This window comes from Lycorma delicatula, chromosome 10 (assembly GCF_047948215.1).
Source record: "Lycorma delicatula isolate Av1 chromosome 10, ASM4794821v1, whole genome shotgun sequence".
In the NCBI taxonomy this organism is placed as follows: Eukaryota; Metazoa; Arthropoda; class Insecta; order Hemiptera; family Fulgoridae; genus Lycorma; species Lycorma delicatula.
Genome location: NC_134464.1, coordinates 72,067,129 through 73,220,561, shown reverse-complemented (window position 1 = coordinate 73,220,561; position 1,153,433 = coordinate 72,067,129). Strand labels below are relative to the sequence as shown.

Below are 1,153,433 nucleotides of genomic sequence, written 5' to 3'. Positions count from 1 at the left end.
CATATCCCACGCACAAATTTCAAGCTTCTGAGGCGATGTCAAGCAAAAAACAAAAAAAAATTCTTGAATTATGAGAAGGGAAATAAAAAAATTTGTAGAAATTTAGAATTTTGTTAATTCTAAACAAAATTGTGTAAAATAGTATGGAAAAAAAGAGAAGAGTAGAAGAATTATAATTTTTTTTAGAAACAGTACTAGATTACTATATTTGTCAGAAAAGTACTTATTTAATGTTAACAAAAACCAAATTATTTTTTGGTGATGTGAGAAATTTGTAAAAATAAAATTTACTGTTAAAAAATTAAAAAAAAAAGTGGAAAATACACAACAATTGTAAAATAAAAATTACTAAATATTTTTTTTTTTATAAATGACAGAAATACAATAAATTATTTGAAAGATTATTATTTCCAAGTTGGCCATAAAAGTTAGCCGGCCTCCGTGGTGCGAGGGGTAGCATCTCGGCCTTTCACCCGGAGGTCCCAGGTTCGAATCCCGTTCAGGCATGGCATTTTCACACGCTACGAATCATTCATCTCATCCTCTGAAGCAATGTCTAACAGCTGTCCCGGAGGTTAAACAAAAATTTGGCCATAAAATAACAACACCTGATCAGCAATGATTAATACTTTATTAGTATTTAAATACATACCTGCCGACCTCCGTGACACGAGTGGTAGCGTCTCGGCCTTTCATCTGGAGGTCCCGGGTTCGAATCCCCGTAAGGCATGGCATTTTCACATATGCTACAAATCATTCATCTCTTCCTATGAAGAATGTCTAACGGTGGATCCGGAGGTTAAAAAAATATACATACCTGAAGACCACTTGATTATTTATTTGATGAAAAATACTGTTTACAAAACAGTATACATTCTAGTGAGGAATTAATTGCTCGCATTTTGGATGCAGCTTAGCAAATCGTCAGACAACCCTAACGAACTAAAAACAGCTACAAAAACAGTAAAGAAGCGTGCCAAAAAATGTGTTGAGAATGGTAGGCTCATTTCTGAAAATTTGTTATAAACTTGTACGTACTTGTACTTATATACACTTGTACTTTTACTTGTAGTGTATAACACTAGACACGTTTATCTAGTGTCCTGCTTCCAAATAAAATTAGAATTTTTCTAACTTTTCTTTGTTTAATTCAACTTATCTTTCATAATTTTGTTCAGAATAAAATTCTCTACAAGTTTTGTTTAAAAATGTCATGTGTATATTGCCCATTTAACAATGTTATTGTACGTCAAACATACAAAAAAATGTTTTTACCTCAACTTATTGGTTTTGACCTCCACATTTCTGAAAAACTGCTGCAGATACGATTCTGAGACCTATTTTACTCAATTTCTCATGTCAAAAGCTATAAGGACTTATTACTTTTTTCCTTAATTAACGTCCTAAAAATGTCAGTAATGACCTCGTTTCACCGGAATAGCTGAAATTCGAGCGAAATTTTTCAATAGCCGTAAACGAAGCATTTTAGACCATAAGATTTTTATGTACTTTTCCATTATTTTCACAAGTAGAATTGCTTATGAAAATCCCGGGAGAACTTCGTGATATACTTTGTGTGTATATATATATTTAAAATGTCAAATATTTTATAAAATTCACTAAAAGTATATTTTATTGAAGATAAAGTAATATGAAACAACTGGTGTTACTTTACTTTTCTTTTATTAAAACTTCCTTCACAAGCAAACAAACTCAGTGCTGCATAGAAGCAAATCCCCGCACATTAATAAATTCGCTTTTGTGCATGCTGATTGATAAATACGACAGCACTCCATTTCATTGAAATTGTATTTTCACTGTTTATTTATTACAATCGATGAAATCCAAGTTTTATTTATTTATTTTTTGTAATGTTTTCTTTAATATATTTTAATGAATTTTTGTTTAATAATTTGTTTAAATTTAAAATTCCATTTACTTTTTAAAACTAATGTAAGTAAAATATTTGTACATTTTTTTTTTTTTTTTTTTGTTTATTCTTATTCACCTGTAGTATTAACAGAGCTTTGGTTTTAGGAAAACTTTCTTACCATCAATATTTTCGTTATGCTCAGTAAGGCATTCATCATCTTATCGAATGACATACTGAAAGGAATTTTTGTAAGTTGAATATGCTATTTATTATTAGTCGCTTACAAGTACGTAGACGCAAATTATTATTACATTTTTTAATACAACCGACATTTACATTAACGTATTTATTTACCGTCAGAGCCACTGTGGCAACTAGAAAAAGGGTTATAATAATAAAAAAAATAATTTTTGCCAATTCTGTTTTTTATAATAAATAAAAAAATTAATAATTAATCTATTATTATTTAATTTTTACATACTTATTGATTACTGTTTGAATAAATTTATATCAATTATTATTTTTCAAAAAAATTAAACTAATTTTGAAATTTGCCATGAAAAAGTGTTTAACGCTGGCTATATTTTTATTTATTTTTTTTAGAAATATTACAGCCTGAAGATTTTTACGCAATTTTTTATTATTTCCTTTTAAAATTATGTGTCACAGTCCTACCCTTTTATTTAAAAATGTTTGAGTTATTCACCCTTGGAGCTCCTCTGACTATTTCGGTTGAGGTAACCTCTTACCACAAAAAATAAATAGATTGGTGGTAAGAGCATTTCATATTTAAACTTTCTTATATTTAAAAGTTTTTTTCTGGTAAATGGTTACTACGTTATTTAAGGGTTTCTATTATTTTTTTGTTCAAAAAGACCAACTTTGGATTACGGAGTATCACATCTTTTTGGCTTCTTTTCTCGGTTCTTTCTATTTTTTACCACAATGGTTTGCTTTATGTTACGTTATTTGCTACGTTGTTACGTATAATTGTTCATGTTATAATTACAATTTTTATAATTATTAATATAATCTAACCAAACTTAACCTTCGCTCGCTAACCTTGACTAGCAAGCGAAGCGAGCGTTAAGTTTGGTTAGATTTTATATGTAATTTCTTTGAAAATACCTCCAAATACTATATAATTATAATTATAACATGAGCAATTACTAATACGTATGTAAAAAATCGTTGTGGGAGAAAACAGAAAATACCCCTTCCATACCTTTCTTCTTCGTGTCTCTTTTTGCTGCCACAAAAACTTTTTATACTGTAAATTATTCTATAGAAGTTATTTCTATTGTAACAGTCCTCTTCTTTCATGCCTCTCCTTTGGAGGTCTTCTTCCATATGTTTCAGGTAAGTTGATTTGCCTTTAATGTTGCACAGCTTGTCAAAAATTTGATAACTTAATCTATTTGGATCATATGCCCAAAGAAATTTAACCTACCTTTCCTTATCGCTGTTTCTATTTCTTCTTGATTTTAGTAGATCTCCTTATTAAATATCAATCTGCATTCTTCCTTATTGTTACCTTTAGATCATAGGTTTTTCTTAATAAGCTACTTTCGAACTTGAGAAATTTTTCGAGGTTGGTTAAGTGTAATATATCAGTGTCGTTTAAGATTAATTAGTGGTCTTTATACAGTTAACCAACCGGGTTGGTCAAGTGGTAAAAGCGTCTTTCCAAATCAGCTGATTTGGAAGCCGAGAGTTCCAGCGTTCAAGTCCTAGTAAAGTCAGTTATTTTTACCCGGATTTGAATACTAGATCGTGGATACCGGTGTTCTTTGTTGGTTGGGTTTTAATTAACCACACATCTGAGGAATGGTCAAACTGAGACTGTACAAGATTACACTTCATTTAAACTCATACATATCATCCTCTGAAGTTTTATCTGAAAGGTAACTACCGGAGGCTAAACAGGAAAAAGATAGGTATTTATACAATAGTATAATGTACATGTAATAAATATATAATTTGTATTTATAAAACAAATTATATTTGTTCACGTATAATTCCTGATCGGCATGTTAATTTTTAACTAAACTAATTAATTATAACTAAGCTAACAAATAATCTTGCCTTCGTATAATTTAAGGTTAAAATGTATACATATTTTTTCTAAAATATTTAGAAAATTACTATCCTCTAATACAAAAATCATTATTTGGCATTTTGACTTCCTTTTCTTCTTGTGCCTTATCCGGTCATTCCAACCCCGTAGAAAAAGATACCCACGTGTGACGATTCTGGTCGCCACACGAACCCCCCCCCCCGTTTCCAGCCCTGACGGGCTTTAACGGAGATCTTATCCGGTCAGCGAACATTGGCGTTCATAATTTTATTCACCGCTGTTCTGAAAAGAGATATACTTAACATTCCAAACCATTATCTCAAATTTTTAGCTTAGATCCGCTTGCCTGGATCTGGATATTTTTTCTTGGATTAACATTTTTCTTTTTTTCTTACTGATGAGGGGAAATACCAGTTACGTACGCCCCAGAAGGGGCAATGTCGAACTCGCGGCAGGTTCCGCTAGATGTTATTAAGAGCGTATGTGTTCCTGTGCCCTACCGACTAAACCTAACCACCTCACCAACTCCCCCACTCCAGGGCCTGACCCGCAATAAAGCATGATTCAGCCCCGGGGGGTACCTTTGAAATCGGGGGGTCAGGAATCACCGTCCTTCATCGCCATCATCCATCTACGCAAGTGTGGACAAAGGACGGCTCCGCAGGAGGCTGTTCATCACCCCTCACTCACCGATCTCAGTCTTCACCTCTTTCGTGTCTAGAGGTTTTTACAAAGGCTGTTCCTGGAAATCCAATCCTGATCCTACTCGCCGAAAATCGCCATCAGTTATCTTTGGCCTAAACCACAAATCCTACTCTCTTCCTCCTTGATTTTGAGCATTTCCGTCACCATCCTCACCACTGTTGACCATTCACGCTGTCCCCGCAACATAAATTATGTAATGTTTGTATGGGGTCACCTCTTCAAGATTGGCTCCTCTCCTTGCTCCGTTCCACCTAGGAGAATCAAACACAGTGTGCTTCGGGGTGTATTCAGAGGCGCAATATATACATCCCGGTCACTCTTTCCAACGAAATCAATGTAAGTAACTGACAAATTCGCTTCTGCCCGAAAGGTACTGGGCGAAGTAGTAATCCACCTCGCCATGATTTCTCGTGATTCCACGGCCGCACATACTGTATCAATTTTCTCGTCCAAGGAGATAAATGTGGGAGAGAAACTTCCCACTCCATCTGCTATTCATCCATAGCAAGAATAAAAGCTTCTTTTTTCGGCATAGGATTTTTCAACCTGAGCCACTTTCAATCTTATCGTCATGAGCCAGCAATAACTTCAATGGCCCTAGCCGAGGCAGTGCGATATGCCGATACTTCACGTATAGCAGCCCGCTGCTGAAGAGAGGTCAATTTTTTTACGTTTCTCTTTATTTTTAGGACGTCCGCCCCAGCATGCGCCGCATATAATATAATGCCTGGATTTAATTGTGAGTATTTATCTGGATTTCTCATAATATGATCAAAATAAGATAATGTCCAAATTTTGATTGTTTGCACAATCTCTGGTTCTTTTTTCATCCAACTTAGAAACGTTTAATTTATTATCCTGTCCTCCAATGCATTTTAGAAGACCGCATCTTAAAAACTTCAAACTTTTTAATAAATTCCTCAGTGAGTGTCCGGAATTCCAACTCATACAATGGGCAGAGAACACGTACTATCTGAGCATTCTTGTACGAAGACTCAGTGAAAGAACTTTTATATTTTAAAATAAAATAGAAAAGTCTACTGACATGAGAATGTTCTTAAGTTGGAGGAAGGCTGGCCTTCTCAATTCTGCATTTTATTTTTAGACTTCATCGTTCATCAATAACACTCCCTAAGTAGACACATGTACACCTTTCTAGCATCATTATCGTTGCTTATAAAATAATTCCACTCACCCGAGCCTTACTGACAACTATGTAATTAATCTTTTTGGTGTTCAGACTTAGATCATACTTCTCACATGTCATAAAAACTCGATCTAAGAGGATTTTAATATTCTTTTTAGTCTTCGCGAATAATACTGTATTATCAGCATATCAAAAGTTGTTGCCTATAATCTGTCAGTCTTCTTTGAATATATTTTCAGAATAGATATTAAAATTTAACCGGGACAGAATACATACCTGCCTTATCCCTTTTCTTAAATTTATTTTGTCTTATGAATATAATTTTACTGCTAAATTAGAATAATAGTTAATCGCCAGAATTAGATTATTCATTGTTATGTTAAACTTTTTACTGGTAATAATTGTCCTACTTATGTAAGTAAGTACTCTAGTTGACATACAACATGGTGTGTCAATCTTTAAAAATACTTAAGAAAATATTCTTATAAACAAAGGATAAAAACATATGATATCTAATGGCGGGATTTTCTTGATCTGTAATTATTATACGACCATCTAAAATACTAAATAATATTTTTTTCTTTTTTTAATTATATTTTTCCAATCGGCAGTTTTCTCTCAGAATAAAAAAAAATTAATTCGTTTTAAACATTTTATCTTATAAAAATAATTTTTTTCTTCTTTATTAAATTTATTAACCGAAATTTATTTATTCTTTTCATATGTTACTTATATATACAGTATAGTTTGTTACTTACCGTTCTATATTAACAATCGCGGGTTTTATTAATAATTTTAATTTTGTGATACATTTACATTGTTTATTTTTAATCAAGTATTAAGTGAATTTTATTTACTAAGCGTTAATTGAAAGTTTTATTTTTCAATATTATCCTAGTGAAATAAATAATTAATATACTTGTGTATATTATTTTACTGTAAAAAATGTCTATCGATCCTTTACATATGAAATACCCAAAGGGCAGAGCTCATGTTGGAAAAACATATCGTCTCATTTCATCAGGTATTTAGTTATCAGATGTTTTCAACCCTGTTTTTTCCTTACTGAAAAATCATTTTATTGTTCTTTTCATTAAATAGAAAGCCATTAGGTTGCTTTCTGTTTGTTAATATAATGAACATCTAAGAAAATAGGAACAGCATTTTGAGAGTAAATGAGGTCTCTAAAACACTGAATTTTTTTGTATTTTACTGAAAAAGTCTGTCTAAATAAGTCTAAATATCAAGTACATTTTGAAATTTTCTTTTAGGTTTCTAATTTTTGAGTGATTTTTTTTTCATGTCCTATTGACCTGACTCTCAAATAAAAAATTGTATAAAAATATATATACGGGTAAAAGGTAAGCGAGAAACCAATTTGGCACTTTTTTTCTTCCTTTTAACGGTAGTGATATGTTATTTTTTGAAAGGCTACATCATTTTTTAAATTTATATTATAAGCCAATGGAATCTGACATGCTATAAGAATTTCCAAGCTATATTCATAGAGAATAAAAATATAACACAAAATGTGGTGTTTCAGTGGTAATAATGATGACTGAAATAATGGTTCTTTTTTGGAATCCGACAGCCCATTTTTCAATTTTTTTTAAGTACGGTTACGTAATTTTCATTTTTTTAGATTAATAAAAATTTTACAATTTACAGAGAAATTATAAATATAATCTCACCAAACTGAACGTATACTCCCTAGTCAAGTTTAACGAGACAAATCGTTGTTCAAAGACTGAAAAAAAAGTTGTATTTTGTATTGCCTAAATGAAAGTTTTATTTTTTCAATAAAAATATTTTCTGTGAATGTATAATTTTACCTCTATTTTACCATCATATTTTTAATTAAGTATTTTAAAAAAAGCTATTTTACAGTATTAAGTTAATTTTTTTTTTGTAATTATTTAGTTGAGGTGCCTCACCCCGAATCACAAAAAAAAAACATATCAGATTCATTCAAAATTAATATTTATTCATTAATGATATATTTTGGTTGTCGGAAAATAGAAAATTAGTAAAAATTTACATAGTGATACAAATAACAATGAAAATAAATATATATATCGTAGTGAAACATTATATTTAAAGATATAAACATGAAAATAAATTAGAAATTGTTAATATGAATCAGATTGCGATGATACTTTTGCAGAATCATCACACACGCGACTTGCCGAATCAATGTGTATCTCACTTATAATTCGCCATAAATGCTGAAATCGTCTTTTATAACCACAATGCTACCTTTTAAATAAAAATTCGGCCATGGTCCGTGGAAATTGTGTTTGGAATTTCCATAACGCGGCACATTGCTTCCTACTTCCTTCCATTGACGTTCGATTGTCTGCGTCTGTGCCCCAGTGTCCGGATCTATAAAATTGTATGTATGATTCATAGTTAAGTGTTTGAAGCCTCCTGTTTGTATACAATCATAAGATTTCCAACAGTCACTAATAATTGTAGTACCTGGGTGCACACAGTCCTTTATATACGGAGCAAAATTTCCTTATCACGTGATGGTATTGGAACCGTGAAAACTTCTTTAGTGTCTCGTTGTATTCCACCAAATATCCAATTTCCATTTATAATTCTGCCGCGTTTATATTTTCATTTACCGATTTTGGCTTCATCGATTTCTACAACTTTGCCTACTCCTACAACTTTTTTCGAATTAGTATACAAATATTTAAAACAAATTTCCTGAAAATAATTGCTCCAATCTACCACAATAATAGACGATAAATTTAGCTCACTACATAACATATATTGCCGAAGTGGCTTTATTACACACCATATTATGGAGAAACGTTAAATTAACAGGTGATTCTAACCTAGCTGTGGCTAACCATGTATCGGCGTATTGCGAAATGGCTACGTTACTCTGTTTACTTTTAAAATTTCATTGTTTGTTAAGTACAAGAAGGCGTTTTCTACAACGGAAAATGTGTCGTTCTTCATTCAGCTTAATTTCGTTATTACACGATGGACATCGCCTTTGTCCATCCATCCATTGCATTTGTAAAATGCCATGATTATAAAAAAATTCTCACTTTATCAACCGACTGAGAGAATTCAATAAGTGTAAATTCAAATTTTTACTTTCTTTTCATTCATTGTAGTTCACTGTATTTACTTACTGAACACTGTAAATTCTATAAAGAAAACTCAAAAAATTCTATAAAGAATCTGCATTATAGAGTGTATCAATATTCAAATATCTACTTTTACGACACTCATTTCCATCAAAAAATACATTTCAAAAGATTTTACAACGATTTGATGTCTTTTTTGTGATTTCGTGGTGAGGCACCTCAAATAAATAATTACCTTTTTTTTTAAAAAAATTGGCTCTGTGATTTCGAAAAAGTGGCAAAATTATGACGTAAATGTTCCCAGAAATTTGAAATTTATTATCACATTTATTCATGAAATTTCAAAATGAAGCTATAAATAACTAAGCATGATTAACGATAACAGAATAAATAAGTTTTTATGCTACTTTTAATTTATTATTTTTTTTAGCTGGAATCATATTGCATATGGATCCAGACACATTACAATCTTTAAAAAATGTGGATTCCGTAGAAGCGGAGATACCGAAACAAGAGGAACAAACACAAACAGCTATTGCAGCAGATATGTTATCAGAGGATAACAGTAAAGAAGTGCTTGAGAAATCATCTTCAGAAATTCAAAAGGCATCTGATATAACACGTACTGTTTATGTTGAAGTTGTTGAAGCCAATTTTTGTCAAGAATGTGATTCGGATGAAGACGATATTGTTAAATTACAACCTAGTGATCCGAATGAAGATATTCCGTCTGAATATTGGCAAGTACAAAAATTTGTTAAATTTATTAAAACTGCTGATCAAATGGCCACTGCTCTTTGTCTAGCGTACGTAGATGATTACAACATGAATGATGTATGGGTACAAATGGGGATTCGTGATATCGGTAAGTAAAATATATATTCATTAATAATACATACACTATCGTATGGTAGTATATGGAATAGGATTTTTAATGTATTCGTTATGCTTAGAAAAACCTTTAATACATCTCCTGGATGAATACATCCATTGAAAGAAACTTTATATTCGAATTTGTTGGGGATAAAATTTTTAAAAAAGATACGCTAAAAGTTTTTTATACTCACAGCTTCAACTTAAAAGGCCAATCACTTAGTTTAGTCCACAAATAATAATTTATTGGCAGAAACTTATACGATTATTTACAGAAGATGCTGAAAATGATTTCCATTCACTTCTATGCACGTTTGAACATTTTGAATATGACCCCGGGTACTCATGTTAGCTGTACGCTGTTCATTTCCTGAATTGCTTCGATAATTTTTGACCTCAATTCCTGCAGTCTGTGCGGAATGCTCCTATAAACAATTCATTTTAAGTAAACCCACAGAAAGAAGTCTGGCTGGATTAGTCAGATTAGGGGATCTTGGAGGGGGGCACAATCCTTCACAAATGATTCTTCTACCGAAAAAAATCCTGTAGCATCTCCACAGTAGAGCGAGCTGAATGGTAAATGGCGCTATCCTCTGTTGCAACTAGCAGTCGCGCTCATTTCTTGCAGTAAGGCTATGAACTGTTGGATAATTTCTTGGTAGGCACCCAAAGTTTTTTATAAAACGAGGGTCCTATTATTCGTCGTCTTGAAATTGCAAACTACGCCAATTTTTTGTGGGTTAGGGAAGATTCGAAGAAAATGTGCGGGTTTTCAGTACCCAATTACGGCAACTGAAGAAGTGGAAGATGGGTGAGTGGTGTTAGCGTTAGGGCAGGGAGGACAGCCCCGTTCAGGAGGGGTGGAATGCTCCAGCGTCCCACCTTCAATGATTGAACGGGGACTCCTGGGGTCCTTAGGTGGGGAAAAGAAAGACAGAGACCCGGTCTGGGGCCCTGGTAGGGGACCACGGATTAGAGGCAGGCGCTTACTAAAAGACCGAGACCCAGCCACTAGGAGGTGCTGTCAGGAACGGCATAGCCGGGTCTGGCATAGCCTACCAGGGGAGTAGAGGCAACTGGCACCCTCAAGGCCGTGTTATACGGGATCGTGGATTGGGCCTTGAGAGGAAAGGAAAAAACGTCCGGCAACTGTTGACCACCACCATGGTGTAACTACGCTTCATCTGTAAAAAAACATTTGATCTAAAATTCCAGTATTGCCTCTAATGAAGTTCTTGAACCATTGACAGTAGTGAACACTTTTAGCATAATCAGTATTAGTAGCCCATGGAAAATCTTCGTTCAATACATGTAACATTTCAGCTTCTCTTCACTGTATAGAGGACTGAACCTAGTGAATTTTTTCTTTTCCCGGCTTAATCTCCGCAAAAATCTAAAGAGATCTTTGCCCTTTAATGCTGTGTACGTCCTGCGACGTTAAAAATGTCCTGTGTCAGGCACGTTTCTACTGTAGCAACAAACCTGTTTCACGAAATTTTTTAACTAACTTATGAATAATTTTTTATTGGTGCATCGTTTTCAAATTTCTTAACTTTCGCCTACACACAAGTGAGATTTTGTCTCTAAATAAGCTTCCGGCATGGTTACACTTTCTTTAACAATTAACCGCATTTTAATAAACAACACACAATTACGCAACCCTGACAGAGACTGAAATGTGCAGGCAATAAACAGCTTTCCCCATTCCACCACTATTCTTACCGTGATCTTCCATATCATTGTACCTATCCCGCACAAATAGGATGCATTTTAACAAAAATATGTATTTAATATAAAGTACCGAGTGATTGGACCTCTTTTTTGGTTGAAGACTGTAATTTTTTTTTTTTTTTTGTCTTCAGTCATTTGACTGGTTTGATGCAGCTCTCCAAGATTCCCTATCTAGTGCTAGTCGTTTCATTTCAGTATACCCTCTACATCCTACATCCCTAACAATTTGTTTTACATATTCCAAACGTGACCTGCCTACACAATTTTTTCCTTCCGATATTAAAGCGACTATTCCAGGATGCCTTAGTATGTGGCCTATAAGTCTGTCTCTTTTTTAACTATATTTTTCCAAATGCTTCTTTCTTCATCTATTTGCCGCAATACCTCTTCATTTGTCACTTTATCCACCCATCTTGATTTTTAACATACTCCTATAGCACCACATTTCAAAAGCTTCTAAACTTTTCTTCTCAGATACTCCGATTGTCCAAGTTCACTTCCATATAAAGCGACACTTCAAACATACACTTTCAAAAATGACATTTAAATTAATTTTTGATGTAAACAAATTATATTTCTTACTGAAGGCTCGTTTAGCTTGTGCTATTCGGCATTTTATATCGCTCCTGCTTCGTCCATCTTTAGTAATTCTACTTCCCAAATAACAAAATTCTTCTACCTCCATAATTTTTTCTCCTCCTATTTTCACATTCAGTGGTCCATCTTTGTTATTTTTACTACATTTCATTACTTTTGTTTTGTTCTTGTTTATTTTCATGCGATAGTTCTTGCGTAGGACTTCATCTATGCCGTTCATTGTTTCTTCTAAATCCTTTTTACTCTCGGCTAGAATTACTATATCAGCAAATCGTAGCATCTTTATCTTTTCACCTTGTACTGTTACTCCGAATCTAAATTGTTCTTTAACATCATTAACTGCTAGTTCCATGTAAAGATTAAAAAGTAGCAGAGATAGGGAACATCCATGTCAGACTCCCTTTCTTATTACGGCTTCTTTCTTATGTTCTTCAATTGTTACTGTTGCTGTTTGGTTCCTGTACATGTTAGCAATTGTTCTTCTATCTCTGTATTTGAACCCTAATTTTTTTGAAATGCTGAACATTTTATTCCAGTCTATGTTGTCGAATGCCTTTTCTATGTCTATAAACGCCAAGTATGTTGGTTTGTTTTTCTTTAATCTTCCTTCTACTATTAATCTGAGGCCTAAAATTGCTTCCCTTGTCCCTATACTTTTCCTGAAACCAAATTGGTCTTCTCCTAACACTTCTTCCACTCTCCTCTCAATTCTTCTGTATAAAATTCTAGTTAAGATTTTTGATGCATGACTAGTTAAACTAATTGTTCTGTATTCTTCACATTTATCTGCCCCTGCTTTCTTTGGTATCATGACTATAACACTTTTTTTGAAGTCTGACGGAAATTCCCCATTTTCATAAATATTACACACCAGTTTGTATAATCTATCAATCGCTTCCTCACCTGCACTGCGCAGTAATTCTACAGGTATTCCGTCTATTCCAGGAGCCTTTCTGCCATTTAAATCTTTTAATGCTCTCTTAAATTCAGATCTCAGTATTGTTTCTCCCATTTCATCCTCCTCAACTTCCTCTTCTTCATCTATAACACCATTTTTAGATTGTATTATAAAAAAAATAAAAATAAAAATAAAAAATAAAAAGAATTGTTCGAATATAACCCATTATGACAGATAATAGCGGACTATAAAAAATACAAAGGCAAAAATTTTTGTATTTTAAAATATAGTATTATTTAAATTATGAAGAATGTTTAATAATATATTTTTCATTTAATAGGTTTTAAAGCGGTTCAAAAATTTTTAAAGTATCTTTATTAATTTTAGAAACTTTTCCATTAATTGGAGTTAGGTTGGTACACAATCCCATTATTTGGAAGTCATTAATAATCATTGTTGTGAAAAAAAAACGTCATAAATGACAAAAATTGCCCAAAATTACGAAATTATTTTATCATTTTGCTAATTATTTAACAAATTTATTTAGTTTGGATTACTAAACTAATTAATAATATAAAAGAATATCAAAGTTTTTAATAATTAGTTTTTAATAATTAATTAACAGTTATAACGTACCGTTAATGAGAGATACCGTTAATAACATATCCGTTATATTTTGTATAAAATATTCCTTCGAGAGACTTATTTCGTTCTTCAGTAAATAAGTCGTACCGAAAATATTACAATATAATTATTGGAATGAAAATGTAAACTCCAATCAATTGGAAATTTCCTTATGGTTTTCAAATTGTTTTGCATATCAAAGTATTTGCTTTCTTATTTTTTTTTATTGTAAATATTTTTTTCGCTTTTTAAATTATACATATTTTTGTGACTAAGTGACTTCATTCCTATCAACTAAACTATTAATTCTTAGCTTTGTGATTGCAATCAATTTCATTAAAATTAAACAAATACTTATCACAAAGACGTTATTGACTTGAATTTTTAATCTGTTTTCTTAATTTATAAGTACATCAAGAGTGCTAAGTAAATTGAATTGTAGGATAAAGTTGTTGCGTTCAAAACTTGTTTTTTTTTTTTTTGTATAAGGATAGTAAATTTTAGGTTTTTCTGAATGCACAGTATAATTGAAGTTACATATAGGAAGAGTTTTTGTGTGAAATATTTGGGGTTAGAGAAAGGCGCGGAGATCGCGGTTCCGCGAATCGTTAATTTGATAGTTGATGGTTGTACGTTATGGTAGGTGGTTGTGGATGGAAGAAGTCATACGAAGGCAATACTAGGTCGTATAAAATACACTGTTGAAAATGTCTGCCAAAGCAATTTGCATCGGTGGCATCCTGACATAGGCCAAACCGATGACTTTGTTGTGTAATCAAGTTTAGAGGGTCTAAAAGTCGACCTAAGATAGTACAGCCTATCACTTTTAGGAACGAAGGCGGTGGTACGGTGACCGGGATCGTCACAAGGTGGGGTTCTTCCAGTAGGGGGGTTAGGATGGATGTATGACGTTAAAGGCCGAACTCCCAAGTTAATCACGATGAAGTTATATTTTCATGACGGTATCAAATGAAAATAATCTTATCCATAGATGTAAGAAAAGTTCCGTTTACTAGTGAACAAATTGTTTTTTTTTTTCTTTTGGCGGAAAAAATTTTCTTGCGTCAATTCAGCATGAACAAGAATACGTTTGTTGATTATAGTTGTACACGCGCGAAGTGTTGAGTTAACAACACCCCAAAAGAGGGAGAATACAATAAGCTACATAATGTAATATTTAAAGTTAACGAAAGTATTTACCAAAATGATGAACAATACTACAAAGGTCAAGCCACAACAATGAATTTTTGGACATTTAGGAAAGAAAATATCTCACATTCACCTTGGTTCAAGTTCCCGGTCATTCAGGAGTACTTTTGAAAATCGTTAAAGTTGTTCCGGGTTCTGCGATTGTGTCGGATTGCTGGAAAGCTTATCCTATTTAAGAGCTTGAAACGGTGTTGGATACTCGTATGTTACTATCAATTATACTTTCCATCAATCTCAAATTCCATGAAATTTGAGATTGGTACGAACATCCAAAGAATCGAACGAGTAATGGGGGTTTCCTTCAGAAGCATAATAAGAAAAACCGGGATTAGACACAATATTGAGTTATAGTTCAACAAATTCATGTAATATCAACGTCAACTCAAGGGTAAGCTTTCTCATGTAATCCTGCGTTAAATTTCGGAGTCCAAGTCAGGGGCATTAAATAAAGTAAAACGTTTCTCTTAACAATTTATCTTAATTCACTTTCAGTTTTTCCGTGTTTCGCCATTTTGTTTCTTCAATAAGAATCTGTCTTTTAGGAACGAATTGAGATATAGATGAATTTCAGTATATATTTACACACCACCGGGTTGGTCTAGTGGTGAACGCGTCTTCTAAAATCAGTTGATTTGGAAGTCGAAAGTTCCAGCGTTCAAGTCCTAGTAAAGTCAGTTATTTTTACCCGGATTTGAAAACTAGATCGTGAATACCGGTGTTCTTTTAGTGGCTGGGTTTCAATTAACCACACATCTCAGGAATGGTCGACTGTACAAGACTACACTTCATTTACATATCATCCTCTCTGAGGTATTATCTGAACGGTAATTACCGGAGGCCAAACAGGACAAAAAAGAAAACTGTATACTTACACAACACCATCTTCTGCAGAATTGTTGATTTGAAAATTTTATTTCCATATATTTTAATGACGTATTTTAACGTTTTTTCTAATTACGAATTTATTGATTTTTTTCGAATTAACGTTTAACGAATTTTTCTTACGTTTCTTTGTTTTATTCAACTTATCTTACAGAACTTTGTTCATAAATAAATTTTTTACATGTTTATTTTTAAATTTTTATGTGTTTATTAACTATTTAATAGCTATTGTGCGGCAAACAGACAACCAGGTTTTTTACCCAAATTTATGGGTTTTCAACCCAGATTTCTCAAAAACTACTGCGATACGGTACTAGGATCTATTTTATTCAATTTTCAGGTGAAAACCCATCCAATTCTGTCTCTAAATTACGTCCTAATAATTTCATTACGACTTTATTTTACTGGGATAGCTGTAATCCGAGTGAAATTTTACACTAACCGTAACTTACAGACGAAGTATTTTACATATAAAATGCTACAAGAAGTTTTATATTGTAGATTATTCTTCACAGCTAGTCAAAGACTTATTTATTTAGTTTGTTTGGGACCATCCTGATCACAATTCCCAAAGAATTTAACTTTTTTTCCTTATCGTTGTTTCTTGGTTCTCTTAATTTTGGTAGATCTTATTATATTTCAATCTGCATCCTACTTCTGTTACCATTGGACCATGGATTTTCCTTCGTAAGCTTCTTTCGTTCATGAGTAATTTTTCCTAGGATCGATTGTATTATAATAATGTTTCAGTACCATATAACATTGCTACAGTTATATAATGTCTTAATTTCGCGATCTTTGGTGGATTTTTTTCTATAATGATGGACATGGTTTTGGTAATAAATCTAAGCTTCTCATATTTTAATGTTTTATTTTCAACTGACGATTTATCTATTCCTGTTCTGCTTACAATAACTATTTAAAGTAGTTAGTGACATTTATCTTTCAGTGTTTAGTACCTATTGTCTTTTATATGAATGATTTGATATTCGTCGTGATTTTCGTCTTTGTAAAGGATACCCGCAGTTCTGTTTTTGGGCTATTCCTGTTAATTCTTCTATATGTGCTGCTGGGTCTTCCTTCTAATCAGATAAGACCCCGGATGTCATCAAAGGGCTACGCATTTTATTTTGACGTTTCGATTTCTGGATCCAGTTTTCACATCCGTATCTTTCATCTGCTGCAAAGTTTTCATTATTTTGACCAAAACTATTTTTTCTTTTACTTATTAGTTAAATATATAAAATTTATTTCTTAAATATCAAGTGACTATTATTTAACAAAAAAAAGTCAATGTCTAGTTGTAGATGTTATGTAATGTTTTTTAAACAATTTGAGCGTTATTATTTTTTTAAATATAATTTTAATTTTATATCTTTTCATTCTTTTAATCCTTTATTATATTATTATAATATGTACATATATCGTATTCTAGGTACGATATATATATATATATATATATATATATATATATATATATATATATACTACAAATTAGTTAACTGTATTCTACTCTTCAAATTAAATTGTTTTCAAATTCAGAAAAAAGTATATGAATAACTAAAGTAAAAGTGAGAAATTCATTCAGTTTTTTAAGATATAAGAAAAATAATATTTTTTATACTTTACTTTTATTATACTCTTGTGATTTATTCTACTTTTTCAAACATGTAGATTTAAAAAATAAATACGATGAAGAATTGCTTTAAGAGAACTTTTATAAAATTGACTTTTTCAAAATACACCTACGGTAACTTTTTTCATTTTATTGTTAGAGGTGGTAGAACCTTACTTTCTATAAGTAGTAAGCAAAATGTATTAGAAATAAGCTGGAAAAGATTTCAGACCTCACAAGATAATACTGACATCATTATACTTAATATATAACGGAAAAAATTTATTCATATAACCTAGAACAATTTTTTTTCAAAAAAATATGAGATAAGAGTAATACCTCAAAAACTGTCATTTCATATCTAAATGAAGAAAATTCTCAAGGATTAAAATTAACAACAAATCCCGTTGTGAACATGGGTAGTATTATAATTAGTAATAATTCTCGATCAGTTCTTCCGTGATTCTGCAGGATTCAAGTGCGATTTAAAATGCATACTTAAATTTACTTTACGATATTATCTTATTTCCTTTAATTGAAAATAATAAGTTCCGTTGAAACTAATCTTTCTTGTATTTGCAGTGTAACAATTAGTTTAATATTAACTGAACATTTATGAAGTCTGATTAAGATATGGTATTATGAAACCAGACATTCAGTGACATATGGAATAAGGTAGTAAAACGCAACCAAAATAATGACTTAACATAAGATTATACCATAATAATAGTAACAAATATTTACCCAGATTACTAAAATGTTTTCATTCATTTAGATTACTAATAGCTACAGAGGCGTGCCGTAGGCTCGCCCTCCGCAGCTAGGCTCTCCGATCGGGTTGCCTGGTGGGCGGCGTCTCTGAATGGGAATATTAGGTATCCAAAATTGATTACCGATTGTGTAAATATATATTTTTTTGAATGATGAAAATTGATATAACGAAAGTTTAATTAGAAATTTAACTCTAGAAATTGGTACTAACGAATCGAGATTTTACGCTAGTGATTGGTACACTCCGGTGCCTATTTTTTGGTTACAGTTCATTATTTTATGAAGAAAATAATCGCATAAATAAATAAAAATATTAATCTATATATATATATATATATATATATATATGTATGTATGTATGCGATATATCGATATAAAATAATGAAAAAGTATACATCTGATCACAACGAGACATGTATTAACGAATCGGGTATTTCCGCTTGTGACCGGTATATATCGGTGCTGCGTTAAGGGGGACCGACACACACACAGATCTTCGTACAAATGACCTTTAGTTGGACTGGATTAGAATACATATATAATACTGCAGTGAAATAGGTACACACAAGTTGATAGGATAAAGTATGTTACAGTTTCAATAATTTTAGATATACCTTTTGATAGCCGTCTTACGTGGGTCAAAAACATCAAATAATTAAAAACAAAATGATCCAATCTTCTATATAAGCTGCCAGTCCTTAGAAACACTAATTATGGTAGAACAGCTCCCCAATTAGTGTGTGAAGTAATAAAAACGCAACACACATGTATTGCGTATTTATTACTTCTTAGTTTGTTCCCGTTTTAATTACGGTTGTATCGTCTACTTTTCAGCGCGCCATACCCCGCTTAAGATGCTGGATGCTGTACATCATATTTTCCTTGTCTTGCTACAGGTGTCTTCAGATCAAGTCGTTTTTGAAGCATACTTTTTGACTGCGATGAGCCATTCATTACTTTGGATTATACCAGTTTTTAGCATCTTACTCTACCAGGCTTAAAGGACAACCGAAGCTCCCGGTTTTTAACGCAGTCCTTGCGATCCTAACGTGCTGTATGACGAGGAATATCCACGTTATAGAGCACCTGTTGGAGTTTGCACCCAGCGTTTACTGCATCTTTTAAATTTAGACACACCTTCTAATTTTCTGTCTTATCCCTGTTCGTATTCTCCAAGAACTAACCCCAGAAATGTTAATACTGATCTTAGAATATATAATAAAAAATCAACTACTTTTGTCTTTCAGCAATTGTTTTACAAATTTCTCTTCAAAACAAACCCAGGAGCAGTAGTGTACAAAAATAGATCAAAATGGAATTATACCATAGGTTGCGTATTTATTGTTAATGGAAGAACTTATATGTTTTGTCTACCTAATATTATACAAGTGTCTTTACCGCTGAACTGCCAGCTATCAATAAGGCTTTGAATATCATTAACACTAAATACCGCGATAACCTTATTTGTAGCGACTTGTGTTGTAGATTTCAAGCTTTAGAAGATTTTTATTCTAGATATCCTATCATCACCGAAATCTACAATGCAATCGCCGCGTTGAAACATTACAGCACACAAGTTAGTTTTTACTGTATCCCTAACCACGTGGGAATTACAGGTAATGAACGTGCAAATTCTGCTGCTAAAGACGCTTGTAGCCTTCCGCCTTTTTTTCTGACCACTACCACGTTTACAAAGTTTTGACTTTTTTCTTTTCCTAGAAGGTTTTAATTCTTTTAATCTGTTGTTTTCTTCTTCTTCCGTCCAGCTTGGATTTTTTACGGATTAAAATCCATACCGATTTTAATAAACATTAATTTTTAGGGTAAAACACCATCTTCGAGCAAAGTGACAAGATACTGTGTTGCCATGGGACTCATCATGCAAAACATTTGCCGAGAAGTGGTGCTCTGCCGATTGTGATTAGGATATATCAGAGCTGCTCACGGGCATCTTAAGTAGAAAACGCGCCACTATGCGTATGATACTACTGCCGCTTGACTGGGCCACATTTTTGTGAATTTTATATGTTATGCGGTTTTACGCCTAAAATTTAAATGCCTAGAAACATTCACCGAATCCTGGGCAATGATTAGAAAGTTTTAGTTGGGTTGTTGTTATTTTTACAACGAATTAATATTATACATAGAATTTCATATTGTTTTTGTTATGTGAAACAATCATTTTTGATTCTATTTTTGTTTTACTCGTGGATATATTTTGAACTAGTATTGAACAGTTTTTAATGTAGTTATAATTATGATTTTTATTTTAGTTCTTTAATAACTCTTTTTTCCGAGAAGGGGCCTTTACATTCATCTCGGATCTCGTTATATTTTATTGTTATTAGTTAAATTTTAAAATTGTTATGTTTGCGTTGCATAGTTTAAGTTTTTTATTTTTTTTTTATGTGTTAAGTCCGGGCAATGTTAAGCGAAACCATTTTTTACCCAAAATAAAAAAATTTCAATAATTTTTAATTTGTGGTTGTGATAGATGAAAAGCAACTGTTTATAAATTTTTAATTACAAAAATAATCAATTCAAAAACCGATTGCAAATATAGAATCGCTGTAATCTTACGAAGACTGAATTCTTGTCAAACAGGTTAAGTGCTAAAAATATTGGTTGGTTGTTAAAACGTTTTGATAATTTGAACGTAAATTCGCATATTCAATAATACTTTATTTTATGAACTTGTTGTTAAATATTTTCCGGACAGTTTGACAGGAAGAGGTATTTTAGAGTTGATGATTAGAGTTAGCAAATGAATTCTTTATTTGAATGCCATATACTACAGCTTATTGTAGCTTATATTCTTTATCCATGATAAGTAATGGTCAAGATGCAATCCTAGATACAGAAGATTATCTATCTGGTGAAAATCAATGTAATAAATTTTTACTGGAGACAGAATTAGAAATAAAGATATCATATTTCAATTTGAATAAAGAATTCGTAAAGAAATTTAAGAGAATTTAACAAAAAAAGTGAAAGAATAGGAAAATATATGACAAATACAAATTTAATAAATATAATTATTAATATATTTTATGATAAAATTAAAATAATTAATTTATATTAATTGTTACAGATTAATTTCCATTTAATTTTATTTATTCTTTATATTAATAGGTGGTTTTGAAGTTTTAATAAATTTACTGGAAACTAACCATTATCTGTCCATAAAAGGTTCATTGAAGTTGCTATGCAGATTAGCCAGACAAAGTGAAATACAAAAAACCCTTACTGAACTTGGTAATGTATACATTTAATATACCATATTTTCAAATTTATTGTAACTTGATATGTTATCGTGAAAAACTGAAATTAGAGAACATCAATATTCTCCGGTGAATGTCGACAGACACCAAATACGTCGGTGAAAGAACGAAATATTTGCTTATTCTGACTTTCGCCGGTATATTTTGACAAGAATAGATAAGCTCTGGTGGTGTCGAAACAAGAAATAAAAGTAAAAAATCTTCCAATACGGAACTATAAAGTAAATAAATTACGAGAAACCCTAGTAAAAAAGGAAGTTTAAATTTAAGCCAAACTTAAGCTACGGTCACTTATAAAAGTTATGTTATTCTTTAACATTGGAGACGATTAATCCATCTGACCACTTATTTGTATCGTTGTCGTTCAATCATGCAGTTAACATATTCTGTATATCCTGATTAGGTTTTTGACTTAATAGAATGTTGTAAATTAAAATCTAATAATGTGTTAAACAAAGATGGTATACCAATATATAATACGAAAGGTAAAGTCGATAGATGGGTGGAATATATTGAAGAGTTATACGGAGGAAATGAATTAGAAAATGGTGTTATAGAGGAAGAAGAGGAAGTTGAGGAGGATGAAATGGGAGAAACAATACTGAGATCTGAATTTAAGAAAGCATTAAAAGATTTAAATGGCAGAAAGGCTCCAGTAATAGACGGAAAACCTGTAGAATTACTGCGCAGTGCAGGTGAGGAAGCGATTGATAGATTATACAAACTGGTGTGTAATATTTATGAAAAAGGGGAATTTCCGTCAGACTTCAAAAAAAGTGTTATAGTCATGATACCAAAGAAAGCACGGGCAGATAAATGTGAAGAATACAGAACAATTAGTTTAACTAGTCATGCATCAAAAATCTTAATTAGAATTCTATACAGAAGAATTGAGAGGAGAGTGGAGGAAGTGTTAGGAGAAGACCAATTTGGTTTCAGGAAAAGTATAGGGACAAGGGAAGCAATTTTAGGCCTCAGATTAATAGTAGAAGGAAGATTAAAGAAAAACAAACCAACATACTTGGCATTTATAGACCTAGAAAAGGCATTCGATAACTTAGACTGGAATAAAATGTTCAGCATTTTAAAAAAATTAGGGTTCAAATACAGAGATAGAAGAACAATTGCTAATATGTACAGGAACCAAACAGCAACAGTAACAATTGAAGAACATAAGAAAGAAGCCGTAATAAGAAAGGGAGTCCGACAAGGATGTTCCCTATCTCCGTTACCTTTTAATCTTTACATGGAACTAGCAGTTAATGATGTTAAAGAACAATTTAGATTTGGAGTAACAGTACAAGGTGAAAAGATAAAGATGCTACGATTTGCTGATGATATAGTAATTCTAGCCGAGAATAAAAAGGTTGTAGAAGAAACAATGAACGGCATAGATGAAGTCCTACGCAAGAACTATCGCATGAAAATAAACAAGAACAAAACAAAAGTAATGAAATGTAGTAGAAATAACAAAGATGGACCACTGAATGTGAAAATAGGAGGAGAAAAGATTATGGAGGTAGAAGAATTTTGTTATTTGGGAAGTAGAATTACTAAAGATGGACGAAGCAGGAGCGATATAAAATGCAGAATAGCACAAGCTAAACGAGCCTTCAGTAAGAAATATAATTTGTTTACATCAAAAATTAATTTAAATGTTTAAAAGTGTATGTTTGGAGTGTCGCTCTATATGGAAGTGAAACTTGGACAATCTGAGTATCTGAGAAGAAAAGATTAGAAGCTTTTTAAATGTGGTGCTATAGGAGAATGTTAAAAATCAGATGGGTGGATAAAGTGACAAATGAAGAGGTATTGCGGCAAATAGATGAAGAAAGAAGCATTTGGAAAAATATAGTTAAAAGAAGAGACAGACTTATAGGCCACATACTAAGGCATCCTGGAATAGTAGCTTTAATATTGGAAGGACAGGTAGAAGGGAAAAATTGTGTAGGCAGGCCACGTTTGGAATATGTAAAACAAATTGTTAGGGATGTAGGATGTAGAAGGTATACTGAAATTAAACGACTAGCACTAGATAGGGAATCCTTGGAGAGCTGCATCAAACCAGTCAAATGACTGAAGACAAAAAAAAAAAAGAATGTTGAAAATGTAATTAAATCTTTTTATAAATGCGGTGAACTTGATTAATCGCCTTCAGTTTTGGAGAATAACATATATAATTTGTTTATTTATCGTTACTTAGACGAGATTAGCGAGTGAAGCGAGCGTAGGTTATGTTTGGCTTAAACTTCCTTTTTTTACCTCTATTTTTCCTTAGATATTTGGTTTTGGGTGATTTTTTTTCTTTATTTCTAGTTATTGTTTCGACCCCCCATATAGCTTATCTATGATTTTCAAATATACCGGCGAAGTTCCGAATGGATAATAATAATAATATAGCAAATATTTCGGTCTTTCACCGACGTATTTGGTAAGGTTGACATTCACCGGAGAATATTGGTTGGAATTCTCTTAATTTCGGTCTTTCAAGGTAACATATATACATAAACTACACAAGTAGTATTTTTTTTTTTTTTAATTCACCCTAGAAACTAAGGTGTGTTTATCAATTTTTATGAAATGTTTTCTATGTAAAAATATTTTACTGGTATTTATTTGCATATAATGCATTTTTTTTTTTAATAACTTAATTGTAGAACAGAAATCAAAACATAAACAAATCCCTGATGGTGGTTAACAAAAAATAATGGATGTATAATTAGCTTTCAAATGGGTATTAATATAATTCTTTCCTTTAAGACCATGTGAAAGTAGCTTTAAGATAATTTATACATGCATTGAGCATTCAATTAAATATTTCTAGGTTCTTAACAATTCTACGTAAAAATGCATCAAATTTTAATTATCTTCATAGAAATTTCATATTATTACAAGAAGAGATCATCGGTCTGTACAATAGAAATACTAATAAAGAAGGGAATCAATACAAATTTTCAAAAAAAAATTTGCCTGGTCATTCAATAAATAGTGAACTAAAAGAGACAATAAGCGTCCAAGGAAAACAAAATAAAAACAAAGGTTTCTTGTATGGAAGAGATTTTTAGATTATTTTTCTCATAGCCAATCTTCATGGCTAGAATGGGTAGCGTCCTTCCCTTTCATCTGATGGTTCGGCGTTTTTAGACACACGTTATTTTTTTAGACATTTTTTTAGACACACGTCGTTTTTAGACACTGCGTTTTTATTTATTCACACGCCACAAAACATTCATTCATTATCATCTATCGTAGCTGTTACAGGTTGATAGAATAAAATGGAACATAAATGAATTAATTGCTTTGGGTTTTTCTCCTTTAAGTCAGTTGTAGATATTCAATATAACTATTGATTATTCCGAAAGAACAGATTTAGGTTTCTATAAGCGTCAAAAAGAATTTATTTTATACAAGAGATAATGTAAACAGTTAAATTACTTTTATTTGTTAAAATATTATAATTATAACTTAAAAATATTCGGTTATTTGTTTAATTCTGTGAAAAATATCCAATATTTTTTTTTATATTTACAGGTATTATCCCGACAATAGTTAGATTTTTAGAAAGAGGCACCCGAAATATTCAAGCAATGAGTGCTTACATGACTTCAAAATTAACTAGACTGAAAAAAGCTCGACATGCATTTTTCGCTGCTGGAGGTTTGCCACTATTAATATCATTATTAGAAGTTCCAGATAGCATTCTTCAGGTAAAAATTATTAATTTAATTGTATAAATCTTTTTAGCTATGAAATATTTCTATTTAACAATATAAAAAATTTTCTATCATGAAATTTTTTTTCTACTTAAATAACTTTTACATTCGAGATGCTACAGGAACTTCAATCTAAAAATTACCAAAACATTATTATGCATACAAGTTGTTTTTATTATTTACATTAAATTATAAAATATGTATGGAGTTTATAAAAACAATATCGGTGTTGGAAAGTTATCTAATATCTCTTAACGTTGAGTATAAAATGGAGTAACTTTTACATCTTTTCCACAAAAGTGTTCAATGTGAGCACTTTAGTCACGCGGTACACATTCTGTTAAGACGGAAAGTTATTTAGATGAGGTTATTTGAATTATTCCCTGCCAAATTCTCTTTTTTTTTCTTACTCTTAAGCTCAGGTTGGAATTTTCTTTTTTTGTTGTTTTTTATTAAATGAGTAACTTTAAATTTTATTTAAAGGACTTTTAATTTTTAAAAGTCCTTCGGACAGCTGCACTCGGCTCCGTACGGCTCGCACAGCTCATGGCAGCTCTTTCGGCTCTATTCATACTATAAAAGCCGGCTCCGTACTAAAATAGTGCAAATTCCTGTTAACGCCGAAAGGCGCTAGCACCGAAAGGACTTCAGAGGACGGACTGAAAGGGAATCATGCCGGTTAGTACGAAGCTCACACACACGTAGTCTTCCACGATCAGTCCCAGGAATATTTATTATTGGTATAAAGGACCGGAACGGAAATACCAAATCTGTCCATAAATAAAACACACAAAATCTATAACCGCCACTAAATAAATAATGACCCGCCACATAAAAAGGAAAATACAGCAGCAAGGAACATTTTTCCAGGTTCTGACATTAGTAGGGAAATAATAAACTCCCGCTACTCTTGCTTTCCGTGCGGTTCCGAATAGTCAGTCTCTCTCACTCTCTCTCTCTCTCTCTCTGTTTTTCTGTTTATCCTCCGCTAACTACCGTTTAGATAATTCTTCAGAGGATGAATGAGGATGATATGTATGAGTGTAAATGAAGTGTAGTCTTGTACATTCTCAGTTCGACCATTCCTGAGATGTGTGGTTAATTGAAACCCATCCACCAAAGAACACCGGTATCCAAGATCTAGTATTCAAATCCGTGTAAAAATAACTAGCTTTACTAGGACTTGAACGCTATAACTCTCGACTTTCCAAATCAGCTGATTTGGACGCGTTAACCACTAGACCAACCCGATGGGTTCGAATAGTCAGTCTAATTCCATCCTTCTTTGGTGGTTGGGTTTCCATTAACCGCACATCTCAGGAACGGTCGACCTGAGACTGTACAAGAAGACTTCACGTCATTTACATTCATACGTATCATCCTCATTCATTCTTTGAAGTAATACCTTCCGGTGGTTCCGAAGGCTAAACAGAAAAAGAAAGTTCCATCCTTCAAAGACTCAACATGTGTTTGTTACCAATGTATGATTAATTAACATAAAGTTTTATATATATGAATTAAAAGTTCAAGGATTACAAAGAAAATAATTTGGGATATAACCAAAACAAAGACTTTTATTTATTTCAATGAACTACGGAATAAAAATAATACATAGAATAATTTAAACACAACCGAGGTATTAAACCAAGGCGGTAAATTATTCGACACTCGACACTTTCAGCCGATAGGCGAGTTCATTCCATACTTTAATCAATAAGACTGGAGTAATGGAAGTAATCCTTCAACCTTGTGCCTCAAATTGGGTAGATAAGTAGTGGAGTGTAAAAGCAGAAAATCCTTTATAAAACCCCAAAAGAAAAAATCACACGGAGTCAGATCGGATCATTAGAGGCAATTACAAACTAGTTAGTCATCGGATTCATTCCAACCAACCCAGCGGGCGACAGAAACGTCATTCAATCAATCTCATACACAGTTATGCCAGTGAGGAAGTGCCCCACCATATTGGAACATAACATTTTCTTATCCATTTTTCAATTGAATAAGGCAATTACATAGTATATCCGAATTTTTTTTTTTTTTGTCTTCAGTCATTTGACTGGTTTGATGCAGCTCTCCAAGATTCCCTATCTAGTGCTAGTCGTTTCATTTCAGTATACCCTCTACATCCTACATCCCCAACAATTTGTTTTACATACTCCAAACGTGGCCTGCCTACACAATTTTTCCCTTCTACCTGTCCTTCCAATATTAAAGCGACTATTCCAGGATGCCTTAGTATGTGGCCTATAAGTCTGTCTCTTCTTTTAACTATATTTTTCCAAATGCTTCTTTCTTCATCTATTTGCCGCAATACCTCTTCATTTGTCACTTTATCCACCCATCTGATTTTTAACATTCTCCTGTAGCACCACATTTCAAAAGCTTCTAATCTTTTCTTCTCAGATACTCCGATTGTCCAAGTTTCACTTCCATATAAAGCGACACTCCAAACATACACTTTCAAAAATCTTTTCCTGATATTTAAATTAATTTTTGATCTAAACAAATTATATTTCTTACTGAAGGCTCGTTTAGCTTGTGCTATTCGGCATTTTATATCGCTCCTGCGGTAAAGATTAAAAAGTAGCAGAGATAGGGAACATCCATGTCGGACTCCCTTTCTTATTACGGCTTCTTTCTTATGTTCTTCAATTGTTACTGTTGCTGTTTGGTTCCTGTACATGTTAGCAATTGTTCTTCTATGTCTGTATTTGAACCCTAATTTTTTTAAAATGCTGAACATTTTATTCCAATCTACGTTATCGAAAGCCTTTTCTAGGTCTATAAACGCCAAGTATGTTGGTTTGTTTTTCTTTAATATCCGAATAAGCAAATCCTTTTACTCTTATCTAAAAAAACGACTAGTAAACTTATTTTCGGGTTATTGAAGAGAAAACATTTAATTTTGGGGAGTCCCTATCTGATTGTAAATTTCATGCTGATTTTCTAACCCCCAGATATGGATTTTATATGTGTTAATTTTCCACTAAGATGAAATGGTGACTCGTCGTTAAATACAATCCGATCAAAAAAATCGTCATGCTGTAATATTTCGAATGCGAAGTTGGCACACACAACATAAGGTGAATAGGCTTTAAGCCTGAAATACTGTGGGTATGTGGACACATAAAGAGCTTGTTGCAAACCACAATAAGTTTGAAGGGTAAGAGATTGACGTAGAAGAAAGAAGAAAGAACATTAGTGGTGGTGCGGAAAGTACTATACTAAGTACGAACATTGATCTGACCTACTACTTACGAAATCAAATCGCAATGTTTCCTTCCTGAATAATTCATCATCGCTTTTATCATTACCGCCAATCTTTAAATCACAATAACCTAAATAATTATCATCGCTATTGCTATTTACGTTAATAACGATATTTTCAATGGCATTATTAATTAAAGATTCCAGAGAAATTGGTTTTATTTGCATTCATTATTGGTTTTATTGGTTTGCTTGGCATTTCTTCCGCCACCACCCCACTCGGTCGCCCTAATGTATAAGACCGAATATCTGTGCCACAAACTGCTACTGAGCCACGAAACAGTGATTAGCTCCTAGAGCTAACCTAAAAAAGTGAGCGGAATAAACGTGGTACCATACACCATTCGCTTTTTTAATAGTTTTAGTTTTTTTAATATTACGGATATTTTAGAATGGTAATAGCTTTTATTAGGATTTGTTTTTTCTTCGTTTAAAATTTTTTGAACACTACTAAGTGAAATTTCCGTAGCTTGGACGACTCGTTTTTGAACTTGTTTAAGAAGGATCGGTCCACCTTGTGCTGCTTCCTTCGTCATAAAGTCAAAAACATTAAACTGTACTTTTCTCGTCTCTCTCTTTATCTGTTTAGCCTCCAGAACCACCGAAGATGTTACTTAAGAGGATGAATCTGGATGATGTGAATGAATGTAAATTAAGTGTTGTAATCTTGTACACTTTCAGGTCGACCGTTTCTAAGATGAGATGTGTGGTTAATTGATACCCAATCATCAAAGAACACCTGTATCCACGATCTAGTATTCAAATCCGTATAAAAGTAACTGTCTTTACTAGGACTTGAACGCTTGAACTCTCGACTACCAAATCAGCTGATTCGGGAAGATTATTCTAGGAAGTTATTATTCGGGAAGTTCACCACTAGACCAAACCAGCGGGTAACTTCTCTCGTCTGGCTATGAGTAGGTTTTCTCAGTGCAATTTTTTTCTTGTACATCCTACCTTCCATGATAAGAAAGTGAAATTATAATACTATTCTACGTTAAACTTATTGTAATAAACAAAATAAACAGATTCCGTTAACAACAGAAAATCAAAAAATTAAAATATCGTGCGAAATTTTTGTATACAAAACCCAGCATTTTATTACGATGTTTTTACAAAAGTAATAGAATACACGCATCACAGACACGCACTCGTATAGACTCAGTACCATACACACTACGACACCTAAGACGCAACTGAATTAATTCATATCTCCCCACCGCCGAAAATATGTTGTCTCTATGGAAACGCTTCAAGGACAAACTTATTGTGGTTCACAACTTGCTCTAAGCGTTTTAATACATTTCACACTGTCATTATCATAATCGCAGTTTCCAGCTGGCCTTTCTAACAGTTTTTTAGAACAACGCAGGTAAAACTGCTGACCGTGTCAGCCGTTTTACCTGCTTTGTCCTAACATTTTCTTCAGACACTCTTGGTCGTCCCATATTCTCCCCTTTACACAGATATCCATTTGTTTAAAACCAAATATCTCATCGATGAATGTTATTTTTCACTTCGGAGATCGCTTTCTACGGAACAAACGTTGAACCGCAACTACAGAATTACATTTAGTAAATTACAAAGCACAAAAAGTTTTATTTCTAGGAGTTGTCAGGAGTTTCCATTTTTGTTAATGGTGGTTGATGACTTATAGCATTTAATAAACGATAAATTGTTAAGGATATACGAGTATATATTATATTTTGCAAGTTGAACTGTTGAGTTCATGAAAGCTGACGATGGAAGAAGCCTGAAAGAAAAACTGTAGTGCGGAGCCGGCTTATATTGTGTGTACAGAGCCGCTGAATCGTGAGGAGCCGAGTGTATCTGAAAGGAGCTGTGTGAAATGTACGGAGCCGAATGCACCCAACAGGAGCCGAGTGCATCCGAAAGGAGCTGTGTAAACTGTATGCTGCTGCGAATCGTCAGGAGCTGAGTGTGAACTGAAAGAAAGACCTTAAAATTTTGAAGTCCTTAAATAAATTTTTAATAACATGCACTGAGTCCGAACATAAGTCTGAACAATACTGTCAAGGGGAAAAATAGGAAATTAATCTACGGCTGTGCGCGACTAAAATTTTCCTTTTTCTTCCTTGTAATTCGTACATGTAATCGCGAAAATTTTCGGTTTCCAGATTTCAACTGAAATATCCATTTTGACCATCCCTGAATCCATTTTCACTAGTTTCGGCGTGACGTCTGTACGTAAGTATGTATCTCGCATACCTCAAAAACGATTAGCCGTAGGAGTTGAAATTTTAGATTTAGGACTGTTGTAACTTATTTGTTCACCTTCCCTTTTGATTGCATTTGGCTGAACCAAAAGTGTTCAAAAAAGCTCAAAATCCAAATTTGTTTGGATTTTGGACTTTTTCTTAACTGCAGTAATAAACCCTCATTGAGAGATTCTCAACGATATATCAACGTAAGTGGTACTTTTTTTCATTGGTTACAGAGTTATACCCAAATAAAATTTTAATTAATGAAATATTTGGATCTTAAAAATGGGAAGTCACATCGATCCGAATCGGACTTCATCTTCCTTTTTTAATTTTATTCTTTTTAAATATATTGATTTTATTAATAATTATTAATCTCCGATTGTAAAAAGGTTTTACGATGAATTATAAAAAAAAAAATGAAAAAAATATCAGAAGTTGCAATGAAATAAAATATAATGTACTTTTCATTTTAAAAAATTTGTATATAACTTAATAGGCGTACAAGGAAGTTACGTGGTTACCACGTCAGGTTTTTGATATTTGGTTCAGGTCTTAAACCAACGCTTTTACATCTCATCCAAGAGATATTATAACTAATTAAATCACTAATACTATTATTGTTCACCCGATGTGTTAAATTATATTTACTGTTTCTACAATAGCTTTAATTTTTGTTATAATCAAGAACTTGAATAAATCAAGAATAAACAGAGATTCTGATCTATTTTCCATTTCATTATTACGACGACATGGTTCATTGAATCATTTATTTAATATATGAATTAAACCCACATAAGCAATAATAGAATCTATAATTTTGTAAAAAAAATAAATAAATAAAAAATTTTATCTTATAATAAGTTAAAAATTTATATTATTTTTCATATTTTTAAAAGAAATAACCCAAAAGAATTTTTCGTTTTCTTAAAATAGACGAAGGAAGAACTTCCAAAAGACGATCGCGATATCATGTGGGCAGCGACATGTAGTGCAAAAGCCTTATTTGAGTTAACTTATTGTAATAAAGTTAAAAAAGAATTATATGTGCTTGGAATTATAAAAATAATATCAAAATTGTTAAAGTAAGTAACATTTTCTCTAAATTTTATGTTTAAAATGCAATTTAGTAAGTAATATTTATTATTTAACGCTAGCACGCGCACGCGAGCGCACACATACACAAAAATTTCATATACTCAAAACATTTGCAACCTTTTTTAGGTATTACGCAAGAGATATCCATAAAGAAGAGCTTCATACAAAAAATAAGTCGGCTAGTATTAAAACAGATTTAGAATTAAAAAGATATTTTTTAAAATAGCTGTTTTTGTAGGGTTTTGTGTCAGCAAATCGTGGACAATAGAAAAAAGAAAGGAAAGGTATATAGACCAATGAAATTTTGTGTGATGGGATGTTTAAAATGAGGTGATCTGATTAAATATGAATAAGTTTTATATGAATAAATTAAATAAGTTTTTAAGGTGACAGGCCCGTTAAATATGCTAAATTCCGTTTTAAAATATAAAGTTTTAATTAATTTTGTAATAAAAGGATATGTGGAATATAAGATAATATGTGGTAGAGAAAAAACAAAATTATAATGGTTAAAAGAGATAACTTAAGACATAGAATGTAGCGTTTCTACATGGGACAACTATGCGGTTTTCTCCATGTATGATATGCAAAAGAAAGAAATAAAAAATTAACGAACTATCTTGAAAACGAAAATGTTTGTTTTTAAATCAACAAAAACGCTAATCTACTAAATCTAACTCGAAACTTGGACAGACTTTTAGTTTTGAAATCTTAACAAAAAAGTTGAAACTTTCAAAACAAAAAGTCTGCCCATACTTATGGTTAGGATAGTATATGGATAGCTATATATTATAGGAATAAATTATAATCTTAATTTTTGACTTTTCGGTAAAGCTGGTTTTTAAATCAACAAAACCTGAATTTAATCTAGTAAATGTAACTCAAAACCAAACTTATTTTTAGCTAGACACCCAACCTGGACAGACTTTTAGTTTTGAAATCTTAACAAAAAAGTTGAAACTTTCAAAACAAAAAATCTGCCCATACTTATGGGTAGGATAGTATATGGATAGCTATATATTACAGGAATAAATTATAATCTTAATTTTTGACTTGTCGGTAAAGCTGGTTTTGAAATTTCAAATTAAAATTAAAATTTTTTTCAGAAACGAGAATCTGCCAATTCTAAATCAAAATTACTCATATTTCAGCTAATATTGACAGACTTTTAGTTTTGAAATCTTAACAGAAAAGTTAAAACTTTCAAAACAAAAAATCTGCCAATGTAAAATTACACCTATATATATTGGAGTAAAAGATCGTAGTGATGGTTTTTGTATCAAATATGAAAATAATAAACATTCAATTGTTTAAAAAAATTAATAATCAAAATTTTTGCTAAAACCATAGTAACACAAAAAGATCTATTGTTATGATATTATATATTCTTATAACTGTGATAAAACTATTTTTTGAACTTATTACATTTCTTAAGACTTTTTGTAATAAGAAAATAATGGAAAAAAAGAATTGTAATAAATTTAATTCTGTAATTTTATTTTCTACTTTCCAAATACCGTAATTTTTTTACCTGTAAATGGGATGATATTTTTACTAACATAATATTACCAAGCCCTACAGAGAATCGAACCCAATACCTGTTAAATTAATAATCAGTAATAAACTATTACAATCTATTTTACTTATTTTTGTAATAATGGCAATTGAATAAGGAATAAATATATTATCAGTATATTATATATTATATACGCATAGATCACGTCAAGATTGGGTAGCTGTGTTACTCGGAGAAAACCTTGATCACAACATTGTACGAAAATACACGATTAATCGTAAAGTAAAAAATAAAATTCTTTTAAATTTAGACTAGTAAATTAGCAGATTAAATATGTGATTGATTGTAGATAAAAAATTATAATTAATAATACATTAAACAAAATTATACGAGCTTACATACGATTAATGCAGTACAAAACAATTCAGTTTCTTTTTATTTTAATTAATATTATTTAAAAGCTCACTGATAGCGTGAAATTATTTCTGAAAAAAAATTTACTCAAATTTTATTTTAAATTCGTTGGAAAAAGTTTAAATCTGTTGGAATTTATTAAAAATGACAATAGAAACATCATAATGATCATTTCATGTAAACTGAGGTTTGTTTTGTTAATAACAACTTTTTTTTTTGTTTCTAGTTTGAGAGAGATAAATATTGTAATTTTTTTTAGAAATAAGTGACCACTCTTTTTCATATTAGTATAAATATATGGCTAAGTTAACATTTTTTAATTGCTACATATCAGTCCGTATGATTTACATTTATGAATGTTAAATAAATGATCAGATTGCCCGTTTTTTTATTTATCACTTTTATCTGACTTTTTGTTAATGCCCTAAAATATAATACATTTTACACGGGAATATACTTAAGTTATCCTGAACCCCAGACAAAAATATCAGTGTATTTACAAAATCTAATATCGTCTTCGTATGGCCTCTTCCAACCACGACAGCTTACCTAACTTAACAACCTAATTTATCAAATTAACTGATTCGCGGTAGCACGATCCTCACGCCTTCCTCTAACACCGAAGGTTTCACGCAGAAACTCTTCCTATATATAACTTAAGTTAAACTATCCACTAATATATTTACTTGATAATATATGTTAACTTGATTGAGTCTTTAAACCCCAAAAACACTATCCTCATACCAACAAAACAAGTGTTGATCGCAACATCCCAACCCCGTAGGGGAAGACACCCGCCTAGTGAAGTTCCGGTCGCCACACCAACCCCCCCCCCCCGTACCTTGTCTTGTTGGGCTTTAACGGGAGTCGTCTATTGCCCTCTAACTTTTTACATCTCATAGTAACAAGCCTGGCCCCGTTGGGATGCCATCGATGCAAATGCCTCGGTAGACATTTGCATCGATGATTTAATAACTCAGCTTATTGCCTTCGCTGTAGACCTCATCCGGACATCTTGAACCTCCTACATCATCACCCTCTGAACTAGCTAACCGAGCTCGTGGAAGCGCGAACCCCGCGCCTAGTGCTGCTACTTATTATGAGCCAGTTCGTTAATGTCTCGTAATTCGAGGCAAAACAATACAACATACCACCAAAAATGTTAATCGCAACAACGAAAATTTTGTCCTACATTACAGTTTGCTCAAAATCAACTTGGTTTACTTAATAATCAAGAAACAGATTCACAATTTTATAAGCCTTTAAAACATACCCTATCGCTCTCTGCTCTATTCCGCTTTCGTGAACGACGTCAATGGCTATACCTTCTCGCAGAGCACAGCTTCATCACAGAGTTCTCCACATAACCATTCTCATCCTAACAGCAAATATCTAAGATAACTAAGGCTCGATGCCTATCTTGTCGAAGTACTAGTTAGATATTACAAAATTCCTTCCAATAAAAGCAGAATTATTTGAGTTTGTTGCTGCAAAGGAAATAATTTGATCCTCTTTTACCGAAATATTCCGAAATTTTATACTTTAAGCAAGAGTAGTGAATAAATTAACGTTTAGTGAATAAATTTTTAAAACGCCGAACGTAGAATTTTCCAATTGTTTTAAATAATTATCTTCAAAAAAAGTATTTTATTTTCCTTTAACAGATCAACTGATGATAAGTTGGTTCAATGTACTATGGGTATATTACAAAATTGTGCTTCAGAAATAATATATCAAAAGGCAATTGAAACTGAAGATATGATTGAAAGTATATTAAATAATTTAAACAGTGAAAACATTAAATTAAAAGAGCTGTGCCTTAGAGCTATATTTAGGTAAGTGATAAAATTTAATAATGAACTTAATTTATAAGTTATCATGAAAAATACTGTTCTGTAAAAAAGTAATTCCAGGGTTTTAATCTGTTTTTTCGTACATCTCATTTGGATGAGATGTACGATGTAGATTTAAGGCTAGAATCAAAAAGCAAAAGGGGGACAGTTTTAGTTGTGCACATGGCTGCAGATTGATTCCTTATGTTCGTTAATAGAGCGACTAGCAAAGATAATGGTGACTACTGAACAGAAAGCCTTCTGTATTTTACAGTTTGCTAAATGGGAATCTGTAGTTACAGTTCAAAGTGCTTCCATAGAAAGTTTATCGGTAATCCTCCAAGTAACCATATGGTCGTCGATATAATCACTTAGTTTGGAATGACCAGGTGTCTGTGTAGAGAGAATAATGTGGAACAAGCAAGGGTATCTGAAGAAAATGTTGAGTGGATCCTGATCCACTCAACACTTTCTTGCGTTTTCAGTTTCTTTTTCAGTTTTACTGAAAAATTAAAAGTAAATTTAACCAATTACCTCTTTATTAGTTAACATTGAATTTCAGTTGAGTGCAAAGTTTTACCTTATAAGGACACCAATCATCACTTAATACATTAAACAAACTATTGGTCATTGAAAAACTATTGAACATCTTGATTGAATTTTTAACTAAAGTTAAAAATTTTAAGATAAAGTTAACTTAATTAAATTAACTTAATTAACTTAAAATATAAAGTTAATTATCTTAAAATGATTGTTGTTTTGAAAATAAAATTGTTGAATTAAAAGGTTTACATGGCCACCACTTTGTAATGGATTGAGAGAGAAGGTTCATTATTTTTATGCATGTAAACGTTTAGGTATCCTAGTAGTACACAGAATTTCAGCTCAATGTGATTAACCAACCATTCCTTAGAAATAAATTTGTATGTTTCCTGACATATGTTAATATAAATTTTTTTTCTTTATTTTAATGTGGGGACCATGCTCTGAATTCTTGAGTCTTTATAAACATTCTATATAAAGGGAAAATCAATCAATTTTTGAATTTAATGAGAAAATGACTCAATAGAATTAATAAATTAAATTTAAACTGTATCAATATTTCATAATAAATTTGTAAATTTTATCCTGTTTTACATTTTTTTTTTGGTAAGAAGATGCAACTTCTTATCTACTACTGGTCATGAAAACAGCTCACTATTGGTTTTTAACTTTATTCATTATTTCAATTCAATTTTCTAATAAAAGACAAAGGAATATAAAAAATTTTTTATATTTATATATATTTTTTATATTTCAATTCATGTTCTTGTTATAAATTATATATATTTATATATACAATTTATATATTATAATTTTTATACTTGATTAAAGCATAAATATTTCATTGTTAACAGGAGCTGTGAAGGTCCTACACCACGAAAATTAGTTCACACTCATCGTGGTACACACAAATTAGTTGATTTATTACAAAATAAACCTGATAAAACCTTTCTTGTATCATTAACTGGTTCTATTTGGAAATGTTCAATATTAGATGATAATGTTCTTGATTTTAATCAAAGAAATGTAATAACTCTTATCGTTCCCTTATTTTCACAAGAAGATCAAGAAGAAGAGGTAAATCACTTAAATCTATTACACCATTTTTTATTCAAAGGTAAATTTCTATGTTTTTATTACAGAATTTACCAACCAAATCTATCTAAGTAAAGAATTTTCCTTAACAATATTCTATCACTTTATACCTAGTATTTCTTGTAAACCAACTGCAATATCTCCTATTAATGTAATGATGTTTTATCTATTTTATGATCAGCAATTCATGAAATTTACAATACAAATTATAAAATAAACTGAAAAGTGAATTTTACTGAAAGAGTAACACCGCACATATATTATCAAGAATGCATGATATGTAATAGTATCAGACAGAGCTACATTTTTAAAATGGATAAAGCTGATTAGCTAATGCCTAAAACATAGTGACTATTAGCAGCTAAAGACTTATATTGCACAATTTTTCATAGAAGATGAACATTATCTATTTTTTTTTCATCTTTAAGTAAATAGTTTCCTTTAGAATTGGTTTTAACTGATATCGATTGTTAAATACCACCACCAAATAGTTCTAAGTAACCTATATTGAATTGGTGTACTTCTAAAAATCACCTATCCATTCTCACATGCCTCTTTTACAATGGAATTTGGGAAGTGATGTAAATAAAAAAACAATTTTCTTCTTCAGTTAGCTGATTATCAGAATTATAAACCCAACAAATGACAACCTCACTTCATTAACAGCAGAAAAATTGACTTTATTCCATACCTCAGATACTATGTATACATCATCACAACCTCAACATAGATTGTATAATACCAAAATGTTCTCTTTTTTTTCAATTTATCCAAGTAACACATTCTTATTATTATTATGCTTTTACGGCCAACATGGGACCACATAAGTCAATTTTAGTTGGATCTTTTCTGAGAAAAGCGTGTTATTTTACTCTTTCGAGCTGCCCAGTATTTCTTCATCCGTTCAGATCTTGCTTTCTTTTCTTCATCCGTAAACACCCTCTTCGTTGTATTTTGTCGTTTGTCTGTCTTTTGTTTAAATCTAATGCTTTTATCTTTTAGCTTTGTAATTTTTCCAGTTTTATTCTGTAGGTCGGTCAGAGAAATTCCCAATTCTTTCATATCTTCTCTAATTTCTTTGATCCATCCTACTTCTAGCTTTTGGAACCAGAGCTTTTCAATGATATTTCTTGACAGTCTTGTTTGCGGTGTCCTTATGAGATGACCGAAGAAAGAGATTCTTTTTTTCCGCATAGTATCAGTAACAGGCTCTATTTCTCGATACACCACCTCATTTGGCACAATCCACCATTGGCCTTCTTTTTGGTGTTTTTTATTGATACACGTTCTCACAATTCTCCTCTCTATTTTCAGAATTTTTTCAATTCGGTTTTTCTGAGTGATTTTGAAAAGGGTCTCGCTTCCGTAGGTGACTTCTGGCTGTACTACAGTTTTATAATGTTTAAGTTTTGTTTTAGCAGAAAGGCATTTTTTGTTATATGTTGACCAAGTAAATTTTTGGGATTTAATCATTTTATTTGTCCTGTTTTGCCATGTCACTTTTTCATTTAAATTATAAGTTATTATTTCCCCTAGATATTTAAATTGTTTTACTATTTTAATTTTCTGATTGTTTACCGTAATGTGCTCTATTACCAGAGGATCTATGGCTATTAGTTCAGTTTTTTCAAAAGAGATATGAAGCCCTATCTTTTGTGCTAGGTTTTGAAGGCTCATGATTTGTGTTTTGGCTTCTTGAATATTATTTGCTAAAAGAGCGAGGTCGTCTGCAAATCCTAGGCAATTTAGTGTGATGGAGTTTTTCTTAGTACCCATTTTTATATTTTTGGGATTTATTTCATACCATTTTCTCATGACAAATTCAAGGGCGCAGTTAAAAAGGAGTGGTGAGAGGCCGTCTCCTTGCCTCAATCCAGTTTTTATGTAGAAGGGTTGAGAGAGTTCACCTCTGAATTTCACTCTGGACTGGGTATTGGTTAAGTTAATTTTATCATGTTTACGAGTTTAGGGTGAAGGCCCAGGTTTCTCAGAATATTCAGCATGGATGGTCGGTGTATACAATCATAGGCCCTTTTAAAGTCGACGAAGGTGATTATTAGTTGTTTTTTCCGTCTTTTATATAAGTCCATCATAAGTTTTAAGGATATTATTTGCTCCGGGCAACCTCTCCATGGCCTAAATCCCCCTTGGTATTCCCCAAGTTCCAGTTCAAGTTGGTCTTTGCATCGGTTGTATATGATTCTCGACAGGATTTTGTATGTGCAATCCAGGAGAGATATGCCTCTGTAGTTTTCAGGATTAGTTTTATCCCCTTTTTTATGTAATGGATGGATGAGGGCTGTGGTCCAGTGTTCTGGAAGTTTTTCTTCGTTCCGTAACACATTCTATAATATATTTCAAGTGATCATTCTTTATCTTCACCTACAAGTGTATGTCAATCTAAATTTTTCATGATGTTTACATCAGTTCTTTGATGAATTAGCCAGTGTTTCCTCTGTGTAGTTTTGTAAGAGTGACCTATGGACTGACCCAAGTAGTTGTTTCCTGTCACAAAAGATCTACACATTATCAGTAAGTTTAATGGCTAAACTGCCTATTAAGAAAAGGTTGCCTAATCTCTCCTTAATCAAAAGAAAAAATTAATGAATACTGTGGAGATAGTTAACCATTAATTATTTATAATCATAACAATAATAATAATAATAATTATTCTTAAGATAAAGTAATGCATACAACAAAATGAAAATAACTCAAAATAGTACCAAAAAATTAATAACTAGTAATACCGTGAACTATTTTTGTAATGAATTTTTAAAATTTAGCTCTATATCTACATTTAATAGATAAAGGGAACATTAGAATAAATTACCAAATTTAATTATAAATTGCAATCGATTGTGGAATGTTCAGCCATTGCCAAAAAGTAATCATAGTCTAATATATCTTAAATACTGTTTATAATTATACCAAACATCACTCTGATTAGTACATTTCAATATTTTTCTCTTTTTTTTTGTAATAAAAATATATAAGAAGAAAATTAAAAAATAAAAAGAAACCCAATAAAGTATTAGTCTATTGAGAAAGGTGTGATTCTGTGTAAAAGTATTTCTCATACAACAGGCACACAAATATAAGTGTTAATAACTTAATTTTTCACATTTTATTAAATCTTTAAACTTAAATTTTGTTTCTGAAACCATTTAAAAAAATAATATTGAGATAATTTTCCACTTCAGAAACATTGGTTACCATCTTTTTTAAACAGATTGTTTGTAAACTAGAAGTTACCACTGCTACGCAAACACTACCTCAGGTTGAAGACATGGTTTATCTTCCATCTTGACATAATGTATACCTAATAGTGTATAATTTTCAGTCCATCTCTTCAAACTATAAAATTGAACACTTACTTTTTCACATTTTACTTAAATTATAAAAGTTACTGATGAAAATAATCCTTTCACTATCTGTGATAGTGAAAGTTTACAAATGGAACTTTCTCACCACCAGATCCTATATAAGAAAGATAGTAGACGCCATATTTAAATAGAAATTTTTTATACAAGTTATTACACATCAGTAGTTTTCCTAATAGCGAGTAAACTTATTTACAAAAATTTATGAAAATTAGAAAAGATTGCCAAATTTGAAAGAAAAGAGATTTGACTGCAGACTATGTTAATTATGTAAAACAAATGAACAATTTTGTTAATATTTTACCTAGAATTATACACCATTTTATTTATGTTAAATTTTTCTTCAGAATTCAAATTATTAAGTTTACATTTTTATCTAAACTTTTGAATATTGTTGTTTTTTAACTTGAATAAGAATCCTTATAAATTCCTATCTGATTACATTTGTTTTACATACATATGTATTACTAATTGTTTTAAAAGTATCGCTTAATTTATGCTTTTACAACTTAATTCAACTTTTCCATTGATGAAATTTACATTTATTTTGTTTTCATTTAATTGAACTCCCCACATCAGCAATTATTTATTACTTCTACTTTCCCATGTAGTGTTATAGCAGAGCTATGGCTTTAGAAGGGAAATTATTGTAATTTGTCCATTTTGGGTATATGGGCATTTAGATGTCAAAACATCACAATTTGTGACACCTAAGAAACCCAAAAAACCGGATTGAAATTTTCCAGATGTACTTATATATATGTGTGTGTTTGGTCTTCCACTCCTTGTATCACCAGAACTACTGGAAAATGTTGACCAAACTTGACCACATTACTTCCATATATGGGACATTGGAGCAATTAAGTTTTTAACTTAAAAGGTCAAGGGGGTGAGGCTGTAAAACAAGGTATCCTTCATTATCTCAAGATTTCACCTAATCAAGGTCTTATTTTTCCTAGGCACATTTTTTTTAAATTAAAAAATGTTAAATATTTGCAAAATTGCACCCACCCCAAAAAATTATCTATATAAACTAGCTGCTAAGTAAGGATTCTGCGTCAATAGTACCCCATCTTACTACAAAGAGCGCTAGTGTAGCACTGATGTACAGCTGCTGTAGTCATCTGCTATGTTGTGACATCACAGGTGAGCGGTAGAATTAAATAAATGAATAATATTTAAAAGGTAAAAACATATTTAAAGTGGCCACTAGTACTGCAATACCTGTGCAAATGAAATATGTTACACGCACTTTAATTAGAATCATTAAATAAAATAAATAAAATATATTATATTTAAATAAAATGATAATCAGGAAAAATCTGCGTACCGGTAAAAGTGATACAACTGTGTTGTGTCTTATGTTGCTACTCCATATTTTTATTGTAATTTTATTCTCACTTTTTTCAATGTTCCTTCAAAATTAAATATCTGTTTTATTAATTTAACTTAGTTAAGTGCAGAATTATGTTATTTTTGTCTTCAGATTACCCACTCAGTTTTCACCTGTGCAGAATAAAATTAAAGACTTTCTGATTCATTCACTAATTAAAAAAAAAAAGAGAAAAGAAATAAAAAAATAAAAACTGCAATACAGATAAAATAAAATTACATCTTCAATAAAATCAGTCTCTACCCAACAATAAGTGGATTGATTTACTCTTCTTTTATTGTACTCTTTTTTTTTTTTTTTTTTATAATGTTACAGGTACTAGTAAATACAGCAGGTGCATTAGCTCAAATGGCACGTATGCCAGAAAATAGGTTAAAAATTCAAAAAACTGGAGCTTTGAAACCAGCTGTTAATTATTTATTCAGAACTAATCCAGAATTATTAGAAAATGTTTTAAATTTATTAGAACAATGTGGTCATGAAAAAGTTTGCATGGATGAAATGGAATCATATGATGCGGTTAGATTTATTTGGTCGATGATGAAAAATCCAAGTAATGTTGTTAAAGGTAGCGCTTGTTGGGCATTAGTTCCGTGTATTCGTAACTCAACTGATTCAGGAGAACTCGTGAGATCATTAGTTGGTGCCCTTGAATTGATTATAAAGTTGTTACGATCAAATGATGATATTTTATTAGGTCAAGTATGTGCAGCAATTGCTGAGGTAAGTATTAGTTTTCCCCTTTCTTTTTATTACTTTATTTATTTCTTTATTCGATCAATATTTTATTGTGTTTATTAATGATAATAATAATATAATAATAAATTATTGAAATATTTAAGTTTACTTATTATTTTTAAGTTAACAATCATTATTAAAATACTCTTCTTTTCTTGAACTAAAATGCAAAAAAATGTAACTTTTTCCAAAAAGTTTTTTTATTTTACATAATAATAGTAATCATTTTTTAAAGAACTTACATCTTTTAAATGTTATGTAGTCTTGAAACTGGTGTTACTTTAGTGGTGAAAAGATTTATTTTTTTAATTTACTTGATTATGTCTCATTGAATATCAAAGATAATCTGTGTATTTTTTTAGAAAATATATAGACAAGAATGTAAACAATTGAGGAAGAGAAATATTTTGGAATGAGAGACAGTTATATGATAGTCATACTCTATTATATACGGTTGATGTTCAGTAATGAACAGAAATGAAGTAAACGTTGACTCCCTCCTACTACTTTTAATCATACCACGCATCCTTTCTTCGATTTCTTGTAAACATTTTGCATTAATTGAAATAAAACTGTTCATGTTCTTTATAATAGCATTTATTTGCAGAGCTATAGGCAGATAGCAGCAGCAGATGTATTAGAGTAGCAAAATTTTTGCGATAATTCAGTTAATAATTTAACTTATCTGTTTGTATTTTTTATTTTTCCCCTTCAATAAAATGTTTAAAATTTTAAACAGTATATTTATTTCCATTCAATTCCAGTAGACTATTTTATATATAATTACATATATAAATTATTAATACATTATTGGGGTTCTTTTGAATAAATGTTTAAATATTTCATTGTATGTACACAAGAAGGGTAAGCAGAAATTTTTCGCAATACAAAATTATTATTAATTTCAAATTGTATGATTAATTTCATATTCTATTAACAATATTTTATTAGCTTTTGCATCTTTCAAATGCATATTCCATTCAGATTTTGTTACTTAACGAAAAATTTCCTGTGATAAATGATAAAAAATTTTAATTCAAAATATTAGATTTCTCAATATCTTTTCTTGCATGAAAAGTTAATACCAGTCAATAGTAATGGTCTTTTCTTTTAATGTAATCTGTACATTTGTGATTTTACTTCAAAAAGAATTTTGCAATAGCTTATGCTTGTGCATAATGTTATCTACACATACATATATATATAACTTGCAGTTTACTTGTCATATCTTATTCACTAATTGAATTTCTAACTGAGGAGTTATTCATATTATTATTCATTTCTTCAACATTTTTGTTTCAAAAATGTTGTTTCAAACAAAAATTTTTGTTTCTTTTTTTTCTTTCAAATATATTTCCATTATTTTTTTTAATAAAAAGATTGCCATATTTTAACAGCAGCACAATTTAGTTTAAAAGTAAATTAAATTTAAAAAGGGTATGTTGGTATTATTGAAAATATAATCATTGTTCATATGTCAGAAAAAAATTACATGTTCTTAGCAAGACCGTAAAGTACCACAATTTTCTAAGAGCATCTTTATGGGTTAACACTCTCATCCTCTCCATACATTTGTGTCTGTCTTCACACTGACTTATTTTATGATAATAAACTGGCATTAAATTTTCTTAGTAAATAATGACTGTTTGTTAATAAATGAAAAGTATTTGTCTGGGTCAAAAGATGATTCCCCTCACTGGTCTTTTATACACCTTAGTTCCCAAGAAAATTTTAACACAATACATATCTTGCAGTTTATAAAAAAGTAATAATTTCAAAACTAGCATTTGAGGTAATTCATTTGAAATATTTCGTAAGAATTATTTTAACTACAAAAATAAAACTTTTATAAAATTTCTTGACCATTTAAACTTGAGAATGTTTATTTTCAAAATAAGCGGCATTAATCTGTACCATTTTTCATCTTTATTATAAGATAACACGCTGTAATCAAATAATAAAAATTCTATTATTACTTTATCTAAATGAGCTAATGCCATTGAGAACATTGATCATACTCGTATAAAACCTCTAACAATAATTTTAAGGAAGCGATAACAAATGCAAAAATGACTTGTTTTGTGAGTGCAATACAACCAGTATAATTTTTATTAATTTCCAATGTTTTGGCAAAATGTAATATTGTTAATAGTCTGGAAAATACATTTTCTAATAGTGGCTCATTTACATTACAGTCAATAACATTTCACTACTGTACATAGGTCAGAATCTACAAAAAATAAACTACTTAATCTTTATTTAGCTTTTAAAAGGTCAGAAGTTTGAATAGTAGAAAAGGTAATTGAAAACTTGGCCATTCATATTACTGTCTATTTAAAAAATCAAACATTCCTGACCAGACTAAATTCAGTCCTCTCAGTTCTCAGTTATTAGGTTTTTTTTGTTTGTAGTTTAAGAACCTCTTTTCAGTAGTAAAGGATGTAAATTAATATATTTTTTAAATAATAAAATCATTGCAATTTGAGAAGTTCTTTTTTCTTATATTTTAGAATACTAAATTATTACAAGATTGAATTTAACCAAATTTTATTATATTATTTTCACTGTACATATCATCATCAATATTGTTATCTGATATTAAAAAGAAACAAACGTATTTTTTTTCATATTTATACAGGTGGCAACAGATAAAGAAAACTTAGCAATTATTACTGAACTTGGTGTCGTACCACTGATAGCAGATCTTTGTAAAAAAGAAAATGAATTTCTTACAACTCAATTAGCTTTAGCAGTAGCTGGTTGTTGTTTGTGGAAAAATAACTGTCATCAATTTGGACAACTGGGAGTTGTCCCACCTCTGGTACAAAATCTTAGAAATGCTACATCTGTAACTGCTACTACAGCTGGTGTTAAAGCTCTTTGTGCTCTATCAAGCGATCCATTTAATTGTATTGTAATGCATAGGTATGTAGACAATAATAATATATCGACAAGCTAATTAAATGTTACTTAAACTTAAATTTATTGTTGAACTTTACCCAAAATTTATGTCTCCACACTTTGTCAGACAATTCTGTAGAAGCACTTAAAACAAAAGTCTTTAGCATTCTTTTTATAATTTTACCTAGTTCTTGTAAACCATAATTCAAGTGTCCGTCTATGCTGAATTCCTAATCACAAGAAAATTTTAGGGATACTTGACCCCAAAGATTATGTGGTCTGTTTAAAATATACACTTTTTTAAATTTTGCATAAGACAATATACTGAAATTATTGTTGAATGTTAACAATCTTTAATTTAATAACTACAGCATTGTGTTGCTAAGAAAATAACCGGCAAGGAATAGTCATTAAGATGGAGTGAACTCTTTATTGTTGGAGTTTGGGAAAAACTAACTTGACACATGGAGCTTTCTTTAATGGAACTATAATTACGTAGTAATTATAGTTTTTCTTATACATTATAGAATTGTCATGTTTTTTCATAGTTTAATTAATTGTGTATATTATGTGACATTGCAGAATTAATTGAAACTCCATTGCTCAGAATTGACAGAATTTAATTATAAAACTTTTGTTATTATTTTCTATTTATTTTTCATTAGTATTTTTGCAATAATTTCATCGTTCCTCTTTAAGAGAATGAGAATTTTCTCACTCTTCACATATGAAGTTTGTTTTAATTTCATTAATTGTATAAGATTAATGATGAAACATTAACATTTCATCAACTGCACTAACTACCTTATCCTGTCATTTGTCACCTAAGAAGGCATTTTTAGACAGCTTTATCAGTAAACACATTTGCTTTTACACTTACTAATAACATCATTCTCAAATTTATTTCTATTCTAAATCATATTTAAAAGGTCTTCAACCATTTACTATTTTTTTTTTAATGAAAATCATTGTATTTAGCCCTTAAAAATTTGATTGGAATTTCCTAAAAAATAGGTTGCTTAAGCAGTTACAATCAGTGTTGGTCAACTATTATATTAACAGTTGTTCCCAAATACTGTAGAATAGTTTATCAAGCACAGTTTTAGGAACTATTACTTTTATTTGAAGTTTCTATTTTATAAATGAGTTAAAAAATACTTACTGATGAAGCATTTTTTCTATTTTTTTAAACTGTATGGTAAAATGATAGATAAATTGTTCTAAATGAAATATTCATTGTATAGTAACAATAAAAATATAATACTCCAATCGTTTTTTAAATTTTACAATAACTGAAAAAGATTTTATCTTAGATCAAAATTTACACTTTGAAAGAATTAGTTCAGTCACTATCATCGAAGTATCTTTCTGTTTATACAAACAAGGAGTTTCGCCTTAAGTTAAGAATACAATAATGGTTTTTAACATTTTACCAATTTGAAAATTAAATTAACAGATTTATTGAAAAAACAAAGTTGCTTATTAAAATTAATTTATCTTCGACTAATTTGTTTATTTATGATTGAATATAATTGTTTCATTAGAATGTGATGGAACTTTTAAGTGTAGATCCAGATTTACATATAGCTTATAATAATTTAATATTATTAAGAATATTTTTTCCCTGAAGTCATAAGGCAGAAAACAGAATTGTCAGTGATAGACCTTTCTAAATTTTTAACCTAAATGATTATGGTTTGAGATCAGATGAAACTATAACAAAGTTGAAGAGTTTTTAATAATGTTATGTTTGTTATAATAGATTCATAAAATTGATAAATAGTAAATTTAAATTCCTGTTACAATGTGTTTAACTTGTTTCCTTGTGTTTAACAACTTGTTTAAGAACAATAAATATTAATAAGTAAGTGTTTAAACATATAACAACCAAATAGTACATGCCATAATAACCCTTAATGTTATTGTGGCAATTGTCTGTTTTATATAACAATTATTTATTTTTATTTTTATTTATTAGAGATGTAATATTTATTAGAGCTTAGAGATAAAACCCACTAAGTCTTATTTTTGTCAGTGAATTTTAATATATTAGATTAGATTCAATATGAAATTTATTAGTTAAATTTATTTTAAGCTAAAGGATAAAGTTGTAAGAAAAATCTTTAAACTGTTGTTCGTATAGATTTCATAAGCCCAGTGATAAAATCTCCGGAATCCCCATGATGTTAGCAGCATCTTATTACTGCTGGAATATTATGAAATGGTTTGGCATGCTGGTTATAAGAGTGTTTGTGCATTTTCAGCTGTAAAATTCTAACCGCACTGTTAGAGGATTAATGAAATATATATAGCATGCCAAAATTGTTCCTAATGGGTGTATATACCATAGTCCTGTATCTCTGTATGAATTTAAGCCTTATGTACAGAAATTAAATTAGAAATTATATAGAAATTAAATACAGAAATTAGAAATTTACGAGGATTATTTTTTTTCAAGGTCCGTTCGGTCACGAAATTAAAACCACAGGGAAAATAAAAAATTTTCTATTTGTAACTAGTACTTACATAGTTACGGTATTTCTCATAGTCGCCACTCCAATTTAGACATTTGTCGTAGCATGGTACCAACTTCTCAATACTCTCGTCATAGAACGGAGCCGCCAGTGTTTTCAGGCATGTTTCTATGCCGGTCTGCAACTCGATGTCTGTGCCAAAATGTTGTCCTCCTAGCCAGCGTTTCATGTGATCAAAGAGGTGAAAATCGGATGGAGGCAATTCCAGGCTGTATGGTGGGTGAATAAGAATAAGCGGAGAGGGCCGTTGTCATCAGGCATTGTCTTCTCCATGTCAATCCTCGTCCGCACACTGCAGCTGTAACAAAGAAGCTCCTGCAGCGTTTTCGTTGGGAAGTGTTTGAACACCCACCATATAGCACAGACTACGATTGGTTGGAAACGCTGAAGATGAAACGCTGAATATGAGCTGAAGTTTTTCTGTGGAAAATATTGGGCTGATGTTTCTTTGCTTGGATACTGGAATCCATATCCCAAACTTTTGGTCATGTAGAGAAATTTCATGTACTGCATGTGGGTGTTGGCAGACCATAAATATAAATTGTGAGTTCTGTATGTACACATATACTGATAAATGGGCCCATGGCTCATTTATATAGAAAACATTCCAAAACATAATATCAGATTTATAAACATGATTGTCTGATGAAGGGTTGTATTCCATGCCCTGTGACTAATGTTTTCTGCTATGGTTGGAAATCGTGCGTTGTATGCAGTTTGTTTTTGATAGCTACTGAGGCTGGTGACCTTGAGATGAAAGGATGTGTCTGTTTTTTGTTTTTTATTGTGTGTTTATCGCCTTTGGACAAATGAGATCACCTTTCCATGTGATGGAAAGGTGGTCTTTACTAAAAAAAATGCAATTGCTACTGAAATAAGCATATTGTAAGAAGCTCAGTTTCATCTCATATAAAGTGAAAGTGGTTCAAAAGTTATTGGCTAAAGACTATGGAATAAGAATTCAATACTGTGATTGGCTTCAATAGTATCTAGCGGATAATTCTGATATTATGTATTGGAATGTTTTAGTGTTCTAATGGTCTACCACTTGGCTCATAATCCTTTACTGATCCTGTCTTTCTAAATTTCTCTATTACTGTTCTTACACATATGATTTAAGAACCAGTGTGTTAGAAAATTTAGTGGAAAACTGATCTTTCATATAGTGTGTGTGTGTGTGGTGGGGGGAGGGTTTGGATGTGAGTGTGCGTGTACTCACCGTGAACATGGAAAACACATTCAAGTAGAAATATTCACCGTTCTAAAGTTACAACCATCCTGAGGTCACATGGAAAGGTGATCTCATTTGTCCAAAGGCGATAAACACACAATAAAAAACAAAAAACAGACACATCCTTTCATCTCAAGGTCACCAGCCTCAGTAGCTGTCGAAAACAAACTGCATACAACGCACGATTTCCAACCATAGCAGAAAACATTATTCACAGGGCATGGAATACAACCCTTCATCAGACAATCATGTTTATATGTGTGTTCTCAAGATTAATTATTTAGATTCTCTTAACGTTCGACGGAAAATTACTTTTGCATTAAGGTAATATTTTGTCATATTAAATTGATATTCAGATGATAGTCTACACTTGCAGTGTTGTAGAGCCTCACAAGAGTATTTTCTTGTGACCATCATTCCACTAAGGAATAGAAGTACGTTTAAGTTTTTCAGATGACTTTGGGGTAAATTTCTGCAGCCTCCAGCAATTGTTCAGTAAAATATATTTGAGAATGCCTGAATCATCACCATTCTCAAAACTATTCCAAGTTTTGTAATATTCATAATAATCTCAATACTTCTGTATCAACTTCATAGTTTCACTGTTAGGGTACCAATAATATATCTTAAATACAGACAACTGATAATTGATGACGCACACTAATAACTAAAGACGTGGAATAGAAAGCTGCATAATGGATTGTTAATTTATACCAGCTGTCATTGGACGATGGGACGTATTCGCCAAACTTTAGTAACTGATTTAGGGCAACAAATGAACAAAAAAGTTCATATCGACATAAGTCCTATTTTGCTTTGTTTTCCTCCTGGATGCTATTTTGTGATTTTGAACAAAAAAAATGATTTCTCAAGAACGAGTAAATCTACTTCAATTAAATTTGGCAAATCTAAGACTAGTGTCTTGTACTAAATCTTGAAAACGTCACCTTCAAAAATTTCAAAATAGCGGCCATCTTAATGTTTTAATCTCCGATATCGTTGTAATTATTTGTTATATCTTTGTAAGAAAATCCTCATCTGTAAAAATCCGTTGACAACAACTAATTGCAGACATGTAACTCGGCAGTACGCTTGCACACCGTAATGCAAACTGAAAATTTTTTTTGCCTGTTTTTATTTCCTCCATTAAATATAATAAAAATTATTAGTAAAAAAAACAGTAGTAGTAAAAATGATCACCTTTCATTATGGTGTGCAAGCGTACTGCCGGGTTAATTGGGTGCAATAATTCGCTTGCTTGAACGAATATTTACAATGAGGTTCAGAATAAAATGCTTATTAAATTTTGTAATAAGTAAAAATTTTATCAGTCAAATAATTGCAAAGATATTATACATTAAAAAATTAATGGCCGCCATTTTGAAATTTTTGAAGGTGACATTTTCCAAATTTTTTAGAACAGGACACTACTAGTAGATTAACTAAATGTAATTAAAGTAGGTTTACCCGTTCCTGAGAAATCATTTTTTTTGTTGAAAATAACAAAATCACCTCCAAAAGGTAAACAAAGCAAAATAGGACTTATGTCAATATGAACTTTTTGTTCTTTTTAGTGTCCTGAATCAGTTTCCGATTCAGGACACCGAATCGTATTCGCCGAATCAAGTTCGGCGAATACGACCCGGAACATTCTGTATTAGTTTTAAATAGCATATCCAATTTGCAGTATTTTAGGTGATGTGGTCAAAAAAAAAAACGTAAGTTATAAAATTTAAATTATCAGAATATTTTAATTCATTATTATGTCAAGGTTTTTTTTATAGATTGAACTTACATAAATTTCAATTTTTTTGAAAATTGCCAATAAAATTGCGTTTTTTGGCATATTTTTTTTAGTACTGTTTTTCGAAGAATAATGATCCAATCGATTTTTTGCTTCTGTTAAAAATTAAATTTATACATATTTTATGAAAGAGTAATACAAAAATTTTATACATTACTCTCTTTCTCTTCTGTCTCTCTTTCTCTCTCTCTCTCTCTCTCTCTCTCTCTCTCTCTCTCTCACTCTCTCTCTCTCTCTCTCTCTCTCTCTCTCTCACTCTCTCTCTCTCTCTCTCTCTCTCTCTCTCTCTCTCTCTCTCTCTCTCTCTCTCTCTCTCTCTCTCTCTCTCTCTCTCTCTCTCTCTCACTCTCTCTCTCTCTCTCTCTCTCTCACTCTCTCTCTCTCTCTCTCTATATATATATATATATATATTACACATACTGGAAATATTTGTTCAATTTATATATACTAGCTGACCCGGCAATGCTTCGCAATTGCTAGATATGAGTATGTAGATTAAATGAATACAAATAAAAGTTTGATAATAAAACATTAAAAAACTGAACATTACGGAATTTAAACTTTCACATTAATTTCCCCTTTTCCCCTTCCACTTTATCCCTTTCCCCTACCCCTCCGCGTCCCATTAACATCCACTTTCCCTTTATCTCTTCCCTTCCCGTACACCTTTACCTTTGTACATTTCCTTTCCCTTTATCCATTTCCTTTCCTTTTCTCATTTTCTCCATTCCCCTTTATATGCATTTTCCCGATTCCCCTTTCCCTGTTCTCCCCAGTCTTATTCACATTCTTCCCCCCTTTCCCAATTCCTATTTTCCCTTTTCTCCCTTTCCTTTTCCACCCTTTCCCTTTCCCATTCCCTTTCCCTTTCCCATTCCCTTTCCCATTCCCTTTCCCTTTTCTCCCTTTCCGTTTCCCGTTTCCCTTTCCTCCTTTTTGCTATTCCCTTCCTCCCTTTTTTCTCGCACGTAAATCGGTTCAGTAGTTTTTTAGTATAAAGCGGATACACATACGAAAATTGCCATATATATATGTCTGTATATTTTTTTTGTGCAATTTGTAAATATCTCGACACCTAGCGGGTTCATTTTTTGGAAAAATATTTCTTTACACGCAACTGATATTCTGTAAATTAGCCAAATCAGACTATAATTAACAATTTTCCGAAATATCTCGTCGACCCCCAGCGCCTCTTAGTGGGTCCAAACTAATTCAGAAACCTTCGCGGACGTGCGGAAAACTCACCAAAGTTTCATCGCAATCGGTTGAATGATATAGGAAAACATTCGGGACAAACAAATATTCATTTATATATATATGTAAGATAATATAGAATAAATTTTCATAATAGATAAATACCATGTTATTAATAAAACAATCCTTATTTGATATTTTAAATTAAATTAACAACAAGAATGATAAGTGAACGAATTAGTACTATTTATCCCCACCCACTTCAGTATAAGAATATTATTTTCAAGTATTTAATTTTTTATTTCCGTAAAATTTCAAATATAACAATTTTTTATATTTCTCCTTTTTAAGAAATGGTGCCGTACCATTACTTTTTGATGCAGTGGAATCAGACAGCAGAGAATTACAACAAGCGGCGGCTGGTTGTTTATATAATTTGCGTATATTGGCTTTAAGTGCTGATGAAGCGAAACACCATATAACAATATAATCATTTTAACAGATTCACATTTATTTTTTATTATTTAAAAAAAAATTAAATACAATTTTTTTATAACAGATTTGTATATATTATTATTCTTACTATTTTACAATGGATTTTTAATTTTTATGTAATAATAATAATAAAAATAATAAATAAAATGGAAATATCTAATTTTACAAGCAAAAAAACAATTTTCATTTATTTTAAGTTAATTTTAATATATATTAATTCAGTTATTATTTTCATAATTAAAAAAAAAAGTAAACTTAAAAATATATTTTCTCGATATAATATACTTGTGTATATATAGAACATATTTTATTACTTTTAAAAATATTTTTCAGATATCATTTAAAGTAATAAAATATGTTCTATATATATAAAACATGTTCTATAACGAACGAACATAGTTATTGAACGAACGAACAGTTCGTTATTGAATTCAGTATGTATTTGTATGTGTTCGAAGACTTTTTCTTTCTGATTTTGATTTCGGATTGGGATTCGGTTAAGTACCATTAGAGGATTAAAAAAAAATACACTAAAATGGTGGAAAAACTTCAATTTGTAATAATAAAAAAAAGTATAAACCCTGAAAACCACGAAATAAATAAATTATGTATTAATTAGCGTATATACGAACTGCAGATTTTTAAAAAATCTTTTTAAATTTTACATTTTTTATTTTAACAGATACTGAAAAGGAATGAAAGTCTTAAAAATTATGATTTATAAGACTTTAAATTGTGATTTAACTATGAGTACTGATTTGAATGAACGGCCAGCAAATAATGGTATCCTGACCCAAGGGAACATTAAAACGTAATAAATCTCTTAAAGACATAGTAACCTTACTATTCAAATAATTACAGCATATTATAATGATATATTAAATATTATAATTGTATATATACTCACATATATTAAACGTATAGATATACAATCTATAAATAGTAATTGGATTAAGGTAAGGTGGTCCTCATATCTCTGCAATGTACTTTTTGCAATATTAAGATATATTTTTCTCAACAACGCGACAAGTCACATAAACAAAATAAATATGTCTTTTAAATATCATAGTACTACTATCGATGGGGTAGTTTATCATTTAAATTTACAGAAAATAAAATTACATTTTTTTTAAGTTTGTAGGAATCTACGATGTTTTAACTATAAAAATTAAAAAAAAATTTATTTTTAAACTACGACTAACATCATAGCATATACAATTAATGATATTAAACTTATCTGCGGCTAATAGTTTTTTAAAAATGTAACTTTTTAATTAAAGAATGAATTTTTGGATAAATAAGAAAAAAGAAATACCTTATTAGTACATCTCAGTATGTAGGATCATCTTAAATCTCTTTTTAATTTTCTCTCTTTTTTTCTTACACTTAAGATTTATTTTTAAGTTCTTTTTATAAATTTATAATTTTATAAATTTTTTAAATATAAATTAAGATGTCCTATAGTGAAATATTTTTTTGATCTGTACCTTTTTTTTTTCTTGGTTTTATTTTTATCTGTACCTTTAAATCAGACTTAAATGGGGAAAAGATTCTTAAACTTTGCATAAATAAAGTTTGTAAAAAAATTTCCAAAAACAAACAAGTTTTATTCTACGGAAATTTATGGCAATAAAACTTTTAAAAAAATTGTTATTAATTAAAATAGAATTTCTGAAATTTTAATTTCTTTTAGGAATTTACATTCTTTTTAGTACAATAAAAGATAAGTAACATTTATTTTTTCAGTGTAACAAGGTAGAATGAGGCCCTAATTTAATGTATTTTTATGAAATGTTTAAATACATACAGATAATTCACAGATATACAGATAGAAACAGATAATTCGCAACTCTACTCATCTTCCTACGAAAGGAGCCTTGGCTACTGCATCAGAAAGTGTTTTTTTCCTAAAAATATTAGTGTTATAAAACAATTTGTGACCTTTTTACACCTTTAAGAAATTACCTTAATTTTGCTTATTTGATATCTGTACATAAAATTTCACTCTTAATTTTTTGGTTTCATATTGGTTTTCGTTTTTTTAAAGCGTTTCACTTTGACGTATGTTATAAAACGATATGTATACATAAAAATGATGTCATAATCATTAATGTCAATATTTTTATCTCTTTTGATTTTAGAAACTCTGTAGGTTTTTTGAGTTATGCATCATAACTTGGGATGATTGCGAGTCTTGGAACTAAATTTTCTGAAAATTGAAATTTTATATATAATGTATCTTTTTGAACCGATTAGGTACACTGAATTGAATATTATAAATTTGGATGAATGAACAAAAAGTAAACATCAATATCTAAATATTTATGTTTATTTTTGCAAAACAAACATATAAATATCTCAAAAATAGATTTTTAATTTTGTTCAAATGAAAAAACATAAATATTAACCGTAATTATACAACCAACAAAAACTTTATCCAGAAACGCTTTGTTCGCAAATTATGATCAGTGAAATATTTCGACCTGGTTTCTAGTCCAGGAGTACAAAGAAGCCCTACTGAAATTTTTGGGACCCAGATTAAGGGGAAAAATTTGTGGTTTTTTATGTTACAGAGCAACAGGTTTCAAATTTGTATCATATCTAGGTCAGAAATAAATCGGGAATAAAAGGTTTTTTTTAAACTTTGTTTAAAAAAACTTTGTTAAAACAAAGTTTATATTTTATTTATGTCGCAATATTTTTTAAAAAATTTAATAACAAAAAATATTAAATTTCTTTTGAAGCAACCAACGGTTCTGATAAGACACAGTTTTTTATATAAAACTAGTGGCCTCTTGCTGCTCCACAGCGTTAATGTTGCAAGTAATGGCGGAGTGGTATCGTTTCGGCTTTTCATCCGGAGGTGCCGGTTTCGAATCCCCGTCAGGCATGGCATTTTTAATACGCAAAAACATTTCCGTATTCCCATACACAAGCTTTTCTGTAAACTTTTGTAATGTATTAATTCATTAACAAAAAAAAATGCTAATGAACTATGCTAGTGAACCATCAGAGTTCAAGTAGTTCAATAAAGGTGAAAATAAAAGAATCACTTCCATTCTACTCATGTCACTTTTCAAATTCACTAATTATTTACTCAATCTAATCGCATAAAAATGTAACGCTATTAATTCCAACTCTATAATTTTGATAATCAATGTGAATTTAAAGAGTCTGAGGATTCTACTTCTTACATTTTTTACTTAATTCCGTGATTATCGGTGTAACTTTTAAAATCACTTAAATATTTATTTCATAAACGCACAAGTCACTTTCTGGAAGTATTATATTACTTTTACTGTTTAGAATAGAATTACCCTAAACTTTATGAATGAATTGAACAACTTCTTGTATTCAACTACTGTCCATAATGGAACGCTCATGACGTACTGTTTACTCGTTTACTGTTATCGATATCACCGCAACCGTTTTAAATTAGGACTTGTGAAACTACTGACTGTTTGCTGGTCCCTGGCAGTTTTTATACCTGCTGGCTTGCAGAGCCAATTCCCGACTCGTCTCTTTAATTGTTGAATCGTAATAATTTTCATTATCCGTGCCCTTAATTTTTTTCTACAAGTTCTTATTCCGGTCCGGTAATCCTTCTGGTCGAACAGATGCTTTTGGAGTTGCCATAGTCTGTATTAAAAATAAATTGTTAAACGGAACTGTTGTTCGAAGAAAACAATCCCTTTTAGTTTCTTCTAAATTCTTCTTTCTTTTATTTCTTCTTCTTTTTTCTTGTTAATTGGAAGAGACCTGTTCCTTACGTCTGTTATAATGACTGATTGGTCCTGTTACAATATATTTATAATTGCCTTATTTATTCTAAATTTAATTTCTTATTTGTATTTAAAAATATAATTATTACTTTTAGTATGTACGTAATTTTAATTATTCTTTTCAGATAAATGTATTAATATTTTAACCGATGCAATTAAAATAATTCCACCTCAAATAATATTATCTTTATAGTAATTCCTTAATTGCCTAAAAATACTGAAAAAAATTTCTAAGACGCTGGCACCTTTCCCTTCAAGGACGGGAAATGTCCATACTACATCTATGTCCATAATACATACTTATTTTTCAAATTTTAAAAAAGGTTTCTTGATTATTTTGTTAATAACAAATGCTTACATTAGCATCGAATTGCTTTTACTTTTCAAAAATATAAACATTGTCGACCTTACTTTTCTTCAATGTGTAAATATTTAACAATACAGTTCGTAAAAACCATTCCGTAATTATTTGTTCCAATATTATATCTGTTGATAATGTATTATCAAGGAGATAACCAATCAGAATGAATAACATGAATAGATCACGCTCAACCGGTAAAATCACGTGTTTCTTAACTCTAATTCTACCTCATATAAAAATAACATTAAACAAAGATATTATTATATTCTTATTAATTACAATTTTTCATCGCCGAGTAATGTATTAACAAATACATTACTGAAATGTGTATTTCATTAATAAATTATTCTACTTAGATACAAATCGATTTATTTTTTATTAATCTCATATATAAGCCTTCTAATAATCCAATTTATATGTTATATATTAAAAAAAAATGGGTTGAAAACCTATTCCAGTCTGTTTGGGCATCCTACTGGACGGATCGTGTTTTTTTTATTCTGTTCGGAATGACCCACAGATAGGCCATAAAGCATCACTGGACCCCAAACATAAGCCTCCCCAAAAACAAATCCTCACTGATTCCTTAATTGAGGAAACTTTCGAGGTTACTACTCATAAAAAAATCACTTTGAAGGTTCGTTAATGCTTGATGATATATTTGCGAGCCATTCCAAAAACATAAATCCGATCTATCTAGTAGAACATCAGGACGGACAGGAAGTAGGCTTTGCGCACGAAGTTTGCTTGTCGTAGGGAATGAAAAGGAAAACCAAGGGGCTTGGGGGTGAAACGTGTTGTAAATGAAATTGGTTTTTGCCGATTTAAAAAAATATATATATAAAATTACTTTGTAATAATAACGCTACGGAGCAGTAAGGAACCACTAGTTTTATATAGATAATGTATCCGATCAGTACCGTTAGACGTTTTTAATCTTTAAAAGCAAATTTAATATTTTTTTGTAATTAAAATTTCTTTAACAATATTGTGACATGAATAAAATTAAAATAAATAATATTAATTGAAGAAAATGTATAATGGCAGTAATATATATATATATGTTTTTTTAATAATAAAAATATGAGATAAAAATTTTTAATAAAAAAAAAAAAAGTAAAATAATAACTTTGATAGATAAGTCAATCATTAAGAGAAGTGTTTCGTTTAATAAAAATGTGTCAGAAACACTTTTATGATTAATAGATGATACATTACACTAAACAAGAACAAAAGATGGTGTGCCTGGTTGGTGAAGAAGGATTTAGTACTACCCTGGAGAAGACGAAGGGAAAACTTAATGACGAAATTAAGGTGGACGATAAATGACTCGTGGGATAGACATAGCGAAATAGTAGTAGCGTTGATAAAGAAGAGGATGAAAAGAAAGAAAGAGATAAAGATGGATCGACAGAGAGAGAGAGAGAGAGAGAGTGATCAAAGACGTAGACTGATTAGGGAAGAGTGAGATAGAGGGATGGCTAAAAGAAGAGTACATATAAATGATTAAGAGTATAATGGGGGGGATGGTAGAAGGGTTGATTTAGATGGAGGAAATACTAAAAGGATTTAATCTCACACAACTCTTACATTAAAAGTAGGCTGTCTTTCTTTATAAGATATAACGGAAGATAAAGAGCTTCTGACTATAGTGATTATGTGTTTGTGTATGTGTGTGTGGGGGGGGTATATGTGTGTGTGCGCGTATGGGCCTCTTCCTCCTCCATCCCCTCTCTCGGTGTGTCTACGTTCGCGCGCGCGCGTGTACTTAAAATAAATTTTAGGTAATGTTTTTATTCTTACACTCGCATAGATTTTATATCTACATTCCCGAAGAGGAAGACTACAGTGTTGGAGACGACTTCGCCAAACTATCCCTCCTGTATAAATCCACAGTATCCCTCTTTCTTCTTGGTACATCTTTTTTTGTTGCAATTTTAAGCCATATACGAGGCTAGTAGCTCGTAGGTTAGTTATAGATAGCTCCTTCGACCGGTAACTAAGGAAGAGCAGGAATAGAACCAATCTATAACGGTAAAAACAAAACAATTTTTTTATTATTTCCTGATAATTATATTAGGTCAGCGAGTTATTGATGACTAATAATATCAGTATATCTGAAGAAATAAAAAATAAAAAGTTTAATGTTAAATTGTACTCTATTAGAAGATTTTTCATCAAAATTTCAGTGTAGAATTCATATCAAATGTTGAATGTTTCCCTATTATTGAACATTATCTCTTATTGGTGCTAGTTCACATCTGTACATATTCAAAAGCATTTACATAAATATGTATGAGTATATATGTAGGTCTACCAGTATGCATTTAAGATTATGTTTGTGTGTGCGCGTATCTGTGTGTTTATGCAAATATGTATACACTATAAATTTGTGTATATATATATATATATATATACATACATATTTATGGGTGTGTTCGCGCGTGCGTGCATGTATTATTAATTTAAATTTCTTTTCATATTTTTAATTTTATACTTGTTTTCACATAGTTTTATATAAATATTTTTTTTTTTTATTGAACTCTTTATTACTCCAAATTAATACCCATCTGATGTCGGTATTATTATTTTTCATTATGTTTATTCCATTAATCGTTTATTGACGTTTAGCTGTGTCGTAGTTAATCGTTTGTACAACAGTATCCCAATTGTAACTTTTTGGGGATATGAACCGTCTGGTTGTTCTCTGCTTCCTATTAAAAAAAAAAAAAACAAATGCAATCTTTTCCGCAATTCTTCATATGTGTGCTAATCAAAATAACATATCGAGTTCAACCCCCCACGTAATCCCCACATTATATTCATATACATATAAAATCTAGTCTATGATTCTCTTACTCTTCCACGCAAAAACTATTCAATCGATTGAGCTGAAATTCTCTATGAACATAGTTTTTCATACCTGGAAAGTACATGTGGTTATTAGGAAATAATTCCCGTTTAAAAATGGTAGTTATTTTATTGGCCTATGGTAACAAATCGGGTTATGTTCCTGGCCGATATTCAAATCTGCTATAGCCAAACTATTGATCAAATCGAATATGGAAACCACTTGCAGTATTTGAAATTAAATTTTACATAAAAAGTTCTCTTTTTAGATGTATATCTCTTTCGGTTTTCAAGAAATGTAGTTTTAAAGATGCGACGGTGTACGGAGCAGCGGCTCAAACAAGCCTGCCACTGTTCCTGTGTGTGCGACGCAACTGGCTTTACCTGCTTCCGGTTAATCGACCATAAAATATGCAATAGAAAAAAAATAAAAAATGAAAAATAAGGTACGGCTTACCCATAGTATTTGTCGGGTAACAACTGTGCAAAATAATAAGGTGCAACTGTGAAATGTTTTACTCATAAGGACGGGTACCAATTATAACTACTATTTTTAAGATGAGGACCGACTATTTGAAACCGGCATACTTCAATTCACTCAGTTTCGAGTCCTGTGCTGACAAAACTGTTGTTCTGAAAAAATTACAATATACAGTGATCGCTTTTATAAACTGGAAGGCTTTAATTGTTATTAATCAAAATTATTTTCACAAGCATGAGAATAATGAAAACACTGGAGGGCCCAGACAGGGACAGGACTAAGTAAATAAGATGGATACATCTAGCCAGTAGTTGACCGGTTAGTGTGTGTAGAATATATATAATTATTATTTATGATTATGCCCCTTCAGAATTGCGCGTGAACTTGAGTCAACCATGGCTTTACCTCCTTCCTCTTCTTTTTTTCCTTCCAAAACCTCTTTATCCGTTTACTGTGTTTCATCTTCCTCTCCACGTCCATCTTCTTCTTATCGTTTCTCTTTTTCGCTTTAGTTCAATTTTCTTATTTGTAATTTCATTCCTAAACTTCTTTCTGTCATGATTCCTTCGTTATCTTGTGTTTCTTTCATCCAAATGGACTTCAACTTACTTGCCTTGAAGATGTTGAAAATTCTCTTAGTGAATCTATCTTAATCCATCCTGCATAAGTATCCGTAGAATTGTGGACGTCTTTTCCTAAACTTGTCGGTGGGAGGCTGCGTTTTCATATAATTCTTTGGTGGGTCACTTGATCCAGGTTTTTGTCTCTGTGGACTGCACTGGAGATTTTTCATACTTGCTTCTCGATTTCTTTCTTTTCTGTTTTCCAATTCGGATGCCTTTAACTTGCTTCTCCCATTTTCTGACTACCTTCTCCAAGACGATACTGAAAAGAAATTGTGATAAGCCGTCTCCTTGCCGGAATCTTGAATGAACTTCGAATGGGTTTAGATTTCTTCCATGAATTTGACCTTTGAGGTGGTTCCTGTTAATGTTTCCTGGATGATGGCCCTGGTCTTTATATCCACTTCAAATTCTTGTAGGGTATTATACAAGGTTTGTCTGTCGGCAGAGTGGTAGACTTTTTAAAAGTAGACAAATGTGTTTGTGGTGTTCCGAGATCTATTGACGTGTAGTATGGTCTTGAGGTTCCAGATTTTTTTCGATATAGGAGCTTCTTTTTCTGAATCGTGCCTGATACTCACCAACCTAAAGGTCCGATTGGGGTTCGAGTCGGTTCAGCAGGGCTCTACAGAGGATCTTATAGGTAACTGGGAGAAGTGTAATTGTTCGGATCTGTCCTCTCTCCTTTCTTAAGGAGTGGGTGTATCAAGGCACATATATATATTTTTTTTACGTATATATGAAGTCTTTAGATAATTTCATTTAACTTAAACGATGAATGAACTTTTCGTGGCCTGAATTTTTTGACCTATGTTAATAAATCATTAATGGCCACGTACATAGTTAATGTAGTTGGATTTTTTCCAAATAAAAAAAGTTTTCCAAACTGATATTTTTATGACTACTGTCAATATCAAAGATCTTATATAAATTTAACATATAGAATTTCTGTCATTGTAAGAAATAAAATGATATTTTATTTGAAAACTGATATTAAGGATACTTTTTAATTGATTTAAGTTTACTTGTATTTTTTTCAATTAATCCTTTACTGTTTTAACGTCCTTGTACGAAGTAAAAGGAAGTATTGTAATCGCGAAAAATTTCGGTTTTTAAGTTTTCAACGGAAATGTTCATTTTGACCATCTCTGAATCCATTTTGACTAGTTTCGGTGTGACGTCTGTACGTACGTATGTATAACTCAAAAACGATTAGCCGTAGAATTTTGAATATAGAACTGTTGTAACATTTAGTTGTGCACCTTCCCTTTTGATTGCAATCGACTTAACCAAAAATGTCGAAAAGCCTAAAATCCCAAAAAGTTTGATTTAGGACTTTTTTTTAATTGAAGTGATAAGCCCTTATTGAGAGATTTCCAACGATATATCATAAGTGGTACTTATTTTCATTTGTTTCAGAGTTATAGCCAAATAAAGTTTTATCTAATGAAATATTTGGATCTTACAAGGAGAAGGCACATTGGTTGGAATCCGACTTCATTTCCTTTTTTTCTTAACTTTTTTTTAATTTAAATGTATTTATTTATTAATAATTATTAACCTCTGATTGTCGAAAAACTTTTACAATAAATGTCGTGTGCCCACATCAGACCTTTTTTTTGCATAAGAATAGTTAATTTTTCTTAACAATACAAAAGAAATACAAACAAACTGAAACCAATTAATCATTTAGTAGAGGTAATTTACCAGAGAACTTTGTAAAAATTAAATTTTTGGCAATTTTTACACTTAAAATAAAATACGTAAGGTGTAATTTTCATAAGATTTACTTTTTCGGCACAAAAATTAAAAAAAAAAAAAATATATATATATATATAGTAAATCTCCATTTTTCTTATTTACTCAAGATGTCGAAGTATATCGTGTACTGTTGATAGACCAAATTAAAAAGCTTTTTGTGGCATAGAATTCAATCAGATGTAATCACAAAATTATCACATCCAACCACCATCACATATATTAAATTATAATGGAAGATTGTCGTTGCAGCAATTCAATTTAGGTGTATCAAAATTAATGGTTCATATCACAAGTAATATTTTATGAGTGATATGTTAATGTCAAAGGAATTGAATTAGCACTTCAGAAACACGTTTTACTCTTAATATTAATGTATAGTTGACAGTTTTAGTATTTTTATAATAACTGAACTCATGTAGGTAGTTATTTTTATGATAAGCCGTACTATATACTTAATCTAATATTGTTACAAAATATAATATGATAAATTTTGATGATGAAACAAAGGAGATTTGAAATAATAATTAGAAGATATTGGCTTATATAAAGAGCTATTTTTACTACAACAAAATTGAGATTAGTCTCTGAGGAAGTATGGTGATATATAGGCGAATGCAAGTTCAACTGTCTGTTTGATCACTCAAATAAAACAGGAAAAATAAAAAGCAAAAGGTATATTGTTAAATATTCAATACGTCTAGTATTTATATGAATGTATATATATATATATATATATATATATATATATACAGAGGAATAAATTAAACTGAAATGAAATGTATGGTGTATACAAAAAAAAATCATTTTAAAATTGCTAGTATAGGATTTATTAATAACTTATTGTAATAAAGGTCAGGAGCGTGGAAATTTACTGGAATTTCTAGCAGTTTGCATGTTAATAAAAGAATCGCAGAAATTTTTAAAAGGAACGTATTACTTTAATACAAAAATAGAGAGAAAAATAAAGGTACGCTTTCTTTTAACTGGGTTAAAAAATAAGTTAATAAAAATTATTTTATGAATTTGATTTGTTAATAAGAGAAAATTTTGATTAAAAATTTAAGAAATTTAATAAAAAGGAAGATAAATATTAATAGAAGAATGTAATACACAATAAACTGTATCTTAAGGAATCAATACAGGAATGGAAAGAAATGAAATGATAAAAAAATTCGGTGGCGAACTCTTACGATATAAAGAAGAAAGTTGATTAATTACAATTCACTTATGATTGTCTAATTTCTGGTTAATTAAAGTGTGTGAAAAGTAAAATTTTATAGTATGGCAATTTGTAAACCTTATTGAGTCATTGTAAACTATAACTAAAATATTACCAAAGGTAAATGATGTTGCGTCTCGATTACAAAGTAGAGAACCTTAATATACTATGCAGGTTGAACAAATACAGTTGCAACTAGAGAACGATTTCAAAATATAAGCTAAAAATGTTTTAACGTTATAATTTTTTTTTAATTTTGTGAAGAGTTTTATATTGCTAATGATTTTGTATTAACCAAACGGATATGTGTAAATAAAATGTCTGGCGATATAAAACTGTTAATTATAATTATGACGATATAGTAGTTATAGAGTTAAATTATTCAAACTGTATAAATTATGTGTAGATTCATTATTACATAATTTTTAAACATTAATTTGTTGAATACGTTACCATCACTAAATAATTTTTATGGCTTTTATTTTATATTATTACTAGATTGAACAAACAGCGTTGGTCGGGAGTCATAAGCCCATCCATTGCCCATTGGGAGTCATAAGCCCATCCTTCACAGGCCCATACATTTTTTTTTTACAAAACTTTTTACTAACTTTCCACAAAAAACATAAATCTTCTATGCATTCTTCTTGTTGAACTTAACCTTTCAAATCAGCGTGTTATTATCCTACAGTAACATGGTTGCAACTAAATCGCGAGGACTTTAAAGAAAGAACATATATTTTAAACATTCAACTACACAGATATGTTATATATACATAATTTATGCAATTAGGTACAGTTTAATTTAATTTTATTTTATTTACACGTCTGTCCAAATAGGAGTATAAGATATTTAGGGTGTATGTATGTATGTATGTACGAATACGTTTTTCCATTGTGGCAGGTCAACGGCAGAACGGATTTAGATGTATGACGGCGCGTTGGAATCCTTACATTACCGGGAGTTTGTAGGGTGTATATATATATAAATATATGTTTAAATAAATTTAAAGAATTTGAAAAATCTAACAGATCAATGACTCGTTTTTTATTAACTCGCATCTCACTTATGAGATACGAGGTTTATGAATCGTTTAAGATGAAGCGTTGAGAAGCGAGTTATTTAGAAACAAGTCATTCATCTGATAGAATTTTTCATATCTATAATTTTATAGATTAAATAATCAATTATATTCATGTAACTAGTGTTTTTACACGGCTGCTGAAAAATAATTGTAATGTATTTAGGGTGTGTGTATGTATGTACGTTCCACCGTAGTAGCACAACGGCTGAACCCCGCGTTGGAATTCTTACGTTAGCGGGTGTATCATATAGGCTTTATAAACATTATATATATATGTTTAAATAAATTTAAAAGATTATAAAAAATTATACTACATTAAGAATCTTCTGAAATACTTCTTTTATAAAATAATAATTTACAATAACATGTTTTTGAATTGTTAAAAAATGCCTAGTGAAATTTAGAATAAAATAAAAATAAAAAACAATTCATAAAATTTATATTGTTAATGTAGTACCTTAGTAACGTATATTATGTTTAAAAATTCAGTCTGTGATGGAGCGGGTTTGTGTGAGGTAGGGATGGCGGGAGGGCCCTACCTCAAATATGTATATATATATACATAGTAGAGAGTTTTTAAGTTTTATTGAATCTAAATATTATTAATACACAAAAAAAAGATACTTTTAGAAGACAGTTATGATCAATTCCGAAAATTATTTGTATTAATTTATTAAACATGAATTTCTACCATTTCTTTACAGTAACATAGATTTCAGCTCTACAAAAACAGATAAGAATACATCGATTATAATATAAGTTCTATGTAGTTTTTAAAATTAATAATAAACTTAAGTATTTGTATATCTGTAAGCATCATCTTTTAAATCATCGTAAATATATTTTTTTTTTCTATGCTTCTAAAGAAGAAAGTAACTGGTCAATTATCCACACCTCTTGCCCGCAGGCAATATTTATATAACGTTGTTTATTGTTTATATATAACAAGCATTAACAATAGGTCCAAGTGGAGGAATTTATATCATTTGGAACAGTATTTATAGACAATTTAAACAAAAAAGTGAAAAAAATTAAGCGTAACTGAATTAATTTCAGTTATTCTTCTTTGAATTAAACTGAATTCTATTCAGTTCTGCCTTATTCTAACTCTGAATTAAAATTGAATTAATTTCAGTTTTTCCAAAATGATAGAAGCCTAGTACATGACAAGAAAGGACTAGCAAAGCACAAAGAAGGTCTTTTAATACTTATTTGGATTTGTATAAAAATAATATATGGAATTTTTTTCAAGGATATTCTGTTGCATTTTTTCATGTTGCATTGTAGAAATTAACAATGAAGACTTGCTGCATTATTGCTGCCGTCAAAGCGCATTTATTTGACACCGATACAATATTAACTGTATCTAATTGTTAGCCAATATAAGTAGTCCGTAGCAAGTTTTAATTAATTTTCTTACTGTCCATAGAATATCTTTATTCCTTTTTTTCTTTTTCCTGTTTAGCCTCCGGTTACTACCGTTTAGATAATACTTCAGGGGATGATATGTATGAGTGTAAATGAAGTGTGTAGTCTTGTACATTCTCAGTTCGACCAATCCTGAGATGTGTGGTTAATTGAAACCCAACCACCAAAGAACACCGGTATCCACGATCTAGCATTCAAATCCATGTAAAAATAACTGGTTTTACTAGGACTTGAACTCTGGAACTCTCGGCTTCCAAATCAGCTGATTTGGGAAGACGCGCTCCCCACTAGACCAACCCGGTGGGTTAGAATATCTTTATTGCCATGAACATTTATTACGGTATTATCAATTAAACTGTCTTCACTACTTACTTCTATTAGCAGAAAATATTTTCCAATCATTTTCTATTTCACATATTAATTTCCAATTTGAAAGGATTCATACATTTAAACTTTTCTCACAGAAGTTGTACTCCATCATAACATTTCATTAGGGACCAGATCCTCAGTCAGATTCAATTCAGGATCTTAGAACTGAATGGCTCTTAAGGTTCATTAAATTATGTGCGACAGTCGTTCAAAAATTAGAGGCAAGTGACTGTAGAAAAAGTATTATTTATTTAATGACAATGTAACTGTTTAATACTGTTTAATACCCTACTGTTTAATATAAACAACATAATCTACTGTTCAACATAATTGGCTTCATTTAGGTACTTGTCCAGTCTTTCTGTAAGCGATCTTATTCCAGTAATAAAGAATTGTTCACCATGTTGTTTGAGTTACCCTTGACTCGCTCACTGATGTCACACAAAAAAAAAAAATATTGCTAGATCGGACTGTAAAGCGTATAGAGCAACACCTTCCTACCAGACTTTTGAATTGTTTCTTTTGAATGGAAGCTTTTATCAGGGTGGCCGTTATCATACGGAAGAATTACCTTTTGAAAGAGAATCAGAATATTTCCATTTCCTCCTTACTTCAGGTTTCAAATTTATTTTCTAGCATTATTAACAGTAGTACTTACTGTTGATCGTATCTTCCAAATAGCAATAAATTGGGCCTTTATAGTGGCAAAACACTTAGCATCGCTTTACCGGTTGACGCGTAGATTTTGAATTTTTTCTAGCGAGCAAACCGAATGTTTCCATTCCATACTCTGACATTTGGATTCCAACTCAAAATGATTAATAGTTACCCAAAAGATATTATCCGCTACATACCGTTGTTTAAGTTCCGTACAAATGTTAATTCGGATTTGTGATTTGAGTCCACTATCTCGGAACCCCTCTTGAACATGATTTGTGGTAATTCAGATTATCATGGATAATTAAATGGTCAGTTCCGATACTCGCAGTACAAATTTCAGTAATTTGCAGAGCGCCAGTCGAAATTTCCTATTTTTGTGGTACATTTTTTTACGGTAATACACTTTTTACCATATTTTAACATTGGCAAGTGAATTTTGGCCGGTGTTTACCTTCATAAAATAGAAATCTTATCATAGCATGCTGTCCTCCCGCGATAGATTTAAAAATCTACCGCGGAGCCGACATTTAAAAAAGAAAACAGGTTATAACAATGACAATTGTTTTAAAATAGCTGATACTTTCAGGGAGGAGAGCCAGTTTGAATATCAGTCAGTACAATTTATTGTAATAAATTGATCTTCCACTGTTATCATTTGTCTCTTTAATTATAGAACGACCTTCGTAGCGTAATATGTTACTAAGTATTATGCTACGATTAACAGTGCATGCTATAATAACTAAAATCAACTCATGCTAGTACAAATTGTTAGCAAAAATCTGATTATCCACTAGCTGTCAGTAAAGATCGGATGTTGCAAAATTTGCAAATAGCAATGTAAGAAGTTCTCAAAACATTTTTATTAACATTACCATCGGTCGTCACATTCATTCATCTTCTAGTTGTCATTAAATTTTGGTTGTTTTCGTGAAAAATATTTACCCGTATTGTTTATACAGATACATTTTTCAGTTAAATTGTGATGAATCTGTGAATGTTAAAAATATTGAATCTAGTGAAACGAAATGGAATGAAGGTGGCAACGGTAAAATTAATAGAATTGTTTAGAGAAAACCTGTGTGTGTTCGGAACAAAACTCAGGAATAAAAAACAAAACGCATGGAGTGAAATCAGTCGAGAAATGGGAACACGTAACGCTAAAGTTAAAAAAAAGAAGATGCAATTTCTGAAAAACAAAGATATAACCTTCTTTAAGAAGGAAAGCTTTAATTTATTTTATTTTTTTAAATTTAATTAATTAATCCTCTGGTGAGCATTGAGTAAGATGATATAGACAATCATAAGTTGTATACGAAGACACATGCATTATCGCGTATACATACAAATGTATAATACACAAATAACTGATGCAACTATACAAATATGTACAAATTTACAATATGCGTACAAATAAACATAGCTATACAACGACAACGCAGCAGATTCAAGGTTGCAACGACTTGATTAATTCAATCCTTGCCAGTAAACAATATTTTTTTATTTTTCCTTGTTCCAAAATTCATTAATGTTCAAAAATGTTTGAGAATGATCTAAAATGCTCCACAATTTTATAGCAACGTTTAGGAAGTTTACAAATTTCCAAAATATAATAGCGTTCAGAAGTACTCTGAATTATTCCCAAATCTTCCAGAATTATTAATTTATTATAATATTTTAAGGTTCTCACCGGTCACCCCTTCCGCAGCGGTTGTAGTAGGATGTCTTAACAACGACAGTATTTTTTCTGTTAGTAAATAATAATTTCCCCAAGTTTGTTTGACATCAGTCCTGTGGTTTAGGAGGAAATGTGGAACAAACTTACATATAAACCATACACATATATAGAATGATTTTTATTTATACTAAAATGGAATGGACTGCATAATAAAAAACAGTGGTTTGGATATAAATATATCATGAAAATTAGTAATCATCGAACTCCCCTTATAATACACAGTTATATTATTTAACCTTAAAATTCATAAAAGCCAATACATTGTTTATTTTTAATGGCTATACAATAAAAGTATATCAAATTTTATATTGTATTTCATTTTTGCTGGTACTGTATATGTATCTGAATGTACTTACGTAATAAAACTCCGGAGTAGTGTGTGGACATCTGTGCACATGCTCAGACCAGAGCTCTTAATAATTCAGCCGATCTATAATACAATTTTAATCCAGTATCCAGTACTGGATTTTAAATCCAGTATTTACAATTTTAAATGCAGTACTGATTTTAATGCAGTATTTAATTTTAATCCAGTGTTCTATCAACTAATTATAAGTGTGCACGACTCATTTTTTCCCCGATCAAAGGATGTTAAAAGTTTAATGTAGGTAATTTAACTATTGATAAAAAAATATTGATTAAAGAATTATTTTAGTTTCAGGCGAAAAAGGAAATTAGGATTTAACCAATGAATTTGAACAATTTGATTTTGGTTTTTCAAGACAATGGATTAGGTGTACGTTTTTATTGTTACTGTACGTATTGAAAAGAAATGGGTATAACAAGAAAATCAAGTACAAAGTGAAGTTGAATTTTAGCTATTGGATTCTGAGGGACTTTAGATTCAAGTTGAAACACGCTACTTTGAGCTATCAAGATAGTTAAGATATGTGCTTTCCAGGATTATTTATTTTGGTTTAAATCAATATGACGTATTGTTTGTATATTTCAATTTATGTTAATAAAATTCAGTTGTCTCTCAGTACGGTGAAATTTATGTTAATTTTTCTTTATAATGTTTTCGTTATGCTTACAGTAAAGTTTCTTTAAGAAGTAATTTTTACAACTTTAAAAATGTTTTTCTATTCTTTAATTGTTTTTACATTAATTAATAATAAGAAAATAATCATTTCTTCATTATGAATATAAATTAGCTGATTAAACGTAATGCTAATTATTAGAAGGAATGTGATGCTACAAATCAGAGGCGCCCTCTATGGTTGAAAACAATTTCTTTCTGGTTTTGCTTATTTTACTTTTATTTTATTGATAATTTGTAAAGAAATTATTTAATTATTTTTCGTTTTTTACTAAACATTGCAGTAATAGAAGGAATTTGTGAAAAAAATACAAGAAACAGTGAAGTAAAATAAAACCCATCTGTTTTTTTTTCAACGGTAATGAAGCATTTTATTAACTTCAAACTCATCGACAATGAGATTACATGGTTTATGCTTCATTACACATAATTTTGTTAAATGTTTTTTTTGCCAATTATAACTAAATAACGTTCAAGAATTTAGTGTACTATCAGCAACAAAAACTTTTACGATGAAAAGCTACGAAATCCTGGACATTTTTAGCTGTTTCTTCAGTTGCGATTTTTTAACACAGCTTTTACCTCCAGTGTTTCCTTTTTTATCCCCAAAACCAAAATATAATTTTAGATAAATCGTTCATATCAAGAAGTATAAATCGTTTGAAAGAATGTGTGTTGTGCGCAGGTGCCCGGAGCACCACGTGGCCCACTCTGCACCAATAGCAGCTAAAATAAAAATGTGAGCACATACATCAACGAAACAAACCCACGCACCATCCTTTTTTATGGGAAAGATGATGATGAACAGGTGTAGCTAAGACGTAAATTTTAATTATTAGGTTCGTAAATATTAAAAAAAAAAAATCATTTACTCAGTAAATTTTGATTATAGGAGTTCTTTTAGGGAGGGATTTAATTTTTAACATATATATGACATATCTTACATATTTTATTCTTATTATTATATTACTTTCTGATTAATGCGTCGTTATAATATTTTGAAATTATAATTATCAAATTATAATCTCTTTAAATAGCTTTTCTAATAACCAAATCTAAATTTTTATTTTTTTTTTAGAGTAGTTTGTATATGTCACAAAGCTTGCAAATGTCCTTTGATTATATAGTGAGAACACGTTTTATTACATGTCTGATTCACTAGGCTAGATAGTATTTTTTAATTAGAAACTGTTCAGGTTAAAGTACAGTTTGATATCAAAATTACTTATTTTAAGAAAAACACTAATTCTCTGCGCCATTACAACATTTAGAGTATATATGTCGTGAAAGAACGAAAAATATGCTTTTATTATTCATTTGGACCTTCGCGGGTATATGTCGATAAACGCAGATAAACTTTGGTAGGGGTCAAAACGATTACTGGAAATTTAGAATAAAAATTACCCAATATCAATTTCTAAGGTAAATAGAGAATCTTTCTTTTTGCGAGTGAAAGTTTAAATTTAAGTCAAACATAAACTACGCTCGCTTCGCTTACTAACTTCGTCTAATTAACACTTAAATATACAAATTTTAAATGTTATTCTTCAAAATTGGAAGCATTTAATAAAATTAACGCATTCACCATGTACTGATGGTGAATGATGAATAAAAATATTTAAAAATTGAACAAGGAGCTAAAAGACCATTTATTGATATCGTTATCGTTCATCCCTGCAGTTAACATATCCGATTGGACGTTTTGAAAATTTAAAATTTTTTATAAATGCGGTGAATTTGATTAATCTTCTGCAGTGTTGAAGAATAATATATATTTGTATATTTAACGTTAATTAGATGAGGTTAGCGAGCGAAGCGAGCGTAGATTATATTTGGCTTAAATTTAACTTCCTATTTTTTTTCATAGGTTTTTCGTAATCTTGAAGATTGGTTCTGGGTGATTTTTTTTTTAATTTGTAGTTATCGTTTCGATCCGTATCAGAGCTTATCTGTGTTTGTGAAATATACAGCCGAAGGTCTGAATAAGCAAATATTTCGGTCTTTTATTAACGTATTTGGCACATTCACAGAATATCGACATTTTCCAGATATAGGTCTTTCACGGTAACATATATTTTCAATTATGATCGTTTATTGTTTCATTGTCTATTTTTACATTATTACTAATTTTAATCTTTTTTTTTTTTTCTTTCTAAGCGGTTAGAGAAAAAAACTAGTAACTGTAAAAATGTAGAGATAATTAATACAGTTAACGTAGGTATATGTTTATAAAACCTTTAAAAATTATAATATTAGGATTTTATTAAAAAGAAAATTATTATATAAAAGTTGCAATGTAAAAAACTTTTTTAATGCCATTTCTTTATAATTTTTAATTTCCTTGTAATAATTAAATTACCTTAAATTTGTTACTTTCAGACTACTTTATTACTACTCCCTCAGGTGCAGTGAATTTCCTTTTTCTTTCCCTTCTATTCCTTTTCTATTATTTTTATTTTTTACCTCTCTTTCTTTTTATACATATCCCTGTCTACTCTTTTAACACATCACTTTACTAAACTTCATAAATTTCAGTGCGCTAATAAAATTTTTTTTTCTCTTTGCATTTTATTAATCCCATGAGATGCGCTTTCTTATCAAAGTGGTTTCTTTGGTTATAACGGAAAGCATTATAACTGAATGAAAAAAATGAAAAAAAATTATTTTTCCTATAAGTTCTACCTATTATTAATCTGCTCAATATAAAATTCAGGAAATTAGAATGACTAAGAAGTTTTTACTTACCAATATTTTACAACCAAGCTTATTAATATTAAAAAAAGTTTGTTGTTGGTTGTATGTCAAATTAATTAACCAAATTGACAACTTGTTATTATAAAATTTTAGAAATTCAAGGAAATTGAATTACAAGGAAATTCTGGAAAAATGTTCTGGAAATATCATGTCTGGAAATGCTATAATTATTTAGTAAAATTTTGATTTTGTTGGCCGTTATATTTATTGGTCACTTATTGATTATATCTGTTACTTACTGCATTTTTAGATTCTATGTTACTGATACTTCTTGGGACTAATTGCTTACCTTCACTGTAAAACAATAACTGTAACTGTATGAAACAATATAAATTTATGTGCTGACTTACCTGCTTGTCAAAAGAATCATTCAGTACCAAAACCACTAATTTAAGGATAAAAGAAAATACGAGATAATGATAAAAATCAGAGGAGTAATACGAATAAATGAAGTTAATTTTCATGATTTCATCCGTAATGAAATTATCATACGCAAAATGGATAATAAAAGACATTAAAAAGAAGTAAATGATGAAGATGAAGACGTAGTATGAAAAAAAATTCAGTAAGCAATGAAGGAGGTGGTCTTTCTAGCGTTTTTATATGGAAATAAGTTATTTCGCTGACTTAATTACCATTTGCAGAAGTGGCATTTTCATACTTCATTTAATATTTATTCAAAATTATGAAAAGAATAAACATTTTTTACTTACAAATCAAAGAAAACGTTGTAATAAGAAAAATATTTATAAAATATTCACAAAAATTACAAAAAATATAGTTTAGATTTAATATAATTTATATTTAATTTATTTATATTTTATATCAAGAAAATATATGTATAAAATGAATTCTTGATTATATTGTAGTGGTAGAACACATTTTTTATTAAATTTAGTTATTTATTTATTTTTATTTTTTAAAGAAGTAACCCAATGTAGGTTGCTCTTAAATTACATGTAGTAACTGTCTTTTTTTATTTTATATGAGTTTATCAAGATAACAATTTATATTATCCAAGAATTCTGATATCGGACCCCCATTGCCATCTTTAATTAGGTCGATTAAGAGAGTTTTTATTAAACTTTCGCTACTAAATATAAAACTTTTTAAAACTCTCTGAATAAATATAATGACTATATTTATTATAGTGGCCATGATTTATTATTAAAAATATTAGAGGTTACTTTTCATAATTTATTGTCTAATTAAAAGATCTATACACTAATAATCATAGTTGAATATTAAATCGTTATAACATTTTTATATTAAATTTTTCTCCCCAATTAATTTTTTTAATTGAATTTATTTATTTTTTAAAAGTATTTAAAGTAAATTCTGTGTTAATTTGCAAATATTTGTTATATCAGTTTGTAATACATGAACGTTAACCGTTACATCTGATTTAATTTATTAAATTATTCTACAGTGGTACACAAACCATTTTTAAAATAATGTCAAAAAAGTTCAATTTTTAATAAATCAAGCCGTCATGAAAACGTTTTAATTTATCACGTTTTTTTGTTACAATAACTTGTAACATATGCATAATGTTTGAGAACAATATGATGCTCTACATACATTTCTAATTTCTTTCATTGAGAATTCAGAGGTTAATCTACTAAGAAATTCTCATTAATGAAATATTTTATAGTTTTAATTTCACTGCCTTATTCGAGTATTTTTGTAAGAAAAATGAGTTGAATTAATAAGGTAACTTATAAAAAATGGTTAGAATAAGTGAAATATTTAAACCTCAAAATTTTTATTTTAAGTTCCAATTTTAATTTGAAATTATGTTTTAAATTATTTCAAATTTCAATAATTAAATGTTGCTGTTTGATAATAAAATGACAGTACTAAGAAAATGGAAAATTAATCAGTTTAAGGAGGTTGACATGAAATGTTTGAAGTCGATTTAATTACTTAGGGTAGAATTACTAATGAAGTAATCAGAGAGGTTTAGCCATCTGTTTGCTTAACATGAAAATCAAGTAGAAGATTAGACGAAGAATAATTTATTACTTGAAATACAATATTGAAAATCTATGAAAAAACTAAACATTGTAATATAGCATAGACAATTTTGTGATGCCTTATAAATTTTGAACAGGTGCAAGTATTATTTCGTATCCTTAAGGAGATATTAATAAAATGTTTAATACTTAAAAAAAAAATATTTAAATCCCTTACAGCACTTCGGAAGGCGGAGATAGATTTCACCGATGGGGTAGGGGATAAAAAAGGTAAAGTTAAAAAACACTTCAAATTTACTCAATACGACAATGGATGCATGTGGAAAAAGGTTTCACATGTTTATAACATACGACAAGCCCCATCTTTTTACAATTCCAGCAACATTTCGGTCATAACAAAAATTGTTCTTACAAATATTTCAGGTAATGTTTAGAGGACTAACAACTACTTTAAACCGATTCATACTGTGCCTATTAAAAGAGATATGATTATTTTTTTTCTTCAAAACTCAATTCTTTCCATCCCCTGGGCCAATGGTTGGTGATATCAAAAAACTATACTTACAAATGTTTTAGGCCCTTATCCAAAGAATAGTAAGAACTTTAAACCAATTCGATATTTTACTAAATAACAAAGTTATAGCGATGTTTTGTTTTTTCGAAAAACCTCCCCTATTTCCACCCCCATGGTCCGATTTTGGCCGTTAACAAACTCAACCGAGATTTTGGGACGAGTAATTTTCATGGAATAATTTGGAAGTGACTGGGGCAAAATTACGGCATTTATAGTATCCACAAGGAAGTGAAATACATATATATATAAACTTTTGAGCTGACGGTGGTTTTGATGTCTGGGGGATGTGAAGCGCAAAGATATGACGAAATTTTCCCGAAGTTGAATCATGGTACCCATTATAGTAGGTAGCTTTCTTATGGAATCTACCTAATAGTATTGAAAATTAAAATTTTTTCTTTGCACATAGGTATCGTGGACGGTGTATTTATAGATAACAATGTTAAGCACAAATAGGTCAACACAATTGATTGCTAAAATTAGAGGGTCATCCAGTAATTGAACAAATTGTTCTGAAGTTAAAACGATTTATTTAATCATTGTGTGTTTTTTTGTCAGCAACATTAATACACTTGTGTCATCTTTGAATCAACTTATTCATGCGTGCAGCAAAGAAATCTTCCCAATGGTATTGGAGCAAAGAGATTGTGCTAAATACAATGGTATTATTGTATTTAGCACAATTTCTTTGATGACTTTATTGCCATTAAACTTCTTATCACGTAGCACCTTCGTAAGTGGACCAAATATGTGGAAATCCGATGAGGCCAAATAAGGACAGTACGGGAGATGTGGTAGTACTTTCCAATGCAATTTGTCGAAGGTTTCTAGAGTTACCTGAGCTGTGTGAAGCCGGGCGTTATCGTAAGCAGAATGGTCTCTTTGCACTGAGACCCTGGGCGTTGTATCAATAGTGCTTCACTTTGTTGATGGGCATATCACAGTAGTACGCACTGTTTATTGTTTGCCGATCTTCTAGAAAATTCTCAAAAAATTGTCAAAAAACGGGTCTTTTGTATCCCTAAAAAAATCATGATTTTTCCTGATGATGGTGGATTCGGAATTTTATCTAGACAGGTGAACTCGTGCGCTCCCACTTCTGCTCTGTTTTTTGATTCCGGTTTATAATGATGAATCTAAGTCTCATGCTAGATTATCATCATCACAAACAGCTGTTTCAATCTTTTACAAGATGTAGCCTCTTTAGGTCTAGTTCGAAAGGTAAGCCTTCAACAGTTCTCACCATACTTGTCTGTCCTGCGCCGTCCTCTTCCAGTTGGTTACAGCCACTTTTCTAATGCCTCTCCCATCGGTCTGGTGTCCTTCCTCTTGGCCTTTGTCGCTCTCATGGACTCCACTCAAGGACCGCCTTTGTCCACCTTCCATCACATCTTCTCGCGATGTGCCCTGCCCATTGCCATTTCATAGCTTTCACTGTTTCCATTATGTCATGCACTCTCGTTATGGCTCTTATGTCTTCCGCTCATTTCCGGTCCCTCCTTGTATAGCCTAGCATTGACCTAGATTAGAATATTATTTAAAATACGAATCACTAACCTGTTGATATCGTTGTCTAATCTCATGTGCTCATTAAAATTATTTTCTCCTTTTGGTGATCTGACAGTTTAATTAGAACCCTTGCGTTTTGTTTTGTAATATATGAGCTTGTTGATGATAATGTTTTGAATTGTACTGACAGGTAGTTTTTTAGCTGTAATCTCAATTGAAATCACTTTTTTTTTTAATGAGAAAGTTTATGCGATTTTCAAAGGCTGAAGGTGAAAAGTTGAAACTTCAATTAGATGGCAATAACTGTGCTTGATACTCACTGAAGTTCAACCATCTTTAAATTTTTCTAACCGCTTTTAAATATTTCTGCAGTTCATAAAAATTTGTCCGTGTTATTTTGTTATACGAGAGTAAATTTTAACCAGTTTTCCTCTTCCGAAAACAAAAAACGGATCACTGCACGCTTTTTAACTAATACGCAAACTTCAGGAGGACTCGTCATCGTAAAATGAAATTTTGAGGTTATAAAAAAAAACAATTTTTATTAAACAGCTGATCAAAAGTCTTCCCAAGGTTATCGAATTACAGTTTTAAAAGTATCATAACCGTACTACTAACTGTTTTGCCTCCACAGCTATTTGTGTCTTTATTTATTATTTAATGACTTTATAAAATGTAAACAGGATTTAACTAGTAAAAATATTATTTTAAATGTTAATATACTAAAAATAAAATGGTAAATATACTAATTTCTTTTAAATATTACTGAATGTCGACAAGTATAGAATTTTCCTACCCTGATATATTCCATACGAATCACATATGTAGCTGTATAAAAGCAACCAGTAGTAGAGAATAATTTTAATTATCAAGTGATGAATTGTTATGAAAAAAGTTTTTGATCTCTATTTTAGTTCTGTTGTATATAAACTGAAAATGAACAATATTGAACCTAATAACAACTATAAAATCACGTGAAGAGCTAATGCCGTATTAATGGAAGTGTAATTGATTAATTTGTCTGAATATAATATCTCTGCTCCAGTATAATATTTAATAGGCTTATGTATAAGAGAGAAATTATAAGTAAATTATTATTTCAAGGGACTGCTTAATAATGATGGATATTTAATTTACTTCATTAGAATTATAAAATCATAGAGATTCAAATTCCTATCGATTTATATCGAAAGATAAAATCAATTAAACCATAATTCCAGCAATAACTAAATCAAGCAAATGTAAATATAAAAAAAGAATCAATAATATCAATCGTAATAAACCTAATAGTAATACTTAAATTAAACTAATCCTGAAAGGATTTAAGTTAAGAAAAAAAATTTTTGTTAAATTAAAAACAAAAAAAATATTTTTAATTTTATTTGACTTTTAAGTCTTTTTAGAGAGATAAAGAGCTAAAAAAGAAAAAAAAACTGTGATTCAAATGAGGTATTATTAAATAATAACTCTAAAATTATTATTAAATAATCTTATTTCACTAACAAACTTATTTACAAACAAATCAAATATTCTCACATCAAATAAACTTCTGGCTATCTAATAGAAAAAATTCAGCAGCAACTGACTATAAAAAACTGTAGGAGACTCTATAAAACTGTAGGAGGATAAGTCTTCCTTCTCTGTTCCATTTAATTAGCGAACCTAAAGAAGAAAACAATTGTATCATAGACATAAAGCTGCAAAAAATGAAAAAATTATACAATTTGAAAATTTTATTTTAAAAAATGATATTTTTCCTTATATCGAAAACCTGTCAAGAATTTTTTATTCACTATCAGCCTTGCTGTTGTTATTGAAATTATAATAGTTCCTATTAATCTTAAAAAGTTTTGTTATTAAATATAAACTGTGTTCATAATTTATAAGTGTTCTATTGGCTGATCAGTTTTTTGTTGTAAATACATGGTCCCAATCATGCCATTATTTATACATTTCTTTCTTTTTATTTTTCTATTGTTTCTTTCCAACTTTAGGGAGGGATTGAATTATCCTTGTAGTTTAATGAAAAGTGGATATTATGGCACGAATTAAATCAAAAAAGTATGTAGTTCTTCGATGAGGGTGCATTTTTTTGACTTTGTGGTAAATTATTAATGAATTATTTTGTCTTTACTGGAGAAGTGAATAAAATCATGATCTAGATTTGCATCTTTGACGTAGAAGAATTAATAGTATTTGTATAAATATTGATGTAGCAAACAAGTTAAGCGCCAATAAATTCAAATACATGAAGAATTCATATCAGAGAGAAAAGGTAGTAGCTTAATATTAAGTTCAGGGAAATGTACTTGCTGCAAGGCAAGGGGGTTGCAAATATCATTACCTAAGAAGCAGTTGCTGTATTGTTGTCTAACAAGTTAATTATTTCAGCGGTCCTGAAACCTTTAGGACCTACAGAATCCAATAGTTTGATTCCGTATATTTTAACATCGACATTCAGTAAGTTCTAACATTTCAGCAAGTAACACCGAAGTCGTACAGCGATTCCAGAACTTGTTATATTTTTTACAAGAAATATAACAAATGCGCCTTGGTTTCCGAAAAACACTGAAATATGCGATTATTTGGGATTGCTAATCATTCGAGAGGAGATTCGATACGAGATAAAAAAATGAGACTGAACAAATATGTGAACTGGCTTTTAGTTAACCAATTTGATAACATCGAGGACGTTAGACTCTTAAAGCGACTGTATATATTATTGCATCTGTTCTCCCAGCTTTGAGGTGAATCAGCGACCCAAGAGTGTTAGGTATCGAAAAAATTTTCATTTCGTTTCGCCACTTACTTTTGTTGGTTCTTTGGTTTGTGTGATTGTTAAGAGAATTTTTTTATGTTTTCTTTGTTTTAATGTTCAGAACGTTATCAATATTCCTCGCACTCATCTATGTATGTACTTATGTTTATTACATATTTATGTGTACTGATTATGATATGTATGCATATACAGTTCTTTGAGGGATTTCAATGGAAAACCCTCTCTGCATGTCACTTTTTTGAATTCAAGTTTACTTACGGTTGCGATAAATTGGAACTGTAAGGGAAATTCCGATAAATTAAACACTGCGGTAAAATAACAATTAATTTTGCTCAACACAGCTGATCTAATGAATTTTTATGAAATCTTGACCTCTTTTTACTATTAGGCAGAAAAATTTATCCTATAATAAAATGATTAGTATGCTCAATAATTAATCAGAACAATTAGGCTTATTCCTTTTTGTATTATAATTTAAATGTAATTTATTTGTATTAATACTACTGTAATAAGTTTATTAACGAATAAAATTCTACCGGGAAACCCCTGTAGATGCCGTTAGACAACAAAGAAGGAAATAAGTGGGAGAATTGTTTTCCTTGTAAACCAATCACAAATATAGTTATTTTTTACTTTCCAGACAAAATATCTTCATAGCTTTGCTCCAAGAACGAAAGCACGGTCAAAAAATGGACTTTTTTACATTTCTCGACATTACTCATGTACCTCAAAAACCAAAAAACCAAATTGTGGGTAGTGTCGTATATATGTACGTGTGTTGGCGTGTTTGAAGCTTCTAACTGGATAAACCGGTTTTGATGAAGTTTGGTATAAAGAGCCTTGTATATGAGGCATTTTGTTGGTAAAAGATTTCGATCAATATTTTCAAGGGATGGGGTAGATATTTTCTTTTGGGACAATTTTCTCAATATTATGCAAACGTAACCCCGCTTTATATAATCTCAGTACATGCGTGTGTGAATGTATTTTACCATTTTTAAAAAAGGTTTTTGAGCAAAAATTCTCTCCCTTTTGCAAAATAAAAAAAAAACCTATCTTTTTATTTATTTTCATATTTTTTAATCAAATTTTTTTAATGTTTTCCTGTGCATAATTATAGTACAAACAAAAAAGGGCAACGTTTGGGGTATGGGAACTGATCAAAGTTTATAAATATCAATTTTTTGAATTTCATCTCCACACCCCCTCAATAAAACCTTTTTGATTTTTTTTAGGTTTTTTCATGTATCATTATTTTTTCACTATATTATAAGAATCAGATTTCTTTTTATACTTCTAATATACAAATCGTTTTATTAGATCCTTTTGCTTTAAATGATTAATATTTTTGTTTCTTACGTACAGCAAAATTTGTTTTTATTGTTGTTTTATAATTTTTTTCTATGAGGTGATTTTTTCCCCTCTCCCCAGAATCGGATTCCACAGTGAGACACAACACAGTCCGGGGAAGTGTCCTTTTATAAGCCAGCCAGAACTTAACTATTAATGCCTGCTTCTAACACCCAGAGTAGGGTTACCAGGCCCGACTATGTCGTTCCTGTTCCCCCACCCTAGGATCCGGGACTCGGTCTTTGAAGTGATTTGTTAAAGTCAACATAACATTATTGAGGATTCACTTATCTTTTTTTAAGCTTCATCCTGTTTGTCCTTTACAGAAATCTACACTGTCGAAATAGTTTGATGTATAAATTGCTGGGCTGTATGAGGTATTTTTTTTTTTTTTGTCTTCAGTCATTTGACTGGTTTGATGCGGCTCTCCAAGATTCCCTATCTAGTGCTAGTCGTTTCATTTCAGTATACCCTCTACATCCTACATTCCCAACAATTTGTTTTACATACTCCAAACGTGGCCTGCCTACACAATTTTTCCCTCCTACCTGTCCTTCCAATATTAAAGCGACTATTCCAGGATGCCTTAGTATGTGGCCTATAAGTCTGCCTCTTCTTTTAACTATATTTTTCCAAATGCTTCTTTCTTCATCTAGTTCTAGTTCTTGCGTAGGACTTCATCTATGCCGTTCATTGTTTCTTCTAAATCCTTTTTACTCTCGGCTAGAATTACTATATCATCAGCAAATCGTAGCATCTTTATCTTTTCACCTTGTACTGTTACTCCGAATCTAAATTGTTCTTTAACATCATTAACTGCTAGTTCCATGTAAAGATTAAAAAGTAACGGAGTTAGGGAACATCCTTGTCGGACTCCCTTTCTTATTAGGGCTTCTTTCTTATGTTCTTCAATTGTTATTGTTGCTGTTTGGTTCCTGTACATGTTAGCAATTGTTCTTCTATCTCTGTATTTGAACCCTAATTTTTTTAAAATGCTGAACATTTTATTCCAGTCTACGTTATCGAAAGCCTTTTCTAGGTCTATAAACGCCAAGTATGTTGGTTTGTTTTTCTTTAATCTTCCTTCTACTATTAATCTGAGGCCTAAAATTGCTTCCCTTGTCCCTATATTTTTCCTGAAACCAAATTGGTCTTCTACTAACACTTCTTCCACTCTCCTCTCAATTCTTCTGTATAAAATTCTAGTTAAGATTTTTGATGCATGACTAGTTAAACTAATTGTTCTGTATTCTTCACATTTATCTGCCCCTGCTTTCTTTGGTATCATAACTATAACACTTTTTTTGAAGTCTGATGGAAATTCCCCATTTTCATAAATATTACACACCAGTTTGTATAATCTATCAATCGCTTCCTCACCTGCACTGCGCAGTAATTCTACAGGTATTCCGTCTATTCCAGGAGCCTTTCTGCCATTTAAATCTTTTAATGCTCTCTTAAATTCAGATCTCAGTATTGTTTCTCCCATTTCATCCTCCTCAACTTCCTCTTCTTCCTCTATAACACCATTTTCTAATTCATTTCCTCCGTGTAACTCGTCAATATATTCCACCCATCTATCGACTTTACCTTTCGTATTATATAATGGTGTACCATCTTTGTTTAACACATTATTACATTTTAATTTATGTACCCCAAAATTTTCCTTAACTTTCCTGTATGCTCAGTCTATTTTACCAATGTTCATTTCTCTTTCCACTTCTGAACACTTTTCTTTAATCCACTCTTCTTTCACCAGTTTGCACTTCCTGTTTATAGCATTTCTTAATTTCCGATAGTTCCTTTTACTTTCTTCATCACTAGCATTCTTATATTTGCTACGTTCATCCATCAGCTGCAATATATCGTCTGAAACCCAAGGTTTTCTACCGGTTCTCTTTATTCCGCCTAAGTTTGCTTCTGCTGATTTAAGAATTTCCTTTTTAACATTCTCCCATTCTTCTTCTACATTTTCTACCTTATCTTTTTTACTCAGACCTCTTGCGATGTCCTCCTCAAAAATCTTCTTTACCTCCTCTTCCTCAAGCTTCTCTAAATTCCACCGATTCATCTGACACCTTTTCTTCAGGTTTTTAAACCCCAATCTACATTTCATTATCACCAAATTATGGTCGCTATCAATGTCTGCTCCAGGGTAAGTTTTGCAGTCCACGAGTTGATTTCTAAATCTTTGCTTAACCATGATATAATCTATCTGATACCTTCCAGTATCGCCTGGCTTTTTCCAAGTGTATATTCTTGTATTATGATTTTTAAATTGGGTGTTGGCAATTACTAAATTATACTTCGTGCAAAATTCTATAAGTCGGTCCCCTCTTTCATTCCTTTTGCCCAGCCCGTATTCACCCACTATATTTCCTTCCTTGCCTTTTCCAATGCTTGCATTCCAATCTCCAACTATTATTAAATTTTCATCTCCTTTTACGTGTCTAATTGCTTCATCAATCTCTTCGTATACACACTCTACCTCATCATCATCATGGGCGCTTGTAGGCATATAGACGTTAACAATCGTTGTCGGTTTAGGTTTTGATTTTATCCTTATTACAATGATTCTATCGCTATGCGTTTTGAAATACTCCACTCTCCTCCCTATCTTCTTGTTCATCACGAAACCTACTCCTGCCTGCCCATTATTTGACGCTGAGTTAATTACTTTAAAATCACCTGACCAAAAGTCGCCTTCCTCTTCCCACCGAACCTCACTAATTCCTACTATATCCACATTTGTCCTACCCATTTCCCTTTTTAAATTTTCTAGCCTACCAACCTTTTTCAAGCTTCTAACATTCCACGCTCCGACTCGTAGAATGTTATTTTTTAATTTTCTGGTGACCCCTTCCTTAGTAGTCCCCACCCGGAGATCCGAACGGGGGACTATTTTACCTCCGGAATATTTTACCAAGGAAGGCGCCTCCATTATTACTATGTGAAAATGCAGAGAGCCACATTTTCTTGGAAAAAAAGCAGCTGTAGTTTTCCATTGCTTTCAGCTGCGCAGTACTCAGAGGACTGAGTGATGTTGATACGGCCGTTTAAGTCGTCCTGACTCACGCCCCTAACAACTACTGAAAGAGCTGCTGCCCTCTTTCAGGAATCATTCCTTAGTCTGGCTCTCAACAGATACCTCTCCGATATGGTTGCACCTTCGGTCCAGCTACTCTGTATCCCTGAGCACTCAAGCCCCCTCACCAACGGCAAGGTCTCATGATTCATAGTGGAGGGTATGAGGTATATTATATCTATATTATATTCTTATTGTGATATGTATTTTAAAGATTTTCTCAGATTACACTAAATTTAATTCTAAATTCGTGAGCTTTATATTTATTTATTTATATTTATAAAATAAAATTCTGATATCTGCCGTATATAATTTGGATTTGAATTATTATAATTTAACAACAGCAATAGACTAGCATAATCAGAGAAAATCGTTAGAACATTTAAAATAACATATAAATTTTGATAATGTTGAACAATTTCGATAAAATTAATCTTTTGTACGTGATAATTTTATCGTTGAACTTCATTCACATATAAATCATCGTAATATATTTGCTTTCTTTGTTTCTTCCATTTCATTTTTTTTTTTAAATTCTCAGTTGTATTTTGTAAAATGCTTAGTTTTTATATAATGTCATGTCTGTTTTATCTCAGAAAAAAATGGGTAATATAAATTATGAACGGTTGTTAAGATTTTATGATAAAAAAACTATTCATTTAGTATTTTCATATGTTGTATAAATTTATTATTATTACTGCGATAAAATATAAATACAACTTCTAAAATCGTTTCATATACAAGTTATCAGTGATAAAAGTCATAAATTATTTAATAGAATATAAAATATGATGAATTTAGGGGTTGTTATGTTGTTAACGGACGTTGTTATAATTCCCTAGTGTATAAAATTATTTTACTGTAACCCTCATGAGGGTAATTTCAAATGGACACTACTGGGCATTTATAAAATAATTTTGTATGTATATTTATACAACATTATTGCGTGTTTGTGTATGTGTGTATATATATGTGTGTGAGGTACTTGCTTTGTAACATTCCTCTATTTTAATTCCGATTTTTCACCCTAAGAGAGAACAACCGACAGTTCCGTTCATAATGTAATGCTGCTTACTGGAGTTAAGTTATCTAATGTATATTTTATAAAAACCCTGTAATATATCCAAATACAGTAAAATATGATAAGCGAATGATTTAATTATTATTACGCCAATGAAATTTATTTTTATTTTAAAAAGAAATGTTTCCATGATTGGAGAGAAAAATTTAAGTTATACAAGAGTATTTACAAATTTACAAGAGGATATGCCAAAATTTGGGAAATGATAAATATGTAAATCTAGCACACACACACACACACCAAACAAATATCTTCCATTGTTTCATTGCTTTTCATTTACATGTAGAAGAAAATAGGTATTTCATAAGTAAACAATTAATATCAGTCAATTAATATGTATGTTCTTGTTATATATATTACAAAAAACGCGGTAAGATTTTTAAAAAAATTAAATTTCTTTCCTTTTTTTTATAAATAGCTTACTTTAAGAAATTTGATATAAAATATTCTAAATAGCTATGATTTTTTCAAATCTGAAAAGTTTTTTTTTTTTTTTTTAGTTAAAACTTAAGTTTACGTAAAAAATGAAACCATAAAATTTGGGATTTTATATTTATCTTAAATGAAATAGAAATTTTTTAATAAAAAATCACTTATATCTTAAAATAATAAATTAGATAATTTTTCATTTCTTTTTAAATTCCAAAAAATCTAAAGTTAATTAGCCGACTTTAAAAAAAAGAGGTTATATATTCGACCCGTATATTTTTGATATGTTTGTTCACGCATAACATTTCTCGTATTAATTCAATTGAAAATAAATCTTATTGAAAAAAAGGCATTTTCGCCGTCCGGTGAGTAGGTATGGATAGTGAAAATCCTGATATTCTCTATGTATGCTTCACGGTAGATGACGTTATATACTTCTGTAAGGCAGGTAATGTGAGTTTCCGCACAAGATAAGTAGTACTGTTAATAAAATCATCAATAATCGTGATATCTCGTCTTAAACCTTTCAGATCCAATGTACATTATATATAATATACACATTATACAGCATCGGTATGGACAATGGGAATCTTATAATTTTATCTACGTACATTACATTACGTGGTCTTGATATCTGTCCCATCTTTTTTTTTTTGTTACTTTATGGACAATTGTTTTTGAGATTGTGTAGTTCGTTTCCTGAATTTCCTCATGACGTTTTTATTAAAAAATATTACTACACATAAACATAGTTATAAGATAAGCACAATGCCTCTGGAATATATACAATAAGCTGTTTCCACTAAATATTTTTACATTGGTCAAACGGGACTTAACTTCAAACAAAAACACAATGAACACTTTAACCCCCCCCCCCCGCCACAATAATAGTAATATAGAGCAAACATTTTTTAACTCGCTTATAAGTACAAATTATTAATCCACTAACAACACATTCACAATTTTCACAAACTTATAAAAGACCCACTTCTTAACATATTTTAACATAATGAAATATGTTAAGAAGATATATTACGCAATGTATTACTCAAGAAATAAAAAAAATGAGACAATAAATGAACAGATCCAATTCAAATCCACCATACTGTTTGAAAATATTTAAATACGTACTTGTCTAAATTAAATAATCGCCAGCATAAAATCAGTTAACGCTAAAGTTAGAATAACATCACCGGTCACTTAAACTGGTCCCAAAAAGATTGAAAAAGTTTTATTTGAAAATTCGGTTTGGTTTATCCTTACAAAAATTTATATTTTTTTAATAATACTGTTCACTGACCATCATGAACAAAAACATAAGAAATTATGTTTAGATTTTTTTGTTCGTAAAAATCAAAATAATATATATAATTCACAAATATTTATGAACTAGGAACAACCTTCTTTTTTTGAAATTACTTTATTTATGTATCCCGGTAATTACTAGATTCGATTACTACAAAAGAAAAATCATATTTGTAGGTGAATAAATTCTCTACAGGTATATCTGTAATTCACGTCCTTTGAGTCAAAAAAAAGATTCATAAAAAAGTACTAAATTTTTCATGTATCCATGTTTGTAAGTGCGTTTAATGTATATCTGTACTTATAAAGCAACTTGTCCTGACTGATTCATCAACGCCCAGTGAAAACAACTGAAGATAAATTGATGAAAATGTGTGTACATGTTGTTCTTATGATATAAGTGTACACAAAAAAGGATTATTTGAAATTCTGAGTTTAAAAGGTTAATATGGAACTTCTGAATTTTTTTTTGAAACCGGCTATTTTTTATTATTATTATTTTTTATTTTTTTATTTTTTCGATAACAAAAAAGATATCAACTTGATTTTTGGTGTGTAAAATTTTCACGTAAATATCTAAAAACCAATTTCTAAAATGTTCGAAATTCGACTTTGAAAGGTGGTGAAGAAAGGTAAAAAACTTTTGGAAAATGATTGCAATAGAAAACAAGATATTCCCCAAATTAGAGCTTGCAAATACTCTTCAGATAAATATTTTTTTTAAATTTTCGATTTTTTTAAGGGGTACGATGGTGTACGGCGCGGAGGCTCAGTCAACGTCGGTGCGACGCAATTGGCTGCACCTGCCTCCGGTTGCTTGACTACAAAATAGTTTTTTGAGAATACAGACAACCATTTTTTATTTTGTTCGAAAAATTTTCATAAATAAACTGAAAATAAAATGCAAACGATAAAACTTTTTTCTTCTTTAAATGCTGATATTTTTTTTGTAAAAAATTGTCTGTTTTTAATTTGGCGGGGACAACAAAAAGTTGAAATGAAGAACTGAAAAGTTCTTTAAAACGTTATTAATTTCACAGGTTTTTAAAGTCAATTTTGCATTTTTTATTCTTAAATTTTAAAATTTAAAAAATTGCTAAATACCTTATGTATTTAGCAAATTTTTACATCTTAACATTTTTAAAAAATCAATTTTTATTGTACTCTGTTTTTTCACAGTATATCCTAGGCATCTTACATAAAAGGAATGGAAATACATAAAATTAAACTTAGTCGGATGATTATTACATCTTTTTTTAATTGATTTCGGAATGAATTTCAGAGGATTGAAAGTAAAAATTATTTCTTTCATTTTCTTTTACATTTTCATTTTTATATATATATTTTTAAATTACTTTATTCTGAATGTTTTTAGGTAAATTTACCTTCATTGGTAATGGGTTCTTTTGAAGCAATTTTAGATTACCTCTTACATTGTTCGATATATATTATTACTCTTATTTGTTGAATTATAATTATGGGTATGTTATATTAAGTTGAGATATTTTGCATATATAACGGTTTTATATGCAAACCACTATATACTTTACGTATTTTGCATAGAAGTAATACCACTTACAGTTGATGAATTTTAAAACTCCTTTATAATTATTGAACATGATGAGATATCTCACAAAGTAAATAGATATACGATATTAGATACCTGAAAAAAATTAGAATATTTTTGATAAAAAATGACTGTTATGTTTAATATTATCTCATTTAAGTTAGCAATTTTTTTAAAGCTTATAAAACCAAAAACTCATTGAAATATTTATCTTAACTCCACCAAATTTCAACAACACTGAATTAAACGTTAATGTATCGTTAATGATTTCTATCTTAACTCGAGAATTAAAAACACATATTTACATATGTTAAATTTTTATTTCGCTATTGTTATTTTTTTTTTTTATTATTATTTTTTTTTTTTAACTGAATTTTTACGGGCATCGACTGCTAAGGTCATTAGCCCTCGTCACATTCTTTAAAAGAAATTATTATCTCCATCAGGATTGTCATATGTAAGGGTGTAAAGGGCCCTTACATTTTATTTAAAAACACAAACTTCACAATAAACATTAAAACATGAAAGACAAGGACAATCACAAACACTTACGGGGTGTAAAGGGCCCCAATATTAAAATTTGAGATAGGTTCTCAAAAGACCATGAAATTAAAATTTAAATTAATCTTATCAATACCATATCTTTCTTTCTTTCTTTCTTCTACGTAGTCTCATTTATAGTTTGTTTAAGCACCCTCGGGGCGACCAGAACCGCCGTTGAGCAGTATATCAGTCGTCCCAGGGTGCCGTGGCAGTTGAATCCTTCTTATATCAGGCCATAGGCATGCACGGCGTACACCCATAGCCTCGCGCCCTCAATCCACCCTTGAGGGTCCCCCATGCCATCATCGGACATGACATGGGGGACTCCCACTCACTGCTCTCGACTCACTGCTCTTGAATGCAGGTGAGCCAAAATGGCCTAGGCATTGTTATTGTTATTTTAATTGCATTGCTATTGTTATTTTATAATATCAAGTTTCTCAGAATTTAAATTATGTATTTATTATTTATATAAACTAGTTTACATTTCCTGCGGGATTCGTCAGGAAAAAAGGTATTATTCTCAAAGCTATATCTACGAATTGAAAAAATTCTTTTATAACCATGTTTTTTTTTCATTTTCATTAAAGGTTTCATTTTATTTTAAGAAAATCTATACAAGTTATAGAAAAGTAGGTAAAATCAATGCTCTTTCCTCTTATTTTTACAATAAACAATTTCAACTTTCCTTAACTTTATTAAAATATTAAAAAAATTATTTTTTAAATATATTCAGAAGCAAAATTTTATGATTAGTAACGTAAAACAATTGTATTTTGGTTGTCTAATTAAATAAAATGATTAATACATAATTATGTAACTAATGATATGGATTGATAAACCTTTTTACATATTGTATATTTAAGTTAGTTTCATAATTTCAGTTATCGGTGAGATGTGAAAAAATGTTCTTTCCATTAAAATTTCAGATAGTTTCATCTGTTTAGTGGAAAATACAGCCTCTTTACAGCGTTCTATAGCAAAACAGCTATACAGACATCCGTGAACCAACTGTAGTGTTTTATAAAATTAAATCTAAATATAATAATAGTTTACTTCAGTTATAGAGTTTTTCTGCAGCAGTAATAAGCGTGTCTGAATGGTGTATGTTTGATAGTTCGAGGTTCGGTCAAACCAGTTATATTTTTATAAAATTTTTTTCTTCGCCTTCTCCCTTGGGCCGGATCCTGCAGTTAAGTAAAACACAGCCCAGGGGAGTGTCCTATACTCTAACGGGCCTCCCCAACTCGGCCCGCCGGTCAGATCTTATTTTACGCCCGCCTCAAACCCCCAGAGTAGGATCCACCAGGCCCGACTATGCCGAACCGTCTCTGGGTCCCCACTCCGGGAACCGGGACTCGGTCTTTTTCGCTCGGGGGTTAGAGAGTCCCCGTACCTCATCGCTACCGCCTACTCGTGCAAGCACGAGCAAACGGCAGCTCCGCAGTAGGCTGTCCCTCATTCCCGTGGCCTCCGATCCTTTTCCTGAAGAACCCTCGTCACGAATCCTGCAATGGTATCAAAACTCTTGGGGCTCCGCAACATAGTGGCGATGATGGTCTCCACGCTGAGCGGTCCGCCGAGCAAGCTAGACGTTATTCATCCTACTATGGGCACCAGAACACCACGCGTTCTGGGATATCCGGATCGTATTTTCAGAAAACATTTAAAAAATACTTAAACCGAAGATAGATACTTCAAAAAAAAAAAAAAAAACTTTCAGTTTTACAAGATGGGAGTTGATTTTTGAAAAGAGTTATTTATGGATTACTTATATGCATTGTAGGTAACATATTTATTTGCTTTAATGTTTTCATTAAATGACTCTAAAGAAAATAGAAATTGTTTTTTTCGTGTTTTTATCTCCTACCCCTTAACGAAATTTGAAAAAAAATTAGTATGATCAATATTCCATATATAGAAATATTTGAGACAAATTTGAAGAAAAACGGTTCGGTAAATCCTGTGATATAATGCCAAAAGCAATACGACACATATACTAAAAAACATGGTCTAGATGAACTAATTGGACTCTAAATTGTAAAGAGTTGTATAAAAACCTGGTATCGTAATTTTTACGGGACTACATTTATTCTACATTTTCCAGGATAGTAAAAATTAACTTATGACAATACGGAAACAAATTATATTTAATATATTATCAATAAAATTTACATATATTTATTTAAGTGACCAATGAAATTATTTAATATTTACTTACTTATATTTATTGCAATTATACCATCTTTTTTTTTTTTGTTTAACCTCCCGGACCACCGATAGGTATTGCTTCAGAGGATGAGATGAATGATATGTAACGTGTATGAAAATGCCATGCCTGACCGGGATTCGAACCCTTGACCTCCGGATGATTATACTATCTTGTTATTATATAAGATAATTACTATTTAATTCGATACTATCTTGATTTTCTGTTGATAAACTTACCTTACGGTACTGTTTAATATGTTTACTTCGTAACTATTACATTTAAAGTTATTACACGTTAAATTTGTTAAATCCTTTTCAAACGGGTTTCAACTTACCACTAATAATATTATAATTACAGTATTGATTAAATTATTGTCTGCATCTTGTACTCTACATCGACATGTTATTCTTTTATCTGTTTGCCTCCATCATGATCAAAAATTGCATAATTTAAAAGAAAATCCTTTTCAGCTAGTCCGGTACACACGCTAGCACTCATACTAGGAAACACGATGATTAAACTACAGGATAATATTAATATCTAAAGTCATATATTTAAGAAAGTAATTATTTTATGATAATTAAAAAAAGCATTTTATTTTATTATAAGTGAATACTATGGTCAGTTATACTTAATATACTCAAGAGATATGATTAGAACAGATTGTATTTTGTTTTGTTTTTTTTTTTTTTAATTTTTATTTTACAAAGACAAAGAATTTATTCGTTACAATAACTAAAGCTGGAAATAATTTTTTTACCGAATTTCGAAGAAAAATTAAGTATTACTTTCGCTCGCTCGGAGGGATTGGAAGTAAAGTTGGATATTCTTTATGTTTTGAGGTATGAGGAGTACGAAAATACCATTCACGTATCAAATTTTGTAGCTCGAACATCTCAAAAACTACTAGATCAATTTCAATGAAATTTAGCTATGTTGTAGTAGTGCACCTAAAGGAGCGTATGTGAAACTTTTATGAAGATTGGTTGAGCCGTTCTTCAGTTATGCTAAATTTAATGTCGACAACAGATAACATAATCGCAATTTGAGGTATTTTTTCGGTCGTATGGTTAGATTGGGTGGTGAAAATGAATCTTATTTAAGTTCCAAAGTATGAGGATTATGAAAATACCATTCATGTAAAAAAATTTGTGGCTCGAAAATCTCAAAAATAACATTAATATATAAAATCATGTAGCTCAAAATTTTTCAAAAGAATTAATTGTATTAAAATTTAGATATGCGTAGTAGTGTATCTGAGGTTGTGCGTATAAGAATTTGATGAAGATTGGTTGGGTCGTTCTTGAGTTACATTAAAATGTTCAAAAAAATTAAAAAGGTTTGTGGCTCAAAAATTTCCAAAACTGCTAAATCAATTTCATTAAAATTTATATATCCTGTAGTAGTGTATTTGAAGTTGTGCATGTGTAAATTATACGAAGATTGGTTGAACCTTTCTTCAGTTATGGTCAATTTAAGGTCGACGTAGAGACTTTGTATTGGTTTATTTTTCATATGCGCTTATGCAATAAGTCAGTGTTGAGTGAGTTTTAACTTGATGCTTATCTGAAGGATCTAATAATAATTTTTAATTATTTCATCAAATTACGATTATAATAATTTATTTTCTTTTACACAGAAAAAATATATTTTAATATTAAATAAATAAAAAATTACACCACTTTTATTTCTCTCATTTAACTTGTTTTGCATATTTCTTGCCCAAAAAAATTTTATAAAATAATAATTAAAAAAAAATAAATAAAATAAAATAACGAAAATTCGGCCTTCTTGCACAGAACTGCGCAAGAAATTTTTTTCCTTTCAACGTCACTATCATTAAAATAATTAACGAAAAGAACTGAAATTTGGTGGGGTAAAAATAAAAGACCATATCTGTACCCACTTTTTTACAGAAATTTTTTTTTCAACATTGTAAAGCATGGAAACTTTATGCGTAAAAAAGCCCAATTTTCTGCAACCAAAATGACACTTTTTGCTATTTGAATGAGTTTTTTTTTTAAATAATGCATAGCAGAAAAACATTAATTTATTATATATTATGAGTTATTTTTATGTTTTTTCGTTAGTTAAAAAAGTAAAAAAAAAAAATGGTTTATTCTGAGGAGGTGCCTTTATTACATTTAATTTTCTATGGTTAGTTATTGAAAATTTATTTAAGAGTTTCTACACTTTATTAACACCCTACATACAGTAATATATCATAAATCACATCTTTTTATACCATTAAAGATGATTGTATTTTGTTTAATTTAAGTTTACTACTTTATAGTTTTAAGTTAAGATGGCCTCATCAACTTTCCACTTCATAGAACTCCATTTCAAACAACTAAAAGGGAGCACAAGTTCATAAGAAAGCTTAAAATCATTCATTCGTTGAAAATTGTTGCAGAAAAGTAATTTCATTAATACAAAAACATTCAACTTTAAAATAAAGATTTTTCTAATTATTGTCATTTTATTTAATATAATTTTTAGAATTAAATTCAAATTACGGGAAACATTTTATTAATATTATTCAGTTAAAATTCTCTTTCATTAGTTTTGTAGTTTTTACCTATATTATTATTATTATTTTTTTTTTTACTTAAATATTTTTATGTAGATTTTTATCCAAATAAATATCTTGCTTGATGGTGTGATACAACACTATTAAAAATAAAGGTTGTTTTCATTAATACATTATTTTGCATGTTACATAATGTATATTTAGCATGTTTATATCCTATATTACCTGATATTTATTAATTGTATTTATGATAAAAAAAGCTATATGATTTACATAAAAGTTGTATTAATTTATTATAGAAACGATATTTTCATATTTACCATTGATAGGAAAACCCATTAATCTATTTCTACACAATATTTTTTTAAGGGCATAGAGCGTAGTTTAAAAAATTGTAAAGTAAATATGTTTATTTCATGATAATAAACGTAGCAAGAATCTAATTCAAATGATTCTGTACAGAAGTTACCATCGATTATTAAAGGAGACGAGAAGCTCACGAAATATACGTACTTCAGGGAACTGTCCTGCTGCTCTTTCTTCAAGCAAGTATACTTCACTCAGAACAAACGTCTACAAGATAACATCAATCAGAAGCTACTCCACTAAAGCGAAATTGACTTCTTTGGATGTACTGAATAAGTAGGACGTTTTTCCAACTTAAATTTAACTAACTGATTATTGGTTTGCTTGTCATTTCTCCCACCACCACCACCCCAATTCGGTCGCCCTAAAGCATACGACTAAATGTCTGTGCCACAAACGACTACTGAGCCTCGAAACAGATTAGCGACCAGTGTCCTAAATAGCTCCTAGAGCTTACCTAACAGCGTGAGCGGAATAAGCGCGGTGCCATACACCACCGGCTTACGTGTCCCAACCGCTCACTTGTCACATATTTGCTAAAATGAGTAGGCGCACCCAGTCAACTACTAAAAATATATATGACATCCATAAATTAAAATTTATTTCGTCGAGACAGAAATTCGCTGCCATGTCTAAATCGCTGAATTCCAGCAAGTACCTACCTGTCCACCATAGTAAATCGCTTGGAGCCTTAATTGGCTGGTGGTCAGCCATATATGTCTCTAGGTTAGCCTTCCATAGCAGTGCGATTGGAGTCCCTATCTAACCTATGAAAGAGGAAGGGGTTTGATGAAGCCAAGGGATTTCATCTACAGATTTTTCCATGAATTCCAGAAAACCTAACATTGTTTATCCCGCCCCGTATCTCTGACGACTGTTTAAACATTTTTAATTTTAATCTAAGGTCAGAAACATCTAACCTTCCTCAAAACCGGACCCAAACATTTGATAACCTTTTCTGTAAACTGACTTTTTAACCTCCTGGATCACCGTAAGGTATTGCTTCAGTGGATGAGATGAAATAGTGATTTTGTTATGCCTGATCGGGAGTCAAACCCGGGACCACCGGGACACGCTACCAGTCGTGCCACTGAGGCTGACCCTATTAATAGTCTTTGATTTACGATAATATGTTGAACAATTTTCAGCAGGCTGATGATAAATCCACACAGGATTACGAAATAAACTCACTGTAGGCAGATGCCACCTAAATATTCCGTGTCCAAAAATAAAACCTAGGCGTATTCTCAATACTCCTCTACAGCCGGATGAAGAAAGTCAAGAGAGGCCTTAGTTCTATAGATCTTTACCAGACTTTATCCGGGATATTTGAGGAAATAATTACCCCATACTCTTTATAAGTGAATTTTTAAGTTGCAATTCGTTCCTTAAATGAGCGTTTTTTTTACATCTGTCTCACTACTTTCTATGGCTTGGTATTCTGTCTGATAAGTGGAAGATATAATTCTAAATTATATTCTACAAAGAAAGTAAGAAAAAATTATTGCATACCATAAATTACTGAACGCAGTCTGAGTTCAATGTAAGTAAATATTTTCTTGTGTCTTACGTTTATTTCATTACAAGTTTGCATATTATAAAATAGCTTAAATTTTGGCTTTGTGTTATTATTGAGGCTTAACGATTTGAAAGCCCTGATTGAAGCTGTTTCTTGTTCATTTACTCTGAAACTATCTGTTTTGCAACAGTTGAAGTCCCGTTTATTCCAAGGTAAAATTTCTCCTACAATATACTCCTGTTTACAATATGAACAGTGAATGGGTAAAACTATAACGCTTCTAATTTTTTATTAGACCCCCCTATCATGTATATTGTTTCTCAACACAAAGTTGACAATGGCAGAATTTCCAGTTTTCTTACTTCTTTTCCTCCAATATCCAACGCTGATGACTGTAACGATATTAATCTAGTTTAGTCTTATTCATAGGTCTTTTGGAATTTTAATTCTGTGCAAGTACTCTTGAAAGCTTAAAAAATAAAAATATATGTTCTCTGGAGAATCCAAACGTTTATCCTTCACAGCCAATTGCTCGGTTTTCTTTCATTTTCTCTTTAGTATTTTTTTCAGTAGCTATTTTTCCAAAAATATATCGACCAACCACGATATGCTAATTGCAGGGTTTTTGGAAATTTTTATTGAAGGTTTCACACTTGGAGATATTTATTTTTTCTTCTACGTTACTGAGTTAGTGTTTTCACCTTTTATTCCAGAACGTTCTTATAATATTTAAAAATTGATAAAAGAATATATTAAAATCGATTTTGGTTTGGGTAAAAAACAAAAAACAAGATGACTTAATTCTACTTTTATTTTTAACTCAGCAATACATACTTGAACAACTCTGGGAACTTGAGTTAATGTTACATACAAAAATGTAAATGAGATGCTATTAAACCATTCCATTTAAATTTATTTCGACTATGCTAACTGAATCCATTGTATGAACCCCACTCACTAATCATTCTTGATATATTATTTTTCCATCAATAATGTCACATTTTTACATATCAAAACATCATGGGACAGCCTGAACCGTTTTATACTTTACATTTCCTAACATTTTTTTTTTTTTTTTAATTTCCTAACATTAATCATAAACTAACTAACTCATAAGTGATAGATAAATTAAAAGGAATATTTCTTTTAATGCAGAATCATTTATTCTATCTCTTAATATGGAAATTTATTAAATTATGCAACATTTTCCTGAAAGACATGTAGAAAAGTTACAGTGATCTATGGTGGGCGAAATTTCCGTAAAAAAAATGTTTTGAGGAGTAGCACTATAAACGATACGATATCCTGTTATAAATTGCTACTTCCACCGTCCTGTCTATGTATACAGCTCCTCTTAAAAATCATAAACTGATTTACAGATTTTCTTTAATTCTATTAACGGCACACAACACTGAAAATGTATCTTTATGGCTAATAGTAGAATGGTAAAGGTCAAGTGTTACCAAAATTAAAAATCGGTCAAATGTTGCTGATTTTTATGTTAATGGATCAATTTTGTTTATAAAATTAATTTTACTGCTTTACGATAAATATATACTGTGTATAAAACAAAGAATAAAGTAAAAATCCTTGAAAACTCAAAAAAATTATGTTAAATTCAAAAAAAAGTTTACTGGTTTTAATGTAGACAAGTTCTATTTTATAATTACACGTTTTTCTATACTATCAGAAAACGATGTAATACCAAAAAAAAGCATTTCTGGAAATTATATGAGCTTGAGATTTCGTAAATAACGTCTAACTCAAAAAAATAAAATACCAAAGGAGTTAAAAAAATTATATTTTTTTTATGTTTTTTAAATCGAGAAGATTTGTATCTTAATAGTATAAAGGAATTTAGTTTTAAATCGTATAATCTAACATGTAATTGTACCTGAAAAATGAAAAACTGACAAAAATAATGCTAAAGTTTAAAGAAAGTTACATTAAAAAATGTTAGTTATAAAAACCTAAAACTTTTCAATTGTTACGTTACCTCTTTTTTAAACTCACACAGGGCGGCCGGCATTCGCATCACCGGAACGCTTCCGCTTCTGGAGAGCCCGAAAATACTTCCGCAAAAGTACTACCCTTCTCGTCCTACTTCTACACAAGGTCCGGGTATGCTCCCCACGCATACCCCCCCCCCCCCCGCAAGCGCACCCTTCTCGCATACCTTGAGGTCTCTAATGCTTCATCAAACACCCCGACTTTATCCACTCTTGCGTATGTTAAAGCCAAGACGCCCTCAGTGATAGGGCTGCCCCCTGGCCCTAAACGGTCCCACGTTTCGTTGTCCAAAAACCAGGGCAACCAGCCCAAGGTTTCCTTTCACACACACACGCGAGCGCGCGCGCAATAAAATACATTAACCATATAAAAACATCTAATCCCATACTGTAGGCCATTCGTCAAAAAACGAACCTTGTGAGTAACGTTGCCAATGTTAGCTTACCTAAATACGGTGAATGATGGTACGGGCACAGAATCCTTTATATGCCTTAGAAGAAGAAGCCATATGGCATAATATCCGATGAAATAAAAGGTAAAATGGAAACCATTTATGACTTCTACTGCCCTCAATCCAACGACATGGACAAAAATCTTTGAGGTAACAATAACATCACTTACCAATGAAGTAATTCCTCATTTTAATAGCGGAAATAACCAGTTATTTGTTATTCCCAGGTAACAGTAATCGTTAATGTATTTTGCATGAATAGAAAGAGGATTATAAGAATACTTCCTAGAAATAACACAGATAATCTTAAGTGTACAAGTCGCATCAATGTTGAGTTGAACAATGCCCTTTAAATGTTAGTTTTTCAATAAGAATATTCTGACGGTTTACCTTGTGTCATAAATGAAGTAATTTTTCGTTAACTGAACACCAAATGCAAAGCAAAATTATCACCCATTTTAGCCTCTTGTATAGGTCAAAGAATTTTATCACCTTTAAGTTGTGTTCTTGTCTTATAACAGCCAAATATTGCAGTCTATTGTTTTATAAACAAGCGTTGCGTCAAAATATGCTTAGCAGTAGAATCGTAGTTATCGACCGACAAAATATGCTGACTTAACTGGGTCAATGTTGGAACTTTCCCAAAATTCTTCGTTATTATTAGTTACGCATTACGTATATTCTATGTTCTCAAACTGTTTATACTAAAGATTGATGGTTGCTTTGAATACCCTAACTGAGTACAAAGAGAGAATCAGAGCCAATTTAGGGATCTAACAATTAATTTTAAAACTTGCAAAAGCCTATTATAACTCCTAAAAATTTGTGTATACTAAAAAAAATATTTGGTTGATAATTATCGAAAGAACTTTTGTAATATTGGTAAAAATTTCGTTTTTTTATTTTTTTATTGGATAGAAAAGGTTAACGATATCAAACAATAATTTTTTCTTCTTCTTTTGTTCCTTTGGTATATTTATTCCCATCTATTTTCCATAGTGGGAAATTATTTTTAATTTATTTTTCTCTTGAAAAGAGAATCGATATGTGGTCAATTATTTTTTCAAAGAATAAAATGTTAACTTGTTTCCATTCATTATTAAACACAAAAATATTAACCATAGATAGATATTTAAAGTATAACTTACGGTAAAAACAAAATGTTTTTAATTTACTTTTATTTATGCTGATTAAGCTGGTTAAAAAAAGGAAAATCAAGAAAGGAAATATTTATTTTCATATTTATAAAGACTCTTTAAATATTTATAATCAACAAAAAATGTCAATTTAGAATTAAAAATAAGATTAAAAATTTTAAAAAGATTATTTTTAATGACTTTTGAATTAAAGTAGTTTTAGTAATACCGTTCTGTTTTTAATTGAGATTATTTTCATTATCTTTTAATTAAAAGATCTTTTCATAGGTGGATCAAGTAAAAGTACGATGCCGTTTAATTCTTTATATTATGTTACAGCATTAACCTGAAATAAATTGCTATAATATTTCTTCTGTACTTTCCTTTAAGAATTGCTATCACTATTACTTTTGTGTTATATGTTTGCTACTTGTTTAATATCTATCTGTTTGATATAATAGGCTAATACTTTTCTGGATTCTCGTATCTGATAAACGTATTTATTATTATATTTTATATTTTTTAACATAGTAATTCCTTGACTTTATATCATGTAAACACATGATATAAAGTCAAGGATAACTTTGTTCTTATTTAATTAAAATATGATACTTTTACCAAATGTATACTCGACTTATATTTTATTTTTATTTTGCTTCATTATATTTTATTCCACAATTTCTTTAAATGAATAGTTTCCCAGGAGAAAAAGAAATAAAATGATACGTCATTAGTGTTTTATGACCAAAGACGACCCCACGTTAAATATATTGTAACAAGACCGGTTTAAAGGGTTTCTTTCAATTAGAAGAAAGGGAGAGAAAATAAAGAAAGAAGAATCTAGAAAGAACCAAAAAGGGGCTCGTTATTTAGAATAACGGGTCCCTTTAACAATTTGTTCTTTTAATGTAGACAATGGCACCTCCAAAATCTCCTGTTCGACCACAAGGATTACCAGACCGGAGAAAGAACTTATAGAAAAACGTAAGGGCGCAGAAAAATAAATTATTATGCTTCAATAATAAAAAGGACGGTCGAGTATTGGTTCTTCAGGCCAGGAGGTGGAGGCCAAGGTGGTATACTACCGGGTACCACCGGACAGAGTCAGTGATTTTACAAGGCAGAGTTCAGCGAAGCGCGTGCGTAGAGCGATAACAGTAAGTATTATCAACATAAAGGATGCGTCACAAGTATTCCATTTTGGACAGTGGTTGAAAAGAAGAAGTTGTTCGGTATATTCTGTTTCTGGACAAGGTGCTTTTCGTGATAGATTAGTCAGATTTGGTTTGATTAATTCAGGCTTGTGTCCGGAATGTAGGGCCATTCATGATGTGTTCTATGTCTTATATATCTACCTCAGGTACAAAACTGAACGTACCAAAGTAGCTAGAAAACTTGCGAGAATCAATTAATTATGGTTTTGATAAAAAGATTAATTGGAAAACCGAAAGGGAATATAGAATATTGTTGCTGGTTTCCTTAGATTCTTCACCCTGCAGAGGAGTCTGAGGGAGCCTGATGCTGTTATAGATAGGATAGCAACTGGGTGACTATGGACCCGCCTGGGTGCTTACTTGGCCAAGGTAGGTATTTTGGCATCGAGTCCCGGTTAACTTAGATATTCGCTTTTAGGATGAGATGGATTTGTGGAGAACTCTGTGATGGAGCTGTGTTTATAAATAGGACGTTATAGGTATAACGAACTATACCTAGGAGGTTATAGGTATTGACCTCGCTTCCGATACCGGGCCAGAGCAAAGAGAGTGGTAGGATATGTTTTCATTAGAGGCTTACTAAATTTTTGAATCAGTTTCTTGATTTTTAGGTAAACCAATAGTTTAAGAAAATTAATTCTAGGAAAAAAATTGTCGTTATAGCGATTACCACTTGTTTTGTTGGTGTAAGGATAGTATTTTTGTTGTTTAAAAACTCAGTCAAGTAATGATCTGAGTGAATAGTCTAATTGAAGTTATATATAGGAAGAATTTTTGTGTGAAACCTTCAGTGTTAGAGGAAGGCGCGGGGATCGTGCTTCTGTGAACCGGTTAATTTGATAGTTGAGGTGTAAGTTATGGTAGGTGTTCGCTGTTGGCCATACGAAGGCGTTGGTTGTGTAAATACACTGATGAAAACGTCTGCCGACGCATTTGCATCGGTTGCATCGTGACAGAGACTAAACTGATGATTGTGTTGTGTTATCAAGTTTAAAGATTATAAAAGACGACCTCCGGTAGTGCCCATCAGAACTAAGATCGGTGGCGATCGAAATTGTCACAAAGCGAGTGTCTTCCCCTAAGTAAGGCATCCGTGAACAGGAGTGTAGGGGACAGTTCTATTTATTCATAAAGTGTAGGGTATGTCTTTTTTAAATAGTAAAAGTAAATAATAGTGCAGAAATTGAATTGTATCAATTTTAGATTTTTATATTGTTATTATCTTACTGCTAATGCAATATTAGTTTCTGTTCATTATGAAATTTTCAGAAAATTAGACTAGATTTTTGTATTTATTATTTGTCATTAAATCAACGTTGTCTTTATTTGAATTAATGTTTTATATATAATTATTACTATTATCATTATTTTTCTTATTTTATATTATTTTTGGATTAAAAAATCGTATTTATAAGAAATATTTACGTTTCTTTGTCTCTCAATATCCTTGTCGAACAGCGAACAATCGACAATATATATAAATATATATTGTATTAACAAAGTTCGTTAGAAATTTAAAAAAAATTAATTAAAACTCATACTCATTCCTACGTACCTAGATTTTATTTTTTTTAGTTCTATATATTTTAAATTTACTAATTAACGTTCACCGTTATTTGCAGATGAAAAGAGGATTTTCCCTTTTACTTTTAATCCACAATTGTTAAAGCCTAACACGTTTGTATGCGTCGAACAAAAATTAATTATAATTGATTTTGTAGATCAGTGAAGTTACTCTTAATTAATTAGTGAATCAGTTTATAAATTATATCGTCATTAATAAACGATGAATAACTGGAAATAAAGCAAAGATTTAAAAAATATATAATAAAAAGAACTATATTGAAGAAAAATACCTATATTTCAAAAATATAAATATAAAAATCTGAATTTTCACGAGGTTATTTAAATTTTTCTTCTTTTTTTTACTCCATTTACATTATCTTTTCTTTTTCCTGTTTAGCCTCCGGTTACTACCGTTTAGATAATTCTTCAGAGGATGAATGAGGATGATATGTATGAGTGTAAATGAAGTGTAGTCTTGTACATTCTCAGTTCGACCAATCCTGAGATGTGTGGTTAATTGAAACCCAACCACCAAAGAACACCGGTATCCACGATTTAGTATTCAAATCCGTGTAAAAATAACTGACTTTACTAGGACTTGAACGCTGGAATTATCGACTTCTAAATCAGCTGATTTCGCGTTCACCACTAAACTAACCCGTTGGGTTCCACTTACATTATCATTTTTTTTTTTGTTAACCTCCGGATTCGCAGTTAAGCAATTTTTTCTGCAGAGAATGAGATGTATGTTTCGTAGCGTGTGTGAAAAATACCATACCTGACCGGGATTCGAACCTAGGACCTCCGGGTGAAAGGCCGAGATGCCACGGAGGTTGGCCCACTTACATTATCTAGATGTAGATAACCTGTCTTATTGATGAGTTATTTTTGAAGCCAAGTGAACATTTAAACCATTGGAAATTACAAATAAATATATAAACAATTGATTATAATTACATAGTTTACGTAACGCACATTGTTCAAGACAAATTAGAAATGTGGGGACTCAATTGTAGCAGTTTTGACTGAAATTGTTCATTATAATCTGATCTTCATGACTTATCAGAAAAACAGATCGGTCTACTTTAAAAAAACGTGAGTAGAACAGAATTTTGCACTCCAATAATCTAGAATATATAGACGATCATTTTTGATCATTTGAATAATTGATGATTAAATTATTTCTCTAACGTTTGTAAGGACAAATGTTAGGATGAGCGTAAGTTTTGTTTTAATTCAGATTTTAATTAAATAACACCATTGAAAACAAAGAAAATAAAACAGAAATTTTACCTGTTTAATTTGAGATAGAAAAACATCAAGCATAACAAACATGGGTAGGTTATCTAACTAGTAAATAATTGAACGTTACGTTATGAAAATATTAATATTTTTGTAGACTTCTTTAAATCAGTTCTTCAAAATTTTAATATGTTGCTGAATATTTATGGGAAATATATTGAAAATTGTTTGAAGATATGAGAGTTTATAAATAATCTACAAAAGAAGGAAAATCTTTGAGGAAGATAAAGAAATCGTTTCATAATTATGTATATTCTAAAATTTAAATTTTTGCTTTTTGATGAAATGTTTAATTTCAGATAATTTCGTTCTTGAATAAGAGAGATTCCATATCTAAGTAACGTATTAAGATGCTACTAGTCCAGAAATTCATTTATAACAATTTTGGTAATTATTTCTTCTTCAATGCGTTTTTGCATTTAAAACATCTATCAATAGGAAGTTCTTCAAATAAACACTGTTTCCAAAACAATATTCATTGATATGTACAATTAAAGTTGCTTTATATATAAAGCTGTTTTTAATATACAATATTATACATTAATAAACGTATAAATATCGTATTAAAAAAAAATATTGATGGAAAGATTTAAGAAATTTTATTACGAATTTAGCACCTGAAGGATACGATATTTTGCAATTATTTTTTTAAACAAAAAATTTCTTGTAAAGTCTAGAGATTTTAATTTTCTATAATTTCTTAATTTTTGGTAAAATCGTATCGGCTAATAAGTTGCAATAAGTACAACCTTTTAAATTTCCACTTAAAATAAAAGGCTGTAAAATACAATTACCAACGAATCCTGCCCAAAAGTTTACTTCCTCAAGGTATTATTTGTGGCTCTCTAACATCCATCTGGGATTATCATTGACAATGATGTTTCAGACATGTTACAATGATGTTAGCTTAAGGCACAATAAGGACTCCTGCGAACTGACTAATACTTTTACGAAAATCACAGTAAAGATTCTCTGATCCACTTAGCCGTTAAAGTACTCAGATTTCTGCCTAAATTAAGATGCACTAAAGCTTAAAAAAAGAATCAAAGTTGTTTTAAAGCGTGATGTTATAAGCGAACATTTTAAGATGATAATGTTGTTCACCAACGAAAACGTCAGGGAGTGAGGTGTAGGATTCCGGACTGGAGAGCGAAGGTAGAACAAACAGTCCTCTCCAGAGCTGGCGTTCGTTCGTGCTTGCATGAATGGGCGACAGTGATGATGCACGGCTACTCTGAACACACTGAGCTCAAAAGCACTTCCTGGTACTGACTAATGCTTAAATACGGTTTCCGGCCTCGGTAGGGGGGCTGTTGAGGTGGAGGTTTAGTCGGTAGGGTGCAGGCTACATATGCCGTAACATCTGCGGAACCTGTTAGCGAGCTCAACACTTTGTCCATAAATGGAATTTTTCCTTAACCAGAGGAAAAAAAAATCTCGTTAATATAAACGATATAAGTGAATTTTGTTAAATATTTACTTTATTTAAATTGGTCTACTTGGTTTGATATATTTTCTGTTAAATAGAGTGATTTTATGCACTTTTTCTTCGGTAGGCAATTGAAGAATCTGTTTTAGCAATTAATATAAAAGCCTTGTAAATGAGGTTACATCAGTAAGTGATTAAGATTAGTTTTATGTGAATGTTGTTTGCTGTTAGTAGACCTAAAGTATTTTAAAAGGCTTTTTGAATCGAAGGTTGCATTGTATCAATCATCTAGATGTTTCTCAAATGAACTAAAAAGCATTTTACACGGTTACAAAGTTAGCAAGAGATGACATTTCTAACAATAGATATTGAAGAGTATTCTGCCTCCTTTTTAAAACGATATCACTGCCAATTATTTTCGCTCACAGCGGATTTATAAAAAAAAGAGTATTATATTCGTTGGCTTATAAAATACGCCCTTCATTATTTGTACTTATTTATTTTTTTGTAGCCAAGTTTTAAAAGCAATATAAATCACAAATCGGGTAAATATCTCGTTTAATAGGAAAAATTTGCAATCATTGGTTGGCATTTTTTTATGTTTCTTTACGCCTTTCATGATCGAATTTAAAAAAAATAGAAACTGGTTTTTTATATTCATTTGAAGATTACACACACCAAACATCAAGTTCATATAATTGTGAAATTCTGTATGACGTGTGTATGAATGTGTATTGTCACCTGAGGAAGCTTAGAGAATTCTAAATGAAACGTAGTGATTTAATTTATAAGTTTGCACAGTTGGTTGGTTAACCCAAGAGATAATAAAGATAATATTCTTAATATTATCTTTATTATCTAATATTATCATACATAATAAAATATGTATTATTATATATTTATTTATATATATATATATATATATATATATATATATTGAATGTACTGTATGGAGCTCTCGGTAACAAATGAAGATATCAACTTGATGTTTGGTTTCAAATGAATTTTTATCGTCAAATGAATATATAAAAACCAGCTTCTATTAATATTTTTTTTTTAATTTGACCTTGTAAGAGGTGAAGAAACATAAAAAAATGTCGAACAATGATTGCAAATTTTCCCTATTTCCTATTAAATATATATATATAAAGTGAGTAGTATATAAAGCAATTAAAGCAAGTAGACGACATTTTACTTCAAAATTGGAGCATGGTAGGAAAAAAAACAAGTGCCGACCTACATAGGTACAAAGTTATTATTTTGAGGTATGTTTTAAAATTTTATCTGTCATCTTGTAACTGGCATCTAGCACCCCCGTCGTGGCTTCGCCCGCGCAATATGGTTACTTGCATCTCCTATCGTATTCAGAGGATGTTTACCAGTTACAGGTCGTATCACTCTCACATCCTGTCTAGCCTGAACCTACCTGTGTTCATTAAATTCATGCTGATGAGAATAATAATAAATAAAAATTAAAGCCTTTTCAATTTATAAAAGCTATCAGTGTATCGTAATTTCTTCAGAGCAAGAATTTGGTCAGTATAAGACCTACAAATTGGTTTTTAGATTTCCCATTGGGGCTTCGTTTGCGAAATACATAACCAGAATTATAAACATCCCAGTATTAGACAATCTTGTAACCGCCAAATTGAATCAATCATTTTTTTAAAATGAAAATTAGACATGTAATACATAATTTTTAATACAAAAACGATGTAATAAGAAGTTTCTCGATACATGTTTTTGTGTTTTAGTTATAAGCATTCAAACTGTAAAAAAGAAAAATTGCGATAATAATAAAACGAGGTAAAACACGCTTTAATAAATTTTGTATTTCGTGAAGTAAATTCTATGAAAGTAAATCTATGAAGTAAATTTTTTATCATTACAAAGATGTCTAGGTAAGTTAATTATTAAAACAATAGTATTCGTCTGCATTAATAAATAAAAACCAACCCGGAGTGTGTACTTGTGTATGTTTGTTAATAAAGTATTGTTATCACATATATGCCTAATTTAATATCGGCGGGCGAACACGGTAGAAACGATGAGATCTGGCGCACAGTATACGGACTCACTGATACAAGCGTCATTCCCACCGCGCAGTTCTCCCACCATAGCGGCGCTGCAGCCCCACCACTCTCAGGCTCCAATAAAAGAGCTTGCACGAGAGTGAATTTTCAATTCATCGTCGACCACCACCTGGAAAAATCAAGAAGAAGAAGAAGAAGATGGAAAGAAGTTCCCTAGCCGCCGCAACGAGGAACCTCCCGGCGGATGCCAACATCCCCGCAGGAGCAGCTGGCCTGGCCGACCCACCGAAGGAGCCGCTGGACGCGGATGCTACCTTTCCGCTCCAGCTCGCCGGGCTTCAACCGCATGGCCAGCGGACTCAGCAGCAGTAGCTGGCCCAGCCTGGGATCGCTCGATCTAACTTCTATAGACGAGCCGCAACTCCCCGACATCGCCGGAGACCAGCTTCCGGACCCAATAACTCTTCTCAGAGCAAAAAACGGCCATTTTCAGGGCCACCACAAGGTTATGAATTACGAGCTGTCAAAGTTATTCGATGACAACAGCCCTTCTCAGGGCTACTATAAGGTCAGTAAGTGTCACTTGCCGTCGAAGCCAATCGGGGACAGTATATAATAATTGTAAGTGTTTAACGATGTCGGCTTAAGAATGAGTGTCATGATTTCGTCTAAATTTACCAAAAAATCTCTTTTTTAAGTTATTTTTCGGAAATTAAACTGATTAAGGTGTTTTCACCACTAATACTTTATTAAAACATATTAACACAGGATTAGTGACGATAATTTTAATTTTTTTTTGGGGATAAAAAATACTTTTATCAGAAGACAGAAGACTTGTATGACGATACTATGACCTATATTAGGTGTTATATTTCGAATCTTCTTGGACGAAATGAAGATTTATTTTAATTTATCAAAATCAAAAACTATCGAAAATATCTTTAAAAATAATATAACTAAAAAATATTTCAAAAATTATTTTCACAAAACCATCTCCTATTCTAAAATGTTTAGTTTTATAAATTTGTCGAAGTTTTAACCATTTTACTGATCTATACGATCAGTAAAATGGTTAAAACGTTTCTATACTTTTAGAGGGGACACTTTAACCCCTTATTATTGGTGTAGGAGTGATAAAATACAATAAAATCATTTAAAATAAAACTTCTGTAAATTATTTTAATAGATTTCTGACCGTTTCTTCTTGCTTGTTCCAACCTAACAAGTTGAATATTTTTCTTAATTCGTCATTACCTAGATAGGAAAACCTTTCCATGTTTATCACAGTAAAACGGATTTTAACAAAAATAATAGAAAGTTCTTGCAGTTAAAGTTATTATACAATTTTTTTTAAATACATTTTTTAATAACGTGAGATGATGTCATCATCATTCAACTTTATTACAAATGGAAGGATTAAATTTTAATCTCTGTACAAATACAGGGAAACTTAAGGCACATCGTTACCAGTTTTCTCATATTTTAATTATTTTTATTTAACAACTTTTGATAATAACCTTGTTCTATATCGGATAAAATTATCTTATTGCAATTTTGTGACAGAATAAAAATTAATGCATATATATATATATATATGTAGTACATTTTTTTTAAATATTTTATTATGGATACATGATTTATTTTTTAATAATAATCAAATGCATTGAAGCTATAAACTACAAGTAAAATAATATTACTTCGTTTATTCTTTATTTTTTTATTTTATAATAATTTTGATTGCAAAACAAAATATAGTAACGAATTCGAAAGGAATTGAATATTTATTTACATCCTAGTTATAGAAATGCAGTTAATCAATCAAAACAACAAGTAGTATATAGGAATCAATAAATAACAACATTACTGTACAATAAAGATCCACACCACCCGTACTCACAAAAAGCAAGAACAATATAATTCATAAAGAAAATAATCATCTCCAATGAAAATAATTTTATATTGAAATAAAATACACAAAAAAATTGCAAAAAAAGAATGTATAGAAAATATATTTAAAATTTAACTAACATCACGATGTTAGTTAAATTTTTATTTATAGTATTGTTACTATATTTTTATTTATAGTATTGTCCCATGGGACAATACTATAAATAAAGAAAATAATGAAAATTATAATTACAAAATAACAGGTTACAAAAAACATAATCTCTGCGGAAAATTATTGCACATCGTTTCTTATATTTTAATTATTTTTATTCAACATATTTTAATATTCTTCTTGTTGTAAATCGGACAAAATTATTGCAATTTTCATCAACTGTCTCACTTCTGCAGACGACATCGTTCTATTGTCTAAAAACATAAAAAACGCAAACGGAAAACTTGAAATCTTTCAAAGAATCGCAGCTAAATCTGGCTTCCAAATTTCCTTTGAAAAAACACAATTCATTACAAACATTAAAGACTCTCCCACGAGAATTCGAATCAAAAACGATCAAACTTTTAAAGTCCAAATTTTTAAATCCACTTACCTCGGGGAGACTATCACGCCGAAGATCTCTAAAAAAGAATAAATAAACGAATGAACATGCAAACACAAACTCGCTTCCTACTCAACCGAAACATCTGCAATAAATATTCCCATCAACGCCAAGATTCGCTATTTCAGGAACGTCTTCCAACCCGAATACTTGTTTGGAGTAGATCGCCTAAGACCACTTACAAAAAGCGACACCTATGTATTTGAACTTAAAGAAAGATCCTTAGGAAAGCCGATGATAACTACAAACTCCAAACCAACAAGGAACTCTGCACGCACACGCGCGCACACACACAGAGTGAAAGATCACTGATATAATCTGAAGAGCCAATTCTACGGCTACATTTCTCGCTTAAGTGACATAAGACAAAACGTATTCTTACGATTATCAAAACTCAAAAAAAAAAAAAAAATGATGAATGAACGATATCTGTGAAGATATTCAAGAAATAATCACCAATGAAAAAACAAAAGATAGGAACGATTTTCGAAACAAAATCATGAATTTCAGTGGATTACAAGAACGAATAAAACAAGTCAACAATTGGTTAATCTGAAGAGAGAAAACAGCTCAATTTACAAAAAAAAAAAACTCATAATTACTAGATAAGAAAGATCAACAACCATCCTTAAAATTGGTCATACTGTTCATTGATGGCGTAAATCAAGAAAAAAATGTAACAGAAAACAATGACTATTAATTGAAAATGTTTAAAAAGAAAAATTATGAATAAAATAATTTTTTTTTTGTTTTTTATTTTTTTTAATATAAAAAAAAAAGAAGTTAAATAATATAAGAAACTGCTTCCAACGTAAATATATTTACGTAGAAAAAACCAATATATAATTGTTTAAAACAAGATTTTTAAATCATATGAAGGTAAAAAATTATAACATAAAAACTTCTAACGTGTAGTTTAGTACACAGTAAAAAATAAACACAGTTATTTGGAAAGCTGGAAATTCTAGTAGTTAGAATTTAAACAAAGCAAGTAAAACAAGTTGATGAAATTACAGGAACTACAAAGGGAATATTTTATTTAAATTAGCTGAGAAGAGTTAGTAAAGCTTATTTTACTGCCTGTATTTTAAATATTACATTAAATACTAATTATTATATTTTGGTCTCATATCTCAGGATTACCGAACCTAATATCTTCAAATTTGGCTCAAATATTTCTATAAATGTGGCATTGATCATATTAATTTTTTTTCAAAATTCTCTTAAGGTGGTGGTGGGATATCTTAAAAAAATCAATTTAGATTTACTTCATGGGCACTTTAGAAAAAAATTTCCTTTGTTTGGGTAAATTGTTACCTACATCATTGTATGTATAAATATGCAAACATTTTTTTAAAAATCAACCCCCACCTCTTAAAATTGAAATTGTTTTTTTCTGTTTTTTTTTTTGCTCTATCTCATTTAAATATTTTTAAACTTTGTTGATATTTACCCATTACATATATAGCTGTCAAAAAAAGTCTACAATTTTCTAAAATTATGAACCCAGAATTTAAAACATAGAAAAGTTTATTAAAAATTGTTACGTTCTTGTTTTAGCGTTTATTGAATATGCTAGATTTAGAGAAAACATTACTTAAACAAATTTATTATGCTTAACCTAGTTATGAATATTTTTATAAAATATTTTTTTTTAAATGTATTCCACACTTCTAAAAAAATATTTTATTCTGTTTTGTTTTTTTGTGTTCAATCTTTATCATATTTATTACTAAAATATTCTATTTTCTTTATCACTTTAAGGGAAATTAAAGTCTAAGTAGTTTTGGCTGCAGTATAACCCTGACGCAATATAAGAAGAAATTTTTTTCATTACTATATTAAGAGTTATCTTTATTTTTTTCATTATTTTTAAACATTTCTTTTTTTAAATTTAATTTTTTTATGAATCACTTTTTTGTAATTTAATAAAAATTTGTATTAAATTGTCCCACACAATAAAGGAGCCCCCAAAATAAACTTTTTTTTTATTTGAAATTTGGAAATTTTAATTTTTAAATCTTATTTTATTAATTATTATATTCAATAAAAATTAATATGTGGTGTACCAAAATATTTAAAAAAATTATATGTGGACACCACATGAATTCCTGGTACGCCTATTGAATTACATATAAACATTTTTTCCTGCACTTCATTTAAACGTATTTCATTTGAAAGTTCAAATCCTTTAAAAGTGGATAGTTACACAATTGCCGAAACTAGAGAACGTGTATACAAATTAAGATCAGAAGAATTATATCAAATCAAAGATCAATTAAATGATTGGAAAAAAATAAATAAACCAAACGATGATAAACTCCGACTTAGAAAGAATATTGTCCGACAGTAACAGAGAAGTAATGAACTAAAAAATAAGAATTTATTAAAGACTGGACATGTATGCCTCAGTGTATATGTTGTACTTGTAAGAGTATAATTTTCAGTCACTCGGTAGTTAACTTTTATGTACATAAAATTTAACAGAAATTCCAGAATAATTAAATAAAATCAAACAGATATTAAACTAGAAAATCCAAATATAATACGATTCTAAATTATAATTTTCAATTAATATTAAGTAATCAGATGTTTCACCAAATCTATTACATATACGCATATGTAATAATGCCTACTAAATTACATATACAGATTTTTTAAAAAGGACAAATTGATTTTTAAAAGGACAAAGGTCTGCGATGATTTGGATGCATTTCCTGTAAGAGTGGCAGATGTTAAAAACCCTCTAACAAATATAGTAAGAAACAAGTGGAACGCTGAATGGAGGAGTTTAAATACAAAATTAAACTCAGTTAAAACTTCTCCATATAAATGGAAAAGCGACGTGAAGTTGACTCGTCGAGAACAAGTAGCTGTGACCAGACTTAGAATCGGAACACACGCAATTAACAAATTCATATTTGTTAACCGGCGAAGAGAAACCAATGTACGGTGTTTGTAATAAAACACTGACAGTCAAGCATCTAATAGAAGAGTGTACCATATATGAGGACATCAGAAAGAGGTTCCGTCTTAGAAATGATATTACTGCTGATCTGGATAATGGAAATGAAGAAAAGATAGTTGCATTTTTACACGCCAGTGGACTTCTTAGAAGTCTATAAAAGTGAAACATTTTAAAGCTGTGTTAAAGAATCTCTAAGAGGTAGTTTCATTTAAATGTGGAAATCTCGAAGCGTGGCACGTGTAGTGACGGGAGGTAGCCCTCTTGCCTAGGCCACCCTGGCTCGTCTGCATTCAAGAGCAGTGAGTCGGGGTCTTCCGATGATGGCATGGGGGATCCTCAAGGGTGGATTGAGGGCGCGAGGCTATGAGTGTGCGTGGTGCATGCCTGTAGCCTATTTATTTATAAGGAGGAGTCAACTGCCACGGCGTCCTGGCGCGACTGATATACTGCTCAACGGCGGTTCTGGTCGCCCCGAGGGTGCTTAAACAAACTATAAACGAGTCACATAGAAGAAGGAAATGGTATTGATATCTTATATTTTTAATTTCATGGTCTTTTGAGAACCTTATCTCAAATTTTAATAACGGGGCCCTTTACACCCCATAAGTGTTGTTTGTCTTGTTGTTGTGATGAATATTTCTGTGTAGATTGTACTTTTAAATAAAATGTAAGGGCCCTTTACACCCTTACATATGACGATCCTGATGGTGATACTAATTTCTTTTTAAGAACGTGACGAGGGCTAATGACCTTAGTAGTCGATGCCCGTAAAAATTAAAAAAAAAACAAATTTTATTTTTGACTAATATTTCATATATTTCACTATTTTTTCATGTTCTATTTTTTATTACTATTGAATTATTATTTATTGTATTTTCTTTTACAATCACGCGTTAATAATTATTAAATCAATATATTTAAATTTAAAAAAAAAATTTAAAAAAAAAAATTTAATAAAAATTTAAAAAAGTAGATGAAATCTGACTCGAACCAATGTAACTTCTCTTGTAAAATCCAAATATTTCAATTTCATTAATTAAAATTTTATTTGGCTATAACCTGGAACCAATGAAAATAAGTACCACTTATGATATATAGTTGAAAAGCTCTCAATGAGGGGATATTACTGTAAGAAAAGGTCCACAACCAATTTCTTTTGGATTCTGGGGTTTTTTGGACAGTTTTGGTGATTGCAATCAAAAGGGAAGATGCACATTTAGATGTTCCAACAATCCTAAATCCAAAATTTCAACATCCTACGGCTAATCGTTTTTGAGTTATGTAAGATATGTACATATGTATGTACGTACAGACGTCACGCCGAAACTAGTTAAAATTGATTTCGGGATGGTCAAAATGGATATTTCCGTTGAAATCTGAAAACCGAAATTTTTCGCGATCACAATACTTCCTTTACTTCGTACAAGGAAGTAAAAATCGGGCGTTTTTCTTTTCTTTTGTTATATTTAAAAGCTTAGTATGAAAATAATACATTTAATGATTGAATTGAAGATTTCCCATCTTCTCCGGTAAGGTTTTGCAATGGAAAAGCTATGCAACGTATTGTGTGACTTGATTGGCGTAACCGGAAAGTAAATTTTCCTATCCTTTTAGATTTTGGAAGTAGACCATAGTGGACTTTAAATTTGTATCCACTTGCCTGACAATGGATGTTGGTGTGAATGATGTGCACGTGAACTGGACGAGTAATTTAAAAAATTAAAATAAAATTTTATCCGTTTTTTTAATATACGGATACAAAATCCTCAATATCGTCTAACTCTAAATTGAATATATTCTGCGTTCCAGAATTAACATCTCTAAACGACATCTGTTTTCGATGAATTGAAACTAATGGTGTTATCAAGCGAGGTTATGTGGCAGTCTGTAGCTTTTTTTGCCTATTTTTTTTTTTTATTACACAATTTTTTTTATAAAAATTAACTCGGGGAAGTTTATAGCTTTAATCAGCTATCCCTATCTATTCACCCCTATCTGTTCACAGACAGGGGTTGTTTAATCCAATATTTAACAGAATGTATTTTTTATTAATTTATTAAATATTAATTATTTAAATCGCCAATTTAGAAAATTGTTAGAAATGTGCATCAAATTATCAAAAAAAAAAAAAACAATTACTCTGGGAGTATAAAAAGTAATACGTAATAAAAATCAGAATGACTGTTAAATTAATTCACTTGACAATTATTAAATAAATTTAAATATAAAATAATAAACTACCAAACAGAATTCAAGTATAATGATGACCTCTTTGCTAGATCGCTATATAAGAAAATTTTATTGAAAACATCAATTCGCTCTACCTCTTGCCATGATTAGATACATTATTGTTTTTCATTTGATTTTCATCGGAATATTCTAAAATACTTATTTTCAACAAAAAAAACTGATTATGTAAAAAAGGGAACTTTATCTACTGAATGTCATCACTCAGTTTTGTCTGGTTGGCTTAAATAATTAATATTAAAAATAAATCATATTAAAATAGTCTGGAGATCTTGGGTTTAATAAATAAATTGCATGTACGCATGCGTGTATATATTCGCGTATGTATATAAAATTTGTTAACAGTAGAGTAATCCAATAACTTTTCCACATCCTGATCCAGCAGAAAAAGACACCCGCCTTTCGACGATCCCGGTCCCCACACCACCCCCTCCTTCCTAAGCCCTGATGGGCTTTTAGAGTTTAAAAGACGACGGAGTTTTAGACTCTCTAAACTTGATAACACAACTCAATTATCAGTTTTGCCTCTGTCAGGATACCACCGATGTAAATGCTTCGGCAGACATTTCCATAAGTGTATTTACACAACTTACTATCGCCTTTGTGTGGCCTCTTCCAACTACGACCACCTACCATAGCTTAAAACTTTCAAGTAACAGATTAACCGATTTGCGGAAGCGCGATCCCGATCCTGCTCTAACACAGAATGTTTCTTACAAAACTTCTTCCTATATTTAACTTAAATTAGACTACGCACTCAGATGATTACTTAATAGTCTTTAAACACTAAAAATACTGTCCTAGTATTGAAGTAATTTTGTTATTGTGATTATAACAGTTCAATTTACTCAAACTCCTCTTGATTTATTTAAAAATCAAGAAACAGATTCACAAATTTAATAAACCTCTAATGAAAACATATCCTATCTCTCTGTTCTGGTCCACCTTCGGGAATGAGGTAATTGCCTACTTTCTCCCATACTGCAACTCCATCACAGATCACATCCACCTCATCCTAACAGCGAATATATAAGCTAATCAGAACTCTATGCCAATTCGGCTGCCTATCTTGACGAAGTATTTACCAAGAGGGCTCCTACCCACCCGTTTTGCTATTCTAACTATATTCTATGACAGCATCAACTTCTCAACCATCTAAGGCAAATGATTTAAGGAAGTCAGCAACTACATTCTATTCCCTTTTGGTCTTCCAATTAAATTACAGATTAAAACCACAATTGATCATCGAAAGCTCTGTGGTTACTTTGGTACGTTCAGTTTCGTACCTGAGGCAGACATATAAAAAATTGTACACATCATCAATGCCTCAAAACTCTGGACACAAGCCTGAATTAATCAAATCAAATCTAGCCAACTTATATCGAAAAGAACAATATCCAGAAAGAAACTGTGTAATATGCCGATTAGGGGAAATCTACATAAAGGTAAATCCACGTAAAAGTGTGGATGAGGTATGCACCTGCATACCTCTCACATCAGGAAAAATACCATGCGTGTTATGGCCATCGGTTGATTCAGTCCACATGACCTGCTATAAATGGAATTCCTGGTCGTTTATTTCTTTTATACGTCCAGAGATAAGTTGATCTACCTTCTCAGCATCATAACGTAATTGCCACTCAGTAGTGAAGATATGACTGGAATTTTCCACACTTAAACATAGAAAAATTAAATTTAACAAATGCTTCTCCTATCTTGAAACGAACTATTTTTCAATATAAGAGCATCATATTCTAAGCCGTCATAGGAGCAAGCAAAACATTTTAAATGTAAAACGTAGAGTTCTAGTGCTTAACTTTAAAGAGTATTAAAAATAAAACACAATTTTTACTTAAAAGCTTTCAGCTAAAACGCCAAAAAATTAACGGCCATTTAATATATTTCAATATAATATAATATACAACAACTTCACCCTTCTTGAGTGTGAAGACTTAGTGAATATTTTAACCTTCAATGGAGCAGGGCCTCGGGTCTATGACTTAAAATCTTTCTTAGTATAATACGAATGTATCTTAAAATTTGAAACCAATCGGTCGATTGGTTCTTCGAAATTTTTCTAGATGACATATATCTAAAAATCTTCTCAGTTATGCCAAGAAATATGTATAAAGATTTGATTGCTATTAATCAAGTAGTTGTTTTGTTTATTCCGAACAAACAAAAACCTCTTCGTCTTTATGTAGTAGTATATATATATATAAATATGTATATGTGTGCGTGCGTGTGTGCATGTGTACGTGTGTGGGAGCGCGCCGATATATATTTATTGCGAAGTGGAAGTATTTTATTTGATAAGTTTTGGCTTCAAATCTATGTCAATATTTTCATAAGCAACCAATAACCATATTATATTCGTACTGATACTATTTCTTCCGATTAATTTAAAAAAAGACAACTATTAAACAAAAAAAATGTTGAAATTTTTCTGTATAAATCGGAATTCATAACAATATATATAATCTAATTATTCATTTTCTTTCTTTATTATATTAAATAAATAAATTTTTAAGATTTTTTTTCTATAAACGAATACATAATTAAATAATATATCCCTTAAAATTTTTCATAAAGTTAAATTTATTTAACTTAATAAACTTGTTGAATTTTTAATGAATTGAGATTTTCTTTATGCAGGAATGAAATATAGGGAGTCGGTAAAGATGTAAATTACATTTTGTACGAATGCATGTAAATTCAATCTTGAATTCTGAAATACTTAACGTATATTCGTGTACCTTTGCGTTTATCTTACATTTATCTTTCAACTTTTCTACTTTCCTACAATCTGTTAACTACTGCTTTATAAAATCTTATATAATTTTAATACCAAAAAATGGAATATATATTATGTTAATATTTAACTTTATACAGAGTGTATCGCGAAGTTCTTTGCTAACGGTAGCACAGTTCACAGTATTCGATATGCTTAATGTACCTTATAGAATCAGTTAAACACTAATACAATATTACTTGATGATCAGCTGTTTTTATGTTATTGTTAACTTCAAAATAATAATTTTTCAAATAATTTATTGTATTTCTGTCATTAATTAAAAAAGATTTATCAAAGTAATTATTATGTATTTTTTTATTTTACAATTGTTGTACAATATTATATTACAATAAAATTTCATCATAAATCATCCCCAAACCCTTAAAAGAAATCTTAGGTAATTTTTTATTGGTTGTATTTTTTTTAATGAAATTTCGTTTAGATACGTCCATTTAACAAAGTAAACGTGAAAAATCAAAATAATATTTATTGGAAGGTGATTTTTTGTAGAGGGAAGCAGAAAAAATTTAAAAAAAATCAATGATTTTTAAAATGTTTTTGGGATTATTAAACATACAATAATAATTTTACAATAAAATTTGATAATACATTATCCTTACCGCAAAAAAATAAACCTTAGGTAACTTGTTTCATATACTATTATCTTTCCACTATATAAGAATAAATAACCAAGCCAGAAAAGTATTACAACTTTCTTGTGATTTTTTTTTTTTTTGTAGATCTTCGGATAATAATTTTACCGATGAATTATTTTACCACAGAAGATTATAACGTAGCTTTTACGTAGGAATATGAAAATAAAGACATGTAGCCTATGAATAATGCCTAGCCTGTGACCAGGATTTGAACCCGGGACTTCCGGATGAAAGCACGAGACGCTTCCCCTTCGAAAAAGAGAGAATAATTTAAATAAAAATATAATATCTAAAATAAAATAAACTTTAAAGATTGAAACAGATTAAATAAAATATTTTTTTGTCAATTTTTACCTTTGAATCTGAAACCAAATTAAGGTTGAGTAAACTGTAGATAAAGCTTATTAATTTAGAACGTGTTTCAGTAAGTCGAAATAACAAAATTAAAAGAAAAATAGTTTGCTTTATTTATTTTTTTATATTAGTTTTTTATTAGGTATAATTATTTACTTGATTATGAAATATAAAAATGTATATTTAAGTAAAACTGAATCTTTTTGAACACAAAATAAACTCGATTAATTTTGAAAACCCTTATTTTTGGGTTTTTGAAATTGAAAAATAAAAGTTTTTTTTTGTTCAGATAGTACTTGGATCAGGAACAATATGTTTACCGAACAATAATGTCTATCGAACTTAAATTGGGGCTCAGACAAAGAGACATTATTGAGATTGTATAAAGCATTGGTTCAGTCTAAACTAAACTACGGATGTATTGTATATTCATCCGCTAGAAAGTCGCATTTAAAAAAGTTAGACGTAGTTCATAATAGCGGAATAAGATATGCAACAGGCGCTTTCCGCACAAGTCCGGCGGCTAGTCTGATGTCTGAAGCCGGAATAATGCCACTACATTATAGAAGAGAGATCCTCTTGTTAAGATATGCAGCAAATGTATGGGCTTTCCCTGCTCATATAAATAATAAATTGTTTACGAATCATCCCATGGCTGCATTATACGAACGTCGTGCTACCTATTCCAGACCAGCCGGAATTAGGTACCACGAATTAAGAAATAAATATGAAATTGCCATTCCAGATACATTGGCAATTTCTACTAGAGAAATGCCGCCATGGCTCTTGCCAGCGGTAAATACAAGTTTGGATCTCTCTGAAGGAGAAATAAAAAAGAAACCAGCAGTGATCATCCAGCAGGAATTTTTGGCAACCGTCAGTAGCTACGAAGAACATATTAGAATTTATACTGACGGTTCTAAAACCGAACATGGTGTTGGATGCTCAATATATGTAAATGAAGAAGCCCACTTTTGGAAACTGCCAGATGTGGCCAGTGTCTACACGGCAGAACTCACTGCAATTCAGCAGGCTCTTCGCTACACTGAACACTATTGCGAAGAGAGAGTGCTAATATGTTCCGATTCATTATGTGCACTTATCGCAATTCGGAACAAGAACATTAAGGATGTCCTAATCGCTAACATCCTGCCCATTTTATACGTACTAAAACAACGAGGACAGCGATGCGTATTTGTCTGGACTCCGGGGCATGCTGGTATTACAGGTAATGAAATCGCAGACGAAGCTGCCAGAAAGGCAACAGTCTGCAATGATTTGGATGCATTTCCTGTAAGAGTGGCAGATTTTAAAAACCGTCTAACAAACATAGTAAGAAACAAGTGGAACGCTGAATGGAGGAGCTTAAATACAAAATTAAACTCAGTAAAAACTTCTCCTTATAAATGGAAAAGCGACTTTATATATATATATATATATATATATATATATATATATATATATATGTATAAAGAAAGAAAGAAATGGTATTGATAGGTTTAATTTTTAATTTTAATTTCATGGTTTTTTGAGAACCTTATCTCAAATTTTAATATCGGGGCCCTTTACACCCCGTAAGTGTTTGTGATTGTCCTTGTCCTTTTATGTCTTAAATGTTTTGTGTAGTTTGTGCTTTTAAATAAAATGTAAGGGCCTTTTACACCCTTACATATGACGATCCAGATGGTGATAGTAGTTTCTTTTAAAGATTGTGACGAGGGCTAATGACCTTAGCAGTCGTTACCCATAAAAATTCAGAAAAAAAAATAAAAATAAAATATGTTTACCAAATTAAAATTTGATACGAAATCATGTAGTGTCTTTTTAAAAATAAAACTACCCGCAGGGTAGTTTCAATTTAGCCAGTGGGCTCCGCCAACGTGAACCCGTGAGACTAATTCTGATATATAACAATTAAATTATTCAGATTTTACAAATCTTGAAAAAGAAACTAGATACTAAAGACAGAATAATGGTGGTTAATCGTGTGTTTTACCACAGAAAACTGTGGTAAAACACACGATTAACTTTATAACTATGGTAAGTACACAGATTTTTGACGAGAAATGCTTCAAAACTTCATCCCCAAAGGGGCTACGGCCCAGCTCTATGATTTAAACCCTTCTCTGGAAAAACATATATGTATCCTGAAAATTTAATAGAAATTGTTCGATTGGTTCTCGGGTGATGCTGTTGTAAAGGGACAGACAGACAAAACCCGCCACAAAGTTTTGCATTTATATATCAGATTGTAAGTATTCGAAATCGATTTACCAGAAATCGATTATTATTAATTATTGAAGATCATATATATAGTAAAACAATTTAATCTACTGAATTTAATTATTTCATATGAAACTTATCGGTTAACGTGGTTTGTAACATGGAATATTAAATTTGAACACACACACACTAACACAGATATGCAGACATAGTTAGTACTACTGGAAAAGGTTGATAAAACTACTACTTTATTTCAGCATGAATATTTTATTTATTTATTTAATCTCAAAAGTACTACAATAAAATTATAATTTATATATCAAACTACCAGGTGGAATAATCTATTTGATCACATTTTTTATCTATATATATGATCATAGAATCCTCTATTCGATCAGCAAATAAAACAAAAACTGAATAAAATAAACATACATATTATTCTTTTAATAAATATTCTCACAAATTTAAATTGAGAAAAGAAATAATATTAGGTGAAAAAGATAAGAACGAGTAAGGGGTGGACTAAATAAGATCAGCTCAAAACATTATACGGAAATAAGAATAAATAAACGAAACGAAAATATAAGAAAAATGAAAATATTTTCATTCGTTTAAAAAGAAGTCAAGATGGAATACGATCATAAATCAAACTTGTGAAATTGTTGTAATCCGTAAATTGAATATTGATTTTGCCTTTTTTTCTTTTTTATTTATTTTTTTTTATTATTCTCCTTCAAATGAATATAATTTAATGAAAAATAGACAAATGATTTTATTTCAACTATGGCAGTTGTATATTTTAACTAAAGTATTTCTTTCTTATTTTTTTAATTATTTTTTTTTCTGTAAATATCTTAATAAAAGTTTGTATTTGTAATTTTAATATTTTTAATAATCCATTAGCGTTATTATTACAATGTAATATTAAATCTTTTTTTTAAAAATCGGTTAAAATCCTAGTGGCCTCGTGCTGCTCCACAAGGTTATTATTACAAAGTAATGTTTTAAACAGTGAATACAAAGTCGCTGTGCAGTATGCTTTAGAATTATGTGGTGCATTCTGTTCTTTGGCCTTTGGTTGGATGCCCTGTGTGTTCGTAGGGCTTTGCTCAGTAATAAACCAAGAGGTTAGTTGTTTCGTTTGTGATTGAACGTGCTTCGTTTCGTGTTGTTTCTTTTATCGAAATCAATAGTTGCAAAAAACTTAATGGTTAATGGTTCTTTCGGTAGAGGAATTTTTCTCGTTAAACATGTTATTCGTGAAGGTGAAAAGTATACTGATTTAGTGAAGAAATTTTTTTTTTTAATAGTTTCCAAATACTTCTGTTCCTCACCGCAATGAAGTTCGAATTCTTATCGAAAAATTTCGGGGAATAGGTTCTGTTGAAGATGCTGATCGAAGTAGAAGGTCAATTAAACTAAACGTACAGAAAGCTTCCTGATATTTCGGATGCTATGGCCGAAAATCCATCAAAGTTATGCAGCAAGATATCGGACTTGTCACCGTTCATAAAGCTGTAAGAAAAGAACTGAAACTTTTTCCCTACAAAGTAGTGCGTGTTCAAAAATTGAAACCTACAGATCATGCTAAAAGACTAAATGATTGTCAGTGGTTTAAACGTTTTATTCACCAAAATTCTGTAGGTAAGTTTTTTACGGTTTTTTACAATTGAATTGTGGTTTAATCTGGAAAGGTAATTAATTCCCAAAATACATAAATGTGGTCGACTACTAACCTCCAAGAATGATACGAACAATCTTTACACGAAGCGAAAATTGGAGTCTGAGCCGACGGGAGTAGAACGCACGTTGTGGGTTTAACCTCTTTATATATATATATATATATATATATATATATATATATATATCTGGAAACCTTTCGGATACATTCGAATTTTTCATTCAACTTAAAATTTTACGTTATTATGAGAACATAAAATCTGAATCAACCGGATAGCCTTAAATTCACACCTGTAATTTTCTCTATCTCCTGGAAGAAACTTTTCTACCTTTTCTAAATGGAGTTTAACTTTTCAAAGTATTCTCCTTATTTTGCGTTATACCAATACGATAAGAAATTCTTCTGATACTAAATCCTGCCACATTTTGTTTTTTTTTTGTTTTTATTAGACTTCAAAATTCTTACATTTGTATTCAGTTTCTGAACTTTATCACAACCACTGACTTAAAATCAAATTCTGTACAAATTTTCTTAGTTTAAAACGTTTATGTATACCCATTTAACAGTTATTTTATGCCAAATATAAAATATTGTATTTTTCTACCGCAAAATTTTGTCTTTTACTTAAAGGTTTTACACAAAATAAAAATACACAGCTCTGGGATAAATTTTTTTCAATTTTGCAGCTTAAATTTCATATAAAACCATTAAATTTACGCCTTAATTTGGGTATCAAGAAATACAATCTGGTTTCATTTTAACCAAGACGTAGAAATCAAGGTGAAATCTTTCGCTCTAGCCGACACTCGCTAATTAGGCGTTCCCGAATCTGTGTTTTATGAACATTATTCTTTATTTACACCAATAAAACTTGGCCTGAAAATTTGTTACATTAATCACAAATCACGCTGTATATAAGAATAACTGTACTTTAATTTTTTTTTGTACACATGAAAATTTTTAAAACAAAAAGGAAAATTATTTGAAGTAATTTTATTATTCATTTCGCATAAGTTTATACCATTTAAAATAAAATAGAGCTGTTCATGAATTTTAATAATCTATTATTATTATAATTTGCGAAAATAATAAATAAGAAAAATATAATATTACTGTATATTAAAAGTAATGAAGTCATAAAATGCGCTGCATCACTAACAAAAGTAATATAATTGTACCTAAAATTAAAAGGAAGTTTTTTTTAAACGAAAGTATAATTTAATTGTTCTTTGTAATTTAAAAAAAAAACTTTATTATATTTCAAGAACTTCAGTTTTATGTTTTTATTTATTTTTCGATTCACTTGTAACAGCAGATTTCTTTATCTAATTAGAAAAAATGAAAATGTTGTGTATTACACGAAGTTACATGATACGATATTGAACAAATACAATGTAGTGTAGCGGGATATTTAAGATACGCCAAATAGTTGTTACTAAGAAATCTACTGAAAACAATTGATTAAATTTTTCAGTTAATGGTAATCAATTCAAGAAGTTAAATTATAGATATAAATTTTCGTTTTAATTCATTCAACGCTAAGCATTCAACTGGCAGTTTTTTTTCTTCTCCAGCTCTTACGTGAAGGAGATATTAGTGATAGATTATTATTATTATTATTATTATTATTATATTTAATCACATAGGATGAATGAATGTATGTTGTTAATTGATTAAAAATCTTAGGAATTATTATTCTCATAAGTAAAAGGAATACGGAGGGTCTTTAGACTTTGAAAATGAATTTTTTCCTTAGAGCGTGCTGAGTTTCAAAACTAGACCGAATAGGGAATGAGGTAATTAGAAACTAAGAAAAAGGGACAACTTTCATAATTGAAATCAGTGAAAGAAAAACAATTATTTTGGTATGGATATGTTCAGTGTATGAGTGAGGAGAGATGGCCAAAAAGGGCGCTGGAAGGAAGAAGGGCTCCTGTCGCAAGAAGGAAGAGAGGTAGACCCAAAAAGACGTGCTGGTATGGCTGCAGATTGGAAGAGAGAGTGAGAAATGGTGAAAGGTGGCTAGGAAGTATGGAAATCGGGATGCCGGATGCGGGGCAATCTATAGGAATCCCGCTTAAAATAAATAAATAAAATAAAATAATAATTCTTATATATTTGACATATTTTATCTTGTAGATATAGATTATGAACATAGTAAAATTGACATTAAAATTATGTATATATGCTTTCCCACCGATAATTTGCCTAGACTAAGTGGTTTTCATGCTTCTAAATCCATTTTTTTCTTCTGCTTTTCAGTTATTTAATATTACTATTTTTTTAATAATATCGTATAAACAGTGCAGAAAGAACAAAGTGAAAAAATGGCTCATTGATACTGAAATAAATTAATGTAGCAACTACGATTCAATAATGTTTATCTTTTTTAATAAAACTGTACAAAATATCGCAAAATTCATCGCTTCTCTTTAAAATTATACATATCACAATATCCAGTTCCTTGTTATACAGTATTGCAAATATAAAATCTTTAACCTAAGTTAATTAATCATATAATTAATAAAACTTTACATAAAAGATGTAAAACGTGTAATAAAATAAACTTAAATAAATGTTTTTGCAAAATAAAAAAGCTGGAAAAATATTGAGTGTATGCCAATCAAATCATACAAGTTGCACAGATTTTACATTGCAAAATCTTTCCGACGAAGCCAAAAAATATACTTGGTTCAATAATTAAATGTCTTATTTTTATTTTCATTATAAACACTTAAATAAGTAACAAAAAAAATTTTCAGATGATTTTTAAATTTTGGGGCCCCATGTTTCAATGGGATATTTTAATGATTATAATTATTACCAGGATTAAGATTAAGCATTAAAATTTCCAAATTTCAAATAAAATATTTTTAATTTTTGGTAGCTTTCTCACCCTAAGGGACAATTTAGTAAAAATTAGTTTATAAAAAATTACCCTTAACAAAAAAAATAATAAATAAATTTAAAATAGTTGTTTAAAAACATTGAAAAAAAAATACATTTTTTATGGTAATGAAAAAATGCTTATTTTTGGTCAAGCGGTATATTATAGGAGTGAAAATTTCCTAAATTTTAATTGTCCTTAAAGTGACAAAGAAAAATTTTTTTTTTGTTAATAATAAAGATTAAAAGTGAACCAAAAAACAACAAAAAAAACGATTTTTTTTTTTTCAATGAGGAAAATAAATTTTAAGTAAAATCGCTCTAAATATGTTTATTAGTTAAGTTAATAAATTTGTTTGAGTAAAGTTTTCTTTAAAACCTCCTCCAAAAAAGGGTAAAACAAGAACGTACAAATTTTCAAAAAATACTTTTCTACGTTAAGGTTCCCGGTTTAAAATTTTGGAAAATTATATTTTCTTGATAGCCCTATATATAATGTATAAAATACGAAAAATATTGTATGTGAAAACTTCTTTAGGCACGCCGCGCGCTTTTGGATGGGATCTAAGTGAAACGCTCATTCGTATGAACTCGGGCGAGCCGACATTTGCCGAACGCAGTAGACAGTCTGTTGGGTAGGAATGGTCGATCTTGTTGCCTGGTTCCACGTGAAACGAACCTTCGGGTAAGGTCGGGGAAGCCATGTTTAGCCGAACGAGGAAGAGCAGACAGTTGTGTGTAGGCTTCTGTGCTTGGTTATGTTAAACGTTAGATCAGTTTGTTATTAATTGTTGTTCGGTGTGCGTGTAACTACTAATGATTCTTTCAGTGCATACGTTTAGCGAGTATATTTTTATGTTCAGTATATCGTTCTAATACTGAAAAATACTACTGATGAGTAATTCAGTCATTGTGGATGTAAGTAAATTTATTAAATTTATGTATTTCTCATATAATTATTGAACACGATTGTTTAATATTTCAAAGCATACTTTTCCATTGCATACGTGTATAGTTAGTTTAGTGCACTCCTTACTATTTATATATATATATATATATATTATTTGTGTAACTGCTATACCAAATCTTTCAGAGTATACGTTTAATGGATCATAGTTCTAAGACCGAAGAATATTATTGTTAAATATAATTCAGCCATTGCTTGCGTTCAGCAAAACATTTTAATGTACAGGATACAATCAGAAACTATAGCAAAAATGCTCTAAACTGTAGCATATTTGCAATAATTCCGGCGATTGTATTTTACCATAAAATTTTTATGCTGAAAGCATGATTGTATATTGAGTCAAATTATATATTTTTCATACATATCGAGTACGAAAAAATAATATTTCAAGCCATACTTTTCAATATGCATATAGCTAATTTCATGCACTCCGTAGATAACATAAATACGAGTACATAACATTTTTAATATTAATCAAATTATTTATTTATTTATTATTGATTAATAATTAATAAGAAGTTTTCACGTCTGCCGCGCGGTCTTAAGCACGCAAAATGTTTATTTTAAAGAATAAAATTCGAAGGAAGATAGAACAAAAAAAAATTGTACATTTCATTTTTAAAAGAGGGGTTAATTTTTTGAAAAATATACTTTTGAATTATTTATATTTGCAATGTAGGTATAAAATCTGGCAAAGTAAAGTGCTTCTGAAGAAAATTAGGATTGTTTTTTTCATATCATGATTCACCTGAATGAATTGGGTACCTATATGTAGAAATTTTTGAGCCAAATTTGAAAAAATATGTTTAGTGAAGTCTATATATAAAACAATAAGACGCATATACATAAATATGTTTTTTTTTTGTCTAGATGAACTAGTTGACCCTAAAAATAAAAAGATTTTTAATTAATCTGATACTCCATTTTAGATACGATCGCCATATTTTTATTTTAACATAGCTATTCTAACTATATTCAACGGGAAGTAAAAGACATAAATTAAACGAAAGTAAATAAGTGAAAAAATTATTAACTTGAGCTGCTGATTGCATAGTTAAACTTAAAACAATACTTCTTTAAGTTTTACATAAATGGTACACACTTATAAAATTCACATATAGAAATTGCTGCCTGTTAAAGGAAAATATTCATATTGATATCAAATTTGTGAATAAACAGCCAATTAATAAAATCAATGTAACTTGTCTTTAAATGAAGAAATATTTTAGTGCTATCATCCAATAATGTATTAGTTTTACATTCAACACTTTTTCATAAAGGTAATTTTAATGATTGTTATTTGTAATAAACCCAAATATTCAGTTATCGAACTGTAAATAATCTTCTCAAGAAATTATACGCCATTACAAGTTAGATAGCAGATGTACTATGCAGCTAACTGCTTCTATCCGTTAAGAAATCAAGAAAAATGGAGTATAATTTCATAGAAAAGTTTTCAATTTTTTACCTTATCTTTAATTTGAGTTAATTATTTTATTCAGCTATCAAACAAGGTAGCTGAAAATAGTGTTAAAGGAATTTTGAACTCGCCTAAAAGGACAGTTCATATCGAGACAAAATAATTGTTTAAATCTTTAAGACAATATTTATGCAAGCAGATCGTTTCTTTAAGAGAAATTGAGAAAATGTTTTTGACGAGATGATGTACGTAATCACAATGAATTAGTTAAATTAAATTAGCTATCTTGTCTTATTAAATTAATTGTTAATTAACTAACCGAAAACCTAAATTTACCTATATAGTTTATGTTCAGTAAACTTGTGAATTATATCCTCTCCAATGTAATACTTTGAAGATAAACAGGTTATCAATTTTTTTTTTGTCTTCAGTCATTTGACTGGTTTGATGCAGCTCTCCAAGATTCCCTATCTAGTGCTAGTCGTTTCATTTCAGTATACCCTCTACATCCTACATCCCTAACAATTTGTTTTACATATTCCAAACATGGCCTGGCTACACAATTTTTCCCTTCTACCTGTCCTTCCAATATTAAAGCGACTATTCCAGGATGCCTTAGTATGTGGCCTATAAGTCTGTCTCTTCTTTTAACTATATTTTTCCAAATGCTTTTTTCTTCATCTATTTGCCGCAATACCTCTTCATTTGTCACTTTATCCACCCGTCTGATTTTTAACATTCTCCTATAGCACCGCATTTCAAAAGCTTCTAACCTTTTCTTCTCAGATACTCCGATTGTCCAAGTTTCACTTCCATATAAAGCGACACTCCAAACATACACTTTCAAAAATCTTTTCCTGACATTTAAATTAATTTTTGATGTAAACAAATTATATTTCTTACTGAAGGCTCGTTTAGCTTGTGCTATTCGGCATTTTATATCGCTCCTGCTTCGTCCATCTTTAGTAATTCTACTTCCCAAATAACAAAATTCTTCTACCTCCATCATATTTTCTCTTCTTATTTTCACATTCAGTGGTCCATCTCTGTTATTTCTACTACATTTCATTACTTTTGTTTTGTTCTTGTTTATTTTCATGCGATAGTTCTTGTTAGGACTTCATCTATGCCGTTCATTGTTTCTTCTAAATCCTTTTTACTCTCGGCTAGAATTACTATATCATCAGCAAATCGTAGCATCTTTATCTTTTCACATTGAACTGTTACTCCGAATCTAAATTGTTCTTTAACATCATTAACTGCTAGTTCCATGTAAAGATTAAAAAGTAACGGAGATAGGGAACATCCTTGTCGGACTCCCTTAAAATATATAAAAATACTTTTATTTATTTCTTGTTATGTTTTATCCATTTAAATTATTTTCTTAATCATGAAATTTCATTTTTTCGAAATTTCATTTATCGAATGCCTTTTCTAGGTCTATAAACGCCAAGTATGTTGGTTTGTTTTTCTTTAATCTCCCTTCTACTATTAATCTGAGGCCTAAAATTGCTTCCCTTGTTCCTATACTTTTCCTGAAACCAATTGGTCTTCTCCTAACACTTCCTCTACTCTCCTCTCAATTCTTCTGTATAGAATTCTAGTTAAAATTTTTGATGCATGACTAGGTAAACTAACTGTATTCTTCACATTTATCTGCCCCTGCTTTCTTTGGTATCATTACTATAACACTTTTTTTGATGTCTGACGGAAATTCCCCTTTTTCATAAATATTACACACAGTTTGTATAATCTATCAATCGCTTCCTCACCTGCACTGCGCAGTAATTCAACAGGTATTCCGTCTATTCCAGGAGCCTTTCTGCCATTTAAATCTTTTAATGCTCTCTTAACCTCAGATCTCAGTATTGTTTCTCCCATTTCATCCTCCTCAACTTCCTCTTCTTCCTCTATAACACCATTTTCTAATTCATTTCCTCCGTATAACTCTTCAATATATTCCACCCATCTATCGACTTTACCTTTCGTATTATATATTGGTGTACCATCTTTGTTTAACACATTATTAGATTTTAATTTATGTACCCCAACATTTTCCTTAACTTTCCTGTTTGCTCCGTCTATTTTACCAATGTTCATTTCTCTTTCCACTTCTGAACACTTTTCTTTAATCCACTCTTCTTTCGCCAGTTTGCACTTCCTGTTTATAGCATTTCTTAATTGCCGATAGTTCCTTTTACTTTCTTCATCACTAGCATTCTTATATTTTCTACGTTCATCCATCAGCTGCAATATATCGTCTGAAACCCAAGGTTTTCTACCAGTTCTCTTTATTCCGCCTAAGTTTGCTTCTGCTGATTTAAGAATTTCCTTTTTATCATTCTCCCATTCTTCTTCTACATTTTCTACCTTATCTTTTTTACTCAGACCTCTTGCGATGTCCCCATCAAAAATCTTCTTTACCTCCTCTTCCTCAAGCTTCTCTAAATTCCACCGATTCATCTGACACCTTTTCTTCAGGTTTTAAACCCCAATCTACATTTCATTATCACCAAATTATGGTCGCTATCAATGTCTGCTCCAGGGTAAGTTTTGCAGTCAACGAGTTGATTTCTAAATCTTTGCTTAACCATGATATAATCTATCTGATACCTTGCAGTATCGCCTGGCTTTTTCCAAGTGTATATTCTTCTATTATGATTTTTTAAATTGGGTGTTGGCAATTACTAAATTATACTTCGTGCAAAACTCTATAAGTCGGTCCCCTCATTCATTCCTTTTGCCCAGCCCGTATTCACCCACTATATTTCCTTCCTTGCCTTTTCCAATGCTTGCATTCCAATCTCCAACTATTATTAAATTTTCATCTCCTTTTACCTGTTTAATTGCTTCATCAATTTTTCACACCCTAAAAATTAATTTCTTATAAAAACATTTAGCAACATATTGCATAACTCTCCCGGTTATTAGTAACAGCCATAAAACAAAAACCTTTTATTTTTTTAAAGGTGGGAAATAATAAATTTTACGAAAAACAAGTTTTTAAAAATTTTCTGAATTGAAAATTCCCTTCAATAAAGACTAAAAAAAATTTCAAAATCCTTTATATACCCACAACGCTTAAATATTTTTTTATAGACTAGATACTATGTTAAAACCCAACGTGTTGTCTAGTGGTGAACGCGTCTTCCCAAATCAGCTAATTTGGAAGTCGAGAGTTCCAGCGTTCAAGTCCTAGTAAAGTCAGTTATTTTTACACGGATTTGAAACTAGATCGTGAATACCGGTGTTTTTTGGTGGTTGGGTTTCAATTAACCACACGCCTCAGGAATGGTCGAACTAAGACTATACAAGACTACACTTCATTTGCCTCATACATATCATCCTCTGAAGTATTATCTGAAAGGTAATTACCGGAGGCTAAACAGGAAAAAGAAAAATACTTTGTTAAACAATGGTTTTTAGTTATTGTTCTAATAATAGACTTTAGATAACCGATAAGTACCCCGTAGGTACTTATGGCCAATCACGTTCAATCGTTGTTTAAATCAATGTCTTAACCAACACGTTAGTTTTTACATGGCTCCACTGAAACGCTATATTGAAAAAAGAGAATAAATAAATAAAATTGTAAATATAATAAATCAAACTTAACCTACGCTCGCTGACCTTGACAAGGGAACGAAGATTAGCGAGCGTAGGTTAATTTTGGTTAAATCTTATTTATTTTCTTATTTCAATATAGCGTTTTGAGGTCAAATAACGGATTTTGATCATAAAATACATAAAATCTTTGAAACATTTTCTGCACTTCAAATCCGAGGTCTAAAATTTAAAAAAATTGCAGACATTTCTTTATAACTCTATATATCAAGTGTAACTGTCGAAAAATTTTTGAAAATATTTTAACCAAAGGAAGATAAAATTAAAAAAACAAAAAAATCTATTTCAATTTTAAGAGGTGGGGGTTGATTTTTTTTTTTGGAAATCAATTTTCGGATTCTTTATTTATTCATTGTTTGTGACAAATTTGCTTTAATAAATTTTTCTCTAAGTGCCTCAGCAGAAAACCTAAATTTTTGCGATATTACCCCAGACCCATAAAAAATTTTGAAAAGAAATATAATATGATCAATGCCCTAAGTATAAAAATATTTGAGCCAAATTCAAAATTTTTTTTTTGGGTCAAGCCTCAGATAAAAGACCAAAACCTTTGCAACACACATACGTACGCACATTCATACATGTGTTTTTTTTGACTAGATGAATCCTAAAACATAAAGATTTGAAAAAATTCGATATCCCATTTTGAAATAATTACCATATTTTCCCCTTTTATGTAGCTATAATCCCCTAATAAGTAAATGGGGAAGAATCAATAAGTAACTTAAACTGGGCGTAGGTCTGAAGTTAACGGGGAGGGGGCTTGGAAGGGGTGCATACTCGGACCCCGACTAGGATTGATGACGGGAAGGGTAGCCCCTTTGGAGAGAGGCACCACGGCATCCAGAAGCGGAGGTCGTGTTGCTTCCGTGAACCAGGAGTGACCCCGCTGGGAAATCCAAAGTGTAGACAAGATACAGAGTGGGTAATTGTCGCCACCGCGTCACTTGGAATCAGTTGAGGCAATGTCTTAGGCGGTTACCGACTGACCCCATAATGATTAAAAAAGGTTACTAAAAAAAAAAAAGAACTGAAGTTAGCGGGAAGGAAAATAAACAAATTATTTGTGATTTACTTATTCCAGACGTAATTTCTTTTAAATAAACAAAAATGTAAAAGCCCGTTCATACAGTTAATAATTAAGTATTCCTTTTTTAAGGAAACATTAATTAAAGTTTTGTACATGTATGGGACTCTTCCAGTGGAAATTATTTTGTAACTTACTCCATAGATGCGTTATTTTTTCAAATATTAAATGGGAAAAATATTAACGTAAGGAAAATAAAATTTTAAGGTAAACCTTTTACGAACATTTTCAATTTTTTGTAATGAAAAATCGGAAAATTTAGCTGACAGAATAAAAGTATTTGAATATTACCCAGTAAGAATAGGTTTTTATTAATTTGTATAAAACACCCTCTCAGCTCTCAACAAATAAAGTATAGAAGGATAATGACCTCAGGCAGAATTGATCCTTGTACCAGACGGAAAAAAACGAAATGGAATCAAGAAGCTTAAGAAATAAAACGGGTAGCAGAAGTATTTATGTAATTGTATTACGATATACAGTAAATGTAGAATACAATATACTTTCAGTCTCTCAATATACATGAACTGAAACACAATTTTAATATGCATGACGTATACCTTATTACAGTTTTGATAACTAATTGATTTTAGCATTAACGTCATTAACGTCATTAATTTTATTAATATTAATATATTAATTCATTATTCAGTTATAAGACGGTTGCATGTTCATGGGCATTATTTTTAAATTATCTTAAAAGAATAAAATGAAGAGAATTTCATACGTATAAAAACTCTCACGTACTTGTTTTGAAAATTTACATAATTTAAAAAAATTAATATTTACTTAAAATAATGTAGATAAATTATTATGTGTTAACATTATTTTAATAAATGCACAACTATATTAGTCGCTTACATCTTTGTTGATGAATTTTAATCTAAATTATATAAAAAATTACTGTTTAAAACGCTGGCAATAAAGCTCTAATACTTTCCTGGTATTGATACATGAACAAATTTTAAAAATTCAAAAAAAATCAATATTTTTTTTTTCTGCACCTCCAATATCAAAATCACCTTCCAAGAAAGTTTTTGTATTTGTCTACGTTTACTAATATTAAATGGATGTGAAAAGAAATTCCTCTGAGAAAAATATAACCAATAAAATAACTACAGCTTTAAGACTATTGACTAAAACAATCATAGGTCTTGTTGATTTTCTCTCACACCTATCTGTCATTTTTCTGTTTCGTAAATGGCTCTGATCCTGCTATTTTTTCTTTACGTAAAGACTAGACGGAAGACCTTGATGATGTAAACCATTTACTTGGTAACAAGCGTATGTTGTGGAACTCCTAATTCCAGACGATTTTTAAGTGGCATCTGAATCATTCCACTGAGCTCTATCTCTGGCTAATATCTTTACTGCTGAGAAAATTGAGATATTTGAGAAAAATTAGAAATTAAATTTTTTTTCAAATGACAAATAACTCTAACTTGTCGCCGGCAAAAAAACAATCATTATATGAATCGGATACATCATCTATACTTTCCTGGGATCATAGCTCTAGAGCTATGCTAAACGAAGGAAAGTATGGTAATCAGTCAAAAAATAGGGTACGGGTTATTTTTGTATTTCTTCACGTTTCATGACACAGGGATTCCAAAGAACAAAAAAGGGGGTAATGTTCGTTCGTATGTATGTGTGTTGGTGTGTTTAAGCTTAATAACTTTTGACTGAATAAATCGATTTTGATGAAATTTTGTACAGATACTCGTGTATATGGGGCAATTTGTTGGTAAACGTTTGGGGTCAATATTTCAAACGGGTGGTATAGGTAGATTTATTGAGGTAAATTTTTTCAAAATTTTGCAAACCTATCCTCAGTATATATTAAGCGCAATACTTGCGTACATGCTTATCTTACGATTTTTTTTTTAATTTCCCCTAAATTCTCCCCCTTCCGCAAAAATCAAAAAATCTATCTTTTTATTTATTGGATAATTTTTACCTGAATTTTTTTGTGTCTTCCTTGGCGTAACAGTAGTGCTAGTCACCCAAAAAAAAAATAATACTTTGGAGCAATATTCTGGGTGGGGGAGCCGAACAAAATTTAAAAATATCGGTTTTCTGAATTTTAAAAAAATTTGTTGGTTTATTTTCATGCATCAATAATTTTCCATTATATAAGAATAAATAATTCTTATTTATACACTTCTTATACAATTTATACAATTCTTATTTATATAATTCTTATTTATATTGTACGCGCTCACGCACGCACGCGCACAACCGAGTATGTATTATAAAATTAAAAGTGATCTAATAGAATCTCTTAAGATATAACTTACAAAATTCAGATTTTATTTTGTTAACTACATATAATTATTTCTTGTTTTTATTTATATATTGTAAACTAAACATAATTTAAATTTAAGAACTCACCTGGTTGGCAAAGGGGTAAACTCATCATCGTAAATCAACTGATTTCGAAGTAGAAGTTCTCAGACTAAAATTCTAATAAATTTAATTACTTTTATTCGGATTTGTATACTAGTTCGTAGATACCGCTGTTCTTTGGTGGTTGGGTTTCTATTAACCACACGCCTCGGGAATGGTCGGCCTGAGACTCACATATATCCTGTATATTAACTGATAAACCGCTAATTGATGTGACTATAAATAATAAAAAAACTTTTTAAAAATAAAAAAATGTTGAACATAATTAAAAAATACAAAACAATATTTTAAATAAAATTTTTTAAAAAATTGCGTATATTTTACTTAAATTACACAAATTTAAAGATGTAGTATTATTAACACAAATTTTTTTTTTTTTTTAATAAAAAAGTTATGTCTAGATTTCATACCAAACTCTTACCAAATTTTTGTCATGTCGAGAGTGATCAGACCTAAAGAAACTTTAAAACCATATATGTTGTATATTGTGAAAACAATTATTTTGTGTATATATAATACAAATGTCTGTATAATTAACGGTTAATATGTATAATCGCGTCCAATGTTCGAGAATCTATTAAATATATAGCAATCAAAATATATAATTTGATATACGTACGATTCGTTAGCACACGGAATCAATATAATCTAACCAAACATAATCTACGTTCGCTTCGCTCGCTTACTTCGATTAATTAACAGGAATGTTTTGATTGTTAAAATAATAAATTCAGTAATTACTGCTTATAGTTGAGCTGTTATTTTAATATGTGAAATATGTTAATACAGAGAATATGTAAAACAACCGATGTATTTAATAAATTACTATACATTTATTTAATTCTCTAATATTGAAGGCGATTAATCAAATTCACGTAATTATGCATTATTACCGGATAAGTTAAATTTACCTTAACATACTCATATATACTTTCAAAGTTCACCAAACTATTTTAAACTGTTTTTATTAATTGTTTCCACACTTTTTAATTAATATTGAAAATTTTGTTTATAACAATAAAAATTATACGTTATCTTATAGGACATATTTTAAAATATTTTAATATTTTGAATGTTCTAGAGAATTAGCAAATTTCATGCACAAAGATAGATCTACATCACAATCTATTTTGGGAATTTTTAATTTAAATAACATCAAAACTTACTGTTAAAAAAGCTGACAATAAACTTCTAATAATTTCCTGGTATTAGTTATTTTTTCTTATATAATGGAAAAAAAATGATACATGAAAAAGGTTTAAAAATTCAAAAAATCGATTTTTTTTTTTTTTGGACACTCCCACCCGCAAAATCACCTCCCAAGAAAGTTTTTGATTTGTCTACGTTTACTAAAACGTGTATTAATTAAACATCCAAAATGTTAATTTAAAAACTATTTATTAAATGGTTGTTAAAAAAAAATCCGTTGAGTTTTCAGTGGAACACAATGGATTTTGTTTTTCTTTGCATCGCAAAGATAGATGGATACAATCTATTTCTTTATTATTATTTTTTTAATTAAGTCGTTTAATATCAGGTAGCACCTTCTTAAAACAGTTTATTTTTCTATTTTCAAATTTATAGGTGTTTTTCTATTTTATAGGCGTCATGAAAATTAAAACAGTCGCACCAAAAATTACAGTCATGTTTAATAATAAAAAATATATATCAATTCTGTAATAGCCAACATAAAAAAAGTAAGGAATGAAGTGGTGTTATCAAATATTCTTCTGTGTTTAAGAATTCTTAGCTCACTAGAATTTTGAGAATTCCGCACTTTACCACTGGGATTAGATTATACCAAAATTAAAAATATTTTTTTCAGGGATAATTGTGATCGGTACTTATTGATATCTATATGCTTCATCTTTATAAAATACTATAAAAAGTTTACTTATAAGTTTTTTTCTAATACGTAACTTATTATTTTATTGACAGCAGAATAATAAAAAAACGAATTGTTGCACTTCTACGTAAGTATGATACTGAATGTTTGATAATAAATATAAATCAATCACAGAATCGAGAACCAAGTCTGAAACCTTCCGGTATTCAGTATAAAACCGATAATACAGTGCTACAGTATATTTCGTACTTTTAAACTTAAATACTTCTAAAGGTCTCGTAAAGTTTATGACATTTGAATAGAACTACGCCGGTGTGTGCTGCATAAATGTGTTTATTTAGCGTTTTCATATATCTGACTGAAACTGATTAAACTTATATTTCAGCCGTCTTGTCATATAGAAAACATAACTGACATACGAGATAAATAGTTATGCAGACGGCAGACAAGACACTGAGACAAGCAGCCAGGTTATAAAGGTAGATATATACAAAAAGTATTAACAGAGATGTGTTTACTGTAGTTGACATGTAAAATTATTTTTCCCATTTTAAATTATAAATTCCCTATTTACCTTCCATTTTTTTAATCTTAAAAGATTTTTTTGTTTTGTTTTTAGCTTTATTTTTTTTATCTATTTATACTTTTTTAGCTACATTGATATACAGTTAGAATTAGTTTAATATTATATGTTCGTGTAAGGAATATTTGACAATAATAAAAAAACACCATCCTCTTCATAACTTAGGAAAAGAAGAAATACATATATTTTTTGTCTATAGTGTGTTGCGGTTTTAAATCGTAATTTTTAAAAATCTTTATGTACGTGAAGGAAAATAATAATAATCCTTGCCCCAGATAAATCCAACCCCATGTCCGTGCAATAACATCTACGCACACGTCCGGGGCGGGCAACGACATGGTAATTCGGTACTTTCACTTATGTCGGCCAACGGGGAAATGGTCTTGCTCAGGAGCTCCCTGTGGATTACGGGATTGGCGATCCCGAGCTATCCAAGCTGTTGCGGTTGTGCTTCTCTATTTCGCTGTTAAAGGTAAGAACGATGACGGGGGGCATGACCGTGATCTGTTTTGTAGACGCTGGACTGTGTGGGACGGGGAGTTCTCATCCCTCTTCTCGGTTGAGAACGGGTTGAGGGTTGTTGCTGTGAACATGTTCTGCCGCCTAAATCTTCCGCCGTCCAGTGTGAGTCAGCTCTTGGCAAGGATTGTCCCATGCGTAAGAGTATCTGAGACCTTACTGCTACGTGTTAGTCCTGGGATGTCGGTATCGTAAGTCAGGCTGTACCTGACTCCTCGGCCCGGTTAAATTTATGGGAGGCGGCTGACTGGGGAAGCCCAGGCTGGATCAATGATCCGGGGCATGCCCAACCTTCTCTCCACCCGTACCTTGTGATATCATGACTGGCGTAAATATAGGTTTATAGACATCTTAACTTGCATCGCAGAGGGTCCATGTAAAAACCCTCGTAGTGGAGAGACTTTGTCTTCGCAGGCAAAGAGAAGAAAGAGTAGAATTTAGTGATAAAGAAGAGGTTATAGATCTGGAAAGGAAGAAGATAACTTCTAAGTTTAGATCGAAGAAAAGTGATTCAGTACCAAAATATTTAGTTATAAAGAAGAAATAGGGCGATTTTTAGAAAACTAGGCCTTTTGTAATAGATCGTGGAATCACGGAAAGGACTGGAGGACCTGTTAAAGAAACAAGGAAAACTACAGTGGAAATTTTTGTGGAAACTGTCAAAGACGTTCATCGTTGCGATTATTAAAAGTCGAGAAGATCGGAGTCATAGACAGTCATGAAGCTCTCCATAGTACTTTGAACACCTCAAAGAGCGTTATCGTGTGCAGGAATTTGTTAAACTGCACAGAAGAGGTGAGTTTAGATGGATTTCAGGAACAAGGTGTTGTTGCGTGCCTTTGCTTGAACATGCGACTCAGCGAAGAAGTTCTCCCCTCTGTGTCACACGTGTTAACTTTCAGTAAGTCGAACTGTCCGGAGAAGATAAAAGCTGGGTTTCACAGGTTGGATGTGCGTCCGTTTATCCCAACACTTTTGCGTTGCTTTGGGTGTCAGAGATTCGGACACACAGCAGTTCGTTGCACAAGAAAGCAGATATGTGTATGTGCTGAACCATTACATCCCGTGCCATCCTATTGTCTATGCCAGCTGTCATGGAAACCATTCAGCAACGTCTAGGAATTGTCCTATTTATAAACAGGAAGTAGCTGTCCAAGAGATCAAGACAATACAGAAAGTCAGCCACTTTGACGAAAGGAAAATTGTGCTTGATAGAACGCCAAAGACAGGTTTATACTCACAAATTGCGGCTGCTCCTGCAGCTTCTTTAAAATCACAACATGTGCTCTTAGTATTGGCACCAGCTTTGGCTAAGATAGTCGAACGTTTCATCGAGGATAAAATGAAGAGTCGACCATCGGCAGGAAATAGTCCAAAGCCGTCGCAGAAAAAAGCAGAAGTTTCCGTGGAAAAAGCTCCCTAAAGCCTAAAGTTGAGCCTACAATTAGTACATATGTTAAGCCAAAAGAAGCAGTAACTGAGAGAAAGACTGAGCCAACTACATGTAAAGTAAAAGTGCAGGAATAAAAAAATATTCATCGAGGGATCCGCAAAACCAGAGATGAAAATATTAGAAAGGAAGATTTTAAACAACCAACAATGGAACCTCCGAAAGCAGGAATGAATTTTTCCATTTCTTGAAATTATAGCGTTGCCAACCCATTGGCGTACAGTAGTCCTCGAAATTCGTGCTGCACGTGAAAATGATCTTATCGAAATTAAGCGTTGTCAATAATTTGTGGAAATGTCCAAAGTCGTTGCGCAACTAAGTTTTTCAGTATGACAACATAGCGATCTAATCTGACTATAATCGTGAGACCATCGTTTTTTTTTTCAAAAAAATCTGGCTTATTATGCCATACGACGACACAAAACACCACACGGTAACCTCGTTGATGAACAGCGAGCGCTGGTGGCTGGTGTAGTTGTGTAGGATTCTGTTGTGGCCAAAAACGAAAATTCTGTTTCTTAAGTAATCCCTTAAGGTGGCAATAGGCTTCGTCCGATATCCACAGTTTGTTAACAAAGTCATTCTCTTCGTTTATCTTTACAGCCATTCGTTCACGGATAGATGGCACATTATGTGAATGTTTTCAGTTCTGGACGGTCTGTAACTTGTACGGACATTAAAGTAAGTCCTGTAATAATATTCTTCAAACACTTGAAGTATGCGGCTGTAAAGTCGTTGGATGACGATGAATTGAAAGGTGTGGGCTTCTTATGACAGGAGCTCAAATATTCTCAATATTATCTGGCGTACGAACGGTATATACGCCACCCGGAGGATTCTTTGTCATTACTGATTCTGTCTACTGAAAATTATGTAATCACGTGTTAATTGCATGTGCTAATAGTACACGATCGTGACTTCCTAAATTAAACTGGCAGTGAAATTCTGTTCGCGCAACTTCTATTCTGCCCTTAATATATAAAAAACTTTGATAGCGAAAGCACGTTGCACATCACTCCAAGTATCCATGATAACTAAATTGGCATGAGCTGGATTCTATAAGTTATTCAGCGCTGAACACATAGGGTTAACATCACAAATTTTTAAATTTCATTTTTTCTTGAATCACTCTAAGAAAGATTTTTACAGAGTACAAAATGGCAATCCTGAAAGGGATTTACACCAGATACTTTAGTCGTATGATTTGAGTGAGTGGTTAATAATATTGCCATTCAAAATTATCTTTATTTTTATCTTAATATCAGTTAAATGTCCACTCGATTTCTATCATTACAAATGAAACTAAAACGAAATTGTTATAATTATATTTTGTATTATATGTTGTATCCTGTAAGATTTTAAAATAAAAATGAGGGATTAAAGAAATTAAAATTAAGAAAGTTTTATAAAGTCGAAATAATTTTCTTTCAGTTTGAAGATAAGGCATTTTGATAAATTAAAACAAAATTTTAATTATTTTTGTTTTTTTTGTTTTTTGATAAGATATCGTTCATCTGGTTTTGATAATTTAATAAATGATGTCTTTTCTCTTTTTTACTTAGTATAGCGTCATAAACAAAGTTTTAACAAGAAATAACAATGTTCTTTCCCTGGTGAAACCTCATTTGTTTCCTTATAAGTTATTATGATGTCTAACTCGTGGCTATTAAACCGCTATTGTTTAACATATATTTTGTGTTGAAAGCAATATATTGTTATGCTACCTCATTATATTTTACAATACTTACAAAGGATAATATTTTATAACAAACCCTCTTTTTATCTATTTAAATATAAGTGCCATGCACAGTAAATTGTTAGTTTAAATAGCAAAAGCGTAATATATTTATTAAACCACATAAATTTTCTTTTATTCATTACTCTATGTAGAGAAGAGTTATCTACATCCACTTAAAGTTTTTGTATGAAATGAACCCATTATCAAGCGTATAATTATTGTTATAATGTTTACTTACCCTAACATCATTTTCAAAAGAAAGGTTTAATTTAATTCTTGTGTAAATATATATATATATATATATATATAAACCAGAAGAGAGGTAACTACTATAGGTTATATCACTAACCTCCCCTATTATATCTACCGTTCTTTCTCTTCCTGTTTATCCTTTGGAACCACCGTAAGGTATTACTTCAGAGGATGAATGAAGATAAAATGTATGAATGTAAATGAAGTACAGTCTTGTACAGTTTCAGTTCGACCGTTCCTAGAGAAGTGTAATTAATTGTAACCCTACCATATCTAGTCCGAACAAAACATAGTCAGGTTTTTTCTTTCATAAAACAAAACTCCTTCGCTAATTATAACAAAAACATATCTGTCAAGTCACTAATCAGATATCATGATAGAAACAAATAATTAATGCCCCTTAACCAACATTAGAAAATTCATAACAAGGCGGGTAAGCTATCCCCGCCTTATATCTATTTTTTATTAAAAAGATATACAATTTTTTTTTTTTTTGAAACGTTGAATAGTATTTAAAAAATTCATCTATGTGTTATTGTCACCTCTGTAATGATAAGAAGAACGCACCTTCTAAATCAGCTTGTTTATGCATAATTCCTAGAAAAGAGATTTTATTTTTACTTTTCATTACATAAACCTCCCCCTCGTTTAAATACATATATGTAACCATATATATATATGTATGTATATATGTATATATTTATACTAGCTGCATAGGCGGGCGGGCTGGCGGGCGGCGTCTGGGACTGGGATTATTAGGTGTCCAAAATTTATTACCTGTTGTGTAAAAATATTTTTTTTTAATGATGAAATTTGATATAATGAAAGTTAAATTAGAAATTTAAGTTCTTTATAAATTTATACTAATGAGTGTGGATTTTCCGCTAGTGATCGGTATATTCCAGTGCCTACGTTTGCTTATAATTCATTATTTTATGAAAAAAAAACAATCACATAAATAAATAAAAAATATATTATTAATATGTATTTCGTACACATATTCGATATATCGATATATAATAATGTAACAAGTATACACTTTTTTTTTAACCTCCTGATCCACCGTTAGGTATTTCTTCAGAGGATGAGATGAATGATATGTAGCGTGTGTGAAAATGCCATGCCTGATCGAGATTCGAACCCGGGACCTCGGCATGATAAGTATATATCTGCTACTACGAGGCGTGTACTAACGAATCGGTATTTTCCGCTAGTGTATATTCCGGTTCCGGTGCTAAACTATGGGAGGGACACACACACACACACATACAGACAGATACACACATACTGTATATAAATATATGTATATATATATATATATATATATATATATATATATATATATATATATATATATTTAAAACCATCACGTTAAAATAATAAGCTATTTATTTATTTATACAGTAACAACAGGCTGATGGCCACTTACAGTTACCGATGGATGATAATTAATCTTTGTAGGGTGTGAAAAATACCGTACCTGACTGGTATTCGAACCCGAGACCTTCGGATGAAAGTCTGAGACGCTACTACTCCGCCACGGAGAGCGGCATAATCAAAAAATAATTAAAAAAATAAATATTATATTTCTATTGTTATTGTTAATATTTATCCAAATATGTTTGGTCAGTGAATTCATTTTCATGTAGCATGTAAACAAAAACGTTTCCTAAAAATTGACTGGATAACTTTTATTTTATTAAGTATTGATAATATTTGTAGGTCTATTTGAAAAGTGAATCAGTTAATAAGATAATAATGTAAAATTCTTCAGAATATCTGGAACAGTATTAGTCGAAATTCGTAAATTGCTGTCTACCTTTTTACTTTTCTGGGATCATAGCTCTAGAGCTACATTGCAAAAAGAAACGTATGGTCAGCTAAAAAATGAGGTACGTTTTTCTATACATTTCTCAACTTTTCATGGCTCTGGAACCCAGAAAAACAAAAAAAAATGAGCTCTAATATTTGTACAAACTTATTTTCGTATGTTGGCGTGTTTGAAGTTTAATAATTTTTGATTGGATAAATTGATTTTGATGAAATTTTGTACAGAGACTCGTGTATATTGGGCCATTTGTTGAGAAAACTTTAGGGACAATATCTCCAACAGCTGGGGTAGGTAGTTTTTTGGGGTAAATTTTCTCAAAAGCTTCTTAACATAACCTCATTTTATATTAACCTCACTACATGCGTGCAAGCTTATCTCACAAATTTTAAAAAAACCTTTGCCCCGAAATTCTCACCACCTCAAAAATCTAAAAATTTTGTTTATTGCACATTTTTTAACCGATTATTTTATACCCCCCCAAAAAAAAATACTTTGGGGACAATATTGGGGATGGGAGAAGCGATCAAAGTTTAAAAATATTGATTTTTTTAGTTTATTTTTCATGTCATTATTTTTTTACTATATAAGAATAAATAAATAAATAATAATATCCTAATAAATAAATAAATAAGTAATAATATCCTTCACTGGCATCCTTACGGATGCCAGTGAAGGATATTATTACAGTTTTGTTGTCAGTTATTTTGTATGAATTATAAATATACATTAAACAGTAGTTTAACCCTGGCATGCCAAGCCAGGAAATGTTGTTAAGAGTTAAAAGATAAGAATAAATAGTAATCAAGAACATAACCACGTAACTAATTTTATTAAAAGATCTTTCGTTTAACCATGAAGGATTTATAATCTCTTATGATGTGTACCATAGTTGTTAAATATAGGCTGCAGTCATATATTTAAGAACTGGAACATCCCTTTCTACAAAAGATGGATATGTATCTTAATTTTGATCATTTATCAATTTATTCAGCTGAATCGATGATCTTCATGGTTATTGGGAAAAAGATCGTCTCACTGTAAGATAACTGGGTATGATCTTATGCAAATGATGAAGCTACTTCCCTTTTTTTCAATTTTTGCACGTAAAATTTTAGACTGATGAAAAAAATAAGTTTTTCTATTACGTGCCCCGCACCCAGCTCTTTTGTTATTTCTGGCTGATTTATATAAAATTATGATGTAATATCGTTTACATCATTATATTAGATGTTTGAATAATGTCTTAGATAAATGATTTTGTAAAACTATTAGCCTGTGTTGGCTTGTACGGCTTACAAATAAAATAGCAAACTGATATCATCTATTTGTACGCAAATCTTATTGTTCTGTTCACAAAAATTAATGTGCCTGCATAATAATGATCCGTTATTCGAAGTATTGACTAGGTTCTCTTTAGTTAGTTAAGTATGTTGAAATGTTAAATGTCCATCAGAAGTTTTAAAAGTACTTTATAGGTTACTTTTCTATATACAGCAAGTTTGCTTTTGGATAACCTAATTATAAAATTTTAAGTGTAAATCTGTATTTTGTTAATATTCTATTATTGTATGTTTCTTTGAAAAGTTAAGGTATGTTTCGTTAGTTACCGTGTAACAGTATACAATAAAACCATTTTTGAATAACTTTGTTATAGGTAACACTACAATACGAGTTAAAAATTGTCCTTCTCTACTGGAATGTTGTATTTTTCTCGTAGAAAAATGTAAATGTGTTCTGTTTTTTTTCCATTTACGCTGTACAAAATTCATATTTAAAAGTCTGTAATAAAGTAGTCGTACTTTTAGTATTTTTTTTTTTTTTTTTTGAGATGATGAGCATCGATTCGTTTGGTCATTTTACCTTTTAAGAATGGAAATTTTTAGCTTATGAAAATGCCATACCTTACCGTGATTAAAACCCAGGACCTCCAGATGAATGGCTGAGGCACTGCTACCACTCCGCCAGGGAAATTGCACCTAAACCATATTCTTTTATTGGAAATTATTTACATAACAATAATAATAAAGAAATGATTTGTGTAATTTAGTTATAACTTTTTCAAAAGCTAAAAAGAGACAGTTAGAGAAAGAGGAGGGAATGAGAGAATGTGATAGTAAAACCTTGTAGAATGAAAATGTGGGTTTGTTTCAAACAAAATGCTCTGCTTTAGAATTAAATGAATTATTTCCATATATATTATGGTTAAATGTACATTTAACACAGATTAGAATACATGTTACCCTGATTCTAGTACCACAACCACTAATATTATCCGTTACTATTATCAGAGTTGTGCCTACGAAATACCATCTGTTAAACTAGAAGTTGTTCAATATAAAATGAAGCTTGGGTTGAGAGATAAATCGTAATAAGAAGACTAAGAAGAATTTGATGATTTCGTAAGAAAAATTTATTAACAATAATTTTTTTTTCTTCTACAAAGAAAACAAAGTAAATACCTATAATATTAAATTATCAAGGTCAAGTTTATTGTAACAACAAACAACTTATACACTTCTATCTTCATTTTCAACCTTAGTAACACGGACTATGTTGTATAACTTTTGTCGTTATCCCAAACTCATTAATGCCAAATGTGTCAGGTGTACCCTCCATTAGAGTAGGCTTATTACTCTTAATTCATAACTCACCGCTAAATATGTCTCTTTCACACACACACACACACACACTCTCTCTCCCTCTCTCTCTCTCTCACACTCTCTATCCCTCTCTTTACATACTCTGTGCATTAACATGTAAATAAACATTTAGTTTACTAAACCGCAAACTTGTACAAACTAAATGTAGTTATGTAGTATTATTATAACTATTGTTATTATAATTTTAACCAAATAGAGAATTAGTAACTCTATTATTAGTGTTAATACAGTAAATAAGTTTAATAATAATATTTACATGTTCGTATTTTGTTACTTTAATAACATTAGATACCCTAAAATTCGGTTTGGTTGCCCCAATACTTTTATCAATTCCTTCATTGGTTACTTAGCCAGTATTAAGATGTTTTTAGGAATTATCATCATTTGTAATTCGGTATTATAATTTATAAAATTATTACACAAATAAATATTCATTAAAGGTAAAGTAATTATTTGTAAAATGATTCTATATATATATATATAAACAATTCAATAAAAAATCTGCTATATTTAATTTTTACGGTATAAATTTATGATTAATATTTAAATATTGCGTAAAGAATTTCTACATTGTAAAAATTTTTACATTGTTAAGTATGAAAAATTCATTTATTATTATTTTTTTAAAAATTAAATAGACGTAATATAAATTATAATGAAAACAAATTAAAATTTTAGAAAAATTGATCGAAAGTGATGTATATAATATTAGGAGAGCTGTTAAACGTTTTAGGGTATTTTTTTGAGGTACCGCCGTGAAAATTTGTGTAACACTTTTTATATAATGTCTGAATACAGAATCGAAGACCTGTCTGAAGAAGGGTAGTGGGGCCTATCCTACCCTTAAATTTTTAACTTTGCGAAATTTTATTTGGAAAAAAAATCCTTGAGCATTTTGAAATTTTAATACCTTCAAATTTAGTATTTAATGAAATAAAAACCAAAATCCCTTTTGGTACGATGGAAGGCGGAGGTAGATTTCACCGGTGCAAAGTAGGAGATAAAAGAGATTTTCACCTTAAAGTTAAGAAAAATTTAACTTTATGAAAGTTTAACATCTTAGCGTACGACAAGCCCATCTTCTTACAATTACAGCAAAATTTTGGTTATTACTTGCCGTAAGGGTTGGTCATATCAAAAATTGTTTCAAAGATTTTAGGTAGTGTTTCTAACAACCACTTTAAACAAATTCGATACTGAGCCTACTAAGGGAGGTATGATGTTTTTTGTCTAAGAAACCTCATTTTTTCCACCCCCTGGACCAAGTGTTGGTGATGTCAAAAAACTATACTTAGGTATGTTTTAGGCCCCTATTCAACGAATAGTAGGAACTTAATAAATTCTATATTTTACTTATAATATATAAGAAATTTATAGCGATATTTTGTTTTTTTCGAATAAGCCCCCTCCCCATTTCCATTCCCATGGTCCGAATTTGTTCGTCAACGAAATCGACCGAGATTTTGTGACGAGTTATTTTTCAGGAACAATTTAAAAGTGATTGGCGCAAAATTACGGAAGTTATTGTATCCAAAAGTGACATATATATATATATATATATATATATATATATGTCACAATATATGTCATATATATATATATATCCAAAGTTTATATATATATAAACTTTTGAGCTGACGGTGGTTTTGGGATCTGGGGATGTGAAACGCGAAGATGTGTCGAAATTTTCCGGTAGTCGAATCATGGTACCCATTATAATAGGTAGCTTTCTTATGAAATCTGCCTAAAACATTAGATTGTCCAAAAATATGAAATGAACTATTTTGTAATTTGGGGGGTTTACCCATTTACAACCCCTTAAAATTGGATAATTCATTCCGTTTGAAAAATAGATATTTTCTATAAAAATAAAAATAATTATTCATTTTTAATGATCGATTATTTACTGATTTTGAATAATGATAAGATCATTGATAATGATTAAGATCTTTTACTGATTTTGAATAAAAGTCCATTTAAAACCATGACCTCGTTTATATTAGAGTAAACATCGGACGTTTAAATATTAAATATCATGTCATTTTTTTTCAGGTTATTTAAATATAAAATTATGCGTTGATATTTCCCTATACTATTCGTATTGTATTATAATATAATATAATATTAAATTTAAACTTGTTTTCATATTATAATTTATTATAAGCGTGTCCATTACACATGTATTATTAGTATTTTTATTTATAAATTTTGTTTTTATAAGATAGTCATTTTTAATATTATTACGTTCCAGTAAATGAAATGTTTTATCTCTTTAATTTTTAAATAGATAATTTAATTTTTAAATAGCAAATGTAATAATATGTTTTATTACTTTAGACCGGAACACTCGATTATCCATTTTGTAATATGTCGGCATTAGAATATAAACAACATATATATATATATATACATATATGTAACCATTTACTTCCGGGTTATTAGTTTTTTTCCTGTTTAGCCTCCGGAACTACCCTAAGCTATTGCTTCAGAAGATGATTGAAGATGATGTGTATGAATGTAAATGAAGTGTAGTCTTGTATAGTCTCAGATCGACCATTCCTGAGATGTGTAGTTCATTGAATCCCAACCACCAAAGAACACTGGCACCTACTATCTAGTAAAAGATGATCGGTTGGTTGGTTCCAATCCGTAAAAGCTATTGTGTTTTTGCTAGGATTTGAACCTTAGAACTCGACTTCGAAATCAGCTGATTCGCGATGACGAGTTAACCATTAGACCAACCCGGTGGGTTTACCTATTAAGCCTGCTGCTATTCAAGATCTGCGAAATCGAATTGTTACAGCAGTGAATTCAATAACCACAGACCAGTTACCAATAAAAATAATTTGGGAATAATCAAAATAAACAACATAACAGATTTATTTATCTGTTATGTTCATACAACATAACAACATAACGGATTTATAAATAACAGTTTATTTTAAAAGTACTTTGATCGCGAAAAATTTCGGTGTTCAGATTTCAACGGAAATTTCCATTTGACCATCCCTGAATCCATTTTGACTATTTTCGGCGTGACGTCTGTACGTATGTATCTTGCATAACTCAAAAACGATTAGGCGTAGAATTTTAGCTTTAGGACTGTTATAACATCTAATTGTTCACCTCCCCTTTTGATTGCAATCGACTTGACCAAAAATGTCGAAAATCCGAAACATTTGGATTTTTGAGTTTTTTTTAACTGCAGTAATAAGTCCTCATTGAGAACTTTGAAACGATATATCATAGTGGTACTTGTTTTCACTTGTTCCAGAGTTATAGCCAAATGAAATTTTAATTAATGTAATATTTGGTTCTTGCAATGGCACTTCGGTTCAAATTAGACTTCACCTCCTTCTTTTTTTTAATTTAAATATATTGATTTATTAATAATCAATTATTGAACTCCGATTGTAATAAATTTTTACGGTAGATAAATAATAATTCAATAATAACTATAAAAAAGAAAATGTAAAAAAAATATCAGAAGTTATTAATTAAATAAAATTTGATATACTTTTTATTTTAAAAAAATGTGTATATTTAATTTAATAGGCGTACAAGGAAGTCAGGTGGTGTCCATATCAGATTTTTTTTTTTAAATATATTTGCGTTTTTTCAATGAACTGATAAAACAACATCAAAAGAATAAAAGGTAATTATTTCCACTGCATTTATGTTTTAAATTGAAAATTGCAAAATTTATTAATCATATTAAAATTTGTTGATGATTTAATTATTTGAAACAGATCTTTCGTTAATATATTCGTTATGGTGCTTATTAAAAAAGTGTATAAATGTAATTTAATTGACCTAAAGAGTATTATTTTTTTTTTAATTTTCATTTATGTAGTATTTTTCTTTGTAAAGAAAAAATGAGAAGTGGTTCCTGATTAACCTCCTTGATAAAGCAAGGACGTTTAGCACCTAAAGCGATTTCTTTTATTAGACATGAATGTTCTCCAAGATTTGAGATGAATCAGCTACTTTAGGGTGTTAGTGTGATCGTCAAAATTCTTCAGTTCGTTTCTCCACTTACTTTTGTTGGTTTTTTGATTTGTTTTACTGTGTTTTTTATTTGATTAGTTATTTTCTGTGTGATTAATAAGATTATTTTTTGGTGTTTTCCTTGTTTTTATGTTCTGAATTTTATCAGTGTTCCTTGTACTCTTCTTTGTATGTAGTTATTTATCCTTTTTATATACTTGTGTTTTACTCTATAAGATATGTACATATTCATACATACACAGTTCTTTGAGGGATTTCAATAGAAATCCCTCAAAGAAGGGATCCATGTCATTTGTTTTTGTATTCAAATTTGTTTATGATTCCGGAAAATTGTAACCGATTGTGTATTAAACACTGCGGCAAAGAAAAACTTAAATGAGAATTTCCAGTCATTTAGAAAACGGTTTATGTTTATTAACAATAATAATAAAATTTTGTTTCAAAAATAGAATTCACTGAGTAAAAGTAAACAGCATTTTGAACATGGCCTGTCGGCCGTCTATGCAGAGTTGGTAGGGTATCTACTTAGTTCTATAATATAATTTTTAAAAAACAAATAATAATTTAGAAAACGTAAACAACAATATTAATAAATAATAATTTAACAAAACATTTATTTTTAGCATTAGGAATCGACTACAAATACAAATAAAAAATCAATTAGGTAAAGAAAATTAGATAACAAGAAAAATCGGACAATCACTGTGTAGCAGGCATCAATTCTACGCTGTTGCAAAACTCAATCAATGCGATGATTCCCTAAAATTACACAAAGACAATAACAGCTGTTGTTCCTCTCTATCCACCATAGTATTCAAATACCAAAAAAACACTCCTCTACTTTAAACTAACTTCATATTTTTAAAATTGCCTTAAAAGTAATCTCTATCCTCTAAATTTAATCTTAGACAAAGATTTTGCGATAAGACTCTCGTCTCATCGTATTAATTCCTAACAATTTTTTTTCCTAAAATTTTTATCCATTATAATAAGAGGTCCAGTTGCGCTCTCCATTGCAAAATACCATTCACCCAATCACTTAACAAATCTGAATTTATCAGCTGACATCAACTACTCCTCATACCAACACAGTTTCTACCGTTAATGAAACCAAGACATCCTCAATCGAAATTCAAGCAGATTTAATTCTTTTATAACATAGTTATAAGAGTATTTTAATTTTAAAATGTAAAGAAAATCCCACACTTGTTTTCAAAGACAGGATGAAATTTAAAGGATTTCTCGGCAATTAGAATATATTTATAATAAAAATTTCCCAAATATTCGAATGCCCTACAACTCTACATCTGTTCCATAACTTAAAATGCTGCATGGTCCTAGAAACTGGTTCTTGATCACTTACATGATTGGTGGTATTCTGATAACGAAGTTTTTTAAATAACTACAATACGAGGAAGATGGTGGATGAAAAAAGTCTGGAGGAGAAGAAGAGTAATATGCCAAGGCAGGGGATTGCAAAAGACCATAGACCCGGTGGGAGTACTCCTTCGATGAGCCCCCCATTAGTGGCGAGGCAAGGAGAAGACCTAGTCCCAGCCATCCGCCGGGTGGTGCTGCTAGGAACGGTGTTGCCGGGCCCAGTATGGCCACTCGGGTGGTTTGAGGCAATGGCAGCCTCCCTCACGGCCGAGCTGTACTGGAAAAGCGGGTCCAGCCTTGGGAAGACGGGTTGAGTAGAGGGAAAAAATATTTTTACTTATTTACTACCTCAAGTTTTTCATTTATCAAAATCACTCTTCATGCCCCTCTTTTTTATCCCATTTCTAAACACTATAATTTGTTATTTATGTGCATTTATACTATAGTTATTACCAGCTAGTGTTTTATTCTTATCAAAGTTAACAACTATTTATTTGGGAAAATCATTTGTTGGAATCATGACTTGATTTTTCTATATACTAAATATATTGCGTATTTTAAAATACAATTTAATATATTTATAAAATTACGGATCTTAAAAATCACAATATGAGTAAATGTGAAGTAAGAAACACAACAATAATCTGGTAATAAACTTTATAGTATAATAGAACTTAGTCTAGCCGAACAGGGAATCAGTATTGCTTACATAAAAATCCCGATTGCAAGGTTGATGCATCCACCTTTATTAAATGTACACTCAGATGTAGTTTAGTTTTCCTTCCACAGCGTATAAAAAGGTAGATATATCTTTTGGCTCGTCTACCAGGCATAACGCAAATATCAGACAATGACAATGAACTGGGCTTTTCGAGTATCTACAGCAGTTCTTTATCTTTAACCCTGGGCCAAGTTACTTCGATGGTTTTTGATCGGGATGATTGTGACTGGTTGCATCGTAAAAAATTTCATACCTAACTTTCAGTTTACTTGCCAATGTTTCACTTATCCAAATATTCGATGATATTTATCAGTTTACATTTGGTTAATTTGATTTTCACTGTTGTATATTTATTATTAACAGACGTTATATATACATAATTTAGTAATTTAGTGATGTTTATTTATTTTGTGCTTGATGATATCGCCACATAAGCTTAAAGCTTGTGCATGGGATATGGGAATGGAATTTTTGAGCGTACGAAAAAGCCAAACGTAACCGGGATTCGAACACGGGACCTCTGGTTGAAACGTTGGAACGCTACCACTCCGCCACGGAGTTCGATATAGGGATATTAGTTTTCCATCTTAAATCACAGAGCAGAATGCTAAAAATTAGGTTTTAATCGTGAGAAGTTTACAGTAACAGTGGGTCGCTGAGATTTACTGTAGCAATGATACATTAAAGTGATTGCGTGTAGATGAATGTCATCGATAGGTGCTGTGTTACTAATATACGGCGCTATTTTTCTCACATTATCATCTGTATTAGCAATTCTTATGCATATATATTTAGTTTCTGAAAATATGTGTCACTAAAACTCTAAAAATATCACATCTTTCGTAAATGAGAGATTTAAATTTAAAAAGAAAGAATTTAAAAAAATTATAACCTTAGCTCCTGCAAGAAAATGTATAATGATATATTTTTAATCGTCCTTAGGTTAGAACATTATTAATCTAATTAGATCAAAACTAATTTTTTTTTCTCTGATTTAAACTCGGCAATCACACATAACTCGGTCACCTCAGGGTGTCGTGGCAGCAGCATAACACCCTGTCTAGTCACCTGTAGAGGCATCCCACTGGGGTCCCTTTAGCGTCATCAGGACATACCGATTTCCTCTTCTGGACAGCCAGCCCATCCCTCTGCTGGAGAGCTGCCCTTCCCGTCCCTAATCTTTCTTTCTTTTTCCTGTTTAGCATCCGGTAACTACCGTTTAGATAACACTTCAGAGGATGAATGAGGATGATATGTATGAGTGTGAATGAAGTGTAGTCTTGTACATTCTCAGTTCGACCATACCTGAGATGTGTGGTTAATTGAAACCCAACCACCAAAGAACACCGGTATCCACGATCTAGTATTCAAGTCCGTGTAAAAATAGCTGGCTTTACTAGGACTTGGACGTTGGAACTCTCGACTTCCAAATCAGCTGATTTGGGAAGACGCGTTCAGCACTAGATCAACCCGGTGGGTTCCCGTCCCTAACCTGCGAAGCACCAGTGTGCGTTTCACACACCTTTAAAGGTTTAAAGTTAAAGTTTAGCCACCTACTTCATCATCCTCAAAAAAGGTAGAATAATCATTTATAGATCAAAGTCTTTACACAGCTTTTTCTAACTTCATCATATTATAACCATTATATCTACGGTTTATTAAATTATAACCTAATAAACATTATATTTATACTATGTTATTAAAGTAAGAAAAATTTTCTTAAATATTTCTTTCTTAAAACATATTTTTATTCTTAATAATTTATTAAGTATAATAAATTATACTTAATATTTTTGATAAATACATTTAAACAAAAATAAATTGTTTATAGAGGGTTTGTTTAAAAACACGCAACCCAATTTAAAGAAAAATAATGTGGTTTGTTTAAAGCGATTAGTTATAAATATTTCAATAATTTGTGCAAAACAATTTGAGGTCAATTTTTTTTTATAAAAAATGTTAAAAGTGTCCACTATTTTCATCAATAGTGAAAAACCTTTAACCTCTTTTTCATATTCCGTGCAACCTTTTGAAGAGAACCCCTTCCAATATTTTGCTTTTTAAAACAAACACCCAGTAGTTTTAAATTAAAGAAACGTTAGAAAAAACCATTTAAAAAAATTATCTAAAATAAATTCGTTAAAACGTTCGTGGATTAACCCCAAGCGGTAGCGAAATTTTATATATGTATATACAGCTAAAAAAATTCATTTTTCAGTTATTCAATTAAAATCATATAGAAATCACTTGCTGAAATTATTATGAGGCTCGGCTCGTAATATAAATTTTATTTACATAGATATTGGAATTAAATAAAAAATGAATAAAAGTACAATATCTCAGCTACAAGATGCAGTATTTATTTTTCAATATAATCTCCGTTTAAACTAATACACTTTTCTAAACCTGTGACAAGTTTTTACATTCCGTCATTAAAAGATTCTGGCGGTCTTTCTCGGATCCAAGTGGCCACAGCTTCCTTCACCTTATTGGCGGTGGTGTAATGATTATCTTTGAGATCCCTATTGAGATGCGAGAAGAAGTGGAAGTTTCATAGAGCCATATCCGGCGCATACGGTATAGGCTCAAACTTCAGCTTGCGGAGAGCCATCAGAGAGTTTGCGTGGTACCCATCGTGCACAGATCTTACGGTAACCCAGTTGCTCGATATTATTCAGAAAACCACTAAATTTGGGTCCTAACTTAATTTTATGACTTGATTTTACTGAAGGAGCAGAAATCAGGGTGAAATCTTTCGCCAGCCAACACTTACTAACGAAGCGTTTCTGAATTTAGGTTTTTATGAACTTCTTCTTTATTTTCAGCAGTAAAACGTGTCCTGAAAGTTCTTTAAATCTTTCGTGATTGATTCTGTATTTATAAAATTATGAATAGGGGGAAAAGTAGTAGACGTATTTCAGTTAACTGAAAAGAAATTGTCAATGGATGCAATCCGAGAATATGTTAAGGAAATAAAGTTTTAAATTTTGTAAGTTTTTTTATTTCAGCTGGTTAAGTGTTACATTATTTGATACAATATAATTTTAAAAACCTTTAAATAACTCAAATCTTAGTTTATGTATTATTAATACATATTAATATTAATTAATTAATATATTTCTAATTATAAATATTAAATTATTAATTTTAAAATCGTATATACTCATATAAAAAAAATATGTCGTGAGCAATTCATCATCAACGCCAATAAAATCTATTGAAGATAAATTAATGAAAATTTGTATAACGTTCTTCTTATGGTTTAAGTGCATTCTAAGAAAGATTTTTTTGAAATTCCGAGTTTAAAGGATTAAAATGGAATAAAAATGAAATATACTAATTTTTTTTTTTAAATTTCTTATTAAAAAATAAACATATCATCATGATTATTGGCGTGTGTAATTTTTATGTAAATATAGAAAACCAGTTTTCTAGATTTTTTAAAATTCCAAATTCAAGGGTTAAAATGGATTTTTGAATTTTTTGTTTGATAATTAGATTTTTTTTAATTTCTCATTAACTAGTGAAAATAACAACATTATTTTTTGTGTGTGTAATCTTCATGTTAATATCTAAAAGCCAATTTTAAGGTTTATTAAAATTTGATCTTGAAAGGAGTAAAGAAAAGTAAAAATATTTTTAACAATGATTGTAAATATTCCCCACTATACAAAACGAGATATTCTGTAGATTAGATTTGGGCTTCAAAATACTCTTCACAATACTATTTGAAAACAATTTTCGGTTTTTTTTTTAATTTCGATTTTTTTAAGGGGTGCGACAGTGTAGGGAGCGGCGGCTCATCCAAAACAGCCACTGCTACTGTCACTGTATATATAAAGTGACTTACTGTACCTGCCTCCAGTTATTTGATTAAAAAGCATAAAATAAAAAAAAATTGACGGCGATGGGAATCGCAAATAACCATGTAGCGCGGGTGAAGCCGCGACGGGGATGCTAGTTAAAAATAAAATATGATTTCTTCATGCAAAAATGTTTAAATCAAACCTTACGCCAATTTTTTATTGATAATAACATTAATTTTTTGGTTAAAATTTGTTTTCTGTCAGTTATTACATAATTTACTATTAAAATTTGTAATAAACCCAAATATCTTAACAACCACACAATTCATCAGTTTTATGTTTAATAAAGTGGTGGTTAGAGAATGGTAGAAGAGAAACGGATGTAATATTGTTCTAACTTTTCTCAACACAGTTGACAAATACGTGGGAACATCTGTGTGGTAGTGTTTGTGGGTGTGGGTATATGTATGCGCACAAACGTATGTATATATATATATATATATATATATATATATATATATATATATATACACACTATATACAAACACACACAAATGCACATATACTTGCTTTGTATATTCGTATTTAAGGGATAGGATGCTTAGTTGTGGTTTTACCTACCCTTATACGTTAGTATAACTGCGGTCTGAGGTGTTGGTTTACTACATTTGGTAGGTGGGGGAATAACACTATGGATGCAGTTTCAGAGAATGTATTTCAGAGTATATGGGTAGATGACTAGTGAGATTGTATAATACGGATGTATTTATGTATCTGTGTATGGGTGGGTGTGTGTGTGTGTGTGTAAAGGAGTAAAGAGGGTGTGTTTCAAAACATTAATCAGTAAGACAGGAGCTCAAAGTCATCTGTCTACGTCACACTAGAGGCAACGAGGATTGAGGCTTAGGGCTTGAGGGTAAATACCTTATTGGTTAACATGGACCAGGTCATATCTATTTCACCCTTTGCTAAACTACCCTCCTCCTTCCAATCTTCAATGTTTCGTATAACGAAATATCTCTTGTTTTCTACTCGCTTAGAAATTATAATATCGCCAATATTCTCATATATTTCTAGGTGTCGTAAGTTATAGTATGTAATAATTAATTATTTAACCACCTAATGTATCTGACGTAAATAAGAGAATGTTTCAGAATAATTTGGTAATTTTAAATATTTTTAAAATCTATAACGATTTTTTTTTTTTGTGTTTTTGTTATTAGTAATTATAAATATTTAGTCAGAATTAAAAAAAAAAAAAAAAAAAAAAAAAAAAAAAAATAGGTGCTTTCATATGACAAATAAATCAGTCTTGCAAGATTTTTTTCATATTCAGTAAAAATAAAAAATTAAAATTCTAGTAAAAAAAAATAACAAAGTTAATAAAATGTTTTACCAAGTATGTCTTAAAGTGTATTTGGTGGATCCTCCATCAAAAAAGCATAATTTCAAATTAAATATAAAAAAATTAAAATGTAAAAGAAATTAATATTTAATTCGAAACTGTTTTGAATTACGGTTTTAACATCTAAAACACATTACAGTACAATTGTTAGTTAAATACAACAACATTACAAATGCAATTAATGTTTTACACAACTGCCGGAAAAAGAGTGTAATGTATTTAGGGTGGATGTACGTTTGTTCCACCGTAGCAGCTCAACGACTAAACCGATTTAGGTGTCTGACCCCGCGTTGGAATCCTTACGTTTTCTGGAGTGTCATAGCTATATAAATATAGATATATATATTTAAATATATTTACAAAATTAAAAAAAAAATATTATACTACATACAAATAACGCAGTAAAATAAATACTTTGAACGAAATGAACAGTTTCATTTCCAAGATACATGTAACGGAGAGTTTATAGTAGGTAGGCATTTTAACAAAGTTAAATATTTTAACTAAGTCATATTAGCGCCTTCGCGGATTTAATAGCAACGGTCCGAAATTTAGGGGTTCCACACTTCTACAGTACACTGTCGTGTAATGATGTGCACTGGCCGGACACCCTTTAATTTTTAATTTTTTTTTTTTGGCAGTTGTGTTTTTTAATTTTGAACAGATTTAAGACTTTTCAAAAAATCAACCCCTACCTCTTAAAATTGAAATATGTGTTTTTTTGTTCTTTTGCTCTATCTCCCTTCGGTTTAAGTATTTTTCAAATTCTTTTTGGAAAGTTTATACTTTACATATAGAGCTATCAAGAAATGTCTACAAATTTTTTTTTTAATTAGAGCTCACGGACCTAAAATGTAGAAAAATCTATAATTTTATTTTTCTTATTTTAACCTTTATTAAAGGGAATTTTAGATTTAGAAATAAACTTGTTGATTTTTTAATTTTAATTTTATTATGATTTTATTTCCTTAATCAGAAAGATAACTTATCTTAAAATAAGTGGAATATTTTACTGCGAAATAGACTTTTCAAGTTACGGTTGTCTACACATTGGAATATTACATTCCTTATTCTATTTAAAAATTAGAATGATATTTTTTAATCAGTAATAATTCACACGACGTCCATTGCTGAAAGCCAGTTAGACTTTAACTTTATAAATATCATCCGTAATAATACGTTTGTTGTTGCTAATATAATTATTTTTTTACAAAAAGGTAAGTTGTGGAAAGTGTCGTTATAAATCTTTTTGATAAATGTAATTAACTGCTTAATATTTTAGTTAATTCATATCTGCTAAGTTTATTTAGATTATTTATCAGGTTGCCCCCAATCTGGACGTACGGTGTAGAATTGTGGGGAACGGCTAGTACTAGTAATGTGGAAATTATACAACGATTTCAGAACAAAGTAGCGAGGGCAATTGCCGAAGCTCCGTGGTTCACGCGGAATGATGAGATTCAGGATTATCTGGAGCTCCCATCGGTTCGTGAGATTGCAGAACAGGGCAATGTCAAATACCTGCAGAGACTTGAGAATCATGTAAACCTCTTTGCAATTAATCTACTCGATAACAGCAGAGATTTCCGACGGTTGAAACGAACCCATGTACTCGACTTAGGGTCTGCGTAATAGTTTGGGATCTAACACCATCAAGTTTAGTGGTGTCGTATCTAATTTCTTGTTACTTCCCTTTCTTTTTCTTTTTATTTGTTATTAATGTTTGTTTTGTGGACTGTATGGTGCTGAAATTAATGGTTCGTGATTTATGACTGAGCTTGACATTTCATATTTGACTTTAAGTTTGCTTGCAACTGTTTATTGAGTATTATTTATTTTGGGGGTTCCTTAAAGAACTTCTTATCACGTGCTTTTGTCAAGAAACTTACTTATAGCTCCGCAGGAGAGCCAATTGTAATTATAATTGTTATTCAGCAAAAAAAAAAAAAAAAATTATCAGGTTTTAAGATTAAAATTTTGAAATGTATTTTAAAATACTGAAAGTATTAAATATAAACTTTCCTGCGTTGCTATGGTATCTGAACAGTAATAAAAGTGTCAATATCATTAACTATGCGTACACATAAAGACTTTCAAACCGATTCTCTACGTATTTTCCCTCGGATATTCGCATGGAAAACGTTTAATTTTCCATGTCAAAATGTTTTCTTCTAATTTTCATGCCGTATTTAAATTGTTAGTTTTATTGGACATATTTTACAGATTTATGAAAACAATTACATGACCTATGACTTGATGAAGATTTCACACTATGAAGTTGCATAATGTAACTTCATAACGCAGAGAGGTGAAACGATTAATTTTAAATAAAAATTATAATAAAGTGTGCTGCTGCCACATTACTACAATTTGCGTTGTAAAAAGAAAAAATAAGTGGTCAGTGTGGCAAAAAAATGAACGTATGAAATGTATAAATGAAGTCATTTCAATTTTAAAGTATAGGCTGAAAGTATACAAAAAAAAGGAAATAACACCATTTTTTCTTGTTTTATTTTCATTAACAAAACTTAACAATATTATATTATTTACTATAATGATTGGGATGTTCTCTTTATTTTATTAGCTAATTTATTCAACAATTACATAAAATGAGATTAATTGCAGAAATTATTTATTCTTTTTTAAATGAAATTACGGAATCAACTGCTATGTTCATTAGCCCAAACGGAAATTTGTAGCGTATAAAAAATGTCATGCATAACTAATTATTATTCATTTTAAAACAATTAGTAATAAGCTAAATAATTAAATATTAGTTGTACTGCTATGCACTTGTCCATTATAAGTAAATGTGCAAGTGTATTGTTGAATAAAACCAATACCCATACCATTAAACGTTCATGAAATTTCCGCCCCGTGATTTGATTACTAACCAGACAATAATATGCACAATTGCTCGAACAAGTTCAATGAATATATCCACGTGAAGATTTTTATACAATTACTAGAAATTTTAATATCTATATAAATAAAAATGTAAATGTTCGTTCGTTCAAAATCTTAAATCTCCAAAGGTTCTTCACCGATTGCTATGAAATTTTGACTTTCTATGAAAGGGACATCGACTTTCACAAAGTACTTAGTATCTAAATGCTTTCGCATATTCATAAAGATTAGCTTTTTCTTCACGAGCAGACTGTCTACATTAATATATATACACTTACCTGTTCATATACATATATATGTAAGTTACATTACCGAGAATAGCCTGAAAATAGATGATGCATTACATTCCATAAGCCATGTGTGTTGCCTATCCCTAGTTTCCAGGAAAACCCACCGAGTGGAAGTATGTAATGCAGCTGCGACCTTTGTTTTTTTTATTTTTACTGTAATAAAAATTAGTTAATTCTAAAATGACTTTCATACAGTAAAGTCCTATAGCAGCTTTCATTGGGTAAAGTCTTGCATCAGTAGACTCGTTCGATATAATTACATCGACCTATTTTATAACTCATTAGCATGTACGCATAATGATGTTAACAATTAATTCTTAACAATTACATGTATACTAATTGTAATGATTTTAATTGTAAAATAAAGTTCATGTTTTTAAATATGCCTATGTCTATAGTTGTGTATATATATACACACACACATACATACATTGTGTGTGTGTATATATACAAGAATTTTATATACAAGGGTATAAAAGAAAATTTCTTTTCGTTTTCCTTCTGTCCGCCATTTTATTAATGAAAAGTTTATATTTCAGAATCGGATTAAGGAATCAAAATAATATTTGATACACACATTAATACCAACGTTGTTTAAAAAATAAAAAATTACAGTGTTAACTTGTTGACAAATTTCAAAATGGTAGCGATGTCAATTTTTCAATCCTTTATATCTCGGTAAAGAACCACAAAGAGTTATTGATGGTCTCTATCCTCGTTTCCTCCTTTGAAGGCTCGAATGGGTTGTGGGCTCGGAGAGACGGAGAAAAGACTGAAGTATTTGCTACTTATTACTTGAGAGGGGTCTTTCAACTTGAGAGTTGAAAGACCTCCAACTTTATAAGTGGGGTTGTTGTGAAACATAACTCTTAAAATTCTCGAGCAACCAGTGAATCTTCTAATTAAGCTGTTTTCATCAGCAGAGTTTCTACAAGTGATTAGGAAGGAAAAAAATCACAAAAGGCCCGTGGCTTTGACTTAATCACTAATAGGATGCTATTTATGCTTCCTACCAAAGCATCTAGTACAAAATCCACCTCCTGATTGCTGTCCTCCGGACAACGTACTTCCCTACCGAATGGAAAACGTCACAAATGGTTATTGTTCCAACACCGAATAAACCAATTGTTGATGCATCCTCGTACAAGCCAATAAGCCTGTTGCCTACTTTGGTATGTGAGAGATTATTTCTTCAGAAGATTGGCCTTTTCTGAAGCAGAGTCACTTGATTCCAGATCTCCAGTTCGTTTTCCGTAGTGGTCACTCCAATTTTAAGCAAACGCAAAGACTTGTTAACGTCATCAGCAGTTATAAGTTGTGAGATACTGTTTGACAGCCTTCTTAGATGTCCAGCAGGCCTTTGACAAAGTCTGGCTCCCTGAAATTTTATACAAGTTGGAAAAAACCTTCCTCAAATTTATTACGTTGTTATTTGTAGCTATTTAGATGGGCGTTTCTTCCAGGTAAAATATAATCACGCATTATCTGCATTCTGCGATCCTAATTCGAGAGTATTCCAAGGTTCAGTTTTGCTACGTATCTTATACTGTATCTTCACCGCATATCTTTCGGTTGAGAATGGAGTCACTGTCACTTCTTTTATTGATGACACGGCTATTCTGGCTGTTGATGGCAATCTAACTGTGGTCTCAATTAATCTACAATCAGAATTAAATCTAATCAGTAGGTGGCTGGATATGTGGAAGATAAGGGTTAAACAAGCTAAGTCGAGCCATGTGACATTTTCAATGAGGAGAGGAGAATGCACACGGGTCCACCTTGATGGCATTTTAATACCACATACTGAAAGTGTAGGGTTACTGCATTGTCTTCACTTGGATCATCATTTGACGTGGAAGGTTAATGTGAGGAAAAATAGAAAGCAACTTAATATGAAGTTCTACAAAATATACTTGACAGAAGGTCTGAGTTATCTTTTCTAATGAGCTACTTTAATACTCATCCCAATCCCGTAGGGGAAGACACCCGCCTTGTGACGCTTCCGGTTGCCATCCCCCCTCATTCTTAGCCTTGATTCTTTTATACTCAGCTATTTTGAAACCAATATGGACGGACATATGGCATCCAACTATAAGGCACGGCAAGCCCCATAGTCAAATATTGAAATAATGCAGCGATTTCAAAACAAACTAGCGAGGTGTATAGTTGAAGAGCCGTGATTTGCTTAAAACAGTGAATTCCACGAATGTTTGGGTCTACGGTACGTCAAGGAAGAAATACAATGTTTCAGTTTGAAATATGAACTTTGGCTAAATGACCACGTTAACCACCAGTTGGTGGTAAACCTCATATACAACGTGAGGGTGTTAGAAAACTTAAGTGGCTACACGTCGTGGACCTTAGTAACTCCATAATGTAGTTACACCCGCCGAGTGATGCGCATTAATCAATCCTTCATTCCCTTCCTCTCTGATTCTGTTTACACTTTGATTTTGATTTTTTTTCCAAGTATGATTCTTGTTAATTATTCTTTTCTACTATACTACTCGTAGAACAGTTCTTCAGAACTAGGATTACATTATGTACTTCTACCCTAACATTTTCTACAATTAACTTTTTTGAAGAAATTTTTGAAGAATTTTAATAGGAATTCCTTTTAAACAGTGTATATGCGACATAATTTACATATTTCTCCTATAAAATGTAATCGATTGTAAATAAAAATTTGAAATTTAAATCACTGATCTGATTATTAAATAAATATAATATTTTTATTTTAGTTTTATCATTTATAATTATTTTTTACTAACTGGACATTAAATGGCTATAAATTGGGTTGTTTAACATGTATCATTACTGTTGTATCATTATAGGCTGATGATAAATTTAGAGGTGAAAATTATTTATTTTGTTAAGTCAGTAAGCCAGTTATTGTTTATAATTAATTAGATTCATACACTGTTTAGTAATTTCCCAAATAACAGTGTATTATAATATAATATTATATTATAATTAAAATATTAGGTACTGCGTATATTGCTTGTATATTATGAAATAGTTGTCAACTTCTTCATTACATGATCTTGTATCTTAATGAACAAATAATTAGTATATGTTTTATATATATATATATATATATATATATATATATATATATGTGTGTGTGTGTGTGTGTGTGTGTGTGTGTGTGTACGTGTATGTTTGGGGGGAAAGGTAGATAAAAAATATATTTTAATTAAAAAACTGGAATTTTCTTTTTGATTAGATGTGTAAGAAAAATATGTATGTTAATAAAAGGTGATAAAACGAGTTTCAAATGATATTTGTAAAGCATTCTTTTAAAATTACTTCTATATTAAATATTTCAAACTAGACCTGGCTATACAGCTGAACTTTCGCAAAAAATTAATTAGACGGTGTTTTATTTTACTTGCATCACCGCACAACAGTAGTTATAAAAAATCCATATTATAATGTTTTTAACAATATTTTCCTTTCAGCAGCAATTAACAAATTTTTATCTACAAATATCACTACATCCAGATGGTAATGTTTGTTCATTACTAAGAAAATTAGATTTTCTTAGTTCAAAATCTTAATTCAGCCAAATCTTTCTCGAGAATAACACGAAATTTTCTTTCTAATTTAAATTTTAACATCCATAAAAGAGTGATTTGAAATTCGTTCGATTGTCTTTTCCGATAAGCTAAAAGCTTAGCAAGTTTCTACGAAATAACGATACAAATTACAAGCCGTATTTTATATCTCAATCACATTTCCGTTAATTCCCACAAATTACTTAATTACTGAAATTAATTGACAGAAGAAATAAAGAAAAAAACACAGAAAAGCTTTCTTGTCTACTTTAATCGAACTCAGAATTAAGCCCATGTGAAACGTGCAAAAAATTCTAAAAGATATACTCTTCTAACTGCCATAATATTCTTTTTAAAAATTAATTTTGTTTTATTATTGTTCTCGCTGAACTTATGAACCGATAAATGGGCGATTATTAACTAAAATATTTCAGTTTTTAAGTGATACATATCTCAGACATATTACAATTAGAATGAAGATAACTTCATTCTTGCAGCATGATTGTAATGCTTTTTTCCTTTTATTTTATTCTGAATTCCTCTTATTTGTTTTTTCATTCTTTAATGTAATTTTATCGTGGTTTATATTTATCATATGTAAAATTTTTAAATACATCCTATTCTATATGGTTAGTATAACTGGGTAGTTTTGTATTACTAAAAATTATGTTACTAATAATTAAACTTGAATAGAAATACTAATTATAATACTATTTTTAATTTATATCTTATAAATACTGCTATTAAAGTAATAAATACTAATATATAATTATAAGTTATAATAAAAATAGTAATTACTATTTTATTGCAAATAGTAATTAATAATTTAATTTTAATTTTAATGAACGGAATTTACTTTTTTGATTTCGTTTCTGTAAATGTGTTTCATTCGTATGAGTTTGTACGTTTAAGTTGCGCAAGCGAAACCATGTACCTAATTGGATTACTGTTTGTACGCGCGCACTTGAGAGATTTCCCTTCCTTAATAGTATCCACTTCTAAAAAGATTCAAAAACTCGCCTTTTTATACATAAACCAAAAGAAGGAATTTCTATTAAGGTCAAAGTAAAATCAGTTAGGAAGTGTTACCTAAAACATATTCAAGATTTGAAATTGTATCTAAAAGAGACCTATTACACTAGTAAAGAAAACACCTACAAACAACTTTTTTTATTTTTATAAATTAATTAATTTTACTGAGATCTTAATTTAAGAGAGTATTAAAAGATTTAAATGGCAGAAAGGCTCCTGGAATAGACGGAATACCTGTAGAATTACTCCGCAGTGCAGGTGAGGAAGCGATTGATAGATTATACAAACTGGTGTGTAATATTTATGAAAAAGGGGAATTTCCGTCAGACTTCAAAAAAAGTGTTATAGTCATGATACCAAAGAAAGCAGGGGCAGATAAATGTGAAGATTACAGAACAATTAGTTTAACTAGTCGTGCATCAAAAATCTTAACTAGAATTCTATACAGTAGAATTGAGAGGAGAGTGGAGGAAGTGTTAGGAGAAGACCAATTTGGTTTCAGGAAATGTGTAGGGACAAGGGAAGCAATTTTAGGCCTCAGATTAATAGTAGAAGGAAGATTAAAGAAAAACAAACCAACATACTTGGCGTTTATAGACCTAGAAATGGCATTCGATAACGTAGACTGGAATAAAATGTTCAGCATTTTAAAAAAATAAGGGTTCAAATACAGAGATAGAAGAACAATTGCTAACATTTACAGGAACCAAACAGCAACAGTAATAATTGAAGAACATAAGAAAGAAGCCGTAATAAGAAAGGGAGTCCGACAATGATGTTTCCTATCTCCGTTACTTTTTAATCTTTACATGGAACTAGCAGTTAATGATGTTAAAGAACAATTTAGATTCGGAGTAACAGTACAAGGTGAAAAGATAAAGATGCTACGATTTGCTGATGATATAGTAATTCTAGCCGAGAGTAAAAAGGATTTAGAAGAAACAATGAACGGCATAGATGAAGTCCTACGCATGAACTATCGCATGAAAATAAACAAGAACAAAACAAAAGTAATGAAATGTAGTAGAAATTACAAAGATGGACCACTGAATGTGAAAATAAGAGGAGAAAATATTACGGAGGTAGAAGAATTTTGTTATTTGGGAAGTAGAATTACTAAAGATGGACGAAGCAGGAGCGATATAAAATGCTGAACAGCACAATCGAAACGAGCCTTCAGTAAGAAATATAATTTGTTTACATCAAAAATTAATTTAAATGTCAGGAAAAAATTTTTGAAAGTGTATGTTTGGAGTGTCGCTTTATATGGAAGTGAAACTTGGACAATCGGAGTATCTGAGAAGAAAAGGTTAGAAGCTTTTGAAATGCGGTGCTATAGGAGAATGTTAAAAATCAGACGGGTGGATAAAGTGACAAATGAAGAGGTATTGCGGCAAATAGATGAAGAAAGAAGCATTTGGAAAAATATAATTAAAATAAGAGACAGACGTATAGGCCACATAGTAAGGCATCCTGGAATAGTCGCTTTAATATTGGAAGGACAGGTAGAAGGAAAAAATTGTGTAGGCAGGCCACGTTTGAAATATGTAAAACAAATTGTTAGGGATGTAGGATGTAGAGGGTATACTGAAATGAAACGACTAGCACTAGATAGGGAATCTTGGAGAGCTGCATCAAACCAGTCAAATGACTGAAGACAAAAAAAAGCAAAATTAATTTTAAAATATTTACCTAATTCATGAAATGTCCCAAACAAACAGTTGAAATGTACAAATCGATGTAATGGATACAAATTCATTTATGAAAAAATGTTGAAGGGTTTTTATTTTATATAAGGTATTAGGGTGTTAATTTTTTTTTTTTCAGAAATGATTACCTGAAATCAATTGCCTAGAACCCATCCTTCTGAAATTTCCTTAAGTTCTGTTTTATATCTATTACTATTCGGGTGAATATATATTTTCACCGGAAACGTAAATTTTCCAAAAATCAGAAGTGTGTGTTTGTTTATTAATTAGTAATTCTACTGTTATTATCAATTGTTTTTTTGTTTTTTTTTGTTTAGTTTGATAATACATTGAAGTACACTTTTTTTTTCTTGTAAATAATAATACATTATTTTGATTTTGACGTTTATGACACAACTAAAAATTAAAATGTCACAAAAAAATTAATAACATTTTTCTGTTCCAATATATTACAGATAAACTTCACAAACTAAAAAATATTCAGGGTAATTAATCAGGATAATCTAATTTTTTTTATATTTTTAATTTTGGCTTCTTTAGGACCATGTTCCAACTTCTCAAGTTTTTTCTTCTTTGTCGTTATTTCACTTCGCAGTATATCTTCAATCTTTCGTCATGTTGTACTTTGCGTTATTTCGAGCATTTAATTTTTTTATTTTGTTCTATCTTTTTTTCTTTTTGGAAACGCTCTAAATAATTTTTTTCTGTGTATGAACTAATTAATTAATTCATCACAGGCCTTCGAAGGTTGGTTTTATTTTTATTTTTTAAAATATATTTTTCTTACGTTTATAAATATTAAGTCATTTTTAACGTCTTTTATCAAGTTTATTTCTGTTTTCTTATACAGAAGAAATCAAAGAGTTGATTAGTTAATCTGGTTTTACTCATTCTGACAAAAGTGACTAAAGAGCATCAAGCTTCCCTGTTTCATTGTGTCCGCTAATTTCTATATATTTTGATATGTTTCATTGTTGCTTCTAAATTTAATTGTGTTTCTATCCTTTTAGGACCAATATTTTTCTAATTATTCTTCTTTCATTTTTCTGGTGTTAATATTACTACTCACACCATATAAACTGTTTGGTTTTATTATTTTACTAACCAGGGACTCCCCCACCACTGTGAAACGGTGAAATATTTCACCGTTCAAGTTGTTAGCCATTTTATGTGCTTCGGTAAAAACTGGACTATATGTTTGCTGATATCCAATTTTACTTTGGTCAAATCGAATTTGAAGTATTAGAAATTAAATCTTGTACAAAAAAGGTTTTGATCTTCTTCAATATATTTTTCAGGTCATCGAAATTAGTAGCTTTAAAGATAAGACGGTGTACGGCGCGGCGGCTCAACCAACCAGCCGAAACTGTATGTCTGACGCGACTAGCTACACCTCCTTTGCATGCTTGACTCAAAAACAAAGAATAAAATTTCAAAAATAAAGAAACGAACTCGATCACCTCATGGTTTTTGAAATAAAACTAAAGACTTGGAAAATACCAGTACGAATCAGCTGAGTAACCAGCTATAACTACTATTTTTAAGATTATTTTTAAGACCAACTATTCTGACTCGTACACTTAAGAGCACTCATAGTTTCGAGTCCTGTATGGCAATACGGAGGGTCCAGGGCTGGATGCAAGGGGAAGGTTTGCGCTTATCTCATGAAAAGACGAAGTTCATCACCATGGCCGGTAGAAGGTCGCTGGCCGTCATTTCAATCAGACTTGACGGCAGACTCGTTGTGTCTGGACAAACGAAGAACATTCTCAGACCACGCCAAGGAAACCGCAGCAAAAGCCGAACAATTGGTAAAAGCATTACACAGGCTGCTCAGTAACTTGACTGGTCCAAGGTCATCTTGCAGGAGGATATACGCTCATGTTATAAATTCAGTACTCCTCTTAGAATTACAGTCTGGGATACTGCGCTAGAGAAGGACTCGAACAGGCGCATCCTGGAAGGGGTCCAAAGGAGAATAGCCGTCAGGATAGCGTCTGCCAACTCCTCAGTCTCAACAGAGGATATCCTAGTAATCCCTGGTGTTCCCCCTCTCCACCAGTTGGCAGTGATGCGGTATGAGGTCATTAGGAAAGGAAACAAAGTAACTGCTCGGGCGGACATGATACGAGAGTGGCAGAGAAGGTGGGATCTCTCATCAACGGGGCGTTGGACCCACCGCTTAATCAAACAGGTTGCACCATGCATTGACCGCAAATTTGGCCAACTCAATTTCTGGCTAACCCAGTTCTTAACGGGAAACGTAGTCTTCAGGTTATATCTTTTCGGGAGGAGGAGGGCTATCACTTCTGAGCGCCTATATTACAGAGACTATGACTCTCCTAAACACGTTGTGTTCAGGTGTCGACGGTGGATGGTCAAAAGAGGCATCTGCGAACAAATAACTGGACACTTTGATGTAAACACGACTGTGCCGAACACGCTACACAAATTCAGGGCTATTTTAGGATATATAACAACGATACTACAACACAAAGGCAGGGACGACACGCGAGGGTTGATGGACAGCTTCATGTGGAGTCATCGTTCGTCCAGGCTTGCCAGGACTCCAACGCCCTAGAGCTGTTCAGACCGAGACCCGGGTGCGGCCCCCTCGGGGGACCCGGTTAGAGATAGGCAGCTGTTAAACGAGCGAGACCCGGTTTGGGCTCCCTTTATGGGATCACATTGGAGGCATTGTTGTCAAGACCTAATCCCGGCCCCTAGGGTGGGGTTTAGGAACGACATAGTTGGGCCTGGATACCTTGCCTTAGCAGTTAGAGGCAGGCACTAAAACGATCCGTAAGAGTGGACAAATCCCTGGGCTGTGCAATGCTTCACGGTGAATCCAGCCAAGGAGGGTAGGAAATAAGCTACAAAAAAAAAATTTAGAGTCCTGTCTAATCAAACTGTTGCTCTGAAGAAATTACAATAAACTGATAGGTTTTATAAATTCAACAGAATTTAATTGTTATTTATCACTATTATTCTCACTAGCGTGAAGATAATGAACACAGAGGGTTCCAGACCAACTAGTTATATATAAAAATACAGATGAAATAGCAATATTTTATCTTCAATTGTAGAGTAATTAGGTCAGTTGTTTGTATTATATCGAAAATTACTCCCTTACCATCCTGTTACAGATTTTCCAGTTGACAGAAAGTCGTAGACAGATGATATAATTCTCCTGTTTCCTTTATTAGATAAACAATTTTTATTGGATGTAAAAAATTAAAACTTAATCATATTAAACTTTTTTTTTTGTTTTCGTACATTAAAAAAATAAACGCAGAATGATGATCAAACTTTATTTGATTATAACACAGTTGATTTAAATTAAAAAATTTCTAATAAATAAGAAAAGAAGTATATTCAAAACATGAAACAAAATTAAATTACTTTCTATATTCGATTCTATAAATGTAAAACGGTTTGAAATAAAGAACGAAATCAATTTAAGTCAGGGTTCTATGTGTATGTCCTTGGAATGTCATATGCAGCAGACGATGACATCTTTGTATCCGTTTATTTTTTTCTATTTTTACATATTTATTGTTATGTAAAGCACTTTTTTTTAATCTTGACAGAATACAAGAATATACAGAGAGAAAGAAAGGATTTCTGGAGGTCATTAAACGGCTGTAGATGGATGGATGGAGTCTGTACATTTGCCCTGTATTTATATTTCACTAACTGCTTTTGTAACTGAATGTCCTTGCTCTTTTAGTTCAATCCTTTTTTTCATTTTTTTTTTTCATTATTAACGTACTTTTAATTTTGCTTATTTATTCAATATTATTTTTGTTAATATTAATTTTTCTGTTTATAAAATAAAAAATATACTCCTTCATTTATTCTAATGTTAAAAATTATACTCCGTTCAGCGTTAGAATTATCCATGAAGTTTGCTTTTGGTTAATGTAAAAGGACTGCATGGTAAGTCATTTTGGAAGAGTATAAATATACAAGATCTCACCTTTTTTGTTAACCTATTTGTAGAAGCAAATTATTTACTATAATGACGCATGTAATTAAATACTTACATGCAACAAAACGATCTTTTTAATTCCCTAATTATCATCTTATAACAACGCATATTTTTGAGGTAGCCTTTACAACAATTTGTTTGCTACAGGATAACATTTACATTAAGCACAGAATACTTTCTTGTTTCTGTTTTCTTGAGCATGTGTTCGGTACGCTTCTAAATATACATGAGTCTGTCCATCAGTGGATCGTTTTAAATAATAATTCCTTAAGGATTCACCGATTGTAAATAAATTTTCTTTGAAGAGTTGTGTCATCAATTTCTCTCTATCTAAGGAACAGTTCAAAAAGGAATTACCGAATCATTCATTCGGCCGTTTCAAGTTTAACATAAAATAAATTAACATGTATATATTTGTTCTATCTCCTTACCCACACTCTCTCACTCAATCTCGCTCTTTCTCTCTCTCTTGCTCTTTCTCTCTCTCTCTGTCTCTCCTCTTTCATTTCGAAGTTTTACCTAAAGATATTTATCATTATGCTAAATAATCGATACTAAGTAATAATTTCTTAAAAATAATTAAAAAATATCTTTAAATCGTTTATTTAATATTTCAATTTTTTACTTAAAAAGAAATTACACTACTACTTGGTGGCTGAATGTTAAAGTGATTGAACAAAACACCTAACAATCATGATTCCACACTTCTTTTAATTGTAAAAATAAAACTAACAGAACTTCTTTCAAAAAGAAACAGTAATATGTAGAAAATTAATATCTTTTTAAAATTATTTTACATATCTTGAAGTTTTTAAGTTGATGCCAATTTCATCCGAAATATTAGTATGTAATTTTTGAGAAACTTCGATGGAAGCCTTTCCAAATGTGATCATATTTATTTTCGTTTTCTGTAACAGTTGAAGGATTGTAAATTTTATTTTAAGACAAAAAACATTCACCCGTGATTTTAAACCGATTTAAAAATTAAAACTAGTCGAAGCCGGTTTTTTCGATTTATTTTTAAGTTTATTTAAATTCTGAATAAATCTAAAAAAAAAAATCAACGCTCCCGCTTTAAGATAACCGTCTGTAAGAAATTAATGACGAAAATAAGAAATATAAATTATTTTTCTATCGTAATAAAAATATAAATGTTATTTAAATAAATAATATTTCCATCTCTCGGGCACAAGTTTTAAGCTTATTTGACAAAATCAAGCAAAACAAAAATGGCGGTATGGTCGCATGTTGGTCGTTCACCCGAAGGTCCCTGGTTCGAATCTCGTTCAGGCATAGCATTCTTCATACACTATAAAACTTCACTTTTCATATTCACACGGAACAGCCTGACAATCAGTAATCTCAGCATCGGTTTCGCTTTCAGATATGTTACCCATATCGAAAGTTAAACTATTCTTGATTAGTTTTCGACGAGAAAGCTGCCTGGGTCCCTGACCTAAGACACAAATAGTCCATACTTTTTGTTAGATAATAAAATAGCACCGCTGTAAGTCTCATTTCCATCGCCTTGAACAGCTGAAAGTTGATTCATGATTGTACCCGCCAACGCAGGCTAGAGGTTAACCGCACAATCGTTTAAAAGGCTGACTAAAAAAAGCTTTATTAAAAGTCAAACAATTAAGTCTATAATACAATAACTTTCTAAATTCGCAAGATACCAGTCCACATAAACGATACACTGTTTACCTTCTGATAAAAACACAAAAATCACGGAACATTATATAAAGCGCAATTTCTAAAAAAAAAAAAAAAAAAAAAACGCTGTTTGTATGAATATTAAATTGTATTTATATAAAAAATAATAAAATTACATATTAAACCCACTTCTTAAAATCTAAATATATATTTCTTTGTTCTTTTGCTCCATCGCCATTCGGTTTAAATATTTTTCAACACTTCATATATATACTTTATATACTTAGATATTATTACTTTACTTACATATTATATACTTTTTCAATACTTCATATATAGAAGATAGTGACATCAAGAAATGTGTACATTTTTTTAAAAATCATAAATACCGTACCTATAATGCAGAACATTTTTCTTTAAATTTTGTTTAGCCTCAATTTTTTTTTATAATAGTTTTCAAAAATTTAGAATTTTGTTTTAGTAATAGTTTTAAACATAATGATTTAATCAATTTATAATTTTACTATTAAACTCTTTCTTTTCTAGAGTTGTAATTCTTCTTTTTTACTGTTTTTTTTACAAGCAATTTGTTTCAAGAAGATTGTACCAGATGTACAGCCTTACGTGAAATGAGGAAACTTTTGCCATCTTTTGTTCTATGCGAGTGCGTAATGTTTCTCCTATTTTATTTTGTTTTTTCCTTGCCGATTCTTTAGAGTGATTTCCTTTCAGTGTATCTTGTATAAAAAGACATACGTTATTGCGCTTATTTACTTGTATAATGAATGAAATGATTTCAATATTATATTATTGTTCAAAATAGAAAAAAAGATTTAAAAGATAAATAAAAAATTGTATTTTTTTTATTTTGATTAATAAACTGACCGATTATTCTCTCAGATTAGCTCATAGAGTTAGCACTTGTTAAGAAGACAATTATATTGTTCTATTTGAGTGGAGCAGTTATTTATATTTTAACCCCAACGGTTCCTTTCCACTCTGTTTTAGCACCATTCTGAAGTTAGGTATTAAATAACAAAATACCCTTGTGTGATGATTCAGAGATATCATACAGTTTGGACTAATTCACTGTATGAAAACGATATCAAAATCAGAAAACTTTCTGAATATCGTACGAATTAGGCAAAGTAAAATTTCGAAAATTACAACTAGAATAATAAATCACAGGTATATTTTATAGTAATAATTAACATGCAAAATCAGTTTCAGAAATTTATTGCTATTTTACAACGATGTATTTCTTTTTAATATTTGTAATAAATTGCCACTGTACACTTTGGACATGGATACTTACTGATACGTATGTAAATTTTCATTTAGCCCAATAGTTTTCTATAGGTTTTAATATCTCAGTTGTTATATGTCAAAAAATAAAAGTATGTCAAAAAATGATTCCTTAACTTTATGTGTTTTCATATCTCTCAAAATGTTCAGTTTCTTGAATTCAAAAATTTATAGATCTCGGTATCAAAATTTCGTAGGCATATTATATATTGAAAATTGGAATTTCTAAAATCTTTTCAAAGTTAAAACTATAATTTAAAATAAAAACATTTGATCTGGACACCACATAATTTCGTTGTACGTCTATTAAATTACATATTCATATTTTATTTGAATAAATATTTTATTTCGTTAATAACTTCTGACAGTTTTCAATTTTTTTTTTTAATTGTTATTGTTGAATTGTTATTTAACGAATTTTTTTTTCAATCAGATGTTAATAATTATTAAGAAATCAATATATATTTAAAAAAAAGAAGACGTTAAAAAAAGAAGCTAAAGTCTGATTCGAACCGATGTGCCTCCCCATTGTAATATCCAAATATTATGTTAATTAAAATTTTATTTGGCTATAACTCTGTAACCAGACGATGATATACCACTTGTGGTATATCGTTAAAAATCTCTCAGTGATTACTGAATCTCTCAGTATTACTGGAGTTAAGAAAAATTCCAAAATCAATTTTTTTTTGGATTCTGGGCTTGTTTGGATACCTTTGGTTCAGTTGATTGCAATCAAAATGGAAGGTGCGCAACTAAATGTTGCAACAGTCCAATATTTCAACATCCTACGACAAATCGTTTTTAAGTTATATGCAAACGTAGTTATGTACATACATACATACATACGTACAGACGTTACGCCGAAACTAGTCAAAATGGATTCACGGATGATCAAAATGGATATCTCCGCTGAAATCTGCAAACCGAAATGTTTCGCGATCACAATACTTTCTTTACTTCGTACAAGGAAGTAAAAAATGTATTTCATACATACTTTATGACGTTTCCATCCAACATAGCTCATAACCATGTTCATGTAATTTATTTACTTTCAATCTCTCCGAATTTCATTACTAAGTAAAATACTTAAAATCTTACTAATCATTTAATGATTAAATATTTAACATTAAAACTTATTTCCCAAATAATCGTAAAGTTAACTTTATTCATAAAAGATTAAAGTGTATTGATATCATTTACGATTTCCAAACTATATTTTACAACTTACTATTAAATGAAAATTTATACTTATTTCATAGCCTGGCTTATCTGTTTCGGATTATATATCATTGTTATTATTTTTTATAGATATATAAATCTATATTCCCATCTACCTGAGTAAATGTTTTTACATCGTTTTATTTAAAATTTCTGTTTTTTTTTTAATAAATATTTATTTGTTATTTGTAAATAAATGTAGTTGGGTTTAGATATGTATTTATAGATTTTTTTGCATTTTCAGCAGATATGTTTGTACGTGAAAAGCAAATACTCCATTTTTGTAAATACTTCCTTTATGATTCCTATTGTTGTCATTTTGATAAATTTTTTAAAGGTACAATGTTTGTTTTCATAAATATTTTTTTATAATTTCATTAAGGCTAAATTTATTTTTATAAAATAATATCACCAATTTATATAAATTATTCTTTTGTATATTTATAATTTCGTTTCGATTGATTTTATAAGTTTGTTTTTTTCCATTCCATCCAGTTTATATTATTGATTTGTGTTATTGTGTTTAGTTATTCTATATATTTTCACTTAACCGTTTACTGTTTAGTATTAATAATTTTTTAACTGATGTACGTTACGTGAATTACAGTAACTCAAAACAAATTACAGCAATTGATTTATTATTTTTTATCGTAAATATCAGTACCTATATTGTTTTTTTTTTTTAATTAATTTATATTACAAAAAACAAAATAATTGATTTGTTTAACACATGTAACCTACATCAGTACTTAACACTCTCTGTATGTGTGTGTGTTGTTTGTATTGGGAATTATTATCGCGTGATATTTAAAATAAAAAAAATTCATTTATAGATTTAGAATCTTTACAATTATATATTTGACATCTTACTTGATATGAATCCTCCATTCTCGTGTAGTGGTGGCCAATTTGAGAAATAAGCTATAAATGCGGTAGTTAAACTGTCTTCCTTTCATTGTGATTATTTTAAATGTAATGAAATTAAAGATGTTCAAATAATGAAAACGGAAATTTCATCTAAGCAATTTGTATTTTTTACTTATTTATTTATTTATTTTATTTATATAAGGGTAATATGATTTTAGACCGGTGAGATATAATTATTTTTTTTATCCTCAGTCATTTGACTGGTTTGATGCAGCTGTCCAAGATTCCTTATCTAGTGCCAGTCGTTTCATTTCGGTATACCCCTGCACCCTAACAATTTGTTTTACATATTCCAAACGTTGCCTGCCTGCACAATTTTTCCCTTCTATCTGTCCCTCCAATATCAAAACGACTATTCCAGGATGCCTTAATATGTGACCTATAAGTTTGTCTCGTCTTTTAACTATACTTTTTTTCAAATGCTTCATTCTTCATCAATTTGTCACAACACCTCTTCATTTGTCACTTTATCCACCAATCTGATTTTTAACATTTTCCTATAGCACCGCATTTCAAAAGCTTCTAATCTTTTCTTCTCAAGTACTCCGATCGTCCAAGTTTCATTTCCGTATAAAGATACACTCCATCATTATACTTTCAAAAATGTTTTGTTGACGTTTAAATTAATTTTTGATGTAAACAATATATATTTCTGATTGAAGGCTCGTTTCGCCTATTATATTCGGCATATTATATCGCTTCTGCTTCGTCCATCTTTAGTAATTCTACTTCCTAAATAACAAAATTCTTCTACCTCCATAATCTTTTCTCTTCTTATTTTTACAGTGTTCCATCTTCATTATTTCTACTACATTTCATTACTTTCGTTTTGTTCTTGTTTATTTTCATGCGGTAGTTCTTGCGTAGAACTTATCCATTCCGTTCGTTGTTTCTTCTAAATCTTTTTCACTCTCATATAATTTTAATGTATTCCTTTTATTTACTTTATTTTAATTTATTCTTTTAAAAAAATAAATAAAAGAGTATAATATAATCTGAAAGTTTTATTTATGTTTCTGGAAGTGCTATTTTTGATAACATAAAACATAATACTAAGTAATGAAAAATGAATTTATTGCTCTAACCTATTATTATTATTATTATTATTGTGTATGATAAATCATTGATGCAAATAGAATTGAATAATTTTTTCGTCTACATGAAATCTACCGTATAATGTCCTACACTATTATTAATAACCTTGTAAACTTGTAGAAAGCTAATAAAAGAGAGATTTGGAGGAATGGACTTTAATAAACTAACGAAGAACTTCAGTTATATTTTGCTTTTAACGTGATCTCCAACAAAAAAAAAAAAAAAATGTTTTTTGTTTGTATGTATGCTACGTACTAGTTGAAAAATTGACAGGTGACATGACATGAGAAACAAATCTTTTTCAAAGTCGGCTTATCCATTCTCAAGATAACAAGAAACAATTTAATCCTTTTTAAGGAAAATGAGAAGTGATGTGGTTTCTACCTTCTTCAATGAGCCAAATAGAATGTTGTACATTAGCACACCAAGCTCGCTGAAACTCAAGATAAGTTTAAATCTAAAAATAATACCATTATTCAGTTCACCATTTGCGTACATTACTGTTTTCACAGAAAGAAGCTCTAACTACAGTCTCTTATACATTATGTTTCACATTCTAGGATAAATAGCAAGTAAAAAATGAATATACCTCTTCAGTCTGAAAGAAAATTTTCTAAATATGCTTAAAAAACCGGAGAATATGACAAGTAATGATTAATGTCTGTATGTATCTATGTAAAGGGATGAAATAAAGCGAGAAAATATTATTTTTAGGTAGATTAGAAAATCTAAATTTTATATGCTGTTATGTAATACTATCAAAAACAAGTATACATTCTATTGTTGTAATGTAAGGTACAATTATAACTTGTCAGTCGTATCTAGATCCAATATTAATAAATTAATAGACTAGAATACTGATTACAAATAGTTAATCGTGCTCGATGTTCTACGTAACTTAAATAGAAAAAAAAACAAAGAAACGATATAATTAAAAGGTATTGATAAAAAGTAAAATGATCTGGTATTCGAGAAATGAACATAAAATATAGCGGCGGTGATGTCCTCGTGACGTAAACTTAGGTCGAGCGGTTAGGTACAAGGGGGTTAGTCCGACTTCTACTTGGTTCAAGACAAAGGATATCTACCTACCTAGCTAGTTCGCTAGCTACTCTACTGTGTTACTTGAAGCCATTTAAATTGCACCGCATAGTAGTCCCTGGAGGCTTAAACTGGCTCAGTTCACCAGCTTACCTCCTCTACCCTGCTCTGTCTACCATTGATTTATAGATATCCGCCTATTCTATACCTCCGACCTCCGACGAATAAAACAGTATAATTCTAAGAACTGAGTCAGCTTCCCAGGTACCATGGAAACCTCTAAACAATGTATATGTATCTAATAATATAAGCCTTTATAATTGTAATAATAATAATCTAATCAATGGAAATTTGAATTGACTGATAAAACGATCCACGTTAATTCTTTATCAATAGTTCCTCGTACAGTACTTCATTGCGTTATTTCTGAATTGCACTTGATATATGGAAGTAGTTAAATATGTTTGCGATGAAAAATAAAATATTGTGTAATAAAAATGCAAAGCTATAATTTAAGAGTCTGGACCAATTAAATGGTTGATAATAAACTCTCTAATTTGATAATATTTAATTTGTATCTTAAAACATAATCTCTTTTTATATTTGGCTCTCTTGTACATTTCAAAAATTTGAAGAAACAGATATTTTTTTTAAATAATTTATTCCCTTTCACAAAATAATTCTAAAAATAAGGAAATCCTCAATTTCACCCGTAAGTTTTTATTTATTTCACGTATTATATTTTTGTCAAACTAACGATTTATATTATTATTTTGATGATATATTTAAATTTTTAATCTAATAGCAATAGTAGATTTCTTCCAGGTAACACCAGTTGGCCGACCTCCGTGGCGCGAGTGGTAGCGTCTCGGCTTTTCATTCGAAGGTCTTTTCATTCGAATCTCGGTCAGTCATGACATTTTCACACACGCTGCAGATCTTTCATCTCATTCTCTAAAGCAATACCTAGCGGTGGTCCCAGAGGTTAAAAAAAAGAAAAAAGGTAACACTAGTAGAATCTAAAAAAAATATTAACCAAACATTTCATGGTTTACACAATTGTTTTTGACCGGTATCGTCATATAAAGCTTGTAGTAAGATATTGAAGCAATATGTAGCTGATAAAAGTATTATTCCTTATACAATAGTATAATGTACAGTACTTTAGGAAATTCACTGTGCTTTAGTATGCTTTAGAATTACGTGGTGCATTTTGTACTTTTGGCGTTAGGTTGGTTGCCTTGAAGGTTCGTTGGGCGTAAACCCACCGGGTTGGTCTAGTGATGAACGCGTCTTCCCAAATCAGCTGATTTAGAAGTCTTTAGAAGTTTAGAAGAGTTCCAGCGTTCAAGTCCTAGTAAAGTCACTTATTTTTATACGGATTTGAATACTAGATCGTGGATATGATGTTCTTTGGTGGTTGAGTTTCAATTAACCACACACCTCAGGAATGGTCGAACTGAGACTGTACAAGACTACACTTCATTTACACTCATACATATCATCCTCATTCATCCTCTGAAGTATTATCTGAACGGTAATTACCGGAGGCTAAACAGGAAAAAGAAAAGTTCGTTGGTCGTTGCTCAGTAAGAAATCAAGACGTCAGTTTTTGAGTTGTGATTGAGCGTACATCGTTTCATTTCGTATTGTTTCGTTTATCGAAATCAATAGTTCTGAGAAACGTAATAATTCTTTGGTAGCAGAACGAATATTTCTCGTCGAACACTTCTGTCGTGAAGGTGAAATGTATACTAATTTAGTGAACCACAAGTTTTTTGAAGAGTTTCCAAATAATCCTGTTCTTCACCGCAATGCAGTTCGAACAATTATCGAAAAATTTCGGTCAACAGGTACTGCTGAAGACGCTGATCGAAGTGGAAGACCACCTAAACTATACGAACAGAAACTACTTGATATTTCAGGTCAAGTGAAACTTGTGCAATGTTGTATTGATGTTGGAAGAGGTCAGTTTCAACACTTTTTATAAACTATTCCAGTTATTTTAATATCCGTTTCTATAAAATAATGAAATAAAAATACAAAGTAATAATTAAGACAGTTTTCGTTATTACACTTTCTTAATTCTAGGGTACAGAAACTTTCCGAACGCACCGTATAATACAAACATATACGAACGTCTTCATTTCTATTATAAAAGAAATAGAACCATTTGAACTATAGTATACAGGTGAATATTTATTTAATCAGCTGTTTTTTTCATCCCCGGAAATTATAATTCCTGGCAGTGATTAATCAGCACTAAGATGTCCTTTTTTTGGAGTCATGAATTTTTTAACTGGTTTTATGCTGTTCTCCATTTCTTTCTGTTCTACGCTAATCTTTTAACCTCAACAAATTTACTGAAACCTATATTCTCAACTAACTTTTCATTTATTTCATCTTTTTTTCTTTATATTTTTACATTTTATATATTCTTCTTCCATAAATCTAGATGATTAAATGACCGCCAACATAGTTTATCTTATCACAAACAACAAATTTCTCCTATCTTCATAAATTTCAATTCAAATTTCATCAGTTTACATAATTTTTAATATACTTCTGTAACACTAAAATTAAAAATTCCCTATTTTTTTCGTTTGTTTTTCCTATTGCCCACCTTTCACCATCTTAAAATCCTTTCATTCCATACAGATATTTTCAAGAATTGCTTTCTAATTCTTAAATCTATATTTGATAATAGCAAATTTATTTCCTGCAAGAAAGCTCCCATTGCTTAAGCCAATTTATTTTATATCGTCCATCCTTTATAATTTTATTACTTACAGAACAAAAGTTTCCTATTTCAAGCATACTGTATTGTACTATATTACTATTCATTTTCCCATTATCCTTCTTTTTTCATATTTCCTTTTACTTTGTTTTATTATTTTTTATTTTTAAACTGAAATTTTCCCTTGCAAAAAAATCCATGCTGTTCAGTATTTCTGAACAGTTCAGTATTATTTGATTTCTAAATCATCTTTGGTTGCACGAAAAGAACAATGTCATCAACGAATTTGTATTCTTTCTTTTGCCTAAAAGTTTTCCTTCAATTCCTGTTTAACTTCTTCCATATACAACTTACACGATGTTCATTCCTTTCAATTAAAGAAAGGTGATTCAAGGACATAGTCAGTCACTCATCATCTACAACTGATTAATGTGCAAAAAAGAAATAACTATTTTTTTCGTTATAATTAAGTCCGAATTTTCTTAAGATTTTAAATAAAACTTTGTTCTTTTGAATGTTAAAAGAGCCTCTGTCGTTCGTATAATCGCTGGATAATCTCTTGCTTATTAAACTGGGACCGTATAGTTCCTGAGAGTTTCTCAGTTTACCTACCATCTAGATATTCCCGCATTCCAAACTTAAGCTCGGTAGTAATCTCTACATGATTTCATTAATATTTTTTTTTTATCAGGACATAGGCTTTAATTTATCTTGTTTGTTTACGAACTTTTGTGTTTTTTTATTTTAATTTAGCAGCGTTCTTTGACGGTCGATGGTTCTCATTTTAGTATCTAATGTCACATTGATTTCAATAAGTCGTCGATAAAGGAACTTTTTCCCATTTTTTAAAGTCCGTTTTATTATAACTTTTTTTTTATTCTAAGTTTTTCATTTTAGTAAAATTAAGCAAAAATAAAATACTTTTTTACTAAAACTTTGTTTGGAACATTTATAAAAGATCTTTGTTCATGACCCCATTATGTTACTTCCTTGTACAACGAAAAGGAAGTATTGTGATCGCAAAAAATTTCGGTTTTCGGATTTCAATGGAAATATCCATTTTGACCATCCCTGAATCCATTGTAACTAGTTTCGGCATGACGTCTGTTCGTACGTACGTATGTATCTTGCATAACTCAAAAACGATTAGCCGTAGAATGTTGAAATTTTGGATTTAAGAGTGTTGTAACATCTAGTTGTGCACCTCTCTTTTGGTTCCAAACGACTGAACCAAAACTGTCCAAAAAAGCCCAAAATCCAAAAATATTTGTATTTTGAACTTTTCCTTAACTGCAGTTATAAGACTGAAAGCTTTTGAGCGATATATCATAAGTTGTACTTATTTTCATTGGTTTATTTGGTATAACTCCATTTTCACTGGAGTTTTAGCCAAATAAAATTTTAATTAATTAAATATTTGTATCTTAGATTGCACATCGGTTCGAACCATATTTCTTCTCCTTTTTTTTTAATTCTAATATATTTATTTATTAATAAATTATTAACCTCTGATTGTAAAAAAAATTTACGAAAATAATAATCCAAAAATAAAAATAAAAAAATTGAATGAATATCAGATGTTATTAATGAAAAAAAACTTTTATGTAATTTTCATTTTAAAAAATCCCTTTCGGCACACCGGAAGAAGGAGGTAGTTTTAACCGGTGCTAAGTAGGGGATAAAAAAAAAGTTCCATCTTAAAGTTAAGAAAAACTTCAAAATTTACTCAATATGACAATGGTTAATTGCATGTGAAAAAAAGTTTCACGTGTTATACAAGCCCCATCTTACAATTCCAGCAATATTTCGTTCATCCCTTGCCGTAAGGGTTGGTCATATCAAAAATTGTTGCAGACAAATGTTTAGGTAATGTTTAAAGAACTAAAGACCACCTTAACCCGATTCGATACTGTGCCTATTAAGGTAGGTATGGTTTTTTTGTCGGCCCACCCCGTGGGCCAATGGTTGGTGATATAAAAAATTTACTTAGATAAGTTTTAGGCCCTTGTCAAAAGAATAGTAGAAACATTAAACGAATTCGATATTTTACGTAATAAAAAGTTATAGCGATATTTTGTTTTTTTCGAAAAAGCCACCCCATTTCCACCCTCATGGTCCGATTTTGGCCGTTAACAAACTCGACAGAGATTTTGGGTCAAGTTTTTTTTGGGAAGCAATTGGAAAGTGACGCGCAAAATTACGGCAGTTATCGTATCTACAAGAAAGTGATATATATATATATATATATATATATATATAACTTTTGAGCTGACGGCAGTTTTGGGGTCTAGGGGATGTGAAACGCGACGATAGGTCGAAATTTTCCGGAAGTCGAATCATAGTACCCATTATAATAGCTAGCTTTCTTATGAAATCTACCTAAAAATATGTATGTGTAATTTAATTTAATAGACGTGCAAGGAAGTCATATAGTGACCACATCAGATTTATTACTTTTGTGTTTTACTTAATAAAAATAAATTTTATCAAGATATTTCAGAGGATTGTAATAACAGTAAAAGGGAGCAAATTTTAAAACAGATTTTTTCGGAAATATTCTTAAAAACTCTGCATAATGAGTTTCCTTTTTAATGATTGTTAAAAATGGATTACCCGAAAAACAATGAATAATTCATCTAGTTCAGCAAGTAAAAACACTTTTTCTGTTCATTTCTCATTGTTATATTACTTTTTTATACCTTGAAATTGTATTTTTTATGTTTATTTTAGTAAATAAAAATATATTATTACTTTAACACATACTGATTAAATTTAATAATAAATATGTTACAGACTTTAAAAAAAGATTATATATTTTTATTGATAATTATTTTATAAAATAGACATAACTGATAATATTTCATTGAGTTATTTTGTATTATTACTTGAAGTCAAACTTTTAGAGCCTACAAATCCAAACTTTTACATTTTGTATCTTCATTTCTTGACGGCGTCTCACTTGTTTATTACGCTTCATACTGTAATAAAATGAAGCCGTTTTAGTTGCCTCACACCAATCCTACTTCACTCAATCTTTCTTGCTCTTTCTCTCTAAAAACACAAACATAAGTCTCTCTTACTTTCCATCAATCTTCCTCACATTCTGTTCCTGTCTTCTTTTTCGCACGTTTACTTCTTCACTATTTCTGCCTCGGCTGCTAATTCAACCAAGTGTTGTTTGTAGGTTATGTTAGTCGTAGTCATAAAGTTTTTTTATAACAAATTACAATTTTTATGATGAGTAATTATTCAGATATAAAGTTTTATAAAAGAAAGGGTTATAAAATTTTTTACTAGAAAGATAGTACTGCTATGTAGTTCTAATAAGTAGCAAAAAAATAAAAAATTGATCCATTAAATTGTATATCATAAATTCTTCTTGTGTGGGTTATACTTAACTTCATTTAAACACATTTGAGTGTCACAAAATTTCACACCTTTACACTACACAATATTATTACTTTTTTCTTTTTTTAAAAATAATAATTGAAATATGTCTGTGGTTTAAACATACTGGCTTTCTTCTATGAGAAAATAGTCTGTTTTTAGTGTCTGCTTAGTTTTTTAGTGGTTATAATATTTTATAAACGGAAAAATTGTTTTAAAAAAAGAAATATCCTTCAATGTATATATTTTTCAGAAATGTTAAACAACTACGTAATCTTAGTTCAAAAATTAAATGAAAGAAAAAAATAATTATTAAAGAAAGTCGCCCTAAAGATAAAAATAAACATAGAAAATATAATAACATTTTATGATTTATAATTCAGTTGTGATATCTTAAATGTGAACCTTATCTTCCTTAATAAATATTGAAATATTATCGTGGAATGTTTGAAGTTCTTTGACACTACTTTAATAATGATTAGCAGACGTTAAGAATCTTAATTTAATAGACATTGAAACTATTTTCATTTATGTTTGTTATATCTCAAGTAGAGAAGAATTTTAACAAAAATTCCTATATTTGAATAAAACATTTTAATCAGCAGAAGCTAAAATCTATTGAATAAATTAATAGAGCCGATTATATGGGGATAAATTAATTGAAACATTTAAATTTCAGGAAATTTAAATGTCTTTGTAAAATGTTTTACGATAACGGTTGAATAAAAATACATAGTATTGAAATATTAATAAAACATGAAACCTGTAACTGTAGAAAGAAATCAATATGATGAAATCTCTATTAAATGAACAATTTTTAAAAACAGTTCCTATAGGAATTTAAAATGCTTTTATCTCGAATGAATTCAACTTTTTTCTTCTGAGTTGTATTGCCTAAACAGATTTTTTTCTTATAAATATTCATACAAATAATAATAAAACTTACTTAATTAGAAAAAAAAATACTTTTTTAAAACCGTACAGTTTTGGTTTAAAAATACTATTAATTTTTTTTTTTTTTTTAAATTTGTGTATATATTTTATTTATTTTTAACCAACTTCAAAAAAGGAGATTATATTCGACCCGTATATTTTGTTTTATGTTTATTCGCGCATAAATTTCTACCTATTAATCCGATTGAAAAAAAAAACTTTACAATCGACGCAGCTGCTTTTACCATAATTTTGAAAATATTTTTTAGATGGAAAAAATCGGTCTGAAAATTGACATATATCAGAAATCGATATACTATACCTTAACATAACTCTTGAACTCTTGATTATGCAACGGGTCACCACAGTTATTGACGTACACCGGAATAACACTTCTGGATGGAGTTTTCCCATATGTTGCAGCTTTTCGTGATTCATCAATAGCTCCAATAATATAAATCTTATTTATTTCTGATATCGTCATACTACGATTACATTCGTCACCTAATTCTTACAGCATTTCCATTTTTTTACAAATTCGTCTGTTAAAGGTACTCTCGTTCTTTCGTAAAGCATTTCCAATTGTCCAATAGTGATTTCGCCAAAAAACAAGTTATTTAACAAATCAGTGAACTCCATGTCATTTCTTTGTCACATGTTTATTGTTATCTCATAAAATGATACTAAATATTTATTTTTGCTTCACAGCAATCAAATTGAACAAAACACTAATGGCCTTTGACTGGAGCCAGCTGCAATATATCATCAAAAGAGAAGCAGATTAACTTCGCCGTATAACTTATCGTTATTAATCAAAAACAGAAAAGTATCCAATAATTATTGAAAAAAAAAAAAAATGGAATCGAAAACAAAGTGCACTAAAAAGTAAGAAATAATTTTGTCCAAATACTTAATTAATTCTTTTTTTTTTGAATCGGCGCAAAAATACGTGATCACTTATGTGGTACTTGAATGGACCTATAATGGCGTATAAAAATACGTAATAATCGCAAACGGAAAACAAAGCACATTCTTGTAATATCGGTATTGGTTTTTATGAGGTATAGGTATTTAATATCATAGAACCAACCTATATTACATATAGAAATTAATTTTTTAGAAGCAGGTACCAATTTAAAAAAATGTCTAAGGAATTGTTTAAGTATTTGGACGAAATTATTATTTTTTTTTTAGCACATTTTGTTCCATTTTTTTGTTTTTTTTTTTTTTTTGTTAAAATAATTACTTATTATATTTCTGCTACTGTACTTAATGACGATGATCATTAAGAGTAGAAATCCTCATTTTGTTTTAGATTTATATTTAATATTTGTTTTAGATCTACATTTTCTTAAAATCAATCTTGACATTTCCTCTCATAGTATTAAAAAAATTTTATCAATTATACGAATAACATAAAGTTGAAAAATGTACTCAGAATCAAGAATAGAATTATAAATAAATCTAAAAGATAACCGAAAGTCTTTTAATTTTTTATAATAAATAATTTTATCATTATGAGCCTAATATTTATAAAATACTACATTTACTTTCTCTGAGAGTAATGATATTCATTAAATGATAAATATCTTTGATGACAGAGTAAATTAAAAATATCAGTTTTACTGTTATCTCCTGCACTCCATCCAGTCTTGGAATGACGATCAGCAGCACTTGTTTATTCACCTCAGTAATAAAGTCAGTAGGAAAATAATTAATTTCTCACTATACTTAATCAGACTTGTATTGCTTGTTATTTCTGATAACAACCTTTCAATTTTCGGTAGTAATTTGTGTGTTACGTAAAACCATCTATACCCTTTGTGGTTGGGTTCTTTTCAGAATAAATAAAAATTCCAATTTAAGAGACATTATTTACAACAAAAATATCTCGTTTTTTTTATCTAATAACTGCAAACTTTAATAAATAAAGTTCAGGTTCAGTAGAAGAAATATTTTTTGAATTGGTCGAGAAAAATATTTTAATTTTGTTAGCTTTACTTTAATATTTGCAATCGTTTTACTTTTGTTTTATTATTAAAATATTAATTAATAGAAAAGGAAAATCGCATATTTAAATGAAGTTTTATAACTGTTTTAAGTACATTTTATAATTGACTATGCTTTTTTTATGATTTGCTAACATCCCCGTCGCATTTTCCTCCGTGCTATATGCTTATACAACTTTAAAAATTGGAAATCTTTTTTAGTAATTATGTTTGGGTTATTTCTCTCAAATATTGAGCTACTCATGATCTAAGGGATGAACTAAAATGTTTAGATAAAGAATGTGTTTCAGAAATCAAATTTTTAACGAACCAGGAAAATACTGTAATTATTCAAGAACTACTTGGGCCCCAGTACAACAAACTCAATAGTTCATTATTCCATTTTTGGCACTGCAATGATTATGAATTTGAATCGTGTTACGTATTTGGATATATTCCAAATTTATTATTCAATTTCAGGCTGATAATCAAAATCTGATTTGAGACCCAACACATTTCTCGAAGGTTGAACTCAATTTTCAGCCTAGCATATTAGCGTATACGTTGTGCCTCAAAGCTTTTAGAACTTTCTGAAGTACATGTACGTTCTCTACAATCATAAATTTTTGTAGCCCTAGAAATTCTTCTTCCTATCTGTGACCACGCCCACCTAGACATTGTGAAAATATTAATACCAAATTGAAAGTCGAATCTATCCCAATTATATATATGGAAAACTCTGACGGAATTTCTTAGTTTGGGATATAAAAAACTAGAGACTGCTACTTTACTTGCACGAGAATGAATTCTTGCTGATCGCCACTAGATTGGACAATGACATCGAATTTAGTAAAACACTTAATAATTTTCTGAAGAAGTCTATATTGATATCGAAATTCGTTATTCATCAAACCATCAAAACTTTTACAAATATATAGTCGTCATTCTCTACAATTTTATTATCAAACTAAATTATTTTTACGTATATTACGATAATAATATAAATTAGTGTTTTACAGAAAATTACATTAAATTTAGTAAATCACATTAGCTGCGGAGGGCGTGCCCACGGCATGCCTCTGCAGCTAGGCCCTCCAGGCGGGCGGCGTCCGGCGTCTCGGAGTGGGGTTATTAGGTGTCCAAAATTGATTACTTGTTGTATAAAAATATATTTTTTTTTTGAATGATGAAAATTGATATAAGGAAAGTTAAAGGTTTTTCCGTTAGTGATCGCTAAATTCCGTACCTACTTTTTGCTTATAGTTCATTATTTTATAAAGAAAAATAATCACATAAATAAAAAGTTATATTATTAATATATATCGATATATAATAATGTAACAAGTATACACCTGACCACCACGAGACATGTACTAATGAAACAAGGTTTTCCGCTGGTGATCGGTACATTCCGGTGCTAACCTACGGAGGACCCACACACAGACACACACGCATACAATTGTCCTTTAGTAGGGTAGAATAACTACCTGAAGAAGTCGATATTGATATAGACAATGATCGATATAGATAATGACAATCGATATAGACAACAATATTAAATTTAATGAAAATAGTTTCAGATTATTTATTTACACGTTTTTTTTTGGTTTTTTTTAATGATTTAAATAAGGATGAGATCTTGAAGTCTGACTATAATAAATATTCCTGTGGTCATAAAAAGACTACAGTCAATTGTAATGATTGGTTCAGTAGTTTTCGCGGTTTTCGGGAACTAGCGAAAAAAGACATTGTCTTTTTATAAAGTAGTGAGATGTTAATTGATAATTTATAATCACCCGGGTCCCAGGAATTACGACATAGCTTGTTTTAATTAATAATAACTGACTGGCTGCATAAAATCAGCGACAATTTTATTTAAAAATATTTTTATACTAGCAGTTTAAAAAAACCTTTATCATGTAACACAAAGAATTAATTATCTAATTACCTTGTTCTATTATTAATTTGTATCTGAAATGAACTTTTTTCACCTTCCACCAACCTCCCACACATATCAGTGTTATCTCGGCTAAATTGTAATGTTAATTTAATTTAATTTTTAATTCATTACCCTTGATCATGGGGTATTCTTTACCCCACGATCTATTTTATTTTACAAATTTACGTTATTTTCTATTTTTCAGTATATCATTTGTTAATAATATGCTATAAATAGATCGATAAATATAAATAGATAAAAGAAGCGTCTTGTAAATTATTTCGTGGAAAAAAATGTTGAAAGTATTTGAAATATAGATACGAAGATGGTCAGGGAAGATTAAATGTGCAGATAAAATATAAAATGAGGAAATATATAATGAGGAAAATTAACGATAATAGAAACTTATTTAGAACAATTCAGAAGAGGAGAGTAAACTGTGTAGGATAAATCATGAAAGGAGACGACAGATCGATTAAAAATGTAGAAGGTGCACAAAGATCCCGATAAATAATAAAGATTATAGACGATTAAAAAGGAAATGAAAACTGTCAGAATTTAAAAAAATACATTAGCCTATAGTAAAAATAAATGACATGTGACAGTCACTTTCAACGGGCCTGCCTCAGGTTTGTCTACGTCTCAGTTCTACTAAATATAAATAAATTTATTAAAAAATGAATATCTATTTCCATTTTTTAAGTATTGTACAGACAACATTTTTGTGTAAGTCTTACGTTTCCATACTTAAAAATAAAATATAATAAAATAAAATTCCACTGTAATTTTAATTTATTTTATAGTCTACTCTAAAGCAATACGGTTTTTTAATTATTTATTTAAGATTATACGTCAGTAAAACATACTTTAACGTCAGTTCTCCAATTGAACGTTTTGCCATGCTAGGATATTCATTTCTAAGTCATTGCTGTTAATTAAATTCCAGCTGTTAATTAATATCCATATGAAAGGTTTTCACAGATTTGTATCATAGTTTTGCAATATAATGAACTGCCAATCGGTGATAAAATTATTAACAAATTAGAAAATATAGCTAAAATAGCTACATTAAAGGGAAAAGTATGCTGATCATGTCAAAAATAGTGCATCGGGTTTTTTTAGGCTAAATCTTTTATCTAGATTAACTAGTTAATCTAAAAAATAAGATAAAAAAAGGATGTATGTAAGTGCGTACGTTTGTATATCGCACTGCTTTTGATCTTATATCTCAGGATTGACCAAATTGATTTTCTTCAAATTTAGCTAAACTATTTCTATATATGGGGCATTGACCATATTATTTTTTTTTTATCAAAATTCCTTAAGAAGGTGAGGGATATCGCAAAAATTCAATTTCAGCTTTCTTAATTTCAGGCATTTTTGATAAAATTTTATTAAAGGAATTTATTTATTTATAATTTTTTTTTTTAGGTTTTTAGGGGCATCGACTACTTTGGTCATTAGCCCCATCCCACTTCAAAAAAAAAATAAAAAAAGGTTCAATGATTCACAATCTCATGAATCAAAAATGTTCAAAATTTTACATTTTCCATAACTTCTAATCCAACAAATTACTTCCTAGGCTTTCCTTTCGGCCATCCTTTCTTGCACCGTTTTTTCTATCCTGCGAACGGCCTCAACTTCTGACGAAAGAGTGTCTGAGGCCTCAGACATGGCATCGTCTTCTCTTTCTGATGCCAATGACGTTCGCCGGCTTACATCAGGTGATGAAAGCTTCATTGGTGCTGTTAACATCGTTGCAATTGAATCTAAACTAGCAAGCGATGCACTTTCCGCGGCTGATGAGCTGGATTCTATCTCTACTGCAGTGCTGGGTCCAGCTGATGCTCTCACTGAAGCTGTTCTTTGACCTTTTGGAGGCTCCATTGTTGCAGTTTTTATATCATCTTTATCTGGTGATTTAACTTGCACCTTCATTTCGGTAGACTCGAATTTTCTTGTCACAATTTCTTTAGGCTTGTGACTAGTAGACGAAGTGATATGTTTCTCTTTGTCAGATAAGTCAAGATTTTTTATTTTTACGCTAGTTGGTGGCTTTACGATCGCAGATTTGGCTGGTTTTTAAACGGCGCTGGTGCGTCTCTCATGTCAACGGCGTCAGTCCGGGGATGAGCCGTCTCATCTTGACTTTCTTTTCTCTGATGAGTCGACTCAATCGTTGAATCAATGATTCTTTCAATCATTGTCGCAAGACTTGGTGCTATCGTGCTAAGCAACTGCTCCACATTAATTTTAGATGTGGAAGGGGCAGCCGCTGCTTCTGCATAAGAAGTGGATGGTCGTGGTGTACGCTGATTAACAAGCTTCTTCGCTTCAGAATAACTTACCTTCTGAAGCGTTTTAACTTCCTGAATGGCTGTTTCTAATTTATATGTAGGGCAGTTCCTTGAACGACAGTTGTGATGCCCTTTACAATTAATGCAAATTGGAGGGTCTTTACATGGGTCATCCTCGTGTGTTTTCTCTCCACGTATACATATTTCCTGCGCTTCACATCTAGCTGCTGTGTGTCCGAATCGTTGACACTTAAAACATCTCATCGGCTGCGGAATGAATGCCTGTACATCTAGTCGATGGATGCCAGCTCGTACTTTTTCAGGCAGGTTCGGCCTATTAAATGTTAAAACATGCGAGGCCGAAGGAACAACTTCACCATTTCTTCGTATGGTTAGTCTGCGACACTGAGTCACTCCCTGACTCGACATTTCTTGTACAATTTCTTCTTCTGTACAATTAAAAAGATCGCGATAAACAACAACTCCTCTGGATGAGTTAAATGTGCTATGCGGTTGAACATAAACCGCAAATTCACCGATCTTCTTCAACGCCTGAACTTTCTGGCTTTGCATGTCGTTGATGGTTTCGACATGTAATCCATTAAAAGTTTTACGAATTTCCTTAACAGGACCATTTGTTATTTCTCTTGCGATTAAAAATGGGCTAACTTTTTGAAAGTTTCCATTCTCCTTTGTAATAATTAAAAATATTGGTTTGGGAGCAATGTTTCCAAACAACGACTTAAGAAATTTATTATTACATCATACAGTGTTGTATACATATATAATTGAATTTTTTTTAATTAACCTTCCTAAAATTGAAAAATGTTTTTTGTTTTATTGCTTTATCTTCCTTCAATTGAAACAATTTTCACAAATTTTTGGAAAATTAAAAATTCATACATAGAACTACAAAGAAATGTCTACAATTTTTGTCGATTTTTTTGTTTTTCTTTCATCCCTTAAAGGGATATTAAAATTAAAGTACCTTTGGCAGCTGTATTATATTGCAGACCCAAAATGAGAAGCAATTTTTTCACTACTATCATAAAAGTTGTACTTGATTTTTTCAATATTTTTCAACAATTCTGTTTTTTTTTTCTTTTTTTTGCTTTTTATAGGGATTACATCTTTATAAATAAACTTTCCCCACAGAAAAAAAATTTGGTTTCTTTATAAACTAAATTTTCCCCACAGAGTAACGAAGCTCTTAAATCAAAAAGATTTTTATTCAAACTTTGGGAATTTTGATGCTTAAATCTTATTTTGGTAACCATGACTTCATCGGCGTAGTCAGGAAAGTCAAGGAATACTTTTCCAGTTTTTTTTTTTTTTTTATGAACATTAAATTACCTCCGATATGTATTTTAACGAAGAAGATGAAATGCAGGTAAAGATTTATAGACACTCGCCGGGAATCGAACATGTGGCCAAACGAATTAGAAGCCAGCATGCTAACAATTTGGTCGGCCCAAATATAATTAGTTTGCTAAATCTATCGCATAGATTTATACATAGAAATTATAATTTTTCTTTATAAAACATATTTTTACTAGCTTATGGGTGTTTGGAGAAATCTGTGATGGAACTGGGGTGTGGGGATCGTGTAAGCAGTAAACTCGGTCCGAAAGCGGACCAGGGCAAAGAGAGATAGGGTACGTTTTCATTAGAGGCTTATTAAATCTGTAAATTTGTTTACTGATTTTTATGTAAATCAAGAGAACTGAGTAAATTGGATTTTAGGACAAAATTGTCGTTGTTGCGATCAGCACTTTTGTTGGTATGAAAATAGTATTTTTGGTGTTTAAAGACTTAATCAAGTAATGATCTAAGTGCATAGTATAATTGAAGTTAGATATAGGATGAGTGTATGCATGATAGAAGAAGGCGTAGGGATCGTGCTTCCGCAAATCATTTAATTTGATAGTTGAGAGTTGTAAGTTATGGTAGGAAGTCGTGGTTGGAAGAATCCAAAGGAAAGCGGTAATAAGTTGTGTAAATACACTGATGGAAACGTTTGCCGAGGCATTTGCATCGGTGGCATCCTGACGGAGGCCATACTGAAGACTGTGTTATGTTAACAGGTTTAGAGAGTCTAAAAGGCTGCTTCTGGAAAAGCCCGCCATGTTTAGGAATTGTGAGGGAGATGTGGCGACCGGGATCGTCACAAGCTGGATATCTTCCCCTACGGGGATCAGGATGGAAAGCTTATAGCCAACGCAATATGTATATTTCATTCTTTTCTGCATAATATTTTTTTTTTAATAAAGTAGCATAAATTTTTAGAAACTTTCAGCTCTATGTTTTCTAAAGAACTGTGTGACTTTTATAAGTTTTTTATTCTGTGTAAAAGTTTAGTTAATAAACTTTACCAGCGATAGTGTATCAATCATCACTTTCAAACGATTTATTAAAATATATAATTGATAATAAATAAAAAATGTATGATAAAATGTTTTTTTATAAAATATATATATTATCCCTATTAGTAATTCAGTGATCGTATCTGTGAAAATTATCAACACTGTCGATGAATTTGTTGTATAGAATGGGGATTGGTAGATAGAAAGTAGATACTGTGTCGAACGGGTGGGGAATAGTGGTTTGAGTAGAACGTGTTTACCGCCTTCGGTGGTATGAGAGGTTATTCTGCCTTGCCGGTGTACAATGGTGTGTACATGTCGGTGCGGCTGAATATACAAGTGCTTGGGTGTGTGTTTGATATTCGAGACACGGCGCTTCAAAGTTTCTCTTCTCAGACTTACAAGATACGACGGGAGCTGTACAACGAGATGATTTCGTGTTGGTGGGAGAAGGTAAAGGGAGAGAAAAAGAGAGAGAGAGGGAGGGAAATGTTTTTGTAGTTGTAGTAGCAGTTATATTAGGCCAAGTTGTTTTCAAAATCTGGGTTTTCAGGAAGTGGATAACGTCGACGTAGATATTGGAAGGAAATGTTTCTTCAAGAAATGGAAATATACGAAGGTTTTACTTATATGATAGGATATAAATATGATATTTATCACCTAATATCGTGCATTTTATGAATTATGTGAACTTCATTCTTCATACGGTCTAGTTACTTGCTCTCTGAGTTTTTTATTTTTTTTTTTAGTGTATAGCCATGTCTACTACTACTAACATAGATTCTATTTTGGAGATATTCTTTTCCTTTAATTCATCACATAAAAAATGTCAACAGTTAATAATGAGTAGATATTACCTATAAGGCGATCAGCTATCTATTTCAGTCAGTCCAAAATTAACGACAATAAACTAGTTAGATAGCTTCTATTATCTTTTTCTTTATTAGTTTTCTTTATACCCAATCATTGATTTTTACAGAAAATTAATTTTTTTGAAAAATGAGAGATCATCAAGTAGAAAAATGTAAGGGGATAATCAAATAACCTTAATCTACTACGATCCCGTTGTAACGCGCGTCTTCATCCGGAGACGTTATACTAGTTACTTCCTCGTAATTTCAATGGAAATATCCATTTTGACCATCCCTGAATCAATTTTGACTAGGTTCGCCGTGACGTCTGTACGTACGTATGTATCTCGCATAACTCAAAAACGATTAGTTGTAGGATGTTGAAATTTGTGATTTAGGACTTTTATAAGATCTAGTTGTGCAACTTCCCTTTTGCAATTGGCTGGACTAAAAGCGTCCAAAAAAGCCCAAAATCCAAAAAGGTTGGATTTTGAACTTTTTCTTAAGTGCAGTAATAAGCGTTCATTGAGAGCTTTTCAACGATATATCATAAGTGGTAATTATTTTCATTGGTTCCAGAGTTATAGCCAAATAAAAAAACTTTAATTAATGAACTATTAAGATCTTACAAGCGGAAGACACATCTATTCAAATTCGACTTCATATTTTTTTTCTTAACTTTTTTTAAATTTTTAACCTTGATTGTAAAAAATATTATAATAAGTAATAATTCAATAATAACAATAAAAAACAAAAAAAAAAAATTAAAAATACCAGAAGTTACGAAATAAAAGTTTATGTACTTTTCATTTAAAAAAATGTATATATGTAATTTAATAGGGCTACAAGGAAGTAATGTGCTGTCCACATCAGATTTTGTTATTATAGGGTAACCGTGTTTTTTCAGAAAAAAAGTCAATTGGGTTAATTTTGTATCACAATTAATTAAAATTTTAATGAAAATAACAGTTAATTACGGGAATATTATGAGATAAAATAAAATGTAGAAAAATAAAAATGCAGTGCGAATATAAATTGCACAGTAGTTCAATTTTTGTAGCTGGATTTCATTTTCACATTTATGGAATAGTAAACTATGGTAACTGTACAGTATTTTATGAATTTTTACTTAGAGCATTATTCTAAATACAATACTGTGGTAAGTGATTTGAATTCAAAATTCTGAAAAAAATAATATACAATATTATTTTAGCATATTATTACCTAATACAATATATCTAATGTATATAATTTAAAACTTAAATTTCAGACAGTTATTTGAAAAAAATACTAAGTTATTTTTCTTCGGTTGGAGTTCATTTATTTTACAGATACGTGTAATTTCTAAGAAGTAATACATCAAATGCAGTAAATTAAAAAAACAATATATTAAATACATTACAACTAAATTCATTAAATGCAATAATTTACAGTAAATACGGTAATACATTTGTAGTAGTGTATTTATATATTTATTCTGTTCACTTTATTACTAAATACGTAGTTAAAATGCGTTTCTAGTTATCTACTAAAAAGTAGAAGTATTATAAATTTGTTAAAACTGTACCCGAGTAATTTTGAGTCGCAATTTAGCAGAATCGTACTGTAAATTACGCATTATCTCATCATATAATTATCCACATAATGATCCAGGTGGATCATTAATATTATTATCGTAAATTTTTCTAGCTTCACGAATTCTCCTCTTGTGACAAAATTCAAACCATATCATCTCTATAGATATTTCTGCTCCAAAGGAAAATACCAGTAAAACACGGGGAACAATATTTTCATAATATTCTGAGCTGTTTATGAGAAATTCATTTTTAGAACATAATATATATATATATTTAATATATATATATATATATATATATATATATATTTAATATATATATATATATATATATATATATATATTTAATATATATATATATATATATATATATATATATATATATATTAAATATAAAGAAATCATGGATTGATTCATTACATCAACTATTAAGAGCTCTTAGACAATTAGATAGTTCCTATTTTAGTTTTAGACAATTATTATTATTATTTTGTTAACTTTTTCTTTTGGGTTACAATGCTACGTTTAATTTAACTTGTATTTAGTTCTTTGCCAGATAAAAGTTAACATTCAGAATTAAATTCTATAATAGCAACTTGTAGGTAATAGATTATTTATATGTTTCCTTGAATCCATTTTGCATGATTTTTATTTTCCTAGCAATTAAAAAAATAAAGTATTTTAATAAATTTGGTAAAAATAATTTTGCATATGCTAACAAAATGTATAAATAAGTCAGGTTGTTTAATTTAATAGACATATTAAAACTTTATGATTCTTTTTTCCAAAGAAGTAATTATCACAGAAAATTATTGATTCGGCTTAAACTGGTATTATTTAGTATTTTTTGAAATACTAAAAAATACTAAAATTAAAAAATATGTTTTTTTAAGTTTTCAATAAAAATTTTTATTCCCACTGATATTTAAGCTCATGAATTTTTTAGAGAGATTTAGAAGTAAATTCATATAAGTTAAAACAAAAAAGATTTAATTTTTTAAGATCTATTAAAATTTAGAAACATATCTTTTCCGAATTATCTAATTTTTCAAACAAAAAAAAGTACGCTGCTTAGGTGTAAAAGGGTTTTTAGAACGTAAGAAAAGGAAAGTTTCAAATTCACTTGAAAATATGTATTACATAAATTTAAATATTAGCTTTGTTTTGATTGTTTATAAATTAAGATTTATTATAATTTCTGATTATAATATTAAAATTCAGGATTCGCTTAAATAAAAGTTAAAAAAATAGATTTTAACTAAAAAGATTCTTCCACTAGTTACATTAGTTTTTACGTAGCAAACACATTGTTCGATGTTATTGACCTTAGACTATCACACTTAACATATACTGTACGTACAGCTAACTTAACTACCCATGGGACACAGCTGCCTATATCTCCCGAGTGAATTAAGCTACACTAGATATATCCTGGAGACTTCTGGAATATCATACAAATCAGGTACTCATACCAAAGCCCGTGGGAACTTTGGAATTTACCAGTGTGCTGTCTGTGGTTACTTGATTTGGATTTCTCCATTCGTAGTTATCCATCACACAAACGGATATTCCCTTATCTATAACGATCTAACACTCCCAATTTCCCACACATGGACTTTCATTCTCAGAGGTAAACCTGTACTCCTGATACAAAAAAAATTAATTCATAGCAAAAAAAATAATACTTTTTTTTAGAAATTTTCTTTAGCTTCAAGTCAATATAAATTCCATTTAATTTTTGTATTCTACAGATTCAGTAGTTGGATTTGGTAACTGATATATTAAATAAAGATAATTCATTCCATTCCCATTGGTATCAATTTGATTTTTTTTTTTTTACATTACATGATTTATTTTTCTTTTCTAATATTTATTTTAAAAATAACTTTCTTTTAAATACATTTTTTTATTTAATTTTTTTAATCAGTATTTGACTGCCTCTTAGGGTTAATAATCCACCAACAGCTTTCATCGTCATGTATTTGTTAAGTATATTGTTAAGTATATGTATTTGTTAAGTGAGATTTTTTAACAAAAGATTTCTCATAAATACAGCTTAACGTAAAATCTTTTCATTTAGTAATTTATAAGCATTTTCTTGTGATACCAGATTTCAAAAGTAAATCTTTATTGTTCTTGATTTTTTTTATTATTCTTTTCTTTTAGTCATTGATGTGACGCTAATGCAAAGTGGAAAATTTTCTAAAAATATATATTTTTTTAAATCCTTCTTAACCCCTAATTCCATTTATATACCAGCAAATTTTTCCTGCATTATTTTTTTTTTCAAGTATTACTCAGTCCACGGGAGTATCCTTGCGACTCTAATGAGCCTCCCCCACCAACCGGCAGTACGTCCGGCACGGCAGGTCGGCTCGCCGGTTCCGGATCTTTACCTTAATCTTTGCCTCTGCCTCAAAAAACTACGGTCAGGGACACAGGGCCCTGCCCAGCAGCCGGGCCTCGGTTTTTTTTTTTTTTTAAAGTAACTTCTCCCACTTCTTGTAACCCACTTATTTTGCTCGTATAACCTCAGCCTTTAATTTATCTATTGTCAGCCATTCCTTATATCTCTCAACATATACTTTGTTGTAGTTTCCGGGGTAATCTTCTTGTATATTATATCTGGCTTTTAGATCCTCCCAACATGGACATTAAAATTTTTCTTAGCTTCTGCCATTCTGTTGTCAAAGTTTATTTCTTTTAAGAAAAAATTCTTTCTATTTTACTACCCAAACAATATTTTATTTCTTAAGTACTATTTTATTATTTAAATCCTTAATTTTTAAATTTTAACTATATTTCATTTTATTGTTTTTCATTAAATTTTATTTGTTTTTCAGCAATTAATTTTTATCTATTCATTATCTCTTCGAACAAATTCATAGTAAAATTTAAAAATAAACTTTTCAAATAAATATGTGTTGTTTTATACACTTTTTTAGGAAAGTAATTTTTATTATATAAGTAGATACCAAAGTTATAGGTACTTAAATGTGAAGTAATACACAACTCACATCATAGTACGTAATGTATAATAATATAAAGTATTAAAAATAAAAGTAAACTGATTTACTTACTAATCTACTGATATTGAAAAAAGCAAACAAAAATTTGAAAAAAGAAAAATTCTCTTAGTGTAAAGAGATTACGACATTTTTATACAAATGTAAATAGATATAATTAATTGTAAATTTTAATGTAAATAAATTATTACGAACAGAAATCATACTCGTTATTTTTGTCATAAATATACAAAAAGGGGAAAAAGTTTTGTTGCAATATTATGGTACAGGTGAATCTTAGAATGTTTATTACAGTTTTTGCTTTGGAAAGAAAATGATGAACATTCTTACACTGTAGTTATATTTTATGCAAGTCATGTCATACCTTTGTATGTACTAAACAAAACATTATTTATACACACACAGTTTACTCAGGAAGATTAAAAGAATTGTTTTCTTTTATTAAAAATAAAAATGTTTTAAAAATAAAAAAAGATATCTTCTTTGTATGCACAACACAAAAAATATTTATCATGTACCCTACTTTATCGTATGATTTAATAAGATATTTCTTTCATGTTATATCTTAATAAAGAATTCAAATAAAATGAGTAATGACTTTTTTATTTGTTGGTATTGTCGCTATTTTTGTAAAATTCTACGTCGTTTTCTATAAAACTAATCTTGACCTTGATAGCAAGATGTGTTCATCGTGCTAAAATGTGCTATATACGTTAGTATTAGTGAAAGTGTTGTAACCAATAATAATTACTATTCTTATTCCGTCAAGTTGACATAACAGCTTTTAATATCGGATTAGTATATTGATTCTCTAATTAAAGTTCGCAAACCATCTAGATCATTTAATATCCAGAAATTCCTATTTTTGGTTATTTTTTTAGGTGAGGTAGAGGAATACCATTTACGTACGTCTCATACCAGGGGGCAATTTCAGACTCGCAACAGGTTCCGCTAGATGTTATTAAAGTGCGTATGTATACCTGCGCCCTACCGACTAAACCTAACCACCTCACAAACTCCCCTCCCAGGGCCGGACCGTAATTAAGCATTTACACAGCCGCACAAGGTGCCTTTGATCTCGGGCGATCCAGAGTTCCCGTGCATCTTCACCGTCGCCCATCCTCGCAACCAAAGACGAACGACGGCTCCGCAGGGGCCTGTCCATCACCCCATCGTTCACCGATCCTGTTCTTCTGCCTCAACTTCAAGGACTTCGCTACGATCTTTCTAGTCGTCCTGCATGTTCCTAGCTTCCTTGTGTTTTTTCTGAAGTACAAAAAAAAATTGAAAAAATATCAGAAGTTTTGAAATAAAATTTTATGTACTTTAAAAAATGTGTATATGTAATTTAATAGGCGTACAAGGAAGTCATGTGTTGTTCACATCAGATTTTTTGAGTTAGCCCAAAGAGATAAACTTATACTTTAGACGGGTATGTACGTAAGCATGATGTATTTAATATGGTTTCAGGTTTATCTTGTCTCTTAAGGATAAAAGTTGATAAACTATAAATAATAATAATTTAATACCTTACATTTCTATACTTCTCGAATTTTTGTTATATCCTGTAACCATAACTAGAAAAATCTATTTTATAAAATTATGTAACGAGATGTATGTGAGTATATGTTTCGGCATTTCTATTTATTGAGTAATATATTTTAAATGGGGTTCAAAACAGGGTTATTTCAAATGGGGTAATAAAAATATTATGCACGCAGCTTTCTTAGTTTATAAAACTAAAATATTATTAGAAATATAGTTAAAACAATTAAAAAGGTTTTCTAAAACAGACTATTTTCACTATTAAAAATACCAGTTTTATTGAAAGTTCTTTCTGCATCTTCAATATGTCGATTTAAAATATTTTAAATTCTTCTATCTAAATCAGGATGGAAATAGTTTTCAACTTTTATCTCCAAAGTAATACACTCTACTCGTAAGAGTAAGAGCTGTACAAATTTTTCTTATTTCTTACTTTGGTGGGGAAAGCTGATTCAGTTTATCGATTAGAAACTTTACATTTTAAATCGGCATCATGATGGTGAAATAGTTTTCAACCTTTATCGCAGAGTTGGCGGATGCTCAACATTTGCGTTTTTTAATAAAATGCTTTTATCAAATAGCTTAAGATAAACAAGACTAAATTTAGCCTAATTATTGATTTTCCGCGCGGAAATTTATAATTTTTTAGTGTTAAAAACTTAATTTAGAACTTCCATGTTATAAGTTCAATAACATTTTTTCTATCTATTTCTTTGTTTTTTCAACGTAACTGCTTAACTGATATTTTGATACATCGTAAAATTATTTGTAAACAAAAACTGTATATATATTTTTTTTCTTGTGTGTACGTTGCAATCCGTTCAACCAGTAAATAATAATCAACCTCTCCACGGCACAATGAGATGAGGTTGAAATATGTATGACATGTAAATGAGGTGTAGTCTAGTACTCAGGTCAACCATTCCTGAGACGTATGGTTAATTGAGCCCCAAACACCAAAGTACACCGGTATTCACTGTTTAGTTATCAAACTTATATAAAAGCAACTAACTTTTACTAGGATTTAAACCTCGAAACCTTCGACTTAGAAAATCACCAGTTAAACAATTGATTTACGACGACGAGTTAACCAGTAGACCAGAGACCGGTGGGCGAACAAAAAACTTTACTATAAATCTATTATTTTTTCTTATTTCAGTCTATATCGATACAAGGAAAGCAATAACACTAACAATAATTCGGATGTATTCAGCCTAAGGCTTATCATTCTTGAAACACTCCAGTACTTAAATCAAAACTACCCAAATAAATTCGTATCACAGAAGTTAAAATCCATTTAAATGTAACAATTTATTATCTGTTTACATACATAGGGATATTTATAAGGAAAGATTATATTATGTGATTTCTATTTCAATTTTTATTTCTGTTTGGTGTACAAATAAATTTATGATAACTTCCAGATCATTGCAAAACTGGCTTTTTAAATGAACAAAAAGGATAAAGTAATTTACAGGTGTTTCTATCCTTAGCATCGATTTCAGTGAGCGTATATTCAAAAGTACTGAACTTCCCGGAGAAAAATTGTTTGAATATAAGGAAAACGGATAATTAATAAAGAAACGAGTTTTGTATCTACAGTGAGAATGCAAAACGAAGTGAACAAAACAATTTAAAGCAGTGCTGTTCCATGTAAAAGATCTCTTCCGTGTAGCAGATGCTTACCGCCACTTCCACAGTTTTTTAAGAGATATATGTTTTTATCCAAAAACAAGGAACATTAATATTAATTAACGAATTTTCGTTAAGCAGTTTAAATATGTGCTAAAGTATATTATATTTTGCAACAAATACTGTAAACCATCCAAGAAGGATCAACCAAAAAAAGAAGAAGGATCATTCAAGAAGGGTTGGAGGGACTTTAAGGAAAACAGTCATTACTGACACAACTTTTTGTTAAAGATTTAATTTTTGTATAGGTTTTTTTTTTAATAAAACAGAAATTTTTTTAAAAGTTATGAATTTCATTAAATTTTTTTGTAATGTATGACATTAACCGTTCCGCAACGTATAGAAGTGAGTATTGCGAACGCTTTATAATGACATGAAATTTAACGTAAACAGATTAATCCTTGAAAAATACAGGATAATTTAGTTTGGAGAAAAACATTTTTTGTGGGATATGTTAATGTGAGATTACTCATATAATATAATCTAGAAACTCATTAAACCTTACTTTGTAGTATATACTACACTACTATTGCGTATCCACAATTCAAATAAAACTTCATTTTTGTCGGATTATATTTTTGTAAAGTTAATAAAGCATAGAAAAAATGAATAGGATTAGTTAGATTTCCGCTTCAAGAGCTAATATGAAGAAAAAAAAATTGCACAACCGTAAATTAGTACCGACAAAAAAATATATATACATGTATTAAAAAGATGATATATTCTTTTTTGTTATATGTGTCTTTCTCTCTCATCAATCTCTCTCTCTCGCTCTCTCTACATATATACAAATTTGGAGCAAAAATGTAAACCATTTATCAGTACATAATATTTTCCGTAGTATGAATATTATTGTAATAACGCCAGGAATATACTGATACACCTGTTTCCTATTCCAATAAGGGTTTAGTTAGAAACACTCATTATCAGTATTAATTAATAGCGTTCTGAGTCTGACCAGAGAATCCCAAAACTGTATGACCCTGTTTCATAAAATAGAATAGTGTATACTTCTAAGCTAACCTCTTTGTTCTATATAACGAACAGAATTGCTTATCTTGTTTTATTACACCTTTTTTCATGATAACATCTTAATATTATTTTTAATTTACAATTTAAATAAAATTTAAAAATTACATTAAGAATAAATGTTTTTTTTCTGTTATATTCTGCCATTTGATTGGTTTGATCCAGCTCTCCAAGATTCCCTATCTACTGCCAGTCATTTCATTTCGGTATACCCCCTACATCCTACATCCCTAACAATTTGTTTTACATATTCCAAACGTTGTTTGCCTGCGATATTTTTACCATCTACATGTCCATCCAAAATTAATGCGACTATTCCAGATGCCTTAATAAGTGGCCTATAAATAAGTCTGTCTCTTCTTTTAACTATATTTTTTCAAATTCTTCTTTCTTCATCAATTTGCCGCAACACCTCTTTATTTGTCACTTTATCCACCCATCTGATTTTTAACATTCTCCTATAGCATCACATTTTAAAAGCTTCTAATCTTTTCTTCTCAGGTACTCCAAGTTTCACTTCCATATAAGCTAAGCTACAAATATATACTTTCAAAAATGTTTTCCTGATGTTTAAATTAATTTTTATGTAAGCAAATTATATTTTTGACTCAAAGCTCGTTTCGCCTGTGCTATTCAGAATTTTATATCGCTCCTGCTTCGTCCATCTTTAGTAATGCTACTTCCCAAACAACACAACTTTTCTACCTCTGTAATCATTTCTCTTTTTTATATTCAGTGGTCCATCTACATTATTTCTATTACATTTCATTTCTTTCGTTTTGTTCATGTTTCTTTTCATGCGGTAGTTCTTGCGTAGGACTTCATCCATTCCATTCACTGTTTCTTCAAAATCTTTTTTCCTCTTGACAAAATTACTATATCATCAGAAAATCGTAACATCTTTATCTTTCCATCTTCCAGTTACTTCACATCTAAATTGTTCTTTAACATCACTAACTGCTAGTTCTATGTATATATTAAAAAGTAACGTTAATAAGGAACATTCTTGTCGGACCCGCTTTTGTATTATGACTTCTTTCTTATGTTCTTCGATTACACTGGGAAACAAAAAAGAATTCTTTTTTGTGTCGCAGGAAGAAAAATAGGTGATTCTGATAGCATTTTTCTCCTGAATTCAAATATATGATACCGGTTTTTCATCATCACGCAAAATTTCCGAGAGACAGGAATTTATTATTTCAAACATTTTAATACTTATTGCATTCTTAACTACAAAATATTCAAACATTTGACTCGCCTAGAAAGGAAGGAATTATGATTTTCTGCTACATTTCACCTGTGGAGCATCCCTCTTGATGGTCCAACAATAAACGGCCAGGATATTAGGATTCCATTTACCTTAACACATCTTTTGTATAGCTGAAATCTCCTGATGAAAGTGTTCCCCGTGCTCATCGCTCGTTGCACCAAGATTTTCCGGGAAGAAATCTAGGTGCGAGTGCAGAAAGTGTACTTCTAGGGACCTATTACAAGCCAAATTTTTATAAGATGTTATAAGATCGTCGACAATAATCACATTAATTTTCCGTTTTTCGATTTCCCAAAAAACTCTGTTTTTGCTTTATGGAATGCTTGTAAGCTGCTCTCTCCAGTAGATTTAATAGTTCCTCAAGGTTTTCATCATGCATTAACGATCATATTTCCTGACCCTACATCCCAACCCCGTACGAGAAAACACCCGCCTTGTGATGGTTCCGGTCACCACACCCCCCCGTTCATACCCTGATGGGCTTTAACAGGAATATTTCCTAACCCACAAATATCTCTTCTTTAATCTTTAATTTATAATTTCAAACATTTTAATACATCCTTCATTCTTAACACAATATTCAAATAGTTGACTCACCTGGAAAGTAAGAAATGACGATTTTTTGCTATATTTCGCTTGTGGATCATCCCTCTTGATGGTCCAACAATAATCGGCCAGGATATTTGGATCCTCTTTTCTATACTAAAACCTCTTTACCATACCTCTTTTACTTCCTCTCTTTTTATTTACCTCTTTTCCATAGTTCAAATCTCCTGATGAAAGTACTCTGAGTATCACTGTTGAATGTTTGCCAAGCTGCTTTCTAAAATGGATTCAGAAGTTACTCAAATCTTTCATCATGCATTAGCGATCGTATTTCCTAACCCACAAATATCTCTTCTTTAATCTTTGCATCACTAATTTTAGGAAACTTCTCTATTAACTCCCTGAAACCAGGATTATTGCCCATGGCCTTTTTCTACATTAATCCGAGTTTGACATGTAACGGAGGTAGATATACATTTTTAGGATTAATCAGTGGGTCATGTTGCACATTTTTCTGTTGAGAAATGAGTGATTCGCGTTCAGGCCATTCTTTTGTGTATTGAAACAATTTTTTCTGTCCCTACTATCCCATTCACAGAAAAAAGCAACAGTACTTTGTGCAAACAAGCTGCAGACCAAAAATAAGTACAATTACCTTCAAATCACCACAAATATTCCATTCATACACTGCATATTCAAGCTTATCCAATACAAATCATATGTTTCTTTCATATGAGTGCAGAGTGAGCCATAGGTACTGTTGAGAATTTATTGCCATTATGCAGAAACACAGCTTTTAAACTAACTTTAGAATAATAAATGAAAAAGCGCCATTCTGTTGGGTTATGTTCATTACAAAGTGTCTCCATAAAACAAGAAATGTCATTACAAAACACTAAGCCATTTTCTTCAGAATAATAGTCTTTAAATTCAGAACGACGATTGCAATAAGTAATATATCTTAGTATACTGCGCTAGAAGATTCCATAGTTTTAGCCGGAAAGCAAGCATTTCAGACTGTTTTTTGTATATTTTTAAATGTCGTATGAGATCGTTAAGATTTTCTTGAGTAAGTAAGTGAAGCTCAGATGAACTGCTTTGTTCAAAAGATGTAACATCAGAATCTGTTTCTTTATCTTCTTTACTTCCATCCGACTCCTAGCTCTCTTCTACTAATATTACATTTCTGGTGGCTTTGGTATGGGCAATTCTTTGCAGTATGAAACTAGTCTCATTGCAGATTACAAGTTAGGGTACACAACTGTATATTTTGACTATGACGTAATTCGTTAAATGTTTGTCAAGCAGAAATAACAGTCAGAAGAGTGATTTTTGGGTTCTCTCCAAATCATAGGAATAACAAATGTCATGATGTCATGTGGCAAATGCCATTTTTCCACGCAGTGAAGCCTAGATCACGATAAACAATATGTAGAACCCAGGCCCTTGTTTGGTCCCCAACTTTACACGCAAAATAAAGGTCATAACACTTTGAGCGTCACTTAACCTCATGCATAACGAAAATTGTTAGGATGATTTAAACAAACTCTAGGCATTTTGTAACTAACGAGTAAAGAAATAAAGTTGTAGATATGTTATACACTTGAATGCTAGATCGTGGATACTGGTGTTCTTTGGTGGTTGGGTTTCAATTAACCACACATCTCAGGATTGGTCGAACTGAGAATGTACAAGACTACACTTCATTTACACTCATACATATCATCCTCATTCATCCTCTGAAGTATTATCTAAACGGTAGTTACCGGAGGCTAAACAGGAAAAAGAAAGATATGTTATACACAATAATTCAGACACACAAAGCACTCACAACTAGATGTTTACTAGTTCATTACTATCTCACAACTGCCATCGTTCTGATGAATGTGTGCTATACTATATCACTTTAGTTCACATCTGTACACGTCTAAACCTGCACAACAGTAGCAGTGGTATTCATTGAGTTAGATCATTTAGTACCATCACATTTAGAATTGCTCTAGGAGTTTATACTTGACAACGGAATATAAACGAAAAAACGTATTAAACCATTTTTTTAAAATAACATAAAAAACTGTGGCTGATGGAGAAATTCTGAATACATATTTGAAAACAGGATAAAAAGCTGCATAAGTACACACCTACTGGTACCCGTGACACAAAATTCATCTTGACCAGTAATAACAGACAATATAGTAAATAAATGTTTAATGGTTATAACGTTTTTTTTTTGTTTTTTTTTAACTAGTTTTTTAACTAGTTTACTTGATTTTTTTTTGTTTTTGAGTTTTACTAGTTGTAGTCACGTTGAAGAAGAATTAAGGTAAGATTTCTGCAAGTACTTAAGGAAAAAATATATGTATTAACACTATAATCATATATGTCTACGTCAAAACGATATTTTAATCAAATGTTAAGGTTTTATATTCAAAACAAATGACGCAACGAATTGGGCGATATGTTCAAAAAGTACTAATCTAAAATATATTTTATAAAAGTTTACAAATTTATGAAATCCCACAGTAAAAATTTAACCTTTTAAAATTAAAAAAATAGTTTAAGTTCGCAATACGTTATATCAATTTATCTTTTAAATACATGTATCTTTTAACGGGCAATCGTAAAAATATATGGATAAAATCAGTATATATTTTCAATAAGTTTTAATAGCAGAGGCTTATATAAAAATTGATAAACGAAAAAGATATCGGTATTCATTGGTTTTAAATATAAATAAAAATCTGTGAAATTTATTCATCATTGACTTCTAAAAAAGTCACTTAATGTACATAGAATGCAATGTTATCTGAAACAAACCTCATTCTAGTCCTCCCAAAACAATGCTGATAAAATTCAACCAATGACAACGGATATTCTTCCTATCGTGTCGCAGATATTATACTAAGTTTCACCTCTTCTATAGGTTACTTCAGTAACTAACAAATCAGAATACCGTATTTTCCTAACCAATCAGTATTAGGATAACGATTGACCAATCAAAAGTCTTAATTCCCACCAATCAGACCTATAAAAGATAGGGAAAATGATAAGCCAATAAATTCCAACCAATCATAATCCTTCTTCTTTAACCAATCATAAGGTAAGAATAAAATTTACCAATTGGAACACAACAATTTTTGAACGATAATATGGATATCGTCCCTGAACGTTGATAACTCTATAACAAATACCATTATAAACTTTTAATTTTATCACATACAAAGACTGACAACCATCCAGACAAAAATCCATTTTGTAGAAACAAACGAGAGCCGGTTATCAATGCTATTTCATCCGAAAATCCTAAACACAATATTTATTACCCAGTACAATTTCATATATTATTTATTATTTAAACAACCAACTGTATACAATAGCAAGGATTTAATTTAATACGTAAAAATTAATTTTACAGAGTTTTGCAATCAAAAAAATCCAAAAAAGAATCTTTTGTGCGCACATTTTTTTTCATGTATTGTTCGAAGTAACATCGATATCTCTGAACTCGCGAGAATACGATATGGATTTTCTCGGAATTGAGATTGCATTTATATATTTATATTTCATTTCCCTTTTTTTTTTAGGAGTATCGAAAAAGTAAAGGCCATAGCGGGTTTTAATTTGAAGTCTTCACCGGAAAGAAAAATTGGTCGATACACGATAAGATGTTAAAAAAAAGAAAATGTTGATGTTTTTATACAAATATACAACGGAGTATTTAGTTTTTACTAAAGAATCGCGAGAGAAAAGACAAAGGAACTTGGAATTTAGCATTAAGTTTCCTAAGAGTGCCCTATTTAGTGATCACTAGCCTCCGTAAATATGTAGAACAGGAACAAAGCAATGGAGATATATAAAATTCCTTTGTTATTGATCGATAACAATTCTAACATATTAAACAAAATAATTTTCTTAGTAAGTAACGTGCTTTACATTTTGAAAATAGTTTCGGGATTTCGTTTTCCTAGAATATGTTATTTTAATGTATGAAATTGTATAAAAATCTAATTTTTACGATCCGTATTAAAATAATAATTTCCTTTTAACCAGTTGGTAACAGGAAAACATAACTTATCTTTGGTAGATTCCACTGGTAATCTACCAATGTAATCTACTGGTTATCTATGGGGAACAAGAAAGAATCCTTTTTTGTATCTCACGAAGAAAAATGATAGTGATTTTGATAGTATTTTTTCTCCTGAATTCAAATATCATATCGGTTTCTCCCCTACACGAATGGTTTTTGAGAGGCAGTAATTTATAATTTCAAACATTTTAATACATCCTTCATTCTTAACACAATATTCAAATAGTTGACTCACCTGGAAAGTAAGAAATGACGATTTTTTGCTATATTTCGCTTGTGGATCATCCCTCTTGATGGTCCAACAATAATCGGCCAGGATATTTGGATCCTCTTTTCTATACTAAAACCTCTTTACCATACCTCTTTTACTTCCTCTCTTTTTATTTACCTCTTTTCCATAGTTCAAATCTCCTGATGAAAGTACTCTGAGTATCACTGTTGAATGTTTGCCAAGCTGCTTTCTCAAATGGATTCAGAAGTTACTCAAATCTTTCATCATGCATTAGCGATCGTATTTCTGGATCCACAAATATCCCTTCTTTAATTTTTTGCATCTCTAATTTTAGGAAACATCTGCTTTAAGTACATGAAACCAAAATTATTATCCATGGCCTTGACGAAATTCTGCATTACTTCGAGTTTGACATGTAAAGGAGGTAGATACACATTTTTAAGATTACACAATGGGTTTCATGGTTTCTGTACAGGAATGAGTTATTCGCGTTTAGGCTATTCTTTTCAAACGAAATGTTTTTTTTCTGTCCTTACCACCTCATTCATACAAAAAGCAACAGTACTATGTGTAATCAAGCTGCAGACCAAGAATTAGTGCAGTTACCTTCAAATCAACATAAATATTTCATTCATACACTGCATTACAAGCTTTTCAAATGTAAATCTAAAGTTTTCATATGTTTCTTTCATTCTAGCAGAGTGAGCCACAGAAACTTATGAGAATTTATTTCCATTATGCAGAAGCACAACTTTTAAACTAACTTGAAAAAAAAATAAAAAGCGCCATTCTGTTAGGTTATGATCATTACAAAGAGTCTCCATAAGACAACAGGGCACGGGTTCTTTAAAGATTACCTGTACCGTATGAGTAGGAGTACCACGAGATGCTGCTATAATTGTGGGGAGTAGGATACGGCAGAACACGTAGAATTTTCGTGTACGAGGTGGAGAGACTTGAGGACCGCCATGATGAGCCACGGCGCAGTAAACGTAGATAATATAATAACCGGGCGCTTATAAGACCGGACGCCTATGGGCGGCCAGTCTTAGAAAGTGAGCGGCGGGGGCTCTTCGGAGTCGTCGTTCGCCGATGATCCCCTGGGGACGTCGCTCTCTTGCTATTCTAATTCGGTGACAAAAGCGCCCGGGTGATTGCGCAGGGGCTGTGTACATATCATCTGGATTACCTCTGTCCGCTGCGTTACTAGAGGGGGAGGTTTTTTAGCGGATGAGAGCCTCGCACTCGCCGTCAGAGCGGGCCTGGCTGAGCTTTTTCTTCCTCCTACGGAAAACAAAAAAATAAAAGACATTTGCATCAGTGGTATCCTTACGCGGCCAAATTAATAACTGTGTTGTGTTTTCAAGATTAAAATATCTAATAGACGACCTCCGGTAAAACCCATCTAGGAAGGGTAGGAGTGGTGAGACGACTGGGATTGTCACCAAGCAGATGTCTTCCCCTCCGGGATCAGGATTACCAGTTACATAAGTACAGAAACTGTTCTTTCAACTTATATTTTAAAATATGAGAAATGGGTATATCTATTACAGAAAACCCCCATTTTAATTATGCGTTTAGAACATGGATAAAGGGGCAAATAGATCAAGAGCGCAGTGTTATGGCATCAGAAAAATATACTTAATTTTATTATTAGTATAATAAAATATAGAATCTCATTGGTTGTCTAGAGAAACAACTAAATTTTCATGGATATTCAGAGTTTTTTTTCATAAATTGCCATTTTTGATAGGTCATAAATTGCTTCCACAATTACAGCTAATAAATCACTATCATGGTAACCAATTCGACAGTATAATATTACCATCGTCCCATAACTCCCTATTCAGTTTTTTTTTTTTTTTTTTTTGTAAATCTATATAAATATTTTTTACTAATTGAATATAAATGTAATTACGATTTTAAAAACATTCAAAAACAAATAACTGAATATTATAACATAATAAAATGTTAATTGCTTTTTTTCCCTTTGATGCGTATTGGCTGAGACGCAAATTTATACAGAATACTTGACGGTGCACGTTGGCCTATCTTAAATTTCATAATTAGTTCCCAAGAATTCCGCATAAAATTGATTCGAATTATTCGTTTAATTAATCATTTTTTTATGGGCCAAAAGTCCCGAAGTAAAGTTGAAATTTAAATACAATAAAATCAGTTTGAAAGAGTGAACGTTTACTTTTGAACGATCGTTATCGGATAAAATAAAAAAGAAAGAGATCCGTTAAAATAGACAAATAAAATTAAATTTATTGCTTATTTACAAGAAACAATGAAAATGGAAAATATTGCTCATTCATAGAAATTAAATATAAAATAATACAAAATAAGAGTAAACATACAATACAAAAAAATTAATAAAATTAAAATACAGGTATTAGTATCTTAAATGGCATTGCGAGTAATTAGAAAAGAATTCAAACGAGGTACATTTAATGATAAAATTTTTTAAACTAATAAAATATTAAAAAGCGTGAAGATGAAAATATGTAATCAAAAAATAAAGTAAATACAAATAATAATAACTCATAAATGTGTATGCAACATACAAATAAAATAATAAATTATAAACTGTAATAAAATTTTATGTTAATATATTCAATTAAAATAATAAATTAAATCCTGGAATTATAAAAAAAGTCCTTTTTAATCAAATTGGGTTGCTCAATGATCACTATATGAAGCATAAAAAAAATCCGATATACTTATAAATATATCAGATAACTGTATACTTTACTATTGTCAACGCTGTTTTATTCAGAACTTAACAATTATTCGCTTTATCATGCAAATAATATCCCGTAATTCCCAATATTTGTGTAATATTCGTATTCCCAATAAATAATATTCAAATCCCCCTATGTATCCAGAGGTTCAATGTATTTAAATACATAAATGATTCAGAAGCTTATTTTATTGAGTATTTATCCGAATAGACAAATGTTCTTCCTGTTATCAATCCTCATCTGTTTCTCAGAAATGAATCGCTCAAAAGGGACGTTGATTTAATGGTTAGCTTCTACATCAGCTGAGCCCTTGTGGATTTCCGGCTAAGTTCTTGTATATTATCATGCATCACCTAATTCCTTGTTAAGATAAGTGTGTATTTCTATGTATATATATGTCTAGGATATGCTGGAGGTGTAGCAATAAATTTTAATGACGTGGCTATACTTCTGAAAAATGATTACATTGAAACCTGATTTAAATTTGAAATAACTCGAAATATTTTTCTAATTTTTCTTGCATATCTTTATATTTTTCATGAAGGTTGTTTTTTTTTGGAAAGAATTAAATTTCAAGAGAGGATTTGTTTGGAAAAAATAAACTCCTTATTAAAATGTATTTTAAGGAAAAAAACTGACAAAGTATTGCATGACTTGACCGGTGTAACCGGGAATACACACACACACACACACACAAACACACACACACACACACACACACACACACACACACACACACACACAACAACTTTTTCACTGTACCCACAGGACAGCTTTCTCATTGCAAACTCTTTCGGCTTCGCCGGAAAGTTTTCCCAATTGAAACATTAATGGCTTGACTTTTATTTTTATAATAAAATAATATCATTTTTTATCAAATAAAACAAATAATACTAACACAATTACAAAATCGTTTTTAATAACCAAATGTTTTATATTAAAAAATTTATAAAATTATAAATAATAATTAAAAAATACAAAATTATGAGGAGAAAATATTTTTTTTAAATTATGATAAAAATTAAAAGACAGAGATAAAAAAGGAAAAACGAGAATATACATTTATTAGAGGTGGAGAATAAATTTTAAGAGAAATTTTTTTTTAATATAATATTTATATACAAATTAAGCTTAACAAATCTGTTTAAGTAATATTTTCTCTAAATTTAACACCCATTCAATAAAAGCTAAAATAAGAAAAGGAAAATCCCCAAAAAAATTTGCATTTTAGGTCCAGGGTCTATAATTTAAAAAAAAACAATTTACACCTTTTGGAAATTCTATATTTGAAGTATAAATTTAAAAAATATTTTTTTAATTCAAACGAAGGAAGATAGAGCCAAAGACAATAAACATATATTTCACTATTAATCTTTTAAAAAATTAATTATTTGTTTAATTATTTATAAATGCATTGTAGATAAAAAATCTGCTTTAATTTAATTTTCTCTGAAAATCGTTAGAAGAAAATCGAAATTAATTTTCTCGCGATACACCCCATAACTAATTTTGAAGAAAATAAAAATTAAAACATATTTTTTGAAAAAAATTAAACCCATATATATTTGAAAATAATAGAAATATTTGAGCCAAATTTGAAAAAAATTAGTTCGGTCGGTTCTGAGATATAAGGCTAGATATAAAGTAGTGTAACACATATTTACGTACTTATGCATATACTTACATCCCTTATATGTTTTTTTTTTTTTTTCCTAGATGTAGTCTTATTAGTTGGATCCTTAAACAAATAGACGTGCAAAAAAACTGGTGTGTACTTATGTACGCACGTAAGAAGTTATACTTTTTGGCTTGAATAAAAAAATAATTTTTTTTAAGCATTCAACCAAATTTGAACCGAGTTAAACGATCGGTAGAAGACATTAAATACCATGAAAAAAAGTTTGAATAAGTAACACTTAAATTAAAATAAATAATATTTATTTTATGCAGTATAAGAATTATTGAAGTATTCGTTGTAATATAAAACAAAGTTCATCGAATATATCTTGATTAGTTTAGTTCTATTAATTCTTCAGATAACGATTGAATAGGCACAATGGTTATCAGCGGCTTATGATGTGAAAAATATGATACAAATAGTTTAATTTTATAAAATAGTGTATTTTATTATTTTTTTATTTTTTTGTAAATTTTAAATTATTTATGCAAAGTCAAGAATTTTTGTGATGTGTGCTATTTTCTATCATTAAAAAGTATAATTTTACTCATAAAAAATAATACTTACATTAATATTATCTCAATTGTTGATACACAATTTTCACAAAAAAAAAAATATATATATAGTGCTGCAAATATAACATTTTTATGAATATGAATTATATTCACAGTTTAAAATATCTATCTTCAGAAATCCGTGTATATAAATGTATATTTATTACAACTCAATATCTATTAACAACACATGCTAATCAATTAATTGCATTGAACGACTGACTGAATAAGACACTACACGCATGTGCGTGCAAACTGATCCACTTGGGCCTGCGCAAATCTTCATGGTGTGTTACATCGGCGCGCGCAACTTCCGTAACTTGCTGAAAATACACTTTGATCAGTTTCTCCTAACGCGCCAAAAAAGTATAACTTCAAAAACCCGACCCCCAATCTTTGACGTGATCACCATACTTACCCCTTTAATATACCCTACCTAAGTAAAATATTTTATAATGAAAACGAAAACATCTTTAATTATATTTATTTTGATTATATTTATATTATATATATGTATGTGTGTGTTTTTTTTTTTAATTAGTACTAGTTATTTTTTATAATGTTTTTCAAATCTTTCCCACAAAGCAATCTCAATAAAATAGCATAAAACTCTATGAAAAATTTAGTAAATATTGTTTAGTTACGTATTTTAAAATTTTTTAGGTGTTATCTTTTTTTTTTCAAATTAATCCCCCCTCATAAAAAAATCAACATTTTTAAAATGGGATTACTCTTTTATTATTAAAAAGTTGCTTGATATAATTTTTCATATTAAAATGATTTTAAAAAATTTTTAAAGATGAAAATTTTCTTGTAATTAAATTTATAGACCATTGGTCTAATTTTTTTTTTAACATTAAAAAATATTATAAGTTTTACCGGAGGTATTTGAGTGTTTTGAAGGCTGCATAGCCAAACAAAGCCGCATGAAACTTAGTAAAACGGCTAGTTTTATAAATAAGATTTTACGACTAATAACATAAAATGTTACGATATGTTACAGTTATTTTTATGAATTTCTTTGTTATAATTATTACACATGTATGTGGTGATCTCATGTCAAGTCTGTTGCGTGTTTAAAATAAAACAAAATTTAATATGCATAAAACTTATTTTATCAGAACATAAATCGCTGTCACAACTGACATGAAAAAGAAATCATAATAATGCACATGCTTTATCCCTGTAATGTTCAACTGATTTTACGATAACGAAACAATATAAATGTTGCCCATTACGCCGATGTTATGTTGCGTTTATTATTAGGTATATTTTGTATGTTATCTTGTCTGATTAAATTACTCCCTCTTTACGTAAGTTATAATTATAGAAAATTTATTAAATTATGGAAAATAAAGACAGTATTTAGTATTTTATTAAAACAATGGAATTGTAATAATATATTACATAATTATATCGTCAGAAAAATTATTTATTACCTTTTTTGTTAAATACATTACGTGTAAATCAAGCAAAAATTATATATCAGAAAACACGCACAATCTGAAAAACCTATGTGATCAAAATAATAATTTTAATGAAATATTGTTTTAATTTAATTAATTAAAATAATTACCCTCGTTATTCATCTCCAAAATATTTAATTTTACAACCGAAATTATTAATTGTACTGCAGATTATTATTGTAAGAAATTAAACGCCGGTTAGCCTAGCGGTTAAATTCGTCAAAATTAGTTGATTTTGGAAGTCAAGAGTTGTAAGGTTATGGATTTAATGAGTTATATAGATTTAAATGCTATACTGCAAACTGGCGAAAGAAGAGTGGATTAAAGAAAAGTGTTCAGAAGTGGAAAGAGAAATGAATATTGGTAAAATAGACGGAGCATACAGGAAAGTTAAGGAAAATTTTGGGGTACATAAATTAAAATCTAATAATGTGTTAAACAAAGATGGTACACCAATATATAATACGAAAGGTAAAGTCGATAGATGGGTGGAATATATTGAAGAGTTATACGGAGGAAATGAATTAGAAAATGGTGTTATAGAGGAAGAAGAGGAAGTTGAGGAGGATGAAATGGGAGAAACAATACTGAGATCTAAATTTAAGAGAGCATTAAAAGATCTAAATGGCAGAAAGGCTCTGGAATAGACGGAATACCTGTAGAATTACTGCGCAGTGCAGGTGAGGAAGCGATTGATAGATTATACAAACTGGTGTGTAATATTTATGAAAAAGGGGAATTTCCGTCAGACTTCAAAAAAAGTGTTATAGTTATGATACCAAAGAAAGCAGGGGCAGATAAATGTGAAGAATATAGAACAATTAGTTTAACTAGTCATGCATCAAAAATCTTAACTAGAATTTTATACAGAAGAATTGAGAGGGGAGTGGAAGAAGTGTTAGGAGAAGACCAATTTGGTTTCAGGAAAAGTATAGGGACAAGGGAAGCAGTTTTAGGCCTCAGATTAATAGTAGAAGGAAGATTAAAGAAAAGCAAACCAACATACTTGGCTTTTATAGACCTAGAAAAGGCTTTCGATAACGTAGATTGGAATAAAATGTTCAGCATTTTAAAGAAATTAGGGTTCAAATACAGAGATAGAAGAACAATTGCTAACATGTACAGGAACCAAACAGCAACAATAACAATTGAAGAACATAAGAAAGAAGCCCTAATAAGAAAGGGAGTCCGACAAGGATGTTCCCTATCTCCGTTACTTTTTAATCTTTACATGGAACTAGCAGTTAATGATGTTAAAGAACAATTTAGATTCGGAGTAACAGTACAAGGTGAAAAGATAAAGATGCTACGATTTGCTGATGATATAGTAATTCTAGCCGAGAGTAAAAAGGATTTAGAAGAAACAATGAACGGCATAGATGAAGTCCTATCGCATGAAAATAAACAAGAACAAAACAAAGGTAATGAAATGTAGTAGAAATAACAAAGATGGACCACTGAATGTGAAAATAGGAGGAGAAAAGATTATGGAGGTAGAAGAATTTTGTTATTTGGGAAGTAAAATTACTAAAGATGGACGAAGCAGGAGCGATATAAAATGCCGAATAGCACAAGCTAAACGAGCCTTCAGTAAGAAATATAATTTGTTTACATCAAAAATTAATTTAAATGTCAGGAAAAGATTTTTGAAAGTGTATGTTTGGAGTGTCGCTTTATATGGAAGTGAAACTTGGACAATCGGAGTATCTGAGAAGAAAAGATTAGAAGCTTTTGAAATGTGGTGCTATAGGAGAATGTTAAAAATCAGATGGGTGGATAAAGTGACAAATGAAGAGGTGTTGCGGCAAATTGATGAAGAAAGAATTTGAAAAAATATAGTTAAAAGAAGAGGAAGACTTATAGGCCAATTATTAAGGCATCTGGAATAGTCGCATTAATTTTGGAAGGACAGGTAGAAGGGAAAAATTGTGTAGGCAGGCCACGTTTGGAGTATGTAAAAAAAATTGTTGGGGATGTAGGATGTAGAGGGTATACTGAAATGAAACGACTAGCACTAGATAGGGAATCTTGGAGAGCTGCATCAAACCAGTCAAATGACTGAAACAAAAAAAAACAAAAAAAAAAACAAGGAAGTCATGTAGTGTCCACACCACATCTTTTTTTTTAATATAGTTTTAATACAAAACCAGCCAACGCATAATTATATTTTTTTGTAAAATTAAACAAAAATTTAAGTATCAAAAATACTTATGAATGTCGTCCTAAGGGTTATCTTTATTTTTTTAATGATTTATTTTAAATAAATTGATGAAGTTGCGTAAAATATGTTTCGTTAAATGTATTTTTAGTTACTTTATCATGTGATACTTAAATTCAGAAAAACCTTTTTTCTTACAACAAAGGCTCATTTTCTACGTTTTGAATAATAAAAAGAAAGATCCACGGCGATGATAATCGATTTTAAAGGAAAATTAAAGATAGACCAAGATGAAAGATATATATACATATATAGTATATAGTATACTCTATATCATATAGTATATACATAGTCATATTAAAGCATATAATCCTAGATAACTGTAATTTATAACTATGAAAATAAACCACATTATACAAGAAAAAAATTGATGCATTTCGTTTGTAGATTGGTTGGTAAATAAAATCCCGAAGAAACGATGACCGTGGAAAAGATGCTAAATAAACAATCCATTTAATAATATTATAAGAGCTATATACAGAATGGCACAGGGAAACGGGAAATTTTGAAAGTAGTAATGTCAGCTCTGAGGAACTGATAGAAAGGTGGGAGTGGCATTTTTCTGTGCACACCAACCAGCCATTTTAGTAATCATGGACCAGTGGGTCGGTACGTAACGTACAATTGCCGTGAAAGTATCTTACAAGAATGGTGGGAGTGTGATTTTTGCTCAACGGGAATTCCGATGTCATTACAATTTAGGACTCATGTTCGCGTCCCATTTTGCCACGCGCCATCAAGACATGGGTTGAGAATTCGTCAAGACGGGTTCGTTCAAAAAAAAAAAACCACCAGGAGGTCAACGAACCCCAGAAAACATTGAAGTAATTCGGGCCTCAATAGAAAGGAACCCATCATGATCGACAAGGAAAAACACAGCAACGTTGAGCTTAAACCAAACAACCGTCTGCCGAATACTCCACAGTGATTTGAAATTTCACCCTTACAAAATTCTAGATGTACTGGAACTGAAAATCATCAGACGTACGTGGTTCCATGAATTTCCATGGAAGGGTTTCTAAGTGAAATGCAAAATCTCAGCATTCACTTCCAGGAATGCATACGTTCGAGTGACCATCATCTTATGAATGAATATTGCTTTTAAAAATTGAATTTTTTTGCGTTTAGTGCTTAGGACTCTTAATTGCATGTAATTTACTTTTTCTTTCCAACTACAAAACTTGTAAATTCATTTTTTTTATTTTTGTGAAAGTTACTTCAAAATTTCCAGTTCCTTGTGCCACTCTATACAAAGCGATTCCCGAAAATGTAAAAAACTCTCAAGACATATTTTACTGGTTAAAATAAATAACATATAAACAAAGATTCAGAAACGCTTCGTAAGCGAGTATGAATTAAAAATATCTATTTAATTCATTATTACACGTATTTCTGTCACCACGGCATTTGAAATAGGTTGTGAAGTTTCCTTGAAAAAGGTCTGTCGTACTTTAATTACTTAGTTACAACTACTACAATTATATATTTTGTAATTTAGTTCCTTTTTCAGATTGCTATTAAGACTGAACACCTTAATTGTTATTATTATTCTCACAACCATGAGAATAATGCGGGGATCCAGGGGACGGAACCCTCTAGCTAGACGGGAATTGCGAGCGAAGCGAGCTCTGCGGCCCTGGGTTCGGCCCCGGGACTCGCCTAGGTTGACCTGGACTCCGGGGGCTGGGGAGGAGCCCCCTGGTTAGACGGTCTGGTGAGCGAAGCGAGCCCAAACCGACTAATTTATATATATATGCTCGTGTTTATATATTGTTCGGCAATAGATTGACTGTTGCCGAATTTTAAATACGTATACATCCTGCAAAACGTTAGTATAAAAGTACAGCTTACAGTCTACCCATTCCGTCGGTCAGGAGTAATTAGGAAATAAAACAGATTGTGAATCGCTTTAATAGCTGACTTGCTTTGGTAACAAAAGAGAAATAATTACTCTCTGGAACATAAAAAACCCTAGTAACATTATTTTTCGCGTGACAGTTAATTTTACGATGTTGTGTGTGTGTGTGTGTGTGTGTGTGTGTATGTGTATGTGTTTGCATGTGCATGATTTTTTTTTCTTTTAAACCTATTTTTGGTGAAATTAAAAGCCGACGATCATAAATTTTAAATTTAGGATATTGTGCAAAGATTTATTATTGAAAGTTCACTGAACCTACCCCGGTTAGTTATGGTCAATAAAATATCGTTAAATCTAGGATAAAGATTCTTTCTTTTTTTTTTAAATATTTTTTTTTAAAAACAAATAAAATTTCAAATTACAAATAGGAATCTACGTATTTTAAATAATGATTCCATTTATCTACGACTGAATGATTGTTAAAAGACAAAATCACATCACGAATGTTAAAAAATAAAACCAGCCAGGAATACATTTGCAATAAATTACCGTCTACAGATTTAGTAAGAAAATATATAGGATCGTTGAACATATGTGAACTGAAAGACTAATTTTTTAACTTCCTTTTTTTATATGTAATTAATTACTAGTGAAGTATATTTAAATCAGCTTTAGATAAATGTAACAAGTTATTGTTAAAATTTAAATAGTACTCTATTTACTATATTAATTTCATTTAATATATTACAGTATACTATACTGTTTAGACTATATTAAGGAATGAATTATTTTCACACTCCCCTTCTTAAAAAATTAAATCTTGATCTAAAATTTTGATTGAGATCGTCTTAAAAACTCACGTATTCTTTGTTACTCGGAAAGTCCTGGGTTCAGTTCTCAGCTGGGTTATGAAAAATTAAAAAGAATGGACCTTAATGTACAGACTAATCGTTTGATGAAACTGAAAGATAACAAAAAAAACGTGGGTGACCAATAGGAAAAATATTACTTTTCATATACATTTTTATTATTCCTCTGGTTATAGAGTAGTTTAGCTTAGCAAAGCGTATGACTAGTAAATTATTTAAGTTAACCACGTAAAATTATTTCAAAATATTCCTACTTTTTTCTTTTCGATTTTGACAAGCTTCCTTCATTTTTTTTCTTTTCATACCTCTTCAATCTCTTCACATATTCTTCTTTGCGTTCTTTCGACCATTTCATTTTCGAATTTTTTCTCCTGGTCTTTTATTCTTGAAACCCCTTTAAAAAATATTTACTTTTTAAATATTTTTAATTCTTTTTAAACAAATAATTTTTTTTAAATATATTTTTCTTTTTAAATATTCTGCTTTCTTTTTAAATATTATTTCTCTTTTTAATATCTTTTTCTCTCATATTTTACATTTTAAATCTAGAATATTAATGTTTATTTTTTCATCATATCGTATTTTTTTCTATATTTTGATATATTTCATTGTTACTTCTCAGATTAAAATTCTGTTACTATCTTTACGGGGCGTAATATTCTTCTAAAAATGGTTTTTTCCTTGTTTTCTATATCTTCAATATTTGTATTCATATTTAAGTATAAAAAAGTATAAAATCTCTCTGGTTTTATCACTGTATTATATTGTCTGATTTTAAGGTTTTTTGATAGGATTTTTGTTGTTCGTATTTTTTATTACTTCGTAAACTTTTCTATTTTTAAATCTCTATTTTGTATGATTGATTTTTTATCCATTCTTTTTTATGAAGGTTCACCTAGATATCCGTATTTTTTTTATTATTTCTACTTTGCCTTTGTCTGATTGTATGGTATTTTTTGTACAGTTTTCATTATTTTTCTTCTCTATTGATTATTTTCAGTCTTGTTTTAAAGCGTAGGAAATATTTTTTTGATGAAATAGGTAAATATGATTTCTAATTATTTTTTTTAAATGCATTTTTCTAATTTTTTTCAAACAGTACAGTCGTTTTGATTTTATATTGATAAAAAGTAAATATAGGACAAGGGTTTAGAAATATTATATTTCTTTTACAACCGGTTAAAACATTAAATGCTGAGCACTTGCAGGTGCATGTTCTAGAAGGGGTATTTAATATAAACCCTTGAAAAGATATGATAATAATTTATTTTATAATCGGTTAATTAAAAATTCCTAATATTTTGAATAATTGAAGTTTTATTCCAAAGTTAAAATTGTTTTTTGTCACAGATGGTTTTGCATACGTTCACAAATTTTGTTTTGTTTTTACCCAGTTTTTATGATTAAATTTTTAAGAAAAATAGTTTGATTTCAGTGTTTAAATTATTTTAATTTATTATTGTTATTTTTTTGTTGTTGACAGAATACCTGATGAATTTTACTTTTAAATGGTAGACTGAAGGAAACAATAGGAAAAAGCGGCAAGGATTTGTTTGTTAATAAAGAATAGTCCGACTGTCACTTCGCTAAATTTACTTGTCACAAGATTTACATTCTGTTCGTAGCTTACCTTTACAGTATTTTTAACTAGAGTTTATTCAGTATGAACGGTAAGTAAACTCTTCAAAAAATTTTATAGTAACTATTAATTTCATGGAATTCCATTATTGTATTGGATAAATATGTACTAAATTAAACTTTTGTATTTAACTGTGCTAAAAAGTTAATGTTTTATAGGTAAGTTAATTTTATAGCTGAGTGAACTTTTATAGCTTAGGTTCGAGTTAATTACAAATGGTGAGCGACGTAGTAAATTTTATTTAAATATAATCACTAACAGCAACGCTCTGAAACCGGTCTTAAAAAAAAATTAAATAAATGAATATTTGTAAGTTAAATATCATCATAGAATAAAGGGAGAAGGGTATTATAAAAAAGAAAATATATTTACAAAAATTAAAAATCAATATACGAGTTTAAAAGAAATATTTACAATACAAAATAAGCTTCTTTTATCGAATACCTTTGTCAGTGGTTATTTGTTTAAATACCCAATTTATATTATATTATAAAAATTTAATTTATATTATAAAAATGCTATTTGATTAAATGCCTGGAACGGAAAGGATAATATAAAGATTAAGTTTACTTATCAGAACAACGTAATTCAACTAGGTATCTTCTGATACCTAATCTATCGCAGCCGATTCACCTAGAAATGGTTGTGGCATTTATCGTGAAGTAGTTTAATTTCGCTGTCGACATTTAACGTGAATTTTTGGAATTTGCGACTAACGAACACGATGCCATTGAGTTGCTGTAACTCCGTTGAATTCTATCGGGAACCATAACATACCCCAACGGAAAAGCTATGCGTTCTTACGAAACTGCCAGTGTTGTGTGGCGTTGCAATATAAGAAGTTGCCGGTCAAAAGTCAATATGAGTCGGTACATGGCTGAAAAATTGGAATCTCAGTTTCGTGACCGTTATAATTTTCTATATAGTTGGGCGTTTGAACTGTCAAGTGTTGTTCGGTGTCAGCATGAATTGGGTACGGGTCCGAATTCAGCGGTCGATTAGAATATTTTAATTAGAGAAGTGTGCGTCGCTATATTAAACAGCGCAGGCAAGGGGAAATCGAGGAAAATAGTATGGTTTGCAAAATAGATGAAATACTGTTCTCGAGGCGCAAAAATCATGTTTGTCGAGTCTATTTAACGATCGGTTTTCGGCGGCATTTGTCGTGAAATGATGAGTGGTTCGTTACGAAAGTTTTGACAAATTGATTCAAATTCTGCTGAATGCTATCAAAGTCAACGTTAAAGACGGGAGTATATAGCACTTGTAATTCCAGTAGGGGTCGATGAAATCGTAGAATAAAAAGAAAAGGGGAACTGCCAGGCACCACGTAAAATCATAATTCCCCGAATTCATGTGGCGTCGCGGATGATAGCAGACGAGAACTCGTTCCAGAAAATATTCGATGCATTACAGTTGGTCGCCGAAAGCCCCATATAGCAGTCAACAAATTTTCCGTGATTTTTAAGTTTAAATAATCCAGTATCATGAAAATTAATAATGAATAAAAGAAATTTGTTCGAAAAAGCCATCGATTTGAAGAAAACAAGTCGTAGCACCCCAGTATTCGATAAAAGTACCAAAAATAATCATTAAAAAAAAAAACAAGGGACTGTTTAAAAAAAGGTGTACAGTATTACTTTAAACAGTTTTCGTCGAAAGTGAAAGATTAAATTTCCCAAACTTCCCATCTAAACTGGTAACCACGCCCTTTTCCACCCCCCTCCTAGTTCAGAACAAGATATGATAAAAATTTATCTTAAGAAAGCGTATGATTCGAAATTTCAGATTTTATAGAAATACGTTCTACATTAAACAAAGTTTGATAAGATGTAAAATATTTATTGAATGTTTTTGTGCTTTTTGAAACTTTCGCATAAAGAATTTGAATTAATTTATAATACTAAAATTCTATTAGAAATTGTTACTTCAACACCAAGTTTATTCTATAATTCCTAATAAGGTATATTTTTCTGTCGAATTCCTGTCTATTACATATTTTTAATTTAGCTTCTAATTTTATTACTGTTTCATTTCTGGTTATAATTTTTTCATTTCAACTATAACTTAAAAACAATTATTATAACTTTTTTCGTTTTACTTAATATGTTGCATTATTATTTAACTTCTTTTTTATACTTTTTTTGTGTGTTTTAATCTATACTAATATCAACATATCAACTATATAACCAACTGTTATTAATAGTACGATAATTTATGTAATTCTTAACAAATATCCTTCCTAAAAGTACGAGAGAATCTGAGAAATCGCTTTAAGATCTGAGATTCGGAGGAGAGAAACTCCTAATATTCACCTCCCAATAGTAATGAGTGGGCAACGATTATATATATTAACAACTGCTAGTAAATACAAGCGGCTAACGAATGATGGGACCGAGATATTACTGGTATAAAGAGTTTCCTTCCATTACGGTGTCAAAGACCTCCTCAGAGGGCGAATGAGCAGTGTTGCGTATATTAGGTACAGGGCACTCTATTGTTCTGTGGGTGGGAAAACTGCTTCCAAAAGCGAAGGAACTTCAGAAAGTTAATATTAATACAGAATATAGAAGGCGATGGAAAACCACTTTTATGAAAGAGATCCTAGTGGTAATTTCTTGCATTACACTATGATGCTGGTTTCTTCTGTTAAAAGTTCCGGAATTAAAATAGCTTCTCATTCGGATCTCCGATAGAACTAACAAAAAAAGTTAAAAACTGAATATGTGTAGGAACTTGGAATAAGAAGTGGAATCATGAAAACTGCATTGGAAGGATCGTAGAAGTGGACAGGAAGCGTGGAAGAAATAATATGAAGGTAACAGATGAAATGATGAACGAAAATTAAAAGTGGATTAAGAATAAGGATTGGAACGGAATTGGATGTAGACAGCGGTGGCGTAAGGGACCTATCGCCAGGCAGAACACCAGATGATGGTGATGATGCTCATTCCAGACTCGTCTCCTTTCTCTTGTAATCCGTTCATTGTTTTTAATTCTTTTCATTTTGCTGTTCCTGCACGATTATCAGCAAAATTAATCGGCTTTAAATTTTCTTCCCAATTAGTTATAATTGGAAATTGGGTTATAATTGGAAAAATTGCCGTAATTAACATTACGGCAATTTTCAGCATTTAGCTTTGATGTCTGCCTCAAAAATAAATATAATAAAGTTATGTTACTTCACTGTTCTTGTCATACGCCCCTTCAGATTCTTTTATAGTTTCTTCTTCTTCCTCATTAGTGCTAGTTTTTTCAAACTTAGCAAAGTAATTACTTTACTACTAATAATACATCAGAACTGTTGTTTGATGTATTAACTTCTTTACATTTATATATTTTATATTTTTTCTACGTATAATTTTATTTAAATTTTAATATTTTTTCATATACGTAAAAGGGTTTTTTATTATTTCTATTTTTCGTTTTTCTTTGTTTTTTTTATGCTAGGCCTAAGATTGATTCAATTTAAAACATATTGAAAGGTGGAAAATTGAAATATGGGAAAAAAATACGATTCACAGTTTTTTGTTTTTATTTATACGTTTTTTTCTGATTTTTTTTATTTTATTTGACAGGTACTGTTTGTTCAAACGTAAATTTTGATGGCTGGAGGGGTTGGTCACTCGGTGAAGGTTGTTGTTGCTATGCTATCCGAGTGTCTGTGAAATTGTAATGCTTGGAAGAGTTGCGGAGAAGGGAGTTCAAAGAGCGTGAGGTGGTCCTCTCTCACGTATTATTTCTCTCTCGCGCTCTCTCTCTTTCTCTTATTTGAAGGGATAGGTAGTTTAAAGAGGAAAGAGTGTTATGAAGGTGATGGTTAAAGTAGAAAGAGAAAGAATTTTGTTATATTTTACACAGGAAGCTTTTCCCCCGATTCCCTACACATCCAATTCATGGGTATAAGCCGCTTTTACTTCTCTTTTCCTATTGCCCGTTACTTCGCCTGAAGCAACCCATACGAAAGGTAACAAGAAATGGATCATTCTCCGGTTGGATTTCACGTCACTTGTTAAGTCCATTTTTCCATTCTCTGTCTGTAACCGGGCTCTTTTTATATCATCGCACAAAACTCTTATCTGTTGTTATGATTTGTTGTGTAGCTTGACCAGAAATAAAAAAAGTAATTTTCTCTGGCTTAAATATTGTTACTTTTTTCTTTTTCGATGATACGTACAGCTAAATGTGTTAAAAATGGGATGTATTTATTTTAATATGGTTTCATGTAGTTTATAATATAATTGCATAAAGTGCAATTTGATAGTAAAAATTAAAATTTTATACAATTTCTAACAATAAAGCAGGAGTACACTATATTATTGTGAAACTCCGTTTCGGTATTGCTTTTTTGTATAAATAAAAAATCGTCTTCCACATAAAATTTGTTTTAATTTAAAGTCCGGTCTACGTTTTATTTTGAATAAAAAACACACAAAAAAAACATAAGTTATAAAAATCAGACTGCATAAAAAGTTTCTTCTTTCTCGATAACCATAGGCGAAATATATCAGAATATATACAACTGATTGGAAACAGACGACAAAATAAGTCGCTAAAAATCTAATTCATACAAAAAATTAAACATTTGATATGGAAAAGATAAGTTTTGCTTCTTATCAACGAAATCATCTAAATGAGGTGCATTTTTAACCGACTTCAAAAAAAGGAGGCTATGTAATCTACCCGTATATTTTTTTTTATGTTTGTTCGGGCACAACTTTTTTCCTATTTATACGATTGAAATAGATCTTGGTGCAATCGACGCAACTGTTTTTTTCTCGATGTTACCATGATGTTGAAAAATTTTTAGTCGTAAAAATCGGTCTGAAAATTCGCAAAAAAACCTTTTCGCTACCCGGTGGGTAGGTATGGAAAGTGGGAATTGTAATATTCTATACATATGCGTCACGTTAGATGATGTTATATGGTCTTCTGTAGGGCAAGTATTATGAATTTCGGCAGAAAATACGTACCACCATTAAAATAATCATAAAAAAAATCGAGATATCTCGTCTTAGACCTTTCAGACCAAATGAACATTATATACTCGTATAATATACAGCATCGGTAGGTATAGTGGGAATCTTATAATTCTGTTTATGTGCATCACATTACGTGGTCTTGATGTTGGTTACTTTTTTTTTTAATTTTAGATATCATTTTACGTAGCCAGCCGCCTGTGGTTATGGACCATATTTTTGCGATCTACTATAATTTAAAATCATTTACTGTACTGGAAAATTTACGAGTGCACCCTTTTTTATGAGAAAGCGTTTTGGAAAAACACTAGACCTTTTTCCCCTCTTTCTCCTCCAGTAATTATCAGTTTTTTTTACTCGCTGGGTGTGAAATTTAGTAAGAAATTTCAACAGAAAATTAATAAACAATAAATTTTAAGTGAGGAATCACTTCCGTGCATTAGAAGAACAGATTTCGCAAGTAATTTTACTGTTTTGGATACTTTTAATCACATTTTAACCATTGATAATTTATCAGTATTATATATATATATATATATATATATATATAAATAACCAGAACGTAAGCCTAAGAAATTTAAATCCCTATGAATCTCCTTGAGAACGGTTTTAATAATGTAGGCCCTAATGTTCTTTCAAAATTAATGTGAGAATAGTCCTCTAATAGAAATTAAAATAAGTAATAACGATTCATTTTTATTACGTAACTCGATAAAGAAAGATCGATTGTACAGAGTTTGGAAAATGTCCTGCATAAGTAATTTTCTAAATAAATAAATTATTTCATGTAAGAGTTTTTTTAAAGAAGATTAAAATGATAGAGTTTAGAAAAAAAACATTATTTTCTTTTTTATTCTGTCAGTTGAAGTATTGTTTTTGGGAAATATGATAGAGCAAATTTCTTATTTTAATGGTATTAAATAGGGCAATATGTGGAGCCGATGTCTTATTCTGATCATCGATTTTATAGTTAGAACACAATCTATAAGCTTTTTTAATTAAAAGTGCAATGTCTTTCATTCGTAATTTTATAGTTTTCACACGTAACAAAAACTGTCCGAATCATTTACACACTTACAAAGCATTATGAGACTTCATTCTTCACTCTCTTAACACAGTTATCACACTGAGTGTGGTAATATTAAAAGCAAAAAGCTAACAAAGCAAACAAGGTTTGTGTTGTTTAGGATTGTACAAGCATGATGAATCTTGTTCATGTACGCTTCAGTAAAGTGGCGTGATATCATGATCTGGGTGTAGTGTTTGCGTTATGATAATATTTCATGTCAGCAAAAGTCTATTAATTAATTGACTTTTCTAAAAATACAATTATTTGAATTTAGACAATTTTAATCAGATTTTCATGTAAAATATATTAATTCAATATTATACTACCATTTAATATTTAAATGAAAAAGAAATGTATACTTTAAGTCAGTAGTTCCCAAACTGTGCACCGCGGCGCCCCAGGGGCAGTGCACCGCGGCGCAGCCTCTTCACAGGGGCGCCGCGAAGTATTGTAAATGCTTCATAATTAATTATACTAAGACATTTATAATTATTAATTTAATGATAATAAAGTAAAAAAAAAATGAAGATACACGATTTTTATCTCTAACTTACGAGTAGTCATACGCTTACTTAGGGTAGGGCGCCATAACCCACCGGGTTGGTCTAGTGGTGAACGCGTCTTCCCAAATCAGCTGATTTGGAAGTCGAGAGTTCCAGCGTTCAAGTCCTAGTAAAGCCAGTTATTTTTACATGGATTTGAATGCTAGATCGTGGATACCGGTGTTCTTTGGTGGTTGGGTTTCAATTAACCACACATCTAGGAATGGTCAATCTGAGACCGTACAAGACTACACTTCTTTTACACTCATACATAGTATCTTCATTCATCCTCTGAAGTATTATCTGAACGGTAATTACCGGAGGCTAAACAAGAAAAATAGAGAGAGAGCTACAAAAAGGTGTACACATTGAACTTGACTAAAGTACATTAAAACTTGATGAGTTGCTGTTATAAAAAAAAAAAATGTTATATTATATAACTGGTTCTGTTAATAGAAGCTATTTTTGGATATCTTTAGCTCGGACAGGTAATTTAACAACTTTTTTTTTGAATAACCGAAAATAAATTCTTTAATTCAGCAGTAAATTCTCACTCCAAAATAACCTTTATATTTACCAACAATGAATAAAAACTGCTATTGATGTTATATATATATATATATAATTTTGATATACAAAATGATTGTAAGGATAAATCTACTTAAGAAGTAGGCCGTACAAGCAAAAAATATTAAGTTGTATAAAACCCTTCTTCTTTCTTTTTGTATGTATATTTTAAGTTCTCTTATATCTAATCCTAATTCTGTTCAGTAAATATCCAAATAATACGTTGATAAAAATATATGTAAATATATCATTAAGCTGATTAAAAAAAGGTATGTAAATCTTTATAAGGCATAAAAACATAATGTACCCATTCGTATCTCGTCCTCAAGTGTAAAGAACTGGTGTACCAGTTATTAAAATACTCGTAAAATAGTTCAGAAAAAAATAAAAATATACGGTTAATACTTTGGTGTACTTCTACGAATATAAGGAAAAAATAAAGAGCCATGATTTTTTTTTACTTTAATATGTAAAGTGAAATACTTTAAATTCATTTTTATATTGTAAATACTTTTCATTGTTAGTTTGCGATAATTCTTTTATGTTAAGTCAAGATACTCGTACAAACAAACGTGTCTAAAAAAATTAGTTCGTGTTGGGATACCAAATATGAGTGATGTTAAATGATAACCACCTGTAGCACTATACAGTTCCACTGATGTCTTTCCATTGATATATTCTATTGCTCCAAATTTAATATTATACGACTACTCTCCTTGCACTCCGTATGAAGTCAGCCTAAAGATAGCATTCAGTAAAAGGAATAATGTGATTGCCATAGAATCTCAATTTCGTTCACGGAAAAATCAAAATATTAGGGAATTTAATGATAAAAACTATATTTACAACTTTTTATTCACGAATTTGATATAGAATAGATTTATTGATACAGAATAAAAGAATAAATTATTTTTCAACAGAAAATATTATAACTTATGATAATGATGATCGTGGAAATGAATCTACTACAATTTCTGTTAAAGAAAATATAATATTGGAAAGTAGTGAAAAAAAATTAACACTGCTACAAACCGTTCCACACAACATAGAAAATGACAGATCTGTGATTACTATAATTCCACAATGGACTTTAATACAGAGATAATCACATTTGATTTGATTCATGAAATGTATTTATGCTCAACTGGTAATTCTTGTAGCAAGTGTTGGAAATGTCCACTATTTTCCTGAAGGCAGAAACGAACCCTTCGTAGGACATCAGGGTTAATGGAATTCGTGTCTGCATTAATGGCTCGCTCCAGGTCTTGTAGAGCAGTGAGTTTTCTCGATATTCACGTTCTTTCAAAAAGGCAAGAGAAAGAAGTCTGGTGACGATGAGTCAGGGAACGAGGGGGCCACAGACCTTTTGAGATCATGCGATTACCAACATTTGTTCCTAAAATTCCATAGTGTTTCTGGATATATGGCACGTTGCCCCGTCTTATTTCAGGTAACAGTAGCGTTCATCCGGCTGGAGAAAAGGTAAAAATTGCATAATTATATCCTGGTATGCCGGACTGTCAAGGGTTTCGTAAAAAAATCGGGCTCACTGTTCGTGGGCCCGAATTTTTTAATGATAATCATCTTTGATTTCAGAGCAAATTCATGTAAGATGTGTGGATTTTGTGTTGACCAGAATCTGTTGTCCTGACTATTGATATAACCGCTAAGGTAAAATATGTTTCATCACTAAAAAAAATCATATGCAGTTTGCCCATCCCATTACTTTCCGCCTGATTGATAAACTACTGGCAGTACCTTACTCTTTTAACTATGTCTGGGGGTTTCAGTGCTTGTACGAAATGTATTCTGTATGCATGTAAACCTAATTTCTTTGTAGCCTTTTGTATACTTCCGTACGATATTCCTGTCTGCGATGATAACTTGCACAAATGTTTCCTTGGAAACTGATCAAGTAATGCACGTTGTGTGCGATAAATGATTGCACTGTATATATTATTCAAAAACACATTTAAAAATATATATAATTGTTTATAATATTCTAAAGAAAATCTTTTTTCAGTAGAAATAAAAAATGAATCAGACGAAATAATAATGTCATTAATTAATTTATCAAATATTAATTCTATTTGAAAATGAATAAAACTAAAAAAAAAAAATGCATACTGTTTAATAGTGTTATTACTCTTGTTTTATAACACGTGAACCGAAAGTTTGCCCCTCGCTAACTGCTGTGTTAGTGTACTAGTCAATCTATTTTGCTAGTTTGTAGTGTTAGCATTTTATATATAACAGTGCCATGCTATTAGTAATAGGATGATGTCATCTGGTTGGCTAGTACAACAAACCCCGCTTGCCAATCCTATCATATTCAGCCGAGAGCTCGGTTGACAAAGACAAGAGCAAACCTTCAGTTGACACAATCATAGACTGTACGTTATCAGGTTTTGTGCGATAACTGACTTTGTGATACGGATACTCCAGCAGAAAGCCAGGGATGATTGGAGGTAAGATTGAAGGACAGCCCTATGGGGAACTGCCGTTCGTCTGTACTTGCACGGATGGGCGGCAGGGATGAGGCAGTCTCTCATCTTTTCGCAAAAAAGACCGAGACCCGGTGTGAGTGCCCTGCACAGGGTGCTCTCACTAGAAGCATTGGCGTCAAGACCGAGTCCCGACTTCTGGGGTGGAGTCCAAGAACGACATATTCGGGCTTGGACCCGCCCTAGGGGTCAGAGGCAGGCAATGAAAAGATTTAACCGGCGTACTGACCTGTTGAACTAGACGTATGACCTGCGGACAAGGAAACCGTCTGAGTAGACAATCTACTGGGCTGTACTTTCCTTTGTTGTTGGTCCGGCTCGGTGGGTAGGTTGAAAAAAAAACCTTCAGTTCACTTAGTGTACCCAATTTCTCAACCGAATGTTTTATCTTATCTATAAATACATTGTTTATTCCTTTGTATGTACAAACGCATATAATATATATTTTTTGTAATATTATATTCATAAGATATATATATAATTTAATCCATAAATTAAAGAAAACTTTATGACATGCACTCGTAAATTTTCTTTATGAAAATAAAATGAACCATACAGTTAATTCTGTAACTTATAAAACTGATAAATAATTCAAATTGAAATAACCGCAGACTAAAAATAAAATGTTTATTAACGCGATTTTTATTCAAAATAGTAAATCAAAGCACCGTCTTATATTCCGTAATGTTGCTATTCATTAAAATAAAATAACAATTTTTTATAAACTGTCCGAACTTTTAGCCCATCTTAGTAAAAAAGTTATGTGAAAGAATAAGAGAAAACTTAAAGCTCTTATGCTTTAATGCTTTACTCTTCTTCTGTGTTGTTACGATGGAAATGGAGCGGAAATCATTTCCCTATAATGTATTATAAACTTTTAAATGGCCATACCTACGTCTAACATAAGTTAAAAATTATTATGTTTGTATCCTACTATTAATCCGTGTACTTTTGATTTTCTTCCATCACATGCGGAAAAAAATTAAATCAATATACAATTAAAACAGATAAAATAAATCAATGTAACAAAATTATTTAAAAATAATCCTTGTTTAATTTGATTTTTGAATTAAATCACGTTATTTTATGATGATAATTAGTAAAATTTATTTCAATAAAAAATGGTAATTTTCCATATATAAAAAACAAGGATTTTTAAGATTCCTTAGTGATTTTTTTTTTAAAGAAAAAAATTTGCTTCAAAGATGTAATTAATACGGCAAAAAAGAGAATAATTATAAATTATTAAAGTAGGAAAACACAATATACTAAAGGTTGTACAATTTTATCAATTAATTAGTAAAATTACAATGGATTGACGAAGTCAGTAGATTTCTGAAGCAGAGATCATTCATGTAGAAAGAAATTCTATTATCATATAAATATCAATGAATTAGAAAGAAATGTTTTTAAATATTTCTGTTAAACTTAACCCTTTATCATTGTGAAATATAACAAAAAAAATAATAAAATAGCGGGAAAAAAATATAGTCGTTGAAAAATTTGTTGAAAATTAGATAAGGTTAATGAAAGTTTGAAATAAAGAAAATAAGAGATTTATTGAAAATTATATAAAATAGATAACGGATGTCAGATGTTATAAACATGTTGATGTTAAAAAATTAATATAGAATTGAGAACAATGAAAATAACGTTAAACCAGTCAAATGACTGCCCGAATATCTAATTGATAGTCAGATCAACTGATAATTCCTGTCACTTGTAATAATTTATTATAATGTAGATTTATTATTAAACAAAACTTATTCCTTTCTTATTATCATAGCTCTAGCGCTGTGCTGGAAGAAGGAAAGTATGATAATCAGTCAAAAAATGGGATATGAGTTTTTTCATTTCTCGAGGTTTCATGATCCACTTGCCCCAAAAAACAAAGGTCTGATGTGGACACCGCATGATTTCCTTGTACGCCTATTAACTTACATATTTTTTTTTTTAAATGAAAAGTATATAAAGTTTTATTTCATTAATAACTTCTGATATTTTTTAATTTTTTTTTTTTTTTAATTTTAATTATTGGGTTATTATTTATTATATTTTGTTTTTACAATCGCAGGTTAATAATTATGAATAAATCAAATTTAAATTATTAAAAAAATGTTAAAAAGAAAAGGAGATGAAGTCAAGAGTTGAACCCTTCCCCTTGTAAAATCCAAATATTTCATTAATTAAAATTTTATTTGGCTATAACTCTAGAACCAATGAAAATAAATACTACTTATGATATATCGTTGATAAGTTCTCGATTAGGACTTATTACTGCAGTTAAGAAAAATCAAAAATCCAATTTTGTATGGATTTTGGGCTTTTTTTGATACTTTTGGTTCAGTCGATTGCACTCAAAAGGGGAGGTGGACAACTAGATGTTACAACAGTTCTAAATCAAAAATTTCAACATCCTACGGCAAATCGTTTTCCGAGTTATACGAGGTATTTTACGTACAGACGTCACGCCGGTCAAAATGGATTCAGGAATGGTCAGAATGGATATTTCCGTTGAAATTTGAATTTTTAGCATTAATTTCCTCGTACGATATCAAGATTTTCCTCGTACAAGGAAGTAAAAATGGAATAGTTTTACTGTTTTGGTTGTAAAATTATCTTCAGTAATATCTTTTCAGTTATATATTTCAAAATTATGGTTCAAAATTAAATGAAAAGTTTTTGTCTTAATTTATAATAATTTATAAAAAAAGGAAAATAAATTAAAAACAAAAAATCAGATGTAAAAATGAACGAATTTTCGAATCTCACTTCATCTCTTTATTTTACCTCTTTTTTTTAATTTAAATATATTGATTAAATAATAATAAAGATGTAAAAAAACATTACAATAAATAATAATTCAGTAATAACAATAAAAAAAATTTAAAAAATATGAAAAAAAAGAAGTAATTAATGAAATAAAATTTCATGTGTTTTATTTTCTTTTTTTTAAATGTGTATAATTTAATAGGCGTACAAGGAAGATCTGATGTGGTGTTCACATTAAATTTAAGTTCTCCAGGAAAATTCGTCAGATCATGGGCAATGAGAAGGTGGTTTTAAACCGGCTGTTTTTTTTTCTGCGACCGATCAGTTTAGCGCATAGAATTTAGTATAGTTTTTTAACTTTGTTTTCTTAGTGTTGTGTTATCCAAGAATGAACACACTCCTCTCGGACTTTATTGAATTTTATTTGTTTTATTTAAATTATATATTTATTTGTTTTTTATTTCTTTGTTTCGTTTTACTGTTATTTCTTTTGTTATTATTTAAACTGTGATTTTGGTTGTAAGTATTTTGTGGTATTTTGTTTTTGTTGTTAGTTGTAAGATTTTGTTTTTGTTTTTTTAGTTTTGTAGTATTTTAATATATTTCAGTTTTTTAATGTGTATTGTTTTTTTTTTTGTTGTTGTTTTAATGTTATTTTAGCCGTTTGTTAATTTTTTTAGTTTTTTTATCATGTGGTTTTTTTTTCTTTTTTTCCTCTCTTTTATTTATTTGACTTTGGGCGCTGATAAGGCGCAAGCTGGTTTTTAACACAAAAAAAAAATTATTACTTATATTTTAAAATTAATTTTATTAACTAAAAACAGATATTTGATAAAAAAATTTTTTTATCAAATTCTGTTGAACATCTAAATAAAATTGGACATTTAATTACATTACAACTAATTAATTAATTAACGTAATAATAAAAACTCATAATAGATTCAAAATTAAATGAAAAGTTTTTGTCTTAATTTATAGTAAATTAATATAAAAAAAGGAAAATAAATTCAAAAACAAAAAAACAGATGTAAAAATGAATGTTTTGAAAAAACATTTTAAATACTAAAGATTTTGTTTTTTTAATGAAACAAAGGAAATGAGAAAAATATACAAGCAGGTTATATATTTTTAATTTTCGTGTAGTCTGATTTTACAACATTGTTGTTAGCTTACTGTTTAATTTTTAACTTCAACATTTTTTTTCGTTTTTCTTTCATTTATTTATTTATTTTTCTTTCTCTGTTAATTTGTTGGATTTTTTTTTGTACAAGTTTTACAATTCCCGTTTTATGTTTATTGTTTTTTGTATTAATTTTTAAAGCCAATATTTTTTTTAACCGTAAGTAAATGCAGAAAATTTGAGTTATTTTTTAAAAATAATTTTGTAATAACTGGATTTCTACGGTAACTTTATTAATTAATTAATTTAACAATCAGTATTTGAAGTAAAAACAACAGTACTCATTTATTTTCTTTACGTAAATTTTTTTTTTACGTTTCTGTTCACATTGAATTAACTTTACTTTAAAATATATCCAGTGAAACAGAAAGCTTTTATACTTTAAAATCACTACATCAAGAGTGCAAATTAAGAATAGTTCATTTTGAAATTCTATTGAAATTGTTTTTTTAAAAGTAATTTGTATCTATACCTTTTTTTAAAATTATTTACACGAAATTTTTATTCAATTTTATACAGCTTATTTTACTTTCCCGTCTAGATGGAGCTATAACTCTACACGGGAAAGTATTGTAATCGGTCCAATTTGGACATACACGGTTCTCACTGGACCTTGACATTTTCACACCTTTTTTTTTTATACCGTTTTCCCTGACCGGTACCCACAGTTAAGTGTAACGCAGTCCAAGGGAGTGACCTTTAACTCTAACGGACCTTCCCGCCTACCAGCTGAACATCCGGCAAGGCAGGCTGGCCCGCCGGTTGGATCTTTTACTTTGTGCTTGCCTCTAACCCCCAACGAGGAGACTCCAGATCTAGCAATGCCGTAACCTTCATCCCCACACCAGGGGCCGACATTTTGACACCTAAGGTACCCATAAGCCAATGGTAATGTTCATATGTACATGTGTGTGTGTGTGCGGGCGCGCGCGCGGAGATTGCCTCTAAATCACCTTACCTCTACAAAACTACTCGACCGATTTTGACTAAACGTGGTTAGGTTACTTCTATATATGGGCCATTGATACTATTAAACTTTGGGGATGAGGCTATAGAGAAAGGTCATCCACACTCAGTATCTCGAGATTTCGCCTAATTAAGGTCATAGATTTCTTAGGCACATTTGTTAACAATTAAAAAATAATAATTCCAAAAAAAAGATTTCGTAAATCGCATCCCCCCCAAAAAATGTTTCTTCTTATTCTTTTCTTTTCTTTTTTTCCTGTTTAGCCTCCGGTAACTACCGTTCAGATAATACTTCAGGGGATGAATGAGGATGATATGTATGAATGTAAATGAAGTGTAGTCTTCTACATTCTCAGTTCGACCATTCCTGAGATGTGTGGTTAATTGAAAACCCAACCACCAAAGAACACCGGTATTATAATACACGATCTAGTATTCAAATCCGTGTAAAAATAACTGGCTTTACTAGGACTTGAACGCTGGAACTCTCGACTTCCAAATCAGCTGATTTGGGAAGACGCGTTCACCACTAGACCAACCCGGTGGGTTGTTAAATCGTCTGGTATGTTGTAACGTCACAGTTGAACGGTAGAATTAATTAAATTAATAATATTTAAAGTGTGAAAAAAGCAACTCGGTCTGGATGGGTCTCGTACTTGATCGCCCGGTTGACTCGGTACCTGGTGCGTTAACCTCACGATTACACCAGTCTGCCGTACAAGCAAAATTTAGTGTATTTATGTTGTGAAATTAGTTTAGTTAGTGCTGACCGTGGACGCTATATCACCGCACCCGCACCCATTAAATACGGTATGCGCGCGCGCTTTAGTTAGAATCATTGAATTAAATATACTAGAAAACATTATATTTTAATAAAATGAAAAAATATTTTAAATTATGTTGTGTGTGTATGTAAGCGGTGAATCAGAAACAACCCAGAGTTGTAGGACTTTACCGGAACGCGGCTTTAGCCGCGTGACGGAAAGTCCTATAATTGTGTTGTCAGCTTTTTGAAACTGCATTTCACACATCCAAATTCTAATAGTAATAAAGCTCTACAAGAGAATTATGTTATATATTTATCAGATATATTCTTTATTCGAATATAATATCAATTCATCTTCATGAATTGCTACATAAAGGTTGAGAAATATAGTTGACTTATTAATTTAAAAAAAAAGAAATAATTTTCTAAATTTCACGAAAAAAGCTTTTTTAAGAGGAGAAATGAAGGTATTACACAACTTTATATGTAAATTAAAACAGGTCTTTCATCTAGTATAGTTTTTTCTAGAATACTAGCTAGTCGGGGCTCCGCCTCCTGGACCCCCGTGGCCTAGGTTGGCGCAGGTGAGCCTCGAAGCCGACCTGAGGATTCCCCAGAGAGGCAGTTTCCCATCACTTACCATTTCCGTTTAGCCAGGACCACCGTGGTGTTCGTTACCCTCGTGATTATGAGAATAATACGATAAATAACAATTAAGGCATTCAGGCTACACAGAAACCTGAAAGAAACTAAATTTCTAAAGACGGAATTATAGTAACTACGGTAATTAATTATTAATTAAAATTAAATAAATTATTAATTTAATTTATAACTTTTTTCTTCTTTAATGAATATTTTTAATTGACAACTTCATCCCTAAACGAACTAGCGACTCAGTCTTTGGGTTAAAATCTTACCCTGGATAAAACGAATGTATCTTCAAATTTGAAAATAATCGGTCGGTTGGTTCTCGCGTGATGCAAGAACAAACACATAAACGAAGAGACAAAAAAATTATCGGCTTTATATATAACAAAAATTATAAAATTTATTATCATTATTATTGTAATTAGCGAATAATTAGTGCATTTAGCAAATTTTTATAGAGTTTGATTGTTTTTTTTTTTTTTTGCTGATGATATTGAATTGTCAAAAGTTAAAAAAATATGCCTTCAAAAAAAGAGAAGTAAGTAACCTTTCTTATTATTCAAAGCCTGCTAAAAGAATGAGCGTATCTCGATCCTCTGAAACAGATGAAGTACGTGATTATATGAGTTGCTGACCAAGAGCGCTACACCCAGACTAGAGCTGCAATAAATCTTCAACGCAAATTGCAGATATATATATATATATAAATTTTCCCCTATAAGAGAGGATTAAAGAAACACTAATAATTTTTATAAATTTTAGTCGTATAGAAAATGGACATCCTCTGAAAATTTGCGAATAACTTGTAACAAAGAAATGGAAGGCTATTAATCAAAACTGTAAAATGAATTAATTAGTAAAATTTGAATAAAAATTATTGTAAAATGACAGAATTTTTTTTAAAAATTTTGTTGGCACTATTAGTTTAGCTTAGAAAAAAAAAATGTTTAAAAAAAAGTTTAATGTATAATTTAATATTTGATAAATCCCTTAAAAAAATGATTAGGTTGTAAACTCTGTTCCAGTACTCATTTTCTTAAGGTTTTTCTACATTTCTTTTCCCATTTCATATTTACATAAATAATAATCCATCCTCGTCAATATCCTGACCTAACATAAAATGATTCCTTTTTTTTGTTGACCAAACCTTAATTTTTTTCATTATAATATTATTATTAATATTTCAGTACCAATCAGTTAATATACACACCAGGATACTACACAAAACTTCTTTTACGAGGGCTATTCAGAAAGTAATGAACGTTTCTACCTGACGCCGCCAGGCGCACGCCAATCGCGTATATATTGGTGTGCTCGTGCTCGGCACCTCAGTCAGCGTCCAGCCGTGACAACGGGAACATCTCCGCACTGCCCGTTTTTTTTTTATATACAAATTTGAAATGTGTGCTGCAATCGAAAATCCCGCCAGTTGTGAGGTGCGGTTTGTGATTCGTTTTTTTGTCGGCAAAAAACTTAAAACCAATAGAAATTCATCGGGAACTGTGTGAAGCGTACGGGAACAACGTAATGAGTGAAATTTCTGTCAGGAAGTGGTCCATTCAGTTTAAAAATGGCCGAACAAACGTTCACGATAAAGAGAAGAGTGGACGTCCGAGCATTGTGACTGACGATCTGGTCTCCAAAGTTGACGAAAAGATTCGTAAAAACCGCCGTTTCACAATAACTGAGCTTTCTCTATTTTCCCACAAGTTTCACGGACTTTGTTGTTTGAAATTGTTTCACAGAAGCTAGGCTACCACAAATTTTGTGCAAGATGAGTGCGTCACTGAGTGGTTGACATCACAGGCGGCAGAATTCTATGACACAGGAATTTCAAAGCTTGTCCAACGCTATGATAAGTGCCTGAATTTGTATGGTGATTATGTTGAAAAGTAGTATTTTAGTCCCTCTTTCACATGTATATAATAAAAAGTTTTTCTTGTACTTGGTTTTTTTAAAATTCCAAAACTTTACTTACTTTCTGAATAGCCCTTGTATAAAGATTGAAGTAGCTCCTACCCGCGGCTTCGCACGTACGTATAGCAATGTTGGCTACACAAATAGAAATTTTTTCTATAAAATAAAAAAAGATTCGTCAAAGTTAGTACAGTAGTTTTTGCGTGATGGATTAATGAACAATATTAGCTTTATATATTAGGTTTTAGGTTTATATATTAGGATGATAAGATATTTAAACTTAATTATTACCGTAATATTACTTTTTTCTACTTTTCTAATTTTCCTAGTAATTGAAAATCTTTTTTTCAATAATCATCGATTTCTATTGTAACGACTTCATTTTCTTGGTAGATTTTTGTAAAATTATCGCAACATTTTAGATTGGTTAGAGACTACATTGAGCGAGTGGAAAGGGGATAGTTTTTTCAAAATGAAATGTAGATAACAATTCTTCTTTTATTTGGAACTGTTATTGTACAAAATTTCATCACGATTGTAATAAAACTGTACATCTGTTTTTTAAACACTGACATTCTGGCACACAAACATTCTTCTTTATATACAGAATTTTCATCTTAAAAAAGACCCCCTCACTTAGTTTAGTCTATAAATAATAGTTTCTTAGCAAACACTGCAAAGATTTATAAGGAGATCTTATAACTACCGCTTTAATGTCCTGTACGATCAGGCCGGTTTTAACGAAGCAGGTTCGTTAAAACCTGCCTATGTCGCGCACGTTTCTGGTCTAACGCCAAACCTATTTCACAAAATATTTAATCTCTGAATAACACTTTTCACTGGTACTTCTTTTTCAAATTTCTCCCAGAATTTTTACCCACATACAACATGAGATTTCATCTCTAAATAAGTTTCCATCTCGATTACACGTTCTTCACCAGGTAATCGCATTTTAACAAAGAGCACACGATTACGCGACCTTTTTCAAAAGCCAATGTTCGTCACAAATCGATAATACTTTCCCTATGTTATATAGATCAGACTATATTGACAATACTCTTGACTGTTTATGTGCAGGCAATAAACAGTCCTCCCACTCCAGCTCCAGTCGTACCAACATCTTCCACATTATTTTACCCGTCCCACACCAATGTATGACTTTTAATAAAATATTTGCATTTAAAGTAAGCAACTGAATGATGGGGCTTCTTTTAAGTTGAACATTGTATATGGAATAGCCCATCGGGCTGGTGTAGGGTTAACTGGTCGCAAATGAATAGTTTAATATCAAATTTGTGAATGGGGTTCAAACCTAGTAAAAGTTAGTTGCTTTTATACGAATTTGAATACTTGACAGTGGATACCGTTGTATATTGGTGATTAGGATTCAATTAACCACACGTCTCTGGAATGTTCAGCCATCTCACTGGATCGTAGAGGCCCAATGGAGTTGCTTATTGTTCACTAGTTCAACAGATTACAAGGTACATATTAGGGAAATAATATATGTGTAAAAGACTATGTTATCGTCTTATTTTTAGTTTATCAAGTTTCTTAAAGGTGATAGGTTTTTTCAGTTTGCTTTGGATTTTATTTACAGTTAATTTATTTTTTCACAGATGCTCTGGATCTTGACAAGTTTCTTCTTAATATTTTTATCTTTAATATTTTACCTTCCTAGATATTTCTAATTTCTATATTTTTACTATTATTCACATTTTTTATTTCGTTGTTTATTTACTGATGCGAGAAAATGCATCAGGTTTTGTAATTTTCGCAGATAATATTAAACCGTATTAATTTAATGCAAATATGTATATCACAAGTTGTTTTTTATTATTATTTTTTCTGTACTATCTTATCACCTGGATTTATAGCAACTCCGTAAATTCATAAAAAACCGTAGGAATTACATAAAATAAAATTTTTAATTCACGATACGTTCTCAACAAATTAATACTAGTTGTAAAACGGCCAAGATCTGGACCAAATTTCTTTATTCCTCAAAATAATATCTGCTTTATTATCACATTACAGAATTATTTAGTATTGCTCGTTAATGTCAAGTATTATTTTTAACAGCAGTAATTAAATGTTTTAGATATCCCCTATCTTTCAAAATTTCCCGTTATCGAAGATTTTGTTCCTTAAAATGAACACACACTACGTTACACACATTAAATTAACATATTTTTTATAATTTTTTTTTTTTAATGAAAATAATATCTATCTTCCTTTTATAATACATATCTGATCTTCTGATAACAATTTTTCCTTTTAAAAAGAAAAAAAATACCGTTTTCAGATATTAAATTTTAATTTTGATTATAATAAAATTTGTAATTTTAATCTTTTACATAATAAATATTGAGATACAATGTTTTAAGTTAGATTCTAATTTTTCACACTTAGGAATTAGATTTTATTGAAATTTTATGAAAATTCATTTAATATAAATTAATCTTCATTACTTTTTTCTTTTCTATTTGTTTTTGGTTTTTTTTTTTTTAAATGAATGGCTATCAGTTTAATAAATTACCGCTATCTCGGCAGTCGACGATGACCCAATGCTAGCCTAAATTGTAATCTGTGTCGGATCTAATCAGCGGATGGCTAACTAAACGGAAGATAAAAGTTAATCGGTGAAATCAAGCCATGTGACATTTCTCATGACTCAACCTGGATGATTTTTACATCCCACATGCTGACCATGATACGGTACGTAGATCTACATCTGTACCTTTGTTTGACACGGAAAAATCATGTGAGAGGAAAAAGAAAGCAACTGAACAATACGTTTAAATGAATGAACTGGTTGCTAGGGATGACGCTAAGTTATAATTTCGTAACAAACTGTTGTATAAAGTACTTTTGAAGTATTCTAAAAGTATATTTGGATGTACCGTATAAGGCTTTGGGGCCCAACATGCAGCGGCAAAATTGAAGTTATACAGTTCCAGAACAAATTACTCAGTAGCATAACGAGGCGCTGCGGTTTGTGAAGAACAATGAAATTCATAGGTATCTGGGGATGCCATTCGTTCGCAAGGAAATTCAACTAAGTTCGAAATATGTATTGAAAATAAATGTCCATATGAATCATCTGGCAGTGAACTTGCTAGGTAATGGCGAGGATATTAATACAGCTAAAATGGCTCCATGTGTTGGATTTGGGAAATACTGCGTATGGACAAAGGTTGGATTTCTCCCCTCATATGTTATTGTAACGGGTATCCGAAAATTAACTAACAGCTTTCATGTCTTAATAGAAAAAAAGTAATAATCCTATTAATGAATATTTGGGCTCTCTTTAACAGGTAACTCATAAAATTTCCCTCGGCAAAAACTAGATAGATCTGTGATTGTACACGTAACCGCATTCAAAATCAAAGTTGGACGCAATTTTAGATCTCAGAGCCACCCTCTAGAACAAGTATTCGTCCATGGTGGGATAACTTTAAAGAAACTGACAGTGTTGAATTTAAGTAGGGTGCAGGTAGGCCAAGAACATTAGCCCACCGGGTTGGTCTAATGATGAACGCGTCGTCGCAAATCAGCTGATTTCGAAGTCGAGATTTCCAACGTTCAAATCCTAGTAAAGGTAAGTTACTTTTATTCGGATTTGAATACTAGATTGTGAATACCGGTATTCTTTGGTGGTTGGGTTTCAATTAACCACACATATCAGAAATGGTCAACCTGAGAGACTGTATAAGACTGCATACACTTCACTTACACTCATACATATATTCATTCATCCTCTGAAGTAATACCTGACTGTGATTCACAGAGGCTAAACAGGAAAAAAAACGCCTAGAACAACGGATGAAAAATGGAAATCATTCGTCAGTCTTTTGTCCGGAGCCCTGGGAAGTCAACTCGGTGTGCAGTGTGCAAGTTAAATCTACCGTTCACGATGTTTTGAAGAAATGATTAAAATTGTGTTCTTATAAATGACACATATTGCAGCACATTACACCAAAAGATCGCACTACTTAAAATGAATTTGCTGTTTTAATGATTGAAAGAACTGAAAATGATGATTGTTAACTTAAAAAAGTTATGTTCTTACATGAGGATGCATTTCACGTGTCTGGAAAAGTGAACGCTCGAAGGTGGAGGTCAGAGAACCGACATGTTACGCTAGAACGTATAGAGAGAGCCCAAAAATTAATGTTTGTTACTGTTTCTTATATTGTTATCTTTACTTACTCTTATGTTTTTTTATCCTTTTTAAACGTAACAAGGGGCGACTGGTAACCGCCTGGAAGACGTAACTCCGGTTGCACCCGTGGGTCGTGGCGTAGAAACGCCTCCCTGTCTTCTGACTCTGCCTTATGTCCGCCCACCGGGGTCTCCCTGGATAATTGAGCCAAACCAAACCGACAGTCCCTTCTGGAATGCTCCTCACCAAGGAGGCTACCAACTCGAATTCCTATCCTACTCAGGGTCCGAGTATGCACCCCATGCATCCCCCCCCCCCGCAAATACTATTATGTTGCTTTTCATGCATATAACGCATACTATTACTTGTTTGTATTTTTTTTTTAATTTGGAGGGGTTTCAATGAATATGTCTCTTTCATTTTATTGTTTTATGATTCAATTTACTTATGATTCCATGTATATAGAAACTTATCGTAAAATAAAGCCTAGCAGTAAAAAAAAAAAAAAAGGTTAACAGATAAATTTCTCAATAATTGTTATAAATTTTAGTTTAACAAAAACAAAAATAATATAAATGTATTTCGCAGATAATGGATAGCTTTTAATAACAGCATAATGATCACGCAAACTTCACAACGCCGGCTATTCATTCTTTAAATATATTGTTATAAGTTTGAAAAAAAAATCTCATTCATATTTTAGTATTTTATATATGTTTCTACTGGATTGATAATCTGTAGTGTTTTTAGTGACAAATCATCTATCTATAAAGTTATAATTTTTCGTACTACGTACGTATATGCGCGCAGGCCCACACATGTGTATTTCACTCGTGGTGTTGTTTGACGGGAAGGGTTTATAACATGATTCTCCTTTTTGTGTTCTAAAAATCGATATTTCTAAATTTCTTGGTTTTATATTTTCCCTGAAGGAAAATAATAATGGAGTAAGAGTCCACTGAAATTTCTTAGTAGATTTTTATTTATTTAGTACGAGATTATATATATACAGTTCACCACAACTATTTATCGGTATTAAAATGTAACTGGTATGGACTTAAAAGTTACAAATTGTTAGAGATTATTTAAAATTTCTATTGTGCTGAGAATGGTGAAATTTTGTATTATTACAACTCCTAGCTGTTGAGTCCAGATGTAATGTTAACTTGGTAAACCAATAATGGAAACGAAACAACAATTTGCGTTGTAGTAACCCTGTTCATTTTTATTTTGTGGGTATCAATAGCATTCTAATTTTAATAAAAATAATATTTTAATTTAAATAAGCACTACGTGTTTTCTCCAACCAGTTTTCCAGCTGTTGCCGGGTCTCGGTGTGCGTGTATAAGCAAATGAAATTACTGCTACCGGGATTGGTTGACCTGAGTCTGTTCCAGACTCAAGTCAACCAACCCTGAGATGTTAATAAAGTCTAAAGTGTTAATAAATATTTATTTAAAAAAATAATAATTATATAATTATTAATAAATACTATAACTGAGTGTAATTTTGAGTGATTTTTTATGTACATTTCATTCATCTAACAGGGGTGTACTGCTGCCAAAAACCGTTCCGGTACTGCTTTTTGGGAAAAATAAATAATTGTCCTTTTACATAAAATTTATTTTAATAAAAAAACCTTGCCTACAATTTACTTTAACATTAAGTATTTATTGGTATTACATTCATTAATGAAAGACAATATCACTTCCTTAAATAATGCGTGATGGACACTGCTGTAATTTTTTTAACCTCCGGGACCACCGTTAGGGACTATTATTACTTCCTGCTTAGCCTCCGGGAATCACCGTTCAGGTGTTACTTCAGAGGATGATATGTATGAGTGTAAATGAAGTGTAGTCTTGTACTGTCTCAGTTCGACCACTCCTGAGATGTGTGGTTAATTGAAACCCCACCGTTAGGGACTACTTCAGAGGATGAAATTAATGACAAGTAGCGTGTGAAAATGCCATGGCTGACCGGGATTCGAACTCGGGACCTCCGGATAAAAGGCCGAGACGCTACCACTCGCGCCACGGAGGCCGGCACGAAAATAATCCTTGGTTATACGTAGGCAAACTGCGACAAAATAACTCGATCAAAATTTAATCCAAGGAAAAAAGTAAAATATTTGATATGAAAAAGTTAAGTTTTGCTTCTTATTTATATAAATATCGAAATGAATGATCATTTTTCATAAGATTGTCATGCAGCCAGCTGCTTGTAGATATGGACCATATTCTTGCGGTCTTGCAGTATAACACAAAATTCAAACGTTCGGTAGTGGAAAATTTACGAGTGGATCTCTGGTATCTGTATTGCAAAACGGAAATGTTCATTGTTATTGAAAAATTTTTATATAATGAATCTTTTTGCGTCATTCTATCATAGTATATCTGTCACAAATTGGACTCCAGGAACATATATCTGAGCTGCAATAAAGCAACAATTCTTTTAAACATAGTAGCAAAACTGAATCGGAACAACTCTGAAATATTGCACTGTAATAACTTATATTGTGGTTTATACTAATAAATTGTTCAGTGCAAATTCTGAAACCGTTAAAAAACAATCATAAGATATCATATTATTCTTCGTTTTATAGAGCTGTATATCATCTGACCGTACATTCTCTCCTAGAGTTTACCTACTACAAATAATATCTACTTGTGCTGAATATAAAAGAATATGTATGTAATAAAACCATATAAATATGTACAAAGTATATAAATTTATTTAAATTATATCGTTACCTTTAATTTAAATTTTAAAATGAAAATTGTAACATATAATAAGTGACAAAATTAAAGACAATTATTAATTTTACATTCTTATCACAGTATACTACAATTTTAATTAAATATATTAAACAAACTTACATACTATCAAGTCATAACATTAGAACATTTAACATATATATATATAATTAATTATAATTTATATCCAATTAAAATTACAGGAATAACATTAAAATAAAATACTACGTATATTTATTAATTAACACACATTTTATTAATTGTTACATAGAAAGAATGGATTTATCTTTTTAACAGTAGCTTGTTCAGAATGTTTTAACCATATACTATGAATATGCTTATTATATTATGAAAAAGTAAAAGTATTCCCTGGCCCTTAACTTCATTATTATCCAACCTATATCATTATTATCTCTACAAAGCTGGAGAGTTGACGAATTTGTGCCCTGGCGGGGAACAAAGTGGCCTCTTTCCCACCACAAGTAGAAAATAGACAATGCAGTTATACACATTGCAACGTTATTCAAGCGGAAATTAACTATATACTTTACCTTGATTAATTCTTCACCTAAGATCACATTGGATTATTCTCATATGACCAATGATAAACTAGATACTCTCCCACATTCTTAACAGGTTCAAGAAGTTGAGTTTGAAACAGTATGAACATGACAATGTAATGCTAAATGATTGGAGTATAGTGGTGGGTGACGTTTGTACCAACCAATCAATGTCGCCACATTTATAACTTAAAATATTACATTAATGACACTCATACATTATTATTGAGTATAAAACTATATAAATCTAACTTCTGCAATGGACGTAAATTTTTACAGTAAAAATAATGTCTGTTAATCATGTACATAAATTAACTTCGGTTAAGGTTTGGATTGTGGATTTTCTGGAAGTTTATTTTGTTTTTTTTTTTTTAAGTATTAGGATGTTTTTGTTTTATTACTATCTATATTTTCAAACTATTCCTGCTAAAAATTTTGGAATTATTTATAACTTCGTAATATAATTTCTATATGATGTGCTTACAAAATTAAAAAAAAAATTAATCAATAACAAACTCGAAAAAAAATTAGATTACAGCTTGGATATCATACTTGTTTTTATTCTTTAATACATCCAATAAATCTCGGTTGATTTTTTCCTCTAGCCGGATACCGAAATAGCAAAAATCTATTTTAACGTTAATATTTAATTGAAGATATGTTTTTATTTTTCGGCTAGGTTATAAAAATTGATTGATCTAGTGTTTGAATTTATTAATAAAGAATTTAAGTCAATAAAATAATCTGTAAACTTCTTTCTGTTTTTCTAAAGAAATGTAATATTTTAGTCTTATTAGACGTTTCAACCATTAGGCTTACTGTACAGGTATCGGAGAATGAAAACACTCCCCGAATGTAGACTAGCTAATCCCATTAGATCATATCAAAAAATCAATGGCTTAACAGGACCCAACGAGATTCCTCAATAAAAATCTAACGGAATCTTGATCTAAACTCACTGAAACCAGTAATATAGGAAATGAGATGAATGCTAAAGAACAACTATCTACGCCCGGAGAAAGTAAGGGTTAGATAAATAAGCTCCTCCAAAGGTAGCTGAAAGGTTTTCTCCAAAACCAAGATCGAAAGTCTCATGACCGATATCTTCAACTTACGGACCTTCAGAATGAAGGTAACATCGTGTGCCCATCTCCTTCATAATCAATCCTCTGATGGAATAGTTTTCCCCTAAACATACCAATTAAGTAATGATTTAGAAATAACTGATTAAAATAATTGTAAAAATATTTTTCCTATAATCTAAATTAAATTACGCGATATCAGGCTCAAAAAAGAACACGTTCATCTTTTTAGTGAAATGTATGATGAATGAAAGTAAGAAAGTAATCTATAAATTTCTCAGACAGATTCCTACTAGAGTAAGAATCGGATATTTACTTGTAATCAATAGTTTTGGAACCGTATTTGCTCTGTATTTCTAATTATATCTATATTCAAACATATTTCTCCTTTCGTGTATTCTATAACGGTCTGTCACGTTTTATATGCTAATTAACATTTAAATAATCTATGGATTAGTCATTTATTGACAATTACTCAAAAAATTACATTTTATAATACATTAAAAAAAAATTTAATAATAAATATAAGTACGAAATCAGAATTCGGTACATATTCATTAAAAGAGAACATATCTCCTACTTGATACGTACAAGACGGAAATTAATTTGAAAATTCATCTGTTTGATTTCTAAAGGCAATTTTATTTACGGCTAGAACAAAGAGATAATATACCGAGTCTATTCTTTCAGTACACATGAAATAATTTAAAAACAATAAAACATGTTCTATATATACTTAAAAAGCGACGCACACACGCGTAAAACGAAAATATTGTGGGGAAAGCGTAAAATACCAGAACAAACAGCAACGAAGTAAAGCGAGCGAGATATCATTTGGATTCAAAATTGACCGGTGCTGCAATATTGACAATATGTCATGGACGACCGTTTCATCACGGTAATCCGTGCTTTAAAGATATCTCAATGCTGTTCACTAACCAATAACTTAATTAAATATATGAAAACAATTCAACACATACAGAAGCGATATACAATATACTACAAGAAACAAATGAATGAAACAACCACTATAATGCATAAGAATCCAAATTTCATTAAAATATAACAATATTAATATAATTTTATACATTAATACAATTAATTTATCATTATTCTTAATTTATGGCTGTTATAAAAGTGTTTTAAGTAATAAACGCTGTGATAAGATAATGATATTAAAATTAATGGAATTCTTTAAATATAAATTATTCTATATACAATATTATTTATTAATACTTAAAGTAACAGTAATTATTTATAGCTGATAAAAAATAGATTTACATCAACAAAAAAGGTCATGTTAAGTCCAAGAAGAGTAAATGGTTTTTTTTTTATTTTAACTTAAATTTTTACAAATTATTCAGTCTTTACGTTATAATACTTTATTTTTAGTTTTAGGTTTTTTGTCTATAAATAAAGCTGTACGTTGTAGAAACAAAAACAGAAGAAAATAATATGATATTTTCGTATGTTAATTTTTCAGATTTCGATATATTATTATAGATTTGTTCATTTAAAACCGATTCATTTTCTACATAATCATTATTATTTATGTTATTAATATTATTATTATTGTTATTATTATTATTATTATCAGATGTCGGTGATAAATCATCATCTAATGTTTGTTTCACTTTTTCTGGACATGGTAATGATTCTGGTGGTATATCCATAAATGTTTTATATTCTTCATCATCTTCATCTTCATCATGTAAAGAATCGTCTTCATAATTATCTACCGGTTCATCTTTTGCATAATTATTATGATTTTCAACACCAGAATTTGAATGACCAGAATGAGTTAACGGTGCTACACCATTTTCTATATTACCTCCGTCACCATTATGATTATTTTTCGTAATTTTACTATTATCATCATTTTCTTCTAAAATACATGTTAAATCTTCTAATACTTTTTTTACTTGTACATTAGGAGTGTCATTTAATAATGATCTCATCCATGATAAACGACAATCACAGTGGAATTGATTACCTGTAATAAAAAAAGAAAATATAAATGAATAATTTTACCAACAATATAAATATTTTTAACAAAATATAACTTTTAATATTAAATCATGTAAAATCTTTTATTTAAATCAATATGAACAAATTACTAAAACCTTCAATATTTCGTATCAAAGGTTATTTCATAGAAAAAATGTTGAAATTTCGTTGTAGTTTTCTTAAATAATTGTAGCAGGAGTGTACTGGTACCAGAATGCACCAGAAACCTTTCCGGTACTGATTTTGGAAAAGCAGGAAAACTTAGATATCAGACTTCATTGAAGTTTTATCAAAGTTCATTAAATATAAATTAATCATTCGTATAAAGATAAATTCAATTAATTTTTTTTAAATTATTGTATATATATGAAATCTAATCTATAATTTTCTCCCCAATAAAGCACATAGTGCGTTGGTTTGTTTGTTGTATATGCTCACATTTTTATTTTAGCTGCTATTGACACAGAACGGACTACGTTGTAAGGACTACCTGGCACAACCATCTAGCGGAAAAAAGTTGAACTAACAACTATACAATAAATACTTATAATTTATTTTTAAATTTAAATCAAATATTAACAATTCTTATTAATATTTATATAATTATTATTCAAACTTATTAATAAAAGAAAGGGATTATTAGTGAATATTTAGCAGTAAAAGAAGGATTTTTTATTTAACAAATTATTTAAAAGAACGTTACAACGGACTATGGGAAAGGAAGACTAAGAGAGCACAGGGAGAGGGCTCTCCCTGTCGGCTCCGCGCAGCCGCTCGGCGCACTATGTGGTCCAATAGTAACACCCCAATAGCAGCAGAGTGAGGAGCAGCAGCTGGCCCGGCAACTGAACAACCTCACACGAACACACTCAAAACTAAACGAAGAAGACAGCGTCGCCTAGCCAACTCCATATCAATATGATTAGTATTAAATATTATATCATCACTCTTCATAAAAAAATATTGGTGCGTGGGTTTGTTTTTTTTTTTTTTATGTGCTCATACTTCTATTTAGCTGCTATTGGAGCAGAGCAGACCAATGCTGGTGCGCCGAACAGCTGCGCGCAGCGCACAACAATTCATTCGTTTGAACGATAAATAAATAATCCTTTTATTGCGTAAAAAACAATACAAAATTGCATCACAATCGTCAACAATCAATAACTAGAAAAATGTGGTTAAAAGTCTACAGAAATGATTAATTTTTTTTAAATTTTAAAGACCTTTCTATGCATTCAGTTGTCCCATTCAAACATACAAAACTTATCATTCATGCACAATTCACAGCTTTATGACATCAGGCTCTGTCCTTATAAAATTTTGATTAATTATCCATTTATTTTTAGTACACGATTTATACTTCTTGATATGAATGATTTATCTAAAATTATATTTCAGTTTTGGGGATAAAAAAGGAAAACATTGGGGTTAGAGCAGTGTTAAAAATTTACAAGAAACAGATAAAAATGTTCAAGATTTTGAAGATATTCGTTGTAAAAGTATTTGTTGTTGTTAGTATGCTAAATGCATGAACTTCATTTAGTTACAATTGGCAAAAACATTTAAACCAACCGTGTATAATGAAATATAAACCATGTAGAATTTTCGCGGTTTTTTTCCGTGTTTCTATTAATTAAAAACTATTAAATTCTATCTACTCATTTCTTAAGCCTATTTTAAATATAAAAACACCAAAATGTTAGAAAAATATTCTCAATATTTCTTTTCTTTAATGAATATCTGTAAATACTTAATATTCTCACAAACATAAAGATATGAACGCGTCGAGCGTTCAAGGGACGGAGCCCCTTGGCTAGACGATCGGGCGAGCGAAGCGAACCCTGATCGGCTAGTAATAGATTAATTTCTCAATAATTACCGTAAGGTTTAATTTAAATCGATTTGAACCGGTCTTTATTTACAATAATTTGTAAAAAAATTATTTAAATACATTTGGCAGGTTATGTATACCTGAATAATTTTTAATAACAGTATATTGATCACACAGACTTACAGCATCGGCTAGTAATTCATTCAAATTATGGTAATTAGGTTTACAGAAACTCTCATTCATATTTATATTTATAAATATTACTATGGGATTGATAATCCATCATGTTCTAATATCAAATCATCTATCTGTAAAGTTATAATTTTTCCTGCTGTGTATATACGAGCTTTTGGAAACAAAGTAATGAGACTGGTTGGGAAAAACTTTTTATTTACAATCCAATCATACATGGATTCTATTACCTTCGAAATAGTTCCCTTGGGAAGCCACGAACACTTCAAACGGTTTTCTCACTCTTCTTGAGTGCTGAAAATCAGAAACCGGAATATCCTTCAGATGGTCGGTTAAATTTTATTTTTACGTGTTTTACTGTTCCAAAATAGTGTCCCCCTTTAAGGTGTTTTTAAAGTCGGGAACATGAAAAAGTTGCAGGGACTCAAGTCAGGTGAATAAGGTGGTTGAGGAACTACAGGAATGTTTTTCTTTGCCAAAAACTCATTAATAGAGAGTGCAGGGTGACAAGGTGCATTGCTATGATGCAGCATCCAGTTGTCTCTGATGGGTGGTCTCACAAGGGCAACTCTTTACAGCAGTCTTTCAAGAATTTATCGGTAAACATATTGGTTTACAGTCTGTCTTGTTGACAAAAACTCCTTATGGACAATACTATTACTATCTAAGAAACAAATTAGCATTGTTTTGATTTTTGTTTTCTTGGGACGTGGTGAGTTTGAAATGTGCCACTCCTTGTCCTATCGTTTTGTTTCTGGGTAGTACTCAAATAGCCAAGATTCATCACCTGTAATAAATTTTTTTTAGAAAATCAGGATCAGTTTCAATTTACCCTAGAATCGCGGCACATTTCCACCCTGTTGTTTTTCTGTTCAACAATGCGGTTTTTGGGACGAATTTGGCATAACATTTTTTCATGTCCAATTCGTTTGTCAAAATTTGATGGACTGTAGTACGGTTCAAATTCGATTGTTCTGCAATCATTCTAACAGTTAATCGCCGGTTATACCGTATCATGTCTCTGATTTTCTCAATATTATTGCCACGTTTTGACATTAACGACATTCCAGAGCGAGGATCAGCCGCAACTGATTCCCGGTCATCTGAAAAACTTGGGCTTGTGATAGAGCGTCACCTCCATACTCTTTTCAATCTTGAAAAAGTTTCAGTTTCATTCTCACCGAGTTTAACACAAAACTTAATACCACAATGTTGCTCATAATGAGCATCACTCTTTTTTTTTATAACGCACAGTTTGTTTATGTCACGTGGCAACAATAGACTAAAAATATTAATACCTAATATAAATCAGCTGTTCATATAACCATATATTTACTAGTAACAGTGTTGCCACTTAGGCTGCCAAAAAAACTAATCGCATTACTTTATTTACAGGCCTCGTATGTGCGGGTGTGTGTACGTGCGCGTCGATGCGTGTATATTTTAGTCGTAGTGTTGTTTGAGGGAAGCGTTTGAGACATGTTTCTCCTTTTCATGTTGCCAAAATCGATAATTCTGAATTTCTTAGTAGATTTTTATTTATTTAGTAATAAATTAATAGTTCACTGCAAATATTCATCGGTAATGAAATAAAATTGGTTAAAAATAAATAGTTGTTACATAAAATATCTGTTGTACTGAGAATGGGGTACTTTGTTGTCAATTACAATACCGAGCTGCTTAGTCCAGATGTAATGTTATCTTAGTAAACCACTAGTTAGAACGAAACAATATTTTGCGTTGTAGTAACTCTGTTCATATTTATTTTATGGGTATCAGTAGAATTCATATTTTAATAAACATAAAAACTTTATATTTCATTTTTAATAAATACCATTACTGAGCTTAATTTTATCTATGTACATTTCATGTGTCTATCAGGAGTGTACTGGTATCGGAACGCCGTTTGATATTCTTTTGGGAGAAATAAAAAAAATTTTCCTTTTACATAAAAATTATTTTCACTTAAAGCCTGGTCTACGTTTTATTTTAACATTAAATATTATTTACTGGCATCATATTTCTTCATGAAAGATATTATCACTTCCTTAAATTGTGTGTGACAAAGGAACGAAGGATCCTGCTAATGCCTAAACGTATTTAGTCAAACAGCGACAAAAAAAGTTGTTGAAAATCTAATTCACAAAAATACTTTTGGTATTTGACATGAAAAGTATAAGTTTTGCTTCTTACCAATGTAAAAATCGAAATGAATGCGCCTTTTTTATAACATTGTAATCAGCTGCCTTTAGGTGTGAATTGTATTTGTGCGGTAAAAAAAACAAACATTCCCCTGAATTGAAGGATTATTACTATTATTATTAAAAGACATATATTTTTGTTTTTGAATATAAGGTGGATTGTTACTGAATAAAGAATGAAAAGCCTTCCAAATATTTTTTGAGAATTTATCAATAGATTAGAGTTTTTCATTAATCATATGGAACTTAATAGTGGTCAGAAAAAATATATCATCAGTCAAATCGGTTAGCTGCGAATTTACCAATATTAATTACGTATTACTTGTTACATACAATTCGTTCAAAATGAATTCATCTAAATAAGTTTCTTTAATGTAAATAAAATTAAGTTGTTAGTATTTAAAATGATACGAGTTCAGTAAAAGATTTTCACTTAAAAAAGTTGGCAAAGTACTGCCAGCTTTTCCCGGCTCTTAATAAAAAAATTAAAAGAATTAAAAGCCAAAAAAGAAAACAAAAAAAATAATTTTTGAAATGCGGAATAGAATTTTTAAATATTCATATATAGGTGGTTAAACTTAACAAATATGCTTAATTAAAGTTTTCTCTAAGTTTAACACCCCCTTCAATAAAGGCTAAAAGTAGATATAATATACCACTTGTGGGGCGAGTTCAAGGTCATCGGACGTCGCTGGGTGAGATCCGTTCACGTTCGTTTACTGAGCGTTTACGTTGTATATGTACGTTTATGTTCATTTCATAAAATTTTTATGTTCGTTTCACGATCGTTTATGTTCTTTTCACGTTCATGTTCGTTTCGCACACGGTGTTCACACATGCCTCACCTCATCCACGGCGCCAGATGAGCTTGAACTCGTCCCATAAGTGGTATATTATACCTACTGCTAAATTAAAAAAAACGAAAATTTTCAAAAAGACATTTCTGAATTTTAGGTCTGTGGTCTATAATGTAAAAAAGCTATGTAATTTTCTTTATACCTCTTTATGTGAAATTAAATTATGAAAAATATTTAAATCGAAGGAAGGTAAAAGTTTAAAAGAACATAAAAAGATATATTTCAATTTGAGGTGGGGGTTAATTTTTAGGGAAAAATTAGGATTATTTATATAAGCTTTATAGGTAACAAATTTGCTTTAATAATGTTTTTTTTCTAGAATGTCTCTGTAGATAATCGAAACTCTATTTTTTCGGAATATTCCCCCCAAACCCTAACGTATTTCGAAAAAAAAAATATGATCAATAGCCACATACAGAAATATTTGAGACAAATTTTAAGAATCAATTTGTTGTATCGTGAGATACAAATCTAAAAGGAGTGCGACACACATACGTACATTCATACCTATAAACTGTGTTTTTTTGTCTAGATGAACGTTTTAAATAAATTTGTAAGAGAATTTTTCAAATTGTACAGTAATTTATTAAACATTGCAATAGAAGTATAAGAAGACACTTTATCGTAAATCGAAAATTGTGTTAAATTATATGAAAATAGTTCCGTTGTTTGATTTGACAGAGGTGGATATCGTCATATTTTAAGGATAAATGACTATTTATTTTACCAAAGATTGTACATTCATAAATATAAACATAGGTTAACATACTAAATTTTCTAAATATCTGTTTATACGATTAATAGCAATGGGTGACATAATACAACAATCCCAATTTTTACTTTCTTATACGAAGTAAAGGAATATTTGTGATCGCAAAGAATTTCGGTTTTCAGATTTCAACGGAAATATCCATTTTTATCATCCCTGAATCCATTTTGACTAGTTTCGGCGTGACTTCTGTACGTACATATGTATCAATTGTACGTACGTTCTGTACGTGAAATTTTTGACAGGATGTTGAAATTTTTGACTTAGGACTTTGTAACATCTAGTTGTGTACCTCCCGTTTTTTGTTACAATTGACTGAACCAAACGTATCCAAGAAAACCCAAAATTCAAAAATATTTGGATTTTGGACGTTTTCTTAATTGGAGTGATAAGCCCTCATTGAGAGCTTTTCAACGATATATCATATGTAGTACTTATTTACATTGGTTCCAGAGTTATAGCCAAATAAATTTGTATTTAATAAAATATTTGGATCTTACACGGGGAAGGCACATCGGTTCTAATCAAACTTCATGTCCTTTTTTTTAATTTTAAATATATTAATTTATTAATCAATATAACCTCTGATTATAAAAAAAATTACGATAAATAATAATTCAATAATAAAAAAAAATATGAAAAAATATCAGAAGTTATTACTGAAATAATATTTTATATACTTTTCATTTTAAAAAACGTGTATAGTAATTAAATAGGCGTACAAAGAAAATCATATCGTGTCATCAGATTTTTTTAACCTTAAAAACTCATTCTGAAATTTTTAGCGAGCCGCAAAGAGATGACGTTATACTTTAGATAGGAATAAAAGTAAACATAATAAATATTTAATAATGATCAAGCTTAGCGTTTTATGAAGTCACTTCAAAGTAAAACAGTATAATTTGATTTTGTTACAAAGGAAATTAATTTGATTATCCCACGAAAAACTAGCCAATAAAAACCAAGGTATTTCGCTATGGGCAGCGGAAATACAAATGTTGTCATTAATGGGAATTCTATCCACGCGATCAATAATGAAACTTCTATTTGAAAAGCAAATAAGGTATAAAACAACTATAAATATTTACTCTCTGTAGTAAAACAACGATTTTTATTTTGTTAAAACATGAACACTTTTTTATAAAATACAAATATTTATATTTAAGATTACGAAATATTAAACGAATGACTTTCAATATAATTATTAACGTTTTCTTTTATTGGGCTTTTCCCAGCTATTTAGAAGTGTCTTTAGTATTGGTACCGATAGCGCTGTTGCTAAGGAGTGTCATTAACAGCAGTGTTGATTCCACACAAGAAGATGCAGCTAATTAGCTACGAAAGGTTCTGTAAGAAAAAAGTTACTAGATTTTTAATCTCTTTAATTTTTTTATATTTTTACAATTTTATAACTTTTCGTTTCTATTCAAAAATTTATGAATATTTTATGACTTTTTAAATAATTAATATTAAAATGTTATTTTTTTCTGTAATTTACAATGAAAAACATCCATAAAGATAAAATATAAACCCAAAGAAAAATAGAATTTAAGACATAAATTCTCAATCAAATTATAGAACAATTCCTTTCTAATAAAAATGAGACTACAAACTCGTTACATTACTCCCCATTATGTGTTCAGAGGGAACACATAATCGATTGATTTACTAACTTATTTCAGAAGAAATAGTTGGAGGCAGTCTGATTTATTTATATTTTTCCTTTTAATAAATATTTGTTTGTAATTTAAAAAACTAAACATTATTTTTAAAAAACATTTTTACTTAATAATATGCTTTTTTAAATTGATATTCTATCATTTTTGCCTACTTATTTGTTATAGAAAACCAAGTGTTGTCAGGAAAGCTCAGTAAGTTCAAATTTTCTAATCCAACGGATGCTGGTACGAAACCGGATCAAACAAATTTAATTACCTAAACCAGTGAGTAAATCTTCACTCAATCCAGTTATTTGTTTACTTCACTTCACTAATGAGTAAGATGGTTAAATACGTTACTAATTATATTAACTCCTTCCCTACAATTAACAGCAAAATAATGAGATTACTCTAACTGTCCTATCTCTTCATCTCCATAGAATCTCTGGTTGATGTTATCTACTTATAATGCGAGAGAATCTATCGTATTTATGATTTAATTAAAATAATTCTGTAACAAAATATTAGTAAATAACAAAAAAATTATATTTAATACATTTCACAAAGTATAAAGTCTAGAACGTTACTGGAGTTTTATAAACTTTTTATAATTTTTTTTTTTAATCATTTTAATATAGTCTTACTAGGAATATTTTAAATCATATAAATATTTTCCAATAAATGTAAAACAAATATCTCTAAGGAAAAGGTTTTTTACTTTCTTGGAATCATAGCTCTAGAACTATGCTGCAAAGAGGAAAATCAGCCAAAAACGTGGGGTATGGGTTTTTTCATTTCTCTACATTTCATGACCCAAGGACCCTAAAAACAAAAAAAGTGGAGAAAATCTTCGTAAGTTCGTAAGAACGTATGTATATATGATGGTGTGTTTGAAGTTTAATAATTTTTGACTGGATAGGCCAATGTTAATGAAACTTTTTTGAGACTCGTGTAAATGGGGCAATTTTTTGGTAAAATCTTTGGATCAATATCTCCAAGGTGGTGTACATTTTTTTTTGGGGTCAATCTTTTCAAAATTTTGCAAACATAACCTCATTTTATATTAAGCTCAGTACATATGTACATGCTTCTTATCATTTAAAAAAAAAAAAAAAATTTGCCCCAAAATTCTTCCTTCCTTAAATATCAAAAAAAGCTTTCTTTTTTTTATTGCATATTTTTTAACCGATTTTTTTGTGTGTTCCTATGCATAGTAGTAATGTAAGTGATCCCAAGAAATACTTTGGGAACAATACTGCGAGTGGGAAAGCCGATTAAACTTAAGAAATATCGGTTTTATTCAATTTTTTCAAACTCTTTATTTTCATTTATCACTGTTTTTCCACTATGTAACAATAAATAACAAATGACAGGAAAATTTTACAACTTTATTGTCAGCTTTTTTATTTTAATTTTAATTACATTTTCAGAAACAGTAGAGCATACCAAGAAATCAACTGAAATTATGAATTTTGCAAAATGTTTCTTCTATATTATAAAACACAAAATATTTTACGCATCTCCCCAAATTGAATATTAAGTGTTTTATATAACAAAATCCAACTAGTCAAACGTTTAATCAAGATTACAATTTATTATACCGATTTTTAGAAAGAATATAAGTTACACAAAATAAATAAATCAAGATAAAACTTGAAAAAGTTTTTATTCAACAAATTTTGTTGCTAAAAAAAAACTAAATATTGAGTTTTTTATCTAAAAAGCGTCTATTTGCGTTTCGCACGCGGAGTTTAGGTGTAGCTTGAGCTCTTCGACGCTCGTTTGATCTTCAGTTTCGGCTGCTCTGGATGCTGCTCAGCGTTCAGTCTTTTCTGTAGCCTAACACTGAGCGAGCAAGATCGACAATGAGGTGGAAATCGAGTGAGAAGGAGATAGCAGATGAAATGTGACTTATACTCTCAACGGAGTAAATAACATCTTCACCAATTTTCAAGTTCGGAACTATAAAAGCTATCACAGTCTGGAAAATTGCATTTTATAATGGCCTTTTAAGAAAATCACTTCACCATTGGTCGATTTCTTCCCGTTTTCGAGATATTTGCGATAAAGAGCAAAGCTGTGTGTTAAAATTTTACTTATAGGGTTGAAGAGGAGGTGGGGTAGATTTTTAAAAAAGTAATATAAGTAACAATTTTCCTCTTGTTTCTTAGTGTGCAATTTTCATGACCAACGGAATAAAACTGTAGTTCTGTATAAAAAATCTGACGTGGACACCGCATGACATTCCTCGTACGCCGATTAAATTACATATACACATTTTTTTTAAAATGAAAAGTTCATAAAATTTTATTTCAGTAATAACTTCTGATATTTTTTCAAATATATGTTTTTATTGTTATTATTGAATTATTATTTATTGTATAAGTTATTTTTAATATAAGGTGTTAATAATTATTAACAGTTCAATATACTTAAATTAAAAAAAAAAATTAAAAAAAGAGATGAAGTCGGATTTGAACCGATGGGCCTTCCCCATGTAAGATCCAATTATTGCATTAATTAAAGTTTTATTTGGCTATAACTCTAGAACCAATGAAAATAAGTACCACTTATGATAATCGTAGAAAAACTCTCAATGAGGGCTTATTACTTTATTACACTTACGAAAAAGTCCATAATCTAAATTTTTTTGAATTTTGGGCTTTTTTGGATGCTTTTGGTTCAGTCGATTGCATTCAAAAGGGGAAGTGCATAACTAGATGTTACAACAGTTCTAAATTCAAAATTTCAACATCTTACGTCTAATGGTTTTTCATTTATGCGAAATACATACGTACGTACAAACGTCACGCCGAAACTCGTCAAAGTGGATTCAGGGATGGTCAGAATGGATATTTCCGTTGAAATCTGAAAACCGAAATTTTTTGCGATCATAATACTTCCTTTACTTCGTAAAAGGAAGTAAAAACAAACGGGACACACAAACTTTCTTCTTTTTATATAGCATGTATCACGAAATTCTCCCGGGACTTTCATAACTTATTATCATGAAAATAACGGAAAAAGTTCATAAAAACGTATGTCCTAAAACTGCGAGTTTGCGAGTAACGGCTAGTGAAATATTTCGCTCGAATTTCAGCAAGCCCGGTGAAATAAGGGCGTATTGGAATTTTTAAGACTTTAAAGGGCGGAATTAGTAACTTCTTATGATTATTGATCACAAAAATCTAATAAAATATGTCTCAGAACCGTATATGCAGTAGATGTTAAGAAATATGGGGTGAAAACCAATAAATTGGGAAACCCAGTTTTTTTATGTTTGATGTACAATAACTTTGTTAAATGCGTAACAAACAAATAAAACTTGTAGGGAATTTTGAAGAAAAAGCGTGTTTATTTCTCATTTAACAATGTTATTGTACGCCAAGCGTAAAACAGGTTATTTTATCCCAGTTTATTGGTTTCAACCCAAGATATCTCAAGAACTCCTGCAGCTACGGGTCCGGGACATATTCTATTTCATTCTTCAGGTCATGAATCGTAAGATATCACTAATTTTTCGTCTTAGTTAATGATAAAAGTTTCAGTACTACCTCATTTCATCGAGGTAGCTGAAATCCGGGTGAAATATTTCATTAGCTAAGGAAGCATTTCATCACTTATGTTTATATGAACTTTTTCCATTACTTTCACTAGTAGAAATCGACGGGAGAACTTTGTGATACACTCTTTATACAGATGACGTTTAATTTTAAAAATAAATAATTGATAGGTATAATAATTTTCGTATTAAATTATCAGCTAAACGTCAGAGTTTTTATCAAGAGTAAAAAGTTACTGATATGTTAGAACAATTGTAATTCAATAATGTAAACAATATTACAGAAAAATAACGATGAAATGGTATCCAGTTGTTTTAATCAAAGATAAATTTTTTTTTCATTTTTATATTTTAACGATAATACTGATCTATATGGTTTATTTATGCGGTGAAAAATATTTGAACCAATAATTTAAAAAATTAAAAATAGCTTTTTTAATAAAATTAACTGGTAGAATACATGAAAGGTATTTATAAAATAATATTTAAACTGGAACTGAAAACTTCATTAACTTTATTTTATTATTAAAATAGGAATGAATTTATTAAAGTAATGAAATATTCCACAAAATAAATGAAGAAAAAAGTAAAAAAATAAATGCAATAAATACATTAGGAATGATAAATTATTCTACGGTAATTTATTATCATTTATTAATACTATTATAAATATAATAAATCGTAAATAAATTATAAAATGTATTTTCAACGAATATTTTTTTGTGCCTGTTGATTCATTAAAATAATATTAGTTTAGAGAGAGCATAGACTTTTTTCACACCAGTATAATTATCCAATCAGGTGTTTTTGAAACATCATTTTTTATTTCTTTCTTTTTAAGTAAAAATAATAACTTTATTAAAAAAAAATATATATATATATATATAAAATTGTCTTGTTATAATAAAAAAAGTATTGATATTTATATATTAAGAGATATTTTGTGGTGTACATTTTACTCAATTTAAAATTACAAAAATTTCTTCAAAATTTTTTTTTTCATATTTCTGTACTAGAATTGTTTATACGTTTCCCAATTTTTTTTTTTTTTTACTTTCCCGGAGAATATAGCAAAAATAATTATATTAAAGGGGAAATTACAGTGATCATGTCAAAAATGAAGTATCTAAATTTTTTAGTTATCTTTACGTTTTAGGATGCAGCTAAATCATCTAGAACAAAAATTATATTTATGTATGTTCGTACGAATTTGTGTTGCAAGGCTTTAGCCTTATATCTCAGGATTGACCAAACCAATTTAATTCGAATTTGGTTCATATATTTCAATATGGGGGGAATTGATTACATTATATTTTTTTCAAAGTTCCTTTTATCGTGATTTTCTTCAGAGGTATTTTAGAGAAAATTTTGTTACCTACAATGCGTCCATACGTAATCCAAAAAAAAAAATATTTAAAAAAAAACAGCCCACCTCTTAAAATTGAAATATATGTTTTTTGTTCTATTTTACTAAGAATAAATTTATTTTCAAGATTTTTTTGGAAGTTTATACTTCCAAAAAAAATTTTTATTCAAAAAGGTTTATGATCCCATCATAAAAAATGAAGAAAGGTGAAGATTTTCATTTCCTTATTTTAGCCTTTATTGAAGTGGATGTTAGATTTAGAGAAAACGTTCTTTACTTATTCAAATTTGTTTAGCTTAACCTGTATATGAATATTTTTAGAAAAATATTGCTTAAAATTTATTCGCCAAAAAACTAATATATATATATATATATATATATATATATATATATTAGTTTTTTGGCGCTATCCCTTTTAATTTTTATTATTAATAGCCGAGAAAGTGATGAAATACTTGGCCAGTTTTTTTCGATTTTCTTCATACTCATGAAATTTTATTCAATTTAAAAATTTTTTTTTTTTTTAAATACAACAAAAATTTCAATTTGAAAGTGATTGGCGCAAAATTACGACAGTTATCGTGTCGACAAGAAAGTGAAATATATATATATATATATATATATATATATATATATATATGTTAACCTTTGAACTGACGGTGGTTTTTGGGTCTAGCGAATATGAAACGCGAAGATATGTCGAAATTTTCCGGATGTTCAATCATGGTACCCATTACAATAGGTAGCTTTCTTATGAAATCTACATAAAAACTTGTATCTTCATATAAAAGGTGTTCGAAAAAGAACTCCGTGATTTTAAATTAAATTTAGTTTATTATATTTAGAGTCATAAATGTATGTGTTTTATTATACAAAAGTTTTTTTTTTTTACTTTTAAATGTAATTCAATATTAGCAGGTCTACAGGAATCACTTCCACGGCTGCTGTTATTCTTTGACGCAGTTGTCAAGTGACTGGATTTTTCTTGATATATTGCTTTTTACGTAGCTCCAAAAAAAGAAATCGTTTTTTCGAAGATATTTTTCGAAGAAATCAAAGATATGTTGAAAATTTCGACATAACTTTGCGTTTCATATTCCTTAGATCCCAAAACCACCGTCAGTTCAAAGGTTGATATATATATATATATATATATATATATTTGAATTTCTTGTCGACACGATAACTGCCGTAATTTTGCACCATTCACTTTCAAATTGATACAAAAAATATAACGATCCAAAATCTCGGTCGAGTTCGTTAGTGGTCAAAATTGGACCATGGGAATCTAAATGGGGGGGAGGGGGCTTTTTCGAAAAAACAAAATAACACTTTATTTTGTTTTTTAACAAAATAAAGTGATATTTTGTTTTATAACTATAACTTTCTTATTAAATAAAATACTGAATTCGTTTAAAGCTTCTATTCTTTGGACGAGGGTCTAAAACTTATTTAGTAAAATTTTTTAATTCACCAACCATTGGTCCAGGGGTGGATAAAATGGGGTTTCGAAGACAATAAAAATCATTCCTCCCTCAATAGGCACAGTATTGAATTAATTTAAAGTGGTCATTATTCCTCTAAACATTACCTAAAACGTTTGTCTGAAACAATTTTTTATATGACCGACCCTTACGGCAAGGAATGACCAAAATGTTGCTGGAATTGTAAGCAAATGGGGCTTGTCATATGCTAAACATGATAAACGTTTTTTCAGATGCTACCTTTGTTAAATTGAATAAATTTGAAGAAGAAATGTGGAAAATTTTTTTATCCCCCACTTAGCACCGGTGAAATCTAAAAATCCGTCTTTCAGCGTGCCGAAAGGGATTTTTTATTACGTGGTTGTTATTATTTCATTTTCTCAACAGCTAAAGAAGATTTTTTAAATAATTTTTTTTTCAAATGTCACTTCGTCCTCTTCTGAAAAATGGCGATATCTGAGAAACCATTAATCTAAAAATGATCTGAGTGTGCTTGACATTGATAAAAAATTAATTGATGAAATTGCTTTTTTGTTAGTTTTCATCTAATCCGTATAATTTCATTTATTCATTAAAAAGAAAACCTGAAGAAAAATAAATATGTGCACTGTTTTGATTACAAATTTACTAATTTGATTACAAATTTTATAACTTTGTTTGCCATCAACTTTTTATGAAGTTGGAAAGTAATGGGTAGGTTAGAGATACTAATAAAGAGGATTTTTGTTTGATTTTTTTTTAATATTCTGATTAAAAAAAATATTAATGAAATAAAATTTGTTAATAATGTGTTGCATTATAACCATAATTTATAAAAAAATTAACTAATTTAAAAAAATGTATTTATTTTACAAGGATATAATGCGAGTAGCTTAATCGTTAGAAAAAACTCATAAATGAGTTTTGTATATGTGCACGCTCGTGCGTAGATGAGTAGTGCTGGGTGTTTTTTTTTTTAAATAATATATTTTAGTATGAGCAGAATTGAGAAACACATTAAATTTATTAGGAATGTCGTAGAATAAAAGTTTTTTACTTAAAAGAAAAGTTTAAAAACCTTTCATTACATGCATAACTTTTTTTCATATAACTCAGAACTTTTAGTTCATATGTAGCCAAAAACTGTTTTTTTACATTTCTGTAAAATTTTTAATGTGTTACTAGAAATTTCGATAAAATATATAAAACTTGTCTGAATTTTCTTTTAAGTGTAATGTTCTTTTCTTACTTTTCCTGTTTAGCCTTCGGTAACTACCATTCAGATAATACTTCAGAGGATGAATGAGGATGATATGTATGAGTGTAAATGAAGTGTAGTCTTGTACGTTCTCAGTTCGACCATTCTGGAGATGTGTGGTTAATTGAAACCCAACCACCAAAGAACACCGGTATTCACGATCTAGTATTCAAATCCGAGTAAAAATAACTGACTTTACTAGGACTTGAACGCTGGAACTCTCGACTTCCAAATCAGCTGATTTGGGAAGACGCGTTCACCACTAGACCAACCCGGTGGACAAGTATAATGTTCTATATTAAAGGAGCCCAACGGGGAAATTCATACTTAAAAAAAAATTTCTATTTTAGAGATTTTTAGTCCGAGATAAATAATACTACCAATACTAGGAAAAAGGTTTTAGCAAATCTTATATCCCTAAAAAAAAAATGTATTTTACTCCTAAAAAATGCATTTATATTCTGAAATAAATAAACAAATGGATCAGTAATTTAATTGTTTTTTCGTATTACTTATTATGAGAGAGAGAGAGAGAGAGAGAGATATTGAGAGAGAGAGTTTATTGGCACTCATTAGTTCTTTTTTTAAAGAGAAAATAACAATTGTTGTTGTCACCCGTTCAGTCGTATCCAACCCTTAGCGACAAGTTTATAGTTCTATGGACAAGATTCCTCCATTCGTTTTTATCACTGACTGCTTCTTTCAAGCTCTCTCATGGCCATGTCTGTGTCAGCATTGTTGATATCAAGCCACCAGGTCGTTCGGCGGCCAGGACTCCTTCTTCCGTTGACCGTACCAATCATCACTGATTCTTCTAATAAATTTGACCGCACTCCATGCCCAAAGTACGAGAGCTTGAGCCGAAGTATTTTGCCTTCAAGGGATAGGCTGGCAAACCAACCATATCCCTTGCTTTTAGAGCGAGTCAAAACTCGCTCTAAAACTGCTTTGTTGGCAATTTTGGCTGTCCGTGGTATTCATGAAGAATGCTACGATTCTTCACCGCAGCATTTCGAAAGCATCAATTCTTCTTTTATCTTCCCTCTTCAGGGACCCTGTTGGACCCTTTCATATCATAGATATGAAAGTTGGACCCTAAGTCCAACAATTCATAACAATTCCATAACAATCTAAGTTTAGATTGTTATGGAAAAGATGATGGCATGGACTAGCCGGCGTTTAGTTCCAAAACTAGTATCTTTATTTTTCCAGATTCGGTTCATGCTCAACATTGCCTTCCGGCTCAATGTTATTCGCCGCCCACCCACGTCGTAAATGCCCAAATGGGTATTAGTGGAAAACTGACACCCACTTGCTTGTTTGGTACTTCGTGGCCTAGGGATCCTACTACTTTATATCATATTTGAAATCGTTGAAGTATCTTCTATTGAATTATCTTGCAAAAAAATAAGGGGATGGATTGTCAGGTCCTTCCCCGTTCCACAGTAATTGGCCTGTGGGCTGTGACCTCCACAGTTCACACCCTCACCATGTTGAGGAAAACAGTAGGACTTTTAGGAGGAAAATAACATTAGTTTACCACAAAAAAATTTCAAGGTTTGTCAAATTACAACTTATGATAAGTATCTAGTTGATCGGTAAACGCACAAGGAATGTAGACGTATCAACGTCTAAAAGGAATCTTCATTCCTTTTAGACGTTGAAACGTCTATCGGAAGCGGTAGACGTATCAACACAGAAGTAAATATTCATTAAAGACATTTTTTTTTAATGAAAAAAAAAAATTAGTTCAAAAGAATAAATGTATACCTTACAAAATAATCATATATTTTTAATTTAAATACTTTTAAGTGTTTCTTGTTCCACATATTTGGCCATAGCACATTTTTTCGATTCTTTCCTTACGAGTAATCATATCGTCCATAAGTAAAGACAGGTAATGGTCTATTGGGTAATAGATTAAAGAAAAGGATACCAGTAGTTCTACGTGACTGCGTTTGTAAAGAGTCTTTTGTTGACAAAAGAAATCGATTTTTTTATATTAAGTTGTTCTGCTGGTGGAAATTATAAAATAATTTTTTATTTAATTTTATGAAATTCGAATTTATTATAAAATATAAAACAGAGAATATTAATATTTTTAATTCTTAAAAGAGTTTCCGGAACCTTTTTCTGCTTTGTATTTTCTTAATCACACTTCTTGTCTATTGTTAAATATTACATATTTCTTTATTATCAGAAGAAAGTTTCTAGAAAATTAAGTCACGTTGAAATTAATTGTAAAATATAGCATTTATTTATAGAATATGCATAGTTAGTATTTTTTTTTTTTTTTTTTTTTTTTTTTATAAAAATGTAAGGTAAGTTTTACATTTAACTACAATTGCATTTATGAAGTCAAATAATACATTTCCGTAAAATATATTTTTGTGTAAAATAATGTCGAGATCAAGTCGAGATACATTTTTAACTTGCAATTCAATTTTTTTTTTTTTAATCATCTAAGAAATTAATACTATTGTGAAATGTAAAGAATATTAGTTAAAGGAGAAAATTGAGGTGTACCGATGAAGGTCACTTAGAAATGAAGAACAGTAAGCTTTGAATAGTCAGTGCAATCCAGTTTAATAGACTATATTAGGAAAACATCATCTACTGTATGCATTGCTATTAAATACAGTATGAATATCAATTAATTGTTTAATAATAGGTAGATTGATTTATTTTCTACGTGTTCAGTCGACATTTTTTTTTTATAAAGACTTCACCAATCAATTTCTAATTATTCTATTCATATTGAAAGTCACAATGGAAATTCTCTTGAATCGTTTACGCTACTATAAATGTTAAAGTAATTTCGATGTGAGAAAGGCTTTCAAGGACAGTTGAAGAGGTCGTCATATTATTGCATTCCTACAACACAACTTTTAGAGGCAGTTGTCATAGTACAGGGTGAGCAACGTAAAACCGAAGGTAGAATCGAAGCGATACAATCTGATAGTATATCAGGTTGTAATGTTGCTATTACTAGTACCACTATTGGTTATAAATGTAACTATTCTTATTTATAATTATCAGTTTGTGCTCAAGTGCTCATGCTGCGCATTATACTTTTTTTGTTTCAGTTGATTTTTCTAAAATGTTTTAATTTTTAGTGACTAGTTTCTCAAAAAAAAAAATAAAAATAAAAAACATAAAAACAGTCTGTGGGCAGACACACCCGATGTAGATGAGGCATTTCAATTACATGGCATATTAATTTGCATAAAAACAAATTCGGAAAACTGAAAATCCTCATTAAATGTTTAAGCGTCCAATTTATGACGAGAAAATTGGTGTACGATGTTTTCCTGTTAATCGTGTAGCGGGACCAACATTTTTTGACCGGAAAATATAGAATGGTCCCGTAGAATTTTCTACGAATTCTACGTTCAATTAACACGTCGTAAAAAAGAATGTCTGATTTTTTTCACAATCCGTTTTTTCGGAAGGAGTCTTCATCCAAAAAAAAAACTGGGCAAACTTGTCATACATCAATGATTCACTAGCACGTATTCGTGCAACTTTAACAACAGAACGAACTGTCAACAGAGGACGTTGACCTCCGAGTTCCCCAGACTTCTGTAATAGCAATTTTTTCCATTGGAACTATTTGTAGAATATAGTATATGAATCAAATTCCCAAACTATTGATGAGGTTAAGGCAAAACTTCAAGAAGAAATCGATGGCATTGACAACTTTTTGCGTCAGGTGACTGAATATACCCAAGAACTAAAGTTCATCGCCGCACAGAGCGTTCACTTCGAATGTGTTATGTAAAAATGAAAATTTTTTCTAATGTAAATACAAAATTAGATTTCATTTTAATTTCTTTTTCATTTCATTCATAAAATATTATAAGTCTCACAATATTTAGTCTGTAGCGGTTCGGTTTTAAATTGCTCACCGATATTAGTAACTATGTGTTAGTGTTACCAAAGATTATTCTACTAAAACTACTAAACAGCTGATTACCTGCAGTGCTCTGTCACTATAATAGTTTCTGTTGTAGTTGTAGGTAGGAATACAATGTCCAATATCATTTTTCTATCAGTTGTCATCAATAGAAAAAATGTATAAAATTAGTATTATTAAAAAAGAAAAAATATGGTATGAAGTGAGTAATATGACTATCAACAAAAAAAATTGCCTTGAAATTGAATTAGTTTGTTCTAGGAAAACAAATTTTAATAACAAATCCATAAGATAACAATATGTAATTGCATATTATGAATTCATAAAAAAAATTATTATTTTTATGAATTCATAAAAAAAAAAGAAGAAGAATAATCTAGCAGAACGGAGTAATATCAACAAAAAAATACAATGATATTGTAAACCGTATGGTAGGAGTCTCGAAAATATTATTTCTTCCGCTCAAAAAAACAAAAATTTCTGTAATATAAATAAAACGATACTGTTATCAAAAAAAGGTAAGACACTACATTTTTATTACCAAAATCTCTTATTAATTTAGAATTATTTTTTTTATATGCATAAATAATATATAACAATAGATACATGACAATAGATATACAATAATAAGATAATAAACAATGTTTGAGTGCCATATAATAAGAAAAAAAAAAGAAAAATTTGTTACAAAACTCTTACCGGCCAGATTTCATTTATTAAACGAATAATACATACCACATTTACAGAAATAATAATACAATTCTTATGATTATTCGTTGTTTAATAAATGAAATCTGGCCGGTAAGAGTTTTGTAACAAATTTTTCTTTTTTTTTTCTTATTATATGGAACTCTTGGAGATGGACGAAGCAGGAGCGATATAAAATGCCGAATGGCACAAGCTAAACCAGCCTTCAGTAAGAAATATAATTTTTTACATCAAAAATTAATTTAAATGTCAGGAAAAGATTTTTGAAAGTATATGTTTGGAGTGTCGCTTTATATGGAAGTGAAACTTGGACGATCGGAGTATCTGAGAAGAAAAGATTAGAAGCTTTTGAAATGTGGTGCTATAGGAGAATGTTAAAAATCAGATGGGTGGATAAAGTGACAAATGAAGAGGTATTGCGGCAAATAGATGAAGAAAGAAGCATTTGGAAAATTATAGTTAAAAGAAGAGACAGACTTATAGGCCACATACTAAGGCATCCTGGAATAGTCGCTTTAATATTGGAAGGACAGGTAGAAGGGAAAAATTGTGTAGGCAGGCCACGTTTGGAATATGTAAAACAAATTGTTAGGGATGTAGGACGTAGAGGGTATACTGAAATGAAACGACTAGCACTAGATAGGGAATCTTGGAGAGCTGCATCAAACCAGTCAAATGACTGAAGACAAAAAAAAAATGGAACTCTTAAACATTGTTTATTATCTATTATTATTGTATATGTATTGTCTATTATATATATTTATCATGTATTTAAAAAAAAATTCTAAATTAATAACAGATTTTGGTAATAAAAATGTAGTGTCTTACCCTTTTTTTCATATCAGTAACGTTTTATTAAAAACAGGTTTATTTATATTACAGAATTTTTTTTTTTTGAGCGGAAGAAATGATATCTGCGAGACTCTTACAGTACGGTTTACAATTTCATTGTAACTTTTTTGGATTTAGATTACTAAATATATTTCCATTTTAAAATAAATTATTGAATGTAGAATAAATTAAAGAATTAAACACTCCATCCAAGACCAGTTGAAAGTTTTGGAAACTAGAAATTTTTTCTTTACATTACTTTATTTCACTGACTACATTACTTAGATTGATGTAATTTTGTTTTTTTTTCTTTCTTTTAATTTGTTGCAAAACGTTACGATCTTTCTGAATTTAATTACGTTAATTGTTAATTATTAAATGAATCTAATAATATTTTAGTAAAACTATGTTGCGATTTCCATCTTATATAAACAACACATTCATGATTGTATAAACTTAGAATATTGACTTTACAGTTACATATAACTTTTGAAATAATAAAATGGCATCTGGTAGTTGTTCGGGTGGGGATAGGAGAGGGAATAATATAAAGTACAAGTAGATTGAAATGAATGGATAGAGTGTGAAGATAGAATGGATGGTGGTTGTAGTAGTAGTAGTAGTAGTAGTAATAGTAGCACTTGTTAAGTTAACACTGAGAATCATGAAAAGATATTTTTGGAAGGGGGTTGTTTGAGAGACAGAATTACGGTATGAGAAGATTTGAAATAAGAGGAATACAGTTATGGAGTACGGCACATACGAAGATAGTTTCCAGTTTGTCAGTAGATCCTCCGTTAAGAGAATAGAACTTAAGTCTCACTGATTCTACGCTTTCTCTTCTATTCTCCCTCACCGACCGGCTCCATCCAAATTTTCTAACAATCTCTTTCTCTTTCTCACCTCCCTTTCACAGTCTACTTTATTCGCCCTCTCTCTCAGAGCTTCCTTTCCGTGCTTGTCATCTATAACTTTACACTACAACTTTATCCAATGTTGGGAATTGTTTTATCTCTTTAAAATTCCTAATATTCTCTCTTCCTTCATACTACTTCTCCTCTCTCACTCTCTATCTCTCTTCTTATAATAGTATAATTCACCTCCACTTCACCCTATATAAGCCCGTTAAGTCAGTTGTCTAGTAATTCACAAATATCCTTTATCTATTTAGTCAATGTGTCTCACCCTCTCTTCATTGATATTCACCATACATAAAGATAAGCTCAGTCTTTGTTTTATGATATGAAAATCAAATTATCACATCTAACAATTGTATTGTGACTTCAAATGTAATAACGATACTGAATTTTAATATTATTATTGTTTTTTTTTTTTTTTACTCTTTGTTTACCCCGCCACCCGGAGCCGAACCTGCAATTAAGAATAAATATAGCTCCAGGGGGATGCCATCGCCTCAAACTACCTCGTTAGAATTCAAGGTCTCACCCAGGTAGCCGGGACCCGGTCTTTCGATTAGCCGCCGTGCCTCAAATGAGGGAACCCCGAAGAGATCTTTCCATCGGGACATCGGTCTTTATACTCGCCTTTAGTAAGCAACCCCCAGAGGCATCCCCACCAGGACTACGATCTTATTTACCCCCCATGACTCCGCCAGGAGTCCCCGTCTACTCATCCGTGATGATAGGCCAGAGCCTCTCACTCTTCTGGACGTGGCCCCGTAGGAAGGTCTCATCGAAAGCATATCACCGGTAACACGACGAAGATCTCTCATGAACTCTTCTTCTGTGGTTAAGGCATCCTTAATAAGGACATAGACCGGCTTACCTCCACTGTCCACCAATACCCTCGTAACACCATCTACTTTCTCCGCAATCTCCCTACGGAGCCGCTCAGCGTCGTCCACCTCGGCCATCACTCGAAGGAGAAGGTCTTTCCTCTGACCCTGACTGGCCGAGACGACACCAGACTCACCCGGCGATACGTTGTCCTTTGCTGTACGCAGGACGTCCGCATAGGACCTCCCCACCGCATTCACGACTAAGTTCACTGTAGGCGACCCTACCGTCCCCTTTTGTTGAAGACTACTCTTCAGCAACTGCTGACCCGATGCCCTGTCGTCAAGGAACATCTGGAATTTACAACCACTCCTGCCAAAATATTCCACCAACCATCGGAATTAGCTACCGACCCGTCCAGCAGGCCCGTAAAAACACACCCACTATCCGCCATCATTACATCAGGGATGGCCTTCATAAGGCAGTGAACCATCCTGTCTTCCCCCTTGGCAGAGTCAAAGACTACCAACCCCTTGCCAGAGTTAAGTGATCTGCCCAACCTCAACCGCATTATCAGATTAAACAGTGGTGCTCGACTTATCGACAAGCACTTTTCCTGCCTGTAGATCACCTTCACCAACCAGTTTCCCAACCCAAAATGCCTCAAGAAGGGCTGGAGAATGTTGTGAGTGGGAACAACAAAAACAACAACCCCTTGTTGTTGTTGTTGTTGTTGTTATATTACAACACTCTCATAGGATTTTAATAGTGAATATTTTTTCACCTATTATGATGTAAATTCTTATGTACAGACGTTAATGGGATAAGAAAAACTAATTAGAAATTGTGAGGAAGACTTTTAGCGTAATAATATAGTTTTTATCATTGAAAACTATCAAAAAATATAAAAATATTATATAAATAATTGATTTTGCTGTTAAATTTTGGATATTATGGTTCAATTTTTAGAATTTGTTTCATTTTGTTTGTTAATTGATACACAACTAGGATATCTAAGTTATAGTATTAAAAAAATGTAATTTATTGCATACACATTATATTACTGAGATTAGTCGTTTTTTTTTTTTTTTTTGGCCAAATAAGAAAACTTTTTACCAGACAGGTTCAACAAAACCTGCCCATATAAGCCAAAATAAATACGGCAAAAATTCCATTACTCTGTATGTTATCATATCCATGATATATATCTATTGCAAATTCTAACAAACCCTATATGAAATATCTGTCAGGAAGGAATAAAGACAAATAAAACCCGTAAATACTGGCATACAAACGATCTAATCACAGAGAATTACGAAATTAAATGAACAACTCTAAAGCCTCTTCGGGTACAGATGCCATACCGCTAAAACGTTTTTAGCATATTAGAGTATATTAACATATATCGGGGCAACATGTTCTTAAAAATTATTTTTTATTATCCAATTTTATGCTTGAAGAAACGATTTTTTTCCAGATAATATAGAACCCCTCCGAGAATGTTATTAAATACGGTAAAATTATATGGCATTAGGGTCCATATCAAACTGTACAGTTTGATATAAACTATAACTGTGTGTTATATTTTGATAACTGTTTACAGTTATCAAACTGTAAAACACTGAGCCAGATAGCCAATGATATAAAATGCGTTATTAGGTAAGGATGCAAATCACAATATTTTTAAAAATATATTTAGATCGAAATATTTATAAATATCTACGTAGTAAACTGTTTGGTCATATTAAAAAAAATAAATCGAGTTTATTTTTCAAATTAAGCTTTACTAGTCAAGTTACAAAATTATTAATATACATGTCCATATCTGTTTCTTTCATTTAGTACGAAAATAAATAGCTTTTCCATAAATTTATTACTGAATTAAATCTTATGAAGCCTAAAAAAATAATAAATAATAGTTAAAAAAAAAGAATAATGATGACATTTTTCTCATATATTTTTTCTTCTTTTGACAAGAAAGAAGATTAAAGTCATTGAAATGCATCTGTTTTATCTTAACTGTAGAACTAAATTTGCACAATTTTTTTCTTCTTTTCTTGATATTTTTCATAGTTCTTTCCCTTGTAGATTCTAATGAATTATGTAACATTTATATAGTTGTTTTCTATAGGAAATTTAATTTATTACAAGGCCACGGCTTTCATCTGTATTTTAAACATTAATTTTTTTTATCTTTCAAATTGCATTACTACTTTCACTTTGCATTTTGCTCTATCTGTTTTTATAATTCAATACAGAGATCTTAAATAAAATTGAGTGTGAAAAAATTTAAATCTCTTACTACTAAAATTTATTTTGTAATGAAAACCATGATTCTACACATGCAGAAATTTATTAACTATAATGTATATCAATTACACAAAATTAACGAGTAAAACAATTCTATAAATATACAGAGTAATTGACGAAGAATGTAACATCATTTTACATGTTCTACTGGTGAAAATAAAGAAGAAACTTCATATAAACAAAGGTTCAAAAACGCTTCATTAGCCAGTGTTTGCTGGCGAAATATTTCGTCTTGATTTCCGCGTCTTCGGTAAAATTAAATCAGATTGTAATTTTTGGGACCCTTCCAAAATAAGGGATACATTTATTTCGTTTTATATAAAATCTGATCAGAAAAAGTGAAAAAAAAAATACGTTCCTGAAATTTATTTTTAGTAGTTTTAGAGAAATCTGGGGTAAATTCCAAAAAATTGGAGTCAAAAAGCACAGTATTTATATGTTTTGGGTAAAATGGTTTAACTTTGTTAAAGTTTATTAAAAAAATATATATATCAAAATATGACAGTTTTCAACTAAGTATTAAACGAAACAAAATTTTCAATATTAGAATAAAAAAATTAAATGTTTAAAAAAAATAATAACAGTTAAAAGTAAAATCAATAAAAGAATTTATTAAAAATCTTTTAAGCTAAGTAACTACTAAAAATACATTTCCGAAACCTATTTTATCAATTTTTCAAGTCAGAGTTTTCAAATCAAGGCTATAATACGTACTCAGATAATAAGAGAAAGAATAAGTTGGGCATTATCATGCAATACGTACTACAGCGTATTAATTACGCGTAATTAAGGAATTCCAAACAAGAAACAAGAGTACTTGAAGAACACAACCTGGAATACTCCGGCTGTATTTTCCAAGGTAAGACGGATTGATTATGGATAATAAGAAGATCCTGTCAATTAGTAAAGGGATTGAAATATAAAGATGCACAACGTTAAAATTCGTTGAACAGAATACTTGATTCAATCGTATTAATAAAGAATTGAAACCATTATTCTAGAATCAAAAGAAAATAATATGAGCATTTTCTTAATAATCATATCAAAAAGAATATATACCAGTTTTTTTTTAAGTTTTTAAACAACCTTTCTTGATTGATTATTGAATAATTATAAATAATAACAATAAAAAAAAAGAAAAATCAGAAGTTATCATTTTTTTAAATAAAATTTTATATTCTTTTAAAAATGTGTATATGTAATTAAATATGCGTAGAGGAAGTCATAAAAATAACAGAAACGATCAAGCTTTATTATTCAACGATTTTATACGATTTAATAATTTTTCAAACGATTTATATTACAAAATAATTAGCATTTTAAAAGTAGGATTTTTTTTTACGTTACCTCAAATTTTAGTAAACTATTCTTTTACAAAAATTAATTTTTATACCCAGGATTTTGAAGAAAAAACAATTTTATTAATGAATTAAAATCCCGTAGGCCAACAGAATGACAAAATATAGACTCAGAAATAAAACATTACGACTTGCAGTGTTTCGTAAAATGATTACAAAACGAGCAAGATACGAAAAATGCCGAATTTGACAGGAATGCATAACTTTTCGAATAAAAAATGTAGACTTTAAAAAAATTACTGTAGACTTTTCGGATAAAAATGTAGACATTGCTTTATGTTTGCAGTGTATAAGATACAACGAATAGATTAAAAAAATATATTTTTATTTTTAATATGGGAGCTGCAATAGATTCTCTCAAGAAAATTTGTTAATATTAAATTGAATGCAAGTTTAATGTACTATAAAAAAATTTCTGGCTTCAGCAATTTTGTCTTGGATTTTTTTTTTGAAACTTTTACATAGAAAAATTGATTATTATGAAAAAAATTCGAAACAGAAATAATTCCCAATATTTCCTGCCTAAATCTAATTTTTTAAAGTACTTTAAAATTCGAACTTATTTAATTTATTTGAGATGTTTGTATACGAATAATTTTTAATATTCATAAAATAATACATTAACTACGAACTCCAGTATAAAACTATGGCATAAATCGAAAAAAAATAATATATTGAAGTAAAATCAAGAAAAGAATCATCTGTATTAAATAAAATATTAATTGGTGAGGGTATAAAACCAACGTCTACGGTTTTTTAATTAAAAATCAACAAACAAGCAGTTAAATAACTTACAAGTTAAATCAGTAATCTTTAAATTATACCGTTGTTTTACTAAAGTGATGATGACTTCATTAATCTGGAAAAGTTCCAAACTACATTCCGAGTAAAAGTAAATTCAAAAGATTTTCGAATAATAATTTAGTAAAAATAGTCTATTACGTATAAGCCTAAAACTGTGTTTTTTAACTCACCGAATAATTTATAAAAAAATAAAATAAAAGATCCTAAGATAACGTTTTTATTAATGATCACATTTTTCTTCGGTCTACAGAATATTTGAAATTTAAATTATATAGCCTATAAAAACAATTTAACGTACTTAGTAAAATTATACTTTCAGAATTATAAGATAAAAATAAATAAGATATAACTGTCTCAATAAATTTTGGATTTAAATATAATTCTTATTTAAAAGTTTGGTTAATTGCTTTTTAATTGAAATATACATTTGTTTTTATAAAATGAAACAAATAATAATTTACAAATTTGCATTATGATTATAATACATATATAAATATACATTCAAATTCTTATCATCATTTAATATATATATATATATATATATATATATATATATATATATATATATATATATATATTTATATTGATCACTGTTTCGCTTAAAGCTGATTTAAAAAGCTCCTTTTACTCGATTTCTAATCGCTTGAGAACCAGTAATCAATTTTCCTAATAGCATACATGAAATAAACTTATTGTAGGAAAGTTTGGTTTTTATTTAAAACATTTATAGACTGGAAACCTTACTCAACCACGGTCCCAAAAAACTTTTATGTCATTCTAATTCCACAGGATTTACTAAACGAAAAAATTACATAAAGATAAAAATTATAAAACTTCCAAATAAGTTTTATAGGTAAAATTTATTTTAATCTAAATTACATGATTATATTCACTGAAAATTTATTTCTTAATAATTTTTTTTTAAATTTAAGATAAAATTTGTAAGATTTGTAAATGATTATCTCATCTCATTCTATTGTATAAAAAAAACAACGTATTTTTCGATTGTTGCCGATAACCACGAAAGCTACTGAACAATCATTACGAAATTTTAACTGTAGCTTTCTTATGACTCCAGGACCATAGTTCAAACTTCACCAATCTCATTACTACGTAAATAGTAAATAAAAAAGATATATAAATAAATAACCTTGAACTTCTTTTACTAAATTAAACGTCGTCTGTACCGATTGTTATTATCTTCATCGATCGTTGTTTATTTGACAATATCAACTTCTTTAGACATTTATTACGCTATTTACTAAATTTAATGTTATTGTCTATAAAAAACCAATTTGTAAAACGAAACTTTTTTAATAATGAAATTACAGTGAGGAAAAATATTTGTAAACATTTTTTATAATATTATTTATAAATTTAACAAAGTTTTGATAGTTTGAAGGATACAAAATTTCGCTATCAATATTGAAAGTTAGTTATGTGTTTTACTACATTTAATGTCATTGTGTAATCAGGCGGTGAACCACACGAACTCATCCTCACGCGAGCAATGTAGCACTATGTAGAATTTTACATCCTGAACTTTGAAGTTCCAACAGGTTAAGACATACACAGAATCGGACTAGATTAGATTTTAAAATTAATATTAATATTTTCATAATGCTTACGTCGGTGAAATACGCAGATAGGAAAAAATCCATTTCGGCAAGTCGGAAGGCGGAGGTAGATTTCACCGGTACTAAGTAGGGGATAAAAAAGATTTCCACCTTAAAGAAAATGTTCAAATTTACTCAATACGACAATGGCTGCTTGTGAAAAAAAGTTTCACGTGTTTAGTACACGACAAGCCCTGTCTTATAATTCTAGAAATATTTTTGGTCATCTCTTGCCGTAAGGGCTGATCATATAAAACGTTGTTTCAGAAAAAACGTTTTAGGTAATTTTTAGAGGACTAACGACCAGTTTAAACCGATTCGATACTGTGCCTATTAAGGGAGGTATGTTTTTTTTTTGTCATCAAAACCCTTTTTTCCATCTCCTGGTCCGTGGTTGGTAATATCAAAAACTCTACTTACATAAGTTTTAGGTCCTTATCCAAAGAATAGTAGGAACTTCAAACGAATTCGATATTTACTTAGTAAGAAAGTTATAGCAATATTTTGTTTTTTGATAAAGTCCCAACATTTCCACCCCCCATTTTCCGATTTTGACTGTTAACGAACTCGACCAAGATTTTGGGTCGTTATATTTCATGTATCAATTTGAAAGAGATTGGTCCAAAATTACAGCGGTTATCGTCTCCACAAGTAAGTCACATATATTTATTATATATATATATATATATATATATATATATATATATATATATAAACATTTGTGCTGACGGTGGTTTTGGGGTCTGGTGGATGTGAAACACCAAGATATGTCGAAATTTTCCGGAAGTCGAATCATGGTTCCCATTACAATAGGTTGCTTTCTTATCAGGTCTACCTAAAACTTGTAGGATTACTAGAATTAATGATCATAGATAACGTAAATCTAAGCCAAAACGTTCTCAAAGACTTAAAGGACAGCGTATACCATAGTTTAAAATCGAGTTTGACCTTTTAGAAGTCCGAATCGGGTTTTGATTATGACTATGAAATTTACTAATGAATTTGAAAGATATTCAAATAGTTGAATAGTAACACGATTAAAATATGTAACCACTGGAATACTAAAAAATGTAATGAAATTCTTGGACTTTATTGTGCCGGTGGCATAGTTCTTAATCAAGTTCCTTATACCATTAAATCATTTTATTTTGGAAATACATGTTTTACTTTAACATTTTATTTTATCTGGTAAGTTGTGAATAGCAGTAACTTTGAGAACAACAATCCATATATTATTACTAAAAAACTACTTCCAATTTATGAATTTTTATACGCATATAGCGCGGGCGTAGCGGGCTAGGGATGCTAGGATTTATACACTTTTTTTTATTTCTGATGGTATCATTTCCTTCCTCCTGTTTGTATAATTAATTAGCATTGTAAATTAAACATTCGTTATAAAAAAAATTTAATAACTAAAAATGTTAAATACATTTCTTTTAAATGTTAATTTTTTTCTACTAATTTATTTTTATTGTAGACAAACGGTTTTTTACAATTTATTTACTTAAGAGTATGCATTTAAGTAAAACTCCATGAATATTCGTTTATATACATTTTTTAAAGAAAAAAAAATAAATTATAAAAATTTCATAAAAGTTAAAAATATGCATAAAAATGAAGATAACAAATGAATAAGAATTTCAGAAATTAAAAAGTTGGAAAAATGTGAACGAAAAGGAGGACTTGTTTTTCGTTCTTGAAGTCAGGATTAACTGTTTTAATTGTATTAGTTACTTCGGTTCAAGTTCTCAATCACTATTTGTTGTTGGTTCCTTACTAACAATAAAAGCTAGAAACTAGATAGTTTATTCTTGAAGTGTATCCAGATGAATACATACAAAAACCTTTTCGAACAAAGAATATAGTTTATTACGAAATTATATATTTCAGTTATTTCCAACTTATCATATGTAATGTATTCGATATTTGGGATGCAGCTAAAATAAAAAGGACTTTAATAAACAGGAAAATACTAAATACTACCCTAAAGTTTTCTTATAATACAGACTTAAAATTAAGATCTGATTGTTGAGTCTAGGGTTCGACTCTAGGCTTAGATTTGGAGAGTTTTTTATTTCCGTGTACAAAGTAAAGGAAGTATAATGATCGCAAAAAATTTCGGTTTTCAGATTTCAACGGAAATATCCATTTTGAACATCCCTGAATCCATTTTGACAAGGGGTTACATCTGTATGTACGTATGTAACTCGCATAATTCAAAAACGATTAGCGGTAGGATGTTGAAATTTTGGATTTAGGACTGTTGTAACATCTAGTTGTGCACATCCCATTTTGATTGCAGACAAATGGATCAAAAGTATCCACAAAAGTTTTCAACTTTTGTAAAAAAACACTTTTTGTAAACTGTAATAATAAGGACTTATTGAGAGCTTTTCAACGATATATCATAAGTGATACCTATTTTCGTTGGTTCCAGAGTTACAGCCAAACAGAATTTTAATTAATGACAAATTTGGATCTTACAAGGGAAAGGCACATGGGCTGGAATTTTAATTTTAATTTAAACATATTGATTTATTAATAATTATTAACTTCTAATTATAACAAAGTTTTACAATAAATAATAATTAAATAATAACAATAAAAATAAACAAAAATATCAAGAAGTTATTGAGAAATAAAATTTTATGTACTTTTCATTTTAAAAAATATGTGTATGTAATTTAATAGACGTAAAGGAAGTTATTAAACGTAAACCTGATCTGGTGTCCACATCAGGTTTTTATTATCCTATAACATACACTTCAGTTAATTTTTGTATTGTATAGGCGACAATCATTGAGAAAAGAATTAGTTACTGTTACCGACAAGTGTAATAGTTTCGTTTTTTAAACTTTTTTTTTATTAAAAATATATAGACTAAGAAAGACTCATATCTGCGTCTTATATGTTTTCTTGGAATATTTTATTTAATATATAAATTTTATGACGCATTTAAAAATATATCTAACAGAAATTTTCCGGAATATACCGCAGATAGATATATGGGAATCCTTCAAGCACTACAAATACAATAAAAGTAGATAGGTTGTACAGTAGAAATTGTAAAACCATTCTCAAAACTAAAAAAAAATTGTATTAGTTATACTAGAGGAATCTAACACTAGGATAAAGTTGTTAAAATTTTCATTAACTCGAAATATTATCGTACACAACTAGAGTTCTTCCAGTAGAGGGAACTGGATCAGGGAAACATGGGTGGATAGTTCACACGGTTGTTGATTAGTGTGCAAAATGTTAACCAGAATTTCTGAAACCATAGACAGTTTTGCCTTTCAGTAACATTAAAATACGTAAAATTACGTTTTGTTTTAGCCGTTAGATACGTTAGATCTATCTGTCAGCCGATTGAGGTTTGATTTATTCGGATTAATGGTGGCCCTTATTAATCTGGGCGGGAAGAACGAATAACTTTAATTTCAAACTAAAGACGAGATTTTTTCTATTTAATTCGTATATTATCTTAATCTTACTTCCCTGATGGCAGTTTTACTATTGAAGCATCAAATAAATCAATTCTAATTGTGAATTTACCTTAAAAGTAATTTTCTAGATAACACCAGAAAAGTGAGAAAGTTTTAAATAGGCGTTATCAGTCAACTTTATACACACACACACACACACATATATATATATATATATATATATCATATCTTTTTTTAATTTATTATTTCATATTATTTCAATTCAAACTAAACTTTATGGTTTACGTTTAATAATAAAAAAGAAAGTAACATTTTAATTCTGTAACTTCCAGCTCAAGAAAAAGCACAATTATATCCACCATTTATTTATTATTAAGCAACTGTTATCAGTAGTTATTTTTTAATTAAATCATGTTTTAAATATTTAGTTATAATAGTATATTGCAATAATGTAATAATAGTAAAAATTACAACAATTAGCAATAAAATGATACAGCTGATTACAATTTAAAGATAAGTAAGATAAAAAATTATGTAAAGCTGACTCGTATAATATTAATAATAAATCTTTTTAAAAGCAAACAATAAGACTTAAAAAATCACCACATAATAGTATTGAATATCAACAACCTCATTGCCTAACTCGTTAATGGATTTTGCCGCCAAGCATAATGTTGTAAATTAATACTGAAGATAAATGTTTAAAAATAAATATACGTATCTGGTCTTAAAGGTATTTTTTTTATTTTATATATATATATATGTATGTATATATATATGTATATATATATATATATATATATATATATATATAGTACGTGAACGCTAGGATAGTAAATTCTTTTTTTTTTTTAAATACTATGAAACAGAGTTACATAACTCCGTTCAGTATACGTAATAGTTTGAAAAAAAGCATAAATATATATTTCTCTCTCACTCTATCTCTTGTCTGTTTCTGTGTGTGTATGGGGAGGGGTGTGTTTTTAAACAGTTTAGAAGCGTCTGCCTCTTAGTAATATATTGGCACAAAAATGTGCAGCTGTGAGTGAGACTGACGTAACACGTGTCCGTTTAAAGTAGAAAACATTTCAAATGACTAAAGTAATAGAGGCCTATTTTTTTTTTATTTTTTTTTTTTTGTTACAACAAATCACTTTTCTTTTATATATATATATATATATATATATATATATATACTTATATATATATATATGTATATATTTTTTTTAAATAAAATAAGTTTCTTAAATTAAACTGAATTATTATTTTTTTAAATATATATATATATAAACGAGGAAATCTAATAATAATTAGATTTCTGTCAATTTTCTTTTACTTATAGAAAATAATATTTATTATACAATTATAAATCATTCAAAAGATTTCTAATCTATATCTATATATCTGTAACAAATTGTTTCTCAATTACCTAAACAAAAGATTTCAAAAATTAGTAATTTTTAAAAATTAAATTTATTCAGAATACTCACACGTTGTAAATATTGATACAGTCAGGAAGCGGTAAAAGTTAAGTCGATTTGCTTTACAAAAGTTGAACATTATGAATCTTAAGCAGAGAATTAGTTTGTCTTCACTTTAAGATTTATTAAAGTAATAAATTTTGAATTATCATATATATTATGCTGCAGTTTCTTTACAAAATCAATGAGGTAAGCAGACTTGATTCAATTTTATTTGATTACGTAATCAATAAGGAAATATTAAAAATGTTTTTAATAGGTCAAACTATATTCTAAATCCTCAACTCATTAAAATTTGATTTTCTTCTTTAGACTGATGAAAATCCTCTGGTATTGAATTATTTTTCTTTGTGTTTTTTATTTTTATTTTTTTTTTTTAGCTGAATTACTCTTTTTTAATAAAATCTTCCTTGAAATCTTTTGTGTTAGATTGTAATAATAATAAAACTCTGTCGCAGTCGCAGTAAGTGCGTAAGAAGTACGGATTTCCTGTTTTAGTTAAGTAAGGAAGGATGTTACACTGCTGTACTGATTTTTGATAAAAATGAATTTTCTTTACGCTTTGAGGTATGAGGAGTACGAAAATATCAATCACTAAAATTTGGGTATTCTTCTATTCTTATATATAGGCCTATGTATAAAAGTTTGTGGCTCGTAGATCTCCAAAACTATAAAATAAATTTCATGGAAATTTAGATATTTTGTAGTAGTCTCCATGAAGTTGTGCATGCAAAAATTTTATGAAGATTAATTGAGTTGTTCATGAGTTACGCTCTATTTAACGTCAAGAAAGGATCTTCGCCGTTATTTAGCACACTGAATTAATTTATGCGCATAAACAAATGCTTTCGTAAAAAATGTAGCTCAGTTTAAAAACAAATTCACTAGATCGCAGCACATAAAATTATATATTGAAAATTACCAATAGTTTTTTCTAATATATTTTTAATTAATTTTTTTTAATTTTAAATATTAAACTAAATTTACGTTTTTATTTGTATTATTTATTATAATTTTATAAATAACATTTATTATACAATAATTTAAAAATAATTAGCTTAACACTTGATGAATACTTAAATGTAGCTGTAGTTTTTATGAAACCAGTAGAATTATTAAATATGCTATTTAATAGTACATAACAGTACAACGAAAAAAAGCTGAAAACCCCCGTATTTGGCTCTAATTCCGGTTCTTATGAATCAATTCCCTTGAAAATCAATTGCGCCTATTCCCAATAGGTTTAACATTACCCCACCAAGTTTCTTCAAAAATCGGTTAAGATTTACGTCTGGTAGAGCGGGCAAAAAAATGTTATACATGTGAATATAAAATGACCGGGCGCAGTAGCAATTTTCAATTTTTTTGGAAATCTGCTAAGAATTAAAACAAAAACGTTTCCCACTTGAATTTGCAGTAGAATTAAATTATAGACAAAATTCAACTGTAGAATTTTTAAAAAAATTTTATTAACGTCTTACAGATATTTATTCCTTAAAATTTAATTTTGTTTTAATGGGAACATTAAAATACTAAATAAAAAGAAAATTATAGTGTTTGTATACTATTTGATTTAGGTTAAGATGAGTACACTAGATTCTCCACTGAACTTAGTAAATTCTGAGAATGTTAAATTGAAGACAAAAACTTGAATGTTGAATTGAAGACAAAAATATAATACTAAATAATTAGTATTATATTTTAGTTATTTACAGCGCCAAGAAATGAATTATTTTTTTAAAATTTATATTTACCTAATTTTACTAAGAAATCGACTCATTATTTATAAACAATTAACAATAAAAATTAAAAATATGACGAAAAAAATTTAACGATTTGCTATTCTGATAATAAAAAGACGAGTGAAGTTTTACAGTAATAAATCTAAGGGTTTCATTAAAAAATGATAAAAACACAATAAAGAAACTGAAAAACTGAACAAAAATTTTCCATATCGAGGAATAAACGGAAAATATATGACAAAAAAGTGAGCTTTTCTAATGTTCGATAAGTATTTACTTCAGGATTTTCTTTTAATGAAAAATTTTGATAATAAAAATAAATTCTTTGCTTTTGTGAAAAAAAGGAGGAAAAAATTTCAATGAATAATAACAGTACTAAATTAAAAAAAAAAAAAAAAAAAAAGATTAAGGCGTAAAAGAAGAATTGTAATAAAAAACCAAATGTTATTACGCGATACTGTAATTATTTTGTCCAGGTTAATAATTATTATAAATGAGGAAGTTTGACTGTTTAGACAGATATCAATATAAAACTACGAAAATTATTTTAAATAACATAATTTAAAAACATAGGTTCGAAAAATCTTAGTGAGTATCGACTGGCAAAATATTTCGCCCTGATTTCTAAGCCTTCAAAAAAATTAAGCTAGACCGTAATGCTTAAAAAAAAGAAACAATTATCTGGTAAATTTAGATATTGTCATTGAAATCAGACCTGAAAAACTGAAGAAAAATGGTAGGTTCCAAAACTACATTTTTAGTAGTTTTGGAAAAACACACTATTTTAGGTTTGTCGTAAAATAACTTTGTTAAATAGGTAATAAACGTATAAAAGTTTTATACAAAACGTGTAAAGAATTTGATTCCGAGTAAAACTGTATGAATATAGTCCACAGAAACTAAATAAAACGTAAGATTTTCGAATTTTATAAACAAAACATAAACATTTGGCAAATATTAATTAAATATTAAACGAAACAAAATTTTCAAAATTTTATAATTACATAAACTGCGGAAAATGTCCTCCGCCACATTGGATACAGCGGTCTGCCCGACGAACAATGTTTCTGGTGGCTTTTCGTGTCTCTACAGGGTTGAATATATAATAACAATTTTTTTAAAGACACGAATCATATTGATTGTTCATTTTTTTCAAATATTTAATTCTTTTGTTTTGTAATATCTAAGATAATCTGGGACCTAATTTTTTTTCAATTTTTCAGGACAGATTTCATATAAAACTAATAAATTTATTCCTTAATTTAGGGATACCCAAAAATTAAAATTTGGTTTAATTTTACCGACGGCGTAGAAATTAGGGCAAACTCTTACGCCTGCCGACACTAGCGAACAAAGCGTTTTTGACCTTTGTTTATATAAACTTTATTCTTTATTTTTATCAGTAAAACATGTCCTGAAAGTGTGTTACATTGTTCGTAATTTACAGCGAATTTTCTTAAATATTCATCTTTCAGGGTGGCTTCTATTTCTGGATACAGAAAGAAGGGCGCAAGTGGTGGAATCAGGCAAATTAAGGGTTGAACTAAAACAGTTGAGTTATTCTTTGGCAAAAACTTTCGAATTAAATACACTGAATGAGCGCGACAACATTATGTAGGTTCAATATCCTTTTTTAGGTTTAATTCGCTTCAAACTTTTTCTTTCTTTGCTATTCTCAAAACAACTCAATTATTTTCAAAAATACAACAATTTTTGAATGTATGATCTCAAATGAATAACTTATATATAATTAACACCATTCCAATTAAAAATTCTTCCGCGTAAGCTTCTCGTTATAATTTTTTTTAGATTTTCTGAAAACGTCTTATACAATTTGAAATAAAATTTCACAAAAACAGATCGCTTTTCAAGAAAATTTATTCTGTTTATATGAGAATATTATCGCAAGCATGAAACACAACTTTACCTAAAATGCTTGGACACAAAACACACAAAGTGACACGTCAAACGGAATATTATTTTTAAAGAATCCTTCTACTCAACGCAACGAAATAACATGAATTGATAACTTGCCGCGCTACGTCAGAAGTTTTGTTTCTATCTAGACAATACTAGTACATACCACTTTCCTATAAACCAACAAGTGCTCAATGTAATGCATTCCCATTTTTTGTTTTATAAATTGATCATTCTAGGTTTCTCTAAAGGGAATATTTATTTCATTTTATATATTATTTATGTATACATAAAACTCATATTTCTTTAGCATTATATTTCTTTAATATTTTAAGTACAAGAAGATAAGTCCGATTGACTAAATACCGGTAAATCCATCTTCTATGTTGTACTTCGAACTTTGTAAGTTAATTTACTACAAGCAAGGTTATTTAAAGGTTTTTTAAATTTTATTTGTGTAATAACACCTGTTATTTATATAACAAATAAAACAAAAATTAAATATATTTTCTACAGGAAAATTTAAAAACAGAATTAAATATTTACCAATATAAAAAGATATTAATTATCGAAATTTCGTTATGCGCGCGCGCGCGCGCACACACACACACACACACAGAGAGAGAAAGAGAGAGATGCATGAAAATTAATATATCATTTCGCCAGGGAATTACGTAATTTACAAAAAATAAACCACGGTATGTAAATATATTCAGCACAACTTTACAGAAAATTAAAAATACCATTATTATGAAACCCACAAATAATTAAGCTGCTGATTTGATAGTGGTTTTCATAAACCGATATAATGACATTTATGGGCTGACGTAATGGAATGTATAGCATGCAAATATAATCAAACCCTAAGGTGTTACAAAATTTAACCATCTCTTTTGAAAGATTTTAACAATATTATTAATTAACATTAGGTTATCGTGTGACTGGATAGGCCTTTAGGGATTTTATTGGACAGATATTTCACAGGTAATCATAATATCATATTAATAACGTTAAAAGTGTATACATATTAATTTATGCAGGAACCGGTCAATTATTATTATTAATAATATTTATTTTATTACAACAATTACTAATAAAAGGTTAAAGTAAATTTAATTTTACTGATATATTATTCGTGGAGATACAATTATAATCAGTCTAAATTGAACAAAGCAACTTCTTGTTAAATACACGGAAGGCAAGAAAACTACTAAATTATTAAAATTTCAAATTAATTCCTCAAAGACAGTTAGTATGATAAAAAATAAATAAATTTTATAAGAAATATAATTTCTTATAAGTATAAGAAATAAATTTATTGTTATGTAAAATAACAATAATAATATATCCATATTATTTTAACAGTTGAAAGTAATTTTCATAAAGTTGTAAATTAATAATTGTACTTTATTTAAACCTCTATCGATCAGTAACACTAAATTTTAAAAATTAATTTTTCAGAAACAGTTACATATGATTATCACAAAAATTAACCCATACACAGAATCGGACTAGATTAGATTTTCAAATTAATATTAATATCTTCATAACGTCTGTGAAGTACGCAGATAGGAAAAAATCCATTTCGGCACGTCGGAAGGCGGAGGTAGATTTCACCGGTGCTAAGTAGGGGATAAAAAAGATTTCCACCTTAAAGTTAAGAAAAACTTCAAATTTACTCAATACGACAATGATTGTATGTGAAAAAATGTCACATGTTTAGCATACGATAAGCCCCATCTTCTTACAATTCCAGCAACATTTTGGTCATCCCTTGCTGTAAAGGTTGGACATATTAAACACTATTTTAGGTAATTTTTAAACGGCTACCGACCACTTTAAACCGATTCGATATTGTACCTATTAAGGAAGATATGATTCTTTTTGTCTTCGAAACCCCATTTTTTCAATCCTCTGGATCAATGGTTGGTGAGATAAAAAAAGTTTACGTAGATACCTTTTAGGCCCTTATCCAAAGAATAGTAGGAACTTTAAACTAATTCGATATTTTACTTAATAAGAAAATTATAGCAATATTTTTTTTTTCGAAAAAGCCCTCCCACTTTCACTCTCATGGTCCGATTTTGGCCGTTAACTGGACCAAGTTTTTGTGCCGAGTTATTTTTAAGGAACAATTTGATAGTTGTTGGCGCAAAATTACGGCAGTTATCGTGTCCACAATAAAGTGAAATATAGATATAATTGTATATATAAACTTTTGAGCTGACACTGGTTTTGGGGTCTGAAGGATGTGAAACGCGAAGATATGTCGACATTTTTCGGAAGTCAAATCATGGTATCCATTATAATAGGTAGCTTTCTTATGAAATCTACCTAAAACAGGATTTTTAGTCAAATTTACTGGTTTTCACCCCAGGTTTCTCAAAAAATACTGCCGAAACGGTTGTGAAATCTATTTTATTCGATTTTTCAGGTTAAATACTATAAGAAATCACTAATTTTGGCCCTTAATTAACGTCCTAAAACTTTCAGTACGGCCTAATATTACCGGGGTAGTTAAAAGCCGAGAGAAATCTTCCACTAGCCGTAACTCACAAACGAACCATTTTAGAACATATTTTTATATAATTTTTTTACATTACTTTCACGAATAGGCAAGGTTATGAAAGGGGTTTTTTTTAATTTAAAAAAATACATTTTCGCATCACTTGCCATTTTAGGAATATTATGTGCGTGAATTCATATCTTTGCATTATTGAACTGATATCTTACCATAGTTTAATAAAAAAAAAACAGTTTAATAACATAAATTATTAGAATTGATACTTAATTAAAATGAGTTTATTAAATTCGTACAATCCCACGTGCAACTGTTCAGTAGCCACCAAAAATATGTATGTAATGGATATCCCAGAATACTAATCGTACTTGTTTTTTCCATTTTTAGTGATCATAAATGTACATTATATGTTTTCCTTCTTGCTTAGAAGCCGTTTATAAATTTTAACTGCTTCATGATAAAAAGGTGTAAATTAATTTTTTACAATACATAACTTGTTCCACTGTTTACTTTGGTTGAGATGCGTAAAATTTACCTAATGTAGAAAAGGCACCAGAGTTTATTTTTAAGTAATGATGTTTATTCTACCTTAAGTTTCAAAACGAAAATATCACCTTCAGGATTGAATATCTCAGGTAATTTGGTTAGCTAAGCTTACTGAATAATACGTTTCAGTTTTGAATAATGGGAAGGAAATCAGTTCACATTTACTTGTAAGTCATGTACATCCACCAGTTTGAACTAGTGGTTAGATTCGTCATCGCAAATGAACTGATTTCGAGGCCAACAGCTCTAAGATTCAAGTCCTAATAAAGTCAATTATTTTTACATGGATCTGAATATTAGATCGTGAATACCAGTGTTCTTTGGTGGTTGGGTTTCACTTAACCACACATCTCAGGAATGGTTGACCTGAGACTGTACAAGATTAATATATTTGTTCTTTCGTTTGCATTCATACTTATCATCCTCATTCATCTTCTGAAGTAATATTTCGGTGGTTCCAAATGCTAAACAAAATAAAAAAGTAAGTCAAGCGTAGGATATTTTCCTTTAGGAAGTTTTTCCTTCAAAAATGGCTCTTACTTTTGTGGTAAAGGAGTTAATTTTGTAACCATGTCAGGTTGCTTACAAACAACTAGATATTGTGATAGGTATTAATATATATTTTCCAGATCTACGAAAGAATGATTTGTGAATCGAATTAGTCCAAAAAATAGAAAGTTTCCATAAGAATGCACATAATATATTGCTGGAAGTGAGTTTTATCATATTACATCTATTGTGAAGAAGGGATTTGAATTTTTCTCAAATTTTCAAGACATTTCTAAGATAAAACACTGGCTAACGTTTGTCGTTTTCTTTTCATAATATAGTGAATTCATACGTGCCCCTTCTGTACAATTCCTCTTCTACACCGTATAAATAAGTGGAGAACTTCTCTTTAAAATCGCTCGCTAGAGTCGAAGCAAATTTTCTGAATTATTATGAAAACGTTCATTAGAAAACCTCTAATAATCTAATTTTCTTCATTTTTCAATAAAACTGTTAACCACAATAAATATATGATGAATTCTGAGCATTTTTTCACATAAAATTTGAATCTTACTTATTACATTTTGAACATCATTGTTAATTAACATTATATATTCTAAATAAGTGACTAATACCATTCCTTTAAATCATATCCTGTTAGCATCCTGTCATCAGAAATGATATTTGTAGTTTCTAAAAACCATTATTTTTATGAAAATAGCAGGAAATATTTTCTATTTTACTCGGCTAAAATTGATTTGATTTTCTAATGTTCCATTACTTGTTATATAAATTCATGGGATAAGTAATTAAAGAAGTATTTTTTATTACGAATTGCTCGGTAAGTGTATTGTTCCTTTCCGTATTCAAAAATAGAAATCTTAATTTTTAATGACTGCTAAAATAACCTGGTAAAAATTGATACTACAGAATTATACATATAATATATTATAATTCTTTAATATGTTAAGTTCACAACTAATTAGGGGTTTCTTAAATTTATTAATTCCTATGACGATGGTTTAATTTTTTTTAGAACATTTAATTATAAAAGATAAATCAAATACTTCGCAAAAATAAATATAATGTGATGGGAGAGAAAATATAACTCAAAAAAGTTTATACAAAATATATACAAACAGAATGATAAATGATATTATAATTAAAGAAGAAAAGATAGAATGTTTTAAAGATAAAATAAGTATTGCGTATTCCTTCTAGAAAAAAAAACCTAAATAAACCTATTTGGTTGATGCTGAAATTTTGATTGCAGTATTATAAAAGTTTGTTTCCGGAGTCAGCCCCTGAATTTTAACGTAATAGTGGTAATAAAAACTGACCTGAGGCGTTATTTGTCTCTCTTTGATCAAGCAGAGATGTACTGTGTTCTATTCCCTTCTTAAAATATGTAACATCTTACACTATCTTTTCACCCTACCCGTACCATTTCCTACACGTTATATTACAATTTCACAACCCTCAAAGTAGCTAACATAAATACTCTTATAGATAACATCAAGTACGTTCAAGATAGGTTCTTTTATCTTGAAAATGAATGAGGTATCATTATAACACATAACATGCTTCATTCCAGCGGGCTACGTTTTTTTCAGAATATATTACTACGCCTTCCAATACAAATTCTAACCTTTTTTTTATACCATACATTACGGGTGATAAAATAATTTTACGTTCGTTCTCTTTAAAGGATGTAAGAAATGTTTAACTGTAAGTTTTATATAAATTTAAAAACAAATATTATATTTTAAATAAACTGTAGTATCTATTTAAATGAGCGAGATATATATTTATAGATGTCGGTTTTTTTAATCCAACAAACTGATCTTTATACGTGCATTTAATAATCAGAAGTAATAAAAATAAAGTACAAAATTAAATTACAAATATTAAAACATGCCTGTATAAGTTTTGATTAATTCCAAAATTAATTTATTTTATTGCAATAACTTAAGCACTGTGAGATCCATATCACAGACTGATGACTAATAAAGAAGTTCCTGTCTATATTGTATTATTTATATTTATTATTATTATTATTATTACTTTTTAAATTAGTTACCCAAAGAGAAATTAAGGTTTATTCATAATCAACTTATTAGTGTAATGAAAATGGATCGATGATGTACAGTAGAAAAATAATGGTCAGGTAATAAAAGTTGGTTTGAAAAATGGAATATCTAAGCGTATTTGATAGGCAGGCTGAAATGCTGATTGACGTCAGAAGTACATACATAGAAGAGTGAATGAGAGAGATCATGCGTGTATATGTCAAGAGAGGTAACTGGGTGACGAAAACTTTCCCTCTTTCATAGCAATTTATATCATCCCACTGAAGAAAGATATCAGTCGTCATTTTGAATGAAAATTTTTATAAAAATTATTACACATTTTTTTCCGTTTTAGTCTGATACGGCTAGAAAACTTCACACAAAATGTCAGTCGCAGGTCCCGGGTTCGAATCCCGGGAAAGTATGGAATTTTTCATAAACTACAAAATTCCTACATTTCCATATTCTACGCACGAGCAAAACAATATTTTTATTAAATGGGTAATAAAACATAAAATTTTTAAACTATTGCAGAAAATTAGATTTTAAGTAAAATGGTTTTAATTTTGGTGTATTTTATTTATAACATTTACTCAGAATCAAATTTTCCACAAGTTTTTTAAAAAATATTTGTGAGTTTAAAATGCATTTAACAAAGTTATTTTACGCCGAACATGAAATAATGTGTTTGTAATCCCAATACCTTTTTTGTCTTTTACCCTAAATTTCTCCAGTACTGTTAAAAATACAGTTCCGGAATTTATTTTTTTAAATTTTCCAGATCAGATTTCTTATGAAACCACTAAATGTTTCTCATAATTTGGATCCCAACAATTACAGTTTGACTTAATTTATGAAAGACGCAGAAATCAGGATGAAATCCTCACTTGCAAGTAAAGCTTTTACAAATTTAGGTTTATATGAACTTTCTTCTTTATTTTCAACAGTACAACATATCCAGAAAGTTTATAAATTTTCGTGAATTTATTCACATAGATAATATGTATATTTTGTTTTAAGAAGACACAAGTTTATTTTTGCTACTCTCATTAGGACTCATCAGGGTGTATTGACTTTTGTTTATCTTCTCATTCTTGAGACATAAAATAAACATTTGTTTCAGGGAAGATTAGACTATTTTAAAATCAGCTATAGTCAACTTATGAAAGAATAATTAAGATAAAGAAATTGTTTGTTAAAATTATAGCTTTGATTCCACGGCTTTTTATACTTGCAGTTGGAAGACTACAAAGGACTAAAAACACCGACAAGTAAACATTATTATCTTTTGTTTATTATGTTTCTATACTTCTGTATTAGATATGTTGTAATAATGTAATTTTATTTTATTTATTTTTTAATAAACATATACATGTATGTGTGTATATATATATATATATATACATGTATGTGTGTATATATATATATATGTGTATATATATATATATATATATATATATATATATATATACATACATTTTTTTTTTGTAAATATAATCTATGTTGGTGCAACTTTTTCTACAGTACGAAGATAAAAATTACACCAGAGAATTAGTTCAGTACATTACTGATCTACCTGCACTTTTAACCATCTCTCTTTCTCTAACAAACGTTTACTCATCATCTCTTTATACTACCAGTTTTGCCTCTCTTGAATCGCAAATTTCATTTACGGTGAATGATTTATACATGACATTTTTTTATTAAACTATCTCAACTTCATACTTTAATTAACTCAACAATGATTTATATAAATTAATACTAGAAAAATACGCTAAATATTTATATTTCAGTATAGTCATGAATACAGATGATGTAAAAAAAACATCTAATAAAAATCAATAGCTAAATTCTGATTATAGCACCTAGAAGAAATCGGTTACAATAGCCTAAACATAAAAAGAAATATGATTAAATAATAAAATGAATTTTAAACTCAGAGTAGAAAAAGATCAACAAAACTTTTAATAATATGGACCGTTCTATTACAAGACTTTAAAGTTTAGAGATTATTTAATAGCTTCGTAAGGAAGATAGAAACATTGTAATTATGGACGTGAAGGAGTTTTATAAAGATTACGTAATCCGAAAAAGTAAGGAACTCAGCGTTTCTGAGAAGGATAGGTTAGAAAAGAAGTTTAATTAACATCATACCTAAAATAATAGTTTTTCGATGTTCTCAGAAAGGAAAAAGAAATGTTTGTAGATATTTAATGGATGAGAGATTCCTTTTTATAAAATGTATGTAAAAGAAAAAAGGACTAGAAGAGAAAGAAGAAGAATTAAGTTTGTAAATGATTTTAAAAAAATATAGTATTGAGAAAATGACGAGAACGGAGTAACATTAAGGAAAAGCAAGAACTAGTGAACCAAAATACAGGTGTTAAAAATTACAGTATCATAATTTAATTTGTACTTTGCATAACCTTAAAATTGCTAAGCGAAAATACATACATCTGGTTGGAAATTAGAAACCTGAATTTACCATATAAATGAGTTAGTCCTAGATGTACATTTTTGCAGCTGTGAAATAGGAAGGAAAAATTCCACTGATAGGTAAATAGACAGAACCAACCCAACAACCAGAAACGCTACTCGATCTCACACACGTACCATTGATCCAATGGAAATCTAGACAAAATCCGTAAAACATCCTTTTACATAAAGAATCAAGGACAAGGAAAAATATTCCATTAAAAGTTTGTGGTGATAAAAGAACTCTCTAAGCAGTTATACTTTACGAAGTGAAACTAACAAACCCATGCAAATAGATATTTTACAACCGCTCAACATTACGGAACCCTATATCTCCCAATCTCATAAATGAATGGTTTGCCTTTATCCAGGATGAAACAACACAACATTATCCTTTTAAAGCTGTGTCGTTCCACAGAAAAAACTATTGTTGTAAATCTGTAAAAGAAAAAGCTAACAATAGCTTTCCTTTCCCAAGTTTGACCACTAACAAACCAGCTTAGATTTCTAGAAGAAAACCTTTTCAATCCTGTGAACTGTATGCCATGTAGAAATTGTAACTTAAATAAGTTATAACTTGTTAAAACTTAATCTTAAGTATAATAATAAAAGAAAAAGAAAAAATCGGACTTACCGTCAAGGTAAATATAAGATGATGTATTCTTCAGATTTGGTATCATCGGTTCGACAATTTCTTGTGATAAAGTTTCCAAAGAGTTATCCCTTAAATCCAAAAAACGAAGTGAATTTAAAGGTTGTAATAACCCAGAATGTAGCGTTTGAAGACGATTTTCACTAAGAACCAAACGATATAAATTACCAAGCCCAGTAAAAGCTTTATCACCAACATATTGTATTTTATTTCCATCTAATATTAATTCTTCTAATCTTGGCATTTCAGAGAATGTATTATCTCCAATAAAAGTCAATCGATTTTGATGTAAATCTAATCTTTTCAATCTACCGAGACCAAAAAATGTTTGTGTTGTAATTACTGATAATAAATTACCGTGTAGTTCTAATTCTTCTAATTTAACCAGTTGTGCGAATGATCTTTCTTGTATCGTGGTTAAATTATTACGATCTATATAAAGCTTTCTTAAACTTGGTAGATCTATAAAATTATCACGTTTTAATTCAGTTATATGATTTTCACCCAACGTTATAACTTTTAATTCGGGCAAGTGTGAAAAAGCATACGGTTTTAAAGTTGTTATCTGATTTCTTGTCAATGCTAAATCTTGTAATAATGTTAAATTAGCAAAAGCATACGATTCAATGCAATCAATACTTCCATAAACTACTTCCAACGTTTTCAGCTGTTTTAAACGACTTAATGCTGTCGTTGGTATAAAATGTTGTGATGTAACAGATCGGTAATGGAAATCTAATTTTGTTATTTTAGGTTGTAATTCAAATTTATCCCATATCATTGAGTCTTCTTGTTCACCGTCCTGAAATATCCAACATGTCGCTTGTGATGCGTTTTGGTTATCATCACATATACAGTATATATTTAAATGTCTATGTGCTTGTAAATCACATATATTTATATTATCATCTGTCTCTTCTTGTGATTCATCTTGTTTCTTTTTATCAAATTTTGATCGACTTTTTGCTCCGATAACTGTTATTATCAGTGTAAATAGCAGAATGATGGATATTATTCTCTTTATTGATGCCATGTTTTATTATTTTAATGTTTATTTATCGACCTGAAACAAAACAAAAAATAATCGTACATTAGAATACAAATAATATGTCTGTTTACTTAGTTATTATTAACAACATTATTCGTTTATATATATATATATATATATATATATATATATATATATATATATATTTGTGTGTGTGTGTGTGTGTGTGTGTGTGTGTGTGTGTGTTATTTACATTATACTGTACGTAGATTCCTTACATCCTTCATATTATTGATCTTTAAAGCTTAACAAAGAAAGGAAATACTCGACACGTATAAAATAAACATTACCTTTCCTAACAGCATTTCAGAATATTCTAAGAGATAATCTCTTATGAAAACAAATTAAACATCTTATATATTATTTATAAAAATTATACATAAATTACAGAACATTTTTTATCTTTATATAGCACATAAATTAAAATGTCCACGTATACAAAGATTGATTCGCGAAGAATATAATAAATTTTCAGGACATGATCTACTGGTGCAAATACAGAAGAAAATTCATATAAACGTAGGTTCGGAAACACTTCGTAGAATATGTCAGCTGGCGAAATATTTCGCTCTGACTTTTTCGCCTTCGGTAAAATTAAGTCAAACTAATTCTTGGGACCCAAAATAAGGAATAATTTAATGCTCTTATATGAAAGCTGACCTGAAAAATGTTTTTAATAGATTAGGGCGGTAAGTCCCGTTACACTGTAATAAATCCAGCTTAATCGCACTCTACTGCTGCCGATTGTCACTGCTGGTATCGCTCACTTGGAGATGGTGGGGATGATAAGTCGAGGTGGGGATCGTCCGGTGTGTTGATTCGTGGATGGGATGACCTTAGTCAACCCACCGAGTTGATCTAGTGGTGCTCGCGTCTTCCCAAATTAGCTGATTTGGAAGTCGAGAGTTCCAGCGTTCAAGTTCTAGTAAAGACAGTTACTTTTATACGAATACTGGATCGTGGATATCGGTGTTCTTTTGTGGTTGGGTTTCAATTAACCACGCATCTCAGGAATTGTCAAACTGAGACTGCACAAGACTACTCTTCATTTACACTCATACACTTCATCCTTTGAAGTAATACCTAACGATAATTCCCGAAGGCTAAACAAGAAACAGAAAGGAACTACCTTAGACGTAGAGTGTGGAGCAATGGTGTGTGCGAGTGAGTTTACTGTCGAAGAGCGTTTGTTAGCTTATGTGTAGATCCACGAACGTCCACACAGAGGAAAAACATTGGAGAACATTATAAATGATTTTGTACGTTTTTGGAAATCGTCACCATCACGGTAAACGTTACTGACATGGGTGAAGAAAGCTTTTGTAACGGGAAGTGTTCCAGATGCGCCACGCAGTTGGAGATCGATACTCGAGCTGAGATGCGTGCCGCTGTGGAGGCATCGATTGAACGATCACCTATGAAATCAACGTTCTGCAGATGTAGGCATTTCAAGATCGACAATGCGAGAAGGACTTGAAAGTTATATACGGAAGGACTTGAAAGTTAAATTTTTTCGTCCTGCCACAGTTAATGAGTACTCAACTCGGTAACTATGGCAGTCATTAATAGTTACTCAGACCTTGATCGACGTGTTTATTTATATCAGTTATTGTTTGAACGCTTTCCGAGAGCAAACGATAAAAATGTTCTTGGATAACTGCGATTTATCGAAGCTCATGTAACTGGAATTTTTTTTTGTGAGGAAATCGAACGCTATCCGCTTTATGTTATGTTTTGGATTGGGATGACAGCTGAACATCAGTTGGTCCTTATTTTTTCGATGGCGTTAATCCATATTTAATAATTCAGTCTGAAGTTTTGTAAAAGAAGAGATCCGAAAACGCAGATTGCAACAACGAGCAACTCCAATAATCTGTTCGGTTTCGATTTGTAATCATCACCCCTTATATGTTATTGCAGATGAACAAACCGAACATAGAGGCGCATGTAGCTGTGCTTTGTACTTGATGGAATCCACCCAGAGGTTTTAAATCCATAGAAGGAAAGCTGAACCTATTCTAATAATTTCAAAATTAGCGTAAAGGGACTTCCTTTCCGAGGATTTTCGAGGTTTTCGGGGTTCAAAAAACACACTACTTTACATCTGGCACAAAATAACGAGGTTAAATGAGTAAAAAATCACTTATAAAAGTCTTAAATAAAATTTGCAGAAAATTTGATTCTGAGTAAAAAGGTATAAAACTGAATAAAACGTAAGGATTTTAAAGCTTATTAAAAACGAAACATATCAAATTTTGGCAGATTTTAACTAGATATTAGACGAAAAACATATTTCAATATTTCAAAATAAACGATGAAATGATTGTTTTACCATTATTTTTTTTTTGTAAAAGTTTTAGAATAGTTTTAAGAATAAATTGATCTACATAATTCCATTATCAAATGAACACTAAGGTTCTAAAGAGTTCGTATTGTATTTATAATGTAATTTTTTTTAAGTAGATCGTTAATTAAATCATACTTTTAACAGTTATTGATTTTAGAAAAGAGACTGAAATTTATTTTAATATTTTACTTAAAAAATTTGTTCGCACTGTTCTTGAGACATCAGTGATTAAAGTGAAAATTTTATAGAACCACAATCTCTGTGAGTGAATTGAAACTGGTGAATTTTTCGTTGCGAAACATATCTGTGAACTTCATATGTAATTTAAGTATATTTTAAACTAATAAAAAAAATTATATTTTCACATTAACTTTGCTTAGCTTTATACAAAATTGAGGGAAAATTACTTTTACTTCAATTCATACTTATTTTACCGGTATTAACCAGTTTTTATGTTTGCACGGTTATGCATGAACCGTTTTAAACTAATTTTCAGGAAGAAATTAAGCCGACAGCTATTTATTCGACTGAAATTTTAACAACTTTTGTGATATTTTCAGCAAACCCGCTTTATTTTTATTAAAAATAATAATTATTATAATCTGCATTTCAGGTTATTAAATTTATTAAAAAAATTAAAAATAATAATCATAGAGTTTTCTTTTTACGCCCTTGTACGTAGTAAAGGAAGTATTATGACCGCGAAAAATTTCGGTTTACAGATTTCAGCGGAAATATCCACTTTGACCATTCCTGAATCCATTTTGAATAGTTTCAGCGTGACGTCTGTACGTATATACGTATGTATGTATCTTGCATAATTCAAAAACGATTAGCCGTACGTAGGATGTTGAAATTTTGGATTTAGGACTGCTGTAACATTTAGTTGTGCACTTCTCCTTTTCAATGCAATCGACTGAACCAAAAGTGTCCAACTAATCCTAAAATCAAAAACAAAATTTGGATTTTGGACTTTTTTTTTATTTCAGTAATAAGCCCTCATTGAGAGCTATTGAACGATAAGTGGTACTTAATTTCATTTATTCCAGAATTATAGCTAAATTAAAGTATAATTAATGAGATATTTTGATCCTATAAAAGGAAGGCACATCGATTAAAATTGGACTTAATTTCCTTTTTTTTACCTTTTTTTTAATTTAAATATTTTAATTTATTAATAATAATTAACCTCTGATTCTAAAAAAAAATTACGATAAATAATAACAATAAAATTTTTAAAAAAACATGATAAAAAATCAGAAATAATTATTGAAATAAGATTTTATATAATTTAAAAAATGTGTAAATGCAATTTAATAGGCGTACAAGGAAGTCATGTGGTGTCCACATCAGATTTTTTCATTTCAGTCTAGAAATCTAGAATCAGGGGATTTCATCTTCCTGTTGATATAACTTATTTTATGGTTTTCATAAATAGATGGTTTTTTTCAAGAAAAATTAAAATTGGTGAAAAGTGTAGAAAATCAATAAATTTGACACAACGAATCTGATACGAACATCAAAGTTTTATAATGTCGGACATTATTAACAATAAATGAACTGGTGTTTGTAAATATCATGATCAGCTGCTAATTTACGTTATCTGGAGTAAAAATATTGACGTGTCCTATTTAACTATTAAAACGATTGAGAAAATGTGCATAAAATGTGAGAAAAATCCAAAATTATATTAAAAAATATAATAAAAGAAATTATTGAACTTTATAGTCATTTGTATATACTGTATATAATATATATATATATAAAAACCCTGCGGTAAAACGAAATGGATTTCTTTCATAAGATGAAAAAAAAAACCTGAAATCGTAAATTGCTGTTAACGAATACCCTGAAGGTCCTTGAACAATTTACGGTTACTTAACTCTAACAAAATAAGTACGTAAGTTTGTAGCACAGAATTTCACAATACTTTTACATTACGCTTTGGTTCTCCAAAGTGACCAAATCTTTGAAAGTAAAAGAAATTGAGGTTGAAAAGTATTTGAAATTGAAAATTGCTTTTATACTCTCTTTTCTGATGATAGATACATTTTCTCTCGCTTATTTTACAATACAACTTGATTCATTCATATATTTTGAAGTTTTCTTTAGACTTTTCTAATTTTATTATAACGATTTCCTGTATGTATTTTTTCTTCTTTCGTTTTTATTGGAATGTTTTTTTATAAGAAATAATATTAAAAAAAAATTATGTGCAAAAAATAATTACCAATAAAACCAAAATGTAAACTAAAATACTTTTACGGTAACTTCATTCATTTTACTACAATCTACTTGTTACTCTAACACTCGTTTTAATGATTTACGTAACTTATTCAAAGTGTTTTCTATGTCATAAGCAAATAAAATCTACTTATAAAACAGTATCAAAAGATTATTAAAAAAATAAAAAATAGATAAATAAAAATAAAAGTGTATGTATATTTTTTCTATATTTTAAATGAAGACGTTTAGAAGTCAGCGGTAAATAAAAAATGTACAATTTACTACTCTTAATTTTGTGCTGACCTCCAGTTTAAATACATTTTATTTATTTATAGTCGCATCAACAATTAAAGTCATCAGTGTAATGTAACTATACCGGTAAACGTGTAGTCTTTAACAGAATCAGACCGACCATTCCTGAGATGTGTAGTTAATTAAAACCCAACCACCAAAGAACACCGGTAACTATTATCTAGTATTCAAATCTTAATAAAATCTACTACCTTTATTAGGATTTGAACCTGAGAACTCTCGACTTTGAAATCAGATGATTTACAACGACGAGTTTACCACTAGACTAACCCAGTAGGTTAGTTTAAATCTTTATTTAAATAAAAAATTTAATTTACGTTTTTTTTTATTTATAGTATATTTTTTAAGTAAAATTAATTTTATTATTTGGTTTCTTTATAAAATAAGAAAAATGGAAAGATCTAGATTTTTTTGGTTTCTTCTGTTATGATCCCAACCTTTTATTTTTATTTATTCCTTGCAGATTTAAATATCGTTTAAATCAGTATATTAAATTATGAAATAATATTGTAAAATTGTTACCTTTATTGGCCTGTATGACTTCAATATAAGATAATGACCTGGTATTGTCTGTTTGTACGCGATGCTAATATTCTTTATTCTGTTCACAAAAATTAATGAGTCTGCTTAATAATGTTCGATTATTCGAAGCACGGTTTAGGTTTGTCGATGTTTAGGTTTATTATAAGGTATGTATAATGCATGTATGTATAATGTTGAGGTTAGATAACGTTTTATAATGTTGAGGTTAGATAAGTAGAATATATTAAGTGTGTGAGTTAAGTGTGTGTATGAGTATAGCATATTTTTCAAAAGTACTCTTGGATTATTTTTTTCGCACAGCAAGTCTACGATATTTTTTTGGAATTTCACAACCAAAATTACTCAGCAATTTTTTTTTTCCACGAATCATTATTACTTTAACATAATATTACTTTACCAAAAGAAGGCATAATTTGTATATCTAATTAGTCGAGGTTAGCGAGCGAAGCGAGTGCAGGTTATGTTTGGTTAAGTTATGCTGATATACGTACGATTCGTCGGTACACGGAATCGCACACGAATCGTACATCAGCATAATCTAACCACAGTAAACCTACGCTTGATTCGCTCGCTAACTTCCTCTAATTAACTTTAAATAAATAAATTGTATATAACCAAATAATATACTAAAGTACATATAATAAATCGTGAAAAAGGTGAAAAATTTTGGCTGTGAAATTACGAAAAATTACCAAGTCTACTTTTGGATGATCTAATTATAAAATTATTTTGTTAATATTCTACATTTTATGTTTCTTTGTGAAATTAAGGTGATATTTCGTTAGTTGCCATGTAATAGAACGCTGTAAAACCGTTATAGAAAAACGGGTACTTACGTATTAGCTCGTCGACCAATTATTGCAAAATTTTGGGTTATTGTTAATATCCCCCGATATAACCATTTTTTATAATCATTTATATTTATTACTTTTACAAATACAATTTAACTTAACCTACGCTCACTTCGTTCGCTAACCTTGACTAATTAACACAGTAATGTTTAGAATATATATAAATAATAAATTCAGTATTTATTGCAATTCAGTTAATTTTTTTTTTTAACCTCCGAGACCACCATTAGGTATTGTTTCAGAGGATGAGATGAATGATTTGAAGCGTGAGTAAAACATGCCATGCCTGACCTGGATTCGAACCCGGGACTTCCAGATGAAAGGCCGAGACGCTACCACTCGCGCTACGGAGGCCGACAATTATTTATTATTTAAATAATCAAATAATTGCTGTTAATTAGTCAAGGTTAGCGAGCGTAGGTTAAGTTTGGTTAATTTATATCTATAATTATAAGCAATAATGCTTATATTTTAATATTTAAAATATGTTTATGACCCCGTAACTTTGAAGTATTTTCAAAGTTACGGGATCATCATTATAGTTATGGTCGACGGGCTAATATGTATGTCCCGAAAAACGTTGCTACGGGTGCACTATTATATCAACTAAAAATTGCCTTGTTTTATTGTAAATTCCCAGTGTCAAAGTAGAAAAATGCTTTTCTCATGGTCGGATAGTCGTAGGTTCCAAACTAAGAGAATACGTGGGAAAAAACAATTCATGAATGCATTAAAAAGTATAGGGGGCATAACGGAAAGACCCATTTTTACTTCCTTGTACGAAATAAAGTAAGTATTGTGATCACAAAAAATTTCGGTTTTCAGATTTCAACGTAAATACCCATTTTGACCATCGCTGAATATATTTTGACTAGTTTCGGTATGACGTCTGTACGTACATATTTGCGTATGTATGTTGCATAACCCATAAACGATTAGCCACAAAAGCCCAAACTCTAAAAAATTTGGATTTTGGACATTTTGATAAGTGCAGTAATAAACCCTCATTGAGAGGTTTTCAACGATATATCATAAGTGGTACTTATTTTCATTGGTTCCAGAGTTATAGCCAAACAGAATTTTAATTAATGAAATATTTGGATCTTACAAAGGGAAGGCACATCGGTTCGATTCAGACTTGATATCCTTGTTTTAATTTAAATATATTGATTTATTAATAATTATTAACCTCTGATTGTAAATAAATGTTATGATAAATAATAATTCAATAATAACAACAACAGAAAACACAAATGAAAAAATTTTAGAAGTTATTAATGAAATATAATTTTTATAATTAAATTTTATTTTAATGAAATAAAACTTCGTTAAAAAAAATATGTGTATATGTAATTTAATAGGCATATAAGGAAGTCATGTAGTTAAATAAAAATAAATAACTAATATTCGTAATTACTAATATACTAATATTAGTAATATTTTTTTAAAAATAATAATACACGAGAAAATTCGAAATTTTAAAATTGTAAGGGTAGAATCTCGCTTCTGATGATGGAACATCCTTTTGAAATGTGTTGTGTAAATAATAAGACAGAAGCATTTATTTACGAAAATAAAATGATTTCAAATAGTAAAACTTTTCTTAGAAACACGGAATAAAATATAAAATAAATATACTATAAAAAATGTGTTACATTTTATAACAACGATATTTTTAAAACTATGTTTTGACAAACTGACAAATACGAAGCGAAAATTATATACATATAAAAACAAAAATAACTTGTTGATTTGTTAGTATATGGAAGAAGACAGTTGTATGATGACAAACATCGTACATGATTAGACAGGTGTAGACGATTTGTAGAGAGAGAGGGCGCTGTAGCGGAGAAGTGAATACACTTGACCTTCAGTTACTAACAGTTGTCGAATGATTCAGTTTCGTAGTATATTAGTACTAATAACGGTTGCATCGCCTCGTCCTTTGTTTCTTTATTTTGTTTTTTTTTTTAGCAATACTATAAAAACGGCTTTTGTTTTTATTCGTGTCGTAAATTCATTTTACTTAGTTTATATTTAATAATCACTTTCATGTAATTCGGTCTTCAGTAAGTGTACAGTATAGATTTTTATGAATTATTTGTTAAACTAATATGCCATATTTTTCCGTTTATTTTTGTTTGCCTTTAAAATATTTAATGTTATATTTCTTTTGTACAAAACAAATAACTGTATATTAATTTCAAAAATAAATAGTGCAGTGTATCATAACGTGTATTTGGATATAAATAATATAATTGGATTAATCATGAAATGGATGCAACTCTTTTGTATTCAACGGATTAATAGAAGGTAAACTTAAAATAAATTTGATATCTAAATTATTTATTTAATTACATTTTAACTAGTAATTGAACATAACTTACGTTATATATTATTAAAACCAACAATTATATTCTAAAACTACTTTATAAATAAACTACTTTACATTAGAAAACATTGTTCTTGCTTGTTATAATCTTTTGATATTTCTTTCTTTACCAATTCATTATTTAGATGGGAAAATCTACAACGTGACGTATCTATCTTGATATTTAATTCATCATTTTCTTCCTTTTTACCACATTTCATTATTTCTTATGTTTTATTTATACCTACTACTTTTAAACTGAATATCTTACCTAGTTGTGAGGTGATTTTTTTCTAATTTATATTTTAGTTTTAAGACAAAATCATTAGTGAATTTTAACATATTTTTTTATCTTTCGATTTGTTCGACGTTATGAAATTTTTTGTCTTTTAATTCTTCATTATAAATACATTTTAACAGCAAAGAGACTTTATCCTTTTGCTTTAACCTTCTTTATTGCTTTGCTTTTGTTATCTGAGCTATGTGATTATTTATTTTTCTCTGTTTACCCTATTTCTTTTTAACATTTTTATAGAATTTATTTTATTTTACATTATTAAATATATATATTTAGATCAAGTAAATGTTATATACTTTTCGTTTTTTGAAAATATATATATATATTTTTTTTTGTACTAGCATCCCAGTCGCGGCTTCGCCCGCGCTATATGGTTACCTGCATTTCTCATCGCTTGTCAGGGGATGGTTAGTTTTCCAACTCAGGGGCCTTGCCTCCCTGAAGTAAAATACCTCCCTGAGGTATTTGTCTCGGTTTTTAGCTGTACCGGAAAAACACCACTAAAGGTGACAGCACTTTACTTTTTTTTACATTTTTTTTTTATTTTATGTTTTTTAGCCAAATAACTGGAGGCAGATGCAGCCAGTCGCGTCGCACATGGACTAACAGTGGCAATGGTTATGTTGGTTGAGCCGCCGGGCTGCATAATTTTTAAAAAATACTCACAATTTTTTAAAAATTGAATTTTATAACACCCGAAAAACTTTTTTACATATTTATCTGAAGAGTATTTGCAAGCCTAAATCTAGTGAATGTCTCGTTTAATATAGCCGAAAATGGGGAAAAAATTGCAATCCTTGTTTAAAATTCTTTTAAATTTCTTCATTCCTTTCAAACTAGAGCCGGGTTACAAACAAAAATTTTATAACCCGTTTTAACTCTTTAAAAACAGAATTTAGAAAAATCTATAAATTGGTTTTTAAATATTCTCTTGAAGATTACACACACCAAAAATCAAGGTAATTTTTTTCTTTTATCATGGAGAAATTTTAAAAAACAGTAAGTTTCATTTTTACTTCATTTTAACAGTTTAAACTCGGAATTTCAAAAAATCCATTCGTGTAATGCACTTAAATGTAAAAATACATCAAATTTTCATCAATTTATCTTCACTAGTGTTTGCCTGGGCTGACTGTTTGATTTGAATCGCTCACATGTTCTTTTATTTATATATATATATATACATACATACAGTTGAATCGCTATATATCAAACTTTAAGATCCAGGGAAAAGATTCGATACATAGAAATGTCGATATACAAAAATACATATTGAAAATTTTTACATTCTCATAGTAATTATATTAGAATAACTCTTTAAATAACCGTTAGAATTAGATTGTAAAAATTTACTTTATTAAAATAATCGCCAGCATTAGAATAGTTAGTCAAATTGTATTAATTAATTTAAATTAGTTTAATCAAGTAACGATTATTTTCAGTTATTGATGTATTTTTTACAAGATTACGGGCTTCGACTGTGATTATTTAGCCCTAATTGAAATTTGTCGCGTATAAAAATGTCATGCCTGACCGGGATTCGAATCCGGAACCTTCGGATGAGAGTTCGATACGCTACCACACCGCCGCGCAGATCCGCTTTTGATATTTTGAAGCGTACCATTTCGCTATTTTATTAAGGTTGAAATTATTATTTTGTTGTTTTTCCTCACCTGTTACATAGTGTTGCCAACATAAATAAGTACAAATTTATTATAAATTACATATAACTGATTAATTTTTTATACATTAAACAAAAAAATAATATTTATTGTTAATTTTTTTAGAGTTAAATAAGACAAAAAAATAAATACATACTATCAAACAAATTTATTTTTAAAAATGTACAGTTATATAAGTAATTTGATTTCACGCCCTTGAAACAACACGGTTTAATTTTTCCTGTCGTAAATAATTTTTTTTTTTTTAACCTCCGGGAACACCGTTAGGTATTGCTTTAGATGATGAGATGAATGATTTGTAGCGTGTGTAAATATGACATGACTGACAGGGATTCGAACCCGGCATCTCCGGATTAAAGCCGAGACGCTACCACTCGCGCCATTCTCGTAAGTAGTTTACATCTCTTCTGTTCTTTGTTCAAACAAATAACAACCATGATTCGGTCCTTACCATTCTTTCCACCAAAAATATTTATCGTTTTTGAAGGTAAGAGATTTATTGGGCAAACTCTTAAAAAACCCCAGTTTCATCCATGTTAAACAAACAGTCGGACTCATATTCTTTTAAAATGATTTTCAGTAAATGTTTTTCACCCGATATTATTTTTTCTGAAGGCCATGTTGCTTTTTGAATATATGAAGACATCCAGAGGCTTGGAAATCGGAAATTTGCATCCTATTCAGTCGCTTTGTACTTAATAAGTGGTCCAGTCACGGGTATTTCTTGCCTAGTATCGTTTTTATCCATTTAATACAGCTTCATAAATCTTGTCAAATTTTAAGGATTTAAATAGTTTCCAACATTTTCAAAGGTTTTAATAACCGAATCATGATTTATCAAAATTATTGATACCGTACTTGTAGAAATTTTGGCCACGACTTTATTTTTCATCCCGGAAAAAACGTCTTTTATTAACCTGAACTTCCTTTTCACACTTAAAGATTTCCTTTTCCAGGCCATCATCACTACACAAAATATAAAACACATCTAAATTAAACGTAAAAATCTTGCTTCAGTTTAGGAAAGGGATTCCTACAACAGAAGCTAAGAAGAATAACATAATGACCTCATCGGCAAGTGTTTATTACTTTTTCGTAAAAAACATTCTGGTCTTCCTGAATATCTACTGCAGTAAAAATTAGTGAAAAAGATTTTTTTTTCATATTTAATTTATATTCTTTCTTATGAACGGAATCCATGGGCGCTTTTTGATTGCAATAGATGTACATAATTGTTTTTATACGAAAATTTCTTTCGATATATAAAAAGTTTATTCGATATACAGAAACTGTTTTTCTAACGAGAATTCAAGATTCCTGAATAAAGATTGATAGATGACATTTTTGATATACGGAAAGTCCGATGTATGAGTGTCGACCGTATGCAGCATCATTTTCACCTTTCTCTATTTCTAATAATATAATTATATAATAAAGAACAGATTATTATATTTAAAAATAAATGATTATAATATGATTATATGGTACTTTTATCAACTACCGGCGCAATTAATTGTTCGCTTCAAATCCGTAACTTTTTCGAAGGAATTTCTTTATTCAAAGTTAATTTACATGTTACTGCTTTATTTCAACTTAAAAATAATGGAAACTTTACTTACTAACTTCTACATGGCGATCGACTTCCGACGGCTAGGTATCCCTTATTCCAGCGAGTATTTTCAGGAATGGGTTCTCGTCTCTTATTATACGACCCACATGAATTCAGAGAAGTAGAATTCTTCGTGGTGCCTTGCAGTTCCTACTGCTTTTTATTCACTTCAATTACCCCTACAAGCGTTCAATGCCATACAACATCTGTATGGCAATATTTGTTACAATGCCATATAACACTGTTAGTTGTATAGCGTATCCTTTGTAATATGTTCTAGTTCCCTGTAGAATGCCATGCAGTTCCAGGAACTCAATGGGTAAACGTGTTCGTGAGACGGCAAATTCCAAACATTAAAGTTAAACGCCGTTCGAGAAATAAAACTGCTTTCACGATAAACACGAAGAACCAACGTTAGGTAACCGAATGCAATACATGAGATGCAGATACTGAGATGAATTAAATTACTGTGCTAAGGAAACTTACTGTTTGATTTGAGTTACTTTCTGCCATTCCTACGTGCTATTCACTTTTAACATTTACATTTTAGAGTACCTCCATTCTCAAAAGTAACTTTAGTTAGTACTCAAAGAGAGCTAAAAGTAGTTCTGAGGATGGAGGTACTCCAAAACGTGTTAACTACGAATGTTAAGAATGACAATGCTATGAATGGTAGAAAATAAAGTACTTATGCAGTTTGTTCCATCCTAAACAAAACTTGTTTGCACATTCAAAAATGTGCAAACAATGAAAAATTCTTAATGCGCATTAAATTGAAACATAAAGACCTGATTAACCAAATTTTATTTGAAAAATACAAACATCAAACAAAGCTTTAATTGCAAGGATATTCCTCAAAACATGTTTTAAAAAATTAAAAGCGTTGTCAGGATACTTTTTACGCCACATATATTCGCTCAAATTTGATATAAACGTTCTCTGTGGGTATCAGAACGTTGCTTCTGCTTTTATTTTGCCTTTTGCCATGTTGATTCGATGTGACTGGTACATGTACCAGTTTGAGATTCAATGAAATTTTTAAAATGATTGACTGTAAAATGGATGTATCCAAAATCCTTAACATTACTGTAACCCTAACCTTAAGTTTACTGTAAGCTTACCTAACCTAACGATAAAAAACGTTGGGGTGGAACAAACTGCGTAAGCGCCGAAAATAACTTTCAAATTACCCATGATAATCCTAGCGGAAATATAAAATATTGTGAAAAAACTTACTGTTGACTTATCCTTTCTGTTCGAGGCATTTAATCAAATAGCAATCCTATATTGTTAAAAAGAAGTAAATTGGATATTTAAACAAATATTCAGGGGCGCCGGTTTTCGATAAAAGTACCCATTTTGCTAATCATGTAGAAATAATGAGTTTGCTACTTCACTCAACATAAGGAAATAATAAATAAATACATATATAATCGTGCAGTATTACAATAATTTTTTTTCAATTTTTATATTGTTATAACAAAATAACTTAAACTATAAATTATTTAACATCAACGTATGGATTCCATACACTTCAGGTAAAAACATTTTAGGAATTGCTCCAAAATTTACATATTTTAGAAAATTTGTATAAAAATAATTAAAAAATATTCATTTCATAATAAAAAATCTGATGTGGACACCACATGACTTCCTTGTAAGCCTATTAAATTACGTATACACATTTTTAAAAGTACATAAGATTTTATTTCATTAATAACTTCTGATTTTTTTCATATTTTTTTTATTGTTATTATTATTATTTATTGTAATTGTTTTTTTCAATCACAGCTTAATAAATTAATGTATTTAAATTAACAAAAAATTTAAAAATGAAATGAAGTCGAATTCGAACCGATGTGCCTTCCCCCTGTAAGATCAAAATATTTCATTAATTAAAATTTTATTTGGCTACAACTCTGAAACCAATGAAAATAAGTATCACTTATGATATATCGTTGAAAAGCTCGGAAAGAGGGCTTATTATTCATGTTAATAAAAAGTCCAAAATCCTGTTTTTTGGGAATTTTGTGCTTTTTTGGACATTTTTAGACAAGTCGATTGCAATAAAAAGGGTAGGTGCACAACTAGATGTTACAAAAATCCTATATCCAAAATTTTAACATCCTACGGCTAAACGTTTTTGAGTTATGTACGTACGTACGTACAGATGTCACGCGGAAATTAGTCAAAATGGATTCAGGGATGGTCAAAATGGATATTTCCGTTGAAATCTGAAAACCGAAATTTTTCGTGATCACAATACTTCCTTTAGTTCGTTCAGCAAAATAAATATCAATTAATAGAAACAAAAATGTTTGTATTTTATATTGTCTAAAACAGATACCTAATGAATACATGTAATAATAGTGAGTAATTAAATCGAGAGGTAGAATAACAATTCTAAAAGTTATAATTAAAAATATTAGAGCATTAAAGCGTTTAACGAGAATACAGTGAAATTTACTTTTATTTAATAATTGCCTATTAAAATAAGAACTCTTCAACAAAGTAAATGAATAATTTACATCTATTTACATTTAATTTTACATAAATTTTTAGGAAAATATTTCTTACGGTCAGGTAATTAATTATATCAGCAAAAGAACCAAATTAAAACGTTTTTGTCATACACCAAACTGTTTATAATGTTACACGATAACAATTCTATTGTTTGTTTTAACTGGAGTGTATATATATATATATATATATATATATATATATATATATATATATAAATAACATTAATGAATGAATTTTTTTTTTGGGGGGGGGGGGACATTTGTAAATGGTGTTTTTTTTCTAGTTTTTTTTTTTAGTTAACAAGATCAACTGCGATGTATATTTACGTGATTGATGTTATGATTCTGTAAAGAACAGGAAAATATTTATCAGCATAAGAATTAAAATGAATATTAATAAAAATTTAATTTGTTGGCGTCTAAAATACTTCCATTTTGTAAATTTCTCATTGATTCATTTTAGCTCTTTACTAAAAATTTTTAAGTATCCAGAAAAAACAGCCCATCATTTACCGATATCAAATAAAGACCACCAATCAATACATACTAAGAATATTTTAATTCTTTTAATTTATCAAAAATTTATTTATTCTAAGAATCAGGGAAAACAAAAAGATCTGAATGTTGGAAAGCAGATTTCAACGGCGAGTGCCCTTAAAAGTTCAAACCCCATGCTGTGTTATCAGTACTGTAGTCAATTAGAAATGAGTTTTGTAACTTATGGCGACTGGTTCAGTTGCTAATCCATTCTGTAGAGAGAGTTTAGGGTTAATGTTAGACTTTTGTGGAAAGAGTTTAGGGATAAATTACCGAAGTATGGCAATACTTAACACTATATCGTAGGACACTTGGTAAAATTTACATCTAAAAGGATAAATAGTCACTATAAAGAGAAACTATACCACATCCCGTGCTATTAATCATATGTACGACGGAGAATCACCTTATGAAGACCGCCGTTAGTCACCTTCAACGGCTAAATCAACGGCTGACTCAACTTTTTGTGAAAGGTTAGTTTATGGTTTAAACTAAAGTAATTCCTCTCTTCACGAACCTAATCTTAACTCTAAACTTAACATTAACCCCAAACTCTCTCTTTAGCACCTAAACTGGTCGTCATAACTCAATAAACTGATTCCTAACTGACTAGAGTACTGATAGCGCGGCGCAGACTTTGACCTTAGTCATTTAATAATTACGTAAATAAAGTAGGAAGGAGAACAGAGGCAATCTGCATGTATTGCGAGGAGATCGACGATGCAGAACATAATTTCTTCATATGTGAAAGATGGGCCGCCCTCAGATTTGACATGGCGATCGACTGATGACTCCCGAAGCTGTAGTACCTTTTATGACTAGTCGGGAATCCAACTGGAAGAAAATAGCGTGTTACACCGGACAGATTTTATCGCAGAAAAACATCGACGAAAGGAGACAGGGTTTTTGATTTAGGTTAGGGAAGGGAGGACAGCCTCAGCGGTGAGGGGCGGCATGCCGAGGTGTGTCGGTTCCAATGAGCCGCTGGGGATATAGTTTAGGGAATAATAAAACACAAGATATAGAGAAAAGACCTCGACACCACGACACTCCAGGTATGCTGTAGTGTCTGAAAGGGGCATATAAAATAAAAGATTACTCTCAAAAAGAGCTACCGGTAGGCCGACCTGCCATGCCAGTATATAGCTGGTAGGCGAGAAGGCCTATTTGAGTATAAAGACACCCCCTTGGGTGGCGTAATACCAACAAGTCAGTCCGGCCCAGGGGAGCTGAGAAAAAAAAAACTTTGACCTTGAAACCCATCGGGTTGGTGTACTGGTGAACGCGTCTTCGCAAATCAGCTGATTTGGAAGTCGATAGTTCCAGCGTTCAAGTCCTAGTAACGCAGTTACTATACGGATTTGAATACTACATCGCGGATACCGGTGTTCTTTGGTGGTTGGGTTTCAATGAACCACACACCTCAGAAATGGTCGACCTGAAACTGTATAAGACTACACTTCATTTATACTCTACATATCATTCTCTGAAGTAATACCTGACGGTAATTCCTGGGGGCTTAACAGGAAAAAAGGAAGACTGGCCTTGCAAGGGTCACCCGCTGTCCAAACCTGCTTTCCGATATTTAGATCTTGTGTTTCCTGGTTCTAAGCATATCTACTATGGTATATTAAAGTATGAACAAAACTGATCAAGAAATTGTTCAGAATTACCCATTAAATATTTTGTAATTTTAAACCTTCCAAATATGAAGGTTTCAATAAAATCAAGTCAGTGGTTCTTAAGTTATGGACCAACAATCAGTTTGAGGGATATATATATATATATATATATATATAATTAAAAAATCTGGTATCTGTATGTCATAATTTTTGTCAGAATTTTCAACGTAAAGATATTTCATTAATAATTATAGATATGATTACTCACCACGGTTTGATTTTGCTACAAACGAATCAATTAAAGGTTTTTGTTTTTTTTTATATGGCGCACATCTTTCATTAACGGAACTTTTAATATCCTCTACTGCCTGTCATTCGGTATTTATTCAATAGTGAAATGCATCAAAGCTAATGAACGTTTCACATGTTTTAGACAATAAATAAACAAAATATTATTAGCATAATATTTTTACCAAAATATATTCCATCACCTAATTTAATTGGTTGTCTACTGTTTATATTTAGTTAAGATAAAATATGTAAATATTTAATAAAATTATATTTTAACTTTGCTTAATGAATCAATTTTGGTTTATATTGTGAAAATATCACGGAATATGATAATGACAATGATAATGCGTAATGATTTGTTATTCAATATTTGTTTATTTTAACAGATTTGTTGAATATATTATTTATTCAAATCTGTTTTGGTTTTCTGTTTTATTATTGTTATTTTAAACCGGAAGGGAACTGTTGATTGGTTTTATTCATTATTTATTAGGCTGTACAATTGATCAAATATTCAATAATTATTTGTTTCTCTTTTTATAAGTTTATTTGCATTATTTTTACTATTTTTTTTATTTTGTTTAACTAAGTATTAATTATTATTGTAATTGTTTTAATATAAAATTTAATTAAATACTTAATATGCAAAACGAATAAATACTGTTTAATTAGTTCAAGCTTAGATAACAACCGAATAAAACTGTTCAAGTGACGACGTTATATCTTGTCGATTAGTTTGAAGTTTATTAAATTGCTTCAAAATAAATTAAACAATAATTATGGTCTTATTTTCTTACTCGACCATGTTTTAATTAACTTTTATTACTAAAATCTTTCATTTAAATCGTAATATCTTTTTAAAATTTTATGTCAAAATTAAAAAAAAAAATTGAGTATACGAAATGGAATTAAAAACTCAACTGAGATAAAATTGAGCTCCAGGACGTATGCCCCGAACTTTTACCGTTATGATTCATTACATCAAAATGAGCAAAAATGTTTGTAACGACAAAAGTCCTATTTAAGTTTGTTTTCTTCTGGACGCCATTTTGTGATTTTCAACAAAAACGTTATTTCTCAGGAACGGGTAAATCTGCTTTAATTAAATTTGGCAAATCTAAGACTAGTGTCTTATTCTATAAAATAAAAAATGTTGAAAACCGTCACCTTCAAAAATATCAAAATGGCGACCATCTTAATTTTTAACCTTCAATAATTTTGTAATTATTAGTTTGACCAAATTTTTACGTACTACAAAACGTATTAAGGATTTTATTTTGAACAAAATGACATCTCATTTGTAAAAATGACAAACAATCGAGTTATTGCAGTAATTAAACCGGCAGTACGCTTTCGCACCGTAGTGCAAGCTGATAATATTTTGCCTGTTTTTATTTCCTCCATTAAATATAATAAAAAATGATTAATAATAATAAAAAATATCATCTTGCATTACGGTGCGCAAACGTACTGCCGGGTTAATTGTCTGAAATAATCGATTGTTTGTCAACGGATTTTTACAAAGAGGTACCATTTTGTTAAAAATAAAATTCAAAGCTATTAAAAAATACAAAGCTATTAAAAAAAAATTACAAAGCTATTAAAGATTAAAGATGGCGACCATTTTAAAATTTTTGAATATGACTTTCTCATTTTGTATAATAATGTCTTAGATTTGCCAAATTTAATTATAACAGGTTTACCCGTTTCTGAGAAATAATTTTTTTGTTGAAAATTACAAAATGGCGTCCAGAAGGAAATCGAAGCAAAATAGGATTTATCTCGATATGAACTTGTTTGCTAATTGATTTTCTGAATCAGTACCTGAGTTCGGGGAATACATCCCGTAATACTCTGTATACTACTATGCTTATTAAACAATTATTTCTATTTTCCTTCACCTGGTTTAGGCGTTTATGGATCAATGTTTTTTTTCCGGTAATCACAGTTAACTGTGTTAGTTGGTTTAAAAAATCTGAAAGAGAAAATATGTTACAATAAGCATACAAGGACGATATGTTATCGAAAAATAAATAAATAAATAATTGCTAAATTAATTAAGAAATAAAGATAATGTAATTATCACATAATATAGAGTATATTACTACTATACTGGACTGCTGCGTAGAGGCCAGCAAATTTTTCTTTTTCTTTTTGAAAATTATTGCACTCCGGGCATAGTAAGGTATAATAACATTTTAAAATATATTTTTTATTTAAAAATATCAGTTTATCTATGCGTAATAATCGTTATTTTTCATTACTAAACGCATTTTCTTATTTAGCTTATATATGTACGAATATTTTACTACGCATTTTTTTTTTAATTTCGCACCGAATTTAATGTACTAGAATAGCTGTATTAAAAGAGAAGTTATTAATGATCAAGTCAAAAATGGGTATCGGTTTTTTATTTTTATTTTTACGTTTTTGGATCCAACTAGCTAAGCTATTCGTTCTCAAAGTGAGCGATAATGCCAACTTTTGGGCGTTGAAGTCCTTTTGGAGGGGCGGTAGCAGGCCCACAGAAAATTAGGGGTGTTCTGGCGGTCTAGTCCCCCCAAGGCGATGACTGATTAAAAAAAAGGCAAAAATTATGTTTTCTTGATATTTCAAACTAAAATTAAACACATAATACAATAGTACAAAACATTAAAGGGACACCTATATTTTATAATAAAAAATTATTGTATTCAAAGTATCTTAACTTTGCAATCAAGAGGCTTAGAAAGACGAATAAAGTAAAATTTAAAGCTTGAATATTCTACTTTATGACAGTATACTTCAGATTTCAAAATTCATCAAATTAAAAAAGAAATCGCTGAGAAGTTTAAAAAATTAGAAGGTTTTTCTTTGTGTTTGATCGAGCGCATGGGGGAAACAAGATTTTTTTCAGTAAACTACATTAAAATCGTTTACAAGAATAAGATTTTTGTTTTAACAAACTCGTTAAAACACATCAGATTCATCCTTCACATTAATGTAACTATAATTTTTCAATTGAAAGTTTTGTTTTAATTATTGTATTATACTGAATATGCTATCACTATTGTTGTTATATAACTATATAGATACAATTGTAATTTTTTTGAAATCAATTTTAATAACAATACTTCCAAATATGATTAATATGCGTTTTAATTACTCTCATTTGAATAATAAGTTTCAACTTCTTCTTTCTTTCCTGTTTAGCCTCCGGTAACTACCGTTTAGATAATTCTTCAGAGGATGAATGAGGATGATATGTATGAGTGTAAATAAAGTGTAGTCTTGTACATTCTCAGTTCGACCATTCCTGAGATGTGTGATTAATTGAAACCCAACCACCAAAGAACACCGGTATCCACGACCTAGTATTCAAATCCATGTAAAAGTAACTGGCTTTACTAGGACTTGAACGCTGAAATAGGATATGCCACGTTTAAAAACAGTAATTGCAATTATTGTTTTTAATAGATGATAAGTTTAAAATTTTTGGGAAGTGCTAGAAAATTTTTGATTTTCAATATGGGCGGTGGGCGGAAATGTTTGAGAACCAATGACCTGGACAAAAAAAAAATTTAATGTACATACTGTGTATATGTGAGCTCCGGTTTAAACCTTATATCTCAGGATTAACCGAACCGATTTTCTTTAAATTTTCCTTAAATATCTCTATACATATGGCATTGATTAAATTCATTTTTTTCAAAATTCATTAAAGCGGTGGGGGGAAATTGAGATAAGATTAATTTCGATTTTTCTTAAGAGGTATTTTACAAAAAAATTTATTAAAGCAAATTTGTTATCTTGAATGCATATATAGATAATAAAAAAAAATGTATAAAATCAATCTTTAACCTCTTAAAATTTAAATGTATGATTTTTATTATTTTGCTCTATCTCCCTTGGTTTTAAATATTTTTTCAATTTTTTTTTCACATCCTATCTAAAAATGTCTACAACTTTTTTGAATTATATATCTCCTACCGAAAATGCAGAAAAGTTTTCTGAAAATTTATTTTTTCTCATTTTAGTGTTTATTGAAAGGGCTGTTGGATTTAGAGAAAACTATACTCATGCAAATTTATTAAGCGTAACCTATATATATGAATAATTTAGGAAAACTTTTTCTTAAAATTTATTCCCCACCTCTAAAACAAATATATTTTATTTTTTTCTCTCTTTTAATTTGTATTATTATATCCGGGAAAATCGTAATATTTTGCCATTTTTATTTTTATGTTAACAATCATTTCTGATTTGATTAACTGTTACTTGAAAATATGGCAGGTAACGGGCGATTGAGAAATGGGCAATGAGAAAATATTAGTTAACAAGATATAGATATTTGGATTTCGTTTTAACTTGTTCTTTTTTTTATAAACCAGTGTTGCTTCAAGTTGTATTAAAAAGAGAACAAAACGTTTAAAATTTTATTTAAATAATTTTTTTTCTTTAATGTTTATGATAGTAAACGGAAACTCTTGATCCTTTCCAGTAAAATTAAATTATATATCGCTTAACGTTTTAAAATTATTTAAGTTACAAAAACTTTTAATTTCAATAAAGTTTACTTAAAAGGTGTGTATGTGTGTGTTTGGGCGCAAAAATTTAATTAAACGAGTAAATAAATTTATTTTTTATTTAAATGTGTTTGTGACAGACGGTGTAGAGTAATCCACAGCAATAGAAAAAGAAATTTTTTGTCGCTTGACTTTTCTTTATGCGCTTACATATAAGAGGATCATACACCAGTTTTTTGCATCGCTCCAGGCAACTAGAAATAAAGTATTCATACGTTGTGCTTCTGATATTACTATGTAGTGAGAAATAGCACTATTTAAGTGAAGAAATAAATAGCTTTAATTTTTTTTTTGTCGTTTCATGTGACAGAAAAGGTTTTTTTTTGTTTTAGTATGCGAGAGTTGTAGAATAACAAAATTTCGTCTTATTCTTAGCAAGCTGACAAAATTGTAATAATATAATTAGAAAAATTGTGTGGTTAAGAACAAATAAGATATGCAAGTAATAAAGAATGTATAATACATACAGAAATATTACAATATACTACTCTCATGATATATAAAATTGTTTTTGTTTTAAAATTAAAATCACTTGTAACAAAAAATAATAAAAAATTAGGATAACTTTTACTTTTTAGTAGAACCGCATCGTAGATTACATGGTCTGTTTTTTCTTCCAGCAGCTTGATCACTAGACTGTTATGTAATAAAATGTCTGATTGAATTTGTTAAAAATAGAATCCTTTGCAATATTTCACATTTTTATGAGATCTTGAATACAACAAACAATTTGATGAATGTGTGATATGTTTCACGTCATACATTTCCAATAGAATTATTTGTTATTTCTAAATGGTTAGCTTTATCATTTTACTTCCCAGGCCAGGTTGTTGAACTGTATCAAAAAGGAAAATGTTGCTAGTAGTCAAATAAAAGAGAAATTGTTTGGATTCTGATATTTCTTGAAGTTTGACGAATCTGATCCCAAAAGTATTAAAATCGGTGTTATTGAATTAATTGTATAACGTATATTTAATTATTAAATAAATTAATAAGTTGTTATTAATGTGTGTGTGTATGTATGCGCGCGCGCGCGCGCGCGTGTGTGTATGTGTAGTTTTTTGTCTTTATATCTAAAAAAAAAAATTTTAAACTTAGTTCATGAAATCGGTATAATAATAAAATTTGTGTTCGGAGTTTGTTTTATACTCTGTTAAAATTAAAAAACGCGCAATTCAAATGGATTAAACAGATATTGATAAAAAATACAACATGGGTATTATAGTTACATAATACAATCTAGGTTATAAAAAACCACCGGGTTGGTGTAGTGGTGAACGCGTCTTCCCAAATCAGCTGATTTGGAAGTCGAGAGTTCCAGCGTTCAAGTAAAGGCAGTTGCCTTTACTAGGACTTGAATGCTTTTATATGGATTTGAATACTAGATCGTGGATACCGGTGTTCTTTGGTGGTTGGGTTTCAATTAACCACACATCTCAGGAATGATCGAACTGAGACTGTACAGGACTACACTTCATTTACACTCATATATACCATCCTCATTCATCCTTTGAAGTAATACCTGAACGGTAATTCCCGGAGGCTGGACAGCAAAAAGAAAAAAAGATTATAAAAAAATAACGCGCCCGCGCACATACACACACACAGTTTATTTATATAGGTGATTCTTGAAGAATGTAACAAACTTTCAGGACATAATTTTTAGTGAAAATAAAGAAGAAATTTCAAATAAAATTAGATTGTGAAAATTAGATTTCGTATCGAGTTTCAGCTACGAAAGATTTTGTTCTAAATCTGCGCCTCCAGTAAAATTAAGCCCGACTGTAATTCTTGGGACCCAAATTAAACCCTTAATTTGTAAGTTTTATAGAAATCTCACCTGATAAATTGAAAAAAAGATCCAGAACTGTATTTTCAGTAGTTTTCGAGAAATCTAGTTATAACACAAAAGACTGAAATTAAAAAACACACTATTTCGTGTTTAGCGAAAAATAAATTTGGTAATAAACAGGTAAAACTTTTAAACAAATCTTGTAGAAAATTTCATTCTTAGTAAAACGGTATGAATAAAGTCTACAGAACACAGAAACTAATTACGAAGTCTATTAAAAACAAAACTTATCAAAATGTGGTAGATTTTAACTAGGTATTGTAAACGAAACAAAATGTTCAATTTTCCAAAGCAGAAGAATTACCTATTTTAGAAAAAACTATAAAAATTTTATCTAAACTTGTTTAAAATAATTTATTTCTTAAGTTGGGCGTACTAATAACTTATTCCAACAATTAAGTTTTTTGTGGTGGATTTGAACAAAATTTAAATAAGTGAATGGATAGTGCGTGTATAAGATTATTTAATAAATTTTCTAATGAAGAATACGCAGAATCATTTTTGTTTATAGGTTCTGCAAACGGAAACGCATAAGCTACACATTACCTCATGCGTTAAATCATCCTAGTTAAAAATTTGCTCCCACATTTTTATTTTGTTTTGTTTTTAATAAACTTCGATATTTTGTATTTAGTTTCTGTGTTCTATAGACTTCATTCATACGAAAATCAAATTTTCTAAATGTTTTTTCTAAAACCTTTATATATGTTTATTAATCATTTTAACAAGGTCAAACATACGCATGCACAAACATACGCCAAACATAAATTGCAAGTTTTTTGATCCCATTTTTTGCATTTTACCACAAATTTCTTGATGACTACTAAAAAAACAATCCTGGGACCTATTTTAATTTTTCAGGTCAGATATCATATAAAACATCAAAATCTATCCCTTAATTTGGGTCCCGAGAATTATTTCTAACTTAATTTTTACCGAAGGCACAGAATCAGAGCGATATCTTTACATTACCCGATATTCGTTAACGTGGCGTTTGCAAACCTAAATTTATGTGAACTTTTCCTTTATTTTCACCAGTAAAATATGTCCTGAAAATTTGTTACATTCTTCTTGAATCATTCTGTATATACTTTAAGAATTTATATCATTTAAAGTTTTTGAAAAAAAAATTTTAAAGTTTTCTCACTTTAGCAGAAAAATAAATACTAAATATTTCGTTAAAAATACTTCAAAATATTATCTATCACTTTTTGCGAAGTTTCATTTTTTGAAATAATGAAACAGAGTACTTTAACATACGTCTGAATATTTCTTAATTTCTATAACTCGTCAATGGTTTAATTAATCAGTATAGATTTATTATTCAATTTTTTCTTTTTTTTAGACAATATTATGCCCTCAGGAACATTCCACCTTTTCAGTAATTACAGGAAAATAGATTTTTACTGAAAGTTTTTTTTTCTGACACCGGTCCCATAGTATAGTTAACTTCTAGCTAGTTTTTTTAGCTCTCTAATTCTCCTGCATTCTTTCACTGAGCTGGTTTCTCCTTTCTTCCAACCATTTTAGGTTTTTTATTTTTATTTATTTTTTTTTAACCCTGGCGGAACTAGACCCCCCCAAATTAAGCATGATCACGGTTCCGGGAGGTGCCTTCACTTCTAGCCGCCAGATGAGGAAAACGCCAGGCCCGGCTATACCGTTCTTGGCCACCATCACCCAGCAACCGGGACTCGGTCCTTTGTGCTTCGCCTCTAACGGGGACACTCCGAAGGGACGGCCCCGCTGGGAGTCAGTATTTTAGCTCAGGGTATGGAGAGTCCCCGCACTTCATCATCAACGCCCACCCGTGCAAGCATGGGCGAACGGTAGCTCCGTATGGAGCTGTCCTTCACCCAACGCTTTCTAATATTTAATTTGCTAACTACTTTAGGTTAGGGTATTCTTTCTTCTCCTTTAGGATCCGTTTGAATTCTAAGATATTTTTTCCTAAGCACCCTTCTGTCTATTTAAATCTGTCACGTTTATGTTTGCTTGAACCATTTAACATTCGTATTGTCAAAAATTTTCATCATAATCCTGCTAGAATCTATTTACATCGAATATCCATAGAATGCCACTTATTGCTTACATATTACTTCCGTGATTTATCTAACTTGCAGTAAAGTTCCTCATTCTTCCTTAATTTCCAGTCATCGTTAGTTTTTCTGGGCCCTAGGATTTTCCTTATTATCCGTCTTTCAACAGGTTCCAATTTATCTATTTCCCCTTGGTTCAGAGCACGCATTCTGCCGCGTATAAAACTCTTGGTGGAATTACCGTTGTATAATACCAGATCTTGCAAATCCATGAGATCAGATTCTTATTGCAGACAACCTTTGTCAAATTATAGCATTTTTAAATCTTATCAATACTGACAATGTTTGTTTCCTTGTCATTCTATTTGGTTGGATAACTTCACTCAGTACTTAAATTAGCTCATATTCTAATTTTACTGAGCTCTATCTGTAAAAGAACTGAAAATGCTATGTTTATACTTTTTTTAAAAATAACTGTTGATTAGATATTTGCTGTTCCTATGTAGGTAAAAATTATTTTCGTGAGAGTTTGAGCGGTATTGAGGACGAACTATCTGAGGGAACTATTTATCACATAACTTGATTTCAACGACGGTAATTGATTTTTCTTACTATCCATTCTTTTTTGTCTCTTTGCCCTTTTGTTGATTTTATAGGTTTATTTGTCTAATATCCTTAGATCCATCATAAGGACTTGCACAACAATTCTCATCGTAAAATATTTCCTGACGTAGCTTTGAAAATTTCATTTGCTTTAATAATTATTCCTTAAAATATATTTCTTGCAGGAATCATTAATTAGTATATCATTTAAAAAAGTCGTTTTATAAAGTGGTATGTTGGGTAAAAGATATAATTGCATCAAAGTAATGTGAAATTACAAAATAATAAATAAATATTGGAAAATTACACTGAAATAATAAAACAATTAAAATAAACACTTAAGGAAATAAATTTTATTTATTAAAACGATAAGACTGAAAATTTATTTGTGTAAAATTTCAATTTTCGAATCGTACAATACATCTGTGCAAGGTTGTTACATTATTAACTTGTATTTTTTTTTTCACCACAGTTACATTACAGCAGTAGAATTTAATTCCATCGTAGCTGGGGGTCTATATTAAACTTTATTATTATATTTTATTTCATCAGATAAAATAAAAATGTTATAAATTGTTTTGGGCTTGAAATAGTATTTTGTAGGTTAGGAAAGAGAGTGACATTAATGGTAAAAGTGGTTTGGGAACGGTAAGAGGGTAGTTGTATTAGTACAGATTCAATTTGGCTCTATTTCAAACCTGTTTTCTGGGAACAAAACGAAAGAAAAGACAATTTTCATGTAGTCGTTATTTAGAAAGTGATAAAAATAGATTGGTCTTAATACAAGAAATTGTAGACTAGATCTCCAGTTTTAAGAAATTAAATCAGTGCTTTTCTTTCATTTTTATCTATACTTTTCATTTTTTTCCCGCTGTATATATATATATTTAATAAAATTAAATACTATACACGTAATCGCGAAATGCCGCCAACAATATGACTGAATTCCTTGAACTCGTGAAAATTCATTATGAAACCTATTAAAAAAACTAAAAATAATAACAAAATGAATAGAGAAAGAAGGAGGTTGAATTGCTTAATGCGCGCGATATTAAAGAACTAACGCCGAACCCATTGGACTGCTGTTTATCCCCACCAACTGGGCATCTCAAAGGCGATTATGACGTCATAAACTAGCCCCACACATCCAATCAGTCTGTAGCTATATGTTTCTTCCTAGTTCATAAGTAACTTACTCTTTTCTATATAAGTAAGAGTTTGATGAATTCGCAGGTTACAATACACGAATGACAAAACTTGATAATGAGGAATAGGTAATATGACGGCGCAGATGACTACATATGCGTGAATTAACATTCAAGCAGAGCTCTGTAGGAATATTAAAGACGAAATATATACAATACCCCTTTGTTCATTAATACAATGTGTTGATTCTTTGATCTGTTTTTTTTTTTTAATTTATTCATAAAAAATTAAACACTTTCAAAAAAAAATCAATAAGCAAGAAGTTACCTATTTTTATTTATTTTATATAAATTATTGTTCACCTGTAATTATTTTGAATTATTATTCTAAATCAGAATATGTTAAGAACTTTGACCGTGCATGCTCTGTACAGTGGTACTTGCATTAATAATTAAGAATATAATATTTGAGGAGGATAAAAAATAATTCTTTGCCGTATTAATATCTGATATTTTTGTGTTATTGTTAGAAATTTTAATTTATTTACCATTAACAAAATGAAAAGATAACGTGATATTGATACATTTCTGCAGCTAATATTTTGCTAACAAGTTCTAATTAATAACTAAGGTTTTTATGATGGGATTTTTTTTATACTTTTACACTTATTCAGATCACTATTTTTTTCATAAACGTGATTAAATTTTTTTTTGAAATTAAAAATATAGAATAAAGATCCAATTATCCTCCAGAATTAAATATTCTTACTAAACCTTCCACATTTATTAGTCATTTAACAAGGCTATTGTACTGCAAACCTAAAAAAAAATTGTTTGTCGATACCGAATTTTGTGTTTTATATCGAATATCTTTAAAAAAATACTGAAATTACAGTTCTGGAACCTGTTTCCCAGTTTAAATAACATAAGAAACTACCAACTTTACTTCTTAATTAATTTGTGTCCCAAAAATTACAATAGGGCTTCTTTTTATTTTAATAGGTGGAATCCGGGCGAAATCTTTAGCTAGCTATAGCTCGATAACAAAGCGTTTCCAGACCTATGTTTAATAAAACTTTTTTCATTATTATCATTAGCAGAACATGTCCTGAAAGTAATTCCGTTTCTTCGAGGACTTTCTGTATTTGAAACTATACTTAATCAAAAACGCAGAAAATACGTCTAATAGCTATCGTAGAAAACAATATATATAAATAGTAATATCGTAGGAACAATATATTTTTACTTGTAACTGAAAATATTTAGTTTGAATTAATATTAATATTTTTGCAGCCTAATATCGAAGGCGCTTTCAAAGCATTCTTTATTGATTGTCGTTATTTATTTATCGTATAGTACATAAAATCCAAAAATATTAAAATCCAAAATATTAAAAATAAACATTCAAACAATTATAATAGCGAAGTACATGTATAATATTTAAGGGTATATCATCAAGTTTGTGAATATAATATTTATGCAGATATAATTAAAAATTTCAGTATAGCTACAAATTGACATCGAGAATTTACAGCCATTCAACTCCAGGTAGGGAAGCACGATATACATCTTGTTGGTCTTCCTTGTATGCTTGCTGAGAAACAGAATTTAATTAGATCTTCAACAGTTTGGATTTGCTCACCATACTCACAAGCAGCTATAGGTGGATACTCCATTTGATCATGAAGTATTTTATCTACCATGTCCAGTTCTTACACGATTAAGTCTGCACCATGATTCTCTGGTGGGCTAAAGCCCGGCACTTGCGCATGAACCGCCTCTATCCATTGGCACCCGCAGTCTGATTCTACAAGATCTGCTATTTTTGTTTAATATTAAAACCCTCCTTTATAAGCTTTCGGGCCAGTTACCGTGCAGGTTCTTAAGATTTCGAATGCCGATTAGTTAATCCACTGACGTCCATGTTGACTGTATCACTGCATTGGTAATCTTTTTCCAGAATAGTACCAGACATTCTAGTGCCTGAGAAGAGTATATTATTTTATTAGTTCTTTTTTATTATTAATTACTCCTATATAATAAAAAAAAGGGCATTTAAATTTTTTAAACTTCGTTGTTTGAAAACATCTTTTATTTATGTAATTTAACAATCGAAACGAAAACCGACCTCTTACGAATTATTACTGCTTGAGTAATTTATAATGTTATTTTACTTGTGAGGAGGGTACAACGTTTTATTTCTGTAAATTATCACAGAATAATTTTTTTTTACTTAAACGAAAAGGTTTTATATAAACGAAATTAAAAAATATTTTAAGCATAATATCTCCTTTATGGTTTAATCAAATTTTAACTCGTAATATTTTAATTATCATGAAAGCAAATTTTTATCTTTATTTTTATCATAACATTACACATTATAAACCTTATTTGTTCAACTTTTTGAATTAGTTTAAGAAGTACTGAGGGTTGGCATATCTTTTATTTTAATTTTCATAATTAAACATATATGTACGTAAATATACAAATAGATAGGATGGAGATTAATTTACATTAAGAGAAGTTGGAATGAGTTATCAAAGTTAAACGTAAAAAAAGAAGGAAAAACGAGATTAAGAGAAGTTAGAAAAAAAAAGAAATAATCTTTTTTGATATTTTAGCCTTAAAATGTGGACATAAACATAGTAAACAGTGACAAGGGTTTGATATCTTTGCGAGGAGAGTGTTAAAGATGGAATATTTTTCGTAAAGTGACAGTAATCTTATTTTACAAGACCTCAGGGTAGTTTGTCTATATATGTTTTCTATTTTCCGCCTGGGTCAGTCGGTCTTTAATCTTCTTTTTTTTCATACAAGTCGAGTTGAAAAAAGTATAAATTGTATAAACATTATTTGTATACCACATGAAAGGATATTTAATTTTAAATATAGAATCACTCCTTAGTTTTTTTTTTTTTTATCTTTTATTGATTAATTCTATAATTTTATTTCATAACGAAACTTGGCCGTTTAATTAGTAAACAGATTATTCTGATTAAAACATCCCAGATAAAAAAAATCTGATGTGGACATCACATACCTATTAAATTACATGTACACTTTTTTTTTTTTTTTTTTAATGAAAAGTACATTAAATTTTATTTTATTATAAAATTTTTTATAAAAAAAGATATTTTTTCATACTTTTATTTTATTGTTTTATTGAATTATTTTTTATCGTAATTTTTTTTTATAATCAGACGTTAATAATTATTAATAAATCAATATATTTAAATTTAAAAAAAAAGTTAAAAAAGAAAAGGATATTAAGGTGCATTCGAGCCGATGTACCTTCCCCTTGTATTATAAAATTATTATTATATAAATATTCAAATATTTCATTAATTAAAGTTTTATTTTGCTATAACTCTGAAACCAATGAAAATAAGTACCATTATGATATATCGTTGAAAAGATCTCAATGAGAGCTGATTGATTACTGCAGTAAAGAAAAAGTCCATAATCTAATTTTTTTTTTATTTGATTTTTGGACACTTTTGGTCCAGTCGATTGAAAGTAATAGGAGATGTGCACAACTAGATGTTACAACAGTCCTAAAGCCGAAATTTCAACATTCTACGGCTAATCGTTTTTCAGTTATGCGAGATAGATACATACGTACGTACAGACGTGACGGCGAAATAAGTCAAAATGGATATTTCTGTTGAAATCTGAAAACCTAAATTTTTCACGACAATACTTCTTTTACTTTGTACAAGGAAGTAAAAATATGACAAGAACATAAAATATCATCAATTTAATATTTTTAACACTTGTCATCTTTTTTTATAATTGTATTTTTTTTAATAAACTAGTAGTACTCACTCATAAATAATTTATCCAGTCAAACGTTGCGTTATATCTAGTTGCTCATACAGTTTTACCCCCTTATTAGTTTAACAAAGAAGATATAAAAAATACACTAAACTACTTTGACATAATAGTACTCACAATTATTTTTAATTCAACACGTCTTGAATGTCGTCTGATCGTTGTATGACTGATATCGCTTCAACTGTAATAGATATAAGAATTATGTAAAATTTGTTTGATCTGTAAATATCTAATTATATACTTCTAATTTTAACATTTTTTTTTATGTTGAGTTTAACAAATAAATAGTTAAACCACTAAACTTTTCTGTAATTATGGGAAGTGAATATTGATCCTTATGTTATCAACGAGATAACGTTATTGGAATTTTTTATATCTACTCGTACTTCCTGTTGCCAATTACTCTCTCTCACTCTTTCTCTCTCTCTGTCTTACTTCTTTCCCCCCCATCTGATACCGATATACTAGTTAAAATAGTTGGTAATTAATATTAGTTAAATTATACCTTATCTCTTGCATAAGGGCTGGTTGAACAGAAAATACTATCTAATATATAGCAAGTTTTCAGAAGTAATTCATTCATTAAATAAAGGTGAACTTATCGACTAAACACATGATTTTCCTAATGTTTTTACTTATTTAAAAAAATATATATTACATATAAAAGAAACGTAAAAAATTATTGAACTTAATAGCTCATTTTTTTTTAATAGACAATTAATAGCTCAAACAAATTTTGGAATGAATATGTATTGCTTTAATAAACCTTCTATTTACCGTATAATGTAATTATTTATCTTTATTTATTTATATATTTTAACTTTATTGTAGAATTATGAATAAAAAACTAAAATTCTGATAATATTGTTTATTGGATATTTTTATTCGGCTAATAAATCTTAAAGCTGCAATATAAAATGCAAGAAGTATAACGATAAAAAATTGTTGCAACTTCGATCGGAAAAATATTGTACACTTAATTTCATCGTATCGCCATCTGCGATACCATGATAATACATATCGTGGATATTTATTTAATTATATACGAAAATATACACATATATATATATATTTGATTAATATTCATTTTATAAAAATTTTATGCGTTTATTACCGATTGTTAAATGGGTTTGTCAAACATAAAAAAATAGGTTTATTACCTGAATTTAATGGTTTTCACCCCAGATTTCTTAAAAAAAATATCCAGATACGGTTCTGGGACCCATTTTAAACGATTTTCCAGTTCAAAAACCATAATAAATCATTAATTTTTCACCATAGTTAACGTCCTAAAAATTTCAGCACGATCTGTAAATTTCACGGGGGTACCTGAAATCCGAGCGAAATATTTCACTAGCTGCAATTTGCAAACGAAGCATTTTAGGTCTATGTTTATATGAATTTTTCTCATTATTTTCTTGGGTAGAATAGATCATGAAAGTCCCAGGAGAACTTCGTGACACTTTCTGTATATATGCTTTTCCGTATTTTTCAAGACCTATAAAATTAACCGTTTTTTAACGGTTGTGTGATATGATACAAATTCCCGCAACGTTTATTTCAGTAAAAATTCATATGGCATTCAGGATTTTTATTTGTACGTTTCATTTTATTATCTAATCTACCGAAAGCTACTTACAAAATTACACACAGACAACGGAAAACGTTCTTTTTTCCTCGATTCAGAAAAAAGAAAAAGTAAATGATATTTAATTATTAATTTATTGTGCATATGTAGAAAATAAAATTGTAAATTATAAAATGTTACTGTTAAGTCTTTGCACAGTTATGACAACGTTCCCACTTCTGTAATTAATTTGCTGATGAATCGTTAATTGTTTGTATTTTGCTAAATAAACTGCTTCGGAAAAACTTATAGCCATCTATGTAAAATTATATATTTATAGAACATAGAACATTATAGAATGGTAAAACAATATTAATTGTAAAAGGGATCATATAATAGTAAAACGTTGATTTAAACTTCATTCATATTCAATATTTTGACTACAGATGATGCATTCATGATATTCAGACAATACCGTATTATAGACATAAGTATGTTCTTTAACCTGGTGGTAGTAAGTAATCGACAATAATATGCAAATAACAAGTATTCTATATCAAGTTTATTATGGAAATGAAGATTGAAATTGTATAACGTCGATTTCTTCACTGAACCAAAAATACTGGTAAGCCAAAATAAACGTGATATTAAATCCTACGAGTCTTAAGACATAATTCTCTGTAGGGATCGCTGCATAATAAACGTTATTTCTTACTCTCTCCTTTATTATACGGATTCTTTAACATTTAAAGACCTTTTAATAAAAAGATACACTTTTGTATAAATACAGTGAAATTACCAATTACCATACATAATAATTCTTTTACAATGTTTTGTAGTTCTTATAAGAAGCCTTTGTATTTTACAAATGTTACCCGATCCCGTAGCGTCTCAACCTTTCGCTTGGTAAAGTTCTGGATTCGAATTCCAATCAAATATAAAATCTTTTTCATTCGCTACAATTTCCCTACAATCCTTATTCCAGCTTATGTAGTGAATTAATAATTATTAAAGAATTTTAATTATTCTACAAAATTCATAATAATAATTTTATTATTTTAAATAATAAATATTGTATAAGCCCACCGGGCTGGTCTAGAGGTTAAATTGCCACCGCAAGTCACTTAACTGCTGTTTTTTGAAGTCGAAAGTTCTGAGGTTCAAATCCTAGTAAATGTTAGTAGCGTTTATACGAATTTGAGTTGTGGATACCGATGTACTTTGGTAGTTGGGGTTAAATTAACCACACATCGTAGGAACAGTCGGCCTGAGTCTGTACAAGAATATACCTCATTTACATATTATACATATCATTCTCATCTCATTGGACTTAAGGAGGGATTGATTATTGTTCCATTAATTGAACAGATTGCAACGTACACATTAGGAAAATGAAAGTGGATAATACATATGAACGACAAATTAAAAAAATTAAGATAGTTTTACCCCTTTCCCTCACACACACACACACACACACACACACACACACACACACACACACACACACACACACACACACACACACACACACACACACACACACACACACACACACACACACACACACACACACACACACACACACACACACACACACACACACTATATATATATATATATATATATATATATATATATATATATATATATATATATATATATGCGTATATCCTACTCTACAAAAGGGCATTTGTCTGAGTGTGTCGTCGATTAACGAAGTGAGTTACTTGGTCAATTCCTTTTTTTCTATAGCGATCCCATTTTAATACGATATATATTGTTATGTTATTATCCTACAACGAATTCTACAGAATGTATTGTTGAGATATGAAACACTATTAAGAATACTGTATAAAAATAAATTGTGATACATTTTGTTTCACATCTCTTTTCAAACACATCTCTTTCGTTGATATGTAATATAAAATGGGTTGCAAAAAAATGTTGCAAAAAAATATGTTTAAGCATAGAGTTGTATGTAGAAAATAATATATTATATTGAATACAAAAGAAAGTTCATGTAGTAGGAAATTGATCAATGAAAATTAAGACTTGACAGAATGTGTTTTGACTTTTTTTTTTCATAGAATTGAAGATAGAATTTGTCCATAGAGTTTCAGATAAGTCATACTTGCTTCAGAATAATCTTTTTTTGTAAAAAAAGATGTTTTCTAATCTATGTATGTAAAAAAAGAGTGGATTTCTTTGAAATGCAAGATTAAGAACTCCATAGGTACACAAAAACATCTAATTCGGCAAAAGGTTTCTATTTATTGCAAGGGTACATTTTATGTTTTTATTTTATACTCTCGATTATCCGGTTATTCGGTTATTCGTACATTATCTGATTCCGAAATTCAATTATATCTACGAGATGGTATGACCAATTTTAAAAATTCATATCAAACACATACACACATGTACATACATGTTTTTATTATCTAGATGATCTATAAGTATCCTAAATGTTAAAGATTTGAATTTTTACTTAAAATTGAATTTCTACTTTAACCTTTTTTTTTTTTTGCTTGATGATATCGCCACTTAAGCTTGACGCTTATGCAGGGGATATGGAAATGGAATTTTGAAGCGTATGAAAACTGCGTGACCATACCAGACCGGGATTCAAACCCCGTACTCCGGATGAAAGGCCGAGACGTTACAATACACTCAATTATAGCTATACTCTCCGAGAAACTAAATACATATTACTAATTTGGTACAAACATTATTAAGCTTTAATAATACTACATCTAATATTAATAATATAATTTACATAAAATTTATATTCGTAATCTAGGTGCAATAGAGTTTTGGCAGAAATCATCCATCCTTAAGTTATGAAATATCATTCCGGTTTCCTAATATTACCGATATTTTTACCATTTTTATTAAATTTTACGGAAGTTTCGTAAGAAAACTTTCCCGAAAACGTATTCTCTCTTTAGGAGGGAAGAAGTATGACCCAGGTGAAGCTGGGTATACAATTAGTTTTATATAATTACCAATAATCCGTGTTTGATGATTGATTGTATTAATTTTGAACGATATATAAATTGGAAGTTAGGATGCGATAGTAATGAAGACAGAAATTTTCAAGATGTTAGGTGAAATATTGTACCGCGATGTTGCGACGTGATGAGAATAAATAGTTTAGTTGATGAGATATAAGCTTTATAACAACCCTTACAAAGGTTTTTGATTGGACTACTAATATATATATATATATATATATGGTTATATATATATATATATATATATATATATATATATATATATATATAACCATACCATACTACATTATATCAGTATAAACTTGATGAAAACTGGACGGTAAGACTAGAATATAACTTTTAGCATGTTCGTAATTATTGATTTTACCCTGCGGTTTTATGCAAGATTAAATTATCGTATAATTAATGAGCAATTGTGTTTCCCGCACAAGACTTTATTAAATTTTTTTTTTAATTTGGATAGTGTTTCTTGTTAGTTAATCTCAGCTATTTAATTAATCTATGTAAATTTATTTTTATTTTTACCTTCCGACATTTTTCTTAATAACAAGATGATGATACTTAATTTCTTTAAATGAACTGTTTATTAAAGTATATACTCAAAATTAAGAGAAACAATTTCAAGTATTTACCCATTTGTATCTTCCAGTAATATTTGAGCTAATTTCCTTTTATTTTCTAAAAATAATACAAAAACATGTATTTGCATGAGTAAAATATATATACGAATAAATGTTATCTTTTTTTAAATCAGAAAAACATTTTTAAGCTGATGTCTACCGAATAAAAAAAATATACTTTTTTAACGCTGAATGTTAGAAAAAGAAAAATTATTATAAAATGAAGTTCTATAAATCAGCTGATAACAATTATTTATTTGAAGGAGCATAAGAAAATGGTTAATTAAAATACGATATCAATATTTTCATCTTTAGATTATGTAAGAAGGAGCGTAGAGGACAGAAATAAAATTCTCGTTAAAAAAAAACCTTGTTCCATAAGTTAATAGACCCACTTATAGGGGTTCTTTTTTCTTTTTCCTGTTTAGCCTCCGGGAATTACCGTTCAGGTATTACTTCAGAGGATGAAATGTATGACTGAAAATGAAGTGTAGTCTTGAACAGTCTCAGGTCGACCATTTCTGAGATTTCTGGTTAATTGAAACCCAACCACCAAAGAATACCGATATCCAAGATCTAGTATTCAAATCCGTATAAAAGTAACTGCCTTTACTAGGACTTGAACGCTGGAACTCTCGACTTCCAAATCAACTGATTTGGGAAGACGCGTTCACCACTTATAGGGTTCCTGCCTGGAATTACAGGTAACAATCGGTCAATGGTCTCTTCGGCGGGTAAGAAAAATTTCCAAGAACGAAGAGTCTGAGAAGTACGTTTCCGAATGAAATCCAGATGCTCATAGATCGTAACCTCACCATTGTGAAGTAGCTCATAACACAGCCCAGGAACTTCTTCATTACTGGCAGGCAACACCTAAAATTACCATGATATCTGAATGGGAATCTGGATGAAAATATTAGAATTACTTTGAAAATCTGTAATAGATTGATTGGTATGTGTTATTTACACGTAATAATTTTCAAGGAAGGGAAAATATCAAAGATATTGGATAAAGCTAAAATTGATACTGAAGCGATCATGGAAAACCAAAAAGAAGCTTGAAGTTTCTAAAGACGTTGATAATTATTTAATGATACAAATTTGCTTCAGCAATAAAGAACAGGTATAGAATAAATAAAGAATTTCATATATCTATGATATATGAAATTCTTTATTTATGTCAAACTCTTTATCAAATCCCGAATATCTATGATATTCGGGATTTTCAGAAAGATGCTCAGCTGTAACTGTGTACATGATGGAGGGAACTGACGCTGCTGGCATGCATTTTTAATTTCTAGAATAAATTCAGATCTACATCTCCTGCACTTCTTCACCATAATACGTACTTCAATTTCATTTTGGTACAGTCGAACCAGTGTTGCACTGATGATTTCAGAGATTCTAAATTTATCGCAAAACGCCCTATAGATTCACGATTACACGTATTTTCTAAAAACTGACTTGCAAAATTTTTAATCAACGAGTGCTAGTTCAGCTGATACTAGTCAGAATGATAAACAAGGCTTAGGTAAACACGATATAGAATATCAAATTTTTATAGATGTTATTTTTATGTAGTTAATTTTCTTTTTATAACTGTTTAAATTTTGTTTTCCCGAAAAAATTCCTGAGAAACCGTGTTTTCTTATTATTAAACGAAACATGGAAAAGATTCGTAGTGTTGCTGTTTTATACATTTTATGCAGAAGACTGACGATTCTAATAGTGAAATTAAATTTTTTTAAGAGTTTTTTTTGACGTGTTACACGGACATATCCTATACCTATTACTTCCTCCAGGCAGACATGTTTTCTTTAGAACTGTAAACGTCTTCAGGTTTTCAATAAAAAAGTGGTTTTTCAACCGACATATACTGAATTTTATCACGAAGTTAAAATGTCTTTTTTTGCCTCGTTAAATTAATTCCACATGTAAGCTGGAAACTTGCCCGAGGAAATGGAATTTTGTAGAGAATGAAAAATGCCATACCTGACCGGGATTCGAACCCAGGACTTCCGGATGAAGTTCAGTTTAACTTAAGAGAGGTTATAGTGGTTTGAAAATTTTTTTTTAACTTTTTTTACTCTTGAGGTGAAAGTTCTTAATCGCTGTCATTTCATTTTCTCAATTCCCCACCGCTTTTTAATAATTTAACTCGTTTCTAGTTGTAAAGCAGAATATTTTTTTTTCTTTTACTTTTGCTGAGACTCTCTTATGAAATAAAGATGTTGAATTTTAAAATTATTCAGGAAATGAGTAATTAGTAAGTTGCAATCCGACGGATAAATAGATTCCTTATTGAAATAAACTCCTTTGAGAAAAAAAGAAAACAAAAAAACGAAGCCATTGTTTGTGTATATGACAATTTGTATAAGTTTTCATATTTCTTTTAAAAATTTTACGTAAAGGTTATATAGAAAAATAGACTGAAATTGTAAGGGAAAAAGAAACCAAAAATAATCTGCGATAAAAGTAGGGCATGTTATTTATATATTTTTGGTTCAAATTACTTGTTTTTGTTTCAGTTATAATCGGTTCATCATAGACGATAAAGAAGTGAATTGCATACGCGCGCGCACACTCCTTATTCTTTGAAATAAATTCTGTTCAGTACCGTACAGTATTTCTCTCTCCATCACTGTCTCCCGCTATCTTTTCCTTTCGCATTAAATTCTTCCTGCTGTTAGTCTTCCTTTTTCAATAGCCTTTTACATTTGATCTTATTCAACTCAACGGACTGTAACTTCAAAGGCTTTTCAAATAAACCCTTTATGTTCTGTACGTACGTTGATTATTTTTAACGCCAGAATACATACTTTTATAGCTAGGCATAATGTGATATTGAACGTAATAAAATGGTAATAAATTTTTTCCTATGAAAAATAATATAAAAGAAAATTCAACACGTATAAACGAATAAATTACTTTTTTAATATTTAATTTAAAAAATAAGTTTTTAGAATTTTTTATTTAATATTTAAATGTTAGATATCATTTTATTAAATCATAAGTTCTTCAATTATACTTTTTTCTTCTTTGTCATTTTGAAATACCTTTAAATTTTTTTTTTTTAGCTTGTTTCTCTAATCCCGCAGGGCTGGATTCACCGTGAAGCTTGGCTATTCCTTTATCTTTCAATTTACTGATGAGGAAAATAGAATTTAAATCTTTTTAGTACAAAAAGTATAATTAGCCTGCAACTAATAGATTAAATAAATTAAAAAGATAATGAAAATTACATTAATAATAATAATAATAATTACAATGGCAATTTAAAATAAAAAATAAAATAAGACGAGATAAAAAATAACCCCTAGGGCAAGGTACCAGGCCCGACTATGTCGTTCCTGAACTCCACCCTAGTGGCCGGGACTCGGTCTGTGAGTATCCCAGTATCCCGGTCTGTGAGTGTGGAGGCCCACACCAGTTCTCGGGGTTTTAACAGCTACCTGCCTCTAAATGGGTCCTCAGAGGAGGCCCCAACCGGGTCTCGGTCTTGACAGCTCGAGAGCGACGGGTCCTCGAGCCCATCGAGTCATCGTGACGGGTCCATCGTCCCCGCCCATCCCGGCAAGCCCGGACGAACGACGACTCCACAGGAAGCTGTCCAACCCCTCGCTACCTCGTCATCCCTGCCTTTGTGTTGTAGTATCGTTGTTATATATTCTGAGACAGCCCTAAATTTGTCGACTCCAGGTAGCATTGTCGGTACAATCATGTCTACATGGAGGGGACCAGTTAGTTGTTCGCCTCTTTCCACCATCCATCGTCGACACCTGAACGTTCAGGGGAGTCATAGTCTCCACAATATAGACACTCGGAAGTGATAGCCTCCTCTTCCCGAAAAGATATGACCTGAAGACCTCGTGCCCCGTTAAGAACTGGGTTGGCCAGAAATTGAGTTGGCCAAATTTGCGGTCAATCCATGGTGCAACCTGTTTGATTAAGCGGTGAGTCCAACGCTCCGTTGATGAGAGATCCACACAGTCTATAAAAAGCTAACATAATCTGTACTTAGCTAACATTACAGCGTAACCTTTTTACTTATTAATTACTAAAAATTTCACTGTTGATTTCAATTGTTGCAAAATCCACCTAATGCGCCCTTCAGCAACAAATAATAATCAAACAAATGATTATCGCAAGGATGAAATCTGGCCTGTATGCCGGATGTTAGAGTATATTCCAGCCGAGTTCGACGAGTGTCTAGCAAGATACCGCCCGTATTGGAATATCGTAATGTTTCGATCTGTAGGCTGCTTCTCTTGATCTCATAAGAGGTCGCTGTAGTAGGCAGCTTTCACGGTTTTCTGTTCTTTCATTTGACGCAAAAAAATTAGCATATACTATCCTCTCATGACCTAGAACACAGTATACAAAATCTTACTAGTTGATGGTGTACCTCTTAATCATGCTACGGACCGATCCAACAATGCAAACAGCACTGGATAGATGAAACGGGACGAAACATTGATAGCTGGAGATTTATTTATTTTCCTACTAATCGCAGAGCCTGGAAAAAATCCCTTGCTGCTGTATCTTTCTTTTATCGGGCGGGTAATTATTTATTTTTTGTTTATGGACGGAGTTATTTGCTGCGTTCCGGTCCTTTAGACCGGGAAGAAACTTTTTGACCGGGGCTAACCTTGGAAAACTAGCCGCATATGAATTTCGTCGTCCCGGCGTGATTCCTCTTCAGTCTGTCCCCTGAAGTCCTTTCGGTAGTAGAGTCTTCTGGCCCAGCAAGAATGCGCCTTTCGGAGGCCCTAGTGTTTGGAGGATGCAATGCGCTTTCCATTCCGGAGGTAGTCGCATGTGCTGGTGGTGACGTAATTGTAAGATTTAGGAGGAGTATGGTTGGTTGGTGAGATAAACTTGGGAACTTTCCTTACCTGGGCTGCCTTCGTTACTGCATTTCGGTTGGATTCGGTCGGGTAGGATCTCGGTCCGTGGTAGCAAGCCGATCTTTTTTCCTTTCTTCTTTACGATAGGCTAGCTTGGGTGGTGCTAATACAATCTCTCACTCAGTACAGCCACATCACGCGTTAATTTCTCTTTTTGTAGAAAAAATTCTCGTTTATATTTTTTGAACCACCTTAATAACTTTTTTCTTTTTTTTATAATACTGTTTAATAATACCTCTCAGAAGTACCATTTAAAACAAACATAACATTTTTTTAACTTTTTAGAAGCGAGGAAAAATTATCTTTTTGAAGGAATTTCTAAATTCGGCGAATATGATATAAACAGAGAATCAGAAAGATTTACTGGTCGTTTAAATTTATGTATTTATGAAATACAAATTTTATTTAATTCTTTGTTAATATTTTTAATATTTCTGAATATTTTTACAACGAAGTATCACCACTAAAATGTATTCTACAACACCCGCTTCAACTAACTTCGATTTACGCTCTATATAACTTTTCCTTTACTATTATTTTTTACGACCTACGTAACCCGATTCTCTCTCTTGCACCCTGGAGATTCCACTCTAAAGTCGTCTTCTCTGTAGCTTTTGATTCTTTTATTGAGTGACACTAATTATTCTCCACTCTCGATGCGTAATATATAACCCAATCCTTTTCTATTTTGTTATTACCTACAGCTTTGACATTTCAAGAATCTCCACATTTTCTTTCCCTTATCTCTATTTATATGTTTTCCTTTAAACTTTTATTTATAAATACTTTAATTTCGCTTGTATCTGTTTTGGTGTTCCTTTCTATTCCTTACAATCACTCAGTACATTGGAACAAAAATTCTTCATATATTATACCTCTTTCTTCAATTTTTTTCTTCATATATTAAGATACTGTATACATATTTTATAAAAATTAGTCAATTTTTTGCTAGCCTTTTTGGATCTTTTTCGAAATTTTTCCCCCACAAAAAAAAACGCTTAATTTTTTAACCAATCGATCAAAAATCGATGTATTTTTAATATCCAATAAGAATTAGGTGGGAATATGCATGGTTAAAAATAGGAGGAAATATTGATATTAACAATAACCAGGTTTGGAGAAATAACCGGACTCACAAACATGCTCTTTTATACCGGTCATTTTAAACATTCTCCATGTTAACATATTTTGCAAATTAAAAATTAAGCATTATTGCTTATATAGTAATTATAAATTATAAATACTCGTATAATCAACCAAACTTAATCTACGCTTGCTTCCATCGCTAACCTCGACTAATTAACAGTAATGTTTTGATTATTTAAATAATAAATAATTGCAATAATTACTGTTTGTTATTTAAATATTCAAAATATACTGTTAATTAGTAAGGTTAGCGAGCGTAGGTTAAGTTTATATTATTAAATTATATTTATAAAATAAATATAAATGTTTATAAAAAGGGTAATATAAATTGTTATATCTGATTATTGGGTTTTCCCATATAACAAATTTTTCTTTCAATATATTCTGTTTGCATTGAATTTTTTTTTTTTAATTTTAAAACATGCATATCCCCACCTAATTCTCATTGAATATCAAAAATACATCAATTTTTGGCCGATTGGTTAAAAATTAAGTGTTGTTTTTATTGGGGAGGGGGGAATTCCGAAAAAGATCCCCTTCTTTTATTTTTACTATATATCTTAATCTGCTCCAAAATTCCCCATCACAGTATTTAACCAAATAAGGAACCATTCGACATATCATCCACGGTTTGTTCAATTAAAAAAAATATATTTATTTATTTATTTTTTATCAGTCACATCAATTTCTTGTGATGAAATCGTTGGAATTGAACAATAATTTATTGCTAAAATATAATGGGAAATTGTTGATCTAGATGTTTACCACCACATAAATTTTGTACAAATTAATTTTCTCGTCATCTTTCATCAAAATATTCAATAAATTTTTACTTGAAGACATGTGATTAATGTAACGAGACATTAAAAAAAATCAGTAAAACTAAACTTATTTATAAATTAGGATTATTCTGAATTATTGATATGTTTTATACTTTTCTTAATTAATATTATTACATTGATATTTATTTTATTTTTAAATTATTGAAATTTCAATTGTTAATTGAATAAACTAACTGTGTAAAAATAAGCAGTTTAAATGAAATTTTGATTTTAGAATTATTTTATATTAAAAAATAAAACTATTTGCCCTTAAAATTTATGTTTTAAAAATTAAATTTTTACTATTAATTATAATGGAGTTTGTTTAAACTTCAATTAGTTTATCCTGGAGACGTTTCCATAGACAATATATTTTCGTCGGTGGAGGTATGCGCTCGTTCAGTTGCTTCTTTGTTCTTTGTTACTGAGTCTGTGTGAGTGTATTATATTACTGTTGTGAAAACACCGTTTTATTTTTTGTTTACGAAAATTATAAGGGTCGTTACAATTTTTTAATTTTTACATTTACTGTTTTTAACGGCTTCTATCTCTTTAGATTACACTAAGTCATAGCCAGACGAGATAAGTCGTGTTTAATGTTTATAACTTTATGATAAAGGAGGCACAAGACGGACCGATCCTTCATAAACAAGTTCAGAAACTAATGCCCAAGCAACGGAAATTTCACACAGAAGTGTTCAAAAAAGTTTAAATGAAACAAAGCTAATCCCGATAAAGGCATTATAACATTATAAGAAAAATCGTACCACTAAAAACACTAAAACATCCTTAATAACATTGATAAAAGTGTCATTCCTGAAACGATTTATAATTTTACATTGATAAAGGTAAACCCTTTACCTTTATCAACGGTAAAAATCGTATAAAGGACAGATTTGGCAATCAAAGAGCCTTTGCTTTCCGCCATCTTCTGATCACTATTGAAAAAACAACTAAACCACTTTTATATTCCTTCCACTGATTAAACTAGAAAAGGAAACGAACAAGGAATTGGCACTGCAGGAGCACAGTGCTCTCTCTCCCACGCAGCCTCTCTGTAGCTTCCTATGTGCGCATGCGCACAATTGGTAAATATCACGCCGCTGGAACTCTGAAGCCTACAGTTCCATACAAAGATTTTTGTATCTTTTTCATAAATTGGGAAGTGGCTACTGACATTAAGCTTAAGGATTATATATTGTACAATTATAAAGAAAGAATTAAAGAAAAAAGGACTTGTTATATTAAATGCTATCGATAATATCAACTGGAAATAGGGGATGCTGCAGTTCCAGAGCCGCCACTGACAAGTATGTTCCGAAAAAAATGTTAATTTTAAATTAGATAATACTATTTCATCAATTGAAAAACAAGCAAATTTAATTATGAATATTTAATGGAAATCAAGGTGCGATAACTTCAAAAAATCTTACTTTGTCTCGGGAACCTTTATTGATATTGACCTTATTTGATTTATTGGCCTTTATTGAGTCATTAAATTGTCGTTATTAACGTAAATGGCGAGAGCGATGTTTGTGATATAAATATTAGCAGTGACGATATAAGCGATGATGAGTTACCAGGAACTGATACATTCAAATTTGAGTTAGTAAGTAGCAGTTTAGATCCATGTTGGTATGCAGTATAAGTTCTTTCCGCACCACTTCTCCTCCTTTGTACTTTCTTCCTCTCCTTTGTAAATCATTCCATTGAAACTTATTGCGATTTGAAACAAGCCCTAAAAACATATTACTCACGTTTAGTTAAGTGTATCATGAGTGTTTTTCATTTTATGGGCAATCAACACTATTAAGTAACAATTTTTTTTTTAAGTGATATTTCCGAAAATATATGACTATTTTATATTTCCTTACAAAGATAAACATTTCTTGATTGCTTAAGAACATGATTGTGTTTCTTTTACATCATTGAATTTTTCTTCATTTTACAGTCTTAATTTATTCGCGCTTCAAATTCGGTATTGGCTAAAAACTGATTTATCCAAACATTTCATTTATCGGTTTATCTGTGATGTAAATATAGCAAATTTAATTTTAAAGCTGTTCATATTGCAGTCGACTACAGTCAATTTAGCGTTAACTGATTCTATTTAATCAAGAAAAATAAGAGGACTTTCTCTCAACATTATTTAACGTTAATAATATTGATTAATTTTCAACAAATAACTGTGTAGTTTTGTTAAGAAAGAATAATATAAAAGTGTGTTGTTATATATTTTGATCAAGAACTTCCTTACTACGATTGCTTTCAGCGTTTTTAAATATCGATGGATGATTTGAATCGTCATGAATATTTCAAACAGTTTTTAAATTTTATTAAATTTTCTATAGGTATTAATAAAGATAAAAACTTGTTTTAAATGCAAGATGATTTGTAAAAAAACAAGAGAGATAATGTACTGTAAGGTGAATCGAAGTAACTAATCATACTGCTGATTAGTTACTTTCAATTTTATCCATAGTTATCATCCAGTCCATTTTGAAAAAGTAAATTAAAACCTAGACAATGAAAGAAAGGTGTTATGTACTCGAAGGAGATAATAGCGTGAAAGGAGATGTTGTAATATACTCTTTCTCCAAACACTTTTCTCGGTAAATAGTAATGAACCAAAAGCCTGGGAAGAGAATCAGCCGTCGAGCTAAATTCGTTAAACACTGTAACCTTGTACGAACCCTGTCTTTTCATCAGTAGTGTCTGAATACAGTAATTTCAACTACGATTACGTTAATGCAGGCGTGTTTAGAATAGGAGGAGCTATTTCGTATCTATCTTAAGCTGCACTATAAATTCACTTATAAATATTTAATTTATGACCTAATTTAACATATATCTTTTTGAATGATTTTTACAACAGATCGCTCTCTTTCTAGTGATGGCTAGATGAATTAAAAAATAATAATTAATCTTTTCTCTGCTTATATTTTCAAAGTATTTCGTGGAACTACAAGGTTCAGAGTATTTTGTTCATTTGCTATTACCTTGTAAAATGTGGACTAATCAGTAGGGCAAGATAAAATCAATTGTATTTCGGTTAATCAAATATTGAAGTTTTAATTTATCATAAGATAGAGAAGTAAGTATTTATCATAAGACAGAGAACTTTATAATAAGTTCTCTGTATTACTAAGACTTCAATACAGTCAACGTTAAAAGTTTTCTCTATATTAATCCTTCATAAAATCTTGAAATTTGTAACTCTATCCGTCCACGATATTCTACGTAACCTACTATACAACTTCAAATTGCTTTTGATTTCTTTAGGATTACCTCAGTTAGATTAAGGATTGGAAAAAATAAAAATCAACACACAAATCTCGCTTGTATCATATGAATTTTTAATCATCTTTTGTACATTAAAGTCTCGTAACTAATATCATCCTCGCTTTATTTCTTCTATGACCGAGTCATTAATTCATATTGATGTATTATTACCTAGTACTTGTACTCAAGATCACAAAAATTATTTTATGAAATGTACATATATATATTTATTTATGTATAATGCAATTTTCAAACACGATTTATTTCCAGTTATATTTTCGCGTTATAGCAACTTGTTTTGTTAATAAATTCAAAATTACAGGTAAAATTATATATATAAACATAGTACCCCGCGGTGGAAATAATCTAGGTTGATGAAAACTGTTTCACACGTACGCTTTTCATGGAAACATTGGTCTTTTTCTATATCGTTTCAATATTGTTACTGAAACGCCCTTTGGCGAAACAGAATAATTATTTATATGTAAACGCTTTCATGGTTTTACTTAACTAAATTTAAAAAATATTCGTTAGAAATTTAATTAAAAAATAGATAAAATTCATTTCTTATAAAAATTTATTTTTTGTAAGCATATTTTTTTTATGTTCTACTACAATGTCTTCTCTATTGCAGTAGTTGGATAAATTACATTTTAATTTTAAAATCATTTTTAAAACGACATTTTCTAAAAAGAACCATCGAGATAGGTGAAAAAAAATAAATAATTTTAATTTTTACAACAGTTTCCTGCGTTAGAAGCTAGTTTCATTCATTATAAAGTAAAATTGGTACCACTATAAGTTTAAAAAAAAAAAACAAAATCAATTTGATAGAAAAGGATCGGATTCTAATGTAAATGAAGAAATGTAAAACAAAAACAGAGGAATGTCCTTAATAATTCGATAGAAAAACAGAACAACGATTATACATGTTAATTTCTCATTCGTATCTCGTCAGTTCGAGGAATGCCAATATCACATCTAATATGCTTAACAACTCATTCTATTCATTAAACAAATTTGATTTTTTTAATTAATTGATTTGGTAACTTTGAAACAACATCTCATCTAATATATGGATATATTTATAATCCGTGATAACAAACATCTCTATAATATTTTCAAGAAAACAATTTCATTGAATCCTATAAGTTTTTTGAGATTTCCCATCCATAGTTCCATCTTCAACTTACACTTATAAAATAGGGTACATGATGTCTCCTTCAATTTTTTACTTCCTTAAAGGAAGTAAAGGAAGGATTGTTATCGCGAAAAATTTCGGTTTTCAGATTTTAACGGAAATAACCATTTTGACCATCCCTAAATCCATTTTAACTAGTTTTGGTGTGACGTCTGTACGTGCGTACGTACGTATCTCGCATAACTCAAAAACTTTGGATTAGGACTGTTATAACATCTAGTTGTGCACCTACCCTTTTGATTGCAATGGACTTGACCAAAAATGTTCAAAAAAGCCTAAAATCCAAAACATTTGAATTTTGTATCTTTTCTTAACTGCAGTAATAAGCCCTCATTGTGAACTTTTCAACGATATATCATCAGTGCTACTTGATTTCATTGTTTCCAGAGTTATAGCCAAATTTTAATTAATGAAATATTTGGATCTTACAAGGGGAAGGCTTATAATTTTTTTAACTTTTTTTTTTAATTTAAATTTTTTGATTTATTAATAATTATAAACCTGTGATTATAAAAATACTTTTATAATAAATAATGAATTAATAATAACAATAAAAATAAATATGAAGAAATCAAAATTTTATATACGAAATATGAGATAAAATTTTATATACTTTTAAAAATGTGTATATGTAATATAATAGGCGTACAAGGAAGTCATCTGGTGTTCACATCAGATTTTTCTGTTTTAACTTTAATAATAGACGATCATCGAAACTTTTTCAGCCAGTTTCATAAATATAGATGTCATTTATACATAACACTAGAAGGCCATAAAAGCAACCCTGCAACTGTTCTGCGAATTAGGTCTTCCTAGGGATCAAGCGCAACCCAACTTGTTGAATCCTAAAATATCAAATGAAAATTCGAGAAACGAAGTCTCTTGCAATTTTTTGCTCTGAGTTCTCAATCTTCTCAAAAAATTTTTTTAATTTTTTTAGAAAAAAATTCGGGATTTATTCACCCGACTGTTGAAACCGAACTAGTGAATTTTCCCGTAACTTTCAAGTGACGGAGAACAAAAAATCCTAATTTTTTTGTTATAGGGTGTCCCTGTGCGTCACCTAGTCATTCAGGGAATCAACTCTATCTTTTATACAATATATTTATACACGGACTTGTCAACTAAAAGTGTGAAGGAAAAATGGAACACCGTTCCCAACATTAATTTTTTTTTTCATTAACATTTATGCAGAGATATTAATATTTCCACAATATTTTAAAATTTTAACTAATGTGATGGAAAAGCTTTTATAATTAATCCAAGTTACAATTATTATTACAAAAGCCCTTTTCTAGTAAATAATTTTGAAACTAGATAGACCTTAAATCGTATTTGTTTTTTTATTTATGTAAGTTCAAGGCATACTCATGACCAAATTGGTCAAATTTTTGGTTAGCTATTTTATTAAGAAGGCTTCTTCCATAGTTTTAAGAAAACTTTCAAGATCACGTCACGTGTATTACCTGAAGATGTTTTTTGTCTCAAAATTACGTTGTACTGGTTAATTGCATTTTCGTGATATATTGCTTGATGCAATTCTAATATCTAAATTATTTTTACAAATTCAAGATATTCAAGAAAATTAGTTTTTCAATAGTTGACGCAGAAAAATAAATAAATAAATTTCTCACAGTTCAAGGATTATAACACATGTTTGGTTTTGATTATAGTCCGGAAAGGAACTCAAGGATAGCGGGACATTTATGTTTCCTCCCGGTCAACAGTCCCTTGGTGCTGGGTCTTTCACATACATTATCGCGTGGGTATTTGTTTGCTTTTGTCAGTTACATCATAATTTTTTTTTTTATGGACGGAATTGTATATTTCGTTCCGATCCTTTCAGACCTTCTTGCGAAAATTCATCTTGGACTGACCTTAAGAGACAACAACGTATGTGCGATTCTCCCGTCACGATTTCCCTTCAGTCCGTCCGCTGAACTGTTGTCGATGCTAGCGCTTTTCGGCCTAGCAGGAATGCAACTAATGTGGACCCTATTTGTTGGAAGATGCAATGTACCCCCCTCATCGAAGGGAGTTATATGTGATGACATCCAGTTGTTTGAATTATTAATTAAATTGAATTGATCAGCATTTGCTCCTGAACGCCCGTATATACCTCTAGGCAAAAAAAACAGCTTCAGTTCATCTTCTGTATTATTAGAAAAAAAAATCATAAAAACATTCGATAATAATCAAAACTGTTAAAGCACGTTAGTAACACGTATGATAAAAAAATAATATATTTTAACTGTCAGGTTTTTATATTATAATAACATAGTGTTTATTCGAGTGAATTCGTAAGCAGAATTAATAAAAATATGATCTAATAGAGAACTATTTAATTTGAAAATGATGTATTTAATTATTCTACATTTTTTTTCTTTTTCCTTGTTAGCCTCCGGGAATTACCGTTCAGGTATTACTTCAGAGGATGATTGAGGATGATATGCATGAGTAGAAATGAAGTGTAGTCTTGTACAATCTCAGTTCGACCATCCCTGAGGTGTGTGGTTAATTGAAACCCGAACACCAAAGAACACCGGTATCCTCAATCTAGTATTCAAATCCATATAAAAGTAATTGCCTTTACTAGGACTTGAAAGCTGGAAATCTCGACTTCCAAATCAGCTGATTTGGGAAGATGCGTTCACCACTAGACCAACCCGGTGGGGTAATTATTCTATATTTAGCAACACTGAGTTTTACCATACAGTATATTATAACAACAATACAAATAGTAAATGTTATATAAATTATGTACAAACAGTATGTCATTCAGTGATTGATAATATTAAAAAATGTTTACTACAACTTAGTGTTTACAAATAATGTAATTTTTGTTTTGTTTTAATAATGTAATATTGAATTATTTGAATTGCACACTAAATAATAATAGTAGTGTGTAGATAATAAATTCAAAAATGTTTGCTACAAATTAGGATTTACAAATAATGTATTATTGAATTATATTAATTGCTCACTAAATAATAATATTAATAATACCCGTAATAATGTATTTATACATTTTACATATAGTAGTTCTAAAACGTTATGAAAAATAATTTTATACGATCGCAATTATATTAGCTTAGGTTAACTCAATAGATATTCGTTATGTTTGTATACGTTCGTTAATTAATACAATAACCTTTGGTAAAATCCCGAAAAAAAAATTAATTAAACGTGATGCTCTACTTGGGTCATAAAAGACTGTATCTGTGTTGTAGACCAGTGTTCCCAATCATTCAGTAACCGAGATATATTTATCACCGGTACTCTGGGTCCTTTTTTTTATCCACAAAATTTTTTTTTTTTTGATTGCATTAAATTGTGAAAATAGCTTTTATCTCACAGTTAGAAGTGCTTTTGTTTAAAGATTACCCTAGTTTTAAAAAAAATTAAGTTAAACTTTAAAAGTTTTAAATGCATGTATTTATTTACTTTCTGGCACTACACCAATGTAGACTATAAACCTCCAATAAAGTTTTGTTTCGCTCTCTACTTTATCAGTCTCACCTTTCTTGTAAAGGTTTATTGCTCCTTTCTCTTTATCGTTGATTTATTCCCCCTCAAGCCATACCATCAGCCCTTTTCTTCTTGGTTTTTCTCTATGAACTTTCTTCACACTTTTCTTGTCTGTCATCCACTTCATATATTCCGACTACTTATTCGTCATTATTTAATGCAGCACCCGGAATTCCAAATTCGAATGTATCTTTCCATCCTTCACCGCTAAAAGTTTAAAAAAACATTCTCCTCAAAAAAAAAATCTCCATTACTGTATGAAAATTTGAAATAAAATTAGTTTTGACAGGAAAAGCTCACCAAAATATTACAAATAATATAATTCAGTAGTTTATTAATTTTCGAACTTTTTGAAATTAGTGTCAAAAAATAAGAGTGAAATTTGATAGCACACAATTTTTAAGAAATAATTCATCCTATTTGCTTTACTAGAAGATAAGTGAAACCTACTATAAAGAACACATATAAAAAAAACGTACAGTATTTGTAGAAAAATATACCCTTATCATCTTATATGGACGCAAAAAAAATTACAGTGACCATAAATTCTGCGCATTTTACGTGTTAATAAAAAAATAACAAAGTAATTTTTTGTTATTAAACCAAGTATTTCAAACATTTTTGTTTACAACACTTACAAACTTCCACACTTGAGCACCTTCTGTAGTGCATAAAATGTTCGACGATATTCAGTTTCACACAACACAATATGAAGAATATCTAGAGTTATTCCCTTAATCACACTTTCCATTCTTCTTTTTAGTTCACTGATGTTGAAAAACTTCGTTGCATACGCCTGTCTTTGACAAATCCAAAAAGTAATGGAGTGCGGGGAAATGGTCAACGTTGAGGAAATGTTTCATGTAGGTAGTCCCTAACAACCCACCGGGTTGGTCTAGTGGTGAACGCGTCTTCCCAAATCAGCTGATTTGGAAGCCGAGAGTTCCAGCGTTTTAGTCCTAGTAAAGCCAGTTATTTTTACACGGATTTGAATACTAGATCATGGATACCGGTGTTCTTTGGTGGTTGGGTTTCAATTAACCACACATCTCAGGAATAGTCGAACTGAGAATGTACAAGACTACACTTCATTTACACTCATACATATCATCCTCTGAAGTATTATCTAAACGGTAGTTACCGGAGGCTAAACAGGAAAAAGAGAAAGAGAGGTAGTCCCTAACACAGTGGTTTCCAAACTTTTCCGAGTCGAGGCGACCTTTCCAATTCGCGGCTCTCTTTTTGAATTAAAATTTTTCCATGGCGACCTACCCTAAGTAAAATTATGACTACTCGTAAGTAAGAGATAAAAATAAGTAAAACTCGTGTATCTTCTTTTTTTTTTTTTTACTTCATTAACATTAAATTAATAATTATAAATGTCTTGGTTCATTTAACATGAAGCTTTTACAATATTTCACGGTGTCCCGGTATAGAAGCCGCAGCTCCCCGGGGCGCCGCGGCGCACAGTTTGGGAATCACTGCCTTAACATGTAAACTCCAGCGTGATGGTGCGCCATCTTGTTGGAAGTAAACGTTGCCGATGTTCAATCTCCATAATGCTGTAACATGTCAAGATAATTAGCGCTAGTAACCGTTTCGGCGAATAAAAATGGTCTGATCACTTCTTAAGCAGTCAACGCTTACGAAAGCTAATTTTCCGTCTATACCGTTGTTTCTCGAACGGCATAAGAGTTTTCGCTGCCCCAGATCCCGACAATTATGACCGTTAAAGTGATCAGAAAAATGGAAGATTGCTTACTCCGAAAAGATTACTTTTTCTAAAAACGCATTTTCTTAGTTCACTTTATGAAGTGAATGTCCACAGCAGAAATGAAACGGCTTGGTTTATTGTCCTGCACCTACTGAATTTTGTAAAAGTTTTTTACAAAAAAAAGAAGTTTTTTCTATAACATCTCTCTTACTAGATCCACAACTTTTTTGGAGACGGGAGGTCTGCCAGTAATTTTTTTTTGTACTATATTTCCTGTATTCTTAAACTGCTGATACCAGCATTTAATAGTCTTTATTAAGGATCATCATTTCTAAACGAAAACGACTACGAATAGTAATAACAGATCCGCTTTCAGGAAATCATAATACCTACATTGCTTTCTCCTGCATGATTGTCGTTCCTCAACTGATGATCCCCTTTGTCTTACATTACGCGCTGGCGTGTTCATTTAAAGTCATCAGTAACTCTAGTAGCTACACTAACGTTTGTAAAAAATCAACGCGCTATATTGCTTTCTTTTTTACTTTCCTGTATAGATAGCGCTACAGCTCTAGAACGGAAAGTATTGTAATCGGTCCAGTCTGAGCACAAGCGGCTTTCACCGGATCTTGACCTTTTGATACCTAAGGATCCAAAAAACCGGATGGGAATTTTCCGGATGTTAATTTTTGTATGTACGTGTGTGTGTTCGGTGTTGGCCCCTGATTTTGACAAAATTGGTCAGATTAGTTCTATACATGGAGCATTGATCAATTAAATTTTCAAGGTTAGGGAGATGATGCTGTGTAGAGCAAAATCACCCTCAGTGTCTAAAGATTTCGCCAAATTAAGGTCATATTTTTCTTAGCCGTATTTATTAATAATTAAAAAATAACAATATTTTCAAAAAAAGAAACGTTTTTACAAAATCGCACCCTCACCCCAAAAATGCTGTTGTAGTCGTCTGCTATGTTGTGACGTAACAGCTGAACGTTAGAATCAAATATTATTTAAAGTGTAAAAAAGCAACTCGGTCCGGGTCTCCAACTCGATCGCCCGGTTGACTCGGTACTTAATGCGTTAAGCCTCGCGGCTACATCAGTCTGCTAACCGTACATGCAAAATCTGTTCTATGTAAGTTGTAAAATTACGTTAGTTTAGTAAGTGCCGATCGTTGCCGCTAGTACCGTCACACCCGTAAAGTCAGTTATTTTTTCACGGATTTTAGTACTATATCGTGGATACCGGTGTTCTTTTGTGGTTAGGTTTCAATTAACCACACATCTCAGGAATGGTCGAACTGAGACTGTACAAGACTACACTTCATTTACACTCATACATTTCATCCTCATTCATCCTCTGAAATATTATCTGAAAGGTAATTACCGGACGCTAAACAGGAAAAAGAAAAAAGTAAAGTACCGCCACACCCGTGCAAATTAAATACTGTATGCGCGCGCTATAGTTAGAATCATTGATTTAAATAAACGAAAATTAAGCTGTGTGTGTACTTCGTGCATCAGAAATAACCCATAATTGTAGGATTATTCCGGAACGTGCCTTTAGCCGCGTGACGGGATAGGCTGTGTTGTCAGCTGTTTTTTATTAACCCCTAAAATGCCCTAAATAATTTTGTTCACCTTGAATTTTTTTTGTAAAATATTTAATAAATATAGTCCAGAAACTGAAACCAGTGAAGCAATAAATGTATGATGGAATTCATTTAACACCAGAATTTTAATATGAAATTTTATTCGTGGCATTTGTAAAAAATATTTATAATAGATATTTTAAGGCTGTTATTATTAAATAAGCTGTTTCTAGATATTAAAATTTTAACAGTACAATAATTTTCAATTAAATTTCATCAGGTATTCGCCAACCGTTGATATTAAAAATATTAAAATATGAAGAAATAATTATTGATCTCCTTAGTATAAATATTTTATTTATGAATTAATTTATAAAGTATTCAGTACGATAATACAATCGTATCATTCTACAAAAACTTCACTGGACTGAAAGATGAGATTAATATCTCTTATTATAGAACTACTGCTTTTTCTTTTAGTGTACATTCCTTCTTTATTTTATTCTGTGCCATGATTTTCTTTTAAATAAACTGATAAATCTATGATAATGATTTATTCATTTCATTTAATTTCTAAAAATAATTCAACAACACTGTCGGAATGAAAACATATTTCTACGACTTTAAAATTAAAACACATAACTTTCTCTAAACCTATTTATAACGTTCACTAATTTTGAGTTCAAACTAAACTTAGACGTAAAAGTTCAGATACTTTATTAATAAATTCATATTTGACATCTCTGAAAACGTTTTTGACATATTTTTACTATGGTCGAATAGGAATGGGTAATAATTCGGGAAATTTTATCAATTTCAGAACGATCGAATAATTTTCGTTTGACTACGAAAACAAAACAAAACTATATAAATTAACACTTTTCTTTGTTAAATAATACAGTCATGATCAGTTTGAAACAGAGATATTGAAAACTGCTCAATAATTACATAAACACAATGTTAGTTTATCAAATCAAAAGTGTTGAGAACAATAACATATTACATTTATGCATATTTTTAAAATTACCTTAATTACATTGATAAATAATAATAATAAAATGCAGAAACATTTTTTTTAAAAATACGTGAGAAATAAATTAACAGATATTTAAGTGTTAAATCTAATACAATTTTTTACGTTTTCATAAATAATTTTTATAGACATCATAAATTACGTTTTATTTTTATATAATTTTTTACGTCTTTTTTTTATTCATATCAATTCGAAAAAATTTGCTTGCAGGAAAGTCTGCTGAAATCACACATCTATAAAAAATGATGCCAATTTTTTTTATAAGAACTCCGTTTGCAAGTTTGTTGTAAATAAAAAAAATTAGATGTGAATAACTTAATTCCATTTTTACAATTAATAATATATTTACAGACAGAAAAATCGCTTAAATATTTAAGAATAATACCCTCCAGTTCTCGCTTATTTAATTAGTCTGCCAAGGATGTGACTCGTAAAATATCAACCGCTTCCGCATCTCTTTGAAAATTGCTGATTAGTAGATGATCTATTGCGTAGAATGACAAAGCTATTCGACAGTACGATTAATTTTATTTTATGGTTGCAAAATAAATTATAATTAGATATTGAGTTCACAATTTATTAATCTTTAAGAATTCCAAGCTACGTTGTTCGATGAGGCAGCTCGTATCCACTTGAAATTTAATATATTCAGGCTAATTAACTGATTGATTTAAATTTTAAACAAGTATGATAACAGTATTCTAAAATTATATTTTAGAAGGTTATTAGCATTTGTTAACGCAGCCAATAAGAATATAATTGGGATTCACAGATGAAAAAGTGATGAATGACTTAGGCCGCGGTTATTTACGGATGGAATAAGATGTCAGTTCTTTCAAGCAACGTAAAATTGAAATTCTTGAAAGTTTTAAGAGGCAGTTGATTTAGTTAGAGTAGGTATTTTATTTAATTCTCTTTGCATTAATGTGTACGGGCGTGTTTACGCATGAGTTGGCATCACATTTAATGTTAAGAAGGATTTTGTAAAATCAAAGTTGTCAGTTGGTTATGGATATCTCATGTAAAAACTTTTTTCTATTTTAATAATGATAAATATAAAATTAAACATAAGTATAAATCAATTTTAAATAACAAAAAAAAAAAACAATATAGAGTAAATATATATTTTTTTAATAGAAACTATAACATAGTTTTAGATGGAAGTATTTCCATAAATACGCTTATTAAATTTTAGAAAACGTATGAAATTTAAGAAGAAAAAAACAACTGCTCTTATTTTATGCTTTATCTTAAACAATTTAAAATTAACATCATTTGAAATATTTGAATAGATAAATTGTTTATATTTATATATAAATAAATTAAGTACAGCCTTATCAATAATTCGTCCGCAGTCTCTTATCTAGTACTTTTTGTCATTCGAACAGCTTCAAGAAAAGTAATTCTTCAATTTATATGATTAAAATGAAATTATGTAAAAAGTGAATTCATGAAATTTTAAAATCATAACTGGTCGTCATAGTATAAAGTTATTCATGTCTGTTATGTAAGAAGGTCGCAGTTGTGATTTTAACATTTTATAAATTTAATTTTTACATAATTCTAATTTCAATGATATAAATTGAAGAATAACTTTTCCTGAGGAATGACCAAAAGTACTAGAAAAGAGACTGTAGACGAGTTTTTGGTTAGGTTATATTTCATTTATTTATATATAAATAATATTATATACAAACTGTGCCATATTTAAAAAACTTAAATTGGTTATAATTAAAAGAAAAAGGTTCTGTTGACTGCAACCCTGTCAAACCATATTAACGTAGATACAGTTTGAATAATTGCCGAAATAAAATGTTAAAAAAAAAACGAAATCGGATGATCAGATATACTCTTTCTTTCTTTTCCTGTTTAGCCTCCGGTAACTACCGTTTAGATAATTCTTCAGAGGATGAATGAGGATGATATATGAGTGTAAATGAAGTGTAATCTTGTACATTCTCAGTTCGACCATTCCTGAGATGTGTGGTTAATTGAAACCCAACCACCAAGAACACCGGTATCCACGATCTAGCATTCAAATCCGTTTAAAATCAGATATACTCAGCCAAATTTAAATGTCCCTACAATATCATGTGTAATACTAACGACAAATTATTCCTATTCAAAAAACCCTATCCACTAGTATCCAGATAAAACTGCCTCTTTGTAATACAGAAATAAAATCAAGATTGATTCTACTCAAGTTTATTATAATTACAAACTTCTACTCAATAATTATAATGTTAATTATAACATACTTAAAAATTAAACAAAGTTGTAGCTGTTATATTAAATTTCTTTTCACATAAAAAGTTTAAATATTTAATTACATTATTTATGGGGCTACACCCATAGATTTCCCAAGACACATAAACTTATATAGAAGCTTGTACATAGGAATATGGAAATTGAATTGTGTTGTGTATGAAAAATGATATTCCTGATTGGGATTTGATCCCGGGACCCCCAAATGAAAGACCGAGACGCTATCACTACGACACGTGATCGGCACTTTTCTAAATTTGTATTTCCTACGAAATATAATTTCAAATTTGAAAAAAAATACAATCATTCAATCTTATTTACCTATAAATTTGAATTAACTACATATTTTTTACGACCTCAGCAATTACCTATTGTTAAATCACGGCTATTCTTTCTTTCTTTTTTTGTTTAGCCTCCAGAACCATCGTAACATATTACTTCTGAGAATGACATGTATGAATGTAAATTAAATGTAGTCTTATATAGTTCCTGAGGTGTGTGGTTAATTGAAACTCAAACACCAAACAACTCCGGTATCCACGATCTAGTATTTAAATCCGTATAAAAGTAACTACCTTTACTAGTATTTGAACCTTAGAGCTGTTTACTTCGAAATCAGCTGATTTGCGATGACGAATTAACCACTAGAGCAACCCGTGAGATAATCACGGTTATTCTGGACGAAGAAGTAAGATTAGTTTTTAATTTGTGATTTAGAAAATTCATTTTTAAATAACGATAGGGTATATCGGTCCCCTATCATTGTCGTTATCGTACTATTATTATCATTTTATTACCTTTTGATTATAATTTTGTTTTGAAGTTTTTCTGCCTAATTTTGTTGCCAAATTTTGTGTAACTTTGTATTTAACTGTAATATTTCTACCCCATGAAAATTCATACAGCTTTTTTGAAGTAATTTCTTATCTAACATAATTTTAAATGTTTGTTCACTAGTTTTATTAAGAAATTAAATAGTTTAATCCGTTTTAGTACATACGTTAGTCTTTCAAATTGAATCATCTAAAACGCGACTATACAATTTTACCTAATATTTTTTTATATTTCTACTAGCACCCCCCGTTGCGGTTTGTGCCCGCGCTATGCGAGTATAAAACTTAAAAATTGGAAAACATTTTTTAGTAATTATGTGTAGACTGTTCTTCTTTTCTCAGAGTCATAACTTACCGAATAGAATATAATATTTCGATAAAGGATGTGTTCCCAAAATCAAATTTTTCATGAAAGACACCTAAATTCCTCAAGAACTACTTTGTCCTCAACACAGAAAAATCAAGGAGTTTCACTATTCATTTTTATTTTTTTTTATTTTAGATTACAGTGGGTATTTTAATCATGTTACCTATTTGAATATATTAGAGTGATAATAAAATGTTAATTTCAAAAATAGCTTATTTCTGATTGAATTCGATTTTGAGCAGAGCGTATACATTATTGCTCTATGAGAACTAAATAAGACTCGTCACAACGTAACTTCTGTCCGCAACAAAGAGCCAGAGGTATGAGAAAGCTACAGTTAAAATTTCGTTATGATTTGTTCAGTAGTTTTCGCGGTTATCGGAAACTAGATAAAACCGCGACCGGGTTAGTCTAGAGGTTAAACTCGTCATCGCAAAATCAGCTGATTTTTGAAGTCGAGAGTTTTAAGGTTCCAGTCCTTATAAAGGCAATTGCTTTTATATGGATTTGAATACTAAACTGTGTTGGTGGTTGGGTTTCAATTAACCACATGGGAATGGTAATGGAAGCACCAGTAAAATCTGCCAAGAAAATTCCAAGAAATTGGAATCGCCAAAGGTTAAATACGACTGATTGGCTAAATTTATTATTATTTTTTTATTAACCTATAATGTGATAAATTTTTATGTTATAAAAGGAAATGTAAATACTTTTTTTCATTTTGTCTTGTAACTAAACGACTGAGGATTTATTCATTTGAAATTTTTCTTTATTATTTAAATTTTTGCTTTTTTGTACTAATTCCTCCGTAACTACTGATTGTAATTATTTCGCTATCTAAACGGGTTTATATTTATTTGAACGTTTTATTCAATTTATAACTACGAGATTTAAAGAAACAATTATTCATTTACAAACATTTTAACAAATTCGTATAGCTAACATCTGTTTAAGCAACAATAATCATCAATCCAGTTCTCTGTTGAAAATACGAAATCCGTCATTTTTTCCTCGCATCCAAGAGTGAAAACAAGTTATGAAAACCAGGCTTCGTAAATATCATTCCTTCATTGTCATTTTTTTTTTTTCACGAAAATATCCTAATGTATCATTCTATAATACTGGGAGAAAAATATTCAATCATGAAAATGCAAATGCGGGAAAAATTAAATTAGCAGAATTAAAAGAATGAACTAAATATATAATATAATACGATAAAATTTCAATTAAATTCAGAACTGTAACCTATCTGTCATTTTGATTATATAGGCTTTTGTATGTATGTACTATGTGTGTGCGTATCCCTGTGTGTGTACGCGCGCGCGCCTGTGTGTGAAAGCGTTTCTTGTACATAAATATATTTTAGTATGAACCAGCTGAAATTTACGATAAATTTACCCATTCAGTGAGACATGAAAAACATATGAGGCACCCCAATATGAATGGTGACAGTATTGCACAACCTTTTTCGTTCCCTCTCTCAAACCAACTGCAACAGTTACTCTACCCATCACCAGAATTCCCCTTCATCTCTCTTTCAGTACCACTCACATCGAGGGGAGGTAAAAAAAGCTAAATCTGCTCGACAACATTGTAGTGCCCTTCTTGCTATTGCGGTTACTATAAAACGTAAAAAAAGCCCGGTTGGTTTTTTATGGAAAAAATAAATCGACGTCAAACGTGTTACACGCATTAAATACTTTTAGGTTTTAACTTGAAAATAACTCATTAATGTGAAACTTATTATATGATAAATCAGTAAACTTTAAAATTGTAGTAATTCTTTGCATATCCGCCCGCATGTGTATGTTTGTGAACAAATTATTCGATAAAAAAATTAGTATGATACGTAACTAAAATTAGTTTTACAATTTGTTTAAATAAATTAACTTAGTTAACATTATTCTAATCTACTTTTAATTTTTCAAAATACAAAATAAGTGGGTCATGAATGTTCGATGGATATCTATTAAAATTATTTTTAGAACTAACGTTTTTCATAAATCATAAAAAAGCGTCGTTTATTTTTATTAAATTACTGCCGTATTGAAATTGATTATCCAAAGTTTATTTTTTTTAAATGAATAGAACTCTGTTCTAAGTCTATACTATTTCTTTTTAATGTAGTAACATTTAGTAGTTATGAAAAACTAAAATTGAAGTATTAGTAAATGTGACTGGAAAAACAAATGCATACTTTTTTTTTATTAATCCATAAATTTTATTAAAATAGCGTAGAAAAGAATAAGTATTATTACTGTATAATTTTTTTTTATCAGATTAAAAGCTAGTCAGAGCTCGCTTAGCTCGCCCTTCTCGTCTAGCCAGTGAGAATAATACTATAAATAACAATTAAAGCCTGTTCAATTTGTAAAACCTATCAGTTTATAATAACTTCTTCATAGCAACAGTTTGATCAGCACAAGACACGAAACTTTGAATGATCTGAAGTATGCGGGTTTCAAAATAGTCAGTCCCCATCTTAAAAAAAGTAGTTTTAACCTGTTACCTGTCCTTCATAACGTAAAATGGAATTTTCTTAGCGTTATCCGACAAACAGACAATGAGGTGATCGTACCACGTTTCCTTTTTTTATTATTTGTTTTTAGTCAAGTAACCGGAGGCAGATGTAACCAGTCGCGGCGCGTTGCGACGTACACACAGTAACAATGGCAGGGAATGTGTTAGTTGAACCCCTGCGCTGTATATCATCGCAACTTTAAAGGTACTTTTATCGATAACTGAATAACTGAAGAGTATTATCGAAAAAGATAAGCAGAAGAAAATTTAATTTCAAATACTACAAGCGGTTTCCGAATTTGATTTAACCAACGGGTTTGGCCTTAGTAAAATTGAATATCGGCAAGAAATATAATCCGGTTGTTATAGCAAGCCATTAAAATGTCACCATCTTGAAGCAGTGAAACATTTCGTAACGTCCATAGTTGTATGTTATTTCCAAGTATAAAAATACAATTCATAAAAATTTCAGCTCAATCGGTTGAATAGTTTTTGTGTAAAAGAGTAACAAACTCACACAAACCGCTATCTATCTATATACATAATAAATTACCGCCAACGCAAATGTAGAAATTCACCATAATCTCCATCTTTTGTATTGTATTAATTTTTTTTAATAACTAAATTTTCCACGGAGCTGGTGTAGTGGTTAACTCGTGGTCGCAAGATTAGTTGTTTAAAAAATTATTTTCGTAGTCGAAGATTCTGAGGTTCAATTCCTAGTAAACGTTAGTTGCTTTTATGCGAATTTTAATACTAGATACTGGGTATCGGTGGACTTTGGTGGTTGGGGTTCAATTAACCACCAAGACTCGGTGATGGTGGGCTTGAGCCTGTACCAAACTACACTTCATTTTGTCATATATATCATCCTCATATTATTGTGTCGTAGGGTTGCTTATTGTCCATTAGTTGAATAGATTGCAACGTACCCCATTTGGAAAATAAATGAACTATTAAAACCTATAATTAATTTCATAAAATAAAATTAAAAAAAATATGTTTTGACTTATTCAATAACCTCGGATTTCCAATTATACATATAATATGAACAACGGTGAGTTTTAAATAAATAAAAATTAACGTTTAATTGAACGAACAAATTATTGACTTTGCTTTTTGTAAAAGAGTCGGTAACTTAACTCTGCCAATTCTAGAATTAATACATGTATGTTGAAATATTAGAAAAAATGATACAGAAGGCATATAGTCTAAAGGAGGTTAGGCTATTGATTAAGACAAGCTAAAATTAAAAAAAAAAAAAAACAAACAAAAACGAGATGTAATAATAAAAGGCCGTCCGAACTGAGGTCATGCCGGCTTCTTTATAAGTTTATTATTTTTAGTTTATCGTCATTTTAATTTCATATGAACCTTTGAAATTCTGAATTAAATAACAAGGATTTTTTTTGTAGTTAGCATGAGCGACAATTCACTCATTTCAATTTGTGTTTTGCAATCTATACATACTATTAATTTGTTTTTTCATCCAACCACTAAAATAACGTCCTGTTTTGATTAAACAAAAAAAAAAACAAAAACAAAAAATGAAACAACATAAAGATAATTGCTAGCGATATCGGTTATATAAAACAATGATAAAAGTCGGATTTTGTGTCATTTAAATAAAAAATATAATTTTTTTCCCGCGTATTAAACAGAAATATAAATTATCTTGGTCAAAAAACAGTTGAAAAGATAAATATAGAATCATCATTCACATATATGATTAACCAAATAATTGTATTGCTCATTTGGTAGCTTACATAGTAGAAAAACCGTTAGCTTAGAGTTTTCCTTGTTTTTGACATATTCCCCATACACGATAAAAATTTATGTATGCGTATATAAAATGGAAAACTTTGAATCGTATGAAAAAAAATTATTTCTGATCGGGATTCGAGCTTAGGACCGTCCGCATGAAAGTTTGAGTCACTCCCAATCTGTCATGAAGGATGGCAATTAATTGATCAACTTTCAATAGAATATAAATTATTTTTCCAGACGTCATCCGTTTTCCAGTTTTAAAGATATTACAATATGTTCTCATGTTGATGTATGTAAAGATATTATACAAAATATTTTCTGGAATATTTTGTTCCATATCTTATCTCTTTTACTCACTTCAAAAAAATATTTAAATCTTATATATAAAGTCAAAATTTTGTTTTTTTATTTGTTCTTGCATCACGCGAGAACAACCCACCAATTGATTTCGAATATTCAGGATACATTTGCGTTAGGTGTTAAGTCTAGGAAAGTTTGTCAAGTCTGAAAATGTTTTTAAGTCGTAGATCGAGGCTCTGGCCCCCTAGGAGTGAAGTTAAGGATTAGATATTTATTAAAAAAAAAGAAGATTAATCCTTTTACTGCTTCCTTGTTATACCGTATTTCTGGGACCATGGCAACAGAAATAAGTTGTGAATTTTCCATCGTCAAAGGTATTTCAACTTCTACCATAGTTACTACTATTCTGTCTTCTGTAATTTCCTTTCTTTTCTGTTTTGCCTCGTAACTGCCGTAAGGTATTACTTCAGAGGATGAATGAGGATGATATGTAAATGAAGTGTAGTCTTGTACAATTTATGAGATGTGCGGTTAATTGAAACCCAAACACCAGAGAACACCGTTATCCACGATTTAGTATAAAAATCCATATAAAGTAGTTACTTTTTTCCTAGTAAACATACGAGTAAAACTAATCAAGAAAGATACTTATAAAAATATTTTATTTTATTAATTGAAATTAGTGGATATCTTTTTTTTTAAAAAGAACTAATTTCTCAGTGACAGAAAACAAAATAAATAAAAACATTCAACATTGAGGGTTGCTAATCTTTTCCTGTGAATGATCCAAAGTAATATGACTCTATCTATCTTAATCTCTCTATCTCAAGTGGTGAGAACCAGATTAAAATTTTTAATAGCGTTAGAAGTTCACACACAGAAATCGTCAGGGAAGTTTGAAGATTTTTGATGAAGCCAATCCCGGAGTTAACCCAAAAATTCTAATCGATTTGAACAAGTTCCTATTTTATCTACAACACGTGTCCGTGTCATTTTGTTGTTTCATTACTTTAAATTATATTATTTTACATTATCCTATTCTTGATAAATCTCGCGAATTCATGACCTGTGACAAAAAAAACCTGCTCCACCTGTCCCTATCCTTTTACCATCACCATCCAGTAGTCCCCGATACCATCCACCATCTTTATCTAGATCTACCTATTCTGTGTCCACCTCTTCTTTAGGCCTCATCAATTCAGAAATTATCCTGTACTTCTCTGCTCTTACCACATGATCCGCCCATTTTTCTTTATTTTCACTACCTTCACAATTCCATCATAATTGTACATCTCATCCGAGTCCATGTTCCAACTTACCTTCTATTCCCCTGTTGTTCGATTCTTTACAAATCCAAAAATTCTTCTTAACTTTCTATTCTCAAATATTTCTAGCTTATTTCTCTGTCTTTTAGGAAGTACCTACATTTCACATCCGTAACTCACGATCGGACGTAACACTGCCTTGTATATTCTCGATTTAGAGGCTCTAGAAACTATCTTTGATCTCAACATCATCTTCAATGCACATAATACATGGTATTATTTTTGCGTTACTATTAATAATACGGATCACTATTAGGTTCAGTAACATTATGGTGAGCGTGTGTTCCCAAATCAGCTGACTTGGAAGTTGAGAGTTTCAGCGTTCAAGTCCCAGTAAAGTCAATTATTTTATACAGATTTGAACACTAGATTGTGGATACCGGTGTTCTTTGTGGTTTGGTTTCAATTAACCACACATTTCAGGAACGGTCTAACTGAGAGTGTAGAAGACTACACTTCATTTACACTCATACATATCATCCTCTGAAGTAATACCTGAACGGTAATTCCCGGAGACTAAACTGAAAAAAATAAGTAAATAAATAAGCCGGCCTCCGTGGCGGGAGTGGTAGCGTCTCGGCCTTTCATCTGGAGGTCCCGGGTTCGAATCTTGGTCAGGCATGGCATTTTTACACGTTACAATTCAATCGTCTCATCCTCTGAAGCAATACCGAACGGTGGTCCCGGGGGCTAAAAAAGAATACCCAACACCAACAAAATTTACAACACTTTTTTAACTTTTTTAACGTTTCATAATCAAAAATCCATAAAATGTGAGTTTTGGCATGATTATCGTATTTTTATAATGTAATTATATATTATATGGCATTATATATAATGTTATTCAAGAAGAATGTAATAAACTTTCAGGACATGTTCTCTAGTGAAAATAAAGAAAAAATGTCATATAAACATAGGTTTGTAAACACCTTAGTTAGCGAATGTCAGCTAGCAAATTATTTCGCCCTGATTTCTGCGTCAGTTTGTATTTCTTGGGATCAAATGAGGGATAAATTTAGTAATTTTATATGAAATTTGACCAGAAATGTTGAAAAAAATATATATAGGATCGAGAACTGTATTTTTGAAAAAGTAATTTTCAAAAAAATTTGAGTAAAAGATTAGGGTCAAAAGACACACCATTTTATGTTTGGTATAATATAACTTAGTTAAATGGGTGATAAACTCAAAAAAGTTTTTAATTTAACCTTATAGAAAATTCGGTTACGAGTAAAATGGTATGAATAAATTCCAAAGAAACTAAACGGAAATGTAAGAATTTCTAAGTTTATTAAAATAAAACATATCAGAATTTTGCATATTTTAATTATGTATTAAACCTAACAAAATCTTCAGTATTACAGTTAAATATTATAACTATAATTTAATAATATAATAACTACTGGAAAGTAATAGATATTAAAAATTAAATTTAAATTAATAAATATAATACAACTAAGAATTTTTCAAAGAAAAGTGATCAATAACATATGAAATGCTTTGTAATTTCCTATGAGTGATATAATTACATTATTAAAAAAAAATCATAATTCGATCGGACTCTTCTTTCGTAACAAAAATAAACATTATCTTTCTACTTTATTATAATTTAATTAATGATTTTGGATTTTACCCACAATTGCGCAATCTGGTTGATTTTAATTAAATAACGATGTAGTAATTTATTTCAGTTTTTTTTTTTTTTTTTTAATTATTTTTGAGCCTTATTTAGAAAGCGGATATTCCTTAATTTTCACTTTCTGAATTACTAATGTCGTTTTGTAAGTTATTAGTGGATTTAATAATAATATATAATAATAAATTGATAATGTTTATATAATCTGCCGTTGTAGTAATTATATCTCAAACTAACTTATAATAGTTAATATCGTTGAATCTTTACTAGTCGATGCAGTGAATTATTTCAATCGTGTACTGTCTGTGCTTGCTGTTCTTGTCACTAATCGATATTTTCATCCAACTCTAGTTTGATTGACTTAATCCGTAAGATACCAGATAAATAACATGGTGTTTGTTTTTTACAACCCAAAGGGATTTTAGGTAATCTTAGGTTTTGCATACGTCATGAAATATTTCTTTCGTTAAGCTACAGGAAAGATAAATGGCGCTGTGCAAAGGCGAATTGTCTCAATTCTGCTCGTTTAAGTAGCGGTATGTGGCTGCAATCAGCAAATTAAATTGGAAGTTGTTTAATTTCTGTAAGCAAGGTAAATAGAATATATAGCAACCTGTTAATTACTAGGTTAACTTTCGAGATCCAATTATCGGGGCGCATACAACACAGTAGAGAGTTTAAGGGCAGCAGAGGGAACGCGTTCGATCAGATTTTGCAAGATATCGCCTTGTTTTGGCCTCCATAATACTGAATATAAGTAAAAATTATTTTTTACTATTATAATATCAATGTAGTAAACGTGTACGCTTTTGAAATAAGACCCTTATTTTTAAATAAATTTAAAAAGTAAATTTATGTTTACGATGAAATTTTCATCCAAATCGATTGAGCAAGTTCAATATTTATATTTTTATCACGTACCCATAACATTTTCATGTTAGAATTAAAAATAAGGTTTGATGGGTTTAAAAAGGGGTTAAAGGGAGTTAAGATGGGGTTAAAACCGTAAGGTTTGATTATTAGGTACAATAATATTAAGGTTAAATGAATATAAAATATAGATTATTGAAAAAAAAAGAAATTTCACTGCTACCTTACAGAAGAACGCCAACCGACCGACAATGACTCGTCAGTAAATTCGTGTTTCCTAGAAAAATTATACGAAATAAAACAACTGACGACCACTGGATAATCAAATGTAACTTTAACTTAAAATCATTATATTGAAGAGCGAAACCAAATTTTTTTCGATCAATAATTGTTTCAATTTTAATAAAAATTGTATTTTTATCTTTTACTAAAAAAAAATTTAAATAACCTAAACTGCAAGTTACGAAGAAATATAGGAAAGGGGAATTTTTTTCATCTACTTTTTCATTGAAAAACCGAGACTATTATGATGCTGGTTGATACATAAACATGTATCAGGTATTACACTTACCTGTGTTACATATATAAATGTGAACAGAACGTTACAGGCGATAATCACGTTAATGACATTATGTATCATTAGAGGTGAAATAAGTAAATGTGATATGGGTTGATTTGTACAGTCCAGTGATTCCCAAACTGTAAGCCGCGGCGCCCTGGGGAGCCGCGGCCTCTTCACAGGGCGCAGGGAAATATTGTAAAAGCTTCATAATTAATTGAACCAAGAAATTTATAATTATATACTAAATTAATATTAATAAAGTAAAAAAATAATGGAGAAATACGAGTTTTATTTATTTTTATTTCTTACTTACGAGTAGTCATATTTTTACTTAGGGTAGGGTCCCATGGAAAAATTTTAATTGAAAAAAGTCTCCAAGACTCGGAAAAGTTTGAATACCACTGGACTATAGTCCATTACTGTATTATATAAACAGTATGGCAACGGAAAGTAGATACAGACACAAGTTAGAGCAAAATTTTTATTATTCATGATATATGTAAAGATTGATTAAAATATGTTTCTTTTGTTCCAATATATTCGTTTGTACATAATGCAATGTAATGTTTTATTTAAGAATATCTTTTTACTTCCTTGTACAAAGAAAAGGAAGTATTGTGATCGCGAAAAATTTCGGTTTTCAAATTTCAACGGAAGTATCCATTTTGACTATCCTTGAATCCATTTTGACTGGTTTCGAAGTGACGTCTGTATGTACGTACACACGTATAACTCAAAAAACTATTAGTTGTAGGATGTTGAAATGTTGGATTTAGTGCTGTTGTAGCATCTAGTTGTGCACCTGTCCTTTTGATTGCAATCGACTGAATCAAAAGTTTCCAAAAAAGCCAAAATCCAAAAAAATTGGATTTTGGACTTTTTCTAAACTGCAGTAATAAGCCCTGATTGGGAGCTTTTCAACGATATATCATAAGTACTACTTATTTTCATTGGTTCCATAGCCAAATAAAATTTTAAGTAACGAAATATTTTGATCTTACAAAGGGAAGACACATTGGTTCGAATCCAACTTCATTTCCGTTTCTTTAACTTTTGTTTAAATTTACATATATTGATTTATTAATAATTTATTAACCTGTGATTGTATAATATTTTTACAATAAATAATAGTTCAATAACAAAAAGAAGAAGAAAAATTTATTTATTAAAGAATTGGAGGATTCTGGTATCTCACTTTCAAATGAAAAAAATTTAAATGAAGAGCAGCCAAAAATGTGTATATGTAATTTAATAGGCGTACAAGGAAGTCATGTGATGTCCACATCAGCTTTTGTTATGTAAATTAAATTTTGTTTTGTTATTTCTTCAATTACAATTATTAATGGAATTCTATAATCTTTCCACATTTTTGTAATAATTTTAAGTGTAATATAATTACACACCATATGATCTCGTGATAACGAACATATTTTTTTTTTAACCTCCGGAACCACCGTTAGGTATTGCTTCAGAGAATGAGATGAATGATTTATTGCATGTATGATAATGCCTTGCCTTACCGCGATTTCGAACCCGGGACCTCCGGATGAAAGATCGAGACGCTATCATTCGCGTCACGGAGGCCGGCGAAAATACATATTTACATGATTCAAGCAACTTTGCTCACTTACAATAATGGTAAATTTGAATATCGTATGTATATAATTATTTGCCTTTTTATGTTCTTTGGAAGCGTTCCCAAGCGAGTTAAATGCTTTAATTTTAATGTTATATCTTTATACTTAAAGAACTAATTTTATTTTAAAAGTATGACTGGATAACATACTTTTAATTTAATAACACTACTCTTTCATTTATTTACAATGTTTTTTTTTTTTGGATTTTGAATAGTCTATTTATATAAGTAAAACTTTGCACAGTAGAATGATTCACTTGAAACGATGCTGCAGATGACTTTATAAATTATATCTGTACCTAGCAATAAAGTATGAAAGACGACAAGGTAAAAGCGAATGCAAACATATATATACAAAAAACACACACAAATATTTTAAAGTGAAGGAAGAAGCGATGTTGGGTAAAGAAGACAAAGTCAAGTATATTGAAGGTAGGATTCTAGGAATATACACGAACATTTCTCATAAAAGAAAAATCGTAAAAAAAGGGAAAAGCTAACAAATTTACCCCGTTCACGACATTTATACTTCTGTTTTATATATTTTTGTACTTTTCCCCCACACTATTATGTGCGTTACGCTTTTTAAACAAAATTTTTAAGTAAACAATCATTAAATTTAATGCAATCCATATTCCTCTTCTATTTATTTATTTTTTAATTTGTTATTATTTCTATTTGATATTTTAATTTATATTTTTATTATGTGTACACATATTCAGAGATAGGCATTTTATATTAACAAAAGTTAAATCTGTTTGTATTTAATTTAAATAATTAAATTATGGTCTTCTAAGGTATTTATTCAGTAGATGGGAAGTTTGTTTATTTTTTTTCGTTTAAATTAGAGATTTTAATAAACAGAACAGCATATTACTGATTTTAACTAATCTAAAAATGTTAACAATGTTTTATATAAAGTTAGTATTCTACTAAATTTCCATTGAAGCTAGACCTACGTCTAATACGACTGGACCTACTATTATAGACATGGTTCCATTGAAGCTAGACGTAAGTCTACGTTCAATGTATGTCTACGATAAATTAGACTAGACGTTGTTAATGATGATTCCATTTGCGTTAAAAATAAATCAATTTGAAATTTAAAAAAGATTTGGTTAATATTTATTAGATAATCGTATAAGATGTTTCTAAAATTAAAACTGTAATGTAAAAACCAATTTTTGTCTTTTCGAAGAAAGGTACGGTAAAAATGATGCTTACGAAAAATTCACTTCAATTGTTTTTTTTTTTTTCACCCTACCCCCCGGGTCGGATCCATAACAAAGGAAAGCATAGCCTAAGGGATTATCTACTCAAACGGGCCTTCCCGTCCGCTGGTCATAAGTCTAGTCCGACAGGTCAGCCCGCCGGTTAGATCTTTTCATTGCCTACCTCTAATCCCTAGGGCGGGATATCCAATCCTGACTATTACGTTCCTGGACCCCACCGCAGAAGCCGGGACTCGGTCTTGATACCAATGCCTCTAGTGAGAGCACCCTATGCAGGGCGTTGACACCGGGTCTCGATCTTTCTCGCGAAGGGATGAGAGAGTCCCAGTACCCCACTTAAATTGGGATTTACGTGTGTATATATATATATACACACACGCGGGCCATCTTTTAAGTTTTTACAAAAACAATAAAAGAAACATATTCGCATTTTAAGATATATACTTTTACATGCGTTCGAACCAGTTCTCAAAACATTTTTTCCACTCTGAAATTGGTATGTCAAAAACATGAAGGATTCAACAGTTTCTTGAGGCGATGAAAATCGCTGTCCATGTATTTTTTGTTTGACATTAGGGAACAAAAAGAACTCGACAGACTATAAATCAGATGAATACGGGAAATGAAACATTAATTCAATGTTTTTCTCCGTCAAATTATCAATTGTTTGACATTCTGCGTGAGTTTGTGTGAGAGCTGGCACGTCATGATCAAGAATGATGATTTTCGGTTGTCTTTCCTGATTTCAATGATGACTTCTAGCAAACAGTTTGTTGTATACAAATCAGCATTAACTTATTTCATACTCTAAACAACGGTTACTACATGTTTATTATAACCGAAGCAATAAGCGATCATTTTTTTTGAAGTGCTTCGCGAACGAACAATTGTTGGATTGGGTTCAATTTTTTTTTCCTGTTTAGCCTCTAGGAATCACCGTCAGGTATTACTTCAGTGGATGATATATGTAAATGTAAATGAAGGGTAGTCTTGTATAGTCTCAGGTCGACCATTTCTGAGATGTGTGGTTAATTGAAATCCAACCACAAAAATAACACCGGTATCCACCATATATTATTAAAATCCGTATAAAATTAACTCCCTTTATTTTGAACCTTAGAACATTCGACTTCGAAAACAACTGCGAAGACGTGTTCATCACTAGACCAACCTGGTGAGTTAACCGGTTCATCTTGGAACACCCAAACGGTTGAATGTTGCTTATCCGGCTCGTACGAATACAAGTATATCCAAGTTTCATCTCCTGTTGAGATATTGTTTTCATTACGTAAAGAGAGGCTTTTCACAATTTAAAAGTTATTTATATATTATAATAATTACGTAACTTTTAGTTAAGAATTTGTTACAAATCAGTCAGACCCAAAACGGCTACAAGATTAATGAGGGAAAGGCTATCTTTAGGAAATATTTAATGGTTATCAGGTTTTCTCTTTATTACTTCCTTGTATGAAATAAAGAAACTATTGTGATCGCGAAAAATTTCGGTTTTCAGATTTCAACAGAAATATCCATTTTGACCATCCCTGAATCCATTTTGTACGTACGTATTTATGTACGCATCTCGCATAACTAAAAAACGATTAGCCGTAGGATGTTGAAATCTTGGATTTAGGACTGTTGTAACATCTAGTTTCCCTTTTGATTGCATTCGACTGAACCAAAAGTGACCAACTAAGACCAAAATCCAAAAAAAATTTGGATTTTGGACTTATTCCTAACTTCAGTAATAAGCCCTTATTTACAGATTTTCAACGATGTATCATAAGTGGTACTTATATTCATTGGTTCCATTGTTATAGTTAAATGTAATTTTAATTAATGAAATATTTGGATCGATAAGGGGAAGGCACATGGGTTTAAATCAGTCTTCATATCCTTTTTTTTAACTGTTTTTTATTTATTTCTTGCATTTTTTGTTTTTTTAATTAAATATATTGATCTATAAATAATGATTAACCCGTGCTTGTAGAAAAACGTTTATGTAATTTAATAGACATTATTACATTTGTGTATGTGTAATAGAATTGGTGAAATATCTGATTATTTAATATTAATTGAAAATTATATTTTGGGATTGTAATATTTTTGGATTTTCGAAGTAAATTCTTATAAAAATTGTATATTTATTTTTATAAAAATCATTTTATTTAAATATTTGATAGAAAGATAAAATTCGTTTTTGAATTGTAATCAGTTTAAAGTGATTGTTGAAATTTTTTTTCACTTGTGCGTAATATGCACACGATTTTTAATGTGTATTTCAGATTTCTGGTGTGTCGTATAAATAGAAGTTAAGAATAATTAAACTATTCCATTTTGTGAACTCCTACATAGTGGTTACAAATATTAATTTTGACATTACGGTGTTGAATAATCACTTTTGATTTTGATGGTAATAAAAACTAATATTTTAGTAATTTTGTAACTGTCCACTTTTCTTAAAGAATTGAAGGATCGTATCTCATTTTTAAATGAAATAAGTTTAAATGAAGTGCAGCAAAAATGTGTATAGGTAATTTAATAGATATACATACAATGAAGTCATGTGGTGTCCACATCAGGTTTTTTTATCTATAGGAAAATATAATCATTTCAGCATTTTGTTTTAGCTGGTCAACGGAATCGTTGATCCACTAATATCCTGCTTTTATTCTGGAGTAGCCATCAACAATTATTTTGCCTTGTGAAGAAAATGTTAAGCACTCCTTTAGGGTAGATTATTTCGTTTTACAGTTCCCTTTTAGATTGATTGTCTCTTGTTTATTTTATTCACAACCTCCTGTAGTAATTAAATTTGGATTTTCATTTTATAAAAGCTTCAAGAAGTGTATAAATTTTAGTTAATTATTTATTTCAAAATTTTCATCTGATTCATTTGACTTAATAAAACTTTATATATATATTTAATTTATTAATTTTAAAAAAAGGCAAAATCTTTTTAAACATTTTATTTAAGATTAAGTAATCATTTTTCTCTGTTAATTCTTTTTAGCTTTTGATGCCCTCTCTTTAGAAAGAGAGGGCTCAACAGCTATGGTCTTAGCCCAATGGAAATTGGTAGCGTATGATATTATACTATGTCTGACCGAGATTCGAACCCGGGATCTCCGCAAGAAATACCACGATGCTACCTGCTCAGCCATGGAGGTCACTTATCGGTTACTTAAATTCCGATTTATCTAAATAATTAAAAGAAGCAGTTTCATTATACTTTGATATATTTGAAAAAAAAATTTTTTTTTGTATTTCTGGGTTAGCAGAACTGTATAATAAAAAAAAACATCAACATTTTTGGGAAAACATTTTTCCCGATTTAGAAGAAAAGCTTTTTTCCATACATAATGGAAAATTTAATTAAACTGTTGATGCAGCTTTAAGTACAGCGAATTTTTTTTAAGCGAAATCTCGTACACATATTAATGATTGTAATAAAGAAAATAAAATATTGGAATTTTTTTTGCAAACCGAACCAAAAAGGTAAATAAACAATTTTATTTTTTTGAAGAAATAAATATAAAAATTTCATTATTCCATTAAAAAATCTGTGGCTTAAGGTCGAAGAGCCAATGTTTACTTTGCTTCAGTTCAACTTTTATTTTCTTTGGGTCAGTACGATGGCAGTTTAGAAAGTAACGTACTTTTGTGTCCAGCGTGGAGATGGATGAGGATATACCTGCCATCTTGGCGTTCAAAACGTTTTTACACTCAGTACCCATCAAGCTGTCGTAGCGTGTGGACTGTGATTTTTCTACTTTGTTCGTTGTGAATTATTTGAAATATATGCTTCAATAGAAAATCCCGCGAGTTATCAGGTGTGTTCAGTGATTAGATTTTTACTGGAAAAAAACCTCAAACCAATTGAAATTCATCGGAAACTTTGTGAGGTTTATGGAGATGAAATAATGAGTGATGGTGGAGAGAGGCAGTGGTGTATTAAATTTAAAATTGGCCGCAGTAATGTTCATGATAAGGACCGCAGTAGTCAGCTTAGCCTTATGACTGATGAACTGACGATGAAAATCAACGATAAAATTGGTGAAAATCGCCGCATTACAATTACGGAACTCTTTCTTATTTCCCCCAAATTTCACGAAGTTTACTGCATGAAATTTTATCGGGGAAAATCACAAGTTTTGTGCAAGATGGGTGTCAAAAATCTATGGCGGCAGATTTCTGCAGAGAAGGAATTGGAAAGTGCCTCAATTTAAATATAGATAGAAATATAGTTTAAGATTGTCCCTTTTCAAACGTATAGAATAAAATTTATTTTTTTTATTTGGTTGGTTTTTTATTTCAAAATGTAAGTTACTTTCTAGGCAGCCCTCGTATTATAAAATGGCAAAATACATTAAATGCATTGGTCTTTTAACTTCGACTTTCTAGCACTAGAAGAATAGGCCAGTACTCAAAAAAACTTAAGTACACTTTTTAATAAATTTTTGAGTTTGGTCCTTTTAGCACCAATCCACAGAAATATTACGAATAGATTCGAGGTTCATATCTTTTCATATGGGAAGTTGACGATAGAAGCTGTATTATAGTACGGCGTCCAATAAAATTTATACTCCTAACGTTTATCACTTCTTTCAACTAACTGATAATCATTTAAAGTTAAAGTTAAAAAAACATCATATTCTGATAAGTCACTCTGTATAACAAAAAACATTAAAATTTACGAACAAGGAACGTAACTAAGGAACTCGATTAAACTCCGCCGATCTCCGTGGGGGAAAAGTAGCATTTCGGCTTGTCATCTGAGAGTCCCGGGTTCGAATCCCGGTGAGGCATGGCATTTTCGTACGCTTAAAAATTCCATTTCTATTTTCCACGACAATGCTTCTCTCTGTAAAGTTCTATGGTGAATTAATTAATTCATCAAGGTGGAAAATATATATATATATTGCATCACGTATATAGATGAGGGTAATCAAACTAGTTTTTCACTTACATTGAAACTATTTTGGTTCAGATAAAGGCGGGGAATATAATGTGTACAAGTTTGAGTTATAGTCTCGAGCAGTGAAAAACCTATCTGCTAAACTCCCATTAACAGTGGCAGAGTAAAAGTTCAGAAAAAATAAAATCTTGTTTAGTTATAATAAATTATCTAAAATTTTCTAGTTTAATGCCATATTGTGTTTAAGAAGAAAAAAAGAAACACATTCAAGGAGAAAATAAACAGAAAAATGGCAAAAAACTTGTTTACAAATCGATATTATATATTTACACTTTTTTTATCTCGATACACCTGAGACCTCTTAGCTCATCCTATTCCTCTCAGTTCTAGTAAATCCCGAACCAACCCTCATGGAGGGCCAGAAATTTTCCCATCAGGTCTTTCTCCTATTACTTTCTCTTCAGCCATAAAATGTCAGACCCCTTCAGCTATCTCATAAAATCATTCTTATCATTTTCCCAGGATCAAACTATGTTTCCTTTTTTCCTTTATTTTTTATTTGTCTAATACATTCTCTTACTTCACAATCTTTAACTTTTTCAACTCCTCTCCATCTGAAGAACGGATGTACATTCTTAACAAGGATATTTCCATTATTTATCTAATCTTCTAATAGTAATTCATCCGGAATTACTATCACATCGCCGTAAAGTCCTTTTTTTTATACACTTGCTAAGACTTCCATTTGCTTCAGTTCCTTTCTAATTGGATTTTTTGTAACTTAATCTTCACTAATCATTTTTCTTAAGAAACGCATTTCCTTTGTTTTCTCTTTTGTTTTAGTTTTGTATTTTTCGTTTCTGACATCCTGTTCATAGTATATTTTGAAAAAAGATCATCTCCTGTTTTATTTCTTATAAAATAAAGAAAATCTAATTTCTTTTAAAGGTGGAAATTTTATGTTACGTAGTAGTAAATGTTCAAATAGATTTAAAATTAATACCTTTAAATTTTTTTTTTTTAATTTTTACATCATGATGATTAAATATTTTTATATAAAATGTTTAATCAAATTTTTATCTGTAAGCAATACTTTTAAACTAATTTAAGTATCTTAACCAATATTTCATTAATAATTATTAACACACACATACACAATTAACACACATACACAAAACTGTCTTTAAAAAATTTCTATGCATTTGTGTTTAGAATACAATGAGTATTACCTTACTTCAATTAACTATGAATTATTCATGTAAGCAGACATCTAAAAAAAACTACTTTAATCTACTACTACTACTTAATAAAATAATGATAAGGTTGTTAAATTTTATTCACAGGCTCGCTGGAAGAAGTAAAACCAGTATCTCCTTCCTATGTTACTGTCTATCTCCATATGTACTGTACCAGTAAAATTTAATGAAAGATTGACTGATAATGATTGAGTTTAAATAAACCATTATTTGAACAATAATGGATATTTAATAATTGTTCTTCTTTATGAAAAATTCAAATAATATAAATAAAACCAACTAAGTACGGAAACATAAATATCAATCATGTTAAGTACCTTTTTTTTCTGTTTAGCCTCCAGAACCATTGTAAGGTATTACTTCAGAAGATGATACGTATGAATGTAAATGAAGTGTATTCTTGTACAGTCTCAGGTCGAACATTCCTGAAATGTGTGGTTAATTAAAACCTAACCACCAAATAACACCGGTATTCACGATCTAATATTTAAATCTATATAAAAGTAACTGCCTTTACTAGGATTTGAACTTTTGTACTCTCGACTTCCAAATCACCTGATGACGAGTATACCACTAGACCAACCCGGTGGATTAAATAATTTGACCCTAAAACGTAAAGATTTACAAATTAACTTGATACCCCATTTTATGACATGATCACCATACTTATCCGTTAATATAACTATTATTCGCTGGGAAATTAATATATATTTATACACATAAAAATACATTTAACATACATAATTATATTACAACACAACAAGGATTAAACATATTACATACAACATTTATAATTATATTTATATCACATATATGTTGTGTAAAGTGACATTTAAATTTAATTGTTTTGTTTCTTATACTTAATAATCTAATTTTACAATTACTAATACTTTAAGTTATATTATTTTATGTAAGATTTAATAAGTTCAATTACGTCGTTATTTTATAGTATATCCAATCAAATCAGAAATATATTTCACTAATTTACATGATTTTTATATAAAATTAAATTTATTACGGAAAATAGATTCTTATATCAGTATACAAATTAAATATCAGTTTGTCTCTCCTCGTAAATAAGTTAAGTTGGTGATAAAATTGTTAAATGAACTATGTATTTAGTTTATAGTTAGTAAAAGATATAGTATAATTTAACTTATTTCTGGTACTTTAGAAAGAAAATAAATTCTTAAAAATATAAATAACCATTTTATTGCAAGTTGAATATTAAGGACTGAATACGAAATGAATAGTTTTGTTTTAGTATAAATAGAACTAAACAAATTACTTCTCCAATTTTCACTTAGAATACTTCTCTTTTTTTTGATTTCAGTGTAGTTAACTCTGAATGGATTTAATATTGTCTCTATTCAAGTAAATTATATTTCACGTTACGTTTAAGTTTAGCATAACATTACATCTAACTTAATATGGCACTTGAATTGCTGAGAATGAATACTTAGTTAAATGTAGTTTTAGATGTTGTAATATTAAAGATATATCTTACATGGGAATAGAGTTTTAGGTTAGAAAACTGGTTTAGGGAACTATTTACATAACTAAACGTCATTCTTCGCCGTATATAAATCCAATCTTACCTTTTATATTTTATTATATTACATTATACCATATGATATAATATTAAAGCACAGTATGGAACAGTAGATTATAGCGAAATTTCATATTCATCGTATATAAACATACATAATATAAGTCTAAACATGTTATAAGTAAGATTCAGGCCTGTATAAATATGTAAATTACTGTTTACCGTATTAAAACCTATGATTTTACGGTTTAAATTTTTATAAACTTTCATAAATCATACGTTTATTTTTATGTTGAATATACAATTTTCAAATTTATTCTTTAATACTTATTGTGATATTAACGAAATTGTGCCGTGTTATTCGAGCGGAATAATAAAAAACAAATACCATTCATCCTTTTATGTTATCTACTACAAATTGCAGTCCTTTAATCTGTATTTCACCTCTAAAAAAGTCGCATATTAACTGTTGCTACAATGTTTTAAACTGATTTACTCTATGGGGTTTTTTCAAAGAAGATGGTTTTCAAATAGTGAAAAAACTGTAACAAGTTTCTTCAAGAAAGAAGAGAGAAAAAAAGACGTAAGAATCTAGAAGGAACCAAAAGGGATTATTCTTTCTAAAAAAATATTTATTGAAAAACGTAGAAGAGAGCAACAATAAATAATATTATACTTCAAAAATTAAAAGGACGGTTGTGTACTGGTTTTGCAGGCCAGAGATATCATCCTCATTCATCCTCTGAAGAATTATCTAAACGGTAGTTACCAAAGGCTAAACAGGAAAAAGAAAAGGCCAGAGATATAAATAATGCATGGTACTAGTGGATAGAGTAATTAAGTAGTTTCACAAGTCCGAGTTCGGTGAATCTTGCGATTAATCGATCACAGTAAGTGTTTGGTAACTACTGAAGAGTGCGTCACTAGTATTCCATTTTGGACAATGGTTGAAAAACAATAAGCTTTTCGGTGCGTTATTTGTAAATAGGTGTGAACGTGACAGTTTTCTATTCATTCATAAAGTTTAGGGCAGTTCTTTTATAAACAGTAAAAGTAAATAATATTTACAGGACGTGAATTTTACATTTTTCTATTGTTAATGTAACAATAATTTCTATTTGTCATTATAACGTTTTTAGTAAATCGGACTACATTTTGGTATTTATAATTTATTAAATCAATTTTGTTTTTTTTTTTTTAATTTGAATTACTATTTTGAAAGTTATATGTATATATATAATTATTTATTATTATTATTATTATTTATTTATTTTATACATTTTTAGCGTAATAAAGTGTATTTATAAATAATGTTACGTTTGTTAGTGTCTCAGAATTCTTGTCGAACGGCGAACACGAAATAATACGTACTTAATTTGAAAAAATTCTGATGTGGACACCACATTTATTTCTTGAAACTCTTAAATTACATATACACTTGATTTAAACCCACTTCATTTGAAAGTGAGATCAAATTCTTTAATAAAGTGGACAGTTACACAATTGCATTCTGAAATGGAATGCAAAGTTGGCAGGAGTTTATTACTCCCTACTTTATCGCAGAACCTGGACAGAGTCCCTTGCTGCTGGATCATTCTAATCGGGCTTGTTTTTTTTTTAAAAGGGTTAATTTTAAATAGCGGGTCTAATTTTTTTCAAGTTTTGTGTAGTTTTAGTGAATTTAAGACGGATTTATTTGCATTCCAATCCGTTGTTCAACCAGCGTTATCGAACCCATTTCATGGGCCGACCGCGGAAGGCTAGGCTTATAAAGCCTGTCCTCCCGACGTAATTCCCCTTCAGACCGTCCACTGAAGTCCTTTCGGTGCTAACTCTTAATAAGCTAGCAGGAATACGCCACAACGGGGCACTACCTATAAGGAGGGAGCAATGCGTCCCCTTTTCCGGAGGAGTCGCAATTGCTGGGTTATTTTGTCTTACTGTAAGTTTTTAAAGGAGAGGTTGTGTAGAAGCTCTTCATCCGCTTCTGGTATGGCTGCCCTTCAGGACGCATCTCTGCTGGGCTCTGTTCCGGACTCCAGTCCGTGATGTTCAGACGAGTGGTTGGTCTTCCTTCTTCTTCATCTTCATCTTCTCCCTCTTCTTCTTCCGAAGACCTCTTCGTTCTTCTTTGGCCTGCACTTTCCAAGAATTGGTAGTAACCCAAGTTACATACCATTAACCTTGAAATTCCCGAAGCCCCGAAGGGCTGAACGGGGGAAAGTGCAGGTTTCTTCGTTCTTCTGTGCTGTCAGTGGCTGCTGGGCAGGTGGCTGCTGAGCTCGTGACTGCTGGGCTGATGCTGCTGGGCTCGTTCCCTCTTTCTTCTTTCTTGAAAGGAAAGGAAGGTAATAGGGTACTTACAATGGTGATACCTATTCGCGATCGCGATTTTGGGGCGGCGATTTTCTTAAAGGAAGTAAACAGAAATTATTCACTCCACGTAATTATTAACCTTCAGACACACGTGTGTCTGTGAAGGGGTTGGGGGGACCGCGTGGCCGCAGTGAAGAAACCATTTGTTTTTGTGGTGGCTGTTGGTATCTGCAACAAGAGAAACAGAACAAAACACACGCGGAAAAAAAAAAAAAAAAAAAAAAAAAAACTTTGACCGCGTTTTTGTTTTATGCGCGACTTACCGTATTTGACGTCTTCAAACTATATAACTCGCGAAAACTATTCACTCGCGACCCCGGAAACGCGTCTGACGCACTATTCCGTTTATGGCTCATGCGATATGGAGGCCCCTAAGCCTGGTTTGTCAATTGCATTCTAGTGGACACCCCATTAAATCAATTTTTTTTGTGGTGACCGTATCAGCATTTTATAATAGTTTATATATTAATTTTGTTATGTGGTGTAAGTGAGAACGTGTCCGATCCGTAACTATGAACACATCTGTTCGAATCCGACTTTTCATACATATATAATTTTTTTTTTAAACGTTTTTTGTAATTTAAATATATTGATTTATTAATAATTATTAACCTTTGTAACAATTTTCGAATTAAAATGAAAAGTAAATAAAATCATATTTCACTAATAACTTCCATTTTTTTTTTTTTATTGAATTATTTATTGTAATTTTTTTTTACATTCAGAGGTTAATAATTATTAATAAATCAATATATTTAAATTTTAAAAAAACAAAAAAGTTAAAAAAAAAGTATATGTATATGAAGTCTGATTCGAACTGATGTGTCTTCCCCTTGTAAGATCCAAATATTTCATTATTTAAAATTTTATTTGGCTATAACTATGGAACCAAAAAAAAATAAATACCACCTATGATAAATTATTGAAAAGCTCTCAATGAGGGCTTATTACTGCAGTTAAGGAAAAGTCCAAAATCCAATTTTTTTTTTTATTTTGGGCTTTTCTGGACACTTTTGGTCCAGTTGATTGCAATCAATTAGGCACAACTAGATGTTACAACAGTCCTAAATCCAAAATTTAAACATTCTACGGCTAGTCGTTTTTGAGTTATGCGAGATACATACGTACGTACGTATAGATATCTCGCCGAAACTAGATTCAGAATGGATTCATGGATGGTCAGAATAGATATTTCCCTTGAAATCTGAAAACCGAAATTATTCGCGATCACAATATTTCCTTTACTTGGTACTTCATTAATAAAACATGTCTATCATAATTCGAGTGTATAAAATATAAAAAATCGAAAAATTTATTGTTTGAAAATATCAAAATGAAAACGTTTTTGCGATTATTTTATTTATTTGTTTTTTACATTTCTGGTGAATATTGCTGTATTAAAGGGGAGATTATGGTGATCATAAAAACACTATATTGAGTTTTTGTAAATCTTTACGTTTCTGCTTCCAACAAAGTTAATCTAGACGAGTTTACGTATGTCGCACTGCTTTTTTTGCTTTATATCCCTGGATTAATTAAATAGAGTTTCTTCAAATTTACCACAAATATTTCTATACATGGAATGTTGTTCATATTACTTTTTTTAAAATTCGTTAAGTGATGGGAGATATCGCAAAAAATCATTTTTTTTTTTTTTGTTTAAATAATTTTCAAAAAATTTTTGAAAGCTTTTCCCCCAAATGTAGAGCTATTCAAGAAATTTCTGTATATAATTCAGAACTAAAATGTATAAAAAGTTTTTTTTTCTTATTTTAGCGTCTACTGATTAGTTAGATTTAAAGAAGACGCAAATTTGTTACGTTTAACCTATATATGTATATTTTTAGAAAGTTTTCTTAAAATTTATTCCCCACACTAAAAAATATAAATATTTTCTGGTTTATTTTTTGGCTCTAAATTCTTTTAAATTTTATTACTAACATCTTTTTCATTTTATTTTTCTTCTTCACGTAAAGGGCTATTAAAATTAAAGTAACTTTGGTCCCTTTACTCTACTCCGGATCAAAATGAGAATTAATTTTTTTCATTACTTTCATAAAAATTATGCTTTAATTTTTCAATCGTTATAAACACTTCTTTTTTTAAATTCATGTTTTTTAGAGTTCACTTCTTTATAAAAAAATTTTTCCTCACAAGAGTAAGAAAGCTCACAAAATCAAAATTATTTTTTAATCGAAATTTGGGAAACTAGATGATTAAGTCATATTTTGGTAATCATTATTTGATCGGCGTAGCAAGGGAAATTCATGCAATACTTTCCTTTTTTTTATTATTTACTTTTGTAGTTGTATACAAAATAAAAAAGAGAAAACGGTTTTAGATTCAAACTAGATCATAATAAAACTAGAAGATCTGATAAAAAAACAATATAAAACACTTAATGAAAATAGCAAATCCAGTTCTAAATATAACAGCATATCCTAACAGGTATTTTTTTTTATAAAATTGAGGAGTGAATTGGTTTCACATTATCATTTCTAGGCATAATATACTGTTAAATAGCAGCGCATATAATACCTTCGTAAGAACTGGTAATAATTAGTTCTAAAAAAGACAGTTCTAGTTTAGTCATTACATCGATTGACTTTACAAAGAACATCATTAATGTAAAAGAATATGTCATTTGTACCTTAAATGCTTTAAATTTTTTAAACTCATAACAAAGAATGCAATAGATAATATAAACGAAAAATAATGTACTTATTTTTTAGGAAACTTCGCATACTACCTCTATTGTGAATTAAAAATAGGTATCTTTATTAGACTTTCGGGTTTTTTAAGTTCACGTACATAGTTAAATTTTTCTATGGTTTTATATCAGTGTGATAATAGCTTCATATATAATTTGTAATGCAAGAAAATGTGTGAAAATAAAATAGGAGTTCACTCCTTTTTCTTTCATGAAAAAGGTAGTAAAGTTCCGAGGCCCGGTTAGACCAGTTATAGTTTAATGTTAACGGCTGCTCCATATTGTCCCGACCACCATTGTGTTGTTAGATTTTAATGTACAGCATATTCTGACCTAACGATCTTAAGATTTAACTAGCTACAACAACATTTATGAAAGGAACGTAACTGCCTGCGGAAACAAAGTCAAGAATGCTACTCTACATCAACAGTCTACCTATAACAAAGTTATATAGCTTAACAATACAAGAAAAAAATGTTCTCAGCAGGATTCCTCCTCGTATCTGTAGATATTTGAAAACTTTTAAAATATACTGTGAATTAATAAATAAATTTAAAAAAATCTGATGTGGAGACTACATGATTTCCTTGTTCGCCTATTAAATTATATATACACATTTCTCTTAAATGAAAAGTACATAAAATTTTATTTCTTTAATAACTTCTGATATTTTTCCATATTTTTTTTTATTGTTACTATTGAATTATTATTTATTGTAATTTTTTTCTTACAATGGGAGGTTAATATTAGTAAATCAATACATTTAAATTAAAAAAAAAAGTTAAAAAAAAGGAGAAGATGCAGTGAGATTCGAACCGATCAACCTTCCCCTAAGATCTAAATATTTCATTAATTAAAATTTTGTTTGGCTATAACTCTGGAACCAATGAAAATAAGTACCACTTATGATAGTTGAAAAGCTCTCGACGAGGGCTTATTACTGCAGTTAAGAAAAAGTCTAAAATCCAGTTTGTTTTTGGATTTTTAGCTTTTTTGGACTTAAAAGCTTGGGAGGTGTTCAACCAGATGATACAACAGTCCTAAATCCAAAATTTTAGCAACCTAATCGTATTTTGAGTTAAGCGAAATACGTACAGCGTCACGCGGAAACTAGTCAAAATAGATTCATGGATGGTCAAAATGGATATTTCCGTTGAAATCTGAAAACCAAAATTTTTCGCGATCACAATACTTCCTTTACTTCCTACAAGGAAGTAAAAATAAAAAAATTATTTTTTGAATTATCCATCTTATTTCATTTTACATCTTACGAGGATTTTTCTAAGGCTTGGAAGACTTTCTCAGTTTTCCTGAAATCCGTTAAAAGGCTTTCAGTCTGTAACTGAAATCAACCTAATTAGTATCATTAACTTGAAACAATTAATTAATCTTTTTAACATAGAGCTATTCAATTTACGGTAAGGAAATTATAATATTCTGTCTGTTTACATTTAATTAGAAATAAATTCTAAACGTATAAAATACATTTGTAGCTTGCTTAGAATAATAAATTAATTTTAGTTTTGTTAGTGTGTATTTTACATCACTATGTATAGTTACGTTGTTTTTATACTTGTAGTTAATATAAATTGTACATAATACCAATAGTATTATAAAACTATTTATCCGCAACGTTGTAGGATACCAATTAAAATTTTTATTTAAAAAAAGTTCTAGAAGAATATTAAAAAAAAAAAAATGTTTTAAATAATAAAAAACTGTAATATAAAAAAAAACAAAAAAAAAAAAAACAAAAAAAAACGAATAGCTTACTAATTGGAAGATATTATAGAGCTTTAATAATTATTATTATAAAAGAACTTTCTTTTTTGTTTTTTTAACTTAAGCCGGGATGAGAATTTATTCTTTCAAACGAAGTCCAATTAGGGAAAATTAAAAAAAGAAGTTATTAAAAATCAATCAATTACAAACAAAACTTTTTTTAAGTCTCCTTTTATAATAGTAATAATACTTTTAGGACAAAGTATCTAAAAATAATGAATAAGCTTAACAATTTTTTTTTATTAATTTATTATTAAAAAAAATTCCTTTTCGGCACAATGGAAGGTGGAGGTTGATTCCCCCTTAAAGGTAAAAAAAACTTCAAATTTACTCAGTACGACAATGGTTGCATGTGAAAAAAAGTTTCATATGTTTAGCATACGACAAGCCCCATCTTACAATTCCAGCAATATTTTGGTCATCCCTTACCGTAAGGGCTGGTTACATCAAAAATTGTTACAGACAAAAGTTTTCGGTAATGTTTAGATGATTAACGACCACTTTAAACCGATTCGATTCTGTGCCTATTAAGGGAGATTGATATTTTTTGTCTTCAAAACCCTATTTTTTCCACCCTCTGTGCCCATGGTTGGTAATAACAAAAAAATCTACTTAGATCAATTTTAGCCCTTATCCAAAAAATAGTAGAAATGTTTAACAAATTTGGTATTTTACTTAATAAGAAAGTTATAGCAATATTTTGTTTTTTTTTTCGAAAAACCTCCCCCATTTTAACCCACGTGGTCCGATTTTATCCGTTAACGAACTCGACTGAGATTTTGGGTTGTTATGTATCAATTTGAAAGAGATAGGCACAAAATTACGTCAGTTAACGTGTCCACAACAAAATGAAATATATATAAACTTTTGAACTGAGGTGGTTTTGGGGTCTGGGGGATGTGAAATGCGAAGATATGTCGAAATTTTCCGGATGTCGAATCATGGTACCCATTACAATAGATAGCTTCCTTATGAAATCTACCTAATAAATGAATTTATTCTAAAATCTGATATTTACCTGTATGATTTTGTAGCAACCTACAAAATATACGTTTTAAATAAATACATATGTTTAAAAGAATTCTTTTTTCTTTAGCTCATCCTTAATTTTCAAACTTCATCCATCCACCTAATTAACGAAAATAAGGTGCATGCGCATAAGTTAACACTTTGAAATCAAAAATATATTTAAGAAATTTCAGGGATCCACTTAATCACCTGGGTTTTTTTTAACCTCCAGAGCCACCGTTAGGTATTTGCTTCAAAATAATGATTTGTAGCACGTGTGAGAATGCCATGCCTGCCCGGGATTCGAACCCGGAACCCACAAATGAAAGGCCGAGACGCTACCACTTGCGCCATGGAGGCCGGCAAATGCTGTCCTTTTAGAATATTTATTTTTCTTCTTTATTTACTTTCGACCATACGTTCTCAAAGCGGGCGATAACACCCGCTTGTGAGCGGTGGAGGCCTTTTTTTGTGGGGGGGGGGGGTAGAATGCTCACAGAAAATTGGGGGATGAAAGGCCGAGACGCTAATCACTCGTGCCACAGAAGCCGGTCAAATCACCTGGGCTTAAGTCAAAATATTATAAGTTTTTCTATATTAGAGTAATAAAATAATAATTTAAATACTTCAATTTTTTTTTTTATGAAATAGAAGTGTTTTAGTTTTATATAATTGTTATTAGTATTATAATTATTTACAATTAAAAATAATTTTTCATTATCTTTATTGTGAGTTATTAAGTATTAAAAGATTCACTCTAGTCCATTGAAATAGGTAAAATTTATTTAAAGATAATGTTTATAGATGGATTAATCGTTAATGGATTGGCAGAATTGAGAAACTACGTAAGATTTCTATGTGCTCTCTCAATAGTAAGAAAAGAACACTTCTTTCTACTTAATTCTATCCTTATCCCTACATAAATAAACTCAACTCAACTCATGAGGATACAACCTAGCCATGTTGAAAATGACCAATTCTGCTACATGTATTTCTAAGAACCTCAACATTAGGCGACTAAAAGCACGTTGTGTACGCTGCAGTCACATTTGTTGTACATTATATATAATCTTTATTATATTATTTTAATCTGTATAAACAGCTACATTTATTTAATTAACTTCTTTTATTTTTAGTTAATTATTTTTATTTGCATTGTTACCTGACTGACTATATTGAATCATTAATATATAGCTGCTATTTTCTTTAAATTTACCATGTTTTTATTTTTAGTGATTACTTTGTTTTTATTTATTTATCTTTATTACGTTTATTTATTTTCCAAATTACTTTATTTCGCCTTTTTTATTAAATACGGGAGGTTATCTCTAAAGTAAAAACTATTTCATTGTAAAAAAATTTATTCTAAAAACTTTATAAATATTTTCTATTTCTCTTAAACTACATACCTTATACTACTTCCCTATATAATCGCCACATGAATTTATTGTAGACATTTATCGTAGTGATACACCATCGCTTACCACTCAAAACTTCTTTCAATTTCCCAAACAAATTTTAATCAGAAGGAGCTAAATCCGGACTATTTGGTGAGTGATCGTAAATTTCCCATCCAAATGTTCTCAGTAAATCACGTGTCGGACCCGCAAGATGTGGACCTGCATTATCGTGCAGCAGGACGACGCCTTCGGTCAGCCGCCCACGTCGCCGATTTTGAAAGGCGCGCCGTAATTTTTGTAGAGTTTCGCAGTAGGCTTCTGCATTTATAGTCGTTTCACGTAGTAGAATCAATCAGAAGCATGCCAAACCGATCCCAAAAGACTGTGGCTATCAGTTTGCGTCGAATTGGCTGTTGCTTGACCTTTGTCGGTCTGGTTGGTAATTGAGGATGACACCACTCACTTGACTGCCGTTTTCTCTCTGGCGTGTAATACGAAATCAATGTTTCATCCCCAGTAACAATCGAATTAAGGAACTCATCTCCTTTTTCTGTGTAGCGCATCAAAGATTCAAAAACAGATCCCATTCGGATTTTTTTGTGACGTTCCGTTAAGACATACTGCACCCAACGTGCTCAAACCTTTCTTAGGCCTAAACGGTCATGAAAAATGCGACCGATAACAGCTCTTGAAACATCAGGAAAAATAAAGGCAAGGTTGGAAATCTTTGAGCGACGATCTTTTCTGATTTTATCAGCGATGCGTTTCAACAAGTCCTCGTTTCTTTCATTCATTACATTATCACCGTACATAGCAACCAACTGCCTATGAATTTCAGCCGGATTAACGTTTTTATGGTGTAATAAACGTATGAATTCTCGTATTTCACAGTCGGCGGTAACATCGATTTTTCTATTCATTTTATAACGTCATAACTCACATGTAATCATCAAACATATTACAACGCGACAACTTACAGACAACAATGCGATGTGTACATTACTAGCGTGGTCATCAACGACACAGGTTCGCCACTTTGAGGAGATAAATTCCCCAGCGTTCTTTACTTTAGGATATCCCTCGTGTATTATAATCGAATAATTTTTAAAAAAGTTGTATTTATATTATTATTTTACACCAATATTAATTTTTTTTTATATGGTAACTAAATACACTTATTAACAAAATAAATGTATATTTTATTATTGAATTTTTTTGTTTAAAATTGAATTAATTTCTTCTAACTATCGAATTCCATGCAATACATTCGTGAAATCATTAAAAGTTTTTGTAATCGAAGTATTTAAAAGAATTCTGTTTACCAAATGCTGTTATTTTTTTCGTTTAACCTCCAGGACTGCCGTTAAGTAATATTGCATCGGAGGATGAGATGAAATGATCTGTAGCGAATGAAAATGGCCTGACCGGGATACGAACCCGGGACCTCAGAATGAAAGGCCGGGACGCCTCCACTCGCGCCACGGAGGCCGACAATGAAGATTGGTTGAGTCGTTCTTGAGTTACGCTCAATTTAAAGACTTCCTTTTAGAATATTTATTTTCCTTCTTTATTTACTTAAAACCATTCGTTCTCAAAGTGGGAGATAACGCCCCTTGTGGTCTTCCAGGGGGGAGGTAAAAAGCCCACAGAAAATTGGATGATTAAAAAAAAAGGCAAAAATTATGTTAAAGACATTAAAAAAAAAAAACAATTAAAGCTTGAATACTCTACTTTTTGACAGTTTACTTCAGATTTCAAAAATTATCAAATTAAAAATAATTTAGAGAAGTAAGGTTTTAAATGTTTGAATGTTTTTTTCTTCGTGTTTGATCGAGCGCTTGGGAGAAACGAATTTTTTTCAGTAAATTGCATTCAAATCTAAAGACTTCAGCTTTAATATCTTTTTTTTGTATGTCTCTACGATTTTTCTGAACCGTTATATTCTACTTTAAAGAGAAAAGGCCACTTTTGTCTTTAATGCTGCACATGTCCTGATCTAAGCAACGTATTAATACAAATAAATATGGAAAATAAAGGTATTTATATAGCTTTAATGACAAATTGTGAGGTCTTTAATGTAGCATTGCACTTTCTGGTTTTCGTTCACTTTGTACCGAGGTATTGAAATCTTTAAAGGTGAGACTGCAACATATATCACCCGCTCTCAGCTTTATCCACGATTTTGTTACAGTCTCAATCATTAAAATTTTCAATGTCTCAGTACAAAACGAATAAAATTTAAAAACTTCAAAGCTACATTAAATACCTCACAAATTGTTATTAAAGCTATATTAAAACCCTTTAATTGCTGTTTTTAAGAGCGCATCTTAAAAACAGCAACTGCAATTATTATTTTAAACAGTGGTAAGTTTAAAAATTTTGGAAAGCGATAGAAAAATGTTGATTCTCAATGTTAGCTTTAGGCGAAAAAATTTGAGAATCAATGCTTTAGACGCTTTACTTTAGTTCATTTTAAAGCTTTTATTTGTTCGTGACTATGTATCCTTTGACCAGGATATGTAAATAAATATCCTACTCCGATGGCCAGATTTCAAATAACCAGTAGTAAAAAAAACAAATATTCTTATTGCGCAAATTATTCGTGTTAAGTATATTTTCTTGCTATTTCTACACTAGTTAAGATAATTTTTTTACGGTTAGTAGATATTTGTGTTAGGCTGAGCTTTTCTTCATGTGTGTTTAGTTAAAAAATTTAATTTAAAAATAACTGCTGAGTTTTTTCCGAAAGAATAATTTTTGTAATTATATACATATTTTAATGAAATTATTGTCTTCAGAAAAATAACTGCGGAATAATATTAAATCAGATGAAAAGGAACCAAATGAACAAAACGATGAGCTCAACCTCAACCAGCACTCCCCAGCAGCCCTAAAAATTAATATAAATGCGTACACACTTATATATCAATAAATTTATTTATTTCAAAAAAGTCTCTCTCTCTCTCTCTCACACTCTCTCTCTTCTTTTATTTTGCCTCCGGAACCTCTTACTTCAGAGAATGAATGAGGATGATATGTATGAATGGAGTATAGTCTTGTACAGTCTCTGGTCGAGCATTCCTGAGATCTGTGGTTAATTGAAACCCAACCACCTAAGAACACCGGTATCCACGATCTAGTAGTCAAATTCGTGGATCAGCTGATTCGACTTCAAAATCAGCTGATTTCCGACGAAGAGTTTACCACTAGACCAACTCAGTGGGTCAAAAAATTCTGTTTTTACTTGGACAACCTTTTTTTACAGCGTTTTCGATATTTGTTTGAAAATTCTTGATTTGATCAAAAAACTTATGGTAATCCTAATACTGGGATGAAAAGTAGTTTTTACTTTCCTGGCGAATATAGCTAGAATAGCTGTAGTAAAGATGATTTCCATGGTGATTATGTCAACAAAAAAAGGATGGAATTTTTTATAAATCTTTATACGTTAGGGTCCAATAGTTCATCTAGACTATTGATTCTCAAACTTTTCCTCGCACCGCCTACATTAAGAATCAAAGATATTCTAGCGCCCCCAACATTTTTAAACTTACCATCTGTTAAAAATAATAATTGCAATTACTGTTTTTAAACTTGGCATATTCTATTTCTGAGTTGAAATTTACATTTTAGTTTGTAATATCAGAAGAAACATAAACATTTTGCCTTTTTTTTAATCAGCTATCACCTTCCGACGCCCCCAGTTCGCTGAGGTCCTTCTACCGCTCCTCCTGAAGGCCTCCAGCGCCTACAAAAGGACATTATCGTCCACTTTGAGATCGAATGATCTAGACCATAATACATAAGTCTGTATGTATATGTGTCGCACTGTTTTTGTCCTTATGTCTCAGAATTAACCAGTTTTCTTCAAATTTGGCTCAAATATTTCTATATATGAGACATTGATCATATTATTATTTTTTAATTCGTTAAGGGGTTGGGAAATATCGGCGACAAAAAACAATTTCGATTTTCTTCACGGGTATTTTAGAGAAAAATTTAATAAGGAAACTTTATTACCGACAATGCATACATAAATATTTTTAAAAAATAATTTCAAAAAATCTTCCCAATCTTTTAAGACTGAAATATATATTTTTTGTTCTTTTTTATCATTTCCTTTTAACACCACTTTCACAAAACGTATATTATCTAATTTTGTGGCGTTTTATTTTATAGAAATCGTATTTATCTTTAGAAATAAAAATTGTTTAAATTATATGGCAACTAAAAAATTTTCTTGCATATTATACGCCTTCATCAGATTATTTTTCTATATAAATGAATCTATGGATTGGGCATATAAACTTTATATATCATGCTTAGTTTGTCCAGTCTTCTTTATTATATGAAAATAAATTTCTAATGCGTTTTTTGTTGGTTGCTTTATACGTTATGTTCTCCCACCGTAATATTTATTTGACGGAATCCTGAATTTGGATTATCCTGCAGGAGTCGAGGTCATTGCCTATGCAGATGACCTGGTGATCCTTGCGAGTGATAGACATGCACTGGAAGTACAAAATAAGGCCAATTTGGCATTACAGATGATAGAAAACTGGCTATGTAATAAAAATTTAGTGCTAAACATTGATAAATGCAAATTTATCACTTTCACTGGAAGAAGGATCATTGATCGGCGGGATATCAGGATCAATGGTGAACCAATAGCAGAAACTGATAAGCTGAAGTACCTAGGCGTTACCTTTCAGAGGAATGGTTCCTTCACCGAACATATAAACGAAGTTTGTAACAGGGCTGACAGAATGATAAAATCTTTAAATATCATTATGACCAACCAAAGAGCGCCTAAGGCGTCAAAGAGAAGGGTCTTGAAGGACCAGTCTGATTGGCCCAGGGGAGGAGTAAAAAAAAAAAAAAAAATATTTATTTACTTTCTTATTGTATGTAATTTATTGTAATTTTTATTTTCCTCTTAATTATTTGTTGGTACTCTTCCGTAATATTTCATGAAAAATTATTAATTTTTCTTTTTATTTATTATTGTATTTATTCGGGCTGTTCCGGGACGTATTCGCCAAACTTCAAGAACTGATTCAGAACAATAAATTGAGCAAAAAAGTTCATATAGACATAAGTCCTGTTTTGCTTTGTTTTTCTTCTGGACGCCATTTTGTGATTTTCAACAAAAATAATATTTCTCAGGAACGGGTAAATCTACATTAATTAAATTTGGGAAATCTAGTGTGTTATACTTTAAACAAAATAAAAAAAAATGAGGAAAAACCAGAAATCGCGATTTATTTCAGAAAATCTTCACTGACTTTGTCGCTTACTTACCTCCTGAGTAAAAGACAAGTGATTATTTAAAGTAATATTCTAACTAAAAAAAGGATCAGTCAAAAACCATAATTTCAAATACCTTTCTTTAGACACAACGGTTATTTATATATAATAACAAAAGCAATTTTTTTTTTCATTTAATTAAAAGAAAGAGCAATTTAATTCAAAACAATTTAAATTACTTGTAGAATTAGTTTATGGGCCATGACCAGTTGAAAACTAACATTATTATTTCTTAAAACTAAACGGAAGAGTACCTTACTTTTCAATAAAACGTATCTCCTATATAAAATTAATAAAATATTTATAATAGGAATAAATAATATAAGCATTTTTTTTTTTTCAATAGATGATTGACAAAATTTGCTATATGTTTAATGTGCTATATTACTAAATACAGCACTGAAAGACAGTATCATTCCGTCACAGAGATCAGCAATTCAAAGTAAATCGCAGGTTTCTACTAATTATAATAGTAGTAAAATTGTTTTAATATGTGTATTATATAACCATAAAGTAAAATAAAATTTAAAAATTCTTCAACACACACACACACACACACACACACACACACACACACACACACACACACACACACACACACACACACACACACACACACACACACACACACAAGTTTGTGTATGTCTTGTATAAGGTGCGAGACCGCGACCAGTATTTTACTTTGTTATAGTCAGTACAATACATTATAAAAAGACATTTATTACAGTTTCCAATTCATTGACAGTGGTAAAAATAAAAAGCAATAAAATTTTACAATCTCAGCCTTTAAAAAGAACAAAAGTCAATTTGAAAATAAAATACAACTATAGTAGTACAAAAATAAAAAGTATACCCATAAAATGTATACTACATAGTCCTATTTGTATTTCATTTATAGTAAAGTAATTACAGCTATAAATTACATACACTCTAGTGGACAGAAAACAAATATAAAAGGAAAATTAATGATGCAATCTTACTTATTGTTTTACATAAAAATATTTATGTTAAAAATATAAAACTAAAAGTAATGTACGTTAAGAAACATTAGTATGCAATTATAGTTTGAAAAATTAATATATCCTTGGGTTTAAATAGACATTGTTGATGTAATAACAAAAATAAAAAAATTAAAATTAAGGTCAAATTAATATAGTTTAGGATTTTGTTAAGCTATACTGTATATATATCTTAAGAATTTTCTATCTTTAAACTCATAAAAAAATTATATGGATATTTTAAAGAAAACGCCTTAGAATTTAACATTATTTTAAAATGGTGTATGTAAGAAAATAAAATTAACTATGGAAATAATGCATCGTTCGTTATATCCCTATCCTTATAAAATCTATTGTTTAATTTTTTTTTATTTCGATTATAAAATATATATATATATATAAACAAAATGGTTCTATGACAAAATATTTAAGCTTATAAAAATTCAACCGTTTTGATTATATAATGCAAATCCAAAAGAAAAGTAGGGTATTATTTCGAAATTGCCAAACAATTTTTACAATAAATAGTAATTCAATAATAAGAATAAAACAAAAAATAAAAAATCACGAGTTAGTGAAATAAATTTCATATAATTCTCATTTTAATTCAAAAAATGTTACGTAGGTTAATAATTATTAATAAAACAATGTATTTAAATTCAAAAAAAAAAACAAAAAACAAACAAAATAATAGTTAAAACTAATATATACATGAAATCGGATTCGAACCGATCTGTTTCTGGTTACGGTTCCGACACGTTCTCACTTACGCCACATAACTATTTGACCCATGTGATACGAAATTAACATATACACTAATATATAATGATGATACAGAGACCATAAAAAATGTGATGCAATGTGTGGTGTCCACCAAAATGCAATTGTGTAACTGTCCACTTTATTAAAGAATTTGAGGATCGGATCTCACTTTCAAATGAAATAAGTTTAATTGAAATGCAGAAAAAATGGGTATATGTAATTTAATAGGCGTATAAGGAATTCATGTGGTGTCCACATCAGATTTTCTGAATTAGTAATATTACTATGTGCCCCCTCCGTGGCGCGAGTAGTAGCGTCTGCGCCTTTTATACGGAAGTCGTGAGTTCAATCTCGGTCAGGCATGGCATTTTCACACGCTAAAAAGTTTTCGGTTAATCTGATTCTATGAAAAAGCTAACGGTGGTCCTGGAGAGTTAGAAAAAAAAGTAATTTATTTTTGAATTTTGTTATGCAGTATTAAATTGCTTTATCGTATCTGTTTTAATATTAATAATATTTCAATCTGTCTTATCATAGTTATGTCGCTGGCTGTATACTAGTCACTTATTTCAAGCGTGTACTGCGTGTGTTCGCAATTTATTTTTGAATTTTGTTATGCAGTATTAAATTGCTTTATCGTATCTGTTTTAATATTAATAATATTTCAATCTGTCTTATTATAGTTATGTCGCTGGCTGTATACTAGTCACTTATTTCAAGCGTGTACTGCGTGTGTTCGCTGTTTCACTGTTGGTTATTTTCATCCGATATTGTTTTGATTGAAGTAATCCGTAAGTTACAAGATAAATAACATGTTATTAGTTTTTTTACAACGCAAACGTATTTTTCATAATTCTAGATTTTCCGTATAGTCAAGAAAAGTCTCTTTCGTTAAGACGTTCTGTAAAGGTGAGGTTAGACGTTGTCTAATTGAATTTAGATATAGGAAGCGTTTTTGTGTAAAAAATTCGGTGTCGTTGAAAGGCGCGGGGGTCGTGCTTCCGCGTGTCGGTTGTAAGTTATGGTAGGTCGTCGTGGTTGGAAGAGGCATACGAAGGCGATAGCAGGTTGTGTATGTATACTAATGGATATGTCTGTCTTGGGACATTTCCATCGGGATATCCTGACAGAGACCAAACTGATGGTTATATTGTATTATGAAGTTAGACAGTCTAAAAGACGACGTCCGGCAAAGCTCATCAGGACTAGGAACGAAGGGTGTAACCCACCGTATTGGTCTAGTGGCAAACGCGTCTTCACAAATCAGCTGATTTCGAAGTTGAGATTTCTAATGTTCAAATCCTAGTAAAGGCAGTTACTTTTATACGGATTTGAATACTATATCGTGGATACCGTTGTTCTTTGGTGCTTGGGTTTCAATTAACCACACACCTCAGAAATGGTCGACCCGAGACTGTACAAGACTACATTTCATTTACACTCATACATCCTCTTAAGTAATACCTGAACGGTAATTCCGGAGACTAAACAGGAAACAAAAGGAACAAAGGGTGTGGTGTGGCGACCGATGTGTGTCTTCCCTTACGGGGATCAGTATGTGTAAAGGTGGATTGCTATAGTTCTGTTCATTTAAGGTGCGGTACGTGGCTGCAATCCAAGAAACTGAAAAAGGAAATTGTTGTATATTTCCTGTTTGCATGGAGTAGAGAACATACCAGTTATACATTTTACAACGAAAATTTGCTATGGTTAATGCCTTTGAAAGTGATTGGAAAGCTTTTTTAGGGGAAGTGTGGAAACATCTTTTTACTAAACCCAGTAATAATAGGCGGCAATGATCAGAACGTGGAAATAGACGAATCTCTTTTTTCAAGGTGAAGATACAATGTCGTGACGGTTTACCCTCCCCAGTATTTGTTTGGGGGAATTCGGAGAGAATAAAAGAATGTTTCGTTTATACGGTCCCCAATCGAACCGAAAGACACGTTATTAAGTGTTATAAAGAGTGTAATAGACCTGGGACGAAATATTATTTCTGATTGTTGGCGGAGTTACGATAATATATCTAATCTACAGCCTTTCAGTTTTACACGTCTACCTGTTCGTATCTAATTTCATTAACTTTCGAGATCTTATTACCAGGCATGCTAACACTATGGAGAGTTTATTGGCAGCAGAGAAAAAACGGAATCGCTAGGAATGTGGTATATCAAGATCTACGCTAGACTCCTGTTTATCTGAATTCAAGAGTTCCTAACATAACAACAAAGGAACGCAAATCACCAAATCCGTCCATAAAACTTAAAACTTATAACCGCCACTAATAACATCCAATAACCCGCCCGATAATAGAAAGATACAGCAGCAAGTGACATTGTCCAGGCTCTGCGATCTGTAGGGAGAAATATTGAAACTCCCACCATTCTTGCGTTCCGTTCCGTTCCAACATAATATCGACAAGGACCCTGCAGGACGTTTTCCTTTTAGCCTCCACAACAATGAATATAAATAAGACTAATTTTTTTACTATTACAATAGCAATTTAGGAAATGTGTTCGCTTCCGAAATAAGATCCGAAAAATAGTATTACTAAGATTGTGTCAGATATCAGAGAGCTTTCTGCGGTGTACAGTTAATTTTTATTAAAATGTCTGCTAGTTCACAAAAAAAGTTTGGTACATTTTTTTTTTTTTATTTGAATTGACAAATACAATATTATAATGTGATAAATAGACCGCAATAAAATATTTTTTACGGTGATGACTTTTAACTTACTACTCTTGCTACTTAATAATTAATTAACTCATACAATATTAATTGTTATTTTAAGAAACACTATATATTAATGTAATTATATTTATTCTCTTCTTTATTCAAAATAGTCAACTTACTTAATTATAGTGTATTATTTTAAATATCCACTAATCTATAATACTACTGTTATGATTACTACTTATTATCAAATCAACAAAATTAAAAATTAGTCGTTTTGTAATTCCTATAAATTCAATAAGAAGTGACCATATATGATTCTTTACATTAGATTCTTCTCAGATTGAATAACGTTAACAAAACTATTGCTGCACCCATGCTAGATAAACACTTCGCTTTGTTTTGTTATACTGAACTGATGTTCCAACTGGCATTCGTCACGGTTATTTCAGTTCTTCATATATTCTTCAGTGATAAAATTATTGTTTGGATAATTATAGGTTGTAGTAATAATTCACATTTATCAAACTGATTTTATATATCAACAGAATATAAATTTTAAATTTTGCATTGAATCTATTTTTTATTACTATTATTGTTTTTTTTTTTTAGATATTATGCAATTACGATAATTAATGTGAAAAATTAGTCATTGAGTAGTTGGTTTTGTTTCTTTTTTTAAATAATGTTTCATAAAAAATGATTACGAAATAATGTAAACCACATCTATTGTTTCATTCAGTCGATTTGATTAACAAATTACTTATTTTAAATTTATTGATATTTTAGTCATTCATAAAAATACTCTTGAAAAAAACATTGGATAGTTTTATTAATATTTTTCATAATAAAAAACACATTCAACTTCCACTCCGAATAATGAGCTTGTATTAATAACCTATAATGTAATAGCTATAATTATACTTATCATTACTATAATTATAGTAATGAGTTGCAGAATAACAGCGTAGGATGCAAATTTATATACATTGCTTACAGCTATATAAAAAAATTACATTGTTATAGTTGAGCAAACTGGTACATCCAGTTCATTTCATTTTACTGAGTAGATTTAGTTTATTCGTCACATTAAATATCATCTCATAACACCTAAAATGCGAACTTAGAAAGTTAGCTGCAAATTATTTCAAAAAAAAAAAAATGATATGCACTTATGAAAAAACCATACAAATACTTTATCCCGTAAAAGTTTTTTTGAATAAATTATTATTTAAAATATAATGATTCCGACATACTTCTTATGTGTATTAGCATCAAAGTATGATGGGTTTTAAAATGTAAAATCTTACTTAAAACCAATTGTTTATGTTTAAAGTTGAAAGATTTTATATAAAAAAAAAAATATTGACCGAAAATTTAATCGCAAAAAATTAAAATGTTTTGCCATTAATTTTTTCAAAAATTTAGAATCTTGTTTTTTAATTTGTAGTAAAACAAATACAAATTACTTTTGTTGTTTCTTTTTCTTGCTAAAATAAATAAATGGTATTAATAATTTTTTTTTTCTTTTCGTTCCAACCTCTACGGATTACGTTTGCATAATTTTTATGTCTTTTTCTTACCCCAAAAGTGTTTCATTCTTTTGTTCTATTATTGTTGCCTTTCTTCCGTCCATCTATTTAGGTTTATATCCTTCTTTTTTTTTCTCCGGAAACTTAGATTCTGGAATCAGTTTTCTAATTTTATCCCTGTCTTTACACAGATGCTTAGAAATGTTTAATATTTTTAGATCTCTTTCTATTTCTTTAAACCGGTTGGTCTTTGTGGCTCTGTTTAAGTGGAAATTAAATATTTCTTTTGTCAATCTTTGGTCATTCGTTCTGCATAAAAGTCCCTAAAACCGTAATCTTCTTTTCCGGATTAAGTCCCCTATTTTTTCTATATATTTGTAAATTTCATTTTCACTTTTCGGTTTGTAAATTCCATCTTTATATTTTGGTCCATAAATTTTTCTTACAATTTTTTTTTTTACTTTGGCTATTTCTTGTTCAGAAAAAAAACTGCAGATATTCTGGCCCATACAGTAACTCAGGTAGTACTACAGTTTTGCAGTGACTCAATTTGGAGTAATATTACAGGGATTTTTTTTTTATTGTAAATGATCGGGAGAGTATAGAAGTTTCCATTTTTTGTACCCTATTCTTCATCCTACTTTTTTGAATTATATTCAGTGTCATAATTTTTCCAAATATTACAATTTTTGAACTCTACTTATTTTTTGTTGTCCGAAATTTTAAGGGTTTGAATTCTGTTTTCTTTGTCATGGAAAACCAGTTAGTTTTTCCATATGAAACTTGAAGACCAATTTTGCTTGTAAATTCGCTTAGTTTTTGAATTTTTATTTTAGGTTTTCCTATATCTCTTGCAAAAATTGTAATATCGTCTGCAAATCCAGAATTTTTGTGTTTATGAATTTAGTTTTTAGTCCCCGTTTTTATCTTTTCGTGTACGTTTAATTTTTTAAGTTCTTTCTCCCATTCTCTTATAAAGTTTTCAAGAGCACAGTTAAAGAAAAGTGGAGGCAGTTCACCTCTTTGTCTTATTCCAGTTTTAATTTCGAGTGGGGAAATGAAAGTTCCCTTAAAAATTTCACTTTTGATTTTGTGTTTGTTTCTTTTATAATATATTGTTTTGGGATCTATTCTAAATTCCTCAAGGATTTTAAATTTCCTAAGGATGGAGTCGTAGCTTTCTTAAAATCTACAAAAATTATAACTAACTTTGTGTTTTTAATTCTTTGATAAGGTAAAATTTGTTTCAAATTAAAAATATAATCTATACAAGTTCTTCCAGGTATAAATCCACTTTGATATTTTCCGACTTCTTTTTCTATTGTAGGTTGTATTTTACTTAACAATATTTTGGACAAAACTATGTATGGGACTGACAAAATTGAAATCGTTTGTAGTTGTTGTGTCTGTTTTATTTCCTTTTTTGTGGAGATGATGTATTAAAACATTTTTTCCTATCTCCCAATTTTAATAATTATTATTAATAAAAAATCCATTTTTACACTTACTACTTTTTTTCGCATTTAGTACTTTCGTAAAGATCTGAGCTTCATCAGAGCGTTTTATCTAATTAGATTAAAAATGTCATTTAAAATGTTAAAATATATAAATAGGTATACTGCATCTGAGTCACTGATGTTGAAGAAACTAATCTATACAAACTTTTTTGCACCAATGACCTGTATTGAATATAATTTCATTTAAAATGTTCTGATGAAAGAGAGATACATGCGAAATTACTCAATGTAAAATAATTAATTTTTATAAATAACTACATTCTGCTGCAAGAATTCAATTTACAGAACTACTTATTAGCATAATGTTAATATTTACTAACAAATTAAAATTCGTAAATTAAATTAAATTATCATCATGAATGTTTCTGTTTTCATATTGTATAAACTTAAATAGCAGTCAGTATTCTTCCTCTGATGAAAGATCCAATTAAAATGACTCCCCCTCCCGAAAACAAAATCTTTTCATCCAGAGGCATTTTATTTAATTTTAACCATTACAATATTTTATTAAATCCATAATTTAATAATTAAAAATAGATATTTTTTTTTACCGGAGAAAATAATATTTTTCTTTTTCTCGGGAAATAATATCATTATTATAAAAATTATAATTATTTCTTATTAATAAAGCAGTTATACAGAATTCTAGAATTATATTTTAGAAAGGAGCCATCGGAAACAACCGGACAGGAAATGGAATCCCCGGTTGTTCCACAGGAAACCGCACCCCAACTGACCAAACCATGGACCGCACCATCTACTTGAATCCCCCACATTCACAGCATTAAATTAACGGAAGGGTTGTATTGTGAGAAAGGATAATCTAACCTCGTAGGAACCGCAGCAAGAATCAAACAACCATGCCCGTAAGATAAGTACAACTCATTATCTATATAGCGGACGTACATTCCGGTTACTTCTTAGCAACTTAGGTAATTTTTATCCAGTCGTGGAGTAGCACGTTTAATATTAATAAATTTTTCGTTGATCAGCTTGATATACGTTCTATAAAAACAAAAAAATTCTAAAGGTACCGCACAAAAACACGAAAGAAAATCCTTTAATTTCGGTATTCGTATGAAGTGTAGAAATATTGGAATGAAAAATAAAACTGGTTCAACCAGATCTCCAAGTAAAGCTGTTATCTTTTTGTACCCTATATTATATTTCCCTATGCGATTAAGTTTGATTGATTACGCAGAAAATCTTGACAATGTATGTAAATTGTTAATTATTTAAACGTATCATCAAATTATTATAATACGACTTCAATAACAAGGATTTGGTGCCATAAAAATGCACAGAGACACATTCTAAACTATTAATATACATTCATATAGAGTAAAATTAAACTAAAAAAAAAAAATAACTTGAAGTTTTAATCAAAAGACAACTGAAATGTTTTTTATCTCACCCTCTATTATAATAAGTTAACTACCACTGTACTTGGCGTATGGTCTACGGAAAAGATAAAAGAGAATTATCCCTCCATAAAAAATGCTATATCTATTGGAATTTTAACTGTTTCCTATCGATGAAATGGCAAAAGGCAAGCTTAGACTTCAGATTCTCCAGGAACGGAGTCTTATTAAATAATAATTCAAAAATCTGTGTATAATTAAAATATTCTATTATTTACATTAAAATATAATAAACATAGGTAATTACGTATTAACGCCACCGCAGCTACAGCTTTATTTAAAAACAAAGTAGACAATCAGATTTCGGTGGAAAATGGGCCGATATAAGTTTAACATAGATTCAAAACAGTCTCTTTATTAATTTTAATAAATTGTTATTTATATTTATTTATTCTATAATTATAATTTAACCAAACTTAAATTATATTTATAAAATAAATAAATAAATATAAATAACCATTTATTAAAATTAATAAAGAGACTGTTCATTTTTCACCGAAATCCGATTGACTACTTTGTTTCTAAATAAAGCTGTAGCTGCGGTGGCGTTAATACGTAAGTACCTAAACATACAATTAATCTATACAAACTGACATTAAGAAATACTAAAAATATCCGTTTTATTAAATTCTAAAGGTTACAGAGCGTTTGCTACACTTTCTCATTTTACACAACTCATTTTACATGTAGTAAAAGAAATGATATTTATCTATCCATAGACTACCGAAAAGCATCCTGTAAATACGATCTATCAAACTACATATTTTTGTGTAACCTTATAGGGTATCTAAAAAATTAAAAAATACTAAAAATGAATATATCTAAATACAGAGTAACCCCGATATAACGCGGTTATCGGGGAACTTACCTGACACCCGCGTTATAGGCTAGCCGCGTTATTTCGAGAAGTAAACTTTAAATCATAGTAGAGATCAGTTAAGAAAATAGGTAAAAAAAGTCAACCAATAATGGTTTAATAGAAAAAGCCAATACAGTATAATGTATACTTACATCTAAACAAGTTAAGTGCGGAAGATACGATATTTTTTCTTTGAATGTAAATTATTTTTTTAAATAAGAAGTTATTGTTTTTTTGTTTCGCGGTTTTATGTTTCTTCTTTATAACATATGACTTTACACTTTGTAAATGCAATAAATGATTATCACTCTCACTTTGTTGCTCCATCCATATTATTAGATTTTTTTTTCTTTACACTCCCCTGGGCCGGACCGACTTGATGGTATTACGCCAACCAGGGGAGTGTCCATTACTCTAATAGGCCCTCCCCGCCTACCGGCTAAATACCGGCATGGCAGGTCAGACCTACCGGTGGCTCTTTTGAGATTTTTTATTCTCTATTATGTCCTCTATGGAACCACATCATACCTACAAGTCGTGATGTGATCCCCGGAACTTTAATAATACTCTCTTTTCCCTACACCACACCCCAAGGAGTCCTCAGCGGATCATTGAAACCAGCACACCTAAGCATGCTGGCTCTCACCGCTGAGGCTGTCCACCCAACCTAACATACTAGAAACCCATACTTCTTTCATCTTCATTCTTCTGTTTTAGTACTGTCTTTATATAATCAGCGACCTTCCTCCAGTTCTCCTTACTGCTGAGCATGAAATCCATGGTTTCCTTCGGCGTTTTTTCATGAATACCCGCGTCATGTCTTAGTCTTATCCATTTATTACATACTAAAAACGTATGCTCAGAATCATCGTCCTGTTCGCAGTACATGCACGTGGGTTCATTCCTTCTTCCCACCTTATGGAGATAACCATTGAAACACCCATGTACCGTCAGGAACTGGGTGATCCAATAGTCAGTTTCTCCATGCCGCCTGTTTATCCATCCTGTTAATTCTGGAATTAAAGTTCTTGTCCATCCAGCCACTCCAGCCTCCGCCCATCTCTCCTGCCAGATTCTATGTGTGTTTTCCCTGACTTCATTATTAGATTACATATTATTAGATTACTTATATTAGATTACTAATTATTAGATTACTTATATTTTCCAGAACGTCTTTTATTGAGGGTGTAGATCTCTCCGTAAAGGCGACCTCTTGAACACCTTCCCCTTCTTCCTCAGACAAATTATCGTTAGGTTGTAAAACGGGGTTTGCAATTTCTTCATCGATCATGTAATGGGCAACGGGGGTTTGATTGTCTTCTTGAACCCATTCATTGAGATCACTTACAGACAATTCTTCCCCGTTAAATTTGACAATCCCAGTGCGTGTTTCTCAGCAAAAATATAAAAATTTCCTGTTTCAATATCTTCTGTATTACTCTGTGACAATACGACCAACAGTTTTTAATTGTAGTAGAATTTACGTTACTCCATGCTGTTCCAGGGCTGTATAAACACTTTTTAATGACACAGTTTTAAAAAATTTCTTACTTGTAATTCTAAGTTAACGATAGCGGTTAGTAGCTCTCGTCGGTATAAGCTTTAAATGCCCGAATAACTCCTCGATCTAATAGTTGGATTAAAGATGTGATCTTGGGTAAAAACATTAAGATTATTTTCCTACCTTTATATTTCAGCAAGTCAGTAGGTGGATGAGCAGGGTGATTGTCAAGAAGTAATAAAGCTTTTTCTTCCAATTTTCGAACTCGTAAATAATTTTTAACACAAGGCACAAACTCGTCGGTAAACCGTGTTAAAAAAATATTCGATATCATCCAAGCATTTTTACTATTTTTAAAAATAACCGGTAATGAATTCATATAACGTGTTTGAAGCAACGTGGGCTGGCATACTTGTCGATGAGCAACGGCTTCAATCTATGCTTTCCTGACTTATTGGCATACAAAAGAAAAGTTACCTTTTCTTTGTTCATTTTCATACCAGACGTATTTGGTTCCCGCTTTGCATCTAATTATTTGGTTGGCAGTAGTTTATAATACAAAGCAGTTTCATAACAATTATACTACTGTTCATCAATGAAGTTATTCTCTTCTATAACTGATTGTAATATAATTTGTGAAAAATGTTCGGATGCCGTCGCATTTGCTGAACGAGATTCTACTTCGATAATTACTTGATTTATGCCATGACGGATTTTCCATCGCTATAACCAGTCGCTAGAAGCACTGAATTCTTCTCCATTGTTAATTTGTTCATGAAACTTTAGTGCCTTGACATATTGGCCCTGATAGAGGCACTCCTTCATTCAGTTTTTGCAAAAACCAAAGGTACAACACTCATCTACAACATTAACATCACCGAGTTGTAACTTTTTGCGATCAAATCCGACTGTTTCATCTACCGAATCAACAAATAACGCAATTTATTTTCTTCTTTCACCCAACCACGTATAGAACCTTTAGGCACACTGGATTCCCGGATAAACTGGCTTTCCAACGACCGCCTTATACTTTGCAATAATTTCTCATTTTTCCTTTACAAATAACTTTTTCGTTTAGACGACATGTTAGGCAAATACGAATGAAAACAAAAACTACAAAATCTAATGAGTTAACCATTATAATAAAACTTAACTATACTGAACACAGTAAAAGCAGCTCGAAATAAATCACAATACGTAATAACATTCAGATACCGTATGCTGTGCACTGTACAGGTAGCACATTGATGTTTTTATCGCTGTTACAGGATGTGCACAGTCATGTGGAGTATATCATAAGGATTTCTCCTATTATTGTATTAGAATCATAGTTTAGTTTTATTGAATCGTGTTTTTGGGAATTCCAGGGCGTTAAAACTGGTCGTGACTAATTGACAGATGTTATGTTAGAAGCGTATCGTTGACAATTTTAAAGGATTTATGGTGGGTTTTACCCCGATATCGAATACAGTGGTAGGTGACTAGCACTTCATCCTACTACATTTTTTCAGATATTCAGATATTTTTTGGGGGCAGATTATAATCCGCGTTATAATCACGATATAATCCACGATATATCGAGCCGCGTAATAGCGAGGCGAAATGTAGTATGATTACGTCCCACTAAATTTACTAAACACCTAGAAGACTAGAAAAAAATAGACGATTTTAAAATCATTTTTGCCACAGTATGGTTTTAAATTTTTTTTAAATGAATAATTAATCACATAAGTCTCGGGAATATGGAACGGATACTTTGTAACGTGTGAAGAATGCATGTTGACCGGGATACGAACCCTGAACCTCCGAATGAAAAGCAGAGAAACTACTCATCCTGTTACGGAGATCAGCAAAGTTATTATCCCGCTAATATATCATTATTATTTTTGTATACATAAAAAAATAATTTGATTTTACCTTACCTTTATAAAGAATAATAAATCAAACAGGAATGTTTAATACGATAATCCCGTTTCGATGCTGATTCTTTACACCTGAAAACAAATAATAATAAATTTACTAACTTCAATGAAATATCTTATCACTTGACGATTATAATATATATATATATATATATATATATATATATATATTAAATTAACATGATCAATGTTTATTTGCATAGTTCATTTATTAAATCAAACATTAATTACAATCACAAGATTTTCTAGCAGTTTTTCATTAATCTATTTTCAAATAAGCAGCTTTTCAATTAATTTCTCTTTTGTGAAAAAGTAGAGACCAGGTCTGTGCTTTTGTCAGAGAAGGTTTATATTTGTCCAATTTTCCTAATGAGAATCAGCTTAAATTTATTTAAATCTCTTTAAAGATTAGATATGCTAGTCATACGTAGAATGAATACGATGAGGGAAACGAGAGACAAAGAAACAGATCACTGGCCAGGAGGTGAATTTCAGTTAAGATTATGAATAATTAATTGGGAGCTGGCTCAGTAATCTCCCATATCCGAATCCCGATTGCTTTCTGAGGAAACATTTTCGTATTATAATCGTTTGAGAATATTATATGTAGGATTTTAACAATTAATTCTCTTACATTTGCTTCAATTTTCATAAAATAGATATCAAACCACTCATCTCCATTACCTGAATAATTCTGGTTACTTAATATTAATATTATTAATTTCTTAATTCAAATATATACGAGGGCTATTCAGAAAGTAAGGAACGTTTTAGAATTTTAAAAAACCAAGTAAAGAAAAACTTTTTATTATATACATGTGAAAGAGGGACTAAAATGTTGAAAAGTAGTAACTTTTCAACATAATCACCATACAAATTCAGGCACTTATCATAGCGGTGGACAAGCTTTGAAATTCCTGTCATAGAATTTGCCGTCTGTGATCTCAACCATCAGTGACGCGTTTAGCCATCTTGCACAAAATTTGTGATAGCCTAGCTTCTGTGAAATATTCTCAAACAATAAAGTCCGTGAAACTTGTGTGAAACATAGAGAAAGCTCGGTTATTGCGAAACAGCGGTTTTCACGAATCTTTTCGTCAACTTTGGAGACCAGATCGTCAGTCACAATGCTCGGATGTCCACTCTTCTCTTTATCGTGAACGTTTGTTCGGCCATTTTTAAACTGAATGCACCACTTTCTGACAGAACTTTCACTCATTACGTTGTTCTCTAACACTTCACACAGTTCCCGATGAATTTCTATTGGTTTTAAGTTTTGTTGCCAACAAAAAACAAATCACAGACCGCACCTCACAACTGGCGGGATTTTCGATTACAGCACACATTTCAAATTTGTATATAAAAAAAAAAACGGGCAGCGCGGAAATATTCCCGTTGTCACGGCTGGACGCTGACTGAGGTGTCGAGCACAATCACACCAATATATACGCGATTGGCGTGCGCCTGGCGGCGTCAGGTGGAAACAATCCTTAATTTCTGAATAGCCCTCGTACTAGGGCACCCGCTGCTCTCCAGCATCAATAAATAAATAAAGTTATTGGTTAATTTAATTTAATCAACGTTTCCTTAAAATTTTTTTTAGGAATTGAGTGATCGAAATCGGTGTGGGCGCATTTGATGGGGCTTGATTTAGCAGGTGTTTTAAGACCCATAGGAACTTTGTATGTTAATTAATTACTGAGATATTTCTATTCGAATGCCGTTAAGATGAGGCATTTAGTATGGGAAAAGCTTTTATTTTTTTCTGTTTAGCCTCCGGGAATTACCGTTCAGGTATTACTTCAGAGGATGATATGTAAGAGTTTAAATGAAGTGTATTCTAGTACAGTCTCAGTTCGACCATTCCTGAGATGTGTGGTTAATTGAAACCAACAACCAAAGAACAGCCGACCTCCGTGGCGCGAGTGGTAGCGTCTCTGTCTTTCATCCGGAGGTTCCGGGTTCGAATCCCAGTCAGGCATGGTATTTTCACACACGCTAAAAATCATTCATCTCATCCTCTGAAGAATGCCTAACGGTGGATCCGGAGGTAAAAAAAAACCATCAAAGAACACCGATATCCACGATCTAGTATTCAAATCCGTATAAAAGTAGCCTTTACTAGGACTTGAACTGATTTGGGAAAAAACGTTCAGCACTAGACCAACTCAGTGGATTGTGTATGGGAAAAGCTGTGTTCCCTTGAAACTCCTCACATAATTGGATGAGCATACTCGGTGCGTGCCGGTTATGTTTCGCCTGACGTAATAAGTGTTTTAAGACTCCAAAAAAATCTGTAACTAAATTATTTACTGAGTAATTGAAGTAAAACTAATTTTGTTAAGTTTTTTTGCCAGTTTTTTAATAGAATGATTATTTAACGTGTTTATATTGACTTTATTTGTCAGTTAGTAATATTATATTCCTACAAGCTACTTTTCATTAATAGAAATCGTTGTCTTTCTAGTTCACGTTTCATAATGAACATTTTATTTTATTTTTTTAAGAGACATTATTAGCTAATTTTAAATCGTTGCTTGATGTGTATCGAACTGCCGTGAATTTAAAAAACAAAAAAAAAATAAAATAGAAATATACAAAATGTGCAAAAATATACAAAAATTATTCATTATTTTTTTAATGAGAAAATGATAGTCAAGCAAATATCGTACCAGTAAAAAATTTGACTATATAAAAGTTTTAGTATAAAAAAAAAAAAAAAAATTTAGTTTCATATGTAGCATACTTTACGTAATCGCCGTTGACCTTGTCAATTGTAATGATCCACGAGATTAAAAAATTCTCGTGCTCCTTTGACGCTAGTTTGTTTAACTTTTTCTTTTTCTGTTTAGTCTCCGCAGCCACCGTAAGGTATTTCTTACAAGGATGAATGAGGGTGATATATATTAATGTAAATGAAATGTATTCTTGTACAGTGTCAGGTCCACCATTCCTGAGATGTTTGGTTATTGAAACCCAACCACCAAAGAAAACCGGTATCGACGATCTAGTATTCAAATCCGTATAAATGTAACTGCCTTTACTACGAGTTGAACCTTACTTAGATCTTTCAACTTTGAAATCAGCTGATTTGCGACGATAAGTTCAACACTAGACCAACCCGGTGGGTTTAGTCTTATTTAACTACTGGTTCACAGGTAAAACTTTTCTCTCCACCATGAATATGCTCTACTTCAATGCGAACGGGAGTGGGTTGGCTCACTCCCGTTCGCTTACTGAACGACCGTTACTTTCATAAAAGATTTTGTAAAAGAAAAGTAAAACCTTATCTGATCAAGTTGATTATTTTTAATATTTTACATAGCCTAGATCAGAATAATCATATCAAACCTACACTAGTTTTATTTTTTTTTAAATCGGTAAAAATGATTTTGAAGAGTGGCAATTGTTTTTTATGCTCTACGTAAATGATAATCTTATAGTATTTTGTTATAATAATAAGATTCACTTAATAGATTTTGGAAAATGACGCCTAGTTGATTTGATTTGTCTAATTGTTGCTATCTCCATTACATTTATTCTCTGTTAAGTTAAACACATTTATTACCTATATTTTACAGCCCGAATTAAATATTTCTTTCAATTGCCTATTAAAAAAAAAAAACTATGTATACAGCCCAATACTTATTATGGCCTAATAATATAGGTTGGCCAAAAATATTCCAAATACTAAATGTTGATTTGACAAATGCAAAGAAAAACATGGTTAAAAAAGCATATATCATTTGTTAAGTGACCTTTTTAATATGACATTTACACTGTTTTGCATAAAAATGTTTTCCAAAACAACCGTGTTTAATTTTTGAGGTGTTACGTCATCCACCGTCCAACTTATGTTGTTCTGTTGTTGCTTATTTTTTCACACCTTTATACTTTATCCACACCACTTTGCATTTCGTGTTATTTTTTTCTCATTAAGATTCTATGTATTGTTGCCAATAACGATACCAATAAGATAATGATAATCTTATTGATGCCAATAATGGCAAATGATCGGAATATATACTCATATGATATAGATACATAATTGTGAAGGATATGATTTTTATTTGAAAAGGAATATCATTAAACACATATAATAAATTACTCTTTATGAACATATGAAGGATATTTAAAGATTTCTTTAATACAACAGATTTTTAATTCATGATTTAATGGTTTGTTTGTGATATTATAATCAAATGTATACGTTCACATTCTTTTAGATTATGCACACCATATGTTATTGTAATAGTTATTTTTAAAAATCTTACTTCCTCTCTCTTGCCTTCTCTCTCTCTCTGTATATATATATATATATGTATGTGTGTGGGGTTACTTTTTTAAAATGAATTTTTTCAATCAGATTAAGTATTCCGTTTGTTATTTCTTTTAACTAATCCTTTTTTTTATTGCTAAATGAGCCCGCACGCGTGTATGTGAAAAAAATAAAGATATATCATATCCTTATTCCTATCCTTAATGTGTTTAGAACGGATTTTTTTCTTTATTTTATTAGTGATATTAATACGAGTATACTATATATGTATTAGCCGTATTCAATTATCATACTCTTCTTCTTTTTACGTTTAACCTCCGGGACCACCGATGGGTATTGCTTCAGAGGATGAGATGAATGATTTGTAACGTGTATGAAAATATCATGTCTGACCGGGACCTCCGGATGATAGGCCGAGACGATACCACTCGCGCCACGGAGATCGAAAATTATCATACTCTGGTATACAACACTGTTTTACCAAGAATACGCTTCCAAAATTTATAAATATTTAAATATATAAAAGTCATTGTTTTCAATAGTTTTTTTTTTCGTTTTTAGACATTAGTTTATATTCTCTGCGAAGAGGAAAGACAAAAGAAATTTATTAATGAATCTCTTCTCTAATTTGATCAGTTGTATCTAGAATTTTAATTAAAGAAAGGATAGATTTATTACAATTAATATTCATATATATATATATATATATTATATAGTCTTCTATTAAACTAGCTTGATTTATAGGGAAACTAATACTATTTATAGATCTACCTCTCTGTCACTCACTGTGTGTGTGTGTGTGTGTGTGTGAGAGAGAGAGAGAGAGAGAGAGTGAGCGCGCAAGATATTTCAACCCGCACGCACACACACACACACAGAGAGAGAGAGAGAGCGAGAGAGATTTTGATTCATAATTTAAAAAAAAAAAACAATTTATCACCTCTTTATTAAAATTTTGAATGCTTTATAAGAAATAATAATTTCATAATAACTGCTGAGAAGCAATTAGTTCAGTCACGTATTTTATATATTTTCTTTCTTTTAATATAAAGCAGAGGTTAAGTAATGGGGAAGCTCAGTAATCAAGTAAATTGAATTTTCGTTTTGAAAGCCATATCATCAGAGTGTCATCGAGGCGTTAAAAACCAGAGATATTTGTAAGCCGTAGTACCTCGATAATTTTTCTTACCTAATGTTTCAGTTTGAGACTTCTGTTAATCAGACATTTTAGTTTGGTAACTCCAGTATCTAATGAAGGTGTTACTGCATAAAAATAATTTTATTAGTTATATACTCATATATATTAAATTTCGGTTTGATTATAAAAGTTACTGCTTAATTTCTATAATCAGTAATATTTAGAAATATGCACATATGTCATGGCTTCCGTTCTCAGAATTAAGACGAATTTTTCTTTTTTTCGGACATAGTACATGTAAAAAATAATTTTTAAATATTGAAGGGAAATTCAAACATTTTTAAATAAATTAATTCCTTCATTTTTAAGCTAATTAAAACGTATGATTTCTGAATCGATTTTATGATGCAAAATTTACCGATTTTCTTTTTTATACAGGACTTTTGGTAAAAAGATAGCTTGATTATGTCACTTGGGATTTCTCCTAACTATTAAGAAATATTGTTTTTAAATTTTCAATTAAATATTTAATTTTGAAAGTTATAAATTTGTTTTCCATAATGGAAATTAGAAATATATATATATATATAGACGAATTTCTGTTCAATAACATTATAGCATTTGTAGGAACACAGGTAGGCATCAATAAATAAATTTATACTTTCTACATGCATGTAAAAATACACTGGATCTAATCGCTGGGGTAGTATCGTTTCTGCCTATCATTGGGAAGTTGCGAAATGGAGTCCCGGTCTTGTATGCCGCTTTTCACAGGTCACAAATTTCATTATCATTCATCATAAAGAGTTGTTTGATACCAGCATGTTTTTACTAATTATTGAGTAAATACATAATAAAAGTTACAAAACAATAGTTTAGAATCAATTTTGTGATTATTTTCCTTGGATATTAACCAAAATATTAATAGCATTATCTATGTAAAGTCGATTAGATCAGACACAATTGTCATTTTTACTTTTAAATTTATTTAATTTTTATATTGGTAAAAAAATATATTTTCAATAATTGAAGCCCAATAAAGAAAAGAGATAACTAAAATTTTAATCAACTACGACATGTTTATCAGTAGACAGTTTAATAACATTTATATGTATAGACTTTAATAAATAAATATATATATATATATTACATATATTGGAATTATCGGTAATGTATATCTGTAGTAGGGGTGAGTAGTGACTTTTCTCATTTTCCGTATGCTTGTATCATGACAGAAGGGTAAATATTTCACCCTTTTCTATATATCGATAATTGGATTTACGTTTATCGAAGAATGTATTTATTTAGGGCGAACTGTTTTCCCAGACATTTTTTAAGGTTACTGAATAGAGATTCGTTATTTTATAAATGTATATTCACTCTATATATGTATCAATCTAAGATCATATCGTTATAAATATACCGTTTATATATAAATCGATTTGAAAGACCGGCTTCTATGTTTACAGCTTTATAAAAATGTAGTATGCTGGATAACGGAACTAGTTCTCTTATCCTGCTTAATCTTTGATCTTTCTAAACGGATTTTGCAACCTTTCAAGTAAAGTAGATTATTTGAAATAAAGTATACTTTACTAAAAAAAAAAATTGAAATCTTTAATCATAATAACTTAAGGACTGTCTTTTAGCGGTATATCAAGTGATTTCCTATTTTTAAATTTCCATTAGTTTATTAAATTTGTCTTTTTTTTTGGGTGGGGGTTCTTCAGTTTTCCAAATTTTTACTTATATATTTAATACAACAGTTTGTTTTATATATATATATATATATATATATATATATATATATATATATATATAAGGGAGCTCTATCTTCATTGCGGACAATCTAGTTACGTAGATCCCACTGTTGCTTCGTTTCCTGATGACACAGCGATCCTAGCTGTCAATGATGATTCGACTCAAAACTCGGCTAACTTGCAATCAGATGGACCTAGTAACCGCTTGGTTGACCAAAGGGGAAATGAAAGTAAATCCACTTTAATATTGTTCTGTGACTTTATTATAATTATCATCTCCTTATTTTGACTTTATTATTCGTAATCTGTTACCTTTATTTTTTGATGTCTTTGTTTTTATTAACTAATTTTCTTCGTTTGTATGATGAATGATTAGCATGTTATTAATATTGTATTTGAGGTGGGCTATCGTTGGATAGTCTCCTTTCACGTTACTCTAAATCATAAAAATTTACTTATGATCGCAATCCTTTTAGCGACCGGTATAAATTATAAATTACTAAAAAAAAGGAGAAATTTATTTTTCTGTAATATGTATTATTTATTATTTTATGGTAATTTAAAAATTACAATGTCTGTTTTTTATTATTAACCTCATTCTTAAGTTTATCACACATTTATTTTACCACAGTTGTTTCCCTTACACAGTAGGCAACTGTTAATGAATACACACGCTAAAAGATAATTCTGCTAGTCAAAATAAACATGAAGCGAACTGTTCTACATTTTGTTCTGTATAGTATATACCTACACTGAAGAATAATGTGTGTCTGTGTACAAGTTGATTTGTGTACGTGTGTCGTGGTGTGCGCGCGTTCGCGTGCAAGCGTATTTTAACGGGTTACAATAGAAGGTGAGTAAGAATAGATATTCATAGTGTGTGTAGTTGTTTAAAACAAAAGTCGTTCTTGTTGTGAATTCTTCCACTCCTCACTCCGTTCTTCAATTACCTTCTCCTTTTATTCTCGCTTAATTCCCTCGCTTACGCACTCACAAAGAACTTAAAGCTTTGTTAATTAATGACCACATAGAAACTGAGGACCAAAACTTAACTACTCTCGCGCCCATCCCTCCTGCAGCTAATGTGTCGGTATCATACCTTCCGGCTAATAAAGGTAGAACGTAGATGGTGTTTTATGTGTTTTGTTTATTAATTATTTTGTTACTTCTTGCGTAAATATTCATGGTAAAAATAAATTATGAAGAATTATTTAATTCGGTTGTGTATTTTTCAATTTCTCTTATTAATTAAAATAAAAAACCTAATTATTTTAACTAAAATGTTCCATATATATATATATATATACATATATAGATCAAAGTTTTGCTGTATGTTTTCGACTTCACTTCTCAACGATTTATCCACTTATGTTTTTACTTTTTTGAAATTCGTAGGTTAATTTTACTTTAGGCTCTAATTCAAACTTAAATAATAAAGCAATATAAAAATTTCAAACAAAAACTTACGGTTAAAATAGATTTTTTTTTCATTTTTCTCGTTGGAATGATTTTTTTTATAAAAAAAATTTAAAGAAAAAAAAAAACTAAAATTTTTCCATTACAGAACTTAAATATTTACTGTTGTCTATGCTGGTATACATACGATTCGTCAGTACACAGAAATCAGCATAATCTAACCAAACATAAATTAGGCTTCGCTGGCTAACTTCATCTAATTAACGTTAAATATATAAATTACAAACAACTTATAACTACATAACAAAAGTAAACTGAATAAAATATTTTTTAACAGGATTTAAAAAACAGCTCAATAAATTCAGTAATTACTGCTTATAGTCGAGTTATTTTAGTACCTGACTTCTATAGAAAAAATTTTAAGCCGTGTAGTCCTATAGTAAGAAAGAACCAAAAAACTAATATTGACAAGTCACGTACGAAAATTTAATAGGTTATTCAAAAACTAACAAGAATCCCATGCTAGTCTCTGTGCAAATTGAGGAATGCAGCGGATTATCATGGCTTTCTTTACTAAACGGTTTATGTAGTTGCATATCGGCACGTCAAGCCTTCCAATGTAAAGATGATATTCAGTTAAAAAGATATTTGTAACATTATTTTTAGAATAAAGTATATGGCAATTATTTTTCTTTTTTTTTGTTGAAAATACTGTTTTGATATTAAATAAAGTATTATTAACATGTTAGTCATAACACACGTTTTATATATATATATATTTATATATATATATATATGTGTGTGTGTGTGTGTGTGTATGCGCGCGCGCGATTATTGGTTAAGTACTATAACCAAAGATTTTTAGACAGTTACTCTCGAAGTTGACGTAGCAATTTTCAAGATGACTAGTATCCCATCCTAGGATTACGAAGGAAAATGATCGAGTTAATTGGTTTACCATTGCTTTCTTCAATGAATCAAACATAATTTTACTCATAGATAAGCAGTGGCGACTCGTAGCTAAAATTAGTACGGGTGCTACTCCAGATAATGTTTAGCTTTTGTTTTAAAATTGTGTAAAAGGAAACAAACATGTATAGGTTAAGTTTTCTGTAAAATAAAAGAACCGAACGAAATGAATTAAATAGAATAGCTTAAGCAGGATAATAATGTGATTGTATACTTTATCACAACCAAGAATATGGTACACGGTTTTTAAGCGCAACACACGCGGAGTAAAAAAAAACCTTCCACCACCACGGCAGGGTCGGCACTGCAGGAGCGACAGTGCTCTTTCTCTCTCCCTTGCAGCCTCACGTGCAGATAGCAATCTGCACGTGAGGCTAACATAGGAATGTGAGCATGCGCACATCATCCAAACACCACGCCTCTGTAATTGTGAAACACACAGTTCCATACAAAGACTTTTCTATCTTTTTCATAAACTGGTGGATGGCTACTGACATTAATCTTAAGGACTGTATATTGTTCAAGTATAAAGAAAGAATTAAAGAAAAAATGGCTTATTATATTAAAGTTTATCGATAACATCAAGTGGAAATAAAGGTTGCTGCAGTTCCACAGTGCCTATACGCGAGACGCCACTGTAGATAAGTCAAGACCATTGAAATCCAGGGAGGTGTTCAGTTCTATAAGTGACACCTTCATTATGCTCATCATTACAGGAACTCGCTCTACAGTGAATATAATGATATTCTCAGAGTAATAACGTTCAGAGAAATAAATTCTGGCTGGTACCTTCTCGTTTTCATAGAGAAAATCTGGCAGGTGAGCTTTAGTGACATGGAAAAAAACCACAGGTGACATGGAAAGACCACAGGTGGAACGACAACTGCACTGCCAGGGATATGGTTATCCATGCAGCCGTGAGGTGTAGCGTCGTTCTGACGAGAGCCGTTAATGAATGAACAAGCATCGCTGTCGGCGGAATGGTGGCTGCACTGCTGAGGGCATGTATTCCCAAGCAGCCGTGAAGTATAACGCCATCTCGACGACGGTAGTTTATGTGATAAAGTAAATGTTACGCGGGACTCTGCGATGGAGCTGAGTGGGAGTAGGAGATCTATCCTCCTCTGCCTGATAGACCAGACCGGAGTCCGTAGTTGTAATCAAATCAGGAGTTCGGACTATAAAGATGAGTTCACTAAGGGAACTAGGAATAAATTTCGTTGTTGCGAACAACATTTTTTGTGGTATGTATATATTGAATTTGCCTGGAATTTATGAGACACTTAATCATAATAGCTCAGTTTAAATGTAGAATTAGGCGCGGGGTTCGTGCTTCCGCAAACTCGGTTAGCTAGTTCAGAGGGTAACGAAGTAGGACAGTCAAGATGTCCGAAAGAAGCCTACAGCGAAGGCGAAGGCTGTGTCAAAATTCACAGATGTAAATGTCTACCGAGGCATTTACATCGGTGGCATCCCGATGAGGCCTGGCTTATTACTGTGAGATGTAAAAGGTTAGACGGTTAAAAGACGAACTCCGTTAAAGCACATCAGGGCTAGGAACGGAGGAAAGGGATGGCGACCGGAATCGTCACAAAGCGGGTGCCGTCCCCTACGGGGATTAGGATGGTGACCTCAGGTGGTTTACATGTCCCAGAGTCACAAGCAAGATAATGTAAATCATGAAAATAAGTAACCTGTTTCTGTTGTGAAACGGTACATCCCGTCCTCAGCAACGAAATCGTCGTAATTTTAAAAAAAAATCTTGTCTAAACATCTCTTCAACCCATTTAACAATCCTCATATTACTCTTATTGTGCTTAAGGCAAGTGATACATATATATATTTATATATAGGCCTGCCTGCAACATTGAGTGCCAATGTAATTATATCAGTACAGCCAATCAAAAGAGAGAATAAATTGTATTAACTATTTCCGTAAATAGAAAAGATATTTATAACGTAAGCTGTCTTTCTTTTAACTGATGACTAAATCATTTGTAAGAAATTTTCCGTTTTATGAATAGCTATAACCTTAAATTAGGCGTAATTGACTTAACTAAGTTTCATAGAAAGTTATGCGTAAATAAAACAAAAAGAAATACAAATATGCTTTCAGAAGTGTTATAGAGACTGGAAGAGCTAGAAACTTGAAACCTGGTATGTCAAAGGTAGTAAGATACCACGTAAGAGATTTTTATTTCTTTCATCCTTAATGGGGATTAAATGTGGTGCAAATATCGATATATTTAAATTGTAATATCCTTTCGGTTCACTTTTTATTAATTTTTCTATTCTTTAGGTGCAAAAGCTGAAATTATGTGCTTGTTTTAACGGAAGGTTGCTACAGGAAAAATAAGCTAAATTTATTTTGAATTATAATACCTAATAGGAGAAAGGAAACCTTAAGCATTATAATGCAGCTTTGACCATTTACTGACAAATACATCACTTATTTTTCATGTAGGATAAAGGATTTTCTAGATCTCTAAGGAATTATATAGTTAATGTAGGGGGATTACGAAGACTTAATTAACTTTTGATATTCTACTTTTATGAAAGAGTCTGATAAAGTTTTCCTCTTATTTTTAAATCATTAACCCTCCTTTGTACTACGAGCTACAAATTTCTGTTCCATTAGTTATCATCTGCTATTGAACCACCTTAACACTCGTCTAACTTCTGGGTAGCCTAACCTCTTTTCTTCCTTGTGTACCGAGTTCATTCCCACATTTTACTACGTCACATGATGATTTAGAATACATATTCTTATCTATTCTATGCATATATCAAACCACACAAACTCTTTGCTTCAATGTAATATAATATTTGAGAAAGTCAAAAAAATTATAATTTATTTTAGTTTTCTTTAATTTACAAAGTATCTATTACGTTTTATATCAAAGACAAAAAAAAATGATTTCAATCTTTCAGAATATGAAATAAATTGAATTTTAGAAAATTAATGTTTTTTAAATTATTTCGTCTCCCATCAAAAATCAAAAACAATTTTTTGTTGATTGTACAAAAATTGACAACCAAATTCCAGCTATCTATGTAATTTAAAATCTTACATTTTGACATGAATAAGGGAAAGACGCGATTATCTATATAAATGCAGCTGAAGCACACGATTTCATCCGGATGATCATCATGAACTACTATTACTCATAGAATCGATAAATATTGTTCCAAACATTCTTTACATCAGTATGATTTTTTTTTAAAGGAAACTGATGAAAAATGTGCATTAAACTAATATTTTCTTTTTGATGTAGATTTCAATAATTTTTTTTTCAGATATTAATTTGTGAGGCTTATCAGATTTTTATAATTTAGGGTCACTGTGCGAGAAGGTTCAAAAGATTAAGTTTTTAAGATCAAAAGATTAAGTTTTTGCGCACTTAAAAAATAAAAATTTCGAAAAGAATGGTTAATATTAAAATATTTTGATTTTCATAATTTAAGGCGAGAAATAATTAGTTTACATTCATATATTATTTATATTCTCCTGATGAGGAATTACAATTACAGAAAATTAGGAATTAATTTCGTAACTTGGAATAAAAAAAAATTCAAATCTGATCGGGATTCGAATTTAGAACCTTCTGGATAAAAAACAAAAAAAAAATGCTAACATTCAGCTATACAGATCGGCACTAAATTGATTAGTATATATATATATATATATATATATATATATATATATACTAATCAATAAACCGGTATAATTCGTTTTACGATTAAATATTATTTATATAATACGTATATTACAAAAAGTTTTATTTAATGAAAAAATTATAAAATTAAAAATACAAAAATATGTTACATAACGTATAAAATATGCAATTGGGTATATATTATACCTTTAAAGAAAAATCTTACTATTTCCATAACAGTAAACATGTTTATTTTTAAAAATAGACATGCGCACGCACACACTAAACATTTTCAGTGCGATTTTGTAACAGTAGGGATTATACAGCTTTTTCTCATACGAGACTGTGGTGACTTCAGACCTCATTCTTGTAAGAAAATATATAAAGTTACATTTTTTTTTTCTTTTTATATCTTCTACATTCTGTATTTCTAGTAATATTGAGATTTACACCAGTGATATGCTTCACTGAATGCAAACATAAATAACTTTTCATATAATTTAACACAAAAATCCCATTGGCTGATTTAAAAAAAAATAATAATATTTTATTTTACCGTTAAATACAACTCTGTTTTATAACATTTTCATTTTTATTTTAACAAAAAGTTGAATTTTTTCTAAAAATCTTTTTTGTGAATTTTTTCATCTTGTTCAGTAAACTTACTTTCCATTCGTTTTTCTTTATTAAATTACGTTTATTATTATTATTTTTATATTAATTGGTATATAGTTTTATAATTTATAAAAAGAAATAATAAGTAGTAAACAAAATTATATTAAATGTTAACCAAAATGTATATTCTGTTCTACAATAACTGTGAATTTTTGGTAAAAGTTTATTAAAAACAAAAAACAGTTTTGTAGTCTAAGTTGTACTAATTTTTTTAAGAATTAATTAAAAGTATTGTACTACAATCTTTTACTAAAGTATTAATAATAGTTATACAAGGAAATTCACAAAGAATGTGACAACTCTCAGGATATGTTGTACTAGTAAAAATATAAAACGCTATTATAAAATTAACTTTTAACTTTAACATATCTAATAAATTGTTTTATTGATTTATTTGATTTTTAATTTTTATTTTTTTGTTTATTTTTCTAAAATATTTAATTCTTTTGTTTTTTAATATTGAAAAATTTTATTTACCCTTTTAAAATATGCTACATTTTGATGTGTTTGTTTTTTAATAAACTTCGAAATTCTGTGTACGTATTTAGGTTCTTTGGACTTTATACTATTTTACTCAGAATCAAATTCTCTACAGATTTTATTTAAAAATTTATAGATATAAAATAGTGTTTACCGTCTCTAATACTTTTCGTCTTTTATCCCAGATTTCATGAAAACTACTATAATTACAGTTTAGGCACTTATATATATTTTTTTTTAATTTTTCGGGTTAGATTTCTTAAAAAAGAAACCTAAAATTATCTCTTAATTTGGTTCCAAAAAAAATTACAGTCTGGCTTTATTTTACCGAAGGCGCAGAAATCAGGGGAAAATCTTTCAGCAGCCGAAGCTGGTGAAAGATTTTCCCCTGAAATCAACTCGCTAATGAAGCGTTTTCGATCTTCAGTTTATATGAACTTTTTTCTTCATTTTTACAGATCCTGAAAGTTTGTTACATTCTTTTGTGTATCATTTGTTATAAATAAAGAAATAATACAATTACATAAATCAATATAGACTTGATATTCAGATCAAAATAAAAATTTTATTCTCAGTCGTAAAATTAATATTTATATCAATTACTGAAATCGATTAGTTAATAAAGAAATACAATAAACAGTTTCAAATATATAAATATATATGGTTTGAAATGTTGGTATACAAACTTCTTCTATTTCTAGTGTAAAAAAAAAAAACAAAGAAGGAAAAGCTAGCCAAAGGGTTAAAACACATAAGAATTTAATTTAAGTGTTTCTTTACGTTAATTTAAGTCTCTCAGAAAGATAATCATGAGACACATGATAATTAAAGTGTCTCTTTCGAATTGATTTAGCTATTTCGCATTAGTTGCGTTTACAGTTGTTGGAGTTTGGCGCCAAAAGTCACGTTTAAACTATAATACATGTTAAGTTAAACCAAATTAAAATAAAATAAAATTGAAACTTTCATTAAAATCAATTATGCTATTACCCGGTTACATACAAACAAAAATATACAAATTCAAGTATGATTTGTATAAAAATTTAATATAAATAGATGTTTAATTTATTTATACAGAATTAAAGATTGTATATACATTGCTTAGTACCCATTTTTATGCTTTATAAAAAGTGGAGAAATAAACATTGCTGTGATTTCTGTCTGTTTTTTCCGGGAGTTTCTCAAGAATAGAGTTCAGAAAAGCCCTTAATATAAAATCTGTCACAACCACAACAGAGAAATATTAGAGAATTTATATTTTACTACAAAGAGGAACGTTTTCCATTTGACAGAAAAGTTTGTCAACAGCCAAACATTCATCTTTGTTCAAAAAAAAACTTGCGATCTAATTACTGCTGAATTTAAAATGAAGTACTAAAAACGATATTTTCTTTCTCAGTTACCTATTTATACAAATTAAAAAAAAATCCAGTCGATATTTTCGTTTGCCTTAATGATTCAAACCCGATAAACCTCTTTAAAAATCAGTTTCATACCGAAGTGTTAGATTTTTCTCTAATTATTCCTAATTTTATGAAAAACTTTTTTATTAATTCCTGTTCTAATGATCCATTATCAATTTGCTTTCAGGCCAAAATTCTAATAATCATCAATTATACCGTGTTACAGATTATCTTGCAATGTCTGTTGAAACCAAAAGAAAACGTCACTGGTGTCTCTTCTATGTTGGTAAAACATTTGACAGGATATTTCTTGATAATTTCTTTTATAAAGTCTCTTAACTGATTCAGTTTTGTTCCTTAACTGTTCATAAAGTTTTTAAAAGTTTTAGTTGAGTACCCCAAAGTACCAGATATGTTAAATAAGGTACACTAACATTATTTTTACAGCATATTCAGTTCCCATATACCTCTTTCGTCAGGCACGCTTTTTACTTCATACTCTAACGATACTAATATTCTTTCAAATTCTAAAAACACAATTTTAGTCTAACACTTTTCAACAGTACATCTTGTTACAAAAATTAATCTAAAATTCGAGTATAAAGGTCAATCCATCTATAACACAGTACATTGGAAGTTAAAATTTATATTCGAAAAAAAGATTTACCCGACCGTTTACCTGCCGTAATTGATTCTGTGCATTACTTAGATTTGGACTTCGATAAATGCACGCCGAAGAGTCTACGGCGAAGAATAAACATATTGCTATTAAAAACACACAGTTTATATTCAAACAATAATAACAATTTTAATCTCGATTGTCTAACAAACTCAATATTAATAATATATTTACTTCTTGTGACGTATCTGGACTTACACGGTTCAAATATATTGCCAACCAAACTTTCAGTTATTCCATATGTTCAAAGATTTCGGTAAAAACAATACTATTATACATAAACGCAATAAACTACATCTGAAATAAAACTAATCAGAACATACTACTCATTTCCTACAGCAAGACGTTAATAAAACACCTCAATCCAATAGAAGGTCATTTTTCATATTTCACAGTCCACAATAATCCTGTAAATGGCTAATCTGATTATAAGGCAAAGGTTTTTTCTTAGATGAAATAATAATAATACACATTCAAATCTTTCAGCTAATTTAATTAAATATATATATATATATATATATATATTTATTTATTTATTATTATTTATTTTGTACATTTTTACCGTAATAAATTGTATTTATAAAAAAATGTTATGTTTGTTAGTATCTCAGAATTCTTGTCGAACAGCGAACACGAAATAATACGTACTTAATTTGAAAAAAAAATCTGACGTGGACACCACATGAATTTCTTGTATCTCTTAAATTACATGTACACATTTTTTGTTGCACTTCATTTAACCCACTTCATTTGAAAGTGAGATCAAATTCTTTAATAAAGTGGACAGTTACACAATTGCATTCTATGGACATCCCAGTACATCAAATTTTTTTGTGCTGTCCGTATCAGCATATTTATAATAGTTTATATATTAATTTTGTTATATGGTGTAAGTGATAACGTGTCGTCAGATCCGTAACTATGGACACATCGGTTTGAATCCGACTTTTCATACATATATGTTTTTTCTTAAACTTTTTTTGTAATTTAAATATATTGATTTATTAATAATTATTAACCTCTGTAACAATTTTCGAATTAAAATGAAAAGTACATAAAATCTTATTTCACGAATAACTTCGATTTTTTTTATTGAATTATTTATTGTAATTTTTTTACATTCAGTAGTTAATAATTATTAATAAATCAATATATTTAAATTCAAAAAAAAAAAATTAAAAAAGTTATATGTATATGAAATCGGATTCGAACCGACGTGTCTTCCCCTTGTAAGATCCAAATATTTCATTATTTAAAATGTTATTTGGCTATAACTCTGGTACCAATGAAAATAAGTACCACTTATGATATATCGTTAAAAAGCTCTCAATGAGGGATTATTACTGTATTAAGAAAAAAGTCCAAAATCCAATTTGTTTTGGATTTTGGGCTTTTTTGGACACTTTTGGTCCAGTTGATTGCAATCAATTGGGCACAAGTAGATGTTACAACAGTCCTAAATCCAAAATTTCAACATTCTACGGCTAATCGTTTTTGAGTTATGTGAGATACATACGTACAGACGTCTCGCCGAAACTAGATTCAGAATGGATTCATGGATGGTCAAAATAGATATTTCCCTTGAAATCTGAAAACCGCAAGTTTTCGCGATCACAATATTTCCTTTACTTCGTACTTCATTAATAAAATTTGTCTACCATAATTCTAGTGAATAAAATATAAAAAATCGAAAAATTCTACTGTTTGAAAATATCAAAATGAAAACTTATAATTTTTCTAAAAAAAAAAAAAATTAATTAGATTTTGCAATTATTTTATTTATTTATTTTTTTTATTTTTCTGGTGAATATTGCTGTATTCAAGGGGAGATTATGGTGATCATAAAAAATGTATTGAGTTTTTTGTAAATCTTTACATTTTTGCGTCCAACTAAGTTAATCTAGACGAGTGTACAAATATGTCGCACTGCTTTTGGTTTTATATTTCTGCATTAATTCATTCATTTTTGCCCTTAAGGACAAAATTTGAACTTGAATGTTTCATGATTATGCGATCCTAACTTGTTTTCTCCTTCTTTTTCTGTTCCCAAAATTTCTTCATTCTTGGACTGTGTTCCGGTTTTCTTTGTTCTGTCCACTTTGTTCCTGTATTCTTCTTTTCTTTCACTTCAAATTTCGTGTTCATAATTTTGTTTCTAATTTTTCTTCTTTCTCTCACCATTTCCCTGTTTATCCCTGCTTGTCTTAGGTCTTCTTTCCTTAGTGATACCAATTGGGTTTCCTTAGTGAGCTGGTCAATATATCAAAGATCCTCTTCATGAGTCTGTTGTTGTTCATTCGCAGTATGTGCCCGTATAATGTAAGTCTGCGTTTTCTGATTATGTTTGTGATCGAGTCCGTTCGTTCATATAATTCTCTAGATGGTCGTTTATCTATATGCCATACTGCTCCAAATATTTTCCGAATATATTCGTATATATATATAAAAGCAGGAACGTACAGGAAGCATCACGGTATTCGTATTTTATTTTAATAAACTGTAATTTTTTGTAGCCATTTTGAATAATAATTGGGCCAAATTATTGAAGTAAATAATCATTTAAATAAATAAACTTTTAAGTTTCGAATAACGAGGGGCTAAGTAGGACCCATTATTAAAATATTATTTTTTTTTTAACTTTAATTTTTAAGGTTGAAGATCCAGTTGTATCCAGTAATACAGATGAAATGGGAACTTTTTTTTTTTTAAAAAAAAGGGGTTCTCATGGACCAGACATAAGAATTTTTTTTTAAATTTGAATTTTTTAAATTTATTTTTCTTTATCTGTTTTTAAAATTGTGACTGTTTTTATAATGTTAACATTAGATAGTTGTCGAGCAAGGGACCCAAATAAATATTTATATATATATTTCTTATTTTTAGTAACACATTTGTTTCTGAAATAACTCCGTAAAATATTGCAGTTTATTTTATAGAATTTAGAAATTGGAAAGAGTTAGTATATTTATTCACATGTATACAATATACGTATGTGCATTAAGATGTAGGAAGTAAGAGAATAAATGGGTTAAAACATTAATAACTTATTCTCTTATAATGTAAATGTAATCTACAAGACTAAATATTTCAGGGAAATGAAATGTTCAACAGATGCTACTATATATACTATAACAATTTTAAACTCAATAATAGCTAGCCTATATTTATTTATAATAGTTTTTCACACTTTTAAGATATCGCATAATAGAAAGAACGCTAATGTTACAGTATAACTGTTATAAGATGTAGTAAACATTATATCACGTGTTAATTTTATTCTCTAGTTTACAATTGTATCTATTATATCTATCTGTTTAACATTTCTGAATGGTACGATTGAATTTAACTGCAAAACTCACATTAACGCAAATGTACATACAAACATACATAAATAAATATATACATATACAGTGTTCGCAATATAAACTGGAGTACGTACTACAGTTTTAGTACGCTATTATTTAGTACAGCTGTTGCTTTTGTTATTGTTTATACATAAAATCTGTGTAGTCTATTCGATACTAATAAACTGACTGACTTCCTTTTTACTGCAGGCAACTTGTTTATTTCTATGTCAATAGCGTGTAGTGTAGCGTACTGCATTGTAGACTTACACATATAACATTCCATCTACTTAATACAGATGCCAGATCGAACGATATCATGTTTCATGTTGACATTGTATCTTCTTTCTAGTAATACTAAAATTCATAATGTCTTATAAACATTTTAATCCGATAATATTCTTTATACACTGTTAATGTCGTTTATCGATTTATTAAATGTTTATTTACTTTTTTTTTTTTAATTAAATTGCTTGCTCTTTATTTTCCTTTACTGCTTTTAATGACTATATCTGTTTATATTATAGTCATAGTAGGATGTGTTACACGTAATGTTTGTACCGTAGTAATAACGCTGTAGTATTACCGGAGGCTAAACAGGAAAAAGAAAGAAAGAATAACGCTGTAGTTCTCTGTTAATATAAACGTATTCTAATCGTGTTAAACATTCTACTACATTAAGTTTTTCAAATCTTTAATAAGAATTCGGCCGTAAATTTCATAAATTATTTTGCTACAGTACAGTGACTAGTACTCTACAGAATTTACACATAAAAATATCACTACTATTGTATAAGAAACATGTAAATACACTTAAGATTTATTTAATCAAACCATATATTGCGTGTATTAGTAGTAGGAATCTATGCGCACAGTTGGCACAAATTTATATGTGCCAGCACATAAATTTGTGCTGTTTATGTTATAATTGTTCTTTAAATCACTGTTACTTTATAAGGAATATTAATTTACATAAAAGTAATTTACTGATTACATTTTCTTTCCGCTGATATTATACTAAACAAACAAAGGAGGAGATATGAATTTATTTATAAACTAAATCATTCACGTATTCTACATCGCATTTTATAATCTTTATTACGATAATGCATTTGAAAGCTGAGAATCCAGTATAGTATAAAAATGAATATTATTTGGTAATAGCATCATTTTTCTTTTTTACTGTTTAGCCTCCGGAATCACTGTAAGATATTACTTCAGGTATGAATGTGAATGAAGAGCAGTCTTGTACAGTCTCAGGTCGACCATTCCTGAGCTGTGTGGTTAATTGAAACCCAACCACTACAGAACACCGGTATCCACGAACTGGTCTTCAAATCCGTACAGCAGCTGATAAGAGCTTAGAAATCAGCTGATTTGCGATGACAAGTTTAACCACTAGACTAACCCAGTGGGTTAATACGTACATATATTTTAATACCGATGTTTGAAACCTAATCTTTATCCGTTTAATCAGATTTAAAAAGTATTTTCATAATTTTACTACAGTTTATTCAAATTATTAGTATAAATTAATAACATCCGAACAGAAGTCCACTCGTAAATTTTCTAGTACTAGAAGGTTTGTTTTTGTACTACAATTGACCGTATTAATATGGTATATAGGTTACATGGCAATGTTATAAAAAATGCACATTCATTTCGATGTTTACATTTATATAGCAAAACTTAACATTTTCATGTAAAATGTTTATCCATTTCAATCATTTCATTTAAATTATAATATTCTTCAAATGCAATTCAATTTCAATATCAGATGTTATAAATATTTCATCTAATAAAAAATAATTTATAGTACTATATTAAAGGATTCACAAATTTCTGTAAAGTTTATGTAGAAATGTTTTGATATCTCAAAATTTCAGATAGTTTCTTCAACAGAAAATTCTTAACAATATTTGCAGGCTTGAAAATTATTCAATTTTTAGTTTAAATTTATTTTTTTCCCAGTTCCGTTAAAAATTAATTTCAGCTGTTTACTTATGAAACTTTAACAATATCAAATCTTTGAGGAAAGAGATTTGTAAAACGGAATGATATGATGATAAAAACACATTATAAGCATTATTAAAACAACATTTAAATTTTATATATATATATATATATATATAAAAAATTAAAGAAAATAATTTTATTTTTATTATAATTTTAAATTAAATAAAATCATAATTTTAAAGTAGAAATAGATAATAAAAAATTCAAGCGTAAAAAGAACATCTGTTTAATATAAATAAAAATAATTTCTTTTTTTAAAAGTAAACGTCTTTTTAAATCTTAATATTTCTATTATTTTTTTTTTGTTTAATTAACAGTAGATTTTTTTCATTTCGAGACTCACAAGCGGAAATATAATAGTTTGTTTATAAAGAATGAACTTTTACATTTTTAAAAAATTCAAAATTCTGTTATTTATTAAATAGGTAAAATTTAGTAGTAACAAAAATAATGAATGAAGTTTAATTTTTTGTTAAGTTGAAAAAAAAAATACTACATTATTATTATTATTTGAGAAGAGTTATCAGACCTAATTACAAAGTTTAGAATGTAAAAAAATGTATGTTACTTTAATTGCAATATTATTATTATTATTTTTAATAAAAGGTTAACGCCCGACAGACAGATAGATGGAAAGATATAACTAAACTAATGCACGACTTTGTAGTGAATTCCCCATGTATTAAGGTCTAACAGTCAATTAAAAGTCGTTCTATTTAGCATTAACCCCGATCTTCACAATCATACAATATAATTTAGGATGTTTAAGGAAACATCTTGAAAATTATTTTATAACTGCCTGAAATCTCTATTAATAACTCCATTTTTTTAATACTTATTCTTTCTCCATTGTATTTATTCTATTTCTTTACGGTCTTTCATGTTAACTTATAAAAAAAACAAGCGTCTTGCAGCATCAAATGACCTTTATTAAATTAGAAAACTGAATGAATTGATAATACTCTTCTTTTCTAAGAATATAACACAAAAATAATGACATCATTTCTTAGGATTTCATTGTAACATAGAATTAATTGTAGTAAATAATCATTTGTATAGTAAATACCATTCTCTATACCATGTAATTTTAACAACTGTGTTCTACATATTCATACATTGAACATATATTTATATTAGTTAAATTTTAATCATGAAAAAATATCTATTTACACTAACTGGAATTTAATTAGATAATTTTTTTTTACAGCTGTTAACAGAATGTTATTCAAGAATTGCTTTCTTTGATAATGATAATCCTGTTCTCAATTTCTACAATTGATTAAAAGGTCAGTAATGAGTAACTGTTGCATCAGTCATTATTCAAAATTGTAAACTTTATCTAATAAAAAAAAAGAATAGTTTAAAATAACCGAGGAAGAGCGTACGGGGTAAATTTTAATACATTATATTGAAATATATAATGTACAGATCGTACGGGTAATGTACGGAGGAACATAGATTTCTTTTCTTAATAAAGGAAACTTGGCTTCAAAATATTCCCGCTGTTATAGGATATCAGTAACAGGTGTGTACATCAATGTCTTAAACAGATTTTAGAAATGAAGTGCCGTATATTAATGGGACGTTCCATTTACTCAATACATTACGCCCGCCGGCCTCCGTGGCGCGAGTAGTAGTGTGTCTCGGCATTTCATCCGGAGTTCCCGGGTACGAATCCCGCTTAGGCGTGACTTTCTTCACACGCTCCCGGAGGTTAAAAAAAAAATACATTATGTCCATAAAAACTATTATAAATATTTAAATTTTTTTTTGAGCATCATTCAGATTTTAGGATCTAGTTAAACAAATCGTATTTATAATTTAAGATATAATGATATTTTTCAATCATTAAAGTATAAATAAAGATAAGAAGGAAATTGGATAACCGATTCACTCTAATTCAAAATTTTTCAAGCCGTCAACCGCATAGTCGCGCAATCTCCAAGTAGGGCCTACGGAGGAAACTTCGATAACAACTGACGCTGCAGTTTAATATGTTTTAAAACTTAATGTGTGTTTGTAATTCTAGTACGAGTGTTTATCATTTGTCTAACCTGTACGGATTTCTGTATGAGGTATATTTAGAACTATGAATCATTTTCTATGACACTTTTAATATTTTGTTTAGCCGTTAAGACATAATATTGATAAAGAGTTATATTGCTCGAAAAACTTCTAATATATTTATATATTTTGTTTCTTACTCTTCAGAGTGTTTACTGCTTCAAAGTGATTCCAATATTAAACTAGAAAAGGGACGTCATAAATTTTTAAGATATTAACATCTCAAGAGCCCAGAAATAAATTTTGAGAGTTCCTGAGTTAAATCTCCATCTAATAATATACAAATATTAAAATTATATTGCTTGGGTTTTACTTTCTTGGGATCATAGCTCTAGAGCTAAGCTGCACGAAGAAAAATATGGTAATCGGTTAAAAAATGGGAATTGCTTTTTTACATTTCTCAACGTTGACTGATCCAAGGACCCAAAAAAATGTGGGGTGTAATCTTCTTACTTAGTTGTACACTTGTGTTGGCGTGTTTGAAGTTTTAATAAGTTTTGACAAGATAAACTGATTTTGATGAAATTTTATACAGACTAGTGTATATAGGGCAATTTGTTGTTAAATTTTTGAAGTTAATATCTCTAAGAGGTGGGATACATAGTTTTTTTAGGATTAATTTTCTTAAAATTTTGCCATCATTACACTAAGTAAGCTGAAGGTTTGCCCCTATCTTTGATAATCAAAATGTTGGTTGGCTTGAGCGGGATAGGCGAGCGAAGTTTATTGTACTATCAAACCAAATGACATCATCCGATTAGTAATAGCATGACAAATTTATATATAAAATGCAAAAAAAAACAGACTAGTACAATACAATGACTAATACACTAGACATGCAGTTGGCGAGGGTCAAACTTTCTGCTCACGTATTGTTCCCCACTTATATTTAGCTCAGTACATGCATGGATGCTTATCTTACCATTTTTATAAAAATTTTTCTACATAATTCCCATTTCCAAAAAACTCGAAAAAGCTACATTTTTATTTACTGCATATTTTATTATTTTAACCGGATTTTCAATCTCTTCCTAGGCATAGTAGTATTGTAAGTAATCCAGAAAATATAATTTTGAGGAAATATTCGTGGTAGGGTAACCGAACAAATTTTAAAAATATCGATTTTTAAATTTGTAAAACTTTTTTTTTTGTTTATTTAAACTTTTAATAATAATATTTTATTATTTAAACTTTTTTTAAATATTTCAAAAAAGTTTCACCATAATTTACCCCCATGTACCCATAAAAAAGATATCTTAGGTAATATTTTATTGGTTGTACATTTTACAGTGAAAATTATTTTAGTTTCTTCCATTTAACATAGTAAACTTAAAATAAAAAAGAATCTTAGAAAGTGAGATCTTACTGGTGAGGGAGCAGAAAGAGATTTAAAAAATACCGTTATTTTTTTAAGTTTTTTACATTTATTTTTGTTTAAACATTAAACATGTAATGATTACTTTCCAATAAAACTTTATCATAAATTACCCCCCCCCCCTCTCCAAAAGAAAAGAAATGTTAAGTAACTTTATTTCTATACTATTATTTTTCCACTATATAAAAAATAAATAACCAACGTCAGGAAAAAATAATAACTTTGTAGACAGATTTTTTTTATAACATATATTAGGCAGTAATATTATGTTAAACGTTAGGTTTTAAAATTTTTCTCTTTTACATTTTTCTCATACATGGAAAGTTTGGGTTATTTTACAATAACCCAAACTTTCCATTTAATTTCTGAACAGTTTTCTTTCACGTTCTTAGTACTATTGATTATTTCCAGTAAATTTTATATTTTAGGAAGTATTTCAGTAAACAATTTTCAGAGATAGTATTTCTAAAATATAAAATTCGTATAGATTTCCTTTGGAATTACTTTTTAAAATTTTTATCCTTTTCTGATAATAGACAACTAATAACTAGCACAGCAATAGTAACTTAATATCTAGTACGCTGGTTTCTAGATTAGCAGGTTTTCCGGTAAAAAAAAAACGTAGATTACATCTACTCCTGGTAAAAATCTTAAATCTTTTATTTCCATTTTATTCCATCTAATCTCACTTTTCAGATAATTATTTAAAATGAAATGATAGGATGAATGAATAAATATCTGAGAATTAAATAATTAAAATAATATTATCCAGAATAATTAAAAAAATGAAAAACATGCATAAACGAACCAGAAATTCGTTAAGTATGCTCGCCCATTGAAGCATTAAAGAGAAGCTCTTATGCCACAGCTTGTACGACCACGTGTCTCATTTATTATCACGAGGGGATGGTGAAGGAGTAATAACCAAAAGTTTATGGGGGATGAAATATTATTATTTCATCTGCAGATGAAATATTTAGTATCTACTCTCCGACCAACCGACCACTTTGGTAACAAGAAAATAACGGATAGTGAAGCGACATCGTGTGACTTCTTTCCAGACTTGTTTTGTGACAACTCGTTACTCCAATACGTTGTTTTCCCATTCGATTAAATTAAACTTTCCCTGGCGAAATAAATTTCTTTCTTTCATGTCTCAATGGAGTAGAACATAATATTGTGATCTTATAATGATGATTAGTTGAAATCCATTTGATGATATAACGTGGTTACTTTGTGTATTATCAAAGTAATTGGAGTTCAGTTGATTATAATGTCTCCAAAATATTTGCTCTTAGACTTGCCGATTCCATCAACTAAGCTGAAATAATCTTGCAGTCTATTTTGAGATGGTATCTTCATGAATACAGTAGTACGTATAAATAATACATTTTACACTATCCATTTTTTAATTGTGCATAACTTATCATACTCGAAGTTTTATGTTAAAAATAAATAATTGAAATAAAGCTTATTATGCTTTAGTAAAAGCACTGTTAACCTTTTCATAGGGAGGGGTGGGATAAAAATCTTGAGGTCTTCTTCCAGCATCACTTATAGGCTGGAACGAATACATTTCATTGGTGGGGAGATAGACAGTGTTATGCGTTGACGCTTCTCTTTACCACGCCCATGTTTGAAGGAAAAACGAACTTTTGGAAAGTTGTGATTACAGATAAAATATTTTTGAAATAATTGCTTTGATTTCCGTTGAGTAGGACGCGGCATTAAACCATAGTATACTAAGATAAAGAAGATATAATCCATAATAGTGAGGTTATTGTACATTCTGTTACAATAGTAGGAGTAAATCTACAAGACAGATATCTCTATTAGAGATATTTTAGTTAAACTGTAAGAATATTGCATTCATTGTCCGTGCTATCATGTATGTTATATAATGTCATTAAATAATTTTGTAATAAAGTAGCACGATTTATCTATAAAAAACCTAAGTTAATGTACGGAAGTTCAATTTTTTATTATTAACGTTTCATAATTTTTTTTTATTGTTAATTACAATTTTTAATTTACTTAAATTTACGAAAATTACGTATTTACTAATGAATCATTAGTACCATAGCATACTTAGAAAACTGGTGAAGTTTTAAACTGAGAAATGGTACTACATCCCATTCAATTTAAGTTATCTGCATTATAGTATTATCTAATTCATTTTAAACTGTAATGTTTTTAATTTTAAATCCTATTTATACTTTAACTTAATAACTTTAAACTAATTTACATTAATAGACAAGTTAATAAATCATTTAATAAAATAATACAATTTTTTTTAAAATACTGATGTTGACACCACATGACTTCTTGTACGGCTTTTAAATTACTGATACCATTTTTTTTTTTAATCAGTGGTTAAGAATTATTAATAAATCAATAAATTTAAATTTAAAAAAAAAAGTTACAAAAAAAGGAATTGAAGTCGGATTCGAAACGATGTGCCTCCCCTTGTACGATCCATATATTTCATTAATTAAAATTTTTTTTGGCTATAACTCTTGGCTAATGAAAATAAGTATGATATATCATTGAAAATCTCTCAATGAAGGCTGATTACTGCAGTTAAAAAAACGTCCAGAATCCAAATTTTTTTGGATTTTAAGCTTTTTTGGACACTTTTGGTCTAATCGATTGCAATCAAAAGGGAAGGTGCACAATTACATGTTACAACAGTCCGAAATCCAAAGTTTCAACATTCTATGGTTAATCGTTTTTTAGTTATTTGCGAGATACGTACGTACAGACATCAAGCCGAAACTAGTCAAAATGGATTGAGGGATGGTCAAAATGGATATTTCTATTGAAAAATGAAAACCGAAATTTTTCACGATCACAATATTTCCTTTACTTCGTACAAGGAAGTAAAATGTCTTAATACAATTTAGTTTTGTAAAGTAACAGAGCGTAATGTATTATTATATATTCTTGAAGCGACCAAATTTTTTTTTAAAATCTTAACAAAATTAATTAATTTTTTCTATGTATCGTTTGCATAATTAATTTGCTTGACACCATGCACACATATATGGAGAAACAATTCCATATTCAAGGATATAATTGTTATTATTTTATATACTTGAAATATATGTATACACTATGTACAGTAGACCCTTGGATTCCGGTATTTTTTATTGGTTGGGCTTCAATTAACCACATTGGGAAGACAATGCGGCAAAACACCCGCAAAACGTGCCAGGAAAATTGCAGGGAATTGGAATCGCCAAGGTTCAAATACGACTGGCCAAAATTTATTATTTTATATATATATATATGTATGTATATGTGTATATATATCAACTCAAGATGGCTTCCATTGAAATCTCAGAAACTATAAGTTTTATGAAAACTTTAATTTTTTTTAACTTTTAATCGAGAAAACTTCTCTAGATTTTTCCTTACATTAAACATATAATATACTATTTACAAATCTTCTCTTTTTTCCAGTATAGCGGTTTGATTATTTCAAATTATTTAAGTAATTTATTTATTAATTAATTATTCAATTATTATTTTTTAATTATTTTAACTTCATTATTTCCAATGTAAACATCATATTTTTATTGCATTTTTGGATAGAAATATTATTTTAAGACGTTTTTATTCTAGGATATTTTTCTCTAAAAGCAGATGTTACGGAGCTACATAGTATATTTAATTTATATATAAATTAAATAGCACTTGTACACTTTAAAAGTTGTTTCACGTTCAGGTTTAATCAGCACCTTTGTTCTAAAGTCAAAGTCAAATATTACCTGCAGGGAATATTTTTTAATATTTTTTTTATTTCTAATTTAAATATAATTAGAACTAATACTAAATAATTTGAACGAGATATGAAAATTTTAACTGTATAAATATATATTAAATTTTTTTCACTACAAAATTATTAAAATATATACCTGGAATTTGTTATTACTTTTCCGTTATATTAATTTTCAGTTGTATTGTTATCTATCTCCATACTGTTCCGACACAAATTAAAATTTTATATCTTATTTTTTAATGTTCTGTACTTAATATTACATCGTATACTAAAATTAATATATATTGAACAAGTGGTTACAAGGAAATTTAATTTTACGAATTCCTACTACCAATATCCGGAGTAATTTTGAACCGGTGATCTAGTAAACAACCTCTATTAAACTATTTACATAAGCTTTGTGATCCAAATAGAATTAATTATATTCATGCTGTTTAGAAGCACTACTGTTGGTAAAACCTTCCTCTAAATCCGATTCGTACAAATACAATGAAAACGTGTAAATTTATAAATTATCAGTTTATTTTAAGAAATGTTTAATTAATTTTAAAGAATTATCTTAATTATAATTTTTTTAACATTTTTTTCAAGTCCAGAAAAGGAGATGATATATATATTCCCTCGAAAAGAAATTGCATTGAACCAGAAAGGCGGCCACATTGAGCAACTGCTTTGAAAAAATGTTTGTAGTTTTATCAGGTTGCCAGTTTGGTATTTAATAATTTCTAGAAAAAAAATACCAAAAAGGATGTGATTTTATTTTTTTTTTATATCTATTTTTTATTAATTTTTTCTGTTATTGATAATTTTTCTATTTGTTTTCATTTACATTATGTTGTTCAAACATTGATGAAAATTGGTTTATTTAAAATCGTATCGCTTTTCTGATCCCGTTTGTGTGTTTGTTTCTAATTAAAATTTAATTTCTCAAATTTGTATTTAATTTTAATCAAATTTATTTACATTAATTTCCTCTGAATTATTTATCTACAAAATTACCTAGAAATTTCTGTTTATTGGTAAATTAACGAAGTTACTTTATTCCAAATCTAAAAAAAGTGTATTTTCCGACAAAACGTTTTCTTGTTTTACCCCTTTTTTCTAAAAAAAAACCTAAGTGAGATATCAGTTTATTGATTACTTTTAATCAATTTCTTAAGCCAAAAACCATAAGGAAGTATAAATTTACATCTCAATTTGTACCCCTATGAATTTTAGAACGGTTTAACTTCACAGCGAGAGCACAAAGCAGAGGGATAAATATTTTGCAATCCGAACTCACTAACGAACCGTTTTCTGACCTATGAACTTTTATGAATGAACTTTTTTGAACTTTTTTCTTATTTTTAGTTATAGATTCATATCCCGAGCGTATGCCATGCAATCTGGAATCATTCTACATACACACCTTCATGAAACATTGACTGGAAGATGTATTGTAAATTGAATGATTAGCTGTTGTTGAAAGTAAGTACTATACTCCCAAGCAAGTCGTCAGTGCTGGATAATAGTCCTACATCGGTTACGTTTGAAGCATATCAGTTTAAAACAGATTTCTCATGAATTGTTATCTGGCATAAAGCGAAATTTCAAACCTGAACGATCCATTGAAGGTTTTCTTGATGTATTTTGTCTTTTTGATATATCTCCTCTTTTGCTTGGGGTTGCTGTACAACTCCTAGTATGTTTTTTTTTCTCCACTGATGATGTTTCAATCTTGATGCTCTTAAAATATTATCATTTTTTTAATTTTTTTTACATTAATGTTCGCTGAGTTTGCGTTATTTTGGGGAACCCACCCTCTTGGTAGTTTGAGCAGAAAACATTTATTTAAAAAAAATGTAAACATATCATTTAATTTCTCTGAGGGAGATGTGAAATTATGCTTAAATGTAATAACAGTTTAAAATGATTATGTTGCTGATTATGGTTTATGTTTGTAGGCAAAATGGGACATTTTTATGGCAGAATCAATTATCTGTATATTTTTACTTCAGCTTGTTCTTTCATGCATTAAAATAAAAGGAATGAAATAACGTGAGGGTGTATTTTTATGCTACGTGAAATGTAATACAGTAAATTATACATGAAAATTTTCTCTATGTTTACAACCTTTGGAAAATTTTCAAATGGTTTTACCATTCATGATCTTTGCTTTTTTTTTAATAAAAATAATGATAGCCCATTTCTTTTGATTTGTTTCTATGTAGTTTTCCTAGGCAACAATGGTGTGAATTACGATTATTGGCGGAAATAGTCAAGTTTTTCTAACTTATACGGTTGTACGTATTACATAAGTTGTATAGATAGTACTTAAAAGAAGCATGTTGTGACTTGAAATGGGATTTCGAAAGAAAGAATGAAAAAAAAACGAAGAAAAGCCATTTTCTTTTTTACTTTGTAAAATATTGTTAGGTTCGAAGGAAAACGGCTCAGCTGTTCAGATGCTCTCTTTTGTATAACGGTAGTGAGAAATAACTGGTAAAGCTGTATTTCACTTTCTATTTGATGTTTATTACAGCAAGATACATTCGAATTGCACGTTCCGTTACCGTTTATAAGCGAATTTTCTTTTATTCACTTACATGTTCATATAATAAAAATAAATTTTTTAGTTATTATTAACTTTTTCAATTAAAACAAATTACTAAAATCTATTTTAACTGTCCAAAAAATAAAATTTAATCTACCTAATTGAATAATATAAACTTTTAGGGTAAATATTAAATATAAAGTTAAACAATTAAATATTGTCCTTAGAACTAAAACTTTCCATAAACCAAGTAACTTATTAGATTTTATTTAATAATTACAGACCTAGATTTTCAAGTGTTAACTCTGTAGCAATTTATCAATATATGAAGATAAACATTTTACAAAACAGCCTACTTACAGTGTAAGTCACTTGTTTTCTTTAATAACCGTGAAAAACCTGGTAACAACTTCTAAAATATGTAAAAGAAATTCGTAAAAACTTGCTTTTTTTTTAAACTGCATCGAATTTCTACGTTATTATCTTTCTGGAGCTAATTGTAGACTCCTTCACCGGAGTTATTTTAAACAGAGTCGGTAAAAACAGTTTTACGCATTCCCAAATATTCCCTTTTCTCAAACGTTCACTTGCTTCCTCATGTTACTGATGGCAGAAATACAAAGCATATACTGTAGTATGGTGTATAAGTGGAAAAATCAGGAAAGGAACGTATCTACACATATTGCATAATTTTTGAATTCAGCAAGCCTTTCATGGCTTCATAACTCTTCCTTACTTTAATGAAAATACTATATCTGAACTAATTAATATGATAAAAATTATTCCTAAAATAAACAGCCTAAGTTGATTGTAAAAAAATATTTAATAAATATGTATGGAAGACAAACATAATTACTTCCTTGTACGAAGTAAAGGAAGTATTGTGCTAGCGAAAAATTTCGGTTTTCAGAATTCAACAGAAATATCCATTTTGACCATCTCTGAATCCATTTTGACTAGTTTCGGGGTGACGTCTGTACGTGAGTATGTTTGTATCTCGCATAACTCAAAAACAATTAGCTGTAGAATGTTGAAATTCTGCAATTATGACTATTGTAACATCTAGTTTTGCACCTTCCTCTTTTGATTCCAATTGACTTGACCAAAAAATATCCAAAAATGACCAAAATCCAAAACATTTGGATTCTGGACTATTTTTAACTACAGTAATAAGCCCTCATTGAGAGATTTTCAACGATATATCATAAGCGATACTTATTTTCACTGGTTGCAGAGTTATAGCCAAATAAAATTTTAATTAATGAGATATTTGGATCTTAAAAGGGGAAGGCACATCGGTTCGAATCAGACACTTAATCTCCTTTATTTTTCTTTTAGCCTTTTTTAAATTTAAATATATTGATTTATTAATAATTATTAAACTCTGATTGTAAAAAAAAAATTACGATAAATAGTAATTCAATAATAACAATAAAAAAAAAATATGAAAAAATATCAGAAGTTATTAATGAAATAAAATTTTATGTACTTTTCATTTAAAAAAAAAAGTGTATATGTAATTTAATAGGCGTACAAAGAAGTCATGTTATGTCTACATCAGATATTTTTTTTTTATAAAATAAATTTTTATTACGATGAAAAATGAAACAATTTTTTTTCTTATATAAATTGTAGTCAATCGAAATAACAATTTTCATTAACATTATGAAATTTAAAAAAAGAATGTAATTTCATCCAAAAGATTTAAAAATATGTAAGTCTATCTACTAGAATAGATCAGTTTCTATCAAATACTACACTCAGTTTTATATATTAAATACAAAAATTATAATTATCAATTATTAAATTATTTAAAATTTCAAAGCTGAAATTTAAAGCTCAATAGTTGTTCCAAACATTAAAATATTTATAAAACAATTTCTGTAATTTTTCAGATTGTAATATTTTTATTTTTTTTTACAAAATAAACTTTTACATATATTTTTAGCCGCTAAAAGATATCTCGTTTTTAAATTATTTCCTTCACCTAAAACAGAATCAGCAGTCGAGAAAATTTTCGTAAATATTTTTCGGAATTGTTCGTGTTTATGTAATTCAGTTTATCGATAATCAAGGGAAAAAGTTTAATAACATCTGGAACCTACAGTTTTTGGGAAAACTGGAAAGAAATTTCCAGGTTATTTTCCTAATACACATACAAATTCTTCCTTGCGTGTTCTGCATTTCTTGGCACAATGTTATCAATATTGATAAGGAGTGTTATTGTAAATTTATTAAAGAATCGTATTTATCTCACCAATGAACATTCGGGTAATTCCTACACACACACACACACACACACACACACACACACACACACACACACACACACACACACACACACACACACACACACACACACGCACACGCACACGCACACGCACACACACACACACACACACACACACACACACACACACACACACACAAGTTGCTTCTTGTGCGTGGGTCTGTATCTTATCTTTCCCATAAGAAAAGGATGGTGCGTGGGTTTGTTTGTTCCTTTCTTTCTTATATATGCTCACATTTTTATTTTAGGTACTATTGGCACAGTGCGTACCAATGGTGGGAGCGCGCGAACGATTCATTCGTTGGAACCATTTATATTTCTCAAACGATTCATTTGTTCAATTTATTTATACTTCTTGATACCAACGAATGTAAAGTTTTATTTGTGTTTTTGGGATAAAAAGGAAAACATTGGGGTTAGAGCAATGTTAAAAAATCACAACTTCAGAAATAGCTAAAAATGTTTACGGTTTTGAAGCTTTTCGTTGTAAAAATCTTTGTTACTGTTAGTACGCTAAATTCATGAACGTTATTTAATTACAATTGGAAAAAACATTTAAAAAAATCATGTGTAATGAAACATAAACTGTATAACATTTTCGCGGTGGGCCATAGGCCTATCTTTTCCTAGTAAATATTGATAAGTTCTCTTAGTGTAAATTTATTGAAAAATCACATTAGATATCCCCAACTGGCCATACAGATAGTCTTTCTTTTTCCTGTTTAGCCTCCGGTAACTACCGTTTAGATAATTCTTCAGAGGATGAATGAGCATGATATGTATGAGTGTAAATGAAGTGTAAGTCTTGTACATTCTCAGTTCCACCGTTCCTGAGATGTGTGGTTAATTGATACCCAACCACCAAAGAACATCGGTATCCACGATCTAGTATTCAAATGCGTGTAAAAATAACTGGCTTTACTAGGACTTGAACGCTGTAACTCTCAACTTCCAAATCAGCTGATTTGGGAAGACGCGTTAACCACTAGACTAACCCGGTGGGTCATACAGATAGTCGGGTGGTAGTTATATAAACGGTATATTTGGATATCTCAACATATCGCACAATTTTGGATTGGATAATGGTTTCCTTAGAAAAATCGAATCATGTTTTTGAATGAAATTTAATTTCTGGAATAATACAATTTGTTTCAACATATATTTATTCTTGCCAATAAAAAATTGTCGATCAGTAAGCTGATATAATCCTACGTAAATAATTACCATCAGAAGAGTCTAGAAAGGATGCTTATCTCTTCTGAATCCCTTCTAATTATTTATTCATTTCCGTTATCCCTGACCACTTTTTCTTCAGGATAAAGTATTGGTTTTGTCTTGACTTCACATGATGATCCATGTAAGATGTAAGGATCCATATTTTTTGTAAGGTTTAATAGTAAGATCTACCTGTAGAGCTCTCTGAACATTCTTTCTATTCTGTAACTGTAAATCCATGGAGGTTGAAATAGTTATAGAGTACGTCGGCCGTATAATTCCTCCTCATACATCATATAAAATGTTCGTATTTATTTAATAAAATACAGATAAAATTATCTTGAATAAGTAAAAGGGTAATATCTCAAGCAAAGAGTATTATTTACAAGCAACATGAGTAAAGGTCTGTAAGACATTATTGATTATTCTCATATTTTCCATTTGTTATTAATTGAAGTTCAATCGCCTTTATTGTCAAACAAAAGAGCCTAAGATTTGCTCAGTAGTAAAGCACTGGCTTGATCACTTGGTAGCAAGCACAATCACTTGGCTTGATTCATGCTGTAAGTGGTAAAAAAATATTACTCCAGAAGTAGTCCTTCCTTGGCTACTCTTCACCGATAGATAGATGTTAATGAAAAATGGATATTTTATAAACCTGATCGTATTTTTAATGGTCCCCTTCGTGACAATGAATAAAATTTTAATTATCTACAAAATATTTCTTATTTTCTTTGTTTTAACTGGTTATGGTCCTCTCATTCGTAATTTTCTTTTTATACTGCAGTCAATCAAATCAACCTCTAAATTATAAGTCTTAGATCTAACTAGTTTTTTTTTTTCTATTAATATCGCTGTTATCTAAGATCGTAAAAGGATATATATTGTAGAATAATAAACCAGATAAGAAATAATGATGTATTTAAATATCATCTCTTTCCTGAATTAAATAACATAAAATAAATAAAAATTAAGTGAAAAATCGTACCAGAATCCCAAGAGATCATTTATTGGAATAAATCTAATACTTTATAAACTACAAAGAAAAAGAGAATAGGAAATTCGAAGAAAATGTCAAACGAAAACATCAAAAGATGTTTTAAAACCTTAATGTTTGTAAAAAAAAAGAATAAGATTTATTCTCCTTTATTTTAAATTGAAACCAAAGGTTAGATTTCTTCTGTTTCTTAAAAATTTACGATATTTTGGTAAAAATATAGAAGACTAATATATTTTACCAATTATATTTTAATATTATAACGGGTTTCTTCCAGAAAGAACAACGGAGAGAAAATAATGAAAGAAGAATCTAGAAGGAAACCAAAGGTATTCTTTATTTACAATTACGGGTCCCTTTAACAATTTGTTCTTTATAACACCTCTAACAGCTTCTGTTCGACCAGAAAGAATTACCATACCGGAAAAAAGACTTGTAGAAAAGTGTAGGAGGCGCGACAGTAAAAATTATTACGCTTGAACAACCAAAAGTACGGATCGGATCTGGTTATGCAGGCCAGGAGGTATAAATACTGCCGGGGACCAGTAGACGGAATTAATATTTTGCAAGTCTGAGTTTGGTGCAGCGTGTGATAAAAGCAACGAATGAAGGATGTCTCACGAGTATTTCATTTCGGATAGCGGTTTAAACAAGAATATTAGTTTCCATTTGTCATTTTAAAGCTTTTAGGAATTCGGTCATTTATAAATTAACTGCCATATTTTGATATTTTATAAATACCACTTTATAAAATAAATTGGTATTTATAAATTAAATTATTATTAAATAAAATTATAATTAAATTAAAAATTAAATCATTAAATAAATTTAATTATTTTAATTATTAAATTAATTATTTTGGTATTTACAAATTAATTGCCATTAAATCAATTTTGTTTTTTATTTTTTTAATTACTATTTCGTACGTTATTAATATTTATTGTAATTATTTATTTTATTTTATATATTTTTAGAATAATTAATTGCATTTATAGTGACTCAATATGAAATGGCGAACAAGCGACAATATGTTTGTTTTTATTTTAGGTGAATCCTTTAGGTTACTTTTACTGAAAAGAATCAACATCGAAAATGTATGTTTTATTAGATAGTATTAGTTAAGCAATAGCAACATAAAATAATACAACAATAAATTCTGATAAAATTTATAGGTTAATTTTAGTTGGTTCACTATGTTATAGTAAAATAAATTTATAAACTACAAAAATGGATAAATGTCTATCTGTTTTTTTGTAATTTGTCCGTTTTGGAACGAATATCTTTTAGATATATCAGCAACAGTAAATTAAGATTCGATATACATTAAAAGTAAAATAAAAAATTTTAAGTTGGTCATTGACTAAATCTTGAGAAATAATAAAAATTAAAATATTTCTTAAATTTTTAATTATATTAAATAAAAATAAAATTAGATTTCTTTTTGAAAGTTGTTTAATTACTAGTTAGAGATACATTTTATCTGTTGTGTAAAACACATTACTTTACATAATAACGGAAATTGCTCCTTTAGGTACTGTTTTAATTTATTTAAACGTTAAACTACAATAACAGTTTCAGTTCTACCAATTTGCATAATATGTGTTCGTACGTTTGTTTGTTTGTTTGTATATCTACATAATGTTTCAACTTGAGTAAAACAGAATCGATTTAATGAAACTCTGTTTACTGTATTATAAATTTTCAAAAACTTCATTACCTAAAAAAAAGAGAAATTTGTTTAAAATTTAAATACGTTAATAAAATAAAACGTGATTTTTTAAAATTGATCTTAACATTTTATTTATAAAGCAGTCATCCACTTCAAAGTCAATAAATTAAGAATTTTTTTTAAATTCAGTTTTTTAAAAGATGCTGAAGATACATTTTACCTTCTATAAATAAGGGAGGTAATTCAATAACCCTGCTTTAAATTATGTCAGAAAAAAGATCATTCATAAAGTTTCCTTCCTACCCCAAAATATTATGCAATCCTTCAGCAAAATTTTTACATAATTTACAAAAATTATTTTTATACTAACACTTTTCTCAGTAACCTCTCAAAGCTTAAAGTAAGTCTTAATAAAGCTTGAAATCGATTCATCAACAAAAATCGCATTTTCCTTCCAACTTCTCTACATGGTTTTTTGTTCTAATTTTTAAACCGAGACTAAAGTTTTTTTTTATTTAAAAAATATTTTATTGAAATATAGGTAATGTCAAAAGATTTATTGTGGCATTTATTAACCTTAAAAATGGACTATTTCAGAAAATAATTTGAAGTGATCCAAACACAATATATGTAAAATTAACAAACCTAAGAGAAAAGAATATTGAAGCATTTCATTTATGATCATAAAAATGCCAACCTCCGTGGCGCAGTGGTAGCGCTCCACCTTTCATCTGGAGGTCCATGGTTCGAATCACGGTTAGGAACGTCATTTTTCATACGTTACGAAATCCATTTTCAAATTTCACACATAAGTTTCATACTTATGTGGTGATAAAAGGAAAACAAAGCGACGACATGAGCAGTTGAGGTTACCAAAACGGGAATGCAGATAAAACGGGTTACTAAAACGGGAATGCCAGTCGGTAGAAGACGTAGAAAAGAAGGTACCTTAAATTTTGAAATGAGAACTAACATAACAATTATGAACAATTAAATATAAAATGACCCCGCTATAACGCGGTTCAAAGTAACGCGGCTACGATTATAACGCGAATTAAAGGATTCCTCACAAAACAATTACTCATAAAAAAATGTTTTTCTACTTATAAAGGTGTCCCATGAAAAAATTTTCAGGACGAGCTACTAGTGAAAATAATGAAAAATGTTCATACGTATAAACATACATCTGGTAATTCTTTGTTCTCGAGTTACGCTTAGCGAAAATTAAAACCTGGATTTCAGCTCTTCTAATAAAAAAAGCCCTACTGTAAATTTGGGACCCAAATTAAGTTTATTTCTTAATTTGGGTCCCAAATTTACAGTAGGGTTTCTTTTATTAGATAAGCTGAAATCCGGGCGAAATCTTTCGCTAGCCGTAACTCGAAAAGAAAGCGTTTCTAGATCTGTGTTTATATGAACTTTTTTTCATTGTTTTCACTAGTGGAACATGTATTGAAAGTTTTTCCATTTCTTTGTGGGACAGCTTGCACAGAAATGCATTTTAACTACGTATAATTAATAATACATTAAATAGAATAAATAAATATGCTAATATAATTAGCTTCGTGAAATTACAATAGCTGTAAAAAAAATATATGAATTCAACTCTATGTTTACCTATTCACATTTTTTTTTTTTTTTTAGTTAAAAATAACTTTCTACTTTTAGGTAGATTTCATAAGAAAGCTACTTATTTTAATTGGTACCATGACTCAACTTCCGGAAAATTTCGACTTATCTTCCCGTTTCACACCCCAAAACCAGCATCAGCTCAAAAGTTTATATATATATATATATATTTATATAAGTTTTCTTTCTTGTGGACACGATAACTGCCGCAATTTTGCGCGAATCACTTTCAAATATTTCCTTAAAAATAACTGGTCGCAAAATCTCGGACGAGTTCGTTAACGGCCAAAATCGGATCATGGGGGAAATGGGTGAGCTTTTTTTGAAAAAAATAAAATATCAGTATAATTTTCTTTTAAAGTTAAACATTGAATTCCTTTAAAGCTCTTATAAGGGCCTAAAACTTATGTAAATAAAGTTTTTTGATATCACCAATCATTGGCCTAGGGGATGGAAAAAATGGGGTTTTGAAAACAGAAAAAATCATACTTCCCTTACTAGGCACAGTATCAAATCGGTTTAAAGTGGTCGTTAGTCCTCTAAAGATTACCTAAAACATTTGCTCTGAAACAATTTTTTATACGACCAAACCTTACGGCAAGGGGTAACCAAAACAAAAAAAAATCTCTATAACTTTTTTATTAAGTAAAATATCGAATTTGTTTAGAGTTCCTACTATTCTTAAGATAAGTACCTAAACCCATCTAAGTAAATTTTTGTTATACCACCAACCATTCCCTCAGGGGGTCGAAAAAATGGGGTTTCGAGGACAAAAAGAATCACACAATACCTCCCTTAATAGGCACAGTATTGAATCGGTTTAAAGTGGGCGTTAGTCCTCTAAACATCACCTAAAACGTGTGTCTGAAACATTTTTTTATGTGACCAACCCTTACGGCAAGAGATGTCCAAAATATTGCTGGAATTGTAAGGTGGAGCTCTTCGTATGCTAAACGTACGAAAATTTTTTCACATCCAAACGTTGTTGTATTGAGTATAAACTTATATATATATGTGTTAATGTAGAAAAATTTACAAGTAATATTGTATATTATTTTAGGTATTTTGAATTCAAATCGATTACTACAGTTCTGTATTTTCATTTAGGGAATAAAGGAAAATGCTTTTAAAAAAATGGACCATTACCTTACTGCACAGTACAAACTCAATACTACTATATTTCTATTTTTTTTACATTTTATTTTATCCCATAATAATCTAATTTTTAATTGTAACATTCGGTAATATTTTAGATGTATCTTGATATTAACTCATTGACATTCGTTTATCACTTTATCTTCGAAATAACGCGGGTGTAACAATTGTCTCCGGATGGTCACGTTATATTGGGATCGTATTATACAGCGTGTTTCATAATGTTCTTCGGAGTTTCGAAAATTCATTAACAAAAAACTATTTCACTGATAAGAATAAAACAAGTACTCTACGAAAGAGTACTTCAAATAGTTTTTCCACATATACTACCCAGTTAGTAAACCATTTGCTCGCTAGGTGCCGACAGTAGAGAAAATGGCTGCCACGGGAAGCGAGAAGTCGTTTTGTGTGTTAAAATTTCATTTGTCAAAGTCAGTAATTTCTGTGCAACATGCGTTTCGGTTGAAATTTCATAAGGGGCCACCAAATAACAATTCAATTCGTGCATGGTATAAACAATTCAGTGAAACCGGTTTCTTGTACAAGCGAAAATCAACTGGTCGTCCATCAACCTCAGAAGTCAATGTCAAACGAGTGCGTGCAAGTTTCATTCGCAGCCCGTCAAAATCGACTGCGGCTGCAGGCAGAGAATTAGGAATTCCGAAAACAACAGTGTGGAGAGTTCTCCGTAAACGTTTATTATGCAAGCCGTACCATCTTCAATTAATCCAGCGTCTTTCTGATGGAGATGAAACACGTAGGGTCGACTTTTGTTTACAGTTAAAGGAAAAGATGTTGTTAGATGAAGGTTTTCTAAAAAGATAATTTTTTTTCGATGAAGCTACTTTCCATATTAGCCACAAAGTAAACGGTCGTAACGTACGAGTTTGGGGAACTGAAAACCCACACGCTTATGTGAAACACATTCGGGATTCTCCGAAAGCAAAGTTTTTTGTGCGATCTCTCGTGAGGCAGTGTATGGGCCGTTCTTTTTTATGGAAACGACATTAACCGGCATGATATACAATTATCAAATATCATATACATGATATGTTACAATTATGGCTTATGCCTCAGCTACTCAACGACTTCATTTTCCAGCAAGGTGGTTGTCCTGCCCATTTTCATAACGAGGTTCGACAGTACCTTAACACAACATTACCTAAGCGCTGGATAGGACGTGCGTTTGAAGAAGACCAACATATGCTGTGGCCACCAAGATCACCAGACCTCACGCCACGTGATTTCTTTATATGGGGTTACGTGAAAGATAAGGTGTTCATCCCACCAATGCGGCACGATATCGCTGAGCTAAAGGATCGCATAATTAATGCAATCAACTCTATTGAAAATTAAATGTTAGAACAAGTTTGGCAAGAGCTATACTTCCGTGATTTGTGCCGTCACCAGAGGAGCACACATTGAACATTTATAGATTTTAACAAAAACTGTTTGAGTCCCTGCATCACCATTTAGGTAAGAAAATACTTTTTTTGTACTGAATTTTTGAAACTTATAAGAACATTATGAAACGCCCTGTATAATTAGTTTATTATAGTTTTTATCTATTTTTACTTGATTCATTCGCTTTTAAGATTTAAAATGCACATTTTTTTATTTTAATTTTGATTTTTAGATATTAGTTTTAAATTACTGAAATAAAATAAGTTATTACATGAAATAATATATTTATTTACGAAATAAAGGAATTATCCACTTTAACGATATAAAATGTATAGATATATCAAAATTTCGTTACTTTTGGTTGAAAACAAAATTTAATATGTTATGCAATAAAATAAACTTTTGTAAATAATAAATTATTTTACTCCTCTTATAAAGTGATTTTGTGCCATTTCTAAACTTCTATAATTAGCCACTCAATCATAATTCTACAATTTATTTCTTTACCTAACCAAATACTCATTTATAGTTTTTATCCCGTATTTAATCCTTTATTATTATATATAAATAATATCCTTTTGAGGAAACGTGAATGTACAAAACATGTTAAAGTTTAATAAGGATTGTTATAAATGAAATATTGCATATAATTTGTGAAACTTCTAATTACAAAGAGACCGGGAAATGACTGAGATTTGAGTTATAAAGGTAAAGAGGTATTAAAAAGGGATTAAATAATTGTGTATACATAGCCTGTTATTGTCATTGAAAAATACAAATATCAACCGCGTCATATATATATATATATATATATATTGAACAATGAATATTCTCTTATTACAGCTTACGTTGTATAAATCTCATTGCCCTTCAAGCTACCTTTGTATCCTTAGTAACATTTTGTTGTTCAATACTACAACACTCTATGAAGCACTTCATCCATTTTAGGTCTGGTCAAACGAAATTTACTAATACATTACGTTAAGGCTTTACTTCCTCCTTCCATACTAACCTTCCATCCGTTATAGTTCCCACAATGATATTAATTTCGTTCACTTTATTTCTCTCTTCATTTAACGACCCTTATCTATCTAAAGGACTGTTGATTTAACAGTTATGTTTAATAAATTACTTCAAGTTATAACTATATATATATTGTGCTGTTTCTTACCACTAGTGAAGAAATTACAGGAGTCGCTTATCTACTTGTGTGTTGTCTTTAATGGGTGTATAGGGACTTATCAGTAAGGAATGGAACTTAATCTGTTCTGCAATTTTGTTGCCGTAACTTATGCATTGAGAATTAATTGAGTATAGTTTTTTTAATGGTATTAAATACAATTTGCTATTATTGTTTTTTGTTATTACATTTATTAAAATAATTTTAGAATCAATGTTGTAAATTTTTGAACTTATTTAGATAAATATAAAGCGGCTGTGAAAAAATTTAATTTTAATTAGGCTTTCCTAGACCTAAGTTTTCTAAATCAAAAAATATTTTTTTCAAAGTTCTTTATTATTGATTGTCACAATCTTTCCTTTTTCATTTGAAATTTCTAAGTTGCCTTACAGTTGCTTGGGATATGCTGTTTCATACCAAAAAATAGAACTTTTCAAGGTAGGAACATTTGCTAAATTTCATTTTTACTTTCCTGTCTAGATAGCGCTATAGCTATAGAAGGAAGAGTATTGTAATCGCCCCGATTTGAGCATATGCAGTTTTCATCGGATCTTAACGTTTTGACACCAAAAATCCAAAAAATCGAATGGAAATTTTCCGGGTGTTAATACTCGTATTTACGTGTGTTCAGTGTTGGCATCTTATGAACTTATATCTCCAGAAATACTGGACCGATTTTGACCAAAATTGGTCAGATTACTTCTATAAACGAAGCATTGATACCAATAAGTTTTCAACTTAAAAGGTGAAGGGAGAGAGGCTGTAGATCAAGTTCACCCTCAGAATCTCGAGATTTCGCCTAATTAAGGTCATATTTTTCTTAGGCACATTTGTTAATAATTAAAAATATTTTCAAAAAAAAAGATTTTGCAAAATCGCATTCCCGCTCTAAGAAATACTGTTGTAGTCATATGCTATGTTTTGACGTCACAGTTGAGCGGTAGATTTAAATAAATGAATAATATTTAAAGTTAAAAAAGCAACAATTGGGTCTCGAACTTGATCGACTGGTTGACTTGGTACCTGGTGCGTTAAGCTACGCGGCTACACCAGTCTGCCGATCGTACAAGCGAAATTTGTTCTATGTAAGTTGTGAAATTACATTAGTTTAGTTAGTGCCGACCGTCGCCACTAGTACTGCCATAAAGGCGCAAATTAAATACGGTATGAGCGCGCGCTTAATTAAAATCATTGAATTAAATAAACAAAAAAGTATTATATTTAAATAAAATGATAAATATTTTAAATTAACTTGTGCGCGTTTGTAAACCGTGCATCAGAGATGACCTACAGCTGTAGGACTTTCTGGGAACGCGTCTTTAGCCCCGAGACGGGAAAGTCCTGCAACTCTGTTGTCATCTTTTTCTAGGTTGAATAATAGTGTAAAAATTATTTAGGAATGTCTTATTTCGTTTACACTCTCTCTCTCTGTCTTGCTTTTCTTTTAAGAGAGAGAAAGAGAGTATATATATATTTATGTGTTTTTTTGTTTTTTTTAATAGTATTTGTAACCTTTAACGAAAAATGAGAAAAGATTTCCAATTTAATCCATACGAATTTCTTTCTATGTTCAAATCTTACATAAAATAAGGTTTTAATTGCATCGAATTCGATTTTAATGATTTTGTTTTTATATGATAGAGAAACTTCTTCCAACATTTGTCCACAACCTTAAAAATTTCTAGTAAAAATATATTTTTGTACAACAAAAGCCCTTCAAAAAAATTTTCAGAACACAAGAAATTTATTTATTAATACATTAATTAATTTATTTAGTATTTTTTATTGTAACATGGTATGATTAATTAAGTTATTTTTGTGATTTAGTTTAAGAATAAGGATAAATTAGGGAACATATTTTTAATGAATTTTATATATTAGGCATCTAAGCTATTAATTAATATTTGAAGTTTTCTGAATTTTTACTTTTTAAATACTTTAAAGTTATTCAATTCAGAATCTTATGGCTATAATTTCAACCTTTAAATACGACTAATAAAAAATATAAAAAACTAGGAATGTTTAGCAACATAACAAAAATATATTCATTTATTAAAACAAACACAACTTCTATACGGGTTAATAATCTACCATGTGTAAAAATATTAAAATGTTACCGTATGGGATCCATTTATGACGTAACTCATTCTTCTGTGACAAAACTCCAGTTCTAGGGACTATTACTATTATTATTTTATGTTTGAACTGTTTGTTATTATTTTTTACTGTTGTTTTTATTGCTGCTTTTAAAATATACGTCTTTTTTATTTAAAATTTGAAGTCAACTAAGTAATAAAAATAACATTCACCATTGGTGATATTTTGCTTTTATTTTTTTTATTGAAATATATTAAATTTAACAAATATTTTTATTACGACTGTCTTTTTTTAAACACACCACATTTTGTTTTAATATATGTAAAAAAAAATAATGTAAACTAAACAAAAAATTTCCATTGAACGTGAGTTTCTTATATAAACTAAAAATAAAATTTTTAAATATTAATAAAAAACAAGTTTTTTGCTTGACCTAAACAAGTGAATACAGAAGGAAAGTTCTGCGTTTTTTCGAAAGGAATCTAAAATATTGAGGTTTCCTTTTTGCTTGTCTTATCTTATTTTTCCGTTACGGTGTTGGGGTTATTTCGTAGTTGAATCATTTAGTATCCTTTGTAGGGATCAGCTGAACAACAGGGGTGTTATTAGATGGAGGAAAAGGCAAACTCCCTTAAGATTTACGTTAACATAAAGTGAATTTTTGTGTTGTTAAATGTAACTGAATGTTGTTGCTGAGAAGTGTTGAAATTTTTCTCTATTTAATGTATTATATTCTATGGGAGTAACCTTTTTATAGTATCTAATAATAGAAGCAGTAATGTGAAAAATGTTTTATAGAAGTGTAAGAAATGTTACAATTCGCTTACTTTTCAATTTTTCAGTCTTTTACTCTGAAAAAAACTACTTTAAATTATTTTTAAATTATCATATTATAAGTAAACTTTTGTCTTTGTGATTCAATTGACTGTTTTTTTTTAAAGGTTTGTCAAACATTTGAATGGATAATTTTGAGCCAAAGTAGTCCAAAATTCAGTGTTCATTAAAACTATTGTTATTGATTGCTATTGTTATTATTAGTTTATTATTGTCGTTTATTATTCTTATTATCATTGATTTGTCTTATTTTATTTGTGTTTGAAACTAATAAATTGTAATTATATAAACATTTTCTACGGTCAATCTCTCGATATCCTGATCGAGTCGAGAACACGGGACACTGTTTAATATATGTAAACATTTAATATACGAATATATATATATATATATATATATATATATATATATATATACAATAAAAAACTGATCGCAGACTTTCTTACGACTGTAATCCTTGTAAATCATCAGATATAAGAGGGACTAGATGGAATTGCTTTCTCTGAGAGTATGATGTTCAGTATATATACAACTTAGTGAATAGATTGGAGGTGAAACTTGTAAAACTGAACATCTCCCTGCATTTTGGTGGGCTTGGCATTCCGATTTGAGAGTAACTTTGGTTCTCGGTGAAGAAGGCAATGGGAAATCACTTCATTCATGATTTTCCTTCGTAAACCTAGGGTGAGATACTTGTTTTCTTGTGGATGGTCTATGCTAGTTTTGTAAGTGGCTAATATCTCATTTAAGGTCGCCTACACGTTTTTTGTTTTAGTTTTATCTCTTAAAAAAACATGCGCGGACATTCATGCAAGCAAAAGGTGAACATCTTAAATAAAATAATTTATTTACATCCTAAGTGGAAAAAATATTCCGTATATTTAAGTGATTAATTCAAAATAAAAAGATCTTTTTACACACTCACATTTTACTCAGTTCTATTCATTTATTATTTTTCCATACATACAAATAACATTGTTACGTCTGCAGCTTTAGGTTCGTACATTAAGTCCTGTTTTTTATTACGCAGCTGTACTTTTACATTTATATGCTAAGCTTTCTCTCACTTTATTATATAACACATTTAAAAAAAAGAACACATTAAATAAACATAAAAGTAAAGGTGAAGACCTGACCACCCGTTTAGCTTTGTGTTGTTTTGCTTTTTTTTATATTATTACTATTGTACGGCTTGTTTTGTTTTCAGCTACATTTTATATATAATTGTCACACTGCGTTGCGTTGTGATAATCAATAGTAAAGAAAGGAATCCTTCGTAATAAACTTTGTTTAAAATATTTATTTATTTATTATAATAAAAATATTATTATTTATTTTTAACATTTAAATATTAGCACTTTATTAATTTGTAATGTTTTTATAATGCAGTCAACACGTAATTAAAAAGGTATTCCTATCTTAAATCCCACGTTTTTAATGGCGTGAAAAACGTGAATTATCTGCACCTGTTAAAAATTCACCATTTATTTGGTTGGTTTAACTCACATAACTTTACAGTCGTTAAATATACATAACATTAATCCACAAAACTTTATTTCTAAATATCATTCAAAATAAAAGTAAATCTATTGATTTATAAACACGTTTTTTTTATAAACTTTTATCATAAGACTTTTTACTATATTAATGTTTATCTTTATTAAATATTGAAATACTTTATCCCAATTAAAAAAAAAGAGTTGTATTCATTAATTCTGAAAACGTGATATTTACGAGTATATACTATTTTTGAACTATCTAACAATAATATTAAAAGAAAACTTACTTAAAAGTTACTTACTTAAAAGTTATTATTGAGAAATTAATTGCTTTTAAAACTCAAATAAAAATAAATAATGTTGGGAATTTAACATTGTAACAAAAACCGCGTTTTTCCTAAAAACAATGAACACCTTCTTTATTCATCGTACGCTGCAAGAAGTAAGATTATATTTGTTTATTTACATAAGATTACAAATAATTAAACATTTTCTAAGAAAATAATTTTTTTTATTTAATAAAAATGATATTCGAAAGAAATATCAAAAACCTAGAAAATTAAAGGAGAATTTTTTAATTAAAAATTGTATTTTTTGCTGAAGGTAATATTGTTTAATTATTTCCATGTTTCTTAAACAGAAAACTAAACTGCAGGCATTGTATATTGGACAATGTAGTTAAAATAATTAACAAATCGCTTTGTTATGACAGTAAAGATATCGTCAGCAACTTTATTTAATTCCTGTTATTTTTGGGCCGATCTCAGTGGCAGGGTGGTAGCGTCTTGACCTTACATCCGGAGGTCCCGGGTTCGAATCTTGGTTAGGCATGGTATCTTTCATTCGCTACAAATTTCCATCTGGGCTAGTGATCATAGCAGTTAAGTCCGTAATCTCAAAAAATAAATAAATAAATAGTTACTTTTCTATTAAACTTTAGGCATTTTATTTTATTTACAATAAATAATATTTCAATAATAATAATAAAAATAAAAAATATGAAAAAATATCAGAAGTTACAAATGAAATAAAATTTTATGTACTTTTCATTTTAAATGAAAACTTTTCATTTTAAATGAAAACTTTTCATTTTAGCATATGTCATTTAATAGGGGACAAGAAAATCATATTACATGTCCACATCAGATTTTTTAAAAATATTTTTGTTAGGAATCAGTTCTTTATAAATAAATCTCTCGTAAATTTTCCTCACAGAATAAGAAAGTACTTATAATCAAAAGTTTTATATTTCAAATTTGGAACTTTGACGCATAAATCTTATTTTGGTAATCATAACGTGACCCGTTTAGCCGGAAAATTCATGCAACACTTTTCCAGATTTTTTTTTAATGTCTATATAAATAAAAATGTAAATGTAAGTTCGTATGTTTAAAATCTTAAATCTCCGAACGTTCTTCACCGATTGCATTGAAATATTGACACAACATTGCATTCGAATACACACGTTTTTATATACTTGCTATTATATATAAATGTCACACGTGTGACAGATAAAAACATGCTTTTTTTGAAAAACAGCGCTATCTGTTGGACGTAAAAACACACGCTATATTAAATATTTTACGATTCCATTTAAATGTATTCTATATGTGTATCTGCTATAGACTAAAAAACTACTGGTCCGATTTTCGCGCGGGTAAAAAGGAAAACGGGAAAAATCGGAAAAAGAAAAGAAAGATGAAAGGAGATAAAAGAAAACGGGTAAGGGGTGAAGAGGAGGGGTGAAAGGTAAATAAGGGGAAACTAAATGGAGGATGGAAATGGAAATGGGGAAAATAATAAAATGTAAAACAGAAGAAGGAGACAATGAAAAAAGGGGAAAACAGGGAAAAGTAAAAACGAGAAATGGAAATGTAAAAAGAAAGGGGGAAAAAGAAATGGAAAGGTAAATAAGTCAAAGAGAAATTGTGGAAGGGAAGGAAAGGGGAAAACGATGGAAATTTTAAGGGGAAATGTGGGAAAGGAATATGTTAAAAAGGAAATTGGGGAAGGGGAAAAGTGAAAAAGGAAAGGGGGAAAGGGAAAAGGAGAAAGTATAAATGGGAAAGGTTAAATTTCTGAAGTTCCGTAATGTTTAGTTTGTTAAGGTTTCATCAAACTTTCAGTTGTGTTCATTTAATCTAGATATACACTCAAATCTAAAAACAGCGAAGCATTTCCGGGTCTGCTATTTTAAAAATATTTACTTATAATTTTTAAAATTACAATTACAGTTTTAAAACCTTTAAGTAGATTTATGAAGCGTTTTTTAAAGGATTTTTTTTATTTCTAATTTATCTCAATAAGAATTTATTTATAGCTCACTTTTTATAACGTACAAACAGATTACATAATTTTTATAAATATTATTATCACGCATATTTAAAAATAGCTATTATGTTATTTACATTGTATTCATATGTCTCATAATTCTTTTTTAACAATTTAATTAATTTTTTTTTTTTTTTTTTAATTATAATTACAGCACAGTTAATAGCTCTAAATTTATTGTTAGTATTTTGGTTTGTTTATGTTGTGTTGGATTGTTGAAATGTGATTGAATGACATAATTTTACTGAATGCGGTCTGTATGTTAATTGAGAGTTATTTACATTTTAATCTATATGATATGTTAATAAGTCATAACATCATCCAACTAAGATATAGTCTATTACAGTTTGTTTTTTGTGCATATATATTCCTTTTTTTACCAGACTACGTCTATAGGAAGAGTAGTATTTTATTTACTGTAGTGTTTGTTTGCTTCTGTAGCTTTACAGATTCAACCAATTACAACCAAGATTTAGATAGTTTTCGTTCTGGAAATGACATACGCTTTCTTAAATAATTTTCTTATTTAGAAGAAAGGGTGGCGCTACACTAAGGGACAAAATTTAAAAATTACCCTATTTTCAAATTTTAATGATAGTATTCCATAAAATGATAAAAAACAAACACTTTTTGATTCTAGTAATTTTTTCGAAAAATTCATCGTTCTCGAGATGAAAGTGAAAAATGTGCTCAGTAAAAGGAAGTGTGCTCATCAATCTAAACTGCGAGACAATTTATGTAACTTTTATGTTAACGATGTAACCTACAAGATCATTGATGTAAGTTATAATGTTATCTGTAATGTTACTAATGTAAAATTAAATATCAGTAATGTTAATTGTAAAATTACTGATCTAAATTGTAACACTATTGTTGTAAATTGTAAAATTATATGATGTAAACTGTAGTGTAAGTGACGCACAATATGTAATTTGGCTGACATAATCAACCTCATCCCTCCCCATCAACCTTGCTCATTCCCTTGATAAATTACTGTACCGGAATGAATGAAACAATAATGTAATGCTAAAAAAGTATTAGTAGATGAATAATAATAATAATTTTAATGAACCTACACCATAAACGTTACATGCAGATACATTATCATTAATTAACATTCAAATTTCTTCTATTCACATAGAAAAACGTTTCTAAAATTTATACCAGTATGGTAATTAGATGAGTAGTATATTGAATGGTAAAGTTATGGAAACAACAAAAACGCGCTAAATAAAATAATTATTAAAAACCACAAAAAAAACTCGACTGCGAATTATATGCATCTACCTAGAATAAGTATGAAAAACAAATTTTTTCTTCCTTTCTTACAGTCATTTTTTCAGGATGTAATAAACTACTCTTCAATGTGAAATTTAATATTACTTCTACATTTTATGTTGTAGTTGGGTTTCTATATAGGCTAAATGAGAGGCGACTTGAATGGCCTCCATTTTGTTAAGACTAACAGGCATCCGAATAAAACATAAAATGTAAAAGTAATATTAAATTTCAAAGTAATATTCGCTGTTAAAATTAGAATGGATATGTGGAGAACTACGCGATGGAGCTGAGGTGTGGGAGGGTGTAGACATTGACCTTTCTTCCGAAAGCGGATTAGAGCAAAGATACGTAGGGTATGTTTTCATTAAAGGTTGTTAAATTTGAGAAACTTCTAAAATCAGTTTTTTGATTTTTAAGTAAATCAAGAGGACTTTGAGTGAACTGAATTATTAGGAGAAAATTGCGATCAATACTTGTTTTATTGGTATGAGATAGTATTTTTGGTGTTTAAAGACGCAATCAAGTAGTGATATGAGTGCATAGTTAGATGCAGTAAGAAGAGTTTTTGTGTGAAACCTTCGGCGTTACAAGAAGACGCAGGGATCGCACTTTCGCGAATCGGTTATTTGATAGTTGAGGGTTATAAGTTATGATAGGTGGTCGTGGTTGGAAGAGGCGATACAAAAGCCCTAGTAATTTGTGTAAATACACTTATGGAAATGTCTGCCGAAGCATTTGCATCGATGGCATCCTGACAGAGGCCATACTGATCACTGTGTGTTGTGTTATCAAGTTTAGAGGGTCTAAAAAACGACCTCCGGTAAAGTCACTGATCTCTATATAACTGGATAGGGGATCCAATGTATTGGAACTGGTAATATTTGAAGCATAAACTAGCGCCACTAAATGAATGGTAGAACTAAAAAAAATGAAACGACGCATGTGCATGCGCACAGGTAAGTGTAAGAGTAGGGATGAAACCACGTTTTAAACGGATGTAGTAGAAGTGTTCTGATTTTGTATTTTGAACACTGATCTCTATAAATTTTCTAAACTGTCCGTAAATCTCTGCTTGTGTTGCGAAAATGACAGTTCTTTGGTTATTGTTCCTTTTTTTCCTGTTTAGCCTCCGGGAATCACGTCAGGTATTACTTCAGAGAATGAATGAGGATGATATGAGTGATTGTGAAGTGTAGTCTTGTACATTCTCATGTCTACTATTTCTGAAATATCTGGTTAATTGAAACCCAACCACCTAAGAACACCGGTATCCATGATTTAGTATTCAAATTCGTATAAAGTAACTACCTTTACTAGGATTTGAACCTTAGAACTCTCGACTTCAAAATCAGCTGATTTGCAACGACGAGTTCACCACTAGACCAACCCGGTGGGTGTTCTTTGGTTATCTGACTTGAGTAAAATAATAAACATCACGATTGTAGTCGCGCAAGTGTACAGTGGTTTTATTTAGTTCCCAGCCGCTCATTCTGCGGCGCTGGAGTATGCTTCAATATTGAACATTTAATTGTATTTTGTGCCATACGGATTCCTTAAACAGTTATACAGAGATCATTGTGTGAAGCCCATCAGGGCTACGAATGGAAGGAGTGGGTTTTGGAGAATGGGATCATTACAAAATCTTCTCTTACGGGAGTCAGGATGTATCCTGAAAAAAGCCTGTAAGAAAAAAAGAAAAAACTTTAACAATTCCTTTGTTCGTTTTTCATAATTATTCTAGATAGATTTGTTTAATTAGTAGTCGGGTTTTCTTTATATAATTATTTTAATTTCTAAATTTATGATTTATGAATAGTAATGATCGACTTAATTACTAAAAACGGTGATAATAAAAGCATGCGCACTTCGTATTCAACGTCTGCATGTTCTTCCGTATTCAGTACATTCCATGTAATAATAAAAATACATTGTAGAAATAAGGTAATACATTATTACGTGTTGTTATGTGTACATATGAAACAATATAATTTTTTTTGTTGTAATTAATGTTTAATATTTAATATAATAAGACATTCATTTAAGTTAATTTTTAAGCAGAAATAATTACAGATGTTTTTACGTATAAAACTTTAATTTTAAATTTGAAGATTGCTTCTTGATGATATTTTATTTATTCTACATTTAACAATTCCAGTTTTTATTACATATTACATTATTTAAATTGTAATACGTAAAAAAAGATATAAAAGTTATTCTCAATGAATGACACGTTCAAAAATATTTACACTAAACTACATAATCATTTATGTATAAGTTAAATGTAATATTGTAGTACTTTCAGAATTTACGCATTCTGAACAAACGAAGTTTGAAAATATATAAACAATCCATTTTCTTAACTATCACATTAAATGTAGCTAAAGCTCAATAGAGATTCGATGGTTTTGATAGTCAGTAAAAGTATCTTAACATATGTAAAGGAAAACAATGTTACATAATTTTTTTTTAAGAATTTTGTTTACAATCAGTTTCATTCATGCAGAAACAAAAGCAAATCTCATATTAATAATTACGTAAAAAGGAGCTTCATTTAAACTCCTTAATGGAATACAGTTACATTAATTAGGTCCAGTGAATAACATTACGAGTAACAGAGTAAAAGTAAAAAGAAAAACAATACCGAAGAATAAATAACACAATAAAAGGTAGAAATGAAACAAAGAAACATTTAAAGCATAAACAACTACTCTCCTAATAAACAGTTACATGAAGCGCAACAGTCAAGCGATACAGTTCCACCTCGAGTGTCACCAAGGGTCTCCCAGGACCAACAACGAATTCAGCCCCCTAATGTCTTCACTATTGTCTAGAAGCTTCACAGCCAGATAGTTCACATGGTCGTTAAGTCTTTGTTTTGTTCTTTGATACGAATCGTTGGATTCTTATCCCAAACTTTCCGTAAAATATAAAAAGAAATTATCTTCCATATGAAGTGATAACTAGTATCACAAAAAAAAAAACAAACTGTATTTCTTTAGTTTGTCAAACTAGTTACGTAACTCTATAATTTAGGCGGTATAATTGAAATAAAAAACCTGTTTAACTGTCAAGAAAATTCTGGATAGAAAAAAAAATAATTAGTTTGATATAAATGTCAAATCTAAATAGTGATTCTATTACATTTTGAAAAAATATTAGATAAAGTTCTGAAAAGATATTTTGTTATTCATTATAATTCGAAGGGATTTTATTTAACGAAAACTATTATTTTTTTCTCTTGGAAAATTTTTGATTTAAAAAATAATTACTTAAGAAATACGGTTTGAATGTATACCATTGATCAACATTAAAAATCAGAAATAATAAGACCACAAATCCATAAAGATAATTCATAAATTTAACGATCATTATAATTTTTCTGTCTAATGATATTAAATTTATAATTTTGTAATAAATCATAATAGAGTAAGAATAATTTTCAATATTTTTTTCAGCAAAAGACAATTTTTTAAAATAATCAAAATTTGTCTAATATTACATTTGATTTTAACATACTATAATGATTTTAATATACTATAGCTATGTAGTTTTCAGCATAAAATTGAAATTTATGAAAATTTTTTAATGGTTAAACCTATCAATTTCAATAAAAATAAAAAATTAAACCAACCAGTCTCGTTGGAAGAGTGGTAGTATCATCTCGATCTTTCGTCTGAGGGTCCTGGCTCGGATCCCAGTCAGCCATGGCATTTTTTCATACGCTACAAAATCCTATTTCCATATTTCCACGTACAATCTTCTCTGTAAGCTTCTGTGGTGAATTAATTAATCAAGAAAAAAAAATTGTTCTACTAACGTAGAAAAACTTTCGGTGGCATAGCGCGGCAAGGCTTAACTCATCAGTACTGAGTCAACTGAACGATGGAATTCGAGACCCAGTCAGACCGAGTTACATTTTTATACTTTAGGTATTATTCATTTACCCACCGGGTTGGTCTAGTGGTTAACGCGTCTTCCCAAATCAGCTGATTTGGAATTCGAGAGTTACAGCGTTCAAGTCTTAGTAAAGCCAGTTTTACACGGATTTGAATACTAGATCGGGGATACCGGTGTTCTTTGGTGGTTGGGTTTCAATTAACCACACATCTCAGGATTGGTCGAACGGAGAATGTACAAGACTACACTTCATTTACACTCATACATATCATCCTCTGAAAAATTATCTAAACGGTAGTTACCGGAGGCTAAACAGGAAAAAGAAAAGGTATTATTCATTTATTTAAATCTGCCATTCACCTGTGACGTCACAACATAGCAAACGATTACAACGGCATGTTTTGGAGTGGGGGTGTGATTTTGCAAAATGTTTTTTGGAACTATTGTTATTTGTTAACAAATGTGCCTATGAAAAATCTGATCTTAATTAGGCGAAATCTTGAGATACTGAGGGTAACCTTGCTCTACAACATCATCCCCTTGACCTTTTAACTTGAAAATTTAATGGTATCAATACTCTATATATAGAAGTATTCTGACCAAGTTTGATCAAAATCGGTCAATTAGTTCTGGAAATATAAAGTGATTTAGAGACCAGCATCGAAAATACATACGAACATTAACACCTGGAAATTTTCCATCAGATTGGGTTTTTTGGGTTACTTAAATGTCAATACATTAAGATCCGGTGGAAACCGCCTGTGCCCAAATTGGATCGATTTTAATACTTTCTCTTCTAGAGCTATAGCGCTATCTAGACGGGAAAGTAAAACGGAATACGTTCCAGTTGTTTAAATTCGGTTTACAGAAATCGGTGCGAAACCCTTTACTTGGTACCGATATCATAATTTCAAATTTTAACAGGAATTAAACCGTGATAACGGTTGTTACTTTTCTTTAAATTTATTTTCACATAAAAAACGTGGATGTAATTACATAAAGCTCAATTTTATAAATTATGTAAAAAGGAAAAAAAAATTATGTTAGAAAGAATGATGATGATAACAAAAAATGAAAAACGACTTAATCGTGGATGTAAACAATGTAATTTTCTTTTAAAAAAATCTTCCCCTTTGTCTAACAAAATCTTAACAGTGGGAGACCACCAGATATATTAATTCAGAAAATACAACAGTTTTTGAACAGTTTTGAAAAGGACCAATTGGAGTAGAATATGGTCAGAAAATTTGTAAAAAAATGTATGGGTCGAAATAACAATTCCCGCCTTCTTTTGTAGTAAATAAAAAAGTATATTTAAAATATAAATAATGAAATTTCAGCTTACTAACAATGATAAAATGTTAAATCTATTCTAGCGCTTTCGGAACTTCATCCATCCTCAGGGATATCCATATAAGTATAAAAATTGTTTAATATTTTTTACAACTATTTATTTAATATCAAACGACATAAAGTAAAATAAACCGAAATTTTATATCCATTAAATTTGATTGTCAATGTATTCAAAGTGTAGTAAGTTATGAGTTAAAATAAAAACAGTTCCTGTCAGTAAAAGAATCTCAATTGTTACCTGTTATAAAAATATATTAACTTTTCTCCACCCTCTAACTTCCTCCGATGGGCCGGACCCACAATTAAGTATTACTCAGCCCATGGGAGTGTCCAATAATCTAACGGCCTCCCCGCCTACCGGATTTACATCCGGCATGACAAGTTAGCCCGCCGGTCGGATCTTCTCTTTATACCTGTCTCAACCCGCTGGTGTAAGGCGCCAGTTCCAGCTGTACCAAAACCTAGTCCTCATCGTAGAAGCCGGGTCTCGGTCTTAATTCTGCCTTGTCTCTAGTGGGAAGACAAGTCATCGGGACTGTGTTCTCTTAAAATGCCTTCGCCTCAAATGAGGAACACCCCCCCTCCGCAGAAGAGGATCCCTCACCGGGACTATGGTCTTAAGTCTCCCCAATACTTGTTGGGTTCTGATGTTCGTCATTATAGCATCGAGCTTCCTACTTAGAGTCCCAGCTCTACTTCGGAATCGGCACACCAAGGCATGTCGGCCCTCCCAGCTGCGGCTGTCCAATACTCCAGCTAGAAACTTTTCCTCGACTTTTTTTGCCCGTAGAATAGACTCTGATTAACTACTAAACGCATTAAAACGGGCTGTCGTAGTTGATATTTACGAAAGGAGAGTAGTTGGTGTCAAATTAGCGATCCCGGCGTAATCCCTCTGTTCCTACCATTCTGGGCAGAATGGCAGAAGGGACTCGCGCCTTCCGATACGGTGGAGATAACCACCAAATTTACCATGCCCCGTGAACATCTGTAAGTTATAGTAACTGAGGTCACCACATTTTCTCGAGCACCATAATCGAAGGTTCGGTATCAATCCCCGCGTCCAGACACCATTTTTATTAGCCTGCCACCGTTCTTGCTAGATGTTACAAATCATTTCAAGAGTCAAAGCCGCAGTTACTCCGGCATATCTTTCAATCTTCTGTTTGACCATAAGATCGATAGGGGGAACACCTGCTAGTACGCAGGCAGCATCGTAGGAGTTCGATAAGCCGAGATTATCTCCAGCAACGATCGACGATGTAGACTCTGTAACCTATTCAGGTTTCTGTTAATTTGCAGGGTGGCATCCCAGATCGGGGCAGCATATAGAATGATAGACGTTATGGTAGACATAATGACCCTTATTTTCGATGCGCGTGGCGCCACTTGAGACAAGAGGATGTGCTTCAAGGCCGCAAGTGTTCTCTCCGCCCGCTCACAGACAGCAACTTTGTAATAACTGAATTTACATGATCGGTCAATTGTTATGCTTAAGTATCGAACTGTGCCCTTAGTTGGAATTCGATGTTCTCCAACACGTAAGTCGATTGGTCCCACCACCCCCTGCCAGCTAATACGATTCATTCACTTAAATACAAAAATATATTACCTGGTTAACTTTTAACCAGTTTTTGATGAAAAAGCTATCTTGACAATATTTAAAAAAATATTACACCTATTTTAAAAAAAGAAAACATTTCTTTCTTTAATTTAAACAATATTAATATTCCGCTAACATTACTACGATACTTAATTGTAATTCTTACCTAAATATTATACATAAATAAATATAAAAAAAGAAAACACATGTTAAGTTGTTTTACATATAAAAATAAACAGTATTGGTTCGGAGTGTACAGTGACTTGAATGACTGACAAACCACTGTCACCACGTTAGGCTATAGAAAGCAGTAGTGGGGTTTCGTACAGCGGGCGGTATACGTCTGCGGTTTATCACCCGCTATGCAAAGCGTTTGTGGTTACATTGTAGTCACTCATCACCTGCTGAGTGCTGTCACACTGTGAACCTCTAGTAACCGTACAAGTGTAGTCTAGTGCTGTTCCTATACTAAACACAAGCGCGAGCGCGAACGCACACACACTTTTTTGTATATGTAGTTTGTATACATAATAGACATATGTTGTTTCATTATTTACATAACAGTTACAGATGAAAAAGGGTTGTGTTATGCCTTCTCTGGTTATAAATGAACCTTACCATTTTTAACCACATATTATAAATGAACCACTTTTAAGAAATATTATGTTCAACCCTTAATTACCACGTTATTTTCTATGTCATTCAACTTTTAATTTCAACCTCTACATCAGAAACTAAACAACATTTAAAGTGATTGTTTTCTTAACGTTTATTAAATCTAAAATCTAAATTAGTAACATCAAAACTTTTATCAACGGTTGTATGTGAAAAAAGTTTCACATGTTTAGCATACAAGCCCCATCTTCTTACAATTTCAGCAATGTTTTGGTCATCCCTTGCCATAGAGTTGGTCATACCAAAAATTGTTTCAGAAAAACGTTTTAGGTAATATTTAGAGGATTAACAACCACTTTAAACCGATTCGACACTGTGCCGATTAAGGGAGGTATGATTTTTTTGTCTTCAAAACACCATTTTTTCCATCCTCTGAACCAGTGGTTGGTGATAACAAATAACTTTGTTTTCATAAGTTTTAGGCCCTTATTCAAAGAATTGTAGGAACTTTAAACGAGATCGATATTTTACTTAATAAGAAAGTTAGAACGATATATTGTTTTTCCGAAAAAGCCCTTCCCCCCACCACCAAATACACCACCGTGCTCCGTTTTTAGCTTTTAAAGAACGTGACCGAGATTTTGGGACGAGTTATTTTTAAGGAACAATTTGTAAGGGATTGGCGCAAAATTACGGCGAAGATCGTGTGTCCACAAAAATTTGAAATATATGTATATATATAAACTTTTGATATGACTGTGGTTTTGGGGTCTAGGGAATGTGAAACGTGAAGATATGTCGTAATTTTCCGGAAGGCGAATCATGGTACCCATTACAATAGGTAGCTTTCTTATGAAATCTACCTAATATGTCAAATTTTTTTTCGTTAAAAAAAAAATATTTTTTACAGTATTATATACCGGTACTTATAATTTAATTATAAATAATATTGGTTTATAAGGATCGAGCATTATGAATGACAAAATATGGAACGATTTAAAATGTTATCATTTTGTTTCTATAAAAAAATATATATGACTGTAAAAACTTTTTGCGAAACAGAGCTAATGGTTTTCTCCGGAAAAATTTTAAGATTTTATTACATAATTACATTTACTCTTTAACCCATTCCCCTTTTATGATAAGTTTTCATTTTTCCTCTTTTTATTTGATCTTATTTGCTTTCATTTTCTTACTATTGAAAGTTTTCTTTTTGCTTTATTAAACTTTTATTCAGATAGAATAAAAATAAACAAAATTAAGTTTCATTTAAAAAAAAGTTACTTTTATTTATTTTTTATATAATAAATTTATATAATTATTTATTATTATATTGTTAACAATTCTTACGTAAGTTTACTAAATTATTGGCGTGCGTAATCATGCTTCTGAGATATAATAAAATTTAAAAACTTTCCTTTAGAATTATCCAACTACATAAAATAATAATCTATCATTCACTAAGTGAAACTAAAGGCATTTCTGATTATTATTTATATAACTTTTTCATTCTATATATATATATTTATACAAAAGAGATATTAAAGTATGAAAATAGCTTCATATTTCAAAACTGAAGGATATTAAGAGGTAGAAACAAGTGCCGATTTACATAGTTACAAATTAATCCTTTACTGTGCGTTTGAAAATTTTGTCCGCCACCTTGGATCCACCACACTGAATCAAACATTTTTTTTTATTAAAATGGCTGCTTGATTTGTTAAAATTTACAAGAAAAACGATAAATTCCTTCGTTTTTGAGTTATAAGCAATTAAAGTTGCAAAATATAGATTTTCCGTGGTAGAGTAAAACGTGGTAAATCATTTATTTATAGCATTTTTATTGAATTACATCTATTAACAATCTTTAAACAATTAATGTTGGAATTAACGGCCCAAACACTCTTAATAACAGCTTTCAAAGTAATAAATAACAATAATAATATTAATAATATACAATAATAATTTGCAACACTAATAAAAATTAAATGGCTAGGTCAGCTGATAATATTTACTTTATCACAATATTTAATTTTAAATTTTGTTTATATGTTTTCGGTCTCAAATTACTTAATAAAACTTTTACCTGAAATATACACAATGGTTCTAAAATGGTGGGCTGGCTTTACTTTTTCGGATTCTTTATTTTTCCTGTTTAGCCTCCGGTAACTACCGTTTAGATAATTCTTCAGAGGATGATATGTATGAGTGTGAATGAAGTGTAGTCTTGTACATTCTCAGTTTGACCATACCTGAGATGTGTGGTTAATTGAAACCCAACCACCAAAGAACACCGGTATCCACGATCTAGTATTCAAGTCCGTGTAAAAATAGCTGGCTTTACTAGGACTTGAACGCTGGAACTCTCGACTTCCAAATCAGCTGATTTGGGAAGACGCGTTCACCACTAGACCAACCCGGTGGGTAACTTTTTTCGGTAGGTACTAACTTTACCCGGTAGGTACTTTTTCGGATTGTACTTGTAAAACTAAACAAAAAATATCCTTAGGAAAAATGGCAATTTCTCCTTCGCTCTCCCCCTCCACCATTTTGTTCGGATAGAGGATATTCGGATTAATATTTGATAAGCGTCTTGGTAATAAAGTTTTAAAATTAGCAAAATATCAGAACTTAAATATCTTCGCAAATTCAAAATGGCGACCGTTTATTTTTCAATCCGTTATATCTCCATAAATATTAGTTTTATCAAAATTTGTGTTATTTTGTAAAACATTAAGCCTTTTATTTTAAACTAAATGTTATTTCTTTTTTTAAATCGGTTAGCAAATAGTCGAGTTATAGCAGAAAATTGATGTCTGTTTTCATATCCTCCACTTTACGTTCAATTCGATTAAATATTAATTGTTTTTATTTGTTATTAATTCTAGTATTGCAAATTACTATTAAATTAAGTAATAATATTCTCAAAATAATAGACCTAATTATGACAGAAAATTTCAACATCAATTTTCTCGCACAACTCGACTATTTGTAAACCGATTTTAAAAAAAAATAAAAAATCATTTTGTTCAAAATAAAAAGATTAATATTTTAGAAAATAACATAAATTTTGATAAAACTAATATTTATAGAGATATAACGGATTTAAAAATGAATATGGTCGCCATTTTATAATTTGTGAAGGTATACAAAAGGTAGTTGTGAAGTCCTGATTTTTTGATAATTTAAAAATTTTATTTCAAAGACGCTTATCAAATATTAATGTGATGCGTCTATCCGAACCTGAAATATAAATTTTTATATAAAAATAACAAAATAGTGGACAGGAGGAGAACGAAGGAGAAGTTCCTATATTTCCTAAGGAAATTTTTTGTTTAGTTTTACATTAGAATCCGAAAAAGAATAGTTAGCCTACCATTTTAGAAGCAGTCTGTATATATGTGCACGCACAAAATGTTCGCTGCATTTATCTATTTTTTTTCCTGTTTAGCCTCCGGGAATCACCGTCAGGTATTACTTCAGAGGATGAATGAGGATGGTATGTAAGAGTGTAAGTGAAGTGTAGTCTTGTACAGTCTCAGATCTACCATTTCTGAGATGTGTGTTTAATTGAAACCCAACCACCAAAGAACACCGGTACCCGCGATCTAGTATTCAAATTTGTATAAAAGTAACTACTCCCTTTACTAGGATTTGAACTTTGGAACTCTCGACTTCCAAATAAGCTGTTTTGAGAAAACGCGTTCATCACTAGACCAAGCCGGGTTGGTTCCGCTGCATTTATTTGTGACTTAGTAATACTACGCTAAAATATATTCGTTGTGTTCGACAGATAATGAGAAATTATTTAACTTTACGTTTTCTAATAAGCGTAGAATTTATACAACATTTTCAGGAATAAAATTTTATAAATTTAGGAATGTTGGGTAATATTACACATTTTTAGGAATAAAATGTGTCTAAGATTGCCCCTCAAAACACTTAGATTATGGTATCCGACAGATATAATTAACAAAAAAAAAAAAAAAAACATTTATCGTAACATTAAAAAAAATTTCTTTTGAACTCTTTTTAAATTTAAAGATTTAGGCAATATATTTTACCTCTAAAACTGAAAGATTAATATTGTCAAATTAATTAAAGACAATATAACATTTTTAAAACGGAGTTAAATAAGAAGAAATTTAATTTTATAGGGTTTATAAATAAACAATTCAAGAAATGAATTACTTGAATATCACAATAGATTATCTGCTACTTTACCATAATTTCCGTTGATGCTAATTTATTTCAACTCCACTCACAATTGTTTTAACTCTCTAATATATTTTCGGCCCGTTACATGTCAGTTCATAATATAAGCCTTTAATTTATAACATCCTTTACAGTGATTTAATACGAACATTTAATTATTAAACAGTTGTTATTATTACCATTATTAATAATAATTTAAATTACCTGTGTTAGTAGAAGTTTTTCCGGTAATTTCTTCTTTTTTTGGAAAATAAAACTAATATAAAACCGTGATAAAACCACTAAATAAATGCAGAAGCAGGTATAAAAAAAAACTTAAGTAATTAAAAGCGAAAGTATATTATTAAAATAAATAAAAAATAAGAGTAAATTAAACGAAGAAACTTCTACAGGAAGGAAAAAATGAGACAGGATTAAGTGAGAGTAGAATAAAATGGGGGCGGGAGGAACCAACCACTTAAAATGTCACATACTCTGCAGATAGAATAGGATAGGATGCTTCCACTTTTACTACAACACCAGCCGCAAGTTTTATTTCGTTTACCAGTAGATGTTTTAAAAGAAACTTTTTTTTGTATTAAGTAGAAACAGATAAAATAAAAAAAGAAAATTAATTTACAGTTTATACATTATCTTCTCTTCACCTCTGACCTTCGTAGTAAAATATTTAAGATATCGCTTATTTTATACGTATATATAATTTAAAGTTTGGTTTCTCGTTTCATATTTAAGTATTAATACTATTTTAATGCACAAGTTATACCAGTGTAGATTTTTTTAAATTAGCTTTTTTTTTGTATTAAGGAAAAGTAAATTTCTATTTAAAAAATTATAGCTTTTCTATTATACTGATAAAAAACAGTATTTTTTGTAAATGATAATAGGGTTATAAAAACTAGATTTTGACTTAATATTTCATATTATAATAAAGAAAACAAAAATTTGATCTGGACACCACATGACTTTCTTGTATGCCTGTTAAATTACATATACACTTTTTTTTTTTTTTAAATGAAAAGTATATAACTTTATTTCATTAATAACTCCTGATATTTTTTTCATTTTTTTTTTTTTTGTTATTGAATTATTATTTATTGTAAAAACCTTTTTGCAATCAGAGGTTAATAATTATTTATAAATCAATATATTTAAACAAAAAAAAGTTAAAAAAGGAGATGAAGTCGGATTTGATTCGATGTGCCTTCCCTTGTAAGATCCAAATATTTCATTAATAAAAATTTTATTTCGCTATAACTCTGGAACCAATGAAAATAAGTCCACTTATGATATATCGCTGAAAAGCTCTCAATAAGGGCTTATTACTGCAGTTAAGAAATTTACAGTTGCTTTTTGGACACTTTTGGTCCAATCGATTGCAATCAAAAGAGGAGGTGCACAACTAGATGTTGCAACAGTCTTAAATCCAAAATTTCAACATCCTACAGCTAATCGTTTTCGAGTTATGCGAGATGCATATGTACGCATAGACGCCACGCCGAAACTAGTCAAAATGGATTCTGGGATGGTAAAAATGTATATTTCCGTTGAAATATGAAAACCGAATTTTTTCGCGATCAGATACTTTTTTTACTTCGTACAAGGAAATACCAGGTGATATTTAAGTATTGAAACAGTTTTATACTGCATATCTGAGATGTATTTGGATGCAGAAAGAAATGGGATTCTACATACTTAAAAAAAAAAACTGCATTATAATGGGTTTATAATTTTTTTTCACCATTTTGGATCTACCATATTGAATCAAACTTAATTTTTTTAAATAGAAAGATGGACATATGCCACAGGATTTCGATTTAAAATTTTACTAGAAAAACAACGGTGAAACCCGTTTTTCTGTTAATACCATCGTTATCGTATTATAAGCATTCAAATTTGCAATGACGGAAAAATCGTGTTAACAATAAAACGAGATAAAACGCGTTACTTGAACAAGTTTAAAAAAAAACTTTATAAAAAGTTTAATAAAAATTAATTTCCAGTGTTAATATCAGCTGATATTTCTTAATTATCGTTAACGAAACAAATCGGTTGAAAATACTTACTTATAAAATATAATACAAATTTAGTCGAGTAAATCAGCTGCTAATTTATAATGCAGTTTGTATTACGTTGAAACAACGCGACTTTTTAACTCTATTCGCCTTTTTACTTCAAGATACTTGTAATGGTAAAATGTTAGAGTGCTAGTAAAAATTAAGTTGTAGGCCTAATGGTACACATTTTTTTTTGGTGAAAGTTTTATTATTAGTTTTCTCGTTCGTTTATTTAGTTTTATTAACTATGAAATCTTCAAATAACAATGTCTTCTTAAATGAAACGAAAAGATTAACTTTGTTGATGATGTACAGGTATGGCGAGAGTTCGGGCTTTACAAGAGGTATGTGATTTATTTCATAATAGAATTCCAAACAGAGTACCAACAAGCAAATCGACTGTGATTAAGATAGTACAGAGGTTTGAAGAAACGGGAGCTGTAAAGACTCGTCTTCGCTCCGGTAATCCAAGAACTATCACAACTGTTGGAGAGTCATTAGACATATTGCAGACCTTTTTGAAGACCGCCATTCATCGGTTCGGAAAGCTATTGGTCCAATATGCCATCAATTATTTTTCAGTTCAAAAAATTCTTAAAACAAGTAAATTTTAACCTTAAAAGCTATACCTGGTGCAAAAAATTACGGAAGATGATTTTGCCCACCAAATTTAGTATTGTGATATTACAATGCAAATGTGTCAGTCATAGAAGCAATCTTTTCTAATTCAATAATATTTTCTGATGAATCTACTTTCATGTATGGCCATGTGAATAAGCAAAACTGTCGATATTGGAGCGATAATAATTCCAGATGGATGTTGGATGCTCATAACCAACATCCTAAGAGAGTGAACGTTTGTACGGGAATCATTGCTTATTTATTTTACATGACAATCTTACAGGAGATGCTTACTGAATCTTGTTAGCCGATAGGATTTTACTAAATATCCGGGAAAATATTGGACTAGAATTAAATAATAACGTGTGGTTTTAACAAGATGGGATACCGACTGATTATTGCCTACGGACAGTGCACGTTTTAAATGAACAATTTCCAAATTGCTGGATTGGTCTTAAAGGAGCCATAGAATAGTCTGCTAGGTCCTCAGATCTCTCTCCTCTGGGTTACCTTTTTTGGAGGTACTTAAAATTTAATGTTTACAAAACAAAACCTGCAGACACTGACGAATTGAAAATAATAATAACTGGTCAAAATCTGCTCGTGTACCACAAGACATTATACAACAAATTATAAACGGATATTACTTGAGGTTAGCACACTGCCAAAAACTATTAAGAGGAAGCATTTTAATCATTTATTTCAGAATAGTGTGCTTTCAGAATTTACTTCATTAGTAATTTACGATCATAAACTTAAAATATATATTTTACAATTTAAAGCAAATAATATCAGTTGATACAGCCGTTTAATTTGTTGTTGTGTTAATTATTATTGTTTATTATTACAGCACTGTTTAAAGTTCATTATTGTAAGCATTATTAATGGTAAAATGTAATAAATTTGTTCATTCAGCGCGTTTTACCTCGTTTTATTGTTAACACGATTTTTCTGTCATTGCAAATTTGAATTCTTATAATTCGATAACGAAGTCATTAAAAGAAAAACGGGTTTCACCGTTGTTTTTATAATAAAATTTTAAATCGAAATCATGTGTCCTATATCTTCCTATTTAATGATTCAAAATGGCGGATCCAAGATGGTGTACAAAAATTGTAAACCCACCGTAATGCAGATTTTTTTTCACTATGCAGAACCCTTTTGTGCTTCTAAACACCACTCAGGTGTATGTATTATTTTCTTTCCCGCGTATATATTTAATGTATAAGTTACACCCGTGTATATATATTTTTAAATGTGCTTTTTTGGTATTAAGGAAAAGTAGATTTTTATTTTTTTTTTAAATAACCACTTTTCTACTATACTGATTAAAAAAATGATAAGAGAAAAAATTATAAATTAAATGATAAGAGAATTATAAGAACTAGATTTTTTTTGGGCTTGATGATGTCACTAAAACGCTTGATGCTTGTGCGTGGATATCGAAATGGAATTAAATATGACTTAGTATTATTAAAAGAAAATAATATAGTATTAGTATTATATAACGTTAAATAAAAAAAATCATATAGATGAAGTTAGGTTTTAATTTAAATTGTAAAGTGGTGGTATTAGAATAGAGTTATAAAATGTAGCTTGTAAAAAATTCGCCGTTATTTAACTGAAAATTAACCATTTAATTTGATTTATCAATTAATTTTTTTGTAAACAAATCTATGGTACATCATTTTCCTAGCAAAGAAGCGGCACCACCTAAAAAATTTAAGAATTACAAGTTTTCTTATTATTACTACTATTATTCCCTAGGAAAAAATAAAATAAAATAGTCCTGATAAAAATAATAACCCGTTTAACCTATTTACATTTAAAAACAGCTAATTTGCATTAGATGTATTACAAATTAAATTATGAAGTATATAGAAGTAATCTTGAAGTAACTATATTAGAAGTAATCTTGAATTAAACTTCGATGTTTTGTAAGCGATACTGTTATTTTAACACAATTTCGATGGATCACAAATTTATTTAGCCGTCCCTTAATTATTTCATTAAAAAATAGACACATAAAAAATGTTGAAATTAATTTATGGATATAGTGGAAAAAAATCCACATTTATGCAACTGAAAATGATATGGGAATTAATTATACCCAAGATTTTACTTGATATAAGATAGAAAACATACAACAAAAAACGTGTTTTAGATAAGAGGTAGGATAAAGTACTCGCATAAAATTATAAAAGATATATGGTTGACAAAGTTGTTGAAAATAAACATAAATATATCTTTTGATGAATGAAGATTTTGCCTATAGACAGATGTAGGTGACTAGAGTGGAAAGTTTAGTAAGAGGAGTTAACGAAAAGAGGTTGTACGTCACCCATACTATTTAATATCTATTTGGAAGAAAAATCACAAACTTTTTGTGAAAGCTGAGGAGCGGGTTTTGGTGGTAGGTGAATGGAGTTTATAAATATAAAATTCGATGTTGAACGGAGTAATTGGAGGTGATTAAAGGAGAAAGAAAAATACATTTTTTTGTAGGCTACTGAATGTATTAAAGAAATTGGTTAAGTCCTAGATTTTTATTTTAGCTTCAATAAGCATTACATCACTTGGAAACTGACGAAACGGGAATCGATGTACTGGAATCTAAAGGAAAATAGAAGACTCCAGTGGTTAAAAAAAAATTTTTTTTAAAAATCAGGAATGAGAAAGGATAAGGATTAGTGGAAAAAAAGAATGAGGGAAAAATATTAAAAGCTGGAATATAAATAGATTACACAGGATGGAGAAGAAAGAATCTCTAATTAGGACTATCGAATAAGGAATGAAAAGAAAAGAGAGAAAAAAGGAAATACCAAATGCTATATTCTATCCAGGTTGATAGAAAACATCAGATAGGAAAACCTCAAGCGGTTCCGCTAGTTAGAAGACGTTCCCAGAGGCAGATTAATGGAATACTAATTACAAGTAAAATGGAAAAACTTGCAATTTTACACAATAAAATCAGTGAAGCCGTGGATCAATATGTTAGAAAAATGTAATTTAAATTGTGTAAGCTTAAATTTTTGTCTCTAGGTAGTTTTGGATAAATACATAATTATAATAAAAACAATCTGCCACTAAAAGAGGAGTGGAGCTCCTGCACAGGATTTCAAAAATATTTAAAGCTAATTTTGAAGAAAATTATATGCTATTTAAAGTTTTTACAATTTAAATATTGATTGATAGAAAACGTGATAAAAACCTCAAAATTTGACATTGAAGTAGCCTTTAGTAATATTTTTAAAACTAAGCATTCATTCTAGTAATCATCATTTCAACTGTAAAAAGTCCATATACTGTATTCATCAACAGTAGTTGTTTTTTTTTTCATTCCGACCAGTACGGATCACGTTTGCATAGTTTGACTTCTTTTTCTTTTCCCAAAAGGTTTTCATTCTTTTGCTCTATTGTTATCGCCTTTCTTCCGTCCATTTATTCAGATTTTTCTTTCTCCCTGGAAACATAAATTCTCGAATCAATCACTTTTCGAAGTTTATCTCTGTCTTTAGACAGATCCTTAGAAAAGTTTAATGTTTTTAGATCTGTTTCTGTTTTTTTAAACCAGTTTTTTTTTCTTTCTCTCCAAATAGTTCACCTTGGAACACGTTGGATAATTTATTTATTTGAGGTTGTTTCTTTTTTTTTCTATCTGCCCAGAACCTTTTCTCTTTCTGATATCTCTTTCCTTCGTTCTTCAATACGTTCAGCTCTGTTGTACTTCCGTTTTGTTTCTTCTTTCAAACTTTTATTTTCATCTTTTAATATTCTCTTTCTCTTATAATTTCTTCACTTATATTCAGTTCTTTTAGGTCTTCTTGGACTTCTGTGAACCATTTGCCATTTTTTTTACTTTGGAAGAAATCAAAAATTTGTTTAGTCGATCTACTGTTATTCATTCTATATAAATGGGAGTAAAATGCAATTCGTTTTTTATTGTGTCTTATCGTTTCGTGTTTTTTATCGTGTCTGACAGTTTTTCAATCTTAGTATAAAGTTTGTTATTTGGAATTAATTTTACTTGACTATTTTGAAATGTAGGACCTAAAATGTTTCTTATAATTTTCCAACCTTTTTTTCTAGTAGACCTTTGTTGCAGTCTTAGGGTTTCTGCCGTAAGAGTGCTTCGGGCTTTATCACAGTTTTATACTGTCGAGATTTTGAGTTCTGTGGTAAAGAACGTTTGTTGTATGGGTTTTTCATTAATTAAAAGCTAAATCCGTTTTATTACCTCTATCCTGTATCAATTTTTTATCTAAATAATTTCAACTGATCCATACTCAGAGATATTTGATCATTCACTTTTCTGTTTCTTTATTATACTAAGAAAATTCGAGCAGTATTTCATTTTATTAAAACAAATAAAATTATTTTTTATTATTTAATTTTTTCTTTAATTTGAGCTAATTTTTTTTAGTCCTACAGATTTCCTTTTTTGTAGGATTCTCTAATAATTGCTTAAGAATGCATAAACCATCTAGTTTTAGGCGTTTATTAAAAGTTATTTTAAAAGGTTTTAAATACTTTCTATGTTTTTAATAGTACTTTCATAACCATTAAATGGCTACATATGGTCCGTGGCGCGAGTGATAGCGTCTCGGCCTTTCGTCCGGAGGTTCCGGACAAGCATCCTTTCATCCTTACAAGCAATACCTAAAACTGGTTCCGGAGGTGATTATATGTTAATATATATATTTTTTTCTTTTAACCTCCGGAACCATACCGTTAGGTATTATTGATGAGATGAATGATTTGTAGCATGTGTGAAAATGTCATGCCTGACCGGGATTTGAACCCGGGATCTTCGGATGAAAGGCCGAGACGCTACCACTCGCGCCACGGAGACCGGCATATATATTAATATTATAAAATAATAAAATAAATGACATACATTTACAAATAACATCAATTACGATTATCATCAGTCGCGGAAATAAATCCTTTGTTCTACAACTAGTAAATGATTATTTTTTTTAATTTCCAAGTCTGGTTAGGTAAATTTAGAATTATATAATTTTTTTGAAAATCATAGGTATTTATTTGTCTTTTCTTTATTGTAAAACTAATACAAAACAATAGTAAAAAATAAAACAAATTGTTGAATTGTATTATATTTAAAATTTAATATTGAATAAAATAATTGTTATACAGAGAAAATTTTTACTTAATTTAACATATAAATGGCTTTTTTCTGTTGTTTAATGTTGCAAAACAACGTAAAAACTGTGAAGAAATTAAATCAAAAGAAAAAAAAATAGTGCGTTCTGATTGCTCAATTTCTTACTTGGCTGTAATTGGTTACTAAATAAGAAACTGTGATTGGTTGAAATTTAGTGCGTTCCGATGAATCAGTTTCCAACCATACTGTGATTGGATAATAAATGACAAACTGTGGTTTAGTGCGTTCCCATTGGTCAGGCTCTTTTCGTATGAAATTTTTCAGTCCAGCAAAACTAAACTTTTCCCTTTTTAAATATTCTTAGGATTAATAATTGTAAACCAACCAAGTTGAAAAGAGAATGGTAGCTTAAAAACACATTTTACTTAACTATTTTAAGGTATAATTTTCATCATAACAAGTTTTTTAAAAGGATTATCTTAAAAAGTGGTACGTAGATTATTTCAACAATATTTAAATTATGTTTGAGGAAAATTATAGGAAATAAAAATAAAACACCTGAATCTCATATTAATCATATCTTATACGTTTAATTAACCATTTCAAAAATCGTTGAATTAAAATAAGACTTCATTATGATTATTTGTGTTTTAACATCATTATTTTTAAATAGGTCTGATTAATAAAATTAAAAAAGGTTTCGTGTATATATATATATATATATGTGTGTGTGTACATATGTTTGTATTTATTTTTTATACTGTGAATGAAATCATGTAAAGAAGCTGTGAGCAAATTTTTTAATCGGTTAATTAATATTAATTATTACTGTTATAATAATAAGATTATCTCATATTGGTTTCGTAAATAACTAACTAGGTCATTTTAATTTTGTGAGTGTCAAAGCTATTAAGCGCTTGTCTAATTATGTGTAAGGTTAGCATATGACGTTAAGCTATATTGGAGTTAGATTTAACGCTATCGGTTGCTCAGTTTTATCTCTCAGTTACCGTTTATTTTTGGTTAATATATTAAAAACAAATTCTGGATTTGACAGTCATATACCTGGAATATAATATATGTATTTGTACACAACATGTCACAAATGATTTAACCTAATCAACCGCGATTGTGGAATAAATTAAATTACAACAGATATCTCTCTTACAACACTGCAAAATCGTTTGTGTTATATTATTCTCTTTTTCCTTTTCCGGGGAATGTAACTAGAATATCTACATTAAAGGGGAAGAAAGTCTGGTGATTATCAGAAATGGAGAATCGGTGTGTGTGTGTTTGTGTGTGGAACCGCTTTTTGCTTAATACCTCAGGATTGACCAGACTGATTTTTTCAAACTTGGCTCAAATGTTTCTATATATGGAGCATTTGTTATGTTATTTTTTCTTCAAAATTCGTTAACAGGACTAGAGAGACGCGAAAAAACCGATTTCGATTTTCTTTTGAGGCATTTTAGAAACAGCTGTATTAAAGCGCATCTTTTGCCTACAATGCATATCTAAGTAACCGAAAAGAATTTCTTTCAAAAGACGAACTCCCAGGTCTTAAAAATTGAAATATATATTTTTTTTGTTCTTTTGCTCTATCTCCCTTTGGTTTAAATATTTTTCAAAATTTTATGAAAGTTAATACGTACTTCATGTATAGAAGTATTAAAAGTATTTCCAACTTTTTAATTTTTAAATTATTGATCCCAACCTGAAACGCCTTGGGGGTGTTTAAACCAGAAAAACTAAAACCCTAAAAAGCTGAAATTTTTTTTGAAAATTTTCTTTTTCTTATTTGGGCTTTATTAAACGGGTGTTAGAGTTAGAGAAAAATTTCGTTAAGCAAATTTGTGAAAACATTTATGAAAAAATAACCTTATATATGAATACATTAAGAAAGATTTTTCTTAAAATCTATTCCCCACCACTAAAAAAATACATAATATTTTTATTTATTTATTGGCTTTAATCCTTAATTTTTATTATTAAAAATCTTCTTTTTTTGTAATTTTTCTCATGATCTAAAGGGTTATTAAAATTAAAGTATATATGGCACTTTTATTCCGGATCGAAAACGAGTAGCAATTTTTTTCATTATTCTCATAAAAATTAACTTTATCTTTTTCAAAATTTTTAAACAGTTCTCTTTTAAATAAAAATATTTTATTACTTTAATTATTAATTTATTACAAAAATAAAAGTTAGACCTTATCATATGAATTGCAAAAACTTGTGCATGGTATTCTTCTGTAACTCGACCAGCATACTCGGGAAATTCAAACGCATACAATACTTTGCCAGCTTTTTTTTCACGAAGTAATATCTTCGGGAAAATTTTAAGTAGGAACAGTTGTTAACACTAAATAATTTTGTTATTTAAATTAAAATAAATCTATCTACATACTTTCGGTTTATTCATTAATAAGTAATTTAATATAACAAAATATGGGAGGAAAAACTTTAAAATTGATTTTATTGTTATTATAAGATTGCAATATTATTTTTAAAGTGTGATTTACCGAAGGTGAATTAATGTATGAATAATGCACTCAAAAATAAAAAAAAAGAAATTAAAAGTTAAATTTTTTTAATAAATGATAGTATTATTTTTAAATTAATTTTATAATTCTAAATTACTAGCTGTTGTAGATAAAAAGTGGTCCCACGGATTCGGAAAATTGGCAAACTTCTCAGGGGCTCCCTAAACCCTAAAATATTAAAATGTAGTATACGAGTAAGTAGATTTGGTTTTTTTTTTTTGTCTTCAGTCATTTGACTGGTTTGATGCAGCTCTCCAAGATTCCCTATCTAGTGCTAGTCGTTTCATTTCAGTATACCCTCTACATCCTACATCCCTAACAATTTGTTTTACATACTCCAAGCGTGGCCTGCCTACACAATTTTTCCCTTCTACCTGTCCTTCCAATATTAAAGCGACTATTCCAGGATGCCTTAGTATGTGGCCTATAAGTCTGTCTCTTCTTTTAACTATATTTTTCCAAATGCTTCTTTCTTCATCTATTTGCCGCAATACCTCTTCATTTGTCACTTTATCCACCCATCTGATTTTTAACATTCTCCTATAGCACCACATTTCAAAAGCTTCTAATCTTTTCTTCTCAGATACTCCGATTGTCCAAGTTTCACTTCCATATAAAGCGACACTCCAAACATACACTTTCAAAAATCTTTTCCTGAGATTTAAATTAATTTTTGATGTAAACAAATTATATTTCTTACTGAAGGCTCGTTTAGCTTGTGCTATTCGGCATTTTATATCGCTCCTGCTTCGTCCATCTTTAGTAATTTTACTTCCCAAATAACAAAATTCTTCTACCTCCATAATCTTTTCTCCTCCTATTTTCACATTCAGTGGTCCATCTTTGTTATTTCTACTACATTTCATTACTTTTGTTTTGTTCTTGTTTATTTTCATGCAATAGTTCTTGCGTAGGACTTCATCTATGCCGTTCATTGTTTCTTCTAAATCCTTTTTACTCTCGGCTAGAATTACTATATCATCAGCAAATCGTAGCATCTTTATCTTTTCACCTTGTACTGTTACTCCGAATCTAAATTGTTCTTTAACATCATTAACTGCTAGTTCCATGTAAAGATTAAAAAGTAACGGAGATAGGGAACATCCTTGTCGGACTCCCTTTCTTATTAGGGCTTCTTTCTTATGTTCTTCAATTGTTATTGTTGCTGTTTGGTTCCTGTACATGTTAGCAATTGTTCTTCTATCTCTGTATTTGAACCCTAATTTTTTTTAAATGCTGAACATTTTATTCCAATCTATGTTATCGAAAGCCTTTTCTAGGTCTATAAACGCCAAGTATGTTGGTTTGTTTTTCTTTAATCTTTCTTCTACTATTAATCTGAGGCCTAAAATTGCTTCCCTTGTCCCTATACTTTTCCTGAAACCAAATTGGTCTTCTCCTAACACTTCTTCCACTCTCCTCTCAATTCTTCTGTATAAAATTCTAGTTAAGATTTTTGATGCATGACTAGTTAAACTAATTGTTCTATATTCTTCACATTTTTTCTGCCCCTGCTTTCTTTGGTATCATAACTATAACACTTTTTTTGAAGTCTGACGGAAATTCCCCTTTTTCATAAATATTACACACCAGTTTAGATTTGGTTAGCGAAATATTTTGGAGTTTATAACTAAGAATACATTATAGAAATTAATGCAATTTCATTTAAATCTCATATATAATGTAAATATAAGGTGGGTATATACTCACGTGATTCTGAACCTTGAAAAGGGTTTTAAAAACTTAGAACATGTTATTCGTACGAGATTTTAGCTCATAGAATTCCACTAGAAATAAAGTTAGAATAAATACTATTTTAAATTTGTTTAAATTCTTTTGAAAAATATTATTTTCCGCCCGTAAAAATAATCTTAGTAAATTTGACATTTTTTAATTCGTTCAATAATTGCGGTTAGGACACACCAGTCGCACACTAATACCTCATGTCAGCAGGACACGCACCACTATGCATAAGATGCGACTGACGTTTAACTGTGCTCCACATCCTGTTAGACTGCGTATGTTATGCGGCCTTACGTGGCAAATTTAAATTATCCCGAAATATTCGTCGTATTTTAGGCAATGACAGGTAAATGGTAGATCAGGTACTTTTATTCCTACGTAGAATAAATATGCTTAATAAAATGTAATATTTACCTATATTTAATGTTTGTAGATTAGTTGTAATTTTTAAGAACGTTAATATTTGTTATCCGTAAACGGATCCTTTACACCCCTTTCGGATTTTGTTAATTTTTTATGTTTTAGTTTTTCGTTTTAAATAAATTTATTTTATGTTAGTTTCTGACTATTATGATATTAGTTGTAAGATTTACGTGATATTCGTTTTAAGTTTCTTTTTTTTAGCTTATATGTGATATTAGTTGTTTTTATTATTATTTTTTTTATCTTTAATTTTAATCTAATTTTATTATATGGTCTTGTTTTATTTTTCAATTTTTTATTAATTAAATTATGTTTGAGCCGGGCAATGATAACGTGAAAGTGTTTTTCACCCCCTCCCCCAAAAAAAACAAAAAAAAATTTGTTCAATAATGGATTTTTGTTATTAAACAACTACCAAAAAATAAATAAAATTCTTAATTCAGCGCAACGAATTTTTACTTACGAAAGTTTTATTTATTTATTTTTTTCACATTTTATTAAAGATACAGATTTCAATATTGTTATTTTTTTGAGGAAAAATTCCACTGGTAGTCAACTGAAAGTTTTTTCTACGTAAATTAAATGGAAGGTGTTTGAAACCAAAAATTACACACTGAATGTGATGAATTTGAAGATTTTTTTTTACTTTTCTGGGTCATTATTGATTAGTAATATTTAAAAATCTAATGATATTCTGATTTTGTAAATATTTTAACTTCAAAAAATTGATTTAAAAATTTATATTAACGTACTAAATAAAAAAAATTATTTAAAAATGAATTATTAAAAATACTTTTTATTTATTTTATTTTCCGAATATGAATGATGCAATATGTTCAACTAGTAGACCATAAGCAACCCCCCCCCCCCCGGGCAAAATGAGATGAGGATGATATGTGACGATGGCCGACCGTTCCTGCCAGTGACGTATGGTTAATTGAACCTCAACCAGCAAAGTACACCGGTATCCACTGTCTAGTATTCAAATCCATATAAAAGCGATTAGATTGTACTAGGATTTTAACCTTCGACTTCGAAAATCAAAAATACTTTTACAATGCATTTTGTATGAATGTTCATGTACAAAAATAATTTGTATATGATAAAAATAATAATTTTATACATTTTTGTATTACAAAGACTTATTTCACACTCATTAGTAATCTGCATACATCTTTTCACAGCAATTATTAGCTTATAAAACCTAACTTTCTTAATTTTTACATTTCTTAGGAATGTTCATTTTTTATGAGCAGTATTACTGTAGGCCAATCAGATTTTTAATAAAACTAGAAAAATTAAAAAGGTTAATAATTAACAGACTTCAAAAGAACGCATTAGAGAATAACAAGTTAAAAAACAATACCTTTAAAATTCTTTACATTTTTGCTTTCTTAAGTCGCTGCCAAATTAACAATTTGTAATTTATCGGTATTTTTTTCTGAATTCAAGAAAAAAATTAAATAAGAATTACTTTATAATTAGTTTCCTTTTAAAATATGTTTTTTTCTTCCTTGTACGAAGTAAAGGACGTATTAAAATTACGATATACGTATGTATCTCGCGTAACTAAAAAAGGTCAGCCGTAGGATGTTGAAATTTTGGATTTACTGTTACTGTTGTAACATCTAGTTGTGCACCTCCCCTTTTGATTACAATCGACTGAAACAAAAGCGTCCAAAAAAGCTCAAAATCCAAAAAACATTTGGATTTTAAACATTTTGTTAACTGCAGTAATTAGCCCTCATTGAGAGCTTTTCAACTATATATCGTAGGTGGTACTTATTTTCATTGGTTCCAAAGTTATAGCCAAATAAAACGTTAATTAATCAAATATTTGGATCTTACGGGAAGGTACATCGGTTCGAATCAGATTTCATCTCCTTTTTTTTTTAACTGTTTTTTAATTTAAATATATAATTTATTAATAATTATAAACCTTTCATTGTAAAAAAAAAATTGCGATTAATAATAATTCAATAACAAAAAAAAAGAAAAAAATAGAAGTTATTAATGAAATAAAATTTTATGTATTTTTCATTAAAAAAATAAAAAAAAATAAAAAAAATAAATGTGAATATGTAATTTAATAGGCGTATAAGGAAGTCATGTGTTGTCCACATCAGGGTTTTAAATACTTAATTTTGTAAATTTTATTTTTGACCATCTAGCTGGGCTAATCGTATCAAATCATTTGTTTAACAGCTGATTTTTGAAGTCGAAAGTTCTGAGGTTCATATCCTCCTAGTAAAAGTTAGATAGCCGGCCTCCGTGGCAGCGTCTCGGCCTTTCATCCGGAGGTCCCGGGTTCTAATCCCAGTCAGACATGGCATTTTCACGCACGCTACAAATCATTCATCTTCATCCTCTGAAGAATGCCTAACGGTGGATCCGAAGGTTAAATAAAAAAATAAAAATAGTAAAAGTTAGTTACATTTTTACGGATGGGTGAATATTAAAGAGGGGAATACATATCGGTATATTTTGGTGGTTGGGATTCAATTAACCACACATCTCTGGAGTAGTCGGCTGAATCTGTACAAGAGTACACCTCATTTGCATATCATCCTCATCCCATTGGGCTAAGGGGTTGTTGAGGCTTTCCGGTTTGAGGCGAAGGCACCCTCCGGAGCTGAGTTTATGCTTAATTAAGGGTCCGGTTCCTGGTGGTGGAGGGGGGGAAACTACAGATGTTTATATAAAAAAAAAGTTACTTTACAGTACTAGGCAATATTTTCATAAGCAGCAGTCAATTATTACATTTTTATGAGATTATTAATTATAAACAAATTTCTTACTCCAACATGACTGTCCAAAAAGTAGCGTAATGTATTTAGCTGAATGTATGAATGTTTGTTCCACCTTTGCAGCTCAACGGATTTATTTATATGACCCCGCGTTGGAATCGTTACGTTACCGAGATAGTCATATGCTATATATATGTGTCTGTGCGCGCGCGCGCTGATATGTAGCAGTGGAGATTTGACGATTGAAGTAAAAACTTCTAATGAACTGAATTAACGAACAAATGGAATTAATTTTTTATAACTGTTTTAAATGAAAATAAATAAATTTGATTTTGGTTGAATGATTGAATATTTACCATTAATCGTAGTTATTTTGAAAGTTAAATAATTTTTTATTAATATTTTAAAAAAGTCCTATAGTGACCACTAAAAATTATTTTAAAAAAAAATTAAAAAATAATCGTATTATAACATATCAAATTCAAAATTGTTTACAGTAATTTATAATGGTTCATTAGACAATTATTTGATCTACGTAATGCAAGTACCAGTTGTTATAGGCCTAATGAGATTAGTTTTCTTGGAGAAATATTATTATAACCAGTTCCTTTTTTAGCAAAGATTTCATTAAAACCCTGTTTGTTGTATTAATTGGATTAAAAATATACGCCCTATTATTTTGAATAAATTTATTAATTAGATCTATTACCTCATTCCCCGGTCGGAGAGGTAAGATTTCTTTAATTTAATTTACTTAATTATATATATGTTTTAAACAATTTAACATTTAAAAAAAAAATTAATTAATAGAAAAAATGTATAAATACTGATTTATTCAACATTAAATATTATAATCCCAAGAATAATTATATACAATTATATTAAATTTTGTTTCTTTTTAGATTGTCTGCGTAATTAATTAGAGATTAATTTATTAATAATAATAGAATAGAAACTATTACTTTATAATTTAATTTATTTAATAGTATATAAATTTAATTTAGTTTTCATTTCAGTTAACTTAAGTATTGAGCTTATAATAAAATAAGATCAGAAGAGAAATGTAATAAAAGGGAATTCAATCAGAATGATATTTTATTCATTTAGTCTATCGCTTTGCAATTCATTCATTGAGTGTTGCCAACTTAATAAGGATTAAAGAATAAACAAATTAAGTTTTTGAAAAGGGGTTTGGTTTGAATACTAAAGAAAACTTATATTCTAAATTGGTTTAAGTTACTTAAATACGTAAACATTTTTAATCACCGCTGGCGGTTTTTACTAATTAAATTTTAGCAGGATTAAATTATTATTGCTATTATTATTATTTTTTTTTTAAGTTTGTGGCTAATTTACATTTTTATAAAAATATTAATTAAACTGAAACCTTTAAGATTTTAATCTTTTTATTACTGAGCACATCAGGTCTCTTCCACAAACAAACTGTTTCAACCAAAGATAATGAAAATTTCAATATATAATTATTCTTGTATGATTGCCTCTGGAAGGTTAATGATGATGAAATAATATAAACGTAAGCATTCCAGAAATAATAATAGTAAATAGGTAAGATCTCGTTTGAATGATTTTTCAGTTAACCTACACTGTAACAGTTGGTTTCTTTAATGGTTGAACTTATCAATGACGGGTATAGTGAGTGAAAGACGCATCATCCTTAAGTGTACCGTTGGCTTCATAAAATAAGGTGTTTCTTACTGTTTCGTAATAATTCTTAATGATGAAGAATCTACAGTAATCATAATTTAATAATAAATTTTATAGTGTTACGACAAGTTTTTAAAAAATTTGAGTAACTTATTATGAAAAAATGAGTCTTCTGTAAATGGTTATTAATTAACAACAAAATTACACAAGCAGATATTTCCATTGTTTATTTGTAGTAGCATCAACGATAGTAGTCATTAGTAACTTAAGTATAACTACATTATAAATAATTAAACAATAAACACAAACTAGAAAAATAAAAATGAAAGTGTAATAAATATTGGAACACCACCACTAGTCTATTTTCACTGCGCACACAGTAATTCGTAAGGGATCTCACGTAAACAAAACCCCTAAATTAAGTTCATCCCACTACCAGAAAGAAACCGCTTTGATATATTTCTTCTGGTTCAGTAAACACTTCACATATGAACCTACATTTAATTGTTGTCGAACAGACCCGAACATTGGATTTCGAAGTCGACAGTTCGAACGTTCTAATTTTTATACGTATTTGAATACTAGATCGTGAATACCGGTGTTCTTTGGTGGTTGGGTTTCAATTAACCACACATCTCAGGAATGAGACTGTACAATACTACCCACTCTTACACTCATACATATCCTCCTCACTTATCCTCTGAAGTAATATATGACGGTGATTCCCGGAGGCGAAGCAGGAAAAAAACGCGAAAATTGGGCGATTTATGAGTAAGTGATTTACGGACCATTTTACATTGCACGCCTCACAGTTCTTCTGAGGAGAGCCAAATAGATGGGCGTGGGTTTGCTTTATGTGTCCAATCTTCAGCCGAGTTAGGTTGACTTGTTCTCTTCCGTTTGGGATAAAAGGTTTCTCGAATACGTTTCCCCGGATACTATGTAAGGTGGTGGGAGGACTTATCAGTAAATTTATTTTGTACAAGTAGTTTATATTATATAAATACTCAATATTTGTGTTTATTTTAAAAGCTATTGAATTTTATTTTTATTGATATAAAAATAGCATATAAATCAACTGGTTTGAAGTGTTAAATAATTTTAAATCCTTTAAGTGCGGAATGAATTATATCGTTAGTAATGCTTTTTTATAGCTGTTACACTGACCCATCATTAGTTATTTTTGTAAACATTCTTTAAATCGATCATCAGTTTATTACAATTCCGAAGTAATAATTAAATTTTATTAAAATTCATCAGTATTAACATATCTTGAATCTTTTAAAAATAAAAATTAATTAAAAATGTTTAGAAATTTATACTTTAAGAACGGGTTGAAATATATTTTATTATACAGTTTATTAATCGGTATTTTTTAATAAAAAAAAAATAAAAATAATAATATGAAAATATTGATTTCAAAATAGCTTTGAAAGTTAATCATATTTAAATCATTAATATCGTTGTCACAGTTTACTTACTACAATTTAAATACTTACTTAATTGCTTACTACAGTTTATTACAATTTTAAATAATTAAACTGTGATAGAAATTTTAATAATAAATAATCAAAAAAATTTCTAAACGGAAAAAATCAATTGAAATAAAAAAATTACTGGTGCTAAATACGAGATATCCCGGGACCGCGGAGGTCCTGGGTTCTAATCCCGGCCAGGTATTGCATTTTCACACACGCTACAAATCATTCATTTCATCCTTTAAAGCAATACCTAACGGTGGTCCCGGAGGTTAAAAAAATTGTAGGGGATAAAAACACCTCCACCTTCTTTTTTTTTTTTTTAGTCTTCAGTCATTTGACTGGTTTGATGCAGCTCTCCAAGATTCCCTATCTAGTGCTAGTCGTTTCATTTCAGTATACCCTCTACATCCTACATCCCTAACAATTTGTTTTACATATTCCAAATGTGGCCTGCCTACACAATTTTTTCCTTCTACCTGTCCTTCCAATATTAAACCGACTATTCCAGGATGCCTTAGTATGTGGCCTATAAGTCTGTCTCTTCTTTTATTTATATTTTTCCAAATGCTTCTTTCTTCATCTATTTGTCCACCTTCAAGTTAAGAAAAACTTCAAATTTACTCAATACGACAATGGTTGCATGTGAAAAAAGTTTCACATGTTTAGCATACGACAAACCCCATCTTCTTATAATTACAGAAATACTTTGGTTATTTCTTGCCGTAACAGTTGATCATATAAAAAATTGTTACAGATAAAAGTTTTAGGTAATGTTTAGAGGACTAACGTCCACTGTAAATCGATTCGATGCTGTGCTTATTAAGGGAGGTATGATTTTTTGTCTTCGAAACCCCATTTTTTTCCACCCCCTGGGCCAATGGTTGGTGATATCAAAAGACTTTACTTAGATAAGTTTTAGGCCCTTATCCAAAGAATAGTAGGAACATTAAACGAGTTCGATATCTTATTCAATAGAAAGTTATAACGATTTTTTTGTTGTTGAAAAATCCCCTTATTTCCCCTCCTATGGTTCGATTTTGCCCATTAACGAACTCGACCGAGATTTTGGGTCGTTATATTTTACGTATCAATTTGAAAGTTATTGGCGCAATTACGTTAGTTATCGTGTCCACAAGAAAGTGAAATATATGTATAAACTTTTGAACTGACGGTGTTTTTGTGGTCTAGGGGATGTGAAACCCGAAGATATGTTGAAATTTTCCGGAAGTCGAATCGTGGTACCCATTGCAATAGTTAACTTTCTCATGAAATCTACCTAAAAGAATACTTTGTCAGTTTTTGTTTCCTATTATTATGTTAATAAATATCCCCGACTTAATATGTATACATTTGGCCTCCATGGCTCGAGTGGTTGCTTCTCTGACTTTCATTTGAAGGTCCAGGGTTTGAACCCCGGTCAAGCATGACATTTTTACACGCTTCAAAGTTGTCATTTCATCTCTTCCTCTGTAGCAATACCTAACAGTGGTCCCGGAGATTAAAAAAAAGGTCAAATAATATTTATAAAGGATTATTTTTAATCTTAAATATTTACTGTCGATTGGTTTCACATGTTGTTAAGTGATATTCTACATAATTATATAGAAAATATTTCGATTATATATGGTGAATGAAGAAAAAACAATGGAATTACATTGTTAGTCCCATAGTTTAGTATTAGATTTTTTCCCAAAAAATATAAGCTATTGAAAAAAAGTTACACACTAGAAAAAATTTATTTCCTACGAGAGATAGCATGATGGTAAGTAATTTCTTTTTTTCTGTAATAAACTATAACTTACGTATTTTAAAAATATTAAATCATGGTAATATGTTATGTGCACCAAAAGATAATTCTTTTGCTTAAAACTTTTACGCTAATTTCGTTAAGAGGATTAGTAAAATGTTAAATAACGCATGAGGATTACACAGTACATACTAGCTTTCCCGAACCCTTTACATCAATTTAAAAGTTTGCATAAATTTCCTGCTGCAATTAGAGTAATACACAATTTCGAAAAAGAAAACCGTAAAAATATATATATATATTGAAATGATTATATTTTACAAATAATGAACTTACAAGTAACGAAGTTTCCAAAATTAAAATTTGTCAAATACAATATTTTTGTAATGCAGAATTATATTTCTTTAAGGTAGAAAATAGTTTTTTAAGTAACAAATAGCTTATTCATTATTCAGAGTTTGTAAAAATGTAAAGAACAATACGAAATAAATTACTACAACACAATATTACATAATCTCTCGGAATTCAAACATATCTTTCGTTTCAAATTTTATAAATATTGATAATTTCAATTTTAAGGATTTACAGGCATCATATACACTAAGATTACACAATATATATATATATATATATATATATATATATATATATATATATATATATATATATATATATATATATATGTAATGTAATCTTAGTTAAAAAATACAGCAAATATATTTTAAATATTAATCTAAATTGTTAACATCTATTTCATTAACACAGACAGATGTATAGTTACAAAATATTCTCTTTTGACCCCGTTAATTGTTAATTTTCCGCAATTATTTAATGTACTGTACAAAAATAAAAAATAAAAATAAACATTGAAACATATCACTCTACGGCGCCACTCTATGACAACAAATTGAGAGATGCGTGACATGAACAATTAAATTTGTTTAATGTCTCTGAACATTAAACCATTAACGAGTTAAGTTGTTTGAGTATATATTTATTTGTAGCATATACGCGTGCGAATATATGAGCAAGTGGTAAATTGATACGACCTCAGTAATTCTAAAAAGTTGTTTTCTACGCGTAATAAAAAATTATAGTTCTATTTTATACAGTAACAGATGTATTCACACCATTTTTAGTACCCATTACGAAAAACTGAAATTCATTGGTGTACTTATTTGATTACATTATTTCAATTTCACTACCTTAAACTGTAACTGTGTAGATTTTTTGTTTTATTTTATAGACTATAAAAATAGTATTTTATATTTATATGTGCATACTGAAATAAAAGGTTTATAGTTTTTTTCTGGATGATATCACCACATAAGCTTGGGCGTGGGATATGGAAATGGAATTTTGTAGCGTATAAAAAAATGCCCGACCGGGATTCAAATCCGGGACCTCCGGATGAAAGGCCGAGACGCTACCACTCCGCCACGTAGATTTTATTAATTTTATATTTGCTCACTAAATTTAAGTGTTACCGTGAAAAACCTTTATATGGCAAATATCGATATTCTCCCGTGAACGTCGATACATACTAAATACGTCTGTGAAAGACCGAAATATTTGCTTAATTCGGACCTTCGTCGGGAATAGGTTGACAGAAACACGTAAGTTGTAGGTGTGGGGGGGGGGGGATCGAAACGATAACAAAATTAAAAAATCTGATGTCGACACCACATGACTTCCTTACACGCATATTAAACGGCATATACACTTTTTATTAAAATGAAAAGTATATAAAATTTAATTTCATTAATAACTTCTTATATATTTTTTTTTATTATTAAATTATTATTTATAGTACATTTTTTTTACAGTCGGAGGTTAATAATTATTAATAAATAAATATATTTAAATGAAAAAAGAAAACAGTTAAAAAAAGGAGATGAAATCTGGTTTGAATATGTGAAAATACATGGCTTGTTTATGATCTTAATGAAAAAATACGTTGTCTCAGTAACATTGCTCAAATATTTTTATTTGTTGTAACCTATTTATTTTAATAAATGTAAGGAAACTTATGTTTTAATATTATTTTTGGTACTTTTATCGAATGCCACCACATTTCCGCTTCAAGTCGATGACCTTTTCGAAGGGATTTATTTATTTATTCATTGTTAATTTACGTATTGTTGCAATATTTCAATTGAAATATCATGGAAAATTTACTTACCGATTGTTACTGAAGGTCTTCCGGCGGCCAGAAATCCCTTATTTCATCAAGTATTTTCTGGAATAGATTCTCGTTTCATTCTCATGCGATGCCACATGAATTAAACGAAATAGCACTCCACGTGTTACCTGACAGTTCTTCTCTACTTTTTATTCTGCTATTTTTAGCAACACCCCACAAGCGTTCAATGGTTTAAGTACGAATTTTCCTGTGAGAATACTGATGATTCACAGTATAATGGCGGAACCATTTCATTTTTCAGTGCATCGATTCGGTACATACGCCAGGAATCAAATTACATCTTGACCCCGAGGGGAAGACACCTACCATTTGACGGGTCTGACCGTCACGCCACTCCCTCCGTATCTAGCCCTTAGGGTCTTTATCGGAGGTCATCTTCAATAGCCTCTAGACGTATTTCAGTGTAGCCGCTGTCAAGATGCCACCGATGCAATGCCACAAGCGACATTCACATCGGTGTACCGCGCCTAGCTCGGAACTCACAATCTATAAATAATTGTAATAACAGATCCCAAACGGGATATAATTGTAATAATTATAACAGATCCCAAACGGGACCACGCGACTGAGCTGATGTAACCACAATCCTACCCGGTGTTAGAGACGTGTTCAGCATATAACTCAGACATCCAACTTACCCAAAAAATAATACGCAACAAACAAACTAAATAAACAGAACATATAAACAAAAACTAAACTATCCTTAATACAAAACACTAACTTAATAAACAACAATAATAATCAAACCATATGCTCCCCTTATTAATGTTGTCTTTGATAGCATTCAACAGAGTTTGAATCGATCTGACAGCAAGTTTAACAACAAAATACTCGCTGTTTTCACGACCAATTTCGCGGAAAAGCAATGACAGACGGTATCAGTTTTGTAAAAACACAGCGTGTTCATTTTGACATGTCTTGATTCCTGGTAGAATACCATATAGTTAATAGACCTCAACGGCATCTTGTTCGTTAGTCGGCAAATTCCAAACATTCATGTTAAACATCGATAGCGAAATTAAACTTCTTTCTTTTTTCTGTTTAGCCTCCGGTAACTACCGTTTAGATTATACTTCAGAGGATGAATGAGGATGATATGTATGAGTGTAAATGAAGTGTAGTCTTGTACAGTCTCAGTTCGACCATTCCTGAGATGTGTGGTTAATTGAAACCCAACCACCAAAGAACACCGGTATCCACGATCTAGTATTCAAATCGGTGTAAAAATAACTGGCTTTACTAGGACTTGAACGCTGGAACTCTCGACTTCCAAATCAGCTGATTTGGGAAGACGCATTCACCACTAGACCAACCCGGTGGGTTATCGAAATTAAACTTCCAGGCTCCAGGAAGGGTGGTAGCCAGGGGTGGCTGTTTAGTCGGTATTGCGCAGGTTTACATACACATATTAATAACATCTTGCGGCACCTGTTAGCGAGCCCGACACTGCTTAAGCGTCCGTAAATGGGATTCCCCACCTCTTTAACAAAAAAAAAGGTAACCGGCTGCAATACCATACAGGTACAGACTTGAATTTACGTCAGTGTGATAAGACATTTTTTCTTATCTTATCCTTTCCGTTCGAGGCATTTAACCTTTAAATAGCTTTCGTATATTGTTAAAATGAAACAAATTTGGAATTAAAACAAATAATCACTGGTGCCAGTATTCGATAAAATTCCCCTATATTTTATTTATTGTTTATCAATGTCAGGTAAATGACACAGTTTTTAAAACAGCCTATATACTGTAAAACAGTAATAACTTAATATACGATAACAGTCTATTGCTTTTAACTTTTTCTGATTTTATTTAATACCTATATATGCTGGATTGATGATCAAAACAAAAATAGGTCAGACTCTATTTCACAACTTTTAATGATGATAGCGACTGCTATAAATGTACTACCCCCTTCCACAAAAAAGCAGAAAGATAAGCGAACAAAAAATACTAAAACATTTAAAGGTTTTTTTTTAGCAAAGAAATGTTTAACAAGTATTTTCTTATTAATATGTTAATAAAATGTTATTTAAGCGAGAAAGAAGGGACAGTGCTATTAAACATGGTATCTAAATATTTCAAATATTATATATATATTTAGTATAGTTTGAATCGGAACAAAATTTAATGAAGCTGTACGTTTATTCTAAAAAATATAATATATATTAAGCTTACAGGAAAATTTGTTTTACTATAGAAATTTGTTTTTATAATGCAAATTATTTATCCTACAATATTCTAAATATAAATTTCTGAGATATTTATTTAACTGATCAATATTATAAAACCATTTGCAATGTAAATTTTGTTGAATAATATATTTTACACAAATTAAACGTACTTTTTATTATTATTATTATTATTATTATTATTATTATTACTATTATAATTATTATTACTATTATATCATTAGGGAAAATGTGAGTGGAAATAAAACCTTAGTATTATAATTTTTAAAAATAAATAAATATATTTTTCTTATTTTATATGTACTGGAATTTTTTGTAACGGCACCGTAATCGCGAAGGAACAAGGAAGAAGGAACAATGAACGACACGGATGAAGTCCTACGCAAGAACTACCGCATGAAAATAAAACAAGAACAAAACAAAAGTAATGAAATGTAGTAGAAATAACAAAGATGGGGACCACTGAATGTGAAAATAGGAGGGCAAAAGATTATGGAGGTAGAAGAATTTTGTTATTTGGAAAGTAGAATTACTAAAGATGGACGAAGCAGGAGCGATATAAAATGCCGAATAGCACAGGCGAAACGAGCCTTCATTCAGAAATATAATTTGTTTACATCAAAAATTAATTTAAACATCAGGAAAAGATTTGGAAAGTATATGTTTGAAGCGTTTTTACTTTTAAGACCATAATGGATCGTCTTGCCCTTTCTTGTTCAGAGTACACCCGGCTTATTGTTTTCTTGGGTTTTGATAGGAATCTTGTTTCTTTATTTTTTAATTTCTCATAGTTTCCGGTTTTCGTTTTTAGGTTTTCATGGGTTATGTCTAATTCCTCCATGTCTTTCTGTACTTCGTGTAACCAGTTCGGTCTGCTTTTCTTGTTCCAGAAAAGTTCGATTATCCGTCTGATAAGTCTGGTCTCTTCTATTCTGAAAATATGTCCTAGAAAGGAAATTCTCTTCTTTCTAAATTTATTAGTTATCGGGATGATCGTTTTGTAAATCTCTTCGTTTGGAATAATTCTCCAAATCCCGTCTTTTTTAATATTTTTCCCGATGCATCGTCGTAGAATCTGTCTTTCAATCTTTTCCAGTTTGTCGGTAAACCTTGTCTGATACGGTCCAAATATGGTTTCGCATCTGTAAAGTATTTCTTGTTGGATAACTGAGTTATAATGTCCTATTTTTGTGTTTATGGACATGCATTTTTTGTTATAGATGTGTTGTGGTTTTATTGTGGCTTTGATGAGTTTATTTATTCTTTTATTCCAGTTTGGATTTTCTTGGAGGTTGTGTGTGATGTTTTCCCCCAAATATTTAAAGTTTTCTACTTGTTCTATGTCATTATTGTTTATTGAAGTGAAACTTGGACGATCGGAGTACCTGAGAAGAAAAGATTAGAAGTTTTTAGAATGTGGTGCTACAGGAGAATGTTAAAAATCAGATGGGTGGATAAAGTGACAAATGAAGGGGTGTTACGGAAAATTGATGAAGAAAGAAGCATTTGGAAAAATATATTTAAAAGAAGAGACAGACTTATAGGCCACATATTGAGGCATCCTGGAATAGTTTCTTTAATATTGGAGGGATAGGTAGAACGAAAAAATTGTGCAGACAGGCAACGTTTGGAATATGTAAAACAAATTGTTAGGGATGTAGGATGTAGGGGCTATAGCGAAATGAAACGACTAGCACTAGATAGGGAAACTTGGAGAGCTGCATCAAACCAGTCAAATGACTAAAGACAAACAAAAATTATGGTTTCCTTGATCTTTCCACGCAAATACTATGACACTTCCTTTTGCAAACCCTAGAACAGCCTAATTATAGATTCATCTGAAGTAAAAAAAAATATAAATTTAATTAAGATGACCTGACGGAATCTACACAGTTTATTATTATTATTTCTCCAACAAAATAAAATATTTATTTATGTTATTTAAAATAACAGGATATAATGAAATGATAATTTAATAAAATATTTATATTTCGGTAGTGCCCAAATTAAAATCTTTCAATATTTAAGTTCAATCTTTTTTCAACTATAACCCAATACCATTTACTTATCATATAAAAATATTTTTAAAACATTAAATATAATAATAAAAAAATGTAAAAAAAGTCTTTTAAGGTATAATAATAAAAAAAGTAAATAATAGTTATAAATTGCTTTAGTTATAAAAGGAAAATTCAAACTTTATTATTTACTAAAGTGAGTTTTAAAATTTAAATCGACGAGAGAATTAACACCCGTCTTCAACCATAATGAATAAGAGTAAAACGATAGCTCGGTAAACGGTAAAATAGTACGAGGTGGAGAAAGGGGAATGAATGACATAGTGTTAAGGAGAAAAGTAGATAACACGTTTTAAAATAGATAGAGCAAGAGTTGATGTGGTTGCAGTTTTGGAAAGATATTAATTATTCCAAGGTTTTGAACTTTTAGGCGTCATAAACTGTTAATGAAGAGTTACGGAGATCTTTATGCGATAGGAAAGGGTGATGGGTAGATTAGAGGGAGGTATGATGGTTTAACTAAATAGGAACAGCGGGTGGGTTCTTAGTTGTGACAACGAGAATAAGGGAACTAAAAGGATATTGGTTAGTATGAGATGAGGAAGACATCATCGTCATTGTAGAAGAGAGGTGTTACTGAAATTAATGGACTTATAACAAGTTACAACTCTTCTTCTACGTCTTCTTGAAACTCTTACGTGTTAGTTAGTGTCCCTAAAGGCAATTCTAACTAACAAAGTGAACATAACTTCTATTACAATAAACTATGTGCTATATGTATACTTAACAGCCTATGTCTTGCAACTCATTAACATAAACTAACATCATGTTGTTAATCATTAGAATTAATTTTAGTAAAGACACATGTCCGATTATCCTTTACATAAATTATATAATTTCTTTCTCTTTATATTTTCTGTATGGAGCTTTCTTTCTCCATTTCGCTCTAAATTTATAAATATAATTTGGTAATTTGTTTAATTTATCTTAAGATTAACTTATGCTTTATTTTAAAATATTAAAACTTCTTATAAATAATTTTCATACACTTATTAAGTAATTATTAAAACAAGGAAAATTTTATTATATGATATGAGTTATACATTTTTGCGAAAGATCAAAATTAGAGAAGGTCAATCAATATTCTCCGGTGAATTTCGATACATACAAAATACGTCGGTGGAAGACCGAAATATTTGCTTTTATTATTATACATTTGGACCTTCCCGGAATATGTTGACAAACACAGATAAGCTCTGATAGGGGTGGAAACGATAACTACAATCTCTAAGGTAAATAGATTACAAGAAACCCTTGAAAAAAAAAGGAAAATTAAATTTAAACGAAACATAACCTATACTTATTCTTTCGCTAACCTCGTCTAATTACCGTTAAATATATAAATTATATGTTACCTCCAATATTGGAGTTGATTATTCAAATTCACAGCATTCAGCATGCACTGAAGGTGAAAGTTGAATAAAAATATTTTTATAAAAAAATTGAACAAAGAGTAAATCATCGTACCATTTATTTGTATCGTTATTGTTGATCCATGCAATTAACATATACTGTATATCCTGACTGGCCCTTTAAATTTATAAAATTCTAAAAATTTGATTAGATATTGTATAAATGCAGTGAATTTGATTAATCGTCACCAAAGTTGGGGAATAAGATATATAATTTGTATATTTATAGTTACGAGGTTGGCGAGCGAAGGTAATGTAGTTTATGCTTGGCTTAAATTTAAACTTCCTTTCTTTTACGAGGGTTTCTCGTAATGTATTTACCTTAGAGATTAGTATTGGATGAACCTTTTAAATTTCTAATTACCAGAGCTTATCTGTATTTGTCGAAATATATCGGCGAAGGTCCGAATAAGCAAATATTTCGGTGTTTTACCGACGTATTTGGTAGGTATCGACATTACCGGAAAATATCGAAATTTACCACATATCGGTCTTTCGCGGTAACATATACACTGAATTAAGGACTACAAGAAATCAAGAAAAATACAAAGAGTGAAGTTTTTGAAATGATTTGTAAACAAATGAATATTCCAAATGTAAAAAAAAAAGGTTAAGAACAAAGTAGGAAAAAAATAAGGAAAAATTTATCAAAAGAAAAGTTATATTAATGAGTAATATAACTTTTCTTTAAGGTAAGATCTAAGATGAACGATCGTTTGATCATGCACACTGAGTCGTGGGCCGAGAAGTTTGGCGAATTGGAATTCTGGATGACACAATTCCTGACCGGCCATGGGGTCTTTCCCTGTGTAGACGAAGGAGAGCAGAAGACCCCTTCTGCTCCTACTGTCGGGACTTAGACACGCCGGAGCACGTGACATTCCAGTGCCCGCGGTGGGCCGAGGAATACCTCGACTGTGCTGTCGTAACTGGACGTTTCGAGGTAGGGACCATCGTTGGAACGATGTTATGCAGTCCGGTGGACTTCGACACTGTGACGGGTTTTGTGTCGGAAATACTTCAATGAAATATCGGGAAGCGAGGGGGTGAAGGACAGCTCCGTACGGAGCTGCTGTTCACCTGTACTTGCACGGGTGGGCGGTGGTGATGAAATGCGGGGACCCCCAAAGCTAAAAGACTTTGTCCCGGCGGAGCCGTTCCTTTGGGGATGTCCCCGTTAGATGCGAAACACAAAGGACCGAGTCCCAGTTGCTGGGTAATGAGGGCCGGGAACGGCATAGCTCAGCGTGGCGTTTACCTCATCTGACATCTCCCAGAACCGTATTCATGCTTAATTGGGGTTCTGGTTCCAGGAGGCAGGGTTAAAAAAAGAATGGACAGTTTGCATATATTAAGAAAGTTAAGGTAATCTCCAGAGCTTCCAGTACCCCACTTGATTAGCAATGAACACCGAAAAAAAAACGATAAAAATATACAGTATTGATACAAATAACGTTATTAAGTCATTACCAAGGAATTAGTGGAAGACTAACTAAAAGGGACGAATTTTCAAGAGATATCAATTAAGGTTTAGAAAAAGGGAATTTGGAGTACTTCAATGCACCTTTTGGGAATTAGATAACCATTTATCCCGCAATTTGTCGAGAGATCTAGGTTTATTTATCATGGATTACAGAAATATGTTACTGATGAACGATTTTGCGTCGACGAGCTCAAATATATACTGCAGGAAATTTGATTTTCATTTTAATAATTAAACATCAGAAAACAGGCATAGGTTTCTTCGAGGAAAATCCTTATATATCCCAACAATTATGTGACTTGGATCTTTCAAATTTAATATAAAATGTCATGTATAATGTAATATATAAAATGTTCAACCACGTCTTCATCAGAGTTTTCTAATTTAGTTTTAAAAGGAAAAATAGCGGGTAAGGTATATTAAGGATTCTGGATGAAAACAATGCCTCGTGAAGTCGCCTCGCTCGTCCTTAGTATTCTCATAATGTTGTAAGTAACACTGGTTCAAAGGTAGTTGATTATCAAACGAACAAGTTATATTGGAATATTCGATGTCCTATCCCGTGGTGATGCTTCCGTATCATCTGGATTATTCAGACTGGATTATGCGTCGACAGGATTATGCAGATGTAATTCGGTGGGCAACGTCGGATTATCGCTGCTGTATACTTGTAAATAGGTTATATTTTATTCTTTAATTTAAATAGTAAGTCTAACTTTGCTGAAACCTCAAATTGTAACACCGGAAATAAGATTTATAAAAGCATGTATGATTTTTAACTATTAGTTAAAAGTCAGTAAAAAAAAAGTTAGAAAAAGAGCGGGCATTTGTAAATTGATTTGAAAAGATAATTACATTTTTGCATATATTGAGCAAACGAAAAGATAAATTGAAATCATAATAACAAGCTTTGGCTCATAACTATGCCGGCCTTCGTGGCGCGAGTGGTAGCGTCTCAGTCTTTCATCCGGAGGTCCCGGGTTCGAATCCCGGTAAGGAACGGCAATTTCACACGCTAAAAATCACCTATGTTATCCTCTGCAACAATACCTAACTGTGGTCCCGGAGGTCAAAAAAAACAAAATCTACTTAAACCCAGCATTGCATAGAAACTGATAAAAAGAGAGGATGTTTTTAAAAAATGAACGTAATAAATAGGAACAGAAGTAAAACATATTTTATAAATACAATATGAAGCACAGATTTCATTGATGAACAACGATAAGACATCGACATCTAATACCTCTTTTGAAATTTATATTTGTAAGAAATCCTTTAATCAAAATTTACAATCATTTCAGGATTAAACTGTTATCTTCTCTCTTAAATTTTTATTGAGCCGGACAAATTTTCAATCGATCTAAGTCTCATGAAATCTTCATCCTTCTTGAGATAAGAAATCCAACCCAACTAAAAGAGGCGTGCCTTAGTCATGGTGAATTATCTGAATTTAAAGTTTAGATATTTGTTAGCTAACCTAACGCTTTATTTTGATATTGTCGAAAACAAAAACCGTTATTTGTATTTTATTTTTGTACTGTTGTTTTGTCAATTAATACTTCGAGATGGGAAACTATTGCATACTTCTGCCGGCTATTAATAATAAAAATTAAGAGTTAGAATCAAGATCGAAAAAAATATTTTTTTAAGAGTGGAGAATTAATTTAAGAAAGGTTTTTCACATAGGTTAAGCTTAACAAATTTTCTTAAGTAAATTTTTTTATAAATCTAATACCCTCTTGAATAAAGGCTAAAATAAAAAAAATTTCAAAAATCTTTACTGCATTTCAGTCGGGGGTCTATAATTTAAAAAAAAGATTGTAAACATTTCTTGATAGCTCTCTCTCACTCTCTCTCTCTGTATACATATATATATATATATATATATATATATATATATATATATATATATATATATATATATATAAACTGAAGTATAAACTGTCAAGAAATTGTTGAAAAATATTTAAACCAAAGAGATTTTTAGAGGTAGGGTTTGATTATTTGACTTTTTTTTATGGACTAGTTATTTATGCAATCTAAGTAACAAATTTGCTTTAATAAATTTTCTCTAAAATGCCCCTAAAGAAAATCGAAATCGGGTTTTCCGTAATATTCCTCAACCTATTAACGAATTTTGAAAAAAAAATAATATGATCAGTGCCCTACATAAAGAAATATTTGAATCAAATTTGAAGGAAATCGTTTAAGTCAATCCTAATATATAAGGTCAAAAGCAGCGCGACACACATACGTACGCACATTCATACATGGTCTAGATGTATGAATCACTTTAGACCAGAGGTCGGCAACCTTTTCGTCAGTAAGGGCGCAAAATGAATTCAAAAGTTATTGGGGGCACCACACCTACCCAATAAGCAGATACATTTGCTTTTAAAGTCAATGAAACAAAGTTGTTCTTCCCAGTCAAGATTAAAACAATAAATTATTTTTCTTTTACAATTATTCATGATGGGTTATTTATAAAATCCGTTTAACCAGTACGATAAGTATTTGATAGTGAAAAGCGCGTCGATCTTGCGTGATATGATTACTAATAATACATAAATAATAAAATATATTCAGTAATAATAATACTCAAAATACGTAGCACTCAGAATACGGTAAAATATTACCAAATTTATCAGAAACGAGAATATTCCTACGTGCTAAGTAGGAAGTGTGACAGTGTAAGATCTTGATTGCTATTTGCTGACACTGCGCTTGCGCAATTTTATTGTCTTATATACGCGCGACGTCGATACGGTTATTGGGCTTAGTAAGTTTGCAATATAGTGAGGGCGTATAAAATTCCATCGAGGGCGCCGCGTTGTCGACTTCTAGTCTAGACCATTCATAGATGGTCTAGATGTACTATCTGGACCTTAAAACGTAAACATTTGGAAAAAACCCGATACCCCATTATTGAGATGATCGCCGTAATTTTCCCTTTAATATTCTAGCTATATTCGCCGGCAAAATAATATACAGAGTGATTCCGAATTGCACGGCAATCTCTCGGGAGATGATTGATTCTGTAGCCCAAAATAAGAACAAAAAAGTCAAAAGTAAAAGGTTTCATAAAAAGGTTCGTTAGCGAGTTTACGGCTGGTGAAACATTTAGCCCTGCTTTCTGCTCCTTATGTGAAATTAAACCGTACTAAAATTCTTGGGTTACAAATCAAGGTATAAGTTTGATGCTACCTTACGGTTTTTGATCTAAGAAATTGAATAAAAGTGGTCCTAGACCATAATATCATTTAGGTTTTAAGAAAAACGGGTAGAAACACTATAAAGTTTTGTCGGAAAATACTCTTTTTTTTTTAGGTTTATAATAAAATAACTTTGTTAATTTACCAATAAATAAATAATAATTTCTAATTAACATTGTAGAAAATTTAATTCTAAAAAAGGTTATCTAAATAAGGTCTACTAAAATTAAACATAAATCTGAGAAATTTCAATTTTAATTAGAAACAAAACGCACAAACTAGATCGGAAAAGTGGTACGTTTTTATACAGAATAATTTTCATCAATGTTTGAACAACACAATGTGTAAGTGAAAACAAATAGAAAACTTATCAGTCACAGAAAAAATGGATAAAATGTATATTTAAAAAAAAAAATAAATGAATGAAATAACCCTCTAAATTTGAATATCTAATTTTTTTTCCAGTCACCTAAACAATCATCGTCATTATTATACATGATGACCTTGCATATTTATTTGATGATGTAATCATGAATGAATAAAAGTGAAATACAAAGGAAGAAATGGAAGTAATTTATCGGTAAAACATGTAACAGTTAACAATATTAATGCTATGGGTCAGTGATTAGTTTGATTTCATTGTTTGCTATAGGCTTACTATGTATGATTCACCTAAATTGAAAAAAAAATGTAGTAATAGAAAATAGGGTGGAGTAATGCTTTTTTTTTAATAAATAATACATATATGATATCGTAGTAGCATTTGCATAATTTTTGTATTACAACACGGTACTTGTCATCCATTAAGGAGTGGCCAGGTTTATGTAGTTTTCTTGATTATAATGATTATTAAAAATAAGAAGAAACCAAACAAATTTTGGCACATTCAGCGCAAGGAATAATATGTTTTCTTTATATCACCAATAGTTTGGAACTGTTATATAAATTGTTTTTTTTGGAGGCTATACATTAATTTGTTAAAGTATTATAATATCTTAACTAGACTTGATGCTGTGCCGTTAAAGAAATATTTTTTTAAATATCACGTCTGTACTTCCTCAATAGCTTACATTACCGTCATATTCTGTTCTCTTGCTCACATAGCACGGAATCTAATTTTGTCATTAATGCACAATTCAGAGAAAAGTTATTACAGCTAATATTTTTCTGTCAATGTGGCTTTTCTATTCCTGTATAATTATTTTACTGAACAAATTTTAAAAAGTAATTACGAATACATATTTCTAATAGACTTAAAAAACGTTGTGTGTGTGTGCGCGCGCAAACACACACGCACGCGCTTGTATTCAAGCGTTATTTTTCACTATATGAAGTTATTTAGATTTGCCGTATAACATAAGTGAAGGATTTTTTCAATGAAAAATCAAATTATCAACATAGATGTAATACTTTTTTTTGTCATAATTTTGTAATTATTAATTAATTTAGCATAATTATACTAACCCGCCGGATTAGTCTAGTGGTTCAACTCGTCATCGCAAAATCAGTTGACCGTCGAAGCCGAGATTCCTATGATTCGAGTCCTTGTAAAGGCGGTTGCTGTTATATGGATTTGATTGCTAGACTGTGAATACCGGAGATCTTTGGTGGTTGGATTTCAATTAACCACACTTTTCAGAAGTGGTCGACCTGAGTCTGTTCCAGATTACACATTTACCTTTATATTTACACTTACATTGCACTACGTAAGACCTGGCAAGCAGGTAGTATTAATTGCATTTGCCTTACACACACTCACCCAGACCCGGTATTAACTGGAAAAGTGGTTGGAGAAACAAACAAATTATACATCATCTGATACATTTTTAAACAATCCGATACTAAAAGTCTTTTCACGTAAAAATACAAGAAGATTAAATATTTAAAATTCTTAAACTTCTTGAGTTTAATTTGCCAAATATTACAACAAATAAATATGCTTATTTAAATTTCCAAAACTGGCACTTAGTTTTATATAAAAACACAATATAGCTATTTCGATTCCAATGAAATCATCTTCAGTAGAATAATATTAAAAAAACAATAAAAAGTTTTAAAATTATTAAAATGTCATTATTTTTGAAACATAGGAAAGCTTCTGCGAAGTTGTACATGTTACTCATTCTTATGATTTTGTAATGGTATATTACTGAAGAAGATTCCATTAGAACCGAAATAGATATGTAATGTTTTTTTTATATAAGTAAAATAAATTGTCAATTTTAGAAATTTATACTATTGTTTTTACATGAAAATTAGTTAGAAAATTAAAACAGTTAAAAACACACGTATTTTATATTTCCAGAATATTTTTACTCACGCTCGGTAGCAGTCTCTTTATGTTCTTCCCTGTAATCCTTACTTTTTGTTGTTGTAGGTGTTTATGTATAAAGACGCAGTAAAGAAATATACTATACTCTCTCTCTCTCTCACACACTCTCTCTCTCTCTCTCTCTGTCTCTGTCTCTCTCTCTCTCTCTCTCTCTCTCTCTCTCTCTCTCTCTGTGTGTGTGTGTGTGTGTGTGTGTACATTCCATTTCGAACACTACTTTACGGTCGTTAGCTATCTCCTAACGTCATTTCTGTGTATTTATTAAATTATATAAAACAAATCCAAATCTTTAAGTTATCTAAACAAACTTTTATGCGCTTTTAAAGTTGTGATGTCCTTTTTTGAATCACTCGGTTTGAGTAAATCCTATGGATTTAATTATTAAGACGTCACATCTTAATGGTTCATCTATTTTTTAATGTTAGTGGCAACTTATATCTCCTAAAATATTCCCAGTTTGGTCCCCAATTTTAAAAAATCAAATTTTTTAATTAATAAAACATTAATTAAAAAAAACTATATATATAAAAAAACTTTGAACAGCATTAATATTTTTTTTTCGATATTTAAACGTATTAATCTATATAATTGTATTTTTATTTGGATAAGTCACATCTATCCACAAACAAATATTTTAGCCGTTCTTAAATTCAGCTGAATTAGAAATATCATTTCAACATGATTTTATTGGTACATTTTAACGTTAAATAATTTAGAAAAAATAAGTGCATTTATTTTTTCTCCAACTTTTATTCTATCTTGTGAATTCAATATGTTATGTATTCATTTAATACTTTCTGTTAGTTTTTCTTTAGTATTATACGGATGAGCAACGTAAAACCAAACCCATAATGAAACCGCTACCCGACACTATTTATGAAAGACTCTCGTACAGCTAGCGCGACTAATGGATGTATGTGTTACTACTGATTATTGCTGCCGTTTGCCAGGTGGTTACGTGTGAGTGGAGTATACGTTTTGTTGCAGTGCACAATTGTGAGTGCAGTTGTGTTTGTTTAAAATGCCTTATTTAATTCACGAGAGGTTAGCTATAGTCGAGGCATACATTCGTTCAGGATCGTTTGAAGAATCGCATTCAGTATTCGTAGAAAAAAATCCGAATGCCTGTATCCCTGCGAATAGTAACACACACGATTTAATTAAAAATTGCGTACAGCTGGTTCGGTTTCAAATGCAAAACGAAATAGCTAACCTTCCGTTAGGAATCCACAGGCCATTGCGGATATTGAAAGGAGAATTACTGCTAGTTCAAAAAATCACTACGGAAATTATCCCAACATCTGGTATTAAATACACATCTTGTCTTAAAATCCTTCATGAATTAAAATTGAAACCGTACCGCGTTAAACTGTGCAACAACTGAAGGAGACAAATCGAAACGACTTGTTTATTGCAACTGGCTCCTCGAAAACATTGTTGGTGGACAGATAGACCCGATCTCGTATTTCATGTCAGACAAATCGTGGTTTCATTTATCTGGCCATGTTATTCAAAGGACATCACGTATTTTTCGATGGCGAGGAATCCTCATGAGATATTCGAGCGTCCATTTCACGATGAGAAAATTTGTGTTTGTGTGCCGTTTCCGGTAAACGTATAGTGGGACCAATATTTTTTGACCGGACTGTCAATACACAAGTTTAGCTCACAATTTTCGATCAATCCTAGCGGAATTAACTTATAATGAAAAAGAATACAGCTTCAAGCTTACAAGACGGAAGAACTTGACACACATCAAACGTTTCACTGAATCGCGTTCATGCGGCTTTCACAAATGAACGAGCTGTCAGCAGGAAACGGTGGCCTCCACGTTCCCCATAGTTGTCTACTTGCGATTTTTTTCTTTGGCGCTACTTAAAGGAGTGAGTTTATGCATAAATCCCCACAATATTTATGAACTGAAGGTGTACATTCAACAAGAAATCAACGTAATTGACTACAATGTTTTGCGACAGACTATTATCAATATGATCAGTCGAGCACAAAAGTGCATCGATTCCCAGGGTGGTCATTACGAACATCTTTTGTAACAGTAAGGTAAAATGCTACATTTAAAGTACGTTTTTTGTTTTTCTTATGTAATTTATCTGTATCATTCATAAAATTTCATTCCAAATAACCTAATGATTCTGCAGCGGTTAGGTTATGGATTCGGTTTTATGTTGTTCATCCTGTATTAGGCAATTCACTAAAGGACAGCATAAAGCCATTTTCTCTTTAAAAGATCGTTCTGTGTTTCTCAACAAATTTTTTTCCTTTGTTTATGAATTTTCTTGCAGTTCAAATACTGTAGACATTACGTCTATTTAAAAGTATAACATTACTTAACAATTATGACTTCTTTTTTTGTTTATTTTCATACTCGTTGCTAAACGTTCACATCATTATTCGGTAACTTACAAGTTTCTGCACGATTTTCCTAATCAAAAATATACTCCACTTTTTGTTTTAATCTTATAACTTATATTTTATTTCGTTGTAATCTTTTATCAATCCATAACCTTCAGCTATGGTACATAAATGCGTAGGTAATATATTTTCCTTTCAAACTTTCTTACCCTATCTCTTCTCTTAATTGTTTTCATCTGGATTGAGTTTTACGTGGAAACATTTAAATTTATGCTTCCCCTTAACTAAAAAGCTTCCCCTTATCCAACTGTAACGGTTTAAGTTGTTTATCTCCCTTCTCATATCAGCACCATATGCATTTGGTCCCTTGTTCATCTTACCAACCCTTAAAATTACACCCTCTGTTGTATTATTTATACTGTACTCATATAATCTAAGTTGCAAACACATGTGCATTACTATTTATGTTAAATTGTTTGTATTAGGATGTATGTATTTTTTATTGTAGTATTTAATTTAATAGTAGGCTTTTAAATTTTAAATTATAAGGTAATATTTATTTTTTATTGTTACATTTCATTTTAAAAAATGTTTTAAAATTTTTAAACATATATATTTGGATTTAACTCAATATACAATGTTTTTCGTTACCATGAGAATATGTTTAAAAATTTTTTTTTTAACTTTTAGAGAATTTAATATTGCTTAAATATTTCTTTAATTTTAATAATACTTTTACTTTTTTTATTTTTAAGAAAGAAATAGAATAATTACTCTGATTTTAAAAAAAACTTTTTAATTTATTTGAATTTCAGTTTTTTGAAATGGATACTAAATTGCAGACAAATAATAACAATTTTTTGATTTTTAATTTGACACCTGTTACCAAAAAATCAAAATTTAAATAAGTGCAATATAATAATATGTGCATATACGTATATTTTTACTTTCTTGGCGTCATAGTTGTTGATCTATGCCGATAGAAGGAATTTATGGTAATTAGTAAAAAAATGGGGTATTTTTTTAATTTCTCGACGTTTAATGACTCAAGAACCCCCCCAAAAAAATTTCTTATGTACGCGATCGCTTTGTTTGAGGATTTTGTTTGAATATATATATATTTTTTTTTTTTTGCTTGTTTTATATATATATTTGATGAAATTTGGCAAAGAGACTTGTGTACAAGAAGCAATTTGTTGATAAAAGTCAATATATCTAAAGGATGGTGGTAGGTAATTTTGTTTTGGGTCTATTTTCTCAAATTTTTGCCAAAACAACCACACTTTATGTTAAACTAAGTATATCCATACATGTTTGTCTTACCGTTTAAAAAAAAAATCCCACAAATTCTTCTCCTTTCCAAAAGATCTAAGCTATCTTTTTATTTATTGAATATTTCTTAACCGAATATTTTGAATTATCGATTAAAATATCGATTTTTTAATTTTTAAAACTTTATTCAACTATCATTATTTTTCCACTATATGAGAATAAATGAGCAATGTCAGGAAAGTATAACAATTTTGTTACCAGCTTTTTTTGTTTTTATTTTACTTTCCCGGCGAATATAATTAGAATAGCTATATTAAAGTGGAAAGTATGATGATCATATCAATAATGGGGTATCGGGGTTTTTCCAAATCTTAACGTTTTAGGGTCCAACTAGTACATCTAAACCATGTATGAATGTGCGTAAGTATATGTGTCGCACTGCTTCTGACCTTATATCTCAGGATTGACTCAACCGATTTCTTTCAAATTTGACTCAAATATTTCTTTATATAGGGCACTGATCATATTCATTTTTTTTTCAAAATTTTTTAAGTGGTTGGGTGATTTTCTTCAGGGGCATTTTTGAGAAAACTTATTAAAGAAAATTTGTTACTTACATTGCTTATATAAATAATCCAACAAAAAAATTTCAAATAATCAACCTCTACCTTTGAAAATCTCTTTGGTTTAAATAGTTTTCAACAATTGTTTGAAAGTTTATACTTTATATTTATACAGCTAACAAGAAATGTCTACAACATTTTTTTAAAAATTACAGACCCTCCGACCAAAACTGCAGTGAAGATTTTTGAAAATTTTCTTATTTTAACATTTACTGAAAAGGGTATTAGATTTAGAAAAAAATTAACTCAGAAAATTTGTTAAGTTTATCCTGTATATGAAAAATTTTTCTTAAAATTTATTCTCCACTTTTAAAAAATATATTTTTTGATTTTAACTCGTTTAATTTTTGTAATTAATAGCCGGGAGAGATTCCTTGCCATCTCGAAGTATTAATTGACAAAAGCAGTACTTACAAAACTAAGTCAAATATAAGGTATCGATATTTTTTTTTATTTATTCTATATTTTACAGAGCTTTTCTAAAATTATTGAAGGCCTGCATATTTATTTTTTATTAGAAAAGATCGCTCTCAAGAAATAAAAAAAAAAAAATCCTGACGGTAGTTAGAAAAATCTAGAAAAATAAGGTGAACTGATCGCTAACAAGAATGAGCTAAGGTTACCTAGAATTCTGAAATATACTTGTTTTTTGTTATTTAATAGTTAATTACAGTTTTCATTCTAATTTTTTTGTGAAATATATATTATATTAGAATAAACATTAGGCTTCAGTATATTTAGGATACAAAAATCTATTAAAAAGAAATGATAAGATAAAAAAGATAGTGACAAATAAATTATAAGATTCTTGTCATCTCCGAGACGTCTCCGTCTCGGAGTTCTCGGAATTCTCCGTCTCGGCCTTTCTTCCGAGATACCCTCACATCCCTTTGTCTGTTTAGTCTCCGAAACCAACGTAAGGTATTATTTCAGAGGATGAAAGAAGATGATATGTATGAATGTATAAGAAATGTAGTCTTGTACATTCTCAGATCGACCATTCTTCAGCTATGTGGTTAATTGAAACCCAACCATTAAAGAACACCGGTTTCGCGATATATTATTCAAATCCGTATAAAAGTAACTTACCCGTATAAAAGTAATTTATCAGAATTTGGACCTTAGAACGCTGGATTTCAACCCACCAAGTTGGTCTAGTGGTGAACCCTTCTTCCCAAATCAGCTGATTTGGAAGTCAAGAGTTCCAGCGTTCAAGTCCTAGTAAAGGTAGTTACTTTTGATGGATTTGAATATTATATCGTGGATACCGATGTTCTTTGGTGGTTGGGTTTCAATTAACCACACATCTCAGGAATGGTCGAACTGAGACTGTACAAGACTACACTTCATTTACACTCATACATATCATCTTCATTCATCCTCTGAAGTATTATCTGAACGGTAATTACCGGAGGCTAAACAGGAAAAAGAGAGAAAGAACGCTGGATTTCGAAATCAGCTGATTTGCGAAGACAAGTTCACCACTAGTCCAATCCGGTAGGTATTCCGGGTGATACCAGGATTCGAATTACCTGTCATGTATTTTTCATACGCTATAAAATTCTATTTCCATATTCCCCCGTATAAGTTTTTCTTTGTAACCTTCTGCGGTGAATTAATTCATCAGGCAAAAAATAAATTGTGTTATTGAATTTTTAAATTAGAAAATTAAAAAACGGTAAAAAGCTGTTATCCAAAAAATTTTACTGAAAATTTAAGACTAGATGACCGTATCTACTCATATTATTGATCCAGCAATCATCTGTAAAAGTTCGTGTAAAACGACAACAGTTTTTTGTTCAATTTTTAAGCTTATAAAAAGCTTTTTTATAAGTATTTATTTTATAATGTTTCCAAAGTATTGTTTATTTGTCTATTTTTTATTGTATTTTTTTTTCATTTATTTAATAAAATCTGGTAATACGCATTCTTACCTAAAAAACTACGAATGATTCTTTGTAAATCGAAATGCCCATCTATTTTAAAGTTTTAAGTATAATTTTTGTGAACAGTTTTTTAATCGTTTTCTTATTTTCTAATTTATTTGGTGACTACTTAGCATTGATCTTTATTTGTATTTATTGTTTAAATATAAAATCATTTACAAAAAATTACAACTGTAACGCACGAGAAATTTCCTATATAAAAAAAGAAACATATTTTGGTGAAAAAGTAAGGTCGGATAATGAACGGTGAACAGATACGACTTGAATCTTAATTTTTGATCTTTTTGAAGCCTGTTAAAAAATATTTAATGTTTACACTTTTACAAATTAAAACATTTGCATCTACCTTATAATCATTATGGAAAATTAAAAGCAATAAAAAAAGAAGAAAAAGTAAAGAGATTTGAAATTAAAAAATTTAAAGAGATCAAAAATTTGTTACTTTCTTGTTAAGGATACCATTCGTTATTTAACTGGACAGGTAAATGTTCTGTATTTTATAACCAAGGAAGGAGTTTCCATTTATCAAACTAAATTTCCTCAATTTCCTTCTCAAGTTGCCACCTTCCTAAAGTTCATCTCCCTATCAAGTTCCTCAATTTTGTCTCCCTCTCATAACTGTTTTTTTGTTCTTATTCATTTGACTGGTTTGAAGCAGTTTTTCATTCGTTTCAGTTCACTGAAAATATTTTAATGTCAAAATATTACATCATAATTATTGGCTTATTATAATATAATGATTTTCGTTTTTCGTTGTTATAATAACTTTAGTAATTTCCTTTTAGTTTTAATTTATTCAGAGATGCATGGATATATATATATATATATATATATATATATATATATATATATGTCGTATATGAATTTAGAAGTTTCTGTCAAAAAAATTCGTCTACTCGAATATTATTTTGAAACCTTTTCTGGTCGTTGCAATGTGTTAAAATATACAATATAAACGTTTATGTTCTACCGTTTATAATTAAACATTTCTGCTTTATTGTTACCGGTCGTAGTGATAGGAAGCAAAAAAGCTGATAATGTACGAACCATAAAGGGGAAAACAATTTAACTTTCTTTTGTCTCATGCTACCTGAAAATTAAACGGTATAACTAGTTAATAAATAATACTAAGTTAATAGTTAATAAATACTAAGCTTATTTTGACAGCGCGCTCAAATTAAATAAGCTTAATTAAAAAGTAACTATTAAAACTTTACAAATCTTTCATTTTAAACCGACTTCATAAAATCCAAATCTAAAGGAAATTGAATTTATTTTACTCTTTGAGTGGTGTTTTTAAAATCAGTTATATCTTCTTTTTTTTAACTATAATATTTTAACTGTTTTAATATTTATTTAAGATATGACCAGAGCTTCAAAAAACGTTACTCGTATAAAAAAAAACTCATTTTTAAATGCAAAGCCAAAAAAGTTTTAATCTTTGTATAAATAAGAAAAAAGTCGGAGAAACGATTTAATTTTTAGCTAATAAACAAGAAATAAGGCTCTGAAATTCACAATAAGTATTATTATTTTTCTTAATAATAAAAAAAATGTTTATAAGTTGTAACGAACTTTCATATGTAAATGTAAAAACACTAAAATGCTTTGAAAATCTGAGTCATATAAGGCTGTTTATCATTACGTTATAATTCCAATACTAAAGTAAAAATGGTATCTCCAGACATCTTAAAATCAATATCATTTTTAATTAAATAAACATCTTCCATAAAAAAAAAAAATACAAAGAAATTACCTCAAATGAATTTTCTCTACAAAATAAAAAATAATCACAAAATTGGTTTTGTTTGATTAACAGTAAAACGTAAATGCAGGTAATAAAGAATACACACGAGTCGAACGTAGAATTTCCTTTTACTACTAAGTTTGAAAAAAGTAATTTTTTTTTATTTATTAAAGTTAGTTTATACAAAATAGTTTTTATATTGCAATATTTTTTTACATTTGTTAATGAAATAGTTAATTATATATTAATATACAAGAATTTTGCGTTTCTATATTTAGAGATTCGGCTAAATGTTTATTAACTAACACGTGAATAAACTGTTAAATACACAAATGTAGCCATCTAATAAACTAAGGATCAATTTATCTGCTGTCACTCTACCCACTATATATAATTATTGTTAGCATCCTTCCGTCGCGGCTTCTCCCTCTGTTATATGCATATAGTAAAAATCTTGAAAATAGATTCCGGTTTTTTTCAAATCTTAATGCTTGGGCCTACACTTCTGCCGCATGTAACAAGACGAATGTACCGTGGACATCAGCAGTCGTTTGCTGGCCTTCGGTCCGTCGACATTCGCCATCAGCCGGCTTACAGCGCTTGTGACTCTTCCGGCTTAGTCGGCGGTTGTGCATAGCTGTTCAGCAAAGCTGAGTTTTCGATCAATCATCATATCTAGATACTTCGCGGCCGGTTTGGTCTCTACAACTTCTTCTCTGATCCGCAAGAGGAGGAGACTGAATAATAACAATAATGTTTTTATTTTTTATAAATTATAGCAAATATGTTTTATACATCATATTTTCCATACATTGGCTTAACCGTAAGTCGTCTACCAGGTTGACAAACATAAAAAGAAAAATAAAACATATTATTTCAATAACAATTATAAAAATAAAACTTATGGAATATGTAAAAAAAAAAAAAAAAAAAAAAAATAGCATACATAAATTCTACAAGCAAATTATTAATATAATTAATTAATTTTAGATAAATCCCCGATAATTGAATTAATTATAATCTCAAAAAAATTGCTATTCATCATTAGTACTAAATAGATGAGTTAAAATTGAAACTCAAATTGAAACTTTAGCTCTCCATAAGATAATGATACTAACCCGTTTTAAATTGAAGTAATTACATGAAGCTAACATAAAGATTAAAATAAACTTCATTCTAAACTTATCTAATTACTTAGGACAGTATTATATGTTGAATTCTGTAATTAATCACTCAGGAACATAATAACAAAATGGAACAGAGAATTATAAGACATTTTATTGAATTTTGTTATACTGTCAGTAAAGATTGATAGTTTTATTTGAAAAAGACATTAGGGTTTTTTAAATTTAAATTGATATTAATTTTAATGATTTAAAAACAATTTATCGACTATTCTAGCTATCTGTAGTAACCGTCAGTCCTCAATGCGTATATTGTACAATTCTTCAATATAACATTCATAAGATTACATACATTGGATTTTAAATTACGTGAAATATTTACATTTAGTTTGTTTCTATTTTAGTTGCCGTAGGCCAGTTCTTTACCCTGATCTTATAATAATAAAACAGTTATTTACTGCACTGCATTATTTCCGAAAGAGGTAACAAGATATTTTATCTTGTAATTTGTACAAATTTATAAGTAATCATGGAGTTTCGTAAAATTATTAAATACACAGAATCATTAATATATATATATATAAAATTACCGGAAATGTTTATGAAAATTTTCTATTTTTTACTGTCACTAGTATAATATATTTTTATGTTATTTCATATCATAAATTTGAAAATAAATATGGAAGACGTAATTTGAAAGTTTTTTCTTTTATGAAATTAATTATATAAACGTAAAATTTATTATGTACGGCAGCCCACTGTACAGTATAGTAAATTAGTTAATTCTTTTATTTATTGGTATTTTTGTTCAACATTGCTTTTTTTAGCATCAATAATGATTTTAGTACAAAATTTGTCTCAAGGTGAGGGGGGAATCTTGATATAAGAATATAAATATTTTTCGATAATAAAATATTATTATCAATAAATATCACTGATAATATTTGATATTAAATTTATACTTGAAATTTAATAATAAAAAATATGACATTTAAAATTTGCATACATTTATTTCTTAAAAGAAAATATCTTACAGCTGATTACTATTTTTACGTAGATGTTCTAATAATCTCTTAGTGATATTCTGCTCGCTTTGATCTAACATTTCAACAGAAATTTTGGTAATCTTCTCTCAAATCTTGGTTTTCAGTACGTCTGTTGTAGTTGGTCGATTACAGTATACTTTATTTTAAATTGACACGTGCCCGAAAGAATCGTACACTGATGTGAGGAGAATCTTGGAGCACAAGAAATGTTCTTTTGCTAGCAGGTCAAACGGTCTCGTTATTGTATGACGCACGAACGGCTACTCCACCGCCTACAAGTTTCTTTTTCAAGGCAAAATTTGTGTTTTCAAAATTCAGTGATAGTCTGTAAATCGTATATGCAGAAGGAACAAGATCGTATTGTTATAAAGTGACGGCAAAAATCCCTATAACGTCGTTGTTCTATAAAATACTTTGACGACAAACGCATAACTAGTATATGTATGAAAAATTTCTAAATAATAGATTCGAAGTTTTCTGATGTTGAATAAATATAACCACTTCTTCATCATAATATTATATTATGTTTTACATTATATTATAAACTAGCAGATGAAGGATCGCTTAGCTCGTCCGGCCGTCTAGCTAAGTAACTGTGTTTCCTGGACCTCCGGGGTCTCGTTCGGCCCAGGCGTACCCCGGGGTCTACCCCTGGGCCGCGGAGCTCACTCACCAGTCCTGGAGTGCTCGCTTCGATTGCAATTACCGTCTAGCCGTAGGGCTCCGCCTCCTGGACCCCGTAATGTTCGCTACCCTCATGGTTGTGTTAGAATTATATTGATAAATAACAATTAAAGTATTCAGACTTTGTAGACACTTGAAAAAAAAGCTAAATTACAAAAGACAGATTAGTAGTAACTATGGTAACTAAAGTAGATAGACCATTGACGAAAAAAATTTCAGAATTTATCTATGTTGGCCTTGGTGACAGAAATATAGGAATGAAGTAGTAAAAGGATTAATTTTTTTTTCTTTTAACGAATATCTTTAATCCACAACTTCACCCCCAAGGAAGCTAGGGCCTCGGTCTATGGCTTAAAGCTTTCCCTGGGATATCATGAATATGATTGAAAGCAATCGGTCGGTTGGTTCTCGTGTGATATTACAAACAAACAAATCCTCAGACAGACAAACGTTTGGTTTTATATATAAATTTTTTTTTGTTTATAATAATTTATAATTATGAAATTACAGTTTATGTATGCTGTATGACTGCATCATACCCACTTGTGACCATATTACATGCACATAAAACTGTTGTGGTAGAAGAACCCTAAAATGATTTTTAGGTGATGTAAAAAATTGAAAATTGGCAAGATTAACATGAGACACTTAAAAAATATACGGTTAGTGGACTTAGTAAAAATAAATTAAAAACTAAATTAAGAAAAAACCGAATCGGGTGTTTTCATAGTTTTTGGTTAACAAACTACATGTTTTTTTTTTTTAAATAAATTTAATTTGTTTATATTTTTAAACTTTCTAGAATTACATTCCGATCTTTTATTATCAAAAAATGCATACAAATAATTTTACCACAAAGATAAAATTTAAAATTAAATTATTTTAAACAATAATTAGAATTGTAAGTTATAACTATTTTGATAATCCATACAAAAAAATTAAAATTAAAAAAAATTCCGCAGCACTAGCTATGTAATATTCTATTTTAAATTTAAATATAAACAGTAAACTTTAATAACATCGGACGTAATAATAATAATAATAATATGAAGTGCAGGTGATACTTAATTTGCATCATGCTATGCTGGTGTTCTTTTGTAAGTCTCTCTGTAAAAATTACATAGTCTAAACTTAGAAATACTCTAAATAAAATGAAGAAGTACATTTTTCATACTTAATGGACCTTAGTTCATAAGAAAGAATGAAAAACAACGTAAACAAATGTAAAAAAAAAACTATTTTTAAACATTTTAAAATAAATTTAACCATAAATATTAAAGAAATATAGCGATGCGACATTTTGTGAACTTCAGATAATAAAACTGCTTACTCGACAGTGAAAAGCAGACATAAAACGTATTTTTTATTTTTTACAGGTTTATTAATAAAATGAATTCTTTAATTCTAAATTACACCCAGGTGATGTAGAAAAATATAAGAAAAAATGAAGTTTGAAAATCCTCGTTTTTCCTCGTGTTTTTTTAAAAATATTTCATTAATTTTATTTCTCTCATTAATTATGATATACAAAAAAAACTCTTACATTCAGAGTTAAAACTTTTTTAACTCTTTTTTTCAGAACTTATTGGAATACTACTTCCTGAGTATATCATATAAGTTATTCATATACAATGTAAAATTAATTCTGTATGTACCATGTAAACAGCTGAAACCTTAATTAAAATTATTTTGAAATATTATTTATTAATTTTTTTTGACTTAATTTTCATTTAAGCTTAAAAATTATGCGTAAGAAAATACAGTGGCACCTGAAAAGTAAAAAGCCTGACCAGGATTCGATTCCGAAATTTTCTAGATGAAAGGTTGATCCATAGAATAAGCATTACAATTAGTATATATTCTAGAAATAAATACTATAAAAACATTAATAAACAGTGACTGTTCATACAGTTTTACAAGACTATTTATAAAATTTTCTCTAAAATGCATGTGAAGAAGATCGAAATTGATTATTTCGAGATATCCCCCACCACTTAAAAATATCAGTAAGAAATTATTACGAGATTTGTTTTTCAATTATTATTAGGCAATATTTTAAACATATTATGCACGTTTCACGATAACATAAATTTGTGTGAAAAAAGCTGGAACAGTATTGCATACCTTTCCCAGCTATTAATGATAAGAATTATAGGATTCAGAGTTAAAAAACAAACAAAAAAAAATAGAATATATATTTTTTAAAAGTGGCAAATAAATATTTAGAAAGATTTTTCTAAAACTCACATGTATTGTTTTAGCTTAACAAAATATCTTAAGTAAAGTTTTCTCTAAATCTAACATCCTCTTCAATTTCGGTAAAATAAGCGAAAAGAAAAATTTCCAAAAAACCTTTTTTTGGATTTTAGGTCCGTGGTTTTTAATTTAAAAACACTGTAAAGTCGGGTCAACAATTAAAGTCATTAGCGACTTATCATTGTAATGTAGCTGTACCGGTAAAAGTAAAATCTTGACAAACACAGGCTGACCATTTCTGAGACGTGTGGTTAATTGAAACCCAACCACCAAAGAACAATGGTGTCCATGAAATAGTATTTAAATCCTGGTATTTTATCGAAATCCAATAGTCAAATTTTTAAATTAATACTTGTTAAATTGCTTATAATTATAAATATAATCTATCCAAACTTAACCTTTCTTTTTTTTTTCTGTTTAGCCTCCGGGAATTACCGTTCAGGTATTACTTCAGAGGATGATGTGTATGAGTGTAATCTTGTACAATCTCAGTTCGACACTGAGATGAGTGGTTAATTAAAATTCAACCACCAAAGAATACCGGTATCCACGATGTAGATTTCAAATCCGTATAAATACTAGATCGTGAATACCGGTGTTCTTTGGTGGTTGGGTTTCAATTAACTACACATCTCAGGAATGATTGACTACGCTTGCTAACCTTGACTAGGTTAAGTTCGGTTAGATTATATTTATAATTTCTCTGCAAATACCTCCAAAAACCCACTGATTCGGAAGAAATAAAATGGTAAAATCTTAAAAAATGGAAATTACGTAAGCGTACATTAAAAATATTGAAAAAAGTGGCTGTTGGATTCCGAAAACAACCCAAATCCGAATAAAATACAACTACCTTTATTAGGATTTATACCTGAGAATTTAGACTTCGAAATCAGCTGATTTACAACGACGAGTTGACCACTAGACCAATCCTAGATAATGCGAGCCGCTCTTGCGAGGCTAGGCCAATAATCACCATCAACTGGTAACAAACGGGGTGCCCCTGGGGTGCAGTTTTGGGAGGTTCAATAGGGTGTTCTTATAATATCTCTTCAAACAATCGTCCGATTTTCAAAATTCAAAGGGGTTAGTAGGTTGAAGACTAATTTTTTCACTCATCAGGTTCACTCTCGATCTAACAGATGACGGTTATTCGAAAATGTTGTTATATCTTTTCAACAAATCTTCCAATTTTCAAAATTCAAACGGGGTATTTGCTAGTATAATAAAAAAAATCACTATGGAACCAAAGCGGAACAAAAAGAACAATGTTTTATTTCGACAGTCGTGTTTTTTACTTTTCAATATTTACTTCTTTTTGAGTCTAGATGTACTAGTTGGACCCAAAATGTAATGATTTGCAGAAAATCCGATACCCAATTTTTTACATGATCATCACACTTTCTCGCTTTAATATATTCTAGCTGTATTGGCTGGAAAGTAAAATATTCAAAATAAGGATAACTTAGTATCCTCATTAGTATTTTTTTTTTAGTTTTCTTAAATTTTTTTGTTTCATTTCTGTAATGAAGTTGCGTAAGTTAACAAAAAGAAAAATAGTTAATTGGCGCTGCCTATACGTGCTACCTTCTTGCACATTGGAGAACTGAATATATAAAATTTATACATTTTTATTCCTTTTTTTATAACACAAATATTTATGTTAATGTATTAAAAAATTTCATTAGTAAGAATCGTATTGCAACTACTACGTTAATAAATTGTAGTCTAGCCCGTGTATATTGACCCACCGGGTTGGTCTAGTGGTGAACGCGTCTTCCCAAATCAGCTGATTTGGAAGCCGAGAGTTCCAGCGTTCAAGTCCTAGTAAAGCCAAGTTATTTTTACACGGATTTGAATACTAGATCATGGATACCGGTTCTTTGGTGGTTGGGTTTCAATTAACCACACATCTCAGGAATAGTCGAACTGAGAATGTACAAGACTACACACACTCATACATATCATCCTCTGAAGTATTTAATAAACGGTAGTTACCAGAGGCTAAGCAGGGGAAAAGAGAGAGAGCCCGTGTATATTACACTGTGGAAATACCAATTGAATGGATTTCATTTACTTTCTTTTAATTTAAAGATTTAATAAATATTGGGGTTTTCTTTGTTTACTAACGTAAATTTCATAGAAATTTTGTTAATGGTTTTCTTTGTCTAGAATAGTTTGGTATTCTATTATTATTGTTGCTCAGGTGTTAATAATTTGTCTGATGGTTCACCTTAAACTAAAAAAAATATAAGTGATTGTTGCGGAGGAGGAAAGTAAAACCATTTTCAATTTTTATTGCTATTTTAAAGCGAGTTTTAAAGTTAATAGGCAAAGAAATAGTACGCCATGTTTAGGAGAGTTCAGCAACATCGTTGCCAGATTTAATTTTATTTCGTTGTTTTACATTTTATCTAACGGTTTTTAAATAATTAACTCCTCGTAATGAAAAAAAAGATTAAAAACAATCATCAAGATTTTTATTTTTTTTTAATTGTTCAACTGTATTTTTAATTGATACATCATTTTTTATCAGACATGTTTCATATATGTATATCTCATTAATTACCAAGTAATTATATGATTTTAATTATTGTTTTACCTAAACTATTGATAATATTTTGTTATTGATATTTAAATTAACATTTAGGCATGGCTACTTATCTCCTTTTTTTATAACTTATAAGATATCATGTTATAAGGTCACTTATGTTAAAGAACTGTTTATAAAATATACTAATTTAATTTCTTACTATCTTTTACTATTTTAAAATATTAATTTATGACATAGTCTATTTTCAATTCTTTGTTTTTTTTCTTTCATTAATAAATTATGTTTAGTAATTTTGGAGTTTTATCTACATTTTACTCTCCTTCCATCATAGCTCTAGAGTTCTGCTGCAGGATGAAAAGTATGGAAATAAGTCAACAAATAGGATATGGGATTTTTTTTGCATATTTCGACCCAGGGATCCCTAAAAACAAAAAAAGTGAAGGTAATATTCGTGTGTACGTTTTGGCGTATATAAAGCCTTCATATTTTTTGACTGGATAAATAAGTTTTGATGAAATTTTGTATAAATACTCGTGTATATGAGGCAATTTGTTGGTAGAATTTTGTTATCCATATCTTCGAGGGTGGGATAGATAGTTTCATTGGGTCAACCTTCTCAAATTTTTGCAAATATAACTCCACTTTATGTTAAGCTCAGTACTTTTATGCATGCTTATCATTAATTTTTTTTTAAAAATTGCCCTTCTCTAAAAATCTAAAAAAGCTATCTGTTTATTTGTGGCCTATTTTTTAACCGAATATTATTATGTCTTCCTAGGCATAGGTTTTTTCTGTTTAGTTTTTTCTGGTAAGATATTTTCAGAGTATGAAGTGTAGTCTTGTTCAGTTTCATGTTGACCATTCCTGAAATGTGTGGTTAATTGAAAACTAACCATCAAAGAACACCAGTATCCACGTTCTAGTATTCAAATAAAAGTAACTGCTTTTCTAGGACTTGAACTTTAGAATTGCCAACTTTGAAATCAGGTGATCTGTGATGACGAGTTCACTACTGGACCTTGGAAGAACCTTGGACCTGGTTCTTCCAAGGTATAGTAGTAGTTCATGTAACTCAAAAAAATACTTTGAGGACAATATTGTGAGTGAGGAAATCAATCAAAGTCTATACATATCAATGTTTTGAATTTCTTAATATTTTTTTTTTGTTTTGTTTATTTAAACTCTTAATATTATTAACACTAATATTATATTAAAATTTCATCATAACTGACACCCACCATAAAAAAAAAAATCATCAATAACTTGCACATTTTTCAGTGGAATTTTACAAATTGTAAACATAGAAAAATCAAATAATTTTGTTGGAAAGCAACTTTAGAAGTGAGGGAGCAGAAAAAATTAAAATATCAATTTTTTGGAATTTTTAAAACTTTTTTGTTTATTTAAACATATAATTATAATTTTACATTAACTCCAACCCAAAATAACAATTTTTGGTAAATGTTTTCATGTAAAATAAGTTTTCCAATATATATAATAATAAATACCAACACCAGGAAAGTATTACAACTTTGTTTATTAGCTTTTCTGTTATCAGATTGATTTAGTATTAAATAGTATTTATAAATTTTGATGGTATTTTATTTTAACCATAAAAATTAAATCGTGATCAGACTGTAGTATTATTACCTTAAGAACAGGTTTAGATTTACGAAACCTTGCAATTTTATCTTTATCCAATATGTTTTTTTATTAATAATTTGACCAACCACTTTGTGTAACGGTCAGACAGCTGTATACTAATTCTGCTGGTCTCGTTTTCAATTCTTGTTTACTTTCTAATATTATTTTCAACTAATATTATTTGAAATTAATTTTTTTTTAAATAGAGATATAATTTTTGAATTTTAATCCCGATCGGGCTTGATATTTTCTTCATGCTACAGAGTTCACATCTCTTATAATTAGTATAAAGTTAATAATAAAAAAGAAAAACTAAATAAATAAGCAAATTAAAAACTCAACTACGGTAATCGTTTTCTTTATATCGTAATTTATGTTTAGGATACTAAATTAATATATCTATGTATAAATAATTAACAAATTATTTTTATTATAAAGCAAAAGGAGATTTGGTATGATCATCGAAATCTCATGATCAGAAGTTATCAAGATTACCAAGGAATTCATGAATATTAAATAGCATTTGTGAAGTTATTGAAAAGTCATTCTTATGACCATGGCACATGTGAATCATCTGATGTATATGTAGAACTAATGAGAAATAATTTCACTGAGAGTAATGATATTCAATATACAATCAGTCCATAGTGAAGGAGGGAAATATTTATTTGTAGTGTTGAATATCACCAATATTTAAATGAGCATGTTGCAAGAATCTTCAATGAGAATTATACTCGTATATTTGGCTCAATGAAGAGTGCAGCGGGAAACCATTTGATTCGTAAGTTTCCTTGGCAAACGCAGCAAGCAATGTCAGTTATTATTTTTTATTTCTATAGCATTTGTTATACTGATTTCTCGTGTCAGATCAGCTTCAACTATTATCATTATGAAACATATGTATTTACAAACAATCAAACAGGTTTTTGAATTTATCTTATAGAAACAAAGCACGTACAATGATATTACTCAAAAATTTTTCATATTTAATTTAAGAATAAAAAAAAACAAGATTTCATTACCTTGAGAAATATTAAATACACATCTGCAAACAACTGCAATAAATTTGAATAAAAATAATTATATGAGAGGCTGTTAATGTATGTTATTCCACTTCATAATAAAGAAGTTTCATAATCAACTTAAGAAGTTAGTTATTAATATAAGAGCTACCGGTTACATTATTAAAGAAGGAGTTACGTATTTACTCGAAAAAGATCTAGAAAAATAATTTCTTTGTATTTTTAAAATAAATTGTATAATATTTTTATTTTTTTACGTTTCGTCATTCAAATCAACGAATATAATTTTAATATATACGTACAATAGTATTACTAATAATAAGAATATATTTTATCAACAAAGTACAATAAAAATAAAAAAACTGTGAAATTTACTGATACGATCCACATATTATCGATTTCAAAAAAATAATTAAATATTATTATTTTCTTGCTTTAGACCAGTAATAAGATAGACAATAAAAATAAACTGAATATTACATTTTGTAAAAAAAAAAAAATATTAAAAGTTTACATATTAAAAAAAAAACGTATAGTATTTGAAACATCGATGTCTCAAAGCATTTACACAGCGCACTAAAGAGATCATGGAATTTAAATTAAAAATTATTCACTTCAATTTAAATACAAACAGGAGTTGTAAAACATTCTTTTGATATCAATAATATAAAAACATCATCAAACGGACAAAAAGAAATAAAAAAAGAATACATTTTATACAAAAAATAAAATATTCCAATAAACTTAAAGAATTTTTAAACTCAAACGAAATGTGTCATTCTAACAGTAATATTTTCATATATTTTCTGTATTAGAAATTAGTTATTTATATAAAATATAGTGCTTTTTGGATAATCTGACCACGTTGGGATTGTGAGCATATATGGTCACAGTCCCGGGGTATGACCCTAATAAATGGCTAGCTCTATTTAGCGATATTAAAGAAAAATGAGGAGATACAAATACAGTAATACTAATTATTAAATACAATTTAACATCTTATAATTCAGAATTTTATTTCTAATGCAGTATTAAATTTATAAAAACAACGTATTTAAATTGCTTTTACAACATTAACAAAAAACAAAGCCTGATAAACAAAATAATGGTACAATACAAAGTAATGAGTGTCCTTTAAGAATCAGTAATATGCAAAAAAATATATATATTTCATTGTTTCTTGGTTAAATTTCTTGAAAAAAATTCTTCTACTTTACTCTGTAGTAGTCTCCTGTTCATTACCTGGCGTTCTCAAAATTTGGCATATACTCGCAGTTCTACGACCAAACAAATATGTGACGCGATTTCTTTCGGGGCTTGGCGCCTTAAGGGGCAGATTGGCTCGATTCGGCCTGGTTGATTAAGGGTTATGTTCGCAATGTGGACGATGCCTTTCATGTCTTCTATGAATTTTTGTGATATGATACGGAGATGATTTGCGATTTCCCGGCTTAATGTTATCGGGTCGACGTTTGAACTCCGTGAAAATTGGAAAAACCAGCCCGAATAGACTATCATTAAAGAATATATGGGATTACTTATAAAAGAAAGGATTGTTGAAAGTGTGTAGGGTAAGGTCATGCTTGGGTTTTCCATTTGTTGGTTTTTTATGTACTTGTTATGGTATAAATGTTTTTGTTGTTGTTATTTATTTATGTGTTGCTATGTTTCTGTCTTATATTATTCGTGCTGATGTTATGTGTTGAACACAACCTTTCCCTTTTGGGTGTACTTCGTTTTATTATCCAATCGGTCCAGTCTTGTTTAAGACATATTGATAAGTTTATTTTTGTACGGATAACATCGAATGATTAGTTGTATACTCACAGAATGTTAACATGTGACATTTGCATCGGTGACATCCTGACTGAGGCAAAAACAAGGCTGAGAGATGTCTTTTGCCTGAGGATTTAAAGATGACCTCCGGTAAAGTCCATCAGGACTAGGTATGGAGTGAGTAACTCACCGTGTTGGTCTAGTGGTGAACGCGTGTTCCTAAATCAGCTGATTTGGAAGTCAAGAGTTCCAGCGTTCAAGTTTTAGTAAAGACAGTTACTTTTATACGGTTTTGAATACTAGATCGTGAACACCAGTGTTCTTTGGTGGTTGGTTTTCAATTAACCACACATCTCAGGAATTATCGAACTGAGACTGTACAAGGCTACACTTCATTTACTCATACATATCATCCTCATTCATTCTCTGATGTAATATCTGAACGATAATTCTCGGAGGCTAAACAGAAAAATGAAAAAAAAAATATGGAGGGTGAGATGTGGCAACCGGAATCTTCACATGATGGATGTCTTTCATTATGAGGTTAGATCCTTCTAGTGGGCTTCTTCACTGCCTTTCGCATCTTGTGTAGATACGCGTTTAGCTTCGGGTTCGTCTTAATTATCTTCCATTTCTTCCAGTTTATGAGTAATATTTTTTATCATTTCGTCATCGCCGATCTCATTTTCATCTCAGCATTCAGTGTTTTCGTTGATTTTCGAGAACTCTTCAAAATGTTGAACCTTCTGCTGTAAAACCTATAGTATCATCATTTTTGGTATTGATTATTTATTTTAGCATCATCGTTGGCAACTACTTTTAAACTATATTTTTTAAAGGAATCTTTGATTGCTACTTTTTAATTTTTACCAATTCTAGGTTATGAACTGAATTGTCTACAAAAATTGACACATTTAGCGATATCTTTAGCCGTAGCGGAAAAAGCAAACATATTTCCTTAAATTTTTTATTGGTTATGGAGAAATTGCATAGCGTTTAAACAACGCTTAAACGAATATACAATTGTTACTTTACGAGTAAAATAAGGAAACATACAGATTAGTGGGTCTTAATAAGGAGACATTTTGGGCCGTTATATCGGCGTAATAATATATGAATTACGTACACCAATATGTTTCTGTTTTTACAAAACACCCCTAATTAAACGGCTCCCCGAATAACAGTTGATTCTAGTTTAAACGGAATCAAACTGTATTGTGTTGTAATAGACATGAACTGTACATAATTAGTAACAATTTAGCATGAGAAAAGGTTTTGCTGTCGGGAATATAGTTTTCATATTTTTAATTTCTTAATAAAAAAAACAAATTCGGAGTTATTATTAGGAACAAAAAATTATTTTACATAATTAACAAATTTTACATAAACAATATTTTACATAACTTTAACACTTTACAGCATAGTTAACATTCTGTTGAAGTTATATTAACTAATGATTTAAATTATCCCGTCCATATCTTCCACGTTCCAATGCAAACCCGCAGATCACACTTATATATTTACTAACAAATATATATATATATATTTCCATGAATAAATATTATCGAATTATTCTCCTTCCTGATTTAATACGCAAAAAACTTCTGTTAATATTTTATCAAAATTTTGAAATATATATTTTTTTTAATCTCTAATAAATCATATTTCATTTCTTGTTAATTTCAATATTTGGTATTAACAGACAAAAAAGAACGTGTACGTCCGTTCGTTCGTTCGTTCGAAAGAGTGTTTAGGGAAGCAAAAAGGGGAAGTGGATGTTGTCAACGGAAATGAATGTAAACTGGCAGAGCCAACTGCGCGCCTAGAAGGAGATTGGAAACAGGAACGTCAGCCAATCACAAACAGCCAATTTTGGGGATCAAAAAATTGAAATAAACTAATAAAGGAGACGGGCAAAATGCCTACACTTCTATAACTCTCTTACATTTTATCTCTTTTTACAATTCAATAGTATTATATCGAATGTGTGTGTGTGTGTGTGTGTGTATGCGCGCGTGTGTATATATGTATATATAAATAAATAAATAAAAATATAAATGAATGTTTGTTTGTCTGTTCAAGCATCAATCCTCTATTGCTTATCCGTTTTTAATGAAACTCGCAGTTTGATTTAATATAAGCTATGATTCAATATTACGCTAAATTGCATTTCAAAAATAAATCGGGCAATATATAACTTCGCACTTGGTCAGAAATAATTTTTTTGTTATTAGTTCACTTCAATGCCATTTTATTAATAAAAATACGAGTAATATGATTAATCAATTCTAAACAACTTTGTCTAAAACTTTTTTCAATAAATTTGGAACTTTTCAGGTAATAATATTCTGTTTACGGTTGAGATTTGGTTAACACAATTGTAAAAAACAAGTAAATAAAATATTTATTATGAACTACGAAAAAGTAGAATACCAGGCGTGGACAAAATAATTAAAGAACTTTTGTCATAGTTTACTTTCGAGTTGAAAAAAAGGAAGTGGTTCTCATTTCGTCCTGTCAACATCATCATAATTAATCATCATTTTCATAACACGGTATAGATCATAGACTTGTTCCGATATTTCAGCACTTTCTCGGTCGTCCTATTTCCTTCCTTCCTAAATGAGTACAGTTAATAGTGTGTTTGGGAATACTTGAATCGTTCATTCTTCCTACATGTTCCTTCCATCGCTTTCTACAATTTGTTGTCAATTATGGTAGTATTTGAAGTTTTTTCTAACATCCTCAGTGGGATATTCTGTCCGTCCTTATTACACCTTTAAGACCCATTAAGAAATTCAGTTCGGTAATCTGTACACAGCTTAATTAATTTTTCCTTAAAACCCAAGCGTCGTAGTCTTGAAACAAGCGTCAATGAAACAGAGTAGGTACAGTGACGGTCTCGTATTACTTTAACATAGTTTCTTTCGTAACATTTTCCTTAAATGTTTATTTCTAATCTCACAAACACTTCTAAACCTATTACTTTATTGCGAATTTCTTCAATCATAAGAAAGGAGAGAATACGCTGTAAATAATTAAAAGAGTTTTGGATATTTACAAATTTATTCTATATATATTTTAAGAATTTTGGATTAATGTATTTTAAATTAAGTTTTTCAAACATGGCACCGTTGGTACAATGTAATTATTATAAATATAACATTATAAACAGTTTACCAATGTATTATTTTATTTCCTCAAACGTTTTCGGCTAATCTGCCGTCTTCAGGAGGAATTCATAATAATTTAGAATTAAAATATGTACAAAATATCAAATTCGCAAGATAAAATTAGATACATAAAATTGTTTGTCATAAGATAAATTTTGTAATTCTTAAGTCGTAGACAACAATTGTGATACTCTTACAAAACGGACGTAATTACTTTTAACTTTAAAATTTTCTAAATTTATCTTATGACGATCAGTCTTTATGTCTCTAATTTTATCTTGTGAATTTTATATATTTTAATATTAAATTATTATAAATTCCTCTTGAAGAAGGCAGAATACCAAAAACGTTTGAGGATATTAAATAATATATTGGTAAGGTGTTTTAATATTATATTTGTAATAAATATTACAAATATAATATTCCCAGAATATTATACTGGGAGAAAGAAAAACAAACTGAAATGTATAAAGGAAGTCCGAAAATATATCGACGAGTTGAGAATCTCCATAGAAGATCTAATCACAAAATCTGAAAAATACGACAAACTAATTAAAACTAATATGATAACATTTGAACCTAAAATAAAAAAAAATCCAACAGGATGTATTCAGACTAGGACAGGCGCCAAAGATCAGAACGCCTCAAAAAGATGTGGGCAAAAAGGAAAAAAGCGAGAATAAAACAACTCACAAGATTCGGAAATAAGAACCGATTACAATATGGACTGGCCCAGAAATTGAACTAAAATATCCTATGAGGTCGTAAAAGCAACAAAAAAAAAAATATATATATATATTGCAGCCGTATGTATCATCACAATGAAAAAGAAATTGTGATTTTTTCTTCTAACTCTTTTTAGTAATTACAAGAAATCCATTAATTAGCAACGAAGTTGACAAATACTGTATAACATCCATTTTAACATCATCAACCGGTTTAGAAAGTTCGTAAAGATATGTAGATAAATGATATAACATGATCAAATATTAGAAAATATATAATGAAAATACAATTACAGAGATAAATACTGATAAAAAAGAAAATTAATTTAGGTTATTAAGATTTACGGACGATTTGTCATTACGTTGAAAGTTCTTATGCAGTTGATATTTGTAATCAGTTGAAAGGAACATGCAGAATCATTAATCGGTGCAATACAGAAAATACTACTCGATTTGGCGAAAGAAATAATAGAATTATTGTACAGAAAGATTTGATTGATGTATGATTGATGTAAAATTTATATTTGTATGTTTAATTTTGTGTCATGTCAAATTTAAATGATTTCAAAATTTATCTCTTATATACAATGATATTAAATTTAGTAAATCACAGTCATAATAACTGCTCGAAGAAGTTAAGGTTGACATAGACCATTGATTCTCAAACTTTTTCGTCCATCGCCCACAATAAGAATCAAAACTTTTCTAGCGCCCCCAAAATTTTTAAACTTACCATCTGTTAAAAATAATAATTGATAAAAAATAACTAACTGTTCACAAAAAAATAAATAGAAAATTATATCAGCTGATTATAAAACAACAAAATTAGGTAGTGCTGCCAACCTTTTCATCCGACATTATTGTATCAACTCTCTAAAAAAGTATTTTGCTTGGGTTTCGAACACCCAGTAAAAGGTATTTATAAAACCAATATGGAACTAGCATTCAACAATTGGGAATATCGTGTAAAAGCAACGTAGAGGTCATCCAGTTGTTCCAAAAGAGAGTGCTTAGGGTTTTAACAGAAGCGCCGTGGTTTGTAAGAATCGATGAGGTCAACGAATATCGTACAATCAAGAGGAAACCCGACGTTTAAGTGCGAAATACATATCTAAACTAAATGACTTCGTGAACCATTTAGCGCTGAATTTGTTGGATAACAGTAGGAATATTAGACGTCTAAATAGACGAAACGTGTTGGACCTGGGTTATGCTGTGTAAAGATAGAATTTTATCTTTCAGGACTAAAATATCAATTATTATTGACAATCTTGTTTGTTATATTAGATTTATATTCTCATGTTTTTTTTTTATTCCTTTTATGTATATGCTACAAGAGAGAATTCAGCCGCCGATTGGAATTATTTGAGGATTATTGGTATACTATTGTAGTGTATTCAACCGTGCTCTCGTTTGATTTTATTAAATTATGAATCGTTCTGCTGTCTGTTGTTTGTGTTGTATTTACTTCTTTACATTAATTTTTTGTTGTAGTCATTAATAATTTTTTTCTTATTGTAATCTGTTATTTGTTTTTTTTTCATTGTGATTATTTTTATTTATTTTGTTATTACTCTTTTGCTGGTAAATACTCGTTATGAAGAGAAATAAGTATTGGTGTCGGTATTTCAAGAGGAGTATCTCTGGTACTCTTCTTTTGTATCATTATGCGTCAATCCATTTACTTATGGCTTCGAACGTAAATATGAAACAGACTGTAAAGCAGAAAAATATATATATAAGTATTTGGACAGGTAGTTAAAAAGAAAGAGAGCAGTAATTACAAAAATAAAATAAATTCATCTGAAAATGTTCAATTAACAAGGAACGGTGCCGTAACAACATAATGTACTGCCGTGCTAGGTAATAATGACTGCCCAATGACAAAATTAAAAGGGATTGCTCATAAACACGCACTAGTTGCTTATTTTAAGGGGATTTTTAATAGTAGCACGGTGTTTACACGGTCACGTTATTATTTTATTTTATTTTTATCTGCACATAAACCTAAAAATCTACACAAAAACTTTATTTATTTATAGTTTTTTCCCTTTTAAATATATATAGTGTTTTTTTTTCATTTTAATTTTTGTTTGACAAAATGATGTGAAATTCGATGATAATAATAAAGATAAAAGCTTACATTATACAGGGTCCGGCATATAAACCTGACGATGTTTGAGGGATAATAATTAAACTGTGTTTTGTACTATTAAAACATTTAATATATCCAATTAAAGATCAATTTTTGCAATTTATAATGAATTACTTACATAGATTTTTTTATTTGAATATTATGTCGTCCAAATGTTTTCCATTACTTCTCACACACTCACTTAACCTCATTCTAAAATTTGACATTGCTCGCTCAATCATCACTTGTGGAACCGCTTCAATTTCTCGTTGAATGGCCTCCTTGAGTTCTGCAATTGACTGTGGTCGACTACTGAAGACTTTATGTTTGAGATACCCCCACAGAAAAAAAATCACAAACAGCCAGATCAAGTGAACGCGCTGACCAAGGAATGTCACCAAATCGGGAAATCAAACGTCCAGGAAAGGTTTCTCGCAGAACATCCATTGCGATTCTCGCCGAATGGGCCGTGGCACCATCCCTTTGAAACCAAATTTCATGTCCTTGAAAGTCATTCAGTTTCGGTCGCAGAAATTCATTCAACATGTTTACATATCGATGAGGTGTTACTGTTACTCTGCGATTTAACTCCTCAAAAAAATATGGACCAATTATGCCGAACTTTGAAACCCCACACCACACTGTAACATATAGACTGTGAAGTGTTTTTTCGAGAATTTGCCGTGTATTATGCGGATCCCAATAATGGTAATTTTGTTTATTCACAAATCCTGACAGATGAAAATGCGCCTCGTCACTTAAAAGAATAATGGCATCCTGGTGGACACGTTCGAGGATGACCTCCCAAGTTGCTTTGCGAGACGCCCAATCATTTGCATTAAGTTGCTGCACTAACATCATCTTATACGGATGGAATTTCAGGTCGGCATGAAGAATTCGTCGTACACTTCGATCAGAAATGGCTAGCGCAGCAGCATGTCATGGAGATCGCGTAACAGCTAACCTTACAGCGTTAATGTTTTCAGGCGTTCTTACAGTCCGTTTTCGTCCTGTCGGTTTGTTTTTTAAGCGGACGATGTGTTCCTAAAATTCCTCACCCACAACAATATCGTATTCCTACTAGGAACAGACGCGTGTCGATTTAAATTGAAATGTCTGCGAAATAAACGCTGTGTTACAATAACCGAGTCATTATTTTTAAAATAGGCTTCAATCACAAAAGCTCGTTGTTCAGACCTGTCGATGTACAACACTCCCGCTTTCTCATTGACAGTGGTGCCAACATAACAATTACTACAAAATCGTCAGATTTATATGCCGGACCCTTTATTTTTAAGATATATATATATATATATATATCACACTTGTAATATTTTACTGACATTATCAGATATGAAAAGCGCGCGCGGAGAAGTTTTTCACTATGTACGGTGAAACTTATGGTTTTTCTGCTCTTTACAAGAAGCAAAAATGATCGGTATGTTATAATTTGAATGAATTTTCAGTTAAATAATATTACAAAAAAAATTTATCCGCCTCCGTGGAGGAGTAGTAGTAGTAGGGGTTTTAATCCAAAAGGTTTTTTAATTCCGTTTCCCATCAGTGTTGACATTTTTATGAATAAATACTATAATTTTAAAGTTAGGTTAGGTTAGGATATATATGATACTTTTTACAATAAAAAACAAACTTATAAATAATCATTTTTACAATACTGCATTTTTTTTATAATAAATACTTTTTACTAATAAATATTACACACTACAAAAAATATACAGTTATTTCATGATTTAATCACCTAACGGTAAAAGAAAAATAGGAAAAAAAAGAATTATATTTTTTTAAATTAAAATACCTCAAATGCATTCTTGTTAGTAAAATTTAAGGTTTAATCCTTATTAAAAAAAAAAAACGAAAAAAATATTGATTTATTGAGATCTTCTATATTATCCTCTTTTGAATATGTAGCATCAGCAATGCGTGATGTGACGGTATGTCATTTTCGGTTGTCCATTCTATAGACGTGCTTAAAGCTGAAATTGCATCTCATGTCGTCTCATACAAGTCTTTTTCTTCATCAAGATCCCCAATTTTAAGTTCATCTTTTTTATCACAGATGTTAATTATTTAAAATATAATATTATTTTCAGCTTTCCACTAATACACTTAAAATCGTGCGCGTGTGCGTGTATGCATATATATATATAAATAAAGAAATATATATATTTGTATGCACAGAATTTAATTATCTATTTTGACTGATTTTATTAGCAAACTTATGCTATTATTAATTAATTAATAAACGTATATTCCCCTTTTATTAGTATTTATACATTCTATAATTTTCATTAAATGTGAAATCAATTTTTGAAAATATATTTTAATTATATTGTATAATTCTAACTAAATTCATAGAATTCGGATGACTGTAGATAAACAATGAAAGTATTTATTTCACTATAATTTAATTCGCAGTATCTGTAACTATCAATCTACAATCTAATAAATCAATAACAATACAATTTATTAGAGAATTTATGTACTTTATTTTAAAATATTCATTCTAACCATTTATATATGAACATAAAATTAATAAATTGGGCAATACCTTATAGTTAAATTAAATTCGGTTTTGCTTCTTTTTTTAAAATTACTATTCTCGTAATTTTGTTAATAGATTTGTAAAGATAATTTTACATTCTATTTTATTCAATAAGCTGAAAACAAAACGTATAGTTATGTATATAAAACAATATTCTAACTCTACATGCAGTTCTCGGATAGCTTTGTCTGGATTTTATCTCGGTAAAATACTACTTTTATATCATACAGACTTTATTTTATAAGAATTTTATAAATAAATTAAAATTCAAATATATTCTGTTGAAGTATTTTATAAATTCAATTAAATTATTTTACTATTTTGTATAATATTTTATAACAAATATCGTTTATTAATACATAATTTTAACTACAACTTCACATATATATATTTATCCATAATTAATAAATTGTCAAAAAAATTGCATTCTAACGGGAGAATTATTATTTATACAAATAAAATTCTCAGTATGCTTAATGTTTAAAATTATTTTATTTTTTTATTTTCTTTATGAAGCACTTTCGCAGAGATCTCTACTTCGTCAGAACATATGTTTGTACCAATGACTGCGATGATAAACATAATTCTTTATATTTTACCTTTTTAACTATTTATTTATTGTATACCGGGTTACATAGTAACAGCACAGTGATATGATGTCAACAGTACTCTGCAGAGATGCCAAGGCATGTGTGTGCAGTCTGGAATGTAAATTTACCGGTAAATGCGTAGTCTTAAACAGACTCAGTCCGTCTACTCTTGAGACGTGTGGTTAATTGAAACCCAACCGCTAAAGAACACCGGTATCAAATATATGCCAGCATTCAAATAACTATAAAAGCTGAGCCTTTACAGGGACTCACACCTTAGAAGTCTCGACTTCGAAAATTAGCTGATTTTGCGATGATGAGTTTAACCGCTAAACTAACCCGGCGGGTTATGTTTTTAATCATTTATTTCTAGTTTTATATCTTCTGATCTATATAAAAAAATGTATTTATATTTTTATATTTCTTTTAATACAATAATTATATATTCAAAAATAAAATTAAAAATAAACTGTTCAATTTTTTTTTGTTTTTAAAAAGAATATAATATTTAAAATCTAAAACTAAAATAAAAAAATAAGTACAGGCAAATATTTCACATTTCTGTCGGTGTAGCAACAAACTAAAAAAAAAAGTTTTTTTAATCATAACTTTTTTATACCATAGCTACCTGTTGTTGGAGTTGGCTTTTGTTTCCAGGAAACGCTAAATATAAAAAACTAAACTAGCATAAAATAATTTAAGACGTGATCTTTTTTATTTTTTCAGCAGCGGTATAACCTCTTTCTCTGTATTGCGTAGACAACAGTGATTCAAAGTAAAAAGTTATCTAATCATATAATGATCATTGATTTATTACATGAACCTCAAAATTATTTAAATTATTACTATTACTATTACTATTTCTATGTATATATATATATATATATATATGACTATTTCTAATGAATAATATTTAGATATACATTTTTTATTTTAATTTTGTTGCTGTATTTCAAGCATAATTACAAAACCCTAAATTAAATATATACTGCATGATGAATATATATGAATACAAATAGTAAACGTGTAATTTAGATGTACTAACTCAACAAAACTAATATAGATCTGCTCACTTAACTTAATGCATACTCGTACTTCGGTTTGCCAGAGTTTGGTCCTTTTTATTAGTTTACTGAACTATTTAACAGATCTTCCTATCAGTTTATCTAGTGTTTAATTTATAATCGGTTAAAACTTACCAGAACCATAAGTAAATTTGAATATCAAAAACAAAATGACAAGCAGAGGGGGAATTTCTGTTAAAATCCCTCAAAGGTCGGTATACACATACATATACGTATATCTTATACAATATACATAAATTTATATTAAACATAAATAAGTACATAGAAAGATGAATCCAAAAACAATGATCAAATTCCAAAATTCAGAATATAAAAAGCAAACACAAAAAAAACCAGTTGTATTAATCACACTAAGAATAACTAATCAAATAAACAGAAAGTGAAACAAATCAAAGAACCAATAAAAATAAGTGGCGAAATGAACTGAAGAATTTTGACGATACATTACACTCTAAGATAGCTGATTCATCTCAAATCTCAGAGAACTTACAAAGCTAATAAATGGAATCGCTTTAGACGCCTAACGTCCTCGCTGTTATCCAGGACGTAACGGTTTGGTTTATCTGCCATTTCTCCCACCACCACCACCCCATTCGGTCGCCCTAAAGCATAAGACCAAATATCCGTACCACAAACGGCTACTGTGCCTCAAAATGGTTTAACGACCAATATCCTAATTAGCTCCTAGAACTTACCTAACTGCGTGAACGGAATAAGCGTGGTGCCCTACACCGCTCGCTTGCGTGTCCCACTGATCACTTGTCATATGTTACTAAAATGGGTAGGCGCACCCCGTCTACATACTAAAATATATGACTTGTTAATAAATTAAAATTTATTCCGTCAAGGACAGCAATTTGCTGTCACGCCTAGGTCGCTGAATGCCAGCAAATACCTTTTTTTTTCTTTTTTTCTTTTTTTTTTTTTCTCTCAGCTCCCCTGGACCGACTTGTTGGTATTACGCCGCCCAGGGGAGTGTCTTTAAACTCAAATAGGCCTCCCCACCTACCGGCTATATACCGGTATATACCGGCAAGGCAGGTCGGCCTACCGGTTAGCTCTTTTTGAGAGTTCTTTATCAATATTGCCCCCTTGGGGACCCAAAAGGGCAATACTAATACACCACGCCAGACCCAGTTCGCCGCGACGCGGTACCGGGTCCCTTCAGTATTCAGTGTGCTGTTGCCTGACTGTTACCCGTGGAGTCCTTGGTGGCTCATCAGTAAATACCTGTCCACATGTTATAGTGTTTGGAGCTATATTTGACCGATGGCCAGCCATTTCTCGAGGGAAACTTCCTACAGCAAGCGGTAGGAGTCTTATATCCCTTAAACTACTGATGCCGGTTGAACAAAGTAGCAGCAACAAGGAACTACTACACGTTCCGACAATGCGGCTCACCCACATTGACTCGTCCCTTATGAGTGGCTAATTTTCCTTGACCTCTAACTTCCAGGGTGGCCCGAGTTCTGGCCTTCCCAAGAGCTGGAAGAACATCATGTGTTCGTTCGATTGGACCTCCCCGCAGACGTACAGGTCATCAGCTGCCAGGCAGAACCGAAACAAATATTGGTTCAAATTCGTGTGGTTGGAGAGCACTTGGCTCCCGTTACCCGTAAAAACGAACTAGAGGCGTACCATCCCCTCAGATCCTGTATAAATCTATACAAGGACCTACCCTTAATTGTGGCGTGCCATTCTTGCTTCAATGTTTCCATCCCCAGGCGATCCAAAACGTAAACCGCGAGCCAGTTCACATGTTTGTTCAGTCTCATTTTGTATCTTGTACTGAATCGCCTTATCAAGGAACAAAAAAAACCTAATGGAAATTTTCCATATGCTAATGTTCGTGTGTGTGTTCGGTGTTGGCCTCTAAATCACATTATATCTCCAGAACTACTGGACCGATTTTTATAAAACTTGTTCAGATAACTTCTATGTATGGGGCATTGATGCCATTAAATTTTCAATTTAAAAGGTCGAGGAGGTGAGACAGTAAAGCAAGGTCACCCTCATTATACCGAAATTTCGCCTAATTAAGGTCATATTTTTCTTAAACACATTTGTTAACAATTAAAAATAACAATATTTGCAGAAAAACTTTTTTCAAAATCGCATCTCCATTCCAAAAAATGCAGTCGTAGTTGTGACGTCACAAGTGAGCGGTAGAATTAAATAAATGAATAATATTTACAGTGTAAAATAGTAACTTAGTCTGGCTGGGTCTGGAACTGGATGGCCCGGTTGATACGGTATTTGCTGCGTTAAATCTCGCGGCTATACCAGCTGCCGACTGTACAAGCGAAATTTGTTCTATATATGTAATAAAATTATATTAGTTCAGTTAGCTCCGATCGTCGCCGCTTGTACCACCCGCGCGAATTAAATACGGTATGCGCGCGCACATTAGTTATCATTGAATTAAATAAACGAAAAAAATATTATATTTAAATAAAACGATAAATATTTTTAATTAAGTTGTGTTTGTATGCATGTGTAAGCCGTGTATCAGAAGCAACACAGTTGTTGGTCTCTTCGCGGCTTTAGCCGCGTGAGGGCAAGTCCTTTAGTTGTTCTGTCAGCTTTTATAACAGTTCAACTGAAATGAAGGTTTTATCACAGTATTCCTTCATCTATCAAATGATGGGGTGGTTCGTTTGTTTATTCATGGTGTAACATAAACCTTACGTTTTTTATATAATGTATTATTATGTATCGATTTGAACTAAAGATTTATTATTTTTATTAGATGCATTTCAATGTGATATTTATATTTCAAACAATTTTTGTTTTCTAAGATGAAGAAAATTCTTCTACTACTCGCCATTTTCTTCTTTTTTTTTTTTGTCAAGTCGTCATACATTCAACATTATTTATCAAATGAGTTTAATCAATTTAGATGTCATTCTAAAGTTAATGGAGAAAAAATGCAGAAAAGAATGAACACAATTATCTCACACAAAACCTTGGTATAACCGGGTAAAATGTGAAAATACGTAGCATTAATAATTTCAACCAACTTTTTATTTCAGTATGAAAATATAAGAACAAATGTTGTCGTAACTTTTCAAAAATATTTATAATAATTATAAACTTATTACAGCTTTGTTTAAATAAAATTAAGGAAAAGGATGATAAAGCCCTTAGGAAACTTTTAATTGAAATTTTAATTCCCACAATATGCATGGTATATTCTGTACTACTATAAAAATGAAAAATAAAATTTAACTGCGCTGTTCACGAGTATTTTTTATTTTAGTCCAAAAATAACAAAACAAAATACTTTGTTTATTAAAGTTTCAATTAAATTGCTGAATAATTTGATTCATGAAATACGCTGATTTAAAAGTTAGCTTCCAGTGTTTTAAGACATTTTCTTTGTTTAATAATGAACATTGTTTACCAGATTCTTCTATAATATAAACTGATCTACGTAACAAAATGTTTTTGTACTTTTTTTTCTTTAGAGAGGAAACGATCTTTAGTCGTTTGATTGTTTTGGTGCTTATCCTATTTTGTACCAACCTCTTATCCTCAAAATTTCTTCTACATCCTAAAATATATATTTTATACAGTATTATTTTACCACTCTTGTCCATTTGAAAAAAAAAATCCTGCAACAAACTTCCCCTTTTTAAATTAGACGTAAAACTTCATTATCTTTTTCTTTTTTTCTTTCAGTTTATATTTTTCTTTCAGTTCTTTTATTGATTCTTCCAAATAAAGATTAAAAAAAGAGATATCAGATTACATTATTGTCTTACTCTTTCATTAATATAGTTTATTTTTCTTTATTTTATTATCTTATTAAAAGAACTTGATTCTTTTACGAAATATAAGTAATCAAATTTCGTAAAGGGGAATTTTACATCATAGCAGAGGATTTCTAATTTCTTCAACCGTATCCAACTATCGCCACCGTGTCTATCCGACCACCATTATGTTAATCACAATTTCTTCCTGGAAAAATATATATGTATATTTATTTAGTATATTAATACATTCAGTGCTGAGCATTTGCATGTATACGGTCTATGCATACATGTACTCAATCAGCTGATCAGACATATACGTATGGTAGTAGAGCGGTTTTTATATTTTTACTGGTGTCGGTCAGCATGTTACTTTTGAATCTATCGTATGTTAGCGCATCAGAAAGGTTTATATTTGTACTGTGCAGTGTGTAATGCGTTTGTAGTTACATTGAACCTGCTATTTTTGGCGGAATTCAACATTTGCGTGAACTTTCATCACTTTTGAAAGAGAATATAAATTTATGATAGATTTATTTTATAAATTATTTGTATTTCAGTTAGTAATGATTAAACAATTAAATTTTACTTTTATAATTATATATTGATACAATTATTTTTATTTTAAATTACTACTTTTTTGCGATTATTTATATCCTTTATAATAAAAAGTTACTAAATATTTTTAATTTTATGTTTTTATAAATAAAAACTTTAAAATATACTATTTATTATTTAATTATGTATTTAAAACATAAACAGTATAATTACTTTACATTTTTGTCAGATTTATTCTAAAACATATGGAGGAATTTACGTAAAAACTAATTTTCAGGCCGTAAACAAGTCAGATTATAAATGAAATCAGATGAAAGTAAAATATAAAATAATCTAATTGATGCAAAAGTAAAATAAAAAACTATAAATCAGTTATTGATAAATAGAATAAACTTTTTATAATAAAAATTCACAAACGCAGATCTTTCTTTTTTCATAAAATGAAATAATTATTTTTATATAATTAAAGACTAGAAAATTAGTTACTAGCATAAACAAGAAAGAAATTTACGAATACGCTTAAATACGCACGCTTGAGTGTTGAGCACGGAAAATGTAAATCCAGTGATTTTTCGTCTCCCGTGCGTCCCACGCGCTAGTGCGTGGTAGCATTTTCCGGGTTTTTCAAACGTTTTATATTCCAAGACATATGTAAATGTTGATAATCAGTATACTTAAATCAGTTAAAAATAAAAAATAATTCAGCACAAGGGGTTAATACACAGATGAAAAACTATCAGAGAATGTGTTAAGCATCCTGACTCGCGTAGAGGAAGACACCCGACTTGTGACGATCCCGGTTGCCACCTCCCTCGGTTGGAGGACATGGGCTTTACTGGAGATCGTCTTTTAAACTCTCCAAATTTAATAACACTACACAGTCTATCAGTTTGGCCTCTGTCAAAACGCCACCAATGCAAATGTCTCGCAGATATTTCCATCAGTATATACATAACTTACTCGCCTTCGTATGGTCTCTTCCAACCATGACAGCCTTTTCTTTTTCCTGTTTAGCCTCCGGGAATTACCGTTCAGGTATTACTTTAGAGGATAAATGAGGATGATAAGTATGAGTGTAAATGAAGTGTAATCTTGAACATTTTCAATTCGACCATTCCTGAGATGTGTAGTTAATTGAAACCCAACCATCAAAGAACACCGGTATCCACGATCTAGTATTCAAATCCGTATAAAAGTAACTGCCTTTACTAGGACTTGAATACTGGAACTCTCGATTTCCAAATCAGTCGATTTGGGAAGACGCGTTCACTACTAGACCAACCGGGTGGGTTCCATCCACGACAACCTACCATAACTTACAACCTTTCACAATCAATTAACTGATTGCCAGAAGCGCGATTTCCATGCCTTCCTCTAACACCGAAGGTTTCACATAGAAAATCTTCCTATATCTAACTTCAGTTAGACTGTGTACTCAGATTATTACTTGAGTGATACTTTAAACACCAAAAATACCAACCTCATTCAAACAAAACAAGTGTTAATCGCAAAAACGACAATTTCGTACTACAATTCAATTTACTCAAAATCCTCTTGATTTACTTAAAAATCAAGAAATGTGTTAAGCAACGAAAACTATTTTTACGTAGACATTCACCTATAATTCATGGCTGTTTGGTAAAAAGAAAAGTAAAGGATTCAGTAAAAACGTAAAAAATGTTTCCAAAATGTACCTGCAGTAATGGAAACAAAACAGCAAAACCGCGTTATCAAAGATCTGAAGAACTACAACAAAAATTAACTAAACTATAAAGGCATACATTACAGATTGATCTATTAAAATCGCGTCAAATTGCTTTATTATTAATGAATATTGTTTAGGATCGCTCATGGACATATTCAGATGTTTAAATCCTAATTCACTAAAAACTAGAATTATTTTTCATGTTCCTATTCTTTTTCCCCAAAAATGTTAATTTTCATCGAATTCTCCATTTTATTCAGTCTGTTTTTCTATAAATTATTCTAGACAGAATTATAGAATCATAAGTTCTTAGAACCGTAGTTAATCGCAGCTGACTGCTTTAATATGATTAAAACAACGATTTTATTGAAATTTTAATTATCCATGAATATCTCTATTTTTGAAATATACTGGAAATTTATCATTTATTATACAATTTAGTCAATAATTTAAATAGTACACAAACAAAATATCTAAATAGATACTCACGTCTGTAGTAGTTTTATATAAAAGGCTAATCTGAAACATGCCAGACATGATTTAAATTAATAAAATATATATTGCAATATTGAGAATGAATCTGCATTGTGTTTCCTCCATTTCGAACGTTCAGATTATGTATCTGTCATCTACACACTGATTAAATACGAACATATTAATTCAACTGCGAGTGATAATAACATTATTCTATTACGTCAGGATATATATAGTGAATCTAAATATTTCAAGATATAAATACATATTTAGATTAATAACTAAATTTTAACAAATTTCTATTAAAACAAGATTTAAAAGAAGGTTTTTAATTGTATTATTCATAATTTGATTAAATATTTGGTAAAATGAAATGATTAGAGGACAAATCCATGTCATACGTCGATCAGTTTGTAAATTAAATTAACTAATGCAGATCATTTCTGCAACAGAATATAATATATAACATATTAGTAAAATTATTTGATATTTTAATAAAAATTTTAACAAGTTTTAAAAAAAATATATAAAACTTTTTTTATTTTTTTAATTATACGACTATTTTATAATTATCAGAAGAGACATATGACTGTCTTCATGATTTATAGAAACGGGATAAAGTTTTTTTTTAAAAAACAAGGAACTGTGAAGAATAGGAAGGAATGTAGTTAAATTTTATCAGGCTGTTTTCATGACTAATGGAATTACCTGTTAAATGTGCAGCAGTAATCAGGCAAAAGTAGTTCATTGTTTTTAGAGAAAGAAAAACAATTTTGATTGAGAAATTTGCATAATAGATCAATTGGAAATTATGACGATCTTGTCTTAACCTTTTCAAATCATTTAGTCTTGGAACTGGTTATGTACGGCGTCAGTTTTAAAACGCTGTTACAAAATCATTTTATATGGCGTCTAAGTCAATTATTATGTTTTATATTCACAAAGGAATCAGTTTTATTACACAATTTGAACGACGTTTATACGATGTAAAATGTTTTATTTAGACTAGAAAGAATATGACCATTTTTTCTCAGAAATGTGCTTGTGTGTGTGTGTGTGTGTGTGTGTGTGTGTGTGTGTGTGTGTGTGTGTGTGTGTGTGTGTGTGTGTGCGCGTGTGCGTGTGCGTGCGTGCGTGTGTGTGTGTGTGTGTGTGTGTGTGTGTGTGTGTGTGTGTGTGTGTGTGTGTGTGTGTGTGTGACTTGAGTATGTGACGATTATGGATTTATTTATTATAACAAAAATAGTTTATATTAGTAGCAACATATCTATGTATTGAAATACATAATAAATCATGATATACGGCACACACAAAAAAAGGAATTTGTGGTCATAAATACGTCACTTTTACTTGAGGTCTAAATATATTTTCTGACAAATGATATCGTTAAACATGTAACACATAACGATTCGTAATGAATAACATGACAAGTATCCCCTTTACTTTTTAATCTTTACATGGAACTAACAGTTAAAGAACAATTTAGATTCGGAGTAACACTACAAGGTGAAAAGATAAAGATGCTACGATTTGCTGATGATATAGTAATTCTAGCCGAGAATAAAAAGGATTTAGAAGAAACAATGAATGGCATAGATGAAGTCCTACGCAAGAACTATCGCATAAAAATAAACAAGAACAAAACAAAAGTAATGAAATGTAGTAGAAATAACAAAGATGGATCACTGAATGTGAAAATAGGAGGAGAAAAGATTATGGAGGTAGAAGAATTTTGTTATTTGGGAAGTAGAATTACTAAAGATGGACGAAGCAGGAGCGATATAAAATACCGAATAGCACAAGCGAAACGAGCCTTCAGTCAGAAATATAATTTGTTTACATCAAAAATTAATTTAAATGCCAAGAAAAAATTTTTGAAAGTATATGTTTGGAGTGTCGCTTTATATGGAAGTGAAACTTGGACAATCGGAGTATCTGAGAAGAAAAGATTAAAAGCTTTTGAAATGTGGTGCTATAGGAGAATGTTAAAAATCAGATGGGTGGATAAAGTGACAAATGAGGCAAGTAGATGAAGAAAGAAGCATTTAGAAAAATGTTAAAAGAAGAGACAGACTTATAGGCCACATATTAAGGCATCCTGGAATAGTCGCTTTAATATTGGAAGGACAGGTAGAAGGAAAAAATTGTGTAGGGAGGCCACGTTTGGAATATGTAAAACAAATTGTTAGGGATGTAGGATGTAAAGGGGTATACTAAAATGAAACGACTAGCACTAGATAGGAAATCTTGGAGAGCTGCATCAAACCAGTCAAATGACTGAAGACAAAAAAAAAATTAATAACAGTATACAGTAAAAATTGGTTTTTGTCAATCTGAATAGCCTTTTGAGTGGTGAGGATTTTTATAAAATGTAGTTTCTGAATCTACTTTCACTTATACTAACATATGTTACTAATCTGTAATTTATGACACGCGTTTTTCATCATATTTTGCCCAATTTTCAACAGATTTGCTTGAAAGTATTATTTTTAAAATCAGCAAACTATGTTTCATAAACACAAAGCAAACGCGGTAGAAATGCGCAAAAAAATTCTGCAATATATTATCGTAATTTTTGTACAGTTTCAATTTTTTTGTTGTTACAGGCATAAAAAATATCCAATCGTAACGTTTTTTTTTGTCAGAATCTGTTAAATCTCTTTAATATACTGTATTTTTTTGAAATTTTTTCACAGGAGGTTAGCATAAGACTATGAAGGGAGGCAATTAAATACAAACATATTTTCGGGGAGCGCTAATCAAGCGCGGATCATTGTGATGGGAGAAGGCTTTAAATACTTAAAAATTTATTAAAATAGTGTTTTATAGGGAATTCATATTTATTAATCACATACAAATTACAATACGACCCTGTTATAATGCGGATAGAAAGACATCCTCCAAAAAAATAATTATCAGAGATTAAAAAAAATTTTCGATTTGTTAGTAAGTATATAAAACTGCATTTTAACTACATATACTTATTTATTAATAAATTGACCAGAATAAATAAATATACTACTATATTTATCTCTATAAAATTGCACATAGTTGTATAAACAGGAAGAGAAAGACATAAAATAACGTTATCGAAAATTTATGTTGGCGTAATCTTTTCCCTTATCTGAAGATAAGGGAATTTTAATTTAATCCCATAATATTTTCTTTTTAACTGTAAAACTAAGCAATATTTTAATTGTGTTATAGTATTAACCAAACCTAATTGGCATTGTTTTTTTTTCGTTTATCACTTTTATCGTTAAAATAACGCAGTTAGCTTATAACATGGGTATAACAGTTGTTTTCGGATGGCAGTGTTATAGTGCAGCCATACTGTATTTATGTCCATAAACATTATGTAATATACTTACTTACCAGCCAACGCCCACGCTTGGCTGTTGAGCCATTCTGTGACGCGCTGACCAGTATAGACGGGTTGCTGTGTAAACGGGGGCTTCATCATCCCTCTGCGAGTGGTCCGAAGATCTGCAGGTCCGCAGATGGTCTGCATCCATAGTTTCGTGGTCGCAGAATTGGCATGCTGGAAAGGTCAGAACCCGTATCCGATGCAGGTGCGAGGCCAGATAATCATGTCCGGTTTTTAATTTAAATGCAGCAAGGTTAACTGCTCGAGGGAGGCTAATGCTTATAGGGGTATGTGTGATAAGGCTCTCCCACTTCTTGCTGGCCGCTGATTCTTTGCGGTTTTCGCCTGTCCATTTGTTGACTGCAGAGTTTATGTGCGCTTTGGGTGAGTCAAGAGAAGGAGTGCCGGATTTCTGAGGCAGAGATTTTCCCAGCTTTGCCAGTTGGTCAACCATTTCATTACTATATATGTTAACATAGCTGGGAATACAATGGAATTTCAACTGCTAGCCTTGACATCCCAGTTCGTTTAATGTCTTCTTGCACTCCAAAGTTCTTGTGCAGTCAATTACAATGTTACACGGTATTATGTATTATTATAAGTTGAACATAATTATGTGTACGTTACACATTGAAATCATCTCTGATTGAATTGAAAAAAAACCCACAAAATAATGTGTTCCGAAAAAAAAAGTGTAGATGAAAGCTATTTGAAACGTAAATTCAGCTAAAAAAAATGTAAGAACTACACAATACATACTCAGTACTTTTTTATTTTTCTTCATTTTATTTTATTCAATAATATTCTGATTTTTATGAGAAATATTATTTTTTTAATATTACTATTTTTATGAGATTCTTTATTTCGAGTAAAAAATGATGGTGCGTGGGTTTGTATGTTACTTCCTTGTACAAAGTAAAGGAAATATTGTGATCGTGAAAAAATTCAGTTTCCATATTTCAACGGAAATATCAATTATGACAATCCCTGAATCCATTTTGATTAGTTTCGGCAGAACGTTATGTATCTCGCGTAACTCTTAAACGATTAGCCGTAGGATGTTGAAATTTTGGATTTAGGACTGTTGTAACATCTAATTGTTCTCCTTCCCTTTTGATTTTAATCGACAACCAAAAAAGTCCGAAAAAGCCCATAATCCCCAAAAAATTGGATTTTGGACTTTTCCAACTGCAGTAATAAGCCCTCATTGAGAGCTTTTCAACGATATATCATAAGTGGTACTTATTTTCATTGGTTCCAGAGTTATAGCCAAATAAAATTTTAAATAATGAAATATTTGGATCTTACAAGGGGAAGACGCGTCAGTTCGAATTCGACTTCATCTCCTTTTTTTTTAATTTACGTATATGATTTATTAATAATTATTAACCTGTGAGTGTAAAATACAATTATAATAAATAATAATTCAGTAATAACAATAAAAAAAGTATTTGAAAATAAATCAGAACTTATTAATGAAATAAAATTTTATGTACTTTTCATTTAAAAAATAAAAATTGTATATATAATTTAATAGGCGTACAAGGAAATCATGTGGTGTCCACATCAGATTGTAATTGTTCACATTTTTATTTTAGCTGCTATTGGCGCAGAGCGGACCAGTGGTGGTGCGCCGGGCGGCTGTGCGCAACGCACGAACGATTTATTAATTTGAACGATTTATACTTCTTGATACCAACGATTTATCTAAAATATATTTGTGTTTTAGGGATAAAAAAGAAAAGAATTGGGGTGAGATCCGTGTTAAAAAATGACAACTCAAGAAACAGCAAAAAATGTTCAGGATTTTGAAGCTTTACGTTGTAAAAGTTTTTGTTATTTTGTTGTCAGTACGCTATATTCACGAACGTTGTTTAATTAAAATTGGCAAAAACATTTAACAAAATCATGTGTAATGAAACATAAACCAAGTAACATTTTCGCGACGGGCCGTAGTAGTAGGCCCGCCTTTTCTCTAGTTGTTATTAAAATAACATTCGGTAACTTTGTTTTGGTACATTATTAACTCAACTGTTGTTTTTTTTCCGTTGATCACTTTATCTTCCAAATAACGAGATTACCTTATAACGCGGATATAACAGTTCTTTCTTAATGAACTTATTATAGCTGGTTTGTACTACATACTTTCAAAATAATTTAATATTTCTTTAATGAAGGTAATAAACTAGATATATACTTTTTTTTACACATTATCGTGTGCAAAAATATGGCTGAATAAGACATAATATAAATCTAAGCTTAAAAAGATTTCTAAACTAATTAAAAATGTTTAGTTTTGTATTTATATTCATATTATGTTGAATATCATTTACTTTGACGTTTACATTAATAATTTGTTAAAATTCAAAAACGTAATGACGTCTTGCAATTCATTTTTCAGGTTCTTATCGTATATTTATAACAAAGGAGAAAACATCTTTATCTGTCTTCTTCTTAGTCTTCTTTAGTTCACAGTGTAGGCTAACGGTATTTTACGCTTCACAAAAAAATTTGTGTGCATCAACCCATCTTCTCAAAGGCTAGCTCACATCGTATATTTTACGTGGATTATATGAAAACAGCTGGATAAAATATTATTTGTATAAAATAAAGTTCCACTTACCAAAAATTTTAAAAGTATGTATCCGAATACTTTCGGAGACCTTACTCTATCATCAGAGATTTCCCAAAAGATGTTATTTCAAATTCAAATGTATAATTGTATTTAAATTAAAATTATTACGTTCATAATAATCGGTCGTCAAGAAATAAAATTAAATTGGACGTAAATAAGACGGTAACGTCATGTTCGTAAGATGTGTGCGACTATTATCTATAAATAATAGTCTATCTATCTATCTATCTATAGATAAAAGTCGCAAACAAATCTACTGATAATAATCGTAAACATCTTACGAGTATGATGTTACGGTCTTATTGACGTATAATTTAATTTTGTTTCTAATTTTAATTTAAAATACAATTATACATTTGAATTTTAATTAATATCTTTTGGGAAATCCCTGATGATGGAGTAACTGCTCCGAAAGTACTCGGATATATACTTTTAAAATTATTTATTTTATAAAATTGTATTAATACCAACGGCGCCGAATGATTAATAAATTGAAGGTATTATTTGTTTATTTTTTCTTTATTCTTTTAACATGTTATCTTCAGCTCTATAAATATTGAAATGATTTACCAATTTATAATTCTTCTCAAATTTATGATGTAGCCCTTAAATGATGCTACTTTAAAAAAAAAATAAATTAAATCGATCATGAACTGAAATCCCAAATTGTTTTTTCATATATCTAACTTTTGTGGTCACCTAAGATTAAAAGTACAACAAACTTGATTATAAAATCCTTTGGGTAAAACAAAGGATTTACAATACATATATTTATTTTTCCAATACATGTATGTATACCAATACACGATTTGAGTTTATAAATTTCACAGATTTTAGAATTTCTTTAGTAGCTACGATGATTGGTTAAAAATTGAAGAGGCATCTAGTTTCAAATTTTTATTTATTTGTTTTTTTAATATTTCTAATACGGCTTTTTCACTGTTTTCAATCCCAGAAGTAAAACCTTTTTTTAAGTAGCCTAAAATATTGTCATTTAAGCTGTTTTTTAAATATTTTTATAATAGTACAGAATATTTTAGAATAGGATTAAATTTGAATAATTTTTTATAAAGTTTTATGCTTTATCAATCTAAATTATTTCTTTTTATTATTATGTTTTTTTTTAATTAACCATTTAACTAAACAACTCTTTTTCTTAATAAAGCTAGTTCTCAAGTTTATTACTAAATGTCTGGTTATTAATAAAAGCTATATATAAAATTTTGTAACATCGTTGCCAGTTATTTATTTTTTTTGTTGAGGTTTCACGATGAAATCAAACAAATATTAACTAAATTCAATCAATGACTGATTCACTTTCCCGCTCACTCACCCGTGCGAGCGCTTTCTATTTCTCTCTCTCTTTGTATATATATATGAGGATCATTCAATAGTTTAAAGACATAAATAGCTGTGGTGGCAAAGCAGTTGGTAAGAAAGGAACAGTAGAAGTTGGTAACCCTGTGATAACTTTTGATCAGCTGTTCGAGTAAAATTGTTTTGTTCATAACCCCAAAATTTAATTTAAGATAGCGAGTATTTCTGAAATTTGTGAATTAGTGGAACAGCGTGCAGTGATCAGCTTTTTGCTTTCCGAAGCGAAAAAATCTTTCCTTATCAGTTAATATTTATTCTCGTTTGACCAAACAATACGGAAAAAGTTGTATGAACCGCAGATAGTTTTATTACTATCGAGGAAAAAATTAAAGACGGTTGAACTTCAGTGAGTGACGAGGACCGTTCTGGACGTCCAGTTGAAGTTTCGCCTTCAGAGCTTGAAACTCGAACAGAGTCTCTTATCCAAGAAGATTACAGTTAAGATTATAGCTGAAAATTACACGGAAGTATCATTACAGTTCATAACACATTATCACCAAAAATCTCTCCTCACCAGAAGGAGACAAGACTTCGCATGTCCACACAGTTGAATCAACGGTATCAGTCTTAATTGAACAGTATTCTAACCTGCATTGAGATATGGATTCACCATTTTGAACCGAAATCAAAAGAAAAAGCATCGAGTGGAAGCACTTGAGTTTACCTGTCAAAAAACACTCCGAACCCTACTATCCGCTGGAAAACTCATGATGACAATCTTTTGGGATGCAAAAAGCCCGTTTTATATTTTAGAACAGCGAACAATAATCAGCGCATTCTATTGTGTCATGTTTATCGTTAAAGTGAAGGAAGCATGTTAAAAAAACGATCTCAGCGTAAACCATCATTTTGCTACAGAATAACGCTTGGCCTCACATGGCTCAGATAACTCGAAAAATTATCGACAAATTGCACGGAGACGTACTAACTCACCAACAATATAATCCTGACTCGGTCCCTAACGGATTTGGACTTGTTGGGTCCACTTAAGAATACGCTGCATGGTAAGAAGTTTAATGAACATGATTACGTTAAAGAAAATGTGCTAAATTTTCTCCTACATCAAGACAAAGATTTCTTTGTAGTAGGCATAAATAAACTGATTCATAGATCGGACAAGTGTATAAATATTTTTACGAGATTATATTGAAAAGTGGAAAAAAAGTAAGTTACATCGATTAAATAAAGCATTTTAATTCCACAGGAGTTAGTAGAAATATATATTGTATATATATTCGTGTGTGTATATATATATATATCAAAAAATTTAAATCGTAAATATCTCTTATTTCTGCAAGACCTATTTTGTTAAATGAATTAACAACAGTGTGTATGCAGAATACCAATATATATAGTTTTTTTGTTTTATAAAAACCTGTATTTTTTTTCAGAAATGTTTCTATAATATTTCATTATTTATTATGTTCAAAGATTATATTTTTATCTGTTTTTTACGTTTATATTTTAGATTTATCGTATTTATATATGTATATTCTAACTAAATTATTATCACAATAAATTTTATCAGCTTTAGGAAAATAATATAAAAAAATATATATATATCTTAATAAAATAAATTTACCTTTTAACATAATCACAATTGTTAAAATCCAATTAAACGAGATTAAAAAAAACTTATACACACACATACACACACACACACACACACACACGTGTGTGTGTGTGTGTGTGTGTGTGTGTGTGTGTGTGTGTGTAACACTTTATATATATATATATATATATATAAAGTGTTACAGACACAGATAAAACTGAATATGTTTATTAAATAAATAATAATCAAAATAGAAAATTAATAAATCGGCATGCCATTTACTCAACAACAACAAACGTAATATTTATATACAGTTTTATACTTTATATTTACTACCTTTACATTTAATTACAGATAAAATGAAATAAAATATATATATATATATATATATATATATATATATATTTATTTATAAATGCAAATCTTTCGAAATATTTCTTCATATGTTTATTTTATTTTTTTTAATTATAATTATACAATTTAGAATTTTAATGTAAAATCTAAAACGTTCGAAATATTTTTAATTACAATAATAAATTATTTTATAGAAAGGGAAAAATGTAAAATTAATAAGGCATGGTTGTTATGTGATAAAGATTCTTGAATTAAAAAACAAAAAAAAAGAGTTCAATGAAATACAACCCTTTCGTAAAACCATCAAAACGTTGCTAATATTTTACATAATTCCAATAAATATAGCATTTAATATTCAAATTATTACAGGACGGGATACTAGTGGGGGGAGGGGGTAAAAGACGAAAATACTATAAAACCAGGAATTCTTATCAGTAAAATGATTAATGTATTAACTTGTTATATTTTTTCATACTACGATACCACCAATATGAAACACGTTATAGTGTAGAATTCTTTATAAAAATAATTTAAAACCACTTTACAATCTACCGCCGACCTTTCTTTATATAGATGTATTCTTTACAAACCCCTACATATTCAATTATATTAAATTCAACCCCATTTATAATCCACCCCTTAACTTATCGTAACCATAACTACGTTATTAAGTTCTTTTACTTGAACTTACACTTCATATTTACGTGTTTAAAATAATTTATTCACGATTTTATTTCCATCCAACCAACCCCAAACTACGTACCAATGATTTTTTTTTTACCAGACACTTTAATTTATTATCCAAATCTTTACCCTACACTACTTATTTATTTTTATTAATAAAACTGTACAAAAGAAACTTAATTAATAATCATAAAATTCGTGCAGGAATTTAGTAATGACCAACAATATTCAAATACCTTTTATGTTCCTATTAGACTGTATTTTATTTCTTAAGTTTAATTTGAATTAATTAAAAATAAGCATGATATTATTTTCGGAAGGAAGAAAGGCCTATATATATAAAATAATGTAAAACGTTTAAAAATTATTAATGTATTTATTCATATCAAACAAACAAACGCATACATAAATAAATAAATAAACGTAGTTGAAATAAATAATAATCTCTTTTTACTATGTCATACTTACTATAAATAACTTGGTGAATTTTTAATTTGGTATTTAAATCATTAACATATAAAATATTCTATTTATCAGTTATCTTATCCTTAATAATTAATGATGATCTTCTTCTGAATAAAAATATATTACAAATATTTGTTGTGTTTTACGGTCTATCCCATTTTTTACTATAATTTAAAATAGATTAATTATAAAGAAGAATCAATCAAAGAGTAATTTATAGAGTAATGATATTCTTTTCAAATAGATTCTGTTATGAAAAGAGATGTGTTATTTGTAGAAATGAGAATATCCCTTATTTCGGTATGTAAATGAGAAATTTTTAGCTCAAAAAAATACGAAAGAAATGAAAATTACTCGTAAATGTTAGGATTTTTAGTTGTTATTTAAGCAGTTAAATTTAGTAGTCAGATATTTTAGTAATAATCATTTCGAAAAAAAATGATTGATTTAGAGATAGGAACCCATTCTTAATCCATAAAATAATTTATGGTTCCTCGAAGCGTTAAAATAAGAAAAAAAAGTTAAATGAAGGCTATTTATTACTGGAATCATACTTTTGGGAGTTAAAAAAAGTATTATAAACTAGTGGCCCATCTAGCAAAGAACTTGGAGCTCACGTCAGCCCAGGCAAATAAATCCCAGAGCCAACTAGGGACTCCTCGGGGCCTTCCGGGGTCTAAGGGCTTATCCCATAGCCAGCTCCGCTTGCAATTCCCAGTTTGCCAGGAATACCAGCACTCTGGATACCCGGAGAATTTTTTTCGTTCGCCATTTCCATTTACCCAGAGGGCTCCACCCCTGGAACCCTGCACTGTACGTTATCCTCATGCTTGTAAAAATAATACTGAAAAATAATAGTTATAGTTTTCAGGCTTCATATAAACCTGAAAAAGAAACTAAATTACAATAGATAGAATAATAGTAACTGTGGTTGCTAAACTGCATACACCTTAATGACGAAAAATCTTATTTCTTTGCCATGATGGCAGAAATATAATAATGAAGTAAAAGAAGTAATCTATTTTTTCCTTAATGAATATATTTAATTCATAACTTCACCTCCTTGGGGGGGGGGGGGCAAGAAATAATGAATATTTTTAATATCTTAACCTTCAAGGGAAATATGGCTTCAGTCGATGGCTTAAACCCTTCCCTGGGATAACAGGAATGTTATCCTGTAAATGTGAAAGTAATCAGTTGGTTCTCGCTTGATGCAATAAAAAACAAACAAACTTTATATATATATATATATATATATTTCTGAATAACCGTGATCTGTTAGACCGGAAGTCTAACTGATGCGTGCAAACGTTAGCCTTCAACCTACTAACAGATACCCCGTTTGAATTTTGAAAATCGGCCAATTGTTTGCAGAGATATTATAAGAGCATCCCATTGCATCTCTCAAAACAGAGCTCCAGAGGCAATCGTTTGTAACCAGGTGACGGTGATGATTGTTCTAGCCTCCCACGAGGTGCCCGCATACCTCACTATTCCAGCCTCACGCGTAGTCCCCACGGGAAGCCCATTATTGTCGAACAGACATTTTTTTAATTTATTTAATTTTATTTTATTTAACATAAATTTAATTATATTATTCATTCGATTTATTAGAATCTTTCAGTTCAAATCCAGTTTACAGTGATAGAGACACACTTCGCAGTTCATTAATTCAATCCATTAAAGTTTGTGCTTCAACCGGCTAATTTTCGTGATTTTTCGATATGAAATACATCAAACAACCTTGTCAGTTATGCCAAGAAACATGGATAAAGTTTGGTTTCGATTGATGAGTAGTTTTTTGTTTATCCCGAACAAACACCCTTTTCCTGTTTATATATTAGTATAGATATAGAATCAAGGTATGTCTTAATAAATAACAGTTAATATAAACCCCTAAATAATCCGTTGATCGTCTCAATCAGAAAATTTAATTATATGTTTAGGAAATTACAATAAGGAATCTTAAAAGTTCATACATGAAATTTCAATGTGGCTAATTATATAAATGCACGTAGATAATCAGTAAGAAAGAATTTAAAAATAAAATTTCAGATTAAATTAGTTCTTTTGTATATTTATAATTCTGAACGTTTTGCAACAGTTTATTTAACCCAAATAACCATATTAAGTAAAAATATTCATTAAAGTCCCTTTAAAAGATTTCTTCATTTATGGTATTAATGTTACGCAAAAAAGAAGTAAACTTGATATTAAACATTATGTTTTTAAAAACCTGTTAGGTCATTTCATAAAGTAACTCATCTACTTGACTGCTTTTTAACAGTACAATAACAGCGTAGTTGATGAAATTCAAATAGAAGTCATGCAACAAGTGAATCATTTTATACCTGGATTATAAGTTGTAAACTTGTTTGCAAAAATTGTTTAACCCATATGAAAAGATCCAACAACATTTACGCTATTGAATAACCTTTTATTTCTATTGCATATCAATGTGTAATTGCAAAATAAATACATTCCGGGAAGCTAGAAAGGTTATTTTCATAATTTTGGAATTGTAAAACATATTTTGCATAGAATGCATTTATCTTTCGGTCATATAACCGAAATAAAGAAAAAAACAAGCGTACACAAAAGGAGATTCTAAAAAAGAAAACACAAGAATTTACAAAATTGATGGCTTTATTCAGAAACTTTATAAATCAATCAAAAAAGAATTGATGTGGTTTTGAAGAAAAGATTTAATAAAAATTTTTTAAATTTACGAGGTTCAAAAGTAGAAAGTCATAATAAACTGGATGAAGAAACTTTTATAACTTTAAAAAAATGTAGTTCCGTTTTCCCTGTAAATCTCATTATTATCATAACGTAACAAACTATTCTTTTCCTATTTACAGAATTAAATTTAAGTAAAATGTTTGCGTGTTGTATACAAAAGAAATAAAAGAAAAAGTAAAACAGTATGAAATAGAAGTCTAGCAGCTAAAGAAAAAAAAAACGAATTCGAGAAACATAAGAAGGATAAAGTTTGCTTCTCTTACTAAAGAAAAATTTTTTTATAATAACTTTTTAAAGTTTAAGCGGCCATAAATATGGCATGTATGCTACTCGGCAGTGTGGTTGAGATGGGAAAAATTGTGAAATTATGAATTGATCTTAGCATGAAGACAGATCTGCTTGAATCTGTTCAAGTCTGAAAAAAATGTTCAAGTTGAGGTACTTACTTATGGCATGCAATAAACACATTATTTAACTAATCTTATTTTTCGTCGGGGAAGGGAAAGCTCTACCAGTTTTCCTCTCGCACAGCCAGACAGAATTTGTCGGACTCTCACTGACTAAAACCACCTGCCCCTTTATCGTGTAGGAACTGAACCTAACCGTAATACATGAACACACACGGTTAACTCCGAAATACCGGATTCTTGTGTTCCCCGAAAATAATTGGCAAACGACAATCTTGTTAATCCCCGTCGACAATCCTCGAGGACTAACCCTTTCCCACAACTCATCAGCTACATTTCCCTTGATTATCTGCATGATCATGCCTTATATCAGAGCCCAGTGCGTGACCATGCCCTCTATCAAGAGTCCAATTACTCCTTTTCTTTCTTTCTTTTTCTGCTTAGCTTTCGGAACCATCGTTAGGTTATACTTCAGAGAATGAATGAGGATGGTATGTATGAATGTAAATGAAGTGGTCTTATACAGTCTCAGGTCGACCGTTCCTGAGACGTATGGTTAATTGAAACCCAACCACCAAAGAACAACGGTATCCACGATCTAGTATTCAGATTCATGTAAAAGCCTTTACTAGGATTTGAACCTTAGGAACCAATTCCTCCTGGACTCAAATATTCGATTTATGATGCCAGCCTTTAGGGCTCCTAACTGCTGATAATATTCTCTCCTAATGTAACTAATTACTCTTAAACATTTTAACTAATCTACCGTCTAACATAATTTACTGACAATGTCAATTATGTTAGGGGTATTCATGTTGGAAGTACAAACATAGGAATATTTGATATCTCGTGTGAAAATTTAGCTGGATTTAGAACTCAAGTTGGGTAATGTTTACTTAAATATATTTAAAAAAAATATATTAAGGCCTCCAGTTAATGAACTGCGCCTGTTGTCTATCTGATTCTTGCGGGTGGGCAGAATCGCGAAATATTAAATCTGATCCCCTGTTAAAACACATTGTGTTAAATCATTAGTCGCTACAAAAATATCGTTATTATTTTTAATAATATTAGGGCATCCATATTTACCAAAGGATTTGGAATTTGAAGATGTTGCATGCGCATTAAAAAACTAAGCAAAGATTTGATACTGACTTTCACTATGTGATGGAAACAAAAATTTATCGTTAATAGAATGAATAGATCAGAATTTGTATTATTTCCGATGGTCCAAAATATAATATTTTATCATTTATCTAATTCAGTTATTCTAACTAAAGTGCGCGCACATATCGTATTTAAATCATGCGGATGTGGCGACACTAGCAGCGAAGGTCAGAACTAACTAAATTAATGTAATTTCACAACCTAACTAGAACAAATTTCGTTTGTACGGTCGGCAGACTGGTGTAGCCGCGAGGCGTAACACACCAGTACCAAGTCAACAGGGCGATCTAGTTGGAGACTCAGCCAGACCGAATTACTTTTTTACACTTTAGATATTATTTATTTAATTCAACCGCTCACCTTTGATGTCACAACATAGAAGACGACCGCAACAAAATTTTTTGGGGTGGGGGTGCGATTTTGCAAAATATTTTTTGTAGACATTGTTATTTTTTAATTGTTAACGAATATACCTAAGAAAAATATGACCTTGTTTGGGTGAAACCTTAAGATACTAAAGGTGACCTTGCTGTATAGCCTTACTTCCGTGACCTTTTAAGTTGATAATTTAATGGAATCAATGCCTCATATATAGAAGTAATCGGTCCACGTTTGATCAAAATCGGTTCAGTAGTTCTGGAGATATAAGGTGATCTAGGGGCCAACGCCAAACACAGATGTACATATTAACATTAAAATCGGGAAAATTTCCTTCGGTTTTTTTCCTTCCCAAATTGAAATGATTACAATTTTTTCCTCCTTCTAGAGATAAAACACTGGTACAACGCTATCTAGACGGGAAAGTAAAAAGGAAAAAAAAAATTAAATTAGGGCGAAATTTTTATAGATGATTTTAAGGTTTTGGTAAAAATATTGATTTCTATGGTAAATTGTAAATATTCTAAATTTATTATTGAAGATTACAATTTTTTTTGAATAAAAATATTTTTCTCAAATAAGGAAATTATTTCCATACAATATTAACAAATTAAAATTATTTTCTTCAGAATGTTTTATAAAATTATTTTTTATAAATTTGTTTATATTTTCTTTACAAAAAAAAATCATGATACTTTTTTAATTACATTATTTTATTCAATTATTTTACAATCATAGTGTTTCTTATAAGAAATATTTATTACTGTTTAGTTTCAATATTTAGAAAAAATATTCTGTTTTTAACAGAAACATAATAATTAACTTGTATTATTTAATTTGAGAATTATTTCTTGGCATTTAATATTCGAAGATTTGGGTAAAATATTTTGATTTTTTTTTTTTAATAAATATATATATATATATATTTATATGTCTTGGGGGTATTCATTTTATTATAACAGTTATGTAATAAAATAAAAATATGGTATCATAAAATGTTTCAGTTAAGCAAATTATGGTTTTACTAGTTTTATTAAACTATACCTCAGTGTTACTACAGTTGTAATGTTTTTTTAAAAGCAAAAACAACATATTTTAAAAGATATTTTAATTTTTTATGATAATATTGATAAAAGACAAACTAAATTTATTTAAATTTTTAACTTTTGATTTACTGTTAATTCTCACTAACATACGAATATGAGAAGTAATCCATAAACTAAGACTGTTTTCTTGAAAAGTATAAAATGATGATTCATTCCTTGTAGCATATCTAGATCGGTATGTATATGTATGTGTGTATGTATATTAGAAATGAAATCTTTTACTTAAAGCGGACTGCTACAAAGATTATTATTGTTACCCGTTACCCAAACACAAGGCTGTGTTTCGGTAGTTACTGCCGCTGCGAAATAAAGAAACAGATATTTATTTTAGAAATAACTATACACGTATATAAAATAATAGTTTAAAAGCAGCTGCATACAAAAAAGAAAAAAAAAACAGTAAAGAGTTTTAAAGGACTCCCCATGTAAAACTAAACGTAAACCAAATCAAGAAGGATGTAAATAACCCCTCACTCAAACCGTAAAGCCTTTTCGTACTGCCAAAAAGCTGTCGTTGATTTATATTCATCTAACAACGATCATTTCGTTAGTTTTTCCTTTCTTTAAATGAAAGATTTTTACAGTGTGAAAAATCCAAAACCTAACCGGGATTCAAACACAGAAGATCCTAAATAAAAGATTAAGATGGTTCACCACTCCGTCACGAACTTCCTTACTTATACTTTGTTTATAATTGTAAAAAAAAACCATGTGTTTATCTCAGATATCAAGAGAATTAAAGAAAAAAGATATCTAAATTTAATGGAAAATGGTATATTTACTGAAACAAAGAAAAAACTTTTTACTTTCTCTATTAAAAAAAAAGAAGTGATTTTGTTTTTTTTTTAGGTAAATACTTTAAAGTTATACACGTGGCTTTGTCCCTGTTTTTGAATCGATATGTTGTTTTGCTTAAAAACATTTATTTAAGTCAAATGTAGTTTTGACCTAAAGCAAATTAAAGTTTAAATATGTTTCGTAATTTTTATCAGCATATACATTTCCAGTGTTATAGTAATAACAGAAATAACTTCAGCAGGATTAATAACGGGGGTACTTCGGCTTCTAAAACTTGAATATAAAAATAAAACAGTTTAATCATTAAAAACATGTAAGAAAATAACATGGTTTGAATATGTTATCAATGTTAATGGCCTATATAGACTTGACTTGTTTTTATCAATGTAAAAAAAAAATACTATTCACAAGATATTAGATATACACATTCTTAATAAGTACACTTCGTCACCAATATTATGTATTACAAGTTGGCTACCGGCACAAATACTAACCTTAATGCCTTATATCTATAGATCTATTGAAAAGTATAAATAATTTTGGTTAGCTACACTAAAAAGAACAGGTTATTTTCTGTTCATGTAATTTTTTTTTCATTTATCTTAGTTAAAATAAAGACTGTATAATAAAAATAGATAATTAATAATGTTAAGCAAAGTTGTTTTTAAACAAACCGGTTCATAACCGATTTATATTAAATTAGCTGATGTTAGTCCTGTACGTTGATTCGCAATTTAAAATAGCTAAAAAACATAGAGTAATAATACAAGAAGGAAAACAGTATATTATTAAGAACCGTTAAAAATAATTTGTTTATTAAGGTGTATAATATCCTGTCCTGTTGTAATATTACTTATAGTAAATTGCTATATTCTAAGTTCATTCATCTTTTAGGTGACTAAAGATTTATCACTCAATTATTAGAATTAGTTTTCACGTTAAATTGGTTGCCTATTTGTATTATAAATATAATTAAAAACTCATTTAGAACAGTCGTGTATGTGTGTGTGTCAGTTGTGATGGGTAGGATGGTACATTTAATTTATTTTTATCTTTATTTATTCGTTTTGCGGTCAAGTATAAAACAATAGATGTACTGCTGAAGGCTATAATTAAAGAGACAAAAGAATCGAATGGTAACATTTGTTCCGGGTTTTTTTCATTTTAAGGAACCTGTTTTTTTCTTCGTATTTATATATTTACAAATTAAACACTATAATTATCACAAAAATATTTCAGTGATATTTAAAATTAGTAAAAATAATAAACAATTTATGTTTTTTTAAATTTATTTTTAAAAAAGAGAAATAAAATCCACCAGGATTTTTTTTTGTACTTTATAATAGACCTACCACATCGATAAAAAAGCTGAAAAAAAAAGTAATAATCCATAATTTTTCCACTATTTATTTTTATGTATGGGAAAAATAATGGTACATGAAAATACACCAAAAAAGTTTAAAAAAAATTGATATTTTTTAACTTTGATCGGCTCCCCACTTCCAATATTTTCCCCAAAATATTTTTTTTTTGGGGTGGATAGTTTGCACTAAAAAATTCGGTTAAAATTATGCAATAAATAAAAATATAGCTTTTTTTTATTTTTCGTAAAGATGGAAAATTTGGGGCAAACCTTTTTTAAATGTTAAAACAAGCATTTTTTGCATGTATTAAGTGTATTAAAAAATGGGGTTATGATGACCACAAAAAAACTATTATTTTGGAGATATTAACCCAAAATTTTACCAACAAATTGCCCCATATACATACAAGTTTCTATCAAAAATTTCATCAAAATTGGTTTATCCAGTCAAAATTATTACCCACCGGCTTGGTCTAAGTGGTGAACGCGTCTTCCTAAATCAGCTGATTTGGTAGTCGACAGTTCCAACGATCAAATCCTAGTAAAGTCAGTAATTTTTACACGGATTTGAATACTAGATCGTGGTGGATACACCGATTAAATCTCAAAAGTGGTCGAACTGAGACTGTACCATACTACACTTCATTTACATTCATACATATCAACCTCATTCATCCTCTGAAGTAAAGGAGGCTAAAACAAGAAAAAGAAGAAGTCAAAATTTATTTAATTTCAAACACAACACACGTAAATGTACGTACGAAAATTTCCCGCCACTTTTTTTGTTTTTTTTTGGGATCCCTGGATCGTAAAACATTAAGAAATGAAAAAAAACCCATACCCAATTTTTTGATTGATTACTATACTTTCTTTCTAGCTCATTTTGACCTATACGATGCCAGATTAATATTGGTATATTTGAATCATTTTTATAAATAATTGCATAATAAACCAACTTCAGTTGAATATTAACAATTTCTGATTTTTCATGATAAGACATGATCGCAGTTTTACTAAACTGTAATCATATCGTATCAGGAAAAATCAACTCCAAATTTCTCAAAATTACTTGTTATAATTTTAATAAAAAATAATAAATACATATGTATAAAAATGAAACTTGATAGTAATTTAAAATTATTAAAAAAATATAAACAAATCGTTTTCAAATTAACGAAAACTTGTTTTTCTAGAATACCATTTGGAATTACATGTAGTGCTTTCTTAAACAGAAGAATTTCCGTAGCACTAATTTAATTGAACTCATCTTAAAAAGGTTAGTTTTAAATTAAACCTTTATTATGAAATATTTTCGCTCCATTTTGTAATTCTTCGTTTAACTTTTTTTTATATACCGATATATAAACAAAGGTCTGATGTATATTCTTTTTCCTAATGTATTGAGCTCTTAATTGTTTAAAATTTACATATTTTGGTTAATGCAAGTGTGGGTTTCTATGATTTTTTATGTATAACTTGTTGCTGTTATGTGTAATGTATGTAAATGGTGAATGTTCGTTCAGTCTGTCCGATGTAGTATTTAATGCAATTTATTGTATGTATTACTTAATTACTTGGATTTATAATTGTATTTCCTGAAAGTGATGGGAGGTTAAAAAGAATTAAAATCTCTTTTAATCATCATGGGAAAAGTAAAATATATACAGAGTGTTTATAAAATGGTGGGCTGTTTATACTTTTTCGTATTCTACTTTTAAAACTAAACAGTAAATATCCTTAGGAGAAATGGCAATCTCTCCTTCGTTCTCCCCCGGTCAGCCATTTTATTATTTTTATATAAAAATTTTTATCTCAAGTTCGGATAGACGAATCGTATTAATATTTTATAAGCGTGTTGGTAATAAAGTTTTAAAATTAGCTAAATATCAGAACTTAAATACCTTCGCAAATTAAAAAATAGCGGCCATTTTTATTTTTCAATCCGTTATATCTCCATAAATATAATTTTTATGAAAACTTATGTTATTGCTAAAATATTAAACCTTTCATTTTGAAAAAAAATGATATTTTATTTTTGAAAATGTTGTAATTATGTCTGTTTTCATGTCCTCCACTTAACGTTCAATTAGATGAAATATTAATTGTTTTAATTTATTGATAATTCTAGTATTGTAAATTAGTATCAAATTGAGTAATAATTTTCTCACAATAATAAACCTAATAATTATGACACAAGATTACAACATCAATTTTCTCCCATAATTCGACTATTTGTTGACCGATTTTATAAAATAAAATGTCCTTTGTTCAAAATATAAGGCTTACTTAATATTTTAGCAAATAACATAAATTTTCATAAAACTGATATTACTGGAGATATAACCGATTGAAGAATAAACATGGCAGCCATTTTATAATTTGTGAAGGTATTTAAGTCCTGATTTTTTGCTAATTTTAAAACTTTATTACCTAGACGCTTACCAAATATTAATGTGATTCGTCTATCTGAACTTGAAATATACATTATTATATAAAAATAACAAAATGGTTGATAGGGGGAGAACGAAGGAGAAAGTACCATTTTTCCTACGGATATTTTTTGTTTATTTTTGCAAATAGAATCCGAAAAAGTACAGCCAGTTTACCACTTTAGAAACACTGTGTATAATCATGGATTTTCTCATTCCTACGAATGTTTCTTGTATATAAAGTATAAATTTCAATACAGAAATTAATTATCAAAATCTGTAAAACGTAATTACGAATTTTTCTTTCAACTATCTTTAAGTGACGGAAACTGGTTAATAGGAGTTTTTTTATAGGTATAATTCGAATATTTTGTAAACATGTAAATGATAGATTTTATAATAAACATTACTCTAGTTTAAATTCATATGACGTACGAATTGTATATTGATTTGCAGGAATAGAAAGAATATTTCCTTGAAGTTCTTTATATAAATGTGGGAAGTTTAAAATCTAGAGTTTCTTCCTACAAAGACCGATTATTTCGGTTAGTAACATGTCTAAAGCAAATAAACGAATATAAATAGAAATTTACAAAACGATAAAACTTGGAATAAATAAATTATAGCATTTCAAAATACGTCTAAAAAAGTTATTTTACTAGATATACAGATTTTGTTTAATTGCCCAAATATTTGGTAAAATAATGAATATATATCTATATATTTGATTTTCAATTTCATTGATCTGAAAATAAGCATTTTTTGTACCAAGTTTTATATAGGTTTTATATATAGAACAGTGTCACGATATTTTCAAAGTGTTGTGGCATTACCAATTTTGTGAGTCTTGTTTGTAAAGTACAGTTTCAGAGAAACTTTCTTTAAGTTTAAAGAAAAGTTAGATTATAACAGTTGGGTCGTATATTTCCCAATATTTATAACCGGGCCAACGTTGCTTAAAAAATGTTCGCTAAGTTTATCGCTAAACAAATAAAGTTTAATTAATTATTATTATTATTATATTCGTAGATTTTTTTTTAATGTCTTTTAATTCGTGTGACTATTAAAAAAATGTTCTAAAATTATAATAAAAAATTTAAAATTATAATCCTAAATAAAATTAAATTACATTAAAAATAAATGAACAGTTTTATTATTTTATAACTTCAGGGTAAATATGGTAATTTATAAAATAAGTGATTCATTTGAAAAATAAATTAAATGAGAAAAAAATTATAAAGGAAGATTTAATTACCTTAAGTAGTTTATGACTATCTCAAAATTTCATCAGCTTTCCTGAAAAAAATTAAAATAAATGAATGTACTATTAGAAAACGATAGAAAAAATAATAATTTGCTTACAGAAATAATTTTAAATACGATTTTTAGACTTATACATTAAATCAATCAGATTGATTTAATGTAAATCATTTAGAAAGTAAATAAATTTTTAAAATTTGAGCTCTTAATTTCTTTGGTTTTAATCGTATCAGATTTCCATTTAAAAACAAAAACAATTTTAAAAAGTATTGTTTGGAATTTCCATATTAACTGAATTTCTTTTCTCCATAATGCTGCTCATAGGGTAATATGTGAACAATTATAAGCTGTTTGTTTCTTTATTTATGTTCTTATAATTACAAACAGCTGAACCGAATTTTTAAAAGAAAATTTGAACTTGAAATAAATTTCCCCTGTTACGTTTGTTCCGGGGTTATATTATATTACAGAAAAAAAATACATAAAAAATAGACTCTTGGATCCTATTCTTCATTTCCTAACCGAAAAATCAAAATATTTCGAAACTCATCAATTGAATTATGAAATAAAAACGGTTGAAAAGAGTAATTAAATCTGTTACAGATTTCTAATAACATTATTAATCAACACATTTCAGTTACAATTCTACAACAATGAATAAAATTTATTTAGTCGAATAATTATCTAAGTATATTAACAACAGTAATAATTGAAACTTAATGAATAATATTAATTTCAGTCTGTATCTATACTATTATATAAGGAGAAAGAGGGTTTTCGTTTGTTCAGGATAAACAAAATACTACTCGATTAATCGCAACCGAATTTTTACCTATGTTTCGTGGCATAACTGAAGTTTAAAATATATTTCATCTCGGAAAAAAAAAATATATATATATGAAGTTGTGGAGATTTGCCGGTTCAAATACAAACTTTAATGGATTGAATTAACTGTGAACTGTGAATCTCTATCACTGCGGACCTGGGTTTGTACTGAATGATTCGAATCAATCGAATGAATAACACAAAAATAAAATAATTGAATTTACTTTTAATAAAATAATATTAAATAAATTAAAAAAAATTACTATTTCAAATTAATGAGCTTCGTGTGGGGACTGCAAGTGAGGCTAGAATTGTGAGGTACGCGATCACCTCGTGGGAGGGTAGACCAATCATCACCATTAACTGGTAACAATAGGGATGCCCCTGGGGCGCTTTTTTTGAAGGTGTAATGGGGTGCTCTTATAATAAATATCTCTGCAAATAATCGTCCGATTTTCAAAATTTAAACGTTTATTAATAGGTTGAAGGTTAACTATTTAATGCAGTAGGTACACTGCTGATCTAACAGAACACGGTCATTCAAAAATGTATACACATTTAAAGTTTTTCTGTTTGTTTGTTATCGCATCACGCGAGAACCAAGCGACCGATTACTTTCGTGTTATCATAGGGGAAATTTTAAGCCATCGACCGAAGCCCTAGCTTCTTTGAAGGTGAAGATATTACAAATATTCATTATTTCTTCGCCTCCAAGGATGGTGAAGTAATGAATTAATGATATTCATAAGAAAAATTTTTCGATGTAAAGTGTGTGTACTTTAGTTACCATAGTTACTAAAATTTTGTCTTTTGTAATTTAGTTTCTTTTTCAGATTTCTATAAAGCCTGAATACTATAATTATAATTTATCAGTATTATTCTCACAACTGTGAGGATAACGTACAGTGCGGGTGTCTAGGGTGTGCAGCCTTCTGGCAGATGCGAATGGCGACTGAAGCATGCTCTACGGGTGTCCAGGGCGCCGGTCCCTCTGGCAAATTGGGAATAGCGAGCGAAGCGAGTTCTGCGCCCAAGAGGTAGGTTCCTTGGTCCAGGGTAGCCCCGACGAGCTTCTGAGTTGGCTCCGGGATTCACCTGGCTGACCTGAGCTCCGAGTGTAAGATTCTGGCTAGACGGGCCGGCTGACTAGTATTATTATAAATCTATGCGACCAATTTTAAATAGATTTCATTAAAGTATTTGAAATTCATTCTAAAATAAACAATAAATAAAAATGGCGTAATTAAAACCCATTCTAAAAAGTTAAAAAAGAAGTTATATCAAAAATTCAAAATATATAGAATATTGAATAATTTTCTCTTGAATGGTATCTATTTTTAAATTCACTTTGTTTTACAAATTTAATTTTTTAATGTAAAATATGTATATGCAATAATAGAAATCCTGTCCATACAAAAAATAAGCTATTCAAAAAAACGCCAAGATGAGGAAAATGCGTCCTTGTGTTTAAAAAAAAATAATATTTTGTTATCTTTCTTTTTTCATTACTTCCTTGTACGAAGTAAAGGAAGTATTGAAAAATTTCGGTTTTCGGATTTTAACGGAAATATCCAATTTGACTATCCCTGAATCCATCTTGACTAGTTTCAGCGTGACGTCTAAACGTACGTATTCTCATAATTCAAAAACGATTAACCGGAGAATGTTGAAATTTTGGATTTAGGACTGTTGTAACATCTAGTTGTGCACTTCTCTTTTTGATTGCAATCGACTAAACCAAAAGTGTCCAAAAAGCCCTAAATCCAAAAACAAATTGGGTCGAACTTTTTCTTAACTGCAGTAATCAGCCCTAATTGACAGCTTTTAAACGATATATTTCGGTTCGAATGAGACTTCATTTCCATATTTTTTTTTAATTTAAATATATTGATTTATTAATAATTATTAACCTCTGATGTTAATAGATAATAATTCAATAATAATAATAATAAAAATATGAAAAAATATCAGAAGTTATTGGAAAAAAAAATTATGTACTTTTAAAAATGTGTATATGTAATTTAACAGGCATACAAGGAAGTCATATGGTGTCCACATCAGATTTGGCGAAACATCAGATTATTTAATATTAATTGAAAATTATAATTCAGAATAGTATTAAAATTCTATGGGCTTTTCATTTAAAAAAAAAAAATGTGGATATGTAATTTAATAGGCGTACAAGGAAGTAATGTGGTGTACATCAATTTTTTTTTTACCGACTTTGCGAAGAAAACTACGGTAATTCTTTCGGTCACACAAAGGAAATGGGAGGTAAAATTTAATTTTCTTTACGTTTTCAAGTATGAAGAGTACAAAAAAATCAATCACTTAACATGTAATTTTCGTTTTATATATAGACCAATGTATAAATTTGTGGTTCGAAAATCATCAGAAATACTAGATCAATTTTAATTGAAATTTAGATATGTTGAAGCGGTATGTCTGTAAATATGTGAACATTTGTTGAAGATTGATGAAGTCGTTCTTCAGTTATGCTCAATTTAAGGTAGAAAACAGAAAAATAATCTTAATTTGAAACTTTTAACTTTGATTTTAATTCAATTTGATTTTAACTTTGTATTGGTATTTTTCATACGCGTTTATGCAGTTAGTCAAACTGATGAGCGAGTTTAAAATTAATGCTTGTATTTAGGGTCTACTTGTTTTTTAAAATTATTTCATAAAATTACGCTTATATTAATTTTTAATCTTCTTATAAACAAAAAATTATTTTAATTTAAATTTAAAAATAATTGTTCCTTTTTTTAATTTTTCTAATTTAAATTTATATTTTGTATATTTCATGTGCAAAAACGTATTCTCTCCTTATTTAATATAGTTAATTGAAGTACATAAATACACAAAATATATTTTTTACGTATTTAATCAAATCTATGTAGTGTGTTGAACTCTGAACATCAGTGCGTTTCTGACTGCGAAATAATGAGGGCGTCTGAAACGATAAGTCGATCTTCTTGCAAGGATTTATTTTTTATAAAACTAAGAACCTGCAGGCGAACGTGAGCTTAGACTCTGTAGAAAGCAAGAAGTATATGTATTATTCATTTACACTTACTATTCCACCTAATAATCTTGAATTTACTAAAATTCAACGTTTTAAATTCACACGAAAATACTTTCAAAGTCATCAAGCTACATATTATGCAAAAGAAGTTTGTAGTCCTTATAACTGTGACGAATGCAAATCATCTAGGATACAAGAAACATTAATGAGAATTATTTTTCATATCTCCCCGTAGGTAAATGAGGATGAGCCGTTGTTAATTGAGTATTTTAACAACACTTGTACGATTATTACAGTAGACCCATTAGCAATAATATGCTCAGCTAAAAACAACAACGGATGAAACTTCACTTCAATATATTTACCAAAAAAATATGACGGATTTATTTTTTAGAATTGTTGTAGAATTTTCAAAATTAATTAAAAAAATTAACAAAGCATTTAATAAAAAATAAGATTAATCACAGTATAAGTAAACCCAACAATGAGAAGGTAATAATAAAATCAGTTTTTATATCAAATTATTTAAAAAACGTTTTCTGAGTGGATTTATATCAGTGTTTTATAACATAAGAAAACAGTTAAAGATTTACAGGATATTTTCCTCTAGTGTTTTTATTAACATTACAGTTCATTTTTACTTTAAATTAAATTTTTAAATTTCCTTAATAATAGTGAATTTTACTTTAATTTTATAATTAAATTAAAATTGTTAAAAAAAAATAATAATATAATGAAATAAAACAAATGTTTTTTAAAAAAAATATATATAGCCTTTGTATATAAAAAAAAGGATCAGTGGAAGGGATGAAAGTATTTTAAAAGAAAGGAATGAAAATTTTGATTAGATTGCAAAACCAGTTTTATTGGACTTGTATGGTATTTAATTAAAATTTATATATCAAATTAAGGATTAGATTAACTTTTTGACGCTATTCTTAATCTATTTTAAAAACTAATAATAATACTATTATAATTTTTAAATATTTAATTAATATACTTTGGTTTAGTTGGTCCAATTATTACGCGCATTAAAATCAATATTAAAAAATATGTAATAAATTGATTTTAAAATTGTTACTTGTAAAATTGATTTTCAGAAGAAAACAGTGTAGAATGTATTATGTTACATCATAACCGGCTCTGGCTTATATATATATATATATATATATATATCCAATTTTATATACATGTACGGCCTACAGATTAATGTGAAAATCGTGTTATACCTTATCAATTTATTGGTTACAAATTTCGCTTAATAGTTAATGATAAGTGAAAGGAAACATATTAAAAGAATTTAATCCGGTTTTAATCTACAAAGAGAATACAACGTTATTCATTATTTGTTAAATTATGTATGTATATATATATATTTTTATTTTTTTTATTTTTTTTTTTAACTTTTTTATTTGTTGTGAGATATAAAAAAATATCTCAGATTATAAATTGTTAATGTTTTTGTATCAAAATGTTTATTTAATACTTAAATAAATTATTATGTATATTATTTAAATATTATAACTTAGTAGAAGTAGACATTTCAGTAACTTATGATTAAAAGTCATGCGTACTGGAATAGGTAGCATGATCTCATACTTTTAATTACTCCTTAACCAATCGGTCCAGTGCTATAAAGTTCATTTGTTGATTACTGGTTTTATTATACTGAACTTCTTGTTTAACTATATATGCCTTTGCACATCACCTAAATTTACAATGTTAAAACTTACAAAGTGTTTGTTAGAAAATCAAGATTAGAAAAATAATTTATAAGTGCACTCGAATCGTTGATTTTCCAGTAACGGAACGTTTACTGGATTTGTATTATAGCAAACCGCAAGAATATGGTCCGCATCTAAAAGCTGCTAAATAAGTTACAATTTTATAAAAAATGCACATTCACTTCGATGTTTCTATTAATAAGAAGGGAAGCATATTTTTTTCATGTCAAATAATGTAACTTTTTTTGTGAGACAAATTTTTACCGACTTATTTTTTTCGTCGTTACGGATATCCAAAAGTAAAAAACATTTTCGTGCAGTCTGATTTTTATAATTTAGGTTATATCTTTTATGTTAAAACCAACTTAGGCCAGACTTTAAGTTAACATGAATTTTATGTGAAATAGAAATTTTTATTTCTCCCAAAAACTAGTAGTAGAACAGCATTCCGGTGAACCCGTGATAATTTACCTAATCCTAACCTCTAGAAGTTCAATTTTCGACAAAAATGAAATATTAACATCAATTAAATTATATTTAAATAGACATTTTATGTGCATTTTATAGAAATATATTTATATTATATGTTTGTCGAAAAAACTGGTTTAATTTTAAACAGTTATTTTAGATTTAACATTTATACAACTGCTTTAACATTTTTTAACCTTGACACCAGCGTCAAAAAACATGTACTTTAAAATTTTTAATAGACGGTTTAATTTCTAAATATTATACAAAGAGTATAAAATAATATCAATCAATCATTTTTCTACAATATTTTTTTTATCAGTTTCACTTTGCTACATATTCTAATCTTGCCTAACTAATCGAAAAAGCTGATATAATATAGTTCTATTATGAATACCTTCATTGAAGTTCACCAAACGCTGAATAGTGAACATCATTATTTTCAGATAACGTAATGCCTGATGGCTCTTGTTTTTTCTTACATTATAGAATATAAGCCATAAAACAAAAAATCTCTTACACACTCACACGCGCGCGCACGGAAGTATTTTAATTTTAGAAATTTGCTGATAATAAATTTTCTTTCTTTTTTAGAATTAATTTGGAATGTAATTATCATTTATAATATTATATATATATATATATATATATATATATATATATTTATTCTAATTAACCATTTTTTTTTTTTTTTGAGGATTTTGAGGTCACAGTGGACAACTTTAGTCAACTCTGGTTCGTCTTGCCTTTTGAGTTCTTCTAAACAAACCTTCGTTGTTTACTTTTCTTTAATTTTAAATCTGGAATTTCTTCTTTTAATATTTTTATATTGTCAGTTTTGTTTCGTAAATCTTCTATTGTGATTTCTAGATCTTGATTAATCTCGGTTATCCAAGTCGGCGTTTTGGACATTTTCCAGTATTTCTCGACCAGTTTCCTGACGAGCCTATTCGGTTTTGTTCTTATTGTGTGTCCAAAGAAGGAGATTCTTTTCTTTCTAAAGTATTCTAGAGCTGGTTTTACGTCTTTATATACCTCTTGGTTCGTTATGAGTATCCATTCCCCACCATCAGTAAGTCGTCTTTTATTTTTGCGTATTCCTAGAATTCTTATTTCTTTTCTTTGCATCTCTGTTGAGTAGGAAATGTTGGATCTTAGTTTGAAGAATGTTTCGCTTCCATATGATATTATATGTCTGATTACAATTTTGTAATGGTTGAGTTTGGTATTTATTGAGATGCATCTTTGTTATATGTTTTTTTGGTGGTGTGTTATGCATAAGTGAGCTTTTATGTTCTTTTTTCCAGTTTAGTTTTTCTTTAGGTCTTGTATGAGTGATATTTTCTCCTTAATATTTAAACCGTTCAACTATAATAAAATAAACCATATTTTATTATAGTTCAAAGATAAATAAAAATAGATTTATCATTACTATCAAAAACAATAATAATTATTATTTTTTATAGTAAACTTATGTGTTTATACATTTCTAGACGAAGTTATAACAAAATCTTAAGCAATTTACAACTTCCTCTGTTTCACTTTTTTTTTCTTTCTCTATATTTTGTGTTCGTAAAGAGTGAAGAAACTTTTATAACTAACTTAAGGTGATAATTCACTTTAAAAACGAAGTTAAGTTAGAGAAGAATCGAATGATAGTATGCTCTAAGTAAGGAACTAACAAATTTAAAAAAAACAAAAAACAAAAGAAACTTTATATACGTATATATACAAGGATATATATATATTTTATTAATAAAATGATTTTTTATTAAATAATATGTAAAGTAAATAGGCAAAAAACTATGTAATTTTACACAGGAGCAAAAAATGTTCCTACTAAAAAATTCACTACAATTTTATTGTTTTAAAAGAAGATATAATCTTGACATTTAACAAAATATCAATATAAAATTTATTAACTAATAAATGATAACAGATCTTGAAAGAGAAAAAATAAGAAGAAAATATATATATATAAAAAGAGAATCAGTATTACGAGATGGATATACATTTTCTAAGTTCATTAGCCTGTAACCTTTGCAAGAGAAAAAAAAGTTAGTTAAAATAAATGGATGATTAGACCTTAATGCTTGTTATATTTTAGCTATAACTGGTTTCTTTCTGTATTACAAGATCCAGTATATTAAAACTCCTATTAATTCCATTCGTGATATCAAAAATTATTAAACTAAAAATAGCTTATGCATGACTTTAAGTAGTGGAGTATTTTAAATCCATTTAGATTATTGTTTTTTTTATTTATATATAACAATAATATTATACTACTCAGTAAAAACAAATAAATCAAAAATAATAAAAACATTTTTATTGTAACAGATTTTCAAGGAATATATTTAGCGATATGTTAAAGGTTAAAGAGAAACAATAAATGGTAAATGATAAACAATACATAACTTTTCTTTTCTTTATTATCGTTACTATTATTATTATTATTATTATTATTATTATTATTATTATTATTTTGTCGTTCTAGTAGCCAAAATAGGTCTACTATAAAAAATAATAATAAAATTTAACAGCCAATAAAAAAAACCTTAATATTATTATTTTTTTATTTGTATATGTAATATAAGTATGTAGACCACATATGTAACCTATAAGAAACACAAATTTCGTTTAATTACCTAATCTATTTATTTTTTCCCTTTACAATATCAAGGAACCTGGAAAAAACATTCAATTTTTTTGCTTTGATTCAAGAGAATTTAAATATTTTCTAATTTCCTTATATTATTGTTCCCGATTTCATTTATTATCTTATACGTTTATAAGAAAAGTAATTATTACTTTACACCATACATTAAGTTTTAAAAATCATCCCCTGAATATCGATTTGGATCTCTTGTATAATCATCGTGAAATATTATCAGTAACATGTTATATAGACCACTTGAATTTTTTGGCTTGTTTCATTACAAACAAGGATTAATTTGAAGCTGTACATTTTCATTTATTATAATTAGATACACTCAATCTTTGTTAAATTCTGTTAGTATGCTTTAGTATTTCAATATCTGAACAATTAATTGTTTTTAAGAATGAAACAGTTTGCTCTTAAATCTTTTTGATTTATCTTAATTCTAAAAGAGATAATAATTTGATAATTGCATTCAGTATTAGAAATATTTCATACGCAAAATATGGATATACCAAAATAAATTTAAGTACGATAATTAACATTATATTAACATTTTTCGAACATGGCACCGTTTGGTATAATGACTATTATATATAATTTAAAAAAAATCATCTTACCAAATTCCATTTTAATTTCCTCAAGCGCTTTCTACTATTCTGCCATCTTCAAGAGGAATATAATTAAAATTATAAAATTACCATAATTGAATTAAATATATAAAACAATTGATTGACATTTTATTATTCGTTAAAAGTTAAAGTTTAAGTCTAAGGGGCTACGTCTATATTGTAATAGTTTCTCAGTTGTTATGACTAACATAATTTCCTTATCAAAAACTGCTGAACTCTAGGTAAAAACGTCCTGATCTCTGAGCGTGTATTCCCTTGGTTTTACTTCCTACATCGTTAAAGGCATCACAGCTTTAGAAAATATAGTCATAACAATTGAGAAACTATTACAATACGGACATAGTCACTTAGACTTAAACTTTAACTTTTGACAAATAATAAAATGATGATCAGTTGTTTTATATATATATATATATATATATATATAATTCAATTATGGTAATTTTATCATTTTAATCATAATTATATTCCATTTTTGAAGATGGCAGAATAGCCGAAAGCGCTCCAGAAAATTAAACTGCAATTTGGTAAGCTGTTTTTTAAAATTATATTAACGCTTCGAGGTTTATTTAATTTATAAGTATAATTTCACCAAACCCTTTACTTTTCATTAGCGAACACTATGGAGAAGTTTTACTAAAAGGAAGTAATATATTTTTTTACAAAATTTATATATTATGTATGTAAACGTAATCGTAGAAACATTTTCTTCTTTAGGAAGCCTAGAATGAGAAAGGAGCGAATATAAATATAAAGTAAATGGATGGATGATAAGAAAGAACGATCTTGACATGAATGAACCACAGTACAAACCAAATAATTCCACTAAAAGCTGTAACGCCTTTATCGATAGAGGAAGTAAAACCAAGGGAATATCTCCTCAGAGATCAGGATGTTTTTACATAGTTCATCAGGTTATTATTAATAAGGAAATTACGTTGATTGATACACCCTAAAATAAGATTACTTTTCCTCCTCAAATCAATGAGCCATTTTAAAAAAACCTAGGACTATTTTAATTCAAAAATTTAAGTAAGAAACAAATTGTAGTTAAGATTTCACTCCAAAGGCAACCTCGATTCTCTGGTAGTCATTTATATCATTATTATAGATATCTAAACGAAAATGTTTTTTAGAAAATTGTATTAGTTAATACATAATAATAAGATTAGTAAGCGAGAAAAAATATGTATATTTAAAAGAACATGTCGGTGAGTGATTCATAATCCACACCCAGCAAAAACTACTGAAGGTAAATTGATGAAAATTTCTATACACATTCATCTTACGGTGTAAGAGCAAACTAAGAAAGGATTTTTTGAAATTTTGAGTTTAAAGGGTTATAATATTAAAAAACACGACTGTCAAAAAAAAAAAAAACGTTGCTGACAAACATTGATATTTAATGTAGGATTAAAATTTTTTTAAATTTATTTAAACATATACATACAGGTTATATATGACATGGCTATGACATATATGGTTATATATGACATGGTTATACATTTTTATATGGCTATGGTACTCCCGATAACGTAAGGATTCAAACGTGGGGTCATAATCTAAATCGGTCCAGCCGTTTAGCTGTTGCTGTAGAAAAAACATATACATACAAATGTACACCCTAAATACACTCCTTTTCGGGCAGTCGTGTAAAATAAGTAAGAAGCAACACTAATAAATAAGAGCAAGAAGAAAGAACATGCTTACATGATCGAACATACTGCCCGTCAAAAAAACATATATATAGCTTATGATACTTCCGGTAACGTAAGGAATCTAACGCGGGGTCATAATCTTAATCGGTTCAACGGTCAAACGCAGATTTATGACCGCATCTGCCATTTATATATAAAATCGATTTACTAAATATATTAAAAATAAAAAATTCAACTTCCTTATTTAGGAAATATGTTTAAAATATTTATTTTTGAATAATTTGATTGAAATTTGAATGTCAGCGTAGACAATCGATCACTGGTAACTTCGTGTCTGTTGCAGTTATTTATTTAAAATTAGATATACATGAAAGAACAAATGTAATTTTCATTTTTATATGGTACGTATTCAATTTTTACAAGTAATATTGGTTTCATTTAATTTATTATCCCGTTTTAATTGATCTATCTCTTTTATTTTATGTACCCAAATTTATAATTGAGTGACAAAAACTAACGATTTGATAGAATCAATTACTTCAAATCAAAATAAATTGACTTAAATATTCTGTTTTTTCTACCTTGTTTCATGGATTACGTATAAGCCCTATATTGTTTTAAATAATGTTTGTGTCATTAAAAAAAAAAAAAAAACGATTATCACTCAATAGCAACATCATATTCTTTTTCTGTTTAGCCTTCGGAACCATCGTAAGGTATTACTTCAGAGAATGAAGTAATACCTTATATCATCCTCTGAAGTATATTTACATCATACTTGAAATAAATGAAGTGTAGTATTGTACTATCTCAGGTCAACCAATCCTGAGATGTGTAGTTAATGAAATTCAACCACCAAAAAACACCGGTTTCCACGATTTAGCCTTCAAATCTGTATAAAGGTGCCTTTACTAGGATATGAACCTTAGAACTCTCGACTTCGAAATCTGTTGATTTGCGATGACGAGTTCACCATTAGACCAACCCTGTGGGTTAACATCGCATCTCTAACAATTTATATCAAAATTAAATGAAGAAAATCGCTACTTTTAACAAATCATAACTTTCCATAAAAAAAGTCTCATTTGATTGAATTATCGGATAAAAATTAAAAACATACCAGGCTGAAAAAAGTATTCTACAGTCGATTGGTTAACCTAAGCTATTATTGGTTGTGTGTACTTTTTATATTTCTCTTTATTTATAAAGAAATTGTTAAAATTATTTCGACAATTTTTTTAACGAAATTAATTAAATGCAAAGTTCAATTAAAACAATGACTACAGTAAATTTGTTTCTCATGCATTCGTTTGTTTCATAACAACTATTAAAAAAAGGAGAAATAAAAATTGTTAAGCATTACATCAGTTTCTATATAAAAATTTTGGTTTTATTTATTTTTCGTTTTCAGTGAAACTAAAGGGTAAAATACAAACCTAAGGTTGATCTCGATTATCGATTTGTTAAATTCAATTATCTTGTGCTACATAAAAAGTATGGTTAGAATTCCAATATTTGATGTTGGTTGTATACATTTTGTCACTTCTTTGTCTATCTTTTTATTTTTTGTAAATTTTATTACATTCTTAAAGTAAATTGATTCCGAATGGAAAAAACAAACAAAAAATAAATTAGACAATCGTTCAACAGTAATATATTTTTTTTAGAGTTTTATTCAAATTATATTGATTTAAAAGAGGAAAAATAAATAAAAATGAAATACTTTAATAAAGTATAATAACATTTTATAAGGAAATTGTATTTTTGTTTTACTTTGATAGCGTTTGACTAAATTAGTATGGGAAATACAAAACGGGAGTCAGGAATTTGATCCCGAATGCTGCTTGGTTAGAATCGAGTATTTTATGTTGATGTAATGTGGTAGAGAATACATTACCAACATACTATTGACGGAGTAGATTTTTACCCCATCTTTTATTTATTTACAAATTAAATTGAATACTTATAGTAATTTTACAACACAAAAAGAATAAAATAACAGTACTTTTGGAGAACACCACATAACTTGTGTTTCTTTTAGAAATTAATCCAAATAAAAAGATAATTAAAGTAAAATAAATGAAAATTCTGCTCTATAGAAAATTTTGAATTGGTTTAACAATATTGTTTTGTAAATGAAAAAAGGAGAACAATTTTTAATAAATAAGAGCAGATATGAATATTCTTCAACTAAACTTTGAAGATATAGTAATCATATTTTTACCAGTTATTAAATGGAATTTTATTTTCCTAGTTTTTCTTTTAACTTTTACTTTCCCGTCTAGATAGCGTTATAGGTCTGGAAAGGAAAGTACATAAATCGGTCTAATTTGAGCATATGTGGTTTTCACCGGATCTAGATGTTTTGACACCTAAGGAACCCAAAAAACCGAGTGGAAATTTTCCCGATGTTAAGTCTTAAGTATGTTCAGTGTTGGTTTCTAAATCATATTATAATTACAGAACTACGGGACCGATTTTGACCAAACTTGGTCAGATTACCTATACATATGGGGCTTTAATGCCATTAAAATTTCAATTTAAAAAGGTCAAGCCTATAGAGCAAGGTTACCCTCAGTATCTCGAGATTTCGCCTAATTAAGGTCATATTTTTCTTAGGCACATTTGTTAATAATTAAAAAATAACAATAATTGCAAAAAAACAATTTTTACAAAATCGCGCCCTCACACCAAAAAAATGATGTTGAAGTCGTCTGCTATGTTGTAACATTACAGTGGAGGGAAGGAATTAAATAAACGAATAATAGTTAAACTGGAAAAAAGTAATTCGGTCTGGCTGGGTCTCAAAAACGATCGCACGGTTGACTCGGTAACTGGTGCGTTAAGCCTCGTGGCTACACCAGTCTACCGATCGTACAAACGAAATTTGTTCCGTGAAAGTTGTGAAATTACATTAGTTTAGTGCCGACCGTCGCTGCTATACCGCCACACCCGCGCGAATTAAATACGGTATGCGCGCGGGCTTTATTTAGAATCATTGAATTGAATAAACGAGAAAAATATTATGTTTAAATAAAATTATAAATATTTTAAATTAAGTTGTTTGTGTGAGCCGTGCTTCAGAAATAACCCACAGTTGTAGGACTTTTCCGGAAAGCGGTTTTAACCGCTTGACAAGAAAATCCTACAACAGTATTGTCAGATTTTTTTAATTGTAACTAATTTTATAGAATTTTATGCATAACTACTTAAATAAAATAATTTCCAGGCTTGATAATCATCGTTAAATTTTCAATGAAATTGTTATTTATCAACAATTACGAAAGTTTATAAGTGCCTTAGGATTTTTAAATTATTTATTAAGAAATATAAAAGAATATAATAATTTAAATTGAAAATAATTTAAAAAAAGAATAAATAAATTGCCTGATTAAAAAAAAGAAGAAGATGGCTCTAGCAGTGTATGGAGGCGATAAACGATAATATTATTGTTATTATACTAAAAGTTGTATTTCGATATTTTTTGAGTAGTTAAGAAATGTTACTACCATTTAAAATTATAACTTGTCTTTGTTAAACAACAAATGACCCTTTATATTGTTAAATAACGTTAAATTTATCTCACGTATCAAAAGCATGATAAATAGGGGTGAATCAGATACAGTTAACTGATTTTACAGCCAGCGATACAAAAGGAAATGAATTCTCTAGCATCACCTCTGTAATCACATTTAACTAACTTGATAAGAAAAAATGAGATAGAGGTCGATCAAACTGTTTCTTGCCCGACTGGTTAGCCGCTGCGGAAAGATCGTGCAATATCAGATCCTGTCGGATATTACTAAAACTAGGAGGGGATAGTAATAGCCTACGCTATACAAACTACGTGGACCGACTTATCAACAGGACAACGGCTACAGCTGCACTGATCTCCTCTACATAAGTAGCCACACCCACTCCAAATTACGTTTCTGCGGATATTATTAATCGGGCTAAAACGTTTTTGTTTCATTTCTAACATGTACAGCCGGGTTGGCTTGTTAGTTTTTCTGTTAGATTAAATATTTTTTACCGTTCTTTAGCCGGACTCAAATCAGAATTTTTTAAATTAGAAAAATATTTGTCGTCAACAAAGATATATTTACTCGCAGCATATGTTGTAATTCTGTAATACTTATGTACGTAATAGTAGTACATAAGTATTACAGAAGAAATCCGGATTTTGATTTTGAATTTGAAATGATATATAACAGGCCATAAATGTAAAAATATATTCCGTGTTTAATATATTCCAGCCTAGGGCATCGAAATGCAATAACTACGGTTGACGTAATCCCAACGACTTTTTTTACAGCAGTAAAATTGTCATTCAACTTCCATCATAGATTATATTATGTAAAATACACTTGTATTTGATACAATTTTAACGTAGCACTTTCAGGATTATAAAACAATAACTTTTATTACGTAACAATTGATATATAAATGGAAGATACTTTACGTTAAATTACGCAGTTTCAAATAAATGGGAATTACTGTGATAAGAAATATACGTTCGACTTCATATAAATTCTACTTTTAGTAAACTACTAGCCGTGGTCGTAGTTCCGCTTCGCTATACCCCTCATTCTGTTTATTATTCTCATACTTGTGAGAATAATATAAATAACAAATAAAGCCTGTTCAATTTATAAAAACTATCAGTGTACTATAATTTCTTCAGAACAACAGTTTAATCAGCACCAGGACTTGAAACTTTTTGAAGTAAGCCGGTTTCAGAATAGTCGGCCCCCATCATAAAAATATTAGTTATAACTGGTTACCCGTCCTTTGTACGGATAAAAAAGTATGTTGGACGGTTCATAGAGTTACCCGACAAACACCATGAGGAGGTGACTGTACTTCGTTGCTCTTATTTTTTGGTATTACTTATGGAACAATTTGTGAACAACATTCTCTATAGAATGGACTTGTACATAGTATTTATAGCTTTCTTCTCTGGAATGTATATGTATAGATTGTTCCCACAGGAGACTTTGGAGCTAGTTTCTAGACTAGTTACAGTTTCCCATGTGAGAAACATTGATTCTCCAAGCGAAGACCAGCTACTTGAAACATCTACCTTTGAGACTTTATTATCATCGAGAAAGTAACTTTAATTGGAAACTGGAGGCGCTTGAAAGTAAAGGAATGTATGTCGTATTTCGTCACACCTTTAAAAATACTTTTATGGGTAACCAGAAGAGATATCAAAAAAGACAAGAAGATTTTTTTTGTAGAAAAGTGGAAACTGGAGGTGCATGAAAGTGAAGGACAAGTCCAAAGGAATATACGTTGTACTTCGTCGCACCTGTAAAGATACTTTTATCGATAACCAGAAGTTGTATAAAAAAAGACAAAGAGAAAATTTAATTTCAAATTAAAGTGAATTTCGAGTTTATCATTGGCCATAGTAAACTTAAATCTCGGCATACAACATTATGCTGTTGTTTCCATAAGCCATTAAAATGACCACCATCTTGAAACTGTAAAATACATCGTAACGGCAATAATAATAATAATAATAATAATAATAATAATAATAATAATAATAATAATAATGATAATGATAATGATAATGATAATGATAATGATAATGATAATGATAATGATAATGATAATGATAATGATAATGATAATGATAATGATAATGATAATGATAATGATAATGATAATGATAATAATAATAATAATAATAATAATAATAATAATAATAATGATGATGATGATAAAATGTGTTCTTACCATTATAAAAATAATGTTCATACAAAATTTCAGCTCAGTTGGTTGACTAGTTTTTGCGTAAAAAAATAACAGATTCGTAGAAACCACTAAATTTTTATATATTTAATAGGCACACATTTTTTCATAAAAAATACCACTTGCTTAAAATTAAACATCTTGTTCATGATATTTATACATTCAAAGTAGAGAGAAAATTATATTTTTTTATCATTGATCTGTGAATTATTAGAGATCTAACTAAATTGTGAGTGCTTAAACGTGTCTGAAGTATAAACCGGAGTCCATATTAGATACCACTAAACATCTTTGACTGTTATTGTGCGTTCGCGTGCGGGTACGTTAGACTTTAATATAAGATTAGAATGAAATCATTACCCTCGTTAAAGCGTCGTGACTTGTTACATTAAATTTATTACGACAGCTTAGTTGTAATAGAGAACACAGTTGTCTTATGTACAAGTAGAGATTGTCTTGTGTGTATGTTATTATAGTGCTTTAATACTTGCAAAATACCCTTCCTTGCAATGTTAACCACACAGTTTCTCATTCATATGTTTTAGTCATCAGACAAAATTCATAATTTGCAGTTTAAAAAAAAAAAAAAAATACTGTAATACCTAATGGTGGTCCCGGAAGTTTAAACATGTGTCGTACAATCAGATATATTTATCATATAGATGTTAGAAAACTATATGGGTAGAATATAACAACCGTAGCCATGTTATTTCATCAACGTAAGTAGGAAAAAATTTAGTAAATATTATTGGTGATAAAAGCAAATACTCATAATATTCTCTAATTATCTGATGTCAGAAATAAAAAAGTATACAAACCCTTCCAAATTCTTTCTCTGTATTAGGTAGAATAAAAAAGAAAAGAATTGATTGATAAAAGATGTATAAAAAAGGGAAAAAAAAAGTAAAAATATTTCTGCACGGTTACCGAATGAAGAATCCTTGTCAATATGACAGATCAAAGAGGAGTAATATTATGGCAATGCAGCTATAAACTATTTTTTTCATATTTCATCAAAGTTAACAACTTTCATACATCGGGATTGACTAAGTGTGAAGTATATTGATAACCAGTTTCAACATATTAAATAAAAAAGTAAAGTGATAAAAAAGGACGTTATTTAAACAAATTTTAAAGTGTAATAAGAAAATATAATGGTACGAACTAAAAATAAAATTCCAATGAATAAAATTATTTCACAATAAAATCGATACAAAATAATATCTCGCACTAAAAATATTTAGTTATAAATTCCCACGAAAGAAAGAAAACTGACAACAAAGCTGTACTACTTTCCTAGATTGGTTGTTTATTCTTATATAACTTATAAATATATGTTTATATCGCATTTATAGACTTAGAAAAAGTATTTCATATCGTAGACTGGATAAAATGTTCAGCATTTTAAATATAGAGATAGAAAAACAATTGCTAACATTCAAATGAACCAAACTGCAAGAGTAATAATCGAAAAGCATAAGAAAGAAGCCGTAATAAAAAAGGGAATCCGACTAGGATGTTCCCTATCCGCATTACTTTTTAATCTTTACATAGAACTAGCAGTAAATGATGTTAAAGAACAATTTATAACCGGAGTAACAATGCAAGGTGAAAATATAAAGATGTTACGATTTTCTGACAATATAGTAATTCTAGCTGAAAGTAAAAAGGATTTAGAAGAAACAATGAATGGCATGGATGAAGTCTTTGCAAGAACTACCACATGAAAATAAACAAGAACAAATCGAAAGTAGAAATAATGTAAATGGACCACTGAATATAAAAATAGGAAAAGAAAAAATTATGGAGCTAGAAGTATTTTGTTACTCTTCTACCTCCAAATGTAGAATTACTAAAGATGGACAAAGCAGGAGTGATATAAAATGCCGAATAATACAGGTGAAACGAGGTTTCAGTAAGAAATATAATTTGCTTACATCAAAATTAATTTAAACATCAGGAAAACATATTTGAAAGTATATGTTTGGAATGTAGCTTTATATAGAAGTGAAACTTGGATGATCGCAGTACCCGAGAAGAAAAGATTAGAAGTTTTTGAAATGTGATGCTTAGACATGTGAAATGTAATGTGATTGAAATGTGATGTGAGACTTACAGGCCTCATCTTATGACACACTGGAATAGTCCCTTTGATATTGGAGGGACAGGTAGAAGGAAAAAATTGTGCACGCAGGGAATTTTTAGAATAAGTAAAACAAATTGTTAGGGATGCAGGATGTAGGGGGTATACCGACATGAAACAATTATTGGCACTAGATAGGGAATCTTGGACAGCTGCATCAAACCAGTCAAATGACCAAAGACAAAATAAATTCTTATATAGTGGAAACATTAGTTATAAAAAAAAGTTTTTTTTTTTGTTTTTTTTGTCTTCAGTCATTTGACTGGTTTGATGCAGCTCTCCAAGATTCCCTATCTAGTGCTAGTCGTTTCATTTCAGTATACCCTCTACATCCTACATCCCCAACAATTTGTTTTACATACTCCAAACGTGGCCTGCCTACACAATTTTTCCCTTCTACCTGTCCTTCCAATATTAAAGCGACTATTCCAGGATGCCTTAATATGTGGCCTATAAGTCTGTCTCTTCTTTTAACTATATTTTTCCAAACGCTTCTTTCTTCATCTATTTGCCGCAATACCTCTTCATTTGTCACTTTATCCGCCCATCTGATTTTTAACATTCTCCTATAGCACCACATTTCAAAAGCTTCTAATCTTTTCTTCTCAGATACTCCGATCGTCCAAGTTTCACTTCCATATAAAGCGACACTCCAAACATACACTTTCAAAAATCTTTTCCTGACATTTAAATTCATTTTTGATGTAAACAAATTATATTTCTTACTGAAGGCTCGTTTAGCTTGTGCTATTCGGCATTTTATATCGCTCCTGCTTCGTCCATCTTTAGTAATTTTACTTCCCAAATAACAAAAAGTTACAAAAAAAGTTACCTAAGATTTTTTTTTCTGGATGGGGGTAATTTACAATGAATTTTTATTGTAAAATTGTAAAAAAAATCGTTATTTTTAAACATTGATGGGCTCCTCTACCACCAATATTGCCCCCCAAAGTATTATTATTATTATTTTTTTGATTGTTTGTATTAATACTATGTTTACGAAAATATTTTTAAAAAGTCGGTTAAAAATACGCAATATATAAAAATTTAGCTTTTTTCTATTTTTTGGAGAAGGGGGAATTTTGGGGCAACCTTTTTTTTTTAAATGTAAGATAAGCAGGCACACGTGTACTGAACTTGGGGGTTATGTTTACAAAATGTAGAGAAAAATGACCCCTCAAACTTCCCATGGAGATATTGTCCTCAACAAAATTTTACCAACAAAATACTCCATATCCACTAGTCTTTGTACAAATTTTTATCAAAATCGGTCAGTCAAAATTTATTAAACTTCAAACCCGCCAACACACAAATATTACCCATCGTTTTTTGTTTTTTTGGGGTGGGTTCTTGGGTCATGAAACAAGGAGAAATGCAAAAAAACCTACACCTAATTTTTTGACTGATACCACACCGAATATTTTTCAGCGATCTATCATCATATATACATCCTCAACTTATCATTCTCATCATTTATATTCATTTAAATCACAACCACAACAAAAAATTAATTGTAAAATGTTAGTAAATCTCCTTATGATAAAAATATTAAGAAATCAAAAAAATGGTAAATAATACAAACCCCGAAAGAAATTTAGAGAGTGGAGGTATTCCTCATAAAACAATTGTTTGTCCCGAATCTGGGAAAAAATATTTTTTGAATTACAAAGGTTCATTCACCACGGGGTTTTTTCAATTATAAAATAATAAAAGAACAAGATATGTTACTCTGAATAGATACTCTTAACGATTGCGTAGCATGCTTGTTCTTTCGTGTTTTTTCTAAACCAGTTGTTTTTTATACTTTGAAACAGCCCCGTGGTAACACTTTTACAATGAAATTGTTTTTTTTTTTTTGGTAGTTATGATAACAATTATCCTGGTTATAATATTTGTCATCACTTTTATTATTTAATATGATGACATAAAATAAATGAACCATTTTACCTTTAGATTCTAGTTATAAATTTTACCGGCAAAACATTTATTTCATATATACGTTACACTTATTAATTTTTATTATTAATATATATCGATAAATAAATTGCATTTATGTATTATTTCCATTTAACTGGTATTTCCATTTAACCTATCATACATTAGCCGATCGTAATTCAGCTGCATTTATTCACTGTTTTTAGTCGTCATCATAAAAATACACATAAAATATAATCACCTTTATTATTTATTATGGAAGTAATAATTATTCATTAATTAAATTTAATTATATTTAATAAATTTTAATTTTTTTAAAAATAAGTTTTTAATTTAGATTTTGTTATATTTAGATGTGTAATCTATCAAAACTATTTTTTATAACCTTTTGATAGTCCTAATTTTTACTGTATCGTGGTAGCTTGCACCATCTTCCGGAATATGCACGGAAAACGGAAGTTTCAATAATTTTTCTTCATGGGAAAAGAATAAAACAACGCGATTACAATCTGCTCTTTCTGACTAAATGTACACGAAACATGGTTTATCACTCTCCATAAAAAATCTTATGTGGAACCACATGACTTCTTTGTACGCCTATAAAATTATATATACACATTTTTTTTTTTAATATGAATAGAACATAAAATTTTATTTCATTAATAACTTCTGATATTTTTTCATATTTTTTTTTTATTGTTATTATTGAATTATTATTTATTGTAATTTTTTTTACAATCAGAGGTTAATAATTATGAATAAACCAATATATTTAAATTTAAAAAAAATAAGGAGATGATGTCTGATTCGAGCCGATGTGCCCTCCACTTTTAAGATCCAAACATTTCATTAATTAAAATTTCATTTGTCTATAACTCTGGAACCAATGAAAATAAGTACCACTTATGATATATCGTTGAAAAACTCTCAATAAGGGCTTATTGCCCTTCACTTAACACACACTTAAGTTTAGGGCTTATTACTGCAGTTACGTTTTTGGACACGTTTGGTTCAGTAGATTGCAAATAAAAAGGGGAGGTGCACAACTAGATGTTACAACAGTCCTAAATCCAAAATTTCGACATTTTACAGTTAATCGTTTTGAGTTATGCTAAATACATACGTACGTACAGACGTAACGCTGAAACTAGTCAAAATCGATTCAGGAATGCTCAAAATGGATACGTTGAAATCTGAAAACCGAAATTTTTCGCGATCACAATATCTTTCCTTCACTTCCTTTGTTGAATGTGCTCAGATTTTTATTTAAGCTGCTACTGGCGCAGAGCGAACCAAAATGGTGGTGCGTCGGGCGGCTGCACTCAGCTCACGAACGATTAATTCTTTTGAACAATTTATACTAGTCAAAAGATTCATTCGTTCGAAATATTTTTACTTCATGATACGAAAGATTTTTCTAAAATTATATTTTGTGCTTTGGGGATGAAAAAGGAAAACAATAGGATTAGAGCTGTGTTAAAAATCACAACTAAAGCAACAGCTAAAAAATTTTAGGATTTTGAAGCTTTTCGTTGTAAAAGTTTTTGTTAAAAAACGAAATTCAAGAACGTTATTTAGTTACAACTGACATAAACATTTAACAAAATCATGAATAATAAAATATAAGTCATGTAACATTTTCACGGCGGACCGTAGGCCCGCCTTTTTCTGTTTGTTTTTTAAGCCAACGCTCAATTTAAGATTGACAACAGACAACATAATCTCAGTTTTAGGTATTTTTTTAGATCGCATGGTTCGATTGGGGGGGGGGGGTAAGATTTTCTTTACGTTTTGAGATATGAGAATTACAAAAATACCATTCTTTTATAAATTGTTGAGGCTAGAAAAACTCAAAAACTACATTATGAATTTTATTGAAATTTAGGCATGCTGTGTTAGTGTGTCTGAAGTTGTGCATGTGAAAATTTTATGAAGACTGGTGAAGTCGTTCTTCAGTTACGCTCAATTTAATAACAGACTTTGTATTGGTGTGTTTTTCATACGCGCTTTTATCATAGTGATGAGAGAGTTTAAATTTGATTCTTGAGTGTAAGATCTACTGTATTTAATTATTATTTCATTTAATTAATTATTATTTTAATTACATATTTTGTTATTAATTATTATATTAATTATTTCATAAAATTACGGTTATAATGATTTAATTTTATTATGCAGAATATATATTTTAATATTAAATTAAAATAAAATTATACCTTTTTTTTTAGTTTTCTCGTTTGATTTATGTTTTGTAAATTTCTTTTCCCAAAATAAATATCAAAATTATACAAAAAATTCTAGTGCAGTTCTGCGCAAGAATGCTTTTGATTATCTTTTTTTTAATGCAAACTATTAATTTTAAAACTTACAAATCTCTTTAAATTTTTTTATTTTTTAAATTAGTAAAGTTTTACTAAACAATTTTAATTTTTTTTTTTTTGAGAAATAAATTTTTGATTTGATCACTTTATTGATTAAAACTATCATGATAAAGAGGATTTGTAAAAGTATAGAGGTAGAAAATCACGTACTTATAGAAGGTTTGTTTTTTAAATTATCATTTACCTTAATAATAAGAAAAATTATTTAAAAAAAATTAGTTTCTGTCAAAAACTATTCTAAAGGAAAACGAAATGACGTTAAATTTTTCCTGGTACATGTTTTAAAGAATATATTTAAAGATGTAATATGTTTTGTTTTACAGTAAATAGTAATTTTTTTTCATATATTCTTATTTTATGAAAATAATCAAAAAATGTTGGCGAATTATTGCATGACTTTCCCGGCTACGCCGGCTAAATTATGATTACCAAAATAAGATTCCCAAATTCCGAATGTAAAAATGATTAATTTTAGGGACTTCCTTAATGTGTGAGGAAAATATAGGAAAAACCTTTGTATAAAGAAGTCATAGCTAAAAAAAATTAAAATAAATTGTTTAAAAATAAAATGTAACTTTTATGAAAGCAATGAAAAAATAGCTTCTTATTTTGGACAAGAATCCCATGTTGCCAACTCCGTGATCGTTTACGCGGTATCGGTAAAGTCACGATGGTTGGACGTGCAACGTGCGAGAGCGAGATTGTACAAAGAAGACTGGTAGGGGCGGATCTGTTGTGGTTACAAAACCATTTCCACAGACGCAGTGTTGGTAGTGGCTAGAACTTCTCCCATTGATCTGTTGGCTCAGTAGAGATAATGAATGGGAAGGGGAGAAATTAGACAGAGGACATTTTGATCATTGGGTGACTTCAGGAGACTGCTACCCGAAATAAGAGGGTGGGACCGGAGAAAACCATAGCTTTATTCACTTTCCTTTATGGGGAAGTTAATAATGAACTGACCTAATTCTTGACGGGGATGGGTGTTTCAAGGTCTACCTGAAAGTCAAATGAAGAACCGAGTCTGAATATTTACTGTAGCGTCGTTGTTAATGCGGAACATGCGGTTTTCGAGTGCGCAGGTTGGGCTCACGTAAAGAGAGAACGTTAACAGCAGTTGGGGACCCTAAATGCTGAAAACATTATAAATCGAATGCTTGAGTCCCGGAGGAGCTGGGCTTTGATAGAAGGCATGATCACGGAGGGGAAGCTAGCTGGAATGATGTCAGTCCTTGAGAATGGACAGTGGGGCCTGATAGGGTCGTCATATACCAGTGATCTTCGGGGAACACAAGAACCTGCTATTTAGGAGGTTATTTACTGCTAACAGATGTATCTGTAAAACATCATAGGAACTGTGTTCATGCCTTACGGTTAGATTCCTAACCGTAGACCCACCGGCTTGGTCTAGTGGTGAACGCGTCTTCCCAAATCAGCTGATTTGGCAGTTCCAACGATCAAGTCCTAATAAAGTCAGTTATTTTTACGCGGATTTGAATACTAGGTCGTGTATACCGGTGTTCTTTAGTGGTTGGGTTTCAATTAACCACACATCTCAGGAATAGTAGAACTGAGACTGTACAAGAGTGCACTTCATTTACAATCATACATATCATCCTCATTCAACCTCTGAAGTATTTTCTGAAAGGTAATTACCGGAGGCTAAACAGGAAAAAGAAAGGTTCCAAACCGTGAGGCACGTGATGAAGGTGGGTGGGTTTTAGTCGGTGACAGCCGACACTGCCGTCTGTGCGGGCGGACGACGGCTGGTATATCTTTCTCCTCCGACGAAAGAAAAGTGATGAAGGAAAATATAAAAATAATTTCTTTCAATAATAAAAATTAAAAGAGCAAGAAAAATAATTTTTTTTACAAAAGTGGGGGTATAGATTTTAAGAAAGTTTTCTAAAAATATTTATTAATAAATTAAACTTAACAAATTTTCTTAAGTAAAGTTTTCTGTAAAGCTAATACCCCCTTCAATATGCATAAATATATATATTTTTATTCCAGATGAACTAATTTGACCCGAAAACGTAAAGATTTGAAAAAAAAAACCGATACCTCATTTTTGGAGTGATCACCAATACCTTCTCCTTTTTTTATTTTTAGCTGATCTAGCTAAATTCTCCGCGTAAGTAGAATGTTTAAATTATTATAGTGCACCCTATAATTTTAAAAATAATGAAAGAAGTTCAATAGATAGTTCAATAGAAGTTTTTTCTTTCTTTAAATTACACAGTAATAACGTGAGTTAAATGATATGGATACAAGTAATAATAATAATCATTCCAACTTTATCTTTACGTTAATGCCATTTTATAGCCACATATTTAATCGAAAATCATAATTTAGTGGTTTTTTTATTATACCAGAACCAAACGTAAAATAACTTTTAACTTTTATATTTTACGAAAGAAGATGAGTAAAGCAACTTAAAAATTATTACCTTATAATAACATTATGAATTTTTTTCAGTACCTTTAAAATTATAAACTTATGAAAAAAACTTTAGGTTAAAAGCTTTTTTAATTTTTACATAGAATATAATGTAGGTTTATTAAAATATATATATAAAATTAGAAAAAATTTATAAACTTTAAACGACAATGAATAATTTTAATATTAATAATACCCATCTTGGAAAAAAAAAATGTAAATTTTATACACGTGTAAGATCAACAAACTGAAAAAGACATTTAAAATTTATGTTTTAAAGTTTTCATTTATAACAGAGTTCACAAATAAATTCAATAATTTCTTTTGGCATGAATCTCCTTGAAATAAATAGTTCATTCTTGACGGATATTATATGATGAAGGTTTAAAAGCGTGGGTATTCATTAATCAATATCACGCCCGGTTTTAAAATCTTAGATTAATTTACATAATAATATAGTCATTCAAATCAATATTTTTTCTGATTACTATAATTTAATATCATTAAAAACACATATTATTCAGTTTTATTATAATACATAGTGTTTATTTTAATTTTGAAATGTTTTAATAATATAATATTATCTATAAATGGTAACTTGATATTAATTGCATATTCTTTTAAATAATATTCATTTAAATTTATATTCTCGCAACAAAAAGAAAGCTGTGCAAAAATTCCTAAAATATTTAATTTTTTAAAATTTAAATGAATATAAAATTACTTTTTAGCAGGTTTCTTTGTTTTATTTCAATATAATTATAAATTTGAAATTCTAAATAGAGATTTAATTTATCTACATATCTCTGTCAACTCACGGGTTATTAATAATGATAATATTTACTGTCATTAATATTAAATAATATTATTGAATAACATTATAATTTAATATATCACTCCTAAAATTTTGTTGTATATTAATCTACTCTCTATTACTATTAAAATATTAGTTATAGATAGTAGCTTTTATGATGGAAAAATCAAATAGAATTATTTTTTTCCTAGTTTTTTTAACTATTTTCTAGGATACTTCGGTAAATTCTATAAATGAATTCCCTAGGTTTATGAAAATTACACATTTTCACATTTTATTTATACCCTAGACCAGTGATTCCCAAACTGTGCGCCACAGCGCTCCGGAGAGCCGCGAAATATTGTAAAATCTTCATAATTAATTTAACCAAGACATTTGTAATTATTAATTTAATGTTAATAAAGTAAAAAAAATAATAAAGATACACGAATTTTATTTATTTTTATCTCTTATTTTCAGTCATACTTTTACTTAGGATAAGGTGCTATGGAAATATTTTAATTGAAAAAGGGCGCCGCAACTCGGAAAAGTTTGGGAACCACTGCTCTAGATAATACTCTTCAAATAATTTTGGCTTTACAATCACTGTTTCCTTGATTTAATCAAGAAAACAAAAAGAGGAACTGTTAAAATCTGATGTGTGCACTTCTCCCTTTCGAAGAATCCGGATAAAGCTTGGTATAATCTACGACAAATTTTATTGTCTATCTACTAGCATTTACAATCGGTACCTCATAAGGGACCATAAGTAAATTTGATTCATGATAATCACATGGAGAAGTCCCCGTCGAAATCCTTCATTAAAGCATACAAAAATTCAACACTTAATATACAGGAAAAGCACTTGTACAAGTGGTCCAAGGAAAGTTCAATACTTAACTTAGCGCTAGAAATAAATCAAAGGAGGAAAAATATAAAATTAAAATGAAAACAATGTCACGTAAAAACAAATCGTAGACTATGAAAGTGACGTTCACTACACAGTGATAAAGATTCATTTTGTGTTCCCACTCATAGGTTCCTTGCTCCAGGTCACTCGTCTGGTTACATCTCCCAGGTCCAGCTCATAGAAACGTTTTAGTCGCCTGTTATCACTGCTGTCCAATTGATTTACTGCCAGATATCTCTTCGAAAACAGAGGGTAATCCCAGAGAGTAATCCTAGATAGTCATGAATTTCTGTACCCCTAACCAACCACGGTGCCTCTGTTAAAGTACTCATCAATCCATTTTGCAATCTTTGAATTATCTCAAATTTTCTGTTACTCGTCATACCCGTATAGCTGAATCGTCTATCTGGTTAAGTCCAGCTAGATTTAAGGATAGATCTGTAGATCAAAATGTAATAGATAACGACAACTGTGATTTTCTACCCAGCAACCAATTTAGTTCCATACACATGATTTTAAGCTGTTTCCTCTATTCTTACACGTATTCCTTCCAAGTCAGGCGTCGATCCAAGTGTAGCCAAGGTACCGTATCCGATCCGTGTGAGGAATGTAGACGCCATTCAGGTGCACCCGTGGACAGTCACCACGTCTCATCATAAATGTCACATGGCTCGATTTGTTCTGATTCACTCTTATTTTCCATGTCGTCAGCCACGCGCCGATCTCGTCTAATTCTGATTACAGTTTAGTAGAGGCTTGATTCGGATCTTCATCATCAGCTAGGATTGCCGTGTCGTCTGCAAAAGATGTGACAGTGACGTAATCCGGAGCAAGATCTGATGTGAAAATCAAATACAGAACAGGTCCCAAAACAGAGCCTTATGGAACTCCCAACTTCGCATCGAAAAATCTAAATAATTCCTGATTGAACTTAACTTGGGAATAGCACCTATCCGGAGAACTGCGCAGGATTAAATAAAATGGCTGCAGGAAGCTCTATTTTAGCTTATTCAGCTGACCAGGCAGCCAGACCTTCTCAAAGGCAAGCTGAACATCCAAAAATGCTATTGAGCAGTACTTTTTCTCCAAGCATTTGATTATATTGATATTTTGCAATATTTTTATTCGGTAATTTTTATAATGATAATTTTTTATTAATCATAACCTGTAAGTTACTAACATTTACATTATTATTCAATATTAGTGGGGCTGTTGTTGAGGCATCAAAAGTAGATCGGTGCTTTGTAAGAGTTTATGCAAAAGAAAGTCGACCTATATTCGAAACCCAATTAATATTTGTTTTTGGGGTTTTAAATCATATTTAATATAATTTACATTTATTTTTTTAATTCTACTTTTTACGTTTATTTAAATGTAGGTAACGTTCAATGAATTTTTTGAAACATTAGATTAAAACTACACCCTACCTGGTTTCTTGTGTTTTCATTAATTAACTTTAAATTCAGTTATATTAAAATTGGACCTTAAGTATTTCTGTAGAGTAAGGATATAATTAGAAAATGTTCGTAAAAAAATAATATGGGTTTTTTTTTTTAATTGAATAAATGAATATAATTCTTCCACATTCTATCGCCCATATCATTCTTATCTTTCTTTTTTGGAACACCAAAATATTTATTCTTCCTCCTTAATTGATTTATTTGTCTTGATTATTTTCGTACGTTTAAATTTAGCGCACTATCCTAAGAATGTTTTTTTTTTTTTAATTGTCATGTGCATTAAGTTAATTAAAGTCTTAGTTGACAAAGATTGATCTTCCCGGATCTAACAGAAAAATATAATTAGCCAAATCAATCTTTCTCTCTCTTTTTGAAATAAATATAAATACTTGTACCAATACATTTTGTATCTCATTGTAAAAGCGAAATATATATTTTAAGATTAAAAATGTATCTTGATTTCTTAAAACTTGACAAAAAATAGTTTTAACATTTTCTATTTTAGTAATTATTATACAGGTTATGTGAAAACTATACATGCTAATTAATTAATTAATTGGATCTAACTATATTTCTCGGAGTGTTTGTACTCAATTAATAGTTTTTAGATTATTATTGTGAGCTATAAACTGATTCACCTGAAGTTAAGGCTCCCAAATAATTTAATTATTTTAAAAAAATATTATGAAAAAAATTTACTTATTAGATCCAAGATCTGATTAGCAACATGTAGCCGAAATCATAAATAAAATTTATCTTTTTATACAAGACTATCATTAGATAACAATCATTATCACACTTGAACATTAGGAAATGTATAAACATATCTGTACCTATAAAGCAATTTATGCTGGCTGGCTGACTGACTGATTCATCAACTTCCAGCAAAAAATTATTGAAGATAAATTGATGGGCATGTTTTTCTTACGGTGTAAGTACACACTAAGAAAAGATTTCTTGAAAAAAATTGAACAATGATTGCAAATTTTCTCGATTTCAGGTTATACTAAACGAGATATTCACCATATTGGGGCTTGAAAATACTCTTTTTTTAACCCTGCCTTCCGGAACCAGACCCCCAATTAAGCATGAACACGGTTCGGGAAGGTGCCTTTGCCTCTAGCCGCCAGATGAGAAAAACGTCAGGCCCGGCTGTTTCGTTCCTGCCCTTCATCACCCTGCAACCGGGACTCAGTCCTTTGTGCTTCGCCTCTAACGGGAACACCCTCGGAGGGACGGCCGCACTGGAACTCAGTCTTTTAGCTCAGGGGCTCGAAAGTCCCCGCACTTCATCACCACCGCCCTTCATTGCAAGCACGGGCAAATGGCAGTTCCGTACGGAGCTGTCCCTCACCTCCTCGCTTCTCGATATTTCATTTGCAGTATTCCCACACAAAACCTGTCGAAGTCCACCGAACTGCGTAGCATCGTTCCAGCGATGGTTCCCACCTCGAGGTGTCCAGTTACGGCAATACAGTAGCGGCATTCCTCGTCTCATCGTGGGCACTGGAACATCACGTGTTCTGGCTATCTAACTCTCGACAATAGGGGTCTTCAGCTCTTTGTCCACACAAGTATGAACGAAAGACCCATGGCCGATCATGAATTGTGTCAACCAGAATTCCAGTTCGCCAAACTTCCTTAAACAACACACCCCCAATATATTACTGTATGTGCGACAAGGCTAGCTGCACCAGCTTTCGGTTAATTGACTAAATATAAACATAAAATAAAATTAATCAAATTATTTAAAAAGAAAAAGAAGAGAAATGAAACATGGTCATTTCCTAATGGTGTTTGTCGGGTAACGCTAAGAACCGAACAAAATACAATTTTAACCTTAGCAAGTACGGGTAAGCTAAATTATAACTAATACTTTTAAGATGGAGGCTGACTGTTTTGAAACATTTTTAGATCACTCAAAGTTTCGGGTCTTGTTCTGACCAAACCTTTGCTTTGAAGAAATTACAGTACACTGATGTTTAAAAAAAATTGATTAGTCTGTGAAGAAATTACAATACACTGATATTTTTTAAAAATTGATCATTATTTAATTTTTATTTATCACTATTACTCTGACAAGCATGAGTTTAATGAACACAACGGGGTCGAAGGGGCAGAACACTCTGCCTAGCCTGTCTTGGCTCACTTTCATCGCCATTCCCGGCTAAATATCCCCTGACCGTGATAGGAAACACAAGAAACCATATAGTGCGGGCGAAGCCGCGACGGAGATGGTAGTAAAAATTTATAACAACGGTATAGTAAATGAACATCTTGGACCTAGATAAAAATTTTATAACATGTTCGTTTATATTCTGTATAAATGTGTATCCAGTTAAAAAAAAAGCTCGTGTGTACTTATGTACGCACGTAAGAAGTCATACTTCTTTGGAGTGAATAAAAAAAAAGTTTTGTACAGTCAAACAAATTTGAACTGAGTCAAACAATCGATAGACGACATTAAATGACATGAATAAAAGTTTGAATAAATAACACTTAAATTAAGTAATATTTATTTTATACAGTTTAAAAAGTAATGAAGTATTCGTTGTCATATAAAACAAAGTTCATCAAATATATTTCGATTAACTCTTCGGATGACGATTGAATAGGCAAGAGGGTTATCAGAGGTTTATGATATGAAAAACATTATACAAATAATTTTATTTTATAATAGTGTATTTCATTAAAAATTTTTCTTTTGTTAAATTTAAAATTATTAATGCAAAATCAAGAATGCGTGCTATTTTCTGTGTTATTAAAAAATATAATTTTACTCTAAAAAATAATACTTACCTAAATATAACCTCATATCTTGATTCACCATTTAAAAAATAAATATACGCTGCAATATAAATCAAATTTTATGAATATGAACAACAATATTCACAGTTAAAAATATCCGTCACAAAAATCCGTGTATATAAATATATATTTATTACAACTCAATATCTGTTATGTTTACAACACGTGATAATCACTTAATCGTATTGAACGACTGACTGAATTAGACACTACACGCATGTGCGTGCAAACTGATCCACTTGGCCAGCGCAAATCTTTATGGTGTGTTACATCGGCGCGCGCAACTTCCGTAACTTGCTGAAGTTACACTCAGATCAGTTTCTCCTAACGCGCCAAAAGAAGAAGAACTTCAACAACTACCAAAAATAATATCAGGCAAATTATGATAACTACAGGACAGATTTACAGAAGATGGTTATAAAGATGAATGAAAATAATTTGAAGTAATTCTAATTGTTTTATATTTTTTACAAAATTTTATTTTTTTAAACCGTTTCTAAAAAAAATAATTCCCCTACGTAAGATCAATATGTATTCACTATATGAAATTTAATTAACTTTAAACGGAGTAGGATGTTTTCTACTACTTTCTTAACTAAGATGATAATTAATACAGCTATATTAGCATGAGAAGTTAGCCAAAATACAGATGAAACTGAATCCTGCAAGTAATTCCTTTTCATGGCAAAACTAGCTGCATAATGATCAGCAATGGAAAATACCTCTGATTACTGTTTTATTTACATCAATTCCTCTATATGCATCACAGCAGTAAGATAGACCGGAAAAGCTTATTTAAAACATTAATTAATTTACCTTTTGTATTTAATGCCTGTACTGTCTATACGCAGTAAGAGAAAATTCATCGGTATATAATAGCAATACAGTTAATATAATTATTAACTAGAATATACAGAGTAATAAATTATTTTCTCGCGGTACTTAAAAAAAATATTTTTTTTTTTAAATAATAAAATTTTGCTAAGAGGTAATTTATTTTATATTCGCATTATCAAATGACATTTGTTCTAAATAAATAAATTGTTTGTAAAATGCTGCGAAGTTATATCTGTTCGAATGACTTGAGTATTTAAAATTCTTAACATTTAGTTTTTCACAACTGTATATTTTATTATGATTAAATACTATTACAATAAATTATGCTGTTTCTAAAAATATTTATCTATTAAATTAACTTCTGGTACAAAATATTATAAATTATAACTTTATGTGTTAAACACGCACATTGTATAAAATATCAAACAACATATCATGAAACACACATGAAAAACGTGCTCTAAAGTCGTCTTTTTTTTCTTTCTTTCCTTACATTTGCTGATTTAAATATTATCGTACATATAATTCATTGCTTTTCTTAAAGAAAACTTAGCACATTTGAATTTTAACATCGTGTTTATTCGAAGATTATTACTGCTTTAAAAGACTCTAATCTGAACAATAATTAGATAATTTTGAACTATAACATTGCAATTTGCTTTCTCTAGTGTTAATTTCATTTTAATGTTATAATTACGTACATATATTCAACTTAAATTCGGTTACAAGATATCGTAGTATAACTAACGCTTAATAGACCTGTTAAGAGAATCAGATTTAAATAAGCACTCATTGTGTTGGGTAATGATATGGCCGAAATTTAAAAAAAAGAAAAGAAAATTGTCGCGTTCTTTGCCTCCTCTTCTGGTAACTATCCTGTATTTAATTGTTTTTATCATTAACTCTACTGTTTATTATCTTCAACAAAAAAATCAACCGTAAGTTATTTCCTGTTTAACTAGAATAACTTTTAATTTTTACTTCCTTGTATGAAGTAAAGGAAGTATTGTAATCGCGAAAAATCTTGGTTTTCAGATTTCAACGGAAATATCCATTTTGACCATCGCTGAATCCATTTCTACTAGTTTCGGCATGGTGTCTGTACGTAGGTATGTATGTACGTACGTAAGTGCGTATTTATCTCGCATAACTCAAAAACGATTAGCTGAAATAGGATGTTGAAATTTTGGATTTAGGACTGTTGTAACATCTAGTTGTGCACCTCCCCTTTTGATTGTAATCGACTGAACCAAATGTGTCCAAAAACGCCCAAAATCCAAAAAAAAAAAAAAATGGATTTTGGTATTTTTCTTAACTCGGTAATAAGTGATCATTGAGAACTTTTCAGCGACATACCATAAGTAGTACTTATTTTCATTGACTTCAGAGTTGTGATCAAATAAAATTTTAATTAATGAAATATTTGGATCGTACAAGGGAAAGACATAGGTTCGAATCCGACTTGCCGATGACTTGCAGGATAAGCACCTAGGGTCCTGCTGGCAGTACTTGTGTAAATTACCAGCCTTACCACATATAAAACAGCGACCGCTTCTGTCTGCACCTAAACAGAACTAGGCCTATGGTCTGGATTCCAACATATGAAGCAAAGGTCATCGGATGTTCGCCGCACCACTCGACAGGCCACCCACCCAATCCGTACTCGCCCATCAGACAGTACTTTGTTCACCAATATAATATAATTAATAATTGTATTATTAATTAGACGAACTCAATTTAACGTAAATTTGAATAGTCTATATATATAACTTAAATCGGTAAATAATCATGTCAGATTAATATTAATGTCACAAAATGAGGTATGTAATTTCATGGATAAAAAAGAAACTATATTTGCCTGGAAGGATCCAGGATTACGGTAGGAAAACATGGAATTGTTACGTTTCCTCCGGGGTTTAACTAGATTTATAATAACGGTATCAAATTATCTGAAATCATCGAATGACGTAATCCATACATACAGATAATTGATGATGAATCATTAAGATACGTCATTATATTCAATATACTTGATTTCTAGAACATCAAATGTTTTATTACTATTATTTGTTTTGTTAATTTTATAATATGGTCGATTATTTCCTATTTAATAATTTAAATTTGCTGCTATCAAATTATTTAAGTTTTATATATAATGGTACTACGCCCTGTTTCAAATTACAATAAATTATTTGTATATATTTTACATTTAATTGTTTAAAATATGCTTAATGAACCTACAATAAAATTTAAATTCATTTTTAAAAAATAAATTTAAACCTACACGTATATTTTAACTTAATTGACCCACGTTTTTCTTAATTGTGTTTAAAATTCTCTACAAATCATAGGCGTTGGTTGGATATAATACTACTCCTTTCTTTCTTTTAATTTATTTGAATATTAATTTCTGTTTAAAACTTTTTAAAGTGTGTTTAATTACGTAAGGAGGAATAAAAAAAAAGTGTTACTTACTTTTAAAGAAAGGTGATCGTAATACTTCGTACAATGTAGCTTTTAGCCCTGAAATAAAAAGAAAGTTCAATTTATTAGAATTGAGTTAGTGAAAACTATCTTAATTAAAATTTACATATTAAAAATATTCAAAGGAAAACCAATTTTACATTCATTATGGCTAAGAGAATAAACAAGAAAAAAAAATTGTTCTGATATTTATCGAGATACACTATTCCAACCTATTTACTTTCTCATTCTCTTGGCGGCCTTTTAAAAAAATTTAAGAGCATCATTTTCCTATATACAAAAGCCATCTTAAAAAATTTCACATATATACCACGTATACATTAGTACAAATGTAACTGAATTTTGTTACTTTCCGCGATCCTTTTAAATTTTTTTCAAAATGAGATTTATCACTGTAATTTGTTAACATAGATATTTAACTATTAAATCACAATAGAATCAGTAAAATCAGTACTGACTGTATTTGAAATGTTTTAGAAGAGAGTGGCTTTTTGAAGAAAAAAAAAAAAGATTAGAATGTTATAAACAAATTTTGATAAAAAAACCATAAGGATTAATCAGATATAAAAAGATTAATAAAAAATTGATGTGACCCATATTTTGAAATATGTAAATGTGTTTACACAGTAATTTTCTGTTTACAAGAATTGACGTACCAGTTATAATAATTCCACAATTCGATCTTAATTTTTTCTTAAAAAACATAAATTGGAGGATAAAAAGAGTGTAAAGGAAACATCGACTACTTTTTATAGAATATTTTTGTACATATTGATCCGTTATATCCGTAAATAAATAGCCAGGTATACTTTTTTATTACACTCTCTGTATATTTTTGTGAGTGGTGGTTTTTTTGTCGGATCTCGATGTTTCATGGTCCTCTACATCAGAAAATATATAGTTCTCGATGCGTCATTTTTGTTACGATAGCAATATTTTCGTTCTGCTGCATTCTACAATATTGGAAGAAGTTTAATAGAAAAAAAAAAAAAAACAACAAGGCGTATTTTTGTATAAAAAGTAATCTTGCTCTTAATATATTTTAATTTAAAAAAAAAAGTGTTGCTAAATACTAAATAATGTCATGAATAATAAATTATGTATTTCAGAAACAAAGAAATGTTTGTTGCATATTTAATCTAAGATGATAATATATCTATATATTTAATCAATACTTCAATTACGTCATAATAATAGATTTTAAAAATCTATTAAATCTATTTTTAAAATTTTTTATGATATTAGTGCGCTTTAGTTGCGGAGAATACACGTAAAAATGTTGTTAATATTTTTAGTACAGATTTTTGTTGCAATTACCTCAGTTAAAAAACCACTGAATTTTATTCCTTTGTTACTTTTCCCTAACACTAAGCTTTGTGAGTTAATGATGTTAACTCTGGCTACGCTGTATCAAATATAGTTGAAAACTTCTTTCATAATTTAAAAAAAAAATTACTAGATAAGTTTTGCGATACATAAACAAAAATAAATTACTACACAAACAGATAGATAGATATTAACCAATCCGCCTTAATTAAGTGTGACAAGGCGAAAAAACTTTCCTGCAAATTTCCCAATATGTGACATAACTGAATATCTCGTTAACTGATGCTATTATGCTATTAGATATATATACATCAATATTGTGTCCTATGTTTCATCTAAATTATTTCTTTATTTTTTAATCAAATAAGGCACATAAAAGGTAGATGGTTAAAAAAGAAACAAATATGAATGTATTTTTTAAAATTAAAAAGATTTTAATGAATATCTGAAATTTTTCTTTTGCTGTTGCAAAAAAATTCTAACAAAAACAGAAAGGAATAATTCCATTTTAATGATAAATTGCCTAGGAATGTTTGCCATATTAAATGTGACATTCTCAGATTGGCCAAAGCATGTTACATAGTATTGTGACTGTTAATGTCGAGCCATAATTTTTTTAAATGTTTGTCGTGACAAAACGATATGTAAATTTTTATTAAAAAAAAAAATTGTTCATTTTAAATGAAACAATATTTGTTTATATTCAAGTAGTAAATTCTTAACTGATTATCCTATCACCTTATAAAAAAAAAACTGGCAAAGTATTTCATGACTTACACGGCTAATAGTAATAAAAATTAAAAGTTTTAGAAAAAAATAAAATACATATTTTTTAGAAATGTGAAAAAAATTTTAAGAGAATTTTTTTTTTATATATTCATATATATAAATAAGAAAAAAATTCTCAAAACCCTTTCTCCATTTTAGGTACGAAGACTGTCATTTTAAGAAAAGCTGTCAACATTTCTTGATAGCTTATATATAAAGTATAAACTACCAACAAAAAATTTTGAAAAATATTTAAGCCGAACGTAGATAGAGCAAAATAACAAAAAAATATATATTTCCATTTTAAGATATGGAGTCTCTTTTTAAAGTCTTTTTTTCATTATTTATAAACAGATTGATTTCAAATTGCACGGCAATCTCTGCGGAGATGAATCTATGGCCAAATATAAGAAAACATTTTTATATTAACATAGGTCAGACAACGGTTCGTTAACGAATTTCGCCTCGCGGGGTTATACAGAAAAAGGTTTTTGTATTTTCCGACGAAACCTTTTCGTGTTTTACCCCGTTTTTTCTTAAAAGCCTAACTGAGATAAATGTCACGGATCACTTTTATTCAACTTTTTAGATCAAAAACCATAAGGAAGCACCAAACTTACGGCTCGATTTGAATGCCAAAAATTTTAGTACATTTTAATTTCACAGCGGGAGCAGAAATAAGTAAATATTTTGCGAGCGGAAACTCGCTAACGAGTTTCCGTTTTCTGACATGTGTTTATATGAAAATCTTTTCTTATTTTTGGCTACACAATCATCTGCGGAGAGATTGCCGTGCAATTTGGAATCACTCTGTATTCATTGCAGTAACAAGTTTTAAATCTGTTAAAAATCTGCCAAAAAAAAAAAATAGAGTTCACCAAATAGCGGTCGAAATTGGAAACTTTTGGGTATGGTTTTTGAAATTCGCGTTTGATTTTTAAATAAACGCATTCTGAGCGTGTTAGGCGTGTGAGTAACAAACATTACTCTTTTTTTTTACACTTAGTTTCCCCGCACCCCGGAGCTGGACACACAATTAACCATAAACTCAGCCCCGGGAGGTGCCTTCGTCTCATACTATCTCGGAAGGACGCAAGGCCCCGCCCAGGCAGCCGGGACTCGTCCTTTTTGTATGACACGCCTCAAATGTGGACTTCCCAAAAAGGAACTCCCCACCGGGACTCCGGTCGTGACGCCTCGCCTCTAGTGAGGAACCCCCATAGGGATCCCCGCCGGGACTACGTTCTTACATCCCCCAATGGCATTCAGTGTTCGGGTGGGGACTCCTTTGGAATGCCATTGGGGTACTGTAAGACCGTAGAACCGGAGGGGATCCCTTTGGGGGTTCCTCACTAAAGGCGAGGGGTCAAGATCGTTGTCCCGGTGGGGAGTTCCCAAAAGGGAACTCCTTATGTGAGGCGTGACATTCAAAAAGACTGAATCCCGGTTGCCTGGCGGGGCCTTGCGTCCTTCCGAGGTAGTTTGAGGCGAAGGCAACCTCTGGACTCAGTTTATGCTTAATTGTGTGTCCAGCTCCGGGGGGGCGCAAAAACTACAGATGCATAAAAAAAAACCATTGCTCTTTAATGTAGGATAATTAAAGAGCGTGCAGGTAACAATTTTGTATACAGTACGTCTTTTGTATGTATGTATATATATATATATATATATATATTTTTTTTTATATAGCCTACGACACTCCCGCTAACGTAAGGATACCAACGCGGGGTTGTATTTCTAAATCGGTTCAGACGTTGAACTGGTATGGTAGAACAAAAATACATAATACACACATCCTCAATACATTACACTCCTTTTTGGGCAGTCGTGTAACAATTTCGCTTTAATAAAGTTTCCTCAAAAATGCCTCAGAAAAAAATCAGAATTGGTCTTTTCCGCCACTCCCTAAAAAAATTTTGAAAAAAATTATTACGATGAATGTCTCATATAGAAATATTTGAGCCAAATTTGAAGAAAAACGGTTCTGTCAATCTTGAAACATTAGCTAAAAAGCAGTGGAAATACATGTACATACCTTTTTTTGGTCTAGATGAACTAGTTGTACCCTAAAACGTAAGTGTGTACAAAAAACCCGATATCCCATTTTTCACTTGATCACCTCACTTTATCTTTTAATATGGACAGTTATTCTCGCTATATTCGCCGGGAAAATACAAATCTTCCTTTTCAGTTTTTATTTACTTTTTCTGTGAAAAAAATAGAACTGTTATTAACAAAATTGTTGTTTTGTAACAATAAAAAAAAAAAAAACCAAAATCTCTATTTTATGTCTCGTGAATGGAAAATTATATTCTAATTCAATAAAAAAAAAAATATAAATTTAATTTTTTTTTTTTTTATTTTTTTTTTTTTTTACTAAATTATATTTGAGAAGATTGAATGAACTACATTTTTTAATATTTATTTTTATTTGGGAATGTTTAGTTTAAATCTTTAATTAACTAAAAAAGTTGATTAATAAATGTTTAATATGTCGATATCAAATATTTTAAGAACAGACTTTGAAATGAAAATACAAAGATTCTTAGTTCAAATGTTTCCTAACGAATGGTTAAGCCTTACTGTTTACAAAGTGTACCAATTCTATTCATGGTTTTTTTTTATGGAATTTCTTGTAATTTTTCTCTAGTAAGATTCTTTCAGTTAAATAAAACTAAAGCTATATCTTTAAAATAACATAAATGAAAAGAAAAGAACGTGTACTCTTTGACAACAAGCAACAGGGCATGACTTAGAATTCTGCTATTATAGAGAAAATGAGATTCAACATTACGTCTTTTAAAATTCAGAGTATTTTTATGTGAAAATACAAGAAAATTGGTTGGAAAATTTGTGCTTATTTATTCAAAAAAAAGAAGAAACAGATTGATTTATAACTCACTTGACATAATCTTTTCAATAATGAATGAGGGAATATACATATATAAACATATATACCCGTAGAGTAAAAGTACATTATTCAAAGGATATCCATTCTTTACATATGAAATAACGTTATCTCGTATAACACTTTATCAAGTAACGAGTATCTCAAATTCGATGCAATCTCTTTACGTAGTTTTTGCATTCCTATTCAACAGTAAGTTTTTTACCTTTTCAATTACTTAAGAAAGGCTATTTTCCTTATAAATGCAACGCTTATTGGGTTCTCAACTCAATTTTTAAAAAAAGCCGACAACAAAGTTATAATAGTTTACTGGCATTAGTTATTTATTCTTATATAGTGAAAAAATAATTATATATCATAAAATGTACCTAAGATTTCTTTTTGAGTAATCTATGATGAATTTTTATAGTAAAATTATCATTATATGTTTAAATAAACCAAAAAAAAGCTCTAAAAATTAAAAAAAATCGTAATTTTTAAATTTTTTTCTGTTTTCCCACCTCCAAAATCACCTTCAAAATAAAGGTTTTGATTTTTCTACGTTTACTATGATAAATGGAAGAAACTATAAAAAAATTTCATTATAAGATATACAACTTATAAAATGTTCCCTAAAATTTCTTTTTTTGAGGTGGGGGTGAATTATAACGAAATTCTCTTGTAAAATTATTACTAAAAGTTTATTATTTGAACTGTTAAATAAGGTGTATAAATAGACAAAAAAAAAAAGTGATGAAAATTTCCGAAAATTAATATTTTTAATCTTCGATCGGGTCTCCCACCCGTAACATTGCCCTCAAAGTATTTTTTTATTGCATACACTACTATACATAGAAAGACATACTCGGTTAAAAAATATAGTTTTTCAATTTTTGGGGAAAGGAAATCTCTTGGGACAAATTTTTTTAAAAATAGTAAGTTAAGTATGTATACATGTATTGAGGTTAATATAAACTGGAATTATATTTGCAAAATTCTGAGAAAATTAATCCTCAAAAAACACCCCAATTTCTGCAGATATTGAGCCGAAAATTTTGCCAAAAACATTGCCCTGTATGTATATATAAAAAATCTCAAAAAAATCGATTTATCAAGTCAAAATTATTATACTTCAAACAAGCAACACGTCAATACATAAATACACGTACAAACGCGTACATACATAAATACGAACATATCCTCCTTGTAGGTAGATTTCAAAAGAAAGCTACCTATTGTAATGGGTACCATGATTCCACTTCCGGAAAATTTCGACATATCTTTGCGTTTCACATCCCCAGACCCAAAAACCACCGTCAGCTTAAAGGTTTACACACACACACACACACACACACACACACACACACACACACACACACACACACACACACACACACACACACACACACACACACACACACACACACACACACACACACACATATTTCACTTTCTTGTGGACACGTAATGCCGTAATTTTGCGCCAATCACCTTCAAATTGTTTCTTAAAATAACTCGACCCAAATTCTCGGTTGAGTTCGGTAACAGCCAAAATCGGAAATTCGGGGTGGAAATGGGGTAGCTTTTTCGAAAAAAACATAATATCGCTACAACTTCTTTATTAAGTAAAATATCGAATTCGTTTAATGTTCCTACGATTCATTGGGTAACGGCCTAAAACTTAGGTAAGTAAAGTGTTTTTATATAACCAACCATTGGTCCAGGATTTTTGAAGAAAAAAAAACACCAACCTTAATAGGCACAGTATCAAATCGGTTTAAAGGGGTCCTTAGTTCGCTAGATATTGCCTAAAACATTTGTCTGAAACAATTTTGTTATGACCAACCTTTACGGCATGAGATGACCAAAATGTTGCAGGAATTGTAAGATGGGGCTTGTCGTATGCTAAACATGTGATACTTTTTTCACATGCAACCATTCTCGTATTGAGTAAATTTGAAGTTTTTCTTAACTCTAAGGTGGAGATTTTTTTATCCCCTCCTTAGAACCGGTGAAATATTTTTTGAACTTTTTTTTAATTTAATTATATTGATTTATTAATAATTATTAACCTCTGACGGTAAAAAAAGTTTTACAATAAATAAGAATTCAATAACAACAAAATAAAATAAAAATATGAAAAAATCAGAAGTTAATAATGTAATTAAATTTTATCTACTTTTCATTTAAAAAAAAAAAAGAAATGAAGTCGGATTCGAACCGATGTACCTTCCCCTTGTAAGAGCAAAATATTTCATTAATTAAAATTTTATTTGGCTGTAACTCTGAAACCAATGAAAATAATTACCACTTACGATATATCGTTGAAAAGTTCTCAATGAGGGCTTATTACTGCAATTAAAAAAATGTAAAAAAATCATTTTGATTTTGGGCTTTTTTGAAAACTTTTGGTACTGTTGATTGCAATCAAAAAGGGAGGTGCAGAATTAGATGTTACAACAGTCCTAAATCTAAAATTTCAACATTCTACTCCTAATCGTCTTTCAGCTATGCGAGATACACACGCACATACGTGCATACAGACGTCATGCCGAAAATAATCAAAATGGATGCAGGGATGGTCAAATGGAAATTTTTGTTGAAATCTGAAAACCAAAATTTTTCGCAATCGCAATACTTCTTACAAGGATATAAAAATCGAGATTTATAAATAAGAATTAATTATTTTAATTGATTCCAAATTATTTTTATTGGTAACTGCTCCTTAGTTATTGAATTCACTGCTGTAACAATTCGACAACGCAGATGTTGAAGAGCAGCAATCTTAATTGACCGGGTTACCCAGTGGTTACTCGACATCGCAAACCAGCAAATTTCGAAGTCATGAGTTCTAAGGTTCAAATCCTAGCTAAGGCAAGAATAACTTTTTATGGATTTGAATACTAGATAGTGGATATTAGTGTTCTGGTGGTTGGGATTCAATTAACCACACATCTCAAGAATGGTCGACCTGAGACTGTACAAGACTATACATCATTTACATTCATACATATCATCCCCATTCATCCTCTGAAGTACCTTACGGTAGTTTCGTAGGCTAAACAGAAAAAAAATAAAACCTTGAAGTAAAGATTTTATATATATATATATATATATATATTTGTTGTTTATATTCTAATGTCGACATTTGACAAAAAAAGAATTATAATCCAGTGTTCTGTCTAAAGTAATAAAAAATATTATTATATTTTTTATTTAAAAATTAAAGAGATAAAACATTTCACTTAATAGAACGTAATAATATTAAAAATGCCTATCTTATAAAAACAAGATTTATAAAATAAAATACGAATATTACACGTGTAGTCAGTTCCTTATAATAAATTATAATATGAAAACAAGTTTAAATTTAATATTTTATTATAATAGAATACGAATAACATAGGGCAGCTTACACTTCAATCTCAACGCATCACTATACATTTAAATAACTTGTAAATAATGACGTGGTATTTAATAATTAAAGGTCCGATGTTTAATACAAACAAGTGGTTTTAAATGGACTATTATTTAAAATCAGTAAAAGATCTTTAATAATTAAAAATAAATTATTTTATTTTATTATTTTTTTTTTTTTACGTAAAATATCTATTTTTCAAACCGAATGAATTGTTTAATTTTAAGGGGTTGTAAATGGGTAACCCCCCCCCCCCCCAAATTACAAAATAGTTTATTTCGTTATATTTTTGGACAGTCCTAATGTTTTAGGTAGATTTCATAAGTAAGCTACCTATTGTATGGGTACCATGATTCAACTTCCGGAATGACATATCTTCGCGTTTCATATCCCCCAGACCCCAAAACCACCATCAGCTCAAAAGTTTATAAATATATATATATTTATACATATTTACACTTTCTTGTGAACACGACAATTGCCGTAATTTTGCGCCAATCACTTTCAAATTGATCATTAAAAATAATGTGTCCAAAATTCTCGGTCGAGTTTGTTAACGGCCAAAATCGGATCATGGGATTGGAAATGGGTGGGGGGAGCTTTTTCGAAAAAAACAAAATATCGCTATAACTTTCTTATTATGTAAACTATCAAATTCGTTTAAAGTTTCTACTATTTTTTGGACTAGGGCCTAAAACTTATCTAAGCAAGGTTTTTTGATATCTTGTAAGGTATTTTGAACCACTGGCCCAGGGGGTGGAAAAAATGGGGTTTCAAAGATAAAAAAATCATACCTCTTTTAATAGACACAGTATTGAATCGGTTTAAAGTGGTTGTTACTCCTCTAGATATTACCTAAAATTTTGTCTGAAACGATTTTTGATATGACCAACTCGTACGGCAAGGGATGACCAAAATTTTACTGGAATTATAAGTTGGGGCTTGTCGTATGCTGAACATGTGAAATTTTTTTCACATGTAACTATTGCCGTATTAAGTAAATGTCACTTTAACTTTAAGGTGGAAATCTTTTTTTATACCCTACTTAACACCGGTGAAATCTACCTGGGCCTTCCGGTGCCAAAAGGGATTTTTTTTTGGGGGGGGGGTTTCCTGAGTCATGAAACATTGAGAAGTGCAATATAACCTGTACACCATATATTTTTATTGATTATCATTCTCCCTTTTTGTAGCGTAGCTGTAAAGCTATGACACCAAGAAAGTAAAAATTAATTTCAGTTAGTTACAAATCGATATAAAACGAACTAAAAGTAAAAGAATAATTTTTTTAGTTTCTTTAATCCCGAAGTTTTGAAGTCAACACTATGTAATCAGTGTTAGAAAGTTATTTTTTATGCTTGGAAATATTATTAAAATTCAATTGCGTTTACTGATGAATACATATAAAAACTCGTATCATTTCACCGGTACGTAAACACAAAACTTGTCTTCAAATTCATTCAAGTCTTGCAATTATAATTTAAATATTAAAATCCTATAATAATAATAATTTATAAAGGAATACGGACAAAAAAAATAAAATAATAATAGTCTAATGTTTGGAAGAGAACTCGTTTAAGTTCGTAATCAAAATGAATCGTAATCAAAATGTAATTAAAAAGATCCTGCATGGTGCCAGTATTTGCGTCGACAAAAAAAAAATTAATGTTTATTTGCTTTACTTTTATTTCGTATTTTTTTATTACATATATTTAGTTCTAAAAACATTATTTTCCGGTAAATCTTTCTCTTTTTTTATAATTTATTTGTATTATTCGAGAAAATACACGCAAGTAATACAATGGTTTTTTTTTATAGTATAATGAAAGTAAATGATTAAATTTTTTTTAAAAAGGAAAAAATCAAAACTGTTTTAATTAATTTTCATATTTATTCTTTCCCTTTAATTAGTTATTAAATTAGATCTTACGTAGTAGAGAAAGAAGCTCCTAATAATGGCTAATGGATCCTCACGTATACATTGCTGGTGATCTAAAAGTTATAATTTTATGGTGACGTAATTATTGGATAGCTCGTAATCCGTATTTTATTTTGTTTTAAAAAAATAATAAATAAATAAAATAATAATAATAATTTGACAACTAAACGATGTGAGTGATTTTAATTATACTTTTCAAAATTATATCATTCGATAACCGTAAAATGTTTAAAAATTACAGAAATGTGTTATATAGGTTGTTTTTTTTTTGGATTCTAGATAACTTGTTTCGTTCATTTGAACGAGCAGAATAATTCATGATGAAACTCAAAAATTACTCTTATTATTTTTATTTTTTAATTTCACTTAAGTTTTTCAAATAAACCATAAAAGAAGCATTAATATTTTTTCCTTAAAACCTCTTATTTAGTTACATTTTTATTGAGTTCTTTACACACAGTCCCTCTCTCTCGCTCCCTCTCTCTCACTCTATATATATATATATATATATATATATATATATATATATATATATATATATATATATATATAAATGTAAATGTTCGTTTGTTCAAAATCTTAAATCACCGAAAGTTTTTCACCAATTCTTTCGAAATTTTGACACAATGTTGCATTTGAATACCCGCGTGTTTTTATGTACCTACTATTTATATACCTAATTGTCACACGTGTGACAGGTAAAAACATGATTTTTTTAAAAACAACGCAATCTGTTGGACGTAAAAGCAACACACAAAATATTTTATTCCGTTTCAGTGTTTCCGATATGTTTATCCGCTATAAAACTAAAAAAAAACTACTGGACCGATTTATGCGTTGAGAAAGGGAAAAATCGGAAAAGGAAAAAATTGAAAAGGTTAAAGGGAAGGAGAAAATGGGGTAAAGGAAAAACGGGAAAAGGAAATGGAAAGGGGAAAGGTGAAAAAAGGAAAGTAGAAAGAGGGAAAGAGTAATGGGAAAGGTAAATAAGGGAAAGAGAAATAGGGAAAAAAGGAAAAAGGGAAAGGGAGAAATGTGGAAAAGGGGATACGTTAAAATGAAAATGTGAAAAGGGAAAATGAGGAAATGGAAGAAATAAAACAGGAAAAAGAAAAAGGGGGAAGGAAAGGAAACGGGGGAAAAGAGAAAGGTAAAATTTTGTGAAGTTCCGTAATGTTCATTTTGTTATTGTTTTATCAAACTTTCAATTGTGTTCATTTAATCTATCTATATACTCAAATCTAGCAATAGTGAAGCATTGTCGGGTCTGCTAGTATTTCGTATGTATTTTATGAAAAGAAAGAAAGATATTTCAAATAATTTTTTGTAACGATATAATTTTTCCAACATTGTACTTGTGACATAGTTAATATTACTTCAAAAAAAAATCTATGTAACATAATGGAAAGATTAATTTTTAATCTAAAAGCTATCCATGTATTTATTGTGCTGATAACATAAATACTGTGTTTAATAAATATAAAATTTAACGATATTTCTGATCGTAAAGAATGGACAATTCCGTTGTTTGAAACAATTTTTTTTCAATAAAATACAGTTAAAATTATAATTAAAAATTGAGCATTTCATAGGAAATCATTTTTCTGAAGAACAAAGGATTTTTTTAGTAAGACAAGAAACGTAATAGAAAAAGAAAGAAACATGAAACAAATCATTACTATTATTATTTGTTTATTTTTTGTAAGATGGCGGGAATCGACTGCTTCAGTCATTTTCCCTATGATAATGGAAATTTGTAGCGTTGAAAAACGCTACGTCTGACCGGGATTCCAACCCAGGACCCTTATTATTATTATTACATTATTTTAAAAAAAATCGAACTCCGCTAAAACATGTTTCATAATTATTATTACAGACTAAATGGAAAAATGAAAATATTTAAGTTGGAAATATGAATTAAAACTTCTTTCATTTTTTCTTTTATGGAATACATATTACAAGAAAATTAAAAAAAAATTATTTATTCAAGATAACAATTAGCTAAGTCTTATATTTTATTATCTGTTCAAAAATTAATAAAATTATTTCCTTCCTTTATCACAGACAGCCTAAAACATTATATTTTTCAGTCATGTTAAATTTTCCTGGAGGGTAAACCAATGTAAAACATGGAAAAGAGTAGAGGAAAAAACAAAATTCATTATCATTCTAAAATAAAAACTGATTTTGTTACAAAAGTTACTGTTAATATTGCTGTAATTAATAATCGTTGTATTATCTGATAAACAGAGAAGTAAGCTCATTTTGTTTCAGAGAATCAGAAACAAAATTACAAAATACCTGTGGTATATACCTTTATTTAGTTACTGCATGTATTTTATTTAGAATTAGAAAAAAATTTCTCGGGAGAAAATTTTTGTTAATACTGCTCTTTATGAAGAAAAGTGGCAAAGTAGAATATGTAGTCTATTTTGAAAAAAGGTATCCTAAAGCAGACCCGCTAGTATCTAACCAAATTAACGCTAATTTAAAGAGAAAAAACGAAATTAAAATACAGAAAACATTTTACATTTGTAAATTACACTATATATTAAAACTTATAATAATAGGAACTAATATATTAAGTTACATGGATAACTTAATGAGTTTTCTTCGATTCTTAGACTAGAAATTGAAAAAATCGTGTGAAAATCCCAGTAAAACTAAAGGAGAGGTCTACTTGAATTCAGAAAAAAAAATTATTAATTTTTTTAGTCTATTAGTTGGCAAAAATCATTGAAAATATTGAAAATATGCTCACTGATAAACATAGCGTAGATCACCCAACATTCGCCTGTTAGGGTGTCATTTGAAAATTTAATATTCCAAGACATACATCCAGCATCACATTATGTTGGAGTATCTCCAGGAGGCATATTAAGTTCGGACGAACCGGAGGATACTACAACATCTGATTCTTCACTAGTGGTCTCTTCTTGTTTTATTTTAATTTTAAGACCTTTCGAAAACTTTTCGTTGTTTTACTGGGAGTCGGAAGCAACTGTTTTCTTGTTAGATTTAGATAATTTTTAACCTATATCAACTCAGTTTTATACGGTAGCAATGTAATATCGTAGAACTGAAGGCCTTTCGTCATCTAAAGGAGGGTTTTCTCTTAATTTGTGGAGTGGATGATTTCGGAGGGGCTGATTTAAGAAGACTGCTTTATTAAATTCTTTTGATGTAGACAAGCCAGAACTTGAGGACTTATTTTTCAAAGGATTCTAACTGCAAAATTCTGGCGGTGTTCAGCTACGAATGAGTGAAATACTAGCAGGCTGACCCAATTTAGACATAGATATTTTGTGTAGTTCAGCTTCTAGGTTATTTATTTGATCAGTCAACCAGTTCCTTCATTGTTATCTTCATTTCCCGATACGTTATTTTAAATATATATACATATACATAGGTGTCCCAGAAATACCCGAAGAAATTATTGTAATTTGTCATTAATTTAGCATCAAAATAAGAAGAAAAAGGTTTATAACTATTTCCCTGGAAGGACCAAGAAAAACAGATGACGGCACCTAGAAAATACGGACGAACGAGAGCCGCTACAATCATGCAGGATCTTGACCATGCGGAAGAGACGCGCAAAATTCTACGGACATCTCAAAAGAATGAATGTCGACAAGGTGATCAAAAGAATCTTCAAACACCTTACACAGGAAGCAACGACCAACAGGATTAAAAAAAAAAAAAACGCAAAAGGAACTAGAGGAAATGTAAATTACAGAAGACATCATACAAGATAGAGATGAATTCAAGAAAATAATCGACAGATATAAGAACTTGAAAGACAAAGATAACAAACCGAGGACACCCAAGAAGTGGACTGACCAACAGAAGAGAAATCATAGTAAAAAGATGAAAAAGGTCTGAGAAGAACAAGCTGAACATCAAGCAACCGGTTCCCCGTAGTTCAAAGAAGACCAAAACGAATATGAATTAATGAATATCCCCGGAAACGCTTAGGTTTTCCATCTATCAACCGGTTTTTTATTTTTTCTGTAATATAAATTCTTATATATCAAACAAGTTTTGACATTTTTAATAAAATTCTATGTACATTTATAAAATTAATATTTTTAATAAAAAAAAAAAAATAAATAAATTTTTCGATAGCTGATTTCAAAATGACAGCCACATTGATTTTTAAATCATTAATATCGTTATACTTATATTGTTTTGTGAAAAAAAAAATAATGAATTTATTTTATATTATAATATTTTATTACGAATAAAACGACATCTCAACCAAACTTGTAGAGAATTTTAATTTTGATATTGAAAATTTTGTTTCTTTAAAACATAATTAAAATCTGCTAAATTTTGATATGTTTTGGTTTTTTAACTTTTAAATTCTTACGTTTGTATTTAGTATCTGAGGACTTTATTGCATCATTCTACTCAGAATCGAATTGTGTACCAAGGTTTTCTTTAAAATCTTTGATTATTTATTACCCATATAACAAATGTATTTTACGGCAGACATAAAAAATGGGTATTTGAAGCACGTTCTATAGGCTTTTATCTAAAATTTCTCGAAAATTACTAAAAATATGATCTCGGGGCCTTTTTATTCAATTTTTCAAGTCAAATTTAATATAAGATCACTAAATTTACCCCCTTAATATAGGTCCCAAGAATTTTACTTCGGTACGGAAATTAGGGTGAAGTCTTTCACTAGCCGAAATTCGTTACGTATATATGAATTTTCTTTTTAATTTTCACTAGTAGAACATGTCGTGAAAATCTGTTACATTTTTTTGTGAATCATTCTCTTTTTGTATAATAAAAATAAGAATATTAAATGTAATAAAAGAAATATCGAATGTTACAGAAAAAAATATTAATTTATTATTTAAAAATAATCCAAATAAATACTACTTCTTTTAACTGTTTAGCCTCTTGGAATTACCATGAGGTATTCCTTCAGAAGATGAATGAGGATTATATGTATGAGTGTAACTGACGTGAAGTCTTTTACAGACTCATGTCGATAATTTCTGGGATGTGTGGTTATTGAAAACTAACCACCAAAGAACATCGGTATCCAAGATCTACTATTCAAATCCGTATAAAAGTAAATTAACTGCCTTTACTAGGACTTGAACGCCGGAACTCTCGATTTCCAAATAAACTGATTTGTAAAGACGCGTTCACCGTAGACCATCCTGGTAGATCCAAATAAATACTACTAAAGATTTATAAAAATTTGTAAAACTAATTTATTAGTGTAATAAAAATTGTATGATTTTAATTTAATTTTTTAACAAATAATATTACAAAAAATATAAAAACTCGAATTGAAAAATGTATAAATAAAGATGGGAGCCACCTTTAAATCAATTTTTAGTAAAAGTTTTTTTTTAGACTTACATAATCATTTTTTTTTTAATTTGCTGTTTTATTGAATATTTATAAAAATATATTCATTAGAATAACTTATACCAACTTAATCTTGTAAATTAGAAAAAAAAGTGTTAGCACAGTATCGGAGAAATTTTAAACCTTTACCAATTATTTATAAATACATAAAAACGATATGTATATATAAAAATAAGAAATAAGTAAGAAAAAGTGAGTGATAATAAAATATGATAAAAATGTTCTTTATGAAAGTAACAATACTTTACTTGTCCAATTTACTACAATTAAGATTGATTGCGTAGTTCTTATAAATACACGTGATTATATAAAGATTACAGATTTTAAATTGAGTAAGCGACGAGTGTAATTAATTTAGATTGACTGGTTACAGGTGGGTGGTCGACCTATCCAGACCAGGTAGGTTATTTAACTTAACTTCGGTTGGCCTAATGCTTAAAGTAAAGGAACATTTTAAGCAACTAACTTTTGTTAAAACTCTTATTTATTTTTTTTAATTTTTTACTTTTACATCTTATTCTAATTTTAAAATTTTATAGTAATCTAACATTAAGACGGTGTGGTCTTAAGTTATGCTAAGTGGAATAATTAATTTTTATCACACTATTGTGTCATTCAAAATCTTTTCTTTTAATCTATATCTTTTTAAAGCTAAATATTTTAATATAATTAAGCTTTAAAGGTAAATTTTTGAGTTTTTTGAATACTTTAGTAAATTAGAAAACGATGAAGCAACTCATATAACATGTTTGTCCAGTTAAAAATAATTAAAACATGATTAATGTGAGGTTATAACTCGTGAAATTTACAGTTTCATTTCATTTTGTTGATATTTAAGAAATAGGTTTTTAAAATTTATACTATTTTAAATTCTATATATCATTATTTTGTTTATTTTTTAAGCGACGATAAATCAATTTAAATGCAAATTTATATTAAACTATCCAATTTAAATAATAAAAGATAAAAATTTATCTTTTTATAAAACAAACTTATAATATTTAAAAATAACTTCCACTATATAATCATTTAATTTATTCGATAAATTTTTTTAGTATCTTTTAAAGTTATATATTATTTCATTTTTATATTTCTAAAATATGATTTTTTTAACGTAATGTAACATACTTTTTTTTACAAAAAAATTCACTAAAATATATATATATATATATATATTTCAATTAAATTTTATGAAATCAACTCCAAATTGAAAATAAACAATTGCCACCTACTTACTAACCAGTTAATTTTGCATTAAACTTTGAAATTTGAGTGATTTATTTTCTTAAAGAGAATCTTATTAAAAAAAAAAAAAGTTAATTTTTTTTAATATTGAGATTTTAAACAAACATATCTGTGAGTTAGACAAAAACAAAAACCATACGATCCATCTATATATATATATATATATATATATTTATATATATATATATTTTTTTTTTTTTTTTTGTTAAAATTTATATAATTCTGAAGTCAGGATGGGATATGATTGATTAGAAAAAGTAGTACTGAAATGATGTACATTTATTCAGTATTATCCACAGAAATACAGGCAAAAAATTATATATATGTGTGTGTGTGTGTGTGTGTACAAAATCGGCATTACAACACGGTCATCAAATCGTAACAACACGGTCATCAATGTCGTGTCGAACACACACAGTAACAGTAACAGTAGCTGTGTTAGCTGAGCTGCTACGCTACACACAGTTGCCCCTTTAAAGTTATTTTTAACGATAACCAAAAGAAATATCGAATAAGAGACTTTTTTAAATTTAATTTATAATAATACTACTCTAATTTCAAATACTGCAAATGGTCTCCGAATTTGATTTGATTTACTGTTTGACCATAGTAAAGTTAATTATCGACAAAGAACGTATAGTTATAACCGTGAGCCATTAAAATTGTCACCATCTTGAAATGGTGAAACATTTCGTAACGATAGTAGTCTTATGCTCTTTCTAGGTATAAAAACTGCCGGCCAACGTGGTGCAAGTGGTAACGTCTCGGCCTTTCATCCGGAGGTCCCGGGTTCGAATCCCGATCAGGCGTGGCATTTTCACACGCTACAAAACAGTCACCTCATCCTCTGAAGCAATACCTAAAGTGGTCCCAGAACTTAATAAAAAAACCTTTAGCTCTAACAATTGAGTAATTATGAAAACGCAGACTCACAAATAACACTAGATTTATATATATATATATATATATATATAGATTATGTGGGTTTTAATGAGCAAGTTTTATAATTTTATCAATATCAGCCATGATAGACCCCTTCCAATTATAATAACCTGCTAAGGTGAATTTTTTTGTAAAGTTCTTTGAAGGATTTAAACATTTTTAAAACTTTTTTTACTAGGGTATTACAGTAATATACAGAATTTTGTGCAGATAAATTAAAAATAAAAAACCGCGAAATAAAGAAGGAAGATAACTTAGAAAAGCATAAAATGTGAATGGTTATAGAATTAAACTTAAAGAATGATTTCCTATCAATAAAGTGTGTATGTAAAAGGGAAGCTATAGAAAGCAAGATAGATATAATTAGTAAGAATGCTTAGGGTAGAGAATAAAGGACCTACTGATAACGTAAAAGATATGGGAAACGGTAGCAGAGAAATGATGATGCATTTTTAAATGAATAGAAATATATGGTAAAGACAACTAACAAAAGATTATCTGTAACTCTGAAATGATAAATGAAGTCTGATGATGACAACGATATATTTTGATATATTACATAAATATGTCCTGGTGTTTTATCTGCGTTACATGATATCGATGTCATGAAATTACTGGTTTATAATGAAATCATCAAGGGGAGATTTTTTACTATAATAGTTTCATTTTAATCTCCCTTATTCCTTAGTTACTGAAAAAAATATTTACAAGAACTTGTAACCTGTTAGAATAAGTTTAGAACGCAATCTTCGTAAGAGAATGCAAAAGAAATACACTTTCCTCCAAGAAATGTTTTCTTCATATTCGCAAAATAAAATTTAAAAAAAAAGGAATTGTTTTAAATTTCGTAATTTTTTATTCCCTTCCCCCCAAAAAAGAAATATTATAATAAGAGGAAACTATAAGATAATATCAAAAAACAAACCTTAGAAGAACTGATCTAACCAAATGTCCAAAAAAAGAGTCAAACAACGAAGTAAGATAATATAAAATAAAACTGTTAATTTTTATATTTCACCTTCAAAGCGGACATTACGACACCAGATTATCTCACTGTTGCTTCATTTGTCGATAACACGGCTATCTTAGCTGTCGATGTTGACCCAAATCTAGCTTTAAATAAACTCCAATCTGAACTGGACTACGGATGGCTAACTTCATGGAATATTTAAGGTTAATCAAGCGAAGTCGAGTCATGTGACATTTCGCAATAAGAAAAGGAGATTGCCTACGGATCCACCTCGATGTTGTTTTCATTCAGCATGCTCAAAGTGTGCGGTACTATGGTCTTCATCTTGATCATCCTCTGAAATGGAAGGTCTATGTAAAGACAAAGAGAAAACAACAAAATATAAAGTTTAAGGAAATATACTGGTTGCTGAGTAAGAGGTCACAACTTTCATTATCTAACAAGCGACCGTAGTGAAACAATATGAAACGACTATTCTGAAACCGATTTGGACCTATGGGATACAGCTCTTGGGTACTGCAAACAGCAGTAACTCGATATAATACAGCGATCTAAAACTTTTTACTGAGGAGCAAAACAGAGACGCCTTGGTTTGTAAAAAAACAGGGAGATCGTTCAAGAAGAAACACAGAATTCGGTACAAAATACAAGCTGCGACTAAACAAGCACGTGAATTATTTAGCTATTAATTGTAGATAACAGAGAAGACATTAGAAGGTTAAAACGACTCCACATGTTGGAACTTGGTGACTATATGATTTGAGTTTGAGCAACATCAAGGATGATTTTTACCTTTCTCTCACTCTCTTTTTTCTGTTTAGCCTCCGGAACCACTGTAAGGTATTAACTTCAGAGGATCAATGAGGATTATATGTACGAATGTAAATGAAATGTAGTCTTTGGTCACCATTCCTGAGGTGTGGTTAATTGAAACGCAACCACCAAAGAACACCGATATCCACGATCTAGTATTCAAATTCGTTTAAAAGTAATTGGCATTATTAAGATTTGAAGATTAGAACTCCCGATTTCGAAATCAGCTGATTTGCAATGACGAGTTTTATCTCTGGGTCAACCCGTGGGCTAACTACCGTTAGTAGACTACTAGACCTATCTGATAGTTAAAACTATCACTTTATTATTTCTCTTTGTTAAATTTTAGATAGGATTCTTTCGTAATTAATTTTAGTTTCATGTTCATTTTTTTCTCTTGGTGTTTAATCGTTTCTCTTGTTCATTAATTCTTCGATTTGTTTATTTGATAGTTTCAGAACTAGCAATGTTATTGTTCTCTGACTTATCATTACTCTCTGACTTTACATTACTTTGTGTATTACATTAAATTTTCTGTGTAGGAATATTTTAATATGCAACTTTTGCGGAGCTTCGATGGTAGCCTCTCTACATGTGATTGTTTGTGATCATATTTACTTTACTAGTTTTTTTTTTTTTAAATATTTTAACCGATTTTAAATTTTATTTTACTTTCAATTTTCAATTTATTTATTTTTATTTTTTTAACGTCAAAGCAACTTTACAATCTGTTCAATAAGAGAATTGAACAATAAGTAAATAAGATCTATTTGAACCAACATTAAGCAGCCATCCAGGGGTTTTTGACTTAATAATAATAATAACGAAGAAAAAAGAAATTAAATAAAAAAGCACTCCGTTAGGCCGGACTATAAAGTTACCTAATTGAAACGATAAATCAAATCAAGATTTCTCAGCAATCTTAAAAAATGATCGCCTTATCCAATAATTTGATTGCCACAAAATTTGGATGCCGATCCAAACGATTTTGATATGATAGGCTGGCAAGAGAGATTTCCTGTCGAACGGTTTGCAATTTAAAATCATTATATTTGAGGTTATTCCTTATGTACCAGGGTATGTGTAGCATTTATCGCAGTGCTTTTGTGTGGTAGCGTTCAATGATGTCAATATTTAATTTGTTTGCTGGACCCCACTATTGAAGCCCGTAAATCCAAATAGACTTAAAAATGGATTTATAAATCAATAATTTATTTTCTACTGAAATACGAGATATATGTCCTATTAGCCAGTACATGTTTTTAAACTTGGAGTGAGTCAACTGTATCCGCTTAGATTTAATATGTTTTGTCAAGTTGTCGGTCAAAATGGAAACCTAAATATTTCCAGTCTTGAGAACTTGGAATTGGAATATTAAAGTTAGAAACATTTGAACAGTGTTCCTTTCGAAGAGTGAACGTGACGTGCTTCGACTTTATTTCATTTATTTTTATTTTCCAACTTGTAACCCAGGATTCGAGGAAAGTAATATAATCTTGATATATGAGATGCAGTAGTTAGATTTTCGTGGACAGCAAGAATTACTGTATCAAAATTTTATTTTGAGATTAAAAAAAAATTAATACAATTGAATTATTATTATTATTTATAATATAACTGCAAAATTATATCAAAACCTCAAGAGATTCTTCATCATATAGACATCATGAAAGAAGTCATTTTACTATAAAGAAAAGAAAATGTGGTGAAATTTTTTTCCGATTAAGTCCAGGAAAATTTGGAAGGAAATATTTATTAAAATATAAAGGAATAAGGAAAAAAAGGTTACAAACTTTTATATAAAAAAAAAAAGATTTATTCTATTTAATATACCAGAATTAAAAGATAGGATCATTAGTTGGTTGTGTTAAAACTGACTTATCGATGGGAAAGCATAGGAGAAAAAAAGAAGGCAGACTTCAACTACTTTAGCTTAGGTAAAGATTTCATGAGATCTGAATTATTTCACAGTTCTGTAAGGTAAGAGATAAAGACAGAAGGATTCTGTGTACACTGGAAACGTCTTATTGCAATTCTTTGTTGAGATTCTAAAAATGTAGAGAAGATACGGCTGAGATGTACGTTGGGAGGGTATTACGATTCACTTAGCAATCTAAAACCAAGCGTTGTTACAAAAAAAATGGAACCAATTTAAAGTTGGGCCACGTTAATGAACGGAATGTACAATTTTACTTAAAACCTTAAAACATCAAAGCGGTTCTTTTTGTCTTTTTAAAAAAGTAAAAAAACATTACTGTTTTATGATTAGGTATTTACTGTTCTTGTTACGGAACTTTAAAGCCAGAACTTCCTTAATAAAAATAAGAAAAGTATTAACCGTAATTTTTGTTTCCATCAGTTGTTCTCTTATAGCCTTACTTTCTCTTCTCGTTTATTCAGTTTTCACTCTCTACTTTACTTCTCTCTCTCTCTCTCTCTCTCTAATTGAATCCTTCTTTTCCACCGATATAGCCTACAACAGTTAAGTATACCGTCATAAGATAATTAATAAATCTTACTTTACTAGCAGACTTTTCTTCAGAAAGTTAATTAAGTTGACAAAGTCAGCTATAACTTTTCCATGAAACAAGTTGAAGTTAAGTAGAAGAAAAGATTGTATTTTATGAATCAATATTACTTAACGTAACCGTGACGATGTGTATGTATGTACGGTTGATTTTTCGTTTTATAGTAACTTCTTCTTCCTTTTTTCCCCTCTTCTTATTCATCATCATCTTCTCTACAATGTCATACATTTATCAATCCCTCTATCATTTTGTTAACTTCACCTTATTTATTCATTTATTTCATCTTTATTTTTTTTTAATGAACCCTTATCATGGATATAATTTTACTAAAGTTTATATGTTTCCATTAAATTAATTTTATTACAATAATAATATTAACAACAGTTTCAAAAAGAGTACTTTGAAATTATGATAAGGAGACTGTATTAAAACCAAAACTTCTTTATACTTCTTTTTTCTTACTTTTACTTAACAAAACTTTCTTTAATACCTGACGCATATTCAGTTCATTTTCACTGATTATACTACTATTACTATTATTATACATTAACGTAAATCGGCTTTTCAAAATACTTATGCATTTATTAGCTGTTACCGTAAATTTCTTAAAGTTTTATTACCAAAATTAATTACAAACTTAATAAATATTATATATTAATTAATATAAGCCCATTAGAAGAAGGTTCTTGTAGAGTTGCAAAAGAAACTTATTCAACTTTATCAATAGCTGTTCTTTACGATTATTTAAATTTATAACAGGATATTATTAACATTAAGATAATATTTTCATAGACATCTTTATAAGTATCAAAAGATTTGAATGTAGAATATAAAAAGAATGCAGAATGTGAAATGTATTTATTTTTTCTCTATAAATATTTAAAACTATTTAGAAGTAAAAAGTTATCAGAAGATGACTGAGAGACTAAGGGAAAGTGGACAAGGGAAATTTTTTTTTAGTAATTTCGAAAGGGTTCAATGAGATTAGTCTATGTATGAAATAAACCCCGGTTTTCGAGCTTTAAACAATTAAGGAAAGAAAATTACTCGGATAGGCAAACCAGATAAATGCATAGTACGTTTAACCCAGGATACAAAACCCCTTTAAATGTCTCATGATCTTTTAGCACTCTAATACTACCTGGAAAATTAGGACGGTTGGATTTGGTTAACAAAGCTATTCCTTAATTTTTTAAGGAATCATTATCAATGCCAAACAAAAACTGATGAAGATGAAAATTTGTATACAAGTTCTTGTTACGGTGTAAGGATTTTTTGAAATTCCCAGTTTAAAGGGTTAAAATGGGATAATATAAAATTTTACATTTCAAATTTTTCGGTAAAAAATTAAGAATTAGCTTGATTTTCGTTCGACCATGAAAGAGATGAAAGATATAACATTTTTGAACAATGATTGCAAATTTTCAACATTTCCGATTATACTAAAAGAAATATTAACGCAATTTGGGTTTGCAAATTCTCTTCAAATAATTTTTTTAAAACCGTTTTCGGGTTTTTAAAAATTTTTTAATTGGTGCGACGGTGATTCAAGCAGCACAGCTATGCCAATGTTACTGTATATGTGACGCGATATGGTTGCACATATCTTCAGTTATTAGACTAAAACACATAAACGAAAAAATATTTTTTTAAATGAGAAACTAAGTACGGTCACCCCGTAGTGGTAATGGTCGGATAACGTAAAGAACCGAGAAAAATAAACTTTTATCCGTACCAAGGACGACTATAACTACTATTTTTAAAATGGGGGCCGATTATTTTGAAACCTGCAATCTTCAGATCACTGAAAGTTTCGGGTCCTGTATTTACAAGACTATTGCTCTTAAGAAATTATAATATTACACTGATATTTTTTATAAATTGAAAAGGCATTAATTTTTATTTATCATTATTATTCTCATTAGCATGAGTTTAATGGCCGCAGGAAGGGGGGGCTCTAGGGGCCGAGCTTTCTGGCTAGACGGGAAGGGTGAGAGAAGCGAGCACTGACTTAGTTTGTGGTCTCCTATGTTTAGAGTATTATGACTCATTAAAGTAATTTATTGTCTTTTTCTTTTAATTTTTTAGACGGTATTAATGAACTACACCAGATCTCCTGTAATCTACAAATGTTTTATATAATAAACTATTTCGTGTAGTTTTTTAAAGATGTGTTTAAAATTTTATTTTTTTAATAAAGTAGTGTTTTGTGATATATAGCTTGTTTGATTATCTGGAATTAAAAATAGAACAATTTTTTTTGTGGTTAATTCTTGATAGTCCTAATAACCCACACACGATTAGTCCGTATTTGAATTACGAGTAATTGATAATTAAAAAAAAAAAATCTTTGTGGACAACACATGACTTCCTTGTACCCCTGTTAAATTACATTTACAATTTTTTTTTTTAAATGAAAAGTACATAAAACTTTATCTCATTAAAAACTTCTGATATTTTTTATTATTATTCATCGTAATATTTTTCTTTACAATAACAGGTTAATAATTATTAATTAATCAATATATTTAAATTTAAAAAAAAAAAGTTATAAAAAGGAGATGAAATCTGATTTGAACCGATGTGCCTTCCTCTAAAATCCAAATATTTCATTAATTAAAATTTTATTTAGCTTTAACTCTAGAAGCAATGAAAATAAGTACCACTTACGATATACTGTTGAAAAGCTCTCATGAGGGCTTATTATTTCAATTGAGAAAACGTCCACAATTCAATTTTATTGATTTTGTTTTTTTTTTTGGGCACTTTTGGTTCAGTCGATTGCAACCAAAAAGGAAGGTGAACAACTAGATGTTACAATAGTCTTAGATCCAAAATTTCAACATCCTACGGCTAATCGTTCTTGAGTTATGCGATATACATACATACATACTCGTACAGACGTCACGCCGAAACAAGTCAAAATGGATATTTCCATTGAAATCTGGAAACTGAAATTTTTCGTAATCACAATACTTCCTTTACTTCGTACAAGGGAGTAAAAACAATTATTTTTTCAGAAAGTTCTTTACAATAACTTTTAATCTAGCAAAAGAAAGATTTGTTTTAAATGTAACAAATATTGTTTTTTTCTTTTTTGTTCACTTAATAGGAATAAAAATCTCAACTTAGTTTTCTGGTGTATTTTTATTGTTATTTAGTTTTTTAAGTTTATCGTAAAACAAAAGAGAATAATGTAATGCGTAACACGTCTTTACTGTTCGAACTTTACTAACTTCTGTTAAGTTATGAACGTTTAAAATTGAACTGAAAGATTGTGATAGAAAATTAACCACTTTAAGTAGTTGTAAACTTATAACTTCACTTTTTTTGTTTATTTTCTTTCCTTGAACATAATTTATTTTTTTATTTTTATTATTGTGTTTTAATTTATTGTTTAAAAATATATTTTTTTTTTAATATTTAAGAATTATTAACTTAACTTTCTTATTTAAGATTATTTTTTTAAGCGTTAAAAATTATATAACTTACATGTTTTTTTTTTCTTTTGCATGAGCGTGTGCATGTATATTTGTTCACACTGAAATTTTGATCAATAAAAAAAACAGGTTTATGATGCTGTGTAATATATTAACATCTTTGGTACTTTTTTACGATCAATTCTCATGACATTGGGAGATCTATTATTTTGGTCTTTCTTTTTCAAAATTCTTGCTTAACTTATAATTCTTGTCGCACTTTTTTACCCATCTATATTAGTTTTATATATATATATATATATATATATATATATATATATATATTATGAATTTAAAGTAATAAATTTCTTTACGGTAAAAATTCGAATATAATAATATTTTTTAATTAATCTATTTATTTTGAAAACATACTCAATTTCAATTCATCACCAAAATTTGCTTGTAAATCATGATAATAAAAACAAACCGATAACAAAGTTGTAATACTTATTCTTCTATAACGGAAAAATATTTTTTCATGAAAATAAATAAAAAAAAGTTTTAAAAAATTCGAAAAATCTATATTTTTAAACTTTCATCGGCTCACCCACCCCCAATATTGCCTCCAAAGTATTTCTTTGATGTCTTGCACTATTACAATGCCTAGTAAGACATTAAAAATAAATTCTGTTAAAAAATATGTATTAAAAAGATAGTTTCTTCATATTTGTGGAAGCGAGGGAAATTTTCATTGAAATTATTTTAAATGTTAAGATAAGCATGCGGGCATATCAGTATATGCCCGCATATACTAATTAATCTCAGTAGATTAATATAAAATGGGGTTATATTTCTAAAATTTTGAGAAAATTGTCCGCCAAAAAAAATTTATCCAGAGATACTGACAGCAAAGTTTATCTACAAATTTTCCCATATACACGAGTGTCTCTACAAAGTTTCATCAAAATCGGTTTTTCCAATTATATGTTATTTTTGAAAGTATATGTTTGGAGTGTCGCTTTATATGGAAGTGAAACTTGGACAATCGGAGTATCTGAGAAGAAAAGATTAGAAGCTTTTGAAATGCGGTGCTATAGGAGAATGTTAAAAATCAGATGGGTGGATAAAGTCACAAATGAAGAGGTATTGCGGCAAATAGATGAAGAAAGTAGCATTTGGAAAAATATAGTTAAAAGAAGAGACAGACTTATAGGCCACATACTAAGGCATCCTGGAATAGTCGCTTTAATATTGGAAGGACAGGTAGAAGGGAAAAATTGTGTAGGCAGGCCACGTTTGGAATATGTAAAACAAATTGTTGGGGATGTAGGATGTAGAGGGTATACTGAAATGAAACGACTAGCACTAGATAGGGAATCTTGGAGAGCTGCATCAAACCAGTCAAATGACTGAAGACAAAAGAAAAAAAAAATGTTATTACGATTTAAAAAAAAAAAACTTAAAACAAAGCACACTTATGGACTGACTACATTTACACCTAATTTAAACTTACACACTTGATAAATGAATATATAAAGAGTTTTCTAAAGTAATATCTTATTAATTGCCTAAATTAAAAAAAAAAAAAATATTTAAGTTTTTAAAACTGCCCAATTTTGAGATTCTTGGACTAACTATTTGCCAGTTAATGACCATGTTTTTTTTTAATTTACCTGCCAGTTTCAATCATAAATTTTTGATTTTTTTAAATGATATTAAAGATCGTGGATACCGGTGTTCTTTGGTGGTTGGGTTTCAATTAACCACACACCTCAGGAATAGTCGAACTGAGAATGTACAAGACTACATTTCATTTACACTCATACATATCATCCTCATTCATCCTCTGAAGTATTATCTAAACGGTAGTTACCGGAGGCTAAACAGGAAAAGAAAAAAATTATATTAACAGGAAATGCTTTTCTTTTTAATTAACATAGTGAATGTATACTGTAATGAAAAAATACATACATTACGTCGCGGATGACGTTATATTTGTAAATAAAAATATGATTAAAATTTCGCATTGGTAAGGTAAAAAATAATTAGCAGGCGCCTTAAAGAGTATCATTCTGTAATAACAGCTGTGTAATTCATGATATTATATAACTGGTTACAGTATTTTTCTCTCTTCAGCCAGAAGTTATTTAAATATATATATATATATATATATATATATATATATATATGATAGATTAAATCAACACAATTGAAAATTTAATAAAACATTAACAAAATGAACACTACGGAACTCCACAAAATTTAACCTTTCTCCCTTTTCCCTTCCCCTTTCTTTTTCCTCATTTTTCTTTACCTATTTTAATTTTCCCCATTTTCCTTCTCCCTTCCCCCAATTTCCCCGTTTCCTCACCTTTTCACTTTCCTTTCCCCATTTATTTTTCTCCTTTTCCCGTTTACCCCTTTTCCCCCTTCTTCCCTTTTACCTTTTTCGATTTTTCCTTTTCTCCCTTTTTCCCCCGCGCGTAAATCGATTCCATAGTTTTATTAGTCTATAGCGGACACACAAATGGGAAATATTGGAATGGAATCGTAAGATATTTTGTATAGCGTGTGTTGTTGCTTTTACGTCCAACAGATAGCCCTATTTTTTTAAAAAAGCATGTTTTTACCTATCACAGGTGAGACATCTTAGGTATATAAATAGTGCGTATATAAAAATACGCGGTATTTTATACGCAGTATTCGAATGCAACGTTGTGTCAAAATTTCAAAGCAATCGGTGAAGAACTTACGGAGATTTAAGATTTTGAACAAACGAACATTTACTTTTTCATTTATATAGATATATAAATACAAATTTCATCCTTGTCACTCCGCGCGCGCGCGTTGTGAGTATATAATATTAATTTCTTGGAATGAATGCAAGTAGTATCGCATTAAATTATCTTTATGTGTATATTTAAAAGATTAAAAATGTAACGTTTATCAAAAATATAAAGTTTACATTAATTATTTTTTATTTTATCAATTAAAATAGTACTTGCAACAAATAAAATTACTACAATTGTTATTTTAGAAGGCTAATCAGAAATTCTTTATCCAATTATTGCATTTTTATTTAACTCAAATACTTCTTTGTAATTTCTATAAAAATAGTGAAAATAATTTTGATAGAAATTCCTTATTAAACATAGAACAAAGTGAATGCACAACAAACAGGGTTATTTTAAACTCAACTTAATTTAAGTAACGTACGCAAAATCACAGCAGTACCAATTGGTTCAACCAGATTCTGAATTATATGAAACTCTCTGCCTACATGAGAAGTTTTAGTATGGTGTGATGGCCATACTAATGTGATGTAACTTTTTTTTTTTTTTTTTTTTTTTTTGTCTTCAGTCATTTGACTGTTTTGATGCAGCTCTCCAAGATTCCCTATCTAGTGCTAGTCGTTTCATTTCATTATACCCTCTACATCCTACATCCCCAACAATTTGTTTTACATACTCCAAACGTGGCCTGCCTAGACAATTTTTCCCTTCTACCTGTCCTTCCAATATTAAAGCGACTATTCCAGGATGCCTTAGTATGTGGCCTATAAGTCTGTCTCTTCTTTTAACTATATTTTTCCAAATGCTTCTTTCTTCATCTATTTGCCGCAATACCTCTTCATTTGTCACTTTATCCACCCATCTGATTTTTAACATTCTCCTATAGCACCACATTTCAAAAGCTTCTAATCTTTTCTTCTCAGATACTCCGATCGTCCAAGTTTCACTTCCATATAAAGCGACACTCCAAACATATACTTTCAAAAATCTTTTCCTGACATTTAAATTAATTTTTGATGTAAACAAATTATATTTCTTACTGAAGGCTCGTTTAGCTTGTGCTATTCGGCATTTTATATCGCTCCTGTGATGTCGTCCTGTGATATCGTCCATGTGATGTAACATTCATAAAATTTTTAGTAATTATGATTTTTTTTTTTTAACCTCAGGGACCAGCGTTAGGTATTGCTTCAGGGGATGAGATGAATGATTTGTAGCGTGTGTGAAAATGCTATCTCATAGTAATTATTGTTAAGTTTCATTCGCATAACATATTTAAAAAGCAATAATAAGTAAAACAAAAGTAGCACGGGAACAAGCCTGGTCTTGTTGGTTAATGATTCTTTAGTCGATATAATTTTTTGTTGTTACTAACAGATAAGTGTCTGTGTTTCTGTAACACAGAAACACAGTTGTTCAATTCTTATATGTTGAATATTTAATAAATAAGTTATTTATATTCAGTACTACATTTAAATATACTAAATTATTATTATAAATTATATATTAAACTGTATTTAAGTAAAATTTATTTAATTATTTTTTCATTTCATCAATTAAAATAATACTTTAATTGTAACTAACGATTTTAGATTATATTTCCCTTTACACGTATATGGGTTGATATATAATTAATTAATTAAATTCTAATGTTTTATTTTTAGGCCTTTTTATAAGCAGTTCTAGCAAACATACTTTCCTCTCTTTTTAATATTATAAGAATTAGACGGTCGGGCTGTGATTAGTAAGAATTAATCTAGCCAACGGGTTCCGCCCCCTGGTGTTCCACAGTGTTTTTTACACCTAATTGATATGAGAATAATATTCATAAATAACTTTTAAAAAATTCAGGCTTTAGAGAAACCTGAATAAGAGACTAAATTATAAAAGACTGAATAATAATAACTTTAGTAATAAATATACAAACCTTTGACGATGAAAAACTCATAACTTATTTCTGTTGCCATTGTGATAGAAATATAATAATGAAGTGAAAGAATTAATCGTTTTTTTTCTTAATGAATATCTTTAACTTAGAAATTCACCCCCAAGGGGGCTAGGACCTCGGTCTATGGCTTAAAACATTCAATGGGATAACACGACTGTATCCTGCAAATTTGAAAGCAATCGGTCGGTTGGTTCTTGCGTGATGACAGAACAAATAAACAGACATACAATCGGCTTTATATATAAGATGTATTATTTATATAAAGTGGTACCGCCTTTTTCTTAATAAAAAAAACTTCTTCTCGCTTGAGTATATTAAGAAAAAAAAAATACTGTACGTAAAAGGTTTTTCTAAAACTTTCACGTTTTCAGATTTTTTCCTGGTTTTTATAATAATGCTTATGATAGATGATTAACTAAAATATTTATTGTAACAATGAAAATGTTAAAATAGAATTTGTATTATTGTTTATTTTGATTAATTCAATCGCTAATAGATAGCAGGATAAAAGGTAAGCAATACACACTATATATCTAATAAACTGCTTGTTGATTCTAACAAAAATTTAATATATAAATCATAGAATAAAAATAGTTGTAATATTCTTAATATTGTAACTGAATGAGCTATTTTTATTCAGTTACAATCTACTACTGTATGGGCTTCATTAAGCTGTTTTTCTATGTAATTCTACTTTTAAATTTACAAATTGCGTATTTCATTTTAGTATGATTATTTTATCTCATTTATTAAATCTCCATCTCGCTTAATAAGAATAAACTTATAAAGACACGACCCCTCTTTCGGAAGTCTAATTTCTGGTACGGCGAATATGAATATACGGCTAGTAAATTATGTAATAGAAATAATACGTTCTTAATTTTCCTTTTCTTTGTCTGTTTCTCATTATTGTTAATAAAACCAAGAACATACAACTCTGTTTTTTTTCTGTTTAATTATATTTTTTCGTTGAATTTTCAACGAGAAATTTGGAAGATAAAAAGAGAAAATTTTATAATTAATCCTCTCAAGATAATCGTAAAGAATTACTAATTCTACCAAAAGCTTAGATTTATCACTAAAGACATTTATAATAAGGAGAATTTCTCCAAGATGGCGAATTAAAACATTATACAAATGTAAAATCAATAATCTTATATGGAATTGAAATATTATACCTGATCAACCTTTAAAAATTTCTCAAAATCGAAAGAAGCGTACTTAAAAAGATTTACAGTCCAGAGAAGAGGAAGAATACTAAGTTAAGTGTAACAATAAGTCTACCAAAATCAAGACCACCTAGAAACAGCAATAAGGTAAAGGAAGTTAAATTTCTTGAAGAATATGATCAGGATCCGAACAGTTTAAAATAAACTAATTTTTGACAAGCTGTGGAACATGAAAAGTAATCAAATTACCTGAAACAGTTGGAAGAAGATCTCCAAAGTATAGGATTGAAAGAAGGAGACTATTGAGATAAAGATAATTTCCGAAGAATAGTTTACAGTATAAAAGTTCTTGTGGAAGAAAAAATATGGACGGGAAAAAATGGACGGATGAACAAAAACGAAACCATCCTGAAAATATGAGAAACGCATTGAATAAGAAAAAAGAAACTTGAAAGTGATATTTGTGTGGTCTTAAGTTAGTCTTTCCACGTTAAAAAATCCTCTTAGGATATCAATCATTTTGTTGATAAGTAATAGAAAGTAATAATTATTAACTAACGTTACGAATAGTACAATTATCAGTTCCTTTTGTCATTGTCCATATTTACTATGATTCCGATCAAACAAAATGTTAAAAAGAATTTTAATTCTACAAGACAGATTTCTCTTAACAAAATTATGAGAGGTTATCTCTAAAGTAAATACCATTTCATTGTAAAAGAAAGTTTTTTCTGAAAACTTTATATATATTTCTTATTTCTCTTAAACTACATACCTAATACTACTTCTGTATATAATCGCCATGTAAATTAAGACATTTATCGTAGCGATACACCAGCTTCAATATACCCTCGTCGTATTTTTCTACCGCCAGTCCATTTAGCCACTGATTAACAGCGTTTTTAAGTTCATCGTCACTCGCAAATCGCTTACCACTCAAAACTTCTTTCAATTTCCCAAACAAATGGTAATCAGAAGGAGCTAAGTCCGGACTACATGGTGGGTGATCGTAAATTTCCCATCCAAATATTCTCAGTAAATCACGTGTCGGACCCGCAACATGTGGATGTGCATTATCATGCAGCAGGACAACACAGTCGGTCAACCGCCCACGTCGTAGATTTTGAATGGCGCGCCTTAACTTACGTAGTTTCCTACCTATCTAAACCTACCTAAACCTGTGAAATCTAATTTAATAGTTTTACTGAGACACATAGTTAATGTAAAAGACACATAGTTAATGTAAGAGACACATAGTTAATGTAAAAAATTATTTTTCAAGAGCAAAAATAGTAAATATTTTTAAATGGCCATTATATAATAATAACCATCAGACTTTTTAAAAAAAATACTACAAATGTATATATAATATAATAGTTTTAAATATATATATATTTAAAACTATTATATTAGTATATATATATATATATATATATATATATATATATATATATATATATATTTATATTTAAAACTACTTATATAAGTATGAACTAAAAAAAACCTTAAAAATAATTGTTTTTAAAAAATATATAAACCTTTAATCAAGTTACGGAATTTTGAATTATAATACCGGAAACAGAAAACTTTTATAAAATAATTTTTCATAATTCGTATAAATTTTGCTACAAATAAGTTTTAATATTGTACAATACCTTATTATTATTATTTTTTTAATCAGTTAGTTATGATTTATTTACAAGCTTATTTATTATTTTCATGTTAAAATCATGTAAAATGTTTATAAATACAATAATTCAATTTTATATATATAATCCGACTTCATCTCTTTTTTAATTTCTTTTTTTATTTAACTATATTGATTTATTAATAATTATTAACCTCCGATTGTAAAAAAAAAAATTACAATAAATAATAATTCAATAATAACAATAAAATATGAAAAAATAGAAGTTATTAATGAAATTAAATTGTATGTACTTTTCATTAAAAAAAAAAAAAAAAAATATGTGTATGTAATTTAATATGCGTACCAAAAAGTCATGTGGTGTCCATATCAGATTGTTTTTTTGTAAAATATATATATTTTTTATAAGGATTCATAGAAATTTATTAGTAATATAGTCATTTGTAATCATATTTAACAAAAGTACGAGTATCAGATAATCGGATTTCAGTGTAACTTGATATTTAATTTTACATTATTGTTTTCATGAAAGGTATTTTGATTTTTGTAGTAAACTCACATTTTTAATTGTTTTATGGGGGACTTTTAATTTTAATCAACGTGTGTATTAATTACAATTTTTAATCCAATTACAATAAATTTATCTGATTTATATATTTAAATAATAGGCTTACTCAGTTACAGGAGGTAAAATTATATTTTACAAAATTGAGTTTGAACTCTTAAAATACAACATAAGAGATTTTAAAAGTTCGATTGTTTTATAATTGTAAAAATTTTCATTTTTTCCATCGCTTAAAAACACGGTATTAATCGTATTTAACATACTTCAATATAAAGAGAAGATTTCAATTTAATCTGTGGGATTGATTTTTTAAAGAAAAATTAAATTGTCACCACAGATCTTTTTCTTTATTTTAGTATCATCTTTGCTTACGATCGGATTATTATAATGATATTTGATTTACATCAGTCTCGTAGTCAAAGAATCTTTTTACGTAAAAATTTGTGTAAAATACCTGAAAACGAGTGTTAAAGATTATATATATTATATAAGTATATATTATATTTTATAAGAATGTACCACGAACTTCTCCCAGGACTATCATAACCTATTCTACTCGTGAAAATAATGGAAAAATTTCATATAAACTTGTGACCTAAAATGCTTCCATTGCGAGCTACGGCTAGTGAAAGATTTCTCTCGGATTTCACTACCCCGGTGAAATGAGGTCGTACTGAAATTTTTAGGACGTTAATTAAGGGGCAGAATTAGTTTTTATGGTTTTTGTCTTGAAAACTCGAATAAAATAGTTCGTAAAATTGTATCTGCAATAGTTATTAAGAAAACCAAGATGAAAACCAATAAATTAGGGTAAACCCCCCATTTTTTATGTTTGATGTAAGTAACTTTGTTAAATTAGTAATAAATACAGAAAACTTTTAAACAAAATTTGTAGAGAATTTAATTTTGAACGAAACGGTGTAAGATACTCTCCTCCTTAATTAACATCCTAAAAATTTCAGTACGACCTCATTTTACCAAGCTAGCTGAAATCCGAGCAAAATATTTCACTAGCCGTAACTCGCAAACTAAGCATTTTAGAAATATATTTATATGTAATTTTTCAATTGTTTTCACAATTAGAATAGGTTATGAAAGTCCCGGGAGAACTTTGATACATTTTGTATAACTACATTCCAAACAGTTATAGCTAACGTTCAATAAGTCTCTTTACCTCATTTTTCTATATTCCTGTCGTACTTGCATCAAAATTCAATAAAACGTAACAATATCACTTTTCAGACCATTAATTAAGTTTGCGGTCAATTTCAATCTTTCCATATTGTTTCTCTGAATTTTGTTTTTAAATTTATGAATACGCGTATTATTCTCCTACGAGCTTTTCGTTTTCACCTGAGAAACGGTTTTTATAAACTTACCCACATCATGAATACTAATAAAATTATAAACTTAAAAAGTTAATACGTCCAATTTCAAAATTAAAAATAATATTCAATTCAAAGTTTTAACAAAAAAAAAAAAAAAAAAAAAAACATCAGAAAGTTAACTCTAGGTAGGTATTAACCAAAATAAATTTCAATATTTTAAAACAGTAAATAATAAAACATAACAAAAGTGAAAAATCAAATAAAATCACATCATATCATTTGACTCAGAATCAAATTTTCTACAAGTTTGATTTAAAACTTTTATATATTTGTTAATCAGTAAACAAATTTTATTTCGATGTTTTTTTTAGCCAAACATAAAATAATGCTTTTCGGCCCCAATCTTTTGTCTTTTACCCCATATTTCTCGAATAATACATGAAATAGAGTTCTACGATATTTTTTTCAATTTTATTTGGTCAAATTTCATATCAGTCTACTAAATTTACCCCTTGAATTTGGTTCCCAAGAATTACAATCTAGCTTAATTTTACCGAAGGCGCAGAAATCAGAGCGAAGCGTTTCCGAACGTATGTTTATGCTTTTTTCTTTATTTTCACCAGTAGAACATCTCTTGAAAGTTTGTTACATTCTTTGTGAATCATCCTGAATTTTACCTAAAATGTATTATGTAAAAAATTACTGTTTGGTCAGAAATTAGAAAGAATAAATATATAAGGTTCCTAAATAAACGTAATGTGAATTTCAAAGAGTTATGTAATATCACATTTGTGATGTAATTAAAATTAATTATTTAGAACGAAAAAATAGTCATAAAAATGAACGAAAAAAATAGTTTATATAAAATGTTTTTCGAAATTTTACCGAAAAATTTTGAAAACCTTTTTTGGAAGGAGGAGCCTATGTTCTCCCATAAAATAGAAATTGTTATTTCAATGAAAATATGCAATCAGTTTCTTTAGGATAAAGTAATAACCAAAAATAAAAGAAAGAATTCATCCAATATTTTTTACGTAATGACATATTTTAACCGGATTAGTAACAAAATATTGGGCGATGCGACAGGCGGAATAATACGTTGCGTCCCGGCGAAGCTTTTTAAATAGTCTATATAAGACATAATATGAAAACACAGAATTGAAATAAAACGAATGAATAAATGAAAAGTTGGAATTCAGTGAAGGAAAGGTCAGACTATGAAATACGTATCCTATACAATATTTTAGTACTTTTTTTTATTCCGTTATAAAATGTTATCCTCGCAAACCTTTTGTCCAGCATTTGCGTGCTTGGCGAGATACGTTTCATAAAAATTCTCTTTTCACCATCTCAATTGTAAATTATCATTCATTCACGGATTACAGGAAATAATGATATACACACTTGTTATAGAAATTATTTTATAAATATTTCATAAAGTATGGTAGTAGAAGATAAAATTAAGTGCAAAAAGTTTCCTTTTATACGTATTTGTATATTACAGGTACTTCAGATATAAAATTTTTCATAATTCTAAATATATTATTTCTTTTAAATATTGAATAATGTATACCAACTACAATAAATTAATTATTAAAGGTGACGACATAATAAAAAATAAAACTAAAAAGACGAAAAAGTTACAAACTGGTTTAAACGTAAACTTTTTATATACACTTGTACTACAAAGAGAATGCAATTACAACTAGTTTACAATCGTGGTATATCTTTGCCAATTAGTTTGAAATGACGAAAGTTGTTAATAATAAATGTTAAAAATCAAGGATCTTATTTTGTATCCCATTTATTTTTCTTTTAACATGTTATTTTATTTTAAAAATTTGGAAGAATAAATATATATAAGTACACCCTATTTAACTATATTAATTCTAATACTTTATTAATTTTTTTGTTAACTGATTTTGGTGAATTAATTCACCTCAGATGCTTACAAAGAAGCTTATGCGTGGAAATATGAAAATTAAGAGTTTTAGCGTATGAAATATGTAATAATTGACCGGGATTCGAATCCTGGACCTCTGGATGAAAGGCCAAGGGAGACGTTACTGCTCCGCCACGGAAATCGCCAATTTATATTTTTCACAAAACATTAAATGAAATTCTAAAAGAATTTAAAATTGGTGGGAAAACTGAAGCATTAATATACTCTATCCGAAAAATTCTAAATTTTGTTGAGTCTAAATAGAAAGACTGACAAACAAACATCGGAAGCGACAGCAATTAAGAAAGGTGTTTCGTCAAGGTTGTGTATCATCACTTCTTTTGTTCAAAATTTATTCTGAAGCGATTTTTAGGGAAAAGCTGACGGAGGAAATCAGTGGGATCATGATAAATGGATAGGTTATCAACAGCATCAGGTATGCGGATGACACTGTCGTCATAGCAGCTGGATTACCTGTGCTTCAACGCATTATAAACTAATTAGCTCAGCGCGGTGAGGAGTTTGGCCTGTTTTTCAATGCTTCTAAGACTAAGGTGTTCTCTAGGAGCAAAATCCAGGCAATCCTATCAATAAAGGGCAATAATATCGAGCGGGTATCCTCCTTAAAATACTGGGGTACTGTACTGGATAAATAGTGTGATTGCAAGAGAGAGATAAAATTTAGAATGGAACAGATTAGGAGGCAATCTATTGGCTTGAAGTAATTCTTTTCAGGGTCAGATCTTGAGAATTCCTGATTAAGATCAGATCTGTAGCTGAGAATTCGAATAATTCGTTGTTTCGTGGTCTCTATTTTTCTCTATGTTTGCGAAAGCTGCAACCTTGTTCTAAGTGTGGAAGAGAATTGATGCTTTTGAACTGATCTGTATCGCCGGCTCTTGCGCAAACCTTTGGTACTGAATATTTCTAATGACGAAATTATTCATTGGATGAGAAAGTAAAAAGAAGTAGTGGTCACTACCACTACAAAGGAAAGAAAGACTCAATATTTAGGGCACATATTATGAATATGTGCCCTAAATAACAATTGGTGGTAACAACTGGTTACCTCTCAATATTGAAGGGTGAGAGGTACCAGTTATTACCACTCGTAATTGAAGGGAAGTTAAAAGGAAAAAGATCTGTTCGGAGACGGAAGAATTCGTGACTGAAGGATATTCGAAGATGGTACAACTGCACATCGGAGGAAGCTTTTCATGCTGCATCACGTTCGGAGCTGGTTAACTTTTGCTACGAAGAAGGGTCTTAAAAAAAAAAGAGGACGATGACGGAATTTGAACGATTCATTCAAAATTATTTTAGAACAATTTATTAAATAATTCTTGAAAGAAAACTGTAAAATAATTTCAAATAAAAATTGTTCTAAACCATTTTTTTTTTTTTAACTTTCGCGGATGATAACATACTTTTGAAAACATGAAAGAAAAACTAAAACAAAAGCATGAAAAATCTTGCTGGATAAGCAAATTAAAATCGGTTTAAAATAATCCTAGAATTAAACCTAAATATTTCAGCTGAAACTTGCAAATAGAAATGATAGAAATAGTTGTAATATGTAAAGAATTATAAAAGACCATTTTTTAATTTATATAAATTCTAAGTTTTAATCATAAACAATGTCGAAAATTTTCATGATGAAATAAAAAAAAATATTCTTGAAAAACAAGTCAAAAACAACCATACACTGCATTCCGAGCTACAAATTTTTATCTCATTGCAGAATTATAAATATTATATCGTAAATCAATTTTTCTAGTAATATTACTTTGCGGAAGGAAAATTCGGGTTATGGGAAAGAAAGAAAATAAGATTATATTGCGAACAACAAAAAGAATAATTTTATGGTATGTATATATATATATATATATATATATATATATATATATATATATATATATATATATATATATATATATACCTTCTTTACGAATATATATATATTCGTAAATTTATTAATTTATGAATATTTTACTACACCAATAAAAACAAGTGACTTAAAGTCTGTGGTGGTTTTATTTTTTGAAAATATTATATAATATTTATTTTTTTACAGATCGCTCTTCAGTGAAAAAAGGCTGTATACCATTTATAATTCGGCTTTTTTTAAGTCTACCAGTTATGGAATTTTTTCAGCCGTAAAAAATAATTTATATTTAAAAAAAAAAGGTATTTACAAACTTTTTTATTTTATTTTTATTTATTTATAATAAGTAAATAATGGTAATTCAGTTTTTACGATTTATAAAAAGTTCGATATACACGCGAATACTCAGTACGAAATCTAAGATTTTCCTTTTATTTAAGTGTATTAATACAGAATTTTTTAACATTGTGAAATGTATTTATTACTTTTAGAACATAGAAAGTATAGTGGAATTTTTATAAAGAATTATTTGAATAACTTTTTAGAATGAATGTGTATATATGTGTGTGTTGCGATAAATTTTTTTTTCAACCCATATGATAAGGGTACGCAAAGTGGTAGGTAAGGTAATCCTGCTTAGATTTTCTTTCTTTTTTATTTTCAGTATTCAATCCTCATTCATATCATATTCTAAAAATCGGCTTCCTCTTCATATTTGAAGATTTCTTTTCTTTTTTTTCCTTGAAAGTTTTTCTCCCTCGTTCCTTTTCAAAATTATTTTTCGATGTACCAGAAGAACCTTATTCCTTTTTTCTATTCTTTTTTTTCTTTTTCTTACCTTTTATTTATACCTTCTTTTGCATAATAGAAGTGGCCTTCAGATTTCTCATTCCCCATCTCTCCTGACTATTTTAGAAACGTGTTATATTGCCTATTCTCCCTGACCGGACAGCGATTGAAATTGGATCTCATTCTCCCCAATGTAGTCTGCCTATTCTCAACCGTTTGAATATGTGTGTCTTGTGTTTTTTTATTATATATATATATATATATATACATATCCATTTTGAATCTGAAACCCTCCCTGATCATTGTCTACAAATATATATAGTATCAAGTTTAGGCTACCCGTAAATCTCTAAAAAAAGACAAATTAATTAAATATAAAACAATTAACTATTAAAATCTTTAATTATGATAAATATTTGGTAATTATAATAAAGGATTATATATAATTTTTATACCGAATTTTTTTTCAGTATTTATGAAATTATTTTGAAAAATATTATCCACGTTCCCATTATTATTATCATTAATTTTTTTCTATTAAGAATAATTAATTGAGTGGAATTAAATAAACTCCCAAAATTTGAAAATATTACAATTAGGTTCACTAATTCGAATATGATTGGTTCAATTCAGTTCCGCCCGTTTGTATATACAAGAATTGGTTAGTTTGTACTTTCTCATTCTTCCAATCCGTTAACCGCCAATTAGCTAATCATTAACATATAATCTAAATTTCGTCAATCATTATCAACTAATCTGACATTAGTTATTTTAATATCGTGCTTTTATTCTATAAAATTAGTTTTTTAGAAAATTTTAGATTTTTCATGTGTATTTATCAGTAATGTAGGTAGTTTATATTTGTCCCACATAAAAAATTTAAATAAAATAAATAAATGTTGTATCAAAAACAAGGAAAGAAGGTGATAAAAACTTTAAAAAATATTAATATCTTTTAAGATAATTGTAAATATTTTGATTTTATCATAATAGTAATAGTAATTACAAATACATTTTTAACTCATATACGTTTACCTTATTTTGCAGATAGAAATAATAAAATTTTAATTTATTATTATTAAGATTTTTAGGACAGTTTTAATTTTTATTTTAGTTATTGTACATTTTGGCTATATTTTATAAAAAGATATTACTTACAGGATAAGCTGGTAATAACAAATTGGTATTAGATACAATTATTAACTGCAATATAAGAGTAAATATCATTTTCCAATACATTTTAGAATTGTTAATTTTCCAAAATCGTTACTTTTGATAGCGTGAAAACTTTGGAAATCTGATAATATAATTTTCAAACTTCTTTCTTAGATTTAACAGGAAGAAGAATTTTCAACAATTTTAAAACTTTTGCGTTATTCTTTACAGCAAATTAAAGGGGTGGGATATGCTTACTGAAGTGGTAAGATAAAAATTACCCCGTATTCTTTTTCTGCTTCAAAGGCTTAAAAATGTGTTCTTAGTAACGTCATAAAAATCGTGATAATGTTAATACGTGAGCTTTTTCTGAGTAAAAAATGTAAGCCTACATTTTATTAAACTTAAACTTATAGACTCAGTACCGTTTATGTATGTATATATATATTGTACAAATTGGCGAAGCCGCAACGTGGATGCTAGTACATAATATTAAAAGAAATATTAATATTATAGCTATTTTAAAATTTTTATGTTATATCTCCGGAAGTGGGAATCTCCGCCAATCCGTCGAATTACAAGGCTACTTATTAGCTCCTTTAACTTACATTTGGAGATTCCGGATTTGAGCTTTGATCATCTTTTACATGCTATAACATTAATTATCATCCTATGATATAGCCATTGTATTATATATATATATTTAAGAGATAGTAAAGGCAGTTCAAAATTTCATGATTATAATATGATTAATAAATAAGATTGGTTAATGTAAAATTGACGACTTGACAGAGATAAAAAAATTTCGTGTTATGGAAGTTTTCAAAAATCCCTACTCCTCCAATAAAAACGTTCGTAACCTGCGAAACTTAATTAAAAAATATAAATAAATAATGCTGGCTTTTGATTTATTCATCTGTATTAGTCGCCGAATATTTAAAAATAAATATTTAATTTTTAATCTAATACTTTGTAGTTTCATATCTATTTGTATTTATTTATTCATGTAGAATCAACAAGCTGATGCCCAATAATAGTTTCTGTAATAAATCACAGGATGATAATAAATCTTCTAGCATGTAAAAGATGTTACATCTGACCGGGGCTAGAACCCGGAACCTCCTGATATATGTTAAAGAAGCTAATACTCAGCCTCGTAGATCGACGGATTGGCGGGGATCCCCATTACAGGAGTTATGTATATACAAACTATAAAATAACTACATTATTAATATTTCTTTTAATGTATATATATATTTGTAAGTGCGCGCGGTGTATTTATATAATTATTTACGTTGCCGTTTCGCCAGCTTTATATGGTTACTTGGGTTTCTATCGTGGTCAATTTTTTTTATTTTATGTTTTTTTTTAGTTAACTAACCGGAGCCAGGTGGAGTCACACGTACATTAACTGTAGTAGTGACTGTGTTGGTTGAGCCGCTGCTTTACACACCATCTAACCCTTTTACAAAGTCGAAAATCAAAAAACTACGAAAATAGTTTTTAGATATTTACCTGAAGAGTATTAATTACAAGCCCAAATTTACTGAATATCTCGTTTAGTATAACTGGAAATTGGGAAAATTTGTAGTCATTGTTCAAAGTTTTTAACTTTCTTCACCATTCTCAAGGTCGAATTTCAGAAAAACTAGAAATTGATATTTACATATTTTCACATGAAGATTACACACACCAAAAATCAAGGTGGTGTCTTCTTTCTTACCGAGAAATTAAAAAAAAAGCCGGGTTTCAATAATCTATTTTACCCTTTAAATGCGGAATTTCAAACAATCTAAAAGTTGGTTTTTAGATATTCACATAATGATTACTTACACCAAAAATCAAGTTGATATCTGCATTTTTTACCGAGAAATAAAAAAAAATAACTCGGTTTCAAAAAAAAATTCAACTATCCAATTTAAATCAAAATTATAAACGTACATTTAAACTGGGACTTTCAAAAAAAAACTTTCTTAATGTGCAGTTCCACCGTAAGAAGAACGTTTTTACAAACTTTCTTCAATCTATCTTCAGCAGTTTTTGCTGGACGTTGATTGTGAATCGCTCACGACATGTTCTTTTATATATACACCAGCGTTCCCCCGTTGCGGCTTCAATACAGCTGTTGAATAATGCGACTTCATCCGCAATAATTTTTTAATGTTAGTGTTAGTGTTAGCATCCCCCGTCACGAAATTGTATTGGAATTTTTTTTTTTTTCATTTTAATAGAAAACAACTCGATATTTATTATAGCATCCAATTGAATAAAAAAATTGTTTGACAAAAGGTTTTGAAAATAGCTTCTATATGTAAACTTTAGGTTTGTTTATAAAAGGTTTAAACAAAATATAAAATGACCGAAAAAGATTTTTTATCATGATTAAGTTTGGCTGTATAAAAATTGTTGAAAATTAATTATATTATAAGTTTGTGACTACAATAAATTAAAAATAATTGAAAATATATTTTTCTGGAATAAGTCATAAAACATTATTGAAAATTGTATGGAATGAAATCATTTTATATTATAAGAGGGGAAAATCTAGGACTCGAGATTTCAGACAAAACTTTTTCAACAAAAAAAAACAGTACTTTTTAAATTTTTGTAATGACAAATTTTTTGTTAAAAGATATATTTTAATATTTTTTTCGCATAGTTTTCATTTTTTCATTTCAAAATTATTCATTGTAAAAATCAAACTCATTTGGTTATTCTTAATCTTAATTAGAAATATCCAACTTACTCCTATGATTACTTACTTAAGAGTAAGGTGCTGATCTAAGGAATAAAAGTTTTTACATTTTTTATAACATTACATTTACATTTCCCATCGGTTCGTGAGATTACACAACAGCCCAATGTCAAATACCTATAGAGGCTTGAGAATCATGTAAACCACTTTGCAATTAATCTACTCGATAACAGCGGAGACGTCCGACGGTTGAAACGAGCCCATGTACTCGACTTAGGGTCTGCGTAACAGTTTGGAATCTAACACCGTCAAGTTTAGTGGTGTCGTATCTGATTTCTTGTTACTCCTCTTTCTTTTTCATTCTATTTGTTATTAATGTTTGTTTTGTGGACTATATGGTGCTGAAATTAATGGTTTGTGATTTATGACTGAGCTTGATATTTCATATTTGACTTTAAGTTTGCTTGCAACTGTTTATTGTGTATTATTTATTTTGGGGGATCCTTAAGGACGTTCTTATCAGGTGCTTTTGTCAGGAAACTTACTTATGGCTCCGCAGGAGAGCCGATTGTAATTATAAATGTTATTGAGCAAAAAAATTTCTTATAACCATTTCTACTTCCTTATACGAAGTAAAGGAAGTATTGTGATCGCGAAAAATTTCGGTTTTATGATTTCAACGGAAATATCCATTTTGACCGTCTCTGAATCCATTTTGGCTAGTTTCGTCGTGACGTCTGTACGTACGTATGTATCTCGCATAACTAAAAACGGTTAGTCGTAGGATGATGAAATTTTGGATCTAAGATTGTTGTAACATTTAATTATGCACCTCCCCTTTTGATTGCAATCAACTGAACCAAAAGTGTCCAAAAAAAAGCAATATCCGAATTTTGGACTATTTCTTAACTGCAGTAATAAGCCCTCATAGGGAGCTTTTCAACGATATATCATAAGTGGTACTTATTTCAATTAGTTCCAGAGTTATAATCAAATAAAATTTTAATTAATGAAATTTTTGAATCTTACAAAAGGAAGGCACATCGGTTCGAATCAGACTTCATCTCCTTTTTTTTCCATTTTTTTTTCTGTTATAATTTATATATATATATATATATATATATATATATATATATATATATATATATATATTGATTTATTAATAATTAACAAACTCTGATTGAAAAAAAATTAAAATAAATAAAATTCAGTAATAACAATAAAAAATAATATTAATGAAAAAAAAGTTATTAATGAAATAAAATGTTACGTACGTTTAATTTAAAAAAAATGTAAGTATTAATTTAATAGGCATAAAAGGAAGTCATGTGGTGTCCGCAACAGATGTTTACCCCTTTAATTCACAATAATGACGCTATCCAACGGTACGAAGTTCATTGAAATTAGATCAGTGGTTCTCAAAATGCAGTTTAATAAATGAATATTCTAATTATAATAGAAACTATTCAATAACAATGTAAGAGAAACATTTTAGACACATGAAAATTTAAATATGGTACTTATACAAAAGAATGATAGCTTCAATCTGATTAAAGTTGATTTATAATATAAGTTAAAAAGATAAATAACGCTAATCTCTTTAATAAATAAAACAAAAAGTTGGAGTTAAGTTTACGTATAACGATTAATTTTATACGTCTAACTTTCTGACTTAACAAGAATTTAAACTATCGAAGTTACAAATTGGATTATAACTTATGATACTGTGCAAACAACTAATTAGGCATATGTATTTGGAACATGAAAAAAAAATATTGTAAAACTAAGAAATTTTCACTTTAATTACGGAGATGTTAACATTTTTTTTACGTGACTTTTTTCATATAAATAATTTGATTTATTCTACAACCACTTCGATTATTTGTTCTTATCCCCATTTTTTTTTTAACTTCAGTCATTTGTATCTTAACCGAATTATTCATTCCTTTATGATATACTCGAAATTATATTCAAACATTTCTTACTTCGTCATCTTCAAATATATATTACATATTACTCAAATTTTTATCCTTCATTTTTAATCTCCAAATTTAAAAAAAAAAAAAATAAATGACCTCTAATTTTTACGATATCGTTATAATAATTCATTTTTTATTAAACCATTTTAAAATAATCATCTTAATTTATTATAAACTTTCATCTAATTTTTAGCATTTCCTTTCACCAAATCTCAATATGCTTTTCTGTTTTCCATTTTTAAAGTATCGTAAAAAAACTACAGTTCAATCACAAATAATACATTCACAGCAAATTTATCTAGAATAGCTATATTAAAGGGAAAAGCATGGTGATCATGTCAAAAATGGGGAATCGGATTTTTTACATGTTTCACGTTTTAGGGTCCAACCAGGACAATTCGTTCTTAAAGTGGGCGATAACGCCCTCTTGTGAGCGCTGGAAGCCTTCAGGGGGAGCGGTAGAAGACCCACAGAAAATTTGAGGCGTTCAGGCGGTCCAGGAAGGTGATGTCTGAATAAAAAAAAAAGAAGATAAAAATGATGTTTTCCTAATATTACACACTAAAATTAAATACCTACTTCGCTAGTACAAAAAATTAAATGAACACCTATATTTTATGATAAAAAGTATGACAAACTACTTTAACTTTGCAACCAAGCAGCTTAGAGAGACGAATAAAAAAAAAATTAAAGCTTGAATACTCTACTTTTTGAAAGTATACATCAGATTTAAAAAAAATCATCAAATTAAAAAAAAATCAGAAGTGTTTTAAAATTTCTTCGTGCTTGATCGAGCGCATTGAGGAAACGAAATTTTTGCAGTAAATTGCATTAAAATCAATTAAAAGTTTCAGACTTTAGCTTTAATTTCTTTTTTATTTTTTGTATGTCTACGATTTTTCTGAACCGAAATATTCCCTTTAAAGAGAAAAGGCCACTTTTGTATTTAATGCTGCATATCTCCCGATCTAAGCAACGTATTGATACAAATAAATATGGAAATTAAAGGGTTTTGATCTAGCTTTAATGACAAATGTAAGCAATTAATATTCATTATATTAATTTTATTTCAAAATTTGTTAAGGGGAATATCACGAAAAAATTCGATTTCTTCAGAGACATTTAAAGAAAATTTTATTAAAGCAAATTTGTTTCTATACATATATATAAGTAATAAAAAAATACAATAAATATAAAAATTAATACAATTACATATAAATAATCAAAATCTCTTTTTTCAAAAATCAACCCTCACCTCTTAAACTTAAAGGAATATTCTTATTCTTTTGCTCTATCTTCCTCAGATTTAATTTTTTTTTTATGTTCTTTGAAAGTTTATACTTCGTATATAGAGGTATCAACAAATGTCTACAATTTTTTTAAATTACAGACCCCGGATCTAAAATGCAGATTTTTTTATTTTCTTATTTTAGTCTTTATTTAAGGATGTTAGATTAAAAAAAACTTTATTTAAACAAATTAGTCAACCTTAACCTAATTATGAATATTTTTAGAAATATTTTTCTTAAAATTTATTCCGCACGTGTAAAAAAATATATATTGTTTTTTTTGTTCTAACTCTTTTAATGTTTATTATTAATATACCAGGAAAGTCATTCAGCTTTTTTTCAGGAATTTCCTAAATTTATATTCTGTTGTCGTGACTTTTCTTTTCTTCCTTGAAAAAAACTTTTCTGTTGGCTCTCTTCTTTGTTAGTTTTCCTTATTTCACCCGTCTTTTAAATTTTATTCATAATGAATAATAAAATCCCTCTAATTTAAATATACTATACTCACGTTTCTTAGTATCAATTTATTAATATTGTTATGTTACCATTCATTCATCTATTAAAATGTTTTTATTTTGATTTAGGTTAAAATCTAACCTTTTTTTTAAAAAAAAATGTAGTTCAATAAAGCAAAAACTCGTTTGTTATTTCTACTAAAAGAACAACAATATAAATGAATCTTATTATTGATTTCTCATTTTAGATTGTTACTCAACTCTGATTTTTCCTTCAGTTTCTATATTGCTTTGAACTATATACAAGTTATGAAAAACAATACTTCGTCTTTAACTTATTTATGTTTTAATTGGGAATTTTCCTTCCCCAAAATTTTTTTTTTATTATAGCTTTTTAATATTTAAAAAGTTTATAAGACCTTCTTTCATTACGTCTTTAAGCAATTTTATTTTTGTTAAATGATTTTTTTTTTTTTTATAACACTAATGCCTTCTTAATAACTACAAATTTTATGTAGATAATTTTATTTATATTGAAACTTGCTTTTTTGTCTGTTCTCTTTCTGAAATCAACGGTTTATTCAGCTGGTAAAGTTTTTACAGTTTAATCAACTCTTATACATTTCCATATGATCTACAGTTCTATTCTTTTTGTTTTAACAATTTAAGATACATATTTCCAACTAATTGCCTATTTACAACTATTTCATTTTAAATATTTTTCAACATTCTTCTAAAATACCGCAATTCAAAAGCTACTATTCCTTACCTTCCTAGTTTTTGTTATTCTCATTGTTTCCCTACTACAAAGTTTTACACTTAATTAAATGTTTAATTATTATTTCTTTTGCACTTCTTTGTACGAAGTAAAGGAAGTATTGTGATCGCGAAAAATTTCGGTTTTTAGATTTCAACGGAAATATCTTGACCATCCCTTGAATATCTTGACCAATATTTTGACCATCCCTGAATCCATTTTGACTAGTTTCGGCGTGACATCTGTACGTATGTATCTCGCATAACTCAAAAACGGTTAGCCATACAATGTTGAAATTTTGGATTTAGGACTGTTGCAACATCAAATTGTGCACCTATCCTTTTGATTGCAATCGATAACCAAAAGTGTCAAAAAAGCCCAAAATCCAAAAAAAAAATTGGATTTTGGACGTAACTGCAGTAATAAGCTCTCAATGAGAGCTTTTTCAATGATATGTCATAATTGGTACTTATCTTAATTGGTTCCAGAATTATAGCTAAATAAAATTTTAGTTAATGAAATATTTAGATCTTTCAAGGGGAAGGCATATCGGTCAAATCTGACCATCTCCTTTTTTTTTAATTTAATAAATTTATTTAATAATAATTATTAACCTCTGATTGTAAAAAGGTTTTAACAATAAATAATAATTTAGTAACAATAAAATTAAAAAAAAAAAAAATGAAAAAAACATCAGAAGTTATTAATGAAATAAAATTTTATGTACTTTTCATTTAAAATAATGTGTATATGTAATTGAATAGGCGTACAAAGAAGTCATGTAGTGTCAAAATCAGGTTTTTTTAATATAAAGAATTTCTTTCCTATTACTATCCTTGTTTTTTTCATGTTTTTCTTTATGGTACATCCTTTGTAATTTTTTCTCCTAAATACTAAAATTTATTGGCTTTGGTATATTAATTATCTTGTCAATACATCCTTCACTTTATTCCTCCTATTCATATACTTCCCTGTTATTTTCTAATCGTTTTTTTCTTTTCTACTTATTATATTACAGAAAATATTGACTTATCCGTTTTGTTTTACACATCTAAATACTAAATCTCAATATATCACGAATAAATGGTAACAACACTGCAATACTACGTAAATATGATACCAAAACATCACTGGTTTAGTATTGCTAACCAAAACCCAAATTTACAAAAGGGTGTGTAAAATCTCTAAACAAACCCTGTGGCATTCGTTCACACGGTTATTACATTTCGCTTAGCGTAAACCAATAACATAATCATCTGTGCGTGAGATCCCTACAGATGTACATTCGTACACGAAGAATCAATTCTGTTTACACCCTCATACGAATCTATCTCTCTTTTTGGCGTGGATGAATATGTTTGGATTGTTGTATAAGCATTTTTAAGAACGTATGAGCGTATTTTGAGTGTAGAGTTGTCGAACTTACCACAAAACATTTGATATATTTTTTTCACATTTTATGGAGCATTTTGCTGTTATTTGATCAAATAATTATTCTGTAGTAATACAATGTTACTTTTTTTTTTACTGTAGAATTAATTTTATTATCACTTTGAGTTCTAATGTTTTGAATACTACATAACAGATTTTTTTTATATTCGATGAAATCAATGAATTAAGCAACAACTTATAGGAAATGGTTGAAAAATTAATAAATTTAATGATGATTAGATAGAACACAATGCGAAAATTTCGTTTAACGGATAAAAAAAACCATTATTAAATAAAATAGCTAACTTTAGTTTTTAACGGTTCAAGTCCGTTTATTATACTCTACTTTATTATACTATATTTTCCCTTGCTCCGTGTTACATATAATAGAATACAATATTTCGAATATTATTCAATGTTTATTTATTGATCCGTATTTAATAAGAATGACTTTAAGGCCAGTTTTACTCGAAAAGCATCTCAGCCTTAAATTCAAGTTTATTTTTATACCCATCTTTTAGGAAATAAACTATCCAGTAAGGTCCCTGAACAGAACCCTAATCAAACGTACACTAAGAAGGCAGTAATTCAATCAAGTGGGCACAGACCTATTAAATATCTAGCCAAGCTCATTAAACAATATCGACGAAGAAGGGATTAAGAATAAGGAATAGGATTTGTATAGAAAACAAAAAATCTACTCATCAAAGGATAGTGAAATGAAAAAAAAAACAGCTCAAAAAATATGTGTTTTACATTTTCCAAAACGCCTTAAGCTTCTACAGGGCATTTATCAAACTTTAAGCAACTTTAATTAGAAACCTAAAGGTGGAGATGCCTTCAGATTTTAAGTTACTTTTAGAATTTTACCTGACCAAAAACGTTGAAAATTCGTTGATCCCATACAATCAACATTTTTTTCATGATAATCTAATTACATTCGATACAAGCAAAAAGATAGAAGGAAATTTTTTTATGTATGTTATTTTAATAAACGGGTGCAGAATAGTTCAAAGAAACAGTTATTTTTTAATTCAATATAGTTCATCAAAACTATCCTAGTCCATCTGTTGCGTGTGTACGGAAGGAATCTGGGAAATAAGAAGCGGTGGTATCTTGATGGAATAAGGTATGATACGCTTAGAGTTGAAAGTGAGGGAATTATTTCAACGTTATGCAGCCTCCACACCTTCGATTTCCGCCTTTCTCAAATTACAGTACAGTGTCATCACTCTTTCTACTGCGTACTTCTATCTGCGAGGTACCAATATAGACAAAAGAATTGGAATCCGCATTCCTTAAAAACGCAGTGAACAGTAGAAAAACTTTGGCAGCTGCATAACTTGAGTTACTGTTATGTGCACGAGGGTGCAATTGTAATAGAAAATTTGAGAAATATTTTTACTATAAATGCATTTTAACAGGCAAAACGGTACAAATATGCAAAAATTAGAAAGTAGATAAATAATTTATGCAGTAATCGAAAGAATTTATTATTTATTTAAATTAAGTAACCCCAAACATAAAACTCCTATTTTAAAAATATTATTAGTTACATTAATTGTGATTTATCTCATTTTCAAGGTTGCTGAAAGCACGCTGTACTTAATAAATGAAGCAAAGCCATTTTATATATATATATATATATATATATATATATATATATATATATATATATATACCTATAACATCAATGTTATATATAATAACATTTTTGTGCATACGCACAAAAAAAATCTCTAACAAGTTGGTTGTTTTTAATAGTGTCACATCCGAGCGCCTCGAAAATTCACGATCCTCAATAACGAACTGTCCATTTACATTCTAATTTTAATTTCTGGCTAGAATGTGGCATAATCGGGTTAAATTTGAAACCGAATTCATAATTTCTCTGCAAAAATCTTACATTGTCTCGCATCAGTTCTTTATTTACAGCAACTTGTTAGAAGATGTAATATTTATTTTCTCTTCCGCGAAATTCTAATTTAATCTGCGTTATCATTTTATCTTTTCTATAATAACTGTTCACTTTATAACAAAATTAAAAGTTATAAAAACAGAATTTCCTCTAATTTCTTGGATATTTAATCTATCGCTACAGCCTTTTTAATACTGAATCTTAAGTCGAAAACCATTGGCCTATTTGGCATTACAGTGGAAAATTATTTTACGTAGCAGATAATGTCAAGAATTAATCTTACAGTGTGTTTTTTTTTTTACCGATTAGAGTACTCAAAGATAGATCGGCATGAAATAATGAGATGATCTCCTTGGCGGAGTGGTAGGGTATCGGCTTTTCATTCGGAGGTCCCGGGTTCGAATCCCAGTCAGATATAGCACGTTTCGTACGATACAAAATTTCCATTACATATTCCCGTGCACAAGCTTCAAAAAAAATTGTTAGCTGTATCAACCGCTTAATTTTTTTTTTCACTTTCTCCCCTGGGCCGGATCCTACAGTTAACACAGCGCAGGGGAGTATTCTGTACTCTAATGGACCTCCCCTTCTCGGCCCGCCGGTCGGATTTAACTTTGCGTCCGCCTCAAATCCCTACAGTAGGATCCAACAGGTCCGGCTATGCCATCCGTGGGTTCCCACTACGGGAGCCGGGACTCGGTCTTTATGCCAATGCCTCTAACGTAACATCCCGAGTGAGACATCCTCGCCGGGACTCGGTCTTCTTCTCACGGGGGTTCGAGAGTTCACGTGGCTCATCGCTACCGCCCATTGTGCAAGCATGAGCGAACGCCAGCTTCGCAGAAGGCTGTCCCTCATCTCCGAGCCCCGCGATCCTTCTCCTGAAGAACTCTTGTCACGAATCCTGCAATGGTATCAAAATTCTTCGAGCTCTGCAACATGGTGGCGATGATGTTCTCCACGCTGAGCGGTGCGGTAATCGCCGAGCAACCTAGGCGGTATTCATCCCACAGCGGGCATCAGAACACCGGCGGGGTATCCGGGTCTTCACAGTAAGGGCAATAGAGGTTATTCGCCCTTGTCCTACCACACAGGTAGCACGAAAAGCCCCAAAGCCGGTCAGAAATTGTGTAAGCCAATAGTTCAGCTCACCAATCATCCAACCGGCTCACGGATCTATACCCGCGACAAGCCGGTGCGTCCACCTGCCTTTAGTAGACGCATCCCACGTAGCTTGCCAATTTCGGAACAGGGCCGCATGTATGTTCCCCGTGGGCACTCTCCGGTGGCCCAACATTCGAGCCTCTACCAGCTGCTGAAGAGGTGGCTTCCCCGTGATCACCAGCACAGCCTCTGTCGACACTGAGGCATACCAACCCTTTAATTAAATTAAATACATTCACCTTAAATGCGTTGGTTCTGGCGTCTGATATCTATATTAAGCCCGATTTGTTGAAAATTTATTAAAGGTTAATAAATTATTTCCGATCTAGGCTATTTTAAGTGAATCCGTTTCTTTTTCATAGAAGATTTCTAATTTAAAATTACTGTATTTGAAATTGTACTTAATTGATTTACGATTTTCTTCCCATTTATTATTGTATTTCTTAAATTTTGAATTAAAAAGAATAGAAAAAATAAATAAATTTTAAAACGAGAATTAAATTAAATGTTCTGCTTTTATATAAAAAAATGAATGATTTTTTCTAAATAAATAGAAATTTAAATTCCTTGAAGATTTTTATGATACTATTATGAAATCTCTTCGCCAGTAGCGTGTTTGTAACGGTACTAATTTTTGGAAAACTATTTTGTAAACCTATTTCAATCTACGTAATGGGGTTTTATTTAAAACAAACAGTAAGTAAATTTTATACTATTTGAATATTTCAAACAACTAAATAAAGTATTTTTTTTAATATTTTATTTAAGTATACATCTGTAAAGGAGTTTTCAAATTGTATCTAGACTGGCTTCATTAAAAATACTTACACATTCTTGTAATTCCAATAATGAAGAAGCTACATATCAATCCAGAAAGGATATGGAAGTACATTTTCATTTATTTATAAAGCGAGTTAATTCTCTTTTTTCTTTTCTTTTAACACCATTTAACCGCAGTTCAGCATACTGATAAACTAAATAAAATTATTATCGCTTCTTTATACGTGAACTTCTAGGAATAATAATGGAAAAGATAAGATAAATGCTCTCAATAAAAGATATTAATGTAATACCCGCTATTACAGTTTATTACAGATTCTAAATAATCGTACTAAAGAAAATAATGTTATGCGTAATGTTCTGTTAAAAATCCTTTTTAAAAACAAGATATCCCTTATATCTGTAATACTGCAGAAATACGTAAAAGAGTACAACGAGAAGTGTAATTACAGTAGGATTCGGGATTAATTTAAGTACTAAATTTACATTTAATTGACTCTCAAATTTTATGTCTTTTTTTACTAAAGTACTTATTGCTTATGTTAGATGTAACCTAATATTTAAAGAAATAATATTATCAGCTCAGAATTTTTAATATGTATTAGCAAGATTTAAAAAAATATATATATAAAATTTTATTTAATTTAAAAAATAACGAGTGAATTTATAACTGCTATTTTAAAATGAGGTAATAATTGTTCATAAAATATAATACTTTAAAAATTAATCAACTTAAAAAATTAAGTTAATTTTTAGTATCTATATTTTCATTTTTACATCCTTGTACAACGTAAAGGAAGTATTGTGATCGCGGAAAATTTCGGTTTTCCGATTTCAACGGAAATATCCATTTTGACCATTCCTGAATCCATTTTGACTAATTTCGGCGTGACGTCTGAACGTACGTATGTATCTCATATAACTCAAAAAACGATTAGCCGTAGAATGTTGAAATTTTGTATTTAGGATTGTTATAACATCTAATTGTGCACCTCCACTTTTGATTGCAATCGACTGGACCAAAAGTGTCCAAAAAAACCCAAAATCAAAAAAAAATAAGGATTTTGGACTTTTTCTTAACTGTAGTAATTTCTGTTTAATTTTATTTACATTAAAGTTAGCTACAGAGTGACTTGAAAAATAGACCCTCATAAGAACAACATATACACTGAGGCTTAATTGCTTGATCTTAAATAAATTGTAACAAATTCTTATATTTTAGTTCATTACTCCTCTGATATTGTCAGACAATATTCTCAGTCAGTAGGAGTCGATCATCGTTTCGTTTATTTATTTATTTTTTTGTTGCCAATCATTTAATCGTTCTTTGGTTTGATATAATTCTTCTGATCGTAATTTGTGTAAACGTTCTCTAGTTTTCAAATTTTCTGTATCTTTATATTCATCATATTCTCTTAATCTTTTTATTCTTTTCTTGATCTTGGTCTTACCATTTTCTTCTTCTTTATATTTACCATCTACTCTTAATCTTTTTGTTCTTTCTTTGGTTTAGCATTTTCTTCATCTTTATATTCATTATCTTCTCTTAATGTTTTTATTCTTTCTTTGTTTGCAACATTTTTTCTTGTTTATATATTTTTTTTTTGTTTGCAATATTTTCTTCCTTTTTATTCTTTCTTTGGTTTTAACATTTCTTCTTCTTTATATTTATCACCACCTTCTCTTAATTTTTTTATTCTTCTCTTGTTCTTAACATTTTCTTCCTCTTCATATTAATCTTCTTGACTTTTTGAGATATATTTCTTCATGTTATCCTTTTTTCCTGTATGATTGTTTCTTTATAATTTTTGATTATTCACCAAATAATTCAATAATAAAAACCAAATATTTTACACTGTAAGATCGAAATTAACATTTGTAACCAGTATACAGGAGTTCATTAAACAAAATAGTATAATTATTATTAACTTTTATTTATACGACACACCACAAATCTAAATTTTTTGTTAATTAGCAACTCACGAAGATATGAATAATACTGAACTAGTAATACGAGTAATAGAGGGACTTTTACTCTTACCTAATATTTCATGTAAGATTTTTGAATTAATAATTGTATAAATATTTGATGTAAATAAAAACTAATATTTCAGCAATTGTGTAATTGTCCAGTTTATTAGAGAATTGGAAGATCGTATCTCATTTTCAAATGAAATAAGTTAAAATGAAGTACAGAAAAAATGTGTATTTATAATTTAATAGCCGTAAAAGGACGTTTGTGGGTCACATCAGCTTTTTAAAATCAAAATTAAACAAGCGTTACTAAATTTAATCTAACCAAAAAATAAAAGTGGTCAGTAGTATTTACGATCAGTAAAAATAATTTTTTGCTGTCTTTTTACTTAGATAATCATATACTTCAAACATTCCGTAGAAATTTAACGATAAAAATACCCAACATTTCATTTTATAAATAGTTACGTTTTCATTTCGAAATTTACGGAATAATAAGCGAACTGATAGATAGATGTCCTTTTTATTTTCGATTAATAAACAAGATTTTAATTTTGATTAAAATTTTTCTTTGACCTGTTTACCTAACGATTCGTAAATGGAAAAAGACACCCACACACGTACACCGGCGTATAAGAGAATTCGGCGTTTCGAATTATAAGGTACCCGTTTGCATTTTCCTGAATTAACATGCAGTTAGTCTTTCATTATGAAGGTTCGAATCCCGGTTAGGTATGGTATTTTTCAAACGTTAAAAATATTCCTACGCATAAGCTATGCTCAAAAGAAAGAAAGCTTCGCTATAAATTTATAATTTGCAAACATAACTGAGAAATTTAAAAATTATATTTTACTCGTAAGTTTTTAACTTAGACAAATAAAAATTTCTATCTACAGTGATACATGTCCTTCGTTGTAAAATTTTTTTTATAATACTAATTAAGAAAAATTTACCAAATATAGCAGCATAAAATAAAAATAATTTTCTTCATTTAAATTTGGGCAGGCAAAAAATAATTACGTCGATACGTAATTTTAAGTATTACTGAGAAAAAAAAATTTAAATCTGTTAAACTTGTATTAGTCTAGGGTATAGGTTGATGTAATAAAAAATAATGTAATAGTCAATCTCCGGGCGAAGTGATAGCGTTTCACTCTTTCATCCGGGGGTCCCAGGTTCGAATCCCAGTCAGGTATGACCATTTTTCTTACGCTAAAAAATTCCATTTCTATATCCCCAAATACAAGTTTCTGTCGTAAATTTGGATCAACAAAAAGAAAACAAAAATGATAACACAGTTGTCAATTTTTTTTTCTTTTTCTATGAGTGTGTAAGCCGTGCATCAGAAACATCTGTGAGTTGTTACTGATGCACGGCTTAGACACGCATGCACACACAACTTAATTTAAAATATTTATAATTTTATTTAAATATAATTTTTTTCGTTTACTTAATTCAATGATTCTAACAAAACCGTGCGCGCTTACCGTATGTAATTCGCATGGAGGTGGCGGGTCTAGCAGCGACGGTCGACTGTAACTAAACTTATGTAATTTCACAACATACGCAGAATAAATTTTGCTTGTACGGTCGACAGACAAGGGTAGCCGCAAGGCTTAATGCACCAGGTACCGAATAACCGGGCGATCGAGTTCTAGACCAAGTCAGACCGAGTTACTTTTTTTACTTTTTTACACTTTAAATATTATTCATGTATTTAATTCTAACCGCTCACCTGTGACGTCACAACATAGGTCATGACAACAACAGCATTTTCTGGAGTAGAGTTACGATTTTGCAAAACTTTTTTTGCAAATAATGTTATTTTTTTATTGTTAATATATGTGCTTAAGAAAAGTATGATCTTAATTAAATCTCGTAATACTGACGGTGATCTTCCTCTATAGCCTCACCCCCTTGACCTTTTAAATTGAAAATTTAATAGCATCAGTAACCCATACACAGTAGTAATCTGACCAAGTTTGGTCAAAATCGGTCCTGTAGTTCTGGAGATATAAAGTGATTTAGAGGTTAACACGAAACACACGTTTATACGAAAATTAAAATCCCGGAAAATTCCCATCCGGTGTTTGTGGTTCCTTAGGTGTCAAAACTTAAACCCACCGGGCTGGTCTAGTGGTGAACGCGTCTTCCCAAGTCAGATTTGGAAATCGAAGAGTTCTAAGGTTCAAGTCCTATTAAAGGCTCCTTTTATACGAATTTGAATATTAGATCGTGCCGGTGTACTTTATTGGTTGGGTTGCAATAAACCACACATCTCAGGAATGGTCGAACTGAGGTTGTACAAGACTACACTTCATTTTTCATCTTCTGAAGTAATACCTTAACTGTAATTCCCGGTGGCTAAACAGGAAAAAGAAAGAAGTTGTAAAATGTAAAGATCCGTACAAATCGAATATGCCCAAACTCGACCGATTACAATACTTTCCCTTCTAGAGCTATAGCTCTGCAATAGCGCTATCTAGACGAGAAAGCAAAAAAGTAAAAAGTCCATACAATTGAAATAAATTTTTATTATAAAATTTTGTAAGTTTTGTGAGTGCGGCATATAAAACGTGTGAAATACTTAGAAGAAGAATACAGAAATAGATTAATTAATTCTATCAAACACAGAATGTTAAAATAGTAAAACAACATAATTAAAAACAGCAGTGGAAATCTATTTCTGTAATGTATCTTACAGCTTAAAGCAGTTGAAAGAAAATGTATTGGTATGAACAAAGTGTCTCGATTGAAAAATCGTAGAATATTGTGTTTCTTCACTTATATAGAACTCTTCTGTAGAGCAGTACATTAAAGTAAATTTTACAACGATAAAATTTATAACACAGGTAATTCAATTCAATAAATGTATAGATGTATTTACAAAAGTTACCATGAAGTATTTTGTTAAATGATTTTAAATAAGTTTTAACTATTTAAGTAAAAATTCAGATACATGCATTACAAAATGGGGGGAAAAATACATCTGGGTGAATAAGGTTTGACAGTAAGCTGCATCTTTACAAACCAATAATTTCACAATACCTGGAGTATCTCACGGTGTAATACTCTGTAAATTGAAATGTGAGAAGAATAATATCAGTTATCTGCAAGGATAGGGAGTCTTGAAACGTGGCACGTATAGTGACAGGAGGTAGCCCTCTTGCCTAGGCCATTTTGGCTCACCTGCATTCAAGAGCAGTGAGTCGGGGTGTGTCCGATGATGGCATGGGGGACCCTCAAGGGTGGATTGAGGGCGCGAGGCTGTGGGTGTACGCTGTGCATGCCTATAGCCTGTCTATAAGAAGGATTCAACTGCCACGGCACCCTGGCGCGACTGATATACTGCTCAACGGCGGTTCTGATCGCCCCGAGGGTGCTTAAACAAACTATAAATGAGACTCGTAGAAGAAAGAAAGAAAGTTATGGTAGGATAAGTTTTAATTTAAATTTAATTTAATGGTCTTTTGGGAACCTATCTCAAATTTTAATATTGGGGCCCTTTACACCCCATAAGTGTTTGTGATTGTCCTTGTCTTTATGTCTTAAATGTTTTGTGTAGTTTGTGCTTTTAAATAAAATGTAAGGGCCCTTTACACCCTTACATACGACGATCCAGATGGTGATAGTAGTTTCTTTTAAAGATTGTGACGATGGCTAATGACCTTAGCAGTCGATGCCCATAAAAATTAGAAAAAAAAAAAAGAAAAAATATCAGTTATCAAGGTCACGTAATAAGTACTATTTGTTTCGAACGGAATTGTTTCTCGTTTTTGACTGGTTGAATTCGATTAACCTATCATGAGTAAGTATTGTAATGATTAAACATGTTAAGTTAGAATAATAAATACTGATTATGTATTAACAAACAGGAAAGAGAGGCCTAACCAATCAAAATGTATTTAACTTGAAATTGTTAACAGGTTTAGAATAGAAAAAGTAATTTTTTGAGTAGCTGAACCAAATAATACATTTTTTCTCTGAAAAAATTAGGATAAACAACTCTTTCTCTTTCTTTTTCTGTTTAGCCTCCGGAACCACCGTAACGTATTATTTCAGAGGACGATATGTATGAATGTAAATGAAGTGTAGTCTGGTACAATCTCAGGTTGACCATTCCTGAGATGGTCCAATCCAACCACCAAAGAACAACCACGTACTAGTATTCAAATCCGCACTACCTTTACTAGCATTTGAACCTTAGAACTATCGTCTTCGAAATCAGCTGATTTGCGATGACGATTTAACCATTAGACCAATCCGGTGGACTAGGAAAAACAACTAAAAATATTTTACATACAGTAGAAAATATGTAAATATATGCACTAAGTTCTGACGACAAAATGTTGTAATATTTTTCATATCGTTAGAAAATCAGGATATTATTATTATCTACGACAAACAATGTTTTGTGTCCAAAAAAAAAAAATGATAGCTGTACAAGTTATGACAAGTTATGAGGTTTGCCAATGTATATGTCGATAAAAATTTGATGATTTTTTTTAAAACATATTTTATCATAAGTACAAAAAAACACACCCTAAGCTGTTACTGAAGTAAATTTGAAAAAAATACCCTTAAAATAGTTTTAAAATATTTTACCTAAATTTTTAAACTACGAAAATGGCCAACTTTGTATGTTAAACAATCATCATCTAGTGCGATAAATTCATCTAATCTACTATCAAGAAATAATATTTACATATATAGAACAATACTTTTTAAGAAATAAATCTTTTCTGTCTACAGTCATTTGACTGGTTTGATGCAGCTCTGCAAGATTCCCTACCTTGTGCCAGTATAAAAAGTAACGGGGATAGGAAACATCCTTGGACTCCCTTTATTATTACGGCTCTTTCTTATGGTCTTATAATCTTCGATTATTACTGTTGCAGTTTGGTTCCGTAGATGTTACCAATTGTTCTTCTATCTCTATACTTGAACCCTAATTTTTTTAAAATGCTGAACATTTTGTTCCGGTCTGTGTTAAAAAATGCCTTTTATAATTCTAGAAATGCCATATATGTTGGTTTGCTTTTCTTTAATCTTCCGTCTACTATTAATCTGAGCACTAAAAAATTGCTTCCCTTGTCCCTATACTTTTCCTGAAATCAAATTGGTCTTCTCCTAACACTTCTTTCACTCTCCTCTCAATTCTTCAATACAGAATTCTAGTTAAGATTTCTGACGCGTGAGTAATTAAGCTAATTGTTTTATATTCTTCACATTTATCTGCTCTTGCTTTCTTTGGTATCATGACTATAACACTCTTTTTGAAGTTTGACGGAACTTAGCCTTTTTCGTAAATATTACGTACCAGTATGTATAATTAATCTATCTATCACTTCCTCTCCTGTACTGCGCAGTAATTCTGCATGTATTCCGTCTATCCCAGGAGACTATCTGCCATTCAAATCTTTTAATTCTCTATTAAATTCAGACCTCAGTATTGAATCTCCTTTTTCATCCTCTTCGACTTCCTCTTCTTCAGCTATAACACCAGTTTCTAATGCATTTCCTCCGAATAACTCTTCAATCCACCCACTTGTCGACCTTTTCTTTCGTATTATAAATCGGTGTACCATTTTTTTATTTAAAAAATTATTAAATTTTAACTTATGTACCACAAGATTCTCTTTAACTTGCCTGTATGCCCCGTCTATTTTACCAATGATCATTTCTCTTTTGAACACTTTTCTTTAATCCACTCTTCTTTCGCTAATTTGCACTTCTCTTTTTAGTATTTCTTAATTTCCGATTGTTCCTTTTACCTTATTCATCACTAGCATTCTTATATTTTCTACGTTCATCCATCATTTGCAATATATCCTCTGATATGCAAGGTTTTCTACCAGATTTCTTTGTTCCGCCTAAGTTCGCTTCTGCTGATTTAAGAATTTTCTTTTCAACATTCTCTTGTTCTTCTTCTATATTATCTACCTTTACGTTTTCTTTATTACTCAGACCTCTTACGATAGCCTCCTCAAAAATCTTCTTTACCTCCTCTTTCTCAAGCTTCTCTAAATTCCATTGATTCATCTGAATGACACCTTTTCTACATGTTTTAAAACCCCAATCTACATTTCATTATCACTAAATTATGATCGATATCAATGTTTGCTTCTAATAAGAAAAATCAGTACTACGAAATACTGAAAAACAAATATTTTTAACAGTAAATGAGAAAAAAAACATTTTCTTTTACTTTTTCGTCTGTAGCGATATATGCTGCCGTAATAATGACGAGAAAGAAAAAAAAAATCTAAAACATTGATCTTTTTATATTTTGTGCCCTAAGGAGACATTTTAAAAAAATTAACAAAACAAAAAAAGATTTAAATAAATTGTAAATAGTCGGCAAAAAAAAATCTTTTATTCCAAAATCCAAAAATATTTTTTTGTCAGACCGACATTTGTGCGTATGTACATATGTATGTTCGCCCGTATTTGGATTTTAGTAAATTGATAATGAAAGTACAGAAGCAAAAAAAAAATAAACAGTCAGTAACTTTTGCGTTAATCTTTTTTTTTGTATTAAGCAAGAGTTAAACCCCTGTAGGCCAGTTATTTCCCGCCTACAGCGATATATGTTGCCACAGCAATAAAGGGAAAATATACAGATCGGTCAAACAAAACAAAAAAAATATATATATATAAAAATTTTCTTTTTTTAAACCATGTGCCTTAAGGAGACATTTAAAAAAAATAATTTTAAATAAAAACCTATTATTCAAATGTTCCCAAGTCCAAAGAAATTATTTTTATTAGACGGACATTTCTGCGCATGCATTACGTATGTAGTAGGCCTTATAATTCTGGAATCCGTTGGCCGATTTTCTTCAAAGTTGATATTTGGGGAGAAAGAATGTATCAAATTTTTGCAAAGAAGAGGCGAGAGTATATTGGCCGAAAAAAAATTCCAAATCTTTATTTTAGCACTTCAGCAAAAAACTTTTCTTACAAAAGTTGAAGATTTTTTTATCAAGATCACAAATTAACAAAAAAATTTGTTTAATATACACCTCTCTCCCCAAAAAAAATTACTTAAAATACTGTGTATTTTTTTAGCCGTATCTTACTTCAGAAAAGGAGTTAATGGGAGTTTTTTGCATCTATGTTTTGTACATCAATTAGTCTTCAAACCACTATAAAAATGTTTTGCCCATCCCATTTCAATAGTCTATGGTAACAAAATATATTATTTTAATTTTTTAAAAATATTATTTTGAAAAAAAAAGGTTTTTCAAAAACTAATTCCATAACTTGACCGTCATAGCCAGTTTTTGAGTGTTTTATCATTTTAAAATTTACGTCTTATTTTAATTCTACATAAAAAATAGTTTATATATATATATATATATCGGAGAGGCGAGGAGATTTGTCAGGGATTCAACGTTTTGTGCTTCACTCATTCCCACCATTACAAGTGGAGAATATATAAGATTACAATAAAGTTCAATTAATAAAAATGAGTAGATAACTCGTACAATGAAATAATTACAAATGATAATTATCACTTATCAATAACTCAGTAGCACACGAATTACAATATAAGATTAATTCAATTTAGAATTCAAATAATATTAAAACAACTTGCGATAGACCAAGGCTCAGGGAAATAACGAATTCGCGACCACCAAGACGTCTGTTCGATCTGGGTTCCAAAGCAAGACTACCCTTTCTCCATATTCTCAAATAATATACCTACTGCATATTTCCTTTTCCTTATTAATTTTATGATACCCCTATCGTCCTGGGATCCCGACTACGTTGACAACCATGTGCCTACCTAGCCTAAGCCTACCGCAATAAAACAATTTAAACCTTATTTTACAAAATATTACTAGTAATAATACATTTCTTAAAACTACTAAAAATACAGACATTCTAAAGAATATTCTCATCGTTTTGTCGGAAGATACTCCACTGTACTTTATTCTCCGACACGGCCATTCTGACAATCACACGCCCTCGGGTGTATCTAAAACATTGAGTTACAGTGGTATTTTAATTTTTGTTTTCAACTGACCTCGGTCATTATAAAGCGTTTTACAATAGTTAAAGTACAAAAGATAGATTCAGAAGTCCTCTCGAGTAACAGAAATCCATTAATTATTCATTATCCTAAATAGTCATCGTACAGTACTCAAGAGATCGAAAAGCCATCAATCATTATTCCTTATCAGTTAACTGTCAAATAAGATTTTATTTCCTCCACCAATAGACCTCTGCACTATCTCTAGGCTACCCTGTATGCCACATACAGTATCATACATATTCTGTAGTTGCCACAACTACCTGCCCGACACATCATCAGGTGCCCATCGCGCCCTGATCAAACTAACATTAGCCACTAATTTAGTTTGCAGTTACGACTACACACTGATGCATGTGCGAAAAATAAAAATTCCAGGTCCACGACCTGCTGCCAGCCATTAGTGCATTGCGTCATTGGTGGTCTCTTTTTAAACCATAGTCCCTGTTTCAGGACCAACATCAACAGTCTCCTCGGCACAACTTTCATTGTCCGAGGAAACATCCAACTCATTAGGAATATAATTCTCAGGCATTTCTCTCAACTTATCATGACTATACTTATAACTTCTACTACTACTTAAAGATTTTAGTGTGTACCTGTCGGTACCAAGTAATTCTGTTACTACGAATGGACCTCTAAATTTCCTATCGAGTTTCGTTTGATTACGTTCTTCGTTCTTAATCAAAACGTGATCTCCTATTTTAAACTTATTAACCTGTTTTGGTAAATCGGACAAAGGGTTTTGAGAGAAGAAATCCGCGTGCGACATACGTTTGCCTTCTCTATAAACTATATCGAACTGAAAAGCCTGTAAATAAGCCCACCACCTATGGACTCTATCATTAAGATCAATCTTATTTTGAGAAGATTTCAATGAATTACAATCAGTTACAACAGTAAATTGTCGTCCATGCAAGTAATGCCGAAAAGGTTTAATAGATTTAACAACGGCCATAGTTTCGAGTTCGTAAGAATGATACCTGGACTCGGCTGGGCTTGTCCTTTTACTAAAGTATTCAATAACTTTATTTTTACCGTCTACTTTATGCATGAGTATTGCTCCGTACCCATCGGTATGCAGTTCTATAGGGTAATCCGGGTCAAAGATAATTAAGACGGGTTCGTTGGTCAAAGTATGAATTACTTTTTGTCGGGCGTTTTCATGTGTCTCAGTCCACTCAATATATTTTTTACCTGAGGTAAGAGCATATAATGGTTTCATGATTTGTGAAAACTTAGGGACAAACCGTCGGAAATAAAATGCAAGGCCAATAAACTGTCTAAGCTGAGTAACGGTCCTTGGAGCGGGTAACATTGTTAAAGAGTTTATTTTACGAGGGTTTGGACGAACTTGTCCTTCTTGAATCTCATACCCAAGGTATGAAACAGATGTTTTGAGAAAAGAACATTTTGAAAAATTAAATGAGAATCCCGCATCTATAAAAATTTTAAATACCACTCGAAGTCTTTCAAACGCTTCTTCTATCGTATCTGCAATTATAAAAATTTATAATTTCGAATTTACTACATTCATTTACTACTTTAGATTTACAGATTTTAAAATTATTTTGAGAAATATTTACTTCAAAACCCAAGCTCAAAATTTCTCGACCAATTAAAATATTATAACTCAAATATTCATCTGGGACAACGTGAAAAAGAATCTCTAATGTAAACAAATCCATAATCACAATAGATAAAATTTGCATGCTACAATTTACTACAACATTTCCGATGCCTTTCAAATTTATTAATTCATTAATTCTACGTCCAGAAAACTTAATCGCTATCGATTCCTTTATTAATGAGCATTCCGCTCCTGAATCAAAACAATATGGAAGCGACTCACCAAGATGGTTTAGAATACCAGTAGGGGCTGCAACTGTGCAAAGATTCACACGGCGTTCGACGCTACCATTCTCCTTGTTGTTCCCTGGACCGCTACGGCTGCTGAACCTTCCAAAGCTTTGCTAAGCGCAGATATCAATTCACTGCCTTGAAGAGGATTTTCTAATAGACACAATTCTGCTGCAGAGCACCAAGCAACAGAATCCGATCCCGCACTCTCTGGATTAAATCGTGGTAACGCAACACTTTTCTTTGTCGATAATGGCTTTTGCATACAACACTTCATAAACTCAAACAATGTATTCCACTGATCAGGTGATGGACCAGATGGAGACGATCCCACTTCTGATGTCGGAGAGGCGAGGAGATTTGTCAGGGATTCAACGTTTTGTGCTTCACTCATTCCCACCATTACAAGTGGAGAATATATAAGATTACAATAAAGTTCAATTAATAAAAATGAGTAGATAACTCGTACAATGAAATAATTACAAATGATAATTATCACTTATCAATAACTCAGTAGCACACGAATTACAATATAAGATTAATTCAATTTAGAATTCAAATAATATTAAAACAACTTGCGATAGACCAAGGCTCAGGGAAATAACGAATTCGCGACCACCAGGACGTCTGTTCGATCTGGGTTCCAAAGCAAGACTACCCTTTCTCCATATTCTCAAATAATATACCTACTGCATATTTCCTTTTCCTTATTAATTTTATGATACCCCTATCGTCCTGGGATCCCGACTACGTTGACAACCATGTGCCTACCTAGCCTAAGCCTACCGCAATAAAACAATTTAAACCTTATTTTACAAAATATTACTAGTAATAATACATTTCTTAAAACTACTAAAAATACAGACATTCTAAAGAATATTCTCATCGTTTTGTCGGAAGATACTCCACTGTACTTTATTCTCCGACATATATATATATATAATGTTTTTCTATTTATTCTTAATGTAAAATCTTAAATGTAGATTTAAACCTATAAACCTTATTGCAGTATTTAATTAGAGACATTCAGCATTAAACCCATACGAAGACGGACAGAGAATCCGAACTTTGACAAAAATGTGTTATTACTTATGCCGATTTCACAAAATTTTTATATTTCAGAAGTTCGTGAATTGTTATTTTAGTTAATATTTATATATAATCTTGTTTAGTTTACAATATATGGAATTGAAATAGGATACTATAATAAATCATGAAAGATAAGCTAATCACATTATAATCGTAATTAATCAATAAAAAATATAAAAATTGATAAATTTTTAACCTTCTAAAAAGGTTTCAAGAGGTGCATTTATTAACAAGATTATTTTTTATAAGTATTTTAGACACGCTTTGTATAGAATTAAATAATGATAATAAAATACAAGCCTATTTTTGAGGTACTGATTTTAAAGCTTAAGGATTATGCTATAATATAATATTTTTACCTGTATTAATGTTCTAAATATATTTCTTTGAAGCAAACAAATTTTTTTTTATAAAGTATTGTACTGCAGGTACAGATGTGGTAGAATAAACCTTTTTTCTTTTACACCCTATAAGATCTAAGGGTTCCGATCGCCTAAAAAAAAAAACCGAAAGACATATGGTGTCTTTATTTCATTATTATTTTTATTATTAGATTGTTATAAAGAAAACAACATGTGGTTGATTCCATTTTTAGTTTTTAGGTTTAGAGCTTACCACTGCTAGTATTTAGCTTATATAATATGTACTACTACGGAAGTATGTGCTTTTTTTTAAGTACCAACCTGGTTCCGACCCATCCTTTGTATATTTTTATTTAATTTATCTATTTATGACCTCACACGTGTATTTTAATAACAAAGAGATGAATGAAATTGTACATAAAATAAGTTAAAACTCTTTCCAGAACAGAATTCGAGAGTAGGTGATACAGAGCCTCGTTTACTTCTTAATCACTTGACTAATTAGCCAAGCATTTTTTTTTTAAGTTATAAAAAAAGTTTATTTATTTATTCAGTATCTTTTTTATTAATTACAAGCTACTCTAATTATTTTTTAATGATAAAGTAATTTTTTAACGAGTAAAAATTATTTAAGCCCACAGGGATTCTAAGTTAAAATCTTCCCAAACGAAAGGCAAATACATTACCGTTCTACGAAAGAGATTAGAAATTTATAAATATGGATATTTTTTACGTATTTGATAAAAATTATTTAAAACGTTTTCCCGTTTTTAAGCCAAGAAAACGTTTTTAACGGTACACTGATTATAGTGTAATGTATTAGTGTATTAGTATAATGTGTTATAGTTATCTACATTACTAAACCTAACCACAACCATTTTGTGTAGTACCTCTTGATAGAATTGGATTGATTACTACGGTTTTTTTTTCCGTATATCTTGTATTAGCAAGGGAAGTTTTTCAAAAAAATCAATAATCCATATTAAAGGATTAATTTGAAAAGATTAAATGACATTCAAGGAACAAATTTATGATAAGATTATCAAAGTATCGATATGTCTACATTGTTTTATCTTACGAAATATCCATTAATCGATATACGCAGAATTATTTTTATAAAAAAAAGAAAGATTTTAATTTCTGTATAACAATTTTTTTAAATTTTGAAACATTTTTTTTTTTTTATTTGTTTTAAATACGTTAAAATAAGTTTTGTTTTTTAAAAAAAAAAAGGAAAAACTTTTTTACTGTTAAAGTCATTTAGAAATAAAACATTTTTTTGACATTTCTTTATGGTTAACATATATGTTGATAATTTGATGGAACTACACGAGTTTAATCCTGAATTTTATGATAAAAAATCGTTTACTTTCTGTAATTTTTTAATTTCAAATTTTTTGTTAAATGTATCTTCAGTGAGTGAATCATAAAAAATTGTTTTTACTCGGAGGCGAATGCGAGGTAGAGATCCAGTTAGAAATATAAAAATTATTTTTATTTTGAACATTTGTTTCAAATCACCATATTATATATGTTACTGTTTTTTTTAATCCTTTAAATAAAAACAGTTTCCCTACAATTGGGATTTTGTTTAAAAATATTTCTTTGGTCATATTTTCACATGCATATTCCTACTGGCATATTCAAATTTTTACCTGAGCACAACCAAAATTGGAAATAAGTGTGAAAGAAATAAACTATATAATGAATCTCTTTCAAATACGATTTCTTTCAAAAGAAATAAATATGTTATACAGTGTATTCCTTGCCTTTGCACATTAATACTAATGTGTCTTTGCACATTAAGCCCCATAATCAGCGTAATGCTGATTAAGCCTCATATAATCTATATGAATATCATAAACAATTCTCATATTTCTCTGCCAATTATTGAATCACACATTTTCTATTAACATCTTTCAATGAATAGTCCATGACCAGGTACCTTTTAAATAATCTCGAAGAAATAGATAGAATGAGGCGTTGGTAAACCAACCAAGAGCAGCATTTCACATTTTTTGTTATATATATCCGTGATTCCCGGTACTACCTTTAGCTCTAACTACTAAACAATCTTACATGATAGAGTCTTCAAATCTACTGGGAGCACATCTTGACCAAACATACAACGCATTAATAGGAACTGTTTGATAGTACAAAAAGATATAACTGTTTTATATGACGCAAAATCTTGGTATATCTAGTCAAATTTAGTCTATCCTCCCATATTAATGTATCATATACCAAAACCGATTTGACAGAAACCTTTTTCAGTTTCTTATAAGGTTAAGAAATTCAGCCCTCTATCCTTAGCTATACGTATATCTATCTAACAATATTTCTTAAATGAATTCAGCGGAAAATGGAAACTACCACTAAATGAGTTTAATTTCAGTTTTTAATCCAGAATTATATCCAAATATAGCTGTTGATAAATGTAGATGTTATCTTTATATTTTAATCTTTTACTAAACAACATTAGGAAACTAATTACCAATTAAGTTTCCGCTAATACCCCTAATGAAAATGTAAAAAAAATATAGAATATTTATTAAATTTTATGGATTTAAACTGTTTTTCATGTAATGGGATTTCAAAACGAATAAGTATCAAGATACCATTCATCATCAAGAGGATACAAATTGAATTTGTATTATTTAAAATTAAGAAATGACCAATTATAGCCATTTTCATAGTTAATATTTTAATCGTCTCATAAATTTTATTAACATTTATCCAAGTATCAGGTAAATCGTGGATAAATAAACGAACAGTAATGAATAATATAAAAGTTATCGATTATCGAGTGGGGTGCTCATGTTTGCACCCCACTCTTTAGGGCATTCATCACGCATATGAAAAAAAATTGGCAAAAACGTCAAATTTTTTATTTGAAGCTATGGCTTTCATATAATCTTACATATCACCATCAAAACTTGTCAAATGCAATCTGAGATACAGTCCTAAAATTATTTTTTACCTTTTATTGCGTTTAATTTAAGAGTTGTGTTTTTACATATTTTTTATTTTCAACTTTTTAGTTATCATATGTTTATATTTTATAGCTGCGCTAGCGCACAGGTCTGAGCGTATTTAGCGAAAGATCGGATCTGTACGTTTTAGGGTAGGCGAGTGAAATCAAAACATAAGGCTGAAAGATTTAATTTCCGGATAACCAAGATCCGATAGATCAAGAGTGTAACCAATGCATTAAACAATTAGTCCTTGACCTCCTGATACATACGCCGTTTGAATCGGGAAAGTCGGACTAACAGTTGCCGAGATAATACTGAGACACCCCATCGCACCCCTTCACAATTTCCGAACGACGTCCCGGAGGCACTTGAAAGTATTATCATCCGACAGGTACCACTGGGAGAGGAGAAAATATCGTCGAGGAGGTCGAAATAATTTTTCAAAGCGCTAGGACCAACAGTTTTCAAGATATTTGCGATTTTCGTCCGAAAACTAGGATCCGGTTAAAAAGTACTAAGTTTTCCCAAAAGTTCGGTCGCTATTGTACAGAATTTCTAGTAGGAACTGTATAGCCTAATATATATCTCACTTTTTTATAAAACTATTAGGGTGTTATAATTTAGCTCCAGTCCTTATAGTAGGTAAAGCCGTACATTTTGATAAAATTATGTATTTCAAACGTGTGCGAATTTTAGTTTCAAACTTACCGAAACAGGCTAAGTTACCTTTCACTAAGAAAATATGCATGTAAACGAGATTGCATAAGTTAGTCATTTTTTTCACTTAGCAAATTAGGGGAATCTTAGCTACTTTTTTGAAAATGTTGCTAAAATGTGTTGTGATCAGGAGCAAACCTGTATGCAAAATTTCAGAGCGAATGGATTAGCGGAAGTGGTTCAAAATTCGACTGAAAGGTTCTGTACAATGAATGTCACATATATAGTCCAAACTCACATACATAGTCCAAGAGCGAGTTAATATGAGTGGTAAAAATATTACTTATGTAGATAGCTGATTTTTGAAGTCGCATGTACTAAGGTTCAAATCCTAGTAAAGGTTAATTACTCGTACTTTTATAAGGATTTGAATACTAGATAGTGGATACCAGTGTACTTTGGTGGTTGGATTTCAGTTAATTACACATCTCAGGAATGGTCGGCTTGAGTCTGTTCAGCTACCTCATTTACATGACATATTGACATATATATCATTCTAATCTCATTGGATCATGAGTTGGTACACTAGTTGAACAAATTTCAACGCAAATATTAGGAATAATAATTTAGGTAAATAGATTAGGGAAAAATTGTTTGTAATAAAACAACAAAAAAAAAAACTATCAAGAATGGGTATTGTAACAAGTAAAACAGATCTGAATAACAGATTCCTGTCAATTAAGAAGAAAATAGAAAATATAATAATGGGAGGAATCCAGAAAGGGACTAAAAGAAACCCATTTAGTAAATGTAACAGGTCCATTTAACATTGGTCCTTTGTAATAATGGCTGCTGACACACAATAAACAAATGTTTGTACCGTTAGAAGAGTTCCGGACCAAGATTTTCAAGGAATGCATAGGAACGAAAGGGATCGGTCGATCGTTCTCACGCTTGGACTTGGATCCGGTCCGGCCGGTAAAGAGAATAGATTCCCACCGGGTTGATCTAGTGGAAAACGCGTCTTCCCAAATCAGTTGATTTGAAAGTCGAGAGTTCCAGAGTTCAAGTCCTAGTAAAGGTAGTTACTTTTATACGAATTTGAATACTAGATCCTGGATACCGGTGTTCTTTGATGGTTGGATTTCAACTAACCAGACATCTCAGGAATGATTGAACTGAGACCGTACAAGACTACACTTCATTTACACTCATAGATATCATCCTCTGAAGTAATACCTGAACGGTAATTCCCGGAGGCTAAACAGAAAAAACAAAGAGAGGTAAAGATGATAGGAGTATAAATACTCCTGGGAAGACCAGTTAAAAATCAGTTCTGTGAACCAGTCTAGCGAGACGTTACGACGTTAGTTGAGCGAGGAGAGTCAGCGAGAGCATTCTGCGAGGAAGACAGAGAAGGAGCGAATTTCGAGTGTGAATTAAGTTCGATACGATTAAGGTGACTCCACTGGTAATTCAAAGTAATGGTCGGTGAGTTACTACGACTATAAATGAAAGAGCTAATGCATGAAATCTCATTCATAAACTTTTGGGGATAGTTTTATTTGTGAATAGCAAAGATATTTGCAGTAAAGAATTACTTTATACTGTCTTATCTATTGTACTATTGTTATAAAAACAAGACTAGCAGTTAAAAGTGTAACCAGCGGTCATGATTTGTTTTGCAATAGAACTGAATTCTGGTTTTCATTATTTATTTATCTATCTGTAAATAAATCCTGAAGATTACTTTAAATTTTGTAGTGTAATCTTTATTTACTATTTACATTTATGATTATTTGTTTGTTATTGACTTTTTTATTGTGGTTGTGATTACTATAATTAATATTTGTTTATTGATTATTTTTCATTGATTGTTTTATTATTGTCGCTTTTATACTATTACTATTGTCATCATTAGCGATTTGTCTTGTTTTACTTATGTTTTTAAACCAATAAAATGTAATTATATAAACATTTTCAACTGTCAATTTCTCAATATCCTGATAGAGCCGTGAGCACGTGATAGTAATAGTAAATAAAATATTCCTCTAAGAGATAACGAAATAAGTTGAAAATTCAATTTAATCCTAATTCGGTCAAAACGTGAAGAATTTTCGAATATTAAGAGGTACAGTAATTTATAAAATCAGATATTTACGTAACAGAAGCTTTCATACACTTATAAACACAAAATAAAAAGGTACTGGTTGACATAATAGGTAAACAGAACAAAATAATAGGAGGCTTGAAGCAATTTAGTAACGTACCGATCCTTTGCGTTTCTTTTATGGGAACATTTCCCAACGTTAATAAAGCCGTTATTTTGGCCACCTGTCCTTTTTATATCCTTTCCAACCCCCTATTAAAAATATCGTCTTCCACATCTAACCACCTTGTCTTTTACATTTTTTTTTATCTTCGTTTATCATTCTTTATTATTTTTTTTAAAACTCTTTAAATGTTTTCAAATTATCTTTAAAAATACATAAAGGAGAAAACTGAACTATAAATCATTATATTCCTCACTAAAAATCATAATTTGTAAAATGATATTTTTTAATACAAATAAATTAGAAAAAAAAGAAAGAAAAATGCTGATATCTTAATTTTAATGAAAGCCAGTCTGTACTCACTATTTTTTATTGATCATTATCTAAGATAATTATTATTATATAATACAGCCTACCACAAAATTTAAAAGCTGAAATAAAAAACCTTCATATTATGTTCATAAAATTTTAAATTATTACATTTATATAAAAATATCTGCAGGTGATTTTCACAAAATTATTAAGAAAAAGCCTCATTCAGTCAAAACTGTTTTGTTACAGACTACAGATTTAAAAATATTTGTCTGAGAATTTTTCAATTAATTACAGTTGAATTTATATTTAAGTAATTCATTCAAACAAAACAAAATCCGTAAATAAGCTATTTACGACAAGCAAAAGTGGTACATAAAATCGACCGTTAATGAAACACCATAAGAAAAAATCTAGCGAGCTCAAATCTGGGGAGCAAACTGTCCCTGCAATTGGGCCTTTACGACCAATTCACCGATCTGGAAATCGATTATCAAGAAAATAGCGGATTTCTAGGCGGTAGTGAAGTGGTGCCCATCTTGCTGATAGTAATGACATCCATCTTGGTCATCATTGTCTAATTGAAGAATTAGATAATTTTGAAGCATGTCCAGATAAACGATACTATTTGCGATTGCCTCCTGAAAGAAGAACGCGCTGTTCTGTCTGGAAGAAAAACAACCTGTCTCAACGAAGATTTGGTGCCAAGAGTAAATTGTACGCCTACTAGGAGGCTTCCTGCTGTACTGTCTACGAAAATTTCCTTAAACTGCAGTTGTTAATTGCAAGTGATGAAACAAAAGCCCACAGTGCGCACGTTCCGCACCAGTAAATTTATCCATTTTTAAAAACACTTAACAGTCCTTGTGACCGAATTTGATAATAATGAATTAGATAGGTCGAAACTTGATGTCTTTTGCTATGAAATGAGATCTCAACCGAATCTGCAATTTACCTCAATAAATTTTTGTATGGATTTAAAGTTGTGAAGTCGTTTTTGAATCACGCGATATATGTTTTATAAGTTATTAATATTATAATTTTCATTAATCCCTAATGGATATATATATATATATATATATATATATATATTAGAATGATTTGTTAAACCATTTATTTATTTATATAAAATAACTCTTTCAATATTGAAAGAGTTGATTGAGTGGAAGCAAGTTCTACAAATGGATTGATCGCTTTTAAAATGATAGGATTTCTCTCTGTGAACAGCGGCAAGGCTTTCCACTTGAAAGACTAACGACAATATTAAAGCGGTTAAACAAATGATTTTCGGTAATCGCCATTTGATGACGTTGCAAACCGATGTAAGTGTCTACCGAGGCATTTACATCGGTGGCATCCCAACGAAGCCTGGAAAGACGATTCCCGTTAAAGCCCAACAGGGGTATGAGTGAAGGGGGGGGGCAACCGGAAGCGTCACAAGGCGGGTGTCTTTTCCCATCGGAGTTGGGATGATGACATTGCAAGTGAGTTGAATATAAGCAATGGCTCAGCATTTTCAAAGTTTCTAAACGTCTGTGGTCACTGGATTCCACGTCAATTGACAGCATCCACAATGAGAATCGTTTGAAAATTTCCCAGAAGCATTTGAAACGTTACGAAGATGAAGGAGACTCATTTCTTAACCGAATAATAACCGTTGATGAAATTTGGGTCTATCACTTTGAACCCGAGAGTAAGCGACAAAAATTAGTGTGGAAACTTCTTTCTTCTCCCGCTGCAAAAAAGTTCAAAACTCAGATGTCTGCAGAAAAGGTTATGATGACGGTATTCTAGTATATGAAAGGTTCAATTTTGGTTTACGTCACACCTAAAGGTCAATCAGTAAACAGTGACAACTACTGTGAGTTATTGCGTTTACTGAAAAAAAAAGAAATACAAAAGACTTGGTAAACTTTCTAAAGGCGTGATTTTGCTTCAGGATAACGCTCGACCTCATACGGCCAAAAACACAGTTCTTTTCCTTCAAGATCTCGGTTTTAAGCTGCTGGACCACCCTTTATGCAGTCCGAACCGTAGGCCCATATTAGCTTTAAAAACGCCTTATACAACAGTAATTTGTTAACGAAAACACGGACCTCCTTCCTAGTAACCAGTTCAAACGCCTAAGCTCGATATTTAATTTCTTTTCTCTCACGTGACTTTTCCACGTTAGACGGCGGCCCAAATGAAGTCCTAGGTATCTTACGTTGTCCGAATGAGCGATGTGAAACCTATCTATGCAGATTCCTCTCCTCGTCTCAAACGTCACATGATTCGAATTTACAGTATTAACATGCACCTTCCATTTATCTAGCCATTTACTGAGAAGGTTTAACTTTTATTGTAGTTTCTCCGATGCTACTGTTGGGTCTTTATTTATTTTTAGCAATAAATATTTAGTTGTTAACAAACGAGTATATTTTTGGTTATTTTTCAAAAACATCGGTTTAAAAAAATAGTAATTTACTTCCTATAAATTTTTATGAAAAAGGATATAAAATATTTCAAGTCCAATAAACCGCATTTAAAAAAAAAAAAAGTAAAGCGTTATCATCGGACAGGTTACATAAATATGTAAAAATTTAAGCTCTACTTCCTTTATAAAAATTAAAAACCATTATATATACCTGATTAATCTCATTTAAAAAATAAAATTATTTAAACGGCTGAGCAGCAAAATGTTTGATAAATTTATATAAATTTTAGTAATCGAAGGTTATTAACCTAAGAGATTGAAAACTTTTCCGACTATGATTATGCTTATTCTAAAGGAAAATAATTAAAAAAATTTTCAGTGAGTAAGTTTTAACAGAAAAAAGTTTATAGAATCCCTATTTTTCTTGGAGTAAATTGTTGAAAACTGTTCCATTTCCGGGAAAGTTTCGCCTACGTCAGAGAACAAAATAGTAAAAATTTATTCAAATAAAATTTGTGAGTATCGATTAAATAGAAAAGTTACAGAGTAGTAGTTACTTCTATAAAGATAAACCTCCTTAGTGATATAACACACGCTACAATATCACCTTCTCCTTTTTTAAAAATCTAATTCATTAATCTCCATTGTAGGAGGAAAAAAATTGTTTAAAATTTCGTAATTTTAAATTAAAGTGTTTACAATAAAAAAACAAAAAGAGATATCAAGAAGCACACATCTTAAATGCAGAATCCTGTACTAAAGAGTGTTTTTGAATTTAAAGGAACTCAAACCTGAGAAGTACAAAAACCCAACAGAGTATTTTTCATGTCTGCTAAATATTTTACACCTCGAAAATAAATTTTACATTTACATATGTCTTCTGTACCTATAAAGTAACTTGTCCTGACTGACTGATTCATCAACGCGCAGCAAAAACTACTGAAGATAAATTAATGAAAATTTGTATATATGTTCTACTTATTTTTTTTTGAAATTCCAAGTTTGAAGGGTTAAAATGCAAATAATTTTTTTCAAACCCGGCTATCTTCTTTTAATTTCTCCGTAACAAATGAAGATATCTACTACTTAATTTTGATTTGCGTAATTTTCATGTAAATATCTGAAATCCAATTACTAGATTTTCGAAATTTGACCTTGAAAAAGATGAAAGGTAAAAAAAGTTATAACAAACATGCAAATTTTCCCTATTCCGATTACATTTAAACGAGATAGTCACATGATTGGGGCTTGCCAATACTCTTCAGATAAATATCTAAAAACCATTTTCGGGTTTTTTTTTAAATTTCGATTTTTGAAGATGCGTCGATATACGGCACAGAGACCAACCTACACAGCCACTACCACTGATGCTGTGTGTACGACGCGACTGGCTACATCTGCCTCCGGTTACTTGACTAAATAAACAAAAAAATAATAAAAAAATTGACTGCAAAGGGAAATGCAAGTAACTATATAGTGCCGGCGAAGCCAAGTCGGGGATGCTAGTATGTATGTGAGCGTATACATATATATTACTAAAAAAAAAAAAAAACAATTCTTTTGTTATTGTATTTGTCCATATTCCCCTCTGTAATAATATCTCAAAGACAAAAATATAAAAACCGTTTACAACCAAGAGCACAGAATTCTATAATGCTTCTTACCTTATGCTTATTATTTTTTTTTTTAATAGCGCTTTCGAGGTTTTCCCTCATCATCAGTTAAACTTTCAGAAAAAAAATAATAAGCATAAGGTAAGAAGCATTATCGAAGTCTGTATTCTTGGTGGTAAACGGTTTTTATACTTGTGTCTTTGATATACGTATATATATATTTATTTAGTAAAAGTAATAGTATAAATATACAGTATGCAAAATACTATTTGGAATTTGATAACATTTTAAATAACGTATTATAATCTAAGACAATACAATAAAATTATTGAAACTGTTATATATTTTACAATTATAAAATTACATATTTCGTGAAAATGGATAATAATATTAATTATAATTTTGCTTTCATCGCTGGAAGGTTACTAAGTTAAGCGAACTCTTAATTATTTTAAACAAGCTAAATAGAATATACAGTTCGCTATGACCTACAAAGAAGCAATATTCATTAATTTCGTTGTTCTGTGTTTCGACATATAACGACTATAAAGAGAATAAATGGTTTAATGAAATAAAATCGGGATTTCTTTGATAGTGTTATACGTTTTTATATCCCTAACACTGTTTAATCTTATTACAACTAAAAGAAAAAAAAGACGTACTAAATTTTGGGCCTCTCATAAAATAAACCTTCAAAGTTTATATATGTCATCTATACTAGGGGATATAAATTAAATATTTTGAAATCATAATTTAACTACTTTATGTTATCGGGCATTACATTTGACGCTTACTGTAAAAAAACTGAAATTTATTTATTAAGTTTTATCCTAAATGTTTTGAAGGCAAAGGTTAGGTAATGCTTCAGAGGATGAGATGAAATACAATTTTGTAGTGCGTGAAATGTCGTACCTGACCGGGATTCGAACCCGGGATCACTGGATGAAAGACCGTGACGCTACCACTCGCAACACGTAAGCCGGATATATTTCATATTTAGTTCTGTTTAACATATCTTTTTGTATTAGGAACGCAGTCTTTTCACTATCACAGTCTTCAAGAATTTGTTTTTGTTTTTTTTATACTATTCTGACGTAATGTTTTATATTTCACTGGAGTTAACGTTTAATTGTTAGTATTAAATTGAGTATTATCTTGAAAGCGAACACCTTTCCTAAATTGCTATTACAGTGGTAAAAATATTCACTGTTGTGGAGGCTAACACAGGGCGGTATTCAACAAAAAATGATCGAACAGGTTCCTGTCGATGTTGGCGCCACATAAATTTGCATAAATAAGAGTTTAACGTAGATGTTAATGCACAACACTCCTTGCAATCCCATCTTTTCGCTGCTGCCCGTAAACTCTCCACAACGTTTGCATGCGGCCCGATAACTGGTTCTCAATAATTAACAGAATGATTAAACAGGTTGATGTGTAAAATTGTAACCTAGTAAATTAGGTATTTCATCGTAAACTAACGACAATCTGAAACTACGTTCCTTCCAGGTCTAATACATTTCTTTATAACACTTAGGAACGTGTATTTCGTTCGATCGAGGACCGTATATACGAAAAATTCTTTTGTTTATCTGCAAATGCCCGCAAACATCTATTGCTTAGTGTAACCGTCGTTACATTGTATTTTTGTCTTGAAAAAAGAGATTCGCTTTCTTCATGTTCAGACCATTCCCAGCTATTATTACTTGTCACGAAGTAACATATCTGTACACAGTTTGAAAAGATTTCCAATCAGTTACAGCGGCATACCCATAAAACTTTTATATTCCATTATTTTTGCTAAAAAAAAAATATAAAAAAAATAGCATTTTTTAAAGTTATACTTCTTTTGGCGCGTTAGGAGAAACTGATCAGAGTGTATTTTCAGCTAGTTACGGAAGTTGCGCGCGATAATGTAACACACCATGAAGATTTGCGCAGGTAAAAGTGGATCAGTTTGCACTCACATGCGTGTACTGTCTAATTCAGTCTGTCGTTCAATGCAATTAAGTGATTATCACGTGTTGTAAACATAACAGATATTGAGTCGTAATAAATATATATTTATATACATGGATTTCTGAAGAAGGATATTTTAAACTGTGAATATTTTTGTTCATATTCATAAAACTTTATCTATATTGCAGCATATATTTATTTATATTTATATAAATATATATTTATATTTAGTGTAAAAATTGTGTATTAAGATTTGAGGTTATATTTATGTAATTATTTTTCATGAGTAAAATTATATTTTTAATGACAAAAAAAAGATTCTTGATTTTACATAAATAATTTTAAATTTACCAAAAAAAATTTTTGATACAATACACTATTATAAAATAAAATAATTTCTATCATGTTTTTCATATCAAAAGCCGCTGATAACCCTCGTGCATATTCAATCGTCTTCCGAAGAATTAATGGAAATAAACTAATCGAAATATATTTGATGAACTTTATTTTATATGACAACGAATACTTCAATACTTCCTGTATAAAATAAATATTATTTAATTGAATTTAAATATTATTTATTCAAACGGTTATTCATGATATTTAATATCGTCTATCGATCGTTTTACTCCGTTCAAATTTGTTTGAACGCGTAAAAAATTCTTTTTTTTATTCACGCCAATGAAGTATAACTTCTTATATGCGTACATACGTACACACGAGCTTTTTTTATCTGGCACCTCACGGATTATGCTAATCAAATCCATGTCGGATGAAAATAATGAATACTGCTAGCACAGCAAATATACGTAGTGCACGACTGAAATAATTGACTGCACCCGACTAGTATATAGCCAGCGGTATAACTATGGTAAGATAAGAACAGATTTAAATATAATTACTACGACAGATAAGAAAAACATTAGCAATTTAATGTTTTGCATTATTACTTAATCCATAACTAATTTACATAATGATATTGGTAATTAAGAAAATGATAATAAGAAATGTGTCCACTTTTAATTATAGATCTTATTATTTATTGTTTTAAATTAATTAAATTTTTAATATTAACAATTTATTTAATAATTATTTTGTATTATTTGTTATTATATATATATATATATATATATATATATATATATATATATATATATATATATATATTAATGCTTTAATTTTAATAATCATGGCCCGTTGGTATTTATATATAATTTATTTATATAATAATTTCCACTTTCCAACAATTTTTAATAGTATGTTCGAGCGCTTTCGGATTAGTAATCCATCCTCAGGAACATTGATGTGTTATAATTATTTACTTCACACATCATTAATAATACTAACTTTAATTTTAAAAACAAAAATTATAAATATAACAATTGATCGTCCAAAGGTAAAATAATGTCAACCTTATCCGTCATGTCAATATTAAGGTCTCACCAGATAACAATTGAAACCTTCATTCTGACATGACGGAAAACTTTGAAATTATTTTATCTTTTGACGATCAATTGTTATATTTATAATTTTTATTTTTAAATTTCAAGTTAGTATAATTAATTATATGTGAAGTAAATAATTATAATTATAACACATTTATGTTCCTGAGGATGGATTACTAATCCGAAAGCGCTCGAACATACTACTGAAAATTGTTGGTAAATGGGAACTATTATATAAATAAATTTAATGATTTATCTGGTAATCGGTATTATAAAGGCAGAATAAAAGTTTTTACGTTGTCTATTAATTATCATCACTATAATTTTGTAAATTGGTGACGTGTGCTTAACATTTAGTTTGTATGTCTACTTTTAGGAGTGTCTAATATGTTTTACTGAGATATTCACGAAAATCACAAATTGTATTCGGAAATCTCCGATTGAAAAAAATCAGCTTTAGCAACGGTCAGGTATGTACGCATTGGATTTCTTATAATTTTTAACGGGAGTCGCTAGCGCTCCCTCTGGCAAGTATGACAATTTGACAGAAAGATGGCGACGCTACCTCTACAACCTTTAAATTATTTAAAATGTTTTTTAACTTTTGTGGATGTCATGTTTCGTAATTTTTATAACTGTTTTTATTAACTTCAAGAAAATTGAGAATATATTAGAAAAGTGCTCACGGAAAAAATGCTTTTTACTCAGGTAATTTAGATTGATCGACATCCTGAGCATTTTAAATGGAGGTGGAACGACCTATAGTTAAAGAAAGGACAAATATGAGTCCAAGTGAGTATACACGAACTTTCATGCAAATTGAAGTTAGCAGAGGTGACAAATTCGGCATCAGCTGGGAGTATAATTTAATCTAATTTTTTTGGTAGATTTCATAAGAAAGCTATTAATAATATTACATATTAATACAATATTATATTATAATATTCTAAAACTATTGTAATGCGTACCATGATTCGACTTCCGAAAAATTTCGACATATCTTTGCGTTTCACATTCCTCAGACCCCAAAACCACCGTCAGCTCAAAATTTTATATATACGTTTATGTATATCTATATATTTCACTTTCTTGTGGACACAATAACTATCGTAATTTTGCGCAAATCATTATCAAATTGTTTATTAAAAATAACTCGTCCCAACAAACTGGTCGAGTTCACTAACTGCCAAAATCGGACCAAGTGGGTAGAAATGAGGGGTTTTTTCAACAAAAAAATATATCACTATAATTTTCTTATTAAGTAAAATATCGAATTGGTTTAAAATTCCTACTATTGTTTGGATAAAGGCCTAAAACTTATGTAAGTAAAGGTTTTTGATATCATCAACCACTGGCCCAGGGGATGGAAAAAAAGGGGTTTGAAGCCAAAAATATCATATCTCCCTTAATAGGCACAGTATCCAATCGGTTTAAAGTGGTCGTTAGTCCTCTAAACATTACCTAAAACTTTTGTCTTAAACAGTTTTAGATATGACTAACCTTTACGCCAAGGGATGATCAAATTTTGCTGGAATAGTAAGAAGATGGGGCTTGTCATACGCTAAACATGTAAAATTTATTTTCAATTGTAACCATTGTCGTATTGAGTAAATTTGAAGTTTTTTTTAACTTTAGGGTGGAAATCTTTATATCTCCTACTTAGGACCGGTGAAATCTACCTCCGTCTTCCGGCGCGCCGAAAGGGATTTTTTCGTTTATAAGGTACATTACTAAATGAAAATATGAAGTATATACAAGAATTCTAAAAACATACTTTTTTTTTTTTGGTCTTCAGTCATTTGACTGGTTTGATGCAGCTCTCCAAGATTCCCTATCTAGTGCTAGTCGTTTCATTTCAGTATACCCTCTACATCCTACATCCCCAACAATTTGTTTTACATACTCCAAACGTGGCCTGCCTACACAATTTTTCCCTTCTACCTGTCCTTCCACTATTAAAGCGACTATTCCAGGATGCCTTAGTATGTGGCCTATAAGTCTGTCTCTTCTTTTAACTATATTTTTCCAAATGCTTCTTTCTTCATCTATTTGCCGCAATACCTCTTCATTTGTCACTTTATCCACCCATCTGATTTTTAACATTCTCCTATAGCACCACATTTCAAAAGCTTCTAATCTTTTCTTCTCAGATACTCCGATTGTCCAAGTTTCACTTCCATATAAAGCGACACTCCAAACATACACTTTCAAAAATCTTTTCCTGACATTTAAATTAATTTTTGATGTAAACAAATTATATTTCTTACTGAAGGCTTGTTTAGCTTGTGCTATTCGGCATTTTATATCGCTCCTGCTTCGTCCATCTTTAGTAATTTTACTTCCCAAATAACAAAATTCTTCTACCTCCATAATCTTTTCTCCTCCTATTTTCACATTCAGCGGTCCATCTTTGTTATTTCTACTACATTTCATTACTTTTGTTTTGTTCTTGTTTATTTTCATGCGATAGTTCTTGCGTAGGACTTCATCTATGCCGTTCATTGTTTCTTCTAAATCCTTTTTACTCTCGGCTAGAATTACTATATCATCAGCAAATCGTAGCATCTTTATCTTTTCACCTTGTACTGTTACTCCGAATCTAAATTGTTCTTTAACATCATTAACTGCTAGTTCCATGTAAAGATTAAAAAGTAACGGAGATAGGGAACATCCTTGTCGGACTCCCTTTCTTATTAGGGCTTCTTTCTTATGTTCTTCAATTGTTATTGTTGCTGTTTGGTTGCTGTACATATTAGCAATTGTTCTTCTATCTCTGTATTTGAACCCTAATTTTTTAAAATGCTGAACATTTTATTCTAGTCTACGTTATCGAAAGCCTTTTCTAGGTCTATAAACGCCAAGTATGTTGGTTTGTTTTTCTTTAATCTTCCTTCTACTATTAATCTGAGGCCTAAAATTGCTTCCCTTGTCCCTATACTTTTCCTGAAACCAAATTGGTCTTCTCCTAACACTTCTTCCACTCTCCTCTCAATTCTTCTGTATAAAATTCTAGTTAAGATTTTTGATGCATGACTAGTTAAACTAATTGTTCTGTATTCTTCACATTTTTCTGCCCCTGCTTTCTTTGGTATCATAACTATAACACTTTTTTTGAAGTCTGATGGAAATTCCCCATTTTCATAAATATTACACACCAGTTTGTATAATCTATCAATCGCTTCCTCACCTGCACTGCGCAGTAATTCTACAGGTATTCCGTCTATTCCAGGAGCCTTTCTGCCATTTAAATCTTTTAATGCTCTCTTAAATTCAGATCTCAGTATTGTTTCTCCCATTTCATCCTCCTCAACATCCTCTTCTTCCTCTATAACACCATTTTCTAATTCATTTCCTCCGTATAACTCTTCAATATATTCCACCCATCTATCGACTTTACTTTTCGTATTATATATTGGTGTACCATCTTTGTTTAACACATTATTAGATTTTAATTTATGTACCCCAAAATTTTCCTTAACTTTCCTGTATGCTCCGTCTATTTTACAAATGTTCATTTCTCTTTCCACTTCTGAACACTTTTCTTTAATCCACTCTTCTTTCACCAGTTTGCACTTCCTGTTTATAGCATTTCTTAATTTCCGATAGTTCCTTTTACTTTCTTCATCACTAGCATTCTTATATTTTCTACGTTCATCCATCAGCTGCAATATATCGTCTGAAACCCAAGGTTTTCTACCGGTTCTCTTTATTCCACCTAAGTTTGCTTCTGCTGATTTAAGAATTTCCTTTTTAACATTCTCCCATTCTTCTTCTACATTTTCTACCTTATCTTTTTTACTCAGACCTCTTGCGATGTCCTCCTCAAAAATCTTCTTTACCTCCTCTTCCTCAAGCTTCTCTAAATTCCACCGATTCATCTGACACCTTTTCTTCAGGTTTTTAAACCCCAATCTACATTTCATTATCACCAAATTATGGTCGCTATCAATGTCTGCTCCAGGGTAAGTTTTGCAGTCAACGAGTTGATTTCTAAATCTTTGCTTAACCATGATATAATCTATCTGATACCTTCCAGTATCGCCTGGCTTTTTCCAAGTGTATATTCTTGTATTATGATTTTTAAATTGGGTGTTGGCAATTACTAAATTATACTTCGTGCAAAATTCTATAAGTCGGTCCCCTCTTTCATTCCTTTTGCCCAGCCCGTATTCAGTCACTATATTTCCTTCCTTGCCTTTTCCAATGCTTGCATTCCAATCTCCAACTATTATTAAATTTTCATCTCCTTTTACGTGTTTAATTGCTTCATCAATCTCTTCGTATACACACTCTACCTCATCATCATCATGGGCGCTTGTAGGCATATAGACGTTAACAATCGTTGTCGGTTTAGGTTTTGATTTTATCCTTATTACAATGATTCTATCGCTATGCGTTTTGAAATACTCCACTCTCCTCCCTATCTTCTTGTTCATCACGAAACCTACTCCTGCCTGCCCATTATTTGACGCTGAGTTAATTACTCTAAAATCACCTGACCAAAAGTCGCCTTCCTCTTCCCACCGAACCTCACTAATTCCTACTATATCCACATTTGTCCTACCCATTTCCCTTTTTAAATTTTCTAGCCTACCAGCCTTTTTCAAGCTTCTAACATTCCACGCTCCGACTCGTAGAATGTTATCTTTTAATTTTCTGGTGACCCCTTCCTTAGTAGTCCCCACCCGGAGATCCGAAAGGGGGACCATTTTACCTCCGGAATATTTTACCAAGGAAGGCGCCTCCATTATTGCGATGTGAAAATGCAGAGAGCCACATTTTCTTGGAAAAAAAGCAGCTGTAGTTTTCCATTGCTTTCAGCTGCGCAGTACTCAGAGGACTGAGTGATGTTGATACGGCGTTTAAGTCGTCTTGACTCACGCCCCTAACAACTACTGAAAGAGCTGCTGCCCTCTTTCAGGAATCATTCCTTAGTCTGGCTCTCAACAGATACCTCTCCGATATGGTTGCACCTTCGGTCCAGCTACTCTGTATCTCTGAGCACTCAAGCCCCCTCACCAACGGCAAGGTCTCATGATTCATAGAGGAGGAAAAACATACTATAATACAAAAACTTTAAATGTTCAAGCAACTCAATTATTTCTAAATAAGAGTATAACTTACTTCTGAAATCTCTTTCAGCAGACCGGTCAAGTATGGCCAAAGTCTTGTGTGTTTTCAATTGAAAATAAATCGAGTTAGAATGTTGGTTATTTGGTTGATTCTGTTTTTTCTAGAGAGATCCCATTCTAATACAAGCCACATTGTATTTATCCTACAACGAATTCAGGAAGATATGATATACTTATTAAGAATACTATTTTAAAATAAGTTGTGGTACATTTTGTTCACCTTTCGTTGAGATATAGTATATAAATAAATGGTTTGCAAAAAAACATTAGCTCAACAATTTTATGTTTAGGCACAGAGTTGTTTGCAGAAAAAAATATCTTATATTGAAATATAAAAGAAACTTCACTTGGTAGGAAAATGATCGAATGTAAGTTTAAGCTTGACAGAATGTGTTCTGATTTCATTTTCTGCATAGAGTTGAAGATGGAATTCCATGTATATAAATTCATACGTAGTACAGTCAATTTGTATTTTTATTTGAAAATCCTTACCTACTGATTGATGTTTTTTCCATATGTTAGGGGTGATGAGAGAAGCTTAACTCCAGATTTTTTAACATCTGGAGTTAAAAATTATCTTCCCATAGATTTTTGAAAAACTCAAAAAGTTTTTGAAATGTATTTTTCTCTGAATCTATGCATTTTAGAGAAATGTTTTCCAAACAAAAAATGTAGAGGACATTTTCCTCTACAATTAATGACTTTGAAGTTATGCCGTATAATTTGAAGTTGAAATACTAGGTGGCGCTGAAGTTGTAAAAAACTTATTTTTTCGGTTTTTTCACCGGAAAAAAATTGTTTTTCGTCTGTATTACATTTGGAAAAGTTGTTAATCTCAAAAAAACAGACAACTTTTATTTAAATAATTTTCTTGTACGACTTACCGTTTTGGAGCTGTAACTTGTGAAAGTGTGAAAATGTTGTAAATTGGGCACGTGTTCGAAACCGATCTAGTCGCTGAACAATGCCGATCTCCCCGGCTACAGTAACAATAGGACCGCTGCGTTGCCATTGTACCGCTATAACTCTGGAATGATAAGTCGTACAAGAACATTTTTTCAATAAAAGTTGTCTGTTTTTTTGAGATTAACAACTTTTCCAAATGCATTACAAAAAAAAAATACTAAACTCCATGGGAGGGAGGATGTTAAAAATCTGGAGTTAAGCTTCCCTCATCACCCCTAACGCATGGACAAAACATCAATCGGTAGTTAAGGATTTTCAAATACAGCCTATTTTGATCAACCCACCGGGTTGGTCTAGTGGTTAACGCGTCTTCCCAAATCAGCTGATTTGGAAGTCAAAAGTTACAGCGTTCAAGTCCTAGTAAAGCCAGATATTTTTACATGGATTTGAATACTAGATCGTGGATACCGGTGTTCTTTGGTGGTTGGGTTTCAATTAACCACACATCTCAGGAATGGTCGAACTGAGAATGTACAAGACTAACACTTCATTTACACTCATACATATCATCCTCATTCATCCTCTGAAGAATTATCTAAACGGTAGTTACCGGAGGCTAAACAGGAAAAAGAAGAAGAAGAAGCCTATTTTGATGACAAATTGGCTGTACTAACGCTCCTAAATAATTTTTTTCTGTTTGATTTAACGATAGATTTTGTGATATTTGATAATCAGTAATCATTCTATATTATAGATAATTTATTTACTAATTAATATGTTTTTTATTTGTTTTATAACTATAATAATAATAATATTATTATTATAGCAAAACCAATCTAAAAAAAAAAAACAAAAAAAACTGTTATTAATCAATTATACCACACATTCTTTACAGTTCTTTCTTTTACATTCTTTTCAGTGATGTTTTTGATAAAATTTTATTATCTTTTAACCCTAACAAATGTAATCCGATTAATTTGAGAATTGAGGCTAAAGTAGGATCTAAATACCGATTTGTAGGAAAGGTTATGATAAAACCGTTTTTGCTTTTTATACCACAAAAGTTAAAAACAAAAAATAAATAAATAAAGATTTATAGTTGTTTAAACTGTTCCTTCATTATGTCTTTATTTGTTTAGATTTTAATTAATTCGTTTCACAAACAAAATTTATTTTTATTCAGTTTAGGAAACAATTGTTTTAAATTTTTTAATTGTTCAAAGGCTTTTATCAAAATTACAATTTTTACAGCTGTTCTCCGTTTAAATAATAACAATTAATTTAATGTCTAAATAAGTTTAATTTTTATTTCATTTGATAATACTTAATATTAATAGAATTCTTATGTTTTATCTGTCTTTTATTTATTTTATTTAGTATATTTTATTTACATTGTTTTATTACTTATTTTAGTATCCTTTATTTCAGTCATTATAGTTATATTTAAATTAAATTTTCTAATTGTGTCTTTAAACATGAATCATTACTTTAATGTAATATCATGTTTTTACTTTCCTGCCATCATAGCAGAAAGAAGGAAATTATGGTAATCAATCAAAAAATGGGGTATGGGTTTTTGGAATTTGTCAAAATTTCATTATCAGGAATCCCAAAAAACAAAAAAAAGGGGGTAGTAATGTTCCCTACGTGTGTTGGCATGTTTGAAGCTTAATAACTTTTAATTGGATAAAACGATTTTGATGAAATTTTGTACAATCACGTGTATATGGGATAATTTGTGGATAAAATTTTGGAGTCAATATCTCTCCATGGGGTGGGTTTTTTAGGAGTCAATTTTATAAAAATTTTGCAAAGGTAATCCTACTTTATATTAAGCTCAGTGCATATTTTATGTTAATAATTTTTATAAAAAAATTTGCCCCAAAATTTCTCCTTCCTCAAAAATCGATAGAACTACCTTTTTTATTTATTGCATGTCTTTTAACCAAATTTTGTTTAATGTCTTCCTAGGCATAATAGTAATGCAAGTGACCCCAAAATTAATAATTTTGGGCCAATATTGGTGGTGGGGTAGCCGATCAAATTAAATTTTTTTGAATTTTTCCAACATTTTTTTTTTTGGTTTATTTATGTTTAATATTATTAAATTAAATAATTCAATTATTAAAATAAAATTTCCCCATAATTAACCTTCACTCACAAAAAATAAATCTTAATTAACCTTTTACTGATTGTACATTTTTAGTAGAATTCTTTTTTCTATTTAACACACTAAACGTAGAAAAATCAAAAATAGATTTTTGGAAAGCGATTTTGAAAGTGGGGAAGCAGAAAAATACAAATATACTGATATTTTGAATTTTTAAAACGTTTTTTCGTTTATCAAAACATGTAATGATAATTTTACAATAAAACTTTGTCATAAAGTACATTATTGTCATAAAGTACTCCCCAAAAAATCTATTAATATAACTATTTTTTCACTGTATAAGTATTAATGCCAGGAAGATATTACAACTTTGTTGTCAATTCAAACATTTTTAGTAATCTATTTGTAACATTAAGAATTTCATTTACAGTTTATTTGTGTTGTATGCCTCTTATGTGACTTGTTGACTAACATACACTTCATGTCGTGTGGTTGTAATAGCAGGTTATAGAAGCTAATGCTGACTTCTTATGTCTATCGTTGCTAGATTGTCAATAAATACTATTTTATCCCATACACGTGCACTGAATCTGTTAATACGTACTTCATTTTCTAAAGTATATCCTTTCATTTTTTTTTTTTTTGTCTTCAGTCATTTGACTGGTTTGATGCAGCTCTCCAAGATTCCCTATCTAGTGCTAGTCGTTTCATTTCAGTATACCCTCTACATCCTACATCCCCAACAATTTGTTTTACATACTCCAAACGTGGCCTGCCTACACAATTTTTCCCTTCTACCTGTCCTTCCAATATTAAAGCGACTATTCCAGGATGCCTTAGTATGTGGCCTATAAGTCTGTCTCTTCTTTTAACTATATTCTTCCAAATGCTTCTTTCTTCATCTATTTGGCGCAATACCTCTTCATTTGTCACCTTTCATTTCTTGGATTAATATTGGTAATTTGTTTTTATTTTCTCTATCATTCCGTTTTGTATATATTTATAAAATTATGATAATTAAAAATATAATATTTTATTTTAATAATTATTATTTAATCCGATTACTTTTACGAAACGATTACATACTCACTTATTGAGTCCCGCTAAACATTTGTTTTATTTAAAACGTGTCATCATCTAAAATGGAATCAGTTTTGTTGAGTTTTCTTTTATTTCGGTTATATTACACAATTAGTTTAACGCATTTTACTTTCCCGCCTTGATAGTGCTACATCATTGTAGTTCTAGAAGGAAAAGTATTATAACTGGTCCAGTTTGAGCATATGCGGTTTAACCGGATCTTGACGTTTTGACACCTAAGGAACCCAAAAAACTGGATGGAAATTTTCTGGATATTAATGTTCGTATATATATATATATATATTTTTTTTTTTAGAAAATGAATTTAATTCATGTAATTGTACAAATGTTGCCATTTTGGGATACATACATTTTAGTTTATTTTTTAAAGATGACAACTTGCAGGTGACCTCTTCTTCTACGTAAACACTCACGAAGTCTCTTCGTTAAATTGTTCATGGTTTGACGTAACATCTCAACTGGAATTTCCGCAATTGCTTCTCGGATCTTTGCCTTCAGTTCTTCCGTTATAGCAGGTCTACTGTGGAACACTTTACTTTTAAGGTGACCCCCACAAAAAGTAATCGCAAGCTGAGAGATCAGGCGATCTGGGAGGCCATCTAATGTCACCATTTCGTGAAATGACACGTTATCCAAACAATCGGCGTACATCTGCCATCGATATTCGTGCAGTATGTGACGTTGCTCCGTCTTGTTGAAACCAGGCTGTGTTAAGAATCGGTGGAAATCTTTTTTGTTGTTCCACAACAAAGGTTTCAAGCACGACTACGTAACGAGCCGACGTCACTGTAATCGCAAGACCGTTGTCATCCTCAAAAAAATAAGTGCCTATAACACCGTAAGATGACATAGCATACCACACAGTCACTTTCTGGCTGTGCAACGGACGCTGGTGTAGCTGCGTAGGATTTTCTTGTGCCCAGTATCTGAAATTTTGCTTGTTAACAAATCCACTGAGGTGGAAATGCGCTTCGTCTGACATCCACAGTTCGTGAACAAACTCTTCGTTATTATTTATCTTCTGAAGCATTACATTACAGAATTGTGCTCGCACAACTGCATCGTTCGGTTTCAGTTCCTGAACGATTTGCAACTTGTATGGATGGTATTGCAAGTCCTTCACTAACATTCTTCGAACACTTGAACTATGCGATTATAAAGATGCTGAGAGACGACGGATCGACCGATGTGGACTTCGTGTGACAGCATCTTGTAAAGATTGAACATTCTGTGGTGTAAGGACGGTTCGCTCACGGCCTGGAGGTTTCTTTTTCATTGCCGAACCAGTTTCCTCAAAATTAGGTATCCATGCTTTAATTGCATGTGCTGATGGAACACGGTCGTGCCGTCCCAGATTAAAATGACGGCGAAATTCTCTACGCGCTCCATCCACACTGTCATTGTTTTTATAAAACGCTTTGATAGCAAATGCACGTTGCGCACCACTCCAAGGATCCATGACAACTAAATGGCAGATTAGGTTAGAGAGGCTGGCGCCACTTATCAAGTGGTACAAATCGCCCACGGCTACCAACACAACTTTCAAAATTTCCCGTTTCTTTGAATCATTCTGTATGTGTGTTCGGTGTTGGCCTCTAAATAACCTTACTTCTCTAGAACTACTGGACCGATTTTGACCAAACTTGGTCAGATTACTTCTAAATACGGAGAATAGATGCTACTAAATTTTCAACTTAAAAGGTAAGGAGGTGAGGCTGTAGAGCAAGATCACCCTCAAAATTGAGATTTCGCCTAATTATGGTCATATTTTTCTTCAAGCACATTTGTTAATTAAAAAATAACAATATTTTGAAAAAAAGATTTTTTTAAATAGCACTCCTACCCCAAACAATGCTCTAAACTAGTAGCTAAGTGGGAATACTGCGTCAGTAGTACCCCGTTACTACAAGCAGCACTAGTGTTGCAGTCACTAGCGATGAAATTTTCCTTTTTTCCTGTGGGAAATGCCCAATTCCTACATCCACTTGGACCGGAAAATTTGAAATTTCATAAGGTAGCCAACCAAACTATTTTAAAGGTTGGTATAACTTTACGTGCAGCTGTTGTAGCCGTCTGCTATCTTGTGACGTCACAGGTGAGCTGTAGAGTTAAATATATGAATAATATTTAAACTATAAAAAGGTAACTCGGTCTGGTTGGATCTCAAACCCGATCACCGGGTTGATTAGGTACCTGGTGCGTTAAACCTCGCGGCTATGTCAGTCTGCCGATCGTACAAGTGAAATTTGTTCTATGTACGTTGTGAAATTACCGGACGTGGAGAACATCATCGGTACCATGTTGCGGAGCCATAAGAGCTTTGACACCATCGCAGAGTTCGTGGCGAGGGTTCTTCAGAAGAAGGATCGGGTGATGAGGGGATGAGGGACAGCCCTCTGCGGAGCTGCCGTTCGCACGTGCTTGCACGAGTGAGCGGTAGCGATGAAGTACGGGGACTCTCGCACACCCCGAGCAAAAAAGACCTAGTCCCGGCGGGGATTCCCCACTCGGGGTGACCCCGTTAGAGGCATTGGCATAAAGACCGAGTCCCGGCTTCCGTAGGGGGATCCAGGGACGGCATAGTCGGGCCTGGTGGATCCTACTCTGGGGGTTTGAGGCGGAAAGTGAGATCCGACCGGCGGGCCGAGACGTGAATGTCGGTTAGAGCAAAGGACACTCCCCTGGGCTGTGTAATACTTAACTGCAGGATCCGGCCCAGGGGAGAAGAAAAAAAATAGTTGAGAAATTACATCAGTTTAGTTAGTGCTGATCGTCGCCGCTAGTACCGCCACACCCGTGCGAATTAAATACAGTATGCGCGTACGCTTTAGTTAGAATTATTGAAATAAATAAACGAAAAAATATTATATTTAAATAAAATGATAAATATTTTAAATTAAGTAGTATGTGTATGTGTGTGTAAACCGTGCACCAGAAATAACGGTGTTGTCAGCTTTTTATTAATTATTGTTAAGTTTTTTTTTTATCACTCAAGTAGTGATATAAATGTAGGATAGGCTGGGAAGACACTGGCTTGGTCTGTTGGTGAACGCATCTTCCCAAATCAGCTGATTTGGAAGTCGAGAGTTCCAGCGTTCAAGTCCTAGTAAAGGCAGTTACATTTATAGAAATTTAAATACTAGTTTGTATATAATGGTGTTCTTTGGTGGTTGGGTATCAATTAACCACATTTCAGGAATGGTCAAGCGGAAACTGTACAAGACCACATACACTTCATTTACACTCATACATATCATCCTCATTCATCCTCTAAAGTAATACCTAAACGGCAATTCCCGGAGGCTAAACAGGAAAAAGAAAAAAAAAGAAAGGGATGAGGGGGTTCCGTTCTGAATTCGATCAAATTAGAAACAGGTGTTTTATTGAAACCGAAATACAATTTTATAAGTAACATTATTAGCCGTAGAAAAATTACGCTTAAAATACGTTTTTTGTAATGTGTTTAATAACGGTAACTTTGGGTTATAGGGTTATATTGTTCTCAAAACCAGTGGTTGATTAATTTTGATATATACGTTATTTTAAAATCAAAATACAAAATTTTGGTGGATAAGCATTACACTCAATGTGCATACGCTTTTGAAAAGTTGCAAAATAACTCTTACACTCGAGTTCAACGTAACATACAATGTACTTTTCATGTTATCATATGTTTCATACAGTGTATATATACATATATGTTACGTAAGGAAAAAATACTGAATGAATTATTTATGGGTGCGGTTGGACATAGCAGTTGATATTTTTAGATGCATAAAGCGGATACAGAAACGTGACACGCACAAGGAAAACGGTGATCGTGCAGTGCCATAAAAGTGTACCGCACTTATCTGGTACGTGGTTCGAAAATACAAAGCTACATAAATGCAATTTGCCGATTTGTATTTTTTTTAATTCGTAACTGAGTTGTCATGATTGATAGTCAATATAAAAACGAACTGGGTGTTCCTAGTTTATACCGTTATAGTCGGTTTCTCTAATAAGAAAGTTATTTCTTATTATATATGTAATTTAGTGTAGTACTCCCTGTTCCGTCTTTGACGAAGAACGGAAGGCCGACGAAGTTGATGAGATAAAAATAGGTCATAGGAAGTACAGGATGTGTACACGTAATTGATGGGAATTTGATTATCAGCAGAATTAAACAGGATTCAAGGTTTGACTTACATCATTGCCGTAGTAACCAGATGATCAGAAATAATTACTTCCAATTTTTACTATAGTAATGCATTTTCCAACTTAAGTTAAGATTGGAAGAAAGGTTATTGTAATTCATAATTACCCATGAGACGTAAACATTTTTGACGTTTTTGATAAGAAATAATTACTTCCAATTTTTACTGTAGTAATGCATATTCCAACTTAAGTTAAGATTGGAAGAAAGATTATTTTAATTCATAATTACCCATGAGACGTAAACATTTTTGACGTTGATACTCAAAAAATTAAGAATCCTATTTTATTAAATCAAAAGCATAGTAAATAATATTAATAAATACACCAACGTTTTTTACGTCAACCATTTTTGTTTTTCAATGCCTTTTAAAATGATTTAATACCCCTTCCATTTAAAATGTTTGAGTTGCCCATCTACGGGAGCCTCCTGGGTGCTTTGGAGTTTAATGGATTCCGACCAATAAATAGATCGTCAAGAGGTAGGAGCATTTGATAAATTTAAATTTTCAATCTTTACTACGATTACAGAGTGTTTCTAAAATGGTGAGCTGGCTATATTTTTCGGATTCTACTTGTAAAATTAAACAAAAAATATCCTTAGTAAATATGTCAATTTCTCCTTCGTTCTCCCACTGTCCACCATTTTTTTATTTTTATATAAATTTTATATCTTAAGCCTGGATAGACGAATCACATTAATATTTAGTAAGCGTTTAGGTAATAAAGTTTTAAAATTATCGAAAAATCAGGACTTAAATACCTTCGCAAATTACAAAAAGACGATCACTTTTATTTCTCAATCAGTTATATCTCCATAAATATTAGTTTTATCAAAATTTATGTTATTTTCTAAAATATTAAACCTTTTATTTTGAACACAATGACACTTTATTTTTTAAAATCGATTGACAAATAATCGAGTTATGGCAGAAATTGATGTTGTAATTTTTTGTCATTATTATTAGGTATATTATTGTGAGAAAATTATTATCTAATTTTATACTAAATTTACAATACTAGAATTAACAATAAATAAAAATAATTAATATTTAATCAAATTGAACGTAAAGTGGAGGACTTGAAAACTGATACAAAATTTGTTTTTCAATAAATGCCTTCATTTTCGAGTTTTAATTAGTCAAATATGTAAAAACGGGAAAATCGTGATAATAATAAAATGAGGTAAAGAACGCTCCTTGAAACTTTTACTAATTTGGCATCATATTTATAGATCTATGCTGAAAGAAGAAAAGTATGTTAATCGGACAAAATATGGGATATGTTTTTTTTTTTCATTTCTCGATGTTTCAAGACCCAGGGACCTCAAAAAACAAAAAAAAAATTGGGGGTTAATATTCGCACTTATGTATTTACGTATGTATGTGTCTTGGTGTGTTTACAGCTTAATAAATTTTGACCGAATAAACCGATTTTGATAAAATTTTGTTCAGGCTTATGTATATGGGGACAATTTGTGGTAAATTTTGAGACCAATATCTCCCTCCAGTGAGTGAGAATAGATAGCTTTTTGGGGTCAGTTTGCTCAAAATTTTGAAAGAATAACCCTACTCACTAAACCGTTATATGAGTGCATGTTTGCCTTATCATTTAAAAAAAAATAATTACCCCAATATTCCACCTTCCCCAAAAATATAAAAAAGCTATCTTTTGATTTATTACATATTTTTTAACAGTTTTTTGTCTTTCTAGGCACAGTAGTAGTGCAAGTGGCCCAAAAAAAAAAATACTTTGGGAACAATATTACGGGTGAGGGAGCCAATCGAAGTTCAAAAGGATCATTATTTTTTGGGATTTTTTCCATTGTAGCCTACCATTATTTTTCCAGTATATATAAGAAGAAATAACCAGTGCCAGGGAAGTGTTACAACTTTGTTGTCAGTTTTTTTTTTTTTTATTTCATATTCCTTTCAGAATTCTATCCAAGAACAAACTTTAAACATGTTAATACTGGAATTAATATAATATAATGGGATCTAAAATACATTCCGTACTTGTTAAAGTATGGGAACCCTTAAATTATTTATCAACTGTTAAATATAAAAAAAATTAAATATAGAAAATACTCTTACCTAGAGACAATTCAGTTTTTCTTTTAGAGACCATAATACTCCAAAACACCAGGTTATCCTAAATAGGAAGGATAAGATTGTAATAAATTATTTTAAAGGGCATTGAAAATCAAAAATATTTCAATCTCCTACAACAATACCCAAAATGATTGCCTTAAATATGTTTCATACCTACCTTTAAACGTGATGTACAATAAATCAAAACTACCTGCTCAATATTGAAATTCTAAATAAATACAATTTAATTACTGCATTAACCACAACCGATATATATTTCGGAATGAATTCACTACTTGAATTTTACTATAGATTATGTTTAAAAATATTTGTGAAATTTATTAAATTACAATAATGTTTGTTAGAGTTTCCATTATCTGTAATTTTTTTAAATTAAAATTTCTCTTTTTCAATACCTTTAAAATTATTTGGTTATATCCTTACACGTTTTGTATATATAATATTTGAGTTCTCTCGTGTAGTCCACCGTGGGGTCTCTCGTGGTGGGGCTTGTGGTATGATGACATACAGAAAATTCAACCGTTTTCATTTAAGGAGCACCTAATGAAAACCACAGAAAAATTGAAAACGAGAAACAACATTATACATAAACTATGTGGAACAACATGGGGAACATCGGCTTCCACTTTGCGCACATCGGTTCTGAACCTCGTCTTCTCAGCTGAGGAATATTGTGCGCCAATATGGCTTAACAGCCCTTATATTCACAGAATTGATGCGCAACTTAATAACACTATGAGAATGATTGCCGGGGTTATCAGGTCTATTCCTGTGTAATGGCTCCCAGTATTGAGCCACGTACCAACCCCAAATCTGCGCCATATGAACGTTCTTACAAGAGAGTACAAAAAGATTATGGCAATCGAAACCTACCAATACATGAGGACATTGAGGATGCCAGTCATGGTCGCCTTCGATCTAAAAAGCCATCTATCAAACTAGCAATTGCTATCACAAAGGAAGAATTCAACCTGATTGACGCCTGGCATCAAGAATGGACCACACAAAGCAGAATAACAAAATTCCATGTATTAATCAAAAGCCGCCAGATTTTGACTTGCCACGTAAGACATGGTCAACGTTAAACAGAATACGCATAGTAGGTGCACCTATATTCTGTATAAATGGGGTAAAACACCGACGCCCCTTTGCGAGTGTGGTGAAAATCAAACCGTTAAACACATCACAGAAGTTTGTCCTAGGACAGCTTATGAAGGGACTCCTGAATATTTCCTGATGGTGGCTGCAGAATCAGTAGCTTATATTAATTAGATGTTCGTAATTTTTTACTGTAATTGGTCTTGTGTCTTGATGTCATACGCTAAATAAATTCAACCGTTTAGAAGTAGAAGCATTTCAGAAATTTAATTTTTCTACCTTTTCGGAAAATTATTTAAGAATTACCTACTTTATTAAAATTTAATATATATATATATATATATATATATATATATATATATACAACGTCTTAGAACACAATTTTGATAGACGTTTAAAAAGTTACTGTTCATAAATGCAACTTGATTTTTATAATTATAAAGTTCAGATTCTACTTAAAATTTATATAAATGAGAAAACTTTAGAACATATTTTTTTTAATATTTAAATTAGAATAATAAATGAAGATTAGGGTATACTGAAATGAAACGACTAGCACTAGATAGGGAATCTTGGAGAGCTACATCAAACCAGTCAAATGACCGAAGACAAAAAAAAAAAAATAAAGATTATAAAAAATCCGTAGTTAGTTAGTTTAGGTTATAAATGACTGCAAAACGATTTTTTACATTTAAAAGACAGTGGAATAAAGTATTTTCTGTTTAGCCCAATGGTAGACAACGATCAAATGCTTTATTTTAAACTTAACTACTAGAGAGTAAAGCAAGAAATATATTTGTCTTCTTTTTCTTTACTTTCGTTTTTGCCCATTCGCCTCTATCACATTTTTTTCGTGTGTGTGTTAATGTTTAGAACTATCTTTAAACAAACTTACGGTACATTTTAATTTAAGGTGAAAATTATATTAACTTTTTCTGAAATCTGGATTATTCTTCGTTTTAAATTATAATCTAAATTAGAGATTACCTCTGGGAGCCCTGGTGGTATAGTGAGATCAAGATTTGTTATTTTGTCATTCTTAACTCTTTGATACCTTTTACTCTTTAGTATCTTGAAAAAGAAATTAGCCAAAAATGTTCACCTCTTCCTAGAAAATTACAATCTTCTTTATTTAGAATTATGGTTGTATCTGTATTTTTTAACAATTTATAATTTTTATTACTACTTAGAAATTATTTCTTGAAAATTAATTTTACCTTAATGATTCCTCTTCAGTATCGGTGCCTGAAAATGAAAAAAAAAAATGGTTTTGCAATTTCAAATTTTTAATTTTCAAACTTTTTTTATTAAATAATAAAGTCACTAAAATAACTTATTACCTCTCCACCGATGGAAGAGTTTTCAAATTTTAAAATCGGATTTAATTTATTTAAAATCAAATTTAGGAAACATAATCATTAAAAAAAAGCCCCCTGATGCATGAGTCCCAAATTTGCAAAAATTTGAAAACATATTTTCGTAATTCTGATTCTAATACAATAATATTAAATTTTTTTTGTTATTGCTTTATTTCGTTGAATATCTTGACACCAGAAATAAAAATTAAAAGATTTATATGTAATCAAAAAAGTAACTTTATATTTAAAAATTCTTTTTTTTATAGTCGCATCAACAATGACAGGCATTAGTAACTTATCAGGTAGTCTTGAACAAGCTCAGGCTGACCATTCCTAAGATGCATGATTAACTGGAACCCAACCACCAAAGGACACCGGTATCCACGATCTAGTATACAAATCCGAAAAAATTGCTGCCTTTATTAGGATTTGAACCTGAGAACTGTCGACTTCGAAATCAGCTGATTTGCGATGACGAGTTCACCACTAGACCAACCCGGTGGATCAGGTTATTAACCTCTATTTTTCTGTTTAGCCTCCGGAACTACTGTAAAGTATTACTTCAGAGGTGAATGAAGATGATATGTATGAATGTAAATGAAGTGTAGTCTTGAACAAACTCAGGTCAACCATTCCTAAGATGGTTAATTGGAACCCAACCGCCAAAGAACACCGGTATTCATGATTTAGTATACAAATCCGAATAAAAGCAACTACCTTTATTGGGATTTGAACCTGAGAACTTCAACCTCGAAATCAGCTGATTTACAACGAGTTTTTTTTACACATCTTTAGTCCCCCCCCCCCCCCGGAGCTGTAGACACAATTAAGCATAAACTCAGCTTCGGGGGTTGCCTTCGCCTCAAACTACCTCGGAAGGACACAAGGCCCCGCCTAGTCAACCGGGACTCGGTCTTTTTGCATGCTATGGCTGAAATGAAAAGTTCCCAAAAGGGAACTCTCCTCCGGGATTCTGGTCTTGACGCCTTGCCTCTTGGGGAACCCCAAAAGGGATCTCCCACCAAGACTGCGGTCTTACTATTCTCCCAACGGCATCTCAAAGGAGTCCCCCACCCGATCATTGAAGATGGACGACCGAAGCCTCCCACCCCTTCCGACGACGAGTTTACCTACCAATAGACCAACCCGGCGGGTTAATTTGTTTTTAACAAGATTAAAATTTATTGACATTTTTTTAATTTTTGGAAAAAAAACAAAAAAATAATTGCACCGTTCAACTTTCATTAAGTCCTTTTCAACCATTAAGTTTTTATTTTTTTGTTTTTATTTATGTCAATACGTATAAAATTAGAAAAGAAATATTTTTATGTAAAATGTGAAAAAAAGAATTCATAATTTTAGTTACAATTTCAATAAAAGGAATTATTTTATCATAAAGATATAAATAGAGCTAAAAATGATTGAAAGTTTTTTTTAAAAAATGAATTGCAAAATTTGACCGGCTTTTTTAAAGGAAAGTGATGATCTGTTATGATATTAATTTGAAATTTAAATTTTAGTACCGAAAAACGGAACCAAACCGAGTAAAAACTTATCTCAAAATGTTTTCAATCATCCTGCGTTCATCCTCATTGTACAGTGTTGCTATTTACATATTATTAACAGTCTCTCTGACGCTGGTGTTTTTAGTTTTTATTGATTGATTTATTTACTTTCATTAAAAAATTAACGTTATAATAATACATATATATTCTTATGCCAATGTTTCCACTCTTCTGAAACTGTTTTCATGTATTATTTTTAATTTACCACATTAATACATATATGTATTAAGTACAATTTGCTTTCAGATAACTAAATATAAAATTATTACAAAATTAGAAAAATATATATTTTTGTAACGCAATTTACTAAATAGAAATAGATTTAATAATCTTTTTTATTAATTTCTATCAAATGGAAATTAATTTCCCGAAAAAACAGAGCTTGTCTTCGTCGGCGATTTTTTATTACTTTCATGCCAATTAAAAAAAAAAAAATAAATAAAAAATTTTTATGAGCCATAATTAAAGATTGTAGGCAGTTTGATATAAGACAACAGTCAACTACTGAAAAGCTTTTTTCTTAAAATTGATATACAACTCAAGCCAGCATCACTAGAAAAAAAATTAGTATTGATGTACTTTCTCTGCTGCGTTCTTAACTAAGCCGAATACATTTAGGCACATCAGCAAACCAACGCATGGAAATGTAGATGGTATTCAATTATATCATTTTAGTTTCATTCATAGGAAAATTTATTACAGGAATTGGCTGTTCATTAACTATAATTACTGGAATAGAAAATAATTTTCTGACTAGTGTTTCTTGTCTCTCAGGTAAGTACTCATCTTAGTCCTCAGTTAACATAAGAAAAGATAAGATCAGATCATATAACATAAAACGATCAATTAACTTATCCCCTATTATAGAAAAGCAATGAATTACATGCAGTAAAACAACTCAATTCGAGAAATAAAAATGGTAATAAAATGTAACAACAATTTTATTGCTATTATTAAACGATAATTGTTATAAAAATGGTTATTTTTCAAGTTTTATCTAAGAAACTAAATTGTCAAGTATAAAGTAAAATGAAACATTAATATAAAATCCGACATTAGCTCCCACAAAAAAAAAAAACTTCTGTACAGAACTGTGCAAGAAGACCGACTTTACGTTTCAGTGACTACGTAACAGTGAGTGCCCTCACTGTTACGCCCTCACTGTTACGCGTAACAGTGAGGGCACTCACTGTTACGTAGTCAGAAACGCACTGATTTTTAGAATACAACGTGCTACATAGCTCGAATAACCAGTAGACCCTTCACTGCGACTCAATGCATAAGCGCGTATGAAAAATACACCACTACACAGTCTATATAACATCACCGTTTTTTTATGTTAAATTGAGGTAACTCAAGAACAACCCAACCAATCTTCATAAAATATTTACATGCACAATTTCAGATAGATTAACAGATTATACGTAAATTTCAATGAACTTGATCAATTAGTTTTGGAGATTTTCTATCTATCTCTCTGATTTCAAACAGAATTATCCCTCTATATTTCTTTATCATACGATGAATTGAAAATTAGTTTGGTAAATTCTTACACGGCAACAGCAATTGAAAAGTTTCTTGGTAAAACACAAAAGATTTAGCTGTTAAATAATTTTCTATTATAAAAATCCTTTTTTTCATGTTCAAAACAATTTCTTTTCTATAAAAAAACAAAGATAACCAAAAATAACTAACTGGTCAAAAAGAAGAAAGAAAATTATATCAGCTGATTATAAAACAATAACAATAAATAGTGCTGTCAACTTCTACATCCGAAATTATTGTATTCACTTTTCTAAAAAAAATTTAACTTGGTTTGCGTTTTAAAACAAACACCCAATGTATGTATGTATGTGTGTGTATGTATATATATATATATATAATATATACTATTGTATAAAGAGTGAGAGGGTTTTTTTTGTTCGGGATAAACAAAAAACTGCTCGATAAATCGCACCAAATTTTTACCCATGTTTCTTAGCGTAACTGAAAATGGTTTTTAGATATATTTCATCTTGAAAAATCTCGAAAAAAAATACTTTAAAAAGTTGAGTTAATGAACTGTGAACTGCGAGTCTCTGTTACTGTGTGATCTGGTTTTGAACTGAATGATTCGAATCAATCAAATGAATAATATTACAAAAATAATAAAATTAAATTTACGTTAAATAAAATAATATTAAATAAATTTAAAAACTTTCTCTTTAACAATATTGGTCTTACCGTGGAGACTGCGTGTGAGGCTAGAGTGGTGAGGTATGAGAGCACCTCGTGGGAGGTTAGAGCAATCATTACCATCAACTGGTAACAAACGGGGTGCCACTGGGACGCTGTTTTGGGAGGTGCAATGGGATGTTCTTATAATATCTCTGCAAACAATCGTCTGATTTTCAACAGTCAAACGGGGTATTTGTTAGAAGGTTGAAGGCTAACATTTGCATGCATTAGTTACAATCTCGGTTTAACAGTTAATGTATTCGGAAATGTATATATATATATATATATATATATATATATATATATACACACATACATACATTTATTTATTTAATTTAATTTTTTTTTTGTATTTGAGCCCCTTTATAAATAGTTTCATTTAAAATTTGATCTTTGTTTTTTTTATTTGGCTTTAATATTATAATGGCTTTAAGGCCTATATATATATATATATATATATATATATATATATATATATATATATATATTCTTTATTTCTTCGCCCCCAAGGGTGACGTTGTGAATTAAATATATTCATTAAGGAAAAAATAGATTAATTCTTTTACTTCTTTAATATATTTTTGCTACCACGGCAAAGAAATAAGTTATGAATTTTCGCCTTCTGTGTGTAATACTATTATTCTGTTTTTTGTAATTTAGATTATTTTTCAGGTTTCTATAAAGCCTGAATACTATAATTAATATTTATCAGTATTATACTCACAACCATTAAGTGTGGGGGTTCAGGGGGTGGAGTCCTCTGGGTAGATGGGAATGGTGAACGAGCAAACTCTGCGGCCATGGGATAGATCCCTTGGACACGGGATGCCTAAAGAATCTCCCTATTTGGCTCTGGGATTCGCCTGGGCTGACCTGAGCCCCGAGGGTCCAGACCGGCTAGAATATATATGTGTGTGTGTGTGTGTAAGGAAATTACATTTTAAGTGAATGGTATTTTCAAACTCCATATGCCTCACAACGAAAAAGAAAATTTATTGCCCCCCCCCCCCCACCAATCAATTAACACCATGCGGCCGAATGTAATACCGTATTTTTGCCATCATCTTTTCTTAAATTAAAATTATGAGCTATGAAAAACCATTTTTTTTCATAATATTTATATGTGAAGAAAAATCTGCTCTTTCGCATTATTTATTATTAATAATTCCTTCTATACTTCCATTCATTTTCTTTCTTAATTTTAGTAGAATGTTAATTTAAGCAATCAGTTTACAGAAGGTTAAATAATATCAGATCGACTATCACATAATATAGTACGTTTAAATCCAATTAAAATGATATACACTTCCAAATCAGCTGATTTGGAAGTCGAGAGTTCCAGCGTTCAAGTCTTATTAAAGGCAGTTACTTTTACACGGATTTGAATCCTAGATTCGTGGATACCGGTGTTCTTTGGTAGTTGGGTTTCAATTAACCACACATCTCAGGAATGGTCGAACTGAGACTACACAAGACTACACATCATTTAAACACTCATACATATCATCCTCTGAAGTAATACCTGAATGGTAATTGCCGGAGACTAAACAGGAAAAATGATATATAAATTTACCTAGATTTAACTTTCCATGATATAAGTTTTCTTTAGTCGTTGGGGTTCAGTTAGCTAATTTATATCAAGAAGGAACTTCATGATAGAAAAGTACCAACTAAAGAATTTTAATTCATTGTACGGCTGATTGTATAACTATAATCTCAAAGTATGTTAATTGTGTTTCATATATTAATTATAAGAAGTATAATTTCAAAGCTAAATAATAAATTCTATTCTTAGTTGAAGGTCAAAATTGTTTAATCACAAAACGTGTGTCTGAGTAAAATAAAATTATCTAAGTAACTGGTATTTTAAAAATGTTTTCTTAATTATGTGATGAACTCACTAGTTTATCCATACTAAGTACGAATTTATAGTTGTCATTTATGCCGTATAGAATTATACAAATAAATAATATTAAAAAAATAAATAAAGTGCAGTACTAAAGTAATAGAATATAACAAACTACAAGGTCATCAAGTCATATTTTACTTATTTCTTTGCAATCTTAATATTCTTAAAACTAAGTTATTTTTCAAAAAACCTGTTTAATATTATTATTCTACAGTGTAAAGGAATATTTTAAATAGATAAAAATACTTATTTTTATAACAATACTGATATTATCATAAGGAAACATGGGGGTAAAATTAATAGCAAGTTCTTTTATATTACTTAATAATATAAAAATAATTAATCACTTGCCTATAAAGCTCTGGAATTTACTTCGATCACTTCGGCAAATAAATTTTACAATAAAATAATCCCTCGCATGCCATATGAAAAACAGATTGAATTACGATCAACCAAGGAGTGATATAAAAAAAAAGAGCTGACCTAACAATCAATGAGATATATTGGAAAAAAATTAAATAAAAAATCCTTAAAAGAGTTAAAAAAACAATTTTTACTTAAAATTGAAAATTAGGCAAATTAATTATTAATTAACTAAACGAGAAATTAATGAAAAAAATAAATAAATAAATGACAAATAAATAATACTTCCGAAACAGTATTATAAAATAAGTGCATAAAACATTTACGTACTCATTTTTATATAAAAAGGTTAAAAAAATATAATATCAAATGTTTTCGTTTTAGGAAACCTTAATTAGAACAGAAAGTTAGCTTAAAAACATCTAAGCGATTGAAATCTTTAACTAAGATTACGTACCATAATCTAATGAACGCTTTGTACATTATTGAACAAGGTAAAAATTTATTTTTAAAAAGATAAATCTTTAAGCCAATAAAACCGTTATCCCTATCAAGAAAAAACAGATACCAAAGTATCGGATGTCCATCTCAGCTGTTAATAACAAAAATTAAAAGAGTTAGAGCCAACAAATAAAAACCCGATTATATATTTTTTAGAGATGGGGAATAAATTTTAAAAATAATTTTTCCAAAAATACTCATATATAGGTTAACCTTAACAAATTTGCTTAAATAAAATTTTCTCTGAAACTTACTAATGACATACTATGTCCACTTAGCCACTAATTTATTTTTTATTTTTTTGTCTTCAGTCATTTGACTGGTTTGATGCAGCTCTCCAAGATTCCCTATCTAGTGCTAGTCGTTTCATTTCAGTATACCCTGTACATCCTACATCCCTTACAATTTGTTTTACATATTCCAAACGTGGCCTGCCTACACAATTTTTCCTTTCTACCTGTCCTTCCAATATTAAAGCGACTATTCCAGGATGCCTTAGTATGTGGCCTATAAGTCTGTTTCTTCTTTTAAGTATATTTTTCCAAATGCTTCTTTCTTCATCTATTTGCGGCAATACCTCTTCATTTCTCATTTTATCCACCCATCATATTTTTAACATTCTCCTATAGCACCACATTTCAAAAGCTTCTAATCTTTTCTTCTCAGATACTCCGATTGTCCAAGTTTCACTTCCATATAAAGCGACACTCCAAACATACACTTTCAAAAATCTTTTCCTGACATTTAAATTAATTTTTGATGTAAACAAATTATATTTCTTACTGAAGGCTCGTTTAGCTTGTGCTATTCGGCATTTTATATCGCTCCTGCTTCGTCCATCTTTAGTAATTTTACTTCCCAAATTACAAAATTCTTCTACCTCCGTAATCTTTTCTCCTCCTATTTTCACATTCAGTGGTCCATCTTTGTTATTTCTATTACATTTCATTACTTTTGTTTTGTTCTTGTTTATTTTCACGCGATAGTTCTTGCGTAGGACTTCATCTATGCCGTTCATTGTTTCTTCTAACTCCTTTTTACTCTCGGCTAGAATTACTATATCATTAGCAAATCGTAGCATCTTTATCTTTTCATCTTGTTCTGTTACTCCGAATCTAAATTGTTCTTTAACATCATTAACTGCTAGTTCCATGTAAAGATTAAAAAGTAACGGAGATAGGGAACATCCTTGTCAGACTCCCTTTCTTATTACGGCTTCTTTCTTATGTTCTTCAATTGTTACTGTTGCTGTTTGGTTCCTGTACATGTTAGCAATTGTTCTTCTATCTCTGTATTTGAAACCTAATTTTTTTAAAATGCTGAACATTTTATTCCAGTCTACGTTATCGAATGCCTTTTCTAAGTCTATAAACGCCAAGTATGTTGGTTCGTTTTTCTTTAATCTTCCTTCTACTATTAATCTGAGGCCTAAAATTGCTTCCCTTGTCCCTATACTTTTATTCTAATTTATTTAGAGCAGTTTTTTGGCTGGGTGCGATTTTGGAATAAAAGTTTTCGGGAATATTAGTTTTTAATTGTTAAAAGATGTGCCTAAGAAAAATAATACCTTAATTAGGCGAAATCTTGAGATACTGAGAGTGACCTTGCTCTATGCCTCACCACCATGATCTTTTAAGTTGGAAATTTAATAGCATCATCATCCCATATGTAGATGTAATCTGACCGAGTTTGGTCAAACATCTAGAGATATATGGTGATTTACGGTGCGACGCCTAATACCGAACACACACACAGGAAAATCCGGATAATTTTCATCCATTTTTTTTGAGTTCCTTAGATGTCAAAACGTAAAGATTCGGTGAAAACCTGCAATGCCCAGAATAGACCGATTACCATTCTTTCCCTTCTATAGCTGTAGCGTTAGGCGGGAAAGTAAAAAAAAAAGATTATTTATATAGTATTATAACCTATAATGTTACCATTATAGGTAACAAATTTGTTTTAAATAAGTTATCTCTAAAATGCATCTGAAGAAAATTGAGATTTTCCGCAATATTACCCACCCTCCTGAACGAATGTAAAAAACAAAATATGATCAATGCCCTATATATATATAGAAATATTTGGGCCAAATTTGAATAAAATTGGTTCGATCAATCCTGATAAATAAGGCTAAAAGCACTGCGATATTTTTCTTGGTCTAGATGTACTAGTTGGACGCTAAAACGTAAAGATTTGTAAAAAAACGCAATTTTTGATGCGATCATCATACTTTCTACTTTAATATACCTATTCTAGCTATTTTCTCCGAGAAAATAAAATATTTAAGAAAAGGGGTAAACATATATTGTTCTTATAATAGAAAACGTTCACAAAAAGATTTTAGATGAGTATTACTTTTATTAGATATTGTTCCTCCATTATTTTTGAACAATGAAGTTTTTCCATTGTTATAAAAATTATATCTTTTTTAACCTTCGGGATCATCGCTAGTTATTTTTTCAGAGGAAGAGATGAATGATAATTTTTCTAGCGTGTGGTATTTTTATACCATGGTTATTTTATTTTATTTTTGTGCATGGTATTTATGCCTGACCGGGATTCGAATCCGGGAACTCCGGATGAAAGGCCGAAATGCTACCACTCGCGCCACGGAGGCCGGTATGTCTTTTAGTTTGACCTATGTATACTATATTTCTGTTAAAATCTTTACAAATCAATTTATGAATGGGCCACTTTTTCGGTAGATTTAGTTTTATTTTTTAGAGATTTCTATATGTAGACGGTCAATTGGCTACGGTAACGTTAAATTGTGATTGTATTTTAAATCGCTGCTTTATTCAGGGAAATATGAAATTTTTGCCCATGTTTTCTCAGAGCCTGTTCTTTTATTATTTCTGAAGCAAGGTTGTTTAGTTGTATTTGCTAAAGTTTATGACGATTCTTTTCTGTATATTGTCAAAGCTTTCTTTTAAGTAACCATTTAACTCGTCTGTATTTTTAATAAAATTCATTCTCTGAAATAAACTTTCAGATCTAGTGACACCGGTTGCTTTAAACTATCGCATTTTAAAAGCTGCTTTATATGTTGCACATGATGAAAAATAATAATGATATACTTGTATGTATAAGCTAGTTTTAAATTCTCAGTAAAAACTTTCCAAAATTGTTTTTGAACTTTGTCTATTTTGTCAACTTAACCTAAGATTTTCTGCATATCACCGGTTAAGACTTAATATGCAGAATCATTCATCAAGAATGTAAACTGCACACATTACAATTAGAATACATGTAAATTATGTTAAAATTAGAAAATAATATATACATTTGGCTTTTATAAATACAGAAGATTAAAATATCGATGATAGCCTAAAATTACCTGGAAACTGACCACAAAAATAGTTAATTTATAATTTTTATAACAATGGAGAAACTTCGTTGTTTAATAATAATGGAGGTCTAAAATCTAATAAAAGTTTTAAATACATATAACATTTTTTTGTGAAAGTTTTCTATTTATTACAAGAAAATTTTAACCCTTTAACCCTTTTTTTAAATATTTAACTTTCCCGAAGAATATAGCTACAACAGTTATATTAAAGTGGAATGTATGGCGACCGTGTCAAAAATGTGGAATCAGGTTTTTTTTTCAAATCTCTGTTTGTTTTATTCAAAGAAACTGGACATGTACTAATGAAAATAAAGAACAAAGTCCAATATAATTATACGTTCGGAAATGCTTCCTATAGCGAGTTCCGGCTGGAGAAAGATTTCGCCCTAATTTCTGTGCCTTCGGTAAAATTAAGTCACTATAATTCTTCGAACTCAAATTTGGGTAAGTTTAGTAGTTTTATATGAAATCTGACGTGAAAAATGGGAAAAAATTAGGTACCAGAACTATATTTTTAGTAGTTTTCGAGAAATCTGGGGTAAAAGACAAATAAATGGGGTCGAAAAACACACTGTTTTCTGTTTCGCGGAGTTACTTTGTTAACAAGTTAAGTAAACGATATATATATGAAAATAGTCTTAAAATGCCTACCCTAATACCCTATTCCTTAAAAATAGAGACTAATAAATAGCATGAATTATCAACTAAAGAAACAAAGAATTAAAAAACCAAATCAAATAACAAGAAAATCTAATGTCTTAAAGTCGAAAATCATTATTTCCTTAAATAATTTTCTACGCAAGCAGCATGTGCCAGGGTTTGCTTTAAAATATTAAATAATTTCAGAGACGGGGAATATTGAACATTTTTTTTTTTCGACAATTAACTACTAAATTGTCCATCTGTTTATATTATAACCAGATGATATGACAAAATTTATTTAGACAATTGTAATATAATATACTACAAATTAATATTCTAATTGAAAAGCAAAAATATTGTCAATAAGAGTTGGGGATAGTGTTCAAAGGTTAACAGTGTTAATTTATATCAGTTAAATTTAATTTAACCAACTTCAAAAAAGAAGTTCTTAATTAAATTCGTATTTTTTTTATGCATGATGACGTCAGTGTGAACAGTAAAAAAAATCAATCACTGAGGATGGTTGCAATGTATTGAAATATTTTTTTAAAAATGGTTATTATACAGTCTGGCTCAGTTTATTATCGAAAAATTTTATATTTTTAAATTAAATATAATTATTTTTAAACTTGGTCGTATAGTTACAATAATTAATATTATGTAAATGTACCCCTGGTGGTCTAGTAGTAAATTTCGTATAAATAACTTGAATGAATGGATATTAAGAAATAAGAATTATTGGTGTGAATAGAAATCTAGATCAATTTATTTTTTTTTTCCTGGTATTGCTTAAGGCAGGATTCTTCCAGCGTAATAATATTTATAGTCTAATATAATTCTGATATTCAAAATCAGTTCTGCGTGAAAATACAAGAAATTGAAAATGATTCAAAATAATAAAATTAAAAATATTTATGCAACGTACACTTTATTATAAAGAATATAAGTAATCGGCAAAACGTATTAATTTAAAATGAATTATGTAATGTAACATTATAACATAGTATTAATATAATAATATTTTATAAAATTATGAAATAAAAGTGAAACAAAATTTAGTAATCAATACTAACTGAAATACAAATAATTTATAAAATAAATCTGTTTATTATTAATCTCTCCGCTCAGTCAAAAGTGATGAAACTTCACGAAAATTTAAACTTACACAGCCGGTTCAATGTAACTAAGAAACGAACCGGACCGTAACAAAATAACATACGTTTCTGGTGCGCTAACATAAGATAACATGTCAACAGTAACATGCTGACACCAGCCAGTAAGAGATAGAAATCCGCTGTACTATGACGCGTATGTCCGTGGTCAGCAGATTGCATGTATGTAGAGACCACGCGCTTGCAAGTCTTCAGCATTGAACGTGTTAAAACAGTAAAATAATTTTTAAACTAAAATTGAAACTACTAAGAAAATAAAAAAAGCTAAGAAAACTTGAAAATTAAGATTAAAAAATACTAAGTATTTTCACGTTGTAGAAAGCAAAATTACCGTACTCTCAGTAGTAATGTCTACTTCGTTTTAGGTAGATTTCATAAGAATATTACCTATTGTATATATATATAATAATTCAAATTCCAGAAAATATCGACTTATCTTCGCGTTTCACATCCCCCAGACCCCAAAACCAGCATCAGCTCAAAAGTTTATTTATGTATATATATATTTCACTTTCTTGTGGACACGATAACTGCTGTAATTTTGTGCCAATCACTTTTAAATTGTTCCTTAAAAATAACTCGTCCCAAAATCTCGATCGTGTTCGTTAAAGGCCAAAATCATGGGGGTGAAAATGGGGGGGGGGGCTTTTTCGAAAAAATAATATCCCTATAATTTTCTTAAGTAAAATATCGAATTAGTTTAAAGTTCTTACTATTCTGTGGATAAGGGCCTAACACTTACGTAGGTAAATTTTTTTTATGTTATCAACCATTGGCCCACGGGGTTAAAAGAATGGGGCTTCAAATACAAAAAAGAATCATACCTACATTAATAGGCACATAGGCACAGTATCGAATCGGTTTAAAGTGGTCGTTAGTCCTCTTTAAATTACCTAAAAATTAAGTTTTTGATATGATCAACTCTGACGGCAAGGAATGGCCAAAATATTTCTGGAATTGTAAAAAGCTGGGGCAGGCCGTATGCTAAATGTGAGAAACTTTTTTCACATGCAACCATTAAGTAAATTTGAAGCGTTTCTTAATTTTAAGGTGGAAATATTTTTTATCCCGTATTTACCACCGATAAAATCTGCCTCCGCCTTCCGGCGTGCGCGAAAGGAATTTTTTCATTTTTTAAAAATTTTATTTTAAAGAAAATGATATTGTCTGTATGTTTATTTAGAGCCAGATTTCTAATAAGAGCGTTCTTTTTTATTCATTTGTAACTTCTTCTAAAATGTCTACCCACATTTCAAATAAAAATAAAACAAAAGATAAATATTAAAATATTTAAAAAAACGATTGCAAAAAAATAACATTTATTCTTATAATTATACAGAATAGGAATATTATAATAATAATATTATAACTAATATTAAAATTTTACAATATTATAATTAAAACGGAATAATAAAATTAAATAGCGGGCGGATGAATATTTCGGATAAAAAATTTATATACAGTATACATTTTTTTTAAATTTTTTAATTTATTTGAAGATATTTATTATTTACATAGGCTATTAAACTCTCGGTACCAAAAAGATTGGAACGCGGGCTCATACATATAAATCGGTAAAGCCGTTGAGCTGCTACGATTAAACAAATATATATACATAAATATATATGCTAGGAGAAGACCAATCTGGTATCAGGAAAAGTGTAGGAACAAGGGAAGCAATTTTAGAGCTCAGATTAATAGTAGAAAGACGAGAAAAGAAAAAAAAACAACATTTATAGACTACAAAAAGGTATTTGAAAACGTAGACTGGAACAAAATGTTCACGATTGGAAAAATTAGAGTACAAGTATAGAGATAGAACAATCTGGAACATTTACAGGAATTAAACAGCAACAGTAATAATCGAAAAACATTAGAAAAACGTCAGTGCGTAATTTAAACGGGACAAAAATACGGTTTCTGCAAGATTCACATCAATAATATATGCGCAAAAAAATTTTCATAACGTTTAAAGAAAAAAAAAAAAAAAGTTAGGGGAGCCACCAGCCCCTCGACTGTAGGTAGCAACGTTGGTCGAACCGAACCTATATAAGTAACACTGCCGCTTGTCAAAATTAATCAGATGTTCTGGCCATATTGTTTCGTCATCATTACAATTCTTATACGAGCATTTTATAAAGTTGTATTCCTTATACATTTTGTTTAGATGTGACACAACGTGAACAAAAAGTACCACCTATCATTTATACTTACATAAGAATGCACAATTTTGTTTGTTAAACACTTTTACTAAATAAATGTGTACAAATCGTTCATTTTTCAGGTTGAGAATATCTTGTAGATAATTTCAAATTTTTTAATTAGAAATTATTTTATGTTCAGTAGAATACTTATTATTAAGCACTTGGTATGATGATCCATATATTTTAACAAGAGATAAAAATTAAAAAACATGACTGCCTAAAAAAACATTACCGACAAATATTGCTCTTTAATGTAGGATAAGCATAATTTTTTTTGGGCAAAGGTTTTTTTAGGGAGTCACTGCTTAGTGTGTTTTTGGTGGGAAACCTCAGACACCCAATAGTACAGGCTGCTAGGGAGTCTGACAGCAGGTTTTTCCTCCTCCCGCAGATAGGGGAAAAAAATATATATAGGATAATTAAAGGCGTGCGGGTGACAATTTTTAGTTTATGTTCAGTAGAATACTTATTACTAACCAGTTGCTATGATGATCCATATATATTAACAACAGATAAAAATTAAAAAAAAATGACTGACTGCCTAAAAAACATTGCTGACATATATTGCTCTTTATTATAGGATAGCCATGGTTTTTTTTTTTTGGGCAAACGTTTTTTTTAGTGAGCCACTGCTTAGTGTGTTTTTGGTGGGAAACCTCACACACCGAATAATACAGGCTGCTGGGGAGTCTGATAGCAGATTTTCCTCCTCCCGCAGATAGAGAAAAATATATATATAGGATAATAAAAGGCGTGCGGGTGACAATTTCGTATAGAGTATCATTTTTTAAAAATTTATTTAAACAGTTATATATATATAGCCTATGACACTCCCGGTAACGTAAGGATTCTAATTTCAAAATCGGTTCAGTCGTTCAGTTGCTACGGTGGAAGAAAAATACATACGTACACCCTAAATATATTACACTCATTTTAGGACAGTTCTGTAAAAGTATTAAAAGATGGAAAATTTTATTGAAAAAAAGCCGACCTCGCGTAACTTTGCGGGTTAGCTGACTACCGATGTCTTTGCCTTCGATAGAATGGTACTTAAGAGGAAAATTAGGTAGAAAATTTAAGATATAAGTCACGAATAATGTAAAGAATAGAGTTCTACACTTTAAGAAACATTTTGATGAACTGGACTTACGGTAACCGTATCGCTCACCTTAAAATCCGTCTCCACATCTTGTGTATTTAATTATTGTCTATTTAATTATTAGAATATAAACCACATTTAGTAGTATTTTTTAAAACTAAATTAAGATTATTTTAATTTTAAAAAGTATAAATTTATTTGACTAAAAACTGCATTTTTTAATTTTAAGAAATTTGTAACATTTTTCTGTTAATTTTGTTATTAATAAAAGTAGTTATTTTTTTTTTATCGTAATGTTTATGAAATAAATTTTGTCAGAATAAAATATTCTACACGTTTTGATAATAAACTTTACGCATTTATTAGACATTTAACAAACTTATTGTACTGTAAACCTAAAAATATGTTTTTCGTCACCGAATTTTTATGTTTTACGTAGGATTTTATGAAATCCGCAAAAAATATAGTGCTGGGACCTATTTTATTTGTTTTTCCAGGTCAAAATACTTAAAAAACCATCAAGTTTACTCCTAATATAATGAAATTTCACCGGGCAAATTGAATATAAGCGAAATTTTTCACAAACCGTAACTCGATAACAAAGCATTTTCAGATGTATGATTATGTGAACTTTTTCCTTATTTCACGCTTTGGAATCAGTTTCCAGATTATTTACCTTTTTTATTTGAATCATATATGTATATATATAGCCAGTTACACTCCTAGTAACGTAAGGATTCCAACGCGATGTAATAAAAAGAAATCGGTTCAGACGTTTAGCTGCTATAGTGGAACAAACATGCATACACCCTAAATACATTACACTCCTTTTTGGGCAGTCGTGTAATTAAAATAAAATTAATAATTAAACGTACTTTGAAAAAATAATTACTTTTTCTAATTTAAAAAAAGATTTTAAACAATATTTGGAAGTACCACCAATTAAATGTTCATATGTAAACTCTATTTTCTGTTTAATTTTAATTTGTTGTACTAAACAAATATTTTGTTATAATTAAGTTCTAGAAATTCAGTTATTAATATAATTTTTTTTGTAAATTTAAATATAAATATTAATTTTAAAAACAACTTGAGGGCATTCGTGTATTAGTACAACCTCAGAGTGAACTTGATTCGATGTAGACAATGGAAGTCATGTCCTAGTTGAGCCTGACTGAGCCTTTTCTTGAACACCACTCTAATTTATGACAGCTCTATCGTGCATATAACACGCCCGTGCTAAACTAGTCTGGACACCACTACAGTTGTTATATATATATATTTTTTTTTTTAATCTTTTTCCTTGTTTTATTGTTATTTTATATATATATATTTATTACTGGCCGGTCACTTTTGTTTTTATTGCTTTATTTTTTGATTATTAAAATACCACTGGCTCAGTGGGTAACCGAGCGTTCACTGGAAAAAGATAGTAAAGAAAGTACGAGATGCGTATAAATATAAAGAGAAAGAGAGAAAAGGTAGAATGAGAGAGCAAGATTACTAAATAAACGGGCGTTACGAATACCTACGCGAAAAAATATGCTATAAATGAATTTCAAAAGAACCAAGACGTACAGTGGAATAATTACGCATAATCCTACGATGTTTTATAATACAGGTTGCTGTTAAGCAGACAGACAGACAGATAGAACGACGGAAAGATTAAGTATTCTGCCAGATTTAGCAAATAGGTATTATTACGTACATGCCGCGTTAACACGATGAAGTACCTTTAAAAGATTTAATACACAAATGCCTACTTTGGTTATATAAGACACGTAAAATGAATAAATACTATTTTATAATAATGTTAGTATTTATAACATTTTTCTTCATACTGCAGTGATTTTAGTTATAATATTTATTTTTGCCTTCAATGACTGATTTAATGCGCTTTTCATTTCTTCCTGTCCTCCTGTAATCTTTTCATTGTAACATGCTTGATGTATCATTAATCATCAGTTATTAAGACACCATGGATGTTTTAATAAATTATTGTTTTAATTAGAATTTTACGAATGATTTTTTTTTGTATTCGAATAGCCTCAAACATTTTCATTAAATATTTCATCGACCCGTTTTACTTTAAAATTATTTTTGGAGATATACATTTCAAACATTTCCATTATTTTTATTTTATTTTTAACGATTTTTCGAAAAAAGTACGGTATTACTTTCGGTCGCATGATATTAGTGTTGGGTGGGGGGGTTGAAAATGAATTTTCTTGACTTTTGAGGTATGTAAAATACTATTCATTTAAAATAGGGGTTTTCTTATATATTTATAAGCCCGTGTATATTTAATGTCGAAAAAAAAAATTGAGGTTATATTGAATGTGTAGTGATGTATTTTTCATGTGCGCTTATGCAGTTAGTCACATTGGTGAGCGAATTAAAACTTGATGCGTATGTGTAGGGCTACTGGTTAATCGAATGTATAGGTCCATTGTACTCTGAAAAACAGTGCGTTTCTGACTGCGAAGTAATGAGGGCTTTAAAAACGAAAAGTCGGTCTTCTTGACCGACTTTTTTTGAATGTTGCTAAAATTCAACATCTCAAAAATAGATATTTTTAAAAAAAATATGTTTTTATAATTCCTAATTCTATGTATAATATTTTCCGATTTCCGTGGCGGAATGGTAGCGTCTTGGCCTTTCATCCGGAGGTGATGGGTTCGAATCCCGGTCAGGCATGGCATTTTTTATACGCTACAAATTTTCTTTTCCATATCCCACAAAGAAGTTTCAATCTTATGTGGCGATATCATCAAGCAAAAAAAAAAATTATTTTTTTATAGTTATTTTTACTTGTCCAGCCTTTACAGTCGGTTATGGACCTTGTATTTTTCCACAGTTTACCTTAAATAATCCGAGTTTCATTGTTAGGATTTAAACCAGTATATTTTATTTACAGGATGGACCCACCGACTTCACAGTTAACCTCAAGCAAAAAGGGAAGCAAAATTTTCTGAGGGGGTCTCCTTAACTTATTCAGTAGTCTTCTTTTGGGGGGCCGGACATTCGTCCACATCCTATACTATAAGGATAGGATTTTATGTTAAATGAAAAATTTTGTTCCATGAATTCCTCCGAACTGATTGTTAACTTTTCTTCATTTTTATGGGCGAAAAACGCTTTCGCTTATCACCCTGGAATAAATAGGCACCAATGTTAACTATCAACGATTTTCCCAACTTCACAGCTCAGTGATTACACTGACATATTCTTCTTCCTGAGATGATACAGGTTTAAAGGAATTTAAGGTTGTAGGAGCTAAAAGATTACCGCCGTATTCAGGACCATAGAAACTTTTCCCTCCCCTTAAAATTTGTTTTCAGTATTATCTTCTTTATACCATCCTTCCGGTTTTACTGGGACGGATGAGTAATTATATAAAATATTTTTTTCTCTCCTCACCAGACTGGTTTTACGTTAACCTATATTTCATTATATTCTACGCTAATCATGATTTTTGTATTTTTAATAATTGTATCTTCATGCAGTGTTTACCTTTTATATTTTCTTGTTTATTAGATTAATTAGCTTCGATTTTTCTTCTTTTTTTTTGTTTTAATCCCATCCCCCTAGGACCGGACCCGCCGCAGAAGCACACTCGGTCCTAGGGATGCCACTGCCTCTAACCTTCCGGGCGACCATGCCGAAGCCGACTATGCCGTCCCCGGCACGGGGTACCACCCGGTCAGCCGAGACTAGATCTTCTCAATTGCCTGACTCAAATCAGGGGTCCCCCAAGGAGGCTTCCTAACCGGGTCTCGGTCTTTATTTGGCTGCCTCAAATCAGAGGTACACCACACGGGAACTCCGATCGGGACTCGGTCTTTATACTACTCAACCCAGGAATCCCCGCTCACTCATCGGAAGTGCGATACCAGTTAGCTTCGACTGCCTTTACATAAAATCTTGGCAGTAATATTTTTTAACAATATCCTTCAAAAAAGAAAACCTTTTATTTAAAGTGATTTTTATCTTAGATAAATAGTTTATCGTAAAAGTTTTAGATGATTTGTTACTTTTAATGCATTATAGTTATGTGTATTTTATAAAAAATAATACATCCGTTCCTTCTTCGACAAAGTGATATGTAAGTTTTGTGTAAAAGGTCATATGTATGGACATAAAGATATTTAAATATACTTTGTTCATTGGTATTTATATAATACATATTTGTATAAGATGATCAGACGGATTTTATGTTGAAACTTGTCTCGAAACTTTGTCTATATTATCCTATATATATCGATCAACTAGGACTTAAAAACACCTCGGGGCGGGGTTTCCTAACCGTCAAAATATATAAAATATTATTTTATGTAGATGTTGCAAAATTTATCTTAATAAACATCACATAATTAAGGTAATGTTTTTTTTCTTAATAAATCAGAGTTAAAAAATTTTAGTACAATTTCTTTCAACTTTAAAATATTAATAAATATTTATAATATTCGGAATAATTAATCTTTCAATCGGAATTTTTCAATTAGTACCTTGGTCAACATTATCAATTTTTAACGCTATAAACTTCCACACCTACTCTTAATAGAAGCTACAGGCTTCTGTTTTTAATTAAATCGATTTGATTTTTAAATAAATCAATAGAAGAGAACAAAAAAAAATGATTAAATTGAGTAAAATATATAAGTAATAAGCCATGTAGGCAAGATTTTTAATCTAAAGGCACAGTCTCTTTCCTGCTATAAAAGGCAACAAGATGACCAGTATATTTACTAAGTTGTCCTCGATATTACTATATTCATTAGAGAATTCCTTAAAAATTGGTTTCTAACTAATATAGTGTTCAAGTAAAAAAAAAAGTTCTAATTGGTTTTACTACAAACAAGTTAAAAAGGCTCTTTTTTGGAATAAAGGCGTGGCGTGATGATTAATTACTTCTGTAATGAAGAAAAGTTTAACAAGACTTTTCTTGGCAAAAACAAAATTATTTTAAATAAGAGTTAGCCGACTGGTTTTTTATTTATTTATTTATCTACTTTTTTTTTTAACTGACAGCTTAGTTTATTGAACGTTGTTTTCTGATCACTTGTTGCAGTTGGCACGATTTCAAACAAAAATGATTTAAATATAAAAAATTTCATAATCCTTAAAGAATAAATTTTTACGTTTTGCAGGTGTATTTAGGATTTATGTTCAAATACTGTATAATCCGACACGTATTAAATTACATATCTTTTTTATACGTTCAAGGTTTTAGTATTTATTTACTTTTTTAAGTCATTTTACCGATTTAACGGGTTCTGATATCTTTTTGTTCTATCTTCTGTCGTAATATCTTTATACAACATCCTTAATCCTTCCTTATCTTCTATATGTTTCATTCTTTATCCTTTTTTTTTAAATTTCTAACCACTTTGTTTTTGTTATCAAAACAAAACTGGTTGCCTTGTAAATGTTTAGCCTACAGTAAATCATTTTATCTTCTTCAGTTCTAAACTGAAAGTTATAACATCGAATTTTATAAACCAGTTTAATACTAATTATTAACAATAACAGTTTAAATATTTTTCTATTCTTTTTCTTTCTCCATTAACTATTGTTTTTATGAATTTATTTTTGTGAATACGTAAAAAGGAATTGAGAGGTTTGACTTTATTCGTTAAGCGCGTTCAGTCGATTGGTATATTGTATATTAACCATTTTTTAAATCTTTAACTATTGTACATTTTTTTAACTGATATACGTTAATTTATTTTTTATTAATAAATATTTTTGACAAAATTTAGAACCAGTTCCTCATGTGTACCATTCCTTAATTTAGATATACTGTACTGCGGGCCTTCATGCCGCGAGTGGTAACGTCTTGGACTTTCATCCGGAGGTCCCGGGTTCTAATCCCGGTCAGGCATGGCATTTTCATAAGCTACAAATCATTCATTTCATCCTCTGAAGCAATACGTAATGGTCGTCCCGGAGGTTAATATATATATATATATACTGGTATTATATTTATATGTACATTAATGTAATAAAAGATTCTTTTTCTTCTAGCCATAGTAAGAGAATACTTCAAGAAATACGGCTTGAATTAAATATTTTCAATAAAATAGTAACCAAATTTTGTTTTAATCTATGTATATGTCTATCTATGTAATATTTATATATATATAATCACGATATAATATTTAAAAAGAATGAATTAATAAACGATAATCCGAAATCGAGTTTTAAAATGTCAAAAAACCTTACTTTTTCTAGTTATTTATTCGTAATTAGTGGAAAAATAATGATAAATGGAGAAAGGTACCTAAGATTTAACTTTTGAGTGAGGATAATTTAAGATGAAGTTTTTTTGAAAAATTTTCATTATATGTTTTACAACAAAAGAAAAATGAAAAAATATAATTCATAAGATTGACATTTTTTTATGTTCCCTGAACTCCAAACTCACCTTCCAAGTATTTTTATTTTTCTACATCTACTATGTCAAATGACAGAAGTAAAAAAAAAAAAAAAAAAAAAAAAAAAATGTAAAACCAATGGAAAGTTACCATTTATTTTTGTGGGTAAAGAATGAACTATTATGAAAATTTAATTGTAATATTATTAATTACTAAAAGTCTGTTATTCAAACTTTAAAAAAATTTTTTTTAAATAAAATTAAATATTCAATAAAATCGATATTTTCAAAATTTAATCTGCTCCTTACCCTCAATATTGCCCTCAAAAAATGTTTTATATCACTTGCGCTACTACTATGCATAGGAAGACATAAAAAAAATCTGATGTGGACACCACATAACTTCCCTGTACGCCTATTAAATTACATACACAAATATTTTTTAAATAAAAAGTACATAAAAGTTTATTTCCCCAACAACTTCTGATAATTTTTCATATCTTTACTTCCTTGAACTAAGTAAAGGAAATATTGTGATCACGAAAAATTTCGGTTTTCAGATTTCAACGGAAATATCCATTTTGACTAGTTTCGGCGTGACTACTTTACGTACGTACGTATATAACTCGCATAACTCAAAAACGATTAGCCGTAGGATGTTACAATTTTGGATTTATAACTGTTGTAACATCTGTTTGTGTCCTCCCCTTTTGATTACATTCGAATGGACCAAAATTTTCCAAAAAATTAAAATCCCAAAACATTTTGATATTTTCCTTTTTCTTAGCAGTAATCCCTCATTGAGAGCTTTCAACGATATACCACAAGTTTTCATTGGTACCAAAGTTATAACCAAATGAAAATTTAATTAATGAAATATTTGATCTTATATTTCATTATAAGGGGAAGGCACATCGGTCAAATCAGACATCTCCTTTTCTTCTTAATTTTTTTTTTTTTTTTAATTTAAATATATTAACCTCCAACTGTAAAAAAATACAATAAATAATTTTTAAAAAATTTTTAAATTATCAGCTGTTATTAATGAAATAAAATGTAATGTACTTTTCATTTAAAAAAAAAAATGTGTATATGTAATTTAATAGGCGTACAAGGAAGTCATGTACTATCCACATCAGTTTTGTTTTTATTGTTATTATTAAATTAAGTTATTAGCTTCAAACACTCCAACACACGTAAATACGTACTAACATTACTCACCCAGCAGTTTTTTGTTTTTTTTTTTGTTTTGTTTTTGGGGTTTCTGAGTCATTAAACGTCAAGAGATGAGAAAAAAAACCATATCCCTTGCAGTATATCTCTAGAACTTTGATCCCAGGAAAGTAAAAGTAAAATACTTCTTTAGCAAATATAAATCAATGGAACATTAAATGTACCAGCCTTTATAAATTCCTTTTTAAGCAGAGTGCTATATTCAAAATGGGTTTAAACGAAACTCGGAGTATATCCAGAATTTTATGAAAATTTCACGAGTAAAATATAACTTGTTCAAATAATTTCTTTGTAGTGTAGACAGTGATTATGTGAAAATAACATTCTTAGCTTCCGTCCAAGCGTGCGTGTTGTATAAATGTTTAAGAAAGTATAAGAAAGCTCATGAATAGTTGAACAATATTTGTAATATGAAGTAGTGACATTTATTAAAATGTGGTTTATAAATTTACATTCTTTATTACGAAACGACAAACTTAGCTTAGAAAAACGATTTTTTTTCGTATAGCTTAGTTTAAGTCAAAATATGAATAAATTATGCAGAAAATTTTAAATAGGTATAACATATATATCTAATGATTTTAAATTTATTTCATATATTTTATAAAGTTGAATGGTAAGACTGAATTAAAACAAACTTGACTACGAAGAACGATAAATTACCCTACAGCTTTACTAAATTATGCTTAAAAAAACTACCGAAAAAATAAATAAATTATTATTACTGTATTATTTTTTTAAAAAGAAGAAAACTATATAATTCTTGATTAATAACCATCTATTTATATAATCCAAAATGTTATACAGGCTTTAGAAATACTAAAAAATTTCAAGATTTTCAATATTTATTAACAGATGTAAAACAAGGAGGAATTCTGCTAATCGATCCAAAGATACTTTTAAAAACATCTGTTCTAATCTTAGTTCCCGTTGATAATTCATAATTTTTATTTTTAAAAGAGATCCAGATGTATATTTTTACTTCCTTGAACGAATTAAAGGAAGTATTGTATCGGGAAAAATTTAGGTTTTCAGATTTCAAGGGAAATATACATTTTGACCATCCCTGAATCCATTTTGATTAGTTTCGGCGTGACGTCTATACGTATGTATGTACGTAAAAGTACGTATGTATCTCGCATAATTCAAAAACGATTAGCCGTAGGATATTAAAATTTTGGTTTGAAGACTGTTGTAACATCTAATTGTGCACCTTCCCTTTTGATTACAATCGACTGAACCAAAAGTGTCAAAGAAAGCCCAAAATAAAAAAAAAATTGGATTTTGGACTTAACTACAGTAATAAGCCTTCATAGAGAGCTTTTTAACGATGTATCATAAATAGTACTTATTTTCATTGGTACCAAAGTTATAGCCAAATGAAATTTTAATTAATGAAATATTTGGATCTTACAAGGGGAAGGCACATCGGTTCGAATCAGACTTCATCTCCTTTTTTTTTATTTAAATATATTGATTTATTAATAATCATTAACCTCTAATTGTAAACATGTTTACAATAAATAATTCAATAACAATAAAAAAAAACATGAAATAATATCAGAAGTTATTAATGAAATAAAATGATAAAAAATTTCCATTTAAAAAAAATGTGTATATGTAATTTAATAGGCGTACAAATAAGTCATGTGGTGTCCACATAAGATTTTTACAAATAAATTTTTTAAACGAAAACTTGTGGTATACAAAAAAAAAGGTCTGACAGACCTCCCGTCTCCGAGGAATTTATGAATGGAACAAGAGAATCTTTTCAGAGAAGCACAGGTAAAGCGACTCGTTGTGCGGGTTTTGAACTGGGAATACCGCAATCCATATCATAAAAGTTCTCACAAGCGCTAAAACTTCATGCATACAAAAGTCAGTCGTGCAGGAAAATAAACCAAGCCGTTACAATTCTGTCGTAGATATTTTTGATAAAGTGAACGAAGATATGCGTTTCTCGAAAAGATAATCTACTCTGACGAAGCTATTTTCCATGTTTTGATCATGTTAACCGCCATAACTGTTGGATTTGGGGTAGTGAGACCTTTCATACCGTTTGACAAACACAACGTGATCACCCGAAAATTAACGTTTGGTGTGCGTTGATAGTTTATGAAATGATCGGACTTCTTCGCTGAGCCAAAGGCTATTAGCGCCAGTTATCTCGACATTTTACAGAAGTATGCAGTACTACAGTTTGAATATCGAAAACCCAACGTTTACTTCCAATAAGATGGCATACCATTACACTAGAGTAGTTTACATGTTATAGAAAATCTACATAACCAATTTCTTCAACTTTGGGTCGGCCGTGATGGACCAATTCCCTGGCACCCTCGATCTCCTCAAGTTACGCACTCGATTTCTTTCTACGGGAGTATGCCAAAGACAGATTATACACGAAGAAGATTGTCAACATGAGCGAACTATAAAAAGAAGAATCGAAGGTGTAATTAGTAAATAACTCCAGATATTCTTCGTAGTGTATGACGTGAAATGTCGTCTAGACCTTTTATGCGCCGTAAAAGATGATCTTATTTGAGCACCTCAAACACATTTAACGTAAAGGTAATACTTGTTTGGAGTTCATAAGTGTTGTAAACAAAACTGTTTGAAATGCACATTGCTTTGTTTTTTTTTATACACCTAAAATCCGCTGAATAATTTACGATTACCTGTATTTCTTCCATCATTGGATTTTTACCGCGTAATATTAAAATTTAATGTTAAATATTATTATAATTTGAAAATTCAAGATAGTTAATCGGATACCTTCATATAAAAAACTAATAGATTCCTGTATTTCAGACAGCCTTAGCTTTGACACGGTTGTAGTCTCTTTTATCTTTTCTATTAAAATTATTGCGAATGGCTTTTTCATACAGCGATGTTTTTTGTACGCCTAAACATATCTTAAATAATAATAATAATAAAAATATAAAATGAAAATAATTTTAAAAGGTAAACCTGACTTCATTAAAAAAGTACGTTTTTCATTTTTAAATAGATTTTTATGTTTTTGAGGTCAGTGACAAATAAAGCGTTAATAAACTGTTGGTAGTTCAATGACTCAGAAACCTATCTTGAATAAGTCGAAATTTAATGATTTTAAGTATTCTGTAAAATTATTATTTCTTATATTGTTTTTTGTTTATTTAAAGCGTTTGACAAATAAGGCGATAATCAGATAAAAAGTAATACTTAATATACAGTGTATTATATTAAATTGGCTTAATGATTTTTTTTTAAATTAATATTTCTATAATATAATTTATAATCTTTTAAAAATTAAAAGGATTATAGCGTTAAAATACTTTTAAAAAAAATTATATTAAGCGGAGTTATATATTTTTATTTTTAAATTTAAGCCTATTAAGTTATTTCTTTTCATATTATTGCTTTTACAAAAAAAAAATCCACATAATTTAATTTTTATATATAAATACAGAAGTTTTTATTTGCAACAGCATCACGCGAGAACAAATTTTTAGGATAAACTCTTGATATAAAGGGAAGGTTTTTAAGCCATACATAGAGATCCTAGCCCCCCCCCCCCCCTTGGGGGTTAACATATTAAATATAATCATTAAAGAGACAAAAAAAAATAATCCTTTTACACAGCAACAGATAATAAACTAAAATGACTAAGTAATTCTTCTTAATGAATATCTATAAAATATTTAACATTCACACTACTATACTTACTATCTTCTGGCTTACTATTCTTCTATTCTTGTCTTCTATCTTACTGTCTTATTCTGTCTTCTATTCTTACTACCATTCTGTCTTTTGTAATTCTTTTCTTTTTTTTTTAAATTATTTGTAAAGTCTGTATTCTTTCTTCTTCGACATTTTCGCTTTTCTTTAATTAATTAATTTTTTTTTATATAAGTTAACCTTTCATTATTAATTTTTCTTCTCCTTCCTTCCATGTAATTTTTTTTATCTATTTCATTATGCCCTCTAAGAAGAGATCGAATCTAGGATGATCATCAAGTGCCGCTAAGAGCAGCCGAGTTTCACGAGAACAAGAAACCAAAGAGAAAAGAGTTCAGCGCCTGAAGGTTGAAGGATTATGTAAATGCTAGGGTTTCTCACAACCATTAGGATAACAAACGCGTCAACGATGCGGAGGCGGAACCCTGATCGGCCACTTTTAGTATACTCGTAAATTAATAGTTAATTTATTTAATAGAAATATTTTTTTTTATTTTCTAATTTATACCTATTACATAATTTGTAGCTTTCAAAAAAAATTTCTTCATTTTTAAAAAGAAAAGTTTTATATTTTTATTGTACAGAACCTAGATGAAATCGTAAGGTACATTACATTACTCTAAATCTATGATGAAGGAGGAGATGGTTTCATTTTAATGTTCTTTCCCGTCTAGACAGCGCTATAGCAGAGCTATCTATAGCTCTAAAAGGGAAGGTATTGTAATCGGTCCAGTTTGGGCATATGCGGTTTTCTCTGAACCTTGACGTTTTGGTACTTAAGGAACCCAAAAAACCGGATGGAAATTTTCCGGATATTAATGTTCGTATGTACATATGTGTGTTCTATGTTGGCCTCTAAATCACCTTTTATCTCCAGAACTACAGGGCCGATTTTGACCAAACTTGTTAAGATTACCACTATATATAGGGCATTGTTGATATTAAATATTCAACTTAAAAGTTCTTGGTGGTGAGAATATAGAGCAAGGTCACCCTTAATAACTCGAGATTTCGCCTAAGGTCATATTTTTCTTAGAAAGATTTTTTAATAATTAAAAATTAACAATATTTGCAAACAATTTTTTATTTTTATTTCTTCTTTATTTGTCCCGCCCCCCAAAGCTAGACATGCACTCAAACACAAACTCAGCTCTGGGGGGTGCCATCGCCTCAAACCACCTGGGTAATAACTCTGGGCCCGGTTATGTCGTTCCCAAGGCCCCACCCAGGTAGCCGGTACTCGTTCTGTTCTTGCCATGCTTTAAATAAGGAGACCCTCCGTGAGGAACCCTCACCAGAACTCCAGTATTTACGTTGCCTCACCTTAATTTTTTTTGCAAAATCGCATCCCCACCCCAAAATATACTCTTAACTACTGCTATGTTGTGACGTCACAGATGAACGGCAGAATTAAATAAATGAATACTATTTAAACTGTAAAAAGTAACTCGGTCTGGCTGGGTCTCGAACTCGATCGCCCGGTTGAATCTGTATCTGGTGCGTTAAGCCTTGCGGCTACACCAGTATTCTGACCTTAAAAGCAAAATTTGTTCCATATAAGTTATGAAATTACATTATATTAGATAGTGCCGATCGTCGCCACAGCCCCGCGAATTAAATACGGACGCGCTTAGTTAGAATTATTGAATTAAATAAACGAGAAGATATTATGTTTAAATAAAATGATAAATATTCTAAATTATATGTGTAAGCCGTGCAACAGAAACAATGGACTGTTGTAGGACTTTACCAAAGGGCGGATAGCCGCGTAACGGGAGTGTCCTATAACTGTATTGTCAGATTTTTTTTTATTTTATTTTTTTTTATTTTTAATTGATATTATGGAATTTTTCCAAATTTATCGGGTCATTTTTCTTTAAAATTATAATTTTATTTAAAAATTTCTTTGTCCTACCTAAGTTATTTACAACGGGATTGGAATGTAAAATTTTATAAGTATTTAACTATACATTTTAGAGAAGATAGAAATGTTAGAAAATATTTATTCTTTTAGTACTCACTAGAGCGTAAACTACTGGAACAATTTTTAACTATAAAACCTGGTAGACATGTAGAAATACATTCAAAGATAAAAAAAAATACTTATTTAGGAATTTAGGCATATAACACAGTTTAGTAATCGTTAACAAGATACAGCATTATCCACTTTTTTAAAAGAGCGTTTAGAGAAAAAAAAAATTAATTAAATTTTTTTGAAATGTGTGAAAGGGTTTGTCTCTCTTTTATAGTGACTGGTTGGTGATTATATATACGTATATATCGTAAAACAAACCACCAGGCCTGGACTTCCCTTTCGTTATACGGCAAGTATTATGCCGGTTTTTACATAACATTTCACCATGTTTAGAGAGAAATTCTGAAATTCATTAACTTCGATAATTGAATTAATTTCTTTTTTGCGAATAAAAAGAGATAAGCTAGTTCAAATTATACGTATATGTTTCTACTGTATTCAAAAATAATGTCTGTACTTTTACATAATTTATCAACACTAATTAAACCTGTATCGGTATTTCTTTCATTATTGTTTATGAAAAAAAGTTTAAAAAAAAAGAATTTTAATGACGTGTATCAATTATTTGCAATTTAGAATCGAATTTATAATTAATTAATGGAAACGGTTGTAAATTATCTGTTTATGTATTTGAACTGTATATATTTATATTACTTAAAATACATGACGCCTGCAACAGCTTTATTGAAAGAGGTTGTCCGTGAAACAATTTAACTCTGTGAATAAAGTTAAGATATACTAATTTAAAATAAAAATGACATATGTTCACCACTTTTCCTTCAAACTAAAATCCATAATGTTGTATTGCTGAACCCTTGCACCCACTAGTGATAATAACCCTCTAAATGTAAATGTTGGAAAATAATCTTAATTCTAATGAATTCTTATACGCTCATTCATGTATTTTAACCAGGAAAATAAAATAAACGAGATAACTGTGAGAGATCCCACTTCTCTGTTGAGAAATCGAACCGTGAACAGTTAATTGAGAACCCGGTATACTAACCACTACACCAATTGTTCCGGCAATTTAAAATTTAAAACGTACAGAATTTAGATTTAAAGATTATTTTAAATATAAAAAAAAGCGACAACAAAGTTTTAGGACACGCGGATAAAGCCGCTTTCCGGGAAGGTCCTACAACTGTGAGTTTTTTCTGATGCACGGCTTACACACACACACAGTAATTAAAAATATTTATCATTTTATTTAAACATACTATTTTATCTTTTATTTAATTCAATGATTCTAACTAGAGCGCGCGCCTAACACCGTATTTAATTCGTGCGTGCAAGGCGGTACTAGCGGCGACGGTCGACACTATCTAAACTAATGTAATTTCATAACTTACACAGAACAAGTATCACTTGTACGGTCGGCAGACTGGTGTAACCGCAACGCTTAACGCACCAGGTACCTAGTAAACCGGGCGATCGAGTTTGAGATGCAGCCAGACCCGAGTTATTATTTTAAACCTTAAATATTTTACATTTATTTAATTCTGCCGCTCATTTGTAAAGTCACAACATAGCAATAGTTGAGAAGATATTTTGGGATGAGGGTCTGATTTAGCCAATTTTTTGTTTGTAGATGTTGTTATTTAATTTTTACCAAATGTGTCCCAGAAAAAAATGACCTTAATTAAACGAAATTTCCAGATATACTGAGGGTGACGTTACTCTACAGCCTCACCTCCTTGATATTTAAGCTGAAATTTATATAATAGCATCAATCCGTCATATATATAAGTAATCTAACAAGTTTGACCTAAATTGGTTTAGTAGTTCAGGAGATATAAGGTGATTTAGAGGCGAACATACGTACATACGAACATTAACGTCAAAAAGTCAAGATTTGGTGAAAGCCGCATATGCCCAAATTGGACCGATTACAATACTTTCCGTTTTAGAGCTATAGTGCTATCTAGACGGGAAAGCAATATTGCTATTAAAATATAAACTGCAAATATTTCACTAAAAATAAACTTGGTTTGACATTACACCTTAAAATTTTTTAACTTTTAATTTAACATTAAAATTAAGTACTTTGCAAGGCAGAAAATGAAATGTTCAGTGTGTATTTTAAACCAATTTAAAAGCAAATTCACGTAAAATTAATAGTCATTCCAATTTTTTTATTTTTATAAAATGTTCCTTTAAAATAAACTGTCGTTCAGTTCGCTATTAAAATATTTTTTGCGTAATTAGTTTTAATCTGTTTTGAGTATTTTATCACATAATTAATTTAATATTTATAATATTCAATTTTACTCTTCTTATAAAAAAAAAAGCGTGATGAACATGAATAATTTTGTTCGTTTGAAAGTCTCTGAATATCACCAATAAAATTAACTTTAAAAAAATACCTAAAATATAAAATGATTATTTTGAAATTCTACATTAAATTTCGGCTTTTCATAAACTGATACCGGTTTGCAAATATATTATTTTTATTTTCTGTTCCCTGTTTAGCCTCCGTGAATCACCGTCAAGTATTACTTCAAAGGATGAATGAGGATGATATGTATGAGTGTAAGTGAAGTGTAGTCTTGTACAGTTTCATCTCGATCATTTCTGAGGTGTGTGGTTAATTGAAACCCAACCACCAAAGAACACCGGTATCCACGATCTAGTATTCAAATCCGTATTAAAGTAATTGCCTTTACTAGGATTTAAACGTTGGAACTCCCGACTTCAAAATCAGCTGATTTACGACGACGAGTTTTATCTCTGGGTCAACCCGTGGGCTAACTAGAAATTATTACATACGGTAATGCGAAGACGCGTTCACCACTAGACCAACCCGGTGGGTTGCAAATAAACGCCTATAGAATTTTAATTCATTCTTATATTTCTCCGAATTCAAAAGACCATAATATAAAAGTTTTTAAAACGTTTATTTAAACCCAGTTTTATGTTTTTTTTTTATTAATTTTATTTAATTTAAATATTTAGTTTTTGAATAGATGGAGAGTCAAAATCATCTAACCTACAAGTAATTTAACAACAGTAAAAAGAGAGGGAATACTGCGTCTTGACATAAAGGAATGCAGAGATATATTCCTGTACATGTTCGAACCGTGGTCAGGCGTAAAACTCCACAGAGAACCAAACAAATAAATTATGACTCGCCGAGCTTATTACGTAAGCTACAGCTTACAAAAATGCAGAAAAACGTATATATAGATATATATTTTTTTTTTAACTAACATATTCATATATTTTTTCGTGAAAAAAAACTTTTCAAAAATACTTTGCCTATTAAATTACATATACACTTTTCTTAAAATGAAAAGTACATCAAAGTTTATTTCATTAATAACTTCTGATATTTTTATATATATATATATTTTTTTTTTGTTATTTAATTACTATTCATCTTAAATTTTTTTACAATCAGAGTTTAGTAATTATTAATAAACCAATATATTTAAATTAAAAAAAAGGAGATGAAGTCTGATTCGAAACGATGTGCCTTTCCTTTGTAAGATCCATATATTTCATTAATTAAAATTGTACTTGCCTATAACTCTGGAACCAATGAAAATAAGTACCAATTATTATATCGTTGAAAAGCTCTCAACGAGGGCTTATTACTGCATTTAAGTTAAAGTCCACTATCCAATTTATTTATTTTTTGGGTTTTTTTTGAGTTTTTTTGGACACTTTTGTCCAGTTGATTGCAATAAAATTGGGAGGTGCACAACTAGATATTAAAACAGTCCTAAATCCAAATTTTCAACACCCTGTGGCTAATCGTTTTTGAGTTATCTCGTTTTTTAGTTATGTAAGATACATACGTATGTACAGACGTCACACCGAAACTAGTCAAAATGGATATTTCCGTTGAGATCTGGAAACCGAAATTTTTCGCGATCACAATAGTTCCTTTATTTTGTTCAAGGAAGTAAAAATATAGAAATTGCCAACAAATGGTTCACCAGGACTAGAAAATCCTCAGAAATTATAAGTTTTTTCTTGTTTTTTTAACGTATGAATGAAATGATTTACTGCAGAATGAGAATTATGAATGGTATTATTCATAATCAATACATATACTTTTTTATTGTATTTATAATGTAAGCAATCATAAATTGCGTATAAAATCTTTCGAAAAATAACCATTCTTTATCAAATATTATGCTATCAAGGAAGCTAGTGTAGTAAAAAACTAAAATTTATTTTAAAACTAAATTTTATTTTTATCGAAAAACAATTTTTGTTTTTAAATAGCATTCCAACAGTTGTTAAATGGATTTGGGGGGTACTGACGGACGATGATCAAGACGGATAGAAAACAAAAGTATGCAGATAAATTGTCACTTGCTACCTGATTTTTTCTACCTCTTTAAATTCTTTTTCTACATTTTGAGCCCCTTTTTCTTTTAAATATTTTTTTATAAATAAATATTAGTATCCTAATAATATTCATTACGTAATTAAATGCTATTCGTATTTAATCTCTGAAATAGATATATCATGACATAAAAACTGATAAAGTTAATGAAATATTACTTACGAACTAATATCTCCGTCACGACTTCGTCCATTCTATATGGTTACTTGAATTTCTCATCGTAGTCAATTTTTCTATTTATTTTATATATTTTAGTTAAGTAACCGGAAGCAGTTTTCAGCCAGTCGCGTCGTATATACATATAACACTGGCAGTGGCTACGTTGGATGAGCTGCTGTGTTGACACCGTCGCACCGCGTAAAAAATCGAAATTCGAAAAAACCCGAAAATTGTTTTTAGATATTTATCTGAAGACTATTTGCAAGCTCAAATCTACTGAATATCTCGTTTACTGTAGTCAGAAATAGGAAAAATTTGCAATCATTGTTCAAAATGTTTTATCTATTATCACACCTTTCAAAGACGAATTTCGAAAAATCTATTAAATAGGTTTTTAGATATTTACATGAATACTTCACATACAAAAAATCAAGTTGATACCTACTGAAAAAAAGTAAATTTATTGTTACTCCATTTTAACCGTTTAAAATTGAATTTCAAAAAATCCTTTCCTGGTGTACAATTAAACCATAATAAGAACGTGTATATAGATGTTCATCAACTTAACTCCTTAAGTTTATGCTGGGCATTGATTATGAATGAGTGATTACTACGTCTGCCAGCTGCTCTCTAGTCACGGAGGATTCGAATCCTTCCGCTGCAGGTTTCGGTGGCCGGAATTCCCTAATTGTATTTTTTGTGGACTAGTGGATACTACGGAGCACAAATTTTATGAGTGCCCCAAGTGGGATGAGATCAAAGAACGAGCGGGTCTAGAGTGGATCGCGCCGGAGGACACAGTAGCCTACTTGCTCGGAGATGTCGAGCAATGGAAGAAGATTTAGGAAGTGGTTGCTTTGATCCTACGGAAAAAGGATTTATTTTTACACGGATTTGAATACTAGATCGTGGATACCGGTGTTCTTTGGTAGTTGGTTTTCAATTAACCACACATCTCAGGAATGGTCGAACTGAGAATGTACAAGACTACACTTCATTTACACTCATACATATCATCCTCATTCATCCTCTGAAGAATTATCTAAACGGTAGTTACCGGAGGCTAAACAGGAAAAAGAAGGGAGGTCTAGGGAGGTAGCCCCCATATCTAGGATGTTCTGGTCCGCCCACACGAAAGGGTGGGGGATCGGAGTTAACCGATGATTCAATGGGGAACCCTCAAGATGTGAGGAGATGGGTCGCGTGGGGTAAGCATCAGGTGTGCGCAACGCACACCTGATGCTTTGTAAGTTATGGACGGGAAGGATAGCTCTCCAGCTGAGGGATGGGCTGGGTATCCAGAAGAGGAAGTCGGCATGTCCTGATGACGCTAGAGAGACCCCGGTGGGATGCTCCTAGAGGGGGCTAGGCAGAAAAGGCTGGTTGCTGATACGACACCCTGAGGTGACTGAGTGATGCTTAATTGCCGGACTCGTTGCCTAGGGATGTTTCCAACCGAAAAAAGACAGTGATTCTTGAAATCTACATTAAATAAGGGTAAATTTAATAGTTATATATGAAATTTGACCTGAAAACTGAAAAACTAAAAGATGGGTCTCAAAATCACACTATTTATATTTATATTTAGGTTTAAATTTTTTTATGTATATTTAATTTTTCAAATTTCTCTATTTATTATTTATTATATTTTTATAATAACTGAAACGCACATATAGTTTCAGTTTTATTTTTTATAGTTCTTGCTAATTCAGACTTATTTTGATTTCTTGCGTTTCTATCACAATTTGTTTATTTTTAAATAATTAGAATTTAATTTATATTTCTATTACTTGATTGGGTTTGATAAGAGATAATTAATTAAAGAAGACCTTAATTTTAGTACAGGATGTAGATCGCTAATAAGTACCTTTCTTATGGTATGCCTTTGATTGTGGTACAATTTTTTTATTTTTTTGCGGATAAATAAAGTTTGTCCTGTTACATTTTTAGACGTTTTAATATTTAAATGACTTTTTTTTAATAATTATATATATTATTAAAGTCAACATAATTGAATGGGTTTTTTCTCAAGGAGATACCTTCTGATGGTTGTTTTCATCGGCTACCAGTTTATTATTAAAAAGATATATATATTATTCCATAATGCGAGTGCCTTGAATAAGAGGTGTTTTCATATCTTTGAAGTGTACTTTTCTAATGGTGTATGGTACCTTTCTTATCTGGCTGAAGGTTCATGTATATTTATAAAGTTCTGAATTTGGCAGGGTAGGCTAGTTTTTAATAGTAGATATTACGTCTTACGGTTGAAATGATAAAATCCATTTTACTTACAATAACAATATTAAAATTTAATTTTAGTGCATGAACATGGTTGCTGAAATATTATACTGGATGCAAGATTTTAGTTATTTCTGTTTCAAGCACGAAGTTTTATTAAAGTAATATGCAAACATTAATTGCATGAAAATGTCTGGAATACTACCTGAGGAAAAAAAATCATTCATATAAACGGAAAATCCCTTTTTGGAAACAAGTAAAGCCAGGTGTATAGGCTAAATATACCTTTATAAAAATATCTTTCTTCTTTTAGTAAAATTATTATTGTTTTCTTTACAGTCTAGTCATTATAATATTATATCGTACAATAAAATAAAAGAAATGACTGCTGTCGAGAGTAAATCCTTTCTTATAAAGAAGCAAAGAAGCTTTTGATGCGCTTAAAAAATACCACAATAACAAAAACAAAAACATCGGAAAACCGAAAAGCATTTATCATAAAAATTCTCTTACACTCTCCTTTTTTTCACTAACTCCATTTTCTATCTTTCTCTCTCCTCTATTATTCATTTTCCACTTGTTATAAAATAAAGGTAAGGAGGGATATTTTCTGTACGTTTTAAAAAAACAAAATGAAAATATATCTTTGTTCTTATTATTATTTTTTTATTTTATTTTAAGAGAAGATTAAAACAAAAACCTTTAAAAATTATATGCCAAGTTAACGTCTTTATATTATCACTATATTCTACTTTTATTATACAGTAAACAATGAAACTCTCTTACTGGTAAAAAAGCATTAGAAAAAATTTACCATTTTTCTAATATTTATTACATAAAAAAAACTATAATGAAGTAAATCAGTGTATAAATTCTCTTTCCACAAAATTTCCTTTTGTGTAAAAGTACTGTAAGATTAATTTTACTTTTTATTAAAGTATCGAACTGATTTCATAGTATATAAACAGAAGGATTAATGTATATTTTTCGAAGTTAGACCATCATAATGTTTATTCTTCCTCGAACATTACAGATGAAATGATTAATGATAGAAATTTCTTTAGTAAACACATTCAAAATTATAAAGGTTTTCCAGAAGAAAAAAAACAGGAGTCGGCAGTTAGTGGTGTGAAAAAAGTAAACAACTACAGTCAGAAATTGAAAGAATAGTGGGCCAAACAAAGCAAAAATTACTGAAGATAAATTGATGAAAATTTGTATATACGTTCTTCTTTATTGTGTAAATACACACCAAGAAAGGAATTTTTGAAATTCCGAGCTTAAAGGGTTAAAATGGAGTGACAAGGAAATTTACTATTTTTTTTTATTTTTTGGTAACAAATGAAGATATCAACTATTCTTTGGCGAGTGTAATCTTCATGTGAATATTTATAAAACAATTTTTAAATTCCGAATTTAAAGGGTTAGAATAGAGTAACATAACATTTTACTATCTTATGAATTATTTTACTGTATTTTGAATTTCTCGGTAACAAATAGAGATATTAACATGAATTTTTGTATCTGTAATCTTCATATGAATATCTAAAAGCCAATTTCTAGATTTTTAAAATTATTAGTTTAAAGGGTTAAAATGGAGTAAAAATAAATTAACTATTTTTTTTAATTTCTCTATAATAAATGAAGAATTCAATTTGATTTTTACTGTGTGTTATTTTTATGTTAATATTTAAAAACAAGTTTCTAGGCTTTTTTAAATTTGACCTTGAAAAGAGTGAAAAATAATTGCATATTTTCCCCATTTCCGACTATACTAAACAAGATATTTACTTGATTTGAGCTTGTAAATACTCTTTTAGATAAACAACTAAAAACCATTTTCGTTTTTTTTTAATTTAATATTTTAAGAGGTAAAAAAATATAAATTGTTTTTTTTAATTATTTTTGCCTTTTTATCGTACTGTTATGTGATGATAATTTATGTTAATAATTCTGATTATCTATTTCGTAAGCGAAGCCGTGATGGGAAATATAAAAACCAATTAGTGTCTCCTTTACTGATCAAACTGTTGCCCGGTAGAAATTACGTAGTTGTTATAAAATGAACACGCTTTATTTTTTATTTATGATTATTATTCTCACAAGTATATGTTTAATGAACACAGCGGGATCTAGAGGGCAGAACCCTTTGGCTAGATGGAACCTAGCGGTCAGGATATATTTAGCCTGAACAGCTAAACGTCTCCTGACCGCGACGGGAAACGCAAGTAACCATTAGCACGGGCAAAGCAACGACGGGTATGGTAATATATAATTTTTTTATACTTTTATTCGAATTTGAAATTCAGTGCAAAATTAACTGGTTAATAAGTAGTTGGTAATTGTTTATTTTTAATTTGGCGTTGACATCATGAAATAAATTGAAGTATATATTAGCGCATTTTTAAAAAATTTTGCAGTTAATTTTGCACTGAATTTCAAATTCGAATAAAAGTATAAAAAAATTATATTTTTTTATACCCCGTGTTATACGCCCGTGTAAATGGTTACTTGCGTTTCCCGTCGCGGTCAGGAGACGTTTAGCTGTTCAGGCTAAATATATCCTGACCGCTAGGTTCCATCTAGCCAAAGGGTTCTTCTGCCCTCTAGATCCCGCTGTGTTCATTAAACATATACTTGTGAGAATAATAATGATAAATAAAAAATAAAGCGTGTTCAATTTATAACAACTACGTAATTTCTTCGGAGCAACAGTTTGATCAGTAAAGGAGACACTAATTGGTTTTTATATTTCCCATCACGGTTTCGCTTACGAAATAATCAGAATTATTAAAGGTGAGGAGTGTAAGAGTAGGGATGAAACCACGTTTTAAACCGATCCAGTAGAAGTGTTCTGATTTTGTAATTTGAACACTGATCCCTATATAACTATATATCTGATATTACATAAAATTTTCTACAACTGTCCGTAAATTTGTGCTTGTGTTGCGAAAATGACTGCGTTCTTTTGGTTATTATTTTTTTTAACCACTGTTAGGTATTGCTTCAGAGGATGAGATGAATGATTTGTGGCGTATGTGAAAATGCCATGCCTGACCGGGATTCGAACCCGAGACCTCAAATCCGGGACCTCTTTTGGTTATCTAACTTGGTAAAATAAACATCCCTACACATCACGATTATAGTCGTGCAAGCGTATATAATTAATTTGGTTTTATTTAGTTCCTATCCACTTATTCTGCGGCGCTGGAGTAGCTTCAGTATTGAACACTTAATTGTATTTTACGCCGTAAGGATACCCTATCCAGTTATACCGAGATCAGTGTTTAAAATATACTCATAGTCAGTAATTTATTATTGGGAAGCTGTCGTCACTACGGGCCTCAACAACTCTCAAAGTAAAGTAAAATGCGTAGGCCTCGAAATTTATGTAGGAATGCAATTTAATTTTAAGATTAAAAATAAAAAGATTTTTTTTAATATTTATAAAAAATATTTTATCGTAAACTTTTGATGGCGTAAAACGTATTTTTTTTTAAATAAATTTATTTATTATTATGTTAAACGTGTATACCGAATTTTAGTATTCTGTTTCAATCTTTTTGGAAAAATTAATTTAAAACTATAATAAATAAATAGATTTATTATATCTGTTAAGCCACAAAAGTCACTGTTCCATAAAAAATAGGGAGATATCTATTTCAATCATGACTATATCAATAGTCAATTTATCTATTTAATGATTTAGAAACAGTTGGAAAAAAAGGAGTTTTTAGATTGTAATATATAGATTTTTCCTTATTTTAATGCCCCAAATCACTTTTTCAAATCTATGTTGTTTATTTGTCTTCAACTCTATAGATATATCTAAAATAATTACATTTTAACTAATAATCTTACTTATTCTCTTGTTCAAAAAAAAAATAAAAATAAGAATATTTTTAAGTTTTTAAACAAATAAAGGTCAGAGTTTTAACAGGTGAAATCTCTAGGAAAAAAAGTTGTCTACGAATGTACAAAAGTGTATTTAAGACAACAATAATTAAAACCAGCTACTAAAATAGATTGAAGAAACTATTGCTATCAAAGTAATGACAAAACTACGCCTTTTTCTTGGTTATAAAATTTTTGGCTTAATTTTTATCGGCAAATTATTAATTTCATGTTTTTGTTTATATTATGCAATATCACATGTGAAGATGAAAAATAATAAGCCGTATACAATATTTAATTTAATAATTCAAATTAAAATTACGTACAAATCAACACGTTATACTTAATTCGCAGAATTTAAATTTAAATACAATTCAACAACCGAAGAAAATACGTATATAAAATGTTTCAAAAATATAATTTCGGAACATATTTCTATAAATTTTAGAAACTAAGTCATTTTATATTATATTTTTGCGGTTTTTTTTTGTACCTCCGGGACTACTGTTAGGTATTACTTCAGAGGATGAGATGAATGAAAATTTTTTTAGCGTGAGAAAATATCATGTCTAACCGGGATTCGAACCCGGGACCTCCGGATGAAAGGCCGAGACGCTAGCACTCGCGCCACGGAGGCCGGCATATATTTTTGCCGTTAGGTCAATTATTGATCGCACAAATATAATTTTTTGGTTTCTTTTCTCTCAATACTCTTTCATAATTTTTGCGTATTTGGTCTTTCTTTCTTCTGAACATTTCACTTGAGTGTGATTCTTTTCCTTCCTCACCCTTTCAAATTCAACTTCGTGTAGTTTTTTGTTGGAATAGCTTTCTATCTTTCGTATCCTGTTCTTGGATCCTTAGATTCTATAATTTTTTCCTCATTTGTTGTAGGTACCCATGATTGCTCTTTTGTTTTTAGGGTAAAAATGAATATTTGTTTTTTAGTCTCTATATACACGGCCCAGGAATCTCAGTCTTTTTCTCGCTTTTTCGATATCCTTTATTTCTTCATTCGGGTCTTGGTTGGATTTCGGTATGTATTTTTCTGTTGTTTTTTTTTTTTGGGCCTAGGTTCGTTCTTAGTGTCCTTCTATCTAATTTCTTTAATGGTCTAATTTATCTTTAAAAAGATAAATTTAACTTACTTTAAGATTTTAAATATGTAAATTTAATATAAAATATCATTAATATATTCTTTATAATTCATGTAACATATTTTCCCCTTTTTCATACAGTTTTAAAAAATATGTAGGTGTGAAATTTGGAAAATAGTAACTGTAAAATCCGATGTATATAGGATTAAATTAAAATATAATATAATTTATATTATAAGACATGTTCTCTAAATAAATTATTTAGAGAACATATTACAAGAACAGATTATAAATTTCTAAAAAATTGCAGAATTTAACTTTTTTCCCTTAGTTATTAGTTAACAAATAATGTTTGTTTTTCTTTTTCTACGTTTCATGCTTTTGCTAAAGCTTATTTTTTCAAAATAATTTTTTTATATATATAAAAAAAATGTAAATATTAAAGTTGTAGAAGTACTTTTTTCAGTTATCCCAAATCTTAAAGTGGAAAGTACCTCATATATTCGGGTTTTTGTGTTATTATTTATTTAAAAGATTTTTTCACAAGTCCGTTCTGAGAAACGGAGGTAATAAAAAAGTAATGACAATAAAGGAAGCATTAAAAATTAATTTTAATTAAATTATTTATCATAATATTATTCTGTTAAGTTCTATCACAAGATTATTAAATATTTTTCACATTTTATTTAATGTTATATGTATGTGTATATCATGATTTGAAGTTATTAAAAATATAGATTCATTTACATATCTATATCTACGAAGACAATAAAAATTATATTGATTGTATGATGTATATATTTATTACACTCGGCAATTACAGAACAATTTTTTTTTTTACTTGACTGGAATTTGAACCCAGAACCTTCAGGATGAAAGGCTGTATCATGTGAATTGTTAATCGGAAATTATTAGCTAATAATAAATATTGTATAAATTTCTTTCAAATAGTTCCTATTTCTAACGTTTAAATTATAATATCATAATAGGTACACTGTATGCATCCTCTATTGATATGTTATTATAGTGTTTTCACGCTGTTTTTTCCCCTCCGTATATTCTCTTCCTATGATAGTCACTTTTTCTGTACCTTTAAAGGTAGTGGGATGAATAAGAAACAAAGAGAACGAAATAATCATGACGAATTGCTGTTCAAAATTACATGTTCATTAGTTTTACTAGTTCATAGTTTTTTCATTTTTTTTACAACGTGGGTGGTATGTAAGAATACTGCCCTCTTGTATTTTACATTTTATATTAAATTTCCTGTATAGTAAACAGAATAACATCTTGTTACATCAGCTTTATTTTAAAATAAATAAATATATATATATATATATATACTGTATACCTGTATACATTAAATCATATTAAATAAATCTATGTAGTGCTAATTACTTTTACTTTCCAGGCATCATAACTTTATAATGCCACAAGAAAGAATGTACGGTAATCAGTCAAAAAATGGAGTATGGGGTTTTTCATTTCTCGACGTTTCATGGCCCAGGGACCCCCAAAAAAATAAAAAGAATAGGTGTAATGTTCTAACTTACGTCGTACGTTCTAACTTACCTCGGTTCTATATACGTCGTATATAAAGCTTAATAACTTTTGGACTGGATAGACTAGTTTTGATGAACTTTTATACAGGGACTACTCGTATATATGGTAAAATTTTGGGATCAATATCTCTAGGGGTAAGGGGATTTTTGGGGTTAATTTTTTCAAAATTTTGCAAACATAACCTCACTTTATATCAATATCAATACATATGTATATTCTCATACAGTATTACCTTTTGTTTTAACGTCGTATTTTTTTAACTATGCTGTATCAGGCAAAAAAAAAATCTGAAAGCACTGATTTCTTCATGTTTTTCGTTTTCTTATTAATTATCGTATACAAGAAAAACACTAATGACAATTAAAAAATAATAATAATACAATAAATCAATTTATTTATTAATTTATTCTACTTCCAAGATCAATTTCGATCTATATTTGTCAAACATGAATATATAAATATGTATTCTACGAAGTGGACGAATAGATAAAACAGAAAATTAAATAAGTAGAATTATTATATGCTGTATATTTTATACAAAGTTAAATTTTTTATCCTGTTTAGCCTCCGGTAATTAACGTTCAGATAATACTTCAGAGGATGATATGTATGATTGTAAATGAAGTGTAGTATTGTACAGTCTCAGTTCGACCGTTACTGAGATGTGTGATTATCCCGGGGTTCCAAATAATTTAAAAACCCCAAAGCCTAATAAATACCTTGTTCAATATTGATTACTTTATCAATGGATGAATAAGTAGTAGAATAGCCAGGAATTAGATCATTAACATATTAACGCTGTCGTTTTTAGGAGCTCCTTTCGCACAGCCATCGATGCAAGCTATAATTTTTAATATACCCGAAAAAACTTTAATTATAAGTTCGTCGAGTGAAAAAACCATGTTGTAGAAATTTGAGGGGAAATGAAATTGAACCGGTAGTGGGGTTTACAGAAATTATCCATTGCCAAGTATAGTAACTGTTGTGCGAACTGTTCTGAACCTGTTTGTCCCTCAATGGCGGCTCGCGTATAGGCACTGTGGAACTGTAGCACCTCCTGTTTCCACTTGGTATTATCGATGATATTTAATATAATGAGCCTTTTTCTTTAATTCTTTCTTTACACCTGTACAATATATACAATCCTTAAGCTTAATGTCAGTAGCCAACCCCCAGTTTATGAAAAAGATACAAAAATCTTTGTATGGAACTGTGCGCTTCATAGTTTCAGTGTAAAGGTTTTTGGCTGTTATGCACATGCGCACGTAGGAAATTACACGCGAGGCTGCGAGGGAGATAGAGCACTGTCGCTCCCTCACTGTCAACCCTGGCGTGCTGGTGGAAGGTAGTTTTTCCTTTTATTCCGCGTGTGTATGAAGCGTTCTTGCTAGTTCCCTTTGCTAGTTTAGTCGGTGGAAGGAATATGAAAGTGGTTTAGTTGTTTTTTCAGTAGTGATCAGAAGTTGGCGGATAGCAAGGGCTATTTGATTGCTAAATTTGCCTAAAAATATGCTGGAAGGGCGAAAGAGAAGGTAATTGGTAAAAACTAATTATTTATTTGTTTCTGTGTAAACCGAATTTTAAATTAAGCACCATTGGACTATAGAGATTTTAAATGGACATTTTATTAAGTTATTGTCTAACAATACTAAAATATATTATCTGTATTGATATCTTATTATTTATTCGGTTAAAACGAATACATATTCTTGAATGTGATAAAGTGTAGAATTAGATTATTATAATCCTTCCAGCTATTCTATTTGATTCATTTTTTCGGTTCTTATATTTTCCAGAAACCTTTAACCATGGTCTTCAAAAGGCCCAGAGAAAAAATTTTCTGGTGCAGCACCCCTACTAATTTTAGCTACGAGCAGCCACTGTAAACCCCGTAAGTGAACCCGCATGCTTTTGCCTTGAGATTTATTTTATGCACATGTCTCAATTTTCCAAATAATTAATTTCCCAATATTATTATTTTTTACACATAATTAGCCTATTATTCGAAAATATTTTTTCCAGTAATCATCGATTTCCATAGTTACGACTTTATTTTCTTGCTATACTTTTGTAAACTTAATCGTAAAATTTGATGTTGGTTACAGACTATACTGAACGACAGTCGAAAAGGGGAAAAGAGAAAGGTGTTTTTTTTCGAAATGAAATATAGATAATATTTTCTTCTTGTATTGAAATATTAGTTTGCAAAATGTTGTCACGATCGGAATAAAACTGTAAATCTGTATAAAAGACAAACGGACATACAAACATTCTTCTTTATATATACGTATAATACATTTTTATAATGCTTCATTAAATCCGTGACGGTATGCATTTACGTCCTATTTTAGCTGCAGTTCAATATGGCATGTAAAACTTGTACTTTAGGTGATAAAGTTGCCGAAATAATTACATAATTAAATTTATAAAAGACACTTTAACTAACATCTAAATCGTACGTAATTTTATTTTTCTGGTCGTTAAAGTACAATATATATTAATAAATCGCTATAAGTCAAATAATAAATCCCCATTTTTACTTCATTGTACAACGTAAAGAAAGTATTGTGATCGCGAAAAATCTCGGTTTTCAGATTTCAACCGAAATATCCATTTTGACTAGTTTCGGCGTGACAACTGTATGTACGTAAGTATCTCGCAAAACTCAAAAACGATTAGCCGTAGAATGTTGAAATTTTGGATTTAGGACTGTTGTATCATCTCTCCGTTTGATTGCAATCGACTGGACCAAAAGACCTTTCGATTGCATTCGACCTGAATCCAAAGAAATTTGGATAATAGACTTTTTCTTAACTGCAGTAATCAGCCCTCACTGAGAGCTTTTCAACGATAAAAGTGCAATTTTAACTATTTTTTCAGCGATAAATGCAATTTTTTTGCAATTATCGTTGAAAAGCTTACTTATAATAAAACTATAAATAAATAATTTATACTAAAACAAAGAAATTAAAGCTTAACTTATGATAATAAGTGGTACTTATTTTTATTGATTCCAGAGTTATAGCCAAATAAAATTTTAATTAATGAAATATTTGGATCGTTCAAGGGGAACGATAGGCACATAGGTTCGAATCCGAACCAAACAACCGAACAAGAACAAGGGGGGCACATAGGTTCTAGGTTCGAATCCGACTTCATTTCCTTTTCTTTTTACCTTTTTTTTTTTTTTTAATTTTAATATATTGATTTATTAATAATTATTAATCTCTGATTGTAAAAAAATGTGTGTGTATATATATATATATATATATATATATATATATATATATATATATATATATATATATATAATATAATAGGTGTACAAGGAAATCATGTGGTGTCCATATCAGATTTTTTTATATTTGTACTTCTTAATATTTTTCTCCCCTGAATGTAAAAGTACTAAATTTATGTTACTTCTTACATGTAAGTTTATGTATTTATAATTATCTTTATTTCTCAGGAAATGTTCAACTTACGTCGCCGAATTTGATGTAACAGTTTAAATGTTAAAGGGATTAATTCTATTAGCTTTTTCTATCAAGTAATCAAATGAGAGTTGGGAAATTATGATTGGATAGTATCAAAGAGAGATTTGGACTACACGAGAATTTTAAACGTGTGCATATTTTAAACTTAAAAATATCATCGAAAAATTAGTTCAATAAAATTTTAATAAACATATCCGTATCTTTAAAAAGATTGAGTTTTACACATTTTTAGATTTTTTTATTATTTCAGTCTGTCGAATCGGAATTTTTCCCGTGTATCTTAATATATTGTTATTTTATATGTTTCTACGTACATTTTATAATATTTATGGAAACATTAATACTGTAAAGAGATGAATTAAAAAACTAATATTTTAATCTATTTCACTGCTTCAACAAATTATTCTGGAATGTTATATTCACATACTTATTTGAAATCAATAAATTAACGTAATTTTTGAAATTTATTATTGCAGAAGAGTGTAATAATAGTTTTCAAATATATAACAATGGAATAATTCAGTTTTATTCTTTGCAAACGTACAATCTTTGAACAGTTAATATATTTAACTTTATTTATATTAAATTATTAGATTAAACTCAAACCATGAACATGAAAATTAATTTATTTTGAGTCTGTACTGTTACACAACAGGTTGAAAGCCAATGCCGAAACAGCGCTATTAATTTAGTACCACTGTACGGCAATTCAAATCTAATCAAAAGGAATAATACCGTAATAATTTAAACTTGGAAACTGCATTGTAATTTTTAATATAATTAAAATAATGGTTACTGTTACTTTTTCTCGGTAGGAATTCATTTGTCTGTTTTTATTTATAATCAAAATTAATTCATATAAATCATGGTTATTTATTTAATTTTTGAAATAGTGAAAACTTTGTTTAGACGCGACGCGCATTTTTAGATGGGTATTGAAAAGGTCTGATCCGTCAAGCTATGTGATACGCTCATTCGGGAAAACTCGGGGGAACCGAGTCTAGCCGAGCGAGGGAGAAGCAATCAGTTGTACGTGGCCTTCTGTGCTTGGCTGTGTTTGTTTTGTGTTAAATACATTTATAGTAGTTGTTCAGTGTCCGTGTTATTCGTTTAACAGTAATACCTGTCTTTCAGTGTATACGTTTAGGGAATCATAGTACTATTATAAAGAAATCATCGAGGAGTAATTTAGTCATTGTGTATGTAAGTAAATTTATGTATTTTTCATATATATTTGCTGCGAGAGTATAATATTTAAAAATATAATTTCCATTACGCATAGCTAATTTCATGCACTCCTTACATATGTAATATTAAATGAAAAAAATTTAATTATAAATGAAAAAATAAATAATTTTATCTACATATCTGTAAATAATATTAAATTACGCATTGCTTCTGATTCGTCCAAGTAATGACAAAGAAAATATTTAGATCATTAATATAATATATATATTACTTCCAAACGATTACGAACGCTACAGAAGTTTTCACTTCAGCCATTAGGTCTTAAGCACACAATTATATTTATACATATTATTTGATATTAATTTTATTTTGTTACCGTTTACTAAATCAAAAATTAGAGGCACACTAAAACTTTTAATTTATTTAAAGTGTTGCCTTAGCTTTACGTATCAAATGATAGTTGAAATTGAAAACATAAACCCCTTTAAGTTAATGTAATTGATGTCCATACATATTTTAGTAAAAATAAAAAAGTATGAGATATAAAATTTTGATGGTTTCAGTAGGTAACTCATTTTTTAAATTTTACCGTTAGTTATATTTTATTATTGTTGTTTTAAAATGTTTGAATTCTTGCTCTAATTTTTTCCTCTCTATGTTTTTAATGTTGTTTTTTTTTTGTTTTTGTAGAGGTCTGCTCTGTTATTCTATAATTATTTCAATGCGGTAGGTCTTCCATATCGTACAATTTTTTTGTTATATATATATATATATATATATATATATATATATATATATATATATATGTAAAATATAATCTATCTTAGAAAAATAAAATAAAAAAAAAAAAAAATAAAACAAGAAACGTACCAGCACTATTAATTTAATCAACACTAATTTATTATTAATTCTCTTAACGGTACTTGTGTACATAGGTGGTACCACAGTTTGAAAACATTTTTTGTCTAACAATGATCGACTCTAAACCTATTTTACATGCTGATTACGAATATGTTATTCTGTTGATATTTTTTGATATCGAGTGATATTATTTAACAATAACTCAAAAGTTTGCTGCTTATAAAATTATAGCTGTAAATTAACCAAACTTAACCTACGCTCGCTAACCTGGATTAATTAACAGTTATGTTTTGATTATTTAAATGAATAAAAAAATGAAATAATTACTGAATTTAATATTTAAATACTCAAAAAATTACGGTGTTAATTAGTCAAGGTTAGCGAGCGAAGCGATCGTAGGTTAAGTTTGGTTAAATTATATTTATAAAATAAATAAATATAAATGGTTATAAAAATAATAAATGGTACTTACGTATTAACACTACCGCAGCTACAGCTTTATTTAAAAACAAAGTAGTCAATCGGATTTCGCTGGAAAATGGCCCGATATATAGTTTAACGTAGATTCAAAACAGTCTCTTTTTATTGTCTATTTATTGCAATTATTTATTTAAATAACAATAATTACTGAATTTATTAAATAAATACTCAAAAAATTATGGTGTTAATTAGTCAAGGTTAGCGAGCGAAGCGAGCGTAGGTTAAGTTTGGTTAAATTATATTTATAAAATAAATAAATATAAATAACCATTTCTTAAAATTAATAAAGAGACTCAATAAAATAAATACTCAATTTTAAATAAATCTGTAGCTACGGTGGCGTTAATACGTAAGTACCTAATAAATATAATGGTTATATCGGGTGAACAATAGGTTTAGAATCGATAATTTTTAGAGAAAATGTTTTTCAAACTGTGGAACCACCGAAAATGCACAATTGCGTTTTTGGTTTTAAAACCATTTAAAAATGGTTTTGATTCGGATAAATCTTGGAATTTAATAATTTTTCTTTTTAATAAGTTGTTTGTATAATAACATTTTCTCCGTTAACTTGAGTGTTAATAAAATAATTTGTTTACAAAGATTTTAAAACAATGGATAATTACTTGCTTGAACATATACACACAGAAATGATAAATATCTAACATATTTAACCGTTATATCAAAATCATAAAACTTACAAATTTAATAGATAAAAATAATTTTTTGATCACGTGGTGCTTAACTTTCTTAAACATTACTTTTCTTGTTTTTAAAATGTATCTTTAAAAAAGAAATCCGGAATAACAACTGGGATTTGATGTGTTATCAGTTTTATAGTTATTATAAAATTGTAAAAGCTTAAATAATGACGTATTTTTTCACTTGCGAAGAGTGGTTAGAAAAACGACCCATTCTTTGTTACAAAACCTACTTAATGGCAGGAGTGGAATTAAAAAAAAAGAGAATTTTGTATTTAATTAATCTGTGGTATTTTCTATTGAAAATTTTAACAACAGTTAAATCATTTGTAATGTTAGATTTTCATAAGAATGTCTTGTGTAATCTCTCGTCGATTTTTCCTGCACAGTATTAATAATTGTATCATAATATTAAATTCAAATTAGTGTCGTTCATAGAATACCATTCACCTAACAATCATATGATGGGGTTAGATGATTGGGTAAACTGTAAATTGGATGATTGGTCGGACGGTTTGCTTCAAATTTAATTGGGTGCGGGACTTAAGCCACGCCTCTGCTATTTAACAATGATATTCCTTCAGCTTCAAGTCTAATTATAAATATAATACATTAACTATAAAGTTAAATGAATGATTTTTGTTAAAACATTATTTTAACTGGATTTTTATGTTCAGTCATTGGTAATACTTAAGGATTCGTCGAACGAACTACAGCTGAACGAAAATGGGACCATAGAAAAAACCTAGACAAGAACAAAAAACTTGGACTCTTCATTAACTTAACCATTCAAATAACAAACAAAATTAAAAAAAAATTGAATCTGAATTATATATTGTCGATGAAACTAACACCAGGTGTGTTTGTACTATATATCTTTAATCATAGTTCAATTATTCCTTAAGCCCGCTCCTTTTTTAGCTATTAAAAGATCCATTACATAAATAATGGGTTCAGTGCTCAAAGTTGTTTTGTTAGTACCCTGAGAACTAGTACCTTCTCTTTTTTATTTTTAGCCTCCGGAACCAACGTAAGGTATTACTTCAGAGGATGAAGAGGATATTTGTATGAATGCAAATAACGTGTTGTCTTGTACTACAGTCTCAGGTCAACCATTCCTGACATCTGTGGTTAATTGAAGCCCAACCACCAAAGAACCACCGGTATCCACCATCTAGTATTCAAATCCGTAAAAAAATAACAACCTTTACTAGGATTTGAACCTTAGAACTCTCGACTTCGAAATCAGTTGATTTGCGATAACTAGTACCCTGATAACAAATTAAGCCGAATAATAAAACTAGGAGAACCTTAGTATGATAAGGTTTAAATCATTCATTAAACCTCTGTCTATCGAAGTACGATTTCTTATCCTACAAAAAAAAGAAGGTGATTTCATCATCATTCTCCCTAAAATAACTGACGTAATCATGTTTACATAGTTCTATTAATACACATAATGTTCGTTTTTTCATTAATTTTCTGAATACTTTATACAAGTAAATGAATTTTAATTATAAAAGTGAAACAAAAATAAACTTATCTAAAAATAGAAAACCGAAAAATAGACGCCATTTTTTTTTACGTACCTCAAATGGAATGCTTTGTTATCTCTTCCGCTATAAATTTCATCTGCTACATCTCTCAGTTGTAATAAATATAAGTAATGGTAGCAATCAACGGTTAACAGATCTCTGTATTCGCAGATTATACTCGTACCTGAAACAAGATTAACAAATATTTTCTGAACTTTTTTGTTTCCTTTTATAGTGACCGTATTTATTACTTTTTATGATAAATTATATACATACACAAGCACTCGTGCGTTCAGGTAGACTATAGTAATAGAAGTTTTTTCTTTATATTGTTCATGAAAAGTTTTTTGACATATTTGCACTTTATATAAAACAAAATTTGTTCGATATCTGAGTTTTTATTTAATTTTATAGTTTATCAAGAATTTCACAACGGTTTAACCAATTTTCTTTCTCCATTTACTATTTCAAAAGCTTCGTTTTACGTTTCATTTAAGTACGTTTCTAAATTGTTACTGTATGTTATTTCAATGCTACCTTGCATGAAATTTTTTATATTTTATTTCCTGTCAGATGGTTAAGACTTAAAAATTATTCGATCAGGAAAATAAATTGAAATCATTGTTACATTGTTACATTACAAAATTATTGTTCAGTTAATTTTCAAACTATATATTTAATTTATTAATTTTTTCTGCAGATTTTGTGTTTCAGATTTATTAACTAGTTTATTAAAATCACTGCAAAATGAGTTTGGATTCATAAGGCAGTAATAATATTTATCAGTTAAAATAAGCACAAAGCTCTACTTTCAAAACTGTGAAGAACTCTGTTTTTCTCTGATCATCTCGTGCTTCAACTCTATTTTGTTCATACAAGTTTCTACCATCGTTCTTTAAACCAGGTAGCGGTTTATCCCAGTCCTTGATCAAGTCCTTCAGATGACAGAGAACAGTTCTACCTCATATTGTGAGTCAATTTGACGGATGATCGCGATAAAAATAATCACCCATGACCGTAGTCTGTGATGGGCTACAGTCCAGGTCCATCTAAAACAAAAATCCGTTGCTCTCAACAAAATCTCATGCAGTGTGGAAAGTTGATTTGCATTACTTTCTTTTTAAAACTTTTTTCAAACATTTTTAAATTTTATCCCCTATTTCGGTGATAAAAGTTGATTGATATATTCTGTCTAGGTAACATCAGTTTAGAAAAAATAACAAATTTTCAAGTCTAAATGTTTAAATAAAAAAAGAAAGTTACACATCATTATAGAACTCTTATTTTTAGGGGATGTTTATCTGCCACATGATAAGGATTAAGAAAGGGTTGCTTTTTTGATAGAGGGAAATTTAGAGAAGATTTTTAGTGGTAAAAAGTTCATATTTTTATAATGGAATGATCTAATCTTAGAAGAATGTGTAAACTCGACATTTTAGGGATGCGGGAATGTTTTTAGTATTAATTTAGATCCTGGGGGACCTCAAAGAAAAACAAAAAAACAGACGTTTTATTTTGATTGACAACAATGTTTTCCTTCTTATATAACAGCTGGGAAAGTCAATACGGAGGTAAAATAGAACGAATTTTGGCGAGAACAAAGCAAGTTTAGTGTAACGTAATATTCCATTAGGAAAACCACAATATACTTCAATTAAGATTTCGTACGTAATAGACAGGAGTAAGATGAAGATGTAACTAGGGAGAAACAGTTACAAAAGTTGTACATGATACAACAATAATTACATTAAATTGCATTAGCAACGCTCACAAGAGTGTGCGCGTGCATGGTGACGCGCGTAGGTATACATTCAATCCCTAATATTAATCGACGTCGGTCCAAAGAAACCAGCTTCGTTGGAGATAAGCCTATTTCTTTTTTGATAAAAACAATCTGGCTTGAGTGCAAAAACGTATTTAATAACATTTCTCTCTGTTTTGTGGGAAAAATTGAGTATATATATCGTGCACGCTTAGACAAGTGTATTGTTTAATTTTACGAAATATCTTCTCTTTCATATAATGTGATAACTCAGCTGTATCTTAAATCGCGCAATACAAATATAATTTTTAAACGTACGATGCGTGCGCGTTCGCACGCACTAAAATATGTGTGTATTCTTTCACACACATACACATACACACACACACACACACACACACACACACACCCCCAACCGTTTGCTGATGTATACAGTATAATTGCAAAAGATTTAGACTTAAATTGTATTAAAAAAATTAAACAAGATGTAATATATGTTTATAGATTTTTCTGAAAATTAATCTTTTCTATTAAATAACAATAGAAAAAATTATAAGCGATCTTCATTTTGATTCGTTTAAGAAATGTTTCTTAAAATAGCTTATTAAAATTGAAAGAAGTCTATGCTTTTACAACCTTTGTTTTAAACTAACTTGAAGGTACACTTGAGAAAAATAAGTAAAAAATTTGCAAAAAAAATGCGTCTAATAATTTTTTACTATTTTCATTAGCCTAATTTGTGCGTTTCTAGATTAGTGACTTTCCAATCATCTGTCTTTCAAATAGAAGCTGTTTTAGCAGTTTTAAAATGATTTTAGTAAAGTAATTATTGCGTAGTGTACTTTAATTATATGGAACCTAATTTAGTAGATGTTAACAGTAAAAAAAACTTTGTCACACTAAACTCTATTTGGTTTTGGAGTTAAATAATTGGTAAATATACAAATCAATAACAGTAAAAAATTTAATTCTCAGAATTTTTCTGTTACTGTTTAAGGTATTATTATATTTTTTCCCCTGTTTAGCCTTTGGGAATCACCTCAGGTATTACTTCAGAGGATGAATGAAGATGATATGTACGAGTGTAAGTGAAGAGTTGTCTGGTGCAGTCTCAGGTCGACCATTTCCGAGATATGTGGTTTATTGAAACCCAACCGCTAAAGAACCACCGGTACCCACGATTTAGTATTCAGATCCGTATAAAAGTAACTGCCTTTATATCTAAACTTATTCTAATGCCTTTTTTTGTATTTGAATGAAAAACAAATGATAAATCATTCAATTGAAAATAACCAAACCGTAATCTTTTTCAGAAAAAAATTTGCACGAGTATTTCAGCGTAGATTCTCGGTTACAAACGCAGGTAAATTTTATTCCATTATAATTTTGGAAAAAAATTAGTGAAAAAATATAGTTTGGTCGGAAAGGTATGATATATAGATTTCGTGTACCATTTATTTTTTGTAGGAGTAACGTCTTTCTTTTTCCTGTTTAGCTTCCGGTAATTACCGTTCAGATAATACTTGATGATATATAAGTGCAAATGAAGTGTAGTCCAGTATAGTCTCAGTTCGACCATTCCTGAGATGTGTGGTTAAGTGAAAACCAATCACCGGTACACCGGTATCCACGGTCTAGTATTCAAATCCGTATAAAAATAACTGTCTATACTAGGACTTGAACGCTGGAACTCTCGACTTCCAAATCAGCTGATTTGGGACGACGCGTTCACCATTAGACCAACCTGATGTTTTAAGGAATACCTGTGTGCGAGGATGCTGAGACCCTCCGCGGGATTTGTTTATTGCGCGGAGAATGATACCGCAGTACATACATTATAATAATACTACTTCATGGGGGAGAATGGAGACTCATACCAAACCAAGAGGTACATAAAGACGTACAACAAGCTCTAGACTACTTTAGAAAAAAAAGAGTCTCCTTCTTTGGACACATAATAAGAACAGAACCGAATAGGCTCATCAGGAAACTGGTTGAGAAATATTGGAAAATGTCCAAAACGCCGACTTGGATAACCGAAATTAAACAAGATATACAGGTACTAGAAATCACAATAGAAGATTTACGAAACAAAACTGACTGTATAAAAATACTAAAAGAAGCAAATTACAGATTTAAAATTAAAGAAAAGAAAACAACAAGGGGTTTGTTCAGAAGAACTCAGAAAAGCAAGATCTCACAGAATGAAGAAGTATTGGGAAGTAATCAAGAAAAAAAAGAAAAAGAAAAGACAAACCAGAGTTAACTATAAAATATAGTCCAGTGACCTCAAAAAAAAAAAATAAAATAAATAAATACTACTTCACGTTTTAAATTTTTGAGTATGTTTTTTAATGTTTTTGAATTATCAAATTTTTTTTTTTATGTTTTGGAATTGTCTATCAATTGGTATATTAAAAAAATGTATGTACAAAAAAGATATCTGATGTTCAAATTTAGGTAACATTTTAAATTTTATTTTGGTATATAAATTTTTAAATCATTTGTATAAAACGAAACATTTTTAAATTTTAATTACTAAAAATTAAATACCTGAAATTCTATAAAAAAATTCGTTAATTTTTTAAAATAATTATTATTACTACAACTTAATATTAAATTCCTTTTAAAGGTTTAAATTAAGATGTCTATGAAATTAATCCCTCTTTTATCCCTTCCTTTCCCTTCTTATAAATCCAGCAAAAATTACGAAAGCCAAAATTGAAAGTACCAACTTAATGATAAAAAGTGTACAAATCCCATTTTTTTCCTACTAGAACCATTAAATCTTAATGTGTACGAATATTATTTTAATATATAGAACATTATTTATTTATAAAAATAAATACACATTTACTTACTGCATATTATTTATTTATTTTGCTCTTTTTCTCTATGTTGAGAGCACTTTCGTATAGATTTTTGCTTCGTTAAGAATTCATGAAAACAGAAATATCGGATTAAATCGTTAAAAAAATTTTAAATATATATTTACCATTTCAGTCAACGACATAAAAATATTGTCTTAACTTTTAACTAAAGAGAAAGGAGGAAAATAAATAATTAAATGGAAGTAAATTTAGTTTTATAAATAATTATATTGTTATGTTAGGAAGTAATTTTCTAGGTTATTTAAGATCATCATACTTATGTTGTAAACATGATATTTGTATTCACAAGTGAAAAAAATTACAAAAAATCTCATGTAACTTACACATCTTTTGTTCAAATACTTAGTTTAATTATTACATAATAATAATTAAATTAAACATTTTGTGTATGTAAAAGGAAAAATGCGCCATATTTATTAGATTTTTTATTTTGATAAACTTTAAACAATAAGAATTTGATAATTCAATTCAAAAAAAAAATTACGCTGATGTAACATTAATAAAGCTTGTCCAGTGTTTACTGGTCTTAGAAGACAAAGCAACGTACAATCATTTCATTTATAAAGTAGACTTATAGAAACTTTGTCGTGTTGTATAAAACTATTTATTTTTCTTTATTTTCTATTATTTTTGTTTTTTTATTTATTTTCTTTTTTTTAGGATAAACTGTTTATTTTTTTTACGCTGTTTTCATGATGAAAGTTCTCAATGAGGGCTTTCTTAACTGCAGTTAAGAAAAAGTCCAAAATCAATTTTTTTTTTTTGAGCTTTTTGCACACTTTTGATTCAGTCGATTGCAATCAAAAGGGAAAGTGCACAACTAGATGTTACAACAGTCGACATCCTACGGCCAATCGTTTTTGAGTTACGCGAAATACATACGTACGTACGTATACACATCACATCGAAACTAGTCAAAAAGAATTCAGGGGTGGGCAAAATGGATGTTTCCCTTGAAATCTAAAAACCGAGATTTTTGCGATCACAATACTTCCTTTACTTCGTACAAGGAAGTAATAATATTAACATAATTTATTTAATTTAAATTATATTATATTAGACTAATAAACTGCATTTATAAACAAAATATCTTAATAAAAAAAAGTTTGTAAAGAGTGGCAAAGTATTACATGACTATCCCGGCTATTCCGGTACAAAAACTTTTACAGCTTTTCAAAGGTTTTGCACTTCAAGAATTAAGATTTTGACTTTTATTTAAAAATAAATTTAAAAGAGAACTGTTTAAAAATGTTGAAAAAATAAAGTATTATTTTTAGAAAAGTAAGGAAAAACAATTGCTTCTCGTTTGGGTCCGGAATATAATATAATTAAAGGTATTTAAATTAAAAAAAAAAAGGTTGAAAGTATTTTAATCTTAATAACCCTTGATGTGAAGTGATGAAGAAAATTTAAAAAAATATATTTTTTCCATAATAAAAATTAAAAAAAAACAAAAAAAACAGACTATATATATTTTTTAAAAGAGGCAAAATAATTTTAAGAAGTATTTTCCTAGTCGGTCTCCATGGCGCGAGTGGTAGCGTCTCGGCCTTTCTTTCGGCGGTCCCAGGTTCGAATCCCGATCAGGCATGGCATTTTCACACGCTGCTTCTAGTCATTAATTTCATCCTCTGAAGCAATCAATACCTAACGGTGGCCCCGGAGGTTAAACTCGGTGGTCCCGGGTTCGAATCCCGGTCAGGCATGGCATTTTCACACGCTGCTTCTAGTCATTAATTTCATCCTCTGAAGCAATCAATACCTAACGGTGGCCCCGGAGGTTAAAAAAAGAGTAGTATTTTCCTAAAAATATTCTTTTATAAGTTAAACATACTAAATTTTCTTAAATAAGTTTTCTGTAAATCTAACACCACCTTCAATAAGTTTAAAATAAGAAAAAGAAAATTTTCAAATTCGTTTCTGCATTTTCAGTCTGGAGTTATATTTTTTTAAGTTTTAGAAATTTCTTGATAGCTCTATAAATGAAGTATAAATTATCAAAAAATGTTTGAGAAATATTTAAACCGAAAGGAGATAGATCAGAAGAATACAGAATATATATTACCATTTTATGAAATAGAGATTGATTTTTTGAAAAACTTATTTTTTTTAAAATTATTTATATATGCATTCTTTTATGAGTAAAATATTTGCTTTAATAATTAGTTTTCTCTAAAATATCTCTAAAGAAAATCGTAATTTTTCGCTAAATCCCTTACTTCCTAAATGAATTTTGAAAAAAAAAATGATCAATACCCTGTTACACACAAGAAGAATATTAGGAACAATAAGAAGAAGAATTATTCGTATAGAATTAATACAACCTGGCTAAATAATTAAATACGACCAAATCTACAGCAAATCGATTCGGTCAATCCGTTCGAACATACAAACATTTCTTTTGGTCTAGATAAACTAGTCATATTCTTAAACGAACTAATTTGCAAAAAACGCAATACCCCATTTTTGACATGATCACCGTACTTTCCCCTTTAATATACTTATATATTCCTATATATTCTAGCAATATTCGCCTGGAAAGAGAAAAAATAAAAATAAAACAGTATTTTTCTATATCAGTATTTATTTAACAGAGGATAACAAAATTATAAATTTATGCCTTTATTTTGTAGTATTAGGACGAGTGATATTTTTATAATATTATTTTTTAAAAAAAAAAAGAATATAATAGTTTAAATAAAAGTTACCTTTATAAGGTCAAAAAAACGGAACAAATATAATATTACAATAATAATATTTGATTTTAAAGGTTAACCCTACAAAGATTCAGTTGGCATCTACCAATCCAACTACGCTGGACAAATTTCATTATATCCCTAAGGGTATGTGTTAATTCCGACGATATTACTCTCTCAGTTAAAGTTGAAACTATATATTAGTTTCAACTATACAGTCTACTAATTTTACTTTGATATTTATTCATTTCCGCCTTTGAAGTATTAATACAGAGATGAAGAGAATATTTGTTCCACACGCTTTTCAAAGTTATTTGTTTAATGCATAAAACCAACGTTGATCTCCAACGTTGAACGTTTGATCTTGAACGCGTCTTCCCAAATCAGCTGATTTGGAAGTCGAGAGTTACAACGTTCAAGTCCTAGTAAAGCCAGTTATTTTTACACGGATTTGAATACTAGACCGTGAATACCGGTGTTCTTTGGTGGTTGGTTTTCAATTAACCACACATCTCAGGAATGGTCGAACTGAGAATGTACAAGACTACACTTCATTAAAATTCATACATATAATCCTCATTCATCCTCTGAGGAATTATCTAAACGGTAGTTACCGGAGGCTCAACAGGAAAAAGAAAAGAAAAGGTACTGAGTTCAATCTCTGGGCCGGTATTATGACATAAATAAAATAACAAGTAAGAACGAAACACACTAATTTATTAAAGATTAACATATATAACTATAATAACAAAATACGGAAAACAATCATAATAATTAACTTATCATATACACTCATGTGAGTAAAATCGGCTTAATATTTCGATTACACGTCCATTCAATTCGAACATAACTTCGCGACTGACTAATAAATTAAAAAAACTATTACACAGCAAAGAGATGAGTGGTGGAAAATGCGCATCAATAACCGGCCTTTTGGCAATGCGATCAGTGTCGGCTCGCGTATAGGCACTGTGGAACTGCAGCACTCTCTATTTCCACTTGATATTATCGATAAAATGTAATATAATGACGCCGTTTTTTCTTAATTCTTTCTTTACACCTGTACAATATGCGATCCTTAAGCTTATGTGAGTAACCATTCCCAAGTTTATGAAAAAGATACAAAAGATTTTGCATGAAACTGAGCGTTTCTCAGTTCCAGAGGCGTGGTATTTGGCTGTTCTGCGCATGCGTACATAATAAACTGCACGTCAGGCTGCGAGGAAGAGAGAGAGAAAGACAGAAAAAGAGAGAGCACCGTCGCTCCCGCAGTGCCGACTCTGGCTTTCTAGTGGAAAGTATTTTTTTTTTTACTTCACGTGTGTATGGAGTGTTCCTTGTTCATTTCCTTTTCTAGTTTAGTCGGTGGAAGAAATATGAAAGTCGTTTAGTTGTTTTTAGAGTAGTTATCAGAAGATGACGAAAAGCAAGGGCCCTTTGATTGCCAAATCTGTCCAAAAACACGCTGGAAGGGTGAAAGAGAAATTATTAGTAAAAACTAATTATGTATTTGTTTCTGTGTACATAGAAATTTAAATTAAGCACCATTGGACAATAGTGTTTTATAGCGGGGATATTTTATTAAATTATTGTCTAATAATACTAAAAAATATTTTCTGTATTGGCATTTATTATTTATTCGGTTAAATCGTGTACCATATCCTTGATGCCATAAAGTGTAGAATTATATTATTATCCTGCTTCTAGCTATTCTATTTGATTCATTTTTTCGGTTCTTTTACTTTACAGAAAACTTTAACCACGGCCTTGAAAAGGCCCAGAAAAAAAATTTTCTGGAGCAGCACCCCTCACTAATTTTAGAAACGAGCCGCTACAGATTCCAATGGTTACACATTTTAATCATGTTACCCATTTCAAGATCTTTCAGATTCAGAGAATCAATTACAATGTGATAATTCAAAAGATGAATTGAGAGCTAACATATTTCTCGACGTTTGAATTCGATTTTGACCGGAACGTATACCTTACTTTTACGTCTTTTAGAAAGCTTTGGGGTAGATTCACGTTTTCTACGAACATAAATTCTGTTAATCCTAGACGTTCTTCTTTTTATCTTTAACTTCGCTGATCTAGACATTACGAAGGTGTTATCATCAAATTGAAAGTCGAATCTATGCCAATTATGTGCATGATTTACCCTGTCGGAACTTCTTGGTTCAGGATATAGAACTCTACAGAGTGCTACTTTACTCACTTGAGGTTGAGTTCTTGTGGGTCGCCGCCAGATTAGACAATTAAATTGAGTGGCATTAGTAAAATATATTTTTTTTTTTTTTTTGTCTTCAGTCATTTGACTGGTTTGATGCAGCTCTCCAAGATTCCCTATCTAGTGCTAGTCGTTTCATTTCAGTATACCCTCTACATCCTACATCCCCAACAATTTGTTTTACATACTCCAAACGTGGCCTGCCTACACAATTTTTCCCTTCTACCTGTCCTTCCAATATTAAAGCGACTATTCCAGGATGCCTTAGTATGTGGCCTATAAGTCTGTTTCTTCTTTTAACTATATTTTTCCAAATGCTACTTTCTTCATCTATTTGCCGCAATACCTCTTCATTTGTCACTTTATCCACCCATCTGATTTTTAACATTCTCCTATAGCACCACATTTCAAAAGCTTCTAATCTTTTCTCCTCAGATACTCCGATTGTCCAAGTTTCACTTCCATATAAAGCGACACTCCAAACATACACTTTCAAAAATCTTTTCCTGACATTTAAATTCATTTTTGATGTAAACAAATTATATTTCTTACTGAAGGCTCGTTTAGCTTGTGCTATTCGGCATTTTATATCGCTCAGAAAGTAAAATATATAACTTTCTGAAAAGGTCTATAGTAATGTCAAAATTCAATATGCTTCAAACCATCAAAAGTGTGTTAAATTTGTAAATAATCGTTATTCCCATCAATTTTATTATCGTACTAGTTTTTTTACGTATATTGCGATAATAATTCATAATGATCTTTTCATAATTACCGTCTGAAGAACTCGATAATGTCATAGACAATGATCGATGTTAACGTTGACATTAAATTTGTTAAAAGAAGTTCTAGATTATTTATTTATACGTTTTTTTTATTATTTATAATTTAGTGATATTTGAACCGTTGTAATCATTACGGGAATCACAAGAAAGTTTCATTTAAAATTTCGTAATGATTAGTTCAGTAATTTTTCACGGTATTGAGAACGAAAAAGACGTTTCTTTTTATATTAGTAAAATTTTTATTAAACTGGTTTGTTGAACATTACCATTTGTTTCCGTGTCAAGAGTTCAATCTAGATATGATATCACTATAAAATAAATTCCCACATCATCAAAATTCTATTTCGTTTTTCCCTACAATGAAATATCTTGGATGGACTACCAGACTGAATGAAATATCTTACATCTTTATACCAATATATGTAGTTAACTATGTATTAAAATACAAAAGAACCAGGCGTGAAAAGATGAATATAATGATGAGAGAATTAAAAGAAATTTTGTGTTGGACTGTACAGTGCAGTCATACGTTTACACACCTCCTACACTACAAAGGACACAGACGTTTTCACATCCACTTAACAGTCACTTGTCGCGTTAACAACCACTATGCTACTTAGACTTTACACTACTCAATGAATATTTTATAAAACCAGCTATGACCATATAAACCATTTTTTTTTTTTTAAAGACGTGTTTCATATTTTCAGCTGTAATAAAATTTTTTAATGTTTAGCAATTACTGATTAAGAATTTCAACCATCGATCTTTCAGTCAGTTTGTAATAAAAATTTGAAATAACTTAATTAGGGTTAATTGAAATTTAAAAAAAGATTTTTTTCCTAAATCTCCAAATAAAATCTTAAAATTTTATTTTTTTAATATATCTTTATTTTTCCATTCAATTTTACATTATTTATATGAAATTATAAGTTTTAAAGAAAATATTGCTACCAGAGAATAATTGCATTTAAATTTTTTTATCTTTTAATGTTCTGTGACTCAATTATACATTAATACAACTTGGAATTTCATTTTATTTATATATTTATATTTGGGTTTGTTATACACTGGTAGTTATTTTATTATATGTCTCCGGAATTATTAAATAGTCGTGCAACTTTTACAGCATCAAAAAATCCGATACAGAAGTGTTGCGGAAATATTGACATATGTATATCTTAAAATGGGATGGGCTTTTATAAAGTCAAAATACTTGTTACTTATCCTTTTTTCTTCTTCTAATACCATAATAATACTTTCCGAAATATTTGTAAAACGTATAATACAGAATAATTTATCTTATTAAAAGCAATAAAAATTTTAATTAATTTTTATAATTACTAGGATAATTTAATAATTAAAGAGGCAAATAGGAAAAACCGATAAACTGTATCTGATATTCAAGTTGGCATTTCTGTTATAAAAAATATCAGCAGTTGGAAAGAATTTTCACTGTTGCAATCTCTTCTGTTTATTTAAAAATTTCGGCTTCAAAAACATGTACCACGGAACATCGTGCTGCGACAATCACTTTTTTTTACAAAGAAATGACATGAAGAATAGGGATTAGAAGAGGAGTGAAGCAGGGATGTTGCATGTCACCAACACTGTTTAATATATATCTGGAAGAAATAATTAAACGCTGTTTGAATGAGTAAAGAGGAATAAAGATCGGGTGAAGAAGAACAGAATGTACACGTTTTCCTGATGATATGGTGGTGGTACTGGGAGAGAGTCCAAGTAAACTAAATTAAATGCTTGATGACTTAAATGAAGCTTGCGAAAGTCAGGGTGTCAGGATCAACAAAATGTATGTTATTAGGTGGAAAAGGAAATGAAGTTTTAGAGCAGGTGAAGAACTTTCACTACTTAAGAAGCTTTATAACTAATGACCTGACTTGGACAGTAGAAATTAAAAAAATAATATTAATAAGTACTCAGGAATGTAATAAGAAGAGAAGACTTCTGTGTGGAAAGTTAAACTTAGCGTTAAGAAAGAGATTAATGAAAAGTTTTATTTGGAGTGTAAATGGTCTGTGGAGCTGAAACATGGACAATGAGAAAGGAAAAAAGAATTGAGACTATTGAGATGTAAGTATGGCGCAGAATGATAAATGTCAGATAGCAAGACCAATAACAAAAGAAGTATTAAGAAAAATCGTAGAGAACAAGAGAATACTAAATGTGATTAAATATAGGGATAGGAATAGGAACTGGCTAGGACATTGTATGAGAAGAAGGATTAGTGGATGCGATAGAAGGTTTCGTGAATGGAAGGAAAAGAAGAGATTTCAAAGTATGGTTGGAGTTATGGAAAAGGGAAAATATGCGGAAACAAAGAAGTTAGCAAAGGATAGAATAAGGTAGAGAGCAGCAGCCGTGACAGGACCTGCCCTAATAGTAGAATACTATGAATGAATTTTACAAGGAAACCTAAGTCATTTGTAAGTTATAATTATTTATGAAAATTTTAAAATTGATCTGTTATTCATTTTTATTATCTATTAAATTATATCATTTTAGAAGAAAATATTGCTTGCGAATACCTTAATTTATATTTTAGTATTGAAGAATTATTTAAAAGATTTTGATCGTTTTGAAGAAATTCGTTTTCTAATAAATCTGGTTTCCGATAAGTTTATTTAATCAAGAATTTCTTTTTGTAGGGTTTTTTCATTTTGAAATTTTAAATTAAGTGGTGTAAAACACCGACGCTCCTTTGTGAGTGTGGTGAAAATCAAACTATCAGACACATCACAGAAATTTGCCCTAGGACAGTTTATGAAGGGAATCCTGAAGATTTTCTGATGGCGACTCCAGAATCGATAGCATATATTAGTTTGTTAAGTATTTGTTTATAATTTTGACTGTAATTGGTGTTATGTTTTATTGCCATACGCTAAATAAATATTTAAATTAAGTTGGATAAGCTCTTTTTTTATATAATTTTATATTTTATTATTTTTTTTAATGTCTTTTATCATTTGGAATTGATTGTAGATTAATACTTGTTTGTTTAGTTATTTATTTATTTTTATGGGATTTTATTTTAATAATTTTGCTTTAAATAATATATCCATTTTGTTGAATATCTTTTTTTTTGTGTTTTATCGTAGTTATCATAGAAAGAAAGGTGTTATATTAGGTTTTTTAAAATTTATTATAAAAGTACATTAAGATATCTATTAACACTAAGGTTTCAGTATAAAATACTTGTTCAGAGGATTATATTTTAAGAAACTCAATAAATTTTGTAAGGTAATAATTTATGAATGACAACTTTTATGACACTTTTATGGATTTCTTTTAAAAATAACCAGCAGTTCGAAAAAAATGGCATTATTGAATTTTTATGACTTTTCTCCTTGGGTTGTAACAATGCATTTAATTTTTCTTTTTTTAAACCTTTTATTGAGTCAATTTTAACTCTTACTTAATTTATATATTTTTTGTTGATAGTTATTTCAATTTCTAAAAGCTCAAACTTAATTAAAACTTTTTATATTTTTTAACAGCACATCTAGCTAGTAAGCTGGTATAATGAATGACATACTGAAATAAACAAATCCACAACACAATATTTTTATTGCGTTAATAATATACGTAATTTTACGACATTCATACTTCGCAAATGTTAATTACGGTTTGTTTATTGTATACAACCTATCATTTGCTGCAATTATTTACGTTACTTACGTTGATAAACAATTAATAAACATATGGCTGTTAAATGCGCCAAACTTTATTGATAAGAAATTCAAACAATTATATCAGATTCTATCTGGATGAAATAGGGTACAACTTTTTATTTTTTGGGCTTGATGATATCGCCACATAAGCTTTAAGTTTGTGCTTGGTATATTGAAATGGAATTTTGTAGCATATGAAAAATACCATGCCTGACCGGGATTCGATACCGGGACCTCCGGATGAAAGACCAAAATAATACCACGCCGCCACGGAACCTCACAGTTGTATTATCTTATTTGTTGGAAGGTATAACCATAACTAGGCGACCTGACACGTAACAATGTTACTTTAAAAAATATAATATTAATTCCTGATAATAATAAGTAGCCTTACTTAGAAAAATGAGAAATGTGTGGGTTTCCCGTTCGTTGCTTTTTTAACCGAGCCCTATTTGCTGATGTATATAAACATTATCAAGTCCACTAAAATGTAGATGAATTTAGCTGTATTTCATTCATTCTGTTCATTACAGGAAGTGGCTGTATGATTAACATCACTACTCACAGAGAAAGCGACCAAGGTTAATCCATAAACTTATTAATGTGGTTAATCCTTATACTTAACGTGGTTTACAAACTTCATGGCAAAAGAAAAACTGTAAAAATTAGTGTTTTTTTTATGTCTTCAGTCATTTGACTGGTTTCATGCAGCTCTCAAAGATTCCCTACCTAATGCCAGTCGTTTCGTTTCGGTATATTCCCAACATCCTAGATCGCTACAATTTGTTTTAGATATTCCAAACGTTGCCGGTCTGCACAATTTTTCCCATCTACCTGTCCCTCCAATATCAAAGCAACTATTCCACGGCGCCTTAATATATGAACTATAAGTTTGTCTCTTCTTTTAACTATATTTTTCCAAACGCTTCTTTCTTCATCAGTTTGCCGCATTACCTCTTCATCTGTCATTACCTCTGCATTATCCACCAATCCGATTTTTAAAATTCTTCTATAGCACAACACTTCAAAAGCTTGTGTTATCTTTTCTTGTCAGGTACTCCGATCGTCCAAATTTCATTTCCATATAAAGCTACACTCCAAAAATATACTTTCAAAAATGTTTTCCTGACGTTTAAATTAATTTTTGATGTAAGCAAATTATATTTCTGACTGAAAGCTCGTTTCGCCTGTGCTAATCAGCATTTTATGGCGCTTCTGCTTCGTCCATCTTTAGTAATTCTACTTCCCAAATAACAAAATTTTTCTACCTCCACAGTTTTTTTTCTCGTCCTATTCTTGTATTCAGTGGTCCATCTACTTTATTTCTACTACATTTCATTACTTTCATTTTGTTGTATATTTTCATGCGGCAGCTCTTACGTAGGACTTCATCCATGTCACTCATTGTTTCTTCTAAATCTTTTTAATCAGAAAATCGTAGCATCTTTATCTTTTCACCCTGCACTCTTATTCCGGATCTAAATCGTTCTTTAACATCATTAACTGCTAGTTCTATGCAAAGATAAAAACATAACGGAGATATGGAACATCCTCGTCGGACTCCCTTTTTTATTACGGCTATCTTATTTTCTTCGATTATTACTATTGCAATTTGGTTCCTGATAATATGTTCTTCTATCTCTATATTTGAACCCTAAATTTCTTGAAATGCTGAACATTTTATTGTAGTCTACGTTATCAAATGTCTTTTCTAAGTCTTTAAATTCCACGTTATGTTGGTTTGTTTTTCTTTAATCTTTCTTCTACAATTAAACGAAAAACATTATAGCAACCCATTTTGTAGGAAATGCATTACACACATCTCCTATCAGGAAGGTAGACCACAAATTATTAATATTCAAATCTGAACTTACTCGGGTCAGACATATGGCAGTGAAAATCATCATCACAGGTATATAATAATTTCAGTCAAAATTAATAAAATTCATGACAAAACAACATTATTGATGACCAATGATTACAATACATCATTGCAATAGTGTTTATTTAAAATTACATCAGTGATTTAAATAAAATAATATATCAACCTGTTCCACTAATCAGTCATCTCAACTCACACGGATGACAAAATTTGATTGATTAATTGAAACTGGAGCAGAGATTTTGTTAGACATAAAATAATTAAATAACGATGTACATTCATAGTTATTAACTAATGTTTACTCAAAATAAGTGTAAAACTGTTGTAGCATCTCCTAAATTAGTTTTCTTCATACACTGGTACCACACTAATAAAATCATAACCGGCCATCTTGGCGCGAGTGCTAGCGTCTTGGTTTTTCATCCGGAGGTCCCGGGTTCGAATCCCAATCAAGCATGGCATTTTCACTCGCCAAAAAAATTATTGTTGATCTCATCCTCGAGAGTTCTCTAACACTCAAATCCTATTAAAGGCATTTACTTTTGTAAGGATTTGAATACTAGATCATGGATACCGGTGTTCTTTGGTGGTTGGATTTCAATTAATCATACATATCAGGAATGGTCGACCTATGGCTGTACAGGACCTTCAATTACATTCAAACATATTATTAAGATTTACATTCAAACGTATTACCCTCATTCATCCTCTGAAGTAGTATCTTACGGTGGTTCCGGAGGCTAAACATAAAAAGTAAGAGAGTAAACAATAAATCATGAATGGTTTCGCCATTCGAAATATTAACAAATGATTTATATAAAAATGAGAAGTGAATTGGTTTCATTGTCTTCAACACCATGGCGAAAATATTGTTGAATACTAATACGCTACGACCATCAAAATGCAGCTTTTTAGCTCAACACTTGGTCTGTTGCTCACAGAGGTTAGCTATTTAACATCAGAAAAAGTAAGTTTAAATTTTTTTATTGCAAATTGTGTCTTATAAGTACAAACGATACGAAAATAGAAATAAACTGTGTTTAGCAATAAAATTATTGTTAACTTTTTTTTTATCTAGAAACTTAGCATCATGTACTCTAATATCAGCAATTTATTCGGTAGAAAAAAATTAAAAAACTTCTTTCTTCAATTTTTGGGATGTTACGATTTTTTTTCAATATATACATTTATACTGAAATTCTATACTACTAAATACCCTAAGTTGTTAATCTTCTAATTTTTTAATGTAGCCGTTCTTCTAATTTTTTAATTAACCATTGTTGAAATGTTAATTTAATTTTATTTGCCAAAAATAATAAAATTTGCTCTCAATTTTTTTTTCATATATTTTTTTTTATAAAAAATTAGATATATACATCTCTTTTACTTTATTCCGTATTCTTTTCTTTATTTAAAGAAATAAACATTTTACGTTTATTTATTTCAATAGATTTTACTATAAAAATTTTATTTTTCTTTTAAGTTTACTATCAATTTAAACCTTTTATAAAATATATATAGAAAGAAGATATATACTTTCTTCTAAAAGAAGGTGTATATATATATATATATATATATATATATATACCTTCTTTTTTAACAGAGAATGCACAATAATAGTACAAACACTAGCAACAATGTGAAAAACCCCCAATAGACTCTCAAACATGAGGAACCAAGGGATATATAATAAGAAACGAGTCGATTTGCTTTACACAATTCCCACTTCCATCAAGTAGAAATACCAATATAGCCTTTTCTACTCTCTTCTTAACAGTTCAACAGCTCCAACAAAATAGTATACACTGCAACGACAATAAAATAAAATAAAAAAACACAGTTCTTTATTCATTCACTGGAATGTATTATTATACGATGTACCATCCATTCACTATTATTCTACATGTGTTTCCTCACGCGTCAATACGTCAACCAATTCTCGTGTTCATTTATTATACTTTTGTAAAAAATAATATAAAGGTTTTCATTCACAAATAGATTTATACATAGGTTCTTCTATAATCCAGTAGTATTTTATGTTGAAATTAATAAATAGGCATGATTTTTATTAAAATATACTAAAGTTGTCAGGAAGAGAACACAGCTCCCGACAGGATCATAAACAACCATTCTTCTCCATCGTCAAATAATAAAAACTCTTTCGCAGTTGTACGCAAAAAAAAAAACAACTTTTCGTTATTTTATTTATTTTTTCCTTTTGAAAAAGTATCAACTAATTCTAATCAGAAATTAGAATTAATAAAAATAAAGTAAAATTAAAAAATTAATTAGAAAAAATCCTTTGAATCCAATACACAACTATCAAGTTTCAACTCGCTCACTCTGTGACTACTACACTCTGAGAATATAATTCCTGAACCCCTCGAAGGGAATCTGTGGTAATCTTCTGGATGACTTCAGGTCATGACTGCCTTACAGAACACCTTTTCAGGATGAAAATCCTCGCATTTCCTGTGTGGATCTGCAGAAGAGAAGGCTCTGTTTTCGATGGGGGACATTTAAGAGTATGTAAAGAAATGATTGATTGTAGAAACAATTCTAATCGAACGTTGTACTAGAAGACCAGAAATCTAATGACATTGTGTCCTGACTGACTGATAATCAACGCCCAACAAACTACTGATATTAGATGGATGAAAATTTGTATACATGTTCTTCTTTGGTGTAGTGCACAACAGGAACGGATATTTTGAAATTCCGACTTTAAAGGTTAAAATGTGTAACATAAAATTTTACTAGTTTTTTTTTAAGTAATAAGTAAAAAAAGAGAATATCAACCAATTTCTAGATTTTTGAAAAACCAATTTCTAGGTTAAAAAGGATTTTTTCTTTTTTTTTTTGAAATTCGGCTACTTTTTTAATTTTCCGGTAATGATTGAAGAAATTTCAACTTGATTTTTTATGCATATAACCTTCATAATTATACCTGAAAACCAATTTATCGATTTTTTTGTTGTAATTTGACCTTGAAAGGGGAGAAGAAAGGTAAAAAAATTTCGAAAAATGATTGCAAATTTTCCTGATTTCCGACTGTAATAAAGAAGATGTTATTCGATTTAAGCTTGCAAATACTCTTCAGATAAATATTTATAAACAATTATTCAGTTTTTTTGAATTTTAGTATTTTAAGGATTAACAAAACCAATAAATAATTAAAATATAAAACCCACTTACCAAAAATCGTTTAATGCGTTCAAGTGCTTTCAGTAACGAATTCCATCTTCAGAAACTTAAAAAATGTTTTTATTAACTAAAACTTTGTCGTCATGAGTAGAATTGTTACGTAAAGTGTGTAAAAGATATAAATGTGGTCATATTATGTTAAAATTGCGTCGACTTAACATCCTGTCACAATGAATGCAAAATTATCGGATAAATAACGGTGACAATTCGACTCATGACAACAAAGTTTTTGTTAATAAAAAAAATTTAAGTACCTGAAGATGGAATTCGTTTCCGAAAGCGCTAGGACGCATTAAAAAATTGTTAGTAAGTGGGTTTTACATTTTAATTATTTATTGTATAATGATACCAACGGGCCATGTTTGGTAAAAAAACCTAATTTTTTTTTTAATTTTTGCGGTTTTATTCTAACGCTATTGAATTAGTTTTTATGACATTTATTTGATAACGTTGTGATGGGAATTTATGTTTGTAATTTTGATTGTGTATTTCGCGAGCAAAGACGTGACGGAAAATCTAAAAAACAAATTAATGGGTGCTGTACTGACTAAAGTGTTGCTCTGAAGAAATTACAGTATACTGAGAGTTTTTATAAACTGAACAATTCAGTTTTTATAAACTGAATTGTTTTATTTATCAATCATTATTATTCTCAAAAGCGTTCTTTAACAGCGTTTAATGCACACAGAGGGGCCCAGGGGGCAGAGCTCCTAACTAAATGGGATGGGCGAGGGAAGCGAACCCTGACCAGATTAACATTCTCTGACTGCGACGGGGATACTAGCATATAATATATATATATATATATGCTAGTATCCCCGTATATATATATATATATATATATATATATATATATATATATATATATATAATAAATCTTTAATACTGTGTTATTTTTATTTCCTTAAACCGTGTTTCGTATTGAATATAATATACTAGACTGCTGAGTTTTTATTCTGAAAAACTGAACATGAAATTTTATTTAACATTTTAAAAATTCAATAGTTAAATAAGATTAATGAATTATTAAAAAGGCTATTTCCAAGTAAAAAGAAAATAACACTAATAATAATAATACATTCCATTTCCATCATTAAGAGGCTGAAAAATGATAAATTATATTTCAAGAAATATTAAAAATTTAAGAAAAATATTTTTATAAAGAAGTAAAATACCTGCTTAATGGAATTCTTCTTTTCCTTGAAAAGTATTTTTTCAACTTATCCTTTAGAGAAATAATGGTAAAACCTCTTATACTTTAACCGTATTCTAAAGATATTCCTTTTTAAGTCAATAAAAATATTTTACCTCTGAAAATGATTTTCTAAGTTAAAATATTAAATTAATTTCGATTAAGAGAAATTTATAATTGAACTATACCTATTTATACATAACAAGTTTTCTTTAATGTTCTGGATTTTAATTACCCCAATGATTTAGTTTTATTTATTTAGTTTTTTTTTTTTTTTTTAAATTACGATATGAACAAATTTTTTATTCAAAGGATTCATTTTTATTCATCAAAGGATTTAATAAAATAAACCAAGTTTTTCAATTGTTTTTTTATAGAAAAGAGAAAAAATTCATTAAGAAAGGGAATGAAAAAAACGGGATGAGGAAAGTAAAAACGATAACAAGGTGGAAGAATAAAGAGGAAAAGGGAAAAAAAATCACTTATTTTTCTTTTATGTAATTAAATTCCCCAAAAAATATATAAAATATGAATAATATATTGTGTAACTGTCTAAAAACAATAGTAAAATATTTGGTATACCTAAATGTAAAATCCATATAATTTGTAAATTCGTAAATAAATGTAGCCTTTTAAGATTTAAGTGGCTAAAAACAATTATATTTGTTGTAATATAATAAAGTACCATATTTAATAACAATTCGTATTTTAACAAATTCATACATAATTTTAACATATGTAACTTTTATGTTTCATAAACAATGTTTTATAAGCAAGGAATAATTTACGATAAAGTAGAATTTTTTTTTTTTTTTTTAAATAAATAAATAGCCTATCTTCGTGGTGAAAAGGTAGCGTCTCGGGTTTTCATCTTGATGTCCTGGATTAAATTCCGGTCAGACATGGAATTTTCATTTGCTAAAAAAACTTCCATATCCACATTCCCAAATACTAATTCTTTGTAAACTTCTGTGTTATTAATTCATTAGTCAAAAAAAACAAATACATTCTCTACTTTTTCTATTTAGCCTCCGGAACCACCGTAAGGTATTACTAGAAAATGAATAAAGATGATGTGAGCACGAAAGGTACTCTTGTTCAGTCTCTCAGGTCGAACATTCCTGAAATGTGTGATTAATTGAAAACCATAAAACACCGGTATCCACGATCTAATATTAAAAAAATATTAAAAAACAACTATAACGTATATACAAAAAGACATATCACATATTTACGTAAAGTATGAACAAAACTAAAATTTATAATCAAATATACCAATGATCGCAAAATAATTACATAGGGTAGACTAGATTCAAATCCGACAGCTGATGCAAAGCTTCCTTTTCGCTGTTTAGCCTTCGGAAATTACCGTCAGGTATTACTTCAGAGGATGAATCAGGATGATATGTATGAGTGTAAGTATAGTGTAGTCTTGTACAGTCTCAGTTCGAACACTCCTGAGATGTGTGGTTATTTGAAATCCAACCACCAAAGAACAACGGTATCCACGATCTAGTATTCAAATCCGTATAAAAGTAACTTTGACTTCAACGCTGGAACTCTCCATTTCCAAATCAGTTGATTTGCAAAGACGCGTTCACCATTAGACCAACCCGATGGGTTACTTAGCAAACCTATCCAAGCATTTGACGCAGAATTAAAAATCAATGTTTATAAATTACCTTACGTAAAAAGGATCTGTAAACAAAAGATCTATCGCAACATGTAAAGTTTTACAGATTTTAAAAAATCGAACTACTAACAAATAAACTTTAAAAAATTAACTAATTTAAAACAAAAAATTAAATAAACACATAAAAAGTATATAAATCAAAAGACAATATAGTTAACTAAGAATCATAACCACACATCATATATATATATATATATATATATATATAAACACGCAGTACTACTCACCCAACATTTAATATGTGTATTAGATAACACATTAAAGTGTTTTCTAACCACTTCTAAACGGTAACAACGCTGTTTTAAACCCCGTTATTATTACAGAGCAGTCATAACACTGGTTAAGTGGAGATGGGTTACTGATCCATGATTCAGTAGAACATTTACGGTAATTGTATTTGCTGTTATTCAGTAGTACTGTATACCTCAATTAAGTAGAATCTCTCATACTACTGTTTATTTGTTTATTATCCAGAAGGAAGAACTAATATATAAATAAATATTTCATATAAGTATTGTTTTAAATTTTATTCCCAGAAAAAAAAATAAGGTTGAATATTATCAAAAACTTTGTTTTCTTAGATTTTGAACGCTTTTTTCATTTTTTTATAAAAATATTCTAAAGAAAAATAAATCTATTTTTTTGAGTCTCTGTTTAGATATTATTATATTTATATCGTTCTGATAATGTATGAAAAAAATATGCCAACGAAGATATAAATTAAAAAAAAAAAACAGAAATGTAGTAGAATCCTATTATTTGAAGTAATTTTTAAATGTTGCTGTCTAGCAAAAAAATTCCTAGAAAAGTATTTACGCATATTTTTCTCAATAAGTTAGTTTTACTAGAAGCATTCTCTAAAAGTAAATTGAAAGAAAGTTTCCATCAAAGGGAAAAGTATCATCAGAAAATATTTTCAAATAAAACAAAAATTTTCATAAAAGGTTTTGTTAAAATCATTATGACCGCAAGAGAAAACAGAAAAACAAACAAAACACCGAGATTAATTTCTTTAGTTTTGTCATTGTATTACGCATAAAAAAACTCTCTCTAAATAATATAGAAATTAAAATTTGATTTTGTAACTACAAGCTAAATTTCCCTGTGTTCCTTTGGGTACCAATTCGATCTTAAATCTTAATTAAAAAAAGGAATGTATATAGTAAAATTTATATTAATGTTAGGAAATAAATTTTTTATAAAGTTTCTCTAAAATGCCTCTGTAGAAAAAATCGAAATTGGATTTTTCGATATCCCTCCTTCACAAATTATGAAAAAGAAAATTAATACGATCAATACCCTATATATAGAAATTTATGAACCAAATTTAAAGAACATAAGTTGGGTCAATCCTGAGATATAAGGCCAAAAAAAGTGAGGCACATACGAAGGATAGCAGAAAAGTAATGAAACTGGCAACACTGGGAGCGATCTGGCAACGATGAAGGCTCCCTCTTCACATAGCTTGTGCATCAGTCACACTCCCAGACTGTTAGTGAAAGTTTCAACCTCGAGCGGTAACTACGCGACCCTAGAGAGCGCATTAAGTGAAGTTGTGTTTTGTAATGCGTTAGGAAAATGGAACAGCGAAATTTGGAACCACGGTGTGCCAATAAATTTTGTCAACTTAGTGAATCCAAAATTTGACCTACGAAAAGTTTCAACGAGCCTTTGGGGAGCATTCCTCTCTTGCGAGATCACACCGTTGATTAAGATTAAGACTGATGAGTAGTGTGTTATATTTGATTCGTTTTACCCTTCTTCAGATCATAACTCAAAATTTGGACATAAGAAACGTGTGTGCCAAGTTTGTGCCAAAAAACCTTTCAATTGAAAAAAGATAATAGAGAGATTGTGTGCCTTGACCTTCAGGACAGAATGGAAAATGAGCCAGGTTTCTTCAATCGTGTGATCATTGGTGATGAATCATGGATTTTCAAATATGATCCAGAAACAAAACGTCAAAGTCAAAAATGGCAGACTGATACATTTCCTCGATCAAAGAAAGCTCAAATGAGCTAATCAAAAATCAAGTCCATATTCAGTTGCTTTTTGATAGTAGAGGGATTGTTCATACAGAACTTGTACCTAAAAGACAAACTGTGAAGCAAGTATTTTAGGGTTGTTAAAAAGATGCTTCTTGTCAGACCGGACATTTCGAACAGTTGGATGCTCCATCATGAGAACACCTGCTATCATATGGCAATCTCCATCAACCAGTTTTTGACGAAAAAAGGAATTCTGGTGGTTTCTCAGCCACGTCTATTCTCCTGACCTTAGTCCGTGCCTTTTTTTTGTTCCCAGAATCCTACATATGTAACCCACCAGGTTGGTCTAGTGGTGAATGCGTCTGCCCAAATCAGCTGATTTAGAAGTCGAGAGTTCCAGCGTTCAAGTCCTAGTAAAGGCAGTTACTTTTATACGGATTTGAATACTAGATCGTGGATACCGGTATTCTTTGGTGTTTGGTTTTCAATTAACCACACATGTCAGGAATGGTCGAACTGAGACTGTACAAGACTACATTTCATTTACACTCATACTTATTATTCACATTCATCCTCTGAAGTAATACCTGAACGATAATTCCTGGAGGCCAAACAGGAAAAAGAAAAGAAAAGGATCTTACATACATGCCGGCCTCCGTGGTACGCATGGTAGCATTCCGGCCTTTTATCCGGGGGTCCCAGCTTCGAATCCCGGTCAGGTATGGCATTTTCACACGCTACAAAAATTGTTATTCATCTCATCCTGTATAGCAATACCTGTGGTCCCGGAGGTTAAAAAAAAGAAAAAGAAAGTACATATATACTTTTTTTGTCTAGATAAACTAGTTGCATCCTAAAACAAAAAGATTTACAACAAAACAAAACCGGATACATCATTTTTTTACACCCTTTAATATAGCTATTCTAGCTATATTCCCTGGCAAATTAGAATATATTTCAGCCATAAAATAATTAAAACAAAATTATCTTCTATTATATTTAATAAGTCTTGTTAAATATACATCTATGAATATTTCAAGCTTTAGAATTAGGTATCTTTATAGGGACACCTTTGTTCGAGATTATCAGCAAATAAAGATTAAAATTTAATAAAAAATTAGATTTGGAAAAGATTTTTTTTATAAAAATAATAATTAATTCAATAAACTAATATAAGTTATTCAGCACTCAGGTAAATAGATATATCAACCTAGGATGGGAGGTGATTACGTTAGAAAAAAACTTCTGAGAATGGAAGAGTATGTCTCGACCAGAAGCCATCACATTTATCTTGTTCCCCGCAAAAGAACTGACATAAGGGATTGAGGGGGATTGCACAGCACAACCAGTTGAGTTAGGGTTAGGTGGGTCTGGAATGGGATGAATACTATGAAAACCACTGATCAGAAATGTTTTACGGATCAGCAAGAAAAATAATACGAAGGGATATAAAAGAGAATGGGATATAATATCTAGACCGAGAGAAAAACACGGGAATTGAATTGAAATACATTACATAGTGATATACTCTATATAGTGAGTGACAAATATGTGGCATATCTTAAATATATGATCCGCTCTGTAGCGAGCTGTAAAACTCTCTTTCTTCCCTCTATTCCAAAACCATCTACCGTTGTAACGATTACAGCACTATCCTCTCGTCTATCAAAGTCTTCTACATTTTCACAGACGTACTACCAAAAACTTATTTCTGAATTGTTGATATTATTTCTAAACTTTTATATATATATATTTTTTCTTTATCAATTGTTTATATTTAGAATTTTTCATTACTGAATCATACTTGTATTAATAAAACTGAAGTAGTGAGCTACATATTGATCTTTTGAGTTTTAAATGTGTTGCTTTTGGTAGATTTATCAAATACAATTAATATTTACAATTTTTTTTTCATTCTTTTTTATCAGAATTAAAGGGTTTTTTCTGTTACACATCCCGCAATATTTTTTTATTCATTATTTATAAATTATTATTGTTATTTTTTATACACATTCGATAAGTTTGGAAACTACGACCATCCGAACATAAGACTTTTCCGCTCAAACACTACTAGTTTACAGCAAAGCCGGACAAATTTTACGTCAGATTTTACCGTGAAAAACCAATACCTGGCAAATGTCGATATTCGTCGGTGAATATCGACACATACCAAATATCTCGGTATTTTCTCTTATTCGGATCTTCGCATTATATATCGAAAAAAACAGATGAGCTTTGGTAGGGGTCGAAATGATAACTAGAAATTAAAAAGAATCACCCAATAACAATTTTTAAGGTAAATAAATCACAAGAAACCTCCTTAATCTATTTAACTTAGATATTGGTTTTGGGTGATTTTCGTTTTTATATTTCTAGTTATCGTTTCACTTCCTCCTATCTGAGATTATCTATTTATACCGGGGAAGGTCCAAATGTATAATAATATAAGCAAATATTTCGGTCTTTCACCGACGTATTTGGTATGTGTAGATATTCACCAGAGAATATTTACATTCTCTAATTTCGGTCTTTGACGGTAACATAGTCATGTCATCTATAAAAATGGTTTTACAGCATACTGTTACACCGTAACTAATAAAATATCACCTTAACTCAGACATGGACAACATATGGCCTGAGGGCCACATCCGGTCCGCGCAAAAGGTTTCAATATTAGCTATTTTTATAAGCAATTAAATAATGTAAAATACGGAAATTTAAAAAAATTTCCAAGAAATATAAGGTAATTTTCAGCTAACTTTTATTTGTGAACAAAATTTTTTTCTTTAATGAATTTAAATAAAAATACAACAAATTCCATAATAAAATTTTGTTTAATTAAATGAATCGTTTTTGTATTTAACATTTTTTAATTTTAATATTTCGTTCGGCCCGTGAAAAAAGTTTTTCTTTTCAGTACGGTCCGGAGGCAAAAACTGTTGGCCATGCCTGTCTTAACTTCACAAAAAAAAATGTAATAGTAAAATATTAAAAAAATGCAAATATTTAGTTATTTTGTAATTAGGTCGAACGAAAAACAGACTTGCCTTACGGCAAGTCCCATACCCGGGACTCTGATTAGGGTATAGGGATGGGAAGGGTAGCCTTTCTGGGAGGGGCGTCATGGCAACCAGAAATGGTGATCATGATATCTCATGAACCAGGAGAGACCCCGTTGGGTAGGGCAGCGATGTTAGCTGCATGCACAAGGTGGGTTAATCTGCAGTCACGTCACTCAGGGTCGACCAAGGCAGCATCTTCTCTGCGATTACCGATTGCCTCTGAGTTGTTAAAAATGGTTTTAAAAAAAAGATGAGAACCTTATCTGTAAAACGTACAGGATATTGAGTCAGTCACTGTAACAGGTAACAGTTTTGCAAAAATTCTTATTTGTGACATTATTTAATTATTTTATATGAGAATTTTAAACGATATTATATTATAAATCTATATAAAGCAGCGAGAAATGGAAAAAAGTGCACGGTGGCAAAACAGAAAAGACCCGATAAAAATACACGGTGTTATTAATAAAATTACAGTTATATTGATAGTTGGAATGTAATAAATTGGATCACCTCTCTTTATGGATGTCAGAATTAGTTTTTTTTTTTTATTAACTTTTATATTTTGTTTGATTAATTCACAAATTAAGCAAAAGCCTATATGTGGTAATATGAAATAAGAAGTTCTGTTACTTATATCAAAAGACTGACCGGGATTCAATTCCGAGATCGTTTGAATGAAAAGTCGAGATGCTACCTCTCCGCTACGGAGATCAGTATATCACTGAACAGCATAATTTATTTTTAATGTTGTTTGATTTATGACAATCCTTAAGAGTTTATTCATTATTATCTGTTATAGTTACTAGGTTTTTTATTGGTATTATTTTTAATATTTAAATTATTACTTTCCCATCTAGATAGCGCTATAGCAGAGCTACAGCTTTAGAACGGAAAGTATTGTAACCGGACCAATATGGGGATATGCGGTTTTCACTGGATCTACAATTTGATAAAACCGGAACCCAAAAAACCGGATGGAAATTTTCCGGATTTTAATGTTCGTATGTATATATGTGTGTTCGGTGTCGGCCTCTAAATCACCTTATATCTTTAGAACTATTGGACCTATTTTGAATTTCGACTCCCACTTAGGGGTTTGCGCAAAAGTGTCAAACATGGTCGTGTAAGGTATCAATTTATACATTTTCAAGAGCGCTGAAAACGATTTTTATATTTAAAGTTGTTGAAATAGAAACTTTTTTCAGTAATACCAGATTTGAAATTTGCGATTTTAACTTCAAGCCAATATTGTCTTGTAATTATAACGTGGGATTTTTTCAATATATCATTAATATATGGATTATATTTTATTTATAAATAGCCGCGTGACGGGAAAGTCCTACAACTGTGTTGCGAGTTTTTTTTTCTCTAGAAAAACATTAATTGAGCAAATATATTCTAGCTGGTTCTCGCTATTGGTAGAGTATTTGTATTACGTTAAACTGAATTACGTTGCTTCCCTTGAATTTTAATTACATAATAATTTTGTCTTTTGTGCATCTATGACTCGTGCGAAGCATTTCACTTACAAGAGGTATCTTGTTAAAATTACTTTCTCTGAAGGTAAAGTTTATTTTATATCTTGTCTCTAACGTAAAATGCATGAAGCTGTAGCTTGTAGGATGAACATCCTCTTTTATTAAATAATAGATGATTGGCTTCCCTCTTCAATGAGCTCGGATACTGATCCGGACCATATTCCCTTCAGTGGAGCAGACAAAAGGAAACCACTATATAATATTTCTTAGTAAGACTACCATGACATGAGATAATAACATTCCTATTTAGTTGTTGTGATATGTATCACGACAAATCATATTGTATATTTAAAGATGTTAGATTTTGTTGTAGAACATTTAGATATGTTTTTAATATGAAATTTTTCATAAAAAAAAAAGTTGTAGTAAAAATAACTTTTACGGTTTAGTCACATATAATTTTTATACGTAAAAATAACTTTTTTCCAAAGCTATTCACGGTAACATAAAAATTTGCTTTCACTAAAAAAAAAAAAATAATTATTTCTACGACTGAATATCACTTAACATGCATTCCAAATTACTAATTTTTTACTGTGTACTTGTTTTAATTATGACATATGAAACGCAATAATACATTTTTCGATCCATTCGTATATCCTCGCGGCATTCAAATATTCGTACATTTATTTTATTGATTTCACATTTAAAACCTTTGATAACATACATTTTCCATTCAAGTAATGAAATATTCAAACTGTTATATTTTATCAAAAGGTTTTCTATTTTCAGAAAATATTAAAATTTTCCATCTTGAAAATTGTTATTTTTATGCCAATTGTATTTTGTTTATTAGGTTTCACTCACAAAGAGAATAACACCCTGACGCTAAAATAAATAAAAATTATGTATAATTACATATTAGTGTCACTTTGTTCCAAATTCTAAATGATGCTGTATCATAGCGTTTATACCATGAACGTTATATTTTTAAAAAGGTTGGATTAAATTCTTTGTTGACCCTATGCTATGTTAGGTATCACTGTTTGTAAACCCTGGTTGCTATATTATACATATCATTAGTATATGTATCATTAGTTTATAAACTGCTTAATATAAAATAAAACATAAAATCAAACAGTATACCTTCACTACTGCAGAAGTTTAATTTACTACTGCTGTGATAGCCGGATTAAAACTAACAAGATCATCTCGTTCTATGATACGAGATACTGTTGCTCTTGAAAACAGTACCACCTTTCTCAAAGAACAATAATCATTCTGCGCTAGGTTGACTAAGTAAGACATGAAGTGGATTTCTGTTACCTTCTTAATTGAATATAAGGAGTTATTGAAAAACAGTATGCTAATCCCATCAGCCCAATTAACACCTTTACTCTGTTCACTATGAAACTGAGTATAGGCTCTAAATAACATCATTACTTTCAGAGAAATTCATTCAGATTAATGTTAATGTACACCAGTCTTTTCAGATATAGTGTATTATATTACATTTCTTTAGTGTAATCATTATATTAAAATATTAGCTGTACATTAATACTGTACGACACAGATTCATTCAGTTTAAAGTAAAGATTTAATTAATTTGATTTAGATTTAATTATTTATCTATTATTAGGATTTTTAGTAAGTTTTCATATTTTACGAATAGTTTTCAGTGTTGTTGTAACTCAGAAGTGGCTTGAGTCGTCAGTAACACCAACTGTAATTAAGCTAATAACTTTGTTGTTGGAATGATAAAATTAATTTTTAAATGATACATTCTGAGGGAGGAAATTTTTTTTAGTTTAAAAATTATCTTTGAAAACAATTAATGAATGTTAAAACGAAAATTGTGAAAAATATTTAGGCATTTAACTTTTACAAATATTAACTGAAATTTTTAATTTTCTTTAATTAAATTTTTTTCTAAAAACCGATATTATCCTGGGTGAAAAAATATAGAAAAGTACTTTTAAACTGTTCGGTCGTTATTATATTATCCAAGTAAAAGAAAATAACGAAAATCATGATTAATTTTGTTTTATGTACGATTTTTATCGCCAGTATTTATAAAATTAAAAATAACTATGCATAAAAATATATAATTATGCAATAAAGTATCATAAATTTCAAAATAAATTCATAATTATTAGTATTATAAACAATGACTTAATAATAATTATTAAAAAAGAATAGTTAATAGAAAATAATAAATATTGATTACTATAATTATGTAATTAGGTTATAAACTGTTTAATATAAAACAAAACAAGAATCAAACAGTATACGTTCACAATTACAGAAGAAATTAATTCTTACTACTTCTGTGATAGACGAATTAAAACAAAGTACTTAAAATTCTGAAATTATTGTTTGTTTATGGGGGAATAACTAACAAGACCAGTTTTTCCATCACGAGAGACATGAATTTTATTTTTAGGATAGAATACTACCAAATTTTTAATTGTAGTTAAGATAAACAAGTTATAAAATATAATATAATAAATTTATATATAATATAAACTCTGCAGTATAAATTATAAGACTAAGGTTATTTTTATAGCACGTTAAAAAGGAACAATTTAAATTTCACTTTTGTAAGTAAGATTGCTTTCATAAACTTAAGTTACAGCGACATTACTTTAATGTTTGTGGAATACGTACGTTACTATTCTATTAGTGAAGACAAAAGTCTATGCAAAAGTTTTACGACTGCTATTTTAATACAACTTAAATGAATTAAGTTCTCCATAACTGTACAAGTATATTCAAACGCACAAGCACTCGTGCGTTTGTCATGGGTGTATTCTAAATGCTATTAAAAAACCTACAAAGCAAGTTTGTTTAAATTTCTTTTGTTTTAATTATTGTATTTTATTTTTTTAATAAAAAAAATATATATAAATTAAATATTTAGCTGTTAGTAACATAAAAAAAAAAATTTAATGTAAACTGGAATAAAATGAATTAAGAAACATTAAACTGAGATGAAAGGAAAGAAGAGCTATTTTAACAGTCTGAACAAGAATCAGTTGATAAAGTGTATAGAATGAAGAAAGGCAAGCTTTGATCCAGAAAGAAATGAGACAAGGATGTAATTCCTTCCCATTTCTTTTTAACTTATAGATAGGGAAATGTAATAATAGAATTGAAGGAAAAATTTGAGCGTAGATTAACTATTCAACAAGAGAGAATAAAGATATCTTTGACGATATTTTTCTTTCAAAAGTGAGGTAGAAGAAATATTGAATGTCATTGATTTATTGCTAAGATATAAATTCAGATTGAAAATAATTCTAACTTAAATTTAAAAAAAAAGTCAAACGATACACAAAAAGGATAACAAGGATTTTTTTTAGCCTTCGGAGCCACCGTAGAGTATTGCTTCAGAGGATGAGGTGAAATGATAATTTAATGCCATATCTGACCGAGATTCGAACCCGGAATCTTCGGATGAAAGGCCGAAATGCCACCTCGAGGTGGTGAATGCTACGTTACAACACAAAAAAATCACATATTAAAAAATTGAATTACAAAGGTGAATAAACAACCGGTAAAGATGAAAAGCGGAATGGTACATGTAAAAAGAGAACTTTTAAAAATAAAATTAAGAGATTAAGTTTGCTAGAGGATATAAACTGTAGAGAAAGACAAAGATTGGGATTACAGAACAGATAACTGAAGCCATAGAATATAGTAAATCTGTTTAAAAAATCAACACAAACTGGGAGTGGAAAACGGGATCAAACCAGTAAAAAGAATCAAAAACGATCTGTCTAATAAGATTAAACAATTGTAAAAATTTGTTGCGAGTCAATATTTTATATTGATAATGAAATATGAATGTCTGAAGATATTTGTAAATGATTAATATTGGAATAATCTGGAAGAGTGATATTTTTTTCTGTTTAGCTTCCGGCAATTGAATGATATATATGAATGTAAATGAAGTGTAGTCATGTACAGTTTCAGTTCGACCATTCCTGAGATGTGTGCTTAATTGAAACCCAACCGCCGGTATCCACTATCTAGTATTTACGTATAAAAGTAATTGCCTTCAGTAGGACTTGAACGCTGGAACTCTCGACTTCTAAATCAGCTGATTTGGGTAGACGCGTTCACCACTACACCAACTCGATGGGTTTGGAGAAGTGACCTGTGTGATTAATATACTGCATCATATAATGAAATCGATACTGTTTAGTAGTACTTATACCTTTTAGGAAAAATAAATTTATCACAGTAATATGATTTAATTAATATCATCTACTACTAATTAATATCATATTAATTTTTATTACTATTTTTACTGTGGAATAACTAATACCAAAGAATTTGTTTTATAGTGAAAAATATTTTCACATGTTTATCATACGACAAGCCTCCATCTTCTTACAATTCCAGCAAAAGTTTTGGTCATCCCTTGCCGTAAGGGCTGATCATATCAAAAATTGTTTCCGACAAAAGTTTTAGGTAATGTTTAGAGGACTAACGACCTCTTTAAACCGATTCGATACTGTGCCTATTAGGGAGATATGATTTTTTTTTGTCTTCGAAACCCCATTTTTTCCACTTCCTGAGCCAATGGTTGGTGATATCAAAATACTTTACTTAGTTAAGTTTTAGACCCTTATCCAAATAATAGAAGGAACTTTAAACAAATTCCATATTTTACATTTTAAAAAGGACAATTTCACATTCAGAGCCGCCGAAGTTTTTACGAAAAGTAAAATATAACATGACGTCACGTTCATTCCTTTTACAATTATTATCAAAATGATCTATTGGGTTCACTGAATTAGTTGAAGGTCAACCCTGTCTTTGTCAACCGAACTGTCGGCTAGTTTCTTACGGGACGAGCGAGCGGCGTTTGTTGTATTATCTAACTAGATGACATCATCCGATTGGTAATAACATGATACGCGTCTTCGCAAATCAGCTGATTTCGAAGTCGAGAATTCCAACCTTCAAATTCTAATAAAGAGTTACTTTTATACGGATTTAAATACTAGATCGTAGATACCGATGTTCTCTGGTGATTGGGTTTCAATTAAGCACACTTCTCAGAAATGGTCGAAATGAGACTGTACAAGATTTTACGTCACTTACACTCATCCTCTGAAGTAATACCTTGACGGTGATTCCCGGAGGCTAAGCAGGGGAAAAAATGACTAGTTCATTAGACACAGCAGTTGGTGAGGGGCTAACTTTCAGCACGTTTTATAATTATCGGAATATTATGTTACAGTCATTAATCGATAAATAGCGCTACGCTAGTTAATTCAGCTTGTTCATTTACATAACATTAAAAATAATAAAATCCAGAATGAATTTAGTTTTGTCAATTTCATTATCTACTATTTGTTATAGTTTAGTTATTATTAACATCCTGTTTGTTGAATAAACACTGAAATAACGAAGCGAAAATAAACAGTATAAATGCAATACTATAAACATTTATAAGTTCAATAAATATTATTGTAAATACATAAAGTAAAACTGTAATTGCTCCATAGCATTTAAACGTATTTTTTCCCTCTGAAACATCATATTTCGATATTTAAGTATTATCGTAAAAAGAGTAATATTATTAATAATAATATCATAAGAAAGTAATAATAATAATAATAACATTCAACGAGTTATATGCATTTTCGTTTACGTAGTAAATAAAATGAAATCTAATATTATTTCAACAAACATTCAGATTTATTAGATATTTATTAACATTTAATATTTTTTCAACATAAGGGAACATACATAAATAAATATCGTAATTTTATCGGTGAAATAATTTCAAGATAAAAATTTTTAAATTAGTTTTACGAATTGATTGGATGGTAAATCAAATACAGTATTTTGTTATTAATACGTAATTGAAGACTTCATTTTTTTTTATCAAATATTTGTACATAATTAGGAATAAATAATGCTAATTTTAATACGTAATTGAAGACTTAATTTTTTTTTATCAAATATTTGTACATAATTAGGAATAAATAATGCTGATTTTAAGTTAATAAATTCCTAGAATTTCTTTTTTTATTCAATTTGCAGTAAAGTTTGGTAATTTTAATTAAATTTATTTAAATTCATTTTATAGTTTTCGAAAAAATAAATTAAGTGTAAACTAATGTAATAGCAAGAGTTAAGATAAAACGTTATGAGGGGGAGGGTTTATAAATTTTTTTAACTTTGATAGAATTGACTTTTAATAAATTTGATTTTAGACTTTCATAAAATTTTTTAACTTTTATCTTACTTAAGTCTATAGATTCATTAGCTAACAAAAATAAAACCTTAAACTAGTAAATTTTCACACAAAAATAACTGCAATTTCTGGTAATTTTAAAATTATTACCAACAATTTTAAAACTTTTTGTTATATAAGGCTCATATTTATGAACTCTCCTACTCCTCCTCCTGAGTTCTCATCAGATATTTAATTTCACGGAAACTAAATCGTTTCCCTTAAATTCAGGATTTTTAATAAAGTTCAAATTTAACTGATCCTAAAATTATAAGGATTTTATCTTTCCTGATTAATCATTCCACTCCGTAGAAGGTTTAATTAACTAAATGGTTTGTAATTCACCGGGTATCTCTACATACTTCACAATTAAGCTATTTCCTTAGGATCCGTGTACCAATTCCGAAAAGACTTTTTAATTTCTAAAGGAAAAACAATTTTTGAAGTTATACTTCTTTTGGCGCGTTAGGAAAACTGATCAGAGTATATTTTCAGCAAGTTACGGAAGTTGCGCGCGCCGATGTAACACATCATGAAGTTTTGCGCAGGCCCAAGTGGATCAGTTTGCACGCACATGCGTGTAGTGTCTAATTCAGACAGTCGTTCAATACGATTAAGTGATTATCACGTGTTGTAAACATAACATATATTGAGTCGTAATAAATATATATTTATATACACGGATTTCTGAAGACGGATATTTTAAACTGTGAATATTGTTGTTCATATTCATAAAACTTTAATTATATTTGCACCGTATATTTATTTATTTTTTTTTTAAATTGTGTATCAAGATTTGAGGTTATATTTATGTAAGTATTATTTTTTATGAGTAAAATTATATTTTTTAATGACAGAAAATAGCACACATCAGATAAATTCTTGATTGTGCATAAATAATTTGAAATTTACCAAAAACAAATTTTTTGGTAAAATGCAGTTATAAAATAAAACTATTTGTATCATATTTTCATATCATAACCCTCTTGCCTATTCAATCGTCATCCGAAGAATTAATGGAACTAATCGAAATTTATTCGATGAATTTTCTTTTATGTGACAACGAATACTTCAATACTTTTTAAACTGAATAAAGAAATATTACTTAATTTAAGTGTTATTTATTTAAACTTTTATCCATGGTATTAATGTCGTCTATCGATCTTTTGACTCGGTTCAAATTTGTTTGAATGCGTAAAAATTTTTTTTTTATTCACCCCAAAGAAGTATAATTTCCTAAGTACACACAAGCTTTTTTTATGCAATTTCGGTCAAGATAAAATAATTTATCAGTAATGTACTGTTCCTATGTAGGTAAAATTTCCTCATCTACCGAAGCATTATATATGTGGAATAGGTAAATATTATCTCCAGGGTCCTTTAGTTCTTCTCTGGATAAGATGTTTACCACCCGAAGGAAAGCTCTTATTTCTGATCTATAGGATATTATAAGTTGAGAACATCTATCTATGTGTACAGTAATTACCGAATCCTGTAGTATTCGTATATTCTAGTTTTATCAGATTGGTAGGGGGTTTCCAACCTTACCTACCAGACACAATAAGTCTAATGTCTGAAGTGTTTCTCATACTTACTCGAGTTTTCTAATATATCCCTAATTCTTATAAACAGAATATCATAAGTATATGAAAATTATAAATATTTATACCAAAAATAAAATCGCGGATATTTTTAACCGATTATTTATTTCAAAATTAAAGAAATATGTAATATTTTACGTAAAATAATCATGTGGAGTAACACAATTTGGTATCAAATAAAAAGGGGTTTAAAAATGGATCTCGTCTATGTATTTTTATTTTAATAATTCAACCTAATGATTTTGTAATTTTTACGTAAATTCGTGAGCACTTTTCTAACAATTATCAGTTCATTAAAGTTGTTTATTTAGCTGGATAAAGTTTAAAATCGTCATACAAAAATCTACTGACGAAGTAGCAGTTGTTACAAAAGTACTCATAGATGAGTATTAGAATTTAAAATCATTGCGGTGAATTATTGTTAAATAAAATAATTTTTGTATTATTTATACAACAAATACAGAACTTTGCAAAACAGTTATTATAAAAATCTAATGTGGGCGTCACATGACTTCGTTGTACGTCTAATTAAATTACATATACACATTTTTTGCTGCACTTCATTTAAACTTATTTCATTTGAAAGTAAAACGAAAAAGTATCAAAATTTTAATTTAGACCTATTTCAATAAGATTTGAAACTATTTCTGTAATTCTACAAGTGAAACTAGGTTTTAACACATCTGGAAAAATGTTTCGTACTTTTACATTTTTTTTACTTGTGGGAAGAAGGAAGTTCTAGTGGATGTTACCGATTCGGAAACCTCTTTTTATTTATTAGATTAATAAACATTTTTTTAAACATTTTGACAGATGTGTTGGTCTAATGTAGTAAATATTGTCGTGACTGCCAGAGATTACCCAAAGTTATTATAATATCATAAAATCCAGCTAGTTTAATTTTCTTTCAATCCATGTTATCTACAGTTCCCGACATATTTTTCTGAGAAATTGAAGGGTATAATTTTTTTGTATGTATACTGTGGAATGTCGATAATCCGGATTGAAATACCGAATCCGTATAATTGAAAAATTAAAGAAAGCTTGTCATAATTATCGGACATATCGTTCAATTGTTTAATAGATTGTACCCTTACTAAATGACGAAAATTTAAAAAATAAATATTTTCAGTAAATATTAAAAAGATACTCCGAAAATAAGAACAATGTAATTTTAAAAAATATATATATATAAAACAGATGTACTAATACGATACAAAACATCAAATGGGTAAAAATTTGCTAATTAAAGAATCAGAATTTACAAAAATTATTTGATAGAAGTTAAAATTTACTACTTTATTGATTTAATAAAGAAGTCATTAAAAAAAATATCAATAAAAGTTTAATTTAAATAGTATTTTAGATTTTTAAATGGTGGAATAATGTTTTTTTTTTTTAAATTGCCGAGTACGGATGAAAGAAGTTCGAATTGTCGAACATCCGACTTTATCTCTGTTTCAATCTATTCCATTTATTACTCACCTTGCGAGATATGTTAGTATTTGTCACTAAATTATGTAACAGCTATGTTTATATTGATTACGTCAACATAATCAATAATTTGTGATCATAGATCACAAATGGAATTTTTTTTAAATATGTTAATTTAAAAAAAAAAATGGCTACCATCACAATTTATTATAATAATTGATTTTAAACAAAACTACAATTCGTATGATTTAGAAAAAAAAAAACTTTTATTTATTTATTCATTCGTACAATCGATTTTCAGGTTTCATCGCATCATCATCATCCCTCGCAAAATTTGTTATTTATCAATACAGTATTCTTTTATAATACGTTTAGGTAGAACAAGAACCAGAACACCACCGAACATGTACTCTTCCCCAACCAATACATTATCAGACCACCACATATTATGCATTTTCCTCATTCCATCATAATATTTTTGTATTCTGAATATGAAAGAACGAACATGTTACAATGAAATACAGTCTATTCTTTACCCCAGTTTGTTAAAAAATAAAGGTTGTTTATTTACATTTATCATACATATATACTGACATATTATAATTTATTGTTTTTTTGTTACTTTGTGTTTTTTTTTGCCAATATTTTATATTATTTCAATATCGATGTATTTTTTTTTTTAATTGTTTCTATTTTATTAATATCTTTATTGTTATTTAAAATTAAAAAAAAAAAAAAAAAAAAAAAAAAAACAATAATTCACTTTTCATTTTTTACTGAATTTTTTTAATTCATTCAGACTGTCTTTTATTTAGTTGTTTGTGTGCGAACTGCACGTGTAAACAACTTTTTTTATAGAGGTGTGGCTTAAAAAAAAAAAATAATAATTTTGAAAATTAATGTAATAAATTTAGTTATTTTAAGTATTTCACGTATAAAAATTCCTGAAAATCACATCTTAATTTAATTGTAACTGAACAAATCAAATAGAGTAACATGTTTTTATACTTTTAATACTGATCTATTTTTTTATTTAATTGATCACCTTATTACATTTAAATAAATGTAGTTCTTTTCAGTCATATATTTTACTGCGAGGGTCAATCAATGATTAAAAATACTAGTTTCTCTGGAGCTAAAAAGGTTTATTTAATTAATGTGAATTTTTTCATTTTTTAATATAATTTCCAGCAACATAAATACATTTATTCCATCTCTGAATCAGTTTTATTCATAACCATCGCAACATATAAGTGAGTTTCTTTCTGTTGGATTCCTAGCCACGAGGAAATTCCAAGTAATGAACTTGCAGATGCTGCTGCTGAAGACGCATGTAATCAACCTCCCTTCACCATTCGTGTTGTTACTTCTGAATTTATGAATTGTATAAAGCAGTCTCTTCGGGTAAAGTGGCAAAGTGACTGGACGGCATCGTTGATAACAAACTCCGGCACATTAAAGATTCTGTCTTGCCATGGGACTACTCATGCGGAAACATTCGTTGTGAGAAGTGGCCCTCTGTCGATTGCGATCAGAACATATCAGTCACACACGAGTACCTGATGTCACCAGGACACGTACTACTATGCGCCCGATGCAACTGCCGCATGACTGTGCGCCACAAACTTCTGGATTGCATATGTTATGCGGCGTTGCGTCGTAAATTTAAATTACATAGAAAATTTCCCCAAATTCTTGGCAATAATAAGGAACTTTTAGAACAGGTGTTGCTATTTTTTTTACGAAGTGTTAATATTTTACACAAAATTTGAAATTGTGGTTCGTATTAGGTAGATTTCATAAGAAAGCTACCTATTGTAATGGGTACCATGATTCGACCTCCGAAAAATTTCGACATATCTTCGCGTTTCATATCCTCCATACCACAAAACCACCGTCACTCAAATGTTTATATGTATATATATTATACATATAAACATTATATATATATATATATATACATATATATGTAAAATAATATATATATATAATATAAAAAAATATATATAAAATATATATATATATATATATATATAATAATATATATATATTTATTTATTTATTTCACTTTCTTGTGTACACGATAACTGCCGTAATTTTGGGCTAATCACTTTCAAATTGTTCCTTAAAAATAACTCATCCCAAAATCTCGGTCCAGTTCATTAACGGCCAAAATCGAACCATGGTGGTGGAAATTGAGGATCTTTTACGAAAAAAAATACCGCTATAACTTTCTTATTAAGTATAATATCGAATTCGTTTAAAGTTTCTACTATTCTTTAGATAGGAGCATAAAACTTAACTAAGTAAACTTTTTTGATATCACCAACCATTGGCTCAGGGGGTGGAAAAATGGGGGTTCGAAGATAAAAAAGAACCATATCTCCCTTAATAGGCAAAGTATCGAATCGGTTTTAAGTGGTCGTTAGCTAAACATTACCTAAAACTTTTGCCTAAAAACGTTTTAATATAACCAACCGTTACGGCAAGGGATGACAAAAATTTTGCTGGAATTGTAAGATGATGGGGCGTGTCGTATGCTAAACATGTGAAACTTTTTTCACATGCAATATTGTCGTATTGAGTAAATTTGAAGTTTTTCTTAACATCAAGTTGGAAATCTTTTTTCTACCCTACTTAGCACTGGTGAAATTTACCTCTGTTTTCCGGCGTGCCGAAAGGGATTTTTTTTATTTTAGTGCTGAAGAATTATTTTAGCGTGTTTGTTTTTCTTTTCATTTAATTGTTATGACTTTACATCTTTTTACACCACTCTCGGACTTCGTTAAATTTATTGATGTTTATTTAAATTTTATATATATATTTTTTTTACTGTTTTCTTTTAAATAAATTTTACTTTAGTAAGTTTCCCACTGTGATATTAGTTATTTATATACTTTTAGTGATATTTGATGTGTTATTAGTTTTAAATTTAAGCTTTTAGGTCTTAACCTAGGTTTAGTCTTTCATGTTAATTTGTTAGTCTTCTCGTTATCCGAGTTGGGGCCCTTTACACCTCTCTTGAACTTTATTAAATTCTTTTTATTTTTAGTTAAATTTTACGTTTTTAGTTTACGCTTATTTTTAATTTTATTTTTACGGCTCTGATGTTAGTTTTAATTTTTTTAAAGAAATTTTGCTGTGATATTAGTTGTAAGCTTTTTTTTTTTTTTTAAGGTAATTCTAGTTTTTTTTTTACTATTTATTTTCTTCTATAAAACATTACTCCGAGCTATGGTAACGCCAAAGCGTTTTTCGCTCAAAAAAACGACAAAATAAAAGTTTATTCATGCCTCTTGCAAAGAATTTTTTGTCTTTATGTCGGAGGAAATTTAGTAGCACATTTTCTTTGACATCGACGTTACCACCTTTTACCACGTAGTACCTCCTTGAATGAAGCAAACAAATGGGAATCCGATGCAATTAAGACGGAATTATATATGTGGTGGGGGAGGTAGTACTTCTCAATGTAATTTGTCGATGGATTCTCGAATTATCTGAGCTGTGTGAGGCCAAGCGTTATCATGAAGCACATTAATACTTTTGCACTAAGATCCAGGGAGTTTTTTCCATCACTGCTGGCTTCACTTTATTGGTAATCATGTTACATTAATATAAGCTGTGTACTGTTAGCTAAACATGTAGAAAATCGATAAATACTGGGCCTTTTGCACCCCGAAATATTGTAATCATGATTTTTCTGCTGATGGTCACGTTCGGAATTTTTTGTTGACACGTGAACTCGTGTGCTTCCACTCCATGTTCCGTCTTTTTTTTATTCCAGTTCACGATGGTGAATCCATGTTTCATCACAGGTCAGAAATTTGTACAAAAAAAGCACAAAATTCCTGCTAATACCGTTATTTCAACTCTGTGGACGTGCGAAGTGTTGTCTCATTACGGTGATCTTTCAACTCCCTTGGTACCGCATCTTGCGTTTTTTCCTGTACTTGAGCTTGTCGGTGATAATGTTATGAAGTTTTCCGACATTTAATTGTAATTTTTCGGCTATAGTTTCAAACTTTTTGGATGAGGTAGTCTATACGAGTTTCAAGCGTTATAGTTGAAACTTAAATTGGACTTTGAGAACGCTGCTCATCAGTCAACCGTCTTTAAATTGTACTATCCACTTCTAAAAATTCTACGGTTCATATAACTTTGTCCGTACAGTTTAATCATACGAGAGTAAATGTTAACCGGTTTTTCATCTTCGGAAAGAAAAAAAACCGATCAATGGTCGCTGTTCAACTCGCAAATTTCAAGGCTATCGTAAAATTAAAATAAGATTTTCAGGTTTAACAAAACAATTTTAATGAAACAGCTGAACAAATGTTATCACAGTATTACCAACTGTTTTACCACCACAGTTATTTGTGTCTTTAATTATTAAATGACTCTCGTTTGTCTATATTGATTTAAATCTTATTAGGCCAAAAACTTCTATTTTAAAAATTTTCTAATTTTATTTATGAGTATTTATTAAATTGCATTTGTTCATTGATATGGACAGATGTTTTTTATCTTAGGTAGATTCTAAAATTACTTAAAAATTTGGTTGGATATTATTTATGTAAAAATATGGTGACGTAAGATCTATCCTCATATTATGTTTATTTAATATTTTTTTAAGAATTAATATAACTAGAATTTTTAAAAAATATTTTAATTTATAGTCGCGTCAAAAAATAGTCATTAGCGACTTATCATTGTAATGTAACTGTACCGATAAGTGGGTAGTCTAACAAATTCAGAATGACCATTCCAGAGATGTATAGTTAATTGAAACCCAACCACCAAAGTACACCGGTATCCACGATCTAACATTCAAATCCGAATAAAAGCAACTACCTTTATTAAGATTTGAACCTAAGACTTCAAATCAGCTGATTTACGACGACGAGTTTTATCACTGGACCATCACATAGATTAACTAGAAATAATTACATGTTGTAATTGCAAAAACGTCGGATTTTGTGCATTTGGCATAATATTTGGAATGCCTAATAGATATTTTTCTATAAAATGGTTTAAAAATATAGTTCATAAGCTTTATTAAGAAATTGATGAGTCTTTACTTAGGCAAATTCTCAGACATTCATAAAATTAAAAAGAGATGAAATGATTGGAAGAAAATTTTTCAAATATTTTAATAAATAGTAATTTTAACGAAAATGTAAACTTTAACAGATCGTTTTTAGATTGTAAAAATTTGCTATTTTATGAACTGTTACATTAATTGCTCAACGTTATTTATTAGCAATTACTATGAATTAGAATATTGGAACTTGTAATACTTTTGAGACCTTAACCGGAAATTGAACCGCAGATATTCAGTTTAATAGATATGTACAGCTTTTGTTACAGAGAGTATTAAAAAATACTGTATTTATACATTTTTTCTCCCTGTACTATTTCAAGGTACGAAATATTTTCATTCTTTAAATTTTGTTTCAAAAATATTATTTAAATTTATTAAAAACGTTTTTTTAAAAATAATAATTATATGGAAAAGATATTTCATATGAATTTGATAGCAAATACGTATTTAAAATCAAATATCAGTTCTCCACATTTAATGTGATTGATAAATTCTTGATTATCTTACAAAGCGATACAGTATTTTTGAACTACATATATAATTAGGATTACACATTTATTTATGAGATTGAATGGTATCTGATATCTTAATTTATTTTAAATTAATTTAATAGGACTTATAAATATTATTAAATAGATAAAAAGCTGATTAATATTAATTATATGATAAATAATGGCCTTACTATTTTGAATAATGTTGTGTAGGATACCTATACTTTTGATTATGTAAATAATTTAATAATGAGCTGTATTTTAATGATTGGTGATAAGGTTAAATAACGAAATGAACTAGTAGTTTAGAAAACTATGATTGCGTTGTCTATAAACAGTGATGTAGAAAGAAGCACATTTGTTATACTTTATTTTTCTTCTTTTTGTTTTTTGTAAGAACACATAAAACAAAATTATTACTATTTTTTTTGTAGTTTTACTATTTTGTATTTCTATTTTTGATTTTTCTTATGAAAGTAACTGACAAAAATATTTTTAATTTTTTTGGGAAAAAAGGGGAATATAAATTAATTTACCCAATTAAGGCATATCACAACTAGAAAAACATTTGTATAAAATTATTAAAGATTATCATTCTTTATATTTAAACTTGAATTTACGTAATTATAAGTGACTTACTTCCTGTACATGTTATTACGCAGAATGTTGTTTATAAAAAATGTTACTTCCCATGGATTAAAATAATTTTTTTCAGTATTATTAATTTCTTGTTATAACTGTGAATCATTTCTTCGAAATGACGTTGAAATTCATATTTATTTTGTAGTACATTTATGGCGTTCTAGGACATTTTTTTTTGTTAAATTTCTATTTACTCCATATTTATTGTCACAGATAACTATTTCCTGTTCATTTAGATTTATTAAAAATAAAATCCAGATTTACATACGAAAAACATACTTTCTGAATAATTTCACTTAATGTATACAATAATCAAGTAAAATATCTGTCCCATTTTTTCCTTTTAAATATATATATATATATATATATGTGTGTGTGTGTGTGTGTGTGTGTGTGTGTATGTGTGTGTGTTCGAGTATATACAGTATATTTGTTAATAAGTTACATTAATTATTAAAATATGAATAAGTTCATACGTCTGTAAATGTTAACTTTATTATTGGCTGTATTATATCAATTTTCTCAGAATTAATTTTTCTACAAGTTTTATTACGAAATCTTCCGCATTATTAGTCATTTAACAAAGCCATTGCACAACTAGCCTAAAAAAAATTATTTTTTGACACCGAATTTTGTATTCGGATATCACAAAAATGTGCACGTCGGATAAAATAAAAACTACTAGTGTTACAGTTCTGGGATCTATTTTATCCTATTTCTCAGCTTAAATTATATAGAAACCATTAATTTTACTCTTTAATTTGGATCTCCCTTCTTGTTCTAAAACATTCATTAATAATCATTAAAAAATGAATTTTCAGATCCAACATCGATCTCGTTTTTATTCCTCCAACATTATCATGAACAGAATTTAATTACGAAGGAATTAATGTAAATACAGCCAATAAAAAGCAAATAAAAACTTATAAAAGTTTTTATTGGATTGAACATTGCGGACCAATTAATTGGCCACTACGATCAGCAGACTTAACGCCACTTGATTTCCTCACTCGGGGCCATAAGAAAACGAAAGTATCCCAAAAGAAAGTTAATACTAAAGAATTACTCATTAAATACAACATTTTATTGAATCTACATGAAACGATCCGATATGATACGGAAAGCCACCGGAAATATTTTACATCGGGCAGAGAACTGTGTAAATTGTGAAGGAGGGGATTTCATGTATTTTATTTTTTTGTTTTGCTATATTAAGAATAATGCTTATTAGTTACAGAATAATATGATTTTCTGTCAATTTTTCGTCTGTTTTACTTCAATAAAAACCCGATTTTTAAAAGTTTCTGTTTACTTTATTATTAGCTGTATTTACATTAATTTCTTCAGAATTAAATTTTCTAAAAGTTTTGTTACTAATCTTTGGCATTTATTAGTCATTTAACAAAGCTGTTGTACTACAAACCTTATTTTTCGGCACCGAATTTTGTGTTTTATGCCGGATATTTTAAAAACTACTGGTTTTACAGTTCTGGGACTTATTTTGTCCTATTTATCAGCTAAGATTACATAGAAACCATTAACTTTAGATATCAAATTTACAGTAGGACTTCTTTTTATAAGAAGAGCTGAAATCCGGACGAAATCTTTCGCTAGTCGCAACTCAAAAACAAAGCAATTCCAGAACAATGTTTATGTGAAATATTTTCATCCTTTTCATCAATAGAACATGTCCTGAAAGTTACTCCGTTTTTTCGTAGGACATGCTGTATAATAAAATTGTCACAAAAATTATACCGAGAGTGAATTCGTAAATATAAATGATGAAAGAATCAATAATTTTGCAAGCTAAAGAGTTCTTGAGGTACTTCGTGATATACGTTTTTTTTTTTTTTTAGATACGTCCAGCAACACATAAAGGCCACACTAACGATGTTAACTTTATGAAGTGTTGGAAAGATATTGTTGTTTTCCAGTCGTAAAGATGGTAAATCATCCATTCCGAAAGATAGAAAAATACATTTATTCAGTTACTTAAATTTTATACTGACATGTTCGATTAAAAATTGTTTTTATTTAATAATTTTAATTTATTTCATAGAGATTTAATCAAGGTAAAAATATTTTTCAGCCTGAATAAGGGAGTAAATAAAATATTCTTGGCAGATTTTTTAACTATTATAATTTATAATAATAATTTATTTATTTTTCTATTACATTTACCAAGTAAAAGATTTAAATAAATGATTTTATGCGACATGAATCTTTGATATAAATATGAATACATTTATTATTACGTCATACAGTACAGGTAAGAGCTATAATTTTATCAAACTACATACGCATATAAATTAATAGCAAAAATATTATTATTTTAAAGAAATAATATAAAAATAGTTATCCAACTGACATTATGTACAATTACGTTACGGAAGATTGACTTTGTGTTGCGGTTAACCAAATGCAGGTACTAAGTACGGTCATAAAAAAATACAATGTTAAGTCATTTGTGACATGAATAATAATAAAGTGTACCTACATTAATAAAGTACATATACTGAATACGTATTTACACATCACATATTTTCCTTTGAAAGGATCAAAGTAAACAGTTTATCGAACGGCTATGTTGCTTATTTCTATGTACAGCTCTGTGCTGTACAGTTTCTATTTATATACTGTTATAACGCTCACGATTCTGTTATGTTATATGGAAATAAATCAGAATTATTGTTATTAGAATACTGTTATTTTTTAGAATAAATAGCTTGACCACGCTTTGAGAAACTTTAAAATCACATTGTATTTCAAATTTTTGAGGATGACCATTACCATTTATTCCACGAAAAACTTAACTATTACTATAGATAATTAGCAAGTAACAAAGAAAAAAGATTGATTATAGGTCATGTACGGAATTAAGATTGATTTGTTAACAGTACATTATTACTTTCTGAGTCCAATAAAAAGAGTGATAACCACAAAAATATGAACGGTACTTTAAAAAAAAAAGATGGTTAATACAATTACGAAATTAATTCCGCCGAGTAATGTTATTATTATGGATACAATGCAGCATACCATAGTGTAAAATAAGAAAATATCCGGAATATCATGGCTAAAAGCAGATATATTATCATAAGTGAGAGAAAAAACCCATTTGATTCTACATTTTTAAAGGTTGAACTTCTAAAGGAAGCTAAAAAAATTAGTAAAAATTTAACAAATAAGTAATCGATGATATGGTTAAAGCAAATGGATGTACAGTGTTATGGTTTTCAACATACCACTGCACTCTAAAACCAGTATTGGATTTAGAATGAAGTGGATCCAACACTGTAACCTGCAGATTGTAAAATTATCTTTATTACGTGGTTTATAATTTTGTCTAACTAGAACTGTTTATATGTGTGCTAATAAAAATTTAATTAACATATAATCGATGATATGGCTGAAGCAAATGGACATACAGTGTTACGGATTCCACCATACCACTGCAGTGATTCCAATACTGCAGTATTCTGCGGATTGTAAAATTATCTTTATATTTGATGGTTTATAAGTTTATCTAGCTAGAATTGTTTATATGTGTATTAATTAGCAATTTAAATCACAGAGAACAATACATTTTAATTGAAATAAAATAATATGTAACATCAGCTGGTTTAATAAGCTGACAGAATATATCTGTATTTAGTAGATAAGAACAACATGACAGTTCGTTTATATGAATTAAGAAGAAAAAGAAAGAAAATCAATCTGAACAATTCAAGTCTTCTAGTGTGGAGTCAAGTAAAAGGATTTGTTGTTCGAAATAATAAAACTTATAAAATAGTAGATGTAAAAATTTTACTTGAAAACGGTATCGCTAAGGTAACGGCAGATAAGTGGCGGTAATGTGTTAAATACGTGTTGCAAGAAGAAAAACTGTTGAAGATGGATTATTTTTTCTATGTTTAGTATTGCTTACCTTTCTTAGTTTCATTCTGTTATCTCTTATTGACGCGTTTCGGTACCATTTCATTGTCAAAACTTATTATTGTACTAATAATTTATATTTCTATTATCTTTATATATAGCTTTAGTCAACGCCCCTCCTTATATTTGCCGATATGCTTTACCTGGTCTTCTGCTTGTTTGTTATTAATAGTTGTGCATAAATTGGGAAAGAAATTTACCCAATTAACCAATTCTTCAATAAATATAATATAAAAAGACTTTTTAATAATAAAGAAAAAATATTTATATACAATAGTAATGGTATATAAAAAATAAAATGTAAAATCCAATGCAACATACATTGGACCAACTGGAAGAAAACTAAAATTTAAGATATAACGAACACATAAGATCTTCAAAAAATTAAAAAAAAAATGATTCCTCAGTCGTTCGTAACCTCTAACAAGTGCCGGGAAAAATTAAGGCCAGTAACTAAACTGGACGATTTTCATAAATATTTTGTCGGAGATTGGTGTATAACTTTCACATAACAGAAGACGGTCTCAGACAACCGAGTTATTGCGCGCAGCGCAAGACAGGATTGACTTTAACGGTAGTGAAAAGAGCATTCGAATTATATTAAAAGATCTCGGTTTTAAGTGGCGAAAGACCCAAGTTAATCGTTCTGTATTGGTGGAAAGGAGTGATATACGAGACAAAAGGGTAAAGAATTTGCAGACCATAATGTAATAAGTCTCCCTTCATATGAGCCAGATTTAAACCCAGTAAAAATGATATGGGCAGAAGTAAAACATATTATCAATCGAAAAATACGGAATTTAATATTGAAAGAATGAAAATGAGCTTTTGTTAGTGGTATCGTTGAGGTAATTGTTGACGCCGCTTTTTTCATACATTTATATACTATTCAAAATTAATTCAATAATATTTTAAAAGAAGAAGAATGAACATTTTAGAAAATCTTGAAAATTTAAATTAAAAAGTAACAATAAAACGAGCGTAAATGAACAGATCAATAATGAAGCGGATGTCTTTGTCAACCTCATTTTATTGAAAGCAGGAAATAGATAAATAAAATTAAAATATAAATACAACCATTAATAACAAATTAACAAGAAGGCCAGATAAGGCATGACGTCAAAAATAGGGAGGGGCGTTGCCTAAACGCTATATAAGGATTAACAGAAATATAAAGTATTAGCACAATAAGTTTTAACAAAGTGGTTCCGAAACGCGTCAACAAGCGGTACTAGAATGAAGCTAAGAAATGTAAGCAGTTTTTTTTTTTTTTTTGTCTTCAGTCATTTGACTGGTTTGATGCAGCTCTCCAAGATTCCCTATCTAGTGCTAGTCGTTTCATTTCAGTATACCCTCTACATTCTACATCCCCAACAATTTGTTTTACATACTCCAAACGTGGCCTGCCTACACAATTTTTCCCTTCTACCTGTCCTTCCAATATTAAAGCGACTATTCCAGGATGCCTTAGTATGTGGCCTGTAAGTCTGTCTCTTCTTTTAACTATATTCTTCCAAATGCTTCTTTCTTCATCTATTTGCCGCAATACCTCTTCATTTGTCACTTTATCCACCCATCTGATTTTTAACATTCTCCTATAGCACCACATTTCAAAAGCTTCTAATCTTTTCTTCTCAGATACTCCGATTGTCCAAGTTTCACTTCCATATAAAGCGACACTCCAAACATACACTTTCAAAAATCTTTTCCTGACATTTAAATTCATTTTTGATGTAAACAAATTATATTTCTTACTGAAGGCTCGTTTAGCTTGTGCTATTCGGCATTTTATATCGCTCCTGCTTCGTCCATCTTTAGTAATTTTACTTCCCAAATAACAAAATTCTTCTACCTCCATAATCTTTTCTCCTCCTATTTTCACATTCAGGGGTCCATCTTTGTTATTTCTACTACATTTCATTACTTTTGTTTTGTTCTTGTTTATTTTCATGCGATAGTTCTTGCGTAGGACTTCATCTATGCCATTCATTGTTTCTTCTAAATCCTTTTTACTCTCGGCTAGAATTACTATATCATCAGCAAATCGTAGCATCTTTATCTTTTCACCTTGTACTGTTACTCCGAATCTAAATTGTTCTTTAATATCATTAACTGCTAGTTCCATGTAAAGATTAAAAAGTAACGGAGATAGGGAACATCCTTGTCGGACTCCCTTTCTTATTAGGGCTTCTTTCTTATGTTCTTCAATTGTTATTGTTGCTGTTTGGTTCCTGTACATGTTAGCAATTGTTCTTCTATCTCTGTATTTGAACCCTAATTTTTTTAAAATGCTGAACATTTTATTCCAATCTACGTTATCGAAAGCCGTAAGCAGTATCAAACAAAATATAGTGATATTAGCAGAAAAGATAATAGTGACTATTATTTTAACAAAAACAATGGATTACTTTGTTGTTATCGAGGTGGATAAACTATATTTCGAAAATGACTTCTCGTAAGCTATTATTACTGAAAATGAGGGTGATGTGTGTTGAGTGGATGTGATTATTTGTAAAACCAACTAAGAATTATAATAAATTGTAAATTATTTTTTTATTTGCAAGTAAAAATTATTTCAGGGTCTGTACAACTAACAAATTACTTAAAAACTTATTTTTGGAAATAATAAATTTATGTTTTTATCATTTCATTAAACCGTTATTTTTTATGCGTCTGATAGTTATTGCTATAACAATAAAATAAAATTACCATCGAAGATAACTTTAGTATATTTAACAATTTATAACCTTTTCTTAATTTAATAAAGAACAAATGTTTTTGAATATACCGTGCAATACGTAACTATTTCTGTATTATTATAGCGGACGGCGTATTGCTGTCCAGATAGGCTGTCGGCTAGCTTACCGCGCTATTAACTATCCTGAAAATATCTTTTACTAACTCAGTTGCTGTTTTTTTTAAATAATATTTGCTGGTTTTTAATTTAATTTAATTTAACATCATCACAGCTGCTGTTTTTGCAATTTATTAATGTAATTATTATTACTAATTATAATTACTAACATAAATTGCTTATTACAGTTACTTTAATCCAATTACCTTACATGTATGAGACTTATCAGATTTTTCTTTAAAATCACTTAATCATTCGTCACTACTAGACGTATAAATATCACTATTTCTATTAGTTATTATTATTTATTATTTCTATTATAAAGTATTCAAAAGCATTTTCTATTAGTCTCTCCATCGATATTCATTTTCGATTTTCGTCACGTGATCACTTTCAGTATCCAGTCTTCTGCTCTCATTAAATTGGTTTGTTCCTCAGACGTTTCATTCTTTCAATATTAAATTCCGTATTTCGATTGCGAATATGTTTTACTTTTGCTATATCATTTTTATTGGGTTTAAATCTGGCTGATATGAGGGCAGACGTATTACATTATGGTCTGCAAATACTTTACTCTTTTGTCTCGTATATCACTCCTTTCAACCAATACAGAACGGTTATCTTGGGTCTTTCGCCACTTAAAACCGAGATATTTTAATATAATTCGAATGCTCTTTTCACTACCGTTAAAGTCAATCCTGTCTTTCAGTGCTGCGCGCAATAACTCGGCTGTCTGAAGTCGATTTTCTGTTGTGTGAAAGTTATACACCAATCTCCAAACAACACATTTATGAAAATCGTCCAGTCCAGTTATTACCCTTGAGTTTTCCCGGCGCTTGTTAGGGGTTACGAACGACTGAGGAAAAGTATTATGAAACACTTGATTGTCCGAATTCATAGATGAGGAATTGGAAACAGTCATTTTTTTCAAATATAATTTTAATTTTCGTAATCAGTCGGGTCGAAACTCCAGTGGCTTCAGCAGCCCGATCTCGAACTTTTGTTAGTGGGGTCGTTGAAGCAAGTGTTGACGCCGCTTTTTTCATACAGTTAGATATTATCCAAACTACTTCCCTACTCTTGACTATGAAGAATTTTACCTCCAAGTTTTGATACAAATTGAACGTCCGCCTTGATTATTGGATTATAACAAATACCGTAATTTAATTTTAAACAATATTCAGGTTTAAACTATAAACACTTGCGACAGACACCAAATGTAACACATTCATTTTATAGTTTAAACAGAATAGAAACCTGAAATTATTGCGCAACTGTGCTGAATACTCTCTAAAGATTGATCTGTATAAATCAGTAATGGGAAGAATCGTGAACGATTCGTTCCTTCGATTCGATTCTCTATAATGAACGAAATAATCGAGATTCTGTTTGGTGGAGAAACCAATTCTGTTTACGATTCTCAACAATGAATTGGGTAGGCGTTACGGAACCAAATCTTTCTCGGTTACGATTCGATTCGATTCATAGCAATCTTTCTTAAGAAGTCCAATAAGAGTTGAAAAGAGAAGAATCGAAGACATTTAGTAGGTATGAATCAATTGAGTCGAACAGGAGTATGAAGAGAGATGAACCGCTAAATATGGGTAAAGAAGAGAAAGAAAGCATGCGAACTAGAGTTTACATTACTGGTACTGGGGGAAAGTTAAAGAATCGTTGAATCGGACGAACTTCTTTTTTACGAATCCTTTCCGAGAATCGAATCGAAAGAATCAATTCCTGAAAAAGAATCGTTTATTCCATCACTACTTTTTTTTGTTTAACCTTCGAGTCCACAATTAGGTATTGCTTCAGAGGATGAAATGAATGATTTGTAACGTGTGGGAAAATACCATGCCTGACCGGGATTCGAATCCGGGACCTCCGGATGAAAGGCCGAGACGCTACCACTCGCATCACGGAGGCCGGCTCCCACCACTACTGCATACTAAGTAAGTATACGGAGTTACACGAGATGTTGTCATAAAGGAATAACTATTTAAGGAGTAACTATTTCAGTCGTCTTATCAAATTATCTCTCTCGCAAGCAACGTGCAAGCTATACGCTATAAGATAAAAACTAAATCAGGCGCGCAGTAGCTGTCGCGCAATTTTGTGTACACCGATTCATACTTCCTCGCACCGCATCTATTGTTTACGTCAGACCTCAACGTAAAGAAGAAAGATATTAGTAAACTATATGCCGGGCCTAAGTTAATGGTAGCAGTAAAAAAACACACTAGATTAATAATTTTTATTAATCATCATGCTCAGGTCTAAATTTATATTTTTACTTTCCTGGCTATAGCGATATACGCTACTATAAAAGTAGGAGGAAAGTGTACAGATCAGTCCGAAAAAATAAAAAAATTTTCTTTTAAGTTTTGTGCCTTAGAAGAGATTTTAAAAAATTTGTTTAATATTAATAAACTATAAATAATCTACGAAAAAAAGATTTAATTCCAATGCACTCCAAGTCCAAAAAATCTATGTGTGACGGACGTTTCTGCGTATGTACATAAACGTATGTAAATTTATCTGTATTTGATCTTAAAACTCTGGAAACCGATGATTATTTTCTTAAACTGGTACTACCTTCGGGGGAAAAGAATTACAATTTTTGCAAAAATTGGAAAAAGGAGTGGAAGTGTTTTAATTGATATAACATTTCAAATCTTTATTGAGTTACTTTAGCAAAATTTTTTCTTACAAGGATGAATCAAAAAGCTTTTTTTGATTTATCAAAAAAAGATTTATTTATTATTCATCTGCTCACCAAAAAGTAATTTAATATATTTTGTTTTTTGATTTACATCTTACTTCAAAAAAGATGTTAATGAAAATTTTTTGCTTCTATTTTTTCTACATCAGTGCCTTAATTTTTTCCCCTCTCCCATTTCAGTGATCTGTGTTAATAAAAAATATGCACTTATTTTAAATTTAAATCCTTGCATTGCAATCTAATATTAATTCATCAAGAACAATAATACTTTTTTAAATCGTATTATTTGCACGCACTTAATCAGTGTCCCTATTTTTTTTAAACATGTTACATTTTTTTTTAACAAAAGGAGATACGTTATCCAATCAGATGTATTAAATTAATCACACTTTGATACCACGAAATTTTTCCAATTTAGAACTAATTATAGAAAAAAAGAGGGTTTTTGTCATTTTCTGTAATTACCAGTTTCCAAATAAAAATAATTTAATCAAACCAATATTCTACAGAAGAAACATAAAATTCTGAAATCTTCAAATCATAAAATTTTTGCAATCGTCATTCCGGACAAAATGGTGTGTGATATATGGGTGTAAACGTAGGATTATACTATACATTCTGAATTATTTTACATACAGGTCACATTTTTATTACCACCTGAGATATACAAACCTCTTTGGATTAATCGATCAGTTGCCCCAGTTACCCATGAATCATTATTTTAAATTTCTACGGAAATTCTAAAAAAATATAATAATTAAAAAAATATATATAAATATCCCTACCTAAACAAATAATTTTTCATAAAATTATTAATGCAAAAATTAATAAGAAAAAAAATGGTCGATAAATTTAGTTTTTGATTGCGTCTCTGATTGGCTGAAGTATGCGGTTAAATACGATATAATCAAGTTTAATTATATTTCATTTAAAATTCAATTGATTTACTGAATTTCATTATCAGTTTCCCACTTATTGTTTGAATTTTTTAAACACATGTTACATTGTTAATAATATTCGTAGACCAAGGTAAAACAATGTTAACAAACGTTTGTGACTCATCATTGCTTTTTATGGTTTCATTAATTTAAATTCTGATTAAAATTACCATATTTATTTATTCTATTTTACTTTTGGCTTTCTGTCAATTTATAACGAAACTAGAATTGCAATGTTTAGCTGGGTAACAAATATCGGAAGTAATTGTAGATCGGGAGATATACTCTCTGATGTATATATATATATATATATATATATATATCTGTACATCATTACTGTCAATTATTTTTATTTAGATTCTATTGTTTGTCTGTATTTCATCAGTTGCTGTCATTTTGTACTGATTTGTTTTTTAAAAGAAATCTTTTTGTACAAAGATTTGTTTTTTCTGGTATATGTTTATTAAAAAAATAGGTCATACGCAAATGTCTCTGTATATCGTATATTATAAGCAACTTTGTACCTCAATGATTTGTTTAAGTCCAATTTTCATTTAAACTGTTATAATAAAACACTGAATATTACTCTATTTTTACATTCTTTTAACATCTAAAAAAATTAAATGTACATACACACACATATCCGTTGTCATAATCAGAATAGCTGCCCAAATTTTAACTCTGTAATTATTTATAACATATTATTCTACCAGAAGATCAGAAAAAAGCACAAATAAATAAAGAACAAAAAAACGTTTTCTATAGAAGTTATTACAAATTTTATGGTAAATAATTTTTATGAACTGAACTCTGGAAAAGAAAATGGTTTTTATTGAAAAGAAATGATGACGTAGTTATTTTTATTTCCTGACTAAGTTACGAAAGACAAAGGAGATTTATTAATTACGGTAGAACCCTTAAGGTTAGGAAATATGAAATCATAGTTTTTTCTAATAAGAATAAAATAAAAATTAACTACTAAATAAAAAAAGAGCCCACGGGGCTGATATAGTGGGTTATATATCCTACTCCTTAAACAATGATAAGGGAAAAAAGTGAAATGGTGTTACTGAATTATTTTTATTACATTTATGCAGTTATTTCAGTTATTTAATAAAGAATACAGTACAGCATCGTTCGAAAATTAACCAGAATCGTGTGTTATCGTTCATAGTTTTTCTGATCTCATTGACTTTTACATGGCTTTTTCATGAAAAAAACTTTTATTTATAACGTTAAAAATAAAAAAAAATGATTTCTAACATACAAATATTTTGTGTGCCGAATGGTTTATGTGGTTAGCACTTGTCTTCCGGTTGTGGGAGATTGATAGTTTAAGGCCCAAAACAAAACCAAATACATTTTGACCATTTCGCCATTGGCCCTTACCACCATTTGTTATTGGCTTCTAAATAACAAAAACTTTTAACTAAGGAATCCATGGATTTTAAGTTATTTAAAATCCATTCATTCCATGTACGAAAATCAGACGTACTGCCTTACAGACTCCGAATCAAGTAAACTGAACATTAGCTACCAAGTGACTTTCATAATAACATACGGTCAGTAAAACTGAAACCCTAGAAATTAATATAAAACTACGGTTCTTTTCTTATTGATAAAATCATATCCTATAATTCCAATCAGTGGCGGCACGCGTATGGGCACTGTGGAAATGCAGCACTCTGTATTTCCACTCGATATTATTGATAAAATTTAATACAATGAGTTCTTTATTCTTTAATTCTTTCTTTATACTTGTACAATGTATAATCCTTGAGCTTCATGTCAGTAGCCATTCCCCAGTTAATGAAAAATATACAAAAATCTTTGTATGGAACTGTACACTTCACAGTTCTAGCGGCGTTGTGTTTGGCTGTTGTGCGTATGCACACAAAGCAAGCTGCACGCATGGCTGCGAAGGGAGGGGGAGAGGGCACTGTCGCTCCCGCAGTGTTGATCCCGGCGTGCTGGTGGAAGGTAGTATTTTTACTCCGCGTGTGTATGGAACGCTCCTTGTTCGTTCCCTTTTCTAGTTTAGTTGGTGGAAGGAATATGAAAGAGGTTTAGTTGTTTTTTCAGTCATCAGAAGATGGCGGAAAGCAAGGGTTCTTTGCCAAATCTGTCCAAAAATACGCTAGAAGGGCGAAAGAGAAGATAATTAGTGATAAAAACTAATGATTTGTTTCTGTATACATAAAAATTTTAATTAAGCACCACTAGAGTATAGTGTTTTTAAGCGAACATTATATTAAGTTATTACCTAATAAGACTAAAATATATTATCTATATTATCATTTTATTATTTATTCATTTAAACCGAATAGTGTTTATAAGCATATGAGTTTAAAAACCGTGTATCATATTCTTGAATGTGATGAAGTGTAGAATTAGATTATTATCCTGCTTCCAGCTGTTCTATTTCATTCATTTTTTTCGGTCCTTTTATTTTACAGAAAATTTTAACCATGGTCTTGAAAAAGCCCAGGAAAAAACGTTGTCTTGGGCAGCACCCCCATTAATTTTAGCTACGTGTCGCCACTGTTCTAACTTGCAGAATCTAATAATAAATAATTTTAATAAAAAGAAAATCATACTTTAATGCCGGTAAATCTTCAAAGGAAGGTTAACATAGTATAGGGAAGATTCAGGAAAACGGGGAATTTTGGAATTTTTGTTGCACTCACTCGATCCCGGTTTTGCATCCTGGCAAAACGTTGCTCCCGGGTTCAAAGCAAAAAGCAAATGAAGTTATGAAACTAAAAAATCTGATGTGAACACCACATGACTTCCTTGTACGCCTATTAAATTACATATACAGATTTTTTTTCAATCATAAATTAATATGGAAATGAAGTCGGATTCGAACCGATGTGCCTTCCCCTTGTACGATCCAAACATTTCATTAATAAAAATTTTATTTGGCTATAACTCTGGAATCAATGAAAATAAGGACCACTTATATACCGTTGAAAAGCTCTCAATGAGGGCTGGTTACTGCAGTTAACAAAAAGTCCAAAATCCAATTTTTTTGGATTTGAGCTTTTGTGCTTTTTTGGTCCAGTCGATTTCAATAAAAAGGGAAGGTACACAACTAGAGTTACAACAGTCCTAAATCCAAAATTTCAACATTCTACGGCTAATCGTTTTTGAGTTATGCGAGGTTCGTACATACCTTCGTACAGACAACACATCGAAATTAGTCAAAATGGATTCAGGGGTGATCAAGATGGATATTTCCTTTGAAATTTGAAAACCGAAATCTTTCGCGATACAATACTTCCTTTACTTACTGTACTGGAAGTAAAAAATATACAATAAAAGATAAAAATAATAGTTTTAGGTCATCTTTAAATTTTTACGTGTGGTGTCATAACCAAATTAAATGCCAACAATTAACCACAATTTTTTGTTGTGCAGTCTTTAACAAAATCAAAATTTAAAATAGGTGTTTAATTTATAACCATCCATATGAAATTTATTTAATCTCTTAAATTGTATTACGTTCTTAATTTTCAAGAATTTTCTGTTGTGCTTAGCCGTAAATTTATCCATCTATCTGCAGACGAACTTCCGAGGTATAGAAGAAAGATATTAGCATATAAATGTAATAAAATATTAATTCATTTCTAATCAAAAAATTATACAGTTTTACAATCATATTTCTGAATTAATTTTATTATAAATCCCTGGAGTACTACATTTATTAGAAAAAAATAAATAATGAAAACAGAAATGACTTTTAGTCGACTGTTTAATACACCGATAAATTTTTTTTAATGTTTTATTTTATTTATTTTACTTTTGTTTAAAAGTCAGAACTACAGTAATAATTTTGAGTTATAGGAAATTGTCATGGAAGCTACTAGTAAACTGTATTTTATGGGATGCCCCAATTTTTTATAAACATCAAATCGATCAATACGACTGAATACAATCACGAGTCTTGGAAATGTAAAACAAAAGAGTTACCGTACAGAATATGTTAAAGTTTATGAATATTACGCGTAGCGTAAATAAAGAGATAAATAGCTTAATTGGAAGTGAAAAAACTAGTTAAATACTGAATTTAAGAGATATATGTTTCAAAGTATCATATTAGTAGAAAATTAGATAATTTAATTTAAATTTATAATACAGTAAGTAGTATTAGTGCAATACATTATCGATTTCTTTTTTTTAACTATAATAAAATAAATTTAAAGTCTGGGTACATAGTATTCCCTAAGATACGCTCTGCAAGTTTAATATAAGACACATTGGGTATGACTGACAATGCGGTATTATAAAGTTATAGACCTTAATTTTTTTCTGCATAAAGGAGTTACAAATTCTTCATCGTAGAAGAATAGCTTGTATTTTATAACTATCTCCACGGGAGCAACAAAAGAATTTCTCATGACATCCAAGAAAATAATATATCTTTAAAAAAAGGTAGTGTCATCATATTACTTTTTGTTAAGTGCTCGTAAAATTTTATTTTATTTTTGTGTAAAAAAATACTAAAAATTTTATTTACAAAAAATGTATTTATTCAAATGTTGCAGAGCTCATTGCGGAAAGAGATTTGAATCCAATAAATGACACCTGTATTAGAAGTTATATCTTCGGTGATAAGTTTCAATCTTAATAACTCGCTTTAAAATAATTTAAATTAATTTTCTATTAACCAATGAAATTTCTTCTTTTTTTTAAACACTGGGTAAAGTTATTTTTTCAACTACTTTTTAATCGGAATCACTTAATGAAGAAATATGGTGTGTTGGTTTGTTTGCGGTATATGCCCACATTTTTATTTTGAACTAGCAGACGGCAATGCTTTGCTATTGCTAGATTTGAGTATATGTATATATATAATAAATGAACACAATTGAAATTTGATAAAACATTAACAAAGTGAACATTACGGAACTTTTCACAAAATTTACCGATTCCCCCTTTTGTCTTTCCCTTTTCCCTCCCAATTTCCTTTTCTCCTTTCCCTTTCCCCTCTCCCATTCTTTCCCCAGTTTCTTTTCCCCATTTCCCCCTTTCCTTTTCTCCCTTCTCCCTCCTTTCACTTCCCCATTTTCCTTTTACCATGTTGTCATGCTTGCAATAATAACTTTCCCCCGCTCGTCACTTTCCCCATTTTCAATTCCCCTTCCTCTTTACTTCCCCCATTTCCCTTTACCTTATTATTTTCCCCTTCCAATTTCCTTTTCCCATTTTCCATTTTTTTCTTTTTTCCATTTCTCCATTTTCCCCTTCTTTCCTTTTTGCCTTCTACCTTTTTCCGATTTTTCCCTTTCTTCCTTTTTCCTCACGAGTAAATCGATCCAGTAGTTTTTTAGTCTATAGCGGACACATATCGGAAACATTAAAATCGTAAAATATTTAGCATAGCATGTGTTGCTTTTACGTCCAATAGATAGCGCTGTTTTTCAACAAAAGCATGTTTTTACCTGTCACAGGCGTGACATCTTAGTTATATAAATAGTAGGTATTTAAAAACACGCGCGTATTAGAATGCAACGTTGTGTCAATTTTCAAAGGAATCGGTGAAGAACTTCGGAGATTTAAGTTTTCGAATAAACGAATATTTGAATTTTTATTTATATAAATGAAATGATACATCCAGCGAAAAAAATTAAACTAACTGTGTAGTAAATTGCATTGTGTACTATAACTAGTATGTTGTTTACATTAACATTAATTATACTTCTTTTTTTTACATTTTGTTAAAAATCTATTGTAGATGTAAGTTTTTTAAAATTTTATAAAACCAAATAAGTATAGAATAAATGTTAATAAACACGTACACAATATAATTTATTATGCAGTTGTTAGTTCAATTTATTGTCGTTTTTTCTTCATTTTGATTCTTTTTGTATTGTAATGTTTTTATTATTTAATTTTATTTAAAATTTTTTATCTAAAATTATATATTTTTTTTTTTTTGGAAACACAAATATAAGGAAACGCAAACAAAAAATATTTGGAAACACAAACATAAGGAAAATATCTTGATTATAGCTATGTTAAAAATTCACAACACAAGAAACAGTTCAAAATCCTGAACTGGAATTGATTTGATAAAGCTTTTCGTAGTAAACTTTTTTGTTGTCTATAGTATAGTACGCTAAATTAATGAACGTTATTTAGTTATAATTGACAAAAACTTTAAAAAAAATCATGTGTAATTATACGTAAACTATGTAACATTTTTGCGGCGAGGCATAGGTCCCTTTTTTCTAATAAAAAATACTATTAGCTTCCTCCGTCGCGCTGTATGCATATGGAACTTGAAAAATTGGAAATAATTTTTTAGTAATTATGTGTGGCCTATTGCTTTTAGAGTTATCGCTACCCACAACTTAATGAATAAAATAAAATTTTTAATGAAATCTGAAGGATGTTGAAGTTCTTCAAGAATCCCGGCACAGGAAAGTTTAAGAGCTTCCTCATTCCAGGTACTGCAATGGTTATGTATTTTAATCATGTTATTTATTTGAATATATTTCTCAATTTAGATATTCTATTTTAATTAAAGCTGATTGATACTTAACATATTTCTCGAAGGTTAAATTGATTTTGATCCGAGCTCATACTTTGCTTTGCAAGGCTTTGAGAACGCTCTAGCGTAGATTCAAGTTGACTATTATGATAAATTCTAGTAACAGTATAAACTTTTCTTCTTATCTGAGACCTCACCGACGTAGACATTATGAGATTCTTAATACAAATTGAAAGTCGAATCTATGCCAGTTATATGTATGGCGTACTCTGATGAATCTTTTTAGCTTTGTAGATAAAAATCCACAAGAGTATTACTACTTTTCTCGTGTCAGGATGATCTTAATAGGGACTCGAGAGCCAGTTTGACTAATGTTTCTGATATGAGAGTCCGTAGAAAATTGTTGGCAGTGAAAAGGATTACTCGGAAACCTAAAAATAAGCAGTTACTGATACAGGTTATGAAGACAAAAAGATTTCAATGGATAAAGAAACCTAAAGAATGGACGAGATCTGGAAAAATGTTATTTTTTCAGTCGAGAATCATTTTTTTATCCAAGGGGAGAGTTTAGTCTATATTCGTAAGTCGCAGATGAGAAGACTACTATCCCAGCACAGGTACAACAAGCTTCCAAACACTTAACCAAAAATATATTTTGCCCATAAAGGGCAAGGAGCACTTACGTCTGTGGGTGGGATGATGAAATCGGACCAATACGTTAACATATGTCAAAGAAAAATAGTTCCACTTATGTACTAACCCAGTAATAACTTTCCAACAGGACCTTGTACCATGTCACACGTCAAAGAAAGCAAAGGAGTTCTTCGAAAATCAATAATTTTGAGTGCTCTCTTGGCCAGGGTACTCCCCCATAGAAAATTTATTCGTTATACTAAAAAGAAGACTTGGGAAAATGAATTGTAGCACAAAATCTGACCTTATTAATTTAGTGATACAGGTTTAGTTTCGAGATGAAGAAATTAAAAATCATTGTTCTACCTTAGTGGAATTAATGCCAAAGAGGATTAATGAGATAATCAAAAACAAAGGAAGACACATAAACGATTAAATTTGAGTAAGTTTGACTATTAAACATTTTTTCTTTTAAAAATAAAATTTTCTGTTAAAAATACTGTGTTCGGATTAATTTGTTCGCCAGTCTAATAACTTTCTGAAGAACTCTATATAGACATCGAAATCAATATTTTTAAAATCATCAAACCTTTGTTAAAATATTAAATAATCGTTATTCTCTTTAATTTTATTATAAAACTAACTTAGTAATATTACAAATTTATCAAGTCAAGTCGATATTAATGTAGACAATGACTATCCATCTGGGCAGTATCTATTGATATAAACGGACATTAAATTCCGTAAAAGAAGTTCTTGGTTATTTAGTATTATTATTTCTTATTTATATTAGCGAGATGATGTGGTTTGAATTGTGGTAAACATTCCGGAAGTCATTAGAAAGCTACAGTTAAAATTTACTGATTGGTTCAGTAGTTTTCGTGGTTACTGGGAGCAAACCAAAAAGACGTTACCTCTTTTTATAGTATTGAGATTAACTAATCGTTTGTAAATGTGCTCGCTAGGTTATCACGTTTTTTGTTTGAAATCTTTGTTTATTAATTAGCCATTCTTCACAAATTATAACTATTTCAGTTATTATGATCTCCTTTCATATTACCCCAACTCTCCACAGGTTGAGAAACGCTGCTCTAGAGCATTCTCGGAATAGCATTACAATCAAACTGTACCAATTTTATCAAATTTTTAAATCCACCATTTCTGACATTTCACGAAATTAGCCTATGACTTTATACGTAAACAATAATGAAATCATTTAATGAGAAAAAATCATTCATTATAAACATTTTACTTACGTTTATAAATAGACATTTCATAAATAGACTAACATTTACACATATAAAGAAAATAAATTAATGAGATGGTTGCGTTTGTGTTTTGTTCAAAGTTTCTCCAGACGTGAATCTATGTTAGAAACACACAAATGCAGTTGGTTTTCAAGTGATCAAAAACGATTCCTATATTAATTTTTTAACGAAAACACGGACGAAAAACCCTTCTCCCAGAGGTAAAACGTGACGAAAGGAATAATTTTTCAATGCTTCTGTGACTAAATTTCCATGTTCACTTCGACGAGCAAGCCAAAACGTATCTAAATCTTTATATGTTAATTGTAGTTATAACATTTTATTTACAGACATTTTGGCAAACACTGACAATATCAATTGCAGCAGGCAATATGAGGTTTTCTGCAATTATATGGGGTTTGGATATCTTAGCTACTTATTAATGTTACTTGATAAGAACCTTGAATTGTACTTTTATTAGTATAGCTTGATTTAAAAATGGAAGCTTGTAGATTTCTCAAAGTGTGTATTTTCTTTCGAAAAATTCCAAGGATTTGCTTTTACTATTCAGTTGTTTAATTTCCAAGTGTCGAATTGGAAATGACCTGTACGCTTACGGTCATGTACCTGAATACTGAAAACGGTTAAATAAACAACATATAATGTATTTGTTTGGCATATTAGCAACTAGAAAATCATTTTTAAAAAACCCACTTCGCTACGATTTCGATTCGCAGTAACAAATAAGAAAACCCACCGAGTTGGTCTAGCGGTGAACGCGTCTTCTCAAATGAGCTGATTTGGATGTCGAGAGTTCCAGCGTTCAATTCCTAGTATAGGCAGTTACTTTTACGCGGATTTGAATACTAGATCGTGGATACCAGTGTTCTTTGTTGGTTGGGTTTCAATTAACCATACATTTCAGGAATCGTCGAACTGAGACTGTACAAGGGGCTAGACTTCATTTACACTAATACATATCATCCTCTGAAGTAATACCTGAACGGTAATTCCCAGAGGCTAAACAGGAGATAGAAAAAAAGTAACAAATAACAAAAAAGACGCGTTGTTCATGCGTAAATGGCATTGTTACTCGGACTAAACTACTTGGTGCCACGCCCACTGTTGCCCGGAGGCGTGAACTACCATAAACCATTTGTCGCACAAAAAATTACCGTAACTAAAATATCTTTTACAAATGTAACTGTTTTTCCTAAAAGCAGAAAAATTTTAGTTGTGCTACTTTACCCGATATTTATAGTACAGTATGTTGTTAAGAATAATTATTAATACTGGAAATTATTTTTAGTTTATTCAATATTTACTGAGACTGGTTTTTAGCAAAGAATCCATTACTTACACATTTATACTATATATTAAATATAAACAATAACTATATATTTACATTAACATGTTTGTGATATAAAAGTAAACAATTATTTTAAACATTCCGAATATTTTTAATTTATGATAAAACTTCAAAAATGATTCATTGTAAATAACAATGTTAAAAATGTTTAAAACCCATAGTTTGTATCTTATATATTGGTAAATAATGGGTTCTAAAAACATAAATACTATAATTTATATTTTTGGAATAACGTAGCTCTAAAATCTATAAATAAACTATTTTTGTAACTAGTGCAATAAGGTTGCACAATTCATTGTAACGTCGTTTTTCAACATTAAACGATGAAACTGCATTTGTTAAATAGGTGGTAAGATATTTCTTTAAATGAGACTTTATCAGGACAATAATATCCAACTGTAATATTAAGAATAGATAGAGTGAATTTCTGATAAGTATTTATTTTTTTTTTCAAATGATACAAAATTTTGTATGATACAATTTTCAATTAGATAAAAAAAAGTAATCTCTCTTATAAACGGTTATAGTCGTTTCATTTGTTGTTTGACACAAAAAATGAATGACTGCACCAATTTTCAGCTGTATTGTCTTTCGGTCTTTCTTGTAATTGACCCATGCGCACAGGTTATACCGTTTTTGAAAGAGTCATGTCAGGTTGCCTACAAATGACCCACCGGGTTGGTGTAGTAATGAACGCGTCTTCCCAAATCAGTTGACTTGGAAGTCGAGAGTTCCAACGTTTAAATCCTAGTAAAGGCAGTTACTTTTTTACGGATTTAAATAGACCGTGGATACCGTTGTTCTTTGGTGGTTGGATTTCAATTAACCATACATCTCAGGAATGGTCGAACTGAGACTGTACAAGACTGCACTTCATTTACACTCGTACATATCATCCTATGAAATAATACCTGAACGGTAATTCCCGGTGGCTAAACAGGAAAAGAAAAGAAAGAAGGTTGCATACAACTGTAATCATTATCACTTTAACGAGTATTATTCTTTAAAGCACTTTCATTGTGCCGAAAATGCAAAAATAAAAGGTGATTAAAGTTTCTTTTGCTCAGCAGAGGCAGTGCATATAATTAAATTTGTTTCATGCAACTAAGGCGTACGTAAATTATTCCTTTGCTCAACCTATGTTAGTCTTTTTTTAGGCTACAGAATACGTTTGAGATAAAAACTCAAACAACGCAATTAAAGTTGCTTTCTCTGAAAGTAATAATGAGACTGAAGATGTTACTTACCATGGTATGGGGAATTAAAATTAAATGGTACCGAAAATTAAAATTTTCGATAGCGACTTGGATCTTGTATTAGATCGGCAGCAACGGTTTGGCCAGTTAGATATGTTGATGTCTACGTCAGATGGTTTCGGGTTCGATCACCGGCAAGTATAAATTTTTATTTATTATCTCACTCATTTTTTCTTTCTTGTTATACTTATTTAGTACCCGTTGTAATTATATAAAAATGCATTTGATATCTGAGCAGGAATCGAGACGAGAACTTTCAGTACAATGGTTTTTCTATCAACATTACTTCAGAGGATATGTTAAAAAATATTTTATTAGCCCCAAGAAACAAAAAAATAAAAAAGAATGCTTGTCTGTTTTAGTTATAAAATAATTCATTTACATGTTTTTTTTTAATTCTATTTATTGATTAAATAAATTTTTATTTATAAAAATGAACATATTTTCAAAACAATTTTATTTTATAGTCTACAGATAAAAAAAAATGAATTTTATTAAATTGATTTATGAATATTTTATAAGAAATTGGATAAGAAAAGTAAATTGATTTTTCAGAAGTGTTTTTATAATTTGCATTTTGATGTCGCTGGAGAAAAATTTATTCAAACAATAATAGTTCTTCAGATGAAAGTTCGAGAAAAATAAACTACAGTTTATTTTCTTACAAAAATACTTTTATTAATAAGTCATCAATTTAAATAAGCAACTGATAGTGATCGCCCAACGTTCCTTTTGTTTAGTTTTTTCAGACGCGTCCCTAAAATATTATGTTAATTTATTTACAAAAATATATAAAAATAATTGAGTATGATTGAAGAGATATTTGGTAAAGTAACATTTTATACAAAAACTATAAAATGTTCTTCTTTTTCTATATAAATGTAGAGGTATAAAAACTGTTTGAAAATATTGTTAAATTTTACATATACTCTCATTGTAATATCATTGGGTTTTATATTAAATAGAAGAAAAGTAGTCGATTATTACCATTTCTGTTTGTAAGTTTCACATCTGGAAGAACAAGTGAATTAATTTCAACAAAATTAAAAAATTTCTTTATTTATTAATAATGACGTACGTTATTCTGGATTAAATCTCAAGATATGTCGTATGTATAGAATTTTCTCTAGTTCTTGTTGCCATATTGAAGAATATTATTATTCTTAAAATTCCAGTCGTTAGGGTGTTTTCTTTACAGACAAAAAAAAAAAATAGTAATATTTTCCGGTTGCACGAAGAGATTACGGGATGAAATCAAATTTTCTTTACGTTTTGAGTAATGCGGATTACGAAAATACAATTATGTGTAAAATTTTGTGGCTCGAAAATCTTCAAAATACTATATCAATTTCATTGTAATTTTTTTTTTGTGTGGCCCAGGGGCTCTGGAGAACACTCCTCCTGCTCCCCTGGGCCGGCACAACAATCAAGTGTTACTCACCCAGGGAAGTGTACTTGCGACTCTAATGAGCCTCCCCACCTACCGGCAGTACGTCCGGCATGACAATTCGGCTCGCCGGTTCAGGTTCTTTTCCTTATTGTAATCTTGTTTCTGCCTCTAACCGCTAAGGCAAGGGACCGTTCCTGGGCCCTGCCCCAGCAGCCAAATCTCGGTCTTAACTCCTCCCACTTCTTGTCATCCACTTTCTTTGCTCGTGTAACCTCAGCCACGAATCTCTCTATTATCAGCCACTCCTCTTAACCTCTCAAGATATATTTTGTTGTAGTTTCCGGGGTGATCTATTTTATATTATATCTGGCTTTTAGATCCAGCCGACGTACATAAAAATCATAAAGAGATGTGGTAGGGAATGTCCTCTTGACCACAGTACACACAATTTGGGAGCTTTTTTCTTTTAAACCTTTGTAAGCATACACCAAATCCTCCGTGACCGGAAAGGAATTGTGACAGATAGTACCCTACGTCGCCGTGTTTCCTCCCCAGCCACGCTCCTACCTAGCTCAGGAATAAGTCTCCTTGTCTACGCCCCAGTCGTGGACAAAGAAATTTATTAAATACAATTACTTACTAAATACAATCTCATTGTATTTAGATATACTGTACTAGTGTATTTGAAGTTGTGAATGTGAAAATTTGATGAAAATTTGTCGTTTTTCAGTTATCTTAATTTAAGGTTGACAACAGATAACATAACCTCATATTGATTCAACAGATAACCTCAAATTCAGGTTATGTTGTTTTTTATTAGTATATTTTCAAACGCGTTTATGCAATGAGACAGTGGTGAGCGAGTTTAAACTCGATGCTTGTGTTTAGGGTCAACTCGTTATTTTTAATTATTTCTTCAAATTACGATTATAATGGTTTTTATTTTCTTATAAAATATATTTTAACATTAAATAAATAAAAAATTATACCTCTTTTAATTTTCTAATTTAATTTGTTTTGTATATTTCTTGCGCAAAAAATTATGAAAATTTAATTATACAAAATAATGTAACGAAAAGTCCATCTTCTTGTGTAGAGCTGCGCAAGATTTTTTTTTCAAATTTTGTTGCTGTTTTCCGATGGTGTTATTTTTTGATGAAGTGTAAAATACGTAAGAGTAAAATCTTTGTCAGTTTCAATCTCCTTTACATATAGATTATCTTTTTTGTAAAGCTCATAAAGCATCCTTTCAGTATAAATCCTACTTTATTACCCGATTATCAAAGAAAATTTAATACAGCAAATCTCTTCAAATCATTAGTTTCCCATATATTTTCATATTTTGCAGATGCAAATAATATAAATAAATAATAATAACTATATATACATATATAAGACAAAGAAGAAAATGCATATAAAAGTATAATACATATACTAGAAATGAAATATATTTAGAAAAATACAAACGCTGTCAACAATAGAACGGACATAGCCGGATAAAGCAACATATATCATTTAATTTAAAAAATCATGTTTATGTTGTAAATTTAGTTTTAAGAAATTTTTGAGAAAAATACGTGCATTGTTTAAAGGTTTCAATGCACAGAAAATAGTAATCAGGTTATATAAAAAGATACATACGTACCACCTGCTCTTTGATTTCCCAATCTTTGAAACCATCCGACAATACTTAGACCTAGGTTCGGTATGAAATTTCTATTAAACCAGAACGAAGGTATAAAACGTCTGTTGCGGTTCCTCTCCTACAGTGGAATAAAGAATACGATTTAGTAATTTTTGTCTAATTTATGTATTTTATTTTGTTTTTATTGTAGTCACTTGTCTATTTTGATTATTTACTGCTCCTATTTTTTAAAATTATTTTTGTTCTTTATGATTTTTGTTGTTACTACATGATAGTGTTACTGTATTGCTAATGACTATAATTGTTGATGTGACTATAAATAAAAGCATTAAAAAAAAAGAAGATATACGTATAATTATCTAAATATAAGATGAGTCATGTATGAGTAGGAAGATCTATTACAACAAGGATGGGGATAAATAAAATATTGTTATCTAGGATGAGTAGACCAGTTAATTTCTTAGTATGTAAGAGAAGTTTTTATGATGATGTGTGTCTGAATGTGTTTGTCACCTAAGAAACCTTGAAGAATTCCAATTGAAACGTTGTGAATTTAAATTAAGTTTTTATAGTCGATTGTTTAACTCAAGAGATTAATAAAGATAATATTTTTAAGAAAAATATGTTTTGTAATATTTAATTTTATTCAATCAAGAGGAAAATAAATTTAAATAAAGTACATTTACATTTATATATATACATATATATGTTCTACTGGTGAAAGTAAAGAAATAGGTTCATATAAACATAACTTCGGAAATGCTTCGTTAGCGAGTGTTAACTGACGAGAAATTTTGCCCTAATTTCTACGTTTTCGATAATATTAAGCCAGCTAGTAATTCTTCAAACCCAAATTACGGAGTAAATTCAGAGATTTTATAAGAAAACTGACCAGAAATATTAACAAAAACAAAACAATATGGATCTCAGGACTGTATTTTTAGTAGTTTTCGAGAAATCTGGGGTGAAAAACAAAAGATTAGGGTCGAAAAACACATTTTTATAAGTTTGTCGTAAAATAACTACGTTAAATGGGTAATAAATACATAAAAGTTTTAAACAAAAATTTGTATAGAATCTGATTCTCAGTAAAATGTTATACAAGTCCATAGAAACTAATTAAAAACGCAAAAATTTCGATGTTTATTAGAAATGAAATATATCAAAATGCGACAAATTTTAACTATACAGTATATTAAAAGAAAAAAATTTCCGTTTTAGCAAACTTTTTATATGTATATAGTAAAAATAAGATTTCAATATTTTTTAACTGAATTACACCAATTTTTGGACTTAAGGAATCTCAATAGGCAAAATATAGGCTAAAAAATCCAGATTGGAAATTTTCTACGGCGATAGCAATATTTTCTCCCGTAGTATTTTAAAAGAGATAGGAAATAAATAAAAAAACAACAGGCCTTGATACGGCTGATTTCATTATATAAAAATTACCTCGCTTGTAAATAAAAGTATGAAGTAATACGTATTTAAAACAACGTTTATATTATTATTTTAAATAATAAATTGTTTATCTTATTAAGTGTTTTCTTATAATTATTTTATTCATCTTTTAATTTAGCTTATTATAACTTTTAACTCATTTAGTTGAATATAAAGTAGAACTGTAGTATGCGTTATGAAGGAAAATCTTGTGAAAATTTTAAGTGAATTTGGTTTTGTATCAATTTAATTTTTTTAAATTTTATTTTAAGGTTGGATTTCAATTTATTTGAAGTAAAGTTGGACGAATTATTGAAAATTAGGTTTAAAAAGAAAACTGATTATGTTTATCTTATCGGTATTGCAATTTCAATGTTCCATATCATTCTGAAAAATGTATCATACAAAAAAAAAACTTTTTCAGACAAAAAATTGTTATTTTTTGATAGATAGTTGAATTTTTAATTATATTTTAAAGGTCAGTTTTTTTAACCAATTGCTCTAAGTTGTATAAGTTTGGCTTATTTATTCATTCTTTTAACAACAGAACGGCTAACCGATTTTTATTTAATTATTTTGTATCAACCATGCATGAAATTGGCTATATCAAATAATTTGAAGGAAATAAGTGACTTAGGACGCTATTTTCTTCAATATTATAATATTATTTATAAATAATTTATTTTTTACTCATTAAAAAGGCTGCAAAATGATTATTTTCAAAATATATACTATTACCTTAACAATTACACTATACAAATTGTTATAAAATGGAAAAAAATATGTTATAAATTCTTTTTTAAATTATCGTGTAAAAATAAAAATAATTAACGTAAATTCAATTTCTAAAAATTATGGAAATGTTTTCTAGAACTGGTTCAAAAATAATAATTGAAAAAAGATATAAACAGAATGATTGTCGAAGAATGTAACAAATTTTCAGAACGGATGTAAATTTATGTTCGGAAACGCTACGTAGCTTGTGCCGGCTGGCGAAATATTTTTCCGTGATTTCTAAGCTTTCGATCAAAAATCACTGTAATTTTAGAAACCAAATTACTTATTTAAAGTTTGCTACATTTTGATATGGTTTAATAAACTTCGAATTCTTTCCTCTGAATTTAGTTTCAAAAGATTTTATCATTTTGTTCGTAATAAAATTATCTGCAAATTTTTTTAATACTTTTACGAGTTTATTATCTATTTAACAAAGGTATTTTACGCCAAACATAAAGTAGTGTGTATTTCGATCCCAATTTTTCGACTCGAAATCTCAGATTTCTCGAAAACTATTAACCGCTGTAGAGTTCTGTGACCTATTCTTTTGTTTTCGATTTTTTACGTAAAACCACTAAATTTTAGTTTATGCCTCAAGTATTTCTCTGGCTTAATTTAACCGGAGGGGCAGAAATCCGGCCGAAATCTTTCGCACACTCGCAAACTAAACGTTTCCGACGCTATATTTATATGAATTTTTTTTCTTTTTTTTCAAAAGTAGAACATGTCCTGAAAATTTGTTACATTCATCGTAAATTAATTTTATAATTCAAAGATTGATTTTACCCGTGTAAAATATAATGAATTATCTACTTTGTATTATCATGACTTATGTTTCGTACTATTCCTGTACATTTTGTAAAACAGACCTGCTGTTAGGTTTTTATAGCCTGTAAAAAACCTTTAAAAAACTATGCTACACACTTAACTAACTAAAATTAAATTAAAGAATACTTCGAAAAACGGATAAATATTATCCAATTGGCCAAAAGGCCACTACATCCTTCAAAATTTGCTGAAATACATCATTTTGGCGCAACAGATACAGCCATAAAAATTCACACATATTGGAATACAATCTGCTTTTTTTTTGTACAGTACTCTTTACCGGTTTCTCCTTTGGGCCGAAGCTCACAACACATATAAGAAAATGAATGAGGAAAATCGTTATCTTATTACTAACTTGTACTGTATTTAGACAGAATCAGATGGCTATCTAATGTGTAAGCCGTACAAGCCAAAACGGGTAACAATTTTATAAAATTATTTATCTACATTATTATTTAATATGATGGTTTAAAAAATTATTACATCATAATTTTATATAAATCCGTAAATAAAAAACAGGGTGCGGGGCGTACAACAGAAGAGACTCCATAAAACAAATTTACGAATAAAATATTTTTCTTTCTGGTGAAGAGGAATGTTTCTCCCTCTGTATTATTGTCATAATTGGTCTAATAGCAGCAGTTTTAATTAATAATCAATTATTATAATGTCTATTATTTTTAATATTTCCGTTCAAACATAATATATATTTACTCTACTTTTGAGATAAATGTAATTACTTGGGTGTGTATATTCGAAGCTTCATTTTTGTTATTTAATAACAAATATAACAAAAGAAATGTTTGGTTGTATTACGTTAGGGTCTTAAATTCTTTTTTAAACTTTCATAAATTTGAATACCGTTCTCTTTAGTATATATCATGCTGTTTATTTTATCTTTTAATTCCTTACAATTATTTCACACTTCACACCTACAATTATTAGTAATTTTATACATCCTATATCTAAACTTCGTCCTACACATTTCCTTCCTTTTCACATATAATCTTTTATGATAATATTTATACTACAATTTCATGCCTAAATTATGTTTATAGAACGCTTCTCCTCTGTATTCAACAATTCTGTTTACTCAGGAATATTTTAATAAAGAATTATACTTTTTTTTTTTGTAGTTTTCTATAAATCTGAATTGTTTCATATTGTATTTTCCACATATAATTTCTTAACTAAACAGTTGGTTTCAGTACTTTATAGGATTAAATTCGACTGTGTGAAATTAATATTAATAATGTTATCTTTCATTTTTATTAATTGATCATTAAAATGAATAAAAGTTTTAATTGGAGAGTTTATAGGCTATTTGATATATTTTTGGGTCTTATCCATCACATATATATGTATTATTATTATTATTATTATTATTAATGATCTTTTGATAAGATTTAACTAAATCAAATTTATTTTTAACAAGCTGAATTCCCAATTGTTCCATTGACCCACGTGTTAGGAAATAATCCAAACGTAAATAAATCAAAATAAATTGTTCCCTCAAGATGGAAGTAAAAACATCCTATTATAATATTAAAATTTGTCTGGGTAATCTAGCTCAAACCCACCGGGTTGGTCCAGTGGTGAACTCATCGTAAATCAGCTGATTTCGGAATTGAGAGTTCTAAGGTTCAAATCCTAGTAAAGGCAGTTACTTTTATACGGATCTGAATACTAGATCGTGAATACCGATGTTCTTTGGTGGTTGAGTATCAATTAACCACACATTTCAGGAATCTTCGACCTGAGACTGTACAAGAATACACTTCATATACGTACATTCATACATATCATCCTACCTCATCCTCTGAAGTATACCTTACTATGGTTCCAGAGGCTAAACAGAAACAGAGAGTTAGAAATAATGTAGCCCATTCTACACCGTACGAAATGAAAAAAAAATCTTGCGGTATTCTGCACAAGAAGTCCGACTTTTCGTTATTTTATTACCACTATCCAATTTGCAGTATCATAATGAACCACACTTCTAACTTGCCTCAATCGAACATAAATTGTGCGTAACTGAAGAACGACTTAACCAATGTTCGTCAAATTTTTACATGCACAATTTCAAATAAACTACAGCAACATATTTAAATTTCAATATAATCGATATCGTAGTTTTAGAGGAAGATTTTCGAGCTACAAAATTTTATACATGGCTTACAAATAATTATATATATATAAACATATAAGTAAACCATAATATTCTTGTACTCATATCTCAAAATATACAGAAAATATTTTCATCCTCTACTCCCGCCATGCAATCGAAAAATCGGTAAAAAAAAAAATTGAAAGAAATTAGTTTAAATTTTCGTCCATTTAATTTTTATAATAAAATGCATTTCGAATTATTAATTTTCAAAAATGTATTATTTTCATCAATTGGGAACAACCCATTTACTTATTTTAATTAACGACCTAGCGCAACAGATACGATAACCTTCAATCAAAGAATTGCTCTGGTTGGTTATAAAAGTGAAGTACATTCTGCAAGTTTTGTTAAAAAAATATTTTGCTGTTAATCCATAATGTCTTCGTATAAATTGAAAAAAAAAATAACATAAGTTTTGAGTTGAGATAATAATGAGTACGAACTGAAATAAAAAGCTTTTGCTTTAATCATGTATGAAATGCTAAAATAACATGAAGACAAAATGTATCATTAGCAGTTTATAATGAAACTTAAATCACTGGTTAACCTATGAAATATATGTAAAAATAAAATTTTCTATTTAATCTCTGATATCTAATTAATTTTCCCGTTTATAAATGAAAAACAAAACAAGATTCATATTATTTTCTAAATTTGATTTTTGGAAATCATGTTCCAAGCGCAACCTGAAACACAACGCAACTTATTTGGCAACTTCAAACATTTAATCAAACAAAACTGATATTGTCAAATACTGCACGCTCTTACAACACGCAACAAATACGTTACATATCACGCTATTCAACCAATTATTTGTTAGGAAAAAACGCATGGATAAGATTTTTATTTTTTTTAAATAAAATAATTAAAAATATTTATTGCTTAACACAATATTTGAAAAAAATTTCTAAATTTCATTTGCAAGGAATATGTATTTCTTTAAGATGTGATTTAGACATAATCTTTAATTATTATTGCATAATAAATTATATAAAAAGGATCGGATTAAGGTTTACTTTTCACGTAATAATGGCGTTATTTGGATAAATTTACGCCTTAAATGTTGTTCAGAGTTCCAGGATCAATAATACAAGGATAAAAGAATACTTTAGATTTGTTCAACGGGTTTTATGTTTATATTACTTTTATTACTGTTTAGATTACTTTAAGTTTTAATTACTGTTATTAGGTGTACATCATATTAAAGCACCCTACAATACAACTTACGCAAATTGAATCCTTTCATGTAACATTTATCAATACACTCATATTAATATTTTGATGTGAGTCAAATTATAGACCGTACACCCTAAATTATGATGTTTGCTAAAATAATGTAAATTATTTTGATTGGTACAGGATTAATTTTTGCAAATAGGTTACGAATTATTCCACATTATGTTTCACCTATTTTAATGGTTTATATACACACGGCTGTTACATTAGGTATACGTCACTTTATTACATTATTCACTAATTGTATTATCTTTCTTTTTGTTTTTAGAAAAAACTATCACTGATTTGTCAGTTTTGTATGCAAAAAATATTTTTTTCTTTATTTGAGACTGAGAGAGATTGAAAGTTGCTTGAAATTAAACTTAGGTAGCTAAACTTTGTGTTGTGTAGGTGATAACAACTTTCTTTGTCCAACAAGGTTTTGCTGTACAAGGCTTTCTTGAAACCGATATGGAAGTATGGGATTGAACTTTGAGGAATCACCAGTAACAGTAACGTGGAGGTCATTCAACGGTTTCAGAACAAACTTCTACAGAATATAACCTACGCGCCGTGGTTCGCGAGGAATACTGAAATCCACGATTACGCAGGCATTTCATACGTTCGAGAGAAAGTTGGACGTCTAGTTTCAAGGTATGTATCCAGATTGAATAAGCATTTTAACCATCTAGATTTGAATGTGCTACACAACAGCGTGGACGTTAGGAGACTAAAAAGGTTCCGTGTGCTTAATCTTCTTGATGGTCCATTATGATGATCCGGTTTGGCGACTTAGTACCGTTTCAAAGTTACTGTTTCACCTTTACTGTGCTATTTAAAGTTAATATTTATTTTGTTGTTTTAATGTTAATGTTGACTGGACATTCGAATGGGGTTCGTGCTTCTTTGAACTCGGTTAGCTAGTTCAGAGGGAAACGAAGTAGGACATTCAAGATGTCCGAACGATGCCTACAGCGAAGGCAGAAGCTGAGTTTATAAATCAACGATGTAAATGTCTACCGAAGCATTCACATCGGTGGCATCCCAACGAGGCCAGACTTCTTACTATGAGATGTAAAAAGTTAAAGCCCATCAGGGCTAGTAACGGGAGGGGTGGTGTGGCGACCGGAACGTCATTAGGCGAGTGTCTTCCCTTACGGGGTTGGAATGGACATTCGAATGGAAATTCAAAGGCACTATCAAATGTTATATTACTGTTTGTTCGTTATGTTATGCTATTGTTTTTGTATTGAGGATTATCATTGGGTAGTCCTCTTTCACGTGCTGGTCAGTCATACGACTTACCTATAGCTTAATAGTAGAAGCTGATTATAAGTAAAGGAAATAAATTGAGAAAGCAAATCTTTTGTAAATGCGTTAACATTAAAATGAAATTTTCAGGATTTATAAGACTAGTATGTTGCTGGAAATTGCTAAAGGTATTTTATTATGATTAACTCTAAGAAAAACTATTACATAAAAAAAAAATCACTTTTGACCCTATAAATATGAATTTCTAATCTCTGAAATTAAAATTTTAATTAATCATTATTCAGCATTTATGATCAAATCCGATCGTTTATATACATTTATATATACAGAGTATATACAAAATTTTAACGAAGTCCGAAAACCCTTTAATGATTTTTCAGCAGTTTAACAAAAAAAAACTTAATTTTTTATATGAGAACATAACATCCTAAGCCTTTAAAGGGCCTCTACTGATAAGGAGGACGCAAGTCAAAACTCTTTAATAGAAAATGTAGGATTATAACACATGATTTAAAGAGAATTGAAAAATAGAAATTGTGCCGTAAAACACTTTTACTTAAAACAGTGTAAATTGTTGTACGGAAGTGAAGCATGGATGATGAGGTAGTAGGAGAGAGACTTTTTTTCTTTCTTGTTTAGCCTCCGCGAATTACCGTTCAGGTATTACTTCAAAAAAGATTAATGAGGATGATATGTATGAGTGTAAATGAAGTGTAGTCTTGTACAGTCTCAGTTTGACCATTCCTGAGATGTGTGGTTAATTGAAACTCAACCACCAAAGAACATTAGTATCCACGATCTAGTATTCAAATCCGTATAAAAACAACTGACGATACTACGACTTGAACGCTGTAATTCTCGACTTCCAAATCAGCTAATTTGGGAAGACGCGTTCACCACTAGACCAACCCGGTAAAATTAGTGGGAGAGGGACTGGATTGAGGCTTTTGAGATATAGATATGGACGGATAAAATGAGGAATAAGGAATTAATAAATAAGATTAAAAATCAAACACTTAAACACGGGGAGTACACAAAAGAAAAGAAAACTGATTAGGACATGTGGTTAGTGAAATAGAATCTTGACAATTGCATTGGAAAATTAGTAGAAGGATAAAGGAAGCAAGGAAGAAGAAGGATAAAGTTAATAGATGAAGTGAAGATTAAAAACTACAAGTGAAGGAAGGAGAAGGCTTGTGATAGGGATGAATGACAATGGTGGCGTAAGGAACTTGTTGCCAGACAGAACACCAGATGATGATGTAAAACTCTTCGGTCTATGATAATCATAACCAAAATGACTTATTGTTTTTTCATAGTTAGTTTAAAAAGTTATTTACCCAATAAATAACAGCTGAACAATGAAAATCACTAAGAAATATTAAATTTAACAAATGTTTATACCTAAAAAATATTTTTTTTTTTGGGTATACCTTTTGGGTATATTGAAAGTCACTTTTGATAGTGAAAAAATTAAATTATCCGCTATTTCGGTTTGAGATATTGTCGTCACCAGGCCTTTTTTACGTCAAAAGTTGGTTTTTTTAAAGTCTATAAAAAAAGATTAGTGATAATCCAAACGTTTCCATTTAAAATCTTTGAATTTCCCTCCTTGGGGAGCGATGGGCTGATACAAAAAATTAGATCGAGGTAGGAAAATTTGCTAAATTTCATTTTTTAATGTTTAATTATTGAAAAATGATTTAGAGTTACCTACTTTTTTAATTCTTTGGGTATATGTACTCAGCTTTAATAGATATGTATTCTATATTTTTACTAATTCAAATCAAAATTTTCACGATTGTTAATTTAAGTAGCGTTTTATGTGAGAACACGTTGTATATAATACTTAGAAGAAAGGTCAAATTTTATGTTTATTTCTGATAGGCAACATTTTTACTTCCTTCCAGGAAGTAAAGGAAGTATTGTGAGCGCGAAAAATTTCGGTTTTCAGATTTCAACAGAAATATCCATTTTGACCACCCCTGAATCCATTTTGACTAGTTTCGGCGTGACGTCTCTACGTACGTACATACGTACGTAGGATAACTCAAAAACGATTAGACGTAGGATTTTGAAATCTTGAATTCAGGACTGTTAAAACATCAAATTGTGCACCTCCCCTTTTGATTGCAATCGATTGGGTCAAAGATTTCTAAAAAGCCCAAAATTAAAAAAGAAATGGATTTAGTACTTTTTTTTAACTACACTAAATAAGCCTTCATTGATAGCTTTTCAATGATATATCATAAGTGGTACTTATTTTCATAGGTTCCAGAGTTACAGACAAATAAAATTTTAATTAATGAAGTATTTGGATCTTACAAGGGAAAGAGACACATCGGTTCAGGTCCAACTTTTTTTTAATTTAAACATATTGATTTATTAATAATTATTAACCTCTGGTTGTAAAAAAAAATTACAATAAATAATTCAATAGTAGCAATTACAAAAAAAAAAAATTAAAATAATTCAAATATGAAATAAAATTTTATGTACTTTTAAAATGTGTGTATTAAGGTGAAACATCGGATTATTTAATATTAATTGAAAATTATAATTTAGAATCGTATATTTTTATTTATACTTTTATATCAGTCTACTTGATAATAAATATTGCTATAAAATTTAGTAACCTCTCCTGTTTCTTTTTTCTTCTCATTTTGTTGATGGTTACATCATAATAATTTAAAAAACATAGTATTAGTACATATAATACTTACATCTATTTAAAGAGTAATAAAGGGACTTTTACTCTAACCTAATAGTTCAGGTAAGATAGTTGAATTAATAATAATTGTATAAATATTTGATGTTAATAAAAATTAATATTTTAGCAGTTGTGTAACTGTCCACTTTTATTAAAGAGTTGGAGGTTCGTATCTCATTTGCAAATGAAATAACTTTAAATGAAGTACAGAAAAAATGTGTATGTGTAATTTAATAGGCGTACAAGGAAGTCATGTGGTGACTTCCTTCTGACACATCAGAATCAGAAATCTGACATCAGATTTTTTTATTGAATTCCAAATAAACAATTTTTTTTCTTTAATCCTGATTTAATTGTTTTAAAATAAGAACTTTCACAGTAGCGTTATTCTAATACATTTTTTTTTTTAAATTGATTTTTAAGGTTAAACTTAATTTAAAAATTTAAATAAAATACTTCATTTTTTAAAAATAATAAAAGCATCTAGTAAACTTATTTTGCGAAATATTTTGGTACATAAAGGGATATTTTAATAGTAAAAAAAATTAACAACTTATTTAAAGATTTAATCAATTAAAGAAGAAAAATTAAGGGTTGTTGTAGATAATTACTTATTAAAGACGAATATTTCATCAGAAATATATGAACAATAAACTGCCATTGTATTACGCTACAGCTACAATCTATGATGTAAAATTTATACACCCACTAGAAAACTGATACAGTCAGTTTATAATGTAGTATAAGCCTAGTATTTTGTTTTGAAGCTGAAAACTAGTACAACAGTATTTGTCATTATTTTAATTAAACGAACATAGGTTACAAGTCCCTTGCGTGACATTAATGCAAGTTGCCGCTGAACAAGAACGTAACCCTTATAGCTATATTACTTAACAGGTTCTCTCTCTTAAATATTAACGTTAACGAATTTATAATATGAGTACATATGAACGCTCAAAGTAAAGAGAATTAAAGTGTACGGACAAGTGAGAGGATAAACGTTAAATACAAGAGAATAGGTATCAGAATGGAAATGACAAGATTGTTGAATGCTTTTACAGAAATGGAGGTGAATTTACTATTTGTGTTTTGACAGTAACCAATATATGTTCAATGTCAGCCTGCAATAAGATCTCTCTCACAGCCCTAGAGACCATAAATACAAATATTATATCGTGCAATATTTAAACAAACCATTACTACTAGTATTGTTATCTTATAAGATTATATTATGAATAACATAATTAAAATTGCTTTTTCATATTTAATTTAGACAATTAAAAAGAATAACACACAATCCATTTCAGCCGTCATTTAATGTTCCGTTTAAAATGCTTTATAACGAACGGGTCAGAATTGAACAGAATATAACTTTTTTTTTCCTGTTTAGCCTCCAGTAATTACCGTTCAGATAATACTTCAAAGGATGAATGAGGATGATATGTATGAGTGAAAATGAAGTGTAGTCTTGTACAGTCTCAGTTCGACCATTCCTGAGATGTGAGGTTAATTGAAACTCAGTCACCAAAGAACACCGGTATCCACGATCTAGTATTCAAATCCGTGTAAAAATAACTTACTTTACTAGGACTTCAACGGTGGAACTCTCGACTTCCAAATCAGCTGATTTGGGAAGACGCGTTCACCACTATACCAACCCGGTGGGTTGAACAGAATAAAACTGGAGAAGACCAACTGCTAAAATATAATTGATTTAATACCTGTTTGTTTAGAGGTATACCTGTTTGTTTGAATTGGTTTAATATCTGTTTTGTTTGTTTTATAATCAATAAAATTTACGATACCATTTTTACTTTCCTGGCAACTATGCTGTAAGACGTAAAGTATGGTAATCAGTCAAAAAATGATGTATGATTTTTTCCATTTCTCGATGTTTCATGACCCAGGAACCTCAAAAAAATTAAAAAAACTTGGGGGGTATGTATGTACAAGATTTGGCGTGTTTGACGCCTAAATTTTTGGTTCAATACCTCCAGGGAGGGTAAATAGTTTTTTTTTTTTGTGGGAGTCGATTTTCCCAAAATTTTCCAAACATAACCTCATTTTATGTTTAGCTCAAAACTTGCGTGGATTGTTATCTTTGGGGCATTTTTTAAATGCCCCAAAGATATGACCCCTTTTCCAAAAATCTAAAAAGCATTTTTTATTTATTGCATATTTTTAACCGATCTTTTTACTTCCTTGTACGAAGTAAAGGAAGTATTGTGATCGCGAAAAATTTGAGTTTCCAGATATCAACGGAAATATCCATTTTAACCATCCCTGATCCATTTGATTAGTTTCGGCATGACGTCTGTACGTATTTATGTATGTGTGTACGTACATATGTATATCATATAACTCAAAAAAGATTAGCCGTAGGATTTTGAAATTTTGGATTTAAACTTCTAGTTGTGCATCTTCTCTTTTGATTGCAACCGACTGAACTAAGTGTCCAAAAAAAGCCCAAAATCCAAAAAAAATTGGATTTTTGGCATTTTCTTAATTTCAGTAAAAAGCCCCCATTGAGCGATTTTCAACAATATATCATAATGGTGCTTATTTTCATTGGTTCCAGAATTACAGCTAAATAGAATTTTAATTAATGAAATATTTCTATCTTAGGGGAAGGCACAGCGGTTCGAATGAGATTGCAATTACTTTTTTTAAACTTTTTTTTTAATTTAAATATATATTGATAATTATTATCTCTCACTGTAAAAAAAAAAATGATGATTACTAATTCATTAATAACAAGAAATTGTATGAAAAAATATCAGAAATTTTTAACGAAATAAAATTTGATGTACTTTTCATTTAAAAAAAAACGTGTAATTTTAATTTAATAGGCGTACCAGGAGTGATGTGCTGTTCATATCAGATTTTTTTATACCTTCCTAGGTATAGTAGTAGTGCAAATGTCACAAAAAATATACTTTGGGGGCAATAATAGGGGTGGAGGAGTCAAACAAATTAAAAAAAAACGATTTTTTTGATTTTTCCAAAACCTTTTTTGATTTAATATTATTACAATAAAATTTCATCATAAATCACCCCCCCCCCCTTATCTTAGATAACTTTTTATTGGTTGTTCATTTTTCAGCAGGATTTTTTTTTAATTTCTTACATTTAATATAATAATGTAGATACATCAAACAATTTCTTGGAAGCTGATTTTGGTGGTGAAGAAAAAAATTGATTTTCTAAAGTTTTAACTTTTTTTTGTTTAATGATAACTTTATCATAAATTACTCTTAAAAAAAATCTTAGCTAACTTTTTTATGCATCATTCATTATTTTTACACTTTATAAGAATAAATAACCAATGCCACGAAAGTATTAGAACTTTGTCAGATTTTTTTCGAATTAATATCTATGTTATTAACAATATGGATTGGAATTTATAACTCTTACCTAATGAAAACGGATGCAATGCAGTTAATCAGGATGAGCTATTAAATTTTTGGTTTTTAAAGAAAAATGTACACTAGGCAAATTTAAAATTTATAAAATAACCCACCGCGTTCGTTTAGTGACCGCGTATTCGCAAATCAGCTGATTTCGAAGTCGAGAGTTCCAACGTTCATATCCTAGTAAACGCAGTCACTTTTATATGAATTTGAATACTAGTTCGTGGATACCGGTGTTCTTTGGTGGTTGGGTTTCAATTAATCACACATCACAGAAATGGTTGACCTGAGACTGTACAAGACTACACTTATAAATATCATCCTGTGAAGTAATACTGACGGTGATTCCCGGAGGTTAAGCACGGAAAAAAGTTAATAAAATGAAACGATTGCATACTCGCTGAATCCTTTACTCTAATTGCGTTAGTTCATGTAATATTTTAAAAGATGCTATTCCGAATGATAACGTTAAAAAATAAGTTATTTGGATATATTTCGATTTTCCGCAATTAGTAAAGAAAAGTCTAGGATAAGTAATTTACCACTAAACCAACGCAAGCTATATCAAGGGGATTTCAATTTATAGAAATTAATACTTTGGTCAATGTTTTCAAAGTGGGCTTACCGCAATATCAGTATTTGGTCGTATTCTTTTTACTCAAGAGTTACTTAACAGTTAAACTGAAAAATGATCAGAATTTCTATAATTACCTGTTTATTTGTTTTTACCATTTTATTAATTGGTAAAAAGAATGTTATTTTTAAGCAGTGGGTGAATAATGATAATGATTTTTCTATTTATTCATTAGAGAAATAAGTTTGTTATTAAACTTACTTTACAGTTTATGCCAAAAGGTATGCCAAATGACTTACAATAAAGGTCTGTATCATAGGTTATCTAATGTATCATACGAGTGATTTCTATCGTTAATGACAAGAAAAATAGAATCGAAAGTTGTAATTAATGAATCAAGGAAAACGTATATTATAAAAAATCAAACTTTGTACATTGATGTAATACGGATACAAATACGGGAAACTCCATTTCTAATTCTTCGTTAAAACACATAAAGCTGGTTGAGCTACGAAATCATTTGGTAAAAAAATTTTGGCCAGCCTAAACCGGGATTCGTTCAATAAAATATCCACGACATGTGTATATTTTACTGTATACCAAACATAAAAAATGAAATGCTATCCGTCATATCGTTTGATTATTTCCATACATGAAAGACAAATATAATTTTTTTTTTTTTAGCACTGATAAAACTACCAGTTTTTTTTTCAATTAGCAAAAAGCTGTGACATATAATACTTCATATATATATATATAATATCAATGCAGTCGTTATTACATTAGCAAGGCACTTTATGTTTTTTTTTTTTTTTATGTATTCGAAAAAATAACAACTTTAATTCATCCATCCTATACATTTGTAATTGGGATTAATTAACGAGACTTTGTTTGTTTGTACCGATCGGGTTGTTACAAATCTATTAAAAATATAATAATACAAACAAAAATAAAAGTACCCTTACATACACGTTATACATAAATGACCTTGCTAGTTATTCTTTTATGAACTACACAGAGAAAACTTTAATTTATTGTATTTAGCCTTGTTAAAAAATTCAGCGTATATTCTTTCATCTTTTTGTTTGTTTTCGTTTTATTTCACAGATGATTTTTTTCTTATTCTTTTTCTAATTAAACCCATTTTTAATGATGTAAAATATTTTCTACAAAAAAAAAATTAAATAAATAAAATCGAACAAAATCAAAAAATTGACAGCATTATTTTCTTTAAATTATTTTTAAATAGTATTTATGTTGTTAATTAAAAATGAATAACAATGATAAACTGAAATTTTTATAATTAATTAAATATGATGAGAATACTAACATTTTTATACAGTTTAGTTTTAGTTTCTAAGGTATATTACATTTGAATACTAGATCGTGGATACCGGTGTTCTTTGGTAGTTGGGTTTCAATTAACCACATCTCAGAAATGGTCGAACTGAGACTGTACAAGGCTATACTTCATTTACACTCATACATATCATCCTCTGAAACATTATCTGAACGGTAATTACCGGAGGCTAAACAGGAAAAAGAAAGAAAGAAAGTACATTACATAGACGGCCTCCGTGACGCGAGTGGTAGCGTCTTGGCCTTTCATCCGGTGATCTCGGATTTGAATCACGGTCAGACATGGCATTTTTCACACTACAAACAATTGTCATTCATCTCATCCTCTAAAGTTATACCTAACGGTGGTCCCAGGGGTTAAAGAAACGGAGGTAAATTACATAAAACCCACCAAGTTGGTCTACTGGTGAACATGTCCTCGCAAATCAGCTTATTTGGAAGTCGAGAGTTCCAAAGGTCAAATCTTAGTAAAGGCAGGTAGTTTCATACGGATTTAAGTACTAGATCGTGGATACCGGTTTTCTTTGGTGGTTGGGTTTCAATTAACCACGCATCTCAGAAATGGTCGACCTGAGACTGTACAAGAATACACTTCATTTACATTCATACATATCATCCTTATTCATCCTCTGAAGTATTACCTGACGGTGATTCCCGGAGGCTAAACAGGAAAAAAGGTACATTGCATAAGTAAAATTCCAGAAATATTTTACAAATCTGCATGTATTCCAAATTATAATTTCCCGATGATGAATTATTGTTTTTTTTTTTTTTTTATAGATTAAACTGATTAATTCTTACATTTTTTATTTTTTTATTAATTTACTAATGTTTTCTTCTAATCTGTTACAATATGGTAGTAAGCGAAAAATCTTTTATAAAGTAGATACAAAACGCTTTGTTAATCACCGGCTTGCTTCTTATATCTTTCTTCGAAGAGTATAATAATACTCTTAACGAAATGTAACAATATTACGTAATATAATATTACGTTAAAATTAGGTATGTACGCAGTGATCCAGGACGTATTCGCCAAACTTCAGAAATTGATTCATGACACCAAAATGAGCAAAAAAGTTCATATCCATGTAAGTCTTATATTGCTTTGTTCTCCTTCTGGACGCCATTTGTGATTTTCAACAAAAAATTATTTTTCAGGAACGGGTAAACCTACTTTAATTAAATTTTGAAAATCTAAGACTACTGTCTTATTTTACAAAATAAAAAATTTTGAAAACGACACTTCAAAAATAAAAAAAATGGCGGCCATCTTAATTTTTTAATCTTCAATAGCTTTGTAATTATTTGTTTGATCAAATTTTTACTTATTATCAACCATTTTATTTTTAACAAAATGACACCTCATTTGTAAAAGTCCGTTGACAAAAAGTCGAGTTATTGAAGACAATTAACCCAGCAGTACGTTTACGCACCGTAATTTTCATTAATTTACTATTATTATTTGTTATTAATAAATTTTATTACATTTAATGGAGGAAATAAAAACAGGCAAAACATGAACTCCCGTTACGGTGAATATGAAAGAAAACTATTATAATCGAACAACGTGTCGACTCTACCAATTCCAAATCATGGATGAAAGTTATTATTTCTATCACTAAGGTTGTTCATTGAGCAAATCTTACCTCTCGGTGTATTGAGAGGCTATTTCATCGTACCATAGAGGTGCCGGATCATCAAATAAATGTACAAATATTCATACGATTAGATAATGTTTTATTTTAATATATAAATCATTGTTTTGGTATTAATATTTAAATTAATAATTTACCTTGAACGTTCATTCGGTTTGTGTTGATTTAAAGAATACAATTTTTTGATTAACGAACACAGTTATGTTTTCAATATAAAAGTAACAGTTAAAAGAAAACAATTTATTATTAATTAATTAGATAAGAAGAAATAACATATGCTTCCATGATAGAACAAAAATAATCAGTTTTTTACAGTAATAAAAAAATTATTATTTTAACACAATAAAATTTTTAAATGTAAAAATCTGATGTGGTCACCACAGACTTCCTAGTACGCCTATTAAATTACATATACACATTTTGTGCTGCACTTCATTTAAACTTATTTCATCTGAAAGTGAGGTACGATTCTCCTCTTAAAATTCTTTAATAAAGTGAACAGTTACAAAACTGCATTGTGGTGGACACCACAATGTATCACTTTTTTTTTTACTGTCCGTATCAGCATTTTATATTAGTGTATATATTACTCTTGTTTCACGTCTATCAAGTAAATATGTAGTGTAAGTGAGAACGTTTCGGGTAACGTAAAAAATTTGACTTCATATACATATACATTTCTTTTTAACGGTTTTTTTTGTAATTTAAATATATTGATTTATCAATAATTAATTATTAACTTCTGCAAAAAATTTTGAATTAAATTGAAATGTACATAAAATTTTATTTCACTAATAATTTCTAATTTTATCCATATTATTTTTAATGTTATTAATGGGTTATTATTTATTGCATTTTTTTTTTTACAATCAGAGGTTAATAATTATTAATAAATCAATATATTTATATTAACATATTATATATATATATATATATATATATATATATATATATACTAACATATATTTTATAATAACAAAGGTGGACCACTGAATGTGAAAATAGGAGGAGAAAAGATTATGGAGATAGAAGAATTTTGTTATTTGGGTAGTAGAATTACTAAAGATGGACGAAGCAGGAGCGATATAAAATGCCGAATTACATAGGTGAAACGAGCCTTCAGTCAGAAATATAATTTGCTTACATGAAAATTAATTTAAATGTCAGGAAAAGATTTTTGAAAGTATTTGTTTGGAGTGTCGCTTTTTATGGAAGTGAAACTTGGACGATCTGAGAAGAAAAGATTAGAAGCTTTTGAAACGTGGTGCTATAGTAGAATGTTAAAAATCAGATGGGTGGATAAAGTGACAAATGAAGAGGTGTTGTGGCAAATAGATGAAGAAAGAAGCATTTGGAAAAATATAGCTTAAAGAAGAGACAGACTTATAGGCCACATATTAAGGCATCCTGGAGTAATCGCTTTAATATTGGAGGGACAGGTAGAAGGAAAAAATTGTGTAGGCAGGCAACGTTTGGAATATGTAAAACAAATTGTTAGGGACGTAGGATGTAGGGGGTATACCGAAATGAAACGACTAGCACTAGATGGGGAATCTTGGAGAGCTGCATCAAACCAGTCAAATGATTGAAGACAAAAAAAATATTTATGTTAAAAAAAAATAAATAAAAATATATATGTATATATGTATATGAAGTCGGATTCGAACCGATGTGTTTTCCCCTAGTAAAACCCAAATATTTGATTAATTAAAATTTTATTTGGCTATAACTCTGGACCAATAAAAATAAATAAAATTACGTTATATAATTTTAAAACTCTCAATGAGAGCTTATTATTGTAGTTAAGAAAACATTCAAAATCCAATTTTCTTTGGAATTTTGACCTCCTTGGACACTTTTGGTACAGTTGATTGCAATCAAAATCGGAGGTGTATAACTAGATGTTACAACAGTCCTAAATCTAAAATTTCAACAACCTGTAGCTAATCATTCTTGAGTTATGCGAGATACATACGTACGTACGTACAGACGTCAAGCCCAATCTAGTCAAAATGGGTTCAGAGATGGTCGAAATGCTTATTTCCATTGAAATACGAAAACCAAAATTTTCACCATCACAATACTTGCTTTACTTCGTACAAGGAAGTAAAAATGTCATCCGCTGCTAATAAAGACGGAAACGTTCAGATAATGCATTTTTTTGGACAGAAAAATAGTGAATTAATTCGTACGACTCTTTCTTATGGTTGTAACATGATACAAAGAACGCGATATACAAGAGACACTATCAATTTTGGTTTCTCTGAGAATAATGATGTTCTGTTCTTTCGCAAATACTTGTGACGAGGACATGTCAGTGTAAGTTATCGGTTCATATATAGAACAATAAATCAACAACGGCTGTAAATTTTGGGTAGGAATTTTATTCTCTCCAGCTCATAATCTAAATATTAATTCTGGAATTTTTAATATATATTTTGATTTTTTTTCTACAAGAAATTTGTCCACTCTATTACCGACACTTCTTTAATATACTGATTCTTTTTATTATATTTAACTGAATGTTAAGCTACACGTATATACAGTAAAAGTTATAAAAAAATAAATTTTAGAATATATATATATTTTTTTTTAATAATGAATTAATTTATCACAGACGTTTTTACGTGGGAATATTAGAATGGAAATTTTAAGCGAACAAAGATGCCATGCCTAACCGGAGTTCGAACTCGGGACCTTTGAGGGATAGGTCAAAACGCTACCACTCTGCCACGGAGATCGACAAAAAAGAATTTTTAAAGTAAATAAGCAGTTAATTAACCAGAATTTTGCAAATGATTGTCCTTTTATTGACACCAGCTAACTCGAACAGTTTTTTAAAAAAATCACAACTTGATGAAATATACACAATGTTTTATTATACCCGTAATATTTATTAAAATACCAAATACAAGCATATAGTAGTCAAGTATTCACGGATCTAATGCGATTTTCAATTTGTACGTGTTCTAAATACCCACCGTTGGCGTCTAAGAAATATAGGTTAATGTGCATATATACGAGTGCATCTGTTTGCATATCACTTTATACAAATATATGTATAACAAGGGAGAAATAAGTTGTGGTCGTAAAATGTAATAACATAAACTTAGTATAAATTTGTTAAATTTAGCCTTGTGTAACTTTAGTTAAATAAGTAATTAATTATCTGTTCAAATAAGCTTTTTGTTTTTATTTGGAGTCTTCCACAAATAAACACATTTGCGCATTATATCCCCGCCATGTGTTAAAATTCTTCCAATATATTTACAAGTGGTTTTGTATATTTTATCACGATATAATGCTACAAATATATTCTTTGTATTGCACAATTAGAAGATAACAAATGGAAATTATTATTTTATTATTAATACTTATCAACCACTTCAGATATAATTTACTTTAAGTAAGTGGACTGTATTGCTCTTCTACTTATATAAATTCACTTACCTAATTGTATTATAATCGATAATATTCGGACTTAACTAATATGTTCTATGTCATCCATTCAGCGTTTTATATAGATCTGTATCTTATTACTTCTTGAAATATAAATTTTCCAATTTTATCGTAAAGTAGATACAATAAAGAACGTTCAATGTTTTTAAAATTTAAAATTGCGAATTCTTGGAGAAAAAAGATTTTATGTGAGCAAGTCATCTGGTTGGTTTCTCTATTAGTTAAAAAGTTGAAAATTTCATAATTTTACAATAATGAAAGCAACTTATAAAAGAGTGCTTTATTTTTGTTATTTTATTTTTATTTTTTTTTTAATAAAGTAGAATCTAAAATTACAATAATTGTATTTATATTGAAACAGTGCTGTTGGTAAGTTAAAGACAAAATATCATACAGAAATTTTATCAGATAAATTTTTTTCTGTTATTATAATTTGATGGTTGCCTGAATTAATTCTTTGGTTGATCTTTTTATATAAGAGGGTGTTAAAATTAATAGATAACTATATAACTGTTCTTCTCTGCAGACTGATATGTATTTTATTCTATTAATGACTTTCAAGTGCAGTGTGTATTGTTTCATGATGCAGATTTGACGTAAGATATGCTTGCACTGCTCTGTAACCTTGAAATATTCTTAGTTCCGAAGAATGTGGCTTTTCTAGTTTGAAATCATTTTAACAATCAACATAATAATAGATTTAATTCATTATGTATCAGTAGCAAGAAAATAAATTTTAAAATACTAACGCCAAAAATTGCCATTAGATGTTTTTTGAATGACCCAACTCAGAGCACGCCGAAAATGTAAATAATGAAATAATATAAATAAAAAGTAATAAATAATATTATTTATTTAATTATGGTTTAACTTATACAACGGTTATGTTTTTTTTCAAAAAGTAATTGGCCACCATATCAAGTGCTTTTCAAGATAGGTTGGCCAGATTTAGTTTGATAATTCAGGCTTGTGTCCGGAGTATAGGGCCATTGATGATGTACGCGACGTAAAGGTCTTATATGTCTGTCCCAGGTACGAAGCTGAACGTACCAAAGTGGTTAGAAAGCTTGCGATGATCAATTCTGATATTGATCTCTAAGTTAATTGGGAAACCGAAAGGAAGTGGAACATAGTTGCTGGCTTCCTTAGATTCTTAGCCCTGCGGAGGATGGTTGACGCTAATATAGATGTATGGATAGAATAGCAACCTGGGTGGCTAGGGTGGCTTACTTCGCCATAATAAAACGATCTGGTATCGAGTCCCGGTTAGCTGGGATATTCGTTGTTAGAATGAGAATGGATGAGTGGAGAAGTCTGTGATGGAGCTGCGGCTATAGGCATTGACATTGCTCCTTAAAGCGGACCAGAGCAGAGAGACGTAGGGTATGTATTCATTAGAGTCTTATTAAATTTGTGAATCTGTTTCTAGATTTTTATGTAAATCAAGAGGACTTTGAGTAAATTCAATTGTAGAACAAAATAGTTGCAATCAACACTTGTTTGTTGGTATGAGGATAGTATTTTTTGATATTTAAAAGACCCAATAAAGTATTGATCTGAGTTCATAGTCTAATTGAAGTTAGATATAGGAAGAGTTTTTGTGTGAAAACTTTGGTGTTAGACGAAGGGGCGGGAATCACGCTTCCGCAAATCGGTTAATTTGATAGTTGAGGGTTATAAGTTATGTTAAGTGGTCACGGTTGGCCATATGTATGTTCTCCAGACGTCCATTCTCATACCAACAGCAAATATCTCAGTTAACCGGGGCTCGATGCCAAATGCCATATGTAAGTTGTGTAAATACGATGTCTCCCAAGGCATTGCAACGATGACATCCTGACAGAGGCCAAACTGATGACTGTATTGTGTTTTCAAATTTAGAGGTTCTAAAAGACGATCTTCCGTAAAGGCCATCAAGGCTAGGAACGGAGGAGGTGGTGTGACTTTTGGGATAATCAAAAGGCGGTTGTATTTCGCTACGAGGGTCAAGATTCAAATTTTGTTTGAAAAAATTATTTTACGTAGAAGTTAGCTAATAATTTATTGCATAAACTATTAAAATTGGGAAAGGTTACACTGTTGAAACAGACAAATTCTTTTTCACGCATAGGAAATCCAATAAAAGGAAAAATAGATCTGGATTTTCAGAAGCGTATGCCCAATCAAAAACTTGATCTTTTATGCTTTAACTTATAGTAACATTGATTTTAACAGTTTTTCAAAAATAACCATAATTTCTGACTTATGGAAAGGATACCTCAGTCTAGATAGTGACGAGGAACCCACCGGGTTGGTCTAGTCGTGAACGCGTTTTCGCACATCAGCTGATTTCGAAGTCGAGAATTCCAACATTCAAATCCTAGTAAAGGCAATTACTTTTATACGGATTTTAATACTAGATTGTGGATATCGGTTTTTTTTGGTGGTGGGTTTCAATTAACCATACATCTCACAAATGATCGACGTGAGACTGTACAAGAGTACGCTTCACTTACACTCACATATCATCCTCATTCATCCTCTGAATACCTGACGGTGATTCTCGGAGGTTAAACAGGAAAAAAAAATAGCGATGAGGAAATAGGTATTTGAAATTAAATACTACAATCGTTGTAAACAGTCCAATACCTGAGAATTTTCGATAAAAATAATTGTTAAAATAAAGTTTATTTTTCAAGAATTGCTAATTAAATATTGAACTATTCCGAATATGCCTTTTGGGTGCATAATATATTTAGGTTGAATGTTTGTTTGTGCCCACTTCAATTGTTGGAATACCAGTTTTCATGAATTAGACATCAAATAGTTAATTCCACTTACACGTGGAACAACTAGTATGAGACTATTTAAAGAATGTAGAATGGGAAGTGGGAATGTAAAATGTAAACATCATTTAGATTTTAGGAAATTAAAATTGTTTTTATCAAATCAAATCTCATTCAATGAGAAGAGTAAATTTTAGGTAAAATAAAGCGTAACATAAGTTTTTATAAATCGTGTTTCATTTATTAAAAATAATTATGAAAATATTTACAGATAATTGAATTTTAAATTACATTTTAACATTTCTATTTTAAAAAATATGAAATTTTAGAAATAAATTATACTGAATACTTGTAAATCCTTTTAAAAGAAATATGTAGTTCACTACTGTTATTGATAAAAAGTTAAGCAAAAAAAAAAAAAAACAACAAAAATATATATTTTACGTTAATAAAGATAGTTTGAATATTCATTTATAACTTTTTTTTTATGTAAATTTTCATGAATGATGTTTCAAATCCTTCGAATTTTTTAATAAATTACATAAAATAATATGAAGCTCTAAAAACAGAAATCATTGTAGTTATGCATTCAACATCTACTCTATACATCCTGCGATTTTTGACCCATTCCCTTCTATCTCTGACCTCAATAGACGTCAATACACTCATCAGTTTCTATTTGATTTCTAGTCACGTAAAAATCACAGCCAGTGAAAGAACTAATTGAAGTCGCCAAGGAGACTTATCCCCAGTTGATCTTCGAGAACCAAGTAACACATCCCGATTATATGTATTTTTAGCGAATCGTCGATTGAGGTTACTATGGCAGAGTAGTAGCTATTATTGATAAGGTTTTTCTTCACATTAAAAATATTGTATTACAGAGGAAATTGTTAGTATGGATATTCATTCTGTATCTTCCACGTTTAGGAAGATAGTATCTTCTATTTATGCTCCAATAAGCGCTTTAGATAACAGTCAAATAACAGTTCGTAAAACATTCTTTCAGAATTTATCTGTTATTGATGACATGGTAAGATGAACAAATCGATATTGATAAACTGTGTTTAAATTACAGCACGTTTTTCTCAATGTGTTTTTTTTTTTGGTGGGTGCCCTTTACACGTCTATCTCATTAACTTCTAGTATTTTTGTATGTGATTGTATTCTTTATTTATAATAATTTTTATAATTTTTTTTTTATTGTATTGGTAATTTTAATCTTGTAGGAACCTTTAACTCGTGCCGTTATTTTTATTTGTTGAACGGTATTTTGTTAATTTACTGCTCTTGTTATTCAGTTGGTAATAATCGAACGTAGTTCCTGGTTTCCTTAGATTCTTAATCCTGCGGAGGATGGCTGAGGGGGTCTGATGCTATTATAGATGTATAGATAGAATAGATCCCGGGTGACTAGTGACCCGCCTTACTGCTTACTCCACCAAGATAGGCGATTTGGCATCGAGGTCTAGTTAGCTGAGACATTCGTTGTTAGGATTAAAATGGATGTGTGGAACTGCGGTGTAAGCATTGTCCTCGCTCCCGAAAGCGGACCAGAGCAGAGAAAAGTAGGGTATATTTTCATTTGAGGCTTATTAAATTGTGAATCTGTTTCTTGATTTTTTTAATTAAATCAACAGGACTGAATTGTAGGACATAATTGTCGTTGTTGTGATTAACACTATGTTTTATTGGTACGAGGATGGTATTTTTTTGTGTTTAACGACTCAATAAAGTAATGATCTAAGTGCATAGTCTAATAGAAGTTATATATAAGAAGAGTTTTTGTGTAAAACCTTCGGTTTTAGAAAAAGGAACAAGGATCGCGCTTCCGCGAATCGGTTAATTTGATAGTTGAAAATTATAAATTACGGTAGGTGGTGGTGATTGGAAGAAGCATTACGGAGGTGATAGTAGGTTGCGTAAATACAGTAACTGAAATGTCTGCCGAGATATTTGCATATTTGCATCGGTGGCATCCTGACAGAGGCCAAACTGATGACTGTTGTGTGTGGTCAAGTTTAGAGGGTCTAAAAGACGACCTCCGCTAAAGCCCATCAGGGTTAGGAACGAAAGGGGTGATTTGGCGACCGGGATCATCACAAGGCAGGTGTTTTCTAGTACGGGGATCAGGGTTCACAAGAAAAGGGTAATTATGTAAATTTATATATTTTATTAATGATATTAAAGTTTTTTTTCCTCCTCGGATAAACCTTCAAGTATACGTAAATATCATTTTATGTAGTTTCTTTCTCTTTCTTCCAGAAGTTATTCATTCCTTCTGACTGTTTAGCTCTTCTTTTTTCAGTCCGTTCTCCTCTGTTGAGTTTTTCCTTTTCACTTATAGAAACCTTTGATTCAAAAATGTTATTATTGTATTCTTTTCGATCTAGACAGTCTTATTGTATAATGTTGAAATTTTTGTTCTTATCATGTTTCATCTGTTTAATGTAACCGCTTTGACCTTTATAATTCCAGAGTTTATTGAATATTTATTTTATTAGCCTTGATTGGTTCGTTCGGACCATGTGTACATTCAATTTTAATCGTCGTTTGCTTATTGTTACTTCTAGGTCATCTATTTTGTTGTAAATCTCTTTATTTGATTTCAATCTGTGTTATTTTAGGAAAATAAATTCTTATTAAAATTCTTATTTCTCTCTGAAGTAGCTTTTCTGTTCCAGTTATACTTGTAGTTTCCTTGCCGTATAAGATGACTTATCTTAAAATTGTGCTATAATGCCTTAATTTTTAATTTATTGAAAGGTTCTTTCTGTATATTAATGTTATTAAAAAAAATGAAGAAATTTATTTTTAAAAAATCTGATACCAAAGTTGTTTTTTACTTTCCTAGCATTGGTTATATATTTTATATAATGTAAAAATTATAATTATAATGAGAGTAAAAGAAGATTTAGAAGGAACAATGAACGACACGGATGAAGTCCTACGCAAGAACTACCGCATGAAAATAAAACAAGAACAAAACGAAAGTAAAGAAATGTAGTAAAAATAACGAAGATGGACCACTGCATGTGAAAATAGGAAGAGAAAAGATTATGGAGGTAGAAAAATTTTGTTATTTGGGGAGTAGAATTACTAAAGATGGACGAAGCAGGAGCGATGTAAAATGCCAAATAGCACAGGCGAAACAAGCCTTCCGTCAGAAATATAATTTGTTTACATAAAAAATTAATTTAAACGTCAGGAAAAAATTTTTGAAAGTATATGTTTGCAGCGTAGCTTTATATATAAGTGAAACTTGAACGATCTGAGTACCTGAGAAGAAAAGATTAGAAGCTTTTGAAATGTGGTGCTATAGGAGAACGTTAAAAATAAGATGGCTGGAGGAAATGAAAAATGAAGAGATGTTGCGGCAAATCGATGAAGAAAGAAGCATTTCAAAAAATATAGTTAAAAGAAGAGATAGACTTATAGGCCACATCCTGGCATCCTGGAATAATCGCTTTAATATTGGAGGGACAGGTAGAAGAGATAAATTGTGCAGGCAGGCAACTTTTGGAATATGTAAAACAAATTGTAAGGGATGTAGGCTGTAGGAGGTATATCGAAGTAAAACGAGTACTAGATAGGGGATCTTGGAGAGCTGCATCAAACCAGTCAAATGATTGAAGACAACAAAAAATGAAAAAATAATTAACATGAAAGAAAGATTGATAAATATGACATTTTAATATTAGCTATTTTCAATTTTGGGGGAAGGTAAAGAATTACAGGTAAACCCTTTCTTTAAACGGTAAGATAAGCGTAGACGTATACTGAGCTTAATTTAAAGTGGGATTACGTTTGCAAAAGTTTGAGAAAACTGACCCCAAAATAAACGATCTACCCCACCCCTTAGATATGTTGACCCAAAACTTTTACCAACAAATTGCCTCGTATATGAGTCTCTGTAAAAAAATTTATCAAAGTCGATATACCCAGTCAAAAGATATTAATCTTCATCCACCAACAAACACACGCAAATTCATCTACAAACTTACGTAAATACGAACATTAATCCCCACTCTTTTATTTTTTGGAATCTCTCGGTCATGAAACGTCAAGAAATTCAAAAAACTATATTACATTTTTTTATTGATTAACATACTTCCCTTCTTGCAGCATAGCTCTAGAGTTATGAAAAACAATTTTCTAAAAAAAAAAATGAAAAAGTTAATTTTTTTTTCTTCCTTGTACGAAGTAAAGAAGTATTGTGATCGCGAAAAATTTCGTTGAAATTTCAACGGAAATATCCATTTTGACCATCTCTGAATCCATTTTCACTAGTTTCAGCGTGACGTCTGTACGTTTTTATCTCACATAATTCAAAAACGATTAGCCGTAGGATGTTGAAATTTTGGATTTAGGACTTTTGTAACATCTAATTGTGCACCTCCCCTTTTGATTGCAATCGACTGGACCAAAAGTGTCAAAGAAAGCCCAAAATCAAAAAAAAATCTGGATTTTCAACTTTTTTTTAACTATAATAAGCTCTCATTGAGATCTTTTCAACGATGTATCATAAGTGTTTCTTATTTTCATTGGTCCAGAGTTATAGAAAGATAAAATTTTATGAAATATTTGTATTTTTACAAAGGAATTGAATTTGAATTTTTACAAAAAAAAGGAGATGAAGTAGGATTCGAACCGATGTATTTTACAATACATCGGTTCGAATCCTATTTCATCTCCTTTTTTTAATTTTTTTTAAAATCTATATATATATATATATTGGCTTTTAATAATTATTAACCTCTATAAAAAAAAAAGGTTTACAATAAATGGTCAATAATAACAATAAAAAAAAAAAAATATATATATATATATGAAAAAAAAAACAGATGTTATTAATGAAATAAAATTTTATGTACTTTTAAAAATGTGTAATGTAATTTAATAGGCGTACAAGGAAGTCATGTGGTGTCTACATCAGATATTTTATATCACGTAGCTTGATGTAACATAGTCTATTCATAAACGCGTGTAAGCAGTATCATTGTTTCTTTATATGTAATTTGTAATTTCCAATGCATCCCGAATAAGTTACTTCTGAATGCAGTAATCTTTACTTACAAAAGTATTTAAAATCCAATCACGTTTTACATTCATAATATTTCTTCTTTTTATGGCCATTTTAAAATACTGTCAAAAGGTTTGCCTATAAATTGTGATGATGAAAAAGAACGCCTACCGTACCTATACAGAATAATCCAATTTTCAGTTAAAATGTAATCTGGATTTTTTTTTTTATTCCGTTTACTGGCGACTCTTCTCTGTTCCAACATATTCCCCTCTTGATCAACCTTTCAGATTTTTTTCTCCTCTCTACCTTATTTAAGTGCGCCTACATTCTTTCATTACTCTTTTCGCTCTAAAACAAAGTTTTTTTGTTCACTATAACAAATCGAAAGAAAAGTGATGAACCTAACAAAAAAAAAAGAAAAAACTAAATTAATGAATAATCTCCATCGCACTTTAATATTTAAACTTTATGTTCAACTATCATACTATTTTATTTATTATTTTTAGTTTTTTTAAACATCAGAAATTTATTTTAATCTGTCATTTATATTTTTAGTAAGGGTTAGGAAATTATTTGAATTATCAGTTCATTCTACATAACTTTTCCAATTATAAGTCTATGAAAATAAAAGTTAGTTTATCGGCATTACATCCAATTCATTTTCTCTGAATTCAAGCAATATTTTTCTCTTCCTGTATCATAGCCTCTAGAGCTATGCTGCAAGAAGGAAAGTATAGTAATCAGTCAAAAACTGGGATATGGGTTTTTTTTTGCAAGTACCGGTGTTGACGTGTTTGAAAAGCTTAATAAAGTTTGACTAAATCAACCGATATTGATGAAATTTTCACTCGGATTCATTTATAAAGGGCAATTTGTAGGTAAACTTTTGGAGTCTATAACGCCTGGGTTGTAGATAATTTTTGGGGTCAATTTTCTCAAATATTTGGTAAATAATCCCACTGTAAATTAAACTCAGTACATGTGTGAATGCTTATTTTACCATTTTTTTTTAAGTTTCCCCAAAATTCCTCCTTCCTCAAAAATCGGAGAAAAGCTGTTTTTTTATTTACTGCATATTTTTTCACCGATTTTTTTGTAAGTAGAATTCTGGGTTCTATAACTCTTGAGTTGTAGATAGTTTTTGGGGAACAATATTCTCAAATTTTTGGTAGAATAATCCCACTTTAAATTAAACTTAGTACATGTGTGAATTCTTACCTTACCATTTTTTTTTCCCCAAAATTCCCCCATCCCCAAAAATCGAAAAAAGTTATTTTTCATTTACTGTATATTTCTCACAGAGTTATTTTTAATGTCCTTCTAAGCATAATAGTAGTGCAAATGATTCAAAAAATATACTTTGGAGAAATATTGTTGGTGGGGAGCCGATCAGCGTTTAAAAATATCGATTTTTCGAATTTTTTATAAATTTTCTTGGTTTATTTAAACTTATAATAATAATATTAGAATAATATGTCGTCATAATACACCCCCACCTTAATAAAGAAATTTTCATACTGGTTGTACATTTTCAGTGGAATCTTTGTTAGTTTCTTCCAGTAAACACAGAAAAATAAAAAAAAAACCCTGGAAGGTCAGTCTGAAGGTGGAGGGAAAAGAAAGAAAAAACGAATTAAAATTTTTTTTTAATTTAAACGTATAATGATAATTTTACTATAACACTGCATCATAAATTATTCCTTCCCCAAAAAAAGAAATCTTAGGAACTTTTTCATGTTTAATAATTTTTCTACTGTATAGTAAGTAATAAATAATATTCCGGGAAAATATTTCAACTTTTTAGCTTTTTGAAGATTAATTTATAAAACGTTTTAGAAAAACCTATAAAAGTGAAGAACTAATTTACGTTTCCTTAAAAACAATGAACACTTTGTACAATATAATTTTACGAATATCAGCAGTCATGTCATCGAATCACCTTACTTAATATTGTGTCGTTGGAAAGCGGACTTTTTTTGCTTCTTCCACGCCTATTAAAACACTGACCATATCAGTTGCAGCAGGAAAAATTAGGTTTTATACGACTGTATGGGGTTTGGACATCTTAGCTACTCTTCATGCTACAAGATAAGAATCTTCAAGCGTGCTTTTTATCAGTATGGTTTGATTTACAAACAGAAGTTTGTTAATTTCTCAAAGTATGTAAAATTCTTTCGAAAAATTCCAAGCTTTCCTTTTATGATCCAGATATTTAGTTTCCAAGTGTCGAATAAATTTTAATGGCTTCATACTTTTCATCGGAGAGAATTTTTTCTTTTTTTTCCTGTTTAGCCTCCGGGAATCACCGGTTGATATTACTTCAGTGGATTAATTAATGAGGATGATATGTATGAGTGTAAATTAAATGTAGCCTTGTACAGTCTCAGTTCGACCATTTCTAAGATATGTTCTTGAAACCCAACCACCAAAAAACACCGGTATCCACGATCTAGTATTCAAATTCGTATAAAAGTAACTGCCTTTACTAGGATTTGAACGTTGGAACTCTCGATTTCGAAATCAGCTGATTTACGAAGACGTGTTCACCACTAGACCAACTCGGTGGGTTAATCGGAAAGAACTTAAAAGCAAAAAAACGCATGGTGGCTTTCCATCCAATGAGGTAAAACCATAATTTTATAAACTGTCGTTTACAATATTGTACCAGTCGATTAACTGGATGTAATTGGTATATTTCGTTTATCCATTTATCAATAATTTAAAAACATAAAAACGTAAAACTTATCCATTTTAAATATCTAATATCCGTAAATATCTAATCGAAAAAAAAAAACAAAAATCAGTTACACCGGTTTTGACGGCACACAAAAATACTGAAAACTTAATTATTATTTTCAATGAAATTCGCTTTAAAAACTTAAATAAAGGCACCATACGCACGCTTCAATTCGAAACTAAACTGGCGTTGTGCAATCCCTTACGCCTTTTATTTACTGCTGAGAACACGACTTGTTCAAACGTATCATATGCATGTTCGAACATGACGCTCTTACAGCGAATATTATGCAAGCAGACAAAATTACAAGAAGCATGTACGCTAGGTTGAGAATCACTGTTCTAGAGAAATTGCGGGACCAAATTTTTTTTTTTTTATCAAAAAAATGCTACATTGCTTATGATTTGTATTCGGAATCTGCTGGATTGCAAATGAATTCGTCGTCAATTTATTTCTAAATGTTTTATCTTTGTATAAGACTTTTCTTTTTTATACATATTGTTTCTATTAATAGAGAAATTATGAAAGGTAGTTTTATATCACAATAAGGAATCCCTTGTCGGAAATCAAACCCAAAACCTGGAATTAAGTCATTAAGTGACGTTACAACTCAACCACTAAAATAGTAATATACAATTATCCAATTTTGGATTACTAGTAATGATTTTTCCAGTTAGTTTCACTTTTTGAGTAATGAATTACTCAAAGGAATTGTGTAAGATACGAAATGAATACTAAGTAAAAGAAAAAGTTTAATGAAAGGAAAACTTAAAAGCAGACGAGATAAATAATAAGAAGTCGCAAACCGTACATAGAATTCATTCCTGTTGTCACGATCTGCTGGAAATTAAACTTTACAGACTTCTATAAATTGTTGGAAGTAATATTTTAAGATAACAAAAACGTAATGTAAAAATATCTGTATATATACTCGGATGAACCAATCTCTACCATTGTTGATACAAATAAATGAAAAAGAAAATATTTATTTATACAATCCTTTGGAATGTGCAAATCCCACAATGCCTCATATATTCGACGTTCAGGTCTCGAATTAATCTTAAAAATACAAACCTTTCAAAGAAAAATAGTAATCTCAAAAAAATCAATCTAGAAATAGACAAACTGTAGTTAAATTAATTTTTTTAATATCTCATAGATCGAACATCACTAAATTTTTATATTATATTTACGAGGTGTTTTATCTTTCTTTTTTATCTGGAATAAGCAAACATGTAGTAGTTATAACTATAAAAATTGTTACTGGCCTATCTCGTGATACTAAATGTGAAATCATGCGATTGGTTGAATGGACGATATATCAAGTCTAGTCAATAACTATTCATGAATAAACAACTTCAAGATTCTCATCAAATAAAGCACTTGATCTTCATAATGAAAAATTTTTTTTTTAATTATTTTGCAAAAATATGTCTTTTCACGTAGCTAATATTTCAAATATGAGCTAACGTGGACCATAAATACAAATTTTCGAAATATCACGACCCCAGAGCCATCAAATAGTTCTAATTGTAGAATAAAAATTTTTCCAAATTATTTTTGTTTTATTTTTTCCTTTTTTAACAAAACTAGTATAATCTCTTTTAAATTTTATTATTTCAAGTATACGCTACCTAGTACTATCAAGTTCTACTATCTAGCGACGCGATTCGTTAACGAGTTAGGAAAACCTCAGGGCTAGAAGAACAATTTCATATTTTCAATTTAAAAAACATGAAATTACAAAGATTATTACATATTTACCAAAAAAAACCTATTTTCATTAAGAACATCTATTTTTGCGATGATATGTAGCTTTATTTCATCAAAATTATTTTTTTTTTTATATTTTAAACAATTTGAAAAAATTTGGTATGTCGATTTGCGAGTTGGTCAGAGTTAAATAAGTCTTCAGTGTTTTTTCCGCCGTTGGACAAACTCTCGCCGGCTTCATTCTACCGAACGACGATATATGTACAGGTAGATACAACCAAAAGTTGTGAAATAATATAATTTAAAAAACAAAATAAAAAACTATTTCAAAAAATCATAGTACTAAAATGTTATAAATAATTATAGTTTTATTTATTAACTAAAGTAAAAGTATTTACAACTATTTTTTTTGAATACGGAGTCAGCCAGCACAAATTAAACATAAATTTACGTAAAGTTAGTATCTCAACCGACCGCTAGGCGGCTAAACTAGATTTCCACATGTACTCGTAAAATAGGATTTTAAGAGAATATAAGACAGAACATTTCATGATCTTATCTCATCTTGAGTTCGCTAAGGCATATATACGTAGTGATTATATATATAAAACTAAGCATCTATAAAGTATTCTTAAAATACGTCATATTTTCTATGTCGTATTTTATTGTTGTATTATATTTTTTTAGATCTAATTTTATTGTAGTAAAACTTTTATTACCAATTTTGCATCGTTTGTAATAGGATTTTTATTATATAGATTATAGGGTTTCTTTTTATTTAACTTATGTTGCTGGCACCGACTTCAAAAATAGTTATTTGTTATAAATTTTACATTGGTTAATAAAAATATATAACAAATTATTTGTAAAATTTCAGTACTATTATTTGTTGAAGTCTATTTTTATTTTTATTTTTTTAAATTTATATGAATAACTCATTTAATATTTGTATAAAAGATTTTAATTTTTATATTTAAAGTGCATTATAATTAATTAAATAATTAACTATAAACGGAACCTATTTTGTGTCTAGATAGAAAGAGAATTTCAATGCTTTAGTTGAGCAAATAGTTTATCTTGATCATTAATCAGAGTTGTTCTTCATTAAAGTTGTTATACTATACTTAAGTACGTTAATCATTCAAATCTATTTAAAAATACATTTATTTTTATTAAGAATTGAATTTCCTTGTTGCTGTTACAGTTTGCCATAGTTTTTTGATCAATAGTACCGTGTAAATAAAATCTTCATCAGAAAATACCATTATCAAACTACATTTGGAATTTATGAAGCAACATCGAATAAAAATTAAAAATTAATAAATAGAATTTTCTATGAATTAGAACAATTGTTTCTTAAAATACAATTTTTTTTACAGAATTTATGATTGCATTATATAAATTTTAATCATACTAATGTAAAACTGTATAAAAATTTTATTTTTACTACTATTACAGTTCATGATTCATACGTTCATATTTTATACATATATGTATAGTCATAAAATAACATAAAAGCGAATGATGTCATATCAAATGGCCTTGAATTGCTTAAACTTTCACGACCATATATATATCACATATTATAATCTATTGTTAATGCAATGCTTTACGTGACTTTTTAAATTTAGTATAAAAATATAGGGCAGGACACAAATTTAAAAGAAATAATGACACTACTGATTTCTTAATGATATTTTTATCTTTATTCATATGTCTATAATTCCGCATATTTACCAAAATGTTACGTCAATTAACTTGAGGAATTCAATACTGAAAAAATAAAAAATCATATAAATTTAATGTCGAATTAATTAAAACCGAAAAAGTTATAATAGTGAAAATGACAATAATTTCATGTTAATGATGACAAGAAATATATAAAAGGTAAAACGAACAAATATCATACCATAACTGATTAAGAACCATAGATAAATGAGAAGAAAAAATGAAGAATTTGAAAAGTATATCTTAAAATTTACTTTATTATAAATTTCATTAATAATTTTTTTGTTTGATCTTTTTTAATATTGTTTGGAAAGATTTGGCAAAGTGTTGAATAATTTTCCTGGTAAAAAAAATTAATTTCTACATAAAGAGAGCCACAAAGATCAACTGGTTTAAAGAATAAAGATTTAAAAACATAAACCGTTCTAAGGATCTGTGTAAAGACAGAGATAAATCTAGAAAAGTGATTCAAGAATCTAAATTTCTAGAGAGAAAGGAAAATATGGGTATAAACCTGAATAGATGGAACAAAAGAAAGGCGATAACAACAATGCAAAAGAATGAAAACCTTTTGGAGAAGTCAAAACTATGCAAATCTGATCCATAATAGTAGGATCACGTTTTTAAACAAAAATTAATAGATATATTAAAAAATTAGGCTTATTTCCTCCCCGTCACTGAATGGAATTGCACAAATGTATAAAAAAATACTCATGTAATGGAATCATCTAATTAATACAAGAATATGATTTTTCAGTCCAGAAGCTATAAAAGATAAAACGTTCCCTTCTGTGGGTCACCCCTTCATGGCTATTTGAATAAGATCAAATACAAAAGTACATTAAGTATCTAAGGGACATTAGATTAAGTAAAAAAATTTGCCAAATTTTTTTGTAAAATTTTGAATACAGGACGCATAAGGTATCTTTCTGCCTGTAACCGACTGTAACCATAATTTGATATCATTACAAAACATGAACTAAAGTTTGCCCCTCGCAAACTGCTATGTCTAATGTACAAGTCATTGTATTGTACTAGTCTGTTGTGTTAACATTTTATATATAAATGTGATACGTTATTAGTATTCGTGTGATGTAATCTGGTTAGATCATTCGTTCTCGAAATGGGTGATAACGTCCTCTTGTGAACGCTGGAATAATTAGGAGGAAGCTAGAAGACCCACAGAAAATTGGGGGCGTTCAGGCGGTCTAGGAAGGCGATGGTGGATTAAGAAAACAAGATAAAAATTATGTTTTCCTGATATTTCAAACTAAATATAAGTTTCAACACAACAATAGGATATGCCACGTTTAAAAACAATAATTGAAATTGCTGTTTTTGAGAGCGGATCTTAAAAACAGTACTTTTAATTATTATCTTCAACAGATGGTAAGCTTAAAAATTTTGGGGGCGCTAGAAAATGTTTGATTCTCTATGTGGGCGGTGGGCGAATATGTTTGAGATTCAATGGGTTAGACAGTACAAGAAACCTCACTCACCCGTCCCATCAAAGCCACCCAATTTATTTAGTAGTATTGAGATTTTTTGAGTCACAAAATGAATCTCATTTTTGAGATTTTCAAGCTACAAAATGTTGTAAATGAATGGTATTTTCCTTATTCACACATCACAAAACGTAAAGAAAATTCGTTTTCATTCCCAATCCCGCTATACGACCGAAAAAAATACTTCGACTTGAGATTTCGTAGTCTGTTGATTTTAAATTGGGCGTAACTCAGGAACGACCCAGTCAATCTTCATCAAATTTTCATATGCCCAATATCAGATGCGCTACTGCAACATATCTAAATTTCAGTAACATTGATCAACTAGTTATGGAGATATTCAAGCCCCAATTTTATACATATATATATATATATATATACTCGTATATAAAAGGAATTAAATTTTAAGCGAATGGTATTTTTGTACTCCTCTTACCGTAAAACGTAACGAAAATTCAATTTCACACTCCCCCATCCCACCGAAAAATATACGAACTTTTCTTCGATAAAAAAAGTCTATAAAAAAGATATCTCTCCGGAATTTTTCAGAGCTAATATTATGTTTTTTTGTTTTGGTTAGAGGGAGTGATGAAACCGTCAAGATCTACAAATATCCCGACATTCAAAATCTGATTTGTTTAGTATACTTTCCCTTATACAGAGGATACCGGGAGTTATTGGTCAAATTTGAAGAACTGCCAAAGGTGAATAAATAAAAAAATTCACGTGGACAAATTCCCTATCTCACTTCATTTTCTCTTTGTCCACCATTTTGTGTTTCTTTCAATAAAAATATATTAAGAACAGACTGAAATGCTATAATGTTATTTTGTGTGTGTGTGTGTGTGTGTGTGTGTGTGTGTGTGTGTGTGTGTGTGTGTGTGTGTGTGTGTGTGTGTGTGTGTGTGTGTGTGTGGGTGGGTGTGTGTGTGTGTGTATGTATATACAATAATACGTTTACTAAATAAATAAGTATGAAAATTAAAAAATGGCGGGGATTTATATATTTTAATCGTTAATAGCTCCGTAAATATTAGGTTTATCAAAATATGGTATTTATTAGATAAAATTTTAAGCCTTTTACTGTGAAAAATTACATCTGTTCAAATCAGTTGACAAATAGCTGAGATATTTCTAAGATTTTTAAAGTGCATCACAAAAATTGTGCAATCTGATTATTTCGCGCTTGTTCTAATATTTATTTTAAATATTAAAACCATTTTATTTCATTTAATGAAAGATACCTCAATCCGTTGTTAAGATAAATTTTTACTAGAAAAAAAAAACACAAAATTGTAAAGAGAAGGAAAATGAAGCGATAATTTGTCCCCATCAACTTTTTTGTTTATTTTAATGACCTGAAATATCACTTCCTTAATTTTGGTCAACACTTCTCGGGACAGGAGTCCCGGATGTTGTTGACCAAAATTCCCGGACTCCTGACCCGGGAAGTGTTGATCAAAATATATAGGAGTATAGAGTACACTATAACTGTAGAATATAGCGGGGAAAATAATAATAGTAAATTAATATACCTCAGCTAATAGAGTTCAAGTAAACAGACTGCGCGTACGAATGAACTGGCGGCCGATTCACAAGCATTTCCTGTAAATCTTGATGCATATAAAAGAAACTACGCGACGTTAATATTCAGTAACCACGCACTATTATATTTTTAATTATTATATATATATTTTACATTTAAATAAATTAAGACATTTTATTTGAGTTTTTTAAGAGTTGTGAATTATCAATTGTCCACAAACAGTAAAAGTTCACTAATATCTTAAATTACTATGATAATAAATAAATAATAAATAGAGATACAACGGGAGACTCAATTTTATTTTTTATTATATTATGGAATTCCCAATAATTTAGTTCAGTAGTATCCGTTACATGTTTATACAGTTTTTCCATTCCTGCTGGCCTGTTTTATCGATGGTTTTTAAGCATAAATTTTTAACGTAAGATATTTTATAATATCAATATTTTCTGACTAAGTAACTTTTAATTTGTTCCCAAATTAACTCAATCGGGCTAAGTACACAATGATAGAGGTAACTGAAGCACGATTTTGCCCCTGGATCTTGCTACTTATCAATTTTATACAGAAAAAAATTACTTTTAATACTCGAAACCCTTTAGACCTTAAGTTCATCCACTTTAAAAATCATTCCTTTTGAACTAAGCCACATCTTATTCATTCATTCTTTTTCCAAGATACAGCTGAAATGTTTTCTTTTTAACATGAATAATAAGGGGCGTTTCTAAGACAATAACCAAAATATCTTTCAGAGGAGGTAACAGATAGTTAAACCACTTCCCAAATGAAAATAAATAAAATTCATGTACTTTTTTACGAATTCCGTTTTTATCGGAATTGTCAAATTTGACCTGCGATGTTTTTATTTTTTTTGAAAACCGTAATTCATTAGGTGATCCATTCTTAAAACTCATATTGTACACTAAACAGCACATCCTACACATATGTTAGCAGTTTATTAAGGACATCCGAAATCAACCCTGTTGGATTACTCTACAGAGTAAAGCGAGTTACAACTCGCTTTTGTAAGTATTTAAAATAATGTGTTTTCCCGCACTATTAACGGGATTTTTTTCGCGGCTTTTCTTTCGGAGGGGATATCTATAATCGTTCACTATTATCAGCTGAATCGTTATCAGACATGTTCAAAATTATGGTACAACTTGAGTCGTACAACACAAATCTAGGAATGCACTACATTCACGTTCCAGTAAACTTAAAAAATTATATTAACTTTAAATTACATTAGAGTAAATAAATAACCCACCGGGTTGGTCTAGTGGTTAACGCGTCTTCCCAAATCAGCTGATTTGGAAGTCGAGAGTTACAGCGTTCAAGTCCTAGTAAATACAGTTATTTTTACACGGATTTGAATACTAGATCGTGGATACCGGTGTTCTTTGGTGGTTGGGTTTTAATTAACCACACATCTCAGGAATGGTCGAACTGAGAATGTACAAGAATTTACACTCATACATATCATCCTCATTCATCCTCTGAAGAATTTTCTAAACGGTAGTTACCGGAGGCTAAACAGGAAAAAGAAAGAAAGAGTAAATAAATAAATAACAAAAACACAAAAATTGAACAAAAGCGTTATCAAATGAACTGATCAATTGTTTTAATAGAACAAAGAAGACGTAAAGTTGTATAAACTTTTGATTACATTGACTACGGAATGACAAATTAATTATCGGTGACTAATATCTAAGTAATGATTATAGTGTTGTATATAGATATGGCCGCGTTGTGAATCGGCACTGATACAAGGGACGTCCTCAGTAGAATCATGATGAACTAACTCACACATACTCAATTTTTGTTTATTCATCACTCTACAAGCTAACTGAATACAGTAGAAAGCTGAACATTGTCTTTCATTTTAACGATTACATTTTTATTATATCTTTATAGTGGAAATCTGGTAATAGAATTTTTATTTGAATAGGACTGATTTTAAAAGTTTTTTCTTTCATTTTATAGCTATAGATTATACTAAAAATGAAAAAAATAATTAATAAAATATGTTACATTTAAAAGAATCTTGTCAAATTTAAATTTATCATAATTTTAGTCAACTATATAATGCACAGGAAGAATTAAATAATAAAGTTAAAAACTTAAAATAACTGTTTCATTCTTAATTTTAATGAAAAATTTTACATACGTATAAACTTTTTAATAGGTATATCAATATCAGTTTTCCTCCTATCCCACTGTTATGCAATAATGAAGCATAAAAATAAAAATAGTTTATTAATAGCTATTAAACAATTTTATAATTGATGTTAAATTCTTATACAATACCTTATGTAGTTAATTATTACAAAAAGATAAGTTGATTACATTAATAAATAATAGCAATAATAATAGTAATACATTCAATATAATCTTGTTTTTATAGGTGAAAGATGTCAGTATATTACGTGATGCAAGGTATTATTCAGTAAATAAGATACGTAAAATGTATAACCGCATTACGATATTTTTCTTTTTCTTATTTCATTAATTTTATATCTAAAGAAAAAAACACAAAGATAGATATATAGGATTCTTAATATAGCTTTGTGTTATTACTAATAGCAAATAACTGTTAATATTTTATTGTAATTTACCTGGTAAATTACACTTCTTTAAAAAATTTCAATTACTCAACATTCTTGCAAGAGATACATATAATTAAAATGGAATAACCGTATAAAATTTAAAAAAATAATGTTTTTAAACGAAATTAGTTACAAATTTTACTAAAATTATAAAAGTTTTTATAACAGGTTATTTAAATAATATTTCTTAATAATATGAAACAGTATTGAAAATGCACAGCGCTCAAAAATATAAAAATAATTAAATTTTTTCACGTTGGTTTTTTATGCGCTGAGAAGTTTCAAAATATAGCTAATTAACCATTTAGATATCTCCATCAAACACTCGTAAAATAATGGACTTCACTTAAGAATACATTTCTAGGCTAATCTAATAATGTTACAAAAAGTTTTATAAACTTACTTTACACTTTATAGTGATACTTTAATAAAATTATTATCATACATTGTACGAGTTTAATTAGTAAATTAATTTTGATTTCAAAAGATAACTTCATATATTGAAATTTCTAAAATATTTTAAAATATCAAATAAATTTTCAATCAAACATTTACTGTACAAAGTAAAAAAATAGTGAAGTTTTTGATTATTGAAATGCAATTGTAAATTAACAAAACTTTTTTTACCGCTTATATACATTTTACAAACTTACCTCCGTACGGGGCGATATTTGCACAAGAAATGGTTGAATATTGCATCGTCACCCGATCTTAATAACTGTGCAAAATTTTATCAATATGCAATGTCAGGAAGTATGTTAAATTATTATACCCGAACTCTTAATATCCGTCCTTAATTTATCCCCGTAAGAGGGGACGTTTGCAAAAGTAATGGTGGAATATTGTATTGTCACCCGACCTTAGTAACTGTGTAAAATTTCATCAATCGGAAATGTCAGGAAGTATGTTCAGGAAGGATACACCCGTATCCTTAATTTCCATCCTTAGTTTATCCCCGTAAGAGGAAACATTTGCAAAAGTAATGGTGGTCTATTGAGTTGTCACCCAACCTTAGTAACTGTGCAAAATTCCATCAATAGGCAATGTCAAGAAGTATGTTAAATTAAAGATGCAAGATTTGAGGATAAACACGAAAAAACTGAAAAAAATTGAAAAAAAAAAACATTGTGAGTTAAAATAAAGCAAATATATTAATAACGAATTCTGAGAAACATTGCTAGATTCCAAAAATGGAACCCATTTTACCATTTCAACAACAACAAGTATGTATTAAATTGAAAAGCGTTTTGTTTTATACAGAATGATTCACGAATAACGTAACCAACTTTCAGGTCATGTTTTATTGGTGTTTTACACCAGTCGTGACCGGTTTTCTTTGATATTTGGGTCTCAATTAACCACACATCTCAGAAATGGTCGACCTAAGACTGTAACTACACTTCACTTATACTCATACATATCATCCTCTAAAGTAATACCTGACGGTAATTCCCGGAGGCTAAACAGGGAAAAGGAAGTAGGTCATGTTTTACTGGTGAAAATAAAAAATAAAAAAAGTTCATATAAACATAAAATTCGGAAACGCTTCGTTAGCGACTGTCAGCTGGCAATAAATTTCCTTCTGTTTCTTCGCCTTTGGTAAAATTAAGTTATTTTGTAATTTTTGGGATAAAAATTAAGGGGTAATATTAAAGGTTTTATTTAAAATTTGATTTGAAAAGTTATAAAAAAAATATTTTTTTATTTTTAATACATTTAGTTGTATTTTAAGTAATTTTTTATTTATAATTAAGTAATTACAATTTTTAAGTAACGTTTTTAAATAATTTTTTAGTAATAATTTTGTATTTTTAGTAATTTTCAAGAAATCAAGTAGTTTTAAGGAGTAAATGACAAAAAATGGGATCGAAAAACACTATTTTATGTTTGAAGAGTATCAAATTCTCTACAAGACTTGTTTAAAACCTCTTTATGTTTACTAACCATTTAAAAAAATTATTTTCACGCCAAATATAAAGTAGCGTATTTTTTGACCCCAATCGTTTGTCTTTTACCCCAGATTTCTAAAAAAAACTACTAAAAATACAGTTCTGGGACCTATTTTGTTTTCAATTTTTCAGGTCAGATTTCATATAAAACCACTAAGTTTACCCCTTAATTTGTGTCCCAAGAATTAGACTCTGACTTAATTTTACCGAAGGCTCAGAAATCAGGACGAAATTTTTCGGCAGTCAACATTCCCTAACAAAGCGTTTCCAAAACTATGTTTATATGTACCTTTTTTTTTATTTACACCAATAGAACAACGCGCCCAGAATGTTTTTTACAATCTTCGTGAATCACTTTGTATATAAACATGTTAAACGTATGTATAACAATCTATTTTACATAATGAATAATAAATTGGGATAAATTTATCTAAATTACTTATGTTTTCTTGAACACAATTCTGGGATTATCAGGAGAACATCAAAGAGGATAAAAATTCCACTAATTTTTTAAAACCTTTTTATTAAATTATTATTAACTAGCAGACCCAGCAATGCTTCGCTATTGCAAGATTTGAGTATAGATTAAATAAACACAATTGAAAGTTTGATAAAACATTAACAAAATGAACATTACGAAACTTCGCAAAATGTAACCTTTCCCTTTTCCAGTTTTCCCTTTCCCCAATTTCCTTTTCTATTTTCTGTATTTTCCATTTTCCCTTTTCCCGTTTTCATTTTTACCACATTCCCTTCTCTTTCACCCATTTTCCGAGTTTCCTTTCCCCGTTTTCCCATTTTCTTCACCTTTCCCTTTCATTCCCTCATTTCTCTTTCTCTTATTTCCCTTTTCCCCTTTCATATTTTTCCCTTCCCTTTTATCTTTCCATTTACTTTTCCCGTTTTTCCTTTTCTCAGTTTTCCCCTTCTTCCTTTTTATGTTTTTCCATTTTTCCCCTTTTCTCTTTTCCCCCGCCCGTAAATCGGTCCAGTAGTTTTTTAGCTCATAGCAGACACATATATCGGAAACAGTGAAATGGAATCGTAAAATATTTAGTACAGCGTGTGTTGCTTTTATGTCCAACAGATAGCGCTGTTTTAAAAAAAAAACAAAACATGTTTTTACCTGTCACAAGTGTGAAATCGTACGTATGTCAAAATCTCAAAGCAATCGGTGAAGAACTTTAGGAGATTTAAGATTTTGAACAAAAGAACATTTACATTTTTATTTATATAGATTAGATTAAATTTACTTTTAATTGAAACGAAAAAATATTTGTCGTAATTCTTTTAACAATCAATTAATTACTCAGTTTGTTAAAAAAAGTTGAATAATTATTGTGGAGAAAATAGATCATATTTGATTACAGAATTTTTTAATTTTTGGGAAATAGGATAGTTTTGTTTAGAGATCAATTAGTTTCCGTTTCTTTCAAAATTTTAAAAAAATATCACAACTATATATAATCTGTTTAGTTTTTTCAATGAATCAAGAAAGAGGATTTACATTACGTTTAACATATACTTAACATCTCACTTTGAGAATCCATTACTATAATCAATTTTATCCAGAATTCTTAAATCGAATTTTTAAACAAAAAAATCTTTATTTTTAAACATAATAATAAAATTAGTTCTGTTTTCCTTCATCTTGTGGTTTGGCATGTTAATTTATTTTACCAACTTTACCATTATTACCATTATTAATCCAACTAATTCAGCATTTTCTGTTTCAATAGATTGAATATCCTAATTTCAACCAACCTCCATCATGAATTCCTTGTAGTATGAATTAGTATTACCTAAGCCAAACTTCTTGTATGTTATCTAAGTAAACTTTGATTTAAAGCCAAACTTCAGACCAATAGATAGTTAATCCATCTTATCATTAGCGAATTTTGTATTTAATAGACTGTGAATAATCATTAATTGGACTTAAAAAATAATTTCTAATGTTCAATTTAATTGGTGTGTGTTTTACCAACTTATGGCTATTTATCTTACAATATTTTTTATTATTATTACTTTACTTTTTATAGTTATTTTAATTGATGTCCCAAAAATTTTTTACTTAAATGTAAATGAAAACACCTGTTTTCCGTATAAGAGATGCCTAATTACATATGATATTATAAAATACCCGGATAAAATTCAATCTTATAAATAAGGGCTTACAAAATTTATATATTAAATTCAATCTTACAGTCGGTATCTAAACAGTTTTTCAGTTGGTATTTGAGATGATGAGCTCTTAATATGTTTGAGATAGTAATCAGATAACTTGGGATTTCATTGAAGTATATATAAGCTAAACAAAGGAGAATGACAAATTCAAAGGAAAGTGAAATATCAATACATATATTTAATAGAATTAATACATTCATTTAATACAATGTAATTTTAATTGTTTTCAACAGAAACAACGATTTATATCAGTAATAATCTATCTTTTGTAAGGAGCGGAAATACGGAGGTAGTATTTAGTCATAAACGGCATATAGTCTGTATTTCTGTCGACATCTTAAGGTTTCCCGTAATAATTGTTCATTATTGGTTTAATACATCTTCAATTGTTGCTTTTTCAATCAATATATATTACCTAATTAATCATCACACTGCGTAACCGATTTTTTAGTTTCTATGTACATTCACTCATTTACCAATAACAGACCTAACTTTGAGTAGCAATTACCAAAACAAGTTAGCAACTGAATTTTCTTCACTGAAAATAATTAGCCAAAACGAAGATTTGAACAATTAGCCAAAACAATTTGAAAGAAGATTTTTGCCGAATATTAAATCGAATATTCGGCTAAACATCCATTGACATTAGCCATGGTAGTAATAATGGAGTAATATGAGAAATTACATTGCTTACTGGACTTTTTCACGGACTTCAACTCTGATTTACAGGTAAATTATTCATATTAGAATAACATTTATAGGTCAGGCTTCATGGTTGACATACATGGGTGAAATTTCGTGATCGTTATACATGTGTGTGTGTGTGTGTGTGTGTGTGTGTGTGTGTGTGTGTGTGTGTGTGTGTGTGTGTGTGTGTGTGTGTGTGTGTGTGTGTGTGTGTCTGTGTGTGTGCGTGTGTGTGTGTGTGTGTGTGTGTGTGTGTGTGTGTGTGTGTGTGTTATTTAAATATTAATTTAACGGTAGAAACTTCAGCTACTAGACAAACTAAATAACTAAATAGAAATAAAACCATCTGGAAAGACATCTTATCTCCCACAATCATACTTTCCCCATAGATTTTCACATTTATCGAATCCAAACCAGGAAAGAAGAGTTTAAAGATAAGAAAACATAATGGGTAATGAAAAAGAACGCTATAACAACGAGGAATTACCACGAGAAAAAAACTATGTTAAGAAATAATCATAAAGCTTTCAATATTAAACTGGTACTCAAAATCCTTCGAGAAATCAAAAATTTCAAGATAAGAAAAGTATGTTAATGAAAAATAAAATTCGAGTTGTTTACCTCAAATATGTGTTTAATATTTATTTTATAATTTATTAACAAATCATGAATACGGCTAGTTTTCCTAAAGTAATACTCGGGAACAATTCCAAATTTATAAGTCTTATGGAACTATCCAATTACATTAAAAATCATTTTCCTAGATTTCTACTAAAGAGTTCAGAGGTTGAGAAAAAAATATCGATCTCTACAGAAAGATTCTGTAAGAATATTATAAAAATTATATAATTTGGCCTACACAATAAAATGAAACGAACTATATGGGTAATATAATGCGGTGTACAGTATTAAACAATCATCCTTCTGTTACAAGTTGTGATTCGGCTTGATCAAATGAATGGATGTGTTAAATGAATGGATGTGATATATGTTGATGAATACCTGTTTTTTTTTTTTTATCACGAAGAAATGTCTTAATTATTTCACAAGAAGCATGATCGAAATGTAATGATTCTGGGGCTCTATGTGTTGTTGTATATGTGTGTGTGCGTTTGCGCGCGCCACCTCTCTCTTTTGAATACTCAAAAATCCATCCATCCTTTACCGATTTCATAATAAATGGAAATATTTCTCAAGAGTTCTGTACGATAAAAATAATTTATAAAAAAATTAAAATTTCCCGTTGCGGCTTCTTTCACGAAAGCAGCTAATCGTAATTTGAATACAAAACATAGATTTCACAACACCAAGCTTATTTTATTTTTTGAATTAAAAATAAAATGAGTAATTATTCAAAAATACGAAGTACTGTATCTTTCTTAAAAAGGATTTCTATCAAATAGTACGAAATGTGCATGAGTTGATAAAAAAAAAAATAGAAATATAGCAGGTCAGAGGGCTCTGCCCCCTGGACCCCCTTGTGTTCATTAAATTCATATTTGTAAAAACAATAATGATAAAAAAAAACTGCAATCAGTTCAATTTATAAAAACTATCAGTGTATTGTAATTTCTTCAAAACAACAGTTTGGTCAATACAGAACTTTGAGTGATCTTAAGAATGCGGGTTTCAAAATAGTCGACCTTCATCTTACAAATAGTAGTTACTGTTGGTAACCCGTCCTTCGTACGGGTAAAATTGTATTTTGCCAGTTTCTTGCCGTTACCCTGCACCACTATGATACCTTACTTCGTTTCTCAATTGTTTTATAAATTCTTTCTATTTCATGTTTTGTAGTTAAGCATTTCATGTTTTGTAGTTAAGCAGGTGGAGAGCCAGTGTTATCGCACATATAGTATCAGTGGCAGTTGCTAAGTTTGTTAATCCTCCGAGCTATACACTGTCGCACCACTTAAAAAAGTAATCGAAATTCCAAAAAAACCGGAAAATAGTTTTTTTTTTTATAGGTATTTTATCGGAAGAGTATTTGTATGCTCAAATCGAGTGAATATCTTGTTTAACATAATCGGAAATGGGGAAAATCATTCTTCAAAGTTTTTATACCTTTTTCACCCCTTTTAAGGTTGAATTTTCAAAAACTCTAGAAACTAGTTTTAGATATCATATGAAGATTACCTACAACAAAAATCAACTTGATATCTTCATTTGTTACTGAGAAATTAAACAAATTAATTTTACCACATTTTAACCCTTTAAACTTAGAATTTAAAAAATTATTTTCTTAGTGTACACTTACATCGTTAAGAAGAACGTTTATACAAATGTTCATTAATTTATTTTCAATAGTTTTTGCTGGGCGTTCAATCTGTCAGGGTATGTTTTATAGGTACAGATAAATTTTATAAGATTATTATATATCAAATTATTAAGTAGAGATTTATGTTTCTTTTAACTAATTAAATTAATAATTTTTTAGAATTCTAGAGATTAATTATTTTTAAAAACGATATTCCTTTAAAGAAAATTGTTAAACAAAAACCAAATTAAATTGTAGACGATCATTTGTTGTATCCTTTGTTCTGAATATACAAAAAAATTTATTAGGATTTTTATGATTTATTTATTTTTTTTATTGTAAAAGTGTGTGGTAAACTAATATTCACAGAACTTTTTTTTTTTCAACAAAATTTAAATAATTAATTTTATTATATCAACGGATAATGATGCAAAGTTTTAAACTTATTTTTAATCTATAAAATTACATATTCTTTGGTTATAATTTTTATTATTTACCACGTACGCTTGCTTACCTGATAGGAGGAAATAAATTTATGTTGTCACTCCCACAACAATAAACAATACACGCAATTATAACAAATTAAAACAAGGAAACATAAATCAATAGTTAAAAAGTAAAAAATAAATATGCGTAAAAATAAACAATCAACTGCGGTATTAACAAACAAGTTTCCGGATGAAATATTTTATACTGATAACTATATTTTAAAACCAAAAGTATATCGAAGTTGAATTGTGTAGAAAAAACTAAATTATTATTCATTTGTTATTATAGACGCTGGCGATTCATGTCATGTCTGTCCGGTCAAAGCTAATGGTGATTTATTATTATTATTTTTTTTATTATAATATATGTACGCGTTCGTTAAAGTATACAAATATTTTTAATCCAAATTAAGGAATGTACAACTAATAGTCACCTAAAATATAATTAGGTCTTTGTTTAAGAATTTCTTCTTTCTTTTAAACAGAATATCCTTTTGAAAAATAATTAAAAATAAAATATACCCTAAAAGAGATAAAAATAGGATTCGTTAAGTAGCGTTTGTCCAAATGCTAATATGGTTATAGCTGCAACAGATCTTTGATGAAACCGTCTGTATATTTAAATTCATTTCAGCACGTATCTCTGATATTATGACATGAAGTCATCATTTAAAACAATTTACAGTATTTTGTTTTCTACTCTTTCAAAGATACTTTTTGATAGTTTTTTTATTTTACCTTTTTTTATTGTGTTAACTGATGAGCTGCAGGTGTACACTAGTAACACACCTGGTGAGTTAGATGACCGTATTTTAAAAAGATAAAACGAATTTTTGAATAACAAAACGGAGTTGTAAAAATAAAAATAAATAATTATAGCTTTTCATCACTTTAATGTCTAAACCATTCGTTTTAAAAACAAGTTTAAAGTTATAGATATATTTCACTTTCTTGTGGATAAGATAACTGCCGTAATTTTGCGTCATTCACTTTCAAATTGATACATAAAATATAACGATCCAAAATCTCGGTCGAGTTCGTTAACGGACAAAATCAAACCATGGGGTTGGAAATGAGGGGGCGGGCTTTTTCGAAAAAAAAAATACCGCTATAACTTTCTTATTAAGTAAAATATCGAATTAAATTAAAGTTCTTGCTATTCTTTGGATAAGGGCCTAAACTTATCTAAGTAAAGTTTTTTGATGTGACCAGCCACTGCCCCAGGGAGTGGAAAAAATTGGGTTTTGAAGAAAAAAACCCATCTTAATAGGTACAGTATCGAATCTGTTTAAAGTGGTCGTTAGTCCTCTAAAAATTACCTGAAACGTTTTTCTGAAACAATTTTTGATATGACTAACCCTTACGGCAGGGATGACCAAAATATTGCTGGAATTGTAAGAAGATGGGGCTTGTCGTATGCTAAACATGTGAAAGTTTTTTCACATGCAACCAATGTCGTAATGAGTAAATTTAAAGTTTTTCTTAACTTTAAGGTGGAAATCTTTTTCATCCCCTACTTTTTTTCTTCTTATCCTTACAGTGTATCCCTCTTTCCTGATAATCCACTTCCTTTGCCTTTATTATATCCACTGCAAGTCTGTCTATTACCAACCATTCTTCTTTTCCTCTCAAGATGTTTGCTACTATGGATTCTGGAGTAATCTCTTGGAGGCTGTACCTTGCTTTTAGATCCTCCCAACGTGGGAATTCGAAAAATGCATGACTGGGAATGTCTTCTTTCCCACAGTATACACATTTGAAGTCGAGAGTTCCAACGTTCAAATCCTAGTAAAGTTTTACCTTTATACGGATTTGAATACTAGTTCGTGGATACCGGTGTTCTTTGATGGTTGGGTTTCAATTAACCACACATCTCAGAAATGGTCGACCTGAGACTGTACAAGACTATACTTCATTTAAACTCATATATATCATCCTTATTCATCTTCCGAAGTTAATATCTGACTGTGATTTCCGGAGGCTAAACAGGAAAAAATCCCTAAGTTGACTCATTTGTTTGTCAGTAATAACCTATAAAATAAAATTTTCTATTTTGTCTCGATTGTACGTATTGTACATGTAGTCATTGTCATTTTAGGTAAGAGGAGGTATACCTTACGACAAGGAATCTTCATAGACGAGTAACAATGCCAATCACATCAAGATGCGTTGTCATCAATAAATGACCAGTTTTCTCTTGAATCATTAAGTCTTGAAAAAATTATAACGTCTCTAATCATACCAAAAGTACAGCAATTAAAAATAGGATGACGGTTTGATTAGATTTTCAATCTGTCAGAATATGGTTATCAGTGGTTACAACAAACCTCTTTAAATATCGGAAGAAATTCTTATATTTTTATAACAATTTTTCCTTAAACCTTATATGCTTTTCCAAAACATAAATATCTTATTAGAATTTCATAATTATATTCATCGATTTGTAGGTAATGATATCTAGTGTTCCCCATTATTTATTTATTTAAAACGATAAATACACAGAATTAATGGTAAAATTTAGACGAAAAGTGTAATACCTATTTTATGGAAATTAACCTATCAGTTTTGGAATTACAGGAGCATCAACAAATAAACATAATCAAAGAGTATTTGCCAAATAACAGAACGTACTATTACAATTAAAATGAATTAAAATATTCATTACAGTATATATACAAATTTGATTACATACATACACACCCATTAATAATTTAAAATAGTATGTATTCATATGCATATCACGTGCTGATTAATTTATTTGTTATGTTTAACCAGACAAACCCTATTACATTCGTACAAATTTAGTCCGTTAGTAGGTTGATACGTTACTATAACAGATGCTCGTTTAGAAACACTGACCCATTCAACAGTTGAATATATATATATATATATTGTAATTGGAACATTATTTAAATTGAATGAGTTTTATCACTACCATTCATATAATATTAACTTTTATACTATTAATCATAAAAAAATATTATTTGTAAAAGTGCACATTTTATTATTAAATATATTCAATTGATAATTAACAACGAAATAAAATTAATTTTGATTTGAATATTATCTAAATAAATAAAATAATTTATGTAATAATCCATTACATTGTAATATAGATATGATAATACATATAAAAAAGTCCTTGAAATTGTTTGAAAAAGATTAAATATTTTCAGAAGCATGATTTCTTACTAACCATTTACAGTTAACTTAAAAAGACCACTTCATTAGAAAAAATTAATATATAGTATAGTATAAAAAAATAATATATAAAATAATATAAGAATAAGTAACATGTTATTTTTTAAGCTGTTACCATACAATTATTTAAAAAAGAAATATGCTTTATTTATATATATATATACATATATATATATATATACGAGGTGCGACAATAAAGAAATGAGACTGATTTTTCTTTGCAAGATTTGGCAACTCTGGAGCTTGCGTAGGCACACCATCTTTGACCTTGGTTTATAAGCTACTTCTAGTCCAAGCGGCACATTGATGCAACTGCTCAGTCGTGAGTTGTGCTGAAATAAGTGAACACATGTTTGTGTCTCTCGTCACAGAAATGAAACCGCAAAATATTGCGCAACGGTATGCCATTTCTTTTTGCGTTATATCGGGTGAAAACGAGACGACAACTTATAGTAAGCTTCAGAAGGCTTTTGGAGAGGAGGTTATGTCAAGAGCTCAAGTTTTTCGGTGGCATAAAAGTTTTAGTGAAGGCAGAACGAATGTTGAAGATGAAGACCGCAGTAGACGACCATCAACCTCACGGACAGATGTCAACTTGACCAGGGTGCGTGAAATCGTACGATCTGATCGAAGATTATCCGTGAAAATGATTGCAGAAGAACTCAACATCGATCGAGAAACGGTTCGTCTAATATTAACTGAAGATCTTGGTATGAGAAAGATTTTTGCAAAAACGGTTCCTAAAAATCTCAAACAAAAACAGCAAGAAACACGAAAAATGTGGCAGCCGATCTGTTAGAGCAAACGGAAATCAATCCAGATTTGTTGGGCCGTGTTATCACTGGTGATGAAGGCTGGTTTTTTCAATACGATCCAGAGACAAAACGCCAAAGTTCGCAATGGTGCTCAAAGGGATCACCCAGCTCAAAAAGCTCGCATGTCAAAGTCAAAAGTGAAATACATGCTTATGTGCTTCTTCGATTCCAAGGGAATTGTTCATAAAGAGTGGGTGCCTCCTGGACAAACAAACAGTTAACCAGTATTTCTACAAAGAAATTTTAGAAAGACTTCGTAAACGAGTTCTTCGTGTCCGTGCCAACATTGCTGATAATTGGATTCTGCATCACGATAATGCGCCATCCCATGCTGCTCTGTCAGTACAGCAATTTTTAACCTCAAAACAAATTTCAGTACTACCACAGCCACCTTATTCACCAGATATCTCTCTATGCGACTTTTTTCTATTTCCAAGAGTCAAAATGGCGGTCAAGGGACACCATTTTCAAACAACACAAGATGTCCAAAAAGTTATGATGAGGGTCTTGGAGGATATTACAGAAGATGAGTTCCAGAAATGTTACCATCAATGGCAGAAGCGCTGGAATAAGTGTGTGCAATCAGAGGGGAACTACTTTGAAGGAGGCAATACTAAACATGACTAAAACGGTAAGCAACATTTTTTTCACATCAATCTCATTACTTTATTGTCGCACCTCGTATATATATATATATATATATATATATATATATATATACTGGCTGCTCAGCCAGGCATCGCTTCGCTCTGCTCTTTGGGGCGTAAAAGTAGATTCAGTTTTTGAAAACTGATTTATTTATCGTAATCAAATAAAAATACATCATTTTAACTTTAGTTATAAAATTTATTACAATTTTACAAAATAATTATGTTTTCCACAAAACACATGAGATACAGCCAAATGTGCGTTTTTTTTATAGTCTTGAACATTTTTTCGAGACAATTAGTTTTTGCGTGCCTCACATTAACTGCGTATTACGAAAAAATTACTGTAATTAAAAGATTTTTACTGTTTGTTTTCCCTGTACTTTAATTATTAATTTCGATTTCTTATTTCTATTTCATAATTTTAACGTTAACCCTTGTAGTGCTACCAAATACGCTGTTTGAATTTTTAAAATTAGTAGTACCGTTCCGGAGATATAACTGAATTTCGGAATAAGAGAATGATGATGACCAGATAACTGGACAACCGGATAATCGACAGTATATCTTTCGTATGGAAATGTTAGTCCTTGTACTGCTAGCAAATACGTGTTTCATTTTTTTAAATTAGTAGTATCGTTCTGGATATATAAGTAAATTTCAGAAAATAACGGATAACCGGAAAACCGAATTATCCAGCTTACATCTTTTTTATGCAAATGGTAGAAAATAAGCCGTTTGAATTTTTTAAATTAGTTATACCGTCTCGTAGATATAACTGAATTTCGGAATAAGATAATGTCCGGATAACCGAACAATCGAGAGTCTGAAAGAAAACCAAAAAAAAAAACACTTTTGCAATAAATAGAAACTTATTGCCGAATTAAATTTTTTTGTGTACCTATACGGTCCTTAATATTGCATTTCAAAGAAATCAACTCCTTTTTTATATATGTAGATTAGTGATCATTCTTTTTTTTTTAAAAAAGACTATTTAGGAGAAAGTATGACTACATGGAACTTTATGGACAATTCCATTTCCAACTCTGTGCACAAAATGAAATCAAAACACAATCTGTCAAGCTTAAATTTTTGTTCGATAATTTTTCTACACGTATTTCTTTTATATTTCAATATAAGACATTGTTTTCTACATACAACTCTATACTTAAACATATTTATGTTGAGCAAATGTTTTTTACAAACTACTTATACATTAGATATCAACGAAAGAGATGTGATCAACAAAATGTATCACAACTTATTTATTTTTAAATAGTATTCTTAATATGTTTCATATCTCAATTAATTCATCCTGTAGGATTCGTTGTAGGTTAATAACAATATATTTCGTATTAAAATGGGATCCCTATAGAAAAAAAAGGAATTGACAAAGTAACCTACTCGTTAATCGATTTATTTTTAATCGAGAACTTACGGGACTTTGACCTTACCATACTTGACCGGTCTTATTTATTATTTAACAAGTAATACACCTGACCACCACGAGACACGTACTAACGAATCCGGATTTTACGCTAGTGATTGGTACACTCTGGTGCCTACCTTTTGGTTATAGTTCATTATTTTATGAAGAAAAACAATCATATAAATAAAATATAAAAATAAGTAAAATAAAAAAAATATATTATTAATATATATTTCGCATATACATCGATTAAAGAAATAATTAATAACAAGTACAAGTAATAAATATATGATAATAAAAAACCTATACACCTGACAATCACGAGACATGTACTAAGAATCGGGATTTTCCGCTAGTGATCGGTACATTCCGGGGCCTGTACGCTAAGGGGAACGGACCCACGCGCGCGCGCGCCCTTTGTTAGGATAGGATATATAGTTAATCCCGAAGTTCTCACGGAACTTTCATTACCTATTCTACTCGTGAAAATAATGGAAAAAGTTCATATAAAGACGTCTTAAAATGCTTCGTTTGCGAGTTACGGCTGGTGAAAGATTTCGCTCGGATTTCAGATACTCCGGTGAAATGAGGTCTTACTGAATTATTTAGGACATTAATTAAGAAGCAAGATTAGTGATTTCTTATGATTTTTGACCGGAAAATCGAATAAAATAGGTTCCAGAACCCTGTACTTGCAGCAGGTTTTGAGAAATAGTTGTGAAAATCAATAAATCGATGGGGTAAAAAGTCCAGTTTTTCTGACGTACAATAACTTTGTTAAATATATAATAAACAGATAAAACATTTAAAAATAACTTTTTTGAGAATTCTGAACAAAGTGGTGTAAGATAAGTTTTGTAAAACAAAGAAAAGTTGAAAAAATCTGAATTTTATACAAATCTACAATTTTATATATCTGTGTTGTTTACCGACGAGGCAAATTTCACTTGAGATTGAGTCGACAACTTGCGCAATGAGCAATCATGGACAGAAGTTTCTCATAAGATATAATATTGATTTTTTCTTAATTGAGATAAATTAATTTATACCTAATAAAATTTCAAAAAAGATTTTTTGATACCTTTTTATATAATTTTTTAAATTACAATGAAATTGTAAACCGTACGGTAAGAGTCTCGCAGTTATCTTTTCTTCCGCACTAAAAACAAAAATGTCTGTAATGTAAGTAAAACTGTTTTTAACAAAACAATACTGATATCAAAAAAAGGTAAGACACTACATTTCTAATATCAAAAACTGCTATTACATTAGAATTTTCTTTAAAAAATATATGTAATAGAAAATAGACATACAATAATAGATAATAAACAATGTTTAAGCGTTCCATATAAAAATGAAAAAAAAAAAAAAATTTTTTATAAAACTCTTACCGGCCTGATTTCATTTATTAAACAACGAATAATCATAAGATTGTATTATTTCTGTAAAAGTGATATATATTACATATAAATGAAATTTCGGTAAGAGTTTTGTAACAAATTTTTATTTTTTTGCTTATTATATGGAACACTTAAACATTGTTTATTATCTATTATTGTATATCTATTTTCTATTACATCCATTTTTTTAAAGAAAATTCCAAATTAATAACATATTTTGATAATAGAAATGTAGTGTTTCACCTTTTTTAATATCAGTATAATTTTGTTAAAAACAGTTTTATTTATATTACAAAAGTTTTTTGAGCGGAAGAAATGATATCTGTGAGACTTACCATACGGTTTATAATTTCATTGTAATTTTTTGGATATCAATGCGTTTTGATAGATTATTCTTTTATTTTTTGTATGACTTACTGATTGTTATCTCATGAATTTATTATTAAAATTTATTGCCTTGCATCAGAAAAATAGAATTTTACGACCAATTTTTTTTGTTGATAATCATATCATTCATTCACTTCATACCATATTTTCCCTATTTTAATAAAAATAGTATTTACGAATCAAAAATCCATGATGTAATATTGCACTTTGTTAAGTGTAACCCTCAATTTTTATCGTTAAATTCTAATTTACCAATCAAATTTATTTCTGTTTTATTTATTGCTTTTTTAATAAAACTAGTATAATCTCTTGTAAACTAATACTTTTATTTTTTTTTAAAGAAGTGATGGGAATTAAAAAAATTGTTTTATCTTCATTACTTTCATCTACATAAGAGAATTTACTCTTAAAACAAGCTGTAGTATATTTTTTTTTAAATTTTATTCTTTCAAGTACATTATCAAGTTTTTGTACGCTACCTAGTACTATCAAGTACTGCTATCTAGCGGCGCCATTTGTAAAGGTACATTAAAAAAATGAATAAATGATATATTCGAGTACCGCGGTTCATCAAATAGAAAAAAAAAAACGTTGTCTAACAAAATTCCAGGTACTGGAAGGGAGTACCCATCGGGTTGGTCTAGTGGTTAACGCGTCTTCCCAAATCAGCTGATTTGGAAAGTCGAGAGTTACAGCGTTCAAGTCCTAGTAAAGCCAGTTATTTTTACACGGATTTGAATACTAGATCGTGGATACCGGTGTTCTTTGGGTGGGTTGGGTTTCAATTAACCACACATCTCAGGAATGGTCGAACTGAGAATGTACAAGACTACACTTCATTTACATTCATACATATCATCCTCATTCTTCATCCTCTGAAGAATTATCTAAACGGTAGTTATCGGAGGCTAAACAGGAAAAAAAAAGAGAGAGAGGTATTTTTATGAGAGTTTTTTTTTATTACAAATCTAATTGAACTGAAATATAATATTTTCACGCTTATTTTATTATTTTGTTTCCCTATTTTCATTTCACAGTTAGGTTAGGTCATGTTTAGAACTGTAAACGTAGTTCGTTGACTCAGTCGTCTCTTACCGACGAAGTTCTAACGAACTCCGTGATTACATACACCATCTAAAAAGCGGATTGAGGTTATTAAATTCTTAATATATCTTATAAAGTCTTTGATCGTTTCAGAAGGAAGCAGTTATGTTATACCGTATTAAAATTTACTTCAATAAAACTTTCATCTTCAATTTGTTTTTTTTTTAATTCATTTGTTATTTACCTAATAAATCACGATAAATTTATGTCTATATTCCGGTTTTGGTGGACTTTTTGTAATCTGTTAAAAGTATTTCTTAAAAAAAGAATAAATTATCAAATAAATAAAAATGACAGTGTTAATATGAGATCTGAATTTTAAGAAACAATATTACATGATGTGAGATATTTATATTTCATGTGAAATAATTTATCAAGAATTAAGCCAAGGATACTTGAACGATAAATAAAATGTCAGTTACATTAAAATAGTGGGCCGACGTAAATATAATAGGTGTATATTTTACGTACATATAACTAATTTAGTTGAAAATGTAATGAAACCAGCTCGCTATTGTTAATAAAGTGGATAATATATAATTTGTTGGACGTATAACCACCTACAAACCTTTGTTTATTCACGCAAATGCTTACACTACATTCTACTCGTATCTCTGTATTTCAGAAACAAAATAAACTTTTTACTTCTTATTTCTTTGTGATGAATTGCAAGAATGGATTTGTGTTAACACGATTCACAAATAAACAAAATAAGTAGTAAAAATAAATTATAATTACAAATGATCAAACCGTAAATGTTTTCAATATTAAATTCAAGATTGAAAAAGAGATCTCAAAAATTTAAAGCTTTTATTTATCTACGCGTACCATTAAAAATTGTCTAACTGAAATTAATTGGAAATTAATTATTGTACGGTAAAAGGAAATAAAATTAATTGTTCCCTATTTTAAAATGACATGTAGAAATATTTGTAGAAATTAATTATTGTACGGTAAAAGGAAATAAAATTAATTTTTCCCTATTTTAAAATGACATGTAGAAATATTTGTATATTCCTTTATTTAATATAACTTGTATATGAAATAAATTTACTTTTATTAAAGCACTTTAGAAATTGCGGATGAAAGCGCTGAGTTTTGTGTTTGACGTTAGATTTTAAATTACGTTACAAAAATTTGAAATTTTTTACGTGTCCGAATAGTAATTTAATTTGTGTTCAGCCATTTTTTTTAACCTCCGGGACCTCCATTAGGTATTACTTCAAAGGATGAGATGAATGACAATTTTTGTAACGAGTGAAAATGCCGATGCCTGACCGGGATTCGAACCCGAAACCTTTGGATGAAAGGCTGATACGCTACCACTTGCACTACGGAGTGTTTATACATTTAAAACGTTTTATTGGGGTACCTATTTAGATTTTAATATTTCAAACTGTTGGAAAAAACAGTTCCCAAAACAGTATACGACAAAAAAAATTCGTAACGCTTTCTTTATATTAGCAACTACAGTAAACATTGCCGCCGCCCACCCCCCCCCCCCACAAAAATAAAATTATATATATATATATATATATGTCTACATCATGCGTATAGAAATTTTAATAAAACAACCCGCATAATATCAGAGAAAAAACCTCATTTAAACAAACATTATTATGATCTATCAGAATTATAGAACCACGACTGCTTTAACCGTAGTAGTCTTTTTTTTCTTTTCCTTGTTTAGCAGCCTCCGGGAATTACGTTCAGGTACTACTTCCGAGGATGAATAAGGATGATATGTATGAGTGTAAATGAAGTGTAGTCTTGTACAGTCTCAGTTCGACCATTCCTAAGATGTGTGGTTAATTGAAACCCAACCACCAAATAACACCGGTATCCACGATCTAGTATTCAATTACGTAAAAAAGTAACTTCCTTTACTAGGAATTGAACGCTGGAACTCTTGACTCGTAATAAAGTCTAGATAGGGCAAACAGGACGCTACTTCTCACAACGATACAAAGAAAATATAAAAGTATTTTATTCAATTACTAAGTATCTCTATGAAACCCGTGATTATTATGAACTACTCATACTCAAGAAATTTATAATAAAAATGAAAATTTCTTTAAATACATCGTTTATAAAAAAGACCCTTCAACCCATAGGAGATAGAGTAAAAGAACCAAATATATATATTAATTTTAAGAGGTGGAGGTTGATTTTTGAAAAATATTCTTTTTTTATTTATATATGCATTGCAGGTAAAAAATTTGTTTTAATAAAGTTTTCACTAAAATGCCTCTGAAAAAATAAAACTGGCTTTTTCGTGATATCCCACACCCATATACAAATTTTGAAAAAAAAGTAATATGATCAATGCCCTATGTATAGAAATATTTGAAGAACTAATTTGAAAAAAATCGGTTCGATCAATCCTGAGATATTCGGCCGAATTTTATTCAGTGCGACACATACATAAGTACATTTTTTTTTTAATTAGATGAGTTAATTTGGAACGGGAAAACAAAAAAGGCACTCTAATTCTTGTTAATGTATCTAATAATGAAAGAATTAAAAATTTTTTTTTACAAATTTTATCTTCGTAAAGGTTTTTTTAATGGGTTGGTAAATTTCAAATTATATAAAAGCGGAGATATAAAATACATTATCATTTATAAAGATTGAAATTGAATCACCTCCTCCCGGATTAAGAGTAAACCAGTATACCGAAGAATGTTTCTGTTTTTACAATGAAGGACATAAACATTAGTTAAGAGTTTATTAAATTAAATCCGTCTCTTAGATACCCGGTAAGGTTAGGCTATAGGAGGGTTACCTGATAACAATTTTTAATCCTAAATCTCTAAAGTAAACCGTAGGTCGTAGTGGTGGTAGTAGATACTGCCTTTAATATTGTATTTGCTATCACTGTTACCCATTATTAAAGGGATTAAATTTAATTCAGCAACGGGTTGCAAAATTATATACGTCAGCATTTTATATACCGGTAATTAAAATATCCATTTATTAATAAATATTATTTGTAAAATAACTCCTCCATCTTTTTTTATTCTTTGTTTCTGGTCTTTTTCAATTATATACTATTTATATATTACTAAAATATGTACGATTAAATCTGTTATACCATTAAAATTAATTAATAAATTATAAAGCTGCACATTAAATGAGATTCATTATCTTGACTTTAAATAAATAAATAAGTTTAACACATCAATATACATAAATAAGTACAATAAGCACATAAATATGTATGTTACGTAAAAACCAAAAATCCCACCTGGGTGATCTAATAGTTAGCTGGTCGTCGCAAATCAGTTGTTTAATCTTTGAAGTCGAAGGTTCTGAGGTTCGATTCCTAGTAAAAACTAATTTGTTTTTATACGGATTTGAAAACTAGACACTGAATTCCGATGTACTTTGGTGGTGGTTAGGATTCAATTAATCACACTTCTCAGTAATGGTCAGCCAGATTCTGCACGTGACTACTCCTCATTTACATATCATCCACATCTCACTGGTCCATGGGGGGTTGCTTTTTGTTAACTCGTTGAAAAGATTTAAATGTAGACGTTAGAAAAAAAGACACTTACGTATTAACACCACCGCAGCTACAGCTTTATTTTAAAAACAAAGTAGTCAATCGGATTTCAGTGGAAAATGGGCCGAAACTCCTGTATCAGGATCAATAAAATTGTATTTATGATTAACTTTAGCATATAGGAATCCTTCTATTTCAATTCTATTTGTTTGGTAACCTTTCCAACTGTCAGAATAAATTGTGCTACCATCTGCACGGTTTTAATTTCGGGGTAATATCTAAAACATCTAACATTTAAAACTACTAAAAACATCACTAAACAACTAAAAACGAAAAAGAAACAGAACTATTAACGAAACTGCAATAATAACCACTAATACTCGAAACAAGAAAAACACAACCGCAATCATCAACAGCTGAACCTAACCTAATTAATTATTTATTACTTTTTTCCCTCCGGGAAAAAGTTTAGCCTCCGGTAACTACAGTTTAGATAATTCTTCAGAGGATGAATGAGGATGATATTATGAGTGTAAATGAAGTGTAGTCTTGTACATTCTCAGTTCGACTATTCCTGAGATGTGTGGTTAATTGAAACCCAACCACCAAAGAACACCGGTATCCACGATCTAGTATTCAAATCCGTGTAAAAATAACTGGCTTTACTAGGACTTGAACGCTGTAACTCTCGACTTTCCAAATCAGCTGATTTGGGAAGACGCGTTAACCACTAGACCAACCCGGTGGGTTTAATTATTTATTACTTAAATAATCAAAACATTACTGTTGATTAGTCAAGGTTAGCAAGCGTAGGTTAAGTTTGGTTACACTATATTTTCATGTTTATATCTTTAAATATGTTTCACTATGATGTAAGAATTTTTTCCCATTTTCATTGTGTTCATCTGTTATTTGTATCACTATGTAAATTTTTGTACTTCTGCTGCGGTGGCGTTAATACGCAAGTACCGAAAAAAAAGCCAAAAAGCCTGAAGGCGTGTATTTATACACAGGCATGTAGCTAGAATTTTTTTCGGGGGAGCTGAAGGGGCTGATGATAAAATTATAATAATAACGAAGAAAATAATTTTTTATTGAATCGGTTTTTTTATACTGCGTTTGAAAAATACAATACACGCTTAGATTTAATAGATCATTTCCTACGCAAATAAGCATCATAATTTCAGTATGTAATTTTTTCATAATCCACATTTATACTTCACATACACAAACACGCGCGCGCATTCTAATAAAAGTTATAAATTATTAGAAAGCTGGTCATACATTTTTTATTCTCGCCATAATATCTAAAACTTCATCAGGATTAACAGTAATATCTGAATGCATTGACAAAGAAACTAACGAAATGAATCTTCCACCCCCTACTTGTTGCACTCAATCATTTAGACTCTCTTTATCGTGGAGAACGATCGTTCATTATTACATGTTGTTACCGAAACAGTCGCTAAAACTTGCAAGAGATTATGGAATTTCGGTAAATGTTTTTATTGTAGTGATCCAATACTTCAGTAGATCGGATTTTAAATTTAATGACTTTATCTCCTTGCACCAAACAAGATACTCCACTTGGAGGACAAATTAAGAACATTTATTACCAAAATACATCGCTAAGATTTTTAGTTCATCCATTTTTCCAGGACTAGCTGAACCTTGTCTCTTTTTCTTTTTCCTGTTTAGCCTCTGGTAATTACCGTTCAGATAATACGTCAGAGGATGAATAAGGATGATATGTATGAGTGTAAATGAAGTGCAGTCTTGTACAGTCTCAGTTCGACCACTTCTGAGATGCGTGGTTAATTGAAACCCAACCACCTAATCACACCGGTATTCACGATCTTGTATTCAAATTCGTGTAAAAATAACTGACTTTACTAGGACTTGAACGCTGTAACCCTGGACGTCCAAATCAGCTGATATGGGAAGACGCGTTCACCACAAGACCAACCCAGTTGGTAGGACTAGCTGAACCTGGCAAAAGAACTTGAAAACATTTTGATGATTCTTGGAACGGCGTCAAGATGTCTACGCATCTGTTTGGCAAGTCTTGCATTTCTTGTTTGCAGGAAATCCCCAGTAATCAATTATTTTTATTAGTATTGCGTCACAGTGAGCGCGGCACTCACATGAGTAATATAGTAAAGTTTAAGCGAAATCTTTACCTACAATGCATATTAGACGTATTTTCTTAAGGAAATAATTTTAATACCGCATTTAGTTTTTAGAGAAATTTTATTTTCAAAATTACATGAATTATATAAAGGTGAATTTTTATTATTATTATTTTTTTTTTTAAATCAACCTCCAATCTTTTAAAATTGAAATATATGTTTTTGTTCTTTTGCTCTATCTTCCTTCAGTTTAGATAATTTCAAAAATGATTTAAAGGTTTATACTGTATGTCGACAATTTTAAATGTTATAGACCCAGGCCTAAAATACAGAAAACCTTTTGAAAATTTTATCTTATTTTAGCCTTTATTGAAGAGGGTGTTAGATTTAGAGGAAACTTAATTTAAGCGAATTTGTTGAGTTTAACGTATACATGAATATTTTTAGAAAATTTTCTTAAAATTTATTCCCACCTCTAAAAAAAAATTTTCTTTTTTCTTTTTTTGCTTTAAGAAATTTAATTTTTTATTTTTATTTTTTTTTCATCACCTAAAGGGTTATTAAAATATTAGCTTACTTCGTGTAAAGTATTGTATGATATCTGGAAAAGTCATGCAATACTTTGCCAGTTTTTTTTAAATTATCAACAGTAATTTTGTTTTTACATTATGCATTACCCTTGTTATAAATATTTTTAAGCATCTCATTCTACTTCATAAATTTATATTTGACATTCGTCACAAGGCTAATGAGTATTTAATTTGTTTATTATCTCCCATCCGCATTTTTCGTAATTTTTACAAATATTATTGATTGTTTTATTGGTTTAATAAAACAATGGTTTAATTATAGTCTGTCTTATCTTATTTTCTCCTACAATCATGTTTAATTCTCTATTATTTTTTTATCGTACAATTTATAACTGTAATTTTATTCTCATATACTTAAACCGAATTTCTCTTATAATTAGTTCGATAATTTTAATTGTTGGTAAAATAATGAATTTTAATCGTTTGTTTAATATTTAATTATTTATTTATTTTTTTACTTTCCTCGCTATTATATTAGATAAGAAAGGGAATGAATTCCCGGATTTTGGCATTTTTTGACGTTCTGAGATCTATTTATCCCTGAAATAGTAAAATCTCGTTTAAGGATCTTTCTAAGTAAATATTTAGGTTTTTGTACATTAGTTTCTATTTGGTTTTGTATTTCATGAATAGTACAAGTTTTACATGTGTTAAAATTAAAAAGTACGACTGCTAAAAAAAACTGGTCCGGTCTGAACAGATCATTACGTACAGTTTAATGTAGAAGTACGGAGCCCCTAGATTTCGGATCATTGCCATTATACCCGTAAAGACTTTATGCCAATATGACCGAGTCCTTCCAACATTATGCATCATAAGGTGACCGTTTTGAACAACATTATTAGACTCAACTCCATTTTGGCGTAAGCGACCACAAACAGAAACATTTTGCTGACATGTAATGATACAGTTGAGAGGTCGTAAAACAGATACTCGTCGGTTTATAACCTTCTTTCTTTACTCATTACCCTTGATTGGAAGTATTCAAGTGGAGTTATGGGCACTGAACGGTATCCTCTGAACCCATTCCTACCGACTGGAAGCAGTTTGACCCATGCCGATTACTCTGCCCTTTGTTCTGTCATAACGCTAATGGAAGAGCTGTTTTACGCTTCAACTGATAAATAGGTATCGGACGGTCGTCGATAACATCAGGTAAAATAGAGTTCACATTTAGTATAACGGTGTCAATTGGCATTATGCAAGTGGTTATGAGTTTACCGTCATACATATTATCAAGTAAATCGCCACATTCATTCTCATAAGCCTCATTATTTGTAATAACTTGCGCTTGTGTTTCAAATATTGCGTTTTAATATAATTACAATGTAGGATAATTAAACAGCGTTCGGGTGACAACTTTGTTTATAGTACTAGCAGACCCGGCAATGCTTCACTATTGCTAGATTTGTGTTCATGTAATCTATATATATATATATATATATATATATAAAATTAACACAATTGAAAGTGTGATAAAACATTAAAAAACTGGACAATACGGAACTTCACAAAATTTAATCTTTCTCGTTAAAAGTCAAAATGTAAATAAATTCAATTGACAAAACAACAGCACTACCTATCGGATTTAATTCAAACCACTCTCTAAACACAGCAGACGTTGGAAATTAACTTTTTAGCGAAAAGAGATATGGCTGCAAAATCATCACAATTAATTCTGAAGATTTAGAAATGTATAAACATTACGGAATTTCACAAAAGTTAACTTTTCAGAATGTAGATGAATCCAATTGTTAAAACAGCACCATCTACCGCATTTAATTCAAACTAATATCTAAACACAGTAACCGGTTCAAAATACCCCCCTAACTTTCTTTTTACTGGTCAGATCGAGGATTTCAATAGCTTTAAACCTTCTCCGAACAACACGGACCATTTTTCAAAAACCCGCCCGTAAATCGGTCCAGTAGTTCTTTAGTCTATAGCGGACACACATAAAAACATTGCCTTCAAGAAGAAGAAAGTCTGTTTGTATATTTATTTGTTTGTCTGGTAAATATCTGGACACCGGCGCCATCTACCGAGTATAGTTTTTGCAAAAATGATTCTTTTCATGTAACTAACATATATTCTGAATATGAGCCTAATCGGACCACAAATACAATTTTTTGAAATATTTCGACCCCAGCATAACTTAGCGAGTCCAGACTAATTCAGAAATCTTCGGAGGCCTACTCATAACAACTCACCAAGTATCATCGCAATCGGATGAATGGTATAAGAACGCATATGGTACAAACAAAAAAACAAACAAACATTCATTTTTATATATATAGAAGATATGTATATAATATATGGTATAAATTTTTTTAAATTATTTAAATACATATATATCTTTATATATATATTTCTTCTGTCCGTGTGTTTGTGACTGAACTCCTCGTAAACGGCTGGACTGATTTTGATAAAATTTTGTGTTGTGTGTGATTAAGTTGATTCGAGAATGGTTTAGATTCTCAATTTGATCCGATAGAAAATATTATTTTTTTTAAATTTATTTATCTGTTGTTGTTGATCTTGGGATGGTTAAGGTTCACAATTGGATCCCGTAGGCAGCGCTGCGATCGCGTTTTAGAAATTTTTTTAAAATGTTTGGCATATTAGTCGACCCGGTAGTTGGTGCTGCAATCGAATTTTAGGAATTTTTTTTTATTTTGTTGCTTTTTCGCATATCAGTTACTTGCGTCGTAGCTTAATGTTGTTATTACATTAAAATTCGTATTTATATATATCGAGCCTATGACACTCCCGATAACGTAAGGATTCCAACGCGGAGTCATACATTTAAATCGGTTTAGCTATTGAGCTGCTACGGTGGAACAAATAAATAAACTTATATCCTAAATACATTACAATCATTTTTCGGTAGTCGTGTAAAAATATACATCATGAACTTTGGTATAGTAAACATATGTATTAAAGAAATTATATTTTTTTATATATTATACAATATAATATAAAATAATAATAATAATATTTTATTATTATTATTATTATTATTATATAATTATATATTTTTTTTTATTGAAGAAGCTAATGACGGTACATAATAAACATTTTGCTAGTACCGTGTTCATTTTTTAGGTTATTAAAAAAATAAATAATAAATCACAAACACACTTGAAAATTATAATACCCAATTTTTTTTTTTCATTACAAACACATCGAATCCTTAATAAAATTTTAGTATTATATACTGGATATTTTTGTTGTTCCTTTTTTTATTATTTCCAACCAAAACCACATCGAATTAATTTTTTTCCATATAGGATGCTATCAGATGGAAACAACTCTCAACCGTTATTATAAGATTAGAAAAAATACAACCCCACTCAAAAAATCTGAGTTGTATGATTTATCTTATAACGTTTTTTTGTTTTAAGCTATCATTCTGAGATCTTTTTATTACTCTTTTTTGTTCTAAATTATACACTATCAGGGCGTACAAAATTACAAAATGTATCACAATTAGTAGGGAAAATTAGGTTAAAATTATTTCTTGGTTAAACAGAACAAGAAAGAGTTATTAAAAAAAACTCAATATATCTATTAGCACAAATATACATATACAAATATTTGTATACATATACAAATATATAAACAGTAAAGTAAAAAACCTACGAAACATTGGGAAAAAAATTATTTATTTTGTTAAACTAAAACAGCAGATGAAGACTGAAAAATTGTATAAGTTTGCTGTAAATAGTAAAATCAAAAATAATAAGTTATAATTTAAAATAATAGGTTACAATTTAATCTATATCATTTCACCTCCCAACATGGGAGTGGCCACCAAGTCTTGTTCGATTCCCTTAATATAACGTAAAAGAAGAAAAAGTTTATCTCCAGGAGACTAACCAATCCTACTATCCTGAGGTTCCGGGTCAGGCATGGCATTTTCACACACGCTATAAATCATTCATCTCATCCTCTGAAGAAATACCTAAAGGAGGTACGGCCGGTTAAAAAAAAGAAAAAACATCAATAATCCTACTAAACTACATTCTTACTTTTGTACTTATTTTCTGTAGACTTTATCAATACCACATTACTCAGAATCAAACTCTCTAGAAATATTGTTTAAAACTCTTACATTATTATCCATTTAACAAAGTTATTTTACGCCAAATATAAAATAGTGGTTTTTTCGACCCCAATCATTTGTTTTGCACCCTAGATTTCTCAAAAGGTATTGGAAGTAAAGATCTGGAATGAATTTTTTCAGGTCAGAAATTTTTTGACTGCCCTAGGTGGCTGGAGAAGAAACCTCAGCAAGATTTGAACTCTTCGGAGGGTGTCATGCAGTTGATGCTATCTTCCATTGAGGGCTGGAACATGTATGTTCAATGGTTCCGAGGAGTACTTCGGGAAAAATTAGATGAAGAAGAATACGTGGAGGACAGTGAAGATTTCAGGTGAGGGCGGTGATGGAGCGCCAGTTCTCGGGGGCCGATGGCGGGGGTGCCCTTGCATTATCGTCATCGATGGCTCCCTTTCTTTTTCCTGTTTAGCCTCCGGTAACTACCGTTTAGATAATACTTCAGAGGAAGAATGAGGATGATATGTATGAGTGTAAATGAAGTGCAGTCTTGTACATTCTCAGTTCGACCATTCCTGAGATGTGTGGTTAATTAAAACCCAACCACCAAAGAACACCGGTATCCACGATCTAGTATTCAAATCCGTGTAAAAATAGCTGACTTTACTAGGACTTGAACGCTGGAACTCTCGACTTCCAAATCAGCTGATTTGGGAAGACGCGTTCACCACTAGACCAACCTGGTGGGTTCATCGATGGCTCCCGGGGAACGCGGCCTTGCCGTCTGGTCGGCATCACTGTCAGGAGTTATGTGTATAGTGTGTATATATATATATATATATATATATATACATATTTTTTTTTTTTTGTAAATAGAGTGCGAATGAGAGATGTAAATATTTTTATGAATGTGAAGCGTGCCCGTGATGCGCGTGGTGCTGAGGTTATGCCATCGGCAGCAATTCCAGCATCACGTTGCGTGAGGGAGTGGTTTTTTAGTGGGTCCCAATTCAGTAGGCGGTGAACCCCGCACAATTAGTATGTACGGGCTTCTGGGCGTTTGATTAAGGCAAATTTTCTCACTTCCGACGTAATACAAAAAAAAAGGTTAATTTTCACAAAATTTACCCCTTAATTTGGTACCGACGAATAAAGTGTCTGGTTTAATTTTAACGAAAGCATATAAATTAGAGCGAAATCTTTTGCCAGCCGGCATTCGCTGATGAAGCATTTCCTAACACTTTTTTTTTTTTATGAACTTTCTATATTTTCACAGAACATGTTCTGAAAGTTTGTTACTGTTTTCGTGAATTGATCTGAATATTTTTATTAATCATTTTATAACAATCGAAATAACTTCTAGATTGTTATTTTTTGTAAATGTTTATTTACGTTCATAACTTTATTCTATTAAATGATTAACAATGCTAATTTTTTACATTTAATTCAAATATTCAATACTGTCATAATGTAGGTGATTTTAAAAAAAAATTTAAATATTTAAAGCTTGGTTTAATAGTATTTTTTTTACCTCCGTGTACGAAGTAAAAAAAGTATTGTGATCGCGAACAATTTCGGTTTTCAGATTTCAACAGAAATATCCATTTTGAGCATCCCTAAATTCATTTTGACTAGTTTCGGCGTGACGTCAGTACGTGCGTATATATCCGTATAACTCAAAAACGATTAGCCGTAGAATGTTGAAATTTTGAATTTAGGACTGTTGTAACATCTAAGGAAAGATACCAATTTCCTTTTGATTGCAATCAACTGGACCAAAAGTGTCCAAAAAAGCCCGAAATTAAAAACATTTTGATTTTGGACTTTTTCTTAACTGCAGTAATAAGCCTTCATTGAGAGATTTTCAATGATATATCATAAGTGGTACTTATTTTCATTGGTTCCAGAGTTATAGAAAGATAAAATTTTAATTAATGAAATATTTGGATCTTACAAGGGGAAGGCATAGGTTCGAATCCGACTTCATATACATGTTTTTTTTTTAATTTAAATATATTGATTTATTAATAATTAACCTCTGTAAAAAAAATTACTAAGAAATAATAATACAAAAAAATCAGTGTAACTATTCATTTTATTAAAGAATTGAAGGATCATATCTTACTTTCAAACGAAATAGGTTTAAATTAAGTGCAACAAAAAAGGTGTATATGTAATTTAATAAGCGTGTGAGGATGTCATGTAATGTCCAAATCAGAATGTTTTAATTTAATTTATTAAAAAATCATACACGAATTTCTTTTTTGTAGTTTTACTTTAATTTGAAAATAAATAAAGTTCTAAGGGTAAGATTTTAAAACTTTTCAACGGAAAAGATTAAATTTAAGCTCTATTCTAATGATGTAAGTTCACAAATATCGTTGCTAGATTTACTCGTTTTAAATTTTTTTCTATAATTCATTCATTTCTTTTTCTATAAAAAAAAATCCAGAAACAATTTCAATTTCTTTTCGAATTGGATTTTTTTCTTCTTCGTGTAAAATTGACTTTTCTTTCTACTCAAGTACTTTTTTCTAATAATTGTACACATCGATTCGAATCAGACTTCTTCTCCTTTTTTTAAATTTAAATATATTGATTTATTAATAATTATTAACCTGTGATTGTAAAAAAAAATTACTATAATTTATAATTTAATAATTATAAAAAATATATATCAGAAGTTATTAATGAAATAAAATTTTATGTACTTTTCATTTTAAGAGATATGTATATGTAATTTAATAGGCGTACAAGGAAGTCATGTAGTGTCCACATCAGATTTTTTAAGAGGATGTGTTAGATTTAGAGAAAACTCTACTTAAAGCAAATTTTTTTTTAGAGAATTTTCTCTTCAAATTTATTTCCCACCTCTAAAAAATATATGTTTTTATTTTGTTATTTGGCTCTAACTTTCTAATTTTAATTTTTAATAGCCGAGAAAGTCATGCAATGTAATAAAACAAAATATAATATGTTAGTGCATGTAATATACTTTGCCAGCGTTTTAAAAAAATCTTTTAGAAATAAAAAAACAGAAACGTTTCGGATGTGATACAGAATGCATTAATACTGGTGTCGATGAACGGGTAATTTTTTCAACGAATATCACAATAGTATCAGTTCTCGGTTATTGATACTCATGCATTATTGAAAAATGCGTATGGATTATAATTAAATATTCTAAATTATAAAAAAAAAATTTCTTGTATAAAACCACACTAAAAACATTTCAACATCAATGCACGTCACATATGTATTATTTATCTGTCCTTAGGCCTACATATTATTAATATAATTATATGGAATCTACACAGTAATAATTAATTTAGGTTCGTATTACATAATTAATATACTATTACAATATTGTTATCATATACATTATGGAACAATTATAATATTCAACAATTTGATTAGTTTATTGTTAAATAAATGTTCCCCCCGCTCCGTTTTAGCCAGTTAGCTTAGCTTACCTTGTTTCGGTAGGAGGAAAGTTACCGGAGTAAAATTATATTACGGAGTAATAACCTCTCTATAAATACTACTGTTAGTAATCACAAATTCTATAATATCAAATGAAACGTAATATAGCATATCTTGAAAAAAAACGGAATGTCACAGGACCGAATGATTTCTTTAGTTACGAATTCAACCGAATATTTATATAACTTGTTAACCTTGCAGAAAAATAATTTACAATAGGGACTTTCTTTACGGAATTTCCCGTCACTATCTTTTCCTTTACTTTTTCCTCCGGGAATTACCGTTCAAATATTACTACAGAGGATGAATGAGGATGATATGTATGAGTGTAAATGAAGTGTTGTCTTGTACAGTCTCAGTTGGACCATTACTAAGATGTGTGGTTAATTGAAAACCAACCACCAAAGAACACCGGTATCCACGAACTAGTATTCAAATCCGTATAAAAATACCTAACTTTACTAGGACTTGAACGCTAGAACTGTCGATTTCCAAATCAGCTGATCTGGGAAGATGCGTTCACCACTAGACCAACTCGGTTGGTTTCCTATTCCCGTATGCATTAGTTAAATGGCACAACAATGAAACGTAAGACTAAATATATAACCAAATAAATAGAAAATTATTTAACCAAATGTTCGAAATATTACTGAAAACTTATTTATAACGAATACCGGATGACTAAGACGGAATAGCGTATGGCAATTAATTAAATATAGTGTAAGCTTAATGCACAAGTAAGCTTACACAATTAATATTTAATTTATCTTTACAATTTTGTAAAGATAAATACTTAATCAGGAATTTTTTTATAAAATTTCACCAATCATAAAACAACAAAAAATGTACCCAAATGACCACATTCCAAAAAACGAAATTGAAGCGAAAAAAAAAAATAAAGATCCAGAATATAACAGAAATGTTGGAAAATGGATTAATATGAAAACAAATGAAGAAATTTTTCGCGAACGGTAACAAAAAGAGATCGATTGTACACCCTTAGTAGAAGAAATGAAATTTACAATAGAAGTGTTCTAATTGAAACTAAAACACGATTGACCTTTCAGTGAACTAAGTTAATTGACCAAACTGGTATTATTGTATTAACCATTTAAAGTTTAAAATTAAATAAAAGTATTTCAAACACCTTTGTAATTTTCATTTGAAAAGCATGTTTTCAACGCGTTCATCTTTTCTTCGTTATTCTAGTAATTTCTTTGATGATAATCGGTAAAATTGTTAAGATTATATATAAAACCCTTCTTGTTTTCTAGTTAATGTAATTTCAATGTTAAGAAACAAAACAAAAAGAATGATGTTTAATATTTAAGTCCCTTTTATATTTTTTTTTTTTACTGTTTGACCGGTTTCAACATGGTGGTCATTTAAAAATAAAATGTACTTTTGTTTAATACGGTTCATACTTTGTTTAATAATTCAAATTAATAAAAGATTGTTAAGAAAAAGTAGAATTTTCATTAAACGGGAGGGATTCTCTTGGTCATCTGTTACAGAAGACTAGAGTCATTTTGCATGTTGCAAATCGTAAATTGGTTTTTTGAGCATAATTTTCGCTTCATTTTAATTTTAATTTTTCATTACGCCTTCATTTTCATAAAGGAAAATAGAAGGTATACTTAATAATAATTATCCTAAAAAAAATTTAATGGTATTTTCTCACATAACAAAAAATAAATCTCTAAAGCGGTATAAAATTCAATTTTCTCGTTGGCTCGTTAGATATAACTTTTCAAACACGTGGTTTTTCTTTAATAACGAATACTTATGGCCGATTCCTTAAAAGGTAATATTGTTTACAAATGATTTACACATACATCCTAAGGGTTTTTCTATTTTAAAAACCACCATCATAGACTTAACGAATTGAAAACTAGCATTGAAAGTGAGATTTCTAGCATTACTGAGCAAATAAATATTACGAAAAGTGACTGCAAATGTTATGAAACATTTATAACCTGCAGCGGGATCAAAGGAAATCATTTTGAACATCTATTATAAAGTTAGTAAAGGTAATTTGAATATTGTTGTAAAAATACTTTATTAACATTAAATTCACGTCGTCAAAAGGAATGCGACCTTTTTGAAACACCCATTATTTACATCAAGAAGCGAAAATAAACAAAAAAGCTTGCAAATATAAAAATAATATTGTTTATTTATGGTAAATATAAAAATAATATTAATGAAAATTAATATTCATTTTCATTAATTGAAGCGGAAGAGGGTTTTAATTTAAATCTTAATCCTAATTTCAGGGAAGTTTGGCAGCATGGTTCACAACATTTTTACTTCCTTGTACAAACCAAAGGAAATATTAAAACCGTGATAAATTTCGGTTTTCAGATTTCAATAGAAATTTCTATTTTGACCATCCCTAAATCCATTTTGACTAGTTTCGGCGTGACGTTTGTACGTACGTATCTCGCATAACTGAAAAACGAATGTTGAAATGTTGGATTTAGGACTGTTGTAACATCTAGTTGACCACCTCCCCTCATGATTATAATAGACTAGACCAAAAGTGTTCAAAAAAGCGCAAAATGAAAAAAAAAGGATTTTGAACTTTTTCTTAACTGCAGTAATAAGCCCTCATTGAGTGCTTTTCGACAATATATCATAAGTCGTACTTATTTTCATCGGTTCCAGAGTTATAGCCAAATACAATTTTCATTAATGAAATATTTGGTCTTGCAAGGTGAAGGCACATCGGTTCGAATCCGACTTCATTTACATGTATTTTTTTTAACTTTTTTTTTTTTTTAAATTTAAATATATTGATTTATTAATAATATTAATATTAATAATTAGTCTATGATTAAAAAAAAAAAAATGAAAAAAATCAAAAGTTATTAGTGAAATAAGATTTTATGTATTTTTCATTTTAAATCAAAAATTGTTTACAGAGTTTAATAATTATTAATAAATCAAAAAGTTTAAATTAAAAAACAAAAAAAAATATATGCATATGTAATCTGATTCGAACCAATCTATGCATGGTTACGAATCCGACACGTTCTCAATTACACCAGATAACTATTTGATTGACGGGAAAGAAAATTAATACATAAACTAATATAAAATGCTGCTACGGACACCACACAAAAATATGATGCAATGTGGTGTCCACTACAATGCAATTGTGTAACTGTCCACTATATTGAAGAATTGGAGGATCGTACCTAACTTTCAAATGATGTAAGTTTAAATGACGTGCAGAAAAAAATGTGGTATGTGTAATTTAGTAAGCGTACAAGGAAGTCATGTGGTGTCCACATCATACTTCTTTAAAATCGTGTTTAAATTATTATTAATAGTACTTGTTTAACGAAAATGACAGAATAGTTTTAATTTAATTTTGATCAGGGGGTTTTGTAAAAACATTCGTAAATTTAATAAATAAATTCGTCGTATTTTTGTAATAATATTAACTGTTGAATTTATCATATTATATAAATGGATTATGTTTCGTTTCGTTTCAAGTACCGTATTAGAATTTCGATTCACAATATTATGCGTCGTCAAGACACTACCACAAGATGGTGCTGACAACATCTTGCGGATCGGGTCGTTCTGACAAGACGCAAAATGAAGGTTTTGGAATATTGCAATTTCCCTACTTGTCATCTTTACGACAAGTTACCTAGGAGTGGGTAAGATGTGAGTAAGCGCGGTAGGAAAGGAGCAGTGAGCGATGAGGTATGTCAGTAGTACAGCGTCGTCTTTACTTTTGACAGCTCACAAACTGCCAATGTTGAATAGCTAACTTTTCTTCATCCATCCGTTACAACTACCACTACAAAACTAGAATACCAGCAAACACAAACTCATCATTCTGTACTCCTTTTTCTTTCGCAGACTTCATTTTATGATGAACTTTTAACGCAGAATTTTAAATGAAACTCTTTTTAAAGTTTTTTCTCGTTATTTTTTTCTTTTACTTTTCAAAATGATCAATGTTTGTGGTTGAATGATGTTTTAAAAGACTTTAGTCAACATTTTAAGGATAAAATTTAACAGACGTATAATATACCATCGAAAGGATGAGAAATTGTTTAAGAAAATATACGTTTTAAAAGTTTCCTTTAACATATAACGGAATGGGAATACTTTACCTTTTTCATTTTTTAATTAATCTTTCTTATCAATTCGAATATAACATTTTGTTTTCATTTTTACTAATTTATATTAAATTATTCGTTAAAATAAAAATATCTCTGCACTTTACTTCACTGATATTTGAACAGTGGTAAAATGAAGTTAAAATTGTATTCAAACAATAGAATCCAAGGATTAAATATAATTAGTAATTTCTAAGACACATATTTTACATCTTACTGAATGAAGAAAATTAACTAATTAATAAAAAACAATTATTGATTAATAACAACGGAACTCATAAGTCGGAAGTCGTCATAGTTAATTGAGAACGCAGGAAAAATTAAAGGATTAGCACGCAATATATCTCCGCCGATCTCCGTGGCGGACTGGTAACGTCTCAGCCTTTCATCTGGAGGTCCCAGGTTCGAATCCCGATCATGGATAGAATTTTTTCACACACTTCAAAATTCATTATCCATCGATAACTGTAAGTGGGCGTACGCCTATAGTTACTGCATGAATAAATAAATAGATTCATTAAATTGGGAAAAGAATACTAAACCAATTTTTATCTCGCTACTATGTAAAGTCTTTTCCGTTTTCTTGTTAACCACTAAAACTATTGAATCAATTATTTAAATTTTAACCGTAGCTTTTTTATGACCCCGGAAGGTTTACTACAGTTCAAACCCTCATCACTTACCACTATATAAATCATAAATAAAAAAACAAAAAACAAAAACGTATAAATAAATAACTTAGAACTTTTTTTACTAAACTTAATGAAGTTGTCTGTATCGATTGTTATTATTTTTGTCATACGTAAGAACAAAATAGTTCGATAATAGAATTAAAGGGAATGACGATTATTTACATATTTAACAAAGTTTTGATGGTTTGGAAAATATTGAATTCGATATCAAGATCGACGTCTTCAGAAAGTTAAAATGCGTTTTACTAAATTTAATGTCAATGTCTAATCTGGCGGGGACCCCGGAGAATTCATTCTCACTAGCTAAGTAGCACTCTGTAGATATTTATATCCTGAACTAAGAAGTTCCATATGCTACGCCATACACATAATTGGCATACGTTCGACTTTCAATTTGATATTAATCTCTTATTGCTTAGGTCAGCGAATAGAAAGAAGAGCTTCTAGGACTAGAATTCATAATCGTAGACCACGTGAATCGACGTCTTCTCAGTTTTGAAGAGGGCAACATATACCCTTGGTTGAAATCGAGTTCAGCCTTCAATAAATATGTTAGGTCTCAAATCGACTTCTGATTTTGATTAAAATATGTAAGCACTGCAATGCCAAAAAAATGGAATGATGAAACTCCTGGATTTCGCTACGCTGGGGCAAAGTAGTTCTTGAACAACTTTAATATCCTCCTGATTTCAGTAAAAATTCGATTTTGGGAACATATCCTAAATATTTTATTTTATCCAATAAGCTGTGATTAGCAATAAAGTCTGTGAACAACAGCCCAAACGTAATTACTAAAAAAAAATTATTTCCTATTTTTGAAGATCGATAGGCATATATAAAGCTGGCGAAGCCACGACGAGGAATGCTAATTTTATTTAATTACTAGCAGACCTGGCAATACTTCGCTATTGCTAGATTTGAGTATATATATAGATTAAGTGAACACAATTGAAAGTTTGATAAAACATTAACAAAATGAACATTACGGAACTTCACAAAATTTAACCTTTCCCTTTTTCTCATTTCCCATTCCCCCTTTTACTTTCCTCATTTCCTTTTTTCCTCCTCCATTTCTCTTTCCCTTATTTCTCTCTCCCCTTCTTCGTTCCCCCGTTTATTTTTCTCCTTTCCCATATCCATTTCCTTTTCCCGTTTTTCCTTTTTTCCCCTTCCCTTTTTACCTTTTTCGATTTTTCCCTTTTCCGATTATAACCTATTTCTCTTTCCCAATTTTCCCTTTCTCCCTTTTCCCCCGCACGTAAATCGGTCCAGTAGTTTTTTAGTCTATAGCGGACACATATATCGGAAACATTAAAATGGAATCTAAAATATTTAGTATAGCGTGTGTTGCTTTTACGTCCAACAAGTAGCGCTGTTCTTAAAAAAAACATGTTTTTACCTGTCACAGGTATGACATCTATATAATAGTAGGGATATAAAAACACGCGCTTATTCAAATGCAACGTTGTGTCAAAATTTCAACGCAATCGGTGAAGAACTTTAGGAAATTTAAGATTTTGAACAAACGAATATTTACATTTTTATTTATATAGATGCAATTTTTTTTTAATTTAAAAAAAAATTTTCTATCATTTTTTTGGGTAAGTGACAAATGAAGAGATGTCGCGGCAAATTGATGTAGAAAGGAGCATTTGGAAAAATATAGCTAAAAGAAAAGACCGACTTATAGGACACATATTAAGGCATCCTGGAATAGTCGATTTGATATTGGTGGGACAAGTAGATGGGAAATATTGTGCAGGCAAAGTTTGGAATATATAAAACAAATTGTTAAGGATGTACGATGTCGGGGATAAACCGAAATGAAACGACTAGCACTAGATACGGAATCTAGGAGAGCTGGATCAAAACAGTCAAATGACTGAAGACAAAAAAAATACAATTAAGATATGAAATTTCCCTACCCACAAATTCCTGTAACAATATTATAATTGTAAATTTTATTAACCTTTATATTTTATTGTAGGATCTCTATTTTAGTAACAGTCAGGGATTTATTACAATTTTGATTTTCAACCGAACGTTTCTCTTTTCAAATTACATTTATATATATATATATATATATATAGTTGGCTGAACGTAACTTTAGAATAATATTTTATCTATAAATTCATATGATAATATGCAAATACATGTAGAGATGTAATAATTTAGTAAATTAATTTAATAAATTGCATGAGATGTTAGCAATTGATATAATAGCCGTTTTGTAACTCGTACTTATCCACAGTCGTTGTCTTTGTGGGTATTATCTATTACTGTAGTTACGTATTTAGTAATAGGTCATTTGTTTAATGGGAATTAAGGAAATAAAAATTAATTCATATGTATTTATTAATAACTATTAAATCGATTTTCGTAATTAAAATTAAAATAAAACAATTATTTGCGATTAATAACCAAATTTTTTAAGTTTTCTACGTGTAATGCTATATAAAATTGTTTAATTTAGAAAACCAGCTCTCTATCATTAATACATCCCAACTTTCTACTTAAGCATAAAAATTAAAAGTAATCCTACCTTATTTCTTGATCACTTATATTGTCTCATAATTTAAAATAAGACAACCAAATTTTCAATTATTTTCCGAATAATAGTTATTTCAGTCAGGATATGATTTTTTTCAATTTTAACAACTAATACGTTCGTCTTCATAAGCTGAGTAAGTGATAAGACGGATGAATTGCTATTATTTTATATATAAAAAAGTGATGATTATAAAATAAACAGAATGATTTACGAAGAATGTAATAAGCTTTCAGGATATGTTCTACTGGTGAAAATGAAGAAGAAATTTATATACGTAGATTCGGTAACAATTTGTTAGTATCGGCTGACGAAAGATATCTCCCTGATTTCTGCTCCTTCGGTAAAATTATGCCAGATTGTAATGCCTAACCCATCGTAGTGGTGAACGCTTCTTCGCAAATCAGCTGATTTCGAAGTCGAGAGTTCCAACGTTCAAATCCTAGCAAAGGAAGTTACTTTTATTCGGATTTGAATACTACATCCCGGATACCGGTTTTATTAGGTGGCTGGGTTTCAATTAACCACACATTTCAGAAATGGTCGACCTGAGACTGCACAAGAGTATATTTCACTTACACTCATACATAGCATCCTCATTCTCTGAAGTAATACCTGACGGTGATTCCCGGATGCTAAACAGGAAAAAAAAATATTGTAATTGCCTGACTTAACACCTGTAGATTACTACCTGTAGGATAACGTAAAATATTAGTATATGAAAAAAAGTGTAAAACAAGAGAGGAGTTAGTTATTCGAATTTTCAGTCCGGTACAACTAATACAAAACAACCCATTGAAATACGGAAAGCCACGAAAAACATTGATATTAGGGCAGAGAGATCTGTCGTAGGCGATTTGGAAACTCCGGCTTATTGCAATGCGCCCGGCTAATTGGAAAATTAAATATATTTGCATTATTGCTTATAATTAAAAATACTCGTATAAATCATAATTATAATTTAACCAAGCTTAACCTACGCTTGCTTCGCTCGCTAACCTAACTAGCAAGCATAGGTTAAGATATTCTACATTTTATTTTTATTATACTATATTTCTTTTATTCTTACTTTTCTACATTTTATTCTATATTTTATTTTATTGGTTAGATTATATTTATACATAGTAGACCCGGAAATGCTTTGCTATTGCTAGATTTGAGTATATATACAGATTAAATGAACACAATTGAAAGTTTGATAAAACATTAACAAAATAAACATTACGAAACTTCACAAAGTTTAACCTTTCCCTTCTCCCCTTTCTCGTTTCCCTTTTCTTTTTCTCCCTTTTTCCCATTTTCTTTTTCCCCTTTCCCATTTTCATTTTTACCATATTTCCTTTCCCGTTCCCGTTCCCCTTTACTTTTTCTCTTTTCTCCTTTCAATTTACCCGTTTGCCCCTTTTTCGTTTTTTCCTTTTTTCCATTTTCCCCTTCTTCCCTTTTTACCTTCCCTTTTATGTTTTTCGATTTTTTCCTATTTCCCTTTTCCGATTTTTCCCTTTCTCTCCTTTTCCCCGCGCGTAAATCAGTCCAGTAGTTTTTTAGTCTACAGAGGACACACGTATCGGAAACATTGAAATGGAATCGTAAAATATTTAGTATAGCGTGTATTGCTTTTACGTCCAACAAATAGCACTGGTTTTTTTTTTAAAAGCATGTTTTTACCTGTTATATGAATGACATCTTAGGTATATAAAAATACACGCGTATTCGAATGCAACTTTGTGTCAAAATTTCAAATCAATCCGTGAAGAACTTTCGGAGATTTAAGATTTTGAACAAACGAACAGTTACATTTTTATTTATATAGATTTCCAATTAGCCTGATTTTTTAATTCGCCCACTATATATTCACTACGTGGAGGGAATTTTCAACAGTTTATTTGATTGTTTGTATAAGTAGATTTATTATTTGTGATTGTATTCATTATTATTCTAAAATATGTAATTCTTTTGTTCTGTAATACTGAAAGTTTTGAAATTTTGTATCATTTAATACTTAGCTAAAATTTGCCCAATACGTTTTTTTTAAAGTAACTTCGAATTTCTTACGTCTGTGTATTTAGTTTCTGTGGACTTTATCTTTTTACTTAGAATCAATTTTTTTTTTAACTTTTATGCGTTTATTACCTATTTAACAAAGTCATTTAAGCCAAATTTAGGATAATGTGTTTTTCGATACAAATCTTTTGTCTTTTACCCCAGATTTACTGAAAACTACTAAAAAATACAGTTCTGGGATCTGTTTCTTTTTGTCAATTTTCTAAATCAGATTTCGTACAAAATCTCTAAATTTACCCCTTAATTTGGGTCTGAAGATCTGCAATAAGATTTCATTTTACCGAAAGTACAGATTTCTGCCAGCTGATATTCACTAACGAAGCATTTCTGCACCTACGTTTATAAGAACTTCCTTTTTTATTTTCTTTAATATTGTAGAAAGTGTCCCGAAAATTTGTTATGTTCTTCTTGAATCACTGTATATATTAAGTTATCTTCCAAAACAAAAAAAAAGTCTTATGAAAAAAAAATCAACATCGTTAGCAGAATCTTCATTTTTTGCTCTCAGTTTGATAGACCGGCTTATTATTCAAATAATATTTTCATTAAATTTATTTTTATCTAAAAAAAAACCAAAAAAAAAAAAAACATATTTTCTGTTATAATTATGTTTGTTTTATAATCAGTTAAAACACTGTACTCTTGCTGATCTGTTTTTCAAGAGGTGTAGCCTATACGCATGTATAGAAACCATTAATTTAAACGTACACTTTCTCTCTATCTCCCAAAATCTGTGTGTGTGTGCACGCGTATAATTTTATGGTAAATAAATCATCTACTTATCTGACTAATTATAATATACATCGAATATTTATTTGAAAATTGATGGATAATAATGATGTATAATATTCTGTTACCATTAGTTTAAATTGTTGTGGCCAATAAATACTAGTTATGATAGTAACTTAATAATCCTTGATAGTCCACTGTATGTTTATTAAAATAAATTATATCCATTAATTTTAATTAAAAATTAAATACTAAACAAGATTTCCAATTATTTTTAGATTACTAGTATATTTATTTTCTATTTCATAATATGAGTACAATGCATCTTAATTAGATTATATTATTTATAAAACAAAATATAAAAAGCTTTTTGTTGTTACTTAATATGCTTTATATCCATAATGATTATGTATAAAATTCCAAATTCTTTACCACAGTTTTTTTACGTCTGTAAATTGATTAACTTCTTTTTTTTGTTATAATTATATTACAGGCTAGATTTCGATAAAGTAAATACGGTTAGTTTAATTGGGCTTCTATGTTACCTATACGAAGTATGCGTACAGGTTTATGTAGGTATACATCTCACTATTTTTTAATGAATTAATAATTAAAATTCCACTTTTTTCGAATTTTTATTTTTCTATAGATCAAAACTTAATATTATTATTTATTAGTTAATTGTTTTTAATTCTTTAAAATAAAACTTTTTGAAGTAATTTTAGGATATGGAAACTATAAATGGTACATTACAAGTTTAAGATTGTTTTGTTTGTTTTTTTTTAACAAAAGAGTAAAACAGTAAAAAAATCAGGGTCTTCCTTCGAAACCGGACACATTCTTTAATTTTTATTTCCTGAATTATTAATATTGTTTCTGGCACAGATTTCTTGGCGAAATCTTTTACCAGCTGATACTCTCTAACGAAGCACTTCTGCACTTACATTTATAAGACTTCCTTCTTTATTTTCTTTTATATTGTAGAACGTGTCCTGAAAATGTGTTATATTCTTTTTGAATCACCGTATATATTAAGTAATCTTCCAAAAAAAATAATAAATAAATTTATGTATTAAGAAATATTATACCATATTAAACTGTAAATCTTATCTGTCGTTGTAATTATATTTGTTAGTCTTATCTTAAGACAGTTGCAATCCAACAAACTGAAATCGGAAGTTTGTGTTTATTTCCTGTATACGTGGAGTAGGGAATATACTAGTTTAAAGTCTTGAAACGCAGAGTTTAGTATAGATACTGACGCTGAAACTGATTTTAAACAAATTTAAGGTAATTATGTGCAGATATGTTACTTCGTAACCCAGTAAGTATAGGCGAGTATGGTTTGACCGAACAAATAATCGATTCGGTTTTTTCAAACCGAAAATGACAATATGGAGACGATTACCCTCACCAGTGGATTTTTGCGGGAATTTGCAGAGATGTAAAAGAATATTTCGTATATGCGATCAAAGATCGTACAAAAGACATGTTACTAAGTGTTACAAGGGAGAATATTATACGTGTGACGAACATAATTTCGGATTATTTGAGGAGTTACAATGTTATACCTTACCTACAAGGTTACAATGTTAAAAATTTAACTGTTAATCACTCGGTTAACTTTGGAGATCCTGCGCAAACAAATACAGTGGAGAATTTACGGGCGGTAATGAAAGACGGAATCGCAGGAGTGTGGTACATCGAGATCTACGCTAGACTATTTATGTATTTTTTTCTTTACATTAGAATTCATGCAGCCCCAACGTAACATTAATAGTTACTCATTCGATCAAATGTTGCACGATAACGCCTTGTTTTGGCCTCTAAAATAGTGTATAAGACTTATTTTTTACTATTACAATATTTTAGAAAATGTATCCTTTCGAAATAAGACCCAAAAAGTAATGTTAAAAACTATCATTAATACATATTATTTATATCATAATTTTATACTTTATACGCTGATTAGAATTATATTTCACAAATTTAACAGAATATATTGCCCATGAAGAGATATAGCGGTGAAGCGGGAATCTAAATCAATTGAAAAAACCAACTGTGGACAAAGGATAATGTGACTAACATATCCGACAGTACGCACTCACATCCTTCTGGATTGTATACGTTATGCGGTCTTGCGTCATAAATTTAAATTTCCCAGGAATTTTTGTCAAATCCTGGGCAGTAATAAAGAGGTTTTGGACCATGTGTTTTTATTTCTACGGAGTGCTAATATTTTACATATTTTTAATAGTGTTTTTAGATTTTTTACAGTAGTTTGTTTTTGTGTCTTAAAATTTAATTTAACTTTTTTGTTTTTAATATTTTCGTTTGTTTTGATTTTGTTTTTACCTTTCTACTTTAAGTTTTTATTTTGTTTTAATTTTTTATTCTATTAGGTTTTGTATTTAAATTTCATTTTTTGTTATCGGGAAATTTTTATTTCATTTTTAATTGTGAATTTTTAAAATTTATTTTTTTAAAGCATATACGTCGTGTTCGGGCGATGATAACGCCGGAGCGTTTTTCGCCCAGCAAAAAATCAACTAAAGTAAATATCCGACAGTATTTTATAATTTCTGACGTACTCGTAAAGTACAAACTATTTCTTGAGATAGGATTAACTATTTTATCGGTTTTAACTTTCCATGCTTTGGGTTTTGATTTTCTTAGATATATAAATCCACTGAACTTATAAAACAAATATTTTAGGCTTAAAAATGATTCTGCAAAGAACTTGATTGTGTGATATTTATTATTACAAACTATTTAAATATTATACTGGCTGTACCACGAAGAAACGGAGAAACTTTCAGGACATGTTTTACGGGTGAAAATGATGAAAAAAGTTTGTATAAACATAGGTCTGGAAACACTTTGTTTTTGAGTTACGGCTTTCTTTCTTTTTCCTTTTTAGCCTCCGGGAATTACCGTTCAGGTATTACTTCAGAGGATGATATATATGTATGAATGTAAATGAAGTGTAGTCTTGTACAGTCTCAGTTCGACCATTTCTGAGATGTGTGGTTAATTGTAACACAAACATCAAAGAACAGCGGTATCCACGATCTAGTATTCAAATCCGTATAAAAGTAACTGCTTTTACTAGGACTTGAACGCTGGAAATCTTGACTTTCAAATCTGCTAATTTGGGAAGACGCGTTCACCATTATATCAACCTGGTGGGTCTCTAGTGTCGGCTAGCAAAAGATTTCGCTTGATTTCAGCTCTTTAATAAAAAGAAGCCCTACTGTAATTTTGGGGCTCAAACTAAGGAGGTTTCGTATGTAATTTGAGCTGGGAAATAGGATAAAGCCGGTATCAGAGCTGTAACTTGAGTAGTTTTTAAAATATCCGACGTAAAACACGAAATTCGATGTCAAGAAACAATTTTTTTTTGGTTTATAATAATACGAAATAATAGATACAGAAAGAAAAAAAGAATTTCTTTCTACTTGTATTTTTCATCTGTTTTACTTCAGTAAAAACCGATTTTTAAAAAATGTTATTTACTTTTTATAAATCGGCTGTAATTACATTAATTTTTTCAGAATTAAATTCTCTACAGGTTTTGTTACTAAATCTTCCGCATTTATGTCATTTAACAAAGCTATTGTACTACAGACATTAAAAATCTGTTTTTTCGACACCGAATTTTGTGTTTTACGTCGGATACCTTAAAAAATAATGGAGTTAAGCTCTGGTTGTTTTACCCAATTTCCCAACTCAAATTACATAAAAAACCGCCAACTTTACTCCTTAATTTCGGTCGAAAAAACTACAGTAGGGATTCTTTTTATTAAAAGAGCTGAAATCCGGACGAAATATTTCGCTAGCCGTAAGTCGAAAACAAAGTGTTCCCAGATTTATGTTTATATTATCATTTTTCATTATTTTCACCAGTAGAACATTCCTGAAAGTTTCTCGGTTTCTTCGTGGGATACTCTGTATAATAAATATTTTAGGTTTAAAAAAATGCTACAAAGAACTTAATTGATGTGGGTGTTTATTATTACAAATTTTATTTAAGTATATTTTATTTTTTTTTGTCTTCAGTCCTTTGACTGGTTTGATGCAGCTCTCCAAGATTCCATATCTAGTGCTAGTCGTTTCATTTCAGTATACCCTCTACATCCTACATCCCTAACAATTTGTTTTACATATTCCAAACGTGGCCTGCCTACACAATTTTTCCCTTCTACCTGTCCTTCCAATATTAAAGCGACTATTCCAGGATGCCTTAGTATGTGGCCTATAAGTCTGTCTCTTCTTTTAACTATATTTTTCCAAATGCTTCTTTCTTCATCTATTTGCCGCAATACCTCTTCATTTGTCACTTTATCCACCCATCTGATTTTTAACATTCTCCTATTGCACCACATTTCAAAAGCTTCTAATCTTTTCTTCTCAGATACTCCGATCGTCCAAGTTTCACTTCCATATAAAGCGACACTCCAAACATACACTTTCAAAAATCTTTTCCTGAGATTTAAATTAATTTTTGATGTAAACAAATTATATTTCTTACTGAAGGCTCGTTTAGCTTGTGCTATTCTGCATTTTATATAGCTCCTGCTTCGTCCATCTTTAGTAATTCTACTTCCCAAATAACAAAATTCTTCTACCTCCATAATCTTTTCTCCTCCTATTTTCACATTCAGCGGTCCATCTTTGTTATTTCTACTACATTTCATTACTTTTGTTTTGTTCTTGTTTATTTTCACGCGATAGTTCTTGCGTAGGACTTCATCTATGCCGTTCATTGTTTCTTCTAAATCCTTTTTATTCTCGGCTAGAATTACTATATCATCAGCAAATCGTAGCATCTTTATCTTTTCACCTTGTACTGTTACTCCGAATCTAAATTGTTCTTTAACATCATTAACTGCTAGTTCCATGTAAAGATTAAAAAGTAACGGAGATAGAGAACATCCTTGTCGGACTCCCTTTCGTATTATGGCTTCTTTCTTATGTTCTTCAATTGCTACTGTTGCTGTTTGATTCCTGTACATGTTAGCAATTGTTCTTCTATCTCTGTATTTGAACCCTAATTTTTTTAAAATGCTGAACATTTTATTCCAGTCTACGTTATCGAATGCCTTTTCTAGGTCTATAAACGCCAAGTATGTTGGTTTGTTTTTCTTTAATCTTCCTTCTACTATTAATCTGAGGCCTAAAATTGCTTCCCTTGTCCCTATACTTTTCCTGAAACCAAATTGGTCTTCTCCTAACACTTCCTCCACTCTCCTCTCAATTCTTCTGTATAGAATTCTAGTTAAGATTTTTGATGCATGACTAGTTAAACTAATTGTTCTGTATTCTTCACATTTATCTGCCCCTGATTTCTTTGGTATCATTACTATAACACTTTTTTTGAAGTCTGACTGAAATTCCCCTTTTTCATAAATATTACACACCAGTTTGTATAATCTATCAATCGCCTCCTCCCCTGCACTGCACTATATATTTAAGTATATATATTTATATATATATCATTGCTTAAATTATTTATGATTTACGAACAGTAACAAAAATAAAAGATAAAAAAATTGCATACATTCAAAATTTGTTGATTAAGCTATTTATAAAAAAATATTAAAATTGGAATTTTGACAGCTAAACTGAAACAAGAACAGTTATCAAGACGTAATATTCTCTGTCAGATTACACGACTCGTACAATTAGCATAGGTGCGATAGTATGTTATATATATATATATATATATATATATATATATATATAAAACATAGTAGGTTCTGTAGAATGTATTTTAAAATTATAACAGTTTAATTTTAAAATCTGATAAACGATTACACTTGTTTATTATTGCAGTATTGTAAAACAAAAAAAAAAAAAAAACTTAAAAGAAATTTACATTGGAAAGCAGATAACGTATTCTTGCCTCATTAATTTTTTCTTTTTCTACCGAGAAAAAATAAATCATGTACATTCTTATCTACAAATCAAAGATAAGAAACTAAAAGAGAACATACCAAATAAATATTATCAAACGAAATCTCAAGAACAAAAGCATAGCCGGAAACATAAAATAAAAAAATAAAAAAATTATACGTTGTCGTACTAGCAATTGTAATTCTATGGCGACATGTCCCACACCGATAACCTTTTTGTAACAGCATAATCATCATAGCAACAGCATGACTTTATATGAACTCTGTATTTGAAAGTTTGTTATTGGTTCCAGTAAGACACGATACTATAATTAATCCTACTTTCAATACCACAATATACGTAATTTTAATAATCTATATAAAAAATAAAAATAGGTAAAGAGAAAAGATTTATTCTGCTACTATAGGGGAAAGAAAGAGTAATCGAGTTTCATAAAAACATTGAAGAGTAAAATAAAAGAAAGATTCAACTATCGAATTTTACAGAAATCGGTATAATGTTTTTTTTTTTTTTCATATAAATGACTTTTTTAATCAGTTAAAAGTGGCAGAAAAATATTTTTTTATTTGCTGTTTACTTCTATATTTAGTAGAATATTTTTTTATTAATAAAAAACGTGATGTAAAATATTTATTTACTGATTGTCCTTAATTGATTCAGTTTGATATTTTTCATGAACAAACAATCGATTAGTTTATTTAATAATACAGTGTTAGGAGAAGTGTTAGGAGAAGACCAATTTGGTTTCAGAAAAAGTATAGGGACAAGGGAAGCAATTTTAGGCCTCAGATTAATAGTAGAAGGAAGATTAAAGAAAAACAAACCAACATACTTGGCGTTTATAGACCTAGAAAAGGCTTTCGATAACGTAGATTGGAATATAATGTTCAGCGTTTTAAAAAAATTAGGGTTCAAATACAGAGATAGAAGAACAATTGCTAACATGTACAGGAACCAAACAGCAACAATAACAATTGAAGAACATAAGAAAGAAGCCCTAATAAGAAAGGGAGTCCGACAAGGATGTTCCCTATCTCCGTTACTTTTTAATCTTTACATGGAACTAGCAGTTAATGATGTGAAAGAACAATTTAGATTCGGAGTAACAGTACAAGGTGAAAAGATAAAGATGCTACGTTTTGCTGATGATATAGTAATTCTAGCCGAGAGTAAAAAGGATTTAGAAGAAACAATGAACGGCATAGATGAAGTCCTACGCAAGAACTATCGCGTGAAAATAAACAAGAACAAAACAAAAGTAATGAAATGTAGCAGAAATAACAAAGATGGACCGCTGAATGTGAAAATAGGAGGAGAAAAGATTATGGAGGTAGAAGAATTTTGTTATTTGGGAAGTAAAATTACTAAAGATGGACGAAGCAGGAGCGATATAAAATGCCGAATAGCACAAGCTAAACGAGCCTTCAGTAAGAAATATAATTTGTTTACATCAAAAATTAATTTAAATGTCAGGAAAAGATTTTTGAATGTATATGTTTGGAGTGTCGCTTTATATGGAAGTGAAACTTGGACGATCGGAATATCTGAGAAGAAAAGAATAGAAACTTTTGAAATGTGGTGCTATAGGAGAATGTTAAAAATCAGATGGGTGGATAAAGTGACAAATGAAGAGGTATTGCGGCAAATAGATGAAGAAAGAAGCATTTGGAAAAATATAGTTAAAAGAAGAGACAGACTTATAGGCCACATACTAAGGCATCCTGGAATAGTCGCTTTAATATTGGAAGGACAAGTAGAAGGGAAAAATTGTGTAGGCAGGCCACGTTTGGAGTATGTAAAACAAATTGTTGGGGATGTAGGATGTAGAGGGTATACTGAAATGAAACGACTGGCACTAGATAGGGAATCTTGGAGAGCTGCATCAAACCAGTCAAATGACTGAAGACAAAAAAAAAAAATAATAATAATACAGTGTGCCAAACAGTGACGGCTCGCGTATAGGCACTGTGGAACTGCAGCACCCCCTTATATAAACTTTATATTTAACTTTTAATATAATTAATCCTTTTTCCTGTAGTTCTTTCTTTTTAAAATATTAAATATTATCAAAAAGTACAAAATAATATTATTAAAATATGTTATAAAATAATGTTAACAAATTAAATTATTAAATAGTCATAACTGATTGCTAGTTATTAGTATACTGATTCACTGGAATCAATCATGAATTTCCATCTAGCAGTTAGTCATGACTGTTTAATATTTTAATTTTTTAACTTTATTTTATAATATATTTTAATCCCCTTACGATGGTCTAAGACTGAAAGATCTTGAGAAGTTCAAAATTAATTGCTGGTAAGGTGGATTTATACTTTTTAATAATATTTAATAATTTACTAATATATCAGCGGTAACCATGCTTGAGAAATTGATTCTTCTTTATACTTTTACAATAAATAATCCTAAAACTTAATGTCAGTAGCCATCCCCCAATTTATGAAAAAGACACAAAAATTTTTGTATGGAACTATGCGCTTCACAGTTCCAGCAACGTAGTGTTTGGCTGTTGTACGTATGCGAACATGGGAAGCTGCACGCGAGGCTGCGAGGGAGAGAGAGAACTGTCGTTCTCACAGTTCCGACCCTGGAGTGCTGGTGGAAGGTAATTTTATGTATGGAACGTTCCTTGTTCGTTCCCTTTTCTAGTTTAATCGCTGGAAGGAATATGAAAGTGGTTTAGTTGTTTTTACAGTAGCGATCAGAAGATGGCGGAAAGCAAGGGTTCTTTGATTGCCAAATCTGTCCAAAAACACGATGGAAGGGCGAAAGAGAAAGTAATTAGTAAAAACGAATTATGTGTTTGTTTCTGTTTACATAGAAATTTAAATTAAGGACCATTGGACTTTTTAAGCGAACATTTTATCTAGTAATACTAAAATATCTTATCTGTATTGACATTTTATTATTTATCCGGTTAAACAAAATACGGTTTTTAATCAATGATATATTTGGATCTTACAAGAGGAAGGCACATCGGTTAGAATCAGACTTAATCTCCTTTTTTTAACCTTTTTTTAATTTAAATATATTGATTTACTAATAATTATTAACCTCTGATTGTAAAAAAATTTACGATAAATAATAATTCAATAATAACAATTAAAAAAATATATGAAAAAATATCAGAAGTTATTAATGAAATAAAATTTTATGTACTTTTCGTTTAAAAAAAAAATGTGCATATGTAATTTAATAGGCGTTCAAGGAAGTCACGTGGTGTTCAGATCAGATTTTTTATTTTTATTTCAAAAGTAATCAATTTTTTTCATTCCATTTTTGTAATTAATTAATCTTCCTCCTTAATAGTAGAAGGAAGATTAAAGAAAAACAAACCAACATACTTGGCGTTTATAGACCTAGAAAAGGCATTCGATAACGTAGACTGGAATAAAATGATCAGCATTTAAAAAAAATTAGGGTTCAAATACAGAGATAGAAGAACAATTGCTAACATGTACAGGAATCAAACAGCAACAGTAACAATTGAAGAACATAAGAAAGAAGCCGTAATAAGAAAGGGAGTCCGACAAGGATGTTCCCTATCCCCGTTACTTTTTAATCTCTACATGTAACTAGCAGTTAATGATGTTAAACAACAATTTAGATTCGGAGTAACAGTACAAGGTGAAAAGATAAAGATGCTACGATTTGCTGATGATATAGTAATTCTAGCCGAAAGTAAAAAGGATTTAGAAGAAACAATGAACGGCATAGATGAAGTCATACGCAAGAACTATCGCATGAAAATAAACAAGAACAACACAAAAGTAATGAAATGTAGTAGAAATAACAAAGATGAACCACTGAATGTGAAAATAGTAGGAGAAAAGATTATGGAGGTAGAACAATTTTGTTATTTGGGAAGTAGAATTACTAAAGATGGACGAAGCAGGAGCTATATAAAATGCCGAATAGCACAAGCTAAACGAGCCTTCAGTAAGAAATATAATTTGTTTACATCAAAAATTAATTTAAATGTCAGGAAAAGATTTTTGAAAGTGTATGTTTGGAGTGTCGCTTTATATGGAAGTGAAACTTGGACGATCGGAGTATCTGAGAAGAAAAGATTAGAAGCTTTTGAAATGTGGTGCTATAGGAGAATGTTAAAAATCAGATGGGTGGATAAAGTGAGAAATGAAGAGGTATTGCGGCAAATAGATGAAGAAAGAAGCATTTGGAAAAATATAGTTAAAAGAAGAGACAGACTTATAGGCCACATACTAAGGCATCCTGGAATAGTCGCTTTAATATTGGAAGGACAGGTAGAAGGGAAAAATTGTGTAGGCAGGCCACGTTTGGAATATGTAAAACAAATTGTTAGGGATGTAGGATGTAGAGGGTATACTGAAATGAAACGACTAGCACTAGATAGGGAATCTTGGAGAGCTGCATCAAACCAGTCAAATGACTGAAGACAAAAAAAAAAAAATTAATTTTAATTTATTTAATATCTCAAAATTCGGTTTAAAATACTTATAACAATATATTTAAAAGTAAATAAAGAATATTCATTAAGTTTAAATAAAGATCTTTATTTTTTTTTTGTGTAAATAAAACGTTTTCGTTAAAATGACTGTAATTCCAGAGCGGTTGCAGTTACATTTATTAAATAGAAATTGTATAATTCTCAAATTTGATAATTAACACTACGTGGATGATTAAACACCATTTTCTCCAAGCCAAAAATTGAAACTGTTTTAAATTTATGAAAGCGATTAATTATTTATGTAATAGATTATTTGATTTAAAAAATACATTTTTATCGGTTCTGTAAAAACATTATAAATGAAAAATAGTTATGAAAGTTACAAGATTAGTTACGTCGTGATTTCTGTATTAAATAATGTAGTAAAAACGAAAATGAATATGAATGTATAATTGAAAATAAATATAAATTGAATCATTGCAAATTATATCATTTAAAATCTGTACTGAAAGAAAAAAATAATACATGTTATAAATGTAATTAATAAGTTATGATCGAATATTTTTTCCACATTTTCTTTTAAATATTCTTTGATTAGTCCATTTGAATTTTAAAACTAATTTTTTTAACTTTTGTATAAAATTTTAATTTTTAATAAACGGTCATTTAATGTTTATGTTCTTCATAAAGGCTTTATTTAAATTATCGGTAAAATATTCTTTCATAAGTGATTTTCCATTCAACGCTATAATTATGTTATGCAGAAATTTCAAGAAATAAATCAAAACTATTAAGTTTCTCTTCATGAATTTGTTTCAATGTAATTTAACAACGATCTGATTTGATTTTAATTATTTTTAAATAATAGTAATTTTTTTTATTTTCATTAAAACAAAAATAAATTAAATATATAATCAACTAATTATAAAACTCCGCCAGCCTCCGTATCGTAAGTGGTAGCGTTTCGGCCTTGTATCCGGAGGTCCCGAGTTCGAACTCGGTCAGGCATGGTATTTTCACACGCTACAAAATAGCTATTTCATCTCATCTTCTGAAGCAATACATGCTTTCCGGAGGCTAAAAAGAACCCCCAAAAAGCTATTTGTAAAACTTCAATAGTAATTTCTGGATGCAAACTGCTCCATCAAAAGAAATATAGTTTTTTTATTCCTTTTTTATACGTTAAAAAAAAAACAATTTATTCTCTTTCAATAGATGTGTTGATTAAAACTAGGTAGGTGTTGAAAATTTTTAATATAAAATATCAAATACTTCGTCTACATACTTAAGAAAACTAGTTAATATTTGTGAATCGTAAATACTTCTTTCTTTTAGAAATTAAAATAATTTTTAATTTTGATTTTCTGTTCTTTAATCATCATTCACTAAAGGCTACGCCTTGTCGATTTAGCCACATCACTCTCATCCCCGCCACTCTCTTCAAGTCATTATATGAACCAAGGCCCATTTCTTGTTATTGATGATGGTTGCTCTCGGTATACCTCTAGATTTTTTACCCAAAACCTTGCCCTCAAAAATATTCGTCAAGAACTGGTCTTGTCGTATTACATGTCCTCTCAATTTCGTTCTTCTTTTACGAATAACATTTAGCAAGGACCTCCTCTCACTCACTTCTGCTAATACTTGATCATTTTTTTCCTATTCACCCAGCTTTGTTCTTGTTATTCTCCTCCGAAATCAAATTTCCATTGCTTCCAGTCTTCTTCTTTCTACTTTCCCAAGCGTCGATGTTTCACACCTATAGAACACTCCAGACATAAGTTTTAGCAAACTGTTTCCTTATTTGCATATGAATATCAGTCAGTATATGCTTTTTATCCTGGAATGCTCGTTTTGCCAACGGTATTCTTCTTTTTACTTATTGTAATTTTTATTTTTTCCTTCTATTTGTTTATTATTATTCTTTAATAATAAAATAAAACCGGAAATTTATTTAATCTTTTGATAAATTTAATAGAAAAATAGTAGTAACGGTCAACGGTAATGTGAGAATTTATTTCGTTTTTGTTTTATTCAAAATAATTATGAAGGATTAATTCTTAATATGTACATTACATTGAACAAATATTTTTAATTTAAAATTTTATTCGTAAATAAAAAAAGATTTAAAAAAACCTGATTACAAATAAAAAAGTAAAAGTAATTCGCATTTTGACCGCTGAGCAGTTACCAACAGATATACATGGAAATTAATAAATAAATGAGTAAACCATCCTTTTTAGAGAAAGGTCAGTTATTGCAGAGAGATGAAATATTTTAAGTGATTTTAGATTTTATAAATAGTTTTTTATTTTTTTATTATTATATTATTTTAATTTTATATTATGCTTATTGTTATTATTATTATAATATTTTTTATTTATTTATTTAAATTTATTGGTTATATTAGATTTTATAACTTTTATAAATAATTAACATAAATTTTTAATCAGTTGTATTTATTTAACAAAAAAGTAATACTCTTCCTTATATTACGTAAGAATTAGTTATTTATTAATTTCTATCTATCTACCTAATAAACTTTTAACTCATAAAATACATAAACATTTGCTTATTTCCTAGTATTTATCGACAGTAACTGTTTAAAATTTGAAATGTTTACTTAATTTAAGACTTTTTATTTGTTTGTAGAATGTTTTCAAGCGTTTTATATTTACCAATTTATTACAGTATTTATTTTGCATTTAACTCTTTATATTTGAAATTATTTCCCCTTTATAACTTGCAACTAATACGTTAAAAACAGAAAATAACAAACATTTCATACGGAATAACGACGTAGAATCTGTAAATTTTAATGTAACATTTTAATTAATTAATTTTTAACACGTGTTTTTCAACGAACTGGAAAAAAATGATTCAATTAATTTATTTAAACGACATTATTATTATTATTATTATATTTTTTATTGTTTCAATATAATCATAAAAAAGTTTACATTACACATTTTTTTTTTTTGTTTGTTAAGTAAAAAAGTAAATATAAGATATATATATTTAGTTTTCTCAGAATACTACTTGGTTATTGAACTCGGTGATTGATCGTCCAATACTTTCTGGTAGTAGAGTGTAGCCTATAGGAAGGTATATAGATACCCTGTCGTCCTTTTAGATACTTCTTGAAAGGATCGTTCGTCACGTTCTAAAAGTGACTGATACTTTCCTAGTTTACTGTAACTTTCTAAGGTTATGTTAGGTTATATAAGAAAAAGAAAAAAGGTAAAAAGATGAAAGGATTTTATATATATACACACTGGTTAACAAAGTTATTTTTTTTGTAAATATTTCTTTGATGTAAAAAAATTAAATTGCTTTTTAATTTTTTTAATGAACAAAAATAAAATACTACGTTTATATTATTCTTTGAACTATTTAGGTTTTATTAAAATTATGTGATTTATAAAATGTTATTTTAATAAAAACGAAATTTCTGTGAAAGAGAATTAGTTTTATTTCTTTTCTTTAAATTATTACATCAATAAAATATTTTTATAGCTGTAATATATTAGCTACAATAACTTTTTATTATTATTATTATTTCACGAATTAAGTTAAAGAACCATATGGATTTACAAACAGTTTTTTTTTTGTTTTTAAGTTGGGGGTGAATTTAAATAAATCTATGCATTTCTTTTAATTGAATTTCGAAGATAAAATAATTAAGTTCCTTTAGATAGATAAAAAAAATTGTATAAATTAATTAATAAATAAATATATAGATTCTGTTTGAATAAAATTAAAAAAACAATGTATTTAATGGAATAGATTTTCCGTTACGTGGAAGATTAATCGGAAAAAATAAACAGGAGTACAATAAAATAAGCAAATAAAAAATGTATACACAAAGGAAATCAGTAAAGAATTTAAATATAAATACAGAATACATTTTTTAACAGAATTTCTGGTTTTTTTTTTCATTAAGGTAACAAAATTACAAAGATGAATGAACGAAGATAGCCATCAAATATAGAAGATCTAAGCAATAAAAATTTCATAGAATAAGAAAATTTTCTATTAGTAATAAATTATTATTTTTTTATTATAATCCATGATCAATACAGTTCTATATGGCTCAAAAAGGATTTTAGTTAATTAATAATGAAAGTAAATAAGTAAAATAAAATAAAAAAATCAGAAGGTTTTCCGGGAATTTTTTTTAAGTATTAAACAAGAGGTAAACACATTCTGAACCTGTTGTTTTACTTTTCCGGCTACAGAGATATACGAGTATATTATATTGCTATAGCAACATAAGTACACAGATCGATTAAAAAAAATGGTATTTTTTTAAGTTTTGTGCCTTAAGGAGACATTTAAAAAATAGTAGATTTAAATAATCTTTAAATTTTAAATACAAAATTTTTTATTCAAATGCTCCTAAATTCAAAAAAATTATTTTTATTAGACGGTCGTTTGTACATATGTACGTAGTCTACGTATGTAGGTCTGTATTTGGTCTTATAACTCTGAATCCCGTTGACCGACCTTCTTCAAACTTGGTAGACAGGTTAATAAAATTCAGGGAAAAGAATGTATTAAATTTTTGCAATTAAAAAAAGGGATAGTGTGTTTTGGCCGAATTAAAATTTCAAATCTTCAATGGGTCATTTCAGCAAAAAGTTTCTTACAAAAGTTGAAGTTCGTTTTTATCAAGATCACGAATTACCAAAAACTTTTATTTAACATATATTTTTATTTGTTCAGCTATATCTTGCTTCAGAAAATGAGTTAATGGGAATTTTTTGCATCTATATTTTCTACATTAATAGGCCTTCAAACCGTTATAAAACGTTTTCCTCAAACCCGCTCCAATGATCTCTATGGTAACAAAAAATTGTTTTTCGATTAAAAAAAAATTTGTTTAGTTTAAATCCAACTCGTAAGTTAACCATTGTATTTAAAATGTAAAAATCCTAATTTTTGATAATCTTTAAGTATTTCTTGAAAAAAAAAATTTTCACTCCTCTACTAGAAAATTACAGTTCTGTTTATTTAGAATTATATTTTTAACTAATCTTAAAAAAAATTATTATTATTTGATTTAATTTATTATCACCACTTACAGATTATTTTCTTCAAAATTAATTTTACTCGAAAGCTTCCACGTGAATATGGATCCCCAAAATGAAAATTTTTTTCTTAATTTTTCAAGAACAGAAAACAATAGTCTCACTAATTTAACTTTCATTACGCCCTTCACAAGTATAGAAAAAAATGTTTTTTTTTTGCATTTCATTTATATATCAAAAAAATTAGAAATAAATATTTTTATATAAAAATTAAAAAATAGGTAATTATAATATCGTAATTTGGTTAATATTTTTCAATAAAAAGGAATTATTTTATCATAAAGATAGCTTAAAATGATTGAACTGAGAAAAGTTTTGCAAAAACCGTTTTACTTTGCAAAAATTAATTGCAATTTACAATTCATTTACGGCTCTTTTTAGAAAAAAGCCCTAGATGTTTAGAAAAAAAAAATCAAGGGAAAATCAATGAAAGTAAATAAAATTTAAAATAACTTTTTTGTGATTATTATTTGGAATTTAGATAAATGAATATTTCTCCTTTGATATTAAATTAGTTTATTAATATAAAGAAGAAATAAAAATAAAGATTCAGCATTGTTTTTTTCATGGAATAACTGTTTAATGAATTAATGAGAACGACTAAAATTTCAGATTTTAACCAAAATCATTGCTACGTGGGTTTACACAGCTGCAGCTAGATTCAAAAACATATGTAATTTGTGTTCTCCTCTGGGAGTTTATATCTCTAAGGGTCAATACTTACACTACCTGAACTCACTCTTCGGCCTCTTTGAAGGAGGCTTCTATAAAAGATATGTTATTTGAAATTTACTACATATTATATATAGGTATCATTATAACGCTAACATATTACAGTTGACAATTTCAAAGGAAATTTCCATTTTATTAACAAATTAGGTATATTTGTTTCTTCATTTTCATGGATAATTCCTGGAATTTTCGTTACATGAATAAATAATCTTAGGTGATGTAAGGAATGTAAAGGTATTCACTGGGATATCTGTTTTAAAAAAGGATCTTTCTTAATTGGATCCTTTCTCCGATTTTATGAACTATTTTAACTTTACTTTTACCAAACAATTTAAGTTTTATTTAAATATTTACCTTAAATCGAGAGGAAATGATTTTTTATCGTTCTTGTTTACTAAGAATGTATATTACGTTTGAGATTAAGTATATAAAGAGAAATTAGAGATCTGATTGGTAGAAAAAATTGGTTAGCAGATGGAATTGCAAAAAGGGTTATGTAATGAATGAGATAATTATGTATTAACAAAGATTCTTTAATTTCAAAATATATTATAATAAATTGTGTATATTTAATATATTATGTGGTACTGAATACATCCATAGCAAACAAAGGTGAAATAACTAAAATGTTAGGAGGGGTAAATAATGAAGTTGGAAAGAGAGGAGACCAAAAAAAAATGATTGTGAGGAGATAAATTTTCGTTAAAACTTCTACATTTAAGAAATTATAAACAAAAAAAATTTTAACTTTCCCAGGGAATATAGCTAGAATAACTGACTTACAGGGGAAAGTATGGTAATCATGTCAAATAAGGGTATCGGGTTTTTTCCAAACTTTACATTTTAGGGACCAACTAATTTATCTAGACCAAAAAAGCGTATGTATGTATATATGTCACACTTCTTGTATGCTTATCTCAGGATTGAACAAACTGATTTTCTCGAAATTTGGCTCAAATATTTTTACATATGGGGAATTTTTCACATTAAATTTTTTTTTCAAGACTTGTTAATTTCGCGAAATAACTAATTTGGATTTTCTTCAGAGTAGTTCAGAAAAACTTTATTAAACTATTATTACTATCTTGTTGTATCTACAACGCACATAAAATAATCGAAAAAATGTATTTTTTCAAAAAAATCAACTCCTACCTCATAAAATTTAAACATTTAAAAAAATTTTTTGTATCTCCCTTGGGTTTAAATATTTTTCAAAAATGTTTTTAAAGTTTATACTTTATATATAGAGCTTTCAAAAGATGTCTACAATTTTTTAAATTATAGACCCCGTATCTAAAATGGAGAAAAGTTTTTGATAATTTTCTTTTTCTTATTTTAGCCTTTATTCAAAGAGGTGAGATTTAGAGAAAACTTTACTTAGGAAAATTTGTTAATCTTAACCTATATATATACTCACTGCAATTTTTTGCTCTTAACATTTTTACTTTTTATTATTAAATTTTTTGTTGTATTTTTCTTTATCACTTAAAGGGCTATTAAAATTAAAGTAGTAAGTAGTAAATTAAGTAGTTGTGGCATCTATGTTCATACCGGACCCTAAATGAAAAGCAATTTTTTTCATTACTTCATAAAATTTATAATTTATTTTTTAAATATTTTTATCAATTCTCTTTTAAATTAATTCTTGTTTTTCTTACGGATCACATCTTTTTAAACAATTTTTTCTAAATTTTCCACAAAGCATAAGGAAGCCCCTGAAATCAATACGTTTTTTTCGAAATTTGTTGGTTAAATTTTATTTTGGAAATCATGACTTAATTACCAAACCATGGTTCCTTTCGTAACCGGGAAAGTTATGCAATACTTGGCCAACATTTTTTTATAGTTTTCCTTCACTGAACAATTACTTTACTTACAATTTTATTCACCGAAAATAATTACAGCCAATATGAATGTCATTTCTTACCTGAAATCAAACAAATTTTTATGTTAGTATACACAATTTAATTTATGAATATAAATAACTAATTAAACAATTATTAAATTTATTATTATCCTTATCCTTTTGGTTATGAAGGACTAGACATCAACAGTCATTCGCCTGGAGGAAATTGGTAGCATATAAAAAGATGACACACTTGATCGGGATTCGAACCCGAGACCTCCGCACGAAATCCTGAGACGTTACCTACTCAGCCACGGAGGTTGGCAAATATATTTAATTTAATGATATGAAAAATAATAATAATATCATTAAAATTGTGCTTATTTTTATATTTTATAATTACGTCAAACTATGTAGAAATATTCAGAGCAATGTCCGAACTATTTCAATCTGATAACGTACAGGTATATCTACAGTTACAGATATAATTTTTAAAACTAAATCATCCCTGATGACAATTATTTTGTTTATTAAAAAACTAAAGAAAGTTCTTTTATTACAATTCAAAAAATAAAGTTTTGACGTTATTGTTAAATTTCAAACTGCATATTGAGAATTGTAGTATCATTAATTGAAATCTCCAATGGCAGAATGTATAGGTTACTTGAGAAATCAAATAAGTTGATAAATTAGAACAGATTTACCCTTCAGTCTTTCGTTGATTTTATACGCTTCTCCACCCGTTACAAATGTATTTACCTCAGCACAGGTATGTCCTGAATTATTTTTCTCTTATATTCTAACATTATTTTGTATACACTTTTACCTTCTACACCTTCAATAGCAAGATTTCAGGAATTCTAAAATTACCTTTATAAAGGGCTTACCAACCTTGTACTTCATTTTGATAGATTCTGCCATATCTCGAATTCTCTATTTTAATTCTTAATTAATTATAATTTACCTTTTTATTCATTCATATTTTGATAATATAAAATCGTAAATTCCATACAAATATTTTAAAGAATTTTTTCTAAATTTTTAAATCTTTGTTTGATATGTTAACTTTTTCTCTGTAAAAAAATCTCCTGGCTTGTTTATTTTTGGTATAATTTTTAATTTGTCCATCTTCAATCAGTCTCTAGTCAAAATAACAATTTTTATTACTTCAGGTGTAATATGTTTATCTTACAGTATTACTGGGATACAGGAAAAGATTCTTTGTATTTTAATGGAAAGTAAAATACGGGTTTTTTTAAATTTCAAGAGAAATTTATTAAACCAAATACGTGCCTATTTGATCGATCACCTTTTGCCATCTTTGAGATAAAATTATAATCCCGTTGCTGTAAAACTTCTGTATTTTCTGGACGAAAAACTGGTGATTTTTGTAGCCTTTTTTAAAACCAATTTTTAATATAATTAAGATAATTTTGTACAGACCGAAATAAATGGATGTCTGACGATGCAAGGGCAGGGCTATATAGTGAACGGTTGTAAACTTTCCGGCCAAGCTTTCTCAATTTTCGATGGGTCACCGAAGATATGTGGGGTTGTGATGGAAGTCATCTTTCCTATTGATCAATTTTTGTCGATTTATCTTAATCGTTTGGTGTCATTTTTCAGTTGTCGACAATAGAATTAGAATCAATCATTTGACTGGTAGGCAGCAGCAGCTCATTGTGAACAATTCCTTTCCAATCCATCCCTTACACAGAGAATCAATTTTCTTAGCGTCAATAGGCAGCATTGTCCCCGTTTACAAAGAGCATTACCTTGTTGGACCACGATATTTTCCATATATTATTGTGGTACGTGATCCATTTTTTATCGGTAGTAATGATCCGTTTCAAAATTGGTTCGCTTTCTTTCTATTTTACCAACTATTCCATATTTAAATTGGATTTATTAATTTTTTTACTGTTAAGTCATGCTGCATCCAAACATAGGATTTTTTTTATCCGGCCTCCTTTAAAAAGTATAAACTGCTTTATGTTCGATGTTTAGTTCATTAGTAATATCAAGATCGCTAATTACCTGTCATGCTCAACGTTTTTATAATTCATCGACTTTTTTAGTCATTCACCGATCAGAACGAGGTGTATCATTGACATCAAAATTTCCAGTTTAAAACCCCTTGAATCAGCTTTCTGGTTCATAAAAAAAAAATTGATGTGGACACTACATGACTTCCTTCATGTAGTTGCATTACACATTTTTTTTTTTTAAATGAATAGTACATAACATTTTATTTCATTAATAACTTCTGATATTTTTCATATTTTTTATTATTATTAAATTATTATTTATCGTAAAAAGTTTTTACAATAAGAGGTTAATAATTATTAATAAATCAATATATTTAAATTTAAATTAAAAAAAGAAAAAGGAGATGAAATGTGATTCGAACCGATGTGCCTTCCCTTGCAAGATCCAAATAATTCATTAATTAAAATTTTATTTGGCTCTAACTCTGCAACCAATGAAAATAAGTACCACTTATGATACATCATTGAAAAGCTCTCAATGAGGGAGGGCTTATTACTGCAGTTAAGAAAAAGTCCAAAATCAAATTTTTTGGATTTTGGGCTTTTACGGACACTTTTGAGTCGATTGCAATAAAAAAGGGATGGTGCACAACTAGCTGTTACAACTGTCTTAAATGAAAAATTTCAACATCCTACGGTTAATCGTTTTTGAGGTATGTGAGATGCATACGCACATACGTATGTACGTACAGACATCACACCGAAACTAGTCAAAATAGATTCAAGGATGGTCAAAATGGATATTTCTGTCGAAATCTGAAAACAAAGATTTTTTGCGAAACACAATACTTCCCTTTAATTCGTACAAGGAAGTAAAAATTCAAAATGTACCGAATTTCTTCTTAATTTTTACTCATTTTCAAATCGTAATAACTTTTAAATCAACTAATAATATATCATAGCCTTTCTCAAAATACTCTTTCCTCTCTTTCTGTTTAGTCTACAGAACCACCGTAAGATATTACTTTAGAGGATATGTATATTACGTATGTTCATAGGATGATATGAAGTATAGTCTTGAACAGTCTGAAGTCGATCGTTTCTGAGATGCGTAGTTAATTGAAAACCAACCACCAAAGAATCCAAGATCTAGTACACCAGAGCTAGTATCTAAAATTACTCAGTGATATGTTACCTTTCAAAACCGTACAAGTGTTACCAGATTTGATTAGTAATACCAGAGTTATGTGATTCTAAAACCATTTTTTTGGGTGAATAAGAAAAAAAAATTTTCCTCAATCCTATATTTAACCTTCTTAGCGGATATCATAACGATTTTTTTTCTTATACTCTAGTTAACTTTAAAACAAAAAGTTAAAAATTTTTTCTCCTGAAGAAATAAATTCTTATCACTTATTAACTCGTCTTAACTTATATCAATTAAAATAAAAATACAAAACTGTAAATAAAACAACAGAATAGAGTTAACTACATGCATTATAAATATATTTCTTTGTTAATCATGAATAATAAAAATCTTGAACATCAAATACTGCAAATGTTTCAAGCGTTACTTTTGAGTTGTTTCATCAAAATCGAGTTTTCATACTTTTATAAAATTATTTCATTTCATTGAAAGAGTTAAATTTTTATTTCTTTGATTTCTATATTTGTATATTATGATGAGAAAAAAATTTTTTAATTTATTTATAAGGCATACATGACTAGGATTTTATCACAAAAGCTTAATTAAAGTATTTTTTACTGAAAGAAGCGTCTTGTGACGTACGATTTTCTCAACCAATAAACGCTGTTTGAGACACAGTTTAGTTACTCTTCTCTAGTATTCGGGAAAACTAAGCTAACGGGTTGGTCTAGAGGTGAACTGGGTCTTCCCAGATCAGCTGATTTGGAAGTCGAGAGTTCGAGCATTCAAGTCCTAGTCAAGTCAGTTACTTTTACACGGATTTGAATACTAGATCCTAGATACCGGTGTTCTTTGGTGGTTTTTTCTTTTCTTTTTTTTTAGAGGTGGGGAATCAATTTTACAGACGCCGAAGCAGTGTCGAGTCCGCTAACAGCTCCCGCTAGGTTTTTGGAAGAGCGTATGTATAACAGCTCCCGCTAGGTAGAGCGTACTACCGACTAAACCTCCACCCCTGGCATAGCTAATAACGCAATCCATCAGTTAGTTGGAGATCGCCCTCACACACAGTCATACGTCATATCATACTACAAGTACAAATCTTAAGTTAAAAACACAATACAGATTCTTATATGTGATCATTAAATAATCAGTACAAAACACAAAGCAAATTATACATGATACATGTATAATAGCAAATACAGCTAACCATATACAACAAACAATGTAAGTTTTTTCTTTTGTTCTTTGGTGGTTAGGTTTCGATTAACCACACACTCAGGAATGGTCGAACTGAGACTGTACAAGACTACATTTCATTTACACTCATACATATTATCCTCATTCATCCTCTGAAGTATTATCTGAACGGTAATTACCAGAGGCTAGACAGGAAAAAGAAGAAGGAAGTATTCGGGAAAACAATAGATGTATAAAAGAAAAGAAAAAAGTATCCTAAAGAAAGAAGCTCAAATAAGTAAACTACCGTTGAAAGTTAATCAGCTATTCAGTCGTTTCTGTCTAGTAATATAACAGTAACAGTAACATAGAGTTACTATGACAACTGCGTCTATCGGTTGTTTAGTGAGCGATATTATGACAACTATTATTGAAAATTTTCTTTTGATGATTCGTGTGATAAAAAATACTTTCGCTGATTATTATAATAAAAAAAAAATCTAAATTATCTTTCCATTTTGCATACGCGTTGCTTATATTCATAAAACATTGGATTATTATTCTCTCGGTCTAGGAAAAGTCTCTTTTTTGAAGTTTTTATTTTTAGAGACACATAAAAAACTCAAAGATTTCAAATAGTTTGTTTCCAATTTCTATACTAATTTATTATTATTAATTTAAAAAAAATTATTTTAATGAAGATATTAGTATACTGTAAGTACTTTCCTTCTTTTTTTGGTGGTAGATTTGTCAGTAAATTTTTACCATATTTATATTTTGTAAACTTTTAAAAGGATAAACTAGAATAAGGTCATGATAGGATTATGTGGAGTAAAATCGATGTAAAATTACAGGTGAAATAGGTTTTGGGGAAAAAGGGGGGAATGGCAAATAAAACATAGAAAGGGTTTAGGGGACTAGGTAGAACCACTGTGTTAAATCATGACAAATGGGTCTCGTAAAGCAATATGGTTTTCCAATAATTCTGAGGTTGCACGGTAGGTGAGAAATGCAAGAGGAGAAGAACGGTAGAGGTGTTATGGGAGAGGTAGAAGAGAATTATATGTAACCTACTGGTGGGGATGCGTTTGTTTATATAACGATTCATTCCTTGGTGAAGCCACTTTAATTACATGGCTTTGAAACAGCCTCTCCCGTCTTTCTTTCTCTTCAATGTAACCCACCACCACCCTTTCCTTTGTACAACCCTTTTACACTTTACAGACTAAACACCCTGTAGCATATACAGTTTCAACTACCGTATTTATCCTCACCTCTCAACCATTCCTTTCTCTCTCCCCCATGATATTTCCTATCAAAAAACCTTACATTTGACTGGTTGATACAACTTAAGCCCACAGCCTACAAAGTTAAAATAACTGATATTTACCAGATTGCTGCCAAATTGCGTTAAAATAACAATTCTAGAATAATATCCAATCAGTATACGCACGTATGCACGCAGCGAATGTTAATATATTTTGTGCTTTCTTTTTCCCCCTTTTTATTTTGTTATGTTGCGTATGCGAATGCATGTTTTCAATGCATAAAAAAACCTTTTTTAGGCTAAAGAATTTTTCAAAGCATATCAAAGAAAAAAGGAAAGTTTAGAAAATGAGTTTTTTTTACAGTATCGTAAAAATACAAACAATAGTGTTTTCTCTTAACTTGAATCTCATCAGATCATCTTTTTCAAGGTTTTTCTTTTTTCTTTACTTTTTCATAATGATATGTTTTTTTTTTCATATCCTATTTCATTTCTTGAGCGTACTTTTTTCAATTTAATTTTTTTGATTACAGTAAAAAAAATAAGTAATCTAAATTCTTTGACTTTGTCTTTATATAATGGTTTTCAATTCTATTACATTGTACTAGATCAATACGCAATAAAACATCTCATGTGACCATAGCATAAAGGAATCTCCTAAAAATCAATGAATAAAAAGTTTCCACTATAAATTAAATTAAAATGTTATAAATTACTATTAATTTTATTTTCTATAAACATTTATCATAAAATTTTATACTATTGTCTTCATTTTACTAGAGTAGAATAATGTGCATTGGTGTTTGTTCGTTTAAGCGCCTTTAAAAACAGTGATAACCAATTTTCATTAAATTACTGAAGTATAAACAAAAATGTAGAAGTAATCTTTCTCACAAATGTAGAAAGTGGGAACTGTGAAGAACAACACTCATTTGGTTTGGTAATTTAAAAAAAATCAAGGAAGAATGAAGAGCATTCAATATTTGGAAAAAGGAGGTAAATGGGAAGAGAACAAAAGTACAACGAAGGAAAAAAGTAACTTGGTAAATTTAAGAAGGATATTATAAATAGAGGTTTATAGAAAGACAAGGCTGTAAAAGGACAGAAAAAATGAGAATCTTCTTATTCATCACCCTATCCAAGAACGGGTGAATATAATCGGAAAATGAAGAAACTATCAAACGATTCCAGTATTGCCTCGCGTATAGATACTGTGGAACTGCAACACTCCTATTTCCACTTGATATTATAGATAACATTTAATATAATGAGTACTTTTTTCTTCAATTCATTTGTTATACTTGTACAATATATAATCCTTAAGCCTAATGCCAGTAGCCATCTTTTATTAGGTAGTTTTTTTTACTCCGCGTGTGTATGGAACGTTCCCTGTTCGTTCCCTTTTCTAGTTTAGTCGGTGGAAGGAATATGAAAGTGGTATAGTTGTTTTTTTCAGTAGTGATCAGAAGATTGCGGAAAGCAAGAGATCTTTCATTGCCAAATCTGTCCAAAAACACTAATTATCTATTTCTGTGTACAAAGAAATTTAAATTAAGCTCCACTGGAATATAGTGTTTTTAAGCGGAAATTTTATTAAGTTATCTAATAATACCAAAAAATATTATCTGTATTGAATTTTAATATTTATTTTGTTAAAACCGAATACGATGTATCATATTCTTGAATGTGATAAAGTGTAGAATTAGATTATTATCCTGCTTCCAACTATTCTATTTGATTCATTTTTTTATTTTTTTTACTTTACAAAAAATTTTAATCATAGCCTTGAAAAGGCCCAGAAAAATGTTTTCTGGAGCAGCACTTCCACTAATTTTAGCTACGAGCCGCCACTGAACGATTCGCATTAATTGAATGATTCATGACAAATAGAAAAAAAAAACTAAAAATGGCAGACGTTTGTTCTTCATTTCGATGTTTTTAATATTAATGATTTTTTTTTTACCGACTTTTTGATGATTGTATTACTTTCGGTTGCATGCTTTGAATGGGGGGAAGATGAATATTTTCTTTACATTTTGAAGTATAAGGATTACGAATATACCATTCACTCAAATTGCGGTTTCCTTTAAAATTTTATGGCTCGAAAATCTCCAAAACAATTAGATCAATTTCATTGAAATTTAGATATAATTTAAGTAGTAGTGTATTTGAAGTTATGCTTACGAAAATTTGATGCTGATTGGTTGAGCCGTTTTACTTTTTTCAAAAATTTGAAAGTTTCGTGGCTCGAAAAACTCCATAACTCCTGTATAAATTTAATTAAAATTAAGCATTCTGTAATAGTGTATCTGAAATTGTGGATATAAAAATTTGATAAATATTGATTGAATAGTTGTTGAGTTATGCTTAATTTAAAGTCGAAAAAATTTGAACGGTACAAATTAGAAGCGCGGTTAGTTAAGAGGCTGCAGTTTTGAACGTTGACCTTTCTTTATCTGCGGTATATATTGTAAGCAATATTGTTCGGTGTATTCAGATTGCGTTTTCTACTTTGAAGGTCATGATGACTCGGTATGTCATTTTTATGTAAGGGTTATATTAACTGTGTAGTGGTGTATTTTTCATAAGCGCTTATGCGATGAGTCACAGTGGTGAGAGAGTTAAAACTGGATGCTTGTGTGGAAGCATCGATGTAGTAGGTGTGTGTAGTGTCGAACGTATGTTGTTGAGAATCAGTGCGTTTCTGATTGTGAAATAGTAAGGTTTCGGAATTAATAACTTTACTGATTTTCTTGTAGGGTGTATTAAAATTATGTTTTTATTATTTATATTCGTGTATAGTTTGATTTTATTTTAATTTTTTATTTTTTTATTGTTTATTTATTTCTTAATTCGTTTTCTTAGTAAAATTTTAGATTAAAATGAGATGATACTTTTTCAAATGAAACTAAATAAAATAACGAAAGTCGATCTTCTTGCGCAGAACTTCGCAAGAGTTTTTTTTTAATATTGTAATAGAATATCAGAGAAAATAGTAACTAATCAATTTCAAGTAAAAATACATTTTATCTAGGTATTAAAAAGTAAAATATCAATTATCAATTGCACCAACCTGGGCAATTGCCCAGGTGTCCGTTGGCAAAAAAAACATGTTAGAAATTAGGTATTCTTAGCAACAGGATAATAAATTTAATCACCTTGCTTTTTTTATTGCAAAAAATTAATTTTGTAACATAAAAAATAACAAAAACCTGATCAGGGTTTGAGTTAGAACCATCTGGATGAAAGGAATTGACGCTACATTCGCCATGGAGGTAGGTTTTGTTGAATTAAGAACTTTTTTAATTTTATTTCATTTCATCTACCTTTCTATGTTTAAATACAGTCGATTTGTAATTTAAGGGTATTTCCTGTATGACATAATCACAAAAAATCAAGTAAAAAAATTAAAAATATCTCTTTCAAAACCCTAATACTACTTCTTATTCACGGAAACCTTTCTAATTTTCAAGTATTAACTTTTTAATGTTGCCTTTTGCAATGTTGTAATAAAGTTAATTTATTTAATAAAATATTAAAATACTTTAATATATTAATATATTGTTCTTTTGATGCTTTTTCTGACATATCCTACCCTATACTAATGGGCATTTGTACGTGTATCTGTCTCTGTGTGACCTCATTAGTTGAGAACATGCTTATATGATGGAACATACTGCCCGTCAAATAATCATATGTTTTTTTTTTCTTTTCTTAAATGTTTATAAACATAATTAACAATAGTAATAATAATTATAAAATAAATTAATAGATTTTACTACCGTAATTCATTCATTCAATAACGTAGCAGATCTTAAAACACAGCTATTTTCGATTCAAATAAATGATAATGAAAGTACTATCGATTATTCATTTAGATTAATTTTTTTTATCCTCCGGGACCACCGTTACATATTACTTTAAAGGATGAGATGAATGACAATTTTTGTAGCGTGTGAAAATGCTACGCCTGACCGGGATTTAGATTTCTTTTTTGTTTTTTTTTCTCTTTGTTCTTTTAACCTCCGGGTTCACCGTTAGACATGCTTCAGAGGATGAGATGAATGATTTGTAGCGTGTGTAAAATGACATGCCTGACTGGGATTCAAACCCGGGACCTCCGGATGAAAGGCCGAGATGCTACCACTTGCGCCACGAAGGTCGGCAGATTAAATTAGATTAACTTATTTTAACTTCATTAACTTATAGATTAACGTCCTAACGAGGAAGTATCTAAGACTAACTTCCTAATAAGGATGGGTATTTAACTGAACGATGACAAATCCTTTTTTCGCTTACCCTTGATAAATTTTCATCATTCAAAAAAAATCATTTTTACATAACAGGTAATCAATTTTGGACACCTAATAATACCATTCCGAGACGCCGCCCACCAGGGTAACCCGCCCGGAAAGCCTAGCTGCGGAGGCGTGCTACCCTTCCTAATTAAAGGAAGGCTACGAAGGCGTGCCCACGGCACGCCTCCGTAGCTAGGCCTTTATATTAATTTTTCTTTGTTTATTAGTAAACTAAATCGCCATTAACTTGTCACCTATTAATAGAAAATCTCTAACAGTCACGGCTAAAGAAAAAAACTTTTCACGTTTAATCATCTATCCGCAAACACAAAGATGTATTGTATAATGTTTCTACGTAATTGAACATTACACGTCCTGTATGTCCCGCATTGCTTCTTTGAGTTTGAAAGTTAATAATTTGCCTCATAATTATGGAAATCGAGGATTGTTTTAGTCTGTTACAGGTGCTGCAGACTGGTTTACAGTGATACAATTGAGAAGGATACCTTTTTCGACCTCGTAGTTTCCTCAAACGTTTTTTAGATGCAGGTGTCTAGAAGAAGTATAATTTTTCTTCAGACTTCTTCCTTATACATTTCTCATTGTAGATGGAGAAAGGCAATCGCTTCCCCCTCGCGAACGTGAATATTGCTTCTTTCTTTTTTTTCCTGTTTTTTTCCCGGTAATTACCATTCAGATAATACTTCAGAGAATGAATGAGGATGATATATGAGTGTAAATGAAGTGTGGTCTTGTACAGTCTCAGTTCAACCATTCCTGAGATGTGTGGTTAATTGAAACCAACCACCAAAGAATACCGGTATCCACGATCTAGTATTCAAATCCGAGTAAAAATAACTGACTTTACTAGGAATTGAACGCTGGAGCTCTCGACTTCTAAATCAGCTGATTTGGGAATACGCACGTGAATATTGCTACATGAATTGTAAGTCACGCAGCATCCTCTTTCCAATCCAAGAAGTTGGGAAGACCGTGTACAGACAACGACGACTGTAAAAGAAAAACCTAACAGTCGCCCGACAGAAGACAGAAAAGACCTGCAGTTTCCCCTGTGTTCCTCTTTTCAGGGCCACGGGACGATTCGAGATTTAAGGGGTTTTTAAGTTATGTACAACCGGTTTTAAGGAAAGGCAAGCTAAAGAAGAACAAAGGACCCACTTCTACGGATTGAACCCGGCCGAGGCTTGATGGAAGAAAGCGTGAGTGAAGAAACGCTTCCTAACTTTGTTTCACGAACCAATCATTATTTTTTCTTAATTCTTACAATTCTGATCAATGGCACCACATGCAACTTCCTCTGCCGAGGGAAATGCATTGCATTTTCCAACAACTTGGGGCCCCAAAAGGCGCATTCCTGCTAGGCCGGAAGGCGTAAGCATCGAAAGGACTTCAGCGGACGGACTGAAGGGGAATCACGCCGAAAAACTAAGCACATATGCGGCTACTTTACCAACGTCGGTCCGATTAAATTTTTCAGTCTGGTCTAAACGATCGGAACGCAATAGACAATTCCGTTCATAGATAAATAAAGAAATTAACATATAACCGATAAATAAACAATTATCCGCCCGATAAAAGAATGACACAGCAGCAAGGGATTTTCATCCAGGCTCTGCGATTACTAGGGAGATATATCTTCCGCTATCCTTGCGTTCCATTCCGTTCCAGATGGTTTTATTTTGTTATAACAGAAAATCAATTTTCTGTTAGTATTTGAAAATTCATTCGGTGATGGAATTTTTCTTTAAAAAAAAATTAAAGAAATATTAAACAATAGGATACTTTGTTGAGCATTTTTAAACCTAAATTGATTTTACGCCCGCGTGAAACGTACAAAAAATATAAAAATACTTGCTTTAAGTCCTTAATAAATAATTTTTGTAAATAAATAACTTTAAAAAAAAATCTTAAAATATAAATTATCTTTGGTCATTTGTCCTCGCTTAATTGGTGTTCGTAAAAAAAAACTGTTCACTGTGTAACTTGTTTATTTTCTATAATCTTTGAAAATTCTAAATATTTTGTTGAAATTGTTTTCTCTTTTACTGATCACGTTATTATACTACACTACAACTAATATTATACACTCACTATATTACGGTAGTTTGGTTTTGAAAATAAAGGAAACTTGTTATTGTCAACAAACTGAATTATTTATAAAGAACCGAATCCATCTTTTCTAATATCCGTTGCAGTCATGGTCCCATATCCTGACGTATAATAGAAATATTAAGGTGTTGATTTTTTTTATGGTTTATGTTATTTGTTATTATTTATTCATATAAATAATTCATCTATTTATTTTATTTTTATTTTTTCTTCTGTTGAATTACACAGTACTTTAATAAATCCTATAACACCGTGATAAATTTCTGTAAATTTATAAAGTGCAACACATTTTCTTTTTTTTGGAAATATTTTTTTTAATTTACTTCATAGTAATCAGTAATTCTGACGTTAATTTGTTTATTTTTAACCTGAACTTATATATATGTTGTATTACGTGTCCTTTATGTGTAGAAATTCAGAATTGATAAATTAAATTTTTTTTAACTATTATGTACATAATTTTAAAATCAAGAAAAACAAAGAAAAGGGAATTTTCGGTAATTTGTCAAGAAAGGAAAGCGTCGTCAATACACCATGATAACATAAATTTTATTATATCTAATCATACAATTATTAAAACCGTCAATTATTATTTCGATTAATGTAACTTGATTTTAGGCGATCGTACAATATGCATTATATGGGCAAATTTACCTACAAAGTTACTAGTTAAAATAATCATCTAACCTGAAATACACAAAAAGTTAAATTAAATTGAAAAAAAATCTATAACACGTTAGTATAACTGAGGAGTTGTAGCAAGGCGTTTGGGGAAAGGAGTAGATAATACGGCTGTTAAGTAGAGGAAAACGCGTCTTGTTAGAACGGCTCTGCTATACTTCAATTAAAATGAATGTTCATCTTACTAAGTAATTTTCTCAAAAAAAGGTTATACAGACGAAACATTTAACAACCTTTTAAGGACATTTTCGTTCTACTGATGAAAATAAAGACGAAACTTCATGTATATATAGATCGGAAACGCTTCGTTAACGAGCTTGCGGAAGATTTCGCTCTGTTTCTGCGCCTTTGATAAAATTAAGCCGGACTATAATTCTTGGGACCCAATATAAGGTGTAAATTTATTAGTTTTACATGAAATCTTACCTGAATGAAAAAAAATTAATCTCAAAACTGTATTTTTAGTAGTTTTCGAGAATTCTAGAATAAAAGAAAAAAGTTTGAGATCGAAAAACATACTACTTTATGTTTAGCGTAATATAACTTTGTTAAATGGGTAATAAACATAACAATTTTAAACAAAACCTTTAGAGAATTTGATTCTGAGTAAAATAGTATGAATAAAGTGCACAGAAAGCAAATACAGTTATTCTGTATATATGATGAATGATTGTTATTGATTATCCAAAGTTTTTACGGTCCTATTATTTCAGATAATCGATCCTCTACCGTAACTAGATGAAATATATTTGAAAAATAAACTGAAAATGAGGGTCATTTGTGACGCGAATGGCTAAATTCCGATAAACCAGTTACGTAGGTTTTACAATGCCAAAACGGAAATATTCTTGGTGTACGATCCACAAAAAAAATTATGAAAATGCTGTTATACAGCTCATCTAAGATTTTTTTTATTCTGGTTGCAAAACCATACGGTTGAGTACAGCCTGATGTAAGAAAATACAGCCTGATGTAAAAAAAGGCACAATTCCAAGAATAATAAACGTTTTATGTCAAGCTCACTACAAAAGGTGAGGAGTGATATGGTTTCCAATTATTTTCTTCATTCAGCCGAATATGCTCTATTGATAATTAAAAAACCAATCCCAAAAGAATGCAGATGATATCAAACGTACATATTCATTCAGGTTTAATCAAGGTTTCGCGTAGAAAGCAGTGAAAATTAATTCTAGTTTGCCGTAGGTGATTTACAGTCATAATGAACACTTGGATAGATTTTATAAATTGGTCAATAAATTATCCCTTTTTCCGAGAATCAAGTATAATGTACTCGTATATTTTACCAAAATTTAGTGGAGGGAGAAGTTAATAAAAAAAAAAAAACAAAAAACGTTACAGCTATAAAAACCGAAATTTTCACAAAATGGACAATTTTTCTATCTGTTTAAGAGTAAAATGCTGATCACATTTTTTTCAAAAGTATAATAAAAAATTGAGTATGATTTTCATTCTCTTATCCATTAGGTAGAATCACCAAGCAATAAAAATAGAACTTTGCACATATAGTGTATACGTTTTAATAAAGAGATCATATATATTTATTTCTGTTTTTATATGTTTTAATAACGGTTGAGTTTTCCTGATAAAAAATTTAACTTAAGTGAACAAGTGCGGTGAGGTTATAAAAATAGTTTTTAAAAAAAAAGTTAAGATATAAATGCTAAGAAGATGAGAAACAGAGGGGAATACATAAAGAAAAAATACGTTGCTTATATTAAATACAATAAGTTGACTTGTGATGTCTCGTACTTCTACTAATATTATTATTATTATTATTGTTATTATTGTTATTATTACTATTATCCGTAGTAGTGGCAGTACTGGAAGAAGTAAACCCCTCGGGGGGGAGGGGGTTTAGTAAAGTTAGAAGAAGGGGGATGTGTTCTTTGTATAGACACAATATAAAAGCATCTGCTGCGCTTCTGTTCGCTAAGGGGTAGCTAGAAAATCCGACAACCTTCTAAACCAAGTCCCCCTTCCCGCTAACACCCCTCTTTTTCTTAATAACATTCCATCTACAGCTTGTTACTTCTTCCCTTATTATCTACCTTAACCTTTAACCCTAACCTTACATTACATTGCAAAGATATTCTTCTTTAGTTACAAAAGAAAGAAAAAATTATTTTACAAAAAAAAAAGCAATCCGTCTTCATGCTAAACAAGTTTATAATAACAATAAAAATCGTCACGCTTCTATGCACTTGATTTACGAATAAAGCAGGGTGAATTATTCTAGTTACCGTTTATAATAGAAAAATCCTTTATTGTTAAATGTAAATAAGTTATTATGACGGTGTATTATGTAAATTATAAATATGCTGGCAATTATAATTTTTTCCCTTTTTATTGTATAAATAAATAAAAAAAGCGAACTGAATTAAATTACAAATCTACTTTATCAAAAATTATTATGTTTCATCAAACTACAATAATTTATGAATATTTTCCATTAAGTATCAAGAAACTTTTTTCAGAAATTACGTAATTATTTACGGTAAAGGTAAAAGTTGCAAGTCATTAAAATGTTATAAAAAATGAGAAAACTGCAAGAGAACTTATTTTTTTAATATTAAAATATATTTTTTCTTTAGAACAAAATTTAATTATTATAATTTAATGATATAATTTTAAAAATTATTGTATTTTCTTACATCAAAAACTTATTAAAAAAATCAGATTTTCAGTGTCGAGAGTTCTAAGGTCCTTGTAAAGGGAAGTTGCTTTTACATGGATTTGAATGCTATACTTTGAATACCGGTGATCTTTTATTGTTGGGTTTCAATTAACCACATGTCTCAGGTGTAGTCGACATGAGCTGTTCCAGACAACATGTTTATCGGTACACTTACTCGGAACACTTACTGGAAGCAGTAATTACATCTGTCTATACATACACATCCAGACCCGGCAGTAGCTGGAAAACTGGTTGAATATATATATACATAATATATACGAGGTCTGTAAAGGAAGTAATAAGACTATTTTTTTTTTTGGAAGCCAAAATGACAACACTGTAAAGTTACTAGTAAACATATGGTTATATGAACATTTGATTTATATTAGGTATTAATATTTTTAGTCTATTGTTGCCACGTGAGATGTAAATAAACTTTTTATGAAACGAGTTTTTGTTGTGCGTTACTAATTATGAGCAACGTTGTACAATCAAGTTTTATGTTAAACGTGGTGAGAATGCTACTGAAACTTTTTAAAAATTGAAAAGAGCGAATGGAGATGACGCTCTGTCACGAGTCCAAGTTTTAAGGTGGTTTAAAGCATTTCCAGATGGCCGGGAACCAGGTGCGGACGATCCACGCTCTGGAAGGACGTTAACGTCAAAAGTGACGACTCTATTGTGCGGATCAGACACTTGATACGGTACGACCGGCGATTAATTGTCAGAATTATTGCAGAACAGTTGAATTTGAACCGTACCACAGCCCATCAAATTTTGACAAACGAATTGGATATGAAAAAATCTGTGCACAATTGGTACCAAAAACCTCACTGTTGAACAAAAAAACAACAGGGTGGAAGTGTGCCGCGATCTTCTTGGGCGAATTGAAACTGATCCTGATTTTCTAAAAAAATGTTATTATTGGTGATGAATCCTGGATATTTAAGTACGACCCAGAAACAAAATGCCAGAGCAAGGAATGGCACACTTCAAACTCACCACGTCCCAAAAAATCAAAAAGAGCAAATTAGCAACCATGCTAATTTGTTTCTTCGATAGTAATGGCATTGTCCTTAAGTAGTTTTTGCCTACAGGACAGACTGTATCAATAATTTTACCGCGAAATTCTTGAAAGACTGCGGAAAAAAGCTGCCCGCGTGAGATCAGCCATCAAAGACAACTAGATGTTGCATCCTGACAATGCACTTTGTCACACTGCTCTCTCAATTAATGAGTTTTTGGCAAAAAAAAAGATTCCTGTAGTTACTCAACCACCTTATTCACCTGACTTGAGTCCCTGCGACTTTTTCCTGTTCCCAACTTTAAAAAAAACACCTTAAAGACACCATTGCGGAACAGTAGAAAACATTTAAAAAAAATGTAATCGATCATCTGAAGAACACTCCGGTTTCTGAGTTCCAACACTGCTATGAAGAGTGGAAAAATTGTTTGAAGTGTTGCGTGGCTTCCCAAGGGAACTATTTCGAAGGTTATAGAGTTCATGTATAATTGAACTGTAAATGAAAATTTTTCTGAACCAGTCTCATTACTTTATTTACAGATCTCGTAATTATATTAATTACAGGCATATATTATTAACTTATGTATCTACTGTGCGGAAAAGAAAATTTTTTTGTATGCTTTGGACTGTACAAATTTTTTATTTATTCATATTTATCGTCATTACTTCTTTTACCTACATAGCGTAATAAGGATTGTTTAGTAATACACATCTAATTTTAATTATTTTTGTAAACAGCTTTTGACCATTTCTCTTCATGATTTTATTTCTTACTTTAGTTCGACAAGAGATTATAGTCTCTTTACGTTTTTACAGACCTCGTATAATATAACTTTCTGAAAATTCAAAAAATTCATCAACATATTGATCGTTGTGCTTATTAAATCCAAAAAAACAACAACTTAACCACCAAACACGGTTATTAACACGGTAATTAATATATTATTTATTTTTTAATAGTTTCTGGTAGTTTAGGAGATTTTCGGGCCACAAAAGTTTACACATATAAGGAAACCCAAATTTAAGTGAATGGTATTTTCATACTTTTCATACCTCAAAATGTAAAGAAATTCATTTTCACCCCTCTCCCACCATACGACCGGAAAGTTTTCTTCGAAAAGTCTGTAAAAACGTTTAAGTTTTCAATACAATCAGAATGTTTTTTTTTTTTTTTTTATGTAAGCTCAAGCCTTATATCTACGTTGATTTCTCACATGGCAACATTATTGTGCTGTACATAATTTTTGAACTGCAGTTTGTGTTACTATAAATAAAAATATTTAAAAATAAATTGAAAAAATCAATTGACTTCATGTTTTTACGAATTAAAGTCCATATGCCAGAAAACGTTGCACACCTTCTATACATGTATTATTATGCAACATTATAATATTTTAATCAGGACGCAAGTTTCTTGAATTTCTGCATTTTCGAAAATGCAGTGTTTTTATGCGGACTGTATTTTCTAAAAAGGGTACAGGTACTTTTAATAAAAATAATCTTTATAAAATGGAACCAACTTAAAAAACGGGAAAAACATTACTTGGTACATCCATCATCATTATACGAGGGTTATTTTTTTTTAAGGTTTGATCGGTCACGAAATTAAAACCACAGTGAAAATAAAAAAAAATTTATTTGTAACAAGTACTTACATAGTTACGCTGTTTTTCTACATAGTCGCCACTCCGATTTAGACATTTGTCATAGCGTGGTATCAACTTTCCAATACCCTCGTCATAGAACGGAGCCGCCTGTGTTTTCAGCCATGTTTCTACGCTGGTCTGCAGCTCGATGTCTGTGCCAAAATGTTATCCTCCTAGCCAGTGTTTCATCTTCCGGTTATTCTTATTCAAATAAGAACAAGCGGAGAGAAATGTTGTCATCAGGCATTGTCTTTCTCCATAACAATCCTTGGCCGCACACTGCAGCTGTAACAAAGAAGCTCCTGCAGCGTTTTCGTTGAGAAGTGTTTGATCACCCACCATACAGCACGAACTTGGCACCATCCGATTTTCACCTCTTTGCTCATATGAAACGTTGCTTTTTTTTATGTATTTGTATATAAAATTTATTAGTGCTTTTACGGTATGAATGTCATTAATCTTTCACAGCTTATCAGTTTTATTAATTTACCCACCGGGTTTGTCTAGTGCTGAACGCATCTTCTCAAATCAACTGACTTGAAAGTTGACAGTTCCAGCATTGAAGTCCTAGTAACGTCAGTTATTTTTACACGGATTTGAATACTGGATCGTGGGGGTACTGGTGTTATTTGGTGGTTGGGTTTCAATTAACCACACATCTCAGGAATGGTCGAACTGAGACTGTACAAGACTACACTTCATTTACACACTCATACATATTATCCTCATTCATCCTCTGAAGTATTATCTGAACGGTAATTACCGGAGGCTAAACAGGAAAAAGAAAGAAAAGTTATATTAATCTAATTAGTTTTAAATAATTAATTGTTGAAGTGTCGTAACATAATAACACTAAACTATATGTGCTATAAGCTATATAAACAGAGGGTCTAGAAAAACGTTTTGTAAAGAAACTACTAGTTTAGGAAAAATAATAAAGCATTTCAGTTGATATGTAATACCATAATAAAGGCATAATTTAATTATAAGCATATTTTTACCATCAAATAATACGTGTAATAACATATTTTTATGATGTATTTATCATTAAATTTGAAATCAGTCTATTATCAATTAAAAATATTTGTAACGTATTTTATTTTAATATAAAATTTACTCTAATAAATAAAATTTTGTATTAATTAAAAAATTTATTTTTTAGTTTATTTTTGTAAGTATTTTTAATTTATTTAGATTAAATAAGGACAGTTTCATCTTTTTTTTTTTTTAATGAAAAGTTAATGAAAAAATGGACGAAATGAAATTTGAGACATTGAGTGAAGAGGAGGACTTAGTTGAAAAACGATCTCTGAAAAATCTAAGATTGATTCTATCAGTTAAAGGGAGAGAGAGTTTTCACTACTTTATTTAATCCACCCGATAGAAGACAAGGATAAATTCTTTTTTTTTAAATTCAATCGATCCCAATTCGAAAATACATAGATAAAAAAAAATTATCACATTACTTAAATTTTAAAAATAATTTGTTTTTTTTTTTTTGTTTAATGCATTTTCTTTTTACTTATTTTAACGATTATTAATATGTGTAAATTATTAATATAATAACAGAATATATTTATGATTATAAAATTAAATATACTGATGTGTAAATCAGAATTTTAAAGATAGTCGTCTATATTTTTAAGTAGGTCAGGAAAAATCTGAGTGGTTCTTTTACCGTGATATTGAATCGCAAAGATATGTATATATATAGAGGTTGTGGTTCTCTGCGATAATATTTTAAAGATTATTTGAATTTTATTTTTCATTATTAAAAGCTTTTATTTAACTCGCTTTAGGAATAATCAAATCTTGCAACTACTATTTCTTTTGATCTATAGTATGAAAATCAATGAAATTTGGTACACGTATGACAATACGTGTAACTTTGATGACAATACAGCACTACGGTGTCGGAATTTGATGTCCCCCACGCCCTACCACTACCCTAAATTCATGCATTTATTTGAAAATTTTCATTTCTCATGAACTATCGTATGAAAATGATTGAAATTTGGTTAACGTATGTAACTTCGATGTGCAAAAATAAATATTTTTACTTTTATTTTAATCTTAAAAAAATACAAAAAAAATTACAAAAATATATTTGATTACATATAAAAAATTATTTTTTAAAAAGCTTTTATTTAACTAATATTAACATTAATAATAAAAAAAGGAAACAAATTAGAAAAACCCTCTAAAAAGTAAAAAATAAGAATTAAATCAGACAGAATTTTAAACAAAAAAATATAATATATTAAGAAATATAAAAATGCACTGACAATTAAAAAAATAAATTATATAAATATCTAATAAATAAATGTAATAATTATTAAATTTTAAAATTAAAAGTAATGAAAATATTTAGTTAAACAAAAGCGTGGCGCAGTTTTTATAACAATGTTTTCGAATAAGTATTTATAGACATTTGCCGTATTTTAAAATATATTTTTTATTTAATAAGGTTGTTTAGTATATGTATATACTTTATTTATCTGTAATAAAATAACTCAAGTTTTAATTCTTTGATGGTTCAAATTTGCACCGAGATGACCTTTAAGGGTTAATAAGATTAAAAATAAAAATAAATTTTGAAATCTTGCACAAAGTTATTACATTTTGATGATAATCTGAAAAATTATTAATTATTATCATTATTATAATTGTAATCGTAATTATGAATTCATTAAATAAAAATTTATAATTAATTAAAATAAAACTTTTAGCGGAAAGAGTGCGTTCAATTTGGCTTAGATTACAAGCAGAATTCTAAGATGAACTTCCAACTATGTGAGAACACGTACAAAGAAAGTGAGTGGGTGCATTTTCCCAGATTGTTACTTGTAGATAGTCAGTCTCAACTGGAGAGGTTCCAGCAGACCTCTCCGCCTCCTCGTGTCGTTATTGAAAATGAAAATTAATTGTTGTAAAAATAAATGTTGTGTTGTTTTAAATAAATTATAAAAACTGCGCCACACTTTTATTTAACTAAATATTTTCATAACTTTTAATTTTAAAATTTAATAATTATTACATTTATTTTGCATTTTTATATTTGTTAATATATTATATATTTTTGTATTTTTTTTTTTTGTTTTTTTGTATTTTTTTTCAAATAAAATTACTAAATTCTAATCAGTTTTTTTTAATCGGTAGTTTTAAAGATATCAGAAATTTAAAGGAAATTTTATATTGTTCTATATTTTTGTACATAGGCTAGACGTTACTAGAACAGACTAGGCTAGATGTTACTTTGTAACATGTTTCTCTCTGAACATATGTAGTGTGGTAAATTCATCACAAAATCAATCGTTTAACAGCGGATTTTCGAAGTCGAAGGTTCTGAGGTTCGAATCCTAGGTAGGCCTGAGTGTACAAGATTACATCTCATTTACACTTTAATCTCTCTTATAACACTGGGCCCTAGCCGGAGCCCAGTGTTTATTTTTCACTAGTTGAATAGATTGTACATATTAGAAATATATATGTATACATACGTGTATGAGACTGAAATTTTAATTGTTATATAAAGTAAAAGAAGTATATTGTTTAAATTGTAAAATTTTAGGCTGAATGTTTTTCTAAAAAAAATTAATTTATTAAAAAAGGGTTAAATCTCTAATTGAAGTAGGAAAGAAATTTGACAAAAATCATTAAAGATATTTGTTTGTTAAATGTTTATCATTGAGATCTTTTGATACATTCACCCTCTGCAAGAATATAAAAAATAAAGTTTTAATTTTACAGTAAAAATATATTTTCGGGACCAAGGTTCCCAACAAAATTAAAATAAATAATAAAATTATTTTTTTGTTTTTAAAGAGAAGGGAGCAAGGCCTCCCTTTCGTCAGTATCGTCAAAATTTGTATGAAATATACAAGTCTATTAGGTGTCATAAAAAAGTATTTGCAGGCTCCTAGAGATGAATTTCAGTTCACTTATGACATAGCAAAGGCATTCTCAAAAATAAAAATAAAAATCTGTAAATGAGCTGTTTCCGGAAAAATTAAGTGGGACGCTAAGCGATAAGTACCAAAATCTGTTTAATCAGTCTGTTTTGGCTCATCCGTTTGATATGGCAGTAAAAGGTATTTCTTTTTCTCATCGTGTCGGAAAAGATTTTCGATTTTCCCGTATAGTTCTTTGTTATCAGTTTTGTTTCACCGTTTTGGAAATTCGGTCAGACGACTTTTCTGATTATTTTTATTTATTTATATAAACGAATTATTTATTTACATATTTTTAATCTTTTTTTATTTTGAAAGAATAGTGTTTTTTATTCCTTCTTATCATAAAATCTGTTAATAATTTACTAGCCTTATAGGTACTCTATTAAATGAAGTAGAATAATATAATAAAACCTTCATAAGTTATTTTTATTTTTATAGTATTTCAAAATGTTTATAAATTAAAAAAAATTATTTTTTATTTACACTAGTGAGAAGATTTAACGATGTTAAATTTTTAAAAGCTGATAAAATTTGAATAATTTTTTACTAGTACATTGTTTTTCATAATTTTAATCTAAAGTTATCTTGCGGATGGATAATCGATAGGAATTAGTACCATGAAATAAAATGAATAATTTATTTCCTTTAATATGCAACTAATTAGCCCATACCGGAAAGTTAATTACTTTTATCTAAATTTTACTTTATATAACACTTTTTTCGTTTTAAATTAAAAAAAAAAAAAGAAAAAAAAAGCAATATTATATAGTAAACAGTTTTTTTTAATTTGATAAGAACTTTTAGATTTATAGGTTAGACGTACTTATTAATAGAATTTAGTTGTTAATTATTGATATAAATATAGTTTGATTGGTTTTAAAAAAATTTCTATTGTTTTGTTTTTTTTAGTAAAATTAATTTTTAAAATGCATGAAAGGTAAAAGTATAGAAACTTTTTAAACTAATAATTTTTAAATAAAACAAAATCGGTAGCTATAAATGGAAAATGAATGATTACCAATTAATTTTAGAACATATTTCAACTCTGTTAATGGGGTTTTGCTTCTTTTTACTACACACAAGTAAAAGCTTTCACTTGTTATGAAAAAAACAATTCAGGGGTTAAAATATAAATATCATTATGACTAGTATAAATTAACCGTATCAGAGCTAATCTAATTATACCTCTGTTAGAATCACTTTTTTTAATATTAACAAAAATGAGTAGGGTGGGTACGTTCCCATTTAAAAAATATATGTTCAACGATAAAAACATATCAATAACACATAAAGGATGCTTAAGAGTATAATTTGCCTGATAAATGATCTTTTTTATTATATTGGGAATTTATAGTACTAAAAAAAAAAAAAAAAAAAAAAAAAATTAATATGACATGACAACGAATTTCATTCAAATAAACCAGATTAAATTACGAAATGAGCTTGAAAATTATACACTTAAATACACATTGAAAAACTCTTATACAGTCGAGAATTCGTCTAAATTTCCAAAAGAGGGATGGATTATTGTAATTTTTTTTAACTTAGCCGAAATTTAAACAAATTTTGCAGTTAGTTTATTATTAATCGGAAATCATGAAGAACATCAAATCATTCACACAAAACACGATAGGGACTAAATACATTTTTTTTTTTTTGCCACCGGTAGGTATTACTTCATAGGCTAAGATGAAATTACAATTTTTTTGTGTGTGAAAATGTCATGCATGACCGGGATTCGAACCGGGGAACTCTGGATGAAAGGTCGGACTAAATACGGAAAGATAAATGTCGTTGACCACTTTAAGTACCTAGGAAATATTATAAGCAGAACAGGATTATATAAAGTATCAGTTGAAAATAGGATATTTAAACTCTCTTTTTTTTCTAGTTTTAGCCTCCACAAAACAGCGTAAGGTATTACTTCAGAGGATGAATGAGAATGATACGTATGAATGTAAATGAAATGTAGTCTTATACAGGTCGACCATTTCTGAGATGTACGGTTAATTGAAATCCAACCACCAAAGAACACTGGTATCCACGATCTAGTATTCAAATCTGCAACCAAACGCTCAGCAGTCCGTACTACTGGGTGTATGGGGCCCCTACCGAAGCAGGGACCTACTAAAAACCCTCCCCATTACACAGCATGGGGATGGGATCGCCTAAACAGGCGAACATCAACCCACGAGTGTCTCGGGTTCTAAATATCTAACTAAATATTGAATCTAAATGGGATCCTAATATTGATTCGGTAATCAAATCTGTATAAAAATCTGCCTTTACCTTCTACCTCTACCTTAAAATCTGGATTTTAACCTTAGAACTCTCTACTTCAAAATCAGCTGATTTGCGATAACGAGTTTAACCACTAGACCAACCCGGTGGGTTAGGATATTAAAACTGGAGAAGCTAACATTTATCAGCAAAACATTAAGAAAAATCTCTTCAAGATCTCGAAATTAATACGTTATACAACTACAGTAAAACCAGTAATCCTATATGACAATGAAAAATTACACCCACCTAACAACCCAAAATATTACTCCAGATTGAAAGAAGCTTACTAAAGAAAATCCATGGTCCAAATGTAACAGAAGAAGAATATAGACTGAAATCTAACAAAGAGATTTACCAAAATCAAAAAGACATAGAAACAACGATAATAAAAGAAAATTAAATTTCTTGGGACATATGATCAGGATGGACCCGACCAAATTAACTTTATAAATATTTGATACGCCGTGGAACATGAAAAGCAAATCAAATTATCTGAAACAGATAGAAGAGGATTTTTAAAAGGATAGTCTTGAAAAAGAGAACTGTTGTGATAGAGACAACTTCCGACGAATAATTTATAATATAAAAATTCTTGTGGCAGAAAAAAGGACAACAAAAAAAGAATAGATGAACAAAAACGATACCAAGACGCGTGGAGGAAGAGACAAGAAGCTGGAAAGAAATGAAATTTGCTTTTTATTCAAGTTATAATTATTATTATTATTTCACTTACTATTCAATAAATGGAAATCCGGAAGGCTCTGGGTTTTAATCCCGATAAAATATTGTAATATTTTCATGACACAAAATTTCTGAATTATTTTTCCTTACGCTTAGTTTCAAGCTTTTATGTTAAATTAATCGTCGAACAAAAATATTTTAATGTTATATGTTGGTAAAGTTGAAAATATATTTCCAAACTAATAAACCAAAATTATAACTCATCAAAGAGGTAATAAAAAAGATTTAAAAAAAAAACTTTAAAATTTCACATTAAATAAAAACTAATGTACAGAGTGATTCACGAAGAATGAACGAACTTTTAGTACATATTCTACTGGTGAAAATAAAGAAAGTTTATATAAGCGTAGGTTCGGAAACGATTGATTAGCGTCAGCTGATGAAAGATTTCGTTCTGATTTCTGCGCCTACGGTAAAATTAAGCCAGAGTATAAATCTTGGGATCGAAATTAAAGGATAAATTTAATGATCTTGTATCACATTTGACTTGAAAAATTGAAAAAAAAAAAATACCTCCCAAAACTGTATGTTTAGTTGTATTCGAAAAATCTAGGATAAAACACAAAAGGTGAGTCGAAAAACATACTATTTCATTTTTGATGTAAAAATTATATTGGGCCAAACAATTAATCTACAAAATAGACAGAAAAAAAATCAACTCACCGGATTGGTTTGGTGGTAAAATTCATCATAAATCAGTTAATTTTGAAGTGAAGAGTTCTAAGGTTAAAATCCTAATAAACGTTGTTGCTTTTATTCGGATTTAAATACTAGATCATGGATACTGGTGTTCTTTGGTGGTTGGATTTCAGTTGTGGTAGGAATTTGACATGTCTCAGGAATGGTCGGCCTGAATCTGTTCAAGACTACACGTTTATCGGTACATTCACAAAGATATTGATGAGTCGCTAATGACTTTAATTGTTTATGCGACTACAAATAAAAGTATTAAAAAAAAGGAATCAAAATCGAATACATTTTGTGAATAGTAAGGCTGAAACATACATAAAAAGGAAAGAAAACACAGTTAGTATTTGGAACTCCCTCTTTTGACTGAAGTTAATCAAAGAGTTTTGCTAAAAATAAAATTGAAGGTAATATAAAAGCGTCATTTGAAAGTCATTACAAATTCTTTAAAAGTGATTTTTAGATAAGTGCTGAGAAAAAATCCTGAAAGTTAAAAAAAAAATCCCTTCGGCACGCCGGAAGGCGGAGGTAGATTTCACCGATGCTATGTAGATGATAAAAAAGATTTCCAGCTTAAAGTTAAGAAAAATCTCAAATTTACTCAATACTATAATGATTGTACGTAAAAAAAAGTTGCACATATTTAGCATACTTCTTCTTACAATTCCAGCAATATTTTGGTCATCCCTTGCCGTAAGAGTTGATCATATCAAAAATTGTTTCAGACAAAAGTTTTAGAGGACTAACGACCACCTTAAACCGATTTGATACTGTGCCTATCAAGGGAGATATGATTTATTTTTTTGTCTTCAAAACCCCATTTTTCCACTCACTGGGCCAATGGTTAGTGATATCAAAAAACATTACTTAAATAAGTTTTAAGCCTTTACCCAAAGAATAGTAGGAACTTAAGTAATTCGATATTTTACTTAACAAGAAAGTTATAGCGATATATTTTTTTCGAAAAAGCCCCCAATTTCCAACCCTAATTTTGCCCATTAACTAACTGGACCGAGATCTTGGGTCGTTATATTTTATGTATCAATTTGAAAGTGATTGGCGAAAAATTACGGCAGTTATTGTGTCCACAAAAAAGGGAAATATGTATATATATATAGACTTTTGAACTGACGGTGGTTTTGGGATATGGGGATGTGAAACGCAAAGATATGTCTCGAAATTTTCCGGAAGTCGTATCATGGTACACATTACAATAGGTAGCTTTCTTATGAAATCTACCTAAAGTTGGTTTTATGAGAATATCAAAATTTTAAAAATTTTAATTTATGAATATTATTATATCATGTATTGCTTAAATCTGGATTTAGAGGCATTATGTGCAACTTTTAAAATTATTTTTGAAGCCTTTAACTCTGTAATGAACTTCACCGTTAGAAGAAACCATATGGTTTTTATTTCCTACTTCTTACTTTATATAGAATGGATTATTACTATGTATTCCACTATTTATGTATACAATAGATGTGCTGACACATTTATTACGATAGTATCCAGTGTTGGAGTATATTTACATTCTACCGTAAGTAGAATACTAACAATAGCAATCGGAAAAATGTTTAATTCACAAGAAAATGTTTTAAATTTTATGAAGGTTATATTATATTCCTATCAGTATTGTTTCTTGATAAAATAATATTAAAAAATTTATATAAGTATTTATATTTCTGACGTACAAGAATATACATACACTCTTTATGTATATTTTAAATATTATAAAAAATATATTTGAATAAGGGCGACACCAGGGAAGGATGTAGATTGAAAAAGGTGAAAATTCAAATGTTTTATAACATGCAAGCTATTTTTTCAGTATTTAGTTATACGTGAACCCTCCTTTGTACTATCCTTCCTACCTTCATATCCTTTCTTTGTATATCCTTCCTACCCTCTTCTATTTTAAGGCAAATATTTATCTTCCTCATAGTTCCCGTTCCCTTTTACATTATCATCATCATTTGATGATGATTATGACTTAAAGAACTAAATTCTAGACTTGTTTTGGGATCTTTCTTTATGTTTCCTCGGTTTTCCTATGTCGGTATTTACCAAATCGTGCGTAAGCCTGGTTTAAAATTCTTTTATCGTTCATTCGAATTCAACAGACTCTAGGAAAATATTTAAAATGAAAATCCTGACGAATATATCTTTGTACTTTATCCAATCTAATTAGGAAGGTCCTTCAACTTCTCACACCGCTCGTATCATGCTCATCTTCATATCTCTTGGCATTCAGGGTACATTATCATACGGAAATGTCGGCACTGCCATTGTTTTGTTCAACCGTCATCCAATGCTTACCTTATTTCTTAAACGTCTTCTAACAGCAGTACATATAGAATTAAGAGTTAGTATTCTTTCAACATCTTCAACAACAGCGAATGAAACATGACAACCTAAATATATAGCTTAAGGAACTTGTTTTCATAATTAGAATTTTCGATGTAACCTTTCATTTAAATTTCATAAGTTTCATTTTAGGCATTGATATTCTACATTTATGTTGTACTAATAACTTACATATCATCTATAATTTTTACTTTTTTCTCATGTATTATTTTTTTTGTAAAATTATTTTGATTCTTCTAGCACTATTTTTTCCCCATACTTCTCTAATGACACGACCAGCCACATGCCTCTGTTATTCCTAGAAATTCTGATCAAGTTCTTTTCTCATTCAGTTTATTATTTCTTTTTTTTTTAAACTTTTACATTTAACTTTTTTCAATCAAAAACATATCTACGACGGTTATTTAATAATTAAAGGTAGAAATATCTGTGGAGGACAAACAGCTGCTAAGAAGGTTATGATACAGGTAAGTTGGTAATCCTGTAATGACTCTTGATCAGCCATTTGAGTAAAATTTTTTTTTATAACCTCAAAATTTTATTTTACGTTGGCTAGTTTGCGAGAAGAGCGTGGAATTATTCAATTTTGCTTTCCGAAGGTGAAAAATCAGTTAAAATTTACTCTTGTATGAGAGTATTGTTTGTTTGTACGATTAAACAATACGGACACAGTGGTATGAACCACAGAAATTTCTATAATGGGTAGAAAATTTTAAAAACGTTCGAAATTTATTGACTGACAAACACTCCTCTAGATGTCCAATTAAATTTTCATCTACAACGCTTAAAACCCTCATAGATTCGATTTTCATGAAGATCAGCAAAACAATAAATAGCGAATACCACTGTCATATATTTATCAACAAAGTCAAGCCTGTAATGATCATGAAAAAACGCCCCAGATTTCAGCGCGAAGGGATTATTTTACTTCACGATAATGCATGGCCTTACACAACTCAGTTAACGCGAGTAATCAGCGACAAATTGACTCCGGAAACCTCCCGTCTCCATACAGTCCTGATTTGGCTCTATAGGATTTACAAAGTGTATTAATGTTGTTGGAGATTATGTTGAAAAGTGAAAAACCTATGTCAATGGACTAAATATACTGTTCAGTCCAAAAAGTAATTTGGGTCTGTATTGATTTTCACAAACATACAAAAATATTTTCGTGTATTACGTTATAATAAGCCTTCCTCATCGTTAAACAATGAATTTACTCATTGATGATGCACATCATCAACGATGAGGAACGATGAGTTCCTCATCGTTAAACCCTTTAGTTTAATAAGCCTTTTCCTCATCGTCTTTCTCTTTAGCTTAATATAAATATCCTTTTACTTTTAAAAATGAACCATTGTTGTATAAGTACTTTACTTAGATTAATTTTACATGTTGAACACCTTGTATTCATACTAGATGATTTAAAAGTATAATGAGTCGATTAGATTTAGAAAAAAAATTAATGTTTTACGAAGCAGACGTAATTCAAGGTTAAATTTTTGCATATAATATTTCCAAGCACTGAATTTTAAGGTTTTTTCTTTATTATATCGAAATCATTTTTGCATTGAGAATTTCTTAAGAGTTTATTTGATACTCTTGTTTTTCTCATGATTACAATACTAAAAAATTTCCTAAAGGTTAAAATTTAACTCATTAAAGAAGTAGTTCAAGAAATGAAACCCTTACAAGTAAAAGAAGTCATCAGAAATTAAGTATTGACCAAACCTTATACTGTATAATAATCATGATATCAGAAAAAATACCTTTTGAAAAAAAAATTTACAATGTTTTACAATTAAAAAAAAAATTAAATATAATTTTCTTGTAAAGGGCTTTCTATTAATAAATAAGAAACTAAAATAAACAAGTTTAGCAGAAAAAAAGTTAGACAATTTTTTAATGCTACCAAACTACTTCGGACAGTTCTCCTTTCTCTATAACTAATTTATACCTCTCAAAAACTAAATCATTTTTATTCTGTATCTGATGGGAATATGAAAATATGAAAATTGAGATGAAGAGTTATACTAGATATATTTATTGGTACGATCAGTTAAATACAAATAAAAAAATATATTCATTAGAATTAACTTTATATTAACGAACTGATAAATTAGGAAGTATTTAATTATTAGGAAAACATTAGAGAGGAAATATAGAGATATATATCGTTGAAATTTTCAGTTAATGTTGATTTAATTTTATCATAAAGTAATCATACTCGTCTTTCAAAACTGCTGCTGTCAATCGCACCTTTGTTTTAAGTGAAAATCTCTACCAGATATACTTTACAGAGAATGTGATATGATACGCTGCCATAAATATTAATTAATCATACTGTATATGTTAGTCGTCTATTTAACGGTGTTTTTTTTCCTTATTTTCATTTATTTAAGTAGCGAAAATATAACATTGCTTTATCATTTTCATCTTCATGTAATTAGAATGTTATAGCATGAATTTGATTTGCTAGGTCACAGTAAATGTTTTTATTACTGTTATTGTGTTTTTGTAATTGGTTATTTTTAGCCTATATTCAAAAAAAGAAAAAACCAAAATATAATAGTAAATAAACAAAAATTTAATAGTCCCCTGAAAACAAGAGCATTAAATAAGGAACTCACAAATTTCACTTTTTTTAGAGTATAACTTGTTTTATCTATTAATACCAACAAAAACAACAATCGAATAGGATCGAGAAAGAATAATTCTCGAAGGGGCTATGGAGTACCAACCAAAAGAAAGGAAAGGAGGAAATAAATCACGTAATTAAAAAAAACCAGACGAGGAAGACTTAAAAAAATTCAGGAAGTTTAGAGTCGAAGCGTGGCGATGTGTAGGACCAGGGAGATAGCCTGTATGCCTAGGGTGTTTCTGGCCCGCCCACACGCAAGAGTGGGTGGAGTTGGAGCTCCCCGATGATGTTATAGAGGACTCTCGAGGTGTGAGAGGGTCACGGACAGCAAAGGATGTGTGTAAAGCACGTCTGGAGCTTGTAGATTAGGGCCGAGGAGGGTAGCACTCCAGCGGAGGGCCACTTCGGTGTCTAGAAGTCGGCGTGTTCCTATGAGGCTGGAGGGACCCCGTTGGGAAAGCCCCTTGAAGGGGTAAGTTATGGAGGGCAGAGTCTGCTGCCACGACACCCTGAGGTGACTGTGATGTGCCTAATGGCGGGGACTGGTTACCTTGGGGGTGTTTAAAAAAATAAAAAAAGGTCACGTAATTTGGTAAAACATGTTTAGGCCACAACAGGTGGTATCGACTTATCTATGATGGAAAACACTGTATCATTTGAGTATATATTTGCAGTAATGTTAAAAATTTATGATATCCTAAAGGATTGCACATTGAAATTAACCTGGACGTACAAAACTGTAGAATAAATATTACAACTTCTAATTAATTAAGGGGTGGAAAACAGTTCTCCTTTATGAACAATTGGGTACCTACACTACAGCTAATTTTGTACAGTTGTTCTTGTTCTATCATGGAAAAAAGAGAACTTGTGAGGAGAGTTGAAAAGTTGGCAATTTCTAAGTAATAAGAATATTTTTAGAACAATACATACGAATTAAAATCAGGGTCTTTAGGTTAAATAAACTTCCGTTGTCCCTGACCGCATACATTCACATTCTCACTCCGTTGCGTAATGCATAGCAGAGTCAACAGATGAACAAACATTTAATTACATTTATTCCTGAAATAAATTATAAAAATAATATTAAAAATCAAAATCGCAAAAATGTTTAAATTAATAATAAAAGTATTAAAGATTATTAATCTTAATAAATGGCCGCATTTTACGTTCTGATCTAAAATCAGAAATTTTTTTCTAAAGCTCATCCAGCATATCTGTAATTAAAAAAAAAACCTATTCGTTCAGAGATAGAAGGAACCCGGCTTCAAAATGTAAAAAAAAAAAAAATCCGCAATTCTGTGCAACAAGACAAAATTTTCGTTTCCGATGCCATAACTATAGATACGCACTGATTTCCAGAGTACAGCGCACAGAGTACATGCGCGTATTTTCCAGAGTACATGCGCGTTTGATTAACGAGTAGACCCTACACAGAAATATCAAGTTTAAACTCATTCACGACCATGACTCACTGCATACGCGCGTATAAAAACACATCACTACACACCATTAATTGAGGATATGTTGTCTATTTTCGACCATAAATTGAGTGTACTGAAGAAAGAATCAGCCAGCTTTATCAAATTTTCACATGCGCTACTGCAGCATACCCAAATTTCAATGAAATTGATCTAGTAGCTTTGGATATTTTCGAGATACAAAATTTAACACCTAGGCCTATCTCACGCGCCCGCGCGCGCGCACGCAGAGAGAGACACACACACACACACTATATAACATTCAATTAAATTGATATCCGTTTATATATCCTTATATATTTAAAATTGGAATTTTTTAAATAGATTTTATTTGTTTATCAACAATTAAATAAAGTTATTTATGCCAAAGCTACAAAAGTAGGTTTTCAACTCAATTTTTTCGTTTATTACACCCTATTTCGGAGAAAATAATGGGGATACAGTTCTTGTACCCATTTTAAACAAATTTTCAGGTCAAAGCCCTTAAGAAATCATTAAATCCCCACCCGGAATTTACTTTCCCAGAATTTTAGTAGAGCTAAAATTGGATTTATTTCGGAGGAGCAGAAATCGGGACAAATTCTTTCACTAGCCGTAACTAGCTAACGAACTGTTTTCGGACCCAATTTTAAGTGAATTATTTTCTTTATTTTAATGAGAAAAATACGCTTATGAAGTTTAGCAGAATTCTCTCTCTCTCTCTCTCTCTCTCTCTCTCTCTCTCTCTCTCTCTCTCTCTCTCTCTATCTAACTATCTATCTATCTATATATACATATGTAAAACCAGAATTTATGTGAATGGTATTATTATGCTCTTCATACCTCAAAAAGTGCATAAAATTCATTTTCACCCCCCTCCCCTTCGCACCATGCAACCGAAAGTAACTGCCGTACTTTTCTTCGATAAGTCAATAAAAAGAAAAATCCTAGATATCAAATTTTATATAATTGACGTAATTTATTTCTTAATAATGGGTCATCAGTCAATAAAATAGGTGATTTTAAATTTGATTATTTATAGTTACAAGAATTAATTTTATTACATAGTGGCATTTTGCTTATAGCATTTGAAAATTAGCCAATTCTTTTGTCCAAAGATATTCTTTTTCTTGAAGCCTTATCCTTGAACTATTCCTTCCTGAAGATGTTCAATGGATTTTGATTATTATCTCTTTGGATCCGTCAAAGGATTTGAAGATATTTGGAAATACTGCATTCATGATATTTGGAAATTTATGAGTATGGATGATTTTTTCCGGAAAATTTGTTTATTAATCGGTAGTTTTACAAATAGTCCAACCTAGGTTTGAGGTGTTTGTCAAGTAAAGCGAGTCTTCTTAATCTCTCATTATAGATAGGTATACACAAATATCTCCTAAGAATCGAAGATAAATGATAAGTTCAATTTTATAAATAATTTCTGTTAACAATCATTCATGTCTAACAACTTTTAAGTTCGGATAATATTGAAATGAATCATCATTCGCTAAACTAATTGCTAAATTTCACACCTCAATATAACGTTATGAAATAAGGTTAGAGTTATGAATAAAGGTTGGTTTAGAATCTTTGAAAGGTGTAGTAACCAATGTTATATTTGACTGAATTTACTACAGGATATTAGATTTGCTAATAACTGTTTTAAGAACTAGGTCGACTCAGCTTTTGTAAACTTTATCCGGTACCGCTTAACATTAGGTTTTTTGCACAAGAGCTGAAAATGTACTATTCTCTTCAGCATATTCTTCTAAAAAAGTATCTTAATCAACTTTTTTCATAAAAAAGTTGTTTAAAAATGTTTAATCAAACATAAGAATTTTACTAAAAATGTCGTAAAAAAGCAGATAAAAAAATTATTGTACCGTTCAGAAGCATGGTTGCAAATTAAATTTGCAGTATATAAACACCAGACATTATATCCGTATGTGCATAAAATAAACAAAATACTTGTTATTTATCTTATATTTTTGCATATTTATTACAGTTAGAGATTGGAATGCACATACAATCTGTATTTTAATTACACAAAGTTTTTAAATTAAACATTGTAATCCATGTAAGTTAAATTGTTTCGTTAAATCCCTTCATTTATTTCCAGTATTGCAGTTCCGGTAATTCTGTGTGAGATAAATTTTTGTGTGAGTATGTGGGAAAATGTGCATCCGGTTTTCTCAAAATATTGTTTATTTTAATCACTGAAGTTTTAATTTGTATTTTCCTGATTTTCTGTGGTTATTAGTAAGTTATCTATTACTAAATTTTGCAATAGTTTTCTTTTTTTAAATATCATAACTATTTATTTTATAAATCATAATTTTCTATAAAGATTTGTTGATTATGATAGCGAATAATTTTTTTTTGCGATTTCCTTTACTTCGTACAAGGAAGTATTGTGATCGCGAAAAATTTCGGTTTTCAGATTTCAACAAAAATATCCATTTTGACCATCCCGGAATTCATTTTGACTAGTTTCGGCGTGACGTCTGTACGTTGATATGTGCGTATGACTCGCGTGATTCGCATAACTCAAAAACGATTAGCCGTAGGATGTTAAAATTTTGCATTTATGACTGTTGAAATATCTAGTTGTGCACTTCCCCTTTGGATTGCAATCCAAAAAAAAAAATTTTTCAGAAAATCAACCTCCGCCTCTTTGAATATATTTTTTTTGTTCTTTCACTCTATCTTCCTTGGTTGAAATACTTATCAAATATTTTTTTGAAAGTTAATACGTCATAAATAGAGCTATCAAGAAATACCTATAAGTAATTTAGATTATTGATCCCGGCCCTAAAATCAAGAAAAGATCTTAGAAAATTGTATTTTTCTTACGCTAGTCTCTATTTAAGCTGTGCTAGATTTTTAAAGAAAATTTTACTTAACCAATTTTGTTAAGCTTAACCTACATATGAATATTTTTAAAAACTTTTTCTTAAAATTTACTCACCACTATAAATTTATTTACCAATAATTTTTTTCTTAAAATTTTTCTAAAAAAATGATTTTTAGTGTATGTAATCTTCATATGATTATCTAAAAACAAATTTCTAGATATTTGAAATTAGACCTTGAAAGGAGTGAAAAAAGGTATAAAGATTTGAAAAATAATTGAAAATTTTCAGTCTTCGACTATACAAACAAGATATTTACTCGATTTGGACTCGCCCAGATAAATATATTAAAAAAAATTTAAGATTTTTTTAAAATTTTGAAATTTTTAAGGGATACGACGGTGTACGACGTGGCGGCTTAAGCAACACAGCTACTGCTGTGTTGCTGAATGAATGTGCAACATTGACTGCACTTGCCTCCGGTTACTTCGCTAAAAAAACATAAAATAAAAAAAGAAGAGAAACGAAGTACGGTCACCTCGTAGTGGTGTTTGTCGGGTAACGAAAATACGGTTAATTTGATACTTGAGGGTTATAAGTTATTGTAGGTGGTCGTGGTTAGAGGCGGCATACGCAGGCGATAGTAGGATGTGTAAATACACTGATGGAAATGTCCGCTGAGGCATTTGCATCGGTGGCATCCTGACAGAGGTCAAACTGATAACTGCATTGTATTATCAGGTTTAGAAGGTCTAAAAGACGACTTTCGATAAAGCCTGTCAGGGCAAAGAGCGGGTATCTTCCCCTACAGAGTCAGGATGTCTGGTAATGCTAAGAACCGGAGGAAATACATTTTTACCCGTACGAAGTAACCAGCTGTAATACCACTTATTTTTAAGATAGGAGCCAACTACTTTGAAACCGCATTCTTCATATTATTCAAAGTTTTGGGTCCTGTATTGACAAAACGGTTGCTCTGAAGAAATTACAGCCACTAATAGGTTTTATAAATTGAACAGGCTTTAGAAGTCGGCTCAAGAAATCATGGTAAAACCCAATAATATTTTTGATGACTTCAGACCACTAAAATTTCTTTTGGTTTTGATTTAATTCGAACGAGTTCCATGTGCGCATAAGCCGTACCACACAGTGACGTACAAATTGAATAACAGGATAAGATATCGTTGAAAAATTCCTTAATAATCATGTGTGAGATTTCTGACATCCTGGACATTCGAAAATATTAATAGAAAAAATCTATTAACAAAATAGATACTAAGTTTATTTATAAAACAAAGTCATAATTACATCTAATTATTTTTTTAGTTGTTTAAACATAATTAAAATTGAAATCTGCACAGATTCATAAACGTCGATATAGAATGAATTCATTCATTAGTAAAATTGTTTTAAAAAAAGGCAAATTTCTCTTCTTTGTGCACAAAAATATAATACCAATCAGTTTTCTTGAGAAGTAAAAACCCACTGGTTAAGACTATTATAGATTATTGCTCAATCAAATAAACGATAAAGTCAATCAATAAAAGGCCATATTTGTCAAAAAATGTACTTTTTAATCATGACGATGCACCATCTTAAAAAACAACATCTCATCAGAAAAAAGAAGATTTATTTGAAATACGCTACAGATTGTTTCCACAGTTATAATATTCCTCAGATTCAGTGCCATGTTGTCTTGTTTTGTATTGTGAAGAAATGGCTTGTTGGAAAAAGATTAAAGTAATAGAAAAGGAATTATATATTAATTGGAATTTTGACAAATCATCCAAATAAACTTCTGTTTGTAATCATAAACTTTGGAGAAAAAAATGTTTGATAAATTATGATTTCATTCTATTTTGATAAATTACCAAACACTCCTCACACATATATATATTCTCGTTGAATACTTTTTGGTTTTCTTTCTTTTGAGGAAGGGATTTTCCTTTTGTGTCACTCTGTTACAAAAAATTCTTTCAGGGTAACTAAAATTTCTTTATTTTTATTTACAATTTACCACCTATTTTGCTGTTTTTTTTCAAGATTAAATAAATTTTTGATAGAAGATTTTTTTTAATGCCCAATTTTTTACTATGAATTTGCTCGTGATATATAGTAAACAGACAGCACGTGAAAATATACTAAAATTTGATTATATTTTATCACTACTGATAGTAGTAATTACTTTAAAAAATTACTTATTTAAAATATATTGTAAACAAAAAAACTTTTAAAAAATCTCATATCAGTTGTTTTTTTTTAAATTTTTTATCAATTTGAACGGATGACGTACGAAACTCTAAATTCAGGCTTTATCTTTCATAGTACGGAGTACGTAATATTTCATTGATGAGAAAATACGTCAATGAAAATATAGTTTTTTTTTTATTTTTTGTTTACTTTTACAGTGTAATATAAAGATTTTATTGATTTACAAACAAAACAAACAACAAAAAGAGAAAGTAATTCAAATTAAAACGGGTGCGGATAAGTTTTAAACCCTATTATTTTAATTTAATTACAACAATATTAATGTCTGCATAATAAATTATATAATAAAAAAGTGTAGACGTTTATAACTACATATAAAATAAACTGAATTTAATTGCTTTAACTAAAGAAACTGGAACTGTAAAATAAAACCAAAGAGAATATAAGTGTATGTTATGTGGGGGTGAGGAAAAGAGTTAATATATGTGTAGCCGTCAATAAGCAACATGTTAAGTAACTAACTAACCGACTAAACATTGCAAGCAAGCAGTACAGCCAACTTAACTTGTTCTTTATTTCTACTGCTTTGACATAACTTAAACAGATGAACTTGCTGTCCTTGACTAAAAGGGCTTTATGCGAGATATATACTCGTGTGTGTGTGTGTGTATATATATATATATAATATATATATATATATATACTTATATAAGCTCAGTAGACTAAGCTGAGTTTGCTGTACCGTAAACGCCTAGCCAATACCATAGTAATTGCAGTTTAAGTTGAATGACATTTAAACGACGCTTTTATATATATATATAAAGTCTCTACCCTATATTTTATCTTTTATAAATAAACGTCTGTATTAATATATTAGAGTTCTACCGGTTTCGCCAGTGTCTTGTTCTCTAAAAGAGGGGATATATCATAAAATTATTTGACGAAATTAAGCTGACGTTATAAAAAGATTGCAAAGAGGGAAATAAAGATAGAGATATTGAGAGAACAAGAGAGAGAAGCTGGACTAATCGATCATTGGGCAGTAGATAAACGTTCATTTTAATTTTAAGAAGATAAAAGATAATGGTTATGAATTGCACCAGTGAATTCTAAATTCTTTATCTATTCGTACATCAGCAAATAAGATTTTATTCTTATTCAACTGCAAAATAGAATATTGTCTAACAATTTTGTATCCATTTTGTGTTATGGTAAATACAAAAAGCTGACAAAATATTGCATGACATTTCCGACTACTCCTATCAAGCTGGCACCCAATGAATTTCATTTTTATAACGATGATTTCAACTTAACAATAAAAAAAATGTATTCTCACAATTAGAAAAATGTTTGGTAATCAAATCTCTTAATGTTTTTTTATTTTTTTATTTTTAAGCCTCCGGGACTACCGTTAGGTATTACTTTAAGAGGATGAAATGAAATGGCAATTTTGTACCGTGTGAAAATGCCATGCTTGACAGGGATTCGAACCCGGGACCTCCAGATAAAAGCCTGAGACTATCACTCATGCCACGGAGGCCGGCTTAATGATCTTCATAAGAATTATAATGTTAAAAATAAAATAAAATACGTTAAGATTTTGTTTTAATTGCTTTTACTTAGGGTTCGGAATATAATATAATTAACAAAACTACATTATAATTCCTTTAAATGAATATAATAACCCTTTAAGCGATGAAGAAAAATACAAAAAAAAAGTATAATAATACAAATTAAAAGAGTTAAGAATCAAAAAACAAAAAACAAACAGAATATGTATTTTTATAGGTGGGAAATAAATATTAAGAAAACTTTTTCTAAAAATAAAGCTAGTTTTTTCTAAATTCAACACTCAATTCAATAAAGCCTAGAATAATAAAAGAGAATGTACAAAAACATTTTCTCCATTTTACGATTATAATATTTTTTTAAATTGATGTGGACACCACATGATTTCCTTGTACGCCTATGAAATTACATATACACATTTTTTTTAAATGAAACGTACATAAAATTTTATTTTATTAATAACTTCTGATATGTCTTCTTTTCTTTTTTTTAATTGTTATTATTGAATTATTATTTATTCTATTTTTTTTACAATCACATGTTAATAATTATTAATAAACCAATATATTTGAATTAAAAGAAAGGAATTGAAGTATGATTCGAACCGATGTGCCTTCTTATTGTAAGATCTAAATATTACATTAATTAAAATTTTATTTGGCTATAACTCTGGAACCAATGAAAATAAGTACCACTTATCATTACTGTTGAAAAACTCTCAATGAGGGCTTATTACTGCAGTTAAGAAAAATACCAAAATCCAATGTTTTTTTGGACACTTTTGGTCCAGTCAATTGCAATCAAAAGGAGAGGTGCACAACTAGATGTTACAACAGTCCTAAATCCAAAATTTCAACATCCTACGGCTAATCGTTTTTGAGTTATGCGAGATACATACGTACATTCGTCACGCCGAAACTAGTCAAAATGGATTCAGGGATGATCAAAATGAATATTTCCGTTGAAATCTAAATCCAAATTTTTTCGCAATCAAAATATCTTCTTTACTTCGTACAAGGAAGTAAAAATTATATATCTCAATTTTGTAATAAGATAATTCTGCAAAACCTCTAAGTAATTAATAACGCAGATATAAATTTTAATTTTTTTAAGAAACATAAATGACATTACATTTATATAGACTTTTTGTGTTAACAAATTTCTTTACCGGTACTTCTTTAGTCACACAATTTTGAGTAGATGTTTTTTTTACGGCTAGAAAGTTACTAAAAAATATTTGTTCATTTATAGAAATTTAGTATTATTTTATTTAAATGCATATTATTTGTGTGCGTATTTTTTTTATAATTTTGAATACCGGGGTCAAATTTTGTAACTTGGCCATTTTTAACTATTTTTTTTTTTAAATTAAAATAGTTTTTTATAACATAATTAAAAACGCGTCTCGCCGAATGCTTCATCGTCAGTTTAAGAATATATGTATGTATGTTTAAATTTTTTATATTTTTTTTTTAAATTGAAAATTCTACCACAAAAAATCCTCTAAGAGTTGCATAATTCTTCGTCACAAAGAACAGTACAGCTTTTGTTTCGGTAGTCAGAATATAACTTTCCCGGCGAGCCGGGAAATTAGAAATATTAATCGAATCTTTGAGTTAAATTTTGTGATACGGAAGCAATGGCTTGTTTTACATAAGAAGCAGTTATATGAAGTTATATATTTCTTAACTTGCACCGCTCAAATGTTTTCAACCTTAGATTGAGCGTAACTCAAGAACTACTCAATCAATCTTCATCAAATTTCCACATGCGTAGCTTCAGATATACTACTACAGCATATTTAAATATCAATAAAATTTATCTAGTAATTTTTCATATTTTTGAGCCACAAAATTTTATACATATCTTATGAATCAATAAATAAATATGTATAAAGAAACAATTTAAGTGAATGGTATTTTTGTACGCTTCACATCTCAAAGCGTAAATAAAATTAAATTTTCATCCTTCACTTCTACCAAAAGTAATATCGTACTTTTCTTCGAAAAGTCGGTTCTCTAAACCTTGAATAAAATTTCTCAAAACATAACCAAAATAAATAATATTATGGAATCATCTAATTAGCAAAGTGGTGATTGGTTGTCGCCGCGCCATTTTTTGTCCAACAACAACCAATCAATGGTCAAATCTGCATTCCATCTGAGTTCAGAAGTACAACGACCATGCGGATGAACTAAATAGCGTTGACTATATAGCTTAAATTAGGATATGTGCGCCGTCAATATCTAACTTGAGAACGCGACAGACCGAACGAAATGGCGGGCGCATTACATATCAGCAGACGCCGCCTCTAGGCGGGAACCATGCTAAGAAAACGAAGATCTTATTAGAAAAACAATTTGACTTCTAGTCCAGAAAGAACAAAAATGAAAAAAAGGGTTTTTACCTCCAGCACTTTATGTGAGTTTGAAAAATACCAGACATTATCTTAAGAAACTTAGCTTCCGAAGGAACAATAAATTATGAGAAAAAATTTGCGAACCGTTTGGATAGAATTTCGAGATATAGGACCAATAAAGTTTGAACTCCTTGTCATCTTGACCAGTTGTGATCAAAGTTAAACATCGATTCCTTATATACAGAAATTACCATGACAAATTTCATTCAAGTCGATCGATCTCCCCCTTTTTCCTGTTTAGCCTCCGGTAACTACCGTTTAGATAATTCTTCAGAGGATGAATGAGGATGATATGTATGAGTGTAAATGAAGTGTAGTCTTGTACATTCTCAGTTCGACTATTCCTGAGATGTGTGGTTAATTGAAACCCAACCACCAAAGAACACCGGTATCCACGATCTAGTATTCAAATCCGTGTAAAAATAACTGGCTTTACTAGGACTTGAACGCTGTAACTCTCGACTTTCCAAATCAGCTGATTTGGGAAGACGCGTTAACCACTAGACCAACCCGGTGGGTTTAATTATTTATTACTTAAATAATCGAAACATTACTGTTGATTAGTCAAGGTTAGCGAGCGTAGGTTAAGTTTGGTTACATTATATTTTCATGTTTATATCTTTAAATATGTTTCACTATGATGTAAATTAAGAAAAAGTCTAAAATTCAAATGTTTTTGGATTTTGCGCTTTTGTTTGGACACTTTTGGTCCAATTCAATCAAAAGGGGAAGTGCACAATTAGAAGTTACAACAGTCCTAAATCCAAAATTTGAACATCCTACGGCTAATCGTTTTTGAGTTATGCGAGATACATACGGACGCACATACAGACGTCACGCCAAAACTAGTCAAAATGGATTCAGGGATCGTCAAAATAGATATTTCCGTTGATATCTGAAAACCGAATTTTTTTGTGATTACAATACTTCCTTTAATTCGTACAGGTCGTAAAAAGAATTTTAAAATTAAAATAATTAATATGTGAAATTAAAAAAATTAAGATTAACTATCGAAATGATGAATTTTTGATCGTTTAAATTAGAAGTATAAGAGATTAAAGGTGATTTAGTAAAGAAGACAATATTTACAGAATATTAAACAGAATTGATGCATCAGGAAAATAGATTTATAATTAAAATAATAATATTTATTATAACCGCAGGGAATATGGTGTTGGATGGCTATATATATAAATGGAGAAGCTCATTCGTGGAAACTGCCAGATATGACAAATGTTGTAGATGGCAGAGCTCGTACACTCTTCGCTACACAGAACATTTCTTCTAACAGAGACTTATTTGTTCCGTCTCGTTAAGTGCACTAATTTCTATTCGGTACAGCAACATTGAGGATTTCCTTATCTCAATTTCCTGTCAGTTCTATATATATTAAACCAAATTGGTCAGCGATGTATACTTGTATGGACTCCAGAGCATACTGGTATCTCAAAAATGAAAGCGCGACGAAACTACTGGATTGGGAATTATTTGTGAGAATATGGACATGATTCCAATTCGAATGACAGACGTTAAAAATAGTCTAAGAATGACTATCACAAACACGTGGAGTAATGAGAATAAATACGAAATTTAATTCAATTAATATTAATTCCATATAAATGGAAGATCGACGTGAAACTGACTCGTCGAGAACAAGTAGCGATGTCCACACTCAAAATCGGTTACACTCGAATAACAAATTCATATTTGTTATCCAGCGAGGAAATATCAATGTGCAGTGCAATGTGAAAAATCATTCATTGTTAACATCTGCTGGAAGAGTTTAGAGTATATGAAAATCTCAGAAAGAGGTAAGGACTAAGAAATAATATTGCTACTGATTTAGAAAAAACGGAAAAGAAGCAAAATTAATTGCTTATCTAAATGTCAGTTTAATGTATTATTTTTGTGTTTTCTATAAATGTCGGGGGCCTTTACACCCTGTGATATATGTGTGCGTCTTGTTTAACTGTTTTATTTTACGTTTATTTTAGTATTTTATTAAAACGTACGGGCTATATACATCCTTACATTTAACGATCCTGCTACTAATTTTATTCTTTTTTTTTTTAATATGACGAGGGCTAATGACGTTGGAAGTCGATGCCCATATAAAGCAAAAAAGAAGAAGGATACGAATAGAAATAAATGGAAAAATTCGAGGAACCAATCAAGAATGATGATAAAATACTAAATATTTTATAAACAAAAATAAGAATTTCGATGATGTTTTCATTTTATAAATGTCTGTTTAAAGATAGCTTTCCGGAGTAAACTTATCTTTAATACCTAATAATACAGCTACTAAAGTTGGCAAAATATCAAATTTCATCAATTGTGAAAATCGTTAACAGTAAATTATTTCAGCTGTTTAAGGTAAAAAAGAATTTGCTAATATTTATTTATCTCGCGTCCATTTTTAACGTGCATTCAACTTAATTTTTTAATCTTGTCTATAACATATATCTATCAGATATCTTAATAATATACGAATTTCAAACACAATAATTATTCATTCCCGAACGCCTATTTCTCAGAATTAACAACGCTGTCTTGTTTTCTATTCTCTAACCAATTGAAAATTATCTCGCGTCTATAAGAGACGTCTACAACTAATAAATCAGAAAGAAAGAAAGTTAATAATTAGAGAATACATCACTTGAAGAATATCTGACCATTGAATAATCTGTCATCATGAATGTTAAGCCTATTTATGCATGTATTTTATAGTGCGAGGGGTGTTTTTGGTACGGTATAGGTCCTTGATGAATAATTCTTCAGCTTTTGTTCCTTCTCAAAAAATGTTTACATTATTGTTAACATCATGTAAAAAAAAGGCAGTCTTTGAAGATTTGTATAACTCACAATGATTCATGAAGAATATAACAAAATTTCAGGATACTATTGATGAAAATAAAGATAGGTTCGGAAACGCTTAGTAAGCGATATCGGCTGGCGAAAGATTTCTCCCTGGTTTGCGTCTTCGGTACACTTAAGCCGATTTCACGTAAAACACTAAATTTATACTCTTAATTTTAGTTCAAAGAATTACAATCGCACTTCATTTTACTGAAGGTGCAAAAATCAGATCGAAATCTTTCGCCAGCCGACACTCGCTAACGAAGCGTTTCTGAATTTATGTTTATATGAACTTTCTTCTTTATTTTCTTCTGTAGAACATTTCCTGAAACATTCTTTGTTAAGCATACTGAATTATTACATTTATATCGCATTAAAATGTATTGTTTTCTATTTTATTCTTGTGAGGTGTAATTTATTTCGAAAAGAAACTAAAAATTGTACAAAAAATATCCCCATTATTCTACTGTTACTTTGATAGAGTTATTTCCCATAAAGTCTCATAGACTTATTAAGTAAACATTTAAAACAAATCATTATAGATTTATAGAATGGTTGGTTTTCAATAGGGCAATCATTTTTATGGCAATTGGTATTACGTTTTTCGGTATAGATAGGCTTTTTTGTACAAAATTATGTATTTGAACAACACTAAAATTTTCTTTTATAAAATTAAAGTTTCATAATTTAATAAAATTACATAATTATTCTATTGTAACAGATGACGTTTCTTTCATAATATTCGAGTCGCTTTAAGTAATTTAACAAAGAAATCTTAATTTACACTGGTATATACTTTACTATTCGTCACGAAAGAAAATCTTTTTTTATCTTTGAAGAATTAATTTATATAAAAAAAAATAATTTAGTACAGTATTAAAACTTGTTCTGTTTTCAATTTTGTTTGCGGTTTAAATTTATTTGTAGAAAACTTGGTGGAATTACAAAAAATTAAGAATAAAATGAATTCCATTTTTCGCCTGGCTTCCTAACATTATAATTTAAATTTTATACAACTGTAACCCGTAGTTTTAACAACACGTGCATCGTTTAATAATTTCATTTAACAATAAGAAAAAATAATTGTGAAAAAAAATCTTGCGCAGTGGTGCGCAAGAAAACCGACTTTTCGTTAATTTAATTTGGTTTTAATACTTCTTCAATTTGGCTTAATATTGCTAACAATTGCCGTCACAGATAAAGAAACGTCAACGTTCTAGCTTGCAGCATTATAACGAACCACGCTTCTAACCTGCCCCGCTCAAATGTTTCCAACCTTAAATTGATCGTAATTCAAGAACGACTCAAGTAATTTTCATAAAATTGTCATTTGCAGAACTTTAGATACTTTATTACAGCATAACTAAATTTCAATGAAATTGATCCAGTAATTATGGAGATTTTCGAGCCACAAAATTTTATACATAGATGTGTGTAAAATTTTATACATATATAAATAAATAAGTGTGTATATATACACACTTATCAGGAGGGAATATCAGTCGATCGTTTCAAATATCTTGGAGAAATTATTCAAGCTATTGGACTCGATGAGGCAGCTAACACGGAAAGGACCAGGAAATTAGAAAGAGCATACGGGATAACAAAGAATATCTACAACAAAAAGAGTATATCATACGGATAAAAAATAAGAAACTACACTACCGTGCTCAAACCAGAGGCACTCTACGCATCAGAATGTTTGATACTCAGGAAAAAGAATGAACTGAAGGAAATGAGATACGTGAAAGAAGAATCTTGGGACCAAGAAAATTAGAAGACGGATCTTACAGACTAAGACGTAACGAAGAACTTTATAAAGGGAACATCGAACCGCTGACGTCGACGATGAGAAAACGAAGAGTGAGGTTCTACGGTCATATACTCAGGATGACGGATGACAGGTTAACGAAGCGCGTCTTTAGTTTTTTAACAAATATGAAAGCGATTACGGATTGGGTCGTCGAAGTTAAGAAGGATCTCAGCGAACTACAACTGAACGAAGGCGATGAGTGTAACAGAACTGAGGTTAGAGATAAAATTAATAAACACATTTTCGGGAAACTTACAGATAAGACAAGAACTGGGAGGCAGTGGACTAATGAACAAAAACAAGTTAAACGAGACGAAATGAAATTGTACTGGGAAACAGACGGAAGACATCTGTTGTGCAAAAAGTTCAACGCGGTCCAAAGAGACCATAACGAAAAAAAAAATATATATATATATAAGATAAGAAAATCCCAATATAATAAGAAAGTGTATAAATAAGAAAACCCCAATTTAAGTGAATGGTATTTTCATACTTCTTAACTTCAAAACGTGAAGAAAATTAATTATCAACCTTTCAACCTCCATTCACACCATGCCATCGAATGTAATACCGAAATTTTCTTCGAACAGTCAGTAAAAAAGACGAGACGTTTTCGTAAAGAGTAGATATAGTAAATTACCCACCGGGTTGGTCTAGTGGTTAACGCGTCTTCCTAAATCAGCTGATTTGGAAGTCGAGAGTTACAGCGTTCAAGTCCTAGTAAAGCCAGTTATTTTTACACGGGTTTGAATACTAGATCGTGGATACCGGTGTTCTTTGGTGGTTGGGTTTCAATTAACCACACATCTCAGGAATGGTCGAACTGAGAATGTACAAGACTACACTTCATTTACACTTATACATATCATCCTCATTCATCCTATGAAGAATTATCTAAACGGTAGTTTCCGGAGGCTAAACAGGAAAAAGAAAGATATAGTAAATTTAGTTTGGATAGTTTTTTCGTATTATAGCACAGTGAAAAACGTTGTTTTATTTTCTTATAATCGACCAAGGTATTTAAAGATTTAATACTAGTTCTTTATTATTTTAAACTACTGAACTTTACCTTTGCAACTTTTTCTTTTCTATCCTTTTTTACTTCTTTGTATGAAGAAAAGGAAGTACCGTGTTGTTATCGCGAAAAATCTAAGTTTTCAAATTTCATCGGAAATATCCATTTTGACTACTTTCGGCGTGACGTTTTTACGTACGTATCTCACATAACTCAAAAACGATTAGCCGTAGGATGTTGAAATTTTGGATTTTGGGCATATTTTGTAATATCTGGCATATTTTGGATTTTGTAATATCTGGTTGTGCATCTCCCATTTGATTGCAATCAACTGAACTAAAAGTGCCCAAAAAAAAAGCCCAACTTTCGGCGTGACGTCTGTACGTACGATCCTATGTACCTCGCATAACTCAAAAACGATTAGCCGTAGGATGTTGAAATTTTGGATTTAGGGCTTTTGTAACATCTGGTTGTGCACCTCCCATTTGATTGCAATCAACTGAACCAAAAGTGTCCAAAATAATCCCAAAATTCAAAGGAATTTGAATTTTGAAATTTTGTTAACTAAAAAATTTTGTTAAATAATAAGCCCTCATTGAGAACTTTTCAACGATATATCATAAGTGGCACTTATTTTCATTGGTTCCAGAGCCAAATGAAATTTTAATTAATGAAATATTTGGATTTTAGAAGGGGAAGGAACATCACTTCGAATCAGATTTCATCTCCATTTTTTTTAACATTTACTTCTTTTTTAAATTAAATACATTGATTTATTAATAATTATTAACCTCTGATTGTAAAAAACGTTTTACGATAAATAATAATTCAATAATAAAAAAAACAAATTAAAAATTAACTTCAGAGAATGAATGAGGATGATATATGACTATAAATGAAGTGTAGTCTTGTACAGTCTCAGCTCGACCATTCCTAAAATGATTGTTTAATTCAAACCCAACCACCAAAGAAGGCCGGCCTCTGCGGTACGAGTGGTAGCGTCTCGGCCTTTCATCCGGAGGTCCCGGGTTCAAATCCCGGTCAGGTATGGCATTTTCACACGCTACAAATCATTTATTTCATCCTCTGAAGCAATACCCAACGGTGGTCCCGGAGGTTAAAAATAAAGAATACCTATAAGCACAATTTAGTATTAAAATTCGTATAAAAGTAACTGCCTTTACTAGGATTTGAATCTTAGAACTCTCGACTTTGAAATCAGATGATTTCCAATGACGAGTTAACTACTAGTCCAGCCCCGTGGGCTGTCTTGCCTACGGATATCTAAAAGAAAGGATCATTTTCATGCTTATTTTTATAATTTAGATTATATTTTTTATGTTTATATAAAACTTAGGCCAGAGTTTAAGTAAAATAAATTTTATATAAAAGGACAATTTTCTATTTCTCAAAAAGTAGTACCGGGACGGTTTTCCGGCACCACTGCACCAACAGTATTTACCTAACTGAGAGACGGGATTTCAGTTAAATATATGGATTAATGGAGATTTATAAATAAAGATTAAGCGATTTATAATAATAAAGCGATTTTAGATAAAATAAGATCAAATTAAAAAAAAAAAAAAAAAAAAAAATCGTTATTGTTACATTAATATAAAAGGAAGTATAAAAATGAAAAATAGTTGTAATATTTGTTAAATATTTTCTGTTCTTGACAAGATTTTTTTTTCATAAAAAAGTTATAACAGTAATATGAATTTAAAAAAAATGCTGTTTTGCTTTTTTTTATTTTATATTGGCCGGGATTATAAAGGTTGAACAACGTTGATAACTAATATTACTTGCATTTTTGAGAGGAGAAGAGGAAAGATAACATGTAATACGTTTTAAATTGAATTAATTTATAGTAGGCTGTAGAAAAAAAAATAAGCCGGTTTTAACTAAATGTATGAAAAATAAACGTACATCTGTGTTAGTTTGTAAATGTATAAAAGGAATGAACGATTCAAATACTTCTAAAAGATTTTTTTTTATACCTCTAAAAAGTCGTTTTATACTGATAATTATAAAGTTTTTGACTTTTAAATAACCTTTGTCCATGGTAAAAATTGCTGTTTTGGGAACAGTAATGTTTACTGTTTTAAACAAATGTACTGTACGCACGTAGGACGCACGTTAAGCTTGTATTACCGTAGCTTCTCATTTTAAAATCACTGCATTGGGAGATATTATTTAAACCCCGTAAAGCACCACGTTTTGTGTAAACATTCTGCCCTAACTCTTACTGTTCTTACAGTACACAAATGCACACATACACTTGTTTACAGATATACGTGACAATGTTAACGTTTTTAACTTGTTCTAGAAAAAATAAAGAATGAAACGATTTTATTTACAACCATTAACGTACTACAGTCGATCGATGTTTAAAATACACAAACATTATTATAAACTCACAAGAATGGATTCGTTAAATCGTATTTTAGATAGAGGTTCATCAATTTTTGTAGCCAACAATATTATAAATTGACAGATTTAATTAAATTGTCTTTACCAGCGATTTCACATCAATCTTCGTTAAAAAGAAGCTTTTTTGTAATGTAATGGACAGTTATTTTTATTTTTTTGTTATTATTATGACTTTTCTACGCCTATCAAATAAACATATTGAAAGAATGTTGTATTTATGGAAATCCAGGTGGAAATGAACAAGTAACAAATTTTTTTTATTGCAATGAATTGCTTGAAACTTTTTTCTACAGTAATGTTATAAAAATTTTTCAAACGGTAATATTAGTCAAAAATAGATGGAATATAACAAGAAAATAACAAATATTCCTTATTTAAAAACAAAAGTAATGAAATGTAGTAGAAATAACAAAGATGGACCGCTGAATGTGAAAATAGGAGGAGAAAAGATTATGGAGGTAGAAGAATTTTGTTATTTGGGAAGTAAAATTACTAGAGATGGACGAAGCAGGAGCGATATAAAATGCCGAATAGCACAAGCTAAACGAGCCTTCAGTAAGAAATATAATTTGTTTACATCAAAAATTAATTTAAATGTCAGGAAAAGATTTTTGAAAGTGTATGTTTGGAGTGTCGCTTTATATGGAAGTGAAACTTGGACAATCGGAGTATCTGAGAAGAAAAGATTAGAAGCTTTTGAAATGTGGTGCTATAGGAGAATGTTAAAAATCAGATGGGTGGATAAAGTGACAAATGAAGAGGTATTGCGGCAAATAGATGAAGAAAGAAGCGTTTGGAAAAATATAGTTAAAAGAAGAGACAGACTTATAGGCCACATACTAAGGCATCCTGGAATAGTCGCTTTAATATTGGAAGGACAGGTAGAAGGGAAAAATTGTGTAGGCAGGCCACGTTTGGAGTATGTAAAACAAATTGTTGGGGATGTAGGATGTAGAGGGTATACTGAAATGAAACGACTAGCACTAGATAGGGAATCTTGGAGAGCTGCATCAAACCAGTCAAATGACTGAAGACAAAACACACAAACACACACTTATTTAAAAAATAATGAAGCCTCTCCAATTAAATTTCAGAAAGAACAAAAAAAATAAATAATGGAATTTTACTTCCTTGTACGAAGTAAAGAAAGTATTGTGATCGCGAAAAATTTTGGTTTTTAGAATTTAACGGAAATATCCATTTTGATCATCCCTGAAGAATCCATTTTGACTAGTTTCGGCGTGACGTATGTGTGTATCTCGTGTAACTAAAAAACGATTAGCCCGTAGGATGTTGAAATTTTTAATTTAGGACTTTTGTAATATCTAATTGTGCACCTCCCCTTTTGATTGCAATCGAATAGACCAAAAGTGTCCAAAAAGCCCAAAATCCGAAAAAAAATTGGATTTTGGACTTCTTAACTGCAGTAATAAGACCTGATTGAGAGCTCTTCAACGATATGTCATAAATGGTACTTATTTTCATTGGTTGCAGAGTTATAACCAAATAAAATTTTAATTAACAAAATATTTGGTTCTTACAAGGGGAAGGAACATCGGTTCAAATCCGACTTCATTTTGTTTTTTTTTTATCTATTTTTTTTTTTTTTATTTAAATATATTGATTTATTAATTAACCACTGATTATAAAAAAAGTTTTACAATAAATAATAATTCAATAATAACAATAAAAACAAAAAATGAAAAATTATCAGAAGTTATTCATGAAATAAAATTTTACGTACGTTTCATTTAAAAAAAAAAGTGTATGTAATTTAATAGGCGTACAAGGAAGTCATGTGGTGTCCACATCAGATTTTTCTACATCAATGAAATTTTTTTTATTTTCATATTCAAATAATGAATAATCAATAAATATATTATTCACTCAAGTCTAGTAATGTGGGGCGAATTATGATAGATATACAATAATAGATAATAAACAATGTTTAAGCGTTTCATATAATAAGCAAAAAGAATAAATTATTACAAAACTCTTACCGGCCCGATTTCGTTTATATGTAATACATATCACATTTACAGAAATACAATTCTCATGATTATTCGTTGTTTAATAAATGAAATCGGGCCGGTAAGAGTTTTGTAACAAATGTTTCTATTTTTTGCTTATTATATGGAACGCTTAAACATTGTTGATTATCTATTATTGTACATCTCTTGTCTATTATATTTATTTAACATGTATTTTTTTAAAGAAAATTCTAAATTAATAACAGATTTAGATAATAGAAATGTAGTGTCTTACTTTTTTTTATATCAGTATCGCTTTTATAAAATCAGTTTTATTTATATTACAGAAATTTTTGTTTTTTGAGCGGAAGAAATATCTGCGAGACTCTTACTGTACGGTTGACAATTTCATTGTAAGTATTTTGATATCACTGCGTTTATTTTTATTTTTTATGAATTACTGATTGTTATCTTATGGATTTATTATTAAAATTTATTGCCTTTCTAGAACAAACAATACACTTTTTTCTAATTTCTAGGCCAATTTTTTTTTTTTTTAAATTCATATCATTCTCTTCATACCATATTTTTCCTTTTTTAATAAAACTCGTATAATGACCTTTACGAATCAAAAATTCATGATGTAATACTGCACTTTGTAAGTGTAATCCTCGATTTTCATCATTAAATTCGATTTTACCAATCAAATTTATTTCTGTTTTATTTATTCCTTTTTTAATAAAACTATTGTAATCTCTTGTAAGATTTTCATTTTTTTTTTTAAAGAAGTGATGGGAATTAAAAATTTTTTTTCATCTTCAGTACTTTCATTTACGTAAGAGCATTTACTATTTATTTAAACAAGCTATAGTATTATTTTCTTTTAAATTTTATTATTTCAAGTACGTTATCAGGTTTTTGTACGCTACTTAGTACTGCTATCTAGTGGCACGATTCGTAAAGATACATTAAAAAATTAATAAAATGACATATTCGAGTCCAACGGTTCATCAAATGAAAAAAAAAACCGTTGTCTAACAAAATTTGAGGTATTTTTTTAAAAATATTCTTTATTACAAATCTAATTGGACTGAGATATAATGTTTTCACGCTTATTTTATTCCCTATTTTCATTTCGCTGTTAAGTTAGGTCATGTTTAGAACTGTAAACGTAGTTCGTTGACTTTGTCGCCTCTTACCAACGAAGTTCTAACGAACTCCGTGATATTTTAATAATAAACTTTTGATTAAGTAAAAAGGTTAAATTCAGACCACATTCTACGGTTATATTTTACTGTTACTTTTTTGTACAAGCAACTGTAATTTTTTTAATAAAATATAAGATATATAATTACATTCAGTTTAATTACCACTGTTCTTTCAACGTTTAATATGTAATTTTCTACAAAAAAAAATACGCTCTATCATTCAACTAGGTTACAATAGATATCTAAACTTATTGTTTTCATTTGAAATACTCTATTTTCATTTCATTAAATAAAAAACACATTCAAAATTAATAAATACGGTAACTTTACAATTCATAGAATTTTATAGGTACAGAAATTAAAAAATACATACAAACTTACAGTAATTAAACAATGTATTCATTTTCAAATGTGAAAATATATCAAACTAATGGAAATAAAAAATTTAATGGTTTTATGATATTTAAATTTTGAAATGATTTAATTGAGTTTATAACAAAGACTATAACGAAAAGAAATAAAGTATTATTTTATAAAAATCTGATGTGGACACTACATAACTTCCTTGACCGCCTATTAAATTACATTTACATATTTTTTGCTACACCTCACTTAAACTTATTTCATTTGAAAGTGAGGTACGTCCTCCAATTCTTTAATAAAGTAGACAGTTACACAGTTGCACTGTGGTAGACATCACATCGCATCACATTTTTTTGTGGTGTCCATATCAGCATCTTATACTAGTTTATATATTAATTTTGTTTCACATCACTCAATTAGTTTATGGTGTAAGTGAGAACTGTCGGATCCGTAACCATGCACACATCGGTTCGAATCCGATTTCATATAAATATATTTTTTTAACTTATCTTAGCCAAAATCATATAGATTACAATGATGCATTTATCCTTAAGATACTTTCACTTTCTTAGCGCAGATTCAGCGATCGTCTTGCCAAAATCTTAGAACATCATAGGGAAGAATTTCTCATAGCGATATATGAAAAGAGTGGATATTGAGATTAGGACAATCTACCCTTAGAAATATTTGTTCAGGAAAAGAAAAAAACCACCCGATATAGCGCTTCATAACTCCTTTCAAATAATGGAAATCCACTTCTCTTGTGATGCATAATAATCTTAGGTATCTTTTATCCAAAACGGAAAGAGCTAATTGCCCCTTGACTCAAGTATGTGATATATTTTTCCCTTTTAGCTACTAAAGAACCACTTGAAAACAGGATAATGATTTCACAAGGAAAATCCTTCGCCTATATAAATAATTATACAGCAATGGGGATGAATCCAATTTGAACTACATACGTTTCATCTAGAATGATTCCAAAGCAAATTTAGTTCATGTTATTTGTATGATTACTCAACTATTTATATTAATTTTATTATTAATCATGGCCCGTACTGATATAAATTAATTATATAATAATTTCCACTTACCAACTATTTTTATTATTATGGCCGATCACTTTCGGATATTAATCCATCATCAGGAATATTTATGTGTTACGGCTTATAATTATTTCCTTCATAAATTAATATTAAATGAATTTTGAATTTAGAAAAAAATTTATAAATTCAACAATTGATGGTCAAAAAGTAAAAATAATGTCGACGTTGTCCGTCATGTTAGTATGACGCTCTCAATTGTTGTACATGTTGAAGCAGTCAACAATTGAGAGCGTCATACTAACATGACGGACAACGTCGACATTATTTTTACTTTTTGACCATCAATTGTTGAATTTATAAATTTTTTTCTAAATTCAAAATTCATTTAATATTAATTTATGAAGGAAATAATTATAAGCCGTAACACATAAATATTCCTGATGATGGATTAATATCCGAAAGCGCTCGGACATAATAATAAAAATTGCTGGTAAGTGGAAATTATTATATAATTAATTCAACTATTTATAGTGATAATCTAAAAATTGTAAAAATAAACAGTTTATTTTATGTGTATACCTGAAGATAACTTGGAAGAGAATGAAATTTCTTTTAATATATATCCACTTTAGTGTATTGATTTCCTGTTCATTTCATAAGAAATAGAATCATTTTCGTTAACATGATGCATTAATAAAAATTATGTACTTTATAAAAATTGTAAACAAATTTTTACAATCGCGCAATCGTAAACGCGAGTTTCCTTCCACCTCCTTTCTGCTTAAATTTATTTTTATTTCTACCTCTAAGTCAGAATTTTTTAATAACAACTTACGTATTGCTTGGCAATGAAGCAAGATTGCTTTCTACCTGATTGAATGAATCTAAGTAGAAAAAATTAATGATTTTTTTTTAATACTCAATATTGTATTATTCATGATTCCTAGATAAATTTATGCATATCGGAATATACAATTATATAAGATTATAAATTTAGTATCTTTATTCAGAGTAAATCAGTAATTTAAATTATAAACGCTTGAATAAAAAATTGTTAAAATAATTAAAATAAACGTAAAATATTAATAATGTAAAATAATAAATTAATGAAGTTACTGTAGACTAAACATAAAAAAAAAAGTAATATTAAGACAAAAAAAAAATTAATTAATATAAAATTTAGTAACTTTAACTGGAAAATTTATTGTTGAACTTTATACGAAAAATAATTCTATTAATTCCAACTAAGATGCGAGCTTGTACTTTCAGTAATAGAAAATGCAGACTTTTAGATTTTTTTCTTTAATAAAAAAATACGAAGTTTGTTTAATTCCACAGTTTTTGAAAACAAAAAACAGCTGCGAGCAAATGAATGTTGTTTGAAAAACATTAAATTTCCCAAATTCTAATATTTGTGGTATTTCCTAACCCTTTATACCATCATAATGAGTGAAAGTTATGAATACTGCGTGGTTTTTTAAATCGACAAAAACATTTGTAACAAACTATTGTTGTAAAAAAAATGAGCTATAATACAAAATTTTGTGGGTATTTTATGCAGATTGGCGTTTATATATATATATATATACTTTTTTTTATTGAAATATATGTTAAAAAAGAAATTAAAAATAAACTTACTGTTAATTGATAATTTTTTTTATGGAAACCTTTTTATTAATTTTTTATTGTAGAAATTTTTATTAACACAAAAAAGTAATCAAAGTAAATTTTTATTATACATATATAAAAATTACAGTATTAAAGAAATAAATGTAAATACGTATTTAGACAGCATAAAAAGCTGTTGTAGAACTATAATGTTTCAGTCATATTTACCCTGCAGATTAAATTCAAACTGAAAAGAGAGATTATTTTTTTCATTTTTTTCTATTTTTTTTTATAGCGACGTGTAATTCAGATTAAATATTCGCAAACAGAATAAAAAGCATATTTTCCTAAAAAAAAATTAATAAGATTATTATTTAAGCTTTATTTTTAAATTTTTATCCTTTAAATTTTTTATGACATACGTACATACATCCTGCATTTATCCTTCTACTACAAGCGTCCCCTTATATACGTACGCAAAATGAGAGAGAGCAGTTCAATTCTTGTAGTAGAAAAGATGTCCGCGTATATCAGCGATTATCATTTGTTGAAACACTAAATATTTCGTTTTTTTTTTTTTTTTACATGACCTTCAAGGATTGTAATGTATTTAGGGTTTATATATATATATATATTTGTTCTACCGTAGCAGCTCAACGCCTGAACCGATTTAGATGTATGACCCTGCGTTTGAATCCTTACGATAGCTGGAGTGTCACAGGCTATTTTATATGTGTGTATATATATATATATACATTAACTTAAATGTAATTTATTTAAGTTTATTTTCCTCTTGATTGAATAAAATTAAATATGATAACATATTTTACTTTAAAATATTACCTTTATTAATCTCTTGGGTTAACCAAACTGTACAAACTTATAAATTAAATACACTACGTTTCGCTTAGAATTTTCTAAGCTTCCTCAGGTCACAATACACATTCTTACATAGATCATACAAAATTCTCTTACATATTAAAAACTTAACTGGTCTACCCATCCTAGATAACAATATTTTATTCCCACCCTTGTAATAGATCTTCCTACTCATACTTGACTCATCTTATCTTTAGATAAATATATGTATCTCTTTATATAACCTGAATTTATAAATACATATAATTATGTAAAGATATGATGAGTCATGTATGTTTGTTTGATGTGTGTATGAATGTACATTGTCACCTGAGGAAGCTTAGAGAATTCTAAGCGAAACGTAGTGTATTTAATTTATAAGTTTGTACAGTTGATTGATTTCCCACCGAGTTGGTCTAGTGATGAACGCGTCTTCCTAAATCAGCTGATTTGGAAGTCGACAGTTCCAGCGTTCAAGTCCTAGTAAAGCAGTTATTTTTACACTGATTTGAATACTAGATCGGGGATACTGGTGTTCTTTGATGGTTGGGTTTCAATTAACCACACATCTCAGGATTGGTCGAACTGAGAATGTACAAGACTACAATTCATTTACATTCACACATATCATCCTCATTCAACCTCTGAAGTATTATCTGAACGGTAGTTACCGGAGGCTAATCAGAAAAAAGAAAAGTTGATTGGTTAACCCAAGAGGATAATAAAGACAATATTTTTAAGTAAAATATGTCTTATTATGAATATGAACTTAAATTCAATTTATTTAAGTTTATTTACCTCTTGACTGGATGAAATTAAATATAATTAGACGTATTTTATTTAAAAATATCTTTATTAATCTCTTGGGTTAACTAATCAACTATTCAAACTTATAAGTTATAACTTATAGTTAATTCTTTGAATTAAAAATATTAACATCACGTCGAAAAATAACTGATTATTAACCAACGTAAAATGTATACAAACAAGCCTGAAAGGGTGTTTGAAATTCAGTACGGTATTCTACCATATTTTAGACTCGATGTGTTACCATTGGTGAATGTACGATTTTATCTCTACCAATAACGTCATGTCACTGTATATATGTTCTGTTGAACGAATTTTTTTACATTCACGATACCATGATAATCTATTTTACTAATGCAACTCAACTCTATTTTGCTTATCTTTCTTATTTTTGCGAACAATTTTCAGTAATAGTCTTTTTCTTTAAAACACTACAACATTATTCCTCTAGAAACAAAAATGTGAAAATCTTATTTATCGCAAATGTAATCTTATATTTGAGCTAGTGTAATAATTTTTATTTTCTCATTTAAACAAAAGCACAATAAAATTTCGACGAATCTGGTAAAAGAAAAAAAAATTCGTATATAGTTAAAAATAATTACCAAAGGAAATTACATTGCCGGATATGTTTTATTCTAGCTTTACAGGTCTTCATTTCTCTGATGATCCCCCCCCCCCCCCGCCGCCGCACCCTTTAAGGGAAAAACATATTTTTTTAATAATCTTCAAAAAAAATTCTTCTATGACTTGACTGCGTTTAATGTCAGGGAATCAGACAACAGACGGTGGTGTAAATAGGTAAACTATTTCTATGTATTTTTTTTATTTTTTGTCTTAAAACAAGTTTTATTAAATAAACCCAGTCCATTAGTCAAAAATATAATCATTTTATCTCGGAAAGGGATTCATTGGGCCTTGATTGAAACCCAATGATCAAATATAGCGAAACTTATAAATATGAGTACACATTAGACAGGATTATGAGCCCAGTTTTTACCTAATAAAATACCTACGATTTGACTTTTTGTAAAGTCGTTGGACCGATTCATAGACAATTTCATTCTCACCATACCAACAAATCAGAATATGTAAGTTATTTTAGACGTTCCTACATTTTTATCATATTTCAGTTTTATCATAGTTTTGTTAGATCATAGATATCTAACAAAATAAAAATTCCAGGCAAGAATAAACGAAAGAAACTGATAATAAATAGACGATTTACTAGCAGAGTAAACGCGAAATAAGACAAACAAAAATTAATAAAAAGCGTGTTTCAAAATCTTTCTCAGTTTTGGGTGGTCATTACGCTCATAATTTTTTCTAAATTCAGAAGATGGGACTAGCTAATCGACGGTGACCAACTCAAAACATATCTTGGACAATTTTTAAATGTTTTAAAAATTAGAAAACATGACTACATAAAAAAAAAAAAACTTCGGAGCATGGTTATTGAAATTTGCATTTGATTTTAAAATGAGCGATTTTTAAGCACGTTAATCGTGCGGGAGACAAACATTGCTGTTTAATATTAGATAATTAAAGAGCATTCAGACTACCAATTTTTTACATAGTATATATTTTTTTCAAATTATTTAAATTTATTTAAACACACATATAATCTATGACACTGTAACGTAAGGATTCCAACGCGGGGTCATACATCTAAGTCGGTTCAGCCATTAAGTTGCTACGGCGGAACAAACACACATACATATACCCTAAAAGATTTTGTAAAAATTGTTTTTACACGACTGCCCAAAAAGGAGTGTTAATGTATTTAGGGTGTACGTATCTATGTAAGTTTGTTTCTTTCACTGTAGCAGCTCAACGGCTGAACCAATTTAGATGTATGACACCACGTTTAAATCCTTACGTTACCGAGGTTGTCATAGGCTAAATAAATATGCTTTATATATGTATATACATATGTAGTAGTGGCGATTTGCCGGTTTGAAACTTTAATGAATTGAAACAATGAACTATGAGTCTCTATCAGTGTCTGAGCTGGGTTTGAACTGAATGATTCGAATCAATCGAATGAATAATATTACAAAAGCATTATATTTAAATTAAATTAAATAAAATAAATTAAAAATATCTTTGTTTAAAATAATGGGCTTCCCGTGGGGACTGCGTGTTAGGCTAGAGTGCTGGTGAGGTGATGCGACCACCTCGTGCGAGGCTAGACCAATCATCACTATCAAATATTAACAAAGAAAGTGCCCCTGGGGCACTGTTTTGGGAGGTGCAATGGGGTGCTCTTATAATATCTCTGCAAAAATTTGTTCGATTCGCAAAATTCAGAGGGGGTATTTGTTATAAGTTGAAGGCTAACTTTTGCATGCATCAGGTACACTCTCGATCTAACAGTTATTCGGAATAACAGTTATTCGGAAATATTTTATCTTCGAAACCAATCTTTCGATTTTCAAAATTCAAACGGGGTATTTGTTAGTATAATACAAATACACGACGGAACCAAAGTAGAACAAAAAGAGTCTGTCAGTAATGTTTTTTTTTGTTTTTTTCACCAGTCGTGTTTTTTAATCTTTAATATTTTTTCTTGTTTCTTCAGATATCAAAGAGCCTTAAGAGTACAGACTAAGATTTCCCAAAGATAAAGCTCTGTCCCATTCAGACAATTGTGTAACGTGTAAAGATATTCTACTAAATTATAAAAGTTTATATATTCAACAAGCTCGTTTTATTCCAGTTATAAGTAATTAGCATGAATTCAAATGGACCTAACAGCCTGCGTTGTAGAAATACAATGATTTTTTTTTTAAATCATTCATTTAAAATACTTTTTCATTTTTTTTTTTTCATTATTAATGATGTATTAATGTTGTCGACCAGAAAATGAACTTCAGCATTAAAATTTTATTATATAACATAAAATAATTTTATTAATTAAAATTAATTAAGCCTTAACAATTAGTGTAAGAAGTTTATCTTACACATCATTAACAGTGTCTTCTTTAATGCCTAATTTGGAACTACTGTTTCACCGATTTCACCTTCAAAGGTTAAAAATGCCATCAAGCTTTAAAGAGCTATAAAATTTGATAAAAAGTTAACCGTTTTTTTTTTAATAACAAAATATATCAACTAGAATTTGAATATAAAAATACAAAAATCCTTTTGTACATCACGTCCTCGTCAAACACATGAATCAGCCACGCGTAAAATATTAAAATAAAACAAAACGTTTAGATTGGGAACAAAGTCGATATTTTTATTTACGTAGTACATGTATTTCAGTGTTAAAGCTTTTCATTTAATTTTTTATTTACTTATTTACTCTTTTATGTACTATTTCCTCAGTAATTTTTTATGATGACTGTTTAAAAATCAAAATGACTATCTACTTTCAGATTTTTTTTATAAACCGTTCCAATTATTATATTGTTTTCCAATTCACCTGTAACTGTTATCATAAAATAATATTATGTATTTTATACTTGCTTAGAATATGTTTTTCTTGAAATATTAGTTAGCACAATGGTTTTTTTAATTTAAATTGCTTATTTTTTTATAGTGATTTAGTATTTCATTTTTATCATACTTTTCTTTATAATTATATTTAAAACTCCTGATGATAATACTTTTCGGTGAAACGGTGATCTTAAATTTCATAATAAAAATGAGAAAAGATTAGATATAATTATATCATTTTTACTTTCCCGTCTAGATAGCGCAGTAGCAGAGCTCTAGCCCACCGGGTTGGTCTAGTGGTGAACTCGTCATTACAAATTAGCCGATTTCAAAGTCGAGAGTTCTAAGGTTCAAATTCTAGTAAAGGCAGTTACTTTTATAAGGATTTGAGTACTAGATCGTGGATACCGGTGTTCTTTGGTGGTTGGCGTACATTAACCACACATCTCAATAGTGGTCGACCTGGGACTGAATAACACTGCACTTCATATATGATATGATTTATACATATCATCCTCATTCATCCTCTGAAGTAATACCTTACTGTGGTTCCGGAGGCTAACCAGAAAAAGAAAAGAAAAAGCTACAGCTCTAGAAGGGAAAGCATTGTAATCGGTCCAATTTGGGAATATGCGGTTTTCACTAGATCTTGCCCTTTTGACACCTATGGAATCCCGAAGATCGGATGGAAATTTTACGGATAATAATGTTCGTATTATGTGCGAGCGCATGTGTGTGTTTCTCTAAATCACTTATATCACCATAACTGCTAGACCGATTTAGACCAAACTTAGTCAGATTACTTCTATAAATGGGACATTGATTCTGATAAATTTTCAACTGGAAAATTCAAGGGGGTGAGGCTGTAAGCAAGGTCACCCTCAGTATCTCAAGATTTCGCCTAATTAAGGTCGTATTTATCTTAGGCACAATTGTTAACGATTAAAAAATAACAATATTTACAAACAAAACTTAGCAAAATCGCACCCCCACTCCAAAAAATGCTGTTATAGTCGTCTAGTATGCTGTGACGTCGCAGGTGAGCGGTACAATTAAACAAATGAATAATATTTAAAGTATAAAAAAAATAAATAACTCGGTCTGGCTGGATCTTGAATTCGGTCGATTTGATACCTGGTGCGTTAAGCCTCGCGGCTGCAAGTTGTGAAATTACATTAGTTTAGTTAATACCGACCGTCACCGCTAGTACCGCCACACTCACGTGAATTAAATACGGTATGCGTACGCACTTTAGTTCGAATCAAGTAAATAAACGAAAAAATATTATATTTAAATAAAATTATAAATATTTTAAATTAAGTTGTAATGGTGTGTAAGCCTTGCATCAGAAACAACCCACAGTTGTAACACTTTCCCGAAACACGACCCCGAGCCGGGACACGGTTTGATATATATATATATCCACACACGCGCGTACAGGTAACACAAAAAACGGGAACTTTTGAACTCCGTCTGTACACCTTTAAAACTATCGCTGATTTTGTAAAACATTTTTATGACGAAAGCACGCTGTTCACCGTTCCACTGCTCCATGATGACCGAGTAGCAAGGTTGCCTTAGCATAATGCAGTGCTGCCAACTCTACATGGCTGCCACTACGCATTTCAAAAGTTCCCGTTTTTTTTCTCTTTGTATTAAACAAGTGTATTACAAAAAAAAACACACACACAGACATGCATAAACATACGCATCTCGCAAACGTGAATTATTTTTAAAAAACTATACTTTTGTAAGTTAAAATATTCAGTATAATTGTAATAAAATTAATTATAAACTGTGGTATGCAATAAAAATAAGGTAATAAAGAAAATATTTTTATATTTTTTTCTTACACGGTTATAAAATTACTGCATGAAAACAGTAGACTTGGCAGAAGATCACACCCAGTGCAGCGAAATCTACTTAGAGAATTAAAAATAACTGCATTAAGGTTTTATTGCAAAACTGCAATTATTATTTGAGCTCATACGCTATATATATAAATCCAATTCTGTAACTATGAACTTTTACATTATATTTAGAAAATACTTCTGAAATTACCAATAAATTAATTTTAATTAGAAATTCCTTCATAACAATCCCTTGATGAACACATTCTGAATTACTTTTTAATTTTCTTTTTAAATCAGAAATCCATTAATTGTGTCTGCGAGCGTATATGTCTGATTTATTTGTGCAGTAGAATTCGTTACACAGTTTATATACAGTGCCTTTGATAATTGGCCGTGTTCAAAGTAGAACATCAATAAATATAACTTCATAGTTACATAGCACTAATTGTTTCAACTTTATAAATAGAACATTTAGTGAATGAATGAATAATTTAGTTTTTTTTTTTTTTACTTTCCCAGCGAATATGGCTAGAATAGTTATATATTAAAGGGGAAAGTTAATCTTGTCCAAAATGGGGAATTGTTTTTTTTTTTTACAAATCTTTATATTTTATTGCATAACTAGTTAATCTAGACCAAAACAACACATGTATGTATATACGTATCTACGAGTAAGAATGTGTAGCGCACTGCTTTTAACCTTATATTTCAGGGTTGACCACACCGACTTTTTTTTAAATTTGGTTCAAACATTTGTATATATAGAACACTGATCATATAATTTTTTTTATATTCGTTGTAGGGGTGGGGAAAACCGCGAAATAAACAATTTTTCGATTTGCTTCACTGGCAATTTAGAGAAAACTTTATTAAAGCTATTTATTATTTACAATTCATATATAAATAATAAAAAAGAAAATTATATATTTTTCAGAAAATCAACCTCCGCCTCTTAAAATTGAATATATATTTTTTGTTCTTTCACTCTATCTTCCTTGGTTGAAATATTTTTCAAATATTTTTTGAAAGTTAATACTTCATATATAGAGCTATCAAGAAATGCCTATAAGTATTTTAGATTATAGACCCCGGACCTAAAATGTAGAAAAGATTTTTGAAAATCTTATTTTTCTTATCCTAGTCTCTATTGAAGGCCGTGTTAAATTTTTACAGAACATTTTACTTAAGCAAATTTGTTAAGCTTAACCTATATATGAATATTTTTAAAAAATCGTTCTTAACATTTATTAACCATCACTAGAAAAATATATATTCTGTTTTTTTGTTTTTAACATCTCTTAATTTTAATTATTACAAAAACTTATTTTTGTATTTTTACTTCGTACAAGGAAGTATTATGATCGCGAAAAATTTCGGTTTTCAGATTTCAACGGAAATATCCATTATGACCATCCCCGAATCCATTTTGACTAGTTTCGGCGTGACGTCTGTACGTACGAATGTATGTATTACGCATAAACCAAAAGCGATTACCCGTACGATGTTGACATTTTGAACTTAAGACTGTTGTAACATCTAGTTGTGCACCTCTCCTTTTGATTACAATCGACTAGACCAAAATTGTTAAAAAATTCCCAAAATCCAAAACATTTGGATTTGAGGCTTTTTCTTGCAGTAATAAGCTCTCATTGAGAGGTTTTCAACGATGTATCATAAGTAGTACTTAGTTTCATTGGTTCCAGAGTTATAGCCAAATAAAATTTTAATTATGAAATATATGGATTTATTGGGAAAGGCACATCGGTTCGAATCCGACTTCATCTCCTTTTTTTAACTTCTTTTTGTTTAAATATATTGATTTATTAATAATTATTAACCTCTGACTGCAAAAAATATTTTACAATAAATAATAATTACAATAACAACAATAAAAATATCAGAAGTTATTAAGGAAATAAAATTTTAATTCATTTAATTTTATTTACTTTTCATTTAAAAAAAAAAAGTGTGTATGTAATTTAATAAGCGTATAAGGAAGTCATGTGGTGTCCACATTAGATTATTTTCTAAATTTTATTGTAATTTCCTTATTTTCTTAAATTGTGTATTAAACATTTTATGTATTTCTAAATCAATTGGTATTTACATCTATTTAGGTAATAGAAAATAAATACTGAAGCGGTTGAAATCATAAGGTGCGAAAGTGAAGTTAAGTTAGTAAATGTACAGACTTTACGTTTTTTATCTAAATAGGTATCTAACGTTTCACTTACCAATTCTAATCAACTTTGTTTCCCCCGATTGTTCAACAACTTCTTTTTATCTTTTCTTTTTAATTTGGTTCGTTAATTTTTATAAACATTTTATATTCATACTATTCTATTTCAATTCGTTAAATTGGATAAATTCAAACTTATTTTAAATATTATTTTGAAGTAATATTCAAACTAAATTAAATGTAAATATTTTTTTTTTTGCTAGTTGCTTTACATTTCCTCGATTAATAAGCTTTATAACTTACTTCAAAATACGTGAAAACATTTAAGGTGATGTTACTTTTTACAAATAAGTATTATTCGGAAATAGTAGGTAATTTTAGTTCATTATATTAATTTGTCTTCAAAAAGACAATAAAAAATAATAAAGTGAAGTTAAGTAAGTGTACAGACTTTACGTTTTTTATCTAAATAGGTATCTAACGTTTCACTTACCAATTCTAATCAACTTTTTTTCCCCCGATTGTTCAACAACTTCTTTTTATCTTTTCTTTTTAATTTGGTTCGTTAATTTTTATAAACATTTTATATTCATACTATTCTATTTCAATTCGTTAAATTGGATAAATTCAAACTTATTTTAAATATTATTTTGAAGTAATATTCAAACTAAATTAAATGTAAATATTTTTTTTTTTGCTAGTTGCTTTACATTTCCTCGATTAATAAGCTTTATAACTTACTTCAAAATACGTGAAAACATTTAAGGTGATGTTACTTTTTACAAATAAGTATTATTCGGAAATAGTAGGTAATTTAAGTTCATTATATTAATTTGTCTTCAAAAAGACAATAAAAAATAATAGTTTTTTATTTATTACAACTAAAATCTTACTTGACCTTACGCCTATGTATACGCGAAAAGTATTCTTTTTTAAAATATAAAGAAAAAAATATTAACTTCCCAATAACCAATCTTTTCTCATTGTTCTCGTCAAATTTAATGGACCGTTAATTTTCTAGTTATGGACTATTTTTCTAATGATTTCATTGAAGAATATTTATGATTAAAAACAAAGTTAGCTTTGATAAATAAGCATATGTATATCACACACACACACACATTGTGTTTTAATTAATGAGAAACAACCATTAGACGTCATGGGTAAATTAATATTTGTAAATAAAAATGTAATTAAAAATTTCGAGCTAGTTCAGAAAAGGAAATGATTAGCTGGCAAATTGTATATGTGCACCAATCACAAAAGCAGGCTTTAATTAATTTTATTTCGTGAAGGTTACATGCATTTTCCTCTTTGCGGCAATAATGTTGCACCTAATCAATTTTTTTTTACATATACCTCATGTCCTTCAAAATAATGCTTACATTTAATCCACTATACATTCTTATTTAATTTACAAAAATTAAAATTGTTTTTTTTACATTTTTTTTGTCAAATTTTTTATTTGGTAATGAATATATAAATATATTCATTATGAATGAAATAGATAATAAGTGGAAAATAGCTGAAAACTGGAAAACATTTTGGGCAAAGAATATAACAACTGGGCAAGAAGAATGAGAAAAGATTAGTTATTAGACAGTTAATAGGACATAATTTTAGAATTGTTTTACATATTTCATACAAGCTTAAATTTGTTAAAATGATGTAAATGTATTTAAAAACAATGTTCTTTCTTATATTTTTAAATGACAAATTTTAATAATGAAACAAATTACATAATTTTTCACAACTTAATTTGTGTAATAAAATATAATTCTTGATTTTTAATTTATATTATGAAACATGTTACAAAAATATCTGCTCGTCAACGAAGATATAAAGTAAAATATTAAATATAAATCATATATATTATGATGACATACATCACTTACTATTTTGGTTGTTTATCATTAACGTTAGTAGTAATTTTTTTTTTTATAAATAATTTTTGATAAATTTTTATCAGTATTTAAAAAATAAAAAATAATGAGTAACTTGTTAATTAAAAATTTTGTTACCATATCATAATTTAAAATGTCACTGTTTATTTATAGCTTCCTGACAGTATATATTTTAAATTTAACATGCAACGTTGCACGAGTAATAAAAAACTGCAATTTATCGATTATGTCTAAAACAAGTAGTGACAATAAACCGGTAAATACATTCAGTCAGAGTCAATAAAATTTCTGCTGGATGTAGAGGTGGTTGATAAAATATTTCTATCGATAATTTTTTTAAATAGCATTTAATCGTTATTATAGTTAAAAGATATTTTAATAAATAAAACTTATTTATGCTAAATTCTGTATACATACTAATTATTAAACATTTTTATTTTGATTATCTCGGTTGCTTTATATATATATATATATATACTAGCATCCCAGTCGCGGCTTCGCCCGCACTATATGATTATTGCGTTTTCCGTCCCGGTCTATTTTTATTTAATTTAATGTTTTTTAGTCAACTGGAGATAAGTGCGTCGCGTCGTAAATACAATAATACTGGCAGTCGCTATGTTGATTGATCCGTAAACCGTCGTATCCGTAAAAAATCGAAATGAAAAAACTGGAAAATGGTTTTTAGATATTTATCTAAAATTTTTTGCATGCCTAAATCATTCTACAAATGTTTTCACGTCTTTCAAGGTTGAATTTCGAAAAATCTAGAAGTGGTTTTTAAATATCGACAAGAAGATTAGACACATCAAAAATCAAGTTGATATCTTCGTTTGTTACCGTGAAATTAAAAAATAATTTGTGCTCAAAAAATATTTTAAAATCGAATTTAATCCTTGAAACTCGAAATTTCAAAAATCTAGAAATTTGTTTTTAGAGATTCACATGAAGATTACACAAACCAAATCAAGTTGTTATCTTTATTTGTTAGCGAGAAAATAAAAGAAATTGTAACTTTCATTGTTACTCCATTTTAACCCTTTAATTTCGGTAATTTTAAAAATCATTTTTTAATCTGGACTTACACTGTAAAAAGAACACGTATAAAAATTTTTAATTAATTTATCTTTAGTAGTTTTTAATAGGCGCTGATTATGAATCACTCAAGACATGAAAAATAAATAAATATATAAACATATATATATATATATATATATACTAGCAAACACGGCGCAGCTTCGCCCGCGCTGTATGGTTACTTGCGTTTCTCGTCGCCGTCAGGAGATATTTAACCTCCTGACAGCGCCCTCCCGTCTTGCCGGGGGCTCTGCTCCTGAACCTACCTGTGTTCGTTAAACTCATGCTTGTGAGAATAATACTAATAAATAAAAATTAAAGCCTGTTCAGTTTAAGAAAAACTATCAGTATATTGCAATTTCTTCACAACAATTTGATTAGTACAGGATGCGAAATTATGAGTGAATTAAGAATGTAGGTTTCAAAACGGTCGGCCTCCATCTTAAAAATATTAGTTATAATTGATTACCCGTACGAAATACGAGTAAAAATGTATTTTGCACGGTTCTTATTGTTACCCGTCTAACACCACTACGAAGTGGCAGGACTTCTTTTCTCTTCTTTTTTTTTATTTTTTAATTACTTTTGTTTTATGTGTTTTAGTGATGTAACCGGAGGCAGATGAAGCCACATGCATTATACATACAGTAACAGTGGCCTTTTGGGATAAGCCGCCGTCCTGTACACCGTCGCACTCTTTAAAATTGAAATTTAAAAAAACTCGAAAATAGTTTTTAAATATTTATCTGAAGAGTATTTTCAATCCTTCATCTAATGAATATCTCGTTTAATATAGTCGGAAATTGGAAAAAGTTTCAAGCATTGTTCAAATTTTTTTTACTTTCTTTCACCCCTTTCAAAGTTGAATTTTAAAAAATCTAAATATTGGTTTTTAGAAATTTATATGAAAATTATACATACCAAAACTCAAATCTTTTTTTTAGTGAGAAATTAAAAATAATATTCAAAATTCATTTTAACCCTTTAAATTAGGAATTTTAGAAAATCTACAAATTAATTTTTAGATGTTGACATGAAGATTACACATACCAAAAATCAAGTTAATATCTTCATTTGTTACCAAGAAATTAAAAAAAAAGAAAATTAAATTTCATTTTTATTCCATTTTGACTCTTTAAACTTGGAATTTCAAAAAATCCTTTCTTATTGTGCACTAACACCATAAGAACATGTATACAAATTTTCATTAATTTATCTTCAGTAGTTTTTGCTGGGTATTGACGAATTAGTCAGTCAGGACATGTTCATAAATACAGATTATATAATAATAATAATTACTATTAATTTCTATATGATTTTTTAATATTATTTATAAGGTCTAGATACACCGCTGTTAAATTTATAAATTCAGATTGCTGTTAATTAATTTAATTATTTCAGAATTAGTTTAGAATTTTTATTTCTTAAGTCTAATACACAATTTTATTGAAATATAATGTTCACGTATTTCGATGTTTTTTTTCCTAATAAAGTTAACTTTTTTTCTTACGAACGTAAATAATTACCATGAAATATTATTTTAAATATATAAAATTTTTTTATATAGATATCAGCGATCAATGATTATGATTGGTAAAATATAAGGATAAAATCGTTTATTTACATAACGTATACTACCCTCTCGTAGATTACCTTCAGGAAGGTCAACCGTTTGTAAGAACTGTCGCCAAATCCCCCTCCATTCTAAGCTAAATACTTGGGAAAATGGGCGTTAAGGGGGAATAAAAATAATAAGTTTATTTTATATGTATAAAATAACAAATACAACTTTAATTTTTCTACCATAATTATACAAGAACTTATTAAATATTTAAAAATATTATCAAAAAATATTTATTTAAATCCTTTTTTACAATTTCCGTTTTGTTTTAAATGCCAAAATTTAAATTGAAGAACGTAATTATTTAAAAATTTAATTAGTTAGAAAAAAGCATTGGATATGATAAAAAAACAATTTTTTTAAATGAAAAAATTATAAATTTTGAAACTGCCCTTAATCATTCCACAATTTAGTATTAAAAAATCAAAATAATACATTTTTCACCCAGATAACCTTTGAAATTTAGAATTATTGTTTATTTAGAAGTTTAATTAATTTAATTAAATTCTTTATTTAATTAATTAGTTTAATTAATTACTTTAAAGAGTTTCAACGAAAAAGATTATAAAAGAACGATAAAATTAAATATTGTGTCCCATAAAAAAACTGTTGAAACAATTTTTTTTTAAATTAATAAAAAACAATAATTATTATCATCGAATTTAATACAGTTTATATTTTTTAAAGGAAGTATACTTTTAAATTTTTTTTTCGTAACTATGTCTAATCAATAATTTAATTTAAAAATCCTAAATTTATCACAAATAAATATTTTGTAATTATACATATATTTTTAATTAAAGCCTATTTTTATTTAAAAATTTTGTATTAAATAATTTCATGAATATTAATTAGTAGCAAAGCGATTTTATAAGAGAAGAGAATAATCTGTTTTTATTTAATTTAGGAAAATATTTTAAAAATTAATTAAAAAAACATGTAAATTATTTTTTTTTAGAAAAACTTAATTAACTTAGAGAAATTAAAAATACAAAAAAAAGGAACATCTTTTACCTTATCGTGAAGAAAAAAAAAGACGGATGTCCTTTGCTTCGTAAGAAAATAAAAATGCCGCAGGGTTGAAGCGACAGCTACGTCGACTACACTTCCACAATATAAACAACTATTACCGGCCGGCGAGTGCGTCGGCCAAACACTGTGACTCCCAGCCTCCACAGAATTCAAGAGGAGACAGCGTGTTGTGTAGTTCAACGAATATCCGCTGGTAGCGCCACATACTGTATCACATAACACGTACCACATACATATCATCGAATGACTAATCTATGTAACCCACATTCTCTTGTTTCTGATCTCTTTTTTGGCGCGTCGCCTTGTAACATACATTCATTTGCACGATGTGCAACGTAAAACCCTAATGCATATTTAAGGTTAACGTCCACTATTCAAAATGCTATTACTTCTTTTTTTCGCAGGATTCATTTATCATTAAAAAAAGGGAATGTAGAAAACTGTAGTAAATTTTAATATGAGGTGCATATGTGTTTTGAATCCCAGCATTCTAAAATATAAAAATATTGTTAAATTAAGGATACATGTACGTAAAAAAAAGTTAAACAATAATAAATTATTAGACAGTGAATTTTGTTCGGAAGAATGAAAATTAATTTTCATTCTAAATTAATTTTTTTTTTTACAGACTTTTCGAAGAAAAGTACGGTATTAATTTCGGTCGCACGGTGGGATATGGGGTGAAATTCAATTTTGTTTACGTTTTGAAGTCATTGAAAATGAATTTGCTTTACCTTTTGAGGTATGAGGAAAATAACATTCATGTATAGAATTTTGTAGCTCAAAAATCTCAAAAAATACGTAATTTTATTGAAATTTATTTATACCCTAGTAATGTATCTGAAGTTGTGGATTTGAAAATTTGATGTAAATTGGTTGAATCGTTTCTGACCATTTTATTGTCAACATACAATGTAAACCTAATTGAAGTTATTTTGATTTTGTATTGGTGTATTTTTTATAAGCGCTTATCCAGTGATTCACCATGGGGAATGAGTTTTAAACATGATGCTTAATGTTTATGTACAGGATTTACTTGCTATTTTTAATTATTTCAACTTACGGTTATAATAATTTAATTTTCCTATCAACAGAAAATATATTTTAATACTAAATAACAAAAAAAAATCTGATGTGGAACTACATGACTTCGTTGTACGCCTATTAAATTACATATACACTTTTTTTTTTTTTTAATGAAAAGTACGTAACATTTTATTTCATTAATAACTTCTGATTTTTTTCATATATATTTTATTTTATTTTTATTATAATTTATCGTAAACATTTTTTACAATCAGAGGTTAATAATGATTAGGAAATCAATATATTTAAATTTAAAAAAATATGTTAAAAAATAAAGGAAGTCGGATTTGAACCGATGTGCCTTCCCCTTGTAAGAACCATATATTTCATTAATCAAAATTTTATTTGGCTATAACTCTGGAACTAATGAAAATAAGTACCACTTATGATACATCGTTGAAAAGCTCTCAATGAGGGCTTATTACTGCATTTAAGAAAAGTCCAAAATCCAATTATTTTGATTTTTTTAGACACTTTTGGTTCATTCGATTGCAATAAAAAAAGGGGGGGGTGCACTACTAGACGTAAAAACAGTCCTAAATCCAAATTTTCAACATCATAAGTCTAATTGTTTTTTAGTTATGCTAAATACATACATCACATCGAAACTAGTCATAGATGTTACAACAATACTAAATCCAAAATTTCAACATTATACGGCTAATCGTTTTTGATTTATGTGAAATACATACATTCATACGTACAGACGTCATGCCGAAACTAGTCAAAATGGATATTTTCATTGAACTTTGAAAACGAATTTTTTTGCGATCACAATACTTCCTTTACTTTGTTAAAGGAAGTAAAAATTACTTTTAATTATAATAGATATTAAATAATAAATTATACCTCTTTTATTTTTCTCATTTAATTTATGTTTTTTATATTTCTTGAGTAAAAGATTATACAAAATAAAATAACGAGAAGTCGGTCTTGCAGAGAACTACGTAAGAATTTTTTTTAGACTTGTCAGAAATAAAATAATCATTTTTTATGCTAGGTTAAGTAATTTTAATTCCAAATGGTAGAACCGATTTTCGTAAAATTGGTAATTAATGATTTGCCCCAGTTATGCAAATGAGTAAATAATGATTAAACAAATAAAATGGCGAACTATGAATGACATTTTTATAAAATTTAAAGACAAAATTGTTTGAAACCTATTAATTTTGATACGATATAAAACAGAAGTGTGCGCGTTAAAAGGATATTTTAAATTTGTAAAGAGCTACGAAACGGTGTTCATCAAAAACTCAGAAATTGTTGGCCGATCTGAATGATTCTTTTACCATTGGTTTTACTGAATTATGTGGACAGTTTCATCCGTAATCTATCTACTTAATTCCACCAGTAATGATTAATCAGCGTATTTATTTTACAGAACCATTTTTTTAGTTTTGTAATATTTTGAACTGTTGAATCAATCACTTTTGAACAGTTTTGACGAGAGACTTTAACAAAACTGTTTTCCGATTTTTATTAAAAATTTGGATTAACTATACCGGAGACAGCTATTGTTTTACGGAAACATTGTAATTAAATTATTTTCGTTTGTAGACGAGTCGCGTAATTTTTCGTTGTGAGCAATGACTGTATGTATATCTTATATATACTAACATCTCCTTCGTGGCTTCACTTACGCTATATGGTTACTTACTTTTCCCGCCGCATCAATGTTTTTTTTTTTTTATTTTATGTTTTTTAGTCAAATTACCAGAAGCAGGTGAATCCAATCGCTTCGCTTACACAGAAACAATGGCTGTGTTAGTTGAGCCCCCCGAAATACACTGTTGCACACTTTAAAAAAAAGAAATTAAAAAAAAATTGAAAATTTTTTTTAGATTTATCTGAAGAGCATTTGCAAGCCCAAATGTAGTGAAAATCTCGTTTATTATAGTCGGAAATGAGAAAAATTTGAAATAATTCTTCAAAATATTTTTATCTTTCTTCATCCATTTCAAGGTCAAATTTTGAAAAATTAGAATTTGTTTTTAGATATTTACATAAAGATTAAACAAACCAACAAGCAAATTGATGTCTTCATTTGTTACCCAAAAATTTAAAAAAAAATATTCGGGTTTCAAAAAAAAATTCAAAATCCATTTTAACTCTTTAAACTCTGAATTTCTAAAAATCTAGAAACTGGTTATTATATATTTACATGAAAATTACACATTCCCAAAATCAAGTTGATATTGTCATTTGTTACGGAGAAATAAAACAAAAATAGTAAATTTCATTAATACTCCATTTCAACCCTTTAAAATTGGAATTTAAAAAAAAATCTTTCTTAATTGCACAACAGTAAGATCAACTATACAAATTTTCATTAATTTATTTTCGTGTTAATAAATCAGTCAATCAGTCAGGGCAAATTGCTTTGTAGGTACATACGAGGTGCGACAATAAAATAATGAGACTGATTTTTCTTTGCAAGATGTGGTAACCCTGCAGCTTGCGTAGGCACACCATCTTTGACCTTGGTCTATAAGCTACTTCTACTCAAAGCGGCACATTGATGCAACTGCTCAGTCGTGAGTTGTGCTGCAATAAGTGAACACGTGTTTGTGTCTCTCGTCGCAGAAATGAAACCGCAAAATATTGCGCAACGGTATGCCGATTCTTTTTGCGTTATATCGGGCGATAACGCGACGACAACTTATGGTAAGCTTCAGAAGGCTTTTGGAGAGGAGGTTATGTCAAGAGCTCAAGTTTTTCGGTGGCATAAAAGTTTTAGTGAAGGCTGAACGAATGTTGAAGATGAAGACCGCAGTGGACGACCATCAACCTCACGGACAGATGTCAACTTGACCAGGGTGCGTGAAATCGTACGATCTGATCGAAGATTATCCGTGAAAATGATTGCAGAAGAACTCAACATCAATCGATAAACGGTTCGTCTAATATTAACTGAAGATCTTGGTATGGGAGAGATTTGTCCAAAAATGGTCCCCAAAAATCTCACACAACAACAGCGAGAAACACGGAAAAATGTGGCAGCCGATCTGTTAGAGCAAACGGAAATCAATCCAGATTTGTTGAGCCGTCTTATCACTGGTGATGAAGGTTGGTTTTTTCAATATGATCCAGAGATAAAACGCCAAAATTCGCAATGGTGCTCAAAGGGATCACCCAGACCAAAAAAAGCTCGCATGTCAAAGTCAAAAGTGAAATGCATGCTTGTGTGCTACTTCGATTCCAAGGGAATTGTTCATAAAGAGTGGGTGCCTCCTGGACAAACAAACAGTTAACCAGTATTTCTACAAAGAAATTTTAGAAACGAGTTTTCGTAAACGAGTTCTTCGTGTCCGTGCCAACATTGTTGATAATTGGATTCTGCATCACGATAATGCGCCATCCCATGCTGCTCTGTCAGTACAGCAATTATTAAATTCAAAACAAATTTCAGTACTACCACAGCCACCTTATTCACCAGATATCGCTCCGTGCGACTTTTTTCTATTTCCAAGAGTCAAAATGGCGGTCAAGGGACACCATTTTCAAACAACACAAGATGTCCAAAAAGCTGTGAAGAGGGTCTTGGAGGATATTACAAAAGATGAGTTCCAGAAATGTTACCATCAGTGGCAGAAGCGCTGGAATAAATGTGTGCATTCAGAGGGGAACTACTTTGAAGGAGACAACACTAAACATGACTAAAACGGTAAGCAACATTTTTTTTCGCATCAGTCTCCTTACTTTATTGTCGCACCTCTTATGTATACCTACAAAACAATTTAGTTTTGTTTATTTCAATTTGACTCAATTACCTAGATTATTATCAGTATTTTTTCTGTTTGTACGGGAGTACGCATGAATGGTAACCAAATTTTATAAAATCAACTTATGTTAACCAGGCATTACAATTTACGCTAATTAAATATTTACAAGTACATACACGTTGACGAAAAAATAATTTTGGACATTTACTTCTACAGGATGCAATTTAAAAATGAAAAAATAAACATAAAAACAAAGCAATGGAAGGGAAACTTAACCCTTATTTCTTTTCTGAAAGATTTTTTAAAAAAATATTTTAATATAAAAATTTCAACGGATTTTTCTAATTCGTAACAGGAAAAAATTCCATTCTCCTTGTTCATAACAGTTTTTATTATTTACTAGTTGATGATTCATTTTTTAGAAACGAATAAAATTTAAACAAAGTTATAAAACATTTTGAAATTTCAATCAAAGGGTTCTTCCTCCATCTTGTGGAAACATATTTTTTTATAATCTATTCGTAATGGATGGGGAAAGAGGATTATAAAAAGACAGATTCGATCAGTTATTTTCAATATTTATAATTTTATGAAGAAAAGTCGAAGGACAAGAAAAAAATTTAAAACAAGTTCAGAGTCGTGTTTCAAACGGACCGGTGTATCCGTTAGATCCTTTTGGCGAACTTTAAAGAAACAAGAAAACACGAAATTAGTGGAAGTTAAGTACTCCTCGTAAAAAAACGGCCACGGAAGAAGTTGAAAACCGACCTAGACAATTTTGATCAAAGGTATTATTCGAAGGACGGTAAATGAGTTTCAGTTATGGCATGGAGAACGCCCCCTCTGAGGAAACTTTGTAATAAGTAAAAGAACAAATAACCTTTGAAGGGAGCATTTGGGCTCCCAAATTCTTCGTATAGTCGTGAAAAATTAAGGCTTCGGGTGGAAAAAAGCCGAAAACAACGGAAAAAGTTTGATCGAGAATAATGATAAACGAGATAAAAGGTTGTATATTATCTACGAATAATAACGCGGTACAAACAAGAAAATCTTCCACTTATATACGTAGATGAAACCTATTTCTTCCCACACGAAAGGTCAAGCATGAACCGATGGTTCTTCAGAAGGACAGAAAGCTCCCATTTCTAAAGGGAATCGAGCAATAATAGTTAATGTGGGAGGAAAAGAACGGTTTTTTTTTCAGAAATCTATCCTACTATTTAATTCGGCTCAAAAAACGGGCGATTAGCATGATGATATGAATTTTAATCACTTTCAAACATAGGTTGTGTCTCAATTCCTACCGAATCTATCATCGAGATCTCAAGCAGTCATGGCCAATGAACCGTATCACGTATTAAAATAAATCAAGCCCTTTATTTTTAATTCAGAAAAACAAGTCATGCTCGACTGGTTCATTAAAAATAAGATACCATTTTCATATGAAATGTTCAAACCTGAAATATATACGTTGATAAAATAACATAAACCGCAATTTAAAATATACAAAATGGATTCTTTGATTGCTGAAAAAGGAAATACTTTGTCAGATTACCATTTTATCATCCCGATTTAAATGCTAATGAGAATCTTTGGGCATGTGTTAAAAATTACATTGCCTATAATAATTTAACATTCAATTTAGAAAACATAGTAAAACTGGTGAAAGAAGAATTTAAAGAAATAAACTTATGGAAGGCAATTTGAAAAACTATGGTAAATTGTATGACAAATAATTTAAAATTTGAACCGATGTTAGACGAAATTTCCGAGCATTTTATTGTAAAAAATTACATGAAACTGATTTTAAAATATAAAAACAAAAAAGGTACAACTTACGAACAATAATGTATGTTGAATTATTCAACGCTTTCGGATTTTATTCGTTCATAATAAGGAATAATCGATTAATTATAAAATTTACAGTTGTGCATTTAAATAGTAGAATAGAAATTAAAATTAAATAAAATAAATTATTAAAATTTGTGTATTCATAACAGTTGATTGTCATGTATTAAAAGTAAAAAAGTCAAACATTAAATAAAAACATCCTTAAGAAATTCTAAACTGTTATCAAGTATAAAAGAAAGGAATTTAGCAGACTATTAACTGTTGTTTATGATTTGTTTGAATAGAATATATTTATCGAGTCTAGTTTATTCGTTTATAAGTTTATTAATTAAATAAATGTAAATTTTTCCTAAAAGATTAGTTTATGATAATTAATAGTATATTCCAATACATCAATAAATTCGACATTTATTTAAATAATAGCAAACTAATGAACGAACAACTAGATTCGATAACAATATTCTGTTCAAACAAATCATAAACAATAATTTATAAGTTGGTTAAATTGCTTTCTTTTATATTTCGTAACAGTTAACAATCTCGTACGGATAAGACGTTTTTATTTAACGAATTACTTTTTTTACTTTTTAATACTTGACATGTTATGAATATACAAATTTTAATCATTTATTTTATTTCATTTTAATTTCTATTCCAGTAATTCCCAAACTGTGCGCCGCGGCTTCTTCACAGGGGCGTCACGAAATATTGTAAAAGCTTAATACTTAATTGAACCAAGACGTTTATAATTATTAATTTAATGTTAATAAAGTAAAAAAATAATGAAGATACACGATTTTTATTTATTTTTATCTCTTATGAAGTCATACTTTTACTTAGGGTGAGCCCCATGGAAAAATTTTAACTGAAAAAGGGCGCCTAGATTCGAAAACGATTGGGAACCACTATTCTATTCTACTATTTAAATGTACAACTGTAAATTTTATAATTAATCGATTATTTTGATGATGGAGAAATAAAATTCGAAAGTGCTTGAATAATTTAACATTCACTATTGTTAGTAAGTTGAACTTTTATTGTTTATATAAAATACCAACGGTGCGATACTAAGAAAATTTAACTGATTTTAGGTCTGACAGTTCCAAAGAGCTGAAGAAATAATGTAACGTGAAAAGGAATTAAATTTGCTGTGTGTTAGGTACTGCGTTAATTTCGTGAGTATAGTAAAAATTACTTTTGGAGTCAATTTGGAAACGCTCTAATATTATAACGTGATTATTTTTGGAATTACGGTAAGTCGTTTATTCATTAATAATTTAATTTTGTCACTACTATTAGTTTCATGAATATAATATTTTGTAATTTTTTTTTTTATTATTTCGCTGACAAATCAGATTTCATGACTTCATATAAGAAATATTTAGAGCGAGTTTTGTTAACACATTTGTTAATTGTGTACGTTGGATATGTGATAATGATTCTTAGAAATAAAAATAATCATGAATTAATGTCACCATCCACAACCATATAGTTATAGAACTAAAACTGCATATTTAAGACAAGATCAAAGACAAGCTTTGTTTATCTGAAGTAGGTTTGTGATTAGCTAGTGAAGCGTAATATATTAGGGACATAAGGAACTTTGGCGAAGCGAAATTATGGAACTGAATGTTCTTAACTACGATTGTAGATGAAAAATTGCTCTCTATATTCCTCTCTTTTTTCCTGTTTAGCCTCCGGTAACTACCGTTTAGATAATTCTTCAGAGGATGAATGAGGATGATATGTATGAGTGTAAATGAAGTCTTGTACATTCTCAGTTCGACCATTCCTGAGATGTGTGGTTAATTGAAACCCAACCACCAAAGAACACCGGTATCCACGATCTAGTATTCAAATCCGTGTAAAAATAACTGACTTTACTAGGACTTGAACGCTGTAACTCTCGACTTTCCAAATCAGCTGATTTGGGAAGACGCGTTAACCACTAGACCAACCCGATGGGTGCTCTCTATATTCTTGTCTACAGACTTAAACAACTCTCTGTGTTCCGTATTCTCTGTGACCGCGTGGGAGTTCCTAAATGAGGTTGCTTTGTTCAACGCGCATCCGTAGTTTGCTTAAGGGGAAGACTCTTACAACATTGCCGTGGGAAGCTAATCCCGAGTATGGCTGATCACCAGCCAATTATTTTGGCTCCAAGCGCTATAAAATGGTGGACAGGTACTTAGTGGCATTCAGCGACCTAGGCGTGGCAGCGAATTGTTACCTAGACGAAGTAAATTTTAATTTATGGTTATCATATATAGTTTTAGAAGTTGACGAGATGTTGCGCCTACATTTTAGTAAATATATGACAAGTGAGCGGTTGGGATACGTAAGCCGTAGGTGTATGGCACCGCGCTTAATCCGTTCACGCTGTTAGGTAAGCTTTAGGAGCTACGTAGGACACCGGTCGTTAAACTGTTTCAAGGCTCAGTAACCGTTTGTGGCACAGACATTCGGTCTTATGCTTTGGGGCGACCGAATATGGTCGTGGCGGGAGAAATGCCAAGCAAACCAATACTTGAGAAAAACTCTCTGTGTTCCTGGATTGAGACAACTAAGACTGCACACAGATCATACGCCACCACTCGCCAAACAAATTGTACGCGAAAATTATTATTTTCAAAATAATAGAACTTACGGTTGTTTTTTTTTTTGAGATGAAGACATCGATTGGTTTGGTCATTTTGCCCAAAAAGGATTACGGTTGTTGTATCCAAAAAAGTACATTTTTAATCAAAATTTGTTATTAGGCAAAAAAATTCACTTCAATATCGATAACTGTTTGGAAAATTTTCACTTATGTTAAGATCAAAAATACGAACAAATCAACGATAAAATTTTTTTTTTATAAATTCTGTTCCATCGCTATTTTAATTTATCATTATTGTTACGAGATCGGAGGGTAATTAACTTATTAGAAATTCAATAATAACATATAAAACTGTTTAAACAATTGTAATAATACAAGTCAATTTGAGGGTGATTTGATGCTTAATGTTACTCTAAGCTACGATGCCATTGTGTTTAACTAGATACGTTTCGGATTGCTTCCAATCAAATACTGATGCGAGTGCTAGTCAAACAAGTCCGTAATAATGACGCGATTAGGTGCAGCAAAGCTCGGAGCAGCCGCCACCATTGTGAATTTCAACGTCTCTTTAGCCTACAACCCAGTCCACAATTCGGTTGGATCGCCCTTTGAACCAGCCTGGTTACAATTACATCCGATTGTTACGCAATGTTACTCAAAGATTGTAAATGTTAGTGGAAATTAAAAAAAAAAATGATCAACTTAAATATGTTGCTATGGCAAGCTGTAAAGAATGACCTAATTTAAGGCGTAATTAAAAAAAAAAATTAATAATCATTATTAATGAATACAATAGTTTTAGATCAAATATTGTTACAAGGAATTACGCTTTAATAATGCAATTAAATCAAACATATAGCTATTTCACCTGTTGTACTTGCATATAAATCCTGACTAAAGCTCTCGTTTTATTTCCAACTTTAGCTACCGTGTTTTGAAATAAGAATGAAATGTAAGATAGATCACATCTGTTTTTCAGTTTTTTTTAATCCACTTTTGAATGAATTGAAAAGAACTGAAAGATGTGATCTAGCTTTTAAAAGTATAGAATGACAAGAATATAAAAGACACAAAATTGTCTCTGAACCAGATACTGTTCAAAGTTTTTTTTTTAGTTATATTATAATCTTATAATTTTATTATATATATATATACAGGGTGTCCCATATAAAACGCAACCCAACCTTATAACGGTAGATATTGAAATAATAAAAAAGCATGTGTAATTGTAAATGTAATTTTTATTATTACCATCCATTACCTTACATTTAGAGTAAATGTTGGAAGTGGCCGCCATCTTCTTGAATACAAGCTTCAATTCTTTTTACAGCGTTTCTTGTAACTTTTTTCAAAGTTTGTGGCTGGATATTTAATACAGCTTGTTCAATATTGACTTTCAATTGTTCGTGGTTTGTTGCTGTAGGCTTTTTCTTTGAGGTAACCCCGTAGAAAAAAATCCGCCGCAGTCAAATCTGGAGATCTTGGTGGCCACAAGCCTCGACCGATAATACGATTACCAAAGAATTCCTCGACGAAATCAGAAGTTGAACCTGCGTAGTGCGATATCGCACCGTCATGTTGTAGCCAGCAGTGTCTGTCTTCCTCTTCCAAGAGTGCGATGAACTGAAATAAGATATCCTGATATCGTTCTGCATTAACAGTGTACTCGAAAAAAATAGGACCTATTATTTTCTTCCGCGATATCGCGCACCACACGCCCAACTTCTTCGGGTGTAATTGTTTTTCGTGATAAACGTGGGGATTTTCAGCACTCCAAATTCTACTGTTTTGGTTGTTTACGTAGCCATCCAAATGAAACCGTGCTTCATCTGTGAAAAGTAACGAATCCTTATGGATTCGTTACTTTACTTACTTTTCGTTACTTTTTTACTTATTCGTTACTTTTTTTGGATTCGGGGAATTAATGTTATCATTAATTCCCCGCGCAGAAATCGACGGAACCGTTGACAATATTGTAGCCGTTTTTCTTTGTCGGGCTAAAGAAGTTGATGAACCGTTTGAATGCGATAAGGTCATAATTGTAATTGTTTGGTCGCCCGATGAACGGTTGATTTAGACAAATTAATTTCAGCAGACAAACGTCTGATCGATTTATTTGGCGAGGCGAGTAATCGGTCTTTGATTTCAGTGACTGTATCTGTATTCAACACTGACGCAGATCTTTTATGTTCCTTGTTATTAACAGAACCGGTCTCTCTAAATTTTGCGACTAACCTTAATATTGATGTTTTGTTAGGAGCTGGTTTATCTGGGTACTTATGGCGAAACAAATCTTGCACTGCAACAACTGACTTCGTACTGAAGTACGACTCGACAATGAAAACACGTTCATCTAGCGAAAACACCATCTTGTCTCTAGCAATACACTGAACGTTATGATTACATTGTTGTTACTATCGGTAGTGTTCTACTGCGTCGCCGCGATGTTCAGATGTTGGACGAGTCCATTTCAGTAACGAGTACGGGAGTATGCTTGACTTTTGAAATTTTATGGATGAGTGATTGATGGGTTGCATTTTATATGGGACACTCTGTATATAATGTACGCACAGAATGATATTTAAGTATGGAAACAGCTTTATACTGCATAACTGAGAAGTATTTGGAGACAGAAAGAAATGGGATACTACAGTTACAATAAATCTGCATTAGGGTGGGTTTTAATTTTTGTCCGCCCTCTTGGAACCGTTATGTTATATAAAACTTATTTTTTTTAAATAGGAAGTTGAACATATGATGCATGATTACGATTTAAAATTTTACAAGAAAAACAATGGTGAAACCCGTTTTTCTATTAATACCTTTGTTAACGAGTTATATAAAAAATCAGATGGGTGGATAAAGTGACAAATGAAGAGGTGTTACGGCAAATCAATGAAGAAAGAAGCATTTGGAAAAATATAGTTAAAAGAATAGACAGAATTATAGGGCACATATTAAGGCATCCTAGAATAGTCGCTTTAATATTGGAGGGACAGGTAGAAGGAAAAATTGTGAAGGCAGGCAACGTATGGAATATGTAAAACAAATTGTTTGGGATGTAGGTGGTAAAAGGTATACCGATGTAACGACTAGCACTAGATAGGGAATCTTGGAGAGCTGCATTAAACCAATCAAATGACTGAAGACAAAAAAAAATCGAGTTATAAGCATTCAAATTTGCAATAACGAAAAAATCATGTTAACAATAAAGCAAGGTAAAATGCTCTGCATAAACAATTTTATTGCATTTTAAATTCATAATGCATACAATAACAAACTTTAAACAGTTCTATAATATTGATAATAATAAACAATAACTAATAATTAACTATACAATTTTTGGAAGATGATTTTGACCGCAGAGTTTAGCATTGTGATATTATAATGCAAAAATTAGACGTAGATGCAAATCTTTCTAATTAAATTATATTTACTGATAAGCGACTTTTATGTTAAATGGCTTCTTCAATAAGCGAAATTGTCGATATTGGAGCGATAATAATTCCAGATGGATGTTGGAAACTCATACACAACATTCTCAAAAAAGTGAACATTTGGTCGGGAATCGTCGGTCATTGTATGGGTGGGCCTTTTATTTTAGATGACAATCTTATAGGAGGTGCTTACTGCAACTTTTTAGACGATAAGATTTAATTAAATATCCGGGAAAATGTTGAACAAGGATTAAATAATAACTTGTGCTTTCAACATGATGGGCCACCACCTCATTTTTATCTAAGAGCACGATAGATTTTAAATGAACTATTTCCAAATCGCTGGAGAGGTCGTAGAGGAGTCCTAGAATAACCTATCAGGTCCCCAGACCGTCTGCTTTAGATTATTTTTCACGGGGTACCTAAAACATAACGTTTACAAAAGAAAACCTGCAGACATTGATGAATTGAAAAGAACAATAAAGAGTAACTGACGAGTCTGCTCGTGTACCACCAGACATGTTACAAGTTTTAAACGGATATTGCTTGAGGTTAGCACACTGGCAAGTTGTAGAGGGAACCCATCGGGTTGGTCTAGTGGTGAACGCGTCTTCCCAAATCAACTGAATTGGAAATCGAGAGTTCCTGCGTTCAAGTCCTAGTAAAGCCAGCTATTTTTACACGGACTTGAATACTAGATCGTGGATACCGGTGTTCTTTGGTGGTTGGGTTTCAATTAACCACACATCTCAGGTATGGTCGAACTGAGAATGTACAGGACTACACTTCATTCACACTCATACATATCATCCTCATTCATCCTATGAAGTATTATCTAAACGGTAGTTACCGGAGGCTAAACAGGAATGAAAATAATAAATAAAGTTGTAGAGGGGAACCATTCTGAACATTTATTGTAAAATGGTATGCTTTCAAAATTTATTTTATTAGTAATTTATGATCGAAAATATTAAAAGTTTTATAATAAGTGTTGTAATATTTGAAAATATATCAGCTGATATAGCCGTTTAACTTGTGTTAATTGTTTATTATTATCAATATTATAGCACTGTTTATAGTTCGTTATTATATGCGTTTACAATGTAAATAGCAATAAAATTGTTCATGCAGAGCGTTTTACCTTACTTTATTGTTAACATGATTTTTTCGTCATTGTAAATTTGAATGCTTATTACTCGATAATGAAGGGATTAACCAGAAAAACGAGTTTCACCATTGTTTTCTTGTAAAATTTTAAATCGAAATCATGTGTCATATACGTCTCTATTTAAAAAACAAAGTTTGATTTAATATTGCGGATCCAAGATGGCTGACAGAAATTAAAAACCCACCATAATGCAGATTTTTTTAAAACTATGTAGAACTCCACTTTATTTCTGTCTCCAAATATCTCTCAGAAATGCTGTGTAAAGCTATTTCCATACTTAAATATTATCCGATATATTAGTAATAATTTGGTTTTTATATGAAACCAGTTATTTAAAGGGTTTAATTAAAAAGTTAAAAGGAAATTCTCGAAAAGTTGGCAGAAAAATATGAACTACTTAAATGGTTTTAATTTTGTTTTCTTTATTTATTTGATATAGCGAATATCCATCATCTTTTTTATGAAGAAGGAAATCGCGAAAAACTACAAAAAATTGTATGACCTACTTGAAACTATATTAAAAACTTTTCTATAAATTATCTTATTCTTTTTATCCCTTTAAATCTTTTACCGAAAGCTTCAGCGATGAGATAACCAAAAAAAAAATTCTATGAGAAGCTTTTTGTATCCGCGTTGAAAAATTTCAGAAAATATCTCATTTATCAATTCTACAAATTCTATTTACTTCCCGCTTCATTTTTTTTTTTTAATATCTACATATTAAAGTTTTTATTAATTAAATTGTGAATGAGGAAATATAAATTTAGAAGTAGTTCATAGTGATCATATTTTAAGACATCAGTTTGGGTTAAAAAAAAATAATTCATCTTACAAATTTCGTCAGAATAGATTGAATCGTTTTCCTAATGAAGGGTAGACAGATCTGAATGTAGATAATGGATTAAAGAAAATTAATCCATTATACGGGACTTTCAACTATAATTTTATATATTTCATTTAGCTTCAAAAATATTACATTACCAAAATTGTTTTAGCATTTCACATATAATTATTATCTTGTTACAATTTTGATAGTTTTTTCAGACATAGTAAGTAACTGATAACCGAAATAATGAAAACTGAATTTTCAACTAAAATTAAATCAAAACTCGTAGGATATAAAATGAAAACTAACGCAATTATTTTTCCTATCACATTGTTGAAGAAAACCATTAGCTGATGATATCTGTTGTCTTTTTACAAATATTTAATAGAAAGAAAAATCTCCTTGCTGTTGTTAAAAGTTTGTTTTATTGACCAATAATTTTACAGCACTTTCTGTTAAAATCTGACTGGCCGTTACAAACGTGGACTTAAGTAATATGAAATATTTTCATTACTTTCACCTGGAGATCCTGGGTTTGAATCCCGGTCAAGCATGGCATTTTCACGCGATACAAAAATTTTCATTCATCTCTCATCCTCTGAAGCAATACCTAATAGTGGTCCAGAAGTTAAAAAAAAAATAATTTCATTAACCCACTAGGTTGCTCTAGTGGTGAAATCGTCATCTCAAATCAGCTGATTTCGAAGTCGAGAGTTTTATGGTTCAAATTCTAGTGAAAGCAGTTACTTTTTGTACGGATTTGAATACTAGATCATGGATACCGGTGTTCTTTGGTGGCTGGGTTTCAATTAACCATACATCTCAGGAACGGTCGACTGTACAAGACTACACTTCATTTACATTCTTACATATCATCCTCTGAAGTAATACCTTACGGTGATTCCGGAGGCTAAACAGAAAAAGAAAAAACAAAATAATTTCATTATTTATAACTGAAAGGCTACATAAAATTTATTATATGAAATACGATTAAATTATTGATTTGATTCGTTGATTAAAAATCAGATGTTTTTAATTATGATTTCACAAATATATATATTATTTTGTCACTATTCAGTATAATTTAAACATAAAAAATACACTTTTGATTGGAAGAGGGGAGGAATGAACCATTATCAGTTAAGACATTTTTTAATTTTCAATCATTTTGCATTCTTTGTTTATAGAGTGATATTAAATTATGGAAACAGCTTCATATTTTTAAAGTTTTGGATACTGAGCGGTAGATACAAATGCGTATCATCATAGTTAGAAAATTATTTATTACTTTATGGTGTGTTTGAAATTTTTCCCGCCATCTTGTATTCGTCCAATTGAATTAAACTTTTTGTTAAAATAGGACGGTGGTTGTATAATACATGATTTTAATGTAGAATTTTACGAAAAAAACAATGACGAAAACCGTTTCTCAATAAATTATTTCGTTTTCGAGTTATAAGCAATCAAAATTGCAAAAGACAGAAAAAATCGGTATAGCAATAAAAACGGGGTGAAACGAATAACACCAAATAAAAAATTATTAACTTTTTTATGATAGTAAGTCAATAATGACAGTAAGTAAAATTAACTTTTTTAATTGGTATTACTTTCAGCATTATTGCATACAATATGAAACTTTCAATAGTTAATGAAATTAATGACCCAAACATTAATAATTACAGCCTTCATAATAATAATAGTTTTTTTTTTTGAGGGATGAGCGAGGTGGAAATGCATTTACGCACCGAGTGTCGGGCACCCACTGATGATATTATCCAGTAACCATCAGCAGACTACCAACTAAAAGCACTCCTTTTCTGCCAGGAATCGACCGGGAACCGTTTTAACACATTACTTCAGGACAATTTCCTCCTATCCTAGCCTGAGAAGGCCGCTACTTAATTTTCACGACTATCCAGGTCACCCTTCTTGATCCTGAGAATACTGCCGACAAATTGGGCAACACACTCCCAGCTGATCAGGTCATGGAGCATCATCGCAACCACGTTGTGGGGGCTGAGTGCTCCGAGATACGCCTCTAGTGCTCTCATTCTGCACATTTGAAAAAGGTGTGCTCGGCGTCGTCCCGTACTATGGGGCAATAGAGGCAGTCGGGAGATGGCGTTTTCCCTATGACATAGAGATAAGCGCGGAAGTACCCGTGATCACGTAGTACTCCACCTCTCCATGCCAGCGCTCCGTCCAATTCTGACCAGAGGTTTATCGTTCTGGCCTTGCGGTTTATCGTTCTCTGGTCTCGTGGTCCCAGGTCTCTTGCCATAACCCACCGGGTTGGTCTAGTGGTTAACGCGTCTTCCCAAATCAGCTGATTTGGAAATCGAGAGTTACAGCGTTCAAGTCCTAGTAAAGCCAGTTATTTTTACAGGGATTTGAATACTAGATCGTGGATACCGGTGTTCTTTGGTGGTTGGGTTTCAATTAACCACCCATCTCAGGAATGGTCGAACTGAGAATGTACAAGACTACACTTCATTTACACTCATACATATTATTCTCATTCATCCTCTGAAGAATTATCTAAATGGTAGTTACCGGAGGCTAAACAGGAAAAAGAAAGAAAGAAAGGTATCTTGCCATGCGAGTCCTTTCCTTCTTGGCGATGGTCTCTCGGTCTTCACCTGTTCGTCACCGCCTGGCGTTCCCTTGACAAAAGAGCAATGGGTAAGACGCCGGCGACCACCAGTACGGCAGGCTCGGAAACCGTCCGATACGCGTAAGCGACTCGCAAGGCCGTGGTGCGTTGCACCTGCGCGAGCCGCCTCCGGTTTCTTTCGAGTCTTAATGTCTGGGCCCAAACTTCCGCCCTGTGTAACAGAACGGAATGCACCGTGGACATCAGCAGTCGCCACCTGCTGGTCTTCGGTCCGCCGACATTCGTCATGAGCCGGCTGAGAGCGGTTATGCTCTCGCAACTTTGTCGGCGGCTCTCTGAATCTGCTCAGCTAAGCTGAGTTTCCAGTCAATCGTCATACCGAGGTACTTTGCGACCGGCTTGTTCTCGACAATAATAATAATAATAATACAACACAATAGCTAATAATTTGCAACACTATTACAATGACACGATTACATATATGAGACCATTACAGATATGATTATTATTATTTTTATATATTAATAACATATTTAACGTCTTTTATTTTTCCCGATTATACCAAGATGACTTTTTATCTGTATGGAATGTATTTTTCTCTTCTCATAATAACAGATCAATAGATTTGATTTTCATGAAATAACTATCAAAGGAAACGCATAAGTGTTCTTTTGGTTCTTTAATATATGACGATGTAAAAAAATAAAACGATAGATGCTGGACCATATCTCTTCGAAGTTTAAAAACTAATATTGATTCAAACTCATAATGTACGATGTCAAATGAAAGTGCGTGAAAATCGGATTTAAAATATCTGTTAAATATTAATAACTCGGTCAATCATGATAATCCCATGTCCGAAAAGTCTAAAATTTTGATGATTCGGTTCTTTCTAAGCCCTTGGTGTTGGCTAAGAACCGTTTTCTTAGCCAACACCAACTATTCTAAGAAAGTTCAACTCTTACGAGGCCTAAAAAGCGGGGTCAAAAAGCATTTAGTTGAAAGTGATTAAACGTTTTTGGGTCATTCGTTAAAAAAATTGACCCTAATTTAGTGTAAAATCTGTTCAATAGTTTATAATAAAGAGAACTACACAAATAAAGACACTGTGGAACAGTTTGAATTTTTTTTTACTCTGTTCCCTAAGTTCGTCGTAGAGCGAAATTTTCATAAAAATCTGACTACATTTATTCCAGTTGTACAAATACAAAAATTCTTTTTCAGTATGAATAAGGAACTAATATTGATTTAAACTTAAAATGTATATAACACAGAGAAGCAAATAGAGGGTATCTTGCTAGTATATCTACATACACTCGCGTATATATTTAAGGCTCCATAACAATAATATAAAGGAAAAATAAAAAAGAAGTTACATCATATTAAAAAGAAAAAGAAAATATTTAAATATCTTCCAATACATCAATTCATAAAAATTAACATGAATCGGAATTATATGAATATAAAATAAACTTAAATTGAATCACTGGAAACTCTGTAAGGAATATTTCATAACTATTCAAGTAGAAAAGGAAAAAAAAAACAATAATTACATATGATTTACTGCTCAAACATAGTTTAAATATGATTTTATCAAATTTTAAAATTTAAATAATTTTTAACTTTCATGAATATACTAGGAAAGGCTAAAATGTAGTGCACAGTCACTCAAATTCACAATTAAAAGTTATTATAAAAGAAATAACAAAGTACGTCATTCAAGTACTTTTTATTTGTATTAAGAAAAAGGCATGGCCCGCCGCGAAAATTTTACATAGTTTATGTTTCATTACACATGATTTTGTTAAATGGTGTTGCCAATTGTAACTAAATAACGTTCATGAATTTAGCATACAAACAATAACAAAAACTTTTACAACGAAAAGCTTCAAAATCCTGTACGTTTTTGCTATTTCTTGTGTTGTGGTTTTTTAACACAGCTCTAACCCGATTCTTTTCTTCTTTGTCTCCAGAAAACTTATTATCAAAAAGTACAAATCGTTCGAACGAATGAATCATTCGTGCGCTGCGCGCAGCCGCCCGGCGCACCACCATTGGTCCGCTATGCGCCAATAGCAACTAAAATAAAAATATGAGTACGTACAACAAATAAACCCATGAACCATCCTTTTTTTATGGGAAAGATAAAACTAGTTTATTTTTCCATGTAGTCTCCATTTACATCAACAAATTTCTATCAACGGTGAACCAGTTTTATCATTCCGTATATGAAGAATGCTGACAATCTTTCCATCACCTCACTGCGGTCATCATCCATGGTGAAATGAATAACTTTAATATTCCTCTTTAATTGTGGAAAGAATTTAAAATCTCTAAGGGCCTAATTTGGTGAGCATGGAGGATGAATTAGGTTCAAATTTCACTTCGCAAAAGCGTGTGCAGATGAAACTTTTTAAAAATTGTGAAGATTGCTCAAACTTTTTTCGGGTTTTACACTGTTATTTTACTTAAAACCTAAGTAAAATAGAGAGGTCTGAGACCGCTTTTATTTAATTTCTTATATCAAAAACCATAAGGAAGGTTCAAATTTACTCCTCGATTTGTACCCTAAGAATTTTAGTACGGTTTAATTTCACAAAGGAAGCAGAAAGCAGAACTAATTGTTTCGCGAGCCGAAACTCGCTAATGAACGAAGCGTTTTCTGTTCTACGTCTACATGAATTTTTTTTTTCTCTATAGAATCATCTTCCAAGAACTTGGCCATGCAGTTTGGAATCACTCTGTATATATATATATATATATATATATGTACAGAATGTATTTGAAACTGTATTTTTAATTTTAAAAATATATATAAAAATCACTAGTTTTTTAACGTAGAAATATCAGTTTTTTTATAATTTTATTTTGTATAATTAGTATTTTATGATTATTACGTTTATTTTATGAGATTATGAAATTTTGTTAAATTTTATCATTAATGTAACTTAAATAAATAATTAAATAATTTGTCTTTATCAGTATGTAAAATTAGTTTTAATTAAAACGTGACGTATTGTTTACTTATTAATTTATTAATTCCTTTCTTTTTTAATTAATGATTTCATTTATTAGTAGAAACATATTTTTTACAAAAATACTCTTTTTAACTATTTATGTATTTTAATAATTTTATTGAATTTTCAATTTTTTTACCTACATTGCATTTATTTTATTTATTGTTTAATCACCACGTTGCAAAATATTTTATATTAAAAGATAAAATTTATAAAAAAGTAATAGATACAATATTGTAGTTTAGTGCTATTATATATTTAAATTTTATTAATTAATATAAAAAATAACAAGTTGTTATCTTTTTAAATAAACTTTGTAATAAGAACATCCTGGCTGTACATTTTAAACATCTTGAACCTAATTAAAATTAATTTTAATTACATTCTTTATAAACTTAAAAGTGGTTTTATGTCTACATATGTAAAACAACTTGTCCTGACTGACTGATTCATCAACGCCCAGCAAATACTGCTAAAGATGAATTGATGGAAGTTTCTATAGATGTTTTTTTAATGGTGTAAGAAAGGATTTTTTGAAATTCCGAATTTATAGGGTTAAATTGAAGTGTTAATGAGATTTAATATTTTATTAATTTCAAAAATCAAGTTTGAAATTAAATCAGTTTTGATTTAATCATTTTTTTATCCGTCGATTTTCCCGCTCCTTGGAGCCGGATTCGCGCCTAAGGATAAGCTCAGTTCCAAGGGGTTCCATCACCTCAAACCACCTCGGAAGGGCACAAGGGTCCGCCCAGGCAGCCGGGACTCGGTCTTCCTTGCTTGTCATGCCTCAAATGAGGGGATCCCAAAGGGTTCCTCTCACCGGGACTCAGGTCTTAACGCCTCGCCTCTAACATGTTTTTTAAGAAAATTAAAAAATCCTTTTTTTACTTATTATGTACCTGAGAGAGCTCCAATATAAGCATATTGCTTCTAATTATAAATATAATCTAACCAAAGTTATCCTAAGCTCGCTTTGATTGCGAAAGTTGACTAGCGAACGAAGGTTAGTGAGCGAAGCGAGCGTAGGTTAAATTTGATTATATTATATTTATAATTTCTCTGAAAATTGTAAAATTTTTATAAATCCTAAAAGCTGACAAATTACGTAAGCGTAATTGAAAAAAAACTAATTACTAATACGTAACGTAAAAATAAAAAAAACGATTGTGGGGGAAAACAGAAAAGGCCCCACATTTTATTTTAACTGCTATTGGCGGAGAGCGGACCACGTGGTACGTCGGCAGCTGCGCGCAGCCGATTCTCTCCCGCTCCCTTTTTTTTTTTTTTTATTGTTTAACCTCCGGGTTCGCAGTTAAGCATTAATGCACAGAGGATGAGATGAATGATTTGTAGCGTGTGTGAAAAATGCCATGCCTAACCGGGGGATTCGAACCCGCTCCCTGTGCTCTTTATTTCGAACGATTCGCTTTATGCGGTAAAAAATCACAACTCAAGAAAAAGCTAATTTTTTTTATAGACTAGAAGCAGTACGTTGTCAATTAATTTACAGATTAATTTAATTTCCAAGCGTAGATAATTTTATTTTATATTTGTATTTTTATTTATTAATTTTAATTATGTAATTTATAATAATTTATTTTATTTATATTGTATGAATTCATACAATATAGATTTAAATAAAATTTAAATCAAAGATTAACGGTACTTATTAATACGCGTAATTAATGATTAATTTAGTACTATAAATTCATGAACGTTATTTAGTTACAATTGGCAAAATATTTAACAGTCATATGTAACGAAACATAAACCATGTTACATTTTCACGGTGGGCCTAAGGCCCGCCTTTTTAGTTTAATATTAAAACGTAGCTAGATTTCAATTAATTAACTAAAGATTTTAAAAAGAATTTATATAAATTATTCATCAGACAAGTTCGTTAAAATCGACAAACTGTTGTTACGTAATAGATGAAAAAGCTGATGCATATGATAAAAATGAATGAAAGAGTTAAAGTTTTATATTTAACCTAAATTTATATAATTAAAAATATATTTAATTCAGTATTTATTTATTTATTTATTATCCATTTATTTATTTATATTTATTATCTAAGTATTAATTGGATTACACTCAATTTTATTCGCTTAATGATGGATGAATTTTGAAGCGTATGAAATATGCCAAGCCTAACCGGGATTTGAACCCTATATGGAATGGAATGTAATGCAAAGTTGGCGGGATTTTATTACTCCCTACTTTATCGCAGAACCTGGACAGAGTCCCTTGCTGCTGGATGATTCTAATCGGGCTTGGTTTTTAAAAGGGTTATTTTATATCTCGGATCTAATTTTTTCAGGTTTTGTGTATTATTATTTTAGTGAATTTAAGACGGATTTAATTGCATTCCAATCCGTTGTTGAACCAGCGTTATCGAACCCATTTCATGGGCCGACCGCGGAAGGCTAGGCTTATAAAGCCTGTCCTCCCGACGTAATTCCCCTTCAGACCGTCCACTGAAGTCCTTTCGGTGCTAACTCTTAATAGGCTAGCAGGAATACGCCACAACGGGGCAATAGCTATAAGGAGGGAGCAATGCGTCCCCTTTTCCGGAGGAGTCGCAATTGCTGGGTTATTTTATCTTACTGTAAGTTTTGAAAAGGAGAGGTTGTGTAGAAGCTCTTCATCCGCTTCTGGTATGGCTGCCCTACAGGACGCATCTCTGCTGGGCTCTGTTCCGGACTCCAGTCCGTGATCTTGAGACGGAACCCTAGATGGATGGCAGAGAAAGCTAATACTACGCCAAAAAGGTTGATAATAAACATATAAAAGTACAATAAGCTAATGGCAATAATAATAATAATGCTAATTTTAACTGGAACACTACCTTTCATTAAAAGTAATTCATTCAAATGTAAACATTTAAAAAATTTTTTTTTTAAATTTTATTAAAAACATAACTCTGATAAAATATAAAACAAAAGTTATTCCACATACAACAACAATAACGACTGTGAAACAGGTGTTGTTAATGACATGAATTCATTCACGTGAACTTAATAAAAAACAAATAGGTTATAATATATTCACAAAGTATAAAACAGACAGGCCTATACGTAGAAAGTAAATACATTTAACTAACGTTTATTTAAAATACAAAACCATTTGAAATTTGAGGCAGCTTTTTTGTTTTAATAAATGGATGTAAAAACGTTTTTAAAATCTTAAACTAATTTATGTGTTAGTAATTTACAAACGTGGTAGAATTTTAAAATCTTTGAAGTAATTTTGTACGTTTCCAGAACTAATATTTGTTTATATGTTTTTAACGTCGTATATACAAATAGCGAGTTATGTCCTTCATTATAACCATTTTAACAAAATTTAATACCTCGTTTTTGACAATATGGAGATCAATAAATATTTATTCAAACTAATATGTGTATTATAAAAGATCGTGTTAGGAATTAGTGTTATGCTACAAATACAATGCCATGTTTATTAGAGAAAGTAATGAATGGATTATTTCTTGTAACCTTATTTAACCTTAACCTTATTTATTTTGAGATTTTCTTTACTTCTTCTTTACTTTCCTAGTTTGGATATAATAGTCTAAAAATAATTAGATTTTCTGATTACCATACCAGTTGGTTATAAAATCTATTTCTATGTTTATACTCGCAATAATAAGGTGAAGACCAGTTATATTTGCCATACTTTCTTTTGGGTGAAAGATGAATTTTGAAGCGTATGAAATTCCAAAACCTGACTAGAATTCGAATCCACAGTCTCCGGAATTAAAGGCAGAGAATGCCAATCCATTACGGAGGTCGACATAGTCAATACCATTAACCAAACCAAAAGCAGATCTAGTGCCAGTTTTACCTCAAATACATGTGACATAAAAAATATTGATTTAGACACAATAAATTAATTTATTCCTTTTTGACCAGGGGAAAAATTTATTGTACTATACTTATAATATAAAAACATATAATAAATGAAAATTCTACACACAGTCACAGAAAGGATAATAGAAATTTAAGAAAGTATTCTCCTTTCTTACCGAAGAAAAGTAACGAAAAAGTGTGTTTTTCAGAAAATGTTTAGTTCATTAACTGACTCGAAGAAACTGATTTGTTCAGTTTTTGGTCAAGGTCGCAGACAAAATGTTTTGTCTGCAAAACATGCAGACCAACATGCAGACCTGTTGGTCGCAGACCAACAGTTTTGTCGATTTCGCAATAAGGCTAGAATTTGTCAAAAAATCATTGAACAGTGTTATAAACAACATACCAACGAAAATGAGATCAACATAACACAAGATTGTTTGTTATTACAATGTTATTACAGGTGGGAATGATGATGTCAGCATTGGGTGTGTTAGCTTTTGCTTTGGTTTTTAGCATTGTGCTGTGTAAATTTTTTTTTTTTTGTTATCAATAAATCGTCGGGTAAAGCTCTTTACTAGATTTAAGTTATCTAAAGACTTTATTTAATTTTTACTTACTGTTTGCGGCTGTTTCTGTATTGTCGGATACAATATATAAAAACTAAAATTAGATTATTTATAAGTAAAATGTTGTGCTAGGTAAGACTGATCGTGCTATGTTTTCGAGCTGTATGTTAATTATATGTTTGAATTCCTGTATTTTTTTTTATTTGTAAACGGTAATGTTTATTCAATGCATATTTACTGTTCTTAACCCACCGGGTTGTTCTAGTGTGGTGAACGCGTCTTCTCTAATCAGCTGATTTGGAAGCCGAGAGTTCCAGCGTTCAAGTCCTAGTAAAGCCAGTTATTTTTACGTGGATTTGAATGCTAGATCGTGGATACCGATGTTCTTTGGTGGTTGGATTTCAATTAATCACACATCTCAGGATTGGTCACTGAGAATGTACAAGACTAACTTTATTTACACTCATACTATATCATCCTCATTCATCCTCTGAAGTATTATCTGAACGGTAATTACCGGAGGCTAAACAGGAAAAAAAGACTGTATTATTCTCAGTTTAGTCTTCTGTTCTTGTAGCATAAATATTATTTACCGTATTATTTTCCTTTTGTTTATGATGCATAAATTCTTCTTGCGTTTCTGGTATAATTATAAATTTAACAAACTTTAAATAGAGTTGATGACGCGTATTATTATTTTTTTCTTTTTTCGTAATCACTACCCTATCCAGACCACCAGATCCTTTATCAGAAAATGTTTAGTTTCATTAACTGATTCTTAGAAACTGATGATTACATTATAATTCATTGTCATAGTATAATTATACTATGACAACTTCATAATGAGTGTATCATTATGAAGTTCTCCCGGGATTTTCTTAACCTATTCTACTCCTGAAAATAATGGAAAAGTACATATAAACATATGTCCTAAAATGCTTCGTTTGCGAGTTATGGCTAGTGAAAATTTCGCTCGGATTTCAGCTACCCCGATGAAATGAGGTCGTACTGAAATTTTTAGGATATTAATTAAGGAGCAGAATTAGCGATTTCTTATGGTTTTTAACCTGAAAAATAGAGTAAATAAAAGAAGTCCCAGATCTACAGTAGGTTTTGAGGAATCTGGGGTGAAAACCAATAAATTGGAGTAATAAACCCTGTTTTTTTATGTTTGACGTACAATAACTTTGTTAAGTAGGTAATCAAAATTTAAAGTAAAACTTGTAGAGATTTTAATTCTGAACAAAATAGTGTAATATAAGTTGAATAAAACAAACAAAAGTTAGAAAAATTCGAATTTTATTTAGAAACATTATACGTACCAGTTTATATATATAAGTGCCTTTCAAGTAATGACAGCTCCTAATAATTCCTAAACTACAAATATTCGTCAGGTTTTGATAAAATAAATTAATAGAAAGGAACTGACCAAACTTGTGTTGAGCAAATTTTTTCCAATCACAAAACTCCTTTAATCAATTACGAATCTCGACAGTGCTAATCTTAAATTCTCAAAACTCTACTTCTCGATAGATGGAATTTTTATAATATTTTTAACGAGGTCTGTAAATAAAGTAATGAGACTAGTTTTTTTTTTGCAGCCAAAGTGGTAACACTATAAACATGTGGTTATAGGAACAGATGATTTATATTAGGTATTAATACTTTTAGTCTATTGTTGCCACGTGAGACGTAAACAAATTTTCGTGAAACCAGTTTTTGTCGTGCGTTACAAAAATGAATGATACTAATTATGAGCAACGTTGAGCACTCATGTTTTGTGTTAAACTCTGTGAGAATGCTACTGAAACTTTTTCAAAACTGAAAAGGGCGTATAGCGATGACGGTCTGTCACGGTCCCAAGTTTTTAGTTGGTTTAAAGCATTTTCAGATGGCGGGAACAGTTGCGGACGATCCACGCTCTGGAAGACTGTTAACGTCAAAAAGTGACGACAAGTTAGCGATTAACTGTCAAAATGATTGCAGAACAATTGAATTTGAACCGTTCATAACCGTTCATAGTCATAAAATTTTGACAAAGGAATTGAACATGAAAAAAGTTTGTTGCAAAATTGGTCCCAAAAAAAATCACTGTTGAAGTTTTTTGGGACCAATACTGTTGGACAGAAAAACAACAGGGTGGTAGTGTGCGGCGATCTTCTTGGACGATTTAAAACTGAAACTTATTTTCTAAAAAAAAAATGTTATTACTGGTGATGAATCTTGGATATTTGAGTACAACCCAGAAACAAAACACCAGAGCAAGGAGTGGCACACTTCAAACTTACCATGTTCCAAAAAAGCAAAAATGAGCAAATAAAAAATCACAACAAAGCTAATTTGTTTCTTCGATAGTAATGACATTGTCCATAAGGAGTTTTTGCCTACAGGAGAGACTGTAAATCAATATGTTTACTGAGAAATTCTCGAAAGACTCTGGAAAAGAGTTGCTCGTGTCAGATCAGCCATCAAAGACAACTGGATGCTGCATTGTAACAATGCACCTTGTCACCTTGCACTCTCAATTAATGAGTTTTTGGGAAAGAAAAACATTCCTGTAGTTCCTCAACCACCTTATTCACCTGACTTGAGTCCCTGCAACCTTTTAATGTTCCCGACTTTGAAAAAACACCTTAAAGGACACCATTCTGGAATAGTAGAAAACATAAAAAAATGTAAGCAATCATCTGAAGAATATTTCAGTTTCTGAGTTCCAACACTGCTATGAAGTGTGGGAAAACCATTTGAAGCATTGCATGGGTTCCCAAGAGAACTATTTTGAAGGTGATAGAGTCCATGTATAACTGGATTGTAAATAAAATGTTTTTCTGAACCGTTCTCATTACTTTATTTACATACCTCATGTTTTTTTATAAGTTTTATTTTATAGTAAAACAGAAATTCTCATATCAAACAATAAAAATGTTTTTAAAAAAAATTTCACTTAATTCAGTTTGATTAGAAGAAAGGATCAATGAAGTTTAAAAAAGAATTCAACATGTTTATACTGTAAATTTCTTATGTATTATATTTGTACTTTTAGTTGTTCTCTCTTCTTATTATATTTAGAGGTTATTGAATTTTTGCCAACGCTTGCTGTAAAAGCCATAATCCATTCATTCTTTGTATGCTTCCTATGGTTTTCCACACATAGAGTTGTTTTTTCATTCCAAAACTTCTTTTGTTATTATTATAAAAATAGAAAAACTACACACAAAACTCTGTGAAAAGAAAATAATTTACAATATATGTATATAAAATTATATATTATATTAAAATTTAATACAATCAATCAGCACTATAAAACATTACAAACTGGATTACCGAATGCTTTGAATGTTTCTTATCAAATATCAATCAATATTTATATTTTCTCAATACTATAATAAAAAGGTTATAGTTACTAATGATTCAAGAAATAGATTGCAAAGGGAAAAATTTACATTTTATTAGTTATCATTGTACAAGTGCCACGCAGATAGGGTGGAATAAGGTTGTTGTGAAATGGTAAAGTATTTATGTATCACGACAGAGCTACACTTAGAGTTTATAAGAGGGAGAATTTATAAAATTTACACTTAGAGTTTTTAAGAGAAGGCATTTATAAAATTTATTTATCATGATCTTCCATATCTTTAATTCCCACCTACCCCCTATACACTAATCATCTCCACTAATAATATGTCCACCAGAAATCAACAACTAAAAGCTTTACAGAAACAGTATTCTTTTCTTTACCTAACTGAGAATCTGTTATTTTGTGTGGTTTATCTAATAGAATTAATGAGAAAGATATTTTAAATAAATAAAAATTTTTTAATGTAAAATGGTACATACTATTTCATATTTTCAACAATCAAAATTTAACATCAAAGACTGTTGAAACCTTAATTTTCTCTTATGAAAATAGTGTTATAAAAAAAAGAGATTTTATGATACCTAGGTATCATAGTTTTCCTTCTTTCATATGAAATATTAATGATCCTGAGACCCAGAACTCTAATGAGACTATATATAATCTACAAAACAAATAATAAATAAAAATAGAACATATGTAAGTTATCGTAGTATGGGTAGTCATAAACAATCACTTCTGTAAAATAAGGAATGAAGTTATTTCCAGTAACGTTGCATTTAACTGATAGTATTGTTACATAATAGTACCCTGAAATCAATTGAAATACAGATGATACTTTGTTCTACACGTGAAAACCTAACTTGCCTCACCGTAGAAATTTGCATTTTCATAGAAAACTATGATTTGGTGTTTTTCTTTTCATCTTGTTTGATTTATTTTCGTTAAAACCATAAGAAAGAGTGGTAAAGACTGTAAAACCAAATATTAATATCCTTTAATTGGTCATGAAACTCTACTTATGAATAGGATAAAAATATGTTTTATGTGAAGATTATATAAACATAAAACAATCAGAAGCTTTGTCAAAGTATTCTTTTTTTGTTTACTTTTCATTTCTTGTGTAAATCCAACCCTACTAAAGGGCATTTGTATGTAAGTCTGTCTGTCTGTGTGTGTGTGTGTGCGCGCGCGCGTTCGTGCGCGCACGCGTGTGTCCCTTAACTTAACACCATACTCTGCCTATCACTAGCGGAAAATCCCGATTCGTTAGTATCAATTTCTAGAGTTAAATTTCTAATTTAACTTTTGTTATATCAACTTTAATCATTCAAAAAAAAATATTTTTACACAAGAGGTAATCAATTTTGGACACATAATAATCCCATTCCGAGATGCCGTTCGCCAGGCCGCAAGGCCTAGCTGCGGAGGGGGCGTGTCTATGGCACGCCTCTGCAGCTAGTTTTAAATTAAGTAAAACGTTTTTATACAGAATCTGTAAAAATGTCTAAAATAAATAATATTTTATGTAGGCTATTTTGGACAATCAATTACATAACTCTTACCTTCAGTACTCATATTTTTGTGCTAATTTACATGACCAGAATTTGTTAGAAGGTTGAATTAAAGTTTAGATTTTCATGTATAATTTTATTCAACTCAGCCCTTCTTAAATGTGAATGTGTAGCATATATGCGATCGTAAAAAAAAAAATAGTAAAATAAAATTTATAGAATTAAATATTATAAGTAGAACTTTATTTTTGTTATTCATGAATGAAACCATAAATTATTAATATCTGCTTTTTTGAGGTTAAATACTAAATTTACATCAATAATTATTTAAAGATTTAAATTTAAATGAAATATGATTTATGATGATGATTTAATTTAATATTGTTGTAGTTTGGGTTTCATAATTTATTTTAATAAATAGGCACACCAAAAGAAAGAAATGTTGCTGCTGCAAATTAAATCTCTGCAGTAACACTTTTTGATTGTGACATTTTTTTTTAATTTATGAGCTACAGTTTGTTTACTTTTCAGACATGTGGGATTTTTCGTTCATTCTTTTTAAAAAAAAAAACACAACATGAAAAAAGAAGAACATTATCAACGTTATTTCTGATGAATTTATTTCACTATGAAATTTTTTTTTAAATATTTCAAATTTCAAAGGCAGTTACATAACAAAAGGTGTAGAATATTAAAAATAAATAAATAAATTATAAAGCAAAATTTTTGGTATCTCTTAAATAGTTTACATATTTCATATTTCTTTATTTAATTTTTTTTTAATTGCTTACTTATTCATAATTGATTATTATTGTTATTTAATTCCAATTACAAATTGTTTGTATAATTATCTACATTGATTAAAAAAAGAAGCTATTTAGCCTATTCTTGGAAGTAGATGGGGGCTTATTTTTATTTATTTATTTAAAAAAAATAAAAGAAATACTCGTTTGACTGATTGACACTAACTCCGATTTTTTCTGTTCTATGCTAATCATTTAACCTCAACCTAAGTACACTTTATCCTGCATACTCCTTAGCTATCTGTTTTTATAAATTACAATGTCTATTTTTATATATTTTATCTTGTACACAACCAAAATAACCAAACATAGCTGTCTTAATATACAACCCAAAAACTTACTTCACTACTTTACAATATTTTACCATTAATTTCTCTTCTATTCATTTTATGATTTTTTTATTTTATCAACTCATAAAATTTTTTAAATTCTCCTGTAATATCACATGTAAAAAGCTTCTAATCATTCTTTTCTGCTTTCTTATTGTTCATGTGTTGCTATCGTAAAGTAGTGTTCTTGCATAAATTTTTTAAGAAAATTTTTTAAATTATAAATCTACATTTAGTATTAAGGGATTTATTTTCCACATAAAACAAATACTTACTTGTGCTAGTTTTTAAATTCATCAAAAATTTGTAATTTTATTTCCTAATGATACAGAATAATTCACAAAAGTTACAAACTAATTATTAACTTTGGTATAAAGAATTTATTTAACATAAAATTTAATCCCTCATTATCTTCCTTTTTATAAAATTCACCTTTGTGTTATTTCTTTTTAAACTTAAATTTTTACTAGCCATAAATCCATGCCATTTAAATCATCTTTTAATACTTTCTAACTCAATCGAAATAATAGAGAAAAAAATTGTTAAGTGTTACTAAAGCTTTAACCAAATTTTAGGAACATTCTACATCATTATTTTCAGTTTTTTTTTTTTTTTTATTGAAACTAAGTTATCTAACAAATTAGTTTATTATTTCATTTTAATAAAAAGATAAATTAAAATAAAAAAAGTAACTGTATGTAAAAATATCCTTCAAATTGTAAATTGTGAAATGTACAATTTTAGCCCATATTGTATATCAGTCGCCTGTTAATATTACCTTTAGCTGTTCATGAATCTGAAACATAATATTGAAGAGGTGCGCGAGTATGATTGTATGTATGCATGACAATAACATAGATGCTTGGCTGCATTTGAGGATCTATCTGTGCAGAATGTAACCATTCTAATTAGTACAATTAGTAATCAGCACTGTGTTGTGAGTTTGATATTGGTCCAGACTAGGAAAGGGGATAAGGGTTCTGTATGAAGATTAATTTATTAGTAAGAGATAGATAGCATTCACGCATGAATGCGTGTGTGCATGTGTATGTGTTGTGTATTTGTTTGATTGTATCTGTTTGAGGGAGAGAGAAAGAGAGAGAGTGAAAGTGTGTATGTGTGTGTATGTTGTGTGAGATGTGAGGTCATACATGTTAAGATGGATAACAGTGGCTTTGGCTTATTGCCACCCTGTCTATTCTTTACTGTTCTGTTATATTGAAACTGATGGAGTTAGACTGAGACTTATGGGACAAAAATATAGATTAAAAAAAGAAGAATAAAAAAGTATGATATTAGAGAGAAAAGGAAAAATTACTCTGAAAATGAAACGATTAAAGAAAGGAATTCAAAGTATAATTTAAAAGTGCCAGTAAAGTGAATTTATCTTATTGTATAATGTTGCTTTTAATGTAGCCTACCTACTAATTAAAAAGTAAATGACGGTTCGTTAAATTGCCTTATTTTCTCACCATATAAGACATCACCTTTTTTTCTGAAATTTTTAAATGAAACAGTTAAAGGAGCTCTTACAAATAAGTACTTGGATTAATGAGGAAGCATTATTAAACAAATGATAAAAATTTATCCAGTGCTAAGCTTGTAATTTAATTAAGGTAGTGAACTGTGAATTCCATGATCTACAGTTAAAAAGATTATCATCCTTTTACTTAATCTTTATTAGGTTAATAGAATTTCTTAGCTGCTAATTGAAGAATATTATATAACATTCTGATTTGGCCTTTTATAATGTAGAAAGTTTACTTTCACTTTTTCAAATAGAAACAAAGAAACTTGAAAATTTTATTTTATTCTTTACAATATATTTTATCATCTTCTGTCTTATTAATGTTAGGATTAAACTAAACAAAGTAAAACCTCTATTAAATAATCACCTAATTCATCATCTTCCGTAATTCATCATCAAAGTTGTGTGTGTGCACATGCACATACATGTGTTTGTGTGAGTGTGAGTTTAAGATGTTACTATAGTTGAATATTTATGAAGAATTTAGTATTTAATGAATACATGCAATATGCATGAAATAATTATGCAATTAAAGATACTATGTCTCACAGGTGTACCATATATTCCCCTAAAATTGTTGAGGTCATGTTGGAATGAATTGTGACCTGTATTACAAGAAATAAATAAATAAATACAAGAATACAGAAATAAATACAAGAATCAGTGGCAATAAAGTTCTAAAGTGCAGAACACCTATATCTTATCAGAATTAAAAGAAATCTCAAAAGTGTGACTGAAAACATAACAGATAAAGATTTATTAAAATGGACATAAGAAAATGCTAAACTGGATAAAAAAATTTAAGTAAAAAATAAATTTTTGCTTATATTCACAATAAAGACATATATTTATTAAAGAAGTTATAATGGAAGAGTGTGAGTTTATCCTATGAAATTATTTTAACAGTATAAAAGTAAAATAGTAGAAGTAGAGAGAAGTAAATGAAATTATCTCAAAGTTAATCAGATGTTACAATAGATGAAAAAAAGCAAATAATTGTTAAAGTTTACAGTATTTTGATAAATGACCAATAGAAAAGAAAAAAATTCTTTTGTATTAAAAAAAGTTATATTAAAAAAATTAAAATTGATAAATTACCTAAATAAAATTAAAAGCAAAATATTATTAGAAACCGGTTGTGCTGTTAATCCCTTCGTTATCGAGTAATAAGCATTCAAATTTACAATGACAAAAAAATCATGTTAACAATAAAGCAAGGTAAAACGCTCTGCATGAACAATTTTATTGCTATTTACATTCTAAACGCATACAATAACAAACTATAAAAACAGTGCTATAATATTGATAATAATAAACAATTAACAACACAAGTTAAACGGCTATATCAACTGATATATTTTCAAATATTACAACACTTATTATAAAACTTTAAATATTTTTGATCATAAATTACTAATAAAATAAATTTTGAAAGCATACCATTTTACAATAAATGTTCAAAATGGTTCCCATCTACAACTTTATTATTTTTTTTCCTGTTTAGCCTCCGGTAACTACCGTTTAGATAATACTTCAGAGGATGAATGAGGTTGATATGTATGAGTGTGAATGAAGTGTAGTCTTGTACATTCTCAGTTTGACCATACCTGAGATGTGTGGTTAATTGAAACCCAACCACCAAAATACACCGGTATCCACGATCTAGTATTCAAATAAAATTAAAAGCAAAATATTATTAGATTTACAAACAAGTTGTTTTTGTTCTGTTAGAGTTTTGTTTTTTTTTTACTTTAGATTCATTTTAATGTATTTGTTAAATACACTTTAAATTTAAGTAATCTTTTGTATTTTGTTTTCTTCAGTAGAAAAAAAATCATGCTACCATCTTTCTGTATATTAGTTTAAAAACAATTAATAATAATTTTATGATTTTTGAGAATTGTAACTAGACTGTATTACTGTTGCATTTTTTCAAATATACTATTATAAGTACGTTATGTCCATTCATGAATTATGTCATATTCTCTACTTTATTATCCGTATCATCTGAAGGTGATAAATTAAGAAATATATATTGAATTTTTAAGATCAAACCTGTATTCATTTGTCACGGCCATGTTCAGATTTTCACAGAGTTGTACAATTGTTCTGTTTTTTAAGAATTAAGCAGGAAAGATTTTTAATTGGTATTTGAACATCTGAGACTATTTACAGAATAAAGTTTTCTTACTTTTTTTATTTTTATTTTTAGACTTGATGGTATAATTTTGCTTATGTACGCAAATTATAATGAAAAGATTGTAAATCATCTCATAAAATTGTTAATAACATCCAATTTTGGTGTCTTATGCATTATCTTGTAATAACACTGGGGAACAAAAAATAATTTTTTTTTTGTCTCACGAGGAAAAATGTGTGATTCTGATAGTATTTTTTCTCCTGAATTCAAATATGACATAGGATTTTTCCCATCACACAAGATTTCCAAGAGACAGGCATTTATAATTTCAAACATTTTATATACTTTCTACATTTTTAACTGCACATTATTCAAACATTTGACTCACCTAGAAAATAAGAAATGATTGTGATAGCTAACATTAACTGTGATATTTTATTACAGCATCATACTCTTTGTGTTTTAGGAAGGATAAAAAACATGACTATTCAACATACTCTTTAATTATTTGTTGTAGTCTCTGAGCAAACAGCTACTCCCTGCTAAATCATACCAATGATGCACTTGTTCTATAGATCCGAGTATCTTCATCAAGATACTGAACATTAAGGTGAGCCAGAGCTATAATCAAATAGATTAATATAGGCAAGAAAGGAAAAAAAATTCAAAAGGAAAATTTACTCCTATCGAAAAGCATCAACGTAAACACACAGCCACACTAAGGACAATTTCGTAGCTCCCCACTTTATGCATCTGTGTTACCTACAAATGCTTTAAAAGAATAAGCAATTCTTACCTAGGACAGAAGATGGATAGAAGATTATGTTTATAAAACATTTTTTGTTAAGCAGATTTTTTGTTACCTTCAGTAACAGTAACAGTAGGAGCCTAAAAAAAAGATAGACATTTATACAGCTTATAAGACTGTTAAGTGACATAAATATTTTTATCAATAAGTGATGAAGTGTTAGAAAAGGTGAAAGCTAACAAGATATTGGTGTCCTTTCTTTTTCTGTTTAGCCTCTGGAACCACTGTAAGATATTACTTCAGAGGATGAAGGAGGGTGATATGTATGAATGTAAATGAAATCTTGTAGTCTCAGGTCGACCATACCTGAGGTTTGTGGTTAATTGAAACCAACCACCAAACAACACTGGTATCCTCAACCTAGTATTCAAATCCATATAAAAGTAACTGTCTACTAAGATTTGAACCTTAAAACTCTCGACTTCAAAATCAGCTGATTTGCAGTGATGAGTTCACCACCAGACCAACCCGGTGGATTGATATTGTCCTGTAATGTTCAATTGGAAACATGAATACCAATTTTTTAATACCATTTTTATTTATTATTTGTAGGAATGTGTCAGTGAGTATACTGTTTTACGTCCATTTGCTTGTGTGCTATGTATTTTATAGTCTTAAATTTTTGTTTATGGTTGTCAGTAGGCATGGGTGTGTTGAGTAGCCTGTGGAACATATTTCATAAAGAATTTAATTTAATTTATATGAGGTTGAATGGTTTGAAATGTGGGTGAAATTGTGATTGTTTTTTTTTTATATTTTCAATTTGTATTTTTTTTCTGGTTACTTTTAGTAATATTGGGATCAAGAAAATTTACTTGATATTGTGTTTGTATTCCACTATAAAGTGGAATTTATGTTATGATTTGTTTATGTATAATAAACAATTTATGTATAAAACAATTTATGTATAATAAATTGTTTAGATTGTTTTCTATTATCTTTGTACATCAAGATAGAATATCTCAGGAACAGCAACCTGAAAAATTAAAGGATTACATCAAAAAATTAAGATTCAAAGTCATGTAAAATAAATGTTAATTTTATTATTTGTGAAGTGACCAAATACTTGGAAACAATATATAATAGTTCATCTTAACAACTAGGTTTTATCAAATGCAATGCATATATACAACCCTCACACTGAAATTTGTTCCGTTTAAATGGATTGGTCAAAATTTCAACAGTTACAACCACACAAATACTCTTATCTAAATAGAAGGTATTTTATTCAGGTATTTATAAGGAATAATTTATGTAATTGTGACCATTCCATTTAAATGAAAATTATTCTTATTTGAAGATTAAATAAAGTCTAAACTGAATAGTTAGGTGAAACCTTCTTCATTGTATGTTATGTGTATTATTTTTTACATATTGGTCGATAACATTTAATTGTAAATGAAGAACATCTGATTGAGTTTTAGCTGTCTTTTGGTTGATTTTTAACTGTTTATGTAATGTATATAAATAAAAAAAAAGTGTGTGTGTGTGTGTGTGTGTGTGTGTGTGTGTGTGTGTGTGTGTGTGTGTGTGTGTGTGTGTATGTATGTGTATGTGCTAGTGTTTTTTTTGTTCCCTGCTAAAGAATGTATAGCAGGACTTATTTTCATGAAAATACATTATTAAACTAATCTTCATAATTTTGGAATTAATATTAAGGTCACTTCCTGGAATTAATATGTAATTCCTATAATTATACACCTAAATCTGATTAGGAATTTCCGTTAAGCTCTAGAAGAATATATTAAAATCTAATTCAATTTCATGAAGGTGTGATATGTTACAAGATTCAAATGCACAGTCACACAATTTCATTTATATATTTATATATATATATATATATATAAATGTTGATGAAGTTTCTTTACAAGTAAGGTTTAACTAATTAATATTCCACAAAATTTGGAAATTCAATGAAGCATATAAATGGTTATAAAGTTAAATAATGCTCACGCAACATTTTTTTACCTTAAAAAAAATTTATACACAAAAAATTTTGTGTTTTTTTTATATTCCGATTTTAGTCTTTCATTATTCTTGTTAATTCTAGATTTATTTATTTAATGATTTTCAAGAAAAAATATTTTTTTGACTAAATAAGTTTTTGTTCAGCTACATTTATAATTTAATACATTATACTCATATTTTATACGATTAAGAATAAATTAGATTTTTGTAATTTAAAACCTAATATAGCTTTCATGAAATAAAACAAAATTTCATCATTTGTTAGTATATCAAAGTTCATCACATATAAACTGTATTGATACTTGTCGGCATCACTATCTATATTTAGATTAAATGACAGCTGCTGTTGGTTTACTGACTTCAACTAGCTCATGTGACTTGTCTATCTTGTCATCTCTGAAAGCTAACATATCACCTTAACATACCCCATTATTATTGAAGTGCATTATAGTAATGCATTTCTCAAAATTAACCAACTTGGAGGTTCATTTTAATTTTGAAGATTTATTGGGAATATTGTTATTTTATTTAAAATCTTCATCTTTATCTTCAAAATATTTGATTAATTTAATCATAAACAAGCAGTGGTATTCATAATTTTTTTTGTGTATACAGGGGACAAAATTCACATCTCAAAATTTTAAAATTTCAAAATTCCATATTCCAACATCCAACATTTAGAATACCAAAATACTATTAGTAATATTAATCAATTAATAATTAAGATATTAAGATTTAATTTACATGTATGTTGTCATTAAATTAAAAAAAAAAATTATTTAGGTGATAATCTACTTTTTTATGTCCTTTGCTCAAAAACTGAATGTTTTTTCTTACATTCTCTCTTTTTCTCTATTAATAAATTCAAACTGCCAACAGCATTTTTTGTGTTTGTTATCTACAAGAAATCGGTTATCAAATCTGACTTGCATAATTAATATTTTATTTATTGAAGAGCATAACAAAATGTGATAAAATTTTATAAACAATTCACTTTAAAATAAATTGAATTTTTTCTTATAAAATCATTTTAGTAATTGATAATTATCTCCAAAACTTTTTTCACTGGAGTTTTCAATTGCATTGTTTTTAAAAATATTCTCATTTGCAACAAAGGTTCAAGAAATTCTGCTGAAGAGTTGCTGATTAACTCTAAAAGACTTTTGAAAAAATCTGATGTGGACACCACATGACTTTCTTATATGCATATTAAAACACATATACACATTTTTAAAAGTATATAAAATTTTATTTCACTAATAACTTGATTTTTTCATATTTTTTTAAATTTTATTATTATTATTGAATTATTATTTATTGTAACTTTTTGTTTACAATCACAGGTTAATAATTATTATTAAATCAATATATTTAAATAAATAAAAAGTTAAAAAAAAAAGGAAATGAAGTCAAATTTGAACCAATGTGCCTTCCTCCCCTGTAAGATCAATGAAAATAAGTACCACTTATGATATACTGTTGAAAAGATCTTAATGAGGGCTTATTACTGCAGTTATGAAAAAATAAAAAATCCAATTTTTTTTAATTTTGGGCTTTTTTGGATACTTTTTGGTCCAGCTGATTGTAATCAAAATGGTAGGTACACAATTAAATGTACAACAGTTCTAAATCCAAATTTGAACATGCTAATGAGTTATACGACACACACACACACACACACACATATGTATGTACGCACAGAAGTCACGCCGAAACTAATCAAAATGAAATCAGGGGTGGTCAAAATGAATATTTACGTTGAAATCTGAAAACCAAAATCTTTCACGATCACAATACTTCTCTTACTTCAAACAAGGAAGTAAAAACACGTTCCATTAATGTGAAGGTAAAACCACTTTTAACTTCAAATAATCTTTTTAAAAATAATTTATTCTCCTTTAATTTGTAGTATTAAGGTCTCAGATGCATCAAAAGTATTGTAAAATCATGGAAGAAAATATAATTTTCTATTTTGCCTATTATTCTTATGCTTGTTTTTCAGCATTTTCTGTTTCTTTATAAGTTTAATTAAAAACTGTAGAAAGATAGTAAAAGTAAAAGTATCTATTTAGAGTCAAGGTAAAGGTTATCCAAATGCTGGAGTGTCTTGTACAGAATTGAAGCACAGACAATGACGAAGAAGAAGAGGTACTAGATTGAGGCTTTTGAGATATGGAAATGTGAAAATTAAGATGGATAGATTAAGTGAAGAATGAGGAAGTAATCAACAGAATTAAAGAAGGTAAAGTATTCTTCCCACTTAAGCTGGAAGTACACAAAGGAAAGGAACTGGCTAAGACATGTGATTAGAGGAAGTGGAATCTTGACAAATCCTTTGGAAGAATCAGAAGAAGAAGAAAGGAAGCAGAAGAAGTTACTAGATGAGGCAAAAATTATTAACTACAAAGTGAGAAAGGAAAACGCTTGGGACAAGGATGGATGGAGACACTGGTGGCATATGAATTCTGCTATCCAGCAGAATACCAGATGATGATGATCAGCGTTTTATGTTTTAAGCTTTCTTTTTAATTTTGAGCTTCAAACTACACGAGTTTGACTTTAGTAGTCTTATAAATTTAATTATAAAATTAGGTGACTATATTTATATTTAATTAATTTTTTTTACATTTATAAATTTAATTTTGTATCCTCATCATTCTTAATCTTCTAATATTTCAGTTTCATTAAAAATTTGGATATTTTAATATAAAATTATTATTTTTAATATATATGTAATAACATTAGGTAAAATTTCATATATTAAATATATTCTAAAGTGAATATTACTTATAATTTTAGCTAAAATTATAGCACTCACCTCATTTTTCATATTACTGTATGCTGTATATGAATTTTATTTTCAAATTTTGTTGCACGTTCGTTTTCATCACATGGATTTCTCTTGCTGTCCGATTACAATATGATTACTATAATGTGCATCTGTTATACTAATAGTTAGTCAAAATCTGTTTCATAAAGTGTATTATGTGGGTTTATACTATAAATTCAGCTTGGCATACAGAATAAGAAGGGTTTTTATATGCTATTATTTAACTTGCTTTATGCACTGTCACATAGTGGGATGGTCAGAAATTTGTCAAGATTAGTTAACCTACTTCCAGATGAGATAGAATGCTAAACTTTTTCACACACGTCTTGTTGTTGATGACAATGCATTGTGATAACAAAAAATTCCATAAAAAATCTATCTTCATAAAAAAATTTATTGTTTTTGCAAATTAATGGGAATTCAAATAACTGAGCATGCACACAAAATACTTTGACGCAGAGTGCCAGTCAGCTGTGCTTCTGCTATGCAAGAAAATGGAATAATCTATAATGTGAAGGTGGGTTATACATGGACAGCTGTCAACTAGTATCAGTGAATCACTGCTCTTAGATTTATGCATAAATGTATTTTTTGAATTAGTTATTCATTTTGCTACATCATTATATTTCAGGAGAAATTCATCTAGAATTGTATACTCTTGTGTAGTTACGTAATTATTTATTTATTTTTTTTTCAACGTGTTATATTAACACATTTTCTTGAGATTGTGTCTTCAGAAGATTCATAATAATACACTGTCTAATTGTGATAGTAATCTTTAAAAAGTAAAAAAAAATAAATAAATAAAAAATAAAATTAAAATACCCTTTTATTTAACTAATGAAAAAATTACAAAAAAAAAAAAAATACTGAGATGTCATTGTTTGGGAATCGTTGAATTAAAGTATAAATTGTTTGGAAAAATTTTCCAATACAAATATATTTAAAGATGCACCAAAAAAAAAGTAATTTCACTCACAAATAAATTTTATATTAAACTTTAATTAAATTTAAATAACATTTTATATTGATAATGATGGTCTATAAATCTGTTTTCTTACTATAATGAATATACTGTAATGTGAATATTTATTTATTATACCTCTCAGTTACATTTAATTATAATAATGCATATTGAATGAATCTGTTAACAAAATTCCTTTACATTTTATATCATGAATAATAAAAGTATGAGGTGTCCTTCATTATATTATACTATATTTTATAATAGAATTCAAATGAATTCGATTGATAATTGGCTATGTAATACAATGAAGAGCAGGCATCCCATGCTTTTGATTTTATTTGGGCAATAATTATACCATTTAATTTTTTTTGGGGTATAAAATCTTAAAATTTTTAATATTATTTTGTTGGTTCCTGCTTAAAATATATATCAGATTTAAATATTTTGAAATTATGATTTTTTGTTGATTTTCTGCAATAAAATTTTACATTATTTAATGCAAGTCACAATTTCTTGAAACTTTTCTGGTACACAATTAAATTGAGGTAGTTTTCTTTTATACTTCATTTATTTTCTGCTTCTACTTCTATTCATTTACAGTTACATGAAGATGAACACATTGAGAACTGAATAGATGGATGTTAGGTACTGAATATAAAATAATGCAATACACAGTATTATTTGATACACAGAATGTTGAACATTGCTTTCTACTACCACGTTTCTGCTGTACCGTATATGTATTGAATGTGTGAATGCATAGAATACTGACAAGAGTGATTCATCTGTATCTAAGTTTCCTATCAACTTAGGTGGTCCTAAAACCATTCAGCTGTTCAACTACTGTTTACTGTTAACACTTACAGTCCGTTACCTACTCATTGCTCTTGATATCAGTTTTGTTATTCTCTGTTAGTATGATATTGTAACGTAGTTGTAAACTTACCTCACCATCTGAAAATTTGCTATTCTTGACAGTTACCTCACAACTGTGTTGTATTATCTTGATAAATGTTATGTAGTATTTGATTGTAATGCTTTATACATACATATTTAGTTCTCCCACAAATGTAATCTGTATTGCACACACTCTCAAATATGTATTACTGTTTATAGAAAGCAATTATGTAAACTTTGTTAATGTTTAATAGTTAATGTAGATATAGAAACTACAAGTTTCAACTTACTATCTTTGGCTGTTTTTTAAAAGCAGTAATTTTTTGACAATAGTAATATTTTTCTTCAGTTATCTATTACTACTACAATTATAATAATAATTATAATTAATATTATAATATTAATTATGAAGGTAAAAGGTGGATTCATCCAGCCGTACCTTGACTTAGATTTATATAATTTAAAAAATTTAAATTGGTGTAGATACAATGTTTAAGTATAATTTTTTACAGAGTTTTCATTTTCATTTGATTTTTTTTTTTTCATTTTTATTCATGGACAGACAATTTATAATCTGATAATGCAACGCACGAATGGAAAAATTAATTTTTATTTCAAAAGAAAAAAGATATATATGTTTTTTAGATTGTACGCATGAGATTCTGTTGATTATACAGTAATTTAAAAGAGGGTTTAACCACGGTAAATCATTATTACATAGTGTAATTTTTTCCTCTAGATTTATGAACTTTTTTACATTTTCATCCAAGCTGTATTTGTTTTTTTTCTTACATAATTAAATCCCATTTTATTTTGTTAATGTATATGATTAATCTGTAAAACAGATTTTTTTATATTTCAGTTTATAATTAGTTTATTCTACTGCATCCTCCATATAGTTTGTTCACTGAACAATCAGTGTCTGATAGACATTTTGTTATATAATACATGATTTTGTTCATCGACTGTAGAGTTTTCTTGCAATTAGTGATTTCTGTAGTTTATTATATCATAGATCTTTAGTAACTTAAGGTGATGAGGACTGTTTTTTACTTGAAAATTTTAATTATCTCTTAATTGAGACTACTGTCTAGATTTTTATAACTTGCTAATAAATAACTCTAACTGCATTTTCTAAGAAAATATATCAAAAGTTTTGTTGGAAAAGTAAACAGTTATTAAAAATTTATTAAATTAATTCAGAAACAGTTTTAGTAAATTCCAAAAAGGAATTGTAAAATTTCAGTTTGACAATTCATATAAACATATATATATTTTTTATTAAGGATATCTATGGGCCATGTGAACAACTTTATATATTGTTTTTAATCTTTTTACACAAGTAACTTTTTATTTTTTGTGAATTTAGACTTTTTTCCCCTCCTCAGACTCTGCAAGTTGTTATCAACTTGTTTTTTAATTCTTTAACCCACTGAAATTCTTGATTTTACCTGAAAATATGTTCCAGTTTTGTGTTTCTTCATTAGTGATGTTTAATTTCTTGCATGTCTTTACTGATATTGTTGATCCAACTAGATTAAGCTTCTATTCAAAGATGCCAACATTTATAAAAAAAAAAAACTGGATAAGATCATGGAGTAATTTAATGCCTTCGATAAACGTTTTGACCTCTTCACCTTCGTATCTTCTACCTCTTCACGTTCATACTTGTGCCATTAAATCTTTTATTATTCTTAATTTTTAATGTCATTACTTAGTGTAACATGCGCTAACATGGAAAAATTTTAGCCACGAATGTAGAAAAGACATCACAAAATACTGTACCACGAATAACAGAATCGCGAATAAGGAGATTTCACTGTATACTACATATTTGACAATTTATATATATATATAGAAATGAACTCAAGATATATATATATATATAGTAGCGGACCCGGCAGACGTTGTCCTGTTCAAACGTTGTAAATCCAAAAATTAAATATATTTTTCAAATAAACTATAAATTGTTTGGACCGTTTTGAGAAAAAAATATGTAAAAAAAAAAATTTTTTTAAATACCTGACTCCACCATGCGTACTGTTATCACAACTGGACATAAGAGATCTTTCAGCGTTCTAACGAGAGCTTCAAGTGAATGCTTGTGAGCCATAATGCATTCATCCCAGATAATAATTTTGCATTTTCTCAAAACTTCAGCCATGCCTGAATGCTTCTTTGTTACACATTGCGTCTGGATTTGTGTGAATGTTCAATAGCAACTTGAGTGCTGAATGCGCAGTCCGCCCATCATCAAGCAAGGTCACTGCAATGCCTGATGAAGCAATTGCCAACACAAAAACGTTTCCAAAGTTGCCACTATTTCTCGCTCTTCCACCTGTTCGATGTGGTTGTATTGGCAGCATGTGTTAATTTGTTGCTTCTATTGCCCATGAAGTAGATTTGCAAAAATGTTGGATCGGCATCAGGCATTGAGAACAAAGAACCAATTTGATGATATACTTGGCCCTGAATCTTAAAATGTTGATTCAAAATTACGACCATCCTCATTCTGAACGATTTTTGTCATTTGGAAGCAAGAATTGAATTTACGAATTTTACGTAAAAACAATTTCGATTGAGATGTGGCTCCAGCCAATGGTGTTTTCAATGGTTCTGGCTGCGAATTCAATGGTGGAAGTGAAACGTTTTCTGATGCACAGCAAAGACCGGCCGATTCACTTTTGTATTTAAATGCATGACCAGTGTTGGCATTCTTTGTCCATATTGCCGATGACAATTAGTGCATGTGACGAATAGTCTATTTCCGGCTCATATTCGAACGCAAGGCGGTGAAGTGATGCACGTGTTAATGCGCGACGTTCTTGCACGTACTGTCGACCATGTGCTCTGTGTGCGTCGGTGACTCGTTGACGTGCCTTCTTTGTCTCAATGTATTAGCTCGAAGACGTTCATTGTGATGCTTTCGACTTTCATATGCACGTGTGTTTGCAACCTGTTCTCTTAAATTTACATTGTCCGTCAATTGATCTTCTGCCGTTCTATTTAATCGACGGTTATGGACTATTTGTGCATGCCGTGTACGTCGTAAAATTAATAATTAGTGTAATTAATAAAATCTTCATCCACATTACTGCTAATTTTCGCTTAAGGTCATTCTAAAAAAGTACCTCCTACATTTTTTTTAATTTAATAATTTTGAAGTTTCATAACCATGTGATAGCTTAATTAATCAATCAATTAGTAAAAAAATTAAAGCACTGTAAAAAAAAGCAACGTAATTAAAATTTTAGGAGAAATTTTTATCGTTTTTCTCTCGTTCTTTATTTATTTTCTCATTCTTTATTTTAACATCCATTTTACCAAATTTTAGATAATTGTAAATTAAAAACAATTTTTGGAAATTTTTTGTAAAATTAATCATGTACAAAAATTATAACTTAAAATTTTTTAATTATACTTTAAACTATAATAACTATAATATATTTTAATTTTATAAATGTTATAATTTATTTTACAAACTTAACATTTTTATTTTCAAAGAGCCGTTCAATACTCCATAAGTTCTATAGAATCAAATGAGAACTGACAATTTAAATTTGTAGATTAAGTTGATTGTTATTAAATGCACGTGTATACATCATTAAAATTCATGAAAAATCATGTAAAATACTCACTTCAATACTGCATCTTACAAATTTGCACAATGTATATTTTTTAATTACACTTTAAAACGTTATTTCAATAAATAATAATATAATATTCTCAATAAGCGCACAATTCTAAGCGCGATCCCAGTGCTGTCTATCGGATCCAAATGTGAACCACACTTAACCATCCAATATCAACAACAACATATAAATAAATAAATTAATTTTAAAAAAAATTCTATTGTATCAAACTGTGAATCTAAAGCACTCTCGAATCAACTAATCACACAAAATTTCATCAAAATCAGTCCAGCCATTTAGGAGGAGTTCAGTCACATTCACACGGACAGAATACATATATATTTATATACAGAGTGATTCAAAGAAAGGGTACATTTTGAAAGTTTTTGTTGGTAGCCGTGGGCGATTGGTACCACTTTATAAGTGGCGCCAGCCTCTCTAACCTAACCTGCCATTTAGTTGTCATGGATCCTTGGAGTGGTGCGTAACGTGCATTTGCTATCAAAGCCTTTTACAAAAACAATGACAGTGTGGAGGAAGCGCGTAGAGAATTTCGCCTGAATTTAATCTGGGACGGCACGACCGTGTTCCATCAGCACATGCAATTAAAACATGGATATCTAATTTTGAGGAAACTGGTTCGGCAATGAAAAAGAAACCTCCAGGCCGTGAGCGAACCGTCCGTACACCACAGAATGTTCAAGCTTTACAAGATGCTGTCACACGAAGTCCACAACGGTCAATCCGTCGTCTCTCAGCATCTTTACAATTTCATAGTTCAAGTGTTCGAAGAATGTTAGTGGAGGACTTGCAATTCCATCGATACAAGTTGCAGATCGTCCAGGAACTGAAACCGAACGATGCAGTTGTGCGAGCTCAAATCTGTAATGTAATGCTTCAGAAGATAAATGATAACGAAGAGTTTGTTCACGAACTGTGGATATCAAACGAAGGGCATTTCCACCTCAGTGAATTTGTTAACAAAGCAAAATTTCAGATACTGGGCACAAGAAAATCCTACGCAGCTACACCAGCGTCCGTTGCACAGCCAGAAAGTGACCGTGTGGTGTGCTATGTCATCTTACGGTGTTATAGGCACTTATTTTTTTGAGGATGACAACGGTCTTGCGATTACAGTGACGTCGGCTCGTTACGTAGTCATGCTTGAAACCTTTGTTGTGGAACAACAAAAAAGATTTCCACCAATTCTTAACACAGCCTGGTTTCAACAAGACGGAGCAACGTCACATACTGCACGAATATCGATGCCAGCTGTACGCCGATTGTTTGGACAACGTGTCATTTCACGAAATGGTGACATTAGATGGCCTCCCAGATCGCCTGATCTCTCAGCTTGCGATTACTTTTTGTGGGGTCACCTTAAAAGCAAATTGTTCCACAGTAGACCTGCTACAACGGAAGAACTGAAGGCAAAGATCCGAGAAGCAATTGCGGAAATTCCATTTGAGATGTTACGTCAAACCATGAACAATTTAACGAAGAGACTTCGTGAGTGTATACGTAGAAGAGAAGGTCACCTGCAAGATGTTATCTTTAAAAAAATAAACTAAAATGTATGTATCCTAAAATGGCAACATTTGTACAATTACATGAAATAAAATTCATTTTCTAAAAAAAATTTTTCATTAACGTTATTTAATTTTTTAAATTTCAATTTGTATAAAGTTCTTTAGTTCATTTAAATTTTTTTTTTATGAAGCTATAAGTTCAATATATTTTTTTTTATGAATCTTATCATTAATATCTTGTGTATCATAATAATGTTTATACAATTGTATATCTTAGATTTTAATAGATAAAATAGTTGGATATTAGCGGAAAATTTCATTAAAAGTTAAATCCTATATTCTCTTTTTGTGATGAAGAAGTGGATGATATCTTTTCAAGAATGAGTAAAACAACAAGGTTTTCATAACAAACTACTCACATGAAACAAACAAGTAATCCAAAATCCAGAATTCTTTATATTTATTTCAATTACTACTCGTGCTAGTATTTTATACTACTCGGATATTAAAAATTTTTGTTCTTTTTTTCTTATAATTTTAAATTAAAATGTTTCATAATGTTAAATCATTCAAAAAGCAATTATGTGAGATTGAAAAGTGTGGGTCTTCTATAAAACAAATTTATTTAAAATAAGGCTTATTGATAGAAAAGGTGAATATAACAAAACAATTAAGAAAACATTATTTTTTATGGTATATAATATATTTAAAAAAAACATATAAATATAGAATTCAGTGAACAGTGTGATGACAAAATGTGATAAAACTTTCAAATTTATTAAAAATTATCAACTCAATTACATGAAAGCCAATCTTTTAAAATACATGATCGTGCAAAACAATAACCTGTAAGTGATCATTTTCCTCATATATCATAAAAATCAAACTCTTAACACACTTGAAGAGTATAAAGTTTCAATTATGTAAAATTAAATCAGTAAAACATATTAAACACAATGTAGATTGACTATATTGACAATTACATTTTAGCACCATACCAATGTTAAGAGAAAAAATTAGAAAGACCGTCATCTAAGATTCGATTGAGATAACCCAGAGCAAGCAAAGAAGCGATTAACAAGTTGTTTCTTTATATTCATCTGTAAAATATATTTGCCTTAAATACTTTTGAAGCAATCTCAAAAAATATTAAAATTAACTCACAAATGGATTTTATCAAATACCTTTAGGAAATCAAAATAAACTGCAAGTTTTTTCTACTCCTTGACTACTGAGCAAATTCTAATAAAATAAAAGAACTAAAATTTGAAATACTGGACTTAACTTTTCAATTCAGAAAAAGCAGGAGTGCTGAAAATTGATTATTAGATATATATGACGGTAGTAGTGTATGATTTTATTTTTGAGATCGTAGTAACTATTATAATTAAGTTAAAAAATTAATGTAATGTAAAATAACAATTCAGGATATATCATTTTTTCTACATTATGAAGTGAATTAGTTAAAAACAAGTTATGAACACTTGAAAAGTAGCAAGGGATTTAAGAATTATTGATGGTACTGTATTAAAATTTTAATTTATGAACACATTGAAAAATCAACAATAATAGGTGGTTTGATTTGATTAAAGAGAGGAAATGAATTATTAATACATTTTTACAATACATTTTCTATATAATACATTTTCTATATAATATTAAGTATTACGTGATTAGATTATTTCTGCTAATATACATTTTTTTTCCAGATGGACGGAGTTTGGGATTGCGTTCCAATACTTCTGTAATAACAAAAACAAACAAAAACTATTTAAAGAACAATAAAAATGTTCTTGAATCTTGTAACTAATTAGTTTAGTTTATTAATTTATCAATAAACCAAATCTTTGTAAAGTTACTTAAGTAACTCAGTTGTGGTAAGAGATTGTACTTGTAAACAATCTCCTCAGTATTAATCCATCCTCTTAATTACATATTCAACAAAGATAATTTTTTATTAAGAATTGATTTTACAATCACAAAATGAAATCCTCACAAAATGAAATTTTATTCCTTTGCAGCGTTTAGTACAGTTTAGATAATATTATATAACGTTATTATAAGCTGGCATCTCTCTTCAGCAAGAATGAATTATTTTTCTGCTAATGTTCTTGTGCCTAAATAAAAATTATTCTTGTTAAATAATTTCTTAAAGAATCAAAATGTTCTGTCTGTTTACAATTTAACAAATTTATAAAGATTTCTAATTTACTAGCAATTCTTGATATTAAAATGCTATTTACACGTAGTATAATTATCTGTTTGAAATATTATGTTTAACCCCTCTAATATTATTCACATAGTATACAATATATAGATGAACAAACAATTTTTAATAAACTAATAGTAAAAATAAAAATTGTTAATAAGTAGTTGTGTTTTTTTTAATGTACAAGCATTATTTCACAGAAAACTTTTTTATTATAACGCAAGACTAATTAAAAATTAATTTTTGATTATTTTAATTAATTTTTGATGACAGATTAATATGTCAGTAGTAATTTATCAATCACTGTGTTAGATAACTAATTAATGTTAAGATTGAATTAAAGTTAGTCAGTAAATCATGTTGTACTATATAATCAATAATATTCCAAAATGATTATAACAATAGATGGTTAAACTTTAACATAGAACTAACTATAGAAGCAAGTGTTTGAATCAAATTAGCACAAACTTAAATTACTGTTTTAATAATGTTAGTGTACAAGTTTTTATTTCTTATAAAAAAGAAAGTAACATTTCTTTCTTTTTACAGGAATAAATGTTAAAATGACCTTTATAGAACAAATTAATACAACAGATATTACTTTAATAGAATCAAGTTTTAAGTGACCAAACAAACCAATTTTATTAAAAAAGACAGATATTTTAACCAATTTCACAACTCTTTCAAACATACTTGTGATTTTCATTGAATGGTGTTAATTCTAGCCTTCATCAATTGATGTTATTATTCAACAGATTTTTTTTAAATTAGGCATACATGTATTTAATATTATTTTATACCAGAGTAAGGGCAGCAGAAGCTGTGCAGTTGCTGATGATGGTCATATTCAGTCAAAGCAACTGAAAGTGTTATAAACAATTTTTTTAAATTCAGTTATAAATCTAGTACAGTTTGTCATACAGAGTTATGAGATTTTTATTGCTTTTTTACATCCTTGTACTTTGTACAAGGAAGTATTGTAATCGTGAAAAAATTTGGTTTTCAGATTTCAATGGAAATATCCATTTTGACCATTTCTGAATCCATTTTGAGTAGTTTTGGCGTGACTTCTTTACAAATGTACTATGTGCGTATGTATCTTGCATAACTCAATAACGAGATTAGCCATAGGATGTTGAAATTTTGGATTTAGGACTGTTGTAACAACATCTAGTTGTGCACCTCCTATTTTTATTGCAATCAGCTGAACCAAAAGTGTCCAGAAAAGCCCAAAAAATAAAAATAAAAAACAGAAAATCCAAAAAATTGGATTTTGGACTTTTCTTAAAATGCAGTAATAAGCCCTCACTGAGAGTTTTTCAACGATATATCACAAGTGATACTTATTTTCATTGCTTCTAGAGTTATAGCCAAATAAAATTTTAATTAATGAAATATTTGGATCTCTTATACGGGAAAGGCAGATTGGGTCGAAACCGACTTCATTTCCTTTTTATTTTTTTAACTTTTTTTTTTTATTTAAATATATTGATTTATTAATAATTATCCTATATAAAAAAAAGTAATTACGATGAATAATAATTCAATAACAAAAAAAAAAATTTGAAAAAATATCAGAAATTTTTAATAAAATAAAATGTTATGTACTTTTCATTTAAAAAAAAAAAAAATGTGTAAATTTAATTTAGTAGGTGTACAAGGAAGTCATGTGGTGTCCAGATCAGATTTTTTTTTAAATTTTGATTTTAAATTCATTGCTAACGATTACGGATAGAAAATAGTATACATAATAGTTTTATTATTTGTTGTTCCTTTGACATTGGTTTTTTATTTTACCTGGATTGGAACGAATTCCTGATCAAAATACCACTGAAATTTTCTAACACTATTTTAGTTCAATTTAATTTTTTTTTTATTATAAACAAGTTCCTATAAACAGATTTTCTTTCAGAAGTTGACAATTTTATTGAATTTTTGGGTTTTTGTTATTTTTTTCTTGATGTTTAAACATCTTTTGTTAATACTGTATATAATAAAAAAATATTTTTATTAAAAGGTACAAAGCCCTTCTTTAATATTTCAGATTTACCCTTACATGCCAACTTCAAGTCAGTTACTCAAATTAGACTCAAATGTTAATGATCAGTTGACGTATTAGGTAATTGTATAAGTATCTTCAAAAAATTTAAAGCTTACTAGTGAGCCAATAGAACCTTCTCTAGTTTATGTTCTACTAACCTCCTTTTAATATAAAGATGGTCCTATCAGTTTTTTTTAATACTACATGTATTTCTGCTAATTTAATGTACTATATATGTAGTAGTAGTCAAATATATGTATGAGTAAACAGTAATTTTATGAATAAAGTAGTTTTAAAAATTTAAAAAAAAAATTATAATTGAATTAATTAAATTATACATAACGCACTGAATACTTTAATTAGAATTACACATACTTATAACTTTTTAATAGATACATTTTTTAATAGTATAATACAATAAATTTATAGTGATCTCATCAAGAAGAGTTCTTCTTAATTTTATGTTTAATTAAAATATAATAACACTCCATTGATAATCACTCTAAGTTTAATTTATTGAATTTATTTAGGCTTTAGAAAAATAAAACAAAACATTTAAAAAATATAAATTAACAAACCCACTACCGAAACGCTATAATGGCCAAATATCATCATCCAAATCACTAAATCCTAAATTTCCTCTATTGTTACTCTCACTTTCACATTCTTTCTGGTATTATCCTCCAAAGAAAATGGTAAAAGATTCCATTTTCAATTACATACTACTGTCTAAGCACTTTCTTCACTTTTTCCAGTAAGACTTTCAGTGAGTTGATTTCATATTAGTAAATTTAACGTTGCATATCTGTTTAATATTGCTAATCTTAAAAGTGACATTGCAGCTGCCAGCATAACATTTTACTTGAGGTCATGCCATTTCAATGGGAGTTGAATTATAGGTTGTATGGAGGTTAACTGTAACACATCATGTCAATTCTTGTTTGTGAGTTCATCAAACGAATACATTTTTTATTTCATTTGTTTTCCTTACTTAAATTATTGTTGAGGTTTCAGCATAGAGAATGAGAATGTAATAAAGTGCTTATCTAATCAGTTCCATATTTCTTCTTTTTTTAAATTCAAGTAGGTAACCTTTCTTTTAATGTTGTTATACAATGTGTTAAATATTACCAATTTTTTGCAAAAAATTTTTTATTAACTTTTATTCCTATTAATTCATTTATCAATTAAAAAAAAAATTGTTGGTACAAGATATTTATGTTACAACTAGTAACAACATAAATTGCAGAGATTTGAAGGTTTCCTCACTGGAAAAGTGCCTTTGGTAAGAACCACTTGGTATATAGTTTTCAAGCAATATTTCTTTCATTCTTGATAATTATAGACTGTTTTTGCATTTCTTAGAGCTTATCATATATTTGGTGGTCTGTCTCTTCATCCTATTTTATGCATTCCTTTTCATATTTTTATTAGTGCTCAAATTTCTATCATTAAATGTTTATTTTGAACAAGTTTATTTATAAACATGATGCATTTTTCACATCTACCTATTCTTTCCCATATCAGCAACAATTTTTCACATTTTAGATAAAAAAAAACATTTTAAAATAAATTAATGATATAAAATAATAAAATCAGTTTCAAAAACACACTTAAAAGTAATAACATTTAAAAAAATAAATCATCTTTTGATCCGTTAAGCATTTATCTTTTGCTCCAAACTACAGAGTGTTCAACTTAAAAGAAGCCCCACCACTCAGCAGTATACTAAATGCATATTTTTATTAAAATCCATATATTGCTGTAGATGGGTAAAATGATGTGGAGATGTTGGTATGACTGGAGTTGGAGCAGGGAGGACTGTTTATTCCCAGCACATTTGAGTTTTGCCGTCTGTGTTGAGCATTGATTTTTGAACAAGGTTGTGTAATTTTATATTATTGTTTGTTATAATGCGGTTAACTGTTGAAAAATGAGTATTCATGATGGAAACTTATTTAGAGACCAAATTGTGTGTTGTGAGTTGACTAATGTTCAGGAAAAAATTTAAAAAGGAAATACCACAGAAAAGTAGTATTCAAAAGTTAGTTAAAAAATTTTGTGAGACAGGTTCGCTGTTAGTCCATAAAAGTGCCTGAGAGATTTCACAGGGTATTAAAGTGGCAGTTACAAGATCTTCACATAGATCTTTACAGAGACTAAGCTGGAAAAAGAACATTTCACTAGGTTCAGTACCCACTGCGGTGAGGAGAATACTTAAATGTTAACTGTATCAATTATAGGTTTTCCATGGGCTAATTATGCTGATTAATTATCAGTATTAATTATAATGCTGATTATGCTAAAAGGGTTCATTACTGCCAATGGTTCAAGAACTTCATTAGAGGCAACATAGGCATTTTAGATAGTGTTTTTCACAGAAGAAGCTGGTTTCACCTTAGTGGTTGTAATATTAGCCAGAACTATTGGACTTGGGGTACAGAAAACCCACACAGTTTCTTTGAACCTCCCCTACATTCACAAGAAATAGGCATATGGCTTATATGCCTATGGTTTCAAGGCAATGAATAATAGGACTCTTGTTTGTTTTTGGAAAAAATGTTGGATCCTGCCTTCTACCAAGAAATTATTCAACAGTTCATAACCTTTCTACAAGAGGATGAGTGTGACTGCTGGTTGCAACAGGACAGCGCCACTTATCATACAGTTTGCTCTACTATGGAGATGCTACAGGGTTTTTTTCAGTGGAAGAATCATTTCTAAAGGATTGTGGGCACCAAGATACCCTGATCTGACTAATCAGACTTCTTTCTGCGGGGTTACTTAAAAAAAATTGTTTATGGGAATTGAAGACAAATATTACCAATGCCATCCAGGAAATAGACAGGGTACAGTTAACAAGAGTAGTGAGGAACATGGTCAAACGTGTTGAAGGCTGCTTAGAAGTGGATGGACATCATTTTCAACACCTGTAAATTATTATGTAAGTGTTTGGCAATAAACTATTATTTATTAAACTAAGTGATGGGGACTCTTTTAAAGTGAACACTCTGTATAAGAACAGTCAAAGTGGATTTTTTTTTTTTAAGCTGCTTTATTGCTCCTTTAAAATATATATCTTTTTCATTGGTTCAAGTAGTGCCTACCAGAAATTATTAAATGCAAATTGCAATGTTAATTTTTATTTACAAAGCTCTGTCTGATCATATGCACTTGTTTTTTTTTTTTTAACTAGGAACATAAAAAAAAAAAATGGTAATTATAGTTGTTGATAAAAGATGAGTTCTTGTATCATGTAAAATATACAAAGGCTGACTAGGATTCAAACCCAGTACCTAACAGATGGAAGGCAGGATATATCATTCTGCCATGGAGGTTGGTATTAATAATTATTAACATATTCAAGCATTACTTTTCAAAAAAATTGATCCTTTTCAATGTTTAACAATATTTTTATTTTTTGGTTTTGTGGAGGAAAATCCTTCAGTAGTCCTAATAAAGTTTTTGATATAACTTTTAAAAGGTTTATTTTTTTAAACAAAAAGTTAGATTAGAAGATATTTTAAATCTTTATATCATTGCTGTTTCTGGTTCAATGATATATAATGTGATGTCATTATGATATTCAACACAAAGTTTTGTGTTTGACAAGAAATTAGTAAAAAATTTTAATATAGAAAATAATAGTGCATATTCCTTTGTTCCACTGAGTCTTTAAACTCATTTAATAGAATTTTTGTTTTGTTTTATCATTTCTCTGTATTCTTTTATTATTATTCTCATATTACAGGTTTCTCGCTCTTTTTTTCTTACTTGTACAAACAACTTTTTTCATACAGGCAACATTTGTTTCAGGCTTAACAAATAAAAAGCATATTATATAGTATTAATATTTTGTGGCTTACCTGTAAAATTAAAAAAAAATTAAACAAATAATAACCAGTCTTAAACAAACTGCACCAAAATTTAAAAAAAAAAAAAAAAAATTAATTTTTTTTGTTATTTTTTATTTTGTTTTGTTATTACTCGTTGATGCCTGATACAAATTAGTAATTTGTTAGGAGTACATCTAATTAAGCTCCAGCCTCAAAAAGTCAGAATTTAAAAAAAATATTATTTTAAGATGGTTTTTTTCAATACCAATTTTATCTATTGTTCTTATTTTGTTTTATGCTTTGATGTACTTAAATATAGTTTTATAAAATAAAATTAAAGCTTTTAATAACAATGTTTCTTTCCTCTGTAAAAGTAATCACAAGTTACATTCATAAATTATTTTATTGAGAATTTACTTCTGAATAAGATATTTATGAAGAAATTATTTTCTTCAACTATGAATAAAATGAATGAAAAAAGAAAAAAAAACATAGAACTTACTTTTGTAGAAATTGCAAATCATTCATTGGTTGGTGAAAGAAGAAATATGTTACTGAAAAGAAGAAGGAAAGTTAGGTAGTGAAATAAAACATTATTTATTTATAATATTGAATGAAAATTGAACTGGTAGTGCTATCTCTTAGTAATATTATAGTACTAGCATCACATTTGACAAAGTACTTCATCTTTTCCTGTCTGTTTCTTTAACTGTATACATTATTAACAACACTCAAGGGTCTAGTTTTCTTTGAAATGCAAATAACAGGCTTATGTATTTTATATTATATTATTGCTTTTTGTTTCTATCATGCTGATATATTATACTGCAGGGTTTTTATCTATATTGTATTCGCTTGGATTATCAGTTTTATTCGAATTCTTTTATTACTTTTTTCAGTGGAAATATTTTAATTTTTTATCATTATTCATTTATTTCAATAGTAATAATAATAATAATTATTCTTGAAAATAAAAGTCATAATAAATCATTTATTAATACAATCTTTTTTAATAATATCATTTATTTTTAGCATACAAATGATCACTGTATCGTACTGAAAGTTTATAAAAGAAAATTTTATTATGAAAATGACTTGATTATTAAAAAATAAGTTGTAAAGAGAAATTTCTTCTTAGGAGTTAGTATTGCTCAATAGCAAATACAATTCATATGATAGAAGTTTTCTGTTTAGAATAGTTAAAATCTGTTAATGATTGGCTGGCACAGTATCAAGTTACAGTAGAAACTAGTACTTCTATCTTCAACAAATGAGAACTTATAGGCTAATGGACATTGTACTAGCTACAGTACTCTCTTAAGTACCATTGGCTGTGAACATAAGGGAGATTGTCAGTTTCAACCAATCCCATTTAATGTGTTGAGTTTTTGATTCTGTATGTGTGTGTGTGCACGGAGGGGGGTGCACGTGTATGGACAGAGTGTGTTAGCAAATAAACTGAAATTTGTCACTGTTTTCAATCAACTGAGAAAGGATCTCTTGTGTAGTATTACAGTGAAATGATTAATAATCTTAAACCCATCACATCATTATCCTCTCTTTGAGATAGAGGTTTAGTTCAAAAAGTTCCAATGATAGCTTCAAGTTGTCATAGGTAGTTTATTTGAGAAGTCAGTAATGAATCACAAATTAAGGTCTTAATTTTCAAATAATGTTATATTCTTATACTAAAATTCTGAATTATAATAATAAACATTTTATTATATTAACTTTTTTGAATATCCAAAGTGAAATAATTTTCAGAATATATTATATTATATTTTTATATTAAAAATATTATATTGACATTGATTGCATAATTAAGATGAAGAAGGAAATGAGGTAGCAGGATCGTAAAGACAATAACATAACATTTTCTACAGCAAATGTGCCATAGGAAAACATCAGTTGTGTATCCTGAACTTATAAACCATTTGTTACCTCACCTGTAGAAACAATAACAGAATAATAACTTACAGTGTTTATGTTATTTGTTGAGTAGAATGACAAAACATGATAACGTTACAAGGTTTTAAAAACTTATAATCACCTACTTTTAAAGTAATGGAACTTTTTGTTCCAAAGTCTTTTGGTTCCTTCTTTCAATAAGTATTTGATAGTAATATATGCTCGAATAATTTTCATTAGCACCTTCTGGATATGATTTATTTTTTAGTTATTCTTTATATTTAATAACTTCACATTTTATTTACTTCAGTAATATTTGATATGATAACATTTTAAACAATTACATTTGGTATTTATTATATCCATTTTTATTTTGTGATGAAGCTCTGATCAACATTTTACCATGGTTTCTTTTTTTAATTTGTGGAGTAGCACACCTATCCATTCCTGACATGTTAACAGTGTTTCAGAAAGTTGAATGCACTGGAATTATGGAAGTGTAATGACAAAACTTTCTTAACGATTACTTAGTATTTTTATTTCATTGTTTTAAAGAAACAGATATTACAATTACTGGAATAATTTATAAAAGGTGTTGAAAATGACCTCTTCCTGCATCAATACAACACTGTATATATTTCAGTTTGTTTTCAAACACTTTAACCAGCTGATGCACTGGAATGTCCTGTATGTATGCCATTATTGTGGGTTTTAGTTTTTCAATCTACACCGGTACACTTTTTGCCCCCCATAGAAAGTATCTGGGAGATTGAGATCAAGCAGTCATGCAGGCCACAAAACTCACTAAATGATTCATTCTCCAAAGATTTTGAAAAGAGTCATTGATTCTTGGAATCAATCATGATTGATTTCTACCTATTAACTGACTAAGAAAATTGTTAAAACAGCAAAATAACGATGATTATTAAGTGCTTTTTTCAAAAAAGTTGGACCTGCAATGCGTGTTCTACTCACGTCAACATAGACTCCAATTTTTGCTTTGTCTAAAGTTTGTTCATGTAATTCATAGGGGTTAGTTTTCAACCACAGTCATGTATTTGTGAATTAATATACCCTACCAGATAAAACAGTTAAAACATATTGTCTTGTTTGATGTTTTGCTTATTTTCCACATATTTTCAGTACTTATGTTATAGCTTATGGTTGGATATTTCCAAAGTATATCTCTGATTTATTGTTCAAGGAATTGATGACTAGAGTTTGTAGAGCTAAAACACAATTTTGTTGCTGTTTTTAGCAATTTTGTTTGCTGGTTCTTTGTGCTACTTTTTCTGATTGATGCTGAATTAAAGAGGTGTGTAATATGTTCACAGGTTCTATAAAATAGAAGAGTTTATTTATAAATTATTCTATAAAATAGAAGATTTTAAAGAGGTAGCATTGGAATTAAGCAGGGTTAATGATAAAATCTATCACTGGATATTAAAGAGGTGTGTAACCTATGTTGGACATTTGCTGGGAGATTGTTTTTTTTTTTATTAGTTCGCTTCTTAAATGATTGTGTATAAAATTATTTTACAAAATTTAATAAAAAAGGTCCAGATAGAAGAAAAAATTGGTGAATAAGGAGTGGAGATTATAGCCAGAATAATGTGTTTTTTCTAATTTCAGAACTTTGTACCTGACTTACTGACTATTTGAAATGAGTTGAAATTATTACGTATCTTACCTATAATTTATATGTTTACAAACTTGTTTTTTTCATTTATAACATTTAAAAAAAATATTCAAACATACATTTTTATAAAAAGATAAAATTAGAATTTTACAATTGCTATGATTTTGATATAAAATAGAAGAGGTATAGAATAGAAGAGTGTAAAGAGGTAGTATTGAAATTAAGCAAGGTTAATGATAATTTATCACTGGATATTAAAACTTTAGGAATCAAAGAAAACAATTACCAAACATAAATGAGTAATGTTATTAAAAAAAACATAAAAGTAGAATTGTATCAGATTTACTAAAAAAATCATTCAAAAGATGGCATTGCTTAAAATTAGTATTATTGCTGTTTTCAATGGTAATTTAAAAATGGAAATTACTATAAATGACATTAAAGATTGTTTAGGCCAAGACAGGAGATGATGAATCACCCTGTCCTAGCCAAATTTATTTTATATATTAAAAAGTTTGACGTGTTGAAAAAAGCTAAGAATATTAAAGGAAATGAATATTCAATTTTTTGTGACTACACACCGTTTATCTATGCAGGAGATAATACATATTATGTTTTACAATTAAAAATCATAATATATCACTAATTTTAATGAGCAGTTGATTTTCTGTGTATTCAGTCAGAAATAAAGGGCAGGACTATCATGCTAGCTATTTGGGATTTAATTTACTGTACATAAAAAAGCAAATTTTTTATAAATTAATTTTACCTCACCATTGTTATTCGTTTGCATGACATTCATTCCATTTAACTGCAGCATGAATTATACCAGTCGATCTGAAATAATCAACAGCCACAATATTACAAGCATATCCCCAGTTACCATGGAATAATATGGTTATATTTTTATTTACTGCATTTGCCATTTCACGTAATCCTTTTCTATATTTCACTAATGACCATGTATTTGGTGTTAATTCTGCCATAGCTGCCCATAAGTAATTCCTAGGTGTTCTGTAAGCAGATAAAATATATTATCAATATTTACTTCATTCAAATAGGTTAAACTTTCTAATTCTGATATAAAAGTTATGGAAAATACAGACTAATTCATGATAGCAAACTTTCAGGACACTCTTGTCTACCCCCTCTATAATAGATACTTTCATTATTTAGTACTACTATTTTTGTGTTTTTATTAAAACTATAGGAGTCCATAAAATTCTTATAATGACATTTAATTTTGCAATATACTAAAAAAACTTTCATTCTGTTTTCCCCCACACACAATCTTCCTGTCATAAATAATCCTTAAACGAATCATCCTTTAATAAATAAACAATAAATAAAATAATCTTTAAATAAATAATTAAAATGTAAACTTCATATTTATAATGATAGGATTAATAATGATATTCCTTACCTTTCCATCATAAATTGGCTAAGATAAGAATAAAGTTTATTTGGGCTTTGTGCATCAGCCCATTTATGTGATATCTGAGGCCAGAATAATCGTCTAAACTGATTAAATATTAAATAATGATTATAAGAAACTATTAGTCTCTTTTGAGTTGACCATATATCTTCCAATGTTGCACTCCAACTAATTATATTTTCAGCCATGTAATCTTTTAATTCATTTATTAAGTACTTAGCAAATGAAATATGATCAGAATCAGTTTTAAATCCTGAAAAAAAGAACATTAATATTTTATTTCTGTTTTTGTAGTTTTATTTTTACAAAGTAATTTAATTCATTTACTTTAATATAAAATTTCCTTCCTTGAAATACAAAGAGACATAATTGTCTGCCATACTTGAGTAGCATTTTTTTCTTAATCAACATTTTTGTTGTAATAAAGAAAGCTTGAGCCTGATTAATAGATTTTGTAATGTTACACATATTCATTAACAATTTTATTTCAGAAATGTTTCAAGGTTTTATCAAATCAAAGTAAGTTTATATTCTTATTATATGCCTTCTGAAGAGGCATACATTTCTTAAAAGTCAAATGATAAAATGAAAAGCTAAATGTAAGAAACATTAGAATGTATGAAAATTACATTTTATTATACTAGTCTTAATTACAATTAACAGTTTAACTTATTTAACTTTTAATTTACCATAAAAAGTTTATTTAGAATAGTTAAAATAATTTCTGAAAATTTGTATACTTCTGAAATTTCAAATCTTCATCGCTTTCCAAATTTAGATTTTTATAGATCTAGGACTGTCTTTGAATTATAAGAAGTAATTTTAACAATAAATAATTACATTTTATAATATCTTGCATTTGTTGTAAATGCAAAGTAAAATGAAATAAACATACTCGTAGTTACAGGGTCACCTAATCTTACTTTAAAAAAAGCAATTAAAATGCAATTCCTAGCTTACATTCAATTTTGAAACATATGAGAATTTTAAAGACAAAAATCAACCAAAAACTATTACAGAACAAAATACTTTCCATTTTTCAAACTTAAATGTGAAAAATGAAAAGTATGATGTTATAGAACACTTATTTGAAATAAGCCTTGCATTTGTATCCCTATGCTGTTGTTCACAGTGTTTAAAATTAAAATTAGTGGTGATGGTGGTTTAGAATTAGAATTATAGTTGTGAAGACCACCAATAGAGTTAGATTTTTATCACCAGTTTGTCTTCTCATTCTGTTGTATTAAATTTATATTTTGTTAGGGATTGGAATGTCCTGGTTCTAATCCTAATACATTAATTCCCATCCTACTCATATGTGCTACTGATATAAAAATATAGCCGATTCAGTTGTACCACATCCACCTATCACAAAATGTACTCTCTAAACAGCTACTTAGACACTTCTCTTCCAAAAGATTAAACTATTGACAGGAAATGTGGAGATAATCTTTCCAAACTATAGCCAGATCTCATTGTAGGGTAGTTGTAAATAAATTAACCACTGTTTATTCAGGTTTTTTTTTTGTGTTATAGCTTGTAAATTACAGAACTCAGCAATTGTATTTTTAAAATTGTATTAACAAACAAGCCTTTTTTTAAATCATGTATATGATTTTAATGAAAAATAATATCACCTGAATTTTTTAATGTTTTATCACGACTAATTACAATTTTTAAGATAAATAATTCAATGTAGCAATTTTTCTGTATTTTTATATGGCAATTTAAAGTTTTCCATGCTTAACATACTACATGGAATTTCATTTTTGTTTGAATGGTTATTCTACAAAATTTTTGAATTGACAGTTCAATGGATTTAAATACAGTCCACAAACAACCAACCATAATCTAATAAAGAGATGACATTTTTTAAATGAATTTCATTATTAATAAATTTAAATAGCAAAAATGGAATATAAAATTTTCACTGTTCCATTTACAGTTTCATTTACATCTCCTGGTCTGGTTATTCAAAGATGTAATATGCCGTAAGTATTTTGCTACATGAAGGAGACACAACTCCCGACTACTCCAATTCAATTGAGATACATACAGTTCTAACAGAATATCAAATAAGTTTTATCAATCACCTCTAAATTAATAAGAATTAATATACTTCAGGAAAAAATGTACCAGTGCCTTAAACCATCTTCTGTTAGATGTGGCAGATCAGCAAATATGAACAAAATATTGAATTGAAAAAATTTTACAGAACATTAAAAAACTTCTTAATGATGACGTTTTTTAAAATCCTGTCACATTATTACAGATACTATGTATATTTTATCACTGATTGCATGACTAGTTTGATTCAATTCTCTATTCCTTTAATTACTTATTACTCCATACTTATAATTTAAAAATAAGTTCAGGTACTGGAATCTTTGGATGAATTGTGAAATAATTTTGGTATTTTTTTATGATTTAGCCAACTTTCTTATTGAAAGGTTAAGTATTACATTATATTTGGTGTTGAGCTACAGTATAAATCTTAGTTGTCAAATAGAATGTAGAGAAAAATGGTCATAAAAGACTATCATCAACATTTTTCTTCATGGCAAAAAGTGAAATCATGTGTCCCTCAGAATCCTTCGACAGAATAAACAAAATTATAATCACTCTTCTTATTTAAACTGCTTGCCTAATAAGTTAGAAAGTAATTTTACTTGATGACACCACTGTAATCATGATGTCTTTATGAGATACTTGAGAACATGAAGGAATAGTTCCAGAAAGTGGTCTTTTGTCTAAGTGTGATAAAAAAAAGTTCTTTCTAACAAATAACCTTAACAAATTAAAATTGGAATGCAGCTTGATGATTTAACACAGAATTTCATGAAGAGTGTTTTTTTGTTTGGGTCTATATACAGATTATAATGAAAAAAATATTTGGATAATTTTTCTTTAAGCCTAAATAAAGCTTGTTTCCAGATGAAAATGAACTTTTCTTTATTAACCTTAAAAAAAGTATTAATATTATGTACATTTTTGTTTTTTGTTTTATGGTGTCATTTTTGAATGTTAACACTCAAAAGGAGAATTAAATTCAAGAATAGAATTATAAGAATAATGACTAGAATATATCATAGTCTTGTAAGACAGATATAAAAAATTAAAGTATTCTAACCTCACATCCTTTAAATCTTTAAATTAATCTTCTTTGTAAGTAATAATAAAGCTATTCATGATAATCATTTATGCATGAATATGTGCATGGAATATTTATGCATGTTTTCTATGGTATGTATATCTATTCTACTCTTTAATTTTGTATTGTAGTAGACTGCAGAATGTGGTTCACAGCCACAGGCAGCTTGCTACGTGGTAATGTTATTAACAATGCACATTGATTTTGATGTTTACATTGATAAGAATCAAAACTAACAAATTTTTTAATATGGGAAGATTATTATTATTTTTATTACCTACAGGAAATCTATGAAAATCAATGATGACAATCTCCTCTGTATGATCCATATAATGTTTTACTTGATTTAATATGTGTGACAAAGGATGTAAAGTAACAGATCCATGATTCACCCAATATGTGTTATTGTAAAGACCAATTCTGATGTCTAAGTATCTTACACCCATTATCAATTGATCCAATATCATCTCATCCTAGAATAGATATATAAATCAGTAACATTAATAAATTAGTAATTAAGTAAGCACATATCATCGAAATTGTTGAACCAAAATATAAACAAAGTTAATATTTGGATATCAGTGTCTTGTCACCCATAAGTGTATTTATAATCTTTCATAATGTTTATGTTATGTTAACAGAAGGCACTTTATCTTTCAATAACCTTCCTTGACAATATTTTTTTTTTGTATGGTCATATTTTATGAATTGTTCACATAAATGTTTGGCACATAAATTGTTCATTGTTTAGTACCTTTTATATTTTTCCAGCTATAGTGTTATATGCTGCTACAGCAACTATAGTTATAACAGAAAAAGAGATAGATTGGTAAAAAAATTGTCTTTTTAAGTTTTGTATCTGAAGGAGACAAAACTGTTTTTTAAAATTTTTTTTAATAAAAAGAATTAAGTTTAAATACATTGTAAATAATTCACTTGTGAAGAAATTTCTTATTCCATGTTCAAAAAACTCTTTTTGTTATGTTGGCCTGTATTTTGTCTTATAACTCTGGACACTGTTCAGCAATTTTCTTCAAACTTGCTAGGTATATCATTAATGGTGGGGGGGGGGGGGAGACGTACTAAATTTTTGCTAAAATTAGAAAAAGAGTGGGGGTATTTCGGATAAAATTGCAAATCTTTATTAGGGCACTTTAGCAAAAAAAATGTCTTACAAAAGTTGAAGCTTTTTTATTGAGATCAGAAATTACGAAAAAAATTTATTTAACATTCTCGCCCCTCCTCCAAAAATGACTATATATTTTTCTTTTTTATCTACACCCTGCATCAGAAAATGAGTTAATGGAATTTTTGCATCTATATTTTCTACATCAATAGGCTTTCAAATCACTATAAACAGTTTTTTCCGCCCCACTTCTGTGGTCTGATGTAACAAACATTTTTTTAATTTTTAAAAAATTATTAATTTTATTTTAATTTTAAATCCATTTTGCAAGTTACCCATTGCGTTTAAAATTTAAAAATCCTTATTTTTTTATAGTCCTTACTTTTTAGTATTTCTTGAAAAAAAAAATCAAGTCAAAAATTTGACTTGAAAATTACATTTCCTTTTTTGAAAATTACAACTATTTGTTAAGAAATTTTGTTTTAACTTTTAAATTTTTTTTTAGGAAACATAAATATTGTTTTTGCTTCATAGAATTAATATCGCCATAAAATATTACCATCATCGGATTCAATATAGTCAGAAAATCTGATTATTCAAACAAACATGAAAGATTCATGTAAAAATTCATTAATTAAAAAATATTATATTTATTTACAGCTTCTTGATAAAGGAATACAATAATAAATAAAAAAATACAAAATAATAAAGTTAATTACCTGTGTATATACATATTTTTGATAAATAGTTTCTTTAAATGGATAATATGATATTAAATAAGCAGCTGCATCATGTGTTCCTGGTATGAACATGTCTTTCAAAGTCAATTTTTTCAGACTTGATCTTCGATCTTTCATCCATGTTGGAAATGTTCGAAGGCATGAAGCTGTTATTACTAAAAGGAAAGAATTATTATCAATTCAACAATATAATTATTCTATAAAATAAATTAAATGAATTGTTGTAACAAAGTTGTATTATAAAAAAGGAAAGTGTTATCATATATTATAAAAATCTAAGAAATATTAAATTTGGCACGAAAAAGCACATCACTTAATTTTTCAGTATTATGATTAACCTTTCTAGTAAATTCTAGAAAACCCACTGGGTTGGTCTAGTGGTGAATGCGGTTTCCCAAATTGGTTGATTTGGAAGTCGAGAGTTCCAGCGTTCAAGTCCTAGTAAAGTCAGTTATTTTTACACAGATTTGAATATTAGATCATAGATCAAGGTGTTCTTTGGTGGTTGGATTTCAATTAACCACACATCTCAGGAATGGTCGAACTGAGATTGTACAAGATTACATTCATTTACACTCTTACATATCATCCTCATTCATCCTCTGAAGTATTATCTGAACGGTAATTAACGGAGACTAAACAGGAAAAAGAAAAGAAAGGATATTCTAGAAAACAGTAATTTTGATCTGCTCAGTTATTGAAGTAATATATTTAAAATATTGAGTTAATAGAATAGAAGCTGGAAAAGTTTGGTGTTGATGCAAAATTAATTGAATCATATCACAACAAATTTAATATTAACACTTCATTTTTTATTTACTCCCATCCTTTAAATTAGCTTAAAAAAATTAATAAAAAGCTTTTTAAAGTACTAAATTCTATGTCTTGTATCTTAGGGTTTTTTTTAGAGATAATAAGACTGATAATCTGAATAAAAATAAATAAATAAATGAAATTTCATAAAATTTTCTTGAATTATTGAATTTTGTCATAGTTTTTTAATCTCAATAGATTCTATGAGGTAAAGATTAAAATTCTGATAATTGGACCAAAATTAATCACTTGAATGTAATTTAATTTTTCATACTGAATTACTGAAAAAAATAATTTTTATAAGAAATTTAAAAAAACACATAACCTTACATAATTTATGTTTATACATTTGGTTTAGATACTAAGTTGGTTAGTTTAGTGGTCAACATTTAAACATATTAATTTAATTTTTTTTTAACTGAAAAATGAATGTTTGTTTTGAATATGTTAAATTAATGTTTTCAATCAGTTTTCGATACAAAAGGCTACCTAGATTTTCATTTGCTCATATTTCTTTATCATGGATAATTCATTCTTAATTATTCTAATTTTCATATAAATTAAGGAACATGATCTAAAATATATAATTTTATACATTCTAACACCAATGTAATATTTCCATCCACATTTTATAATGGAATTAAAAAAAGAAATCAAAAGAAATTTAGCTTCTTATATATTCTTTTGGATTGCAATTGCTTGTTGGATGGAGCACATAATTTTACATTTTGTAGCAAAATAGACTACAATAATAATAAATGAACTACTTTTTATCAAAATTTGATAAATTCATTATATTTAGTCTAAATATTTGAAATGAATACTGTATACACTAAATAGTATGAAAAAAACCACTATTATTATTATTATCTTTTATGACCGCATAGAATTACTTTAATCAGTCCGTTATCCAAGTCTCTTCGATGGGGCTGTTTGGCCCTTGCAGTCATCCCTGTATTTTTCATACATTTTGATCTTCGTGCCCTTGAAAATATTCATACCAGGTGTTTTTGTTCTCGATTGTCTTGTTTAATTTTATCTTATCTATGGTGTTTACTGGTGTATGGTCAATTTCCTTCAGATCCTCTCTTATTTCTCTGATACATCTGTATCCTGTCTTGGTGGTTTTCAAGTTGCATGGCATCAGTGAAGGTTTCTAACTCTTTGTACACAACTTTGTTGGGCACAATCCACCACTGCCAGTCTTTCTGGTACTTGTTATTGATGCAGGTTCTTCTGATTCTTCTTTCGATTTTCTGGGGCCTGTCTGTCCTTGATTGTTCGTTCAGGTGGAAGAGTGTTCCTGCTGCATAAGTGGCTTCTGTTTTTATAACTGTGTTGTAGTGTTATTTTTGCGTTTATTATTGGCATTTTTTATCGTAAGTGAACCAGGTTAATTTTTGAACTTCAGCTAGTTTGTTTCTTCTTATTTGGATTGAGGTTTTTTTTAGGTTGTTTGTTACTATTTCTCTAAGGTTTTTAGGTTGGGTTACTATTTTGATTTTATTACCATTTATGTTTACTTCTTTTAATTGTGTTGGTTTATGGTTCACTATTATTGTCTTTTCCAATGAAACTTTGAGGCCAATTTTATTTGCAATGTTTTGAAATTCAAATATCTGTGATTTAGCTTTGTCAATGTTGTTTGCTAGCAATGCCAAGTTGTCAGTGAAACCAAGACTGTTTTGGTTTAAAGGTTTTGAAGAAAATAGTGGAGAGAGTCCATCGCCTTGGTGCAATTCTGTTTTCATCTCAAAAGATTCAGAAAACTAGCCTCTGAAATTTACCTTTGACTTAGTGTTTGTGAGGGTCAGTTTTATCACATTTATTAACTTGATATGTAGTCTGAGGTGTCTTAGAATTTCTACTAGGGATTCTCTGTGGATGCAATCATAAGTTTTCTTGAAATCTACAAATGTTATTATCATGTCCCTATTTCTTTTCCTGCTGTAATCCATTATTAGCTTGAGACTTATGATCTGGTCTGTACAACTCTTCCAGGGTCTGAAACCTTCCTGGTGTTCTCCTAGTTCTTTCTGAGTTGTAGAATTCTGTTGATTCTTCTCAGTTTAGGAGTTAGTTGAAATATTTAGCTAGGATTTGCACGTTGTCTTTATTGTTATGGGTGAGTTTACCATTTTCATTCTATGTTAGTAGGATTGGGAGTGCATATTTTTGGAGCTGATTTTTCAGTGTTTTGTAGTAGTCTCTCAACTGTGTTTTAGTGAATTCTTCTTCTATTGACTTAGGTGTGTCTTTATGGTGTTGTCTTTTTATTCTCCTTAGGAGTTGGGTGGTTCCTTTTCTTTGTTTTACTAGATTTAGGAAGGATGTTTCTGATTTTTGGGATTGGCGAAATAGACATCCTTAATGTATTTTTCCACTGTTTCATCACATTTGCTGTTCCACCATTGATGTTTTTTTCAGAATTCTATTGGGACTAATTCTTTTTCAAGTTTATACATAACTGTTATTTTTTCAGTTGCTTTTAGGTAATTTTCATTCTTGATTAGCTGGATAAGGTCCATTTTTCTTTTAGTTTAAGGGGCTTGGTTTTGTTCCTTTCTTTGGGAGTAAATTTAATTTTAATTTTGACTACATAGTGATCTGAGCCTGTGTATACTCCTCAGTGGGCTTTTACATTATAGATCTCCTTGTGATGGTGTTTGTCTGTGAAGACATGGTCTAGTTAACATTCTCCTTTAGTGTAGTCTGGGTGTTTTCAGGTTCAAAGCTCACCCGATCTGGAATTTTCTCTTCAATTAATAAAAATTTAACATAAAGATCATGTTCTATTCTTAAATAAATCATCTCATGAATTTTTTTATAATAAATCAAAAGTGGATCAAAAGTAAATGGAAAAAAATTTAAGTACACAAATCTATTATCATGATCATGATTGGTTTGAGATTCAAGTTGCAAATTCTACTTCAATATGCTGAATAATACGCATATAACATGTTCAACCAATCGGGGTTTTTGTTTTAGAAACCAGATATTCCTGCATTTAGATCCCCTCAAAAAAATAAATAAATAAAACATTTAAAATTAACTCAAAAAAAATCAGTTAAAAATGATTGACTACAATTAAAATCATGAAATCTAAGAGGTTTTATGAAAATATAAGAAAAACCACATCAAAATAATAATTGTAATTGGTTTGTCCCTTATTATCATATCTGATTGTGGCTCATTATCGTACCCAATCATGTCCAATCTGACTATGTTTTTATATAAGTGTTTCAGGTTTACATTTGGATAAAGATAAAAGATCATGATCATCAGGGGGAGGAAATGACCAGACATTTATCACAAATTTTTCTTTCACTTATTATTTAATATATACAGCTAAATTTGTTGTTCTAAATTGTTAAATTCTTTCTAGTTCAAGTTCTATATGTAAACAATCTATACTTGTACAATTTTCTTCTGAATAATACATATTGGTCAGAAATCTCAATTAAGAATCTAATGCACTGATCACGATTGTCAAAGAGTAGGTCAAGATTTAGATGTATACTTTGTGTTAATGTGATGTGTTTTATCTGTAAAACTGAACCAAGAATAACCAAATTCAGCTGTCTAGTTTGTTGATCGGATTTTTAATAGACTGAATGATGTAATCTTAAAATGGATGAACTGTTGAAATGGCAATTAGAAACACAGTGTTTTTTCCTGGAGCATTCAGGTATATTTGGTAGCAACATATTCTTCTTTCGGCAACATTTATCTTTGCTTTTATAAAATTTCTATGATGGCATATTAGACAGGTGAACAGCTTACATTTAGGATTAAATAATTATAAAAAAATTGATAATTATTTATATAACTGCACAATGTGTGATTCAATGCCACTTCAGTATCCATCAGAATGATGCGGTGCCATTAGCCTATGACATTAAAGTCTAGATGCAGAATTTTAAAGTAATTGGTTTAGCGTTGAACAAGAAGCCTTCTGGTAAACAAAGAACAGTACATCCACCTACAAACATTGATGCCCTAAGTGTTGCAATACTATGAAGTACCAAACTGTGTGCCTTAACAAATCCTTGCTAAGTTTTACTTGGCTTGTTGAACTCCAATTTTTGAAGGATTCTTCATAAGAATTTATACATGCATTCTTGTAAAATTGAAGTATGCAGATATTAGAATAAAGTTGATTATTGTATGATTTTTTGCCACTGGCTTTCAAATTTTATGAATTTAACAAAGATATTATTCATAGAATGCCAATGATAAATCACATTTCCGTTATGCTGATATGTAAATAAACAAAACTTCCGGTATCGAGGCACTACCAACCTTAATGAAATACTTTAAGCGTTAATAGCATAAAACCTAAAACCTTATGGCATACAGTAAAACTCTCTGAAATAACTGATTGATATGTCTTTGAGGAGAATGATGGGACATCAGTAAATTTTTGTTTTTTTCAAATAGCGAAAAAATAATCTGATATAAATCCAGATATGTGGTTTCAACAGGATTGGACAATCAGTCTTGCAGGAAGACAGTCAATGAATGTAGTTAAATTATTGCTTATTCATAAACATTGAAATATTCTTTGTACTTTTTTTGTAGGGATATTTAAAGATTGAAGATAAAAACATTTTTGTCACTAAGTTACTGAATTTTCTATGATGTATTATGTTGTGTGATAGAAAACATAAACATTCAATTTGATGACCATGTGAATCGAAATGGTAGCCACCTACCCTTCAGGATGTAGTTTTAAAAACTAAAACATTTGAACATAAGTTAAATACTACTAAATAAACTACCAATTTGTAACAAAAGTCTTCTGGTTTTTTAATGTATCGGTAATAAAATTATGAAATTTAAAAAATTACCTCATTTATTGGCTCAAAATTCTTATTAGTTAAGTCTTACATTTGTTTTAGACATATGAGCTTAAATATAGTCAGTCTTTTCTATTCATTTTCTTGAAATAGTTTTATTTTTAAGTCTGATTAAGATACACAATTCTAAATAGCAACATGGACAGTATGAGCTGCATCATAGGTTTATTATATATTATTTTCCATATATTGCAGAAATTTATTTTAAACTGTTGTATACTTTCACATTCTACACCTATATAATGAATAGGAGTTTTACTAGTTAAAATTTAAATGTAATTCCACTAATATGATAGTCATTTAGGTTGAATACATCACCTACTAGGTAAAAATCAAAATATATATTTTCAGTAAACATTATGTTCTAATTAAATAAAAAACAGATTAATCTTTCTTAATTGTTCATTAGGTCCAATAATTCTTGAGTGTTATTGAATTAATCATTTACACTAAGTTTATCGAAAACAATTTTTATTATTATAATTTACTTAAAATAAAGCCCAGGTGGACAACATGACCTATGTAGAAGACTTATTAGTATTATCTTTCATTTATTACTGAAAAAAATTTGAAAATATATTGTATTTAATCTTTTTTTCCCAATTAGTATACATGTACATTTTACTTAGGGATGTTACATACATACTTGTTGGAAATATTTCCAATGCTTTCTTTATTTTGGATAAAAAAGAATTTTTGTGTACTGATCAAATCCACCATTTGGTTGAAGCAAGTCTTCAAATCTACGTCAAGAATCTAGATATACGTTATTTCAAGATTTCAGTGTTAAAAAACAAAGCTAATCCAATCCACTGGGTTGTATATTGAAACCCCAGTTAGTTAAATAATATAATTTTATTAATGCACATTAAAGCAGTGATTAACTCAGTGCTGAATAGATATTTGAACTCTTATTGGATTTTGATGTATTATCATAGCTGATCATTCCTAAACATTTTTTTTTTTTTTAATAATTTTTGTTTCATAATTAAATTAAGATATCATAGCTTATGTGGTTAATTTTATTTTGACGTAGATCGTACATAAATTTAATATTTTTTTCACTTAATACTAAAACCTTGTTGCTTAAATTTGAATGAAATTGTTCAATTATTTTTTTTATATTCTACTGGAAAATAATATTTTCACACATATTTTAATTGGATTATACTCCAGAAATTAATCCTGTAGAAGATTTAATTCCAAACTTCATTGCCTTGATCTTGAAACTCAATTTGATAGAACTCATTACCAAATACTGGTCAATATCCAAATTTTTATTGTGGAATTATATTACATTATAATTATAATTGAAAATGAGGATAATCCAAATTCAACTTATGTATATATAAATAATTATACAAAATAAAAGATAGGTAGTAAAATTCTAAAGGATGGAAAAGCTAAAACAGAGAGATCAAAAGCGCATTAGCCTGAACAAGGAGATCTTTAATACAGAAAAGAATTCTGCTAGTATCAATCACTATGGATCTAAGAATGAAAAGATATTCTACAAACATTTGTGTTCGTTGAAGCAATTTATATTATCCATACTGGAAAAAGAGGAAAAATGAAAAAAGATTAGTAACCTTTAAATTTGGAATTCATGTTGGACATTAAAAATTATGTAGGTATATAAAGTAAAAATCTAAAAAGTGTAGAAGAGGAGAGAAATTTCATACTATAACCTTTTAAGAGACAAACAAGACTGGTTGACCAATGGTTAAAGTAAAAGTTTAATTAATTTCAAAATTGAGGGATGTGTAGGGAGTAAAAAATGTGCAAGAAAATAAAGGCTGAAATATATAAAATGAATAATTGAAGGTGTAATGAATGGTTTCAAGTTATAAAATTAACATAGAATAGAATGGATTGTAGAACAGCATCAGATGAATGAAATAACTGATTACTCAAGAGTAAAATTTATCCATATAAGGTAATATATGTATAATCAATGTCTTACTTATATTTTTATTAGTATTGTTATAGCTGCTGTAATTTCTCCAGTAAACAGACCAATAACCCATACATACACTATAAAATGGTAATGATGAATAATCACGCTTTTCTTGAATATTAGTTTGAATCCAGTTGATGTTATTAGTTATTTTACTCTGAAAGATTGGTTTCGTTTCTTTATATTTTACGGGATCTTTATCATATAAAGCAACCCAATCATTTGGTTCAGTATTATCTACTATCCATAATAATTCCAGCTCACGTATCTTTTCACTTGATATCATTGGTGAAACAAGAATTTCAATAAGTGGTTTATGACATTCCAGATCTAGAAAAAAATCCATACATAACACATCAATAAAATGTAATATAGTTTATGTTTGCTAGGTTAGTAATCCTCTACATGTATGTTACCTTCAATAAATTAATTCTTCCATGGATAATAAATACAATGAGATAATGATACAAATGGGATAAATTCAGATAAAGATATAACAGGTAGTTTAGAAGGAGACCCTTATTCACTAAAACTGGAACTGAAATGAATTTTTTTTAGAATATGAAGTTTTCAAGCTCATAACGTTAAAACTATTCCAAAAATCTTTATTGGATTAGGAAGAAAAATGAAGCCACATATTTACTTAAAATGTCCTTCACCAGGTTTGGGTATTATTTTACAGCCTTCAAATATGAAAAAGAATCCATGAATAGATCTGTTGGGAAACCTGTTTAAACAAATATCAAAGAAGAATGAAAAATAACTCAAAGGTTGTCCAATGTTCTTAATATGGATCTAGCGAGTGTTCATCAAGAACCCATTGAAGACCATCGGGTGAAAAGGGCAAATGAAAGGGTGGTTGATGATAAAGGGATGATTTACTCTTTATCACAAAAATCATCATCAAAATTAGTGCCTCAGATTTCTATTGTAAAGTAGGCTTCCATTTCACCAACAGTTATTCGAATGATTAAAGTATATTTACGGGGAATGATAATAGTACACTAATGTTGAATGATGTTTTAATATCAAAATGGATATTCTATGGAGATTTTTTGTCCTCTATCATCCATGGAACTGCTGTAACACTCTCCCAATTTATTTAGCCATGTAGTATTGCCCTCATCATTCACTCGAAAGGTTTGGAGTTCGAGTGTACAGGTCAGACTGGTATTTTTTTATATGCTACAAATAATTTATGTCATATTTCCACATTCAAGCTATTAAAAAATAAAACTGTTAACAAATTGCTTCCTTCAGGTAGTAGAGCTTACTTTAGATGAATCTCAGCCTTTTTGATTAAACATTTTACTCAGTATCCATATTTGTTTAACTTGAGATGTATAAAACTGAATTTTGTAAATCTTTGAGCAAAATCTCATCTGTAGAGATGAAGAAATATGTTTTTGATAAATATAGAATTTATCTTTTTATTCTCATAAAATTTCAGGTCGTAAAGTAGCTGGATAAATTTATGATAAAACTATTTTAAAGTAGGCTAGACAATGTCTATAAAATATTCCTAAATTTTTATTACATACCTAATGTAGGAGTACAACATACTATTACATTACAGTAAGCAGTTGATAAAACCTTTGTTAAATGACTTTCATATCCAAGTCATCATTCAAGATTAATATATTTGTACATACATTTTAAGGCTACTGCTATAAAACTTTATCAGTATAAAAAATTTGATTAACTGTACGATATTTAGTTTGAATAAAGAAGTTTTATTTTTCTAATTAAAAAAAAAAAATTACCAAATGATAACTAAAACAACATTAAATTTAAATAAGAACATGGATAAAAGTTTTAAGTGAAATTAAATGAATTTTTTAATTGTTTTGTTAATGGAGCTTAGAATCATGCAACAAAAAAAGGTGAAAAAATCAATTTATTTTGAGTTTTTATAAAAATATAACCAACGTGTTTTTTGATATTCATATTAAATTTTAATAAAACAATTCAAAAAAGAACAACCTTTAATTTGGCTTTTGTATGATTTTTTTTAAACAATATTACTATGAATCTAGTAGTTCACTCATCTAGTACTTACCTGTAAGCAAAGAAAACACAATTGTAAATATCACTTCAATAGTATTTATCACTGATAAAGAGATTGGATTATATAACCTTGTAAAGATCTTCTGTAAACTTATTTCCTGGTGTTTAGAAATGAGTCATGAGTTTAAATTATTTTAAAAAAACGTTTTAACCTAAACATTTCATCATTGTTACGCATGGATAATTTAATGTAATTTTTATGAAAATGCTGTTACTGTTAATAAGTATAATCTGATTTTTATATTAATGCATTTCTTTGTTTTAGGTGAATGCTGAATATATAGCTTTTAAAAATACAAGACCAACTTCCAGCAGTTTCATTATTTTTATAAAATAAAACTAAGGGAAGGTTAGATTTTTAGAATAAGATAAATATTAATATCCAGTCTTATTTTCTATTCTTTTTCACCATTAAAAAAAAGGACAAAAAACTATCAAACAATCTGGTATTAAAAATACTTTCACAACTTAACTAGCACTTCCTGAAAATATCTTTAAAAACTCGAAAACAATAAATTGAATTAATTTTCTGTTTATGCAGCTGATATAAACAAATTAATCCCAATCGTTCATTTTCATGTCAACGTTAAATTAAGAAGTGTTAGTTTAAAAAAATTGAATGTTGAAAGGATTTTGAATTCGGTAAAATCTAGGCAACATTTCAACATGAAGTATTGAGTGTTATAATCATAAGTTTTCTATTTTTATTAAATCCAAAGAAAACAAAAAATCTGCAGAAATAGCAAATGTTCAAAAGATAATATTGAAATATTATATAATATATATATTGAAATATTTAGGGTTAGGTATATTTGGTCAATTTTTACTTTTGTTTGTAAAGATTACAAACATAATCTATTGGTTTTAGTTTGTTACGTGGAATCGACAGATGTATAGTTATGTGATAGTAAGTACCCTCTAGGCTCTTGGCGGGAGTCCCGCCAATTCGCTTACGGGCACTGCACCTGCAGAGGGTCTACGAGGGGATGGTCAAGAAAGACTCGAAGGCTCTCATGGTTCAGGACTGGCAGAACAGCTGGGAGAGTGCGCACACAGGGGCGTGGACTAGGCGACTGATCCCACGGCTGCAGGAGTGGCTGGAGAGAGGGCATGGGGATGCTGACCATTACCTATGTCAACTTCTCTCCGGTCATGGGGAATTCGGTGGATACCTCCACAGGTTCCACCGGCGCGAATTCCCGAACTGTTTTTACTGCGGGGAGGTTGATACGGCGGAACACACCTTCTTTGCGTGCCCCAGATGGGAGGATGCGAGGAGGCGTGCTGGTATGTGCGCGGTCACGCCGGACACGCTGCTTGCTTTCATGCTCCGCAGCTTGGGTGACTGGAGGGCAGTCGCGGGTTTGGCGGCGGAGGTCCTTAGAAGGAAGGGACAAGATTACGTTGAGTGGGGCGCGGACTGACGTGATGCTGCCGCCTGATGCATGTGGATGCTGTTGTGTTGATTTTGTGTTGTGCGGCAATTTTGTTCTATTGTATTTTGTTTCTTTTGTATTGTGTCTTTTTGTCGGATTTTGTGTGCCTCATTTTGAGGCTATATGCTGCTGAATGCTGGATCCTACAGTGGTTGCTGTTAGGGTCACATGGATTTGTGGGAGGAAGATGGTTGGAAAAAAAAAAAATTTAACCAACCCCTCAAAAGAGCTGAACCGGTAGGCTGACCTGCCATGCCGGTATATAGCCGGTAGGTGGGGAGGCCTATTAGAGTCTAATGCCACTCCCAGGAGGGAGCAGAGGGGAAGGCATATTAAAAGAATGATGAAACGTGGCGCCGTTAGGGCACGGAAGGTAGCCTTCATGTCTAGGTAGCCCTGGCCTACACGCAAGTTGTGTGGGTTGGGGTGCTCCGATGATGGCATGAGGGACCCTTGTGGTTTGAGAGATCGCGATGTGATAGTCAAGCCTGGCTATTGCATTTAGGATAGGGCTGGGGAGGGTAGCCTCTCGGCGGAAGGCGCATGGGCCGCTGAAATGGTGGTCCATGCGCTCTGATGATGCTGGGGGGACCCCGTTGGGAAACTCCCATTGCGGAGTAGACAGGATGGGCAGATACTACTGCCACGGCGCCCTCTGGCGACTGCGTATGCTTGATTGCTGAACCGGTCGCCAGAGGGGGTTTAAAGAAAAAAAAAAAAGTACCCTCTAGGAAAGTAAGTACCCTCGGCATTGCTGAGGCTTATGGCCAATGCCGGGGTCCTAGGACATTCAAGCGCAGAATGTTGGCGTCTACCGTGGTATCGATGATATTGTATGCGGCAACGGTGGTGAGAAATGCTCGGAGATTGAATGGCATATATAGGAAGATCGCGATATGAGTGGAACCATATCGCGATCCACTTCTAAATGAAGTCTAGTTTTGTACAGTTTCAGGTCAACCATTCCTGAGATGTGTGTTTAATTGAAATCCAACCTACTATCCAGGAACTAGAACACTATTCAGGATCTAGTAAACAAATCTGTATAAAAGTATTATATATATTCTGGCATGGTTGGAAAAGGAAGTTTTTTCTGACACTGACGCTGAGCCCGAACATCAGGAAAAATCATAGATTTAGAACAATCAGATAAAGAAGATAATTCCAGCCTGTCAGCGTCTTGTCTCATCAACAAGCAGCAAGTGCACGCTCAAATCAAGGAATGAGTAGTGGCGCAGGTGGTTCAATCTTCCATGGTAAGGATGGCATAAGTAATTGATATGCGCACAATACAGCATAGTCACGACCTAGCTGAACCTTTGAGATGACCAATTATTGCTGTTAGTAGTAAAACGAACAGTGCTAATGATACAGTCTTATAGATTCTCTCTTCTATGAAAATTGAAACTAGGTATTGACAGTCAAAATTATTCAGTATTTTTCGAAGGGATGTATTATATGGAGCATTTGTTTGATCATTAAGAAGTATACATTTATTGGTGAGGTTACAGATAAGTGTTTTAGAAAGCTAGTTTATTTTGCAGAGAGAAATACACCAATTACATAGTTCAGTTGAAATGATTCTTCCATTTGTTAACAAATATTTTTAAGTTAACCCTAAACTAGGATTGTAAAGTATTAGATTGTGGCCCCCATAGATATTTTCATATGTATTATGATAGACTGCCCTACTTGGAATCCAAACCAAACAATATTTGCAAAACAATTGAGTCAAACATATTAAAATGATGCTCTTAAAGGAAAGTGGTGTTGACATCAGTACATTAGCAATTAATACAGTGGGACTTTAGAGGTTCCATTGTTCTACGTTTAGCCAATTTATAATTTGTTCCTTCAAAGAGGGAATTTTGTACTAGAGTTCTTACAATTAAAATTCTCTTCATTATAACTCTTTTGTTTCACAGTTAAGGACCTCCAGTCAGTATTATATAATGTAAAGTATTAAGAGTTATTCATATAATATTTTGGCCAATAAAATATGCACATTGTTCAATGTGAATCTAAATAAGGATCTTTTTCATATATTAATTTATTGCCCAGTTTTTAAGCTATAATAGGTCATTATTTCTAAAAATTTAATGTACAGGAGCATTTAAAATTGATACAATAAATTTATTTCCAGCACATTAAAAAGAGCATTTGTTAAAACTTTATCAATATTGATATGTTATTCATGTTATAAGGCTGCAGCAATTTATAATTGTTGGATGATTTGGATACCATAGCTTTGTTATTTTTTTCTGCAGCATTTATTACTTATCTAATGAAAAATTCAGATTTTGAGAGACGTCTGAATGAATCTGAGAAAGCAGCATGAGTATCATTTTAAAATATTGTTAAATCATTCCTAGGCAAAAAGAAGCCGAAAACTATTTAGAATTGAAGTTTGAACTTCTTGAACACTAAAAAATATTGTGATACAATATGTTTTTTAAAAATACAAATTTTGAATTTATATTTGCACTTTTTTTCACTAAACTTAGTGATGTAAGTGATGAGCATGGTGAGAGCTATCAGCGTAATATATTAATGATGGAAACATGCGACCAGGGAAAATGGAGTCTGAACATGATTGCCAATTACTGCTGGAGACTGTGAAGGGACATTCCAGAGGCTGAATACAGTAGGAAAAAATCTGATGTGGACACCACATAACTTCTTTGTATGCCTATTAAATTATATTTACACATTTTTTTTGAATGAAAAGTACATAAAATTTTATTTCATTAATAACTTCTGATATTTTTCCATTTTTTTATTATTGTTATTGTTAAATTATTTATTTATTGTAAAACATTTTTTACAATTATAGGTTAATAATTATTAATAAATCAATATATATAAATTAAAAAAAGAAAGTCAAAAAAAAAGGAGATGTAGTGTGATTCGAACCAATGTGCCTTCCCTTGTAATATTCAAATATTTCATTAATTAAAATTTTATTTGGCTATAATTCAGAAACCAATGAAAATAAGTACCACTTATGATATATCGTTGAAAACCTCTCAACGAGGGCTTATTACTACAGTTAAGAAAAAGTCCAAACTCCAATTTTTTTTGGATTTTGGGCTTTTTTGGACACTTTTGGTTCAGTTAATTGCTATCAAAAGAGGAGGTACACAATTAGATGTTTCAACAGCCCTAAATTCAAAATTTCAACATTCTAGGCTAATCATTTTTTAGTTATGCAAGATACATATGTACATATGTATGTACAGACATCATGCCGAAACTAATCAAAATGGATTCAGGGATGGTCAAAATGGATATTCCAATGAAATCTGAAAACTGAAATTTTTTGCGATCACAATAATTCCTTTATTGCGTACAAGGAAGTAAAAAAACAAATATTAAGTGAGATTATATTATATAATTCCTTCAAAAACGTAAGTTTTTTTTTTACTAAAAATCCCTGCCTTCATTTATTTTTGGCTTGCAGATTTGAAATCAGAATAATAAATATTACTTTTGACACATACTATTTAATAAGACACATTTTACTAAATGCTTGTAACAGGAATATCTTCTTTTTTTAAATTCTTTTTTTTTTAATTGTAGAAAAAAATTATTTTTTTAGTGTTATTATTATTAATATTATTTACCAATCAGAATAAGATACTTAATATAAAAAAGAGAATATAAATCTCTAATGCATAGTTTAGTATAATTAATAAATCCATACAGCAGTATTTTAGTAACCTAATAAAATGCCTTAACTTTCATGCAGAACTGTTGATTGGATGAAACTGCATTACAAAAATCAGTGTATAAACCCAAATTACAATCTAATACAATGTACATATTTGCATTTACATTTACATTTTATTGATGGTAGGCCATGAATATGATTTTGAATTTGAGATTTTTTTACTGTATTTCAAAACTGTTGTTTCCTTTAAAATTTGGTAATAAAAGCAAATAATACTGTTTTATGTAAAAGTTGATGATATGCAAAATATAGTTACAATTAAACAGGATTACTATTTGCTGAATGTAAAAATGTACCAATCTGTTGAGATCGTTTACAGATAATTAAGGAAATTACCATTGTAATTGTGTTTCTATGATCCTAATTTATTGAATTATGAAATTGTTTTAACCTTCATGCTACATGATTCTGAAAGTGAAAAAACAAACTGCGTTTTGTGTTGAATATTAATACCCATGTTAATTTTAATGTTATATATTATTTATATTAAAACACTCGTGACTGATTTTACGTACACTTCAATTAATTGTATTCATTGCTAATATTTCACAATTTGTTTTTAAAATAACTTTTTTAATTAAATTTTTACATATTTTTAAGATTTCTTCTTCTTGTTGTTTTTACATCCTCTTTTTCTTCTTTTACAAGGCATACCAATCATAGATTGCTTAACATTGTAATTCATCTTGTATAGTTACATAATGTCTTAATATCACAATTTTGGAAAGATTCTTCTTGTTGTAGATTCTTTGGTGATAAATCTAACCCCAGTTTTCTCCAATTCTAATATTCTATCATCAATTGCTGTTTTATTTATTACTGTTCTCCTTGTAATCTTTCTTAGGTACTTAAACTAATTGATAACATTTATCTTTTGATATTAGTCCCTGTTATCTTTTGTATGAATAATTTGATATTCGTCATGATTTCCATCTTAGTAAAGGATATCAGACAATTACAAAATTTTGATATATATATTTCAAGTTGAATTTATAGGCAATCAAAAATTGTTATATTTCAAGATGTCAGGGTAGGGTTTCTTTACATTTTATTTTCATGTACAAAAAGTGTATGGTATGCAAAATAAGAATAAAATATGAGGGTTTCTTTTTGTTTATTTTCTTGAAATCAAGTTGCACTGGTACCAGAATGTAGTACTGGTACTGCTTTTTGGGAGAAATAGAAAATTATCCTTTCACATAAAATTTATTTTAATTTAAAGTCTGGCCTAGATTTTATTTTAACATTAAGTATTCATTGTTACCTTTTTTTGTAAGGAAAGATATTATCACTTCCTTAACTGGTGTGGACACCAAATTATAAAAATAAGATTACATGAAAATGGTCCTTACATTTTTCATATCCAAAGGCAAACTGTGACAAAATAAGTCACTGAAAATCTAATTCATGAAAAAAAATTAAGTGTTTGACATGAAAAAGTTTTGCTTTTTATCAATACAAACATTGAAATGAATGTGCATTTTTTATAATACTGTCATGTAGCTAGCCTCCTACGGTTATGGACCATATATTGCGGTCTGTGATAATACAAAATTAAATTTTCCAGTACTGAAAAATTTATTAATGCACCCTTGCTTGAAATATTACAAATTAACTATCATATTGTATTTATTACTGTACTATTTTGAAAAATATTGTTTTTAAAATAATTGGTATTTATAATACAATTAATTGATGTTAACATCAATTACTGACATCTGAGTTTTTAAAAAGTTTTTTATCTTTGTAATCTACGATTATTTGTTCTCAAAACTTGTAACAACTGGGTTGCAGTTACCCTACTTCTTTTTAATATAAGAAACGAATTTTTTATCATTTGAAAAATTACTAAACATTATCAGGAATTGAACCCAAAACTTTCCAAATGAAAAGAAACACTCTCCCATTCCGTATGACGATTTAAAAAGTTAGAAAGAAAATCTATTTTGAATATTATTAAATTATAAATAAACTAAAATTGATATAAATATTTAACTATTATCATTAATTAATTTAATATTAATTATTATTTTTATCTAAATTTAGTTAATTTATGTTAGTATTATTGTATATGAATAAAATTCGTACTGTCATTTTTTTCTATTTAAGCTATGTTTTTATTAACTTTTATTAGTTTTTTGTACTTACCATTTATCGCGATTTGTCCATTCGCAAATAATAAATGTAGATTTAACTGTAAAATTAATACTGTAATGTGAAATATATTTATAATTAAAACACTTCGTGTAAACGCATTGTAAATTCTATAACAGTAATTACATAAATTAGATGTTTTTTGCATTATATTAGGTTATGTGAACAGCGCATAATATTCTGAATAAAGGTTCTGTTAAAACTGTTGCTGCGCTAACTAAAAAATACAGTTAGTTGTTATGGCCAATACGCTCTCCGAAAGTAATTGTATTGTAATAAAATTGTGCGGAAACGAAATATTAGTGTAATCAGAGGGCGAGAATGAAGGTCATCGAAGTCGAATAAAAATTAAATTATTTAACTATCTTAAATCATTATAGAAAGTATCAGCATAATTACTTGAAATACAAAAAAAAATTATTATTAAAAATTAATTTTCTGAATGAATTATCATAGGCTTTTTTATTTACATAAATTGAAACATATTGGTAATAACATAAAGTAATATATTAGATATTATTTATTCCTCATAATATATTATTATTATTTCTGATATGTTTAAATAAGTATTTAAATGCGTACCATCGTTCATCACTTTTGCATTTTCAATAATTGTAAAAAAAAGCGGATGGTTACTCATTTATTAATTTATGTTACTTGTAGCTTGTTTTCCTATATTATTTATGTAATTTATTTAAATAGGCTCCATTTTACTTTATTATAAAAAGCTGGACTTTGAAAATATTAGTGCAGAGATTAATTAAATGATTAAAAAAGGTTTAAAAAACCCTTTTTTATGTCTAAAAAGATTTAGACATAACTTGTAACTGTAAAAATTAATAGTAATTGTGTTAGATTTTTTTTTTAATGAAATTAACATTTATTCTATTATACATCCATATACTACCCTACTAAAGGGTGTTTGTATGTGTGTCTATCTGTGTGCGTCCTCCTTAGCTGTGAACATGCTTACATGATCGAACATATTGCTTGTCAAAAAATCACAAAATTTTTCTTAAATGTTTATAAACAATAGATAACAGTAATAATAATTATAAAATAAATTAATAAATTTTACTATCCTAATTCATTCATTCAATATTGTAGCAGATTTAAATCACGACTATTTTCGATACTGAAAAATACTATCGATTATCCATTTACATTAACTTTTTTTGTTTAACCTCTGGAGGTTAAACAAAAAACCTCGGAACCTTAACGGTAGTCCTGGGACTACCGTTAAGGTTCCGAGGATGAGATGAATAATTTGTAGCGTGTGTGAAAACCCCATGCCTGACCGGGATTCAAACCCGGGACCTCCGGATGAAAGACCGAGACGCTATCACTCACGCCACGGAGGGCGTCTACGTTAACTTTTAACTTAGATTAATATATTTTCTATTGAGGAAGGGTGCTTAACTGAACGTTGACGAACCCTTTTTTCGCTTTTCTATGATCAATTTTCATCATTCAAACAAAAAAATTTTATACAAAAGATAATCAATTTTTGACACCGAGCATTCAGAGACGCCGCCCGTCAGGCCAATCCGCCCTACAACTAGTATACTATTATGCATTTACTTTTATATAATGTAATAGTCGGTCAAGGCGAGGGAAGCGAGCCCTTCCTATCTACTCTGGATTCCCAATGTGTTCATTATCTTCATGCTTGTGAGATTAATACTGATAAATAACAATTAAAAACTTCATTTTTTAAAAGTAATCAGTGTATGTAATTTCTTCAGAGCCAGTTTGGTCAGCACAGGATTTGAAATTTTTGAGTGATCTGAAGTATACGGATTTTAGAATAGTCGGTCCCTTCTTAAAAGTACTAGTTATAGGTTCCTTGATTTATAATTATACTTTGTAGTGTGCTATAATTGTGCAGTGTATCGTTTGGATATTATTATAATTTTTAACAGAAAAATAATAATAACATAAAACTTCATAGATAACTTCTTTTGTATTTCTTGCTTGCTTTTTATTTTTTTTTTGTTTGTATTTTATTTTGATTTTTTAATCTGTTAATTGTTAATTAATTTTGATCTAATTTATTTATTTAAATAATAAATATTATCAATTTTATTTTTCAATTTCAGTATAATGCCGCGGAAAAAATCTAACCTTAACAATGCGTGTAGCAAAGATGCATGACGGATGCGTGTTAAGAGAGCTCATGAATCGGAAGAACAAATTGCAGCAAGAAACGCAACTCAACGAATCAGAACAGCAGAAATTCGTAGACAAGAATCTCGAGAACAGCGTGATGAACGTCTGCGACAAAATATCTAAAAACCCGAACACGGTTTTAATTTTTATGACTCTACCAACACAGCCCCTGCCATTATTACTGTATATGTGACACCACTGGCTGCAACAACCTCTGGGTTGTTGCAGCCAGTACAAAAAAACAATTGACTGCGACAGGAAAGGGAAGCAAACATATTTAGTGAACGAAGCCGCGACGGGGATGCTAGTATATATATATATATATGCCGTATATATATATACGAATTTGTTTTTATATGTACATATAAAAACAAAGAAATGTTTTTTGTAGAAAATTTAATTTCAAATACTGCAAGTTGTCTCCAAATTTGATTTAATCAAACGGTTTGGCCGTAATAAAGTTGAATATCGTCAAAGAACATAATACAGTTGTTACCGCAAACTATTAAAATGGCCAAGTTTTAAAATAGTGAAATATTTCGTAATGGCAATAGTCTTATTTTTTTCCCAGGTATAAAAACTATGTTCATGTAAAATTTCTGCTCAATTGGTTGAGTAGTTTTTGCGTGAAAGAATAACAGGCTCACAGACACTAGAATTTTTTTTAATATATATATATATGGCAATCTCTCGGGAGATGATTCTTTAGCCAAAAATAAGAAAAAAAATTTGTACAAATGTAGGTCAGAAAACGGTTCTTTAGAGAGTTTCAGCTTGCGAAAAATTTAGGCCTGCTTTGTGCTCCCTCTGTGAAACTAAACCGCATTATAATTTTTGTGGTAAAAGTCGAAGGGTAAATTTGGTGCTTCCACGTGGTTTATGATCTATGAAATTGAATAAAAGTGGTTCCAGACCTCTATCTCACTTAGGTTTTAAGAAGAACTAGGTAAAACAGGAAAACGTTTTGTCAGAATTACTCTTTTTTAGTTGTGAAAGAAAATAACTTTGTTACGTAATTTACTAATAAACAAATAAAAGTTTTTTTAGTTAATTTTGGGAAAATTAGTGTAAAAACGTCTATTAAAATAAAACAAATTTGAAAAGTTAATCTTTAATAAAAAACAAAACACACAAACTGCATCGGAAAAGTAATACGATTTTAAACAGAACAATTTACATACAAATGCTAAAAATATATTTGAAGACATCCTTCTAAAACATATAAAAAACTTTTATTTTTTCATAGGTTGGCAATAACCTATGTTATCAGCCAAAAGTTGTCTGCCAACAACTGATCAACAATTAAGTTTAGTGACTAGCATTTAAATATATATCTGAGCATAGTTTGTACTAGAATTGTTCGGTCAGCCATTCACAATGGGTGAAACTACAAGATTTTTTTTCATTTGGAGAGATGACGGACATGTTAATTTACGGTAAAGTAAATGAAAATGGATTGGTGTTGTGCGTGAATACCGGGAAAATTATCCAGATCGAAGAATACCGTAAAATATTTAAGGCATTGGAGAGGCGAGTTCGAGACAGGTATGCTTAAACCACAACGATTGATTCGATGCTGATCGTGAACGTTTTGTGAGAAATGCCAGCGCTGAAGAAGCGATATTGAATCCAGTACAATTTCCTGTCTCAAGCACCAAAAGGTCACATTGATTTTATGTTTCACAATCAAGTGTGTGGTGAACGTTACGGGAACAAACATTATACCCGTTCCATAAAACACGTGTACAAGAGTTGTTACCGCCTGATTTTGATAAACGGATGAAATTTTGTCGATGGCTAATTTTTAATTGGAAAATGTGAACTTCATCTCGATTTCCTAAGTGTATTATAATTACTGATAAATCCTGTTTTACAAGAAATGCCATTGTAAATTATCGAAACACTCACATTTGGGTAGAAGAAAATCCCCATGAGACTCTTTTATTCTCTTTAGCCTCCGGAACCACTGTCATGTATTACTTCAGAGGATGAATGAGAATAATATGTATTAGTATAAACGAAGTGTAAACTTGTACAGTCTCAGCGACTGCTGCAAGTAATTTCCATCGTATCTTTTCGTTTAACGTTTGGTATGGTCTTCTTGGCGATAATCGCATAGCCCCTTCTTTCATACCGCCAAGGCTCATGGAGAGCGGTACTTGGACTATTTGCAAACAAATTTGATGGAACTATTGGAAGATATTCCACTTGCAGGTAGAGTGCAGTTGTTGTTTTTCAATAATGACTTACCTGGTCAGTACTGTCGTGATTTGATGACTCATTTAAGTAACACCTTTAATAAACAATGGATTGCTCGAAACGGACCAGTAAAACGGCTACCTTGATCTCCTAATCTCACTCCAGCGAACCTTTTCGTTTGGGATTGGATGAAGGGGTTGTTAGTCTATTCCGCTCGTATTGGCACACAAGAAGAACTGAGACATCGTATAATAGAATCTGAAGCTACTATTAGGAATAATAATGATGCTATTAGACATGCCCGGCTAACAACTATTCATTGAACAAAATGGCGCCTACATTTAGCAACTGCTTTAAAGAAATCTTTGCAGCTTTATCAAGTAACGATTTTGATATTTAATCATTTTAATCTACAAATAACCTAACAAGTGTGTGACGCAATTTCTTTCTGGTCATCAGACTTCAGTGATTTGGCCTGGTGGATTCAGGTGTGTGTCCAGATTGTGGACAACTAGATGACGCATACCATTTAATTTACGAATGCGCAAATTACGTACTTATGCGCACGGAGACTGTGTCGGCTCGACATTAGATCTCCGTGAGAATTAAAAAAACCGGGCCGAATGGATAATCGTTGAGAATTTCATCGGATACCTGGCAAGATAACAGTTTTCCGAAGGAATTTAGGGTTCCGCCTGGTCTTTCCTGTGTTTTGGTTTTGTTTTTCTTGTGTTATAAGGTTTGATGTTTTTGTAATGTTTTGTTTATTTAGTTTTATTTTTATTTTCTGTTTTGTGTTATGGTTACGTGTTGAACTCAACTTCTAATCTATCGGGTAGCTAGTTGCGTTTTTAATTTCAGTTCCTTCATGTCACTCAGTCTTGCTAAATATTCGACATAGATGTGTTTGTTTTAAAGAATTCATTTCCTAGTAGTACTCCGATGGGAATATCACACATGTGGTATTCACATCGGTGGGATCCTGACTGAGGGAAGAACAAGGCTGAGAGATTCCTTTGGCCGACGTTCTGAAGATACCTCCGGTAAAACCCATATGGGCTATGTGTGGAAGGGGTTGCGTGGCGACCAAAACTGCCACATGAAGGATATCTTCCCCTATGGAGTCAGGATGTTATCTTTACACATTGAAAAAAACTTAAAAGTGATTAATAATTAGTTTAATAAATAATTACATTATTTAATCTTATTTATAGTTATATATTAGGTACTAATTTTATCAGTTCAATGTACCCTTGACCTATTATTTGAAACAATAGATATTGTTTGACCTACTGTTCGCGAATTAAAAACAAATCATTTAATTTATAATATAAATATATTGTAAAACATACAAAATGAAATCTATCTTTACCTTAGTATAAAAATATTATATTTATATTATGTTATCCGTTTCGGATTTTTCGGCTTTAATCTTTAATCGATATAAAAGATTAAAGAACACATATAAAATCCTTTACGCAAAGACCTGTTTTCAAAGATCGCTGGACAAGTAACGAACATAAACATTAATATCTAAATGGTGTTGTATGTGAATATGCAGGATGTGGCTTTACATTATTTAGATATTAACGATGAAGACGATCTGAATACTTAAACTGTAACAATGCTTCGTAAAAAGAGACTTAACACTATTTTTTAAGAAAGTATAAATTTTATTTATTCAGTAATTATTTATGCTAAATAATAACTTAAAAATATATTATCTCGAACTTATTTGCACGACCGATAAGAAAGCTTCTGAAAAACAACATTTTGGCACGATACAGACAGACAACACACATCCCCACCGGGTTGGTCTAGTGGTGAACGCGTCTTCCCAAATCAGCTGATTTGGTAGATGAGAGTTCCAGCGTTCAAGTCCTACTAAAGCCAATTATTTTTACACGGATTTGAATACTAGGTCGAGAATACCGGTGTTCTTTGGTGGTTGGGTTTCAATTAACCGCACATCAGGAATGGCCGAACTGAGAATGTACAAGACTACATACACTTCTTCATTTACACTCATACATATCATCCTCTGAAATATTATCTGAACGGAGGCTAAACAGGAAAAAGAAAAAAAAACAGACAAGACAATCGCATGCCCCCGGTCCTAGAGGTATATAATTACACATTAAAATCGCGTATTTCTTCCTTCTTTCTTTGTCTGTTTAGCCTCCGGAACCACTGTAAGGTATTACTTCAGAGGATGAATGAGAATTTTATGTATGAATGCAAATGAAGTGCAGCCTTGTACAGTATCAGGTCAACCATTCCTGAGATGTGTGGTTAATTTAATCCCAACAATCAAAGAACGCTGGTATCCACGATCTAGTATTCAAATGTGTATAAAAGAAAGTTTAAGCCTTTACTAGGATTTGAAACTTAGAATTCTCCACTTTTAAGGTTCAAATCCTAGTATGTATTGCTGCGAAGTTATACTAATACGGTCTTAATTTTACCAAAATACTACATTTAATTAGTTATTTTCAGTCGATAAACCTTTCTTCCATTTTTACTTAAGTCCGACAACGTCAGGTTTTAGCATTACTGCTTGTTATAGTTTTTATATAATTTATTATTTATAACTGATAATCTGTAACATAGATAATTTTTCGATGGCTAATCTTTTCTTTAATATATTTAATTCATATAAGAACATAATCCTTTTATAGTTATATCAGCCTAAAGGTAAAAATCTGTTATACTTCATTAACATTTACTTTTCGAACATACTATAATGGGTGTACTTAAAGTTTTTACTAATATTAGTGTATTCTTTTATTATACTTAAAGTAAATGTATATAAAAATATAAAATTCAATTATTTAAAAAGTGTAATTAAACAGATAATTTTTTTATCTTTCTGTATCCTTTGTAAATATAAATTTCTTAATAAATTTTTGTAATCTGATAATTATATTTATTACCAAACTTTATTTGTACGAAAAAATACTCGATCTCCAAGTAAACCCTTAAAAAAAAGAAAAAAAAAAGTAAATCGAGTAGCGTCCTAACGATCTTCAATTTTATATTTTTTTTTTTAGATAAACTTATTGAAAAAAATGATTAAGGCAGCTTTTTAAAAATAGTTTTGTAATGCTAAAATTCTGTTGTAAATTAATAAAAAGCTGGCAAAATATTGTATAACTTTCTGGCGACCGGAAGTCCTTGCAATTCAGTCATTTACCGGCCTCTGTGGTGCGAGTGATAGCATTTCGGCTTTTCATACGGAGGACCCGGGTTCAAATCCCGGCCAGGCATGGTATTTTAACATGCTACCTAACAACAGTGGGCCTGGAGACAAAAAAAATAATAATCAGTCCTTAAAAGTCTTATTTTTATTTTCGCAATAAACTTATAAATATAAGTAACAAAAAAGATTTATAAATTTATTCAGTGATTTGTGACATACTCAGACATAACAAAAACACATTTTTTCTTCTTTCTTTACAATATACCGTATTAATATAATTTATCATAATAGTTTGATGACTTTTATAGCAGAATGATAGCACTTCTGTATTTCATCCAGAAGGTTGTAGGTTCAAATTTCTGTCAGAATTGGAATTTTCCATGTGCTAAAAAGTTCATTTCTTTTTGTTAATAAAAGAAAGGAGTTAGGGTAGCTGTAATTGGACATAGGCCTGTAGTTACTAGAGAGAGAATGAAAATAAATAAACAATTCCACCGATCCTTGTGGCATAGTGGTAGCGTTCGGCCTTTCATCCAGAGGTGCCAGGTTTGAATCCTGGTCAGGCATGGCTTTTTTCATACTGTAAAAAATTTCCATTTCATATTCTAATGTGCAAACTTCTAGTTTATATAGTAAATTAATAATTAAAAAAAAAAATTTAATTAAAATAAAATTCTATTTACTATTATTCTTTATATAATAGATGAGGTGTGATAAACAAGTTTAAATCTGTTAAAAATTAAAAACCATAACTTCCAAAAAAAATAGGATGTCTAGCCACTGCAGATCATGATATGACAGTGTAATGTAGAAGTGTGGAGCACCTAAATTTCGGACCATTGCATTAGATCCGTGAAGGCTTTATGCCAATATGATTTGGTTAAAATATTTAACTTTGTGCCCACATACTGCAAACTTCCCATTGCCTATATCTTGGAAATGACATTGTTCATTTCATTTGATGTATTGATTTTGCTGCATTATTTGTACATTGCATAATTATTTCTAATGTTTTTTTTTTTTAATTTGGAAATCTGAAGATAATTTGCGAAGATATAACAAACAACATTACTGTAATCTGTTAGATCGAGAGTGTACCTGATGCATGCAAAAGTTAGCCTTCAACCTACTAACAAATATCCCATTTGAATTTTGAAAATCGGGCGATTCTATGCAGAGATATTATAAGAGCATCCCATTACAACTCCCAAAACCACACCCCAGAGGGCACCCCAATTGTTACCAGTTGATGGTCTTGCCTCCCATGAGGTGCTTGCATCACCTCACCACTCTAGCCTCACATGCAGTCCCCACAGGAAGCCTATTATTGTTAAATAGATATCTTTTAAATCTATTTAATAATATTTTGTTTGCCATCCTCCATGGCACGAGTGTAGCATCTCGGCCTTTCATCCGGAGGTACCAGGTTTGAATCCCATGGCATTTTTACACACTAAAAATCATTCATCTCATCTTCTGAAGCAATAGTTAACAGTGTTTCTGGAGGTTAAACTAAAAAAAATAAATAAATAAAAATATTTTGTTAACATAAATTTAATTCTATTATTTCTGTTATATTATTCATTCGATTGATTTGAATCATTCATTTCAAATCTAGCTCACACAGTGATAGAGACTCACAGTTCACAGTTTATTAATTCAATAAATTAAAGTCTATGCTTCAACCGGCAAATCTCCACTACTACATAAAATTTTGTATATATTTATATACCCTATGACACTTCTGGTAATGTAAGGATTCCAACTATAACTAAATCGGTTCAGCTGTTGAGTTGCTATAGTGGAATAGACATACCTACATTCAATTTAAATACATTACACTCCTTTTTCGGCAGTTATGTAAAAAAGAGAGAAATTAAATTTTTATCAAAAGAAATTTTCATTCTTCTATATTAATATTGTTCTCTTCAAAGTAGTCTCTTACAGATGCGACACCATCTCTTGGAAGAAATGCTGGGATTTCTTCCAGTCCTCAAAATATTTGTGGAAAGCATATTTTGGTAGTCTTAAGTTCATTTAGCAATATTTCCTTTATTTCATTTATTGTTACAAATCGTTGTCCTTTTAATATTCTGTTAATCAGTGGGAACAAGAAAAAGTCACAAGGTGCCATTTCTGGAGAATATAAAGGCTGGTTGAATCAGCACTAAATAATCATCAGATAATGAAGTGTTAACTTCAAAAATCCAAAAATTTGCAACAAAAAACCACATTTTACGGCATGGAACTGCTAAATAATATTGTTCATTGCCTATACAACCTTGTGGTAAGAATTTATAATGGATGACATTATTATAATAAAAAAAAATTAAGGAGAACCTTAACTTCAATCAAAATTCTGTGACTTGTTTAGTTTTGGTTCTTTAAGAAGCTTACATTGGATGGATTGAACCTTTGTTTTAATGTCATAACAGTACCACTCATATTTCATTGCCTGTTATGACATCTTTAAGTAATTCTGAATCAGCAGCGATGTCAACTAACAATTATTCTGTGATGCTGCTTCTGTTAAAAATTCAACGGTTCAGGAACAAGCTTTGCTGGTACTCATTTCATACCCAAAATATCAGTAAAAATTGTTTCACATTAGATATAAGAGATTTCAGCAACGTCTTTAACAGTGATTTGGCTATTATTACTGATTACAGTGTCCTTACTTTTGTTGATATTTCCATCAGTTGTTGATGTGTTGGGATGTCCAACCCTTTTGTTGTCTTCAATGTATTCACATCCTTCTTGAAACCATTTGCAACAATCATAAACTCTTGGTTCAACATAACAACCTCATGAAAAGTGTGTTCTCCAACAACTTCACCACTTCACTGTACTTTATTCCATTTTTAACACAAAATTTAAGAAAATCCTTTGTTCCATCATCTTTAAACAAAATAAATTGTCACTCATCACAAAATACATAATAATTTGCTGCCAAATTAGAACTACTATAGCTGAAAATATTGATATACATTTTAGGGCAATACTGCCACTGTGTGGGAAAAAGACATTTAGTCAAAAAAATATAGTGCATTGAATTAAAGAATTTTCATTATTTTTTTATCACAACTCATATGTTTATGAATCACCTCATCATAACAATTATAAAAAGAAAAAACCATGTTTAATATTAAAATTTTTGAACATTTCATGAATATATGAAATTGATTCCATGATAAAGTATAAATGAAGAGTGTAAATATAGTTACTGTTAATAAATTTAGTGTTAATTTAATTACAAAGTTTGTTGTAGTATGTTTTTATTTGAAAGTTTTAGGCTTTTTGTTGAAGGTCAGTGAATTATATCAAATTTTTTGCCATTTATTAAGAGGTTTAGTTTTTGTTGTAATCAAAAAGTTTCTAGATAAAATCGAAATCAGTTTTGTCATTTTTTAGATAGTAAAAAAGTACTCTCATCAGATGTTTATATAAAATATTATTTACAACATTTCTTCATTACATAGTATTCATTAGTACAAACAATTCCAAGCCTAAAATTTAAACTTATGAGTTGAATTATTTTTAAATAATAAAATTGTATAATCTGTGATTAGATTTGAACTTGCTCAAGTTGTTAGTTAAATGCTACCAGCTTGAGCTGTGCTGGTAGCTTACCCATCTGAGTACTAATATTTTAACGGATTTGATGGTGTGAAGCTTTAGTTCAAAAACAATTAAAAGAACCCACAGCTAACTATTTAGTGGATTTCCATCATTTTCATTATCAAGAGGATTTCCATAATTTTCATTATCAACTGTCCCATTACATCACTCAAGTCCAAATTCGTAACACTGTCCCAGATATTCTATGGAAAAAAATGTTAACTCCTTTTTTTAAAAATTTTTATGCATCTTTGTATACTCTGATATAATATTTTCAACCGATATGTTGTTTTTCAATTAAAATAAAAAAAAAAATTAAGCTTATGTTATATGGTGGGTGGGTTAAAGCCATTTATAAAATTAATGCAATCGATAGTATTTCAGAAATAAGTTCAAAACAATACTATGAATGTCACCTCTTTACTAATCACCCACTCACAGCATTACCTCTAGAAATATAACGTTTACTTTATTATTTGTTTTTGTTTTATAAATTTGTATTAGTTTTACCAAATTTTCTAAATTTATAACTGTTCATCAACACCATGGTTCAAGAACATGATACAAATCAGTCTAAATAGAGACCCAAGTTTCTAGTTTATTTTGATCCAAAGGTTCTTGATGAAACAGAATATATTTTGCATTACTCATATTTTTTTAATTAAATGGAATAAAAAAAGGATTTTTCTTCAAAACAGGGCTTTCTGAGGTGCATTTATTTGATTGTATTTGTATAAAATCTAATGCTTTAATATTATTCATTAATCTTAAGGTTGTATATTTTTAATTTACTAATGTGTTTGTTTATTTATATATTCTGTTATATACTGATTAACAATTTTATTTTTATTTATAAACATTTTACTTTTTTTAATTTAAATATATAAAATTTTAAGAGAAATTTTTTTTTAGTGGTATATGGCAAAGAAATTTTTAATCTTGTTTTTATTTATTTATTCTTATCAGAATTACTATTGCTATTATTGTTATTTTTATTTAATCTTAAAGATAGAAATTTATAAATAAGAAAATGTAATATATTTATTTTTAAATATAAAAATATTATAAATATAGAAATAGAAATATTATTTTGAAATATAGAAATCTATAAATAAGAAAAAAAAGTATATTTATTTTTGCATACGGATTATAGTACATATAGCATAAACAGTGTGCTTTTAAAAGAATATCTTGATTTGTATTGTAATGAGAAATTTCATTGAACAGTTTATTTAATTTAAGCTTTATGTTATTTGTATATGTTTAGATCATATTTCGGGTTTTTATTTTATGCTCAGCAATAACATTTATTTTTATTGTTATTTATAATCTTTTTTTAACATTCGTCTAATACAATTAATTTACTTTACATTGCAATGAAAAAGTTTTTTTTTTATTTCATTTCTAATGAAATTTATACATAAATAAACAATCATTATACAACAATTAGGTTCGGTTATATATATGGATTATATTTTTTTATTGTTACTTATGCAAAGTATTATTTAAAAAAAGTAAAGGATTAATATAAAGTAAGAAAATTGCTATCAGAATGATGAATACATATAAGCTACAATCATGGGTATTGATCTAAATTAACCTTTTGAAAGGTTCTTTCTTTCTTAAAAAAATGATGGAAGAACAGGAATATCTATGATTAATTTTTGTTTTTAATTCTATTTATTGTTTACTATATTAAACTGTCAAAATATAAAATTAAAGGAAGGAGGGATCAATACATATTTAACAACAAATTACAGACTTTCAAAATTACATAATTTTATAAAAAATAACCTTTTTTCTTTTAAAAAAGTATTTTTTTTGGTATCAAAAACTGTAATTATTTTCAAAAAATGATCAAAAACATTTTTCTTAACATACCCCTCTCTTTCTATCTTTTTTCTGTTTAAATTCACTGTTTTATAAGTGAATATTTATGTATGTATGTGTGTTGGCCTGTTTAAAGCTTAATAACTCTGGATTCATAAACCAGTTTTCTTCAAACTTTGTAGGAAGATGCCATTGTTAGGGGATTTATTATAATACATTTTTACAAAAATTGGAAAAAGTGGGGCAAGTATTTTAGCAAAATAAAATTTTAAAATTTTACTGGAGCATTTTATTAAAAAATGTTTCTGACAAATTTGAAACCCTTTTTATCAGGATATCAAATTGCCAAATTTTTGTTACTATTCCCCCCCACCACCAAAAAAATGAGTTGAATTTTTTTAGCTAATTCTTGCTTTAGAAAAAGGATTAATGGGAGATATTTACATAAATGTTCTCAAAATTAATTGGCTTTTTGATGACTATAACAATATTTCTCCCATTCTTTTGCATATAGTCTGTGGCAATAAAAAATTGTTTTGAATTTTAGAACTTTAATAGTTCATGTATAATACCCTTTGCGGTTTAAAATATGAATATTGATATTCCGTTATCCCCAAATGTCTAGCATATTTATAAAAAAAAAAAAAAAAAAAAAAATGGCAAAAAATGTTCATTCTCTTCTGAAAAAACGACATTTGAATTTATTTTAAATTATAGCTGTATCTTTATTTTTTAAATACTTCTGAACAATGCTTTTTTCAATGGCAAATATTACTACTTTAAGGCTTTTTTTTAACATTAATTTAACCCAATTACTTCCCCTTTAAAAGGGAGTCTCCAAAATAAATCTTTTTTTTTATATTCTAAATTATCAATAACCAAAATCTATTTTTGTAAACATAAGCCACAAAAAAGTACCGATAAATGTGGGGGACCCCCAACTTTAAAAAAATCAGTTTGGAATTTTGATTTTAATTTATTTAATACTAATTTTAAAGCATATTAGAAACATTAAGATAGCCCCTTGATTTGGGAGACCCCAGTTTTAGAAAAAAAAATGTTTTCTATATTATTAAAATATAAGAGTAATGCTTCTGAACGATTGAATCTAAAAATAATAAGTGTTGCATGACTTGATCATCATAGCTGGGAAAGTAATTTAGGGATCATCCAGTCAAAATTTTCTTATTGATTACTACTCGCATTTCTACAAAATACAACTTCAGTTATCTCTTATTTATCAAAGGAACAACCTAAATAGTTAGATAAGCCATTAGGTATTTTTTTTTAAATTCTTTGGTACTAGGTGGTAAAATAATTAATTTTACTAGTATTGGAGTATAGCAAATAAATACAAAAAAGATTACTATGTGATGAGTCACAGGCAGGAATTTGTTTAAATAAAAGAAAAGATGCACAGCTTGGTAAGTAACAATGCAGATGTACTAAATATAAAATACATGAAATTACAATTTTTTCTCATTGCCTAATCATTTTTCCTTACCATTTTAAGTTGTATCTCTCCCTCTTCCTTTCCCAAATTTACTTGCTTCATCAGCTTAATATTCAAAAACATTTTGTTACTGCTTTCATTTTTATCAAAATTTGCTATTAAAATTTTCTGTTATATCAGTTCAGTTATCTCTTATTCTTAATTAGTTTATAAATGGATTTATTTACTGTTATATAGATTATATCTTTTGGTTCCAAAAACATAATACATGGCTACTTGACATAAAACACAAGAATTTTCTTGAAAATGGCTCATTTATTCTTAAAGGTTAATAAATATCTCATGGCAGCCTTACTAGGCAAAAACTTATAGCTTTTCCTAGTAGGCCAAGCATTTTTTCTTAAGGAGTGAAGTAGTTATAACAGATAAAGATCAGAACATCAAATGAAAAATTTATCTTTCTTCATAATAAAAAAAGATAGCAGTAGGGAAATGGGAAATTGTTGTACAGTTTGTTGATAGCATTGAATTTTTTTCAGTGTATCATATATTTCACTAGTTGAAAACTTGCCCATAATTTTTTTTGTTAACTGTTTGTTGTGTAGAAATATAAATGAGTGTATGTTAGAGCAATCAATGCATTTTTATTTTAGAACATTTTATAAGAACAACTCCTGTATGCAGACAAGAATTATTGTTCAAAATGACAAAAAAGAGTTGGTATTTGGTATACCCATTATGTGAAACAAAATTATTTGACCATTTTATTTAATAATACTGAAAATAAACATGTATACCATGACACTGTAGTCTGTGGATCAGTAATGTTAGCTACAAGAAGGTAATGTTGCAATACATATATAAATTTTTTGATTACCATCTAACTTCAGTTGAATTACAGCTTCCCAGGTCTCTTGGTATTTTATGACCAGATGTTTTGCTCTTTTGAGAGACTATTGAAAAATACTTTGAATAATAATAATCCTCATATCACTGAAGAACTGAAGACCAATATAAAAAATGGAATTGAAATAAAGAGTTCAAAGGTACATTATTAAAGATAGCTTATATGACACAGATGTGTAGTAGGTATATGTAGAAATATATCATATTATAGTAATATGTTATAGGTATAAATATGGTGGCTTTAATTACCATATAGATAGTGGTTTCAACAGTTATAAAATTTTGCTATAAAAGTTAAAAAAAAGATTTTAAATAAATAATGGGAGACTAGTTTTTAAAAAGTCTCAAAACCAAATAAATAATAGGTAACAATTACTATTTTTGTAGTCTTTTTAAAATATTATTTAATCATATTGTAACATGACCAGTATAACGGACCAATGTTTCTTCCAATTAAGAAGAAAAAACAGAAAATAAAGAAGAATCTAAAAGGAACTAAAAGGAATTCTTTTCCTAGAATCACAGGTCTGTTTAATAACTTATTCTTTGTAATATGGACAATGGCACCTCTAAAAGTTATTGTTCTACTAGAAGGATTACGGTATTACTGGATTGTTATAGAAACTTATAGTAAAACTTAACAGTATGTGAAGAGTATGTTATTAGTAATCTGGTGTGGAAAGTAGGTGAACGCAAGAAGTTGTTCGGCGAGTTATTGGTTAACAATAGTGAAGGTGACAGTATTATATTCATTCATAATAAAGTGTAGGGTAGTTCTTTTATAAACAGTAAAAGTAATAATACAATGTACTTATAAAAATTGAATTGTATGAACTTTAGAATTTTCTAATGTTACCTTGCAGTTAATGCATTATTAGTTTCGAGCGAAGTTATAATCTTTTTAGTAAATTGGACTGTATTTTGGTATACATTAATTTAACTGTCATTAAATAAATCTTGTCTTTTTCTTTAATTACTGTTGTGTATTTTATATTTACATATTGTCATCATCATTATTATTTTTATTATTTATTTTGTTTATACAGGTATCTTTAGAGTAATAAATTGTATTTATAAGAAATTTTTATGTTTGTTAGTTTCTTAATCTTTGTCAAACCACGAACAAGCAACAATATTTTAGATTTTTTCCATATCAATTTCCCATTTTTTACTGATGATTTTTTATCAAAACAATTAACTAAAAAATTTGATTTCAACTAAAATTTTTTTTTTAATCATTTTAAGAGCTTTTTCAAAATTTAAGACAATTCAAAGGTATATTACAATAAAAACAGAGTTTAAAGCTGCAGATGGTCAAGGAAATTTTCAGCTCAATAAATTGTTCATATTTCTTTTGAAAATATTTTTAAGTTAGAAGAAGAAATATAATTAACTTAAAACAATATATAACTAATATATGCTTAGTATTGTGTAACAGAATCAGTTATAAATAAAAAAAAAGTAATGGAAAGGTACCAGAATTCAAACAAAATTTGAGATTTTTCATATGCTTTAAATTTAATGTATCATATTTCAACAATAAAGCGTTCAAGTTTTATGGGTAAATTAATTATTATTATATATGTGTGTATGTGTGTACAAGTTCATAAACTAGTTTTTAATAATCCATTATATATACTGAATGAATCATCATATTTTAAATTAAAACATTTATTTATTATTTTTTTTTAGTTTATCTGATACATATTATTTTTAAATTTATAATTTCTTGTTTTCATTTATATCTCTGTAAGTGTGAACATGTGAACATCCCCTCATATTCAATAATAACGAGTAGTAGATACAATTCTTTCATAACATACACCTCTTTCACATGTAACTTCAATTCCGACGCGTAACATTCCACCACAGTCATAATAAGCAGTTCTAAAGTTACACTGTAAAGAAGAAAAGGACAATAATTAGAAAATTTACAGTTAGAGGAAATATTATATGAAACATTATCATTAAAAGTTATTAAAAAAATAAACAAAGTAATTAAAATTAAAATTATATATTTAAAAGCAAAATACTTACAAGTTGACACCAACTAAACTTAAGTCAATTATATTTGCATTAAGAGCATTAAACTTTCAACACTCTTACCTATTACTAACATATTAAATAACTGCTGCTTTTTGTTACCACTCTTTTATTTAAAACTCAATTAAATTCCATTACAGTCAAGCAAATAAACTAAGAAATAAACAATTAGAAATCCAGCCTAAAGAATTCACTTCCTACACTGTAGAAAATTATTTAGTTAAAATTATGATGATGAAATAGAGAAAATTTTAACCGCATTCACTATGATTTTATTTAATTGTAATAATTTTTAGTTACACATTTTTATAATGTTTTAAGATAAATAGAACAATTGTACAAAACAAAGTTTTTTTTTGTTTTATGAATTAATTTATTGCTAATTCATTGCTGAAACTTTGAAGCTCGAACTTGGGAATATGGAAATGGAATTTTGTAGCATATAGAAAATGCCATACATTATTGGGATTCAAATCCAGAATCCCTTGGATGAAAGGCCGAGACACTACCACTCCACCACAGAAATTGGTTACAGTTCTACCAGACATATACAATTGTTGATTAGCTATGACTTGTTCAATTAATTTGAACAAAACTTCCTTAACACTATTAAAATTTAAACAAACCATAAAAAAAGAATGCTGAAATTAAAAATATAAATATTAACACCCAGAATTTACAAATTATTATTTTTTCCCCGTTACATATAAGAAATTATAATTATTTTTGGTCATGAAATATCACAGCACAGTAGTTTAATCAATTTCCCATTTGTACATATCATATTATGTAATTAGAGAATATCTGATATGGTAGAATATCAAAGTAAAGATGTAGATTAATATGAAGTAAATAACATTTTATATAAAGTATTTTTTTATTAAATTTCACAGTAGATATAATAATGAAGAATGTAAATTAAATGTACAAATGAGTAAAAAGTTGACTAATATTTATCATAGGATAAATAATTTTGCTTATAACTAATAAGGAGAATTAAATACAGCAGTTTATCATTCTCATTATGTCACATATTAAATATGGAACTGCTGTATGAACTTCCAAACAATATTTTAAATTCAGAAGGTGTGATAAGAATTCAGGTAATTATTAAAAAAATTATTCATATAATCAGGCTTTTTGTACTGCTGTGTTCACAAGAAAAAAATTTTCTATGTATATTGAAGTAATAAATATCTATGTAAAATCTTTTGTCTTTAAAATAGAATGTATATATTCATGATCGCAATATGGTATAACAATGTATTCTATTCAGTTCATGAATTCTTTTACTCATAAACTTAGATTTGCTTTTTTAATTACATTTGGTGTAATATATAGAGTTTTTATTTTAATAATGCCACCATTAGCATCTCTGAAACTGTAAGACCCACAAAACACTTTACTTATTTTTTTATATGTTAACATTAAAAGTACTGTATTGACATTTTACAGTTCACTTCCAATTTTTCCAGTGATGTAGCCATCTTAAGAGAAGGAACACATTATTTAAGACTTTTATTCTTCAGTATTTTTATCTAAATGCAACACTTCAGAAGCTACACATGATCTCTTATTGCACTTATGTATATATACAGTAGTTGGATCTATCAAAAACTGACAAAATATTGATATTTAAAAAATTAATTTGGTAGCCATATTGGAAAAATTCCAATGATGCTTGTAAATTCTGATTACTTCATTTTTTAATGTTTAAAGAAAAATTGTTTTAGAAACAATAAAGTTCAATGGTATTAACAAACTTGACCTCCTCAACTCCCAACACAACAAAAATTGCAACATTTAAAACAAAAAAAGACCAACTTTCAGAGTGAATAAGTTTTTTCAAAAACCTTTAAATCTTAGTTAAACTAGGGGTTTTGTAGTTAAAAAAAGACTTTAATAAATGTAGGTAAGGATACATAACTATCTAAAAGTTTTGTCAAACTGTAGAAGGCAGATTTTTGTCAAACAGTTTTCCTTTTAATTCAGATAAAAATTCTGATGATGAGTTGTTGTGCATTATTACATAAGACCATTTAACTAAGTAGAATAGGAGAAAATGCATGAACCGCACAGAAAATATATTTTACATTTAAAATGTTATTAATCTTTTAATATTCAATTTTTTAACATTTAAAAAAGGAATCCGTCTAAAAATATTAAAACAAAATTTTAATATATATCCTATTGTTTGATCACAGTTAATGGTAAAAGTGCATGGACAAGAATTTATAAGTTAGAAAATGTAATTAAAATTTGAATAAATAACAATTGTATAATATTACCTGTGTAACAGGATCAGTTAGAGTCCATTCTACTAAACCTGTACCATCATTCACTACAAAGGAAACAGCAACAGCAGATAAGTTTAAAAAAATTAATAAAGTTAAAGATTTCATTTTTTTTTAAATGAATTGTAACAAATAAAAGAAGATCAAAATATATGTATGTAATGAAGAGAGTTAATTTGTGTATGTAGCCAGCCTGGTTGAATTTGTAATGGCTTGCTAATCTGAGCTACTAGCTCAATAATTACATGGTTATGTTTGGTTTTAATGTGCTTGTGCAGGTTATAATTAGTCAATTTTTAATTTTACTCTAGGTCATAATTAATTTAACTCATTTCAATAAACAATGGAAAAAATTAATAATGCAATTGATTTTGATTAAATTAAGTTAATTTTGATTAATTTTCTTTTTTCAACTGATTTATTAAATACTGAATAGCCTAAATTTTTTATTACAATTTTATTAGCATAATCAGTAAAAAAAATTAATAATACTTTAAATTTTTTTATTTATGTTAATACAAAATGGTATTTACTGATAAAAATTATTTAGGTTTCTGATTACAATTTTATGAGTGAAACTAATAAATAGATTAGTAATTCCTTTAATTCTTATGTAGTTAGTATTAATGCAACATTAATACCCATTTATAATGTAGGTTGGCATAACATTCTTGCATAATGTATTTTCTTACTACAAAGTCATTCAATCACAGTGTGATTAGATTTTTAAATGATTAGCTATTACCTTAAATATTTCAGGCTAAAGAGCAGTAGCAGATCAAGAATATTCATGAGATGGATTTATTTATTATTAAAAACTTAGAAGAATATGTATACAGTACTTACAATTTTTCTTCAATGGAGTATGTAATAGCATTTTGTTACTTCATTAACTAAAACTACTTAATGTTACAACAGCATTAAGTAAAACATAAAAAATAGAAGTGTTAAGAGTAGCACTTCCCAACAATAATACAAAGACAATTTTATAAATATTTGGGTAGATTTTCCTCAATTTTTAAAAAAGTTGTGTTTGTGTTGAAATCCACTTAATTAACATAAGGGTATACTGAAACTTTTATCAACACTGGGGGCAAAATGGCCTCTCAAAAAAAAAAAAAAGATGTAGTAGACTCCAAAACCCCCTCAGGCAAACATTTTTGGATTTTGATTTTCAGGAGGAATCTGGTGGATAAACAGTGTTTAATTTTGTTCTGTAGACTCCAGAAAAATGTGAGTAAAAGGAATAGTAGCTGGTGCTCCACCAGCAAGTTTGGTACTGCTGGAGGTTGCAAATCATTACATTCAACACTAAATATGGCTTTAGCAGGTGGGATATGAATTAGAAAATTTGATTAAAGATATGTACAATAAATTAGTCATTTCAATTAATTTGTTTCCATTCAAGGAAGGATTTTAAGAGTACACTCCCTTAAAATCAAATAATTATGAATTATTTTCCCATCTATAACAATATTTACTTCTGTAGCTATAACGGGGAATATTGTAAATTGGTAAATAATATCAAAAAAATTTTTTTAATTTTGTTTTCTTTGAGGAAACATTTAAAAAACATTTTTTAACAAAAAAATAAAAATAAATAAATAGATTATAAATAATCTGTGAAAACTATTTTTTATTCCAATGCTCCCAAGTCCCAAAAAATTATTTTTGTTTGATGGACATTTGTACATATGTATAACTCTGGACTCTATTGACTGATTTTCTTCAAAGTTGGTAGACAGATACTATCTTCGGGAGAAAAGAATATATTACATTTTTTCAAAAACTGGGAAAAGAGATGAGGGTGTTTTGGCCAAAAAAATTTCAAATCTTTTCTGGGGCACTTTAGCAAAACGTTTTTCTAACAAAAGTTGAAGTTTTATTATTAGGATCACAAATTACCAACAATTTTCATTCAATATTCACCCCTCCCCAAAAAAAGTACTATATACGAGTATTTTATTTTTTCAGCTGTACCTAGATTCATAAAAGAAGTTTTTTACATCTATATTTTCTACATTTAGAAATGGACTGTGGTTGCCGATGTTCTTTGGTGGTTGGGATTCAATTAACCACACCTTTTTAGGAATGGTCAACCTGATTCTGCACAAGATTACATACAACTCATTTACATATCATCCTCATCTCATTGGGCTTTGGAGATGGTGTTGCTTACTGTTAATTTTTTGAACAGATTACAACTTACTCGTAGGAAAAATAAATAAATATTTTCTACATCAGCAGGCCTTCAAACCAATATAATTGTTTTGTCCATCCCACTCTAATGGTTTATGATAACAAAAATTATTTCTTTAATTAAAAATTTTGTTTTAATTTATATTAATTTAAATCTATGTCGCAAGTTACTCATTGCATTTAAAATGTAAAAATCGTAATTTTGTTGGTAGCCCTTACTGTAGTACTTCTTTAAAAAAATTGCCTAAAACTTTTCACCCCTTCTTAGAAAATTACAATTTTCTTTATTTAAAATTGAATGTTTTCCCTTGACTATGCGGACCCCAAAATGAAAAAAAAAAAAACATTTTTTTGCAATTTCAAATTTTTAATGCTCAAAACATATTTTGTTAAACAATAAAGTAATTTTAATACCTCTTCGCTGATGGAAGTTCCAAAATTAAAAAAAAAAAAAAATTTAAATTTTGAGATTAATTTATTTAAAATCAATTTTAATGAATTGAACATTGTGCGAATACAAAAGTGAATCATTATTGTATCATTATTGTATTATCTCTGGAAAAGGTCACAACATCGAGGAATGTATATACCCCAAGGAAGTGGTAAAGTAAAAAAAGGTCGTTTTTGTAATCTATTCTCAGTATAAGCAAATACGAAGTATTTTATCAATTTAATTCTGTATCAACAGTTACTTTTAACAAACTTACTGAGGCCTGCGTACGAGATACGTTTTCTAATGTTGTATCCCATACGTTAGCTATCTTGTTTATTTTACGTGTTGCATACGTCTGTGTAGCGCATACGATGAAAATGAAGGCTTACTAGCAAGAGGCAGACGTCGCTGTGCAGTGAATTATATTATTCTTTTCTCGTATGTAACATTAGGCTCATTCAGAAACAGAGTTTTTTACAATACAGTCTGTTTTAACTATTTTCAAAAATATCAAAAATTATTTACACAAATAAAGTTTATTATCATTTTGTTTAAAATCAGATAACAATTTCTTTAAAAATATTTGGCGTACTTATAAATATTTCTTACTATATAAAGTACAAAAACGAATAGTTTATACTTGTATTAATAGATTATTATTATTACACTCCTTTCATAGTCAACTAAGTCATTAAATGAATGACCACTTTATATGAATAAACGTTATCAAAATATTTCATTTGAGTTAGATTTATAAGCACTTGTAATAGGTATTTTTTTGTCGATAATGTTTATAGTAATAAACAACGTCATTAAATAATACCACACCCTACAAAGCATAATAATTTATTAGTAGTTTAGTCGTATGTTTCTTGCGTTTTTTGTTAGTGAATTTTTTTTCTGAATCTAAATCTATAGTTAAGAATTTATAGCTAAGAAAGCTTCGTAGTGAAGCTACTGAAATAGTTCATGTATACGATTTTATGAGGAAAGAAGCTGTAAAATTAGGAAAATTAGATGACTACCATTTAACACGCATTCAAAAATGTGAAGAAAGAACCGCTGCACTTTTGGTATTCCAAGACCACAAGTCCAAAAATTCCGAAAAGATAAGCAGGATCTTCTTAAATCCAAATTGCAGTTTTGTGTTATAATTTATGGCATTTCTATTTTAATTTTTGAACACTTGAGACAGCATTGTCTAGTGTAATTCGAATTGAATTTCTTAGTTTGTCAGTTGGGTTAGTCTGTTTACAGTTCGGACGGAAGTTATGCTGGTTTTGTTTTTTGGGGTTCTTTCTTATTCACGTAATTCAAGTAGCATGTATCGTGTTGTATTTTACTAATCTGCTAGTTTGTTAATTATTTATTGTTAAATTTGCGTATTATAATGGCTGACGATCGCGGTTTATCGTTCTTAGTATTACACAAGATTTTGAATAACAGGTCGGAGTTGACGATCCTTTTGACGGTGAAATTAATGATGAACGTGGTGATTTGGTTGATAACCGAAATAATTTACAAGTATGTACTATTTAGTAGTGTACGCTTGACCCATAGGTTTGATCTAATGGTGAACTCGTTTAAGCAGATAAGCTGATTTCGAAGTCAGTTTTAAGGTTCAAATCCTAGTAAAAGCAGTTCCGTTTATACGGATTTGAATATTAGATTGTGGATACAGGTGTTCTTTGGCGGTTGGGTTTCAATTAACCACACATCTCAGGTACGGTCGACGTGAGATTGTACAAGACTACAGTTCATTTACATTCATCCTATCCTCTGAAGTAGTAATACCTTACGGTGCGGTGGTTCCGAAGGCTAAATAGGAAAAGAAAGTAGTGTACCCTAACCTGCAAAATACTTCGATTTCAACGTGCTTTATCAGTCTGAATTATAATAAATAAATAAAACCCCCAAAATAGAAACAATTTGATGTAAGTACAGAATTTGACCCTTTTTTACAATTTTTTGACCTAGTATTAAAAAAAAATTATCTGTAGATAATTATGCTATTTTTTTTAATATGCAATTTTTTTTTTAACTTCAAAAAATAAAACGTTAGATGAAGGGACAATTATGAAAAGTAGATTTGGTATGCCGAAAAATTTTGTAAATCGCAGACTGAAAAAAGTGAGTTTATTTAGATGAAAGGATAACCTTTCCAGTTTGAAGAATTTTTTGACATATTTGTTACAGCTGTAGTGAATGATAAAATAGTGTATGAGTTGAGCAGGCCTAACAAAAAGTACCAGTTAGTTCCATTTATTTAAAATGTTATCGAAACAGCTAGTGGATCAAGCAGGTATTGAATTCGACCTGTCATCATGGTCAATCTTCAAGTGTAAACTGCACATAAGGGATCCCTCTATCAGCACCAACACAATCCTTTTTTTTTTTTGTAATTCCTCACCTTTCCTTAAAATATAATTCTTAGCTTTATTTAGCATGTTTTCCTTTCCTTTGTTTCTTTCCTCATTCTTTTAAAGTACCCAAACCATATAAATATTCTCACTATTGGCTAACAGACTTCCTGTATTTAGAAATGCTCTTACTTTTTCATTCCTCACTATCCGTCTTAGACTTTCATATCATGGTTTTGTAATCATTTCCAGAATTTCTAGGTCATCACTTTACTCCTGTTCACAAGCTACTGAGGCCTGCCAGAACCAATGTGAATTATCTCTTTGCTTTCTCTATTTTTTTTTACCCTACATTTATCCACTTGTAATCTGATAAACATTTCTTGTTCACTACCCAAAAATGTTAAATTATAATTAAAATTATAGTACTCTGTGGTCCCATGACAGGATACGGTTGGATTTCCTCTAACCATATGTAATACATTTGTGCACATACAATTCAACTAAAGTTTCTTACTTCAGTTGAAAAACTATCAAAACTAAATAGTCTTAAAACTGTGTCTATATATAGTTTACTGGCAATTCAAAGATTATTTAATATTAATGTAAATAATACAAATGAACATTATTTGGAATGTTCAAATAGGTGGTTTTTCTTTATCTTTAAAATTTGTTTTACCAGTTGAAATAGATTTTTATTATTATTATTTTAATGTAATTTATGGATATAAATTTATAAACATTAATTTTCTGTTTTAGGTACGGTAATAGAGTTGCATTTCCGATTGACTGTTTCCTTGTTGTTCATAGTATAAATATATTGCACCTAAAAATGAATGAACATATGAGAGACAACTACATATTTAGAAGTGCATCAAAATATTGAAAAGGTTCTAGGTATGTACTAAAATTTTTTAATTTACTATATATTTGGCTCTGATGGAATGATCGGTAACTTTATTGACTGTTTTCAGTTTGTAGCAGGTGTTTGAATTTTTAAGTTAAGACAGCGCTTATTTTTCAGATAGAACCGTGTAATCATTAAGAAATCAAATATATTGAACGTCATATGATTTTATTTGATAGTTTTACAACTAAAGATTTGTTGATGAACACAGGTCTACTGAAAGCATTTTAATCATGCAAGAATAAAATAAAATTCCTGAACTTGAATAAAAAAATTTTCTGCTTACCATAGAATATAAGGTAAGTGTCTGAAGCCTTGTCACCTTTTACTTAGTTCCCTCTATTTTTATTATATCAATCCCCACATTTCTTCCATCTTTTGAAACATTTCTGTAACTTCTCTTTCTAGACACTCCAATGTTCAGCTAGCAAATTCTCCTTTATCGAGTTAATTGACTGAAACTGTTGACCTTTCAGCCTCATTTTTGTTGCAGAGAGCTTTAAATAAATACACAATTTATGAACACAGTTTACTTTAGATATAATTTCATAAATAAAATGAGAACTCTCATGTGCAGCATATACTCTTTTTCTCTCTCTTCGTTGTCTTTTCTACACTATGCTTCCTATTGATCGATACTCGCTTGCTATTAATACTTATACTATAGATTGTTGTAAACCAAAATGATATAGTTTAGTAACCAACAATTAGATTATACCGCAACGCCTCCCTCAACTGAAATTTTTATAACAACAGAAATAATACTTTCAATACAGCTGACAACTTTACAAATACATCAATATTACATTAGATATGTATCATAACATAACTCACCAAAAATTAACTAATGCCAAGAATAAAAGACAATGAACTTTAAAAATATCAACAAAAATAAAAAGAAACATAATTTCTTTCTTTTCATTTAAGATTAATTTTTTTTTAATCTTTTAAATGACACTTTACCAAGTGGCGTGGTGAGCACGTCAGCCGCTTGAATATCTGATAATACATAATATACTTTTATTATTCCTTGCTTAATTTTCTCTTGAATAAAATGATACCTAATATTAATGTATTTTAACTGTTTAGGCTACTCACAAGATTTACTAATTCATATAGCAGATAAATTGTCCTTAAATAAAAGTACATCTAAATCGCTTGAATTTTCCATCACATCTAATTTAATTAAAATATTTTCAAACCAACATTGATTGATGGCTACGTATTCTGCCTCACTAGAAGACTCTAGACTGTTTCTTTGAACACTAAGACATACTAATTAAGAATTTTAAAAGAATATCCAGTCGTGGATTTTCTGTCAGAGGTATCATCACCCCAATCAGCATCTACAAAACTTTCATAATATTAGTTAAAAATGTTCACTCTAAACCAATTTCAAATCAAGAGTTCATTTAATATAATGTAACACTCTTTTTAGAAATATTAATAAATCATTGCTAGCATAACTTTGGTATCTGCTTAGAATACTAATACTTGCACACAGATATGGTCTGCTGCCTAACATCTCAGACGTAATACAACCTAATAATTTTGACACTTTTATATCTCAATATTTTCTGATTTTTCTCTCAGGAAATAATTATAATCAAAATTTTTATCCATTGGAGTATAGACAGTTTTACAATCAAAACATGTTGAAATATTTTAGAACATTTTCAAGATAATCAGATTCAAAGTTCTTAAACTTTGTAAAACCTAAATAATATAAAATTTACCTAAATAATATAAAATTTGACCCAAATTTTTCATTTTAAAGTTGCTCATTTTATTCTTAAACACATTAATTTCTTGCTTATTTGAGCCTGTGATAATTAAGTTATCAACATTAGTACATAAAATTTTTTAACATTATTATGAAATACAAACAGTAATCATTATTTGACCTTACAAAATTCTGAGATATCATGAATTCATGAAATTTATCATATCAGCATTTGGGAGAATTTTTTAAACAATAAATTGCTTTCTTACATTTGCACACTTTATCATTTGGTAAATTGCAATTCTCCAGTAAATATTGTACATAGATAGATTTTGTTTCAGTTTGCCATGCAAAAAGGTGTTGAAGGCATCCATTTGCATAGCAATTCAGTCAACATTTACACTATCAGCTAAAATAATTCAACTGTATTTCATTTGACAACAGGAGAATAAATATGATATATTGAACTTTCTATATGAACCCTTTGGCTACTAACCTAGATTTAAATTGAATTAACTTACCTTGATTATCTTGTCTAATTCTGTAAACCCATTTGCTGTCAATAACATCACGTATTTCTGGCTTGTCAGTAATGTTGCATGTCTAATTTTCAGCTACTGAGCAACTCAACCTCCATAACATCCTGCCATTACTTAGCAAAACTGACTGTTTAGCTTCTTCATATGATGTTGGTTCTTCATTTTTGGTCACACCAATAAACACAGTCTCATAATCATATTTAACTGGAGGCTGCAGCTGATCCCTTGGATAAAGCTGTCTTCTAACCGTAGGACTATTATGTTCATATTCAGAGAACATCTTTCTAAACTTTCTTATTCAGTCACATCCTTAATTGTTTTCAATTTGTTCAACTTCACATGTAGGTTCTTTTTCTTCATATTGGCTTTATAATCAAAAAATGAGAAATTATTCAGTTTAGATGGATAAAAAATAACATCTCTTTCTAACATTACTGCATTCACATCTGGAAAATAAACTCTCAGTCCTTTTGTATTTTCACCATAACCTATAAGGATTCCCTTTCTACTTTTAAAATCAAGGTTCTTTTTCTTCTCTTTTGGATTATGGACTCATACTTTTGTACCAAACTGTGGTTTGCTAATTCATACAGTGTTTTGCCTTTTACTATACTTGTCCCAGATCTATTAATTAGATACAAAGCTATATTTGCTGCTTCAATCCAAAACGATTTACTTAGTATTTCGTTACCATTATTGTTCTAGCTGCCTTAATGATCATTTGCATTTCTCTTTCACCTTGACCATTCTGTTCAGGATTGTAAGAAGCAGAAGTTTGTTCTATTCCTTGCTGAGTCAGAAGTTTTCTTGCATTGTGATTAACAAACTCCTTTTCGTTATCTATTCTTAAGATCTCAAAAAAAATTCAAGCTTACCATAAACTTCAAGGTCATATTTTAAAAAAATATAACTGTCTACACCTATATTTCAATAAAAATATAGTTTTTATAATAATATAGCTCATATTTCAATAAAAACATGTAACGAGAGATACCTAATGAGTCATTGTTTATAGGACCAAAGATATCACCGTGGATTATGTTTGTGAGTCCAATCAAAAATTTGATTATTCATATATTATTTTTATCAATTTTATTTTTAATTCTTTTAAATTAAATTCTATGTATTGTATTTCATTGTGGTTTTATTTTGCTTTTAGCATATGATGTAGGCGTTTTCCATTTATGCTGAGTTTTTGTATTACTGTTGTTTAATTTTTAATTATTAATTTTTAATGTTTAATTCTCTACTTTAAACATTTTAATATTGTGTCTGGAAGCTGATGATGACACTTTGCTGTGTGCCCAGGAAATAAATCTTTAATTTTCACAGAGCTTGAATAATCTTAACTGATTATTTTTATGTCTAACTTTTCCACAAGAAAAACTTTTGAGAGTAAATTTATTTACGCGTTTAGCAGTTAACACCACAGTATCTTCACTAGATGTCAAATGCTCTTCTTCAATCAATATGCTAGCTGTCAAATTGCTTAGAGTTTGTTGATTTTCAGCCACTGATTCCCAAGCAGAGAAAATATTTATACTGACTGATCTGATAAAGACATAATTATTTTTGTAATAACCATTTCTTCAGGTATTTCTTCCTTCTGCTGCTTAATATTAGCAGCTAAATTTAGAATTTTTGATAGAAAGTCCATAACACCATTTTCAAACTTCAAATTAAAAAATTGCTGCTGTAATAGATGAATACTCATACTTAATATGCTCATATATTATTTTCAGTTTAGTTCACATCTCATTTGTGGTCTTGCACATTAAAACATTCAAAAAAAGCCTGAATTCCATGTGCATTACAAACACTTCCTGTGTTTGTGTGTGTGTGTGTGTGCATCATAAATTTCATACTTTTTCAATTCTGCAGCTTTTGAAGCATCTGGTTTCTGTATATCTCCATTGGTAATTTTGCTAAATTACAGCAAATAAAATTGAAGATTCTTACAGATCTTTAGCTATCAATATTACTCTTACCTGGAATTTCAAAACGTTCCAGTTATCTTCGTTTAACTTCATAAACTGCAGTGAATCCATATTGAGGTATCCACATGATCACAATTCAGACAATAATCCAACAAAATTTTCCAGACCTCCAGGTTATGGGCCTGGGCCCATAATCTGTTGCAGAGTGTTTTAAATAAATACACAATTGATGACCAGCTGTTTACTTTAAATATAATTTAATAAATCAAATTAGAACTCTCACATATAGCATGTACTCTCTTACTTTGTCAGAAAGAAAATCGTGAATCATCTGATTTGCGATGACGAATTTACCATTAGACTAACTCAGTGGGTTACGTGCTGATGCATTGTGCATATAACATGTATTATTTTATTGGCTTTATGCTTCAGGCTCTTTTTCTGATAGCCTATGAAGACGTTTCATTATTTCAAGATAATACTGCTTATTCATTGTCTTACCCTTTGAAAGAAATTCATGGTAGAACAATGCTCTCATGCATCTATACCTCGCCTCCAGTAATGATATTTTTACAAAGTTTTCTTCCTTGTTAGCTCGATTCAGCTGTTGCCTCAAATCAACGTAATTCTATTTTTGCTCATCAGTCGAAAGGTGAGGCATAAATTTTTGATATGTGACTCAAGCCCAATTTTTACATAGTTTTTGAAATGTTTACTTTTTCACCAACCTTATGAACAATTATACGGATGAATTCATTTACTTTTGTTATAATTTCATCAATTATGGATGTAAACAATCGGCCTGAATATGGATCATTATCAATTGAAGTTCAGCTAACTTTGAAAAGCTTAAGTCCAACTTAAAGCTTTATACCCATATGCTGTTCGTAACATTTTAGATGTTTTGATGAAGATTTTCACCGTTTAATGTAAAATTTCATATTAAATTTTTGCTCATAAAATTTGAATGGAGCATGTAACGCTTGTTGACACAAGTAGGAGCAGTATAATGATTAAACAAAATATTACATTGGTTCCTTACCAATGTTGCCACCAGATGACAGGATATTCTATATTCCATTAGTAGCGGCTAGTCGCACAATTTAAAAAGTTTGGTTATTTTATGGACAAACTGTGTACGCTGTGTAATTTAAATATACATTCTTGAAATTGGAATAACTTACCATTATTACTGACATACTTGACTTTTAGTTGAAATTCAAATGGTTAATTAGGATTTAGCTTATTATTTCAATTTTGGAGCCTCAGTTGTGATTATTGTTGATATACTTTGTTGCTTTATCCAAATTTCCAGATGAATGAAGGTAAGGAATGGTACAATGCTAAAGTAAACTCTTTACTGCCAAAAAATAACATTAAACATTCATCAGAAATGCCCAAATCATCCAAGTGTAACTTGTTGCATAATTTCACAGAGCAGGTAAATTACTGTTGGGTAGGTATGCTGAAAGAATTAATCAGTCGTTATAATGATACACAGATCTATCGGTTTTGATTGTATAAAAATAAATACCAGGTTACGTATAATTTAGTACAATCCAGGCGAAAAAATCATCATGTGCTAATTTAGTGTAGGCGAACAAGTTAGAATAAGTAAGTATAAAAAGACTTTTGCAAAACGTTATCTTCCAGATTGGACAAATGAAGTTTTTACAGTCTATAAGATTAAAATGACACAACTTGTAACATATATTCATAAAGATGAAAAGGGCAAAGTAGTTAAGGGTATTCTTTATGCTGAAGAATTGAGTAAAACCAAGCATGGTAATGTTTACTTGGTGGAAAAAGTAGGTGGATTAAAAAGAAGCGGTAATATACTACTTTCGCTGGTTGGGATTTGATAAGGAACACAATTTGTGAATTGTATAGAAAGACCTTATAAAGTAAGTTATATTGCTGAAGTGTGCTTAGCAGGAAGATTGAATACAAAAGAGCAGGATCAGAAGTTAACTGTAATTAATTTGACTTATTAATAGAAGATGAAAGCCATTTTCATTTGAAAAAAAAAACACGATTCTCTTTTCCCTAACATCAGGTGTTTGGTGGTAGGTTCTTCAAATTCTGGTTAGACTAATGCAGTCTTTAATCTTCTATTTGACTCGTAGCAGGTTAAGATTCAGAACCACATTTCCATTAACAAAGATACAAAAACTAAACAAACAAATTGGTTGATCAAGTGTGTCCCTGATGCACATAAACATGTTAGCCTTCAGCCTATTAACACATATTCTGTTTGAATTGTGAAAATCAGATGAATGGTTGCAAATATATTATAACAGCCCCCCCCCCCATTTCTGCCTCTTAAACAGCGCCCTCGGGGCAACCCGATCTGAAAATTGATGGGTGGTGGTGAGATCTTACCATGATTACTGACATACTTGACTTTCAACTAAAAGTCAAATGGTTAATTAGGATTTAGCGTATTATTTCAATTTTGGAGCCTCAGTTGTTATTATTGTTGATATACTTTGTTGCTTTATCCAAATTTCCAGACGAATGAAGGTAAGGAATGTTACAGTGCTAAAGTAAACTCTTTAATGCCAAAAATAGCATTAAACATTCATCAGAAATGCCCAAATCATCCAAGTTACACTTGGATGATCTGGGCATTTCACGGTTGGGTGTTACGTTATCGGGAGTTGAAATGTTTTCAAACCGCTAGGATCCACCGTTTTCGAGATATTTGCGATCTTTAATCCAAAATTCAGATTCGATAGTAGACCTGGAATATTTTTCACAATCAAAATCCGTATTGCTGCCGGAATCGTGAGTAAATTTCATTTTTTGAAATCAGCATACCTTAATTAAGTTCGGAAAATAATGTCATTAAGATGACGTCCTACAAATTCGAAGCTATGCACGGCCTTCTCCAACATTTCATTCGATACAATTTCTTGACGAATGGAAATTTTCAGGTCTTCGATTGCGTGTGGTTTGTTCACGTACAAATCTTGATTTCAGGTAGCCCCACAAAAAGAAGTCACAAATCGATAGATCGGGAGAGCGTGGGGGCCATCCCAACCCCGCAGGGGGAAGACTCCCCCCACCTTGTGACGTTACCGGTCGCCACACCACGGGCCAAGAAACATCTCGAATCGTGAAATGACATGTCCAGGAAGTATTTGTCGAACAACTTCAATCGATCCTCTCGCCGTGTGAGCTGTGGTCACATTTGAAACCACATTTTTTTCATGCTTACCCGGTGCCTTCCCAGTTCTGGACGCAGGAAGTTGTTTAAAATGTCTTTGTAGCGCGCTGATGTCACTGTAACTACAGTTCCCCCTGTTCAAAAAAGTAAGGACCAACTTTTCTTTTTTTTTTTTTTTTAACCTCCGAGTCCACAGTTAAGCATTACTTCAGAGGATGAGATGAATGATTTGTAGCGTGTGTGAAAATGCCATGCCTGACCGGGATTCGAACCCGGGACCTCTGGGTGAAAGGGTGAACAATCCCTATCTTGGAAACACCGCACCACACTATTACTTTTGAACTGTGGAGAGGTTTTTGGTGTAGTTCACGTGGGTTTTACGGCCCAGTACCGACAGTTCTGTACAATAACATAGCCATCCCGATGGAAATGGGCTTCGTAACTCATAATTCTTACTCATCTTCCATAAGAATGGCGTTCATTATGTCACAAAATTCGGTGAAAGACGGTGCAGGTTTGACTGGAGCCAATGCAAAACCGAAAACTAAACGTCCAAGACTGGAATTATGCGAATCATCGCGGTTTAGTTGAGAACGGGTTCCAAAGTAATGTAGTAACATAGCATACTATTATACTAAAAAGGGTGATGTACTTGGTTCTGTACTAGTTAAAACCATAAAACCTGTTAGTAGAGCTGTTTGGTAACGAGAAGTCTCAAGTTCAACCTGTTTCTAGAATGTGCGCACGAAAGATACCACAAATAAGCACATGATAGAACGAATTCGAAACGAAAGACACAAATTTTAAAACTAAGCAGATAACTCTGCTCAATCACAAGAAGCTTTTGGATAAAGCGTTCGAAAAAATTGTTAAAGAGACATATTTCTTAAAGGTTATTTGTTCTTTTACTAATGGCTAAGTTTCCTCAGAGAGGGGCGTTTTCCATACCACATGTCCAATGTATACAATTAACGACACTAAATGCAAATCAAAATATTAAACAAAACATACGCGATAAATCTTAAGTCATTTGAAGTCAGTAGAATGTAATTTGTCAGCGAAATAATAATAAAAAAAAGTCATTACAAAATATTTAAAAAATTAATTTATTAAAAATCAAAAATCGAAAATTAATCACATAATATTACATCATTTCCAAATTGATTCCATAAATAATTTTTATGGAATTTGTTATTTGGGAAGGAGAATTTTGTTATTTGGGAAGTAGAATTACTAAAGATGGACGAAGCAGGAGCGATATAAAATGCCGAATAGCACAAGCGAAACGAGCCTTCAGTAAGAAATATAATTTGTTTACATCAAAAATTAATTTAAATGTCAGGAAAAGATTTTTGAAAGTATATGTTTGGAGTGTCGCTTTATATGGAAGTGAAACTTGGACAATCGGAGTATCTGAGAAGAAAAGATTAGAAGCTTTTGAAATGCGGTGCTATAGGAGATTGTTAAAAATCAGATGGGTGGATAAAGTGACAAATGAAGAGGTATTGCGGCAAATAGATGAAGAAAGAAGCATTTGGAAAAACATAGTTAAAAGAAGAGACAAACTTATAGGCCACATACTAAGGCATCCTGGAATAGTCGCTTTAATATTGGAAGGACAGGTAGAAGGAAAAAATTGTGTAGGCAGGCCTAGTTTGGAATATGTAAAACAAATTGTTAGGGATGTAGGATGTAGAGGGTATACTGAAATGAAACGACTAGCACTATATAGGGAATCTTGGAGAGCTGCATCAAACCAGTCAAATGACTGAAGACAAAAAATAAAAAATAAAAATAACTTTTACTACTCAATAAATTAACACACAGCACATTTAATTTCTTCCCAAGTTATTCTTAAGTTTAGATTGGTGTACGCCAATTAAATAAATAAACAAACTGAAATGTTTACATTTTGCTCATTTGGTTTAGTACGTTAAATATGATATCCATAAAGTTTCGAATCGTGAAATTTCTCGTTGATCACTAAAAAGTATTAAATAATAAAAACAACAAAAAAAAAACGACTGCCAAAAAATAAATAGATTGAACTAAAATAAAGAAAACAAGATATGAAAATAAAGGAGTAAACATCGTTATCCAGTATTTAATTCAAATAATGGGTGACCAATCAACTTTCAGACATATTTAATTTGTTTAAATGTATTCTTCATGTTCTAGAAGAAATAGCAGGCATTTAAGGTTATCTAATGATTAAGTCTTACCAGGTCTTACATCGATAAGAAACTCTTGTCTAACGAAAATGTTTAAATGCAATCAGTGGGTTCTGAATAGTAATTGTCCTATATTAAAGAGCTCTGAATAGTAATTATTCTATATTAAAGAACCCCGGTCTGCATTTAAATATTTTCGTCGGACAAAATTTTCTTATCGATGTAAGACCTGGTGAGAACTTAATCAATAGACAGACCTTAATTGCCTGCTAATTCTACAACATGAAAAATATATTTAATCAAATTAAAACTGAAAGTTGTTTCGTCACCCATTATTTTATTTAATTAAATACTGAAAAATGGTGTTTAGTCCTTTGTTTCCATACCTTGTTTTCTTCTTTTTTTTGTTTGATTTATTGTCATTCTTTTAGTTATATTTTTTAAAATATTTTTTGGCAGTCGTGTTATATAATTTTTATAATTGCTTTTATTATTAATTTATAACCGATATTAAAATACTGAAATTTTTAAAGAAGGATTGAAGTAGTATTATTTTTTTTAGTATTTCTAGTTTTTTTGTCTTCTGTTTATTTAAAAATTTCGTTGCCGATGAATTAAAATTATAATATTGTTAAATTAAAATATAATAAAATATTTTATTTATAAAACTAACCAATTGTTTTATTTATTTTTAATATTTTTATTTATAATTGCATCAAAAATTAAATTCATTAGCAACTCATCAAGATTACATTTGTAAGTGTAAATGTACTGGTAAATATGTAGTCTTGAACAGACTCAGTCCGACCGTTCCTCAGACTTGTGGTTAATTAAATCTCAACCACCAAAAAAACACCGTAACCACGATCTAGTATCCAAAACCATATATAAGCAATTACCTTTATTAGAATTTGAATCTAAGAACTTTTGACTTCGAAATCAGTTGATTTACGATGACGAGTTTACCAGTAGACCAAGCTGGTTGGTTACATATTGTCGTGTAATTGTTACAAAGTACTATCTTATTTAATTTTATAATAATTATTTTTTATTTTAACTATTTGCTTATAAAAAATTAACATAAAATAACATGATTTCAAAAATACCATAATTTATAATATAAATTAATTATAAAATGTTATAGTGTTTACAGCTGTGATCTCTAAATTTTAAGACACAGAAAAAATAAATAAATTGTACACATATAGAAAGAGAGAGAGAGAGAGAGAGAGAGATAGTGTGGGTGTTAGTGTGAGTGCGAATGAGGGAATGGGTGGGTGTGTGAGTGCACGCGTGCGCGTGTGTTAAGAGGACAATTAAAGAGAAATAAAATAGAAAGTCCAAGAGGGACAATTTTTTTTCACAACTACTTGATTGGAAAAATCCTGCAATGGCGTAAGTAGGGGAGAAAAAAGTGAATTTTTTGGCATTCAAGGTTATCCAGCATAATACGTTAAGAAAATAAATAATTTTCAATCGGAAACATTTGCGAGTTGTGTTTAGACGTTTAACGCACCGTCTCCAGTATTCATTTAAAAGTAAATAAGTAAAGTAAAAATAATTTTTGTTTATTAAGTTTTCTATTAATGTAAATGAATGAGGTATTTAAAGCGTTATACGACTTGTATTTTTTGTTTATAAATAAATAATATTGCTTTAGATTTGATTAATTTATTACTATTAATTGAAGTATATATTAATAAGAATAGTACGCTTGACTAAAGGTAAGGTTTTTATATTTTATGTGATAACTTTTTTTCAATTTACATTAAAACATTTTTTAGGTATATATATATAAATAATATATTATAATAATTTTTTTTATAAAACTATTATAATATATAAGTTTTATCTTAAAAATAATAGTAACTTTATTTTTAATTTTAGGTTTAAACGAGTATAATATAGTTTTCAGAACATCAATAATAATATTTACAAAGTTTTTAGTGTTACGAAAACCTTTTTTTCGATATTCTACGGAAAATCTGATTTTGTATAGAGTGTACATAATTCGAGAAATAATTATTTTTGAATGATTTTTTTTGTTTGTAAAGAACACTTCTTTATAAAAATTACAAGTAATAAAAAATATCGGCAGTCATTATTTCAAGAAACAAAATTTGATGTGGGCTCCATATGACTACTTCCTTGTACGCCTATTAGTAAATATATATAAACATACATACACATTTTTTTAAAATGAAAAGTACTTAAAATTTTATTTCGTTAATAACTTCTGATATTTTTTCATAGTTTTTTTTTTATTGTTATTTATATTAACATTTTTTTTTTTACAGAGGTTAATAATTATTAATAAATCAGTGTATTTAAATTTAAAAAAAGAAGTTAAAAAAAAGGAAAAGAAGTCGAATTCCGATGTGCCTTCCCCTTGTAAGATCCCTTTCCTTGTAAGATGTGCTTTTTTTTGTTCATTAATTAAAATTTCATTTGGCTATAACTCTGGAACCAGTGAAAATAAGTACCACTTACTATTTATCGTTGAAAAGCTCTCAATGAGGGCTTATAACCGCAGTTAACAAAAATCCAAATTTTTTGGTACAATTTTGGTCCAGTCGATTGCAAAAGGGGTGGTGAGGTAGATGTTACAACAGTTCTAAATAAAACATTTCAACATCCTACGGCCAATCGTTTTTGAGTTATGCGAGATATATACGTATATACATAACTGAAATTTTTCGCGATCACAATATTTCATTTACTTCGTACAAGTAAGTAAAAGAAACTGTTTAATTGATTGAATTTTTTTACAATATTTAGTTGTTTCAAAGAAATTTAGTTTAAAAGTTTTGCAGTTTTAATTATAATCGTTAAAAGAGGCTGTTCAAATTCCTAGAATTGTCAAATTTTCTGGATATTTTGCATAAATATAACACAATCAAAAAGTTGATCATATTAAGCAATTACGAGGGCTTATAAACTCAAAATTATAAAAAATAAATTTTTTTCAAAATTTCTTTACCGTTTATATTCATTTAATCGCAAAAGTAGTAGTAATTATTTTAAATTAATTTTGATTTTTTTTTAACGATTTGCTTAAAATCATATTAAAATTTGATGAACTTTTAGATCCGTTTTGGAAAAATTGAACTTCAAATTTTTTTTTAAAATTAACATTTGTGTTATTCTGAAAAAAAATATTTTCAAGTTCGAATTAGTTGGTTTTTAACAACAAAAAATGTAAATTGGTTAGAGATGGTTTGGTTAGCCTAGTGTCGATTAAAATTTTCTAACGATACAGCACCTTAATTAAATTTAAATACTAATATAACCGATCTTTGTTCAGTTAACAGCACTTTTTTTTTTTCTAATTTGCTTAATAGTGATCAAATCTGGTTGGATTTACAGTCCAGCTATAGGATAATATAATTTTTTAAGATTAATTCAAAAAATTATTACTTTTGATTTGTAAAGAAAATTACTATTCTGAAAATTTTTAGAAAATAATGCGAATCATTTAAATAAAATTTTAGTTAGCTCGTATTGTAAAATATTAAATTATTGTAATTTAATATTTTATAATTAATAATTATTAATTACAAAAGTTATTTATTGTAGGATCTATTCAGTCGAAGTTTTCTAAAAAAAAGTATACATCGTCGAAAAGAACACAGAATCGTAAGCAATAAAATACTTAATCATTCAAAGAATTTCATAATAGTACTAATTATTAATTTAATCATTAATTCCCCCATTAAAAGAAAGAATATTAATAATAATAGTAATTATTATACCAATTTATTTATGATTACCCGGAACAGTACAAATAATAAGTTGAAATATATACATAATAAAATAAACAATCCAGAAATTTATCCCCGTTAAAATATCTATTAGCAGCTGTATATAATTCTCATAAAATTATAAAATAAATTTATCATTTAAAGACTTTACATACATTGTTTTTTATTTTATTTAAAATAAATAAATAAATAAAATATTAATCTATTTAAATAAATAATAATTACATTTTTTTTAGCATATTAAGAAATGTCGTACTTTAACGTAATTCAAATCCGGAGCTTATGTTTTTCTTTTTTACTTTTTGAATGAATGAGTGCTTGACTTTACTCAGAACTGAAAATTGTAAATGAATTATTTTTTAATAATAATAATCATTCAATATTAAAAAAAAATTACAATGACATTTTAATTTATTCGGTAATAGTCTTGCAGATATCAGTTCTTCCGCTCAAAAAGAAAAAATTTCTGTAATAATAAAACTGTTTTTAACAAAACGATACTGATATCAAAAAAGGTAAGGTACTACATTTCTATTATCAAAATCTGTTATTAATTAAGAATAAAAAAAAAAACATGTTAAATATATGTTAATAGACAACAGATAAAAAACAATGTTTAAGCGTTCCATATAAAATAAAAAAATAGAAAAATTTGTTACAAAACTTACCGGCCCGATTTCGTTTATTAAACAAAGAATAATCATAAGAATCGTATTATTTCTGTAAATGTGATATGTATGACATGTAAATGAAATCGGGCCGGTAAGAGTTTTGTAATACGGACACCACAAAAAAATGTGATGCAATGTGGTGTCCACCACGATGCAGTTGTGTAACTGTCCACTTTATTAAAGAATTGGAGGATTGTATCTCACTTTCAAATGAAATTAGTCTAAATAAAGTGCAGCAAACATGTAATTTAATAGGCGTACAAGGAAGTTATGTGATGTCCACATCAGAGTTTTTGTAATTATTTATTTAGTTTCTTATTAGAATTCACTACGTAAACGTGAATAATTAACGTTTTTATTATAAAACACTCTTGTAGTTAAACAACCTACTTTTAATTTATTATGTTTAGAAGTACGCAAAACATAAAATGTATAATAATAATAATTAATAATATAAATGATTTAATTTATATAAATTATAAAATTAATTGTTTAATAAATAAAGTTTTTTTTTTAAGAAAACATCGTATTATTAAACTTTTTAAATAAAAATTATCTAATTTGAGTTACGGGAGATAATTACGTACATACAGACGTCACGCCGAAACTTGTCAAAATGGATTCAGAGATGGTCAAAATGGATATTTACATCGAAATCTGAAAACCGAAATTTTTCGCGATCACAATGCTTCCTGTACTTCGTACAATGAAGTAAAAATATTTCAATTACAACCACTAGTCAGTCATCAAAGGTAACGTTTTCAAGTGATCTAAGTAATTTTCATCAAAATGCATTTATCTTGAGAGAGTTTTTATGGGTTAAGAGGAAAACCCCCCTATCCCTGAGGTAGTTTAAGCAAAGATTTAACAGTGCTCTACCACCATATCAAATTTTATAATAATACAGGGTCCGGCATATAAATCTGACGATTTTGTAGTAATTGTTATGTTGGCACCACTGTCAATGAGAAGGCGGGAGTGTTGTACATCGACAGGTCTATTCATGCTATCTCAGTAGCAAGTATGTCGTGGTCGGGTGAACAACGAGCGTTTGTGATTGAAGCCTATTTTAAAAATAACGACTCTGTTATTGTAACAGCGTTTATTTCGCAGACATTTCAATTTAAATCGACACGCTTCTGTTCCTAGTAGGAATACGATATTGTTGTGGGTGAAGAATTTTAGGAACACATCCTCTGCTTTAAAAATGAAACCAACCGGACGAAAACGGACTGAGAATGCCTGAAAACATTAACGCTGTAAGGTTAGCTGTTAACGCGGTCTCCACGACGTTCAGCAGCGAGTCATGCTGCTGCGCTAGTCATTTCTGATCGAAGTGTATGACGAATCCTTCATGCCGACCTGAAATTTCATCCGTATAAGATGATGTTAGTGCAGCAACTTAATGCAAATGATTGGGCGTCTCGCAAAGCAGCTTGTGAGGTCATCCTCGAAAATATCCACCAGGATGCCATTATTCTTTTAAGTGACGAGGCGCATTTTCATCTGTCAGGATTTGTGAATAAACAAAATTACCGTTATTGGGCTTCGCATAATCCAAGGAAAATTCTTGAAAAACCACTTTCACAGTCAATATGTTACAGTGTGGAGTGCGGTTTCAGAGTTCGGCATAATTGGCTCATATTTTTTTGAGGAGTTAAATTGCAGAGTAACAACTAACATCTCATCGATACGTAAACATGTTGAATGAATTTCTGCGACCGAAACTGAATGACTTTCAAGGACATGAAATTTGGTTTCAACAGGATGGTGCCACCGCCCATACGGCGAGAATCGCAATGGATGTTCTGCGAGAAACCTTTCCTGGACGTTTGATTTCCCGATTTGGCGATATTCCTTGGCCAGCGCGTTCACCTGATCTGGCTGTTTGTGATTTTTTTCTGTGGGGGTATCTCAAACATAAAGTCTACAGTAGTCGACCACAGTCAATTGCAGAACTCAAGGAGGCCATTCAACGAGAAATTGAAGCAGTTTCACAAGTGGATGATTGAGCGAGCAATGTCAAATTTTAGAATGAGGTTAAGTGAGTGTGAGAGGAGTAATGGAAAACATTTGGACGACATAATATTCAAATTAAAAAAAATCTATGTCAGTAATTCACTATTACTTTGCAAAAATTGATCTTTAATTTGATATATTAAATGTTTTAATAGTACGAAACACAGTTTAATTATTATCCCTCAAAAATTGTCAGGTTTATATGCCGGACCCTGTACATTTAATAATTTCAATTAAATTAATAAAGTAGACATCAACACATGCACATTCATACAAATGATTATTTCATGTTAATTTTTTTTCGTATGGGCGTATTTTTATTTTCTAGGAAATATTTTAAAATAAAAAAAATAATATTAATAAAATAACTTTTTATGTTTATGAAACTTTTATTTCTTTATAATAGGAAAACAAAAATAAACTAGATACTAACATAGATGGTGCGGTGAGTATTGCATCAGGGTCTAAGCTTGATGCACTCCCCAAAAAAATGTTTGGGATGGCTAAAGAGCTCACCCTCCCGTTTAGTGACTTTTGAGCTTGCTTCACTGATTTAGCCCAACATTTTTTTTTTCAACTACAATCACATCGTCTTGATTCCCTGCATGGGCATTTTTTTCTCTATTTCAACTTTTACCGTCGATGCATTATGTTCAGACTTATGCGGTTTGCTTCACTTTCTTTTACCTTCTGACTGGTCGTAGGCTCATTCCTAGGTTGTGTAAAAATCTTTTTTTTTTTTGGAAACGATTATTACTTTTTTCTCTTTTCGAATTATTCAGAAATTCTTTAATACCTTGTTATGATTTATTTATGGAGATCATATAATAACATGAAAAAATTATATTTGTTATTATTTGGATTATGTTATGCGTAGATTCATGTTATTTACGTTTATTGTGATTTATGTGTATATGTTTAAGCCGTTTGCGTTAAGTCGTTTTATTCCAATAAATTCAAGGTTATGGTGTTAACTTACTTCTATCACGCATTATTTCATTGCTGTTTAATCTTATTGTATATATTAGGCTTAGTGTTTTTTTATTCTCAACCAATTTTAATTTTGTCAAGCCTAGAAATATACATTTCTTTGTCTGCGACCACGTTATTTCCTACTCGTTCATATTCAACAATTTTTATCTGTCTTACGTAATTCTTTTAATGGTCTGTTTCCTTATAATATTAATTTTCGATATGTTGTTTCTTACCCAAACTTCCCGTTTATGCTAATTTCTTTGTCTTACCAATACCAGCACACTAGCTCTTGTTGTCAACACACACACTCTTCGGTCTATTGCTTTCTTTGTTTTCCCCCGTCTTCTCATCACGGCATTATTTCTTTAGCCTAGAATAGACTTTCTTGGTGTGCGGACCTACGGACTCACTTCACTTCTTTACTTCGTACAGTTGCAGTTATTAATCATATAATTACTTATTGTTGATGATAGTTGAATTTAACAATTATCTAATGTATTAATTTTCTGATAAAATTCTTTTAGATTTTATGTTATTATTGTTGTATATTCTAAGTTGTTATTTAACTTGAAATCTTATTGTATCTAATCTTACTATTTCAATATTTATTGTAATTTTAATGCACAATATGACTCGTGCTCAGGCTACCATTATTTCAGCTAACACTGCGCTGTTAGCCAAAGCGCAGCGCCGGGTTAACAAACTAAAGGGAATGGTCAGCGCTCACGGAATTTCTGTATCTAGTAAGCAATTCGATACTATCAAAGCACTCGATCAACAGTTCGACGAAATCATCGACCAAATTCTTATTAATAACTCAGAAATAAAAAAACAGTCCGAAATTTGTGATGTAAGTCCTATCAGTTCCGAATGGGATTCACTGTTTTGTCCAATTAAACTTATGTCAAACAGAATATCAAACCAGTTTTTCAATCTTTATTAGAGACCCCGAAATTCAAAATTCCCATTTTCTCTGGCAATTTCCACGACTGGATAAATTTCCACAATCTGTTTAAAGGTTCCGTCCATGAAAATTCACAGTTATCTTCTAAACAAAAACTGCAAATTCTAAGGACACATTTATCCGGTAATGCGCTCTTATTAATTGAATCTCTTCCCATTTCTGCGGAAAATTATCAAGTTGCTTATGACATTTTGATTTCTAGATATGACAATAAACGCTGTCTTCTAAATGGCTTTTACAGTCGTATAAATGTTTTCAGTCCGATGATCGTAAAAATTATCTCTCCAATTTTAAGGCAACGTACATTTCTTCTATCAATGCGTTGGAAAGCCTCAACATAAACTTAGAAACTTTTCTTCTTCTGCAGCTTGGTTTAGAAAAACTCCCCGCCAATGTTCGAACGCGTTTCGAAAATCGTACCGCATCGTCAAGCGTACCCACATACGAAGAATTGATTGAATTCCTCACGGTTGAAGAAACAATTTCCGAAAGCCTTGATGCTGATGCCACCTTTTCTGAAAAATTTCCCTAGAGTTCACCTAAAAATCCCACGTACTTTAATAACTCTAACCCTCAAAAATCAAAATTCTCCAAACCGACAAAATCCTTCTTTGTTCAAAATCAAACTCCTTCCGGCAGCTGTCCGGTATGTGCGGATTCTCATCGAATTTATGGCTGTAAACAATTTCAAACTTTGTCACATGAACAAAAAATCGCCTGGTTACGAAAAAATGATCGTTGCTTCCGCTGTTTGGGCTTTCATTCGCCGAAAACTTGTACGTCAAAATTTAACTGCAGAAACTGTAATAATTCTTCGCATCATACCTTATTGTGTCAAAAAAGTAACATCGCTCTCTTCGGAACTTCAAATGACAGCACTTTGAAACGCTTTTCATCGTCTGGTCGTCGTACCACTCCTCCATCTCCTACTTTTTCCCGGCAAAATATTACACAGAATTGTCCCTCTCAGCTATCCAATAATTTTCAATCTCCCCATCACTCGTCTCTACGCCCACATACCCCTGCTCTATCCTGTTGTCATCCTGCTCATAACGCCCCTCACTCTCTGTCACCACACCTACTCCCACGACACCTTCCGTCACTCCAGCTCCTAGTTTTCTCGTAAATAATCCACCCGTCACCCATGCCGCTACGATCAGCTCTACTCCAATTTCACCGCAGTCTGATCCCAACGCAACGTGTTTTTCCAGTCATTCCTCTTGTGAACAGTCTTCGACTGTGCTGCTTGGTACTGCCATCGTCTCCTTAGAAGACTCCTTCGGAAAACTGCATACTGTCCGTGCCGTTTTGGACTCCGGTTCACAACGTATCCTAATTACCAAAAATTGTCTTTCCCGTCTTGCTCTTCCTTTGGAAAATTCTCAAATACGCCTTTTCGGTATTTCCTCTACCCATGCTTCTGTTCTTGGTACCGCTAACATTAAAATTCACTCCTTACCTCAATTCAAAAAGACTTTTCAATCAAAGGCCCTTGTTCTTCCTAATATTTCTGGCAACCTTCCTTCTCATTCCTTATCCCCTTCAGTCGCCCACAAATTTCAACATCATCTCGCTGACCCGACGTTTTGTTTTTCCTCTCCTATTGACCTTCTCATTGGTAGTGACTTATTTTGCCATGTTTTGGCGCCTTCCGGTAACATTCAAGAATCCGGATTTCCTTCAGCACTCAACACTGTTTTTGGATGGATAATTATCGGAAATACCTCCAAATTGTTCGATTCGCCGCTTGAAGGATCTACTTCCTTTTTTAACACCCTATTTTCTCAAGAAGACTGTTCCTAAATGTTGGGAGACCGAGGAAGTTGCGTATACCCAGCCTCCCAATCTAGATAATCAACGATTTGAGGATCCTTTTCACTCTATAACCACTCGAACTTCTGAAGGACGATACGTTGTCGCTTCACCTCTTGCTTCAGATGCTACCACCGTCGCTAGCAACCGCAACAGATTATACAAGTTACCGACTTACGAGGCTAACCGTGTTAGTCAAACTTTGGAAACTACTTCACCTCATTCTGTAAAATCTTCAAGTAACGCTTCTGACAATGGGTCTCAAGGAACATCTGCCTCACAGCTTCCTTCTTGCGATTCCTGGTGGAATGGTCCACCAGCCTTCCACGTTCCTAACCTTCGCATACCTCTTTCTAAGCCCAAGAAAACTATTTCTCAAATCCGTTCTTTCAATTCCGCATCTTCTTACCGAAAAACCCATTGGTTTAAATCTCTCTATTTGTGTTCGCTGGACTCTTCTACAGCAAAAAATTCAACACTTCTGGAATCAATGGTCCAAGGAGTACCTTCATGAGCTCACTTCTCGTTCAAAATGGAACAAATCCCAACCCAACCTTGCTGATGGTGACCTCGTCATGTTGAAATCCTCTAATACTAATCAGGAAAGGCCAGTGCCAATTAAGATTTATTGTAATTAATTTTTCTAAGTTAATGACATTTGTTCATTGCTAATTTTTCATTATTACAGCATTTGTCAGTAATGCAATATTTTCCAGTCATACTATGTTTATTGATGTTTTGTTTTTCTAGATATATATTTGTAAATCTCATTTATTATTATTATTATTACTGATACGCTGATTTCAGTTGATATTCTTATGTATCATTAAGTTATGTTAATTTCATGATTTCTTTTTAGTTTTTAAGTTTACGATTTAACATAAGTTCAGTTGTTTTCTTTCTCATTAAAGTCCAATTTCTTTTGGCAAATACGAGCTGTGTTTTTTGTTAACTTTACCCAACAGTATATGTTAACGTTATGTGTGCATAAGTGTTATCTGTTGCCTGTATTGAAGGCTTAAATAACTGTTCTACTGTGCAAAATAAATTAAAATAATAATTTTTTTAAAATTATTATTTATGATTCTGCTTTCGTGATACGTGATACCTAAACTCAATTTCATCAACCTTTTGAACATAAATGTGTAGTTAGTCATCAAATAAAATTCAACAAAAAGAATATTATAATTTTATCTTTCAATTAAATACATATTTTAAAAATTGTATAAAACATATATTAATAATTTTTATAGTAAAATTAAATATAATTTACAAATAATTGCAAACTCCATTGACCTCCGTGGTGGAACGGTAGTGTATCACCGTTTCATATGCCAGATCCTTTGGATTCGAATCTATACGCATGTGTAACTATCCACATGATGGTCGTGATATTTCAAGGTTAACGGGACAAGTCGATCTATTGTTATTAGTGCATTTTAAAGAAAAAAAAATAATGACTAAAAATTGGAACTAAAATAAAAAGAATATGCAACTGTAATAAAAATATAAAAAAAATTTGCGCATATTTAATGTACTTTTCATTTGGTTGCTGGTTTTTTTCTTAATTATAAAACAATAAATGTGAAACAGGTTCCCTTCTGAGATAATTTTTTTGCTTTTTCCTTCTTGTTTTAATTATATAAGATATTTGTTTATAAATTAGTAATAAGCTGTTTATACAAGATAACATTTTTTTTTTTTTTACAATAACTAGCAATTAAGTCTAATTTATTTTAGCCTAATGGGATTGAGAATTTCATTTATTTATCTCGGAATTTCATGGAATATTATCATATATTATCATATTTCTATACTATTATATATTATCATGGAATTGATATACTATTACAAAATATAAAAAGCTTAAACCGATTTCAATTTGAATTTTTACTTTCCTGGCATGATAGCTCTAGGCTATGTTATAAAAAGGGAAGCATGGTAATGAGTCAAAAAATGGGGTATGGGAAATTTTAAATTTCTCAGTGTTTCATGACCCAGGGACCCAAACAACAAAAAAAAGTGGTGAGGGTAATATTCGTACGTATGTATAGACGTGTGTTGGCGTTTTCGTAGATTAATAACTTTTGACTGCATAAACTGATTTTTAAAAAAATTTTGTACCGACTCGTGTATATGGAACAATTTGTTGTTAAAATTTTGGAGAAATATTTCCATGGGGGGGGAGTAAATAGTTTTTTGCAATCTATTTTCTCAAAGTTTTGCAAATATCATCCCACTTTATATTAAACTCGGTACATTACCATTGCAAAAAGATGCCCAAAAATTCCCCATACCAAAAAATTGAAAAAAGCTATCCTAAAGAAAAAATCGCACGGTGTCAGATCGGGCGAACGTGGAGGCCACGGCAAACTAGCCCTCTCATCTAGTCCCCGGTGACCGATCCAACGGTCGGGGAAAATTTAATTCAACCAATCACGTACAGCATTACACCAGTGAGGAGGCATACCATCTTGTTGCCAAATGAAGTTCTGCGGTTCATATTGCAGTTGAGGAAAAAGCTGTATTTGTAGCAAATCAAGATAGTTCATTCCAGACACACTTGCTTCCACAAAAAGAACGGCTTGTAAACTTGCCATTCCGGATACGGCACAAAAGATTTTTAGTTTTTGTGAACTATTCAGTTCATTGTTTTCCCAAGAAAACATAGCTCTCTGCATTTTCATGTAACAAGTAACAAACGTGGAGGCACCTTCCTGCAAGGTATCAGATAGATTGTATCATGGTTAAGCGAAGATTTAGGAATCAACTTGTCAACTGCATAGCATATCCAGGAGCAGACATTGATAGCGACCATAATTTAGTGATAATGAAATTCAGATTGGGGTTTAAAAACATAAAGAAAAGGTTTCAGATGAATTGGTGCAAATAAGTGAAGCTTGAGGAAGAGAAGGTAAAGAAAATTCTTGAGGAGGACATTGTAAGAGGTCTGAGTAAAAAAGATAAGGTAGAAAATGTCAAAGAAGAATAATGGGAGAATGTTAAAAAGGAAATTCTTAAATCAGCAGAAATGAACGTAGGTGGAACAAAGAAAACTGGTAGAAAACCTTGTATATCAGAGGATATATTGCAGCTGATGGATGAATGTAGAAAGTATAAGAATAGTAGCGAAGAAGATGGTAAAAGGAACTATCAATAATTAAGAAATACTATAAACAGGAAGTGCAAATTAGCGAAAGAAAACTGTTTGTTCAAAAGTGGAAAGAGAAATGATCATTGGTAAAATAGATGGAGTATACAGGAAAATTAAGGAGAATTTTGTGGTACATAAGTTAAAATCTAATAATGTGTGTTAAATAAAGATGGTAAACCAATTATAATATGAAAGAAAATGTTGATAGGTGGGTGGAATATATTGAAGGGTTATGCAGAGGAAATGAATTAAAAACTGGTGTTGTAGACAAAGAAGAGGAAGTCAAAAAGGATGAAAAGGGAGATACAATACTGAGATCTGATTTAATACAGCATTAAAGAATTTGAATGGCAGAAAGGCTCCTGGGATAGACGGGATACCTGCAGAATTACTGCACAGTGCAGGTGAGGAAGCGATAGAATATAAAGATTGGTGTATAATATTTACAAAAAAGGGGAAGTTCCATCAGAATTCAAAAAGTGTTATTTTTATGATACCAAAGAAAGCAGGAGCAGAAAAATGTGAAGAATACAGAACAATTAGCTTAGCTACTCATGCATCAGAAATCTTAACTAGAATTATAGAATTCTACCAAAAAAATTCTTCTGTATAGACAGAAGAATTGAGAGGAGAGTGGAAGAAGTGTTAGAAGATCAATTCAGTTTCAGAAAGGTAGGTATAAGGACAAGAGAAGTAATTTTAGTGTTCAGATTAATAGTAGAAGGAAGATTAAAGAAAACAAACCAACATACATGGCATTTATAGACTTAGAAAAAGAATTTGATAATGTAGACTGGAATAAAATGTTCAGCATTTTAAACAGTTTATGGTTCAAGTATTAGTTTGCTTGGCATTTCTTCTGCCACCACCCCATATGGTTGCCCTAAAGCATAAGATCGAATGTCTGTACTACAGACAGCTACTGAGCCTCGAAACAGTTTAGTGACCAGTGTCCTGAATAGCTCCTAGAGCTTACCTAACAGCATGAGTGGACTAACCGCGGTGCCATATACCACCAGCAAGTAAGGTTGATGGACCATTAAATATAAAATAGGTTGAGAAAAGACTTTGGAGGTAGAAGAATTTTGTTATTTGGGAAGTAGAATTACTAAAGACGGAAGAAGCAAAAATGATATAAAATACCAAGTAGCACAAATGAAACAAGCTTTCAGTCAAAAATATAATTTGCTTGCATCAAAAATTAATTAAACATCAGAAAGCATTTTTGAAAGTATATGTTCGGAGTGCAGCTTTATATGGAAATGAAACTTGGAAAATTGGAGTACCTGAGAAGAACAGATTAGAAGCTTTTGAAATGTAGTGCTGTAGGAGATTGTTAAAAATCAGATGGGTGGATAAAATGACAAATGAAGAGGTGTTGTGGAAAATTGATGAAGAAAAAAGCATTTGGAAAAATATAGCTAAAAGAAGAGACAGCCTTATATGCCACATCTTAAGGCATCCTGGAATAATTGCTTTGATATTGGAGGGACAGGTAGATGGGAAAAATGTGCAGGCAGGCAACGTTTGGAATATGTAAAACAAATTGTAGGGTTTAGGGGATATACCGAAATGAAACGACTAGCAATAGATAGAGAAAATTGCAGAGCTGCATCAAACGAGTAAAATAACTGAAGACAAAAAAATTCTTTCTGTATGTGTTGTAACAAGAAGTTTCAAAGGAAAAAAATTAAAACCTATGCAATTTTTTTTTAATTTGATAGAAAAGATGTACTTATATTTCCAATAGAGGTTCCATTCTCCTTTTTACCCAATTACTTTTTTATTAATTTTTTAATTAATGAAGATCTATTTTAGAAAAACAACAATAATTTCTACTAAGAAGAAACAATATTTGATATAAATTTTTTCTCTGATAATGTAGATAATTTCTCTGGTGTTGTAATTTCTGAATAAAATTTGTCATATCAAAATTTTCTTTAGAGTAAAAAATCAAATCTAAATTATTCCAAGTTGCTATACTAGTTAACTTGTCATTGCAAATCAGTTGCTTAACAGCTGATTTTTGAAGTTGAAGGTTCTGAGGTTTAAATTCTAGTAAAGGTTTCTTGCTTTTATATGGGTTTGAATACTAGAGACTGAATACTACCGGTGTAGTTTGGTAGTTGGGGTTCAAATTAGCACACATCTCAGGAATGATTGGCCTAAGTCTGCACAAGACTACACCTCATTAACATGTCATCCTTATCACTTTGGGTGGACGGTGCTTATTGTTAAGTAGTTGAACAGATTGCGACATACACTTTAATAAAATTAAATAATTCCGAATTGTTCTTGGGGTTATAGTTTTTTTTTTTTTTTTTATAGAATACTAACTTATTGTATGATATAAAAAATATTAATTTTATATTCATACTTTTTTTTTCATTTGTCTTCAGTCATTTGACTGGTTTGATGCAGCTCTCCAAGATTCCCTATCTAGTGCTAGTCGTTTAATTTCAGTATACCCTCTACATCCTACATCCCATTCATACTTAAGTAAGCTTAAAAATGAATAAAAAATTAATATATTACATCTTTTATGTTACAGATGTCAGGAAATCCAGTAGTTTCCCTTTTGCCTACAGAACTGGCACCGATCAGCGCATTTAGCATACTTATGTTATGTATTATAGTTTTATTATTTATTTCATTATTCATGTATAAATGGAGAAGGAGAAGATTAGAAAAATTAGCTTCATTACTGCCTGGACCACCAACATTACCCATATTAGGAAATGGGTTAGAGTTTATGGGATGTCCTGAAGGTAAGATAAAAAATATATATACATTTATAAAAAAATGTTTCTTCACATAAATACATATTTAATATCTATTTATTTTAATAAATGAAAGTCTATGAAAATACTAAACAGTAAAAGTGGTTTTATATTCATTCATAACCACAAGGTAATAATTTTAATAACTAAAACTCTTTGACCTTATAAAATTCATTATAACACTTTCTTTTATATTAAATGTAAACCTGATCAGTCAGGAAAGATTGGATGTAATGTAGTAGTAGTGTAAATACTGTATAAATATAAAGAATACTGAGTAATTATGTATCTGAGATTGCTGTTAGATATGATCTACGGACAGCAATTTTCTGTTAAGTATAGATGTCATAAGTGGTTTAATCGATCGCTTCCACATTCAGTAAAAAATGTACCATAAGATATCTTAATTAGGATTCCATCATTAAATAATTCTAATGCTCAGAATTTTCAATATTAACCAGATCGGATATGTACTGTGTATAATTCCATAATTAGCATCTTTGGAACCAAATGGGATGCCCTGGAAAAATATTCGTTCTGTTTTTAAAGATGATGCACTTTTAATGATTACATAATTCAAAGCATCTGTTTCAAACTGAAACAAGATTTTTCCAGTTGTAGGTCCAATGGATGCTTCATAAATAATGAGCTTTGATAGTGAAAATTATTCCAAAAAAATTACATTTTAGGCTCGCTCATTATAAAGGTCTATTTCGTTAAATCAAGGACTCTTCAAATAAATAAATCATGAAACGGGATTTCTAATTCACTACTTCATATTGATATCCACTTATTATTGATATTCCATTGTTAAAGTCCTAGTGATATTTTTTGAACTTAAAGCTAGTACATATTAAAAACCCAGAGTTTGCTCCTAAAAAGATGAGAAGAGGAAAAAAATAATCTAGATGGATTCTCAATCATTTAAATTACCTAAGAAATGAAAACAAAATAATTTGCCGACTTCAAGCAACAAACTCACTAGGTACTTAAGAAATGATCTGGAATTATAAATGAGAAATTAATTCATACAGGGTTGTGAATTGATTTTAAATTGCTTCCTAGCTCTTGAGAATAACAGATATCAATATTTTTCCTCCATCCTATCCTCAGGTAGAATGAATAGCTACACAATCTTTTTGCTGTCTCCAGAATTCACTACCAACATTTTACTGGAGAAAGAAGAACAATTTGCAAATTATTAGTCTGACTGAACATTTCAATAAAAATATATCTATAATTTCTTAAGTTTTAAATATTTGTAAAGAAAAATTACCCAAAATACCAATGAAGGCAATTAATACTCTGTTACACTTTTCAAAAATTTACTTGTGTGAGCTAGTCTTTTTATACTAATGAACGCAAAAATCAAGAAATCCTAGAAACCTTTTAATTAATAGGGAATCCTTGTATTTTCAGTTTCTTATTAAAAGGTTAAATCTTTCTTAGTAGCTCAATTAAAATCCTTTATAAAATAAATATGTTTAAGCCCTTATTGAACAATTTTCTCTTGTTCCATTTTGCATATCGCCTTGTGACATACTGTTCAGAAACGCTGGTTTACACAAATGATTTAAAGATTTTTGTGTCATTATCATGACACAGTACAGTATGACTTAGTGCTACATTTTTGTAGTATAATTATTTTATGTTATTCAAAGAATTTTTATACAAAACTTCCAAATAATTATGATATTCAAAAGATTTTCATATAAAACTTCCAAATATTTTGACAGAAAATTAATTTTTATTAACACAAATGTAAAATATAGATTTAAAAACTAACATTTCAAAAAATTTGTTTAGCATTACATGCTTTATACTAAAGATTTAGCCTTATAAATTTAACATAAAAAATAATGTATATTTCTGGATTCAAACAGAGATTTCCCCTGCTTATTATTAGCCTGCCACTATTAGTCCTTTTTCAAGATGTAAGTTTTTCACCTTGAGTATTGTTTTTTCATGTGAGAGATTTTTTACAGACCTACTACTTAATTTTTAAATAAGACCAAAATATTTTTAATAGAATAAACTTTGTGAAAAGGTAAAATTAACTTTTAAAATATCTGCTGTAGACACTACATGACTTCCTTGTACACATATTAAATTACATATACACATGCTTTTAAAATGAAAAGTACAGAAAATTTTATTTCATTAATAACTTCTGATATTTTATTGTTATTGAATTTTTATTCATCATAATTTTTTTTTTTTTTACAATGATATGTTAATAATTACTAATAAATCAATATATTTAAATTAAAAAAAAGTTTAAAAAAAGAGATGAAGTCTGATTTGAACCGATGTGCCTTCCCTTGTAAAATCCAAATATTTCATTAATTAAAATTTTATTTGGCTATAACTTTGGAACCAATGAAAATAAGTACCTCTTATGATATATCATTGAAAAGCTCTCAATGAGGGCTTATTATTGCAGTTAAGAAAAAATCCAAAATCCAAATTTTTTTGAATTTTGTGTTTTTTGAACACTTGGTTCAGTAGATTCCAATCCAAAGGGTAGGTATACAAGTAGATGTTACAAAAGTCCTAAATCCAAAATTTCAACATCCTACAGCTAATTGTTTTTGAATTATGCGAGATGCATACGTACGTGAGTACAGACGTCATGTCAAAACTAGTCAAAATGGATTCAAGGATGGTCAAAATGGATATTTCCGTTGAGATCGGAAACAAAATTTTTCACGATTACAATACTTCCATGTAAGTACAAGGAAGTAAAAATGTTAAAAAAATAAAATTTATAATCTTTTAATTGTTCTTAAAAATTTAGATTTTATAAAATTATCACTAAATTAAAGGTTAAATATTTATTGATAATAATTTATTATTAATTATACCCAACTTCTAAACCTTGAAATCTAAAGAAAAAGTTTAATTAACTTTATTTCACTTCATTTTTTTAATACTTTTTCGAAGATTTCTTTTTTTTACTTTCCAATTATACATACCCTAGAATTAAAGGGGAAATTATAGTGATCATGTGAAAAATGTAGTATCGGTTTTTTTTAAAACTTTGCATTTTAGGGTCCAACTTGTTCATCTAGACCAAAAAAATATATTTATGTTTGTATGTCGCACTACCTATGTCGGCCTTATATCTGAGGATTGACTGAACCAATTTTCATAAAATGTAGCTCAAATATTTTTATATATGGGACATTGATCATATTATTTTTTTTTCAAAATTTTTAAGGGGATGGGGATATCGTGAAAAAAATCCAATTTTGATTTTCTTCAGAGGCTCTTTGGAGAAAACTTTATTAAATAAGATTTGTTACCTAAAAATACATAAATAATTCAAATTTTTTTTTTCAAAAATCAATCCCCTTTTCTTAAAATTGTAATGTATGGTTTTGTTCTTTTGCACTTTCTCCCTTCAGTTTAAATAATTTATCAAGTAATGTTTACAATTTTTAAAATTTTTGATCCCGGTCCTAAAATGTAGAAAGGTTTGTTGAAAATTTTCTTTTTCCTATTCTAGCGGATGTTAGATTTAGAGAAAACTTTACTTAAGCAAATCTGTTAAGCTTAACCTAAATATAAATATTTTTAGAAAAATCTTTTTTAAACCACTAAAAAATATATATTTTGTTTCTTGTTTTTTTGGCTCTCTCTTGTAATTGTTATTATTAATTGATAGGAGAATTATTGTGTAACTTGTTATTGTTATAACAGTACTTTGCCAGTTTTTTTTAATATTTTTTTTATTATAATTTTACCTTATAATCTGATTTGGTAATCCAACTGTATAATATAAGATACATTTTACTGCATTCTATTAAAATGGACAGATTAAAATGTTAATTTTTTGTTTACATATTATAAAAATAAAAACAAATTCTATTAAAAGAGTTAATTCTTTTAAATTAAATAAAAATCTGAAAAAAAATTTTGTTAAAAGTTAAATTTTAATTATAATTTGTTTTACATATTATTAATTCAAGTAAAGTACGTAGTGATTAATAATTTTTGACAAATTTTCTTTACTTACAGATGTAATGGGTAAAATTATTTCTATATCGTCAGCTTATGAATCTCCATTCAGAGTATGGATTGGACCTCTTTTAATAGTTGTATTAAAAAATCCCGAAGATATTCAGGTAAGTTTAATATAGAGGCATAAACGTTTTATACGTATTAAACAAATTTTTTTTTGTCACATATAGTTAATCATCAGATATTTAAAAGACAAGAAAAAAAATGTCAGTCTGAATTAGGTTTAATCTACTGATATTTACCTAAATAATTATCACTTAGAATGCTGACTTCTAGGTTTACTAATCTCAGATTCGATTACTGATAAGGATTGAGATTTTTTTCAAATATCATTTCACTTATCATTTATCTATCTTCCTACATAAAATATCTGCATAATAGAGTCGAAATTTTAAATTACATTAAAAAATAAGATAATAAATTACAAAAGTCATTAATCTGATCCAAATAATTATTTTATCACAATGCTTTTTTTTAACCTTGAGAAAGATTTAAGTTAAATTTAAATGAATAAAGCAGTAGTGCTCATGATACTTTTTATAAAAAAAATATATAATTTTTCATTTTGTTTTTTATTTATTAAAATTAGGCTATTTGTTACGAAGAGTTAAGAAATTTAAAAGAAAAGGTCATTATTCATTTTTTGCTGATAATAAGTGATGTAATTTTTCATAGTAAGCTGCTTGTATAAAATAGAAGTTGTATAAAAATTTTTATTTATTATGATTTACACTTAAATAAAAAATATTGTGTATCTTTTAAATAAAATTGAAACAAATACCTGTTTTCTCAACTTCAGAAACAAATCTTACAATCCTTAGAAACTTAATCCTAACTGAAATTTTAGTTTTGTGTTAATTTAAAATAGAACAGAAAGCCTGTCCCTTCTTTAAATAGTTTTGTTTATTTATTTACATATATTTATATACTTACATCTTATATTATTGAAAAAATTAATAGATAAAAAAATTCTGCGTAAATTTACTCCATAGTGCTGTTATTAGTTTTTCCCAATAACTTAATTATCTTAAAAAAATGTTAGATTAACCTCACAGACTCCCCCTTAATGAAACTGCAGTTGTTACTCTACCCTGGTTTTTTTTTTTAAACGGTAAAAATATAATGCAGTTTGCCATGTTGTAGCCTTAGTTGACTGTTCAGTAGCAGTATTTTAAGGTTGTTTGCTTGTCTTCCTTTTCTCTTCTTTACATTCCTTACAAGCATGTTTTTTCTTCATACGTTCAACATTTTCATTTTAGATTTACTCAAATTATAATAAAATAAAACTACAAAATAAAAAAAATTTAACAGACTTGAAAAAAAAACTGCCCTAGAAACTAAACAATAATATTCCTTCAGTCCTTGTTCACACTTTAATTTAAGTTAAAAGTTGAAATGTCTAGAAGAATTGACAAATATTTTTGTTTTTACGCCAGTATTTGTTATATTTTTTATGTTTATTTATAGTAAAACAATTTAGGGAGCAAGAATTAAAGGAAATAGAAATATTTAAAATAATTTTTGTATTAAAATATATAAAGTATATAAATATAAAAACTCTGTGTGTGTGTGTGTGTGTGTGTGTCTGTGTGTGTGTGTGTGTGTGTGTGTGTGTGTGTGCGTGTGTGTATATAAATATTCTTATTTTTTGAGATTTTTCTTGACTTGAGTATTTCCTTTTACTTACTAAAAATAAAGTGACAACAATAGGAATACCATAATTCAACTATTCTAAATTAAATAATAAATGTAAAAAGCAACATTACATTGCTCAATTAAGAAAACAAAGGCAAACCACTTTCATCAGCAAATTTGAATAAAGTATTTGTTATTCTTGAAAAGAGATATTCCCTTTTTAGGAATGACTTGTATTATGCAGTAATCATGTTAGTTGTTTTACCATACTCGTTATTTTTAATTGTTTATCAGTTTAATTATAAATTAAATAAAAATAAACTATGGTGTTAACTTAAAAACTGCTAAATTACAATATTAGATCTTTTGTATACTTATTATTGTATCAATTTTTAATCAGTATTGTTTCTAAGTAAAAACAAAATATTGTAAATCTTTAAAAAAAATTTAATCTTATAATTAATGTAGATGTATAGAATTTCAATTTATATACATAAAAGATATGCGTAGCTATCATATTTTTGTTCAGTGTAACACAACTGGTTCATCAAAGTGCGTCACTGACCAGACCAATAACGACTTAGTTTTTGATAAAAAGCCAAAAAGATTATTTTCACAATTCCTTATTAACATCTTTTTTTTATCAACCGAACTTTTAATATATATATTTTTTTTGGAATTAATTATTCATATATAATGATTTATTAAATTGATGTTTTAAAAAAATAAAACTGGATTTTATGGTGTATTAGAATTTTACCAGTAAATGTAGCATTATTAAATGTTCATCAATAAATAAGTTATTGTTTATTTTTGCAATACTACCTTCAGTTAAAACTTTAAAAGCGTTGTACTGGTATATCGTTAAAAAAAATCCCTGAGTATGAAAAAAGGTCAGATTTTATTTACAAAATAACACCTGGTTTTATTAAGCAAATAAAAATTCATTACTACTTAGTTTTCATAAATTCTTAAAAGTGTGATTTTTCTCAGAATAAGTATCGGGAAAACTTCTTTAACCGCTAAAAATAAATGAATTGAAACCATTTTTAACTGACCCAGAAAATCTATAATAACAACATAAAAAACCAAAAATAAAAAAAAAATTAAAAATATGCAGAAAAGGATTCATGTTCCTTTACCTGGAAGAATTATCACTTTAGTTGTCAGCAACAGTTTTCTGGAAACCATTGTATTCTTTGTGCAACAAGATAAGGACCATTATCGCTAGTGTATATCTGTATATATATATATATATATATATAGAGTGAGAGATAGTGAGATCACTATTGAGTAGAGGCAAGATATATTCAAGTTGTTTCTTGTTAGAAGAGATACATTAATTCACTGCTACTAGCCATCTCGGTTTTTCCTTACAGCTTTGATACATATGTATTTCAATAATTCTCTCTGAGAGTAATGATGTTCATTACTCAGTCCCTATAGTGTACAGTGTAAAGATGTCAGTTGTAGAACTGAACATCTTATGCACTTTGGTAGACTATACCTGTGTGGAATTGTATTTTTGGTTCTATGAAAAAACCAGAAGAAACCATATCATTCCTCACTTCCCTTAATAATCCTGGCTTGAGGTGTTTATTATTTAGAGAATGACTATGACCTTGAAACACAAGAAACTTGGGTTTCTTGTAATGGTCATGGGATATTTAGCTGCAGTTTAGGAGTTGCAATGTGGCATTTTATTTATTAAAAAAGTCAGTCAAATTAGGAGTATCATTTTAAAAAGCAGTAATTTATTAGAAAGAAAAAAAATGTGTTTAAACGAAAAGGATACACTTGGACATTTCTCACCTGGACAAAAGTGAGGAATATTAGGAGGTAAAAACAAGCGCTTATCTACATAATTACAAAATTATCTGCTTATGGTGTGTTTTAATCGTTTGCCTACCATCATGTAATAACAGTAGCCAAAGCTAGCCAACATTTCATACATCATATTCACATCACCTTGTAGATTGTTGTACAGATAGTATTGTGAATTAAGATACAGGTGTACGTTTACCAACTTGTATATATCAAAATAAGTTGAAGCCTTTGTGGCATTATCATTTGTATCGGTCTGTAAACTATATGTCACATGTCTTAGTTTCTTTGTTTGCAGACACATTTGTACTGTTTAAGAATGTATGTTTGCGATAGAACCAGATATTCATCTATCTGCCATGTACAAAAAGCTATTGCCAACAGTCTAAATTATTCTACTACTTTCAGCAGTTGCAACGGCATGGTATTGGTGACGTGAACGTGAAATTTTTCATGTCACCTTCATCACCTTCAATTTGGAATTGAATGAATCTTTTATGGATACAAACGTGTTTACGTTGCTGGAAGATCTAAGCAAAACCATTTCTTTTTTCATGTTTCATATTATGTGTTTTTAATCTTCAGTGAATCCCATCAGGATATGCAGTGGCGCATAGAAGCAAAATCTTCTGGTGCTTTATCTAAAGTAAACTTATCCGACACATTAAATTTCCAACCGAAATTTTCCATTGTTTTCTTCAATTTTACGTAGCAATAGAATATTTTTATTGTGGTTGTAATTCCTAACTTTTGAATGTGACGCAATTCCGTTCCATCTATTTCATATCGTATCTCTCAAACAGAAATTGAACTGCGTTGTTGATGTTGTTTCCACTGCCTTTTTATCTCCATCCTTTGTAGTCAATATACCTTCAATTACCAAAAAGCTTTTATGTGATAACATGTACATGTCCTGTTGGTGAATATGTATCTGAATTTCATCATTGTTATAAGTTGACGCATATGGTAGATGTGTGTGATATTCATGCTGAGTAATTGTGTTGTAGGAAAAACTTTCACCAACATCTAACATATCCACCACTGCTACTATCATTACTATTCACTGTAAAATTGAATTTGCGAAGGAAAAACACGTTCTGTGATGTTAACGCTCTGGTGTTCAAACATCGACTGATCGGTTTGCAAACCGTACTGCTACTGTTATTGTATATTAACTCAATCTTCCAGTCTACATCGTAAATGTAACTTCATGGTTACGGTCACCGCGGAAATTTATCAATTTCCCCTTCTGATCGGTAAACTTTAACGTGGTTTCATTTATATTCTTTGAAAAATATATTATATTCTTCAGTGACTCGATTATTTTGAAACTGGGTGGAATGCTTAGCGTAAATTTATGCTACCCGTGACTTGATTCGTTTTTATAGGAGCCTCATATAAGGTTGCATTTGTTTTGATGTATGCCATCTTGCTGGAAGTATACTTTGAGGAACATCTTAAGCAGCTGTGGGAGTTCTTGAAGAAAGTGCAAATGGACCTCTGAATTTAAGCGTCCAGGTAATATGAACGGTCCAAGCAGCTGATTCTGCAAGGCTGTTAAATTGGTATTAAAAATTGTTTTTCATCTTTTCATGGGATTTACTTCTGCCCATGTATGCTCATAGTGTAAGTTGCTGACACCATCTCGGGTGAAATTTGCATCGTTGGTAAAAAAAACATGCTTTGAGGGTTGTCAATTTGTATTTCACCAGTTGCAGAACTCAAAGCGGAAGTGGACCGTCTCTTGGGTGTAGAGGTTTAACTGGCTATATGATAAGGATAAAACATGTTTTGTTTAAGTACTGGCCAAGCCATCGAATGTGAACTCTGATCTACTTAGAAAGATGTCATGTACTGACAACTGGACTATATCACTAATAATTTCATCAATAACAGCTTTGTGTTGGACAGATCGTTCATAACTGGTACGAATACTAGATAGTGAAACTGTTCCCCGTAGATTGTAAAAAGTCATGCTAATTGTTTTGGGATCTGGAATCCTGCCATTAGGAAAACGTAATTCGTATTTTACTGCAGCAGCTGTAACATTGCCATTACTCACATATAAAATGAATGTCATATCAGCATATTCCTCTGTTGTAATTACGTACAGCATTAATTCAACGGCAAACCAATCATACTCAATCTAAAATTCACATAAAACCTTCGCTAACTACGGCACAGTTCACAGTACCCGATATATTTAAATGTACCTTACAGAATGATTTAAACACTAATACAGTATTTCGCATCATTTATCAGCTGTGCTTTTTTACTGCCAACTTTGAAATAATAGTTTTTCAAATAATGTATTGAATATCTATCAATATCAAAAAAAATTATTATCCACGTAATTTTTATTTATTTATTTTCATTTCACAATTGTTATGTTGTTTTTTAAATTTTTTTACAACAATTCTTAACAGTAAATTTTGATTTAAAAATTTTTCACATCACCAAACAAGAATTATGTTTTTGTTTTAAGTACTCTTCTGAAAATGTAGTGTACTGTTTCTAAATAAAATTTGAATATTTCTAACTTTTCTTTGTTTTATTCAATTTATCTTACAGAATCTTGTTCAGAATTAATATCTCTACAAGTTTTGTTTTCATTTTATGTATTTATTATCCATTTAAAAACGTTATTGTACGTCAGACATAAAAACAGGGGTTTTTACCCCAATTTATTGAGGTAAATCCCCTGATGAAGTGACAAGATCAAAAATTAATTTACAAGTTACTGATTGTTATATTGTTTAAAATAACTTATTGATTTTTTTAAATGTTTCCTCATTTTATTATTTAATATTATTCCAAATGTACTTGTAATTAAAAATAAAAAATTGGTCATAATAAAAAGATTAAATTCATTTCAAAAATACCTATAATTATCACTATTATTATAGGTATTTTACCTATACCTATTAAATCAGGTACCTACCTGATTTGTGGTACAAGATTTAAGCAGGTGTTGCTTCCATCACTCAAGACATGCTGGTTAAAGTATAGACTTGTAACACATTACAAAATGTGCTCACATTGAACACTTGTGGGGGAAAACTGTAAGAATTACTCTTTTTTATTTGTGATTCATTAACTTAAGTCAAAGTTAAAAGATATTAAATAGCTTCAAAACTCTGACATTATTTTTTTTGTATTCATTATATTTTATTTTTTAAATATCGGTCAACAGGATTCATACTTACGGGTACTAAACAGTCATTTGGCAATCCAATGAAAACTTGTTCTTATTTTATGCGAAAGACCCAAGAGATGGCATTATACTTAGACGGTAATATACAAAGCGATTCAGGAATAAAGGAAAATAATTTTGGAACTGATACTGGAGCTTTCAAATTAGGAAAAAAATTCATACAAAATTTATCCAAAAATTCTTTATTATCGAGGTACGACTAACGAAATTTTGCCAGGATTTCAGTTCCCCTGGTGAAATGAAATCGTACTGAAATTTTTAAGACATTGTATAAGGGGTAAACATGATGGATTCTTATGTTTTTTGATTTGAAAAATTGAATAAAACAGGTCCCAGAACATATCTTTGGTAGTTTTCATGATATTGTAATTCAAACCTTAAAAAAACGTGTTTATTGTCACTGAAACGTTCTGTTTTATGTTGGCTTGTATGAAAACTATAGAAGATGGGACCTGCTTTATACAATTTTTCAGGTCGAAAAACCATTACATTCACTTACTATCTAACGCCTTAAAATTCACTATGACCTTATTTCTCTGGAGGGGGAATTGCAAATGGGGGAAAGTTTTTGCTAGCTGTAACTTGCATTACTTACAATTTGACTGAGTGTAAAGTAAAAAGGCTCAGGATTTAGTATACTGAATTCCTATAAAATAAAAATTAAAAAAATATTATATATATAAATATCATCTTTTAAAAAAAAAACCAATAATAAAAAAAATATATATAATAAAATAATTTGCATCAGTAAACTACTTAAGTTGGTTAATTGGCACCTTTATATAATTTTAATCAATTAAGTTAATTCTAATCAAACAGGTGTAATTTAATTTTTTTAATATAATTTTATTTCAGATTGTTTTAAACAGCTCTAAAACACTTGGAAAGGACCCATTATACCGATTCTTTAGAAATACAGTGGGTACTGGATTGTTTTCAGCTCCTGGTAAGCTTTTAATGTCAAGTTTCCGTACGTAATCAAACCTTCTGTAACCTGTAATGCATGTGTTAATATATATATATTAAGCTTAATGTAAATATTATTGAATATTTAAAATGTTATTGCTCTTCAGAATATCACCAAATTTAATTTCTTGAATAATAATTTTAAAATTATTACTGACTTCAACTTCAGTAACATCAAAGTCAGGTACAAAACTGAAAAAGAAATTAGAAATCAACTTTAAATAGAATAATCATCAAATAAAATGTAAAAACTAAGATTTTCCTGGTTTGCTGTAGCTCTAAAACATTAAGCAAAATCCTTGGAAGGGTATTACTGAACATAGTTTTCATTTTCATAGAATTTAAAATTAACCACTCCTGAAATTATAAAAAAAAATTCAAGTTATTAGTTTTTATGTTTCATTAAAATATAATAAAAATGGGTAGGGGATTTGCTTCTAAATAAGGGTTAAAAATGTCTTCAACCCAGAAAACACCTTATTTATGAAAAATTGTTTTTTAAATTTAACAAGTTTAAACAATAAAGAATTTAAAAAATGTATAAAACTCAAAGTTTTTAGGCAATTGTTTTTCATTAATTACTTTTTTTTAGATGTAATTATTTAGATTGTATTAATAATACGAGTAGTATTAATAAAACAATTTATGTACTGAGTGATTCAAGAAGAATGTAATAAACTTTAAGGATATGCTTTATTAGTAAAAATAAAGAAGAAAATTCAAATAAACTTAGGTTTGGAAACACTTATTTTAATAACGATACAACAACAAATTGTTTCTGAACCTAGGTTTAAATAAACTTTCTTCTTTATTTTCACCAATAGAACATGTCCTAAAAAATTTATTACATTTTTGTTGTATCACTGTACACAAAAATAGAAATATTTCTGAATTCCAGGCAACATAAAAGTTAAAAAATTGAAGTAGTCTTTTTACTTGTAGCAATTTGTATCTAGAAAACATGCAATCTTGGTTGCCGGTCTGATGACAGGCAGGCAATTGGAGTCTGGCAAAATAGGGGGGTGGACCCGGGGAATCATCTGTGTGGGCGGATGGCTCTTTCTGTTTAGAAGTGAGTTTCTGCAGTGGTTATTTGGACTGAGTTCTGGTACTACGATGGGCACTATGCACAGGTATTCCTCTGGTAGTTGATGCTTTATAGGCAGCGAGGTGGGAAGAGAGTTGAACAATGCAAGGATTGTTGGTAGGGATACAACTTTCGTAAAGGGTAAGCCCAGAGGAGTTGGTGGTCGGCAGACCAATGGTGCTTGAGCATCCTTCTCTCCCATCTCATGGTTCACGCTGTAACTTGAAAAGGGACAGTTGCTCCCATGTCTGTGGTAATGAGCGGGGTAGCAGCTGGGCGTGCATATCTAGATGGCGAGCTCTGCCTACCCTCAAAATCACCTGTTCTATTCCGGTAGGGAACCCTGTGGTGTTAGACGCATATAAAATAGAGTTGGGCCTGACTTCTCTCGTATGCGGTTGTCAGGCTTTTTCTTCAGTTAAGTGTCTGTGCACAGGGGATGTTTGGAAGAACAGATCGTGTGTATGTAGACCGGCGAGTATATGACGTCCTGGGAGTGTGGTGGGGAACTTGTGAGTCCTGCGACACCGCTGCTGACCGCGTACACTTATTAGTATTCCGAGTTGCCCAGGGATAGGCTACTCTATGTAGAATGTTGTTAAATCAATAAATATAAAAGGCGTTGTGAAAAAAAATAGTGTTGGGGAAGTTATATGAAAAAGTCCTGTTTAACAGCATGTATACTAGAATGAATGGAAATGGACTTCTACCTGAGCATCAGTACAGCTTCAGACCAGGAAGAGGTATGGAAGATGCACTGTCATCATTGTTGGAAGAAGTGGAAAAGGTTGAGAGTTGTTATGTGTTGTGTGTGTTTCTCGATATCTCAGGAGCATTTGACAAGATGTGGTGGTTGTCAGTATTGTACCAGTTTGGAAGACAAGGGGTGATTTGGGAAGAATACAACTTTGAAAGGAGCTGCTTAGAGGATAGAGAGGTGGTACTGAGACATGGTTCTGCTGAATGGAAAACATATGAGCAAAGGGTGTCATCAAGGAAGCATCATGAGTCCACTCATGTGGATTGCAGAATTTGACTCTTTTCTGGGACTATGGTTGCTGGAAGGATATAAATTAAAAACCTACATGGTTGATGCCCAGCTCATGGAGGCCAACTCATGGAACCAATTAGAAGAACAAGTTGGGGGAGCAATTGAGATATTGAGGAGAAGGAGTGTTCAGAACAAAGATGACTTTCAGTGCTGAGAAGACAACAGTGGTGATGATGAAGAATATGCTGAAAAGAAAGTCATTAGTGAAGATCGGGGGAGGGATATAAGATATGCCAAAACCCAGAGGCACTTAGGAATTGAGATGGATGAGATTACAAGGAGCATGTGATGCAGGTTGGAGGAAGAGCAAAAAACGCTTTTGTGTTATCATCGCCCGGAAATATCAGTCATGGTTTCAATGAAGACTGAGGAGGGACATCTTTGCCCAGTGTCATGTGCCGTGTTGTACTAAAAAGGTATAAGGGCTATGAGGGCTTCTGACAAAAGCCATTGGCTTGAAAGCAGCAGGGATGGAGGACTGTGGATAAGTCCGTGGTAGGAACTTCTATGCATCATTAAAGATGACCAAGAAATACTGTTACATGCTTTGTTACTAAGCCCACTGAAATGCAAGTGATATTCAGGTCTAAAAATATCTTCAAATTATTTACTACATGATATACGAGTAATGATGTATATTGAATACCATTATGCTTAAAAAAAATGCAACTGAGACTACTACTTTTTGAAACTCAATTACTTTACATAATTCACAATTATAAGAAAAGAATGAGACAAATAATTCTTCTTCTTTATCTTCCTCCTTGTGTGCAGTGAAGCATCAGGTTACTAATAAACCAATAAATTAATAAACATTACCCCTTCTATCAAGAAACAAAGCACTAATATATTGCCTTTAAGGCAAGAAAGGTAAGATTTCATGTTAATAAATAGATGTATGCATTATCATTCAAATATTATTTAAGTTGACAATAATAATCTAATGAATATGTTGTTTTTAATTAACAGTGGAAAAATGGAAGAAAAACAGAAAAGCTATCGCACCAGCTTTTAACAACAGGTTGTTGGAAAACTTCGTTCCAGTGTTCAATCAACAGACTAAATATCTAATTCAGAAAATAAGCAAACATCTCAATGAAGGAACATTTGATCTCTTTGAATACGTTAGTTCAGCCGCACTTGATATTATATGTGGTAAGTTTAATAATTATAATATAAATGATATATTATTCAAATTTGAGCCATTATACAAAATAAAACATAAGTCATAAACTAATTATAAACTAATTTTTTGGTTGTGGAGGGCATGCAAATTATTTGTTAGGAATAGCATACAAAATAATGCTTTTTAATATTAACAATCAGAAAAATTAAAATTGATAAATTTATGTTAAAAATAATTATAAATATTTACAAAATTACTAGATCTGTAAAACCCATAAAAATATATCAACTGAGTGGAAAATTCAAGTTACCACTTAGTGCTTGATAATCATGTAAAGTAGGGTTTATGATATTATTAACTAATTCCATCATTAATGTGTAAGTGTAATTTTTTATAAGTGATAGTTTTCAAAATGAATGGGTTGTACCAGTGGTGTAATTATACATTACAACAACATGGGCACTGCCAAAGAGAATAGGAGCACCATGGCCATTAAAATTAATCATCGCTTTATTACAGTTCAGCTGAAAGTATCTATTATAGATTTTTTTTGTACACCAACTTAAATTTTAATTAAGATTTGTTGTTGCAACATCCTTATATTGTATCTTGTGAATTGCTGCGTTTTGCAGGATGGAAACGGTTTTACTGTGGATCTGACTCCATGTCTCCTGTTTTGTGCAGAAAAGAAATGAGTTGTGTTTTCTTGCGATGGTTCTCTGATAATCATCATGTTGTTGTTAGCGTTTATATTTGAACTTACATCTATATGCTGTAAGTTCTTATTGGGATCCTACTGAATGTCATCTTGAAGCTTGGAAAAAAATTCTTCGGTCTTCTGAGTGTGGTTCAATTGTTATTGATGCTGATGTTTATTTTAAATCTTTGGTGTGACATAGTGATCGTACCGATGCAAGTGGTAAATGGTCAAAGTGTTTCTTGCCCAGTATGATTTAGAGTTATTTAATACTTTTGGTTAGCTGCCAACATATGCTGGCATGGTTGATGGCAGATGGCAATTTGCTGGTACCAATATTGATGCTACACTGGGAAGAATATATTCTCCAAGTGTCTGTGGTTGGAGAGTTGTCGATGATTGCTGTGATGATCATCATTTAATCATCTTTGAAATCATTGGAGGCCTGAGTGATGATTATAGTTGTAATTTCCCAGCTCAGCAGGGACGTTTTCTGCACAGGAAGCAAGTTGGCAGAGGTTTATTTTGATTCTTTCGGTCAGATTCCGTGTCTTGGACAGGAAGTCTGATGTCTTGATCCAGAGGACCTGGCATGTCAGTCAGCGGCTTTCATAGATGCCACTGAGTGTTCCATTCCCCAAAGTTCAGGTCGGAAGAGGGTGCCCCTTGGTGGACGCAGGAACTTTCTTGAGTTGAAGTGTCTGTTCTCCGTTTGTGGAGATTTTCTCAATATGAAGGTGACCCTGAACGGTGTGCGGATTTGGCTTCTCAATACAAGGAACTCAGATGTTGATATTATCATTACGTAAGACAGGCCAAACATGTCATTCCTGGTGCTCCTTTGTGCAGGAGCAAGGTAACAAAAACCCATGGGATGTTGTTTACCGGATATTATGCTACAAGTAAAAGAAGAACATTTTTAAGTCCACTCTCTCAACCTGGTGAGTATAATCTCAGATAAAACTCAGATTTTATGTTCACTATTGAATGATTTGTTGTCGGACAATAATTTAGCGGTTGAGACTGCATATCATTGTGATGTTCGGAATGATGTAGCCTCTTTTCGTGTGGATATTTTGTCTTCAGAAGTTATTGAGGCTGAGTTGGGTGATGGAACATACGATAAACCATAGTTTAGTGTGGTACCTCGAGATAAACCCTCTAATTTTCTTCAAACAATGTGGTTTCCGCCTAGATAGACTGGCTATCGATCGTGTAGTTATCTTGAAATCTGTTTTTCAAAATGCCTTACTACTTCGCTTGGTTATTTTTTTTGGTATGCAAAAAGTGTACTACATGGCTTGGAAGAGAGAAATGCTAAATAAACTTCATGAATGGGGTATACAAGGAAATTTCCCAGCATTTATCAGGGGTTTCCTCAGCAGTTGGTCTGTTCAGGTTCAAGTTGGAACGACATCATCTGAAAGTTTCATTTTAGAAAACGGAGTACCGCAGTGAAGTGTCCTAACTGTTACCTTTTTTGCAATTGTCATAAATAGTATAACAAACTACGTGTGAAAACCTCTTATGTGTTCTTTATTTGTTATTAATTTTTTAATATACACATCATCTAGAACTTAAGCTACTAGTGAGATATTGCTCCAAAATAGAATAGCCCAATTAGAATCGTGGCATAAGACAACTGGACTCACATTTTCTCCAGAGAAAACAAAATTCATCTTGTTTACGCCATTGCGTAAAGTTGTGTTATTTCCAATGAATTCAAAGTTAGGGTTGGGTTTTGTTGTTTGTTACAGACTTGGTAAATTTATTACTCTGTTTTGTATTTGGGCTTGTCATATGTGTATCTGTTTGATGAAATTTGTTTGGTTTATTTGAGACCTGGCGTCGGCCAGACTGTCTGTTTCTGTCTTCTTAATAGTGACCGCGTGTTCATTTCTAGCATTATTTATTGCTGCCTTCACACACCCTTTTTCTTCCTACCCATACTAATACATGCACATATCTCTTGATTTTTACACACACTCTCTCCTGTCCACTGCCTAGGTTTGCTTCTCCCTACTTCTCACCACGCCACACTTTTTGCATTCTAGTTCAGATCTTCACGTTGTGCGCATCCACAGGGTGATCCTCCAGAATCCTTGGAGGATCAGCTTGCAATTGTTTCTCTCGTAATAATGTTTAAATATTTTCATTGTATTCATACTCTCATAAACATTGCGGTATTTCTCTGTCGAAATATTCTCTAGTTCTACTCATCAACGTTTTGTGATTTCACCGATCTCTATGTTTTGTTTTGCCTTGTTTCTTTGTTAAGTTAATCTTCAAATTCTGTATATTACGTCTACGTTGAATGTGTTTCAATTACTACAAACCAGCCAATTCCATCGACTCCGAATCTTCTCCAGCTGCTTACTACAATTTTATCGATGCAGAATTTCTCCAAACTCATTGCTACAAATCTGAGACGCCACGTCCTGCTCAACCTCTAAACCACGTTTCACCCCTGTATTCCTGATACACCATTGCAGAATACGCCTAGGATTACTGTATGCATTCATATGTACTTGCTTTCACAAGTTCATCTCTTGCTAATATTTATATGTGATACAGGCAAGTGCAAATTATTCATTATTATTCATGTTAAACGTTTATGTTATCACTGTTCATGTGTAGCCCATTTTATGGGTTATTAAATGACAACTATCGTTCTTATCAAATCCACTTGTAATTTTAAACACTACTTCAGAATTATAAAACTTATGTGCGATTTATTTCATATATTATTATTGATAACTATTATTATATTTCGGGTTGTTCATCAAAAGTTTGTGTTCAAACGTCAGTTACTCAGAGTAAATTACCTTTACTTGAAATGTTTATTTCAATTAACTCTATCTTTTAATCTAATTTAACTTGTTAATCGCCGAGATTAATTCTTATCTATTCATGCACTGAATTCATATTACTTCTCTTACATTAATCTAAAGAAAATAACTCCTGATGTAAAGTTATGATTTGAACTTCTTTGTAACTTAATATTTTCAAGAAAGCTTACTTCTAAAATGAACTCTATTTATATTATTACTTATTTTAATTTGATTATATTGTAATTAACTCTTTTTTATACTGGAATTATTGTAATTTATTTATCTAAGTTAATGACATTTGTTCATTGCTAATTTTCATTATTACAGAATATGTCAGTAATGCAACAGTTTTCCAGTTACACTATTTTTTATTGATGTTATGTTTATAAGTATCTAATTGTAAATAAGGTGTTTTATGTTCTCTTGTTTTCAGGCTTTGTTAAATTGTAGATTTTCAAAATGTGTATTTGAAAAATGTATATTCATGTATTTTCTCATTTAATATCATTACTGATATGCTGATTTCAGCTGATATTTCTTATACAGAATTAAGTTATGTATATTTCATAATTTCTTTTAATTTTTTAAGGTTATGACTTAAGAAAAAGTTTAGTTGTTTTTTCTATAATTAAAGTCCAATTTCTTTTGGCAAATATGAGCTGTGTGTTCTTTTATTTTTCTTAACTTTACCCAACACATCTGCTTTTTGCACTTGAGAGAAGATACTGACCCTTAAAATGTTTTTATATAGTGAACCAGTTGAAGCATGCACACAGGTTAGATTTTTAGGTATGTGATTTGACCAGTGACAAATGTGGGTTACACATTTAAAGGAGCTAAAGGTTAAAATGTTTAAAAATGTTAAACGTGCTTAGAGTTTTATATAATACTTGATGTGGAGCTGATTGAGTATGCATGTTGTGCTTCTACAGAGCTTTAGTCCATTGCCTCTTGGACTACGGCTGAATGAATTATTCTTCCACTTAGTCCACTGCTCTTAGAATACTAGATGCAGTCTATCATTCATTCATCCGTCTTGGTACAGGTGCATTTTGTTCAAGACCTATGGTACTGATGGAAAGTGGTTAGCAATCATTCTCGAATAGCCAGAATCAAAACATCTGCACTTACGTAGCTTATATTAAAGCACATCAAAATCCTCCTACCTTTGATGCAGTGTTCTCTAATCAACGTTTGATTCGATACCAAAAACAGTCAATATCTGCTGCTCCACTAGGGACCAGAGCTCACCACCTTTTCTCAGCCCAAAATATAAAATTATCTCCAGTCCTTTCTGTTGCTCCATGTTATTACCGCCCCCTTGGTGGGCTCCTCTCGTAAATTACTGCTTTTGTCTCAGTATCATAAAAAGAATACAAATCCAGATATCTTATAAAACAATTTTTATAATATTATAAATAGTGTGAATCCTGATGCTACAGTTTATACAGACGGCTCTAGAAACGTTAATTCTGTTGGTTGTGCTTTTGTGGTTGGCAGCAGAACATACATGTTTGGTCTTTCCAGGATCACCAGTATTTTGTTGCAGAACTGTATGCCATTAATAAGGCCTTACATAAATTAGCCCAAAATTTTGACATGTTTTTGTTTGCTTAGATTCCATGAGTGCCTTACAGCCGATTAATGACGTATACTCCAGATACCCTGCTGCCTGTGAGATTCAGCGTATTTCACAAATGAATCACTGTAATACAACAATATGGGTGGATCCTCACCCATATTGGAATTAGAGGCATTGAGCATGCTGGTAGTGCGGTAAAATAGGTTTGTTTCCAACCTCCTTTCAGCAATCGCGTCGCTTCGAACAATCTTGCTTGTTTTTTTAAAGAGGATAGTTCATGATGAGTGCAAAGTGAGTAGGATGCTAATTTTAACAATAAACTTCATCCAGTCAAGAACACAGTGTAATTGCTGCTCATGCAGAAATAGCCGTCAAGAGGACATTATTCTTTGCTGTTTGTGAATAGGGCATACTAGGTTCATTCATGGATATTTGATGATGCAGACAGATGCACCTGCTTGTGATTGCTGTGACCATCAACTAACAGTGCACCACATCCTTGTGAATTGTGTCTGTTTTGTGGTATTGCTTCACAAGTTTAACCTAGGGGGTAACATGAAACTATTCTATTCTATTCTAGGTTTTTTGCATACTATTCTAGGGGATAATGAAATGTTATTACCTTATGTTTTATTGTTTCTTAGAGCGGTCTTGTTTGTATCAAAATATTTGAATTACTGTAGTGTGTTTCAGCTTTTCATGCTAATTGTACAGCAGATTATAACTTTATTATTTAAATTGATGAATAAAATGAGATATATCTTTGTATATTACAACTAAAATATTGTGTCTGGGCGATGATAATGCAGAAGCGTTTTTGTTCAGAAAAACAAAAAAAGGAATACATTGCCTAGACTACAATATCCACCTAAGGTCACACAACCAATTACCATAAACCCTGAATGTTCTAAAATATTCTGGCTTTTCTATTTTTTTTTAAAAAAGAAAAAATTGTACAATAAAAATAACATTTTTTGGAACTTTACTTATTACTGACAAGGAGAAAAGATTACACAAATCTTTTCAATTCTAATTTTAACATTATCAAAAAAATCCAGTTAGAAATAAAAGTACTTTAATCTGCACATGTTTTTTAGATGATTTTCTGTTCATAAATTCACACACTCCCACTTCCAATAACCTCTTCTAGAAGTAAAATTCCATGAATTGAAAATGAATGTTCTCTTGTTTTATTCAAACAAGTTAATGTATCGAGATAACTAAAACCATAAATATTGTGTTAAAAATATAATCATTAGTATGGAAGAAATTACAAACTAGGATTACACTCTAAAACGCAATATGGTTGTTCTAGTTTCTTTCAACTATATCCAACTGAAACAAATAAAAGAAAATTAATTCAACACCAACTGCTGAGTTATTTTATTTATTTTGCAATCTGTTATGAGTTGTTATAATCTCAAAATAAATAAAAATTACATGTGATAGAAAAAAGTATTGGATTCAATTTATTATATTTTATGTATTTTTTTCTTCTTCAATCCTTAAAAATAAATGACATGAACTTAAAATTATTTATTGATATTTTGTTAAAAAATTGTAATTATAAAATTGAAGCACAGCAACAATCTAATAAGGTAAAAAACTTATGTACTTTTGTAAATATTTCAGAAACTGCTCTAGGAATAGATGTTAAAGCACAAGATAATCAAAACTTAGAATTTTCTCAAGCTTTATACAGGTAAGCAGTTAGAAATTTATTCAGTGAAACTAACTATAGATTTTTAAAACTTATTTTTGAGTTCATTTTACTCTTACAGCTGAACAGTCTGATTAAATTGCATTTCAAAAAATTGAATAAAAGAACAACTTAGCTAACTTTACATTAATAGTTAAAAAATTAAATAATCTGTAGAAAAAATAGTGATAGGTGTGAGAGTAAATTGTAAATAATATAAATTCAATTTTAAATCAGCACAGCCGGATTCTACTAAAGGCCATGGTGAAAGACATATTACATGTTTTTAAAAACTCAATAGTTTTGTAACATATATAGGTTAATTTGGTTTGTAGTTAACAAAATTTTATTTTGTCAGTCATTTTTGCTCAATAAACTATTCTTTATTTTCCTTGTAATCAGTAGTGTTGTAATCTTGTGTACATCTCTCTGTTAGCAAAATAATTAACCTGAATGTCTTAATTCATGACCCACTAACCTAGTTCATCTCTATACAAGATTCTGCCTCAAACTTGCTTTTCTGTTCTCAAGATTTCTTCATTTTATATTTTATTTATCCATGTAATTTTCAGGATCCACCTATAACATTAAGTTAAAGGATTCTATTCTTTTCCTTTTTATTTTTCTTTGTCCAGTTTTGACTATTGTTATATGTTTTACTCTACACAAATATTTTTTTTAAAATCCATCTCTTAGATCTACACTAAACATTAGTAAACTTATTTTCTGCATGAAACTCTTCATGTTTCACCTTTCTGCTTTATACAACTGCGTTACTTTGTTCATCCTTTGTTATTTTACTACCTAAATAGCAAATTATTCATCTTCTGTTTATGATATTAACGTGTATGAGAATTATCGTGAAAGTATTATTGCTACAGCAAGTCACAAGCTTCAAATTACTTTTACCTTATTATTTTACTGCTAATCCATTTAACCATCTTGAAGCTTTTTTCAATATGGCAATTCTCTAAAAAAATTGCTTGACACCCAACATTCCATTAAATTACTGAACAGACAGAAAACATTTGAAGCTAAGTATGTTTGAATATTAAAAGATTGTAATAATCCCCTCTGAATTTTTTCTTGGAAACAAGATTGTTGCAGAATTCAGACGCACATTAACACAATTACACTTCATCTTATCAGGTGCTTCATTATCAATTTTGAATGGAATGGCACAACGTACAACTTTTTTCAGTAATCTTTCACAATAATTTTCCATAGTAAAATAAAATATATCAATTAAACTTTAATTCTAACCTAAAATGATGTGCCATTTAGGTTAGAATGGCGCATCTAACGCCATTCTAAATCATTCTAACCTAAATGATGAATAATGCGCCTGAGTGATTAAAATTTAGACTATAATTGACAAATTTCATCTCTGGTAAAAATTAGATTGCAAAATTTATCACCTTCTTCTGTATAGCATGTGATGGAATGTGATTAATATTCTCATTTGTTTGTGGTCTTCATTAATATGAGTATTGATGTTATAAATCTTATAGCCTAATCAGTCAAGGACAATTTTATTATTACTGCTCCAGAAACATCAAGTAAAACTAATTTTAAAATCCAAATCCAAAATGGTAACTCAATGATTTATTTAATTTATTTTTGTCAATCAATGCCCTTACATGAATATTTTGTTAATTACTCAGAATGCTATTCATCATATATTTAGTTTACTATTCTGGAAAATGTCATATCTTTTGGCTGATTTCTTTCATTCATCTTCTTAACACCGTATGTAGAAACCAGGTTTGAATGATTTTTAGCTGGTATTATATTTTGAAAGTCCAGTCAACATACCACTGCCCAAATAGTATTTGGGCACTGACTGTAGAGTCAGTAGCAACATCAATAGTTTTATTCATTTAATAAAACATTATTTATATTGGCAAGAGAGAACCAGTAAATAGTAGGATTTATTTATTTTTTTTTTGTCTTCAGTCATTTGACTGGTTTGATGCAGCTCTCCAAGATTCCCTATCTAGTGCTAGTCGTTTCATTTCAGTATACCCTCTACATCCTACATCCCCAAAAATTTGTTTTACATATTCCAAACGTGGCCTGCCTACACAATTTTTCCCTTCTACCTGTCCTTCCAATATTAAAGCGACTACTCCAGGATACCTTAGTATGTGGCCTATAAGTCTGTCTCTTCTTTTAACTATATTTTTCCAAATGCTTCTTTCTTCATCTGTTTGCCGCAATACCTCTTCATTTGTCACTTTATCCACCCATATGATTTTTAACATTCTCCTATAGCACCACATTTCAAAAGCTTCTAATCTTTTCTTCTCAGATACTCTGATCGTCCAAGTTTCACTTCCATATAAAGCGACACTCCAAACATACACTTTCAAAAATCTTTTCCTGACATTTAAATTCATTTTTGATGTAAACAAATTATATTTCTTACTGAAGGCTCATTTAGCTTGTGCTATTCGGCATTTTATATCGCTCCTGCTTCGTCCATCTTTAGTAATTCTACTTCCCAAATAACAAAATTCTTCTACCTCCATAATCTTTTCACCTCCTATTTTCACATTCAGTGGTCCATCTTTGTTATTTCTACTACATTTCATTACTTTTGTTTAGTTCTTGTTTATTTTCATGCGATAGTTCTTGCGTAGGAAGAATCTATGCCGTTCATTGTTTCTTCTAAATCCTTTTTACTCTCGGCCAGAATTACTATATCATCAGCAAATCGTAGCATCTTTATCTTTTCACCTTGTACTGTTACTCTGAATCTAAATTGTTCTTTAACATCATTAACTGCTAGTTCCATGTAAAGATTAAAAAGTAACGGAGATAGGGAACATCCTTGTCGGACTTCCTTTCTTATTACAGCTTCTTTCTTATGTTCTTCAATTGTTACTGTTGCTGTTTGGTTCCTGTACATGTTAGCAATTGTTCTTCCATCTCTGTATTTGAACCCTAATTTTTTAAAAATGCTGAACATTTTATTCCAGTCTACGTTATCGAATGCCTTTTCTAGGTCTATAAACGCCAAGTATGTTGGTTTGTTTTTCTTTAATCTTCCTTCTTAGTAGGAAGATCCTACTAATACGTATCCTACATATCCTAATAGCAGGATACGATCAAACAATGCCAACAAATGGGTCAAATTTTGGGGGCCAAATTCCTAAAAATAAATTGTTTTCAAGGTAACCCTTGTAGTTATTCAGGAACATTGAAACTATGTAATACCAGAGAAAAAATGCTTCTGCAAAAAACCTCAAGTCTTACAATAATAATCTATTTTTATTAATATAAAATATATCATTTTTTTATATTAATAATTTTAATTTCTCTTATTTCAGGGTTTCTGAACTGGATTATATGAGAATCTACAAATTTTGGTTACACCCAGATTTAATTTTCTACAATACTGGTTATGGCAAAGAAGCGAGAAAAATTTACAAAAAACTTCATGAAATGCCAAATTTGGTAATTAGGTTTTTTTATTTATTCTTTCTATAATAAACCAGTAATAGTAATTAAAATTATTGTTTTGGTGGAAAGTAGAATTAAACTTCTATGGTTACCAAACAATGCCAGCCTGGCACAACAAACTTATGTGGTGTTGGCGCAGACTTAATGGTACTTTCCAGAGAAGCAAAGATTAAGGATAACAAAAGGGAAAGGACCCTTATAGAAAGAGAGAACAAATAAAACATGGAGGGTCTGCCTCTCTCTCAAAGAATATTTCTCTGATCCAAGTCATTCCTTACTTAAAATGAATAGCTAGTTTTTTCAACCTGCTTTCTATACATATTAAGTTTGTGTTATTAATACTCAAGCAAAAATAAATCAAATTGTGTGTTTTTCACATTAAAATGAAAGTATTTCTAAGTTTTTTATCAGTTAAACAATATACTATGTTTAGGATTGATTCAGAAGCTTGGCTTTACTTGAGCCTGAGGTCAGACTGTTTATTGTAAGCAACAGATAGCGAATAGTCGATAATAGATTTGTAGGTGAAGCAGACCTCATTAAATGACAAATACCAAAAATAATGAGAAAAGAATGAAAGTTAAAGAAAATCTACATTTAGAGGGATTAAACTGTGAAACAAAAAACTCCACTACTCAAATGAGTAATAAAATAAGTCCACCTCTAGGCATTTTAATGATCAGCAACCAACTTAGTAATTCTAATCAAGAGACATCCCCTGACATCATATCTTTTTTCTTTTTAATAAAACAGAATTTTTCAACTTTTGATTTTAGTAAATTTAAAAAACAGATAGAAACTCTTGGAAAGTTCATAATAAAATTTATGTGGGTGCTAACAAACTGTGCAAAAAACTTGTTCTATTTCTTTAACACAAATCATCTATTTTTTTAAGTGGCTTCATAATTATGCAGTAGTAGATTCTAAACTACCTCATACTGCTTAAAATGTTAACCTTAATATGTGCTACCCAGCTGTAACAGATATCCACTACTTTTTAACAAGAAAGGATAAATACAATCAGTAGTAGGTTAACCATATCACCTATTGTGTGTAATTAGTTGTAAAATGAAGAATTTTTAAATTAATCATCAAATTTATTTACAAATTCTATGATACACAGATTTACAAAATTAATTCTTCAAGAATTCAAAAGTAAAGTTTAAGTATAATGATTTGCGTTCTAAATTTATGGAAATATGCTTCCTGAAAATCTTTTCAGAGCTTTGAATCAGTTCCTGCATTACAAGGGTTGTTGACACACTGTTGAGGAGTAAGAAAATCCCTTTAGTTTGTTATCACATTATTTATGTTATTTCATTTATGTTGTATTTGTTTATTATTATTATTTTTTTAAATATGATTGTAAATATCAAATAGTTTTAGTGCATAAATTCTTAAATTCTTGTTTTTTATAATACATAAAACATCTATAAAATTTACAAGCATAATAAGAATCTTAAATTTGTATTTCAAAAGTGTATACTAAATTTTATTATGCATATTATCTTATTTTGTTGCTTAATTTAATTTTTACAATAAATAATTTTTTTTTTAACAGGTAATAAAGAAAAGGAAAGATGAATATTATCAAAGAAAAGAAAGACAAAGGCTGATTGTTGAAGGAAAGATGGATAAATCAGAAGAAGAAGAAGAAGAAGGTATATGTATATTTTTTTGTAATAGATAATATTTGTAACATTTAAATTTATCTACTGTAACTAAATAATATTAGAACTAGTTAAATTTCATACTATATTGAAGTATTCAAAAGTATTAATAAGCGTTTTGCTTTTTTTTTTACTTATTTGATGACAAACTAAAACATATTTTATTACTATTATTTTTCTGGTTTAATGTTTTGGTAATGCATTGAGTCACCTTCATAAGTTAATAAAAATGTCATGTAGAAAAGTTGAATTTTTGTACACATACACTACACCCAGAACACTTTACAAATTACATCACATACCCTTACACAGTTACACAACATCTTACACTATTTCTTCTCACTTGCACTTGGTGGTATTGTGACATCTTATGAAGTATGCCTGTGCTTTGTTGGAGTGGTCCATTGTATCGCTGGTACTCATGGAAACTGAATGTTAATTCCACTTATAAATTCTTCAGTGGTTGTTGTCCAGCTGAAAAAACCTGTGAATTTCGGTAAGGGGGTTATTTTCTGTCAACTCGGCTGAAAATAAGTTTTATGAAATTACAGATGGGTTATCAACGCAGTCAGTTACGTCAGTGAATAGGATTATGAGAAGGGAGAATAGTGTTGATGTATCAACATCCTTGTTAATTCTTACCTTTTCAAGTCCAACCATACCAGGCAAAATAAAAGTAGGTTACCTCAGTATCTGTGTCTGACTATATATATATCGAACTCTAGACACTGCTTTCAGTATCAAGGTTTTGGCCACAACAAAGATGGTTGCACAAATAAACAAGTTTTTGTGCATTATGGCGGTATTGGACATGATGACATACATGCCCTAACGTAGGAAAATGTTCAAATAGTAAAGACTATTACGCTACTTCAGTTATCAGAATGTGTAGCTCCGCGAGGGCAGCCATGAAGTGGATAAGACACTGTCTAAGGGTTGTCTTCAAGGCAGTGTGTTGGTGTCTCTTTTGTGGATAGTAGTTTGAATATATTCTGCAGCTGATATTGCCTAGTGGGTGCTGTGTGGTGGCTTATGCCGACAACAAGTTCCTGCTGGTCGAAGGATGTTTGTGGAGGGAGGTCAAATTCAGAGCTAATGAAGCTTGTCAGATAGTAGAGTTGTGGAGTCATTAACGCAATATGATTTTTAGTCCCTCAAAGACCATGATGATGCTGCTCAAAGGCCATTTGGCTGTGATGTGGCAAGCCTGCATTTTGATATCAGGCCAATGAATAAAATGTGTTTAGGTTCAGAAGTACTTTGGGAGTGTACTTTGATAAGGATTTTCAACTTAAGGAGCACTTGAAATACATCGTGGGAAAGGCACATAATACTTTCTTTGATTTTTGACGTGTGGTTAATCCTGATTGAGGTCTTAATTTTAAGATCGTGAGTATCCTTTACAAGGGTGTATGCAAGGCGATTATACTGTATGCTGCCCTATGTGTTCTTTATTTGTAGATGATCTTTCTCTTTACATGTAGAATGGTAACTACAGGTGAGAGGCTGCTTCATAACACAATAACTCGCTTTGAATCATGGTTTAAATCTCCTGGATTCATATTTTTCCCAGAGAAAACGAATTACATTTGCTTTTTCCGGATTAAGGGAACATGTGGACCCTCAACTGTTCAAGTATTTACATGGTGAATCAGTTGAGGCCTGCCTGCGAGTTAAACTTTTAGCAATGTGGTTAGACTAACGATTGATGTGGGTAATACATATGAAGGAGTTGAAGGTAAAATGTCTAAAAATATTAGACATGCTGAGAGTTCTATCTAATACCCGTTAGGGAGCCGATCATAATATGCATGTTGCACTTCTACCAAGCTCTGGTACATTCCTGCTTAGACTGTGGCAGCGTATATTTATTCATCAGTATGGGCCACTGAAAGAGATGCTCGATGCAGTCCATCATTCAATCATCCCTCTTGCCACTGGTGCATTTTGCTCAAGCCCCGTGGTAAGTCTGCTGGTGTACAGTGGTGAGCCATCTCTTTAGAATAGGCAGAATGCTTTAGCTTTATGTGGTTCAGATTAAAGCGCAACCTCATCCAACCTTTGATGTGGTATTCTCTAACCAACATCTGAGTTGATTCAATACCAGGAACAGCTGAGATCTACTGCTCCGCTAGGCATCAGAGCTCAGCGCCTTTCCTCAGCTGTTGAATAAAAAATTACCTCCAGAACTTTCTGTTGCTTCATATTACTATCCCTGTTGAGTCCTTCTTTCATTAATTACGACTGTTTCGATCTTTGTCAGTATAATAAAACACAAATCAAGTTATTTTGCGAAACAAATTTTATAATATTATAAATATTGTGAATCCTGAAGTTACAGTTTGTACGGATGTTTCTAAAAACATTAATTCTGTTGGTTATGTTTTGCCATCATAGCATCACCAGTATTTTTGTTGCAGAGCTGTTTGCTATTAATTAGGCCTTAAGTATAATTAGTCCAACATTTTGACATGTACCAGTATGTGTTTGCTCGGATTCCATGAGTGCCTTATAGGTGATTAGTGACTTTGTACTCTGGACACCCTCTTGTTTGTGATATTCAGTGTGTTATTTCTATTACAGCTGAACTTCTGCTTTATCTCCTATCGTATTGCAATTTCTGACAATAAGTGTGCAGATATTGCTGCCAAATAGGCTTGTTTCAGCCTACTTTTACCAATTGCATTGTTTCAAATGATCTTGTCTGTTTCCTGAAGAGGGTAGTTCATGATGAGTGGCAAAGTCATTGGGATTCAGCTATTAACAATAAATTTCATCCAATAAAGCACACTAACCGTCGAGAGGAGGTTATTATTTGCCGAAAACAGAAAACAGATGCATCCCTTTATGCTCGCTGCGAATGCCAACTAGCAGTGCACCATATTCTTGTAGATTGCATTTGTTATGTGGCGGCATTGCATCAGAAGTTTAACTAGGAGCTGACATGTGAAATATTTTGGGAAACAATGCAATGATATTAACAACTGTCTTGCGATTTATGGAGGCCGTGGATCTTGATTCAAGTATTTATTTATTTATACGGCCTTGTCGACTGTGTATAATGTTTGGCGTATGGCAGATGGTAATTTCTATTCTTTTAAGGAAAACAAAAAAAATTAATTTTATTTCATCTGAGATAATTATGTGTATTTCTACAGTTTGATGTTTTCTTTTTTTTTATTAAAAAACACATTTTAAAGAAGCAGAGGTAATTAAAAAATCACTTAGTGTTAATTTTAAGTTGTAAATATATTTTGCTGCTTGATGCATTTTCTTATATTATTTGTTATTTAATTTTACAAATAAACTATTATTTTTTTAAATTTAACTTATTGAGATTATATAAATTTTTTTTTTGTTTTTTTAGAATCCCAAAGAATGAAAATATTTTTGGATATACTTTTAGAACTTAAAGATTCAGGTACAACATTTACTGATGATGATTTAAGAGATGAAGTAGTCACCATGATGGTTGGAGTAAGTGGCAATATTTTATCCATGAAAAATTATACAATGTTTATTGTAAAGAATTTTAAAAAAAATTAAAGATATTTTGGCTTGCCTAATTTTGTAAATAAAGAAAATTATAAATAGTTTTAATCCTTATTTCAGCTTTAATATTTTTAATATAATTAAATATAATATTTTTTTATACAATACTACAAATATACTATATTTGATATATTATACAAAATGGTGCATAATAAAATAGCCTGCTTCTGCCAAACCATATGACCTGAATTGTAGATTCTTTAGTACACATAGAATCCTTCTGATTAGGTGTATCTACTGCAACAATTAACTTGTTCCTTAGATGATATCTGTATGGTATAGTTTATCATTAGGCCTCTATCTAAATATATGTTACCAAAAATTAGCGTAGTTTTTTTAAAATCTGTTGTTACACCCTCTTCACAATTATGACTTTTTTCTATGTGGATGTACAATCTTGTTTGATGTGGGATGGTAACTTCATTCAGTGCAATATCCATCAGAAACTGAGATGAAAGGAAAGTAGAAATGCTGACAGCTTATTAGTGATAACCCACTTGGTTAGTCTAGTGGTAAACTCGTCATCATAAATCAGCTGATTTCAAGGCCGGCCTCATTGGTGGTTGGGTTTCAATTAACTACATATCTCAGGAACAGTCGACCTGAGAATGTACAACACTACACTTTATTTATATTCATACATATCATCATCATTCATCCTCTGAAGTAATAATCTTACGGTGGTTTCAGAGGCTAAACCGAAAAAGAAAGATTTGCATATTAGTGGTATCACTTATAAGAAATAAAGATGGAAATCGTATTTAATTTCAAGCCAACCTCTGTAGTGAAGAGGAACCATCTCTACTTTTCATCTGCTAGGTTCTAGATTCAAGTCTCATCAGGGTTGGCAATTTTCTTACAAGAAACAATTTTTCATAAGTAACTGCAATTTGGTAGTTTCTAAAATAAATAAATTAAATAAAACTCTCAATGATTAATGCAAATGGCAAACAGGCTGCTTATACACGTATCATGCGCGCTATTTAAACAAAACAGTTTTTTCATGCAGAAAATTAATTATTTTCATAACTGTTTCAGGGTAGTGAGACAAATGCTATAACTACCTGTTTCTGTCTTTTGTTGCTGGCAATACATCCAGAGATTCAGGTAAATAATTAGATAATAACATACTTATATCATTAATAAAGTGAGTATTTTTAGCAATCAATTTCTGGCATTTTGGGACTGTTTTCGGATTGTCAAATTTTCCCTTTAAGTAATTAAATTACAACAACAAATGTAAAGTATTATAATTTTGTCAAAAATCACAGCGTAATATCTTGTGAAAAAAATAATTGAGAATTGTTATAATTAATCAATTTTCAGTTTTAAAAAACATTTCCAAGACAAAATGTGTTTAAAAAATGTGTGTAATTATTAATTACAGTAAATTCAGTACTAAAGCATGTTTTTGAAATTATTTTAAAATATTTACCCACAACAATTTATCTGGTACTGAACATTAACTTCAAGTTAATCTAAAAAAAATACAATCCTGGTGGTAAACCTAATTTCTAAATGTGGTTAATTAGCTAAAAATTGGTTAATTGTTAGTGGAAAAATATAATTAAATCTATAGAAAGACAAGTAATCAAGTAATTATTATGTTCAAGTTCTCAGCACCATTTTTCTGTACAAACTTATTTATTTACCCGTGTAACTTTTTTTATTATATATTCTTTGTTTTCAGTTTTGTTAATGATTAACTTCATTACATGCTTTTTGACATACTTTTTTTTGTTTCAAAGTAAATTATGGTAATTTCTTTTTTTTTAAAGTAAAACTGATTTCTTTTTTGGACAATGTTAATAACTTTTAACAGATTTTCTAAAAATGCTTATTGCGACCATTTTAAAAAATACTTTTTTTTGTTAAATTACATCTTATAAGTGCTGTGTAGAATTTCCTGTAATACCACATACTCTCGCAGAGATCTATGTAAGTACACTTCCATGACAACACAAACTTTTTAAATGGCAGCTCAACTATTAAATGGCAGAAACGTTGGTTATGGTTGTCATAGCCTGAAGTGTTTTAAGGTAATTTTTTTATTTATTACCCTTTTAAATAATGTCACAATCCTATCCTTTACATTTTTTTTTAAATTTTGATTTTCTTTTTTTGAAAAGAAAAAGAGAAATATACAGCATTTATTCTCTCCTATGAAATATATGGGCTGAGTACTTAGAAAAAATGTTTTTTGTATGGTTGTAAAAAAAATTAATAAAATTTTCTATTCTGTACGGTTAATAATACATTTTTATTTTTTATTGTAATGTAACATTTTTTAAATGTTATTTTTAAATAAAAATTGCAATTTTAATCTGTTGCAGGATAAATTATACAATGAGGTCTACTCAATTTTTGGTGAGTCAGATCGTGATGTGACATGGGATGACCTCAATAAACTAGTGTATCATGAACAAGTCATTAAAGAAACGCTTCGTAGATTTCCTGTAGGACCAATTTTCCTAAGAGAAGTAAAAGAGGATATTGATTTAAGTATGCATTTTTGTCATCATCATTATTATTTAAATATTCTATTAATAATAATAATAGAAGTGATAATGTATATCACTTCTATTTCTTTTCATATTTGGCTATCATTTTAAAATCTTTAACTCTTCTAAAATTATTGGATTTGTTACTATAAAAATCAAAAAAATATTAACAGAGACAAAAAGTAATGAAACAATATAAATATGACAAACAAAAGGATATTATGCACCGACTTATGAGAAATTAAAATAAACAATTAAAATAAAATAATTTATTTTCAAAGAAACATCAAAAAAGATAAAAGCCATAAAAAAATATATAGGGAATAGCAAGCAATGGTAAAAATGAAACTAACATTAAGCAGTTTTAAACGAAATTCATCAAAATGTAAAAAATTTAATTCAGGCTGGAATGTATAGAACTCCACATATATATGTTTTTAAGAATAAAAACATATTATAAAAATTAAATTAAATCTCATAGATAAACATCTAATACAAATTATTCTCCCCAAATGCATCCAGAAATTTTGATTATTTCCTTCTATACTGAAAAAATTACACTTTTATTATACATGAAGTATTATTTTTATAAATCTTATTATTAAATCTCATTATACTAATCACTTTTCTTCTTTGAAATTTTGTTGATTTTATTTTATGTTAAAAGGATTTTAGAGTACGTGATGTTAATGAGATGTTACTCTTATTTGTTTACTTAATTTAAATACAATAATAATATTTTAATAGAATATTTATTAACAGCAATTTCTCATTTTTATTCTTATTGTATTTAAAGTCTCTTCTTCTCAGCAGAGTATAAATATAATGATTGCATATGTAGTATTAAAGGTTAAAAACTACATTTTTATGATTTTACAATGGTTTTGATTTTTTAACTTCTATACTATATTGGATAGGTCCAGTTTTCAAACATTATGTGTTTTTTTAAACAAAGTACTCTTTTATAATTACAGCTAGATACAAAATTCCTGGGAATTGTACAGTTGCACTTTGTCCAGTAGCATTACATATGAGAAGTGATATCTACCCAGAACCAGAGAAGTTTGATCCAGATAGATTTTTACCAGAAAATATTGCAAAGAGACATAAGTACAGTTTTATTCCGTTTAGTGGTGGACCTAGAGGATGCATAGGTAAGTAAATTTACTTAAAGTTTACATGTACAAATTTACATTTACTAAAGTACATATTTTATTGTATAAGCTTTTATAAATTACAGATACTAGTAATTGCTTTTCAAACCTGTCTTTGGACAAGGTTTCACTTTGAGAAAAATTGATGTTGATTGTTTAAATGGTTGAAATCTATTTAAAGTTTTATGATAAAGAAGATATTATATGACTACCTCTGTAGCTGAATGCCTACCTCAGTAATTTGACCTGAGGAAATTCTTTAATTGACGTACTCATTATTATGAAAAAAGGTGATGATATCTGTTAGATACTTCTGTATTAGAAGCTACTTTGTAGTAAAATTCTTCGAATGTATTCATGGAAAAATTTGATTAACAATTTCTTAGATTCATTCAATAAAATAATTTAACATTAAACTCAGTCTGAAATACAGGGTTATCATAAAAGAATGGTGTAGTTTTGAACATGGTTTAAATTAAAACAGAATTACTTTTTATTTTTCAGATTTGTCGTCTCAAACATTTTTTTTACATAATTAATAAATTTCAATATGTGCGTCCTTAGTCGCTCGACAAATGTCCAAACGATACTCAACTTCTCTCCAAACATTAGTTAACATTTCTTCGTTAATGGTTGTCATTGCTTCATTAATGCTGTTTTTTAAGTGGTTTAGGTTGCGAATTTTTTGTGTATAAACAACGCTTTTGATGTACCCCCACAAGAAAAAATCGCAAGGTGTCAGGTCTGGACTCCTTGGAGGCCAAAGTATGGGTCCTTGCCGGCCTATCCATCAATCTCTAAATTTTTTGTTCAAAGCATCCGTGACCGATGCATTGAAATGCGGGGGAGCACCATCTTGTTGGAAATGAAGTCTATGAATGTTTTCGAGTTCATCCGGCTGAGGAAAGCAATAATCGATTAACATGTCAAGATACACAACTCCATTAATTGTTTTTTCAGCAAAGAAGAAAGGCCCTATTACACGATTTTTCATCACGCCATACCAAACATTAACTTTAGGCAAATCGCGTTGTTTCTCAATAATTGCATGTGGGTTTTCAGAGCCCCATATTCGTGAATTGTGTCTGTTAACGCATCCATTCAGATGGAATGTAGCTTTGTCTGTAAAAATTATACCGTCTAAAAATGATTCGTTTTCACTTATTCTGTCCGACATTTCAACAGCGAAATTGTAACGTTTTACACCATCATCGGGTTTCAATTCCTGCAGTATCTGAATTTTATAAGCGTGTAATTTCAGTTTTTTCATAAAACTTTGTCAACTGTTGATTTTGGAATACCTAATTCGACACTTCGACGGGGGATGGACTTTCCAGGACTTCTAATTGCCGATCATCTAATTGGATCATCTAACTGGTACACTTGGTCTGCCGGTTGATCTCTGTTTCTTAACCGATCCGGTTTCTTCAAATCGTTTGAACCGACGTGTTATGTTATTTTTGTGTGGTGGATCTCTTCCGAATTCACCTCGAAACGCACGTTGAACTAAAATTACGGATTTTAATTCAGCCATCAATAAAACACATTTTGCTTTGTCTTTATCCGAGAACATAGTAACTCACTAAACTCACTGCAACAACAATACAAGAACTGACGTTGTGGTTACACAACTGTGGTACAAATGGTTACAACTGCTGATAAACAAACTTTTGGGTTGGAGGCTTTCAGGGATACCAATATAACATCTAGAAATTTTTCTACAATCTTCCTTTGAATTACTGAAACTGCACCATTCTTTTATGATAACCCTGTATATTAGAATGAACAAAATGTTTGCTTTGAACATGCTTACCATATCAGTTTGAAAATGACTTTTAGATAATCTGCTTGCTTCAATTAATAGGCCACCATTCATTATCTTCAATTAGGTTCTAACCGTTTTTTATTGAGAGATTTTTTCGAAGTAATTAATCGCAAAGTAATTACCAAGTATTTAAAATAACCACCATAGCCGTTACAATGAATATGATTAAAAGTATTTCACCTATTTCATAAATTATGCATGTGTATAATTTATTAAAATATAAGGATATAATATTCTACCTGTGAAATTGTAAAAATCATAGGATCTCATGTACAAATATAATTAATTTAAAAACATTTTATAATTAGTACTGCACAACATACTATTTTACAAAGTTATAGCAAATACTTGGTTTTAATTTAGCAAGATGGACAAAATCTCTGAAATAGTGTATTTTGATAACCATACCTATTCCTTATGAGATTTTTTAAGTGTATTCACATTTAAAAAAAAAATATATATATGTATATATATATATATATATATATATATATAGAAAATGAAGATTAAATTCCTTATCAACATTGGCAGAATTATACTAAGCCGAGTGACAGTTCAATTTCCTGCTTATTGCAAAGTTAGCTGTGAAACTGTGTGAAAGATAAATAAACCAATTTCTTTGGAAATAATTCAGTAACTGAATCTAATTGGAAATGAAAGTAATTTATATTGAATTCATCCAGAAATTAAATTCCTCATGTTTTAAAATTAATAGTCACACATCAGTTTAATTTCAACTTAAATATAATACAGTTTGCTGACAAATGAAATTAGGGACTTTATATATACAGAGAATGAAATATTTATTTACTTGTTTATTACAAACTGCAGTTTTTTTTACAAATTATTTCGTTTGAGGTAGTTTTAAATATACTTAATTAAAAGATTACAAATATTTAAAAAAAAAATCATTAAAAACACTTAAAAAATATCCTTGCATCAGTATAGGTATAACTCTGAGTATTGTGTCTGAGTTTAGTAAGCAAGCTTTCCTGAAAGCTGAAAATTAAATTCTGATATTATAATAGTTTTTTCTACATAGTTACAAGTAGGAGTTGTTTTTATCTCAATCATATGGAATAATACTATATACTAAAGATTATACTATTAAAATAAAATTAATTTCATTGTTATTTATATATTATACATGAAAAATAATTCAGTACAGTTAAGCATCTTCAGAGGCTGTGTTGGGAGCACTAAATATTGTATTGCAACAGGAAGCAGAAGGTAGTGAGCATAAAATATAAATAAAGAAATATTAGTAGAATAAAAAAATCTTTAATACATTAAAAATGTAGTTTAGAGTAAGAATAACTATTGATAACCAGCATAAATTTTTAATCATAATGCATAAACCTAGGATATATACATACATGCACAGGCGTGGGGGTTAAAATGAATATAAATTTAAAAAAAAATTATAGCATAATTAATAATAGGAAAGAACCTGCAACTAAACACTTTGATTAATATTAATACATTTTTTTGCAGGTTCCAAGTATGCCATGTATTTAATGAAGATAATTGTATCAACAGTACTGAGAAACTACACCTTACAAACAGATATTAAAATGGAAGATATTAAATTAAAGGTAGACCTTTTGATGAGGAGTTCAATTGGTTATCCAGTAACAATTAAACCTAGAATAAGAAAAACAATTCTCATCCCAGTTGAAACTAAAACTAATTAAGAATAAAAAGATAAAGGTTAATTTATATTATAAGTCAGATGATAAAATTAAAATTTGGATTTTGTTTTTTGCGGTCATGATTTATATTATTATATTGAATTATATGTTGCATTGATAAAGGTTTCATAATTAGGAAAACAGAAGGTACGATATAATAATTAATATATTTTTTATTATATCATTAAGACTCTATTTTTTTTTAAAACTGAATCATCTTTAGTAGTTTAATTAGGTTATCCTAGCTAACCAACAATTCTCTGTTTGGGAGCTTTTATGGATCAGTTCTTAGTGATTCAAATAAAAACAACAGTTCACAAATAAATTCAAGTACAAATGTTCAGGTAAATAGAAAAAGATCACCTTAGATGCATTCAGACTGGGATCCAAGAAAATATTTGTGGCACAAGCATTTAAGAGACAACATTGTAGAAATATCAGTGACATCATCGATGACATGGTGACAAGTCTGGAAGTGAGGAGGATATCACGGACTTGGAAACAAATTGTTTTCCATAGCAGATTATCCCAATTTTACACAAATTGAAAGTGTCAAATCCTCCTACTATGAA

At 29.8% G+C, this 1,153,433-nt stretch overlaps 4 protein-coding genes across 16 annotated transcripts; 2 read left to right on the top strand and 2 right to left on the bottom strand.

Annotated features, from left to right (window-relative positions):
• The first annotated feature begins 6,747 nt into the window (after positions 1 to 6,747).
• LOC142330885 (armadillo repeat-containing protein gudu-like) lies at positions 6,748 to 52,755 on the top strand. Its single transcript, XM_075376352.1, has 7 exons — positions 6,748 to 6,826; positions 9,337 to 9,771; positions 24,919 to 25,094; positions 36,827 to 37,072; positions 42,179 to 42,596; positions 45,250 to 45,526; positions 52,617 to 52,755. The coding sequence occupies exons 1-7, from the start codon at positions 6,748 to 6,750 to the stop codon at positions 52,753 to 52,755; spliced, it is 1,770 nt and encodes a 589-aa protein (XP_075232467.1).
• Positions 52,756 to 246,931: 194,176 nt separating this feature from the next.
• LOC142331023 (uncharacterized) lies at positions 246,932 to 981,960 on the bottom strand. 10 transcript variants are annotated; one of them, XM_075376605.1, is made up of 10 exons: positions 981,822 to 981,960; positions 693,852 to 693,879; positions 691,519 to 691,576; positions 595,665 to 595,712; positions 560,725 to 560,765; positions 538,661 to 538,690; positions 403,927 to 403,998; positions 328,816 to 328,879; positions 296,384 to 297,464; positions 246,932 to 250,610 (listed from the first exon to the last, which is right to left on the bottom strand). In XM_075376605.1, exons 9-10 carry the CDS (start codon positions 297,432 to 297,434, stop codon positions 250,012 to 250,014), a joined length of 1,650 nt encoding a protein of 549 aa, XP_075232720.1. In that variant the 5' UTR covers positions 297,435 to 297,464; positions 328,816 to 328,879; positions 403,927 to 403,998; positions 538,661 to 538,690; positions 560,725 to 560,765; positions 595,665 to 595,712; positions 691,519 to 691,576; positions 693,852 to 693,879; positions 981,822 to 981,960; the 3' UTR covers positions 246,932 to 250,011. The 10 variants fall into 10 exon arrangements, with proteins under 10 accessions (XP_075232720.1, XP_075232714.1, XP_075232713.1 ...); XM_075376599.1 differs by lacking the exon at positions 691,519 to 691,576; XM_075376598.1 differs by lacking the exons at positions 328,816 to 328,879; positions 538,661 to 538,690; positions 691,519 to 691,576 and adding an exon at positions 744,002 to 744,131.
• Positions 981,961 to 1,029,593: 47,633 nt separating this feature from the next.
• LOC142331173 (PI-PLC X domain-containing protein 3-like) lies at positions 1,029,594 to 1,064,213 on the bottom strand. Of its 4 annotated transcripts, none has more exons than XR_012757910.1 (8): positions 1,063,978 to 1,064,213; positions 1,054,603 to 1,054,926; positions 1,046,947 to 1,047,122; positions 1,045,379 to 1,045,574; positions 1,041,939 to 1,042,203; positions 1,041,290 to 1,041,529; positions 1,037,471 to 1,037,522; positions 1,029,594 to 1,030,624 (listed from the first exon to the last, which is right to left on the bottom strand). XR_012757910.1 is itself a non-coding variant. In XM_075376883.1 (7 exons), exons 1-6 carry the CDS (start codon positions 1,064,129 to 1,064,131, stop codon positions 1,041,295 to 1,041,297), a joined length of 1,350 nt encoding a protein of 449 aa, XP_075232998.1. In that variant the 5' UTR covers positions 1,064,132 to 1,064,213; the 3' UTR covers positions 1,029,594 to 1,030,624; positions 1,041,290 to 1,041,294. The 4 variants fall into 4 exon arrangements, 2 of the variants coding, with proteins under 2 accessions (XP_075232998.1, XP_075232999.1); XR_012757911.1 differs by lacking the exon at positions 1,029,594 to 1,030,624 and adding an exon at positions 1,030,646 to 1,030,999; XM_075376883.1 differs by lacking the exon at positions 1,037,471 to 1,037,522.
• Positions 1,064,214 to 1,095,483: 31,270 nt separating this feature from the next.
• LOC142330884 (cytochrome P450 4C1-like) lies at positions 1,095,484 to 1,152,872 on the top strand. Its single transcript, XM_075376351.1, has 13 exons — positions 1,095,484 to 1,095,600; positions 1,115,040 to 1,115,256; positions 1,119,289 to 1,119,395; positions 1,126,820 to 1,126,910; positions 1,130,038 to 1,130,223; positions 1,136,937 to 1,137,006; positions 1,140,336 to 1,140,462; positions 1,142,030 to 1,142,129; positions 1,145,506 to 1,145,615; positions 1,146,729 to 1,146,797; positions 1,148,024 to 1,148,192; positions 1,149,166 to 1,149,345; positions 1,152,665 to 1,152,872. The coding sequence occupies exons 1-13, from the start codon at positions 1,095,484 to 1,095,486 to the stop codon at positions 1,152,862 to 1,152,864; spliced, it is 1,743 nt and encodes a 580-aa protein (XP_075232466.1). The 3' UTR covers positions 1,152,865 to 1,152,872.
• Positions 1,152,873 to 1,153,433: the final 561 nt, after the last annotated feature.

What these genes read in the sequence shown, in the direction of transcription:
- LOC142331173 (XM_075376883.1), bottom strand. Translation starts at nt 1,064,131, where the DNA reads ATGCAAAAAACATCTAATTTATGTAATTACTGTTATAGAATTTACAAT. An exon ending in TGGACAAATCGCGATAAATG is followed by an intron (nt 1,054,927 to 1,063,977) that starts GTAAGTACAAAA and finishes ATTTTTTTCTAG; the next exon opens with ATCTGGAATGTCATAAACCA. An exon ending in CAATACTAATAAAAATATAA is followed by an intron (nt 1,047,123 to 1,054,602) that starts GTAAGACATTGA and finishes CTTTCCTTTTAG; the next exon opens with TAATAACAGCTTCATGCCTT.
- LOC142330884 (XM_075376351.1), top strand. Translation starts at nt 1,095,484, where the DNA reads ATGACACAACTTGTAACATATATTCATAAAGATGAAAAGGGCAAAGTA. An exon ending in ATGTTTACTTGGTGGAAAAA is followed by an intron (nt 1,095,601 to 1,115,039) that starts GTAGGTGGATTA and finishes TTTATGTTACAG; the next exon opens with ATGTCAGGAAATCCAGTAGT. An exon ending in TTCATGAAATGCCAAATTTG is followed by an intron (nt 1,140,463 to 1,142,029) that starts GTAATTAGGTTT and finishes TTTTTTTAACAG; the next exon opens with GTAATAAAGAAAAGGAAAGA.
- LOC142331023 (XM_075376598.1), bottom strand. Translation starts at nt 297,434, where the DNA reads ATGGCATCAATAAAGAGAATAATATCCATCATTCTGCTATTTACACTG. An exon ending in ATCTTATATTTACCTTGACG is followed by an intron (nt 250,611 to 296,383) that starts GTAAGTCCGATT and finishes TTTTTATTACAG; the next exon opens with GTAATCAATTCCACTGTGAT.
- LOC142330885 (XM_075376352.1), top strand. Translation starts at nt 6,748, where the DNA reads ATGTCTATCGATCCTTTACATATGAAATACCCAAAGGGCAGAGCTCAT. An exon ending in AAGAAGATCAAGAAGAAGAG is followed by an intron (nt 37,073 to 42,178) that starts GTAAATCACTTA and finishes ATAATGTTACAG; the next exon opens with GTACTAGTAAATACAGCAGG. An exon ending in AATTGCTGAGGTAAGTATTA is followed by an intron (nt 42,597 to 45,249) that starts GTTTTCCCCTTT and finishes AGGTGGCAACAG; the next exon opens with ATAAAGAAAACTTAGCAATT.